Source organism: Schistocerca piceifrons, chromosome 9 (genome assembly GCF_021461385.2).
Source record: "Schistocerca piceifrons isolate TAMUIC-IGC-003096 chromosome 9, iqSchPice1.1, whole genome shotgun sequence".
Classification (NCBI taxonomy): Eukaryota; Metazoa; Arthropoda; class Insecta; order Orthoptera; family Acrididae; genus Schistocerca; species Schistocerca piceifrons.
The window spans coordinates 30,512,037-31,665,469 of record NC_060146.1 but is presented as its reverse complement, the minus strand read 5'-3'; the positions used below and the strand labels follow the sequence as shown (position 1 = coordinate 31,665,469).

The window sequence follows — 1,153,433 nt, the reverse complement described above, 5'->3', positions numbered from 1 at the left end:
TTTTGTACGATGCCACGAGACGGTAGACCTTACTATGTGACCTGAATTCCTGAGAACAGCGGCGGACAGACACAGGCAGATGGACGACAAGGTGGTCCCGTTTTCACCGACCGATGTACGTAACGCTGTAAAGCACGACCAGTTCACTTTACAAATCATTTTATATGAAGGAATGCGAGGTATGATAGTTTCACGTCACCTGCAACGCCTCTCACGATTACTGAGTGTACACAGCATCTCATCACTTACTTCTGACCAATAAGAAAGAATACGGCATTCACATCACTGGCACAAGGAGAAATAAATTTCCTGTATTCCTCTTCAAGACAAATGACCGTGGCTAATAGGCAGTTCCTTTTTCCACGATTTAATTTATTTGTCAGTGGAAGGGGAGGTACCTTTCCTAGGAAGGGAAGGTCATGCAGTTTGAACCCCAAAATTACGAGAAAATTTGTTTTATTCCATTATGGTGTACAGTAAGCAGGTACATTCTAATAGTTTCAACTTCCATTACGCTGTGGTGGTTCTCTCTGAGCAAGCCCTGTCCCTCTGTTTGTTCCATAAGGCTTTCCTTTAATTCTTAGGACAGTATTCTTCTCCATTTCTTCTCGCTTTGCCTTTCCTTTCCTTATCGAAGCACTGAACAGAAAAGATTCAAGATCGAAATAAATGAGATGGAAATGTCGTGTGGCTAGCGCCTCCCGTCGGGTAGACCGTTCGCCGGGTGCAGGTCTTTCGATTTGACGCCACTTCGGCGACCTGCGCGTCGATGGGGATGAAATAATGATGATTAGGACAACACAACACCCAGTCCCTGAGCGGAGAAAATTTCCGACCCGGGAATCGAACCCGGGCCCTTAGGATTGACAGTCTGCCACGCTGACTACTCAGCTACCGGGGCGCACATAAATGAGATGAACTGCTATATACTGCTGCTAGTAGCTTGTATGAAAGCGGACGACAAACACGTTTACCACGGCGGTCAGGCAACCTCGGCACACGCAGCGCAAATCAAGTCACGAACGAAGGAAGTTAGACGCTGTTCTGAAGTACAAGCAGACTTCTGTGGTACTTCCAACCTGTCTCACGGAATTAGCAATGCCACATTCAGGGATCACAGTAGGAATAAAAAACTTTCAGTTGTTACCATTAAGTAAACCAACTCGTGCTGAATTTGTAGACCATTTGAAACTCTTATGTGGCAATAGATTTTCAGACGGCTGAGAAAAGTATGCAAAGGCGCCCGTATGATACTCAGCTTCTATTAGGACGATGTGGCATGTGATTAGGACCTTTGGGAAGGAACAAGAAGCAAAAATTACAAAATGCGTCTGCCAACGCTGTGGTCTCTCTTCTCTTATGTTGTCACGTACAAGAAAGTTTAATTAGATGAACGGTGAACACTAACTGCACTTAAGAAGGTTTATTCAGCACTTGCACATTCAAGGGTGCAGAGCGAACTGCCTCCGGCCAGAACACATACAGTTCATATACAGCTACACAACATTCTAGTACAATGATTTTTGACATTCGTGAATACTTATAGAATGTACTCGAACCGAAAATAGAAATTAAAATTGTACAGTCCGGGTTAGTTCTGAACTCATGACCCTCCATTTTTTTTTTTTTTTGGGAGGTGGGGGAGGGCGGGGAAGGCAGAGCGATCAGGGGTCGTAACCCGAGACCTGGTCACAGTGTCCCCCTCGTCCGTCAAGGAATCAAGGAATCAGGGATGGGAAGGGGAAATCTTTTGTGGGAATTATTATTTATTTATTTATTTTTATTTACTGTTTTTAATACATTCATAATATGGTTTTACTTCATACTACAACAAAAATAAATGTATCTAGCACCGCATCGTGCTCTGAGTAAAGAAAACAATATCTCGGCGCGTTCCTACACCGAGGTAATGTATATGGGATGCAGGATGCAGAAGGGTGCGTCGCTACTCTCCTTACGCTTCATCATCCAGGTACGTTTTCACGTATGTCGTATGTTATTCCACCGAGAATCGAGCTTAGTCTTGTCAGCTCACTCAATGGGTGTCTTCTCCTACCTGTTGATGATCCAGCTGCGTGGAGGGTCCCGTAGGGCACTCCCTAAGTAATTAGAAAAATACTGTCTGTATTTTGGGTTCCGTACGATCTTGCAATGACGTTCTTGTAGGTAGTTCCAAAAGTCGAATACAGCTTTAAGTCCATGGTGAAATAAGTAGTGTACCGCATGCGCACGGATCCACGTGACAGCGTTGGTCTTGGCGAAAATACGACAAAATTTGTCGCACCAAGCCCCATACGTCTTCTGCCGCGCCACATGTGAGACGGTGTTCGTCCGTGTCTGGTATCCCGCAGTCTACGCAGAGAGGCGATTCCGCCATGTTTATCTTGTGGAGGCGTGATCGTGTGATCTGTTTACCATTGACTGTGATGTACCATGTGGATCGGACGGCTGTGTCCAGTGTAACCGCGTGAATCGTCTTCCACACCACCTTCCAATTAACCTGGGGGCTTTTGGTCTCCACGATGTTTGGCGGGCACCTCTGCTGTAGGACATGATACATATCCCGCGCCGACGCCTGTTTCGTCGGTGATACTGCGATACGGACATAGCTGTGTTCAGTGTAAAAGTTCCCGAAGTAGTAGAAGGGTGGGGGTATGTCTTGCGTCGTCAGTGGGGGCATAAGGGAGGGTGGAGCTAAGGACTCCAACAGCAAACCTGTCAAACTTTCCGTGTGGTGGCGCCACAGCTTGAAGTGTGAGCTGACATACAGGGCCACAGCTCTGTCGTGGACATGGACTAGACCAAGACCTCCCCTTTCTGGGGGAAGGGTCAGTGACTCATAACTGACTTTGAAGAGCATGCCTGTACTGACGTAGGCTCCGAATGCCGCTAATAGACGTCGAGCCATCAGTAACGGTATTGGAAGAACACGCGCTGTGTGTGGAAGGCGCGAAGCGAGGTAAACATTGACGAAGTGTGTCCTTTGGAGAATGTCGAGGGTCCGCAGACGAAGGTTGAAGATCTGGACCCGAATTTGTTGTAATAAGCGGCGTTAGTTAAGAGCCGCAGTGCGCCGTATGCCGTCGTGAAACTCTATTCCGAGACATTTGATAGTGCCACGAAGCTGTAAGGGTTCGACACACGCTGGGGTCAACCCGTCTCCTATGGCCATGGCGACCGATTTGGCGAGGTTGAGACAGCTGCCGGAAGCCACACCGTACGTGGTAATCCATTCTAGTGTTCTGTTGACATCGTCGCGATTGCGGAACACAAGAACCAGGTCGTCTGCATATGCTGTACAGCGAAATGTGACGTCACGTAGAGTAAGACCGGTGAGGCGTTGACGGAGGCCACAGAGGAGCGGTTCCAGTGCCAGAGCATATAGTGACGTCGACAAGGGGCAGCCTTGACGCACTGAGCGGAAAATCGGGAGGGACTGCGAGAGACGCCCGTTAACGAGCACTTTGGAAGTCGCCCCTCGGAGGAGGCGCATGACGTCTGTGAATTGCTGTGGGTACTGCATATGCTGGAGAACGGACGTTAGGTACGCGTGACCCACTCGATCAAACGCTTGGCTAAAATCTAGTGATGCCAGCGCTCCCGGGACGCGGCGTGCCCTGGCTAGGGCTGTTAAGTCACGGTATCGACACAGTGCTGTGTGGATGTTGTTGATACCCCCTAGGGAAGTCTGATCTGGCGAGATGACGTAAGGTAGGGTCGGTCGTAGACGGTTTGCTAATAGTCTGGTGAATATCTTCATGTCGCACTTGACGAGTGTTAGCGGGCGGTAATCTTGTATTCGAGCCCCACCTTTAGGCTTGTGAACCGGTATAATTATTCCTTCTACGAAGGTCGCAGGGAGCGGCACCGCGGGGGACATAAGCTCCCGACAGATGTCTGTCAACTTGGGAGCCAGTAAATACGGGAAAGTTCTGTAAAACTCCACAGGGAGCCCGTCGGGGCCAGGAGACTTATTCGCCGCTCCTTTACCGATGGCGTCGATAACTTCGTCTTCCGTAATGTCGTTCAATAATTCAGTTTGGAAATCCTGTGGGACAATGCCGTAAACCAGTTGTGAGACTGCTGTCACCGTCGTCTGGTCGGAACATTGAGCAGAATAAAGCCGTGCGTAATGGTCGAAGAAGGCTGCAGCAATATCGCGTTGTGTGGTGTGATGAAGGCCGTCCTCAGTGGTGATGGCATGTATCAGCGCCCGTCTTCGCAGCGTACGTTCTCGGATGGCGTGGTACATGGTGGGTCGCTCCGTTGCGAGTCAGTCTTGTGTTCGTGCTCGGACGATCGTCCGTTCGAGGTGTCGGCGCATATGGGCTACGAACTGTGCTTTCGCACGCTGAACTGTCAGCTGTCGTTCCGGTGTGGGTGGCAAGGAGGCGCATTCGCGAAGGACGGTGAAATAAAAATCAAGGGTCTGCAGCCTCCAAGCAGCAGTCTCACGACCATACGTAATAAAGGTTCGCCGTAGGGCCGGCTTGGCGCAGGTTAACCGCCAACTAATCGATGTAGGATACGTTGGGAGGCGGCGGACGCACAAACTTCACGTGTCTTCGATGACGCGCCGACAATCCGGAGAAGCGAGATGAGCAAGGTTTAATTTCCAGGGATGTCGGCTGCGCCACACCCGTTGGCGACGAAGGGTGACGGCACATACATAGGCCTCGTGATCAGAGAAGGCTACTGGCCACACCTCCGCGTCACTCACCGTTGCCGCGAGAGAACGGGAGACGTAAATCCTATCGATGCGACTAGACGACTGACTCGTGAAGTGGGTGTATCCCGGTCTAGTTCCTCGGACATGTTCCCATGTATCTACCAGCTGGAGATCGCCGATGAGTGTCCCAAGTTCTGGGCACGGTGAATGGTGTGGCAGCTGATCTTTAGGTGCTTGGGTACAACTGAAATCGCCCCCTAATATCAAGTCATCGTGCCTGCCCTGAAAAAGCGGTGCTGTTCCTTCTGCGAAGAAGAGCGATCGGTCACGACGGCGATTCGTTCCGGAAGGGGCGTACACACTGATAAACCGGGCGCCTTGAACCGTTACGGCCATTCCTCTAGCGTCGGGGAGATATCGGACCTCGTCCGCCTCGAGGCCCTCTCTGAGGAGAATTGCGACTCCACTGTTAGTTGGCGAGGCGTGGGACACATGAGCCGTATAACCACACATACCCGGGAAATCGGCGACGAAGACTTCTTGGAGAAAGACAATGTCAACGTCTGCTGCAACGAGCATGTCTTGGAGCAGCGACAGCTTCGTACGTGTCCGAATGGTGACCATTCAACAGTTCAGTATCATTACCACTACACTAACGCGACTGTGCTACTCAGCTTCTACTGCGACAATGCTCCGTCCATAACAGAACAGCGTCTCGGTGTTACGTCGTCCTAGTCCGGGAACGAGTCATGGGTCCTGCGTACTCAGACTCCCGATGACTGATGCTCGCCCTGGCGGTGATCTTCTTAGAACTTCTTTTGCCGCTACGCTTTTCGTCACCTTTCCTCTTGTTGCCTGTCGCCGCAGCTTCGAATTTGCCCTGGGTGGCAGGATCTTTGTAGGGCTTCATTCGAAGGATGTGGACCCTATCTCTGACCTTTCGTCGTCTTGCGTCGGGGTCGAAATCTTGAACTTCATAAGTAAAATGAGACAACTGTCTTACAACCTTATAAGGTCCAAAGTAGTGCCTGAGGAGCTTCTCAGAGACACCAACCTTCCGAACAGGAGTGAAGATCCAGACAAGGTCACCAGGCTGGTAGACAACAGGGCGGTGGCTCGCGTCATACCTTCCGCGATCGCTTTTCTTGAGCCTGCAGCGTGCGAAGTCGAGCTAACTGCCGAGCTTCCTCAGCTCTGGTTAACACCTGGCCGATGCAGTCGTCGTCCACGTCATCAGGATGTAACGGAAACACAGTGTCCATCGTCGTCGTCGCCTCACGCCCATGCACCCGGAAAAATTGCGTAAATCCTGTGGTGTCTTGTTTGGCCGTGTTGTAGGCAAACGTCACGAAAGGTAGCACTAAGCCGACAAATAATTTGAATTTCTGGTCAATAAGGCCTCCAACCGTGAGTGCAACTTTCTAACGAATTTTTCTAATTAGACATAGTTTCTTAACAGTCAAATATGATAATTGTTCCTTATTGTCAACTTAATTTGCAATTGTTTCCAAATAAAGTGTACGTGACTTATATTAAAAAACACTGAGCAACCAAGGGTAACCGATTACGGCCCCGTCCACACCGAATCCCGCCTTTCCCCAAGTACCAACCAGGTCTCATGTCGGCAAAGGTCTTATTAAGGCGTTCAGTAAGGCCGTTAGTTTGCGGGATAAGTAATGTTGCACCGACGGTTTATCTCTGTCACAAGATTCGATTGAAAAATTTTCCCTCGATCCGTAATTAACGGCCTTGGGGTACCGTGTTTTAATACAATGTCTTCCACGATGAATTTGGATACGTAGGATGCTTCGGCTGTTTTCACGGGCCGGGAGCTGTGGCCGAGCGGTTCTAGGCGCTTCAGTCCAGAACCTTGTGACTGCTACGGTCGCAGGTTCGAATCCTGCCTCGGGAATGGATGTGTGTGATGTCCTTAGGTTAGTTAGGTTTAAGTAGTTCTAAGTTCTAGGGGACTGATGACCTCAGATGTTAAGTCCCATAGTGCTCAGAGCCATTTGAACCGTTTGTTTTCACGGCTTTTGTACTGGCATAGCGTGTCAGAGAATCAGTGCAAACAATAATCCATCTATTGCCACTAACAGACCTTGGAAATCGTCCGACGAGGTCACTCCCAACACGCTGGACAGGCGTTTCATCTGGTGGAATTGTTATGAGTCGGCCAGATGGTTTCTGAGGAACTGCCTTTCTCCTCTGGCACTCTCGACAGTGCGACACATAGTGACGGACACTCTTAAATAAACCCGACCAGAAAAATCTCTTGCAAAGAAATCCATTACCTACCTTAAATTGTCCTTTCACATCCTCTGACCGATTTAAGGCAAGCATAATTTGAGATATATTGGCGTCCTTCTTCTGCTCGGCAGAGAGATCCTGGAGTGCAGCGACACAGCCACTGTCTTCATTAAATTCTTTATGGTCTTACACAATGTTTCTTGAGAGACAGTTGGCATCTTGGTGATTTCTTCCACATTTGAACACTATGGTAGTGTCATACTCTTGTGGACGTAGTGTCCACCTGGCGAGTCGTCCTGTTGGATCCTTAAGACCTGACGGGCAACAAAGTGAATGATGGTCTGTAGCAACTGTGAATGGCCTTCCATAGAGATACTGTCGAAATTTGCACATGGCCCATATCACAGCAAGACATTCTCTTTCTGTAGTTGAGTAGTTTCTCTCTGATTTTGTAAGTGTCCTGTAAGCATAGGCTACAACATTCTCTTTTCCATCCGAAATTTGCACCAGAACAGCACCGATCCTACACCCACTGGTATCTGTGTGTAGTCCCGTCGGTGCTCTCTCATCATACAGACCAAGCACAGGGCAAGTCGTCAGAGATTTTCGCAGGACATCGAAAGAATCTTGTTCACCACCACCACAGGTAAATTTAGCATCGGCTTTTAACAACTCTTGGAGTGACCTGGTTCTGATACAAAAGTCTGTGATAAAACGACGGTAATAAGAACATAATGCGAGGAAGCTTCGTACATCTCTAATAATTCTAGGAATAGGAAATTCCGTTACAGACCTCACCTTTTCTGGGTCTGGCGGCACACCTTCGTTTGACACAAGATATCCAAGTATTTTGATTTCTTTTGCTCCAAAGAGACACTTTCTTGGATTACGTTTCAGTCCGCCTTGTTGGAGACACTTAAGGACGGCCCTCATTCCTTTTACGTGTTCATCAAATGTCTCTCAAAACACTATAATGTCATCTAGGTAACAAATACACATCGTCCACTTCAGGTGATGTAGAAGAGTATCTATCATACGTTCAAATGTTGTTGGTGCATTACACACATCAAGCGGCATTACCTGAAACTCATACATGCCCTCAGGGGTGAGGAATGCAGTTTTCTCACGGTCACCCTTATCTACTTCGATTTTCCCGTATGCCGAGTACATATGCATGGTTGAGAAAAACTTAGCCCCCTTCAGACAATGTGTCCCGTCATTTCGTGGAAGAGGGTAAATGTTCTTTTTAGTCATCTTATTAAGCTTCCTGTAATCAACACAAAAGCGCCAACTGCCATCCTTCTTCCTGACGAGGACCACTGACGACGACCATAGGCTCAGAGGTTGAATGACGTTATTCTTCATCATTTTCTCTACCTCGTCGCGAATTATTCGACGTTCCGTTGCTGACACACGGTATGCTCTCTGGCTTATTGATTGATGGTCTACAGTGCTAATCCGGTGCTTCACCGTCGATTTGTCTGATTTGCTCTTCACCTGTGGATTCGAGCACTCAGAGAACTCTTGAAGAATGGCAAAGTTTGTATGGCGCTCAGCTGTTCTTCAATTAACGGCTCAGCGATTGCTACCTACTTGGGTCTTGGAAGGATCTGCGGTTCTCGGCGACAGTTGACTATCCACAGTTCACCAGATCCGGTCTTAAACGAGACAACAGAGGCTGGGATGACCAAGTTATTCTTCAGTGGTATGCTTCTCTTACATTCCACTAAAAGATCCATGGGTTGATGCATAGCATGACACATGACAGTTACCTTTCTAGCGCTGACTGCAGGAATGATCACTTTATCCACACACACAGTCTCCACACACTCGGATGCGCATCTTCATGATCACAGTATCATCTCGTCTAGCATAACCTTCGAGCGACCACAATCTATAATTGCTTGAGAAGCTTTCAAAAAGTCCCATCCTAGAATGACGTCATGACTGTTGTAAGACGATGAATTCTAAGGGCTGTGTATGGCTACTTATACCCACACGAATTGTACATCTTCCTGTAGGTTTTGCACATTTCCCATTAGCCACCTTCAGTAGAGATTTTTTGCTGTCGACGAATACGGTTTTCTGCAACTGTCGACGGTACTTCTCCGAAATGACTGAATATGTTGCTCCAAAGTCCACAAGAGCTTGGGATGGTCGGCCATCCATGAGGATATCGACATAGTTTCCTATCATTTTGTAGTGATCGACGGCGGAAGATTTTTCTCTTCAGCGGCCTCACCTCCAAGGAAGGTCGCACCCTTTAGTTTTCCAGATTGCGGCGGCTAGGTGATCGGCTGGAGCTACGAAACGGCGATGGAGACCTTGATCGGCGTGTTGGGAAGCGTCCTCTCCAGCGGCTAGATTGCGGCGATGGTGACCTACGTCGTCCTGCACCCGTATCTTCTTGTTCATCTTCGTCGTCCCGGAGTTGGTGTCGGCTAAGATCGGCCTGCTGTCTTCTGGTGCGGGTGTCATCAAATACCCGCCGCCTTTCTCGACAATAGCGCACCACATGTCACGGTCGTCTGCAGTGGAAACATACTGGTTGGTTATCCTGGGTCCTCCAGACGTCAGTCTTCCTTGGTGCCCAAACAGGTTCCTCATGCGGCATTGTAGGAACGTAACTCCGCCTGGGTCTCTACTTTTTCACCGTTTTAAAGGAAAACGAAGGAGGAGAGATTGGGTTCAATGTCTGTTCCACTTCCTCCCTTATGCTCTGTTGCAGCGTCTCGGTTTTTTGCTCGCCGGGCAGTCCAAGTGCCTTAATTTCCGCTCTCATTATCTATCGAAGAACACTTGTGAAATCAGTTGCTTCCTCCATCACAGATATCGATACGATGTTTGGAAGGGGTTGTTTAGTTGGGCTGTTTAGTTTACAGGTTCGCCTTTCTAATTAAATTGTTGAAGTTACTAAAAACAGAATTATACTGTTTCTGTTTTGGCGACTCATTTATCATTTAGCGCTGGTATTGTCCAGGACAACAACACAGATACACGAAGATAGGAAACCAGTCGAGGTTCAGAGGTTCAGTTCACATCGAGTTAACAGTTTTTTATTGAGACTCTCGCTGTGTGGGGAGCCCCCCCGCCGTGACGAGGCCCGCCGCCCAGCCCAGCCCAGCCAGCAGTAAGCAGCTAGCCAGCCAGGCAGCCAGCCCAGGTCTTTTGTAAGCCGCTTACGCAACCCGCTCGCTCTTGCCGCTGCCGCATCCCGATCGCAGCAGCCGGCCGGCCCGTGCCTCATCACACGCCTTCCAGTGTCGCTTCCTGGTCCGTTGGCGCCAAGGCCGTCACGGCGAGCGGGGAAGAGTGCTTCCGGAGAAAACCCAACACCGTCTACCGGGAGGGCCACGAGTAACGGGTACAAGAGGAAAATACCCGCGTAGCTGTTGTGATGATGGTAAGCAGAGATACTGTAAAAATAAGTAATGAGTTGAAATTCCTGAACTACACTGGACTGAACTGGTTTCCTACGTTAAAGTAAGTACTGCCATGTGTGTGTAGAATGAAATTTCGACTCTGCAGCGGAGTGTGCGATGGTATAAAACTACCTGGCAGATTAAAACTGTGTGCCCGACCGAGATTCGAACTTGCGACCTTTGCCTTTCGCCGGCAAGTGCCCTACTGACTGTGCTTGCAAAGAACGACTCAGAAACCGTCCTCGCAAGTTTACTGCCGCCAGTGTCTTCCAAACTTGACAGAATCTCTATCGCGAACCTTGCAAGACTGGCACTTCTGGAAGGAAGGATACCGCTAGTTAGCTGTGAGGACGAGTCGTGGGACGTCCTTGGGTAGCTCATTCGGCACATCAGTTGGCCGCGAACGGAAAAGGTCCCGAGTTCGAGTCTCGATCCGTCACACAGTTTTAATCTGACAGGCAGTTTCGTGTGTGTGTGTGTGTGTGTGTGTGTGTGTGTGTGTGTGTGTGTGTGCGCGTGCGTGTTTTTATCACGAAAGTGATGTAATAACGGAAACGGTGTCTATTAAGAATGAGTCGCCAAAGCATATATCTTAAAATGTGTAACTATGTCCATTAACTTCAATCAGATTACCTGGAAAAGGAAAACTGTGGAATTCTGCGTTGTACAGTGCAATGAACAGTGCTACGGTAGGGATGGGAGAAAGTGGCATGTTAAAACCGATATTTTAGTTCCGAATAACTGGTATTTTTAGGTTTTGTTTGATCTCGGTTATAATAGATGTTTTTATTTTTTCTAATAACCGAGCAAAAAAAATAACAATCATCCATAGCAGCAGTGCTAAAATAGAAAATGGGACTAGCGATGAGTGCCGTTTTAGTAGCAACGTCGAGAAACGAGCAACAGACACGCGAAGCGAGACCTGGTGCAGCCCTGCTGGGACAGGGACGTCCGCGCCGCTGCTGCAGGTGCGGCCACTGTGCGCGGCGGGGCTCGCGCCCTCCTGCTTCTGCTCGCTGGCTCCTCGCTCTCGTCGTCAGACACTCGTCGTATTGCAGAGTGGCACCAACTACAGTTTCGAAATAATTTTATCAAGTCATGTGGCAATGGAGTACAATACGTCATTTGCTTTAAAATATCGAAGCATTCAATGCTAATGAAAAAGGAAATTGTGGTAGCAGTAACAAATTACAAACCTAGCAACAATTCATTCATAGTACATAATAAAAATAGAAAGTAGCCGGTACGCTGCCTGTGTCTACACAATACGTCATTATCTGCCTGCAGTCCTTGAAAACAGTGGAAAAAGTAACACAAAAAATAGAGTTCTGCAATCTCAGCTTTCACCTGTAGCACTGGGACGGAGCACCAGTGAGCCGCGGACAGCCAGTCCTCGCCGACCGCTGGCGACACACGTGCAACACTGCCCGACTGAAGGAGGCTGCGGCGGGAACGACCGTTGGTCGGTCGTTCGGTCGGTCACCCCATCAGCCGGCGTCGGTTTGGTCCTTTGACCGTTTCTGGCTGCTGGGGCAGAGCAGCGAGGAAGTCTCCGTGGTGCGTAATCAGGCCGGCGCTGCTGGCAGTGTGCATGCACGGCTGGAGTTGTGAGGCACTTCTTGCGAAGGTTACCAAGTCCGTCACCACCGATCTTGGACTCTAAACGTTGAGTGCTCACTTAACCTACTATCAAGCCTCAGCTGCCATCACATCTCTTTGTTTGATCCTGGTTGTCGCTTTCTGGGAGATTCCCCTGAGCAACAACATATGTGCATTGAAGTCGGCTACAATTGCAGCCGCCATCCTGTGTGGTATTTAACTTAATTTAATTTATACCCTCATTAATGAAGTTGAGCATCGGCATCTTCTGCCTTGTGGCCATCGACGTTTTGGTTAGCTGCCCTGGTCGTTGACGTAGTTTACAGCAGCGCGTTTTCCTCGTCGTGTTGATGCTTTCCAGCATGGCGTGTAGTACGGCAGCTGAGGTGTTGTTGGTAGTTTTGGCCGTTTATTCTGACTTGGCTGGATTGGGCACCAGTATCCAGATCGTTGTGCTAGTGACAACTTGTTGTGATTTTGCTAGTCGGGTGGTGCAGAACTGATCTTGTTGGTTGGTTCGTCGTCTGGCTTTCCGATGGGTTGCCTTCCGATTAAGAGGTTGTCGGTCTGGCTGCCTGTCTCATCTAAACGTCCGTTCGTGTTACGTTCCCAGGCCGACCCTTGGAATCTTCTGAGTGCCGCTCCTTGTGTTTCACACAGTGATTCCATTTTTAGTATTAAGTACTCTGTGTGGCCTTGAGTCGAGTTTTAGCTTATTGAAATTGCAAAGCTTTTATTTTTAGGTCTTAAGCCGCAAAAGAAAATTGTTTCTTGTTTGGTATGTGGCCTTCAGCCGAGTTTCAGCCCTTCAAAATTAAAACTGAAAATTCCTTGTGTCTAGGCCTTAAGTTGTAAATTTGTTTCAAGTTGGTATGTGGCCTTCAGCCGATTTTTCAGCCTTTTCAAATGAAAGTCGAAGTTTTTGTCTAGCCGTAAGAAATATTTTCTAGTTTGTATGTGGCTTTCAGCCGAGTTTTCCAGCTTAAATTAAAAATTAGAAATTTTTTTGCCTGGGCTTTGACCAATGAGATTGTTTGCGTTTCGCATGTGGGCTTCAGCCGAGTTTTATGTGAAGCATTTTAGGTAAATCCTTTAGCCTATTTTAGTTGAAATTTAGAAGCTCTTCCCTTTAGCTGGCCGCGGTGGTCTAGCGGTTCTAGGCGCGCAGTCCGGAACCGCGCGACTGCTACGGTCGCAGGTTCGAATCCTGCCTCGGGCATGGATGTGTGTGATGTCCTTAGGTTAGTTAGGTTTAAGTAGTTCTAAGTTCTAGAGGACTGATGACCACAGTAGTTAAGTCCCATAGTGCTCATAGCCATTTGAACCATTTCTTCCCTTTAGGCCTTAAGCCGTAATATTATTTTCTTCAGCCGAGTTTTAATCTCTCTTAAACTAAAAATTCAAAATCCTTGTCTTGCCCTTAAGTCATAGGATTGTTATTCTTCAGTACGAGGCCTTCAGCCGAGTTTTACACGAAATAATTTAAGATAAGGCCTCCAGTCTTTTCACACTGAAAACTCTTCTTCCTAGGTCTTAAGCCGTTAAATTGTTTTGTTGATATGCGGCCTTCAGCCGAGTTTTCAGCCTATTTCGATTAAACATTGAAAATCTTTGTCTCGGCCTAAAGCCGTAACACTGTTCTTGATTAATGTGTGGGCTTCAGCCGAGTTCTATGGGAAAAATTTAAGCCAAGGCTTTCAGCCTAGTTATATTGAAGATAAACATTTTTTTCTAAATAAGTGAAACCTTCAGAGGAACTCCTGTACCTCCATTCCTTGCTTAGGCCTTGTGCCATGGATTTTCGATGTGGCCTTCAGCCGACCTACATTAAATCAAAGGAGGTTCTTTCGTTAAAACATTGAGAGTTTTTGATTTTTGCTTGTCTAATTGTGTGTTTTAACAAATAAAGTTTACATGTTGAGTGCAACTGACACTAACTTATTTTGGCCCCTTTCCACAAATATAACTTCATCCGCTCTGTGCTGCTAGCCCAGGGATTTCAGCCGTTGCTCCTTGGCCGCCACATCTAATCAGCCTTTGGGTATTTCGTGTCAGCAGGGGCCCTTTCCAAAGTCCGCTACAACACTGTAACACTGCCTCCTGCAAAGGCTGGCCTCGGGCTCGGCAACGTGCGGGCACGACCCTCAGCACTCTTTGTCCGCACTACGTTGCGGCTCTGGCGGGGGCCGGTCCCGTCCCTAACACACAGTCTCTTAGATATCCTCCGACCAGCTTCTCTCGATCCACCGATCAATGTGGCACCTATTTCTCCATTATTGAACCATGTCGCCAATTGTTTCATACAACTCTGCTACGTTCGGGCCGATCTTCCAGTCACCCGTCCTCCCCGTACAAAAGACTATTATCGTTTGTTTAGGCTGTCTAACCCTTGCGACCCCATGGTGCTACAGCACCCTGACATTAATTGGCGAACGGTTTGGGCGTGTGTGCATGCACCCTTTTCACCGTCGTCTGTGTCTGCACTCTGGTATGTTTTAATCTACGGCAAATTCCCGACTAATAGTCGACTTTATCGCATAGCAATGGCCTGACTGCCATGACTGTCAGCTCGAAGACACCGACGAGCACCGTCTCACGTGCCCCCTGAAACGAAACGTTTGGCTCCTCATCCAACGAATCGTGGGCTTTTACCTCCGTGCCCCGCCAACGACGGTAACCCCAGATTTTTTGTTGTTGCCCCAGACCAGGCGCGGCTCGTAATTAAAGGCTCTGAGGCGGAGCCGCCCCAAAATATATGTTAAAGTAAATTTCGCAAGAACGTATTACATAATTTAAATTATCAGGACGAATTTCGCATATTTCCCATTCCGATTAAAATAACGACGATCAACGTTTTTGGAACTGTTTGTATCGCTGAATGTTTTCCGAACTGTTAGTTGTGTTTAGGCTGCGTCTTGGAACGTCCGTAAGCTGCATGTAGTAGCGGTTTGGGGGCGTGGCTTCTACATAGTACCGCTCTTTATGGGCGTCCCGAAGGCTCAGAGCTTGCAGCCCAAAGGTGTCATACCAACCACCACACGTTTTTCACGTTCCACTGTCTATGTAATAAAGGAATGTAGAGTGGCCGAAACTTCGCTATCCAATCTCTGTCTCTGCACATCTCTACTAAGCCTCGATGCGTCATTAATCGACGTTTAGTATTATTGTTTTGATAATGTTTTACATAGTAGTTTTGTTTCTGCCATTGGCTATTGTATCCACATTTAGAATAAGTTTGCAAATATCCCGCCAGAGTGCACTAGACTACAGTAACATAACAGTACTACCATCTAGCCAGAGTTTCGTAAGTGATTAGAGGGCAAAGCGCGCGAAATTTGTCCCGTTGCTTTATTTTCCTTGCTTGCTGATGCTGACTGCTTTTGTTGATACCGTGTGATATTAGCAAGTTTCTATTTCGGAGTGTATTTTGCAAGATTTTAGTGAGTTTTACTTCCTTGTGAATATCTGCGACATACGGCGAGTGTGAAACCAGCGCAATATGAATTCAGTGTGCAATTTAATAGGTAAAAGCTTGGAACACGGCCACAGGATGAAAGTGAAAGAACTTGGTGCACCCAGACCCGATCTAACGATCAATCAAGAACAGAAACAGTGCAAAACTAGGCAAGGATACAAACGCAGTTTTAATAGAGCAATGTACGATGCAGCTGAGTGGTTGTGTGGTTGTGAAGTGAAAAATACATTTTTCTGTTTCACCTGTCTTCGTACAAATAGTACTGATAGTGCCTGGACTGAAACTGATATCACTGACTTACAGAATTTTCACGCAAAGGTGAAAAAACATAATTCCAGCGAAAAACATTCAAATGGGTTCATTGAGTTTTCAATGCTAGGGAAAGTGGACACTATGTGCCAATTAGACAGGGCTAACCGCCGTAATGTAAAGATATATAGTGAAAATGTATCAAAAAATCTGTATATTCTGGGTAAATTGATAGACTGTATTAAATTTTGCGGCAAATTCGAGCTTGCCTTAAGGGGCCACGACGAAACAGAAGATTCCAAAAACCCAGGAATTTTTCGAGGATTAGTCAGTCTTATGGCAGAACTGGACTGCGTCTTGAAGCCGCACATTGAGAAATCAGAAAACCAGCGTCTTCCTTCACCCCCCTCAAAGTTGTGGTGTGTCATGGCTACCCGCCCCATGATGCAGCACCCATATCCACTTTCTCATGCATAAATAAATGGTAGAGCACTTCCACGCGAAAGGGAAAGGTCCCGAGTTCGAGTCTCGGTCCCGCACACAGTTTTAATCTGCAAGGAAGTTACATATCAGTGCACACTACGCTGCAGAGTGGAAATCTCATTCTGGTAGCATACCAGTGTTCTTTATAAAATGATACTTTCACTCTGCAGCGGAGTGTGCGCTGATATGAAACTTCTTCGCGGAAAGTGCTCTACCGACTATGCTACCCAAGCTCAGTCAGTTGAACACTTTCACGCGAAAGGTAAAGGTTCTGTGTTCCAGCACTCGGTTTTAATCTGACCTGCCAAGAAGGCTCAATGTTCTTTATAGCTAATGCTCCAACATGTCGGCCGTCGTTAACCAACAACGCCTCTAGTCGAGCACAACGCTGTGAACAGCTGTGTACGGTGTATCCGTGTTGCCGCCGTGTGTTGTCTTCCAGCATCCCTAATGAGCTCAGGAGATTGCGGTACGGTTGCGACTACAGAGACAACAAACGCACGCATTGAGGTCTGGAGACCTAGGAGGCCAAGCGTGACGGACGTGACGGCTCAGCATGTGATGGTCGTCAAATGATGTGGGCAAGGGGTCTTTCACACATGTACAAATATGGGGTGGAGTGCCATCTTTCATAAAAATCGTACCTCCCAGCAGATGTTCATTAAGCCAGGCTAGAGACGATGCGATTCTTTAACGTATCGGCGTGCAGTGCAGCCGTCACGTCGAGACACTTTGAAAAGCAGCACCCCCACATTTCCACGAAGGAAAAGGGTCCGATAATGACTGATGTAAATCCACACCACACCGTGACTTTCTGGTCATGCAGTTGTGTTTCAACGATAGTTCGACGATTATCCGTAGCCCAGGTCGTCGTGCGGCGTCACTAACGTGTTGCTACCGACCGCCTTCTGTTGGCTGATCTTTGCACCCGTTTCGCTTTCAATTAAAGCTCATGTCATTTTAGGCATGTGTTTCCAGTTTCACCTCTCTACCTCCATGTAATAGCGCATTTTCACATGTTAACGGACTTTTAGGTCACCCTGTAATACTGGATCCACGTTTGGTCTTACAGCTGCGTATCTGATCCAAATCATTCGAGTTAGGTTACTTCTTTTCCAGGCATGTTTTGAAATGAGCTTTTGATATCGTTTACGGTATGGGGGTTCAACTAATACAACACTCTTCACGTACGCGGTTTCCTGATGTGCAGAACTTTATCCATTACCTGTACAGCTCGCACGCCAAAAGTAAAAAGAAAATTCTTTTGTACACGAAGCACTTAGTTCTTCCATGCCCACATCGGATACTTTTCGTAGCAGACGTGTGAGAAAGTCATGTAGGAGACAAGCAATCATGCTAGTAGATGCATCTGCACTGGTCTCGCGGTTGAGGCGCTCAGTCCGGAACCGTGCGACTGGTACGGTCGCAGGTTCGAATCCTGCCTCGGGCATGGATGTGTGTGATGTCCTTAGGTTAGCTAGGTTTAAGTAGTTTTAAGTTCTAGGGGACTGATGACCTCAGAAGTTAAGTCCCATAGCACTTAGAGCCATATGAATTTTTTAACTCAAAACAGCACTGTAGAGGCGACACGGCGGCAGATGGGACGGGGGGGGGGGGGTGGGGGGGGGGGCAGGACCCGAACCGATGAGGGGGAAAAGGGGGAAGGAGAGGAAAAGAAAAAAGGGGGGAAGCCAAATGGAGGGAGGGGACATAGAGAAGGGGGGGGGGCTGGGCAGACGCGAGATGAAGTTGGAAAGGCAGTGGAGGGGAGAACAAAAGGACTCAGGGGAGAGAGGGGAGTCTGAGAGAGGGTAGGCAGGGAAAAAACAGTATGGAACGGGGGGAGAGGGAGCCCGGGGGAGCCCGGGCAAAGGACAAAGGGGGAGGTGAGGATCAGAGTTGATAGGAGGGGTAAATGGAGGGAGAGTGTCATCATCAGGGAAGGGGAGTCGACGGAAGCCACCTTGGGAAAGGAGATGAAGAATGTAGAGGTGGAGGTTGGGGGGCCACAACGGTTGAAGGCGTGGCAGGGGGCGGGGATTGGAGAGAGGCGAGCAGCAACCAGGGGACGAGGGGGATCAAGGCGGCGGCAGGTGTAGAGGATGCAGATATGTTCGAGGAAAAGGAGCAGATGAGGGAAACGAATCAGGTCGTAGGATATCCGCACGGGGGACGATAGGTGTACACGGAAGGCAAGGCAAAGTGCATGGTGCTTGAGGACCTGGAGGGACTTATAGAATTTGGGGTGGGTGGATATCCAGGTGGGACTAGCATAACAGAGGATGGGATAGATTAAGGACTTGTAGGTGTGGACGATGGTCTGGCCAGAGAGGACTTTGAGGCGGTGGAGGTGGTTGTGGGCTCTGGATTGGATAGAGATGAGGGATCTAGGTGAGGTGACAAGTCAATGGTGAGACCAAGGTAGGTAAGGGTGGGGAGAGGTGGACAGGGCGGGTGCAGATGGTAAGTGAAAAATCAAGGAGCCGGAAGGAGCAAGTGGTACGACCTACGATGATAGCGTGGGTCTTGGAAGGATTGATTTTCAGGAGCCACTGATTACACTGTGCGGCAAAAAAGTCAAGGTGTTTCTCGAGAAATTGGCACCGTTGAAGGGTAGGAGAGAGGGCAAGGAAGGCGGTGTCATCGGCATACTGCAGGAGGTGGACTGGAAGGGGGTGGGGGAGGGTTGGGGCACATCTGCTGTGTACAGGAGGTAGAAGAGAGGGGAGAAGGTGCGGGAATCGGCGATATGGATGGTAACATAGGAGGGGCGGCGGGAGAGGAAGGAGGCAATCAGACGGACACGTGTTTCCGAATAATTTCGGTCTTCAGAAATCTAAAATACAAATGTAACAAGCGAACTGGTATACAAACATACTTTACAATAATTTTTTAGGTAGCAGTAATTAAACAACATTCAATAAAAGTGTAAACACAATCCGTTCCTACCTACAAAAGTGCAAAGGTAGCACAAGGACTGCAGCAACACCAGTTGTGTACATAACATGATATGACACACTACTAAGCGAGTTCCTGTAAACCTGGGATAGGAAAACAAAGTTGCCACTAGATGGCAGCATGCTAAACATGATACCATAGCCTCATACGAATATATACGATGACAGGCATTCAATAAGTACTGCAGCGTATCTTTTTTCGGTTCAAATGGCTCTGAGAACTATGAGACTTAACATCTGAGGTCATTTGACACTTAGAACTACTTAAACCTAACTAACCTTAGGACATCACACACATCCATGTCCGAGGCAGGATTCGAACCTGCGACTGCGGCAGTCGCGCGGTTCTGGACTGAAGCGCCTAGAACCGCTCGGCCACAGCAGCCGGCTATCTGTTTTTTTTTTTGTCAAAGCAGGTTGGTTATAGTCAGGATTCCAATACACCATATTATTCCAATCCTTTACCCACAAAACCCTACTTTTCAATGTAATCTCCGTTCAATGCGACGGCCTTACGCCACGTTTCTGGGAGGGCGTGGCACTGCTCTACTGGTCGACTATTCATTCTTGCAGAATGAATAGTCCCTGAAGACCGTCACTATTAGTTTACTGGCTGTGGGTGCAGCTTTGAACTGTTTCATCAGAGGAGAGGTGGTGTGGCGTTTCCTGTTCGACGTGATCAACCCATATTTCAACGCCTATGACCATGTTCGACAAAAAAATTTGTCACTATCTGCCTCGTAATTCGGAAGCAATACTGCACACGTCGTCTTTAGTTGCTCTTTTTGTCTTCTGTTAGGCGGCGAGGAAGCCAGGGCAGACACCTGTGAGTACCACAAGTGGTGGACAGGTGTGTCAGCACTACCAACAGACACGTCTAGTTGAGCAGCGAGGTGTTTGATTGTGATCCGTCAATAAATACGTTCAACATCGCGAGAGTCACAGCTCCTTCATGACGTCCAAGTTTGGCATTTTTCGACAAGATAACGCGCCATGTCACAAGGCCCTGAGTGTGATGGAATAGTCTTAGGAACACAGTGGCGAGTTCCACATTATGTGCTGGCTGCTCAATTCGCTAGATCTGAATCCAATCGAACACATCTGGGATGTGGCGTCAGAGCTCATTGTCTCTCCGTCCCTGCCCGGGCTTCGCGGGAATTTGGTGACTCGTGTGCAGATGTGGTGCCAACTCCGTTCACAGACATACCACGGCCTCGTTGCTTCCACGCCACGACGCTTCATCGTGTTATCCGTGGCGAAGGTGGAAAGACCAATGTTCTGGATTATCAGTGTGAATCACTTTTTTGCCAGGAGCGTAATACGGGTAAATTTAAAGATGTCGTGGTTCCAGCTCATCGCCTCAGCTTAGAATTGCGTGGCCTTTTCAAGGTAAGTTCAAATGGTTCAAATGGCTCTGAGCACTATGGGACTTAACATCTGAGGTCATCAGTCCCCTAGAACTCAGAACTACTTAAACCTAACTAAGCTAAGGACATCACACGCATCCATGCCCGAGGCAGGATTAGAACCTGCCACCGTAGCGGTCGTTCGGTTCCAGACTGAAGCGCCTAGAACCGCACGGCCACACCGGCCGGCTTCAAGGTAAGTATAACAATTGCAAGCTTGTGGTCGAGCCACTTAAGGAGGCGGCGGCGTGTGTGAAAGTGAGCGACATTCCTCAACACGCTTCCTGCAGCAGCGCGCCGCGGTTCGACCCCGATAGCCTGTGCGTGCGTGCGTGCCCGACTTGCGTGATCGTACGCACTTGCGTGTGCAGCATTCCAGTCCAGAGGCAGGCGACATTTCAGGCTCAGGCCGCTCAATGCGGAAGGGAAACCACGCCGCGGGCTCCCATTATGACCGTACCGTACGGGCTCCACGTGACGAGGTCGTCCGCGATCCATTCCCACCGGTTGACGCTTCGATCGCTCTTCTCTTCAGCGGCTGTGTGTGTGTGTGTGTGTGTGTGTGTGTCCGACGTCTCCCCCCTACCACACAAAGTCAGGCTGTATTCTTCTGCGAATGTGAGTTAAAATCAGCGAGTTAATCGAGTTCACTAGTGACGGGGTATTAGCGCAGCTGGAAGGAACGTCCCACCACCAACGATTCTCTACGTACCTCCCACCAGTACAACAGCTTCAAACATGTGGGTACTTTATACATGAGTTAATATTTGACGTTATGCAAGTAAACTCTTTATGATTGCAGACGCAGAATCCTAGGTTTTCACGCATCTCGATGACGTAGATGTCGTATCTCCTCAACCACGAGTCGTTCAATGACACAGTCTCGCTGGTACATTCAGCGGATACGGGGTGTTTCTCCTAACAGTCGTCGGGTGCATTTTCTCCGTCTTTTTAGCAGATGTTTGCTGTTTCGTGTCTGCACTGTGTAGGTGGATTCTGGTCATCACGTCCTTCATGCGAAGCCAGAGTGGACGGGAAGTGTCGATTTGTTTCGCGTTACAAACAAAACGATTTTCGAAGCGGAATGTTACGTGTTCGTTCGATAGAGCGGTCCCACATTAGTCACGGGCGATATTATTTTTTGTCGACACGTATCAACAGGTACAGTGAAACGATAAAAATGGCCGGTACTGCCCTGCACCTCCGCTGACTGCTGCCGCCGACCACGCGCCGATATACAGCCGCCCACGGATTGTTGTCTAACTTTCGTGTTTTACTCCATCTGTCGATACATATCGATAGAAGAAAAATCGCACTAGACTAATATGGGCCCACTCTGTGGAATGGGCACGTGACATTCCCCTTTAAAACTCATTTTGTTGCTGAAGGGAAAAACATTCTGACGCTTTCCGTCGACAATGGGCGTCACGTGAGAGACGTGATGACCACTGTGTGGACAGTGCCTGCAAAGTACTGTCAGTAGTGAGCAAGTTTTACCTTATTAACAGCGAACGTGTAGAAAGCGAGAAAATTCTTTCCTTTCATCTTTTTGAGGGGCGTATCAGTGCTAAGAAGTTTCGAAGAGGTGTCAAATTATGCCTAAAGGTTGTTTGAAACTCACTTATGGACCGCCAGTCTCCGAGATGAAAACTCTTATAGCTTTTTAAATAAAGCAAAAGTTATTAACTTTCTATATCTCTGTTCTTCGAGTCAACATATTTGTATCTCAACATAGGCACCCTGGTGACGAAAACATTTCTCCCCACGAGCGGCTACTTTGTTGATAGCGTCACTGTAGAGTGTCTGACTCGGTTGACGGAGCCACAGCCTCACCTCTGCGTGCACCGCTTCATCACTATCAAAGTGAAGTCCTCGAAGGTGTTCTCATAGGTTTGGGAAATGACAGTGAAGCTGCAGGCGAAGCCGCCTGGTTGTCGCAGACGCCTCGGCGGCCGCCTGCGGTGCAGAAGCAGAGGGCGCCGGCCGCTCCACGACTGCGGCGCGCCGTTTCCCGCGCACCAGCGTGGTGCCGTTACACACTACAATGTGGAGGTCTCTGTCGACAGACGGCTGCAAATGTGTACACTTGATGGAGAGTAAAGATTCAGAGAATTACTTACGTTTGTTTTATTTAAAATTCTGTTGGATATAGCGGACCACGCTCCCTGTGTGGCCGTCCGTGGCTGCAAATCTGTTGGCGGTGCGCGATTCGACTGTGTCCCAGCAGTGTTCGATGGGGTGCAGGTCGGCCGATCGGGAGGGCCACATTATTCGCTGGAATTGCCATCGTTATTTGGGGATGCGAAGTCCACGAACGGCTGCAAATGGACCCAGTCACTTCCAGGCAAACCCTATCCATACCACTATGGAACCACCACCAAACAGTGCCTTTTTGTAGCTTGGCTCCATGGCCTCGTGGGGTCTAGGCCACAATCGACCTTACCATCAGCTCTAACCAATTCAAATCGGGACTCAGCTGAGCAGGCCGCGGTTTTCCAGTCGTCTAGTTGTCCGACCGATGCGGTCACGGGCCCAGCAGAGGCGGTGCAGGCGACGTCGAGCTGACGGCACCCCACTGACGCCACATTTCGCCGCACCGTCCTGACGGATACGTCCTCCGTACGTCCCACGTTGATTACTGCGGTTATTTCACGCAGTGTCGCTTGTCCGTTGGCGCTGACAACTCTGCGAAAACGCCGCTGCTCTCGGACGTTAAGTGAAGGCCGTCAGACAGTGCGTCGTCCGTGGTGAGAGGTAACGCCTGAATTCTGTTATTCTCTGCTCGCTCCTGACACTGTCGATGTCGCAATATCTAATTCCCTGACGATTTTCCATATGGAATGTCGGCTGCGCCTAGCTCCAACTTCTATGCCGCGTCCAGAGTCTGTCGATTCCCGTCGTGTCCCTACAGTGACACGTAAACCTTTTCAGGTGAAGCCCTCGAGTACAAACGGCAGCTCCGCCGATGCAGTGGCCATTAATACCTTGTGTACGCGACACTAACGCCACGTGCTTACGTGCAGACCCCCGTCCCATGGCTTTTGTCACGTCAGTGTATTTGAAATATTGTACTACAAATCTTTGTTGCCGCTGGAAGCCGTTAGACATCCATCTACGACTCGAATCGGTAAATATACATCGGGTCTATACTACGCGTCGCAGGGAAAAAGGTAAAAGATTGAGAAAAAGTAGTAGGGAGGTAGAAGAAGACCGCGCAAAAGCAAACGCAGACAAGGCGTACTCAAAAATTAAATCACTACAGTTAACTCGTAGAAACACAAAGATGAGAAACATCCTCTTTCAACATGAAAAAATTGGAGACAGTTTGAGAGAACGCAATGAAAAGCTGTGTGATGGTGAAGGTACGAAAGATGATTCACATTACGTGAGTTCAATGGGAAAAGTGTAAAATGAATTCAAATGCCAAGTCAGAACTCAACAGTGCCATAAACAGCTTAGCAAGAGAAACAGAAAACATCGCTTCTCAGTTTTAGATAATGCTGGATGTAAGAACATACACCTTCTGTATCAATCTGTGTGTGTCTCTTACGCGGATGAAACACTACTAACGGAATTAATAAAAGATAAAAGTAGAACAATTGCTATATCTAAGAAAGGAAATGCCAATGATTGTTCAAATCCTAGAACCGTAGCATTAATAAGCTATGTTTCAAAATTTCTCTCAGTATTATTAAGGAAAGACTAAAAGCTAAGATAAACCAACATATAGGAGAGGACCAATTTGGATTTAGGAAGGAAAGGTTTACATGGCATTTCAATTGGCTGCCACACGTTCCATCCAATGCCTGTGTAACAACTCCTACTCCTTCCACGGAGGACTTTATTCCATATTTTCTGCTGTTTGGCTTCCTAGCTCACTACGTATGTTTATAGTTTATGTAAGTACCTCTTGTAATTTTTAGACTGCATTTAAATGATCTAAAGTATTAAGTATTTTAGACGTTTATTTTATAATATGATTAAAGCATTGTAATATGTTTAAAACTTACCTTCTGAAGAAGATACTCTTAACGATACTAAAATACGGTCAGAGTTTACTCTGTTACTGTTACTGTTGTCAGCCATCTTTATAGCTGTGTAACTAAAAATTACTTTGTACGTGCGTAATTTGTTCGAACTTGATGGCGTGCGGCGTAGTGATTTGCTTCCCAGGTTTGGTGGAAGTCTCTTGCGCTGTTTAGCACACGATAGGTGGATGGAGTCCATGTGTGTTCAGCTGTGTGATTTGCTGAGGATATGATTTAAGCGAACCGGCCGCTGTGGCCGAGCAGTTCTAGGCGCCTCAGTCTGGAAGCTCGCGACCGCAGGTTCGAATCCTGCCTCGGGCATGGATGTGTGTGATGTCCTAAGGTTAGTTAGGTTTAAGTAGTTTTAAGTTCTAGGGGACTGATGACCTCAGATGTGAAGTCCCACAGTGCTTAGTGACATTTGAACCATTTTTGATCCAGGCGATTTGTGTGCGATGATGTCCACTGAGTAAGGAAACTACACTGAAACTGATAAACAATTACAAACAAAGATATGTCATATTGAACATCCCTTCTAAAGACTATTTGATTACAAAACTGAGATGTGATGGTCTGAGCGCTAACTGTTATTTCCATTTGATGGGAACTAAAAGTAATATAAAAAGTCTTTGATCATATCACTGCAAAGAATAACGTAAGTCTCAAGTAGGAAAACAGCGAAGAAGCAGCATAATACAAATTTACAAAATGTGCATGTGAAGACTATCGAAGAATTTCTTGGTATGACGACTTAATAACCTTAACGACATTGCTAGAAATTGAAAAGAAAGACAATGAGCGCGGAAAAAGTACAGATCTTGAAAGCGAGAGCGCTCTAGTGGATTCTGGGTGTCTACAATGTTCCAGAATTTGTCAAGTCAGACAATGTTAATCTATAATCATTTCCGCGTGAAGTTGTGTAAACAACTTTTCTATAAAATAAAATATAAACGATAAATTGAAAGTCAGCTTACCTTCGCATAATAACTAAGAATTTCGCTTAAGTATTTCAGAGTTTCAGGAGTAATCAATCGCTGGCGCTTCGGTTTGAAATGCAGAATGTTCTCACCGATATTTAAATCGTCTATTGACAGTTAACAGAATATTATGGCCAGCCTTATCGCTGTAGAAATTGTATTAGGCATAAGAGTATCTTGCCTAGAGATACAAGTTCTCAGTTTTCCAAGCAGGTAATCAAAATCTTGCTGTGACATTTTTCTGAACTTTGCAAACAAAACGTCCCAGTCACTTTGTATTTCTCGCATACAGTATCTCCATTGCTTAGCTGCTGTTCGTGTCTCTTTTTCTGTCTTTTTTTTCACACAGTATACGCAATACAAACCAGACTGCTTGTACAGTGAGGCAACGTGTGGACAAGAGACCACACATGCGTACTGTTCAGTCTTCCCGCTCAACTTTCTTCTCCTTCCTGGCTTCCATGGGATACGAATATCCCGCGCGGGTCTCACATGGTTGTGTCTTATGGTACTCCCACCCAATTATTTACGCCTATCCTGCTGCATACTGTTTCAATTTATGCTACCCGTGTACTCCTACCTCTCACCATAGGTTTTTACCGAATAGCTGCTCTTTGAATATTCTTGAAAACACTTGATCCTCTTCATTCCCATCAGATGGTCTCCCCGTTGATGTATTCTGGTGCGTATTACGCTTGTTATTGTTCCTAGTTGTGACAGCACGAGGATTTCTGTGTTATGTCTTCCGGCTATGTGAGTCACTAGCATAGCATGAACGAAAGATTTTCGTAAAACTATGTTCAAACCCCGCACAGGTGCGAACAGGACTCACGCTGTGAAGGTTCCGTACAAACTTAGTTACCTATATAGATAGTTCGTGTATAGTTCGATAGTGAGTCTGCGAGTATTGAGATACAGGGGGTCGACAAAAACGCGGAACCACGAAGAGCACGACACATTATCATGCCTAATGCGGTGTAGGAAAGCTGTTGGCATTGAGAGCAACTTCCAGCCGTCTCGAAATAAATACAGGGCATGTGTTGTTTACAAGGCAACCTTATACAGTTCTTTCTGCAAAACAGTGGCAAGTTGAGGTAACCATAGGGGACCTGTACTGCGAGCACGCACCCTTCCCTCCAAAGCACAGAACACAGAAGGCCACCAACCGCCACGACACGGCTGCCAAATCACAGCCGAACCCCCGCCCTGTTTCACTCTTGGACGTAAACTCGGCCAGAGATTGGGAACAGTGAGGAAGAAGACTCATTCACCGAAATGACGCTCTTCCATCGCTCCATAGTACAGCTTTTTATGGCTTTGGCACCACGTTCTCCTGTTGCGGACATTTGCAAATTTGGAAATTTGTGGGAAGGTCCTATGGGACCAAACTGCTGAGGTCATCGGTGCCTAAGCTACTTAATGGAACTTTAACTTACTCTGAGGTCGACACACGCACCCATGTCTGAGGGAGGATTCGAACCTCCGACGGCCGAAGCCGCGCTGACCGTGACACTGCGCCCTAGACCGCTCGGCTACCCCGTGCGGCGGGCATTTGCATCACTTTGGAACTACAGCTCGCCCTGCGTACGGAGCTCACTTCGAGATGTTTTGGTGCTGAAAGTTTTGCAGTGGCGTTTGCAGCCGCCTTCCTCTTCAAAGGTTTCTTGAAATTACTGCAACCAGTCGCCTTTTGCTTTGTTCCTCAATTTTTACTATCCCATTACCGGTTTCGAACCACCTAGCGATTCATCATCAGATGGCACATATTTATTGATTGCAGCAGTGTGGGAGTCGTGTACCTGTGTCAAGATGAATAGACGAAACATGTGGCGAGAATTATTTACATTACGAGAGCGATTTTGTTGCGTTACTTACAGTTATTGTTATCCGTTGGTTGGTCGTTGCTGCACACAGTATTTCGGAAAACATAGTGAACGTTTACCAGCGAAATTAATTTTACTGCACTTCACACACTTAGCCACAGGTAACAAGTGCCACACCCTTTACGAAACGTAAATAAACCAAGGCGTGTAGCTCGTGGTACGTCAGGGCAGAGAGCCTCTTAGCTCCGCTCTTGTAGTACACACTGGCGGCAGTAAGTATGTATGTCTTTCTCTATTGCAAAAATAACGTATAATCGTATGGCAAAACTGACATGAGCTATTTATAAAATCTGTGAAACAGTGAGTTTGGAAGTTATTACATCTACAATTTTAGCACCGAAATTTCCTTTCGCGTTTCATTTATCTTTTGCTTACGTAGCATTATTAATAATTATTATATAAATAACACTACATCATTACTTTAAAAAAAGTAACGAAATGTTGAGCAGGGTGGTATGCGGGAGGAGGAGATTGTGTCTGAGTGTGAGAATGTGTGTTGAGTAGCTCAGCCAATGTGTGTATGTGTGTGTGGGGGGGGGGGGGGCAATGTGTGTGTGGTGTTGGGGGTAGTGAGGGAGGGAGGGGGGCGGGGAAAGGGAGGGAGGGATGGAGAGAGGGGAAGGGAGGGGAGGGATATGTTTTTTTCTGTGAGTTATTTACGTTTTCAAGCTAAATGATTCTTCGAAATTTTGGCAAATTGGGTTATTTCTTTAGTCCGTTGTGGGGTTATTCCGTTGTGGGGTTATTTATTGTTATGGGCGAAAATCACTCATTATTCCAGATTCCAGGAGGTCCATTTTTATTCCTTTGTCTGCAGTGTGTAGGATATGGTGGTTTGTTCTGATGTTTGTAGCTGAATGACTGTTTTGTTCTAGGTGTGCTGTAGAACTAGATGTACCTAAATTTCGTAAACATGCTGCATGTGTGTGTTCTTTGCATCGAATTTCGAATTTTCGTCCTGTTTGCCTTACGTAGTAGCAGGACCAGCTATCGCAGATTAATTTATATATAACAGATTTGTGAAAAAGTGGCGTGGCTGTTGTAGAGTTACGAGTTATTTTGTTTTGTATTTCGGTGTTTGTGTGGAAACTGAATGATGAGCAAGGAGGAGTATCAACCTGGTAAGAAGCCAGGCTCCTTCTGGCCCTGTCGCAGGGCCAGTGACGGCGAAGACCTCAACGGCATCTGCGGCGTCGATGGTGGAAGAGGCGTCTGTACCCCAGAGGCGTCTGAATCCATGTTAGGGCCGGCCTCATCTAAAGAGCGGAAGGCAACGGGAAACCACCAATGCTATTTTCCCAAGACAACCTCATGGCTTCACTCGATGTTAAATTGGATTCCGGAGTAAGTGCCCCAGTCGGACCTCCGGGGGGGGGGGGGGGGGGGGGGAGTCAGGGAATGATGCTAAGATCACTCTAAACCATCCTTGCGAAGCGTTAAAAGGATAGCAACCTGGAATGTGTGAGGTCTCTTGCAGACAGGAAAGCTTGTTATCGTGGAGAGAGAAATGGACCTTCATGAGCTAGACATACTTAGCGAGACACGCTGCAGAGGAAGACACTTCATGACTCAAGCAAAGAATGCAGTAGCATATATTTTTCCGGATGTGAGGATACGACTAGAAATGACGTTGCTATAGTGATTCCTAAGAACATCTGTATCGCTGTCATGGGCTATGAGCCCATTAAAATGAAAACTACTCCGTGCAACATCAACACCATTCAGGTTTATGCCCCCACAGCAGCTTCATCAGACACAGACGAACTCTATGAGCTGCAAGAAAATACCATCAGAAAGATACCCAAAAAAGGAAATATTAGTCATCCGAGGTGACTTTAATGCAAAGGTAGGTGAGACTGTAGATAATGGACACATGAGATCCGTGGTTGGACTCTACGGTTTGGGAGCGAGAAATGAACATGGTGAGCTGCTACTCGAATTTTCCGTGAACAACAACTGACCTGTCTGTAATACCCTCTTTCAACATCAGACATGGCGTCGATACACATGGATTTCTCCAGGTGATAGGGTTAGAAATCAGATCGATTTCATTTTGGTGAGACAACGTTGGCGTACTTCGGTCCTAGATTGCAAGACCTATCCTGGAGCAGACTGTGCCAGTGACCATATCATGCTGCATGTGAAGATAAAACTGAAAATGACCAAAAAGAAAAGAGTAAGGCAGGTTCGTCTGTCAGATAAAACTAGCCCCAAAGAATTTGGAGAAAGAATAAGACCCAAACACCAAAAATTAACAGAGGAAGGAGGAGCTCCGAAAATATGGGACAAAATGAAAGAAATGACCAGTTCATCTGTCCCTGAACAGGTTACTAAGACCCTCAAGCGAAGAATCCCTGGATTCCGAACAATACTCTACTACTCATCGAAGAACGGAGCACACTAAAGAAACGTGGCCTACAAACCGCTCGAAATGAAGAAGCATACAAAGAACTTTGCCGCAAAATACAGCGCAGCTGCCGAAATGACAGGACACGCTATCTCACCAGTATTTGTGATGACGTAGAACAACATCAAAAACTAGATTAAACGCACACCGACTTGAATATAAACAGCATCACCCGGGAGTTCAAACCGCGCACGTGGATGGTAGAAGATATAGATGGCACTACTATTAGTGACAAGCAACTAACAATAGCTGGGTGCAAACAACACTGTGAAACACTGTACTGCAAAAGAAACAACATCGAAGGACAGAACATTTGTATGGAATCAAATAAAGAACCTGATGTTCTGTACAGTGAAACCGAAGAAGCCATCAAGCATCTGACAAATAACAAATCCCCAAGTACAGATGGTATTTCCAGAGAACTGCTGACTGCGATGGGAGAGGAAGCATGCATGCCCTACATTTAATCTGTAATAAGGTGTAGGAAACGGATGAATGGCCTAAAGACTGGACTACATCTTTCATAATTCCTCTGACAAAAAAGGATCAGTTAGGGACTGCTCCAACTATAGGAACATAGCATTAATATCGCATGCTAGTAAAGTCCTCCTGTATATAATAACGCCTAAAAAATTTTCTGCAGTCTCAGATTTCCGCAGAACAAGCGGGTTGCGTGTCAGGTAAAGGTACTCGAGAGGCAGTCTTGAATTTAAGGCAGATAATTGAAAAATGTTATGAGTTCTGCGTCCCTGCCTCCATCTCCTTCCTAGATTATAAAAAGGCCTTTGATTGTGTCTGTGGGACGAGATGTGGCATGTGCTCAACGAGCCTGGGGTTCCAAAACACCCGGTGTCCTTACTAAAAGGTCTTTATAATAGCCATACCGCAACCATTCAAGTAAGTGGTGGATACTCGGAATTTTTCGATGTGACAAATGGCGTCAGACCTTAATCCTACAGCACACCTTTGGGATGTTTTGGAACGCCGACTTCGTGCCAGGCCTCACCGACCGATATCGGTACTTCTCCCCAGTAAAGTACTCCCTGAAGAATGGGCTGCCATTCCCCAAGAAACCTTCCAGCACCTGATTCAACGTATGCCTGCGAGAGTGGAAGCTGTCATCAAGGCTAAGGATGGGCCAACACCATATTGAATTCCAGCATTACCGATGGAGGGCGCCACGAGCTTGTAAGTCATTTTCAGCCACATGTCCGGATACTTTTGATCACATAGTATAGCTTCAGACTTGATAGTCTGTATTATGACCCAGCCTCGAGGACAGTTTTTGCTGCCTCTAGGTTCGTTTAATTTAGACTGTGAGAACATATTTTATAGTTATGTGTGGTTTTGTTTGTTTGAATAATATTTTTGTTCGCTTAAATAATATTTGTGAGTGTAGTAGCAGTTCAGTGACATTTTTTAACTTAACTGCATGTGAAGCAATTTATCACCACTTCATCTGCACAAAGCGCACCGTTACTCCCGGAAGAGATAACAACTACGAGGGTTGGAACTTAAATAGTGGCAACTATTTATTCACAACCGATACAAAAGAGTTACATTTTTGCACCTGCTCTGTCCTTCAAAGTAGCCACCAGAGTTGTGTAGAACCTGTTGCCAGCGTGGTGGAAGGCGTAGTATACCGTTACCAGAGCCTGTTCTGTTGATACTGCGAATGGAGCGGTCTAAAGTTATGGTGATCCTCGTGTACGACTGTGACGGTGTTATCCTCACGCATTACGTTCCTCCACGGCAGACCGTCAATGCACAGTATTACGGTTCGTTTTTGGAGCATCAGCTGCGACCAGCTTTGCGAAAGAAGCGGCGACATTTTCTGAGCAGTTCACCCGTCATTTTGTACGACAATGCGCGGGCGCATACAGCGCAAGCTGTGGCTGCTCTGTTCGGTCGATAGGACTGGGAAGTACTGTGCCACCCACCACACTTGGGATTTGATTCCGACGATGAAGGTACCACGTCGTGGCATTCGCTTCAGAACTGTTCCAGAGATTCGACAGGCAGTAGACCGTTCCATTCGCACGATCAACAGAACAGGCTCTGCTAACGGTATACTACGCCTTCCACATCGCTGGCAACGGTTTCTACACAACGCTGGTGACTACTTTGAAGGACAGGCAAACATGCAACTCTTTTGTATCAGTTGTGAATAAATAGTTGCCGCTAATTAAGTTCCAACCCTCGTATAAAGCTCCGCATATATCCTGGTTGTAAACATTATAAGAGACGGTACACGAGACCTCAGTATGACCTGAGGGACTTGATTAAAGATTGGTGAACTTTGAATTTTGAACTTACAAAGAAGCTTCTGGTGATTGATCTTCAGGATAGAGCCTACATCAGTATTTTCGGGTGATGATCCAGGGAAACTGCTCAGCTACTAAATGCTTATAACCCAACAGGTAAGTTTAGTTTCGTGACAACCTCTACCCCTTCCTGAGAAGGCAGGCAGACGGACAGGAAAGTCATGCTGAAAGGGTTCTGTTTTTACCGATTAAGGTACAGGACCCTAAAAGCGGTGTTTTTTCGTTTTAATTAACGTCCGTGTTTCTATTCCACAGCTTAGGGTGGGTCTGATGACTGTTGTATAGTAGTTTCAATTCTTCGTTGTCAGTAGTTGAGATCCTAGTAATCTTTGTGTGTAGCAGAAGGCGCTGTTACTATTTTGCAGTTTCGTTTTTACTTTCCAATTTTGTTTGCCTATCTCCACGACAGAGATATGAATTGTTCAGTGCGTTCTAATTTGTGTTTTGCGGCTGTTTTGTGCGTGCGCCACAAAATACTTGTCTAATCTCTGTTTCACTTTTCCCGATGAGTAGTCATCTACATACGCTAATATCTAAACTTTATTTCTTTGGAGAAAACCAAAAGGTACTAGTTTGAATTTCCTCACAACTCTCTTCATGTCTACATTAAAGAAAAGAGGGAACACGGCATCTTCCCTCGTATTCCAGTTATATTTTTTAAAAAAAGTCAGATTTTATTCCATTTAACAAAATCGTGCTTATAGTATTACATGCGTATATTGTAGAAAGATTTTTAAGTTTGACTGGAAATCCAAATTCCGTCATTACATTTCTGGAGCCGTTACCTTTTGTAAAATCGATGAACAGGTACATTTACTTTTTTATTTATTGCCTTGATGACAAACACACTATTGAACATGTCTAGGGGAAGACGAGTTTCAACGTCCGGTATGTTTGATACATCTTCATACTACGGCACCTGTGGTCTTGTTGCGTGGCCCGAGATCCTCGCTTTCAGTGAAGGCAACAAATGAAACCAGTCGCCATCTGTTGGCTGTGTTATGAATTACGTTTGGAGGATAAACTGTTACCGCAGAGATAGTGTGAACTGTGTCAGTCGCAGATTGGTAGCAAAACTCAGCTTCACCCGCCGACACCGGAGCTCCCAGCCGCCCAGGAAGGCGGGACTCAGCCGCTGTCGTGCCGTGCGTGTCGCCCGCTTCCTCTCCTCTCCGCCCTTGTCCTTCTGACATTAACGACGGCCGCACACGCACCGCATTCCAGCCCCACGCAATCGCTTCATTCAAGGCGCGCCCCTACACACACACAATTTCTTTCGCTACTTTACTGTCGGTACAACTCTCTATTTTACTAGGGCTTAATGTGCCATGGACATTAAGCACCTCGAACATGGGACAAGCGTGGCTAAGATGTCAGACCATCTCCTGCTAGAAAAGCGTTTTACATCCGCGTCGCTATTACGACCGTATATAAACCAGTGCCCGGGACAACTTTTACAGAACGACGTCCAAGACACCTAGACCGTGGGTTGCGCCATTGCTAGTGAAAGTAGCTTTCGTATTAGTTTAGTAAACTTTGAACGCTCAAATCAAATGAACTGACTGGAACATCGTTAGTTCGTTGATTACATTACCTACCGGGCATCAATGCGATGTATCGCAATATCTCAGAACGAGTCAGACCAAATCTTGTTGTTGTCGTTGTTGTTGCTGTGGTCTTCAGCCTAGAGATTGATTTGATGCACCCCTCCATGCTACTCTATCCTGTGCAAGCCTCTTCATCTCCGAGTAACTACTGAACCTACATCCTTCTGAATCTGCTTAGCGTATTCATCTCTTGGTCTCCGTCTACGATGTTTAATCTCTCCGCTTCCCTCCAGTACTAAATTGGTGATCTCTTGATGCCTCAGAACGTGTCCCACTAACCGACCCCTTCTTCTAGTCAAGTTGTGCCACAAATTACTCTTCTCCCCAATTCTATTCACTACCTCCTCATTAGTTACGTGATCTACCCATCTGATCTTCAGCATTCTTCTGCAGCACCACATTCGAAAGCTTCTATTCTCTTCTTGTCTAAACTATTTATCGTACATGTTCCACTTCTATACATGGCTACACACTTTAAGAAAAGACCTGCTGACATTTACATCTATTCTCGATGTTAACAAATTTCTATTCTTCAGAAACGCTTTCCTTGCCATTACCAGTCTACATTTTATATCTTCTGTACTGTACCATCAGCAGTAATTTGCTCCCCAAATAGCAAAACCCATATATTATCTTAGGTTTCTCGTTTCCTAATCTAATTCTCTCAGCATCACCTAATTTAATTCGACTACATTCCATTATCCTAGTTTTGCTTTTGTTGATGATAATTTCATATCCTCCCTTCAAGACACTGTCTATTCTGATCAACTGAGTTTTATTTCTTCTCCATGGACTTTAATTATTGCTCTAAATTTTGCTTTTGTTTCCTTTGTGTAAAGTGGCTATAATTTCGCACCTTACAAGAACTCATCCACATACTTTGCCGTTATGTACAAACACAATTAGGTATCATGTGAGACGTTGTACATCGTATAATATGAATGTTTAACGGAGACAGACAGTCTCACATACGCCGCCTTGTAAATAATTGTTAACGCTTATTGCATGAAAGGTGACAGGATATCTTTATTATCATACTGTAGTTCAATTCTTTTATCTTGGCGGTTCGCGCATGCCCGCCCAGACGCGGGAGATTGCTGCGTTGCCAGTTGTACGCGCCAAGAGAAGCAGCGCCTTAGTATAGTTCGCAAACTTACGTTTAGGGGGGAGCGCGCAGTTTATGAAGTAAAGCCACCACGGCCGCATTAACCCTTTCGCTGCTACAGAGACGTGCTCCCCGCATTCCGCGATGCGCGCGATTTTGTCATCATTGCACTGCTCGCTTGTGCAGACACATGATGTTTCGACTGCTTTGACACACTTTATCATTCGATTTCATAAAAACTATTTGGCCCAAAAACTTGATTTTTACACATCTTCTTGACTTATACCTTCCCCCCATAAATAACTCAATTTTGTTTCGATGTTCAACGCAGTTATTGTGCAGCATTAAATACCGTAAACCATTGCACGAAATTTTGAAGAGTTTGCAGAGGTAAAAGCCCACAGTGTATACTTTCCATATGGTCGATTTTAGTTGCCACTAGAAATTTCACAAAATTACATTCAAACGAATAAGATTCATGAAGTAAGACACTTCGATATTGTTTTTAAATAAAGAAAATATTAAGCACCAAACAAGGTTTCAATTCAGAACCTTTTGCTTAGCAGCCATACACGTTAACCATTACGCTAACGCAGCTTGTCATTCAATGTATCTCCTGGAGGACTTTAAAATATCGCGCAAAATACCGACTAACACTGCTGGTATGACTATGAATTACTCACGTTTCGTCGAAGTACAATAGGAAATAAACAATTACTGCTGTTCTTTATTGCGAAAAAGCGGTTAGTGAGAATGATACAAACACCTTTCCTTGCTATCACCTGAATTAGGAGGCTTATTGTTTGTTTGGTTTAATTAATTAACAGAATATGAAGCAATTGGTATAAAGAATGCTTTTTCCAAACTTTCTATAAACGAAAGTCTGCTATCAATACATTGCTTTTGTTCAATTACTTTATTTATGACTGACCGTTTCTAAAACTGAAGACACTCGTCCGTGCTCTGCACTGCAGTAGAGCTCTGGCAACGTCGTTCTCTGTTCATTGGCTGACTGTTTTGTGACGTCAGATGCGCAGAACGAACCTAAACTCGGCCGCCGTCTTAAATGACGCGCACTTTAGTAGAGGTTGCAACGACAGTGGAAATGAAACGGCAGGCGGAACACACATAGGTGTGTCGGTGCTGCTTCATCATGGGAGGTAGGTAGCAAGACGGACGTTCAGACACCTGAGCATAATAGAGCCGCCACCGGCCGCTCTGGTAGTAGGGACGGAAGGATAACCGGATAATACTTCCCAACTTTGGAAATCCCGATCTCAAGTGATGAGAGGAACGAAGAAGCGGCACCTCGGAAATCACGTAGGCTGGGTTATTTCCAAGGATTTTTACTCAGAAGCGTACCATTGTACAAGTATAGGTTTTTCCTCGCAAACTTTCCGCGCTGGACGACAAAAGACTAAAATATGGTTGGTCGGGATTCGGAAGAATCTGTAGAAAGGGAGTCCGGAATTATGATGGTGGGGAGCTGAGCCTTGCTGGGAAGCCAGCGGTGGAGAGAGGTGTTCTTCCGTTGTGAGCGCCCGTGTGTGACTGTCGCTCGATATCAGCTTTGTTAGTATGGCTGTCTTTGCTCTGAGGAGAGTTTATAGCTAGAACAGACAGGCAATGTACTGTTGCCAACCTATACGATTCTGGACATCCCCTCCAGGCTGGAAGTCGTCGTTGAGTACGCAGCGTTCACTAATTGAGAGCACTTCCTCTGCCTATACTTACGCTGAGACGTTATCTGAACTCCGTCCTTGTGGCTGGGAGTTCGCGTTTCTCGTCTGTAGAACACAGAGAGGAGAAGACAGTATTAGAGAATATTAGTCAGAGGACCGCCTTCTGCCGTCCTAGTGTTTGGAAGCGTTTTTATTTTGTGGCTAGAGTTCTTCCATCGACGCAGACGTGTAGGAGAACGACCACTCTGACGCACCGTACACAGTACATACGGTGACGGTGCCAACTGCTTTGACTTACGAGGGCTATAAAGCTAAACAGCTGTGATCACACTAGTTTATTTCCACTGAGGTTCCAGACAACCGTAGACCTTCTTTGAAAGTGGTGTCTTCTACTGTTTGGTACGTAGCTGATGTCAGTCATTTCGCGTTATTTACATTCGATCGCGTAGTCATAATAAGGGGCAGAGTTGGGCAATTAATAAGTAATTTTACTTAGGAAATCAAAACCTTTGTAATATAAAGGTTTTCATTAATCTACAATAAATATATAAGCAAGAACAACGTTTATCATTTAGTAGGATTAGTTGCCTTCATAATTCATTTGTGTTTAGATTCTAATTTATAGAATTCAGAGATCCTAAGATCTGCTTCAGGTGGTAGTCAGACAGGGCCAAATCTTCATTTTAGCGTTTATTATTTTCCGTTGCGCACATTCATTTTACACCCGCCTGGAGTAGCATCTTGGACCTTTACTGCTTGCTCAATATACAGACTGAATAACATCGGGGATAGGCTACAATTCCGTCTCTCTCCCTTCTCAACCACTGCTTCCGTTTCGTCCCCATCGACTCTTATAACTGCCATCTTGTTTCTGTACAAATTGTAAACAGCCTTTCGCTCCTTGTATTTGACTCCTGCCACTTTCACAATTTGAAAGAGAGTATTCCAGTCAACATTGTCAAAACCCTTCTCCAAGTCTACAAGTGCTACAAACGTAGGTTTTCCTTTCTTTAATCTATCTTCTAAGATAAGTCGTAGGGTCAGTATTGCCTCATGTGTTCCAACACTTCTACTGAATCCAAACTGATGTTCCCCGAGGTCGGCTTCTATAAGTTTTTCCATTCGCCTGTAGAGAGTTCGTATTAGTATTTTGCAGCCGTCACTTATTAAACTGATAATTCGGTACTTTTCACACCTGTCAGCACCTGCTTTCTTTGGGATTGGAATTATTATATTCTTCCCGAAGTCTGAGGGTATTTCGCCTGTCTCATACATCTTGCTCACCAGATGGAAGAGTTTTGTCAGGACTGGATCTCCCAATGTTATTAGTAGCTCTATTGGAATGTTGTCTACACCCAGGGCCTTGTTTCGACTAAGGTTTCTAGTGATCTGTCAAATACTTCACGCAGTACCACATCTCCTATTTCATCTTCATCTACGTCCTCTTCCATTTTCTTAATGTTACCCGCAGGTACATCCGTCTTTACTATTTCATCAAAAGCTACCCATTCTTCTTCTACTGTATTTCTTTCCCTCGTTCTTGTCAATCGTTCCCTAATGCTCTCTCTGAAACTCTCTGTAACCTCTGGTTCTTTCAGTTTATCCAGATCCCATCTTCTGATATTCCCGTCTTTTCGCAGTTTCTTCAGTTTTAATCTACAGTTCATAACCAACAGATTGTGGTCAGAGTCCACATCTGCCCCTGGAAATGTTTTATAATCTAAAACCTGGTTCCTAAATCTGTCTTACCATTATATAATCTATCTGAAACCTTCCAGTGGTTCAGGCCTCTTCCTTGTATGCAATCTTCTTTCATGATTCTTAAACCAAGTGTTACTTATGATTAAGTTATGTTCTGTGCAAAATTCTACCAGGCAGCTTCCTCTTTCATTCCTTACCCCCACTCCATATTCACCTACAACTCTTCCTTCTCTTCGTTTTCCTACTATCGAATTCCAGTCCCCTATGACTATTAACTTATCGTCTGCCTTCACTATCCGAATAATTTCTTTTATCTCATCATACATTTCTTCAATATCTTCGTCGTCTGCGAAGCTAGCTGGCATATAAATTTGTACTACTGTAGTAGGCGTGGGCTTCTCAAATATTATTTATTGCAAATTTTTTATAAACGTGCTTGCGCGATGATACAAAAATTCAGAAGACCACAGCACGTTACTAGACGTCGAATTTAGCAAAATTTTCCAGACAACCGTAGTTCGCATATGCACCGGTGTAGGGATTTACGAAGCTGGACAAGAGGGTACCAAAAAAAACCGAAATTATTTTTTAAAACGCCAAAGAAACTGGTTAGCATGGTTATTCAAATACAGAGGTATGTACGCAGGCAGAATACTGCGCTACGGTCGGCAACGCCTGACAACGAGTGTCTAGGTCATATCGGTTATTGCTGCTACAGTGGCAGGTTATCAAGATTTAAGCGAGTTTGAACGTGATGTTACAGTCAGCGCACGAACGATGGGACACAGCATCTCCGAGGTTGCGATCAAGTGGGGATTTTCCCGTACGACCATTTCACGACTGAACCGTGAATATCCGGAATCCGGTAAAACATCAAATCTCCGAGATCGCTTTGCTTGGGAAAAGCTCCTGCAAGGACGACTACAACGACGACTGAAGAGAATCGTTCAGGGTGGCAGAAGTGTAAACTTCCCGCAAATTGCTGCAGATTTCATTCCCAGGCCATCAAGAAGTGTCAGCGTGCGAACCATTCAACGAAACATCATCAATATAGGCTTTCGGAGCCGAAGGTCCGCTCGTGTACCCTTGATGACACAAAGTTTTACGCCTCGCCTGGGCGCGACAACACCGACAATCCACTGTTGATGACTGAAACCATGTTACCTGGTCGGACGAGTCTCGTTTCAAATTGTATAGAGCAGATCGACGTGTACGGGTATGGAGAAAACCCCATGAATCCATGGACTCTGCATGTCAGCAGAGGACTGTTAAAGCCGGTGGAGGCTCTGCAATGGTGTTGGGCGTGTGCGGTTGGAGTGATATGAGGCCCCTGATACGCCTAGATTCGACTCTGACAGGTGACATGTATGTAAGCATTCTTTGTGTGATCAACTGCATCCATTCATGTTCACTGTGAATTCCGACGGACTTGGGCAATTCCAGCAGGACCATGCCACACCCCACACGTCCAGAATTTCTACAGAGTGGCACCAGGGACAGTCTTCTGAGTTTAAACACTTTCGCTGGTAACCAAACTCCCCAGACATTGAACATTATTGAGCATATCCGGGATGCCTTGGAACGTGGTGTTGAGAAGATGTCTCCACCCCTTCGTACTCTTACGGATTTATGGAGAGTCTTGGAGGATTGACGGTGTCAGTTGCCACCAGCACTACTTCCGACATTGGTCGAGTCCACGCCACGTCGTGTTGAAACACACTCTGTTTGCACGCGGGGACCCTACACGATATTAGGCAGGTGTACCGGTTTCTTTGGCTCTTCAGTGTGTTTTCAAATTGTTGACAAAAAAACCTTATCCCCTTCAAATTACACTCCGTGCACCTAATACATTTTCCCACCGGTGGCTCCACTGCTCTGTAGCTGTCTGACAGCTCCTCTCTCGTTTTTTTCTCGACTTCTTGCATCTTGTCAAACCGACGTCCTTTCATGCTCATTTTCATGCGTGGAAATAAGGAAAAGTCGTACGGATCTGGGTCAGTCGAGTAAGGCGCGCGGGGCAGCGGAACCGTGCCGTTCTTAGCCACGTACTGCCCGGCAGAGATGGCTGCGCGAGCAGGCGCGTTGTCAGGGGGCGAAGAACGACTCTCTTGTCTGCCATAAATCTGCCCAATCTTCTTACAACTTCCAAATTGTCTGTTGTTGGTCTGTGAGCATACAAAATTTCGAATTTTTTAAAATATTTTCGTCGATTTCGACTGCTGATGGACGTCTAGAACGATAGACAGAATCAATCGACATGTTGCCATTTTTAAATGGAGCAGACTACTCGTACTCTTGAGTTTTTCCCATAACGTAATCTTGGTAAGATGTTTCAAACAGCCGGCCGCGGTGGCCGAGCGGTTCTAGGCGCTACAGTCTGGAACCGCGTGACCGCTACGGCCGCAGGTTCGAATCCTGCCTCGGACATGGATGTGTGTGATGTCCTTAGGCTAGTTAGGTTTAAGTAGTTCTAAGTTCTAGGGGACTGATGAGTCAGATGTTAAGTGCTCAGAGCCATTTCAACCATTCGTTCTCAACATTAAAACAGTTTCAGCAGCATTTTTACCGAGTAGAAAACAAAATTTCACAGCTGCACGTCGTTCACTTAAGCTTGCCGCCATAAGAGACGAAACGAGAACATAAAAGCGCTTGCAGCAACAGTCGGTGTAGATGAGCAGAACAAACCAGGCCAACAACACGGGCAGCAATGAACTGCCAATAAGGTGCAATATACACTCCTAACCGGTTTTCCCTCTTTTTATTTTTTGTTTTTTTGTGTCACCTTAATTTACAAGCCCAAGCTTTTCCAGATTCGATGCTTCCCACACGGCTGACATCTGTACAGTTCAAGTAATTGAAGGCAGAGCAATCGCCAGCAGCTATGGCGGTACCTTCGACGGGTACTGAAAGCAGAAGTAGAAATAATAGTAGCAGTAGTGGTTACTGTCATTGTTGTTGTTGCTGGGGTCTTCGGTCGAAAGACTGATCTGGTGGAGCTGTCTAGACCTCTTCACCTCTCAGTAACTACTACATCAAAAATGTTCGGACACCACTAGATGTGACGAGAAGCGCAGCCGTCAGTGTAAGAGTGTGCGGGGAGGACTGTGTTGCCAGCAGAGAAGCGGTAACGGCCTGACGGTCGAACAGGTGGACCGGTCACTCGATGTCAGCACCCTTCTAAGACTGTCCAGGGCGACTTGACGATCTGGCTGTGAAGTGGACAACCACAGCTGAACCACGACCGCGTAGATCTCTTATATATACTGTCTGGCAGGGGCAGGACGGCTGTAAAGAGTCGCGTAACTCGGCGGAGGGAATCAGTCTGCTACCAGCAGTGCAGGGAGTTAAGAGAACGGGCCGCTACGGTCCTCACACGCCACACGCCACAACACGTGCCTGTAGCCAGTGATACGCGACGCTTGGCATGGCGCAGAGGGCGACACCACTCGACGGTGGGCGGCTGGACACGCGTGGTCTGGAGCGACCTGCGACGAACCACGCTACGCCCAGTGGCAAACCGATGCCTGGAAAACACTGCCCGCCATCATGTGTTGTGCCAGGAGAGAAGATCGGAGGAGATTGTGTTGCGGTGTGGTCCACTTACTTCGCTTAAGAAAACGGCAAATGGGGAAGGATGTACACATATCGTAAAATATAATGTACTGCTTACAGTACAGAAAACGTTCGGAGAGGGTGACTGTATGAGCATGACGTGGCACCTCACCACACAGCACACAGCGACATCTGTGAAGCAACTGTTTGTGGGCACCAGCATCTCTGAAACGGACTCTACTACCCAGACGCCCAACCTGAACCCAGTACCTACAAAGTCGACTTCGGTCCAGGCCACAGTCTCCATCGTGGCTAGCTTCTCTGGTTTCTGCTCTCTAAGAGGACTCGCTAGCATTCCTCCACAGACATAAGACTGGGCTGCCATCCCTGTACAGGCATTGAGACACCTCACCTCACTGAAAGTCCGAGGCCTCGTATTAATGTCGGCTAATAGGTCTGCGGATGTTTTTAATCAGGTTGTGTACAGTGCAAATTAAAGCAAGTTACACAGTTACAAGGCGACATACTGCTTAACGCACAATCACGACCGCGGTGTACGCGATGTATTATCACTCACAGAGCAATGCCAGAGGACCGAGTCTCGTCAGCAGTCCGAAATAACCGGGTCTGCAAGCCCTTAGCTTAAGAATTTTGTCATGTGTTTTTGCAAATAAGACATACCCTAATTACGCACAATACGTAAATCCACAGCACGAGCAGCTCTCCTCGTTGGTACTCGCCGTTAGTGGCGCTCTTGACGGATGCAGTGTTTGCCAGCTTACGAGACTCACCTGTAACAGAAGAAACATAGTCTCAGGTCATGCCAGACTCATTACCAACAAGACGGGAGAAATATATTACTTCCTAAATCACACTACGGTCGCAGGTTCGAATCCTGCCTCGGGCATGGATGTGTGTGACGTCCTTAGGTTAGTTAGGTTTAAGTAGTTCTAAGTTCTAGGGGACTAATGACCACAGCAGTTGAGTCCCATAGTGCTCAGAGCCATTTGAACCATTTGAGCCTAAATCACACATATCGCGTAAACAACACAAAGGGGAAAATTTTAAAAAATCGGGTCCTTCGATAGCGATCAGGAGTTCTGACAATCTACCTAACCCGCGTACCAAATGCGGAGAGGGGATTGTTTCTGAACAATTGGATACTTAAGCGTAGAAAGGTGCCAAGTGTCAAATTCATGAAAAATGTGATGAGTGGTTTGAAAGGTGCTGGATGCCGAGGAGTGCTAAACGAGAAAAGGGCTGCGTCCACCGAGAACTGCAACTGGGTACATGTGACACCACCAGATCGCAACGGTGCTACGTTGCCTGCTGAAGACTGGTGCAACGTGCCATTCCGTTGTGTTTGCCTCACTTTGCTGCATATCGATTGATATGCAGTAGGTTATGTTTGCGCCCACACAAACGCACTCCGAGATGTTTTATCGCCGCCAGTTACCTTGTTACAACACCGCAGGTCACACCCTTCAGTCTTACGTGTGCATGTGGGGTGACAGTATCGCTGATAGGGGTGGAAATGAAATCGCATCATGTATTCTGAAAGTGTTAAATACCGGAATAACAACGTAAAAAAACCTCATTGTTCGGAGTGACAACTGTGCTGCACAAAACAAGAAATAACTGACGGTATTTCTTATTCTTTTTCTGGTGGCAAATGAGTTGTTCATGCGAACAGAACAACGGTTTCTTGTTAGTGGGCACAACTTCCTCCCCTGTGATTGCCCTGACAGAGAGAAGGAAATCGTTGATGAAGGCATTTGTACCCAGCGACCTACGCAAAATGGTCGAGGAAGCAAAAGTTGCTAGACTTTTCAAAATAGCGTATTTGAATACTTCCGATTATTTTTTTAATGTTCAAACTGTGGCAGACGAGATACTCTCTAGAGAAAAGGTGAACATTTCAAAAGCTGTCAGCATCACATACGATTCAACAGATGTAACATATGTAGAAATAAGAGAATGTTACATTGACATGGAAAGGATTCGTAAGGTGAATGATCCCAAAAAAGGGAAACATGCAAGAAACATGAATCTGCTACCTTTGAATCTATTTCCTCAACCCATTTAATTACAGTTGGAAAGAAGAAAGATTTAAAGGCTATGCACATCTGTGGAGACTGACTAAGGACATAGCACCTACATAATTTGATGGTACTTAGCACCTTTCTTAAATGCTTCTGTTTGTATTGCCTTCAGCACCAAATAATTCCGACTGTGTCATAAGACCACCGCTAATATATGATAAGATACTCTCATTTGTAACATGGAAAAGTTTGAGGAATAAATAATTAAAACGCTGCACTACAGACAGTTTGTTTGTAATAACTTCAGTACATAAATTTGGCACTTTGCACCTTTCTACAATTAAGTATCCAATTCTCTTCATTTATTATAATCATTAACGTAGGTCATGTACATATTGTTCACCACCTGTAAACTAAGACTTACGATTCTTGACCGGAACAGTTCACTTTTTGTTTGTTTCTGTGATTATTTGTAACCGAAATAAAAAATTACTGTGTAGCACCTATCAAAACGTTTCTCCGAGGGCAGAAAGTTAGTTTTAGTATGACAATGTTACACAGTTCATCAACAATATACATCCACCTCATTCCATTTTGATAATTTGTACAAATGTAAACAGTGAGTATCCACCAGCTCCAGCTATAGTGCAATTTTTTGGTCTTCATACAGCAAATTTTTAGAATCCAATTTGATCTGAAAAGTTTGTACACTTCTCTTAGGTTTCGTAAAATTTATCTGTTTTGAACATACATAGGTTTGCTACCACCATCTTTTCCCATAGAAACGTAATCATGTTCGTCAGGTATTCACCTGCTAGAATTATCATTACAATAATTACTCTTTCACTAACAGAACAGTTTTGGCAGATAAGAACTGTCCAGGTTTAGGGTCTTTTCTTCCACTGTTTTTTTCATACCTTGCAGTTGCTTACTCCAAACTCTTTTTCTGTATGAGTTGGGTAGGAAAGTCAACACTGAAAAATTTTCACTTTTACAACTTGTCTTTAAACTTGTCAATCATTTCTGCTTGTGTATTATCACAGCCAAATATTTCCTGATTTTCACCGGTTTTTTCCTGAAAGAGGGTTTCACTTAACTTCAATGTAATTTTGTCAGCTTTATCTTCACACTATTTTTTTGGAGCTGATACATTTCATTACTGTAATGAAGGCAGAGGCTTTCAAGAAATACAAGCCTTCTTCAGCATCCACAAACTCAGGGCCATTAGACGTGCTTCAACTCAGTTGTACCTTTCAATAACATTTTTAATCTTTCAGTTATCAGTAGTTCAGGTTTTATTTCATTAGACAATTTCACTCCACATGAAGTGCAGATTTTCAATCTTTCTTAAATACCTGAGTTTAGATCAATCTTCAATAAGTTACATTTCCAAGACATTTACTCATGCAGTGTGAGTTTCTTTTTAAGGGATTACAACAAAATTTTAACCACTTATTATGCATAGTTCGTCTTCTTAAGAAATCAAAGAAGGATAAATCACAATTATGAAAAAGATGAAACTGACAAGAGATACAAAAATTTAAAATTCGTTAGTTTAAAGCAACACTTTTTTGAAATACCATTATTCAAACATAGTATGCCTGCCAGTGAAGTTTGGTGCTGGAGTCTCCATAATGTACTGAATTGAATCTTATTGGATTCTGTGTAAAATGCCACTACTACTATTTTAAATAGCCTGCTATATGTATGCTTGACTCGTGCATTACATGTGTCGCATTGCTGCAACCTGCTCCGCGTTCTCCCTCCAGTGCTTCGTTAATTTTCTTTCAACAGTTGATTTCTCCTGAAGCTCATTATTGTGACAAGAAATTGAATGGTTTTGTTTTGTTATTATTTATTCAAAGTATTTATTTTCTGTTGTGTTAGTTGTAATTTTTAAGCAAAACAGCTTTAGACACTGATCTGACACTCACTGAAGACGCCTTGTAAATAAGGCGAAATGGGTCTGTGTGCACAAGTTAAATAAGAAACACTTAGTGTGCAGTTTGCAAAAGGCCTTTTTCTTTTAAACTACTGAAATTTATATACAGCCTCTGCAGAAACTGCTACCACAAGTAACTTGTTTATTTCATTTTAACTTAACTCTCATGAACCATTGTAACTTGTTAATTTCATTTTAACTTAACTCTCGTGAACTAGTCTGCAAAAGTTGTAATACAGTTGGCAAAGCAAATTGTAGTAAAATAAAATTTATTTCAATATGTTTCCACTGGAATACCATCATGAGATGTAGCACATACATTAAAAATAGTTTCAAAAAACTATAATTTTGAAATTGTAAGAATTAAACGAAATGGGTTTGGAAGAATTCAGTGTTTTTGTGAATCTAGTAAAGTAGCACACATTTTTAAACCTTAGAGGGAACTGAATAAAGAGGGAATAAATTTCAGGTCTGTAACTCAAATGGTTTTGGGGTTGCAGCTTTTTTTAGGTTTCAAATTATGAAAAAATATGGCAGAATTTTGTACATTTTAAAAATTAAGAACTCTAAAATAAACAGTCCAAAAGTATTCAATTTTGGATTTTTCATCATTTTGATATAATAAAATGAAATGTGCAAAATTTCGAATCATCAATGTTCAAATTAAATTTTGTATTGATGTATTTCACACGGAAAGAACATGATGTTTTCATTATTAAATATGCTAATTTTTGTGTAGTTATAAACATGTGTATAGGCCTAATGAAGCCATAAATCCCATTATAAGTTTTGTATTTGCAGTGTAAAAACAGGTAAGTTTTAACGTATTAGCGTGTGAAATAATTTATATAAGAGAAATTTTGTTGAAATAGCGAGAAATGGCACTAGAAACATAATATGTACCCAGAGGAAAGCGTTTCTAGAAGTACCTGCCAGTAGAAGCTGCTCTTGGATGGATGGAACACGTATGACTACTCTTGGCAGGCGAGCTGTTCAGCCCACAGGCCGTCTCTCCAGGTGGAGTTGTGTTTGGTCCCCTCCCGCAGATCAACCAAGGGAGGATTTGGACCAACCACACCATAACACCATCACATGTTCGCTTGCTGTCAGAGAATAAGTAACGGACTCCCTGCAACTCTGTGTGTCTTTCCGAGCCATCGGTCGGAGACCGACACTAGCAACAGGACGAGGCTGCCTGCCGTTAACACCGCAACACTAACGGCTGACCGACAAGCACGGGCCGCTCCAGTATGACGTCGCCTTGTGCTCAGCTACCCTGGATGACCGTAGTCGGCGAATGGTGAGAGGTCCTGCTCTGCCGGTGGTCTGGGTAGGCACAGCGGCGTTGCTCCTCGCGTCTGGTGTGCGGAGCCGTCGCGGGCAGGCAGCGGCCTGCGGAACTCACAGCCCGCCGTCACCTGTGGCACCAGCCCCGACGTCCAGCCTGTCCTCGAGCCACTGTCCAGTTTCAACAGCGGCGGTCCAGCTCGCTGCAGGAGACGATGCGGCGGCTCTTTGACACCTTTCCCAACCGAATCAGTGCCAACGTCCGGGTCAGATGGGGTGCAGTGTCATACTGATAAGTGGGCTAGCACTGCCAAGTTATTTGAAACTCTGTCTCGACACTGTAATCAACGAAATAATCAATGCAGGAGCGCTGTAACATATGTCTCTGAAAAAGCCGCCCGCAGAATCGCGATTTCGGGGGGGGGGGGGGGGATGGGGGATGGGGTGTGCGTGGCGGATGACTTGGTGTTTGGTTTCCATTTGAGCTACGAACGTAGGATGAAAAGTTTTTGATTTATCACAGACCAGTGGCCGTTCGCATAGCCAGTCGAATATCTGACTGAGCAACGTTAGAACGACGAACCGGAGCTAGCGCCCAGGCAAATAAATTGTGTGAAGCGATTAGTTGCTTTTGCAAAAAATTTTAAGTGGACTGAAATTAAACCTCAGCTAATGGCACCATTTTCACGTGCAACAATCGAATTTTACGTACGGAAACACTCACAGAAAGTTTTTTCTGGAGGTTTCTGAAGCGCACCACCTCTATTCAAACCTCACTTTCAAAAATCCAGCTTCACTCGGATTTTCCGTGCAAAAACAAGTTTTTCTGATCTTTTTTACGTGCGCCTCTTCTATGTTCAAAACTACTGCGAATCGGCTCAAATTTCGCAAGAAGTTACACAAATACATATATTTAATGGCCGTCCTGTTTTGTAGAGGCACATTGTATACACTGCTATCACATGAGTGGAGGGAGGGGGTGACTATTGTTTAACGTGCCGTCGACAAAGAAGTCATTAGAGACAGGGCACAAGCTCGGATAAGGGAAGGATGGGGAAGTGAGTCGACCGTGCCCTTCCAAAGGAACCAACCATCCCTACATCAGCCTGAGGCGATTAAGGGGATCACGGAAAACCAAAGTCAGTGCAGCCGGACGCAGGGTCGAACGTAGTCCTCCCGAATGCCAATTCAGTGTGATTAAGGTTTGGAAGGTAGGAGACGGATACTGGCAGAAGTAAAGCTGTGAGTACCGGGCGTGAGTCGTGCTTCGGTAGCTCAGATGGTAGAGCACTTGCCCGCGAAAGGCAAAGGTTCCGAGAACATGTCACCCAACATGACATTTGTCTGTCGTGCAATTTGACACAACCTAGTCACTAAAGCGTAGGACGCACGCGTCCCCACTGTGGGATATCTCCTATTATAGATCACATGAACTCGTGTTCATTTGCTCTTACAGAAGTGGGTCTGTGGAAGAAATACAGTGTGAAAAAGTAACTCCCCGATCCCCCACGCAGAAATAAAAAATTTGTTTTAGTGTCTACAAGGAGTAAACTCACCTTCGGAAATGTCTCCCAAGAAATTTTATCCCCCCAGAAAAAAGTTTTTAGCTGTTACATGTATGCTCTTCAACCATATGATTATCTACATCGTTAGTCTCGTTGGCAAATCTTCTGGATGCTGGGCACTAGGTCAGGGACTTAGCGTATAAATTGCAAGATGTGAGTGTGCCAACGTCTTGCAGCCAAGAGAGTTAATTGCACTGGGGAAGAAGGTTTAACGGGAAAAAAGTGCGAATATGTTAAAAAAAAGATGTTTGATTTAAATGTCTTTGAACCCTCCACATAAGTCAAAAAGCTAGTTCCCTTCTTTTAAATCCCTAATTCTGTCCAGGACATAATAACCTTTTTTGCGCTACCTACATCCTATGGCATTATCCTTCTAATATCCCCCCCATGAACCATGAACCTTCCCGTTGGGGGGCAGGATATACAAGACTTCTGGTCAGGCGAATACGGGGTGATAAATACAAAATCAAATAGGGGTAATGCAGGAGTAGGTTTAATAATGAATAAAAAAATAGGAATGCGGGTAAGCTACTACGAACAGCATAGTGAACGCATTATTGTGACCAAGATATATACGAAGCCCAAGCCTACCACAGTAGCACAAGTTTATATGCCGACAAGCTCCGCAGATGACGAAGAGATTGAACAATTGTATCATCATCATCATCATCATCATCATCATCATCATTTAAGACTGATTATGCCTTTCAACGTTCAGTCTGGAGCATAGTTCCCCTTATAAAATTCCTCCATGATCCCCTATTCAGTGCTAACATTGGTGCCTCTTCTGATGTTAAGCCTATTACTTCAAAATCATTCTTAACCGAATCCAGGTACCTTCTCCTTGGTCTGCCCCGACTCCTCCTACCCTCTACTGCTGAACCCATGAGTCTCTTGGGTAACCTTGCTTCTCCCATGCGTGTAACATGACCCCACCATCTAAGCCTGTTCGTCCTGACCGCTACATCTATAGAGTTCATTCCCAGTTATTCTTTGATTTCCTCATTGTGGACACCCTCCTGCCATTGTTCCCATCTACTAGTACCTGCAATCATCCTAGCTACTTTCATATCCGTAACCTCAGTGTATGATGTATGATGAGATAAAAGAAATTATTCAGGTAGTGAAGGGAGACGAAAATTTAATAGTCATGGGTGACTGTAATTCGATAGTAGGAAAAGGGAGAGAAGGAAACGTAGCAGGTGAATGTGGAATGGGGGTAAGGAATGAAAGAGGAAGCTGCCTGATAGAATTCTGCACAGAGAATAACTTAATTATAGCTAAAACTTGGTTCAAGAATCATAAAAGAAGGTTATATACATGGAAGAAGCCTGGAGATACTGAAAGGTTACAGATAGATTATATAATAGTAAGACAGAGACTCAGGAACCAGGTTTTAAATTGTAAGACATTTCAGGGGCAGTTGTGGACTCTGACCACAATCTGTTGGTTCTGAACTGTAGATTAAAACTGAAGAAATTGCAAAAAGGTGGGAATTTTAGGAGATGGGACCTGGATAAAGTGACAGAACCAGAAGTTGTAGAGAGGTACAGGGAGAGCATTAGGGAACGATTGACAAGAATGGGGAAAAGAAATACAGTAGAAGAAGAAGGGGTAGCTTTCAGAGATGAAATAGTGAAGGCAGCAGAGGATCAAGTAGGTAAATAGACGAGGGCTCATAGAAATCCTTGCGTAACAGAAGAGATACTGAATTTAATTGATGAAAGGACAAAATACAAAAATGCAGTAAATGAAGCAGGCAAAAAGGCATACAAACGTCTCAAAAAAAACATCGACTGGAAGTCCAAATTGGATAAGCAGGGACGGCTAGAGGATAAATGTAAGGATGTAGAGGCTTATCTCACGAGGGGTAAGACAGATACTGCCTACAGGAAAATTAAAGAGACCTTTGGAGAAAAGAGAACCACTTGCATGAATATCAAGAGCTCAGACGGAAACCCAGTTCTAAGTAAAGAAGGGAAAGCAGAAAGGTGGAAGGAGTATATAGAGGGTCTATACAGGGGCGATGTTCTTGAGGACAATATTATGGAAATGGAAGAGGATGTAGATGAAGATGAAATGGGAGATATGATACTGCGTGAAGAGTTTGACAGAGCACTGAAAGACGTAGGACCAAATAAGGCCCCAGGAGTAGACAACATTCCATTAGAACTACTGATAGCCTTGGGAGAGCCAGCCCTGATAAAACTCTACCGTCTGGTGAGCAAGATGTATGAGAGAGCAGGGATACCCTCAGACTTCAAGAAGAATATAATAATTCCAATCCTAAAGAAAGCAGGTGTTGACAGCTGTGAAAATTACCGAACTATCAGTTATTAAGTCACGGCTGCAAAATACTAACACGAATTTTTTACAGACGAATGGAAAAACTGGTAGAAGCCGACCTCGAGGAAGATAAGTTTGGATTCCGCAGACATGTTGGAACACGTGAGGCAATACTGACCCTACGACGTATCTTAGAAAATAGATTAAGGAGAGGCAAACCTACGTTTCTAGCATTTGTAGACTTAGAGAAATATTTTGACAGTGTTGACTGGAATACTCTCTTTCAAATTCTCAAGGTGGCATGGTTAAAATGCAGGGAGCGAAAGGCTATTTACAATTTGTACAGAAACCAGATGGCAGTTATAAGAGTCGAGGGGTATGAAAGGGAAGCAGCGGTTGGGAAGGCAGTGAGACAGGGTTGTAGTCTATCCCCGATGTTACTTAATCTGTATATTGAGCAAGCAGTGAAGGAAACAAAAGAAGAATTCGGAGTAGGAATTAAAATCCATGGAGAAGAAATAAAAACTGTGAGGTTCACCGATGACATTGTAATTCTGTCAAAGACAGCAATGGACCTGGAAAAGCAGCTGAACGGAATGGACAGTGTCTTGAAAGCAGGATATAAGATGAACAACAACAAAAGCAAAACGAGGATAATAGAATGTAGTCGAAATAAATCGGGTGATGCTGAGGGAATTAGATTAGGAAATAAGACGCTTAAAGTGGTAAATGAGTTTTGCTATTTGGGGAGCAAAATAACTGATGATGGTCGAAGTAGAGAGGATATAAAATGTAGACTGGCAATTACAAGGAAAGCGTTTCTGAAGAAGAGAAATTTGTTAACACTGAGTATAGATTTAAGTGGCAGGAAGTGTTTTCTGAAAGTATTTGTATGGACTGAAGCCATGTAGGGAAGCGAAACGTGGGCGATAAATAGCTTAGAAAAAAAGAGAATAGAAGCTTTCGAAAGGAGGTGCTACAGAAGAATGCTGAAGATTAGATGGGTAGATCACATAACCAATGAGGAGGTATTGAATAGAATTGGGGAGAAGAGAAATTTGGGGAACAACTTGACTATAAGAAGAGATCGGTTGGTAGGACATATTCTGAGGCATCAAGGGATCACCAATTTAGTTTTGGAGGGCAGCGTGTAGGGTAAAAATCGTAGAGGGAGACCAAGAGATGAATACACTAAACAGATTCAGAAGGATGTAGGTTACAGTAGGTACGGGGAGATGAAGAAACTTGCACGGGATAGAGTAGTATGGAGAGCTGCATCAAACCAGTCTCTGGATTGAAGACCACAACAACAACAACAACAAAGAAGATATTGACTATCTGCTAAACTAAGCTTCTGAACTTGACAAATTAATTAGTCGAAACTTTTAAAGATAATACAACTTATTTGCAAATGATGACTGAAATTTGTTCTGGAAAAAAAATTAACCATGGTACGATCGTAGGGAGTATCTTTGGAAAATGAGTGACTAATAGGGCTCAGTACTTAATATAGGGTGCCGAATGTTGCACAGAAACAAAAGGAACGACTAACGTATCCCAATCAAACGTAATAGCGAGTCAAGTGTTCTCGATTCACATAAACAACATAGTACATTGCGTCAACAGTACTATAATCGCTGTTCGCTGTTGTGTGCAGAAAAATATAGTCGTCGAAATTTTTTAAATATATATTTATTTTTGGCTTTGGGCAGAAAGGACCATACAGCCAACAGTAGTTACAAAAGCGCCATATTACCGATCGAGGTGGTGCAGCGGTTAACACACTGGACCCGCATTCGTGAGGACGACGGTTCAAACGCACGTCTGGCAATCCTGATTTAGGTTTTCCGTGATTTTCCTAAATCGCTTCAGGCACATTGCGGGGTGGTACCATTCAAAGGGCACGGCCGACTTCCTCTCCCATCTATCCCTAATCCGATGGGACCGATGAGCTCGCTGTTTGGTCCCATCCCCCAAATCAGCTGACCAAAAGTGCCATATTAACATAATTGCAATTTTTCCACAGCAGAACAAATTCTTAATGGGAAGTAAAAGCAGTAACAGAAGAGCACAAAACAGACAGCAGTAGTAACAACAGAGCCACTTTAATATTGGCGCAATTTTCACAACAGCACAACGCTAAAAGTGAAGTACGATGTTGAGTTCGTTTCATAAATTGAAAATCACAAAATTACGACCCAGGGTTCGAACGGGGCCGGTTCAAGAGGAGAATGACATCCACAGTAGCTTATAATTGAAAACAGGACAACAGCCTCGTTTACAAAGATAAGTTCTTAAAGCGAAGTCAGAACTCAGACAGACGTACCAGTCTTCGAACCGGGCTAGATCCATGGGAGGACAAAAACTAGACAACTGGTGTCAATGCCGGATACTGAAGCCTTTTAAACAGTTCGTGAGCAAATAATATCTATATATACCGAACTGGTGATGTAAGGCAGTGACACTTCTAGGGAGGGGGTAGACTCTCGCATCAGTGTTTTGTACAAAACCGCCCGTGCGGCCAAATACTTGGTACCCGCCAATATAAGGTAGTTCAGATCCGCCACTGACGCTGTGTCCTCACCAAATGCGACGATTTTCAACCAGTATAGGTGGGCATAATCAAAACGACTTCGGTCTCGGGTTCGAATCCCCCCGCTGCATAAATTTTGATTAATAATCACCATTGGCGGCCGAAGACTTCCGGCACAAGAAGTCAGCCTCATTCTGCCAACGGCCTTGTCAAAGAGGGCAGAGGAGCGGACAGAGGTTCAGGGCACTATCTTGTCCTAGGGGAGGGAAACTGCCCCTAAAGGCGGAAGAATCAGCAATGATCAACGACATGAGGATGCAGAAGGCAATGGAAACCACTGCATTAAAGATACGTAACATGTATCCAAAGGATATGTGGCCTGTAATTGAAAAAGTGTAATGATGATCTCTCCATTGGAAAAAGATTCCGGAATAGTCCACCATTCGGATCTCCGGGACGGGACTGCCAAGGAGGAGGGTACCATGAGAAAGAGATTGAATAATTTACGAGTCGAGGCGTGGAATGTCAGAAGCTTGAACGTGGTAGGGAAACTAGAAAATCTGAAAAGGCTCAATCTAGATATAATAGGGGTCAGTGACGTGAAGTGGAAAGAAGACATGGATTTCTGGTCAGATGAGTATAGGGACATATCAGCAGCAGCAGAAAATGATGTAATGGGAGCGGGATTCGTTATGAATAGGAAGGTAGGACAGAGAGAGTGTGACAGGGTTGTTCTTATCAGAATCGACAGCAAACCAACGCCGACAACGATAGTTCGGAGAAATTGGCAATTTATGGTAAGTCCTATGGGACCAAACTGCTGAGGTCATCGGTACCTAGGCTTACACACTATTTAATCTAACTTAAAGAAACGTATGCTAAAGAAAACACACACACACGCACTCATGCCCGAAGGAGGACTCGAATCTCCGACAGGGTTAGCCGCGCGAACCGTGACAAAGCGCCAATCAGACCGCACGGCTGCGCCGCGTGGCGATCGTCCAGGTATACACACCGACGTAGCAAACTGAAAATGAAGAGATAGACAAAGTGTATGAGGATATTGAAAGGGTAATACAGAGCGTAAAGGGGGACGAAAATATAACAGTCATGGTGGATTGGAATCCAGGGAAAGAGTAGAAGAAAAGGCTACAGGAGAATGTGGGCTTGGGACAAGGAATGATAGGAGAGAGAGAAAGACTAATTGAGTTCTGTAACAAGCTTCAGCTAGCAATAGCGAATACTCTGATCAAGAATCACAAGAGGAGGAGGTATACTTGGAAAAGGCCGGGTGATACAGAAAGATTCACTTACAGGGTGGCGCACGAAATGTGTTACCATTTTGTTTTTTAATATAAACTTTATTGTCAATGCAATCTGAAAGGAACATTTACTACAATGAAGAGCCGTCCATGGAGATTTGTTCTAACTCAGCACATGCTGAATATGTCCACCATTTCGTTTCCTAACTTCCTCCAAACGAACACTGAAGTTAGTGATTACCCTACGGCACATGTCTTCCGTAATTTCACTCCAATCTCGAAGAATAACTCTTCTGAGCTCCTTTAAATCACGTGAACGTTTCGGGAAAATTTTTTCCCTTAGGTACCCCCAAAGAAAAAAGTCACATGGATTGAAGTCTGGACTATTGGGGGGCCAGTTTTGGCCGTCATTGAAGCGATCTGGAAACTTGAGTGAAATGATCCGCATGTAGAAATGCTCGTGTAAAAACACAGTGTTTGCAGTATGTGGCCTTACTCCATCTTGCATGAAACACTGCGTCTTGAAGAGCAAGACAGTAGCAACAAGCTGTGGAATGAAGCTATTGCGAAGCATGCTCAAATAACGGTCGCTGTTCACAGTTTCTTCAAAGAAAAAGTGTCCAATAAGTCCGTGACTGGAAATTGCTGCCCACGCTGTAATCCTCGGAGCATAATGTTGTCGTTCATGAAACACTTGTGCGTTTTCAGTGGCCCAAAAGCGTACATTTTGCTTGTTAACCACACCGGCTAAATGAAAATGCGCCTCGTCTGAAAACCAAACGTTGTTGAGAGTTTCTTCCCTATCCTCCGCCCACTGAGCAAACAGTAGTGTCTGCTGCTTGTGTTCTTCAGTGAGCTTCTGCGCACAGGTCATCTTGTATTTATAACGACTCCTTTTCTTACTAGGCTAATTACTGTTTAGCTCTACAGGGCCATTATACTGAAATGTTTCCCCACACCACCTAGTATTGTCTTTCTATGTGTGTGAGTAACTGTATGTTCACTGTTGTGGGTAAATACATACAGCGTACACAGGGCGGTGTGTGAAACTGATGGCGATTACACGCTTCCGCTGTTGTAGAAATTTGCTCCAGATGCTGCAGATACCGTGTTGAGCTTCTTGAAATGAACAATATTTTATTGTTCTATTAACTGATTTCCTATGCGTTGAACGGAGCGTCTGGAAATTCCCAGTTGCACTGCTGCCTTTCTACACGATTTCCCGGGACTTCTCTGTACAGCAACTCGTACCGCTTCAATATTCTCCGGCGAACAAACAGGCTCAGGCCGAGGTCGCTTCGCTTCCAATATTGTTCCTTCCTGTACAAATTTATCGTACAACCTGTGGATGGTCTTCTTGCAAAGGACCCATCGTGTTTTAAACTGTTGTCGAAAACGCCTCTGAGTCACAACAAGGCTTTTCGTTTCATGAAGTAACACAATTGCCGATCGTTGCTGTGTCGTCAGTCTTCCATTGTCAGTCATTGCTGCTTACTAGTCTCCTAGCGGCAGTATCGTGAATTACACGTCATTTCGTAACTCATTTGTTTTTCCAAGCTCTGCTGGTACTGCTGTAGAAATCCCACGGGATATCTAATGTGCGTCGTAAATTGTGAAAGAACCAATTGGTAACACATTTCGTGCGCCACCCAGTAGGTTACACCATGGTCAGACAGAGACTCCGAAATCAGACACTTGATTGTGAGGCGTACCCAGGAGCAGATATAGACTCAGATCACAATAAAGTAATGATGAAGAGTAGTCTGAAGACATTAGTGAGGAAGCATCAATACGCAAAGAAGTGAGATACCGAAGTAGTAGGGAATGAGGAGATAAGGCTTCAGATATAGCAATAAGGAATAGCGCAGCAGGCAGTACAGTCGAAGAGGAATGGACATCTCTAAAAAGGGCCATCACAGAAGTTGGGAACGAAAACGTAGGTACAAAGAAGGTAACTGCGAAGAAACGAGGAGTGACAGAAGAAATACTTCAATTGATCGATGAAAGGAGGAAGTACAAAAACGTCCCGGGAAACTCAGGAATACAGAAATACAAGTCGCTGAGGAATGAAATAAATAGGAAGTGCAGGGAAGCTAAGACGAAATGGCTGCAGGAAAAATGTGAAGACATCGGTAAAGAAATGATTATCGAAAGGAGAGACTCAGCATACAGTAAAGTCAAAACAACCTTCGGTGACATTAAAAGCAAGGCTGATAACATTAAGAGTCCAACGAGAATTCCTCTGTCAAATGCAGAGGAGAGAGCGGATAGGTGGCAAGTATACACTCAAAGCCTCTATGAGGGGAAGATGTATCTGATGTGATAGAAGAAGAAACAGGAGTCGATTTAGAAGAGATAGGGGATTCAGTATTAGAATCCGAATTTAAAAGAGCTTTGGAGGACTTAAGGTCAAATAAGGCAGAAGGGATCGATAACATTCCATCAGAATTTCTAAAATCATTGGGTGAAGTGGCAACAAAACGACTATTCACGCTGGTGTGAAGAATGTATGAGTCTGGCGACATACCATCTGACTTTCGGAAAAGCATCATTCACACAATTCTGAAGACGGCAAGAGCTGACAAGTGCGAGAATCATCGCACAATCAGCTTAACAGCTCATGTATCCAATTTGCTGACAGGATTAATATACAGAAGAATGGAAAAGAAAATTGTGGATGCGCTAGATGACGATCAGTTTGGTTTTAGGAAAGGTAAAGGCACGAGAGAGGCAAATCTGACGTTACGGCTAATAATGGAAGCAAGGCTAAAGAAAAATCAAGACACTTTCATAGGATTTGTCGACCCGGAGAAAGCGTTCGACAACGTAAAATGCTGCACGATGTTCAAAATTCTGATAAAAGAAGGTGTAAGCTAAAGGCAGAGACGTGTCATATACAGTATGTACAACAAAAAATGGTTCAAATGGCTCTGAGCACTATGGGACTTAACTTATGAGGTCATCAGTCCCCTATAACTTAGAACTACTTAAACCTAACTAACTAATGACATCACACACACCCATACCCGAGGCAGGATTCGAACCTACGACCGTAGCGGTCACGCGGTTCCAGACTATAACGCCTAGAACCGCTCGGCCACCGCGGCCGGCTATGTACAACATCCAAGAGTGAATAACAACCAAGAAGTGCTCGTGTTAAAAAGGGTGTAAGACAAGGATGTAGCCTTTCGACCCTACGGGTTCAATATGTACATCGAGGAAACAATGATGGAAATAAAAGAAAGGTTCAGGAGTGGAATTAAAATTCGAGGAGAAAGGATATTAATGATACGATTCTCTGATGACATTGCTATTCTAAGTGAAAGTGAAGAACAATTATATGACGTGCTGAACGGAATGAAGTCGAATGAGTACAAAGTATGGGTTGTGAGGAAATCGAAGAAAGACGTAATAAGAAGTAGAAGAAATGAGAACAGCGAGAAACTTAACATTAGGATTGATGGTCACGAAGTAATTAAGGAATTCTGCTACCTAGGCACTAAAGTAACCAATGACGGACGGCGCAAGGAGGACATCAAAAGCAGATTAGCAATGTAAAAAAGGGCATTCCTGGCGAAGATCAGTCTACTAGTATCAAATACCGGCCTTAATTTGAGGAAGAAATTTCTGAGGATGTACGTCTGGAGTACAGCATTGTATGGTAGTGCAACATGGACTCTGGGAAAACCGGAACAGACGAGAATCGAAGCATTTGGGATGTGATGCTAGAGACGAATGCTGGAATTAGGTGGATTGATAAGGTAAGGAATAGGGAGGTTCTGCGCAGAATTGGAGAAGAAAGGAATATGTGGAAAACACTGATAAGGAGAAGGGACAGGATGATAGGACATCTGCTAAGACATGAGGGAATGAATTCCATGGCATTAGAGGGAGTTGTAGAGGGAAAAAACTGCAGAGCAAGACAGAGATTGGAATACATCCAGCAAACACCGTCAGGTGGCTTGCGGAATATGGATGTAGATGTAGAAATAGCTGAGGACGAAGGTTGCAAGTGCTGCTCTGAGTTGAATGAAGGATAGCACAGGAGAGGAATTTGTGGCGGCCCGCATCAAACCAGTCAGAAGTCTGATTATATATATATATATATATATATATATATATATATATATATATATATATATATATATATATATATATATATATACAAGCTTCACCGAGGTGGACCATTGCCGAGAAGCGAGAAGGGAAGTCCGATTGAACGGCCGCTAGATGGCCGCCATTATAATTGTGGGATACGTGCCATCCACAGTTCCAGTACCGATAAGCAGCTCTCTGGAGCGCCGTATTGCCGTTGGAGCTTCATAAGGGAGTACAGAAAAACTTGGCTAATATTTCTGCTCGGTGCCGTGAAGCGACGCTCACTCTGGATGCATATAAACGCAAGATAATCGATGAAATATTCTGACATTTTCAGCCGAGTTCTGACGTGGGTGCCAACGTTTCGACGCGATTCCTATTCTTCATCTTCAGGCGAAGATCCGATGAAAATTACGGATACGAAACTAGTCCAGATACTGCGACAAGATGACGGCACGACTCGGCTGAGAACTGGAGACTTCGCCAGTCAAATTCGCCGATAAAGCCTGCATTCCCGTAACGTAATGCCTGTAACAGGGAGGTCGCCGTCAGACAGACTCGGGGCGAAACGAGCTCCGTGTGGCACGGACGGAGGCGGTGAGATCAGAGAGTACGGCGAGGGAAATCAGAATGCTGTCCGGCAACGCGAGCGGCGGACGGGCGCGGTAAACACGCGTCTGCGAGCGCCGCCGCCACACGGCGTGGTGGCTATCGGTGAGGGGGTGGAGGGGGGGGGGGGGAGCGGGCGCACCGTGCGTGAGGCAGGGAGGCGGCCGGGCGGGAAGGTCGCGGCGCGGCGCAGCCAGGGTCGCAGTGGTAAAGTCCAAACATCAGGCCCGAATGACGCGGTTCGTGATCTATCCAGCGTCGGATATCCAGGAGTGTTTGCTGCAAACAGATATGGCCTTTCGAGTTGTGTCCGAAACAGACATTCACAGAGTACTCTGACAAAGGCCGGCCGGGGTGGCCGAGCGGTTCTAGGCGCTACAGTCAGGAACCGCGCGACCGCTACGGTCGCAGGTTCGAATCCTGCCTCGGGCATGCATGTGTGTGATGTCCTTAGGTTAGTTAGGTTTAAGTAGTTCTAAGTTCTAGGGGACTGATGACGTCAGAAGTTAAATCCCATAGTGCTCAGAGCTATTTGAACCATACTCTGACAAATGCGTTGTATCAGGAATAAAGTGATTGCTTGCCTCATATCTTATTTTCACCATTACGGCCCAATTAGTATGAAAGCAGACCTACCGATTGTTTTAACACTAAATTTCAAGTTGGATAAAACGTCACAAAACAAATAGTTTTCGTGACACATAATTATAAATTAACAATTTTCGGATTTTGTCATTTTATCGTACTGCGAAACCTTGCTTATTACCAAATTTCACGATTCTAGATCAGCGGGAAGTGCCCTTTACGTTTCTATGAGTGAGTTTTCGAGTATCAAAAATGTGACGAATGGCTGTACCTTTCGACTGCATTGGCTAAGAAGCTAACGGTTGACATACGATCGATGGACCATCGACTCTTGTTCGTGACACAAATTTCAGCTTCATACGGTTAACTTTTTCTGAGAAAAGAAATCTTAACAGACGGATTTTTTTCCTTTGATACAATTACAAATTTACAGTTTTCAATTTTTTCCTTTGGTTGTACTGTGCAACCTTGCTTGTTGCAAAATTTCAGGATTCTAGGTGAACAAGAAGTACCCTAAAGCTTCGATCAGTGAGTTTGCGAGTGTCAAAATGTGATATAAATTGACGTATCTTTAAACTACTTTGACATAGAAGCTTCAATTTTTTACACCACCAAGGAACAATCTTAGTGTGCGACACAAATTTGAACTTGATACATTTATCCCTTCCTGAGAAAGGGGGTTTTTAAGAGTCGGACAGACCGACATGCAGACAAAAAACAAAACGATCCTACGTTTAAGGGTCCTGTTTCCACCAATTGATGTACGCAACCCCGAGAATTAAGTATGGTACTCATTATTTCGAAAGTGATCCCCATAACTGTTGATAAATTTATCCGACTGTGAGATAAAACGGTGGTTCATGGTGTGGGTTCCTGTAGTCATGTCCTAGTTCATGAACCACGGGCAACGTATGAGTGGCCAAGTAAGTGGTCCCAACAGTCGGGATACCAGTTACTTTGGAATAAGGCTGGGCATCTCGGACATATTCTGAGTCGTGGTCACCTTTGTGCTCATACGGCAAAGACTACCAAATCCACCGGTTAGTCCCTCAGTCGTTAGGGGTAAAACCCAATGGGACTCGGGGCAAGTAAGGCTAGCAACCTGCTTCCCTGGTACTTTAAATATGATGCTGGCAACAATCAGAGCAAAATGCCTCGGACCTTTGGAGGTGTCGGAGTCCCACCTCTAACTGACAAACCAGGGACTCCAAAGATACGACTTGGAAAACAAATGGTAATGAGATGGGGAGCTATTAATATCAATGGGGGCTACTCTGGGGAGAAGGTAGAGCTGGCAGGGGCTGCAAGTAAGATGGGGCTGGACGTTTTAGCTGTTAGTGACATTCGGGTAAGCGGTGAGAAAGAAGAGGAAGTGGGAGAATACAAGGTCTACCTGTCAGGAGTCAAAGCAGGAATAGCACAATGGGGTGTAGGGCTTTACATCAGGAAAGAAATGGAACCCAGCGTAGTTGCAATAAGGAATGTAAACGAACGACTGATGTGGATAGATTTGACAGTGTCTAGCAAGAAAATTAGGATTGTGTCAGTATATTCGCATTGTGAAGGGACAGATCAAGATAAGATGGATAGTTTTTATAAGGCACTCAGTGATGTAGTTGTTAGAGTTAAGGACAAGGACAGTGTTCTGCTCATGGGTGATTTTAACGCCAGGATTGGAAATCGAACAGAAGAGTGTGAAAAGGTTATTGGTAAATTTGGAGAGGATATGGAGGCCAACAGGAACGGGAAACAACTCTTGGATTTCTGTGCCAGTATGGGCTTAGTTATCACAAACTCCTTTTTTAAACATAAGAACATTCACCGGTATACTTGGGAAGGCAGGGGAACCAGATCTGTCATTGACTATATAATAACAGATCAGGAATTCAGGAAGGCTGTGAGGGACATACGTGTATTCAGGGGATTCTTTGATGACACTGATCATTATTTAATCTGCAGTGAAATTGGGATTGTGAGGCCGAAAGTGCAGGTGGTCATGTCCATATGTAGGAGGATAAGAGTGGAGAAACTTCAGGATCAGGAAATCAGGCACAAGTACATAACAGCGATCTCAGAAAGGTACCAGTTAGTTGAATGTAGTCAATTACAGTCATTGGAAAAGGAATGGACAAGGTACAGGGACGCAGTAGTAGAAGTGGCTAAAGAATGTCTTGGAACAGTAGTGTATAAAAGTAGGATGAAGCAAACAGCTTGGTGGAATGATACAGTCAAGGCAGCCTGTAAAAGGAAAAAGAAGGCGTATCAAAAATGGCTACAAACCAGAACCCAGGTAGACAGAGAAAGTTATGCTGAAGAAAGAAACAAAGCCAAACAGATAATTGCAGCATCCAAGAAGAAATCGTGGGAAGACTTTGGAAACAAGTTGGAGACTATGGGTCAAGCTGCTGGAAAACCATTCTGGAGTGTAATTAGCAGTCTTCGAAAGGGAGGTAAGAAGGAAATGACAAGTATTTTGGACAGGTTAGAAAAACTGCTGGTGAATCCTGTGGATGCCTTAGGCAGATGGAGGGAATATTTTGAAGAGTTGCTCAATGTAGGTGAAAATGCGATCAGTAATGTTTCAGATTTCGAGGTAGAATGGGATAGGAATGATGATGGAAATAGGATCACATTTGAGGAAGTGGAAAAAATGGTCAATAGATTGCAGTGCAATAAAGCGGCTAGGGTGGATGAAATTAAGTCGGAACTCATCAAATACAGTGGAATGTCAGGTCTTAAATGGCTACACAGGATAATTGAAATGGCCTGGGAGTCGGGACACATTCCATCAGACTGGACAAAAGCAGTAATCACACCAATCTTTAAACATGGAAACAGAAAAGATTGTAACAACTATAGAGGTATCTCTTTAATCAGCGTTGTGGGTAAAATCTTCTCAGGTATTGTTGAAAGGAAAGTGCGAGTATTAGTTGAGGACCAATTGGATGAAAATCAGTGTGGGTTTAGGCCTCTTAGAGGTTGTCAGGACCAGATCTTTAGCTTACGGCAAATAATGGAGAAGTGTTATGAGTGGAACAGGGAATTGTATCTATGCTTTATAGATCTAGAAAAGGCATATGACCGGGTTCCTAGGAGGAAGTTATTGTCTGTTCTACAAGATTATGGAATAGGAGGCAAACCATTGCAAGCAATTAAAGGTCTTTACATGGATAGTCAGGCAGCAGTTAGAGTTGACGGTAAATTGAGTTCATGGTTCAGAGTAGTTTCAGGGGTAAGGCAAGGCTGCAACCTGTCTCCACTGTTGTTCATATTATTTATGGATCATATGTTGAAAACAATAGATTGGCTGGGTGAGATTAAGATATGTGAACACAAAATAAACAGTCTCGCATATGCGGATGACTTAGTTGTGATGGCAGATTCGATTGAAAGTTTGCAAAGTAATATTTCAGAGCTAGGTCAGAAATGTAAGGACTATGGTATGAAGATTAGCATCTCCAAAACGAAAGTAATGTCAGTGGGAAAGAAATATAAACGGATTGAGTGCCAAATAGGAGGAACAAAGTTAGAACAGGTGGACGGTTTCAAGTACTTAGGATGCATATTCTCACAGGATGGCAACATAGTGAAAGAACTGGAAGCGAGGTGTAGCAAAGCTAATGCAGTGAGTGCTCAGCTACGATCTACTCTCTTCTGCAAGAAGGAAGTCAGTACCAAGACTAAGTTATCTGTACACCGTTCAATCTTTCGACCAACTTTGTTGTACGGGAGCGAAAGCTGGGTGGATTCAGGTTACCTTATCAACAAGGTTGAGGTTACGGATATGAAAGTAGCTAGGATGATTGCAGGTACTAGTAGATGGGAACAATGGCAGGAGGGTGTCCACAATGAGGAAATCAAAGAAAAACTGGGAATGAACTCTATAGATGTAGCAGTCAGGGCGAACAGGCTAAGATGGTGGGGTCATGTTACACGCATGGGAGAAGCAAGGTTACCCAAGAGACTCATGGATTCAGCAGTAGAGGGTAGGAGGAGTCGGAGCAGACCGAGGAGAAGGTACCTGGATTCGGTTAAGAATGATTTTGAAGTAATAGGTTTAACATCAGAAGAGGCACCAATGTTAGCACTGAATAGGGGATCATGGAGGAACTGTATAAGGGGGGCTATGTTCCAGACTGAACGCTGAAAGGCATAATCAGTCTTAAATGATGATGATGATGATGATGATGATGAGATAAAACGGCAACTGCGTTCATAGAAAAATATTTGCTGTCGCCTACCGAAGCAGAGCAGGCGTACACCTCTCGGTCCGAAGCAAATCGACGGCCACCACAGCACGAGGAGGCGTAGGGCCGTGTATAAGGGCTGCCCAGCGTAGAGGAAGCAAACTGGCGGCCCACGCGCTGCACACGTTCTCTCGACTGCGCTGCAGGTGTTTCGTTGGGAAAGCCTTCTGTAGCAGCTGTGCGAGGGGCGCAGCACGGCGCGCTCACTGTGGACCCGCCTCTACACTGTCCTCCACACAGCGCCGTGTTTTCAGTGGCCTTCGCGGACGTCGGTTTGCCGATTACAGTCATCGTTCCGTAGACAATCGTTAACATTTTTCGCCGGCCGCGGTGGTCTAGCGGTTCTAGGCGCTCAGTCCGGAGCCGCGTGACTGCTACGGTCGCAGGTTCGATCCTGCCTCGGGCATGGATGTGTGTGATGTCCTTAGGTTAGTTAGGTTTAAGTAGTTCTAAGTCTAGGGGACTGATGACCATAGATGTTAAGTACCATAGTGCTCAGAGCCATTTGAACCATTTTTCCATAGAGACATTGACAGTTTTATCTCACAAGGAAATAAATTTAATTATTTGATAGAGCAGTGAAAGACCTAAGGGAAACAAGGCCCTGGGAAGAGACGGCATTCCGTTAAAAACCACTGGGAGACAAAACTCTTCTAGTCTGTTGTGCAAGATGTATGAGACAAGCGAAATTCCCTCAGACTTCATGAAGACAATAATAATTCGAATTCCAAAGAAAACAGCTGATGACAGTCGTGAATACTATCGAAATTTTAGTTTAATAAGTTGTGGTTGCAAAATACTAACACGAGTACCTTACAGAAGAATGGAAAAATTGGTAGAACCCAACCTCGGGGAAGATCAGTTTGGATTCCGTAGAAATGTAGGAACACGCGAGGCAATACTGACCCTACGACTTTTCTTAGAAAATAGATTAAGGAAAGGCAAACCTACGTTTCTAGCATTTGTAGACTTAGAGAAAGCTTTTGACAATGTTGACTGGAATACTCCCTTTCAAATTCTGAATGTGGTAGGGGTAAAATACAGCGAGCGAAAGGCTATTTATAATTTGTACAGAAACCAGATGGCAGTTACAAGAGTCGAGGGGCACGGAAGGAAAGCAGTGGTTGCGAAGGGAGTGAGACAGGGTTGTAGCCAAATTTGGAGTAGAAACTTAGTTAGCGGAGAATAAATAAAAACTTTGATGTTTGTCGTTGACATTGTAATTCCGCCAGACACAGCTATGAAATCTGATTGGCAGCTAAACGGAAGGGACAGTCTGTTCAAAGGCTATAAGATGAACATCAACAAAAACAAGGATAATGGAATGTAGTCTAATTAAATCGGGTGATTCTGAGGGAATTAGACTAGGAAACGAGACACTGAAAGTGGTAGATGGGTTTTGCTATTTGCGTAGCAAAATAACTGATTATGGCAGGAATAGAGAGGACATAAAATGTAGACTGGCAAAGTCAAGAAAAACGTTTCTGAAGAATAGAAACTTGTTAACATCGAATGTAGACTTCAATGTTAGACAGTCCATTGTGAAAGTATTTGTATGGAATGTAGCGATGTATGGAGGTAAAACATGGGCAAAAAACATTTTAGACAATAAGAGAATATAAGTTTTTGGAATGTGGTGCTTAAATAAGGTTGAAGACTGGATGAGTAAATCATGTAACTAATGAGGAGGTACTGAATAGAACTGAGCAGGAAAGAAGCTTGTGGCACTACCTGAGCAGAACGAGTGGCTGATTAGTAGGACACGTCCAGAGACATCAGTGAATCGCCAACTTAATATTGGAGGGAAGAGTGGGGAATAAAAATCGTAGAGGGAGACCACGAGATGACTAAGTAGGTTGCAGTGGTTACCCGGAAGTGAAGAAGCTTGCACTGGATAGAGTAGCATGGAAAGCTGCGTCAAAGAAGTTTGCGAACTGAAGATCACAACAGAGACCACAACAACAACATATGGCAATTACGTTTGAAATTGTGAACAGTTTACTTACTTTTTCTCCATCTGTCTCATTTTATTTGACCGCACATTATGCCTTATATTTTTCTAGAATTTCTCGCCATTTCCGATTTCGTTCAAATTTGCGGTCTATCCAGGCCGTAGCCAGTAATGAAAGTGGTAGATGCGAGAGTTCCAGACGGCTAAGGGTTTAGAAGGAACGGAAAATGTGAAGGGGGTCGGGCGAGGCACGAGGCATTTATGTTGGCGTAGTTTCCAAGCAGTGGTTGGCGCAGCGAAAGAGCACAGATCCGAAGACAGTAGAATGAAGTCTCTCTGCGAAAATATTAATACATACAGTATACTGAGGAATATTTTGGTTTAGTTGCAGTGTATGTAAGGTAAAATTTGAAAATAAAACGTTCTCGTACCGAGACTCGACCCACGACCCTCGGATGTTGGAGGGAAGAGTGGGGAGTAAAAATCGTAGAGGGAGACCACGGCGCCAACCGCTGCCTGGCACCTGCGTTCACATAGATGGTTGATGCTTCGTCCGACACGCGCCAAAAATAATAGTTTTTAGGGTTCCGTTCGGCAATTGGTAAAAACGGAACCCTTACAGAATCAGAATGTTAAATGAAACACCTTTCAGCCGTTATTTTATTGCGCTACCACTTTCGACGATATATTACACCATCTTCAGGCCCCCGTCCTACGTATAGGAGGATTTCCAACGTCGGTTCCGGTCAAAATAGTGGCCGGCATTTCAAGACTGATGTCTCCGGATTTCTGCGTGATACGGCGGTCGCTTCAAACATCGTCTCCTCTGTATCAAGCAGAAATCTAGATACGGACAAACTACAATTACTCCATGCTCTACCGAAGAAATAATGAGTGTAATTAACGCGCTCAAAGCCAAAAACTATCACAGGAGTGACAATATATCAAGTACAGTTCCAAAACTCTGTCCTTCAAGTATACACAATGGTTTCAGTCATTTAGGGAGCGCATCGCTATCACTGTAGAAATGTGCTATCGCCAGACCCCTTAACAAGAAGAGTAATTACCGACCTACTTCACTGCGTACATCCTCTTCGAAGGTAATAGAAAAAATTATTTATTCAAGAACTATAACACGCCCCTCTCCGCAAAACATGCTGTTTTTCAACTCACACATCAAATTAGACAAAATTTAAACTACAAAATACGGCGACCGCATTTTCCGTGACTGATAGCAAAAGACTCAGAAAATATCCCCGAATAACCTATGAAATTTTGTCGGTGTATTCCGGATTAACGTTGTATTTTTTGATTCTTCAGCCTTCTGACCGGTTTGACGCGGCCCGGCACGAATTCCTCTCTTACATTAACCTCCTCACCTCAGAGTAGGATTTGCACCCTACGTCCTCAAATATCTGTTGGTTGTCTATTTCAATCTCTCTCTTTCCCTACAGACTTTATCCTCAACATGTCCCTCGAGTACCAAGGATGTAATCCCCTGATTTCTTAACACATGTCCTATCGTTCTGTCCATCCTTCTTGTTACTGACGTCCATATTGTTCGACGATTCTGAAGAGGAACTCCTCATTCTTTATCTTATTAGTGCACCTAATTTTCAGCATCATCCTCTCGCACATCTCGAAAGCTTCGTTTCTCCCGTGTTCCGGTTTTCCGGTGTCCCACGTTGTGCTACATTCTTACAAATTTCTTCCTCAGATTAAAGCCTGTGTTTGATATAAGTAGACTCCTCTCGGCCTCTGCTGGTCTCCTCGTTATGTCCTGCTCGCTTCGTCCGTCGCGGGTAATTTTGTTTCGAAGGCAGCAAAATCCATTCACTTCGTCTACTTCGTGGTCCCCAATATTGATGTTAAGTTTTCTGGTAATGTTATTTCTACCACGTCTCATTACCTTTGTCTTTTCCAGTTTACTCAATCCGTATTCTGTGCTCATTAGATCGTTCTATCCATTCGACAGATCCAAGAACGGTATGCTAACACAATTGCTGGGTCACTAGTTTCGGCAATATGTATTTCCATCCTCAGATCCATAAAAACGAGCGGTAAGAGTTACATCGTGCACAATGCTAACGCCACTCTTTCAAATGAGGACTATACAATGTACATAAAAAATTGAGGTATTAGAATGACATGGCAGATGTTCTGAAATTTGTCTGTATTACTTCTCGGCGTGTCCACAAGAAGTAACAGGCTATGTTTTAATTTATTCATTAGTTACTGCAAAAAAACTTGACCGGAGCCACACGACAAACATACATCTTTGTTTCAAACGTCCACCATTTTATTAATTTATCAAATTTCAAAAAACTATTACTCCGTGCGGAATACCCTAGAGATGAAGAATTTCCTTTTTTTATTTCAGATCTTCCGTTAATTGGAGACACGTGATTTCGGACAGAGCAACTTTGATTCATCGTATTGTGGGCTCAATGCTTACTGAATTTCTTTAACAACAAAATCAGGAAATGTTGTCCAAGAATCAATAAACAACGAGCAAATAGACTTGCATTGATTGTTTCATTAGTTTTGAAAGTAAAAGTGGTGTGTTTCATACGCTGACTGAGGAGGACGGGCACTTAGAGTATCCCTGGACGACCTCCGACTGGGAGGTGTAGGCGCCTTCACCTGCTGGACGGGGCCGCAGTCGCGCGAGGCGAGGCGAGGCGATGCGAGGCGGATCCTGGCGGGGTCCGGCCCTCGGGCAGCCAGAGCACGCGTGCGGCCGTGCGCTGCGTGCCGAGCGGCAGGGCGGGCGCACGGCCCGGGCCAGGGGACCCGGTTTACTTGCCGCCCGCGCCCGCGCTGCTCTGCTCTGCCCTGTCCTATTCCACCGCCTTCTGTTCCGGCTGCCTGGCGACCCTGTTGTCTCGCCACACCTCCGTCTTTTCGCGTGGCGTCGCCAAGGGGGATTCGGCAAGCCGGGAGAACGCACGCTACAGAACAGGTGTGTCTGCTCCTGTCCACACCAGCCGCAGACGACATCGGTGGCGGGCAGAAACCGGGAACGCAGTTCCGCAGGGTTCAGTTTTCGGTCCACTCCTACTCCTTTTTTTATACACTGACAGAAAAAAAATCGTGAAATCGAGAAGGAGTTATGCGATATAAAAGAAAGTGGGTCAGCGTGTTTCTTCATCTGAAAGATGCCGTCTATTCAAATTTCGCGCGAGTCGCGTAAAAGTGGCGCAAAGTAGCGGCACTGTCAGGATGCGAGTCACGTTTACTTTGAATACGCGCTGTAACGGTCGCGAGTGCTAGTTACCTCTGAGACTGGACGTGGTGAGTCGATGTTAGTCGAGAATATCTTCGAAGCGACAAAGGCACCATTATCGACACCACTCAGAGTTTGAACGAGGTCGTGGGCTGTGAGAGGCTGGATGTTATTTCTGCGATATTGCACAAAGACTTGGCAGAAACGTAGCCACTGTACACGACTGCTGGCAGCCGTGTTTGCGAGAATACAGGGTGAGTCACCTAACGTTACCGCTGGATATATTTCGTAAACCACATCAAATACTGACGAATCGATTCCACGGACCGAACGTGAGGAGGGGGGCTAGTGTAATTGTTTAATACAAACCATACAAAAATGCACGGAAGTATGTTTTTTAACACAAACCTACGTTTTTTGTAAATGGAACCACGTCAGTTTTGTTAGCACATCTGAACATATAAACAAATACGTAATCAGTGCCGTTTGTTGCATTGTAAAATGTTAATTACATCCGGAGATATTGTAACCTAAAGTTGACGCTTGAGTACCACTCCTCCGCTGTTCGATCGTGTGTATCAGAGAGCACTGCAACATACATCGCGTTTCTACAGAATAATTTGCCAACGTTGCTCGAAAATGTCCCACTGGAAACGTGTCGACGTATGTGGTATCAACATGATGGTGCACCTGCACATTCCGCAATTAACACTAGGCTGACCCCTGACAGGATGTTCGATGGTCGTTTCATAGGACGTGGAGGACGCATAAATTGGCCAGCCCGTTCTCCTGATCTTACACCTCTGGACTTCTTTCTGTGGAGTACGTTAAAGGAGAATGTGTACCGTGATATGCCTACAATCCCATAGGATATGAAACAACGTATTGTGGCAGCCTGCGGCGACATTTCACCAGATGTACTGCGGCGTGTACGACATTCATTACGCCAGAGATTGCAATTGTGTGCAGCAAATGATGGCCACCACATTGAACATCTATTGGCCTGACATGTCGGGACACACTCTATTCTACTCCGTAATTGAAAACAGAAACCACTTGTGTACGTGTACCTCACCCCTCATGGTAATGTACATGTGCGTCAGTGAAAAAGACCAATAAAAAGGTGTTAGCATGTGGACGTAATGTGCTGTTCCAGTCTCTTCTGTATCTAAGGTCCATCGCCGTTCCCTTTGGATCCCTACGTAATTCGGTGCTCTCCGATACACACGATCTAACAGCGGAGGAGTGGTACTCAAGCGTCAACTTTAGGTTACAATATCTCCGGATGTAATTAACATTTTACAATGCAACAAACGCCACTGATTACGTATTTGTTTATATGTTCAGATGTGCTAACAAAACTAACGCGGTCCCATTTAAAAAAAACGTAGGTTTGTGTTAAAAAACACACTTCCGTGCATTTTTGTATGGTTTGTATTAACCAATTACACTAGCCCCTGTCCTCACGTTCGGTCTGTGGAATCGGTTCGTCAGTATTTGATGTGGTTTAGGAAATATATCCAGCGGTAACGTTAGCTGACTCACCCTGTATACGGTCACGAGGAGGTGGGGTTCCGGACGCCCACGTCTAGGAAGATCATTGTGTTCGGCGTCGTAACAGCATCTGGAGTAACAATTTGAGCAGCAGCTGCCACCACAGTGGCACAAAGAATTCTTAAAAACAGTTTACTTCCTGGACAGCTCCAAACGCCCAGTAGTGTGCATTCCACTAACCACAAACGACCGTCGTGTACGACTTCAGTGGCGTCGAGCGAGAGCTCACTGGAGAGCAGGGACGAGGTCTGCTGTGTTTTCTGACGAAAGCTGTTCTGCGTCGGTGCAGTGAGGCCGAGGTGGTCAGCTGCCGGCCTGCATCCAACCCGCCTGCGTGCGAGACATGCTGGGCGTACCTCTGCAGTTACCGTTGACGGTGGGATTTCGTATGACAGCTGGAGCACTCTTGTGGTTATCCGACGCACCCTGCTCGCGAATCTGTAGGTCGGTCTGGTGAATGGACCTGTTCAAAAATGGTTCAAATGGCTCTGAGGACTATGGGACTTAACATCTGAGGTCATCACTCCCCTAGAACTAAGAACTACTTAAACCTAACTAACCTAAGGACATCGCACCCATCCATGCCCGAGGCAGGATTCGAACCTGCGACCGTAGCGGTCACGCGGTTCCAGACTGTAGCGCCTAGAACCGCTCGGCCACACCGGCCGGCGAATGGACCTGTTATGCTGCCATTCGTGAACACCATTCCAACAGAATAACGCCCACCAACATACTGCATTTGCGACCAAGTGTGCTCTACAGACTGTCCACATGTTGCCTTGTCCTGCTCGATCACCGGATCTCTCTCCAGTCGAGCACATCTGGGACATCAGTGGACGAAAACGCAAGCGTAACGCACAGACAGCATTAACTGTCATTCGTTGACCTACCGAGTGCAACAGGCACGGAACGCTGGCCCACAAACGGACATCCGGCACCTGTACAACGCAGTGCACGCACATTTGCACGCTTGCATACAACAGTCTGGCGCTTATATCGGTTGTTAATCTACCAGCATTTCACATTTGCAATGGCTTATCTCGCGCTTACATTAACTTGTGAGCTTACAGTCTTAATCAACTGAATATGTTACTTACACAAATGTATTCCCTAAATTTAATTATTCTACACTAAACGTTTTTTGGTATTGCGATTATTTCCGTCACTGTATATATAACATCTACAAAAGTTTTGCATCACCCTATAGGTTGCGCAGCGTGTTGCTATTGCTACTGTCTCTGTATCCATCGGAAGGTCGCTTCTGAGTTTGTTTGTGAAAACATTATCGCTACCTCCCGGAGAACGCTGCACTCGAATGGGATTGCATCTTTTCAGTTACAAGCAAACCACCAGTAGGGACGCATTAGAGACGTGAGTAGCCGTCACACCATTTAGGGCAATCGCGAGCCATGATCAGGTCCCGATTAGCACCTCACGTGCAGAACGCTCGTCAAGCAGCGAAATTGCTCGACGGGTGCACCAGAGTCAAAGTGATGTCGTGCGGCCAGAGAATGAGTTCCAGTTGACAAGCGTTGGTGGGAACTTACACCGCCAGTATCTTCGACTTTTATGTGAAAGGAAGGGTGGACTGAATTCGCCATTCGAGGAGGCTACAGGACGCATCGGACTGTCCATTCCCCACGACCGTGACGAGCACTCCGTCGTACACGGACCCCGCTACAGATGGGCACGAAATAACACAGAATAGGCGCTCCGGCATTGGCGTAGAGCGTTGTGTACGGACGAAACTCGTATCTGTTTGTATCCTGATAATCAGAGATGACGTATTTGGAGAAAAATCTGTAATATCGAACTGCTCCAACCCTGTGTCACACACGAGCAACGACGCCCTGGGGCGGCATTACACGGGGCCACTGTACGCTTTCGTGGTTGTCGGCGGTAGTCTCACTGCTCTGCAGCCACTAGTGGGTCCGTATCGCGAACAGTTTTGTGGTAATTACATCTTTTTGGAGAATAACTCGCGTGGACACGTTCCTTCGGCATGCGAGAATCACCAAAATGGAGTGGCCCGTCTGCTCCCTGGACATGGAACCCAATCGAACACGTGTGGCACAGATGAAAACGAGCCATTTGCGGACGTCAACGACCACGTGCTCTGCGCGACATACGTAGGTTCGCCGCTGAAGAGTGGGACAGCCTGCATCAGTGCTGGTTTCACGATGTCATCGACCGTAAGCCACAAGCAGGTTTCAGCCCTGCATACGAGCAATGGCACGCTCCATCACGCACTGACGTTGAAGAAACATGTGATTTTGCCGTTACACAATTCTTGTTTTGATTTGGTGATCTAAACACTTTGAAAATAAATATATACTCATCCCTCAGAAGTAATTTTTATTTTTTGTATCATGAATTTCGAAATGAGAGGGTGATGCAGAGCGTTCGTTTAGGTATATGCTTCGTGTATGATCACGTACTAAAGCTCCATATGGAGTTTGCCTTTTCCACTGGCAAAGAGCCTTTGACGTATGTTTTTGACTACATCGATGGCAAAAAAAAACACACACACACACACACGTACTTCTTCGTCTGAAAATTACATGCATTTTCTGTAGGTCATGTTTCCGTACGCCTCGTAAAAAATACAAGAACTTAAAAAAATCATAAGTTGGAAACTGAGTCGGAGAAGCCCGGTATGTTTTACACGTTTAATAGCCCTGGAAGACATTTCTTTGTTCTTTGTTGCAGATTTGACACGGAGTGTATCAAAATAGCTACAAACAAAGAGAAAGGGAGGGGAGAGTGTAATGGACTGCCCACAGGACGGGCGTTTGGTTACCCCTCCAATTAACCGTGACAAATCCGTTAACAACCAAGCAAACCCAAGGCCGGTGCGAGAAAAAGTTCTCGCTAGATAAGGCCCCCCTCACCGTCAGCGGCCTCGTCCGAGCGGCTTGAGCCAAAATTCACCTCAAATTTTTATCTTCATTCATGTAGACTGATGTACTCTTGAACATTTTAAACAATATATAAACCTTTGAGTAACAAATATTGTTGTGGTACTATGTCAAATAATTCTGGAAGTAAAGAAACGCTGATGTGATCTATGGCTGTAAGGTCATGTGATAAGTGCACTAGTTGGGTTTTGCGTGGCAGGATTTCGGAATCCACGCTGGCTGGAATGGAGGAGGTCATTGAGTTGGAGATACTTTATTTCCTTTGAGGTAGAATGTGTTATATGATTTTACAGAAGAAGTGCACGTCAATGAGAATGGACATTGGTTTTTTGATACCGATGTGCTCCTTGCAGAGTTTTCTTAAGCTATCACCCACCACAGAGCAGATGAGGCACGGGGCTACAGGACTCGCCCGTACTCTTTAGCTGCGTGTGGGGGAGGAGGCGCTGGCAGAAGTCCAGGGTTCGATGCCCTCGCCCTGGCCCGCAGTGGCACCTGCTCTGAATATTTGGCCGCATCGCCGCATGCTAACCGTGTTTCAGGGCGGAACTCCGGCACTTTCTCCACCAAAGAGCTGGGCCGTCTCCTTAAAATGTGCTGACTGCGCCAGAAGGCGACGCTATCTGCTACCAGCATCCGTCCGCAATTGGAGTCAACACCGCTCAGCATTTCACCACAGTCCAGCAGTTGTGAATCCATTTGTGTGTGTGTGTGTGTGTGTGTGTGTGTGTGTGTGTGTGTGTGTGTGGGTAGGTGGGTGGGTGTGTCCTGGCGGCGACGTAATTCGCGAGATCCCTCACCTTTCCATTATGCCTACCTGAGAAGCGTTACACAGCCCCATCTTTCCCTATAGCTTACTCCTTTTTTTTCAGAATTTCAAGCATTTTGCATCATTTGAAGTTGTCGGACGCTTCTTGACGGTCGACAAATCCTGTGTTTTTATCTTTGTTTTTCTTCAGTTTTGCTTCCATTGTCAGCCGGACGGTCAGAAACGCCTGTCTGGTGCCTTTACCTTTCCTACAGCCATCGCCGTCTAACAAGCCCTCAGTTTTATATTCTTCTTCTGTGAATTATTCTTGTCAGCAGCCTGGATGCGTGATCTGTTAATCTGGTAGTGCGATAGTTCTCGTACTTATCAGCGCATGCTTCTTCAGAATTTTCTGGATAATGTCATTCCGAAAGTCTGATGGTATTGTCGCCAGTCTCATAAGTTGCACACACCAACGTGAATAGTCTTTGTTGCCACTTCCCCAATGATTTTAAAAATTCAGCTTCCCTGTCGACTTCTGTTTGTTCTTCTATCATGACATCAGACAAGTCCTTTCCCTCATATAGGGCTTCAATGTACTCTTCACACCCACCCGCCCTATCCTCTGCGTTTTACATCACATTGCAGTTCCCAGTCTAACCACCCTTGGTTTTCATTTCACCTAGGGTTGTTTCGACTTTTCGATATGCTCAGTCACGCCTTCTGAGAATCATTTCTTTTTAGATTTCTTCACATCTTTCCAGCAACCATTTCGCCTTCCTACTTATTTCACTCCGAAGGGATTTGTATAGCTGTGTTCCTGTCGTGAACAATTTTGTACGCCCCTCTTTCGTCGATCAATTTACTTATTTCTTTTGTTACTCAAGGTTTCTTCGCAGTTATCTTCCTTATACCTATGTCTGTCTGCCCAACAACTGTGACTGCCATTTTTAGAGACGTTCTCTCCCCTTCAACTCCCCCACCCCTGCTCAGCGCGTCTCATCATTCCTCGGTACTTCACTATCCCTCTTCCTTCCGCACTGATTCTTTCGGGCGATTCTTCAGTCTGCTCCTGATCACCACCAAATAATGATCCGAGTACCTATCTGCACATAGTCTACGTACAACTCACTTTCTGACATCTGATTTCGTAATCCCTGTATGACCGTGAATACGATCCAGCTGGTATTATACTGTGCCTCCAGGTCTTTTCCGAGTATACCACCTCCTCTTGTGATTCTTGAACAGAGTATTCGCTGTTAGTAGCTGAAATTTGTTGCAGAACTCAATTAGTCTCTCTCCTCTCTCATTCTTAGCACCAAGCCCATAGTTTCTGTGACCCTTTCTTCTACTCCTTCCCGGACAACCGTACTCCAGTCCCCAAAATATTAGATTTTCATCTTCCGTTACATACTGAATTACCTGTTCAGAATCCTCAAATACTTTCTTTACCTCATCATCTTCTGCTTGCGACAATGGCATTTATAACTGAACTACAGCTGTCGACGTTTGTTTGCTGTTGAATCTGATGAAAACAAAGCTATCACTGAACTGTCGACAGTTGCTTATTCTCTGTCCTATTTTCCTGTTCATAACGATTCCTGTTAATATTACTCTGTATTCGCCTGACGAGAAATCCTCGTCCTCTTTCCATTTCACTTCACTGACCTCCTCTATATCTAGACTGAGCATTACCCTTTTCAGATTTTCTAGCTTTCCTACTATGTTGAAACTTCAGACATTCTTCGCTTCGTTTCGTAGAGTGTCACCCTTCTCTGTCTATTGCATCTTTTTCTCATGGTCACCCCCCCCCCCCCCCCCTTGGCAGTCCCCTCCCGAAGATGCGAATGAGGGCTACTCCCGAACCTTTTGCCAATGGAATGACACTTTTTCAATTACAGGCCACATGACCTGTGGATACAAATTAGGTGTCTTTAAATAAATGGTTTCCTCCGATTTCTGCATCCTCGTGGTGTTGATCATTGCTCATTCTCCGGAATTTTAGGGGCAGCTTCCCACCCGAAGGACAAAAGAGTGCGCTGAACCTGTCTCCGCTCCTCCGCCCTCTCCGGTAATGCCGCTGGCAGATCGGGGAGGGGGACTTGTTACGCCCGAAGTCTCAGGCCAATTTAAGTCCAAATTTAAGCAGTTACTAATTTTGAATTGGAGATCCAGGACGACTTTCGATTAGTAGCCGAACATGCTACCACATCGTGCACATCGTGCTTAACGGTAACAGTGTAGATTTTCCATTCTTCACGCACAAATTCCTATAAACTTTTCGAACGTTGAGAACGGGAACTATAGAGATAATGTATGTTCCATTGCTGATTAAGGAACTATCAACATCGACGCATCCATAAAAGAAGTACCGTAAAAGTGGGCAAGTTTGTAACGCTTTTAGCACTTTTTGTGTATTTGGAATGTGACATATTACCCCATCGCCCACCCTCCCTGCCGCCCGTCTCAGAACAACATTATGAGACAAAGTCTATGGCAGGGAAAGTAGAGTTAAAGTCACGTGTCATAAAGTGCGGCGGACCTAGAGTTTCTTTCTGACATATAGCTTTAACTCTGTTACAAATGCGCACAGTGTTATGAGCTTTGTTTTATCAATAAATGTAATGTTTGTGGATCAGGTGAAAAGTATTAACCTAATCCTATCCTCATTGAAACAAAATGAGAATAAAAAAAAGCGTACTGCATTAATCAAAGTAATTAGACGAAACATTTCGCATCTGCTCAGCAAAACCGTATGAGAAAAACAGGTCACAACACTTACATTTAATGCAGCACCCTAAGCGAGGTAAGGAGTTCAACAGTTAACATTTACCTACAAGTTCAGTAGTACAAGGAAAAAAAAAAATTACTACACACTGAATACAAACCGCACGTACGTGGCTGGCGGCACTCCTGTGCTGTGCAAGGAAACGCTGCAGCAGAGCTACATGTTCAGTGTTGATCCTAATTATAGTATTTTAACCCTTTCTTGGTTAAAGTTTATTTTGCATGTATCTGAAATAAGGTCAAAATATTTGAAACTAACAAATTTCGAAAACCGGTGAAGTGGAACACACCTAAATACGTCCCTGTTTTTATGTGACCTGAGGATTTTCACACTAATTTCTTTTAGAATGATTTTATGAGGGTGTCAGTGATGGAAAAAGACCAAAGCACATTTACTCCCCTGACAATGAAAAACGAAAACATTCCACACAAGTTTTCAACATAACATTTGAAAATGACTTTGACGTGTAGCATACAGACATTTTCTACATCTGGATCATATACATCCCAATACATAAAAATAATTCACAAATCAGTAGAATTACTGGGGAAGATGGTGATTTGATCTGATTCTCGTTAAACAGATGCACTGTGCGACCTGTAAACATACACCACCCCATTTGATCGCTCTCAGCTTTCTATATATCCATCCCGTGGTCCGTAGTATTTTTATACAAGTGCCGAAAGCATCCCGCTACAGGATAAAAAAAATGGCCCTCAGCACTATGGGACTTAACATCTGAGGTCATCAGTCCTCTAGAACTTGTTGTTGTTGTTGTTGTTGTGGTCTTCACTCCTGAGACTGGTATGATGCAGCTCTCCATGCTACTCGATCCTGTGCAAATTTCTTGATCTCCCAGTATTTACTGCGACCTACATCCTTCTGAATCTGCTTAGTGCATTCATATTTTGGTCTCCCTCTACGATTTTTACCCTCCACGCTGCCCTCCAATACTTAATTGGGGATCCCTAGATGTCTCAGAACATGTCCTACCAACCGATCCCTTCTTCTAGTCAAGTTGTGCCACAAGCTCCTCTTCTCTCCAATTCTATTCAATACCTCCTCATTAGTTGTGTGATCTACCCATCTAATCTTCAGCATTCTTCTGTAGCACCACATTTCAAAAGCTTCTTTCTCTACTTGTCCAAACTATTTATCGTCCACGTTTCACTTCCATACATGGCTACACTCCATACAAATACTTTCAGAAACGACTTCCTGACATTATACTCGATGTTAACAAATTTTTCTTCTTCAGAAACGCTTTCCTTGCCATTGCCAGTCTACATTTTATATCCTCTCTACTTCGACCATTATCAGTTATTTTGCTCCCCAAATAGCAAAACTCCTTTACTACTTTAAGTGTCTCATTTCCTAGAACTACTTAAACCTAGCTAACCTAAGGACATCACACACATCCATGCCCAAGGCAGGATTCGAACCTGCGACCGTAGCGGTCGCGCAGTTCCAGACTGAAGCGCCTAGACCGCTCCGCCACCCTACAGGATAGCATTAGACAGGTAAGGATATAGACATACCTACGCTCTAAACTGCGTATTCCTTTAGTGGGACATACGTATCCCCTCAAGCATAAGAAGATAGAGGGCGCTTTTGTCGCAAAGTAATTCCTCAGTAACAAAGTTGCCCACTTGCACGATATCCAGTTTCAGAGTGGAACAACAGATATTAGAATTTTTATAACGGTAGGTCGTTTCTTTACAGAAAGTTACAAATCGATTTATATATCCGTTTCTCACCCAAAACAACAAAATGCTAAGGCCTTCGCGTGAGGCACAGATCAATAGAACTAAAAGAAAACCTCAGATAACTCTCGTATATAACAATTGTAAAAGGAACCCTCAAAATTACAGACCAATGTCCTGTACGTCTGTTTACTGCAAACTTTTTGACTTTATTTTAAGTTCAAATACAAAAATTTCTTTGAGGGAGAGAAGATTGTGTCCACAGATCGACACGAGTTTAGAAAGCGTCGCTTATGCGAACCTCATCTCACCGTTTTCCCGAACGTATCGTGAATTAAAGGCAACAGGCAGACTGCACATACCTACATTGCCGGATAGCACTGGAAGTAGCGGCACACTGCACACTGCCAACGCAGGTCCGAGCGTACGGAACTGATTGTCAGGTGAGTTGGTGACTGGAAGGGTTTTTGAGTGCAGCGCGCTCATCTGGACAGCGACGGTTCGTCACGGACGAGAGCATCGTCAGGAGTTGAATGCGATAGGAGTAGGTTCGTTCTCTATTTACTTAACGTACTATCGGAAAGCGTGAGCAGTAACCACAACTGCTTTGCTCGTGACGCTGCAACGTACTGCGAAGTAGTGTCTACGAGCGGCAGTGGCGGCATACGCGATCAGTGGCTCAGAATTTCTCTTCAGCGTGCACCTTGCTCTAAATGTGGTAAATGAAAATTAATACAGACGAGTAGTAAAGAGAATGATCTGATGCTCGAATACAGTGCTGCCTGACACTGTAGCGTCAGTAAAATATCTGGGCGTAACGTGTGCAAAGCGACACGAAATGCGACGAGCACGCAAGTTAGGTTGCAGGGGAGGCGAGCGACCGTCTTCGGATTATCGGGACACAGGTCACGGGGTACCTCCTCCTGGCCGGCGTTGTGCACCAACTCCGTGTGCCATCGACTCGACGAGCCGTTGGAAGAGCGAGCAGAAATACTGAACCGTGCCGTCCGGTGCAGGATGTTGTGCACCAACTGACCTCTCCATTATGTACCATAAATGTACGATGCGGTTCGTGTCGGGCGATGTGGGCAGCCAAGTCATTCGCTCGAATTGTTCAGAATGTTCTCGAACCAACTGCGAACAATTGTGGCCCGGTGACACGCAGCACTGTGATCCGTTAACAACTGCAGAGTTGTTTGGGAACGTGACGTCCACAAATGGCTGCAGGTGGTCTCCAAGTAGCCGAGCGTAACCATTTCCAGTGAGTGACAGGTTGAGTTGGATCAGAGAACCCACTCCACTCCGTGTAAACAAAGCGCGCGACATTACGGAGCCAGCCCCCAGATTGCAGAGCGTCTGGTTGAGGACTCGGGTCCGCGGCTTCGTGGGCTCTGCGCCACATTGGAACCCCACCGCCGGCTCTTGCCGAGTAAAATCGGGACTGGTCTGACCAGGCAATGGATTTCCGGTGCGAGCGATGCGGTCACGAGCCGGGCAGTCGCGCCCGCCGCCTGCTCTCACAGCCCGTCAACGCCAGATTCCGGCGCACCGCCCCAACGGATACGTTCGTCGTACGTGCCGCACAGATTTCTGCGGTTATTTCGTGTAGTGTTGCTTGTCTGCTAGCACTGACAACTCTGCGCAAACGCCGCTGTTCTCGGTCGTCGAGTGTTAGCCGCCGGCCACTCCGTTGACCGTGGTGAGAGGTGGTACCTGGAACGTGGTATTCTCCGCACACTCTTTGACACTGCGGATCTCGGAATACTGAATTCCCTAACGATTTCCGGAATGCAGTGTCCCATGCGTCTAGCTCCCAGCTATCATTCCGCGTTCAGAGTGTGTTAATTGCCGTCGTGTGGCCATAAGCAGGTCGGAGACCTTTTCACACGAATCACCCGAGTGCGAGTGGGTGGCAGCTCCTCCAATACCTCGTGCACGCAGCACTGCCATCACCTGTGCACGTGTGCGTGTCGCTGTCCCGTGACTTTCATCACCCCAGGGCAGCACGCTACTGCGACTCATTCTCGAGTACTGCCTCAGTGCCCGGGTTCTCCGTCACATCGGATTACAGGAAGATTTCCAATTAGTCCGCAGTTCTGCTGCTAGACTTGCTACCACTAGGTTGGGTCAGCACAGCAGTATTACGGAAATGCTCCGTCAACTCAAGTGGGAATCCCTGCAGAGAAAAGACGATTCTTTTGCGGAAGATTATTGAGAAAGTCTAGATGACCGGCATTTGCGACAGCCTGTACTAGAATGATTCTGGTGGTAACAATGTACATCTTCAGTAAGGACGCGATGACAAGAGAAATCAGGGATCGTGAGGGAGGGAACAGATAGTCGTTTTTCCCTCACACCATCTGCGTATGGAGCAGAGAAGGGAGTGACAAGCAACTGTACAAAGTACCCTCTGGCCGTGCATCGTATGCGCAGTATGTATCCATCTAGATGCAGAGCTGTGGTGGTGGTTAGAGTTCCTATTGGGCCAAACTGCTGACGTCACCGTTCCCTCAGACACAAATGTTTTCGTCGTCGAGTGCCTAGCGGCTCTAGTAATACTGACAACAGGACCTTCGACTTTGCAGAATGCGTGTCAGTCGTCGTTTTGCAGTTGCCATTCCCTACTTGAAATCATCACTTAAGATAACAGCGCCACACTCCGAACTGTTAATAAAAAGTGTATCCGAGTAGAAATAATAGCACCAAGAAATGAAAAACGTATTGGTCATTATTGTTTAAATGTCAGTGTAGCAACAATAGAACGCTCGGTTTCCGAGGTAAAGACACAACAAAGCTCGGAGGGTATGTAAGGACACAGCGGAAACTACATTCCGAGCAGTGTAGCCACGAGACAGGTCGGAATTAGACGTCTATGTCTGCGAACCTACACGTCTCCGAGCTTACTGGCCAGCGAGTCAACAGGTATGCCAGGCTACATGTCTGACAGTCCATCTACGAGTATACGTCTGCTTAGAGTTTGTGTCTGATTACAGATGCTTGCTTATTCCATACACCGTCGTTTAGCATATAATTACGTCTTTGCTCGGTCATTGTCCATTTTGTCAGATTCCCAAGTGGCCTTCTTGCTAATGGTCAGATGTACTCGGCATTTCGGACGGTGCGAGAAGTGGAAGACGCTATTGTTCCCTTGCAGAGTCAGGATAGGGAAATAGTTTCGTGCCGGGTTGGAAGGCGGTTGCTGATGCGTCTGCCGACGAGGCTCGCCCCCTCCCCTCCTGCTCGCTGCTCGGGCTGTCAGCCACACACGTGTTGAGAAGTCCGCGTGCTGGAGGGAGGCTCTGTGGCTGGATATGAGGACTAAGGAGCTGCGTTCAGTGGAACCTCGAGGGCGACCGTGCCTAAACTCCTTCCGACCATACCGACCCCTTACTAGGCTTAGAATGAGTGACAGAGTTCTCTCCGCCGTTGCGAGGACCCCAAAGTGTGTCACAGATGTGGGACACAGCTGTCTATGTCACGTATTTCAGTTGAATGTATTTTCCACGACGATCTATGGGCAAATCTTGCACAGGAGCCGACCTCCATTTTAACCAATAATGACACATGTGTGATTCATGTTTTAAGATTCTGTGAAATCCCAGGATTGTTTTAGAATATATTTAGTGTGATATTCTCATGTCACGCAGAGGCACCATCATCCCAGCCACAGTCATCAGTCCCATTTTTAACCGTATCTGTAGTGGCAGCTTAATCATCATGTTGCGTAGTTATCCTGCTGTCCTGTGTCTGAATTTTATGCTTCGTGCAGTGTGAATTTCCCATAGAAAACGTTGTCACAATAAAGATAGAATCCTAGTCTGCATTGTGCCTCAGAATACTAATTGTTTTGAGGTGGGAAAATCACAAAGGGTGCAGCGCAAGTGGAAACGATTTTGTTTAGTTTCAAGTTGAGATATAATTTGAACAGACTCTCCTGTAGCTGAATCTGCAGGTGTAAAAACTACTCTTCCCGTTGTGATGAAACCAGGACGAGACATCGCTCAGGTACGCGGTATGTTGGATGATGACTGACCTTGTTAAAATGTAGCATTACGCGATGACGTACACTGAGGTGACGAGAGTCACGGGACGCCCCCCCCCCCCCCCCCCTCATACGGTGACGGAGCTGCTGTCGCCCGGCGCAGTGCAGCAGCTCGAGGAGCTGTGCCGCTGGCAGAGCCCTGCCCTGCCCTGCCCTGCCCTGCCCTGCCCTGCCCTGCACAAACACTCAGCCGCGCTGCCTCTGCAGCCCTGCCGGTGCAGGATTCTGTGCTCGGACTGAACTCTCGATTATGTCCAAATGTTCGACACGATTAATTTCGGGCGACATTGGTAGCGAAATCATTGGCTACAACTGTCCAGAATGTTCTTCAAATCAGTTGCGAATAGTTGTGGCCTACTGACACGGCTTACTGTCAGCCATAAAAATTGCGTCGATGTTTGGGAACTTCAAGTCCATCAGTGGCTGCAGATGTCTCCAAGTAGCCGAATATAACTAGGACCCTGCACATTGCATATAGAAACAGCCCACACCATTATGGAGCTACCACCAAGTCGCACAGGGCCTCACTCCCAAACTGGGTCCGCGGCTTCGTGGGGTCTGCGCCATTCTCGAGCCCTACCATCAGGACATCGGGACTCGTCTGACCAGCTCGTTGTTTTCCAGTCGTCTAGGGTCCAACCGATACGGTCAGGAGCCCAGCAGAGGCGCTGCACGCGTTGTCGTGTTGTCAGCAAAGCCACTCGCGTCGGTCGTCTGCTGCCATAGCCCATCAAACGCCAAGTTTCGCCCTACTGGCATAATGGATACGTCCGTCGTACGTCCCACATACGAGGGTGAGTCAAATGAAAACCTTAAATTTTTTTTTTACACATTATTCATTGTGCAGAAGTAGTACAAAGCTGTGTCACTTTTCAACATAATCTCCCCCACACTCAATGCGCTTACAAAGTGCATAAATTCCTTTAGAAAAAAAGAAAAAGAAAAGCGCTACCACTCCTGCACCGCGTGGCGTACCTCTTCATCGGAACGGAACTTATTTCCTCCCATTGCGTCTTTGAGTGGTCCAAACATACAGAAATCACTTGGGGGCAAGGACTGGTGAGTATGGTGGGCCAACCGGTGTGGCCGTGCGGTTCTACGCGCTTCAGTCTGGAACCGCGTGACCGCTACGGTCGCAGGTTCGAATCCTGCTTCGGGCATGGATGTGTGTGATGTCCTTAGGTTGGTTAGGTTTAAGTAGTTCTAAGTTCTAGGGGGCTGATGACCTCAGATGTTAAGTCCCATAGTGCTCAGAGCCATTTGAACCATTTTTTTTGCACACGCGCGACTCTCGTCACCTCAGCGCACATCTCAGTGCGCACGTGCAGACAGCGGTTGCTAAGAGAAAGCGTGCGAATACGCACACGACGGCGCACCGATGATGCATAATAGTCACATCACGGAACTTCCGCTTCCTAGCGGAATTTAGTTCCTGAAACATCTACCGAGCTTGCACACACAATCGCTGATAATTAAGGCACATTTTCAGTAAATAGCAAGTTATTTTAACTCAGTATCAATGCATCTGCAGAGAAGAAGAGGTAGAAGGTGAGTAGGACTCTAAGGAAATTCCATTGTTTCATATTAAAGAACAATCAAATTGATCCATCGACTCTTATACGTGAAGATGAAGGATACACATATATCTCGGCATAGCAGTTGATTGTACGACAAAATTAATTTATTACACAGTACATATGGGTACAGCATATGGTCGAGTTAATAAGCAAGCTCATATTTCTAGCGAAACTTTCAAGCAATCTTGTTTGTACTAACTCTCAACAAAAAAAAAAAAAAGGTTCAAATGGCTCTGAGCACTATGGGACTTAACATCGATGGTCATCAGTCCCCTAGAACTTAGAACTACTTAAACCTAACTAACATAAGGACTTCACACAACACCCAGTCATCACGAGGCAGAGAAAATCCCTGACCCCACCGGGAATCGAACCCGGGCGTGCGAAGCGAGAACGCTACCGCACGACCACGACCTGCGGACTAACTCTCAACATGCTACTGTATGATTATAATTCATTATTTTAATGAAATGGCGATTTTGGATCAATTACGTACAGCTCTAAAGGTTCTCAATCGATTGTCAACATTTTTAGTTGTGTGTATTTATATACGAGAATTGTAAACATGTAGCGGGCTGTACTTTGCCACCATCATTTCAGATATTAAAAATATTTTTCTCTATTATATGTACTTTCTAGACAGATTATTAATACGACTAACAATCACTGTAACCAGTAAGTTGTAGGTTTATTTTTCCTCGGAGTCTCTTAGAACTACTGTTTCCATGTTGTCACGTAGAGGAAGGTGTAAGTAGATGAATGGCGAACACTAACTTCACTTAACGAAGGTTTATTCAGCACCTGCACGCACAACAGCGGGGAGCGAAATGCCTCTGGCCGGAACGCATACAGTTTATATACAGCTAAAGAACATTCCAGTACAATGATTCTTGCCATTTGTGGATACTTCTAGATTGTACTCGAACCGAATATAGAAATTAAAATTGTACAGTCCAGGTGATTTTTGAACTCACGACGTTCCATACAACAGTTTAGTATCATATCCACTACACCACGGTGTGAACTCACGAGCGTCATATCTACTGCACCACGGTGGTACTCAGCTTCTTTTGCGACGATATAGATGGACGACGGCAGGTAGTTTATTATGTTAATAGCGTATCTATCAAGGAAATTCTCCCTAATTAAGCCAAAGCTAGCTTACATGTGTGTTACGTTTAAATCTACATTTTAGTTGCTACGTATAGCGTGAGCGTCAGAAGACTGGTTGGCGGCAGTCGGAACGGAACGGCGGTCGCCGGCCGAGCAGGCGGCTCGAGACCGTCCAGTCCGGCGGCTGCGCCCTCCGGCCTGCACTGGCCCACGTAGCAGGAGCGTCCAAGTGTGCCTCCTTGTTAAAGAAACTTACGTACGGGAAAAATGCCGAATATTCGCGTAGGTATTTAGCCGTGTCAAGACAGTACTTGTCCAACAGCAATAGGATTGTTTGTCATTGCTACAGTTTTAGTGAGCCGCTTCTGGAAGAAAAATACAGTATTTTAATATATATAAAAATTTATATCACTATTTTCCGATCGCCGTTTATATATAAGTGACGGATGTAGAAGCTTCCATCAGGTTCAGCGGATTTTGACCGCGAAACTTGAGTGAAAGTCTCACACCGTGCAAAATGTAGCACTAATACAGTCTGACTTCAGTTCAGAGGAAGACAAGCTTCTGCCTCTAAAGCGGGAGTGGCGGACGAAAGGGCCGGTACGGAGCCCTAATCATTCCGCCACTGAGCAATGCGGTTGCAATCCTATTGAAGACGACATTCTGTGAAAATATCAGTTCACACTTCTGATTATTTAGTAACATGGAATTATAGTATTTTCAAATATTTCTACAAAATAAAACACTGTTTCACAACTCAGGCCGACCGTTATTAAGTAAGGAGCGTACATATAAGGAAGTTTCAATGAAAGAAGAGATCTGATGTGATGTTATCAGGTTCTCAGTGTGCAAAAAAACCTGTTTGGTTAATTAATAAATTTACACACTTTAGGTATAAGTAGTACAAATCTGTTTCTCGAAATGTATGCTGTAGCGCCCCCTCGCGTGGCGAGAGGTTGGAACACGAACTGTCGAACACGATTGTTTTGGTGGCCCTGTTGTTACGGCCTGGAAAGGTACAATGTCGCATCGGCGGCCTTCTCAGCGACGCATTCCGTCCTGACTTGGCTTTCTCGGACGACAGCGCTCAACCGCATCGAGCGGCGCAGGTGCGGCAGTGCAGCAACTGCCGGAACGAGACGACGCTCGCCGAACTGACGGACCTGTCCCCCCCCCCCCCGCCCCCCTATTGCGCTGTGCTGTCATTTAAATACCGTGTAGCTCCATGCAGTCAGACTCTGTGCGTTGCCAGACGACAAGATCGTGCACATACGAGTGGTTTCCCTAACATTATACTTAAAGCTACGGTTTGTCGCCAATTGAGAGCACAATGCAGTAGGGGGGAGGGGGGGGGCGTCGGGCACGGACAGGTCGTCCATTCGCCGAACATCGGCTCGTCCCGGCAGTTGCTGCTCCTGCGTTGCTCGATGCGGTTGAGCGCTGTCGTCAGAGAAGCCCAAGTCAGGAGCGGCCTTCTCAGCATATGCATGCGGTGTTTAGCGCCGTAATGTTGCCAAACACCGTTGAAAATCTGTTAGTTCCGCTAAAGGTCCCGTGTATGCAACCACGGTCGAAAGCAGCGAGAAGGCAGAACTGTTTCCGGCACTTAGATTACACCCAGGAAGACTTAAAGGTAGGTAAAATGATCCTTAAATATAGCACGTATTATGTTCCCGTGAGTCTGTAATATTGCTGGTATACGACAAAAAAATTTAAAGAATCAAAATTTGCACGTTCTACGTGTCACATAGTATTGTGAGCGTCACATCCTAGCTCCAGATATTTTATGCACTGAAACTGCTTTCCTAAAAAGAAGTCACTTAGGACAGAGTTAAATCCTATTGAGCCGGCCGGCGTGGCCGAGCGGTTCTAGGCGCTACAGTCTGGAACCGCGCGACCGCTACGGTCGCAGGTTCGAATCTTGCCTCGGGCATGGATGTGTGTGACGTCCTTAGGTTAGTTAGGTTTAAGTAATTCTAAGTTCTAGGGGACTGATGACTTCAGAAGTTAAGTCCCATAGTGCTCAGAGACATTTGAACCATTTTTTTGAAATCCTATTGAATACGTGCGGTGGTGGAAAAGTATGATACGGCCGCGACCGAACTGCGCGTTTATCGGTACCACCGGATTAGGGAAGGATGGAGAAAGAAGGCGGCCGTGCCCTTTCGAAGGAAGCATCCCGGCAGTTGTCTGAAGCGACGTAGGGAAATCACTGAAAACCTAAATCGCGATGGCCGGACGCGGGTTTGAACCGCCGTCCTCCAGTGTGCTAACCGCTGCGCCACCTCGCTCGGTGCACTTTCGTCTCTCAAGTCTTGCGCGCCAGTGTAGTTTGTTTGTCAGGCAAGAAAAGTGACTATCTAGAGCTGTGTCTTGCTCTCTCCTCGGCCGTTTCAGGAACAGAAACGTGTGGGCGTTTCTGCAGCTGTATGCCGTTACTGGAAGCGGAGCCTCGGTCGGCCGTATCGGCAGACGCTACGCCTGCCCACAGCGTCGCCGGGACGGCGTCCACATCCCCCCTCTGGGGCGTTCAGGCAGGCAGCCATTCTTCCCGCCCCCACTCGGCGGGCATTTTGCCGTGAGGAATCCGCATCAGGCGGCCATAAAACACACCTCCCTTCTTCCCGGAGCTTGGGGGGCCCGGAATGGCCGCCACCAGGAGACGCGGCGCCGGGACGCAGCACGAGGGACGCCAGACGCCAGAGGCGCGGCGCCGCAGCGGCGGGCCCGCCCCGCCCCGCCCCCGGCCTCCTGCACTCGACGACCAGAGGCGCGCCGACCGCAGCACACACTCTGTATGCCGAGCACTGCGGTATGTTCAACTGACGTCACTGTACGGACCCTACACCGGGACAAAATTAGAGGGCAAAATACTACGCAGCACACGAAAATTTACTTCTCCTTCCAAATCGTCATCGATTTGGGCCAACACGATTTAGAGTCCTTTCGTACCGCGCCACTGAGAAAGCGCTTCGACGGGGTCTGGGGCGCCCTGCAACGGTCCGCGAGGCTCCCCCCGTCGGAAGCTCGAGTGCTGCCCCGGGTACGGGTGAGTGCGTTCCTCTTAGCGCAAGTTAGTTAAAGCTAGATCAAGTAGTGCCTAAGCTTAGGGACCCATCACCTCAACAGTTTAGTCCCATAAGGCGTTGCCACAAATTCCCACAAAAAAATGCGCTTCTCGGTGACTCTTCCACTGGCAAAGCATTCGTGTTATAAATTGTGCGGCCTTTGGAAGTCACATCTGGAAGTTGGAGAGATCTGTAGAGATTGAATATGAGTGTGTGATCGTTCCTTCGACCAACCTGTCCCCAGCGCAGAAGGCAGCTCGTCGGTCGTGGGATCCTCTTCGGCGGAGGCGGCTGTACTGTCAGTTCGAACCTGTGACGGTGCTTCCCGTGGCTGCCACTTGCCCAGGTTAGCCTCTGTACCTACAGAGGGCAACGTCGGTAGTACCGACAACGGTGGTAGGCGACACTTGTCATCGATGTATCCTGTTTGGTTATCATTCAAATATTCACACGTGGACACTATGTTTTACAACACTCGACACAGCTTTCTCAATGGTGTGCTAACTTTTCCGTCCAGCTTCCAAATATAATACACAGGTCCGGCTGTCCGGTACGCACTAGACACACTGAGTGTTACGTATGCACAACTAAGTTACGATCCTCCAGAATGCCCGAAACAGAGTGACTAGCGCAGCCCAAGTACTTCGCCTCCCGGGCGCGCCAAAGCGATTCGAAGCTGTCCGTAGCACTTCCGTTGCAGTATCATTACTCTTTACGTTTCTCAAAACCAGTCAAATTTATAAAACGAAAACGATAGACTCGTGGGCTAAGAGTGAGAGATTGTCATACTAAAAAGTGGGTCAAATACAATTAAATACTATATAAGCAATTAATAAGAGAAGTTAGGCGTTTTAGCGCCTAGCATCCGAACGTGCCGACCAATCAGAAGCATGTTCAGTACCACTGGCGGAGTCTCCAAAGGGACCACCTGTCGCCTGTACCTCTCTCCACTTTTGTACCGTATGCTACTTCACGTGTACGAAGCCCCATCGAGGCGAGCTTCCAGCAAAATACAACACTGGCGGCCACAGCCAGGAACACCACAGTGTAGGTGGGCGCCTCCAAAGCGCGGCGCACTGCCGCCCGTATACCTGTAACTACAGACCTATTACACGATGCACGCGGGGTATACCTGGCGTGAGTGAGCATTATTGAATGCACCAAATGTAATTAGAACTGTCTGATCTCTTGTAAAGTCGTTCATTCTATCGCGCGAAACTCTAGGGGGACTGTGTGATTTATTCAAACTTCATTCGTTAAAATTATTTCTGCGAGCTCAAGGTTCCTATTTCACAGGAGACTGTTTTCTCATCATTATTTGTTAATTAATTATTATTCTTTTATTTAGGATGCTACTGTTCTGGATTGCAGATTCAACAGTTAGTTTTATACTACGATACTTGCTTGCACAAGTATATGCATAACTAAATTTACATTTGTACAGCATTTTGACCTACCTATTTTTGGAGGTATTGCCCTGGCAGTGAGAGTAAATCTTCAGATTAGGGCAGAACGACGATGCAAATGAAAAGGCAGACTTTGTTATGTTCGACCCAGGCTGAAAAGAAGGGAAATGTGTTCACTTTAAAGTGCAGTTTTGTCACTTTTCCGAGTCTGCAATATCCTTTTGGAATTTCAACTACCCGCCATTTTTCTGGAGGGTTAGGTTAGTGGAGGTAGCCCAATTGACCTATCTTCCCACCAAAACCCGCCATCTTGGATGATGTCATGCGCTGTTGAAAAGTCTACTTGCCACCATCTTGGATACATCTGGCAACAATGGAATGTGGGACCGTGTCCCCCTTGTCCCCCTACTTACAACATGGTGGGGGCAATATGTTGAATGTTACACTCTGCACAATTAAAAGGATACAAAGTCCTAATCAGAAAGATTAGGAAGTTCTCATTATTATCTGTGCTACAGATATGCTGACAAACACAGTTTTTTAAGCACAAGACTTTAAAACTAATAAGAATTATTACTTTGTTCCAAAGTCTACATCGTTACACCATCGTCACTCCTATTTCAGTCTGTTTCCGAACAATCTGATTTTAAATTTACGTTGACAGGTTCAAGGCTTATATCCATCATCACTTCCCTTTCAAATTCTTCTTTCTGAAGCTTTTCAGCATGCCACACAGACTGTGCCCGCGTTAAAGGCGGGATGTTGTCTCTTGCGCCATTGTGTATTGTCTCATGTACAAGCGATTCATTGTAAGTTATCTTGAATGTTTTGTTTTTTTCTCCCAAAACCCTTTGCCCAAATTAATCCATGGGGCGACAATGACACTGACACGTGGGTGAACGCAAAACTGTGTGACGCCATTCACGTGTAAGGAAGTCAAGTTTGTACGTTCTGTCATGTGACTTGTACAGTATAAATTAAAGTTCTGTCACGTGACTTACACAGTATAAATTAACGTTCTGTCACGTGACTTGTACAGTATAAATTAACGAGCTGCAGGAGATCGGCACGAGTCTCGTTTACACTGTGCTTAATATTTTCATTTTTAAGCCGGCGAAAAATATCAGCTTTTCTAGTGTTTTTACTTGATGTTTTCTATGTAACAGTTGAATTATAACTAGCAACGACCAGCTTCGAAGTAAGGTATAACAAGAATTGTGAATCACGTCACGAAACTGACAGCGCTCATTGCTGACTGGTAATCAATAGTGTTTCTCTTGCACGTAAGTAGAAGTTTATTTTCAAAAATAAAACCAGAAGAAGAGTCTCCATGCAAAATAATTATTATTCGAGACTCTATCCCTATGCGAACTTTAAAACCGTCTGTACCATCACTTATTTTGTAGCAGATCATCTTGGAATTATTCCAATTCACCCACGTTTCATAATGGGTGAACTACCTTAATCTCTTGTACCGTGAACCTTTACATGGGATATAGTTCATGCTGCACCTAGCTCACCTCTTTGAAGTAAAAACGGTGTTCTTCACATGTCTGGAACCAGCGTCTTTAAAAATTCTTTACCTTAACGAATCGCTTACCATTGTAGCCTGTATAAAAGTAACACGTTTTTGAGATTTCGGGCATTCATCATTCACATGGAGCACTTTACGACATCGTTGTTCAAACCATCCATTTGTGTTACAGGTTCCTTGCGATTTCGTTGATTTTCCAGGCGACACAACTCTACGGTTCCCACAGCTCTGACACTTTCCTTCACAATTGTCTTTGCAGTTCTCCTGGCAACGCCACATGGTTCTGGAGTCCGTTCTTGTGTTTTCAGATGCCAAAAGTAGGAGACCTGCTTTTAAATTGACGTTTGAAAAAGTTATAAATGCGGTAAATAATCCGCCCCGCCTGCTTGTTAAGCACTTCACGTTTATTGCCGTCACGTGACTTTTTTTAAAAATCGCCCTTAAACATTTAGATGATACACTTTCATAGCTATACTGCCGCAAGAAGAAAAAGGAAACAAAAATATTGACAGTCGAATGAAAACTCGGCTGTCGCGAAGTACGGTAACAGTGCAGCATGTATGAGCGAGATTCTCTCTCTCTCTAGCTGTAACTCGCTGCTAGCTGCTCGGAAAGAGAATGAATATTATTGGCCACCAGTGGTTAGTGGAGGGGGATGCGCAGAAGGGCTGAAAATTGGGCCGCCTTCTTACATGAGGCGAACAATAGGCGAGATGGCGACAGGCGTAGAGGCGTGTGCAGTGCTTCAAATGCCTTCACAACAGTCTGGAGAAACAGTGCGATGACACGTCAGAACGATTCTATAAATATCCACCGACTGCCAACTTCATTCGGCGATGGTATGCGCAGTTTAGAGCGCCTCTGCGCAAGAGAAAATCAGCGAGTCGCTCTGCAGCGAGTGAACAAACGCTTGAGCGCGTGCGGGCGAATTTCACAGGTAGCCCACCCAAGTCGACGAACAGAGCAAGAAGGGAACTGAACGCACCACAAGCGACCGTTCGGAACGGCTTACGGAAACTACCGAAGCTGAGGCGTTGGTGCTTGCAGTTGCTACAGGCTCTGACTCCCAGTCACAAAGTCAGACGCCTCGAATTTTCGGCACCGTTACAGCAGCTTACAGAAGAGGGACGGCTCTGTGGGAAACTCATCGTCAGCGATTTCAATGACGCAATGAACACGCACGGTGCGCGAACCCGGGGGACGGAGAATCGTGGCGCACATTGTACACTGACCAAAAGTTAGTGTGTTGTGTGCAGTCCCACGATCTGTGACGAGACCGTGTCTGGACATGCCGGAAAAGTGGCTCGTGCCACAAACGCGAGGCTTCGTCCACCAACAGTATGGCGCTCCACGCGACTTACATCATGTTGTTTGTGAATTCTTAAACAGGAAATTGAGACCGATGTGTCGGTGGTGGTTAAGTCTTGATCAGCAATTCGTGACACGGCCTCCACGTTCTGCCAACCTAAGCCTATGGGACTTTCTTGTGTGGGGTTATGTGAAAGATTCAGTGTGCACGCCTCCTCTACCGACGCATCAACAGTCTTATAGGGACGTGGCGTTGCGAACGTGAGAAGAAGTTGATATCTGCGAAGTCAGTAGGGGACACTTACGGAGCACTCGTAATGTGACTCTTTTTTTTCAATTTTTCTAAGTGTGCAAAGCCCTTTGACAATACGTCAAACAGTATAGCTACAGCAAATACGTGAAATCGCTTCAGTCATTTGTAATGACATTGTGTTGCATTCTCATTAGTACTAACTTGAGGATTTATGAATATTTTTTTTTACTTTTTGTTATTTTCTTATTAGAGATGGACACACTCTTACCTTTCCCAGAATGCAATAAATCAGGGACCCCCTGCAAGTAGGAACATTCCGACGCCTTACACGACTGAATACTTGTAGGTAATCAGTTTAAAATGAAGACTTTCGCGACCGGATGTCATAGTTGCTTCTGAGAATTGGTCAGTCAGCAAGACTCAACGTCGGCAGGGGTACATCCAAAAACGTCCAGCGCAGCTTTGGATGGAACGTCCTGTTAACAGTTACCGCGCCCGCAAACTAGGACGGGCTCTTCGCATTCTCAGCTCCTGTTATTGCAAGGGCTGTGGAAGACAGTCTGGTGCGGCAGCCACAAGGTCACGTGGTCAGGGGGAGCACGCGCCCACGCGTACACGCACACATGCGCGCGCGCGCCCGCGCACACACACACACGCACACATGCTGCCGTTGTAATTTTATCTTTCCGATCAAGTTACACCAGAAGGGAGCCATCATTGGCAACGAAATGCGTACTGCCCTGCGACGGTTTAACGTGTTTCTTGTTTCACCCTTCTTTAACACTGCCTCGTCCTCCTGTCTCCGAAAGATACCTTCGCTGTTTTCAGAGTTCGGCCGTTTTGTTTTTGATTTCTCTGATGCCCCCGAACTCTCCTTCCATAATTGGGCTTACTTTATTATAATTTTGGTTCGTCAGCCTATGGAGAGGCGCCCTGTGTCTCATTAGTACATCTATTGGGCAGGGCTGTAATTACGAGTAGAGCCTCAAAAAGTAAGTTTCCACAGTTTCGTCGCAAAGAATGGCCATGCGGTTTGAGGCGCCAAGTGACGGACTGCGCGGCCTCTCCCGCCGGAGGTTCTAGTCCTCCCTCGGGCATGGGTATGGGTGTGTGAATGTGTTGCTCTTGGCACGAGTTAGTTTAAGTAGTGTGTACGTCTAGGGGCCGACGACCTCAGCATTTTGTTGCCTTGTCAGTTCACACACATGTGAACATTTCGCAGAGTTTCGTACGCGCCTCCCTGGGCTCGTGTCTCCAGCACGGAACCACTGGCGACGCGGCACGCAGCAGCGGCGGCGTGGCGCCCGTGGCAGCCGCCCCACCGCCCCAGTCCGGTCACGGCCCGCCCGGCCTGAATATCGCCGCGGGCCCGCCTCCTGTGCCGCCGTGTCGACTGTTGTGTCGACTCGTGTACTGTTAGAGCGCGCTATGGTCGCGTCTCCGCGCGTGGCGTGTGAGCAGAATAGAGGCCGGCGCGTAGCCGCCTCTAGCGGAAGACCGCTGCGGGTAACGGGTGGTTACTTCGACAACTGCAGACACAAGGCAAACCCGTCTAAACCACAGGTAAGAGCTTACCAAACCACCAATTTATTTACTGGCGGCGCTTGGGACAGTCCCGGAAGATCCTCTGTGGAATTATCTAACTCGAAACGCTGTTACACCTCTAGGGACCGAAACATCCCATTCTGCTCAGTTTGTGCTTCCTACGCTGGATGTCCGTACGGCCTGCGCGGCATTTCTAAGCCTGTAAATCAGCCTGAAATGTCAACAGTTGTGCCGCGAATGGCGGCTTGGAGCGTGGAAGAACGCTGCAAGGTTACGTCAATGAAAGTAAGGCTCAGATGTGAAATGAGATGAGCGGTAATTTTTATGTAGCTCTATTTATACATACTGTTAATTTGCATCAAATATCGGAGTTGTAAAATATGAACGGGACTCCGCAATCCCGTCAGTTCGGTGGAAGTCACTTCGCGAATTGAGGTTGTATTGACTTTTGGTTGCTTTGCTTCGATGTTTACAATTCTTTCTGCTTTCAGGAGCTTTTGTAAATAAAAATATATCCGTGCTGAGAACAATAGGGCATTTCATTTGATAAAATACCATTAGAAATAATGCATATTCTCGTAAAACTTTAATCAGCTTTGCAAGATTTTGTTCTGTTCCAGGCTATCATTGCCTATTACAGAAGAGGCCTCACAAGCGAAGAAACCCATACTTAACTAGAAAAGTTTGCAGATGGTATTCATACACCATCTGATGTAGTCATGACAGTGAAAATCAAATTATGCGTAATACTCCGCGGAATAATAATGAAAAAACTCTTCAGCCGTGTAGTACATCACAAAATGTTAGAGCACCCGAACTGAGTGTAAATGACGAAGAGGAAGCAGACAGTGAAGAAAATGTTCGAATTGTATCTCTTAAGCTTTGTGCTAGTCCTTCGCAGGTTACGGATGGACAATCGTCCAGTATATTTTCTTTCAAATTTGTCATGGAAATGAAGTACGCAGTGTATCCAGAACACAGAAAGATAGAACAAAGATTGAAATGGGGACACTCACAGTTGCACAAGCCTATAATGAACACGTGCGTGGCGTAGGTAAATCTCACATGGTGAGGGCTCTTTCTGAAACATACTCAGAGGGTTTTACACAGTGGTGAAAATGATCCTTGTGAATACTGTGATGTAAAATGGACAACTCCAACGTAGAAAACTCAAATGGCTCTGAGCGCTATGGGACTTAACATCTGACATCATCAGTCCCCTACACTTAGAACTACTTAAACCTCACTAACCTACGGACATCACACATATCCATGCCCGAGGCAGGATTCGAACCGCTCAGCCACAGCGGCCGGCTCCAACGTAGAACTACAGTTGGGCTACTCACACCTGGAAAGTAAATGTCCAAAAAAAAGGGGGAATGCCGAAAAAGCATCAATCAAGATTCTCCTCTTTGAACTCTATGAAGAAGGAAGACAGAACTTTCAATTCCAAACGACGCACTTTTTCAGAATGCAGGATCTTACTGGTCAACATTTCTAAATTCAAGAGGCAGAAGTGAGCTTTGTCCTACTACAATGTTGGGATCTATACCTTCATTCAAAGCGTACAGTTCGATATACACACACATCAAAAAAAGTTTTGCATCACCTCGAGAGTTCCGGAACCTGTACAGAACATTGGAATGGAGATCAACATAACCCGTTGGTAACGGTCATCCACTGCAGCTGTAGCCCTCGGGCGGCCTGAGCGAGGTATGTCATCGACAGTTCCTGTCTCTCTGTATCTCCTCCATGTCCGAACAACATCGCTTTGGTTCACTCCGATACGCCTGGACACTTCCCTTGTCGAGAGCCCGTCCTGGTACAAAGTAACAATGCGGACGCGATCGAACCGCGGTATTGACAGTCTACGCACGGTTGAACTACCGACAACACGAGTCGTCACCTCCTTCCTGGTGGAATGACTGGAACTGATCGGCTGTCGGACCTCCTTCGTCAAATAGGCGCTGCTCATGCATGGTTCTTTACATCTTTGGGATGGTTTAGTGACATCTCTGAACAGTCAAAGGGACTGTCTCTGTGAAACCATATCCATAGTCAACTTCTATCTTCAGGAATTCTGGGAACTTGGGTGATAGATACTTTTTTCGATGTGTATATTTGTCGATTTCATTTGACTGCACATTTACGTGTATTGTTAAACGTCAATTTTTAAGGTTTTGACGTCAAACTTATTGTCGTATTACTTACATATTACTTCCTTCGTTTGTTACATTTCTTTATTTGTATGTTTATTCTTTTAATTGTGGCTGCTCGAGTGCTACCTGTCGGCATTTTGCTTTCCTTCAAACAAGGGAGCACATTGCCTGTCAGTCTCGTCAACGGATTGTTCAAAAAATGGTTCAAATGGTTCTGAGCACTGTGGGACTTAACAGCTGAGGTCATCAGTCCCCTAGAACTTAGAGCTACTTAAACTTAACTAACCTAAGGACATCACACACGTCCATGCCCGAGGCAGGATTCGAACCTGCGACCGTAGCGGTCGCGCGGTTCCAGACTGAAGCGCCTAGAACCGCTCAGCCCCTCGGGCCGGCCGTCAACGGATTGTTGACAAGTTACTGTTGTAATGAGGTTGTGTACGGAACATAATTTATTTTTGTAAGAAAGATTTGTTCCTAATGTATTTACGCTGGAGTGGTTGCTCTTTGTGTCATGTATTGTATTTCTTTCACTATTTATAGATTTTGCATACATAATGTTTCATTTCAGTGCTGCAGGTGATTATTTCATTGTGGTCAATATTATGTATGGGCTACTGCTATGTTGATAAAAATATCTCTCTCTCTAATTTTACGATCGGACTCATAACTGGTCTGTATTTGAGTCGTTTATATTTTTGGTAGTTTGAATTAATTCGCTATAGTCTTTCCTTATTATGTGCTATTTTTTGTTCTCGTTTTAGACCTGAAGATTGTTGAACATTTAGCCCAAACCAGTAATCAATGAATGTTATGTAAGTGAGATCTTGGTTATTAAAACTCTAAATCCACTTTGTAGACCTTATGACTATGTCGGAAAAGAAGTCTTCGAAGATAGCCTGTACTCTCTAATACATAGCCGTTATTTTAGACCAGGCCCTTCCGTATAGCCAGAAAATACAGCAAAATTGATGATAAAACTCTCCCGAGTTTCCACCCGTGTCACGTGGTTCAAGACCCACGAGCTTTCGGCCGCTTGGTGACTGCCGTGTAGCGGCCGCTGCCGACCTCTGGTAGCCACGCTGCGCTGCCCTCTGTGACGTCACTAGCACCCAGTCCAGCGCCGTATCTGGCAATGTGTTCGTTGCGCACCCGCCGCTACTGCCTCAATCTTCCACTGTGCTCAGCTGCTGGCCGCCATCTTTATTGAGGGTGTCGTCAGAAAACTTTTGTCCCAAACGGTTCATTTACGACGCTCGCCCAGACGTCAGTGTAATGATCGAAGCCATCTGTCCAGATATTATGTTACCATAGCGACACTGATACAGAATGACACACAAAAAGCGGAAATACTAAACGTCTTTTTCCGATACTGTTTCTCAGATGAAGATGACACAGTACTTTCTCCTTTAAATCGTCGCACTAACAACAGAATGAGATATTGAAATAAGTGACCGAGGGATAGAAAGGAAACTGAAATCGGTCAACAGAGGGAAGGGCTCTGGAACTGACGGAATGCCAGTTCGATTCCACGCAGAATACGCGTGAGAGCTTGGTCTCCTCCTAGCGGCAGCGTACTGTAGATCTCTAGAAGTGCGAAGCGTTGCTGATGACTGGAAAAAAAGCAGAGGTCATTCCCGTTTTCAGGAAGGGTCGTCGAACGGATGCACAGAACTGTAGGCCCGTACCTTTGACGTCGGTCTGTTGTAGAATTCGGGAACACGTTTTGCGCTCGCGTATTATGATATTTCTGGAGGCCGAAAATCTCATCTGTAGTAACCAACATGGTTTCCTAAAACAACGATCGTGTGAACCCCAGCTCGCTCTGTTCGTCCACGACACACGAAGCGTTAGATACAGGCAACGACGTAGGAGCCGTGTTACTAGACTTTCAAAAGGCATTCGATATGGTTCCTCACTGCCGCCTCGTGACCGAAGGACGAGCGTATGGAATTATGAAAGCAACTGTGTGACTGGATTGAAGAGTCCGTAGCAAAGAGAACACACGTCATTTGGAACGGAGAAAAGTCTTCAGACGTTCAAAAATGTCTCTAAGCACCATGAGACCTAACATCGGAGTTCATCAGTCCGTTAGACTAAGAACTACTTAAACCTAACAAACCTAAGAACATCACACACATTCATGCCCAAGGCAGGATTCGAACCTGCGACCGTAGCAGAAGCGCGGTTTCGGACTGAAGCGCCTAGAACCATTCGGTCACATCGGCCGGCTATCTTCAGACGTAAAAGTTAGTTCTGGCGCACCCCAGGGGAATGTTGTAGGGTCATCGTTTTTCGCTACACAAATAAATGACCTAGTAGATAAATTCGGAAGTTCCATAAGGCTTTTTGCGGATGATGCTGTTTTGTACAGGGGAATCACGACGCTAGGAAACTGTAGCAAAATGCAGTTGAAGGCCTGCAGAAGATCGACGCATGGCACAAGGCGTGTCAACTAACCCTCGACGTAAACAAATATGACGTACTGCGAATACATAGACGGAAAGACCCTTCATTAAATGATTACAAAATTGCAGAACAATGACTGGAACTATTATATCCGTAAAATGTCTAGGAATATGCACACGGAGCGGATGCCAGACCGATATTCACTGCAAGAATTCTCAGGAAAGTAGGCCATCAATAAAGGAAATGGCTTAGAAGAGAGTACTTGAGTGTTGTTCGTCAGTATGGGATCCGTACCAGATACGGCTGATAGAGGGTATGACGAAATAATAAACACCCAGTCGCGTAAAAGAAATTTAATAATCTTTAAGGGTTTCAGGCACTTAGCGCCATTCTTCAGAGCTTTATACCTATCCCATTATTTGCGAGTGTCAACAATAAGACTCATACAGCAGTATGCCGAGGTCACGTGGTTTGTAATGTCTGTACAAACACAGTGAGGTATAAAGAAGGAAGACGACAAGTGAAGACATCGTGTCGGCGCTCTTTATACTGTACGCGCAAACGATCCGACGGACTGGGTGAGCAGCAACCTGCAGCTGTTTTCTGATGACGCTGTAGCGCACGGAAAAATGTTGTCGTTAAAGGACTGTAGGGGGATACAGACTGACTTGGACGGATTTTCCATTTGACGTGTTTTAGCGTTGCAAAGCGATATGAAATCCGAGGAACACGTTGGGACGGCAGTAGGAATGGCGAATGCTCGAATTCGGCTTATTGGGAGAATTTTAGTAAAGTGTTATTCATCTGCAAAAGAGATGGGGAACAGAACACTGGTGCGACCTGTTATTGTGGGCTGCTCGAGCGTTTGGGATCCACATTTGAGTCAGATTAAAGGAACGCTACGACGCAGTTGAGAGATAGGCTGCTATATTTGTTACTTACTGGTAGATTCAACCAGCACGCAAGTTTTACAGAAATGCTCCGTGAACTCAAATGAGAGGGGAAGACGACGTTCGTATGTTTTGAAGGGACCCTAGTGAAAAATTTAAGGAAATGGCATTTGAAACCGAGTGCAGAATGGTTCTACTGCCGGCATCGTATATTTCGTGCGAGGACCTTCAAGATTAGAGAGATTAGGGCTCGTACGTTTTTCCGCGCTGTATCTGCGAGTGGAAGAGAAAAGGGAATGACCAGTGGTGGTACAAGGTACCCGCCTACATGCACCGTACGGGGGCTTCCGAAGTTTGTATGTAGGTATAGATGGGTAGTGAAAGAAAAGGAAAGAACAACAAAAGATTAAGGTTTGAAGCTGGGACGTGGTACCTTGGCCTTGACGCAAGAAGACGAATGTCACACGGCTTTTTACTGCTACAAACACGGCTACGCGAGCGGATTTACTGAATTCGGTGGTGCGGCAGTTGCTAGTGCCTCGCTGTTTGCGTATCCACCCATACACCCAGCTTCCCGCGGCCCGATGCCAAGTAAGCTACGTACACGAATGTGGCGCACTCCAGAGGGCCAGTGCGGCAGCGAGTACGGCCGCTGGAGTCTCGTCTCCACACAATGCCACAGCGGCCCGCGTATCTCTTCAACAGCGGCCGCGAAGGCAGCGGCAGGGGTGAAGAAAGGCCAGGTGCTCTTCACGTGCGCGCACTAGAAACGCAAAAAAGAAAAGAAAAAAAGAACGTAAGAACGGTGGGAGGGGAGGGTCGGCACGCATTCGCGTACGCAGGCAGGCAGGCACAAAAGGAGGCGCCGCGGCGCCCCGCTGGAGCCGGCGAGTAATTGCGTGGCTGGAGCCGCGCGCCGCGCGCCGCGCACCGCGCACCCTCCGCCACACACCGCGGCCGCATCGATCAGCCGCGGCAGACGGCGGGCGCCGTCCGCTTCCGACGGGGAGGCGGCGCGGGACCGGACGAGAAACTGCCGCTCCCCTCGGCTCCGGGCGGAAGTTCCTCTGGAGCCCGTGCGTGCAGTTCAGGCTGCAGCCACTGTGGGGTGCAGCTGCGCATCTGCACTGCTTATGCCCCGTCTGCCACACGTGTGGCACATTTTTGGGTCCGTGATTCCATCAAAAATCAGCTTTAGCCGACATCACAAGTGGTGTTCAACAATTAATGGAACACATGTTATTCTGAAAGCACGTTCGATTTATTCAGTATTCCAATTCACCGTACTACTACCCACTCTTTTGGCTATGAGACCCTATTTTTGAACATAGCGGGAGGGCCTGTGTGGTGGTGTGATACCAATCCACTACTACATCCATCACCTCCACTGCTTCCCGCGGAGTGCATCCCTCAACGGGACAAACAGGTGCAAGTCGAAAGATGCGCGATCCGGACTGTAGGTCGGAAGAGGAAGTTTTGGGAGCTCCCCTCGGGTGCGCAGGCCTTCTTTGTCATCGAGAAGTACAACTTCGTTTGTATTTCCGTGGCGACTGCCGCGCTGAAGTCGTTTCTTTAATTTCCTGAGGGAATGTGGGGCCGGCAGGCTCGCGGGAGAATGGCCAGATTTGCTCCCCCTCGTCGTGATGATGACAGATGCCTGGACCAACGACTCTCCGTGCTTTTGTTCACTGCCACGTCTGCCCGTAAAGACTCCGCAAACGACTACGGGTATTGTTCGCAGCTCGTGGTCTTGCGGTAGCGTTCTCGCTTCCCGCGCACGGGGTCCCGGGTTCGATTCACGGCGGGGCCAGGGATTTTCTCTGCCTCGTGATGACTGGGTGTTGAGTGTCTTTCATCATCATTTCATCCCCATCGACACGCAAGTCGCCGAAGTGGCGTCAACTGGAAAGACTTGCACCAGGCGAACGGTCTACCCGACGGGAGGCCCTAGCCACACGGCATTTCCATTTCCATCTTCGAAGCCCTGGTTTTCCTCCAAAAGAAATTCGGTGAAAACTGTCCTCTTGGAACGCACCCGTGCCACAGACGTCATTCTGAAGGCTACGTATAGGGCCGCCTCGTATTAGAACTTCATGAAACCGTAGGGACTGAAGCAGGAATATTCCACGATGTCCCACAACAAATTCCGCATTTTTTTCAACCGAAATTGGCCGACGAAAATAATGCGTTGCATTACTTACTGTACGCCCCTAATATATGCGGGGTGATTTTGCTAAATAGTGACTGACTACAGTAAACTATGCCTGAGAGGATTCTCTGAGTGGTCAGGCTCCCGCGTGGTTCGATGCCGCCCGCCACGAGTTCCTCTGCTGCACCAACGTTCCCTCCTCAATCGTTTGCTGGATGCATCCCAACCTCTGTCTTCCTCTGGAGCTGTCACCCTCTACGGGTCCCTCTAGTACCGTGGGGACTGTCCCGTAATATCTTAACGCATGTCCTGCCATCCAGTCTCTTTTTCTCCCCCGTGTCTTTCGTATGTTCCTTGCTTCGCCGATTACTTACTGGCACCGGAATGGAAGATGACAGAAAGAGGCCGAAATACTGAATGCGGTCTTCCTAAATTGTTTCACCTCCGAATATCGTAACACATTCCCTCCTTTCAGTCATCTTACGAACGTTGAAATGGCGGATATTGAGATAACCGATCGCGGAACAGAGAAGAAAGTACACTCCCATAGTACTGGAAAAGGTTCAGGACCAGGCGATACATTTGTAAGATTCCACAAAGATTATGGGAATGAACTTGATCCCATTCTAGCAGCAATTTATCGTAGATCGCTGGAGAAATGAAGGGCACCTAGGGACTCAAAAAAAAGCTCACGTCATTCTCGTTTTCAAGAAGGGCAGCAGCACAGATGCACACAATTACAGACATATCTAGCTGACGTCAGTCTACTGTAGAATCATGGAACACGTTTTTTTTCAAAAAACTTCTGGAGAAAGAAACCACCTCTATAGAAATCAATATGGATTTCGCAAACGGAGATCCTGCGAAACTCTGCTCGCTCTGTTCCTCCGTGAGATCCACAACGGCGCCCTGTTCGTTAACTTCAAACAGCCATTTGACACCGTCCTGCACTGCCGCTTCGTGAAAGAATAGTACGAGCTTAACGAGTATCGGCCCAGAATTGCGGCTGGATTCAGGACTTCCTCGCAGGTGGAACTCAGCACGACGCTGTTAACGAAACAAAATCGACAGATGTAAAGCTAATTTCCCGAGTAACCCAAGGAAGTACGATACTACCGTTACTGTTTACAATGTACATAAATGATGTACTACAGGGTGCTGGATGCGCTTTAACACGGTTCGCAGGTGATGCGGTTGTCTGTAACTAAGTGCCAATGCCAGAAGACAACATCGATTTGCAGAATGATCAGCGGAGGACCGACGAACGGTGCAGGGTCTGGCAGTTGACCCTGAACGTAAATAAATGTAACGTATTGCGCGTACGTAGGAAAAGAAAGCCATTACTCTGAAACTGCACTATCGACGAGAAACTGCTGGAAACACAGTCTACGGTAAACCGTCTAGGAGTAGCTATCCACAGCAACCGTAAGTGGAATGACCGTGTAAAACAAGTAGCAGGAGAAGCAGACGCCACACTGTGTTTCGTACGAAGAATCTTAAGGGGCTCCGGAAAGGCTCAAAATCATGAAAAGTTCAATTTTTACTTTTTTGTGTTTTCTGAATCTGCAGACTATTACCTTTTAATAGATATATAATTTATTCAATTCCGAAGACTACAACTATTTTTAAATTTTTTTTGAAATGTGTTCTACATGGGCGTGACCCACTGTGGCGCTGTTAAACTGCTGTCAAATGGTGTTCATCAGGTACCTTTTAGTGATGTGAGATAAAGTATGTGTTGTGGCGAACCTGTGATGGTTCAATATATATCGCTGGTGTGATTGTCGATTGTTTCATGTTTATTTACTCTGTCGTTATCTCGAAAATATTCGTAATTGATTCTGTTTCTTGAGTCGCTATTTTGTTGAAGTATAATAATGAGTAAAAGTAAAGTTATTAGAAATTCTCTGAAGGCTTTTAAGAAAAGGAGAAATGTTGGAAAGCCAAAGGTATGTGTTATTACTGTAAACAATAAAGACGATAAGCAAGTGAGTGAACCTAACCTCTCAAGTACACCTGCCCATAGCAGTCAAAGTGGGAAAGAAAATACTTCACAGAAGAAGCTTGGTTCAATGAGTGAAAACTATGAATGTTTTATGGGCGAATCGGATGTGAATGAAATATTTGATATGTCGGTTCTCAAAGGAATTTTTTCGAACTGTGTAAGATGTATTCATTGTAGTGAAGTTGGTCTGGAACTCTCCATAATAAAGCACGTAGGACTTGCTAGTGAAATACAACTGAAATGTGATAAGTGTTCATACATGACCACCTTTTGGAACAGTGTTGCAGTAACTGCAACTGAAGAAAATGGTAGCAAAATCTACGAACACAACAACGAGCGATGCTTGCTTTAGACAAGGAACGCCTTCGGGCTGCAGACAGGGCTGTAAAGAGTCTAGAAATACAAGCAAGAGTAAACAGGAGGAGGAACAAGAGGAAGCTGGAGGAGGAGTTTGCAGAGGATGAAGATAATCCATCCTATGGACCCGGAATGCACTAAAAAGTTAATCCAATCTTTGTCGCTCGATTCCCAAAACTACAGGTTTTCTAAGGATCTTCCAAACATATTTGTTTCAAACTTTCAGTAAATGTTACACAGTACCTTCTGCATAATTTAACATAGCCTTTTTCCAAAAAACTGTATATTTTTGAATATATAAATAAAAAATTGCAAAAAAATGTTGTGAATTTTCATTACAATTGAAAAAAATCATCTTTAATAACTGAACTAAAATTTTGTAAAATCCCTGTGTTAAGTTGTAGCCCATATTCCAATAAATAATCTGTAAAAAGTTCAACTTCCTACCTCAAATACTTTGAGAGGAAAGATGTAATTTATAAGCGTTATTTTAACATTGCAAGTATAGGGCGTTCCGGAGCCCCTTAAGGAAACGTAACTCATCGACATAGGAAGTGGCTTATAAGCCATTTGTTCGATAGATTCTTGAGTACTGTTCATCGAAATGGAATCCCCGTCAAATAGGACTGATAGAAGAGACAGAGAAGATCCAACGAATAGCGGCGCGATTCGTCACGAGATCGTTTAGCCGGCGCGAGATCGTTACAGAGATTCTCCACAAATTCTATCGGCAGTCGTTACAAGAGAGGCGTTGTGCATCGAGGAGAGTTTTACTACTGAAATTTCGAGCGAGCACTTTAACGGTCGGACAAGATATTGCTTCTTCCTACATACACCTCAGTAATGACCACGACGATGGGGAGGATCATTTAGTGGTGCCAGAAGCATCCTCCGTCATACACCGCTAGGTGGGCTGCGGCGTATGGCGTACATGTAGATCCCTTTCAAATCAGAGTAGTTCGTTCTTAGTTTTCCGTTCTCTTGGTTGTAGTATTGAATGTATATTTGTCTCGCTTTCCCAGTAGCTTACACCCATTTTTCTCGTAATTTCGATCGTGTTGGGCAAGTTTACATTGTCGAACGCTATTTTCCAAGCCGACAAATCCTATGAACGTCATACTTCCGCCGTCAAGCGTAGCGACAGAACTGCTCCTCTGGTGACCTCACCTCTCCGAAAAGCAGAGCAATCGTCGTTTCAACTGGCACAAAATCTGCAAGAATGTACACGACCCGCTTGTTACGCAGTAACGTAAGGGCAATGTGGTATTACCGTTGTCAACAGAAAATTTCCAATAAACTCGAGACTGCACTCCATTCATCTGCCAGGTTCTCCACCGCGCGACACCTTCAATCCAAACACCAGTTTGTTTGTGGCAATGCAAACAGCGTACAGCTGTCCATAATAAAAAAGAATTAGGCAGTAACAAAGGAGACCCACAGAACATAACACCACCAACGAGCGGTACACATCAAGATGTAGAAACTTTCCCGTAAATGAAGAAAAATGGCATCAATTCGTTAAACGAACATACGATATTTTACATATTCTCAAAAAGGGACAGTTGTGAAGAGGGTGTGTGGTTGTATATTACTACAGAACCCACGGACTACAACAAATTAAGAATTATTGTGAGAAATGTGTAGTCTTCCGCAAAAGAACTATATGTGAATGCTACGCAAGTACCGCGTAAGAATGTACTGAAATGACAGTTTCTTAAAGATCTCGATATTGAAAACTTATAGGAAAACGTGATGTAGAGTATACGTGGTATTCGAGGTCTAAGAAGTCTGTAACGGGAACTTCCGAACACCCTGTATAGCCATTTATTAAATGAGCTTTATTTTCTAATCGTTCTGGTAGCTGATGTGATTATGTGAAAGCGTTAAATAAAGTATACGGGAAGAAAAAATAAACCAGACGCTCAATTTCCTTTTTCGTCGCAACACTAGAAAGTAGTTCGAAACACCGTTGAAGGCAGCTGAAAACGGCAGCGTGCCAACCTCAGAGCGTAACGTACAGTAGAGAGGTGTGCGACCTGAGCCCGGCTGGAGGCGGCCTCGCGGCAGGCAGCACACCTGTCCACGTGACCGTCGCCGATTGCACGCGCGAACCCACGTGCCGCGCTCGTGTCCTGCCACACGTCCAGGCCTGGACGCCTCGAGTATTATGGGGTGATGGAGTCGCGAGGCCCTTCCACAGTGCCCGCGCGTTCTGTACACCGAATACCAGCTACAGCCTAGGTCGGCGGCCAGAGTCAGTAACACAGCTGCACGAAATACCTGAGTGAGGCGCTGGACCGGTGTGCAAAGCTTCAGCGCGGACGTTGCTCTCGCACGACGTGTCTCTGACAACTAGGGTAGCTCGATGACACTTGCACCACGCACAGGAGGAACTGCTACAGTCCAGTACAGCAGAGTACAGTACAGCGCAGAAGGTAACTGAAAGAAACATTGCAGGAGGCAGGACACGGCTGTGAATGGGCTGAGTGAGGAGCGCGCACAGCGGCGTCCCCGCGGTCGGCCGGCAGCTCCTGTCGCAGGCCGCCCCAGCGCTCCAGTAGGCCGGCTGTCCAGTGCTGGACGGTCGTCGGCGCACGTGGACGCGAGGCAGTACGACTCGCCAACGCATACCACGCTTGCTCTTAGGGACTGGAATCGGGGGAACGGGCAGAGAATATCCTCTCCTTCCAAAGGCTGCTCCACCTGCGCTGCTCGATGTGATGACGGACTGTCATCCATAAAAATGAAGTCACGGTTGCATGTACGACTGAAAAGGCGCAATGGAGAAGTACGTTGCACGAGGGCGTGACGAAAACTAATGCCTCCGAATTTTTTATGTGAAAACTCTCAAAGAATTTTAAATAACTTTGGTAACATTCTACATCTTTATTCTTCATCCAGAATGAGATTTTCACTCTGCAGCGGAGTGTGCGCAGATATGAAACTTCCTGGCAGATTAAAACTGTGTGCCCGACCGAGACTCGAACTCGGGACCTTTGCCTTTCGCGGGCAAGTGCTCTACCAACTGAACTTGCCCGCCAAAGGCAAAGGTCCCGAGTTCGAGTCTCGGTCGGCAACACAGTTTTAATCTGCCAGGAAGTTTCATATCAGCGCACACTCCGCTGCAGAGTGAAAACCTCATTCTGGAAACATCCCCCAGGTTGTGGCTAAGCCATGTCTCCGCAGTATCCTTTCTTTCAGGAGTGCTAATTCTGTAAGGTTCGCAGGAGAGCTTCTGTAAAGTTTGGAAGGTAGGAGACGAGATACTGGCAGAAGTGAAGCTGTGAGTACCGGACGTGAGTCGTGCTTCGGTATCTCAGTTGGTAGAGCACTTGCCCGCGAAAGGCAAAGGTCCCGAGTTCGAGTCTCGGTCGGGCACACAGTTTTAATCTGCCAGGAAGTTTCATATCAGCGCACACTCCGCTGCAGAGTGAAAATCTCATTCTGGAAACATCCCCCAGGCTGTGGCTAAGCCATGTCTCCGCGGTATCCTTTCTTTCAGGAGTGCTAATTCTGTAAGGTTCGCAGGAGAGCTTCTGTAAAGTTTGGAAGGTAGGAGACGAGATACTGGCAGAAGTGAAGCTGTGAGTACCGGACGTGAGTCGTGCTTCGGCAGCTCAGTTGGTAGATCACTTGCCCGCGAAAGGCAAAGGTCCCGAGTTCGAGTCTCGGTCGGGCACACAGTTTTAATCTGCCAGGAAGTTTTATTCTTCATGTCTACACATTTCTCTTGACGAGACACCAGTTTGTTGACAGAGTTACTGTAGGCTGTGTCACGTCGTTGACGGAGCCACACCATCACCAGCTCTGCTCGCACCGCTTGACACTATCACAACCAAGTCGTCCAACAAGTTCTCTAAATTCTGAAAACAGATGAAAATCGTATGGGGCCAATTCGGAACTGCAAGGAGCGTGGCGGGTGGCGGAAAACCCGAAGCGTGGGCCGGCCGCAGCCCTCGTGTGCGGTCTGGCGTTGTCAGGGAGAGGGAGCTCCACGGCTGGATCAACTCTTCCAACTCAGAACTCGACTGCAGAATGCTGTTTCTCACGCACCTACATAGTTGCGTTACACACCGATACGTTACGCGCCACAATTCAGATGTCTGCAAATGTGTAGACACGAAGAGTAAAGCTGTAAAATGTTAAGATCGTTTCTTTTATTTGAGAAGCGTGTAGAGTTTTCACATAAAAAATGCGGGGACATCACTTTTCGGCAGGCCTTCGTGCGTAACGTTGACGGCGAGTGTACCGTGTTCCGAGCCGAGACCTGGAACTTCAACCTCCTCACGCCGCCGACCGTGCTCGACAGTGTTGCACGTACCCTAGAACGGCGAGAGGTGGGACCACGTCGTGCAGCCTGATACCCTGGGGACGTGGAGGGTGCGATTCTCACCGATGTGACGCCGATAAACAGGGGGAGAAAGTCAGTTTGGATTTTAACGTCCCGCCGACAACCCGATTATAAGTGGTGGAGCACAAGCTCAGATAGATTGACGTTCAACCTTTGCTAAGCAACTAAATAGGTCAAGACGTAGAGGTTACGCTGTTTATAATCAACTTTACTGTGGTGTCACCGCCAGACACCACACTTGCTAGGTGGTAGCTTTTAAATCGGCCGCGGTCCGCTAGTATACGTCGGACCCGCGTGTCGCCACTGTCAGTAATTGCAGACCGAGCGCCGCCACACGGCAGGTCTAGAGAGACTTACTAGCACTCGCCGAGTTGTACAGCCGACTTTGCTAGGAAAGGTTCATTGAGAATTACGCTCTCATTTGCCGAGACGATAGTTAGCATAGCCTTCAGCTAAGCCAATTGCTACGACCTAGCAAGGCGCCAATTATCCTTTGCTATGTATCTAATGAAGCATGTACAGTAACAAGACCAATGTTCACCAATTGTGGATTAAAGTTAAGTATTCCTGCAGCTACGTACTTTTCTTTATAGCATTCATTACGTATCCTGTTTCAGACCTCACGCCAGCCTACGTGAGTTTAAGCGCGTGCCTTTCGGTTACCCGTCACTGTGGACTGGCTGTCTTGTCAGTCCACAACATTTACACACTCCTCAATGATGGAGGGGGGGGGGGGTACCGATAGTGAGGAAGCTAGGACTATACAAAGCATAGGATCCTCCGCACCATTGCAGACCCAGACCGGTACACTCCCACCACCTACATTAAGGACCTTCAGTTCTCAGATACTTCAAAACCAAGTCAGAAAACCTCAATGAGCAAACTCATTCACCAGTCAAGTACACAATAACACGGCGGACAGTTTAGGCAGTAACAGATTACAGATAGTCAGTCATACATACAAACAAACAATCATGCACAGAAACAAAAACCGCCTTTTTCAAACGTCATTCAGCCCTGCTAGAAGTATGATAGGGAAAGCCCCGTGGCGCTTCTGTGAGATAATAGATATATCGACAGGTCAGGAATCGGTTCATAAGCGCATCTGATGATGACAACGGGGTCACTGGCCGAAACACGGTGGCATTGGAACATTAAGATCCAGCCGTTCACCCGTGTAGTATTTCGTCAGGGAATGGAATGACATCGTCTGCCGTTCCATGTATAGCTGTAAAAGGCCAAGTATTGCTAGAACAGCGTATACAACAGGTGTACCGCATACACTGACAGAATTCAAATACGGGCGAGACGTGTTGCACATACGTTTGAAGGCAGTGGCGCATCAGTGCTCTTGCGAGTGAGTCAGCCGCGTGTCCGCATTTACCCACACTTGTCCGGCTCTTTACGATCGCGTCTGCCCAGCTCTGTACAAGTCCAGCCTGCCTGCACTCTGTTGGGCTTCTTAGCGATAAAGTAGAGAACGTACAACAGAGGTCCTTTCCAAGTTAATGACGCCAGTGCAAGCAGTACGTGCCTGGAAGAGTGAAGAATTTTATTCTGAATTATTAAAATTTGGGAGAGTATTACTTTACAATGTCAGGCCATAATGCCAAAGTTGAAAGGGTGTTCCCTTTCATAAATGCCCAATGTAGAAAGGAACGAAATAAACCGCAAACTGCTACAGCCACAAGTACGTTGTTGTGTAATTGAAAATTATCATGTAAAGAATGCGGCAAAATTATTTCCAATAAACATAAGTACCTAATAAAGTGGGCTCATACGAGAAGTATATTTCTATTTGTTTATTTGACTAACTGAAATGACCAAAGTTATTAAATATCTTTCTGTCTTCTGTCCTAGACGAACACACAATTATTTATTTTGTTTGATCAAAGATTTTTACTTTATTTTGACTTAAGACTATTTTAGAAATAAGACTAAGGTATTAATCTGTGTCTACATGTGACACCTTGTGGTTACCTCTTAGCAGATGTGACGTGGTCTACATGGAATCTTGGTCCGTAAGTGTGTGTTGTCTTTTTGTTGTGATAAAATCACTTTATTTATACGTTTACTTTTTGTTTGTGTGATCTTGTAAAGTTTTTTTGGGCAGCTCTTTCTACACTTTCGACTCCATTTATGCTATATGTTTTCAATGGAATTTCTACTTCGTGGAAAGTTAGAGATCACGTTTACTTTTTGAGATAGTATATTTGTAGTTTTTATGTAAATGATAAGCGTTCTAACGCTTTATGTTTATGGCGATAATTTATCTTTTTTCTGTTATAATGTCAATAAAATTTTCGAGGTATCTTTTTATATTTAAAATCTGCTCGTTGAGAATGTCTTCTGGGCAGCCTCGGACCTGCGATACTCCCGAAACAGCGCAAAAACTTGATAGTCGAGACCCCCCTCCCACTCGAGAATTTGATGTAGGACGCCAGAAATTAAAAAGAAAACAAGTTTTTCAAAAATGTGTTCTTTCGTAGCGCATATCGTACTGCTTCAGTTTCTCAAGCATGAGATCGGAAAGCAGTAGCATGAAATTTTTACATAAATTTGGAATCGCCATATTCTTCCATATAATTTGTGTGACGTCCACGTTTCTTCTCCTTCCTCGATGTAACAAACAATCTTGTCATCACTAATTCTGTAATTCTTCCTGCCATTGTCAAAAACTTCCGGTTACCTTCACAAACCCTGCCAGGATTACCGACCTGTTCAGTTATCCCGCGTTTATTCTCCGGTTAAGCGCTATTTCGTGTTCGGACAACAGAATTTAAGCGGCTGCTAAACCGGGGACTGTAGAACTGGCAAAACTTTTATGTCAAAATTTCAGTTTCTCGAATACACCAAGAAGAGGATATGTAATCTATCTTACCCGTTATACCTCTTAGTCGTTTATTTTCACTCTGGTAGTCTGAATCTACGGATTTCGCTGGTGATTATAATAACGCTTATCATTCGCACACGCAATCAATCGCATAAAGAAACAGGACTGGCATTCACCCGTTCCGATTTATTCGGCTCAGCTCGTATAGCCCCGTCTCTTTTTGTCTGCGGGGAAGTTTTTTGTTTCTAGATGCGACGAAGATTACCCTGGCAGAAACGTCACGTAGACTATGCACGTATTCGAAAATCAGCTTACGATTCGTTCAGAAATCAAATTAGAATCTGTTCAAAATCATATGAATAATCGATAGATCAACGTGCGCTGGATGATAGGCGCCTTGTGAAACACTGTTCTTTTGTTCAAAAATATGAATTTGGCGCCCCTGAAATTGCCGCCGGAGGCAGATATTCCGGTCTGCTTTCTCCCCACCCCCCCTGCCCTCCCTCCCTCCTTCCTGCCCCCTCCCCCTATATCCGGACCTGCTTCTGGGGAGTGTCCCGTGTCAGTGTGATTTTCCATTTAACTGGACGCGAAGGTGTCACCAAGGAGCTGTCAAAAATAACTTTACAACATCACGCAAATACAAAGTAAACATATAAGTAACGTGATCATACCATGTAACAAAAAAAACGACATTCATAACAAAAAGAAACCGACATTTATGCTCCAAGACGTCATATGGACCACGTCATACCAGCTAAGACGTACGCACGAGGTGCCATATGTAGACACAGACTAACTTCGACGTAAGGAACCACGTTACACGCTTTATACCATTTGGGTGTGTGCAGAATGGTTCGCGGAACGTCGCGCCACCCATACCGCCCCCTGAGAAGATCGACACCTCATGCGAATGGCGTTGCAGGACAGATCTGCGTACTCCTCGGCTCTGGCGCAAAAGTGGAACAGTGTAGCTAACGAATTAAGGAGACTGATGACTCACTCGTTACCGTAATTGCCGAATTGTAACTCTAGCTACTGATTTTTTTAGTTTAAGGTCGATCTCGCAAATAAACTAGCTGTAATCGATTATTAATAAACGACTGAAAATACCCAGCTGAGTCCAATTTCTATTTGAAATTGGCTTTTAGGGCAAAATGTCTGGCTAAATACAATGCCGAGTCCAACTTTGGAATTTTCGGACCTTGAAGCCCTACTTACCAGACACACTCTGTGCGGTACTTGGCGGTTTTCCTGACGATTGCCTCGCGAATACGAACGCACGAGGAACTGGCCTACCCTTCCACAGTGGGTGCTGCGGCAACAGCCGCCACTCGTCGTCGTCAAGCACCCTCTGCCACCTCTCTCCCCTCCCACGCCAGCTTCGACTCCCCCCCCCCCCTCCCGCCCTCCCGGTGAGTCAGAGCGGTAACCAGGCGCGATGCCATAAATCGCCACCGCCACTGTGGGAGGGGTAACGTCCCGTGTTTTAATTATCAGCCATTCTCTGCGTAACCCACTGCGTCCGCATCTGTTTGCGCGGCGGTCAGAAATCCCCGGGGTAGGCCGGCCCAGCCGGCTAATAGCGCTCGGTACACAACACAGCTGGTGGTACGGGGAGAGGGGGGGGGGGGCGGCCCGGCCAACACCACAGCACGCCACACGCCTGCCGGCGCCAGCCGCCCCAGTACCGCCCTGCCTCGCTACGGCACAAAGCGTCGCCTACTCCCTCACCAGAGAGAAATGCTTCTTCTATATACATTACGGATTTTGAAAACATCGCCCGAGCAACACTTTAGTTAGCCCCCTTGTCGCGTTACATACACCGAACCGTGGTCGAATGGCAATAGGCGAATTGCCAATTCCCAGATTTCCGGAAAGCAGTTTGTACAGTAAATGATCGCCCGGAGTTTTATTTATCCGCCGACACCGGGCGAGCAACTTTCGAGTGGAAAGCTCGCACCTGTACGGGAATTCACTTAATGGACGAACGAGCACAGGCTGCAGACGCGCGGTTGGCGGCAGGTGGAGGTTTGGCTCGGGCCGTGAGTCACGCATGTATTCGCAAACGCTGAGGCGGCCGCCCGCGACGAGCGGCAAATCCGGGTTCGAGTCCCGTTGCGGCACAAGTTTTCATTCTCACCGTTCCATTCTACAACTGACGGTTGTCCATATTCGCAAAACAACATACACACTGCTCAAAGGGCAACTCAGACGCAATCCATCTATTAAAATACAGAACAACAACATAAAGAGAATGACGGTAACCCGCTACTTGGGCGTATACATAGATGAGAAGCTGAACTTCCATGAACATATCAGAATAACAACAAACAAGGCAGAAAAATTACTACATAAACTGGCAAGGATTAATTCAGGACAATACAGACTTCCTCTGTCAGTCACACGAACTTACCACTGCGCACTCTTCGAATCAGTGCTAAACTTTGCGGCCAGTACATGGGCGCACAGACTCAACCTCGTCACAAACAGAACAGCGGTTAGGCGAGGGCAGAGAAGCGTCCTTCTGCGACTATCGGGAGCCTTCGGCACTACATCAGTTGAAGCACTGTGTGTCGTGCTAGGAATTTTCCCGATAGATATCACAATCAAATATCGGGCCGCTCTGTACTGGTTAAAGATGGGTAGACTAGACCAGGTCAACATATTGACTGGTTCCCCGCTGAACAATAAGCGGGACCTCAAAAAATGGAAAATCGACACATGGCAACAGGAATGGGGCACAAGTGATAAGGGACGGAGAGTCTATACATTTTTTCCGAACATAACGGAAAAATTAAGAATGAAACATGCCGATCCTAGCCGCGGCATGGTGCATTTCTTGACTGGCCACGGACCTTATCCCACGCACTTAAATCGCGTGAGTCTTAGAGACACATCAACGTGTACATGTGGAGGTATGGGAACCCCCGAACACACAATCCTATTCTGCGGGAAATACAGACAGCACAGGAACACACCTGGGATACAACACTTACAGACAGATGAACACATATACGACGCGATCAGAACACCTGAATTTTGGGACATACTGAACGCACTAACAGACAAAATTTCTGACGAATGCCACAAAGAGTACATGAACAGAAGACCACAGACAATAAACCTATATGCAGCACCCAGACAGACACCATAGTGTGGAAGAACTAAACTAAGTCTCAATATAAAACAACTGACATGCAATAGACTTACATAAGTAGACCTAAAACTGACAATAGATTAATGTATAAAATTAGACATAAACAGTGTCGGCGCACCGTCGCAATTGCCATCAGCTACCACGGCACTCTAAACCTGTATACAAGTAACCAGATAGAACATAAATAGAGATATCAAACGCCACAACTAGAATAGAATAGAACTTCCTAGGCTAAGGTTAGGGGACTGAGGATCAGAGGCTTGAAGATAAATCCCAAGACGCTCATCCTCAGTCCCCTACGGTGGTGGGACTATCATCTCTTCCTTTCCTATCGTCTTTTCTCCTCTTCAGACTAAACTATTCCTTGTATTTCCTTCTTCCAATTCAAAATTAATTTTTGTAAAATTTTTGTTAAATCGGTTTTGGGAAAGCTGCCAAAGTAAAGAAAAAAAGAAAAAAAAAAAAAAAAAAAAAGCACAGACCCGCCTCCACGTGGCGGGACACGGGCAACGGTGCGACCGGATGCGGGAACTGGTGTGAGTTTCATCAACTACATCAGAGTCCGCACACCGGTCGTAGCGGCCAAGTGGTCAAAATAGACCCACCTTAAGCACTTAGGTGGTGGGTCGTAAAATCAGGGCGGCAAGCGAAAAAAAAAAAAAAAAAAAAAAAAAAAAAGTGTCCATATTCGCAACTGCCAATACACTCAATGTATTTCGTAACGGCTGTAGTCGCCGCAGTGCCTGTTGCTTTGGACATGCAGGCGTGTCTAAAGGAATTTTGTATCGTAATTCAGAATAGCACAAGCACTGCAACATCGTATATATCGTATACGCAGCATTCAGTGCCGCGGTGATGTGCCTCATCAGAGTGCTCGTATGCAGGAGGGAGCAATATGTCGGTCAACTGTACAAGTATCCATGCTGGAAGCGCAGCCTCCAACTAAAACCAATAAAATCTTACTCTCATACCTTTTGCAGGCCAGCTTTTGGATCACATCTGACTCATTACGGAAGTGTCTACCGTCTTTTAACTACACATAGCGCTTATTCCAGACGTGAGTCTTTTGTTCAGAATGTTTGGACGAGATGAAGGGCTTATTTCAATAGTGGTACAAGCCCATTTTTGTTCATATTGAGATACAGAGTCCTAGACTTAAATAAGCGCTCCAAAATCTGCAGTTGAGATAACAGAAATATTCAAGCATATGGCTTCTTGCTAGAGAGGAACCTTTCTTTCCGTTTGTTTGTCTCATTAATTTCAGAAGCATTATAGACAGGAAAGTGGAGGTAAAGGACTTGTACCACTATACACTTGTACCACTATTGAAATAACGAGGTGCGACAATAAAGTAATGGGACTGATTTCCTTTGCAAGATGTGGCTACTCTGCAGGCTTGTGTGGGCACAATATCTTTGACCTTGGTCTATAAGCTGCTTCTAGTCCAAGTGGAACATCGATGCAACTGCTCAGTCCTGTGTCGTGCTGTAATAACTTAACATGTTCGTGCCTCTCGTCACAGAAATGGAACCGCATAATATTCCGCAACGGTATGCAATTTCTTTTTGCGTTGAATTGGGTGAAAACGCGACGAAACTTACAGTAAGCTTCAGAAGGCTTTTGGGGAACAGGTTATGTCAAGAGCTCAAGTTTTTCGTTGTCATAAAATGTTTTCTGAAGGCAGAACGAATGTTGAAGGTGAAGACCGCAGTGGACGACCGTCAACCTCACAGACGGATGTCAACTTGGACACGGCGCGTGAACTCGTACGATCTGATCGAAGATTATCCGTGAAAATGATTGCAGAAAATCTGAACATCTTTCGAGAAACGGTTCCTCTAATAATTGCTGAAGACCTTGGCATGAGAAAGATTTGTGCAAGAATGGTCCCCAAAAATCTCACACCACAACAGCGAGGAAGTCGGAAAGATGTGGCAGCCGATCTGTTAGAGCAAACGGAAATCAATCCAGAATTGTTGAGCCGTATTATCACTGCTGATGAAAGTTGGTTTTTTTCAGTACGATCCAGAAATAAAACGCCAAAGTTCGCAATGTTGCTCAAAGAGATCAACCAGACCAAAAAAAGCTCGCTTGTCAAAGTCAAAACTGAAATGCATGCTTGTGTGCTTCTTTGATTCCAAGGGAATTGTTCATAAAGAGTGGGTGCCTCCTGGACAAACAGTTAACCAATATTACTACAAAGAAATTTTAGAAAGACTTCGTAAAAGAGTTCTTCGTGTCCGTGCCAACGTTGCTGATAATTGGATTCTGCATCACGATAATGCGCCATCCCATACTGCTCTGTAAGTACAGCAATTTTTAACCTCAAAACAAATTTCAGTACTACCACAGCCACCTTATTCACAAGATATAGCTCCGTGCGACTTTTTTCTATTTCCAAGAGTCAAAACGGCGGTCAAGGGACAACATTTTCAAACAACACAAGATGTCCAAAAAACTGTGACGAGGGTCTTGGGGAATATTACAGAAGATGAGTTCCAGAAATGTTACCATCAATGGCAGAAGCGGTGGAAAAGGTGTGTGCATTCAGAAGGGTACTACCTTGAAGGAGACAACAGTAAACTTGACTAAAACGGTAAGCAACATTTTTTTCACATCAGTCTCATTACTTTATTGTCGCACCAAGTATGTATTATGTGTGTGTGTGTGTGTGTGTGTGTGTGTGTGTGTGTGTGTGTGTGTGTGTGCGTGTGTGTAAAAAGAGAGAGAGAGGGGGGCATTAAGAGTCAGCTAGCTGTGTGTAATTTAGCGTGCGGTGATGGCGACATTGACAGGAGACAGTTGTGTGGAGGGCGGACTAGGGCAGTCTCAAGGGCGCGGACGACGGCCTGCCTGTGTAGTGGCGTGCGGCACGAGGTGGAAGGCGCTGGCTGTGCTCAGCGCGTGGTCGTTCGCCGTTCGCTTCCAGGAGAGACGAGCAGGCGTCCCACTGTGACCGTAAACCTGTCGCAGCGAGACGGCTGTTCCTCTCGGACGTAGTGGATGACGGCTCGGAAGCAACTGTGGCAACATACGAGGGACCAATGTGAAGTCTGCGCCAACGCTTGCACGAAACAGCGGAATATTTTGTTGTGTTGCTCAGCTGTTGGTAAGCTTTATTTCTTCTGGTGGTTTTATTCAAGCTGTTCACTTACGTTGATGTGCTTACATGTCAAAAGCCTCAGCTATGAGACGCGCGCAGTAAGAGTGTCAGTGTGGTTCTGGACGGTACCGACAGGGATGTGGACTCCTTCGGCATCGGTGATGCGAAAAGCCCAGTCGAGGTGGTTCCACAAATTCTCGACTGGGTTTAAATGCGGGAAGCCTGGTGACCACCGGAGTCCGGTAAACGCGTCCTGGTCCTCTTCGAGTCGCGCACATAGACTGCAAACTGTGTGACACGTTGCAGAGTCCCGCTAGAGGATGCCACCGTGTCAAGGGAAAACAAGCTCCGCGCAGGAATGGACACGGTCGCCAAGAATAGATGCATACTTGTGTCGATTAACTGTGTTCAGAATGACGAAATCACCTTGGTAGTGCCACGAAAACATTGCCCGGACTATGACGCTCCCTCTCCGACATGGACACTTTGGACGATCGGTGCAGGGTATTTTCTTTGAGGCGTTTCACTCCCTGTCCGATGGAGCAGAAAATGTGGTTCACCTGGAGAGGCCCACGTGTCGCCACTCAGTAGCCGTCCAGTTGTGGCACTGGCGGGCACACTCCAGCTTCCGTCGCTACTCAACAGCATTCAGCATTGGTACACGATCTGGGAACCTCCTGGGGAGCACACTGGACTCGCATTCGGGAGGACGACGGTTCAATCCCGCGTCCGGCCCTCCTGATTTAGGTTTTCCGTGATTTCTCTAAATCGCTCCAGGCAAATGCCGGGATAGCTCCTATAAAAGGGCACGGCCGACTTCCTTCCCCGTCCTTCCCTAATCCGATGAGACCGATGACCTCGCTGTCTGGTCTCCTACCCCACGACAACCCAACTCAACCTCCTGGGGAGGCCCATATGCAGAAACAGTCACTGACCGCTTGCTGAGGGGACAGTGTTGGCAGCCCCTTGGTTCACCTGGGTGGTCAGTTGTTCTGTTAATTGACGGTGGAGCGGGGGAGAAAGGAAAGAAAAGGAACTATTGATGTCAGTCGCACCGGCAGTTTCTGCAGAATCAGCGGCGAAGAGTGAAAATGTATGCCAGAATAGGATTCGAGCCGGGGATCTGCTGCTGTTGCGCTGACCACTGCGCCAGCTGGGCGCAGCGTTTATCGCAGCTGTGCGAACCGTCTCCGGTGCGCCCCTCGACCGACACAGATTCCCACCCGGGGCCACCTGTCCCCAGGCCAAACCCATGACCCCCTTGCTCGCTACTCTGAGATTACCGAAAGAGGTCGAAAGCGTCTGTGCATCCGCACTGAAGCTAGTGCACTCGCTGCCCACGGAGGCGAATCAGTTATATGACCGCGTGGCTTCTGTTCTCTCGAACATACCACTGCTGAGTCCACACAAAGTCCAGACGCACCTGACATCAATAATTCCTTCTCTCCCCTTTCCTTTCTTCCCCCGCCACCTTCAGTTTACTTAATACGTATCACAGCCATCCGAAGGAACAGACACGACGCATTCATATAAATGATACTCCTCGATGGGCAATGAATCTCTGCTGGAAAATGTGAACTCATAGAAAAGCCTAGGTGTAAAATTTTCTAGGTGTATCAAATTGAATGATCACATGGGCTGGGTCGAAGACGAAGCAAGTGAGAAACTTGACTTCATTGGCCGAATACTAGGGAATTGCAATTAGTCTACAAAGGAAATTGCTTACAAATCACTCGTGCGACGAATCGTAGAGTATGAGGCACCCGTACCGAAGTGGACTGATAGCTGGTACTGAACGTCTAGAGAGAAGGACAGCAGTTATCGTAACAGGTTTGTTTGACCCGTAAGACAGCCCCGAGGAGATGCTGAAAAACTAAACAGACAATCACTGGAAGGTGTGAGAGAAAGTCAAACGAAACGAGACGAACGGGGAAAAAATAAATAAATTGTTTATTATTTCAAAAGTAATCGCGATAACTTAAAATATTTGTCCCACTGAGGGACAAGACGGTCAATGCCTGCAAGGAGAGATGTTCGACGTCGGCTACGGAACGATGATTGTACCCAGGCGTGCAATTCTCTGTCTGAAGGAAATCGACGGCCACGAATGTGTTTCTTCCGGGCCCAAAAACATGGAAATGTGACGCGGCGGGGAGTGGAACTATATGGGGGATGTATAAGACGAAACTGCTGCAGCGTGCTCCAAACAACATGCCTGTCTATATGTTGTCAATGCTGTCTCGACTACGCAGCATAAGTTTCACTAGGAGGCACTTAACGCGTCCTCCGTACTGTCCCGATCCCTCCTTACGCGGTTTACGTATTTTTGGGGCCCTGAAGAAACACATATGTGGCCGTCGATTTCCTTCGGATGAAGGCTTGGGTGCCTGGGTTCGAACAGGGTTTCATAGGCAACCTCAAACACTCTTCCTTGACGGTACTCACCGTCTTGTCGCACAGCGGGATGAAAGTATTAACCGGTGTAGCGATTACTTTTGAAATAATAAGCACTGCACTGATTCTCTCCCCACCTGTGCCTGCTTCTCATCTGACTACCCCTTAGACACCGAGGTGGCAAAAGTAACGGGGCAGTGACGTGTACAAGTGGCGACAATGTCGCGTACACGAGCTTAACAAGGGCAGTGGAAAGGTTTCCGACACGACTACGGCCGCACGAGGTAAGTTGACAGACTCTGGTAGCTGGAGCTAGAGGTACGCCACATTCCGTTCCAGAAATCGTCGACGTATTCAACACTCTGGGATCCACAGTGTAAAGAGTGTGCCTAAAATAACAAATTTCAGGCATTACCTTACACCACAGACAATGCAGTGGCGACTGAGAGCAGCAGAATTTGCGTTGTTGTCAGTGACAACAGGCGCGCGACACTGAGTGAAATAACCGCAGAAATCACCGGGGGACGTACGACGAACGTATCCGTTGCGACTATCCGGCGCAATTTGGCGTTACTGGGCTACGGCAGCAGGCGACCGACGCAAGTGTCTTTGCAGACAGCACGACACCGCGTACAGCGCCTCTGCTGGGCTCGTGGAGATACCGGTTGCACTCTAGATGACTGGAAAACCGTCGTCTGGTCAGACGAGTCCCGGTTTCAGTTGGGGACAGACCCCACGAAGCCGTGGACCCAAGTTGTCAACGAGGCACTATGCAGTCGAGTTGTCGCTCCGCAACGCTGTGGGTAAACACGGAATGCTCGGCTCTCGTCTGTTCCGCTACTGCGAGACCGTTTTCAGCCATTCGTGGACTTCATGTTCCCAAACAACGATCGAATTTTTATGGATAATAAAGCGCCATGTCAGCGCACCACAACTCGTCGTGATTGGTTTCAAGAACATTCTGGACAATTCGAGCGAATGATTTACCCACCCAGATCGCCCGACATACGACATTATACAAAGGTCAGTCAGGATATATTTCAGTGATACATAAAAAAGGAGCGAAAGATGAGTGTAAAAATTATAGGGGAATATATCGACCTTCAGTCGATTATATGGTAGAATTATTAAATATTTGTTAGAACAAGAATACAAAGAAAAGGAGGCTGAAGAACAAGCAGGTTTTAGAGCTGGAAGATCAACAATTGATCATATCTTTTGCCTACAACAAACTATTGAAAAAAAATATGGTTCGGGCACAACCTATACATTTAGTATTCATAGATATAGAAAAAGCCTATGATAGTGTGCCTTTATCCAGTTTATGGAAAGCTTTAATATCAGTAGGAATAAGTCCAAGAGTAATTAAAGGAATTCAAAATTTATATAAAAATTCTATTTCAAAAATAAAAATTGGTAAATATCTATCACATGGATTCCAAGTCACAAAAGGATTACGTCAAGGATGTAGCATCTCACCTACATTGTATAAAATATATACAGAAGTAACTTTACAGAATTGGAAGAAAAAATGTCACGCTATGGGAATACCAATAAATGATAGAACAATATACTCGTTACAATTTGCAGATGACCAACTGATTATAGCCAAAGACTATGAGGACATAGAGTATATGACCAGAAAATTGATTCAAGAATATAAAAAATCAGGTTTAAATGTAAACATGAATAAAACAAAGTACATGGTAATTGGTGGAGTGAATGGAGACTTAATATTAGAAGAAGGGATGGGAACAATAACAGCTACTGAGAAATATAAATATTTAGGTGTGAAAATTACAAATGATGGGAAAGAGGACAAAGAAATTAGATCAAGAATAAATTCTGGAAAGACGACAATCTCTTTATTGAATGGAATTCTCTGGGACAAGCACATAACAACTGATAACAAAATAAGGATTTTTAAAACAATAGTTAGGAGCATTATTACATATGGTTCAGAAGTGTGGACAACAAAATGGCAACTGAAATCAAAATTATTAGCCACAGAAATGGATTTCTGGAGACGTTCAGCAAGAATATCAAGACGAGAAAGAATAGGAAATGAAGTAATCAGAGACAAGATGAAATGTAAAAATTCAATTATTGATTTCATCGAGCACAAACAACTTAAATGGTATGGACACATCAGACGAATGGAACAGGAAAGGCTACCAAAATGCATAATCGACTGGGTACCAATTGGAAGGAGAAAAAGGGGACGACCACCTGATACATGGATACAGGGAGTTCAGTCAGCAACGAGGAAGAACAACATTCCTGAAGATTTATGGACAAATAGAGAAGAGTGGAGAACAATAATTAGTGACTTACTGTAATCTAGAATAGGTGCTGGAAAAATGTACTCACATTGTAAATCCAGAATAATAATAACAGTTCGGGGTGCACAAAATTCTGCCCATTTCGCAGATATGGGCAGCATTGCTCGATATTTCTGCAGGAGACTTCGGACGACTCGTTGAGCCCGTGCCGTGTAGAGCTGCTCCCCTCCGCCAAGTAGAACATTAAGAGGTATCCCATGATTTCCGCCACCTCGTGCAGCTGAGTGGTCAGCGCGGCAGAATGTCAATCCTAAGGGCCCTGGGTCGGAGAATTTCTCCGCTCAGGGACTGGGTGTTGTGTTGTCCTATATCACCATCATTTCATCCCCATCGACGCGCAAGTCGCCCAAGTGGCGTCAAATGGAAAGACCTGCAGCCGGTGAACGGTCTACCCGACGGGAGGCCCTAGCCACACGACCTCAGGCAGACACTAGCAACCTCAGGAAAGTCTGCTTAGTAAGTTTCAGGAACCAGTTTTAATTGACGATTCTAGGAACATACACTGTAGCGCCAAAGAAACTCTTATTCAAAAAAAGAGATATGTAAATAGGCAGACTACGGCGCTAAGGTCGGCAGCGCCTGTATAATACAACAAGTACCCCGCGCAGTTGCTGGATCGGTTACTGCTGCTATAGCGGCACGTTATCGAGATTTAAGTGAGTTTGAACGTGATGTTATATTCGGCGCACGAGCGATGGGATACAGCATCATCGAGCTGGCGATAAAGTGAGCATTTTCCAGTACGACCATTTCACGAGTGAACCGTCAACATCAGGTATTCGGTGAAACATCAAATCCCCGACATCGCTGTGGCCGAAAAAAGATCCTGCAAGAATGGGACCAACGACGATTGAAGAGAATCGTTCAGCGTGACAGAAGTGCAACCCTTCTGCAAATTGCTGCAGATTTCAATGCTGGTCCATCACCAAATGTCAGCATGCGAACCATTCAACGAAACGTCACCGATATGGGCTTTCGGAGCCGAAGGCCCACTAGTGTACCCTTGATAATTGCACCACACAAAGCTTTACGCCTCACGTGGATCCGTCAACACCGACACAGAACTTTTGATGACTGAGACACGCTGCCTGGTCGGACGCGTCTCGTTTCAAATTCTAGTGAGCGGATGCAAATGTTCGGGTGTGGAGACAACCTCATGAATCCAAGGACCCTGCATGTCAGCAGGGGACTCTTCGAGCTGGTGGAGGCTCTGTAATGGACGTGTACAGTGGGACCCCTGATACGTCTAGGTATGACTCAGAGAGGTGACACGTACGTAAGCATCCTGCCTCATCACCTGCAACCATTCATGTCCATTGCGAATTCCGACAAACTTGGGCAATTCCAGCAGGACATTGCGACACCCCACACGTCCAGAATTGTTGCAGAATGGTTCCAGGAACACTCTTCTGAGTTTAAACACTTCCGCTGGCCATCAAACTCCCCAGACATGAACATTATTGAGCATACCTCGGATGTCTTGCAGCGTACTCTTACCGATTTGTGGACAGCCCTGCAGGATTCATAGTGTCAGTTCCCTCCAGCAGCACTTCAGACATTAGTCGAGTGCATGCCACGTCGTGTTGCGACACTTCTGCGTGCTAATGGGGGCCTTACACGACATAAGCAGATGTACCAGTTTCTTTGGCTCTTCAGTGCAGTAATACGCGCTATGTATCGCCCCCGTAGGGTACGCGAGGACAAAATTGAATTATATCCCACGTAGAGCGTTTCAGCAACGGTATTCTCGCGGTCCACTTGCGAATGAAACGGTGTGAGGCACATAAAATTGGTTCAACGGGAGTACCCTCTGCCACGCACTGGTTTTCTGAGTACGGAACCAGATGTTGCTTGAAATCAGGCGCTGTATTACATTCTTCACTAGGTGGGGGAAACAATTTTGTGAAGGAGGCATCTAGTATGGGAAGTCGGGGGGGAATGGGATAGCGTGTCACAAAGGGTTCTGTACTGTTTTCTATGCTGGAAAAAGCTGCAACGTCTTGTAGAGACATGTAGGTATGTATCTGAATGGAATGAAAGGCGCGACAGAGCTTTGGACTTGCTGTCGAGCGCGACTTTTAAATAAAAGGTTTTCCTTCACGTTTCCTGTTGTGTTTTTGTAAGTTTTGGTGAATTTCAACGGAAGGTAAACAGTTAATTCTTAATCATACATCCTTAAATGACGTGTAAATTTAAAGTGCACACCATTCGCTATACGTTAGTTAACCAACACGTTAAAACCGCGAGTTGTTGTGCTACATAATAGTTGTTAACCTCAGACCTTCTTTTGGGGTGGAACAGGGTGGGGCAGAATGGGGCAGTGGTGTTCCGTTCTGCCGTTTCATTTTTTGATGCAAGCAGATTTCCTACTTCATGTATCTTTGTTTTTTCTCGCTTTTCCAAATGGTGTTTAGTTATATTAGGAAGACCAATAGACATCGATTGGATATTAGATCAATGGAAATCGCAGTTTCAGCCGTTTAGCTTCTCAAATGGGAGTTTAGAAGCAAGTAAGGGGTTTAACGTACCCAATTCGACGTTAGAAAGATTCGTTCGTAAAACTAAGAATAATCCCAGATACAGAGCTGAGAAACGGGCATGCGTGTGTGTGTGTGTGTGTGTGTGTGTGTGTGTGTGTGTGTGTGTGTGTGACCTCAGCACAGTTTGGTCCCATAAGACGTTACTACAGATCTCGAGACCAGAATTCTTACTGGAGCGACGAAACAACTCATTGTGAAATTAGTGTAGGAGCTCGTACAAAGAAATGGCTTGCACACAGATTTGACAAAGAAACCTCTCTAACTGGGTAGGACTCGGTTATATAGGATTTATTACTTCTCTATTCGCAAGCCAGAAAATACACCTGGTGCACTAGCGATGGAGTTCTGTAAAGTGACAGTAGCTTGGTACTAAGTATTGAAAATAACTGTACATTTTTGAAAACGAGATTAAAATATTTTGTTAGTGTTAGCGGTTTTTTTAAAGATTGTTATTGAATTACTTTACGTCTTAATTATATGCTGATATGCCAATATTTCTAACGTTTATGCAATTATTTCACAAAAAATTGTCTTGTCCCATTCTAAGCCGTGGAGAACAACGCAGGTTCTTTTTGATACAGTCAAAACTTATTTAAAATTGTTATTTGATTTTATATCCCCTACAGTGTAAATATTTTTGTTATTTTTGCAAGCTTACGAATCTGAAGATGGCAGCTTTGTCCTGTCGCAACTAGTAATGCAGCGTACATACACGAGATCAAGGCAACGAAAGTGTCATCTCAGAAGCTCTGTTTACTCTGCGTTAATTGATCGCTCCCCGGCTGACAATGTGAGGTATTTAGAATGAAAGCATTTGTTTGAAAAAAAATGTAAAAATAGAAAACATGCACTTTAAGTGCTTTTTTATAGAAGGTGATTTTTTGTATGCCTTTACGGAGTGTTTTCTTGGGCTCGTTCAGTTCCGGCCCGCACGTTCCACGGCGGTGCGGCGCTGGTCGCGAGCCGGCTGCCGTCCCGCAGGCTGCCGCTGCTCTTGCGTGGGCGCTGCATGCGCTCGGCACGACGCACGTGCGTGCACCGCGCCGCGTGCCGCCTGCCGGCTGCCGGCTGGCCACGCGCCCACAACGGGAGACGCGCCGTGTGCGCCCGTCCTAGCCGCTCCCAAACCCAGCAGTCCGCCCGCGCCAGGGCGGCCCGTAATGCGGCTGCCCCGCGCACACTCCCGATTCCACGGGCCACCCCTGTGATAAGGGACAGTCACATTAAAACGAGACACATGGAAAAAAGGTGACTACACTGTTTATTGTTTCAGAAGTAGTCGCCATAGTTGCTAACGCATTTCTTCGTCCGAAGCAAACCGATGGCCACGAATGTCCTTCCACAGGGCTCCAAAAATATGGAAATCGCACGGGCAGAGGTCGGGGTAAGGGCTTTCCAGCGAAACTCCTGCTGCTTATTTGAAACAACAGGTACACGAGGTGTGGGGAGGTTATGACGACCTTCTCCTATGGCTGCAACGGTCCGTTGTTCACTGACTTTCCAGAATTCCCACAGTTAAAAGCAAATCCGTGCGTGGGCTCTTCCCAAAAATTGAAGCGCGCCATCGAGTCCAAACACGCAGGGATGCAGACGGACGGCGTCTTCCTGCTGCAGAATAACCCACGCAACGTCCACATGTTGTCGAGACCTACGACTACGCTGCAGGTATTTCAGTGGGAACCCCTGGCTTCTATACTGTCCCGGTCTCTCCCAGTGCGAGTTCCCTGCTTTGACATTCGCGGCTGTCGATTTGCCTCGGAAGAAGAGGTGTACGTCTGGGTACAACCACGGTTCATTTACGCAACCGCAAACATTTTCCCAAGAAGGCATCGGCCGCCTTGTCTCACGGCGGGATTACTGTATTAATAGTTATACGACTACTTTTGAAATAATAATCTGGTTACTTGCATTTTTCCGTGTGTCTCGTTTTCAGTTGAGTGCCTCTTACGTACGCAGAACGAGTGAAGGTATCGCGATGTGGCATGCGCATTGTTGTCGTCGTTGTTGTGGTCTTCAGTTCGAAGACTGGTTTGACGCAGCTCTCCACACTGCTGAATCCTGTGTAAGACTGTTCGTCTCTGAGTAGCTATTGAGCCTACATTCGTTTTAATGTGTTTACTGTACCCGAGCCTTGCTCACCGTCTACAATTTTTACCTCCAACAGCAGGTAAAGCGGTTACTGCATCGATGATTTCAGCCGTAAATAGAAATATTAAAAAAGGTAGGAAGACTTTTTCTGTTTAGCAAAAGTGACAAAAAGCAGATTTCAGAGTACCTGACGGCTCAACACAAAAGTTTTGTCCCAAGTACAGATAGTGTTGAGGATCAGTGGACAAAGTTCAAAACCATCGTACAATATGCGTTAGATGATTATGTGCCAAGCAAGATCGTAAGAGATGGAAAAGAGCCACCGTGGTACAACAACCGAGTTAGAAAACTGCTGCGGAAGCAAATGGAACTTCACAGCAAACATAAACATAGGCAAGGCCTTGCAGACAAACAAAAATTACGCGAGGCGAAATGTAGTGTGAGGAGGGCTGTGCGAGAGGCGTTCAATGAATTCGGAAGTAAAGCTCTATGTACTGACTCGGCAGAAAATCCTAAGAAATTTTGGTCTTATGTCAAACCTGTTGGTGGATCAAAACAAAATGTCCAGACACTCTGTGTCCAAAATGGTACTGAAACAGAGGATGACAGACTAAAGGCCGAAATAGTAAATGTCTTTTTCCAAAGCTGTTTCACAGAGGAAGACTGCACTGTAGTTCCTTCTCTAGATTGTCGCACAGATGACAAAATGGTAGATATCGAAATAGATGACAGAGGGATAGAGAAACAATTAAAATCGCTCAAAAGAGGAAAGGCCGCTGGACCTGATGGGATACCAGTTCGATTTTACACAGAGTATGCGAAGGAACTTGCCCCCCTTCTTGCAGCGGTGTACCGTAGGTCTCTAGAAGAGCGTAGCGTTACAAAGGATTGGAAAAGGGCACAGATCATCCCCGTTTTCAAGAAGGGACGTCGAACAGATGTGCAGAACTATAGACCTATGTCTCTAAGGTCGATCAGTTGTAGAATTTTGGAACACGTATTATGTTCGAGTATAATGACTTTTCTGGAGACTAGAAATCTACTCTATAGGAATCAGCATGGGTTTCGAAAAAGACGGTCGTGTGAAATCCAGTTCGCGCTATTCGTCCACGAGACTCAGAGGGCCATAGACACGGGTTCACAGGTAGATGCCGTGTTTCTTGACTTCCGCAAGGCTTTCGATACAGTTCCCCACAGTCGTTTAATGAACAAAGTAAGAGCATATGGACTATCAGACCAATTGTGTGATTGGATTGAAGAGTTCCTAGATAACAGAACGCAGCATGTCATTCTCAATGGAGAGAAGTGATTTCAGGTGTGCCGCAGGGGAGTGTCATAGGACCGTTGCTATTCACAATATACATAAATGACCTTGTGGATGAGATCGGAAGTTCACTGAGGCTTTTTGCAGATGATGCTGTGGTGCATCGAGAGGCTGTAACAATGGAAGATTATACTGAAATGCAGGAGGGTCTGCAGCGAATTGACGCTTGGTGCAGGTAATGGCAATTCAATCTCAATGTAGAAAAGTGTAATGCGCTGCGAATACATAGGAAGATAGATCCCTTATCATGTAGCTACAAAATAGCAGTCAGCGCAGTTAATTCCATAAATTATCTGGGAGTACGCATTAGGAGTGATTTAAAATTGAATGATCATATAAAGTTGATCGTCGGTAAAGCAGATGCCAGACTGAGATTCATTGGAAGAATCCTAAGGAAATGCAATTCGAAAACAAAGGAAGTAGGTTACAGTATGCTTGTTCGCCCACTGCTTGAACACTGCTCAGCAGTGTGGGATCCGTACCAGATAGGGTTGATAGAAGAAATAGAGAAGATCCAACGGAGAGCAGCGCGCTTCGTTACAGGATCATTTAGTAATCGCGAAAGCGTTACGGAGATGATAGATAAACTCCAGTGGAAGACTCTGCAGGAGAAACGCTCAGTAGGTCGGTACGGGCTTTTGTTAAAGTTTCGAGAACATACCTTCACCGAAGAGTCAAGCAGTATATTGCTCCCTCCTACGTATATCTCGCGAAGAGACCATGAGGATAAAATCAAAGAGATTAGAGCCCACACAGAGGCATATCGACAATCCTTCTTTCCACGAACAATACGAGACTGGAATAGAAGGGAGAACCGATAGAGGTACTCAGGGTACCCTCCGCCACACACCGTCAGGTGGCTTGCGGAGTATGGATGTATATGTAGATGTAGACGTAGATAGAACGAATTTATAGAGGGTCTTTACAGGGGAAACGCTCTAAAAAATATTACAGAAAAAGGCGGAGGAGAAGTGAATGCAGACGGTAGATCGGATACTGCGGGAAGAATTGGGCAGAGCTCTCACACAGGTTATAACAATATTTGTTTATGATTCATCTAAATTTTTATAGTTTTTTCCTTTAAAATTTTCACATATTGGTACTATATTTTCTGTATATATAAAGTGTGCTGTATTAGAGGTTGAAGTTCTTTGTACTGTATGTGAGTAATGTATATAAAATACTATGTAGAATGTTTGTAACTTTAAACAATTTCCTGATGACATTTTGTACTTAAAATATTTGTGTGTATAAACTGTTCCTGTTGATGTAAATTTGACAATTGTAAGAAACGGTCACGCTTAGGAACACTGCAAGAAACATGTGTTATGTAAAAGTCAGTGTGCTTTTCTTTGAAACGTAAGTGGCCCTGGTGGGTGGAAAAGGTGGCAGAGCGAACTGGCGCGTTACCTAGGGGAAGCGCGGGAAGTAACACAATCTGTGGGCAGCAGTGATTGAGGCGACGCCTTTGTGGACCAGGACAAAAATGCCTCGTATGTAGGCTGCAAACGGCTTACGGCATAGCTGGGAGTCGTTGGGCTACTGTATGTAAAACTGAACCACGCCAAGAAGAGAAATTGAGCCCGTACGGCAAGATACTTGCAGACCGTCCTGAGGGTAGTGCAGCCGTCGTAACTGTTCGCCACACCCAGGCCTACAGCCTCCAGATAAGATTATTATTGTATTTTTACTTCTGTACAGCCTGAACCATTGATTTAAACTGTGTTTTAATAACCATTCTTGAACTCTAAAGAAACTGATTCACCTTGCCGTTTCATCCCACTCATACACCTATGTAGGTTCGTTCCTCGTGTTTGATTAATCCGAGTATCCTGTTGTACAGACTTATGAAGTGCTAAGTTAATATAAAGAGGCACCATTTAAATTTTTTTGTGTAAATAAAAATAAATTCTTAATTATTTCAAAGTGTAATAGTAAAAGTTTGCTTACATAAAATTCAATCAGAGTGATGGCTAGTTACTGGAATCTGTTAAATGACTATACAGAATTAGTTCAAAGAATAACAGCTTTTGAAAGTAAATTCCTGTAAGAAAGAGATTTTTTTGAAGTGAAATGATCAGTATAATAAGCGTGTGCTTTAGTGTCGATAAGTATTTTAGTGTTCAAGTTTGTTTATTATGGAAAGTGCTTTCGTAAGTGTCCCCCTGGCCAAATTTTTCCTTGAAGTTATGTACTGCGCTTTTTCTCTTTTAAAAACGTAATGTATTAGGATGTAGTCCAACATTGTTTAAGTGTAGTAATATTTATTTGAAGAACCAAATTAAACAGTAGTAAGAAAGTAGGAAAAAATTCATACTTCTGCTTTTCCAATACTTCACTGTTTCATTAATTGCGTAGGCTGGCGACCATTAGTACATGTTTTACACCACCAATGAACTTTGAACTGAGTTGTCCTAGCTTCAATATAATATTATCCATACTGCGTTTCTATTTAACCACTGGGTAAGGTCTTACGAAAAGAATTGAATAATCTGATTTACTTATCCATTAGACACAACACACAGTCAAAACGTGTAAATAGGGTAACTCTATTGATTAACTTTTCCTATTAACAGGACTATCCTCCCATAGTGTACTTTACTTGGAAACTAAACTAAATTTGATAGGAGGGTTATATGTGGCAGCATAGAGAGAGTTTACGGTTATTTAGGTAAAAGCATGAGAGGCACCCACATGCCTTGCTCATACTGTGGCATCAAGCAGTCAGGCCTGCAAGATGAGTGGTCTGCCAAGCGAGTGGATTCATTCTTATTTATCGAGTAACATGAACTCTCGTACTCACAATTAAGTTACAAATTATCCTCCTGTATGAATAATACGCAACGGAAACACGCATCTGACTATCAGTAATTTACAGAACTCTGACTGTTCACTACACACTGGCAATACCACATTTTCTTTCCTTTTTTATTTAACGGCTTATGTCAACACGTGGCCACTGCACTGAATATGAATGGCGCACACATTATAAATTCGGGACATCATGACAACATACAATTCGAAGGAAAAGTCCACCAATCTTTTTCTTTTCACTATCTTATTTATTCCGATAAATTCTCTAACCTAAACACACAAATTCTATAACCTAACACATGAGAAATTCCGCCCAGTGGGCATGACTTTACATTGGTGAATCTCTATATTATGGTCTCGTAATTATTTAACGCTACAGTGCACTTTCTGGATAGGATGGTGGATCTTTTATCATTTCTCACACTTCGACTCTCACAATCATCATCACGAAACTATCCTCCAGACCGAGCAGTATAGAAGAAACAAGCATAACCCACTAATCTTTTGAAACTACCTTGCTACTCTCCCATGCAAACCACACATACCCAAATTACATGACATACACCACACTACGACATGAAATACAAAATACTAAATAGTCACAACACTATCACTTTCAGCTTTCCCACTTCAATTAATATTTATCCCAGTTTCACACGACACTGGCCCACTTTGTAATTCTACTTTCCTACTATGAACTCTGGAGATATATGCACGTCTTCCTGTGCAATGCAAGCCAAGTGGCGTTGCTGGATAGACGGCCGACTCACCTTGCTTCTCTCTCAGAGTTTGAATCTAGCGTCACACGGAATCATATCACGCAAAGTAATATTAAGAACATCACATACGCGAGTCCTCAACTGATACCATGGACGAGTACTTCTCTTTATCTTTTGTCTCATACACAGTTTGAGACTCACACAGTACTCACCACGTGGAAATACTCGTCTCTAATTTCAAGTCCTGCACACGCCATTTCTTAAATATTTCAACTTATGGTACACACGCTATTTCATAAATATTTCAACTTATTGTACACACGCTAGTAATTCAGCTTAACTTAGCACACGGAAGTATTTCAACTTATTGCTACACGTGGTTTCATTGTGACCGTTGGTCACTTCCGAAGATTACTACAATCTCATTAATATTACCTGCCTGACATTTAATTCTGCCCACAAAAGTTCCTGAAATAGAGAAATTATTGTTTCAAACTACTCTTATATATTCCACATGCATACCATGTCTCCACTCTTTCGTCATTACGGAGCACAACTAAAACAGGTCTTAACAGCACAAGATCCAGCGGCAGAGTGCTGAAACATGGCCGTTCTCTAGGTTCTCTCACACCTCTGTCGAGGTGGGGGAAGACCATGCTACCGTATTGGTCAGCCACATTTCAGGCACTCAAAGCTCAGGTAAATTTCATCTCTTTGGTCCCACCAAAGGTGGCCAAAGGATCGACTCAAAGATGATCATATATTCACATTCACTATCTGCGGTTAGCAGACGACCATACATTCATTCATTTCACAGATTTCACCAAACTGGATGTAGGGATTTACTTTGTGGGAGTGCACATGTGATCAATTAAATAAATAAATTGTCATTCTTTCCCACACTGGTATCCAGCTTCGCTGTATTAATTGAAATTGAGTTATTTTACAAAAAATATGTTGTTCAGACAAGAATAATGAAGTATGTTGTACCTATTTTCAATGTCGGGCGGTACTGTACCCTTTCAAGCATACTAAATTACAGTAGTAGTGGTAGGGTTATAAGGTAGGTGGAAGCAATGTCCCTGGAGTAGACCACATTCCCTCGGAATTATTGAGGTCTTTGGGAGAGTCAGCCAAGACAAAGCTGAACCAGCTACCGTGGAAGATACAGGCCCGTTGGCTACTGGAGCCAGTGTAGGTGGGAAACTGTCTACCCGGCTTTACAGGGATGGCGTTGTCAGCAAGGTTGGGCCGTGACGCGCCGGCGCTGCTGCGGACGAGTCCGGCTGGATGGAACACAGCCAGCGTGGCTGTGGACGAGGCGAGCAGCGATGTCTGTACTCGCAGAGCTGTTTTATCAGAACAGCAGCAGCAGTTCTGCTGGAGTTCTTCTCGAGTATCGACGCATTAAAGGAAAACGAATACTCAATGTTGTCTCCGCACTGGACTGAAGAACGCCATTCGGAAGTGCGAAACAACCGGAGATTTGGGAATTGCTCCTGGGAGAGGCCAGCTTGCACCAATCATTGTGTAAAAAGTTACCGCTGCCACGGCAGAGAATGCTGGACGCAGTGCAGCACACGAGCTGTGTCACCACGACTCAACATTCACGGTCCACCACTTGGAAAGTACTGCGAACAATTGTGGAATTGTAATTTTTGACAACAATTCTCGTGGAGAACTGAGGATCTTTTCGTATTTTAAAATGAACATGTAAACGGTCTTGACCGCAAGAGACTTTTACTTCTGTTGTTACCGGTTTCGGTCAGTTTTTGACCATTTTGAGACCTCACACGATTATGGTAGGCGGTGGCGGGACCTGCTCCGTTCACCGCTACCGCTTACCGTCACCTTATGAGGTCTCAAAATGGTCAAAAAATGACCGAAACCGGTAGCCACAGAAGTAAAAGTCTCTTGCGGTCAAGGCTGTTTACATGTTCATTTTGTTGTGAAATGGTACCCTTATAAACTTGCAAGCTGTCGTGGACGCAGGAGGCCGTGACCTGGGCGTGAACAGGCCGTGCAGTTAACGCATTGCACCCTCTCATGCAGGAATTAAGATGTGCTGCTTTCAATAGTTTATTTGTTATTTCTCTTCCACGTCTTCTTACAAATGTTTCCACAGAATTCCCTTGTCTTACAACTACTTTTCTTTTTCATGCGGGCCCTCTCAAGTAACAAAAAAAAAAAAAAAAAAATGGTTCAAATGGCTCTGAGCACTATGGGACTTAACATCGATGGTCATCAGTCCCCTAGAACTTAGAACTACTTAAACCTAACTAACCTAAGGACATCACACAACACCCAGCCATCACGAGGCAGAGAAAATCCCTGACCCCGCCGGGAATCGAACCGGGGAACCCGGGCGTGGGAAGCGAGAACGCTACCGCACGACCACGGGATGGGGGCTCTCAAGTAACGAAGTTTAATTATAAGTGTTAGGGGATAGGTTGAAGAAAGGCAAACATGTATTTGCAGCATTCGCAGATTTAGAGAAACCTTTTTGCAATGTACCGTTTTAGATCCTGAAAGTAGCGGGATAAAGAACAGGGAGCGAAAGGTTATTGAAGCCAAACTGCAGCTATAACAGGACATGAAAGGGAAGTAGTAGTTGAGAAAAGCTTGAGACAGGATGTTAGCCTATCTCTCGTGCTATTCAATCTGTACACTGAGAAACCGGTAAGGAAAAATTTGAAGGAATTCAAGTTCAGCAGCGAGAAGTAATAATAGAACTTCGAAGTTTACCGATGACACCGTAATTCGCTAAGTTGTAGTGAACTGTGCGGCGAATTTTCTGGCGTACGGTAATAGTTTCAACGGCTACAGCTGCAGAATCATGACTTGTGTGAGTTTGGTAGCTTGACGAGCGAGCAGTCTGATCGGTACAACTGCAGAACACAGGACTGCAGAAACGCACCTGAGACACGTGTTTGCTTATGTTTGGTACAGTAGGGCAAAGCTCCTGGCAACTCTTCTCTTGACACCAGGACATTTTTTGGCGCCATTAAGTGATCAAGATCCACCAATGTTACGGTGTTGGTGTGATCCTTCAACTGCTCTTTCCAATGCGACGGCAAAAGTTTATAGCATCCTTTTAAAAAATGCTATAATATCCTACTACGTTCTACGTATATTTGAGATGGCCTGCCTTAGCTTCCTTACAATGTATAACGATAGCGGTGGCTGCTGATCACCTGCTAATGTGCTACAGCACGAAGAAAATATGACACTAAAATTATACCATTTCTCTTCGAATGTCAGCCGAAAATGGCACTAAAATTGCGCATTTTCTATTCGCATCCATGCTGGTATAAAATAAAAGGGACGAAGACATGTTTTTTTAGCGCTTTCTCCGCGATAATTAGAAACCGTTGTTGAGGGCAGCCGCTCTACGATCGACGCGGAGAAGGCCAGCGAGCAGTGGCTTTGGCCTCCACGTGCTCCGGTGTGGCGTCATCTTTGCCGTCACCGAGGATGCTACATTGTTCACAGCGCCTATGAATCTGAGGGTACAGTATTGTACAGTCAAAATTCCTAACGCTGCAGCTATTCTCCCGAACAGGTCCCTTCCCAGCAGATCTTTGGAACAGAAAGTGAGAGTTAAAGAGTTGGGCAGACTACTCCAAATTTAAATCTAATAAGCGGACCGTGTAGGATGGGGCTCATCGATTTGTCTGAGACTATGCGAGTGGAAGCAGGTTGATGTCCCTTGCAAGGTTCTGAAATACTTGGCCGAAGTGGGTCGTAGGAAAAGGCAAAATGCGCTCTAATGGTTTCCGAGTAGAGTGCGAGGGATTTTTGAGCAATACTAGACTTACCGGAACGGTGAAGGAGTTTCTAAGGGCACCGACTGGCAATTCGCCTACTCAGATACAATTCTCTCTGCTGCCATCTTCTCTTATTCATTTTATTTTATTCCTCAATAACTTCTATCCTTGTAAGTCAAATGGCTACAGTGCTCGTAAGAAAAGGAATATACGAGGAAATCTGGTACGAAAGTGTTTACGCGTGTGATGTTTACAATGCACTTTTTTGGTTTTCATGTCTGTCATTCAGGAAGAGAGGTGCGTGGTCTAGGTCATGTTAATGCGTTAATAAAAAGCGTAGTGGAAATCATTAACAGAAGATCTTAGTTGATAAGGTAATACTAATATCGCAACAATATTAAATCGCGCCTATCATGAAGATATAACAAAACACAATTTGTTTACTTCTATAATAATACTCCAGTACACTGGTAAAATTTTGCACGAGCCGCCACTGTACAGAGCTTGTTGAGATCAAACCTAGACGTCATTGAGAAATTACAGAATTTTATTGTGAAACAAAGACTTCAGCGTTGTAGGAGCATCTACACACTATCATCCGCACTGTTCAGTACTCTGTCGCAACGCGATACAAGATTCTCTATACATTACCGTGAATTACGACTAAGACTTCTTATGGAGAACTCCCCACCATCACAGACCACTTGTTCCCCAGTGAAGTGCTGACCTTTGAGGGCCTTCTTGGAGGAATCATAACCGTGCGCTGGGCTGTAAGAAGGGTAATGGAACAACTGCCGTGTCAGAGAACTCAGTTGGTCCGGTGTTGCACCGGTCGTGTCCCGCCTTGCGTTGACGACCTGTCTGGCCTCCAGAAGTTTTATACTGTCGCCGTAGCGTTCAGTCTTATCCTGATAAGCGCCCACTCCGACATCCAGCCCAGCACACCTGGAACGGAAGCAGCACGACACTGCCGGCCACGGCGGAAGTTTGGACCTTCTGTTGTCTCGTTGCGGACGGATCTCTACATTCCTGCCTTTTCCTTTGTTTTGTCGATAGCAAATGGTGTCACCATGTTTCATGCACAGCCAGCTGTCGCATCATCCTGGTATCGGATCACACGTTCCCCTGCGCAAGTCTTCCCGGTTACGGCGCAGCCCAGACTACGGCCGGCAACGTCCACAGCAGGTGGTCGTGCACGTGCACCGATGTTGTGGCAGCACAAGTGTGTCGCTCTCCGCCTGACTCGTGCCACCGGCTGTCTCTGTCACGGTAGCTGAAAAAATTGTACAAAACACAGTCGCCAGGCCAAGGTAACGCTACGGGTCCTCTGAAAGACGAACCGCACACGTTAATCGGAATGGTTTAGGTCAAAGGGTATCGCTGTGATTATACAGGGTGATTCAAAAAGAATACCACAACTTTAGGAATCTAAAACTCTGCAACCGCAAAAGGCAGAGCTAAGCACTATCTGTCGGCGAATTAAGGGAGCTATAAAGTTTCATTTAGTTGTACATTTGTTCGCTTGAGGCGCTGTTCACTAGGCGTCAGCGTCAGTTGATGCTAAGATGGCGACCGCTTTTTGTGTTATTGAGTACGGCAGAAGTGAATCGACGACAGTTGTTCAGCGTGCATTTCGAACGAAGTATGGTGTTAAACCTCCTGATAGGTGGTGTATTAAACGTTGGTATAAACAGTTTACAGAGAATGGGTGTTTGTGCAAAGGGAAAAGTTCTGGACGGCCGAGAACGAGTGATGAAAATGTAGCACGCATCCAGCAAGCATTTGTTCGCAGCCCAGGAAAATCGACTCGCAGAGCTAGCAGAGAGCTGCAGATTCCACAATCAACTGTATGGAGAGTCCTACGAAAAAGGTTAGTTATGAAACCTGAACGTCAACTACCCGAGGCGATGGATCGGCCGCCAGGCAGCCCGTGACAGAGCACTTCATCACTGGCCTCCAAGAAGCCCTGATCTTACCCCCTGCGATTTTTTCTTATGGGGGTATGTTAAGGATATGGTGTTTCGGCCACCTCTCCCAGCCTCCATTGATGATTTGAAACGAGAAATAACAGCAGCTATCCGAACTGTTACGCCTGATATGCTACAGAGAGTGTGGAACGAGTTGGAGTATCGGGTTGATATTGCTCGTGTGTCTGGAGGGGGCCATATTGAACATCTCTGAACTTGTATTTGAGTGAAAAAAAAACCTTTTTAAATACTCTTTGTAATGATGTATAACAGAAGGTTATATTATGTTTCTTTCATTAAATACACATTTTTAAAGTTGTGGTATTCTTTTTGAATCAGCCTGTATTTGCACGGTTGTACGGGTCGCAGGTTCGAATCCTGCCTCGGGCATGGATGTGTGTGATGTCCTTAGGTTAGTTCGGTTTAAGTAGTTCTAAGTTCTAGGGGACTGATGACCATAGATGTTAAGTCCCATAGTGCTCAGAGCCATTTGAACCAGTTTTTGAACGGTTGTACGGCAATATTGTGAAAATTACAGCCACGAATGAAATAATATTGCGACTGACGATCCCTTCAAGAGCCGCAAAGGTGAGAGAGCGAGGGGGCGGTGTGCTGGCTGACTGCTGACCTCAGAGCCAGTCGGTAGGCGCCGATCGGCCCACCGCGGCCATAACACGGAGCTTTTCTGGCTCGATTAAAAAAAAAAAAAAAAAAAAAAAAAACACCTAATGTATTTCGGTCAGTAAGTAATGCAACTCCTGTTGTTTTTATTCCGTACTGCAATACACTACAGTATTCCCTACACTTTTGGCTACGAAGCCCTAGTTTTGCAACATAATCCCCATTAGATACGACAGCCTTACGCCACCTTACCGGGAGGCCTTGGGCGCCTGCAGGCTGCCACTCTCTCGGTCGACGTTGCGACGACAGTAACCTCCTCGTCGTCCACGTATTGCCTCCTGCCAAGTGCACGCTTCATTGCGTCACACAGATGGAAATAAGAAAGTGCGATATCTGTGTTTAGTGTGTACGAGGAAGAACTGCCCGATGAAGTTTTGTGAGCTGCTCTCGGGTGCGCAGTCTCGTTTGAGGCCTTGCTTTGTGCTGGAGAAGAAGTTCGTTTCAATTTTTATGGCGAATAACACGCTCAAGTCGTTTCTTCAATTTCCCGAGGGCGGCACTATACCCTTCAGAGTTGCTAGTTGCACCAAGAGAGAGGGCATCAAACAGAACAGCCCCTCGACAGTCCCAGAAGTCCGTTCACACGATTTTCCCGGCTGACAATAAGGCAGAGAGCTTTCTTCTTCCGAGGAGAGGTCGTGTGGCGCCACGCAGTGGACTGCCGCTTTGTTTCCGGTTCCAAGTGCAGAACTGTCTCACCGCCTGTGCCGATGTTCGACAGAACTTGTCACGATCAACCTCGTAAGGCGCAAGCAGTTCCGCACAGCTGGTCCTCCGTTGCCCTTTACGGTCTCCTGTTGGGTGGCGAGGAACCCAGCGCGGACACACCTTCTAACAAGGGAACCTCCCCATCGCACCCCCCTCAGATTTAGTTATAAGTTGGCACAGTGGATAGGCCTTGAAAAACTGAACACAGATCAATTGAGAAAACAGGAAGAAGTTGTGTGGAACTGTGAAAAAAATAAGCAAAATATACAAACTGAGTAGTTCATGGGAAGATAGGCAACATCAAGGACACTGAGATCGCAGGAGCGCTGTGGTGTCGTGGTAACGTGAGCAGCTGCGGAACGAAAGGTCCTTGGTTCAAATCTTCCATCGATGCAAACTTTAATTTTTTATTTTCAGTTTATGTGACAAACTCTTATATTTTCATCACTTTTTTGGGAGTGATTATCACATCCACAAGAAAACCTAAATCGGGCAAGGTAGAAGAATGTTTTTACCCATTCGCCAAGTGTACAAGTTAGGTGGGTCGACAACATATTCCTGCCATGTGACGCACATGCCGTCACCAGTGTCGTATAGAATATTTCAGATGTGTTTTCCTGTGGAGGAATCGGTTGACCTATGACCTTGCGATCAAATGTTTTCGGTTCCGATTGGAGAGGCACGTCCTTTCGTCTACTAATCGCACGGTTTTGCGATGCGGTCGCAAAACACAGACACTAAACTTATTACAGTGAACAGAGACGTCAATGAACGAACGGACAGATAATAACTATGCAAAAATAAAGAAAGTAAAATTTTCACTCGTGGGAAGACTTGAAGCAAGAACCTCTCCATCTGCAGCTGCTCACGCTACCACGGGACCACGGCGCTCCTGAGCTCACGTTCTCCTTGTTATTGCCTATATGGCACATGGACTACTCAGTTTGTATATTTTGCTTATTTTTCACAGTTCCACACAATTTCTTCCTGTTTTCTCAATTGATCTGTGTTCAGTTTATCAGGCCTATCCACTGTGCCAACTTATAACTAAATCTGAGGGGGGTGCGATGGGGAGGTTCCCTTGTAAGTAACACTACCGGCAGAGACGTCCAGCTGAGCAGCGAGGTGTTTGTCCGTCACCTCGAATGAGTGTGTCCGCACTTCCCAGCACTGCAGGTGTGAGAGCTGTGTGCGGCCAGATCTGCGGGAAGTTGTTGCAGACCCGTTGTCTCGCCCAACGACTCACCGCGGTTTTGTTCACCTCCAGGTCTGCAGAGACATTCTGCAAAAGCCTACGAATATGTGCGATGCGCTGATTTGCTACCAAACGAATCTCAGTGACAGGTCTCTGCTTGGAACAGCACGATGTGCCTCAGCAAAACCGACACTTTTTCAACTGAATTAGGCACAGAAAAGAAATGTGTTCCACTACTATTTGAATCCCCCTCGCATAACGGCAGAAACGCTCAGAAATCCGACGAGAGTGGCGGAAAACAGAGGAACAAGTGCGCCGGTGTTCTGAGGGCCTGCCTGCACACCACAGCGCGGTGTGGTGGGGCGACAGTGGCGGTGACGGTGAGTGCGTCACACCGCGCACCCCCCCATCTCCTCTCTAGCAGCCTCCTTTTACGAGTGGGCTCTTGTAGGACCCTGGTAAATGCCGGCCTGACTTCGGAGATTAACTTCGGACAATTCCTGCTCCAGCTGCTCCCTCGTTGACAAGATTGTTGCGGTTACGGTGCAGACGTTTCTCTGGGAAGGTCTTGCACATCCTGCATTCAGTCCCGATCTCTCCCCATGCAGTTTCCATATTTTTGCAGCCTGAAGAAAGACATTAGTGGCCGTCGATTCGATTCGGACGAAGACGTTCACGCTCGGGTGCAATCACGGTTTCGGAGACAATCGGAAACATTTTTCCGTGAAGACGCTGACAGTCTTGTCTCACAGCTGGATAAATGTATCAACAGCCATGGCGATTACTTTTGAAATAATGAACAGTTTACTTACTTTCTTTCCGTCGGTCTCATTATATATGCCTGCCGCTTACACCTGATGGTGTTCTTACTGTTGCAGTAAGCTACGTGACGAATTACCTGCGCTATTAGAGAATGTGGCCATTGCAGACAAACGTCGACTGTGCTTTATACACGACGGTGCACCACCCCGTTTTCTGCAGATCGCATGACAGTACCTGACCGCGTCCTTTCGTGGGCGATTTATTGGCAGAGGAAGATCGGTAGCGTAGTCTCCCCATTCACCCGACCGGAATCCATTCCATTTGTGACTATGGCAACACTTACACTGGTCACCCAGAACACTGTAACCACTTGCCTAATAGCCCGTATGTCCACCTCTGGCACGGCTAACAACGGCGACGCGTTGTGTCACGGTATCAATGAGACCTCGCTAGACTGCTGGAAGGAGCTCGCTCCGCAACCTCACACACACGTCACCCGCTTCCCGAAAATTCGGGGGAAGGAGATGATGAGTTCCGACACCACGTTCAGTCTCATACCAACAATTGGAACCCGCCACTGTGTTCCTCGAACCACTCCATCGCACACCTGGCCTTGTCACATGGCGCATTATCTTGCTGAAAAATGCCACTGCCGCCGAGAAACATAAGGGGTGCACGTGGTCTGCGACCAGTCTACTATACTCCTTGGCCGTAACGGTGCCTTCCCCAAGCTTCACTGGGCCTATGGATGAACTCCCGAATACTCCCCAGAGCATAACAGAGCAGCCGCCAGCTTGTCTCCGTCCCGCAGTACAGCTGTCAGGAAGCGATCGATTCGAGCCCTCCCGTCGACATGATGGAGGAGGTTTTGGGATTCGTCAGATCATACGATGCTCCGCCACTGCGCCAACGTCACTTGCTCCATTCAGTCGTAGTTACCGATGTCGTGGTGTTAACATTGACCCATGCAAGGATAGTCAGCTGCGGAGGCCCAGCGTTACGAGTATTCGGTGCACTCTGTGTTCAGACACACTTGTACTCTGCCCAGCTTTAAAATCTGAATGGACTGTGCTGTTGCTCCCGGTGGAGGTAAGAGTCCTCCCTCGGGCATGTCCTTAGGATAAATTAGGATAAGTAGTGTGTAAGCTTAGGGACTGATGACCTTAGCAGTTAAGTCCCATACGATTTTACACACATTTGAACATTTTTTAAAGTCTGATGTTAGTTCCGTCACAGTTTGCCGCCTGTCCTATTTTACCAGTCTATCCAGCCTATGACGTCCGACGTCTGTAACGAGGAGAGCCCGCCCAACCCACGACGTCTGGACGTTTCGCCACTTTTTGAAGACACTCACCACAGCACGCCTCGAATACCCGACAGGTCGTGCAATTTTCAAAATGCTCTTGCCGAGCTTCCGAGCCATCACTATCTGCCGTCGGTCGAACTCAGATAGATCGCGCGCCATCCCCAATGTACACACGGGCAGCACACCCACTGATACACCGTGCAGTGTGGCGTGTGTGACTAGCAAACATTCCTCCGCAGGTGACGCTGCCACCGCCTGGCCGGGTCTGTAGCTATAGCAAGTCTGTGGTCATAATGTCCTCGCTGATCTGCGTGAAGGCACTGGGGTATGCCCAACTCATCGACATTGTGTTGATGGTGCAGGAAGTCGTGACCAATGCATGTGACGCAGTCCATAGGGAGCCAGGTGTATTCGAAAGAGTGCGTGATTCATCAAACAAAGAAGGGCTGAACGACGTGTCGGAATGTATGGTATGCACGCGCAGCCCCACGTAACAGACACAATGACCCATATCTATATAGCTATTCATTTTCGGAAATAGCATTACAGGAAATTTTCGTCTAAATTTTGATCAATAGTACCTCCTACAGCAACACATCACAGTTTCTTTAAAACCCCGTATACTAGAAATAGCAGCAGTGGAGACATTTAGAACAAGTAAAAAAGATTATCGAATGTTTTTGGTGTTGTTGGAATTGAGAAATAAAGACCTCTGCTAAGTAACTGATGTGGTGAAACTTTCTGCCAGATTAAAACTGTGTGTTGGAACGAGACTGAACTGAGAGTAGGCCTTTTACATTCGCGGGCAAGTGCTCTACCGACTGCGCTACCCACGCACGTCTCACGACCCGTCCTCACAGCTTTACTTTCGCCAGTAGCTCATCTCCTACCTCCCAAAGTTCAAAGAAGTTCTCGTGCTCAAGTCTGCCAGGAAGTTTCATTTCAGCGCACACTCCGCTGCAGGAAAATTTTACTCTGATAAGATGAGGTGGATGACGTCAGATCAACCAAAACATTGGTAAATTGTAAGAAAAAAAGAAGGAAAAGGAGAAGAGAAAGTGAAAAAGGAAATAGTGAGAGAGAGTGGACTGTGCTCATAGAACATACAGATGAGAGTTTATAAACGTGAAAGGATGATCCATAAATACCCAGGATATCATATCCTTGTTCTTCAATATTTCCGACTCCTGTTCGCATTCTTAAAGGCCACAACGTTTCATACGGGTAACGGTACATCAGTCATTGATCCGACTTGTGTGGAGGAGCTGGTCAGCACGAGCGATCCCCTCACCTGCTCTGTGCGGCCACAAGACACGCCAAATAATAGCGTGCACGCGTCCTGGACCGACAGGAAAGTAAATCTGGCACGTGATTTCCATTAAAAGGCACGTCAACTAAGGTCACGGAAAACAGTGGTCTGTATACCGTATTAAACGAACGACGAGTAAGCAAACCGAGAGAATCCTCCTAGATAACGTGATACGGGAGATGTCTGAAGGCAGATCAGAAAAAGATAGAAATGATACCCTTCTTGTGAGCGAAATAAATAGCAGCAGCCTAATTCGGAAGTTGCAAAAGAAACAGAGGAACATGGAGGGGCCGGCCGCTGTGACCGAGCGTTTCTAGGCGCTTCAGTCTGGAACCGCGTGACCCCTACGGTCGCAGGTTCGAATCCTGCCTCGGGCATGGATGTGTGTGATGTTCTTAGGTTAGTTAGGTTTAAGTAGTTCCAAGTTCTAGGGGACTGATGACCTCAGATGTTAAGTCCCATAGTGCTCAGAGCCATTTGAACCATTTGAACATAGAGGGAAACGAGAGACCAACGTAACGTTGATGTGCCAAATTGTTATACTCAGTGAGTGGACACGGCTGTTTTATTATGCAACTTTATTCTGCCATTTTTTGTGAATTTTAATGTTTTGTATAACTAAGAAAACATTTCTGTGAACTTACTTAGGTATTTTAAAGTAAAATAAAAAATATTTAGAACACATTTTCTTTTTGAAATCAGTAAGATGAACGAAGTGTTCACTATTTGATATGTCATGCTCCGGCAACTGTCAAATCTTTCATTCTACAGGTCGTACTCATAATGCATTTCTTCTACAAATTCTCCATATTCACGTTTTGACAAGATTTTGCAGCAGCATAGTCTTGTTCGTGGAAATATCTCATTTTGCAATTTTCCCCTTGAGTCCTCGCCAGATGTTTTCAATTGGTTTCACATCTGGGGAGATCCCTGCCCCGTACAAAACGTGAATTCCACTCTCATTTAAATATTCAGTCACATATATTGATTTGTGGCATGTTGCAGAATGGTGAATCGAGGTGTAATTGCTGTCGGGAAACCATTCCTTTGCCTGGGGAAGAAGTCGTGTTTGCTGTGCTGACACCTGTACTGTTCTTAACACACCGTCCCTTTGACAATCTGAAGGCGTCCAATTCCTTTGGCACTTTTTGTAGACCAAACCGTTATTGACAGAGGATGCTTGAGTCACTGAACTATGTAGTCTTCGTGGAACTTTTCAGGACTGCTGCGTCTCTGAAATTCCGCTTTGTCTTGCAGAGTTTGGATATTTGTTTCGTCAGAGAAGCAAACGTGTAATGAAATCAGGTCACGTTTGTAAATCGCAACTATCGTAAAAGAAGGAGTAGAATGGTATTATGGTCAGTCATCCACGGTCCAATGTCTGTACTCTAGTCGTGTTTGTTTCATCGCTGGCAGCGCGACGGCACCGCAGCCCCACTCCACTGGACCTTCGGTGCAGAACACGGGTAGATACAGGCACTCGACCATCCTCCACGTTCTCAGTCACCCGCATCAATCTACGCTGGTTTTCTAAAAAATGATTCAAATGGCTCTGAGCACTATGCGACTTAACTTCTGAGGTCATCAGTCGCCTAGAACTTAGAACTACACTCCTGGAAATGGAAAAAAGAACACATTGACACCGGTGTGTCAGACCCACCATACTTGCTCCGGACACTGTGAGAGGGCTGTACAAGCAATGATCACACGCACGGCACAGCGGACACACCAGGAACCGCGGTGTTGGCCGTCGAATGGCGCTAGCTGCGCAGCATTTGTTCACCGCCGCCGTCAGTGTCAGCCAGTTTGCCGTGGCATACGGAGCTCCATCGCAGTCTTTAACACTGGTAGCATGCCGCGACAGCGTGGACGTGAACCGTATGTGCAGTTGACGGACTTTGAGCGAGGGCATATAGTGGGCATGCGGGAGGCCGGGTGGACGTACCGCCGAATTGCTCAACACGTGGGGCGTGAGGTCTCCACAGTACATCGATGTTGTCGCCAGTGGTCGGCGGAAGGTGCACGTGCCCGTCGACCTGGGACCGGACCGCAGCGACGCACGGATGCACGCCAAGACCGTAGGATCCTACGCAGTGCCGTAGGGGACCGCACCGCCACTTCCCAGCAAATTAGGGACACTGTTGCTCCTGGGGTATCGGCGAGGACCATTCGCAACCGTCTCCATGAAGCTGGGCTACGGTCCCGCACACCGTTAGGCCGTCTTCCGCTCACGCCCCAACATCGTGCAGCCCGCCTCCAGTGGTGTCGCGACAGGCGTAAATGGAGGGACGAATGGAGACGTGTCGTCTTCAGCGATGAGAGTCGCTTCTGCCTTGGTGCCAATGATGGTCGTATGCGTGTTTGGCGCCGTGCAGGTGAGCGCCACAATCAGGACTGCATACGACCGAGGCACACAGGGCCAACACCCGGCATCATGGTGTGGGGAGCGATCTCCTACAATGGCCGTACACCACTGGTCATCGTCGAGGGGACACTGAATAGTGCACGGTACATCCAAACCGTCATCGAACCCATCGTTCTACCATTCCTAGACCGGCAAGGGAACTTGCTGTTCCAACAGGACAATGCACGTCCGCATGTATCCCGTGCCACCCAACGTGCTCTAGAAGGTGTAAGTCAACTACCCTGGCCAGCAAGATCTCCGGATCTGTCCCCCATTGAGCATGTTTGGGACTGGATGAAGCGTCGTCTCACGCGGTCTGCACGTCCAGCACGAACGCTGGTCCAACTGAGGCGCCAGGTGGAAATGGCATGGCAAGCCGTTCCACAGGACTACATCCAGCATCTCTACGATCGTCTCCATGGGAGAATAGCAGCCTGCATTGCTGCGAAAGGTGGATATACACTGTACTAGTGCCGACATTGTGCATGCTCTGTTGCCTGTGTCTATGTGCCTGTGGTTCTGTCAGTGTGATCATGTGATGTATCTGACCCCAGGAATGTGTCAATAAAGTTTCCCCTTCCTGGGACAATGAATTCACAGTGTTCTTATTTCAATTTCCAGGAGTGTAATTAAACCTAACTAACATAAGGACATCACACACATTCATGCCCGAAGCAGGATTCGAACCTGCGACCGTAGCGGTCGCTCGGTTCCAGACTGTAGCGCCTAGAACCGCACGGCCACTCCGGCCGGCGCCGGTTTTCTACTACGATTCGTCTTATTCCTTTGCAGGTTCCAGGGGATGCAATACGTTTTCGACGGCAATTACTTTGCTAATGCGTTTCCAGACTTTCATTATTTTTTTTAACTATTTTGATGGTGTGACAGAAGAGTCGATATTGTTGCCATTTCCGGTAGAGTGCCTTTACCAGTATCTGGAAACAGTCACAAAGAAACCATATTCAGAATTAGGGGACTCGTATGCGTTAAAACGCGCAATATACAGCATAAAAATTTAACGTATTACGTGAAGTTCGATAATAATTGAAATACTCAGCGACTTTCTGGGTATAGTACGGTATACATCACATCACAGAGGCAGTTGTGACAGCCACAACTATTCAGTATTTCAGAAAATATGAAGTAACTGTGTGAATACGTTACCGAATGGGCATAAATTCTTGCCAAACAAACAATACAGGCTTATTCACTATTGTACAATACTTTAAAAGCAAAACGGCTCACGAATTACTGTTTAGTGTAGACTACTTGCAGTCCAAACTCGAAACTACTTGATCTGCGTCCTCAGTACATTAATTTGGCAGCCCACAGCACGGTTGGCTACGAGTGCAAAATCTGATGGTCCCTGTCACACTCCCTTCGAGTACTCCTGAAATTACAACAACTGCAGACACGGTTCCTTTAAAAAGGGCAGGGACAGTTTAGACCCCCGTTCATCCCCAACCGGCGACTGAACCACCTGCCACTGCACTTTAAATTCGGGTCCCCCGTCCTACTAACCGGCGGCCGAGACACGAACGGAGCGGTCGGGACGCGGCGCAGGAACGCCGAGTTGTGCACGCCCACCCGCCCACTGCAGCGCGCCGCACCGGCCGATAAGCCGCGCCCCACACACACACACACACACAGGCCGCGCCGCTCACGTGTCGCCAGCCGGCCCGCGACCTTGCTCACGCACCACGCACCACGCACCTGCGCGGCGAGCTGGCCGGCCGCCAGGCTCTCAGAGACAGAGGCGGCCCGGGCCGAGTGTGTCCGGGCGTGCCGGCAGCGACAAACTACCGGTGGTCAGCCGGGGAACGTTTGTGCGAGACAAGCTACAAAAAGTGTACGGAACCACTGATAAGCCTGCAAGTATTTCGCGCGAGGAAATTACGCAACATACTCAACTACTGATAAGAAACGAGCGTTTGCGTGATGCTAATTACGCAGCGTAATGAACCATTCATAAGCCAAGACGCATTAGGATAAGACTTTTTTGTGCGAGACAAATTACAAAGCGTACTGAAACATTGATTAGCCGGCCAACATTTATGCAAAAGTAACTATGTACCATACCGAAATACTGATTAGCCAGAGGGCATTTGCGTGAAAAATATTACGCAGAAACCTGAACCATTGAGTAGAGAGTGTTCATTTGCGCAAAATAAATTATGCACGATACTGAAGGACCGATTAGCCAGAGGAAATTTGTGCGGGACAGATTACGCACCTTACTCAACTGTCGACCAGCCACGGAATATTTGCGCACAACAAACTATGCACGACCCTGAAGCACTGATTAGCCAGGGATTATTTGCGCAGGACTAACACGCTGAATCACTGGCCAGCCGGGCAACGGTTGCGCACGACAGATTACGCAAAGAAGTGGACCACTCACTAACCGCGGCTCGTTTGTGCGGGACAAATCACACCGCAGACTAAACCACACAGAAACCAGGGGATATTTGTGCGAGAAAAATTACGGTGATACAGTGCAAGTGATTAGCTACGAAACATTTGCGCAGGACAAATTATGCGGCATACTGGATATTTGTTCCAGACAAATCGTGCAGCGTACTGAACGACTGATTAGCTAAGGAACATTGGTGCCCGGAAATGAATACTTAGTCTCTGATTCAGACAAATGACCCTTACAGTAACAACTTTAGTTCACGGCAATTTTTTTTATCGAACTGAGAGTAGGCCTATACCCAACCGATGGATAATGTCATACCTAAGCAAAAGAGCGGAGGAAGTTGTAATTAGTAATTCAACCAATGAAACAAAAGGAGTTTCTTCTAACTGGAGAGAGATAATATGGTGGGGTTCGCCATGGGTCAATGTTCCATCAGCCACTGTTCTTCACATATTATGTAAATGATATTGTGCTATGTATAAGAAGCAATATTAGTTATTTTTACGGATCATCCTAGTATTGTACTCAATCGAAGCATACATTCGGCAACACAAGAAATAGTAAACAATGTTCTTGAAAATATCGTTGAGTGATTTTCTTCGGATGTCTCACTGTCAGTTTTAGGACGACACAATATAACGACTTCTGCACGACTATGGGTGCTACTCCAGTAAGTGTAGCATACGGTAAGTAAATAATATAGAGGGCGGATACTAAAAAATTCAAGCTGTCCATATTGATAAGAATGTAACTGGAAAAAGCGCGTTTTGCAACTCCTAGCCATATTTGCACTTAGAATCATGGCAAATCATTGGGAGAGATAAAAACCAGTACGCTGAAATATTCTGCATATTTTCATTCTATGATGTCATATGGGATAATGTTCTGGGACACTTAAGACAAAGTCTTCATTAGTCATAAGCGCGCCTGCCGCGGTGGTCTCGCGGTTCTAGGCGCGCACTCCGGCACCGTGCGACTGCTACGGTCGCAGGTTCGAATGCTGCCTCGGGCATGGGTGTGTGTGATGTCCTTAGGTTAGTTAGGTTTAAGTAGTTCTAAGTTCTAGAGGACTGATGACCACAGCAGTTGAGTCCCATAGTGCTCAGAGCCATTTTGAAGTCATACGCGTGCTGTAAGAATAATATCTCGTCCTCACCGAGTATCACGTTCTACATATTTGTTTAATGATCTGGACATTTGACTACTCCTTCACGATACATTCATTCCTTCAAGAAGTTTGTTGTAAATATTTCACCGTTATACCAAGAAACAATGACATATATGAGTACAATACGAGGAAACGTTACATTCATTACTCCACAATACGGTTGTGTGCACAGCCCCGCACGCAAAACTTTTCATCACTTAGCGGCATAAAATGTCCGACAGCAAAGTAAGATTTGAAAACAAACTCAAAAAGTTTGTCCTCGACAGCTACTCCTATTCTGTAGAAGAATTTCTTTTATTGCTTTGTATAAATGGTGGTGCCTAGAAATTACTAACGTCTGTATAATAAAAAAAAAAAATTCAAACGTTCTTCATGGAGGCATGTTTAGAAATTAATTTGTGACGTGAATGTAAAATGATTCATTCCACGTAATTATGATGTATCTGGCAAATGATCCACGGAACGTGAAACGAACTTACTATGTGATGACCGACAGCGACTATGTACGCATTGCAACGCAATCCACTGACATAACTGCACTGAGGTTTCAAGATGATTTGGCTCCGTAGCTTGCACATGTGGGTCGTAACATGGGTGCGGTAGCTGCTGCAGAAGTACTCTTCACACTTATTAAAAGGCGACATATTCGCCATTGCCTGAAGGAACTATTCATTTTCACCACTGCAGTTATTCAGAAGACTGCGCTTCAGCACATGCCAGGCTTGGGAAATGTCAGACTTGGAAGATCCTCAAACACATACACACGTCATTGCCGTATCTGGCCTTTTCCACAAATCGCAATAAACCACATTCTCGTTCAGTCTCTCAACTCGCCAGTGAACACTCTGCTGGCTGGCGCTGTGGGCAGCGGCGCCGCCGCACACTGGCCGGCCGCAAGCTCGCGGCTCGGCTGAGAAATCCGAGGCTCGGGTATGGGGTTTGCGAATATCTCGAGAATGTTTCCTGCCTTCCCGTGCAGTGCCAACAGGAGTACAGAGGAGGCGCTAGTTTTCGTGGTTAGAGAGTGTGACCCCCTCACTCCGATGAAGCAGAAGCTGAATGCGGAAGCGTACTAGTACATGTTACAGCCTGTGCACCGCGTTCATTAGATGTGCAGTTGGCAGACGATGACTGTCTCGGCAAGACGTTGCATCCCGTCATAAAGCACCGTCTGCGAGGCAATGACTGTTTACAATAACATCACTCAGATGGACTGGTCTGCCCAGGGTTGCTACATTAAGACCTCTGGCGTGAGTTACAACATCATCTCCAGACCTCAGCTTCCGACATCGCTACCTCCTCTCGTTTCGACTCTTGAGCAAAAATGGTCCGCCGTTTCTTCACAGATATTCAGACACTTCATTGTAAGAGTCGCCAGCACAGCCGGACGGTAGACACCGCCCATATTTCTTTTATTACAAATCTAGTCACAGACCGGAAATATTTATGTCAGGTTATTAATTTCGGTCAGCGATGAACATCTTCAAACCTGAGTAATAACAGATCGTGTCATTACGTGTATAGGCGGTAGTCTTGCAAGGGTAATTTTTATGACTGCAGCGTCTGTATACACACATCAAAAAAAGGTCAGCATCACCCCGGTTCCCAGAACTCGTGAAGATAGACGTTGACTGTGGATACTGTATCACAGACACAGTCCCTTTCACTGTTCAGAGACGGCACTAAACCCGCCCAGAGAAGTAAACAACCATGAATGAACAGCGCCCATTAGACGGAGGGGGTCCGACAGCCGATCAGTTCCGGTCATTCCACCAGGAACGAGGTACACTGCTCGTGTTTGTAAGGGGTCCGTAGGCCCTTACTATAAGTTTGCACTCGGCACAGGTCGACAGGGCAAACAATCGATAGTGTCGGGTTGCGAGAGCGAGTGTGAGTTGAGTCAGTTCCCAGGTTGCGGGCCGAGCCGTGTGGAGGCCTGTTGCTATATTCCAAGGGTTTGCCGACAAAGGGAGTGGCCATCGCCGCAGTTTAACCCCTTTGTGTTAGAATAATACGGGAAAGTGAAGAAGTATAATTACTAGAGTGATCAGTGATATTTCTGTGCCGATATCTTTGGTTTCGCGTCTACCGCGCCGGCATCATTTGGATTGCAGTGTTGGATTGCAGTGATTGAATTGCGTGTGACAATAATGAATAACGAAGAGGCATGTGCTGAGATTAGCCGTAATTAATTATGTATGACGAAGGCAGTGGCTGTCTCCTTTTTCTTGTGTTTTTGAGACGAATATAGGTCTTGATTAGTGAAGCTGTGTTGGCGTTCTTCTTGTCACCAGACATTTCATTATTACAGCATTGAGAAGGACAAAATGGAATGTAACAACTCCGTAGCAGTCAAAATCCGATTGCCAGCCCCATTAGGTACGGTCACATTAATTAATATTTATTTGGGCTGCTATTCAGATCCCGATCGAGCGGGATACATAAATCGGACTTGTTACATGTTGTCTGTAGTTCAACCATGCGTAGACTGTCAATACCGCGGTTCGATCGCGTCCGCATTTTTACTTTGCGCCAGGAAGGGCACTCAACAAGGGAAGTGTCCAGACGTCTCGAAGTGAACCAAACCGATGTTGTTCGGACGTGGAGGAGATACAGAGAGACAGGAACTGTCGATGACATGCCTCGGTCAGGCGGCCCAAGGGCTACTATTCCAGTGGATGACCGCTACCTACGGATTATGACTCGGAGGAACCCTGACAGCAACGCCACGATATTGAATAATGCTTTACGTGCAGCCACAGGGCGTCGTGTTACGACTCAAACTGTGCGCAATAGTCCGCATGGTGCGCAACGTCACTCCCGACGTACAGGTTCATCTTTGCAACCACGACACCATGCGGCGCGGTACAGATGGGCGATGAGTGTCGGATATGCCCTCAAGGAAACAATCGTCGGAGACGTGTTTGGAGGCAACCCGGTCAGGCTGAAGCCCTTCGACACACTGTGCAGCGAGTGCAGCAAGGTTGAGGATCCCTGCTGTATTCTGGGTGACGTATGCCGCTGGTGGTCATGGAATGCTCCGTAACGGCTGTACAATACGTGAATGCCATCCTCCAACCCACAGTGCAACCATGTCGGCAGCATATTGGCGAGGCATTCGTCTTCATGGACGACAATTCGCATCCCCTTCGTGTACATCTTGTGAATGACTTCCTTCAGGATAACATCGCTCGACTAGAGTGGCCAGCATGTTGTCAAGACATGAACTGTATCGAACATACCTCGGATGGACTGAAAAGGGCTGTTTATGGACGACGTGACCCACCAACCACTCTGAGGGATCTACGCCAAATTGCCGTTGAGGAGTGGGACAATCTGGACCAACAATGCCTCGACGAACTTGTGGGTAATATGCCACGACGAATACAGGCATGCATCAATGCAAGAGGATATTAGAGGTATCGGTGTGTACAACAATCTAGACCACCACCCCTGAAGGTCTCGCTCTATGGTGGTACAACATGCAGTGTGTGGTTTTCATGAGCAATAAAAATGGCGGAAATGATGTTTATGTTGATCTCTATTCCCATTTTCTGTACAGGTTTCGGAACTCTCGGAACCGAGGTGGTGCAAAACTTTTTTTCATGTGTGTATGTATGACACAATGTATATCTAGGTATACTACATCTGTTGAAGTCTGAAGATAGTTATTGTTGACCGACATTATTAATCTTTATTATAAAGATTTGTGATCTGTGACTATATTTATAAAAAAAGAAATAATTCCTGAATCAGTGCCGTATCTTATTGTCACTGTGTCGCAGCAGACATGCACGTTGCCTGAAGATGATTGTGTCGATCGAAACTGATAGCGAATAAAGGTATATATCTCAACAGCCCATAAGACTGAAAATATCCAACAAATATCCAATGCTGCGAGCAAGTACTAGTCTGAGATGAAGAGGTTGGCACAGAAGAGGATTTAATGGTCCAGACCAGTTAGTAATTGACTTAACAACCTCCCCCCCCCCCCGCTCCCAAGCAGTCGTTCCCCCCACCCCTCCCCCCACTTCCACCCCGCCACCCCTGCCTTACCATACCCACTGGAAGGAATCCGTTGTGCGTTGAGGCTTTGTGTACAGCTGTGGGACGCCATTGCAGTTAACCAAAATTGCTTAAACGGAATGGCGCGTAGTTGCTTTAAAAGTACACTAATGATTTCTCTCTCCATCCTTACCCAGTCTGAGTTTCTTCTCCGTCTCCAATGACGACCTCCAGGAGAGAACTCTGGACCTTAGTCTTCCTCCCTTTCAGAATAGTGTTTGCCATAGGAAGGGTGGCGGCGCCTGTGTCCCCTCCCTGACTTCGCACTCAGCACTTGGAGCACGTATCGAGAGGGATAAATTGAGGGGTGGGGCAGCGTCGAGGATCGAGGTGGCGCCCCTGCGGTATCAGAGCCTCCACTGCGGGGGAAGACGTGACCGAGTGGACGTCCGCTCACCCTCCGGTGTTGCGCCGGAAACAATGGCCCATAGGGGGAGGCGTAATCGTCATCTAGAAAAGAAGTTACGACCACGAAATATGATGGTGGTGTTAGTCCTTCTCCTCACGTTTTGTCTTCAATGCGACACGTGCTTCCCGACTAGTGAATGGTTGAAGACCTCGGTTGTTCGAGTCCACATTTGGGCCGTCCAGGGAACGTTTCACTCGAAACTGGCCCTGCTGTCATTGTGAAGAGGTTTGTTCATCCGATGGAATACGAACAAGTCTGTGGGCGCTATGTCAGGACAACGTGTGCAGTGTAGGCAAAGTCTCTAGCTCAGTTTTGGTAACCGATGAGAGTGACGTTAGTTCTCTATTTATTAGATGAGTCTTATTTGACACTTGTGCACTTGATATTTTTCAGACAAATGCCTGCAATAGTCGGCATGTTACGCCACAGAGGTTTTGGGAACGAGAGGCCTAGGGTTGTCACTGCCAGTGTAGCACTCGCATGTATTAAAGGACAGTCTGGTGTTGGTCACACTGCTTAACTGTTGGGAAAATAATCAACAGAACAGATGCACGGGATGTTGGTTTCTAGAAATGTAGTTTTGTAAATATTGATTTTAGAAGTGGGAAGATAGATAATGTTGCCGCTGCACTGCTTCCACGCCCGTAATTTATGATGGGTTTGAGAAAGGTTATTCTCGGTATGATTTTTTTCTTATTGATTCGGGTCAGTTAGTTTCATTGTCGAGAAGAGATTAAGCAAAACTTTCCGCTCGTGTAGCTTGTACTCAGAGTAGTACAGTCACCACTCTGCCGTTACATTAACGAGCTACGTGCCGGTGTTATATTCAGGCGATGCTGAAGGAATTATGTAATGAAATGAGATAGTGAATTTGAGATGCGTTCTGTCATCCGGCGGGCGAATAAAATAACTGTAGAAACAGTAAAGAGAAAACAGAAAGTGGACTGGCAATAGCAAGGACATCTGTTCTGAAAAACAGGGAAATTCGTCAAAATGAAATAGAAATTACGATGTTATGGAGTCCTTTCTGAAGATATTTATCTGAAGCGTAACCTCTGACAGAAGTGTAGAACAAACCAGTCCCGGCAAAAGAGAAAAGGAGATTTTGGAACGTGGCGTTAGAGAAGAATACTCAGGATTAAATGGGTACCTGGGATGGGAAATGAAAGGAGGTATCGGTTCAATGGGGAGGGGGGGGGGGGCGGGGGGGGGGGCGAGGGGGGGGGGGGGACGAGACTCTTTCCACTGAAAAAAAGAATCGGTTGATGGGCCACATCCCGAAGCATCAAAGAATCGTCAGTTTGGTATGGAGGGAGATGTGATGAAATACAACAAAAAATTCCCAACTTCGTTGAGTTTAATGGATTATACGTTAAGAACGAGGTAGAAACTTCTTTCGCGTCGAGTATGCTAGTCTACAACGAGTGTTACACAGAATCAGCAGCACAGGGTTGGGCAGCTGACCACTCGTCACAATACAATAGCACGACGCGACGGCACGATTGCAGCCGAGAATTCCCCTGCACTGCAGGCAACCCCGCTAACCGTCGCGTAGTTTGGGTGGCCGCGCTCGCTGGCAATCGGGTGCTGCCTTCCGCTCGAGTCGGCAAATCGGATTGGCAGTTAGCTCAGTCAGCCATCCACGTAACACGGCAACAAGCAAGCCGGAGATGCAACGAGCCGAGCGGCAATAGGCGGCTGTAAGCCCCCACTCGAGGGCGAAACGGGCAAGCCAGGACGGCAGCCCGCGGGCATGCGTGCGAGAACGTCCCGCAGAACAACGCGTAATGACGTGAAGACGTAGTTTTCTGGTCGAACTGCCACAGAGCAGGAGGCGTGGAGAGACAGATCGGGAAAACCCTATCCCGCTCGTAGTCAACGTATATACAGGGCGTCCATAAAATTCCATTCTCATTTCAAAAATTCGTAACTGGGAAACTATTAGAGATTGAGTATCGTTGTTTGTATCAGAACTTTTAACAATTCTCAAAGTTTTTTCTGTTATGTCAGAATTTTAATGTGTGTCCCCGCTCGCGACACGTAGAATACCGAGGCGATATTCGATTTCCCCCTACATAATGGTCATCACTGCTGTATCAACAGTTCTCATTCATTGGTTCGTGCACGAAAGATAGCAACGTGATTGACTGAGGTTGAGTATCCGCCATAGTTGACGTAACCACGCAGAAAAGTGTGAGCGTCCTACGATGGGGCGATCACGATCTGCTCAACTCTCAGAAAATGTATCATTTAGTACATCCCACACGCTCAAACTCCTCTCTTCTGGGGGCTCTGTTGATATGCTGTTTGCGCCTGTAATTCTTATATTAACTATCGATACTTCAACAGGTGTATTATACTAGTATAACTTCCTTCACATGAAATGTATGGAAATATTTTTTTCTTGTTCTATACTTTGAGGTAATCTGGGAATACTTACAAGGAAAAGTTCCCATCGCAACCGCCTCAGATTTATTGGTAAGTAGGCCCGTGGATAACCCGTCAGAAACAGAATACAGATTAATCACGAAAACAGGAAGGTTTATTGAACTGTGAAACAGTGAACGATCAAAGTTCAAGATGTGCTCATTCAGCGAACAGCAGAGCAGCAGTATTGTGGTTATGTGGTTACAGGGTTAGTCTGCGAAAGGGCAGATCCGTATTCAAATCTCCCTTCGTGCCCCGTCGTTTCCTTTTTTCACAAAATTATAAACGGTCCGTCCGTTCATAGACATGCCTGTTCTCCTTCTGTAGTCTTGGCAACTGGATATAGAACATGAGTCATGTGGGAAGAATATATTACCGTGTCACGTATATGTGACGAATAGTGAGAGCAGGCGAGATTCAGCATAGATCACTCACAGAAATGAAAACAACGAGAAGAAATTTGTGCTGATACGTAGTTCGCGCGGTAGAGGTGTGGGCCAGCTGTTGCAGGAGGTGTTGGGGAGTGAGTACTATGTCACCATCATTGTGAAGCCTAGTGCAGGGTTGTCTCAGTGTGTTGGACTTAGCCGCTGCAGCGCGTGTATATATTTACTTAGTCCCTGTCGGGCAAAAATCAAGATTGCGCAACTTCCGGCAATGTTATTCTTATGGAGATTAGAGCTCTGATAAGGAAGTTATGCAGGAATTTTACGAAGGAGGATCAGGTAGTGATAGTGGGTGCAGCAGGGAATAATCTTTATAGAGACGGGGAATATGATGTAGGCTGTGACCTGGTGAAGATAGCTACTCAAACTGGTTACACTAATGTGAATTTCGTGCAACTGTCTCAGCGTCACATTTAAGTGGTGCCAGTTGGGTCTATTAGTAGATCGGGTTTCACTAGGCATGGCCTGCACCTCGAGAGGTATAGGAAAAGAGTCTGGCAAAGCTTATAGGTGACAGTACAGTGGGTGCTGGTGGAATCACTCAGGGAAAAATTCCTGTAGTATTGGTATTAGAGCTGCACCGTTTTTAGACTGAAGTCAGCTGATAGGCGTACCTGCTTAAAGGACGTCCCTCTAACTAAGGGCATACCTTCAGACGACGTCATGTTTCCAAGTAGAGAAGGAATTAGCATATTTCATCAAAATATAAGAGGTACTAGAGATAGTGAACTGCTTAAAGATGTTGACTCTGAAATTATTGGTATGTCGGAACACCACTTAAAGAATTTGACAGTTCAGAGGATTCCTTTAGCAGGATACATATTAGCTGGCTGTTTTTCAAGGAGTTCCTTGTGGGGTGGGGGAGTGGCCATGTACGTAAAAAACAGTATTCCATTTGAGTCCATAGACATATCACGGCACTGCACTGAACAGATATTTGAATGATGCGCAGGGGCAGTTGAATTTAGTGAAACTAAACTTCTAATTGTAATAGTTTATAGGTCCCCTAATTCTAACTTCAGAGCATTTCTGCTCAAGCTAGAGAGGGCTCTTGATTCACTTTGTAGGAAGCACCAGAAATTAGTTACATGTGGTGACTTCAGTATTAATTTTATATATGATGGTGCCAGAAAATGTATGTTGGTAGATCTCCTAAATTCATATGAACGGATGCAGACTGTTTTCTCCAACTAGGGTGCAGGGGAACAGTAGCACAGCCGTACATAATATTTTCATTCACTCTTCATCACTAGATGGGCATTCTGTCAGTAAAAGGGTGAATCGCCAGTCTGACCATGATGCACAAACTTTAACACTAAAAGGCTTTTGTACTCAAACAAATGTCACATACACTACTGGCCATTAAAATTCTTACACCAAGAAGAAATGCATATGATAAACGGGTATTCATTGGACAAATATATTATACTAGAACTGACATGTGATTACATTTTCAAGCAATTTTGGTGCATAGATCCTGAGAAATCAGTACCCAGAACAACCACCTTTGGCCGTAATAACGGCCTTAATACGCCTCGGCATTGAGTCAAACAGAGCTTGGATGGCGCGTACAGGTACAGCTGCCCATGCAGCTTCAACACGATACCACAGTCCATCAAGAGTAGTAACTGGCGTATTGTGACGAGCCAGTTGCTCGGCCACCATTGACCAGACGTTTTCAGTTGGTGAGAGATACAGAGAATATGCTGGCCAGGGCAGCAGTCGAACATTTTCTCTATCCAGAAAGGCCCGTACAGGACCTGCAACATGCGGTCGTGCATTATCTTGCTGATATGTAGGGTTTCGCAGGGATCAAATGAAGGGTAGAGCCACGGGTCGTTACACATCTGAAATGTAACGTCCACTGTTCAACGTGCCGTCGATGCGAACAAGAGGTGACCGAGACGTATACCCAATGGCACGTCATACCATCACGCCGGGTGATACACCAGTATGGCGATGACGAATACAAGCTTCCAATGTGCATTCACCGCGATGTCACCCAACACGGATGAGACCATCATGATGCTGTAAACAGAACCTGGATTCACCCGAAAACATGACGTTTTGCCATTCGTGCACCCAGGTTCGTCGTTGAGTACACCATCGCAAGCGCTCCTGTCTGTGATGCAGCGTCAAGGGTAACCGAAGCCATGGTCTCCGAGCTGATAGTCCATGCTACTGCAATCGTTGACGAACTGTTCGTGAAGATGGTTGTTGTCTTGCAAACGTCCCCATATGTTGCCTCAGGGATCGAGACGTGGCTGCACGATCCGTTACAGCCACGCGCATAACATGCCTGTCATCTCGACTGCTAGTGATACGAGGCCGTAGGGATCCAGCACGGCGTTCCGTATTACCCTCCTGAACCCACCGATTCCATATTCAGCTAACAGTCATTGGATCTCGACCAACGCGAGTAGCAATGTTGCGATACGATAAACTGCAATCGCGATAGGCTACAATCCGACCTTTATCAGAGTTGGAAACATGATGGTACGCATTTCTCCTCCTTACACGAGGCATCACATCAACGTTTCACCAGGCAGCGCCGGTCAACTGCTGTTTGTGTATGAGAAATCGGTTGGAAACTTTCCTCATGTCAGCACGTTGTAGGTGTCGCCACCGGCGCCAACCTTGTGTGAATGCTCTGAAAAGCTAATCATTTACATATCACAGCATCTTCTGCCTGTCGGTTAAATTTCACGTCTGTAGCACGTCATCTTCGTGGTGTAGCAATTTTAATGGCCAGTAGAGTGTTATTACAAACCATGTAGGAAAGTTAATCCAGCAGCAACAGAGAGGTTTTTAAACCTTGTCAAGGAACAAGTGTGGCAGGATGTTTATCGTGCCAATGACAGAGATGATGAATACAATGATTTCCTTAAGACATTTCTCTAGCCCTTTGAGAGTTGCCTTTGATTAGAACGTTCTAAACGGGGTACTAGCAGCAATAGGCAGCCTAGGTGGCTGACTAGTGGGATAGGGATATCATGTACAGCGAAGCGGGATTTATATCAAAATGTTATAAGTAGTCACAATCAAGCTACAGTAGCCCATTGTAAACAGTATTGTAAAGTGCCTAAAAATGTTATTAGTAAGGCAAAGAGTATGTGGTATGCCAAAAGAATGGCTAATTCACAGGATTAAATTAAAACCATATGGTCAGTTGTGTAGGAAGCGTCTGGTCAGTAGCACAAGGTCGACAATATAAAGTCAGTTCTTAGTAAAAATATTTCTGTTACTGGTGAATCAGACATATGTACAGTATTTAACAATCATTTTTTGAGCATTTGCTGAATTAAATAAAAATTTAGTTTCTACTGGGAATCATATAACATTCTTGGCAAATGTCTTTCCGAGACTGATGTCCGAAATACTACTTTGTGATACAGACAAGGGGGAGATTGAGTCAAGAATTAAATCACTGAAGACTAAGGAGTCTCGTGGTTACGATGGAGTGCCCAGCAGAATATTAAAGTACTGTGCTGCACATGTTAGCCCTGTATTTAGACATATTTGTAATTTTTCCTTTAGGAATGGTCAGTTTCCTGAACGATTAAAGTACTCAGAAGTAAAGCCGCTTTACAAAAAGGGAGAAAGGGAAAATGTAGACAATTTTAGATCTATTTCTACGCCATCAGTGTTTACTAAAGTTATTGAAAAGGCTTTGTATGTAAGGATAATTGATCATCTTATATCACACGATTTGCTATCAAATGTACAGTTCGGTTTAGAAGTCGTTTAACAACTGAAAATGCTATATTCTTTTTTCTCTGTGAGGTATTGGATGGGTTGAGTAAAAGGTTTCGAAGGATAGGCATATTTTTTTATTTAACTAAGGCGTGTAATTGTGTTGATCACAAAATATTGCTCCAGAAGTTGTATTCACAACGTTGATAATGGCTGTGATATGGGGTCTGAGAGGCGTACAGTCAATTGGGGGGGGGGGGGGGGGTGCCCCAGGGATCAGTGTTGGGGCCACTCCTGTTCCTTATTTATATAAATGATATGCCCTCTGGTATTACGGTTAACTCAAAAATATTTCTGTTTGCTGATGACACTAGCTTGGTAGTAAAGGAAGTTGTGTGCAACACTGTCTCTGTTTCAAGTAGTGCAGTCCATGACGTAAGTTCATGACTTGTAGAAAATAAACTAAGGTTAACTCACAGTAAGACTCAGTTTTTACAGTTTCTAACACACAGTCCAACAAAACCCGACGTTTTAATTTCACAGAATGGGCATATGATTAGTGAAACCGAACAGTTTGAATTTCTAGATGTTCAGGTAGATAGTAAACTGTCGTGGAAAGCCCACGTTCAGGATCTTGTTCAAAGACTTAATGCTGCCATTTTTACTATTCGCACGGTATCTGAAGTGAGTGATAGTTCAACGCGAAAATTTGTCTACTTTGCTTATTTTGATTCGCTTATGCCGTATGGTATTATATTTCGGGGTAACTCTTCCCATTCTAAAAGGATATTTTTTGGCGCAGAAATGGGCGGTTCGGGCAATAAGTTGTGTAAATTCACGAACTTCTTGTCGACCCCTTTTCACAAGTCTAGGTATTTTACATTGGCCTCTCAATATATATATATATATATATATATATATATATATATATATATATATATTCCTTAGTGTCATTTCTTGTTAACAATATTAGCTTATTCCCAAGAATAAGCAGCTTCCACTCAGTTAATACTCGGCAGAAATCAAACCTGCATTTGGATCGGACTTCCTTAACTCCTGTGCGGAAAGGTGTGCAGTATACTGCAACATCCATTTTCAATAAGCTACCACTCGAATTCAAAAATCTTAGCAGTAATCCACGCGCTTTTAAATCTAACTGAAGAGTTCCCTCATGGGTGACTCCTTCTATTCTATCGTGGAGTTCCTTGAAAAATTAAGCTGAATTTTGTTGTATTGTTGATTGCGTTTACTTAAACCTTTTTTGGGTTCATAAATATTTTATTTTTATCTGTTATTACTTTTATGTCGAAATTTCACGTACTGACAAGTTCCATGACCTAAGAGATTTGCTCCTCAATTTGGTCCTACGGAACTTGACGTGTAAATAAGTAAAATAAATAAACGGATGAGAACTATGTTACGACAATGGAATTCAAGAATCAGAACTTCCAAAACGGGACGCAAGTGCCATTACATGTGATACTTGGACAGAACAAATAGGAGGAATATACGTCAGGAGGTCCCTTCCTTACACCTCGCTATTGCAAACGGACATTACTCCACGACAGAGCCACAAATTTGAATGCAGCGAACAAACATGTCAATGACCGGACGTGCAGTTTACAATTTTGGAAAAAAAATATAGGGCACGAGCGATATATGAACCCGGATCAGCCCCGTCGAATCCAGCACCGTGACCACGTACCTACGATGCCATGGTTCTTGCTAATAGCTCAATGAGCACATCTAGTGCTTGGACCGTTCATTGTTTCTATTTTGCTTCTTTTTTCACAGTTCAGTAACTTTTCCTGTTTTCATGCAGCTTTTGACGGGCCATCCACTGTGCCATCTCAGCACTCAATCTGAGGTGGTGCGACGGGGAGTCTCCTTTGTTAGTAAATGTCTTTCCTGAAACTATGTCATTTTATATGTCGAATTGTGACTGAAGAGCCAAACAAGCTGGTAGACCTGTCTAATATGCGTGCAGGGCCCCCGCGAGCCCTCAGAAGTGCCGCAGCACGACGTGGCATGGACTCAACGAATGTCTGAAGTACTGCTGTAAGGACCTGACACCATGAATCCTGCATGGCCTTCCACAAATCTGATGGTACGAGGGGGTAGATATCTTTTCTGAACAGCACGTTGCAAGGCATCCCAGATATGCTCAGTAATGTTCATGTTTTGGGAGTTTGGTGGCCAGCGGAAGTGTTTAAACTCACAAGAGTGTTCCTCAAGCCACTCTGTAGCAATTCTGGATTTCTGGGGTGGTGCATTGTCCTGCTGGAATTGCTCAAGTCCGATGGAATGCACAACGGTCATGACTGGTTGCAGGTGATAGACATCTACATCTACATTGATACTCCGCAAGCCACCCAACGGTGTGTGGCGGAGGGAATGCTTACGTACGTGTCACCTGTCAGAATCGTATATAGACGTATCAGGGTTCCCAAATCTCTCCAAATGCACACGCCTCACACTATTAAAGAGCCTCCACCATCTTGAACAGTCCCCTTGCTGACATCCAGGGTCCATGGATTCGTGAGGTTTTCTCCATACACGTACACGTCCATCTGCTCGATACAATTTGAAACGAGATTCGTGCGACCAGGCAACATGTTTTCCGTCATCAACAGTCCAATGGCCGTGCTGAAGGGCCCACGCGAGGCGTAAAGATTGTGTCGTGCAACCATCAAGAGTACACGAGTGAGCCTTCGGCTCCGAAAGCCCATATCGACGACGTTTCGTTGAATGGTAGGCATGCTCACACTTGTTGATGGCACACTATTGAAATCCGCAGCAATTTGATGAAGGGTTGCACTTCCGTCACGTCGAACGATTCCTTTCAGTCGTCGTTGGTCCTGTCTTTGCAGGATCTTTTCCCGGCCGCAGCGACGTCGGAGATTTTATGTTTTACCGTATTCCTAATATTCACGTTACACTCGTGAAATGGTCGAACGGGAAAATCCCCAGTTGATCGCTACCTCGTAGATAATGTGCCCCATCGCTCGGTCGCAGACTATAACGCCACGTTCAAACTCTGTTAAATCTTGATAACCCGCCGTTGTGGCTGCAGTAACTGATCTAACAACTGCGCGAGACACTTATTGTTTTATATACGGATTGCCGACCGCAGCGTCGTATGCTGTCTGTTTACATATCACTGTATTTCAATACGCAGGCGTATATCAGTTTCTTTGGCGCTTCGGTCTTTCCATATAGCTTACCCATATTTTCCTCAGAATCTTGCACCATTTTACATTGTCGAACGCTGTTTCCAAGTCTACAAATCCTACGAAAGTGTCTTGAGTTTTCTGCAGTCTTGCTTCCATTACCAACCGCTCAACGTCAGAACTGTCTCTCTGGTACCTTTCCCTTTCCGAAAGGCAACCTGATCGTCATTTAATAATCTTCAATTTTCCTTTCCATTCCTATGTGTATTATTGTTGCCAGCCAGTTGGATTCATGGGCTGGTAAGCTGATTGTACGATAATCCACGCACTTATCGGCTCTTGGAATGGTCTGAACTGTGTGGAGGAAATTTTACCGAAAGTCTGATACTATATCGCGACTCTAGAACCAGCGTGAACAGTCGTTTTGGCCACTTACCCCAATGGTTTTAGAAATTCCGATGGAATGTTATGAACCAGTTCACCCTTATTTTTTATATCAAGTCAGTCAATGCTCTTTTAGATTCTCATTATAATACAATATCGCCTACCTCTTCCCCGACGAATCCTGTTTCGTTTTCCATCACACCATCAGTTAAGTCCTCCCCATAACAGAGGCCCTCAATGCACTCTTTTCACCTATCCGCTCACTCCCCTGCATGTAACACTACACGATAGAAGAGCTGGGTGGATGTCCTCTGCAACGATGTGGCGCGAGAAGCCCTCGTGGCACATGTGACCTGTGCGCGTCTTCCGGTGAGGTGTCACCTCGAGTATTCGGTGATTAGGATTACACAAAAAGTGAAGTGAATGTTACTGTTTGGTGTTACATCGTGGAATTTACTATTGCTCCGACGTTAACATTTCTGACGCCAAGAAGATATTGTACACAGCAGTCGTGCTCAAGAGCCATGTATTGTGTCATACAGTTTCGTTCCACAGCCACATGAGATCGCCACTTCTACCACCTTCACGCAAAGCAGCAATTGGATTCGCTCTTACGTGCATGAACCAGGTTGTGCTAAACGATTCAGATAATAAGAACGTAACATTCTGCAACGAACCACAGTCATTTGCCTCGATGGAATCCTAAGCCTGTTACAGAAATGTTTCATGATTTTACCTTAAAACCACGTGAAAGTGTCTCAATGAATCATTGCATTTATTAAAAGAATTTGGTGTAGCAATAGTTTTTTTTTTTTTTAGTTTTGCAAGTGTTCTTTGTGTAAAGTGCTTCAGGTGATGGTCGAAGCTGATACGTCAATACGTAGTAAAAGAACAAACGATTGAAGTTACTATTTCAAGTGGTAATTTCGTATTATTATTAAAATCATTCCACAATATATTTAATTTCATAGTGAAACAGTGATTACAAGATCAGTACTAGGCCATAACAGTTCAAAACCCTACAACGATCTTGCTTGCATCCCAAGTTTGTAAACGGTGATTTTGTATATCTATTTTTTATTCATTCTGATTGTTTAATGCGAAAAGTAGTGATCAAGAAGTTTGCTAGTGGACCGCCCCCTTTTTGTCTAGCCAGTAATTACATAGTCTAAAAATATGTGCAGTTCAGTAATTAATTTTGAAACATTTGTGGGCTTGAAAATATTATGTGCAGTACCTTACTTAAGCTACAACAAGCCTAGGATCCCCAAGTATAACTCTTATTCTATGGTATGCAAAAGTTTACACATACTCTATGAAAGCTATTGGTGCTCATATTAGTCAGTAAAAGGTTGGTAATTATTTCAAAATTGCTGTTATTCGGCACCGAAGTTTTAGAGTCACCTCAAGTCCAAATTATCAGTATTTTCTCTCCCTTGAGCTGCACACTCTAATTGTCATTATCATTTATATTCTAAACCAGACAGTTTAGGTCAATGTGACGTAGTCTGTCGCCACTAAACTTAAACAGATAGCAGTTCTCCTGATGACTAGTCATTTTGATACCGCATGGTACAGTGAATCTAGTTTTTGTGTCCATTTTCTAAACAGATTTGTAATTGAAATTAAGTTTGATAGAGCGACTATTTACTTCGTTTGTGTACATTTACTTGAACTTACTCTTGCCTGATTAGGCTGGGGATCGCATTTGTTGGCATGGCCACAGCTTTTATTTTTCAACTATAATATCGTTGGTTCGATCCCCGTGTTGTGTTGTTTCAGTGCGTGACCAGTCGTGTGACGAATTAGTGTGTTCATACACGATCGAGGTAAATCTAAAATCCTGTCAAAGGCGTAACATTACAGGGTGGATTAGCAGCTATAGTAAACCCCTAGAGCGTTATTCACTCAATATTTGTTCTACACAGTCAGTGTCAAAGACTCCGTTTGAAGTGGACGCCCCACGTTTTTGTACCATATCGTTACTCTTAGTTGTCCCGGTGATGCCCTCCCACCCTGGATAATTGCGCACAGGTTTGGATTCTGCTCATTAGTTGCTATATTGTGCCTTCTCCTGGTTTGTCGGCATTCTGACGCACTCCACACTAAATATCACCAAAGGACAAAGGAAAAACCTTCGAGAGCGAGGGGTACCAGCCTGACTATACGGCCCGACAACCACGTGTGATAGTCTGGTTTGCCTCTTCATTTCATAGCTGGAGCCCTTTGGTTGTTATCCGTAGTAGCCTTGCAGCTCAGTGGTCCTTAGACGATATTTTAAACGCCGTTTTGTGGACCCTCACGGGAAAACATCTTGGGCTTACATTTCAGCAAGATAACGGCCGCCCGCACACGGCGGGAGTTTCTGCTGCTTGTCCTTGTGCTAGGCCGTCGAGGTCGTCGGATCATTCCCCAACTGACAACGTTTGGAGAATTATGGACAAGGCCTTCTACCAATTCGAGATTTTGACGGTGTCAATTGAACAGAACTTGGCACAATATTCCTCAGAAGGACGTGCAACAAATGTGCCAGTGCCGGTACGGATAACTGCTTGCTTAAGGGCCAGAAGAGGACCACCGTTTTATTGACTAGCTTAATTAGTGAAGTACTTTCTCCTCTTGAATAAATCATCCATTCAATTTTTCTGAAGCTGTAACCATTTGTTTGTACTTCACATCTACCGATTTCCATCCCATTCCGATAATTTCTTCATGGTCTTACATATGTAAGGATTAATATCGTACAACGATGTATTACTGTGTTTCGCAGAAAAAATGGCTGGACATATTTAAGTCTGGGGCTAAAGTACGACTTAGTGCCTCAGCCTAGCAGCGTTAACAGTAAACTCAATTTCCAAATGGCGGACCATTGAAACTGCATCGTCAACAACACGAATGTCCCTTAATTCAATGGATTTTTACTCTAAAAAAGTTATGTCGCTTAATTTGTCTGCTATTCTATGGCAATAAATATAATTTCAAATTAAATGAAAAAGTCTGACGTATGATTTGGTGATTCATAAAAATGCGTTCGTGTTTAGTTTTGTAACTATCCGGCCACCAATCGTCTAGGTGGAGAGAGATTGTAAACACAAGTGAGGTGTCCAGAACGACGTGAGAGAGGCGACCTGCAGCGGCAGCCGGCCGCGCCCGCACGTCACAGTGGCCAGTATTTCAGTATTTGCCAGGGACTGGGCCGCTTCTCCTTCAGTCTTGCGGCCGGCAAATATTAGCGGAGCAATTATCTCGCGCTGGCCCACAGCCAGTCCCGTAGACCAAATATTGACCCCGAGTTGTGAACTGCGAGCCAGCTGCCTCCGACGCGGGACGCATTTTGCGTCTACATTTATACCGCCTGCAGGTCGCCTAGCAGTGTGTGGCGGCGGGTACTTCTAGCACACCTTTCCCTGTTCCACTCGCGAATCGAGCGTGGCGCGAACGACGGCCGACAAACCGTCGCAGGAGCTCCGACTGCTCTGACTCGTCTCTTTCTCTCGTCGCGGTCATTTCGCGATACACAAGTTAACGAAGTAACACGTTGTCCTGCCCGACTCTTCCTGAAACGCACGCTTTTGGAATTTAAGCACTAAACATCTCCACGATGCATAAGATCTGGAGTCTCTAAGGCTTTTACTTTATTTTTGGTATTCGACGAAAGTGATGTCAGCTTTATATTTTCACCGAATGTTTCATATTTCGTAGTTGTACGGCAAACATTTTTCGATAGTCCGTATGTCGCGCCACAGAGGTTTGAGCACAAGCAGTGCAATCTTTGGTTGTCAGAAGCACTGTTGCAGTAGGCATTCTAAGCGAAGCTAGTCAGAGAGAGGGGCGCTGGCTGTGCTCCTGAGAGGACTGAATAGCGTGCAGGGCACAGTCAGAAAGATACAGAGGAGGGTGGATTGTGAAACGCGATTTGCTACAGATTAGCGTCAGATGTGAAGACTTCTTCCTGCACTGCTTCCTTGCGCGCGGTTGTGGTGTGTTTGACTGACGGAAGGTCTTACTGGAATTTTTGTTTATCGGTTTCGGGTTGCTTAGATTCATTGTTCAAAAAATAGTTCAAATGGCTCTGAGTACTATGGGACTTAACTTCTGAGGTGATCAGTCCCCTAGAACTTAGAACTACTTAAACCTAAATAACCTATGGACACCACACACATTCATGCCCGAGGGAGGATTCGAACCTGCGACCGTAGCGGTCGCGCGGTTCCAGACTGTAGCGCCTAGAACCGCTCGGCCACTAAGGCTGGCGATTCATTGTTCAGACGTGATTACGTATAGTTATCAGTTCATATAGTTTGCACTCAGAACTTATAATTATACCGTAATGTTGTACACGGCAGTCTGCTCTAACAGCTGACTTGTTTACCATCCGAGGACAGCAACAGACAGCGGGGAGAGAGACAGGCTGTGTGTTAGAAGAAGAACGGCAGACTGCAGCAAGGTGACGGTTTGGAACGTGCAAACAATGGACGGAAAAGGAAGATTAACTTCGACGACTGGCAGGATATTAACAGAAAAACACTTCATGATGCTGGATTCTTACATATATCACGAAAAGGAAAGGTAGTTCCTGTGAAACAACCTCCATCGCAGCTGAGTGGAATAGCGCTGTATTGTTTTTGTAAAAAGGCGTATGTCCACAGAGTAGCATATGTGTAGCGGCATATGTGCCCTGTAGAGTGCATGGGTCTTACGATGTACATTATGTGAAAAAATTACAGTAAAAATATGTTTATGAATAAACTTAACTACACTTCTGTCTTTATCATCTACGGAAAAATATAATACACACTTTGAGCGCTGCTATATTGTTAAAGGAGAATGTGAAATATGATAATTCAGTCGAATGTTAGGTAGTAATATTGACTGCATGATTTAACGTCATGTAAGCAATACAGAAGTGTGTTCAAAAGATCTATGCGAGGACACAAACCTGGAAATTAAGTTAAAGCTGTACAAAGATCATCGTGCCTTGACGCGCGACGAGCAGCCCACTTACTTGATAAACTCCATGTGAAGTACCGAGCGAGGTGGCGCAGTGGTTAGTCACTGGACTCGCATTCGGGAGGACGACGGTTCAATCCCGCGTCCGGCCATGCTGATTTAGGTTTTCCGTGATTTCCCTAAATCGCTCCAGGCAAATGCTGGGATGGTTCCTTTGAAAGGGCACGGCCGACTTCCTTCCCCGTCCTTCCCTAATACGATGAGACCGATGACCTCGCTGTCTGGTCTCCTTCCCCAGACAACCCAACCCAAATCCATGTGAAGTAGGAGTGTCAGCCAGACGAAAGGAAAGTAAGGCAGACGATACTTCACGGGCACAAGCTGCTTTCAAATACGGAGTCCAGTAACATAAAGTGTGTCGACAAATATTGCTTGACATATTCTGCATCACACAGCAACGGATTCACTCTGTTAAAGGTAAATTGACCACTCCAAAAGACGGTCAAGGGAAACATTTCAGTAGGCCACATCCCATATCAAATGACGACAGGACTCTGATTCGGGAACACATTTCGAGTTTCCCGAAGCACATGAACCATTACAGCAGGAATAAATCCTCAAAAGCATGTCTGTATCCCGATCTCAACGTCTGCAGAATGTATCGATTGTTTATGATCGAAGTTTCAGACGAAATAGAGATGTACAACATCGAACTTGAGGTCCAGTTGCTTCATGCAAAAGTAGACCAAGCATAAAAACGATACGGAAATGGCTAAAAGGAACATGTTACGCGTGTCGATCTACAACAGGTTTTACTTTGTACTGTATTGACGCATTCCACAGTATTCTAGCACAGACAGCTGTCCTCATATAATTTCGCGGTTCATGACTTTGGTACTGGAAAGAACACAGTAAATTTGTGGAATGAATCTGTCGCAAGGAGAGGTTCAGCCAAAATAGTTTCCTGTCTGCTTAAATTTGAGACGCTTGAAGAAGATATGCAACGCAAACTGGTTGTATAGTCTGACCGCTGTGTCGAGCAGAACAATAACTGGAGACTTTTAGAGCTTTATTTCTATCTCCCGCACAACCGCTACGGTCGCAGGTTTGAATCCTGCCTCGGGCATGGATGTGAGTGATGTTCTTAGGTTAGTTAGGTTTAAGTAGTTCTAAGTTCTAGGGGACTTATGACCACAGCAGTTGAGTCCCATAGTGCTCAGAGCCATTTGAACCATTTCTATCTCGTCAGCTGGAAGTACTTTACAAAAATACATCAAAAGTATTTATGTTTGAGTCACAGTTTTCCACCTTGTGACAGGATCTTCGCAATGATCGAGAAAAGAAAGAACGTGTTAAAAGTTATGGTTCCTTTAAAACTGATGCATGTCATTGCTTAGGCCTTTGTCGATCTTTCAAAACTGGCCACTCAGGAGATAATGATGGAAGACTTCAAGGACACAAGATCCATTGAGTTGGTTCTCAAAACGCCATCCGCTTTGAAAATTACTGGTGTGCTCTGGCTGAAAGTATGTAGTGACGATCCTCGAGGCGTAAGCGTATGTCGTAATCACAACGCGCTCCGTCCATGGGAAAGACATTGCATTGTGAAACACGGTTGTGAACATGAAGTAAAAAGATTTCCGTTGTCTTCTCATTTTCGGGTGCTCTACAATGGGTAATGATGTGGTTGCCTAGAATCCGAAAGTTGTAAGTAAGAAGATAGTAACAAATACAAATTAAAATTTATTGTAAACTGATTACCTTGGTCTTAAAAAAGTAATAGAACGTGAGTTTGCTATCAAGTTAAGACACAAATCTGGTACATGGAACTCAGTTGTCTCACTGCAGGTTTTCGTAAAAATTGCTGTATTTTGGCTCCACGTATTTCGTCATGTTCAGTAGATCGCTTTTCTTCTCCATCGAAAACTGCTGCAACTGTCACAGGAATAATAGCTGCGACTAGAGAAATCTGCTGTTTGTACCACCAATAGCTTCAAGTGCTGCATGCCTGTACATGTAGCACCAAGTGCCTCTTGATGCACGGAACAATGAATCGTAAAAATGAAATGAAATGTCGTGTGACGAGGGCCTTCCGTCGGGTAGACCATTCGCCTGGTGCAAGTCTTTCGATTTGACGCCACTTCGGCGACTTGCGTGTCGATGGGGATGAAATGATGATGATGAGTACAACACAACACCCAGTCCCTGAGCGGAGAAAATCTCCGACCCAGCCGGGAATCGAACCCGGGCCCTTTGGATTGACAGTCTGTAGCTCTGACCACTTTTTTTTTTCTTAAATGTCATACATCTATACAAATAGATAAATAAGATTTACATACAAGTGAAATGAAAGTGAAAATAAAAAATAAAAATTCGTATTCCAAGCGGATTTTTTTATCTTTTTTTTGGGAGCAGGAAGGCAGGGTAAACAAACAATCTTTATTCGTACAATTGTACTATCTTAGGGATAAGAAAAGGATCGAGACAGCAAAAACAAAGCAAAAACAATTTGGAAACCAGAAAATTAACGTAAAGGCCGCCCTTTTTTTTGTGTAACATGAATAAAGTAAATGACAATCCTAGTCACGGGCGGGAGTGAAAATGAAGTTATCATCTGCATCACAATCCCCGCAGCACACGGTGTCGCATCATAAATCTGGCAGACAGCCATATAATCTTGACCATTTCTGCCTTTGTGAGCGGCATATATTTATGTATTTCTCCTGCGTCGACCATGTAGGGGCCAGTTTTCTTCTCAGTGTGCTGTATGCCAATATAACTGAACCGCGCAGTATTGTCTCTAGTCGTTCTGCTGCAGGAGTCTTCTCAGTTCTGGGACACCCCAGCTGTCGGGCGGATTGTGAAAAACACTTCCTAAAAAATTGGAAAAGTAAGTCCTGTATTTCGTATGACTCCGTATGAGCTCGTGTTGTTCTTGTAAATACATCCAATAATCCATCACGGACTTAATATCGTACGAATACAAATATTTCGTCGCATGTCCAGCGATCCAATTGACCGCATACGTCTTTTGTTTGGGAAAAAAGGTTTTGTCCGGTACAAAGAGTACATCCGATGTGATTTCTGTGTAGGTAGTGCGCCGAAGGAAGGCCAGTATTCGACGCGTCAGCATCCAGACGTCCCTCGCTGCGCTGCGCCACACATTAAACCATGTTCTTCCGTGGCTAACAGTCCACAGTTTGTGCAAAGAGGAGAATCGACCATATGAATTGTATGTAATCGACTCCTGGTCACAAGTTTACGGTTTATAAGAATATACCACATCGATCTCGCTGCTGTTGACAGTAATGGAGTATGCACTGCACACCAAATGTGGTTCCACGTTCTCGACGGATATTTGAATTCCATTATGTTGCGGCCATGGTGATCCATCAAGCACCTATAGATCTCCCGAGTCGTGGGCATTCTCGTCGAAGGTACTTCCAGACGAACATAACTGTAATCAACAAGAAATGAGGCAATGTGTGCAAGAGAAGGCGAAATATTGCCCACCGCAATAGGGGGTTCGTACGAAGGCGGAACAAGTACTTCTATCAGAGCTGACGTTATGGTGTGCTTTCGTTGTTGCCAATTTCGTATCATCGCTCGCATGTAAAGCGCCAGAGCTTTGTTTCGCACGTTTGTGAGGTTGAGGCCACCGTTCCGGAATTGTAGCGTTAACGTGTCTTATGTGATCTTAAACAACATCCCAGTACTAACATAGTAACCAAAGGCAGCCATGAGGCGGTCTGCAATACCCTTCGGTATTGGTAGGATCTGCGCTAAATGGGGCAGTCGTGACGCTATGTGAACGTTGGTGTATGCCACATGTGGATCATGTCAAAGGCTCTCAGTGAGTTGTTCCGTATCGCCAGACGAACATTTTGCAGAAGCCGCCGAGAACTCGCCGCCGCTGACCGCCGTAGTGAACGGGTAAATGTGATCCCCAGACATCTCAGCGATTCCACCGTCTGAAACGGTCCCGGTATGTCTTTCAGACCCCGTCCAATGTGCATAATTTTGGATTTCGTCATGTTAATGACACTGCCTGCTGCCGTCCCGTAAGAGTCTAGATATTCAACAGCCTGATGCACTTCATGACCTGATCTGACAAGAAGGATCAGGTCGTCCGCATATGCGCGACAAACGAAAGAGTTCTCATTAAGCGCTATCCCAGTAAGTGAGCGCCTCATAACACACATCAGCAGCTCAAGCGCTATCGCATACAGCATCATGGAGAGTGGGCACCCTTGTCGGACGGAGCTGTTAATAGGAACCGAGCCCGCTTCCCGACCGTTTACAATCACCTTCGATGTAGCCCCTCGTACTAGCCTCATAATGATGGAGATGAAAACAGGTGGAATCTCCATTCGGCTCATGACTGACGCCAAGAAGTCATGGTTTATCCTGTCGAACGCACGATCGAAGTCCACAGATATCATCGCTGCTCGCATTTTACAAGTTTCCGCAAGGGCGATAACGTCACGGTATTCACTTAACGCCGAGGAGATGTTGCTTCGCACCCCTAGGCAAGCCTGGTCAGGGGATATTGTCCTGGATTCCGCCAGCTTGAGACGAGACGCTAGTAGCCGTGCAAAAATTTTATAATCGGTGTTTAGCATAGTGAGAGGCCGATATTGATTAACACTGCGACTCCCCGCCATCTTCGGGATGGGAAGAAGAAAGCCCGTCACAAAATCCGACGGTAGGCGCATGTTCGGACTCATCGCCTCATTGTACATCGACACGAACTGTGGCATCATCATGTCCACGAATTCTCGATAAAACTCTAGCGTAATCCCATCTGGCCCCGGTGATTTATGGGCCGCTCCTTTTGTGAGTGCCACCTTTATATCGTCTTCTGTCAGTGGCTCCATAAGCGCTGCCTTATCCGTCTCTGTCAGTGTCGTTTGCAGATGTTGCAGTATCTGACGGTCCGTCGGTGTACCGGCATAGAGATGGCGGAAATGCTCTAAGAATTCTTTTGCAATGTCCTGTTGTGTTGTCAGTTGACGGCCATCTAACCCGTGGAGCACTGTTACCAATGTCCGGCGGTAACGTTTACGTTCCCGCGACACATGGTGCATCGAGGTACGTTCCCCAGTGATGGTGTCGAGAGATCTTGCCCGTATTGGGATGCCACCCAGTCGTCGTCGCATGATCGATAGGATTTGTGCCTTGACACGATGAACTTCCGCATGGTGTTCTGCAGACGGCACCTGGAAGGACAGCTCACGAAGCATGGTGTAATAATAATCAAGAGTGTCTCTCTGCCATCTCGCCTTATCCCGACCATACTGTATTAGAGCTCTTCTTATTGTCGGCGTTGAAGCACGGAGGTATACGTTGGTAGACGGCGTTGACATGTGGCCCATACCTCCTCGACTCTCTGACGACATTCGGGGTCCGCCAAAAGGGACGAATTGAGCTTCCATGTCCCGCGGCTTCTCCACACTCTTTGCCTAGGGAGTGACATGGTACAAATGTAAGCCAGATGATCAGTAAATGCCGCAGGCCATCGTTCCGCGTCGACCACCTTATCCTGTAGGCCAACCGAAACATATATTCGATCGAGTCTGCTCGCCGAGTGACTGGTAAAAAAAGTATATCCCTCACGGTTCCTATGAATCATGTCCCAGGTGTCGCTTAACTCCAGATCCCGGCATAGCACATGTAATTCACGACAGGTATTGTAATGTGGTGTCTGGTCTTTTTGGGCTAAAACACAATTGAAGTCACCACCTATAATGAAATGATCGAATCTGCCGGTAAATAAGGGCACAATCTCTTCCGAATAATATCTCGCACGCGCCCGTCTGTTGTCTGTGCCGGAAGGGGCATAAACATTGAGAATGCGAATTCCATTAACAGTTATCGCCAGTCCTCGTGCCGAAGGTAGATAAGCCAGGTCTCGGACCGGAATCCCGTCCCGGACCAATATCGCCGTTCCACTGTCGTTGTTCGAGTGCGGCGAGGTGTAGGAGATGCATCCATGTACTTCCTGGAACTCAGGAATGTAAATTTCCTGCACCATCAGTATATCCACATCCGACGCGTATATCATGTCCCTAAACAACTGCTGTTTCACGGGCGATCTAATGGTATTTACATTCACTGTCCCTATTCTGTATGCCTGGGGTCGAGTAGCTGTCATCTCCACATGGTGTTAAAATGACAAAGTTTCACCGTGTCGATAGTCCCTTTGCACATCCGCCGAGGGTCGCCCGAGGAACGTGTCCCTGCGGCATTAGGTGTCTTGAGATGCGGACGGATGCAAGGCCCCACCAATAGAATGGTCCGCATCGGTGATGTCGTCGTCCTGCTCATACCAGCTGATACTATTGGTGTGCTCCAAATTTTCCTGTGCGGCATTGATGTGTGACATCTGTTGTTCTTTCGCAGCATTAGACTCCACCGCCGAAGGGGTAGCAGGCCCCTGAGCGGATGCGTCGTCTGAACGATATGACAGCATTTCACTGTCCGAAGTCATATGATCTGCGACATCCGAAGCTTGTGGTTCCATGTCAGACAGGTCCATAGTGTTAGACTCGTCTGGGCTCCCTAGAAGAGAAGGGAGCGTCTCCGCAGAGTTTAGTCGGCGCTTCTTGCGGCGCTTTGGCGAGCGTTGTTTGCGGGCCCTAACCTCGGCCTCTGGTGTTGGCGCATCTTGCATCTCCTGCGTTCCCGCCGCCGCCACAATGCCCTGGGGCCGTTCCACTTCAGCTTCCATGCCTATTGTGATGCTGTCATCCTCTTTCTGCGCCACCTGTAGTGTCTGAGATTGGAGGTTGGTCGGAGCCATTCCTTCTTCAGTGGCGTCCGAAGGCGCCTTAATCAACTGCGGCGTCGGTTCGATGGTGCGCTCCGACCTCGGCGTCACCTCCCCGCGAAGAGCCGTCACGTAAGTCATCGGCAGTGACGTCGGTGTAGTCGGATTCTGGAAGTCTCCGCTGGGGAGTTGCACGAGTCTCCTCTGCATACACGCTGATCGAAGATGTCCTTCACCACCACATGTGGTCCGGGGCTGTCCATCATAGATGACAATGGCTCTACAGCCGCCGATGTTTATGTACGATGGCACATGTTTCGTAAGTGCAATTCGCACCTGTCGGACACCATTGAGCACTGGATACGTGCTAAAACTTGCCCAGCGTTCGGGCGTATGACTAATAACTCTGCCATATGGCTGGAGTGATTCAGTGACCAATGATTCGGGTACCTCGAAAGGCAGCTCGAAGATTCGAATCGTACGCACGCCCAGGCCCGAATGAGCGACTAAAACTTCGCCAATATGACCATCGGAGTGTCGGAACTGGAATCCTCGGTTGGCGGATTCAATGATCCTATCACATGCTGCGTCGTCAATCATCTTTACGTAAAGAGTGCTGCTCACGATTGATAAATGAATTTCAATAATCTCCGTGTAATTAAGATGCACTTCGTCCCTCAAGAAACGTTCCATTTCGAAAGCCACATGTTTCTTGCATACTCGTTACAGAACGTGAACTGTATCGTGGTTTTTCGGAAATTGTGTGCCACTGCGTTCGATTCAAACAGTAACACACGCGAGTGACGACGGTGTAAACACCGCTTCTTCCGCGACCGTTCGCAGCCGAGACGTAAACAAGTCCGAGCTGCTCCGCGGCGAAAGGCGGACTGCCACTCAGCTACAGGGGGCGGACACAATGAATCGTATACGTCGATAGTTGTAATGAATCGTATACGTCGATAGTTGTAATTTTTTGATCTTTCATTATCAACTAAAGCTGCATGCCACTGTAATACAGCACGTGTCCCGCACAGTCAGCCACGGATCCATATCAGGACGATTCAGTGCTTCCCGCTTTGCAGCACCGTCAGATTCCATTCTGTTTGCTGAGGATTAAAATACTGTAATTTGGTTAGATCGCTACACGGCCGGCTGTCTGCAGAGAGCACAGAGTGCTACTGATGTGTATTAAGTAACCGACAGCCGAGAGCCGTGTGAGTGGGGAGTGCGAGCCGGCCCTGGCCCTGCGTGGAGCCCAGCGACTGCTCACTCCGTGTCTCACGCGCCTGCGGCGGGTTAGGCACGCACCCAGAGTCCGGCCGGGGGAAACTAATAACTCAGACACACGTACAGCGCTCTGCTCTGAGCGGAGGGCATTCCGTGAGCGACGAAAATAACAGCCTCGAGCACGATAGCGATCACGGCACGCGCTCGCCAGAAAGCGGCAACACCGCCGCTTCTGATACAGCAGGCAGTCGTAGGGTTCTAGCGACGCCGGCATTAAATAATTCGACGTATCCGACATCATCTAGACCCCTATCGTCAGGAATGAAACTTACTGCTGCCACACGCAAAATTCCTCTGTAGTTTCACTGCGCGAAAGTGACAGCCGAACGACTAGTCAGACTATTGAGATACAATCAGATTGCCAGAGAAACTTCTTCCACATAATCCCGTAGACAAGTGCGAAAACTATCGCTTGACAGCTCAAGCAGCCTGAAATAATATACAGAAGAATGGGGAAGAAAATACATTGTGTGTTAGGTGGTGATTAGTTTCGCTTTTGGAAAACGTAAACTCTCCAGAGAGGCCGTTCTGACGGTGCGCTCGACAGTGGAAGCAAGACTGAAGAGAAATCGAGATACACTCGACGGATCTGTCAACCCAGAAAAAGCGTTCGACAACGTAAAATTGTGCGAGATGTAGGAAATTCTGAGAATAACAGGACTAATCTACTAGCAATCACGGGTAACATAAATATGAATAAGAATCGAGAGGGAACAATAAGATTGGAAGACCAAGAAGGAACTGATCGAATTAAAAAGGCACGCAGTCTTACGGCCTTACTCTTCCAGAAGGCGCAATGACGGAAATAAAATCTCAGTAGTGTGACTAAAACTAATTATGAAAGGATATAAACGATGACATCGCTATCCTCAGTGGAAGTGACGAACAAGTACAGGAACTGTTGAATGGAATGAGAGTAAACTGAAGAAAGACAAAAGGAGTGAGACGTAGCAGAAATGAAAATAGCGTGAAACTTTACATCAAGTCGGCGACCAGGAAGAAGATAAAGTTAACGACTACTGCCATCTAGGAAGCAAAATAAGTCATGACGGACAGTGCATGCAGGACATGAAAAGCAGACTAGCGCAAGTAAAGAAAAGCATTAGTGGCCAAAAGAAGGGGCACAGTGGTCCACAAGTGAGGACACAACTGGCATTGCAGCCACGACACGGAACAGCCCCTCCCCCCCCCCCCTACCCCCTCGAGTATTGTGAAAACTACAATGGAGCGGGCGACATTGTATCGCCATAAAATTCTTCCAAACAGGCGCTGCCACACAGCAACACAGGATATCGAACGAAACGCGCTGACAGTTAGTCCTCATCACTATCATTCAGACTACTGATTGCGAATTTATCTCTTAACACTGAATATACGTTACCATAAAATACCAAATACATCCCACGTCCCACGCTCGAGAAAGTTGCAGGTACTAACAGAACAGCAACACAGGAGATCCGTGCTACGGACAATACCGTAATTAATGGCGTAAAAGCACACAGTTGAAAATAGACTATATTAAGGAGTGGGTTGTAAAATGCGTAGTTTAGCAGCTATGGGCACTGGCTGCTCATCTTCGCTACAGCTCTTAGGTTTGGTTTGGTTTGGTTGTTTGGGGAAGGAGACCAGACAGCGTGGTCATCGGTCTCATCGGATTAGGGAAGGATGGGGAAGGATGTCGGCCGTGCCCTTTCAGAGGAACCATCCCGGCATTTGCCTGGAGTGATTTAGGGAAATCACGGAAAACCTAAATCAGGATGGCCGGACGCGGGATTGAACCGTCGTCCTCCCGAATGCGAGTCTAGTGTCTAACCACTGCGCCACCTCGCTCGGTGTTACAGCTCTTAAGGTATGCCGATGTGTACTAGCCTTTTTGCTTCTAGTATCTTGTAACTTCAGTTGTATGCCTTTGCCCCATCGATTATGGTATACCCAGTATATGGTTGTAATTTAGCTGCCGCAGGCAATGGTGATCAGTACGCAATTGTTCTCTGTGGGTCAAAAATTAAGTGCGCATGTAGTGTGTGAAATGAAGTAATGCATAAAAATGTATAGTACCAGATAGGAAAACACGCACGTCAGCAAGAAATCATGGAAAGACTATTTTTTTAATACGATCGCACATTGGATGGTACACATTACTTGGCAGCAATGCAACCCACTCTGCCCTGTTTAGCTGGAGAATGTAGCGAGGGGGAAAAACGAATGACGATATACGTACGTTCAGGTCCCAGTCTATCTCATCTTTTACTCACGAGTCAAGACCCTTACGCGAGATATACAACAGTAACTCCCCCGGATACTGTACACAATTGAACTCCCATCTACAGGGTGAGTCACTAACTATTGCCGCTTAGACTAACTCCGAAAGTATGATAGTAGGTCAAACGTTTGTGGGACAGATGTTGCATGAGACAACGGGGGCCATAATATGAGGTTGGTTTTTTCTTGCTAGGTCGGGCCCCGTCAGAAGTATGGTGAACTTTGTTTTTATTTAAATGGGATGCTATAGTTTGGTACTTATTTTCTGATAGCGGCTATCGAGACGAATCCAATGATGTGCAACAGTAAGGTCTTTGGAGGTCAAGGAAGGTCAAAAAGGTGGCATGAACGTCCGTTTACAGAAGGTGTTCGAAGTGATGACCATTGGTACCAGTGGAGTGCTGCAATCTCCTTATCATGGATTGAGTGGTATTCCTTATCACTTCAGCGCTTATCGAAGCACATGATCTGACAATTCTCTCTCGTATACCGTGCAGATAGTAAATATTCGCCAAATACAGCGTATCCATCTAAAGTGCCATTGACATGTAAACACCATTCGACGGTTTTCTCAATACAACACTAATAGGAACGGTACGAATGTGAATAATGTATTCCATCAAAGAACAAGTCACTATGCTTCTCATTTACGGAGAATATCAACGAAATTGAGTGAGAGCTAGAGACTTATACGCTGAAAGATATCCTCAACGTACTCACCCTACACGTCGTACATTTAAATATGTGTGTGATAAATTGAGAACAACTGGATCTTTAACGCATCGGAAACATATCCTGCAAAAGGAAAGTTACTCACGAGGAAACGAAAATTGGTAATCTTCCTACTGTGGTTCGAGATCCTTGTGTTAGTTCGCAGGGGAATCTGGCATGAGCCATAGTAGTCTTGTTCGTGTTCTGCGTAGCTCTAAGTATCATCCTCACCATATCACTCTACACCGAGAATTAACTGGTACGGAATGTATGCGTCGCATTGAATTCTGCCGATGGGCTCAACTTCGGATTCAGAGGGAGACAGATTTATTAATTTGATTTCATTTACTGACGAGGCTACATTCACGAACCACGGAAATGTTTTGCATAACATGCATTATCGAGCAACTGAAAATCCATGTTGGCTGCGGCAAGTCGCACACCAAAAGCCGTGGTCGGTGAATGTATGGTCTGGGATTCTGGAGGACAGAATTATAGGCCGTTATTATATCGAAGGAAATTTTAATGGTAGGAAGTACACCACATTCCTGCAAGAAACATTAGGTCTGTTTTTTTATAGAAATACCTTTAGGAACAAGGAACAGAATATGGTATCAACACGATGGGTGTCCGGCAGAGACAGTTCCCAAATCGTTGGATTGCACGCGGAGGACATGTGTCGTGGTCGACTTGTTCGCCAGACTTGACACCTCTAGATTTTTTCTCGTAGGGATTCGTAAAAGACATTGTTTATAAAGACGTTCCAATTACATCTGAAGATATTCGAGACAGAATTGTCAGAGCATGTGCTTAGATAAGTGCCGATGTGATGAGGAGCACCACATAATCCATGATAATCACTTCGAACACCTTCTGTAAATGGACGTTCATGCCACCTTTTTGACCTTCGTTGACCTTCGAAGACCTTACGGTTACACGTCATTGGATTCGTCTCTATAGCCGCTATCAAAAAATAAGTACCAAACTACAGCACCCCATTAATAAAAAAAAAACGTTGACCTTCATGTCTCTGAAGCGACCCCACCTAGCAACAAAAAACCAACGTCATATAATGGGCGCCGTTGTACCATGCAACGTTTGCCCCACAAACTTTTCAGCTGCTATCATAATTTCGGAGTTATTCTAGGTGGCAGTAGTTAGTGATTCACCCTGTATGAAACAGCTTCAAACGTCTGTTTACTTTAGAAATGAGTTAATAGGTTAAATATTTAACTTTAACCGTGTACGGGAGATAAAGTTTAGGGAAGGTCTGAAATTATGTGTAAAGTTTTTTGCAAGTTGCAAAGTGCTCTCCTCCTTAAATGCTGTATGAGTACAGTCTGGGTAATCTGCCCGCCTCAAGTATCTGACTGTAATGCTTGTCTTACTGGGTTACACTTTTACCATAAAATTATCCCTCTTAATGAGTAGAATATAACAGCATTTCAACTTTTTAAATTCGGTCAATAATAATGCGAAATATTGGAAATAAAAATTTTATTGCGTCTGGATGCCATCGGATAAGCTTCCTGAAACTGTTAGGGGGTTTCGGGATAACAATTTAGTAATGCAGGTGGTGGGGACAGCGCTGTTATTCCAGGGTGCAGCCACTGCCGGTACTCTTACAGTTATCTACCCATTTTTAATATCATGAGAGTGCAGGCTTTCACGGTCAGTGTCAGATTTGGATACAGTTTTTTCGGGTGTTAGACCGCGTCATTAAGCAACACTAAAAGAGTTCGGGCCAGCTTTGCAGTGGTTCTTTCCAGAACGATTAAAACTTTTTAGTCGCACTGGAGAGAACGTCTGCAAAGACTGTTGCAGTGTTGGCTTTATACGGGGGGCGTTCAGTATGTAACGCAACACTTTTTGTGGAAACGGCTCGGTTTGATTCGGGATTCCAGTGCAGAATATTACTCCCCACTGATCTGGCTGCTGAACCGTATTTTTCAACAAAAACTCCGCTCAATGCGGTGGCCCACGCCACCGCACTGGCAGGGCCTGTTCACCCCCGTGGCACCGCCCCACTGCCGCAGCAACCTTCCCACATCCACGCACTCCTTCATTGGGCCGAGCAGGTGGAAGTCGGAGCATGCGATATCCGGACTGCAGCGAGGATGCCGAAGAACCGTGCAGTAAAATTGTGTGAGCTCCTCTTGGGTGTGACGCCCTATGTTCTCACGGACAAGAAGTTCGTTTGGATTTTTTTGTCGTCGAACACACTGGAGTCGTTTCTTCAGTTTCCTGAGGGTTGCACAATACGCTCCGGAGTTGATCGGTGCACCGCGAGGAAGGACATCAAACGCTGTAACTCCTTCAGAGTCCCAGAAGAACGTCGTGATGAGTTTACTGGCTGGGGGCGCGGCTTCGACGTTTTCCCCAGAGCAGGGATGCAGTGGTGACACTCCACGGACTGCCGTTTTGTTTTCGGTTCGAACTGATGAACCCACGTTTCATCGCCTGTGACGATCTTCGACAAAACGTTGTCACAATCAGCCTCGTACCACGCAAAGCAATTCGGCACACGTGGTCCTTCGTTGATCTGTATGGTCTTCTGTTAGGTGGCGAGGAAGCCAGCGGGCGCACACTACACACACACACACACACACACACACACACACACACACACACACACACACACACACACACGCACGCATACACCTTCGAGGATCCCCACTGGTAGACAAATGTGTCAGCACTACCCACAGAGACGACCTGTTGAGCAGCGAGGTGTTTGACTGTGATCCGTCCATCACCTCCAGTGAGAGTGTCCGCACGTTGCAACACTGCAGGAGTCACACACAGCTGCGTGCGGCCGGCCGGCACGCGGTTTGCGCGACCCCGTTGCGATGGTGACAGACGGCTCCCCCAACGACTCAACGTGCTTTTGTTCACGGCCAGGTCTCCGCAGACACCCTGCTAGCGTCTATGAATATCTGCGATGCTCTTGTTTGCACCGAGAGTATCTGAGTGCCAGGTCTCTGCGTGAAACGCACCTGTGTTTGCGGACGCCATTGTGAAGGCTACGTAAAGCGCCGCCACCTGTCTCGACTTCATGGAACTATAGTGGCCTAGACAGGAATATTCCACGATGTCCCACGGCAAATTCCTCATTTTTTCAACAGAAACAGGTCGAGAAAAAAAAATGCATTACTTATCGAACGGGACCGAGTTCGAGTCTCGGTCGGGCACACAGTTTTAATCTGCCAGGAAGTTTCATATCAGCGCACACTCCGCTGCAGAGTGAAAATCTCATTCTGGAAACATCCCCCAGGCTGTGGCTAAGCCATGTCTCCGCAATATCCTTTCTTTCAGGAGTGCTAGTTCTGCAAGGTTCGCAGGAGAGCTTCTCTAAAGTTTGGAAGGTAGGAGACGAGGTACTGGCAGAAGTAAAGCTGTGAGTACCGGGCGTGAGTCGTGCTTCGGTAGCTCAGTTGGTTGACAGTCCGGCTTTCGCCGCCGTGCAGTGCGGACGTGTTGTTATTTCCGCCTGCGGAGCGCGCGCGCTCGCTGTTGTTTACATTTCAGCGGCCGTCACTTACGTGTCGCTCACGTGCACTAGAATCATGGCCAACCGTTTTCGAAAATCAACTTTACGTTTCAACTTCTGCAACGACTACGCACGACCAAAGGCCTTGGAAGTGGAACGCTTCCTACGCGACGTTGCTAAGATCCCAGCTTCTGACATCTTGGGCATCCATTTGTCCATATTAAGAAGTACTGTGTACGTCAAAGTCGTCAATGACGCGGTATGTGAAAGAATACTTCGTGACACCAACCATGGATTACGCTTTTGCCACGCCGACGGCAATGTCGGAGCGGTCACTGTCGACCATGCCGGCTTAGGAATGCGCACCATACGAGTTTTTGAACTCCCGTTCGAGCTTCCAGCGGAAGACGTTATCGCGGCTTTCCGCCCCTATGGCACTGTACATGGCCACACTGCCGAACGCTGGGCGCAATTCCAAACGTACCCTGTTCTTAACGGTGTACGGCAGATCACCATCGACCTCCATCGCCACGTGCCATCTTACCTGCAAATTAGCGGGTGCCGCGCGGTTGTCATATACGACGGCCAACCCAAGACCTGTTCCGGGTGCGGCAAAGAAGGACACCTCAGATCTGAGTGTCTTCAGCGACGAATCACCCAATTGCCAGCCGCTACCGTTGCACCTCCGGCTCCGACTACGGTTTCACCGATCACCTACGCATCGGCGCTCTGTTCTCCTCCCACCGGCCGCCGCCCATCGGACCATGCACCGGTGACCCTTCCAGCTGCTACGGATACCGCTGGGGCCGACGCGTCGCGCTCAAAGCCTGACGCTACTCCGGCGCCACTGCCAACAGCGACGACTTCCGACACCCACCCGCCTGAACATATGGACGCCCCTTCATTTGACGTTCCCGCGACGGCCTTCCTTTCAGAGCGACGCGACTCCCTCCCGTCTTCCGACACGGAGGGACGAACCCGCAAACAACGTTCACCTAAGAGGCGCAAGAGGAGGCGCCGTACGGTCTCGGAACGAGACGGATCACCACCCCCCGATGCTCCAGAGGCCGTCCGACCCGACGAGGCCTCGGAGAACCTACACGACGATACGAATGACGACAACATGACGCCGACTGTGGATACGTCGATGCCTACTCTACTGGCTCGCTCAGGTGCTCCTGAACCAATGGACTCCACAGATGCGACTGCCGCCGAGACGTCCACAGCCCCTACGACCGAAGTGGAACGTACGACCATCGCAACGACAACGCCTTCAATGGTGTGGAGTGAGGACGTCGATGAGGAGCCGGACCACACGCTGGGGACAGAGTTACCCCAGACGGAAGCATCGTTACGCCGCTGATAATGCCGTCAGGTGGCGTACGGCACGACTCACCGTTGCCTCGTCCCTCTTCATCCTCCGCCGGTGGAGTTCCCCTCCACGGCGGGTTACAGCTCCAAACCTACCGAATAGCGACGATCAACACTAACACCATTAGCTCACCCGTGAAACTTCAACTGCTGCGAGAGATGATATGGGCGTCGGACGTCGATATCGCACTACTACAGGAAGTACACCTGGCCACACTACCAGACGTCGCGGGATATAACACTTATCCTTCTCCTGGTGACCACCTGGGACGCGGCGTAGCCATCTACGCCGGAGAAGGCATTCCAGTGGCCGATATCACATACCTTCCATCTGCCAGAGGCATGGCCGTCACCATCATGGGGACGCGTATCATCAACATTTACGCTCCGTCAGGCTCCACCCGCAGACGCGACAGGGCCCTCTTCTATTCAGAAGAAATCGCTCCTTTGTTTCTTGGACGCTGCGACCATTACTTGCTAGGGGGTGATTTTAATTGTGTCTTGCACCCTAAAGATCAAGTGCCCCACTACAACACCTGTCAAGAACTGCGTCTTGTCGTCCGAGATCTGTTGCTCCGCGACACTTGGGAAGTTCGGCACGGCGACGCGCCTGGACATACTTACCAGACGAGTCACTCCGCGAGCCGCCTTGATAGAATTTACGTCTCTCGGGAACTCACACCTGCAGTCCAAGGTGCAGAACTTTGGCCCCTGGCCTTTTCGGACCACTGTGCCTACATCTGCAACATTCTCTTCCCCAAGCAAGTGGTCTGGCGTAGTCGTGCACCGTGGAAGCTAAACACCTCCCATCTTCATGATCCCGAATGTCTTCAACGTGTTACCGAGACATGGGCCACCTGTGAACGTCGCTTACCTAAATACTGCACGACCTTGACCTGGTGGCTAGAATGTGCCAAACCTGCCATTCGACGTACTTTGATTCAGTATGGAAAGGAAGTTGCTATGTGGCGCCGGCACACTACCGACTATTTCTACGCCGTTCTCCGCGACCTGGACGCCCAACCGCCCACCCCCGACACCCAGAGGGAACGCAGCAGGATTAAGGCGCAAATTGTAACTTTGACACGCCGTAGACTGCAGGGGGCTATGGTGCGAACCCGACGTCAAGATTCGGCGGAACAAGAACATCCGACCATGCATCATATCGCCTCCGATAGGAAACATCGACGACGACAACTCATCACCGAGATCACCACTTGTCGCGGCCAGCACGTCACTTGCCAGGCCGAAATCGTCAGTGCCTTTGTCGACCACTACCGCACAATGTACCAGGAGGAGACTAGCAACAACCACGCTGAGGAGTCTGTGTTACCACACGTAACTCGCACCCTCACCAGCGACGAAGCGGACGAGCTGATGGAGCCCATTACACGTGACGAAATCCACGATGCAATCAAGAAAGGTGCTCTGAATAAGTCACCTGGTGTCGACGGATTGCCGATAGAATTTTATCGCGCTTTCTTCACACTAATGGCATCACGGTGGACAACGATGTTTAATGAACTGCTGACGATAGGGAACGCCGTACCGCCGTCCTTCGTCACGGGAATTATTATACCCATCCACAAACCGACACCAGGTGTGGCGACAGCACATTACCGTCCCCTGACTCTGCTTAACGCAGACTGTAAAATTTTTACACGCCTACTGGCAACGCGATGCCGCAAGATCCTGCCTAGCATTCTATCCCCGGAACAGACAACTCCGGGCGGCTCAGTTAATATACAAACGGCCACAGGAGAATGTCGCGATTTAATTGCACTGGCAGCGGCGTGCAGACTCCGCGCCGCAGTGGTTGCCATTGATTTCGACAGCGCATTCGACAAATTGCGGCATCTTTTTCTGTTCTCAGTGATGAACCGCATGGGTTTTCCACCAGCCTTTATCGACGTGATCCGGCGCCTGTACGGCACCGCCGAATCTCTGATTCAGGTTAACGGCCGTGTGGCGGGACCAGTGGCGATCCGGCGTTCCGTACGGCAAGGCTGCCCACTTTCGACCCTACTGTATGCCATAAGCCTGGAGCCACTCATCGGGAGTCTGACGAGCCACCTTTCTGGTCTCACTTTGCGACAGCACAGTTTTCGATGTCGTGCGTATGCGGACGACCTCCTCCTCTTGATCCGCTCACGGAATGAAACACACACGGTACTTGATTTGATATCAACGTACGGCACTGCAGCGGGCAGTAACATGAATGTGGCTAAATCCGCGGCGATGCCCATTGGACGCGGCCTCTCACACGGAGACTTAGCACCTCTCCCGTGTGTACAACAACTACGATATCTTGGTATCATTTTCACCTCCACCGTGCGCCGCTCCGCTGCCATCAATTTTCGGCGTGCACTCCAAACTATCCGCACGACGGTGCGACAAAATCTTCTCCGACGACTCGATTCTTTACAACGTGTCCAATACCTCAATCAACATGTGGCGGCCAGAATGGTCCACATCGCACAGGTCCTCCCGCTGCCATCAACTATTGGACGCAGCCTCCAGGCTGCCCTCGGATACTTCCTTACGGCCGGTACGATCTTTAAGGTCCGCTGCGACACGCTCACCCTTCCCCCGCGAGCAGGAGGCCTCGGCCTTGTCAATGTGCGACTCCGAGCGGCGTCCTTGTACATGTCCACCATGCACAAGCAGTGGCACGGGGGCACCTCCCTTACGCGCAGCTTGCTGGAAATTGTTGTGCCCGCGACCATAACACCACCAGTACCAGTCGGACACATCAAGCACCATTTGACGCACATTTCTGATTTCATCGTCGACTTCAGTTATGCTCACACACACTTACCGACCACGCGTTCTCCTCGACCTAAAGATTTTTACACCCCTCTCCTTCGTTCCATATCCAGCAACAATATCGAACTGAAACATCCGTCCACGCGGTGGCCAACGGTTTGGCGTCACATCCACCAGCCTTTTCTTACCTCCAACGTCCGGGCAACGTGGTACCAAGTCGCAAATGAAAAATTCGCCACAAACCATCGCCTTCACGCCATCGGACTACAGGACTCTCCACTTTGTTCCATTTGCCACCTCGTGGATGACGATGTCCATCAACTGACTTGTACTGCCACCAGTGACGTCTGGAAACTTGCCCGACAGTTCGTTGCCTGTTACCTCCGCGTTCCGCCGGACTCGATTGACCCATGGACTTTTATCCATCCTGAGAATACTTATTTCCCCGCCTCCAAAAATCATGCGATTGTCTGGGTCAAGGGATGGACGATCACCTACATGTATAATGGTGGCGACAAATCACGCCTTGATTTCTGGCAGTACTTACAAACCGCCCACAGTGAAGTCGAACAGCGACCGCGCTACCGCGCCTTCTTCGCCAATTACCTACACGCGATCTTTACTTCACCCCCACTCAGTTGGATGGTGCCACACGCCGACAGCACTCCCGCCCCCCCCTGCTGACATCTGAGACTCCCCGCGCTACTTTCTACTTTGTAACCCACAGGCGCATGGACACGCGCCTCCTTTCTTTAATGCACTATCCCAGTCAACACTGGTCTTTCCCTCACTCCACTGTATATTGCTTCACACCTCTTAGATTACATCAGACCTATTATTCTTTTTTTCCCTACGCCATGTTCATAAAAAATAAAAAAAAAAATAAAAAAAAATTCCTCGCCTTGTACGAGTATGTTGTCTTGTTTTATTTTCGCCGGAAGGATGGCATTTCTGTTGTATTTAAGTTTGTACCAATAAAGATCTTTTTTTTCATTTACCCTTTTCCTGGTGAAAAAAAAATATAAATAAAAAAAAAAATCAAAAAGCTACTTTGAGTGAGTGATTCAGGGACGGGAGGGGGGAGACATCGCGGCCAGGCCTCGGGTTTCGACCCCTGCCCGCCTTGTCTCCACCTACCCATATCTGAACACTCTTTAAAAAAAAAAAAAAAATAGTTGGTAGAGCACTTGCCCGAGTTCGAGTCTCGGTCGGGCACACAGTTTCAAAAAAAAATATAAAAAAAAAAAATAAAAAAAAAAAAAAAAAAAAGTTGGTAGAGCACTTGCCCGCGAAAGGCAAAGGCCCCTAGTAGTTGTTTCAGTGTTTCATAGTGACGCGGCCTAACAGCGAAATAATTTTTTCTCTAATGTTGGTGGACGGTCTTTGTACAATTGCGCGTGCACAGTATGTGCACTGTGTTTGCAAGAAATCTCAGTGGTGAAGATAGAATAATAGTTGCACCAGAGTTAAAAGTAAATAGTCAAATTTTTGAAAATTAACCCTGCAAATTCTATGGAATATCTCTTGAAAATAGTTTATCGTGGCGATCCCACATAAGCTAACTGGGAAACAAGTTGAACAGTCTTGCATTCGCAGCGACGATAGTCGCCGAAGCAACGGAGGTGGACAATATAACGACAGTTTATCGCAGCTACTTTGAGTCAGTTATAAAAGATACAGAATAATTTTTGACTGTGTGCAAGCAGAAAAAATAAATATCAGTACTACAAAAAGAACTAGTATTAGAAAAACGAGTAATGTGAAGCCTAAGGATTCATACCAACCACTATTTAGTTAGCCAAGTATTTTAACTATTTTGTGAATTTATATTTATGAACTGTTTATCTTTATATGTGACAATACGTATTTATTTATAGGAAACCAATTTCAACACAGGTATGATAGTAGAAACAAGGACAATTTTGTGTTGTTACTTCATACATTCCTCAGTACATGGCGACAGCAATTTATACTAAATTAAAAGTGAAAAACTTTCACAGTATGGGACTAGGTTTCCTGAAACTAAAACCACAAGCCATCCTTACGCAAAAACGATGTTATTCAGTCACTAATTTTTTAATTATTATAAAGCTTTCTTTCTACGGTAACGTAATAAACTTGTATTGGCGTTTGGGTACATTAGGATTAATTTTACGTTTTTTTGACATATTGTGTGTATCTCAGTAAGGTTACTTATATTGACAAGTCTCCTGTACATCAAATCAATGATACATGAATGTCAGCCATGAAATAATATCTTCGGGTATTAGTAACCACTTCAGCTCTATTTAGTCCTTTTGTTATTGGATAATTACCGGTTTCGTGCCACTAAAAGCCACATCTTTATGCGAACATATGACTAAAACATTAGGCGGTATGTCTTAGAATAAAACAGCCGGATTCCAATAGATGGGTCCCCTTCTCCGTTCTATACGGAAAATGCGAACTGGGCTGTTTTAATCTGTGATGTACCGCGTTTTAGCGGTGTTTTGTTCTGACGGACAACGAATGTTGGGCAAAAGGTCAAGATGTGTATTTTAGTGCCACGAAACCGGTAGTGATCCAATAATAAAAGGATTAAATACAGCGGTTTATTAGTGCCCAAGATGACTACTCATTGCTGTGGTTTCCCTACGTACAAGGTTGCCTGCCTGAAATAACAAATTCACGATTCTGAAAGCAGCACTGCGACAGCTGTATGGCGGTTGCGAACACAAAGCGCAGTCACAGAGTCCGATTGACAAACAGACCCGCGTCAGCGGTGCTTGCTGTGGACCCAGTCGGTGACAAAAGCAGGTACGGAAGTGTCGATGAACGGCTGTTCCACTCGCCACGGGCGCCGAACAGTCTGCTACACATACTGCTGTACAGCTGGCCCTCCTCCTTGTTTTGATGTCCCGGTTAACACATGTCGTTACACTGAATCATACCAGGCCACTGAGCACCCTTTTTCTGAACCCTTTTTTTTAAATTCCACTTAAAAAATAAACGTTTTATTCTGTAACGGGAAATAAAAAGCCGTAGTTCCGTCGGTGTTGTTTGAAGTACGCGATTAGGAGAACTGCTCCGGGGAGATTGGATCTGTTGTTGTTGCTGTTCTGTTGTTTTCAGTATGAAAACTGGTTTGATGCTGCCCTGTCTCTCCTCCGCAAGGCTCTTCATCTCTGCACAAATTTTGCAAAGGGCTGAGAAGAGCAGCTGTACGATTATAAGACGAACATTGACAAAAGTAAAACGAGGCTGATGGAATGTAGCCGAATCAGGTGATACTGAGGGAATTTAGGAAATGAAACACTAAATGTAGAAAATAAGTATTTCCTTTTGGACATCAAAATAACGGAGTTTGGCCCAGGTACAGCGGAAAGAGAATGCAAACCGGCAATAACAAGACAAACATTTCTGAAGAAGAGAAATTTTGTCCGTGCGGAGACGGCGGTCTTCATGTAATTTACCAAATAAAAATTATTTAATTTTAAAAAATTTTGATGGATACACAGGATATATACAGGGTGTATCTGAAAGGAATGGTACAATGGCTCACATAACGAGCATATTTCACACATCGTACGGTGCTAGGTGTCGTTCGACAGCGTCGCGCGCATTCCCGAGGGTAGGCACACAACATGCCATCCGGCCATCATGGTAGCAGGTCTGCAGGGCAACGATTTCCCAAGGTAAACGAGAAGTAGAGATGACGTTTTATAACCTTTATCTGAAGAAAGTGACCAAAATTACGCCCTCCTGCACGAATGCACGCCGTACAACGACTGTCGCACTCTTTCGTACACTCTTGGCAAAGTCAAGGCATCGGAGGCTGCCATAATGCGTGCTATGGATCTTAGACCTCAGGAGGCCTCAGAAGAAAAGAATCAGTGGGCGTCAAGTCGGGGGAAAGCGCAGGCCGCGCCGCCAGTCTACCGCGCCCCGTCCAGTTCAAAAATGGTTCAAGTGGCTCTGAGCACTATGCGACTTAACTTCTAAGGTCATCAGTCGCCTAGAACTTAGAACTAATTAAACCTAACTAACCTAGACCCGTGGTCTAAGGGTAGCCGGCACGTAGCTCAGCGCGTTCGGTCAGAGGGTTAGCACCCTCTGTAATAAAAAAACTGAGCTAATCGATCAACAACGAACTTAAACGGATGTCTTACGACGTCCGCCCCGAGCAGATGCGACGAACAAAAACGAACAAAATCAGATTAAAAAAAAAAAAAGGGTAGCGTCTTTGATTCATAATCAAAACGTCTTCGGTCCCGGGTTCGATCATCGCCACTGCGGATCTCCGAGAGGAGACTGCGAAGGGGGAGGTTACCATGAGAAAAAGATTGAATAATCAACGAAAGGATAACGTTCTACGAGTCGGGGCGTGGAATGTCAGAAGCTTGAACGTGGTAGGGAAACAAGAAAATCTGAAAAAGGAAATGCAAAGCCTCAATCTAGATATAGTAGGGATCAGTGAAGTGAAGTGGAAGGAAGACAAGGATTTCTGGTCAGATGAGTATCGGGTAATATCAACAGCAGCAGAAAATGGTATAACAGGTGTAGGATTCGTTATGAATAGGAAGGTAGGGCAGAGGGTGTGTTACTGTGAACAGTTCAATGACCGGGTTGTTCTAATCAGAATCGACAGCAGACCAACACCGACAACGATAGTTCAGGTATACACGCCGACGCCGCAAGCTGAAGATGAACAGATAGAGAAAGTGTATGAGGATATTGAAAGGGTAATGCAGTATGTAAAGGGGGACGAAAATCTAATAGTCATGGGCGACTGGAACGCAGTTGAAGGGAAGGAGTAGAAGAAAAGGTTACAGGAGAATATGGGCTTGGGACGAGGAATGAAAGAGGAGAAAGACTAATTGAGTTCTGTAACAAGTTTCAGCTAGTAATAGCGAATACCCTGTTCAAGAATCACAAGAGGAGGAGGTATACTTGGAAAAGGCCGGGAGATACGGGAAGATTTCAATTAGATTACATCATGGTCAGACAGAGATTCCGAAATCAGATACTGGATTGTAAAGCGTACCCAGGAGCAGATATAGACTCAGATCACAATATAGTAGTGATGAAGAGTAGGCTGAAGTTCAAGACATTAGTCAGGAAGAATCAATACGCAAAGAAGTGGGATACGGAAGTACTAAGGAATGACGAGATACGTTTGAAGTTCTCTAACGCTATAGATACAGCAATAAGGAATAGCGCAGTAGGCAGTACAGTTGAAGAGGAATGGACATCTCTAAAAAGGGCCATCACAGAAGTTGGGAAGGAAAACGTAGGTACAAAGAAGGTAGCTGCGAAGAAACCATGGGTAGCAGAAGAAATACTTCAGTTGATTGATGAAAGGAGGAAGTACAAACATGTTCCGAGAAAATCAGGAATACAGAAATACAAGTCGCTGAGGAATGAAATAAATAGGAAGTGCAGGGAAGCTAAGACGAAATGGCTGCAGGAAAAATGTGAAGACATCGAAAAAGATATGATTGTCGGAAGGACAGACTCAGCATACCGGAAAGTCAAAACAACCTTTGGTGACATTAAAAGCAACGGAGGTAACATTAAGAGTGCAACGTGAATTCCACTGTTAAATGCAGAGGAGAGAGCAGATAGGTGGAAAGAATACATTGAAAGCCTCTATGAGGGTGAAGATTTGTCTGATGTGATAGAAGAAGAAACAGGAGTCGATTTAGAAGAGATAGGAGATCCCGTATTAGTATCGGAATTTAAAAGAGCTTTGGAGGACTTACGGTCAAATAAGGCAGAAGGGATAGATAACATTCCATCAGAATTTCTAAAATCATTGGAGGAAGTGGCAACAAAACGACTATTCACGTTGGTGTGTAGAATATATGAGTCTGGCGACATACCATCTGACTTTCGGAAAAGCATTATCCACACAATTCCGAAGACGGCAAGAGCTGACAAGTGCGAGAATTATCGCACAATCAGCTTAACAGCTCATGCATCGAAGCTGCTTACAAGAATAATATACAGAAGAATGGAAAAGAAAATTGAGAATGCGCTAGGTGACGATCAGTTTGGCTTTAGGAAAAGTAAAGGGACGAGAGATGCAATTCTGACGTTACGGCTAATAATGGAAGCAAGGCAAAAGAAAAATCAAGACACTTTCATAGGATTTGTCGACCTGGAAAAAGCGTTCGATAGTGTAAAATGGTGCAAGCTGTTCGAGATTCTGAAAAAAGTAGGGGTAAGCTATAGGAAGAGACGGGTCATATACAATATGTACAACAACCAAGAGAAAATAATAAGAGTGGACGATCAAGAACGAAGTGCTCGTATTAAGAAGGGTGTAAGACAAGGCTGTAGCCTTTCGCCCCTACTCTTCAATCTGTACATCGAGGAAGCAATGATGGAAATAAAAGAAAGGTTCAGGAGTGGAATTAAAATACAAGGTGAAAGGATATCAATGATACGATTCGCTGATGACATTGCTATCCTGAGTGAAAGTGAAGAAGAATTAAATGATCTGCTGAACGGAATGAGCAGTCTAATGAGTACACAGTACGGTTTGAGAGTAAATCGGAGAAAGACAAAGGTAATGAGAAGTAGTAGAAATGAGAACAGCGAGAAACTTAACATCAGGATTGATGGTCAAGAAGTCAATGAAGTTAAGGAATTCTGCTACCCAGGCAGTAAAATAACCAATGACGGACGGAGCAAGGAGGACATCAAAAGCAGACTCGCTATGGCAAAAAAGGCATTTCTGGCCAAGAGAAGTCTACTGATATCAAATACCGGCCTTAATTTGAGGAAGAAATTTCTGAGGATGTACGTCTGGAGTACAGCATTGTATGGTAGTGAAACATGGACTGTGGGAAAACCGGAACAGAAGAGAATCGAAGCATTTGAGGTGTGGTGCTATAGACGAATGTTGAAAATTAGGTGGACTGATAAGGTAAGGAATGAGGAGGTTCTACGCAGAATCGGAGAGGAAAGGAATATGTGGAAAACACTGATATGGAGAAGGGACAGGATGATAGGACATTTGCTAAGACATGAGGGAATGACTTCCATGGTACTAGAGGGAGCTGTAGAGGGCAAAAACTGTAGAGGAAGACAGAGATTGGAATACGTCAAGCAAATAATTGAGGACGTAGGTTGCAAGTGCTACTCTGAGATGAAGAGGTTAGCACAGGAAAGGAATTCGTGGCGGGCCGCATCAAACCAGTCAGTAGACTGATGACAAAAAAAACAAACCCCAAGGACATCACACGCATCCATGCCCGAGGCAGGATTCGAACCTGCGACCGTAGCGGTCGCTCGGCTCCAGACTGTAGCGCCTAGAACCGCACGGCCACTCCGGCCGGCCCGTCCAGTTCCTACCAAAGCTTTCGTCCAAATGCAAGTAAGAAGTGTGCACGTGCACCATCGTGTTCCTACCACGTTCGCTGTGAACAACTATGGCGAAGTTTCTCGTAAAAGGGTTAAGTATCTGTTTTTGTTCAATCGCCGGGGGAACATGTACGGAAAGACTAGATTGTCGCCTACCGAGCTTGCCCAAATGATGGCAGCGAAGCGATTTTGGTGACCACGAACAATGGAGGCGTGCGTATTTTCCTGTGCTCCCAGGTGTCGATTGTGGCTGTTGAACATAACCTCTCGTGTAAATGATGCCTCATCTGTAAAAAATATACGGCACACCTTTTCGAAAACAAATGGCAGAACTGAATTCGACGTGGAAAATCGTCTGAGTTAAGGGCGTCAACCTTCTGAAGGCGTTTGGAGTGCAAATCACCCTCATGCCACACACACCAAATTGTGGAACGGCTTACATCCACTGCCCATGCAACAAGCCGCGAGCTTACTGCGGGTGTGTTTTCCAGCAGTGGTAACGCCTCCTCTTGAGGCCCTGGTGTACGCACTGTGCGTTGACGTCCGCGTCCGTCAGGCCTTCGCACCCGTCAAACAAAATGAATACACCTGGTTTCGAAGTGGGCCTTAAATGCTCATGTGCCATTCAGGTGAACATATCTCTCGTAGCGACCTGTGGAATGCAGTTAATTGTGCGTGGATCTGGCATTCGACGATTCTGAAAATGCCGAACGTAGAAACTTTGGACAGCGTGAGCAGTTCCACCCACCGACCCTTCAACCAGACTCCGCAGTGTGCACAGGTGCCGCTGCCCTCTATGCAGCACCCATCGAAGAGTCCTTTTCACAGCAACGCGTTCACGTCCCAGCAAGAGGCGGATAACCCGTAGTGTAGTCAGGCCTGGAATACCCGCAACTACACTCCTGGAAATTGAAATAAGAACACCGTGAATTCATTGTCCCAAGAAGGGGAAACTTTATTGACACATTCCTGGGGTCAGAGACATCACATGATCACACTGACAGAACCACAGGCACATAGACACAGGCAACAGAGCATGCACAATGTCGGCACTAGTACAGTGTATATCCACCTTTCGCAGCAATGCAGGCTGCTATTCTCCCATGGAGACGATCGTAGAGATGCTGGATGTAGTCCTGTGGAACGGCTTGCCATGCCATTTCCACCTGGCGCCTCAGTTGGACCAGCGTTCGTGCTGGACGTGCAGACCGCGTGAGACGACGCTTCATCCAGTCCCAAACATGCTCAATGGGGGACAGATCCGGAGATCTTGCTGGCCAGGGTAGTTGACTTACACCTTCTAGAGCACGTTGGGTGGCACGGGATACATGCGGACGTGCATTGTCCTGTTGGAACAGCAAGTTCCCTTGCCGGTCTAGGAATGGTAGAACGATGGGTTCGATGACGGTTTGGATGTACCGTGCACTATTCAGTGTCCCCTCGACGATCACCAGTGGTGTACGGCCAGTGTAGGAGATCGCTCCCCACACCATGATGCCGGGTGTTGGCCCTGTGTGCCTCGGTCGTATGCAGTCCTGATTGTGGCGCTCACCTGCACGGCGCCAAACACGCATACGACCATCATTGGCACCAAGGCAGAAGCGACTCTCATCGCTGAAGACGACACGTCTCCATTCGTCCCTCCATTCACGCCTGTCGCGACACCACTGGAGGCGGGCTGCACGATGTTGGGGCGTGAGCGGAAGACGGCCTAACGGTGTGCGGGACCGTAGCCCAGCTTCATGGAGACGGTTGCGAATGGTCCTCGCCGATACCCCAGGAGCAACAGTGTCCCTAATTTGCTGGGAAGTGGCGGTGCGGTCCCCTACGGCACTGCGTAGGATCCTACGGTCTTGGCGTGCATCCGTGCGTTGCTGCGGTCCGGTCCCAGGTCGACGGGCACGTGCACCTTCCGCCGACCACTGGCGACGACATCGACGTACTGTGGAGACCTCACGCCCCACGTGTTGAGCAATTCGGCGGTACGTCCACCCGGCCTCCCGCATGCCCACTATACGCCCTCGCTCAAAGTCCGTCAACTGCACATACGGTTCACGTCCACGCTGTCGCGGCATGCTACCAGTGTTAAAGACTGCGATGGAGCTCCGTATGCCACGGCAAACTGGCTGACACTGACGGCGGCGGTGCACAAATGCTGCGCAGCTAGCGCCATTCGACAGCCAACACCGCGGTTCCTGGTGTGTCCGCTGTGCCGTGCGTGTGATCATTGCTTGTACAGCCCTCTCTCAGTGTCCGGAGCAAGTATGGTGGGTCTGACACACCGGTGTCAATGTGTTCTTTTTTCCATTTCCAGGAGTGTATGTCTTCTACAGCGTGTGCAAACAAATGTAACAAAACCCGACGTCTCATTTACCTTAATGGAACAAACACAAACACACTGAAATCGTTACCGTGCAGACCTGTAACCACAACGGCCCGGATGGCACGCTGTGTGCTCACCGTCTCTGCGACGCGCGCCGCTCTTCAACGACGCCCGGCGCGGTACGCTAAGGGTTGCTATCTGAAATATGCTCGTTATGATCCACTCTACCAGCCCTCTCATTTTATACATTTTTGTGAGATACGCACTTGTTTCGGTTGCTTTCTGCAAAAATATTCCGTTCGTCTACACCGTGGACATTGGCTGTAGTCATCCAATTACATGGATTCGTATTGTGGGCTAACAAGACTACGATATTTTGTGGACTAACAAGACTACAATATTACGTAGCCACACCCTTCATCGCGGACGAGTCAGGATGTAAAAAATAATCTCGCGAGACAAGGAAGGCGAATGGCCGGTTGTATTACTAAAAATTGCTTCAAAAGCCCATTACTTGCAACTGTACTGCAAGTGCTAAAGTTAAAACAGTATCTGCAACCGTTACAAGAGTTGCCAGCTGTTCCATAGCCTGGCTTACACAGGAGTATTCCAGCTTGGCGTAGAGAAGAGTCATGGTCATAAAATTTCCACAGGTTGAAGAATAATGGCGAAACTTTGACGTGTCGTGCCTGTCTGGTTGGACGTCTACAATTTTACTTTTAGTCTTCAACTTTGAAACGTCCCCTTAGAAAAATTAATGAATTACTGTGCTGATAAACCCCTTACGTTATTTGATTTTCAAACTGCTGAGCAAAGCTGAACGTACTCAGACATTTCTCTTTTTACTTATTCTGATCATCACTAAACTGACACACAATATTTTTAGCGCAACGCAATCTGACTTTCAATAATCCCTACAAAAGAATGGCCCTGACTAACAATAACCTATACCTTTCATGAATCACTTACCTCACAAAAATCTTTGTTACTCAAACTACTGCGCCAATACTGCCAGCTGAATAAAAGATTCTAACTACTGAAGGCACTAACTACTGATAGGCATAGTCAGCAAATGAAAGATTCTCATAAAGAACAAACAATGTATTTACCTTAATAGTGTTCTAAAGTCATCATATATATATCAGTTCATGATATCCAATGTTACAAATTTACTCTTTCTGATGAACACATGTCCAGAACATCCGCTCTCAAAACTCCGCCATCTCACTCCCCACATCCACCACTGCTACTTGTGCAAATACTATTTGTGCAATTGCAAAATACGTGTTTTGGATGCAATTTTTACCAATGCCTTCCTATTTACCATCATCTCACGAGATTATCGTTTACAGCCTGGCTCGCTCACGTTGAAGTTTGTAACTACATAATGTCATAGTCTTGTTGGTCAGCAATACTAATGCATGGAACTGGATGATTACAGCTAATGATGATTAGGGTGTGGACTCACACAAGACGGAAGAGTGTGTGGATGTGTGCGCGTATGTGGATGTGTACGGTCTAGGCATTAAGGAATTTAAAGTACGGAATTTTTATTTCGTAAAGAAGAGAAAATTGATAAGACTGAACACAAATGCAATAGGAATGTTCTTCTGGTGGTATTTATCTGGAACATAGCCATGCACGGAAGCGAAATGTGGACGATAAACAGACGAGAAGAGAAGCAAACATTTTAAATACAGTGCTACAGAAGTATGTTAAAGAGTAGAGGGTTATATCCAGTAATGAACGGTTAGTTATTGAATCGCACTGGAAAAAGACATCTGTTGCACAACTTGACTGAAAGAAGGGATCGGATAATAGGATACATCCTGAGACATCACGAAATTGTCGATATGGTAATGAAGGGGTTAAAATTGTTGAAAGCTTCACTACCGTAAGAAGATGTAAGTGTATTAGGTAAGCTCAAATGAAGAAGCATGCACGGAAGAGATTAGCGTGGACAGCTACATCAGATCAGTCTTAGGCGCAAGAGCACAACAATTACTCCCATATAACAGCATGTTTTTTTTCGGATATAAAGAAATAAAGCATCCAACTGATTGCCTTTATTTGTGGCTTTCGAGAAGTCGCGTGAAAAGTTCGAGTTAGGTTTCGCACAACCGAGGTGAGGTGCTGAAGCACACCCTCTCCAAGCCAAGAGGACAAATGGTTCAAATGGCTCTGAGCACTATGGGACTCAACATCTTAGGTCATAAGTCCCATAGAACTTAGAACTACTTAAACCTAACTAACCTAAGGACATCACACACACCCATGCCCGAGGCAGGATTCGAACCTGCGACCGCAGCAGTCCCGTGGTTCCGGACGGCAGCGCCAGAACCGCTAGACCGCCAAGAGGACAGCCTATGCCACGCACAGTACAAAGGCCCTTATAATAACTACGACGACGCATCTTATGTACGTTACATGAATCATGCTCATGCTCGTCTATGGGATGTACTTTATGTCATATTCGTTTTAAATTATGTTCTGTCAAGTAGAGGCAATACAATTGCTATATACCGTGTGTGTAATTTAATTTTTATGTTTCTAACTGCTTTATCCTAAGACCCGGTTACGAGTAAACATTTACACTATTGGCCATTAAAACTGCTGCACCAAGAACAAATGCAGATGATAAACGGTTATTCATTGGACTAACAAAAATGGTTCAAATATGTAACACGGGAAAACCAGTCTCGAGATCTGCTAAAAATCAGTTGAAACATATTAATGATCTTTTTCTGGATGTTACTAATAGTGGGGCGAAGAAACGGGTGCTCAGATCGTCACGTCGAGCGGGCTCTGCCGTCAGCATCAAGAACGCCTGAAAAAAAGATAGGGGCTGAAAAATCGGAAGCCAAGATTCGCTTATTTCCCTTAGGCTGGCCCAGAGTCCGGTTATATCAGTGGACTCCAACGGAAAAATGGCATCATTTCGATCCCAACAACGTGGATAAAACCACTACTTTGTAGATACAGGTCTGGGAAAACCGGGTGTGTATCGCATTCGATGCAAATGTTACGTATATTACGTGAGGCAGACTGTTCGAGCAGTGGAGGACAGATGCAAAGAACATCAGCCGCAAACTCGACTGAAACAACGAAGCTAATTAGTCGTCGCCGAGCACTGTCTAAACTGTTCAAAAAATGGTTCAAAATGGCTCCGAGCACTATGGGACTCAACTGCTGTGGTCATAAGTCCCCTAGAACTTAGAACTACTTAAACCTAACTAACCTAAGTACATCACACACATCCATGCCCGAGGCAGGATTCGAACTTGCGACCGTAGTGGTCGTGCGGTTCCAGACTGCAGCGCCTTTAACCGCTCGGCCACTCCGGCCGGCGTCTAAACTGTAATCACGAAATAAAACGCGATTTGACCAGTGTCGTGGTGCAGACGCCAAATATTTGGGACAGCGTAAGTAAGGACTCTATGTACACAAAGATGTCTGGAAACCTAATAAAGACTCGAGAAGGTTTTAATTTAAAGAAGGCTCGTGATCCGGCGCTCAGTTCATTAAAACCTCGCCCCGGCGACCACACGTATAAGAGCCGGAAAACGCCGACAGAAATTTGCATTTCACGGAATATCAGGACGTGTTCTGAATAACACTACACCCTCAAAGGAGGCAGCGGGCGTCGGGAGTGGAACTCGGCTACGAACAGCGGCAACAGGCCAGCAGCAGCTCACAGCGTGGCAGCGGGCACACGTCACAGCACACGCGGCTGGGTCGCTCGTCCGAACGGTGTGCTCACTCTGAGGCGGCGAGAGCCACGGCACGCCTCTGTCCCGGACCTCCTGCTGGCCGGCGCAGTGCAGCAACGCGAGGACTCGGCGCACGTCGCTGCAGACACACTGAGCCGTGCTGCCTCTACAGCCGTTCACAACTGCAAAAGTGTTACCGCTGCAGGATTTTGTGCACGAACTCACCTCCCGATTATGTCCCGTAAGTTTTCCGTGGGATTCGTGTCGGACTATCTGGGTCACCAAATCATTCACTTCAATTGTCCAGAATGTTCTTCAAGTCGGTCGCGAACAGCTGTCGTCCGCTGACACGGTGTATTGTCACCCACAAAAATTCCATCGTTCTTTGGGAAAATGAAGTCCGTGTACGGCTGCAAATGGTGTCCGAGTAGCCGAACATCTATGTGAACACAGTCCATACCATTACGGATGCACCAACAGCTTGCACGGCGCCTTGTTGACAACTTGGGTTCGTGGCCTCGTGGAGTCTGCAACACACACCGACCCTACCACCAACTCTGACCGGGGCGCGGTTCTAGAGTCGTCTAGCGTCCAACCGAAGTGGCCACGTCCCGCTGTTACCAAAGCCACTCGCGCCGGTCGCCTGCTGCCACAAAACCATTAAAGGCCAATCTCTCCGCACAGTCCTAACAGATACGTCCGTCATACATGCCATATTCTGATCACTGCGGTTACTTCCCACATTTATGCTTGTCTATTAGCACTGACAACTCTGCCGGCCGCTGTGGCCGAGCGCTTCTAGGCGCTTCCGTCCGGAACCGCGCGGCTGCTAGTGTCGCAGGTTCGAATCCTGCCTCGGGCACGGATGTGTGTGATGTCCTTAGGTTAGTTAGGTTTAAGTAGTTCTAAGTTCTAGGGGACTGATGACCTCAGAAGTTAAGTCCCATAGTGCTCAGAGCTATTTGAGCCTTTTTGCACCACTGACAACTCTACGCAAACGCCGCTGCTCTCGGTCACTGACCGAAGGCCGTTTGCACTGCGCTGTAGATGGTGAGACGTCGAGAGGTAATGCCTGAAATCTGTTGTTCTCGGCACACTCTCGACACTACAGATCTCGGAATACTCAATTCCCAAACGATTTCGGAAATGGAATGCCCCATGCGCTTAGCTCCAGCTACCATTTCGCGTTGAAAGTCTGTGGAACTTTTGACATCGTGCACGTGGGTACAAATGACAGCCCCGCCAATGCACCGCCCTTTCACACCTCGTGTACGCGATACCACCGCCATCTGTGTATGTGCGTATCGCTATTTCGTAACTTTTTGTCTCCTCAGTGCGAAGCGGAAACAACAGCTCAGCAGAACTCCCGGAGGCACACTATCAATCAATCGCGCACTGAAAACCTGACCGATCAAGTTCAAATATATTTTTGATAAAAATGTCTCACACTGGGGACACACAAACCTTACTTAAAATGCATCATCTTGCCACATGTATTGCATACCAACTTCGAGAGGACTAGTAGATGTTCATATTAAGAGAATTTTAAAATTTCAAAGGGACACATCATATGGAGGAGGAACGAGCACCACGGGAATCCTGTTAAAACAATTTAAAGAATTTAAAACGTTGATAGCTAATTTGAATACATGAGTAAATTCTGTTCTTAATAATAAATTTTGCAACACCATAAGAGAGAGATTTTTGAAAACAACAGAGGAATTATTCACGATTACCGTACGTGCAAGACAAGAGGTGAGATTCTGGAAGTGCAGACCGCCGCTGTGCGTCACACGTGACCGGCAACCGTGTCCTCCGCGGGCAGCCGCCCGCCCCCCCAGCAGGCTCTCACCAGCAACCACACGACCCCTCTCAAGTACGGACGGCCTCGGATGTTCACCAGCTCACGCAGGATGCGGTGGCCAATGCGCAGTGACCGGTTTCCGCCCACAGAGCTGCGTGAGATCATCCGTTTGTCCGAGAGCGTAGCCGACGAGCGTTCGTCACCTTTCGGACGATGACACAATGGACGCGCACGCGCTGCAATCTTTGTCAAACGATTTTGCAGAAACTATTCGGTAAAAAAAAAGAAATCATTTCTGCTTTGCTTGTAGCTATATGTCTCAGCTTCATTATGATGTGCCCATCATTTCGTTAATGATCATACTTATCGTGATATTTACCTGGAAGTAGACACTGCGCAAAATTCGAAAAAGTTTGCAATGACTGACTGACTGTAGTGCGACTAGGGCCTCCCGCCGGGTAGACCGTTCGCCGGGTGCAAATCTTTCGATTTGACGCCACTTCGGCGACTTGCGCGTCGATGGGGATGAAATAATGACGATTAGGACAACACAGCACACAGTCCCTGAGCAGAGGAAATCTCCGACCCAGCCGGGAATCGAACCCGGGCCGTTAGGATTGACATTCTGTCGTGCTGACCATGCAGCTACCTGGGGCGGACGGTTTGCAATGCAAAATGGGAGTCGATATCATTTTGCGTCTGGCGCACATTACATAATATCTTACTGCGTAAGAAATTTAGCTAACATATTGAATTTTTCTACAGACTTCACCGGAGGTCTCTACTTGTCACCAGTCTCGAGAAAATTGACTTGACGTAGCGCACTCGTATGCGATCGCACAGCGCCAGCGATAAAGCGAGAGCGAAATATCCACAATATTCCTCACGTTTCATTAATCGTTTCAGATATCTAAATGAGATTTTGGCAAACGATGGCGCACAAAGAGGGGAGCATTTTTCAGTATCGTTATTATGCAAAACTTCATTATCTCCTATGTTATTCCAATAACTACAGATTGTTCCGATGAAAAAATGTAATTTTTACGGACAATCGATAGCTGGTGAAACGAGAAATGTTATCGGTTTTGGAACAACATTATACGTTCATTTTGTACCGATGATGTCCTTTTTCGTAAGGTACTGACCTTACTTTTCCTCAGTTCCTCACCTAATAAACTTAATAAACTACTGTTTCACAATTGTCTCGCAATTGTGTCTGTTAGACAGATGAGAATGTGTAAATTCCGCTGTGTTTTGCCAAAAGAAGCAAATTTTAACACGGAAAAAAGTGAAATGCGTAGGTTTTACGAAGAGTTCCCCAATCGTGACTCTACTCTGAAAGTTACAAATGATTAACAAACCACGCGAAAATAAATCGCTATATTTCCGCAGAATTCTTTTTAGATACTATACAAAGAGCAAGGGACAGATCTTTTTGAATGGTCAACATGAAGGGCGTGCAGGAGCCCCGCGTAATATTTACCAAAAATATGAGCGTAGGCCTCAGTTTAGAACGGCAATTCCTGTACATCGGTCTGAGCAACCCCCCACCACTTGCCCGGCCTACGTAATACATTACGCCATGTATTCTTCCGCGATTGAATCTCATTGGATTTAGTTTCACGTGCAGCGGAAGTCAAGGTGTATCCGGTACAGTCAAGTGCGTTCGTAAGGATGCGTTTTATGCTGTATTACACACATATAGACTGAGCGATAATGCGAGACAACAGCTTCACCGGCGCATTTAACTTGGACAGCACTGGTCAGCCAGCTGGTCCAACTAAGCTGCAATGAAGTGAGCAGCTGCAGTTCAAAACGTAAAAAGACACGAGCAGACAAATAATACACTCCTGGAAATTGAAATAAGAACACCGTGAATTCATTGTCCCAGGAAGGGGAAACTTTATTGACACATTCCTGGGGTCAGATACATCACATGATCACACTGACAGAACCACAGGCACATAGACACAGGCAACAGAGCATGCACTATGTCGGCACTAGTACAGTGTATATCCACCTTTCGCAGCAATGCAGGCTGCTATTCTCCCATGGAGACGATCGTAGAGATGCTGGATGTAGTCCTGTGGAACGGCTTGCCATGTCATTTCCACCTGGCGCCTCAGTTGGACCAGCGTTCGTGCTGGACGTGCAGACCGCGTGAGACGACGCTTCATCCAGTCCCAAACATGCTCAATGGGGGACAGATCCGGAGATCTTGCTGGCAAGGGTAGTTGACTTGCACCTTCTAGAGCACGTGGGGTGGCACGGGATACATGCGGACGTGCATTGTCCTGTTGGAACAGCAAGTTCCCTTGCCGGTCTAGGAATGGTAGAACGATGGGTTCGATGACGGTTTGGATGTACCGTGCACTATTCAGTGTCCCCTCGACGATCACCAGTGGTGTACGGCCAGTGTACGAGATCGCTCCACACACCATGATGCCGGGTGTTGGCCCTGTGTGCCTCGGTCGTATGCAGTCCTGATTGTGGCGCTCACCTGCACGGCGCCAAACACGCATACGACCATCATTGGCACCAAGGCAGAAGCGACTCTCATCGCTGAAGACGACACGTCTCCATTCGTCCCTCCATTCACGCCTGTCGCGACACCACTGGAGGCGGGCTGCACGATGATGGGGCGTGAGCGGAAGACGGCCTAACGGTGTGCGGGACCGTAGCCCAGCTTCATGGAGACGGTAGCGAATGGTCCTCGCCGATACCCCAGGAGCAACAGTGTCCCTAATTTGCTGGGAAGTGGCGGTGCGGTCCCCTACGGCACTGCGTAGGATTCTACGGTCTTGGCGTGCATCCGTGCGTCGCTGCGGTCCGGTCCCAGGTCGACGGGCACGTGCACCTTCCGCCGACCACTGGCGACAACATCGATGTACTGTGGAGACCTCACGCCCCACGTGTTGAGCAATTCGGCGGTACGTCCACCCGGCCTCCCGCATGGCCACATACGCCCTCGCTCAAAGTCCGTCAACTGCGCATACGGTTCACGTCCACGCTGTCGCGACATGCTACCAGTGTTAAAGACTGCGATGGAGCTCCGTATGCCACGGCAAACTGGCTGACACTGACGGCGGCGGTGCACAAATGCTGCGCAGCTAGCGCCATTCGACGGCCAACACCGCGGTTCCTGGTGTGTCCGCTGTGCCGTGCGTGTGATCATTGCTTGTACAGCCCTCTCGCAGTGTCCGGAGCAAGTATGGTGGGTCTGACACACCGGTGTCAATGTGTTCTTTTTTCCATTTCCAGGAGTGTATATCTTCAAATGTCATTTAATTTTTAAAGATAATGAAATAATATTCGGCGGAAGTGCAGCACTACCGCACGCTTGTTGAATGAGCAGAGGCAAAGCGAGGATTTGCTCTCCTCCTCAACTTGCATAGTATTCAAATTACAAACAAGAGCGACGAAAATTCCGAACACAGGGTAATTTTTCTGAGGGAGCTATGTGTGATGCAAAAGCTTACTGCAGGGACTTCACCGTATTGTTAAATACTATTGCCATTGAAGGTATTAACCATCTCTTAGCTCCTTCCTTATCCGAATCCGAGAAATACATTTCAGTTATGGAACTGTCATGTGCTGCGTTGATAAAGAGTCGATCAGCAACAGAATCCACGAGGCCAACCAGGCGCCGCATTTTCTCCTCTGGTTCGTGTGAGACTTCATCGGTGGTATAAAATAATGGACGTAGTCCGAATAACAAATATTTGGTTTTTCATTTTTGGCCTAAAAAATAAATTGTTATGTTTTCTGAATTTAAGGAATCTTTCATAAAACATCGATAATGAACAATTTATGTTTGACGTGGAAAAAGGAATTACGCGTGCAATATGTAATTAGGAACAAACGGACGTGCATTATTCATAAAAATAATCATGAATTTTACAATTACGAGGTGTAAGTATTTCAAACTGAATGAAAAAAAATGAGTAAGACGAGAATTAAACCACGATCCTTGAACTGCACCTGCCCATAGACCTATTACGCTACCGATTCCGCTATTCATTGTGTGTGGGTTTGTATCTCAAGTGATCGGATAGTCCCGCTCGAAAAACTTGAAAGGCGATTTTTTCAGTAAATTTATGAAAAACACTAAGAACAACCCATTTCCCGGTACTTTTTAATCGCGTTCCACACGCGTGTTTCACTACGGAGCAGGAAGCAGCCTCAGCTATTTTCATACTGCGTGTTAACAGCGCGACAATCGGAGCGCATCAGTACAAAGATTGTGACTGAACACGATTCTTGAAATGAGAACTACATAGCTAAAGAGTGATTAAAAAATAGATTGATGGCTGTTAATACATTAGAATACCTTAAACTTTCATTTAACGTAACTCAGTAATAAGATACCTAACACATAAGTGGAACCTACTTCCAAGAGCGTAAAGACACCCGTGTCCGTGTGCTACGGCTGTTGGCCAATCATCGCCTTTGTGTTCGTCTACATCAGGTTTATTCCTATGATGAACAGAGTACAGCGGCCACGGCACTTTGCGCGCACTATACGCGTCACCGCGACAGGCAGTGTGCCTCCCACAGTGGAGACTGCCGGCAGGGCACTGCTTTGCTACGCCAGGTGAGGTGCGATCGCAGCGCCACGCCAGCATCCCTCAGAGCCTGACTATTTAGGCCACCGCCGGACCGCGCAAAGTCAGTCAGAGCAGCAGCCGCAGTCTGGCCTCGGCCCAGGTCGTCGTGGTCTGCACCAGCCCAGCCGTCCCACGTGTTCTCGCCGCCACCCGCTGGACACTTGGGTCCCTCGTGGTGGAACGTCGCAGACACTCCTGTTCTCTGTCGTTGTGTGAATATTCATCCGGGCACAGTGTAACTGAGATTCGTGTTTCTTAAATACAGTCATTCTTTTAAAAGTGTCTTCCATCACTTCTCAGGACGGTGATACTTTAAAGAGCGTATGACAACTGACCGTCTTCAAAAGTAAAGCGAACGATAACCTTCTAAGTTGATATGAGGTGAAAGAACTTTTTCAGACAAATTCATAGAAAAAATCTTAAATAAAAATTGGAAAATAAATAAACGTTTCCATGTCAACGTGCCCTGTGTGCTACCGCAGGTATATTTTATACGTATAAGGATATTTACTGCTGCGAAGGTACTTTTATTATACAGCATATTAAACCTGTCGCGCAAGATGTTCACTACAGTTGACGTCTTGTACTGGTCATTTCTCTGGCGTTTTCACTCACTCACGAGGCTGTGAACGGACGCAGGGCACTACCCAAGTAGGGAGTGCCCACACCGGTGGAGTATGTGCGCTTTCAGCTTCAGGTCTGATAGATAACGCCAAAGAAGCGACTATCAACAGCTCCCCACTTTACTGGACGGTATGCGCCACAGGGTTAAAGACTGTTATTGTTATGTAACAAAATCTCGTGTGAACTCCGTACGATTTAATATTATTCGGCATATATAATAAGTTCTGTAATTCGATTTTGCATACGGTGTAAATAGTATGGCCATTTATAAGAATAGGTTCGGTTAATTCCCTTGTATGTCATAAAATATGTAACTTCTGTACATCTAGTGGGCAGTGGGCGATAAACACGCGGTAAAAATTGTCTGCTAATGAACAAATGAAAAGAAATGAATTTTCATTGGTTGACCCAAACATCGTAATGCGGTGACATCAGAAAACGCGGCGTACTTTACCTTGATAGTGAAGATGGAAGATTCCTCATGGGCGCCGTTCACCCTCCGCGTCTGAAACAAAACAAGTTGTGTAAGTAATGCACTTCATTCTCCGGCACCTCGCTGTACAGACGATGTCAAAAAAAAAGACGAAAGAGAAGAGTACGCTGCGGAGCAAAAAGAGAGACAAGATTATAGGAGTGAGAAGCAAAAGAATAACAGGGGCAAACAGAAGAAGATGACGAAGATGAGAGATCCCAGACGACACATCTCAAGCTCCCCGCCCCCCCCCCTCTCCCCTCCACCTGCTTTTGTCATTTGTACGAAGGAGTGTCAGAATAACGAATTTCTGTTTGCGAAATGCCACGGCGGTTGTTGTTGCGAGCTCTCGATGCTGGTCTACCCTGTGCGACCCTCTCTCCACCTCGTCAGCTCTACGTCACCCTACACCTTCATCAATCTCCTTACTACCTCTGCAGTTTGTCCATTCACACCCCTCCGTTGCAAAATTCACGGTTCCTCGATGCCTATCAGCTGGTCTCTACTCTCAGACATGTAGCGTTACAAATTTGGTTTTTCCCCACGTCGATTCAGTAGTTCGGTCTATCCGTCTAAACTCCAGCGTTCTCCTGTGGCACCACATTTCAAGAGCCTCTATTCTCTTCTTGTCTTAACTGTTAACCGTCCACGTTTCACTTCCGAACAAGGATAAAGTCATGAAAAATTACACAACTGGCCATTAAAATCATTACACCAACAACAAATGCAGATGATACACGGATATTCATTGGACGAATATATTATACTAGAACTGACATGTGATTACATTTTCACGCAATTTGGGTGCATAGATGCTGAGAAATCAGTACCCAGAACAACCACCTCTGGCCGCAATAACTGCCTTGATATGCCTGGGCATTGAGTCAAACAGAGCTTGGATGCCGTGCACAGGTACAGCTGCCCATGCAGCTTCAACACGATACCACAGTTCATCAAGAGTAGTGACTGCCGTATTGTGACGAGCCAGTTGCTCGGCCACCATTGACCAGACGTTCTCAGTTGGCGAGAGATCTGGAGAATGTGCTGGCCAGGGCAGCAATCGAACATTTTCTGTATCCAGAAAGGCCCGTACAGGACCTGCAACATGCCGTCGTGCATTATCCTGCTGAAATGTAGGGTTTCGCAGGGATCGAATGAAGGGTAGAAAAAAAAATGGTTCAAATGGCTCTGAGCACTATGGGACTCAACATCTTAGGTCATAAGTCCCCTAGAACTTAGAACTACTTAAACCTAACTAACCGAAGGACATCATACACACCCATGCCCGAGGCAGGATTCGAACCTGCGACCGTAGCAGTCCCGCGGTTCCGGACTGCAGCGCCAGAACCGCACGGCCACCGCGGCCGGAGAATGAAGGGTAGAGCCACCGGTCGTAACACATCTAAAATGTATCGTCCACTTTTCAAAGTGCCGTCAATGCGAACAAGAAGTGGCCGAGACGTGTAACCAATGGCAATCCGTACCATCATATCGGGTGATACGCCAGTATGGCGAACATGAATACACGCTTCCAATGTGCGTTCACCGTGATGTCGCCAAACACGGATGCGACCATCATGATGCTGTAAACAGAAACTGGATTCATCCGAAAAAATGACGCACCCAGGTTCGTCGTTGAGTACGCCATCGCAGGCGCTCCTGTCTGTGATCAAGGGTAACCGCAGCCATGGTCTCCGAGCTGATAGTCCATGCTGCTGCAAACATCGTCGAACTGTTTGTGCAGATGGTGGTTGTCCTGCAAACGTCCTCATCTGTTGACTCAGGGATCGAGACGTGGCTGCACGATCCGTTACAGCCATGCGGATGATGCCTGTCATCTCGACTGCTAGTGATACGAGGCCGTTGGGATCCAGCACGGCGTTCCGTATTAGCCTCCTGAAGCCACCGATTCCATGTTCTGCTACCAGTCATTGGATATCGACCAACGGGAGCAGCAACAGTCTTTAACCGTGTGGTGTATACCGTCCACTAAAGTGGGAAGCTGTTGATAGTCGCTTCTTTGGTGTTATCTGTTAGTCCTGAAGCTGAAAGCGCACATAGTCCACCGCAGTGCCCGCTCCCTACTTGTGTACTGCCCTGCGTCCGTTCACAGCCTCGTGAGTGAGTGAAAACGCCAGAGAAATGACCAGTACAAGACATCAACTGCAGTGACCATCTTGCGTCACAGTTTTAATATGCTGTATAATAAAAGTACCTTCGCAGCAGTAATATCCTTACACAAAAATCCAATGATACGACAAACAGAAATCGCGATAGGCTACATTCCACCCTTTATCAAAGTCGGAAACATGATGGTACGCATTTCTCCTCCTTACACGAGGCATCACAACAACGTTTCACCAGGCAACGCCGGTCAACTGCTGTTTGTGTATGAGAAATCGGTCAGAAACTTTCCTCATATCAGCACGTTGTAGGTGTCGCCATCGGCGCCAACCTTGTGTGAATGCTCTGAAATGCTAATCATTTGCATATCACAGCATCTTCTTCCTGTCGATTAAACTTCGCGTCTGCAGCACGTAATCTTCGTGGTGTAGCAATTTTAATGGCCAGTAGTTCAAATACTGCCTAACATTTAAATCTGCTTTTAATACAAGCCCCGACGGAGGTTCGAGTCCTCCCTCGGACATGGGTGCGTGTGTTGTCCTTAGCGTAAGTTAGTTTAACTGAGATTAAGTAGTGCGTAAGCCTGGGGACCGATGACCTCAGAAGTTTGGTCCCATAGTCCTTACACTAAATTTTTCAATGCAAGCGAGAATGACCAGTTTCGCTTTTTTTCCCTTGGAAGAAAATGTGTAGTTGATCATCTCGCTGGTATAGCATCTAACTTATTCATCTGTACTGCTTTATGAAGAGGAGTTGCAGTTTCACGTTGTTACCAAAAATCTCGAAAAGAACTATTTACTTCAAATTTTTTACGCGATACTCTAATAAATATAGGCTACAACTTATTTTAATTAATGTATATAAATGTTCTCAGCAAAGACCAAGTAATGTTCTTGGCCAATCTAATTCATCAAATTTGTACACTATATTCTACCTACACTCCTTTAAAAAATTAAAATATATAAAGTGCAAGGGATTTCAACACGAGTCATGTAAAGCTCTTGACGAATACACCTAATTTGTGCACGATATTCTACTACCATTCTAGGATATTGTACAGAATTTCTGTTGAGAGAGAAAATGCTGTAATGTGAAAATGAGCGATTTCGTTTTCCTTCACGCGCTAAGTTTTATTTCAGATATCATTAATTTAAACCATCAGACAAATTGCTTCTCCCACACACATTCTTCATGCATAGTATAATTTTAAACAAAAACTGTACACACAGAAGTGTGCTGTTTTGTTTACTTCCGTCGCAGCCAGTCTGAAGAGATAAGAGGAATGTTGTATTTGCGGATTATCGACTTATGATTAGAATACTATTACGAAATTTTGCAATCGTACTCGTTCACAGATTAATACTATCATTTAAGCTAGTACAATCACAGTCCCAGGAGATGGACAGGTCTCTCCCTTACCCCTGATGTTAACGAACCCAACCGATTTACACATTCATTTTAAGCGATTTCATTCCCAGTTTAGGTTTCGTTTCCAATAACAATGAACACGAGCAGAGAAAACCAGCAACCCAGCCGGTAATCGAACCCAGGCCCACTGTATGGCAGGCAAGCACTCGGCAAAGCAGGCAGACAGGGGGGAGGGGGAGGAGGAGATGGGCAGAGAGAGTGGGGAGGAGAGGGATATGAATTAAAGGGGGGGGGGGTAAGAGGAGGAGAAGGACAAAAAGTGGGGTGAGATGAACAGAGAGTTGTGTGGAGAGGGAGGTACAAAAAGAGGGAGACGAGGAGGATATGGGCAGAGAGAGTCACATGGAGATGAACAAAAAGAGGGGGGAAGAGGGGGATATGGACAGAGGGCGTGGGAAGGAGAGGGAGATAGACAAAAAGGGGGGGGAAGAGGAGGAGATGGGCAGAGAGAGTAGGGAGAATATCGGGACATATACCAATTCTAATGCATATTTAGCCATTGCGAAGCATTGTAGGGTTTCCTAGTTCTGTTATAAACTCCATTTTACGTTTTACTGCCTTGTTTTGTCGTAGTCCAACACGCGATCTGGCTAGGTATACTTGTCCGGCTGCTGACGTTTCACGTCGCCCTGCGCACGAGTAGTGAACGATTTGAGTCCCACTTTCGGTAAGTTCGCCGAGCAACAGCATCCTCGGTGATGTTCGGCAGGCGGCGCTTCGCTGCTCCAGTGCACCGCCGCGCACACAGGACAGTCAGCCTCGTGAGTGGTCACTGAGCCCTGCATGTCGACGACTGAGGTACAGTGACAAGTGAAAATGGCAAGAAACTTTTGATGACGCATGGTTATAACTTCTGTTTCCAGAAGTTTCTCCTCGATGACGTTGATAGAAACAAATGTACGAGAAGAAGATGTAGTGTTTTGTGAAATAAAATTCCTTTCTCTTCGTAATTAGTCCACAGACATGAAAAAGACGACTCCGATATATTACACCAATATTGTGAAGAGCAAGGCTGAAAAAAATTTGTGTGAGCGCCCCTCCAAACTTATGCACTTCAAGTCGGTTAACGTTGATGTTGACTGTCTCACAACGGAATATTTGGTTCTAATATGGAAAAACAATAAATGCCAATCGATTACGTGAATTTTCAAGTTCCACAATAGCTTACCAGAATTACTTGAAACACTGCCGAGAAATGTTTTCCACACAAGCAGAGGAGAAATTTTGTTATTTCTGAACGTCTATTAAAAGAGTTTTCTTAGTTTCTCCTGCCCAAGCAATTTATATTTACTTACAGATGAGACGTTCATGAATTGTCCTAAGCTGTTCCAACAAACATTTATAACTCATGAGGTAAATTCCATTGGAATTTTTTTTGCTACCCAACAAAAAATGGAGCATATAAAGAAGCTTTGTCTTCAGTTGCAAGTGACACCAATACGGACATTATGTACGCTGACTCAGAGACGGCAAGTCACCAAGCAATCGCTTACGTTTGACCCCAAACGAATATAAAGGGCTGCATAGTTCAACTCGGGCAGACATGGTGGAGGAAAATCCAGTCATTTCAGTTATTTTTAACGATCCCTACTGAATGTAGACAGTCCTATGTCCGTGTAAAATTGGAAGGGAAATGTTATGGTACTGTTGATAGCGATTGGAGTCAACACTTACGCTGAGGAGAAATAAGATGGCAACTAAAGGGAATCAATACGTCCTCTGTCGGGTAAGCATGGCGGCAGCTAATGGGAATCAAGACGTCCGTTTCAAAATACATTCAGCGTCGGCGTCTTGTTCGCGAGAGAAGCAAGATTCTTTTAAATTCACTTCCGAATACTGGAATGTCTGCCGCTGTGTTTTATCAATGGTCTTACCGGAAATCGGAGCGTTTTAAAGCAGAAGTTAAAATGAATGGAATTCGTTTTCGTTTTGGCTCATCACTGAAGCACTTCTTCCCCTTGTATCATATTTCGTATTCACTGATTTGTCTGTTGAACTAAGCCATTTTTGTCACCAAAAATTGTGTTCTTGCACAACCACTCTTTGTTTACATAGTTTCTCTCTATAAGCAGATGCATTTTTTTCGATGAGCTCTCCCGTTGCCTCTGCTACAGGAACTCATCGGTTAAGACGATTTTTCTGGAGTGCGGTTCAATGTGATATGCACCGTTTAGCCAGCCTGAGTGGCCGAGCGGTTCTAGGCGCTACAGTCTGGAACCGCGCGACCGCTACGGTCGCAGGTTCGAATCCTGCCTCGGGCATGGATGTGGGTGATGTCCTCAGGTTAGTTAGGTTTAAGTAGTTCTAAGTTCTAGGGGACGGCTGACCTCAGATTTTAAGTCCCATGGTGCTCAGAACCATTTGAACCATTGGAACCGCGTCTCGTTAGTTATTCGGTCTTTCTCTCACGGTCATCTCTCCTTTGGCAGTCCCCTTCCACAGATCCAAATGGGTGCTACTTCTGAACCTTTTGCCAATGGAGAGATCATCGTGACACTTTTTCAACTACAGGCCACACACATTATGTGTCTTTAATGCTGGGGCTTCCATTCCATTCTGCATCCTCATGCCGTTGATCATTGTTATATCTTCCGCCTTTTAGAAGCTGTTTCCTTTCGCGAAAGCAAAAGAGGACCCCGAATCTCAGTCCGTTCCGCGCATCTCTAGGGTAATTTCTTATGTTAGATGTCTTCCACCGCCATTGATGATGATGTTTACTCAAAATTCAAGCAATGGCGAGGTTCGAGCCCGAGATCATGACCGTTCTGATTACCTGTATACGACATTACCTCTAGACCACGATACAAGAATAAGATAGAAAACAAGTAAAATAATTTCCTACTAGTCTCCGCCAGAGACTTCTCCGATATACCAAGCCTAATCCAGAGATCAGTGAGAAGATCCAAAGCCAGCCACGGTGGCCGATGGTTCTAGGCGCTTCAGTTTGGAACCGCGCGACTGCTACGGCCACAGGTCAAATTCTGCCTCGGACATGGATGTGTGTGGTGTCCTTTGGTTCGTTAGGTTTAAGTAGTTCTAAGTTCTAGGGGACTGATGACCTCGGAAGTTAAGTTCCATAGGGCTGAGAGCCATTTGAACCATTTTTTTGCACCGTTTACAATTTGTGTTCTATAACGTTCGGGAATCTTCCAGAACATTCTGAAACATTCGGGCATATTCAGAAAAGCTAGAGATCATTATAGAACAAACTCGAATTTTTCCCATGAAAAATACACTTCCGCGATTGAGACAGAAGATGTGGTGATCGCAAAGACGTGATGGCGACCAATTCTAACCCTCTTATCTCCACAACAGCTGTCACTGTACAACCATTGCAGCTCCCAAGGGCAGCACCGAAAGCGCACGCACACACGATTGCACGCACGCACGCACGCACACACTACGCCCTCTACTGCGGCTGTCGTCAGCTATTTTGGTGCCCAAAAAACTAATCTCCTCGATTACTACTTTCAGCATCCCATTTCCTAATCTAATTTTCTCAGCATCACCTGATTTACCTGGTTTAATTCGACAACATTCCTTTACCCTTGTGTTATATTAGTGTCTTTAAAATGAGTTGTAAGGTGCACATGAACTATCAGTTGCATTCAAATGCTGTTATAAGTCCTTTTTGTGAGTCTGGTAATGTCATCGGCAAAACTCAAACTGAACTTACATTTCTCCTTGGTATCCTTCACAGCTACAGACTGAATAACGTGGGACACGAATAGGGTGCAACCCTCACTCTCGTCTCAACAGCTGCTTGTTTCATATCCTGTGAGTTTAATGTCCTACAAGCCTTACGGCAGCCCAGTTTCCGTACAAGTTGTTTCATCCCATATATTTCATCCTATCTTAAGAATTTTATTGTATCGCAGATGACTTTTCAAAAATATTTCGCTTAATCTGCAAATTACTTCATTTCATCGATATGTATCAAACATCTGATTTGATAAAATATTGCAACTGGTCACATTACTTTGGTTAGTGTTTGCTTCATAGCTCTGCAGCTGTAAAGGAATACACTAAACTCCCGCAGATGCGGTCCGCAGTAGTCCGGCCTCTGGCCACTCAAGCAGAAATGACTTACACAACGACGGATCATCATGCGGAACCGTGTTGTTAATTACTATATTAAACAGTGTTATTCAGATTGGAATTATGGATTTCTTTGGAGTTCAGTATCATGGCTTCTAAAAAGAAGAACGTTACACTAGACCTCTGCAGAAACTCGAAATTTTAGATAAGATGAACCGAAGTTCTTCGAGGAAAGATCTTGCTGCAGAGTGCAAAGTTGGGCGAATAACTGAAGACTGAGAATGAAGAACTGGGCGTAGCAATTTATACATGATTCTTACAACAACGCAGTGAAGCAATTACAATGAGTGGCTCGATAATGAAGGAAAAAGCAACTGAATTCAACACACAACTTGTAACTTGTTCGTAACAAGGTACCAAACTGGAAAAACCGACATGCCTTGCGGCAGCTGTCAGTCTCTGTGGTTTGAACAAAATTTCAGACACTCTCAAATAATCCTATACTTCCGGTATCTCGTGTCTATATGTCCAAGGAATAGCTGGATTAGCGAGACTCTAGTGGACCACTAGATTGAAGTGTACGCCGCCACCTAGTACATGGTCACCTGAGCGCCTCACACATACGCTACCCACCATACGTAACTGTCCGCCGCGTTGTGTATGCTCTCTGTCCTCCTCTTCTCCAGGCAAAATTACCCACGAGCATTTTTTGTATACTTCCCATCTGTGGCAGGCAAAAATCTATTACGTCAGTTTAACTTCTACAGCTTCATCTACGTTTCCACCGTGTGTACGAACCGAATTTTGGTAGCACACTCGTTTCCCTCCGTTTCCTGTAAGACTAGTGAGTGATGCGTGGACAGACTGACTGACAGGAAGTCTCATAACGACCTCTAATTCTTCTGAACGTTTTCTTTCCAGCTAGCGAGACGTATATTGACTGACATTGCGACTTTCCTTGAGGCATAACGCCTCTCTTCTGACTTGAAAAAAGTCGTATTTATGAACCATCAAGCACTGGTAATGAAATGCATCTTTACTAGCTACCTGTTTCGAGCAACCAATCATCTACAGATAACCAGTACAGCAACGGAGAGAACACGTGACCAAGGGTGTAGCATAAACGTACTGTAACTTTAAAGTCAATGGTTCAAGTCTCACTGTGACTAACTTTTTTCCTCTATTTCAATTCAGTATTTATTAAAAACATGTAAACAAGCATCGGTCAATTTTAAATAAATATAAAATCTGTTTATTTTCAATTCCTAATCACATGGAAATGACAATCTTCCCACTGATTTAAAAATTGATGTAGAGATATAAAATGCCATATAGAAGACATACATTTTTAATTCTAGAGATCGAACAGTATTACTGATGTAAATAAATTTTCACGTGAAAACGTCCATTCGCTGGCCGGCCGAATTTTCTTTTGTGACAAAACACCGTCAGGTTTGAATCGCTAGTAACTACGAGACTAACAAAGCGTAAACAATAGTTGAATCCACAACAGATAGACGACGTCTGTAGGTGTTTGTCGCGCAGTATGTTGGCCTGTGACGTCATCGCAGCAGTGTATGCACATGCGTGTGGTTTAATCCATCACCTTTCGCGTAGAGCTATAAATTGGTGTAGCTTGGATACGCCATCAGCTGGGACAGCTTACCGACATGTACTAGGACACAAACTAAGAGAAAAACATTCGCCTGAATAAAAGTGAAAATTGGCATGAAACTGAAAATAACAAGGAAACATGCCTCGAAAGAGTCATAAGTCAAATCACAGGCTCGTGACGAAAAGAGTCTAAAAAGCCTACGAAGTCCAGAATCTGAGAGCAATGGCAGCGTCGGAAACGAAACGAGAAGACGGCGCAAGGCGATTACGTAGCAGGACCATCGGGCATGCAGCACTCAGTGAAAGTGTAAACTTGTGATTTATCTCTTGAGTAGGCGGTACGCTACACTGCAATCGTTGTATTACAGAGATCGGTAATTAAATTACAGATTAATGTGAAACACTTGTTACGATTTTATCCCAAAAGTGTAATGAAAAATCTGCGGCGCAGATCTGAACTGCCCACACAGTTTCTTTTCTCCATTTAACAATGCATTTCTCTTGCCTATAAGAAATTTTAATATATTTCTCTGCAATGAGTTATTAAAAATTGATTCAATATTTGTTAATTAATATTTCTATTTGTTTAAAAATATGGAATTTACATAAAATTAAAAATGTTTGCTACTTGCGAGACTCGAAGCAGCATGTTATAATTACCAGTTTTTTTCATTACACCCTCAACTATAGAAGGCTATGTTAAGACCGCACAAATATATTTAAAAACGTTCGGGAATCTTCCTATCTTTGCAAACATACACATAATGTCCTTGGAGAGAAAATCTGCAAACACTGGTTTTACAACAGATTTATTACCTGTCTTGACTGGATTAATTTTTTAAATGACCGGTTTCGGGTCAACATGAACCATCCTCTGATCTGACTGTATCGGTTAAAAGAGTAAACCGTCCAACTATTAGCCAAATTTTCAATCTATGTCCGAAACATTCATTTTAAAAATTTAATCTAATCAGGACGAATAGTAAACCTGTTTTACTGTTCTACTGTCCAAAGGCCATTTTTAATGATGCCACACTGCTTCATTATACTGATGTCAGGGTGACCTTTAGGTCCCATAAGCATTAAGAAAGTCTAAGACGGTCAGTAGTTAATGTCGCCTTGTAAGACACACAGTACAAAGTAACGAATCTGAAGGTTTCACGCATATAAATACTTAAATATTATATTGCTGACCGTAGCAATGTTTGGCATTCAGGAAGAAGAAGTACAAGGAGATGAAGAAGAAGAAGAAAATGATGATGATGATGACCTTCTACTACACGGGTACAGTTCGTGCTAGTAAAATTTCGAGATCAACATTGTAATTAAAAACAATGAGAAAGTGGCAGGCGAACGAAAGGTGAATGATGTCGATAAAGGCCTGCCTGGGAAAAGGTAGTCTGTTCTTTTCCATTCTTTTGTCCTTCGCTGCACCGAATAATTAACCCTAAGGCCCTTGTTCTAGACAAGGAATCCCCTAGAGATAAGTGCTACAGCGAAACACCGCTGCCAGATGGGTTGCCGCCACATTCAGGGGCCAAGCGCTGCACATATCTTCGACCTATGTGATATCTCATGCAAACGGTGCAGTTTTACAAAGACCTGTAAAATCGTAAGGAAGACTTAGAAAAGCTGTAGAAAAGAATGGATACTGAACTTAAGGGGCCGACACAAACACTGCAAAGACGAAAATTACGTGTAAAATGCAGCGTAGTGGGAACATGAAATGGGTTGACTTTTAAAAAAATCAGTCTGTGGTCACGGTACACCGAAAAACTAATGCACAATCGGCGCCAGGGACCATTTTAAGGTAACTGCATACTGACTGACTGAATTGCTGCTGACTTCAACTTGATCATGTACCACCTCACCATATTTTACACACATCAAAAAAAGTTTTGGATCACCTCGGTTCCGAGAGTTTCGGAACCTGTATTGAAAATTGGAACAGAGATCAACATAAACATCATTTACGCCGTTTTTATTGCTCATGAAAACCACACATTGCATGTTGTACCACCAGACAGTGAGACCTTCACAGGTGGTGGTCCAGATTGCTGTACACACCGGCACCTCTAATACCCAGTAGCACGTCCTCTTGCATTGATGCATGCCTGTATTCGTCGTGGCATATTATCCACAAGTTCATCAAGGCACTGTTGATCCAGATTGTCCCACTCCTCAATGGCGATTCGGCGTAGACCCCTCAGAGTGGTTGGTGGTCACGTCGTCCATAAACAGCCCTTTTCAATCCATCCCAGGCATGTTCGATAGGGCTCATGTCTGTAGAATATGCTGACCACTCTCGTCGGGAGATGTCGTTATCCTGAAGGAAGTCATTCACAAGATGTGCACGATTGGGGCGTGAATTGTCGTCCATGAAGACGAATGCCTCGACAATATGCTGCCGATATGGTTGCACTATCGGTCGGAGAATGGCATTCACATATCGCACAGCCGTTAGGGCGCATTCCATGACCACCAGCAGCGTACGTCGGCCCGACATAATGGCACCCCAAAACAGCGGGGAACCTCCACCTTGCTGCACTCGCTGGGCAATGTGTCTAAGGCGTTCAGCCTGACCGAATGGCCTCCAAACATCTCCGACGATTGTCTGGTTGAGTTGTAAGGTGCACTTGAACTATCAGTTGCATTCAAATGCTGTTCTAAGTCCTTTTTGTGAGTCTGGTAATGTCATCGGAAAAACTCAAACTGAACTTACATTTCTCCTTGGTATCCTTCACAGCTACAGACTGAATAACGTGGGACACGAATAGGGTGCAACCCTCACTCTCGTCTCAACAGCTGCGACATATCGATGAAGAGAACGTGATGCCAAACCTGAGCGGTCCATTCGGAATGTTATTGGGCCCATCTGTACTGCGCAGCATTGTGTCGTGGTTGCCAAGATGGACCTCCTCATGGATGTTGGAGTGAAGTTGCGCATCATGCAGCCTTTTTCGCACAGTTTGAGTCATAACACGACGTCCTATAGCTGCACGAAAAGCATTATTCAGCATGGTGGCGTTGCTGTCAGGGTTCCTCCGAGCCATAATCCGTAGGTAGCGGTCATCCACTGCAGTAGTAGCCCTAGGGCGGCCTGAGCGAGGCATGTCATCGACAGTTCCTGTCTCTCTGTATCTCCTCCACATCCGAACAACATCGCTTTGGTTCACTCCGAGAGTCCTGGACACTTCCCTTGTTGGGAGCCCTTCCTGGTACAAAGTAACAATGCGGATTGATCGTCTAGGCATGGTTAAACTACAGACAACAGGAGCCGTGTACCTCCTTCCCGGTGGAATGACCGGAACTGATAGGCTGTCGGACCCCCTCCGTCTAATAGGCGCTGCTCACGCATGTTTCTTTACATCTTGGGGATGGTTTGCGACATCTCTGAACAGTCAGAGGGACTGTGTCTGTAGTACAATATCCACAGTCAACGTCTCTCTTCAGGTGTTTTGGGAACCGGGGAGATTCAAAACTTTTTTTGATGTGTGTAGTTCTTATGCACTGGATTTTCAGATATGTTTTACATTACCTCTATAATTTCAAGAAAACAGTTTCCTTTTGTGAGTAATTAATTTACACTATTTTAAATTCTGTAAGTAAGAACTGCGCTGAATGTGCTAAGATCATTTTCATAAAATGATTTATGTTTGTAAATGGGACATTATGAACCTTTTTTAAGATCTTTCCCTAATTTCCTTTTTTTTTTTTCCTCCTGTCGCCATTACTATGGCAGCGTAGGACTTGTTTTCGGGGTGTCGGAGTGCTGAACATGGGCTGTCCATGGTCATCGGATGCTTTTATACACCCCCTACCTCAGTAGCAGTAGTGACCGCACATTTGAGGGGAAACTTCGAGTTTATTTGGCGTAAATTTCCTGGTCAGGTCGTAGTTATAGGTGACGATTTTAACCTACCAGCTGCAGATTGGGAGACTCAAGTGATTAGGACCAGCAGTTGGGCAGACAATCATATGAAATCGATCTTAGTGCCTTATCCGAAAACTGCCTTGAGCGAACCGACTCGTGAAGATAACATCGTACACCTTCTGGTAACAAACAGACCCGAAGTTTTAGACTTGGCGTGAAACCTGAAATGAGCAATCATAAGGCCATTATACATGTAAACGGTATGACAAGAGAGCGACAAGAGACAGATTTCAGATCGCCTGACAGGTCATCTCCAGCACTGGCAATGTTGACCGACCACCAATGGACACAGTTACAGAGGTCGTACTATACGCTTTAGACCGATATGTGCCGAGCAAAATCGTGAGGGATGGGAAAGACCCGCCGTGGTTCAACAACCATGTTAGGTAGCTGCTACGAAAGCAAAGAGAGCTTCACTGCAAAATTAAAAGTAGGCAAAGCATCACGGACAAACAAAAACTTAATGAAGCCAAAATCATAATAAGGAGGACAATACACGAAGCATTCAGTGAATATGCAAGCAAATTTCTCTCTATCGACTTGACAGAAAATGCTAAGTGAAGCACAAAAACAATTTTTCACAGAGGAAGAATATACCGTAGTTCCTCCTTTAAACTGTCGCACGAATGACAAAATGATATTTCGAAACAAGTGTCCAAGGAATAGAAAAACAATTGAAATTGCTCAACAGAGGACTTGAAGGGATTTACGTTCGGTTGTACGCAGAGTATGCCGAATAACGTAACCCTTTTTCTACCAGCAGTGTACCATCGGTCTCTAGAGAAGCGAAGCGTTCCTAGTAATTACAAAAAAGGAAAGGTCATTCCCGTTTCCAAAGAGAGTTGTCGAACAAACTCACAAAATTATAGGCCTATATCTCTGACGCCGCTATGTAGTAGAATTTTGGAACATGTAGTAGAACTGCTTATTATGACATTTCTGATGTCAGAAAATAAAATCTGCAGGGACCAACACGGGTTGCGGAAGCAATGATTGTGTGAAATGTAGCCCGTTCTGTTCGTCCACGAGACCCAGAAAGGAACAGATACTAGGCCCCCAGGTAGGTACCGTGTTCCTTGGCGATCGATACAGGTCCGCACTGTGGCCTAGTGGACAAAACACGAACTACGGAATACGAGGTCAACTGTGTGATTGGATTGAAAAGTTTCTAGAAAACACAACACAGCACGGAGACTGTCTTCAGACGTAGTTAACTTCGGGCTGCCCCAGGGGAGTGTTGTAGGACAAATACTTTTCACAAAGTTCGATGAAGTTCTATGTACAGAGAAGTGACGGCACTGGAAGACTGTACCGAAGTGCGGGAAGACCTGCGGAGGACCAGCGCTTGGCACGGGGAGTTACAGCCGACTCTCGGCACAAACAAATGTATCTTATTGCGAATACGTAGACAGAAGACCCTTTATTGTATGACTGCACGATTGCAGAACGATCACTGGAAGCATCACTTCCAGAAAATACGTAGGAGCATCCGTACGGAGCGATTTACGAGTGGAACGACCACATAAAATTAATCGCGAGTAAGGCAGCTGCCAGACTGAGATTCACTGCAAGGAAATGTAGTCCACCCACAAAACACGCGTTAGAACAATACGGGAATACTGTTCGTCAGTATGGGTTCCGTACCAGATAGCACTGACAGAGAAAGTAGATAATATCCAAAGAAGATCAGCACGTTTCGTTACAGGTTCATCATTCAGTAAGCGCGAAAGCGTCGCAGGGATGCTCAACAATTCCAATGGCAGACGCTGCAAGAGAGGCGTTCTGCTCACCGCGTGGGTTACTGTCAAAACTCCGAGAGCGTATGTTGCTGGGAAAGTAGCCTCGTATTTGTCGCTACCCCCTGCGACTCTCTCGCTAAAATAGCATACAGTCGAAAGTAGTGAGATTCGAGCCTACATGGAGGCTTGCCAGCAGTCGTTCTTCATGCGAAGCATACGCGACTGGAACAAGAAGAGGGCGGAGCGACGGTGGCACACGAAGTACTCTTCATCAAACACCGAAAGGTGGTCTGCGGATATAAATGTAGAAGTACATGTTAACTACGGGGATACCTGTCGAAACTTGCTGCGTAGTTATATTGGGACAGGTGGGACTGTTACAGACAAGAAACAGAAGAACTGTGGCGCATTTCAGGTATATTCTTCAGCAGAAAAGAGAGGCAAGCTTTAAACGGAACGGTAAGATGGCAGCACACAAAATAACCACCCTGCTTGGGCAGGAAAGAAAGAAAATGGTACAAATTTCAAATGTACTCGAAGAAAAATAACACACAGGAAATTCTAGAGATTGGTTGCAAGGGGCGGCATGCACAGTAGCGACTACCAGCTTACGCCAGCAGGTGGCCGGTAGCTCGTAACACTCAGGCTCTGCCCACATATTGTGGGGCTCAGTGAAGTGAAATGGAGAAGCTAGAGGGCAATATCAACAGCAGCAGCAAGTGGTGTAACTGAAATACGATTCGTTATGAATAGGAAATAGAGCAGAGAGTCAGTTACTGCGAACAAGTGATTGATAGCTTTATTCTCAACAGATTCGACACCAAACCAACACCGACAACGAGATTTCGGGTATGCATGCCCACGTCGCATGCAGAAGATGAAGAGAGAGAGAGAGAAAGTACATGAGAATACTGACTGGGTAATTCAGTATGTAAAGTGAGATGAAAATCTAATAGTCAAGGGGGATTGGAAGGCGATTGCAGGGGAAGGAACAGTGGAGAGAATATGGGCATGGTAGAAGGAATGAAAGAAGAGAAAAAATTAAGTTCCGCAATAAACTTCAAATGGTGAACAGCGGATACCCTATTCAAGAAGCACAAGGGATGGTGGCGCACCTGAAAAGTCCCGGAGACACGGAAAGATTCCAGCTGGACCACATCATCGTCAGACAGAGATTCCGAATCAAAATAAATTGATTGCAACCAGGTGCAGGTAGAAACTCAGATGAAAAGAACTGTCCAGAAGAATCATTGTGGTAGAAAGTAGCGCACTCAAGTACTGAGGCATGATGAGACGCGTTTGAAGTTCGCTTAGGATGTGGATATTGCTAAAGAGAACACGAGAGTAGGTGAAGAGTACAAAGAAGGTAACTATGAAGAAACGTGGGTAAAAGAAGAAATACTTCACTTGATCGACGAAAGAAGGAACTACAAGAATGCTGAGGAAAAGACAAGAACACAGCAATATAAATGCCTCAGGAATGAAGTAAATAGAAGTGCAGCGCAGCCAAAGCGAAAGGGCTGCTGGAAAAACGTGACTGAAAAAGAAATGAAGGTCGGAAGGACTGACTCAGCAGATAGAAAAGTCGAAACTACTTTCGCCGAAATTAGAAGCAAGGGCGGTAACATTAAGATAGGCGGAAAAGTACAGTGAAGGCCTTTGTGAGGTAGAACACTTGTCTGTTAACCAGGTAAGAGAAGAAACTGAAGTCGAAGTGGAAGTCATAGCGTATCCAGTGTTAAAGTCAGAATTTAAAAGAGCAGTTTTCTCAAAAAGAGAAATGGTTGGTGATCGTAGCTGTTATATGCAGTTAATTGATGACGGTGTAGAGCAACCATCCACAAATTCATTTTACGTTACTTTATTCTAATAGTACCGTTATCGACTTCGAATTTACGCAATTCGTTATTAGACGGCTTTCATGCGTTCATCAAAACAAAATTGTACCGTGAAATTTCACGCTAAATCACCACTGTACCAACGTATATTTTGTTTTGACTGGAAGGCCAAGAACAAACTGCTATTATTGATAGCTCCAAATTTAGCGTTGACTTCAGTGCGAGATGCTTGTAGTAGTTTCCACAACGAAGCTTTGTCTCGAAACCTGACGGAAAATCGATATAAATTCTCATCGTATGTAAAGAATGTTATCAGCAAGACACAATAAACGCTTTCTCTTCACGATAGCAATGGAAATACTATCGATGACCGTGTTACTAAACACAGCCTTACGCAATTGCTTCACCGAAGAAGACGAAGTAAATATTCCAGATTTCGAATCAAGAACAGCTGCCAACATGAGTAACTTAGAAGCAGATATCCCTGGAGTAGTGAAGCAACTTAAATCATTTAATGAAAGCAAGTCTTCTGGTCCAGACTGTATACAAAAGATTCCTTTCAGAGAGTGCTGGTGCAATAGCTCTATACTCAACAATCATATACAACCGCTCGCTCGACAAAAGACCGGTACCATAGACTGGATGATTGCACAGGTCACACGAAAATTGAAGAAAGATAGTAGAAGTAATACACTAAATTACAGGCCCTTATCATTAACGTCGATATGCACCAGGATTTTGGAACATATATTGTGTTCGAACATTATGAATTACCTCGAAGAAAACTGTCTATTGACACACAGTCAGCACGGATTTAGAAAACATCGTTCTTGTCAAATACAACTAGCTCTTTACTCACAGGAAGGCAAACCAGACACTGCAGAACACTTAGAAGATGCAACAGATTTACTACACTGCCTACACTACGTTTGTCCGTTCTCTTTTGGTGTACTGTTGCGTAGCCTGGGATCCTTGGCAGATAGAATTAACGGGGTATATCGAGAAAATTCAAAGAAGAGCAGCACGTTTTGTATTATTGCGAAATGGGGGAGAGAGTGTCACGGACGTGACACAGGATTTGGGGTGGACATCATTAAAACAAACACGTTTATCTTTGCGGCGGATCATTATCACGAAATTTCAGTTACCAACCCAGAATGAGAAAATATTTTGTTGACGCCGACCTACATATGGAGAAACGAACATCATAATAAAATAAGGAAAATCAGAGCTCGCACGGAAGATATAGGTGTTCGTTTTTTCCGTGCGCTATTCAAAATTGGAGCAGTAGGGAATTATTGTGAAGGTGGGTCGATGAACGCTCTGCCAGGCACCTAAGTGTGATTCGCAGAATATCCATATACATGTAGACATTGCTAACGGAAGAGAAGGTGATTTAGGGAATCTGTTGAATGGAATGAGCAGTGTATTAAATGCGGAATATGGACAGAGTAAATCAAAGAGAGACGAATGTACTGAGAAGTACCTGAATTGACAATAGCGAAAAGCTTAACATCAGAACTGGTGATCACGAAGGGCAGTGAGAGGAGGTGGGCTGCCCGGATTATGGCGGCCGCCGTGAGTCAGCTGTCGCTCGATAGCCCACCAGGGCCGGGGGCGCGTCCGGAACGACAGCACTCGTTCGTACGTCTCCCTCCGCCCCAGGGACCGACTGCTGGCGAAAGGGCGCCGCCGCGAAAGGCCGCCTGACTCAATTATTGTTGTGGTCTTCAGTCCAGACACTGGTTTGATGCAGCTCTCCACGCTGCTCTATCCTGTGCAAGCTTCTTCATCTCCCAGTACTTACTGCAACCTACATCCTTCGGAATCTGCTTAGTGTATTCATCTCTTGGTCTCCCTCTACGATTTTTACACTGCACGCTGCCCTCCAGTACTAAATTGGTGATCCCTTGATGCCTCAGAGCATGTCCTACCAACCGATCCCTTCTTCTAGTCAAGTTGTGCCACAAGCTCCTCTTCTCCCCAATTCTGTTCATTAGTTACGTGATCTACCCATTTAATCTTCAGCATTCTTCTGTAGCACCACATTTCGAAAGCTTCTATTCTCTTCTTGTCTAAACTATTTATCGTCCACGTTGCACTTCTGTACATGGCTACACTCCATACAAATACTTTAAGAAACGACTTCCTGCCATTTAAATCTATACTCGATGTTAACAAATTTTTCTTTTTCAGAAACGCTTTCCTTGCCATTGCCAGTCTACATTTTACATCCTCTCTACTTCGACCATCGTCAGTTATTTTGCTCCCCAAATAGCAAAACTCCTTTACTACTTTAAGTGTCTCATTTCCTAAATTAATTCCCTCAGCAATTACTCAATTATCGGGTGAATAATATTTTGTTTTTCGGCGCACGAATTATTTTCCATTCAGTAGTGAATATTTCATTTGCATCCGACTTGCAAGCCTTTTACGGCATAGTCATCGTTATTAAAGACATCTGTAAGTACACTGTAAGGAGTTATGCAAACTAATCACGAATTGATATTCGTACCGGTACAGACGGAAATTTGAATGTACACTGTGGCGAACGGTGTATGCGTGTGTGACGCTGCAGCTCAATTTCACCGCACAGGCGGCAAGGATAGTAAACAGGGGGCACGTCGATCACAGAGCGTAAAGTGTTCGCCAATTTCAATCCCTTTACGCGGTTGGGCACTAATCCCCACAGACAGGCGCGTGAACAATACACGTAGATCACAGCATCTGAGGCAGTACGTGTAGTTCGGCTCACAGAAGCCGGCTGCAGTAATCGTGGAACCGCTCGATGTTTGAACAGCAGCGATGGGACTATTCGACGATGCTGGCAGGAGTGGGGGGACCGTGCCGGACACAGCGTCCACGAGGAAGCGGCCGACTCGGCCACGTCTGTACACCGACCAACCCGTCTGCAGTGGCGTCCGGCACATTCGGCCTGGAGTCCTACCGAATGCAGTTCCTGAATTCTGCTTCGAATGGAGCCCCGACGACCCGCAGAGTGGTGGCACGCCAGGCTGACGCTCGCCTACCTCACCATCCTGCAGTCGGGAGTGACGGTCTAGAGTGCCGTTTTGTACTGCATCCGTGCATTCCCTTCACGTGTTTATGCTAACTGTTACGCACGATGATGAACCTTTGCGAGAGCTAAACGCTCGGGAATGCTCTGTAGCAGCGAGGATACATCTCCATCTGACAATTATGTGTCAGCAAGGAGCATTAACGATGACATCATAAGAGACACTGTTGTGCAACCTTAGTAGGGACAACATCCGACTATTCGGGAGTAAGATCTTACAATCTGAGAAAGTGTTCCGAGACAAACTTCCGTCACACTCTCCGCAAATGTGACGTCAGATCCGCCTGGCAACAGCGATCTGAGCGCTCACTGGTTGAGAGTTTCGATATCTATATGCATCGGAGACGAGTGGAGTATCCCTATTGGCTGATGGAGAAAGGTGGGGTCTCTACTGTGCGTCGGGAAGACGGTGCCACTCAAAACGCACGGTCGAGTAACCGGAGGCGGCTCCGAAAGGACGGTCGCGAGTATGCGGTAACAGCAGCAGAATGCACCACTGACCACAAATACAGGAGTGATAAACAAGATACAAAGTTAAAGTGGACGGTGTTAATTATGAGTGAACGCCACGGGTCTATAACGCGTACTGAAAGTGATAACGGTGTTGTAAAGTGTTGAGAGTAACGGCGCAGCCAAGAGCTGCCATATTGGAAAGTCTGTGACGTGTGTTTTAAAGTCTTCTTCATCAAAACGATTACGTTACAAAACGTTGTTAACCTTTAACAATTGGAATCCCGACACACTCCATTTCAGCAGGAGCACAAACGTACTGCGACGAGGGACAACCGAAGTGGCAAGACACCAGGTTAGTAGTAAAGAAACCAAAGATGGAAGGCACAGTCGCTCCCTCCTCGCTACAATGCCACACATAAAAGAAGGAGCGCAGTGTAGTTTAATTTCATAACAGGACCCCTTTGGTTGTCAGCCGTTACATCGACTTTTGTTGCCCTTCACGGTTAGTCATCGTGGGCTTTCATTTCAGCAAGATAATGGCCGTGCACACACGTCGAACATTCCTACCATTCGTCTTCATCGTGTCAAACCCTACCTCGGCCCGGCAGGTCGCCAAATCTCACCACTTGAGAACGTTTGAAAGCAATATGGACAGGGCCCTCGTACAAGCTCGGGACTGTGACTATCTGACGGGCTCGTTACACGCAATCTGCGCACTATATCACTCAGGAGGACATGGAGGACATCAAGTAGCTCTGTCAATGAATACCGAGCCGAATAACTGCTTGCACTGGAGCAGGAGGTGGATGAATACATTACTCACTCGCTCAATTTGTCAAGTTCTTTCTCTCGAATAAATAAGTCAATTTTTTTGAAATGGTATTCAATTGTTTGTCTGTACATCTATGTCACCTCTACCCATATTCCGTCCCACTCGGATAATTTCCTTGCGGTGTGTCGCTTTTTTGTCTCGGAGTGCATATTCTGCTGCCATACCAAAGCATACTGTAATGCGGTAAACACACTGCCTGGGCATAAAAGTGAAGTATTCAGGAGACATAGTTGGAAGTCAGTGTAAGCACGTGCACGGACGCGTCATCATAGGCTGTGTGGGCGATTAGTTGCAGTTCTTTGTGAGGCGTATAACGGCCACCAGAGTGTGTTACTGCCGCTGACAGGGACGCCGACGGCGTTAGATGTCGTCGGCCTGAAGGACACGGACGCGCCCCGTACCCGTGGCAGGTAGGAGTTTGAGAGGGGACTGCTTGTGGGTTTCCACTTCGTCCGGCTGATCGAACCCCGCAGTATCGAGGTCTGCGGGGCATTTACGTGATGCATCGCACGGGAAGGTGGAGAGGGGCATATTCGTCGTACGGCTTGTGGTCGACCACGTGTAACCACCAGAAAGGAGGACCGCCGCGTCACGCACCGGCCACACCGTAACGCCTTCACTTCTGCGCCTGCCATCCGAGAACAAGTAGTGGACTCCCTGCAGCGTCGTGTGCCACCTCGCACCGCCGCAGCACACTGCGTGTGGAGCGCTGCGGCGCCTGGGAGGCACGGACTGCAGACTGGCGGTGGCGCGTCGTGTTGGCCGGTGAACGAGGCGGTCACCTGGGGAAGTGTCCCGTTCTCCCCTTGTCTTGCAGAGGCGCAGGGTGTCATTACTGGCGCCCTGGGGGAGCTGTGGAAGAGGACAGGCTGCAACGCATCCAGCAACAGCAAGTCCTACTCTCAGATGGACAGGTTGGTTGAGGATAGGAATTCGTGGCGGGCCGCACCAAACCAACCAGAAAAAAAGTCGACACGCTCAACGTGGCTGTCTCCACGAAGGATGTCTCCGAACGCTGAAGGGTATGAAAAAACAGAACTGGTCCGATGTCTGCTGAGCGCCGGCAGAAAATTATTCGACAGTTTGAAAAGACAGGCTCTTTCGAAGTGAACTGTGGCAGACGCAAGAAAGCAGTCGAGTATGTGGCCACAGCATTGCAGGAGCGGTCGAGCGGTACCGTGTAAACGTGCCGCGCAAGGGGAAGAAGGGGAAGTATCCGAACGTTGGACACGCCTGCGAGGACGGTGCATAAAATGGCACGAAACATCCTACACCGCTATCAAGACAAAATCACCCATTTTGAAGAGTTGCTTCCTGTTGACCTGCCAGAAAGACAAACATTCTTTCTGGAATTTCTTGCTCCGAGTGACCTCGTAACATTCCGTATAGAGGCCGAGCCCATTTCTATCTCCAAGGACATGTGCATACGCAGAACCGCAGAAGGCACATCAAGCAGTAGTACTGGAAAAGAGGCTGTGTGGTGCAGGTTGACGGTATCTATTATCGTAGGGCCGTATGTTTTGGAGGACATCAGCTCTGCGTGTGCTGTTACCTGTACTGTGACCGATATATGCTCGAGACTTGCGCACCAAAGTCGTTCCGAGCTGGTGACCCTCCGCACAGTGAAGCGGCTGCTGCGGAGGCGTTTTTCAGCCCCTGTTTCCGTGCAGCCTGACCGTCGAGACCATCCAGTCTTACTTCGTGTGGTTCCTGGCTGTGCGATGATCTGAGTGCTCGAATTACGGAAGTAGCGGAACTGAAAGCACGCATTGCGCAACGGCTTCTGAACGTACTCTCGACTTGTGGCGGAAAACGTTCGCAAACATGTTGAGCACGTCTTGTGCCAGTCTCGCGACAATTAGAGACCCATGTCGTGTTGCTGTTTATGCGTTTTTTCGCCCCAGGACGATCAGAAACCGATTTGTCTCATTCAATGTGATACGACCTTGCCGTGGGTGATGGGCTTACCTAACTAACAGTGTCGCAACTGTTGACTGCCGAACTTGTCTGTAGTCATCCGCACTGAACATTACGGATGGTGTGATGCAGAACTCAAACTGTAGCCGTCATATTTCGATTCAAATGGCTCTCAGCACTATGGGACTTAACATCTATGGTCATCAGTCCCCTAGAACTTAGAACTACTTAAACCTAACTAACCCAAGGACATCACACAACACCCAATCATCACGAGGCAGAGAAAATCCCTGACCCCGCCGGGAATCGAACCCGGGAACCCGGGCGCGGGAAGCGAGAACGCTACCGGACCACGAGCTGCGGACTATTTCGATTCGTTTCTCATTTGTAGCCGACCCCCTTTTAAGTTACGACGCTTACAGCGTCAAGTGTTGATAAAATTTTCGTTAAATTGTCTTTTGTTCTGTGACGTTTCGCCTACGTCGATAAAACGCCCATCAAATTTGGTGTGATTGTGAGCAGTGGTTCTCTATCTACAGAATTTTGAAAGTGGACCTTTAATTACGGACACCCTGCGTAACGAGAACAGCGGTCCTACCACACTTCCCTGGGGCACTCTTTGTCTCTGATCAACACTTTCCGTCCGGGACTACGATTACGCCTTATCTACTTCGTTGTCATTGTGAAGAAAAGGTCGAATCACGACTGCAGCAGGAGATGAATTCGATGCTTTAGGCAGGGTCAGGGCGTCCAGGAGGACACTGGATGATCACTTCCAGGTCTGACAGTTCGGAACGACATTTCACCTGTTCTACGTGTTAGACGGAGTAGGGTGTAGGCGAGGTGTGCCGCCACAACGGAAGTTATTGCGGGTACTGGAGGCACTCGGATCGGGAACACCGCTGCTAAACGTAGTGCGATGGCGACTGGTCAACGGTCACGGGATCAGCGGCTGTGGGACGGGTGAGCAGGCAGGCCTGTGCGTACGTGAGGTGCGTATCGGTGCGTGCGGCCGAGCTGCGGGCGGAGCCACCGCTCTGGGCTGCGACACGCATCGGCGAGCCGGCGGAATCTGTCCGACCGCGGCGCATAAATTATGTGGGGGACCAGCGACCGGCGAGCGGCGTGGCACGGCCGCCCCGAGGGGGGCGTCTGCGTGCAGCAGGCGGGCGGCCGGAGGCGCTGGACAGCTGGCGTCGCCGGCCTGCAGACCGACACACACACACACACACACACACACACACACACACACACACTGTTGTTGTTGTTGTGGTCTGCAGTCCTGAGACTGCTTTGATGCAGCTCTCCATGCTACTCTATCCTGTGCAAGCTTCTTCATCTCCCAGTACCTACTGCAACCTACATCCTTCTGAATCTGCTTAGTGTATTCATCTCTTGGTCTCCCTCTACGATTTTTACCCTCCACGCTGCCCTCCAATGCTAAATTTGTGATCCCCTGATGCCTCAGAACATGTCCTACCAACCGATCCCTTCTTCTCGTCAAGTTGTGCCACAAACTTCTCTTCTCCCCAATCCTATTCAATACCTCCTCATTAGTTACGTAATCTACCCATCTAATCTTCAGCATTCTTCTGTAGCACCACATTTCGAAAGCTTCTATTCTCTTCTTGTCCAAACTATTTATCGTCCATGTTTCACTTCCATACATGGCTATACTCCATACAAATATTTTCAGAAATGACTTCCTGACACTTAAATCTATACTCGATGTTAACAAATTTCTCTTCTTCAGAAACGCTTTCCTTGCCATTGCCAGTCTACATTTTATATCCTCTCTACTTCGACGGTCGGCAGTTATTTTGCTCCCCAAATAGCAAAACTCCTCTACTACTTTAAGTGCCTCATTTCCTAATCTAATTCCCTCAGCATCACCTGACGTAATTCGACTACATTCCATTATCCTCGTTTTGCTTTTGTTGATGTTCATCTTATATCCTGCTTTCACGACACTGTCCATTCCATTCAACTGCTCTTCCAAGTCCTTTGCTGTCTCTGACAGAATTGCGATGTCATCGGCGAACCTCAAAGTTTTTATTTCTTCTCCATGGATTTTAATACCTACTCAGAATTTTTCTTCTGTTTCCTTCACTGCTTGCTCAATATACAGATTGAATAACATCGGGGACAGACTACAACCCTGTCTCACTCCCTTCCCAACCACTGCTTTCCTTTCATCTCCCGCGACTCTTATAACTGCCATCTAGTTTCTGTACAAATTGTAATTGCCTTTCTCTCCCTGTATTTTACCCCTGCCACCTTCAGAATTTGAAAGAGAGTATTCCAATCAACATTGTCAAAAACTTTCTCTAAGTCTACAAATGCTAGAAACGTGGGTTTGCCTTTCCTCAATCTTTCTTCTAAGATAAGTCGTAGGGTCAGTATTGCCTCACGTGTTCCAACATTTTTACGGAATCCAAACTGATCTTCCCCGAGTTCGGCTTCTATTAGTTTTTCCATTCGTCTGTAAAGAATTCGCGTTAGTATTTTGCAAGACACTATCTGATCAAAAATATCCGGACACCTATTAGCCGACATTAACTAGGGGTGTGTCCATCCTCCATACGTTTGTAACGGTTTCAGCTCAACTGCAAACACTTTCGAGGCAGTGTCAATGTCTGTGGAGGGTTGGTTGGTTGGTTTGGGGTATAAAGGGACCAAACTACAGGGTCATCAGTCCCTTTTTCCTGACGCATGCAAGGCTCAACGAAAAAAATAAAAATAAAAAATAAAAAAAAAAATAAAAATGGAACGAAGAAAAAACGTACACCACAAGGTAAAGTAGTAGAAGGTACTAAAACCATGGAGCAGATAGTGTGGGCTGGCTCATCGCAATCCTGTCTGAAACCGTCAGAAAACGGCACGAGGCAGTTAAAATCGATATGCTCGCAGACGGGATAGCCAACGGCACGAGCAGGTTAACGTGACTTTTCGCTCTCAGCGTTCTCCAGCGGCCGTTACCACTTTTATTTGGCTCACAAACCATGCAGTTTGTTCATAGAATTCCTATTTTAGCTGTACTAAAACACACATTTGCGGTCTCGACTGAATGTGGTTGAGCCGTGCGTGGCTCGTATTCGTCCCAAATCTCATTTGACATCCTGTTTTTACTCTACTACCACCTCGTTATGTTGATTTCAATTACTGGTGCCACTGAGTTGCCGCGGCAGCAGCGGCGCGTATCGACATAAGCCCTGGCGTGTTATCTTTGCTGACCGCTACTACTTGCGGGCTGTCGTGTGTTGGCAGGGGAGCAGAAGCGAGCCTTGCCTACCCGTGACTCGGCCGACCGTGGCCGGCACACGCGACCTCAACTGGGGACGGTCTCGGTTGATCGTCGGCTGGTCGTCTTACCGGACGACGTGTATTTGCTCGCCGGTCGCTGACGGGTTGGCGGTGTGTGTCTCAACTCGTGGTTCGGCCTTGTCATTGCTCGGTCGCCGCTTTCAGCACTGGTTGTGTTCTTCGTCCTAGTGTTTGTGAAACTGTGTGCAGCTCGTGGTGTCGACTGCTCAGTTATTTTAGCGGTGTCTCCGTGCTGGTGTGCGAGCAGTCGGTCGGTTGGCGCGGAGCAGCGAGCAATTCTCGGCGGGGCGTGGTCTGGCCGGCCCCGCTGGCGGTCTCTAGCAGTGTCGGAGTGTGTGGGGCTGTTCCCATTGCCACGAGGTCCGTGGCTCACCGACCCTGGACACCAAAGTTGAGTTTGGATTTAATTTACCGGCCAGTCGAGACTGTTCACATTGTGCCGTTCGCTTCTCGTTGTTGGCTGTTGTGACATTCCCGCGAGCAACAACGTGTGTGTGTTCGAGTTGGCGAAGGTGTAGCCACCGTCTGGTGGACTCTGTATTTCGTTATTTGCAATTGAAGTGCACCAGCGGAATTTTCTGCCTTGTGGCCGTTAACGTTCCGGTTACCTGCTCTGCCCGTCGACGTAAATTCAGGAAGTGTCCTTTCCTCACCGTGCTGTCGCTGTCCGGCACGGTGTGTAGTTTGACAGCTTAATGTATGCTCGGTTGTGGGCGTCCGTGCCTTTTACGTTTTGCATTGAACTCCCGGGAGTGTTGTAGTGACGTGGCAAGACAGCCAAGCCACTCGGAGGTAGCCGAAAGGCACGCGTTAATCTCACGCAGATTGGCGTGAGGTCTGGAGCAAGGTAAAGTAATTGTCCTATAAAGAAAAGAACGTAGTTATTGGAATACTTAACTTTAATCCACAATTGGAGAACATCGCTCTTGTTTAGACATTATTACACTGAATATAAACTGGTAATGGCGCCTTGCTAGGTCGTAGCAAATGACGTAGCTGAAGGCTATGCTAACTATCGTCTCGGCAAATGAGAGCGTATTTTGTCAGTGAACCATCGCTAGCAAAGTCGGCTGTACAACTGGGGCGAGTGCTAGGGAGTCTCTCTAGACCTGCCGTGTGGCGGCGCTCGGTCTGCAGTCACTGATAGTGGCGACACGCGGGTCCGACGTATACTAACGGACCGCGGCCGATTTAAAGGCTACCACCTAGCAAGTGTGGTGTCTGGCGGTGACACCACAAGTGTGCTGTGGAGTGGAGCGCAAGTCACATTGTCGGTGGGTCCGTTGACTGTCTGTTGGTTGGGTTTTCGTCGGATCGAGAATGGTTGGGCCGACTGCCTGTCTCACCTAAGTGATCGTTAGTATTTCAAGTGCTGGCCGACCCCCGAAACTTCTAAGCGCCGATGGCTGCACTGCCTTTTCTTATTTTCTGTTGTGTGTATTTGTATGGCTCATAGCCGATGGTTCTGAATCGAAGTTCAATTGTTTTTAGTAGTGTTTTAAGTCATGGGCCTTCAGCCGCTTTAAAATTAAAGTTCCTTGCTTAGATTGTTTGAGGCCATCAGCCTAATTTAAGATAACGCTCTGTTGTTTAAATTTATTTCACCTTGAGTTTTAAGTCATGGGGCCTTCAGCCGTTTTTAAGTTAAGGATCATTGTCTTTCGAGCAACAGACTGTTTGGGGCCTTCAGCCTAATTGAAGATACGGCGTTCTGCCGTGTGTTTTTTTTATTTAATTTTACCTTGAGTATTAAATGATGGGCCTTCGGCCGTCTTTAAATTAACGTTGTTGCTTTTTAAGTGTTAGATTTTTGGGCCTTCAGCCAAGTTATAGAACGTCCTTAACTCGAAGCCTTTTGCATTCTAAATATTCTCTTTGGCGTCTGAATTTTGAGTTAATGGCTGTAGGCCGTTTTTTTTAATTAAAGTGTTTGTGATCTTAAGGCATAAGGTAGTGTGGCGTATTCAGCCGATAACGAAGTTCAAGATGATCAATACTGCGGTTCGATCGCATCCGCATTGTTACTTTGTGCCAGGAAGGGCTCTCAACAAGGGAAGTGTCCAGGACTCTTGGAGTGAACCAAAGCGATGTTGTTCGGACACGGAGGACATATAGAGAGACAGGAACGGTCGATGACATGCCTCGCTCAGGCCGCCCAAGGGCTACTACTGCAGTGGAAGACCGCTACCTACGGATTATGGCTCGGAGGAACCCTGACAGCAACGCCACTATGCTGAATAATGCTTTTCGTGCAGCCACAGGACGTCGTGTTACGACTCAAACTGTGCGCAATAGGCTGCATGATGCGCAACTTCAATCCCGACGTCCATGGCGAGGTCCAACTTTGCAAACACGACACCATGCAGCGCGGTACAGATGGGCCCAATAAGATGCCGAATGGACCGCTCAGAATTGGCATCGCGTTGTCTTCACGGATGAGTGTCGCATATGCCTTCAACCATACAATCGTCGGAGACGTGTTTGGAGGCAACCCGGACAGGTTGAACGCCTTAGACCCACTGTCCAGCGAGTAAAGCAAGGTGGATGATCCCTGCTTTTTTGGGGTGGAATTATGTGGGGCCGACGTACGCCGCTGGTGGTCACGGAAGGCGCCGTAACGGCTGTACGATACGTGAATGCCGTCCTCTGACCGATAGTGCAACCATATCGGTAGGATATTGGGGAGGCATTCGTTTTCATGGATGACAATTCGCGTCCCCATCGTGCACATCTTGTGAATGACTTCCTTCAGGATAACGACATCGCACGACTAGAGTGGCCAGCATGTTCTCCAGACATGAACCCTGTCGAACATGCCTGGGATGGATTGAAAAGGGCTGTTTATGGACGACGTGACCCACCAACCACTCTGAGGGATCTACGCCGAATGGGACAATCTGGACCGACAGTGCCTTGATGATATTGTGGATAGTCTGCCACGACAGATACAGGCACGCATCAATGCAAGAGCACGTGCTACTGGGTATTAGAGGTGCCGGTGTGTACAGCAATCTGGACCACCACCTCTGAAGGTCTCGCTGTATGGTGGTACAACACGCAATGTGTGGTTTTCATAAGCAATAAAAAGGGTGGAAATGATGTTTATGTTGATCTCTATTCCAATTTTCAGAACAGGTTCCGAAACTCTCGGAACCGAGGTGCTGCAAAACTTTTTTTGATGTATATATCTACTGTTGCACGACATTGGATGACCGAACAGCCAACAGTCAATATTTCTTACTGGGAAAAGTGTTTACGTATCAAAATCTGATGTCCGCATTACAAACTGGATGGTGATGTGCATACTTAGGAGTTTCTCTTGCCATTATTATCTTGACTTTTTAATCCTACATAATACATATCAATAACTTTTGTAGTATCGGGTGCCACAGTGACAAATTTATTGAAAGACAATTTCCTTAGAAACCCTGACTGTTAATATAATCACTGTCATTCGTACCACTATCAGTCGATCTCGGCAGTTTGCCATTTTCAAGTGCTTTCTCGAGAACAACGTTCCATATTTGTCAACGCTTCAAAACAACACTACGAGCATACGAACGTAAAGACAAAGACTTCTAATGCATCGCACAGAACGTTTTTCTACAGTGGTTGATTTGTCACTGTCCAGTCTACTGTAAACAGCTACTGAGAGATATGCGACGAACAGTCATCAATTGGCATCTGATGGCGCCTATGAATCTGAGACGTACACGTAGCACCTGACCGTCAGGTAGGTTTCGTCGCTGTGGTTAAGGTTGCCACCGCAGTAGCAGCAGAGAGACTCACTGGCAGCTGTGAGTCGACGCCCGCACCACGCGGCGGCTGGCGTTCTGCTCGACGTCTACGGCGTCACGTCTCCTGAAATGTGTGTCGTTCAGTGGGATGCGATGTTCTGGGTACATTCTGTGGCGTATGTCGATACTGTCTGCAAAGTGTACTGCATATCGAGTCAGCAGCAACGAAGTAATACGTTTGAGCGTCAAGCACGATGTGCCAGTTGTTAAAACGTCCCCAGGTTTATGACGTCACATTTCGTGAACTGTGAGTCGTACAATGACCTTACATTGCAGGTAGCATCAGCGGCGTACATCGTTACCGTCTGCGAAATATATCATCAATAGTGTTTGTAGTGAAGAAGTAATAAATTATAACTGTAACACCCCACCCGTCACTTATCTGGTTTTGGCGTGTGTTCACCCCATCTAATTGACTAACAGATCAACAGAGAGTGAAAAACTGCCGCAATATCGGATAACGCAAAGGAAGTAATAAGGCCCTGTGACTCCTGATTGAACTGCGGTGGCAGTGTTGACGTTAATTGATTCAGAATTGATCCCTTTTAATTAAAAAGGGGTGCACATTGATGTTATATTCAGCTATTGAACACAAGATGCAAATATTGAACATTAAATTAATTAAGAAAGTGACTTTGGATTTCAACTACTTGATTGAAAACAGATGCAGCCGATTAGCACAAATTTATTTTAACTCACGACCTTCAATCACCACATTACATGACTCTCGTAACAGGCAGTGGGAATAAATTGCGTTTGCGTGGAGTAAAACGCAATAAATCAAAATTTATTCCTATCGACTGACCCAGGCGTAATGCGAAGTGCGAGAAGAATTCTACAATACTCGGCCCATGAAACCCTCGTGGGAACTTTGCCCACGTGATCCAACAAATTAATCAGTGGCCCAGCTCGAGCCGGAGCGGGCGCAATATCTCCGAATTCAGCGCGGCGGGGCGGGGCGGCGTCGCTGTGTGGACGTCGGCCGGCCTCGTGGTGCTGCAAGGCTGCGCTCGTCTATTCACTCGTAGCTATCTTGCTCAGTACATAGCTGAACCAAAACTTCCTATCTCCAAGCTCAATCGTTCCCTTTGCTAAGTCCTAAACTGCAGAGATGCTCACTCTTTCCCAGGGAAGATGAGTCAAGAACGCCACGTCCGCACTCTAGGCAAGCTGGGAATGGAATACCTCTATGGAGACTTCTCACAGTCCACTCTTCGCCTCGGTTTCCCCTCCAGCATAATCACTTACGCCAATTGCAGCGCAAGTCGCGTTAATTATGCGTCGCTTCCCAGTGCCGACCAATACCTGCTCTGGGAAGTGAACAAATTCCACAAAATTTCCCTTCCTCTCAACTACTGCTATTTAGCTCCTCCCAGGCCACCCATCAAGGTTAGCGTCTGCATAAAACATCAATTTTTCCGCAATTCTGACTCCTAAAAGAGTACTTCAAATTCCTCGGTTCTACGTTCCGATCGGAGGCCAGCGTATTTCATTCTGTCGCTCTTCACCTGATTTACTTCAGACTCTGCAGACCGTGAATTCAGCATGAAGTTGCTATAGTCACGTACACGCATATTTTGGCCTCTGTTGACGGCTCCATCGTAGCTTTGCGCGGCTTTCTCGCATGTTTCACTGAAATCGGGACGACGGACATTTATCAACAGGCGTACAAGTTCTCCGTCTGCTTCCCAGTACACCAGCATGGGGTCAACCACCCACTCACTGTCACTCATCTTAAGGCAGCTGGAGGCCGCACCCCCTTACCGCTTTCTCAGAGCTTGAACCGCCCTAATCTGCCTATTGTCGCTTCCCTTCGCATGCCGCCACCCGGCCGTGATCAATTCTGAATACTTCCCTGGGATAAACTAGCCTCCAGTAAATCGACGCGTTTCCACTTTAAAACCATCACCCGACATTAATTATTCCACTACGTCCATACTATACCCTCTACAAAATGCATTGTGCCTTGTCAGTCATTTTTGTTCAGCCGTACTGTTTGCTCAACGTGAGTTCGGTGATCTTTAATGACTTCATGTAAGGGGCATAGTTCTTGCCATCTTACATAACGTCATGCCTCTTGCAGTACTTTTACTGCACGAACAAGGGAAAAGTAGTGAACGATAAAGTTTTTTGCTTTCCTCGTTTTATACGGACTGTGAGAGATAAAAATTTACTTAAATTTTTGAAATTAGGTGTAAAGTTTGTTGCAAGTCTCGCGTACTGGAGGAATAAAGCCTTGGAATTCACGTGTCACGGGTTACGCTTCTTTTTCCCACCCCCATCCCTTTTATAGGTGGTTAGTACCCACTCCCACAGTGATTGTTGCCTAACAGTAAGGTATACGTGTACCAATTTTTGTTGAAATCGTCCAGTTGTTTAGGAGGAGATGTGGAGCGAAAACACACACACGACAAGTATGAATGTACTGTTACGTATCAACCCTGTATCACGCAGCTGGCGAGACCTTGTTCACTTTGCGTCCCTTGCGGGAGTTTCAAGAAGTGCGAAACGAAACGACAGCGTTTCGTGACGTCAGCAGGTCAGGCGGAAAACAGGACACCAGCGCTTTGCGCAAACTGGGTAGCAGGAGGTCAGTAAAGCAGTACGACCGACAAGTACGGCGTCACCTCGTTACGTGAAGTAAGAAGCCGAGCCGCTAATGCAAGAAGGCGTACTGATTGTCGTTACGGTTCACTCTGTCGGTATAACAAATGTGTTAAGCAAACAGGGCGCGACATGGATCGCTGATACATTCGTATTAGGAAACGGCTTCCGACGCAGATGAGAAGGCCTGGGGGTGCTCCGTGTCGACTGGGGCCGGGACGCCGGCGTTCCCTACATTTTAGCGGAGCCACTGGGCCTACCTGCGCGGCGCACCACTCGACCACGCGGCAGCCGTCGTCGCGGTTCAGAGAGCAGAGTTACAGGAATGGACCGAGGCCGGCGAGTGTGGGCCGGACACGCACGTGCCGCCACCTTCTTCGAGTGCTTAGGGTGGAGACTTCCTGAGCAGCTGCCGGGCGTTCGCGTACTGCCGTAGCATCGCTTAAGGACAGATGTAGTGGCGGAAATAAAGGGCTGAAAGTACCTCTTGTTTCACTGCGTCCACCGGCGTACACAGGTGACAGCCACCTCCTCTTCCTGAACTGGTGAACTGGGAGAGCGCCTCCTGACACACCATCCGCCTGCCACGCGCCCCAATAGCCGCCACCAAATATGTCGACGCTTACGTAATGTTATTTACTAACGGACTGTACAAAATGAAGTCAAAACTTCAAAATCAAACATTTTCATGCATTGAAATTAAAACTTTCACAAACTTGACGAAATGTTAAGTTGTCGCGTGTAATTGCGCACTGTCTGAGCATTTATTTGTTACATTTACAGCGTTCCGCTTTACGTAACACTCGTCTAAAATTCTGTTAACGCCTTATGCTACGTCATCTGTTCGTTCAGCATATTCTCCTGCTATTTTTTATGTGTACAGAGTGTCCAAACAAACACCGTGAAACTTTACCGACATGTTCCTCACACCAAAACAAGAATAAGCTGTCCAGCAAAAAATGGTTCAAATGGCTCTGAGCACTATGGGACTTAACATCAGAGGTCATCAGTCTAGTTAACTAGTTAGAACTAGAACTAGTTAGAACTAGTTAAACCTAACTAACCTAAGGACATCACAAACATCCATGCCCGAGGCAGGATTCGAACCTGCGACCGTAGCGGTCTTGCGGTTCCAGACTGCAGCGCCTTTAACCGCACGGAAACTGTCTAGCAAAGAAAGGCTCTAAGGAGCATAGCTTAAGTGGTACTCATCTCCAGTACTATGAAACCCATCTCTTTCTGCTGCGAACTCTTTTGAGAGAAGGTGGTATGGACCGAAAAAAGAAAAAATGTGTGATAAACATGGGCTCTAAAATCCACACCTTAAGAGCTACTGGCACGTGCTCAATACCAGATATGTGTTTCACGCTAGCTAAGACGACCAAGTCCTCATAGCTCTTAAGATATGGATTTTGAACACCATGTTTACTGGAACTTTTTACTTATTTCTGTATAAGAAAGCTGTCCGTAAAGTATGTATGTTTTTTTGGGACACTCTGTATGTACAGACACACGTGCAAAAATGACACCGACGATAGATACATGAAAAGTCAGGTGCTAAGCCTCCAGCGCATGTCGACAGTGATGGCTGTTCGTCGGTGTATCTTTCTGTTAACCGGACAGCGTCGCATCAGCCCGGGCAGAACGCTGTTCTGTGCAGTATACGTATTACGAATTCTTCTGTTCACGTACGTGTGCAGCTACGACAGCAACATTGTTTTAAAGCGTTGACGAGTATGCAATGTTCTTCTGGTGTACACACTTCAAAATGGCAGATAGCCGAAAACAACTGATCTGAGTATCACTGCAGTAACTGATTAACAGCCAGGGTCGATAATGGAATTATCGTTGTACATAAAACATTCGCTAATGCAACAGAACTGCCCAACCGAAGTCATATTCAGTTAGGAAGCGAGAGCGTCCGAAGGAACTCGAGGAGGAATTTTGGGCATCTCGATCGAAGGCGCGGCCGATGAATAAGTGAGCGGGCGTTGGGCGCCCGAGTGGACGCGCCGCCGGCCTGACAATCGATTGCAGGCGGAAGACGTGGGCGGCGTTGGGGGCGGGGGCGGTGGGCCGCCCCCCGGGCATTGGGTTTCGGCGGCGGCCGTCTCCACAAAGCATTCCGGACCATCGGCCGCAGGAGGTAGAAGGCACGCGTCCTACACAATCCCACAGCGCAGTGCATTAAAACGCCGCCCTGGCGCCATTCTGGACGGTGACTGTCGAAAGCTCACAGCACCGAAGCGCTGTCGTGCAACCAGTCACGGGCGTCGCTCGCTCAGAAGCACACCGTGTTTCTGGCAGTTCTCTGACAGCTCAGATGCGGCCCACCAAGAATTCCTCTCCTGCGCCAACCTCTTCATCTCGGAACAGCTAGCTCTTACACACTATTTCCTACCCAATTTGCTGCATATATTCCAGTCTGTGTCTTCCCATACAGTTTGTAACCTTTACAGCTCCCTCAATTAGCATGGAAGTTATTTCCTCACGTCTTAACAGATGTCCTACCATCCTGTTCCTTCTTCTTAGCAGATTTTCCCACGTATTCCTTTTCTCAGCGATTCTGCGGAGAACCTCCTTATTTCTTACCTTATCACTCCACACAATTTTCGTCATTCTCCTGTGGAATCACATCTGAAATGCTTCGGCTCTCTGCTGTTTCGGTTTTCTCAGAGCCCATGTCTCACGACCATACAATGCTATCCTTGAGACGTACACTCTCAGGCATTTCTTCCTCAAAGTACACATCTCTTGGCTCGGAATGCCCTTCTTGCCAGCGCTAATGTGCTTTTGATGTCCCGCGGCATGGATTATTCTGCTTCCAAGGTAAACAGAATTCCTTAATTTTGTCTGTTTCGTAGTCCCCAATACTGATGTCAAGTTTTTCGCTGTTCCCGTTTGTACTACTTCTCATTACTTGCGTCCTTTTTCGTTTTGCTCGTAATCCATATTCTACACGCACTACATTGTCCATTCCATTCAGCACGTCCTGAAACTGTTCCCTACTTTCGCTAATGATATCACTCTCATCAGCGAATCTTATTATTGATATCCTCACAACCTGACTTTAATCTCGCTCCTCCAATGTATAGATTAAACAGTAGGGCTGAAAGACCAAATTCCTGTCTTACACCCTTTTTTAAATCGAACACTTCGTTATTCCCTGTTGGTTCTTGTATATATCGTACATTAATCCGTCCATTCTCATAGCTCACAGCTCTTTCTCTCAGAATTTCGAGCATCTTATATCATTTTAGTTGCTGAAAGCTTTTTTTAAGGTCGATAAATCGTATAAACGTGTCTGGACTTTTTAAGTCTTGCTTTTATTATCAAATGCAACGTCCGGACTGACTCTCTGGCGCCTTTAGCTTTCCCCGAAACAAACTGATACGTCATGCAACAGATCCTGAGTTTTCTTTTCCATTCAAATTAATTACTGCGTTCATAAATTTAAACACTGTTACAGTCACAACTACACAGAAAGTAGCATGATAGTAGTGGCATATATTTTTTTAAAATTATCTGTATATTTATCCCGATAAGAACAAGGCCATTAACCCATGTCTATCGAGACATTCGACGAAGGACAGTCAACGCCTTTCATTACAAACGTGAAAAAATAAAGTTACGTTTTGTTGTCGGTACAATGGCCGCAGTTTTCGCACACACTGAAATCCGCGCTCCTCATTACCGTAGCAGGCCGCTAGATGGAGCGAAAACAACATGGTGTAGAGTATTGATGACGTGGAGTATCGCTACGATAATTCTATTTCTAGCTGTCAAGCGGAACAAAGCTGCAACAGGCAGATCCTTAAGATACAGTGGTTTGCTGCCTTTTGAACTTATCTACAGTCTATGGGGCTTGCTAGACCTAGCACTCTTTTGCCAGGTTCCGCCGCATTACGCCACAGTTGACGTATAGGCTGCGGACACCTTTTTGTATTCTAATTTGATTAAGCACAGTGAAACAAGTTATGTTTAACTGACTTTTTTTTGTTCCCTTGTCTCTCTCCCGAACTGTTCTCGAGTCCCTAACAGTTTTAGTTGTTGGGTCAGAGTACGCTTTTGATTCTAGGTTTTGAATACTCAGATTTGCAACCATGTCCCTTCTCAATATTAGCCTACACGTGTTGCCGAGGCTTGGGTTTCGATGATCTCAGAATTTATAGCTATATGTTTTGGACGGGTATTACGTAGGTCTACAGGTAAAACACGGCACATACTACAGGAGGTCGTACGTTCCCGCATGATACTCACATAGTCATGCTTGCTGTTCTTCGAGGATTTTCAATACATTGTATGAGTTTCAGTTTGCCGTTTGACATTCTACAATGTAACTATTCTCACTTTCTCTACAATCTCCAATTTTTTTTTACTACAATTTCAACTGTGACACCACGTTTACATGTTGCGTACTCCCCCTATCTTTTAACAGATGTTCCCTAGTTCGTCACCCGTATTTCCACAGGGCTTGCTGACGTTTAGCACTTTTTGACTCGGCAACAATACATTTCCGTGTTGATGATATGAGTTTAATTACTCTGGTTTAACCGGTCTATATTGGAACGGTTTATGTATTATTAATATTTTTCCAACACAGGTATGCTGTTTATACAGGATGTTCGCGGTCTGATACATTTTGTTTTCTGATCTTTCCTTTTCGGTTCATGTCAGTGTCTAAGTATTTATTCACATAGGTTGAATCTATAAGATGACCACTGTTGGTGCCTTGCGGAACGAGTTCCTTTCTTTTATTATTGGTCTACATAAAGTAGACATAAAGTAGGTTCCCAATTATACGAGGGCCGTTCAGAAAGTAACCTCCGGTTGATTTAAAAAAATACATCAAGTTAAATAAAAATATTTTAATATATACATCTTACAACTACATCTTTGCACTATTTTTCTACATAGTCTCCATAGCGATTGAGGCACTTATCGTATCTCTTCCCAAGCTTTGAAATTCCTTCTGCATAAAAATCACCCGCTTGTGCCTGGAGCCAGCCTGTGACCGAATCTTTGAGCTCTTCGTCGTCATCAAACCGCTGTGACCCGAGCCATTTCTTGAAATGCATGAAGAGGTGATAATCACTTGGCGCCAGGTCTGGGCTGTAAGGTGGATGGTTGATAACGTCCCACTTGAAGGACTCAAGAAGGGCCGTTGTTCTGCGAGCAGAGTGAGGACGGGCGTTATCGTGCAAAAAAACGATACCGGAAGTCAGCATACCACGGCGTTTGTTCTGTATAGCCCGTCGTAACACTTTTATTGTTTCACAGTACACGTCTTGATTAATGGTCGTACCACGTTCCATGAATTCAACCAACAACACCCCTTTGGCATCCCAAAACACCGTTGCCATCAGTTTTCTGGCAGAAAAATCTTGCGAGGCTTTTCTTGGTTTGGTAGGCGAATTTGAATGTGCCCACATCTTTGATTGTTCTTTTGTCTCAGGGTTCACGCACTTAATCCAGGATTCGTCACTGGTCACGATTCTGTTTAACAATGGTTCTCCTTCGTCCTCATAACGTGACAGAAAGTCTAATGCAGAAGCCATTCTTTGAGTTTTGTGGTGGTCGGTAAGAATTTTGGGCACCCATCGTGCACAGAACTTACGGTAACCCAATCTTGCTGTCACTATCTCGTACAAGAGAGTCTTAGAAATCTGTGGAAAACCAGTAGACAACTCCGACATTGAGAAACGTCGATTTTCACGAACTTTTGCATCAACTGTCTGAACGAGTTCGTCAGTCACCAATGATGGTCTACCACTCCTCTCTTTATCATGAACGTTTTCTCGTCCACTTTTAAATAAACGTACCCATTCACGGACAACTCCTTCATTCATAACTCTTGGTCCGTACACGGCACAAAGCTCACGATGAATAGCTGCTGCAGAATATCCTTTGGCTGTAAAAAACCTTATGACAGCACGCACTTCACATTTGGCGGGGTTTTCTATTGCAGCACACATTTCAAACTGCCACAAAAACTAAACTAGCGCAGGTACGACGTTCACTCGACCACGGCTTGATGCCGACTGACCTGTTGAGTGCGTGAACGCACAGATGGCGTCGCTACTCCCCCCACAACCCGCACTGTGACCAATCGGATGTTACTTTCTGAACCGCCCTCGTAGTTGCAGACTAATGTGCAACATATTTGAGAGCTTTTAAATTTCTGATCGTTTATTTCATCTATAATTACAGTATGATCCTTCTTTGCATCTATGTTTGCCTGTACATGAGCATAAATTAACATAGCTTCCTGGTTATGCCTTAACACTGATATTATGCAGCGTTTTCATGTGGACTGAAAATATGGGAAACAACTTTACGAACCGTACATAATAGTAGGTGGTGATTCGTGCAATTTCGCTTACTATACCAGGTGTATAACGACACGTGACATTGTTTTAATGGTCTTCGATGTATAAAGGAATATTTCTTCACACATACGTCTTATTTGATTGTTAACGTCAACTCTCCAGGTTGCACTGCAACCCCGCGGTTCTACTATTCATGGTACATCGTGCGTGTTTTATGTTTCATTTTAGTACCCTTGCGGTTTTCCCAAGTCTTGTACGATGTAAAGTTAACAATGCCTTGACCTACGCACTGACTTACTTTCATTCTTTGAGTTGTAACCATGATGCTTGCTACATTACATTTGTTGACGTGGTATTCATATAGTGGGTCCTTCCTCCTTAACCTGACTTTATAGTACATCACGGATGTCTGTTTTCGCGCGTCAACGCCCTTCTTAGTTGATGTTATGTTGTTTCCAATTACTCACTTGTACCTCTTATCCCTTACTACTACCCGGCATAGTGTTTCTGGTATATTCCTTGACAATCACATTCTAATTTTAACCACCTGCTTACGATGTTACTGACTGAAATACACTGAGATGCAAGAAGTCGTGGGATAGCGATATGCGTACATCCAGATGGCGCTAATATCGCATACACAGCGTATAACAGGGCCAACGGCCTCGCCGCAGTGCTAACACCGGTTCCCGTCAGATCGCCGAAGTTAAGCGCTGTCGGGCTGCGCTAGCACTTGGATGGGTGACCACCCGGTCTGCCGGGGTACACAAAGCCCTTGTGAGGCAAAACTGAGGAGCTACTTGCTCGAGAAGTAGCGGCTCCGGTCTCGTAAACTGACATACGGCCGGGAGAGCGGTGTGCTGACCACATGACCCTCCATATCCGCAACCAGTGACGCCTGTAATCTGAGGATGACACGGTGGCCGGTCGGTACCGCTGGGCCTTCCCAGGCCTGTTCGAACGGAGTTTAGTTTAGTCAGGGTTTAAAAGGGCAGTGCACTGGCGCAGCTGTCATTTGTACTCAGCTCATTCGTGTTAAAATGTTTCCAATGTGATTATGGACGCACGACAGGAATTAAGAAACTATGAACGCGGATTTCGGAAATAGAGAATTCAGTATTCCGAGATCCACAGAGTCAAGAGCGTGCCTAGAACACCAAGTTTCAGGCTCACCACGACCTTCACGTAACGACCGAGAGCAGTGGTCTTTGCATAGAGTTGTCGGTACTAACAGACAAGCAACACCGCGTTAAATAACCACAGAAATCGATGTGAGATCTACGACGGACGTATCTGTTAAGTCAGTGCGGCGAAATTTGCTGTTAGTGGGCTATGGCAGCAGACGACCGACGCGGGTGCCTTCACTAACAGCAAGATATCGCCCGAAGCAGCTCTCCTGGGCTTCTGACCATATGGGTTCGACCCTACACGACTGGAAGACCGTGGCCTGCACAGATGAACCCCGATTTCAGTTGGTAGCGTTCGAGTGTGGCGCAGACCCCACGAAGCCATTGTCAACAATACATTGTGGCAAGCTGGTCGTTGCACAACAATCTTCTGGTCCAACTGACCCAATCTTTTGACTATTTGTAGCCACACAAACGACGATGGGATTTTTATGGATGACAATGGGCCGTGTCACTGGGCCACAATTGTTCGCGAATCGTTTGAAGAACAATCTGGGCGAGTCGAGCGAATGGATCACCTGACATTAGTGTCATCCAGCGTTTAAGGCGCACAATCGTGTACGAAATCCTGCCACTGCAACACTTTCGCAATTATAGACGTTGCTGCACTACGCCGCGCACGAGGTTACGGTGTTCGGGGGCGTCCCGCGACTCTGGCCGCCTCACTGTATTTCATCGCACACCCTAACGTAGTTATCTGCTTTATGGTTCATTGGATGACGTAGTTGGAAAACGAATGATCTATTGGTTGCCCTCGTTACAGCCTTCACTCTTTCCTTGCATTCTGTTCTGTTGGACAGCATGTAGACGTTTCTACAGAGTTCTTGATTCTATACGAACTAGATATGCATTTTATATCTACTGGATACATTCGTTTGTACATCTTCACTGCCATCACCTGTAACGTGTTGCTTACATTTTTTTTTAAAATTACGACACAGCTAATTACACATAACTCCTTCTGTCCCACATGTATGGATATTCTTTTGCTTTCCTACGCGCCTTTATATACCCCACACCAGAATCTGGTATTTACTACGCTTTGCTCGTTTGTTTTATGATCGTAGGTCACACTACCCTCTGCGTTACCTGAGTAAGTGCTTCGTGTCCTATAGAGGCACGTGTATTCAGTTTTCTGATTCAAGTGGATCTTTTTTGATAATACTGTCACTATTACGGGTACATTTCTTTAGACTTACAGCACACTATATCCCGCCTACCTGCCAGAAGAGTTCGCACTTCCTGATAATGTTGGTCGCGACCGCTTGCCTATGATATTTTAACACTTCCTCTTTAGTGGCAATTCGTTACGGTGTATTACATTAGATTCACAATTTGTTTCTTCTTCTTCTTTCGTTTCACCCTCTTTGGGGTACGCTGGATCAATCATTTCTTTGTGCGTTGTTCTTTTCTTAGGGCCCAGTATTTCTTCATTCTTTCTGATCTTCTTCTCCTCTCTTCTTCCGAAATGAAGGATTTGGACTTTTGTGTGGATTTGTCTTGGAACCTTATGTTTTCATCTTTAGTAATTAATTTAGCAGTTCGATCAATAAGTGAATTTTCTGAAATATTTAATTCCACTAGGTCTTTCTCAGTTTCTTTAAACCAGTTGGGCTTCGTTTTTCGGTTACGGAAGAAGTCAAAGATTTGTTTAGTTAATCTGTTGGAATTCATTCTGAGAAGATGACCATAAAAATTTATTCTCCTTTTTCGCGTAGAATCTGAAAGTTTTTCAATTTTCTTGTAGAGAGTTTCATTTTTAATGTATATAATCTTATTGTCTTGAAATTTTGGCCCAATGATTTTTCTTAAAATTTTTCTTTCCTTTATCTCAAGTTTCTCCATTTGGCCTTTGAAATTCATGTTAAGTGTTTCTGCTGCATACAGTGCTTCTGGCTTAATCACTGTCTTGTAATGTGTAATTTTGGACCCCCATGAAAGGGATTTTTTGTTGTATGTATTTTTTGTTAGTTGGAAGGCCAATTCAAGTTTATTTTTTCTGGATTCCATTGCTTTGCTTTCCCCAGCGTTCCAAGTAATCCATTCTCCGAGATATTTGAATTCTTTTACTATTTCAATCTTCTGTTCTTGAACTTTGAGGTATTTACATGAGTGCTTGATGTTTGTCAATATCTTAGTTTTTTCAGAGGAGATGTGAAGACCAATTTTAGCTGCTTGTTTCTTTAGTTCAAGGATTTGCTCCCGTGCTTCTTCCATTGTTTCAGCAAACAGGGCCATATCATCTGCAAAAGCAATGCAATTTACTTTAAGGTTCTTTTTTTTGCAACCCAGTCTTATACCACTCTTAATATTTGTGTTCCATTCTCTGACTACTTTCTCAAGAGCACAATTGAACAGCAACGGTGGGAGCCCATCGCCCTGTCGCACTCCCGTTTTTATTTCAAAGGGTTCCGATAGTTCGCCCATAAATTTAACTTTCGAAAATGTATTCGTAAGGGTCGCTTTTATAATATTAGTTGTTTTCTTATCCAAACCCATTTCTTCCAGGACTGATAACAGAGATTCTCTATCAATCGAGTCATATGCTTTTTTGAAATCAATGAAGGAGATTACGTATGTCTTTGCCCTTGATTTTTGGTAAGCCATGATGTTTTTGAGGTTCAGTATTTGTTCCGAACATGATCTACCCTTTCTAAAACCTCCCTGGTATTCCCCGATTTGCGGATCCAATTGCGGCTCTGCCCTGTTCAAAAGGACTTTAGAAAGAATCTTGTACGTTATATCCAGCAGTGATATTCCTCTGTAATTGTTGGGGTCTGTCTTCAAACCTTTCTTATGGATAGGGTGGATGAGAGCTGTTCTCCATTCTGCGGGGATCTCTTCTTCTTTCCAGATTTGATCGAGAACACATTTTAGGGATGTAACTGCATTTTTGTCAGCCTTTTTCCATAGTTCGGCCACTATTTGATTTTCTCCGGACGCCTTGTTGTTTTTAAGTTCTGAGATGACCTTCTGCAGTTCTTCAGTCGTCGGTGGTTCTGAATCCGGCTTCTCACGGTTGTTTGTTTCATTAGAAAGTCTTTATTAAATAGGCGGTACCTTATGAATCTGTGACTGAAACATTATTTTGACGTAAGAGTAAATTCTACTTTTTATTAGTACATGTTACATTGTGATACAGGTAATTAACGTGCATCTGATAAATGGTTTTACATTTTACTACTACACGACAACGTATAAAAAATATTTCAGCTTCACATTGTACTCATCAGTATACAACTGTGATTGTTTTGCTGCAAGCGATTCACGGATATTGACATTAGCATTTCATACTAGTTGTATGTCAACATGTGACATCGTAGTTATCTACCGGACACGTAATTTTGACATTCGATCAGATGGTTCACTTTACTGTTGTATGATTTATCTTGTCCTCTGGTTTCTATTCATATCATACAGTGTGTGACAGTTCTCTCGTTTTATTCCTTAATTTATGATGGACATTGAGGTCACATCTTGTGTAGTTTGAGTTTTGTTGAATGTTTAGAATATATTAGTTCTGTGTATAACTTATACTTCTTAAATTTTACACCACCCTTTTATTATGTATTTTAAACTGTAGTTAGTGCTGTTCTCTTAACACAGGAGCCTAAAGATCACGTAGTGAAACGCCGGAAATGGTAGAATAAATAAATGAGATTCAAAACATGGTAGGCTGAAGGTATTTTTAATTTTACATTTTGGGAAGAGTTAGAGCCACCGCACAAGTAATGATGGCCGACGTTAGGATTTATCGATAGTGAATGTTAATTACCAATGGGTGAGCAAGTCCGTCTGAGAGTGACATTCTAAATGCCTAAATTGTGCTAGGAATCGTGCTCTCTCCCTGGTCAAACAACAAAAGTAAAAACTTCGTGTCGCTTGCTCAAAAAATGGTTCAAATGGCTCTGAGTACTATGGGACTTAACATCTATGGTTATCAGTCCCCTAGAACTTAGAACTACTTAAACCTAACTAAGGACAGCACACAACACCCAGTCATCACGAGGCAGAGAAAATCCCTGACCACGCAGGGAATCGAACCCGGGAACTTGGGCGTGGGAAGCGAGTACGCTATTGCACGACCACGAGCTGCGGACTCGCTTGCTACCTGCTGCGAATTAACACCTGGGATCGCACTGACGGATTCTTCACATTGCTAGAAATGATTTGCTGATCACCCAGGAACTCAGAAATACACAGCCAAAACATCGAGTCCACCCTACAGGGCACACGCCTGCCTGCCGGCACCTCCACGTTGAGGGAGCCAGAGCCAGCAATTATTCAACATTTACGCCCTTTAGCCAATCCGAATGAAAAACAGAACGCAGTCATTTTCTGATCCCGTTAATAAGTTGCTGCTTCCTGGCAGGACTTTTCATTTTCAGGCCACGGATGGTGGAAAGTTACTTGTTCTTCTTCCTTTCACATATCAGGCACATCACCTATTACGGTACTCCATATGTTGTATGGCGTTCCTGAAGTTCTCATTGCATTGCCTTTATAGCTGTCAGCCTTTACCACCAGTCTTCCTCCACAAGTACTCTCAGTACATTGCTTTCATCTTCTGTCATTCTATTTTTTTGCTTCAGTTTGGATATTCCTACATTTTTCCTTACATCTTCAACTCTTTAACGATCATCTCTTGTACATATTTTCAGTCTTCTTAGAAACATCGTTTCTTGAACATGTATTCTGCTTTATGGTAGTCTTGTGATCCATGCTTCACTTCCATAATAAGTGTTGAGACTGCTACAGTTTTGTAAAACTTGGTCTGGGATTACTTTTTTAGCTTTATTCTGCAAATTTTTAAGAGTCGTTCTACATGCGGAAGTAAATTTAATTCATTTTTGGTCAATGTCGTCGATGTGTTCGTATTTAATTGTCGAATGCTAGATATTTAAAATGTTTAGCTTGCTCCAAGGTTTTATTACTCAACACTGCTTTCGATCTTACTGGTTGTATACCTTTACACTGCATCACTTCCATTTTATCTACAGATAATTTTAGGTTGTACTCTGAGACTATCTGCTGAAACTTAGACAATTATCTGCCGGTTGCGGTTCTAGGCGCGCAGTCCGGAACCGCGCAACTGCTACGGTCGCAGGTTCGTATCCTGCCTCGGGCATGGATGTGTGTGATGTCCTTAGGTTAGTTAGGTTTAAGTAGTTCTAAGTTCTAGGGGACTGATGACCACAGATGTTAAGTCCCATAGTGCTCAGAGCCATTTGAACCATTTTTTTTCTGCCGGTCATCTTGATTCTCTGCTACTAGTGTCAGGCCATCTCCGTATGGGATTGCATTTACTATAGGGGCACGATCCAGAAGAAATCCATTTTTATACACCATCACTTCATCTATGACTATATTGAAGAATATCTGCACTAGACAACGTAAACTTGGTTGGCAGGTGATTTCGTGAGAGGAAAATTCTCAGAGCTAGCTACGAAATCCTCAATTTACGAAATCCACCTCCTTTGACGCATCAGTGTACACTGCAATTTACTGGTGTAAAAAATACCGCTGCAAATGGATTTAAGCGCGACACTGTATGCGCTTGTGCTAGGATAGTACGTCGCGTCTCCGTGCGTGTGCGTTGGTAACGTTCCGTCCTGGCAGACGGGAGGATTTACGGGCAGCCCCAGCTCCGCCAGTTCCGGCGCGTCGACACCTGAGAACACAACACGACACGACACGCAGCCTGCAGCCGGTCGGGCTCTGCGGCTTCCCTGCTGCCCCCACCCCACCCCTGCCTGCCCACCGGTCCCAGGGACGGGCGGCCCTGATCCGCGCCGTCGCCCGGACGCTTCAACGTACTCGCGCCTACGTGCAATTGCGCTTTAGGAAAATTAAGGTACCAGAGAGGCATTTCTCAATTTGCGATTGATCATCAAAGCAAGACTTGAAAAAATCGAGACACGTTCGTAGGACCTGTTGACCTACAAAAATGAAAAAAGTGCAACACGTTCCAAATTCCCAGGAAAATCCTTGCAAGCTATAAGGTAAGGTGAGTTATATACAAACTGTACAACCAAGAGGGAATGATAAGAACAGAAGACGAAGAACGAAATGGTAATGTTAGTAAGGACGTAACGTAGGGATGCAGTCTTTCTCCCCTACTGTTCAGTTTACACATTGAAAAAGCAATCATGGAAATGAAACAAAGGTTCGAGACAGGGGTTACTATGCATGATGAAAAGATATCAGTGACACGATTCCTGATGAAATTTCTATCTTCGGTAAAGACGGAGAAAAATTACAGGATCTGTTGTACGGAATGAACACTCTAAATACGCACCGAACCCGGATTAACAGTAAACCGAAGAAAGACGATAGTAATAAGAATTAGTAGAAATGAGAACAGCGAGAAACTTAACATCAGAGTTGCTGATCACGAAGTAGATCAAAATACTTAGGCAGCAAAATAACACACGTCGGACGGAGCGAGAAAGACATATAAAGGAGACTAGCAGCGACAAAGAGAGCGTTCTTCACCAAGAGCAGTCACCTGGTATCAAACATACGTTTTAATTTCAGGGAGAAATTTCTGAGATGTACGTTTCGAGCACAGTGGTAGTGGAACATGGGGAAAAGAAGAGAATCGAAGTATTTGAGTTGTGGTAATACAGGCAGATGTTGAAAATTAAATGAACTCGTAATGTCAGAAATGATAAGGTTCTCCGCAAAATGGGCGAGACAAGGAATATATAGAAAACACTGACTGGAAGAAAGAACAGGACGATAGGCGATCTGTTAAGACATCAGAGAATAACGTCCATGATGCTAGAGGGAGCTGTAGAGGGTAAAAACTGTAGAGGAAGACAGAGATTGCAATACATCATGGAAATGATGGATATAGGACATAGGTTGGAAGTGGTAATTTATGATGAAAAATTTGGCACATGAGAAGAATTTGTGACGAAAATCATGAAATCAGTCAGAAGACTGATGAGAGGGAAAAAAGCCCAGGTTCGGAATTATTTCCCGCCCGGCACTACGTTTCATTTCCTACTTTCTGTCAGAATTGCACACAGTCCGTGCCACTGCTGCCACCCGTGCGCGGTCAAGTCTCGCCTCGCCTCCCAACATGGGGAACACAGCACGGTGTTGGCCATTTTACAAATCTAACTCTAGTCAGGTGGCATACGTTAATGTGTTGACACACAGCTAAAGTCTGTAGATTACGTTAATGCAGTCGTGTTAATTATACTGTTCGAACTGTTGCTGTAACAAAGCATTGCTAACAACTTCGATTGTGAACCTCGTATGACGAAATCTGGTAACTACGTAAGGACTTCGGAAAATGAGTTACACACAATGTCGCACCCTGAGACCATCGCGCAGCAAGAGTGGCGTGCTGTCGGTTGAGAGCACACGTTCCGGTTCACTTGCAGACAGCCGGCCGGTGTGGCCGCGCGGTTCTGGCGCTGCAGTCTGGAACCGCGAGACCGCTACGGTCGCAGGTTCGAATCCTGCCTCGGGCATGGATGTGTGTGATGTCCTTAGGTTAGTTAGGTTTAACTAGTTCAAAGTTCCAGGGGACTAATGACCTCAGCAGTTGAGTCCCATAGTGCTCAGAGCAAGTTGAACCATTTTTGAACTTGCAGACACACGTGTGACACGTGGCATCACAGTGTGGAAGTCAAATGGCGCAGTAGCTGGTAACGTACTGAACAGTTTAAGTACGACTGTAGTGAGCAAAACATCTAAACTGAACAGGGATTCAGCGTGAAATCCTGCCGGTATATGGACCAAATGCAATATTGCCTGCGGCCGTAGCGAGATAGTGACCACAATGTGACCGAGGACGCACAGACGTAGATGATGATGATGGGGAAATCCAGATGTTCCACCTTGCGATTTCCATCTTTTCGGCAAGCTGAAAGAGCAGCTGTACGGAAAGGAAGTTTCCAACGACGAGGGCGTTTACACAGTTCCGTAAGCAACGAGCGGGTTTCTACCGTCGAGGAACTGAATGACTGGTACAACTTTCCGAACGTTGTTTACACAGACTTGATGTGTTAAAAAAACAATGTCATGTAACTGTGTTACTTTTACGTGTAGTCCAGCATTTAACAAAAGCTATTTCTGGTTACCTAACACAATCAGAGCAGAGCTGATTTATAATTTTGTATTGTAATCTTCTTTTCAATACCAATTTATTAGCCAAGATTGCAATGTGAACAAAATTACGGGATTACTGGTTTCGGCGATATGTCTTGCCATCCTCAGGTCCATAAAACGGGGCAGTGGTAGTTACACCATATAATGCTTGTACCACTCTTGTCATATGAGGATTATACAGTATGAATAAAGAAAGTCTAGGCATTGTACCTGACATGTCACAGTACTGCGTCGACATTTTCATGCATATTGTATAGTCCTCATGTGACAGAATGGTTTAAGCACTGTATGATGCAACTAACACTGCCCGGTTTTATAGATCTGATGAAGATAATACATAGCGCTGAAGCTAGTAGTTAAGTATTTGTGTTTAATAGCAATCTAGGACAATAAATTGGTTTTCAAAAGACGACTACAATACATAAGTTATTTGGTCTGCCATAAGAATGTGTAGCTTACTTTGTGAAGTTCCCTCACACATTACTGCGACCAGAGATGATGATGATGATGATGATGATGATGATGATGATGTTTGGTTTGTGGGGCGACCAACTGTGCGGTCATCGCGCCCGTACAAAGCCCCAGTTTTTTTCACAGTCCAGTCTAGCGAATGATGAGGATGATGATGATGAAATGATGAGGACAGCACAAACACCGAGTCCCCGGCCACCGTCCCAATATGACAAATGGTTTCCAACAGCACAACACCCCTGGTGACATGACGAACAATGTCCGTCATTGCACTCCTGTTGCTCATTTCTTCAAGGGTCATTTCTGTGCTTTCTTTGAGGTCATCTTTCCATCTTCTCCTTTGTTTTCTCCACATTTTTGACCTCCTTCCGAGCATTACAAAAAAATGGCTCTGAGCACTATGGGACTTAACTACTGAGGTCATCAGTCCCCTAGAACTTAGAACTACTTAAACCTAACTAACCTAAGGACATCACACACATCCATGCCCGAGGCAGGACTCGAACCTGCGACCGTAGCGGTCACGCGGTTCCAAACTGACGCGCTTAGAATCGCACGGCCACACCGGCCGACTCCGAGCATTACAGTTTTTTCTAGTAAATCTTCTGCTCTCGTGACCTGTCCAAATTACCTTGGTGGCATCTGGAGTAGTTTGGACTCTATATTTTCCGTCCATGAAATTCTCAGCATACTTCCCGAAAGCTGCATTTCAAAAGGATCGATTTTCGTGCGATCCGCGATCCACCTTTTCCATTGTCCACGACTGACGTCCGTAAAAACTGTAGGAAAGGGCTAAATTTCAGTCGTCTTTATTCTGATCGGTACTGACAGTTTCCTTTCATCAAGCAATCTCCTTAAATTAATTGTAGCGGCTTTTCGAAGTTGTAGTCCCCCTCTCCTTGTAGCTTCAAAGTTTCTGGATATTCTCGCTCTATTTTAACTGCTGTTTCTCGGCTTTTGTTCAGATTTCTGAATGGCTGTGTAAGGTACTCTGCTATTCCCATAAAGGTTAGTAGTTACCACTTTTTTTTTTCAAAGGAAAATGCGCTAGTAGTTAGGCGATGCTTCCTAACGACCCGGAAGCAGCACAGGAAACAGGAGAGGCCAGTGTTTTCTGCCGCTGACGACACTCTAGGCGGGCTAACGAGAGCCTGCTTGCTAATGGGAGAGTCAGCAGTCAGCCCTGGTCGCTTCCGGTCACCGCAAACAGTTCTGAGGCCCCACAGGAGGCGCGAACAGCGCAACACGACACACTGGACGGCGCAGCCAGCTTCCAGACTGTATGGGGCGTGGTAGCAGAATTACAAAAGCGCCAGTACCATTTATATAAGGCATGACTGGCAGACTGGAAGAAACCGATCTACGTCTGCATTCATACTCCACATGCCACAGTACGGTTCACGGTGGAGGGTACCTCGAACCAGTCGTTTCGTTTTCTACTTCACTCGCAAACAGTGCGAGAGAAAATCAACCGTCTACAAGCCGTAATCTCTCTCATTTTACCTTCGTAGTCTCTACGCGAAATGTACGTTACGTCAGTGGAATCGTTCTGCTGTCGGCCTCAAATGCCAATCCTCTATCATTAATTACTAATGCCTCGCGAAAAGAACGTCGTCTTCCCTCCAAGGATTCCCATTTGAGCTCATAAAGCATCTCCGAAATACTTGCGTGGTTGATAGGATCTACCGCTAACACGTCTAGCAGCACGCCTCTGAATTGCCTCGATGTCTTCCTTTTGATATGGCGTGAAGGGCATCCCAAACACTCGAACTCTACTGACTCTGCACCTTCCCAAAACTCTGCCAACCAAACCACGTCGGCCATTCGCCTTCCCTACTAGCGACCAGACGTGGTCATCCCACACTCCACTCCACTCCACGCGGCTACGGCTTTGCAGCGTTGCGCCGAGGTACTTAATCAAGAACCACCCTACAAATGCTGTACTCTACCGTTAGACGATTTTCTTTCCTACTCATCCACATCAACTTAATTTTTTCTAAATATAAAGCAAGCTGTTATTCATCATACCAAGAAGAAATGCTGTCTAAGTAATCTTGTATCCTGCTACAGTCGTTCAACGAAGACACCTTCCTGGTGTTTGGGTTCTGGAGAAATGTAGGAACACGCCAAATAATGTTCACCCTACGGTTTATCCTAAAAGACAGTCTGAAGAAGGCTAACTCTACATTTAGAGTGCAAGTAAAAGAAATCAAATCTTTGAGGTTTGTCGATGACATCGTAATTCTGCTAAAGACGTCAAGGAAAGTAAAAGGAGAATAATGGAATGTAGCCGCATTAAATCAGGCGATGCTGAGGGAAATAGATTAGGAAATTAAATATTCAAAGTCGATGAACTTCACCGTTTGTACAGCAAACTCATGATAGTCGAAATAGAGAGGTAATTATAGCAATTAACTGTTTAACATATTTGAAGTTTTATTTTGTATTTTTCATGTTTACTGCGTCTTCTACAGAACACTTATCTTGTGCACAAGCTGCAACATAGCCGCCAATGAAACAGATCCAGGAAGTGTATATATTTCTTTCTTTTAGTCTATGATCAAACTTGTTGTCCTCATACTATCGATTTCAGTCAGTGGTGACCAGTGTAACAGCTAAGGTGATAAAAGACAGTTGGAACACTTTGACGTTAATGGAGTGCGGAGGGATAAAGGTTGTGAATTCGTTACATGTGATTTAAAACTGTAACACATCACAGCGAAAAACACCAGTCACCGAAAATTAACATTGACGGAAATCACTGTTATCGGAAAGCAATAGTTCAGCTTATCCATACAGTTCACTAAATGCCCATCGCCCGCAATAGGCGTGCTGCAGTTCGTAGATAAGTAACGGAACGAGGAGAACATCTCCTCCGCTGAAGTGAGTGGTACGCTTACTTTAACGTAAAAATCACTTACATAATACTGCAAAAGTGATCTGAAATTGGCACGAATTACTCAATAAGATGTCGAAAGCCGTGAAACCTTCAGTTGCAAAATTCAGAAATGGCAAGTTTATCGAAAGGAGAATCCGAAGAAGAAAAATGGAACAACATTGTAGAGAGAAAGGGAGCCATGGGCACAAAGGAAGGTAAATGCCACCTCTGAGTACTTTGCGCAGTTTCAGTGGCCTTGAACGCAAATAAAAATGATGAACCTGATTCACTGCTCAGCAAGCAGTGTCATCTTCGACTTCAGAGGGGACACTCGCAAGCAGACTGTGTAGTCCACAGTGCGAAGACCACGTCTCCACGGTACTCTAGCCCGAGCGAGCTCTTCACCTCTTCGTTCATTACTACCGCAATCTACATCCACTGCAACCTGCTTATTGTAGTAAAACCTCTCCCTCTAATGTAAGTAACCCCCTCCATAAACACAAACCAAACACACACGCACACACAACTAAAAAACTGACGATTCCTCGATGTTTCAGGTATGTGTCTCATCCATTTGTTATTCGCTCTATGAGACTAATTTACAGTATTATTTTACCGTAATGTGAAACGCTTCAATCACAGCACAAAAAAGGCGAGTATATACATCGTGTCAGGTAAAGTAACATCATAAATATGTCATGAAGTATAACACGACACATGCAATCATATCATCCAACATGGCATTTGTCACATCGTGCAATACGACACAACGTGTCATTAAAGTTTAAGATGCATGCATCTCCACTCTCTAGAAGTACATAAATTTTTGTCTGTTTGTTGTTATACGCCTAGCCATAGATGTAACAGGGGGATGCATCTGGGGGAGAAATGTCCCCTCGGGGAAATTATAAACCCCCGATCCCACCCATAAATCAAAATAATGTTTTACCGTCCTCTGGAGAGAAATGTAAAAAAGTGGTTCAGATGGCTGTGAGCACTATGGGACTTAACTTCTGAGGTCATCAGTCCCCTAGAACTTAGAACTACTTAAACCTAACTAAGCTAAGGACATAACACACACCCATGCCCGAGGCAGGATTCGAACCTGCGACCGTAGCGGTCACGCGGTTGCAAACTGTAGCGCCTAGAACCGCTCGGCCACCCCGGCCGGCAGAGAAATGCACCCCCAGAACTTTTATCCCTCAAGAAAAACTTTTGCTATTACATACTGTTTGCTACGACTGGTGAACCGTCTAGATTCTGGGTAGAGCATCGGCGTCTTATGTCTATAAATTACGAGATGTAGTTGTGCCACCAACTTGCAGCTAAGATAACTCACTGCACTGAGGAAGCAGGGTTAACTTGTAAAAAAGGCAAGTACATCAAGATACGTCGAAAAATAATGGCTCAAATGGCTCTAAGCACTAACGGGGCTTAACTTCTGAGGTCATCGGTCCCCCAGAACTTAGAACTACTTAAACCTAATTAACCTAAGGACATCAGACACATCCATGCCCGAAGCAGGATTAGATATCTGCGAGCGTAGCGATTGCGCGGTTCCAGACTGAAGCGCCTAGAACCACTCGGCCACAGCGGCCGGCTAAGTCGAAAAGGTAATTCCCTTCTTTCACATCCCTAACTCTTTCCAGGGCATTTTCTCCTTTCTTGTGCTATGATAATAGAGTCTGTCATTCTGGTTTTAGTCTACCATAGTTCTGACATTAGACTGCCATAGCTTGGCAACCGATGAAGACTTTTGTTGGCTGATGCGACATAGGTTTTGTTATTGTGTTTCTAACTATGTCGCTTATATCGTTTCAACGCATAGAACTTTCACAATATAGAACGACCGTGAATCACACGTATTTATCTACCTTGTTAAAAAATAAGAACCAATTCGCATAAGTATGAAGCATGGAAGCAGCGCGCGTAAAAATACTCACAAAAAACATGTTTTTGCTGGTAAAATGAGAAAGGAGGGAACTTTTTGAAAATGAGTTTTCAACTTTATGGTAACAACACCTTTTTTTTGTTCACCTCAGGCCGTTCCCGCGTATTCAATTCACGTAAGAACGAATTTTATGTGCCACATTTGGCTCGCATTTAATCCATCGTATCTCGACAACGGATGAAGATTATTGAAAAAAAAAAAACTTTCGTGTGAAGTTTTAACCGATCCGTAGAAGCTTGAAGTATAGAAGTGGCACGTTTGGAAAACCTTCCAGAAAAATATTTTTCTTGGATGTGTTTGCACATAAAATTCGAACGTTGTACATGCAAATGATGACATTAGCTGATTATTAATTTCAACTCAATTTAAATATTTTGCAAAGGAATTAAGCAATTCGTATAATTTGCCAGCTGCGTTTCGCCGTTCAAGCGTTGCTTAAACTGTAAGATAGCTACAGTGAGACAGATGTTCGAATGGCTATGCAAATGGCCGCTGGTCCAGACTAAACCAAAGACTTGCTACCCCACGTCCCTGGGTCAAACAGGAACCCAGCACCGAGACCCCCCACCCAGACCGCGATTCCACGAGCGCCCTGACCATAGCTCTACATTTCAAAACACTCTACCTTCTTCTTGCCGGAGGTACCTATCGTAGACGCTCTACTTCCACACAAGGAAAATCCCTTCATAACGTAAAACTTAAATTTATATTAGATTGTAAGAAATTTATATTAAATTTTAACAAATTCCGCTTTTACAGAAACTCTTTTCTTGCGATTTCTAGTCTACTTCAGCCATCATCAGTTATTTTGCTACGCAAATAAAAAAGCTCATAGATTATTTTTAGTGTCTCGTACCCTAATCTCATTAATTCAGAATCGTCTCATTCACTTCTCAGTACACACAATCACCCGTATTTTATTTTTGTTCACGTTCATCATGTAATCTCTTTCAAGAAACTGTCTATTCCGTTCAACTGCTCTTCCAATCCTTTGATGCGTCTGACACAAATACAAATGTCATCGGTAAACGGCTCTGAGCACTATGGGACTTAACATCTATGGTCATCAGTCCCCTAGAACTTAGAACTACTTAAACCTAACTAACCTTAGGACATCACACACATCCACGCCCGAGGCAGGATTCGAACCTGCGACCGTAGCAGTCGCGCGGCTCCGGACTGAGCGCCTAGAACCGCTAGACCACCGCGGCCGGCATCGGTAAATCTCTATTTCTTCTTGGTGAGCTATAATTGCCTTTCCATACATGTCTTTGGTTTCCTTTACTGCTCGGCTCAACTTACAAACTGAACAACATCGGGGACACGCTACAAGAGTGTCTCACTCCTTCTCAATTATGCCTTCCCTTTCATGTCGTTCGATTCTTGCAGTTCAGTCTCGTCGCAGTACAATTTGTAAATTACCTTACGATCGCTGTATTTCATCACTGCTATTTTCAAAATTTCAAAGATTGTTTCCTGATGAGGACATCTTACTGCACGATGTCTAATTCCATACTATTGTCAATATATTTTAGATAAATGGCAGCATCGTCGTAAGCCGGGCGCGGTGGCCAAGCGGTTCTAGGCGCGTCAGTCCGGAACCGACTGCTACGAAGGTCTTACAGTACGCACACCACAAAAACAGGGCACGGCCGACTTCCCTCCCTAATCCGACGAGACCGATGACGTCGCTGTCTGGTCTTCTCCCACAAAACAACGCAACCCAACGAAAGTCGGTCTTTCAAAATGATTCAAATGGCTCTGAGCACTATGGGACTTAACATCTGTGGTCATCAGTCCCCTAGAACTTAGAACTACTTAAACCTAACTAACGTAAGGAAATCACACACATCCATGCCCGAGGCAGGATTCGAACCTGTGACCTTAGCGGTCGCGCGGTTCCAGACTGTAGCGCCTAGAACCGCTCGGCCACTCCGGCCGGCAAAGTCGGTCTTTGGAAACGCGTCGAAATACACGTGTCGGTGGGTGAGAACCATGATTCTGCGACTCACCTGAAGTATTTATAACTGGTTTCTCCCCTCGTGGCATCGCCGGCGAACACAACGTGTGGGAGGGAGGGCGCGGAGTAGCCCAGCAGCCGCGTCGACCGCCAAGCACCGTGCGTGAGTCAGTGTTTAGTGTTCAGGGCCGGCCGAGGCGAGCCGACGCGCGCTAACTGCCTGCGCCATCGCCTCCGGCCCTACAGTTTTGCCGTCCGGGTGGGCCGCGACGTCATCCACGTCTGTGTTCCGCAAGTGTCCGTATGACGGGCGTCGTACTGTACCTCTCCTATCTCTGTCTCTCTCTCTCTCTCTCTCTCTCTCTCTGACTCTTTCGTATCTGTCGAAAAAGGCAACTAAACATTAAAAAATTAGAGGTACTCCAAAGAAGTTCTAAAAATATTTCAGTTACACGATAAATTACGCAAATTTAAATGTTGTCGATTCAACTAAATAACTGGGGATTACAGTTATGAGCAGCTTAAATTGGAACGACAACATAGTAACCGTTGTCGTGAAGGCGAACCAAAGACTGAGTAATATCGGTGGAGTACTTAAGAGCAGGCGCAACAGGTGTACAGAAGAGACCGCCTACACAACGCTTGTCCGCTCTGTGTGGCAGTACCGCCGTCCGGCAGGGGAGCCGAGCCACAGAGGGCCAGTTCACGGACGACATCGATAACGGTCAGTGAAGAGTAGCTCGTTTTGTACTATCGAGAAGTAAGGGAGACAGTTTCACCAGTTAGGGTGGTAACCATTAAACAAAGCCGTTTCTCGTTGCGATGAAATCATTTCAGGAAATGAGTAGCTCGTTTTGTACTATCGAGAAGTAAGGGAGACAGTTTCACCAGTTAGGGTGGTAACCATTAAACAAAGCCGTTTCTCGTTGCGATGAAATCATTTCAGGAAATTTCGATAACCAGCTTCCTCCTGCGACAGCGGAAATATTTTGTTGCCTCGCACCGAGACTGCAAGTAATGGTCATCGTACTCCATCGTCCTAAAATAACGGAAATCAGAGGTCGCAAGGGTGTACTTTGGAGTTTGCCTTTCCCACCTGCTCTCCGACAGAGGAATGGTAGAGAAATACTATGAAGGTGGGTGTCTGAATCCTATGCCAGGCACGTAGCTATGAATTGCATGGATGCTGATGCAGACGTTGATATTCCATGCGTCAGGTGTGTGAGCCTCCGCATGACTTCGATTTCTCTAATTTTCTGATCGCAAACCGACAAATTCCTCTTACCTCGTACCAGAACTAAATATACGTCAAGTATTTAAGGATGGCACGGTAAACTCCCCAACTCGCGAGCACTCATGGAGGTGAAAACACCGGGATCGCTTCAGTGCCCTGAGGGACTCCCTTCAAATATGGTCCAAATATTGACTTTACAGTTTATAATTAAAGAATAAAGCGTTACCACGCCAACAAAATGTTTGAACATCACTTTTCCAAACAGATTAACATGTGTTGTGCATCGCCGACTGTTGCACGACGAATTGCCCGCGCCACTAGAACACCTCACACCAACGTTTCACGGGCAGCCGATTGGTCGGGGAGCAGCAGTAGCATTGCCAGCCCGCTCACAGGGATTGGATCCGTCGGATTCCTGGCTATGGGGACATTTAGAGACACTGGCGTACGGCCAACCGACCGACAATGTGCAGACGTTAAAGGGGCAGTGACGCATTCTGTGTGGATCCGTGTGTGTCTGTGCAGAAGGACTCGACGACGGGTCAGGACGCGTGGTGATCACACGCGGCACCTGCCGCAGTCTCTGCTTCTGAGTAACAGACGGATGGCACTGAGGGCACACCTAGTCCCATGTCTCAACGGACACTGGTTTCCGCAAATATAATCATCGGACGTTCTTCTAGTTTTGAACAATACTTCATGCTGTAGAAACGTGACACTTCTCTACACAATAAGCGTAGTGCGTGAGCAGTATTTATTGATAACAGTAGGAATATTTATCAGATAATAAGAGGTATAGTAAGGAATAACTGGAACTTGAACCATGTCAGGCATCAATATAGGAAACATCATATGTGAACATGAGATTGAGTCTACAGAAAATATCCAGAAATAGAAGACGGTTATAAGTAAAGTTTCGCTGCTAGAGACGGCCCCTAAGAAAAGCGAGTGATCGTAGGCCAGTCTCACCCATGGACCTTGCCGTTGGTGGGGAGGCTTGCGTGCCTCAGCGATACAGATGGCCGTACCGTAGGTGCAACCACAACGGAGGGGTATCTGTTGAGAGGCCAAACAAACATGTGGTTCCTGAAGAGGGGCAGCAGCCTTTTCAGTAGTTGCAGGGGCAACAGTCTAGATGATTGATCTGGTCTTGCAACATTAACCAAAAACGGCCTTGCTGTGCTGCTACTGCGAACGTCTGAAAGCAAGGGGAAACCACAGCCGTAATTTTTCCCGAGGGCATGCAACTTTACTGTATGGTTAAATGATGATGGCGTCCTCTTGGGTAAAATATTCCGGAGGTAAAATAGTCCCCCATTCGGATCTCCGGGCGGGGACTACTCAGGAGGATGTAGTTATCAGGAGAAAGATAACTGGCGTTCTACGGATCGGAGCGTGGAATGGCAGATCCCTTAATCTGGCAGGCAGGTTGAAAACTTTAAAAAGGGAAATGGATAGGCTGATGTTAGATATAGCGGGAATTAGTGAAGTTCGGTGGCATGATGTACAAGACTTTTGGTCAGGTGAATACAGGGTTATAAATACAAAATCAAATAGGGGTAATGCAGGACTAGGCTTAATAATGAATAAAACAATAGGAACGCGGATAAGCTACAGCGAACAGCATAGTGAACGGATTATTGCATCCAAGATAGACACGAAGCTCACGCCTACCACAGTAGTACTAGTTTATATGCCAACTAGCTCCGCAGATAATGAAGAGATTGAAGACATGTATGAAGAGATAAAAGGAATTATTCAGATAGTGAAGGGAGACGAAAATAAACAGTCATGGGGGATTGGCATTTGGTAGTAAGAAAAGGAAGAGACGGAAACTTCGTAGCTCGATATGTACAGTGGGCAAGGAATGAAAGAGGAAGCCGCCTGGTAGAGTTTTGAACCGAGCATTACTTAATCATAGCTAACACTTGGTCTAACAAGGGGAGGCCGCCAATTGTGAAATTCAGATTCGATTCATACTGCGCATAATAAAAGCTCATGGCCAGAGGTGTAATGTGGCAAAGCACCAAGATGCACTTCACAGCCGTTGTCGAGAAAATCGACAGTTAAAAGAAACCGTTGCGGTGAAATACTTTCTACGATTAATATTTTTCTACAGCGTGGTGGTGTAGCGGTAAGCGCTCGGGTTTGTAATCGGAAGGTCGCCGGATCGAATCTCGCGCCATGCAACATTTTTTTTTATTATTAGTAATTTTATTATTGGTAATTCAAATATATATGTATATAAACTATTAATGAATTGCTTATGCATTTTGGTGAAGGCGGATCGCTCTCCAATTGTACCGCCTCCATTTTTCCGTTTTTTTAAGAGGGTGTACCAAAGCTCTTCCGTCCGCACTGATTTTCGACGATGTTATAAGTTGCGCTAGGGACCGCATCTACCTTCTTTCGAAGTTAGCAGGCAACTACGCTGTTATGCGGCGGCTCGTTTCGGCCCATTCAACATCTGTCCTTCAAGCGTAACGAGCGAGTAACGGAGCTTATATTTCATACCTGCCACAGCAAATTCGAACGTTTGACTTACGCTATACGTATTCGTTTCGGAATATCGTTTCTACGTCTTCCGTTAACTATACGTGGTTAACATTGTGAAGACAATTAATAACATTTGTGAAATACAACTTTGTTTGAGGAAAACATAATGATGTTCGAAGTCGCCAGTTTTTCCACGACAAACGACCTTCAACAACTTACTATATGCATAATTGTTGCAACTGATTGCCGGGAATTATATATATATATATATATATATATATATATATATATATATATATATATATATATATATATATATATGCCCTAGCCGAGCCTCAGGTACAGGGCGGGTCGCAGGTGGCGGATAGCGAACGATCCATCAGATATGGTGGACAGCTGCGAATAAGGGGAAACCCAAATAAGCAGTCCCGGACCGAGGCGGCAGCATCACGAGGGTGTGGGAGGGTGACTTTTGGCAAGGGTCACACTCATTCAAAAACCACAGAACCCGAAGACGTTGCTGTGTCATGGCGAGTAAGTGCCGCCATTACAATAAGCACTGTCAACACTCAAATCCAGGACGCGTCTGAAGTGGGAACCATCGGCATCCTGGTCAGCGTCTGTTCACACAATGTGCGGCTGGTCATAATGCGCCAGGAACTAACAATCCCTGGTTCTAAACACCCAGTGGAAACACTGGACCAACTTGATTACAAGCGAGTATGACTCGTGCAAGTAATAACAACATTACCCCAGGTGGTAACCAATCCACCCATCAACAGATGGCAACCAGGAATTCGGATTCTGGGGAACCTGGACTTACACGATTACACCAGAGAAAGTCGGAGCTCTCTGGCAAACTTCCACTTAAAACACCTACATACATTGGAACCTTTAACATAAATACATTAATCCAACCAGGAAAACTTCTAAACCTTACAACAGAACTTGAAAAGCAAAAGATAGTAATACTAGCTTTACAGGAGACACGTTTTACAGATGAAGAAACATCAGATTATGGCAACTATCGCATCTTTAAGAGCAAGACGGATAAACGAATCGGAAGAAGAGCCCCCCATCTCGGGATGGCGTTTATCATACACAAGAGCGTGCTCAGCTCCATCAAGGAAGTTACTCCCGTAAATAATAGGATAATGACGATGCGCTTACAATGTGCCAACAAAACATACACAATGGTTAATGTTCATGCTCCCACAAACGGAGACAACAAGAAAAACCCCATAGAAACAGAAAAGTTCTGGGAAAATTTGGAGAATATAATGGCCAAGATTCCAAAAGATGATACAAAAGTTCTACTCGGCGATTTTAATGCCCAAATTGGTAGAGAGAAAATCCACCAAAAAACCGTAGGCAAATATCCTGCACATAAATTTACCAATAAAAATGGTACAAGGCTCGTCGAACTATGTAAGCAGAATAACCTGAAGATAATGTCAACATCTCTAAGAAAATGTCCAAGAAAACAAAAGACATGGAGATCTCCTATACAACAAATTGGCGAGTTTCAAATAGATCATGTGGCGATTTCATACCCAGTACAAAAAGAAATTTACGACGTCCAAGTACGCAGAGGAGCAAACATTGATTCAGACCATTACCTAACTAGAATTAAAATCAAGTTTACAGCACAAAGAAGTCATCAGAAGAAAACAGAAATACAGAAATATGACACCAAGAAGATTAAAGAATCTAAAGTAAAAGAAGAATGGGAGAAGGAAAAGGCAAACACATGGGAAGAATTTCATTCTAAAATCACGCGAATAGCTAAGGAAACTATTCCCTTGAAAAAGATATTCAAACACCCTTGGTGGGATTCAGACTGTGAAAATGCATTGGAAAGGAGAAAAAAGGCATTTCAAGAATATAACAGTAAAAAATCACAAGAAAGTCTACATTTATTTAACGAGGTTAGAAAACAGGTTTCAAAATCCATTAGGCAAGCAAAAAGGAAGTACACAAAGGCACAACTGGATGCCATAGAAGAAAATTTCCAAAACTATAATACAAGAGACTTCTACAGAACTTTCGCAGATAAAATACGAGGATATATCCCTCAAAATTTATGTTTCAGAAAACCTGATGGTAAATTAGCCCTAACAAACCAGGAAAACTGTCAAGTATTGGCTCAATATTTTTCTAACCTACTAAATTGCCCAGAACCTAGTTTAAGGTTTCCCAAAGAAATCAGTGCCAACGCTCAACCGGATTCATTACCACCAACACAGGAAGAAATCAAATGTCACATTAAAAACTTAAAAAATAATTGAACATCTGGCGAAGATGGCATTGTTGCAGAGCTATTAAAAAACCTAGGACGAAAGACGTTGCAAGAGCTCACAAAAATAATAACAAAAATATGGGAAACAGAAAAATTACCAGAGGATTGGAAATGTGCCCTTATTCACCCGCTACATAAAAAAGGAGACAGAACAAATGTCAATAACTACAGGGGAATCTCACTTTTACAAGTCACCTACAAAATTCTCTCAACATGCCTGCTGAAAAGAACACAAGAACAGCTGGAACGCCAAATTGGTGATTATCAAGCAGGCTTCCGCCCCGGTCGCTCATACATAGAACAAATATTTAATTTAAAGACAATATTAAAACACAAAGCAATTAGAAATGCCCCCATAATTTGTACATTTGTAGATTTTAAGAAAGCCTATGACTCAATTGACCGGCAATCTTTGTTTAACATTTTAGAGGAACTTGGACTTGACTCCAAAACACTAAGGCTTATCAAAGAATCACTGACAGACACTGTATCTAAAGGGGAGAAATCTCTGAACCTTTTCTCATAAAAACTGGAGTACGTCAAGGTGACGGGCTATCTCCACTTCTGTTTAATATAGTCCTGGATAAAGTCATTAAGGAATGGGAAAAAGAATTAAAAAATCAATCCTACTGGAAACCAATCCATCTTGGTAGAACCAAAGACAACGTGGAGATATCTTGTTTAGCATTCGCGGACGACTTGGCCATACTTGCAGATGATGAAGAAATCGCCACCAAACAAATAGAGATCCTTAAGGAATGCGCGGATAAAGTAGGTTTACAAATTTCGTTTCAAAAGACAGAATTTTTCTGTACGAAATTCCATATACACAGTTTGAACACAAAATATGGAAAAATAAATAGAGTAAAACATTTTAAATACCTAGGTGAAATTTTGGAGCCAACCGGAGGAGAGAAAGTTGCACAGAAGATCAGACAACAGAAAATGAAGAGAGCATATGGTATGACACATGAAATATACAATAAAAAATGCATCTCCTCGAACACAAAAATCAGACACTACTGCGCAGTAATTAAGCCAGCAGCACTATATGCTAGTGAAACGCTCACACTCCACACAAAAGGTGATTTAGAAAAAATACTAAAAGAAGAACGCAAAATTACGAGAAAGATTTTAGGTCCAAAATTAACAGAAGAAGGATACCGGATACAATCAAGAAGAACCACAGAAACTATATCAAACCTGGCAGCAGACATAAGAAGGCGAAGATTAAAATTTTATGGACATGTCACTAGACTTCCCCCCACACGACTCACCAACAGAATTCTCACTTACATAGAAAAAGTCAAATCAACAACACCATGGATTAGCCAAGTAAAATTAGATTTACAAAAAGCAAATATTGAACTTAAAGATGTCAAAGATAGAAAAACTTTTAGAAATAAGGTGGAAAAGTGGATTGTATTGTCGGAGAAGGAAGCACTAAAGAGACCAGGAACAAAATGGACAGAAGAAAGAAAAAGAAAACATGGAGAACGAATGAAAGAAGTATGGAAGAAACGACGTCAGAAAGCTTTGCGTGATCCTTCTGGGTCCATTCGCGATAAATAAATAAATAAATAATATATATATATATATGTGTGTGTGTGTGTGTGTATAGACACATTTGAATAACAAAAAACAAATACTAAAAAAAAAATTGCATGGCGCGAGATTCGATCCATCGACCTTCGGATTACGAACCCGAGCGCTTACCGCTGCGCTACGACGCTGTCGATAAATATTAATCGTTGAGAGTATTTCACCGGAACGGTTTATTTTAACTGTCAATTTTCTCGACAACGGCTGAGAAGTGCATCTTGGTGCTTTGCCACATTACACCTCTGGCCATGAGCTTTTATCATGCGCAGTATGAATTGAATCTGAATTTCACAATTGGCGGCCTCCCCTTGTAAGAATCATGAAAGATGGTTGTATATGTTCCGGCGTAACCACGAGCGCCGGCGCAAAGATCAGGAAAGAAACAGCAGGGAGGGCTGTGAGGCGACGTCGGCCACTAGCACGCTGACCAGGGCGTCGCCACGGCAACAGCGGCCCCTACACGGAGAGGATGGAAGCGACGCGCCGCCTCGCAGCGGCCACGCTAGCAGCCCGCCACCAGCAGGCGGGCCAGCAGAGCGGCACTAGCAGAGCCGCAGCGCGGCGGTACTGACGGCGGCGGCGACACGAACACGAGTGATTAGCTCGCGTGGAAACTGTATCTGTCAACGGACATCGGTTATTTGCATGTCGCCAACTGCTTGCGACCCATCACGTAGAAACGGAAGTTAAGTATTGTCAATCCAACTACTGTAATAAACTCCATTAATATGATTTGCTTTTGTTTGTTGTCTAGCCATCCGAGAAAACAGCTCCCTTGGCACTCTATAAAGACGCGTGGGCAGCATTCCACAGAATACATGGAAGAGACATGGAGACACTGGAAGGTTTCAGACTGATTATATAGTGGTAAGACAGAGATTTAGGAACCATCTTTCACATTGTAAGACATTTCCAGGGGCAGGTGTGGACTCTGACCACAATATATTGGTTATGAACTGTAGATTAAACTGAAGAAACTGTGAATAGGTAGGAACTTAACGAGATGGGACTTTGATAAACTGAAAGAATCGGAGGTTGTAGAGTTTCAGAGGGAGAATTAGGGCACGACTGACAAGAAGAGGGAATATAGTAAAAGAAGAAAGGGTAGCTTTGAGAGATGAAATAGTGAAGGCAGCAGAGGGTCAAGTACGTAAAAAGACGAGTGCTAGTAGTAATCCTTGGGTAACACAAGACATATTGAAATTAATCGATGAAAGGATAAAATAAAAAATGAAGCAGGCGAAATGGAACACAAACTTTTAAAAAAAAATGGCTAATCAGGAATGGCTAGAGATCAAATGTAAGGATGTAGAAGCATTTATCTCTAGGGGTAAGATAGATACTGCCCACAGGAAAATTAAAGAAACGTTTGGAGAATATGAAACCAGTCCTAAGCAAAGAACGGACAAAGGTGCAAGGAGTATATAGTGGATCTATAAAATGGCGATGTACTTGAGGGCGATATTATGACAATGGAAGAGGACGTAGATGAAGATGAGAATGGAGATATGATACTGCATGAAGTATTTGACAAATCATTGCAAGACCTAAGTCGAAACAATCCCCAGAAGAAGACAACGTTCCATTAGAGCCAATGATAGGCCTGGGAGAGCCGGCCAAGAAAAAATTCTTCCATCTGGTCAGCAAGATGTATGATACGTCCGAAATACCCTCAGACTTCAAGAAGAATATAATAATCCCAATTACAAATAAAGCAGGTTCTTACAGATGTGAAAATTATCGAACTATCAGTCAGGGCTGCAAAATACTAACACGAATTCTTTACAGATGAAGGGAAAAAGTGGTTGAAGCTGGCCTAGGGGAAGATCAGTTTGGATTCCGTAGAAATGTAGGAACACGCGAGGCAGTACTAAGACTACAACTTCTCATAGCAGATAGGTTAAGGAAAGGCAAACCTACGTTTCTTGCATTTGTCGACTTAGAGAAAGCTTATGACGATGTTGACTGGAATACTCTCTTTCAAATTCGGAATGTGGCGCCGATACAATACAGGGAGCGAAAGGCTGTTTACAGTTTGTACAGAAACCAGATGGCAGTTACAAGAGTCGAGGGACACGAAATTGCAGCAGTGGTTGAGGGGGGAGTGAGGCAGCGTTGTAGCCTCAACCCTATGTTAGTCAGTATATTGGACACGCAGTAAAGGAAACATAGGAAAAATTTGGAGTAGGAATTAAAATCAAGGGAGATGCAATAAAAGCCCTGGGGTTTCCCGATGACACTGTAATTATGTCAGAGACAGCAAAGGATTGGAACAACAGTTGAATGGAATAGTTAGGGTCTTGAAAGGAGGATATACAGCGGGTATTCAGGACGATCCGCCGCGAACCGTACTGGTCTGGCACTACAGCCATCTAACGGTAGAGCGGGTGAAACCACGAAAATTAGCAGACACATTACCCGCGCGCCAGGGTAGAAAGCAGTTCTGAACTGCCGTCAATCCCCGCATGCGCACTACGCAGTGACAACGCGCACATGCGCAGAAGGGGCTAATCGCAGTGTTTCCTGCTTGTTATTTGCTTACTGCTTGGTGGCTAGTAGCTCATTTCAGATTTTCGTGTTGGGGGTTTTCCTCCTTTTCTTTCCAGTAAGTAAATTTTCATGAATGCAGAGAAAAAACCTTTTTTCTGCCAGGAAATTTTCTTCTACAATAGCTGCGTGTGAAAGCTTTATTTCTATTGATTATTTCGTATTGTAGAAATGAAATGGAGCAAAGAGGCGTTAAGCCTCTTAATCCAGACAGTCACAATCGTTTCTGTCTGAGTAATATGCATATAACGCCACACGCTGATTTTCGATTTCTATCGTAATGCCTTATCTTACGAAAGTTCATGTTTGTTTCGATTCCACCACTTCTTTATTTCAGTACGCCAGAAAAGAGAAACTGGCAGTGATAGGCGAGAAAGTCTGTGCAGTTTCGCCCGGTGCGATGGACGGTGACTGAAAAACTCTGGGTAGCACTTATATACCGTTTATTCAAAACCCCAAAAAATAACACAAGTACATCTTTAAGTATTGGTCCTCTCAAGTGCCGCAAATTGCAGCGCATACATCCTCAACAACTTCTGAAATAGTGGGCTGTGCTATTCTGTGGCTAAAAGCCAGACTCTTAAAAGATTCCCCATTCGCCAGGAAACGTAATGTTACAACCAGCCTGCAACATAACAGGGCGCTTACCGGTAATTTATCAGTGATCTAGGCTGGTATGGTCACCAAACGTACGGGATGTTCAAAAAGTCTCTCTGCAGTGCCGTATGATTGTTAGCCGCGCGTGCCGTATGCCGCAGTGAATATACCGAAATGAAACACAGTGAAATACAAGTTATTCATTTATTGAATATTCATTTCTACTTACAAAATTTCACATTAAATGTTGAAACTGTCCCTCTGTTGCTGAATACACAATTCAATTCGTCTAATCAAGTTTCCAAACACAAGCTATAACATTTCATCTGCAACACAAGCAGTGAAAGTTGATATTGCAATTTTCAATTCATCGATGGATTTTGGACGGTTTTTATAGACAGTTGCATTCGCTACACTCCAGAAGAAAAAGTCAGATGGTGTTAGGTCAGGCGATCGTGGAGGCCAAAGTCCCTGCGAAATTATGCCATCGCCAAAAACATCAGCAAGCAGTGACATTGAAACGCGAGCTGTATGCGCGGTTGCACCATCTTGCTGAAAATAACCGTTCAGTATTTCACTTAACACAAGTTCTCTTATGAATGGGTACAGAATATCACTGCAGTATCGTTGTGCGTTTATTGTTTCGTTGAAAAATATGGGACCCACAATCCGACGGCTAGAAATTGCAATCAAAACTCCTGTTTTCACAGAATGAAGTGGTTCCTCATGAATACGCAATGGATTCGCAGTACTCCACATACGAGAATTTTGCGAGTTCATGTACCCAGATAAATGAAACCACGCCTCATCAGTGAAAAACGTTTTATCAAGAATATCCCTTCCCTTTTGTAGAACGAAATTTTTGAACCATTGACAATAATGCAGTCTCTTGCCATGATCAGTATTTTTCAGTTCTTGCACGACTGTCACTTTGTATGGGAAAAGTTCTGATTTTTTCCTTACAGCTGTGCGGGCCGTTACGACACTAACATCGATTTCCTGTGCGAGTTTTCTTACTGACTTGTTCGGACTCATGGACATTTCATCGGAAATATCGAGTAGTTTATCCTCACACAAAGCGCTAGGAAGACCACTTCTCGGTGCATCTGTCACTGAACCCGCACTTCGAAATTTGTAAATCAAATCTCGCGCAGTATCGCGATGTGGGAGTGTTGTCTCCGGGTAAACTGAATTAAATGTTTGACGCACTGAAACTGTGTATTTACCCCCAGCTTTGAACAATTGTTCGACTAAAAACACACGTTATTCAATGGTTAGCATCTGAACAGTGACAAAAACGAAACAAACGAGCAAAAGAACTAAACTTAAGCGTTCAGGTCAACACGTAATGACACACACCTACGATACTACTGACGCTGGCTGAGATAAACGAAGGAGTGGATGTTGGGAGAGTCCACTTGAAGGGAAGTAACGAAGGCAGGCGAACAATCATACGGCACTGCGGACTTTTTGAACATCCCGTATAAACTTATGATTTAATTCTTACTTTCGAGAATGTGAGACAGCCTCATTCATAGCTGTGTCACACTTGCTAAATCCATCTTCTACCATAAATAGCAGCTTCTCAAAACAGGCCATGTCCATCCTCACGAAGTTCCGAAATTCCTGCGGATCTTCGGGCCTCAATTCTTTCATAAGCAGTGAATCCAATCCCCTGCTATCGTTCCTTCTTTTCAGCCAGGGTGGAACTTCACAACGTCTGGCTTTTTGTTTTCGTCGTCGTTCTGCTCTAATAATAAGATTTACTGCCACTGCCAGAGCAATAGCTCCAAAAACATGTGGGTCCACCATGTGCAAACTGGTGTATAAATGTATATATACTTACACGTGTGTAACAAAGTGCCGTATATAAAAGTAACAGTTGATTCTGTAATTCGGAACAGTTGTATCCTACATAAGAGAATAACAAAACAATCACTTAACAAATAATCATAAAAACAATTGTTCTCATATAAATACTTTAAACGAATGACGTTCCAGAATGCACACGGCGCCCCTTGTTTTCGCGCGGTAGAACGAACGACAAGATATCACAGAGTTCTGTTCGCGTTTCGCGCGTTCTTACCGTCTACTGCGCATGTGCGCCAGGTAGATCCCGCGTATCTGGTGTAATATGTCTACGTGAAACAGTACGTAGTTACAGATTGCACGCTTGGGGCGCTGGTGCGTAGGTGTACAGATTAGGTGGATCGTGTAATACGGGCTGAAGATAAACATTAATAAGAGCAAAAGGAAAATAATGGAATGTAGTCGACTTAAATGTTGAGAGAGCGAGATTAGAAGATGAGACACTTAAAAGTACCAGATGGGTTTTGCTATTTGGACGGCAAAATAATTGTCGAAGTCTTTTCTGAAAGTATGTGTATGGAGTGTAGCCATGTATGGAAGTGAAACATCGACGATAGACAGTGCAGACAAGATGAGAATAGATTTTGAAATGTGGTGCTACAGAAGGATGTTGAAGGTTAGACTGGTAGATCACGTATCTAATGAAGAGGTACTGAATAGAAATGGGGAGAAGGGAAATTTGTGTCAGAATTTGACTAGAGGAAGGGATCGATTGGTAGGACACGTTCTGAGCGCCAAGGGACCATCAGTTAAGTACTGGAGGGAAACGTGGAGGGTAAAAATCGTAGAGGGAGACCAAGAGATGAATACACTAAGCAGATTCAGAAGGATGTAGGTTGCAGTAGGTCATGGGAGACGAAGAGGCTTGCATAGGATACAGCAGCATGGAGAGCTGCATCAAACCAGTCTCTGAACTGCAGACCACAAAAACAACAACAACGTAGGGCAATGAAACTTTGTGGAAACATTTGTAAGGACACGCGGAGCAGATAACGAATAAAGGACTGAAAGAAAGTCCTGATTTGCACATGAGAGGGTAACATTTGTTAACTGCCTTGCACGGCTAGCTTCCAGGTTACAAACGCCGCTCAGAGTGACGACCACCTGCGTCGACGACAGCCTGGAACCGTATAAAATTGTGAGCCATATGTTTGTGGCTATTACAGCGCCATCTATCACAAAGCGAAAAAAGTGGTCCAAGTAAAACATTAATATTTCTTTACCTACTACACGAATATGTAATAAAAAATGGGGGTTCCTATTTAAAAAAACGTAGTTCATATCCGTTTGACCCGTGTCAGCGCCATCTAGCGGGCCAACCATAGCGCCATCTGGTTTCCCGCTTCTAGCTAGACGAGTTTGGTTCTTTGTAGTTTTTTCGTTTGACGCTTCTTTCGTGAGATATTTGGCCCGGTCACTATCAATGGACCACCCTGTGAGTGTATGTTGTTTTAAGAACGGGACAGCACTGAGTTCCAGTGGTTGGAAACCTTTGTGGAGACCTGGTAGGCCTTCGGACGTGATTAGCTCGGCGCCCCGTCCTTTCCCGTCGCCAGACCCGGTCGTGCCATAAGCGGACCGACACCAGCTCAAACTGCCGGCCGTGCATGGCAGCTTGCGCCCGACGCCCGACCCGTGGCCTGACAGGGGCGCCGTCTTCTGCCTCCCAGCGACTGGCACAGCTAGGCTAGACGAGAGCGGTACGTCTGCCAGGCACCTCCACACCATTGTTCCGTTACAACAGACCTCGGACCTGAGGTGCAACGCAAACACATTTTTACACTTCCATATGAAGTACCGTAATTTAGAATTCTTTCAGGTCTTCCCTTTACGAGGCTGTCGACCTCTATCTTCTTCCATCTTGCACTAATCTTCTCATCTCTACGTAAGTACAGTGTTTCTGCAAAATGAACCTGGCAACGAAAGTATTTCATGCACTTTAAGATAGGCAATCCACTTATATCATCCTCACCTGAGATGGATGGTGGAAGTTTGGTTGTCTATCTTAGGGTGCACGCAATACACTGTGGGCATTATTAGCTTTCGCTGCTTGACAGGGCCGGCAGGAAAAACGAGTGATCATAGGAGACGGAGGAAATTAAAATGTGTTTCTTTCAATGGTTTATTCGTTATTTCTCTCCCCGCGTGTCCTTATAAATGTTCCCACAATGTTTCATTTTGCATGGCTGACATATCAGGTAGAGAAAGTGTAATTTAACTGATGTGTCGACAGAAGTGCCGACACAGTGTGGTTTGAGGAGACCGAAAGGCACGCGTTCAGTTCACGCAGGCAAGAGATAGGTCTGAAACAGGATACGTAATGAATACTATAAAGAAAAGTACGTAGCTGCTGGAATACTTAACTTTAATCCATCCTTGTGGTACATCGCTCTTGACGATACAAGTGAGACTCTTTAGATACAAGCTATGTAAGGCTATTGGCGCCTTGCTAGGTCGTAGCCATTGACTTGGCTGAAGGCTATTCTAACTATCTGCTCTGCAAAGGAGCGAGGCTTCGTCAGTGTGCATCGCTAGCTACGTCGTCCGTACAGCTGGGCGAGTGCTAGTACGTCCCTCTCGAGACCTGCCGTGTGGTGGCGCTCGGTCTGCGATCACTGACAGTGGCGACACGCAGGCCCGACATGTACTAATGGACCGCGGCCGATTTAAAGCTACCACCTAGCAAGTGTGTCTCCGGGCCACTTTTATTTTGTAAATCCTGGACTTGCCCAGCATTTCCTACCATTTGTTTTGTGTATCTTAATCTCTTTCTGCCTCTGCTAACACACTACCGGAAAAAAAATTCAACACACTGAAGGAGTGTGTCCAGTGTCACCGTGTGTATACTGAGAGGCTGCAGTGTTCCTGACTCATTCGTCACGGCCATCGGCGATCAGCTGGCGCTCTGGACGCCTGTCTGTTTTGACTCTGCGGGCAATAAGTGTGCCGAGTTTTGAGGTGAACAGCGTGCACAACATTCATTCTAGGATGCAAACATGCCGACTGACGAGAACGTACCACTGCTGAATAGGTACAGGTATGCAGTACGAGCCTGTGGGTACCTGGATGGACGGATTGCTGCACAAGTTGGCAACAGTGCATCGATGGCGGGACGCTGCTTTCAGCGGCGGTCTGTGAAACATTCCCGAACACGTAGACCAGGTTCCGGACGTCCGAGTAGTGCAGGCGTATATACAGATCGGCACCGTGTGAGAGCAGTTGCAGCCCACTACACGGCTGGAACCGCGACGCATCTGGCGCCGCTGGTAGCTGTCGGCTTGAGGCAGGTGTGCCTCTGGCCAAGCTACCACAACACTGACAAGTCCGGCTACTGTGGTGTCGTGAAGCAGTGTGGTGGGACCAAGTTCTGTCCGGATGCGAGCTGTGCGGCGGAGCTGCCTATTCAGAGTGCGTTCGCCCGCGACACACGTGGACAGCCCAGGCTTCGTGCTGTGCGGAGGCACCAGCTGTAACTCGTCGTCACATCTTGTGTTTCTGCAGCGTAAACTAACCAGTGCCTGCTACATTAAGCAGGCTGTAATCCCCACGGTAATGCCATTTGTTCGACAGGAAGGCGACGTGCATTTCCAACAGGACAACACACGTCCACATACGGCTGATGAGACGTCAGGAGCTCTTCGTGGGTTACAACCACTGTTCTGGCCATCGAGCTCACCAGACCTCTCGTCAGTTGGACACCTACCGGACACGGTGACGCGGAAACCTACTCGTTCTACAGGGCCGGCAAAAACCATTGCCGAATCGCAACAAAAAATGGCTCTGAGCACTGTGGGACTTAACATCTGAGGTCATCAGTCCCCTAGAACTTAGAACTACTTAAACCTAACTAACCTAAGGACATCGCACACATCCAGCCCGAGACAGGATTCGAACCTGCGACCGTAGCGGTTGCGCGGTTCCAGACTGAAGCGTCTAGAACCGCTCGGCCACTGAGCCGGCATCGCAACAAAAGCTACAAGTTGATTAGGACGGTCTATTACAGGATGCCATTCGCCACGTTCACCAGTTGCTGCATGAAGTGGCTGTACTTATTGTAGTGATTCACGTTCTGATGTGGCATGTTCATTTCACCTGAATCTGTCATCACGCACAGCTCCAGTGACCAAGTACCCGCCAGCTCAGTTGTCCCCTGTCTACTGTTCCTTTCTGGATGCCGTTGCCGATGTCCCACTGACCTGCCTCTTATCCTACCGAGAACGTCCCACTGGCTTCTGTGCTGACATACTCTTGTTGTTTCGTCTTCATTTCGAACCTTTAACATGTAACATTCTTCGGCAGTTCACTTGTGCTTTTACTTGTATACCATTTTTGAAGTTTAAAATTTTAAATTCTAAATTTTGTTTGGGACCCTATTCTCCAAACGACTGAGCAGTTATCGAGAAACTGATTCCCCTCGCCCATTTTTTTAATGTATCCCACACTTTCGCAGCGCGTAGGTAATCAACAGGGCATTTTGAAGATTTCGTATAAGGGAGAATTTAACACTGTGTCCTCGTAGGCTGCGTCAGTCTGTGTTTCCGGTGGTTAACGCACTATGAAGAGACACGTAGAGAAAACGGAGATTCCGGACTATGGTCACATAAAACATTTTCGTCTGCTTTGTGTGAGAAGCAACCTGCTTGTTTAATCCCGTATCTTACAAACGTAGAAAATTACAACCAACAACAGCGCGGTAAAATCTATGTATCCCACAGAGACAAAATAAAACGAGAGGTAGTAACAGTTCACACCGAAACTTGCAAATAATCGTTTTCCCCCCACAATCCATCACTGAACGCAGCAGGTGGACACCATAATAAGTCACTCATAAAAAAGTATCCTCTGCTATAAATTTACAGTTTATTTCTCAGGTAGTACAGATATGATATTGAATAACAGTGTAAGACTTACATGTGCTTTAAAAATTGTATGTCGTGTTCTGTGGAGGATACGGCACACTGACATCCATAGAAGAGGATCGAACTGCCTAGACACCAGGTACAATTGAGGTTTGAATCCAACACGTATATATCTACGTTACCTGAGTACTTTGCTGTTCACAATAAAGTGCCTGGCAGAGGGTTCAATGAACCACCTGTAAGCTGTCTCTCTACCGTTCCGCTCTCGAACGGCGCGCGGAAAAAATGAGCACTTAAATTTTTCTGTTCAAGCCTTGATTTCTCTTATTTTATCGTGATACTCATTTCTCCCTATGAAGTGGGTACCAACAGAATGTTTTCGCAATCGAAAGAGAAAACCGATGATTGAAATGTTAAGAGAAGATCCCGTCGCAACGAAAAACGCCTTTGTTTTAATTATTACAATTCACGTATCATGTGTGTGGCACTATCTCCCCAATTTCGCGATAATACAAAACGAGCCGCCCTTCTTTAAACTTTTTGAATGTCATCCGTAAGTCCCACGTGATGCGGATCCCACATCGGACAGCAATGCTCCAGAATAGGGCGGACAAGCGTATTGTAAGCAGTCTCTTTAGTAGACCTGTTGCACCTTCTAACTGTCCTGCCAATGAATCATAGTCTTTGTTTGCTCTACCCACAACATAACTATGTGATCGTTCCAATTTAGGTTATTTGTAATTGTAATCCCTAAGTATTTAGTTGAATTTACAGCCTTCAGATTTGTATGACTTATCGCGTAATCGAAATTTTGCGAGTTTCTTTTAGTACTCATGTGAATAACTTCACACTTTTCTTTATTCAGGGTCAATTGCCACTTTTCGCACCATACAGATCTCTTATCTAAAACATTTTGCAATTGTTTTTGGTCGCTTCATGACTTTACAAGACGGTAAATGACAGCATCACCTGCAAACAATCAAAGAGGGCTACTCGGATTGTTTCCTATGTCGTCAATATAGATAAGGAACAATAGAGGGCCTATAACATTTCCTTGGTGGTGGTGGTGAGTAACGTCCCGTCGACAACGAGGTCATTAGAGACGGAGCGCAAGCTCGCGTTAGGGAGGGACTGGGAAGGAAAGCGGCCGTGCCCTTTCAAAGGAACCATCCCGGCATTTGCCTGAAACGATTTAGGGAAATCACGGAAAACCTAATCAGGATGGCTGGAGACGGGATTGAACCGTCGTCCTCCCGAATGCGAGTCCAGTGTGCTAACCACTGCGCATTTCCTTGGGGAACGCCGAATATTACCTCTGTTTTACTCGATGACTTTCCGTTTATTACTACGAACTGTGACCTTTCTGGTAGGAAATCACGAATCCAGTCGCACAACCGAGGTGATATTCCATAGGCACGCAGTTTGGTTAGAAGACGCTTTTGAGGAACGGTGTCGAAAGCCTTCTGGAAATCAAAAAATATGGAATCAATCTGACATCCCCTGTCGATAGCACTCATTACTACGTGGGTATAAAGAGCTACTTGTTTTTCGCAAGAACGATATTTTCTGAATCAGTGCTGACTATGTGTCAATAAATCGTTTAGTTCGAGGTACTTCATAATGTTCGAACACAGTATATGTTTCAAAGCCCTACTGCAAATCGGCGTTAGTGCTATGAGCCTGTAATTTAGCAGATTACTCCTATTTCCCTATTGGGTATTGGTGTCACTTTAGCAATTTTCCAGTGTTTAGGTACGGCTCTTTCTGTGAGCGAGCGGTTTTATATAATTGCTAAATATGGAGCTATTGTATCAGCATACTCTGAGTGGAACCTGACTGGTACACAATCTTTATTAAGTGATTTAGGCTGCTTTGTTACACCGAGGATATCTACTTATGTGGCCGCAGCTCGTGGTCGTGCGGTAGCGTTCTCGCTTCCCACGCCCGGGTTCCCGGGTTCGATTCCCGGCGGGGTCAGGGATTTTTCTCTGCCTTGTGATGACTGGGAGTTGTGTGCTGTTCGTAAGTTAGTTAGGTTTAAGTAGTTCTAAGTTCTAGGGGACTGATGACCATAGATGTTAAGTCCCATAGTGCTCAGAGCCATTTGAACCATTTTTCTACTTATATGTTCCTCATCTTTGCAGTTGTTTTCGAGTGGAATTCAGGAATAATTACTTCGAAGGAGCTTCGGAAAACCGTGTTTAATAACTCTGCTTTAGTGGCACTGTCATCAGTGACTTCAGCGTTGTTACCGCGCAGTGAAGGCACTGACTGCGTCTTGCCGCTGGTGTGATTTATGTACGACCAGAATCTCTTTGGGTTTTCTGCCAGATTCCGAGACAGAGTTTCGTTGTGGAAATTATTAAGTGCATCTCGCATTGAAGTACGCGCTATCTTTCGAACTTGAGCAAAACTTTGCTAATGTTGGGGATTTTGCGTTCTTTTAAATTTGGCACGCTTTTTTCGTCTTGTGTACCCTCGGGGATCAGTACCATCACTTATTAATTTATGTGGTATATATCTTTCAATTGCCGTCGATACTATCTCCCTGAAATCATTCCACATATTTTCTACGCTTACAAGATCAGATCGGAAGACGTTATAAGCATTTTTATCAGCTTTTTTAAATAGGTATACTTGGCGTTTGTTTTTGACGGTTTTTGGTGTTACGGTATTCAGCGTAGCAGCAACTGCCTTGTGGTCGTGTATTCGTCGTGACACTCCCTATTTGTCCAGAAGTATGTGCTGTTAAGAGGTCAAGTATGCTTTCGCAACCATTTACGCTTCGAGTGGCGCCGAAGGCTAGAACAGTTTTACGCTTTCACCTTAACGTCACACAAATAGTTTCCTAGTGAACAGTCCGTATCCGCCCAGTGCTGAACGCTACGAGCAACACGTCGACAGCCGGGGACCACGTGCACGGCCAGCGCCGAGCAGAGCCGGCTGGGGGCGCGAACACACACCGCAGCAAGCCAACTCGCGCCGTCTCCACAGTACGTCGAGTACTGCAGAGCTTCTTAAAGGACGCCGTCATCGTTCCGTCACAGTTGTCGTGTACACGTATTCACTTTAATTTCGAATGACTGGCCAGTTTCAGTCTTATAGGCCGCGATCAAGTGCTGGCTAAGAAAAAAAGGCATGTCACAGATGCAACAAGTTTACGACGACACATGAAAATAGTTCCTATTATGAGCGGTACATGTATTCAGTCAATATTTCATTTAAAATATGACTATTCCACGCATATGCCCTCACTTTCAGAACTGCCATATCAGCTGCTGAAACATCGAGTAAATAACAACATGACAGCATCTGTAAGTACGAATTTTAGGCTGTCCTACTTCTAAAGTATTTTTGTCTATTAGTAAGTCAAACAGATGTGTGCAAACAACAGTCGAGGTGTCCGTCACCGTATACACGGCTGTGGTACCGCCACGAATAAAATGTAAGGTTTCGATTAACAAATTAATCGGATGAAATTAAATGTTCGAGAGACATATTAAGGCTCAGCTTTATCTATGATAATGAATACAGGCCGCAGCAATGCATGAAAACTTGTACCAAGGCCAGGATTCGAGTGCGGGTGTCCTGCTGGCTAGGCAGGCGCGCTAACCGCTGCCTCATTCCGGCACTGCAGCCGCACGAGTTACCGAACAACGTCTCCCTTCCCTTCCAAATCACGACTCAGCACATCTTAACTCGTATCAGTAATGCAGAGGACAGAAAGGTCAGCACCAGTTGTAACGTGATCTGTCTTCTTTATCGCCCTGCAGACCTTGATTTGAACTGACAGTGCAGGTATCACTAGTACATTGTAGGTAGTCATCTAGACTGAACGCAATTATAACGACACATATTGCAATACAAGCATATGGGAGTAATTCTTGTACACGACTGAATTACGTTAGAATATGAGTCGTTATAATTACATTCACTCTAGATGACTGCTTATAACGTGCTGATGATAGCTGTTTTGTCAGTTGGAATCTACATCTGCAATGCAATAAAAAATATACAGACGACATTACAATAGATGCTGACCTTCTTTCTGTCCTGGATTATATCGCCATCAGGGAGCACAATCGTTCCCTCTGAATCCAATATGGTGACTATTGCTCTCCAACTCTCCAACCCTGGATTAATACCTTAGCACTGAACGGTACGTATCTCGGTCTTGGCAGAAGCTTCAGTTCATTGCTTCGTCATGTAAACCTTGCCGCATTAACAAATTACTGTACACTGTTGCTAATGCGTGTGGCCGCGTTTCTCCCACGGACGGCCTGGTGCCGGGGATAGTCGTCGCGTGTCGGCGGCAGGCGGTTCCCCTCCTGCCACATATTCATGTCCATGTCGAGAGTATCTGCTGAACACAATCCTCTGAAAATACCTGTCAAAAAAGTATTCCCGTCTGGGGAAGACGAAAATAAATTAGTGCCGACTGGGAAATGTCCGTAATAGACCAGGATAGCGCAGGAAAGTCATGTCATATTTTTCGTGCAGATGAAGTTAGCAAGAGGGCAGAAAATTCGGCCATTTGCCCTCCGCGAAAAGGGGAAACCGTTAGCCGGCTTTTTATTGTCCCGGCGCGCACCCCCGGTTGTCCGACACACACACACACACACACACACACACACACACAAAGAGCAGGAGGCGTCGCACAATAAGCGAATGTCCCAGCCCCGGGCTCGCGCCCTAGGCTCGGCTCGGGTGATTGGCCTTTTGTCCTGAGGCCAACAAAGGCCCTCGATGTGGCACGCGCCTATCCCTGTGTGTGTGTGTGTGTGTGTGTGTGTGTGTGTGTGTGTGTGTGTGTCCTCCCCAGCTGTCTGTACGAAGTTTTAGGCAGGGCATCCCGGCAGTCAATGCCGTCAACAGGGGGACCCGCTATACCCGCGGCAACGGTACTGTTGTGAATACGTGGTACGAAATTTGCCATGATGTCAGGCGACGCACAGTCCACAACTGTACAATGAAAACTGCGTTTTATGAAGCTAGTACCAGCAGCAAAACATAATTATTCCGCACCAAACGCACTTCATTACTTTAACATCTGCAATTAGTAGACAATTATGTCTGAATACAGGAACAAATGAGCTCACTGACATGAGACCATTCTGATTATGGTAGTAGTCAAAAAGAATAGCGAAAGGTTTGACGGGCTGCTTGTGCAGGGTGACTCTGTGATGATATTACAAACTTTCCGGTATGATGGAGAAGAGCAAATGTATCAATCTGATTTGAGGGACACGCGTCAAGAAACGTTCGAATCCAAGGGTATTCGCGAAAATATACTCCAGTTCCAACTTAGTCTTGGGCAGCGCTCTAGCTAAGGGCCCCAAATTCCAACTCCTGATCGTGACATACAGAATTCCCGCTGAATGCCCCTAATACCTCCTGGGGAACTAGTAACGGCGGACTTAACTTTACCTCACAGACAGCGAAAGTCTTAGTCTTCGGTACAGTAATAAAGAATTACATTTACTTACGCAAGTTTCAGAAGCTGATACATTTATGTTATGGAACTATCATACACTTTAAGTCAGGAAGAACTTGATGTTTCCAAACTGGTTGATATATTACGATATAAGGCAGTAGTTATACCTGTCTAGCCGGCCTAGGTGGCCGTGCGATTCTAGGCGCTACAGTCTGGAACCAAGCAACCGCTACGGTCGCAAGTTCGAATGCTGCCTCAGGCATGGATGTGTGGGATGTCCTTAGATTAGATAGGTTTAAGTAGTTCTAAGCTCTAGGCGACTGATGACCTCAGAAGTTAAGTCGCATAGTGCTCAGAGCCATTTTATACCTGGCACGCTGGCCGTTGTGGCCGAGCGGTTCTAGGCGCTTCTGTCCGGAACCGCGCTGCTGCTACGGTCGCAGGTACGAATCCTGCCTCGGGCATGGATTTGTGCGACGTCCTCAGGTTAGGTTTAAGTATTTCTAAGTTGGTTCAAATGGCTCTGAGCACTATGGGACTTAACATCTTAGGTCATCAGTCCCCTAGAACTTAGAACTACTTAAACCTAACTAACCTAAGGACATCAGACACATCCATGCCCGAGGCAGGATTCGAACCTGCGATCGTAGCAGCCCCGCGGTTCCGGACTGCAGCGCTAGAACCGCACGGCCACCGCGGCCGGCTTATTTCTAAGTCTAGGGGACTGATGACCTCAGATATTAAGTCCTATAGTGCTCAGAGCCATTTGATCCATTTTATAGCTGGCACGCCAGCAATACTGCAGTATTCTATTTCAATTATTTGTGGAATTTTGTACGCACCTCAAATATATTTTTTGTTAATATGATGTTTAAAATAATGTGGTTTGTCCGATGAAATGCCATGTGCTGTACAGAATATTTTATGCCCATTTCCACGCCATCAATGTATTACTTGGTCGCTGATGGTTTTTATACATGACACCAGCTAAGTCTGACGTGCCAGCAATATACGTAACGTGCTTATGATACGTGCTATCGAGAATCTTAGTCTCTGGATGAATGTGTGTGTGTGACAAGAAATTACCAGCTGGTGTCAGTTACCGTGTTGTTGTACAGACAGGGAATTTCAGAACACGATCTCACAAGGTGTCACTGCGGCGTGGATGGCCGGCCGGGTGGCCGAGCGGTTCTAGGCGCTACAGTCAGGACCCGCGCGACCGCTACGGGCCCAGATTCGAATCCTGCCTCGGGCATGGATGTGTGTGATTTCGTTAGGTTAGTTAGGTTTAACTAGTTCTAACTTCTAGGGATTGATGACCTCAGAAGTTAAGTCCCATAGTGCTCAGAGCCATTTTTGTGGCGTGGATCCTTTCGTAAAACGACGGAACAGGGCTAAATTTTAGTTGGGGTTAAGAGTGATTTGAAAATGACACTGAATACAGATGTTACAAATGTACGCAAGAAATTTCTGCACTAATGTTTTATCTTAACCTGTGGTATGTAAAAGGTTTTTTTTATACACGGCGATGCAAGCAGACAATCTAGTCCTTTTACATGTTTGTTTTCAGGCGCCTGAGAATGACGCTTGCTCCAAATTAGCTAATCGCACGATTAAACATAGCATTACAGCCCACTACGGACCATGTTTACGTTTATTAAGCGTCTGGAGGCTGTGGATCTCCACAAGTACAAAATTTAAAAAAAATTACAAGAGTTGATGAGAATGGCGTTGCCCGGCGCCAATGCAGGGCCAGCGCCGTCCGCAGCGTTCTGTCGCAGCCCTACGCGCTCCAACAGCCGCGGCGCGGTCTGAGCAGCGTCGCAGGCAGCGGGAACTCCTGCCAGCGGATCCTCTCCAGTCTCGTCAGCCGGCTGCTACACACGGCGAACACTGGTAAGATTACAGTAATGACAATAAAACCACCTGTAGTGTAGAATAGAAAGCTGCATTTCTTTGTATCATTATTAGGACCCACTAATGCAGTTAGGTAGTGGGTTAATATGTATAATGCAAGGACAAACGGGACTAAAGTGCGCGTCATTTATGTTGGCGGGCGAGTTTAGGTTCGTTCTGCGCATCTGACGTCACAAAACACAGTCAGCCAATGAACAGAGAACGACGTTGCCAGATCTTGACTGCAGTGCAGAGCATGGACGAGTGTCTTCAGTTTTAGAAACGTTCAGTCATAAATAAAGTAATAGAACAAAAGCAATGTCTTGATAGCAGACATTCTTTTATAGAAAGTTTGGAAAAAGCATTCTTTATATCATTTGCTTCATATTCTATTAATTAATTAAACCAAACAAGCAATAAGACTCCTAATTCAGGCGATAGCAAGGAAAGGTGTTTGTATCACTCTCACGAACCGCTTTTTCGCAATAAAGAACAGTGGTAATCGTTTATTTCCTATTGTACTTCGACGAAGCGTGAGTAATTCATAGTCATAAGAACAGTGTTTGACAGTATTTTGCGTGACCTGTTATACCCCTCACGGCGTCATCTAGTCAGACTAGGAGCGTTAGCGTAACGGATAAGGTGTTGGGCTGCTATGCGGAAGGTTCTGAGTTCAAACCTTGTGCGATGCTTGATATTTTCATTATTTAACAACAATATCGAACTGCCTCGGTGCTTAATATTTTCATTATTTAAAAACAATATCGAAGTGCCTTATTTCACGAATTATATTCGTTTGAATGCAATTTTTTGAAATTTCTAGTGCTTTGTATCTTCATTAACCCTTTCGTTGCTGCAGACACGTGCTACCCCCATTCCGCGCTGTGCACGATTTTGTCATCACTGCACTGCTCGCCTGTGCAGACACATGGTGTTCCCACTGCTTTGACACACTTATCATTCGATTTCACAAAAACTATTTGGCCCAAAAATTTGATTTTTACACGTCTTCTTGACTGATACCTTCCCCCCATAAATGACTTAATTTTGTTTCGATGTTCAACGCAGTTATTATACAGCATTAAATGTAGTAAACCATTGCACGAAATTTTGAAGCGTTTGCAGAGGTAGAAGTCCATAGCGTATACTTTCCGTATGGTCGATTTTAGTTGCCACGATGTTGAGAATGAAATGTGGACAAGATACCTAAATTTCATATAAAATTTACTGTATAACAATATCTCATTTAATTTAAGTACGACATAGGCGTCGTATGTAATATTGAGAAATATTCCGTCTTTCGCGACTGTAATAAAAGTATTATTTACACCGGACGCGTTTGGCTTTATTTTAAAGCACTTCAGTCAAGGAAAGATATGGCACGTACACAATGGTACTCATGTTCTCTTTCTTGTTTTTGTTCCACAGTCGCAGTTTTACCAATGGTACTGAAATATATTCCTCTTCTGCAACTGTAATAAGGGGCTTATTTAGACCAGACGCGTTTCTCTCTTTTGAAGCATCTTCAGTAGACAGTATTTTGTCTCCTCCATTGCCAAGTCACCTTTCGTAGTTTTGTGCTGCGGTAACACAATATTCAACGTTTGTGTTGGCAGATCAGTGTTTTAGCAAATAAATGATGTTTGTGTGTGCCACACACAAAAGTTATATTTGACATAGCTCAGAGCACTTCATTGATAGACGGTATATTCAAGTCCTAATGTTTTTGTAAGTCCACAGTTTTGTTTAATGTATTTTGTCTACTTCCTTTTGATTGATTGAAGTGCTTTAAAATAAATCCAAACGTGCTCAATGTAAATAAAACTTTTGTTACAGTCGCGAAAGACGGAATATTTCTCAATATTACATACGACACCTATGTCGTACTTAAATTAAATGAGATATTGTTATACAGTAAATTTTATATGAAATTTAGGTATCTTGTCCACATTTCATTCTCAATATTGTGGCAACTAAAATCGACCATACGAAAAGTATACTCTATGGACTTTTTACCTCTGCAAACTCTTCAAAATTTCGTGCAATGGTTTACTACATTTAATGCTGCATAATAACTGCGTTGAACATCGAAACAAAATTAAATCATTTATGGGGGGGAGGTATCAGTCAAGAAGATGTGTAAAAATCAAATTTTTGGGCCAAATAGTTTTTGTGGAATCGATTTGTAAGAGTGTCAAAGCAGTCGGAACACGATGTGTCTGCACAGGCGAGCAGTGCAGTGACAAAATCGCGCACAGCGCGGAATGCAGGGAGCACGTCTTTGTAGCAGCGACGTTAGTACTTCAGCTTGTGAACTCAGACTGCAGTCTATTGCCGTACAGGCACTCTACAACAGAATCGCTCATTACACGACACGCGATCTCCGTTGGATAAGTCGAGTTATTATCCCGTGACGAGCGTCCAACCCGTGGCCCGTGGACCGCGTGCTGCCTAAACCGAGTATCGGCGTGGCCCGAGAAATGAACATCTATCACAAGACCGATAGAAAATTTCGTTTACGTAAAACTGTGATAAATTGAATATTTTCAATCTGAAACTATCACCATACGACGCTATTCTCCCATTCATCCAATCCGTTTCTTCCTCTTTTCTTAATCATCACGAAGTCACCCTGTAGTGCGACCATTCAAATTTTCGTTTGTGAGTTAAACACGCAGACTACATCCCTATTTGTTGCGAATGTAAAAAAAAATGCTGAGGGGACAACGACTGGACGGCAGGGGGGCAGGGAGGTTGCTGGGGTGGAGGGGGGCATTCGATGCGCTAATCACACTGAACAATTGTCACAGGAAAACTATTTTCATGGAATGAGGCTACTTGTGTGTCCGTGGTATAGAGCCGGAAACTAGCGGCGGACGGGTTGTAACGCCGGCCGCGGTGGTCTAGCGGTTCTAGGCGCTCAGTCCGGAACCGCGTGACTGCTACGGTCGCAGGTTCGAATCCTGCCTCGGGCATGGATGTGTGTGATGTCCTTAGGTTAGTTAGGTTTAAGTAGTTCTAAGTTCTAGGGGACTGGTGACCACAGATGTTAAGTCCCATAGTGCTCAGAGCCATTTTCAAACGGGTTGCAACGACGCGGCCGGCAAACAGTACTGGCGCCGGCTAGGGCCTGAAAATACTGAAATATTTTATCGAATGTTCAGTTTCACGTAACCTTCTGATCTGTGTGTCATGATGTTTACTTTTGAATTATTCTGAAGTTAACGGACAGTCGATGCAGTATGATTCTCACTGCTAGTCATAATTAAAACGGCGCACTACTGTAAAGATTTTTTATTTTTTTTGTATTTACAAGACCACCGGTTCCAGCCCCATCACCGAAATTAAGCAACTTTGGGCCCAACTAGTACCTGGATAGGTGACCATTATGGGAAAACTTGTTACCGTTGGTTTCAAGGACACACATGTCGCCGAAGTGGAGCCCAATTGAGACCTGCATCAGACTGTAGTGCCACACGACGTGTTTTTATTTATTTATTTGCTCTTCTTCTTCTTCTTCTTCTGACTGGTTCAAACTGCCGGCCACGAATTCCTCTCCTGTGCCAAACTTCACCTCAGAGTAGGACTTCCGATGTACGTCCTCAGTTATTTCCTGCGTGTATTCCAATCCCTGTCTTCCCCTGCAGTTTTTACCCTCTAGTACCACGGAAGTTATTCCTTGATGTCCTACCACCCTGTCCCTTCTTCTTGCAAGTGTTTTCCACATATTCCTTTACTCGCCGATTCTGCGGAGAACCTCCTCATCATTCCACCTCACTCCACCTAATTTTCAACATTTCTTTGTAACATCTCACCTCAAATGCTGCGATTCTCTTCCGTTCCGGTTTTCTCGCAGTCCATGGTTCACAAGCATACAGTGGTGGTCTTCGAACGTAAATTCTCAGCAATTTCTTCCCCTGCTTCATACTAGTGGACTCCACTGGCCAGTGCCAGTCTGCTCGTGTTGTCCTCCTTGCTTCGTTCGTCGTGGCTCATTTGGTGCACAGGTAGCAGATTTCCTTAAATTCATCTACTTCGTGACCGTCAGTCCATGTCACTAAACAGATTCAGAAGGATGTAGGTTGCAGTAGGTATTGGGAGATGAAGAAACTTGCACAGGATATAGTAGCATGGAGTGTTGCATCAAACTAGTTTCTGGACTGAAGACCACAACAACAACAGTGAAACCTTGGCAATATTCTAGTAGGTGATTTAAGCATCTACTTGCTTTCAGGATGACGAAGTATGACTTTGACAGATTGGAGAATGTTTTTACACAATTGATATTCTGTTTATTCTTTGAATAATGAATGTTTTCCTAAGGGTTTCTGATTTTTTGCTAATGTTAGTAGTAGTTGCAATTTTTCCTTCTACACTCCTGGAAATTGAAATAAGAACACCGAGAATTCATTGTCCCAGGAAGGGGAAACTTTATTGACACATTCCTGGGGTCAGATACATCACATGATCACACTGACAGAACCACAGGCACATAGACACAGGCAACAGAGCATGCACAATGTCGGCACTAGTACAGTGTATATCCACCTTTCGCAGCAATGCAGGCTGCTATTCTCCCATGGAGACGATCGTAGAGATGCTGGATGTAGTCCTGTGGAACGGCTTGCCATGCCATTTCCACCTGGCGCCTCAGTTGGACCAGCGTTCGTGCTGGACGTGCAGACCGCGTGAGACGACGCTTCATCCAGTCCCAAACATGCTCAATGGGGAACAGATCCGGAGATCTTGCTGGCCAGGGTAGTTGACTTACACCTTCTAGAGCACGTTGGGTGGCACGGGATACATGCGGACGTGCATTGTCCTGTTGGAACAGCAAGTTCCCTTGCCGGTCTAGGAATGGTAGAACGATGGGTTCGATGACAGTTTGGATGTACCGTGCACTATTCAGTGTCCCCTCGACGATCACTAGTGGTGTACGGCCAGTGTAGGAGATCGCTCCCCACACCATGATGCCGGGTGTTGGCCCTGTGTGCCTCGGTCGTATGCAGTCCTGATTGTGGCGCTCACCTGCACGGCGCCAAACACGCATACGACCATCATTGGCACCAAGGCAGAAGCGACTCTCATCGCTGAAGACGACACGTCTCCATTCGTCCCTCCATTCACGCCTGTCGCGACACCACTGGAGGCGGGCTGCACGATGTTGGGGCGTGAGCGGAAGACGGCCTAACGGTGTGCGGGACCGTAGCCCAGCTTCATGGAGACGGTTGCGAATGGTCCTCGCCGATACCCCAGGAGCAACAGTGTCCCTAATGGGCTGGGAAGTGGCGGTGCGGTCCCCTACGGCACTGCGTAGGATCCTACGGTCTTGGCGTGCATCCGTGCGTCGCTGCGGTCCGGTCCCAGGTCGACGGGCACGTGCACCTTCCGCCGACCACTGGCGACAACATCAATGTACTGTGGAGACCTCACGCCCCACGTGCTGAGCAATTCGGCGGTACGTCCACCCGGCCTCCCGCATGCCCACTATACGCCCTCGCTCAAAGTCCGTCAACTGCACATACGGTTCACGTCCACGCTGTCGCGGCATGCTACCAGTGTTAAAGACTGCGATGGAGCTCCGTATGCCACGGCAAACTGGCTAACACTGACGGCGGCGGTGCACAAATGCTGCGCAGCTAGCGCCATTCGACGGCCAACACCGCGGTTCCTGGTGTGTCCGCTGTGCCGTGCGTGTGATCATTGCTTGTACAGCCCTCTCGCAGTGTCCGGAGCAAGTGTGGTGGGTCTGACACACCGGAGTCAATGTGTTCTTTTTTCCATTTCCAGGAGTGTATATTCCTCTGAGCAGTTCGAGACATTTAAAGTATCCAGGGATTAGCAGCGATTACGAAATCGAGATTAAAAGGTAGTCTCCCACGTCGAGTTGTGCCGACCCTGGGACTATTACCCCGGCTAAGCGCTCCCAGGGTTCGTGGGACAACAGGCAGATCACATACGGGAAGACACGCGAACGTTGGAGGAGACAGGAGCTCCGGCACGCAGCCATCTCCTTAGTGCATCTTTACGATCGACCATTCGTGGTATTCATGTTTTTTTTCTTATTTTGTAGTCTCCAAAATTCTGAAGGCTGCATGGGTAAAATACAAAATGTGAAAGATTATTAGCAAGTTCTACAGAAACCGGCCGCATTTATGAGTCAAAGGACACGCAAGGAAAGCAGTAGTTGAGAATGGAGTGAGACAGCATTGTAGCCCATCCCTGATGTTATTCAGTCTGTACACTGAGCAAGCACAAGAAACGCAGGCATTAAAGTTCAGAGAAAAGAAATATAAATTTTGACATTTGCGAATGACATTGTGGACCGGCCGCTGTGGCTGATGACCTCAGAAGTTAAGTCCCATAGTGCTCAGAGCCATTTGAACCATTTTTGTGAATGACACTGTGATTCTGTCTCAAACAGCAGAAGTCTTGGAAAATCAAATGATTATGTCTTAAAATGAGGTTGTAAGGTGAACATCAACAAACGTAAAATTGTAGTCTAAGTAAATCAAGCGTTGCTAAGGGAAATAAATTAGAAAGTAAGACACTAAAAGCACCACAAGAATTTTGCTATTTGAGCAACAATCGGTAACAAACCTAGCAGCCCGCCTCCGAACTGCTTCGATGTCTGCATTTCGTCTTACCTGCTGAGGATCCCAATCTCTCGGGTAGCTGTCAAGACTGTGTCATACTAGTGTTCTAGACGCGAACTCCTTTACGGATGAACCACACTTCCCTAAAATTCTGCTAACAAATCGAAGTCGACCATTCGCCTTTCCTACGACCGTCCTTACGTATTCGCCACATTTCAGGAGTCTGACTAAAAAAATGGCTCTGAGCACTATGGGACTCAACTGCTGAGGTCATTAGTCCCCTAGAACTTAGAACTTGTTAGACCTAACTAACCTAAGGACATCACAAACATCCATGCCCGAGGCAGGATTCGAACCTGCGATCGTAGCGGTCGTGCGGTTCCAGACTGCAGCGCCTTTAACCGCACGGCCACTTCGGCCGGCAGTCTGACTAAAATTCAGAGTAAAAGGATACCAATGATACGATACGTCGACGATATGGCTATCTTCAGTGAAAGTGATGAAGAATTTCGGGACCTTTTCTACGAAAAGAACCGTCTAATGGATTGTGAGTAACCCGAAGAAGGATGAGTATAATAAGAGCACCAGAAATGAGATTAGCGATACTCTTATCATCAGAACTAGGGAAGAGGAGGAGCGGGAGATTAGGGGGAGATTGGTGTTTAGCGTCCCGTCGACAACGGGGCCACTAGAGACGGGGCACGAGCTCGGAATAGGGAAGCGATTTAGGCAAATCACGGAAAACCTGAATCAGGATGGCCGGACGCAGGTTTGAACCGTCGTCATCCGGAATGACAGTCCAGTGTGCTAACCACTGCGCTGCGTCGCTCGGTATCAGAACCAGGGCCCATGAAGTAGGCGGAGTGAAAAATTTATGATAAATTAGAAAACAATAACGGACGTGGCAAGGATGATACAAAAAGTAGATTAGCACAGGCATTTCTCGGCAGAAGAAATCTGTTAGTGTCAAAGTTAGGGCACAATTTGAGGGATAAATTTGTGAGGATGAGTGTTTAGAGTACAGTATTGTATGGTGGTGAATCACGGACTGTGGCTTAATTGGAAAGAATAGTGTTTGAGTTGTAGTGCCACATTGATCTGTTGGAAATTTGGGGGACTGGTGAGGAATGAGGAAGTTCGCCGTGTAATCGACGAGGCGACGGATGTCTGGAAAACATTAACACAGAAGGGACACAATGACAGCACATGTGGTACCACGTCAAATAGCAACTTCCAAGGTACTAGAGCGAGTTGTTGTGCGTAACATGTGTGTGAATCCCGCTCTGACCTGAATAGAATAGCACAGTACAGCAAGGCGTTGTGGGTCACGTCTAGCCGGTCAGGAGGATGAGGAAAAAAAGGAGAAACAACAAGAGGGAACTACTTCACAAAATATTTGTAGGACGGTGATAGCGTAATGTATTAATCCCTCACTGAGGTTGTCTTAGCTGCTTCAGAGATGCAACATGTTAGGGCGTCAGAGAACTTGCAGAAGATGAAAACCGAATATAGAAATCGTCCATCTCGTTTCCAGCTCTCGTATTTAGATGTGATAAGTGCATTGATTTTGCCATTGCACCATAATAACGCTTATCCATCCGCCTGTTCGAATTACTCAACTGCTGCTAGTAAATCCATTAACGGATGTCATCTGCATGGTGAAGTGAGTTTATCATCACTTTCGTAATGTAAGGAAGAAGGGATGGGGGTAAGGAAGAGAGGGAAGAGAGTAAGAAAGATGGGGAAGGGGTTAGGGAATAGGAGAAGGCGCTAAAGAGTAGGAAGTGATTGTGCTAGAAGAAAAGGTTTAAATCGTATCTATGGTTAATAGCTTGCTGATAACTTTTATTTACCTACCTAAACTACGTACGTTGAGGATAAAAAAGTGGATATAAAACACGCAATGAGCTAACACTGAACGATGCGTGGTTATTACGTGCAAACCCAACACACAAACAAAGAAACATAAAACAAAGAAAAGTCGTCGCTCCCAGTTTCATTTATGTTTATTTCCCTATCAATGCTGCGAATATTACCGGTAATCCTACTATTTCAATGTCGTTTATGCACTGTAACAAATCTGCGGAACCGCGGGCTTGGTAGAGCGCAACTTTACTTGCAGCACTAGGAGCGGGCGCAGCACCTGCCGTGTAGGCAACCCCTCCGCGCGCGTCCACCTGCTGTTGCGGTCGCTGCTAACAAGGCCTGTCTGTCTGGTACAGTAGCTGCAAAAACAGGCGGTGCGGCCGCCTGCAGGTCGCCCATATGACGCTGCCCTGCCGTGCTCTTATATGGACAGCGTGGCACAAGGCCGCGCAGTCCAAACTGCGACGATACCCTCCAGTTAGGGGACAGTCGCTCCTCCGTAGAGCTGCCACGGGCTTGACACGATTCCTGTACACAAGAACGGTACCGCTGCCCTTATAACTCGCTGTTAAGTGTAAGTGGGAGGGGAACCCAAATTCAGTTTTCACGCAAACAAAACACCCATTTGAACACTGCATCATACATTTCGACAATAGCTTACAAGCTGCCGGAGTTGCTCATCATCAGTAGATATTAGGTCCCAGTCTCAACGCACTACTATTTTTGGTACGTCAGGTTCCCAAATAATTTCGAAAATATTGAGTAATATGGACAGATCCATTTTATATGTAGCCAAGGAGAAAGTGTACCATTCTACTGAGCAAACATTTGCTTTACGTATTTTATAAGACGCATAAGACATACATAAATGGCTTTGGAACTGATAGGCATCTACATCTACGTATATACTCCGCTAGCCACCAAGCGGTGTGTGGCGGAGGGCACTATTCGCGTCAAGGTCATATTCCCCCTCCCTCTCAACCACTGGCGAATCACGCGAGGGAAAAAAGACTGTCTGAACGCCTCAGTACGAGCTCTAATTTCCCTTATCTCTGAATGGTGATCATTGCGCGATATGAAAGTTGGTGGTAATAATAAACTGGCCGGCCGCGGTGGTCTAGCGGTTCTAGGCGCTCAGTCCGGAACCGCGCGACTGCTACGTTCGCAGGTTCGAATCCTGCCTCGGGCATGGATGTGTGTGGTGTCCTTAGGTTAGTTAGGTTTAAGTCGTTCTAAGTTCTAGAGGACTGATGACCACAGATGTTAAGTCCCATAGTGCTCAGAGCCATTTGAACCATTTTTTGAATAAACTACTGACCATTAAAATTGCTACACCAGGAAGAAATGCAGATGATAAACGGGTATTCATTGGACAAATATATTATACTAGAACTGACATGTGATTACATTTTCACGCAATATGGGTGCATAGATCCTGAGAAATCAGTACCCAGAACAACCACCTCTGGCCGTAATAACGGCCTTGATACGACTGGGCATTGAGTCAAACAGAGCTTGTATGGCGTTTACAGGTACAGCTGCCCATATAGCTTCAACACGATACCAGAGTTCATCAACAGTAGTGACTGGCGTATTGTGACGAGCCAGTTGCTCAGCCACCATTGACCAGACGTTTTCAATTGGTGAGAGATCTGGAGAATGTGCTGGCCAGGGCAACAGTCGAACATTTTCTGTATCCAGAAAGGCCCGTACAGGACCAGCAGCATGCGGTCGTGCATTATCCTGCTGAAATGTAGCGTTTCGTAGGGATCGAATGAAGGGTAGAGCCGCGGGTCGTAACACATCTGAAATGTTATGTCCACTGTTCAAAGTGCCGTCAATGCGAACAAGAGGTGACCGAGACGTGTAACCAATGGCACCCCATACTACCACGCCAGTATGGCGATGACGAGTACACGCTTCGAATGTGCGTTCACCATGATGTCGCCAAACACGGGAGCGACCATCGTGATGCAGTAAACAGAACCTGGATTCATCCGAAAAAATGGCGTTTTGCCATTCGTGCACCCAGATTCGTCGTTGAGTACACCATCGCAGGCGCTCCTGTCTGTGATGCAGCGTCAAGGGTAACCGCAGCGACGGTCTCCGACCTGATAGTCCATGCTGCTGCAAACGTCGTCGAACTGTTCGTGCTGATGGTTGTTGTCTTGCAAACGTCCCCATCTGTTGACTCAAGGATCGAGACGTGGCTGCACGATCCGTTACTGCCATGCGGATAAGATTACCTAGTGATACGAGGCCGTTGGGATCCAGCACGGCGTTCCGTATTACCCTTCTGAACCCACCGATTACATATTCTGCTAACAGTCATCGTATCTCGACCAACGCGAGCAGATTGTCGTAATACGATAAACCGCAATCGCGATAGACTACAATCCGACCTTTGTTAAAGTCGGAAACGTGATGGTACGCATTTCTCCTCCTTACATGTGGCATCACAACAACGTTTCATCAGGCAACGCCGGTCAACTGCTGCTTGTGTATGAGAAATCGGTTGGAAACTTTCCTCATATCAGCATGTTGTAGGTGTCGCCACCGACGCCAGCCTTGTGTTTTTTTTTGTTTTTTTTTTGTGGTTTTAGGGCGCAAAACTTCTATGGTCATTAGCGCCCAGACGCCAGCCTTGTGTGAATGGTCTGAAAAGCTAATGATTTGCATATCACAGCATCTTCTTCCTGTCGGTTAAATTTCGCGTCTGTAGCACGTCATCATCGTGGTGTAGCAATTTTAATGGCCAGTAGTGTGTATGCCCTGCATCCTCGGCGAAGATCGGATTTTGGAATTTAGTGAGCAGCGCCTTCCGTTCAGCGGATCGTCTATCTGCAAGTGTGTCCCACTTCAGACTTTCTATGAGATTTGTAACGCTCACGCGATGGCTAAATGTACCAGTCACGGATCTTGCCGCTGTTCTTTGGACCTTCTCAATCTCTTGAATCAGACCCAACTGGTTAGGGTCCCTTACAGATGAACAGTACTCTAAGACTGGGAGAACTCAAGTGTTGTAAGCAATGTCCTTTGTTGGCGGACTGCATCGCTTCAGGATTCTACCAAAAGCGGCAAACTAGAGTTCGCCTTACCCGTTACTTGTGTAATCTGATCGTTCCATTTGAGATCATTTCGGATAGTCACAGCCAGATACTTGACGAATGTTACCGCTTCCAAAGATCGGGCATTTATTTTGTATCCTTACACTAATGCGGATTTTCCCTTTGTTACATGCCGCAGGTTACATTTACTAATGTTGAGAGATAACTGCCAGTCATTACACCACGCATTTATTTTCTGCAAATCCTCATTCATTTGTTCACAACTTTCGTGGGATATTACTTTCCTGTAGATTACAGCAACATCGGCAAACCGTAACCAGATTTTCTGCGTAGGTGGCTTATTCTTTTCGTAGCAATAGCCACGGTGGATAGTGACAACACATTCACTAATGATATGCGCTGGACCATGAATATTTCTGTACTCTATCGGATGTTTTAGTATCATAGCAAGCGTTGCAACATTCTACCATTATTTGCTGGATGTATTACAATCTCTGTCTTCCTCTACAGTTTTTTCCCTCTGCAGCTAACTCTAGTACCATAGCAGTCATTCCCTCATGTCTTAACAGATGTCCTACCATCCTGCCCCTCCTCCTTGTCAGTGTTTTCCACATATTCCTTTCCCATCCGATTCATCTTCAACATTCGTCTGCAGAACCACATCTCAAATGCTTCGATTCTCTTCTGTTCTGGTTTCCTACAGTCTATGTTTCCATACCGTGCTCCAAATGTACATTCTCAGAAATTTCCCCAAATTAATGCCTACGTTTGACACTAGTAGCTTGTCCAGGATCGCTCTTTTTGCCAGTGCTACTCTGCTTCTGACGTCCTCCTTGCTCCGTCCGTCTTTGGATATTTTGCTGCCTGGGTAGCAGAATTCCCTAACTTCATTGACTTCGTGACCATCAATCCTGATGTTAAGTTTCTCGCTGTTCTCATTTCTACTACTTCTCATTACCTTCGTCTTTCTCCGATTTTCTCTCAAACCATACTGTGTGCTCATTAGACTGTTCATTCCGTTCAGCAGATCATTTAATTCTTCTTCACTTTCACTCAGGATAGCAATGTCATCAGCGAATCGTATCATTGATATCCTTTCACCATAAATTTTAATTCCAATCCTGAACTTATCTTTTATTTCTACCATTGCTGCTTCGATGTACAGATTGAACAGTAGGGGCGAAAGACTACACCCCTGACTTACACCCTTTTTAATCCGAGCACTTCACCTCTTGTACATAATGTATATTACCAATTTCTCCCTATAGCTTACCTCTATTTTTCTGAGAATTTCGAACATCTTGCAACATTTTACGTTGCCGAACGCATATTAATGATACGATTCGCTGATAACATTGCAATCCTGGGTGAAAGTGAAGAAGAATTGCAGTATAATGAGTACAGAATATGGACTCAGAGTAAATCGAAGACAGACGAAAGTAATGAGAAGCAGCAGAAATGAGAATAGTGACTAAAAGCCTATGAACGTGTCTGGATTTTTCTTTAGTATTGCTTCCATTATCAACCGCAACGACGGAATTGCCTATCTGGTGCCCTTACATTTCCTAAAGCCATCGTCATCTAACACATCGTCAATTTTCTTTTCCGTTCTTCTGTATATTATTCTTGTCAGCAACTCGAATGCACGACCTCTTAAGCTGATTGTGTGATAATTTTCGAACCTGTTAGCTCTTGCAGTCTTTGGAAATATGTGGATGATATTTCCCCGAAAGTCAAATGATATGTCGCCAGAATCATACGTTCTATATACCAATGTGAATAGTCGTTTTGTTGCCACTTCCCCCAATGATTTTAGAAATTCTGATCGAATGATATCGATCCCTTCTATCTTCTTTTTCGATTTCTTCAGTTTTTGAGGCAGCCATTTCGTCTTAGCTTCCCTTCACTACCTATGTATTTCTCTCCTCAGCGACTTCTATTTTTGTATTCCTGAATTTTTCTGAACATTTTTGCACTTCCGTCTTTCATCGATAAACTGAAGTATTTTTTCTTTTATCCACGGCTCGTCATTCCGTACTACTTCCGCATCCCAATACTTTCCGTTTTGATTCATCCTGCCTAATATCTTAAACTTCAGCCTCCTCTTCATCACTACTAAATTGTGATGTGAGTCTGTATCTGCTCCTAGGTACGCCTTACAATCCAGTATCTGATTTCGGAATCCATGTCTGAGCATGATGTAATCTAACTGAAATCTTCCCGTATCACCCGGCCTTTTCCAAGTATACCTTCTCCTCTTATGAATCTCGAACAGAGTTTTCGCTATTACTATCTGAAATTTATTACAGAACTCAATTAGTCTTTCTCCTCTCTCATTCCTTGTCCCAAGACCATATTCTCCTGTCACCTTTTCTTCTACTTCTTCCCCCCAACTGCACTCCAGTCCCCCATGACTATTAGATTTTCATCTCACTTTACGTACTGTGTTTCCCTTTCAATATCCACATATACTTTCTATATATCTTGATCTTCAGCGTGCGCTGTCGGCATATATACCTGAGCTATAGTTGTCAGTGTTGGTTTGCTGTCGATTTGGTAAGAACAACGCTATCACTTTACTGTTGGCAGTAAGACACTCTCTGCCCTAACTTTCTATTCATAACGAATCCTATTCCCGTTATAACATTTTCTGCTGCTGTTGATATTAGCCTATACTCATCTGATCAGAAATCCTTGTCTTCTTTCCATTTCACTTCACCGACCCTTACTATATCTAGATTGAGCCTTTGCATTTCCATTTTCAGATCCTGTAGCTTTCCTATCAAGTGCAAGTTCCTGATATTCCACGCCCCGACTCGTAGAACGTCATCCTTTCGTTCGTTATTCAATCTGTTTCTCATGGTCACCTCCCCTTTGGCAGCCCCCTCCCGGAGATCCGAATGGCGGACTGTTCCGGAATCCTTTGCTAATGGAGAGATCGTCATGACACATTACAGACCACATGTCCTGTGGATACACGTTACGTGTCTTTGATGCAGTGGTTCCACTGCCTTCTGCATCCTCATGCCGTTGATTACTGCTGATTCTTCCGCCTTTAGAGGCAATTTCCCATCCCACAGACAACAGAGTGCCCTAAACCTCTGTCCGCTCCTCCGCCCTGCTTGACAAGGCCGCTGGCAGAATGACGGTGATTTTATTACAAAACATAAACTGGGTTTTGTAAGTATGAAAAAATACCTGATCGCATAACTTCCACGCTTTTATGTAACCAAAGCAACTAATTATGGCGCAAGTGCAGTTTACCGGCACAAAGAAAGAAAGCTGTATAATTGTTGTTGTTATTTTATACTCTATGGAACGATTTTGATCATGACGAAAGGCAAAAGTTTCCTGTTATTATTGCTAAGTACGATAGTTGTTAATGAAGAACACAAACAAGGTTTATATAACCTTGACGAAGTATTGATGCGATGTTTTGTTTTGCGTTTTTCAAATTCTATCTTTTTTGAGCACTACATCATAAATCTCTATTGCTCTTTTTCGTTTTTGCTACACCATCCCTCTGCTTCACGTTACAAATGAACAATTTAGCACTGACGATTTCATTTCCGCTATAAATATCGTTAAAATTGACAGAAAGGAGGATAATTGTGTACAACAAAGAAAAAGTTACGTAGTTTACGCGATCCTTTGTGTACCTTCAGTCAGTCTCTACACGGCTCACCGGTACCAGTTTCTCGGGGAGACACTGGTCGCATACGCAAGCAAAGCGATCGAAATGAGGTAATGCTCGATTGGTATGCAACACACGCAGTTACGATGTTAGTTGACCAAGGCTACTAGCAAAACTACCTTACTATGATAGTGTATCGTAGCCTATGGTACTTTTACAACTCTAGCTATAATAATCACTAGCACCCACTTCGGCACTTGGTAGTCTAGGCTACAAATTTGATAAACTAACCAAAGCAACGTTAGATGTAACTCATTTTGCATAAATTTAAGTTTGCACCCGAGTATGAGCTGGTATGAAACTTCCAGGCAAATTAAGACTGCTTGACGGACCGAGGCGCGAACTGTGTCTTCGCGGCCGAGTGCTGTGACGACTGAACTGCGCGAGCGCGACCCACGCCCCGTCCTCACAGCTTTACTTCCGTCAGTACCCCGACCCCCACCTTCCAATCTTCTCCAGCGAAACTTGCAGCACTCGCTCTCCTGGAATAAAGGATTTTGCGGAGACATGGCTTAGCTACAATCTGGGGGATGTTTCAGGAATTAATTTTTCACTGTGCAACAGTGTGTGCGCTGATACGAAACTTCCAGGCAGATTAAACCTCTGTACCGAACCGAGACTCTAACTCGGGACCTTTGCATTTTCCTGCGAAAGCCAAAGCTCTCAAGTTCGAGTCTCGGTCCGACACACAGTTTTAATCTGTGTGGAAATTCCGATTTACGCGTGGCTTCCTGTGTTCATTCGTCGTATTATGGGCTGAGTGTCAAATACCGAATGTAGATGATGACGCGCTTCTAGAGGCTCCGCTTTGTTCGGATGACGAAGAACTGATTGTGGGTAGAGTGAAGTTCACGGCAAATCGCCCCACTACTAAACCGCACGCCGTCATTCTCTCTCCCCGTATGTCGACGTGACTAACTTGACGAGGTTCGAGCGACGTTAGTGTTCTACATCGTTTCAAGTCTTGTGTGCACCGATGCGTCCGCAATAGTATCCGTCATATTCCCCCGTCTGCGTCTATTATCCAATTAAAAACCGTGATTTGCTGTCCACTTGTTTGTTTAAAATGAGGATTTGATATTTACATTACATCGAACTAGCCTATTCTTCTTTTGGCACTGTGGTAGTATATAAAAAAATAAAAGAAAATCGGGGAACAACGACACACAAAATGGTTGACGGTGAATTCCAATGATACGACAACATCCCTTGAGAGACCAATAACATAGAGCGTAGGCGCAGAGGGGAGTCAGCGGAATCACCGTTGTTGCTTCACCCCTCGCAGGCGATCTTAGGAGCTGCCTACTGCACGCACGCACACGCACGCACGCACGCACGCATGCGCGCACACGCACACACACTCGTACGCACACAGCGTGTCCCAGAAATGTTACTACGAACTTCGAGTTGTAGAGGGTGTCTTTAGGAACACTTCGAGGGCAGCAACCCATGTCCAGAAACGTCATCCAATGACGCCTTGGTCGATGGCAGTTTCAGACAGGAGTTTCTGTCTGCATTTTATTTTTATTCTCTACACCGAAAACCGTTGTAGATATTAGATGGTTTCAGAACTGCAGGTGGAAACTCTTGTCATCCACTAACAGAGCGTCCGATTCATAGGAGACAAGCCACAGCGAGGTCCAGCTTCTGCACTGGCGATCAGCGGCGATCCCTGGATAACAGACAGCACTTATGTACCGTCAGCATACGAAGGCAGGCGTAATGGCGTGTAAATTCGGCGTTCTGTAAAGTAGTTGGATGACGTTTCCGGACACGGGTTCCTACTCTCGATTTGTTCCTCAAGATATCCTCTACAATTCCTCGAAGTCTGTCGCAACGTTTCTGGGACACAGTGTACACAGGTACATTTATCTGAGAATACTGCAATACGTCGGTGGAATCAACCCACAGAAACACTACAGTAACAATAGCACTGTGGGCCACTATGTTGTTTACGTAATCACTTGTGTCATGAACTTTCAAAGGGTACAGTCTAACATCGGCGAACGTTGACAGAATGAAGAAGTGGCACTACGCGTTAAACATCCCGTCGACGACATGGTCATTAGCGACACAACTCCAGCTTGGTGGTGAGAAGATCCGGGTGGGGGGGGGGGGGGGGGAGAGAGAGAAACCAACCATCATCTCGTTTTGAATGGAAGTAGACCAGCATCTCCTATAAGGGATTTAGCGTAACCACGGAAAGCTCAAATATGGATGGCCAGACAGAGCATCCAGCCGTTACCTCCCCAAATGTGCGCCCGTTTTCCTCCATTCTCTCAGCGGCCTTGCCGCTATGGCGTGGGCTGCATCTCGTAGAGTAGTCCCCCCTTCCCCGTCTCTATTCACGAATAGGATGTCGGAGGACGGACTGTCAATAGACTTCCGCATGAGTTTAAATTTCTCTGCTTCTTTTCATCGTGCTCATTTTGCTAGACACATGTGCGAGAATATGAAGGTAAAACCATATTCTAGGGTGTTAGGCCGTGTCATATATCTTCTGTACGATCGACGTTCCGACTCCTCTGCTGGGATCTTCTTCGGTGTCTTTTGGTCTCCAAGGTCGACAGTTGAGTGTTCAGTCAACCGCGGACGCCAGAAGATCCTGTAAAACATCGCAACAGAGGAGTCGAAACATCGATCGTACAGAAGATATACGACGTGGGCTAACAGCATTGAAGATTTTACGTCCAGTGACAATGGCCGCGAGACCCTGTAGACTTACGTAGGAAGTAAAAAGTTGCTCTACTCTTCTTCCAATGTATGCTCTCGAAATTTCAGAAGTACACTTCCGCAGATGCACTCGCCTCTGTTGTCGTGTCTGCCACCGGACTTTGATGAGGCTCTGCCCCGTAACGCTCTCGCATCGCCTATTCCGTCTGGTGAAGAAACGCGCCGCTCTTCCTCGGAGCTTTTCCATTCCTCCTCTAGTGCTACTTGGTAAGGAGCCCAGATTGATGAACAATATTCAGTACGATAAATTACATGCGAGTGGCGTTCACTAAGTCATTTGTGAAAGCAGGTACATCGTATTATTCCCCACTCCTTTGGCTGCAAAACCATGTTTTTCAGGACTGATGACCATAGATGTTAAGTCCCATAGTGCTCAGAACCATTTGAACCATGTTTTTCACCTTAATCCCCGCTCAATGCCACGGCCTCGCGCCACCTTACTGGGAGATGTGGTGTCACTCCGATGGTCGGTGTCGGAATCAACGCCTTGCTGCACCAGTAACCTCCACGTCACCCACGTACTGCTTTCCGTGGTACGCCTCCTTCATTGGACCAGACAGATGGAACTCGGAAAGTAGGGTGGATCAGGAACAAGTTTTGTGACCTCCACTCGGGTGCGCAGAATTGTGTGAGGCGTTGCGTTGCCATTGAGTTCGTTTGCATTTTCGTGACGACTAACACTCTGAAATCGTGTTTTCAATTTCCGAAGGGCAGCAAATACACTACAGACTTGTTCCCCGCTCCTTGAAGGAGGACATCAAGCAGAATAGCCCCTTCAGTGTCCCAGAAGACAGTCGTCATGCTTTGCCGCTGAGGGTACGGCTTTGAACTCGTTCTTCGGAGGAGATGTGGTACGGTGTCACTCCACGGATTGATGCTTTGTTTCCGGAGCGGAGTGATGAACCCCGTGATTGTTACGATCAGCCTGGAAACACGTGTAAGCAGTTCCTTCCGCACAGACGGGCCTCTGTTGTTCTTTGTGGTCTTCTGTTGCGCGGCGAGGAACCCGGCGGGCTCACACCTTTGAGTGCCCCTACTGGTGGACGAGTGTGTCAGCACTCGCAACACAGTTGTACAGCGAGGTGTTTGTGATCCTTCGATCACTTCGGATGAGAGTGTCCACACGTGCTTTTGTTAACTGCCAGGTGTGCGTAGATATTCTGCATGCGTCTATGAATATCTGTGATGCCTGGTTTTCTGCCAAAAGAAACTCAATGATAGGTCTCTACTTGGAACGGCAGGACGTCTCACAGCAAAAATCCGTATTTGTTCAGCTGAAATTGGCAGAGACAAAAAGTGCGTTCCATTACTTACTTAACGGCCCTCGCATAATCGTAGAAACGCTCAGAAATCCAATTAGAATGGCAGTAGACAGAGGAACAACTGCGCCAGTGTCTTGCTACACTCTGAATATATATATATATATATATATATATATATATATATATATATATATATAAAGCACTCAGTCTTCAGGCCACAAGTAGCTCATCGGGACCATCCAACCGACGTATCATCCTCAGCTGAGGACGCGGATAGGGGGGACGTGTGGTCAGCACACCGCTCTCCCGGTCGTTATGATGGTTTTCTTTGACCGAAGCCGCTACTGTTCGGTCGAGTAGCCCCTCAATTAGCATCAAGAGGCTGACTGCACCCCGAAAAATGGCAATAGCGCATGGCGGTTCGGATGGTCACCCATCCAAGTGCCGGCCACGCCTGACGGTGCTTAACTTCGGTAATCTCACGGGAACCGGTGTATCCACTGCGGCAAGATCGTTGCCATTCGACGTGATCGACGGATGAAAATCGAAGTACATCAATAAATCAGTATTACTTCACAAAAATTCACACATGTTCTTTACAACTTTTGTAACTCTATACCAAGAGCATTTGCAGTTAAAAATCAATAAACTTACTTCGAACACAGACATTTTTGCCATTCTGCGTACCTCCAACATTTTTTTTAGTGGTTGCAAACCCTTGATAAATCTCTCGAATGGTATCAGTATGCCGCCTTGTCTGTTTCCGTTAGGATAACACTATCGTTTTATTCCATGTTGTTCACTGCTTCGTAGCTCCGACTACGCAACCCCTCTAAAGTGTAAAGTGTAAGTCGTTAAAGCCATATACAACGTCCGTCCAACAAGTTGCGGGGAATGATTTTAGTCCTGATGAGTGAGTGACATCAGCAATCAGCACAGTAAAGTCAGTTACAGCCTGAGTAAGGGTGGGGGTGGGTGTTCAGTTGGTGGATCCGTGTAGCATACATGTATCTGCGTGGAGAAATAACAACTGTACACAACAAACGCTCATTCGAGTAGCCAGTTGTGAGCTGGCACTGTCAAGTAGCGGAAGTGCGGCTTCAGTGAATCAACTTTATGTCACAAATCACAATGTAGTAACATCTCTAAATCAAGTGTTCCAGGCATTCTACAGAATGAAGAGAAAATTATGTACAAATTTTGTCTCGCACACCTTCACTCCTCAGCAAAAACGACTCTTGGACGGCTGCCGAGATTTGAGTGCAAAGAAAAACGCCGACAATTCTTTTCTGGAAAAAATCGTCACGGTTTACTAGACTATGTTATGGATACCAACCTATCACCGCAGAAACTCAGATGCAGCGTCAGCGCTTTGACGTCATAATAGACATTCAGGACAACCTTATGTCGAGTTGGGTAAAATTCCAAAGTACGGCTTTTCTGACGGTATCGCGTATGCACTCAAGTGGGGGGAGACTATGAAAAACACCTGCCATCTTAACTCTTCTCCATTTTCTGCTAATTCAGTCTCACAGCCAGTGTACTTGTAAGCGTCGCACGATTTTAGAAGCAGAACGTGGACGCACTGACAAATGGGGAGACACCTTTTCGTCTCACATCTTAGGCAGCGCCGTTGACCCGTGTGTAACTATGCTGAGCACGTTGGCAGTAATCAAAGTCCGTGCATTTAACGTGCTGTACGCCACACTCGACGTAAATTACATAACCGAAAATACGTCGTGGTTAATAATACTAAATAAAAGGAGTATTTTATCCCAACAGTAACAGCGAGACATCATGCAGGATAAAATATTACAGATTGAAATATTCGTACGCTTACCGACATTGTCGTATGTTGCTAGGATCAAATGCGGCTACTTCCCAGACGTCTTCTCACTGCAGATTTCCGACGATACACTTCAAATCTCCGGTTTAGCAGTCAGCAACCGACGACACTGTTTTTCCCATTGCCAGATGCTGCATTAAATCCCTTTAGAAACACGTCCCAAAGCAGACTTTATATGTCTTCAGACAGAACATTCAAATTCTCTGTTAACTGCTTCCTCACATCCTCTAAAAGATCAGTTTTTCACATATGTGCAGTTAAGCAAAATCTCGCTCACCAAAAGGCCAGAATGCCTTGAAAATTCTGTTATGTTAGGAAAAATGCTATCTTCATGGGGTGACGACAACGCACAGTAATTTCACACAAACTGAAGCAAAATAGCAGGAAGAAAAAAAGTCTGTCACAGTGCCTTGTTTTGATTTGTTTGAGAAAAGCACTGACGCGATTCAGTCCGCAACGACGCAACGCATTTCTCCTGTACCGAAGACGAAGCGTTTGCAAAGTCTTTCAGTTTCACCGTGTAATTTCTTACTTGCAAGCAGTGCAGTAGCGACGGAGCAGGTATTTTAGAGTTTCGCCTACAGCACAGCACACTGGGTCATTCCCCAGAGGGAACAGTCCCAACACTATATAGTCTTCACTTTATCTAGCGGGATAAATCCGTCGTAATCGAAACAGGGTGTCAAATCTCCAGTAATATGTATGTCGACTCTTCTCAAGAGCAGCTTTCTGCAGCCTTCTTCTTGTTCAAAAGCGCACTGTGATTATCCTGTATTTTGGACGAGGCAGTACTGAAACACACGCTGCGATGAGCCGAATGCTGGAACAGTCACTCGCTGAGCAGTTTGCCTGCTGTCCCGGCCGCGCACGCCGCTGGCGCTCCACAGGGTCGCAGGGTTGCCGCACGCAGGCAGCCAAAGCGCGCACCTCCCCGGACCAGACTGAGCGGCGGCGGCGCCGTCCCCCGCAGCTTCCAGTGTGTGGCGGAGGGTGGAGGGGTGCAGAGCGCGCAGGGGTTGCTGCCAGGAGGGTGGAACGGCTGTACAATGGCGAGGAGAGGGAGAGATGAGAGAGCACCTCTGCGGGATATTGATTCGCAGCTTCCGGCAACGCAGAGTTTGCTACGGTGCGATTCCCCCTCCGCCACGCACCGTCCGTGAGTCCGTCTGACAGGAGCGTCGCGCATGCGCACTGGCCACTGGCGGGGTCTCGCACGCGCCACCCTACACCACACGTCAGCAGAGTTCACCGCCCCCGGCATCCGTGCGTGGAATGTGTGTCAGTAGAGGAGACTCAATTCGAACAGCGGTCAAGGAAACCTCCCCTTTCTAAGGCTGCAAGTCAGAACTCCCCTAATTAGAGATACCAATCTCCCTGTAGTATCGCTATATCACTTGTCCATAACTCCTCCAGTACTACAGAGGTATGTGGCGATATATATCGATAGATGAAATTTATTTGATGTCATATTATCGACAGATGAAATTAACGACATGAAAATTACGATACATGGAATTTTCGGTGAAAGAAAATTTCGATACGTGGATCTTTTCATACGTGAAGTATCCGGTACATGAAATTTCCGAAAAATGAGATCTTTAGATACATCATATCTTCGATCAATACTTTGGAATATTTTGGTTTCTTCGTTACATGGTTTTTGTTTCGATATCTGGGTTTTACTTCGATATATGGGTTTTGCTGCGATGCACGGGTTTCTTCGCGATATTGCTTTTTTTCGATATGTGAGGTTCTCGACATTTTACCGATCGAAGTGGCGCAATAGTTAGAACGCTGGACTCGGCATTCGGAAGGACGACGGTTCAAACCTGCGACCGGCCGCCCCGATTTACGTTTTGCGTGATTTCCCTAAATCGCTCCAGGCGAATCCTGGGATGGTTCCTTTGAAAGGACACGGCTGACTTTCTTCCCCATCCTCCTCTAACCCGACGGGACCGATGACCTCGCTGTTTCGTCCATTCCCCCAAATCAACCGACCAACCTCGACATTTTACTCGAATTTTTTTTTTTTTTAGACTGGAATATACTGTTATAGGAATCTCCTGCATTAAAGGTCTATCATTGTTTATTTACATAGAAAATTCCTGGCAGATCTGCCAGGAAGTTTCAAATCAGCGCACACTCCGCTGCAGAGTGAAAATCTCATTCTGGAAACATCCCCCAGGCTGTGGCTAAGCCATGTCTCCGCAATATCCTTTCTTTCAGGAGTGCTAGTACTGCAAGGTTCGCAGGAGAGCTTTTGTAACGTTTGGAAGGTAGGACACGAGGTACTGGCAGGAGTAAAGCTCTGAGGACGGGGCGTGAGTCTTGCTTGGGTAGCTCAGTTGGATGCCGGCACGGTAGCTCAGCGTGTTCGGTCAGAGGATTACGTACCCTCTGTAATAAAAAAAAAAGTGAGTTAATCGATCACCACCGAACTTAATCGGATGTCTTACGACATCAGCCCCGGGCAGATACAACGAACAAAAGCGAACAAAATGTGATAAAAAAAGGTTGGTAAAGCACCTGCCCGCGAAAGGCAAAGGTCTCGAGGTCGAGTCTCGGTCCGGCACACAGTTTTACTCTGCCAGGAAGTTTCATATCAGCGCACACTCCGCTGCAGAGTGAAAATCTCACTCTATCTACATAGAAGTTTTTTGTTTTGTTTTTTTATAGTTAGGCATCTTCTTAACGCGTTCTAGAGTGAACTGCTACAAAATCTGTAATAATAGCAACTGAGAACCATGAAAAAAGTTACATACGTGAAAGATACATGGAAATCCCTGAGAGTTTCAGAGAGCAGATGGTAAAACAGATTTCGAAACCTGATTTTGAACTGCAAAGCGTTTCCAGAGTAATACATCGCTCTGATACCATTTTCTCAGTTACGAACTGAAGACTAGAAATCGAGAAATAACAGAGAGGTTTGAAATTAAGAATATAACACCTGGTTTAGTTGAAAGAACCAGCGGTTGTCGAGAATTTTAAAGGGAGGGTTAGGCAGCGATTGACAATAAGGTGTAACCTCGAGAGACGAAACATTGAAGGCAGTAGAAATCAAACAGTTAACAAGAAAAGGCCCAGGTCCAAATCCTTGAATACCACGCAGGATATTTGACCTAACTGACGAAAGGAGATAATATAGAAACGCAGGAAAAGAAAGCAGACAAAAAAGGGAATGCAGAAGTCATGAAATTTTACTATGGTATGCAAAGTGGAAAGCAGGAGTGGCTAGACAAAAGACGAAGGCTGTAGAGGTTCGCTTGAATATGGGAAAGATAGATGCAGCAAATAGGAAAATTAGACACTTCGAGAATGAGAAGCACATTCTATGGACATTAAGAGCTCAGGTGTCGAGTAGGCAATCAGCAAAGACAGGAAGGCTAAATCGTAGAAAGAATACATACGTGTCTGTATAAGAGTGCTGCTGCTGTTTCTTATGGATTTAAGGAGACTAAACGCCTGAGGTCATCGGTCTCCTGTTCACAATCAGGACGCAACCAGGGCACCCCGTCTGTCTGCGTCTATAGCAAATACTGTGTGCAAGTGGGAAAATTTTTTTAAATGTTTGCGCAGGGTATATATATGGGATGTGGGTATCGATCCGGTATTCACCTAGTTGGATGTGATAAACGAACCTACGAACCACATCCACGCTAGTCAGCCCACCGCCCCTCCATAAGAGGACCGAAAAAGGGGCCGGAGCGTATCCCCGTCCCGGAAGGGGGGGGGGGGGCGTAATATCACTGCGGATCCCTATATAGGAGAAAACAACTTTAAGGCAATACTACTTATGGACAATTAACTACCTATGGATAATACCAACCACAAACATGACAAATACTGGTGAACCCCTGCAGCACAACAAAATTAACTGGCGCTGCCAAGTACAAACTAGCCGACCAACTGGAAACGCAGGGAAACAGTATCGCACACTAAGCGCGAACAAACCAACCAAAACCCTTACACAGTGATCGATTTATGAGCAATCGACCACTTATATGGCAGTCCCGGCATGTCATAGGTACAGACGCTGCAACTGGCCCAGAAGAGTTAGCAGGTGCCCAGCAGAGGTAGCAGGTGCCCAGCCCAGCAGAAGCCCTCCTCTTATGACGGCCTAAGCTGTGTCAGCGGTACCGAGTACCGCGCGACACCCGTACGTAACACCCGCCCTAGCCTTGCACCATCTGTCGCAGATAGCAAGAAACCGCTACCGGTCTTACTACCCGACCATACTGTCACAGAGGGTTTTTCCCTCCCCTTGGCGTTTGCCTTGGCACTTTTTTTACCTGTCCCTTGAAACCGCTACCCTCCGTTCGCTTTTCGTCCAAAATGTATCTACTCGATGCGACCGTATTAGTGGATAATCCTACCCAGCCGCACGGATAACATCACCGACCCGTATCCCGTGAAGTCCTCGATTAGCAACTAACAGATACGGAGGTGACAGAAGATCTTTTGTGGTGGTCACCACGACGGTGTGGGTGTATTATAAAAACCGAAGAGGAAGAAAATGAAGATGAAATGGGAAATATACTGCAGACGAAAATGGTGTCATTATCTGTTTCGAATTGTTAGATCAGATCATTTCTTCGATCAGATGATATGTATAAACAAGGGAAATACAAAACTACCAAAAAATTAAATTACGAAACGAAACGAATTCCTACACGCAACTACACGAAGAATACATGCCGTATTCGAGCCTAAAGAATTTGATACTGTAGTATAATATCCTACTATTTCGCTATCCCACATTTTTGTATACGCTGAGGACTTGTGAGAGATGGAAACTGGTAATGTTACGTTTTGTGTGGCCTGAGCCTGAACTCTACACTACCTGATCGAAAGTATACGGACAGCTATTACTAGACACTGATATGGGATCTGTCCACCCTTCACCTTTATGACGGCTGCAACTGTGCTGGGGACAGTTCCAGAGAGGCGCCTGAATGTCTGTAAGGGAATGACAGACAGGCCATCCTCCCTCAAGGTAGCCGTGTTGAACGCCGTGGTCTGGACCGAAGTCGACGTTGTCATTCATCTCAAAGGTGCTCCATCGGGATCAGGTGGGGACTCTGGGGCCGTTGGTGGCCGAGCGGTTCTGCCGCTTCAGTCTGGAACCGCGCGACCGCTACGGTCGCAGGTTCGAATCCTGCCTCGGCCATGGATGTGTGTGTTGTCCTTAGGTCAGTTAGGTTTAAGGAGTTCTAAGTTCTAGGGGACTTATGACCTCATCAGTTGAGTCCCATAGTGCTCAGAACCATTTGAACCATTTGGGGACTCTGGGCAGGTCCGCCCATTTCAGGAATGCTGGTCTCTGGCAGGTGTACTGTCACGCTGCCACACAATGCTGTCCAATGTGTTCACATACTTCTGCATACAAGGGGACCACGCCCTAACCACGGAAGCACACGGCAGCATCAGCCGCCCTGCACACAATGGCACGTAGTGTCCTCTAGACATTCGACATAAGCTAGCGCTCGCGCGCAGTGATCCATCACTGCAAATCACTAGTTTCCAGTCACCCACTGTCCAACAACGTGTCTCCCTTTACACCACCGCAAGTGACGTTCAGCAGTGATTACAAAACTTATGGCTTACGAGCAGCTGCTCGGCAACTGTACCCCCCTTTCTTTGTTTGACGCTCTACACTTCGTCACGGCGCTAGCTGGGCAGCTGGCAGCGGTCCGGAACTCGCCAGTCATTCCCTCCGCTGATTTCACGCGACTCTTTTTTTTTTCGCAGCCACCATACACGACGGCCGATAGTCCCCGTCCGATAGTACATACCGAGCGAGATGGCGCAGTGGTTAGCTCACTGGACGCGCATTCGGGAGGACGACGGTTCAAATCGGCGTCAGGTTTTCGTGATATCCCTAAATAACTTCAGGCAAATGCCGGGATGGTTCCTTTGAAAGGTCACGGCCGACTTTCTTCCCCATCCTTCCCTAATCTGATGGGACCGATGACAACGCTGTTTGGTTCCCTGCCCCGAATCGACCAACCAGCCGCTAGTACGTCATGCCTGCCTGGATTTCGGTTGTCCACATCACCAGCAGCCGACCTGGACATCTTCGGAAGGGTTGAAATGTCCCTGATGGACTTGATTCCCAGGTTACACACAGTGCAGGCTCTCCTACCAGATCTGCTGTCACTGCTCCTCTACTGAGAAGCGTCCTTTTATACTGGCAGGTTCGCCTCTTCAGACATCTGCCGGTCTCTGTGGCCGAGCGGTTCTAGGCGCTTCAGCCTGGAACCGCGCTGCTGCTACGGTCGCAGGTTCGAATCCTGCCTCGGGCACGGATGTGTGTGATGTCCTCAGGTTAGTTAGGTTTCAGTAGTTGTAAGTTCTAGGGGACTGACGACCTCAGATATTAAATCCCGTAATGCTTAGAGCCATATGAACCATTTTTTACAACCCCTCGTCCACGCCTCCGGTGCTCATATTGAGCAGACTGTGTAAGTGGCTGCTATTCGTCTTTCTTGCATTCACAGTAAAAGATTTGCACCTGGCTTCCAGCGTAAATCGGTTCCGCATTCACGCATTAGAATATCTATCAAGTTTCGCTGCTACACGCTAACTACACCCCACACTGGACATCTGTGAGCAGCAGCTCCAATTTATCAACAACCACCTGGTAGTTATTGGTTCCTGGACCTGGGGGGGGGGGGGGGGGGGGAGGCAAGACGCGACGCTGGTGATGAGATTTAGTAGCCGCCTTTTCATGAATATCTCCACAGAGGGTGACACATTTGTCGGACTTGTGCTTCACGGTGGAATACATTTCATGTAATACAAGTAGTAACAGTACACAAGGTGACAAGTCATGGGGCAGGAAATGTTCAAATGTGTATGAATTCCTAAGGGACCCAGCTGCTTAGGTCGTCGGTCACTAGACTTACACACTACATAATCTAACTTATTCTAAGAACAACATACACACCCATGCCCGAGGGAGGACTCGAACCTCCAGCGGGAGGAGCCGCACAGTCCGTGACATGAAGACTCTAGCTGCGCGGCCACTCCTCCCGGCCATGGGACAGTGGCATGCACACATGCAGGTGGGTGTGGTATCGCGTACACACGGTACAAAACTAGTAGTAGGATTACACCGATGCCACCCCACATCCCATTGTTGCCCAATTTATTCAATATGGCGGTATTAACGTCATCCAAGATGGCGTAGTGTAGACTTGGCAACAGCTCATGACTTTATTCAAGATGGCAGATTTTGGCGGGAAGTTTAAATTTGGCAGAAAGGCCAATTGGGCTATGTCCACTAACCTAACACTCCATGACATAATTAGTCACAAGTTCGAATTCCAACAATAACCGGTCACCTTCCCCATGAACCATGGATCTTGCCGTTAGTGGGGAGGCTTGCGTGCCTCAGCGATACAGATGGCCGTGCCGTAGGTGCAACCACAACGGAGGGGTATCTGTTGAGAGGCCAGACAAACGTGTGTTTCCTGAAGAGGGGCAGCAGCCTTTTCAGTAGTTGCAGGGGCAACAGTCTGGATGATTGACTGACCTGGCCTTGCAACATTAACCTAAACGGCATAGCTCTGCTGGTACTGCGAACGGCTGAAAGCAAGGGGAAACTACGGCCTTAATTTTTCCCGAGGGCATGCAGCTTTACTGTATGGATACATGATGACGGCGTCCTCTTGGGTAAAATATTCCGGAGGTAAAATAGTCCCCCATTCGGATCTCCGGGCGGGGACTACTCAAGAGGACGTTGTTGTCAGGAAAAAGAAAACTGGCGTTCTTCAGATCGGAGCGTGGAACGTCAGATCCCTTAACCGAGCAGGTAGATTAGAAAATTTAAAACGGGAAATGGATAGGTTAAAGTTAGATATAGTGGGAATTAGCGAATTCGGTGGCAGGAGGAACAAGACTTTTGGTCAGGTGAATACAGGGTTATAAACACAAAATCAAATAGGGGTAATGCAGGAATAGGTTTAATAATGAATAAAAAAATAGTTTTGCGGGTAAGCAACTACAAACAGCATAGTGAACGCATTATTGTGGCCAAGATAGACACGAAGCCCACGCCTACTACAGTAGTACAAGTTTATATGCCAACTAGCTCTGCAGATGATGAAGAAATTGAAGAAATGTATGATGAGATAAAAGAAATTATTAAGGTAGTGAAGGGAGACGAAAATTCAATAGTCATGGGAGGCTGGAATTCGAGAGTAGGAAAAGGGAGAGAAGGAAACATAATAGGTGAATATGGATTGGGGCTAAGGAATGAAAGAGGAAGCCGTCTGGTGGAGTATTGCACAGAGCATAACTTAATCATAGCTAACACTTGGTTCAAGAATCGTGAAAGAAGGTTGTATTCATGGAAGAATCCTGGAGATACTAGAAGGTATCAGATAGATTATATAATGGGACATGGATAAAATGAAAGAACCAGAGGTTCTACAGAGTTTCAGGGAGAGCATATTGGAACAATTGACAGGAATGGGGGAAAGAAGAACAATAGAAGAAGAATGGGTAGCTCTGAGGGATGAAGGCAGCAGAGGATCAAGTAGGTAAAAAGACGAGGGCTAGTAGAACTCCTTGGGTAACAGAAGAAATATTGAATTTAATTGATGAAAGGAGAAAATATAAAAATGCAGTACATGAAGCAGGCAAAAAGGAATACAGACGTCTCAAAAATGAGATCGACAGGAAGTGCAAAATGGCTAAGCAGGGATGGCTAGAGGACAAATGTAAGGATGTAGAGGCTTATCTCACTAGGGGTAAGATAGATACTGCCTACAGGAAAATTAAAGAGACCTTTGGAGAAAAGAGAACCACTTGTATGAATATTAAGAGCTCAGATGGAAACCCAGTTCTAAGCAAAGAAGAGAAAGCAGAAAGGTGGAAGGAGTATATAGAGGGTCTATACAAGAGCCATGTACTTGAGGACAATATTATGGAAATGGAAGAGGATGTAGATGAAGATGAAATGGGAGTTACGATACTGCGTGAAGAGTTTGACAGAGCACTGAAAGACCCGAGTCGAAACAAGGCCCCGGGAGTAGACAACAATCCATTATAACTACTGACGGCCTTGGGAGAGCCAGTCCTGACAAAACTCTACCATCTGGTGAGCAAGATGTATGAGACAGGCGAAATACCCTCAGACTTCAAGAAGAAGATAATAATTCCAATCCTAAAGAAAGCAGGTGTTGACAGATGTGAAAATTACCGAATTATCAGTTTAATAAGTCACAGCTGCAAAATACTAACGCGAATTCTTTACAGGCGAATGGAAAAACTGGTAGAAGCCGACCTCGGGGAAGATCAGTTTGGATTCCGTAGAAATGTTGGAACACGTGAGTCAATACTGACGACTTATCTTAGAAAAAAGATTAAGGAAAGGCAAACCTACGTTTCTAGCATTTGTAGACTTAGAGAAAGCTTTTGGCAATGTTGATTGGAATACTCTCTTTCAAATTCTAAAGGTGGCAGGGGTAAAATACAGGGAGCGAAAGGTTATTTACAATTTGTACAGAAAGCAGATTGCAGTTATAAGAGTCGAGGGGCATGAAAGGGAAGCAGTGGTTGGGAAGGGAGTGAGACAGGGTTGTAGCCTCTCCCCGATGTTATTCAATCTGTATATTGAGCAAGCAGTAAAGGATACAAAAGAAAAATTCGGAGTAGGTATTAAAATCCATGGAGGAGAAATAAAAACTTCGCCGATGACATTGTAATTCTATCAGAGACAGCAAAGGAGTTGGAAGAGCAGTTGAACGGAATAGACAGTGTCTTGAAAGGAGGACATAAGATGAACATCAGCAAAAGCAAAACGAGGATAATGGAATGTGGTCGAATTAAGTCGGGTGATGCTGAGGGAATTAGATTAGGAAATGAGACACTTAAAGTAGTAAAGGATTTTTGCTATTTGGGGAGCAAAAAAACTGAAGATGGTCGAAGTAGAGAAGATATAAAATGTAGACTGGCAATGGCAAGGAAAGCGTTTCTGAAGAAGAGAAATTTGTTAACATCGAGTATAGATTTAAGTGTCAGGAAGTCGTTTCTGAAAGTATTTGTATGGAGTGTAGCCATGTATGGTAGTGAAACATGGACGATAAATAGTTTGGACAAGAAGAGAATAGAAGCTTTCGAATTGTGGTGCTACAGAAGAATGCTGAAGATTAGATGGGTAGATCAGATAACTAATGATGAAGTATTGAATAGAATTGGGGAGAAGAGGAGTATGTGGCACAAACAAATTTAGCATTGAAGGGCAGCGTGGAGGGTAAAAATCGTAGAGTGAGGGCAAGAGATGAATACACTAAGCAGATTCAGAAGGATGTGGTTATGCAGTAAGTACTGGGAGATGAAGAAACTTGCACAGGATAGGGTAGGATGGAGAGCTGCATCAAAACAGTCTCAGGACTGAAGACCACAACAACAACAACAACAACAACCGGTCACACCTACGTAAAAACGGTCCAAAATTGGCAATTGGGTCACATCTACTAACCTAAGTCCACTTTATACTATAAATTCTAGCCAGGTTTGAATTTTGGCTGTCAGTTATGTTTTTGCTGCTAAGCTATGAAAATCGTGTCAAATAAATAACACTTGTACTAACCTAAGTCACCTCCTGTCGATTGGTAGGAAAAGGACTGAAGTCTTCATTTCAAGCAGTACTGTCATCACTTATGGTCCAACAGACTTTGTACACATCTTCGACATGGCAACACCCAGTGCGCCCGCCACTGGGTGCGGACTTCAGTTGACCTACTCGTAGTTCAAACCATCGCCAGCAGAGGAGGCTACCCCTGGCGCCACTGGTCAGCGGTAGCCCGCGCACGCGCCACTGGTCCAGCAACCGCTCAAGTCACAGCCCTTGGTCGGACGGCGCCAAAGTTGTTTTGCCGGACAGTGGAATCTGCACTGACGTCACACAAGCGCCGCTCCACCACGTGGCTTGCTCCACAAAGATTGCTCTCGCTAAGTTAACTGATCACGCAAGTGTCATTATTCAACCCACATGGCCCAATTACCTAATCCAAGATCATTGCGAAAACACGCGCGTATGCGTGAGCCATCGCTCGCGCCAAGCTACCTACTTCAGCAAGTCAATCTAACACAAAGTTCCCAACTCAAATTTCGATCTAGAAAAAAAAAACTCCTATAGGTAAGAAAACGTGTTCACTATACTTTCAAATGTCTAGTTTCAGCTACGTTTCAATGTCCAGACCACCACCTCTTCCCAGTAACCGGCACTGAGTTTGAATTCTGCCAGTAAAGAAAGGTCACTTGCGCTTTGGCTACGAACCTAAGAAAATTGGGGCAAAGGAAGCACACTTGTACTAACCTCAGCCACCCGAACGCCACCTCTTCCTAGGAACCGGCGCCGAGTTTGAATTCTGGCAGTAAAGAAAGGTCACTTGCACTTCCGCCACCAACCTAAGAAAATTGTTGCAAACGAAGCCCACCATCACTAACGTAAGCCTCCAGGACGCAACCTCTTCCTAGGGTTTTCTGGTAAAAGGGCTCAGCCTGCACTGTGCCCATGGATGGAGGAACGAATGTACTTTGTTTAGGGATGGAGTATATGTATCACAGAACACACGCACTGACATGTCCCACAGCATACAGACCTGCAAACCACTCCTACATAACTCATTTACAATGCTCTACACACACACACTTGCTAATTGTAAACCATCACAAATAACACATCGTACAGCCTACACACATGCGAACCGCTCATAAATAATGCAAGACATTTAAGTCCAAATATCCAAGCAACTCCCAATTTTCGGAAATAATTTCAGCGCTGACCTGCAAACTGCTCCTAAATAATACAACACAATGATGTGTAGACAGTTAACTACTCATAAACTATTCAAATAGCGCATATGAAGGCCTACAGTACCGCTCCCGAAATAATGCAATCAACGCGCGCAAGCACAGTCCATTGAGTACACAGGAGGCAGCGATAAGTGAGGTATACCTCAGATATCAAACCGTGCACAGCCCCTGCTCGGCTTCCGCAAACATGATCTGGCGGCACCTTCCATTCATACGTAACACCTGAAAAATTCCTATCCAAATACGTGTCCAGCTACACACACGTACTGATGTGATTTTGCGGAAGCAAAACCGTGAGTCGCAGCCGAACGAAGGCCAAAGTTGTATGTAGGCGCCGTTAATGACGGGTGTTTATATACACAGTGTGCACTCCAAGCAGAGACACCCGCGTTCGGCATTCCTTTAAACCCTCACTCTAACTGCGGTCCAGCGAAGACTCTGCAGAATTCTGTTCCACGATAGCAGAACCTGATTTCTCCTTAGCGATTCTAACGGACCCTACGTCACGTTTGACTCACGCTTCACCGCACTTAGCTACACACTACCGCGAAGTGAGCAGCCGCATCTCGGGCCCTGCGCGTGTCGTCGAACACCTGTGAAAGTTGCATTCCAAGCATCACTCACACCCAATCTCATATGCCAGTATGTCCAGGTGCCGCTTGTCTCTGCCATTGAAAGCAGGGCGTGTTGACACAAACACACACGCTTAACCACACCTAACTACCCAGCACGTCTGCGTGACTGCTCACCATCTAAAACGTTTTCAACATTATTCTTACGTCACATCTCTTTGCAAAAAATAAGAGCCAAGTCGACCTCTAGGGGACTGTATAGTATCACAGAAATATTTAACGCTTGCTTTCTTCGTGCCTCAGCTTGTATGCACGGAAATTCTTCCCATAACAGAACCTGTTTACCAAAATATCGTCTAATCCAGTCTTCCTCCCGGACATAACATGATAGCCTTCCTGCTCGCAACATACGCAAATGTTCTCGCCGCTCCTATATCCCACCACAATCAATCGAGCATTCTCGTTTGTTCTTATCGAATTTACCAGTCGAATTACTAACGCCACCGCCATCGAAGCACAATCCACCTTTTCTTTCTCGCGGCCTCTCTCTCGTTATTTTGCAAAGATTACTAAATTGCACGGACAGTTCCCTCAATCTATACACCGCCAACCTGTTCTTTCTTTCTACAGACGCTACACTCAGTGGTAATAAACTATTTTACACTGACCACCATTTTTCACAGACAACTTAGCATCGCGAAGTTGTATACAGGTCGTTAAATACAAACCATATTCGCAAGAATATTGCACCGTCAAACCGATCTCCAACCAGGGAATATATCACCGAGTACCGTCAATTTTCGCTGTACTTAACGATATCAACAACACCGCAGTAGCCTCCCGATCGCTAGCGTAGAATATAGCACAACATATACACTGTAAATTATTTGTCCACAAACACCAAACATTAGCGATGTGCAGTGTGCTGTAAACCATTGACTAACTAGAAACAAGTAGAGTAAACTGATATTCGCGCTCTCGAATACCGAAGTCGGTCATCTTACACATTCGAGATGATCAATACTCTACAAACCAACTATGGTCTTTCCCACGTCTACAGAACAGGCAAAGGTGTTTCCAACACTCCACAATCGATCTTCCCTCAACTAAATAAAGACACCAAATCTCCAGATGCAGTGAACCAAACAATTTCCACGGGAGGGAATAATGCTCCACCGCAAACGCACCATCTTCTCAAAGTTACACTTGATCACGAAAGCCGGCCAGCACATACTAAGTATTAATTCACTATTCATTCACCTAGAAGATGCTAAAGTTAACTCTAATACGTTCCTACACTCCAACAGGCCTCTGCATTCGGTAGACTGCTACCATTAACAGGGGAACCCGAATCACTACCGCCACAGACTTTGCATACACGGACGCATTCCAGAAAGCTCCTCACATATATCTTCTATCATTATACATACAATTAAATCTTACGATCGTGGTCTCAACTGAAGTGTATTCGGCAATGACCGAAGTATTGGAAACACACCCTGCTGTCGGCAGTTGCCCTGGAAACAGAAATATCACTACGATTCTTATGACTAGACATACTCTTCCCTTCACTATCACAGTACCACAAGTCAAATCCATACCCTCCCTACAACAGCACATAGACATTTTCTTTACACAAACAGATATACTTTATAAACCGGATGCTCAAATGCGAACATATCACACACCCAGAACTAATACTAAGTATAATATTACATCCTCAATAACTGGATGCATGCGACACCAAAATAATACTGACTGAAAATCAACGATGGGTGTGCATGTCTCTTATGTTCATCATGCGAGTCATACCACCGTGTCATAGACGTAATCGAGCACATGTTAAACAAAAAAATCTCGATCCCAACAACTACTGCATGTTACTCTCACAAGCGCTCCTCGTTCTACAGGTGTGCACTAGCATCCGTGTTAAAAGTCATATACTTGCTTTATAAATCTAGGTACGACATTACCTCTGAATGAGGTCGTTTTTTATCCAGACAAATACCGAGCCGGTAATCGTAGGAATGTGTATTATCAGACCAACACGTAGCCCACGATGGAACCTCGTGATAAAATCGGTGAATTTTCAAAGTCATTCGGCTAAGGAACGCGGTATGTGACCGGTATTTGCAACTCCCTCACGCAGCTAGATATTTATCCAGTATGTGGAACGTATTCTGTCTCGATAACATGAAAGAGGTTCCATTGAGTTAAAGGCGATGACTGATTGAGAAGGATCACTACCACAAGTGAATCACATTTTTCTTGGGTAGGGGATTAGGTTGGTGGAGGTAGGCCAAGTGTACAATCTTACACCACGTGGAGGATACACTGGGTGCAGCCATCTTGATTGATGTCGTAGTCGCCATCTTGGGTGAGATCACAGTGGCGCTCTCTGGTGGCGACGATATGTACTAAGTCAATTGGAGACCAGACCTCGTGATGAATACTCTGGGTGTCGCCATCTTAGATTACATCACAGATGAGAGAGCTGTCTAGTGGCGGCGATGTGTACTAAGTCAGTTGGAGCCCTGACCTTGTGGTGAACACAACTGCATGGAATTGTTTAAATAAAATCTTATGTGAAGGTCCTTTTCCCACGAATCCTGAGAATTCGTGGCGACTGAGTTTAGTAAAGCGTCTTTTCTTTGGCGCCATTTTTTTTTTGGCTTAGCAGACATATGGGAATTGAATTTTGTTTATGGCAAAAATTAAAAGTTGGTGTCAGTTTGTAGGAAGAGGTGGTGGTTGGGTGATAGGTTAGTGGAGGTAGGCATGGTGAGCTATTTTCCTTTGATTTTCTTTGCTTAATAGAGATAAGAGCGGTGTGGTGCATTATCCTGTTAGAATTTGAACTTGCCGCCATTTTCTATGGGGTGGGGGGGTTAGGCTTGTGGACATTTTCCGCCATTTTCGTGGTGTGACGCATTATCCTGCTGGAATTTGTATTTCCCGCCAATTTTTTTTCTGGATGGTTAGGTTAGTGGAGCTATCTTCCAGCCAAAATTCAAACTTCCCGCCAAAATCCGCCATCTTGGATGACGTCATCGCCGCCATCTTGAACAAATTCGCCAACAATGGAATGTGGGGTGGCATCGGTGTAGTCCCGCTACTCCTAGTCTTTCACACTTCTTAAACCAAATTATTCTAAGAACGACATACACACCTGTGCCCGAGGGAGGACTCGAACCACCAGCAGGAGGGGCCGCACAGTACGTGACACGATGCCTCAAACCTCGCGGCCACGGGACAGCGACTTGGGAGTGGTACTGCGTACACACGGTACGAAAGGGCAGTTAATTAGGGGTGCTGTCGTCTCTCCTCAGGTTATTCAAGTGGATAGACTTCCGACGTGATTACGGCCGCACGACGGCAATTGACAGACTTCCAATGCGGAATGGTAGTTGGAGCTTGGAGCACAAGACATTCCATTTCGTAAATCGTTGGGTAATTCAGTTTTCCGAGATGCACAGTGCCAAGACTGTGCTGAGAACACCACAACTGACGCATTAGCACTCACCATCGACAGCGCAGTGGCCTACGGCTCTAAGTTAACGACCGAGAGCAGTGGCGTTTGCGTAGAGTTGTTAATGATAAAAGACAAGCAACACTGCGTAAAATGTCCTCAGATATGAGTGTGGGACGTATGACGAACGTGTCCGTTAGGGCAGTGCGGTGAAATTTCCTTATTAATGGAGCCGTCGCCTGCAGCACCCCTCCTGGGCTCGTGACGACATCGGTTAGCCGCCGTCCGGTCAAAGAAGCCCCGACTTCGACTGGTCAGAGTTGACGGCAGGGTTTGTGTGTGGTGCACACCTCACCAAGCCACGGAGGCAATTTGAGGGCAAGGCACTGTGGGAGTTGGTTGTGCCTCCATCGTGGTGTGGGTTGTGTTTATATGGGATGGACAGATCCTCTGGTCCACCTCAACTGGAAATGATTATTTCGGCTACTCGGAGACCATGTCCAGCCATTCGTGGACTTATATTCCCAAACAACGACGGAACTTTTGTGGGTGACAACGCGCCATGTCAGCGGGCCACAATTGTTTGCGATTGTTTTGAAGAACACGCTGAACAGTTCCAGTGAATTATATGGCCACCCAGATCACCTGACATTACTCTCATCCAACGTTTAAGGAACGTGAATCAGATTGAACATTTTTCGGACTTAATCGAGAGGTTAATTTGTACAAAATTCGCAACAGTTGCGTAATTATGAACTGCTACAGGGGCACTGTGATTCAGTATTACTGTAGGGGAGTTCCAGCGACTTGCAAACGAGTTGATTTTCTGCACAACGCCATGAAAATGGAGGTCGGACACGATATGAGGATGTATCTCGTTTGTCACCTCAGTGCAATAGTGGTAGTAGTTGCTGCTGTGACAGAAGCCAAGCTAGCTGGGGGCAGACAGTCGCCCCCGGAAGCGGACGCCAGCGCAACACGCGGCCGCGCGCCACCCCGTCCCTTCCTGCGCTGTAGGAACTCAGCTCCCGGACATTCGCAGGAAGGTAGCCAGCCAGGCCTACCGCTTCCCGACGTGATAACATAGCGGTTGCGAGACGCCGGACGCGGCCGTGGCCCACTAACTGCCTGTAGATAGTCGACGGCACGGCAAGGTGAGAGAGGATACGGGGCCAACTCTCCAGTTGGCACCGATGTGGCAAAGGCGTCCACGAAACTAGTACCTCTCCGTGGCTTCTTGGTGACGCATTGTAATGACACGAGAAAAAAAAAATTGGCTATCTTCTCAACTTTCTACTTCTGCATCTACATTGCAATACAAGCCATCTTGCACCGTGTGGCGGAGAGTACTTCGTGCGTCCCTTTTCCTGCTCAAGTGGCGTAGGGTTCCCAGGAATTACGACTGTTGGCTAGCCGTTGGGACTCGAATCTCTCCAATTTCACGTTAATGGTCTTTGTGCGAGACGCACACTGACGGGACGAAAGTCGTGGGCTGCTTCCAACATCCTGCCGGACCTCCTCCTACCGGGCGTTGCAAGTGCCCTACAGAAATATCGAGCCACGCGGCCTCACAGGCGTCCACAGTTGCGGAAGAGTTGCCGGTGCACGGCCTCTCGATTACGCCTCACAAATCTCCAATAGCATTCGTGTCTCCTGATGCGCGGTGCCAAATCCATCGTTCGAATTGTCCAGAATGTTCTTCAAAGCAATCGCAGACAACCGTGGCGGACTGACATGGCGCATTGGCGTTCATAACAATTCCGCCGTTGTTTGGGAACGTGAGGTCCACGTATGGCTGCACGCGGTCTCCCAGTAGCCGAGCAGAACCATTTCCAGACAATGACTGACCAGAGCACGCAGTCCTCGCCATTACGGCGCTACCACCAGCCTGTGCAGTGCCTTGTTCACAACCTGGCAGCACGTCTCCGTCGGGTCTGCGCCACACTCGAATCCTACCGTCAGCTCTTGCCGACTGAAACCGGAACATGAACTGCAGACGATGTCGTACCGTTAGCAAACGCTCTCCTGCAACTCCTCTGCTGCCATAGTCCATTAACGCCAAATTATGCGGTTATTTTACGTTGTGTTGCTTGTCTTTTAGCACTGACAACTCTACGCAAATGCCGCTCCTCACGATCCTTTAGTAAGGGCCGTCGACCTGAGGCCTGAAATTTAGCATTATCGATACACTTTTGACACTGGGTCGCGGAATTTCGGACTCTCTAACAATTTCCGAAGTGGAATCTCCCACGCGTCTACCTCTGACTTCCATTCCGCGTTCAAAGTCTTAAGTCCCGGCGCGTGTTACGGCCATAAACACGTCACACACCTTTTCACACGAATCATCTGAGAACAAATGACAATTCCGCAAATGCTCTGCCCCTTTATAACTTGTGTACGCTGTACTACCGTCGTCTGTATATATGCATACCGCTGTCCCATGATTTCTCACCTCAAGCTACGAAGGAGGGAGCAATATATTGGTTGATTTTTCTAGAAAGGTACGCTGTCCGAACTTCAACAGTGGACCACACCGTTTGCTGAACGCTTCTCCTGCACCGTCTGCCACTGGAATGGCTGAGCGATTCTGTGATCTTCCACACTTACTAAACGTACCTGTAACGAAATATGCTGCTCTTCCATCTGGTACGGATGCCACACTGCACTAGGAGCAAAAGGGGCATTGCAGCTCACTTTCTGCCTCACCCTCCGGGTGAGCCAAAAAGTGAGCCAGTTATCCACAGTCCCCCCTTTGCTACTACCATACTCCAAATAGTTCAAGTCTAACTCACCCACTTTCATTCAAAACAATATATTTTTTAAAAAGGTGCACGAAAGAAAAATGAATACTAATGTCTTTTTTTGTAAAAGGTGCACGTAAAAAAATGACTGGTACACATAAGAAAATAAAGTTAATACAATTTCTCATCAAAGGTGCACGCAAAAAACATGATTGGTGAACGTAAGAAAATAAATAAAATGAACTTGTGAACGAAAGTAAATGACTCATTTCTCTTGGTAGACGTAAGAAAATAAAAATATTAATTCTCAAAAAGTGCAAAACATTCCAACACCTTCCACTCAGTGATCACTGTGCTTCACGCCTCTGCCTTCTGTACGTCAACTCAGAACGGAGTCCCATCTCTGAATTAACAGAGCCGCCCCATTATTCGAGTTGAAACACGCCATCCCACCTACGGACAGGTCTCAATCGTACTCGATGGCGATAAATCGCATCGAAGCGAGGATAGATTATGCGTGAAGCACAGTGATCACTGAGTGGAAGGTGTTGGAATGTTTTGCACTTTTTGAGAATTAATATTTTTATTTTCTTACGTCTACCAAGAGAAATGAGTCATTTACTTTCGTTCACCAGTTCATTTTATTTATTTTCTTACGTTCACCAATCATGTTTTTTGCGTGCACCTTTGATGAGAAATTGTATTAACTTTATTTTCTTATGTGTACCAATCATTTTTTTACGTGCACCCTTTACAAAGAAAAACATTAGTATTCATTTTTCTTTCGTGCACCTTCTTAAAAAATATATTGTTTTGAATGAAAGTGGGTGAGTTAGACTTGAACTATTTGGAGTATAGTAGTAGCAAAGGAGGGATTGTGGATAACTGGCTCACTTTTTGGCTCAGCCGGAGGGTGAGGCACAAAGTGAGCTAGTGAGCTACAATGCCCCTTTTGCTCCTACTCACTGTCGAGCAATATCTTAGCATTTGTCGAATGAGTGTTATGTAAACTACCTTCTTTGTTGGCGCACTACGTTGCCTGAGGATTCTTGCAGTGAATCTCAGTCTGGCATTTGCCTTACATGCGATTTTAAATTGCTCCGTACGCAGACTCCTAGACAGTTTACGGAAGTTGCTGCTTCCAGTGATAGTTCTGCAATCGCGCGGTCACACAATAAAGGATCTTTATGTATTCGCAACAGGATAAATTTGTTTGATCTAGGCATCAATGGAAACCCCCTGGACAAAACGTCGATCCTGTGCATGTCTTTTCTGCATTTCGCTACAATTTTCTAGCGTTGTGACTTCTCTCCATACAGCAGTATCATCCTCTCGGAACTTCCGACGTCACTTGCTCACTTAGATGTATTGTGAGAAAACTTCGAGTTACACATCCAGATTCTGTTGGTTTTGTTTCCAAGATGCAACATAATAAAGTGGATAGGGTAGTTTACTAAGGAAATATTGAAGTTTGAAGAAACCGGCCGAAGTGGCCGTGCGGTTAAAGGCGCTGCAGTCTGGAACCGCAAGACCACTACGGTCGCAGGTTCGAATCCTGCCTCGGGCATGGATGTTTGTGATGTCCTTAGGTTAGTTAGGTTTAACTAGTTCTAAGTTCTAGGGGACTAATGACCTCAGCAGTTGAGTCCCATAGTGCTCAGAGCCATTTGAACCATTTGAAGTTTGAAGTATCGGTCTCATCAATTCACTTAAAAGCGCGGTATCGATAATTTGAGTTTAGTTTTTCCTTAAGTTTCGATTAGGGACTGCGTAAATTATGATTACGCCTGTACCGCTGTTGCAACCAAACAGCAGCTGTGGGTGGTTTTGAATTACCCTTTGTACTTACAATACAGAATAAAAATGTTTGAGAATGCTTTAGGAGTGCTTGTGATTGTGACTGAGCAAGCAGAGTAGGATGATGTAGGGTAGTATGTAGTGAAGTGGCCAGGACGGGGAAAACGCATATTTTTTGTCGCTCCAGTTCTGCTGTCTCCGGGGAAACGGACAAACTAGTTCTAATGTACCCCATCAATGTCGTCAGTGAGTTTCACACAGGAAACTTGTTCCGTTCCTTATTAATAAAAGTTTTTCTCATTTTCAGTCGTCTGATGTAAGGTGAAAGTCATTTATATCAATACTGTCACCTAACTTCACCGTAGAATAATACTTTTTTAGAGTATAAATATTCAAACAACATATTAATTTAAATAAGTAGTTCCTTGTTGTTTCATCAATTTGATAGCTTCATCAGTGAACCACCAATGCCGATACCGATCCGGAAAAGCGGCAACTATACTCGTTGGCACAGTTCATTTTTAATCTCTTTACTCCAATAAGGGTTAGGTAGTTTCATGTTTCACACGTAACACTACAAACTAACTTCTAATCCTGTTACATGGAAAGCTGTCATCCGTCATTCTGTCACTATGAGGATTTTAAATTTTTGTTGACTAAGTGACGAATTCGGTAATGCTTTTGAGTTGCTGAGCACGTGCAGGAACCGGGTGCACGCCCTAATCTCCTCCTCCTCGCCTCTCTCTCTCTGTTCGTGTCCTCCTCTCCCTCTCTCTCTATCCTCCTGATCCTGCTCCCCCGTTACCACATAAGTATTGATATAATACGTTTGTAAAAAATACACTCCTGGAAACTGAAATAAGAACACCGTGAATTCATTGTCCCAGGAAGGGGAAACTTTATTGACACATTCCTGGGGTCAGATACATCACATGATCACACTGACAGAACCACAGGCACATAGACACAGGCAACAGAGCATGCACAATGTCGGCACTAGTACAGTGTATATCCACCTTTCGCAGCAATGCAGGCTGCTATTCTCCCATGGAGACGATCGTAGAGATGCTGGATGTAGTCCTGTGGAACGGCTTGCCACGCCATTTCCACCTGGCGCCTCAGTTGGACCAGCGTTCGTGCTGGACGTGCAGACCGCGTGAGACGACGCTTCATCCAGTCCCAAACATGCTCAATGGGGGACAGATCCGGAGATCTTGCTGGCCAGGGTAGTTGACTTACACCTTCTAGAGCACGTTGGGTGGCACGGGATACATGCGGACGTGCATTGTCCTGTTGGAACAGCAAGTTCCCTTGCCGGTCTAGGAATGGTAGAACGATGGGTTCGATGACGGTTTGGATGTACCGTGCACTATTCAGTGTCCCCTCGACGATCACCAGTGGTGTACGGCCAGTGTAGGAGATCGCTCCCCACACCATGATGCCGGGTGTTGGCCCTGTGTGCCTCGGTCGTATGCAGTCCTGATTGTGGCGCTCACCTGCACGGCGCCAAACACGCATACGACCATCATTGGCACCAAGGCAGAAGCGACTCTCATCGCTGAAGACGACACGTCTCCATTCGTCCCTCCATTCACGCCTGTCGCGACACCACTGGAGGCGGGCTGCACGATGTTGGGGCGTGAGCGGAAGACGGCCTAACGGTGTGCGGGACCGTAGCCCAGCTTCTTGGAGACGGTTGCGAATGGTCCTCGCCGGTACCCCAGGAGCAACAGTGTCCCTAATTTGCTGGGAAGTGGCGGTGCGGTCCCCTACGGCACTGCGTAGGATCCTACGGTCTTGGCGTGCGTCGCTGCGGTCCGGTCCCAGGTCGACGGGCACGTGCACCTTCCGCCGACCACTGGCGACAACATCGATGTACTGTGGAGACCTCACGCCCCACGTGTTGAGCAATTCGGCGGTACGTCCACCCGGCCTCCCGCATGCCCACTATACGCCCTCGCTCAAAGTCCGTCAACTGCACATACGGTTCACGTCCACGCTGTCGCGGCATGCTACCAGTGTTAAAGACTGCGATGGAGCTCCGTATGCCACGGCAAACTGGCTGACGCTGACGGCGGCGGTGCACAAATGCTGCGCAGCTAGCGCCATTCGACGGCCAACACCGCGGTTCCTGGTGTGTCCGCTGTGCCGTGCGTGTGATCATTGCTTGTACAGCCCTCTCGCAGTGTCTGGAGCAAGTATGGTGGGTCTGACACACCGGTGTCAATGTGTTCTGTTTTCCATTTCCAGGAGTGTATATGGCCTATGCCCATACGATTGTTCATTAGAGTATCGTGTACAATTTTGAAGTACATCAGTCTCGACCTTTTCGACAGTTTTGGTAGCAACGTTGAACAACGATTTGTCTTTATACAGTAATTAAAACCAACTTCGTTTGTTACATTTAGCCTACAGCCAGTTGGTATTCCTTCAGATCCTAGGGCATCGAGATGCCTTGAAAGCGTGTACAGAAGTCAGAGAAACAAACGTCGGACACCGTTGCGATGGATAACGCGGCTGAAGCGGGAAATAGTGGCGTCTTCTGCAACAGCAGGAAAACAGTTTCATGTGCTGCGTAAAATGTAGAAAAGAAGAGTTCCACGAAAAAATAGTGTAGGTGATAAAAAGATTACGGAAAGCTTATGGAGTGTATTCAATAACGAACAAGAAATACTTCATTACGATATTAAAACGGAAAGGCGATTTTGCTGTTTTACAGTCAATGATCTACGTAAGTTAGCATTCCAGATGGCAGAATGGAAAAAAAATACTACATTGTTTTAACAAACATGTCGTAGATGGCAAGAAGAATACAGCACCTTAATACTAGCCCACCGCAATGGCTATACGACAAGTTTTCGACAAGGTCAACGTAGACTAGTTTACCGATATCCCATCAAATTTTTCATGTGTAAGAAATCGTTGAAAGAACAGCAAAGTGTTTACACGCAAAGCAATACGAGAGATCGGTGGCGTTGCTTCAGCCGAAGGAGGGTCGTGTTCGACTTTCGGTGTTTGCATGTACGCACTGACCGCGTCACCCCATAAGGTTGGGAAAAGTGGTCACTGCGTAAGGGTTTCCGTAAAGTGCGTATAGGTCCTACTCATATACACTCCTGGAAATGGAAAAAAGAACACATTGACACCGGTGTGTCAGACCCACCATACTTGCTCCGGACACTGCGAGAGGGCTGTACAAGCAATGATCACACGCACGGCACAGCGGACACACCAGGAACCGCGGTGTTGGCCGTCGAATGGCGCTAGCTGCGCAGCATTTGTGCACCGCCGCCGTCAGTGTCAGCCAGTTTGCCGTGGCATACGGAGCTCCATCGCAGTCTTTAACACTGGTAGCATGCCGCGACAGCGTGGACGTGAACCGTATGTGCAGTTGACGGACTTTGAGCGAGGGCGTATAGTGGGCATGCGGGAGGCCGGGTGGACGTACCGCCGAATTACTCAACACGTGGGGCGTGAGGTCTCCACAGTACATCGATGTTGTCGCCAGTGGTCGGCGGAAGGTGCACGTGCCCGTCGACCTGGGACCGGACCGCAGCGACGCACGGATGCACGCCAAGACCGTAGGATCCTACGCAGTGCCGTAGGGGACCACACCGCCACTTCCCAGCAAATTAGGGACACTGTTGCTCCTGGGGTATCGACGAGGACCATTCGCAACCGTCTCCATGAAGCTGGGCTACGGTCCCGCACACCGTTAGGCCGTCTTCCGCTCACGCCCCAACGTCGTGCAGTCCGCCTCCAGTGGTGTCGCGACAGGCGTGAATGGAGGGACGAATGGAGACGTGTCGTCTTCAGCGATGAGAGTCGCTTCTGCCTTGGTGCCAATGATGGTCGTATGCGTGTTTGGCGCCGTGCAGGTGAGCGCCACAATCAGGACTGCATACGACCGAGGCACACAGGGCCAACACCCGGCATCATGGTGTGGGGAGCGATCTCCTACACTGGCCGTACACCACTGGTGATCGTCGAGGGGACACTGAATAGTGCACGGTACATCCAAACCGTCATCGAACCCATCGTTCTACCATTCCTAGACCGGCAAGGGAACTTGCTGCTCCAACAGGACAATGCACGTCCGGAAGCGTCGTCTCACGCGGTCTGCACGTCCAGCACGAACGCTGGTCCAACTGAGGCGCCAGGTGGAAATGGCATGGCAACCGTTCCACAGGACTACATCCAGCATCTCTACGATCGTCTCCATGGGAGAATAGCAGCCTGCATTGCTGCGAAAGGTGGATATACACTGTACTAGTGCCGACATTGTGCATGCTCTGTTGCCTGTGTCTATGTGCCTGTGGTTCTGTCAGTGTGATCATGTGATGTATCTGACCCCAGGAATGTGTCAATAAAGTTTCCCCTTCCTGGGACAATGAATTCACGGTGTTCTTATTTCAATTTCCAGGAGTGTATATACCACTGCTGTCCGATGCGTCTCTGTTCACGCCTTCGGCCCGGAATCCGACTGACAGGAGTAGAACAGTCCCGCTTCGAACCGCCCCGACGAGCATCGACGACGTGTCTGGAGACAGCCAGTGTGAGTGCCGCACGCCAGCCACGCCTCGGGCGCCGCCGCCTCACTCCGCAGCAGGACCCCTCTGGCTGGCGTCCATAGCACCCTCATAGCACGCCGGTACGCGGACGATATTCCACGCCCCGTTTCGCTGGCCTTCATGGCAAGCCATCCCGGACTTAAATTTCAGCAAATTAGTTCCCGCCCGCAAGTGGCGAGACTTGCCAATATGTACGCCCGGCCAGCGACGTTTGGAGCACAGTGGGCAGGACCCTCCAGCCAGCTCGGAATGCTGACGATCTGAAGCGCCGATTGGGCGGAATTTGACACGATAACCCTGAGGAGGGACACCCATCAACTCTACCTACTAATCCCAATCCAAGTAACTACTTCCATCTTGGCCCAGAGGTGGACCAAGGGTTACTGAGTTGCTCAGTTTGTGAAGCCCTCTCTCTCTAATAAATCGTCCTATTTTTCTGAAATCCTAAATATTTGTTTGTCTATACTGTGGATCACATCTACCGATTTCATAAGTGAGCAATTAACAGTCTCATTTGAGTTTCTTTCAAAAAAATCTATATGACTGTGCTCCTGCAGAAAGGAAAACAAAATAATTCGTTTTCTGTGGCACAATCGTTGTGAGACCACCTTTTACATCTGAGGCACTGGTGCCATTCTCCATTTCTTCTCAATTGCATCGTGTCGAACAGTAAATACAAAGGCAGTTTTCGTGATCTTTAGCAGACTGCGGCGGGCTATAACTGAAAGGAAGAAAAACTGGACTGGACATTCGTTGAGACGCGGGTGCTTGCTAACAGATGGTTTGGAAGGACTAGTTGGTGAGAGGAGATTGAGAGGCAGGAAGATGTACAAGATGAAAGACGACGTAAAGCGAAGCGGAAATTACGCGGACCTGAAGAGGATGGCAGAAAACAGGAGAGCATGGAAAGTTACCACGTTAAAAAGTGCCTGCGACATCAGAAGTGGGCCTGTCATTACTTTTCCTTGTTCTTGCTTTCAGCTATTTCTTCTGTTTATCAGACCTTTCTCTCAGACAATTAATTCTTTCTGCTTGGGATTCATTGGATTCAAATAGCTTTTCTTCTCCTGCGCTTTTCTATACAAAATAGTACGTGACCGTTTGGCCCAATCGAACTGTCTAAACACACCCGATCTCCACTTTTCAATTAGTTTCTTAACTACAGTAGTAACTTTTACGCTTTCAGATTGTATAAATGTACAGTGTAAAGTAGAATAATCTCCTTGAACTTAGATATTTTGGGCTATTCTCAATTCTAATATGTGCGATTCCAAGGAGCTTCGATATTTACATAATAAAATTTACTCACGTTGTACAGAAATTCATATGTTCTTCGCTCCAGGGCGTTCAATCGGCTAGTGTCGTATTCTTTGTGAGAGTCTCAGTAGATGGCAGTACTCATCTTCCAATGTCGGTAGCGCTCTAGCACTAATGCTTTCCGACAAAAGTGCTCCGCCGAAAAGTGGCACGGCCCGTTCTACCACGAACAACTATCGCAAATTCATGCTAGCCGTGGCTACAAGAAGGTGCCACCAGAGGAAGTCGAAACGTAGATTTTGTAAGAAGAAACTGAAGGGGAACTTGAAGCCAATGACGACTGTTGTAGATTCTACGCAAAGCTGTCAGCAACTTTGACATCGGCTTCCGTCTTTTTTCCGCGTACTTCTAGTGCCACGTGTTGTTCGCGCCTTTGTTCTCGACACACACACACACACACACACACACACACACACACACACACACGAGATACATTCAGGTCTGAAACAAATTATTTGTTTGTTCTGCAGTATCTGTGACGTGACGCAAATCATGTTTTGGTGTAATAAATTAGTTCCACGTGCAAGTGAATTCGCAAATACTGTTCGAGCAAAATACGCATCATTAGGCGTTTGTGAAGCTTTGTGGGCGCATACAAGAGAGGAAATCAAAGTGTGCGCACACTGATCTGTATTTGCACGCAGACAGCTGCCACCACCCTTCACAGAGGAATGGGGTTCTTAAAACTCTAGTACATAGGGCGCGCACTATCTCTGACGCAGAGAGTCTACCCCAGGAATTGGAACATCTGAGAACTGTATTTCGAGAAAATGGGTACTCAGAGTGGCAGATTCAACGTGCTCTCCACCCAACCACTGCAGCACAACCTGTTGAGATGGATGAAGTCACGAGGGAGGAGGTAGGCACTGCATTTATTCCATACACAGGCGCGCTCTCGGGGAAAATCGCCCGCATTTTGAAGAAACACCGGGTCGGAACTGTGTTTTGTCCTCCAAATAAAACTCGTGCACTGGTGGGGAGCGCCAAAGATGACCTCAATTTGAGGAAGGCCGGCGTGTACCAGATTCCGTGTCAATGTGGCAAGTCGTATATTGGTCAGACGATGCGTACCGTCGAGGATCGATGCCGTGAACACCAGAGGCACACTCGACTGATGTATCCGAGCAAGTCGGCGGTCGCTGAACATTGTTTGTCGGAAAATCACGCCATGGAGTATGACCGCACGAGGATTCTGGTACAGACGTCGAGATACTGGGATAGCATTGTTAGAGAGGCCATCGAAATTCGCACCAATGACGGCCTCATAAACCGTGACTGTGGCTATAATCTTAGCAAGACTTGGGAACCAGCGATCGGGTTAATCAAGAGTAAATCGAGCAAACGTATAGTTGTGACGACCACGACGGACAGAGCCATCACACCGACGTCATCTCAGACGCCGACGCAATCTGTTCCACCGCGCGACCGTGGCGTGGGGCGCGGACGGCGGAGGGAGCGCGCCGCGGGCGGAGGGTATTTAGATCGGCCGCCGCCGCGACCGAACCCAGTTCCCTCTGAGAAGCCATAGCGTACGGATCTCCGTGCCGGCACGTTCACAGGAGCTCAGTTCACATGATGATGGCGACATGTATGATCGCCGAAATATTGTGCCCGTTGGACACTATAGACCGGCAGCATACCCGTGGATATTTTGATTATCAAATACGCCGGGAGAAACTCAATAATCACAATAGTATTCACTTTTTACGTGAATATACTATACTTTGTTACTTGTTCCCAATAATTCATATGAATATCCGATCTTAATAGTGTTTTGATTGATTATATTTCGTTTTTATTGCGATGTAGAAGTTTTAATGAACTGTTAACACTCTGCAGCTTTTATTTCGTTAACGATGGATCTCTGAGGTTTTATGCTCCACGGAATGCAAGTTGACATTTCAAAGCTGGTGTGCCACCTGCGGAGAGGGACTGTGACGGCTTCGAAATTCCGGTAGTAAGCGAAATGATCTACTACAATTTAAACCCTGAACAGCTGAGGAACTTTGCAAGCAGATAAAAGACGTGGCAAAAAGGGAGATAGGCCTGCCGCCAGCACTGAGGCAGAGCTACTATCCACGAAGCATCAGGGTCCAACAGAGTCGGTTACGGATATGCCTCTTGTCACTAATACGCGACTTACTCCAGATATACCAGATAGGTGCAACATTTCTTAGAATTAACCTGATGTAGAGGAAAGGTGCCTAATATGAGACACACTTTTGTAAACCCATCTGAAAGACCTAGAAGTAAGCGCAATTGCATTTTTATGATGGTAATAAGATGTTGCATTATTTAATTTTATCATACAATTATCGTACTTGCAGTAATAAACAATCTTTCAGAGTAGTTGCTAAATCTTCACAAACAAGGCATTTCGTAGAAATGAGATCAAGGTTTCCTAATATGAGACAGTAATAATATTTTGCTTTAATTATTTAATTACATAATAATGACATATGAATACACAATTTTTACAGGTTCATTCATTTCTGATATCCTTCACTCATTTCACACTACTTAGGTTTATATTTACGACATCCGGGGCAAACAAAATTGTCTTCTGTGACACTGCAATCTTCGTGAGCCCAGCGATAACACTTCGTGCACTGTGCCCACTTCTCCCCGTGTTTGCCTTCAGAAGAGCGCCCAGTACAGAACAGACACTCTGCGGCATCGTCATCACTGCTGTCTGAAACCCCACTGTCATCAAGATGGACATCGGATGCCGAGTCAATAGACGATTCTTCTGCTTTAGGTCTACGATTGGAAGATTTTCCACTCAGCTCCGCAAATAACTTTCTTGCTGCTTTCTTAGCTTCAGCCTCTGATTTCTTCTGTTTAGATTCTTGCAGTTGCTTCACATAAGGAGTTGAAGTTAGTAACGGAGCAGAGCACGAACGCGATGTTTGACTATTTGACTAACTCCAGGTGGTTTTGCGATGTGTGGGAGACGTCTGATGTCTGCCGGGCTGACAGCTTGACCATCACCATCAGTAGTTTCATTTTCGTTTTTGGCATCTCTTTCTTGAAGAGCGTCAGCATGGCGATGAATTGAAAATTCATGTTCCCTAAAGATGTTTCTGTTGCATGGTATGAGACCTGTTTTTCTGAAGGCATTCACAGACGCTTCCATTGTTGTTGCTCGGTTGTAAGCTGCCCCAAATAATTTGGCTATTACTAATGGGGTGATAACACGACCTGGGTTACTTGCCAACCACGTTTCTATCTCTTGGGCATAGTAGGTTTTCAAAGGCCCCATAAAACCGACGTCAAGTGGCTGCATTTTATGCGTTGAGTGAGGTGGCAAACATACAATATGAACATTGTTTTAACGTGCTTTATCTAACACATCGAGATTCTTTGTGGGGAATAATGCCCATCAAGAATCAAAATGACAGGGTCATTTGAAGATGGCTTTCTTTACATGACTCAGAAAATGACCAAACCACTAAAAATGTGAGTTTGTATCCAGCCACTTGGATGACTAGCTGATTATGATCCTGCAGGTGCACCGTCCATCAAGTTCCAGAAAACATTCCAATTTCTGATCATAAGAATAGTCAAAGTAATCCCTGTTTATGATAATGTAATCGAATTAAAATAAACGCAGTTGCCAAAATTTTACTACAAAAAACGATGAAATATTGTTATCTCATGATAGTATTGCGTAAATTACATATAAGAAGTCGTGAGAGAACGAGTTCCCCCAATATGCGACAGGTATCGTAGTATGCGACACTGTCGCGTATTTGGATCCCCATACTATCGCATATTAGGACTTTCGCCATCTTACACAAAGAATGACGCACTTGCTAACAACGTTCGTTGGAAAATGAACCTAATTGCCAATAATTATAGGTAATACCATTACAAATAACAACAACAAAAGAGTACAATAATACCCACTAGCCTTTAAGGTGAAATATTGTCTCAACACCGATGTCGCAAAAACTCCAAACACAAGAAATTTTGTATCAACCTCCAAGTACTGTGTCCGGCTCAACTATGGCGTCCTACTCGCTGTGTCGTCGTCTGGCACGCGATAGACGTGTTTAAGAAACTCTCCACCAGAGTGCAACCCCTAACGTGAGCACAGTTGGGGTGTCTAATATTAGAGAACTATCGCATAATAGGCACCTTTCCTCTACTTCACAGCACTTCGTTACTGGCTGAAAAACATGATTCTTAATTTTTTATTTCAAGTAGATATTTATTCCAGTATTAAAGAGTTAACACCATTTACCGTATTTTTCATTACTTTCAGTAGCGATACCGCAAATAAAAGTGCACGTTTCCCATTTCCTTTAAAGGTAAGGACAATGTTCATCATTTTTACATTGACCTGCACTCAAGAAATACACACAGGACACAGCTATCACATATCAACAAGAAAATGGGCCCATGTGCGCTCAGACAGAACAGCCTTTTCGCTCGGCGGCTGAACGAGCCCTGTGGACCATCCCGGCTAAGAATGCCATACCACATTTAATTTAATCGACCGCCAGATGCTCGTGCTTGACGTACTCGAGAGACTACTAGACTCGTGATAACGCCCAGGGTCACGGGTGCAAACTGCACAGCTCGCAACGCCGGCAGCGTAGTTGGCGCGTTTTCCATTTCGCGGTTCACAGCAGAAATAACACCACCACGCCACACCACACGCCGAGAGAAAAAAAAACCAGGCACCGCTGCAGCCCGCTGGGCCGCGTTTACAATTTCACGGGCAGATTCGCCTCCTCTCTGACCTCTTGGCAGCCGGACTGCTTTCAGAAGAGTCAAAGTCCGAGGAAGGCACGGCCACATCAGAAAATTACGACGTCCAAAGCACGAAGAGACAGAGATGACGACGACGCGAGGTCACTAAACTCATTTGTAAGCCATGTAGAAAAACGCAGAAAGACGTTTTGTGACTGCTGTGGCCTTCTCCACCAAGACATCACGGCGCCTACAGTATCAGCAACCAAACTGACAGCCTGCAGCCGCGGGTTGCCCGCTTCGCAGGCGCACCGAAGCACTACACAACCGACAGGCAATATTGATGAACGGCCACAACAACTCCGACTCGCTCTCCACAAGCCGCCTCGTTACTCGACGAGGCTCCTTCACGAGGAAGCAGGCGTCGCGCTGCTGAGGGATCGCTCCAGGCAGTCCGCCAGGGTGTTCTATGCCTCTGCCGAACACTCTGGCAGTCGTCTTATTCGTGGACTGGGACACCTAGTCCACCACAGGCGGACCACGCGCTGGCCTGATCTGCTGCGGGAGTAGTTTCTTCCGCAGCCCCGATGCCGCTTTTGACGAAGCGTCCGCTCCCACGCGGCCGCTCACATAGACCAATGCCACCTGTGAGGCCAGAAATCGTTCTTGAGGTCCACACATGAACAGCAGCTTCGCTGCTTAGCCTGTCTCACGCCTGGTTGATGTCACCAGAGGTTTGCAGGGCAGTGCACATCGGCAGTTCATCGACCGCCAGCAGACTAGGGTAGGTGCCGCCCCGGCAGCCCAGCTCGGATCTTCTCGCTGATCTCTGGATTAGGCTTGGTATATCGGAGAAGTCTCTGGCGCAGACTAGTAGGAAATTATTTCAGTTTTTCTTGTATGTAGTTGTGATTCGAAGACGGGTCACTCTTTTGTGTTGGTGTTATACTTGGAGAATTTGTTGTACTTAATTGAACAGTCCAATAAATTGTTTTCGGACTTTGATAGTTAGTTTCTTCTGCTTACGCAGACATATCAGTGGCTCTCATCTGAAACTAGCTCGGATCTACAAGGCTAATCGTGCCTCTATAACTTCATATTCGAATATAAATGAAATGACGAAAGTAGTGGGATAGCGATATACACGGCGGTAGTATCGCGTACACGAGCTACAAGGGGGCAGTGCAATGGCGGAGCCATTTGTAAAGTTTTCCGAGGCGAATACGGCGGCACAATGAGAATTAACAGACTTCGAACGCGAAATGGTAGTTGCGGTTGGACGTTAGCGAATTCAATACCCCGAGATGCGCAGTGACAGGAATGCGCCGAGAATATCGAATTTCAGACATTACCGCTCACCGCCGACAACGCATTGGCCGACGCCTTGACGACCGAGGAAAGCGGAGTCTGTCAGTGCTGCTAGAGAAGCAAGACTGCGTGAAACAACAGGAGAAATCAATGTGGGACGTACGAGAAACGAATTAGGACAGTGAGGCGAAATTTGACGTTAACCGGGAATGGCGGCAGACGACGGACGCGAGCGTGCCTGCCAGCAGAACAGCACGGCGCGGCCGGCAGCGCCCCCCCCCCTGGGCCTGTGAGGTGGCGGCTGAGCGCTGCCTGGGCGCGGCCTGGTAAGAGGGGTCGGTAAGAGATGACGGTAGGCACAGGCAAGAGGCCGCGGCCTGGTAAGAGAGGTCGGTAAGAGCTGACGGTAGGCGCAGGCAAGAGGCCGCGGCCTGGTAAGAGGGGTCGGTAAGAGCTGACGGTAGGCACAGGCAAGAGGCCGCGGCATGGTAAGAGGGGTCGGTAAGAGCTGACGGTAGGCGCAGGCAAGAGGCCGCGGCATGGTAAGAGGGGTCGGTAAGAGCTGACGGTAGGCGCAGGCAAGAGGCCGCGGCATGGTAAGAGGGGTCGGTAAGAGCTGACGGTAGGCACAGGCAAGAGGCCGCGGCATGGTAAGAGGGGTCGGTAAGAGCTGACGGTAGGCGCAGGCAAGAGGCCGCGGCATGGTAAAAGGGGTCGGTAAGAGCTGACGGTAGGCACAGGCAAGAGGCCGCGGCATGGTAAAAGGGGTCGGTAAGAGCTGACGGTAGGCACAGGCAAGAGGCCGCGGCATGGTAAGAGGGGTCGGTAAGAGCTGACGGTAGGCACAGGCAAGAGGCCGCGACATGGTAAGAGGGTTCGGTAAGAGCTGACGGTAGGCACAGGCAAGAGGCCGCGGCATGGTAAGAGGGGTCGGTAAGAGCTGACGGTAGGCGCAGGCAAGAGGCCGCGGCATGGTAAGAGGGGTCGGTAAGAGCTGACGGTAGGCACAGGCAAGAGGCCGCGGCATGGTAAGAGGGGTCGGTAAGAGCTGACGGTAGGCGCAGGCAAGAGGCCGCGGCATGGTAAAAGGGGTCGGTAAGAGCTGACGGTAGGCACAGGCAAGAGGCCGCGACATGGTAAGAGGGTTCGGTAAGAGCTGACGGTAGGCGCAGGCAAGAGGCCACGGCATGGTAAGAGGGGTCGGTAAGAGCTGACGGTAGGCGCAGGCAAGAGGCCGCGGCATGGTAAGAGGGGTCGGTAAGAGCTGACGGTAGGCGCAGGCAAGAGGCCGCGGCATGGTAAGCGGGGTCGGTAAGAGCTGACGGTAGGCGCAGGCAAGAGGCCGCAGCATGGTAAGAGGGGTCGGTAAGAGCTGACGGTAGGCGCAGGCAAGAGGCCGCGGCCTGGTAAGAGAGGTCGGTAAGAGCTGACGGTAGGCACAGGCAAGAGGCCGCGGCATGGTAAGAGGGGTCGGTAAGAGCTGACGGTAGGCACAGGCAAGAGGCCGCGGCATGGTAAGAGGGGTCGGTAAGAGCTGACGGTAGGCGCAGGCAAGAGGCCGCGGCATGGTAAGAGGGGTCGGTAAGAGCTGACGGTAGGCGCAGGCAAGAGGCCGCGGCATGGTAAGAGGGGTCGGTAAGAGCTGACGGTAGGCACAGGCAAGAGGCCGCGGCATGGTAAGAGGGGTCGGTAAGAGCTGACGGTAGGCGCAGGCAAGAGGCCGCGGCATGGTAAAAGGGGTCGGTAAGAGCTGACGGTAGGCACAGGCAAGAGGCCGCGGCATGGTAAAAGGGGTCGGTAAGAGCTGACGGTAGGCACAGGCAAGAGGCCGCGACATGGTAAGAGGGTTCGGTAAGAGCTGACGGTAGGCACAGGCAAGAGGCCGCGGCATGGTAAGAGGGGTCGGTAAGAGCTGACGGTAGGCGCAGGCAAGAGGCCGCGGCATGGTAAGAGGGGTCGGTAAGAGCTGACGGTAGGCACAGGCAAGAGGCCGCGGCATGGTAAGAGGGGTCGGTAAGAGCTGACGGTAGGCGCAGGCAAGAGGCCGCGGCATGGTAAAAGGGGTCGGTAAGAGCTGACGGTAGGCACAGGCAAGAGGCCGCGACATGGTAAGAGGGTTCGGTAAGAGCTGACGGTAGGCGCAGGCAAGAGGCCACGGCATGGTAAGAGGGGTCGGTAAGAGCTGACGGTAGGCGCAGGCAAGAGGCCGCGGCATGGTAAGAGGGGTCGGTAAGAGCTGACGGTAGGCGCAGGCAAGAGGCCGCGGCATGGTAAGCGGGGTCGGTAAGAGCTGACGGTAGGCGCAGGCAAGAGGCCGCAGCATGGTAAGAGGGGTCGGTAAGAGCTGACGGTAGGCGCAGGCAAGAGGCCGCGGCCTGGTAAGAGAGGTCGGTAAGAGCTGACGGTAGGCACAGGCAAGAGGCCGCGGCATGGTAAGAGGGGTCGGTAAGAGCTGACGGTAGGCACAGGCAAGAGGCCGCGGCATGGTAAGAGGGGTCGGTAAGAGCTGACGGTAGGCACAGGCAAGAGGCCGCGGCATGGTAAGAGGGGTCGGTAAGAGCTGACGGTAGGCGCAGGCAAGAGGCCGCGGCTGGTAAGAGGGGTCGGTAAGAGCTGACGGTAGGCGCAGGCAAGAGGCCGCGGCCTGGTAAGAGGGGTCGGTAAGAGCTGACGGTAGGCGCAGGCAAGAGGCCGCGGCATGGTAAGAGGGGTCGGTAAGAGTTGACGGTAGGCGCAGGCAAGAGGCCGCGGCTGGTAAGAGGGGTCGGTAAGAGCTGACGGTAGGCGCAGGCAAGAGGCCGCGGCATGGTAAGAGGGGTCGGTAAGAGCTGACGGTAGGCGCAGGCAAGAGGCCGCGGCATGGTAAGAGGGGTCGGTAAGAGCTGACGGTAGGCACAGGCAAGAGGCCGCGGCATGGTAAGAGGGGTCGGTAAGAGCTGACGGTAGGCACAGGCAAGAGGCCGCGGCATGGTAAGAGGGGTCGGTAAGAGCTGACGGTAGGCACAGGCAAGAGGCCGCGGCATGGTAAGAGGGGTCGGTAAGAGCTGACGGTAGGCGCAGGCAAGAGGCCGCGGCCTGGTAAGAGGGGTCGGTAAGAGCTGACGGTAGGCACAGGCAAGAGGCCGCGGCATGGTAAGAGGGGTCGGTAAGAGCTGACGGTAGGCACAGGCAAGAGGCCGCGGCATGGTAAGAGGGGTCGGTAAGAGCTGACGGTAGGCACAGGCAAGAGGCCGCGGCATGGTAAGAGGGGTCGGTAAGAGCTGACGGTAGGCACAGGCAAGAGGCCGCGGCAAAGTAAGAGGGGTCGGTAAGAGCTGACGGTAGGCGCAGGCAAGAGGCCGCGGCTGGTAAGAGGGGTCGGTAAGAGCTGACGGTAGGCGCAGGCAAGAGGCCGCGGCCTGGTAAGAGGGGTCGGTAAGAGCTGACGGTAGGCGCAGGCAAGAGGCCGCGGCATGGTAAGAGGGGTCGGTAAGAGTTGACGGTAGGCGCAGGCAAGAGGCCGCGGCTGGTAAGAGGGGTCGGTAAGAGCTGACGGTAGGCGCAGGCAAGAGGCCGCGGCTGGTAAGAGGGGTCGGTAAGAGCTGACGGTAGGCGCAGGCAAGAGGCCGCGGCCTGGTAAGAGGGGTTGGTAAGAGCTGACGGTAGGCGCAGGCAAGAGGCCGCGGCATGGTAAGAGGGGTCGGTAAGAGTTGACGGTAGGCGCAGGCAAGAGGCCGCGGCTGGTAAGAGGGGTCGGTAAGAGCTGACGGTTTGCGCAGGCAAGAGGCCGCGGCATGGTAAGAGGGGTCGGTAAGAGTTGACGGTAGGCGCAGGCAAGAGGCCGCGGCTGGTAAGAGGGGTCGGTAAGAGCTGACGGTAGGCGCAGGCAAGAGGCCGCGGCCTGGTAAGAGGGGTCGGTAAGAGCTGACGGTAGGCGCGGCAAGAGGCCGCGGCATGGTAAGAGGGGTCGGTAAGAGTTGACGGTAGGCGCAGGCAAGAGGCCGCGGCTGGTAAGAGGGGTCGGTAAGAGCTGACGGTAGGCGCAGGCAAGAGGCCGCGGCCTGGTAAGAGGGGTCGGTAAGAGCTGACGGTAGGCGCAGGCAAGAGGCCGCGGCATGGTAAGAGGGGTCGGTAAGAGTTGACGGTAGGCGCAGGCAAGAGGCCGCGGCTGGTAAGAGGGGTCGGTAAGAGCTGACGGTAGGCGCAGGCAAGAGGCCGCGGCCTGGTAAGAGGGGTCGGTAAGAGCTGACGGTAGGCGCAGGCAAGAGGCCGCGGCATGGTAAGAGGGGTCGGTAAGAGTTGACGGTAGGCGCAGGCAAGAGGCCGCGGCTGGTAAGAGGGGTCGGTAAGAGCTGACGGTAGGCGCAGGCAAGAGGCCGCGGCATGGTAAGAGGGGTCGGTAAGAGCTGACGGTAGGCGCAGGCAAGAGGCCGCGGCATGGTAAGAGGGGTCGGTAAGAGCTGACGGTAGGCACAGGCAAGAGGCCGCGGCATGGTAAGAGGGGTCGGTAAGAGCTGACGGTAGGCACAGGCAAGAGGCCGCGGCATGGTAAGAGGGGTCGGTAAGAGCTGACGGTAGGCACAGGCAAGAGGCCGCGGCATGGTAAGAGGGGTCGGTAAGAGCTGACGGTAGGCGCAGGCAAGAGGCCGCGGCCTGGTAAGAGGGGTCGGTAAGAGCTGACGGTAGGCACAGGCAAGAGGCCGCGGCATGGTAAGAGGGGTCGGTAAGAGCTGACGGTAGGCACAGGCAAGAGGCCGCGGCATGGTAAGAGGGGTCGGTAAGAGCTGACGGTAGGCACAGGCAAGAGGCCGCGGCATGGTAAGAGGGGTCGGTAAGAGCTGACGGTAGGCACAGGCAAGAGGCCGCGGCAAAGTAAGAGGGGTCGGTAAGAGCTGACGGTAGGCGCAGGCAAGAGGCCGCGGCTGGTAAGAGGGGTCGGTAAGAGCTGACGGTAGGCGCAGGCAAGAGGCCGCGGCCTGGTAAGAGGGGTCGGTAAGAGCTGACGGTAGGCGCAGGCAAGAGGCCGCGGCATGGTAAGAGGGGTCGGTAAGAGTTGACGGTAGGCGCAGGCAAGAGGCCGCGGCTGGTAAGAGGGGTCGGTAAGAGCTGACGGTAGGCGCAGGCAAGAGGCCGCGGCTGGTAAGAGGGGTCGGTAAGAGCTGACGGTAGGCGCAGGCAAGAGGCCGCGGCCTGGTAAGAGGGGTCGGTAAGAGCTGACGGTAGGCGCAGGCAAGAGGCCGCGGCATGGTAAGAGGGGTCGGTAAGAGTTGACGGTAGGCGCAGGCAAGAGGCCGCGGCTGGTAAGAGGGGTCGGTAAGAGCTGACGGTTTGCGCAGGCAAGAGGCCGCGGCATGGTAAGAGGGGTCGGTAAGAGTTGACGGTAGGCGCAGGCAAGAGGCCGCGGCTGGTAAGAGGGGTCGGTAAGAGCTGACGGTAGGCGCAGGCAAGAGGCCGCGGCCTGGTAAGAGGGGTCGGTAAGAGCTGACGGTAGGCGCGGCAAGAGGCCGCGGCATGGTAAGAGGGGTCGGTAAGAGTTGACGGTAGGCGCAGGCAAGAGGCCGCGGCTGGTAAGAGGGGTCGGTAAGAGCTGACGGTAGGCGCAGGCAAGAGGCCGCGGCCTGGTAAGAGGGGTCGGTAAGAGCTGACGGTAGGCGCAGGCAAGAGGCCGCGGCATGGTAAGAGGGGTCGGTAAGAGTTGACGGTAGGCGCAGGCAAGAGGCCGCGGCTGGTAAGAGGGGTCGGTAAGAGCTGACGGTAGGCGCAGGCAAGAGGCCGCGGCCTGGTAAAAGGGGTCGGTAAGAGCTGACGGTAGGCGCAGGCAAGAGGCCGCGGCCTGGTAAGCGGGGTCGGTAAGAGCTGACGGTAGGCGCAGGCAAGAGGCCGCGGCCTGGTAAGCGGGGTCGGTAAGAGCTGACGGTAGGCGCAGGCAAGAGGCCGCAGCCTGGTAAGAGGGGTTGGTAAGAGCTGACGGTAGGCGCAGGCAAGAGGCCGCGGCCTGGTAAGAGGGGTCGGTAAGAGCTGACGGTAGGCGCAGGCAAGAGGCCGCGGCCTGGTAAGCGGGGTCGGTAAGAGCTGACGGTAGGCGCAGGCAAGAGGCCGCGGCCTGGTAAGAGGGGTCGGTAAGAGCTGACGGTAGGCGCAGGCAAGAGGCCGCGGCCTGGTAAGCGGGGTCGGTAAGAGCTGACGGTAGGCGCAGGCAAGAGGCCGCGGCCTGGTAAGCGGGGTCGGTAAGAGCTGACGGTAGGCGCAGGCAAGAGGCCGCGGCCTGGTAAGAGGGGTCGGTAAGAGCTGACGGTAGGCGCACGCAAGAGGCCGCGGCATGGTAAGAGGGGTCGGTAAGAGTTGACGGTAGGCGCAGGCAAGAGGCCGCGGCTGGTAAGAGGGGTCGGTAAGAGCTGACGGTAGGCGCAGGCAAGAGGCCGCGGCCTGGTAAGAGGGGTCGGTAAATGCTGACGGTAGGCGCAGGCAAGAGGCCGCGGCCTGGTAAGCGGGGTCGGTAAGAGCTGACGGTAGGCGCAGGCAAGAGGCCGCGGCCTGGTAAGCGGGGTCGGTAAGAGCTGACGGTAGGCGCAGGCAAGAGGCCGCGGCCTGGTAAGAGGGGTCGGTAAGAGCTGACGGTAGGCGCAGGCAAGAGGCTGCGGCATGGTAAGAGGGGTCGGTAAGAGTTGACGGTAGGCGCAGGCAAGAGGCCGCGGCTGGTAAGAGGGGTCGGTAAGAGCTGACGGTAGGCGCAGGCAAGAGGCCGCGGCCTGGTAGGAGGGGTCGGTAAGAGCTGACGGTAGGCGCAGGCAAGAGGCCGCGGCCTGGTAAGCGGGGTCGGTAAGAGCAGATGGTAGGCGCAGGCAAGAGGCCGCGGCATGGTAAGAGGGGTCGGTAAGAGTTGACGGTAGGCGCAGGCAAGAGGCCGCGGCTGGTAAGAGGGGTCGGTAAGAGCTGACGGTAGACGCAGGCAAGAGGCCGCGGCCTGGTAAGAGGGGTCGGTAAGAGCTGACGGTAGGCGCAGGCAAGAGGCCGCGGCCTGGTAAGCGGGGTCGGTAAGAGCTGATGGTAGGCGCAGGCAAGAGGCCGCGGCCTGGTAAGAGGGGTCGGTAAGAGCTGACGGTAGGCGCAGGCAAGAGGCCGCGGCATGGTAAGAGGGGTCGGTAAGAGTTGACGGTAGGCGCAGGCAAGAGGCCACGGCTGGTAAGAGGGGTCGGTAAGAGCTGACGGTAGGCGCAGGCAAGAGGCCGCGGCCTGGTAAGAGGGGTCGGTAAGAGCTGACGGTAGGCGCAGGCAAGAGGCCGCGGCATGGTAAGAGGGGTCGGTAAGAGCTGACGGTAGGCGCAGGCAAGAGGCCGCGGCTGGTAAGAGGGGTCGGTAAGAGCTGACGGTAGGCGCAGGCAAGAGGCCGCGGCCTGGTAAGAGGGGTCGGTAAGAGCTGACGGTAGGCGCAGGCAAGAGGCCGCGGCCTGGTAAGAGGGGTCGGTAAGAGCTGACGGTAGGCGCAGGAAAGAGGCCGCGGCCTGGTAAGAGGGGTCGGTAAGAGCTGATGGTAGGCGCAGGCAAGAGGCCGCGGCCTGGTAAGAGGGGTCGGTAAGAGCTGACGGTAGGCGCAGGCAAGTGGCCGCGGCCTGGTAAGAGGGGTCGGTAAGAGCTGACGGTAGGCGCAGGCAAGAGGCCGCGGCCTGGTAAGAGGGGTCGGTAAGAGCTGACGGTAGGCGCAGGCAAGAGGCCGCGGCCTGGTAAGAGGGGTCGGTAAGAGCTGACGGTAGGCGCAGGCAAGAGGCCGCGGCTTGGTAAGGGGGGTCGGTAAGAGCTGACGGTAGGCGCAGGCAAGAGGCCGCGGCCTGGTAAGAGGGGTCGGTAAGAGCTGACGGTAGGCGCAGGCAAGAGGCTGCGGCCTGGTAAGCGGGGTCGGTAAGAGCTGACGGTAGGCGCAGGCAAGAGGCCGCGGCCTGGTAAGAGGGGTCGGTAAGAGCTGACGGTAGGCGCAGGCAAGAGGCCGCGGCATGGTAAGAGGAGTCGGTAAGAGTTGACGGTAGGTGCAGGCAAGAGGCCGCGGCTGGTAAGAGGGGTCGGTAAGAGCTGACGGTAGGCGCAGGCAAGAGGCCGCGGCCTGGTAAGAGGGGTCGGTAAGAGCTGACGGTAGGCGCAGGCAAGAGGCCACGGCCTGGTAAGCGGGGTCGGTAAGAGCTGACGGTAGGCGCAGGCAAGAGGCCGCGGCCTGGTAAGAGGGGTCGGTAAGAGCTGACGGTAGGCGCAGGCAAGAGGCCGCGGCATGGTAAGAGGGGTCGGTAAGAGTTGACGGTAGGCGCAGGCAAGAGGCCGCGGCTGGTAAGAGGGGTCGGTAAGAGCTGACGGTAGGCGCAGGCAAGAGGCCGCGGCCTGGTAAGAGGGGTCGGTAAGAGCTGACGGTAGGCGCAGGCAAGAGGCCGCGGCCTGGTAAGCGGGGTCGGTAAGAGCTGACGGTAGGCGCAGGCAAGAGGCCGCGGCCTGGTAAGCGGGGTCGGTAAGAGCTGACGGTAGGCGCAGGCAAGAGGCCGCGGCCTGGTAAGAGGGCTCGGTAAGAGCTGACGGTAGGCGCAGGCAAGAGGCCGCGGCCTGGTAAGAGGGGTCGGTAAGAGCTGACGGTAGGCGCAGGCAAGAGGCCGCGGCCTGGTAAGCGGGGTCGGTAAGAGCTGACAGTAGGCGCAGGCAAGAGGCCGCGGCCTGGTAAGGGGTCGGTAAGAGCTGACGGTAGGCGCAGGCAAGAGGCCGCGGCCTGGTAAGAGGGGGCGGTAAGAGCTGACGGTAGGCGCAGGCAAGAGGCCGCGGCCTGGTAAGAGGGGTCGGTAAGAGCTGACGGTAGGCGCAGGCAAGAGGCCGCGGCCTGGTAAGCGGGGTCGGTAAGAGCTGACGGTAGGCGCAGGCAAGAGGCCGCGGCCTGGTAAGCGGGGTCGGTAAGAGCTGACGGTAGGCGCAGGCAAGAGGCCGCGGCCTGGTAAGAGGGGTTGGTAAGAGCTGACGGTAGGCGCAGGCAAGAGGCCGCGGCCTGGTAAGAGGGGTCGGTAAGAGCTGACGGTAGGCGCAGGCAAGAGGCCGCAACCAGGTAAGCGGGGTCGGTAAGAGCTGACGGTAGGCGCAGGCAAGAGGCCGCGGCCTGGTAAGCGGGGTCGGTAAGAGCTGACGGTAGGCGCAGGCAAGAGGCCGCGGCCTGGTAAGAGGGGTCGGTAAGAGCTGACGGTAGGCGCAGGCAAGAGGCCGCGGCATGGTAAGAGGGGTCGGTAAGAGTTGACGGTAGGCGCAGGCAAGAGGCCGCGGCCTGGTAAGCGGGGTCGGTAAGAGCTGACGGTAGGCGCAGGCAAGAGGCCGCGGCCTGGTAAGCGGGGTCGGTAAGAGCTGACGGTAGGCGCAGGCAAGAGGCCGCGGCCTGGTAGGAGGGGTCGGTAAGAGCTGACGGTAGGCGCAGGCAAGAGGCCGCGGCATGGTAAGAGGGGTCGGTAAGAGTTGACGGTAGGCGCAGGCAAGAGGCCGCGGCTGGTAAGAGGGGTCGGTAAGAGCTGACGGTAGGCGCAGGCAAGAGGCCGCGGCTGGTAAGAGGGGTCGGTAAGAGCTGACGGTAGGCGCAGGCAAGAGGCCGCGGCCTGGTAAGAGGGGTCGGTAAGAGCTGACGGTAGGCGCAGGCAAGAGGCCGCGGCATGGTAAGAGGGGTCGGTAAGAGTTGACGGTAGGCGCAGGCAAGAGGCCGCGGCTGGTAAGAGGGGTCGGTAAGAGCTGACGGTTTGCGCAGGCAAGAGGCCGCGGCATGGTAAGAGGGGTCGGTAAGAGTTGACGGTAGGCGCAGGCAAGAGGCCGCGGCTGGTAAGAGGGGTCGGTAAGAGCTGACGGTAGGCGCAGGCAAGAGGCCGCGGCCTGGTAAGAGGGGTCGGTAAGAGCTGACGGTAGGCGCGGCAAGAGGCCGCGGCATGGTAAGAGGGGTCGGTAAGAGTTGACGGTAGGCGCAGGCAAGAGGCCGCGGCTGGTAAGAGGGGTCGGTAAGAGCTGACGGTAGGCGCAGGCAAGAGGCCGCGGCCTGGTAAGAGGGGTCGGTAAGAGCTGACGGTAGGCGCAGGCAAGAGGCCGCGGCATGGTAAGAGGGGTCGGTAAGAGTTGACGGTAGGCGCAGGCAAGAGGCCGCGGCTGGTAAGAGGGGTCGGTAAGAGCTGACGGTAGGCGCAGGCAAGAGGCCGCGGCCTGGTAAAAGGGGTCGGTAAGAGCTGACGGTAGGCGCAGGCAAGAGGCCGCGGCCTGGTAAGCGGGGTCGGTAAGAGCTGACGGTAGGCGCAGGCAAGAGGCCGCGGCCTGGTAAGCGGGGTCGGTAAGAGCTGACGGTAGGCGCAGGCAAGAGGCCGCAGCCTGGTAAGAGGGGTTGGTAAGAGCTGACGGTAGGCGCAGGCAAGAGGCCGCGGCCTGGTAAGAGGGGTCGGTAAGAGCTGACGGTAGGCGCAGGCAAGAGGCCGCGGCCTGGTAAGCGGGGTCGGTAAGAGCTGACGGTAGGCGCAGGCAAGAGGCCGCGGCCTGGTAAGAGGGGTCGGTAAGAGCTGACGGTAGGCGCAGGCAAGAGGCCGCGGCCTGGTAAGCGGGGTCGGTAAGAGCTGACGGTAGGCGCAGGCAAGAGGCCGCGGCCTGGTAAGCGGGGTCGGTAAGAGCTGACGGTAGGCGCAGGCAAGAGGCCGCGGCCTGGTAAGAGGGGTCGGTAAGAGCTGACGGTAGGCGCACGCAAGAGGCCGCGGCATGGTAAGAGGGGTCGGTAAGAGTTGACGGTAGGCGCAGGCAAGAGGCCGCGGCTGGTAAGAGGGGTCGGTAAGAGCTGACGGTAGGCGCAGGCAAGAGGCCGCGGCCTGGTAAGAGGGGTCGGTAAATGCTGACGGTAGGCGCAGGCAAGAGGCCGCGGCCTGGTAAGCGGGGTCGGTAAGAGCTGACGGTAGGCGCAGGCAAGAGGCCGCGGCCTGGTAAGCGGGGTCGGTAAGAGCTGACGGTAGGCGCAGGCAAGAGGCCGCGGCCTGGTAAGAGGGGTCGGTAAGAGCTGACGGTAGGCGCAGGCAAGAGGCTGCGGCATGGTAAGAGGGGTCGGTAAGAGTTGACGGTAGGCGCAGGCAAGAGGCCGCGGCTGGTAAGAGGGGTCGGTAAGAGCTGACGGTAGGCGCAGGCAAGAGGCCGCGGCCTGGTAGGAGGGGTCGGTAAGAGCTGACGGTAGGCGCAGGCAAGAGGCCGCGGCCTGGTAAGCGGGGTCGGTAAGAGCAGATGGTAGGCGCAGGCAAGAGGCCGCGGCATGGTAAGAGGGGTCGGTAAGAGTTGACGGTAGGCGCAGGCAAGAGGCCGCGGCTGGTAAGAGGGGTCGGTAAGAGCTGACGGTAGACGCAGGCAAGAGGCCGCGGCCTGGTAAGAGGGGTCGGTAAGAGCTGACGGTAGGCGCAGGCAAGAGGCCGCGGCCTGGTAAGCGGGGTCGGTAAGTGCTGATGGTAGGCGCAGGCAAGAGGCCGCGGCCTGGTAAGAGGGGTCGGTAAGAGCTGACGGTAGGCGCAGGCAAGAGGCCGCGGCATGGTAAGAGGGGTCGGTAAGAGTTGACGGTAGGCGCAGGCAAGAGGCCACGGCTGGTAAGAGGGGTCGGTAAGAGCTGACGGTAGGCGCAGGCAAGAGGCCGCGGCCTGGTAAGAGGGGTCGGTAAGAGCTGACGGTAGGCGCAGGCAAGAGGCCGCGGCATGGTAAGAGGGGTCGGTAAGAGCTGACGGTAGGCGCAGGCAAGAGGCCGCGGCTGGTAAGAGGGGTCGGTAAGAGCTGACGGTAGGCGCAGGCAAGAGGCCGCGGCCTGGTAAGAGGGGTCGGTAAGAGCTGACGGTAGGCGCAGGCAAGAGGCCGCGGCCTGGTAAGAGGGGTCGGTAAGAGCTGACGGTAGGCGCAGGAAAGAGGCCGCGGCCTGGTAAGAGGGGTCGGTAAGAGCTGATGGTAGGCGCAGGCAAGAGGCCGCGGCCTGGTAAGAGGGGTCGGTAAGAGCTGACGGTAGGCGCAGGCAAGTGGCCGCGGCCTGGTAAGAGGGGTCGGTAAGAGCTGACGGTAGGCGCAGGCAAGAGGCCGCGGCCTGGTAAGAGGGGTCGGTAAGAGCTGACGGTAGGCGCAGGCAAGAGGCCGCGGCCTGGTAAGAGGGGTCGGTAAGAGCTGACGGTAGGCGCAGGCAAGAGGCCGCGGCTTGGTAAGGGGGGTCGGTAAGAGCTGACGGTAGGCGCAGGCAAGAGGCCGCGGCCTGGTAAGAGGGGTCGGTAAGAGCTGACGGTAGGCGCAGGCAAGAGGCTGCGGCCTGGTAAGCGGGGTCGGTAAGAGCTGACGGTAGGCGCAGGCAAGAGGCCGCGGCCTGGTAAGAGGGGTCGGTAAGAGCTGACGGTAGGCGCAGGCAAGAGGCCGCGGCATGGTAAGAGGAGTCGGTAAGAGTTGACGGTAGGTGCAGGCAAGAGGCCGCGGCTGGTAAGAGGGGTCGGTAAGAGCTGACGGTAGGCGCAGGCAAGAGGCCGCGGCCTGGTAAGAGGGGTCGGTAAGAGCTGACGGTAGGCGCAGGCAAGAGGCCACGGCCTGGTAAGCGGGGTCGGTAAGAGCTGACGGTAGGCGCAGGCAAGAGGCCGCGGCCTGGTAAGAGGGGTCGGTAAGAGCTGACGGTAGGCGCAGGCAAGAGGCCGCGGCATGGTAAGAGGGGTCGGTAAGAGTTGACGGTAGGCGCAGGCAAGAGGCCGCGGCTGGTAAGAGGGGTCGGTAAGAGCTGACGGTAGGCGCAGGCAAGAGGCCGCGGCCTGGTAAGAGGGGTCGGTAAGAGCTGACGGTAGGCGCAGGCAAGAGGCCGCGGCCTGGTAAGCGGGGTCGGTAAGAGCTGACGGTAGGCGCAGGCAAGAGGCCGCGGCCTGGTAAGCGGGGTCGGTAAGAGCTGACGGTAGGCGCAGGCAAGAGGCCGCGGCCTGGTAAGAGGGCTCGGTAAGAGCTGACGGTAGGCGCAGGCAAGAGGCCGCGGCCTGGTAAGAGGGGTCGGTAAGAGCTGACGGTAGGCGCAGGCAAGAGGCCGCGGCCTGGTAAGCGGGGTCGGTAAGAGCTGACAGTAGGCGCAGGCAAGAGGCCGCGGCCTGGTAAGGGGTCGGTAAGAGCTGACGGTAGGCGCAGGCAAGAGGCCGCGGCCTGGTAAGAGGGGGCGGTAAGAGCTGACGGTAGGCGCAGGCAAGAGGCCGCGGCCTGGTAAGAGGGGTCGGTAAGAGCTGACGGTAGGCGCAGGCAAGAGGCCGCGGCCTGGTAAGCGGGGTCGGTAAGAGCTGACGGTAGGCGCAGGCAAGAGGCCGCGGCCTGGTAAGCGGGGTCGGTAAGAGCTGACGGTAGGCGCAGGCAAGAGGCCGCGGCCTGGTAAGAGGGGTTGGTAAGAGCTGACGGTAGGCGCAGGCAAGAGGCCGCGGCCTGGTAAGAGGGGTCGGTAAGAGCTGACGGTAGGCGCAGGCAAGAGGCCGCAACCAGGTAAGCGGGGTCGGTAAGAGCTGACGGTAGGCGCAGGCAAGAGGCCGCGGCCTGGTAAGCGGGGTCGGTAAGAGCTGACGGTAGGCGCAGGCAAGAGGCCGCGGCCTGGTAAGAGGGGTCGGTAAGAGCTGACGGTAGGCGCAGGCAAGAGGCCGCGGCATGGTAAGAGGGGTCGGTAAGAGTTGACGGTAGGCGCAGGCAAGAGGCCGCGGCCTGGTAAGCGGGGTCGGTAAGAGCTGACGGTAGGCGCAGGCAAGAGGCCGCGGCCTGGTAAGCGGGGTCGGTAAGAGCTGACGGTAGGCGCAGGCAAGAGGCCGCGGCCTGGTAAGCGGGGTCGGTAAGAGCTGACGGTAGGCGCAGGCAAGAGGCCGCGGCCTGGTAAGAGGGGTCGGAAAGAGCTGACGGTAGGTGCAGGCAAGAGGCCGCGGCCTGGTAAGCGGGGTCGGTAAGAGCTGACGGTAGGCGCAGGCAAGAGGCCGCGGCCTGGTAAGCGGGGTCGGTAAGAGCTGACGGTAGGCGCAGGCAAGAGGTCGCGGCCTGGTAAGAGGGTTCGGTAAGAGCTGACGGTAGGCGCAGGCAAGAGGCCGCGGCCTGGTAAGAGGGGTCGGTAAGAGCTGATGGTAGGCGCAGGCAAGAGTCCGCGGCCTGGTAAGAGGGGTCGGTAAGAGCTGACGGTAGGCGCAGGCAAGAGGCCGCGGCCTGGTAAGAGGGGTCGGTAAGAGCTGACGGTAGGCGCAGGCAAGAGGCCGCGGCCTGGTAAGAGGGGTCGGTAAGAGCTGACGGTAGGCGCAGGCAAGAGGCCGCGGCCTGGTAAGAGGGGTCGGTAAGAGCTGACGGTAGGCGCAGGCAAGAGGCCGCGGCCTGGTAAGAGGGGTCGGTAAGAGCTGACGGTAGGCGCAGGCAAGAGGCCGCGGCCTGGTAAGCGGGGTCGGTAAGAGCTGACGGTAGGCGCAGGCAAGAGGCCGCGGCCTGGTAAGCGGGGTCGGTAAGAGCTGACGGTAGGCACAGGCAAGAGGCCGCGGCCTGGTAAGCGGGGTCGGTAAGAGCTGACGGTAGGCGCAGGCAAGAGGCCGCGGCCTGGTAAGCGGGGTCGGTAAGAGCTGACTGTAGGCGCAGGCAAGAGGGCGCGGCCTGGTAAGAGGGGTCGGAAAGAGCTGACGGTAGGTGCAGGCAAGAGGCCGCGGCCTGGTAAGCGGGGTCGGTAAGAGCTGACGGTAGGCGCAGGCAAGAGGCCGCGGCCTGGTAAGCGGGGTCGGTAAGAGCTGACGGTAGGCGCAGGCAAGAGGTCGCGGCCTGGTAAGAGGGGTCGGTAAGAGCTGACGGTAGGCGCAGGCAAGAGGCCGCGGCCTGGTAAGAGGGTTCGGTAAGAGCTGATGGTAGGCGCAGGCAAGAGTCCGCGGCCTGGTAAGAGGGGTCGGTAAGAGCTGACGGTAGGCGCAGGCAAGAGGCCGCGGCCTGGTAAGAGGGGTCGGTAAGAGCTGACGGTAGGCGCAGGCAAGAGGCCGCGGCCTGGTAAGAGGGGTCGGTAAGAGCTGACGGTAGGCGCAGGCAAGAGGCCGCGGCCTGGTAAGAGGGGTCGGTAAGAGCTGACGGTAGGCGCAGGCAAGAGGCCGCGGCCTGGTAAGAGGGGTCGGTAAGAGCTGACGGTAGGCGCAGGCAAGAGGCCGCGGCCTGGTAAGCGGGGTCGGTAAGAGCTGACGGTAGGCGCAGGCAAGAGGCCGCGGCCTGGTAAGCGGGGTCGGTAAGAGCTGACGGTAGGCACAGGCAAGAGGCCGCGGCCTGGTAAGCGGGGTCGGTAAGAGCTGACGGTAGGCGCAGGCAAGAGGCCGCGGCCTGGTAAGCGGGGTCGGTAAGAGCTGACTGTAGGCGCAGGCAAGAGGGCGCGGCCTGGTAAGAGGGGTCGGTAAGAGCTGACGGTAGGCGCAGGCAAGAGGCCGCGGCCTGGTAAGAGGGGTCGGTAAGAGCTGACGGTAGGCGCAGGCAAGAGGCCGCGGCCTGGTAAGAGGGGTCGGTAAGAGCTGACGGTAGGCGCAGGCAAGAGGCCGCGGCCTGGTAAGCGGGGTCGGTAAGAGCTGACGGTAGGCGCAGGCAAGAGGCCGCGGCCTGGTAAGCGGGGTCGGTAAGAGTTGACGGTAGGCGCAGGCAAGAGGCCGCGGCCTGGTAAGAGGGGTCGGTAAGAGCTGACGGTAGGCGCAGGCAAGAGGCCGCGGCCTGGTAAGAGAGGTCGGTAAGAGCTGACGGTAGGCGCAGGCAAGAGACCGCGGCCTGGTAAGCGGGGTCGGTAAGAGCTGACGGTAGGCGCAGGCAAGAGGCCGGGGCCTGGTAAGCGGGGTCGGTAAGAGCTGACGGTAGGCGCAGGCAAGAGGCCGCGGCCTGGCAAGCGGGGTCGGTAAGAGCTGACGGTAGGCGCAGGCAAGAGGCCGCGGCCTGGTAAGAGGGGTCAGTAAGAGCTGACGGTAGGCGCAGGCAAGAGGCCGCGGCCTGGTAAGAGGGGTCGGTAAGAGCTGACGGTAGGCGGAGGCAAGAGGCCGCGGCATGGTAAGCGGGGTCGGTAAGAGCTGACGGTAGGCGCAGGCAAGAGGCCGCGGCCTGGTAAGAGGGGTAGGTAAGAGCTGACGGTAGGCGCAGGCAAGAGGCCGCGGCCTGGTAAGCGGGGTCGGTAAGAGCTGACGGTAGGCGCAGGCAAGAGGCAGCGGCCTGGTAAGCGGGGTCGGTAAGAGCTGACGGTAGGCGCAGGCAAGAGGCCGCGGCCTGGTAAGCGGGGTCGGTAAGAGCTGACGGTAGGCGCAGGCAAGAGGCCGCGGCCTGGTAAGAGGGGTCGGTAAGAGCTGACGGTAGGCGCAGGCAAGAGGCCGCGGCCTGGTAAGCGGGGTCGGTAAGAGCTGACGGTAGGCGCAGGCAAGAGGCCGCGGCCTGGTAAGCGGGGTCGGTAAGAGCTGACGGTAGGCGCAGGCAAGAGGCCGCGGCCTGGTAAGAGGGGTCGGTAAGAGCTGACGGTAGGCGCAGGCAAGTGGCCGCGGCCTGGTAAGCGGGGTCGGTAAGAGTTGACGGTAAGCGCAGGCAAGAGGCCGCGGCCTGGTAAGCGGGGTCGGTAAGAGCTGACGGTAGGCGCAGGCAAGAGGCCGCGGCCTGGTAAGAGGGGTCGGTAAGAGCTGACGGTAGGCGCAGGCAAGAGGCTGCGGCCTGGTAAGCGGGGTCGGTAAGAGCTGACGGTAGGCGCAGGCAAGAGGCCGCGGCCTGGTAAGCGGGGTCGGTAAGATCTGACGGTAGGCGCAGGTAAGAGGCCGTGGCCTGGTAAGAGGGGTCGGTAAGAGCTGACGGTAGGCGCAGGCAAGAGGCCGCGGCATGGTAAGCGGGGTCGGTAAGAGCTGACGGTAGGCGCAGGCAAGAGGCCGCGGCCTGGTAAGCGGGGTCGGTAAGAGCTGACGGTAGGCGCAGGCAAGAGGCCGCGGCCTGGTAAGCGGGGTCGGTAAGAGCTGACGGTAGGCGCAGGCAAGAGGCCGCGGCCTGGTAAGAGGGGTCGGTAAGAGCTGACGGTAGGCGCAGGCAAGAGGCCGCGGCCTGGTATGCGGGGTCGGTAAGAGCTGACGGTAGGCGCAGGCAAGAGGCCGCGGCCTGGTAAGCGGGGTCGGTAAGAGCTAATGGTAGGTGCAGGCAAGAGGCCGCGGCCTGGTAAGAGGGGTCGGTAAGAGCTGACGGTAGGCGCAGGCAAGAGGCCGCGGCCTGGTAAGCGGGGTCGGTAAGAGCTGACGGTAGGCGCAGGCAAGAGGCCGCGGCCTGGTAAGCGGGGTCGGTAAGAGCTGACGGTAGGCGCAGGCAAGAGGCCGTGGCCTGGTAAGAGGGGTCGGTAAGAGCTGACGGTAGGCGCAGGCAAGAGGCCGCGGCCTGGTAAGCGGGGTCGGTAAGAGCTGACGGTAGGCGCAGGCAAGAGGCCGTGGCCTGGTAAGCGGGGTCGGTAAGAGCTGACGGTAGGCGCAGGCAAGAGGCCGCGGCCTGGTAAGAGGGGTCGGTAAGAGCTGATGGTAGGTGCAGGCAAGAGGCCGCGGCCTGGTAAGAGGGGTCGGTAAGAGCTGACGGTAGGCGCAGGCAAGAGGCCGCGGCCTGGTAAGCGGGGTCGGTAAGAGCTGACGGTAGGCGCAGGCAAGAGGCCGCGGCCTGGTAGGTGGGGTCGGTAAGAGCTGACGGTAGGCGCAGGCAAGAGGCCGCGGCCTGGTAAGAGGGGTCGGTAAGAGCTGACGGTAGGCGCAGGCAAGAGGCCGCGGCCTGGTAAGAGGGGTCGGTAAGAGCTGACGGCAGGCGCAGGCAAGAGGCCGCGGCCTGGTAAGCGGGGTCGGTAAGAGCTGACGGTAGGCGCAGGCAAGAGGCCGCGGCCTGGTAAGCGGGGTCAGTAAGAGCTGACGGTAGGCGCAGGCAAGAGGCCGCGGCCTGGTAAGAGGGGTCGGTAAGAGCTGACGGTAGGCGCAGGCAAGAGGCCGCGGCCTGGTAAGAGGGGTCGGTAAGAGCTGACGGTAGGCGCAGGCAAGAGGCCGCGGCCTGGTAAGAGGGGTCGGTAAGAGCTGACGGCAGGCGCAGGCAAGAGGCCGCGGCCTGGTAAGAGGGGTCGGTGAGAGCTGACGGTAGGCGCAGGCAAGAGGCCGCGGCCTGGTAAGCGGGGTCGGTAAGAGCTGACGGTAGGCGCAGGCAAGAGGCCGTGGCCTGGTAAGAGGGGTCGGTAAGAGCTGACGGTAGGCGCAGGCAAGAGGCCGCGGCCTGGTAAGAGGGGTCGGTAAGAGCTGACGGTAGGCGCAGGCAAGAGGCCGCGGCCTGGTAAGCGGGGTCGGTAAGAGCTGACGGTAGGCGCAGGCAAGAGGCCGCGGCCTGGTAAGCGGGGTCGGTAAGAGCTGACGGTAGGCGCAGGCAAGAGGCCGCGGCCTGGTAAGAGGGGTCGGTAAGAGCTGACGGTAGGCGCAGGCAAGAGGCCGCGGCCTGGTAAGAGGGGTCGTAAGAGCTGACGGCAGGCGCAGGCAAGAGGCCGCGGCCTGGTAAGCGGGGTCGGTAAGAGCTGACGGTAGGCGCAAGCAAGAGGCCGCGGCCTGGTAAGCGGGGTCGGTAAGAGCTGACGGTATTCGCAGGCAATAGGCCGCGGCCTGGTAAGAGGGGTCGGTAAGAGCTGACGGTAGGCGCAGGCAAGTGGCCGCGGCCTGGTAAGCGGGGTCGGTAAGAGCTGACGGTAGGCGCAGGCAAGAGGCCGCGGCCTGGTAAGCGGGGTCGGTAAGAGCTGACGGTAGGCGCAGGCAAGAGGCCGCGGCCTGGTAAGAGGGGTCGGTAAGAGCTGACGGTAGGTGCAGGCAAGAGGCCGCGGCCTGGTAAGCGGGGTCGGTAAGAGCTGACGGTAGGCGCAGGCAAGAGGCCGCGGCCTGGTAAGCGGGGTCGGTAAGAGCTGACGGTAGGCGCAGGCAAGAGGTCGCGGCCTGGTAAGAGGGTTCGGTAAGAGCTGACGGTAGGCGCAGGCAAGAGGCCGCGGCCTGGTAAGAGGGGTCGGTAAGAGCTGATGGTAGGCGCAGGCAAGAGTCCGCGGCCTGGTAAGAGGGGTCGGTAAGAGCTGACGGTAGGCGCAGGCAAGAGGCCGCGGCCTGGTAAGAGGGGTCGGTAAGAGCTGACGGTAGGCGCAGGCAAGAGGCCGCGGCCTGGTAAGAGGGGTCGGTAAGAGCTGACGGTAGGCGCAGGCAAGAGGCCGCGGCCTGGTAAGAGGGGTCGGTAAGAGCTGACGGTAGGCGCAGGCAAGAGGCCGCGGCCTGGTAAGAGGGGTCGGTAAGAGCTGACGGTAGGCGCAGGCAAGAGGCCGCGGCCTGGTAAGCGGGGTCGGTAAGAGCTGACGGTAGGCGCAGGCAAGAGGCCGCGGCCTGGTAAGCGGGGTCGGTAAGAGCTGACGGTAGGCACAGGCAAGAGGCCGCGGCCTGGTAAGCGGGGTCGGTAAGAGCTGACGGTAGGCGCAGGCAAGAGGCCGCGGCCTGGTAAGCGGGGTCGGTAAGAGCTGACTGTAGGCGCAGGCAAGAGGGCGCGGCCTGGTAAGAGGGGTCGGAAAGAGCTGACGGTAGGTGCAGGCAAGAGGCCGCGGCCTGGTAAGCGGGGTCGGTAAGAGCTGACGGTAGGCGCAGGCAAGAGGCCGCGGCCTGGTAAGCGGGGTCGGTAAGAGCTGACGGTAGGCGCAGGCAAGAGGTCGCGGCCTGGTAAGAGGGGTCGGTAAGAGCTGACGGTAGGCGCAGGCAAGAGGCCGCGGCCTGGTAAGAGGGTTCGGTAAGAGCTGATGGTAGGCGCAGGCAAGAGTCCGCGGCCTGGTAAGAGGGGTCGGTAAGAGCTGACGGTAGGCGCAGGCAAGAGGCCGCGGCCTGGTAAGAGGGGTCGGTAAGAGCTGACGGTAGGCGCAGGCAAGAGGCCGCGGCCTGGTAAGAGGGGTCGGTAAGAGCTGACGGTAGGCGCAGGCAAGAGGCCGCGGCCTGGTAAGAGGGGTCGGTAAGAGCTGACGGTAGGCGCAGGCAAGAGGCCGCGGCCTGGTAAGAGGGGTCGGTAAGAGCTGACGGTAGGCGCAGGCAAGAGGCCGCGGCCTGGTAAGCGGGGTCGGTAAGAGCTGACGGTAGGCGCAGGCAAGAGGCCGCGGCCTGGTAAGCGGGGTCGGTAAGAGCTGACGGTAGGCACAGGCAAGAGGCCGCGGCCTGGTAAGCGGGGTCGGTAAGAGCTGACGGTAGGCGCAGGCAAGAGGCCGCGGCCTGGTAAGCGGGGTCGGTAAGAGCTGACTGTAGGCGCAGGCAAGAGGGCGCGGCCTGGTAAGAGGGGTCGGTAAGAGCTGACGGTAGGCGCAGGCAAGAGGCCGCGGCCTGGTAAGAGGGGTCGGTAAGAGCTGACGGTAGGCGCAGGCAAGAGGCCGCGGCCTGGTAAGAGGGGTCGGTAAGAGCTGACGGTAGGCGCAGGCAAGAGGCCGCGGCCTGGTAAGCGGGGTCGGTAAGAGCTGACGGTAGGCGCAGGCAAGAGGCCGCGGCCTGGTAAGCGGGGTCGGTAAGAGTTGACGGTAGGCGCAGGCAAGAGGCCGCGGCCTGGTAAGAGGGGTCGGTAAGAGCTGACGGTAGGCGCAGGCAAGAGGCCGCGGCCTGGTAAGAGAGGTCGGTAAGAGCTGACGGTAGGCGCAGGCAAGAGACCGCGGCCTGGTAAGCGGGGTCGGTAAGAGCTGACGGTAGGCGCAGGCAAAAGGCCGCGGCCTGGTAAGCGGGGTCGGTAAGAGCTGACGGTAGGCACAGGCAAGAGGCCGCGGCCTGGTAAGCGGGGTCGGTAAGAGCTGACGGTAGGCGCAGGCAAGAGGCCGGGGCCTGGTAAGCGGGGTCGGTAAGAGCTGACGGTAGGCGCAGGCAAGAGGCCGCGGCCTGGCAAGCGGGGTCGGTAAGAGCTGACGGTAGGCGCAGGCAAGAGGCCGCGGCCTGGTAAGAGGGGTCAGTAAGAGCTGACGGTAGGCGCAGGCAAGAGGCCGCGGCCTGGTAAGAGGGGTCGGTAAGAGCTGACGGTAGGCGGAGGCAAGAGGCCGCGGCATGGTAAGCGGGGTCGGTAAGAGCTGACGGTAGGCGCAGGCAAGAGGCCGCGGCCTGGTAAGAGGGGTAGGTAAGAGCTGACGGTAGGCGCAGGCAAGAGGCCGCGGCCTGGTAAGCGGGGTCGGTAAGAGCTGACGGTAGGCGCAGGCAAGAGGCAGCGGCCTGGTAAGCGGGGTCGGTAAGAGCTGACGGTAGGCGCAGGCAAGAGGCCGCGGCCTGGTAAGCGGGGTCGGTAAGAGCTGACGGTAGGCGCAGGCAAGAGGCCGCGGCCTGGTAAGAGGGGTCGGTAAGAGCTGACGGTAGGCGCAGGCAAGAGGCCGCGGCCTGGTAAGCGGGGTCGGTAAGAGCTGACGGTAGGCGCAGGCAAGAGGCCGCGGCCTGGTAAGCGGGGTCGGTAAGAGCTGACGGTAGGCGCAGGCAAGAGGCCGCGGCCTGGTAAGAGGGGTCGGTAAGAGCTGACGGTAGGCGCAGGCAAGTGGCCGCGGCCTGGTAAGCGGGGTCGGTAAGAGTTGACGGTAAGCGCAGGCAAGAGGCCGCGGCCTGGTAAGCGGGGTCGGTAAGAGCTGACGGTAGGCGCAGGCAAGAGGCCGCGGCCTGGTAAGAGGGGTCGGTAAGAGCTGACGGTAGGCGCAGGCAAGAGGCTGCGGCCTGGTAAGCGGGGTCGGTAAGAGCTGACGGTAGGCGCAGGCAAGAGGCCGCGGCCTGGTAAGCGGGGTCGGTAAGATCTGACGGTAGGCGCAGGTAAGAGGCCGTGGCCTGGTAAGAGGGGTCGGTAAGAGCTGACGGTAGGCGCAGGCAAGAGGCCGCGGCATGGTAAGCGGGGTCGGTAAGAGCTGACGGTAGGCGCAGGCAAGAGGCCGCGGCCTGGTAAGCGGGGTCGGTAAGAGCTGACGGTAGGCGCAGGCAAGAGGCCGCGGCCTGGTAAGCGGGGTCGGTAAGAGCTGACGGTAGGCGCAGGCAAGAGGCCGCGGCCTGGTAAGAGGGGTCGGTAAGAGCTGACGGTAGGCGCAGGCAAGAGGCCGCGGCCTGGTATGCGGGGTCGGTAAGAGCTGACGGTAGGCGCAGGCAAGAGGCCGCGGCCTGGTAAGCGGGGTCGGTAAGAGCTAATGGTAGGTGCAGGCAAGAGGCCGCGGCCTGGTAAGAGGGGTCGGTAAGAGCTGACGGTAGGCGCAGGCAAGAGGCCGCGGCCTGGTAAGCGGGGTCGGTAAGAGCTGACGGTAGGCGCAGGCAAGAGGCCGCGGCCTGGTAAGCGGGGTCGGTAAGAGCTGACGGTAGGCGCAGGCAAGAGGCCGTGGCCTGGTAAGAGGGGTCGGTAAGAGCTGACGGTAGGCGCAGGCAAGAGGCCGCGGCCTGGTAAGCGGGGTCGGTAAGAGCTGACGGTAGGCGCAGGCAAGAGGCCGTGGCCTGGTAAGCGGGGTCGGTAAGAGCTGACGGTAGGCGCAGGCAAGAGGCCGCGGCCTGGTAAGAGGGGTCGGTAAGAGCTGATGGTAGGTGCAGGCAAGAGGCCGCGGCCTGGTAAGAGGGGTCGGTAAGAGCTGACGGTAGGCGCAGGCAAGAGGCCGCGGCCTGGTAAGCGGGGTCGGTAAGAGCTGACGGTAGGCGCAGGCAAGAGGCCGCGGCCTGGTAGGTGGGGTCGGTAAGAGCTGACGGTAGGCGCAGGCAAGAGGCCGCGGCCTGGTAAGAGGGGTCGGTAAGAGCTGACGGTAGGCGCAGGCAAGAGGCCGCGGCCTGGTAAGAGGGGTCGGTAAGAGCTGACGGCAGGCGCAGGCAAGAGGCCGCGGCCTGGTAAGCGGGGTCGGTAAGAGCTGACGGTAGGCGCAGGCAAGAGGCCGCGGCCTGGTAAGCGGGGTCAGTAAGAGCTGACGGTAGGCGCAGGCAAGAGGCCGCGGCCTGGAAAGAGGGGTCGGTAAGAGCTGACGGTAGGCGCAGGCAAGAGGCCGCGGCCTGGTAAGAGGGGTCGGTAAGAGCTGACGGTAGGCGCAGGCAAGAGGCCGCGGCCTGGTAAGAGGGGTCGGTAAGAGCTGACGGCAGGCGCAGGCAAGAGGCCGCGGCCTGGTAAGAGGGGTCGGTGAGAGCTGACGGTAGGCGCAGGCAAGAGGCCGCGGCCTGGTAAGCGGGGTCGGTAAGAGCTGACGGTAGGCGCAGGCAAGAGGCCGTGGCCTGGTAAGAGGGGTCGGTAAGAGCTGACGGTAGGCGCAGGCAAGAGGCCGCGGCCTGGTAAGAGGGGTCGGTAAGAGCTGACGGTAGGCGCAGGCAAGAGGCCGCGGCCTGGTAAGCGGGGTCGGTAAGAGCTGACGGTAGGCGCAGGCAAGAGGCCGCGGCCTGGTAAGCGGGGTCGGTAAGAGCTGACGGTAGGCGCAGGCAAGAGGCCGCGGCCTGGTAAGAGGGGTCGGTAAGAGCTGACGGTAGGCGCAGGCAAGAGGCCGCGGCCTGGTAAGAGGGGTCGTAAGAGCTGACGGCAGGCGCAGGCAAGAGGCCGCGGCCTGGTAAGCGGGGTCGGTAAGAGCTGACGGTAGGCGCAAGCAAGAGGCCGCGGCCTGGTAAGCGGGGTCGGTAAGAGCTGACGGTATTCGCAGGCAATAGGCCGCGGCCTGGTAAGAGGGGTCGGTAAGAGCTGACGGTAGGCGCAGGCAAGTGGCCGCGGCCTGGTAAGCGGGGTCGGTAAGAGCTGACGGTAGGCGCAGGCAAGAGGCCGCGGCCTGGTAAGCGGGGTCGGTAAGAGCTGACGGTAGGCGCAGGCAAGAGGCCGCGGCCTGGTAAGAGGGGTCGGTAAGAGCTGACGGTAGGTGCAGGCAAGAGGCCGCGGCCTGGTAAGAGGGGTCGGTAAGAGCTGACGGTAGGCGCAGGCAAGAGGCCGCGGCCTGGTAAGCGGGGTCGGTAAGAGCTGACGGTAGGCGCAGGCAAGAGGCCGCGGCCTGGTAAGCGGGGTCGGTAAGAGCTGACGGTAGGCGCAGGCAAGAGGCCGCGGCCTGGTAAGAGGGGTCGGTAAGAGCTGACGGTAGGCGCAGGCAAGAGGCTGCGGCCTGGTAAGAGGGGTCGGTAAGAGCTGACGGCAGGCGCAGGCAAGAGGCCGCGGCCTGGTAAGCGGGGTCGGTAAGAGCTGACGGTAGGCGCAGGCAAGAGGCCGCGGCCTGGTAAGCGGGGTCGGTAAGAGCTGACGGTAGGCGCAGGCAAGAGGCCGCGGCCTGGTAAGAGGGGTCGGTAAGAGCTGACGGTAGGCGCAGGCAAGAGGCCGCGGCCTGGTAAGAGGGGTCGGTAAGAGCTGACGGTAGGCGCAGGCAAGAGGCCGCGGCCTGGTAAGAGGGGTCGGTAAGAGCTGACGGCAGGCGCAGGCAAGAGGCCGCGGCCTGGTAAGAGGGGTCGGTAAGAGCTTACGGTAGGCGCAGGCAAGAGGCCGCGGCCTGGTAAGCGGGGTCGGTAAGAGCTGACGGTAGGCGCAGGCAAGAGGCCGCGGCCTGGTAAGAGGGGTCGGTAAGAGCTGACGGTAGGCGCAGGCAAGAGGCCGCAGCCTGGTAAGAGGGGTCGGTAAGAGCTGACGGTAGGCGCAGGCAAGAGGCCGCGGCCTGGTAAGCGGGGTCGGTAAGAGCTGATGGTAGGCGCAGGCAAGAGGCCGCGGCCTGGTAAGCGGGGTCGGTAAGAGCTGACGGTAGGCGCAGGCAAGAGGCCGCGGCCTGGTAAGAGGGGTCGGTAAGAGCTGACGGTAGGCGCAGGCAAGAGGCCGCGGCCTGGTAAGAGGGGTCGGTAAGAGCTGACGGCAGGCGCAGGCAAGAGGCCGCGGCCTGGTAAGCGGGGTCGGTAAGAGCTGACGGTAGGCGCAGGCAAGAGGCCGCGGCCTGGTAAGCGGGGTCGGTAAGAGCTGACGGTAGGCGCAGGCAAGAGGCCGCGGCCTGGTAAGAGGGGTCGGTAAGAGCTGACGGTAGGCGCAGGCAAGAGGCCGCGGCCTGGTAAGCGGGGTCGGTAAGAGCTGACGGTAGGCGCAGGCAAGAGGCCGCGGCCTGGTAAGAGGGGTCGGTAAGAGCTGACGGCAGGCGCAGGCAAGAGGCCGCGGCCTGGTAAGAGGGGTCGGTAAGAGCTGACGGTAGGCGCAGGCAAGAGGCCGCGGCCTGGTAAGCGGGGTCGGTAAGAGCTGAGGGTAGGCGCAGGCAAGAGGCCGCGGCCTGGTAAGAGGGGTCGGTAAGTGCTGATGGTAGGCGCAGGCAAGAGGCCGCGGCCTGGTAAGAGGGGTCGGTAAGAGCTGACGGTAGGCGCAGGCAAGAGGCCGCGGCCTGGTAAGCGGGGTCGGTAAGAGCTGACGGTAGGCGCAGGCAAGAGGCCGCGGCCTGGTAAGCGGGGTCGGTAAGAGCTGATGGTAGGCGCAGGCAAGAGGCCGCGGCCTGGTAAGAGGGGTCGGTAAGAGCTGACGGTAGGCGCAGGCAAGAGGCCGCGGCCTGGTAAGAGGGGTCGGTAAGAGCTGACGGTAGGCGCAGGCAAGAGGCCGCGGCCTGGTAAGCGGGGTCGGTAAGAGCTGACGGTAGGCGCAGGCAAGAGGCCGCGCAGCTAGCGGCGCCTCCACGATTGCGTGTCCCGTGTTTACGTGGAGTGGACTGGCTCCTGGTTGTGTTTAGCTACCCGGAGACCATTCGCGGACTTTGTATTCCCAAACGACGATGGATGACAATGCGCCGTGTCACCCTGCCACAATTTTTTGTGATCGGTTTAAAGAACATTCTGCACAATGTCAGCCAATAATTTGCCCACCCAGATCGTCCACCGTGAATCCCATCGAACACATATGGGACATAGTCGAGAGGTCAGTTCGTGCACAGAGTTCCCTGCACCGGCAACACCTTCGCAATTGTGGACTGCTATATAGGGAGCGTACCTCATTACTTATGCAGAGGAATTCCAGCGACTTGTCGAATCCGTGCTACGTCGAGTTCTCGTAATACGCCGGGTAAAAGGAGGTCGAACACGATATTACGAGGAGTATCCGGGGTTTCCCACGAGGGATGAACAACATTCAGAGATATGACAGGAACGATCACTGGAAGGGAAATAGTATAGTGAAAATTGTCTCTAAAATGCATACTGAATGCTCTGAGACAAATCTCTTCTAATACAAGTTCTTGTCTTCCCATATTTTAAGGGAGCGTAGTATAATTTATTTAGAAAGCTAGTTACGTGAAATATAGATAACTGGAACGATCTTTTTATCGAAATAACGTGGAAAGGGTTAGCTTAAAGGATACTTATACATGTTTAATGCTAACATGTATTAACACAGTTTTTAGTGCTACTACTTATATTGGCGTAATAAAAAAACAAGGTTCTTTTTATATACAGGCTATCAGTTTTCAAATAGAAATTCGTCCATGGAATAAGAAGAGCTGTGTGGGAGAAGTGATTTTATTTTCGATTTGACGCTATATTTGCTGCCTGTGACACACTTTATTATTGTTTCAGGACACTGAACTGTTTTCCGAACGACTGACAGCTTCAGTAATGGGTGCTAAAGGTCTTTTTCCCTCTCGTGTTGTGGGTGTGGACTTCGCTGTTCTTCTCAAATTGTGATGGCGTATTTACGACGAATTTCATTAGCAACTATACAATATATTGTGATGGTCTAGTTCAAATGCGTAACTCCCTGAACAGGTACCTAGATGACGATCACGGATGGTCACACGTTTATGTTACTTCTCGCCTTTATGGAATCAATACTTTCTTCACAGAAAACTATTCCGTACATCTTTACTGAGTCGAAATATGTAAAATATGTCAGGAGATTTATTCGTTTGTTCGTTAATTATACGAAGAGCAAAAGTAGCTCAACGTAACCGTTTGATAAACTCAGTAACAGACTTCCAGTCTTCATCAATATGGCCGGCCGCGGTGGTCTAGCGGTTCTGCGCGCTCAGTCCGGAGCCGCGCGACTGCTACGGTCGCAGGTTCGAATCGTGCCTCGGGCATGGATGTGTGTGATGTCCTTAGGTTAGTTAGGTTTAAGTAGTTCTAAGTTCTAGGGGACTGATGACCATAGATGTTAAGTCCCATAGTGCTCAGAGCCATTTGAACCATTTCATCATGGACCAAAACAAGGAAAGAATGCCCAGCAGACATAGGCACAGGTCTACCATGGCACTTTGCTGCTACACGGAACAACCGCAGTGCCGTGTTCAGCCGCAGTTATGTGGAACCAACGATTTGACGAAGGCCGAACACACGTCGGTGTTACTGATCGGGAAGTCCAGACCTTGCACCATGATGTTTTCCATCTCTTCGGGTAGCTTGCAGAACAGCTAGAGCAAACGATTTTGCAACGATGACGCGTTCAGTCATTGCTTGTCGAATACAGTAGCTCCGTGGCCAAGAAGCGGATTTCTACCGTCGAGGAAGTGGACGAGTGTTGGAACGTTCGGACCGTTGTTCACAGCGTTGACTACGCTGAAAAACCAGTGTCACGTGTCTGAGACACTACGACATCCCGCGCAGCTGCGGTGTGTGTAACGGGGGGCGGGGAGGGGGGCGGGGCAGCGACTCCTCCTGCGGCGGCACTGCCCCACTCGCCTCACGGCCGGCAGTCCTGTGGCGTGGTTCTGCACCTCCAGCTGCACAGGTGCACCGCAAGCCCGTGTACGGTGCGTGGCGGAGCGTACTCTGCAGCACTACTACTCATTTCCCCACCTGTTCCACTCGCCAACAGAGCGAGGGAAAAACTACCTTCTGCGTGACTCCGCATCAGCCCTAATTTCTCGGACCTTATCTTCGTGGTCCTTGCGCTCAATGTATGTCGGCCGCAGTAGAATCGTTCGGCAGTCGTCTTCAAATGCCCGTTTTTTTTCTTTTTTCCCAATAATGTTTCTAACAGCCCGCGCACCGGACACGAATCCGTTGGATTTCTGTCTGTGTGGACATTTAAAGGCATTGTCGCATGATCAACCTGTGGACATTGTTGAGGCGTTACAGACGTATGTAAACGATACGCGTGTCGCATTCCGAGCGGAGCCAGATCTATTTGAAAGAGCGCGTGATTCACTGCGTCGATGGGTTAAAGGACTTGTCAGGATGCGTGGTATTCACACGCACCACCGCCTACAGTGTATACTTCTATATGAGCCACAGGCGGGAATGAGAGGACAGATTGACCCATACCTCAACAGGTATTGATTTCCGTGCTATCGTTATAGGGACTTTTCCCCTAGTTTTGACCGGCAATTCCTCCTGTCGAATATCTTTATCTCTCTTTAGACTTGCTGTGTAATGAGAGAATAAACTGTACAATCAGTTGAATGACACCCTCTGACGACAGTATGAATCCGAACAGCGTTGTGCCAAACTACATATCGGTATTAGAACGTGACTGAAGCAAAGAAGTATTTAGTCAACTGTACACAATAATAACAGAAAATTTCTGAAGATGGAACGAACGTGGATTCTGTCGTTAGAAATTGTGACAGCACACGGTAAACGAAAAGGAGAGCCAATTACTTACCACAACGATTGTCAAATGGCTCCATCACCCGGCACCACCTGTCAACAGATACAAGGAAATGTAGGAACAGTTTCATAACAGCAAAATAAAATGAACAACCATAATGGAAGTGAGGTAGAAGGGTGAAGGGGAGGGGACGGTTCTACCGTATCATTAAAATTCGTAACTTCGTTGCAAGCGATTTCTGCTCTTCCTAAAGACACTCAACGGCTCTACAAAACAGGTGTAAGGTAACATTTGTCAAGGTTTGGAACGATGATTCTTCAACAGCAAAATGCTGTGCGATGTGTTAAACAGAATGTCGAACAACGAAGCATAAATCTTCAGTCTCCAAAAATCTGCAAATGGCAGGATAAATACTATGAACAGACAGCCATGGGGTCTCCCTTATTCCCCCCCCCCCCTCCCCCTCGTTAGCATATGATATGGAGGCCTTTGAAACAACGGCACTTTGTTTGGAAATTTGTGGTGAGAGCCTATGGGGGCAAACTGCTGAGGCCATCGGTCCCTAAGCTTACACACTACTTAATCTAACTTAAACCAACTTACGTTAAGAACAATACACACATCCATGCCCGAGGGATGACTCGAACCTCCGGCGGAGAGAGCCGCGCGGACCGTGGCAATTTGTTCCGATTCTTTATGCCCATGACGTTGGTTCTGATAAGTGTACGATACGGTCGCTATATGGCCTCGTGGTGAAACGGAGCTGCGCAGGTTTCAAGAATAAATGAGTAAAATGCACGGGAAGATAGGGTCCACGCTAGAGACAAAGAGGAAAGGAGCAATTCCATTGCTAGACGTGGAAATGTAAACGGAGGGCACTCTAGGACACAGACCATACTTGAAGCCTCGACATACGGACAGATTTTTTGCACGCCCAATCCAGCCGCGACTCAGTGCACGAGAACTCGGTTATCCATTCCTTAGCTGTCCGCACGCGGCGCCTAAGTGATGCTCACAACGTAACACATCACCTCAAAAGGCTGCGTACAACAATCGTGGCCAATGGTTGCAAACATAAATCGATTCACACAGTCATCGGAACACAAGAAATGGGCGCGTAACCAACAAACTGCAGCCAGTGACGCGCTTACCCCATAAGAAGGACGTCATTCACCGGACCAGTTAACACCTTCGGCGGTTGCAGTCGAGCCTAACGTGTCCAGTAATCGTAAGATTCAGGATCTGCTACGCTCCGTCAGGGGCAAGATAGATGCTTTACACGATGCAGTTACACAGTGGAATGTCAGCGTGGAAAATTATGCATCTGACAGATCGGCAAGGCAAAAATAATGCGCATACGGGAACACGAGCGCTACATTCGACTGTGGCAGCGCAGGAAATCTGCAGTGGCCTAATAGCCGCAAGACTGTGGCAAGCAAACAGAATTTACCGAAACACGTGTACTTGCCAAACAGCCGGGTTTGGTAAACCGCAAGATCAGAGAAGCCATAGAAATATACTGACCACCCTAAGCACGTAACCAGAGTGGAGGGATGCAGGTTTTCCCTCTGCCGGAACCCGCGCGTCATTCGCCGGCGACCACCGACCACGGCTCACGGTGCAAGAAGGAATAGACAGCGGCAGACCCCCCCGCAGTAGTAAGTAACTACAACAAGACGCAATGTCATGCTAGGTGACCACTAAGTGACAGGATGTAAGTGCAGGGACCGATTTATGACCATTTGTGGATGTGGGCTGTTGCGTGGACAGGAAAGAAGACCCAGCGGTCCTACCTTTGAAGTTAAGGAAAATAACTTTACAGATCTAATATTTTAAGTTGTTTTGACACTTACAGATATCAAACAATTGCAAAAATGTGTTTTATTTTAGCACATAAGTAGTAGGACGTGGGGGTGCGGCCCCACATTTCATTGTTGCCAGATGTATCCAAGCTGGCGGCAATGACGTCATCCAAGATGGCGGATTTTAGCGGGAAGTTTCAATTTTGGCGGGAAGAGAGGTCAATTAGGCTACCTCCAGTAACCTAACCCCCCCCCCCCCAGAAGAAAATTGGCAGTAAAATCAAATTCCAGCAGGATAATGCATCACACCACGAAAATGGCGGGAAATTAGACCAATTGGGCTATGTCCACTAACCTAACCACCCACGCCCTAGAAAATGGTGGGAAGTTCAAACTCCAACAGGACAATGTCCCGAAAACTGTACTTCCCTTTATTATTATCATTTATTATTATTATTTATACCATGCACATGTGTTCGCTACGAGAACTGGAGTCCAACTGTGTTAGTTCATACCCTGCCACCAGAGAGCACCTCCACGACATTATTCAAGATGGCGAATTTTGGCGGGAAAAATAGGCCAATTGGGCTACCTCCACCAACCTAACCCCCACCCCCCACCCCCGAAAATTGGCGCGAAATTTGAATTTTGGCCGGGGGAAAAGGTCAGTTGTGCTATGTCCACTATCCTACCCCTCCGGAAAAAAATTGACGTCAAATTCAAATTCCAACACAATAATGGCTGCAAAACCGTACTTGACTTTATTACTGTCATTAGTATTAATTATCATTCATTATCATTTATTATCATTGTTATTTATTATTATTGGTCTACCTCTATTAGAAAATTGCGCCAAATTCAAATTCCAACACGATAATCTCTCGAAAACTGTCCTATTTATTACTATCATTTATTATTTATTCAAGATGTCCGATTTCGGCGGGAAGAAAGCCGTTTGCGTTAAATCCATAACAAAAAACTGTTACAAGATCAAATTCCAACACCATAATCGATCACACATACGAAATAGTCCACATCCTACGAACATTGACTGTCACTTACGTTTTTTAATTGATAACCTATCAACCCCCCCACCCCCCCACCCCCATGAACCATGGACCTTGCCGCTGGTGGGGAGGCTTGCGTGCCTCAGCGATACAGATAAGCCGTACACAACGGAGGGGTATCTGTTGAGAGGCCAGACAAACGTGTGGTTCCTGAAGAGGGGCAGCAGCCAATTCAGTAGTTGCAGGGGCAACAGTCTGGATGATTCATTGACCTGGCCTTGTAACAATAACCAAAACGGCCTTACTGTGCTGGTACTGCGAACGGCTGAAAGCAAGAGGAAACTATAACCGTAATTTTTCCCGAGGGCATGCAGCTTTACTGTATGAGTAAATGATGATGGCGTCCTCTTGGGTAAAATATTCCGGAGGTAAAATAGTCCCCCATTCGGATCTCCGGGCGGGGACTACTCAAGAGGACGTTGTTATCAGGAGAAAGAAAACTGGCGTTCTACGGATCGGAGCGTGGAATGTCAGATCCCTTAATCGAGCAGGTAGGTTATAAAATTTAGAAAGGGAAATGATAGATTAAGGTTAGAGATAGTGGGAATTAGTGAAGTTCGGAGGCAGGAAGAACAAGACTTTTGGTTAGGTGAATACAGGGTTATAAATACAAAATCAAATAGGGGTAATGCAGGAGTAGGTTTAATAATGAATAAAAAATAGGAGTGCGGGTAAACTACTACAAACAGCACAGTGAACGCATTATTGTGGCCAAGATAGACACGAAGCCCACGCCTACTACAGCAGTACAAGTTTAACTAGCTCTGCAGATGATGAAGAAATTGATGAAATGTAAGATGAGATAAAAGAAATTATTCAGATAGTGAAGGGAGACGAAAATTTAATAGTCATGGGTGACTGGAATTCGAGAGTAGGGAAAGGGAGAGAAGGAAACATAGTAGGTGAATATGGATTGGGGCTAAGAAATGAAAGAGGAAGCCGTATGTTAGAATTTTGCACAGAGCATAACTTAATCATAGCTAACACTTGGTTCAAGAATCATAAAAGAAGGTTGCATACATGGAAGAATCCCGGAGATTATAAAAGGTATCAGAGAGATTATATAATGGTAAGACATAGATTTAGGAGCCAGGTTTTAAATTGTAAGACATTTCCAGGGGCAGATGTGGGCTCTGACCACAATCTATTGGTTATGAACTGCGGATTAAAATTGAAGAAACTGCAAAAAGGTGGGAATTTAAGGAGATGGGACCTGGATAAACTGATTAAACCAGAGGTTGTACAGAGTTTCAAGGAGAGCATAAGGGAACAATTGATAACAGTGGGGGAAAGAAGTACAGTAGAAGAAGAATGGGTAGCTCTGAGGGATGAAGTAGTGAAGGCAGCAGAGGATCCAGTAGGTAAAAAGATGAGGGCTAGTAGAATTCTTTGGATAACAGAAGAAATATTGAATTTAATTGATGAAAGGAGGAAACATAAAAACGCAGTAAATGAAGCAGGCAAAAAGAAATACAAACGTCTCAAAAATGATATCGACAGGAAGTGCAAAATGGCTAAGCAGGGATGGCTAGAGGACAAATGTAAGGATGTAGAGGCTTACCTCACTAGGGGTAAGATAGAAACTGCCTACAGGAAAATTAAAGAGACCTTTGGAGAAAAGAGAACCACTTGTATGAATATCAAGAGCTCAGATGGAAACCCAGTTCTAACCAAAGAAGGGAAAGCAGAAAGGTGGAAGGAGTATATAGAGGGTCTATACAAGGGCGATGTACTTGAGGACAATATTATAGAAAGGGAAGATAATGTAGATGAAGATGGAATGGGAGATACGATACTGCGTGAAGAGTTTGACAGAGCACTGAAAGACCTGAGTCGAAACAAGGCCCCGGGAGTAGACATCATTCCATTAGAACTACTGACGGCCTTGGGAGAGCCAGTCCTGACAAAGCTCTACCATTTGGTGAGCAAGATGTATGAGACGAGCGAAATACCCTCAGACTTCAAGAACAATATGATAATTCCAATCCCAAAGAAAGCTGGTGTTGACAGATGTGAAAACTACCGAACTATCAGTTTAATAAGTCACAGCTGCAAAATACTAACGCGAATTCTTTACAGACGAATGGACAAACTGGTAGAAGCCGACCTCGGGGAAGATCAGTTTGGACTCCGTAGAAATATTGGAACACGTGAGGCAATACTGACCTTACGACTTATCTTAGAAGAAAGATTAAGGAAAGGCAAACCTATGTTTCTAGCATTTGTAGACTTAGAGAAAGCTTTTGACAATGATGATTGGAATACTCTCTTTCAAATTCTAAAGGTGGCAGGGGTAAAATACAGGGAGTGAAAGGCTATTTACAATTTGTACAGGAACCAGATGGCAGTTATAAGAGTCGAGGGTCATGAAAGGGAAGCAGTGGTTGGGAAGGGAGTGAGACACGGTTGTAGCCTTTCCCCGATGTTATTCAATCTGTATATTGAGCAAGCAGTAAAGGAAACAAAAGAAACATTCTGAGTAGGTATTAAAATCCATGGAGAAGAAATAAAAACTTTGAGGTTCGCCGATGACATTGTAATTCTGTCACAGACAGCAAAGGAGATGGAAGAGCAGTTGAACGGAAGGGACAGTGTCTTGAAAGGAGGATATAAGATGAACATCAACAAAAGAAAAAAGAGGATAATTGATTGTAGTCGAACTAAGTCGGGTGATGCTGAGGGAATTAGATTAGGAAATGGGACACTTAAAGCAGTAAAGGAGTTTTGCTATTTGGGGAGCAAAATAACTCATGATGGTCGAAGTAGAGAGGATATAAAATGTAGACTGGCAATGGCAAGGAAAGCATTTCTGAAGAAGAGAAATTTGTTAACATCGAGTATAGATTTAAGTGTCAGGAAGTCGTTTCTGAAAGTATTTGTATGGAGTGTAGCCATATATGTAGGTGAAACATGGACGATAAATAGTTTGGACAGGAAGAGAATAGAAGCTTTTGAAATCTGGTGCTACAGAAGAATGCTGAAGATTAGATGGGTATATCACATAACTAATGAGGAGGTATTGAATAGGATTGGGGAGAAGAGAAGTTTGTGGCACAACTTGACGAGAAGAAGGGACCGGTTGGTAGGACATGTTCTGAGGCATCAAGGGGTCACAAATTTATCATTGGAGGGCAGCGTGGAGGGTAAAAATCGTAGAGGGAGACCAAGAGATGAGTACACTAATCAGATTCAGAACGATGTAAGTTGCAGTAGGTACTGGGAGATGAAGGAGCTTGCACAGGATAGAGTAGCATGGAGAGCTGCATCAAACCAGTCTCAGGACTGAAGACCACAACAACAACCTATCAAAATCGCGTCAAATAATAAACTGCACTTGTACTAATGTAATTCACATCCTCTAATTTTGCAGGGGAAAAGTAGTGAAGTCTTTATTTTAAGCAGTAACTTCATCATTTGTTCTCAAACAGACTTAGTACACATCTTCAAGATGGCGACACCCAGTGCGCCCGCCACTAGGCCCAGACTCCAACTGACTTAGTCCAAATCGTCGCCAGCAGAGGAGGCTACCCCTGGCGCCACCGGTCAGCGGTAGTCCGTGCGCACGCCACTGGTCCAGTGGCATAAACATTTTTTGCTCGTTCGAACCTGCCGATTCTGACGTCACAACGGTAGGTTGTCCGTTCACCACGTGTTTTCGTCCCTCCCACCCGTTTCGCGCCAAAATTGTTCATCCGAGAGTGGAATCTTCCCAAACGTCACACCGCCAGTCCACCACGTGACTCGCTCGACAAAGAACGCTCTCGGTAAGTTAACTGACACCAGATCATCTGCTCTCTATCACGCGCGCTCCCACGTTATAACCGGACACGCGCCGCGCCGCCGCCCCGCGGGCGTTCGACTGTTGCATCACACACCCTCAGCCCCCACCTCCATACCAGCGCCGGACATAGTCTTCTGAATAATAATGATTAATAACAAAAACAAGTACGGCTATCGTGTTGGAATTTGAATTTGGCGCTAATTTTTTCTGGAGGGTAAGGACAGTGGACATAGCACAACTGACCTTTTTCCCCGCCAAAATTCAAATATTGCGCCAATTTTCTGGGGGTTAGGTTAGTGGAGGTAGCCCAATTGGCCTATTTTTCCCGTCAAAATCCGCCATCTTGAATAACGTCACGGTGGCGCTCTTTGGTGGCAGGGTATGAACTAACACAGCTGGACTCCGAACCGCGTAGCGAACATATGTGCATGGTATAAATAATAATTGTAAATGACGATATATGATAGTAAATGATAATAAATGATAATAATAAAGGCAAGTACAGTTTTCGAGACATTATCCTGTTGGAGTTTGAACTTCCTGCCATTTTCTAGGGGGGGGGGGGTGGTTAGGTTAGTGGACGTAGTCCAATTGGTCTAATTTCCCGCCATTTTCGTGGTGCGATGCATTATCCTGCTGGAATTTGAATTTACCGCCAATTTTTTTCTGGAGGGTTAGGCTAGTGGAGGTAGCCCAATTGTCCTATCTTCCCGCTAAAATTCAAACTTCCCGCCAAAATCCGCCATCTGGGATGATATTATGCGCTGTTGCCAAGTCTACATGCCGTTATATTGGATAACATCATCGCCGCCATCCTGGATTCATCTAGCAACAATTGAATGTGGGGCCACACCCCCCTTGTCCTACTACTCACATAATGTTAAAATTTTTGAGAATTGAATACACGCTTTTTCTGAGTAACTTCTTTTACATTATTGTTTACACACGGCAACAAACCTGTAAGACTTTTAATAACACAGAGTAGATAAGCGAATTAAAAGCAAATAAACTGAAATCAGAAAAAAATTCTTTTAAAACTGTAGTTCTTAATTTGTTGACAGTTATATTTTTCCCAGTTTAGTTCCTAAATATTAAACACTTATACTTTGAAAATAACAATTGTAAAGTTTTGAATAGATGTTCAAACATTCTTTCTAATTTTCATTTTCAATGCAATTTACAATATATGTTTTGAAACAAACGTAACAGGGATAAAAATGCAATGTCCATATTAATTATGTTATCAAAACAATGTATTTGACACTAATATCGCCAAAGATGTACGATATAAACAGTGAGAACATTACATCTTTACAATAGCTCAAAGTTTAGTTGCAGGCACATAAAGCCATAGTTTTGAATGTAATGTTGTGTTTCTTTGATGCACTGAGTGGTTAAAAAACAATCAGCATACCTACCCATAATTTTATCTTTGTTAATAATGATGTCTCTATTGACATACAACAAGGGAAGGTCTGTTAAGCTGTTTTGCCCACAACAGTTCCTCAACCAGTTCTTAATGAATGTGAGTGTCGAGAATGATCTTTCTTCAGTTGAAAAAGGAAGAGAAGAAAGGATCAAAATCGAAGATCGAATTGTAGGAAAAAATTCTGGACTGCAAAACAGTAAACATTCAACTGCATTACATTAACAAGTCCGTCTACACAGAAAGCTCATTTTCCGCTTCCTAAGTGAATACAGTAAATCTAATTTATTTTCATCAACTACTTTGATACATATACCACCTGAAGATGATGCGTGAATATCAAAAGAGTTCCCAATTATCAAGTAAAACGACTAATGTAAAAATTCTCTGTACTTTCCAATTTAACATTACCGTCGCAGCATCAAAAACTTTCGACTACGGACGAGAACGAGTATAGATTAGTGAGTACTGTCAAATGTTCAAATGTGTGTGAAATCTTATGGGACTCAACTGCTAAGATCATCAGTCCCTAAGCTTACACACTACTTAATCTAAATTACCCTAAGGACAAACACACACACCCATGCCCGAGGGAGGACTCGAACCTCCGCCGGGACCAGCCGCACACTCCATTACTGCAGCGCCTGAGACCGCTCGGCTAATCCCGCGCGGCACTACGTTCTCTTGGGCACACAAAGTAAGATAACTGAATTAAATAACGAAATCCACTGATCGACGTGCTTACCTTTGGTTCAGGTTACAAGAATTACCATTTGATTTTAGTTTAGCTTCAATCCGCCCTTGTATAAGTGACTCTTACTCAGCTTAAACACATCAGGTGACCCAGAAGACCACTGTAACCATGGCCAGCATAGTTTTTTTTTGCATTATGACGCGGTACTATTCTCAAGAAACTTTTACGTGAATTCATGTTTCATCTACACTCCTGGAAATTGAAATAAGAACACCGTGAATTCATTGTCGCAGGAAGGGGAAACTTTATTGACACATTCCTGGGGTCAGATACATCACATGATCACACTGACAGAACCACAGGCACATAGACACAGGCAACAGAGCATGCACAATGTCGGCACTAGTACAGTGTATATCCACCTTTCGCAGCAATGCAGGCTGCTATTCTCCCATGGAGACGATCGTAGAGATGCTGGATGTAGTCCTGTGGAACGGCTTGCCATCGCTGAAGACGACACGTCTCCATTCGTCCCTCCATTCACGCCTGTCGCGACACCACTGGAGGCGGGCTGCACGATGTTGGGGCGTGAGCGGAAGACGGCCTAACGGTGTGCGGGACCGTAGCCCAGCTTCATGGAGACGGTTGCGTATGGTCCTCGCCGATACCCCAGGAGCAACAGTGTCCCTAATTTGCTGGGAAGTGGCGGTGCGGTCCCCTACGGCACTGCGTAGGATCCTACGGTCTTGGCGTGCATCCGTGCGTCGCTGCGGTCCGGTCCCAGGTCGACGGGCACGTGCACCTTCCGCCGACCACTGGCGACAACATCGATGTACTGTGGAGACCTCACGCCCCACGTGTTGAGCAATTCGGCGGTACGTCCACCCGGCCTCCCGCATGCCCACTATACGCCCTCGCTCAAAGTCCGTCAACTGCACATACGGTTCACGTCCACGCTGTCGCGGCATGCTACCAGTGTTAAAGACTGCGATGGAGCTCCGTATGCCACGGCAAACTGGCTGACACTGACGGCGGCGGTGCACAAATGCTGCGCAGCTAGCGCCATTCGACGGCCAACACCGCGGTTCCTGGTGTGTCCGCTGTGCCGTGCGTGTGATCATTGCTTGTACAGCCCTCTCGCAGTGTCCGGAGCAAGGATGGTGGGTCTGACACACCGGTGTCAATGTGTTCTTTTTTCCATTTCCAGGAGTGTATTTACGCTCACGTACTACTCTTATACAGTGTAATGATCATCTAGAGGTGTTTGAGTGATAAATCGGCGACTAATCGTTTCGTGGTAACCATAGACGCTATTCTTGGCATGTCGAGAAAGTGCAGTAAATGCATGTCATCATAACAAAACCTGTACAGATCTACTCTTTTCAATAAGTGTTTGCCGGCCGGAGTGGCCGAGAGGTTCTAGGCGCTACAGTGTGGAGCCGCGCGACCGCTACGGTCGCAGGTTCGAATCCTGCCACGGGCATGGATGTGTGTGACGTCCTTAGGTTAGTTAGGTTTAAGTAGTTCTAAGTTCTAGGGGACTGCTCAGAGCTATTTGAACCAATAAGCGTTTTCGTTAGCCACTGTACAGTTTGAGGTGACAATCTTATCATCAGGCTTTCAGTAGTCCTACAAGCACATTATGCGATGTTACTTTCCTCATGCTGAAAGCACATGTTCGTGATCTCGGTAGGAACGGCTTGAGCGTGTCGACAGCACAGTTACCACCATCTGGCCAAAAAACACAGTCGGTGAGGAGAGGCGAGGCGGTCGGACGTGGCTGTGATGTCGTCCACCTACACACCATAGAGGGCAGCAGGCAGCCGAGGTCACTGTGTAGGGTGTCGAGATTTACGTGCACTTATTGCTGTACGGTAGGGAGCTGCTGTTAAGTGGAAGAATACTGGGCGACAAATTTTTAACGTACTAATTAAGAACACAAACCAGTTTATTAAAACACGGAAAATGATGCGAGACAATCTGTGCAGCTACGTCCGGAATTAATTGAATGAATTATGAACAGCGCAGCTGTTAGTACATATTGCAAACATCTCAGAAATGACTGAATAAAACTGAGAAGAACATGACGTTATAAAAATTTGATAGATGCTTAGCACAGAGGTGTAATCAGATCACAAGTCTATAAAATTAACCTACATATTCCACATTACAAGTTTCAAAAACATATTTAAAATAGCTAACAGGCAATTACCCTAAGTCATATAGTATCACGTGCCTTTCTGCAGCCGGCCGCGGTGGTCTCGCGGTTACGGCGCTCAGTCCGGAACCGCGCGACCGCTACGGTCGCAGGTTCGAATCCTGCCTCGGGCATGGATGTGTGTGATGTCCTTAGGTTAGTTAGGTTTAAGTAGTTCTAAGTTCTAGGGGACTGATGATCACAGAACTTAAGTCCCATAGTGCTCAGAGCCATTTGAACCATTTTTTGAGCCTTTCTGCAGATAATTCGAGGGAAGACAACTGATTTCGGACAAGCGGAATAACCTGACAACATCAAATTCAAACAACGATAAAAGTGGGAGTTTCAGAGCCAAGAAATTTCTCTTTCTTCACGTAAGTGTGGATGGCGATCGCCACTAGAGACACGGACAGTCTCAGTAAAGGCATTTATCGTGCCCAGGCCTCTTCAGCTGGACCCACAGTATAAACAACAGATACAACACGTTATCCTGTAACATACGAACTACTGATTAACAATTTGCATTTACAGGACAAATAGACACTTAAAATACACTCGAAAAAGGTGAACGTTGCGCGTGAAGCACCTGATTTCAAAATAAATTTTAATTACGAGTGCGGCCAAACTGAAACAGCTCAAGCGGCAGCGCCAATCTTTAATCGTCCAAACGGTAATCGACGGTCACCATAATTTCTTGCAGATCGAAGTGTAAAGCTGAGAGCCTCTTGACCAAAGTCCGCCATCAGTTAGGCGTTATGACGAGTTAGCTGCGGAGCAGGAACTAAAGAGGGCTATTCACCCGGTTCTTGAAACTGTCAGACAGGAACCACAGTGGACACAGGCTCCTTGCAAATTAGGATGCCTATAAGTCGAGTCTGCGCATCGCGCAAAGACAGCTTTCTTCACGGTCCCAGCCGACACTCAGTCGCGCAGAACCCACACTGACCAAAAGCGCAACTGTGAGCAGCGGGCCTGGGATACTGGCGGCCACTGTCAGGAACGCACACGGCCCAGCCGACCGTCACCTCAGGAGCACCTCCCGGCCCCGACAGCGCCCAAACGCCGGCCCTGTCCATGTCGAAACGTGCCCGCACGGCACAGCTGTGTGTGTTGGCTCCGTACAAAGTCGCTGAACTTTGCGGAAGACCTGTGAACCCGGCAACGCTTCTTCATTGCTGAATTGCTCGTATACCCTAATCTCCTCCTACATCCTCTCTCTGTCCACCTCCTCATGCCCCCGTTTCTATGACCTTGAAATTTGTTTATTGCTACTGCGAACGAAACCACGAGTGGAAACTGACGCGCTTACAGTGAATGGCTGTGAACTAAGCATCACTTGTATACAGGATATGAGAGAGACTTTTCCAGCTCCTGGATCTGTTTAAGGATGGTAGCTTCGATGACAGTATTTTGCACAGTTTCAATCGGCGAACGGATAGGACGCCAAAGTTTCGTACGGTTCAGACTCCGTAGCAGTATTCTAATCATAAACCGATAAGCCATAAATACCACTTACATGTTTACTGTTAAAACCTTCAGCGAGAAAGAATAAACAGCAAATTGCTATGTATACAATTTTTGTTTTTATTTTATTTATAAGGAGAAAAACTTTGCAAATTTTTGCTAAGTTCCTAGCGGACCAAACTGCTGAGCTCGTCGGTCCCTAGGCTAACACACTACTTAATCCAACTTAAACTAACTTACGCTAAGGACCACACACACACACACCCATGCCCGAGGGAGGACTCGAACCTCCAACGGGGGGGAGCCGCGCGAACCGTGGCAAGGCGCCCCTGACCGCGCGGTTATAAGGAGAAAGAATAAGCCTATGTACCAGATAAACAGTTCGTTTAGTGGTTTCAAAGACCATCCATGGTAGATGAAACTAACTGCGAAAAGAAATGAAGGACGTACCCGAAATGTTCCGATTCCAGACTTTGAGGAAAATGTGATTAACACTGTGGAAGGCGACCGCCGTGTCAGTACCAGGCAGCTGGCCCGCCAGTACAGAGTAATCGTTCTCCATAACAATTGTTACTACCCTTATTACTTACAGCGTGTGTAGGACTTAATAGCTACAGACTTTCCACATCGGGAGCAGTTTTGTCACTGGTTTCTTCACCAGGCAACCACCACGATGTCGGGATTTGTGTCATCCATCCTATTCACAGATGAGGCCACCTTTCCACGGCATGGTGTCATCGGCTATCATGACACTCAACTGTGGGAGAGTATGCACAGCCCCCCCATGGTATGGCGATGGCGAATCATCAGCATCGGTGCAGCCGGAATGTGTGGGATGGGATAATTGGCCACTGTAGTTTGAGACCAGTCTTCCTTCCACTGGCCGGAACAATCGGCGTTTCTCGCAGGTGACTTTGCCTCCCCTGCTGGAAGAAGGCCATTCATGATTCGGAGGGTTGCGTGGCTGCTACATGATAGTGCTCCAGACCACTCTGCCATTAGTGTCCGCATACATCTCAGTCGCCTCTTCCCTGTTCGATGGAGCCGATGAGGGGGTCGAGTTCCATGGCCTGCTCGCTGACCAGATCCCAATCCTTGTGATTGCTGACTATGGGTCCGTCTCAAAAGTATCTTGTATGCAGAGCCCATTCCAGATGTGGAGACACTGGAGCAGCCGTATTCGTGCTGCCTTTGTTCGGATGCAGCCTGGCCGATGTGGACATGTGAGTCAGAACATACTACGGCGCGTACACGCACGCACTGAGTCATATGGAAACCGTTTTCGCTACATACTACAACTTTGGATACATGATACAGCGCGTATTAGACTGCAGTCTCTGTAAGAATGTAGGACTGAATTAATAGTCTCTAGCATGGAAACCATGCATATCCGGAGATGAGTTCATTAGACCTTTTTTGTTCCGTATCGCCTCTTCGACCAATTCCTGGAGTTTGTACATGGTGAAAAAAAAAAAATCACCCTGTATATTCATGCAGATTACAAGATAAGTCATATGGAATGCCGAATCTAAAGACAAATTTAATATGTGATGTCCTGAACGTCAAGTATTAGATAACTAGTCATCGACATGATGACTGTAAAGAAAAATACAAGTCTCGAAGCAGGAAATCGGAGAAGCAGCAGCCTACGAAATTAGGAAAAGCACGGATAAAGGTTGGACGAACATTCGTGTTCCACAATTGTGGAACCAGACATCTGAACCAAAGGGAAGATAGATTACATAGAGCTCCTCAATAAACTTACAGTAACTGAGTATTGATGATGCAGAAAAAATGAAAAATTAAAGAACAACCTTCGTTCTACAGGATTTTTGGGGACCGTGGCATAATCGAATTTATCGAGTTCGAGGATGTTAATTGTATACCGGATGTCTCTCCTATTGGTTGTCAGCCGCAATTTCTCTGGTGTTTCAGCAGATATTTGCAATTTCGTTTTTGCAACGTGTAGCTGGTGGCGGTCCAAACAAATTCCGCTCGTGACGACTTTTGCTTGACACCCCAGCGTCGCCCGAATGCGTCCGTTTGTTTCCCAGTTCAAACTAAATGATTTTTATATCTGAATTTTACGTCACCGTTCAATAGAGCGCTACCATATTAGTGCTATACTCGTTTTACCGTTACGTATTAACAGGAACAGTAAAACACGAAGAATGGCCGACGCTGACTGCGTTTAGTTGTAAGTTTACTAGCAGTAGTTTCTGGAAGGCGTGTATTTTAAGTAATTTGTTCCGGTTTAATAAATATTAGCGATGACACTACACCACAATACAGACGCTGATAGCTTACTATGCTTCGGTAGATCACGAACCAACGGCCATTACGTTCCTTGGTGGAATCTCCCCGTACTTTCGTTGCGAACACATATTGTTGCCACCATCCAGACCATTAATGCTTCAACAGCTTCATTATCTTCGTCACAATTTCTTTTAGGATTATTTTACTTTCTTAAATTTTCATAATTATTTTTGAATGTTAATGGAATATTTTGTGAAAATTTTACGTATTTGATGTATTCCATCATTTCATTTCACTTCAATTGCAAATACAGGGTGCCCAAGAGGAACGGTGAATAACCAGCGATATGACAGGGAGCGATCATTCGAAGCAAGGAAGTCTAGTAAACAAGAAAATACTATACACCTTAAGATCTACGAGTACTGTGTTCATAATCAATACATTTTCGAGTTCATAATCAATACTTCATTTTCGACAGTGTGAAACGAATTCTTCTACTGCAAGCTCTTCGCTTTCCATGTTTTGGGAGGAGGTAGTAGGAACAAAAACAAGAAAAAATGTCTATTAAGCATGGCCTCTAAAAATCATACCTTAAGAGTTAGACGAGAGGTATGTCACAGTAGCGAAGATGAACAACTACTGATAACCCTTGACGTATGCATTTTAGAGCCCGTGTTTACATTAATTTTTTTCATGTTTTGGTCCAGACTACCACGCCTCCAAATACGGAAGGGAAAGAGCTTGCAGTAGAAGACATTTGTTTCACAGTATCAAAGTTGAAGTGCTCATAGCTCTTTAGGCAAGCATCTTAGTTCCATTTTTACTAGATATGTTTACTAGACATGTTTACTTTGCTTCCAATGACCGATCTCGTCATGTTCTTGAATTTGGCTATTGCTCCCGCGGCATCCTCTGTAATACATCGTATGTTTCAATACGTCATCGAACACAACGGCCTAGACAATTCTGTATAACGTGTGAACAAATCGGTGACTCGATAATTCCTGTAGTAAGAAGCAGTATGCACAAAAGAGAAACAAATGCTATTACTTTGGTCTCGTTTTGGACACTGGAAACAAGAGAGAAATTAAAATTCACAAACGAGAACAGGGAACTAAAAAGCGAGAACTTAGAGGCGAGAACAGAGGTCGGTTTTCAGAATTGAGAACTTTGTGGTTCTCGGAGCTCCCATCACTAGGTTACTCTAACTCTACTCTACTCTTGTCCCATTTTCCTCACTAGCCGTGCCAACACTGTTAAGGTTTAAAATTGCAGCGGCGACCACAACCTTGCGCCAATCGGACACGTGCGCGCGGGAACGAGATAACATATCAGTGCTTCGAGGATATCCTACCCGCAGTAACAGGCGCAGAATGGGTCTGCATTTGTTCCCTTTTATTAGAGGAACTGAAGATATCAGAAGAATAAAAACTAAACTCGGACTGTGGGAAAATTAAATATTATGTACCGCAAGATTCAGTACTTGGTCGTGGAATCTCATTGATTGGAGTATAATTGTCTGTAGTGATGAGCCCAGCTTCCAACTGAGCCCCGATGACCACAGAAGACGTGTCCGGGACGCTGACCGGACTGTCGCCAGGTTCCGTCTGTTTCTGCAGCAGGACGCCTCTGGCTGACGTCAGCCGTTGCACTCACACAGCACAGCACAGCGGTACGTCGACGATGTTCTACACCCCGTTTGGTTGCCCTTGGTGGCCAGCCATAGTGAGCTTATGTTTCAGCAAGATAATACCCGACCGCACACGGTCAGAGTTTCTACTACTTGTCTTCGTACTTTCCAAAACTTTTACCAGTCAGCGCGAAGACCAATACCTGCATGCAGAAGTGCCAGAGGTGGACCACCGCATTATTGACTTGCTCAATTTATGAAGCTCTTTCTCTTCAATAGACCATCCAATTTTTCTGAAATTGCAATCATTTGTTTGTCTGTAAATGCACAGATTTCCGTCCTTTTCGGATAATTCCTTCACGATGAGCAGTGTTGTTTGTTTTCTTTGTTTCGTTGAGTGTATTTGACACAGTATCCACATATGTCGCCGAATGTACCTACACAAATATATCATAATACAACACATAGATACGATGTCATAAACACTTAGATGCGTGAAAAAATTCCGCATCATGGATGAAGCTTCAATGCATTTATCCTTCACTACTAAGACAATCCCACAATGGACTCAACTTAAGGTAATCCCTGACACCAAGTAGCGCTTCTGACAGCTTTCAACCGCGAGGCACAAACTGCTGCAGGCGGAAACACCAGCCGGCTACAGGGCTGCGGAGACGCGTTGCCATAGAGACGTTTGCAAAATCGCGTTGTACACACGCGAAGCAGTTGCGCCCACCGAGTCTGCTGCAAGAGCACGTATTAGGCTACAGCTAAGGAAAGGAATCCGTTCGTCTCGTTCACAGGTGAAATTGGCAGAATAAATACCAGGGCAATTTTTTTTTCCACTTGCCGCCCTGATTTTACGACCCACCACCTAATTGCTTAAGGTGGGTCTTTACTGACCATTTAGCCGCTGCGCTGACGTGGCCAGAACCTCTACACCACCTCCCGCATCCGATCGTTGCCTGTGTACCGCCACGTGGAGGCGGCTCATAGTTGTTCATACTTTGTTTGTCTTTTTATTTTTTGTTTTCTTTCATTTTGTTATCTTTGCTTTGTTTTCTTTCTTTTTTCTTTTGGCATCTTTCCCAAACCATTTAACTAATATTTACAAGAAAATTGAAATCTGAAAACGAAGAAGAAGAAGAAAGAAGACAGGAAAGGAAGAAGTTTGTAGTCCAGCCACCCTGGGGTTCTGAGGATGAAAGCCTCGGAATTTGTCGTCAAGCCATTGATCCTCAGTCTCTAATACCTTTAATTACCTTTGAATTAGGAAGATCTATGTTAAACTATAACTACCAAACTAAGCTACTACTAAAATAATTACGTTATTGACAGGTTTAAAGTGCCGTGTTTGCATGTTGCAACTGCGACGGTGCGCCGACACTGTTTACATCTATGATCATGTATAGGTCTAGTTGTGTGTCATCTATTGTAATAGCTACATTATGTTTAGACTCGTGCATTTCTGTCGGGTCTTGGTTTTCATCCTCCACACTATGGCGTCTATGTAGGTGTAGGTTTGTCGACTGTACGGTCTCTCGCGCCTGTACTCTTCATGGCATTCATCTGAAATTTTTTTCTGTCAGTACGTTTTGTTCGTCCCATAATTCTGGTGTTCTAATGGTATCGTATATGTGTCTTTCAGTTTGTAAGTGTTATATTCCTGGTGTGTTCCTGTGTTGTCTGTATTTCCCGTAGAATAGGATTGTGTGTTCGGGGGTTCCCAAACCTCCGCATGTACATGCTGACGTGTCTCTCAGACTCACGCGATTCAAGTGCGTGGGATAAGGTCCGTGCCCAGTCAAGAAATGCACCATGCCGCGGCCAGGATCGGCATGTTTCATTCTTAACCTTTCCGTGATATCCGGAAAAAAATGTGTGTACTCTCCGTCCCTTATCGCTTGTGCGCCATTCTTCTTGCCTTGCATCAATTTTCCATTTTCTGAGGTCCCGCTTCTTGTTCAGCGGTGAACCAGTTATTACAGTAACCTGGTCTAGTCTACCCGTCTTTAACCAGTACAGTGCGGCCCGATGCCCAATTGTTAAATCTATCGGGAAGATTTCAAGCACTACACACAGCGCTTCGACCGATGTCGTGCCAAATGCTCCAGACAGTCGCATTAGGAGGCTTCTGTGTCCTCACCTAACCGCTGTAACGAGGTTGACCCTGTGCGGCCATGTACTGGCCGCAAAACTTTGTACTGATTCGAAGAGTGCGCAGTGGTAGGTTCGTGTGACTGAAAAAGGAAGTCTGTATTGTCTGGAATGTCTGGAATTTATTCTTGCCAGTTTGTGCAGTGTTTCCTGCATTGTCTGCTGTTCATGGAAGTTCAGTTTTTCACCTATGTGTACGCCCAAGTAGCAGGTTACTTTAGTTCTTTTTATGTTTTCCCCTATTTCGACTAATGGGTTGCGTCTTAATTGATCTTTCAAAAGTGTGTGAGTTGTCTTGTTACCCGTTATCTTGAGCTTGTTTGTGTCGCGCCATTGTGTTATTGTTTGCAGTGTGCCACTCACCTTCTCATCTAGCTGGGCTCTTGTGTTTGCTGAGATGACCACATGCAGGTCGTCTGCATATGCGACAACTCCATCTGTCCTATCGTCCCCATCCTGCAGTTGCAGTAGGGGTTCGAAGATTTTGTCCCAGAAGATGGGCCCACAGATCGAACCCTGGGGGCAACCTTTGGTAATTTTCCTTATTACTTTCCAGTTCCCACACACCATTCCACTATTCTATCCCTGCAGTAGTCTAATAGACTGCTGTATAGGGCTGCGGGTACTTCCATCTGGCCTAGCCTCAGAAACAGTGCTGGCCACCATAGGTTGTCAAATGCCCCTGCAATGTCTATCATAATTGCCAAGGTGTATGTGTTGTCTGTATTTTGTGTAGTTTAGAGTGCTCTGTTAATTGCGTCATCAATGCTTTTGCCTTTTCTGAATCCAAATTAGTGTGGGTCTAGTCCAAGTAGGGCTCTGTGAGCCTGCAAACCGTCACACAGTAACCTCTCTTGGACATTTGCCATGATGTTTATTAGATATATTGGTCTATATTATTTTGGATCTGATGGATCTCAGTCTGCTGACTTTCGTGTAATAACTGCGCTTGGAGTTAGTAGTTCTGTTAAGTACAGGGTGATCTGTCGTGCAGGCCTCTTAAGCGCCTCTGCACGGGTCCTATACGGTCCGGGTGCTTTCTTATTTTTCAGTTCTCTTATCGCTACCGCAACTCCCTCGTGCGCAATGGGACAGGTGACAGTAATTGTGCTGTATGGTTCGTGTAATTTGTGCCTTAGTGCAGTCTGTTCCTGTGTGTCTGTGTCGATGACGTCCTCAGGGAGTTGTTCAGCAGATGTTGTGCTGTGTTTCTCCACCCCGTTGTCATCGTACCATCATCCTGCCGCAGCGTGCCTAGTGCCAATGGGGTCTTCAATTTTGTATGTCAATATTTTGTATTGTTCCCCCCCCCCCCCCCCAGATGTTTTGTTGTGTATCTGTGGCCACGTAGCTTTCCCATTGTTTTTGTCCGAAACTTCCTGGCAGATTGAAACTGTCTGCCCGACCGAGACTCGAACTCGGGACCTTTGCCTTTCGCGGGCAAGTGCTCTACCAACTGAGCCACCGAAGCACGACTCCGCCCGGCACTCACAGCTGTACTTCTGCCAGTACCTCGTCTCCTACCTTCCAAACTTTACAGAAGCTCTCCTGCGAACCTTGCAGAACTAGCACTCCTGAAAGAAAGGATATAGCGGAGACATGGCTTAGCCACAGCCTGGGGGATGTTTCCAGAATGAGATTTTCACTCTGCAGCGGAGTGTGCGCTGATATGAAACTTCCTGGCAGATTAAAACTGTGTGCCCGACCGAGACTCGAATTCGGGACCTATATCCTTTCTTTCAGGAGTGCTAGTTCTGGAAGGTTCGCAGGAGAGCTTCTGTAAAGTTTGGAAGGTAAGAGACGAGGTACTGGCAGAAGTAAAGCTGTGAGTAGCGGGCGTGAGTCGTGCTTCGGTAGCTCAGTTGGTAGAGCACTTGCCCGCGAAAGGCAAAGGTCCCGAGTTCGAGTCTCGGTCGGGCACACAGTTTTAATCTGTCAGGAAGTTTCATATCAGCGCACACTCCGCTGCAGAGTGAAAATCTCATTCTGTTTTTGTCCGGTTTGTAACAAGGTCTTTTTAAAAAGGTATTTAGCTTCCCTATATGCAGCCAGTCTTATTGGTTTGTCTCTTTCTATCCAAGTCCCCTGATACAGTCTTCGCTTTCTTGTCATGTCCCTTTTTAGTCTGGTTAGGTCGTCTGACCATGGAGTTTCCCGTTCTTTGCTGGTTGTGATCTTAGGCACGGCTGATTCTTGGGCTTTTTGTATTATTTCTGTCAGTTTATGTGCCCTGTAGTCCACGCTTCCCTGTATGTTCTGTGTATTTTCATGTTGAACCATTTGTTGTAGTCCATTCCAATTTGCCTTTTTGAAATTGAAATGTGTTGTGTTGTATTTTGTTGGTTTATTGTTTGCTGTGAGTTTGATTTCAATTACGTTATGATCACTTGTAGTCAAAGAGTCATGTGTGGTCCATCTTTGTAACGGTCCTAGTTCAAAAAATGGCTCTGAGCACTTTGGGACTTCTATGGTCATGAGTCCCCTAGAACTTAGAACTACGTAAACCTAACTAACGTAAGGACATCACACAACACCCAGTCATCACGAGGCAGAGAAAATCCCTGACCCCGCCGGGAATCGAACCCGGGCGCGGGAAGCGAGAACGCTACCGCACGACCACGAGCTGCGAACAACGGTCCTAGTGCTTTATCGTTCATTAGGGTAATGTCGATTTTATTACTGGATCCGTCTGCTCCTCTGTTGGTAGGTGTAGGTCCGTCTCCATTTATTATATGTAGCTGTCTCTCCTGTATGGCGCCCCCTGTGATCTGTTCGTCCTAGTGCCATAGTGTGGATCTGGTGTTAATGTCCGCACATATAACTAGATTCTTATGACTAGAGTACAGAGCTATGTCCTTAATCATCTCTATATATGGTTCTATATCATCGCTATACTGTGCGTACAGTGACGCGACCACCCATGTATCTCCAACTTTAGTTACCTCTGCTGTGGCCGGATGACTATTGCACAGCTGAGAGATCTTCATAATGTTTATCTTTCTGTTTAAAACGACTAGGGCAGCCTCGCAATTCTGTCAGATATTGCGGCACCGTCCCAGGGCAGGTTTGTTAGTTTACCCTGGGTCGTTGCGTAGGGTTCCTGCAGGCAGAGAATGTCCGTCTGCAAGTCCAGTGCAACCCGCGGCAGTTCTGCGCTTACAAGGGTGCTTCTGTTCACGTTTAATTCAAGTATGTTCATGGTTGCTTCACGTGTAGATAAAATTTACTGCCTGTCTGTGTGTAGTCAAAGTCCGTTCTACCGCGCGCCCTCACTTGGTCATCGTACACCTGGTGTGGGTTGTGTGTGATGTCCTTAGGTTAGTTAGGGTTAAGTAGTTCTACGTTCTAGGGGACTGATGACCTCAGATGTTAAGTCCCATAGTTCTCAGAGCCATTTGAACCATTTTACACTTAACAACAGTATTTAAGTCACACAGTACTTCTTCCAGACAGCTGTTCGACAACTTCATTCGGTTTACGAAGCTCACTGTTGCAGGGCGCGACGGGCGGTATTCGCTGCAGCAACTTCCGTAACGGCCTGGAGCTGTCGCACGACTTCGAGAATCGTGGAGGAAAGCTCGAGAAATGTATGCAGGCGATGCGTAGGGAAAGCCTTAAATGTCTGATCTCTCGATTTGATCTCAAAATTCATTATGGAGATCCACTCATTGGGGTTCAAAATGGTTCAAATGGCTCTGAGCACTATGGGACTCAACTGCTGTGGTCATAAGTCCCCTAGAACTTAGAACTACTTAAACCTAACTAACCTAAGGACATCACATACATCCATGCCCGAGGCAGGATTCGAACCTGCGACCGTAGCGGTCGTGCGGTTCCAGACTGCAGTGCCTTTAACCGCTCGGCCACTCCGGCCGGCCCACTCATTGGGGCATTTTTGATGTTGTTCATAACTTTCTAATAGGTTATTGCAAAATTAGACTTCGATATTTCTTAAATCTGCTTTCAGAAGGTCAACTTCCCTGTTTCGTGTGCTGCTATACTGTGTTCTACAAAGGGGTCCAGAAAAATGTATCCACAGTTTAAAATTCCATAACTGGCTAACTAATTGACGGAGTTGTCTCATCTTTGGTAGTGTAATAGTTTGTAGTTCCGGTAATCGGCACACAAGCGTTGTATTGCGTTGTTTTGTTTTGTCAGATGACAGTCGCCAGATAGTCAGTGTTTTGTTTTTAGTTGCACCTAGTTAAACATGGCTGGCGCAAGGCTTACATTCGATGAAAGGAAGTCAGTTTTGGAGTGGTATTTTAAATATGAAAACATTAATGACATTCAACGGCAATGGTGAAACGAGTATCAAACAGAGCCTCAGACACGTTTAACGATTCGTCGCCTTCGAGACAAATTTGAAGCCGAAGGCTGTGTTAAAGATGTACACAAACAACTATCTGGACGACCTGTAACAGTAACAAGTCCAGCTAACTCCCGTCGTGTGTTACAACAATTCACTCGCTCACCACAGAAGTCTGTGAGACAGTGTGCCCGTGAAACTGGAGCAAAGAGGAAGTGCTACATCCCACGATTGCTACACCCAATGAACGAAGACGACCCAGATCGTAGAATGGAGTACTGCGAGTGGTTTACTAACACGGTGCGCAACGATGACGAGTTTACAGAGATGATTGTGTGGTCTGATGAGGCACAGTTCAAACTCAATGGTACAGTAAATCGCCACAATTGCATCTACTGGGCCGCCGAAAATCCGAACGTCCATGTAGACAAAGCCGTGAATTTGCCAGGAGTAAATGCGTGGTGTGGGTTGTCCAACTGGGGCTTGATTGGGCCATTCTTCTTTGACGGCACAGTTACCGGTGAGGTGTACCTTCAGAAGCTTCAGACGTCTATTTTACCTGCCATCCGAGACTTGTATGGAGACGGAAGAGTTTACTTTCAACAAGATGGTGCCCCAGCCCACTACCAAAATCGTGTTAGGGCGTATCTCGACGAAAATCTACCAGGAAGATGGATAGGCCGTAGAGTGGAGTACCCACCACGTTCCCCAGACCTAACTCCTATGGACTTTTACCTGTGGGGAACACTAAAGGACGTCGTTTATCTACAAAAGCCACGCACATTGGATGAACTTCGAGAATCCATCGTACATTCATGCGCAAATATCCAACTGAACACGTTGCAGTCAGTGGTTCGTGCTGCAGTTCGGCGGCTTCGTTTGTGTGTGGATGTTAATGGTGACCATTTCGAACCCCTACAGTGATATCTTTAAGCTACACTTTCGCCAAAAATGAGACAACTCCGTCAATTAGTTTGCAAGTTATGGACTTTTAAACAGTGGATACATTTTTTGGACCCCTCTGTATATTGTCAAATAAAAAGATTGGTTTCATGAAGAAGTGCCCCAGGTTAGTTACATACGACATTTGATCTCTTTGGATTATACACGTTTAGTTCTTGTGCCTTTCATAAACGAAGATTTTACTTACATTTTACTAAGATATGTTTTCAGTTTCATCTATTGTTTCTGAAGTCACATGCGGCCAAATAAAGCACAGGTTTTTTTACGATGGTTTTCAGTAAGACACTTATTTCTTTGATTTTTTATGAAATTTAGAACATTTTTCAGCTGCTGATGAGTTACAAAACTTAGTATTTACACGTTTGTTTCGATAAGAGACCAAGGAACGTTGTGACTTGATAGCATATCACTGATAAAAGATCCGCAACAATCAGATACTATTTGTCGTTGCTGCGATCTTCTGTCCGAAGACTGCTGTCATGCAGGCCTCCACACTTCTCTGTCCTGTGCAAGAGACTTCTCCCAGTAACCACTGCAGCTTACATCCTCCTGAACCTGCTTGCTGTATTCATCTCTTGGTCTCCCTCTACGATTTCTACCCCCGCACACTTCCCTTCAATACTAAATAGGTCATCCCTTGATGTCTCGAAATGTGTTCTATCCATCGATCCCTTCATCTAATCAAGTCGTGCCCCAGGTTTCTCTTCTCCCCAGTTGTATTCAGTCCCTCGTCATTAGTTACGTGATCCATCCATCTAATCTTCAGGATTCTTCTGTAGCACATTTCAGAAACTTCTCTTCTCTTCTCTTCTTGTTTAAGCTGTTCAGCACCTTATTTCACTTCCACACATGGCTAAACTCCATAAAAATACTTTCATAAACGATTTCTTGAAACTTCAACCTATACTCGATGTTAACAAATTTCTCTTTTTCAGAAACGCTTGTCTTCCCATTGTCAGTCTGAATTTTATATCCTCCCTACTTTGGGCCTCATCAGTTATTTTGCTGCCCAGATAGCAACTCTCATCTGCTACTTTAAGTGTCTCGTTTCCTAATCTAATTCCGTCGGCATCATCTGATTTCATTCGACTACATCGCATTATCCTTTTCTTGTTTTTTTTGGTGTTAGCATTATACCTCCTTTCAAGACACTGTTAATTCCATTCAACTGCTCTTCCAACTCCTTTGCTCTCCCTGACATAATTACACTGTCATCAGCAAATCTCAAAGATTTTATTTCTTCTCACTGAACTTTAATTCCTAGTCCAAATTTTTCTATGGATTCCTTTACTGCTTGCACAATGTACAGATTGAATAACAGACACTATTTATGCTATGAAATTTATTTTATTTTCCTTTCTCGATTTCGGCCGATTTTGTCTTCCTCCCCTCCCCCTCCCTACCACTAAGTAAGGTGCATACTTAACGTTATGACATACAGAGGTTCTAATAGTTGTTCTAAACATTCGGATTTTTTTTCATAACTGTGTTAACACGAGGGGACTTGAAAAAGTAAGTTATACGTAATTGTGGCAGGCCAAGTATCTTTAATTGAATCCTGCTACGCATGCAGATACATGACATTATTCTTCAATTTAATCACCAAGTCGCTGTGAACAATGGCGGGAACGGTCTGCCATCCTTAACAGTAGAAATCGCCCTCGTTCACTTCACTACGGCTCGACGCGACATGCCCTGTGTGCAGTTCGGCGGTTTTTTCCACAAGACTCGTGCTGTTCCGCATACTTCAACTTTGCGGTACATCTCCAGTTGGCGCTCCGTTTCACTAGCACACAGTGATGCGCCTGTTATCCGTGTCTGCAGCAGAACTGTGTCCGCAGCAGTCCAGGAAAATGTACTCACTTATAACAATGTACCACCCTTTTAGCGCACTGGTCTTAATGTGCGGTGAATTGTTTCACTTTCTGAAGTCAGTACCTATTTGGGTAAGTAAGAGGAAAATGCAAGCGCCGTGAATAGATATTAGATCTACTGTTTGTTTTTATACTTTCCGTAGACGGAGCTGAAAAAAAAACGAAAATAGTGATAAATAAACTAGTAAAAACTACAGTACGTTTCGCAATTCAGTTAGAGGCGGATAGCTGCAAGAGATCCTCAACATCTTCATTCAAGAGGACACTCAGAGAAAGTAAAAACAGCAACCAAGCACTATTACTTGAGCAGAATCACTGGTTTCGAACTGACACGTTCATTTTCAGGCGCCTCTTCAAGTTTATAGCATGTCATTTTACGGGGTGAACATTATTTAAATCGGCAGACTCTGGGAGGCTGCACGGGACATCAAAACAAGTATTTTTCTCTAACGTCATAATTTTCTGTGAGCATTATTTAATCCGGTAGAGCGCGTATTCGCTCTTCAGTTATAATGACAGATCTGCTGTTCTAACGGTACCTGTTCCACCGATAGAGAGCATACTTCACTCGTCAGTTACAGTAGGTGTCTCATAGTCACATTCAGCTGTACGTCTTGACCAAACACAGTACTTGTTCACTAATGGAGCGATACACCTGGGCCGGCCAGAGTGGCCGAGCGGTTCTAGGCGCTACAGTCTGGGATCGCGGGACCTCTACGATCGCAGGATCGAATTCTGCCTCGGGTACGGATGTGTCTGATGTCCTTAGGTTAGTTAGGTTTAAGTAGTTCTAAGTCCTAGGGGACTGATGACTTCAGAAGTTAAGTCCCATAGTGCTCAGAGCCATTTGAACCAATTGGTTATTTTGCTGCCTACATAGCAGAATTCCTTAACTTCATCTACTTCGTGACCATCAATCCTTAAGTTTCTCGCTGTTCTCATTTCTGCTGCTTCTCATTACTTTCGTCTCTCTTCGATTTACTCTCAGTCCATATTCTGTACTCATTAGATTGTTCATTCCATTCAGCAGATAATGTAATTCTTCTTCACTTCCACTCAGGATAGCAATGTAATCAGCGAATCGTATCACTGACATACTTTCACCTTGACTTTTAATTCCACTCCTGAACCTTTCTTTTATTTCCATCGTTGCTTCTTCGATGCACGGATTGAACAATAGGGGCGAAGGACTACGTCCCTGTCTTATACCATTTTTAATCCGAGCACTTCATTCGTGGTCGTCCACTCTTATTATTCCCTCTTGGCTCTTGTACATATTGTATATTATACATCTCTCCCTGTAGTTTACCACTACTTTTCTCATCTTGGACCATTTTACGTTGTCGAACTTTTTTACAAGTCGACAAATCCTATGAACGTGTCTTGGTTTTTCTTTAGTCTTGCTTCCATTATCAACTGCAACGTCAGAAATGCCTCTCGGGTGCCTTTACCTTTTCTAAAGCCAAACAGATCGTCATCTAGTACATCCTCAATTTTCTTTTCCATTCTTGTCAGCAACTTGGATGCATGAAATGGTAATCTGATTGTGTGATAATGCTCGCACTTGTCAGCTCTTGCAGTCTTCGGAATTGTGTGGATGATATTTTTCTGTAAATCAGATGGTATATCGCCAGACATATATTCTACACACCAACGTGAATAGTCGTTTTGTTGCCACTTCTCCGAACGGTTTTAGTAATTCTGATGGAATAATATCTATTCCTTCTGCCTTACTTGATCTTAAGCCCTCAAAACTCTTTTAAATTCTGATTCTAATACTGGATCCCCTATCTCTGCTAAACCGACTCCTTTTTCTTCTTCTTCTTCTGTCACATCAGGCAACTCTGCCCCCTCATAGAGACCTGCAATGTACTCTTTCCATCTATCCGCTCTCTCGTCGCCCGCCGCTGTGGCCGAGCGGTTCTAGTCGCTTCAGTCAGGAACCGCGCTGCTGCTACGGTCGCGGGTTCGAATCCTGTCTCGGGCATGAATGTGTGTGATGTCCTTAGGTTAGTTCGGTTTAAGTAGTTCTAGGTTCTAGGTGCACCCGTGGTCTAGGGGTAGCGTCTTTGATTCATAATCAAAACGTCTTCGGTACCGGGTTCGATCCCCGCCACTGCCTAAATTTTGATAAATAATCAGCATTGGAGGCCGAAGACTCCCGGCATAAGAAGTCAGCCTCATTCTGCCAACGGCGGAGGAGCGGATAGAGGTTCAGGGCACTCTCTTGTCCTAGGGGTGGGAAATTGCCCCTAAAGGCGGAAGAATCACCAATGATAAACGAAATGAGGATGCAGAAGGCAATGGAAACCACTGCATTAAAGACACGTAACGTGTATCCACAGGACATGTGTGGCCTGTAATTGAAGAAGTGTCATGATGATCTCTCCATTGGCAAAAGATTCCGGAATAGTCCCTCATTCGGATCTCCGGGAGGGGACTGCCAAGGGGGAGGTTACCATGAGAAAAAGATTGAATAATCAACGAAAGGATAACGTTCTACGAGTCGGGGCGTGAATGTCAGAAGCTTGAACGTGGTAGGGAAACTAGAAAATCTGAAAAGGGAAATGCAAAGGCTCAATCTCGATATAGTAGGGGTCAGTGAAGTGAAGTGGAAGGAAGACAAGGATTTCTGGTCAGATGAGTATCGGGTAATACCAACAGCAGCAGAAAATGGTATAACAGGTGTAGGATTCGTTATGAATAGGAAGGTAGGGCAGAGGGTGTGTTACTGTGAACAGTTCAGTGACCGGGTTGTTCTAATCAGAATCGACAGCAGACCAACACCAACAACGATAGTTCAGGTATACATGCCGACGTCGCAAGCTGAAGATGAGTAGTTCAGGTATACATGCCGACGTCGCAAGCTGAAGATGAGCAGATAGAGAAAGTGTATGAGGATATTGAAAGGGTAATGCAGTATGTAAAGGGGGACGAAAATCTAATAGTCATGGGCTACTGGAATGCAGTTGTAGGGGAAGGAGTAGAAGAAAAGGTTACAGGAGAATATGGGCTTGGGACAAGGAATGAAAGAGGAGGAAGACTAATTGAGTTCTGCAACAAGTTTCAGCTAGGAATAGCGAATACCCTGTTCAAGAATCACAAGAGGAGGAGGTATACTTGGAAAACGCCGGGAGATACGGGAAGATTTCAATTAGATTACATCATGGTCAGAGAGAGATTCCGAAATCAGATACTGGATTGTAAGGCGTACCCAGGAGCAGATATAGACTCAGATCACCATATAGTAGTGATGAAGAGTAGGCTGAAGTTCAAGACATTAGTCAGGAAGAGTCAATACGCAAAGAAGTGGGATACGGAAGTACTAAGGAATGACGAGATACGTTTGAAGTTCTCTAACGCTATAGATACAGCAATAAGGAATAGCGCAGTAGGCATTACAGTTGAAGAGGAATGGACATCTCTAAAAAGGGCCATCACAGAAGTTGGGAAGGAAAACATAGGCACAAAGAAGGTAGCTGCGAAGAAACCATGGGTAACAGAAGAAATACTTCAGTTGATTGATGAAAGGAGGAAGTACAAACATGTTCCGGGAAAATCAGGAATACAGAAATACAAGTCGCTGAGGAATGAAATAAATAGGAAGTGCAGGGAAGCTAAGACGAAATGGCTGCAGGAAAAATGTGAAGACATCGAAAAAGATATGATTGTCGGAAGGACAGACTCAGCATACAGGAAAGTCAAAACAACCTTTGGTGACATTAAAAGCAACGGTGGTAACATTAAGAGTGCAACGGGAATTCCACTGTTAAATGCAGAGGAGAGAGCAGATAGGTGGAAAGAATACATTGGAAGCCTCTATGAGGGTGAAGATTTGTCTGATGTGATAGAAGAAGAAACAGGAGTCGATTTAGAAGAGATAGGGGATCCAGTATTAGAATCGGAATTTAAAAGAGCTTTGGAGGACTTACGGTCAAATAAGGCAGAAGGGATGGATAACATTCCATCAGAATTTCTAAAATCATTGGGGGAACTGGCAACAAAACGACGATTCACGTTGGTGTGTAGAATATATGAGTCTGGCGATATACCATCTGACTTTCGGAAAAGCATCATCCACACAATTCCGAAGACGGCAAGAGCTGACAAGTGCGAGAATTATCGCACAATCAACTTAACAGCTCATGCATCGAAGCTGCTTAAAAGAATAATATACAGAAGAATGGACAAGAAAATTGAGAATGCGCTAGGTGACGATCAGTTTGGCTTTAGGAAAAGTAAAGGGACGAGAGAGGCTATTCTGACGTTACGGCAAATAATGCAAGCAAGGCTAAAGAAAAATCAAGACACTTTCATAGGATTTGTCGACCTGGAAAAAGCGTTCGACAATATAAAATGGTGCAAGCTGTTCGAGATTTTGAAAAAAGTAGGGGTAAGCTATAGGGAGAGAAGGGTCATATACAATATGTACAACAACCAAGAGGGAATAATAAGAGTGGACGATCAAGAACGAAGTGCTCGTATTAAGAAGGGTCTGTACATCGAGGAAGCAATGATGGAAATAAAAGAAAGGTTCAGGAGTGGAATTAAAATACAAGGTGAAAGGATATCAATGATACGATTCGCTGATGACATTGCTATCCTGAGTGAAAGTGAAGAAGAATTAAATGATCTGCTGAACGGAATGAACAGTCTAATGAGCACACAGTATGGTTTGAGAGTAAATCGGAGAAAGACGAAGGTAATGAGAAGTAGTAGAAATGAGAACAGCGAGAAACTTAACATTAGGATCGATGGTCACGAAGTCAATGAAGTTTAGGAATTCTGCTACCTAGGCACCAAAATAACCAATGACGGACGGAGCAAGGAGGACATCAAAAGCAGACTCGCTATGGCAAAAAAGGCATTTCTGGCCAAGAGAAGTCTACTAATATCAAATACTGGCCTTAATTTGAGGAAGAAATTTCTGGGATGTAAGTCTGGAGTAGAGCATTGTATGGTAGTGAAGCATGGACTGTGGGAAAACCGGAACAGAAGATAATCGAAGCATTTGAGATGTGGTGCTTTAGACGAATGTTGAAAATTAGGTGGACTGATAAGGTAAGGAAGAGGAGGTTCTATGCAGAATCGGAGAGGAAAGGAATATGTGGAAAACACTGATAAGGAGAAGGGACAGGATGATAGGACATCTGCTAAGACATGAGGGAATGACTTCCATGGTACTAGAGGGAGCTGTAGAGGGCAAAAACTGTAGAGGAAGACAGAGATTGGAATAAGTCAAGCAAATAATTGAGGACGTAGGTTGCAAGTGCTACTCTGAGATGAAGAGGTTAGCACAGGAAAGGAATTCGTGGCGGGCCGCATCAAACCAGTCAGTAGACTGATGACCAAAAAAAAGTTCAAGGGGACTAGGATGTTAAGTCCCATAGTGCTCAGAGCCATTTGAGTCATTTCGCTCTCTCCTCTGCATTTAACAGTGGAATTGCCGTTGCGCTCTTAATGTTACAAATTTTGCTTTTATTTCACCAAAGGTTGTTTCGGCTTTCCTATATTGTGAGTCAGTCCTTCGACAGTCAAATCTTTTTCGATTTCTTCATATCTTCCATGCAGCCATTTCGCCTTAGCTTCCCTGGACTTCCTACTTATTTCATTCCTCGGCAACGTATTTAGGTACTCCTGAATTTCCCTGAACAGTCTTGCACAAGCCTTCTTTCATCCGAGAGATGAAGTATTTCTTCTCTTACTCAGTTACCTTCTTTATACCTAGGTTTTTCTTTTCAACTTCTGCGAGTGGCTTTTTTTTATAGAGATGTCCATTACTCTCCAACTGTACTGCCTACTTAACTATTTGTTATTGCTGTATGTATAGCGATAGAGAACTTCAAACATATCTCGTCATTCCTTGTACTTCCGTATTCCACCTCTTTGTATATTGGTTCTTCCTGACTTACCTCAAACTTCAATCTACTCTTCATCACTACTAAATTGTGACCAGAGTCTATATCTGCTGCTGGGTACGCCTTATAGTCGAAATCTCATACCATACCCGGGACACTAAATGGTAGTCATTTCGATAATTCCCTCGCCAGAGCACTGCCAGAATTGTGGGATAACGTGGCACTCGCAACAAGAGACCGCACGGCGGGGCGCCGGCTCATTTCAGTCGTCCTGTGCGTCGATTCTTGAACCGACAGTTTTTAGAAAAGTGGATTGGCAGAGGTGTTGTTCGCCTTCTCTGGATTTTTTTGGCGTGAGGAGAGGTATCCAACTTTGTTTACACTACAGCTGCTGAATTAGGAGGGGATCTAGCTGCACGGATAACAGCAGCAGCAGGAGAAAGTAAGGACACTCCTGCAGTCCGTGTTAGACATAACATATCCCAACAACCTTAGTTGTGTTGTGTTAATGTTGTTCTCTCTCGATAATAAGGAATTAAAAAATTTTTTTCTGCCGATTTAAATAACGTGTTTTCGGTGGCCCATGCAACCTTCCAGAGTGTGTTAATTTAATTAATTTTCATCCAGTGAAGAGTTATTCTATTAGTTTCAAAAAATGTTCACATGAAAACGCGACAAAAGAGAAAAATATTTATTTTTATGTCCCGTGTAATCTGCGAGAGTTTGTACGTTTAAACAGTTTTCACCCTTTGTGATTAACAGTATCTGGCTGCTGTTTTTTTTTTTCTGTAGGAATCTGTCAGATTTTCACACAGCTAAGGGACCCAGTTTTCCGGGGCAGGGAGAGTGTACGTGCAGACTTTTCAGTGTGACCAGGGATTCGAGCACAACTTACAAGGCAGGGTGTAGCGCCTGCGTAGGCGTGCGTGCCGAGCGCATCCTCCCACGCAACCCGCTCCTACCTGCTGCCGGGCCACGGTATCGGCCGTCCCTGTGAGCATCTCCGGGGGCGCTTTGTGCCGGACCGGTCCGGACTAAATATACTGCCTCGTACAGGGGGTGGGTGGGTAGGTAGGTAGGGTGGCAGCCGGATAAGGGCTCGGCCAGTGCGGCGTCTCGAGGGCCGTGCCGCCACCCAAACTGCAAGGGAAGGGAAGGGCAGCAGCGTGACTGGGACCGCATAAAAAAACGTCGGAGAGGACACATCCGGCAAATGATTAAAGACGTACGTTGCAAGTGCTGCTTGGGGTGAAAAGGTTGGAACAGGAGAGGATTTCGTGGCGAGTCGCATCAGACCAGTCAGAAGGCTGATGACAAAACAGAAAAGATAAAAACAATTTTAAACGATAGTCCTTTTTGCAGATGACATCAGCATTGTAAATAATCTAGCCATACATACCGAAACAGAACAAATAGGGACCAATGGCCTTGAAGGCATCATTCACTGGTTTTCTTCGAAGGATTCACCCTCAATTTTAAAATTTTCTAATGAATACAGAATATGGTTTGTTTAAGAGTAAATGGAAGAAATACAGAAGCAATTCGAAGTATCAGAAATGAGGACAGCGAGATACTTAACATCAGATTTGTTGATCACGAAGTACGTGAAGTTAAAAAACTCTGCAGCGGAAAGCAAAATAGCCCATAACGGACTGAGCAAACAGGACATAAAAGGGAGGATGGCACTGGCAAATACGGATTTTCTAGTCCAGAGAAGGATACCGGTCTCAAATATAGACCTTAATTGTAGGAATAAATTTCAGAGAATATACGTTTGGAGCACAGCAATGCATGGTAGCGAATCACGGAGAGTGGGAAAACCGGAACAGAAGAGTATCGAAGCGATTGAGATGTGGTGCTCCAGAAAGATGTCGAAAATTACGTGAAATGATACGGTAAGGAATCACATAGTTCTCCGCAGAATCGGCGAAGAAAGGAACACGAGGAAAAAAACACTGTCACAAGGAAGGGACAAGCTGGCAGGACACGTGTTAGGGGGTAAACACCGCAGAAGAAGACGGTGGTCGGCATATATTCTGCATGTAACAGAGGAGGTACGTCGCAAGTGCTGCTCTGAGAGTAGAAGGCTGGCAGAGGAGGGGGTCTCGTCGTGAGGCGGATCCATGCTGATCTCTCTCTCTCTCTCTCTCTCTCTCTCTCTCTCTCTCACACACACACACACACACACACACACACACACACACACACACACTCACACAAATACCTAGTGGGAAATGGAAAACATACATCCTGATACAGTGAATGAAGTTTTCATGCTGATACGGAGACCATACATAAAGTAATCTGTACATTTAGAGTTGAAACTGTTGGCAAACCTAATCCGACAAACTCTGAAGTAACATGTATGGGGGAAAAATTTCGATCTTTGAAAATAAACACAGGTGTATGGGATCTTCACTTCTTTCAATTGTGTCAGGGAGAAAACTGCAAGAATTTCCAGTGGATCAGTGGAGGAATCCAAAATATCGCCCCTCCTGCTCTGAAGGCGAAGGTGCTGCAGTAAACAGTCTAGCATTTACCGACGATTTCGTCAAATTTTCTGAAAGCTTGACAGATGCAGTAGAGCAACTCACTCTTCTGGAAGAGACAGCCAACATGAAAGGTTCAAGAATCACCGCGGGGAAAACAAAATTTATAATAAATATAAAAAGTGCTGGAAAAGTTTTCGTGAAACATATTGGGCAGATGGAAAAGGTAAAGAAAATCCAAATATTCGTGGGACACAATTCGAAAAAACAATTAGAAAACTCTGTTTTACACGAAAGAATAGACAACATGGAAGAGACGTATAGTACAACTAGGAATACTTACAGCGAAAAGGGCTTATCTAAAAAACTTATGGAAGGAACAGTGCGACTTAATATCCCGTTGAGATGTAGCTCATTACAGACGGGGCACAAACTCGGACTGCGTCGAGGCTGGGAAATTCCCTTTGGGAAACGCTCAGCTCTGAATCAATATCAGCGAATACTAGATGAGAATCTATAACAGAGTGATATTCCCAGCAGTCTTGTATAGTTGAGAAACCTGGAGCATGACTAAACGACAAAAGTAAAAACTGTTAATATTTCAAAGAAGAGTGAGGAGGGAGATATGTGGACCGATCTTAGATAAAGGAGAAGGAGAAGGAGGAAGAAGTGAGAAATGAACCTCTCGACGCAGCAACTATGGCTGCTTATGAAGTATCGATGTATCTATATTTTTCCAGAAAATACCTATATATGACGCCGTTAATTTTTTTACCGATATATCGATATCGAAATACCAAGATCGAGCACTGATGATTTTTCATTAAATTTTTTTTTTTTTTTGCAATTTTCAGTAAATATCTGAAATTGTTCTTTTGAAATTATAGTAGAGCATAACTTTACTTTCACTGTATGAAGAAATCTTACTACTTTTTGAGTTTTCGTCTCGTCCAGTCTTTCTCTTTGACTGTGTGAAACAAATGTAGGTGGCACGAAGAAGAAGTCAGATTGCTCTGGGGGATTGGCAGTGTGAACGGAATAGCAACATCAACATTTCCGATGTGAAGAAATAGCACACCAGTTGCGTAAAAAAAAATTTATGCAGCTAGTGTGCTATTTCTTCACATCGGCATTCTTCAAAAATAGTTGCTGAAAATGATATACAAAAATCTAAATGACGACATTGGTCTTTGGGCGGAGACGTGCGAGGGGAGATGTTGACGTAATCGGCACTCGGCACTACTAACAAACTGCTAGGTCGCTGGCCTTGGAAAAAAAATAACAGTTAAGTCGACATGAAGTGCTCCGGAAAATCCGATATGTGACGAAACCGAACGATGGACTCATCGGACACATTTTACTATGGTCGGCATAGTAGTTATCGCCAAGCGTGAAGGTGCATCTTCTTCCTTTCAATTCATGTACTAAGAGAGATAATCAGACTGTTAGCTCGTTGACGAACAGAATACCTAATAGTAAATCAATACTTAAATGTACTGCTCTACAATCGGCAGTGCATTTCCAATGTGCAGCCGATATTTTTATAGGCCGGTACGTCGATAATATTTGTCGACGACATTATAGTGATATATCGACACAGCCTTTGTATAAGTCGAAGTCCGATAGTGATATTTTTTAATGTCGATGTATCGGATTCCCGGCATTTTTAAAAATATCAACAGTTCTAGCAACGACCGACAGAGCTACAGAAGACGAAGAGCAAAAAATCCAGTCAGAAGAGAGACGGTGAGGAAATCTCTTGAGGGGAAAGGAGCCGGCAGCCCTGGGGGCTGAAAACACCTGGAGGAACCGGGCACAAACAGTAGGGGAATCAGGCAGAGCGTGGAAACGGCGCGCGGTCTGCAGGGTGTGTAGCAGTAGCTGGACGTGGATTGGAGCCGTCGTTTTCCGTAATGCGATACCTCGCTCAGTAAAGAAAGTTAAAGCAATACGAGAAAGCAATGAAACCACATCGCCTGCATGCTACCGAATTTCTAGTATTACATCATCAGCTTCATAAATTACAAATATACACATCAAAATAAGTCTTGGATCACCCCCGATCCCAGAAGTCCTGAAAATAGACGTTAACTGTGGATATTGTGTCACAGACACAGTCCCTTTGGCTGTTCAGAGATGTCACTAAACCAGCCCAAAGATGTAAACAACCATGCATGAGCAGCGCCTATTAGACGGAGGGGGTCAGACAGCCGATCAGTTCCAGTCATTACACCGGGAAGGAGGTACGCGCCTCGTGTTGTCCATAGTCTAACCATGCCTAAATGATCAATACCGTGGTTCAATCGCGTCCGCATTGTTACTTTGTGCCAGGAAGGGTTCTCAACAAGGGAAGTGTCCAGGCGCCTCGGAGGGAACCAAAGCGATGATGTTCGGACATGGAGGAGATATAGAGAGACAGGAACTGTCGATGACATGCATCGCTCGGACCGCCAAAGAGCTACTACTGCAGTGGATGGCCGCTACCTACGGATTATGGCTCGGAGGAACCCTGACAGCAACGCCACCACGTTGAATAATGCTTTTCGTGATGCCACAGGACGTCGTGTTACGACTCAAACTGTGCGCAATAGGCTGCACGATGCGCAACTTCACTCCCGACGTTCATGGCGAGGTCCATTTTTGCAAACGCGACACCATGCAGCGCGGTACAAATTGGCCCAACAACATATTCAATGGACCGCTCAGGATTGCCAAATGGTTCAAATGGCTCTGAGCACTATGGGACTTAACATCTTAGATCATCAGTCCCCTAGAACTTAGAACTACTTAAACCTAACTAACCTAAGGTTAGCAGCGCCTAGAACCGCACGGCCACCGCGGCCTGCTCGGGATTGCCATCACCTTCTCTTCACCGATGAGTGTCGCATATGCCTTCAACCACACAATTGGCGGAGACGCGTTTGGAGGCAACACAGTCAGGCTGAACGCCTTAGACACACTGTCCAGCGAGTGCAGCAAGCTGGAGGTTCCCTGCTGTTTAGGGGTGGCATTATGTGGGGCCGACGTACGACGCTGGTGGTCATGGAAGGCGCTGTAACGTCTGTACGATAGCACAACCATATCGGCAGCATATTCGCGAGGCTAGAGAGGCCAGCATGTTATCCAGACATGGGCCCTATCGCACATGCCTGGTATAGATTGAAAACGACTGCTTGTGGACGACGTGACCCACCAACCGCTCTGAGGGATCTACGCCGAATCGCCGTTGAGGAGTGGGACAATCTGGATCAACAGTGCCTTGATGAACTTGTGGTAGTATGCTAAGACGAATATAGGCATGCATCAATGCAAGAGGACGTGCTACTGGGTATTAGAGGTTCCGGTGTGTACAGCAATCTGGACCACCACCTCTGAAGGTCTCGCTGTGTGGTGGTACAACATGCAATGTGTGCTTTGCATGAGCAGGAAAAAGGTCGGAATAATGTTTATGTTGATCTCTATTCCAATTTTCTGTACAGGTTCTGAACTCTCGTAACCGAGGTGATGCAAAAGTTTTTCTGATGTGTCTGTTAGAAAGAAGATTTGCACGGCAAATATTAGGTCGTCAGAAAAACGCAGCATTTTGGAACTTAAGAAATAATGACGAAATTTATCATAACATAGACACATACAGTGTGTAACGAGTGTAAGAGTAGATACTTTCAGTGTGGTGCTTCAATATCTATACACTTCAGTGTGTCGGTTGTTTTCTCTCTGTATCAGTCTTCTCACAAACACATCACAAACATTAATGGCTCTGAGCACTATGCGACTTAACTTCTGAGGTCATCAGTCGCCTAGAACTTAGAACTAATTAAACCTAACTAACCTAAGGACATCACACACATCCATGCGCGAGGCAGGATTCCAACCTGCGACCGGAGCGGTCGCTCGGTGCCAGACTGTAGCGCCTAGAACCGCACGGCCACTCCAGCCGGCGCCTGTCAGTACAGACTAACTTTTTTGGGTCCATGACTCCTCACTTTAGCACCTGACCTCCTGCCTAGGGGAAAATAAACATTAATGGATTGCTCTTGTCGCATGAACAGGAAGGCCCTAACCAACACAAAAACATACGACTTGTAATAGCTATAATTATTAGTATGCAAATGAAGTAAACAGTCATGTAATATTATTTACACCGTCCTTAGTCACAAACAGAAACACGGAAAAGAAATTAACAATGACCTGGATTCAAGAAAGTATGAAAGACTCGGAATGAAATATCATAATAGGAAAGGAAGTCCTGGAAAGAGATATTTTTTGGGTAAATGTTTTAAAACTGGAAGGATTCCAGTACGCAGAAGTAAAAATGTGACCAACACAAAGTGGTCTGAAGACGGTAAAAAGGAAGTTAGTGAAGCAATGAAAGAATACCTGAAGAAAAGGAAAGAAAATTAAAGATAAGGAACTAAAATTAAAACGTGGGCTCTAGAAGGGCTTAACTCAAAAATTAGTAGTTTTCTTTACATATTGTGCGGTGTTACACTCTGGGCTCGGTGCTTTAGTACCAGACCACAAATCAAAAAGCCTTGGTCGATCAGTCCTAGTATTTTTTTATCTGCCACTTATTATTTCTGTCACTTCTGGCAGTGTTTGTTAATGTGACAAATTACGTCGCACCGTGGTTCGGACTCCACTTTAAACTGTAGCCCCCCCCCCCCCCCCCCTATAACTGGCTGGGTCCATTAAGACCATGCCTAGTAAAGGACTATTGTGTTCAAATCGGCCTTCAGATTTATGAGAGCTTGGCCATCTTTACACTCTGTTTAGTCGTAATTGTACGGATACGGCAGTGGTCGTGGTGGCGGTCGTCGTCGTCTGCTTTCTCCTTTTCCTCCTCCTCCTCCTCCTCCTCCTCCTGCTCGATTTAGCCTGCAGACCTGTTCGTCCTCTGAGAGAAACTGTTCTCCCACCTGGTGAGGTGTCTCGCAACACAGTGTCGTCACATCGACTTCAACAAGAACTTCGGGTTTCAGTGACTGAACATTCGTTCAGTACGTTCTTTACATTTCAGAGTAGTGTTCCGCAGTTTATGAATTGTAGAAAAAATCTTCATATATTTCCCTGCAATACAACTGGTTTTTTTTTATTTTTATTTTTTTAAATCGATGAGTGATCCAGATCCATAACGTCAGCATCTTATATTGTCTCCTACAGCTTCAAAATGTTCCCGCAGTCGGCCGGAAGAATGATCATGCGCGTTGAGATTACTCCCGCAGTTTAAGGCTGTCTGATAGGACTTGCAACATTATATTCATTTCTTTTTCACAGTCTGCAACCACCACGATGTTATCAGCAAATTGGCTTTTATTGCCTTCGTCTTCTCCTTTATGAACTGAATAGCTTCCTCAAGGAACATTAAATAAATGTGAGAATGGGGGTCATGCTTGTCTACTTTCTTTTCTAATCCTGACCTCTTCCTCTACCCTAAAGATGGTTATTTTTGTGCATTAGTTCTGATGTACTTGATTAATCGTTCTTCTATCCTTACAGTCAAGTCCTATTTTTTGATATTTATAGAGTAACTTCAAGTTCACGTGTCAAAACATTTTTCTCAGTCTTCCAGTTGACATTGTCAAAAGATTTTTCTAAATCGATGAACGTAAGATATGTTCCTCTGTTGATATCACTCCTCTGCAACAGCAGGTTCAAGGCCAAAATTGCTTCTGTTCTTCCTCTGCCTCCTCTAAATCCAAATTGGTCTCCTCGAATATACTTACCTAAGTTCTCTTTTACCTCGCTTCCACCTGTACTAATGAGTATTTTGGAGGCATGTGACAATATTCTTAGTGTTCTGTAATTGGTGCACTCAACAGCCTTCTCTATTTCAGGTACGGTAAGCGTTCAACCTTGTGATAAGTCTTCTGGCACGATTTCTCTTTTACAGTAGCCTTTTTTACTCTGAGTAACTGAGTAGCTGGTCTTATTATTGTTACCAAAAGTGTGCAGGAATGTCATGAGCAGTAGTTGCTTTTCCTTCTTTGGGAGCCTGTTCAAATGCTAGTCTTATTATTGGAGGGTCATGCACTTTTCTCTCCCACTCACTGATGTCTTCAATTAGATTACTTTCGTTCCTGAAGTCCTTTCCATAGTGCAGTTCTTCTAGCTTTTCTTTCGGACGAGCACATATCTCATCACTGTCTATCAGTAACATTCCCTCTTTATTTTTAACTACTACAGATTTCGTTCTAAGTTTGTGTGAAGGCCTCTGATTTTCTATTGAGTTCCAGTACAGCTCTCGTGGCTGCCGCTCAGTACAGCTGTCGTGGCTGCCGCAACGCGGTCGAGATGTGGGGCCGAGGCAGTGCCAGATAAGTTTTACAGTTTGACGATAATGTATGGATTTGTAGTTTTAGCTTGACGATGTCCACTATGGACAAACGGTAGATACTGTTATTCTGAAGAAGGTTGGGTCATCTCGACTGCAGCCTAGATAAATTCTAGGTAAACGGTGCAACTGAGGCTGTTCATTATTAAAATTAATTTCATATGATGTTCTACACGGTGGGAGTTCAATAAGTAGCAAAACTTTTTTTTTTTTTTTTTTTTTTTTTTTAAGGGGCTTGGTTTTATTCAGAATTCCAGTATACCACGTTACTGCCCAGTCTTTTGGCTGGAGAAACCCGTTTTTCACGATGACGTCAGCTTGCTGGTAGGAGGGCTCGTGTGCCAGTACGGCGCCACGCTACTGGCCGACGTCGCAGCCAGCGCCTCGCTGCATCAGTGACCTGCCCATCACAGTGCTTACCGTGGAGCGCGTCCTCCACTGGGCCGGTGTGATGTCAGTTGCTCTTTGAGTACCCCAACTGGTGGACGAGGCTATCAGCGCTGCCAACAGACGTCCAGCCGAGCAGCGAGGTGCTCGATTGTGAGGCGTCGATTACATCGAATGAGAGTGCCCGCACGTTCCGACACGGCAGGAGTCACAGCTGTGCGTCGCCACCCAGCACGCGGAAGGTTTGTGCGACCGGGTTGCTATTATGACAGCCGATTCTCTCAACGACTCACCGTGCTTCTATTCAGTGCCAGGTCGCCTAGACATTCTGCAGGCGCCTACGAATACCTGCGATGCTCTGATTTTACACCGAGAGAAACGTAACGACAGCTCTCTACACGGATGGTGTCTCCGTTACAGATGCCGTTTTGAACACTACGCATAGCGCCGCCACCAGCCTGAAGTTCGTGAAACACAGGAGCCGAAGCGGGAGTGTTCTACGATGTCTCTCGACAAATTTGTCAACCGAAATTGGCCGAGAAAAGTGATGTGTTGCATTACTTACTGAGCGCCCCTCGTATTTTTGGACAAGCTACTGTCGTCTAAAATGAAGAAGAAGTTGCAGCGTTCCTACCAAAAGCACGTAACGTGCTGCCGATTAGGAGGGCACGCCTAGAGGGAAACAGCTCGATGTGGAGAGCAATGAGCGTGACCCAGAGTGCTCCATTGAGGACGGGAGGTTTCCCTGTGAATGGGGGCCGGCACACGCGAGCACACAGATGCGCTACCTGTCTGGGCCGCTGGCTCGGACTGGGAACCGGTTGCCGCGAGTCGCGGACCTCGCCGACCTGCGTTCCCAGCCGCAGCTCGTCCCGCCTGGCGCGGCGAGTCCACGGCTGAGTCAACACGCGGCCAGCCGACTGTCGCAGTCGCGAACCGTAAACGTACCGCGCGCCGTGCGCAGCAAAAATACGGCCGCAACTTGCACTGATAGTCGTCAAAACAGCAGCACCACAAAGTGCAGCGAATAACGAAGTATTACCTGTCGTGCGTATGTAGCACAGCTGGGAGAATACACGGTGATTTGGGAGATACACGGTGTCAAATTTAGTGAACAGAGCTGCTCGACTGTGGGAGCAAACACGGCTCTAACTCAGCTGAGTTGGGCAGACAGATTGGGGCACAGGATTTCGCGGTGCTCGAAGTGTACGGCAGAGTTCAGGAGTGGCAGTGGTGGCAGCCGAGTAGTGGCGGGGCAGTCTGTGGTTGGGTAAGACGTCCGCAGAACGTGGTAGCCAGGTCGACCCCCTGCACGGGCAACGCGCAGTCTTGTGCTGTCTCGCTGAAGATGGCGTCACGCAGACCTCAAAGACACAGTACGGCCACCGGCCGTAACGCGCCACAAAACTGACGACAGCCGTCCGTATTACCGATTATGCCAAGCAGAGGTGGTGGTATTGTGTATCCCGTGCCAACAAATGCTGCCACGCCAGGTGCGAGGCCCGAATAATGTCGAATGCAATCTGGCAACGTTTGTTCTGCTGTGCCCCCACACACGGATAAGGCAGTCACGTGACCTGAGTGGTGCAGATGACAGCAGCTGCGGTAGTGCTGGTAGTGGTGGTGGTGAGATCTCGCAGCCGGCCACCTCAACGTAACACACAATTTATTTACTACTGCAGAGAATTCTCTAGACCAATACGGTCAAATGTAGAATATGCTACAAAAGAAGCGAGAAGCAATCTGAGATAAAATTAGACTCACTTTCAGCCGGTCTCACCTCGGCCACCTCCACGATCGCACCAGCTCACATCCTGTGAGATAGCTCTAAAACGGCCAGTTGTCCTAGAACTGCAGGATAAAACACGAATGAGACATGAGGAGAAGGTCGGTGCATAAGACCGTAGCGTTTTGTTTTGCATTCCGGTTGCTATGGATTTACACTCCTGGAAATTGAAATAAGATCACCGTGAATTCATTGTCCCAGGAAGGGGAAACTTTATTGACACATTCCTGGGGTCAGATACATCACATGATCACACTGACAGAACCACAGGCACATAGACACAGGCAACAGAGCATGCACAATGTCGGCACTAGTACAGTGTATATCCACCTTTCGCAGCAATGCAGGCTGCTATTCTCCCATGGAGACGATCGTAGAGATGCTGGATGTAGTCCTGTGGAACGGCTTGCCATGCCATTTCCACCTGGCGCCTCAGTTGGACCAGCGTTCGTGCTGGACGTGCAGACCGCGTGAGACGACGCTTCATCCAGTCCCAAACATGCTCAATGGGGGACAGATCCGGAGATCTTGCTGGCCAGGGTAGTTGACTTACACCTTCTAGAGCACGTTGGGTGGCACGGGATACATGCGGACGTGCATTGTCCTGTTGGAACAGCAAGTTCACTTGCCGGTCTAGGAATGGTAGAACGATGGGTTCGATGACGGTTTGGATGTACCGTGCACTATTCAGTGTCCCCTCGACGATCACCAGTGGTGTACGGCCAGTGTAGGAGATCGCTCCCCACACCATGATGCCGGGTGTTGGCCCTGTGTGCCTCGGTCGCATGCAGTCCTGATTGTGGCGCTCACCTGCACGGCGCCAAACACGCATACGACCATCATTGGCACCAAGGCAGAAGCGACTCTCATCGCTGAAGACGACACGTCTCCATTCGTCCCTCCATTCACGCCTGTCGCGACACCACTGGAGGCGGGCTGCACGATGTTGGGGCGTGAGCGGAAGACGGCCTAACGGTGTGCGGGACCGTAGCCCAGCTTCATGGAGACGGTTGCGAATGGTCCTCGCCGATACCCCAGGAGCAACAGTGTCCCTAATTTGCTGGGAAGTGGCGGTGCGGTCCCCTACGGCACTGCGTAGGATCCTACGGTCTTGGCGTGCATCCGTGCGTCGCTGCGGTCCGGTCCCAGGTCGACGGGCACGTGCACCTTCCGCCGACCACTGGCGACAACATCGATGTACTGTGGAGACCTCACGTGTTGAGCAATTCGGCGGTACGTCCACCCGGCCTCCCGCATGCCCACTATACGCCCTCGCTCAAAGTCCGTCAACTGCACATACGGTTCACGTCCACGCTGTCGCGGCATGCTACCAGTGTTAAAGACTGCGATGGAGCTCCGTATGCCACGGCAAACTGGCTGACACTGACGGCGGCGGTGCACAAATTCTGCGCAGCTAGCGCCATTCGACGGCCAACACCGCGGTTCCTGGTGTGTCCGCTGTGCCGTGCGTGTGATCATTGCTTGTACAGCCCTCTCGCAGTGTCCGGAGCAAGTATGGTGGGTCTGACACACCGGTGTCAATGTGTACTTTTTTCCATTTCCAGGAGTGTATTTAAAGTCATTTTTTGTTTGTAGTTTACTGTTGCTATTTGAATTTACGTACAGTCATTTTGTCCTTCAAAGATAGAGAGTTGAGCTGTGCAAGCTAGAAAATGGAGTGCTAAGAGTAAAAATCGGAACATTCCCGGCATACTCTTTTGTTTGAGATCAACACAGGGGTGACAGCAGCGGAGGCGGCGGTGTGTGTGGGGAGAACGCCACCCCACAGAGAATGGCAAGAAAATGCTTTTCTGTGTTACGGAGGACGGTTTTGACATTAGTGACTCTCCACGTCCAGGAAGACTTTTAGGATTTCATGAAGATCGTTTACACGCATTAATCCACAGTTATCCACGTCAGTGTACTTGAGAACTGGCAAATACAATCGACTGTGATCATTCCACCATCATGTGACATCTGCAAGCAACCGAGAAGGTTCAAAAATCGGGTATATATGCACAGCACGGTGACTGTCTTAACATAAGGAGAAGAGAACAATGCTTCAGACCGAACAAAGCAGCAGGCCCCGGTACAAAGACCCTACCGCACCCACAAAAGGTAAGTGTTGGGTCAGCAGCGGTGTACTACACTACGAACTGCTTCTCCGAGGTGTAACCACTGCTGCTGATATTTGTTGTTAACAAGTGAGAGACGCCTTGCAGACGCAGTCCAAGAATAATGACCAAGATGACTCCGTGAAGTGATGCTACTCCGCAATAACACCCGCCCGCAGTCTACCAGACTCACGTAAAACACTATACACGAGTTGTAACAAACAATACTACGAAAAGGCAAGTTGCCACTCACCATATAGCAGAGATGCTGAGTCGCGGATAGGTACAACAAAAGGACTCTCACAATTAAAGCTTTCGGCCATTGGCCTTCGCCCGCATCTCGTGGTCGTGCGGTAGCGTTCTCGCTTCCCACGCCCGGGTTCGATTCCCGGCGGGGTCAGGGATTTTCTCTGCCTCGTGATGGCTGGGTGTTGTGTGCTGTCCTTAGGTTAGTTAGGTTTAAGTAGTTCTAAGTTCTAGGGGACAGATGACCATAGATGTTAAGTCCCATAGTGCTCAGAGCCATTTGAACCATTGGCCTTCGGCAACAATAGACGACAGACACACACACACACACACACACACACACACACACGACTGCACTCTCGGAGCCGGCCGCGGTGGCCGAGCGGTTCTAGGCGCTTCAGTCCGGAACCGCGCGACTGCTACGGTCGCAGGTTCGAATCCTGCCTCGGGCCAGGATATGTGTGATGTCCTTAGGTTAGTTGGGTTTAAGTAGTTCTAAGTTCTAGGGGACTGATGACCACAGATGTTAAGTCCCATAGTGCTCAGAGCCATTTGAACCTTTTTTTTTTTTTTTTTTTTTTTTTTGCTCTCTCAGGGAATCGAAACCACACTGCCACAGGAGTTGGGTTGGGAAGTCACTCAGGACCTGACCTAGCACCCTCAATTTTCACGTCTTCACATCTCTGTCGAACAACCTCCAATGAACTTCCTATCCGGATGAAAATACGCTCCGAGCTTGTTCGTTGCCTCAAAACCACGCGATTTCTACAGTTGTGGAACGTAAAAGTTAGCCCAGCGTTGGCAGACCGTTGTAAACAGAGAAGGAGAATATATTATTGATGAGAAAAGGCACTGTTACTTGTATCTGTTGTGTTGACTATATTAGCAACGACTAAAGACTCTCTGATGTGTATCTGTTGTGTTTATTAAACTTACGGAAAAGTGCAACGAACTTATGCACCAAACCAACAGATTCACAGGAATATGTGGCTGGTTATTCACTTACAAGAAAACGCACGGATGATCCACTCACCCTGACAAGACATCGGAAACGTCACTCCAAAATTTTACGAAACAAGTCGGACATTCCACAAAAACATGAAAGACGTACTACATTTGTTTCACTGCCAGTTACAATAGACGACAAATCAATCGGCGAATGAGCCGCTGCCCTCTTTTGTGAATACAAAACGCAGTCACCCGCACGCCACGTGTACCACACACTGGGTGGGGGTAGGGGGGGGGTGTCCTCTCGCTGCCTGGAGAATGAAGCCACGCCCACGCGTCACGGGGCGGCGGCCGGCCCGTGCGAAGACGAGCGAGCAGGACCCCGCGCCGCCTGCCACGGCGACACTCTGCGCTTTGTCTGCTAGACGCAGCCTACTGCCCGTCACTTCCAGTGTGGTGTCACCGCCAGACACCACACTTGCTAGGTGGTAGCTTTAAATCGGCCGCGGTCCATTAGTACATGTCGGACCCGCGTGTCGCCACTGTCAGTGATCGCAGACCGAGCGCCACCACACGGCAGGTCTCGAGAGACTTACTAGCACTCGCCCCAGTTGTACGGACGACTTTGCTAGCGATGCAACACTGACGAAGCCTCGTTTATTTGCAGAGAAGATAGTTAGAATAGCCTTCAGCTAAGTCAATGGCTACGACCTAGCAAGGCGCCATAGCAATTGATAGTTATCGTATGAACGATGTATACAAATGATGGATTAAAGTTGAGTATTCCAGAAGCTACGTACTTTTCTTTATAGCATTCATTACGTATCCTGTTTCAGACCTCACGCCATCCTGCGTGAGCTTATAGCGTGCATTTCGGCCTTCTCTAGCAATATAACATCCAGCACTCTTCTTCCCGACGACGCACGAGCCTGTACGAGGACAGCGGCCGCCACGTGCTCCCTTCCGCTCCCCGCGACACCCACGTGACCTGTCACGCCTCCTTCCTCAGCCACTGCATATTCTGCACCATCTTCTCTCTCGGGTAAAAGCACTGTAGACAGTGAAGGGCATTCAGGGAATCGCAGTAGGCGAGAAATTCAGCAGGCGTGACAAATTACATCTGCGCCAGTAACGTCAAAATCCCGCATCATCCGCATCGAACAGAGTCGAGTCCTGAAGTAACCGAATCTTTGGGACACCGTCAGGAAAAAGCAATAGAACAGCCAACGGAATCCCACTATTTACACCCACACGTGAAATCAGCTGAAATATTTATGAGAACGTATTGTAATAACACAATTGCGACATGAAGTCGCGCAGGAGGCGGGCTATCGTGTTGAAAATGGACAGATTGTGACTGTTACTTACAAATCTTGTCGCCTTTATTACCAGGTACATCATGTTGCTCCTAGACATCTGAAGTGACCAAGTGCGAAACGCGTAATACGAGGTGTTCCACAATGCTTACAATATTTGAAATCTGGATAACGCGCGCTAAAAGTAAGACAGCGACCGTGGCGCCAGCTGTCAGTTTCACTCCCTGTACAGGCCGTAAGATGGTGAAAAAATGGTTCAAATGGCTGTGAGCACTATGGGACTCAACATCTGTGGTCATCAATCCCCTAGAACTTAGAACTACTTACACCTAACCAACCTAAGGACAGCACACACATCCATGCCCGAGGCAGGATTCGAACCTGCGACCGTGTCTCGCGGCTCCGGACTGAGCGCTTAGAACTGCTAGACCACCGCGGCCGGCTAAGATGGTGAATTTCTCGTTTTTCGCTAAAGCGAATCTGTCGTGCTGTGCAAAGTGACTTTCGTAAAAATTTCAAGATTCAGCGACGATGCCGAATTCCTGCTCGTGGAACAATATTGAGTTAGGTAAGAAAAATCTTCCGTGCAACTTCCAGTGTGTCGAATCGAAAGTCAACCGGCCCTCGGAAAACTGCCCGAAGTCTCGTGGACGCCGAGCGTGTGCGTAGCAGTTTCGTTACGAAAACGTTGCAAGAAAACGGCGTGATACGCCACACATTTCTTTATTTCAATTTACCGGCTTTCAGGTCGTTCCCATTGACGCATCCCAGCAATCTAAAGACGGTAGCGTGCTGGAGATAATTTTCTTGTCGCTTACGACTATACGGATGTAAGGACATACCCAATCCCCCAGCGGAGAATGTCTTTGACCCGGACGGGAATGAAACTCGGACCCCCCGGTTGGCCACGTGCTGAGGCGGACACGTGCCGGTCGCAAATCGGACAGGACCTGGCCAAGTCGCCCGAGACGCTTTCGCTGAGCGCACAATTTACAAGCCCGCTTGTATCGACAGTATTCGCGGCGAGTGTGTGCTCCGACCGGCAGAGAAGCTTGCAACAGTCGAAAGATCTAATTCGCGATGAAATTTCTCGAATTCATCCAGCAACTACGAAACATGTGTTCGAAGTGTGTAGCCGTGAATGGTTGTCAGTTGTCCGATGTAGTAATTCTTAAGCAAGCTTGACAAACATTGTAGCTTGAACATTGTTTCGCGATTATTTTGTGTGTTATTCAAATTTGAAATCGTCAAAATATTGTGACTCGCCCTGTATCACGAGCAAGAAACTCATTCCATTTTTCTAAACACGTCTTTCTGATTACCGACCAACCCCGCCTTTATGCAGCACTACTGCTCATATCATAATAACGACGAGACTTCCTACGTGTGAACGGTTCTCTCTCTATGTAAACACCGGCAGCACCTATAATGGGAATTACATTGATTGATTCGTCCGCCTGTTCTTAGTGCAATATTTTACACGTACATAATGAACGAAAAGACACACAACAATGGCGTAACATTCTACACTATTCATTATCTTCACCAACTGCGACGTAGTCGGGTATACAAACAGTGATCCTATACTGTCAAATGTTTTCTATTCCAGTCTTTGATCACAATATCAATTCTTCGTTATCTGTTCCACAAATCGGTTTTTGGTTGTTGTATCATCATCAAGGACAAAGACAAATATGTCGCGCATTGACATCTTGTTGGATCAAACATTTAAAAGTAGTGCATCTACACAGTGCCTACATTTCCAGACATGAAAATGTTAATGTTAGATGTAGGAATGTTTTCATTTCTGGGAATGGAGATACTGTGTAGACACACTTGCTCAAAATCTTTCACTGCACAACATACGAGGCGTGTTCCAGACGCTCAGACCGAGTTTCAGCTCGGTACAGCAATCACGTGATTTTTAAAGTGCCAATAGTCCACTTGTGTTTTTGTTCTTTGTTACGAAAATGGAACAGCCAAATTTAGAGCAACGTTATATCATCCAGTTTTGTGTTAAACTTGAGGAATCGGTCAGTGCGACCTTTGAAAAGTTGAAACATGTGTATGGGAATACTCCGTATCTAGAGCAGAAGCTATTCGGTGTCACTTTTGGAAGACCGAGAACAGCTGAAGAGTAACCTCGCTCAGAGAGACCTTCAACTTCAAGAAACGGCGAAAACTCCGAACGTGTGCGTGCTCTCCTGACACCAGACCGACGTTTAAGAATATGGATGGCGGGTGACCTGTTGTTAAATTAAAACACTTTCACCGTACTCAAATTTTGACCGACGTTTTGCATGTGTGAGAAGTTTGTGCCAACATGTGCCGAAAAACCTCACAACTGAGCAGAAGAACAACCGAAGAAACGTGCTCCTTTATCTTCTTGGGAGGACTGCCAATGACCACGAATCGTTAAGCCGTGACGAATCGTCGATTTTTTTAGAAGAATCGTGAAACATTTCCTTAACTGAAGAAAACTGAAGTAGTAAATTAAATATCAAAACAACGCTGATTCTTTTATAGTAGGGGTACCGCGCATAAATAATTTGCTCCTCGGTAACAAACTGCCGACTAAGTGTTTTACGAAGATGTCCTTGAAAGGGTGAGGAGTGTGGTGACTGTGGTGAGACGGGAGAGCGCGCACCGTGCAGACAAACGCGCGCCGCTGGCCGGCCACACCTCGACAACGGCCCGTGGCACACGGCCGCTGCCATCACGGAAGTTTTGGCCTCAGAAGACGTCCCTGTTGCTCCACAGCCAACCTGTTTAAGTAATCCGAGTCCTTGTGTCTTTTCCCTTTTACCGAAATTGAAGAATGTCTTAAAAGGACATAATTTGGAGACTGTCGGAGGGCCTACCGGTTGAAGCTACCGAGACTGGAAGCAACGACTGCGCGCTGTACAGAAGCCGAAGCGAACTACTTTGGAGGGGAAAGCCGAAAACCGGTTTGAAAAATGAATAATAAATATTGTAGAATATTACTCTAGTCTTGAGTGCATTTTCATTCATAAAGGACAAGGGAACGTTGAGGAACCCATCTGTTTCCCTGTATCAGTGCCAGTGAAGCAACGTGAGTGAAGAGCACGAGTTTAGTTCAACGTGTGGCCGTTTCAGGTACACAGGCTGATCTCCGTGGAGGAAGTCGTTTTATTCCAGGTAGATCAAAATGCGTCAGTTCAGAATACCTTACGGTACCCTCATATGATAACGCGCGAGTGATATGTACTCAGGTGAGGAATAACGATATCCACACATACTGATGGTGGTAATATCGCGTACACAACGTATAAAGGGGCAGTGCATTGGCGGAGCTGCCGTTTGTACTCAAGTGATTCGTATGAAACGGTCTCCGATGTGATTACGGCCGTACGACTGAAATTGAGAGACTTTGAACGCGGAATGGTAGTTTCCATTTCGGAAATCGTAAGGGAATTCAATATTCCGAGATCCACAGCGTCAAGAGTGTTCCAAGAATACAAAATTTTACGCATTAACTGTGTTCACAGACAACGCATTGGCCGACGGCCTTAAGTTGACGGCCGGGAGGACCAGCGTTTGCGTAGAGTTGTTAGTAATAACAGAGAAGCAATACCGTTTGAGATAACCCCACAAATCAACGTGGAACGTAGGACGAACGTGTCCGCTTTGACAGTGCGGCGAAATGCGGCGTCGGCGTGCTGTGGCAGCAGACGACCTCTTCTAACAGCACGAGGCAGCCTGCAGAGCCTCTGCTGCGCTCGCGACCGTATCGGTTGGACAGCAGGTGACTGGGAAACCGTCGCCTGGTCACACGAAGGCTGATTTCAGTTGGGGAGAGCTGATGGTGCGGTTCGAGCGTTGCGCAGATCCCACAAACTCGTGGTCCCATGTGCAAGCTGGTGAAGACTCCATAATGGTACGGTGTTTACATGGAACGGACTGCGTTGTATGGTCCAACTTAGCCGATCATTGACAGCAAACGGTTATGTTCGGCTACTTGGAGATCATTTGCAGCCATTCATTGACTTGATGTTTTCAAACAAAGACGGGATTTTTATGCGTACAACTGTTCGCGATTTGTTTGAAGGCTGTTCTGGACCATTCGAGCGAATGATTTGCCCAGCCATATCGTCCGGCGTGAATCTGATCGAACATTTATGGGACACAATCGAGACACCAGTTTGTGCACAAAATGCTTTCGCAAGTATGGACGGCTACAGACGCATCGTGGCTCAGTATTCCTGCACGGGACTTGCAACGGCTTGTCGAGTCCGCGCCGCTTGGAAATGCAGCACTAGGCTGGGTGAAAGGCAGCCCGCTATCCCGTGGCTTGTGCCACCTCAGTGTAAGGCAGTAGTTCTGCGGATCGTGCTGCCGACCAGAGATACCGGCACAGGACGTGGCCTGGGCTGGGCTCCAGCGGCGAGGGCCGGAGTGGAGTGGAGTGGAGTGGAGACCGCTATCAGGCAGGGACTTCCGCGGCTACCTTGACCGTCCCGCCGCCCACGCGCCGCCTTCCACGAAGGCCCCACGCCACACAGAGATAGCTGCCGCCCGTCGGACCAATACGGAACGCAGAACAGATAAGGCACGCCGCGACCTCACGCCGCGTGGGAGGCACGGCCAGCGCACAGCACGTCCGAAACTGAGCCCACGTCGGCGGGCTGCGCTTCCCCACACCACTTCCGCACTTACGGCACAGGTACTCCCCAGGTTACCGGTGCAATTAAGCTGCCAAGATGGCCACCAGGCCGTCTCTTACATTTAGTGAGGCATTCTGCATATTTTGCATTCGATTCGTGACAATAAGCATGTAATATCTTCCATCCTATGTAGATCACAGTAAGTCATTTTGTATATGCTACAGTGAAGAAAGATGAAAAAACTGGCCACGTGCGAGTGCAACTTCTTACAAACTTAAGGAGGAAAAAAAATTAGGGTTTAATCTCACATCGACACAGAGATACGGAGCACGTGCTCGGGTTGTTTCAAGGATGAGGCAGGAAGTCGGCCGTGCCCTTTCAAAGGAACCATCCCGGCATTTGCCTGAAGCGATTTAGGCAAATCACGGAAAATCTAAATCAGGATGGCCGGACGTGGGTTTGAACCGCCGTCCTCCCGAATGCGAGCCCAATATGCTAACCACTGCGCCACCTCACTCGATCCCCATTCAGGCTGACTGGGTCGCAGTGATAAAAGCGAAACATCAGCAAGAAATGACTGTATTTCTCATATTAAGGGTTTCGGAATTTATCCGTCATCAGAAATCCAGAAGCGATTACTTTACGTAGATACGGCGTTTCGCATACAACTTAAAACGCCATATCTACGAGCAGTAATCGCTCCTAGATATCTGATGACGGATAAATTTCGAAACGCGTCATTCCTTGCCTGATGTTTGACTTTTAACGTTGCGATCCAGTCTGTCTGAATGCACAACTACTGATTGTTTTAAAGTTTGACGTCGGGTAACAAATCACAAAAGAAACATTTTTTTCGCGTGACATAATTAAAAATTAAGTTTTCGCATTTTTTTATTTTATTGTACTCTGAAACTTTCCTTTTTGCCAAATTTCATGGTTCTTAAACAGCCGGGGGACCATAGACCTCAGTATGTGACATAAATTTCATTGATATGTCCACCCGTTCCTGAAAGAAACGTTTCTGGAAGTCGTCCAGATAGACAGACAGACAACAAAGTGACCCTACAACCATTCCGTTTTTACCAGTACGGATCCGTAAAATTAACAGTTTACATTAGCTCTGGAGTACAAGAGGGAGATGTCACAGCAACTTACTTTTAAACTACGAGAGTTAGCGACAGTATCATGGGAGAAGGGGCCTAAGAAGGAGACAAGGAAGAAGCTGAGAAAACACAGTTATTGAAAATAAGGGGAAAGGAGAGTGGTGAGTCAGAGAGAAATGAAATGAGGGAAGCGTAAGTGAGATAAGGTGGGAAATTTTGCTTTTCTGTTTCACGCGGGGGAAAGACAGAAGAAAGTGCTCCATCTTTTCCTTAGAGGCAGCAGGGCATTCCACCGGCGGACGGCAGCAACGGCTAAGGAGCCAGCAGATTTTCTTTTTCTTTTACGGGTGACCATAGCTAGCGTGTTAGGTAAGTGCGGCCACGTGTCTCGATTATGATAAGATGACACGTACGCTATCTCTGAAGTAAGTACAAGGTAGAATGGCAAACTGGTAGACGGCGACCTCAGAAAAGGTCAGTTTGCGTTCCAAAGACACGCGCGGCAATAGCAAGCTCTTACAAGGAGGCGTCCATAACGGTGGCACGGATTTCTTGCAACCATCTGTATGATGACGCAGGTTGAGATCCCAGGTGTCACACACCCTGTGGCCGTTCAGTCTCGTTAACCCGCGCTTCTGAGTAATCGACGAAAAAAGTTTCGTAATTTCGCGTGATGATCCTCAGTTAAAAAAAAAAAATCTATAGGTTGGTTGTGTAGCGTAACGGTTGTAGCACCTGCCGCATATACAGGAGGTTGGGGGTTCAAATCTCATCAAGCGCTTTGAAACCTTTTATTTTTAAATCTTCATCCAAATGTGTTTGATCGTTATTATTAATCAATTAATTAGATTAAATGTATTTTTTCTGTTTCTTTAGCTTTGGCACATCATTTTAATTACTGTATTAACTTTTTCAACTGCTCTCATTTCCCCCTCCTATAATACTTTTCTCGTTGCAATACGTGTGATTTTAATTGTTTCCATGTACTAAATCGATTTATTTTATTCTGTTTCATCATTTTGTATTTCCGTCCATGTTATTGTATTCATTATTTATATTCCTCATTTGGCTCGAATTTCGTTTCACTTATGATACCTACAATCGTTTAAAACTGTATCTGCATTATTCCGTTCATAGTACAATGACAGCATTTATATTGTAAATGTTTGTATGACGGTTACCATCGAAGAAAATGTACGTCTTTCAACGAAACAACATTTTTGACACCATTGCAAGTCCAATGTACACTCTTTGACATAAAACTCGACCGGCGGCCGGCCGCTTCAGAGGCTAAGTCCGCGCCGATCGCGACATGGGACAAATAAACTGGCCAACTCGCTAATTCTGCACAATCTGGCAACTGCGGCACTTCCTCGAGGAAAACTTATCCCATGATAGAGAAACCATAGGCTCATTACGCCTGTGGTCTAGCGGTAGCGTCCGTTGTTTCTCTTCACAATGTCAGTGGTTCGAAAGCAGCTGGCATAAAATATTTTTATAGCCTCTTCTGCCTGAATGCTGAAGACGTGAATGTAATGGTAGCGCAGATTCAATCTATTTCGCTTTCTGACACACCGATATCAAAATTTTATCCAGCAACCATTTTGCCGCAGATTTCCTGCAGACTGTCCTCCTCTGGACGCCGTATGCGGCAACGCTCCGGGATCCACTTGCTGGCTACCGGCAGCGGCCGTGGTGACAGCAGCGGCAGTTCTCTATCGAAAGCGCCTGCTACCGCTCATCGCTTTTGATGACTTAAAACGCTTTATTATTAAATGTTGCTCCATAGAAAATTTCTACGAATTCCATTCACGCTCGAAAGCAACGGAGACAGACACCGTGATTAGTAGGCGGATATTATATTACATACCAAAGAATTGTATGTACTTACACTCATCAGCTTCAGTGAAATTTGTTATACATCACTAGGATATAGCTGCCATAGTTAATACATCATACATAGTTAATACATCATACCTCGTTTATTGCTTCAGTGACTGTTACCGTCTTGTTTCACACCGAGATGATGTAAACAACACAAATTCGGGTCCCTGACAGATAATTCTAATCTCTTCAGCGACTTAGTCTTGTTTTGTTGTTGTTGTAAATTGGCATTCGCGAAGAATACTACTGTCGCAAATCCTGAGAGGTTTTCAAAACCCATATGATACGGAGGGTTAAGAATAGTCTCACAGTTTTGACCTTTAGAATACCAGTTGCCGCGCGGTCTAGTGCGGCGTGTCACAGATTTCACGGCCGCTTCTGCCGGAGGTTCGAGTCCTCTCCCGGGCATGGGTGTGTGTGTTGTCCTTCGAATAAGTTGGTTTAAGTTAGTGTAAGTAGTTTCTACGTCTAGGGTCTGATGACCCTAGCAGTTTGGTCCCTTAGGCATTAGAACTTAAAAAAGAGCACTAGCGGAAGGAATTGATAAGATCAAGCTTCTGCATAAAAACTGCAACTAATGAAAAAAACAGCTATAGTTATATAAATTGAGCACTTTACTGCAGCAGTGCCTTGTTCGCACAGTAGTAAATACTACCCTTACCATGATCGCAGCTGACGTATACAGCTCCAAACGTGAACATGAAGAGTACGACCACCTTTTGCATGAAGCACCATTTTGAACTGAAATATATTTCCTAACTCAAAACCACTCCTTCTGTGATAATTATTGGCAATATTTGATCGAGATGACAAGAAAATATTAAATGGATGTAGCAGTTACAATGTAGTCCCACAACCGCAAGTCATTCTCATACCAACACAGTTGCCAAGAAGGGCTTACGACGTCGTGAGTCCATGACTACGTTAGTGGCAAGAAGATTCCGTTTTCTTAGCAGGAGTTCTTCACGAACGGATGCGGATACAATGCAGTCCGAATGACAGATATGGCGGTACGCCTACATGTCTAAAAAGAGCAGAAAACCTTATTGTTAACCCTCTGAGTAATATTCCCACGTCTGTGACTCGTATCATGGTTAAAGCCCATGTATTACCACTGTTCGTGCGTCCCAACATCAAATAACAGCAGAAACGGAGAGAAATACTTTCGGAGTACAAGCCTTAATACTTGAATTCATTTTTGGATGTAGCAGGTTTTCTTTTTCAATAAAGCTATGTTTCTATTTCCAGACCACATTTCATACCCTTCTTACTTCTGCCGCAGCAGTTATTTTGCTGCCCACATTGGAAACCACGCCTAAGACTACCATCGTCTCATTTCCTGACCTCATACCCTCTGCATAGCGTTACTTAATTTTACTGCTGTCCATTACCCTTTTATTAAAGGCTATACACCAAGGAAAGATAAATAACTTCTATATGCAATGTTTACCGCGATGAAATCAGAAAATTGTGCTTATAAAAGCGCTCAGAATCTCTGAACGAGCCTTTCAATTTGCAGCACACACCAGACCGAATGAAAGAAAATAATGTTAAGAGGAGCAAGCTGACCATAGCGAGGGTTTGATGTAGTGCCTTAAAGTTGGACCACTTTCCGTCGAATTTAGTTCGTTATAGACCAAAATATGATCTTGATACAAAAGCATCAATGTACTCATATGGGAACTACTTCCAACGTGTAACTGAAAGAATACCTGGTCACGTTAGGTAGAGTTTCGCTTGCGGCCATCATTGATTTTAATTTCAGCCCATTCCTTGATGACGCACTGAAATGTTTTCGAACTTTTCTGATTGTTTCCGGCCTCAGAGATTTCTGAAAGCGTTATATCGACTGTTAGTCACACCGTATATTAGACACCCATAAAGCTCTGACTTGCTTTAGAGCATCAAATCATTTGAGCAGCGATTAGAAAATACAGAAGACCACTTCTGAAGAAGGGCCTGCTGTCAGCAGGTCTTGGAATACAACACTGTGGGCAGTAAAAAGAAGGTTCAAATGGCTCTGAGCACTGTGGGACTTAACATCTGAGGTCATCAGTCCCCTAGAACTAAGAACTACTTAAACCTAACTAACCTAAGGACATCACACACATCCATGCCCGAGACAGGATTCGAACCTGCGACCGTAGCAGTCGTGCGATTCCGGACTGAGCGACTAGAACCGCTAGACCAGTGGGCAGTAATAATACCCATGTTTTACGTCACAAGATGCAGAAGTGATTTATATATTTTTCGAAAAACTCATTTCATGAATGCTTTCGAGTCTGGTGCTGTATGGGAAGGGTGTTTTTGTGACGATAAAAAGTCGGGTAACGCAGATTTCACTAGTTCCGTTGGATTTGAGAATGGGAATCAGTTTTTGGGTAGTCGAGTGACGTGATCATGGTCAAGACCGAGTGCTGTTTCTACATCACAGTGGCTGCCGCAGCGTTCCCGTTTCGTCAACACAGACACCACGTGACCGGGCACACTGCTCACCACGTCACGTGCTGCGAGTGGCCGTGTCAAATATGGAGTACCGGCAAGAATAGCTAGATGCTGGTGGAAAGAATACCAGCAAAGGGGCTGTATAGGGCGGAAAGGAGGAAGTGGCCGGCCCCGTGTGTCTACTGCAGCAGATGATCAACGTGTTTTGGAGAATATACGTGCTAATCCATTCCTCAGTTGCCATGGCCTGAAAGAGATATCTCAATTTCCCGGCAGCGGAAAGACTGTTGCGAGGAGACAAAGACGCCGGATTATATTGTCGGAGAGCTGCTACAAAGCAGGATCAGAGGATTGACCGCATGGCTTTTGCAGCAGAATTATCGACTTTGACTGGACTAGAGTAATCTTTTCGGATGAAAAAATATTTTCTTCCTGTAGCGACGCCCCTGTTCAGGAGACACACTAAATTTTCTCCGTAAATTTATTAGTTTATGCTGTTAGTGACCTTAAATTTGTAGCAGGCACAAAATAATAAATATAAACAGTTCCCTATATCATAATTTTAGTAGTTCATCCCTCATCTGATGAGTAAATATGATCCCTGAATTTGTGAATATTTGCATTAAGACGCAAATGATTTTTGCGTTAGGTATACCGCCCACGAGGACAATGCTTCCAGCCAATGTATCTTAACGAAAGACAAAGAAGTGGACGGTTCTCTGCAGCTGTATGGAGCTATACTTCGGCTCATGGGGCAGGTCCTCTCTGGAGAACAGACGCAATTCTCAACGGAGAGGCCTACATTAACATACTGAATCCCATTATGAAGCCAAGTGCTGAAGTGCCCTACCCAGACTGTGAAATATATCTTCTGCAGGTATGAACAGTGGACGTGTGGAACAATTAAGAGTATTTCCGGTTCTTCCTACGATTTATTCATTACTTTGATAAGCTCTACTTCTAATCGAAGCGTCTGCTCTGCTTTGTCGTATAATTTTGATTTCTCCACCTTGCTTTGATATTGATGGCCGTGAAATACAGCTTTCCCAGGCATCATCTTAGTTTCTTCCCTAGTGCCTCGTTCCATAATTGTACGTGTAAGGAAGACGCCGTGTATAAATAACATATATATATATATATATATATATATATATATATATATATATATACACTCCTGGAAATTGAAGTAAGAACACCGTGAATTCATTGTCCCAGGAAGGGGAAACTTTATTGACACATTCCTGGGGTCAGATACATTACATGATCACACTGACAGAACCACAGGCACATAGACACAGGCAACAGAGCATGCACAATGTCGGCACTAGTACAGTGTATATCCACCTTTCGCAGCAATGCAGGCTGCTATTCTCCCATGGAGACGATCGTAGAGATGCTGGATGTAGTCCTGTGGAACGGCTTGCCATGCCATTTCCACCTGGCGCCTCAGTTGGACCAGCGTTCGTGCTGGACGTGCAGACCGCGTGAGACGACGCTTCATCCAGTCCCAAACATGCTCAATGGGGGACAGATCCGGAGATCTTGCTGGCCAGGGTAGTTGACTTACACCTTCTAGAGCACGTTGGGTGGCACGGGATACATGCGGACGTGCATTGTCCTGTTGGAACAGCAAGTTCACTTGCCGGTCTAGGAATGGTAGAACGATGGGTTCGATGACGGTTTGGATGTACCGTGCACTATTCAGTGTCCCCTCGACGATCACCAGTGGTGTACGGCCAGTGTAGGAGATCGCTCCCCACACCATGATGCCGGGTGTTGGCCCTGTGTGCCTCGGTCGCATGCAGTCCTGATTGTGGCGCTCACCTGCACGGCGCCAAACACGCATACGACCATCATTGGCACCAAGGCAGAAGCGACTCTCATCGCTGAAGACGACACGTCTCCATTCGTCCCTCCATTCACGCCTGTCGCGACACCACTGGAGGCGGGCTGCACGATGTTGGGGCGTGAGCGGAAGACGGCCTAACGGTGTGCGGGACCGTAGCCCAGCTTCATGGAGACGGTTGCGAATGGTCCTCGCCGATACCCCAGGAGCAACAGTGTCCCTAATTTGCTGGGAAGTGGCGGTGCGGTCCCCTACGGCACTGCGTAGGATCCTACGGTCTTGGCGTGCATCCGTGCGTCGCTGCGGTCCGGTCCCAGGTCGACGGGCACGTGCACCTTCCGCCGACCACTGGCGACAACATCGATGTACTGTGGAGACCTCACGCCCCACGTGTTGAGCAATTCGGCGGTACGTCCACCCGGCCTCCCGCATGCCCACTATACGCCCTCGCTCAAAGTCCGTCAACTGCACATACGGTTCACGTCCACGCTGTCGCGGCGTGCTACCAGTGTTAAAGACTGCGATGGAGCTCCGTATGCCACGGCAAACTGGCTGACACTGACGGCGGCGGTGCACAAATGCTGCGCAGCTAGCGCCATTCGACGGCCAACACCGCGGTTCCTGGTGTGTCCGCTGTGCCGTGCGTGTGATCATTGCTTGTACAGCCCTCTCGCAGTGTCCGGAGCAAGTATGGTGGGTCTGGCACACCGGTGTCAATGTGTTCTTTTTTCCATTTCCAGGAGTATATATATATATATACATTTCATTTTCCTACTTACCTTTTCTCTTCTTAGGCTTCTTACTTCTTATACGACTCTGCGATTCGTTTCTATCTCCTTCTACCCTGTTTTGGTCATTTTCCACTACATTCAGTACCCTGTTACCTGTAGGCGGACCATACTTCATTTTTTCAGATCCCATTTCTCACTTACAAAGAAAAGAGTACTCTACATAATCCATTTTGCAGTGTGTTTCTATATTTCTGTGACTTGTATGTTTACTTGAAAAAACATTATTCGTAAACATAAATGGTTTGCTAGCGCTATTCTTCGTTTTACTTTTGTTAAGCATCTGTTTCTCTCTCATTCTGGTCCTGACGTGGCTGAAGTACTATACTTGTAACGGCATCAGTTTTTATTGTTGTGTTCATATGTTTATTACTTTTTCTCATTGCCATTACTATTTGTTGTTGTCCTTACATTCCAGTGTTATTATTTTCTCGATTTTCGGATAATACCTGCAAAATGTTGTTCATTTTGTTTCTAAATATGGAACTATTACGAATTTGTTAACGAATGTGATGCAGCGTATCTTTTCGCAATTGAATTTAACTGTTAATGTTAACTGTTTCGTTGTTTGTATTGCTTCTGTAATACATATACACACGGTGTTAAGGAAAGTGGTATTCCATACTTTGCGATTCGGTAGTACGAACTAAAACAAGACAAAATGCATATCGGAAGAGCTACACGCACTTCTTCAGTACAAGAGAAGTGTTTTAAGTAGAACAACAGATGTGTTTCACAGTGGTAAAGGTGAAGAAATGCTCATTGCTCTTAAGATATTCATTCCAGACTGACTGCTCTTGTTTACTGGATATTTTTGTCTCGTTTCTGTCCATCCTATCAGCTCTCGAAATATGGACTACTTGTTTTTAATACCCTATATTCGAAGCAGATATGTAGACAAAGGACGTCCTCGCTTACTCATTTCCAGACGTTATATTCCTGTTCTATTCCATTTGTATTGATTATTGGGCTGTAACGTATCCAAAAATTGGAACTAATCAACTCAATCGAGGCCAGTTTTTATAACAGTAAAATTACACCTTCCATTTCGAATCATTCCTAAATAAATGAAGGAATTATTTCTCTATCGGCCGTCCAGAGTGGCCGAGCGGTTCTAGGCGCTACCGTCTGGGAACCGCGCGACCGCTACGGTCGCAGGTTCGAATCCTGCCTCGGGCATGGATGTGTGTGTTGTACTTAGGTTAGTTAGGTTAAAGTAGTTCTAAGTTCTAGGGGACTGATGACTTCAGATGTTAAGTCCCACTGTGCTCAGAGCCATTTGAACCATTTTTGATGAACGCTAAAGGAGAAGTGAGATACATAAAGTTGACAGTGTGAGGACAGACATGCTGGCACAACTCTGCAACTACACAGTGTTACCAGATAAAATGGTGCTGCGGAATCGAAAGTGCAGGACGGACTTTGCCACAGTAGCAGAGAGCTGCTAATTTTGGACCATGACCGTGGGTTACCCTTGGGTCAGCTGCTGGTTAGAGTGTTGCAACTGTAAATGGAAGGCTTCGTTTGATAGTCTTGTGCTGATACTGTCTTCTGAATAAATTATGCCATTAGATAAAAAGCGGTTTCGTTTTGAGACCTAACCCACGAGGGTGGGAGGTGGTGGGGAGGGGGGGGGGGGAGGCACAGTGGTCTGCCTCAGGAATTCCAAGCAATATAACTCAGACAACAACGCAGGAAGGATTCGAACAACTAATTTCATGCAGAGACACGCATTTGGAATCTGTTCATCGTTACGGGGTCAAACAAGAGGGTAACATTACTGAAACAATGATCAGGCTACTTAGTATGTAATAGAGCGTACATATTTCAAGGAGGAGACGTATGAAGACGCAGACTTACTCGTTATCAATATGTGCGGCGTATCTATCGTGTTAACGAAAGTAATATCCCGCTTCACCTCTTCTTACATCTCAAATGAAATGAATGCCATGAGCAATCGAATATTTGTTGACTGCGTGTCTTCTTGCTTCCATCCCTACCAACATATTTTTTCATTCTCGTGATAATCTGACATTGTATATGTTGCAGCAAAAGATTGCACGTGGACACATTCGACATCGAGGTGCATAAGTGTTTGATATCTTACATTATATTCAATTCAAATGAGCTTCCGATGTATTTTTACTTCGTTTGTATTTTTAGATGATCGAAATGTGGTGCTACAGAAAAATGTTGAAGATTAGGTGGGTAGATCATGTAACTAATGAGGAGGTATTGAATAGGATTGAGGAGAAGAGAAGTTTGTGGCACAACTTGACTAGAAGAAGGGATCGGTTCGTAGGACATGTCCTGAGGCATCAAGGGATCACAGATTTAGCATTGGAGGGCAGTGTGGAGGGTAAAAATCGTAGAGGGAGACCAAGAGATGAATACACTAACCAGATTCAGAACGATGTAGGTTGCAGTAGGTACTGGGAGATGAAGGAGCTTGCACAGGATAGATTAGCATGGAGAGCTGCATCAAACCAGTCTCAGGACTGAAGACCACCACCACAACAACAACAACAACAACAACGTTACGGAAAATTTTCTCACATGCTTTATGCTGAATGAGAAACACTGAATCATCCGTTTTGCTTTCCCTTCGTTGAAATTATATAATGTCGGCGTCAACAGCCTTCTTCCACGCCGGAAGCTGAAACTTGTATCATTCTGGATTAATGATAATTGAATGTCTCAAATGTATACATAGCCCACAAGGCGACGTCAGAAACTATAAGGGGAGAGCGCCGCTTAAAAACCAAACGTGCGCGTGCGTCTCCACTCTGACGAACCGTATCGGACAATCACGACAAGCATTTCGCTGAAGAGCTGCCTCGTAAGAGAGCCGAGAATTGGCAGCGTCGTAGCAAGTATTTGTCAACACTGTGATAGTGCATTAACTTCCGGGTGTAGGTCGGCAGTACCTCGCTAAATTCACTTGACATTCGTTTTCCACATCGAGGACTCATACGATATAATCCACTTAGAAAGTATATTTAAATGGTTCAAATGGCTCTGAGCACTATGGGAGTTAACATCATAGGTCATCAGTCCCCTAGAACTTAGAACTACTTAAACCTAACTAACCTAAGGACATCACACACATCCATGGCCGAGGCAGGATTCGAACCTGCGACCGCAGCAGTCCCGCGGTTCCGGACTGCAGCGCCTAGAACCGCACGACCACCGCGGCCGGCAAGTATATTTAATTTCTGGACTCCAAGAACGGCGTTCTTCACTTAAGTAACACCTGTTTGTGTGTTTTAAGGTTGCGTTTTGAGGCTCAGGCAACATCGCAGCGACCATGGTCCGCCCGTTGCCGCCAGTGTGTCGTTAGCTCCGAGGTTCCCTTGTCCCTTGCGGTGCTCGTACTATATATATATATGACATAGCAGTTCCAATATAGGTGGAAGCCGCTGAATACAACCTTTTATTTTCCATTTTAATTAATGGAGTTGCAAACTGCTAGAAAAAGTTCCTTGAACGAAATCTGAAGAATGCCTTTAAACATCAATCTTCGTCCGATTTCGACTTAGTAAATTATGTTAATATCATGGATGTCTACTTTGCAAATGCCAAGGTGCTTCACTGTAAAACAGATCCTGAAAAGAATCAGACCGACTGTCAACGATATAAATTTGAGCTTTGCTCGTCATATAGCTCTAACTTGTCAGGAGGTTGTTTATGAAGTGCGCATGTTGATTAATATAGTTCCTCTCTTCTAAATTTTTGCAATAGGATTTAACTGTAGACGTTTTCTGACACCGGCGTTAGCAATTCCTTTCCGTTCTCTGAAACCTCCAAAACGATAAATTTTTCTGGTTTAAATCTGATGATCTTAACTATCACTTTCGATCAAGGTTATATACTTCATGAATCCGTACATGGAACTCCAAATGTGCAATGTTCCTGCACTGCTACAGAGCATGCATTGCAAGTTATTCGCACAGTTTATCGCACAGACTTACCACAAGGAATGAAACAAGAACTGTAATACACTTTACACCACATCCGCTCACTTTGGCTTGACGAAAACATCTGAACATTGACCAAAAGTTGCACAAATAATTGACTTTGAAAGGAAAAGAAACGAGGTATGAAGCATTTATAAATTCGTCGATTGTAGTGGGGTGGTTTAATTTCGTCCCAGTCTATAAAATTAATTTCAGGCCATACTCAACTCTTGCCGATTAACGTAATATAATACCCGCCTACTAATCACGGCGTCTGTCTCCGTTGCTTTCGAGCGTGAATGGAATTCGTAGAAATTTTCTATGGAGCAACATTTAATAATAAAGCGTTTTAAGTCATCAAAAGCGATGAGCGGTAGCAGGCGCTTTCGATAGAGAACGGCCGCTGCTGTCACTACGGCCGCTGCCGGTAGCCAGCAAGTGGATCCCGGAGCGTTGCCGCATACGGCGTCCAGAGGAGGACAGTCTGCAGGAAATCTGCGGCAAAATGGTTGCTGGATAAAATTTTGATATCGGTGTGTCAGAAAGCGAAATAGATTGAATCTGCGCTACCATTACATTCACGTCTTCAGCATTCAGACAGAAGAGGCTATAAAATTATTTTATGCCAGCTGCTTTCGAACCACTGACATTGTGAACAGAAACAACGGACGCTACAGCTAGACCACAGGCGTAATCAGCCTATGGTTTCTCTATCATGGGATAAGTTTTCCTCGAGGAAGTGCCGCAGTTGCAAGATTGTGCAGATAACCGGACGTAAAGAGTTAGCGAGTTGGCCAGTTTATTTGTCCCATGTCGCGATCTGCGCGGACTTAGCCTCTGAAGCGGCCGGCCGCCGGTCGAGTTTTATGTCAAAGAGTGCCTTTTTTCTTTTTAACTAACAGATCGGTATTTTCAGATGTTTAAAACTCACGACAGGCAAATACAAATAATCACATTCACACGCACAAAGTTTCCAACTGAAAAAAGAGTAGGAGGAGAAAAACTGAGGGAAAATACGACTAAAATGATGTAACCAAGATATAAAAATAAAAAGTACGTTTGATACAAAATAAAAATAATGGTTTAAATTATTGTGCTAACGATATAAAAATAAAAAATTTCAAACCACTTGTGAGTTTCTACCCACAACGTCTTGCATATGAGGCTAAGCAACCAGTCTGTAAATATTTCTTTTTTAAAGCTGTAAAGCGCCATGCGAAATTCCGAAACTTTTTTCATCGAACACTCGCACACGAGGTCCTATCACTGTGAACGGCTGCAGGGTGTGAGACCTCGCACCTTAACCTACGACACCATGTAGATGGTTTCAAGAAGTGCAGCCCACCGTTAGGGACCTCCACCTGTTAGAATACAGGCTGAAGAAAGGCAGAACTACCTTTATAGTTCACGTAGGTTTATGGACAGGATTTTGATAACGTCGACTGGAGTACACTACTCGAAATTCTGAAAATAGCAGCGTTTAAATGAAAGGAGTTAAACATTATTTTATAGCTTGAACAGAAGCCAGGCTGCAGTTATAAGAGTCGACGGACGTGAAAACATTGATTGAGAAGAGACTCAGACAGGGCTGTAGCCTATCCCCAATGTTATTCAACCTGTACAAGGAGCAAACAGTAAAGGGAAGCCAGCGTAAATTTGGGAAGGGATTCAATAGTCACGGAGAACAAACAAAAGCTTCCCAATGACATTGTAGTTCTGTCACAAAGGGAAAAGGACTTGCAAAATCAGTTGAACAGCGTGATTATGTCTTGAAAAGAGATTATAAGATGAATATCAACAAAGGAAAACATTATACTAGAATGTAGTCGAAGTAAATCTGGTGACGGTAACGAAATTGGATTAGGAATTAAGATACAAAACGAAGTAGACGGCTTTTGCTCCCGCGCGGGGTAGCCGCACGGTCAGAGGCGCCTTTCACGGTCCGCGTGGCTCCCCCCCCCCCCCCCACCTCCCCACGTCGGAGGTTCGAGTCCTCCCTCGGGTAGTTGGGTACTTGTGTGTGTGTGTTGTACTTAGCGTAAGTTAGATTAAGTAGCGCGTAAACTTAGGGACCGATGACCTCAGTAGTTGTGTCCCATAAGACCTTACCACAAAAAAAAAAATTGAGTTTTGCTGCTGGGGGAGCAAAGTAATTGATGACGGCAAACAGGAGAGGGTGTAAACTTCAGATTGGCAATATCGAAAAATGATTTTGCTCAATGTAAGACGTACCTTAAGAACTGAAATAAATAAGGGAAATACGAGTAAACCAGTGTTTCATATCGCCTAACATATTACGAATGGGAACGACGATTAGAGCACAATCTAAATCTTCAGAGGATATCCTGAAATGACGGGGTCAGTCTTGGACTACGGTCTGTTGAGACCTCGTGTAAGTGGAGCGGCGCTGCGTGTAGCACGAGCGCACTCGCTTTAATGAACGCGTCGCGTCACACGCTGGCCTGCGGGACGAGGGTAATGGCTACTGCTGCTCCGGCCGCATGCAAACGCCGGACCGACAAAAATAGCTGACTCCAGGACACGCCAATTACCGGCAGCAGCGGCCGACGACCCGCAAAAACTTGCAGCACAGGCGCACGGCGCTTGATACGACACTCGGGCACTTGTTTCTCGCAAAACAGACAGTTTACAAATAAGCAGAGCTCATTTACGGACTTGCGCTTCCTGAAAGATTTCCGGCGGATAGTGGCTCATCTAACGGTCCCCACGCCAGACTGCCCTGCAAGATTTTGACCCCAACGCTGTCCTGCTACAGTTTACTGTGTCGACAGTACTCATTTTCTGTGACCCAACCGACTTATTCGAGCGTGCTAATAGGGAGTGATTTTGCTAGAGTTCGCAGCCGGCGCAGGCGGCCGGCTTCCGGCTTCCGTCCGACGCTCGGGCCGAGCTGTTGGTCCGCTTGTTGTTCGGCAGGGGAGGCCGGCCGCCGCTGCCTGAGCCCTCCGGCCGGTCGGCGACGGCACAGCCGAGGCGCGCGCCCTTCACTCTTTCTCTAATGATTTCACACAAAGTATTCGGCAAAGTAATTCTTTTTTGCGTTACTTATGGGTTTATATCTCAGCTTCACGATAACGTGTCCATTATTTCATTAATGGTCGTTAATGGTATTTCATTTAACCGAGACACTGCGCGAAATTCGAAAAAGTTCGCACTGCAAAACGTGGATCGTTATGAGTTTGTGTTTGGTGCTTGCAGGGTGTATACGACCCGGGACAGCCGAGAGATCCGGGAAAAAGCCCGGAAATTTTTTCCTTCGGAAGAAAGCCGGGAAATACCCGGTATTTCTTTTAGAATTTTTTATTGTTTTAGTTTTCAGTTACATTTTTGTAACTTTAACTAGTAAGAACCAATACTCTTAACAAACGTGAAACGCCCGGCTTTACCTGTACGACAGGACAGGTAGTTTAAATTGTTGAAAGGGGCCAAAACAAGGAGCTGCCAGTTAAACTCGAACATACAAATTTATTTTTTGATCAAACATTACAAGAGCCCAAGAAAACATTTTTTAACACAGCTTTAATCCTTGAGACTTAATTACCAGCTCAAAAACGGACCCACCGGCAACATAATTTCCACTTCACCCGACCAGAGCACAACAAGGGAGTTCAACGGAACAACGTAGAAGACATTGGCGCCCACAACCGATCGTACATGGAGCTGTCAGACCACACACCTTGCTGGACTTAACAACACGATGAGGAAACTACACTGCCCGAAAATTACGTCAACGGCCAGGGTAGGTAACCTGAACGTTCACAGCCACAAGGCAGAACATTCCGCTGGTGCACTTCATTTCAAATAACCATATACAGAAAAACACCACCGGAGGGTAGCTAGAGCTTTTCAACTTGAAAACCACGTCGTTTCTCGCGGGAATATCCCAACAGCTGACAACGAACTCGAAAGGACACAATGTTAACAATCTTGACTTGCTGGTGGATTAAATCAAAACTCAACTTTCGTGTCCAGGGTCGGTGAGCCACGGACCTCGTGGCAATGTGAACAGTCCCACACACTCCGACACCGCGTAGAGACCGCCAGCGGCCCCGACCAAACTGCGTCCCGCGGAGAATTCCTCGCTGCTCCAAGCCAACCGACCGAATGGTCGCACGCCGCCCAGCCGGAAACTATAAGCGCCAGGTCAAAGATAGTCCAAGGTGCGAATATCGATACACACCGCTGCTGCTACCCGCGGAAGGAGAAGATAAAAGCATAATCGCGATAACCGCACGAGACTCAACACAGAATCGCAACGGAGGTTTAATCGAGCACATAACATGAGCCAGCCACGGCCAAAAGGATATTACTGTATCTCACAACTGCAGAATAATACTGGAGCAATAAAACATGAACTAGAGAAAAAAAAAATAAAAGTTGCAAAGGAGATGCGCCATATACAACAAAACACAGTGCTCATACAAGCGTCTGCCAACAGAAAAATGTGTCAAAGGCTTTAGGAAGACTATGCAGTGCTTCATAACAACAGATTGCCTCCGATGAGTGTGACGTCACAACTGCTTACATTAGATTCGTTTGAGCAGTTGCGAGCGACCTCATGCGCATGCGCTGTAGAGTCGCGTATGAGCGGTATCTTCCCCCACTTTCGGCTAAAGAAGTGTGGCAGTTAGCTGTATAAGCCACAGCAGCAAGATGCCACCCGGAAATGTTTTACTGGCGCGCCTAAGCTGCCAGATTCACGCATGGGCAACAGGCCCGGATCTAGGGGGCGGTGGGCAAACCGGAGTATCTGCCCTGGTTGGCAATTTCAGGGGGTGGAGGCGCCAAATCCATATTCTCGAGGAAAAAGACCTCGTTTCACAAAGCGCCTAGAATCCAGCGCACGTTGGTCTATCGATTATTCATATGATTTTGAAACGTATCCCTGTTGGTTTTCGAACATTTCTGAACAAATTCTACGTTGATTTCTGAATGAATCGTAAGTTGATTTTTGAATGCGCACGTAGTGTACATGATGTGTCTGCCAGGGGGATCCCCGTCGCATCCAGAAATAAACTTTCCTGCAGCAAAAGGGGACGGGGCTATACGAGCAGAGCGGAATAAAGCCGAACGGGTGAATGCCAATGAGCTTGACGGTTTGCGAATGATCAGCATTGTTATAATTATTGGCAAATCCATATATTCAGGCTATCAGAGCAGAAATAAACTCCTAACAGGAATAATAGGTAAGAAATATTACGTACTTCTCGGTATAGCCTAGAAAACGAAATTTTGACAAATGTTTGGCCAGACCGCTACATTAGTAAGAGCCACTTGTATAGTCCCCGGCTAGCAGCCGCTAAAGTTCTATTCTGGGAGCAGCGCAGAAAACGCTTTGTACGAACACTTAATAACGCCTGACCGGAGGAGAAACGCGGGCTAACTAAACCAGTGATTGTGGCAGCGTTACTGGAGTTAACCGGAGAATAAGTTTTGACACTGCCGGGTTTAGTTACAGAATTAAGTGATGACAAGATCGTTTATTAGAACTAGGATGGAGAAGAAACCTGGACATCACACAAATTATGGAAGAATATGACGATTCCAAATTTACATAGACGTTTCGTACGATCACCTTTCGATCTCATGCTTCAGAAGCTAGAGCGTGTGAATAAATGTGAAACTATTTCCTAATATAAAATTTTTTGCTTGTAGTAGACGTAATAGGCATTTGATATTGGTACTTCGTCAATTATATTATGTCGTGCTATAAAAATGACCATTTGTGCCAAAACTGTCTGTGTGTGTTACAACTGATGCAATATTAGGCAGACCTGCTTCATTTTATCTAACATACAGTGACAAAATACACGTAATCAAATCGAGCAACTACTCCAGTCTCGGGTACTGTATGTATTAACAGCTTTTTCAGTTTTAGATAAAGACATTTCGTTTTTTCGTGTAGCAAAACGTTTGACGCCCTTCGATGAGGTAATTCTTTCCCAGAAAGGAAGGCACGCCATGTAAAGCTGTAGCAAGATTAGAGAGAAAAAATGCTAGGACTTTGAAGAAATGTGTATTGTCTTGCTTGTCTCTTGTCTCTTGTCTTTACTGCTCTTATGTGTCCTATATTTAATTTGATGTCCCACAAAACAGCAATTTATTAGGTAATAGGCAACAAAAAGTGCAAATTTTCTGAAGAGTTCTTCTCCCGATTACAACACCTTCCATGAAAACTCTGACATGATAAGCAAATTCAGTAGTATGTCACATAGCTCCGAATACCTTCCCACCGTGAGACAGACGCAGTTCCGAGGGGAGAAACGAGAACAGAAGCCGAGAGCAGAACCGTGTTAAGCTGGAAGGCCCTACGATAAGGGACGGACACCTATGTCGCCAGCTAACCGCTAGGACCACCCCCCAGCCCATGTTAAAAGCTAGAGCCCTCCAGAAGAACAGTATAGATCTTACGATAACACAAAAAGGGCCACCCCAACCGCAAATTTTAGCGTGAGACTTTTTCGCGTCTCTGTTACGTCAGGACCACCCTCCAGCCCATGTTAAAAGATAGAGCCCTCCAGAAGAACAGTATAGATTTTACGATAACACTAAAAGGACCACACCAGCTGCAAGTTTTAGCGTGAGACTTTTTCGCGTCTCTGTTACGTTGCAAACTTCAAAAACATTGCCCCACCACGAAAAGTATAACGTTTCTCATTGGATAGACAGAATTTTTGTAGGCAGAGCTTAAGGTTAACATTGAGACCCTGACTGGTCAGATGAAAACTCAGCCAGATAGTTTTTTTAAACCAACTTCGGTAAATTGTAGTAAGGAGAAGTTAGGAGAGAGTTGCTTCCGAGACGGCGAGGTGAGCAGAGCTGTGCTGTCCGCCGCCCCCTGACGAACACCGACAAGGTAATGAACGCACGAGATGCCGCAAACAGCGCATAAAGCTTCACTCAGAACTGCAGAAGTCTCATCTGTTACACCCCCTTTTTTGCATAATACTAGTGTCTATTGTCAATTAAAGCTAATGGTGTTCACATTTGCCACGTGAAGTAAAAATCTGAAACGCGATGATTTATGTGTTATATACACTCCTGGAAATTGAAATAAGAACACCGTGAATTCATTGTCCCAGGAAGGGGAAACTTTATTGACACATTCCTGGGGTCAGATACATCACATGATCACACTGACAGAACCACAGGCACATAGACACAGGCAACAGAGCATGCACAATGTCGGCACTAGTACAGTGTATATCCACCTTTCGCAGCAATGCAGGCTGCTATTCTCCCATGGAGACGATCGTAGAGATGCTGGATGTAGTCCTGTGGAACGGCTTGCCATGCCATTTCCACCTGGCGCCTCAGTTGGACCAGCGTTCGTGCTGGACGTGCAGACCGCGTGAGACGACGCTTCATCCAGTCCCAAACATGCTCAATGGGGGACAGATCCGGAGATCTTGCTGGCCAGGGTAGTTGACTTACACCTTCTAGAGCACGTTGGGTGGCACGGGATACATGCGGACGTGCACTGTCCTGTTGGAACAGCAAGTTCACTTGCCGGTCTAGGAATGGTAGAACGATGGGTTCGATGACGGTTTGGATGTACCGTGCACTATTCAGTGTCCCCTCGACGATCACCAGTGGTGTACGGCCAGTGTAGGAGATCGCTCCCCACACCATGATGCCGGGTGTTGGCCCTGTGTGCCTCGGTCGTATGCAGTCCTGATTGTGGCGCTCACCTGCACGGCGCCAAACACGCATACGACCATCATTGGCACCAAGGCAGAAGCGACTCTCATCGCTAAAGACGACACGTCTCCATTCGTCCCTCCATTCACGCCTGTCGCGACACCACTGGAGGCGGGCTGCACGATGTTGGGGCGTGAGCGGAAGACGGCCTAACGGTGTGCGGGACCGTAGCCCAGCTTCATGGAGACGGTTGCGAATGGTCCTCGCCGATACCCCAGGAGCAACAGTGTCCCTAATTTACTGGGAAGTGGCGGTGCGGTCCCCTACGGCACTGCGTAGGATCCTACGGTCTTGGCGTGCATCCGTGCGTCGCTGCGGTCCGGTCCCAGGTCGACGGGCACGTGCACCTTCCGCCGACCACTGGCGACAACATCGATGTACTGTGGAGACCTCACCCCCCACGTGTTGAGCAATTCGGCGGTACGTCCACCCGGCCTTCCGCATGGCCACTATACGCCCTCGCTCAAAGTCCGTCAACTGCACATACGGTTCACGTCCACGCTGTCGCGGCATGCTACCAGTGTTAAAGACTGCGATGGAGCTCCGTATGCCACGGCAAACTGGCTGACACTGACGGCGGCGGTGCACAAATGCTGCGCAGCTAGCGCCATTCGACGGCCAACACCGCGGTTCCTGGTGTATCCGCTGTGCCGTGCGTGTGATCATTGCTTGTACAGCCCTCTCGCAGTGTCCGGAGCAAGTATGGTGGGTCTGACACACTGGTGTCAATGTGTTCTTTTTTCCATTTCCAGGAGTGTAGTTATTGAGAAGTCACATCAGCCACTGTAATTTACGATAAGTTAGATAAGTAATTAAAGATAATTGAGGGTCACTGTAGACCATTTTGATAGTTTTCTCTTTTGTGAAACTTAATTTAAACCTAGATTATAGATGTGATATGGCATAGGTCATCCTTCGATCCATTGTAGAACTTGGAAACCCATTCAGGGAATATTCGTTCACATTTTTGTTGAACGCAGTTGGTTTTTACCATCCTGTATTAAAACATTTCCTTTTATCAATAGTGCAATTTATAAACAATATTTTGTTAGTAGAATAAAATTTCCAATGGTAAACTTAACTGCTTTTTATACGTTATTTTACCAGCTAACTAAAAATAGGAAAGCCTTGAACCCCTTCCACTAAATTTAGTTAGTATTAAGATTCTTTTACACGGAGTGCAGTGGAGCTGACGCTGAAATCATTAAGTATTTGGTTATATCATCGCTAGTCTCACTGAACTCTTCTGAATTCTACATGTCATGTGTGGTCTGGCGTCTCCTTACCAGCAACAGGTCCCAGGTTCAAACTAGTCAATTCCGTAAAAAACACGCTCAGAGCGTCGTTGCGCGAAAGTGGTAGGGAGACACGATATAGAACAACAGTCCCAGAAACCACGCAGAATGTTAGAGCCTGCAGAACAATAAAGTTTTTTTGTCGGTTTGCTAAATAAATTTGATTTTGATTAATCTTTCCCGCTGGGCGGTCAATTTATACAAAACGGAGTGTTTAATTCTGCGCTATTGTCTAGTTTCCACCGTTCGTTGCATTTCAAGTGCACATTTTCAATAACACCTATGGCATTATGCCATAACAAAGAACTAAACATGAGAAAATACAGTACTGGTACTCCAAGCAAATTTACATCTGAATCTGGACTTATGAATGTACATTTAAGCCGAACTTTAGTATGGTTCACAAAATTCCTATGCTCTTGGAGTATCCTCTGATGTCTTGTTTTTTTTTATGAGATAATCTAAGATCTTTTAATGTTTAACACTTACTACGCACGTCGATCCGCCTACATTAAATTGTTTTACAAAAACACGGAAAATGCAAAGTGGACATTCTTCTGCAGCCTGTAATCTAAGACCGTGTAAAACAGAATTGGAATAGTACGCGTTCCGAACAAAATATATTCCGCACATTCGAAAAATCTAACAGATAAAACCCCACGTACTTCGAACGGTACGGCAACGAGGGCCGTTGCGATTTTTCGTGGCTCTCCGGTAGCCAACCACCATGAAAGAGTGACGTCATTTTGAATTAAGAATGAACATCCACAAAAAGAAATAGTTCACGAGGATTTTAATGTAAGATTTTAAAAAATAAATGAGCGATTTTCTGTAATTATACTTGTTTTGGAGAAGAAGAAGATCTTGGTTGTGACCTGGAGAGTCATTTGATGACGACGATAATGGCGACGATCTTGACGATGAGTCAAACACTGATTAAAACTGCTCACACTCTTCACTTTTAATAAACCGTATCTTTCATACTTTATCCCAGTTTTCTTTTGTGCAACTTATTTTCAAAAAATCTTCAACTTCAGTACGGCGGTTTCGAGTTACCTGTTTATTAACCATCTTAGAATTTGAGGGTTGCAACTTATTCATTGGCTGGTGACGTAGACTTAAAACACTTTACGATTTGTAATGGCTTTCGAGTATAGAGAAGTTCTCTGATTAGTAAGGTGTTGCACTACATTCTTTTGATATCAACTTTTTTTTTATCTACACTTTTTATCAACAGTTAGCAGACATACTGATTTGTTGTTGATAGGTAAAATTTTTTACATTTTCAAAACGGTCTCAGAATAGAAGGAGCTAAGATTTGCTTCTGAAAAATGACTGATTCTTTCCACGTCACTTGACCCAAAGTAGCATTAAAACAGATTATGAAACGGTTTGGTGTGTTTTTTCCTTAGGTTCCATTCTTTATTTTTTCAAATGCTTCCTGGGTTTCTCCTACACCACAGGCGTCTGTAAAACGTGTTTTTGGTATCTTGGATCTATTATTCAACCACATTTCAAAAATTCAGACATATTGCTATGATACAGTTGGGTAAAATTTGTTGACATATATTTGAAAATGAAGTTTGGTCAGATGCGTCGCGGAAAATATTTTTTAAATTAGTATTTTTTCGATTTAGGATCATCAAACCTATGGATTTTGTACGGTCTTAGCCATATTGTTACTTCTCTTTGCCGACCGTTGTATTATAAACGCAATATCGAGTTGGATCAAGTCGCGGCAAAATAAAAATTGGATGGCACACTTGCCGACAAAAATCTGCATCTTCTCCAACTGTGTTGCAACCAGCCTACGAGACCATGCCTTCTGAGAGGAGCTATCATTCTAAACTTAAATATTTAACGTCAGCAACATTATACGTTCTTCCGTCGTTCCAGAAGACGTAAACGCTTCCGAAAATGTAGTCGTTTTTACAAATCGCCGAAGTGTAGGAAATTATGCGCTGTTACAAAAAAAACTTGGGGACTGTCCAGAGAACATGTTCGACTATTATTATATGTCTGTAGCATATTTCGAGTTACTGTTGTCGAACATTAAAACTAGCTTACAAAAGAAAGAAACTAAGTTACTTGATTGTTTTGGTGCAGAAGAAAAACGTAAGTTATTATTAGTTGACTGTCCAACTGATCCACTAGGGACGACAGTCGCGCCCAGAGTGACACCTTCCGGCGTCGGCGGACGAGCTGGTTCACACGACGACGACACCAAACAGCGAAATTAAGTTTCGAAACTGCGCTGCCAGTCACTGCTGAGGCGCGGAGCGCGGCTGCGCAAGGCGCTAGCGAAAATAAACGATTTCGGCTCCTTCCAGCTTTGGCAACAGGAAACTAGTAATTGCGTGTGGTTTGCGGTATGGTGTCGCGTTGGCGAGTCAACGAAGCGAAATACGAAGTGGGGAAATTAAGTGAAGAACGATAAGGAGCTTGGAAGGCATAATTACATCCAGACAGGTTGTGGAAAAGAAATAAGAGTTTGGAACAGAGATTGTAGTGGCATACACAGATACAAATAAGGCTTATGAGACTTTTAGAAGAGATGTTGCAAGGTCTACACAGACTGGAACTGTCAAATCGAATACAACTGAGAATCAGAAACATGTAAAAAAAATCCCGAGGTTGTTATTATAAACGGCAAGAAATAAGATTAGTTTATGAGGGACAGAGGTGTTCGGCAAGCAAGTGTGTTCTCACCAGCGCTCTTCAGTATAGTAGTGAACATCATCATCAGGAAAGTCCGCCTAGAGTCAACAGTAGGTGGTATGAAAATTATAGCATCTACAGATGGCGCGATGAATTGGGAAGAAAATGAACACAAATTGGAAGAAGAACTAAATACTTGTCAGGGAATAACTAAAGAAGCAAGCATGCAAATAAGCTTAACAGAAAGTGAAAGATGAGAATCGACAAAATGCAAAAAATTAAATTGTATGCAATGGAAAACTTATTAAAAAAGTAGATGGTTTCATGTATCCAGGATGTAACCAAGAAAGGAATCATCAAGAAGGAAAATTCGAAAAGAATCTAAAATTGTTTGAAACGTTATTTGTTGTGGATTGGCAAGAGAGCCAACCCACTATGAGAGGAAGCCGAAAGGCACGCGTTTTAGCTCACGCAGGCTGGCGTGAGGTCTGGAACAGGACAAGGAAGTTAGACTTTAGCAAAAAAAGGACGTAGCTGTTGGAATACTTAACTTTAATCCGTAAATGGTGAACATCGCTCTTGACGGTACATGTTTTACAGCATAAATAGTAACTGGTAATGGCGCTTTGCTAGGTCGTAGCAAATGACGTAGCTGAAGGCTATGCTAACTATCGTCTCGGCAAATGAGAGCGTAATTTGTCAGTGAACCATCGCTAGCAAAGTCGGCTGTACAACTGGGGCGAGTGCTAGGAAGTCTCTCTAGACTAGACCTGCCGTGTGGCGGCGCTCGGTCTGCAATCACTGATAGTGGCGACACGCGGGTCCGACGTATACTAACGGACCGCGGCCGATTTAAAGGCTACCACCTAGCAAGTGTGGTGTCTGGCGGTGACACCACATTATTATCGTGTATTGGACACGTTTAGAAATTGGAAAATACCTGCCAAAGCAAATACCATGATATACAAGTCACACTGTGTGCCAGTTTTGGCACATGAACTAGAATGTTGGACAAAAAAAGATCTGAGCAGAATACAAGAAACACAGATGAACGAACTACGAGGCATCCTGGGTAAGAGGAGAAGGCACAGGGTGAGCAATGAGACAATACGAAACATCCTGCAGAGCAAGCCGCTAAAAGAAGCTACGGAGAGAAACAAACGTAAATGGTCTTGCCACATTTAAAGAATGGGACGAGAAAGACTTCGAAGAAGAGCCACAGAACGGTTAGAATCCGGACGAAGACCAATTGAATGAGCACGAACTAGAGGAAGAGACGAGGTGAGGGATGATGCTGAATGAGAGACTGTGGGAGAATGAGAGAAGCTTGGAAGAGGCTCTGTGAACGACCTGCATAAGCAGAAAACTTTCAGAAAAAAGAAGAAGAAGAAATCTATGCTATGCTATGCTATGCTCGGGTGTTAGTGGGATTTTAATGACGTTGGCACCAGAAAAAAAGGCAGCGACGCGTTACCGTCTTTTGAGGCAGCGCTATCTCAGGTGGAGAGCAAAGTTAATTCCATTAGGAGCGCGTACACAACTTAACAGCCAAAACTGCTGCAGTATCAGCCGCCATCCGGCCGGCCACACTTCTAAAACACGCGCGCCACCAGATACGCCGCACGAGGGCGCTGCCTGCCACGAACGTCTATTTCGCTGCCGATGAGATGTGAGCATCCGCTCTCCGGAGCGCCAGCGGAGGATGTACTTAAGTTCGAACATTCGTGCACTGAGCCCATTTTGTGAGTTTGCCAGATGAATAACATTTACAGACTTTCATCGTGGCCAGGGCTCCATATCATCTGAATAGACTTTGTATTCAGAAGTGACATATTTAGTAATGTTTTGTATCTGTATATGTCTACATTCAGATGTGCTGCCAGCAATTAATGCTGCAAATACAGCAACGACGTCATGTACACACATCAAAAAAAGTTTTGCATCCTCCCGGCTCCCAGATCTCCTGAAGATAGATGTTGACTGTCCGTATTGTATCACGGACACAGTTCCTTTGACTGTTCAGAGATGTCCCTAAACCCGCCTAAAGATCTAACAACCATCCCTATTACACGGAGGGGGTACGACAGCCGATCAGTTCCAGTCATTCCACCAGGAAAGAGGTACACGGCTCGTGTTGTCTGTAGTTCAACCATGCCTAGGTTGTGAATACAGCGGTTCCATCGCGTCCGCATTGTTACTTTGTGCCAGAAAGGGCTCTCAACAAGGGAAGTGTCCAGGCGCCTCGGAGGGAACGAAAGTGATGTTGTTGGGATATGGAGGAGATACAGAGAGACATGAACTGTCGATGACATGCCTCGCTCAGGCCGCCCAAGGCTACTACTGCAGTGGATGACCGCTACCTACGGATTATGGCTCGGGGGAACCCTGACAGCAACGCCACCATGTTGAATAATACTTTTCGTGCAGCCACAGAACGTCGTGTTACGTCTCAAACTGTGCGCAATAGGCTGCACGATGCGTAACTTCACTCCCGATGTCCACGGCGAGGTCCATCTTTGCAACCACGACACAACGCAGCGCGGTAGAGATGGGCCCAACATGCCGAATGGGCATCACGTTCTCTTCACCGATGAGTGTCGCAAGTGCTTCAACCAGATTATCGTGGGAGACGTGTTTGGAGGCAAACCAGTCAGGTTGAACACCTTAGACACACTGTCCAGAGAGTGCAGCAAGCTGGAGGTTGCCTACTGTTTTGAGGTGGCATTATGTTTTCCGATGTACGCCGCTGGTGGTCATGGAAGGCGCCGTAACGGCTGTACGATGCGTGAATGACATCCTTCGACCGATAGTGCAACCATATCGGCAGCATATTCGAAAGAGGCCAGCATGTTCTCCAGACATGGACCCTATCGAACATGCCTGCTATAGATTGAAAACGGCTGCTTATGGACTCTGTGGGATCTACGCCGAATCGCCGTTGAGGAGTGGGACAATCTGGGCGGCACGCATCTCGTGGTCGTGCGGTAGCGATCTCGCTTCCCACGCCTGGGTTCCCGGGTTCGATTCCCGGCGGGGTCAGGGATTTTCTCTGCCTCGTGATGGCTGGGTGTTGTGTGCTGTCCTTAGGTTAGTTAGGTTTAATTAGTTCTAAGTTCTAGGCGACTGATGACCTCAGCAGTTGAGTCGCATAGTGCTCAGAGCCAATCTGGGCCAACAGTGCCTTGATGAACTTGTGAATAGTATGCCACGACGAATACAGGCATGCATCAACGCAAGAGCACGTGCTACTGGGTATTAGAGGTACCGGTGTGTACAACAGTCTGGACCACCACCCCTGGTGGGACAACATGCAATGTGTAGTTTTCATGAGCAATAAAAAGGGCGGAAATGATGTTTATGTTATTTTATTCCAATTTTCTGTACAGGTTCCGGAGCTCTCGGAACCGAGGTGATGGCAAAACTTTTTTGGTGTGTGTGTTATTTTTACTGTTTAATTTTAGATGTAGCATAAATTAATATCTGAATTCTCTGTTCATGAATGGGATATGTTCCTTGTGGAACACAGAGGTTTGCACACAAGACCAGCATAATTTTTTCTTGCTATTGACTTCTTTTGTGTGTGTGTGTGTGTGTGTGCATATATTACGTCGAAATGTAAGCCGAAATTTTTAAGGAATCATGGTGAACCAGGAGAACAACATCTACTTGCTGAGCAGCAAGTCTTGGTTCATTTTTGAGAGTGAACAAGTAATGGAAGTGCTCTCAGCAGTTTCTTGTCTCGTGCAAGCACAAGCAGCCCAGCAGCAAAAGGCGCCAGAAGCTGCAGGAGGGATGCCCGCCCGGCTAGCCGTGCGGTCTAACGCGCCGCTTCCCGAGCTGGAAGGCGTGCCGGTCCCCGGCACAAATCTGCCCGAAGGATTAGTACCGAGGCCAGGCTGTGCATGGTTTTTAAGGCGGTTTTCCATCTGTTTCGGCGAATGCTGGTCAGAACCCCTTATTCCGCCTCAGCTACACTATGTCGGCGATTGCTGCACAAGAACTGTCTCCACGTACTCGTACACCATAATTACTCTACCGTGCACACATTTGCGGTTACACTTGTCTGGTATGACACGTTCCCCATTGGAGGGGGTCGCGGGGGGGGGGGGGCGGTCCACTTGGCCCGAACCGCACAATAACCGTGGGTTCAGCGTGGGGCGGCGGTGGGGTGGGTGGACTGCTGTGGCCTGTTGTGGGGTTGTGAACCACTGAGGGCTACGGCGGGGACGAAGCCTCTCCGTCGTTTCTAGGTTCCCGGTTCAGTACAGCACAGAGGTGGAATTCACTGCCGCCTCCGCCTCCTGACACGAAGGAAACATGGAAAGAATACACAACACAGCTGTATCAACATTTCGAAGCCTACAGAAGCGCGGTTGAATGGCGCCGTGCACTCCTAGTGAAACTGTTTGCTCTCAGTGAGTGCTACGGCGTAAAGTAGCGGCACGCAGAGAGAGCTGTGGAAAGACGCCAGCCAATCGCACGCTGGCCGACCCCTTTCCAGGACGACAACGCGACAGCAGCGGCCTCTATGCAAGAGGACAAAAGCGCCACGCCGGACTGGTTGTGGCCCACTTGGAGACTAGCGAGTTGAGGAGTAGCTTCATCATTAGGCACTTGTATAGCAGCTACTTAGAATACGCTTGTTTATTTCGTACGTCGCCCTTTGCTTCCAACATATCTATGTAATTCTCAAATTTAATTATTGTCATTTACTTTTCGTTTTAATACTCTTTGATACGATTAGTTTGATCTGTTTGGCTTTAAAATTCAGAGCATTCAGTGCTAAAATACTGTAGCTAGCTTGCTGTAACAATTGCCTGAACTCTATTCTAAAGGTTTAGGCAAGGCTAACAATTTTGTTGCACATATTACCACGAGGGACAATACTCGGCCGAAATTTTGCCGGGCCAGAACTGTTCCCATTTCATTGCGAGACAAAGTCGCTGCTGCACTTAAGGAATTGGATGATAGCGGAGCTTTTGCGCCCATACAAGCTAGTTAGCGGGCCACTAGTTTTGCTCCCCAAACCTTCAGGTCGCATTCGCTTCTGTGTTGACTTTAAGTCCACGGTCAACCCTCAACCGCGATTGATACTTATCCATTGCCACGCCTAGAAGATCTCGTGGACAAATTAGGCGCTAGTCGCTACTTTTCAAAAATTGATTTGCGCGATGCATATCTTCAAATTACACTACATGAAGAATTTCAAATGTTTTACTGTCAGTAATGTAAATGTGCCATATAGTCAGCCAGGAGGCAGCCTACCATTATTATGATGAAAAAACAGACAAATGGTTCAAATGGCTCTGAGCACTATGCGACTTAACTTCTGAGGTCGTCAGTCGCCTGGAACTTAAAACTACTTAAACCTAACTAACCTGACATCACACACATCCATGCCCAAGGCAGGATTCGAACCTGCGACCGTAGCGGTCGCTCGGCTGCAGACTGTAGCGCCTAGAACCGCACGGCCACTCGGGCCGGCTGCAAAAACAGACATCTAGAGTTGCAACTAAAATGGATGTTTATTTAGTCGGCGACCGGTTTAGGACTACGCTCATTCTCAAACCAAGATAGTAGTAAATAAAGTGAGTATGTTATAGAGCTGATACGTGTCAGTCCCTTCCGTGTGTGTGTGTGTGTGTGTGTGTGTGTGTGTGTGTGTGTGGTAGTGCCAGTGTTTACCCGCTTCCGGCGCAGGTGCCAAGATTCGCCGAGCTTGCTGGAGGCAGTCGGCCGCGTGCGGTGGCGCTGAGTGGAGCCGTCGGGGCTAAAGTTAGCGGCCGTGCAGTCTGGACGCTCGCTATTTCCGGACCACAAGCCGGGCGCTGCAGGGGGCCTCTGCCGCTACACACGGTGTCGCGTGTGGGACCGGAGAGCCGGCCAGGTGCAACAGCGGCTGACACAGTACACTCTCACCCGGGAGCGGGCGGGGCTCTGATCCATGTTCAAACCGTACAGTCTTGCTTTCTCCGTGCCTGCACCCCTTTGTGACTGGGTTAATGTATATAATTTCGATACCAGAAGAAAAAAATTATATTCACCATTCCACACTGGCACAGAAGGGACGATCAGTGTCGCCAGCAAGTTGCAAAATGATATAATAGTACTGACAGTTAGTACAGACGAATTTGAACACAAAATGAAAATGTTTCTCCTCTGAAACGTTTCTCCCTGTTTTCCGTAGAAGACTAGTTTCTGTAAACCTAGCGACCTAGTCCCGGCTTCGCGCTGATAGCACTAGCAAGGACCCGTTTGAGTGCCAAGCAAAAGGCAAAGAATGTTAACGCCATTCGACGAGCCACATATTGCCTCGTGCAACCACAATACTGGCCACTAATGGGCAACAGGGGCTGGAACTGGAGGTATCCAGTGGTGAGCACAGCACGAGGCGACGGACCGAAGCGCGACAGCTTAGTCGGCGAGTAACTCGCGGCTTTGCTACAGTGCTAGTCGCGTTGATGCAAAGCTGAGCAATGGCAACGATGAAAAAAGTAAATATTGCATTACATCTACGACAACAGTTGCCGAAGTTGACATTTCGTTAAAATTGAACCCAAAGAATTTCGCAGAATGAGAAAGAAATGACAGATGAAATATTAGCGTTTCTGCAAAATGACTCACTGGAATATGTGGTGCCGGCCGCGGTGGTCTCGCGGTTCTAGGCGCTCAGTCCGGAACCGCGCGACTGCTACGGTCGCAGGTTCGAATCCTGCCTCGGGCATTGATGTGTGTGATGTCCTTAGGTTGGTTAGGTTTAAGTAGTTCTGAGTTCTAGGGGACTGATGACCTAAGATGTTAAGTCCCATAGTGCTCAGAGCCGTTTGAACCATTTTTTAGGAATGTGTGGTGTCGTAGACGCTCGACTGTGCGGACAGTGTACATGGCGATACGTGCTGAACAAGTGAAGGTGACAGTGAAACAGGTGTCGAGCCGTGTAGTCCGACACAGTTGTTGGGCGGGAAGCCGCAGGTGCTGTCTCCAGTGAAACGAAGTAAATGAGAGTCGTCGTCTCATGAGGACTTGCTGAACATAATTAGGGACATGGAAGATCATTCGCAGCGGAGTAGAAAGACAATTATGAACACATTTCGGATACGTTCGCAGCAATATGACCGTGTATTGGATAACAAAACTACTGACATTCAAGGGGCACAAGGCGCACTTTTTACAAAAAATGGTGTTTTCGCGTTTCGAGGATGCTCCATACAGCGTACGGGATGTGCATGGCAGTGACCTACTAAGTTATGATAATCAAAATGCGCTCGACGTAGATTACAGCGGTTTCAAGGGAAGCAGTGGATGGTTGCACAGCTTCAAACAGTGCCACGGAATTGCAAGACGTAAGGTAAGGAAATTTCAAACCAAGCGCCAACTTGACGATGCACAGCAAACTGTGGAATCGGTTCGAAAATTTATCCCATCGTTCAGTAAGGAATTTGTTTTCAACTCCGACCAACCATGATTTGAAGAGGAAATCTGTATGAAAGGGATCCTGGAAATTAGACGCACCGAGAGAGTTCTATTAAGATCAACTAAGATAAATGCCTGAATGCTATGCCGCCTGTTAATCCGGATGGTAAATTGGCTGGAAATGTGCTTACTGCGCTGCGAGAACTTGGAGGTGCTCTACCGTTACGATTCCTTCTCGTGTGCGTGATCTTGTAAGTGCAATAGGGAATATTTACGTCACAGTAACCAACAATGGGAAAATGGCAGTAAGATAAGTACAACTATAGTAAGACCACTGCTTTTGGCCAATAACTGTTCAAAATAACTTGCTTTTGCTTGATTTCTGGTCTGCGTATAGAAATCATACTCCTTTAGATCAACCTACCCCTCCTAAAAAGTGTATGACATACCGCCTGGAACCACTGGACAAATGCATGTTTGTTTTTCCGTGCCTATAAAACATATTATCGCATTATCTGGATCTACGCCTTACAGGATAAGTTAGACGACAGACTATTCCGTATTCTATATGAAGATGGTATCTGTCCTTTCGGACATGTCCGAAAGAACAGGTACCATTGCTGATCTTGTAGCTCTCGAAGAATGAAATTACAATGAAATCCAGATTTTGTGGACTGGCAAGACAGCCAATCCACGAGGACGGGAGGCCGAAGGGCACGCGTTTAGCTCAGGCAGGCTGGCGTGAGGTCTGGAACAGGTCAAGGTCTTATAGTAGCAAAAATAGTACGTAGCTTCTGGAATACTTAACTTTAATCCATAATTGGTGAACATCGGTCTGACGGTACATGCATCACAAGATAAATAGCAATTGATAATGGCGCCTTGCTAGGTCGTAGCAAATGACGTAGCTGAAGGCCATGCTAAACTATCGTCTCGGCAAATGAGAGCGTAATTTGTCAGTGAACCATCGCTAGCAAAGTCGGCTGTACAACTGGGGCGAGTGCTAGGACGTCTCTCTAGACCTGCCGTGTGGCGGCGCTCGGTCTGCAATCACTGATAGTGGCGACACGCGGGTCCGACGTATACTACCGGACCGCGGCCGATTTAAAGGCTACCACCTAGCAAGTGTGGTGTCTGGCGGTGACACCACACCAGACCTTTAGCTGCTTACAGGCGGTGATAAACATCAACGGGGACCGTCGAAAATGTGCGCTCGACCGAGACTCGAACTCAGGATCTCCTGCTTAACATGGCAGACGCTCTATCCGTCTGAGCCACCGAGGACACAGAGGATAGTGCGACTGCAGGGACGTATCTCTGGCACGCTCCCCGTGGGACCCAAAGTTCCAAAGTACTGTCCACACACAACATTTGTAATGCGCCTGCCCACTATACTCATTATTCGCACCAGTCGACCTACCGATTCCCGCAGGAGTTCGGGCAACGTGACTGCATCCGCACTGAAGGAGATAGTTGGGCGGTTAGCCTCATCTATTTGAAGAGGGTATCTGCTCTTTCGGACATGTCCGAAAGGGGCACTGCAAATGGGTGTGTACAGTAAGTTGGGAATGTGGGTCCCATGGGGAGCGTGCAAGAGGTAAGTCTCTGCAGTCGCACTATCCTCTGTGTCCTCGGTGGCTCAGACGGACAGAGCGTCTGCTGTAAACAGGGGATCCCGCGTTCGACTCCCGGTCGGGGCACACTTTTTCCACTGTCCCTGTTAATATTTATCAACGCCTGTAAGCAGCTAAAAGTCTCTATTTCATTGTAATTACACGTTCCGTATTCGGCTGCACACCATCACATTCCACCATTTTGCATGACCCCGTTACATCAATATGATTCTATATGCGTTCTTTAAGTATGGATACCTAGCTGTAGTTCCCACACGGTTTGTACCTCCCAAAGAGTTCCCCTTCGATCTTGATGGTGCGAACGTTTGTGATCACTTTGGCACGCCATTTTTCATTCAGTGTTCATACTGCAAGTTAATGGTTTATTTTGAAGATTTCTTGAATGTCGACGATGTCCATTCTGTGAAATGTAATACGTACATCCCATAGAGGTCTCTGCACTCCCTGGACACTCATTTCCTGTCGCCTTCACGGTGCACATAATGAGTCAGTAGCAGCTGCCGGCCGCTGTGGCCGAGCGGTTCTAGGCGCTTCAGTCTGGAACCGCACGACTACTACGGTCGCAGGTTCGAATCCTGCATCAGGCATGGATGCGTGTGATGTACTTAGGTTAGTTAGGTTTAAGTAGTTCTAAGTTCTAGGGGACTGATGACCTCAGCTGTTAAGTCCCATATTGCTCAGAGTCATTTGAGCCATTTCATGAGTTACAAACAACACAACACATTTCGTAAACTACGTAATCGCAAAAACCTTTGGCATATTTTAGGACACAAATGTAGTGTTTTGCCAAGAAATCAACGCTACGATCTGGCGATGGGCTCTGGGCCGAAACTACTACCGGTACAATAAAACTATTTCCAAAAATCTTGTGGCTGCCTGCAGTATTTCCTACAGTGTAACTTGTATAATCTTACTTTAAACGTTTACAGCAAGAATACTTCTTAAGGAATATGTTACGACCCTTTCGTGACCAGCGGGACATGGGTGTCGCACATGCAAATTTATTTCTCTGGTTTCACGGGGATGCGAAGGCCCCATATGTGTGTGGTGGTGCGACCTGGTGTTGAATGTATTAACTGTTTGGAGCTAACAAGCTCGATGTTTGGCACTTAATGTGCGAGATATCGCTTAATTATTTCAGTTGTGCATTGCGTGTCTTTTGTGCTTTTATGTAATTTTTTCCTGTCTGCAATAGGTAAGCTCAGCAAAGGTATTTATTGTCTTTTTTACACTGTTTGGTATGCAGATCGGCGAACATATTTATTGACAAAACACTTTTAATTTGGTTAGTGGTGTCACCTTTTGGTCTGTGTGTGTAGAGAACTTCTGTTTGTGCCTTCTGTTCATATTTGTCTAAATTTTCACATTTAGATATTTTATTCGGTGCTGTAATCTTATTTTATTACCCTCGATGTGATATGAAACGGAAACGATATGTTCCTTTTTTATGATGTTTGTTGGTGTTCCCCTTCTATTTACATTTTTCCCACTTCAAAGCGGCCTTACAAGAGCAAGGTGGAAACAAAGTTGGTCGCATTTTCTGCGTTATTACAGCTCCACGTGATGAAACTGTTCACTGTTGTAACGTCCAGAAGAAAATTACATTGAGGGCGCCAGCCACCATTTGAGTGTGCTGCTGCCGGCGACAGGTCTTTGTCTACGGTGGCTGAGTCGGTCTGTAGAACCCGTCACGGCACGCTTGCAGGGCAGGACACAGCTGAGGCTGGGCCACAAAGCTGTAGCTGGCTCATTGTCTTGGAATTTATGTGACATAATAATGGTATTCACTTTCTATCTTGGAATTTATTTGACATAATAATGGTAGTTACTTTCTTCTTTTTAAAGATCCAGGACCGTAGTAAAAAATTATTTTAAATCGAACGCATATGTCTCGTTGGACTGGAAGTGGAATAAATTTAGAGAAGCATTTATTCCTCCTCGATTCCTGCGGAACATAGCCGTCAGAGGCAAAAAGATTAAAAAAAAATAAATAAATAAATAAAAACTACAAATAACCGAAATTTAGAAACACGGCCTACCTCAGTATTCATTTCAAATGGAGGTCAACAGTTTTTACAGTAATAGGGGAAATTTAAATTAATTCGATCAAGAAACGTTAAATTTTTTCAAAATGGTTCAAATGGCTCTGAGCACTATGGGACTTAACATCTATGGTCATCAGTCCCCTAGAACTTAGAACTACTTAAACCTAACTAACTTAAGGACATCAGACACATCGATGCCCGAGGCAGGATTCGAACCTGCGACCGTAGCGGTCGGTCGGTTCCAGACTGTAGCGCCTAGAAACGCACGGCCACTCCGAACGGCACGAGATATTGAAAACCAAGTATTTGTTGTCCCTGGAAGCAGACACCGCGCCACCGCGTTTTAGGCGGCCTTTCAGATAATGTAATACGTAGCGAAAGCAGCTAGTAGCGGGTGCTGTTGAGGGGCGCCGACCGCCGCATTCAGAACACGTGGAGTGAGGTGAAGTGGCGGGCGGCCGCTGTGTCCTGGGCACGGCGTGCCGGCGGCTGCTGGCAGCCCTGCGCCCTGCGCCCTCCGCCCTGCGCCCTCCGCCGCACCACGTGCCGTTTAGGGCACGTGCGCCCAGCAGATGTCCGCCCTAGCAGCTGTCTGTCTGTCTGTCTGTGTGTGTGTAGACTGATGTCAGAGGGCAGGCAGCGTGCCCGAGGCGCGGCTCAGCCACTGCGCGCTACAGCACACACACGATATGTGCCTAGGTCGCTGTGCCGTCTGCCTGCACATTACACTTACCTACAAACAGCCTCGTAGGTCGGGCAACCACAGCTAAAAACCTTGTACGTGAAACAAAGGACAATCAAACAATTTAAAATCAGAGATTGTCAAACAGTCTATATTAAAACTGCAAGTCCAAATCCGGAACACCTGTTTATTGTGTTTTCACTGTATGACGGCCGGTTCCGTATCCTGGAGGTATGTCTTTACGTCATATGTGCATGCAGAATAAAACTACACAAGTATCGAACAAAGTAGACAGTAAAGCGATGTACTCACAAAACTAACACTTCATGTCCCACGAATTGCAAGGTACAAGTGCGTGTAAAAACGTGTCAGTTCTTGGAAAACCCTTGGGTGAAACAGTAGACGGGCATCCGACCCGTAGCATGCATCATCAGCAATACATCTGCAAAACACAGTCAAAAGACGAGCCCAGACAGCACGTGACAGTCCACGTATGATATAATGAAACCTGTGAGCGCAAAACGTCGCAGAGTGAACGTGGTGTAAATTGAAACACAGCCCGCAGTGTCGGTAGAGTATGAAAGAGGAGAAACCTAGCATCGTCAAAATCCGCAGGAGGAACAAAGAATGGAACGATTCTGTCTTTTCATTCTTTGCTCCTCCTGCGGATTTTGACGATGCTAGGTTTCTCCTCTTTCATACTCTACCGACACTGCGGGCTGTGTTTCAATTTACACCACGTTCACTGTGCGACGTTTTGCGCTCACAGGTTTCATTATATCATACGTGGACTGTCACGTGCTGTCTGGGCTCGTCTTTTGACTGTGTTTTGCAGATGTATTGCTGATGATGCATGCTACGGGTCGGATGCCCGTCTACTGTTTCACCCAAGGGTTTTCCAAGAACTGACACGTTTTTTACACGCACTTGTACCTTGCAATTCGTGGGACACGAAGTGTTAGTTTTGTGAGTACCTCGCTTTACTGTCTACTTTGTTCGATAGGTTATGCTGACTGCTTGTGCTTTTATTTGTGTAGTCTTATTTTATATGCAGATATGGCCTGAAGATATACCTGCACGGGCTGAAGCAGGTCATCGTACACTGAAAACACAATAAACAACTATTGCGGATTTGGGTTTCATTCAGTTTTAATATAATTTTACCATCTCCGGTTTTAAATTGTTTGGTTGTCCTTCACACTATAGTTAAGCCTTCGGCACACTGACCGCGCCTTTGAACGCGAACGCTGAGCGTGCCGAGTTCACGGCGTCGCCGGACACTCAGAGGCGACGAGACTTGTGCACACGGTACGTGCGCCTCAACGTGGAACACGCGCTCCAGCCGCAGTTGTCGGCTGTGTCCGGCTGTCAAATCACACAGTTTACCAAAGGCAGGGGCGCACAAGTCCTCTATTAAAACGTACATTTCCTCCCTTGTCCATATGCTACTCGTACTGTTGTGTCTATAGTGTGCACAATTAAAAACTTCAATATCCATGGACATGTTACAAGGCACTCTCGCTTTTTAGTAAGAGTCTGAGCTCATTCTTACTTGATCACTGTTCCTACTCAGTAGTAGAATCTTCAGAACATGAGCAGCACCAAACATAAAACAAGAAAGTGCAAAACGTCTTGCTGCAAACTGCCTTGTGGATAAAGACAATGGACTCCTGAGAAAGGGCGCGCTTGTATTTACATAACATTCAATATTATACAATATACTTTTATTTTAAAAAAATACCAGAACCTATCAGAAAACGTAAAGGCAAGTAAAGAAATTTTTAGATCCATTGAGACACGAACGAGCGACACAGATATGTTGGTAGCTGACATTTAACTATAACAATCTGTACTGTATCAAGAACATTGCATTTCTTAGGGATGCTCACTGTGTCGTCGCCTTGAAGCGGCATGCTTCCACAAAACGCGAGTCACAATAATTCTTTAACCACCGACATGGCGTTTCCCGTCGTTTTATTGCAACACATCGTACAAATATACACCCCTGGAAACTGAAATAAGAACACCGTGAATTCATTGTCCCAGGAAGGGGAAACTTTATTGACACATTCCTGGGGTCAGATACATCACATGATCACACTGACAGAACCACAGGCACATAGACACAGGCAACAGAGCATGCACAATGTCGGCACTAGTACAGTGTATATCCACCTTTCGCAGCAATGCAGGCTGCTATTCTCCCATGGAGATGATCGTAGCGATGCTGGATGTAGTCCTGTGGAACGGCTTGCCATGCCATTTCCACCTGGCGCCTCAGTTGGACCAGCGTTCGTGCTGGACGTGCAGACCGCGTGAGACGACGCTTCATCCAGTCCCAAACATGCTCAATGGGGGACAGATCCGGAGATCTTGCTGGCCAGGGTAGTTGACTTACACCTTCTAGAGCACGTTGGGTGGCACGGGATACATGCGGACGTGCATTGTCCTTTTGGAACAGCAAGTTCCCTTGCCGGTCTAGGAATGGTAGAACGATGGGTTCGATGACGGTTTGGATGTACCGTGCACTATTCAGTGTCCCCTCGACGATTACCAGTGGTGTACGGCCAGTGTAGGAGATCGCTCCCCACACCATGATGCCGGGTGTTGGCCCTGTGTGCCTCGGTCGTATGCAGTCCTGATTGTGGCGTTCACCTGCACGGCGCCAAACACGCATACGACCATCATTGGCACCAAGGCAGAAGCGACTCTCATCGCTGAAGACGACACGTCTCCATTCGTCCCTCCATTCACGCCTGTCGCGACACCACTGGAGGCGGGCTGCACGATGTTGGGGCGTGAACGGAAGACGGCCTAACGGTGTGCGGGACCGTAGCCCAGCTTCATGGAGACGGTTGCGAATGGTCCTCGCCGATACCCCAGGAGCAACAGTGTCCCTAATTTGCTGGGAAGTGGCGGTGCGGTCCCCTACGGCACCGCGTAGGATCCTACGGTCTTGGCGTGCATCCGTGCGTCGCTGCGGTCCGGTCCCAGGTCGACGGGCACGTGCACCTTCCGCCGACCACTGGCGACAACATCGATGTACTGTGGAGACCTCACGCCCCACGTGTTGAGCAATTCGGCGGTACGTCCACCCGGCCTCCCGCATGCCCACTATACGCCCTCGCTCAAAGTCTGTCAACTGCACATACGGTTCACGTCCACGCTGTCGCGGCATGCTACCAGAGTTAAAGACTGCGATGGAGCTCCGTATGCCACGGCAAACTGGCTGACACTGACGGCGGCGGTGCACAAATGCTGCGCAGCTAGCGCCATTCGACGGCCAACACCGCGGTTCCTGGTGTGTCCGCTGTGCCGTGCGTGTGATCATTGCTTGTACAGCCCTCTCGCAGTGTCCGGAGCAAGTATGGTGGGTCTGACACACCGGTGTTAATGTGTTCTTTTTTCCATTTCCAGGAGTGTACATACACTCATACATACAGGCTTGAACTGAAAGGCAATGTGGCGTCTCGCGACTCTTTACTGAAGAGAGGTGTCCTTCTTCCACCTCGTTGCTCAACGTTCAAAATATCTATCACGCTAGACATCGTTCCGCACGTTCGGAAAACTTCCGCAACCTGCTTTCTCCACGCTGTCGAGTCGGCGAGACGGCACGCTAAACGCTCAACGGCCGCGGGCCGGCCGCTGTACAAACCGTTCGGTCGGTCAGATCACGTGACGGTCCTCGCTTGATGCTCTCGAGACTCCAAATTTTGTTGCTTCTGTATTGTAAACTTGCAAGTTATGCAGTTTCGCGGCAATGGCGCATTGAAGATTTATCACACGCGTTACTCTGGTACTATTAGTTACAATTAAATGTCGCTTAACTACACATGACGTGCTTTCACTGCGCTTGCCTGCCCCCTTCTGGACTACAGCTGTGCGGTGTGGGGTCCGCATCACGTACAATTGACAGGGGATAATAAAAGTTCAAAGAAGGGCAGATCGTTTTTTTTACTATAGCGAAATTCGAGGTAGAGTGGCACGGATACGATCCGCGAGTTACGGTGGTGATTACTAAAGCAAAGGCGGTTTTCGTTGCGGCAGCATCTTCTCACGAAATTTCCGTCATCAGCTGTCTCCTCAGAGTGTGACAATATTTATCTGGCGTCCACCTGCTTAGGGAAAAGCGATAATCGTAATGGAATAACAGAAATGAGAACTCGCACGGAAAAACTTGAATACTGATCTTTTTTGCCCGCATCTCGTGGTCGTGCGGTAGCGTTCTCGCTTCCCACGCCCGGGTTCCCGGGTTCGATTCCCGGCGGGGTCAGGGATTTTCTCTGCCTCGTGATGGCTGGGTGTTGTGTCCTGTCCTTAGGTTAGTTATGTTTAAGTAGTTCTAAGTTCTAGGGGACTTATGACCACAGCAGTTGAGTCCCATAGTGCTCAGATCCATTTGAACCATCTGAACTGATTTTTTTTTCCTGTATAGCGTGCAGGTGGTTGTACGGGGTTTGTGACACTTGCACAGAGTGGCACAGAGTGAATCGTGTACGGGGAGAGACTGCGTTGAGCCCGGGAGAATGCAGGTAGCGGAGAGGGTGTTCCAGAAGTAGAAGTAGGACACACTGGCCGTCCTCCGCTACGTGCCACGTACTCTGGGGAGGGCCAAAGCACGTCTCTGCACAAAACTGACTGTCCCCGCATCAGCTGGTAGCGTGCGTGGCCTTCTGCCCGAGTTCAGTAATGCACCTGACCTCTGACAGTTCGCCGAGACGACCAAACTTTTTTACTTGTACGTTATAGCAGGGGCCCGAACGACAGAATACTGGTGTTTGCCAGAGAAAAGTGAAAAGTATGTTCATCAAACTCCGAATCATTATTTGTGCGTGGAACGTTCGAGACGTGGAGCAAGCAGCTTCGACAGTTGTTTATACTCCACGCCGGCTTTAATAGTTCTTGCGAGGAAACCAATGCATCTCTGACGAAGGACTTCCAAATTGCCATTGTCGAATCAATTACGTTTGTTTCCTGGAACAGATATTACTGGTTGCAGTTATTTTATTCAATGTCTGTGAAAACAAATTCAGTGCTGCGGCCTTGTTCCAGCCTATAAGAAAACGACAAAATACCCTGTCACACAAGAATGTGTTCTGCCCTAGCACATTTTCGCCTGGAGATGTCGGGACGATGGTTGGCGGTGTATTCGGGAGAGCACGCCTGAAAACCAACACCTTCACGACTTTCGTGCCTGTTTTTCGGACCAGAGGCTCGATTACGAACATATGCCAAGAGAGATGTGAAAATGCTGCGGAAGGCGCCATAGCACTAATATCGTCTCAAAAGGATTGAACCGAAGAATAAATATAGTATTATCAAAAGCTCGACCGAACGTTTATTCATTAGCGAAAAATCTTCGAGAAGATTTAGAGCACGACGGCCACAAGTTCGACCGACTGATTTTACACTTTTTTGGGAAAAGAAGAAAGCAAAGTCAGCATAAAGACTGACGAAACGATTGCAAAGGCTTTAAAGAAATTCCAAACTAATGAGAACTTAAAATTATTTCTGACTTGCGTGGCTTACATACAGAAGTTGCAATGACAAAAGAACGTCAGAATCATAGAAAAATTTGTAAATATTGAAAAGTGGTTTAATTTAATCACGGGCAATCTTGTAAATATTGTAAATAAATTCTATATGGACTGAAAGAGACTACCTTGTAGTGCTGCTCCCTGAAAACTACACAAAGTCGGCTAAATGTCTATTGAAATTTGTAAAATATTCCCTAATGAGGACTGACATGGGTATCTCAAATGCCAAGGCTTTTCTAGGAAATATTCACAGCATTAGTCTTGAGAGGTTCTTAGAATCAAAATCTGTATAGGCAGGCACCGGACACAAAATCTTTAGAGCGGAAACGCAGGCAAATGACATGCAGTTAAATCCATACTTCCTCCTTCCGTTAGAAGATGACCAAACCAGCATGAAAAATATGACTGGTCGCAGTTTTGCAACCTTCCAGGATATGTTAAAACTAGTTTCTAGCAACACACGTCAGGCTACAGCAGTCCTGCTGATGCGACCAGGCTCGCCGGTAAAATGGGTCGGTGAGACGTCTTTGCGTAGCGTAATATTATGGCCTGCTGGGAGCTCGGCAGAGGTACACACGGCGTGCTGTCTGCAGAGGAATGATCATCACCACGCTCGGTATAGCGTTGGACTCCACCCAAAAACTTAACTTTTCTTCTACTTTGCCGATCGCAACCAAATTTTAAAATCGTGTCTATTACGTAAAGTTTAGAAGTTTACAACATAACTTAATTACTTTTCGAGTTTTGAATTTTTTACATGATTTTAATGATATTCTTGAAAAACAACTTTCGGTACTCACACTACAATTTTGGCACGACAGATTTTGTAGGTAGTGACAAGACACAGTTCAACGATTCGTGCATTCATATTACGAGGAATATTGATAGGTGTCACATATATTTTTCGTATCTGAATCGATTGCAAGCAAGCAGCGATGTGGTAAGCTGTGTCGCAGAAGTTAAGTAACTGTACTCGCCCCATGTCTGTTGTCCGGATTCCGGACACGCGGATAACCGAGCATGACCGCTCACCGCTGCCGTCTCGCCTCGCCTCGCCCCGGCTCGCTGCACTGTACATTACTGTACAAATCCAACGTCTCTCTCTCTCTCTCTCTCTCTCACACACACACACACACACACACACACACACACACACACACACACACAATGTATTTATCTCTGTCTCTCTCTCTCTCTTTTAATACAAAAGTAACGTTTCCCAGAACGGGTACGCAACACAGCTAAATTCATAGAGCACTTTCTTTTATAATATTTACTCTCGTCTTCTTAACGTCCGGGAATTTTGTTGTAAATAAAACATTGTTCACAAGTAACCAATCTGTGCTAATGTAATGTGTTGTCAGCGTCAAATAGTGCACCTGATTATGCGAATCAGTCCACATATCAACTGTCGCAGCACATGTCTTATTAATAACTTACGCAATAACAGAAGGCATTGTGCTGTTTCATATTTCATCAGCTTGTTCTTTGACATGTCTGCTTATAGTAAAGGGATGTGGCATGACATCGCCGGCCGCGGTGGTCTAGCGGTTCTAGGTGCTCAGTCCGGAACCGCGCGACTGCTACGGTCGCAGGTTCGAATCCTGCCTCGGGCATGGATGCGTGTGATGTCCTTAGGTTAGTTAGGTTTAAGTAGTTCTAAGTTCTAGGGGACTGATGACCACAGATGTTAAGTCCCATAGTGCTCAGAGCCATTTGAACCATTTTTTTGGCATGACATCTGCCACGTTAACGTCTCCATAATGCACACCTAGATGTATTAATTCTCGGCCTAGTTCTCTGAAACCTTCACCGGAAACAGCATTAAAAGGTTTCATATCTTTAGCACACATTGCAACACACTTTGCTGTAATACTATTTTTTATTACTGCCTGTATGCCTGAAGGAGCTGTATGTTTGTGAGGTTTCTAGCAACTGTGTTTATTTAAATGAGTGGTTCCCGGCTGGAAACACAATAATGTGGAGCAGTTTATGCACAATACGTACCCAGTAGACGCACTGTTTTCGTCTACAACCAACAAACATGTGCTCCATACTCGGCTTTTTAGACCTTCCCGTTTCTTCAATGTGTAAACATTGGTTTCAATCTTACGTGTTACTGCACTGGCTTCCTCGCGGTGCATGATTACAGAGAGAGAGACACACTACAAATGAGAAGCCCGTACTGGCTGCAGTGTCACACGGATAATAACACGTGTAATGTGTTTGAAGTAACGTGCTACGTATTCGGTCACGGCTTCTACGCTCGGTCACTAGAACTAGTGCGGGCAGCCTATCCAGTTAGGGTGTGCTCGCCCCATCCCGTATTTTGTGCTCGCTTAATCAGGACTCTAGTGCAGATACAGTAATCTGCAGCTTTAGCATAGCGACACGCAAGACAGAGCAGTACTGCAACGCGGTATCCAGGTTTCCGCAGATTAGAGGTTAGGAGAAAATATTTTGATTGTTTTATTTATTCAATCAGGGCCAATTTACGTTATTCAGAGACAGTTTTTGTGATAAAATTTTTCAAAACTAATTAATCTGGCTTTCATGTCGAAGTTATTCATGCAGTTTATACTGTTCAAATTTCTTACAGTCAGATTGCTAACTTGTGCAATATGAAACGCTTCTAGTTTCATTATGACAAAGCAGCCCAGCTTTGCTTGCACTTTATGACAATTGATTTACTATCACAGATCTGACTTACAAGCAGAGTATTTCAGGTCTTATTTTTATTTATTTAGATAACTTTCAATGTTAGTAATCTGTTTTAAGTGCTTATTTAAAATTTCAACCTTAAATTTTCTTTAATTATCGATACATTCAAATGGCTTGGTTCAAATGGCTCTGAGCACTATGGGACTTAACATCTGTGGTCATCAGTCCCCTAAAACTTAGAACTACTTAAACCTAACTAACCTAAGGTCATCACACACATCCATGCCCGAGGCAGGATTCGAACCTGCGACCGTAGCAGTCGCGCGGTTCCGGACTGCGCGCCTAGTACCGCTAGACCACCGCGGCCGGCAATTATCGATACATAAATGTGATGATAATAACAAACAAATTACATTTCCGATTGTTGCATAGAAGCATGCAAACACATCAAACTACTTCATGTAAAACTTCAATCAGACTAGTTAATATTTCTGATATAAAACAAACTTATGGCAAAATTGATTTTAACATTTTATCAAAAAAAATAATGTTGCTACAAGACACTTATGCAGTAAAATTCATCGGCAGAATAATGTTTTCCCTTCCTGCTTATACGAGGCTGCTTCTTGTAAGATCAAGATCAGCGTTAAATTCCGTCAGTAAAGAAGCTCTCATAGTGTCTTGAGGAGGCGCAGTGCTAGGATACCAAGCCTATTTCCTGGGAGCTTGTTGACTGTACTAAACAGGACTTCAGTGTATTGCCTAAAGTTATATTCACACAGTGGACAGGAAAAGTAACTGATTTCCAGTGACTGGCTGCCAATCGTGTCGCTTCATTTTTCCTGGAAATCTTGCAACTTGTTTTTCCCAGTTTGAGTTATGCCAAGTTCGGACCAAAGATGGTTCTGTTTTATGGTGACAGAGATCAATAATTATCTTTGGCATCTTTCGGTGTGCCAGAGCCCCTTACGCAGTCCGTATCTCAAACCCTTTTAGTCGTACTGGTAATTCGAATACAGCCAAATCGTTTTGGGAAATAAGAGTAAACACTACACAGATGTGAAACAGTCACTAAATTATTTTTGGAAAAAAATTTAAGTTCTAGGGTCGTGTCTCCCCTTAAAATGGAAAGTATCAGTTTTTAAAGGAATGAAAATACTCGGGTTAGGAACTTCAAAGTGCTCAGACACGCCAACATCAACGCATAAATGCAGGATGCCTAGTACGTATGTTTATTGTATGCAATGGAATCTTGATGCGCTTCGTGTTCTATTAATGTACCTCAAAAATTCAGTTTACAACACCATCACAATAGATTCCATGCGAAACATTATGGACACTAGGCAGGTGAACAGTAAGAAGCCGGGAAAAAAAGCTTTTAAGCCATGTGACTGAGGAAAGTATTCATCATATGGAGGCAGAGAAAATACCTCAATAATTTCCCAACAGGTTACTACGAAAATGAATTTTTATTTTCAGGAGGAACACTCAACGAATGAATTTGCAGGTAGTTCAAGTTACGATACTGTTTTTCAGCTTGCAAAGGGTTGCGCAGTTTGGTTTGATCTTCGGGTTATGTTGACGGTGTGGAAACCCGGCTACAGTTAGGACTTGTACAACTACTGCGTGGCGATTGTGTGGTCAGTTTTACAGCAAGATTACTCTCGTAGACTTCCGTTTCCTCAAAGTAAATTTTAATGACTTTGTAAGTTTGCAGCTACGACTGTGTGCACGTTTAAACCCGTACATGCCCCTTTTGTATGCAATGAAAAAAAGGAAATCTATCCACAGAAGCTCAGTGGCACAGTTTCAGCGTAAGTGCGTGTCATCGAATTAGCATTACTCGAAATGTAGTACCTGATGTTGATCCCTTAATGGAAAGTAATAAGTAGTGTGTTTTTATGTCTAACGTTTAAATAAAATGATCTTGTAATATAAATCTGTCAATTTGAAATTTCGTCCTAAGACAACAGTCACCATAAGGCTGCAACAGTCCTAAGAAATACTATGCTTCTTACTAAGCACCTCTGCTCAACTGCCGGACTACATAGTGCGCCGGTTAGCCCGTCAAGAGCCCCAGGTTCCGTGCAAACGTCACTGCGTGCAAGTGTTCGATGAATGCTCAGCCAGGCACTTAATTGTGAACTGCAGAGTAGTCATGTAGAGGTAGATGTAGGTCAGCGGTGAAAGACCTTTACGAAACACTGAGATAAGTTATAGTAATGCAGAGAGTTTTATGCGAACGGCGTGGCCTTGTGTGTACGGTGTCGTCCTCCGATATGTTAATATTTTGTACTACAACATCCGATGTCACACGGTCCCGTCACATTAACGTAACCAGCCACCTATGTTTGACGTCAACGTGCAGTAACCACTGCATTAGCAGTGGAGCGTATACATGGAGTGTCTGGATTGGCGCGCGGGCGGGAGAGGGGGGGGGGGGGGGACGCGTACAAGTGAGAGTCGTTGTCGAAATTCTGACGTCCAGAGGGGCATGATCATTGGCTCCCGGGCCAAGCGTGGAATCATTTCCGAAACGGTAAAGTTTCTAAACTGCTCACCTGCCGCCACACTTAAAGCAGAACGTCTATGGGTAAATGGCGCTATCCAAAGCTGGCGCCGAGCAAACTGCAGTGGGCCACGAGCCACAGATGACAGGATGCTGACATGTATACGGGCGAACAGACGCGCAGTTGGTAAACGACTGACCGCCCAGGTGTGTCCTCAACCACGGTTCAGCGGACGTTGCTGCGTACGGGCCTCGCAGCATTCACCGGCGCTGACTGCGGGACATCGGCGACCAAGTCTGGAGTTTGCCCGCCAGTACCACAACCAGACATCCAGTGAATGGCGGCTGGTGGGCTTCTCAAGTGAGTCGCGTTTTTTGCTCCATCGGACAAATGTCCGAAAGCCTCTACGGCGTGAGAAGTCTGAAAGCAAACGAGGTGGGAGCGTTATGGTCTGGGGAATGATCTCGTGACATACCCTGGGTGATATCATCTACATCTACATCTACATCCATACTCCGCAAGCCACCTGACGGTGTGTGGCGGAGGGTACCCTGAGTACCTCTATCGGTTCTCCCTTCTATTCCAGTCTCGTATTGTTCGTGGAAAGAAGGATTGTCGGTATGCTTCTGTGTGGGCTCTAATGTCTCTGATTTTATCCTCATGGTCTCTTCGCGAGATATACGTAGGAGGGAGCAATATACTGCTTGACTCTTCGGTGAAGTTATGTTCTCGAAACTTTAACAAAAGCCCGTACCGAGCTACTGAGCGTCTCTCCTGCAGAGTCTTCCACTGGAGTTCATCTATCATCTCCGTAACGCTTTCGCGATTACTAAATGATCCTGTAACGAAGCGCGCTGCTCTCCGTTGGATCTTCTCTATCTCTTCTTTCAACCCTATCTGGTACGGATCCCACAGTGCTGAGCAGCATTCAAGCAGTGGGCGAACAAGCGTACTGTAACCTACTTCCTTTCTTTTCGGATTGCATTTCCTTAGGATTCTTCCAATGAATCTCAGTCTGGCATCTGCTTTACCGACGATCAACTGTATATGATCATTCCATTTTAAATCACTCCTAATGCGTACTCCTAGATAATTCATGGAATTAACTGATTCCAGTTGCTGACCTGCTATATTGTAGCTAAATGATAAGGGATCTTTCTTTCTATGTATTCGCAGCACATTACACTTGTCTACATTGAGATTCAATTGCCATTCCCTGCACCATGCGTCAAATCGCCGCAGATCCTCCTGCATTTCAGTACAATTTTCCATTGTTACAACCTCTCGATACACCACAGCATCATCTGCAAAAAGCCTCAGTGAACTTCCGATGTCATCCACCAGGTCATTTATGTATATCGTGAATAGCAACGGTCCTATGACACTCCCCTGCGGCACAACTGAAATCATTCTTACTTCGGAAGACTTCTCTCCATTGAGAATGACATGCTGCGTTCTGTTATCTAGGAACTCCTCAATCCAATCACACAATTGGTCTGATAGTCCATATGCTCTTACTTTGTTCATTAAACGACTGTGGGGAACTGTATCGAACGCCTTGCGGGAGTCAAGAAACACGGCATCTACCTGTGAACCCGTGTCTATGGCCCTCTGAGCCTCGTGGACGAATAGCGCGAGCTGGGTTTCACACGACCGTCGTTTTCGAATCCCATGCTGATTCCTACAGAGTAGATTTCTAGTCTCCAGAAGAGTCATTATACTCGAACATAATACGTGTTCCAAAATTCTACAACTGATCGACGTTAGAGATATAGGTCTATAGTTCTGCACATCTGTTCGACGTCCCTTCTTGAAAACGGGGATGACCTGTGCCCTTTTCCAATCCTTTGGAACGCTACGCTCTTCTAGAGACCTACGGTACACCGCTGCAAGAAGGGGGGCAAGTTCCTTCGCATACTCTGTGTAAAATCGAACTGGTATCCCATCAGGTCCAGCGGCCTTTCCTCTTTTGAGCGATTTTAATTGTTTCTCTATCCCTCTGTCGTCTATTTCGATATCTACCATTTTGTCATCTGTGCGACAATCTAGAGAAGGAACTACAGTGCAGTCTTCCTCTGTGAAACAGCTTTGGAAAAAGACATTTCGGCCTTTAGTCTGTCATCCTCTGTTTCAGTACCATTTTGGTCACAGAGTGTCTGGACATTTTGTTTTGATCCACCTACCGCTTTGACATAAGACAAAAATTTCTTAGGATTTTCTGCCAAGTCAGTACATAGAACTTTACTTCGCGTAATTTTTGTTTGTCTCCAAGGCTTTGGCTATGCTTATGTTTGCTGTGAAGTTCCCTTTGCTTCCGCAGCAGTTTCCTAACTCGGTTGTTGTACCTCGGTGGATCTTTTCCATCTCTTACGATCTTGCTTGGCACATACTCATCTAACGCATATTGTACGATGGTTTTTAACTTTGTCCACTGATCCTCAACACTATCTGTACTTGAGACAAAACTTTTGTGTTGAGCCGTCAGGTACTCTGTAATCTGCTTTTTGTCACTTTTGCTAAACAGAAAAATCTTCCTACCTTTTTTAATATTTCTATTTACGGCTGAAATCATCGATGCCGTAACCGCTTTATGATCGCTGATTCCCTGTTCTGCGTTAACTATTTCAAATAGTTCGGGTCTGTTTGTCACCAGAAGGTCTAATATCGCCACGAGTCGGTTCTCTGTTTAACTGCTCAAGGTAGTTTTCAGATAAAGCACTTAAAAAATTTCACTGGATTCTGTGTCCCTGCCACCCGTTATGAACGTTTGAGTCGCCCAGTCTGTATCCGGCAAATTAAAATCTCCACCCAGAACTATAACATGGTGGGGAAATCTACTCGAAATATTTTCCAAATTATCCTTCAGGTGCTCAGCCACAACAGCTGCTGAGCCAGGGGGCCTATAGAGACATCCAATTACCATGTCTGAGCCTGCTTTAACCGTGACCTTCACCCAAATCATTTCACATTTCGGATCTCCGTCAATTTCCTTCGATACTATTGCACTTCTTATCGCTATAAACACGCCTCCCCCTTCACTGTCCGGCCTGTCTCTGCGGTATACATTCCAATCTGAGTTTAGGATTTCATTACTGTTTACGTCTGCTTTCAGCCAACTTTCTGTCCCTAGTACTATATGGGCGTTGTGACCGTTTATTAATGAGAGCTGTTCTGGGACATTTCTATAGACGCTCCTGCAGTTTACTATTAGCACATTGATATTGTTATTCCCTGTTGCATTTTGCCTACTCCTACCTTGCCGCGTCTCAGGAGGCGTCTTGTCGGGCCTAGGGAGGGAATTCTCAAACCTAAAAAACCCCCATGTGCACTCCTCACGTACTCCGCTACCCTTGTAGCCGCTTCCGGCGTGTAGTGCACGCCTGACCTATTCAGGGGGACCCTACATTTCTCCACGCAATAGTGGAGGTCGAGAAATTTGCACCCCAGATCTCCGCAGAATAGTCTGAGCCTCTGGTTTAAGCCTTCCACTCGGCTCCAAACCAGAGGACCGCGATCGGTTCTGGGAACGATACTACAAAAAGTTAGCTCTGATTCCACCCCGCGAGCGAGGCTTTCCGCCAATTCCGCCAACCGCCTGTACGAACTGAGGATGACCTCTGAACCCAGACGGCAGGAGTCATTGGTGCCGACATGAACAACAATTTGCAGTCGGGTGCACCCAGTGCTCTCCATCGCCGCCGGCAGGGCCTCCTCCACATCTCGGAGGAGACCCCCCGGCAAGCAGATAGAGTGAACACTGGCCTTCTTCTCCGACCTTTCCGCTATTTCCCTAAGGGGCTCCATCACCCGCCTAACGTTGGAGCTCCCAATCACTAATAAACCCCTCCCCCCGTGTGCCTGCTCGGACCTTGCTGAAGGAGCAGCCACATGTCCACTCACAGGCAGAGCGGGCGATGCCACACGGCCAGCCTCCACATTAATCCTCCGCGTCATGCGCCGCGAACGCCGCTGAACCCGCCACTCCCCTTGGGGAGAGGGTGGCCCAACCGCGCCCGGTACCCGCGAAGATGTCTCGACAGCGGGGACAGTGGGTGAAGCATGTAACACCTGGGGTGTACCACGCGACGCACCAGACTCCCCACTGCCGCTACACTCCGAGACAGCAGCCTGAAGACGGCTGACCGCTGCCATCAACAGGTTCAGCTGTTCGCGAACAATGGCCAGCTCCTCCTGCGTCCGTGCACAGCAGTCACACATCCTATCCATCCTAAGGAATCAATTTACTGAAGAGAGTTAATCAACTTTTAACTAGAGTGCTAATTCACTAAATGCGGCTGATTATTGACTAAACTGCGATTGCTAGCCACTTCTTGTAGAAAACAATGAAAATAGCACTACCTGTCTCTGGAGTGTATTGAAAACAAACACTAGCACTACTGGCACAATGGTTGACTAAAGGGACTCTCTCTGACTGTATTCAATACAAACACGAAATCCATGGAACCCTATTACTAGCACTCGACAATTAAAGGTTCCTAAAAGCAAAAACACACTGAAGAAGAAGTGACAAGTAAGAAAAATACAGTTAATACTTAAATTAAGGTAGCTCGCTGGACAGCAGACGTGAAGCAGACGGCGTTTAGGACGACACTGACACTACTTCTTCCAGAAGCAGTGTACCACAGATTTCTGAACGAGCAAAGACTTCCCAATGACTGCAAAAAGCATGTAAGGTGGATATAATTTCGCACCTTACGAGAACTCATCCACATACTTTGCCGTCATCTACAAACACAATTAGGTATCATGTGATACGTTGTACATCGTATATGTGAATACATAAAGGAGACTGACATTGTCAGGTACGCCTTGTAAATAATTGTTAACGCTTATTGCATGAAAAGTGACAGTGTCTTCATTATGAGAACGGCGTAATGAATGATTGCCTATACCAGTAGAGGTTGCAACGCCAGTGGAGATGAAACGGCAGGCAGAACTCGAGCTCTGGGTGGAAGACCTGCACAGGTGTTGGTCCTGCTTAAAAACAGGAAGTAGCCAGATGGACGTCGTGACACCTGAGCTCTGGAGCACAACAGGGTGACGGCCGGCCGCTGTTGTAGCAGCACCGGAAGGATAACCGGGAACTCTGCAAATCCTGGACGCAAGTGAGAGGAACGAAGAAGCGGCACCTCGGAAACCATGCAGGCCGGGTTATTTCAAATGGCTCTGAGCACTATGGGACTTAACATCTGTGGTCATCAGTCCCCTAGAACTACTTAAACCTAACTAACCTAAGGACATCACACACATCCATGCCCGAGGGAGGATTCGAACCTGCGACCGCGGCAGTCGCGCGGCTCCGGACTGAGCGCCTAGAACCGCGAGACCACCGCGGCCGGCCCGGGTTATTTCCAAGGATTTTTACTCAGAAGTGTACCATTGTACGAGGTTTTTCCTCGCAAACTTTCCGCGTTGGACGACAAAAGACTAAACTATTGTTGGTCGGCGTTCGGAAGAATGTTTAGAGAGGGAGAATATTTGTGGCTGGAGTGCTTCCATCGACGCACACGTGTACGAGAACCAGCACGCCGACGCACCAGATGCAGTATGTACGCTGATATCGCAAATTGCTTCGGCTTATTAGGGCTATAAAGCTAAACAGCTATGACCACGTTAGTTTATTTCCACTGAGGTTCTACACCACCGTTGATCATCTTTGAAAGTAGCGTCTTCTAATGCTTGGTACGTAGATGATGTCAGTCATTTCGCATTATTGATATTAGATCGCGCAGTCATAATAAGGGGCAGAGTTTGGCAATTGATTAGTAATTTTACTTACGAAATGTAAACTTTGTAATATAAAGGGATTTTTTTTAAATCTAAAATAAGTACATAAGCACGAACCGCGTTTATGATTTAATAGGATTAGTTGCCTTTATCATTCATTTATGTTCAGATTGTAATTTATAGAATTAAGAGATCCTAAGATCTGCTTAGGGGGGTAGTAAGACAGGGCCAAATTTTAGCGTTTATTATTTTCCGTTGCGCAAAAAAATGGTTCAAATGGCTCTGAGCACTATGGGACTTAACATCTCTGGTCATCAGTCCCCTAGAACTTAGAACTACTTAAACCTAACTAACCTAAGGACATCACACACATCCATGCCCGAGGCAGGATTCGAACCTGCGACCGTAGCAGTCGCGCGGTTCCGGACTGAGCGCCTGAACCGCTAGACCATCCGTTGCGCACATTCGTTTTACACCCACCTGGAGTAGCATCTTGGAAGCAGAGGTCAGGAAGGGTCGTCGAACGGACGCACAGAACTGTACGCTTGTATCTCTGAAGTCGGTCTCTTGTAGAATTATAGACATGTTTTGCGCTCGCGTATTCTGAGATTTCTGTAGATCGAAAATTTCCTCCGTGGAAGTCAAGATGGGTTCCGAAATTGTCGTGTGGAACAAAGTTCGCTGTGTTCGTGCAAGACACCCGGAGAGCAGTACCTGCTGGCGCCCAGGTAGGTGTCGCGTCGTCGGCTTCCGGAAGGCGTCCGGTGCAGGTCCGCGCTGCGGCCTAACGAACAAAATACGAGCGCGCGGAGTATCAGACCAGCCGGGTGACTGGACAGAGCAGTTACTGGCGAACAGGGCGCAGCGTGATATTCTGAATGGAGAGGGGTCTCGAGACGTAAAAGTAACTGACAACGTCGGAAGCTGCGTGAGGCCGTCCGCGGATGACGCTATTGTGTGCAGTCAAGTCGCAACGCTAGAAAACTGTAGTGAAATGCAGGGAGAAGAGCAGAGGATCCCCGCTTGGTGCAGTCAGTGCCAACTGATCCTCATCATAAACAAATATAATGTGTTACGAATACGTAGAGAGAAAAACCTTTAAAGGCACATTTGCAGGATGGGCGTGGATACATAGCAAAACCGTAGATATAAGTTCAGAATATAAATAAAGAATTACACAAGATATTAATGGCTCTGAGCACTATGGGACTTAACATCTGTGGTCATCAGTCCCCTAGAACTTAGAACTACTTAAACCTAACTAACCTAAGGACATCACACACATCCATGCCCGAGGCAGGATTCGAACCTGCGACCGTAGCAGTATATTAATTAGTATAAGCGGTTGTATCGATTGTGGCGTGCAAACGCTGAAACACTAGAATAATTACGCAGTTCAGCTGTCTTGCCGAGAAGATGGCCCCTTTTTTGTGCTGGAACCCGTCCTGATCGGACGCATATGGGCCATCGCTGCAGATAATTATTTGTCACACCGCCATTATTCTATGAGACGTAATCTCACTAGGCGTACTCATAGTTGCACACAGCAACAGAATTAATGTAAGTATATATATGTGGTTTCATTTAGTATAATATTTAGTGTATACAGCGATATTATTTAATCTTAGGTCTGGGATCCGCATCAGATGGGACTGGCAGGGGAAAAACACAAGACGAAAGCAGAACGGCGCGTTTTGTTACAGTTCATTTAGTGAGCACGAAAACGTCACATAGACGATAAGTCATCTCCAGTGGCAGAAAGTGCAGGAAGCGCGTTGTGCATCACTGTGTTTTTTTTTTTTTTTTTTTTTTTTTTAAAGTTGCAAGAGCGTACGTTGCTGGGAGAGTCGACCAGTACAGCGCTTACTCCTACGGGTACCTCACGAAAAGATCGTGAAGATAAAACGAGATTCGAGGCCCCGAGGAGCGCCGGCTGCTGTGGCCGAGCGGTTCTAGGAATTTCAGTCTGGAACCGCGCGACCGCTACGGTCGCAGGTTCGAATCGTGCCTCGGGCATGGATGTGTGTGATGTCCTTAGGTTGGTTAGGTTTAAGTAGTTCTAAGTCCTGGGGACTCATGACCTCAGATGTTAAGTCCCATAGTGCTCAGAGCCATTTTAAACCCCTAGGAGCAGCAGAAATCTTTCTTCTCGCGAATCATTCGCGACTGGAAAAAGAAAAGTGTGAAGTAACGAAATAGCCTCCGCCACACACCGTGAGGTGGTTTGCTGAGTATAGATGTGGATGTAGATGTACGAGTACTGATCAATAAAGAGTGAGACTGACTTTTTTCTCAGACGCGTTTATTACCCCATTTATTGTTTACATGATCTTTTTCACAGTACTCCCTCCATAGTCGAAAGCACTTCTTATAGTGTCTCTTCCAGTCCTCGCACACACGGTGCAGATGCCATTCTTTGACTGGTGCTTCAGATCCGCCTCACTTTTCTTCAGAATTGCTTCAAAATTCTCAAATCGAATGCCCCGAAGCTTTGCCTTTAGCGATGGGAATTGAAAAATCACAGGTTGCAGAATCGCGGCTACTAGGCGCATGCTGCTCCCACGTAATCCCGAATCGGGCCGGAAACTGCGTGACTCGATTTGCGACGTGAAGCCGCGCATTGTCACGATGAAGTCGCCACGCAGTCTGAGAAAGTTGTGCTAGTCTGCATGCAATGTTCTTCCTCAGTTTAGGCAATACTGACGTGTAGGAATACTTTGAGGGTGAACTGCACGCTGGTAAATCACTCCACGACAATCAAAACATGTCATCACCATCAGTTTCCCTGCAGGTGCAAGTTGGTGTTGGAGAACCGCACTGTGCCGACTGGTTGTCCTTGAGGATCGTAATGACACAGCGACGGCTCGTCGCCGGTGGTGGTCAGAACCAGAAACGCACCTCCTTCATCAGCAGGGAGAAACTTCTCTCCACTCGCAGAGCCTTATCTTCGGGAGCCCATGGGCGTGGTAGGCAACTGGCACAAACGTGGGCCACATGGAGATGATCATAAAGACACTGCGATAGACCTACGAAATTCTCAACACTCCGCTGAGGTTACGTAACGTCATCCGGCATTCCTCACAATCACGCCAGCTGTGTTGATGTTGACTTCAGTCACAGCGGAAGACGGAACACCGGAACCACCTTGCTTTTAACACAGATATGGCTGCCTTCTTTGAAGTCTTCGGACGTCCTAAATACTGTTGCACGAGGCAGTGCATCTTCACCGTACGCTTTCCGGAAGTCCCAGTGGCTGAATAGTTTTAACGAACACAGAATTTTAGTGCGCCGAACTGTTCCTCTCGCGTCACTTCTGTAATTAGGTATGCGAAAGGCAAGGAGCATCTACAAAGTAGAGCAGTTACTACCAGCCTACCGATGCGAGAGTCCTGCCCGCTGTGGACATTTAAAAAAAAAACCAGCTCTTTCCAGATTTTCGTGGTACAGACAGGAAATTATCAACGACAAAAAAACCAGTTTTGATCCGCTCTAGTAGAAATAAAGACAAGTGGAGCCTTATGTTTGGCTAGAGCTGTGGGGAACGGGCAGACAGCTAAGTGTAACGGCGAGGCAGCGTGTGTGTGTGTGTGTGTGTGTGTGTGTGTGTGTGTGTGTGTGTGCTGGATATATAAGACGGTAGGAAGGTCAGGCGGGGTGGGGCGGCGCGGCCAGGCCCGGATATTGGGCTGGCTTGCCGGGCCGGGCACGCCCACACACAATGGGCTTCGCCACACCGGAAGGCGTTTACTGCCTCCGGCTGAGCACAGTGGGGTCACTGAGGCAGCTCTGCGGGGGAGGGACCTACTGTGTGGTGCGCCAAACCACAAGGGTTTCCCCGAGCAATGCTTCCGTCATTCGCAAGTTGTGGTCGCTTGTGAATGTGGTGCAAATGAACAATAGCGTCAAAAAATTCTCGTGGCGAACAGTTTAAACTTTGACACATAGATTAAATGGTTCAAATGGCTCTGAGCACTATGGGACTTAACATCTATGGTCATCAGTCCCCTAGAACTTAGAACTACTTAAACCTAACTAACCTAATGACAGCACACAACACCCAGCCATCACGAGGCAGAGAAAATCCCTGACCCCGCCGGGAATCGAACCCGGGAACCCGGGCGTGGGAAGCGAGAACGCTACCGCACAACCACGAGATGCGGGCTTGACACGTAGAGATACGGTATGAATCGGTAACTGTCGATGTTACTACACTCGTCAGTAATATCGCGAGAAATATATCCAAATCGTAAAAGTCTCGAAAGAAAGCTATCGACACCATGAGGTACGGACATCAATCTTTGATTAAAAATTAACGTAATCTTATCAGCTCCAATCACCCCATCTCTCTTACTAAAATCTATTTATGATAAAGGGACATACTCGATTTGACAAATTTGAAATACAACTCGTACCCCACCCTCCAACCCCCAGCACACCCCTAACTGTTTAACGAATGGAACTCGTAAGTATAAAACACCTCCGTTTTAACAAAAGCTGGTTCCTCACGCATTCCAATGTCCATAACGACGTAACTCCTAAACTATATATCGTGCAATGATATAATTTTGCAGCTACTTTCATTGGTATATATGGCAAGAGTCTGCAAAAGGTGTCGCAAATAGAGTTGGTAGTAAGGAAGTAACAAATCAAAACCTCACTCCTGACGCTGAAGTCTTATTGCGTGAACAGCGATAATGCAGTAAGCTTCCATTGCAGCAGTAGTTGATTACATTACTGTAGTAGTCGATAACAGTGTTTAGTTAAGCTGTCGATAGTAACTTATATATATCTCGCTTACGTGATACATGTGGTCACATGTAAGTACAGGGCTATTACAAATGATTGAAGCGATTTCATAAATTCACTGTAGCTCCATTCGTTGACATATGGTCACGACACACTACAGATACGAAGAAAAACTCATAAAGTTTTGTTTGGCTGAAGCCGCACTTCAGGTTTCTGCCGCCAGAGCGCTCGAGAGCGCAGTGAGACAAAATGGCGACAGGAGCCGAGAAGGCGTATGTCGTGCTTGAAATGCACTCACATCAGTCAGTCATAACAGTGCAACGACACTTTAGGACGAAGTTCAACAAAGATCCACCAACTGCCAACTCCATTCGGCGATGGTATGCCCAGTTTAAAGCTTCTGGATGCCTCTGTAAGGGGAAATCAACGGGTCGGCCTGCAGTGAGCGAAGAAACGGTTGAACGCGTGCGGGCAAGTTTCACGCGTAGCCCGCGGAAGTCGACGAATAAAGCAAGCAGGGAGCTAAACGTACCACAGCCGACGGTTTGGAAAATCTTACGGAAAAGGCTAAAGCAGAAGCCTTACCGTTTACAATTGCTACAAGCCCTGACACCCGATGACAAAGTCAAACGCTTTGAATTTTTGGTGCGGTTGCAACAGCTCATGGAAGAGGATGCGTTCAGTGCGAAACTTGTTTTCAGTGATGTAGCAACATTTTTTCTTAATGGTGAAGTGAACAGACACAATGTGCGAAACTGGGCGGTAGAGAACCCTAACGCAATCGTGCAGCAAATTCGCAATTCACCAAAAGTTAACGTGTTTTGTGCAATCTCACGGTTTAAAGTTTACGGCCCCTTTTTCCTCTGCAAAAAAAAAAAAAAAAAAAAAAAAAAAAAAAAAAAAAAGAACGACAGGACATGTGTATCTGGACATGCTGGAAAATTGGCTCATGCCACAACTGGAGACCGACAGCGCCGACTTCAACTTTCAACAGGATGGTGCTCCACCGCACTTCCATCATGATGCTCGGCATTTCTTAAACAGGAGATTGGAAAACCGATGGATCGGTCGTGGCGGAGATCATGATCAGCAATTCATGTCATGGCCTCCACGCTCTCCCGACTTAACCCCATGCGATTTCTTTCTGTGGGGTTATGTGAAAGATTCAGTGTTTAAACCTCCTCTACCAAGAAACGTGCCAGAACTGCGAGCTCGCATCAACGATGCTTTCGAACTCATTGATGGGGGGACATGCTGCGCCGAGTGTGGGAGGAACTTGATTATCAGCTTGATGTCTGCCGAATCACTAAAGGGGCACATATCGAACATTTGTGAATGCCTAAAAAAACTTTTTGAGTTTTTGTATGTGTGTGCAAAGCATTGTGAAAATATCGCAAATAATAAAGTTATTGTAGAGCTGTGAAATCGGTTCAATCATTTGTAATAACCCTGTAATTATTGTACCGACTACAACGATTTATTTTCAGCTCTAGTCAAGTAAAACGCGCATGTTTAATAAAATTGCGTCATCACATGATTTTCTGTATTATAAACAAGTAGATTAAATATAGCAGAAACTAATGACCCTACTAGCACTTAATATTTCTTTTATACTGTCTATTAAATACGTAATGTGTACTCAGTAGATTCCAGAAATTGTCGAAATTTTACTAAAGATGTATTACATTAAACTTTATTTTTCAGTACGTTATTTAGTTATCAGTCTCGTCTTTCTAACAGCGTAAACAATTTTGCTGAAAATGTTTTATGTAAAGAAATATGCTGATTTTACGCTGTCTTCAGTGTGTTTTCTGCATTAAATTACACCACAGGCAAAACTTAATTTAATTTTGTTTAACATACTTCAGTTGACAACTCCTTTTCTCCACTTTTGAGACATCAGTTCTCTTTCGAAAAGTATTTTGTCTCCTAAGATATTGCTTAAGCCATTCGCATTTTACAATATTCTTTTCTAAAACTGAAAAAGATTTGAATCACCAATAGCATTCTTCTTGCGAACCTAATTCTAAGGTTTTTAAAAATATTTTTGTCAAAATTTCTGTGCTAGTTAAAATAACTGCAATTAAAAAGCTACTGCTTCGCAAAACTTTTCACTGTAAATGCATACTTATAAGTATTGTCATTGTGCGGGAACAGGTCTTTGTAGATACCACGCTAGTCAGTTCTGTGTTTGGCTGGCGACTCGTGAAGAGGCTGTGCCACTCGCCTGAAGTCGTTTGTGATTTTTTCACTCGTGTGTAGAAGTTGTGTTATGAGTAGGTCAATAAGTGACGAAAGGGTGTTTCACTCATCGCATCACAAACCAACCTTGGCGAAAATGCGTTAATTAAGAGAGAAACTGGAGCAAAACATATTTAATTTGTAATTATTTGTTGCCAATGCTAACCCCTTCACTACTAATTTTTTCGGAGTGAAAGACATTTAATTAATGTTGTTGTCAGGTGTAGTAATATGAAAAAAAATATGTATAGGTACCACCGGGGTTTCATAAAGTGAGCGAAATCTACAAAATAAGGCGTTTCAGTCTGGAACCGCGGGACCGCTACGGTCGCAGATTCGAATCCTGCCTCGGGCATGGATGTGTGTGATGTCCTTAGGTTGGTTAGGTTTAAGTAGTTCTAAGTTCTAGGGGACTGATGACCTCAGATGTTCAGTCCCATAGTGTTCAGAGCCATTTTTTTTCTACAAAATATACAGAAAACAGACACACATCGGTGGACTGACCATTTCTCCAGGTTTCTAACTGTAATTGGTCAATGTAGACGCCATACGTGACGCGGCAAACGGTGAAAGGTGGCTACACTGAGCCACAGCGCCAGAGATTGCGCCAAAGAGTATTATTCAGCCGCCTACACTGGCAGTGTTTGTTGAGGTGTGGTGGTGGAGAGTGCTTATTGAGAAGTAGCAGTAGGCAGTGCTTGTTGAGATGAGGTGGTGGAGAGAGCTTGTTGAGATGTAGCAGTGGAGTCGTTGTTGAGAAGTTCCCATGGAGAGTGCTTGTTCAGATGTTGTCATATTGTTTTGATGGGCTAGACACCAGATATTGTTGGATTGGGGATGCTGTAATGATCAGAGTGTGCTTTTCGTCAATATATATGAAGGTAATAAATTCTTTTATTTTTTATTTCAAATGTGCTAAATAACAATGCCTCTTGGTCACAGGTTCAGTCAACAAAGCATCTGGCTTGTGTTCATGTATTAGAGTGTAATTCTGGTTTCTATGTGCAATTATAGTATTTCTGGGTTTTTTTAATTACTTCAGTATAAATGGTGTTTAAAATATCTGTCGTTTTGAGGAAGAACCGTGCCAGATGTGTACGTTGAATCACACTTCCACACACAGAACAGCTACACTTGTGTTTTGTTGTTTCGTAGGTTTTATAGTTGCTGGGGACTTAATTAATTAATTGTGTTAACGGAAGTTTTCTTTCATTCTTTGTTGTTATTCTATGTAGTCAGATTACGTACTAATACCAGTCAGGGCCAACCGGTTACGAGACTGCGTAATCGTACATACAGCTACTAAAATTAAAATTATTTGCATAATAAAAAATTAATTAAGCCCCCATGCAACGGCAGCAGGCGCCTGCAATTCATTGACAAGAATTATCCGGGAAAGCGTGTAGTAGTCCGCTTTCCAAATCTGTTCATTCAGCTGCCTATCTGGAGCGGGAACTATAAGGGCAATCAAAACGTATCCGTTAGAAGGCCGTACAGCCCACAATCGGCATGCCAATGAGACAAAATCGCCGTGAACACCGAGGCAATCATCCGACCGGTGCACCAGGTTGAAAGTACCCTTTGGGTAAGACGCCGTGTTCAGCTGCGTAACTGCCTGCTGCACATCTTCGCCCTTTTTAAGGGACGGAAGGCGTTGGAATTTGGAGACATAGGAACCTACTGGTGCAAGCTGTAACTGTAGGAATTTTGGAAACCATTAGCAGGCTTCCCTTTACCAGTGGGGCATTGCTACATAACAAACACGCAACAGATTCCCTCTGGATTTCTGATCGTGGGACACATACAGAGGGTGGAGGGAACTGTGGAAACCCTATAAACACAACACATTACCTTGCCTACCACGGTACAGGAAACCCCCTGGCATTCAAAACAGCTTCCATTCCTCTCGGATTGGGTAAGAACAGAACCTGTGTGGTTCTCAGTGAAATCTTGTACCATTCTTTGTGGAGTATTGCTGCGCTGTATGGGGTCCTTACGGAAGAGAATTGATGGATGATTTCGAAAAAGTAGAAAAAGTGCAGCTAGTTTAGTAGTCTACTACCACAAAGCAAGGGGGAGAGAGTGTCGAAAGTATGATACGTAAACTGGGTTGGCAATGATATAATAAAAGCGTTTTTCACTGTGGCAAGATGTATTCATGAAATTTCAAACACCAACTATAACCTCCGAATGTCAAAATATTGTGTTGGCTGGCACATGCATAGGGAGAAACGACCATCGTAATAAAATGAGAAAAATTCGAGCTCGTAAGGAAAGATTTAGATGTTCATTTTTGTCATGTGTTTTTCTAGGGTATAACAAATAGTTTTACAGTAGTTCTACGAGTTTTGTTCTCGAGAAGCTTAAAATTTCTTTTCATCATATTATTCGAGTGCGCATTTTGCTATTCGTGAAAGATTCGCGAATTATGGTCGTGTAACTGAAGAGACAGGAGTGACTAAGAAATTTACACACGTTAAGGGAAGTACTCTCCATGACTGAGAAAACGACGTACCACGAAGGAATTATCTGACTGAGACGGAAATTGGTAGATGTTACGTACATATACAGAGAAAAAATGATTACAATGTCAGAAAAAATGGATGATTTTGTAAGGTGCCGACGGTCTTGCACCTTACATGAGTCCGTTTAACGTGACTGTAGTCACTTTGCGAGCACTTTAGGTCAATAAAAACGACTGACAGCGGCGCAATCGCTTTGTAGATGAGTAGTTGGTGTTTGTTGGAGTAATACTCTCGATTACAGTGTAGGAAATCTATGTGGAAACGCATCGGCACGCTGGCTAGGTAATACAGCGAGAATTAGGCGATTTTGTAATTATAAGATTTTGAGGAGATGTAGTATGTGAGAGAGAGCTCGGCTCGGCTACCTCCCCGGCTAGCCGCCGAAGGCCACAGCCTGAACCGCACGGCAGCGGCGTGGTTGCCATGGAAACGCCGTCAGCGGCGTGGCGCGGTGGGGTCTGCGTCGGCGTTTGCCCATGTCGAACCGCTGCCGCTGCCGGCGCCGCGCTCCAGGTCCGCGCCGCCAATCACAGCACGCGCTGAGCGTGACGTCAGGTACGGAACCCCGGGCCACACGAACTTCCGCCGAACCGCTGGCGCGGACGCGGCGGCAGCTACGAAATACTTATCATCCGGTTCCAAGGAAACTATTCGGTAGAAAAATTTGATTCTTGCGCACCTTCTCTCGATAAAGGGCCGAATTTCTTTTCGTTATTCGTCGTGGTTACTTGCTGTATCGCATTTACGTAAACCTTTACACGAAATTTTAATGAGTGTGCAGAGGTAAAAACGCATTGCGTCGACTCTGCGTACAGTTCATTTTAGGTAATACATTATTGCGTATGAAATTTAGCCAACATATCGAAATTGTTTTTAAAGCTGAGAGCAGAACGATAGCTATCACCGTTCTCGAGATATTGAATGATATGTCGGCGGACGGGCTGTGCGGTGACCGCGCGCGGGTCGCTCGCGACGCGACTGATACTTTGTCCTGCTCGTCGTAAATCATGTGGTTGTATCAACAGTTCAAGAAATCGAAACGTGTTTTTTTTCCAAACGATGACTTGTAAAAACTCATGTATTTTGTCGCATGATAACATCCAAAATCTATTTATCTACCAAGATATGAAAGTAACTACAGTTTTTCAGAAGGGATAGATGAATTTTTTTAAACGGCATGTAATAGCATTGTAAGTAGGCTGTTCAAGTTTTTGTATTGGTAACGCCACGTAGCGCTCTGTATGAAAATCACTGGCTGTGCTGTGTGCAGTCTGTGGCTGGTTGGCATTGTTGGCATACTCGCCATTGTAGTGTTGGGCCACTGGCTGTTAACAGCGTGTAGCGTTGCGCAGTTGGAGGTGAGCCGCCAGCAGTGGTGGATGTGGGGAGAGAGATGGCGGAGTTTTGAGAGCGGACGATCTGGACGTTTGTCCATCAGAGACAGTAAATTTGTAAAACTGGATGTCATGAACTGATATATGTATTCTGACTTTTGAACACTATTAAGGTAAATACATTGTTTGTTCTTTATCAAAATCTTTCATTTGCTAACTACGCCTATCAGTAGTTAGTCCGTTCAGTAGTTAGAATCTTTTATTTAGCTGGCAGTAGTGGCGCTCGCTGTATTGCAGTAGTTCGAGTAACGAAGATTTTTGTGAGGTAAGTGATTCATGAAAGGTATAGGTCATTGTTAGTCAGGGCCATTCTTTTGTAGGGATTTTTCAAAGTCAGATTGCGTTGCGCTAAAAATATTGTGTCAGTTTAGTTTTGATCAGAATAGGCAAAGAGCGAAATGTGTGAGTACGTTCAGTTCTACTCAGCTGTTTGAAAATCAAATAACGTAAGAGGTTTACCAGCACAGTCATTCATAAGTTTTCTAAGGGGACGTTTCAGCATGTGGAATGAGAAGTTAAACCGAAACTAATTTGCTGGTATGTCATAAGATGTAATTTGCTAAGTATCTACAGCTATTGATTATTTCCTTTGGTAAGTAACAAACTTTTTTCCTTGATCCAGTGTAGTTTATTGGTTCAAGACGTCTTTCGCCTTTTACTTTAAGGCATCTTCGGTGGAATCTAGAATGATTCAGTTTTGTTTTCATATGTGATACTTGCAGATTATAAAGCAGTTCACATCTTTTTTTACGTGAATAACTAATTACTTACAGTGAATCGAGTTTTTGGCGGACATCTGCGTTACCCCTCAGCTAGTCACATGCAGGAGGTTGAACTGAAACTTAGATTATGGAACATAATCACATTTTCATGTTCGTTCTTTTTTCTTGTCACTAGCTGTAGACAGTTTACTGAAAACTCTGATTTGAAGTCGTAACTACAGTGTGTTTACCTCATGTCCCTTCCTGTTTGGTTTGTTTATGTACATGTTTCCGAGCTAATGAATTACATGCTGAAAACTAATGTTTGTTTATTTCTGTTCTCCTTATATCTGTATGTGTGTGTGGCTAGCCAGTGATAGTTATAGAAAGTTGAAAGTGAATGCAGTAGTTGTCAGACACTGGTTGAAAGGTTTGGTGTTCAGCTGATTTCAGCTTTGGTTTAAATGTTTTGTGCAGGAGTGCATGGAAGAGTTAAATTCACTGCTTACATTAATAGACAAAATAGTAGAATAGCATTTCAGCAGATGTTTATTATCAGAGTACTATCACCGAACCCCTTTGTCCTCACTCTTCGACGCCTCATAATATATCCTGTCAACAAATCCCTCTTGTAGTCAAAGTTGCGCCGTAATTTCCTCTTTCTCCTCTTATTAATTCCGTTAGTTACACGATCCTCGTATCTAATATTCAGCATTCTTATTGATCACCACGTTTTGAAAGGGTCCATTGTCTTCTTGACAGAACTGTTCATCGTCCACGTTTCGCTTGCATACAAGGCTGCACTGCACAAATACCTTTGTAAAATAGTACCTAACCATTAGAATTTATATTCGATGTGAATTTTCTTCTTCAGAACGCTTTTCTTGCTATTGACAGTCTTCATTTTATATCCTCTACTTCTGCCTTCTCAGTTACTGCTTCCCTTTCAAGTCATTAAAGTCTTAGAAATGCAGTTTGGTTTCTGTACAAGTTGTAGATAATCTTGTGTCCCTGTGTTTTATCGATGACATCTACAGAGCTTCAAAGAATGTTGTAATTAAGATTGTCAAAACCTTTCTGTAAACACGCAAATGCTAAAGACACAGTTTCGCAGTTCTTCAGTCTGTCTACTTGGCTAAGAGGTAGGATCAGTATTGCCTTGCGTGTTCAGATATTTCACAGGAATCTAACATTGTGCTTATGTTAGTTTGTACAACCCCCTCCCGCTCTCCTCTCTACATATTCCTTCCACTTTCTGTTGTTGTGCTCTCCAGTCCTGAGACTGGCTTGATTCAGCTCTACATGCTGCTCTGTCCTGTGCAAGCTTCTTCATCTCCCAGTACCTACTGCAACCTACATCCTTCTGAATCTGCTTAGTGTATTCATCTCTTGGTCTCCCTCTACGATTTTTACCCTCCGCGCTGCCCTCCAATACTAAATTGGTGATCCCTCGATGTCTCAGAACATGTCCTACCAACCGATCCCTTCTTCTAGTCAAGTTGTGCCACAAGCTCCCCAATTCTAATTAATACCTCCTCATTAGTTATGTGATCTACCCATCTAAACTTCAGCATTCTTCTGTAGCACCACACCTCGAAAGCTTCGAATCTCTTCTTGTCTAAACTATTTATCGTCCATGTTTCACTTCCATACATGGCTACACTCCATACAAATACTGTCAGAAACGACTTCCTGACACTTAAATCAATACTCGATGTTAACAAATTTCTCTTCTTCAGAAACGCTTTCCTTGCCATTCCACTCTCTAGCCTTCTCTTATTTGCTTAGTTCTGGCTTGCCACATGAGTTCTTGACAGTTGCTTCTCCTTTGAGGAAAGTTTCCTTTCTTCTTTCTCATTTTCACTCTCCTATGTTTTCCAAATGCGAAATCGCGTTGCAATTTTGGACTTTCTGTCAACGTCATGTTTAGACATTTCTATTTCCCATGGCCTACTTTATTTGCTGCATTTTTATATTTTTCCTCTCTTGTCATATTTAATATATCACGTTTTATCTAACGATTTCTACTGTACCTTTTTCCCGTTCGCATACTCTGCTGCCGGCCGGTGTGGCCGAGCGGTTCTAGGCGCTTCAGTCTGAAGCCGCGCGACCGCTACGGTCGCAGGTTCGAGTCATGCCTCGGGCATGGATGTGTGTGATGTCCTTAGGTTAGTTAGGTTTAAGTTGTTCTAAGTTCTAGCGGACTGATGACGTCAGATGTTAAGTCCCATAGTGCTCAGAGCCATTGTGAAATTTTGTAGAAAGGGAAGAATTGTGTTCCCAGGCCGTACATTGGTCGGCACTGGCAAACTGGGTATTTTGAGAGCTTCTAGTGATGTGATTCGCTCGGTAAAAGTTGAGGTGGGAGAAAAGAGGTGAAGAGCGATCTTGCTCGACTCTCTGTAGATGTCTTCCGTTCTGGGCTCCTGTACTGAGAGGACGTTAGCCAAGACGTCTCCCCTCTCGGTCTTTCGTTCTGCGAGGACGTCAGCCGCGCCAGCTCGTTGCTGACGGAAATATTGTCGCAGTTAGAGAAGTGTACGATCAGCAGTCTGTTGTCCGAATACTAGAGGACTGCACTTTCCGAGACGCCACACGCCGACCGCACGGCCGCGCCGTCGCCGTCGGAGACCGCCGCTGCAGCAGGAACATTACGGTGAGATGGCTCCCGCTTCGGCCTGTGTTAAGAGCAACGTTAAAGAGTTGGATCACGGGCAATTGCTGTATCCACAGAGGTTTCACGGTAGTTTGGGGTGTAGGGGTTCTTCGTACTTTACGTTTGTGTCGATGTCAGTTGGTCAGCCAATTTATAAGAGATCGCGTCTTGTACCGATTTTGTCACAGTTCACTGCCAATGCCAGTTAGGAGGGTAATTTGTAAATTGTTCGTTGTGTTATTCAGTATTGATCTAAACGTTATAATAAAGAAATTTATTGTGATTCAGTAGAGCTATTACTTTCAGTATTGACCCTGAATTCACCTTTGTTTCATATTTATTTCTCTATAATTGTCTGAAGTCATTGAACACCCTAAGTGTTCGATATGGTTCACGTTTAGAGTTAAAATAGGTTTGATTTATTGTCAACACTACCACCGCAGATTAATTAGGGGTGACAGGGGGAGATTTAAATCTAGTGTTAAGCATTCTTGCATACATTTCCACTCCCGATTTCTCTGCAAGTTGTTTGTCAGGGGCGAACACACGCAAACTCCAGACAAGAAACGGGTATGGCTGTTACAATTTTTTCAAGGGAAACAGCTTCACAAATTAAGCACGTCAATAACGCGTTGGTCCACCTCTGATCCCTATTCGAGCAGCGGTTTTTCGGCTTGCTATTGATTGATAGAGTTAAATCGGCCAAATCGTAAGCTGGTTGGAGTCCCCCCCACCCCCCGCAATGCTCCCAACGATCTCAATTGGAAAGAGATCGGGCGACCGGAGCGTTTAGCAAGCACGAAGACAACTTTCGCCGTGTGTGGGCGGGCAGTATCTTGCTGAAATGTAAGCCCAGGATGGCTTGCCACGAATGGGGCGTGAAACATCAGCGACGTGCCGGTGGGGTGTGACGGTGCCACGGGCCCTGCTGTGAAATGAAACGGCACCCCAGACCACTCCTGGCCGGTGGGCTGTACGGCAGGTGACCAGCACGCTGGTCACTGGGGGTTAGTTCGAAGAAGCGAGCCGGCCGGAGTGGCCGAGCGACCGCTACGGTCGCAAGTTCGAATCCTGCCTCGGGCAGGTTTAAGTAGTTCTAAGTTCTAGGGGACTGATGACCTCTGATATTAAGTCCCATAGTACTCACAGCCATTTGAACCATTTGGAAGAAACGAGACTCATCACTGATGACACTTCTACTCGAGTCAGCGAGATTGCCCGCCCTAATGACCAGCGGATGCTAAGCTGACTGTCAGCCGCTACACTGCCTGACATCTGGCAGTGGCGGTCTGGTGCGCCACTTCAGTTCGTAGCAGCAACCCTTTCGTTGCCATTCGCGACAGACTTACAGCACAGCGGGACGATATTCCACCCTCGTTTTGTTGCCCTTCATGGAAAACCGTCTTTCGGTTACGTTTCAGGAAGATAATTCCCGCCCACACACAGCGAGAGTTTCTACTGGTTGTCTTTCTGCTTGCTTAATTTGCGAAGCTCTTTCTCTTGAAGAACCCATCTAATTTTTAAGAAAATGTTATCATTTGCTTGTCTGTACACTTACGCCACACCTACCCATTTCCGTCCCAGCCGTCCTTCGCGGTGCATCTTTTTTTTTTTTTTTTTACATTGATGTGTACAAGAGGGGTTCAGATCGTGTAATTATGCTGGCCTAGGATTGGGCACGTAAGAGTATTTGAGATCCTCTCTGAAATTCCTTGTGGTCATATAAGTCATGTTTCAAGTGAACCTGGACGAGATATTTCTGTTTATGGAGAGATATCGGCAGCTTGTGCTCTAGTGGATAGTATCGCTATCTCTTTATTGCGGAGCCCCGGGTTCGATTCCCGGCTGGGTAGGAGATTCTCTTCACTCGGAACTGGGTGTTACTGCTCTTCTACTTACTTCATCTCCTCTTCACCTCACGCGCAAGTCACCGGAGTGATGTAAAATAAAATTGCGCTTGGCGGCCGAACAAGTAGGTCCCCTGCCAATTATGCCACACATCTATTTTATTTCGTGATAAGCCACGATGAATCGGAGTTCCCTTGCCTGTTACGCAAGTTAAGACTGATTTATTGAAACAACGTTCCGTCTTTTATAAATGCGTCTGGCTACAGTGCACTACTTACCTTTGACGGAAAGCCGACGACCTGGGCAGCGTGCTTTTCCACCGAGCAGTGGTCGTGTGCCCCTGCTACTGGCCTCCGACGCGCTCGAGCGCACGACCGGGGCTGTTAACAACACATGCCGCAGACGTGTGCCGGTACGGCCGGCGACGACAAACGACACCCCGGAAAGCAGAAGGCGAGAATGTCTCGCCGACAGAAAACTTAACCGATCGTAGTCAACGGGAAATGAGATGTGGCGTCAGGAAGTGCATGCGGCCACCCTCTGCGACCAACACTGCCAAATCCTTAATAACACGGCCGACCCCGTTTTGAAGCGGGACAAGGCCCAAAGAAACAAAAGTCGACGGGAAATGAGACCTACATAAAAAGCCGAGAACTGCTCAGTTCTCCTACCGAAAGCAGCACCGTGAGACATAAACAACGTGGAAACGGCAGTAATGCATCTGGAGATCGTGTTGCGGCACCTCCTAGTATCGTCTCGGTTCTCCTCCGGAGAGTACCGCGGGCGCAACAAGGCGTCGGCAGCCCCTTGCAGCAGTACCGAGCCACGCTGCCTCTAGAGCCGTCGTAATTGCGAAAGTGTTACCAGTGCAAGGTAATGTGCACAAACTGGCCTCTAGTATGTACCATAAATGTTGGCCAAATCATTCGCTCGTATTGTCCAGAATCTTCTTCAAACTATTCGCGAACAACTCTCGCCCAGTGACATGGTCCATTGTCATCTATAAAAATTCCATCGTTGTTTGGGAACATGAAGTCCACAAACGGCTGCAAAAGGACTAAAGAGATTCAGTTCCACCAGGGGAACCACTCCATTCAATGTAAACACAGCCCAGACCACTATGGTGCCACCACCGGCTTGCACAGTGCCTTGTTGGCTACCTGTGTCCAGGGCTTCGTGGGGTCAGTGCCACAGTCGAAGCCTTCCTTCACCTCTTACATACTGAAATCCGGACTCAGCTGAGCAGGCCGCGGTTTTCCAGTCGTCTACTGCCCGACCGATACGGTCGGGAGCCCAGGAGGGGCGCTGCAGGCGGCGGTGTGCTGCTCGCCCGCGTCGGTTGTCTGCCACCATAGCCCACTGACGCCACAAATCGCCTCAGTGTCCTAACGGATATGTCCCTCGTACAAGCCACTTTGATTGATGGAGTCATTTCACGCAGTGGCAACACCGGTTCCCGCCCGATCACCGCAGTTAAGCGCTGTCGGACTTGGCTAGCACTTGGATGAGTGACCGTCCAGTCTGCAGTGCGCTATTGGCAAGCGGGGAGCACTCAGCCCTCGTGAGGCAAACTGGGGAGCTACTTGACGGAGAAGTAGCGGCTCCGGTCCCGAAAACTGTTAATGCCCGGGAGACCGGTGTGCTGACCCCTGTATCCGCGAGCAGTGACGCCCAAGGGTCTGAGGATGACACGGCGGTCGGTCAGTACCGTTAGGATCTTCCGAGACCTGTTTGGACGGTGTTTAGTTTTTTATATAAATTTTCTTTTCTTCTTTAAGTCGCAGTATAATATAATGCTACTTACTCTTTCTTAAGAACACAAACGAACAAACGTTATTTTTTTTAAGACACAACTATTTCAAAAAGAAGCATTTATTTCAATTATGGCAGTTATTTAAGTCAAGAAGCAATTCTTTATTTCATCAAGAGGCAATTACGTTTTTATAAAGAAACAATTAGGTTTATTGAAACTTGTCCAGCTGATAATCCGTCAGAATCGCAGAAAATAATATTTTCTTTAATGGCGTCTGCAGCCACGTCGAGAATATAAATATTGGTGAGGACAAGGAAAGGCTGAAGGGAAGGACGGGCTGAAGGGGAGGAAGGAGGCCAATAAAAATTACAAAAAAAGTCTGTATGAGTAATGTTCGCCATAGGTGAGGTCCCAGGTTCGAGTCTCGATCCAGCATACACCACCATTACATTTCTACATAAGATGACAATTACATTTCTGAAAGAGGCACGGCCGAATAAATGTGACAGTTATTAATCAGTGATTTATAAACGAAAAGCATATCAGGTTTTGTTATCAAGAGGAATCAGTTAAGAATCTGAGATTTCTCGACTATAAGAGATTGACTGGAATAACGCACAGAAGAAAAGAAATAAAAATTGAGAAGTTACGACACGGACATTCGTCATTAAAAAGAAAAATACTCTGAATTGGTACTCAATAACTGAGGAATCAACGCGTTACTGATCAGAGCATAAGGTGGAAAGTTAATTGGGAAGGTACACTAGTGAACCCTCGGTGATTTACTGGCAGCTCAAAAGGAAACGTGGATGTGGCGACCTTGAAAGAGGCAGGCTGGCGCTACCTTATTTAAGCGGCTGGGCAAACTGGTAAGGTGGGCCGTTGCTGGACTGGGAACGCAATTACGCTTCACCTTGCATTTGTTAGAACAGAAAATCACTGATAAATGGAACTCCATTATAGTCCATAATTTCCCTTCATTTTCTGTAAAGTGGTTCATTTACGTTTAACTTTCCAATTCTAGTTCAAAAATGCGACTGAAATGAATAGTTTATAGCAGCAGAACACGGGTATAAAGCTATACGCATAAAAGTAACTTGGGTGGCACCCCTGGTTAGATTTAATTTTAGGAATTACATACAAATGTCTTTGTGGACGTTCCGTGAGGGTTCTCTCGGCTCAGTCTGGAACCGCGCGACCGCTACGGTCGCAGGTTGGAATCCTGCCTCGGGCATGGATGTGTGTGATGTCCTTAGGTTAGTTAGGTTTAAGTAGTTCTATATTCTAGGGGACTCATGACCTCAGAAGTTAAGTCCCATAGTGCTCAGAGCGATTTGAACCATTTCTCTCGGCTGATGCTGTTGCCTACAGACAAGTCGCGACGCTGGAGGATTGTAGGGAAATGCAGCAAAGGTTTGCAGAGATTGGCGGTTCGCCCTCATAATATAAACAAATGTAAAGCAGAAAGAGCCATTATTTTATCAGTACACGATTGCAGAAAGAACAGAGAAAGCGACTGTTTCCGTAAAATATCTAGAGGTATGCTTACGGAGGGATTTGAACAACGAGGTAAAAACAATCGCAGCTAAGGAAGATGCCAGAGTTTCAGTGGAAGAATTCCCGGGAAATGTACTCCAAACACGAAAGAGATAGCTTACAAAGCACTCGTTCGACCAATATTTGAAGACGGGTCGTAATTCTGAAATCCGCACGACATAGGACGGAAAGAAGAAATAGAGAACAAGCAAAGAAGAGCAGCTTATCGTGTTGCAGGTTCACTTAGTAAGCGCGAAAGTATCACGCCGATTCTGGGCCAAATCGAGTGGCAGGCGGTGCAAGAGAGGCGTCCTGCGTCACGGTGCGACCTACGTTGCTGCGTGAGTCAACCGGTATGTTGCTGCCTCCCGCGTCTGTCTCGCGTAAAGACTGTGAAGGAGACTTACCAGCGACTGGAACAGGAAAGGGGGAGAAGTGACAGTAGTACCCTCGGCCACACGCCGTAAGGCGGCTAGCAGAGTGTAGGTGTAGAGGTGCATTATGTGTCGGAAAGGAACCGGGGACTGCACAGTTAAATGACATTACTCGTACTTGTTACCTTTTGTCACTTTACTTCTGGTGACACTCTACACTCCACGGGCAATTAATGTTAAGACCTCACCTGGGTGATGGATTTCGACTCTGAAGTAGCCAGATGGAATCCTGTTGGGTTGGGAGAAATTTTCACCACTATTTGGTCGGCAGTGGGAGGTGAGCCGGTGGTACAAAGTTCCCTATCACCAGACACCTGTCCGCAGGTGGCGCCGCTGGCTGTGGCCCGTGTGTGGGCCGGCAGCGGGGGAGGAGGCTCGAGGTGGGGGACGAGCGCGTGCCGGAGTCTCTGCTCCGACTGGACCGCCTCTTACCGTGTCTACACGTAAACGCGCTTCGGAACCCGGTATGCCAAAGACAACAATGGAGAAACGACACAGGAAAAAAAAAGACCTTAAGGTCAGACTTTGCGACCGACGTTCATTAACGAGTTCGCGCACACAGACTAGAATAAGCAAGTTTTAGAATGCCGTGCTATGTTAACTCAATTTCGAAATGCAGTGAACCTGCCAAAGTTATGTTTTCAGATGAACGAGTCTTTTATCGGAGCTCGCGTGCTCGAAATACTGTCGTTTTGAGCCAAAGAGAATCCTTATTACACAGTCAGAAAGGATCCCGCCCAACGCAATGATAGGTCATCACAACATCTGCTTCAGCTGTACTTTTTAGGGGACTGTGAATGGCGCAGCATAGTTACACACGTTACAAACACGGTTAATGTCTCAGCTTGAGGAAAGGGGCCTCCAAGAGCGCACGTGCCTGCAGCAAGACGGAGCGCCCCGCCACTACGCTGTCGCAGCGCGCGAGTTGCCAGAAGAACATTGCCCAGCAAGGCGGACAGGTCGCGGCTCATCACCGACACAAGTTCCCACCCGACAACTCCTCTCCCCACCTCACCACAGCTGACAACTCGTTATGGGGATCATCAAGGCGCACGCACCTGCACGTCGTTACGTTACAAACAAAGACATGCGCAATGCTGTTCAGGACGCATTTCGCACTATAACACGGAAATGCTGGAAAATATGTGAAGAAGAACACGGAGGCGTATGAAAATGTGTTCACAGCACGATGGGGATCGTGCCTGTATACTTAATACGTAAGTAAATACTTGTTCTAAACCAAATAGCATTCGCTACTAGGGGTACTGGGGACTTTTTACCCACCCTGAATACTTCCCAAGCCACCTATATTGTGTGGCGAAGGCTACTACGTGTTCGACAGCGAATTGTGCACGGTAAGCAAGCGTCCGTACGGTCCCCAGCCTCTGTCACTGTGCTGAGAATTGAGGCAGCGCCACACTGTACTGGCGCCCGTCGTAGCCATCCACAAGACACGACGGGACGGGACGGATACGCGCTCGGCATTTCGCGACAGGTTGGAGGAAGACAACGGCAGACAGCCTTACCGAGGACTTGCACCAATGCGGGATTCCCGCATCCGCCCCCAATGCTAATTTGTTGAGTATGCGACTGATTTCCACGAAAAGAACCTCGAAAACATAACGTAGCAAAGAGGTTACATCGAGGGAAAATTTGTACGGTGTCTATAATTTCGCACCTTACAAGCACTCATCTACATACTTTGCCGTGATTTACAACCGGGATTAGGTATCATTTGATAGGTTGTAGATCGTACATACGAATATTTAAAAAAGACCAGAACTGTTCAAATGGCTCTGAGAACTATGGGACTTAACTTCTGAGGTCATCAGTTGCCTAGAACTTAGAAGTACTTAAACCTAATTAACCTAAGGACATCACACACATCAATGCCCGAGGCAGGATTCGAACCTGCGACCGTAGTAGTCGTGCGGTTCCAGACTGTAGCGCCTAGAACCGCTCTGCCACTCTGGCCGGCGCTAACTTATCGATTCTGGACTTTGCTTCTGGGTAGGGAGTCGTCGTTTAGTATGCAGCATTCAGTGATTGAGAGCAGTTCTTCTGCCTATAGTCACGTTGAGACTTTGTATGAATTCCGTCCTTGTGGCTGGGAGTTCGCGTTTCTTGTCTGTAGGACACAGAGAGGAAGAGACAGTATTAGATTATGCTAGTCAGAGAACCGCCTTCTGCCGTCGTAGTGTTTGAATGAGGTTGTTTTTTTTTTTTTGTGGCTGGAGTTTTGCCATCGTCGCAGACAACTACGAGACCATCACTCCGACGCACCGGGCGTAGTACATGTGGTGGTATTGGTAGCTGCTTCGGCTTATTAGGGCTATAAAGCTAAACAGCTGTGATCACTTAAATTTTATTTCCACTGGGGTTGCGCACCACTGTAAACCATCTTTGAAAGTATTGTCTTCAAATGTTTGGTACGTACATGATGTCGACTGACATCTCGCTTTATTTATATTAGATAGCGTAGCCATAAAAAGGGGCAGATTTGGGCAATTGATCAATCATATTAGTTAGGAAATTCACTTGTATCTCTTTATGTCCATTGGACATTGATATACACGGTGTCTATAAAGTCCCTTTACAACTTCAATATTTTATTACAACGGCAGTTCTTGAAACATTTTAACAAAATTTCTTTTATTATATTCACTGTTTACTGAAGTTTTTATACATACTAAAATTTTGTTTCAGTTACTCTGTTGAAGGAAGGAACTGAACCTCTGTAAGATGGCAACTCGTCAAGAGAAGGCACAATGTGTGTCCTGGTTTTTGAGACAAAATCGGATGTTCAGACTCAACGAAACTTCGGAACGAAGTATGGGACAGATCCACCTTCAATTCGTGCATGGCACAGGGACAGTGTTGGATGAAGGAGTGGGGGAGCGGGCGACCAAGAACACCCGAGGAAACCATCGATCGCGTTTTAAACGTCTTCACTCGTTCACCTACGAAGTCCATCCGTTCTGCAGCCAGACAGTAGCAACTACCACGTTCAACTGTGCATAACGTCCTCCACAAGAACTTACGGCTGTACACTTACAAAGTGCAACTGTTAGAGACACTTGAGGCAAATGACGAGCCAAAACGGACAGAGTTTGCACTCAGCATGCTGGAACGCCTTTCGGAGGATGAAGAATTCCTCAAGCGAGTTTGTTTCAGTGACGAGGCAACTTTTCATGTTTCTAGGACACTAAACAGAAACAATGTGAGAATCTGGGGATCTGAAGACTCCCATGTGCCTAGGGAGCTTCACTGGGATAGTCCAAAAGTAAATGTGCGATGTGGAATCATGTGCAACCGGATAATTGGTCCATTTTTCTTCAATGAGTCAACAATTACTGCAGATGTTTACCTCGACCTTCTGACCGAATATGTAGCACCACAATTGATTGACTTAACAACCAACTATCATTTTGCAGCAAGATGGTGCACCATCACATTGGGGACTGCATGTTCGTCGGTTCCTCAATGAAGCAGATGGATTGGGACCGATGGGCCAATTCCTTGACCGCCGCGTTCGCCAGATATCACTCCCTTGGACTTTTTTATGGGGGTATTTAAAAGATATTGTGTATACAACACAGATATGGGACATTGCTGACTTGAAGCAAAGGATTCGTAATGCCATTGGCACCACTGATGACGCTATGCTACAACGAACGTGGCAAGAAATCGAGTATCGTCTTGATGTGCTTCGTGCAACTAAAGGCGCCCATATAGAGGTCTATTAAACACTGTCAAAAAAAATTTATAAACATTTATTACAATAAAATAAACGTTGTTAAAATATTTCAACAACTGCCGTTGTAATAAAATTTTGATTTTGAAAGGGACTTTACGGGCACCCTGTATAAACAGTTGTAATACACTCCTGGAAATGGAAAAAAGAACACATTGACACCGGTGTGTCAGACCCACCATACTTGCTCCGGACACTGCGAGAGGGCTGTACAAGCAATGATCACACGCACGGCACAGCGGACACACCAGGAACCGCGGTGTTGGCCGTCGAATGGCGCTAGCTGCGCAGCATTTGTGCACTACCGCCGTCAGTGTCAGCCAGTTTGCCGTGGCATACGGAGCTCCATCGCAGTCTTTAACACTGGTAGCATGCCACGACAGCGTGGACGTGAACCGTATGTGCAGTTGACGGACTTTGAGCGAGGGCGTATAGTGGGCATGCGGGAGGCCGGGTGGACGTACCGCCGAATTGCTCAACACGTGGGGCGTGAGGTCTCCACAGTACATCGATGTTGTCGCCAGTGGTCGGCGGAAGGTGCACGTGCCCGTCGACCTGGGACCGGACCGCAGCGACGCACGGATGCACGCCAAGACCGTAGGATCCTACGCAGTGCCGTAGGGGACCGCACCGCCACTTCCCAGCAAATTAGGGACACTGTTGCTCCTGGGCTATCGGCGAGGACCATTCGCAACCGTCTCCATGAAGCTGGGCTACGGTCCCGCACACCGTTAGGCCGTCTTCCGCTCGTGCCCCAACATCGTGCAGCCCGCCTCCAGTGGTGTCGCGACAGGCGTGAATGGAGGGACGAATGGAGACGTGTCGTCTTCAGCGATGAGAGTCGCTTCTGCCTTGGTGCCAATGATGGTCGTATGCGTGTTTGGCGCCGTGCAGGTGAGCGCCACAATCAGGACTGCATACGACCGAGGCACACAGGGCCAACACCCGGCATCATGGTGTGGGGAGCGATCTCCTACACTGGCCGTACACCACTGGTGATCGTCGAGGGGACACTGAATAGTGCACGGTACATCCAAACCGTCATCGAACCCATCGTTCTACCATTCCTAGATCGGCAAGGGAACTTGCTGTTCCAACAGGACAATGCACGTCCGCATGTATCCCGTGCCACCCAACGTGCTCTAGAAGGTGTAAGTCAACTACCCTGGCCAGCAAGATCTCCGGATCTGTCCCCCATTGAGCATGTTTGGGACTGGATGAAGCGTCCTCTCACGCGGTCTGCACGTCCAGCACGAACGCTGGTCCAACTGAGGCGCCAGGTGGAAATGGCATGGCAAGCCGTTCCACAGGACTATATCCAGCATCTCTACGATCGTCTCCATGGGAGAATAGCAGCCTGCATTGCTGCGAAAGGTGGATATACACTGTACTAGTGCCGACATTGTGCATGCTCTGTTGCCTGTGTCTATGTGCCTGTGGTTCTGACAGTGTGATCATGTGATGTATCTGACCCCAGGAATGTGTCAATAAAGTTTCCCCTTCCTGGAACAATGAATTCACGGTGTTCTTATTTCAATTTCCAGGAGTGTATATAAAGGGGTTTTAATCTACAATAAATGTATAAGCAGAAACAGCATTTATCATTTTGTAGTTACTAGTTCCCTTTATCATTCATTTATGTGTATGTTGTAATTTATATGTTAAAGAGCAAGAAGGAGGAGATGATATCACCATTAAGAGATCCTAAGATCTGCTTCAGGGGGTAGTCAGACAGGGCCAAATCTTCACTTTCGCGTTCAGTATTTCCCGTTGCGCACATACATTTTACACCCGCCTGGAGTAGAATCTTGGAAGTTAAGTTTGTCCTTTTTCTCCTCGTGCTGGCCTAGACTGCGCTATTGCAGCCATTCCGTCGGCCGTCCAGTTTGTTACGAAAGCGGCGCCCGCTTCGGCGTCGCCTTTACACCGCGCCGCCCTCCAGGTTGAGTGCCCATAAAACGGGTCTGTGTCAGCGGCGCAGGCGAGCTGGGTTACGGGCCGTCTGCGATCACACGGGACGGGGACACCAAAACTGGGTGCGTGGGTGGCTGGGTGGGTGGGTGCTGACGAAAAGAGACAGAGAAAGGGGATGGCGTTGGAAGACTTCTTGCCAAAGTCGGCATTACTTTTGTGCAATTTCGGTGTTACTTCTAAGCAGTTTCGTTATGGCAGATTCGGTGTTACTTTTTTGCCAGTTTCGATATTACTTTTTTGCCAAATTGGTTGTTATTTTGTACCAATTTCGTTCTTATTTTCAGCCAATTTACGTTCTACTCTCTGCCAACTGTGGTGGTGCTTTTAAAGTCACATCATAATTAGGTACGTGGGAAGTGAGGTGTCATTTCAAGATTATACACGAACGTCAGTCTTATGCTTTATGGACAGGTTTTAGCGAAATCGATGATTTTTAAGAAATGTCGTGAAACTTGTAACTTTCCTGTGCAAAAAGTATTTTAAATCTCAAGGGCCACAGTTTAGCAATATTCATGACTAATCGTTACTGAAACTGCGTTTTGCTTTCTTTTTCCCTTAACACTTATGTTTGTGTATAATTGTAAAATGACACTTCATTGCCCGCGAAACTATGAATTTACTTCAAAAGTAGCAGCCCAGGAGGCAAAAAAAGCACCAAAATTGCTAACAAGTAACAGCGAATTTGGTACAAAATAACACAGAGTTTTGGAAAAAAATAACACCGAGTATGCCAAAAATAATACCGAATTTGCCAAAAGATAACGCCTAATTAGCGAAAAAATGACTGCCAGCTTGGCAACAATGACACCGAGCTTCCCAAAAGTGACACCAAACTTGGCAAAAATGACACCGAGCTTGGCAGAAAATGATATCGAGTTTGGCAAAGAATTATGCCAAGTTTGGCGAAAAATGACACTAAGTTTGATTAAAAAAATGACACCCAGCTTGACAAAGATTGACACCGAATTTGGCAAAAAATAGCACCAAGTTTGATAAGAAAATAACACCGAGTTCGGCCACAAAATAAAAAATTTAGTTCTCCTATCCCTATATTACAGTATCATATTTATTCGACATTAACAGTACACACTAGCATACCACACGAAACTCTTGCTCACATCCGCTGTTCAAATTATCACGTCTCGTTAACTTCGCACTTTCATCCTTAGTGTTTTGCTTTACATCCGCTGTTCAAATCCTTAATTTCGCACTTTCATCCCCGGTGTTTTGGGTCCACTTCACCGAAAGTAATGATGACATGCGACTGAATTCATTGCCTTACTTACACTTGGCTTCACCAGTAAATCCTCGCGGAAGTTCCACGAGGCTTTTCACACGGTGCTGTTGTATAGAGATACGTCGCAACGCTAGAAAACTTTAGCGAAATGCAGGACCACCTGAAGTTCGACGCTTTGTTCACGGAGTGCCAATTAACACTAAACATCAACAAATGTAACGTACCGCGTGGTTCCACAAATTATCCAGGAGGACGCGCGCGGACCGATTTAAAGTGCAACGACCTCACAAAACTCATCGCAGTAAAGGCCGATGCCAGACTGATATTCGCTGGAAGAATCCTCGGGAATGGATGTGTGTGATGTCCTTAGGTTAGTTAGGCTTAAATAGTTCTAAGTTCTAGGGGACTGATGACCTCAGATGTTAAGTCCCATAGTGCTCAGAGCCATTTTTTGAATCCTCGGGAAATGTAGTCTGTCAACCGACGGGGTTAGCTTACGAAACTCTAATATTGTACATTATTATGTAATCCGTACGAGATAGGACTGATAGAGGAAGTAGAGAAGATGCAAAGAAGAGCACTACGTTTCGTTACAGGTTCGAGGCGCCGGCCGCGGTGGTCTAGTGGTTCTAGGCGCGCAGTCCGGAACCGCGGGACTGCTACGGTCGCAGGTTCGAATCCTGCCTCGGGCATGGATGTGTGTGATGTCCTTAGGTTAGTTAGGTTTAATTAGTTCTAAGTTCTAGGCGACTGATGACCTCAGAAGTTAAGTCGCGTAGTGCTCAGAGCCATTTGAACCATCTGAAGTGTCGAGGGCGTACGATCCTGGATGAATTAGCAAAGAAAATGCACCCTCCTATGTACATCAAGCGAAAAGAGCACAAAGACGAAATCAGAGAGCTTTCAGCCCACACGGACGCTTATCGAAAATCGTTCTTCAAGTTAACTACCCGCGACTGTAAGAGGAAAGTGGCAGTAGAACACGAAGTACCCTCCGCCACACACCGTAAAGTTGCTTGTGCGTTATAAACGTTGATGTAGATCGTTAAACGGCTAAAACGATCATTTAGCCAGTTCCATGTTGCCTATCTAAGGGCTTCTAGGGGAAAAAAATCTGATTGACACTATTACGAATAATTATGGGCCGATTTAAAAATTTAAATGCTGGCATGCTCTGCTCTAACAGAATAATCCAGGCCGTGCAAATTACCCGGACTATATTCGTTGGAAACGAGAGCATTTAGAGACTGGTGAGATACTTTACACATAATTTCAAATACACTACTGGCCATTAAAATTGTTACACCACGAACATGACGTGCTAGTGAAGCGAAATGTAACCGACAGGAAGAAGGTGCTGTGATATGCAAATGATTAGCTTTTCAGAGGTTGGTGCCCGTGGTGACACCTACAACGTGCTGACATGAGGAATGTTTCCAACCGATTTCTCATATACAAACAGCACTTGACCGGCGTTGCCTGGTGAAACGTTGTGATGCCTCGTGTAAGGACGAGAAATGCGTACCATCACGTTTCCGACTTTGATAAAGGTCGGATTGTAGCCTATCGCGATTGCGGTTTATCGTATCGCGACATTGCTGCTCGCGTTGATCGAGATCCAATGACGCCTATCGCGATTGCGGTTTATCGTATCGCGACATTGCTGCTCGCGTTGATCGAGATCCAATGACTGTTAGCAGAATATGGAATCGGTGGGTTCAGGAGGGTAATACGGAACGCCGTGCTGGATCCCAACGGCCTCGTATCACTAGCAGTCGAGATGACAGGCATCTTATCCGCATGGCTGTAACGGATCGTGCGGCCACGTCTCCATCCCTGACTCAACAGATGGGGACGTTCTGAGCGTGTGGGGTTGATCTGCTATTCTGTTATTCTGCGCAACGGATTAATCTGAGATGTACCCTTTACCCTGTGGCTCCTGCAAGATGCAATTTCCACCTCCACACTACTACAGAAGTCAGACAGACGCTCCTAACGTTCTAAAGAGAAATGCCTGAAAAACTTTCAGCAATAAATATCTTCTGGAGTCGTCCGCTGTAAGGAAATGACACAAAAATTCACAAAATTTCTTACGCAACTAGTGGGATACTTGGGTACTGGAGTAGTGCTAGTTAGTGTAAGAAAAACATGAAACTATCGAAAGTTATTATTTATTTTGTAAAAATTCTGAGAAATCACACTGGCGCTTTTAGTTATGAATTGAACAAGTTATATCCTGGTTCTTTTCGGAATGTGAAGTTACCTTTTAAGGATAGGATTCGCTAATGAAATTTCTATACGGAGTTTAAGATGCTTGTTGCCTTGGCAGAATAGCTGAGAGGCGCGCCTACTCAGCTTGAATAATTATCCTTTAGAATGTTGCTAGGTATGGTCGAGGCAGTCGCATGTGAAATGCAGTGAAGTGTACTGTTGTGGAGGAAATATGGGGCTCGCAATAGCTGTAGTGGACAATACCGTAAGCTGCGATGACTGCTGTCTGCGCCGCTCACTGCTGACAAATAAGATAACTCTCGTTCTACCTGGATTGACCTTCGCCAATCAAACTCTCCCTATGCCTTGATGAAGTCAAGGATTCCTATTCGCCCCTAGTCTAACTATTGGCGTGGTACTCCAGTCAGATAACCAGTCCACCGCGATGCCACTCAAAATTCGCTCGCAGGCATTTAACTATAACTCTGTCTGTTCACACGGCACAATAAGTGTGTCGGCCAACACAGGGAACAACGCTTAATCGCAAGGACTCAATATAGAGTCGCACTTCGATTCGCTCTCGACAGAGGTGCTCTCCCAGTGAAGTACTGAGGAGAGACTTGTTCGTCGCTCCAAGAGCGACAACGGAACCGCGCATCTCCACGTCAGACGTGAAGGGGTATATCTTTCGGTCTCTTCCATTATTCCTTCAGCTCAAGGCGTCAGAAATATCGTCTGCCAATCAGCATTGCTCTTCTAAAACGGGAGAATGACGTTTCGTTTAAGGCGACCAATCCGGAAGCTTGTAGCTTGGGCGTTTGGCGTTTGCTGTCTTCCTGTGTAAATCTCTGAAACTGCGTGGTATCTGTAAAGAATGCGTAGGCTGGCCGCTCCCACACAATGTAGCGGAATTTGCTTTTAAGCTGAACACGGGGTCGTTCCCCCTTTCCACTTGGGCCCACGCTGTCCCCTACTGGTGGTCACCGGCCTACATGGGCTGGGTCGTCCTCTGAAGGTCCTGGCGTCCCGTTGTGTGGCCTCTCTCCCACACTAAAAGCCTCTGTGACCGTCGTGTCTGGAATGTATGTGTGTACGCCAGCCTCGAGTATTTCAACCAAAGTGCGCTCACTTGTCAATTGCATATCGTTTACATGAATTCATACAAAATTCACTTTGTCTTATCGAGTTTGGGTTCGAATGAAGCGTCTTGATGTGCGGAATATGATTGTGAGGGCGGAACATGTAAGCAATGAAGTTCAGGAGACCACAACGTCTTACAACGTTTGCAAGGCAACAACCATCTGCACGAAGTTCGACGATGTTTGCAGCAGCATGGACTATCAGCTCGGAGACGCTGCATCACAGACAGGAGCGCCTGCGATGGTGTACTCAACGACGAACCTGGGTGCACGGATGGCAAAATGTCATTTTTTTTCGGATGAATCCAGGTTCTGTTTACAGCTTCATGGTGGTCGCATCCATGTTTGGCGACATCGCGGTGAACGCACATTGGAAGCGTGTATTCGTCATCGCCATACTGGCGTATCACCCGTAGTGATGGTATAGGATGCCATTGGTTACACGTCTCGGTCACCTCTTGTTCGCATTGACGCCACTTTGAACAGTGGACGTTATATTTCAGATGTGTTACGACCCGTGGCTCTACCCTTCATTCGATCCCTGCGAAACCTTACATTTCGGCAGGATAATGCACGACCGCATGTTACAGGTCCTGTACAGGCGTTTCTGGGTACAGAAAATGTTCGACTGCTGCCCTGGCCAGCACATTCTCCAGATCTCCCACCAACTGAAAACGCCTGGTCAATCGCGGCCGAGCAACTGGCTCGTCACAATACGCCAGTCACTACTCTTGATGAACTGTGGTATCGTGTTGAAGCTGCATGGGCAGCTGTAACTGTACACGCCATCCAAGCTCTGTTTGACTCAATGCCCAGGAGTATCAAGGCCGTTATTACGGCCAGAGGTGGTTGTTCTGGGTACTGATTTCTCAGGATCTATGCACCCAAATTGCGTGAAAATGTAATTACATGTGAGTTCTAGTATAATATATCTGTCCAATGAATACCCGTTTATCATCTGCATTTATTCTTGTTGTAGCAATTTTAATGGCCAGTAGTGTATTTTAGAAACTTGTCAAAGACGACAGCCCCGCATTAAATAAAGAAACGAAACAAATTAGTTGCTCACTACATGTTCGCTGTTGATGCAGTAAAACTCGAGCATCAGGAATGACGTTTTAACTTGTTACTTAAACACCACTAACTCTACTCGCGAAACATTATGCTGACTGCAATCACATATACCACTGAATGTACTTGCAAAACTGTATCATTTAACACGCAATTCAGGAGAATGACGACAATCAACGAACTTCAAACATAATTACAAACCTTTTCTATTTTTCTCCCCTACAGCTGTATAAGATAATGAAAGGGAAACAGTTTATCGTTTTCTTGCTCATGTGGTGAAACTTCAGAATGGACAATTTTCATTAGTCTATGGTTGAATATCGCGAAACTAATAAAGCAAACATAATAAGGATTTTGCCTCTTCTACCTTAAACTTTAAACATACTTAATGTCCAATTTTTAACACATTGACTCTTTTGTACTTGGAAGTGAAGTTCTTTAAAGTATCGGTGTGTGGGGGTTTAGTGACTGAATCCAACTGACGAAGAACGCAGACAACGTCCAAGCAATGAGATTCCCAGAATGTGTAAAATGGCTAAGCTGGAATGGCTAGGAAAGGATGCAGAAGCATGAATGACTAACGAAAAAGACGCCGCCGATGCGACAATTGAAGAGATCTTTACAGAAAAGAGAAGCAACTGTGTAAATAAATAGAAGTTCACATGGGAAGCCCTACTAAGGGAAGAAGTGAAGGCTGAAAGGTGAAAGGAATAGATAGGTGTTCTGTTCAGACAAAATTAACTTGAACGGGATATTACAGTAACGGAAACGAGGAAGTGAGTGAAGGTCAGCTGAGAAATGTGATACTGTGAGAAGAATTTGAGAGATCACTGAAACGACTAAGTCTATTTAAGTCGTTTGTGGATAGACGACATACCTTCAGGATTACTGATGTCCTTGATAGCCGTGAAAAAACTATTCAATCTGCGGCGCAAGATATACGAGACAGAGGTGACAACCCAGACTTAGACAAAAATATAATTTCATTTGATAATTCAGTTCGAGGTACCTTGAGGGACGCGCCATTGTCCTGTATTTGCAGCAGGTGAGACCATCTGTTAGTGGCTTAAGGAACTGTTTGCACAAATCATTCCGTTTTCTTTCTGAATATTGTTATTATGTTTATGTGATGCATTCTGTATGGAGTTGAATAGTACAGAAACAGTAAAACGTGTAGTGAGAGAAGGAAAACTATGTAAACATTCTGTTTCGCCACACCCGAGTGGCGGATTGCCGCGACGCCGCCTGGGAGCGACGGCTCGCCTCGACACACGCGCGGACTACTCGCCGGGATATTTCAGTCAGCAAGCGCCGCCAAGTTCTGCTGTGGAAGATGAACCGCTGTCGTGCTCTGTTTAGGGCCAGTTGCGGCTGATTTCCGTATCCCCACGAATACTTGCGCAACTTAAATTTAAAATTCACGAGAATTCTAATTTATTACACATTTTTCGAATCGCTTTTCTTGGGAACTGTAGTTTACTTTACAAAATATATTACATTCTTCACTGTCACCAAATGGATTGTGTACTTATTTCCAGTGTGCCAAAGTTTTAAATTTAACAGTCCTCAATTTCTTCTTTATACCTTAGACTTGTGATTTAAATGCAAGTATTTACACAATGTACTCGATGTGTCTGTAGAGATGCTGTCAATATCAGCGTTACTGATTACTGTAAGTCTTGTTATAAACTGTATGAAGGAGAGTTAGATTACGTGAAATGCAAGGAACTGGAGTGTAAGTGTACAATAGATTTGTGGACGCAGGTGGTCGCCCCACTGAGCAACGTTTCTAGCCGGGAATGTAAACACGATACGCTTTTAACAAAAGTTAAACTCGCACGTGAAAATTAAAACGTGTTTCATTCAATAGTTTTTTCGTTATTTGCCTTCCGCTTGTCCTCTCAAGTGTTTCTAGAAAGTTTGTGTCCTAAGATAAGTCTTTCCTATGGGGGCTCTCTCAAACAGCGGAAGTTCAGTTGCAGCCACCCTGTAGTTTGCACGAGTCATTCACTCAATATTGAGGATTATGATGATGGTGACTACTATTATTATTTCTTTCCTTTCTCAGACATTATGTCTGCTTAAATGTGGAAAGTGACGCGGACCTTGATCAAGTGTGACTTCCTTTTAACTGTACGGTATATGTTACATTTCATTTAGGAACTTTCGGGTAATTGAATATGTATCAATAATTACAGATTTCTGTAGTTATATATACGTTTGGATGTAGCTGTATTGCGTTGATGTACTGGTAGATATTGTGTGGTATGACTCCTGTAGTTGATAGTATAATTCGTATAATGTCAATTTTATCCTGATACCACATGTCCTCGACTTCGTCAGCCAGTTGGATGTATTTTTCAATTTTTTCTCCTGTTATCTTCTGTATATTTGTTGTATTGGGAATGGATATTTCGATTAGTTGTGTTAATTTCTTCTTTTTATTGGTGAGTATGATGTCAGGTTTGTAATATGGTGTTGTTTTATCTGTTATAATGGTTGTGTTCCAGTATAATTTGTATTCATCATTCTCCAGTACATTTCGTGGTGCATACTTGTATGTGGAAACGAGTTGTTTTATTAGTGTATGTTGTATGGCAAGTTGTTGATGTATTATTTTTGCTACATTGTCATGTCTTCTGGTGTATTCTGTATTCGCTTATTATTATCATTATTGTTATGCCATATTATTGTGTGAGTCTGTGGAACAATATATTACGTCGTTAGTGTTATCTCTGTCGCACTTCCAATTATCGTTACTGCTTTCTTTCCGATTAAAGATCTTAATCTCAAAATTCCGCAAACACATGCAAAAGTATGATTCTACATACTTGCAGCATATTCGTGATAACAGGGCTTTGGGTAGTCCGATGCAATCACGGTCACCTCTTAACTGAGCAGGACAATTAAACAGTAAACCGCGACCGCTGCTTAATACCCTGCAGTGCTGGGGTTAGAGCTCCCTCCAGCCAGCTGTAGGACACGAGACGGCCCCGTGGTGTGGCGGTATGGTAGCTGGGGACAGGACAGGACAAGAGAAGGAGGTGGGGGGTGGGGGGTGGAAGCCCCTGGTGTGTGCAGTCAGCAGTCAGCAGTCAGCAGTAGCGGCGGGGTTTCCCGCCAGCTGCGGCCGGGTGGGGTGGCGCAGCGGCGAAATGCGACCCCCCTGGGCCCGCCCGGTCCCCCCAGCTGAGTCACGACACGACACGGCGCGCCGTGCGTGCGTGCGTGCGTGCGTGCGTGCATCTGCCGGCCGGCCGCGAGTCGCCTCCAGTGGTCCGCAGGGGCCGCGAAAATCTGCGTTTATTCGCAATAATCACTGATCTGCCGATAAAAACTTGCGCCGATGCGGATATTCACAGATATATAACTCTTCTATGTGCGCAGACGCAGCGTAAACACTAAGTAGTTAAAAGCTCTTTTAAAAAGTAATTATCGAAGTTAAACTATTTGTTTTTGGGACCGAAAGACAATTTCAATAATTTACATTTTCATCAGTTTTAAGTTTTAATTAGGTAAAATATTAAGCACCTTGCCCAGAATTTTTCGAGTGTCTTAAAAGTCCTAGTAATGGTACCAGCTACGAGCAACAGCCGTTGTCATTGTGTAAATTACCTTCGGTTGTCTATTCCACTTGTAAAATGAGTTCCACCCTTCGAGAAATAAGGGACCACGCCTTACAGAACCCTCGCGCCCTCTGTCGGCACCCACCAGCACGCTTGCAGTGGGTACGGCGCTTCACCCGCGTCAGTTACCGCTGCGACTCACTAGCGGCTGCATCGGCACACGACGTCATCACATCCTCATCGAAGCCGAGACAGCTGTTTTTCCAGGTACCATCAAAAACTCCGCTGCTACCGTACTAACAGCATTCTGATAACACACTTTCCTGATCATCCGCCCATTTTTCAGGCGCAGATTAGTATGTGCCTCGATGGTGAACCGTGACTATGTAAGACTATTTATGGATCTTCCAGCAACCGCTGTATTTGACGCTGTCACGATATGTGGCTTATAGAACACTGGGAGAACGTATTGGTTTAATGGTGTAATGTAATCCAGCCAACTGAGTACTTTTCTATCTCCTTCCTGCACTATTAGTAGTTTATGCATTTAATGACCTCTAATTCGTATGTATGTGGTTATTGATTAATATCAAGATACGATTCATTATCGCGAAACCGGTTCAACGTTGGTCCCACAATAGATGAGGATTACCAGCTACAAGGGGACACTATAGTTTTTTTGAAGACATTATCACAGTTTTTCTTAAATCTTTAAACTAATTAGTCAAAGGTATGTCTGCATATTCTGGTTCTATCCATTACAAACGGCTGGTGAAAACCTGCGATTGTAAAAATAATGGGTTTATTTATAAAGTAACTTAGCTGCTACCAGTCACTCTTTCTATTCGTAAAGACTGTCCATAAAGGGATGACCCAGTTTCAGTGATATGTTACGACATTTTAATTTACACTATTTAGAATAGATCATACACGAAACTGACCCTAAACTAGCCTAGTTTTTCTAACTAACGTTCAGTACGTGCAGCTGCAGTTATACAGTACACAGTAGAATTAAAACCCAGTTGTTCCCACACTTCGGCTAACAAGTCTGGAATAATGCAAGCAAAACCGTCTTCAGTTTTGTGTCTCAGCTCTGCCAAATCGTTAGATATTTTTATCTAGTAATGAACTACATTGCCTCACTGAGACTCGAACCCGGATACCGCTTATCGCGAGTGGTCCTCTTACCACTTACGGTACCCCAGCATGCTTCTCAGACCGAGTCAAACTTCCTCGTGTCACTCACCTAGCTGTTTCTTCGCGGGCCTGTGACGAAAATGACAACGATGGTCTACGATTTCTCGTTGTCTTGATTCTAAAACCCTACAGGGGAATCACGAAATGTGCGAGTCAGGGGAAATGAATTAATAATCTGTGAGAAGAGATCTGTGTCATATGGGAGTTTGGGTCGCTACGGGGAACAGGCTGGGACAGCCCAACTGGTAAGGCGACCGCTCGCGACGAGCGACAAATGTAGGTTCGAGTCCCGGCCCGGTGCAGATTTTCATACGTCCGCCTTAGGTAGTACATCTGTCTATAGTTAGCGGCGGAACCTAGGTACTGTCTTTTATAAAGCCACAAAGGGAAAAAATTGCAGGGGGTCCGATAAGATGAACATGGATGCCAGCAGAAAAAAGCTCTGCCTTATTGATAATTACGGCCAGTCCATCAGTCAGGAACTTGGACGTTCATCCACTCTTGTGAAAAGAGGTGCTAATGAGGAGCTCCACCTTGTCACCAAATAAAGTTTCCAGGTTCACGTTCTGATCGAGGAAAGAGCCTTTCTTTCAACGTATCCAGATAAACCTGCCCTGTTACGGTAACTTCAGCGAGGGAACAAAAAAAGGGCCCCTAAACTTCGCTTAGGGACACAGCGCAGGAAACGTTTTATTTCGGGGCATGTTTTGATATTGTAGAGGTTCATGAGGATGTTCTGATAGCCAGATGCTAACATTATGGGCACTTACCTTCCCACATAGATGAAATGTTGCCTCATCACTGAACACCACACGATCAAGAAAGTCGTTTTCCGTTGCAGAGTCATAACGTACACCATAGTCAGCTGGCTTATCATGTCCCACCTGCAACCGGTATGCCGCATATGTAAACTTTCCTTCAAACCTTCCACACTATCGTCTTTGACAACTGAAGTTCAAGTCTTGCTTTCCGAAAAGACTTCTTACTACTAGAAAAGTAAACTGCTCTGACGTGAGGCTGCTGGTCGTCCCGCGCTTTTCTCTTTACACACACGCACGGTGCGGACGTTTCGGACTGACCGGACTGTTGGCGGTTTTTTTGGCACATAGGGGATCAAAATGTAACGTACGTTGAACTGAAATTTCTGATTCATTCTTAAGTAAACTGTACAGTAAAAATTTTTTTACACTCAGGAGTCGCAATGTTACGTATGTGGCGCTGCAAGTAGGAAAAAAAGAAGCGGTACTGGCTTATGTGCTCATCTAAAACTGTTTCAATCACCCTCTGTGACCTTGAGCAAATGCTCTACAACGCTTACATACTGATACTATTACAATTTTAACTGGAACATTCTTTTATGGACACCGTGTATTTTACACGACGCTCTTAGGAAATGATGTGGTTTTCTTGTGCTAAGGCGTTTATTCTTGATGTTTCCGATGTTTGAGGTGCTGCATTGTCGAGTTGTCTTTATTGCAACACATAAATTACGCACAACTATTTTATATTTTATGCCAACATTTATAAGCAGTGGGATCAACTATATCTGGTACCACAGCTGACAGAGGCTGCTAAAAGACTATCCCATATTTGGAGTACTACGTACAGGATGGTGAAAAGAGTTGGTGGTATGGACCACAACACGACGAAAACGTCCATTAAACACAGGCTCTAAAATGCTTACCGTAAGAGCTGTGAGCTGTTGTTCATCCTCGCTACCGTAAAACGTATCTCCCCTACTGCAAGCTCTTTCCTATTCCTAGCGGCCTCCGCAATGATGACTCATTCACCTATTAATGCCCACGGATGCAGCGTGACAATCCAGTTCAAGAAGCGAGGCATCAGCGCCGATTTTCGATTTATGTGTGGGCGGGAACTATTGGCGATACAGTAAGGGAACCTCACATATTATCAGGCAGGTTCACCGGTGAAAAGTATCTTCAGAGCGTAACAAATGATTTTCCCGTTCTGCTCGAAAAAGTACCATTCCAGAAACGACTGAAGATGTAGTTGGAGAGCCGCGCGGGATTAGCCGAGCGGTCTATGGCTCTGCAATCATGGACTGTGCAGCTGATCCCGGCGTAGGTTCGTGTCCTCCCTTGGGCATGGGCGTGTGTGTTTGTCCTTAGGATAATTTAGGTTAAGTGGTGTGTAAGCTTAGGGACTGATGACCTTAACAGTTAAGTCCCAAAAGATTTCACACCCTTGAACATTTTTTGTAGTTGGAGCATCAGCCTATATTCTCCGAAATGTCCGAGAACACCTCATACAGGCGTTCAACGGACAGCGGATTGGTCGGGGTGGTCCAGTACGCTGGCCGACTCGTTCCCCGCGGCCTTGCTCCCTTGAAAACTGGGCTGTGCTCGAGCTCCATTAATGACGGGCGAGCACTGCAGGAACGCGCCATCAGCGTCTAACAGAGCATCCGTGACCAACTTTGAGTTTTTCAGAGTGTGCATGTTTCTCTACGATGTCGGACAGAATCCTGTCTCACTATGAATGGACACCTTATTGAGCTGTTCCTTCAGTTATGGCTCTCTAGTGCAGGTCGTGTGTAACAACAAGCAGATACATTAGACGCTCTTCTGTTTCAGACTAACACACGAGTCTGTTCTCATTTGTTGACTCTGTGCTTACAGCAACCTGGAGGTCGTTCGTCATAACAAAGAACTTGCTTTCACAGTAGCTTAGGTGACACGTGCTCATAGCTCTTAAGTTAAGCCCATATTTATTGAATATTTTTTCTTGTTTTCGTTCTCACTACCACCTCTCAAAACATCGAATACTTTTCCTAATACTCAGTATACATAAATCATTACGAACATACCTAACGTAAACTGCATTTTACGGTAGATATGCAGATGACACACTACTGCTAGTAAATGCAGTATACATAAATCATTACGAACATACATAACGTAAACTGCATTTTACGGTAGATATGCAGATGACACACTACTGCTAGTAAATGCAGTATACATAAATCATTACGAACATATATAACGTAAACTGCATTTTACGGTAGATATACAGATGACACACTACTGCTAGTAAATGGGGATGCCAAAGGCATAGTGGACATTCTAAATTGTTTAAGTAGACTGAACCAGAACATCACATTTACAGTGCAACATGAAGAAAATGGACCTAAATGCCACAAGACACAACAATGTACGCGTATTAAAAATTCAGAGCAGAAAAGACTATGACCAACACCACAATCCGTGCAACTCTGGGCCACCCAAACATTTGCAAACAAGCGGCATATAGGTCAGTGCTGCCAACTTGAGCCAAGAAAACATGCAGCCAGCGGGGAGCCAGTGAATGCACGGGTCGCGCGCTTGACTCAGTGCTAGGCCAAGTAAAGGAAGACCCAGACCGAAACAACACCACAGAAAACCAGGACAAAAACGAGTGTATACCTAGATGCCATACACCGGCAACGCATCACAAAAGACTGCAAACAACTTTAAAAATTGCAAAGTACAAGTTGGATTCTCTACATCTAATAAACCTCAGAAGCAACCAATACATAATATAAAATGTAGTCATACCTACGTTGGCATTCCGGAATATACAAAATAAGACGCAGGAAATGATTTCCTCGTCAGATACACAGAGCACACTTCATCCTCCACCCACAAAACACACACACACACACACACACACACAGAAATACGAAATACATTGTCTGCTAAAAATCATAAAATGGATCCTGTTGGAGGAAATGGTTAGATTCAAATCACAAACCATATGAAGACGAAACATTAAATGAGAAAATGGAAAGAGAAACAGTGAATTTCTTCAGATGCCTCGATAACGTAATTAAATTAAAATATACAGAGATGTGTATCCTTGTAACTATACGAGGCACGTCAGTACCATCTTGGGAAAAAACACATAAAACCAAGATTTCGTGTGAAAATAAAAAGAACTACTTGAACAATTTTTCTGCATAGGTGCCACCTTTATCCAGACATTCGTCGTAGTGAGAACCCAACTTTTCTATGCCCGATTCATAGAAAGATGGTGCTAGTGCAGACAGGCACTGGTGAACAGGGTTTTCTCTTCTGCGTCGTCACCGCTGTCAACGCGCCTTCCTCCAAAATACGCTTCAACTGCGACAACAAGCGGTAGTCGGAAGGCGCGAGGTCGGGGCGGTACAGCGGGCGATCGAAGTGCTCCCAGCCGAATAGCTGGACAAGGTTCCGGGTGAGACCGGCAGGGTGGGGGCGTGCGTTGTCGTGGAACAGCACAGCGCCCCCGCTGACCATCCCGCGCCTCTTGTGTCGAACTGAACGCCGAAGTTCTCTCAATGTTTCACAGTATTGTACCGCACTGGCGGTTGAAACGTCTCCGTATGAGCCGCTCCATTGATCTCAGAAAGCAATCTTCGGTTGTGCTACAATTCTTAATGAGTCATATGTTCGGTATGACTATGCCTGGAGAGAAATATGGACGACAGTGCGTGATATTCAAGCGGCATTTCAACGCCAAAGGACAATGTCTTTTTCAATTTCAAATTCATAACTGTGTGCTGTATGTATCTGTGTAATTCGTTATCATGTATCACGTCATATCTTTCGTGTCTCCACTGTCGTCTACTAGCATGTCTGTAGGTTTCGTTCAACGTTAAGGGCTGTTTAGCCAGTCTTTGTGTAGAGCTCTGAATACGGCTACGTTGGGTCAGAGAGGCATTAGCGGCCACTGGTCAGCACCGACAGTGAGGCTGGTACAGGCAGAAACCGCTTACGCTCTCTCAGCCCCTTCGGGTTGCTGCGTAGGCCCCGGTAAGTCAACATGCTCTGAGTAGCATCTGTAATTGACAAGCTCAAGTGTTTAAAAGAGTTAGCTTCGTTTGAGTTTCCGGCAGTCACTCTAGTATGAGACAAGTAGTTCAGTCAGGGAACGGCACTAATTTCACTAAACTATTCAGTTTACTCGATGAGATCTTTCACTTAACTGCAACTTGGCGTGGACGAGCGGCTTCGCCACGTGATGCACAGTTTTAGTTAGTTTCATGTGCCACGTATGAATCTCGGAAGCTTTGTGGAATGCTTCTCTTAAATTTTATTTAATTCACCGTCCGACTTGTGCTTCTGTCCCACGGACTTAGAAGCCCATAATATCTTGCTGCACGCCGCGCGCTCCAAGGCCGCCTTGCCGCGGTTCGCGCGGCTGCCCCCGTCGGAGGCTCGAGTCCTGTGTGCGTTGTTCTAAGCGTAAGTTAGCTAAAGTTAGATTAAGTAGGTGTACGCCTAGGGACCGATGACCTCAGTAGTTTGGTTCCTTAGGAACTTACCAGAAAATTCCAAATTTTCCTGCATCAACACGTGCGTCTCCTTGTAAACCAACACGTAAACCCCCCTAATGGTTGAACTGAATCCTCAGTTTCATCGCGGAGTAGATGTGCTCATGGTTGATAAATTTATTTACAAAACTGGTGAGGCAGTCGCGCTCTGACCCAGTGAGCAACATGTGGAGTAGGAAAACTTGCTGCTAAATGCCAACTTTTGTTGTGCGAGTGATCTGTGTGAACGTGGTGTGTGTGTGTGATCCTGATAAACTGCAACCAGTAATCTAGCAGGCTTGTCCCACACGTGCCGGCTCACTTGTTCCGTTGTATAATGTACAATGTATCGACATTCAGGCACCAGTATTCCAACTTCTACCGCCCATTATTAGTTTTTGAATTTTGTGTTATTATTGGTGAAGTGCAACCAGCGGTATTTTAGTGCCTAGTGGCCGCTAATGTCCCAGTTACCTGCCCTGGAGGTTAGCGCATTTTTGCGGCAGTGCACTTTTCCCTCGTCTTGCCGATGCTGTTCGGCATCACGTGTAGTTCGACAGCCTACTTGACTGCGGTGCGGATTGTGGTTTCTTTTGTCCACCTCGGTTGCAGTGGTTCCTTCTGCCTTTCGATCTTTCAAACACCGGATTCTGAAGACGCAGTGCTGTCTGTCACTTTGTCCTCGCTTGAATTATTCCATCGTTAGGTCGATTTGGTGAGAATTCCGCCATATTTATCAAATTAATTTTTCGGTGTTCTATTCTGGATATTTCCTGACGTCTTCGGGGTACCGGGTGTGTATCATCAACTCCACATCTACAAGTTTCTCCCTGCTCCGAGTTGACCTAAGTTGCGCGGCTGTTTGGTTTAACCTTTGCATCTGTCGGCCACATCTGGGGTTGTTCTGGATCACCGTGACGACTCTTTGGTGTTTTGAGTTCGATACTCCCGCGAGGAGTTGCGAGACTCGGTTTCTGCCCGTTGCCTGTTATGCCCCTGACACTTCGGTGTTTCCATATTGACTGTGGTTCGCTTCGTGTGTTCCAGCTTCGCCGGCGTGGGGGCCACGCTTTGTAGAAGACGACGCCAGCGTGACGGGGCGGAAGGACGCCCGCACCTGCGGCAACCCAGGGACGGCGGCACGCCAGACCTCTCAGCGAATCACGACTTATGTGAAGCACGTGTAACACCCCACCCGTCACTTATCTGGTTTTGGCGTGTGTTCACCCCAGCTACTTGACTGACAGATCAACAGAGAGTGCAAAACTGCCGCAATATCGGATAACGCAAAGAAAGTAACAAGGCCCTGTGACTCCTGATTGAACTGCGGTGGCAGTGTTGACATTAATTGATTCACAATTGATCCCTTTTAATTAAAAAAGGGGTGCAGATTGATGTTATATTCAGCTATTGAACACCAGATGCAAATGTCGAACATTAAATTAATTAAGAAAGTGACTTTGGATTTCAATTACTTGATTGAAAACAGATCCAGTCGATTAGCACAAATTTATTTTAACTCACGACCTTCAATCATCACATTACATCACTCTCCTAGCAGGCAGTGGGAATAAATTGCGTTTACGTGGAGTAAAACGCAATAAATAAAAATTTATTCCTATCGACTGACCCAGGCGTAATGTGAAGTGCGAGAAGAATTCTACAATACTCGGCCCATGAAACCCTGGTGGGAACTTTGCCAACGTGATCCAACAAATCAATCAGTGGCCCAACTCGAGCCGGAGCGGGCGCAATATCACCGAATTCATCGGGGCGGGGCGGGGCGGCGTCGCTGTGTGGACGTCGGCCGGCCTCGTGGTGCTGCAAGGCTGCGCTCGTCTATTCACTCCTAGCTATCTTCCTCAGTACATAGCTGAACGAAAACTTCATATCTCCATCGTTCCGTTTGCTGTCCTAAATTGCAGAGATGCTCACTCTCTCTCAGGCAAGCTAAGTAAAGAGCGCCACGTCCGCACTCGTGGCAAGCTGGGAACAGAAGACCTCTATGGATACTTCTGCCAGTCCACTCTTTGCCTAGCTTTCCCCTCCAGCAAAATCACTTACGCCAATTGCAGCGCAAGTCGCGTTAATTGTGCGTCGCTTCCCAGTGCCGACCAATGCCTGCTCTGGGAAGTGAACAAATTCCCACAAAATTTCCCTTCCTCTCAACTACTGCTATTTAGCTTCTCCCAGGCCACCCATCAAGGTTAGCGTCTGCATAAAACAACAATTTTTCCGCAATTCTGACTCCTAAGAGAGTACTTCAAATTCCTCGGTTCTACGTTCCGATCGGAGGCCAGCGTACTTCATTCTGTCACTCTCTGCAGACCGTGAATTCAGCATGAAGTTGCTATAGTCACGTACACGCATATTTTGGCCTCTGTTGACTGCTCCACCATAGCTTTGCGCGGCTTTCTCGCATGTTTCACTGAAAACGGGACGACGGACATTTATCAACAGGCGTACTAGTTCTCTGTCTGCTTCCCGGTACACCAGCATGGGGTCAACCACCCCCTCACTGTCACTCATCTTAAGGCAGCTGGAGGCCGCACCCCGTTACCGCTTACCCAGAGTTTGAGCCGCCCTAAGCTGCCTACTGTCGCTTCCCTTCACCGCTCCCCAGGCGCGCGCCGCCACCCGGCCCCGTTCAACTCTGAATACTTCCCTGGGATAAACTAACCTCCAGTAAATCGACGCGTTTCCACGATGTTTTCACGTCGCGTGAATTACTTTAAAACCATCACCCGACATTAATTATTCCAATACGTCCATACTACACCCTCTACAAGACGCATTGTGCCTTGTCAGTCATTTTTATTCAGCCCTACTGTTCGCTCAACGTGACTTAGGTGATCTTTAATGACTTCATGTAAGGGGGCATAGTTCTTGCCACCTTACACACTGCATATAACTGAAAACTTGCCTTGAAGGAGTACTTTGGCCAGAGCCTCTCAAATGTTTTGTTTTTCCTTATATCAAAAGATTAAGACTTAACGGTTTTATTGTTGTTTCTTAACTGGAAGAAATGGTACGATTTTATTAGGTATGGTGGAATCATGAAGACTTTAATATTTTAAAGTAATCACACATAATTTGAAGCTTGTCTTGAAAGTATGTTGGCGGTGTCTTTTAAATAGCTGATTTTCTTAAATGGTCAAAACTTTTGTAACAAAAAAAAATGTTGCTTTTAACTGACAGAAAAGTCTACATTTTGATGGTTAACGTTTCTCTCTCGTAATTGTAAACCTTTCTAACGCGCTTGAGTTGGGATGTGGGATATGCTACGTGTTTTTAGTTAAATTGTACACTGAAGCGCCAAAGGAACTGGTATAGGCACGCGTATTCAAACATGTGAGTATGAACTTGGTGTTATAGCTGGCGCACGAGTAATGGGACACAGAATCTTCGAGGTAGCGATGATGTGGGGATTTTCTCGTAGAACCATTTCGCGAGCGTACCGTGAATATCAGCGATCCGGTTAAACAAGAAATCTCCGACATCGCTGCGTTCTGAAGAAGATCCTGCGACAGCGGGACCAACGACTACTGAAGATAATCGTTCGACGTGACAGAAGTGCAACCCTTCCGCAAGTTGCTGCAGATTTCAATGCTGGGCCATCAACCAGTGTCAGCGTACGAAACTTTCAAGAAAACATCATCTATATGGGCTTTCGGAGCCAAAGATCCAGTCGTGTACACTTGACGACTGCGCGACACAAAGCTTTACACCTCGCCCGGCGCGCGTCGACACCGACATTCAACTGCTGACAACTGGAAACATGTTGCCTGGTCGCACGAGTCTCGTTTCAAATTGTAACGAGCGATGGAGACAACCTCATGAATCCACCGATGCTGCATGTCAGCAGCGTTCAAATTGGTGGAGCCATTGTAATGGTGTGAGGCGTGTGCAGTAGGAGCGTAATGGAACCCCTGATACGTCTAGGTATGCCTCTGACAGGAGACATGTACGTAAGCATCCTGTCTGATCACCAGCATCCGCTCATGTCCATTGTGGATTCCGACGCACTTGGGCAGTTCCAGCAGGACAATACGACACCCCATACGTCCAGAATTGCTACAGAGTGACTCCAGGAACACTCTTCTGAGTTTAAACACTTCCGCTGGCCATTAAACTCTCCAGACATGAACGTTATTGACCATATCTGGGATGCCTCGTTTGCTGTTCAGAAGAGATCTCCACCCTATCGTACCATTACGGATTTATGGACAGCCCTGCACGATTAATGGTGTCAGTTGCCTCCACCACTACTTCAGACATTAGTCGAGTCCACGCCAGGTCGTGTTGCGCTTCTGCATGCTCGCGGGGGCTCTACACGATATTAGGCAGCTGTACCAGTTTCTTTGGCTCTTGAGCGTACTTCTTAAAACACCGGGAATTTTTTTAGTTGAAAAATCTTGGATGTTGTTTAAATAAAACGTGTAAACTAAAGAGCGACAGATGTTTTCCTTGAACCGTGCGTAGCTGCTCCACGTTTCCTTGGCCTTGTTTCTGAACTGTTATTGTGTTTAGTTTGGCCATTTTCTTTTTTTCATTGTGCTGAGTAGAAAATTTGAAAAGCAATAAAGGTGAGAAGTGGTAAAAAATTGATGTTTTGAAGAGCGCGCTACAGCGCGTAGTGTGAAGCAGTCGCCCTCCGTTTCTGGCGGTGGCGCCGCTGTGGCAGTCGCAGCTTTGGTGTCTCCCTCTGGTGGGAAAGGGGAAAGGTTGCCTGTTCACGTGCATTTAAGGGGCGCTATGAGCTCGCCAGTCGGTGAGTCTGGATCAGTCTGGAGTCAGTCTGGGGTCAGTCTCTCGTCCGCAGCTTCCTAGTCTGTCTCTCGTCGGGATTTGTGGGGCAGTTAGTTTGTGTCTGTCGTCCGGAGTGTTAGTATGTCTTTCGTTCGGATCAACCTTTAGAGCCGGATAAATGAGAGTCTTTCCACTCCGCCAGTAAGAGAATTCAGCGAGTGGTCGTCTGGTCGGGGCTTAGTTCCTGCATCTGAGTCTGCGCGTTAGGCCACCAATCTGCTCAAGTTTGTTCGGGCAATGGTCATTGGCGGTTGGATCGATGGGTTGGTCTGTCGCACACTGAGACACGAGATGACTTGTCCGTCTTGAGCGTCGGCGCATGTGAGGTCACCACGTGAGTCCAGGGGGCCACGGCGTATAGCGAGGGGTAGTGACTTCGCGGTCGACACGAGAGCAACAGGAGTCAACCCACATCAGTCTCGCCGGTGCGAGCTGCGACGCCGTGACACGGGAGATCGGCGCGCTTTCCTGCGTCCGTTGGAGCGGCTGGCAGCGGACGGTTCAGGAGAGCAATTTGGGGCTGCTGCGCCAGGTCTTCTCGAGAAATTGCAGTTTATTAGAAGTTAAGTGATTGGTGATATGTTGTTTGATTTACTCTTGGTAAATTCTACTTGTTTTCTTGGTGAGGTCACCAGCCGTTTTGCTTTGGGGTCGTCCCACCATTATTCCCTGTTTGCCCACCCGCGGGAAGGTGATTGTTAATAAATTAGGTGGTCCGTTTTTCCCTTGTGGAGTAGGGGCAGGCTAGAGCAACCTGCGGTTCGGGTTGTTTGGTAATCTCCCTATCAATCTACCGTACGTTAGTAGCTGCCTCTGTCTTGTTTGTCGGATTTGGTGTGTTAACGAAGTTATTGCTTGCAATGCAACGGCCTAATACCTGAAATATGTTTTGATCTTTGGAAACTCCCCCCCCCCCCCTCCCCCATGAACCATGGACCTTGCCGTTGGTGGGGAGGCTTGCGTGCCTCAGCGATACAGATGGCCGTTCCGTAGCTGCAACCACAACGGAGGGGTATCTGTTGAAAGGGCAGACAAGCGTGTGGTTCCTGAAGAGCGGCAGCAGCCCTTTCAGTAGTTGCAGGGGCAACAGTCTGGATGATTGACCAAAACGGCCTTGCTGCGCTGGTACTGCGAACGGCTGAAAGCAAGGGGAAACTACGGCCGTAATTTTTCCCGAGGGCATGCAGCTTTACTGTATGGTTAAATGATGATGGCGTCCTCTTGGGTAAAATATTCCGGAGGTAAAATAGTCCCCCATTCGGATCTCCGGGCGGGGACTACTCAAGAGGATGTCGTTATCAGGACAAAGAAAACTGGCGTTCTACGGATCGGAGCGTGGAATGTCAGAACCCTTAATCGGGCAGGTGGGTTAGAAAACTTAAAAGGGGCAATGGATAGGTTAAAGTTAGATATAGTGGGAATTAGTGAAGTTCGGTGGCAGGAGGAACAAGACTTCTGGTCAGGTGACTACAGAGTTATAAACACAAAATCAAATAGGGGTAATGCGGGAGTAGGTTTAATAATGAATAGGAAAATAGGAATGCGGGTAAGCTACTACAAACAGCATAGTGAACGCATTATTGTGGCCAAGATAGAAACGAAGCCAACGCCTACTACAGTCGTACAAGTTTATATGCCAACTAGCTCTGCAGATGACGAAGAAATTGAAGAAATGTATGATGAAATAAGAGAAATTATTCAGATAGTGAAGGGTGATGAAAATTTAATAGTCATGGGTGACTGGAATTCGGTAGTAGGAAAAGGGAGAGAAGGAAACGTAGTAGGTGAATATGGATTGGGGCTAAGAAATGAAAGAGGACGCCGCCTGGTAGAATTTTGCGCGGAGCACAACTTAATCATAGCTAACATTTGGTTCAAGAATCATAAAAGAAGGCTGTATACATGGAAGAAGCCTGGAGATACTGACGGGTTTCAGGTAGATTATCTAATGGTAAGACAGAGATTTAGGAACCAGGTTTTAAATTGTGGACTCTGACCACAATCTATTGGTTATGAACTGTAGATTAAAAAATGGCTCTGAGCACTATGGGACTAAACTTCTAAGGTCATCAGTCCCCTAGAACTTAGAACTACTTAAACCTAACTAACCTAAGGACATCACACACATCCATGCCCGAGGCAGGATTCGAACCTGCGACCGTAGCGGTCACGCGGTTCCAAACTGAAGCGCTTAGAACCGCACGGCCACACCGGCCGGCCTGTAGATTAAAACTGAAGAAACTGCAAGAAGGTGAGAATTTAAGGAGATGGGACCTGGATAAACTGAAAGAACCAGAGGTTGTACAGAGTTTTAGAGAGAGCATAAGGGAACAATTGACAGGAATGGGGGAAAGAAATACAGTAGAAGAAGAATGGTTAGCTTTGAGGGATGAAGTAGTGAAGGCAGCAGAGGATCAAGTAGCTAAAAAGACGAGGGCTAGTAGAAATCCTTGGGTAACAGAAGATATATTGAATTTAATTGATGAAAGGAAAAAATACAAAAATGCAGCAAGTGAAGCAGGCAAAAAAGAATACAGACGTCTCAAAAATGAGATCGACAGGAAGTGCACAATGGCTAAGCAGGGATGGCTAGAGGACAAATGTAAGGATGTAGAGGCTTATCTCACTAGGGGTAAGATAGATACTGCCTACAGGAAACTTAGAGAGACCTTTGGAGAACAGAGAACCACTTGTATGAATATCAAGAGCTCAGATGGAAATCCAGTTCTAAGCAAAGAAGGGAAAGCAGAAAGGTGGAAAAAGTATATAGAAGGTCTATACAAGGGCGATGTACTTGAGGACAATATTATGGGAATGGAACAGGATGTAGATGATGAAATGGGAGATACGATACTGCGTGAAGAGTTTGACAGAGCACTGAAAGACGTGAGTCGAAACAAGGCCCCCGGAGTAGACAACATTCCATTGGAACTACTGATGGCCTTAGGAGAGCCAGTCCTGACAAAACTGTACCATCTGGTGAGCAAGATGTATGAGACAGGCGAAATACACTCAGACTTCAAGATGAATACAATAATTCCAATTCCAAAGAAAGCAGGTGTTGACAGATGTGAAAATTACCGAACTATCAGTTTAATAAGTCACAGCTGCAAAATACTAACGCGAATTCTTTACAGAAGAATGGAAAAACTAGTAGAAGCCGACCTCGGGGAAGATCAGTTTGGATTCCGTAGAAATGTTGAAACACGTGAGGCAATACTGACCCTACGACTTATCTTAGAAGCTAGATTAAGGAAGGGCAAACCTACGTTTCTAGCATTTGTAGACTTAGAGAAAGCTTTTGACAATGTTGACTGGAATACTCTCTTTCAAATTCTGAAGGTGGCAGGGGTAAAATACAGGGAGCGAAAGGCTATTTACAATTTCTACAGAATCCAGATGGCAGTTATAAGAGTCGAAGGGCATGAAAGGGAAGCAGTGGTTGGGAAGGGAGTGAGATAGGGCTGTGGCCTATTTCCGATGTTATTCAGTCTGTATATTGAGCAAGCAGTGAAGGAAACAAAAGAAAAATTCGGAGTAAGAATTAAAATCCATGGAGAAGAAATGAAAACTTTGAGGTTCGCCGATGACATTGTAATTGTATCAGAGACAGCAAAGGACTTGGAAGAGCAGTTGAACGGAATGGACAGTGTCTTGAAAGGAGGATATAAGATGAACATCAACAAAAGCAAAACGAGGATAATGGAATGTAGTCGTATTAAATCGGGTGATGCTGAGGGAATTAGATTAGGAAATGAGACACTTATAGTAGTAAAGGAGGTTTGCTATTTGGGGAGCAAAATAACTGATGATGGTCGAAGTAGAGAGGATGTAGACTTGCAATGGCAAGGAAAGCGTTTCTGAAGAAGAGAAATTTGTTAACATCGAGTATAGATTTAAGTGTGAGGAAGGCATTTCTGAAAGTATTTGTATGGAGTGTGGCCATGTATGGAAGTGAAACATGGACGATAAATAGTTTGGACAATAAGAGAATAGAAGCTTTTGAAATGTGGTGCTACAGAAGAATGCTGAAGATTAGATGGGAAAATCACATAACTAATGAGGAAGTATTGAATAGGATTGGGGAGAAGAGAAGTTTGTGGCACAACTTGACGAGAAGAAGGGATCGGTTGGTAGGACATGTTTTGAGGCATCAAGGGATCACCAATTTAGTATTGGAGCGCAGCGTGGGGGATAAAAATCGTAGAGGGAGACCAAGAGATGAATAAACTAACCAGATTCAGAAGGATGTAGGTTGCGGTAGGTACTGGGAGATGAAGAAGCTTGCACAGGATAGAGTAGCATGGAGAGCTGCATCAAGCCAGTCTCAGGACTGAAGACCACAACAACAACAACAACTTTGGAAACTCTGATATTATTGCCTATGATCTTGAGAGGCGGTATCTGTGTACTGTAGAGCATCTTAACTATTGTTTGGCCATCCTTGTAGAATTTTATATGAGATTGCATTTCATGGGCTTTTATTTAAATGATCATTTTAAAGTTGCCACCCTTTCACCGTAAGACTTTTCTTAGAAGTTAAAATCAAGTTGCACCTTAGGTGGCAAGGTTAATATTTTAATTGTTAGTGTTTTGTACCAAACTCATGCCTCCTACGGGGGTGCACAGTTTGTGTGCTTGTGTAGATTGTTAAAACTTTTGCTTTAAAGTAATCTGATGCGTTGCAGATTTGTGCCAGTGTAGTCCCCCAGAGGCTGTTGTGAGTGGCCGTAACTATGGCCGTGTGAAAAGGGAGCGGCAAGGATCTCCGCCTGAAAGCTCATACAGTCAAAACTGGTTCTTTGTGCCTCTGAATAAATTGTAATTTTGATATTTAGAGGTCAAACATTCCGCGTGGTGTCTGCCTGTTCTGAGTCGTGTCTTCCTACCACTTTCCCGCAACGACGCTCTGAGCGTGTTTTTTAGGGAATTGACTAGTTTGAACCTGGGACCTGTTGCTGGTAAGGAGACGCCAGACTACACATGACATGTAGAGTTCAGAAGAGTTCAGTGAGACTAGCGACGATACAACCAAATACTTAATTATTTCAGCGTCAGCTCCACTGCACTCCCTGTAAAAGGATCTTAATACTAACTAAATTTAGTGGAAGGGGTTCAAGGCTTTCCTATTTTTAGTTAGCTAGTAAAATAACGTCGAAAAAGCAGTTAAGTTTACCATTGGAAATTTTATTCTAATCGCAAAACATTGTTTATAAATTGCACTATTGATAAAAGGAAATATTTTAATACAACATGATAAAAACCAACTGCGTTCAACAAAAATGTGAACGAATATTCCCTGAGTGGGTTTCCAAGTTCTACAATGGATCGAAGGATGACCTATGCCATATCACATCTATAATCTAGGTTTAAATTAAGTTCCACAAAAGAGAAAACTATCAAAATGGTCTACAGTGACCCTCAATTATCTTTAATTACTTATCTAACTTACCGTAAATTACAGTGGCTGATGTGGCTTCTCAATAATTATATAACAGAAAAATCATCGCGTTTCAGATTTTTTAACTTACGTAGCAAATGTGAATACCATGAGCTTCAACTGACGATCGACACTAGTATTACGTAGAAAGGGGGTGTAACAAATGAGACTTCTGCAGTTCTGAGTGAAGCTTTATGCGCTTAAAAATGCGGCATCGCGTGCGCTCATTACCTTGTCGGTGTTCGTCAGGGGGCGGCGGACGGCACAGCTCCCCGCACCTCGCCGTCTCGGAAGCAACTCTTTCCTAACATCTCCTTACTACAATTTACCGAAGTTGGTTTAAAAAAACTATCTGGCTGTGTTTTCATCTGGCCAATCAGGGTCTCAATGTTAACCTTAAGCTCTGCCTACAAAAATGAGAAACATTATACTTTTCGTGGTGGGTCAATATTTTTAAAGTTTGCAACGTAACAGAGACGCGGTAAAGTCTCACACTAAAACTTGCGGCTGGTGTGGCCCTTTTAGTGTTATCGTAAGATCTATACTGTTCTTCTGGAGGGCTCTATCTTTTAACATGGGCTGGGCGGTGGTCCTGTCGGTTACTTTTAGGGGTGGGGCAGTGATTTTAACGTTTGCTACGTAACAGAGACGCGAAAAAGTCTCACGCTAAAACTTGTGGCTGCTGTGGCCCTTTTTGTGTTATCGTAAGATCTATACTGTTCTTCTGGAGGACTCTAGCTTTTAACATGGGCTGGGGGGTGGTCCTGGTGGTTAGCTGGCCACGTGGGTGTCCATCCCTTATTGCAGGGCCTTCTAGCTTAACACGGTTCTGCTCTCGGCTTCTGTTCTCGTTTCTCCCCTTGGAACTGCGTCTGTCTCACAGTGGGAAGGTATGACATGCATTTAGGCATTCTTGTGTTAGCCTGTGGTATTCCATTTGCTCACTCGTTACTCGTATTACTTTGGTTAATATAATGTCACGATTTATTCAGAGTTATGTGACATACTACTGGATTTGCTATATCATGTTAGGGTTTTCATGGAAGGTATTGGATTTGCTTGACACCTTACATATCACCACCCTTCAAACTTTAATTTTTGCACTGAAGTTAGGCAACGATTGAATCATTGTCTAAGTCAGTCAAAAATTATTTCTTTATCTAAATTTTGTTGCCTACTGTTCAGCCACGTTATTCTGGTTCTATGCTAGTTTGTATTACTAATTTATATTTTTATATTCTTCCACATTATTCTCAAAAATATGTTTATATTGGCAAGAGAAGAATATTTTTATGCTATTATTATTATTATTATTTTTAATTACTTTCTTTCTTTATTTAAGTGTGAAGTTTGCGTTTTAAGAAGTTTGTTATCGAAAGTGAGGAGTGTTTCACATCGATTTTCTTAGAAATATTTTTTTTATAAATGTAGTAATTAAGTAAAATCTATTCCTAACACATTTTCTAAATATCATGTACAAGTAAAATATTTTTTTTTTCTAGACACTCATTTCAACATTGTTACACTAACAAATAAGAATTATTTCCAAGAATTGCTTTGACAAAGAAATATACATACACAAGTATTGAGATATTATCCTAACAAATGGTACAAATGTTAAAAAAAAGGGAAAACATCCAACAAGATAATTTTTTATTCTTTCTTTTTATAAGGAGAAAATAAGTAAAATATAGTTATTCTTTTACTTTTATGAGGAGAAAATAAGTGGCATATAGTTTTAGTGTTTATTATGCCTTACTTTTGTTCTTTATATACTGTCCATTTCAGAACTAATGACTTATTTTTATCGATATTCTATTTTTTACTTAAGTCCATAGTCAATGACTGTTATTTTATAGTTTATTAGCTGTCTGGTGTGCTTAACGTATTTAGTTTTTCACACATTTCTTTTGCACAATTCCTACATCACATAATTTGATTTCACACAATCCTATGAATGTTTAAGCATGAGGTTGGCGAATGTTTTTGCATGAAAGTGATGGACTTGAGTGAGATGGATATGGGCAAGTATTTGATGTACAGCTTTGTTCGTCGTTCCTTGTTGGCTTTGCCAGTGTGTGCTGCTGTTGTGGAGGTCCCATAATGGAATGGAGCTGTGAGTGCAGAATCTCGTGGTTTACTGGCTTTGTATGCGTGAAAGTCATCGTTATGTGTCGCTGAAAGCGGTCGTTTTTCGTTGCAATACTTCGCAGACGATTAGTTTGCAATAGGATAGTGATTTGGGAAAGTATGTCGCCTATTCTTCACTCATCTTCTTTCTTGGTCTCAATCTTGCGAGTCTTCAACTTCTGTTCTTCCTGCTTTTTCTCTGCTTCTTACGTGCTTCTTGGTTCTTCTCTGGGCAGGATATGGAAATATTTATTGATAACTAGTCTCTTTGAAGTTCTCCTCTTAGTAACAGTTTGATAAATTGTTTGGGTGTGTCATTTTTACTTTGTGGAAGTTTTCTTCAGTTTCGTGCATCAGCGTGCTGTTTAATAGCAGTATTGTGACTTTTACACATATTTTTTGCCAGTGGTGGCTTGCCCAAGCGGTCTTCTCGTCAGGCTGTTTTTTGCTCGCTCTGCTGAGTGGGGGCGTCCCGGGGTTTATGAGTGGTGAAAGTCCGGTGTTTGCTTGTCTCTCCCTGCACCGGTCACTGTCCTTTCCTTTCTCTCGACGCTTCTGCCTTGTTGGAATTGTGTCTTGCTAATTACGTCCTTTTCTTTCTTGATACTTCTCACTTTGCAACTTGTGGGTCGTTGCATCTGGTCCTTGCTGGAGTTTTTACAATGGTTCTTACAAAAAGTTTTACTTATAATCATTTAACATATGTCTAGTACCTACATTGTTTTACACCTTCTTAAAAAGCTTTACAAATTTCGGCGCTCTCTCCATGTTACAATTCTAAGATATTTTGAGTCTTAACTTCTACAAGAATCCTCAAATTCTTTTTATTTTTGTGTAGTGTCGTGGTGTATAGCATTTTAGTATTTCATGCTGTTAGACTATCTATGCTTTATCCCTTCACCTTAATCTATGGTACTATTGGCGTTATTTATGTTTTTGTTTTTGTTTTTATTGAAACTACTTTCTTTTTCCCACCTTCCTCTCTCTTCATTCTTCTTTCTCCTGACGATCTTATCTGCAACATAATCTTGAAATATTGTGCTGATTATGTACCAGTAACGAAATTAATCTTCAAACTTTTTGATATGGCTCACATGGTGAAGTCCTAAGGTTTCGCCTGTTTTTGGGTTCATTAATTCCACAGCATTATCATGCCCATGGCGTGTTTTTTCCAGTCAATACACATAGGTGTGGTGTTGCAAGAGAGTCGATCCAAATAAATTTTTTATAGAATCCGATGAGACCTAGAAATCCTCTGAGAGTTTTCTTATTATATGGAGTACAGAATTCTTTGATGGCCGTTAGTTTTCCTGGGTCGGGCATTACCCCTTTCTCTGAAATTATGTGTCCTAGAAATTTGACCTCTCGCCTTCCAAATTTGGATTTTGTTATATTTACTGTGACCCAATGCTCTTTCATGATCTGTAAAAACTGATTTAATGTGTCGTTGTGATGTTCCAAAGAGGGTTATGCTATAATCACATCATCAACATAACAAGTAATTTTTTGTAAAATTTCAGGACTGAGTATAGTATTAAATCCCCTAATAAACGCTGCTGATGATATGTTTAAACCAAATGGCAATCGTTTAAACTGGTAACATATACCGAATACGATAAATGCTGTAAATGTTTTACATTGTGAGGCCAATTCTATTTGCCAGAAACTACTCCGTAATCAACTGATGAAAATATCTTAGCACCGTGGAAGTTTTGTATCAATTCCTCTAATTTTTCTGGGCGATCTGTTTCAGTGATAATGATTGTGTTGATCTGTCTGGAATCAAGCACTAACCTGATGCTCCCATCTCGTTTTTGTACAATATGGAGCGGGCTGTTATATGTGGAGGTAGCTAGTTCAATAATACCATCATCTAACATTTTAGATATCTCCTGGAATACTTTATTCCTGTAGCTTAATGGGATTGTATAGGGTGGCACTCTAAATGGTTTGTGCTGTTTTACTTCAAACTTGTACTGAAAGTGTTTAATACTGCCAGTCTTAGGTAAAAATACCTCTGCTTTATCTCGTAAAATACCCTCTAATTCTCTTTTACTGTGTTCCGAAATACCTTGAACTTCTTGCAATTTTTCGTCGATTTCTTTATGGACTTCAAACATGAGTTGAGGCGATTCCCCCTTTTGTGCATACCATTCTAATTCTTCATCCTCTTTATCTAGCCTCATTCTTAATTGTTTGTTTATAACTGGTATTTCTTCTAATTTTAGCTTTTGATCAAAGAGAAGTGTGACATTCCCGAATGTTACACTACCTTTCCCCATATCTATTATCGCTCGTCTCTCATTTAAAAAATCTGCACCTATAATCAAATCTACAGTTAGTTTAGGTGTAATCACGAAGTTGGCTTGGATCTTTTGACCTTGACACGAAAGAGTTAACCTTGTTTGTCTCGTAACTTCCGCAGCATTGTTTCTAATAGGACCTCTTACTTTAATCTTACGTGTTTTCAGAACTGGCAATTCCTCATTGGCATTACACTGCATGAATAAATTTTCTGAGATCGCAGTCAGTTCACTTCCGCTATCAATTACAATATTGACTGGGATATGCTTTACCATGGCCTTCACAATTGGTTGGATTTAAAAGGGTTGGTTATGTTCTTCTTCTTGCAGCAACGAATCCTCCACTGAATCATACATGAGTCTTTTCAGGAATTTCCCTTGTGAATTCGAACTTTCTGTAGGATCAGCTTCGACTGCTACTTCTCTCTCTTTTATTTCCTCTTCTCTATTTCTTCCTTCATTTACGCTTTCTTCAACATCCTCTACTTTTTCCTCATCCTCGTCTATCTTCCCCTTCTTCGTCGCTACTTCCACATAGTCGCATCTAAATGCTCTAATTATCGCTTCATAACTTCCTTCATTATATACGTTGGGTTGTGTGCCCACTAGTAACTTATTTTCAACTTCTGTCGACTGCGCATTATCCTCATTGAATTCGCTTTCCCTTGTTTCCAGCTCTGCAATACTAATTACTTCGTCCTTTCCTCCTACATTCGTTGTGCATGCCTCTGGTAATTCATCTTCCTCGTCAGTATTCTCCCAATTAATTTCGTCCCAACACGATATTGTTATTTTCCTGTCTTCGTTTTCATCTGGTCCCGGCGGATTTGTTTCTACCTTCTTCTCTTCTCGTGATAAGGTATTTACTTCTCTGTTCATGGTGCTGTAATTGTCCTGGGTCGGTGCGTCATTCTCTTTGGCATGGGCGCTTAGCTGTCAATTCGAACATTTATCGGGGTTTGGTGGTCTTACCTCCACCTCTTCTATCTGTATTCTCTTTTCTTGCTCCGCTTGTTGATATTGGTTTCTTTGTTGATAATTTGTCGGTCTATTGGCGCTCCAATACCCGCTCCGGTTGTCGTTATTCCCTCTGTAATAGTTGTTGCCGTTCCTGGGTGAATTATAGTTATTACCATATTCTCTTCTAAATCTATAACCGGTTCTTTGTTGAAATCTACTGTCGTTTCTTAGTGCGAAGTTATCACGTGGTTCGTAATTATTGTTTCTTCGTACTGTGTCTTGTGGATTCCACTGCTTTTTGCTTTCGTTTTCACGTGCGCTTCGTCTTTTTCTTGCGTCATCTTCCGAAAATATGAACTCTAGTTCCCTTAGAATACCTGTAAATGCTTCGACGTCATTGCCTCCGCGACCTACTAATGATTGCTGGTATTTCAATGGTAGCTTCATCGCACATAATTTAATCAACTCTCCGTCACTGTATGGTACATCTAAGCATTGATTTTTCTTTGCCATTAATTCGAAAAATTTCACGGGACTCTTCTCTCCTGAATTTTCAAAATATGGGTTCTGTAATAATTCGTACTTCACTCTGTTCTGTGCTTCGCTGGACCAATATCGTGAGAGAAACTTCTCTCTGAAATCTTCGTACGATCGGCATGTCGCTGCAACATTTTGCATGGTTTCTGCGACTGTTCCTGACATGTGTGCACATATAAAGTCTAATTTGTGTGCTAGCGTCCAGTGTTCTGGTAATCCTACTCGGAATTGATCAATAAAAGTTCGTGGATGTAATGAGTTTCCTTCTCGAAAGTGTTGAAATTTTCTGACTGTGAGGAAATGATCGTTGCCGTACTTTGTCATAGTTCCATATGAAATTCGCGATTCTTCGCCACTTTTATTTCTGATCATTTCTCCCGTCGTTCTTTCCGGTTGTGGTAGATCCATTGGATATTGTCCACTTGACTTTCGCCTACCCTTGCGTAGTATCGTTGGAGTGGTACGCAATAATTTTCATCCATCGGTTGTGAACGTGTAGCAGAATGCATTGCACTGTACTCTTCGCGACGTGGCTTTCCATTGTCACGTATTGGTTGGGTATCTTGTCTGGCTAACCTTGCCGCTTCATTGCACGACCCAAACTGTCTTGAAACATACATTTGTGGTTCCGCATGTGTTTGTGATGACGTTTGTTCATCAAGAATTTCGAAACGTGTTTGTTGTTGTGCAGGCTGTCTGATTTCACGTATGTTACTTTCCGCCTGTGATTGGAATCGCAAATGCGTAATATCTTCGTTAATTGCTCGTTTTTCCGGTGCTGTTACAGATACGGATGTGGTTGCAGACTCTGTGCTTGTTCGGTCCCGTTCACTACGCTCTTCAATGGTTTGCAACAACTCTGTTCGCAATTTCTGAAATTGTCGCTTCGTTTGCGCTTCTATTTTGACTATGCGGTTATCATATCTTTTCAGCGCTGCTTTTGTGATACGTTTGCGTAACACACTGTTTTCAACAATTTCACGCGCTGTACCTGCTGCTTGTTTAGTAATTACGTTTATCTGATTCTCTAGTTTCTTGACTTCTCCCTGGGTGTTGTTACGTAATGTTTTGATCTCGTCCTGAGTGTCATTACGCAATGTTTGTATGTCCACTTGTACCTTGTCAGTGTCTGTTTTCAATTGATTGTGACCTGTTATTAAGTTTCCTATCACTTCTCGAGATTCTTTTGCCTCGTCTTCAATACGAGTTAGGTGTAACTGAATTTTTTTGTATTGTTCTTTAATCTCACGCATTTGTCACGTGGTTCCTGCAATTTGTTTCGTCGTTTCTGCATTCTGAATTTTAATATGGTTCGCAATTTCTTTATTTTGTCTTGTCATGGTTTCCGTCATTAATTGTAATAATTCTGCCAGATTGGTGTGTCCTATTGCGTTTTATTCCGACGTCCTACGCTCTGTGTTTTCGCCCAAGTGTTGGTTTGCAACTGATTGCATTGAACTGTGCGGTGACACGTTTCTGCTCGCATTCCTTGTACTCTGTGGTGAGGGAGCTCTGATTACTTGTACTATGGGTTCTACGTATTCAAGACGCAAGTTAGAACCCTCATCGGCTGTCTCTCTACTTTCCTGCTCCTCTGTCCTATGCTGACCTAGGTTTTCTGTGCCTTGGCGTACATTATCCTCGTTATGGTGCGTTGTCTGTCCTATTTCTCGCGATACTGCATCGTCTGTTGTACTGTCCTCTATTCTCTGTCCATCTTCATGTTGGGTCTCTACCTCAATTCGGTCAAGGTCTCGATCTGCCATTGCTAATCTTTCCGAATCCCTTATTTTCGGTTTTAAAAGCAATTCACGCGCCCTACTTCGCGTCAACATGCGCTCATACGATCTCACGCGTTTCATAAACTTTTTGCACACACGACTTGACAATCCATTCACTTACTTGTCAACGATGTATCCGCCACCTGTGCATTGGAGAGAAAACTTAATTCTAACAATATTAAAATTCATAACTTAATTATGCTATTGTCTCTGCTAGAATGTCTCACGTTCTATTGAATACTTGCTTACTATCTATCGCTGCAGCTACTGTTTTCGACCATTAATAACTTTAGGAAAAAAATTTTTACCACGAAAATTTTTCAACAGGATATTTTTTCTGACCTAGTTAGGCATGTGGTCGACCTTCAATCATGGTATTTTACCATCCTGGCAGGGTCGCCATTCTCTAACATTCTGCATGGAGTCTGTTGTTCTATGTCGTGTCTCCCTACCACTTTCGCGCAACGACGCTCTGAGCGTGTTTTTTAAGGAATTGACTAGTTTGAACCTGGGACCTGTTGCTGGTAAGGAGACGCCAGACCACACATGACATGTAGAGGTCAGAAGAGTTCAGTGAGACTAGCGACGATATAACCAAATACTTAATGATTTTAGCGTCAGCTCCACTGCACTCCCTGTAAAAGAATCTTAATACTAACTAAATTTAGTGGAAGGGGTTCAAGGCTTCCCTATTTTAAGTTAGCTGGTAAAATAACGTCAAAAAAGCAGTTAAGTTTATCATTGGAAATTTTATTCTACTCACAAAACATTGTTTATAAATTGCACTATTGATAAAAGGAAATGTTTTAATACAGGATGGTAAAAACCAACTGCATTCAACAAAAATGTGAACGAATTTTCCCTGAGTGGGTTTCCAAGTTCTACAATGGATCGAAGGATGACCTGTGCCATATCACACTATAATCTAGGTTTAAATTAAGTTTCACAAAAGAGAAAACTATCAAAATGGGCTACAGTGACCCTCAATTATCTTTAATTACTTATCTAAGTTGTAAATTACAGTGGCTGATGTGGCTTCTCAATAATTATATAACAGATAAAGCATCGTGTTTCAGATTTTTTAACTTACGTAGCAAATGTGAATACCATGAGCTTCAATTGACGATCGACACTAGTATTACGCAAAAAGGGGCTGTAACAGATGAGACTTCTGCAGTTCTGAGTGAAGCTTTATGCGCTGTTATGCGGCATCGGGTGCGCTCATTACCTTGTCGGTGTTCGTCAGGGGGTGGCGGCAGCACAACTTCGCTCACCTCGCCGTCTCGGAAGCAACTCTGTCCTAACTTCTCCTTACTACAATTTACCGAAGTTGGTTTAAAAAAAACTATCTGGCTGTGTTTTCATCTGACCAATCAGGGTCTCAATGTTAACCTTAAGCTGTGCCTACAAAAATTCTGTCTATCCAATGAGAAACGTTATACTTTTTGTGGTGGGGCTATGTTTTTAAAGTTTGCAACGTAACAGAGACGCGAAAAAGTCTCACGCTAAAACTTGGCTGCTGTGGCCCTTTTTGTGTTATCGTAAGTCTATACAGTTCTTCTGGAGGGCTCTAGCTTTTAACATGGGCTGGGGGGTGGCCCTGGTGGTTAGCTGGCCACGTGGGTGTCCATCCCTTATCACAGGGCCTTCTAGCTTAACACGGTTCTGCTCTCGGCTTCTGTTCTCGTTTCTCCCCTTGGAACTGCGTCTGTCTCACGATGGGAAGGTATGACATGCATTTAGGCATTCTTGTGTTAGTCTGTGGTATTCTATTTGCTCACTCGTTACTCGTATTACTTTGGTTAATATAATGTCACGATTTATTCAGAGTTATGTGACATACTGCTGGATTTGCTATATCATGTCAGGGTTTTCATGGAAGGTGTTGGATTTGCCTGACACCTTACAGAGGGTGCTTTCTGATTATAATTTTAAATCTGCTTCTTTTAAAAAATGCTTTAGGCAATATTAAAGTAAATATTATTCCCATTTGTTAAAAGGAATTTGGTTATGATTTCATCAATTACTGCCTGGCAACTACTTCGATGCTTGGATAGTGTGACTAAATGTGTTAGTGTTCTTGATGAATCGCCAGTAAATAAAATAAATTCTTAAGAATATTCTTTGAAAATAAATTACGGTTTTTTATTCATATTCTGTATGATTTATTACAATTTCGGGTTCCATACCTTCAAAGCGGTAGAAGTCGCAGTGGTGAGACGAAAATTGCGTCCTGACTGAGTCCCCAGGGGCACCCCACATTGCAAGAGACATCAAAATGGCGTACGTATTTGGTAATTGAGAAGCAAATTGGGTTCACTATGTGCTTACAATAGCTGTCTACTGAAGATTTAACCGTGTAACTTAACTTTAAACACCAACGAAATGACCAAAGAAACCACGACGGAGTACTGAAGTCGCTACTCTATATAGAGGCTTTCGCTCTGAGATCATATGGCGAGCAGCCAAAACGTTGTGACTGCCCTGCACCACGAGGCTGTACGCTCCCTGGTAGCGCTAACGACGGTAAGTGGCGCGAATGCGGAAACCGGCCGACAAAAGGCAGACTGTTGTGGCCAATGCCTGGGAGCGAGCACCTCGGAAACGGCGAAGCTGTTCAGCTCCTGCCGTGAGCGTGTATGGAAAGTGGCCGAAGAGTACTCCAACCGCGAGTAGGCAGCGAGAAGTTGGACGTCCGCAAATCATCACAGGACGCAGGGACGGGCGGCTCGGCCGGTCCCTGAAACAGGGCAGGCAGAGCGCAGCGCTGGCGAGGCGGCAGAGCGGCAGAGCGTCCCGTCTATCTGGAGGCCGCACTGCCGGCCCCCCGCGTGTTTTCGGGTAGACGCATCAATGTCGTCAGTTACGATTACAGTGGGCGCGGAATCATGGACCGCAGGTCGCCTGGTCGGATGAAACCCGTTTATTGTCAAACAACGCCGACGGCTGCGTCTGCGTCCAGACACGCCGTCATACAGGCGAGCGGCTGCTCGGAACACGGACGCAGGCCGCTGGCACCAGCATTCAGCCAGGCTTCCAGGGGGCCCTGGAGGAGCAGTCGAAGGCACCACCGCGGCTGTGCAACGCCTTATCCTCGATGTCTTCCTGAACGGCGATGGCATCTTCCAGCAAGATAAGTGTCCGTGCCAGAAGGCCAGAATCGTCCTGCAACGGTTTGAGGGGCACGATAGTGAACTCACGTTCATGTCTTTGCAATCACAGTCGGCTTATCTGACTCCGATGAAACCCAACTGGGACGCAGTCTGGGGGCAGCTCCGCGCCCACAAACCAACCGTCCGTAAATTACCTGTGCGTAGGCATTTGTGGCCGCAAAGCTCTGGAAACCTGCCAAGTACTTGTCCAATACATGGCAGGCAAAGTCACTGCTGAGCCGCGTTCCACAAGTCGACCAGCATGCATTTAAGTAGGTGGTCATAATGTTTTGCCTCATCGGCGTATAAGTAGTGGAAATTCTTTCGACGTCTCTCTATTTTACTTACCCAAGGAAAGAATACAGTAGACTCTGTCCAATACACAAAGGACAACATTTTACAAACTACTGCGAGACATTGGTTTCCAGTTTGGAAAAAGGAAACGAAATAGTGTAGAAACTGACAGAGGTGAGATTTCTTTATGAAAGAGACGTTATCTTCGTCAGATTTGCAAATTTAGACACGAGAAACGTAATGTTTATTACGTCGATGAAACTTGGGTTAATGCGGGACATGTCACGCAAAAGATATGGACTGACACAACAGGTACTCTTAAGAGGCAAGCTCCTGATGCAGGTTTGTCACGGGGGATAAAAAACCTGACACGGAACGGAAAGAGGTTAATTATTGTGCATATAGGTAGCAACTGCGGTTTTGTGGAAGGCAGTGATTTAATTTTTGAATCTAAAAAAACAGGAGATTATCACGAAGAAATGAATGGTGAAGGGTTGCTTAACTGGTTTAGAGACGTTCTGCCCATAACCGCCAGGGTAGCCCATAGCGCTAATGCGCTGCTTCCTGGACTCGGGTAGGCGCACTGGCCCCGGATCGAATCCACCCGGCGGATTAAGGCCCGGGCCGGTATGCCGGCCAGCCTGTATGTGGTTTTTAGGCGGTTTTCCACATCCCGCTAGGTGAATACCGGGTTGGTTCCCACGTTCTGCCTCAGTTACGCGACTCACAGACATTTGGAAACGTTTGCACTATTTCATGACTTCCGGGGGGGGGGGGGGAGGGGGGGGGTTCGGTGTGGCGTCAAGAAGGGCATCCGACCAGCCTCTGCAACTAACCCTGCCACATGCGTCATAACAAAGCCGACCCCGCGTTGGAGCGGGGCAAAGGCCCCGAGAAAGAAAGAAAGATGTTCTGCCCATATTAAAGCCCTCCGGCATTATTGTAATGTTATTACAGCTTGAAAGTTAAACGTAGGCTGCAGAATACTTGGAAAAAGCAAGATGTTGTAAACTGGTTGGTAGAAAAGGGAGCCAAAGTCGATCCTACGGCAGTTAAGGTTCAATTGCTACAACAGGCTGTTGATGAAGCTGCCAAGTCGGCAGGTCACACTGTCGTTAAGTTACCACCGCAACATGAACCCAATGGAACTGATCTGGAGCCAGGTTAAGGGTCTGGTCGCCAGAAATAACGAGACACTTAAGCTGCCACACGTACTGAAACTAAGGCACGAAGCTTTGTCACCCGTCACTGCCGAAAGCTGGCGGCATGCGGAACAACACGTCTGTAAAGAAGAGGGAAAAATGTGGCGCTTGGGTGGTTTCGTGGATGCTGTTGTTGATAGCCTCGTTATCAGCGTCGCAGACGACGGTTCTAGTACAGAAATGTACTTCTCGGATTCGGATATGGAAGGACTCGAGAGATTACCAGACGACTGACTAAGTAATACCTTCAGTGGCTTCAATATTGAACTATACGATGAAACCCAAGGGCGTACCCAGGATCTGAACTAGGGAAGGGGGGGGGGGGGGGGCAGGTCATACTAGTCTCAGGAAACAGGGATTCGAGACAACATACAGCACTGACAACATACAGCACTTCTTATGAAATAAAACAGTAAACCAGTGGAAAACTGCTTTTAATAAACATTTTAAATACAAGAATGCACTTGTACAATCCGAGAAAACATGCAGCATTTCTTATTAAATAAAACAGTAAACTAGTGAAAAACTGCGAATATCTTCTGGGGGGAGGGGGGGGGGCAGCTGCCCCCGCCCCTGCCCCTCGCTGGGTACGGCCATCATGAAACCCCTTTAGTACTCTCTTTCGTCACGCACAGCTTACGCAGAAAAATTATCCAGTGTTCTAGTCAGGAATTTTCATCACTGTTGTTTTTAATTACAATACTATGTTAGCTAAGAACGAGACCATGTTACGTTTTCCGTCTAGTTATCTAAGAAGCGTATTCTGAGAGTTTTGCAGTGTATTATTTCATTCTGCTTAAAATTTAAATGACATTCGTAGCTGTATTGCTCCTCTGCTCGTCTCTTTTTACGTGTGAACTGCAGGCTAGCTGTACCAGCTGAACGACCAGTGCCGTCCAAGTTAGATGCGCCGCTAAAGTTGTTGCCCAGTATTACCGCCGAGCCGGCCGCAGTGGCCGAGGTTCTAGGCGCTTCAATCTGGAACCGCGCGACCGCTACGCTCGCGGGTTCGAATCCTGGCTCGGGCATGGATGTGTGTGATGTCCTTAGGTTTGTTAGGTTTAAGTAGTTCTAAGTTGTATGGGACTGATGACCTCAGATATTAACTCCCATAGTGCTCAGAGCCATTCGAACCGTTACCGCCGAGTGGATGTGCGCGTAATGCACAGCATGCAACGTACCCTCCTCATTGTCGTACCTGACTCTCTTCGAGACGGCTTGGTTTGACTTACGAGTGAAACGAAATCCAATGAAATTCCAGCACACGCGGAACAATACACAGTGCAATGTTTACATCAGGTTTTGTCTTTTGATGCACGGATATCTCTCGGGTTTTCTCGGCGCGAGTGATTAATGGTGTCATTGTGAGTGCTGTACCAAAGTGTCGCATCCGTTTTATACGTACAACACTTCGACGACGGACGCAGCTGTCTTTATCATATCGTGAGAGGTGTGTCGTGTTCTGTACTCGTCGCCTGGGGCTCCATCCAGCCTGTCAACTCTCCCGGTGCTATTTAAGGACGAGTTATAGAGGTATAATAAGGACAAAATATGGTTCAAATGGCTCTGAGCACTATGGGACTTAACATCTGAGGTCATCAGTCCCCTAGAACTTAGAACTAATTAAACCTAACTAACCTAAGGACATCACACACATCCATGCCCGAGGCAGGATTCGAACCTGCGACCGTAGCAGTCCCGCGGTTCCGGACTGCAGCGCCTAGAACCGCACGGCCACCACGGCCGGCTAATAAGGACAGGTGGCGCTACAGACTTAAACGCCGTACGTTGCTCTGAAGCCGGCGTCGCCGTGTTATACGCCCTAACACATTAGGAGTCTGTTGTTTACGTTTGTCGCTTCTCCTTGATTTGTGTCGTGAGCACGCAAAGCTGTTTTAAATATTACGTTAGTGCATTAGTTCGTAGTGTTTTTATATTGCGTGTCGGCATTCCGGTTGCTATAGATTTATTTGCAGTTCACTGTTGCTATTTGAGTTAACATAGCCGGCCGCTGGTGGCCGAGCGGTTCTAGGCGCTTCAGTCTGGAACCGCGCGACCGCTACGGTCGCAGGTTCGAATCCTGCCTCGGGCATGGATGTGTGTGATGTCCTTAGGTTAGTTAGGTTTAAGTAGTTCTAAGTTCTAGGGGACTGATGACCTCAGATGTTTAGTCCCATAGTGCTCAGAGCCATTTGAACCATTTTTTTGAGTTAACATGTTGTTATTTTGTCATCTGGATATGGTGTGTGGAGCTGTGGACGCTAGAAAATGGAGTGCCATATGGAGAAATAGGAACATTTCCGGCGTATTCTTCTGTTTGACTTCAATAGAGGCGTGACAGCAACGAAGGCGGCCAGAAACATTTGCGCCGCGTATGGGGATGATGCGACTGGACAGAGCACGGCAAGAAAATGAATTTCTCGTTTTAAGGAGGATCGTTTTGACGTTAGTGACTCTCCGTGTTCAGAGAGACCTACGGGGTTTGAAGAAGATCGTTTAAACGCATTAATCGACAATTATCCACGATCCACGTCATTGCGCTTGAGAACAGGTAAATGTGATGAACTGCAATCACTGCACTATTGTGTGACATTTGCATGCAATGGGGAAGGTTCAGAAACAGGGTGTATAGGAACCGCATGCTCTAAGCCAAGATCAGCGGGTGGCCTCATGTGCAGCTCTGTTCGCGAACAACACCGACCATTCCTAAACTTTAGCGTCACTGGTGGCGACAAATTTCGTCTTTATGCCAACATACGGAAAGGAAAGGAATGGCTGAGACTAAACAGAGCAGCAACTCCCCGTACAAAGAGAACTGGACGCATCCGCAAATGTTAGGCGTCACTGCTGACATTTTTTGTCAACAACTGAAACTTCTGTCAGATGCAATACAAGAACAACGATCAGGAAGATTGCATAAAGCGATGTTACCCCGCAATAACGCCGTCCCGCATTCTGGTAGACTTAAAAAAAAAGCTGTACAGGGCTGGGTTATGAAGTCATTCTGGACCCTCCTTGTTCACTCTTGCGCCCTCAGATTTTCGCTGTCGAACAACCCTCAAGGGACAGCCATTCCGGATAAAAATTCTCTCCGCACATGTCCCGACAAGTTATTCGCCTCAAAACCGCATGATTTCTACATTAGTGGAATCAAAAAGTTACACCGGCGTTGTCAGACAGAGGTAAATAGTGAAGGAGAATATACACTCCTGCAAATTGAAATAAGAACACCGTGAATTCATTGTCCCAGGAAGGGGAAACTTTATTGACACATTCCTGGGGTCAGATACATCACATGATCGCACTGACAGAACCACAGGCACATAGACACAGGCAACAGAGCATGCACAATGTCGGCACTAGTACAGTGTATATCCACCTTTCGCAGCAATGCAGGCTGCTATTCTCACATGGAGACGATCGTAGAGATGCTGGATGTAGTCCTGTGGAACGGCTTGCCATGCCATTTCCACCTGGCGCCTCAGTTGGACCAGCGTTCGTGCTGGACGTGCAGACCCGTTAGACGACGCTTCATCCAGTCCCAAACATGGTCAATGGGGGACAGATCCGGAGATCTTGCTGGCCAGGGTAGTTGACTTACACCTTCTAGAGCACGTTGGGTGGCACGGGATACATGCGGACGTGCATTGTCCTGTTGGAACAGCAAGTTCCCTTGCCGGTCTAGGAATGGTAGAACGATGGGTTCGATGACGGTTTGGATGTACCGTGCACTATTCAGTGTCCCCTCGACGATCACCAGTGGTGTACGGCCAGTGTAGGAGATCGCTCCCCACACCATGATGCCCGGTGTTGGACCTGTGTGCCTCGGTCGTATGCAGTCCTGATTGTGGCGCTCACCTGCACGGCGCCAAACACGCATACGACCATCATTGGCACCAAGGCAGAAGCGACTCTCATCGCTGAAGACGACACGTCTCCATTCGTCCCTCCATTCACGCCTGTCGCGACACCACTGGAGGCGGGCTGCACGATGTTGGGGCGTGAGCGGAAGACGGCCTAACGGTGTGCGGGACCGTAGCCCAGCTTCATGGAGACGGTTGCGAATGGTCCTCGCCGATACCCCAGGAGCAACAGTGTACCTAATTTGCTGGGAAGTGGCGGTGCGGTCCCCTACGGCACTGCGTAGGATCCTACGGTCTTGGTGTGCATCCGTGCGTCGCTGCGGTCCGGTCCCAGGTCGACGGGCACGTGCACCTTCCGCCGACCACTGGCGACAACATCGATGTACTGTGGAGACCTCACGCCCCACGTGTTGAGCAATTCGGCGGTACGTCCACCCGGCCTCCCGCATGCCCACTATACGCCCTCGCTCAAAGTCCGTCAACTGCACATACGGTTCACGTCCACGCTGTCGCGGCATGCTACCAGTGTTAAAGACTGCGATGGAGCTTCGTATGCCACGGCAAACTGGCTGACACTGACGGCGGCGGTGCACAAATGCTGCGCAGCTAGCGCCATTCGACGGCCAACACCGCGGTTCCTGGTGTGTCCGCTGTGCCGTGCGTGTGATCATTGCTTGTACAGCCCTCTCGCAGTGTCCGGAGCAAGTATGGTGGGTCTGACACACCGGTGTCGATGTGTTCTTTTTTCCATTTCCAGGAGTGTATTATTGATGGCTATAGTGTCTGATATGAGCGTCTGTTATATTTATTAAACTTACGGAGAAACTCTACAAACTTACGCACCAATCCAAAAGTAAATTTTACAGATCTTTCACGAATAAAACAGTGTTAGGAAGACATTTTCAGAAGTTTTTATGGTCTTAAATGCGTATTTGATCCAGTAATACGAAGCATTTGGCCTCGTAATGTAGTTTTGTTGTTGTTATACGTTTCGAAACAACAGAAGTATGTAACGTGGCAAAATTGCTTCTGTAGTCCCCCTCATCGATGCGGGTAGCACAATAGTTAGCACGCTGGACTCGCATTCGGGAGGACGACGCTTCAAACCCTCTTCCGACCATCCTGATTTAGGTTTCCTGTCATTTCCCTGTATCGCTTAAGGCAAATGCCGGGATGGTTCCTTCGAAAGTGTATGGCTGCTTTCCTCGCCCATCCTTCCCTGATGCGAGCTCGTGGTCCGTCCCTAATGATCCCGCCGTCGACAGGACGTTCAACACTAACCTACCTCCCTCCCTCCTCCTTCCGTAGTCAACCATTTTTATCGATGCGGACTGACGAATCTGTTCGGTCTATGACCGCTTCCCTCAACTTTTCCTTCTTATTAGATTAAGGTACGCAAAGGAAAAGATCCTCAAGCGAAGCGACACATAAGTTCTGAAAAATCTGTAGGCTTCGAGTGCATATTTAGTCGCTACAAGAAAGCATACGCAAACGGCAATGGGATTATGTCTCATTCTTATAGTTTGTTTGAATAGCACCTGTAAGAGAATTCAGTTACCTGAAAAGTGAAAACGTTTGTTAGTCTTCTTCCACGGTCCTTCACCGAAAATTGAGGGTTGTTGAGGCCAGTGCGTCGTGTATCTGTGCCGTCGTTGTTCAGTGACTCCTGGCCGTTGAAATTTAGCAACATTGTTACACCGCATAAATGTAAAAATTAATGTAATCGGACTTCTATACTGTCGAAGATACATGTAGGTTATTTCGCAAATTTACACTATAGTGTCACTGAAGTCTATCCTCACAGACCAGCAGCTGGAGAGGCGTCTCTCGTAACGCCCGTATACCAATCCTCCCATTCATTTTAAGCGATTTCAATCAAGGTTTCGTTTCCAATAAGAATAAGCAAGAGTCAAGGTCAGTGAGAGAAGAGGGCATGGAAAAGATGGAGTGAGAAAATGGGCATAGAGAGTGTGGAGGATGAGAGAGAGAGAGAGAGAGAGAGAGAGAGAGATGGTGGGGGGAAGGAGAGTGACAGGCGAAGGAAGGAATTTATGCTGTGCATGCAATTACCACACATACAGTATTTAGCAATTGCTAAACATTGCAGGATTCGTTAGTGGTAGGTTGTCAGTTCATATGTGACCAAACTACTTAATCTAAGTTAAACTATCTTACACTAAGGACAACACACACACACCCCCGAGGGAGGACTGAACCTCTGACGGGGGGAGCCGCACGGACTGTGACAATGCTAGTGGTTCAATAAACCCAAGCCAAATAATAGTAATAGGAAATTAAAAGTAATTCCAATTATTTTTAAATCAGACTTGAGTGCACCAGAAGCCGTCTATTGTTTTCGCACGTGCTACTGTTACCGCCAGCTGTGCTGCCGAATGTTACCAGCAGGTGCGCGCGGCTCTACCTTATCGCAGATACCCTCGCTGACTACGGCACAACGTCGGAACTCGTACTGGCCAGCGTGTCCCTGCCACGCCGCCCTCCTCACGTCATTAATGCAGCAGGCGTGCGTCGCGTCTCTGGCAGTACACTACACACACCGCCTTGCTGTGGGGGCGGAGCGTAAACCTTCCCGACCTGGAAGTTAACACGTGGTGCCTTATACAAGCAACGCCTCGCCGGCCGTGTTTGATTGCTTCCGGCACCCAGCTACACAGTATTGCTCCCGATACGTGTTGGCGCTGTCCCTTCCCTTTGATCTGCGGCTCCCACCAACACACACACACACACACACACACACACACACGGTGGGGCGCAGCCGTCTTCCCAGACACAGGTTAGGTTCTGGGTCATCAGTCTTGCGACTGGTTTCATGAGGCCCGCCACGAATTCCTCTCCTGTGTCGACTTCTTCACCTCAGAGTGGCACCTGCAACCTACGTCCTCAATTGTTATATATTGCAACGTCCTGACTGACTGACTTAACGTCGCCCAGCCCAAACCACTAAGGACAGAAACTTTAAATTTGGAGAGAGTTTCATATTATACTGATTTTTTAAAATTTCAGCCCTAAATGGATGAAAGGTTTTTTGAAAATATGTTGTTGTTATGGCGATTTGGAAGCTAGACCTACGAGAATTGGTATTTTTTTCCTCTGTCGGATGTAAAGAAATACGGATTTCATAATTTTTGGAAATTTAATCCCTGAGGATGAAATGCAGAGGAATTGCCCTCGGTGATAAAAAAACTGAGTAAAGGAATCAACGATCAACCTGAACGGATGTCTTGTGACATCCGCCCAGACCAAACGCAACGAACAATACCGAACAAAATGAAAAAATAAAGATGGATAGAGCGTCTGCCATGCAAGCAGGAGATCCCGGGTTCGTGTCCCGGTCGGGGCACACATTTTCACCTGTCCCCATCGAGGTATATTAACAACACCTGTCGACAGCTGAAGGTTTCAATTAATTATAATTTATTCTAGAGAAGCTGCACGGTCATCAATGGTATCTGTTCTTTCAAGAACAGTTACTACCTTCATAGAAACTTGAAATTTGGAGACGGTGTGAATCTCGTATTGTAGCATCGTTTAAGAAGGGACTAATTCGAAAATCCACTGGTACGGGGTTCAAAATAGGAGGACATAGGCTTCTTGATAATATGTCGCTATTAAGGCAGTTCTGAAGCAAGTACTGTAAATTGGTATTTGGTTTCTCAGTCAGAAATAAAAAAATACGTGTCTCACATTTATAGAAACTCAGTCCAAAACACATTATTAAAAACCACTAAAGCACTTTCAAAATTTGTATTTGACTTCTCTGTTAGAAATTTAAAAAAATTATTTCACTGTTCTTGGAAATTCAATCCCTAATGGTCTGAAATAAGGGATGAAAAGTTTTAAGAAAATATTTCGATATATTAAACAAACATTAAAGCTAAATCTATGAAAACTGTTATTTCACTTCGCGGTTAAATATAAAGAAATTTGTGTCAGTGGATGAAAGTTTGTATAGAAGTATCACCACAAGAAAGCAAAAGACGTGATCAACAAAAACCTCGGACTCCAGCTACCAGATCGCTTTCTGGTCAGAAGTACATTCGGAAAAGACCGCGCTTCTACCGCCTTAATCAGCGTGGAAAGTTTAGGTTCTGCAATTTTTAAACAATATAGAAATTGGATTAAAGAAAAGAATCTGTATAGGCTATACAGCCTACGTGAGCGAATCAACGGGATAGGTGAGTGTACATGCATTTGATACACTCTAAGTAATGAGACACATCTATAAAAGTATTCGGCAACTATGGTATACGTTCTTTTTCTGAGAAGCGAAACTAGCAATCTTTAGTTTTTCCTTCCGCACATTTTCTGTTTGATGTCGACTTATGAACATAAAAGTGGCAGTTCCTGTTACCGAGTCGAAATATATTATACTGTAATCTCAGTACAAATTGTATATATTTAAAAACGCTTTACCTTCCTCGTTTCCTGTGTAATGAATATAATTTTGTATATGTTTCTTTATTTTTTCGGTGACCATATCGAAAGAATTGAGGGTGGATTGCTCGATGGTATAACGGCCGGACACGTCACGCGCTCTTTCGTATTTACTTCTTATTACAAAGCAGAACCAATCAGATATTTATTTGCCGATCGTTTCCTCATTGTCGTTTTCATTTTTAAGTAAGAATTTTGTCGAACTGATTGGTCAGCTACCGCCAAAGAATAACTTTGTCAATCGCCTCCATGGTCTGATTTCCACAGCTCCACAATTTAGTTTTGACAATGAATTGTTTCAGAAATGAATGCTGACACATAATCGTTCAGAGTTTACGTCATTTTGTCTAAAAAGAGAGTATCCTTTATTTATCGTCATTGTAGCTATCTCTTTCTCGTTCATATCGATACTTACTGAGATAACCTTTTACTGAAAAAATCTCTGTCTTTAGAGAGAGAAAGACGACCGCTTCACCCTACAGCTTTTCTCCTATATAGCTTCCTCTAGAACCATAGCCGTTATTCCCTGGTATCTTACGTATGTCCTGTCTCCCTGACCCTTCTTCTTCTTAGTGTTTTCCATATGTTCCTTTTTAGAGGAGAACCTCCTCATTCCTTTACTGATCAGTCCATCTAACTTTCAACATCCTTCTGCAGCACCACTATATCAAATGATTCGATTTTTTCTCTTTTTTTTTCCACAGTCAAAGATTCACTACCATACAACGATGTACTCCAAACGCTCGTCCTCAAAAATTTCAATGTTTGATACCAGTAAGCTTCTTTCGGCCAGGGAAGCCTGTCTGTTTTAGTCTGCTTCGGCCGTTATGTGTTTTTGCTTCCAAGGTAGCCGAATTCCTTAACTTGATCTACTTCGTGATTCCCAGTCCTGACGTTAAGTTACTCGCTGTTCTCATTTCTGCTACTTCTCCTTACTTTCGTCTTTCTACGATTTATTCGCAATCCATATTCTGTACTCAGTAGACGGTTCATCCCGTTCGACACTTACTGTAACGGCTCTTCTCTTGCACTGAGGACAGCAGTGTCATCGGCGGATCTCATCGCTGGCATCGCTCCACCCTGAGTATCGATCCCAGTCTTGAACCTTCCTCTTATCGCCGTCACTGCTGCTTCTGTAATGTATTGGAGAGTAGGGGGCGAAAGACTACATCCCTGTCTTAGATCCTTTCTAATCCGAGCAGTTTTGGTCTTGCAGTCTTACTGTCCCGTCTCGGCAGTTGTGTAAAATACGAACGGTCTTCAAGTGTAGACCGCTTGCTTATATTTAAATATCGGCTCAGAGCAAAGTTGTACGAATGCAGCTATTGACAGTTTACGAGGTCACATAGGTCACTCTTTCGATGATGCACGGTGCAAGCAAACAAGAATGGTTTCGAAAGGTCTGAACTGCTATCCTTCAAATCAACCTTTGGACTTAAGTTGAGTTACTGATTACTTAAACTTTCATTAAGAAAACAGATGGTTTTAGTTTTCTGAAACGGATCTGAAGGTCAAAATCGACCGAAATCTAAGGTCCGCAGAAAATTTTTTTGTGGTCATACACTGGAAGAAAAAAACAATTTCTGCAAGAACCGATGATTGCTGTTAAGTCGAAACCCGTTATTTGCGTAAATAACACAAAATGTTTGCTTGACTGTGTATTTTGCAGTTAGTTTGGACCTCAAGGTCACCATTCTCCTCCAGCGGTCGAAGGTACCTAGTTCCAAATCAGTTAAAGAAGCTAAATAAATGCCGTGTGACTAGGGCCTCCCGTCGGGTAGACCGTTCGCCTGGTGCAAGTCTTTCGATTTGACGCCACTTCGGCGACTTGCGCGTAGATGGGGATGAAATGATGATGATTAGGACAACACAACACCCAGTCCCTGAGCTGAGAAAATCGCCGATCCAGCCGGGAATCGAACCAGGCCCTTAGGATTGACATTCTGTCGCTCTGACGACTCAGCTACCGGGGGCGGACAATTAAAGAAGCTGAAAAAACGCATTCCAACCATCAGCTATTTTTATTTGTATTTGTACGAACTTCACAGGTTATCTACCAAATGTACAAAATGCAGCAAGAAATGTACACCAAGAAAAGTATAGAATACTAAATTCGTAATAATTGCGTAATCATAATCTGTTAACGAATACTTACAAGGAAAAAAACAATCAGATGACTATATCATTAGCCGGCCGATGTGGCCGAGCGGTTCTAGGCGCTTCAGTCTGGAACCGCGCGACCGCTACGGTCGCAGGTTCGAATCGTGCCTCGGGCATGGATGTATGTGATGTCCTTAGGTTAGTTAGGTTTAAGTAGTTCTAAGTTCAAGGGACTGATGACCTCCAATGATAAGTCCCATAGTGCTCAGAGCCATTTGAACCAATTTTTGAATAAATCATTTTCTTTTGTGGCCGACAGAAAATGCAAAACGTCATAGTAGGTGCAAGAGAAGAACGCAATATGTTCCACAAAAGTGTAACAAGGATATGGTCAACGTAACGACTGTTAATGTTTAAAAAAAGAAAAAGAAACGAAGAAGGCGAGAGCTGTACGGTGTAGCCGCTGTAGTGTAAGTCCGGCACCTTCGATGCTGAGCAACAGCTCACTGCTTTCCACAGTTTGAGATTCTGTTGTTCGTTACCGTGAAACTCTTCTCTTCCACTGAGCAAGTGCTCATAGCTACTAATGTATGCATTTTAGAGTCCATGCCTGCCAGACATATTTTTCTTGTTTTGATGTTATACTACTTTCTCCTAAAATATGGAAAGCAAAAAGCTTGTAGTAGGAGAGATTTGTTTCGCAGTATCCAAGATGAAGAAATTCTCATTGCTATTAAGGTATGTATTTAGAATCCACTTTCGTGCTTCGAATGATCGTTCCCTCGATATCTCTGAATAGTGACCACTCCTCCAGAGAGACGCTATAAGGTGTCCGAGTAGTTTTGATTAGTGTATCTCCCGTAAGGATCGTCAGAGTAATGTAACAGAGATTAGGGCGCGCACAGAGAGATACGGATGCCGATCAGCTCAAACTGCGTATGGAATAGGACAGAAATAAGCCAACGTCCGTACAAATTACCATTAGTCACTGTAGAGCGACTTTCGGAGGATATACGTAGATGTATAGTACGTTTTTATACCTCACAAATGACACGGCAAAATCGTAATTCTTGAAAAACTAAAAAGATAGGGTGGACTGGGATCCGAGCCCAGGTCCTCGTATTTATCGGTCAGTTCTCGAATGAGACGAGTTATTTCCGCAACACCTAAGCTTCGCCTGAAGCTTCTGTCTCCCAGTACCTTCCTCCAAATTACTGAACTGTGCAGAACTCCACGCCCTGCGAACACCCAATGAGAATGATTAGTGATATTAGCCCGAAGCAGTCTGCGACAGTTGACGCAGCTGACGCCACGGCGCCGGCCGGCAGCCGCCCCAGCGCGGCAGCCGCCCCCGCTGCGGCCCCCACGGAGGCACTCCCGCGCTTACCGCTGTCTCTACCCACTGCCGCACGCTTCCCGCCTCCGCGGCTCTTCCATTACGTTAATCTCGTCCGATATTTGCTCCGCTATCACAATAAGCTCTTTCGCTCTCTGGTTCGGCCTCACGTCTGTTAAACGTAACGAATCTGTCTCAACGCGCACGAATTTCGAAGGGAACCGTTCGCGACAAACTTGTATGTAGCAGTATCGTACGTAAGTACACTCGGCAACATGCGCTGTGCCCCTACTGATAAACACATTTGTTTATTTATGCTGGCAAAATATGACCGTAAGGCCCAGTCTTACACGTGACCAGGTCCACACAGCACGAACACTAAGTCTTTCGCTGATTACAAAAGTTTATTTCTATGAAACTGTGCTTGATCCAGCTGTGCGGTTTCTTGCAACTGGTCGCTTAACTCGTGTTTTACGGATGTACATGTGCTCTGATAGCGTCTGATTTCTTTTCTCTGCCGCTCTTGTCGCAGGTAGCGTAATTTGGGAGGGCTGCGGCGTCAATCCAGGAGTAAGCGCAAACTGTTTTTGTGGTTTCACACAAAACGGACGCCATAGCCGGTCCCAAGCCCGGTTGAGAAAGGAGGAGGGGGAGGAGTAACACCTCGCAATAAAAAAACCTTGGTTCACCTGGCCCGGGTGATAGTACCTCGTGAGGGGCCCCTTGCCAGGGATACGGTGAAGGCGGAGAAGGACTTCGGTACGGCGGTGATGGCGGAAGAGGCACCTTTCCTCTTTGGGTACAATAAGAGTACAAGACGCGACTGTACCCCAGAGGGGCGACTACAGACAGCGTCTGACTCATTGTGAGCGGCTGACTTTACGCTGGGCATCCTACTGCCTATGTGGAAAGTAACGGGAAACTACCACATTACATTCCCAAGCAGTACATGGTATGTCTCTCCATGTGAAAGATTCCGGAATTAAAACTTCCCCTCATTCGGATCTCCGGGAGGGGAACACATTGAGAGTACACATATTTGAAAGGAAGAAAGGGACACTGAAGAAAAGCAAGATAAAGATTGGAACATGGAATGTGAGGACACTACTGCAAGCAAGAAAGCCAGAGAATGTAAAACAGGAGATGAAAAGGAACAGATTAGATGCCCTCGGTTTGTGCGGAATGAGATGAGGAGAGAATGGGGAGATAGAAAGTGGAGATCATAAGCTCTTTTACTCAGGGGAAATCAAGAGTGGTGAAAACGGAGTAGGAATATTGATAGGGCAAAAATTGAAAAATAAGGTAATGAAGGTACAATATATTGATGGAACACCGGTGATGATACGACTGAAGAGTAGTTCAAAAGATTTGGTGTTAATACAGGTATATATGCCAATCAGCCAGCATAGGGGTGAGGAAGTGGAAGAATATTATGAGAAAATATAAGGACTCATCGAGAAAGAAAATAGAAATGCCTGCGTTATGAAATGCAGTGGTGAGTGAAGGAAGAGATGTAGATGCAGTAGGAAAATTTGGATTAGGAATAAGAAATGAGAGAGGTGAACGACTAATTAGTTTCTGTAAAGAAAATTCATTAGCATTGGGTAACACATTATTTCAACACCACGAAAGGAGACGTTACACATGGATACAAATTTGAATAGGGAAAGATATCAGTTGGACTACATCCTGATACAAAAAAGGTTTACGAGCTGTTTGAGGAATGCTAAAGCTTATCCAGGAGCGCATATAAATTCAGACCACAACCTAGTAATGGGAGAAATACAAGTGAAGTTGAAAAAAGTCTGGAGAGGTAAAGCAAAGGAAAGACTAAACATAGAAAATCAAAGAGGTAGGAAAGGCATAAGATTTTATGGAAAAATGGCAAAGAGGTAGTGTTGATGAAAGTGTTAATGACAAGTGGATAAAAATGAGGGGAGGACTCATGGACTCTGCCAAAGGAGTACTAGGAATTAGAGTATCCCAAAGCACCAGGAAAGAATGGATAACAGAAAACATGTTGAAAAAGATGGAAGGGCGCAGAAAGTGGAAAAGTGTAGAAACTGAAGAAGTCAAAAAGAGGTACAGGAAACTGAATAATGAATTAAGAAGATAAACTGAAGAAGCAAGGGAAAAATGGATGCAACAGAAATGGGACGAAATAGAGAAAATGGAGGAAGAGGGTAAAGTATGAAACGTTGTATAGACTGGCTAGTGAGATATTTTTTGAACTGAAAAGAAAGAGGAATAACATGGAAATAGGCAGAAGAACGACAGGAGGTTTTGAACAGGTGGCAAGAATATATTGAATGTCTGTATAAGTTGGATGAAATGCAAAGCGAAACTAAGGTTGAAGAGGGGCAATATGTGCCGGAAGATGGAAAGGGATTCACCATCTTGGAAGCAGAAGTAGAAAAGGCGCTGAAGGAGACGAAGAACAGGAAGGCTTGTGGAATTGATGATTTGCCGGCAGAACTGTTGAAGAGTCTGCGAAACAAGGCAAGAAAAGAAATAGTCTACCTCTGTAACGAGATGTATGACGAAGGGGAATGGTCTGAGGACTTCCTTGCAACAGTAACGAAACCAACAGAGAAAAAGAGAAACACTAAAAAATGTAAAGAGTATCTGACGACCACTCTAATTTCTTATGCAGCTAAAATCTTGCTGAGAGTGTTGAATAGAAGGATATATTGCAAGCTGGATAGAGAGACTGCAGAGGAGCAGTTCGGATTTAGAAGAGGAAAAGGAACAAGAGATGCTATTGGCCTGTTAAGGTCTCGCTTCCCACGCCCGGGTTCCCGGGTTCGATTCCCGGCGGGGTCAGGGATTTTCTCTGCCTCGTGATGGCTGGGTGTTGTGTGCTGTCCTTAGGTTAGTTAGGTTTAAGTAGTTCTAAGTTCTAGGGGACTGATGACCATAGATGTTAAGTCCCATAGTGCTCAGAGCCAGCCAGCAGCCTGTTAAGAACTATATATGGAAAAAGGTAGAGAAATCTTTGCTGTTTTTATAGATTTAGAAAAGGCTTTTGGCAGAGTTCAGTGGAACAAGCTGATGGATATTCTGAAGAGGAAAGGAGTAGATTGGAAAGAGAGACGACTGATATAGAGTCTACATTTACACCAGAAAGTAAGGATAAGGATTGGAAATGAAATGTCAGAAGGAGAGTGTTGAATAGAAGGACATATTGCAAGCTGGATAGAGAGACTGCAGAGGAGCAGTTCGGATTTAGAAGAGGAAAAGGAACAAGAGATGCTATTGGCCTTTTAAGAACTATATATGGAAAAAGGTAGAGAAATCTTTGCTGTTTTTATAGATTTAGAAAAGGCTTTTGACAGAGTTCAGTGGAACAAGCTGATGGATATTCTGAAGAGGAAAGGAGTAGATTGGAAAGAGAGACGACTGATACAGAATCTACATTTACACCAGAAAGTAAGGATAAGGATTGGAAATGAAATGTCAGAAGGAAGCAGCATTGGACGAAGTGTTAGACAAGGTTGTTGCCTTTCCCCACTGTTGTTTAACGCATACCTTGAAGAGATTATTGCGAAAAGCTTAGATGGGAAAAGAGGATAGAATGTATAAGATTTGCTGATGACATGGTATTAGTGGTAGAAAGTGAGCGGACAGCGAATAACATGGTGAAAGATCTGAATGAAGCTTGTGTGGAATATGGAATGCAAATAAACACAGCAAAAAACAAAGAGTATGGTTATCAGTACAAGACGCAGACTGATATTAAAGTAGGACAACCTACCATTAGCCAAGTAAGTGCATTTAAATATCTTCGAATCACAATTATTGAAGACTTGAGATGTCACCAGGAAGCAATCAACAGAAAGAGGAGACTCTCATGTGGCAAATTAGATAAAGGTCTCAGGAAAAGGCTTGGCATATGTTTTGTCTGGAGTGTGGCACTGTATGGGGCAGAAACATGGACGCTGAGACGAGAGGATGGAAAATGGTTAGAAACATTTGAGATGTGGATGTGGAGGAGAATGGAGAGAATAAGCTGGATGGAAAGAGTGAGTAATGAAAGAGTATTGGAAAGGGCTGATGAGAGAAGATGTTTGCTGAAGGCTGTAAGAGGAAGAAAAGAGAACTCGTTTGGACATTCATTGAGAAGGGAGTGCTTGCTAGCAGATGCTTTGGAAGGATTGGCTTGTGAGAGAAGACTGAGAGGAAGAAGGAGATGCGAGATGATAGACGACATAAAGAGGATGGCAGAAGACCGGACAGCCTGGAGAACTACCATGTGAAAACCCGCATTTTGGCAGAACGCTGATGATGATGATCACCGTTCAGCGACAATTCCCAAGTGCTTACGGTAGAGATCCACCGGATGTCACGAGCGTCAGAGAAGGGTGTGAAGAGTTTAAAGAGACTAACAGTGCTGGTGAAAAGGCAAGAAGCGGCAAACCTGGGGTGAGTGACGGCAATGTTGATGCCGTGCGTGCAGCGCCTCACCTCATTCCGCGCAAATCAGAGCACCAGTAATACCTCAGAGCAGTGTGGAGCTAGTTTTACGCAAAAGCCTGCATCTCGGTGCATACAGAGAGCAACCCGTGCAAACTTTGCAGCCGGTTGACGGGCCCAGGCGTGCTGAGTTTACGAAAGAATCGATACTGAGAACGGCTATTTTAATAAAGTCTGTTTTTTCCGATGAGATGACTTTTCACATCGCCGGCAAAGTTAACAGGCATTGTGTCCAGCCAGACCTGGGGTTCGGAGAACCTCGTGGATAAGGAATGCAGTGACTTGACGCAAAACACAATTACTGGAGTGTTGGTTCCCACTGGGCCTACCAGTGCGGCAGCAGTCTACCTGGCCGTTCCACCTCAACGACACGGGCCACCTCCGCAGTCGGGGTTTCTGTTCGCCAGTTTCTGGATAAGATTTCCGGACTGACGGATGAGTGGAGCTGGGCCAGCTGCATTACCACCTCTTGCACCTGACATAATGGCTCTTGGCCTTTTTTTTGTGCGGTTACGTTAACGGTCGAGTGTCCACTTCATCAGTTCCTCACGTGCAAACTCTCGCGGGACGAATACGAGATGCTCTAGATGCTGTGACGTACGAGATGTTTGGCCAAGACATGGACAGAAATGGATTGTCGCCTAGAGTTCACGATAACGTCGAAATTTAAGCCTCGACTTCATCTTTCCGGAACTCAGTAGTGAAACAAGAAACTGAAATTCGATTGGCGACGAACTTAATGAATGGAGGTAGCGGCTTCAGCCTGGACAAATTGGACGCTTTCTGTAAGGCACTCACAGACACCGCAAGGGTGCAGCTCGCAGTGACACATCGATATCACCGTGTGGATCGAGCGTGTAGCCGTGCATCTAAGTTCACCCATATACGAGGTGCGGCTAGAAAAAAACCGGACTGATGCTGGAAAAAACATTTATTTACAATTATTTACAATTTCATGTTATCTCCTTCAATGTACTCTCCTCCTCGGTCTCTACACCGCTCCATACGAATTTTCCACTGTTCATAGCAATGCTGCAGATCATTTTCGGTAAGTCCATACATTACTTCCGTCGCTTTTTCTTTTACTGCTTCAACAGTCTCAAATCTAGTTCCTTTCAAAGCTGACTTGACTTTAGGGAAAAGAAAAAAGTCACAGGGGGCCAAATCAGGTGAGTAGGGTGGATGATCTATGATGGGAATGTTGTGTTTTGCCAAAAACGTCTTCACTGACAACGCACTGTGAGCTGGGGCATTGTCTTGGTGAAGGATCCATGACTTTTTTCTCCACAAATCGTTCCGTTTTCTCCGTACTCGCTCACGTTGGGTAGCCTGGACGCTAATGTAGTAATGCTGATTCACTGTTTGTCCCTCTGGTACCCAATCAATGTGCACAATCCCTTTGATGTCAAAAAAAAAAAAAAAAAACAATCATCATTGCCTTGAATTTCGATTTTGACATTCGTGCTTTTTTTTGTCGTGGAGAACCAGGAGTTTTCCAATGCATCGATTGGCGTTTAGTTTCGGGATCGTAAGTAAAAAACCACGATTCATCGCAAGTAATAACATTTTGTAAGAAGGTGGGATCACTTTCAATGTTTTCCAGGATGTCAGAACAAATCATTCTTCGGCGTTCCTTCTGTTCAATTGTGAGACACTTTGGAACCATTTTTGAACACACTTTGTTCATGTTGAAACTTTCATGAAGAATCTGCCTAACACTTTCCTTGTCAACTCCTGTTAACTCAGACACTGCTCTGATTGTTAAACGGCGATCTTGTCGAACAAGTTTACAGATTTTTTCAATGTTTGCATCAGTTTTTGCTGACAGTGGTCTGCCAGTGCGAGTGTCATCACTGATGTCTTCGCGGCCATCTTTAAATCGTTTAAACCACTCAAACACTTGTGTTCGCGATAAACAATCATCGCCGTACACTTGTTGTAACATTACAAACGTTTCACTTGCAGATTTTCCTAGTTTGAAACAAAATTTGATGTTAACACGCTGTTCTTTCTGTACACTCAACATTTTCCGACGCACAGACAAAACGTCAACTACTTAAAACAGACGCCACGGGCAGACTGAGTGCAGGAGGCAGATGAAACTCGAGCAGTAGGCGGAGCGAGAGTCACGTGACAGGCCACGCGACTTTCAGCCTTATTGCATTCGTTTTATTGTTTCACCAGTACTAGTCCGGTTTTTTTCTAGCCACACCTCGTATTGTACCTCTTTTCCGCCGATCAGCGTCTGTGGCGCCTTGTGTATTTGTGGCCGCCGCATGCACAGTAGCGCGGTCCGCAGCTTTAAAAGGACGGATGAAGTGACGGAGCTTCTGTCACCTCGGCTCACTCCGAAGATGACCGGAGGAAATATCAGAAGAAGTAGAGGAATTTATGTGGCTGGACGCCCGAAAAGTTTTGTGGAACAATAATAATCTTGTTCTTCTTCACTTTAAGGTTTAGCTGTTCCAACTTCACATTTTCAAAACCACCTTTTCCTCGGTCTTCCAACTTCTCCTTTTCTTGGATACTTCTTAAAAATGACTCCCATTCTCTCCTCTTTCATACGTTTAAGATGCCGCCTCAATTTTCCTTATAATCTTCTACTTTGTCCTATAATTTGAATTCCGATAGACATTTAGAACTTAAAAAGTTACACAGCCTTTATAAATTGTAGTAGTGTGCACAGAGGCAGATCAATTGAACACAGTGGAAATAAGAGTAGTACGAGTACATCCGATCGAAATTATCTGCAGTATTTAAACACACGAACACAGAAGATGTACAGCTAGAACTTGGAAATTTCGCCCAAGGAAATATTAATAAATTGGTCACACGACGCTAATGTATTTCACTTCATATTTTGAAATTCATGTTTAGGAGAAGATGTGAGGTGATGGATACAACGGATTGTACAATTCAGGATAGAAGGTAGCTTCAAAGGAAGAAATGTTATCAAAATTCTTACCTCTGCTCAACCGATTCCGGTTGAGGATAACCAATATAGGTATGGAGAGTGCGATATGAAATAGCAAAGCTACAAAATTTAAGGATATCGATAAATGAAACCAAATCCATGACATTCAAAAACTCAGAACAGTTATATTAGAAGATGAAACCAGTTAACCTCTTCCAATTCTTCGGTTGTGACATATCATATCTCGGCAAAGATTAAATTAAAAAAAAAAAAAGATTGACAGATTCAATATGAAGAGTGGCACCATTAGAAGGACGCTCAGAAGAAAAGTACGAAAGGACACATCGCTAAAATTTTATAAAGTCGTGAACACTGCCTTTGGGTCATACGGAAGTGAATTCTGCAGCACGTAGTTGACTGGAAGCAGACGAGATGAGATTTTTGAGAAGAGTCGAGGGAGTAACGAGAAGAGGAATACTAAGAGATGAGATCACCTGGAGGAATGTACGAACTTAGAACTTAAAATGAAATGTTTAAGAAATACAGAAATGAATGGAACATATAGGAAAATGGACGATGGACATATTCCAAAACAACTAACAGGGTAAATTCCTGAAGGAAGAACAAAAACTGGCAGATCCAAGAGATATGGAGGGATCAAGAAGTCTCAAAGGACCAATAGGTCTGATGCTTGGGGAAGAAAAAGAAGAAGATATTCTCATTTCTTATAAGATACCTTCTCGTGCGACCTTTGACAGAGCTTAAAAATGACTATAGTCGATGTACTGGTGGCGAGAGAGCTCAGCAACTGCGTCTCTGTTGATGATTTTACAGTATGACTAGTTTCTCACATGTGACCATCCTCGGTGTAGGTAGTGGCGAAAAAAAAAAAGAAAAAAAAGGAACTGAAACAGAAAACTAAAGCATTTATAAATTTTGTAAAGATCTTAACAATTCATTCAGCCGACTGTGCATCCTGCTTTTTGGCTCTCTTTTTTCTGTGCAGGATTCACTGGCGTAGAGCAAGACAGGCGCAACCATAATAATAACTAGAGACCGGATTATCTGCATTATAAAAACCTTAAAATATGCATGAAAAATGCTTAAGAAATGCACGAAAATTCTCGAAGTACGCAAGATCAAAAAATAAAAAAGCATGGTAGTTACTGCGTGCATTATATCTCATAGTCGAACCTGTGCACATCAGTTACGAGGGAGAGAGACGGCCACGCGAAAAATCGATACGTGTAGAACACTGATATCGTTCTCTGAATACTTTCTGGTAGAAGTTAGGAAGGGGGACTTTCTGGGATTATTTTCTAAAACTTTGCAAAATGGGGACGCACATCGTGTTTCAAGAATTGTTCCTTCTTTGCTATTGTTGTTGGTAACAAGCGCATACGATGCGAGTTAGTCGCAGCGAAACAATCGATGTGTACAGTACCAACTTCGAGATATATCGCACACAGAGGGGCACACTCAAAAACTCTTCAATATTTTATTTAAAAAACAACATACAATCCTGAATTTTTTGACCAGCATTAACTTTTAATTAATACTATTGGACCACGACGTCATTTACAATTTATTTTAAATTTTTTTACTATTGTAAACATAAACGACCAAGTACTGTTCCAAATGTTCGATCACTCAAAACATTTTTAGAAGCAGAAAAGGACCATTCTATACCAACTGAGGTAATTGGGCAGTATTTGCATTTGGGTGCTATGTTGGCACTTATTGTTTCCGGTAAAAGTTCACCTGTCCATTAATAAAACTATCAATTTGGCGCAAGGGCTCAAAGCCTAGGTTATTGAGAATAATTTTATTCATTAACTGAATAGATTCATTCAACGCCAAACCGTGAGTTTCAAGCCTTTTAATACTTGCAGGTATATGGGAAAAATAAGTGCTAATCACAGCAATGTGTTAATACCGGAATCATTAAAAGCTTCCTTGCACTGGCAAACTGTCAAAGGCTCTGCACTATCGAAGCCGTTTACTACCCGTCTAATGGCCTCGGAATGTTCACTGTAAAACAACCCAGCTTCGACCCTCGTACCATAACGAGTTACCACTGGTTCGGGAGGTAAAACCACATTTGGTAGTTTTTCTTTGTAGGTCTTGATGTAGGCAGGGGCCTTTAGAAACACTTTATTTGTGAATGAACTCAATTTATTTACATTCAAAAACGAGGAACGTACTTCTTCAGCAAGGCGATGTACTCCACGAACAAAGCACGTCACATGAATCAAATTGGAATAAAATGTTTCGAAGGCTTTCTCGGCTTTGATCATAAAGAGAGCAGCATCTGAAACACAAGCACCCTTTCATTTGTAGAAGATTTTGCAAATATTTTTCTAATACCCTCATTCATTTACTTTTTGCGGTTTTTTTGCAGGCCGCTAAATAGGAAGAAGAAAGCTCTAATTTTATAGCAGCAACAATTAAATGTGCAATGTAACGGCCACAAGAGTCTGTATTTTCGTCAACTGAAATCCAGATAACGCTGTTCTTGAGTTGATTGCGTATTTCTTCCAGAAAATTTACGTAAATTGTCGGTATGTAATTTTTACGCAATGTTGATTCATCTTGTACATTTTGATTTAAGCAATATTTGCGCCGACCTGAGGATACGGTTTGTAAGTTTGTAGAGAGGAATATTGCTTACTACGAATGCTTCACATTGATCTATGTTAAAGCGACTTTTTTGGTTACCTTTAGACAAATCCCTGCTACTGCAACTTGCTGTTGTCAGAAGTTGTCGTCGTGGTCCTTTCTTCTGCATTCCTGCGATATGAAGACTTGTGTCGACATGTATGTATGTATTAAACTGGGGACCTAGAAACGACGGAGAGGCTTCGTCCCCTCTGTAGCCCTCAGTGGTCAACAGGCCACAGCAGTCCACCCACCCCACCGCCGCCCCACACCGGACCCACGGTTATTGTGTGGTTCGGCCTCCAGTGGACCCCCTTTCCCCCCCTTTCCCTCCCAGACGAGTGAAACCCAAGTTATTAATTTTAATTTTAGAAACCAGCAGCCTCAGCTGCAGAGTTTACCTAGCTTGCCGTCGGGATAACCCAACCTTCTTCAGAATAAAAGTATTCACCGTTTGTCCATAGCGGACACCGTCAAGCTAAAACTACAAATCCATAAATTATCGTCAGACTTTAAACACTTATCTGAAACTGCCTCGGCCCCACTTCGCGACCGCGATGCGACAGCCACGAGCGCTGCATAGCCATTTTAAAAGTAAAATTAATATTTATACAGTTGCTGACAGCGCTGCGAAATGTTGAAAATATTTAAGTAACCCCAAATGTTTGCGTGGTACAGTAATGATGGTGTACGCGTACGTGGAAAGTGTGTTCGCGCAGCAATCGCCGACACAGTGTAACCAAGGCGGAATATGGGGAACCAGCTCGCATTCGCCGAGGCAGGTGGAAAACCGCCTCAGAAACCATCCACAGGCTGGCCGGCACACTGGACCTCCACACTGATCCGCCGGGCGGACTCCTGACGGGGACCGGCACGCGTTCCCGATCGGGGACATTGAACCTTTTCTTTTTTGACGAAACGTTTTTTGCGCAAACTCCACAATATAAAATAGTTTCGATACATGTAAATGTCTCAGGATGGTCAGCTATCCACGAAACGACGTTTCTTTTTTCGAATCGCAGTGTGCACAACACGTTACACACTACAAGTCGTAAACACGTTCAACTGTGTACAAGTATATACGTAGAAAGCTACACTGAAATAATGGACGCCGGACTAAAAGCTTGCGTAGTTTTATCTGTTGCCAAGACGTACATTATGACAGCGGACGGGATTAACCAGGGGCGCGGGCGCAGGAGCATTGACTCTGTGTGCCTGGTTCAAATGGCTCTGAGCACTATGGGACTTAAGTTCCTAGGTCATCACTCCCCTAGAACTCAGAACTACTTAAACCTAACTAACCTAAGGACATCACGCACATCAGTGCCCCAGGCGGGATTCGAACCTGCGACCGTAGCGGTCGTGCGGTTCCAGACTGTAGCGCCTAGAACCGCTCGGTCACCGCGGCCGGCTTGTCTGCCTGTAATGCTTTCGCTAGTCCTCTCGGTTAGCGATTGTATGCAGTTCTAGGTCGCGGTCAATCTGCGAGACGTCAAAACTAGATCGAGCTACGGACCGCCCGTCTAAATTTTAAAAATGTTGTAAACATAGAGCGAAAATATGCAGCGTCTCTAGTTTTTAGTTAAAAAATGCAATAGCCGGTGAAAACGAACCAAATATGGAAATCCATATGCAACATGCAAATGCATGTAACCCGGTCTCAATAATAATAATAATAACAAGAGTGCGAAATCAAGTATAAGATTCCCAGTAATAGTCTCGCATTAATTAAGAATCTGCTGTGGGGATGTTAGTTTGGGAACCGTCCAGAGCCACGGTGGACCAGCAGGTACTCAGGAAGAGTTCAGCCAGCGTCCTGGGCGAACAAAACGTGAGCCGCGACGCCGGCACGCGACCCGCCGTGTCGGCTAGGGAGGGGCTGATCTGCCGTGTGTTACCCGATACACGCCAATCGCGCCGCTACGCACGAAAAGCCCGAAGCCCTCTTTATGGCGGGAGGGCGAGGCTGGGCGAGGCAGAAAGGGGGAACGGGCTGTGTGCCTCGGTGTGGGAGGGCTGCATTTGACCTCGGCGAGGGCGCCTTGTGCGGGGACCGTGTAGCTGCCCTGACTGGCCTAAGGCGCTACCTCCGTGTCCGTTCTGCGGGGGAGGGGCACAAACGTCACTGCATTTCCACTTGATCGCTCTTTTCGTCCGGACCCCACTTCTTGAGATCCACACAAAACTAACCGCATTCCCACACTGCTTGGTTCAGTAACTGGCGCTGAGTCGGTGGCTCACTGATGTAGACGAGGCCCTGCAAACCGAGGCCGGTAAGAACTGGCGTCTGGAGGAAAGCTAAATACAATCAAATATCGTGTATATCGGTTTCGGAAGATGTATGCAAAACTCAGGACAGTTAAAGGTCGTCTGCCACATGAAAATGTTAGGTATCGATTACAGATCCAACACAACACACACCGTCACTACTAGAGGTAAGAAAAACCCGCAAGCGTACGAGCGAGTCTACAAGAACATAGCACGAGGATACTCGACGGATTTCAGAGGGCACCCAAGCCAAATATCACTGCCGCAATTGATAATACCCATCCCTACAGACACGGCTACTGGAATTACGTCGGTCTTAGGTCGCTCTGCAACCCGTGGAAACGTAATCAAATATAGTATTCTAACTCTCCCTGCAGAACGCGTTCCAATAACCATCGTGGAAATCAGCGTAAAGTCTAAAGCCTTATTTCAATATACAATGTACGAATTGTGGGAAAGATCGTCTAGCAGATTAACATCTCACTTGCTGAACGAAATTATTCCAGTATGAACCCACCTATAAACGTGCAAGGTAATCCACCGGGATTTCATACCTGAAACAACTCTTACTCGAATTCAGCTATATACAGAGAAACATTCCGGAGAAGAATATGACGAAGAAATATATCTTAAACTGACGGGAAACCAAAGTAAAAATGCGACCGAATTAAAATTCCCAGCATATGATTCGAAAGCCACCGGGAGAAATATCAGTTGCCGGAATCTACCATCAAATGTTACGGCAACCTGGTATAATGCAGTTAACAGAAAAGTATCGACCAACTTAATACTTTATGATGCCCGTCTATTTGACTCACACTCGTGTTCGTCTTGTAGTTTAATTGACAGCGAAGAACACAAGTTTGTCTGTAAGAAAGTAAATTAAGTGTGTCAGGTTGTCAGGCAGAAGCTAGCGAATTTAAAAACTACAGCTCCCAAATATTCTACATCGGCAGATTTTCTAAACCCAAATGACCATCCGTACCAAATCACAAAACGCAATGCTGTGAACTGGATCAAAGGACATACAATTCACTACATTCTGACAGAAGAAAATAAAAGACAATTTTTGGCTGCATGTCACCACACAGTATACAACCTAATGACAACCAAAAATATACGGAAAAGTTCGCAAATTTATTGTGATTACGTATTAAAAAAAAATAACTCACTGAAATCGACTAGGAAAAAAAGAAAAGTAAATAAAAGTTAATTTGCAAAGTTTCAAGAGATATAAACAAGGCTGACAGTTCATCGTCAATGAATATACATTAAATGTTGACGATATTTTACACGCACGAACCCTGATGAAATTAAAAAAAAAAAGTGTATCCCCAAAATTATCCAAACTTAAGACCAAAGTGCGATACGTGGCAAAGTGCAAAACGGTTCGGAAACGGATCATTCTGTTGTTCACATGTTGTTGTGCTTTACTTGTTATTTATTTATTTAAATAAAGTTTTGGAAGGAAAATGGTAAAGTGGCAGGATTCGAACCTGCGATCGTAGCGGCCGCGCGGTTCCCGACTGAAGCGCCTAGAACCACACGGCCACATCGGTCGGCTATCGCTGTGGAAAATGACGCGTTGCACCGTAGTTTGGAATCCACGTTAAAGTGCAGTTGCTGCTGTAACTGGCTCAAAGGTCGGAGGGGGGCAACGGCACACCACGTCCAACAGTGGGCGCTGCCATGCGACTCATCGCTACTCTGCTTTTTTACTACAAAACAGACCGTGATGCAATTGTGCACTTGATTGCAGTTATTAAGTACTAAAAGTTTACTTCTTTTCGTTGGCGTTTATCCCACCTAGTACAGGCGCTTCTTGCAAGGTTCTCCCATTTCGAAGGGTATTTTCTCAAATTTATTGTGTACGGTTTCCTCTGTTTTCAGGGCTATTTATTTTCACAAATTTTGCGTTTACTGGAACTCGGCAGACAGTGGAAGTCAGTTGGCTGCATTAAGCAGTGCTGCAGAACGAGACAGCAGCAGGCAGGAAGCTCGTAGCGGGGGCGGCATGGGGGCGGCCGGCGGACACGGAGAAGGAGGGACACGAGCGCTGAGAACGGTAAACACGCGGCGGGACCGCCAGCGTTCTCGCGCGAAGCGCCAAACATTTTTCACAATCAAAGGAGAAAGTTGGTGACCAAAATTTCACGAGTAGATCCTGCCGCAACGAGAAACACCTCAATTAGCGTATCTTACCTGTGACACTCTCTCCCTTATTTCGCGATCATACACAACGAGCTACCGTTCTTTGAACTTTTCCGATGTCCTCTGCCAATCCTCTCTGATGCGCATCCCACACTCCATAAGAGAGAGCGGACAAAGCTAGTGCAAGTAGTCGCTTCAGTAGACCTGCAGCATTTTGTAAGTGTTCTGGCAATAAATCGCAGTCCCCACACCGTTCCAGGACAGGACAGGTTTTTTTTTCTATTTCTGAGTTTGCAGCACTAAAAAGGAATAAATGTTGTTTTTATGTTACCTGGTATGTGTGTGTCCTCGAAATGACCTTGGCCACGTTTCCGTGGGGAGGGGAGCCGTGCTTAGCGGTACAGAGTTTCGGTTCTTGGCGAATCAGTTACGGTGACACAGTGGATGCTGATGACACAATGGATGCTGATTGTGAACAAAGAGTGAACAGCAAGTTCTGCACTTAGCTCGAGGAAACAGCTAGCGAAACGTAGACAATGCGAGGGACTTTGAAGAAGTCGTGCTTTCGAGTGGCACATGACGTTCTGGGAAGGCAGAGATTGAGTAGAAGATGATCCCAGAGCTGGTGGCTTGTCTACAGAATGTGCCGACGCAAACGTGCAGACCGTCACGTAAATGTGCACGCGATATCACAACATCTTAATTTGAATCGTGATGTGTGTCGTAAGACGTTACGCGAAGATTTAGGGAAACGGAAACTCAATGCAAGACTCATCCCTGACACACTAACAGACGAACAGAAAGAGGAAGGACACAGAATTTCTGCTCAGCTACTGGATAGAACCAGACGTGATCCCACATTTCAGTCAGGGATTATTACTGGGGATGAAAGTTGGTGCTACCAGTACGACCCTCACACGAGGCGTCAAAGCACTGTGTGGCGAAATTCTGCATCACTCGCCAGCCTCGAAAAAGGCCAGACGACGACCTTCGAGAACAAAGACAAATTTGATCGCATTCGTTGACAGCAAAGGATTAGTTCACGATAAGTATGTTCCTCCAGGTCAAACAGTGAACCAACTCTCTACCTCGAAGCCTTGAAACGTTTGCGACGAGCAATTCGACGTCTCCGCCCTGATTTGTGGCATTATCCGCTACTACGGCCACACGCGCGTCTGTGACGTAATTCACGCAACACGCGAGGCCAGGGGTCAGCGCTGGCCACACGGGCGCTTTTCTCGGGCAGCTCGAAGCCCAGGGGCGTCCCACCAGCAGTGCGTCGGTGCAGGCTGCGGGAGCATCTGTGTGCGGCCGCTACTCCGAGTGCGTCGTCATTAAATAAGAATGCGGTCCTTGCATTATGTGCTGTGGTAGTTCTCCACAGGCGTCCGAAATCCAGCATTCATCCGATATTACGCGAGACATGAACAAACGGAAAGTTTGTGCTGCTACACAGCAAACTGAAGGCAAATTTTGACAAGTTTTCCAATACTATAGGGTGTCTGTTAACTCATAAGAAATGCTTTTCACCGTGGTCAGAGATGCAGTTTCTAAAAGGAACTCATCCACGAGGGACAGTATCAGTGCAGAAGAAAAACTCCCAGTTACTTTACGGTAAGACTTATTTTTTTATTTTCTAATCTTCGTGTCAGATTACTAAAATTACATTAATTAATATTAGAGCAGTCCATAATATTAAAAATCCATGAACACAAAGGATTTACTAAATATATTTAAAGCTCAATAAGTGGAACAAAAGATTCTTCTTCGCCTTGTTCTGTACAATTTTATACACTGCTTTTGGAGTGTTTTACTGCAGGCTGCTTAACTGCGCTGCCACGTGATGAAAACGAAAACGTGGGAATTTCGTAAGATTTTAAAAGCTGGATAAATTTAAACTGAAAGTCTAGTTTGTCCTGCAATTTCAGTTTTCTAAGCACAGCTATTTGCGATACGAGAAACGTCTCATCCGCATGAGGCACGTGGGGCGTGGGTTGTGTCGAACACATTTCCTCCTCGAGTCAATCTGCTTTCCTTTACTTTGATTTTTGTCTGATCGTACTTCCTGCAGATGAAGGTTCAGATGTCACTGTAATCTGATCGCTTACAACGGTGTTCATATTCTTACCAGTCCTGAAAAAATAAAGTTTTTTAAATAATTTAGCAGAATATTATTTTATGTTAACAGAATCTTCCGTCGGTTCTTGGTAGACCAACATCATAATAAATAAAGCAACAGTTTGCTTTTGTTCTGCAATATTACTTTTATTGTGTTAACCGGTTTTCGGCTTACAAGGCTATCTTCAGACATTTACTGAGTATTGTCACCAAAGAAGTTACAATGTTTCCGAACAACCTTGGAAGAGAAGTAACACGTCTAGACTGAAGCAGAAACATACAGTAAAGATGTTATTTATAACATATGTTATTATAAATGAAATGATAATTAAATGGACACCCTAGCTGCAAACAGGCGTTGATATACACTAGTGGAAATTGAAATAAGAACACCGTGAATTCATTGTCCCAGGAAGGGGAAACTTTATTGACACATTCCTGGGGTCAGATACATCACATGATCACACTGACAGAACCACAGGCACATAGACACAGGCAACAGAGCATGCACAATGTCGGCACTAGTACAGTGTATATCCACCTTTCGCAGCAATGCAGGCTGCTATTCTCCCATGGAGACGATCGTAGAGATGCTGGATGTAGTCCTGTGGAACGGCTTGCCATGCCGTTTCCACCTGGCGCCTCAGTTGGACCAGCGTTCGTGTTGGACGTGCAGACCGCGTGAGACGACGCTTCATCCAGTGCCAAACATGCTCAATGGGGGACAGATCCGGAGATCTTGCTGGCCAGGGTAGTTGACTTACACCTTCTAGAGCACGTTGGGTGGCACGGGATACATGCGGACGTGCATTGTCCTGTTGGAACAGCAAGTTCCCTTGCCGGTCTAGGAATGGTAGAACGATGGGTTCGATGACGGTTTGGATGTACCGTGCACTATTCAGTGTCCCCTCGACGATCACCAGTGGTGTACGGCCAGTGTAGGAGATCGCTCCCCACACCATGATGCCGGGTGTTGGCCCTGTGTGCCTCGGTCGTATGCAGTCCTGATTGTGGCGCTCAGCTGCACGGCGCCAAACACGCATACGACCATCATTGGCACCAAGGCAGAAGCGACTCTCATCGCTGAAGATGACACGTCTCCATTCGTCCCTCCATTCACGCCTGTCGCGACACCACTGGAGGCGGGCTGCACGATGTTGGGGCGTGAGCGGAAGACGGCCTAACGGTGTGCGGGACCGTAGCCCAGCTTCATGGAGACGGTTGCGAATGGTCCTCGCCGATACCCCAGGAGCAACAGTGTCCCTAATTTGCTGGGAAGTGGCGGTGCGGTCCCCTACGGCACTGCGTAGGATCCTACGGTCTTGGCGTGCATCCGTGCGTCGCTGCGGTCCGGTCCCAGGTCGACGGGCACGTGCACCTTCCGCCGACCACTGGCGACAACATCGATGTACTGTGGAGACCTCACGCCCCACGTGTTGAGCAATTCGGCGGTACGTCCACCCGGCCTCCCGCATGCCCACTATACGCCCTCGCTCAAAGTCCGTCAACTGCACATACGGTTCACGTCCACGCTGTCGCGGCATGCTACCAGTGTTAAAGACTGCGATGGAGCTCCGTATGCCACGGCAAACTGGCTGACACTGACGGCGGCGGTGCACAAATGCTGCGCAGCTAGCGCCATTCGACGGCCAACACCGCGGTTCCTGGTGTGTCCGCTGTGCCGTGCGTGTGATCATTGCTTGTACAGCCCTCTCGCAGTGTTCGGAGCAAGTATGGTGGGTCTGACACACCGGTGTCAATGTGTTCTTTTTTCCATTTCCAGGAGTGTATATATACTTCATTGGGGACATGCTGAAAATATGGCTTCCCGGCCATTGACCTTCTTGTGCGAACGCACATGTTATGCCCGAACTCGTACGGGACTTGGTAGATTAATCTGCCACGAGTAATGAGTATGATGGGCAAACATCTATTAGGCGCACTACGAATGTAGTGGTGTGGACATGTTGGGAATGTGCGTCACACGGTGGCGTGCAAGGGACAAGTCCCTGCAGGCGCACTATCCTCTGCGCCCCCGGTGGCTCAGATGGATAGAGCGTCTGCCTGTAAGCAGGAGATCCCAGGTTCGAGTCCCAGTCGGGGCACACATTTTCAACATGTCCCCAATGAAGTATATCAACGCCTGTTTGCAGCTAGAGTGTCCATTTAATTATCATTTCAGTCTAGCAAAGCTGCACGGTCATAAACGGTAACTGTTCTTTCGGGAATAGATACTACCGTCATATATATATATATATATATACTGTTCAATTTTGTACTTTTTTATTGGATTACCACCACACTGTCAAAGATGTTACTGAATGTTGTAGTTTTTCATTGTTGTACTGTGAAACAGTTGTAGCATGCATGTGGATTTGCACCAAAAAAATTCGCAGCTGTGCTTGCAATTAATTACATATTATTTTCAGTGCAATGTTAATGTGTTTTGTTTTTGCTCTTCAAATTGTGATTTTCCTGTTATCGTGTGAAATACGTGATAATTGTGGCGTGTGAAAAACGTAACACTAGGCTCCAAAGTAAATTGAGAAATGATAGTGACGGCAAGCGTAGCTTATCAGCACCACCGTGTAATGAATTAATAGACGTTCAAAGTAGTAATTTGGTAAATGTGCATAGAAAAATGGACCAGGCGGCAAATAATGGTGTAGACAGTGAAACAATTAGTGAACAGGGAAGCATTATCGATCGATCAGTCGGCAACAGCTCGCCTCAGTAATCTGAAATGATAGGACACAATCTTGCAAATACTGTAGATTCAGGTTTTGCGTCCTCACCGTTTTCTCAAATAAGTCAAAATACATTTTCTGCTTTTCAAAATGCCAATATTGCCGGTTCAAATGCACTGCCGAATAGCACTGAGGAACATGTTTCAGACACCAGTGCATTGTTATTACAATTAATGCAACAAATGGGACAGAAGCTTCAAAAGTTAGACGCAATGGAACAAAATCTTCAAAAGTTAGACACAATGGAACAAAATCTTCAAAAGTTAGACACCACGCTTGAACAAACACGTGAAGGTTTAACTGCTGAGTGCCGTGCGGTTTAGGCGCTGCAGTCTGGAACCGCAAGACCGCTACGGTCGCAGGTTCGAATCCTGCCTCGGGCATGGATGTTTGTGATGTCCTTAGGTTAGTTAGGTTTAACTAGTTCTAAGTTCTAGGGGACTAATGACCTCAGCAGTTGAGTCCCATAGTGCTCAGAGCCATTTGAACCATAACTGCTGAGTGACTTAAATTCGAATCTAAATTCCGAAAGTCTGTAATGACGTAAAAACTCAAATTTGTGAGCATTTTCAACCTATTTTTTCGCGTCATGGAAATGCATTACAGAACCACGAAGCAGCCATAAAGGAACTGCAAACTATTGTTAATGAAAATCACGACACCTTGCAAGTTAAAACTGGTTCAATTGTATCTAACGATTCGGTTACGCAACTTGCAAAAACTCAAGGAAACTTAAAGGACATAGTAGATACGCTTTCAACACAAATGGGACACAGAAGAGTATGAACAAATTAGAAAATTCAAACAAAATCAGAATCACATCAATACACAGTACCAAAGAGAAATCCGGGAAGTACAAGATCAGTTGACACAGGTCATAGAAGATTTACATATCAGTTGACACAGGTCATACAAGAATTACATATTTCAGAGAAGACTCGCGCTCCAACACGGGAAGAGGGACTTAGAAATACGAAAAAGCCACAAAATAATAACACAGGACATTTCGGAAATTATGAAAGAAATTGGCAAGGTACACCGAATTTTGAGATGGAACCGCCGACACGACGTAACAATGACCGATATGCGACTCGCCGTCATGATGACTTTGACTATAAGCTGTTCATTACTACACGTAAGCCCGCATCTCGTGGTCGTGCGGTAGCGTTCTCGCTTCCCACGCCCGGGTTCCCGGGTTCGATTCCCGGCGGGGTCAGGGATTTTGTCTGCCTCGTGATGGCTGGGTGTTGTGTGCTGTCCTTAGGTTAGTTAGGTTTAAGTAGTTCTAAGTTCTAGGGGACTGATGACCATAGATGTTAAGTCCCATAGTGCTCAGAGCCATTTGAACCATTTGAGCCACTACACGTAAATTCAAAACATTTAAGAATTCTGGCAACGACATTCATCCACAAGCATGGCTCCATCTATTCTCTCATTGTTTTCCTCCCAACTGGTCATTAGAGCACAGATTGGAATTTGTGTGTGGCTTCTTAGAGAATGAACCAGCTGTAAGAACGCGATCGGTCATTCACGATTGTCACAGTGAAGGAGAATTTTATCATGTCTTCCTCTCAGCATATTGGTCTCAAGATATTCAAGATCGCGTAAAACATAGCATCATAATGATGAAACATTTCGAACAATCTGAATTTTCCAGTCTTATGAAATATTTTGAAGACATGTTGCATAAGAATCAGTATCTGTCAAACCCATACAGCCCCTCAGAACTCATCCGCATTTGCTTAATCAAATTGCCTGAACATTTACGACATGTCATTTTGGCAGGACGTTGCAAAGACAACATTGAAGATTTTCAGGGACTCTTACAAGAATTGTAAACTGACACTGACAATCGTGAGACGCGAAAACAGGAACACAACAATTACAGGTCACATCCGTCACAATTCCGCGATGACAGAAATAATAACTGGACACGACAAGGCTATTCTTACAACGCAAATCAAGACTAAAACAGACACCACCCGTATGACAACCGTTGGCAGAGTAGTAATAATTACAGGGAAAGATCACCTCTCCGCGGTAAAGACTAAGGAAGAGACAACCATAGAAACAGACAATATGGGAACCAAAATAATTATCAAGGGAGACAGAATAACTTCAGACGCAACGGTCCACCACGCAGTTACGACTCAGGGAGAAGTTCTCCACCACATGACCGACAAGAAATAAATTACAGAAACTACCGACATGACGACAGACGATATCATCTTAAGAACAGACCAGAATTTAATCAGAACTGGCGAGATACAAACAGGGCAGGGCCCTCTCGACCAGGTAAATTTGTGGAAGTTAGATCTCTAAATCTCAGTTACGACGCGCGTCAACAAAGAGGCAGACAATGACTCGCACCGCAGGCAGCCAAGGCGCCGGGTGGCTCAGAAAAAACTAACATTGACGCTAACATTGAGAAAAATTTGAGCATTCTTTACAGACGTATTCCGCATGATAACTGCGTTCAAGTTGAAACTGTGCGTACTAGGAAGAGTAAAGGGTTGCACCACATTTCACATGTAAAACCATTTATTGAGAGATGATCTGCCTTTTAACTTAGTCTTTGCCATAAAATTTTTCATTTCACATTACTAGTACGCTTTGTCACACTTAGAAACTGTTAACATGCGACAATGTTTTGAAGTCAACTGTACAAGGCAAGAACCTAGGGAACTTATTCAGACAGTAATTATGAATGCATTTTTGTAGTGAACAGACAACACAGTGTTATTGTGTGTACGTTCTTCCTTGTTCGTTGCACGATTATGTAATGACTATAAGGCTTATATACTTAGAACATATACCGGTACTTCTAACGAGATTTTAATGCAACATTTTGGTTTACTTGAAACTACATTCTTTATTTAAAGTACTTTCTGTAAGGTTACAGATGACTTAGTATTTGGTTTCTTTGACAGCTACACAATTATATCACGACGTTACTAATGTGTGACAATTTACATTGTTGCTTTTGCTGTGTATCTGTTTTATATCTGCACAGTTTTTCTGTATTATTCTGGAAAGTAAAACATGTTTTAGTAGTAACTTTGTGGTATAGCTACAATGAGACAGCCATTTCAGTAGTATAACAATACGTTACAGTACAGTACTTTCTTCATCATGGCAATAAGCGTAATAACTACGATATCTATAAGCAAAGCATTTCTCTTTTGTTTGTTATGAGGTAAGTAAATTGACTTCTACAGAACTTTGCTTACGGAGGACGATAACTACGACACTTCCACAGAATTATCTTACCGCAAGACACACAGTTTAGCGCTACAGGACACGCATTTCAGTGATAGGGGTCACCTTCTGGGCGTTTACACCAATGGTCGACTGCTGGTGGTGTCATACATACTACATAACGGCAGGAAACTATCAAATGACCCCTATGTCGGGTTAAAAGCGGTTGGTGGTATAACAATAATAAATGCGATTAAGGCTGTTTTTGAATAATTGATTTACTGAGATGCCTAATGAAATGATGAGAAACATTTCACGTCTATTGACTTGCTTGTTGAGAGATTTCTTTACTGCCTTATCAAATGCCATATGGCTAGTGAATGACGTTTCACGTCTTGCTTTATGTACATATTTGCTCATTTTGTTTAATATCTAGTTTCTAGTTGCACTGCAGCACTGGTTAAAATAAAATTTAATAGATGTACTAATAGAAACGTTTTCTGTCTACAGACCCAGTAAATAATAATTTTATGATCGACTTTCTTAAAAAAGGAGCACAAATAGACATTTCCCTTCACAGGAATTGCATACATAATTTTTTGAACCATTTGGTAACTTTTTTTGCAGAGTAAGTTTTTGTGATGCATCACTCTAGTGTTAAGATCTGACATAGGTATTACACATTTCCTATCTTTACTGTAGTATTTTTTCTGCTTGAGCTATGTCATGTTTAGGTATAAGTTATTGCATTTGCTGCCGCTAACTGTCAGGCATTGTCCTACTGAATTTTACGTTGTATTAAACCAGTTTTACTACTGATTTATTTCTCTTGTTGCTGCACATTGTCTCATATTAGTTGTAATGTTGCATTTGCTTTGCTAATTTAGATATACTGCTGCTTGTTTTGCCAATTTACATTTTTTGTCATTGCTGTTTGTTTTAATTGTATTGTTTAGTATATATATACATATACATATATATATATATATATATATATATATATATATATATATATATCTCTGAGCTCAGTAGATTTAAGTTAACTTAAGAGGGGTAGGTTATATAAGAGAATGAGTTGTGATGAATTGGAAGAAATGCATTGAGAAGTTATATAAAAAAAAGGTTTGGCAGAAAAAATTAGTGCACAATGAAGAATAATTATTTTGCATGAGGATATGAATAGAATACAGAAAGCAGGTATAGATTGGAGTTTTTGGGAATAATGATAAAGTGAGGGAGAACTCCAAGAAGTAAAGAAAGTTTTGTTTGCAAATCATATACAATAAATACTGCAGTACCAAATTTCATACTGAAAACAAACCCTGTCCTTTCCTTTTGTGTTATTCCGCTATGTGTATGTATCCTTGTGTATTTGTGTTCTTCCTGTCTTTATGTGTTTATCTGATAAGAGTTATGTTGTAGAATTTTTCTAATACTATGTTATTTACTTTGTAAAGATGTTTAGACGTTATTTATTCTGGTTTGTTTTAATGCTCATGTATTAAGTTGATGTTTCGAAACTTATTCTGATCTTTTATGTATTTACTTATGTCATAATTCCTGTAACACTGATGTATATGTTTATTTCTGTTCTTTTGTAAAGCCTGTATTACCACAAATGTTATCGGTGTTATTATGTTCTTTAATGATGTATTCTGTACCTTTGTAATTGTATTCTCATGTCGTAAATTTGTAATTGTATAGACACTAGTTCTTCAAATTAAGTTTCATTTCACTGACACATTTCTGTTGGTCATACTATGTACATAATATATGAGAACTTAAAAAAAAGGGGGACTGTTAGTGCTCGCACTTGTGTTGATAATTCAGCAAGGGACTGGTTAATAGCATTTCTGATTTTTAAGGACATTCCAAAAATTTGTGATAGCACAAGTGGTGGTTCATGGACTTGCTATATTATCAACAAAACTCTTCGATGGTGATTGTGCACCCGCACAGTCGCAACAGATGGCTGCTAGCCATCTCTACAAGGAGTACAGTAGGTCTGCACCTTTTGTGGCCCACCAATACCATACTCTCTACCAGGACTACAGTGGGTCTGCTCTGTGACGACCTACCTACCAATATTCTTCAAAACTTCAACTGACTCTGCTGTGGGTTTGCTCTGTTGTGACCCATTACACGTCTGCATGTCAAGAGTCAGCACTGTCTTTCCGTTGGAAGGACAACACTACTTCTTCAAGACTGCGTGGAAATCCACTACTTCAGTGTGCATTTTCTTTTACTGCTCAGACTTTGAGAAAAAAAAACTGCAATTACTACTGTGATGAATGATCAGGACTGTCTTTATGAGAACAATTTTTGCTTTTGACCATCATTGTATCAATAAGTGTGTGCATTTGATATATTTTTTATGGCTAATACAAAAAAACTTACCAAATAATTATTGGGAACTGCTCAAAACAATTTGTAAATTTTTTTGTGGGCAGCATGGGGGCTATGTAAGTAGGCTGTTTAGGTTTTTATGTTGGTGACGCCATGTAGCGCTCTGTATGAAAATCACTGACTGTGCTGGGTGCAGCCTGTGGTTGGTTTGCATTGTTGGAATATTTGCTATTGTAGTGTTGGGCAGTTGGATGTGAACAGCGTGTAGCGTTGCGCAGATGGAAGTGAGCCGCCAGCTGTGGTGGATGTGGGGAGAGAAATGGTAGTTTTGAGAGCGGACGATCTGGATGAGCGTCCGTCAGAAAAAGGAAATTTGTAAGACTGGATGTCATGAACTGATATATATATATATATATATGACTGATTATATATATATATATATATATTATATATTATATATATATTATGACTTTTGAACACTATTAAGATAAATACCATTGTTTGTTCTCCAGCAAAATCTTTCATTTGCTAACTATGCCTATCAGTAGTTAGTGCCTTCAGTGGTTTCAATCTTTTATTTAGCTGGCAGTATTGGCGCTCGCTGTTTTGCAGTAGTTAGAGTAGCGAAGATTTTTGTGAGGTAAGTGATTCATGAAAGGTATAGGTTATTGTTAGTCAGGGCCATACTTTTGTAGGGATTATTAAAAGTCAGATTGCGTTGCGCTAAAAATATTGTGTGTCAGTTTAGTATTGATCAGAATAAGTAAAGAGAGAAATGTCTGTGTACGTTCAGTTTTGCTCAGCTGTTTGAAAATCAAATAACGTAAGAGGTTTACCAGGACAATCATTCATAAATTTTCTAAGGGGACGTTTCAGGGCATATGAAATATTGCTGCTTTCTCTGAGACTGGGGGCAATGGCCTTGCCGCAATGGATCACCGGCTCCCGTGAGATCACCGAAGTTAAGCTCTGTCGGGCGTGGCCGGCACTTGGATGGGTGACCATACAGGCCGCCATGCACTGTTGCCATTTTTCGGGGTGCACTCAGCCTCGTGATGCCAATTGAGGAGCCGAATAGTAGCGGCTCCGGTCACAGAAAACCATCATAACGACTGGGAGAGCGGTGTGCTGACCACACAGCCCTCCTATCCGCATCCTCAACTGAGGATGACACGGCGGTCGGATGGTCACGATGGGTCACTTGTGGCCTGAAGACGGAGTACTGCGGCCTGTGAATGGGATAACCGAGCTCGTGCATCTCAGTAAACATGAGTGGCTCTCCAGAAAACCTCTTCAGTCAGGTATAAAGAACATTAAGTGTGAACCTCTAGTAGACCCTAAAACGATTCTACACCCACCCTTGTACATGAAGTTGTGCCTCACGGAAATCTTTGTTAAGGGAATGAACAAAGATGGTGACGCATTTAAGTACTTAAGTATAAAATTGGCTTACTTAAGTGATGCCAAAGTAAAGGAGGGTATCTTTGTAGGCCCACGGACTCGAGAGCTTTTTAGAGACCATACTTTTGATGGAATCATACAAGGTGATGAGAAGTATGCATGGAATGTTTTAAGACAGTCTGTTTAGGGTTCTGAGGGAACAAACAAGCAATAAATTACAAGGTGATTGTAGACAACATGCTGTCATCTTATGAAAAACTTGGTTGCAACATGTCATTGAAAATGCATTTCTTGCATAGCCATCTTGACTTCTCCAAAGATTGTGGTGCAGAAAGTGATGAACATGGGAAGCGATTTCATCAAGATATAGCTAAACTTGAGACGAGGTTAGCCAGAAAGTAGAGCCCTACTATTTTAGCAGATTACTGCTGGACTGTCATAAGGGATGTTCCCGAGTATGTGTATAACTGTCAAGCCAAGCGAAATCTTCTGAATTTATCTCTGAACAAAACATGTAATTGTATATACTGTACATATGGACATTTAACGTTTGTAATATTTTATATACATTTGTGGCCAGTTAATTTACAGCTCACGAATAACCCTGTAGGCGTGATCCTGCCTCGAAATGAAAACGTGTGTCCCCAGGCTGTTGTTGCCCACGTCACCCGCACGGCTCCAAGCACACACACACAAAAAAAATGGTTCAAATGGCTCTGAGCACTATGGGACTCAACTGCTGAGGTCATTAGTCCCCTAGAACTTAGAACCAGTTAAACCTAACTAACCTAAGGACATCATGCCCGAGGCAGGATTCGAACCTGCGACCGTAGCGGTCTTGCGGTTCCAGACTGCAGCGGCTTTAACCGCACGGCCACTTCGGCCGGCAGCACACAAAAGAACCACGATCCCTCACTCGCGTCCCTGCCCCGCGTTTTGTCACGTGACACACTGCTACAGTCAAATTAACATCCGTACTCCTGACCGTCATTCGTTTACAAACACTTTTCACAATATACAAATACTTAAACCAAATACATACACAGTTTGACTTATTCTATCACATACTATTGTGTTTTCTCGTTACAATTATTTTTATTTTTAATGTATAGCACGAAGTGGAACAGCAATCCCTAGTCAAAACAACTACTTTATTCTTTCATTCCCGTTTTTCATTATGTTATTAAAATCCTTTTTCAATTATTAATACATAAAATTGTTATTATATGAACACAGAAAATGAAATATCGGTACAGATTACCCACAGAGAGGCTAATAGCTTTATGTACTTGTGGATGACTTCGTTTTAGGTGCACAGTTTCGCCTGTTATGTTACAACCTGCTGACTGTAATCAGCCTTTGGCCTTGCCCTACTTGTTTTTTTTTTTTAAATTACTATTACAACAGTATATTTATTGACAACCATTTCAGATTCTATCGTGTCCCTGCATTCTTGAGGGTACCATTGACAAAAAACGTGTAGCTAATTTCCCTTACCTCTTTTACGCCTAAAGTTGCCGGGGAATTTCATTTTTCTCTGTTGCTACCCCCATGACGAGTTACGCGTTTCGGCAAGGGTGGCGTCTGTGGTCATATATCTCCACGAGCAACCGCCCCCTCCACTCTCCCCACTGCTATTTTTGAATGGGGGAAAGAAAAGGCTGGGAGGAAAAATAAATCAGACCAGAAAAGGGTGGTACACGAGGGCGAGAGTTTGTAGGAAGACCGCTTCTCCCTCCAGAACTACCATTCTCCGCCTAACAGTGATCCAGTGACGTACGAGGCAACGTCTCAAGGAAACTGCGAAACTAAGAAGCGTTCCTGTAATGTTCCACCCACACACTGGTTTCTGTAGCATATCCAGGGCAAGTCCTTTCATCTTTGCACAACTAGTGCAACACACATAGATTTGGAACTATTTGCAGTATCGAAGCAGGCGCGGATCTCTCGAGGTAAACAAAGGGGCATCATGGCGATATCATGGGAACCTCCCCCCCCCCCCCCCCCCCCACACACACACCGATAATACACTTTAGTAATAGCATTTATATTTCTTACCTATAGCAATTCTCAAATATCACAACTAAAATTTGGAGATTAAAGTAGGATGAAAGCAGAATTTCTGGAGAATGGTATGGAATCCTATTAACTACAGGCTGTAATTTATTAATAATGAACATTTTTCAGTTATCTGTTGAGGGCTTGGCTATGTAATTATGACTGCGACCTTATCGGCTAGGTAAGCCAGCCATTCACTCATAGGCTTAGTGTACGTTGTAACCGAACAGGTGAATGGTACACTGTCGTTGTGTGCTAAAGAATGTGATATTGACATTTAACTCACTTTGTAATCCAATAACATTTCTCACACAGTATTATTTCATTTTTATATTACAATCACACAGATATTTATGTATTATTCGTTTATGAGCAGATACAAAAGAAAATTAAAAAAAGTTGCTTTTACTGAAATTGTCATACATATTTTGTGCACCTGTGTAACTAACAACTTTATTATTATTACTATAATTATTATTTCTTTCCTTTCTCAGACGTTATGTCTGGTTAAAAATGGAAAGTGACGTGGACCCTGATCAATCGTGACTTCCTTTTAACTGTACACTATATGTTACATTGCATTTAGGAACTTTTGGGTAATTGAACATGTATCAATAATTACAGATTTCTGTAGTTGTATATATACGTTTGGATGTAGCTGTATTGCGTTGATGTATTGGTGAATATTGTGTGGAATGACTCCTGTAGTTGATAGTATAACGGGTATAATGTCAACTTTATCCTGATGCCACATGTCCCTGACTTCCTCAGCCAGTTGGATGTATTTTTCAATTTTTTCTCCTGTTTTCTTCTGTATATTTATTGTATTGGGTATGGATATTTCGATTAGTTGTGTTAATTTCTTCGTTTTATTGGTGAGTATGTCAGGTTTGTTATGTGGTGTTGTTTTATCTGTTATAATGGTTCTGTTCCAGTATAATTTGTATTCATCATTCTCCAGTACATTTTGTGGTGCATACTTGTATGTGGGAACGAGTTGTTTTATTAGTTTATGTTGTGTGGCATGTTGTTGATATATTATTTTTGCTACATTGTCATGTCTTCTGGTGTATTCTGTATTTGCTAGTATTGTACATCTGCTTGTGATGTGATCTACTGTTTCTATTTGTTGTTTGCAAAGTCTGCATTTATCTGTTGTGGTATTGGGATCTTTAATAATATGCTTGCTGTAATATCTGGTATGTTTATTGTTTGATACTGTATTGCAATCATGAATCCTTCCATCTCACTGTATATATTGCCTTTTCTTAGCCATGTGTTGGATGCGTCTTGATCAATGTGTGGCTGTGTTAGATGATACGGGTGCTTGCCATGTATGTTTTTTTTCCAATTTACTTTCTTCATATCTGTTGATGTTATGTGATCTAAAGGGTTGTAGAAGTGGTTATGAAATTGCAGTGGTGTAGCCGATGTATTTATGTGAGTGACTGCTTTGTGTATTTTGCTGGTTTCTGCTCGTTCTATAAAGAATTTTCTTAAATTGTCTACCTGTCCACAATGTAGGTTTTTTACGTCGATAAATCCCCTTCCTCCTTCCTTTCTGCTTAATGTGAATCTTTCTGTTGCTGAATGTATGTGATGTATTCTATATTTGTGGCATTGTGATCGTGTAAGTGTATTGAGTGCTTCTAGGTCTGTGTTACTCCATTTCACTACTCCAAATCAGTAGGTCAATATTGGTATAGCGTAAGTATTTTTAGCTTTTGTTTCTTGCTGTCAATTCTGTTTTCAGTGTTTTTGTTAGTCGTTGTCTATACTTTTCTTTTAGTTTTTCTTTAATATTTGTATTATCTATTCCTATTTCTTGTCTGTATCCTAGATATTTATAGGCATCTGTTTTTTTCCATTGCTTCTATGCAGTCGCTGTGGTTATCCAATATGTAATCTTCTTGTTTAGTGTGTTTTCCCTTGACTATGCTGTTTTTCTTACATTTATCTGTTCCAAAAAGCCATATTTATATCACTGCTGAATACTTCTGTTATCTTTAGTAATTGGTTGAGTTGTTGATTTGTTGCTGCCAGTAGTTTTAGATCATCCATCTATAGCAAATGTGTGATTCTGTGTTGGTATGTTCCAGTAATATTATATCCATAATTTGTATTATTTGTTGGGTAGTGGGTTCAGAGCAAGGCAGAAACAGAAAGGACTTAATGAGTCTCCTTAGTAGATTCCACACTTAATCTGTATTGGCTGTGATGTGATATTATTTGAATTTGTTTGGATATTAAGTGTGGTTTTCCAATTTTTCATTACTATGTTTAGGACCTGTATCAATTTAGAATCTACTTTGTATATTTCCAATATTTGTAGTAACCATGAGTGGGGTACACTACAAAAGCTTTTTCGTAATCAATGTATGCATAGTGTAGCGACCTCTGTTTAGTTTTAGCTTGGTATGTCACCTCTGCATCTATTATCAGTTGCTCTTTACATCCTCGTGCTCCTTTGCAGCAGCCTTTTTGTTCTTCATTTATAATTTTGTTTTGTGTTGTATGTGTCATTAATTCCTGTGTAATGACTGAAGTTAGTATTTTGTATATTGTTGGTAAGCATGTTATGCGGCGATATTTTGCTGGGTTTGCTGTGTCTGCTTGATCTTTACGTTTCAGATAATTTATTCCTTGTGTAAGTGTATCAGGGACTATGTATGGGTCTGCAATGTAACTGTTAAATAATTTAATTAGATGTGAATGTGTTGAGGTGAACTTCTTTAGCCAGAAATTTGCTATTTTATCTTTTCCAGGGGGCTTTCCAATTGTGCATAGAATTAATTGCTCGGGTGACTTCATGTTGCAAAATTATCTCTTCAGGCATTTGTGGTATCATCTTGTACGTGTCTGTTTCTACTTGTATCCACCGTGCATGTGTGTTATGTTATACCGGGTTTGACCATATGTTGCTCCAGAAGTGTTCCATGTCTGTTATGTTTGGTGGGTTGTCTATTTTAATGTGTGTGTTATCTATTGTCTGGTAAAATTTCTTTTGGTTTGTGTTGAATGTTTGGTTTTGTTTCCTTCTATTTTCACCTTTTTTGTATCTTCTAAGTCGTTTGGCCAATGCTTGTAATTTCTGCTTCTTTTCATCTAATTGCTCTATCGCTTCTTTTTGTGAGATTTTACCTAACCTTTTTCGTTTTTTGTCTGATATTTCATTCCTTATAAATTGTGTTAGCTGTCCGATGTCTTTTCTCAGTTTTTCTATTCTGATCTGTAGCGTGTGTTGCCATGCTGGTTTTGTGGGTTTCTTCTGTGTGTTGGTTGGTTCTGATCTCTACCTAGTGTGTATATTTAGTGTAGTGAGTGCTCCTATTTAAACCAGTAGTTTTAACTCTTCCACAGTTGTATTTTCATTTATTTTGTTGTGTATGATTGTGTTGACAGTTGTTATTGTTGTATCGACTTGTGGTCTATGCAAGAATGGCCTAATGTCTGCATTTGTTTCTTTGTATTCTATATATGTCAGCTGAATTTTTTCTTCTGTATCTAACATGTGTGTCACTTCGTGTTCTTTTTGTGCTTGTTCTGGTGGCTGTCTTAAGATTTCGTTTTCCTCTGATTGTTTAATTGATGCGTGTTGTCCTTTGTTTGTTTGCTCTGGGATGTTTGAGTCCATTACTGTATTTTCTTCTTCTTCTGATTGCACATTATTTTGTTCCAGTGTTTGTTGTACTTGTTGTTTGATGTTTTCTAATTCTGACTGGGGTATCCTGTTATTTTTTATTATTACACGGATCTGATCAGCATTGTGGACGGGCATAGAGTTCAAGCATCGTCCCCGACCATGACAGCGCTTGTTCGAGGCTTCATTAGTTGTGTCCTGAACCAACTAATCACACTAAAAGGGGGGTTAGCCCTATTAGTGGTGTACCACGGGATGGGTCACATAATCCTCGGCAATACAGAGCACTCGTGGGTCCCAGGGAATTTCACGACAGGTTTGCCAAATGATTACCCAAGCCCCGCCATGTTTCACTCTTGGGACGTAAAGTCGGCCAGAAGTCGGAAAAGGCGTGCAGCAAGACTCGCCACACCAAATGACTTCTCCCAGTGGTCCAGAGTCCAGGTTTTCCTGCTACGAAGTGGCTTTGATATTCCAACGCGCCCTGCAATTCCCTACTTGTCGAGCTCCCTTCGCGTTGTTTTAGTGCTGACAGGGTTCGCGAGTGTGACGTCCACTTCTACAATGACTTTTGCTTTCGCAGCTATAGCCCTCTTATTTTTAGTCACAGTCATCTTCAATGAGCGTCCGTCACTATCACTCGACACACAGTTGGTCCGCGTTGATGTTGTGGTGTACGCGATGTACGAACAGAACAGGCCTCTCCAAACACCGACACCTGGCCTACCGCCGTTACTGAAATGTCTGCGATGCGAGCAGCGACAGCTTGCCCACGTTGGAGTTGACTGATCTGTGACACAGTTCGCTCACACTGCTGTGGCCACGGCAGACACTTTGCGACGTACTGAGGACGCTGCAGGGGTGCGACAGCGCAGCCTGCTGGCTTCATCCGTGTTCCAGCACGCCTTCGTGCATTTCTCGCGGTCTTTCCATATTTTTGTCCAACCGCCGTATGTGTGTTACATTCACTGCGATTAACTGGCCCACTCGTCCCTCACTCGTGCCTTGACAAACCGTATTGATGCGACAGTCGCCTCCGAAACTACTCGTGCTAATAAAATGCCATTTACAACTGAAGTGGATTTCACAATCTTGTCGACATCTTCCTCAGTTGTGGTCGGTTGTTCACCATATCGTACTTTGAATATCAAAAATGAATTGTTAACGTAGCCTGTTCAACGTTGCGTTCGCCTGCGCAGCAGTCGCTGCTAATAAAATGTAGGCCAACACCTTCAATCGTTTCTGGCCACTTGATGGGGAGTTGCCAGCAGGAACGCTGAGTTGTGATCTGACTTGAGTTGCAGTAAGACGTGTTTTGGACCCAGCCATAAAAACTGAATTATGAACAAAGTCACCATCGTGTCGATTTGATGTAATTTTAGAAGAATAACATTGAACGTGTCCATCAAAGGCTGGAGCATGGAAAGAAAAATCTTGTCACTATTTCATTTACAGATATATATATAACACAAAACTGAGCGCTACAATCTCTTCTACAAATAGAGGTATCACCCCTTCTGGCAAACATGCCAACAACGTCAGCAACTTCAGTCTGGAACCGCGCGACCACTATGGTCGCAGGTTCGAATCCTACCTCGGGCATGGATGTGTGTGATGTCCTTAGGTTAGTTAGGTTTAAGTAGTTCTAAGTTCTAGGGGAATGATGACCTCAGATGTTAAGTCCCATAGTGCTCAGAGCTATTTGAACCATTTTAGCCAACGTCAGCAACAAACAATGGACAACGAATAAAAGTTAAGTAAGAAGAAAAATTACAAATATTCAGCTTTCAATTCGAGAAATTTCTAGTATTTGTCTGTTATTGCTTCTGAAGATGTTGACAAGCATTCACACGAACCAGAACACTGTGACAGTGAGATCTGCTAAATATTTTTTTTTTTTTTTCGTTTAGCCCAGTATAGGGCTAATAAGAGATTAGTATACAATCTGTGGCGAACGACAAATCCGATACAGTTTGTGAGCACACAGATCGACTCCCCAAACCACTGGACCTTTAATATCTTAACACAGAAAGAGAAATACCTTCCACTAGGAGAAAAAAATACGACTAACACGAAAACAGACCTTTTGTAGGTTGGCGGAAACTACTGAAACGAAGAGCTGTACCCTAATGTACATCCTCTAATAGTCTGCATACATTTGATCACAATCGTTATACCAAGTGATACAGCGTGAATGATGATCCCATATTTCTATTTTACATCTTGTGATTAACGGTATTGTCAAAGGTATGGGGGTTTGTTGGTATTACACCGTACTTCTTAAATCAGTTGCGTAACAAATCTACTTCTCAATAATGTGTTTCTATTAACTCTAATTTCTTGAGCATTACGCAAGAGCGATGTATGAAGCACCGATGAAAATTAAATATTATTACGATATTAAAATATATGTGGCACGTTAGAAGCGCACACAACAGATGTCGCTCGCACATCTCTGGCCGGCCGCCATGTGTGTGTGCTGGCAGCTGACGGCAGTAAAAAAGCCGCGCCCGAATGTCGATAAACAAGACAATTACGTGTCTCGAACTCGGCCGACAGGCTGCCGACTGCCGATGCGGCGGTGAGGAGGCACTGCCTCAAGGAGTCGACGGCATCTCGACTAACGCATCGCTCGAGGTAGACATTTCCAGCCGTGAAGTTGGTCCATATTACACAGCGGTCTTACACTACTACACAAGTTTTCTACTTCGGTGATTACGAAAGATTTGTTTGAACACGTCGCGCTCTGAACCCGTGTCCTATGCCGACAGAAGCAGAGATGTCAGTACCACGAATTCGTCATACCACGTGCCAACTTGGAATGGCACAAGTAGGGACGATTTAGAATTCGGTAAACACGTTGTGCTGTTACTGGTGTTTGTGCAAAAATTGGTTTGCTGCACCCCCTGTCCCAGGATCTTCAGCTCTGCATAACCACTGCAGTCCGTATCTACAGCAGCTGATCGAAAGTATCCAGGTCCCACTGGTGAATAAAGAGATGCGTCAATCCTTCGCCTTGCAGACGGCTTTAACTCTACTGGGGACAATTTCAATTGCATGTCTGAATGTCCGTGGAGAAGTGGCAACCCTGTTTTTCCTCAAGAGAGCCGAATCCAGAGAAATTGGGGGGGGGGGGGGGGGGGAGGTGATGGACGCCGCTGAGTCCAGACCAAAGTGCACGTCCTAACTCATACCGAACGTGTTCCACTCGGTTCTGATCGAGATTGTTGGCGAGCCACTCCGTTTCACGACCGTCATTATCCACAGACAGTTGCCCCACAGACGCTGCTACATCACAGGGCGCATTGTCATGTTGCTACAATCATCGTCTGTGATCTGTTCCTCTATTGTACACAGTACACACTGCCGTAAATTCATATATTCGTGGAGTCAGCCATTACTTGCTGGTAGAACAGACACCACCCATTCGTCTAATTGCTTCGCCTCGGTGCGCAACGAGTCGACCTCTTTCAGTGCGGACCTCCGCCTTCCGGAGGGAACCTCTGAGCAGCGAGCAGTGGAGGGCGCAGACAGGGACTGCGGCCAGCCGGCGCCCTGTGAGGGCGAAGGTCGGCCGAGGGCCGTGCCGGGGCAGTCCGGGTGGCGCACTGCTTAACGCGACTGGCCACTAAGCACGAGGACCCTCGGTTCGAATCCCAGTCAGGCACACCTGTTCAGGCGTCGCCGCTGATTCTGCGTAAAGTCCCGGAGCAGCTGACATCGAAAAGCCCTTTACTTTCTTTTTGTTTTCTTTCTTCCACCTTTTATCATCAGTTTACATATAGTGAACTTGTTATTCAAACTGAATTACTTGAGTTCATGTACAGGGTGTACACAAAGTCCGGGAACACTTTCAATTATTCATTGCACAAGAACTAAGCACTGTACAGGTGTCATACATATTGCATTTTGAAGAAAAACTCTGAAAGTTTTTTTTACAAACATTCGATATGCGAACCGCGAGTGACCCGGAAGACGTCAGTACGGTAATCGAGTCCTTGCCGCACCCGTCCCAGCACGGCATCGTCCACTGTGGCAGTAGCTTCCAGTATTCTCTCCCGGAGCTCTGCTACGTCACATGGCCGGAGGCAGTACGCGCACCAGGACTATAACGCGTCTGAGCCGTGCCGCGGATCGCGTCGGCGCCGTTTGTAGGCTTCCGTCGTCTGTTGGAGGCCAGACGGTATCCTTTAGTTGGCACGGTTGCGGTTGCTTGTCTTCTTCTCGTGGTGACTGGCGCCAGTCAGTTTTACAAGCGATGCCTGTCCGCTAGTGGCAGCAGCGGTGGTTATCGATATGTAGTAACTGTTTCCCTGTCGTTGGGGCGACGTCGTCGTTTTTCCGGGTCGTATGAGTGGCAAAGTTAGTTCTCTTCGCTGATGATACAAGTATAGTAATCACACCTGAGAAACAAGAATTGACTGATGCAATTGTCAATACTGTCTTTCAGAAAATTACTAAGTGGTTCCTTGTAAACGGACTCTCACTGAATTTTGATAAGACACAGTACATACAGTTCCGTACAGTGAATGGTATGACGCCATTAATAAATATAGACCTTAATCAGAAGCATATAGCTAAGGTAGAATATTCCAAATTTTTAGGTATGTCCATTGATGAGAGATTAAATTGGAAGAAACACATTGATGATCTGCTGAAACGTTTGAGTTCAGCTACTTATGCAATAAGGGTCATTGCAAATTTTGGTGATAAACATCTTAGTAAATTAGCTTACTACGCCTATTTTCACTCATTGCTTTCATATGGCATCATATTTTGGGGTAATTCATCACTGAGGAATAAAGTATTTATTGCACAAAAGCGTGTAATCAGAATAATAGCTGGAGTCCACCCAAGATCATCCTGTAGACATTTATTTAAGGATCTAGGGATATTCACAGTAGCTTCTCAGTATATATACTCTCTTATGAAATTTGTTATTAACAACCAAACCCAATTCAAAAGTAATAGCAGTGTGCATAACTACAATACTAGGAGAAAGGACGATCTTCACTATTCAAGATTAAATCTAACTTTGGCACAGAAAGGGGTGAATTATACTGGCACTAAAGTCTTTGGTAACTTACCAAATAGTATCAAAAGTCTGACAGATAACCAACAAGTATTTAAGAAGAAATTAAAAGAATTTCTGAATGACAACTCCTTCTACTCCATAGAGGAATTTTTAGATATAAATTAAGAAAAAAAGAAAAAAAAACAAAAATATTAAAAAAAATAAAAATAAAATAAAAATAAAGAAAAACAAAAAACACAAAAAAAAAATAAAGTTGTTATATTAACTTAAGTATGTTGTTAAATTAACCTAATTATGTCATGTATTGGAAAATTCGACTCGTTCCACATCATTACGAAATATCGTATTCATGATCCATGGAACTAGTATTAATCTAATCTAATCTAATCTAATCTAATCTGCTTCGGTCGGGGACTCGGGAGGAGCCAGGTCCGCGCAGAACGCGAAAGCGCCGGGACCGCTGGCGGCGTGCGTGGACTGCCGGACAGAAGGGTTGTGGTCATTTCTGTTCTACTAGACGATTTACCGTCTGTCACTACGAACAGTGACCTCTCCGAGAGGAAATGACGAATCCAGTCACACAACTGAGATGATACTCCACATGGACGCAATTCCATTAATAGTCGCTCGAAAGGAACGGTATCAAAAGCCTTCTGGAAATCTACGAATATAGAATCGATCTGAGATCCCTTGTCGACAGCACTCATTACTTCATGGGAATAAAGAGCTAGCTCTGTTGCACAAGAAATACGTATCAAATGGTTCAAATGGCTCTGAGAACTATGGGACTCAACTGCTGTGGTCATAAGTCCCCTAGAAGTTAGAACTACTTAAACCTAACTAACCTAAGGACATCACACACGTCCATGCCCGAGGCAGGATTCGAACCTGCGACCGTAGCGGTCCTGCGGTTCCAGACTGTAGCGCCTTTAACCGCTCGGCCACTTCGGCCGGCAAATACGTATCAATAAGTCATTTCCTTCAAGGTGATTCATAATGTTCGAGTACAGTATATGCTCCAAAATCCTACTGCAAATTGAAGTCAGTGATATGGGTCTGCAATTCAATGGGTTACTCCTGTTTCCTCCCCCATGAACCATGGACCTTGCCGTTGGTGAGAAGGCTTGCGTGCCTCAGCGATACAGATAGCCGTACCGTAGGTGCAACCACAACGGAGGGGTATCAGTTGAGAGGCCAGACAAACGTGTGGTTCCTGAAGAGGGGAAGCAGCCTTTTCAGTGGTTGCAGGGGCAACAGTCTGGATGATTGGCTGATCTGGCCTTGTAACACTAACCAAAACGGCCTTGCTGTGCTGCGAACGGCTGAAAGCAAGGGGGAGGAACTACGGCCGTAATTTTTCCCGATGGCATGCAGCTCTACTGTATGGTTAATGATGATGGCGTCCTCTTGGGTAAAATATTCCGGAGGTAAAATAGTCCCCCATTCGGATCTCCGGGCGGGGACTACTCAAGAGGACGTCGTTATAAGGAGAAAGAAAACTGGCGTTCTACGGATCGGAGCGTGGAATGGTGGTGGTGGTGGTGGTTAGGGTTTATGGTCCCGTCGACAACGAGGTCATTAGAGACGGAGCGCAAGCTCGGGTTCGGGGATTGGGAAGGAAATCGGCCGTGCCCTTTCAAAGGAACCATCCCGGCATTTGCCTGAAACGATTTAGGGAAATCACGGAAAACCTAAATCAGGACGGCCGGAGACGGGATTGAACCGTCTTCCTCCCGAGTGCGAGTCCAGTGTGCTAACCACTGCGGGAGCGTCGAATGTCAGATTCATTAATCGGGCGGGTAGATTAGAAAATTTAAAAAGGGAAATGGATAGGTTAAAGTTAGATATAGTGGGAATTAGTCAAGTTCTGTGGCAGGAGGAACAAGACTTTTGGTCAGGCGAATACAGGGTTATAAATACAAAGTCAAATGGGGGTAATGCAGGAGTAGGTTTAATAATGATTAAAAAAGTAGGAGTGCGGGTAAGCTACTACAAACAGTATAGCGAACGCATTATTGTGACCAAGATAGACACGAAGCCCACGCCTACTACAGTAGTACAAGTTTATATGTCAACTAGCTCTGCAGATGACGAAGAAATTGAAGAAATGTATAATGAAATAAAAGAAATTATTCAGATAGTGAAGGGAGATGAAAATTTAATAGTCATGGGTGACTGGAATTCGGTAGTAGGAAAAGGGAGACAAGGAAACGTAGTAGGTGAATATGGATTGGGGGTAAGAAATGAAAGAGGAAGCCGCCTGGTAGAATTTTGCACAGAGCACAACTTAATCATAGCTAACACTTGGTTTAAGAATCATGAAAGAAGGCTGTATACATGGAAGAAGCCAGGAGATACTGATAGATTTCAGATAGATTATATAATGGTAAGACAGAGATTTACGAACCAGGTTTTAAAATGTAAGACATTTCCAGGGGAAGGTGTGGACTCTGACCATAATCTATTGGTTATGAACTGTAGATTAAAACTGAAGAAACTGCAAAAACGTGATGGGACCTGGATAAACTGAAAGAACCAGAGGTTGTACAGAGTTTCAGGGAGAGCATAAGGGAACAACTGACAGGAATGGGGGAAAGAAATACAGTAGAAGAAGGATGGGTAGCTTTAAGGGACGAAGTAGTGAAGGCAGCAGACGATTAAGTTGGTAAAAAGACGCGGGCTAGTAGAAATCCTTGGGTAACAGAAGAAATATTCAATTTAATTGATGAAAGGAGAAAATATAAAAATGCAGTAAATGAAGCAGGCAAAAAGGAATACAAACGTATCAAAAATGAAATCGACAGGAAGTGCAAAATGGCTAAGCAGGGATACCTAGAGGAAAAATGTAAGGATGTAGAGGCTTATCTCACTAGGGGAAAGATAGATACTGCCTACAGGAAAATTAAAGAGACCTTTGGAGAAAAGAGAACCACTCGTATAAATATCAAGAGCTCAGATGGAAACCCAGTTCTAAGCAAAGAATGGAAAGCAGAAAGGCGGAAGGAGTATGTAGAGGGTCTATACAAGGGCGATGTATTTGAGGACAGCCGGCCGCGGTGACCGTGCGGTTCTGGGCGCTTCAGTCCGGAACCGCGGGACTGGTAAGGTCGCAGGTTCGAATCCTGCCTCGGGCATGGATGTGTGTGATGTCCTTAGGTTAGTTAGGTTTAAGTAGTTCTAGGGGATTGATGACCTAAGATGTTTACTCCCATAGTGCTCAGAGCCATTTGAACCATTTTTTTTTATTTCAGGACAATATTATGGAAATGGAAGAGGGTGTAGATGAAGATGAAATGTGAGATACGATACTGCGTGAAGAGTTTGACAGAGCACTGAAAGACCTGGGTCGAAACAAGGCCCCGGGAGTAGATAACATTCCATTAGAACAACTGACAGCCTTGGGAGAGCCAGTCCTGAAAAACTCTACCATCTGGTCAGCAAGATGTATGAGACAGGCGAAATACCCTCAGACTTCAAGAAGAATATAATAATTCCAATCCCAAAGAAAACAGGCGTCGACAGATGTGAAAATTACCGAACAATCAGTTTAATAAGTCACGGCTGCAAAATACTAACCCGAATTCTTTACAGACGAATGGAAAAACTAGTAGAAGCCTACCTCGGGGAAGATCAGTTGGGATTCCGTAGAAATATTGGAACACGTGAGGCAATACTGACCCTACGACGTATCTTGGAAGCTAGATTAAGGAAAGGCAAACCTACGTTTCTAGCATTTGTAGACTTAGAGAAAGCTTTTGACAATGTTGACTGGAATACTCTCTTTCAGATTCTGAAGGTGGCAGGGGTAAAACACAGGGAACGAAAGGCTATTTACAATTTGTACAGAAACCAGACTGCAGTTATAAGAGTCGAGGGGCATGAAAGGGAAGCAGTGGTTGGGATGGGAGTGAGACAGGGTTGTAGCCTCTCCCCGATGTTATTCAATCTGTATATTGAGCAAGCAGCGAAGGAAACAAAAGAAAAATTCGGAGTAGGTATTAAAATCCATGGAGAAGAAATAAAAACCTTGAGGTTCGCCGATGATATTGTAATTCTGGCAGAGACAGCAAAGGACTTGGAAGAGCAGTTGAACGGAATGGATAGCGTCTTGAAAGGGGGATATAAGATGAACATCAACAAAAGCAAAACGAGGGTAATGGAATGTAGTCGAATTAAGTCGGGAGATGCTGAGTTTATTAGATTAGGAAATGAGACACTTAAAGTAGTAAAGGAGTTTTGCTATTTGGGGAGCAAAATAACTGATGATGGTCGAAGTAGAGAGGATATAAAATGTAGACTGGCAATGGCAAGGAAAGTGTTTCTGAAGAAGAGAAATTTGTTAACATCGAGTATAGATTTAAGTGTCAGGAAGTCATTTCTGAAAGTATTTGTGTGGAGTGTAGCCATGTATGGAAGTGAAACATGGACGATAAATAGTTTGGACAAGAAGAGAATAGAAGTTTTCGAAATGTGGTGCTACAGAAGAATGCTGAAGATTAGATGGGTAGATCACATAACTAATGACTAGGTATTGGATAGGATTGGGGAGAAGAGAAGTTTGTGGCACAACTTGACTAGAAGAAGGGATCGATTGGTAGGGCATGTTCTGAGGCATCAAGGGATCACCAATTTAGCACTGGAGGGCAGCGTGGGGGGTAAAAATTGTAGACGGAGAACAAGAGATGAAAACACCAAGCAGATTCAGAAGGATGTAGGTTGCAGTAGGTACTGGGAGATGAAGCTTGCACAGGATAGAGTAGCACGGAGAGCTGCATCAAGCCAGTCTCAAGACTGAAGACCACAACAGAACTCCTGTTTCCTTTCTTGAACATTGGTGTGACCTATGCAACTTTCCAGTTTTTAGGTTAGACCTTTGGTCAACTGAGCGGTTGTATATGATTGCTAAGAAAGGCGCTATTGTGTCTGCATACTCTGAAAGGAACCTGATTGGTATACCATCTGGACCGGAAGACTTGCTTTTCATAAGTGATTTTAGTTGTTTCGCAACACCTCAGATATCTACTTTAATGTCACTCATGCTAATAGCTGTTCTGGTTTCGAATTCTGGAGTATTTACTTCGTCTTCTCTCGTGAAGGAATTACGGAAAACTGTATTTTGCAACTCCGCTTTAGTGGCGCCATCATCGGTAACATTTCCATCGCTATCGCGCAGTGATGGTATTGACTGTTTTTTTGTCACTGGTGTACTTTATATACGACCAGAATGTCTTTAGGTTTTCTAACACATTGTGGAAAGTATTAAAAGCATCTCGCATTGACATCCGCACTAAATTTCGAGCTTCCGTGAAACTTAGCCAGTGTTTTGACGTGTGTTGTGTACCATGATGGATTAGTCCCGTCTCTTATTTACTTAGGCGGTATGAATCTATCTATTGCTGTCGATACTGCATCTTTGAATTTGAGCCGTATCTGGTCTACACTCACATAAGTAGCTTGGAAGGAATGGAGGAAGGCATCAAGCGAATTTTTTATCTGCTGTTTTAAATAGATATATTTTGCGTTTATTTTTAGTGGTTTTGGTTGATATGGTTTTGAGCCTCGCTACAACGACCTTCTGTTCATTAATACCTGTATCTGTCATGACGCTCTCTATTAGATCAGCATTATTTGTGGCTAAGAGGTCGAGTGTGTTTTCATAACCATTTACAATTCGTGTGGGCTCATGAACTAATTATTCAAAGTAATTCTCAGGGAAGCATTCAGTACAATTTCGGAAGATGTGTTCTGTCCACCACCGGCTTTGAACACGTATCTGCGCCAACAAATCGAGGGTAGACTGAAGTCTCCGCCCTATCAGTACACCTAATTTTCAACATCCGCCCATAGCACCACATCTCGAATGCTTCGATTCTCTTCTGTTCCGGTTTTCCCACAGTCCATGTTTCACTACCATACAATGCTGTAATCCAGGCGTACATCCTCAGAAATTTCTTCCTCAAATTAAGGCCGGTATTTGATATTAGTAGACTTCTCTTGACCAGAAATGCCTTTTTTGCCATAGCGAGTCTGCTTTTGAAGTCCTCCTTGCTCCGTGTGTCATTGGTTATTTTGCTGCCTAGGTAGCAGAATTCCTTAACTTCATCTACTTCATGACCATCAATCCTGATGTTAAGTTCCTCGCTGTTCTCGTTTCTGGTACTTCTGATTACTTTGCTCTTTCTTCCATTTACTCTCAGTCCATATTGTGTACCCATTACACTCTTCATTCCATTCAGCACATGATGTAGTTGTTCTTCACTTTCACTTAGGATAGCAATATCAGCAGCGAATTATGTCATTGATATCCTTTCACATAAATTTTATTTCCGCTTCTGAACATTTCTTTTATTTCCATCATTGCTTCTTCGACGTACAGATTGCACGATAGGGGCGAAAGGCTACGTCCCTGTCTTATACCCATTTTAGTCCGAGCACTTCGTTCTTACTGCCTCTTGGTTCTTGAACGTATTGTATATTACCCGTCTCTCTCGCTACAGCTAACCCCTATTTTTTCTCAGAATTTCGTACAACTTGCACTATTTTACATTATCGAACGCTTTTTCCAGGTAGACAGATCCTATGAAAGTGTCTTGATTTTTCTTTAGCCTTGCTTCCATTATCAACAGCAACGTCAGAACTGCCTCCCTCTTGCCTTTACCTTTTCTAAAGCCAAACTGACTATCATCTGACACATCCTTGATTTTCTTTTCCATTCTTCTGTATATTATCCTTGTAAATAACTTCGATGCATGAGCTGTTAAGCTGATTGTACGATAATCCTCGCTCTTGTCAGCTCTTCCAGCGTTCAGAATTGTATGGATGACATTTCTCCGAAAGTCAGATGGTATGTCGCCAGACTCATACATTCTACACACCAACGTGGATAGTCGTTTTGTTACTACTTCCCCCAATGATTTTAGAGATTCTGGTGGAATGTTATCTATCCCTTCTGCCTTATTCCATCTTACGTCTTCCAAAGCTCTTTTAAATTCTAGTTCTAATACTGGATCCCCTAGCTCCTCTAAATCAACTCCTGTTTCTTCTTCTATCACACCAGACAAACCTTCCCCCTCATAGAGGCCTTCAGTGACTCTTTCCGCCTATCTTCTGTCTCCTCTTCATTTAATAATGGAATTCCATTGCACTCTTGATGTTACCACCCTTGATTGTAATGTCACCGATCGTTGTTTTGACTTCCGTATGGGCTGAGTCAATCATTTCGACAATCATTTCTTTTTCGACTTCTTCACATTTTTCATGCAGCCATTTAGTCTTATCTTACCTGCACTTACGATTTAATCGATTCCTCAGCGACTTGTATTCCTGTATTCCTGAATTTCCCTGAACATTTTTGTACTTTCCTCTTTCATCAATCAAATGAAGTTACCCATAGTTTCATCGCAGTTACCCTCTTTGCACCTATGTTTTTCTTTCGAACTTCTGTGATTGCCCTTTTTAGAGATGTCCATTCCTCTTCAACTGCGCTACATACTGAGCTACTTATTGCTGTATCTATAGCCTTAGTGAACTTCAAGCTAATCTCAACATTCCTTGGTACTTCCGTATCCCAGTTCTTTGCGTATTGATTCTTCCTGACTAATCTCTCAAATTTCAGCCAACTTTTCGTCACTACTACATTCCGATGTGGGTCTATACCTGCTACTTGGTACGCCTTACAATCCGGTATCTAATTTCGAAATATCTGTCTGGTCATGATGTAAACTAAATTAAATCTTCCCGTATCGCCCGGCCTTTTCCAAGTATAGCTACTCCTCTTGTAATTCTTGAACAGAGTATTCACTATTACTAGCTGAAATTTGTTACAAAACTCCTCTGTCATTACTTGTCCCAAGCTCATATTCTCCTGTAATCTTCCCCTACAACTGCATTCCAATCCCTCATGATTATTAGATTTTCATCTCCCTTTACGTACTGTATTACCCTTTCAGTATCCTCATATACTTCCTCTATCTCTTCATCTTCAGCTTGCGACGTGTACCTGAACTGGAATATACTTGGGTATGTTTGCAGGATTTACAGGTAATTCAGAATGAATGCAGTAATTACAGCTACCTATAACTATGTATTGCAAAGCGATTCACCGATAAGAACTACAAAGAATGCAAAACAAAGTTTATAATTTCGATTGTTGCGGAAGCGCATTGAATCTGAAGCATAATTTTTAAATGAGTATCTTCCAGACCGTTTCATCATTCTTACTGGACGTTGTGATGCAGTGTTCCGCTGTTCGGCACCTAGACCTATGCACCAGACACTCTCGCATATGTTAATGGAGTTGTGCAAGAGACCTTGTGTACTTGCTTCTTTTGCCGAACATTTGTATTTTCATACGTAAAATCTGGACAGCTTGCTCCAAATTTTACATATGACACCGAAAGTACCACTAGTGAACTGAACGAGCCAATCGACCTAAAACACAAGCAATAGATAGAGTACTTTATTGAAATTATCAATCACGACAGCGAACAGATGCATGAAAACAAATAATGCGAGACAACCAGGGATTACATTACAGCTAAATTCACACAGAAAAAGTTCCGAACAAACAATACTGTAACTATACAGATAGAAAGCCGCACCTTCTAAAATTAAAAATAACGTATATCATGTAAATAACAAGAAAGAAATGTTTAATTCCTTTTGTAATTGAATACAAACAAATACATAGTACTAAACAGAGCCTATACAGCAATTCCTCTGCGAAAATAGATTACCATGACGACATCTAGCAGTGCCATATGGACACGCGAAGATCAACGTCTACGTAACAGTAATGTTGAACAGTACAGCCTGTAACAAAACAGTATCGTTCGATTATATGTCAAACAAGGTGTCGCGAAAATGCCTGTACAAAGAGTATAACCTGACAACTACGTACGGTTACAATAGATAAGGTGATAACCGAACGTTACTACTACGATGACACCAACGGAACCCTAGATAATGAAAACTGTAACGTTATCAATATAAGTGCTAAAAGGAATCCGTTAACCTTCGGTCACACGATAAATCAATCAAACCTAAAGACCGTAAATTCAAGTAAGTACCTAGGAATTGCAATTACGATCAACTTAAATTGGAAAGAACACATAGAAAATGTTGTGGGGAGTGCGAACCAAAGACTGTGTCAGAACACTGAAGATGCAACAGATCTACTAAACCGACAGCCAGCGTACATTACGTTTGTCTGTCCTCGTTGGGAGTAGTGCTGCGCGATGTGGGACCCTTACCAGATAGGACGAACGGAGTACATCGAGAAAGTTCAAAGAAGAGCAGCACGCATTGTTTTATCGAGAAATAGGGCAGTGTCACGGACGTGGTACAGGATTCATTGAAACAAAGGCGTTTCCCGTTGAGGCGGGAGCTTACCACGAAATTTCAGTGCCGCCTTTCTCCTCTGAATGCTGAAACATTTTGCTGACGCCGAACTTCATTCAGAAAGACGATCTTCATAATAAAATGACGGAAATCAGAGCTCGTACGGAAGGTGTTCACTTTCTCCACGCGCTGTCCGAGAGTGCAATAATAGAGAATTATAGTGAACGCGGTTCGATGAACCCTCTGCCAGGCACTTAAGTGTGATTTGCAGAGTATCCATGTAGATGTAGACGCAGATGTAACAACCAAGTAGGTAGATAATGACAGAACCTCTGATACCGCATGGTAGTTCTATTTACAGTACTGAAATCCATTTGATCATTACCCACAAAATTAGAAATGATGTAGCGAACCTACATACCGTTTACTTACAGAGAACTTGATGATGAGAATTCAGCCAAAATAGATATAATGTAAAATAAAAGCAACAGCGCACTTGGAATTATAATTATACAGTGTCCTTAAAAGACATATACTACGCAGCGGGCCCAGAAGAATATAAAAAATTTATCGCTTAAGACTTTTTGGCTGTTCATGCAGTAAAACTGCAGCATCAGGCATGACGTACCAATTTATTCTATTCTCAGTACTAACTGCATTCGCATCACGAACTATATACACCACTGCAAAACTGTATCATTATATGAAATACAATTCAGGAGATCTGACGTCATAAACACTGAGATGTGTAAAAAAAACTAGATTTTGGTTAAAACTGAGCGCAAATTACTCACATTGAGAGGTGGCAGAAGCCCCCTCTCATATTTCTATCTTACTCTGAGTAATTCGATTTTCCTCTCTAATTGCATGCGGTGAAAGGTTGCTATTCCTTCACACGCGGACTTCCCACGCAGCGTCTCTCGTCACCCGGGTGGTCCGGTGACAGGCGGGCTCTGCTGATCTCGAGGGGGTTAAGCCGAAGGGAGTGAGGGAGTCAAGTGAATGCTTTCCAGACGCTGACATTGTCATAATAGCGGCGGAGACACGACCGCAGGGGCCTGGAGGAGCGGCTGGGCTAGAGATTCTGTTACTTCGCAGAAACTTAGCAAAAACACTTTCTGGCAGGCTACCAGCGAGGCATGGGAATGACTTGTGTTCCTAGGCAGTATGGGCGGGCAAATTCCCGCATTTTCTGCAAAATGGTAACTGTGATTGGCTTGCTCAGGGCATAGCTCCGTGACATAGCAAAATCGGCGCAGAAATTGGCGCCAAGAATCTCCATTGGTTGAATGGTAGTGCTTCGGCAATAGAGTGGAATTCTCCGCCGGTTTTCGAGTTGCTGATTGGAACGTTTAACCATGGCCACTGTCGTTGGGGCGGGAATGTTCTGTGTTCTGTTTGCACGGGTGCTCTTGTAGAGAGTCGGCTCTCGCCTTTCGGTCGGAGTAGGTTACAAAACTGAGATCTCGCTGCTCTGGACAGCCTGCCTTCCGTTGGCTGTCTAATATACTTTTATTTGATTATAACTGTTTAACGAAGTTGCTGAAGTTCCGACTTCAACGTAACTTTCCGTGTACAGTTGGCAATTGAGCGTTCTGAGTACAAGCGGCCTATGTTGTCTGTCTTGAGCAGTTTTGGCTAAAGTTGACTGTATCGGAGTTACTGTGTGACTTCGCTTGTTAAAATCAATCATTGTACCGTCAGTGATTGCATGGCGAGCCTTCTTCGTCTCCCTCAGAGGCGCATTTGTATTGCTAGGAAGTCTTTAGTCTGGAACAACCAGACCAGGACAATTTGTTTCGGGCTATACTCGTGACATTATCATCACCACGACGGGACGTCGAAGCAACCAGCCACCGCTTCCAGTACGCCAGATTGTGTCCTTGCAGTTAAGAAGATAGCTTGGTAATGTACGTCCGCAGCACCGGCAAATCAGAGCTCAGCAGAGCGCGCCTGTTCGACTTTTCTAACTTTGTTCTGTCTTGGGTGTTCATTGTCTGAGTTCTCACTACTGTAGCAGCAATTAATGTTGGGTTGGCTGTGTGTTTCTCTTAAGATTTGAGTTGCAAGGAATTGGCTCCACATACCACTTTGTCATAAATGTCACAATCTAGTTTATGGACAACTTCATCTTCACAGCATTTATTTGAGTATCCAATTTGATGTATTGTAAATGTTTCATGTGTTTTGTTTATTATTTTGGTAAATGAAACTTTCCTTTATTTAACTTATTTATCAAATTAAATTATTGCAGGTGCCAAACTCCTTCCTACTCCACTTGCAGGGTCGATTACAGTCAGTTCGCGTTTCTTTTTAATCCATGTGCAACAGCAATAGTCGGAGTTAGAATAGGGGGGGGGGGGGGCTTAGAGCATCATTTACATATGTAGATTGTAGAAGAATTTAGTGTTAAATACACTGCTAGCCCCGGCACCTCGCAACATCACACTCGTCCAGTATTTGATAATGACAGCACTTCTCGTCTTCCGACTAACTTTAAGTACCCGTATGACCCGAAACCTTTTCTATAGTTTTCTCGTTCACATGCTTAACGTCAGATATGTAGCACTTTAACCCATATGTAAAGTAATCAGACGTTTAAAGCTGTTTCATACACGGCATTTCGATTCTTTAAAGACTGACGAACAGTCACGAATCGGTCTAAAGAGGCTCTCTTGTAGGTGTACTGCGTTTCGTTAAGATTCCTTGCACGAATGATGTTGCGGCGTAAAGAAAGCGCCGTGACGAAGGTGAAGAGCGCAGGAGCAGAGAAGGCCGTGAGACGGCGTCCGCCAGTAGCCCGCTGCCGCGGCAGGAGCGGCCTCTACGAGGAGAGCCGCACAGTGGAAGGCGCCGCCATCCTCAGGCTTGTGCCTCATACAAGCTGCTTGTATGGACACTGCTTATCTGCATATCGCCCGTCGCTTGCCATAACTCGTTGTAAATCCAAAGTATTGTCAATCTACTTTATTGTAATGAAAACCATTAATGTGACTTGCTTGAATTGTTGTTTAGCTATCCGTGAAAGCAGCTTCCCCACAAGAGACGAGTGGGCAGGACGCCGCAAACGACATCCCGGTATCGGCTTTTCGACAACTGATTTGTTGTTGCCATTTAACTTTGGGTTACTCCGGACAAAAGAAGTGGATATCTTTAACAACGCAAAGAGGAATAAGATTTCAAAATTCTGCAGACAATAATGGTCTCTTTAATAACAAGAAGATACGCACCGTGAAGAGCCACTGGCTGTAGTTTCTCAGTTTGAAGTGTATAGGTCTACGTCTGAGGACATAATAATAGTTCAGCAGTGCAACATTACCGAGGATAAGGTCCAACGAAGGCAGAAGGCAGCGTAAGAAGAACAGGCGATATTCTTGTATGACTCACCTGTAACAGAAGCACATAGACCATTTATTTACTTGAATGACGGCGTGATTAAATTAATAACAAATACGACGTAACGAGTCTCTAAATTTTATTTCTTTCATTGCGACACGTTTCGCAAGGTTTGCTTCATCAATAAATCTTATTTCTTCTATTACGACACTTTTCGGAAGGTTGCGTCACGGCGACGTGTCAGGGTGCGCGTCCACGAGAGCAACGGAGCCGCAGTCTTTTCCAGCCTTGTCCGTCTACGTTACGTATTTGTAAACATTAGGAGTATTAAAACTCGGAAACGTAGCTGTACCAGATATTTGAGGGCATTGATAACTCGTTTGTGAAAGCAAAGTCAGAAGAAACCGGGCCCTGAAGTGGATGCGTCTCACATCTCAAACGTGTGGTTATGTGAAACTGTATCAACATCTTGAAGTCAAGACGGTAACTCAGATTCTTGAAGTCAAGGTAGCGAGCACTGTTATTCTATAATGTGCTGCAGAGTATCTGTTTCGGATGAATTTCAGTACAATAATTTTTTTGTAAAACAGCTGGGCCACTACACAGAGAGTTTCACAATTTTTGCCGGCCGCGGTGGTCGTGCGGTTCTAGGTGCTGCAGTCCGGAACCGCGGGACTGCTACGGTGGCAGGTTCGAATCCTGCCTCGGGCATGGATGTGTGTGCTGTCCTTAGGTTAGTTAGGTTTAAGTAGTTCTAAGTTCTAGGGGACTGATGACCTAGTGCTCACAGCCATTTGAACCATTTTGTTCACAATTTCTGTTACATGCTCCTTGAGCTGTAGGTGTGGGCCCTGCCAGACAAAATTTTGACACAGAACCCATGTCCGGAAATGTACAGTTTGGATGCAAAGTAAGTTTCAGCACTGGATCTCTTTCAAATCTCTCGCTCCACGGCACCCACGCAGTGGAGACAACGAGTTCCAACTTGCATGCGCTACACAATGAAGCGTCCCTGTACTATTTCGATGTGTAACTCCAGCCGTCTGAACGCGCGAGTCGAAGAGGCGCGCATTTCGTCTCTTGCGTAACTAGAACATGGCTGCCACGAAATGTCAGGAAAACGCAAAATCACTTTTCGATTCTGCTCCAAAATCAACACAATATATCGAATAAAGCTCGGAGCCAGAAATAGGTAAATGGAAATGTTTTTGCCTAACTGCAACGTGGTGGACTATGCGGGACTGTCGGCTAGGACTGTCGATATGTTTGAAAATACCTGGAGTCCGATACATCGAAACTAAAAATGTGTCATTACATGCCACAGGGTTGGCAGCCCTGCAGCCAAGCGACTAGCGCGAGGTTTGGTGTTCTCGTAAAGATAAGTTATTTTAGATTATAAAACACATAGATTAGTACTGATTACGTGGTAAATAAGTGTATTAGTGTGCCGTTTAAGTGTACCATTAAAGGTTTCATTTCTCATTACGTAATATAGCAGAAAACGCGAAAAGACCGTACAGTCGTATTTTCTGTTTACGTTCTGCTGCAGCAAATCTATAGAATTTCGTTTAGTTGTTCCTTGCTCTCTCCAGCAATTTAACTTAGCGTACCTCTTCATTATTTAACTAGCATTTCCGGAAAGTAGCGTAAAGTTTAACTTGTTGTTTCAGAAACTTTGCACTTTTGTTTTTGTTTACACACAGTTGCGTATAGGTCAAATTTGTGTAACCATATTTTCGTGTTTATCTGTAATTTAACTGACTTATTCTTAATAAATTATTACGTTTATCATGAGTGAAAAGTGCTTGACTTGCCGTAGAATTGTTAGGTCGGGGCTTTGGTGTGATGGGTGCTGTAGTTTTTTCCATGTGGGTGACTGTAGTGGCGTGGGAATAGGGGAAGTAAATGAGACTCATCAGTGGTTTTGTAGGATTTGTAGTAGAGATAGGAAGATACTGGAACAGGAGGGGAAAATTGCTGCCCTTCAGGCTGAGTTAGACAAGGCCAGGGGAGATCTTGACAGGTTAAGGAGGGAGAAGGGTAAAGAGAGGTGGGAAGTGGCAACAGGCAACAGGAGGAACAGGCCTAGAACTTTGTCTGACAGCTTTATGGTGAATGTGGAAAATAGATTTGACCTGTTGCTTCAGTTAGAAGCTGGTGAGCCTCAAGCAGTTACAGGTGTAGACAGGGCACAACAAACTTTCAGCAGCAAATTGAAAAGTAAGAATGTAGGGAAATCAGTAAAGAGAAAGAAAGTGTTGTTGTTAGGTAGTTCCCATGGAAGAGGTGTTGGCCAACTCTTGCAGGATGAACTAGGATCAGAATACCAGGTCACCAATTTTTTTAAACCTAGTGCTGGTCTGGAGCAGGTGACAGAGGATTTAGGATCACTTTGCAAAGATTTCACTAAGGAAGACACCGTGGTTATAGTGGGTGGGGCAGGTAACAGTATTGACAGATATCCTGGGTACAGCATAGAGTGTGACCTGGCGAAGATTGCATCAGCATCGAGGCATACCAGTGTTGAGTTTGTATCTGTTCTTGGGCGCCATGACCGACCTCATTTGAACTCTTCTGTCAAGAGAGTTAATTTGGAGCTGGAACGGCTGCTCATGTCGGGTGCGGGGTCACACATTGGTGTGGTTCATGTTGATTCTGTCAGTAGGTGGGATTATACTAGGCATGGCCTTCACCTCAACAGGAAGGGGAAGGGTAAATTGGCTGGGGAAATAGTAGGAAAGTTAAAGGGGGGAGGCACTGTCATGAGTGGTAAAATACCAGTGGTTATAGGATTCAGAAAAGACCCTTTTTTAGGGTAGGGAGGACAGAAAGAAAACAAATTTTAAGAGAGGTTAGAACTGAGACAAACCTTCAGTTTGAGAAAGAAATCAAAAAACATAATTCCAGCTTATTACATCAACATAAACAGCCATTGGTTAAGAATTTTCAACTGTCAGCAGATATTTTAACTCCATCCAATTTTAAGTCAGTCAATGTGAAATGTCAGCTATCTTTATTGCATCAAAATATTCGAGGACTGAGAAATAAAATTAATGAATTAACTATCTGCATAGATGAATTAGAGTCTTCAAACCCAGCTGACATAATCTGCCTCTCTGAACATCATGTGACCACTGGTATAGAACTTTTAAGTGTTACAGGGTTTAGGTTAGCATCTCACTATTGTAGATCAGAAATGGAGAAAGGAGGAGTTGCCACATTCATCAGGAACTGTCATAAATTTAAGAACATAGACATTCATAAATTTTGCCTAGAACAGCATATGGAAGCATGTGCAACAGAATTAGATTTTCACAAAAAATCTTTCATAATATTAAGTGTATATCGAGCACCTGCAGGTAACTTTAATCTGTTTGTAAACCACCTTGAAGCTGTACTGGCCCATTTAACAACCAAAAACAAAGAAATAGTGGTTGCTGGTGATTTCAATGTAGATTTCCTTAAAGACTCTCCCAATAAGAACCTATTTGAGTTAGTAACACTATCATTCAACTTAACTCCCACAGTAAAGTTCCCCACTAGGATAACCACTTGCTCACAAACAGCCATTGATAATATCTTTATAGAAAAGTCAAATGAACAAAATTATATTACAAAACCAATAGTCAATGGCCTCTCAGACCATGACATGCAGTTCCTTCTGTTAAATGTTAATACTGAACAGGATATAAAATCTGTTAAATCTGAGCTCAAGAGGGTAATCAGTAAGCCAAAAATTGATTATTTTAGGACACTCCTCAGAGACATTCACTGGACTGATGTTTACAGTGCTCATGGCATGAATGAAAAATATAACATTTTTGCTAATAAAGTGCTTACCTTATTTGAACACTGCTTTCCCCCAAAACTTACCAAGGTTAGAGCAAAGTCTACAAAGAAGCCATGAATTACTCGAGGAATAGGGGTATCTTGTAAAACAAAAAGAAAACTGTATCTGTCAATCCGAAACATTTCCAATGTTGATGCTATAGCACATTATAAGAAATACTGCAAAATATTAAAGACTGTAATACGGATGTCAAAGCAAATATATTACAAGGAAAAGATAGTCATATCAGATAACAAAATAAAGACAATATGGGATATAGTGAAGGAGGAGACCGGTAGAACCAGACATGAAGAGGAACAAATAGCATTAAGAGTAAATGATGCATTGGTGACAGATGTGTATAGTGTTGCAGAACTTTTTAACAAACATTTTATAACTGTTACTGAAAAGATGGGGTTGTCAGGTTCGGTAGATGCTGCTATGGATTACCTTAGACCAGACATTTCAAGTAACTTCCATAATATGAATTTGACCCTCACTACCCCAACAGAAATAATGTCCATCATAAAATCTTTAAAATCAAAAACATCTAGTGGGTATGATGAAATATCAACAAAGTTAGTTAAAGAATGTGATTCTGAGCTAAGTAACATATTAAGCTATCTGTGTAACCAGTCGTTTATCAGTGGAATATTTCCCGAATGGCTGAAATATGCTGAAGTTAAGCCACTGTTTAAGAAGGGAGATAAAGAAATAGCATCAAATTTCCGTCCAATTTCACTGTTGCCAGCATTCTCAAAAATTTTCGAAAAAGTAATGTACAGTCGTCTTTATAACCATCTTATCTCAAATAACATACTGTCAAAGTCACAGTTTGGATTTCTAAAAGGTTCTGATATTGAGAAGGCTATCTACACTTACAGTGAAAATGTACTTAATTCATTAGACAAAAAATTGCAGGCAACTGGTATATTTTGTGATCTGTCAAAGGCATTTGACTGTGTAAATCACAATATCCTTTTAAGTAAACTAGAATATTATAGTGTAACAGGAAATGCTGCAAAATGGTTCAAATCTTATATCTCTGGCAGGAAACAAAGGGTGTTATTAGGAAAGAGACATGTATCAAGCTATCAGGCATCATCCAACTGGGAACTAATTACATGTGGGGTCCCACAAGGTTCCATTTTGGGGCCCTTACTTTTTCTTGTGTATATCAATGACCTTTCATCAGTAACATTACCAGATGCCAAGTTTGTTTTGTTTGCTGATGATACAAACATTGCAATAAATAGCAAATCAAGTGTAGTCTTAGAAAGATCAGCCAATAAAATATTTGTAGACATTAATCACTGGTTCCTAGCCAATTCTTTGTCACTAAACTTTGAAAAAACACACTACATGCAGTTCAGAACTTGTAAGGGGTGTCCCAAGAGTATATGTCTAACATATGATGACAAGAAGATAGAAGAAGTGGACGGTGTTAAATTCTTGGGATTACAGCTTGATAATAAATTCAACTGGGAGGAGCACACCACAGAACTGCTGAAGCGTCTTAACAAATCTCTGTTTGCAATGCGAATTTTGTCAGACATAGGGGATATAAAAATGAAAAAGCTGGCATACTATGCTTACTTTCATTCCATAATGTCATATGGGATTATTTTCTGGGGTAATTCATCAAGCCAAGCTAAAGTTTTCCGGGCACAAAAACGTGCAGTAAGAATTATATGTGGTGTGAACTCAAGAACATCCTGCAGAAGCCTGTTTAGGGAACTAGGGATACTAACTACAGCTTCCCAATATATTTATTCCTTAATGAAATTTGTCATTAAAAATATATCACTTTTTCAAACCAACAGCTCAATTCATGGAATCAATACTAGAAATAAGAATAATCTTCACAAGGATTTAAAGTCACTTAGTCTTGTACAAAAAGGTGTGCATTATTCAGGAACACACATTTTCAATAACTTGCCAGCAGCCATAAAAAGCTTAACAACCAATGAAATTCAGTTTAAGAGAAGCCTAAAGGATTTATTGGTGGCCAACTCCTTCTACTCCATTGATGAATTTCTGAGGAAAACCAACTGATTTGTATATAAGTACAACATAACTTCTGCACAATTTCAGTGCAGTAATGTGTTCACTGAAAATTTGTGTGTGTGTGTGTGTGTGTGTGTGTGTGTGTGTGTGTGTGTAAGTATAATCTAACTTCTGCACCATTTCAGTGCAGTAATGTGTTCATTGTAAATAAGTATTACAGTAGTTGTATTACATGTTTCTTACCTTATAAATAAATATAAAACTTTTTTATTTTAAATTCAGTGCAATAGTATTTGTAAAATGACTCTTAGTGTTCATTAAAAAATGACGATCATTCCACTTGGGACCTGTGGAATGGTACATTAGCTTATTTGTTTTAGTTTAAATATTTGTCATGTATTGTTGTTTTTCCGACATGTTCCACATCCTGGAGGACCTCCTCACTATGGATCAATTGGAATGAAAGTAAATCTAATCTAATCTAATCTATCTAATAACATCGATATGTCGATGAACCGACGTAAAATGTATCGATATATTGACCTAGAAAAATATCGGCTCACATTGTAAATATACTGCCGATTTTAAAGCTGAATATTTAAGTATTGACTTATTAGATATACTGTACATCGACAAGCTAGTAGCCCTTAGAGCTAGAACGGAAAGTCAAACGACGCACGTTCGCGCTTGGCGCTAAACGCTCTGCTAACGACGGTAACTGTACCTAAGTGACGCAAAGGGGGATGTCCGTTGGGTCTCTTGTTCCGTTTCGTCACATGTGGGACTTATCCGGAACTCTTCGTGTGGGCTTCCCTGTTTTTTTCATTTCTGACAACGCCAGCGACCCGGCAGCTGTAGTGTCAAAACTACGCGGTGAAGCCAAACGGTGCAGTTTCTGTTTTTAGCGCCGAGCACGTCAGCATTTCCTCTCACACATCTCGTCATTTAGGTTTTTGTCCATCATTTCCAGCAACTGATGTGCTATTTCTTCGCATCGAAGATCTTGTTACTCCATTCACACTGTCACTCACCAGAGCAACTGTACTTCTTTTCTGAGCACTGTCAAAAATAACGATTGGACGTGACGAAAGCTCAAAAAGTGGTAAGACTCCACACAGTGAAAGTAAAATTATGTTCTACTACAATTTCAAAAAAACAATTTGAAATAGTTATCGAAAATTGCGAAAAAATGTGAGATAAAATAAAAATGTAAGCTCTCGCCATTCCAGCTTAGATATCGATAAGTCGGTAGGAACCTTGTTGCCTGTATATATCGATATCACTTGCAGGTAGGATACATACCGGGTGATCAAAAAGTCAGTATAAATTTGAAAACTGAATAAATCACGGAATAATGTAGATAGAAATTGACATACATGCTTGGAGTGACATGGGGTTTTATTAGAACCAAAAATAAAAAATACAAATGTTCAAAAAATGGCCGACAGATAGTGCTACATCTGATCAGAATAGCAATAATTAGCATAACGAAGTAAGACAAAGCAAAGATGATGTTCTTTACAGGAAATGCTCAATATGTCCACCACCATTCTTCAACAATAGCTGTAGTCGAGGAATAATGTTGTGAACAGCACTGTAAAGCATGTCCGGAGTTATGGTGAGGCATTGGCGTCGGATGTTGTCTTTAAGCATCCCTAGAGATGTCGGTCGATCACGATACACTTGCGGCTTCAGGTAACCCCAAAGCCAATAACCGCAGGGACTGAGGTCTGGGAACCTGGGAGGCCAAGCACGACGAAAGTGGAGGCTGAGCACACGACCATCACCAAACGACGCGCGCAAGAGATCTTTCACGCGTCTAGCAATATGGGGTGTTTTTTTTTGTTCTAATAAAGCCCCATGTCATTCCAAGCATGTGTGTCAATTTTTACCTCTCTATCTACATTATTCCGTGGTTTATTAAGTTTTCAAATTTATACTGACTTTTTGATCACCCGGTATATCGATGTTATATCGACAGCATTACTGACGGCACGCTGAAGTTCCGTGTTCTGAAATCAGAGATCTACATCCAGGTAGTATACGTGAGCCCACGGCCCTTGTCGCAGGGCTGTCTTCTCCGAGACGCCGTCTTCAGAGTCGATACCGTGGTGCGGCCGTGGAGCAGAACTGTCACCCATCCCAGTCGCTCACGCACCAGTCTCGCGCCGCCATTGTTACAGTCGGACGTATACAAGCATAATGAGGCCGGGATTCGAAGCTGGGTCTCCTGTTCACTAGGTAGATGTGCTAACCGCCCTGGCAGAGTGCGCATCTGCACGGACTAATACCAAGTGGACTGAGGCACGACTAGGAATTTCGTTTGAGGAGGGAGGCGTGCCCCAGTAGTCCGTGCCGTTGTGCAGAGCCACTGTGTGGTTAGCGGATCTGCATAGTGAGCGGAAGACTTGGGTTCAAATCCCAGTCTTAGGACAAATTTTCATTCGTTACTTTCAGTCTGCATTTATGGATCATAAATGTTTGAGACTTGGGAAGTTCTCTAGACCATATACTTTCACTGGATTAAGTTTAGAAGTCCTTCAAGAAATGGGGAACATCACTGTCGGAAGAAAGAAAAAAAGAACATAGGGAGAAAACGGACACACGGAAAAATAGAAAACAACTAGAAAGAGGAGCTGAATTTGTTACGTGGTCCTAGTCGGTCAGTAGGAGGATTGGAAGAAAAGTAGCAAGAGGTTTGCTGTCGACAATAAAATACAAAGGAAAGTCATCTCGTAACCTTTCCCCACCGCTTGTGTTTCCTACTTGTGCCCTCCAGCTAATATCGTTGCACGGTGAAACCAGACACCTGCCAATGTCGAGAGCACGTCCTCAAGCTCGCCGGTACAGTCAACACACACGGGTGTGTGCTGTGCCCGGCGGGGCGGGGCCTTTGAAGCGGTGGACGCACGCGTCAACACGTGTGCCGCCGTGGCGCGTGCCACAGACTCAGCCGGCCCTGTTTACACGAGGACGGGGGGGGGGGGGGGGAGGAAGAGGGCACACGCTGGGTACACCGAGAGGGGGGCCAGAAGGCGCGACACCGCGGGCCCCGCAGCCTGGCTTCGCCCGTCAGTACGACACCGTTCTACTGAACAGAAGGCTGTCAGCACCGGGTGAGCGATTAAAGTGCAGCCACTCACACAGGTTTAGTGTGGGCTGTCATCATTGTAGGGCCGCGAAACTTGGTAGACAGGCTAATGCGTCAACGTCGAACCGTTTGACGCTGGAAAAAAATTAGTTCCAACTGTGGCCACCAGGTGCAAACCTGCATGATGGTATGACACCAACACCGTGATTTGACAAACCATAACGTAAAGGAATAGTATGACCATCGAGGAGAGATACTGTGCACTTTTAGTCAAAGTGTTTTATGTGTTATTCTTGTTGTTGTGGTCTTCACTCTGCTTTGATGCTCTCCATTCTACTCTATCCTGTGCAATCTTCTTCATGTCCGATACCTGCTGACACCTGCATTCCTCAGAACTTGGTCTCCCTCTACGATTTTTACCCCCCCCCCCCCCGCCCCACGCTTCCCTCCAGTAGCTTCTATTCTCTCCTTGTGTAAACTGTTTATCGTCCATGTTTCACTTCCATACATGGCTGTACTCCATACAAATACTATCACAAAGAACTTCCTGGCACTTAAATGTATACTCGATGTTAACAAATTTCTCTTCTTCAGAAATGCTTCTGATCCTGTTGCCAACCTACATTTTATATCCTCCCTACTTCGACTATCACCAGTTATTTTGCTTCGCAAGAAACAAAACTCACTTACTACTTTAATTGTCTCATTCCCTAATCTAATTCCCTCAGTATCACCTGATTTAAAACGACTACATTCCATTATCCTCGTTTTGCTTTTGTTAATGTTCATCTTATATCCTCCTTTCAAGACACTGTCCATTCCGTTCAACTTCTCTTACAAGACCTTTGTCTCTGACAGAAATACAAAGTCCACGGCAAATCTCAGAGCTTTTATTTCTTCTCCCTGGACTTTTATTCCTAGCACAATTTTTTCTTTTGTTTCCTTTACTCCTTGCTCAATATACACATTGAATAACATCAGGGCCGGCCGCTTCTAAGTTCTAGAGGACTGATGACCTCAGATGTTAAGTCCCATAGTGCTCAGAACCATCTGAAACATTTTTGAATAACATTGGGGATAGGCTACAACCCTATGTCACTTCCTTCTCAACCACTGCTTCCTCTTCCTGTCCCTCCTCTCTTATAACTGCCATCTGGTTATGTACAAACTGTAAATAGCCTTTCCCTCCCTGTATTTTACCCCTGCCACCTTAAAATTTCAGAGACAGTATTCCAACCGACACTGTCAAAAAGCATTCTCTCAGTCTACAAATGCTAAAAACGTAGGTTTGTCTTTCCTTAACCTGTTTCCTATACGAAGTCGTAGACTCAGCATTGCCTCACGTGTTCCAACATTTCTCCAGAATCCAAACTGATCTTCCCCGATGTCGGTCTCTACCACTGTCTCCATTCTCCTGTAAAGAATTCGTGATAGTATTTTGCAGCCGTGACTTAGCAAACTGATAGTTCAGTAATTTTCACGGCTGTCGACACTTGCTTGCTTTGGGATTGCAATTATTATATTCTTCTTGACGACTGAGGGTATTTCGCCTGCCTCATACATCTTGCTCACCAGATGGTAGCCAGGGCTGGCTCTCCCAAGGCTATCAATAGTTCTAATGGAATGTTGTCTATTCCCAGGGCCTTGTTTCGACGTACATCTTTCAGTGCTCTGTCAAATTCTTCACGCAGTACCATATCTCCCATTTCATATTCACCCACGTTCTCTCCAATTTCCATCATACTGCCCTCAAGTACATCGCCCCTGTATAGACCCTCTCTATACTCCTTCCACCCTTCCGCTTCATTGCTTAGAACTGGGTTTCCGTCTGAGATCTTGATATTCAAACAAGTGGTTCTCTTTTCTCCAAAGGTCTCTTTACTGTAGGCATTATTTACGTTACCCCTAGTGATATATGCCTTTAAATCCTTACATTTGTTCTCTACCCATCCGTGCTTAGCAATTTTGCACTTCCTGTTAATGTCATTTTTGAGGCCTTTGTATTCCATTTCGCCTGCTTCATTTATTGCATTTTTGTATTTTCTCCTGACATCGATTACATTCAGTATCCCTTGTGTTACCCAAGGATTTCTAGTAGCCTTGGTCTTTTTACCTACTTGATCCTCTGCTGTCTTCACTACTTCATCTCTCATAGCTACCCATTCTTCTTCTACTGTATTCCTAATGTTCCCTAATGCCCCCTCTGAAACCCTCTACAACCTCTGGTTCTTTCACATTATAGGAGTCCCATCTACTTATATCCCCGCCTTTCTGTAGTTTCTTCAGTTCTATGTGAACGGCAGCAGCAACTGTGCTGCACTGACAGAGTATCGCCGACTGACAGTTCTGAGGAGAGGGCCGACGTCGTTAAAAGGTTTAAAGAAGATGACTAGTAAATATGCAAACACGTTGGGATCGGTGTGGGAGCTGGAAGAGGAAGGCGTCCTATCGCGGGGGACGTCACAGATGAGGTCGCTGTTGCTTTAACAGACCGAGCAGCGAGCGCCCCGGCAAGTGGTGGGCTCGTGCAGTGCCCATCCCAGGGTCGACTGTACGGAAAGACTGGCCGTCTGTTTGACCCCGGTACTCGCTCAAGATCCAGACCGTGCAGCGGTAGCGTTCTCGCTTCCCACGCCCGGGTTCCCGGGTTCGATTCCCGGCGGGGTCAGGGATTTTCTCTGCCTCGTGATGGCTGGGTGTTGTGTGCTGTCCTTAGGTTAGTTAGGTTTAACTAGTTCTAAGTTCTAGGGGACTGATGACCACAGCAGTTGAGTCCCATAGTGCTCAGAGCCATTTGAACCATTTTGAACCAGACCGTGCAGCAGCTGAAACGTCGTGAGCTGCAGCTACGTTGTCAATTTTCTCTTCGGTTTCTGGCACAGACAGAGGTTGATGACATGTGGCCGGACAATATTCTGAGGAGTGACGAGGCACATTTTACACTACATCGCGCAATGAGTAAACAGAACTGTTAAATCGCCTTTTGTGCACGAAGAGCCAGTGTTCTCGCTGTGTACATGCGATGCGGATTCGCGAGCACCTTTGTTTTTGAAGCGACTACACACAGAGAATGGTTCAAATGGCTCTGAGCACTATGGGACTTAACATCTGAGGTCATCAGTCCCCTAGAACTTAGAACTACTTAAACCTAACTAACCTAAGGACATCACACAACACCCAGCCTCGTGATGACTGAGTGTTGTGTGATGTCCTTAGGTTAGTTAGGTTTAAGTAGTTCTAAGTTCTAGGGGACTGATGACCATAGATGTTAAGTCCCATAGTGCTCAGAGCCATTTGAACCATTTGATACTTGGAAAAACGCGTCTACCGAGGACACTTTCGGTCTCTACCTGATCTGAAGGCCACTGTACAGGAAGGCCTCGCTCACCTTCCACCGGAACCGCTGCTTTTTACGGACGCAGCATCTCGTCAGCGTCTCCGGTGCTCATATTGAACAAAGTGTGTCAGTGACGGTTAATAATAAAATCAACATTACGCCTTTCTTTCTCGTTTGACCTTTTCTGCCCATGCGCCGATTCTAATCCATTACATATGCAGACATTTCTATACATCTTACTTGCAATCACAGCGCCAGATTTGCATTTGGTGGTCAAAACTGGAACTAATGTTTTTGACCAGTGTAAATCGGTGCGACATTAAGGCATTAGAACATGCATCAAGTTTCGCTCCCATACGATAATTACTGGCCACGTGGGAGCGCTGTTAGTAGGTGCTCTGCTGGACACGGCAAGAGTAACGTCATGGGCGCCTTGACAGACAGCGACCAAGTTCATATTCCAATATTTCCACGCCGCTGAAGTAAGTCGGTTACAATTTCGTCCCTTTTGTCGATGTTTTCTTCAGTCCGAACCCCTTCATCTCTGCATAAGTCCTGTACTCTAAGTTCATTTTTGAAACTGCTTACCGTGTTTATCCTTATTTTCCCTCTAAAGTTTTTATCCACCCCCCCCCCACCCCACCCCACCCCAAGACTTAACTTCAATACTAACTTGACAATTCCTCGACGCCTCTAAATACTCGTATGTCCCACCAAGCAAGCCCTTCTTTCCGTCAAATTGTGCACTAAATTTCTTTTCTCGCCAGTTCTAATCAGTACCTCCTGATCCGAATGGCACCGGCCGCCTGCACTGGCCGTACCTCCTGCTACTCCTCCTCTCGACTGAGTTCGCGGCCCCTCTGGCCGGGTGCGCTTCACCTGGCAGAGCACGCGGAGTGTGCTCGCAGGCGGAAGTTGTTGCTGGCCGTCGGGTCGCAGACAACGCGTCGACAAGTGGTGGTGGTGGTTAGTGTTTAACGTCCCGTCGACAACGAGGTCATTAGAGACGGAGCGCAAGCTCGGGTTAGGGAAGGATTGGGAAGGAAATCGGCCGTGCCCTTTCAAAGGAACCATCCCGGCATTTGCCTGAAACGATTTAGGGAAATCACGGAAAACCTAATCAGGATGGCTGGAGACGGGATTGAACCGTCGTCCTCCCGAATGCGAGTCCAGTGTGCTAACCACTGCGCCACCTCGCTCGGTGCGTCGACAAGTATTAATAGCGACTGAAAACACGGTTGTTAACCTCAGAAGGCTTGCGACGACCCTAGGGTCCTTACCGTGTGATCACTGCGTCATTTAAAATACAATCACGGCTCAGACCGGAAATTACGTGCATATTTTACGTGCGTAAGTACGGTAACTTTGAACCTCCAGATCTCGCTAACAGATAATGATTTGGAAAAATGTTTCCAAGTTATTCTAGATAATCATCTGAACAACATATGGTAAAATATTCGACGATTTCCGACGAATAGAAATTACTGGTACTTTTCGTACCCAAAAATCATAGTTTTTCTGGATTGTCTCAAGATCCACCCACGAACAACCCGTGCGTTTATAATAAACATAAGGCCCAGCCTAGACGACACCTAATGCGAAAGAACAAATACATTTTCTCAGTTTGCTCTTGCTGGCGGAAGTACGCAATTTTCAAATTTTGACGCTGTACTGTAGGATAGTTATCCGTTCTTCCGATAGGCATATAAATGGTTGCTAGGCCAAGCCCTATAGAAAGTACTTGAACCCGAAATACGACCCCCTCAAAAATCCCATTTTCAAGCGCCGCTTTTTGGAACATACTGGTACAGTGCACGATCCTATATGTTGGATCAACCATATGCGAGAGGGCAAGTTGTGAAGATCAAATAAGGAGGAGGGCAGGTGGCTATGAAGAATTTCGCCGAGGTCTAACAGAGCAGAGCGATAGCGAACGGCACAGAGATCCAGCTTGAGGAAACACTCATGTTTTCCGTTTTCTTTTACGGTTGCGAAGCGTGAACCCTTAAGCCTAGAGACAAACGGCGTATTGATGCAATTGGGCTTTGGTGCTGGCGCTGAATGCTGCGCGTGAGTTGGACCGAAAGAAGAACTAACGTGTCCATAACAAGTTTGTTTGCGTGGCCATCCTCCGCAGCAAGCACAGAAATACTTGTTTTTTAAAATAAGAACGCTTTTTGCTGGTGCAGCTTAATTTATTTTTCGCAGACGCGTCTCGTATTTTTCTTATTCTAAGGTATCTTCAGTGGGATCTACAACGATACAGTTTTGTTATGTTTAGATTGTCAAACACTTCACGTCGCGTTTTTTATGTAAATAAGTAACCACTTAGAGTTTGTTGGTATCTGGTCTGGAGGTCGCACTACCACTTCATTTCCGACACATAAGCACAATTTTGTATTCCTAACTCTTTCTTTCGCACTGTTTCCCATGTTTCTCCTTCTTCTTTGCGCTGCACTATTATTCTTTTGCCACAAATTGTAGCCCTTCGTTCGAACACTATGCTTTTTCACGACGTAATCATTCTGAGTTCTTTCACTTCTGAACATGGCTGTTATTCAGCAACCGCTCACTAGTTTACATTTTACACAGAGAAAGGAAGGCTGATAGGCTCGATGTACTCGAGGAGCTAGATATTTTCAAGCATATTTCTAAGAACGATGGCCTCATCCTCAATGGACAGCTACAACTACATAACAAATTTTTTTTCAACGGTTTCAATCCATTGCTGGCGGAGTTTTGAGTTCTCTCTTCAAAAAGGTGTGGAAATCTTATGTGACTTAACTGCTAAGGTCATCAGTCCCTAAGCTTACACGCTACTTAATCTTAATTATCCTAAGGACAAACACACACACCCATGCCCGAGGGAGGACTCGAACCTCCGCCGGGACCAGCCGCACAGTCCACGACTGCGGCGCCCTCAGACCGCTCGGCAAATCCCGCACGGCAATTCCTCTGCTTTTTACTATATTTTTCCTGCATCTGGTTTCGAAACATTATTTTTGTGGTGTCACCGCCAGACACCACACTTGCTAGGTGGTAGTTTTAAACCGGCCGCGGTCCATTAGTACATGTCGGACCCGCGTGTCGCCACTGTGTGATCGCAGACCGAGCGCCACCACAAGGCAGGTCTCGAGAGACGGAATAGCACTCCGCCCCAGTTGTACGGACGACATTGCTAGCGACTACACTGACGAAGCCTTTCTCTCATTTGCCGAGAGACAGTTAGAATAGCCTTCAGCTAAGTCCATGGCTACGACCTAGCAAGACGCCATTAGCCTTACATAGTTTGATAGTTATCGTATGAAATGTCTCCTCACGAACGTTGTAAGCCAATGACGGATTAAAAGTTAAGTATTATAGCAGCTACGTACTTTTCTTGCTACCATTCATTACGTATCCTGTTTCAGACCTCTATCTAGCCTAAGTGAGATTACGCGTGCCTTTCGGCTACTTCAGTGTGGCGTAGCTGTCTTGTTACGCCACAACAATTTTCTTCTAAACTCTGCTAAAGGTATCTTCATGCAAATATTTTCTGGGATGTTTGTAGAAATTTTTCTATGTCATTCTATGGCCCTATTATATTTAATCTGACTACTGTGCAATTTCAAATAGATATTAAACGCTCTTTAATTTTTTAAAGTAACTGTCTTCTTTTTTTTCAATTATTTTCGTCGCAGTGTTTGAAATGGGCGCACGTCACTGGCCGCACCCGGCAGGCGGCGCGGCCCGTACTGCAGTGTGAGCCACGGCGGCGGCCAGTGTGGCGCTGTTCCAGCCGGGCAGACGTGCGAAAGGCCAAGGCGTTTTGTTTTACTTATGACTTGAGCATAGCTGCTCCAAATTCTGACTATTGCTTTTTAGCAAGAGCAAGAGGTGAGAAGTCCGAGAATTATCGCACAGTCAGCTTAATAGCTCACGCATACAAGTTGCTTACAAGAATAATATACAGAAGAATGGAAAAGAAAATCGAGGATAGGCTAGATGACGATCAGTTTGGCTTTAGGAAAGGTAAAGGCACGAGAGAGGCAATTCTGACGTTACGGCTAATAATGGAAGCAAGGCTAAAGAAAAATGAAGACACATTCATAGGATTTGTCGACCTGGGAAAAGTGTTCGACAATGTAAAATGGAGCAAGATGTTCAAATTCTGAAAAACGTAAGGGTAAGATATAGGGAGAGACCGGTAATATACAATATGCACAATAGCCAAGAGGGAATAATAAGAGTGGGTGACCAAGAACGAAGTGCTCGTATTAAAAGGGTGTAAGACAAGGCTGCAGCCTGTCGCCCCTACTCTTCAATCTGTACATCGAGGAAGCAATGATGGAAATAAAATAAAGGTTCAGGAGTGGAATTAAAATTCACGGTGAAAGGATGTCAATGATACGGTTCACTGATGACATTGCTACCCTGAGTGTAAGTGAAGAACAATTACATGATCTGCTGAATGGAATGAAGAATCTAATTAGTACAGAAAATGGACTGAGAATAAACTGAAGAAAGACGAAGTTAATAAGAAGTAGTGGAAATGAGAACAGCGAGAAACTCAACATTGGGATTGATGGTCACAAGTAATGAAGTTAAGGAATTCTGCTACCTAGGCAGTAAAATAACCAATGACGGACGGCGCAAGGAGAACATCAAAAGCAGATTAGCATTGGCAAAAAGGCCATTCCTGGCCAAGAGAAGTCTACTAATATCAAATATCGGCCTTAATTTGAGAAAGAAATTTCTGAGAACGTACGTCTGGAGTTCAGCTTTGTATGGTGGTGAAATATGGACTGTGGGAAAACCGGAACAGAGGAGAATCGAAGAGTTTGAGATGTGGTGCTACTGACGAATGTTGAAAATTAGGTGGACTGATAAGGTAAGGAATGAGGAGGTTCTACGCAGAATCGGAGAGGAAAGGAATATGTGGAACACACTGATAAGGAGAAGGGACAGGGTGATAGGACATCTGTTAAAACATGAGGGAATGACTTTCACGGTAGTAGAGGGAGCTGTAGAAGGCAGATAGTATAGAGGAAGACAGAGACCGGAATACAGGAAATAACTGAGAACGTAAGTTGCAAGTGCTACTCTGAGATGAAGAGGTCGACACAGGAGAGAAATTCGTGGCGGGCCGCATCAAACCTGTCAGAAGACTGATGTCTGGAAAAACAAGAAAAAAAAAAACCAGTGGAAGCCTTGCAGCGCTGCTACCTAGACTGAGAGAAAGAACTCGGCCAGTGTACGGCTGACGAAGGGGACTGCTTTGAAAGGGGCAATGTTGTTGTTCGAAAGAGAAACATCGGTAGGTGGAAGACCAGTCTCGTTACTTACCTGACACACCTTGTGCACCAACACTGAGTTCTGTCTGTCACTGTTTACTTCGGCTTGACTCTTTCCCGTTATGCTGCAGAGACATTTTTACAAGCTAGTCTTTTATCATGACACTAGGGCAGCTAAAACTGTTTCCACGTTTTCCAGACCACTCTGGTAGCTCACCTCAGGATGTTCATTGAATTATTGTAGCCTCTAACCAGGGGATACCAGCGTTTAAACATCGACTTCATGTAATTGGGGTCGCCACTTGCAGAACTACACTCAGATGACAGCTGGCTGTAGTATCACGAGTACTCGTCTGTACTCAGGTTTCCGACGTGCTGTGCTTACCACCGCACGACGGCAATTAACAGACTCTGAAGGAGTCGGAGCTACACGCATTGGACATTCCATTTCGGAAATTGTTTGCGAGTTCATTATTCCGAGATCCAGAGTGTCAAGAGTCTTCCGAGAAAACCAGAGTTCAGGTATTACTTCTCACCACAGACAACGGAGCGGGTGACAGTCTTCACTCCGAGTACTGCGGCGTTTGCGTAGTGTTGTCAGTGCTAACAGACAATCAACACTGCGTGATTTAACTGCAAACATTAGTGTGGAACGTACGAAGAACGTATACTTTAGGACAGAGCGGCGAAATTTGGTGTTAATGGGCTGCGGCAAGAGATTACCGACCCGAGTTCCTTTGCTAACAGCACGACACCGCCTGCAGCGCCTCTGCTGGGTTCCTGACCGTATCAGTCGGACCCTAGACGACGGGGAAACCGTGGCCCGGTCACGTGAGTCCCGATTTCAGTCGGTAAGAGCTGATGGTAGGATTTTAGAGTGTCGCAGACGCCGAGAAGCCACGGGCCCAAGTCGTCAACAAGGTACTGTGCAAGCTGGCTGTGGCTCCATAATGTTGTGGGCTGAGTTTACACGCATTCATCCTCTAGTCCAACTGAAACGGTCATTGACTGGAAAAGGTTGTGTTCGCCTTACTGGAGACCATTTGCACCCCTTTAAGAACTTGATGTTCCCAAACAACGATGGAATTTTGTGGCTGCAAAGCGCAAAGTCACTGGGCCACAATTGTTCACAGTTGGTTTGAAGAACATTGTGGCCATGTCGAGCACTCGGTTTGGTCATCCAGTTCGTCCGACTTGAATTCAGTCGTTTGTGGGAAATAATGGAGAGGTCAATTTCTTCACAAAATCGTGCACTGGCAATACTTTCGCAATTATGGACGGCTATAGAGGCATCAGTGCTCACTACTTCTGCAGGGCACTCCCAACAACCCGTGGACTCCGCGCCGGGCAACAGGCGGCCCGGCGCGGCGTCAGGGGGCGTCCCGCGCCTTGTGCCGCCTTAGTGTACCAGCAAATAGCAGAGAACCTTTTGAAATTGTTTTAAACCGTTAGGTGTAAGCGAAACATTATTTCTTCATACGCACAGTTTTCCTAAATTTCACACTTAACAGTTTAACATCCCTTCGACACCCATGTCCCGGCCGCGGTGGCCGTGCGGTTCTAGACGCTGCAGTCCGGAACCGCGGGACTGCTACGGTTGCAGGTTCGAATCCTGCCTCGGGCATGGATGTGTGTGATGTCCTTAGGTTGGTTAGGTTTAAGTAGTTCTAAGTTCTAGGGGACTGATAACCTCAGATGTTGAGTCCCATAGTGCTCAGAGCCATCTGAACATCCATGTTATTAGTGAGCGCGCACAGCCTCAGAGTGCTTCGAGGATCCGGAAGGAAATCGACCGTGCCCTTTCAAAGGCACCATTCCAGTATTTGCCTGGAGAAGTTTAGGAAAATCACTCAGCTCACGAGTCTGTATAGCCAGCCACAGATCTGAACCATCGTCCTACCGAACGCGAGTTCAGTGTGCTGACCTCTTTCACAGGAACAAGCCGTCAGACCAAATACTAACAAAGCCAGAACTTACAAATCAGTAAGAGACCCAAAGAGGCCCACATTGGGACTGTGGCGAGACAGGCCCTCGTTACGGGCGCACGCAGAGTGGGCGCTAAAACCGACCGGAAGAAAAGAAAGAAAGATGGAGAATGTTCTTTTCATGTCAATATCACCTGCCCACGGGAAGACGCCTTTCTCTATGCCTGCACGATGTTGCCACTTGGCCGGCTGGTCGAATGATGTGATGTGCTGATTACCTACATCCACGTCTACATAAATATTCCGCAAATCACCGTATGGTGCACGGCGGAGTATACCCTGTAACACTACAATTCATTTCATTTCCTGTTCTACTCGGAAATAGGTGATGGAGGGAAAAACCGCTGTCTATATACCTCCGTTATTGTTGTGGTCTTCAGTCCTGAGACTGGTTTGATGCAGCTCTCCATGCTACACTACCCTATGCAAGCTTCTTCATCTCCCAGTACCTACTGCAACCTACATCCTTCTGAAGCTGTCTGGTGTATTCATCTCTTGGTCTCCCTCTACAATTTTTACTCTCGACGCTGCCCTCCAACACTAAATTGGTGATCCCTTGATGCCCCAGAATACGTCCTACAAAACGATTCCGTCTTCTAGTTAAATTGTGCCACAAATTTCTCTTCTCCCCAATTCTATTCAATACCTCCCCATTATTTATGTGATCTGCCCAACTAATCTTTAGCATTCTTTTGTAGCACCACATTTCCAAAGCTTCGAATCTCTTCTTGTCTAAACTATTTATCGTTCTTGTTTCACTTCCATACACTCCATACAAATACTTTCAGAAACGACTTCCTGACGCTTAAATCTATACTCGATGTTAACAAATTTCTCTTCTTAAGAACCGCTTTCCTTCCCATTGCCAGTCTACATTTTATATCCTCTCTACTTCGACCATCACCAAACAGTAAAACTCAGTTACTGCTTTAAGCATCTCATTTCCTAATCTAATTCCTTCAGGATCACCCGTTTTAATTCTACTACATTCCATTATCCTCGTTTTGCTTTTGTTGATTTTCAACTTATATCCTCCTTTCAGGACACTGTCCATTCCGTTCAGCTACTCTTCCAGGTCCTTTGCTGTCTCTGACAGCATTATAATGTCATCGGCGAACCTCAAAGTTTTTATTTCTTCTCCATTGATTTTAATTCCTACTCTGAATTTTTCTTTTGTTTCTTTTACTGCTTGCTCAATATACAGATTGAATAACATCGGGGAGGGACTACAACCCTGTCTCACTCCCTTCCCAACTACTGCTTTCCATTCATTCTCCTCGACTCTTATAACTGCCATCTGGTTTCTGTACAAATTGTAAATAGCCTTTCGCTCCCTGTATTTTACCCTTACCACCTTCAGAGTTTGAAAGAGAGTATTCCAGTCAACATTGTCAAAAGCTTTCTCTAAGTCTACAAATGCTAGAAACGTAGATTTGACCTTCCTTAATCTATCTTCTAAGTTAAGTCGTAGGGTCAGTATTGCCTCAAATGTTACAACATTTCTACGGAATCCAAAGTGATCTTCCCCGAGGTCGGCTTCTACCAGTTTTTTCATTCGTCTGTAATGAATTAGTGTTAGTATTTTGCAGCCGTGGCTTATTAAACTGATGGTTCGGTAATTTTCACACTTGTCAACACCTGCTTTCTTTGGGATTGGAATTATTAATTCTTCTTGAAGTCTGAGGGTATTTCGCCTGTCTCATATCTTTCTCACCAGATGGTAGAGTTTTGTCAGGGCTGGCTCTCCCAAGGCTGTCAGCAGTTCTAATGGAAAGTTGTCTATTCCCAGTGCCTTGTGTCGACTTAGATCTTTCAGTGCTCTGTGAAATTCTTCATGCAGTATCATATCTCCCATTTCATCTTCACCTACGTCCTCTTCCATTCCCATAATATTGCCCTCGAGTATATCGCCCTTATACTCCTTCCACATTTCTGCATTCCCTTCTTTGTTTAGGACTGGTTTTCCATCTGTTTCAATGTTACAGGATTGTTTTTCCAACTTCGCTTTAACTTACATTCTCCTACATTCAGAGCTAACCGCCATTCATCACGGCAACTAGAAATTCCCCGAGTGCAGTTTGCTGGTCTCCCATCCGGCGCCTCCCCAGGTGGCGGATAGGGGAATGCTCACGAGATATGCTGGGTACCGAGGAAATAAAATACCCGGGGTGGAGCAAAACAAGCAACTGCAGCCTTGTAGTGTGATATTGGCTTATCAAAGGCTATAGGAAGAAAACCTTGAGTAAAAACTACCTGGTCCTCCGGGTTGGGGGTTGTGCAGTGGGCCAGCTCCTCTCTCACATAAAAACGTAAAAATGGTAGAAAACCTAATAATATGCCTCAGAAACATTGAAACTTTGAACGACGAACTGCCGATGAGAAACTGAAAATAATGTTTGGATGCTGGAATGTGCAAGGTATATCCACTAAAATAAATTTACTACCTGCAGAACTTGACATGTTCAACATGGATGTTGTCGTACTCTCTGAAACAAAGAAGAAAGGCCAAGGAGAAGAAGAGCTGGATAATTATTTACATATCTGGAGTGGGGTATCAAAAGCAGTAAGAGACAAAGCAGAAGTCCTCATTATGATAAAGAAATCATGGAAAAAAGAGAATCGCAAATTGGACATTCATCAGTCAACTCATAATAACTGTTGAAATGGCATTATTTGCTAGGGAAGTTTGATTATTGGCGTATATGCACCCACGAACGACACACAAGATAAGGAGAAAGATACATTCTGGGCCACCCTCAGGGAGACTATTGAAAAAATTCCAAGAAGAAAGGAACAGATTATTATGGAAGACATGAATGGAAGGATAGGAATTAGAGAATCCTGTACAATAGTGGGAAAACATGGAGAGGACGAATATAATGACAATTGGGAACGATTGATTGCAATTTGTTAACAATTTGATCTAAAAATTATCAACCCATTTTTCAAACAGAAGGACATTCATAAATATACTTGGCAACAGAACACTAAAGAACTTCGTCCTATAGTAGATTATATTATCATTAGGCAAACAAGTAGTTTCAAGGCAGTAGACGTAAGATCTTATAGAGGAGCCAGTGTGGATCAGACCACTATCTAGTAAAAACGAAATCACGAAATCGTTTTGGTCATGGACGAATGCAAGGAATGATACAAGTAACATAAATAAAACTAACAAGACTGAGAAAGATGAAAATTTACTTTTTAATATTGACAGCCTACAAGACGAAAGTATCAGAACACTCTTTGCGGCCAGGATGGAAAGGAAACTGGTCGAATCATTTGAAGGAAGTACGGAGGAAATATATGACTATATAAAAACTATTGTGAAAATCATAGCAACAAAGGTGTTGGGTAAAGAAGATAGCAACCACAACCGTGCAGCAGAGTGGTGGTCGGAGGAACTAGAGGTCCTCGTTAGAGAAAAACGAAATGCGTTCCTTCAGTGGTTGAATGATAGATCAGAAGAAACAAGATCAATATACAAAGAAAAGAAGAATGAAGTGATGAAAAAAATAAGGATGGCAAAAAATTAAGCATGGAAAAGAACATGTGCCAAGGTTAATAGCAAATTAGAATTTGGGACAGCAAAAGAAACATGGTCAGTATTAAAAGGTCTCCGACAAGATACAAAAAGCAAAACCAATCTCCAACTGATAACACAAAAGGAGTGGGAAGAGTATTTCCAAAAATTATTAAATGAGGACAGAGAAGAATATCTAGAAGAAGGAACAGTGGAAGAAACTGGACATGAAGATGGTGAGATCCAGATTTTAGAAAGTGAAGTACTTCAGACGTTGAGAACAGGAAAGAATAGTAAATCACCGGGACCGGGCAATATCAATCTGGAGTGTCTGAAATATGGTGATGACAAAATTGTGAAACTGATGACACAGCTCTTCAGCAAAATGATAGAAGGAGATTCAATACCTAACGAGATGAATCTAGGTTACATTAATACCATATTTAAGAAAGGAGATAGCAAAATTTGTTCAAACTATCGAGGAATTTGTGTTGCAAACACATTAATGAGAATTTTTGCGAAAGTAATTAAAAACAAACTGGAAAAATATTTAGGACCCAAGAAGAACAATGTGGTTTCACGGCTGAGAGATCTTGTGTAGACTATCTTTTCACATTACGACAGATTTGGGAGGATAAAAATAAAAAAATATAGGATTAATTTTCATAGATCTAGAAAAAGCGTATGATAATGTTCCAAGAAAATTACTTTGGAGAGCACTACGTATGGCAAACATAAACCCTTCCTTGATTAAAATAATACAACATTCGCCAAATGAAACTTGGTAATAAACTTTGACAGAAATTTAGAACAAGCAAAGGCCTTTCACAGGTCTGTCCCATGTCACCATCATTATTTGAAACATATATAGTTATTAGCCTTAGAGCATGGTCTCGTAAATGTGATAGTACGGGATTACAAATAAGAGATGGAGTTTACGTACATCGTTTATTGTTTGCTGATGATCAAGTAGTCGTAGCACAAGATGGGGAGGATGCTAACTATATGTGCAGTCAACTAGCAGTAGCACGCAAAACTTGGGGTTTGAAGATTAATTACCAAAAAACAGAATACTTGACTAATGATTCAGACGAGCTATACACTGAAGGAAAGAAAATCAAAAAGATAAACACTTTCTGTTATTTGGTTGGTTGGTTGGTTTGGGGAAGAAGGCCAGACAGCGTGGTCATCGGTCTCATCGGAGTAGGGAAGGATGGGGAAGGATGGGGAAGGATGTCGGCCGTGCCCTTACAGAGGAACCATCCCGGCATTTGCCTGGAGCGATTTAGGGAAATCACGGAAAACCTAAATCAGGATGGCCGGACGCGGGATTTCTGTTATTTGGGATCCATTTTAGAAATCGAGGGAAAATCAGAGTCAGAAGTCAATAAAAGAATTAGTAGGGGACGGAAGGTCATTGGGATGCTTAACTCAGTCTTATGAAGCGGGAATGTAATGAGCAGAACTAAAAACTTAATACACAAATCCATATTAGAGAGACCTGGACAATTAACCTGAAGCACGTTGAAAATTTACAACCTCTAGAGATGGACTTCTGGAGATGATCGGCAAGAATCTCCAGGAAAGAGAAGATAAGGAACACCGAAATAATAAGGAGAATAGAAATAAAAGAAAGAATATATGTTGTGACTTGGCCAGACAGCCAAGCCACTAGGAGATAGCCGAAAGCCACGCGTTTAAGTTCACGCAGGCTGGCGTGAGGTCTGGAACAGTTAAAGGAGTTGAGTCTAGTAAAAAAAGTACGGAGCTTCTGGAATACTTAACTTTAATCCATAATTTGTGAACATCGGTCTGAAGGTACATGCATCACAAGATAAATAGCAAATGATAATGGCGCCTTGCTAGGTCGTAGCAAATGACGTACCTGAAGGCTATGCTAACTATCGTCTCGGCAAATGAGAGCGTAATTTGTCAGTGAACCATCGCTAGCAAAGTCGGCTGTACAACTGGGGCGAGTGCTAGGACGTCTCTCTAGACCTGCCGTGTGGCGGTGCTCGGTCTGCAATCACTGATAGTGGCGACACGCGAGTCCGACGTATACTAACGGACCGCGGCCGATTTAAAGGCTACCACCTAGCAAGTGTGGTGTCTGGCGGTGACACCACAATATATGACGTAATGGATAGGAAGAAAGTACAGTGGTACGGGTATGTACGACGAATGGAGAAAACCAGAATACCAAAACTGATGCTGGAGTGGGGACCAGAGGGGAGAAGAAGAAGAGGACGACCTGTGGCTACCTCGCGCCGAAATGTACAGCACACAACGAGGAGAATGGGCGCACAGCAAGAGGACACACAAGATCGAAACATCCGGAGGAATATTTTGAAAATAAAGTTTAAGAACGTTTATTCTTTGTATTGTAATATCCAAGTAAATTATTATGTTGGAGATAAGCCTCTGTAATGAGGAAAAGCTCAAAATAAAAATAAAAAACTAGAAATCCTGTCAGTCACCTTATCATGCTACACCCACTCACCTCCCCGTACACCACAGTAAACAGCCACAGATTGCTGCTCATCCTGGCCGTCATATCATTTATGTACAGTAAGCAGAGGATAAGAGCTGTCCTCTCAGAATATCGCGCTACACCCCTAACAATAGCCTTGTCTCCGATGAACAATCGGCGTCGAGGACAACGTACAGGCTTGTACTACTTGAAAGGTCTGCAAGCCACTGACGCATCTGGAAACCTGGTCCGGATTGTCACACCTTCGTTACCTATCTGTTTGGTCCTAAGTTTGCTGAGGATGGCGTGTCTAGAGCTTCGCAGATCCAAAATACGGCTGAGGTTCTAGTAGTAAGAGAGGCACTGAGTTACGTATTGCATAGTACCGATGATGTTCTGATAGTAACGGATTCGCGAAGCGCCATCGAAAAACTAGAATATCTGCGCTGGGACTTGAAAACGAACTGTTAGCTCTTCGATGTACAATAAATGATCCGTCCGTGCGGCAAACAGAAGAGGACAGTGCAGCTTCTCTGGGTCAAAGGGCATTCCGGAATTGTTTGCCAATTAGCAGAGTGTAGCCTCGGCGAAGGAATACATTTCTTTGCACAACGGCCTTGTTTAGACTCCGCGCACATTGTAACTAAAGAGGTATCTGATGGCTGGACAGTTTGGGAAACCTCCATTGACGAAAGGACAAAACTTGGCACGGATTCAACAATGCATTCGAAAGAACATGGTATTCAAAATTAAAACTTTCACGACGACATACAACATCGCTTGCAAAAATACGAAATGGACACGAGTGTTATCCTGCACATCTGTGCAGAATCAATGTTCTCATCTCTCCATATTGCGAAGAAGCAGCAGATCTAAAAGACGTTCAGCTTGGCCGTTCCCTCTGCGCCGGCCAGAGGTGTCTCCGCGGAGTGTGTGTGTGTGTGTGTGTGTGTGTGTGTGTGTGTGTGTGTGGCCGAACCCCCGCCACCGCACAGCTGATTCCCCCACCACGCGCCACGCGGACTCGGTAACGGTGAACGGTGCGGCCGCGCTCGCGTAACGGGAGCACCACAGCCAAACACACGCAGCGTGTAAGTGCGTGCGACGGACCGGCAGGCTGCACTATATGCACTCACACCTTTCAGATTAGTGACAGCGAATAAATTTTGTACACGAGTAGCGACTGCTTTTAAAAACCGATTAGCCAGTCGAGTGTTTTTCTGTCAGTCGGTTTGGTTTTTTCTGAGCGATGAAACAACTAAATGAAAGTATCGAGTTTGTCTGCGTGGCCACCCTTCACAGCAAGCGCAGAAATATTTGTCTTGCTAGTAAATCCGCCTTTTCTTGCTGCAACTGTAATTGTTTTTTCTCAGACGCGTTTCGTCTTTTCACTCTAGGGCATTTTAAGTAGGATCTAGAACGATACAGTTTTGTTATTCTCGATTATCAAACCGCTCACATCGCGTTTTTATGTAAATAAGTAATTACTTACAGTTTGATGGCGCCTGCGTTTCCTCACGTCTGCTCTGGAGGTCGCACTATCCCTTCATTTCCGAAACATAAGCACATTTTTATATTCCGAACTTTTTCTTTTACGCTGTTCACCGCGCTTACCCTTACTTTTGTAATGTACTACTACCCTTTGGCCGCTAGTTACAGATATTAGTTCGAAAACTAGTCGCAAAGGAATAATAGTACACCACAAAAATAAGGGTAACATGGTGAACAGTGTGAAAGAAAAAGTTCGGAATAGAAGTAAAGTGGTAGTGCGACCTCCACAGCAGATGAGAGGAAAGACAGATGACAACAAATTGCAAGTGTTGTGTCGCCTCTTTAGTTTGTCTTTGACCTCTCTCCTGATAGCTCGCCCGCCCTAGTCCTTACTATCGATCTTCTCGCAGAGTCTTTACCAACAGGACTGCTGCCGATAGCTTACGCCAGCACAGTAAGTATCTACTTATTTTTTTAAAAAAAGCGACGTGGGCGGTTGACAAACTAAAAATAACATATCAAAATAAACTGTATGGTTCTAGATCTCACTGAAGATGCCTTAAGAGTAAAAAAAAGACGAAACGTTGTCGGAGAAATTAATTACAGTTGCAGCAAGATAAGGCAGTTTTATTTACAAAACAAATATGAATGAAAGTAGTCTGCGGACATGCCAGCTGTATGAATGTTTTCCACTCAGTGTCTGCGTTTGAGTGATTTCAGTAACATTCTTTTTCAGCCTTTGCAGTTATAGACCCTACACGAACATTGACTAAGGAACCTACAGAAACCAAAACATTGCATTAAAACAAGCGTTCAGTGCATAGTGCTGTGGAATGTGGAAAAAACAGCAAATTGGCGCTCATAGGAAGAAGAACAACACCAAAAATGCAACAGGAGCGTAATATGTAAGAAACTGTCCACGCAACCTGCCACTGATGATGCCTTGCAGAAAATAAAGGCGAAACGCGTATGGCACTAAAATTGTGTTTTATTCAGTTGCTGTCAGACGGTCCATAAGTAAAAATTATTAATATACCGTAATATAAAACACAATTTTTCCAGTTGTTTGGTGACGCACTTTGCCAGAAATATTTGTCATTTCTAAATTTTCTTTGAATTTCTTCAGTTACTGTAGTTTCATAATACGAATCATCTTTGCAGATGCTGTACTTCGGATTCAATTTGTCTTCATTATATTTTATCCAGTCATATAATTTCTTTCGTTCCCGCGCCACTGAACGTTTCGGCATTCTGAGCAAGACACAAAGTTCACTATCCAGGAAACGCCTATTCATAAACACGGACGAAAAACTGAGCAGCTACTTCTTGACACTCAGTAAAAGCACATATCGCTGCGGCAGTAACACGGGCGATAACACAGTGCAGTCAACAATGATGATTTGACACTAGCGAAACGAAGGAATGTTCCCGCTCAGAACTGAAAGCGCCGGGCTGCGGCGACCGCTATCTTCCGGTTGCTCCCGCAGACTGGTTTCACTCAAAATAATGAATGAGTAATTCAACCAATACGTAAGACTACAAAGGAATTCGGATTAACGAATAATACAGTCTCGGAGTAAAATGACGAACATTTCGTTGGTAGAATCATAGTACTGCGACTGTCGCAGTGATTATAATTCTTGTCACAAACAGTTGTTCTACACAGAAATATTCTCAGCCTTACGTGACGGTCACGCACCATTTAACTATGAACATTAGTACACTGCACAAACAGGCTCGCTCTTATGCCTGAACAAAGATGAGCCTGCTGTCAGAGTCGGCTATCACAGCACGGTCCACAGGGCGCGATCGGCGCTGCGCTCTGACGTAAGTAGACTTCCTACAGTGCCGGCGAACGGAACCTCTTGGCTCCTATACACTATGTGATCAAAGGTATGCGGACACCTGGCTCAAAATGACTTAAAAGTTCGTGGCGCCCTCCATCGTTAATGCTGGAATTCAATATGATGTTGGCCCACCCTTAGCCTTGATGACAGCTTCCACTCTCGCTGGCATGCGTTTAATCAGGTACTGGAAGGTTTCTTGGTGAAAGGCAGCCCTTTCTTCACGGAGTGCTGCATCGAAGGGAGGCATCGATAGCACAAAGTCGGTGTTCCAAAATATCCCAACGGTGTTCTATAGAATTCAGGTCAGGATTCCGTGCGGGCCAGTCCATGATATTGTCGTGTAACCACTCCGCCACAGGCCGTCCATTGTGAACGTGTGCTCGATCGTGTTAAAAGATGCAATCGCCATCCCAGAATCTCTCTCCAAAAGTGGGAAGCAAGAAGGTGCTTAAAACATCAATGCAGGCTTGTGCTGTGATAGTGTCACGCCAGGCACAAAGAATGCAAGCCCCCTCCATGAAAAACACGACCACACCGCAACACCACCGCCTCCGAATTTTACTGTTGGCGCTACACACGCTGGCAGATGACTTTCACCGAGCATTCGCCATACCCACACCCTGCCATCGGATCGCCACATGGTGTACCGTGATTGGTCAATCCACACAACGTTCTTCCACTGTTCAATCGTCCAATGTTTACGCTTCTTACACCAAAAGAGATGGCGTTTGACATTTACCGGCGCGATGTGTGGCTAATAAGCAGCCGCTTGACAATGAAATCCAAGTTTTCTCACCTCCCGCCTAACTGGCACAGTACTTGCAGTGGATCCCGATGCAGGTCGGGATTCCTGTGTGATGGTCTGGATAGATGTCTGCCTGTTACACACTACGACCCTCTTCAACTATCGGCGGTCTCTGTCAGTCAACAGACGAGGTCAGTCTGTACGCTTTTGTGCTGTGCGTGTCACTTCACGTTTCCACTATCACATCGGAAACAGTGGACCTAGGGATGTTTAGGAGTGTCGCGGAGCGCCTCATTCTGCTCTAAAAATGGTTCAAATGGCTCTGCGCACTATGGGACTTAACATCTATGGTCATCAGTCCCCTAGAACTTAGAACTACTTAAACCTAACTAACCTAAGGACAGCACACAACACCCAGCCATCACGAGGCAGAGAAAATCCCTGACCCCGCCGGGAATCGAACCCGGGAACCCGGGCGTGGGAAGCGAGAACGCTACCGCACGACCACGAGATGCGGGCCATTCTGCTCTCTCACGATGTCTACTGAGGTCGCTGATGTGGAGTACCTGGCAGTAGGTGGCAGCACAATGCAACTAATATGGTAAATGTAGGTTTTTGGGGGTAGCTGGATACTTTTGATCACATTGTGTATACGAGGTGTCTATTCTTTCGGAAAAGACATCACATGTGTATAATTAAGGCAAAACGGCCACTGACCCCTTCAGTGCGGATGCATACTAAGCTCAGGCTGTTATGCGAATCGGCATGATGCCGCCACTAATGAGGCTAATGACCAGGGGCATACAGCAGCAGTGTGTGGTGTGGGGCGAGTTGAGAATTTGCGTCTGCCGGGAGGCGCGTTAGGGTAATCCCTGCGGTTGTGGTGACCACTGCGCCCGGATTCGTAGTGTTCAGTGCCTCTGCCTATTAAGCAGGAGACGCGTGTTCGAAATCCAGTCCTTCACAAATTTTCAACCTGTCCCACTAATATAAATCAGTGCCCACTGGCACCTAATGTCTTTAATTCCTGTGCGTCTTGGCTGTCCTTAGGTTGTTGTTCCATCGAATGTCCGACCTCACAGGTTCGGCACACAGGTAAAACAAGACAGGCGGCGAACTGTAGCGTATCCAACATCAGACTTTAAAGAATGCAGAATACAAGTGCGTCTGAACACGCAGTGCACCGGACACTCCTGACGATGGGGCCTCCACAGCCGATGCCCCGTGCAAGTGCCAATGTCAACAACACGACACAGGCGACTAGACTGAAATGGGAGCGTGGTGACAATCGACACTGGACGTTGGCGCAGTGGCAGAGCGCTGCAGGGTCTGATGAACCCCGACACCTTCTTCGTCGTGGCGATGGGAGGACGCGGATACGTCGCGTCCCAGGGGAACAGCTCGCCGCCACCTGTAGTGTGGGACGGAGACAAGCTGGCGGCGGCTCCCTCGAGCTCTGGGCAGCATCCACGTGGACATGCATGCGTCCAGCGCGAGGCACGGTAACGGCCCAGGAGTATTTTACGCTGATTGCACGTCACGTACGACCCCTCATGACGATCACGATTCCCGTCGCGTTTTTCATCGAGATAATGCGAATTGTCACAAGGCTAGGAGTGTGATAGAGCGGTACGAGGAAAGCAGTTGCGAGTTCCAATTGATGAGCTGCCCCCAACTCGCCAGAACTGAACCCAATCGAATACCTGTGGGGTGTGATTGAACGTGGCGTCAGAGCCCACCGCCCCTTCCCCGGAAATTACTGTAATTACGTGACTTGTGTGGTGCCCGCTCCCTCCAGAGGCCTACCACTGCCTCATTGCTTCCGTGGCACGACGCGTCGCCGCTTTAATACGTGTCAAAGGTGCACATACGGCTGTTAGGTACCAACATCAACTTGGGATCTCTCTCTTCGGTCGACACAACACAGTGCACCGATCACTTGCTTGACACACGGTACGAGTTTGCGTTCTTAAAGTCTAGAGGCGTCCTGGAAAAATTTATGCTGACGTCCATGCTGTGAGCAGAGAGTATTTAGTTTTAAATTATAATTTCAAATTATAATGAGAACCCATTCTACAGAAAGAAAGATGTCCAGAGCGTAAATTACTCTACAAAACGATCTTGGTGTCGTATTGTACTCGTGTAGTCATGTTGCAAAATTCAGACCAATATAATGAGTAAATGATAAACTGTTCCGGAATGAAGACAATTTAGCTATGTGGCGTCTTCAGTATTAATTTCACACACTCAATATCTGCTAAAAATTTCGTTGCATACCAGACTGGCTGGGTGGATTAAATCACAAGGTACGTGATCTGTCACTCGCTGTACAGTATTTTTCAATGTAATAGACAATTCATTTCAAATTAAATACAAATTTTAAGACGTTACACATAATTTATATAAAAGAATACGTTCTTCTTCCACGTTTCTCTGTAAACTCGGTTTTCCGAAATTGTGGATTACAGTTATCGCGTACTAATTTTGGAATTTTGCTTTACTGGGTACATCTTTTTTGTACTAAAGGACGCACAAGAAGAAGGATCGAAACTGAAACTTTTATACCAGGTATTCTCATTCTCAGTCGTTCGTCTAGTTCAAGAGTATGTGTGTGAATGTGTCGCTGCTGCAAGACGACGTTTATCAAGTGACAGCACGCTAGAGTCAGCAGTAGCCTGGTTTCTCCCTGTAATTGCAGAAACATGAACATTTGCATGTTATTTCGCAGTTAATTGACACAAATTTTTTTTATCACTATCCTACACTACCACTACTTGTTTTCACACATAAAACGGGGTAGAAAGTTGTTCAATTTGCTTCGCTATTGCTTCACTAGGAGTGCGGGTAAACTACTACAAACAGCATAGTGAAAGCATTATTGTGGCCAAGATAGACACGAAGCCCACGCCTACTACAGTAGTACAAGTTTATATGCCAACTAGCTCTGCAGATGAAGAAGAAAAGCCGGCCGAAGTGGCCGTACGGTTAAAAGCGCTGCAGTCTGGAACCGCAAGACCGCTACGGTCGCAGGTTCGAATCCTGCCTCGGGCATGGATGTTTGTGATGTCCTTAGGTTAGTTAGGTTTAACTAGTTCTAAGTTCCAGGGGACTAATGACCTCAGCAGTTGAGTCCCACAGTGCTCAGAGCCATTTGAACCATTTTTTTTTTAAGAAGAAATTGATGAAATATATGATGAGGTAAAAGAAATTATTCAGGTAGTGAAGGGAGACAAAAATTTAATAGTCATGGGTGACTGGAATTCGACTGTAGGGAAAGGAAGAGAAGGAAACGTAGTAGGAGAATATGGATTGGGGCTAAGAAATGAAAGACGAAGCCGCCTGGTAGAATTTTGCACAGAGCATAACTTAATCATAGCTAACACTTGGTTCAAAAATCATGAAAGACAGTTGTATACATGAAACAGCCCTGGAGATACTGGAAGGTTTCAGATAGATTACATAGTGGTAAGACAGAGATTTAGGAACCAGAGTTACAATTGTAAGATATTTTTAGTGACACATGTGGATTCTGACGACATTCGATTGGTTATGAACTGTAGATTAAAACAGCACAAACTGCAAAAAGGTGGGAATTTAAGGAGATGGGACCTGGATAAACTGACAGAACCAGAGGTTGTACAGAGTTTCAGAGAGAGCATAAGGGAACAATTGACAGGAATGGGAGAAAGAAATACAGTAGAAGAAGAATGGGTAGCATTGAGAGATGACATAGTGAAGGCAGCAGAGGATGAAGTAGGTAAAAAGACGAGGGCTAGTAGAAATCCTTGGGTAACAGGAGAAATATTGAATTTAATTGATGAAAGGCGAAAACATTAAAATGCAGTAAATGAAGCAGGCAAAAAGGAATACAAACGTCTCAAAAATGAGATCGACAGGAAGTGCAAAATTGCTAAGCAGGGATGGCTAGAGGACAAATGTAAGGATGTAGAGGCTTACCTCACTAGGGGTTAGATAGATACTGCCTACAGGAAAATTAAAGAGACCTTTGGAGAAAATAGAACCACTTGCATGAATATCAAGAGCTCAGATGGAAACCCAATTCTAAGCAAAGAAGGGAAAGCAAAAAGGTGGAAGAATATATTGAGGGTCTATACAAGGGCGATGTTCTGGAGGACAATATTATGGAAATGGAAGAGGATGTAGATGAAGATGAAATGGGAGATACGATACTGCGTGAAGAGTTCGACAGAGTACTGAAAGACCTGAGTCGAAACAAGGCCCCGGGAGTAGACAACATTCCATTAGAACTACTGATAGATTGGGAGAGCCAGTCCTGACAAAACTCTACCATCTGGTGAGTAAGATGTATGAGACAGGCGAAATTCCCTCAGACTTCAAGAAGAATATAATAATTTCAATCCCAAAGAAAGCAAGTGTTGACAGATGTGAAAATTACTGAACTATCAGTTTAATAAGTCACAGCTGCAAAATACTAACGCGAATTCTTTACAGACGAATGGAAAAACTGGTAGAAACCGACCTCGGGGAAGATCAGTTTGGATTCCATAGAAATGTTGGAACACGTGAGGCAATTCTGACCCTACGGCCGGCCAGAGTGGCCGAGCGGTTCTAGGCGCTACAGTCTGTATCCGCGCGACCGCTACGGTCGCAGGTTCGAATCCTGCCGGGGGCATGGATGTGTGTGATGTCCTTAGGTTAGTTAGGTTTAAGTAGTTCTAAGTTCTAGAGGACTTATGTCCTCAGCAGTTGAGTCCTGTAGTGCTCAGAACCATTTGAACCAGTTGACCTTACGACTTACCTTAGATGATAGATTAAGGAAAGGCAAACCTACGTTTCTAGCATTTGTAGACTTAGAGAAAGCTTTTGACAATATTGACTGAAATACTCTCTTTCAAATTCTGAAGGTGGCTGGGGTAAAATACAGGGAGCGAAAGGCTATTTACAATTTGTACAGAAAGCACGTGGCAGTTATAGAGTCGAGGGACATGAAAGGGAAGCGGTGGTTGGGAAGGGAGTGAGACAGGGTTGTAGCCTCTCCCCGATGCTATTCAATCTGTATATTGAGCAAGCAGTAAGGGAAACAAAAGAAAAGTTTGGTGTAGGTATTAAAATCCATGGAGAAGAAATAAAAACTTTGAGGTTCGCCGATGACATTGTAATTCTGGCAGAGACAGCAAAGGTCTTGGACGAGAAGTTGAACGGAATGGACAGTGTCTTGAAAGGAGGGTATAAGATGAACATCAACAAAAGCAAAACGAGGATAATGGAATGTAGTCGGATTAAGTTGGGTGATGCTGAGGGAACTAGATTAGGAAATGAGATACTTAAATTAGTAAAGGAGTTATGCTATTTGGGGATCAAAATAACTGATGATGGTCGAAGCAGAGAGGATATAAAATGTAGACTGGCAATGACAAGGAAAGCGTTTCGGAAGAAGAGAAATTTGTTAACATCGAATATAGATTTAAGTGTCAGGAAGTCGTTTCTGAAAGTATTTGTGTGCAGTGTAGCATGTATGGAAGTGAAACATGGACGATAAATAGTTTAGACAAGAAGAGATTCGAAGCTTTCGTGGTGTGGTGCTACAGAAGAATGCTGAAGATTAGATGGGTAGATCACATAACTAATGAGGAGGTATTAATTAGAATTGGGGAGAAGTGGAGTTTGTGGCACAACTTGACTAGAAGAAGGGATCGGTTGGTAGGACATGTTCTGAGGCATCAAGGGATCACCAATTTAGTACTGGAGGGCAGCGTGTAGGGTAAAAATCGTAGAGGGAGACCAAGAGATGAATACACTAAGCAGATTCAGAAGGATGGAGGCTGCAGTAGGTGCTGGGGGATAAAGAAGCTTGCACAGGATAGAGTAGCATGGAGAGCTGCATCAAACCAGTCTCAGGACGGAAGACCACAACAACAACGACATCGTTTTCTTGTTGTTGGTTTCGCAGAAGCCTTTTCTTTATGATTCTACTTTGACGAAAGTACTCTGAACCCTATAGGAACTACCTTACTGACCCTTTTGTTGATTTCTCAATCCTGACTTTTGTAGCATTGTTTCTGACGGTTTTTTTCTTCACAGTCCACTTAACGGCAACTTGTCAAGTGTGAAATTCACTGAAAATGCATAAATAAATAAATAAGACCTGCTGTCACGCAAAACGTTTAAAAAATTGCAATAAATAAATGTGCAAAAGGTTCTCTGCTCTTTGCAATGGTTAGTAATGGTCTAAATTCATAAATCAAATAGCTAAGAATGAATACTTACCAGAACAAAATATTAGGTTGTGATAGTTTAAACTAGTAAAGATTGTCTACGCGTCAGTCACAAAAAAAAAAAAGAAAATGTTGTGAAAATGCCACATTTAGTCTTCTATACAAGGCTGAATATTATGAGATATGAGTGCGGTCACCTGCATTCGTTATTTCTCGCAGTCGCTTAGTTGCATCAATACTATAAAAAGAGAGTGTTATCATTAAAGAGGTTATGTGGTGAATACGCTTTGTTTTCTCTCGTCTTTGTGTGACTAATGCAGCACAGTCGTATGTTCGTAGGTAATGTCTTTGATCAAATTGTAACTGTCAACAACTACTTTAGTTTTAAATACTGACTAAAGTTCGTAGCGACACATACGCGCTAAACACTGTTAACGACGCGAAAAAAGTTGTGCTTCTGCTTCTCACAATTTTATACGTACAACAACTACTTTAGTTTTAAATACTGACTAAAGTTCGTAGCGACACATACGCGCTAAACACTGTTAACGACGAGAAAAAAGTTGTGCTTCTGCTTCTCACAATTTTATAGGTACAAATCAGCTCTGACGCTTTTCGAGAAACACTATGTAATAAATTGTAGATCTTCTTCAAAACAACTGCGTGGCCTAATCGGTAGCGCCGTTAAACGAAAATCAAGTATGCTTTTTGGTGACAGTTCGAATTTTGTTGTAGTTATATTTTTTTCGGACAGAATACCTAGATCACATAAATATGAAATTCATCAAATATATGTTTGTGAACTCGAAGTTATGCATAATTTTTCAACAAAATTGCACGTTTTCTCGTCTCTAATTATACATCGCACGTAGAATTCTGGTTTCCATTGCAAACACAAATTCTTAAGTAGGGATCTCCCCATGAACCATGGACTTTACCGTTTGTGTGGAGGGTCGCGTGTCTCATCTACACAGATAGCCGTACCGTAGGTGCGGGAACTATCTGTTGAGAGGACAGACAAACGTGTGGTTCCCGAAGAGGGTCTGCAGCCTTTTCAGTAGTTGCAGGGGCAACAGTCTGGGTGATTGACTGATCTGCCCTTGTAACACTAACCAAAACGGCCTTGCTGTGCTGGTACTGCGAACGGCTGAAAGCAAGGGGAAACTACAGCCGTAATTTTTCCCGAGCGCACGCAGCTTTACTGTGTGGTTAAATGATGATGGCATCCTCGTGGGTAAAATATTACGCAGGTAAAATAGTCCTCCATGCGGATCTGTGAGCGGGGACCACTCAGGAGGACATCGATATCAGGAGAATGAAAACTGGTGTTCTACAGATCGGGGCGTGGAATGTCAGACCCCATAGTCGGGCAGGTAGGTTAGGAAATTGAAAAACGGAAATGGTTAGTTTAAAGTTAGATATATTGGGAATTAAAGAAGTTCGATGCAAGGGGGAACAAGACTTCTAGTCAGGTGACTACATGGTTTTAAAAACAAAATCAAATAGGGGTAATGCAGCAGTAGGTTTAATAATGGAATAAAAAATAGGGGTGCGAGTAAGCTACTACGAACAGCATAGTGAAAGCATTATTGTGGCCAAGATAGACACGAAGCCCACGCCTACTACAGTAGTACAAGTTTATATGCCAACTAGCTCTGCAGATGAAGAAGAAATTGATGAAATATATGATGAGGTAAAAGAAATTATTCAGGTAGTGAATGGAGACAAAAATTTAATAGTCATGGGTGACTGGAATTCGACTGTAGGAAAAGGAAGAGAAGGAAACGTAGTAGGAGAATATGGATTGGGGCTAAGAAATGAAAGACGAAGCCGCCTGGTAGAATTTTGCACAGAGCATAACTTAATCATAGCTAACACTTGGTTCAAAAATCATGAAAGACAGTTGTATACATGAAACAGCCGTGGAGATACTGGAAGGTTTCAGATAGATTACATAGTGGTAAGACAGAGATTTAGGAACCAGAGTTACAATTGTAAGATATTTTTAGTGACACATGTGGATTCTGACGACATTCGATTGGTTATGAACTGTAGATTAAAACAGCACAAACTGCAAAAAGGTGGGAATTTAAGGAGATGGGACCTGGATAAACTGACAGAACCGGAAATTGTAGAGTGTTTCAGGGAGAGCATAAGGGAACAATTGACAGGAATGGGAGAAAGAAATACAGTAGAAGAAGAATGGGTAGCATTGAGAGATGACATAGTGAAGGCAGCAGAGGATGAAGTAGGTAAAAAGACGAGGGCTAGTAGAAATCCTTGGGTAACAGGAGAAATATTGAATTTAATTGATGAAAGGCGAAAACATTAAAATGCAGTAAATGAAGCAGGCAAAAAGGAATACAAACGTCTCAAAAATGAGATCGACAGGAAGTGCAAAATTGCTAAGCAGGGATGGCTAGAGGACAAATGTAAGGATGTAGAGGCTTACCTCACTAGGGGTTAGATAGATACTGCCTACAGGAAAATTAAAGAGACCTTTGGAGAAAATAGAACCACTTGCATGAATATCAAGAGCTCAGATGGAAACCCAATTGTAAGCAAAGAAGGGAAAGCAAAAAGGTGGAAGAATATATTGAGGGTCTATACAAGGGCGATGTTCTGGAGGACCATATTATGGAAATGGAAGAGGATGTAGATGAAGATGAAATGGGAGATACGATACTGCGTGAAGAGTTCGACAGAGTACTGAAAGACCTGAGTCGAAACAAGGCCCCGGGAGTAGACAACATTCCATTAGAACTACTGATAGCATTGGGAGAGCCAGTCCTGACAAAACTCTACCATCTGGTGAGTAAGATGTATGAGACAGGCGAAATTCCCTCAGACTTCAAGAAGAATATAATAATTTCAATCCCAAAGAAAGCAAGTGTTGACAGATGTGAAAATTACTGAACTATCAGTTTAATAAGTCACAGCTGCAAAATACTAACGCGAATTCTTTACAGACGAATGGAAAAACTGGTAGAAACCGACCTCGGGGAAGATCAGTTTGGATTCCATAGAAATGTTGGAACACGTGAGGCAATTCTGACCCTACGGCCGGCCAGAGTGGCCGAGCGGTTCTAGGCGCTACAGTCTGTATCCGCGCGACCGCTACGGTCGCAGGTTCGAATCCTGCCGGGGGCATGGATGTGTGTGATGTCCTTAGGTTAGTTAGGTTTAAGTAGTTCTAAGTTCTAGAGGACTTATGTCCTCAGCAGTTGAGTCCTGTAGTGCTCAGAACCATTTGAACCAGTTGACCTTACGACTTACCTTAGATGATAGATTAAGGAAAGGCAAACCTACGTTTCTAGCATTTGTAGACTTAGAGAAAGCTTTTGACAATATTGACTGAAATACTCTCTTTCAAATTCTGAAGGTGGCTGGGGTAAAATACAGGGAGCGAAAGGCTATTTACAATTTGTACAGAAAGCACGTGGCAGTTATAGAGTCAAGGGACATGAAAGGGAAGCGGTGGTTGGGAAGGGAGTGAGACAGGGTTGTAGCCTCTCCCCGATGCTATTCAATCTGTATATTGAGCAAGCAGTAAGGGAAACAAAAGAAAAGTTTGGTGTAGGTATTAAAATCCATGGAGAAGAAATAAAAACTTTGAGGTTCGCCGATGACATTGTAATTCTGGCAGAGACATCAAAGGTCTTGGACGAGAAGTTGAACGGAATGGACAGTGTCTTGAAAGGAGGGTATAAGATGAACATCAACAAAAGCAAAACGAGGATAATGGAATGTAGTCGGATTAAGTTGGGTGATGCTGAGGGAACTAGATTAGGAAATGAGATACTTAAATTAGTAAAGGAGTTATGCTATTTGGGGATCAAAATAACTGATGATGGTCGAAGCAGAGAGGATATAAAATGTAGACTGGCAATGACAAGGAAAGCGTTTCGGAAGAAGAGAAATTTGTTAACATCGAATATAGATTTAAGTGTCAGGAAGTCGTTTCTGAAAGTATTTGTGTGCAGTGTAGCCATGTATGGAAGTGAAACATGGACGATAAATAGTTTAGACAAGAAGAGATTCGAAGCTTTCGTGGTGTGGTGCTACAGAAGAATGCTGAAGATTAGATGGGTAGATCACATAACTAATGAGGAGGTATTAATTAGAATTGGGGAGAAGTGGAGTTTGTGGCACAACTTGACTAGAAGAAGGGATCGGTTGGTAGGACATGTTCTGAGGCATCAAGGGATCACCAATTTAGTACTGGAGGGCAGCGTGTAGGGTAAAAATCGTAGAGGGAGACCAAGAGATGAATACACTAAGCAGATTCAGAAGGATGGAGGCTGCAGTAGGTGCTGGGGGATGAAGAAGCTTGCACAGGATAGAGTAGCATGGAGAGCTGCATCAAACCAGTCTCAGGACGGAAGACCACAACAACAACGACATCGTTTTCTTGTTGTTGGTTTCGCAGAAGCCTTTTCTTTATGATTCTACTTTGACGAAAGTACTCTGAACCCTATAGGAACTACCTTACTGACCCTTTTGTTGATTTCTCAATTCTGACTTTTGTAGCATTGTTTCTGACGGTTTTTTTCTTCACAGTCCACTTAACGGCAACTTGTCAAGTGTGAAATTCACTGAAAATGCATAAATAAATAAATAAGACCTGCTGTCACGCAAAACGTTTAAAAAATTGCAATAAATAAATGTGCAAAAGGTTCTCTGCTCTTTGCAATGGTTAGTAATGGTCTAAATTCATAAATCAAATAGCTAAGAATGAATACTTACCAGAACAAAATATTAGGTTGTGATAGTTTAAACTAGTAAAGATTGTCTACGCGTCAGTCACAAAAAAAAAAGAAAATGTTGTGAAAATGCCACATTTAGTCTTCTATACAAGGCTGAATATTATGAGATATGAGTGCGGTCACCTGCATTCGTTATTTCTCGCAGTCGCTTAGTTGCATCAATACTATAAAAAGAGAGTGTTATCATTAAAGAGGTTATGTGGTGAATACGCTTTGTTTTCTCTCGTCTTTGTGTGACTAATGCAGCACAGTCGTATGTTCGTAGGTAATGTCTTTGATCAAATTGTAACTGTCAACAACTACTTTAGTTTTAAATACTGACTAAAGTTCGTAGCGACACATACGCGCTAAACACTGTTAACGACGCGAAAAAAGTTGTGCTTCTGCTTCTCACAATTTTATACGTACAACAACTACTTTAGTTTTAAATACTGACTAAAGTTCGTAGCGACACATACGCGCTAAACACTGTTAACGACGAGAAAAAAGTTGTGCTTCTGCTTCTCACAATTTTATAGGTACAAATCAGCTCTGACGCTTTTCGAGAAACACTATGTAATAAATTGTAGATCTTCTTCAAAACAACTGCGTGGCCTAATCGGTAGCGCCGTTAAACGAAAATCAAGTATGCTTTTTGGTGACAGTTCGAATTTTGTTGTAGTTATATTTTTTTCGGACAGAATACCTAGATCACATAAATATGAAATTCATCAAATATATGTTTGTGAACTCGAAGTTATGCATAATTTTTCAACAAAATTGCACGTTTTCTCGTCTCTAATTATACATCGCACGTAGAATTCTGGTTTCCATTGCAAACACAAATTCTTAAGTAGGGATCTCCGCATGAACCATGGACTTTACCGTTTGTGTGGAGGGTCGCGTGTCTCATCTACACAGATAGCCGTACCGTAGGTGCGGCAACTATCTGTTGAGAGGACAGACAAACGTGTGGTTCCCGAAGAGGGTCTGCAGCCTTTTCAGTAGTTGCAGGGGCAACAGTCTGGGTGATTGACTGATCTGCCCTTGTAACACTAACCAAAACGGCCTTGCTGTGCTGGTACTGCGAACGGCTGAAAGCAAGGGGAAACTACAGCCGTAATTTTTCCCGAGCGCACGCAGCTTTACTGTGTGGTTAAATGATGATGACATCCTCGTGGGTAAAATATTACGCAGGTAAAATAGTCCTCCATGCGGATCTGTGAGCGGGGACCACTCAGGAGGACATCGATATCAGGAGAATGAAAACTGGTGTTCTACAGATCGGGGCGTGGAATGTCAGACCCCATAGTCGGGCAGGTAGGTTAGGAAATTGAAAAACGGAAATGGTTAGTTTAAAGTTAGATATATTGGGAATTAAAGAAGTTCGATGCAAGGGGGAACAAGACTTCTAGTCAGGTGACTACATGGTTTTAAAAACAAAATCAAATAGGGGTAATGCAGCAGTAGGTTTAATAATGGAATAAAAAATAGGGGTGCGAGTAAGCTACTACGAACAGCATAGTGAAAGCATTATTGTGGCCAAGATAGACACGAAGCCCACGCCTACTACAGTAGTACAAGTTTATATGCCAACTAGCTCTGCAGATGAAGAAGAAATTGATGAAATATATGATGAGGTAAAAGAAATTATTCAGGTAGTGAATGGAGACAAAAATTTAATAGTCATGGGTGACTGGAATTCGACTGTAGGAAAAGGAAGAGAAGGAAACGTAGTAGGAGAATATGGATTGGGGCTAAGAAATGAAAGACGAAGCCGCCTGGTAGAATTTTGCACAGAGCATAACTTAATCATAGCTAACACTTGGTTCAAAAATCATGAAAGACAGTTGTATACATGAAACAGCCGTGGAGATACTGGAAGGTTTCAGATAGATTACATAGTGGTAAGACAGAGATTTAGGAACCAGAGTTACAATTGTAAGATATTTTTAGTGACACATGTGGATTCTGACGACATTCGATTGGTTATGAACTGTAGATTAAAACAGCACAAACTGCAAAAAGGTGGGAATTTAAGGAGATGGGACCTGGATAAACTGACAGAACCGGAAATTGTAGAGTGTTTCAGGGAGAGCATAAGGGAACAATTGACAGGAATGGGAGAAAGAAATACAGTAGAAGAAGAATGGGTAGCATTGAGAGATGACATAGTGAAGGCAGCAGAGGATGAAGTAGGTAAAAAGACGAGGGCTAGTAGAAATCCTTGGGTAACAGGAGAAATATTGAATTAAATTGATGAAAGGCGAAAACATTAAAATGCAGTAAATGAAGCAGGCAAAAAGGAATACAAACGTCTCAAAAATGAGATCGACAGGAAGTGCAAAATTGCTAAGCAGGGATGGCTAGAGGACAAATGTAAGGATGTAGAGGCTTACCTCACTAGGGGTTAGATAGATACTGCCTACAGGAAAATTAAAGAGACCTTTGGAGAAAATAGAACCACTTGCATGAATATCAAGAGCTCAGATGGAAACCCAATTCTAAGCAAAGAAGGGAAAGCAAAAAGGTGGAAGAATATATTGAGGGTCTATACAAGGGCGATGTTCTGGAGGACAATATTATGGAAATGGAAGAGGATGTAGATGAAGATGAAATGGGAGATACGATACTGCGTGAAGAGTTCGACAGAGTACTGAAAGACCTGAGTCGAAACAAGGCCCCGGGAGTAGACAACATTCCATTAGAACTACTGATAGCATTGGGAGAGCCAGTCCTGACAAAACTCTACCATCTGGTGAGTAAGATGTATGAGACAGGCGAAATTCCCTCAGACTTCAAGAAGAATATAATAATTTCAATCCCAAAGAAAGCAAGTGTTGACAGATGTGAAAATTACTGAACTATCAGTTTAATAAGTCACAGCTGCAAAATACTAACGCGAATTCTTTACAGACGAATGGAAAAACTGGTAGAAACCGACCTCGGGGAAGATCAGTTTGGATTCCATAGAAATGTTGGAACACGTGAGGCAATTCTGACCCTACGGCCGGCCAGAGTGGCCGAGCGGTTCTAGGCGCTACAGTCTGTATCCGCGCGACCGCTACGGTCGCAGGTTCGAATCCTGCCGGGGGCATGGATGTGTGTGATGTCCTTAGGTTAGTTAGGTTTAAGTAGTTCTAAGTTCTAGAGGACTTATGTCCTCAGCAGTTGAGTCCTGTAGTGCTCAGAACCATTTGAACCAGTTGACCTTACGACTTACCTTAGATGATAGATTAAGGAAAGGCAAACCTACGTTTCTAGCATTTGTAGACTTAGAGAAAGCTTTTGACAATATTGACTGAAATACTCTCTTTCAAATTCTGAAGGTGGCTGGGGTAAAATACAGGGAGCGAAAGGCTATTTACAATTTGTACAGAAAGCACGTGGCAGTTATAGAGTCGAGGGACATGAAAGGGAAGCGGTGGTTGGGAAGGGAGTGAGACAGGGTTGTAGCCTCTCCCCGATGCTATTCAATCTGTATATTGAGCAAGCAGTAAGGGAAACAAAAGAAAAGTTTGGTGTAGGTATTAAAATCCATGGAGAAGAAATAAAAACTTTGAGGTTCGCCGATGACATTGTAATTCTGGCAGAGACATCAAAGGTCTTGGACGAGAAGTTGAACGGAATGGACAGTGTCTTGAAAGGAGGGTATAAGATGTACATCAACAAAAGCAAAACGAGGATAATGGAATGTAGTCGGATTAAGTTGGGTGATGCTGAGGGAACTAGATTAGGAAATGAGATACTTAAATTAGTAAAGGAGTTATGCTATTTGGGGATCAAAATAACTGATGATGGTCGAAGCAGAGAGGATATAAAATGTAGACTGGCAATGACAAGGAAAGCGTTTCGGAAGAAGAGAAATTTGTTAACATCGAATATAGATTTAAGTGTCAGGAAGTCGTTTCTGAAAGTATTTGTGTGCAGTGTAGCCATGTATGGAAGTGAAACATGGACGATAAATAGTTTAGACAAGAAGAGATTCGAAGCTTTCGTGGTGTGGTGCTACAGAAGAATGCTGAAGATTAGATGGGTAGATCACATAACTAATGAGGAGGTATTAATTAGAATTGGGGAGAAGTGGAGTTTGTGGCACAACTTGACTAGAAGAAGGGATCGGTTGGTAGGACATGTTCTGAGGCATCAAGGGATCACCAATTTAGTACTGGAGGGCAGCGTGTAGGGTAAAAATCGTAGAGGGAGACCAAGAGATGAATACACTAAGCAGATTCAGAAGGATGGAGGCTGCAGTAGGTGCTGGGGGATGAAGAAGCTTGCACAGGATAGAGTAGCATGGAGAGCTGCATCAAACCAGTCTCAGGACGGAAGACCACAACAACAACGACATCGTTTTCTTGTTGTTGGTTTCGCAGAAGCCTTTTCTTTATGATTCTACTTTGACGAAAGTACTCTGAACCCTATAGGAACTACCTTACTGACCCTTTTGTTGATTTCTCAATTCTGACTTTTGTAGCATTGTTTCTGACGGTTTTTTTCTTCACAGTCCACTTAACGGCAACTTGTCAAGTGTGAAATTCACTGAAAATGCATAAATAAATAAATAAGACCTGCTGTCACGCAAAACGTTTAAAAAATTGCAATAAATAAATGTGCAAAAGGTTCTCTGCTCTTTGCAATGGTTAGTAATGGTCTAAATTCATAAATCAAATAGCTAAGAATGAATACTTACCAGAACAAAATATTAGGTTGTGATAGTTTAAACTAGTAAAGATTGTCTACGCGTCAGTCACAAAAAAAAAAAGAAAATGTTGTGAAAATGCCACATTTAGTCTTCTATACAAGGCTGAATATTATGAGATATGAGTGCGGTCACCTGCATTCGTTATTTCTCGCAGTCGCTTAGTTGCATCAATACTATAAAAAGAGAGTGTTATCATTAAAGAGGTTATGTGGTGAATACGCTTTGTTTTCTCTCGTCTTTGTGTGACTAATGCAGCACAGTCGTATGTTCGTAGGTAATGTCTTTGATCAAATTGTAACTGTCAACAACTACTTTAGTTTTAAATACTGACTAAAGTTCGTAGCGACACATACGCGCTAAACACTGTTAACGACGCGAAAAAAGTTGTGCTTCTGCTTCTCACAATTTTATACGTACAACAACTACTTTAGTTTTAAATACTGACTAAAGTTCGTAGCGACACATACGCGCTAAACACTGTTAACGACGAGAAAAAAGTTGTGCTTCTGCTTCTCACAATTTTATAGGTACAAATCAGCTCTGACGCTTTTCGAGAAACACTATGTAATAAATTGTAGATCTTCTTCAAAACAACTGCGTGGCCTAATCGGTAGCGCCGTTAAACGAAAATCAAGTATGCTTTTTGGTGACAGTTCGAATTTTGTTGTAGTTATATTTTTTTTCGGACAGAATACCTAGATCACATAAATATGAAATTCATCAAATATATGTTTGTGAACTCGAAGTTATGCATAATTTTTCAACAAAATTGCACGTTTTCTCGTCTCTAATTATACATCGCACGTAGAATTCTGGTTTCCATTGCAAACACAAATTCTTAAGTAGGGATCTCCGCATGAACCATGGACTTTACCGTTTGTGTGGAGGGTCGCGTGTCTCATCTACACAGATAGCCGTACCGTAGGTGCGGGAACTATCTGTTGAGAGGACAGACAAACGTGTGGTTCCCGAAGAGGGTCTGCAGCCTTTTCAGTAGTTGCAGGGGCAACAGTCTGGGTGATTGACTGATCTGCCCTTGTAACACTAACCAAAACGGCCTTGCTGTGCTGGTACTGCGAACGGCTGAAAGCAAGGGGAAACTACAGCCGTAATTTTTCCCGAGCGCACGCAGCTTTACTGTGTGGTTAAATGATGATGACATCCTCGTGGGTAAAATATTACGCAGGTAAAATAGTCCTCCATGCGGATCTGTGAGCGGGGACCACTCAGGAGGACATCGATATCAGGAGAATGAAAACTGGTGTTCTACAGATCGGGGCGTGGAATGTCAGACCCCATAGTCGGGCAGGTAGGTTAGGAAATTGAAAAACGGAAATGGTTAGTTTAAAGTTAGATATATTGGGAATTAAAGAAGTTCGATGCAAGGGGGAACAAGACTTCTAGTCAGGTGACTACATGGTTTTAAAAACAAAATCAAATAGGGGTAATGCAGCAGTAGGTTTAATAATGGAATAAAAAATAGGGGTGCGAGTAAGCTACTACGAACAGCATAGTGAAAGCATTATTGTGGCCAAGATAGACACGAAGCCCACGCCTACTACAGTAGTACAAGTTTATATGCCAACTAGCTCTGCAGATGAAGAAGAAATTGATGAAATATATGATGAGGTAAAAGAAATTATTCAGGTAGTGAATGGAGACAAAAATTTAATAGTCATGGGTGACTGGAATTCGACTGTAGGAAAAGGAAGAGAAGGAAACGTAGTAGGAGAATATGGATTGGGGCTAAGAAATGAAAGACGAAGCCGCCTGGTAGAATTTTGCACAGAGCATAACTTAATCATAGCTAACACTTGGTTCAAAAATCATGAAAGACAGTTGTATACACTGCTGGCCACCGTAAATGCAACACCAAGAAAGACAAGAGGTACCACAACAAAATTTATTTTGTAGATAACACGTTGACAAAGTATCAAATGATTACGTTTACAGACGTCTGTGACAAGTCGTTCCTGCCAGAATCAGTAGTAGAGTAGCCGCCATTGTTGGAGATCACCGCTGCCACATGTCTCGGCATTGAGTCAAAGAGACGTTGGATGTGTTCCTGGGGTACAGCAGCCCAAGCAGCTTCCACGCGTTGCCAAAGATCATCTGGTGTGGCAGCTGGGGATGTAATCTGGGTCACTCGTTGAGCAACCACGGACCACATGTTTTCTATCGGCGAAAGATCCGGAGAGCGAGCCGGCCAGGGAAGCAATTCAATCTGGTTATTGACGAGGAACCTTTGGACAATGCGTGCCACGTGTGGTCGCGCATTATCCTGTTGAAATATGGCTGTGGCCGAGCCCTGAAGGTAAGGAAGGACAACTGGCTCCAGCACCTCGGATATGTAGCGCCGGCTATTTAAAGTACCGGCAACGCGTACTAGAGGCGTGCGAGAGTAATATCCAATACCGCCCCATACCATAATACCCGGTGCAAGACCAGTGTGGCGGTGCATAATGCAGCTGTCCAGCATCCTCTCTCCACGGTGTCTCCACACTCGAATCCGACCATCGTGGTGCTGCAGACAGAAGCGTGCCTCGTCAGTAAAGACAACGTCATTCCATTCTGCCATCCACATCCGTCTGTCATCACACCATTGGCGACGGAGACGTCTGTGGTTCTGCGTCAATGGTAGACGAAGCAATGGACGTCTTGCGGACAGACCACTCTGCTGTAAACGGCGTCGAATGGTACGCGCAGACACTGGATGATGCGTTACAGACGCAATGTGCTGCGCTATGGTTCGGGATGTCACTGAGCGATCCGTCACTGCCATGCGCACAATTTGTCTATCAGCACGTGCAGTGGTGCACCGAGGTGAATGCGATCGACCACGTCGGTCCGTCACACCCTCCTGCATCCACCGGTCACATATCCGCATTAAAGTTGTTTTGTTTCGTCCAACACGACTAGCGATTTCTCTGTATGATAATCCACAATCTCGGTAAGCCACTACCCTTCCTCTGTCGAACTCGGATACTTGATCAAAAGATGTTCGCTGTTGTCTACGAGGCATAACTGATCGTCTTGTGAAAAAACCACAAGGTAAACACACGTGCCGAACGTACACTCGTCGAAATCGCCAAGCCTTAAACGGCGCTATGAGGTGGCACCACAGGCGCGCGTGATGTGCGTCTGCGCTGAAATTCTAATCAGTTGCATATCTCATCGCTGCAAACCCATGGTGTAAATTTCATTTGATTCGGATGCTTCCTTCAGGGTGTTGCATTTACGGTGGCCAGCAGTGTACATGAAACAGCCCTGGAGATACTGGAAGGTTTCAGATAGATTACATAGTGGTAAGACAGAGATTTAGGAACCAGAGTTACAATTGTAAGATATTTTTAGTGACACATGTGGATTCTGACGACATTCGATTGGTTATGAACTGTAGATTAAAACAGCACAAACTGCAAAAAGGTGGGAATTTAAGGAGATGGGACCTGGATAAACTGACAGAACCGGAAATTGTAGAGTGTTTCAGGGAGAGCATAAGGGAACAATTGACAGGAATGGGAGAAAGAAATACAGTAGAAGAAGAATGGGTAGCATTGAGAGATGACATAGTGAAGGCAGCAGAGGATGAAGTAGGTAAAAAGACGAGGGCTAGTAGAAATCCTTGGGTAACAGGAGAAATATTGAATTAAATTGATGAAAGGCGAAAACATTAAAATGCAGTAAATGAAGCAGGCAAAAAGGAATACAAACGTCTCAAAAATGAGATCGACAGGAAGTGCAAAATTGCTAAGCAGGGATGGCTAGAGGACAAATGTAAGGATGTAGAGGCTTACCTCACTAGGGGTTAGATAGATACTGCCTACAGGAAAATTAAAGAGACCTTTGGAGAAAATAGAACCACTTGCATGAATATCAAGAGCTCAGATGGAAACCCAATTCTAAGCAAAGAAGGGAAAGCAAAAAGGTGGAAGAATATATTGAGGGTCTATACAAGGGCGATGTTCTGGAGGACAATATTATGGAAATGGAAGAGGATGTAGATGAAGATGAAATGGGAGATACGATACTGCGTGAAGAGTTCGACAGAGTACTGAAAGACCTGAGTCGAAACAAGGCCCCGGGAGTAGACAACATTCCATTAGAACTACTGATAGCATTGGGAGAGCCAGTCCTGACAAAACTCTACCATCTGGTGAGTAAGATGTATGAGACAGGCGAAATTCCCTCAGACTTCAAGAAGAATATAATAATTTCAATCCCAAAGAAAGCAAGTGTTGACAGATGTGAAAATTACTGAACTATCAGTTTAATAAGTCACAGCTGCAAAATACTAACGCGAATTCTTTACAGACGAATGGAAAAACTGGTAGAAACCGACCTCGGGGAAGATCAGTTTGGATTCCATAGAAATGTTGGAACACGTGAGGCAATTCTGACCCTACGGCCGGCCAGAGTGGCCGAGCGGTTCTAGGCGCTACAGTCTGTATCCGCGCGACCGCTACGGTCGCAGGTTCGAATCCTGCCGGGGGCATGGATGTGTGTGATGTCCTTAGGTTAGTTAGGTTTAAGTAGTTCTAAGTTCTAGAGGACTTATGTCCTCAGCAGTTGAGTCCTGTAGTGCTCAGAACCATTTGAACCAGTTGACCTTACGACTTACCTTAGATGATAGATTAAGGAAAGGCAAACCTACGTTTCTAGCATTTGTAGACTTAGAGAAAGCTTTTGACAATATTGACTGAAATACTCTCTTTCAAATTCTGAAGGTGGCTGGGGTAAAATACAGGGAGCGAAAGGCTATTTACAATTTGTACAGAAAGCACGTGGCAGTTATAGAGTCGAGGGACATGAAAGGGAAGCGGTGGTTGGGAAGGGAGTGAGACAGGGTTGTAGCCTCTCCCCGATGCTATTCAATCTGTATATTGAGCAAGCAGTAAGGGAAACAAAAGAAAAGTTTGGTGTAGGTATTAAAATCCATGGAGAAGAAATAAAAACTTTGAGATTCGCCGATGACATTGTAATTCTGGCAGAGACATCAAAGGTCTTGGACGAGAAGTTGAACGGAATGGACAGTGTCTTGAAAGGAGGGTATAAGATGAACATCAACAAAAGCAAAACGAGGATAATGGAATGTAGTCGGATTAAGTTGGGTGATGCTGAGGGAACTAGATTAGGAAATGAGATACTTAAATTAGTAAAGGAGTTATGCTATTTGGGGATCAAAATAACTGATGATGGTCGAAGCAGAGAGGATATAAAATGTAGACTGGCAATGACAAGGAAAGCGTTTCGGAAGAAGAGAAATTTGTTAACATCGAATATAGATTTAAGTGTCAGGAAGTCGTTTCTGAAAGTATTTGTGTGCAGTGTAGCCATGTATGGAAGTGAAACATGGACGATAAATAGTTTAGACAAGAAGAGATTCGAAGCTTTCGTGGTGTGGTGCTACAGAAGAATGCTGAAGATTAGATGGGTAGATCACATAACTAATGAGGAGGTATTAATTAGAATTGGGGAGAAGTGGAGTTTGTGGCACAACTTGACTAGAAGAAGGGATCGGTTGGTAGGACATGTTCTGAGGCATCAAGGGATCACCAATTTAGTACTGGAGGGCAGCGTGTAGGGTAAAAATCGTAGAGGGAGACCAAGAGATGAATACACTAAGCAGATTCAGAAGGATGGAGGCTGCAGTAGGTGCTGGGGGATGAAGAAGCTTGCACAGGATAGAGTAGCATGGAGAGCTGCATCAAACCAGTCTCAGGACGGAAGACCACAACAACAACGACATCGTTTTCTTGTTGTTGGTTTCGCAGAAGCCTTTTCTTTATGATTCTACTTTGACGAAAGTACTCTGAACCCTATAGGAACTACCTTACTGACCCTTTTGTTGATTTCTCAATTCTGACTTTTGTAGCATTGTTTCTGACGGTTTTTTTCTTCACAGTCCACTTAACGGCAACTTGTCAAGTGTGAAATTCACTGAAAATGCATAAATAAATAAATAAGACCTGCTGTCACGCAAAACGTTTAAAAAATTGCAATAAATAAATGTGCAAAAGGTTCTCTGCTCTTTGCAATGGTTAGTAATGGTCTAAATTCATAAATCAAATAGCTAAGAATGAATACTTACCAGAACAAAATATTAGGTTGTGATAGTTTAAACTAGTAAAGATTGTCTACGCGTCAGTCACAAAAAAAAAGAAAATGTTGTGAAAATGCCACATTTAGTCTTCTATACAAGGCTGAATATTATGAGATATGAGTGCGGTCACCTGCATTCGTTATTTCTCGCAGTCGCTTAGTTGCATCAATACTATAAAAAGAGAGTGTTATCATTAAAGAGGTTATGTGGTGAATACGCTTTGTTTTCTCTCGTCTTTGTGTGACTAATGCAGCACAGTCGTATGTTCGTAGGTAATGTCTTTGATCAAATTGTAACTGTCAACAACTACTTTAGTTTTAAATACTGACTAAAGTTCGTAGCGACACATACGCGCTAAACACTGTTAACGACGCGAAAAAAGTTGTGCTTCTGCTTCTCACAATTTTATACGTACAACAACTACTTTAGTTTTAAATACTGACTAAAGTTCGTAGCGACACATACGCGCTAAACACTGTTAACGACGAGAAAAAAGTTGTGCTTCTGCTTCTCACAATTTTATAGGTACAAATCAGCTCTGACGCTTTTCGAGAAACACTATGTAATAAATTGTAGATCTTCTTCAAAACAACTGCGTGGCCTAATCGGTAGCGCCGTTAAACGAAAATCAAGTATGCTTTTTGGTGACAGTTCGAATTTTGTTGTAGTTATATTTTTTTCGGACAGAATACCTAGATCACATAAATATGAAATTCATCAAATATATGTTTGTGAACTCGAAGTTATGCATAATTTTTCAACAAAATTGCACGTTTTCTCGTCTCTAATTATACATCGCACGTAGAATTCTGGTTTCCATTGCAAACACAAATTCTTAAGTAGGGATCTCCCCATGAACCATGGACTTTACCGTTTGTGTGGAGGGTCGCGTGTCTCATCTACACAGATAGCCGTACCGTAGGTGCGGGAACTATCTGTTGAGAGGACAGACAAACGTGTGGTTCCCGAAGAGGGTCTGCAGCCTTTTCAGTAGTTGCAGGGGCAACAGTCTGGGTGATTGACTGATCTGCCCTTGTAACACTAACCAAAACGGCCTTGCTGTGCTGGTACTGCGAACGGCTGAAAGCAAGGGGAAACTACAGCCGTAATTTTTCCCGAGCGCACGCAGCTTTACTGTGTGGTTAAATGATGATGGCATCCTCGTGGGTAAAATATTACGCAGGTAAAATAGTCCTCCATGCGGATCTGTGAGCGGGGACCACTCAGGAGGACATCGATATCAGGAGAATGAAAACTGGTGTTCTACAGATCGGGGCGTGGAATGTCAGACCCCATAGTCGGGCAGGTAGGTTAGGAAATTGAAAAACGGAAATGGTTAGTTTAAAGTTAGATATATTGGGAATTAAAGAAGTTCGATGCAAGGGGGAACAAGACTTCTAGTCAGGTGACTACATGGTTTTAAAAACAAAATCAAATAGGGGTAATGCAGCAGTAGGTTTAATAATGGAATAAAAAATAGGGGTGCGAGTAAGCTACTACGAACAGCATAGTGAAAGCATTATTGTGGCCAAGATAGACACGAAGCCCACGCCTACTACAGTAGTACAAGTTTATATGCCAACTAGCTCTGCAGATGAAGAAGAAATTGATGAAATATATGATGAGGTAAAAGAAATTATTCAGGTAGTGAATGGAGACAAAAATTTAATAGTCATGGGTGACTGGAATTCGACTGTAGGAAAAGGAAGAGAAGGAAACGTAGTAGGAGAATATGGATTGGGGCTAAGAAATGAAAGACGAAGCCGCCTGGTAGAATTTTGCACAGAGCATAACTTAATCATAGCTAACACTTGGTTCAAAAATCATGAAAGACAGTTGTATACACTGCTGGCCACCGTAAATGCAACACCAAGAAAGACAAGAGGTACCACAACAAAATTTATTTTGTAGATAACACGTTGACAAAGTATCAAATGATTACGTTACAGACGTCTGTGACAAGTCGTTCCTGCCAGAATCAGTAGTAGAGTAGCCGCCATTGTTGGAGATCACCGCTGCCACATGTCTCGGCATTGAGTCAAAGAGACGTTGGATGTGTTCCTGGGGTACAGCAGCCCAAGCAGCTTCCACGCGTTGCCAAAGATCATCTGGTGTGGCAGCTGGGGATGTAATCTGGGTCACTCGTTGAGCAACCACGGACCACATGTTTTCTATCGGCGAAAGATCCGGAGAGCGAGCCGGCCAGGGAAGCAATTCAATCTGGTTATTGACGAAGAACCTTTGGACAATGCGTGCCACGTGTGGTCGCGCATTATCCTGTTGAAATATGGCTGTGGCCGAGCCCTGAAGGTAAGGAAGGACAACTGGCTCCAGCACCTCGGATATGTAGCGCCGGCTATTTAAAGTACCGGCAACGCGTACTAGAGGCGTGCGAGAGTAATATCCAATACCGCCCCATACCATAATACCCGGTGCAAGACCAGTGTGGCGGTGCATAATGCAGCTGTCCAGCATCCTCTCTCCACGGTGTCTCCACACTCGAATCCGACCATCGTGGTGCTGCAGACAGAAGCGTGCCTCGTCAGTAAAGACAACGTCATTCCATTCTGCCATCCACATCCGTCTGTCATCACACCATTGGCGACGGAGACGTCTGTGGTTCTGCGTCAATGGTAGACGAAGCAATGGACGTCTTGCGGACAGACCACTCTGCTGTAAACGGCGTCGAATGGTACGCGCAGACACTGGATGATGCGTTACAGACGCAATGTGCTGCGCTATGGTTCGGGATGTCACTGAGCGATCCGTCACTGCCATGCGCACAATTTGTCTATCAGCACGTGCAGTGGTGCACCGAGGTGAATGCGATCGACCACGTCGGTCCGTCACACCCTCCTGCATCCACCGGTCACATATCCGCATTAAAGTTGTTTTGTTTCGTCCAACACGACTAGCGATTTCTCTGTATGATAATCCACAATCTCGGTAAGCCACTACCCTTCCTCTGTCGAACTCGGATACTTGATCAAAAGATGTTCGCTGTTGTCTACGAGGCATAACTGATCGTCTTGTGAAAAAACCACAAGGTAAACACACGTGCCGAACGTACACTCGTCGAAATCGCCAAGCCTTAAACGGCGCTATGAGGTGGCACCACAGGCGCGCGTGATGTGCGTCTGCGCTGAAATTCTAATCAGTTGCATATCTCATCGCTGCAAACCCATGGTGTAAATTTCATTTGATTCGGATGCTTCCTTCAGGGTGTTGCATTTACGGTGGCCAGCAGTGTACATGAAACAGCCCTGGAGATACTGGAAGGTTTCAGATAGATTACATAGTGGTAAGACAGAGATTTAGGAACCAGAGTTACAATTGTAAGATATTTTTAGTGACACATGTGGATTCTGACGACATTCGATTGGTTATGAACTGTAGATTAAAACAGCACAAACTGCAAAAAGGTGGGAATTTAAGGAGATGGGACCTGGATAAACTGACAGAACCAGAGGTTGTACAGAGTTTCAGAGAGAGCATAAGGGAACAATTGACAGGAATGGGAGAAAGAAATACAGTAGAAGAAGAATGGGTAGCATTGAGAGATGACATAGTGAAGGCAGCAGAGGATGAAGTAGGTAAAAAGACGAGGGCTAGTAGAAATCCTTGGGTAACAGGAGAAATATTGAATTAAATTGATGAAAGGCGAAAACATTAAAATGCAGTAAATGAAGCAGGCAAAAAGGAATACAAACGTCTCAAAAATGAGATCGACAGGAAGTGCAAAATTGCTAAGCAGGGATGGCTAGAGGACAAATGTAAGGATGTAGAGGCTTACCTCACTAGGGGTTAGATAGATACTGCCTACAGGAAAATTAAAGAGACCTTTGGAGAAAATAGAACCACTTGCATGAATATCAAGAGCTCAGATGGAAACCCAATTGTAAGCAAAGAAGGGAAAGCAAAAAGGTGGAAGAATATATTGAGGGTCTATACAAGGGCGATGTTCTGGAGGACAATATTATGGAAATGGAAGAGGATGTAGATGAAGATGAAATGGGAGATACGATACTGCGTGAAGAGTTCGACAGAGTACTGAAAGACCTGAGTCGAAACAAGGCCCCGGGAGTAGACAACATTCCATTAGAACTACTGATAGATTGGGAGAGCCAGTCCTGACAAAACTCTACCATCTGGTGAGTAAGATGTATGAGACAGGCGAAATTCCCTCAGACTTCAAGAAGAATATAATAATTTCAATCCCAAAGAAAGCAAGTGTTGACAGATGTGAAAATTACTGAACTATCAGTTTAATAAGTCACAGCAGCAAAATACTAACGCGAATTCTTTACAGACGAATGGAAAAACTGGTAGAAACCGACCTCGGGGAAGATCAGTTTGGATTCCATAGAAATGTTGGAACACGTGAGGCAATTCTGACCCTACGGCCGGCCAGAGTGGCCGAGCGGTTCTAGGCGCTACAGTCTGTATCCGCGCGACCGCTACGGTCGCAGGTTCGAATCCTGCCGGGGGCATGGATGTGTGTGATGTCCTTAGGTTAGTTAGGTTTAAGTAGTTCTAAGTTCTAGAGGACTTATGTCCTCAGCAGTTGAGTCCTGTAGTGCTCAGAACCATTTGAACCAGTTGACCTTACGACTTACCTTAGATGATAGATTAAGGAAAGGCAAACCTACGTTTCTAGCATTTGTAGACTTAGAGAAAGCTTTTGACAATATTGACTGAAATACTCTCTTTCAAATTCTGAAGGTGGCTGGGGTAAAATACAGGGAGCGAAAGGCTATTTACAATTTGTACAGAAAGCACGTGGCAGTTATAGAGTCGAGGGACATGAAAGGGAAGCGGTGGTTGGGAAGGGAGTGAGACAGGGTTGTAGCCTCTCCCCGATGCTATTCAATCTGTATATTGAGCAAGCAGTAAGGGAAACAAAAGAAAAGTTTGGTGTAGGTATTAAAATCCATGGAGAAGAAATAAAAACTTTGAGGTTCGCCGATGACATTGTAATTCTGGCAGAGACAGCAAAGGTCTTGGACGAGAAGTTGAACGGAATGGACAGTGTCTTGAAAGGAGGGTATAAGATGAACATCAACAAAAGCAAAACGAGGATAATGGAATGTAGTCGGATTAAGTTGGGTGATGCTGAGGGAACTAGATTAGGAAATGAGATACTTAAATTAGTAAAGGAGTTATGCTATTTGGGGATCAAAATAACTGATGATGGTCGAAGCAGAGAGGATATAAAATGTAGACTGGCAATGACAAGGAAAGCGTTTCGGAAGAAGAGAAATTTGTTAACATCGAATATAGATTTAAGTGTCAGGAAGTCGTTTCTGAAAGTATTTGTGTGCAGTGTAGCCATGTATGGAAGTGAAACATGGACGATAAATAGTTTAGACAAGAAGAGATTCGAAGCTTTCATGGTGTGGTGCTACAGAAGAATGCTGAAGATTAGATGGGTAGATCACATAACTAATGAGGAGGTATTAATTAGAATTGGGGAGAAGTGGAGTTTGTGGCACAACTTGACTAGAAGAAGGGATCGGTTGGTAGGACATGTTCTGAGGCATCAAGGGATCACCAATTTAGTACTGGAGGGCAGCGTGTAGGGTAAAAATCGTAGAGGGAGACCAAGAGATGAATACACTAAGCAGATTCAGAAGGATGGAGGCTGCAGTAGGTGCTGGGGGATAAAGAAGCTTGCACAGGATAGAGTAGCATGGAGAGCTGCATCAAACCAGTCTCAGGACGGAAGACCACAACAACAACGACATCGTTTTCTTGTTGTTGGTTTCGCAGAAGCCTTTTCTTTATGATTCTACTTTGACGAAAGTACTCTGAACCCTATAGGAACTACCTTACTGACCCTTTTGTTGATTTCTCAATTCTGACTTTTGTAGCATTGTTTCTGACGGTTTTTTTCTTCACAGCCCACTTAATGGCAACTTGTCAAGTGTGAAATTCACTGAAAATGCATAAATAAATAAATAAGACCTGCTGTCACGCAAAACGTTTAAAAAATTGCAATAAATAAATGTGCAAAAGGTTCTCTGCTCTTTGCAATGGTTAGTAATGGTCTAAATTCATAAATCAAATAGCTAAGAATGAATACTTACCAGAACAAAATATTAGGTTGTGATAGTTTAAACTAGTAAAGATTGTCTACGCGTCAGTCACAAAAAAAAAGAAAATGTTGTGAAAATGCCACATTTAGTCTTCTATACAAGGCTGAATATTATGAGATATGAGTGCGGTCACCTGCATTCGTTATTTCTCGCAGTCGCTTAGTTGCATCAATACTATAAAAAGAGAGTGTTATCATTAAAGAGGTTATGTGGTGAATACGCTTTGTTTTCTCTCGTCTTTGTGTGACTAATGCAGCACAGTCGTATGTTCGTAGGTAATGTCTTTGATCAAATTGTAACTGTCAACAACTACTTTAGTTTTAAATACTGACTAAAGTTCGTAGCGACACATACGCGCTAAACACTGTTAACGACGCGAAAAAAGTTGTGCTTCTGCTTCTCACAATTTTATACGTACAACAACTACTTTAGTTTTAAATACTGACTAAAGTTCGTAGCGACACATACGCGCTAAACACTGTTAACGACGAGAAAAAAGTTGTGCTTCTGCTTCTCACAATTTTATAGGTACAAATCAGCTCTGACGCTTTTCGAGAAACACTATGTAATAAATTGTAGATCTTCTTCAAAACAACTGCGTGGCCTAATCGGTAGCGCCGTTAAACGAAAATCAAGTATGCTTTTTGGTGACAGTTCGAATTTTGTTGTAGTTATATTTTTTTCGGACGGAATACCTAGATCACATAAATATGAAATTCATCAAATATATGTTTGTGAACTCGAAGTTATGCATAATTTTTCAACAAAATTCCGCGTTTTCTCGTCTCTAATTATACATCGCACGTAGAATTCTGGTTTCCATTGCAAACACAAATTCTTAAGTAGGGATCTCCCCATGAACCATGGACTTTACCGTTTGTGTGGAGGGTCGCGTGTCTCATCTACACAGATAGCCGTACCGTAGGTGCGGGAACTATCTGTTGAGAGGACAGACAAACGTGTGGTTCCCGAAGAGGGTCTGCAGCCTTTTCAGTAGTTGCAGGGGCAACAGTCTGGGTGATTGACTGATCTGCCCTTGTAACACTAACCAAAACGGCCTTGCTGTGCTGGTACTGCGAACGGCTGAAAGCAAGGGGAAACTACAGCCGTAATTTTTCCCGAGCGCACGCAGCTTTACTGTGTGGTTAAATGATGATGGCATCCTCGTGGGTAAAATATTACGCAGGTAAAATAGTCCTCCATGCGGATCTGTGAGCGGGGACCACTCAGGAGGACATCGATATCAGGAGAATGAAAACTGGTGTTCTACAGATCGGGGCGTGGAATGTCAGACCCCATAGTCGGGCAGGTAGGTTAGAAAATTGAAAAACGGAAATGGTTAGTTTAAAGTTAGATATATTGGGAATTAAAGAAGTTCGATGCAAGGGGGAACATGACTTCTAGTCAGGTGACTACATGGTTTTAAAAACAAAATCAAATAGGGGTAATGCAGCAGTAGGTTTAATAATGGAATAAAAAATAGGGGTGCAAGTAAGCTACTACGAACAGCATAGTGAAAGCATTATTGTGGCCAAGATAGACACGAAGCCCACGCCTACTACAGTAGTACAAGTTTATATGCCAACTAGCTCTGCAGATGAAGAAGAAATTGATGAAATATATGATGAGGTAAAAGAAATTATTCAGGTAGTGAATGGAGACAAAAATTTAATAGTCATGGGTGACTGGAATTCGACTGTAGGAAAAGGAAGAGAAGGAAACGTAGTAGGAGAATATGGATTGGGGCTAAGAAATGAAAGACGAAGCCGCCTGGTAGAATTTTGCACAGAGCATAACTTAATCATAGCTAACACTTGGTTCAAAAATCATGAAAGACAGTTGTATACATGAAACAGCCCTAGAGATACTGGAAGGTTTCAGATAGATTACATAGTGGTAAGACAGAGATTTAGGAACCAGAGTTACAATTGTAAGATATTTTTAGTGACACGTGTGGATTCTGACGACATTCGATTGGTTATGAACTGTAGATTAAAACAGCACAAACTGCAAAAAGGTGGGAATTTAAGGAGATGGGACCTGGATAAACTGACAGAACCGGAAATTGTAGAGTGTTTCAGGGAGAGCATAAGGGAACAATTGACAGGAATGGGAGAAAGAAATACAGTAGAAGAAGAATGGGTAGCACTGAGAGATGACATAGTGAAGGCAGCAGAAGATGAAGTAGGTAAAAAGACAAGGGCTAGTAGAAATCCATGGGTAACAGAAGAGATATTGAATTTAATTGATGAAAGGAGAAAATATAAAAATGCAGTAAATGAAGCAGGCAAAAAGGAATACAAACGCCTCATAAATGAGATCGACAGGAAGTGCAAAATGGCTAAGCAGGGATGGCTAGAGGACAAATGTAAGGATGTAGAGGTATATGTGTCTAGGGGTAAGTCATTCGTCCTGCAGACTCTGGCGATATAATGCAACATGGAGACAAAAGGTGTACCGTTGACGGTTAGAAATGGCTATGCATTGTTTGTCCTTTGTACACCGAGTTATGGCGGTTGCGACGAGACTTTGAGACTACCACACACACTGTGCACTTCATCGGCCACTTTGTGCGCTAACATTTTCGTACCTCCCGTCACTCATTGAGTACCTGTTATCTCGTCGCAATGGCAACACCAGGTCTCACTAATCTAGTCTCCTAGCTGTGACCAGCCCGTCGTCTGCTGATACTCGTATCCGAGTTTTCATTTCTCTCCTGAGATTTCCTTTGTCACGGTTCAGGCGCGGAAGTGTCGTTGATGGCTTAGCAATCCAATCCTAGCGTGGAACAGGCGGCCACAGACATTACAGCTGATGGAAGGTGGAGGACGTGTTTGAGCCTGGAGGAGTTTACGTCTCTGGCGTTTGTCATTCTCCATTCCTTGACGTTCCAGCTCAAAGTTTTGAAGAGCATTTTAGGTAACTGAGCACCAGCAACTTCGATCTTCTGCTATTGTGGACCAGTTACTCGGATCGATGCTCAAGTTTTTCAGATTTTTCTTGTACTGATCCTTATAACGCTTGAGAGGGGCACCTCGTGGCCTTTTACCTGTGCTCACTTCGCTGTACAGCATTTGGCGTGGAAGTCTGTCATTTTTCATCCGCTGGACATGTCCGATCCATCTGAGTTGATGCCCAATGGTAAGAGCTTCCATGCTATACATTTTTGCTTTCTCAAGAACAGCCGTGTTGGATATGAAGTTATCCCATTTCAGGTTCATGGTATATCTTAGCTTCTGTTGGTTGAAGCGTTCTAGTTTCTTCAGATCACAGCAATATAACGTCCAGGTTTCGCAACCATCTAGCAGGGTGGAAATGACTACAGCTCTGTACACCATCAGTTTGGTGTACAGTGTTAGGTCTTTATTCAGGAAGACACGCTTTGTAAGACGTCCAAATGCTACATGGGCAGCACGTAATCTATTCACCACACCTTTCCAGATGAGCAGTTAGATGACAATATGCTTCCTAGGTAGAGGAAATGGTCCACTTGTTCTAAGGGTGTATCATAAATGGATATGCTGAAATCAGGAACGGTGGAGCCAGGAGTTGGCTGCGCCATCACCTTTGTCTTTGAAATATTGATGGAGAGACCAAATCGTTCGTACGCCCTGCTGAAGGAATCAACTGACGGCTGCAACTCTGCAGGTGGATGAGCTGGAGAAGCATTGTCATCAACATACTGCAGCTCTGTCACACGAGTGGTACTGGTGAACCGTTTTGAATGGAGTCTGGACTGGTTGAATAATCCTCCATCGAACCTGTACTTTAGTTCTATTCCTTCATTGTTTACGGATGTCTCGTAAAGCATAGCTGCCAGATACAATGCAAATAATGTTGGTGCAAGAACGCATCCTTGTTTAAGCCCACTTGTTATTGGGAATTCACCAGTTGTTTCATTCTGGCAGAGGACCTGTCCAGCCATATCATCGTGGAGAGCTTCAATCAAGTCAACAAAATGTTCAGGGCAGCCGAAGCGTTTTAAGACCATCCACATGGCTTCTCTGGGAACTGTATCAAAGGCCTTTTGTAGATCGTAGAAAACGAGTAGTAAAGGCTTTTGCTTTTCTCTGCACTTCTCCTGTAGTTGTCGTGCACAGAAAATCTTGTCACTTGTCCCTCTTGAAGGTCAAAACCCGCACTGAGACGCAGGTAGTATAGTCTCTGAAAGGGTCTGGAGGCGACTTAAAAGAATTCTTGCAAAAATTTTGCCAGTGACAGAGAGTAGAGATATTCCCCGGTAGTTACCACAGACGCTTCTGTTGCCCTTCTTGAAGATGGTGACAATTGTGGAGTTCTTCAAGTCAGCTGGTAGCTTGCGGGTTTCCCACATTAATAGAATGAGTGAGAAGAGTCTCGTGTTTAGAGGCAAGCCGCCACCCTCAATAAGCTCCATCGGGATGCTGTCAGGTCCAGGAGCCTTCCCAGGTTTCACACTCCTGAGTGCCTTGCAAAATTCTTGAAAAGTTGGAGGATCAGCCATCCAGCGTTGTGGAGGGTGTTGTGGGACATTTTTGAGAAAATCTCCAGCTGCAGTAGAAGGGCGGTTTAACAGTGAGCTGAAGTGCTCTTTCCAACGATTTAAGATGTCCTGACTTTCAGTAAGAATGGTGGAGTTATTAGCATCTTTCAGTGTTCCTGATGAGGAGCGGATAAGTGCATACAGCTCTTTAATACCAGCTTACAAGCCACGCAGCTTTTGGAGTTCTGTGGCTTTCTGTTGCCACCATTTGTTCTCGATTGCTCGTATTTCACTTTGACATTTCTGCTTGAGTAGTTGAAAGTGTGCTATCTTTTCTGCGCAGGACGGATCTTGAGCATGGGATAGGTAAGCATCCCGCTTTGCATTGATGATGGCTTGGATTTCTCCGTGGTTGTCATCAAACCAGTCACTTCTTTTCCGTGCACTAAAACCAACAACATTTTCAGCAGTTTCTTTGATGATTTTCTTTAATGTGGTCCATTCTTGTTCGACATCATCTGTGGTTGCTGGAGCTTTGTTAAGTTGTTCAGACAATGTGTGTTGGAAGTGTGTTCAGGTTGCTTATGTTGAATTTTTTGCGTGGTGGATTTGAAAAGTGGGATTGTGGCTTGCGATACTTTGGTACTCTCAAACCGCTGACTAAAAGTCTATGGTCAGTCCAGCACTCATCGATGTTTAGTGCTGATTTTGTGATGAGAATGTCTTTCTTGTCACGCTGTCGAGTAATAACGTAGTCTACAAGATGCCAATGTTTGGAGCGTGGGTGCATCCATGTGGTCTTATAGCGGTTAGGCAAGCGGAATTGGGTATTGGAGATGAAAAGCTCGTGCTCAGCACATAGACCAAGAAGTAACAACCCATTTGCATTGCAGTTTCCGACTCCTTGTTTACCCATGACGTTTCCCCAGAAACGGTTGTCCCTTCCCACTCTGGCATTGAAATCACCAAGTAAAATTAATTTATCTTTAATGGGTATTTTAGAGAGAGTACTGTTCAGTTGGTGGTAGAACTGATTCTTTGTGTCTTCATCACTGTCTAAAGTAGGAGCGTATGCGGAGACGAAGGTGATGAATCTGTCTGAACCAATGGGTACTCTAAGAGTCATCTGTCTTTCATTAATTGAGACAGGTGTAAGTCGAAGACCTTTCACTATTTTCGTTTTTACGGCAAATCCTGCACCATGGATGCGTGGTTCTCCTGCATCCTTTCCCTTCCAGAAGATGGTGTACCCTGAACGTACCTCACTAATGTGTCCCTCACCTGAGAGTCTTGTCTCACTCAAGGCAGCTATGTCTATATCTAGCCGGGCTAGTTCTTGGGTGATAAGAGCGGTTCTTCTCTCTGGCCTGTAATTGTTCTCGTCCCGGAGGGTCCTGACATTCCATGTCCCTATTGTCATAATCATTTCATTCTTCTTTTGTTTACGTCCGCAATACAAGGAGTGACCTACTGGGTGCGGATTCCCAGCCCGGTTCAAGTGTGACTTCCGATGTTTAGCCCACATTTTCCAGGGCCTTCCCCATTCAGGGTGGGCAGCGGTCATCCTAAATAGGCCTGCCCAGTCGCAGATGCAGGACCGGATTCCCGAGCAGTCGCACGGGTTCTCAGGAAGGCGACCATCACACGCCTGCCGCCGATGTGCAGGTCCAGAGTAGTAGCTTCCAGCCTCACTCGGAGCCTGCTACCATCGTCCTTATCCCATCGCCATTGGTCTTTAGAGAAAATGACAGGAGAAATTGCTATTTGCGTGAATTTGTTTAAGGTGGATTACAGCTTGCGAGGAAGTGACCCACGCACTATGATTCTGGAACAACTCATCACGGCACATATGTATGTGACATGCGACTTCAGGTACCAGAACTGCAACGAACTGCCGCGAGCTCAATGATGGGTGAGCGGCGCCTTTACAGCCAGTTCGTCTGGCATGACCTCTTCCGGCTCCACGATCGTTGAGAACCTTCTTCCGCTCACTTCGCCGTTGGGTCGAAGGGTAGATAATAGATACTAGAGAGGAAAGTGAAAGACACCCTTGGGCCTCGGAAACCTAATACCATTGGGGTCGAAGAAACCAAGAGTTGGCCGAGGGAGGTCGGATAGTAAAGGGAACAGGAGAAGCCTGACGCAAGTAAGTGGAAGTAATGCCAGGCTTAGCTAAGGGCACGTGTGGTTGCCACCCACATACTCCCAAGCCAAGAGCCCCCTGCGGACATTCCCACAACACAACTATTTGCAAAGTTCTTGCCCACTGCTACTTTTCACCTCTGGAACAAGCTGATCTGCATGGTACACACAACACACAATTCAATAACGTCGTAGTTATGAAAAGTCATATGTCCACTTAGTTTGTCATAATGATCTTTCTTTCAATATACAATTTGCAGATGCAGATGCTCAGTTCTCACTCTGGTTATAAAAATTTTTGTTTTTATGTCAGGTTATATTATTTTTCTCTCCTAATTGCGTCTTCCACTACTTCTTCCCCCTCCCCCTCGTCTCTCTCTCTCTCTCGTCGAAACCGCCGCCACGATTCACAGCCCAAAATTCTAAAAGTTCGTATCTATAAATAATGTCTATCATTAAACTATTCACAGATATAGATTGTATTTTTGCTACAATAGCAATTACAGGTTTTTTACTATTGCTGGAATAGCTATATTTCTGATATGTTCGATTCTTTAACTACACTTACCATCTAGAAATCAGTATTGAGTTCCCAGCAGAGGATAGTTTTCGCTGAACAGTACAGAGTCCATAAAAGAATGTCACAGGGTATATTACAACAGTTTAATTCACACTACCTGCAGTAGAAACGATCTTTTACAAAGCGCAAAAAGAAAACATACCATAGCGTGATGCCTGGTAAACGTGGAGACCACCGGAAAAGTGCCCTGTCGCATTGACCATTACGACCAATCCGACAGTCAGGAACTTGGGCGTTCGAGCATTCTCGTACAGAGATGCCAATAGGGAGGGGTTCATCTCGTTATCTAATGAAGTTTTCATATTCATCTTGTAAAAGGGGAAAGAGCCGTCCTCGGAACACGTCCAGCTAAGGCACCTCTAAGCGAAAAAAAAATTATCCCTACACTTGAGGTCGGGCCACAGCACAGAAAACATTTAATTTTGGCGACTCTGTTTGATGCTGTACAGGTTTATGAGAATGTTCTATCTTCGAATGTGAACATTATAGGTATTTACCTTTCCACCCAGATGAATAGTTCCCTCTTCACTGAATACCACAGGAGCAAGAAAGTCATCTTCCCAATGCAGCACTTGGGTCGGAAAGTTGTGACGTACACGGTAGTAATGTGATTTTAAAGGATTTACCAACTGTAACCGGTATGGACGCATGTGTAAATATTTTCTTAAATTTTCTTAAAATATTCGACACTCTCGTCTTCGGCGTCGGCAGTCCAAGAGTCCCTTTGCGGCCAGTAAGACGCTCCGACGCGGTCCACATCCTGTCCAGACACTTCTGGTCGTCCCATACCGTACCCTTCATACAAATACATCTGGTCGTTTCGGATTGACTATACCGTCGCCGGATGTTATTAGCACATGGGAGATCACAATGAAAACTTAAACGAAACGCACGTTGAAATGAAAGTACGGATTAGCTCTTAGCAAACAGCAGAACACAAAGCGCTTTCTGCTCAGGATGCTCCATTTTGTGCATATGGGGCTGAAAGTGGGAAAACAACAAAGCAGTACTCGCGCGTGCGTACTTTTTGAATCTCCCTGTAATTGTGATACGCTTACATGTGATACTCTTAAAATGTATAAGCGGAGAATTATTTGATGGCAACCCTGGACAGTGAGTTGACGTGAGTGCCGGAGCTGCTGCTGGCCGCCGCGTGCACCCCACGAGCCGCTGGCAGGGAGTGACGGAGTGCCCCGGCCCGCACGCATGCTGGGCCGCGCTGCGTGTGCAGCCAGCCGCCCGACGCCGCCTGCTGCCACCAACACCGACTCAAAGGAAGGCCTCGGCGCTTGTTCGTGGCGCCACGTCAGCTGGGCACGGCGAACGCCAGGTCTGTTGCAGGCATACTCACAATGGTGTTGTCTCCCTCTCTGGCACAGGAAAATGTGAAACTATTGACGGTAGTTGCCCAACACATTGTTCTGAGAGATTTCTGCGATCAATTAATTGTGCAATTCATTACACTTCTTAACAAATAGTGTACTTCTGAATAAATTTCCACCTGTTTTAAGGGTTGACATACAAAAACAACTTCACGGTCCAGCAGCAACAGAATTCGTGTTTCTTACCTTATTCGTAAATCTGAGGAAGTTACGTTTGTACTGGGTTGCTTTTACAAGAAGCTGAACATATTGGTGCTCTTCTTTAGGTATCTCGGTTGACTATGGGGTGAGGAGCACTGAATGTTAATGAAATATCTTGCGATTATACGCGTTGGGGGGAGGGGGTGGGGGACAGAAGAAGAGGTAAAAGACAGATACTTGTTTTATCAAATAGAATTTTTTTTATCTTATGAAGTTTCTCCTTTCAGTTGCAAGAGGGGAAAATTTATCTTTTCTAATGTGCACGTTTTCGATGTATGATGCTATTTTGTTTCCTGTTTAGAATTCTTTTCGTTGAGAACGACTGTAATCTAATGACTGGCAACAGTTGGACATTTACACATGTAAATTAGTTCACACTTCCAGTGATGAAGTCAAACGAAAATAAAAAAATTGAGTCGGTGTCGGCAGCTCTCGCTCGCCGGTCGCCTGCTGCCGCAGCCCCTCGACGCCACACTTGGCCGCACTCTCCCCACTGATAAGTTCCTACACTGATTTCTGCCGTCATTTAACGCAGTGTCGCTTCTCTGTTAGCATTGACTGCGAAAGAATTATCCGAATGGAACGGGGATTGGAAGATCTGATGTACGTGTGTGTACAGACAAACAAACGATTACAGTTTAAGAGAAAATTGGATAATTTATTGGAAACAAAGAGCTTCGTAAAGTAAACGCTTTGGTCCACCTCTGGCTCTTATACTAGCAATTATTCGGCTTCAAAAAAATCTTCAGAATCGTCATTTGCTTAACAGGTGTGCACGTGCCTGCGGCAGTCAAAATACGAATGAACCTGCGCAGTCTTGTCGTTTGGTGCTTCGGCACGGTATTGCGTATCATTTCCTTAAATCCGGCGGAAATAAAAACGCTACATATGATATAGAGGTTCCTATGACAGGTCAAACAGAATGTAAAACCAAATTTTAAAACTTAGCTGTCACCTGATGGAAAAATTCTGACTACATATCTGAATTCAGTGTAACAATGTGCAACAGAACCATTGATCAGATTTCCTGTATTTTATTCATTGATTTACGTAATTTGACAAGATAAGGGCCATTAGGCGCTCTCTTACATCTAACCAGGTATTCTACATGTTTTTGAGTACGTATATTACGATAAGAATGTCATGCCACACTTAAAAATTACAGTAGTACCGATATGGAAAAACACTCACAGATTAGAATGAACGCGCAAACCGCGACTACGATAGTCCTACAGTCGTGTAGGTTATGTCAGAACAGACGGGAACTCATGCCGGACAGGATGGGAACTGCAGGCCGCGAGCAGCCGCCTTAAAATAAACACTTGGGCTACCCGACCGAGCTCCCAGGAGCGGCCAAGTCTCCCTCTGTCCCGGTGTCCGCTCTCCCTTGTGCTCGTACCGTAACCGCAGTTTGCGACTTTATTATTAACTGAATGCAGCTGTCGATCGTCAGCGTCTCAGACACTACACTGCAGCACACAGTATGTATTCGTTCGTACAAGAACAGGTAGAAATTAGGTACGGATGCTTTCTATTATAAGATCTAGCAGCAACGGGCGTGGGAGAAGGAGGCGCGCGATGAAACACAGTTAACGAATAGAAAGAAAAAGAACGTGGTGTGACTCGAAGAGGAAGGAGAGGATAAAGGAGCGCGACTGGGACAGGATATGAATATCTTCTTTACTGCTCCACATAGGTAAAACTGAACGTATACGTTAATCTTGTGGGAAACGTTCAGGCTTCAGATTATTCTCAAAGTAGCTTTAAAGTGCCCGCACTTACAGTTGTGCGCCAACTCTGAAAATTTTGTGACTGGCGAGTTTTTTATTTTATTTTATTTTTTTTTTTTTAAATCTCAAACCTCTGCGTCCGACATCGCGTTTTTAAACATTCTCTGATGGCTTTGCCCCTCTCACAAGAGGAGGGTCTCATATGTGAGTCATCCATTTTCATCAAGTTTTGCATTGAGAAGGAAAAACGAATAATTGTTTCGTCTTTCTGCTAGTCCCTCCTCAGATTTCGAAAAAAATAAGGTGAAAGTTAATGACGCAAAATCATATTTTCATTGCTATACATCGAAAGATACCCTGAAAGCAATATATTTATTAATAACATAATAAGGGGTGCAAAGTTAATAATACGATACGATATGATATTGCAGTGCCTGTGTTATTACGAATTACGATACGATGTTCCATCCGACATGTATGCATGTCCAGCATAAATTTTCATTCTCGTCATTCCATTACACAGCTGACGGTTGTCCATATTCGCAACTGTAGAAAGTTGTATACATAGAAGAATCCTGGAGATTCTAGAAGGTTTCAGATAGATTATATAATGGTAAGACAGAGATTTAGGAACCAGAGTTACAATTGTAAGACATTTCCAGTGACACATGTGGACTCTGACGACATTCGATTGGTTATGAACTGTAGATTAAAACTGAAGAAAATGCAAAAAGGTGGGAATTTAAGGAGATGGGACCTGGATAAACTGACTGAACCAGAGGTTGTACAGTGATTCAGGGACAGCATAAGGGAACAATTGACAGGAATGGGGGAAAGAAATACAGCAGAAGACGAATGGGTAGCTCTGAGGGATGAAGTAGTGAAGGCACCAAAGGATCAAGTAGGTATAAAGACGAGGGTTAGTAGAAATCCTTGGGTAACAGAAGAGATATTGAATTTAATTGATTAAAGGAGAAAATATAAAAATGCAGTAAATGAAGCAGGCAAAAAGGAATACAAACGTCTCAAAAATGAGATCGACAGGAAGTGCAAAATGGCTAAGCAGGAATGGCTAGAGGACAAATGTAAGGATGTAGAGGCTTATCTCACTAGGGGTAAGATAGATACTGCCTACAGGAAAATTAAAGAGACCTTTGGAGAAAAGAGAGTCACCTGTATGAAAATCAAGAGCTCAGATGGAATCCCAGTTCTAAGCAGAGAAGGGAAAGCAGAAAGGTGGAAGGAGTATATAGAGGGACTGTACAAGGGCGATGTACTTGAGGGCAATATTATGGAAATGGAAGAGCATGTAGATGAAGATGAAATGGGAGATACGATACTACGTGAAGAGTTCGACAGAGCACTGAAAGACCTAAGTCGAAACAAGGCCCCGGGAGTAGACAACATTCCATTAGAACTACTGACGGCCTCGGGAGAGCCAGTCCTGACAAAACTCTACCATCTGGTGAGCAAGATGTACGAGACAGGCGGAATACCCTCAGACTTCAAGAAGAATATAATAATTTCAATCCCAAAGAAAGCAGGTGTTGACAGATGTGAAAATTACCGAACTATCAGTTTAATAAGTCACAGCTGCAAAATACTAACGCGAATTATTTACAGACGAATGGAAAAACTGGTAGAAGCCGATCTCGGGGAAGATCTGTTTGGATTCCGCAGAAGTGTTGGAACACGTGAGGCAATACTGACCTTACGACTTATCTTAGAAGAAAGATTAGGGAAAGGCAAACCTACGTTTCTAGCATTTGTAGACTTGGAGAAAGCTTTTGACAGTGTTGACTGGAATACTCTCTTTCAAATTGTGAAGGTGGCAGGGGTAAAATACAGGGAGCGAAAGGCTATTTACTATTTGTACAGAAACCAGATGGCAGTTTTAAGAGTCGAGGGGCATGAAGGGGAAGCAGTGGTTGGGAAGGGAGTGAGACAGGGTTGTAGCCTCTCCCCGACGTTATTCAACCTGTATATTGAGCAAGCAGTAACGGAAACAAGACAAATTTGGAGTATGTATTAAAATCCATGGAGAAGAAATAAAAACTTTGAGGTTCGCCGATGACATTGTAATTCTGGCAGAGACAGCAAAGGACTTGAAGGAGCAGTTGAACGGAATGGACAGTGTCTTGAAAGGAGGATATAAGATGAACATCAACAAAAGCAAAACGAGGATAATGGAATGTAGTCGAATTAAGTCGACTGATGCTGAGGGAATTAGATTAGGAAATGAGACACTTAAAGTAGTAAAGGAGTTTTGCTATTTGGGGAGCAAAATAACTGATGATGGTCGAAGTAGAGAGGATATAAAATGTAGACTGGCAATGGCAAGGAAAGCATTTCGGAAGAAGAGAAATTTGTTAACATCGGGTATAGATTTAAGTGTATTTTCTGGAAGTATTTGTATGGAGTGTATCCATGTATGGAAGTGAAACATGGATGATAAATACTTTAGGCAAGAAGAGAATAGAAGCTTTCGAAATGTGGTGCTACAGAAGAATGTTGAAGATTAGATTGGTAGATCACATAACTAATGAGGAGGTATTGAATAGAATTGGGGAGAAGAGAAAGTTGTGGCACAACGTGACTAGAAGAAGGGATCGGTTGGTAGGATATGTCCTGAGGCATCAAGGGATCACAAATTTAGCATTGGAGGGCAGCGTGGAGGGTAAAAATCGTAGAGGGAGACCAAGAGATGAATACACTAAGCAGATTCAGAAGGATGTAGGTTGCAGTAGGTACTGCGAGATGAAGGAGCTTGTGCAGGATAGATTAGTATGGAGAGCTGCATCAAACCAGTCTCAGGACTGAAGACCACAACAACAACAACAAGGTTAATAGTCTTCGGTTTTAAGGATTTTGTGTGTTGGTGCTGTAGTGTGGGCAGCCGTCCTTCTGCACACCTAGCAGAGCGGCGTTGGCGGTCGAACTGTCAAGGCATTAGCCTACCAAACTGCTCTTGTGTGTAAATTCTTGCTCGTCGCTTTTTTTTTCACTAGATATTTTTTTCGGTGTGTCTGATAGTATTCTGATAATGCAAAAACCTTTCTTTCCTTTTTGTGAAGTAAAACACCGGGAGGTATGATAAGGTGCCAGTTGACACGTTACGATAGGACTTTCGTAGATGATGCTGCTCAACCGACCTCCACCGTTGAAGTGAGACCACCGGAATGTACTTCTCTACGTCAACCGCGTGACGTATACTTTTTCGGACAGATAGGGAGTTTCATCGCACGACTTCAAAATCATGCGACATCACAGCAGAGCACAGAACTACATGACTGGGCGGATGCTGTCAAAATTCGTGCGTTCGTCCATAACCAGTTGCCCACCCCCGTCATTCAACATACACTGTTATACGTTTGGTACGCATCTAAACTGATGTAGCACAGATCTGTTGTTAGCAACATGAGTCAGATATGTTCTTCGCGAACAAATTACCGGAAACATATCAATGCGACGAGCTTTTGTTGCGGAAGGTGCGAGAAAAAATTATATTTTGTCTCCTTCTATGTTAAGCTTACTCCACGGATTGTGACATCGCTCATGAACAGACGATCACTTACGATTACGCAATAATTACTTTAGCTGTATTTTTGTACTGTGTGTCACGATGAAAATGGCTGCCAAAACATTATACACACCTCCAGATGTTTTATTTAAAAAAGATAAAGAAAAGTATTCTGATCACCAAAATATTATCAGATATATCGAAAAAAGAATGTCGATTGGAAGAAAAAGCCACCATCAAGAATCGAACACGGACCATCAGATTCGTAGTCTAATACTTCGGCCGCTCGACCACCGACCTCGCTCTGGTAGATGTGTAGACTGTCGGATACCCAACCTGTGGCATGAAAACACATAAACATTAGTAACATTATTAACTTTGTACTCCATATATTAATAAAATGTGCTTTTAGACGATCTTCCGATGTACAACATTGAAAATTTTCCGTCATCAACTATGACATCGATTATTTCAAAACTAGTGAGCGTTTGGCAAAAAGCCGAAAGACGTTTCTCTTTATTTTCATTATACAGTACACCGAAAAGCCAAAGACACAGGTACACCTCTGTAGGGCCCCTGCGAGAACGCAGAAGTGCCGCGACACGATGTGGCATGGTGTCGACTATTGTCTGAAGTCGTGCTGGAGGAAATTGACACTATGAATCCTGCAGGGATGTCCATAAAAACGTAAGAGTACAAGGGGTGGAGATGTCTACTGAACAGCACGTTGCAAGGCATTCCAGATATGCTCAATAGTATTCGTGTCTGGGGAGTTTGGTGGCCAGTGGAAGTGTTTAAACTCAGAAGAGTGTTCCTAGAGCCACTCTGTACCAATTCTGGGCCTGTGGGGTGTCGCATTGTCATGCTGGAACAGCCCAAGTCCGTCGGAATGCTCAATGGACATCAATGGATGCAGGTGATCAGGTAGGATGCTTACCTACGTGTCACCTGTCAGAGTCGTATCTAGACGTATCACTCCAACTGCACACGCCCCGCACCATTGCAGAGCCTCCACCAGCTTGAACAGTCCCCTGCTGATATGCAGAGTCCACGGATTCATGAGGCTGTCTCCATACATGTACACGTCCATCCGCTCAATACTATTTGAAACGAGGCTCGTTCGACCAGGCAACATGTTACCAGCCATGAACAATCCAATGTCGTGTTGATGGGCACAGGCCAGGCGTAGAGCTTTGTGTCGTGCTGTCTTCAAGAGTACATGAGTGGGCCTTCGGCTCTGAAAGCCCATATCGACGATGTTTCGTTGAATGGTTCGCACGCTGACACTTGTTGATGGCCCAGCATTGATATCTGCAGCAATTATCGGAACGGTTACACTTCTGTCATGTTGAACGATTCTCTTCAGTCATCGTTGGTCCCGGTCTTGCAGGATCTTTTTCCGACCGCAGTGATGTCGGAGATTTGATGTTTTACCGGATTCCTGATATTCACGGTGCACTCGTGAAATGGTGTTACGCGAAAATCCCCACTTCATCGCTCGCTCGGAGATGCTGTGTCCCATCGCTTGTGCGCCGACAATAACACCACGTTCAAACTCACTTGAATCTTGATAACCTGCCATTGTAGCAGCAGTAACCGATCTAACAACTGACCCAGACACTTGTTGACTTATATAGGCGTTGCCGACCGCAGCGCAGCCTGCTTACTTATCTCAGTATTTGAATACGCATTATACTAATTTTTTCGGCGCTTCAGTGTAGATCGTCCTTGCTAAACTTGACCAGAATCGATGTCCTACATGTCAGATTCTTCCCTTGTCTGCAAGCGCTAACGTCGATGTAGAAGACTGGCTACCCGTTCCGTCACAACTTTTCACTTAGTCATTTGGCAAGACGATAGGGGCAAGGTTGTTTATCTTGTTTATGTTTGTGAAATGACCCATCTACCCGTTTCTGGTCAGTTTATCCCTATTCAGTTTTGTCTCAGCGTTTGTCAATGGGCAAAGGAAAGTGTGTTTAATGTTAATCTGCAACAGGAATCCGAATTTTTGAAATTTGTGCAATGACAGTAACAATGAATCTCAAGATTTTAAACATGGCTGAAACAGCAACTATTGAAATTCTTCACAATAAATGATAACAGCCGAACAGTTGCAGGATAAAGATTTATTGAAATCCTTGACCACCGTTTTGGTATATCTAAACATACCTTCATCAGAAACAAAAATACACCTGAACAGGAAGACACCTTCATTAGCAAAAACTTGGCACTATAACGGAGAAAGAAATTTTTTCTCTATTTTATTTCAATTCCCCATCAGGGCAGGCTGGCAGCAGCATATGCCTGCCCTTCAGCCAAAAGACATAGAACATACAATAGAAGACATTTAAAAATAACATAACGGAGAAAACATGGTGTACATATAAAAAAGAGAGTAGCATTATGGAAGACAATAGACAAGAAGGGGCGACTGTAAAATGGAGATAAAAACCGTAAAAAAAGTAGCGCACACAAGAAACCACACACTGGGACAATGAAAATAACACAAAGCGAAGTATGACCAGAGCATAAAAGTATCACCACATAACAATCACTGACAGTAGCACTAAGTACAAGGCCAGCACACAATTAAAATCACACCTCTCGACGCACTGGAGAACAGCACCAAACACAACACTGACGTGGCATGTGATGACGATGATCAAAAAACGAGGATCTGCCAGGCACAAGGAGATGAGGGAGAAGGTAAGAAGGGAGGGTGGGGAAGAGAGAGGGGAGATGGGCGGGGAGCGCAGCGAAGAGGGCCAGGGAGGAAGAGACGTGGGAGGGAAAGAGGTGATGATGGGGTGCAGGGTCTCCGGGAGGGGGGGGGAGGGCAAAGGAAAGAGGTGACGATGGAGTGCAGGGTCTAGGGCGGGTGGGGGGAAAGGAGGAAAATCCGCTCTGGCAGAAGGAGGGGAGAGGGAAAAGGGGGCCCTGGGGAGGGAGGGAACAAGGCCAGGTTACAGTTGGAAGGAAGGGTATATGCCACAGCAAAGTTCATCATCCGGGAGGGTGAGGCGATTTCATGCCTCAGCTGAGGCGGGCCACCAGCGGCCTACGTATGCTCTTCAGCCAAAAGACACAACATAAATACATGGAAGGCAATGAAAACATAAAAAACATGGTAAATACTGCACAAGAAATCAGAAGTCATTCGACAGAAGACACTGTAATGAAGGGTAGCACCAGTTGAAAACAGATTAAGACATCCAGGTGGAGACACGAATGTAGTAGAAAACACTGACAAAGACACTGTACACACAGAAAACACTGGCAATGATCACTGGTGAAGCACTCACACCACTGACGAAAGGGGGGGGGAGGGCTGCCTCCAGGTCAAAGGGAGAGGTAGGAGGGCAGGAAGGTGGGGGGTGGAGCAAGTGGGTGAAAGAAGAGAGAGCGAGGGGGGGGGGGTGTTGGAAGCCCAGGGAGAGGGGTGTAAGTGGGAGATGTGGGAGAGAGGGTGCCCTGGGGGAAAAAGGGGGGGAATGGGAGGGAGGGTCAGAGCTGGTAGGAGAGGTAGATGGATGGGACAAGGACATTATCAGGGAGAGGAGTTGGCAGAAGCCCCTTGGGAAAGGGTATGGAGGGCGTGAAGAAAGAAAGAAAAAAAACACTTATAGCTTAAGTAACCATAAAATTACCAAAGTATTACAAGCACAACACTTTTAGTCACTTACTAAAATCACATCCTTCAATGGAGATACATAAAACAGTTGTGCCAAAGGCGTCATCAGTAGTTAAAACATAATCTCCATTTATACAACATAATTATGAAGAGAAGGTCGATGCAAACACGGCATAGCAACAGTACTTCGCCTGTGAACTAGCGATAAGATGGTGTGGAACCCCTACGGCAGGCAGTTTCACCGAGAGAGGGCACTAGTGTTATGCGCGAGAATCTTTTAATATTCAAACAAGTAGTTCACTTTTCTCCAAAGATCTCTTTAACTGTCCTGTAGGCAGTATCTATCTGCTTAGCCATTTTGCAGTCCATTCGATCTCATTGTATTCCTTTTTGCCTGCTTCATTTACTGCATTTTTATATTTTTCCTTTCATAAATTAAATTCAGTATCTCTTCTGTTATCCAAGGATAGCCCTCGTCTTTTTACCTAGTTGATGCTCTGCTGCCTTTATTATTTCATCTCTCAAAGCTATCTATTCTTCTTCTACTGTATTTCTTTACCCCCTTCTTGTGAGTCGGTCAGTAATGCCCTCTCTGAAACTCTCTGCAACCTCTGGTTTAGTCAGTTTATCTAAGCCCCATCTTCTTAAATTCCCGCCTTTTTGCAGTTTCTTCAGTTTTAATCGACAGTTCATAACCAATAGATTGAGGTCAGAGTCCACATCTGCGCCTGGAAATGTCTTACAATTTAGAACCTGGTTCCTAAATCTCTGTCATTATATAATACCTAAAACCTTCCAGAGTCTCCACCGCTCTTCAACGTATACAACTGTCTTTCATGATTCTTAAACCAAGTGTTAACTATAAGTTATGCTCTGTGCAAAATTCTACCAGGCGGCTTCCTCTTTCATTCCTTACCCCCATTCTATATTCACCTACTACTTTTCCTTTGCTACTTTTTTCAGTCCCCCCATGACTATTAAATTTTCGTCTTCCTTCACTACCTGAATAATTTCTTTTATCTCGCCATACATTTCTTCAATCTCTTCGTCATCTGCGGAGCTAGTTGGCATATATACTTGTACTACTGGGGTAGGTGTGGGCTTCGTGTCTGTCCTGGATACAATAATGCGTTCACTATGTTGTTTGTAGTAGCTTACCTGCATTCCTATTTTTTTATTCATTATTAAACCTACTCCTGCATTACCCCTATTTGATCTTGTATTTATAACCCTGCAGTCACTTGACCAGAAGTTTTGTTCCTCCTTGCATCGAACTTCACTAATTCCCGCTATATCTAAATTTAACCCATCCATTTCCCTTTTTCAATTTTCTGACCTTCCTGCCCGATTAAGGAATCTGACATTCCACGCTTCTTCGATCCGCAGAACGCCAGCTTTCTTTCTCCTGATAACGACTTTCTCCTGAGTAGTCCCCGCACGGAGATCCGAATGGGGGACTATTTTACCTCCGGAATATTTTACCCATACAGGAAAGCTGCATGCCCTCGGGAGAAACTACGGCTGTATTTTCCCGTTGCTTTCAGCCGTTCGCAGTACCAGCACAGCAAGGCCGTTTTGATTAATGTTACAAGACCAGATGGGTCAATCGTCCAGACTGTTGCCCCTGCAACTACTGAAAAGGCTGCTGCCCCTTTTCAGGAACCACACGTTTGTCTGGCCTCTCAACAGATACCTCTCCGTTGTGGTTGCACCTACGGTACGGCTATACAATCATTTTAGTGAATACGGAGAAATCGAAATTCATCGTAAAGGATGGCAATACAAATTTGTCGTAAAGTGCTCTGTAACTCAAATTTATTTATTTCACTTTTGTATCACTTTTACTTTTCCTTGATTCTCTCTAATCGATTTTCAGAAGTATGCTGACAGATATGTCTCGCCATCGCCCTCATATTCGCTTCTGAGATGGAACTTTTCCCCACCAGAACAGGATACGGAAACATTTGACAACGTTCTCGAACATTTTGGGAACACGCGACTTTTTTGGCTTTCCCGACGGATGTGTTGCAAATACTCCTCTCGGGTTTGCCGCCGGATCGACTGTGTAAATCCCACAGTATTTCATCGATGCAAGTGCTCGATATCTTCGGGTGGTGGTAGTAACTGCTGTCACTGCTACAAGACGCGACTGATGATAATCGCGCGGCAGCGTCGAAGTTGATCAGGCAGGGAGCAGGCAGTAGGTGTGGGCGGCGCGGGAAGGCGCTCGCAGCTGGAGGAGACCGGCGCCCCTGGAGGCCCCTGCTGGCAGCGGCAGGAGGCAGGGCCTTCCGCTTGTGCGCCGTGGGCAACGGCGCTTCTGCGGTGGCAGCTGAGTTGAATCAGCAGAGCTTTGCGTCGAATCACGAATCGGAAGTTCTTGTTTGCCCTATTTTGATTTAATAGCAGCTGAATTCCGGGAGGCGCTTAATTGAAAACCTGAATCCATGTTGATAACATAGTCCGCCGTACGGATTATGTATGGCCTCAGTAACAACACAGTTGCTGAAAACTATTGCTGGCGACAATATTTCCTCCTTCTCGTAAGAGGTTGGGGGGTTGAGTTGTTTGGGGGAAGAGACCAAACAGCAAGGTCATTAGTCTCATCGGATTAGGGAACGACGGGGAAGGAAGTCGGCCGTGCCCTTTCAAAGGGACCATCCCGGCATTTGCCTCGAGCGATTTAGGGAAATCACGGAAAACCTAAATCAGGATGGCCGGACGCGGGATTGAACCGTCGGCTTCCCGAATGCGAGTCCAGTGTGCTAATGACTCCGCCACCTCGCTCGGTTCTCGTAAGAAAAGTGGTGCCCCATGTCCAGGCAATACTCCGCCACCGCTGATTTATTTTGTGCCCCAGGAGGGTTGACGATGGTGTTCGACGCAACGCTTTTGCAATATAAGTTTTTCGACATTGTCCCGGGAGCTTATACAAGCCACGTTTCCTAAGGGCAAGATCGTCTTTGACCTCAACTGCTGGTGGCCGAAAAACACACTTGATGTCGCGTCTTTTGAGGATTCTTCCTATTCTTGAAGACATGCCGCCGAAATAGGGCAAGAACGCTGTTACAGTGGGTGCCTCCGTATCTTCATTTACATCCCTGCTTTGAATTTGCTTAGAACGGAATGCGTGGTGTATCTGCCTATCGGAATAGAGATTCTGTTGGAATACCGTTCTTAGGTGCTGTAGCTCACCAGGCAGACGGTCGACACCTGAGACCTCACGCGCCCTGTGTACCACAGAACGTAAGACACTGCCACGTTGGGCCGGGTGATGACAACTTGTGGCCTGCAAATGTAGCACCGTGTGAGGTGGTTTGCGATACACACTACGTCCCAGTCTACCAACAGATTTCTTCTGACTATGACGTCCAGGAATGGTGAAATGCCATCTTTTTCCACTTCTACTGTGAACTGTATGTTGGGATGGATCGAGTTCAGACGCCGGAGAAACACAGGTCATGTCTCTATTCCGTGGGGCCACACCACAAATGTTTCGTCTACATACCCGCCAGAAGCAGGAAGGTTTGAGACTTGCCGACTGCAGTGCTTTTTCCTCAAAGTCTTCCATAAAATAGTTGGCCACTATGGCGACACCGTCCACTTATTCAAAATACTGGTCACTGAATAAGAAACAAGTTGAGGTAAGCACAATGTATTTCTCAAACTGGCTGCTGATAAGCTGTAACGCGTTCCGCAGAGGTACTTTTCGTAAATAAAGATACAACGTCAAAGCTAACGATAAGATTCGACGGTTCTAGCTTATGTGTTTTCATGCGTCCTTTGAAATCCTCTGCATTTCGCATACGGTGATCACACTTGCCCATGAGAGGTCCCGACAGCGTAGTGAGATGTTTGGCCAGATAACAGGAAAGAGATAGTACGTTGCTCACTATTGGGCGAAGAGGAGTCGCATCTGAAAGTCTCTTCGGCAGGCGGTACAGTCTGGGGAGGACTCCAGTCTGTTGACCTCAAAGATCAGAAGTCCGTTGGTGCGATTCCCACTTTTCATTACTAAACCTACTGAACCGTTGCAGTTCCCAACCGAAACCTCCTTCACGGATGGGGTACAGAGGATGAAACTTGGCTACACTGAGCCACAGCGCCAGAGATTGCGCCAAAGAGTATTATTCAACCGCCTCCACTGGCAGTGCTTGTCGAGAAGTCGTGGTGGAGAGTGCTTGTTGAGATGTAACAGTGGACAGTTCTTGTCGAGATGTCGTAGTAGGCAGTGCTTGTTGAGAAATAGAAGTAGTCGGTCGTTGTTGAGATGTGGTGGTAGTTAGTGCTTTGGAGAGAGGATGTTGATACCTGTACTATTTGAGGCCATGTTGTGCGCAGATGTTTTGATGGGCTAGACACCAGATGCTGTTCGAATGGAGATATTGTAATGATCAGAGTACTTTTCGTCAAGATATATAAAGGTAAAAGAAAATTTTCTTATTTTTTTTATTTCAAATGTGTTAAACAATAATGCCCCTTGGTCACAGGTTAGTCAACAAAGCATTTGGCTCGTGTTCTTGTATTAGACTGTATTTCTGGTTTCGATGTGCAATTATAGTATTTATGTTTATTTTTTTTAATTTCTTCATGGTAAATGGCTTGTCGTATTGAGGAAGAACCGTGCCAGATGTGTACGTTGAATCACACTTCCACACACAGAACAGGTTCACTTGTGCTTTGGTTTCGTAGGTTTTATAGTTGCTGGGGACTTAATTAATTAATTGTGTTAACGGAAATTTCCTTTCATTCCTTGTTGTTGTTCTATGCAGTCAGATTGCGTAATAATACTAGTCAAGGCCAACCGGTTACGAGACTTCGTAACCGGACAGACAGCTACTAAAAAATTAAAAACTATTTGCATTGCTTTCATTCATATTAAATAAGCCCTCATGCAAGGACTACCACGTCATATAACCCAGATGGGCAGCGAGGACTGAGCGAGGAGGGTATAAACACACACACGGTCAAGTCACGTTTACATTTATCATAATTTTAACCTGAAAGGTTTATACACTACATGAAACAGTAGTAAATCATAGTATGGGATATTGCCACTTGTACGCAAATATATGAAAATTATATGTTTCTTCAGAATATTATCTTCTCAAGCATCTTTGCATACCGAGCACGTGAGCGATACACAATCTCTGGTTTGCTGAGGTTGCATTATCAAGAGAAGCGCGGGCAAACTAGTAGGTAAGAGTCGGGAGCCGCAGCCGTAGTAGAAGTAGTCGCAGCAGTGGAGAGCGGCTGCTGCGTGCTGAGCAGCTCGCATGGCGGTCTGTGGAGATGCCGCACGCACACTCCTGTTTGAGATTTTCCGTCGTGTGAAACCTCCAGATGAAGGGTGATTCTGTGAAGCACCTGACAAAAAGTCGACTTATTCTGAGTTGTCAGCTGCAAGCGGGAATTCAGCAAGTAATGCTCTGCAAAGATTTCATCCTGTCCAGTAATATCTACGTGCTGGTAACCAGGAAGAACTATCACTCATGTGTTCAGTAATCTCATTTCGGTTATCCGAATAATATTATATTAGGAAGACAAGAAAACTAATTTTTGTAGTAGAAATATTTTGTAGAAGCAGACATTATCGAGTACGAGAATGCAGAGAAAGGGACAATGCTGATTGTTCGTATTAGCTGCAGTTCATGTTTCTGTCATTAAAAAGGATTGAATTTCAAAGCTCTTCATTTTGTCATTTATAAATATCTATCTTTCACAAAGCAGATCCCCTCTCTTCAAAGAAACGTGTTCGGCAAAATTTCACTTTTGCGTGAAGAATAAATAATCGTTTTGAAAAGACAATGAAAAACTAATCTGCTAAAACAGCAACTTAAATAAAATAAGAATAGGAAAGCAAACTGTCGTAAATTCAGTTATTTCAGATCATCATTGGCAGTGTAGCCAGAGCAGAATTAAGTTATTCGTAGCAAGTTAAGAATTTATTGTTCAAAAAATGTTCAAATGTGTGTGAAATCTTATGGGACTTACCTGCTACGCTCATCAGTCCCTAAGCTTACGCACTACTTAGCTTAAATTATTCTACGGACAAACACGCACACCCATGCCCGAGGGAGGACTCGAACCTCCGCCGGGATCAGCCGCTCAGTCCATGACTGCAGCGTCGTAGACCCCTCGGCTAATCCCGCGCGGCTAAGAATTTATTCTAGGGCCTAAATGAACACTTGTGATAGAATATTACGAACAGTTTCCAATTAGAAATTTCATTAAATTCAACAGATGCGTATTTGTATTACGGTATATTTAAATTACGTAACTGAAACCTGGTAGTCAGGGAAGGCGGGATTCGGTTACGATTGTGGACGGGGCCGTAATCAGTTACTGTTGATTGGCTTTTCTTTTAATCACACACAATTTATTTAAAATCAACAACAAATTAAAATAATGGCAACAATTTAAGAATTGTTTCACGGCTGAAGGCCTTAATGGGAATAAACTAAGAATTGTTTAAACTTGTTGTAACTTACAACTACGGTTATTAAAATATAAAGACAAATCACCAGAGATCTTAAAGCTCACTGCTAGAATAGAATTACCAAATTAGGATTTAAAACAAGTAGCCATGCTCACAGCTGAAGGCCTTAATGGCAATAAATTAAGAATTGTTTCACGGCCGAAGGCCTTAAACGCGAACAATGGCAATTATTTTAAAAAAATTAACAAACATACATAAAATACATACACAGGAAATAATGTTTTGAAAACAAGCCAATGTGGTCGCAATTAGAATTTTAAGGCAAGTAACCACAGTCACGGCTGAAGGCCTTCAACGCCAAGAACGAAAATTATTAAAAAAGTTTAACGACGTACAATAAAACAGCAAATATAATAACAAAAGGACAAGCAACTGATCACCAAACAGGTGAGACATATGATGGTAATACAATAATAAAATAATAACACGATAAAAAAACACAAGGGCCAGTCACAGACGATCCAGGAATCGGCCTCTGAGTAGGTCAGCAATGAGAAAGGCAGCCACCACAAGATGGTAAGTCAGACTAGTAGCAGTCCAACGAGTGACTAATAATAATCTTGGTGAGGCTACCTGACGTCCAATAAACCAAATGCAAAGATGAAAAAAAATACGCCATAGCCGGAACCGGCGGTCTGGACTCCGCCTGCAGAATGCAGTGCTTAGAGCGCCCTGAACAAGAAAGGAATCACTACCACCAAGGTAGAAGAATCGCCAACCAACATACAATCAAGAAAGCTGTCAAACGCACACGCCCCACCGGACAGCGGCGGCAAGGCGAGAAAACGTACACAACCGTTACATACACTAACCAACAGGACAGGTAACTGGGGCGTTAGAGGCCACCGGGCACGAAAATACCGCCGCTTGAACTTAACAATTGCAACAAGCTGAAGGTAGCAAATAGTAATTAGAAGCCCAGGGAAGCAAATCAGATCCGCCTTCCCCAGGCCCTCTTTGCCTCGGCGACACTACGAGCAGCAACACGAACCCGACTCACTGGAGACTCGCGACACTTCACAATGGTGGAGGTTTCTCTAGCCGAACTGAAATGCACTAGACTCAACACTTGCAGGATCCGGTTTCGACGAGGTGGTGCACCCGCGTGACCACAGCCCCCCGATCCGGCAGTCCGCGCGCGCCGCCAGCGGTCCCGGCCTGTCGTCGCTCTGTGCAGACCTGGCTCCTCCTACGTCCCCAACCGAACTGCTCACTCGCACCACACGGAAGTACGACGACGTCACCCCAAAGATACGGGTACTGTTACTACATATCGATGACGCCGCTGCTGCCACTAGCGGACAGGCAACGCTTGCGAAACCGAGTGGCGCCAGTCAACACGAGAAGAAGACAAACAACCGCAACCCTGCCAACTTAACGATACCGTGTGGCCTCCGACAGAGGACGAAAACCTGCAGACAGCGCCGACATCAGCCACAGCACGGCTCACAAGGGAACCTCCCCATCGCACCCCCCTCAGATTTAGTTATAAGTTGCCACAATGGATAGGCCTTGAAAAACTGAACACAGATCAATCGAGAAAACAGGAAGAAGTTGTGTGAAACTATGAAAAAATAAGCAAAATATACAAACTGAGTAGTCCATGTGTAAGATAGGCAACATCAAAGATAATGTGAGCCCAGGAGCGCCGTGGTCCTGTGGTTAGCGTGAGCAGCTGCGGAACGAAAGGTTCTTGGTTCAAGTCGTCCCTCGAGTGAAAAATTTAATTTTTTATTTTCAGACAATTATCAAAGTTCAGGCACACACACACTCTCCACACTTCGCTCTCCAAAATTCCAAGACATGTTCAGATTTGCTTGGACATATGCAGGATTTGACGGTCTACACACGGAAAAATTTGAAAACGATTTGACAGAGCACAGGGAAACTGTTGCATTCATTTGTCGCAGTTTATGTGACCAACTCTTATGTTTTCATCACTTTTTTGGGAGTAATTATCACATCCACAAGAAAACCTAAATCGGGCAACGTAGAAGAATGTTTTTACCCATTCGCCAAGTGTACAAGTTAGGTGGGTCGACAACATATTCCTGTCATGTGACTCACATGCCGTCACCAGTGTCGTATAGAATATATCAGACGTGTTCTCCTGTGGAGGACTCGGTTGACCTATGACCTTGCGATCAAATGTTTTCGGTTCCCATTGGAGAGGCACGTCCTTTCGTCTACTAATCGCACGGTTTTGCGGTGCGGTCGCAAAACACAGACACGAAACTTATTACAGTGAACAGAGACGTCAATGAACGAATGAACAGATCATAACTTTGCGAAAATAAAGAAAAAACTTTCGCTCGAGGGGAGACTTGAACCACGGACCTCTCGCTCCGCAGTTGCTCACGCTAACCACGGGACCACGGCGCTCCTGAGTTCGGATCATCCTTGATGTTGCCTATGCTACACATGGACTACTCAGTTTGTATATTTTGCTTATTTTTAGTTCCACACAACTTCTTCGTGTTTTCTCGATTGATCTGTGTTCAGTTTTTCAAGGCCTATCCACTGTGCCAACTTATAACTAAATCCGAGGGGGGTGCGATGGGGAGGTTCCCTTGTCACTAACACTTAGTCACTGTGAGCATTTTCTCGAATTATTCTTTCATGTAATCAAATTTACAGCTGGATGCATTCTAGATTCATTAAAATCGCATTCATAAAAATTAATTTGCTTAAATAAGTTCATGTGCAGAAGTGGGGTAGCTACGCCGATTCAAGATCCGCAGCTGCAATCGAAAGTTTAGAAGTCAGATAGTGTTCAGATTTTTTGCGAGAAATTCAATCAAACGCAGTTTCTGCGCACAACTTACAACCGTACACGTAACTTTCAACCCTTTGGGACATCCTGTATAAGAGCGCTGCAGCTCTTGATTATGGAATCCCAGAGGGGGAAAAAGCTTGCGAAGATGGAGTCGCGGTGGCTCAGGAAGTTTTCCCGGCCTCAGACAGCGACGCTAAATCAGGCCAAGTATGCGCGTCGAGGTGTCAACCGGGGTCAATGGGCAGTCGGACCCCCGCCGCGCCCTGCCTCAAGCGCACACTGCGCACTCCGGTCCCCGGTTCACTTTGCACAACACTCAGCAGATCGAGAAAGACCGTCTCCACTTCAAATGTCTGTTGCCACCCCTCTATTACTGTGACACAATGCGGCAACAGTTTCCACAGACATAGTATTCTACAGAAGCATGCTGTAAGAATATTGCGTAAAGCTTATAGGTGAACATTTTGCAGGACGTTTACATTCACTTGCCATTACATTATTCCCTAATGGTATCTCAAAGGTCACGCATTCCATCTTGCAAGCTGCTTATCTCACAACTTCCACGGGACACAAAAATTACATTTTCAGTGTTTCGTAGAATTATAGACCGAATTTAAAAATTTTAAATGCTGTCAGTCTACTCATTAAGGCTATAATCTTGCGTTAAAGTTTTACGTAAAACGGCAAGTATTGAATTCAGAAAGTGTGTCTCGAAGCAGACTACATTCATCCAGTAGTTGAGAATGAGACCCACTTAACGACTTGCAATAAGCTTTAAATATGTTTTCAAACATTTTCCAACCCCCTGCAAACACACTCAACACCCGGAACATATGTCCACCTTTGGCACGGCTAACTACGGCGACGCGTCGTGGTATGGGAAAAGTGACGCCCCGGTAGGTTGTTGGCAGCACATCTGCGCACGCAAGTCACCTGATTCCCGTAAATTCCGGGGAGGGGGCGTTGAGCTCTGACGCCACGATCAGTCAATCACATCGCAGTTGTGTTCGATCGGGTTCAGATTCGGCGAGTTGGGCGCCCGGCAGATCAGTTGGAAGTCGCCGAGGCGTTCCTGGAACAACTCCACCACGCTGCTGGCCTTGTGACACGGTGCATTATCTTGCTGAATAACATGATCGCCACTGTGCCTTGCCCACTGGACCCACGGATGCCCCAGGTCCATCTTCCCCAGATCGTAACGGCGCCGCCATCAGCTTGACTCTCTCCCACGGTACAAGTGTCGAGGAGCAGTTTCCCTGGAAGGCGACGGATCCGCGTCCTCTCATCCGCACGATGAAGAAGGTATCGGGATTCGTCAGACTCTGCAGCGCTTTGCCACTGCGCCAGTGCCCAGTGCCGACGGCCACGTGCCCGTATCTGACACAGTTGCCCAAGTCGAGCACGGGCCGTCGGCTCCAGGGGCCGGTCGTCAGCAGAGTGTGTCGGGTGCTCTGTGTGTCCAGACACACTCGTACGCTCCCAACATTAGAGTCTGCTGCTGTTTCCGCCACAGTTCGCCGTCTGCCCTGTCTCACTAATCTGCACAGCCAACGACGTCCGATATCTGTAACGAGGGGCGACCGCCCAACCCCAGGACATCTGGACGCGGTTTCGCCTGGGTTTCGCCGCGAGTTGAAGATGCTCACAACGGCATCCCCCGAGCACCCGACAACTCGCGCCGATCCCCTGGGCACCACACTCTGCCCTCGGTCAAACTCAGATAGATCGCATGGCTTCCCCATTCTACACACGGACGACGCGCTCACTGGTACTACATGCACCGTGCGTGTGTCTGACTGGCAGTCACTCCTCGTCAGGTGACGCTGCTATCGCCTGCACGTGTTTATATCGATAGTAGGTCGGTGGTCATAATTTTGTGCTTGATCAGTGTACACACACACACACACACACACACACACACACACACAGGAAAAAACTTTATCACGTACTATATCTTTGCTGTTCAAGCAGTAAAACTTCCTCTTCAGGCATGACGATTTAATTTATTACTTCGGTTACACTCTTCGACGTGCATTCTGCAGACAGTATTCACATATACCACTGAATGTAGCTGCAGAATTATACAGGGTGATTCAAAAAGAATACCACAACTTTAAAAATGTGTATTTAATGAAAGAAACATAATATAACCTTCTGTTGTACATCATTACAAAGAGTATTTAAAAAAGTTTTTTTCACTCAAAAACAAGTTCAGAGATGTTCAATATGGCCCCCTCCAGACACACGAGCAATATCAACCCGATACTCCAACTCGTTCCACACTCTCTGTAGCATATCAGGCGTAACAGTTTGGATAGCTGCTGTTATTTCTCGCTTCAAATCATCAATGGTGGCTGGCAGAGGTGGCCGAAACACCATATCCTTAACATACCCCCATAAGAAAAAATCTCAGGGGGTAACATCAGGGCTTCTTGGAGGCCAGTGATGAAGTGCTCTGTCACGGGCTGCCTGGCGGCCGATCCATCGCCTCGGGTAGTTGACGTTCAGGTAGTTACGGACAGATAAGTGCCAATGTGGTGGCGCTCCATCCTGCTGAAATATGAATTGTTGTGCTTCTTGTTCGAGCTGAGGGAACAGCCAATTCTCTAACATCTCCAGTTACAGTAGCACCTTCGAAGAAAAAGGGACCAAAAACTTTATTGGCTGAAATGGCGAACAAATGTACAACTAAATGAAACTTTATAGCTCCCTTAATTCGCCGACAGATAGTGCTTAGCTCTGCCTTTTGTCGTTGCAGAGTTTTAAATTCCTAAAGTTGTGGTATTCTTTTTGAATCACCCTGTATTACTGTGTAACACAAAGTACAGGAGACGTCACGTTATGAATATTGAGATGCGTGAAAAACTGCAGTATCTTGAACTTCAAATGTTTTACATTCTTAACGTCAAATACTGAACACATTAATTCATTTGTAAAGGACCCAGACGTTCTAAGCTGTTTTGTGCACAGGAATTCGACTTTTTTTTAAAGAATGGTGACTGCAGGTGGGGTGGCCGTAAGGCACACCACCCTGGCTTGCAGCATCTGGACCGAACCGGGCGTCGTATTAACCACCGATGGGCTGTTTCACCGGCCAGCCTGAGCGCCGGGTTTTAGGCGGTTCTCCACGCTTTTTTCGCAAAAATGGTGGGCTGGTCCTCAATTTACATCCCGGAAATGCGGTGCAGAAACAATTAGAAATACGATAGCACATACACAATTCACAGACATTTTCACATAAAAAGTACGAAGTCACTACTTTCAGTACCTGCTCTTTGATACGGATATTAGGACGTAACGTGAAATTCTCAATACTACAAGAAAAAATATTTGTTATACGCATCCCCGCCTGACGTTCATAATTGACTTATACACACTGGTGTAAAAATCTAATAAGTTGGCAGCGAACGTCGGATAGGAATTGACAAGTAAAAGAAATTTATTTGTTTATTTTTGATTCTTGGGCTCTACAAGCCAAGGCTTCTTGGTTACGGAAGGAATCGGTATACAATTTACAGAATACAGAGTAGAAAACTTGTAAACTAAGAATTGAAGAATAAAACACAAAAAAAAAACAGATTATACAAGTACAGAATACAATCTCACCAACCGTGAAATTAATGACCCAAGGGCTGGAATTTTTTTCCCCATTTGGCACGTCCGTAACAGCGAGAGGGCAGTGCCGCCACCATTTTATGGGCAAATCTGTGGGAATGTCTGACAGAGTACTGCAGGAGCTGCTCGTAGCCGGCGAGCGCAGCGTGTCACAGCAGAAATAGGGCGCTCGAATTACTGCGAGAAGGGCCGGGCTCGCTCGGCGAAACCTGCGCGGGCAGTGGTAACGCACTGCACAGGCGAGGGGACTTGTCCGCTGAGGGGGTCCAGTGGTGCTGCCAAGAATGCGATTAGAAGCAGCGACCTGCTGTAGTGGGTGGGCAGCTGCCTTGTAGCAGTTGCATCCAGAGCGCAGCTGCTCCACCGGGTCTTACAGGGGTCTGCGCGACGGAGCTGCCAGCAGCAGCCACGAGGTGGGCCTTCCGTCGCAGCGGCCGGCAGTCTCCACCTTCCGGGCGAGCGCTCTCGCACGCACGCACACACACACACACACACACACACACACACACACACACACACACACAGGCGCGCGAGCACACACCAACCTTCGCATATTCTTAAACGTAAGCATTAAGCATCATCTAAGTTGTTTGTTATCCACATAAATAAACGTTAAGTGGCCGTCAACCTACGTTAAAGTAGCGTTCTGGGGATTTCACCACAGCCTGACAAACGTCTGATATTATGTTGCATATCGAAGCAGTAGATATCTCGAACTGGAACAACAAACTGTGGTAATTGTCACCAGTAGCCAGAAATCAAACTGTCACAGCTAGTCCTTGTGGCTACTGGTATAGCGCCCCTGTGTTTAGTATTCTTCTCTGCTATCGGTGGTCGAACAAGACGAAGTATTACCTCGATTTCACTCGACGCAGCACTTGTGCTTATTTCTGCGACTTCGTTGTTTTGCCAAAATAATGTCGGCAAAGGCGCCAGCTGCTGCTAGCAAAGCATACATCTAGAGTCTCTCCAGGCGTGAATGGAATCCCGCATGCACACATGTTCAGAAGGAGGCATGCACCTGCCACACTCCGCTTCACGAATTTGACTTTGCAATGCTTGTGGCTTACAGGAAAACCACCTGGCAGCCGGATTTTTGTAATTTTTTATGTTTATTGTACGTGAAGTTCAAACGCAAAAATTAGTTTTTCAAAACAGGTCGATGCAGCTCCCAAGATTCTGGAGGAAATAAGCTGTGAAGTTTTTCTCTGAAATCAACGGAACATGCATAACGGAGAGCGTGGCTTATTCGGTATTATTCTAGAATGGTAAATAACTCATAATCCATGGATCGCTGGTTCAAATCTAGGTGAGGTCTTCCTTTTTTCTTTTCTTTTTCGTTCCTTTCGAATCCGTGCATCCTTTTATATGACATTCCTCAAATATATGCCGCTTAACAAATACCTAATTGTTATTTTCATGAGAAATGCACATCATGTTGCTTCCAACTACATATCACACGCAAAATTCCAATTTCAGTTAAAAATATAAATTCTTAAGTATCGATATTATATAAAAGAATGTTGATAAAGATAGATTATAAATTTAGTAACGATCTTTTATAGAATATCGATAATAAAGATTTTCTCTTTCCAATGAACTCTGGAATTTTGCGTTTGACATGTTGTCAGTAGGCTGTTTAGGTTTTTATGTTGGTAACGCCACGTAGCACTCTGTATGAAAATCACTGGCTGTGCTGTGTGCAGTCTGTGGCTGGTTTGCATTGTTGTTGGCTATTGTAGTGATGGGCAGCTGGATGTTAACAGCGCGTAGCGTTGTGCAGTTGGAGGTGAGCCGCCAGCAGTGGTGGATGTGGGGGGAGAGATGACGGATCTTTGAGAGCGGACGATCTGGAGGTGTGTCCATCAGAGACAGTAAATTTGTAAGACTGGATGCCATGAACTGCTATATATATCATGACTTTTGAACACTATTAAGGCAAATACATTGTGTATTCTTTATCAAAATCTTTCATTTGCTAACTATGCCTATCAGTAGTTAGTGCCTTCAGTAATTAGAATCTTTTATTTAGCTGGCAGTAGTGGCGCTCGCTGTATTGCAGTAGTTCGAGCAATGAAGATTTTTGTGAGGTAAGTGATTTGTGTAGCGTATAGGTTAATGTTAGTCAAGGCCATTCTCTTGTAGGGATTATTGAAAGTCAGATTGCGTTGCGCTAAAAATATTGTGTGTCAGTTTAGTGTTGATCAGAATAGGTAAAGAGCGAAATCTCTGAGTACGTTCAGTTTTGCTCAGCTGCTTGAAAATGAAATAATGTAAGATGTTTATCAGCACAGTAATTCATAAACTTTTCTAAGAGGATGTTACAATGTAATTAGAAACAAAAATACATGCACCCAAAATACTCTTCTCTGTGTTCTACCGTTTGCACAAAACTCGTTTCGGTATCTTTAACCATTCATCAGGCATAATGGATGATACGAGTAACTCAGAACAGCTGCATTGTTGTGGGCACAGGCAGAAGTGAGTGTGATATATATTATCAGTTTTGTCAAGATTGGAGACAGATACAGACGTCCCAAGTCCGAAGTGTAAGAAAGGATTCAATATGTTAGCGACATCTGATACGTAGTAATATAGAACCTTACAGGCACCAAAGGCAAACTCATACGACCCCTGCTTTTCATTGCAGACTATTCGAATTTCGTGTTGTGTCCAATGTAATCCCTAAACGCCACAAGAACTGCGACTGATAACGAAACGACTGGCCTACACGCTTGCCTCTGGTTCCAGCCGCACGGCGACTAGCCGCAAGGAGCACGCGTGTCAACGTGGCATCACCTTCATACGTCTACCTGTTCAGAAGAAAATGGGCTCTGAACACACGGACAGTCGGATTACAATAGCCAAGAAAAAATTTTTCGTGTCATATAATTACAAACTGACAGTTTTTGAATTTTTTTCCTTTGCTTGTATCGTGGAACCTAGCTTCCTGCCAAATTTCATGATTCTGGGTCAACGTTAAGTACGCTATAGATTTTGATGAGTGAATTTGCGAGTATCAAAGAATGTGACATAAATTTCCGTATCTGTTGATAAAATTTACGTAGAAGCTTAAGTTTTTTTCATCGCCAAGGGACCACAGGTCTTCGTATATGGAGTTTTCAACTTGATACGTCTGCGCTTTTCTGAGAAACAGCGTCCTTAACATTCGGACAGACAGACAGACAACGACGAAGTGGTCCTACGAGAGTTCCGTTTTTACTGACTGAGTTCCGGAAACCCAAAAATAAAAAATTAAAATCGTAGCCCTGAAGGAGGGGTCAGATGGATCTGTAGTAGTGAAATGTGTGCTACTACTGCATAGGAGATCGCGCGAGGTCGTAGATTTGCTTGCGAAAGTGGAAATGTTTCTACCATCCCGAACAATGGCCAATTTTCTACCCAAAATGGGGGTCTTCCGTCATAGCCACGCTTGCTGGATGTAGGTGACTGGTGTGTGAGTCGAGTATTAGTGGCACGTTAAGCGTTGCTGATGACGAGAGAAGGGAGAGGGAGAAACCCTATCACGTTTGAGCCGTAAACGTGATAAATTCTGCATCACTATTACGCAGAGCGTCCGTCCATCGCAGCAGGGGTGAACCGTGTTCAAATAACTGGGCGACAATCTTGCAGAGTTTTCACCTTCAGTTGGTTGCCACGTATGTGTGTGCAACACGACAGTACCAGCATGGGAAAAGCCAATGAACCGGTGTCTCCCTTCTGCAAGTTACTCGAAACAACCTCGGTAACATATCTGCAGGTATTACCCTGCAACAGAAGGACGCCTTCCGTCAACATTGCTCGGCGTTTCGATTGGATTACGAGCTTCAATGAAGTTTAGCTGTGAAGCCCTCACACATGTTCCATAGTTATGATGTATTTTCATGTTTTAGGAACCCTGAAGAAAGACATTCGTGATCGTTGATTTGCTTCGGACGTAAAGGCCTTGGTACGATCACGGTTCCATAGGCAACAGAAAAAGTTTCTCGATGAAGTCATTGACCGTTTTGTCTTGTAGTGGCGTATGAATCGTTATAACGATTCCTTTTGAAATAATGAACAGTTTGCTTACTTTTCTTTCAATCTGGCCCATTTTCATCCGACTGCCCCTTATACGTGATAAACGTATTGTAGTGGTGCTAGTGAAGGTTCTTGATCATGGATGGCAGTGATAATGATATTGATTACAGTGATATTGATGGTGATGATGATGATGATGATGATGATGATGACGATGATCATGGTGAAGACGATGACGATTATGGAAGATGATGATGTTAATACGGAGTTCCAAATGAAAGTACAGTCGTGCCCAAAATTAAAGCAACAAACCGCTATATCCCCGTCCTGTGTCTAATTCACCATATAATCATACAACAGATATCCGTAGAATCGTGTTCTGCACGGAAGATGGCATTCCGGTCAATGGACAATCACGTCAGGACACTTACTAACGGGGTAGTGTCTGACAGGTAGTCCCACATCCACAATCGTCGTGTATACACCAGACTCTCTGTGGTGGGGGACCATAAGAAGAATGGAAGCAGGACAGTCGCAATATGATGTGGCCGAAAGGCATAATGTGAATCGTTATGTTCTTTCTCGAACAGGGGCGACCACGTATGATACCAAAAAGAGAGGACCATTATTTGACCGTGAGGGGACGGCGGTACCGCCGTAGTCCTGCACGGCAACTCGCAGGGTCCACTGGACGCAAGGCTTCGGCAGGGTAGTCTTTCTTGTCGGTGAACTTCTGTGTGTGTACCTCTGATGCGCCTCCACGGAAGTTGACGTCTAGATTGATGTCGTCAACATGCCACCTGGACGGTCCAATGTCCTTTTCGCGGATCAGAGAGTAATTCTCCACGCTTTCTTGTCTAGAGGAAAAGTGAAATACGATTTCGGAATCCAAAAATCGTGGAAAGACAGCGATATCGAGGAGGATCCTTAACAGTGTGGGCAGGTATTATGTCGACCACTCGAACACCCCTTCACGAAATTTTACGGGTCAATCGGCAAGTTGTAACTACTGTCATGTATCGCGACGAGATCTTTGGACCTCGTGTGCGGTTGTTGCGAGGTGGTGTGGGCCCAGACTTGGTGCTGATGGACGACAATGCAAACGGAAGATAGTGGACGCCTGCCCGATCTTCCGATTTGAATCTCATCGAGCATGTCTGGGTTGTACTAGGGAGACAGGCTGCATCACGCCAGTGTCCACCAACCACTCCCCAAAACTTGTGAGCAGCTCTGCAGGAAGAATGGCCCCAACATCAGACATCACTCACAGTATGCACCATCCTTTTCAGGCCTGTATTGCTGCCAGAGCTGGTCACACCCGACAATGAGCACATTAACCACTTGTCGCAATGTGTGTGCAAATCTGTTAACTTGGAAAAAACGAAGAACGTTTTCGTCTACTGTTACGTATATTTCACTTGTTTACATTTTGTGTGCTTTGCATTGTTTCTACTTTACTATCACCTGTTTTCACTGTTTTGTGGTGAAATAAACACAAGCTTGCAAAATTTCAGTTCGTTGCTTTAATTTGGGACAGTAGTGTATAAGGTTCAAGAGGCCTTTTCAAGCTATGATGTAGACGAGGTCTGTCTAAAAAATATCCGACCTCTGATTTTCCCGCGCAGAATAGAGACGATAGCGCGGCGCCACTGTACACAGTAAACGACACCTTTATGCGCATGCGTGAATATTCTCCCCGCCTTCCAGCGCGTCTGTCGCTGCCTGTCTGTTGCCGACTGAGGAGCTAAACAACGTGTCTCTTGGATTAACGATTCTCTCGAGATGACTGGACGTGTTGAGCAAAGATACTGCATCAAATTTTGTCAAAAGCTTGGTGATTCTCAAAGCTGAAACAATTCGTAAGATTCAGCAGGTGTTTGGAGAAGATGCGGTGAGTGTAACACAAATTAAGGAGTGGTTCAAGCGATTCAAAAGTGGCCGCACATCAGCGGAGAGAGACCAGCGTCCTGGCAGGCCCCAAACTGCTCCGAGTGCAGCTGTTGTTGAATTGTGCATCACGAATAAGCACCGGAAGGACAAACAGTGACATAGGACTACCACCAAGATGTTCTCCGCGACGCAGTTCCGCGCAAAAGACCAGGAATGTGGACGTCGAAAAACTGACAACTGCATCACGACAACGCCCCCGCACATTCATCCCACTTCATACAAAATTTCTTCGCCAAACATGGAATTACAGCCGTTCGGCAACCTCCTTACTCTTCAGACATGGCTCTGTTTCCAAAATTGAAGACGCTATTGAAAGGATCCCGTTTTGAGAAGTGTGCGCCGCCATATTGGCGGGTGACCTTGTACGAGCTTCGCCTGGCAGCCGCAGCGCCGCGGCGGATCGCGCTCTAGTTTTAACAGAGCGCGATCTGCTGGAAAACTCAGCTTCCGGCGCCGCCATCTTGGATTTCGAGCGCCTTACTTCCTGCCGCGCCCAGTTCTTATCAGTGGGAACATCCGCTAGGCAGGCAGCTGCACGCTCATTCGACTCGAGGCAGCCGCACTGAGCACACAGCCATGCCGGACAGGAGGAGGAGATATACAAGAAGATCAAGATTGCCTGTGTACAAGACAGTGGATACATTTAGTCTTACTCCTAATAATGTAGCACAAGAAGAGCTACTAAATGGACCTATCACTTTTGTAGGAGCTAAGATTCATTTTTCTTGTACAACTACAGAGGTTGTAACTGGTAACAGTTGGATAACTATTGCTATTGTAAGGGGCAGTGATAAGGCTCAATTAGGTTTGGAGTCTTATTACGATAGAGACATTATTTGTTACCGTACCTGTTCCATTGGAGTTCAGGCGGACAGGAATTATGGCACAGCTATTGTAGTTACTGACAAGCCATTTTCTTTGTATACAAGGAACAGGAGACGTGTTAATGCTAATGAAAGAGTTAATATTTGGGTTAAGATTGATGGTGCACTAACAAATTACATTAAAGTGCAAGGAGATATAACTGTATATTATCATCCTTAATAAAACAAACCATCCTTATCTATCCCGTGAAATTTTTTTTTTAAACGCGACGACGGAAGTCAAGACTTCCCGAGGTGTTTCCAGCAGTGGAAGGATCGGTGGGCTAAGTGTGTGCAAGCACAAGGGGCCTACCTCGAAGGGATTAGGGTCCCAACCCCGTCCGGTATTCGAAATATTTTTTCTGGCCAAAGGTCGGATAGTTTTTAGACAGGCCTCGTATACGCAGACTGAAGCAGTCTCGGTAAAAATCTTCATTCGTAACTTCACCTCAGTCACCTCAATCTGTCTGATACTTGGAAAGGTCTAGAGAACCATATAGTTTCATTTAATGAAAGCATATTTGCCACAGTTTCAGGCGGGATCCCCCGTTTCGTTCTATGCTGAAGTGCTGTTCCAATACAGTTGGAGACCCTCTGCAATGCTGGGGGCACACTAAATAGGCTGAGGCCTGAATTGGCGTTTGGACTGAGGAGGGAGGCGTGCCAGGGTAGCGAGTGCTGCGCAGAGCCGCTGTGGCACGGGGGCGTAGCGGTTACTGAGCAGCACATCCTGGCCCGGAGCCTGGCCTTGGTACAAATTTTAATTCGTCGCTTCAGGCTGCATAGACACTCTTGTTGTTGTTGATGATGATGATCATAATCACGATTATGATGGTGATGATCAAGACCACAATTATGATGGTGATGATCAAGATCACAATGGTGATGATCATGATTCTAATATTGGAGATCATACTGATGACGCATGATATTGACAACGATATTTACCATGCGTGTTGATTACGGTAGAATAGAGTGAAACAAGCAGGTGGAGAAGCACGGCCATGACTGCAGCAAAAGACATTTACCGAAACAAAAATTAATTTAACTGACAAACGCAATGCCAGCCAATACGGATGTCGCCCTTTCACTCTCTCTAGGTTTCGTATCGCTAAGATCTCAGTGCACGAGTGGCGCAGTGTTGCGGCGCTCGAACGCAACTGCGGGACGCATAAGGAAGCGCGTTAACGGCCGGACAGCGACCTGCCTGCCGCGGATTACGTAAAGGCCGGTTCCCACTAGGGCTGCCGCGCGTCAAAACGGCGCGTCAGCGGCGTGGTTGCCATGGAAATGGCGTCAGCGGCAAGGCGCGGCGGGCTCTGCGTCGCGGTTTGACCATGTCGAACCGCTTCCGCTGCCGCGTGCCGCGCTCCAGGTGCGCGCCGCCAATCACAGAACGCGCTGAGCGTGACGTCAGGTACGGACTCCCGGGCCACACGAACTTTCGCCGAACCGCTGGCGCGGACGCGGCGGCAGCTATGAAATACTTATCATCCGATTCCAAGGAAACTATTCGGTAGAAAAATTTGATTCTTGGGCATGTTACAGCCTGATATCTTCTCTCGATAAAGGACCGAATTTCTTTTCGTTATTCGTCGTGGTTACTTGCTGTATCGCATTTACGTAAACCTTTACACGAAATTTTAATGAGTGTGCAGAGGTAAAAACGCATTGCGTGGACTTTGCGTACAGTTCATTTTAGGTAATACATTATTGCGTATGAAATTTAGTCAACATATCGAAATTGTTTTTAAAGCTGAGAGCAGATCGATAGCTATCACCGTTCTCGAGATATTGTCTGATATGTCGGCGGACGGGCTATGCCGTGACCGCGCGCGGGTTGCTCGGCGACGCGACCGGTACTTCGTCCTGCTCGTCGTAAACCATGTGGTTTATCAACCGCGAATTTCGTAAACGGTTCAAGAAATCGAAATGTGTTTTTTTTTTTTTTTTTTTTGTGCAAACGATATCTTGTGAAAAGTCATGTATTTCGTCGCATGATAAATATCCTAAATCTGTTTATCTACCAAGATATGAAAGTAACTACAGTTTTTCAGAAGGGATAGATGAATTTTTTTAAACGGCATTAATAGCATGTCGAATGAGAAGTTAAACTGAAACTAATTTGCTGGTATGTCATAAGATGTAATTTACTAAATATGTAGAGCTATTGATTATTTCCTTTCTTTTTTCTTTATCCAGTGTACTTTACTGATTCAAGACGCGTTTCGCCTTTTACTTTAAGGCATCTTCGGTGGAATCTAGAATGATTCAGTTTTGTTTTGATATGTGATACTTTGAGATTATAAAACAGTTCACATCTTTTTTTACGTGAATGACTGATTACTTTCAGTGAATCGAATTTTTGGCGGACATGTACGTTTCCCCTCACCTGGTCACATGCTGGAGGTTGAACTAAAACTTAGATTATGGAACATAAGCACATTTTCATGTTCGCTCTTTTTTCTTCAGTCACTAGCAGTAGACGTTTTACTGAAAACTCTGATTTGACGTCGTAACTACAGTGTGTTCACCTCATGTCCCTTCCTGTCTGGTTTGTTTATGTACATGTTGCCAAACTGCAGAATTATATGCTGAAAACTAATGTTTGTTTATTTTCGTTCTCCTTATATCTGTATGTGTGTGTGGCTAGCCGGTGATAGTTATAGAAAGTTGAAAGTGAATCCAGTAGTTGTCAGACAGTGGTTGAAAGATTTGGTGTTCAGCTGATTTCAGTTTTGGTTTAAATGTTTTGTGGTGGAGTGCATGGAAGAGTAAATTCACTGCTTACATTAACAGATAAAATAGTAGAATAGTATTTCAACAGATGATTATTATCAGAATAGTATCAACCAACCCCTTTGTCCTCACTCTTTGACGCCCCATAATACGTCCTGTCAACTAACCCCTATTGTTGTCAAAGTTGTGCCATAATTTCCTCTTCCTCCTCTATTTAATTCCGTACCTCTTCTTCAGTCACACGATTCTCGTATCTAATGTTCAGCATTCTTATGAATCAGCACGTTTTGAAAGCGTCTATTGTCTTTTTGACAGAACTGTTCATCATCCTCGTTTCACTTACGTACAAGGCTGCACTCCACACAAATACCTTTGTAAAATAGTATCCAACCATTAGAATTTATATTCGGCATGAACAAATTTTCTTTTTCAGAACGCTTTTCTTGCTATTGACAGTCTTCAGTCAGGTTTGCGTCTGCATCAGGAAATGCCTTACAATTTAAAATCTGGTTTCGAAAACTGTTCGAAATATATATTATTCTTTCGTGATTCTTAAGCAAGGTGCTGGCGATGATTACATTATGCTCTGTGGGAAATTCAGGTGGCTTCCACTTTCATCCCTTCCCCCTAGCCTTTGTGTTCTTACTGTTTCGTGTACCTGCTACCGTATCACATTTTAAATTTTTGTCTCGCTTAACTATCTGAATAATTTCTTTTGTCGTACATTGTTTCAATGTGTTAGGAGATAGTGAACAATCGTGAACGGTAGTCGTGAAATCTGTTCATGGTGAAATGAGAAAACACGAATAATGAAATATGTGAAAGAGTACATTGCACAGAAAATGAAAAATTGGTATGTCTTCACCCAACTTCGTCTTTCCTTCATGTAGGTGTAAGATATAGTTAATCAAACGCACCGCGCGTTTCGGTGGGTCCCACCCCGTACCTCAGTGGCTGTCCGTCATTGGCTACCGCTAACGTCTGCCGCTTCCAGATGGGAACGCCAATTCCGCGAGCCGCCGCGTCAACGCGGAAAACGCTTGCTGCTGCCGTTGCCGCACGCCGCGCTGCCGCGCTCTAGTGGGAACCGGCCTTAAGCGCGGCGGGCCGCCGCCACGCACACACACACACACAGAGCCTCCTCCCTCCCCCATCCCTACCCACCAATCCAATCCGCTGCCAAATTGGGGCCCATCTCAGGAGTAACTCTCGCACAGGCCCGGCTAGTGGGAAGGGGCAGACAAATTGCTAACAGATGCCTCTGCGGGCCATTTCCCTCTCTCGCCTCCGCCGTCCATCTGCTGCTCATTTGCTGTTTTAATCTCCTCTCCTCTCCATTTCCTTTCTGGCCTCTTTCTTTTTCTCACACCCCACTAATTTTGATGAATCTGCGTACTGTGCTAGCTGCACGACTTGCTTCCGACGCGAATCTCTTGCGAGTACTGTCCGTCTGATTCTTTACAGACCCCAATGACACTTTGCAGGCGTCTATTCGACGTTCAGATGACGCAGATCCCAGGCTTATTCCTTGAACAAAGAGGAGGCAGCGGTGCACTGCAAATCTCGATATTCGTTCACAGACAGATAGGGAAGTGAAATGAATCGGGAAGAAGACAAGGTTTTTTGCTCAGAAGACAATACGGTAATATCAGCAGCAGCAGCAGAAAGCGATATAACCGTCGAATTCGTTACGGATAGAAAGGCAGGGCAGAAAGTGAGTTATTGTGAATAATTGAGTGATACAGACGTTATCATCAGAATCAGGTATACGTATCGACCTCGCAAGAAGAAGATCGAAAGATAGAGAGTATATGAGGATACTGAACGGATAATTCAGTACGTATAGGGAAATGACAATCTAATAGTCGTGGGGGATTGGAATGCGGCTATAGGGAAGGAAGAGAAGAGAGAGTTACGGGCAAGTATGAGCTTCGTACTAGGAATAAGAAAGGAGAAAGACTACTTGAGTTCTGCAATAAATTTCAACCAGTAATGGGAAATACTCTGTTCAAGAATCACGAGGCGACGAGGAGGTACAGAAAGATTCTAGTTACATTACATCTTGGTCAGGCAACAATCGCTGTGTGGGAGTAACAAACCACCAGCCAATCATGCTTCAGGAGACATGACGTCATAAAAACCGAGATGCGTGAAAAACTGTCACATTGTGCATGACGTTTAAATTTATTACCTCTTTGCTACTATCTGTATTTGCACATATTTCGCTGACAGTATCCATATATTCCGATGAATGTACCCACACAAATACGTCACTGTACGACACACAGCTCAAGAGATATGTTGTCATAAACACTGAGATATGTGAAAAAATGCCGCATCATCCATCAAGGTTTAATGCATTTATTCTTTAATACTGAGACACCCCAACAGTCGCGTCAACTTTATCGCTGTGACCTGGTCGCGCTTTTGGCAGCTTTGGAAAGCCAAGTGCAAAGGGCTGCAGGCCGAAACCACAGCCGCCTACAGACCTGTGAAGAGGGGCTGCAAAACCGCGTCGTACAAGCGGATCAGCTGCGTGGAGCGTACGGAAAATATTTCATAATTTCAGAGGTATTTTCAGTAATACATACCAATCTATTCGATATTTTACTACAAAAATCATCTTTTGTTTTCGTTTCTAATAGAAAATTTGCAAAATTATTATCCACGTAATGCCGGGTTTGTCAGCTAACAACTAAAGGGTGTAACGTAACTGCACAACTTGCGCGGGTTGGTAGGTAAATATCTCATTAAATTCGTAGATGCAACCATTCAGTATTCTGAAACTGTGGCTACTGAACTTGAAGAAAAAATACTACATCACAATGAAAACGAAACAACCTCATTTTGTGAATAAACTAATTGAAGTTTTGAACTGTGCGAGGAGCGAACACTACAACCCACTAATCATTTTCTTTACGTTTGCTTCCACCGTCGCTAAGAATTCGTTCAAGATCAAAACTTTGATCTCACAAGGGCAGTAAAATTTCGTCGAAATTAAGAAGCTATTAATATTAACGACAGGTCATTTCAGCTTTTATCACTTTGTAATGTGGTACTTCGACATACACAATGTGATCAAAAGTATCCGGACACCCCCAAAAACGTATGTATTTCAGTTTAGGTGCAATGTGCTGCCACCCACTGCCAGGTACTCCGTATCAGCGACCTCTGTAGTCATTACACATCATGAGAGAGCAGATTGGAGCGCTTCGCCGAACTCAGGGACTCCGAACGTGGTCAGGTGATTGGGTGCCAGTTGTGTCATACGTCTGTACGCGAAATTTCCACACTCCTAAACATCCCTACCCACTGTTTCCGATGTGGTAGTGAAGTGGAAAAGTGAAGGGACACGCACAGCACAAAAGCGTACAGGCCGGCCTCATCTGTTGACTGACAGAGACCGCCGACAATTGAACAGGGTCATAATGTGTAATAGGCAGAAGTCTATCCAGACCATCACACACGAATTCAAAGCTGCATCAGGATCCACTGCAAGTACTGTGACAGTTAGGAGGGAGGTGAGAAAACTTGGATTTCGTGATCGAGCGGCTGCTCATAAGTCACACATCATGCCTGTAAATGCCAAAAGACGCCTTGCTTGGTGTAAGGAGCGTAAACATGCGACGATTGAACAGTGGAAAACCGTTGTGTGGAGTGATTAATCACGGTATAGAATGTGGCGATCCGATGGTAGGGCGTGAGTATGGCGAATGCCCGGTGAACATCATCTGTCAGCGTGTGTAGTGCCAACAGGCCGTGGTCTTATGGTGTGGTCGTGTTTTTCATGGAGGGGCTTGCACCCCTTGTTGTTTTGCGTGGCACTATCACAGCACATGTCTTCATTGATGTTTTAAGTACCTTCTTGCTGCCCATTGTTGAAGAGTAATTCGGAGATAGCGATTGCCTGGGCAGAGTCCTGAGCTAAATCCTATAGAACAGCTTTAGGATGTTTTGGAACGCCGACATCGTGCCAGGCCTCACCGACCGACATCGATACCTCTCCTCAGCTCAGCACACCGTGAGGAATGGGCTGCCATTCCCCAAGAAAATTACCAGTACCTGACTGAACGTATGCTTGCGAGTGGAACCTGTCATTTAGATTAAGAGTGGGCCAATACCATTTTGAATTCCAGCATTACCGATGGAGGGCGCCAAGAACTTTTAAGTCATTTTCAGCCAGGTGTTCGGATACTTTTGATCGCATAGTGTAGATGTGTGTCAAATAATTTCTGCACCGGCGTCATTTTCATTTTCGTGTACATATGCATAAATAGACGCTCCAGCCCAAGTAATAATTTTTGAATGTTCGATATTGTGCTGCCATATTTGAAGGCAAAGGTAATACATCTTCTCATATGTTGTCACGATATGGTTTTATTTTTACCACTCGTATTCAGCCACGTACACGAACACAAAGTTAGTTGAGGACAAGTAACTGATTACTTTGGCTTGGCTAATTCTCTTTATCTCGCAGTGACATTTTTGCATCGTAGTATTCTATAATGCCCCTCAGCATTCTCGCGCAGCTAATCCCAAGTGCAGACTCCTGCTGTACCCAGAAGATGCCCAGGCGCTCTCGGCCTGTGGCCCCCACACTCCCATCCACATACCAGTCCGCTCTGACTGCCATCCGGACGCTCTAAATGTGGCCATTCTCAAGAACATTGCGGAGCAGTTTTGATGGGAAACACTCCACGAACTGACCCCTCTCACCGTGCTCCTGCACCTTACCGACGTCGCTCTGTCTTTAGACGTCCGTTGTGCCTTGATCATCACGGACTGAGGCAAATTTTCCGGGATCCTTAATAACACCACTCGGCAACACCTCGACTTGACAACGCCTGCCAATCTGGTTAGTGCTGTTGATTACCTAACCACAAAACTCCAAAAGGCGATGAATGCCTCTACTTCCATTGTCCCAAGGGATTTAACCCCACTCGATGACTTGCCTCCCCTCTTGCGCGAACTCAAGATCCAGAAGAACCGCAACTGCAGGCGGTGGAAGCAGTTTTGTGATCCTCGGGATAAGTATTGCATGAAGCGACTCCAGCGCGAATCCTACCACCGGCTCGCCGATTGGAAAACGGAACGATGGGAGAACAAGATGTCCGCCTTCCTCCTCCAACATAAATCCGAATGGGCTTTTGTCCAAGCCCTGTGGTCCTCCGTAGTGATTACCAATCATCCCATCCGCACAGTGGATGGCTTAACTTATGATGCCCTCCGTGTGATAGAAACTCTGGCCGATGCGTCTGAGGAACAAAACCAATTGCTCATCGAGGACCCTACGCCTGATAAACTCCAAGATGAACACGATATTCTAGCGGCCGTTGCCACTTTCGGACGAAGACCACCTCTCACCGCCCCTCACCTTACGTCCCTGGCAGAAATCCAACGGATCCTCCGTCGGAAGCGTGGGCAATCGGCTCCCAGTATGAATGGCATCTTAAGCGATCACCTCCACCAGCCGCCCACGCAAGCCTCTGGTCTTATTTACCAGCATCCTGAACCGCTGTCTCACACCTGGTGTTTTTCCCCCACAGTGGAAGCAGGCCAAAATAACTGCCATCATCAAGCCCTCAAAGGATCCTATGGTCCCTGCTAACAACAAGCCCATTAGCCTTCTGAATACCATGGCCAAGGTTCTGGAATCTTTGATCCTCCATCACATTTCTCAGCATCTGGCGGTGGCTGGGACAATCCGTCCAGAACAGTTTGGATTCGATTCCCATCTGTCGCCCGAACTCCTTAGGATCACAGAACATATCAGCAAGGGCTTTAACTTCACCACGTCCACGCCAGCGGTTTTCCTGGACCTGGCAGGACAATCTTGTGTACAAAATGCTGAAACAGACGATCAACCACGACATCTATGTGAAGACCGTGGATAATTTCCTCCATGATAGGACTTTCCTGGTTACTCAGCAAGGTCAATGCTCCAGCTTACGCCACATGTCGATGGGCACCCCTCAGGGGGTCAACGATAAGCCAGTCCTCCCACACTGCCACCTGGCGCAATATGCCAATTATATGGCGCTCTATACCACCGGCCACAACACAGACCAGCTCATAGCTCGCCTCCAGAGGAAGGTGGACGCGACAGTGATCTGGTGTCGTTTCCACAAGATTGCCCTCAATGCCGCCGAAACTAGGGCAGTTTACTTCACTAAAAGGCGCTCCATCCTCCGCCACAACATCACTACTGCAGGCGTCCCGGTCCCATGGTCCTCTGATACCAAATACCTAGGTGTCCGGATGGATAAATAACTGCTCTTCCATCGCCATGCAGAATGTGTAACCCAAAAAGGACTGAAGCTGATAAAAGCGTTATACCCAATATTCACCAGCAGGGAACTGAACCTCGACACCAAGCTTCGGCTGTACCGGATGGTTGTCCAGCCTCCCCTCACCTATGGCTCCACTGCGTGGGCTACGATTAGTCCGTCCCAGATGTAGATCTTCCAGCACCTGTAGAATAAGGTGCTTTGGTGGAGCCCCACGAGAAACGGACATGGCCACTCTCAAGGCGTCCATGCGAGAGACGGCAAGGCATCTCTATGCCAAAGTAGAACCTCTCCGCGACACGGTCGCTGGCTTACAAAACATTGGCACAACGCCTCCCCGGCACTGGCACCGACACCTTGTGCTTCTCACGATCCTTGAGGACTTGCCTAACGATAGCACTGTTACGGCCACTAACGAAGCGTAAGTTTTTTTTTTTTTTTTGTTTGTGGTTTTAGGGCGCAAAACTTCTATGGTCATTAGCGCCCAACCCGTGACGTAGAAAACAGGAAAAAAACGAAATTTAAAATCAGCAGCAATGGGAACAAAGTCATAAAATTTGAGAAACTAAAGGAGAAGGAATGCTTAAGAATCCACTATAGAAAGGGGTTGGTTGTCCCCCAAAAAAAACCTCAAATGACTGACGTCATTTCACTGTCACTAATAAACTGTAGAACGCGGTCAGCTGAGCGCGTGTCATCTGCTAAAATCGACGATAGATCAGGCGATAGCTGTAGACGGGAGCGTAACGGATTAAAATAGGGGCATTCAATTAAAAGGTGTCTGACCGTCCACAGCTGAGAGCAGTGGGGACAGAGTGGGGGAGGATCACCGCTTAAAAGATGTCGATGACTAAAAAGACAGTGCCCTATCCGGAGTCTAGCTAAAATTACCTCCTCCCGACGACGCGTTCGGGAGGAAGAGGTCCAAGCGCAAGGAAGGGCTTTCACTTCCCGCAATTTATTATGGGGAAGTGTTGACCAATGCGCATGCCATAAATGAGCAACTTGGCAACATAAACCGCTCCGTAGATCGGTAAACGGAAGAGACTGAATAGCTGGCCGAGGAAGAGAGACTGCAGCCTTGGCCGCTATATCGGCCGCCTCATTTCCACAGATACCAGCGTGTCCCGGGAGCCAGAGGAACGCCACTGAGACGCCCCCCCAGGTGGAGCAAGCGCAGACAGTCCTGAATCCGGTGGACCAGAGGGTGCACAGGGTAAAGAGCTTGGAGACTTAGGAGAGAGCTGAGAGAATCTGAGCAGATTACGTACTGTATCCGCTGATGGCGGCGGATGTAGTGGACAGCCTGGAGAATAGCGTAAAGCTCCGCAGTATAAACCGAACACTGGTCGGGAAGCCGAAAGTGATTTGGGGTGTCGCCAACAATATAGGCACTCCCTACACCTAACGATGTTTTCGAGCCATCGGTGTAAATAAATGTGGCTTCCGTCATTTGTGCACATAGAGCAGCAAATGCCCGACGGTAAACAAGTGTAGGGGTACCATCCTTGGGAAATTGACATAGGTCTCTGAGCAAGTCGATCCGGGGACGGAGCCAAGGCGGTGCTGTACCCCAAGTTGTCAAAAAGGTTTTAGGAAAGCGGAAGGAAAGAGAATGGAGCAGTTGACGGAAGCGGACTCCCGGGGGTAGTAGGGAGGAGGGGCGGCCTGCATACCCGACATCAAAGGAGGCGTCGAAAAAAGGTCATAGGCTGGATTAGCAGGCATGGAAGACAGATGGCTAGCATAACGACTCAGAAGGACTGCCCGCCGATTGGACAGCGGAGGTTCAGCAGTCTCAGCATAAAGGCTTTCCACAGGGCTGGTGTAAAAAGCTCCAGACACTAAACGTAATCCACGGTGGTGGATAGAGTCGAGACGCCGAAGAATAGACGGCCGAGCAGAGGAGTAGACTATGCTTCCATAATCCAATTTCGAGCGCACTAAGGCGCGATAGAGGCGGAGAAGGACCACTCGGTCCGCTCCCCAGGAGGTACCACTCAGGACACGGAGGGTGTTAAGGGAACGCAGACAGCGAGCCGAAAGATAGGAAACGTGGGAGGACCAGCACAGTTTTCTGTCAAACATAAGACCCAAGAATATAGCGACGTCGGGAAACGGAAGGTTGACAGGACCTAGATGTAAGGAGGGCGGAAGAAACTCCTTACGTCGCCAAAAATTAACACAAACGGTCTTACTGGGTGAGAAACGGAAGCCGGTTTCGATGCTCCACGAGTGGAGGCGATCGAGACATCCTTGAAGACGTCTTTCAAGAAGGCTGGTCCGTTGAGAGCTGTAGTAGATCGCAAAATCGTCCACAAAGAGGGAGCCCGAGACATCAGGAAGGAGACAATCCATAATTGGATTAATGGCGATGGCAAACAGTACAACACTCAGCACGGAGCCCTGGGGTACCCCGTTTTCTTGGGAGAAAGTACGGGAGAGAGTAGTGTTCACCCGCACCCTAAATGTGCGCTCTGCCATAAATTCGCGAAGAAAAAGGGGCAGCCGGCCTCGAAAGCCCCAAGAGAACAGTGTGCGGAGGATGCCTGTCCTCCAACAGGTATCGTATGCTCTCTCCAGATCAAAAAATATTGCTACCGTTTGGCGTTTCCGGAGGAAATTGTTCATGATATAAGTTGAGAGAGCAACAAGATGGTCAACGGCAGAACGATGCTGTCGGAATCCGCATTGGGCTGGTGTTAGAAGACTGCGGGATTCCAGCCACCAAGCTAAACGGTAATTCACCATACGCTCCAAAACCTTACAGACACTACTCGTGAGAGAAATGGGGCGATAGCTAGAGGGGAGATGTTTGTCCTTTCCAGGTTTCGGAACGGGAACGACAATAGCTTCCCGCCATCGCCTGGGAAAGGTACTGTCGGTCCAAATTCGATTATAAAGGCGAAGGAGGTAACGCAGGCTATGGGTGGATAAATGCAACAACATTTGGACATGGATACCATCCGGTCCTGGGGCGGAGGAGCGAGAAGAAGAGAGTGCATGTTGGAGTTCGCGCATGGAGAAAACAGTATTGTAGCTTTCGCGATTTTGAGAGGAGAAAGCAAGATGTCGCACTTCCGCTGCACGTTTCTTCGGGAGAAACGCGGGCGGGTAATTTGAAGAGCTCGAAATCTCAGCAAAGTGCTGACCCAATGAGTTAGAAATTGCGATGGGGTCCACTAAGGTATCATGCGCGACAGTGAGCCCAGAGACCGGGGAGAAACTAGGCGCGCCTGAGAACCGTCGAAGCCGACTCCAAACTTCCGAGGAGGGAGTGAAGGTGTTAAATGAGCTAATAAAGAATTTCCAGCTTGCCTTCTTGCTATCGCGGATGACGCGACGGCATCGCGCACGGAGCTGCTTATATCGGATACAGTTGGCCAAGGTTGGATGGTGACGGAAAATGCGAAGAGCACGTCGCCGCTCACGTATTGCGTCACGGCATGCCTCGTTCCACCAAGGAACTGGGGGGCGCCGGGGCAATTCGGAGGTGCGTGGTATTGAACGTTCCGCAGCTGTGAGAATAACGTCAGTAAAATGTGTGACCTCATCGTCGACGCTGGGAAAGCGACGGTCATTGAATGTCGCTAGAGACGAAAAAAGTGTCCAATCGGCTTGGGCAAACTTCCAGCGTCGCGAGCGCATATATGGCAGTTGAGGCTGCAGTCGAAGAACACATGGAAAGTGGTCACTCGAGTGTGTATCATCAAGGGCGAACCATTCGAAGCGCCGAGCTAGCGGAACAGTACCGACCGCAAGGTCCAAATGAGATAAATTTGCCGTGGAGGCAGACAAAAATGTGGGGACTCCAGTGTTGAGGCAGACTAGATCCGCTTGGTGGAAGACGTCTAGCAATAGTGAGCCACGTGGACAAGGATGTGGAGATCCCCAAAGCGGGTGGTGGGCATTGAAGTCCCCAACCAGCAAATAGGGGGGTGGAAGCTGACCAAGAAGATGAAGGAGATCAGCTCGTGCCATTGGTGTAGACGATGGAATGTATACCGTACAAAGAGAGAACGTGTATCCAGAAAGGGAAAGACGGACGGCGACAGCTTGGAAGGAACTGTTTAAGGGGATTGGGTGATAATGGAGAGTATCATGGAGCAGAATCATGAGTCCTCCATGGGCTGGAGTGCCTTCAACTGAGGGGAGGTCATATCGGACGGACTGAAAATGAGGGAGAACAAAGCGGTCATGGGGACGCAGCTTTGTTTCCTGAAGACAGAAGATGACCGGCGAGTAGGATCGTAAGAGGATCGACAATTCGTCCCGATTGGCGCGAATGCCGCGGATATTCCAGTGGATAATGGACATAGGGTGAACAGAAAATGGAGAAACGTGACCAAGGGTGCTGTCAACTCAACGACTACTCAGAACTTGCGACCGACAGCATGGAATGGCATTCAGTCGAAGGCAGAAGATCCTGATCCATAGGTTGGTCAGGAGCAGCTCCTGCCACCAACGATCGGCCAGTTGACCGGCCACCAGCAGTGCGCCTCGGCGACACAGAAGATGGCCGAGGGCGATTTCCGCCAGGTGGTGCTGTAGATGGGACACGCCTTGGCGGAGAAGGAGAGGAATTGTGTTTCTTCGTAGCCTTCTTGGAGGTATGATGTTTAGATGAAGGAGGAACCGATGGTTGTGAAGTTGCAGTACGTAAAAACTCTTCACGAGAATGCTCTTTTTTCGAAGACTTGGCGTCTGACTTTTGGGCTCGAGATTTAGCAGAACCCGACGAAGGGTGAGCCATAGAGTGGGCAGGCGAAAGTGGCGAGGTTGAACGGGCGATCTTTGCGCTGGCCGATCTGACGACCGTGGTACTAAATGTGAGGTCGCAAGTCTGCGTGGCCGCCTCCTTTGTTGGCCGAGGAGAAGCAAGGACAGTGCTGTATTTTCCTTTCTGAGGCACGGTGGGCTGTCGACTGGCGAGTAACTTTCGAGCAGCAAAGGTCGACACCTTTTCCTTCACTCTTATTTCCTGGATGAGCTTTTCATCCTTAAAAACGGGGCAATCTCGAGAGGAAGCAGCGTGGTCACCCATACAGTTGATGCAGTGAGGGGATGGAGGTGGACAAGCACCCTCATGGGCATCCTTGCCACACGTAACACATTTGGCCGGAGTGGAACAGGACTGGCTGGTGTGATTGAACCGCTGACATCGATAGCAACGCGTAGGGTTTGGGACATAAGGGCGAACGGAAATTATCTCATAGCCTGCTTTGATTTTTGATGGGAGTTGAACTTTGTCAAATGTCATGAAGACAGTGCGGGTTGGAATGATGTTCGAGTCAACCCTTTTCATAACCCGATGAACAGCAGTGACGCCCTGGTCAGACAGGTAGTGCTGAATTTCTTCGTCAGACAATCCATCGAGGGAGCGTGTATAAACGACTCCACGCGAGGAATTTAAGGTACGGTGCGGTTCCACCCGGACAGGGAAGGTGTGGAGCAGGGAAGTACGCAGCAATTTTTGAGCCTGGAGGGCACTGTGTGTTTCTAACAACAGGGTACCATTCCGTAATCTGGAACAAGACTTTACAGGACCCGCAATTGCGTCGACACGTTTCTGAATAATGAAAGGGTTGACCGTGGAAAAGTCTTGACCTTCGTCAGACCGAGAAACAACAAGGAACTGTGGCAACGACGGAAGAACCGTCTGTGGCTGAGACTCAGTGAACTTACGTTTGTGAGCAGACATAGTGGAAGGTGAGGAAACCATTGCGGAAGAATCCCCCATGATTACCGGCGTCTCCGATGGCGCGCTCCTCCCTTGTGGGGGCCCTCACCGAGGGCACACCCGCCTTAGGTGATTGTTCACACCTCAGGTCACACCTCCCGACAAACGGACGGAGGGACCAATCGGCACTTTCGGAAGGTATCAGCTCGGGTAATCACCCCTCCCTGGGCCTGGCCGTTACCAGGGGGTACGTACGTGTCCTACCTGTCTACCCGGGGCGGGGAATTACGCGTTACCCCGTCACCGGCTACGCATGGAAGTGCGTGGGTCGGCCTTCAGACACGCACAGGGAGGAAAAAAAGAGAAAGGGAAAGGAAAGAAAAGGGGGTCTCAAACGCCGCAGCGGAGAAAAGGGCAAGGAGAAGATGGAAGGAAAAGAGAAGGACAGAGGAAGGACGAGGTCTTGCAAGTGTAAAAGCAAGGAATTTGGAACAGTTTCGAGCGTCCGTCTCCGGACGTAGGCACAAACCATACTCCCAGAGGGGGAGAAAGGGAAGGAAAGAGACAGAGGTGAGGGGGGGGGGGCGAAGATGGGGGACGGGGAGGGATGCGGAAAGGGAAGGGAAGGTATGCAGCCCGGAAAGGAAGGAGGGCCACATTAGCTCGGGGTCCCGTGCTCGCTACGCACGTGTCCACAAAAGAGTTGTGGACCCCCTGGGGGGACGAAGCGTAAGTGTTGACCACTCGATGGGTATCGTCAACCAGCCTTGTTGACACGTAATGTAGTTCGTAGTTAGTGAACATTTGCCTGCGACCTGAACTTCCACCGTCGGAGGGTGGTATGGGACTTCAAGTTCCACCGCCACACCTTCAACATGAACTCCAGTGATGTCTTTGGAATGACATCATTGTCGAATGGAACAGTTTTACTATCCACCAAGACAGTAAGGCCGGGAGCCACTGGTGAAGTCGTATTTCAGCCTCCCACGAAGAAACGTGAAACGGGAGCACTCTGCAAGGCCGTACGCACCCGTCAGTCGGCTCACGATGTTCAGCAAACGTAAGCGGCAGAGGAAACTGAAATGTGTTCCAAGAGCGGCTGCGGCGATGTTTCTACAATACTGGTAGAGGAGAGTTTGAAGCACATCGGAATGCAGGTACTGCTTAACAATGGCTTAAAATTCAAAACACAGTAATTAATAAGTTTTGAATTTTTTCAAAATGTTTTGAGGTCCGCCGGAACCAAGGCTTTAATTTTAAACGTATTAGCCATTAGACTAAGGTTGGGATATCCGACAACAAGATATCGAAATAAGTAACGCATATTTTCAATCAATATTTATTCAGGCAGTATTGATATTTTGTGGTGATGTGATCAGAAAATATTATTTCTTCGTCTAACTCGTAACAGAGAAAACTTAATTTTTAATATTGAAATAGTTAAAACATAAGAATGGTACCTACAGTGTTTTTCCTTTGAAGTTTTTAGAGAAATTTTGACTTGTCAATTGTGTATTTGATAATCTTCTCACACTGGAAAATAAGGTTGGTAGAAAAGTTTTAAATCTTATTCTCGAAACGAGGAAGGTAAAAAAAGAGAGAGAGAATAAGTGTAGATATTGAAGACGCTTCTGCAGAACTATCAGCGCGTTTACGGATGGCTTCCCCCGGACAGCTGCGAGAGAACCCCCTCCAGTGGGGAGGGAAATACCTCAACCAAGCTCGAGTCTGTATCACATAACTAGGACATGTTTATCGGTTGAAGGGACTACTGTTCCGGAAGGAAAACAATTTTCAAAATCCGGTGAAGTGATTTCTGCTCAGAGAAGTAGATTAAAAGTAGAACATACTAAAAAATTAACTTTTTAAGTTCTTTAGGGAATAAGTTTCATTTATATTATCCGTATTTTGAGTGCGTTTTTTTAAACCATTTCTCATAGTTTTAAATAACATGTGAAATCATATGTCATAATCTGACTTCTTGAACATTACATAGAAATACTGATAATTCCTGTTCGATTCCACGTATATATCGATATTTAGAACGCCATTATTGGATTGTAGCAAATATCGTTATCATCTTTCTATTACTCATATCTGTGTTAGACTCGGCTGCATTCATCTGTGTGCGAGTTGCGTTTGCGTGAGTGTGTGTCTGTCGTATAATTTTGGCAAAGTCATCGTTGGCAGAAAGCTCACTTTGTGACAGTCTTTCTGTTACGCCTGTCTGCAACTCAGCATATCCCCTAAATCAGGGATCCCCAAACTATTTTGGACAAGTGACCCCTTTTCCAAAATGAACTGTTACCTCAGACCCCCATGGCCAAATTACCTACTTTTAATATCAACCCCCTTATTTAGAATGGTCCGCTAACTTAAAACAGCTGCTACAGAGTTATTTTTCATTCTGACTTAGGTCAATAGAAGAAGACAGAGTGAGAATTAGCAGTGCTTTAAGTTAGCAGACTATTATGAATAAGGGGCCTATCTTTAGTTTTTTCCTATTGATACAAAATACCTAGGTACTAAGGTTCCTCGTCGACCTCTAAAATCAGTTTTCGTTTATGTCGACCCCTACGAAACCGATATCGACCCCAAGGGGTCGATATCGACCACTTTGGGAATCCCTGCCCTAAAATAGTAGATCCCTACAAAGCTGATTAAGATAATTTATTTAAATGAGCGGGGGAACGGAAGAGCATATCATCTCCAACAGGTTCAAATGGCTCTGAGCACTATGGGACTTAACTTCTGAGGTCATCAGTCCCCTAGAACTTAGAACTACTTAAACCTAACTAACCGAAGGGCATCACACACTTCCATGCCCGAGGCAGGATTCGAACCTGCGACCGTAGCGGTCGCGCGGTTCCAGAGTGTAGCGCCTAGAGCCGCTCCACCACTCCGGCCGGCTCTCCAACAGGACCACACATAGTACAGCACTGAGGTGTTCGCACCAACTTTCGCGTAGATCACAGTTAGCAGACTATTATGAATAAGGGGCCTACCTTTAGTTTTTTCCTATTGATATAAAATACCTAGGTACTAAGGTTCCTCGTCGACCTCTAAAATCAGTTTTCGTTTATGTCGACCACTTTGGGAATCCCTGCCCTAAATGGTGAGTGGCAACAACTTCGAAATGCAAGGAAATAACTATACTTTAGAACATAAGATATATTCCACATTTATATTTATAATATCCATGCATCTAAAAAACTGCGAGAAATATCGAATACAGTTGATACAGATACTCATTGCAGAACTAAATAGAGCATTTTTTGTAAATAAGTTTGATGGGCAAACATAGCCATTCTTTATTTTGGTCTTCTGCCTTAATGGCCTGCTGCGATTTCAATACATCTCTTTGCTTATGTCCCTACATCTCTTCTACCTCTGGATTTGTATTCGAGAATTTTTCTACATCTACATCTGTACTCTGCAAACCATCGTGAAGTGCATGACAGAGCTTACTTTCCAGTGAACAAGTTATTACGGCTACTTCCCGTTCCATTCACGCGTGGAGCGCAGGAAGACTGTTTAAATGCCTCCCTGCGTGAGAGATACATAGGGCTTTTTAGTATATTCAGAAAGCCATCGTATAAACCCAGGTTTCGAAACTTAATAAGTAGGCTTTTTGTGGGGATAGTTTGCATCTATATTCAAGTGCCTACCAGTTCAGGTTTTTCAGTATCTCTGTGAAACCCTCCCACAGGTCAAACAAACCTGTGACCTTCCGTGCTGCCCTTCTCTGTATACGTTCAATATCCGTCGCCTGTCCTATTTGGTGCGGGTGCCACACACTTGAGCAATACGGTAGGGTGGCTGGCCCGAGTGGTCTGTAAGCAATTTCCTTTGTAGTCTGTTTGCATTTCCCCAGCATTCTGCCATATAACGCCCGCATCTCGTGGTCGTGCGGTAGCGTTCTCGCTTCCTACGCCCGGGTTCCCGGGTTCGATTCCCGGCGGGGTCAGGGATTTTCTCTGCGTCGTGATGGCTGGGTGTTGTGTGATGTCCTTAGGTTAGTTAGATTTAACTAGTTCTAAGTTCTAGGGGACTGATGACCATAGATGTTAAGTCCCATAGTGCTCAGAGCCATTTGAACCATTTTGCCATATAACGCCACCTGATAGCTGCTGTACCCACGGCCGAGCCTACGCCATCGTTCCACTTCATGTCCCTACTAAGTGTTACACCCAAGTATTTCACCGAGCGAGGTGGCGCAGTGGTTAGCACACTGGACTCGCATTCGGGAGGACGACGGTTCAATCCCGTCTCCGGCCATCCTGATTTAGGTTTTCCGTGATTTCCCTAAATCGTTTCAGGCAAATGCCGGGATGGTTCCTTTGAAAGGGCACGGCCGATTTCCTTCCCCATCCTTCCCTAACCCGAGCTTGCGCTCCGTCTCTAATGACCTCGTTGTCGACGGGACGTTAAACACTAACCACCACCACCACCCAAGTATTTCTGTGTGTTTACAGATTCCAATCGTGACTCACTATTATACGTTCAAGGGATGCTATCTTCGCTCGCTTTGTAAAGTGCACAATTTTACATTATTGAAGATTTAAAGCAAGCTGCCAAACATTGCAAAGCTTTCAAATGTTATCAAGGTGTGACTAAATATTTGTACAGCTTCCTTCGTTGTAGATTATCGCACCAATTGCGAAAAGTCTGAGATTACTATTAATTTTTGTAAACCCTCGTCGTCAGTTTTGTAAAGGCCTCGTCGCTACTGCTTGGAGACAAGAGTTGCCACTGTTGTTATGGCAGGCCGAGTTTGAGAGTTCGTGAAGAGGCTTCCGGTGCAGTACACCGCTAAGACAATTTCTCCCTGCCACTATTACACAGCAATGCCCCAGGGTCAGGCAACAGCATAGGAGAACGAAGGTTCTACAGCATTCCAACAAAGTCACACAAATGACTTAAAAAGATTTACTTATCTTTGTGACTGAAACATTACTTGTAATATAAGAAAAAAGGCCCTTAATGGCTAAGTGCAAATAATCGTAGGTAAACTTCGCAGTACATAGCAAACGCAATTTACAACTATCTGTTCACTTCTAAGAGTTCACTAAACGACATTCTCTGTCCAAGTCGGGCCTGGGCGAGAGCTGCTCTTGTGCATTCCGAGTACAGTTCTGTCCTTTGTCGTCCGGTCACCGGCACTTGGCCGAGGTGACGTCGATAACTTCATCCTCAGCGCCTTCCGTAGCGCGGGTGGAAGTCGCGCAGGCGAGTCTGTACGGCACCAGCTCGTATCTCTGCGCCTGTGGTGCTTTTGCCCTGGCTGCGTCTTCTTTGGATGACACAGCAGTTAATATTGTCCTCCAGATCACTGATATGGAACATGAACAACACATTTCCCTGGGGTTCACGCGAAGTTACTTCTTCATCTGTCGATGACTCTGCGTGCAAGACGACCTGCTGCGACCTTCCTACCAAGAAATCCACAAACCATCCACAGCCACAGATTTCACTTGACAGTCCGTGCGAGCGTACTTTTCGATAAGAAGCGTAGGTCCGGCACTGAGTCAAATGCCGCACCTACGTGACGGCCTTCATCAGAGACTTTTACGACGTCATGTGTGAAAATAGCGAGTTGGGTTTCACATTATCGCTGATTTCTGTTTCCGTGCTGGTTACTATGGAAAAGATCGTTTCGTTCGAGGTACTTCGTAACGTTTGAGCTCAGAATGTGTTCAAAGATTCTACAATAAATGCCTGTCAAGGATACTGGCCGGTCATTTTGCGGATTACTTCCGTTACCCATGTTGTAGAAAGGTTTGACCTGTGCTTCCTTCAGCCGGTGGGCACGGTTATTTGTTCCAGGGGTATGTGGTAGATTAATCTTTATCTACGAGCGGGACTATTACGTATACTAATCATATACTGACAAGTTACGGACAGTTTGTCCTGTTCAGGGTAGGTTCAAATGGTTCAAATGGCTCTGAGCACTATGGGACTCAACTGCTGAGGTCATTAGTCCCCTAGAACTTAGAACTAGTTAAACCTAAGTAACCTAAGGACATCACAAACATCCATGCCCGAGGCAGGATTCGAACCTGCGACCGTAGCGGTCTTGCGGTTCCAGACTGCAGCGCCTTTAACCGCACGGCCACTACGGCCGGCTTCAGGGTAGGTTGCAGGTGACAAATGTGGAGAACACACACACACACACACACACACACACACACACACACACACACACACACACACACACACACAACTCTGAAGATAGAGAAATTCAAGTTAATAGAGCCAGACACCAACAACCCTTCTTATTACCAGCTTTTCTACAATATGTACAACAACCAAAACGGAACAGTACGACTGGAAGGCTAAGAACGGAGTGGTCAGATTAAAATGGATGTTAGACAGGGTTGAAGTCTTTCGCCCCTACGGTTTAATCTATACATCGAAAAAACAATGAGGGAAATAAAAGAAAGGTTCAAGGGCGGGATTCAAGGTTAAAGGATATAAATTAAAAGATTCGCTGATGACATTGATTTTAACACTAAAAGTGAAGAAGAATTACAGGATGTCCTGAAAAGAATGAACGGTCTAATGAGTACAGAAAATGGACTGAGAATAAACTGAACAAAGACAAGTAGCAGAAATGAGAACAGCGAGAAACTTAACTTCAAGATTGGTGACCACGAAGTAAATGAAATTAAGGACTTCTGCTACGTAGGCAGTAAAATAATCCATGGCAGACGCAGCAAGAAGGAAATCAAAAGCAGGTTACCACAGGGAAAAAGGGCATTCCTGGGCAGGAGCACTCTACTAGAATCATAGGCCTTATTTGAGGAATGTAACATTGTATGTAAGCATAGCATCTTATAGCAGTGAAACATGGACTGTCAGAAAACTGGAAAAGAAGAGAATCACAGCATTTGAGATGTGGTGTTACAGAAGAATGTTGAATATTAGGTGGACTGATAAGGTAAGAAATGAGGAGGTTCTCCGGAGAATCGGCGAGGAAGGAATATTCCAGTCACTGACAAGGGAACCTCCCCATCGCACCCCCCTCAGATTTAGTTACAAGTTGGCACTGTCGATAGGCCTTGAAAAACTGAACACAGATCAATTGAGAAAACAGGAAGAAGTTGTGTGGAACTGTGAAAAAATAAGCAAAATATACAAACTGAGTGGTTCATGGCAAGATATGCAACATCAAGGACACTGGGAACGCAGGAGCGTCGTGGTCTCGTGGTAACGTGAGGAGCTGCGGAACGAAAGGTCCTTGGTTCAAATCCTCCATCGCGTGAAAAGTTTAATTTTTTATTTTCGGTTTACATGACAAACTCTTATGTTTTCATCACTTTTTTGGGAGTGATTATCACATCCACAAGAAAACCCATTCGCCAAGTGTACATGTTAGGTGGGTCGACAACATATTCCTGTCATGTGACGCACATGCAGTCACCAGTGTCGTATAGAATATATCAGATGTGTTTTCCTGTGGAGGATCAAATGTTTTCGGTTCCTATTGGAGAGGCACGTCCTTTCGTCTACTAATCGCACGGTTTTGCGATGCGGTCGCAAAACACAGACACTAAACTTATTACAGTGAACAGAGACGTCAATGAACGAACGGACAGATAATAACTATGCAAAAATAAAGAAAGTAAAATTTTCACTCCAGGGAAGACTTGAACCAAAGACCTCTCCTTCTGCAGCTGCTCACGCTACCACAGGACCACGGCGCTCCTGAGCTCACGTTCCCTTGATGTACCTATATAGCCCATGGACTACTCAGTTTGTATATTTTGCTTATTTTTTCACAGTTCCACACAACTTCTTCCTGTTTTCTCAATTGATCTGTGTTCAGTTCATCAAGGCCTATTCACTGTGCCAAGTTATAATTAAATCTGAGGGGGGTGCGATGGGGAGGATCCCTTGTGAGAAGAAGAAGTGACTGGATGATACGACGTCTGCTACGACGTCAGGAAATAACTTCCATGGTTCTAGAGGCAGCTGCGGAGGATAAAAACTGTAGACGAAGAAAGAGACTGGAATACATCCAGCAAATAACTGAGGACATAGGTTGGAAATGCTATTCTCAGAAAGGAGACCAAGAACGTTGTTGTTGTTGTGGTCTTCAGTCTTGAGACTGGTTTGATGCAGCTCTCCATGCTATTCTATCTTGTGTAAGCTTCTTCATCTCCCAGTACTTACTGCAACCTACATCCTTCTGAATCTGCTTAGTGTATTCATCTCTTGGTCTCCCTCTACGATTTTTACCCTCCACGCTGCCCTCCAGTACTAAATTGGTGATCCCTTGATGCCTCAGAACATGTCCTACCAACCGGTCCCTTCTTCTTGTCAAGTTGTGCCACAAACTCCTCTTCTCCCCAATTCTATTCAATACCTCCTCATTAGTTATGTGATCTACCCATCTAATCTTCACCATTCTTCTGTAGGACCACATTTCGAAATCTTCTATTCTCTTCTTGTCCAAAGTATTTATCGTCCACGTTTCACTTCCATACATGGCTACACTCCATACAAATACTTTCAGAAACGACTTCCTGACATTTAAATCTATACTCGATGTTAACAAATTTCTCTTCTTCAGAAACGCTTTCCTTGCCATTGCCAGTCTACATTTTATATCCTCTCTACTTCGACCATCATCAGTTATTTTGCTCCCCAAATAGCAAAACTCCTTTACTACTTTAAGCGTCTCATTTCCTAATCTAATTCCCTCAGCATCACCCGACATAATTCGACTACATTCCATTATCCTCGTTTTGCTTTTGTTGATGTTCATCTTATATCCTCTTTTCAAGACACTGTCCATTCCGTTCAGCTGCTCTTCCGGGTCCTCTGCTGTCTCTGACAGAATTACAATCTCATCCGCTAACCTCAAAGTTTTTATTTCTTCTCCATGGATTTTAATAACTACTCAGAATTTTTCTTTTGTTTCCTTTACTGCTTGCTCAATATACAGATTGAACAACATCGGGGAGAGGCTACAACCCTGTCTTACTCCCTTCCCAACCACTGCTTCCCTTTCATGTCCCTCGACTCTTATAACTGCCATCTGCTTTCTGTACAAATTGTAAATAGCCTTTCGCTCCCTGTATTTTACCCCTGCCACCTTTAGAATTTGAAAGAGAGTATTCCAGTCAACATTGTCAAAAGCTTTCTCTAAGTCTACAAATGCTAGAAACGTAGGTTTGCCTTTCCTTAATCTTTCTTCTAAGATAAGTCGTAAGGTCAGTATTGCCTCACGTGTTCCAACATTTCTGCGGAATCCAAACTGATCTTCGCCGAGGTCGGCTTCTATCAGTTTTTCCATTCGTGTGTAAATAATTCGCGTTAGTATTTTGCAGCTGTGACTTATTAAACTTTTAGTTCGGTAATTTTCACATCTGTCAACACCTTCTTTCTTTGGGATAGGAATTATTATATTCTTCTTGAAGCCTGAGGGTATTTCGCCTGTCTCATATATCTTGCTCACCATATGGTAGTGTTTTGTCAGGACTGTCTCTCCCAAGGCCGTCAGTAGCTCCAATGGAATGTTGCCTACTCCGGGAGCCTTGTTTCCACTCAGGTCTTTCAGTGCTCTGACAAACTCTTCACGCAGTATCGTATCTCCCATTTCATCTTCATCTACATCCTCTTTCGTTTCTATAATATTGTCCTCAAGTACGCCGCCCTTATATAGACCCTCTATATACTCCTTCCACCTTTCTGCTTTCCCTTCTTTGCTTAGAACTGGGTTTCCATCTGAGCTCTTGATATTCATACAAGTGGCTCTCCAAAGGTGTCCAAAGGTCTCTTTAATTTTCCTGTAGGCAGTATCCATCTTACCCCTGGTGAGACAAGCCTCTACATCCTTACATTTGTCCTTTAGCCATCCCTGCCTAGCCATTCTGCACTTCCTGTCGATCTCATTTTTGTGACGTTTGCATTCCCTTTTGCCTGCTTCATTTACTGCGTTTTTATATTTTCTCCTTTCATCAATTAAATTCAATATTTCTGCTGTTACCCAAGGATTTCTACTAGCCCTCGTCTTTTTACCTACTTGATCCTCTGCTGCCTTCACTACTTCATCCCTCAGAGCTACCCATTCTTCTTCTACTGTATTTCTTTCCCCCATTCCTGCCAATTGTTCCCTTATGCTCTCTCTGAAACTCTGTACAACCTCTGGTTTAGTCAGTTTATCCAGGTCCCATCTCCTTAAATTCCCACCTTTTTGCAGTTTCTTCAGTTTAAATCTACAGTTCATAACCAATAGATTGTGGTCAGAGTCCACATCTGCCCCTGGAAATGTCTTACAATTTAAAACCTGGTTCCTAAATCTCTGTCTTACCATTATATAATCTATCTGAAACCTGTCAGTATCTCCCGCCTTCTTCCATGTATACAGCCTTCTTTTATGATTCCTGCACCAAGTGTTAGCTATGATTAAGTTATGCTCTGTGCAAAATTCTACCAGACGGCTTCCTCTTTCGTTTCTCTCCCCCAATCCATATTCACTCACTATGTTTCCTTCTCTCCCTTTTCCTACTCTCGAATTCCAGTCACCCATGACTATTAAATTTTCGTCTCCCTTCACTACCTGAATAATTTCTTTTATCTCATCATACATTTCTTCAATTCCTTCGTCATCTGCAGAGCTAGTTGGCATATAAACTTGTACTACTGTAGTAGGCGTGGGCTTCGTGTCTATCTTGGCCACAATAAGGCGTTCACTGTGCTGTTTGTAGTAGCTTACCCGCACTCCTATTTTTTTATTCGTTACTAAACCTACTCCTGCATTACCCTATTTGATTTTGTATTTATAACCCTGTATTCACCTGACCAAAAGTCTTGTTCCTCCTGCCAGCGAACTTCACTAATTCCCACTATATCTAACTTCAACCTATCCAGTTCCCTTTTTAAATTTTCTAACCTACCTGCCCTATTAAGGGATCTGACATTCCACGCTCCGATCCGTAGAACGCCAGTTTTCTTTCTCCTGATGACGACGTCCTCTTGAGTAGTCCCCGCCCGGAGATCCGAATGGGGGACTATTTTACCTCCGGAATATTTTACCCAAGAGGACGCCATCATCATTTAACCATACAGTAAAGCTGCATGCCCTCGGGAAAAATTACGGTTGTAGTTCGCAGTACCAGCACAGCAAGGCCGTTTTGGTTAGTGTTGCAAGGCCAGATCAGTCAATCATCCAGACGGTTGCCCTGCAACTACTGAAAAGGCTGCTGCCCCTCTTCAGGAACCACACGTTTGTCTAGCCTCTCAACAGATACCCCTCCGTTGTGGTTGTAAGATTTGCGGACGACACTGCTGTCCTCTGTGAATGTGACGAAGAATTGAAAGATAGAATAGTCTACTGAGAACAGAATTTAGATCGATAGTGCACCCGAAGGAAGACAGAGGACCACAAAGTGGATGAAGCAAAATAACGCTTGACGGACACTAGGTGAATATGGTAACCAGATTAGCCGAGGAAAAGAGTGCTTTCCTCCATAAAAGAAGTCAAGTACTATCAATTGGCTGCCATGCGGAGGACCCCTGTTCGATTCCCAGTACTCCAAGGAGTTTTCCTCGGCGTGATAACGGGTACGGGGTGTACGCAGCTGAGGAGCTTGTTGGCCATGTGAACACTAACTGTTGACACCTTGTGACTTCATTGGTTATTCTTCTTTGAATGCTGTTATACGTGACGTAGGTGCGGTAATCTGAAATACGCTGCACTAGCTCCACCGCACTATGCTGCATTGCTGCTCTCGACTCAGGGTCGCGAGCACACCTCCACTTGTGCACTTTATAAGGAGCTTTAGCGCATGCGCAACTGGCTTGACGTTATTGCCTTATGGGCCAAATACATTCGGATTTGATAAGCAACGTGCACGGTTGACGGCGTGCACAGCTAGCCCTCACTATTCGACCACAAATTTACGTCAGTGCCACTCCAGCAGACTTTGTGTGGCATAAATCCTGCTAGACCGCAGCACATTAGAGATGGGCAAACTCGTTTATCTTTGGGAATCAGTTCGCTGGTGATCGCCCTTTTTTGGGAACCGTTCATTTTTACTCGTTCACCGTTCATTTGTGCATGGCATATGGTTCTTATGAGAAACTGAAAAGTAGTAGCATAGGTGACTGAAGATGGAAGGCGCCAAGACGGACACTTGCCTCACCCCTGGAGATTTTATTCATTACTGAATTCGTGATTCTGCAAAACCTATCGTCTAGCCAACTGTAGCGTTATGTGGCTGACCGCAGTGAAATAAATCGAGTATAAGGTGGCGCACGAAACACCGGCCCCGAGTACAGACTGCTCGCCAATTATGCACGATTTGTTGACCGCTAAGAGCAGAATAGATAAACATGTAATAATAAGGCAGTAAAGAAATAACAACTGAGCTAATGCAAACAACAACTTCGAAGCAATAGAAGCATTTTTCTCGAGTAACTCGAAAACCGCGGTATCTAGCGAAAATGTTTCACAGCGCAAAACTGAACATTAAATTTCGTGTAAAAAGGTGGTATTCGTTTTTCTCTAGGGCAAACAGTTCCCGCGCTGCAGGAGACGGGAAAATCACACATCACCAAAAACAGGGTTTTAATAGTATAGAATTAAGATTTATTGTTAAATAAAGTGGATTAAGAACAAATTTTAAGTGTATGTACCACGTCTATATAGGAACTGCTTGAGTGCGACGTTGCGAATTCAGTCTTTAGTAGAGCTCATTTGAAAGTATTGTGTAAACAATTATGACAGCAAAAATATTAGCTAATAATGACTCACCATGTGTGTCAGGTGGGCGACAGAAAATGAGTGCTGGGATGTGCAGAGATCAACCTTCCATGGCGTGTATGTATTACACATCATCGACATTCAAGAAGTGTTCAAAAGGAACGATTAACTTGCACTATGAACACCGAATGAAAAATGGCGCACCATCGAGTTCGAAGGCGAGCTCCTTGTGACTTACAAACCGTGCAAGACGTTCAGCCAGGTATCCGTTCTTAAAGAAAGCATATGCGAGAATTGTATAGCTGTAACGGGCAGATGAGAAATGGTGGATTGTTATGGCACGCAACCGATTGCGAAATGCTCTGTCGTGGAGCTTATCGTGAAACTGGCTGTTCTCTAAGGCGTAGTGCGGTAATATGTGTTATGGACACAACAGACATCCAGAGGCTGAATTAGTGCAGTCGTTCCAGGTGGTATGAACTGCAGTGTTACACACAGTTTAGGAGGGACAGTTCGCTCCAAAGGAGTACGATTTTTATACGCAGACTAGCAATCGAGCAAAAGCAAGTTATTTTGACCAGCTGTTGGCCAAAAGCAGTACTCACACCACAGCTATAGTTCTGTTACGCTCATTTGCCACTCTTGCTTACTATGATGTAATTATTCCCTCCTGCCCTTGTAAGATCACGCACACGAGAAAGAATCGTCGGGGGCACAGTACCACCAACTTCTCGCGGCACAATAATAACTTTCCAGCTACTCTACCATCCAGATTAACAGCCGGCGTAATTGTATATGAATGCGTTCAGGAATTTATGTTAGTTGATCTTCGTACAATTCTCTTGGTACCTCTAATTTCCGAGATCCCTTTAATATGCATTTCCTCTACAGATCCCGACTGGTCACAGTTGAAAACAAATTTCTTACTGAACGATGGGATCAGTTTGTTTATCTCGTCTACAAATTTCTCGGTCGATTCCGTAGTCTACTATGTACCGTCAAGGTGACACTGTGTGAAATTTGGTTACCTGACGCCTTCCAATTCTACAACACTGTTTGAAGTTATGCAACCATCCACTGCTTCCCTTGAAACCACTGTTTTATACGTCGCACGCAATTTGATGTGCGTAAAGTAGGTCACTGTACCGACCATCCCTGAAACGCGCAGACACAAGTTTTTGTAACAAGTGCGCCATGTCCTCCATTGGATATCCGAAGTTTTTGTTATGCATTATACGGTCATACTGCTGCGGACTTATTCGACTTTTTTTTATTATGATGCGGATAGTCTTCCACGTACCTAATTGTGTTTAGTATCCGCTTCTTGGACAACGATTGTCTTTTACTACGTCTCACTGAGGACGGGATTTGTGGCTCCCTGTCCGACAAGGATGACGGACTACATGTCTCGACACCTGTTTCAGTATCCTCTCACTTGTTAAGCACGTATCGTCGTCACCCTACTCCCCATGTACCTTGTCCGCACAGTCGAGCGTATACGACACGACACACTGACGCACCTTGCAGAAACACTAATGTTTCGCGCACCTCTTCTTTCTCACTCTGCTAAACTCCTTGGGTTCCTTTCTGACGAAACGTCAACTTCGGCAACTGTTGCTGTAGATATAACGCGATGTTTACTTTGTTTATCGGTGCCATTGCTCTGCTTTGTATCAACACGACTAGCACTGTAGCAATGTCGTGACTCTTACTCGCCGACCAGGCAGTTCAGCTATGCTTCGTAGCCCCATGCTATGCTCACCATTGGATACCTCCAGTCACGCCCCCTGTTGCCATTAGCAGCATTTTGATTACATACGTGGGGCATCGAATGGCGTAAAAATAATTGGCGTTTGAGACCTCGCAATCACAGAGTTCCTTGTAACTGCATAAAGAAGTATTAAGGACCAAATTATGTTACGGAGTTGTAGCAAGGTGGAGAGGGATGGAGGGTAGAAGTGCGAGGGAAGGTACGTCGTCCCTATTTCATACGTCTGCAAGTTGAAGGCCGAGCAGTTGATTCTGCTCTCAGTCTACCCCACTACATCGCAAGACGCAACTGCTGGGTGCTTCACACAGTTATACGGACACTAAACCGCGCCTTATGAATCAGTGAAGACACAGCGCATATAGATGCCAGCGGGGTATTTGCTTTCCACAAAGTGCGTCAACTCTTCATCGAGAGCAGATACGAGTTACTAATAATATCAACGGAAGTAAGGCTTATGTACGTAAATACCCGAACACTGTTCTACACTGCTAGAGGGGAAATTGATTCTGCTCTGTGGTAGCTGCAGTGTTCTCATTGTGACTGGGCCATGTAAACTGCTCCAGCTTCAGTTACGAAATACTTGCTGCTGGACCACTGGAGCTTTTCTTTGCCCAATCCGTACACTCGTTGGCGTGGTGCTGAGTCAAAATCTGCGTCTATATACTTTCCAAAGTAAGCTTAATCTTCACGAAGTGTCTCTACTTGGCACCGCCACTTGACAATCTACCACAAGAAAGCAAGTGTTTCTGTTCAGGGGTTGCCACCTAACCATTGTCAAATAACTTCCAAGACAACATTATTCGAGACTGTTACTAGTGCTCACACACCATGTCTGGGGTGAGAAATTAAATACGCTACTCTTAATATATTCTTCCCAATTTACGTGGAAGGCTGCAGTTTTGTACATTACCAAAGTCCCATGTTGCATACAGCAGATAAGAAACTCGTACCGACTATGTTTCTGTAAACCAAGCACCATATTTTAACTCCTTCACAGTCATTGTAAGAATCGCGTCTGACATCGTTTTTTGGTCGGAGTTTGTGGTGCAGGTTCTGTTTGATACGTTCCTCTGCTATCACCACATCTCGTTCTGGCATCGTACAGTAGATGTATGACAACAATCACGACTACAAGTAATAATAATATATCAACTCGTTATTTTCTTTTCTTCTTGACTCATCAGTCTCCTGACTGATTCGGTGCGGCCCGCACGGGTGCGAGCAGTGCTGGGACCTGACGTCGGAACAAAATTAACAAATAAGGCGTAGTGCAGTGCACGAAATAATTCAGAATCTGGGCTCTGTTCTGTCATCAGTCTTCTGACTGGCCTCATGCGGCCCGTTTCACCTCAGAGTAGCAACCGCAAGCTACGTCCTCAATTATTTGCTGGTATGTCACAATCTCTGTCTTCCTCCACAGTTTTTACCCTCTATACCGTGGAAGTCATTCCTTAATGTCTCGACACATGTCCTAGCATTCTGTCGCTTTTGACAGTGTTTTCCATATAGTCCTTCCCTCGCCGATTCTTCGGACAACCTCCTTATCCCGTACCTAACCAGCCCACCAAATTTTCAACATTATTCTGCAGCACCACATCTCAAATGCTTAGATTCCCTTCTCTTCCGGTTTTCCCACAGTCCATGTTTTACTATCATACAATGCCCTGTTCCGAACGTACATTCTCAGAAATTTCATCCTCAAATTAAGGTCTTTGTTTGATACTAGTAGTCTTCAATTGGCCAGGAATGCCCTTTTCGCCAGTGATGGTCTGATTTTTATACCCCCCCCCCCCCCCCCCCTTGCTCCGTTCATCTACTTCGTGGCCACAAATCCTGATGTTAAGTTTCTCGCTGTTCTCATTTCTACTGCCTCTCATTACTTCCGTCTTTCCTCAGTTTACTCTCCACATTCTGTACTCATTACACTACCCATTCCACTCAGCAGAACCCTGTACTCATTAGACTGCCCATTCCATTCACAGACCCTTTAACTGTTCTTCACTTTCACTCAGGATAGCAATGGCATCAGTGAATCTTATCACTGGTATCCTTCTTTTCTTAATTCATCAAAAAAGATTTATTTAACGGCTCGACATTCTGAGTGGTAGAAATGTACTAGTAACAACAACTGAGATCAGGAGGAAAAAGTGGTGCCTTGCAACATACCAGGATAAGTGAGTATGACTGCTGAAAATGCTTGCTACGCAATAACTAGATTACAGGATGATCACATCTGTGTCGTATCTGATGCACACACCAAGCAGATGCGAACAATGGTCCACGGCGCAGCCAGGGATCATTTCATAGTGCGCTACGCACAGGGATGAATAAAAAGTGCCTCTCTAAACCGGCGGCAGGCCTTCATTTATTGTTTCTGGGGACAATGGACAATAGTCTGGCCTTTACAAGTGCGTGACCTGCATGGCTTCTGGCACACACGCCAAGACCTTGTGGCTCAGACCGATTCTTTGCTGCAACAGTATCCAGAAACGATTGAGTTACGAGAATTTCGATGTGCAAGAAGCGAAGCGTTGCTCTGCTACGCAGGTATCCCTGGCACTGAAAAGCAGCCGAAATAATTTGTAACAGATAAATCGTCAGGCCCGGGTGGGATCTCAGTTCGGTTTTACAGAAACTAGCCTTTGGTATTAGCCGCATACTTAAATTTCGTTCAGTGGCAAGTCACAAGCGACTGGTAGGAGACACAGGTGATTCCCCTTTATAAGAAGGCTAAAAGATCTTACCGGCAAAATTACACACCAACATCCCTAAAGGGGCGATGCATGTAAAATTGCTCAAAAGGTTGATCTTTTTTGCCACCTGAGTTGTACATTGTATCCAATTTTCAGAGTCTAATTCGTGCTACAAGTGATGTAACAGCCATCTTGTTTCAGCCTCCGCGCAATGACAAGCCTCCTTTTCTACATACTCTATACCTGTTTGCGATATTTTATCATTTCCTGCCATCAGGGAAGACCATCTGTAGAGTATATGGGGACGCGAGCCCATTGAAGATGCGCTTCATTACAATTTATTAAGGAAATTCACATATGGTAGAACACAAAACGAAAAGGAAATCTTTAATAACCTCACCTAGGAGAGACGCCCAAAGACGACAGTTTGTTCATCTACTGTTGTTAGAATTTCTTCATATCACCCTTGTCTGGTGTTCTATAGTGGTGGCTCTACAATAACCAGTACCCCTATGAGACTAGGATTTGATGCAGGTTGCTTCAATGAAAACTTACTGAAGTGTCAGTGAAGGGTATTGCAAAAAGGACACGCCAAAGGATCAGACTAGAAAAAAATAGCTACGTGAAGACCAAAATGATCAAATGTACGGTTACGGACAACATTAGGATACATGTTTTTGCCTTAAATGGTAATAACGTTTTTTTCTGCAACTTCCATTTTTCAGTGTTTAAGGAACATTTGCAGCTGAACCACTGCAGATAAGGTGAAATTTTGTACTGGTTTTGTAAATAGTATACACATTTTTCAAAGTGCATTACTGTCAACTATATTTAAATTTTTGCGAAATAGAAATTGCTGTGTATCACATATAAATTTAAAGAATTGAATCGAGAGTTCTAAGAGTAATATAAAAGAACTGGTACACAGGTTTGTTTATGTAATTACTGTGGAAAATTTACCACATTTTGAAAGTGATATCTTAAAAAACCCTTGAGAAAATGTTCACATGTGATAGTATGTATTCAAAAAGTATCCAGCAAAGTTGTGATCAAATTACTTGACTAAAAAATTAAAAAATTCAGATTATAGCCAATAACATAATGACAATATGAACAAAATTTGGTTAAGTTATCTCTAAAACAGTCAACGTTATGTTAGCTTATACGTACTCCCCCCCCCCCCCCCCTGGCTGACAGAACGCAGCAGGCTGATGGTGCCCCAGGGCAGTGTGGCGGCGGCGCTCTTGTTCTCCTCCGGACACACAAACGACCTGACGAGTGGCCAGCAGCAGCAGACTGGGACTGCCTGCTGGTCGTGGAGTACTGTGCACTAAAGTGTCGTCGCTGACTGATTGTACGACGATACTGGGACGGAATTTCTATTCCGTGTGATGAATAGCAGCTCCACTGTTGGCACACATACCTTGAATGTATTCTTGATGAAATATCGTATCTCTGCCTGTAGACATCGGGCTATTCCTGGATGTACTAAAATCTATCTACATGTGACACCATTAGCTTTACGTTAGCTGAGTTTTTAAGTGGTTACAGCTACAAGGAAAACTTCGTAAAAATAATGTTTATAAAATGATTTTGGAAATTTTCAGAAATAATATAAAAAGGTTTAAGTATAAATTACTTTTTATCAATGTTGCACTTTGTTTTACAGATAGTTTTTTAAATAAGTAGAATACTGACTTCGCTATGTGTTATGATAATAATTTAGGCGTATGTAATTATATGAAATACTAGATCCATACCTTAGCGTGATGTGAAATGATGATATCGATTTGTACTACCACTGTGCCATCTGACGCACCTCCACAGTGATAAGAATGTTTACGCTGGGATCTGCCAGCCGCACCGAGCGAGCTGGCGCAGTGGTCAGCACACCGGATCCGCATTCGGGAGAACGACGGTTCAAACCCGCTTCCGGCCATCCTGTGATTTCTCTAAATCACTTCAGGCAAATGCCGGAATGTTTCCTTCAAACGGCCGATGTCCTTCCCCATCCTTCCCTCATCCGATGGGACCGATGATCTCCCCCAAATCAATCAATCCGTCAGTTGTAACGAGGTGATGAATGTGACCACTTGTAATCGGCGCAGTAGTATGTGCGTACGTAGCTGTTATTTTAAAACTGACATGCCGACGTCTGGAGTGGCTCACGACACCGACAAGGACATACACAGTACAGAACCACCTACTGTACTGACAGACGAGACCATGTAACGACGTGAACCTAAGTATGTTGCTATTGCATGTTTTGTAAATTTTGGACATAATTATCTTGCTGTTGTGTTAGTAACCGTATCCTAGCATTTTCGGCCCCGTCTTTTGCAGATCCGAAGATGGCAACAGAGAATTGCCGATAAATATTTTTAGCTATCTTGGAAGTTGAGAACTTATTCAGTGTTCATATTACATGGAAGACAGACTATCGCTTATAAAGTTATGAAATCACTCAAAAGACAAAATGATCGTATGTATGTTACCATATGGGACAGAACGAATGGACAGCTCACTAGAAAAAATTGTGGTACGATGATGATTTAAATCAGTCGCTACCTGAACTAAATGACACAAAAGCCCTGGGCGATACTGGTATGAGAGAACTGGTGGAAGCTCTAAAACCTTCAAAAAATAGAAAAGCCACTGGTTTAGATGATATTAATGTGGATCCGTGGAAATATAGACGATTCTTCCTACATCTAAGACTTCTTGCCGTTATCAATGTCGGAGGAATAAGAAAGTACCAAAAGACTGGCTTCAAAGGAATCTCAATCTTCAAAATTGGCGACAAAAATTCAGCCTATAAAATATATGCCAAAATCCTGAATGCAAGACGTAAAAATATAATGGAAAAACAAATATTTGAGGAACAATCAGGTTTTAGAAAAGGATGATCAACTACTGACAATATTTTTACACTGCAACAAGTTATAGAAGAGAGACGAGAGTTCAGTAAGGAAACCCATCTTGCTTTTCTGGGTTTTGAAAAAGCACTCGATAATGTGGATTGAAAAATACTATGGAATATCATCGCTGAACGTGGTTATCCATCTCAGCTCATAAATGCTATTAAGAGTCTCTACACAATCACCGAAACTTATCGACATGGGAAATAAAAGAAAGGTTCATTGTTATAGATATGGGAAATAAAAGAAAGGTTCTGGAATTGAATTAAAATACAAAGCGAAAGGATATCAATGACACGATTCGCTAATGACAATCCTACCGTGAGTGAAAGTGAAGAAGAATTACATGATCTGCTGAATGGAATGAACAATCAAATGAGTACAGAGAGTAAATCGAAGAAAGACGAAAGTAAAGAGAAGCAGCAGGAATGAGAACAGCGAGGAACTTAACGTCACGAATGATGGTCACGAAGTAGACGAAGTTAAGAAATTCTGCTACCTAGGCAGTACAATAACCAATGACGGACGGAGCAAAGAGGACATCAAAAGCAGACTGGCAACGGCAAAAAGGTCATCGCTGGCCAATAGAAGTCTACTAGTGTCAAACATAGGTCTTAATTTGAGGAACAAATTTTAAGAATGCACGTCTGGAGTACAGCATTGTATAGTACTGAAACATGGACTGTGGGAAAACCAGAACAGAAGAGAATCGAAGCATTTGAGATGTGGTGCTACAGACGAAGGTTGGAAATTAGATGGACCGATAAGATAAGGAATGAGGAGGTTCTGTGCAGAATCGAAGAGGAAAGTAATATGTGGAAAACACTGACAAGGAGAAGGGGCAGGATGATAGCACCTGTTACAGACGTCAGGGAATGACTTCCATGGTACAAGAGGGACCTGTAGAGAGAAAAACTGTAGAGGAAGACAGATTCGAATACATCCAGCAAATAATTGAGGACGTAGTTTGCAAGTGCTACTCTGATTGTTGTTGTTGTTCTTGGGGAAGGAGACCAGGCAGCGAGGTCATCGGTCTCATCGGATTAGGGAAGGACGGAGAAGGAAGTCAGCCGTGCCCTTTGAAAGGAGCCATCCCGGAATTTGCCTGGAGCGATTTAGGGAAATCACGGAAAACCTAAATCAGGATGGCCGGACGCAGGATTGAACCGTCGTCCTCCCGAATGCTACTCTGAGAAATTCGTGGCGTGCCGCATCGAACTGGTCAGAAGACTGATGACACAAAAAAAGGGAAATATAACAACAAAGTCTATGAACACAAACAAAGGAGTACGACAAGGCTGCTGTATTTCTCCATAATCTTCAATAAATATAGATATTAGCAAAAAGATAGCTTTGCAACAACTGCTCGAAAGTAACGTGCTCCCAAAATAGCGTGAACACCTTTAATTTATAAGCACAACATGATGTCATAGGAGCAACGATGCATATGACATGATCTGTTACCAAAAAATCATCCATAAAATACTTGGAAATGGCCTAAGGCCGAAATTGTACAATCGTACAGGAAATAAAGAAAATGGCTGCTGAAGGCTTCAAGAAATCATTCAATAAAAGGAGTTCTTTCAGATATTGACACTAGACTATGTGTAATTTTATATGTAGATGACCTAACTCTGATTACAGAGAATGAAGGTGACCTTCAGCTAGAAGTGTATTAGTTGCAGCAGGTGTCTTCAAATTGTATCATAACTTTGTGATGGCATTTCAGGGTAGACAACACTAAAGATCTAAAATAATCTTGGATAATAAAATCTTGGAGCCAGCTAAACATTTTAACTATCTAGAAGGAAGAAGAAATGTAGAAAGTCCACGTAAGAGTGGAGTACCATAACAGGAAAGAAGGCGAAGAAGAAGGATAGTATCTGAAGCCGTGCTGATCGTGTGTCAACAGATCGGTTTCCTCGACGTAATTTATTTATTATTTATTTATTGTTCAGCTATTTCAATCAACAGATCGGTTTCCTCGACGAAATTTATTTATTGTTCAGCTATTTCAATCTATACAAGATAGCCTCTTTAAGTTATTAAATACATTTTTAAGAGGTGTTTCCATGCATCTCTTCCGCTGGTGTCTTCTGCCAGTTGAAGCCCGCAACTTTGCTGAGTTCCTTATCCCACCGATCAGGTGGTCTCCCTGGTAGTCTTCATTTTTCTCTGGGACTCCACTCTAAAACTGATTTTGTCCATCTTCCATCCTTTGTTCGTGAAATATGTCCTACCCACTGCCATTTTAGAGTGTTAATCCGTTCTATAATATCTTTTACTCCTGTTATTGCTCGAATGTCTTCACTTTTCTGTCTATCTTTCTTAGTGAGACCTAACGTTGACCTTTCCATAGCTCTCTGAGCAATTCTAAGTTTCCTTTTGAAAAATTCATTTAAAGTGTCCAAGTTTCACACCCGTACGTTAAAACCGGTAGTACACAATAATCAAAAACTGTCTTCTTTAAGTAGACTGGCATGTTAGATTTGAAAGCTATTGCATTCCTTCCGTAAGCCCTCCAATCCAGTTTAATTCGACGAAAAATGTCAGGTATCAAATCCCCTTTTGTGTCAATTAATTGCCCCCAGATAAACGTATTCTGTAACATTATTCAGGATGTTGCCGTTCAGTGTTACTTGTCCTGCAGCTACCCACCTTGGTTTAGAACGATTTATTTCAAGTCCAATTCCTGACCGATCTGTTAAGTCTTTTATAGAGGACTGCGTTTCCATCTTACTGTTAGTTACGACCACTATATCGTCAGCAAATCTCGGGTTGGTGAGCCTTTTACCATTTATCCATATTCCTCTGTTGTTCCAAATAATTTTGGACATAGCCATACCGAAAACTGCTACAAATAACTTCGCAGATACAGGATCGCTCTGCTTTACTTACTGGGTTTTTCCTATGTTGATAGATGCTCCAGACGTGTCAAATTTTGCACAATATGTTTATGTATTTTGTTTCCACTCCTTGCTCGGCCAGTGCTTATATGACCAGTGTTACTGACAGAGTCAAAGGCTGTTTCGAAGTCAATGAAGGCTATGCAGAGTGGCATTTCATACTCATTAGCCCGACTAATTACCTCACGCAGTATGTTTATATGGTCAATTGAACTGAAATTATTGCGGAATCTAGCTTGTTCTATGGGCTGTGCAGTCTCCACTAACATTTTAATGCCATTTATCAGGACATCAGGACTCTAGTGAACACTTTATATATAACAAAAAGCAAGCTAAAGGGGCGGTAGTTCTTCAGATCGTGAATACTTCCCTTCTAATATAGTAAGATTATGTTTGCTTTGTTCCAGCAGGTTGGGATGCTGCCATTCTGTATACACGAAGTAAAGATTTTAGCCACATGTTTCTCTGTTTCTTCCCCTGTAAGGCTGAGTATGTCACTTGTCAGACCGTCATGACCCCCTGCTTTGCCATTCTGCATCTCGTTTATAGCTTTTCTTATTCCTTCGGGGAGGATTTCGGGGACTTCATCATCATCATCTGTGTAAGGTTTTCCTTGTGGTTCATCTATTCTAATTTACTGTAGAAATTCTTTATATGCTTAAGAATTTCTTCATTTTCCGTAATGCGCCCATTATCACCGCTAATTGCTATGATTTAGTTTTTATGAATCATAAGCTTTTGTTTAGCTTGCCTGCAGCTCCTTTTATTCTCTAATGCTAATTTTATGGTGGTTTTATTGTATTTTTGTATGTCGGCTTTCATATTCTTCCTTATACATTTACACATTTCTGAATATTCTATCTTGTCACAAGAAGTTTTAATTTTCATCTCTCGTCTTTTTACGAGTAAAGCTTTGGTTTCCGCCCTTCACTTTCCTGGTTGTTTAGAAATTGTTGTCAGACCACCTATTCGTTTTGCAGTTTCTATTGTCGTTTCAGCTAGATTTTCTTCTGTTGACACTATTAATCTCACTCGAAGGGCATACTGAAAATCCTTTTTCCTTTCGTTTATCCATACCTATTATTTCTTTTTTCTGTGATATTAGTTTTCTTCGTTCTTGTTGAGTATTAATGTTAATTTTCGCCCTTACCAGTCTATGGTCACTACCAATATTAAATTGACTTAAAACGGAAACATCTTTGATTAATTTGGTGTGATTTGAGATGATTAAATCTATTTCATTGTGGGTCTCATGATTTGGGCTTCTCCATGTCCATTTCCTATTATGGTGTTTCTTAAAAAAGGTGTTCATGATGAATAATTTATTTTCTTCCACAAATTGAACTAGCCTTTCACCCCTTTCGTTCGTCTCATCGATTCCATGGCAGCCTACTGAGACATCACCCTGTTTTTTGATACCAGCCTTGGCATTTAAGTCCCCAATTACCAGTTTAAAGTGGCAGTCTCGTCCTTTGTTATGTGCATTTTTTACTTCTTCGTAAAATGCTTCTACTTCATCATCGGAATAGCTTGCTGTAGGAACGTATACTTGGACTATTTGTATCTTTTTGATAGTTTAATAACAAGCTTTGCTGCTCTACTTGATGTTCCTTCCATTATTGATACTTTGTCTTTTACATCTTTATTTATTAGGAAACCAACACCCTTTGTTCTACCATCTTCTTCTCCGAGGTGATACAGAACATTTCCTGACTTCAGAGCAGACCAACTACAGTCCATTTTATTTTCTTCAATTCTTCTTCAGTTTCGCTTAGTTTGTATTCACCCACAAGTGACCGGCAGTTACATGTGCAGATGTACAGAGATCTGGTGTCTCCCTCTTTAATGGTTTTCTGTGTGTGTGACGCTAAAGCAGTCCCTTCTTGAAGATCCGATTGTTGGGGGACTAATCCGGGATCTTTTACATTAGCGGTAGCGGTACTCATCATAATAATAAGTCTTAAAGGTTTGAAGGGACGTAATTTATAATGTTCGAAAACAGTGTATGTTCCAGAATCCTTGTGCAAATCGACGTCAGCCAATAGGTATATAATTCATCGGATTGCTCCTACTACCGATCTTCAGTGTCGGTGTGACCTGAACAACTTTCCAGTTGTTAAGTACGGATCTTCCGTCGAGCGATCGTTTGTGTACAATTGTTAAATAAGGAGTAATTATATCAGCATACTCTGAAAGGAACCTAACTGGCATACTATCTGGACTGGAGGCCTTGCCTTTATTAAGTGATTCAAGTTGCTTTGCTAGACTGAGGATATCTGTTTGTATGTTACTTACGTATGGTGACAGCACTTCGTGATTCGAGTTTTGGAGTTTTTACTTCGACTTCTTTGGCGAAGGAATTTCGGGAAACTGCAGTTAGTAACTATGCTTTATTGACACTGTCATCGGCAACATTATCTTCGCTGTCGCGCAGTGATGGTATTGATTGTGTCCTGCCGCTGTTGTTATCTACATACGATCGGAATGGTTGGATTTTCTGCCTAATTTCGAGACAAAGTTTCGCTTTCGGAACTACTTAAAGCATCTTTCATTAAAGTTCGTGCTAAAGTTCGACCTTTTATAAAACTTCTGCAGTCTTGCGTTCTTTTGAATTTGTCGTGCTTTTCGTGACTTTTGCTACAGTGTTCTGAATTGTTTTGTCTACCATGGTGGAGTCAGTTCCGCCTATTATTAATTTATTTGGTGTAAACCTCCCAACTGCTGTCGACACTATTTCTTTGAATTTAAGCCACATCTACTCTACATTTTCGTAGATTGTTCGGAAGGAATGGAGGCTGTCTCTTAGGAAGGCGTCAAGTGAATTTCTATCTGCTTTCGTAACAGACGTATTTTGCATTTATTTTTGATGGGTTTGGGTGTTTTGGTATTCAGTCTTGCTACAGCGTCCTTGTGGTCACTAATCCCTGTACCTGTCATACTGCTTCCTACTTACTTGGGGTTATTTGTAGCAAAGAAGTCGAGTATGTTTTCGCAACCATTTAGACTTCGAGTCGGTTCATGAAGTAGCTGTTCAAAATAATTTTCGGAGAAAGCATTTACTAAGATTTCGGACGATGGCTTATGCCTAGCACCAACTTTAAAAATGCCATTTCACCAACATACTGAGAGAGGATTGAACTCACCACCAAGTATAGTTGTACGAATGGCGTATTTATTTGAAATGAAAGAAGTCTTCTTTGGAATGTTCAGCAACAGTATCACCTGAATTGCAAGGTCGGTAAAAGGAATAAGTCATTAATTTATTCCGGTTGTCAGGTATAACATGTACCCATACTGACTCACAGGAACAATCTAGAATGAGAGCACTTGCCCGCGAAAGGCAAAGGTCCCGAGTTCGACTCTCGGTCCGGCACACAGTTTTTATCTGCCAGGAAGTTTCAGGAACAATCTACTTCAATTTCGCTGCAACATAGGCTATTTCTAAGAGCAACGAACAAATTGCTGCCAGTTGTACATAAATCTCTCTTTTCTGAACACCGTTAAGTCTAGTGTCAAATTTCGGGTAACTTATCTCTGGTTTTAGCCAACTTTCAGTATCAGTAACGATTTGTGCTTCAGTGTTTCCTGTTAGCTCTTGGAGCTGTCATTGTTTCCCAACACAGCCACGACTGTTTATTACTGCAGCCCATCTGGCCCCACATGAAATCTCTTCGTATGTTTGGCCGCGTGGGGTAGCCGCGAGGTCTGTGGCGCCTTGCCACGGTTCGCACGGTTCCACCCGTCCGAGGTTCGAGTCCTCCCTCGGCCATGGGTGTGTGTGTTGTCCTTAGCGTAAGTAAGCTGAAGTTAGATTAAGTATTGTCTAAGCCTAGGGACAGATGACCTCAGGAGTTTGATCCCATAGGAACTTTCCACAAATTTCCATATTTTTCTCCTGTGTTTGACCAGCACCGTTTGAGACTGAAACCCTTTTTATTCTTTTCTGAGACTGTCTAGCTTAAAAAACCGCTTCATTCCACACAGCTCACATGTCACTGGCCCCAGACGTTAGGTTCTGGGTCTATGATTGTGGGGAATCATGGAAGTGTTTTAATCAAAAATGCCAGCTTGCGTCACTTACGAGTGTACTAATCGGTCTGACCATAATCTAGAGTCCAAAAGCTTCAATCGTTAAGTGGAGTCGTTCAAGCGATATTTTCTTGTATCATGCAGTGTGGGTGCGCTGTTTGCCTTTACTGCACACACATACCCAGACGTCTAGTGGTCACATGTCCTGCAGACCACGCGCTGCCTCCGCCTCCGCCTCTGTCTGTTCTGTGCCCGGTTCCTCCAGGTGTCTTCAGTCCGCAGGGCTGGCAGCTCCTTTGCCAGATAGTCCATCCACCGCCGCCCTGGTCGTCCTATTGGCGTCTGGCGGCTGCCTTCCTCTCACGTGCTTTCCTCACCTGTCTTTCAACTGGCCCACTGGATTCTTTTGCTCTTCAGCTTCTATAGTATCGTTGGTCGTTGCATGAAGAGGTTGATTTCCTTATCCTTCCTCCTTCTCCATTCTCCTTTACTGTCGTAGATTTATATCTGTAAGTTTATTTTACAGCTCCTGTCAATATCATTCGAAACCTCTCTTGGTGAGCGCTGTGAAAAGGGAAGACTGAAAGCCAACGAAACATAGCAAAATAAACGGAAGCGCCAAAGAAACTGGTATACGCGTGAGTATTCAAATACGGACATATGTAAACAGGCACAATACAGCGCTGCAGTCGGAAGCGCCTGTTCAGATGGCTCTGAGCACTATGAGACTTAACATCTGAGTCATCAGTCCCCTAGACTTAGAACTACTTAAACCTAACTAACCTAAGGACATCACACACACCCATGCCCGGGGCAGCCTTCGAACCTGCGACCGTAGCAGCAGCGCGGTTCCGGACTGAAGCACCTAGAACCGCTCGGCCACAGAGGCCGGCTGCCTATATAAGATAACAAGTGTCTGACGCAGTTGTCAAATTGGTTATCGCTGCTACAATGGCAGGTTAACAAGATTTAAGTGAGTTTGAACGTGGTGTTATAATCAGCGCTCGAGTGATAGGACACAGCATCTCCGAGGTAGCGATGTAATGGGGATTTTCCCATACGACTGGCCTGGAATGGCATTCCAGCTCAAGATTCTTGAATTGGCGGTCATGTGTGTACGATGTATCTTGCCTATGTGTATCAATGGTGTGTGTTTTTCTTTTGCTGATTGAGGCTGTGGCATAAAGTTTTATGTGCGTGTCTTTCGACTGCGCCTGTCCGCAACTTAGCGTGTTTTCTTCAGGCTACGTAGCTATCTAAAATATGTTCTTAGCATTTTCGGGAAGAGAACGCAGTCCCAACATCTGTTTCGTCAGTCCGTATTAAGAAAAACGCTAAATTACGAAAGCTGTCTTTTGACATCACGTACTTCTCTTCTTGGTTATTCGAAACTTATAAAAATATTTACGAGGCCAAACGCGTTGTATTACTGGACAAAATAGGCATTTAAGACCAGAAAAACTTCTAAAAATGCATTCCTGACCCTGTGTCATTCACGAATGCACTGTAACATTTTCTATTTAAAACAGCTGTAGAGTGCAAGAAGAAGTAATCGCAGAAAATTGATGATGTTTTGGAGGCGCCAACTTCAAAGCAACGTCCAGTTTAAGTCTGTAGCGCCATCTCTGTCTTCTTATACCCTCTTTGTGGTGTCACCGCCAGACACCACACTTGCTAGGTGGTAGCTTTAAAGCGGCCGCGGTCCATTAGTACATGTCGGACCCGCGTGTCGCCACTGTTAGTGATCGCAGACCGAGCGCCACCACAAGGCAGGTCTCGAGATACGGACTAGCACTCGCCCCAGTTGTACGGACAACATTGCTAGCGACTACACGGACGAAGCATCGCTCATTAGCCGAGCAGATAGAATAGCCTTCAGCTAAGTCAATGGCTACGACCTAGCAAGGCGCCATTAACCATTTTAAGATAGAGTCTCACTTGTATCATCATGGAATGCTGTAGACAAAAGATGGATTAAAAGTTAAGTATTATAGCAGCTACGTACTTTTCTTGCTACCATTCATTACGTATCCTGTTTCAGACCTCTATCTAGCCTACGTGAGATTACGCGTGCCTTTCGGCTACTTCAGTGTGGCGTAGCTGTCTTGTTACGCCACAACACTCTTTGTCTAAAAGAGATGGCCTCGCAGAAATGCTGAAGAAACTGACATGGCAGACACTTGAAGATAGATGCAACACTATGCCGAGAAGACAATGAGCTATGGGGCTTGCACAAAATTTACGACGAAAAAGTTTGCATGCTGTATGTATTTACATCATTGAACTATTTTATTGGCAATTCACACGATACCATTTTTCCTTATACGCTGTTTTCTGTGTAATTACTAATCTGAAGATGGCTAACAACTTTAAGCGAAACTAGGAATAGTTAAGATAAGAAACTGCGATCTTGATCGAGAAAGGATTTTTTTCTGAATCCAATAAATGGAACCCACTTGGAAAGTTTCAAGAACCAGTCTTGAATGATGACTCTAGGTTCAAATGGCTCTGAGCACTGTGGGACTTAACATCTGAGGTCATCAGTCCCCTAGACTTCCTAGACTTAGAACTACTTAAAACTAACTAACTTAAGGACATCACACACATCCATGTCCGAGGGAGGATTCGAACCTGCGACCGCAGCAGGAGCGCGGTTCCGGACTGAAGCTACTAGAACCGCTCGGCCACAGCGGCCGGCTCGAAAGCAAATACAAATCAGCAGATGCAGCAGGTAAAAGTAAATAATCTACTGTAAATTTCTTTGTCAGAAACAATCTGTGACTTCGTGTGGCGTAAGATGCAATGCACACATGGCAAAAACTTAAAGCTTTACTACGCATCACGGAGGTGGCTATCACTTTAAAGAGAATCGCCTTTGACAAGTCAAACTCTGATTGTTCAGATAAGAAGACTAAGAATTACAAAATTCTCTCATTACAGAAGTTACAAACATACGTTTCTTCTACATAAATAAAATGAACATTATATCAGTTTCCATGCCCATTATAATGTATTCTAGGTAGCTTGTCCCAGCAGCTCTCATTCTTTGAAAAAGTCAGCTGCACGCCACTATGACCCAAATAAGAATATGCAGTGCTACAGAACAGACTGACCGACAAGTCAAGCACAGAAAAAACTAAACACAGAGGCGAGGACTTTATTCACTACTCGTGCAGCGCGCTCATTCATCTTTGTCCCAGTACAGTAAAGCTGAATTATTTACAATAGCAGAACCTTACAGTTGTAACAAGGAGATACGGTCAAACTTTCGGGAAACATTCCTCGCACATAGAGGAATAGAACGTGTTCTATGAACAAGGATCGGGAAACGCTCCATTTCTATTTCGTACCACTCTTCGTATTCGTAGGAAACGCCCTGAAACAGGAGGCACCACGATACCTCGTACCCGGCGAACTAGAGCACCATCTTTGGCTACCTGGGGAACAGTGGGAGTGACGGTGGAACGGTCGGGCCTCGCGTTTTGGGGGGCGAGTCTCAAAGCGGACGGCGCGCTTGTCTGGGGTTAGCGTGTTCCAGCGGCAGCGTGTGTTTGCGCTGGCGGCGCGCCAGCCGCTGCTGGTGCACTCCGACCGCCTGACGAGTACTTGGACCGGACATTTGCCCCGTTTGTTTGCCGAGCTTCGTCGAAGATACAGCTTGGGATTTGCCGCTACCTCTTTTCCTGGTGAGCATTCTGTGTCACCCTTTCCGGCCGGTGGCTTTTGTCTGTGCTGCAACGGTTTAGCGATTGTCGACCGCTCGGTGCTCAACTCTCCGCCGTCCCTTTTGCTGCCTGTTTTGCTAATGTCTGTTTCTGAACTTTCGTCAAGTGTGCTCGACCCTCTCCCTCGTAGTCCAATTCCTCTTAATCTAGAAAAGGTAAATACCGCAGAGAGATCATTTTAGATTGCGTCTTTTTAGTGTTATTGGTGTTTAATTTCTTTTACAAGGTGTTACGATCTATATGTGTTGTTTTAAACTTTTCGGCTTTTGTTTATCAAGAAGGTGGCTCCACTTGGTAGTAGTAATAATTGTTGTGCAGAAGCATTAGTAATTTGTAATTTTGTCAAGTTTTACTCAATAGCTGCCTGATTAATCCCGCTGAAGTGCTTGCTACTTATTGGCGTGTTTAACTTGATTTTTCTAGTCGAGCTTTTATTCTCGGTTGAGGTAACCTGTAGGAGGTGCGTTGCACCTGGGAAGGTACCTTGCATTCTGTGGCACGCTCGTATAATTTCAGTAGGAAACTGTTTTGAGATTAATGTTTGCGCTCTGTCGCTGTTCATTTTCTCGTGTACAGTGTCTTTTGAGATGGGCCAAAAAACCGATGTCTTACTCCCGTTTTATTGAAGAGCGGTTTGTGTGTTTCGTAGCTGAGCCAGTGTTAACTCGACGCGTTGTCGTCGCTGATCGCGTGCCCGACGTCTGCCGTCTGCAGCTGGCACCCTGACAGCACATCCGGCTGGTCCCTCGTAATTTACTGACTGAGCTGTAAGGAACCCCTCTGAGTACATTGCTTGAAGTTTTTGAAGCATTTAGAATAAATATATTGCACTTCATGGCTAAAGCTAGGAAACTGCTTTTTTAATGCTTTTGGAACACAACGCAAATTTGGTTCCTTAATATAGGTGAATCTTGCTGTAGAATGCACTTTCTTTCTTAAAAGAAAGATTTAATCCCTCAAACTGGTAAAGTAATGCCTATAATACTTTTAGAACATAACACAAAATTTGGATTCTCAATGTAGACGACCTTTTCCCAATGTTTTAATAGAAAAAAATTTTATCTTGCAACTAGTAAATGGATTATTGTCAAAAGACAGAACTTAATGTTTGTAATATATTGGCGAACTGTATTGCGGTAATAAATTTTCTGAAGATGGTATTTAAAAGGAACAAACGTTGTTCAACTAGTTACTCAGTCTTTTCACTAGGTCCTGTTCGTTATGTCCTCTCATTAATTAACGTCCTTGTTAGGCTGTACCGAAACGTTTTCCTACACGAAATGTTCTGTATACCGTGTTGGTTATGTTTGGTTAGAATATACAGTAAATTGTAATTCTTAGGCCCACAGCCAATGTTTTCTGCTCCTATTGAACGAGGGGGATGTTGACATGCGACTCACTTCATTGCTTGTGTGGACTTGCGACGAACTTCACTGCCCTAATAGCACAAGCGTGTAGCATCAGCTGGCTAGTGTCCGTAACAGACTTGTTTTCGGGCACAACGCAACGGAAGTATACTCAGATGTGGGGGTTGGATTACGCTCATTTGCTGTGCGGATCAGTGCGTGGTACTGATCGTGGCCCTCACCGTTTGTATCGGGTGAGATTTCCAGAACGACGGTGCCTGATAGGGCTTTTGAAGCTATCCATTGTTGTCTTAGACAGCGTGGGCCGCCGAGCTTACTACTCGCGACTGGGGACACTTCTTCCTGCGGTGTAAGCGCTACACCACTAGCTGCAACAAGTAATCTTGACCACCGACCCTCTGGAGAGCACAACACGAGTAACTACACACACCATGCACAGAATGTGCAGCCACTATCAGTAGCTGATTTTCCTCCACCGGTGCACTTCCGTGAATCGTTCATCAAGAAGTGCAAATGTGCTGTTCAGGGATAAGGCTTTATTTCGAACTAGATAATTAATGTCTTTAAGAGTTGCAGAAACCGAATTCTAACAGGAAAATAAAGCGTTTCCGGACCCACGTCCACAAAAATACTTGTTAACTAAACGTTTGGCCATAGCTTTTTGTTACAGCTATAGATGTAGATGAAAAAAAAGAGAAGATAAAAACAACGGATTTGAAAAAAAAATTATAATGTGAGATATCCGTACGGTCAGAGGTCAATTCCATACTTTATTTCTCGCATCTGTTCAGATGCACATAGACTACAAATAAAACCGTAACTCAATGTTGTGTCATAGTCGATACAAAATTTCAGTTTTTTATTGTCCTGTAGTGCATGTATCAGCATTGTGTAGCTCTCTGTGAGGTATATGGCTGAAGAGATCCGTGACGTTACGCCAAAATAGAAATAACATTATGGTAATCGCTATTGCCTATTCTGGCTTTCATGCCCGCATCTCGTGGTCGTGCGGTAGCGTTCTCGCTTCCCACGCCCGGGTTCCCGGGTTCGATTCCCGGCGGGGTCAGGGATTTTCTCTGCCTCGTGATGGCTGGGTGTTGTGTGCTGTCCTTAGGTTAGTTAGGTTTAAGTAGTTCTAAGTTCTAGGGGACTAATAACCACAGCAGTTGAGTCCCATAGTGCTCAGAGCCATTTCCATTTCTGGCTTTCATGCCACGCTCAAGGGATACCTGCTCTCCGATATGCATCAGCCGCTCTTCCGCCATTGCACTTGGGAAGTCACACGTAAAACATCACCTTAGCCCGTCGTAAGAAACACCTTAATTGCCTTTGTTTCAGAGCACTCAATGATAACAATGCCATGATTCTGAAAGATGACAAAAGCAATATTGTAGTAATTATGAAAAAAGATGAATGCATCACTAAAACACTAACTTTCTTTTCTGAAAATAATAAACAGAACTCAAGCAAGATCCAACTATAGAATTCCAAAACAAAATAAAAATAATGGTTAATAAATGCAATTTCCTCTTCACAGAAAAACACGAATTTTAATGAAACCCACAGCCTCAAGACAGAGTTCAACCTAAAACCCATAAACCGCAACTTCCATTGAAGCCTACTGTCAATACTAGAAATACACCTGCTTCCAAAGTCTCCCAATTACTGAACAAAATTCTGAAACAGTACTCTACATTTGATAAATCATACTCAGTTAAGAACATAAGGAATTAGCAACTAAAATCAAAGACATAAACATTCCTGCAGGCCCCAGGTTGCCTCTTTTGATATAACTAACCTATTTACAAATGTACCAACTGAACAAACAACAGACATAATTTTTGAAAACTTAATAACACATACAAAATTTTCAATTGCAGGAATATAGGAAGTCAAGGACGTGTTGCAGCTAATATTGTCTCACAATTACTTTACATTCAGTGGGAAAGTTTACCAACAGAATGGGGGTCTTGCCATAGGCAATAACAATTAATTTTTCTGACAGACATATTTCTCAATCATCTGGAAAGTAAGTTCTTTAATGAAACCAACAGATTTAAAAGTAAAATAACATATTACTGGAGATATGTTGATGATAACTTGCTTCTATTTGATGGAACAAAAGATGAGATCGAAGAACTATTCCATTCTTTCCACAAAAACATAAATTTCACAATAGGACATGAGGACAACAAAAGCATAAATTTCCTGGACCTTAAATTCACCAACCATCAACAAAAACATAAGTTCAGAATACACAGAAAACACATACACAGACATAACACTGGACAACTCATCATGGCATCCCATCACACAGAGACATGTTGCATTTAGGTCCATGCTACACAGAGTACATTCTCTTGATCTAGAAGGAAACACCCTCAAGAATGAGATAGATACAATAAAGAGCATTGCCATTAGCAATGGCTACACATCCAAAACAATTGACAATTTAGACAGACAAATAATCAAAAGCAAGACAAAGAATGACAACATTATGAAAGAAGAGAAAATATTCGCCAGTATCCCATACCTGGGCCCCATATCACAAAAAATAGCTAACTTTTCAAAAAAACAAATGTATCAGTTTCATTCTCAACTAATCATAAATTAGAAAACTTACTGACCCATAACATAAAATCAAATACACAAACATACAACAGTGGAGTGTACAAGGTATCATGCCCCAGTTGTCCTGCCTACTATGTAGGGAAAACAGGCAGAAACTTCAAAACCAGTTTTCAAGAACATGTAAATGCTTTCAGACTCAACCACTTTGAAAAACCAGTCATTGCACAGCATACGTCGGAAACAAAGTATATCATCAACAATCTAGAACACAATCTGGTAGTATTACATAATGAAGCCAATGGTAAGGCCCTAAATCTATTAGAACAACTGGAGATATACCTCCACAAAATCAAAAAACCAGAATCGATGAAGAAACAGATTTCGCAAGCCATAGCTATTTCAGTAATTGTAAAGATCTGTTCTGAAGTTATTTGCTGCATATGTCAATTGTTTAGTAATTATATCTTTTAGCACTATGAAAAATTCATCTTTGACCACGCAATGTACAAAAACATGTGTTAAATGTTTACAAACATGTCCTTGCGAATGTGTCTCTTGAATAAAGTGATATGCTTGAAAACGATGGAGGAAAAACTGATACTGTTACTAAAACGTTAAAAACGCTTTTCTTGGATTATTTGCTAAGTTCACACTATTCATCTTTTCCACTATTTCACACATATTTTCCGCGTCTGACTTACGAAGTTCGTAACCTAAAATCAAACCTATTCGTGACAGGAATATGCATTTCATCTCATTCAAGAGAACAAATAAATCATTATTACGACGAATTACACCTGAATATGGACCCACAGGGTCCGAAACGCATCGTGTACTAAATAAAACACGAAATTATGACTGAAGGCGTTTTTTAATTCATACCTCGAACAAATAAGAGATTCTTTTCTGACATTATCTTAATTACAAATACCATTATGTTTGTCTTAAAGCACTTATGAACTGGATAATTTGAACACAGCATTGTCATAGATAAAAACCGTGACCACTGTTGTAATTTCTTACCTCTGCCTGTCGTACAAGTTGACTAAACGAATATACTTTCCGAAATGACGGACATACATTTTGCCATTGTCGCCTGGAACTGTGGGGTACCTCTTGCCACTACTGGCCGAAGTGCTTATATAAAGCGTGAAGTGCAATTAAAATTTCAGAATACAGTTAGAGGATTTGTGGCCTCGGTGACCTTATCCCGTAGAATTCATCATATCCGTAAGGATTACTCCCACATGTACTAATACTAAAGCAGAACACTACTGTCATGATACGAAACCTGAAAGCTAAACAGGGCTTGCTCAATGGAGGACACGAGATTGTAACAAAACTCCATGAATTTACAGTTAACGATCCACTGACTGGGATCGGGAAGACTGCTGCGGTAGTACGGGTAAACTTAACACGCCATCCGATCCCAACATGCCGTTTCAATTGGCAAGACAATTGCCTGTTGAAACTGCATATGCGATCGCTACAAAAGTGTACGTCGCAGGTACAAACACTTCAAAGAGCACGACTGTTTTAGAACAGTGGATCCCAACCTTCCTTAGACCGGTACTCGTGAGTGCGACGTGACAGTAGCTAGTACCACACACCCCCCTTTCCCTACATTATCACCAACCTTAGCACCTAAATAAACCGCAGAATGACACTTTTCTTGGAATACTTTTATTTTTAAAATAATGAAAGATGAATTATATTTAATGTGTGTGTGTGTGTGTGTGTGTGTGTGTGTGTGTGTGTGTGTGCGTGCTTTAGAATGTATGACGAAAAATTCATGGTACATCGCAAGTCCACTGATGCACTTGCTTGACCTGCACACTGCAACCCCATTTAAATTCAAACAAGTTCAGATGTGTCCACTATACTTACTGTTGGTAAACAAACCACTTCATTGCAGCACTCCGTACTTCCCTGCAGAAACTGGACGACTTCAGGCTGTCAGTGCTTTGGGTCTAGCCACTCTAACGATAATAATAATGATGCTACGATAGTAATAATGATGCTAACGATAGTAATAATGATGCTGATAATACGTAATAATAATAAAACTGTGTACAGCTCTGCAGTAGCCCTTATGCAGTTACTGCTGTGTCGTGGTGCAGTCAATTCATCTGTTTAGAAGCGAGTAGCGAAGGAATTTCTGGACTACTGCAGGTACTATCTCCGACTTGGAGAAGTCATTGTCTTGAGCTAATTAGCATTTGCAACGCATATATCTCACTTTTATCATCAGCGATGTACGGGAAAAAGCAGAGTATATGTGTGTAGTGGGTGGACTATGTAAGGAACCTGTACACTCCACCGCGTTGATGCTACTAACTGAGAAGAAGTAATTATTGGTAACTTATATAATTACTATTCCAGTGTTACAGAATTGTGATAATAGTAATGATCTTTTCAAAATAATTTAGTTTCGTGACTGAAACATAACGAAATCTTTTAGCTTTTACCCATCAGAAAATTTAATTTTACCCCTCCGAGGGTAATTACTTCCCGGTTGGGAACCACTGTATTAGAAGCTTGAAATTTGTACACCGTCAAGGTGCCACAGGCTACAGTATATCGTGAAAATTTCAGGTTGTTGCGTCCACCTGTTCCTGAGACAGAGAGTATTTTAGCAGTCGGACAGGCAGACAGAAGGCGGGCGGACAACGCAGTGATCCTCTGGGCGCTGCGCTTTCACCGACCGAGGTACGGCACCGTAAAAACAGGGAAAAGGTGCCAGGCCACCCACGTCTGGAGGCGAGGAATCGTGTCCTAGGCTGAAGTCGAGAAGGAACTTTCTTCCAACAACTGAAGCTCGCCGAAACAAGGCCACTGGAAGTAATAATCCCGCTGCTGATTTCCAACTACTCTACCAGACGGGGCAGTAGCTCAACAGACCGCCAACTGGAGCGACGCGTTGCAAACAAAACTCTAAGCGCTGGAGCTAAATTGCTGCGAACGTGAAGAATTTCGAGGTGGTGAACACGTCTCGATCAGCCCCAAGCCGCCCGCAGCTTTTACACTGGAGAACCTGGTTTCAGCAAATATTCCAGGAATCAAGAACGCCGAATTTTGGACCTCACATTCAATTTGACATGTACAAAGTTCTGTGTAAACGTTGCAGATAGAGAGTGACATTTATTGAACTATAATACATAAAAGCGTCACAGCTTCTGAACGGTTTCCATTAGGATGTTCAAACAACACGGTTCGACGGGGGCCATCATGGGAATTGGTATGCGAATGCACGGTTTCGTTTAGCGACGAAGCCCGCTTTCATTTGGATGGGATCGCCAACAAGCAAACCTGGAGCATTTGGGGGACTGAGAATCAGCATTTCGTGATCGGGAAGTGTCTTCACTTTCAACGGGCGAATCTGTGGTATGCAATATCCAGTCACGGCAAAGTGACTGCCAAACGGTACGTGAAGGTAGTTTCATCCCCATTTCGACGAGATATGGTTCTTGCAAGACGGAGCTCGAGCCCATCGAAGCAGGGAGTGTTTGATATCCTGGAGGAGCACTCTGGGGACTGCATTTTGGCTCTGGGGTACTGAGACGCCACTGGCATGGGCCTCGATTGGCTACCTCATTCTCCGGATCTGAACACTGATAAAGGTTCATAGTGAAGCCTATCGCGATTGCGGTTTATCGTATCGCGACAATGCTGCTCTCGTTGGTCGAGATCCAATGACTGTTAGAAGAACATGGAATCTGTGGGTACAGGAGGGTAATACGGGACGCCGTGCTGGATCCCAAAGGCCTCGTATCACTAGCAGTCGAGATGACAGGCATCTCATCCGCATGGCTGTAACGGATCGTGCAGCCACGTCTCGATCCCTGAGTCAACAGATGGGGACGTTTGCAAGACAACAACCGTCTGCACGAACAGTGCGACGACGTTTGCAGCAGCATGGAATATCAGCTCGCAGACCATGGCTGCGGTTACCCTTGACGCTGCATCACAGACAGGAGCGCCGGCGATGGTTTACTCAACGACGAACCTGGGAGCACGAATGGCAGAATGTCATTTCTTCGGATGAATCCAGGTTCTGTTTACAGCTTCATGATGGTCACATCCGTGTTTGGCGACATCGCGGTGAACGCACATTGGAAGCGTGTATTCGTCATCGCCATACTGGCGTATCATCCGGCGTGATGGTATGGGGTGCCATTGGTTACACGTCTCGGTCACCTCTTGTTCGCATTGACGGCACTTTGAACAGTGGACGTTACATTTCAGATGTGTTACGACCCGTGGCTCTGCCCTTCATTCGATCCCTGCGAAACCCTACATTTCGGCAGGACAACGCACGACCGCATGTTGCAGGTCCTGTACGGGCCTTTCTGGATACGGAAAATGTTCGATTGCTGCCCTGGCCAGCACATTCTCCAGATCTCTCACCAATGGAAAACGTCAGGTCAATGGTCGCCGAGCTCCTGGCTCGTCACAATACGCCAGTCACTACTCTTGATGAACTGTGGTATCGTGTTGAAGCTGCATGGGCAGCTGTACCTGTACACGCCATTCAAGCTCTGTTTGACTCAATGCCCAGGCGTATCAAGGCCGTTATTACGGCCAGAGGTGGTTGTTCTGGGTACTGATTTCTGAGGATCTGTGCACCCAAATTGCGTCAAAATGTAATTACATGTCAGTTCTAGTATAATATATTTGTCCAATGAATACCCGTTTATCTTTTGCGTTTCTTCTTGGTGTGGCAATTTTAATGACCATTAGTGTAATTACACCTTCTTCTACGTGACATTATTCTGGTAGAGGCGCTGGGTACTGGAACTTGTGATAGCGCACATTATCGACGACACAGTGGCTCCCATCAGACCACGACAGAGCCGCCGTTTACGTGGCGAGAAACCCGAGATGTTCAACACATCGCAATCTATCGGAGACAGACGATCTAAAGTCAGTTCGTAGTAAAAATATTTCTGTTACTGATAAATCAGATATATGTACAGTATTTAACAATCATTTTCTGGGCATTTCTGGTGAATTAAATAAAAACTTAGTTTCTACAGGAAATCATATAACTTTCTTGGCAAATGCCTTTCCGAGACTGACGTTTGAAATACACCTCTATGATACCGACAAGAGGGAGACTGAGTCAATAATTAAATCTCTGAAGACTAAGGACTCCCATGGTTATGATGGAGTGGCTCTGAGCACTATGGGACTTAACATCTATGGTCATCAGTCCACTAGAACTTAGAACTACTTAAACCTAACTAACCTAAGGACATCACACAACATCCAGTCATCACGAGGCAGAGAAAATCCCCGACCCCGCCGGGAATCGAACCCGGGAACCCGGGCGCGGGAAGCGAGAACGCTACCGCACGACCACGAGCTGCGGACTATGATGGAGTGTCTAGCAGAATATTAAAGTACTGTGCTGCACATGTTAGCCCTGTATTTAGCCATATTTGTAATTTTTCCTTTAGGAATGGTCAGTTTCCTGAGCGATTAAACTACTCAGTACTAAAGCCGCTTTATAAAAAGGGAGAATGTAGATAATTTTAGACCAATTTCTATGCCATCAATGTTTGCAAAATTTATTAAAAAGGCTGTGTATGTAAGGATAATTGATAATTTTATATCACACGATTTGCTATCAAATGCACAGTTCGGCTTTAGAAGTCGTTTAAAAACTGAAAGTGCTATATTCCCTTTTCTCTGTGAGGTACTGGATGGGCTAAACAAAAGGTTTCGAAAGCTTGGCATATTTTTTGATTTAAGTAAGACATTTGATTGTGTTGATCACAAACTATTGCTCCAGAAGTTGGACCATTACGGAATACGGGAAGTTGCTCACAATTGGTTCACCTCTTACTTTAGCAACAGGCAGCAAAATGTCATTATTCACAGTGTTGATAACGGCTGTCATGTGGGGTTTGAGTGGGGTATTATCAAGTGGGGGGGTGCCCCAGGGATCAGTGTCGGAGCCACTCCTGTTTCTTATTTATATAAATGATAAATCCTCTAGTATTACTGGTAACTCTAAAATATTTCTGTTTGCTGTTGACACTAGCTTGGTAGTAAAGCATGTTGCGTGCAACATTGGTTCGGTTTCAAATAGTGCAGTACATGACCTAAGTTCATGGCTTGTAGAAAATAAACGAACGCTAAATCACAGTAAGACTCAGTTTTTACAGTTTCTAACACACAGTCCAACAAAACCCGACGCTTTAATCAGAGAATGGGCATATGATTGGTGAAATCGAACAGTTTAAATTTCTACATGTTCTGGTAGATATTAAACTGTCGTGGAAAGCCCACGCTCAGGATCTTGTTCAAAGATTAATACTCCCATTTTTACTATTCGGACAATATCAGAAGTGAGTGATGGTTCGACACGAAAATTTGTCTACTTTGCTTATTGATTGGCGACTCCATGGAGTGTCCTGTGCACCACGACCATATAATGGGTATACTTGGAAGGAGAGACAGCATTGGTCGTATTTTTTTTTTTTTGTCTTATTAACCGCAAAATCGATTTTCGGTCACTTAGTGACCATCTTCAGTGCTGTAATATATAATTTAAATTGGTAGGCACTGGTGTCAACAAGCTTACATCGATGTAAGCTTGTTGACACCAGTGCCTACCAATTTAAATTATATATTACAGCACTGAAGATGGTCACTAAGTGACCGAAAATCGATTTTGCGGTTAATAAAACAAAAAACAAAAAATACGACCAATGCTGTCTCTCCTTCCAAGTATACTTTGCTTATTTTCATTCGTTTATGTCATATGGTATTATATTTTGTACCCGTGGTCTAGGGGTGGCATCTTTGATTCATAATCAAAACGTCTTCGGTCCCGGGTTCGATCCCCGCCACTGCCTAAATTTTGATAAATAATCAGCATTGGCGGCCGAAGACTCCCGGCATAAGAAGTCAGCCTCATTCTGCAGACGGCGGAGGAGCGGATAGATGTTCAGGGCACTCTCTTGTCCTAGGGGTGGGAAATTGCCCCTAAAGGCGGAAGAATCAGCAATGATCAACGACATGAGGATGCAGAAGGCAATGGAAACCACTGCATTAAAGACACGTAACGTGTATCCACAGGACATGAGGCCTGTAACTGAAGAAGTGTCATGATGATCTCTCCATTGGCAAAAGATTCCGGAATAGTCCCCCATTCGGATCTCCGGGAGGGGACTGCCAAGGGGGAGGTTACCATGAGAAAAAGATTGAATAATCAACGAAAGGATAACGTTCTACGAGTCGGGGCGTGGAATGTCAGAAGCTTGAACGTGGTAGGGAAAGTAGAAAATCTGAAAAGGGAAATGCAAAGGCTCAACCTAGATATAGTAGGGGTCAGTGAAGTGAAGTGGAAGGAAGACAAGGATTTCTGGTCAGATGAGTATCGGGTAATATCAACAGCAGCAGAAAATGGTATAACAGGTGTAGGATTCGTTATGAATTGGAAGGTAGGGCAGAGGGTGTGTTACTGTGAACAGTTCAGTGAGCGGGTTGTTCTAATCAGAATCGACAGCAGACCAACACCGACAACCATAGTTCAGGTATACATGCCGACGTCGCAAGCTGAAGATGAACAGATAGAGAAGTGTATGAGAATATTGAAAGGGTAATGCAGTACGTAAAGGGGGACGAAAATCTAATAGTCATGGGCGACTGGAATGCAGTTGTAGGGGAAGGAGTAGAAGAAAAGGTTACAGGAGAATATGGGCTTGGGACAAGGAATGAAAGAGGAGAAAGACTAATTGAGTTCTGTAACAAGTTTCAGCTAGTAATAACGAATACCCAGTTCAAGAATCACAAGAGGAGGAGGTATACTTGGAAAACGCCGGGAGATACGGGAAGATTTCAGTTAGATTACATCATGGTCAGACAGAGATTCCGAAATCAGATACTGGACTGTAAGGCGTACCCAGGAGCAGATATAGACTCAGATCACAATATAGTAGTGAGGAAGAGTAGGCTGAAGTTCAAGACATTAGTCAGGAAGAATCAAGAAGTGGGATACGGAAGTACTAAGGAATGACGAGATACTTTTGAAGTTCTCTAACGCTATAGATACAGCAGTAAGGAATAGCGCAGTAGGCTGTACAGTTGAAGAGGAATGGACGTCTCTAAAAAGGGCCATCACAGAAGTTGGGAAGGAAAACATAGGTACAAAGAAGGTAGCTGCGAAGAAACCATGGGTAACAGAAGAAATACTTCAGTTGAGTGATGAAAGAAGGAAGTACAAACATGTTCCGGGAAAATCAGGAATACAGAAATACGAGTCGCTGAATAATGAAATAAATAGGAAGTGCAGGGAAGCTAAGACGAAATGGCTGCAGGAAAAATGTGAAGACATCGAAAAAGATATGATTGTCGGAAGGACAGACTCAGCATACAGGAAAGTCAAAACAACCTTTGGTGACATTAAAAGCAACGGTGGTAACATTAAGAGTGCAACGGGAATTCCACTGTTAAATGCTGAGGAGAGAGCAGATAGGTGGAAAGAATACATTGAAAGCCTCTATGAGGGTGAAGATTCGTCTGATGTGATAGAAGAAGAAACAGGAGTCGATTTAGAAGAGATAGGGGATCCAGTATTAGAATCGGAATTTAAAAGAGCTTTGGAGGACTTACGGTCAAATAAGGCAGAAGGGATAGATAACATTCCATCAGAATTTCTAAAATCATTGGGGGAAGTGGCAACAAAACGACTATTCACGTTGGTGTGTAGAATATATGAGTCTGGCGACATACCATCTGACTTTCGGAAAAGCATCATCCACACAATTCCGAAGACGGCAAGAGCTGACAAGTGCGAGAATTATCGCACAATCAGCTTAACAGCTCATGCATCGAAGCTGCTTACAAGAATAATATACAGAAGAATGGAAAAGAAAATTGAGAATGCGCTAGAAGACGATCAGTTTGCCTTTAGGAAAAGCAAAGGGACGAGAGAGGCAATTCTGACGTTACGGCTAATAAGGGAAGCAAGGCTAAAGAAAAATCAAGACACTTTCGTAGGATTTGTCGACCTGGAAAAAGCGTTCGACAATATAAAATAGTGCAAGCTGTTCGAGATTCTGAAAAAAGTAGGGGTAAGCTATAGGGAGAGAAGGGTCATATACAATATGTACAACAACCAAGAGGGAATAATAAGAGTGGATGATCAAGAACGAAGTGCTCGTATTAAGAAGGGTTTAAGACAAGGCTGTAGCATTTCGCCCCTACTCTTCAATCTGCACATGGAGGAAGCAATGACGGAAATAAAAGAAAGGTTCAGGAGTGGAATTAAAATACAAGGTGAAAGGATATCAATGATACGATTCGCTGATGACATTGCTATCCTGAGTGAAAGTGAAGAAGAATTAAATGATCTGCTGAACGGAATGAACAGTCTAATGAGCACACAGTATGGTTTGAGAGTACATCGGAGAAAGACGAAGGTAATGAGAAGTAGTAGAATTGAGAACAGCGAGAAACTTAACATCAGGGTCGATGGTCACGAAGTCAATGAAGTTAAGGAATTCTGCTACCTAGGCAGTAAAATAACCAATGACGGACGGAGCAAGGAGGACATCAAAAGCAGACTCGCTATGGCAAAAAAAAGCATTTCTGGCCAAGAGAAGTCAACTAACATCAAATACCGGCCTTAATTTGAGGAAGAAATTTCTGAGGATGTACGTCTGGAGTACAGCATTGTATGGTAGTGAAACATGGACTGTGGGAAAACCGCAACAGAAGAGAATCGAAGCATTTGCGATGTGGTGCTATAGACGAATGTTGAAAATTAGGTGGACTGATAAGGTAAGGAATGAGGAGGTTCTATGCAGAATCGGAGAGGAAACGAATATGTGGAAAACACTGATAAGGAGAAGGGACAGGATGATAGGACATCTGCTAAGACTAGAGGGAGCTGTAGAGGGCAAAAACTGTAAAGGAAGACAGAGATTGGAATACGTCAAGCAAATAATTGAGGACGTAGGTTGCAAGTGCTACTCTGAGATGGAGAGGTTAGCACAGGAAAGGAATTCGTGGCGGGCCGCATCAAACCAGTCAGTAGACTGATGGAAAAAAAATTATATTTTGGGGTAACCCTTCCAATTCTAAAATATTTTTGGCTCAGAAAAGGGCGGTTCGGGCAATAAGTGGTGTAAGTTCACGAACCTCTTGTCGACCCCTGTTCACGAGTCTAGGTATTTTGACATTGGCCTCTTAATATATATATATATATATATATATTCCTTACTGTCATTTCTTGTTAACAATATTAGCTTATTCCCAAGAATACGCAGATTTCACTCTTAATACTCGCCAGAAATCAAACCTGCATTTGGATCGGACTTCCTTAACAAATGTGCAAAAAGGTGTGCAGCAAACTGCTGGATCCATTTTCAATAAGCTACCACTCGAATTCAGAAATCTTAGTAGTAATCCACGCGCTTTCAAATCGAAACTGAAGAGTTCCTCATGGGTCACTCCTCCTATTCTGTCGAGGAGTTTCTGGAAAAATTAGGCTGATCCTTATTGTATTATTGATTGCGTTTGCTTAAACTTATGGACTGACTTTTTTTGGGTTCATAAACATTTATTTTTATCTGTTATTACTTTTACGTTGTAAATTCATGTACTGACACTTTCTATGACCTTGGAGATTTGCTCTTCAATTTGTCCTGCGGGACTTGACGTGTAAATAAATAAAATAAATAAATAGAAGAAGAAGAAGAGGGCGCTGCGATGACAGAAACTGCGTGCCAACACATGAGACATCTTTTCGGGTTCTCTGGTGACGATGGCCAAGATCCAAGCAAGTGGCTGAAGGTATATGAGCGTATAGCCAAATTTAAGAAATGGGTTGACACTGTGTGTTTGGCTAACGTGTTTTTCTACTTGGAGGGCACTGCCAAGCATTGGTATGAGAACAACGAGGAGAAGTTCACAAGCTGCGAAGTATTCCAGGCGGAACTGCGCAAGTATTTCAGCGACACACAACGACAGAAGTGCGAGACTGAAGATAAATTGAAGTGCAGAGCACAGCGTCCTGGAGAAACGACACCATCCTACATTCAAGACGCCTTGGAGCTGTGTAAAGTAGTGGATCCTAGAATGAAGGAGGAAGATAAGGTTGCACATCTCATGAAGGGCGTTGCTGAGGACATGTATAGAGCCCTACTCCTGAAGGACGTTTCGACAGCAGACGACTTCATAAAATGGCGCCAGTATATCGAGACAATGCATCAAAAAACAATTACACGCAAGAAGTTTGAACGGCGTCCAAACTTCGTATCGTTGTGTGGGATGGAGGAAGCAACTGGTTTCACAAGTGTTCTTCGTCAGATAGTGAGAGAGGAAGTTCAGAAGTCACTTAGATTGCAAAAAAAAAAAAAAGTGGAACATACATTGAACACAATCTCTCGTCCTTCATTTCCCTTTAAAACGGTGAAAAAGTCGAGACCCAGGCGGAGTTACGTTCCTACAATGCCGCATGAGGAACCTGTTTGGGCACCAAGGAAGACTGACGTCTGGAGGACCCAGGATAACCAACCACTATGTTTCCACTGCAGACGACCGGGACATGTGGTGCGCTATTGTCGAGAAAGGCGGCGGATACTTGATGACGCCCGCACCAGAAGACAGCAGGCCGATCTTAGCCGACACCAACTCCGGGACGACGAAGATGAACAAGAAGATACGGGTGCAGGACGACGCAGGTCACCATCGCCGCAATCTAGCCGCTGGAGAGGACGCTCCCGAACACGCCGATCAAGGTCTCCATCGCCGTTTAGAAGCTCCAGCCGATTATCTAGCAGCCGCAACCTGGAAAACTAAAGGGTGCGACCTTCCTTGGAGGTGAGGCCGCTGAAGGGAAAAATCCTCCGCCGTCGATCACTACAAAAATGATAGGAAACTACGTCGATATCCTCATGGATGGCCGACCAGCCCAAGCTCTTGTGGACTCTGGAGCATCATATTCAGTCATTTCGGAGAAGTACCGTCACCAATTGCAGAAAACCGTATTCGTCGACAACAAAACATCTCTGCTGATGGTGGCTAATGGGTAATATGTAAAACCTACATGAAGATGTACCGTTCGTGTGGCTATAAATGACCATACACAGCCCTTAGAAGTCATCGACTTACAAGAGTGTAGTCATGAAGTCATTCTCGGATGGGACTTTTTGAAACCTTCTCAGGCAATTATAGATTGTGGTCGCTCGAAGATTAGGCTAGACGAGATGAGATACTGTGGAAAGGAAGTTGCGCATTCGAGTGTGTGGAGACTATGTGTGTTGGATGAAGTGATCATTCCTGCAGTCAGCGCTGGAAAGGTAACTGTCATGTGTCATGCTATGCAGCAACCCATGGATCTTGTAGTGGAATGTAAGAGAAGCATACCACTGACGAATAATTTGGTCATCCATGCCTCTGTCGTCTCGTTTAAGAACGGATTTGGTGAACTGTGGATAGTCAACTGTCGCCGAGAACCACAGATCCTTCCAAGACGCATGTGCGTAGCAAACGCTGAGCCGTTAATTGAAGAACAGCTGAGCTTCATAGACCACCCATGCCGAGTCTGTGGGTGACATTACTGCTACCACTGCAAGATCTTCTATCTCGACTATCACCAGATCTCACTAAGGAACAACAGAAGAATATACACTCCTGGAAATGGAAAAAAGAACACATTGACACCGGTGTGTCAGACCCACCATACTTGCTCCGGACACTGCGAGAGGGCTGTACAAGCAATGATCACACGCACGGCACAGCGGACACACCAGGAACCGCGGTGTTGGCCGTCGAATGGCGCTAGCTGCGCAGCATTTGTGCACCGCCGCCGTCAGTGTCAGCCAGTTTGCCGCGGCATTCGGAGCTCCATCGCAGTCTTTAACACTGGTAGTATGCCGCGACAGCGTGGAGGTGAACCGTATGTGCAGTTGACAGACTTTGAGCGAGGGCGTATAGTGGGCATGCGGGAGGCCGGGTGGACGTACCGCCGAATTGCTCAACACGTGGGGCGTGAGGTCTCCACAGTACATCGATGTTGTCGCCAGTGGTCGGTGGAAGGTGCACGTGCCCGTCGACCTGGGACCGGACCGCAGCGACGCACGGATGCACGCCAAGACCGTAGGATCCTACGCAGTGCCGTAGGGGACCGCACCGCCACTTCCCAGCAAATTAGGGACACTGTTGCTCCTGGGGTATCGGCGAGGACCATTCGCAACCGTCTCCATGAAGCTGGGCTACGGTCCCGCACATCGTTAGGCCGTCTTCCGCTCACGCCCCAACATCGTGCAGCCCGCCTCCAGTGGTGTCGCGACAGGCGTGAATGGAGGGACGAATGGAGACGTGTCGTCTTCAGCGATGAGAGTCGCTTCTGCCTTGGTGCCAATGATGGTCGTATGCGTGTTTGGCGCCGTGCAGGTGAGCGCCACAATCAGGACTGCATACGACCGAGGCACACAGGGCCAACACCCGGCATCATGGTGTGGGGAGCGATCTCCTACACTGGCCGTACACCACTGGTGATCGTCGAGGGGACACTGAATAGTGCACGGTACATCCAAACCGTCATCGAACCCATCGTTCTACCATTCCTAGACCGGCAAGGGAACTTGCTGTTCCAACAGGACAATGCACGTCCGCATGTATCCCGTGCCACCCAACGTGCTCTAGAAGGTGTAAGTCAACTACCGTGGCCAGCAAGATCTCCGGATCTGTCCCCCATTGAGCATGTTTGGGACTGGATGAAGCGTCGTCTCACGCGGTCTGCATGTCCAGCACGAACGCTGGTCCAACTGAGGCGCCAGGTGGAAATGGCATGGCAAGCCGTTCCACAGGACTACATCCAGCATCTCTACGATCGTCTCCATGGGAGAATAGCAGCCTGCATTGCTGCGAAAGGTGGATATACACTGTACTAGTGCCGACATTGTGCATGCTCTGTTGCCTGTGTCTATGTGCCTGTGGTTCTGTCAGTGTGATCATGTGATGTATCTGACCCCAGGAATGTGTCAATAAAGTTTCCCCTTCCTGGGACAATGAATTCACGGTGTTCTTATTTCAATTTCCAGGAGTGTACTTGCCATTCTTCAAGAGTTTTCTGAATTCTTCAATCCACAGGTGAAGAGCAAATCAGACAAATCGACGGTGAAGCAGCGGATTAGCATTGGAGACCATCAACCAATAAGCCAGAGAGCATACCGTGTGTGAGCAACGGAACGTCGAATAATTCGTAACGAGGTAGAGAAAATGATGAAGAATGACATCATTCAGCCTCCGCAGAGCCCATGGTCGTCACCAGTGGTCCTCGTCAGGAAGAAGGATGGCAGTTTGCGCTTTTTTGTTGATTACAGGAAGCTTAATAAGATAACTAAAAAGAACGTTTACCCTCTTCCACGATTTGGTTTGTGCAATGCACCAGCAACTTTTGAAAAGATGATGGATAATTTTGTAAGGCACCTGAAGTCGACGATATGTCTTTGTTATTTAGATGACATTATAGTGTTTTGAGAGACATTTGATGAACATATAAAAAGAATGAGGGCCGTTCTTAAGTATCTCCGACAAGGCGGACTGAAACGTAATCCAAGAAAGTGTCTCTTTGGAGCAAAAGAAATCAAAATACTTGGACACCTTGTGTCAAACGAAGGTGCGCCGCCAGACCCAGAAAAGGTGAGATCTATAACGGAATTTCCTATGCCTAAAAGTATTAGAGATGTGAGAAGCTTCCTCGGATTATGTTCTTATTATCGTCGGAATGTTCTGTAGCTGTACATATACTGTATGTGTCCCGGCCGGAGGCAGTTCGCTGCGCGCTCTCGTACCTGCAAGTGCTGAATAAACCTTCGTTGGCCGGCCGTTGTGGCCGAGCGGTTCTAGGCGCTACAGTCTGGGACCGCGCGACCGCTACGGTCGCAGGTTCGAATCCTGCCTCGGGCATGGATGTGTATGATGTCCTTAGGTTACTTAGGTTAAACTAGTTCTAAGTTCTATGGGACTGATGAACTCAGATTTCAAGTCCCATAGTGCTCAGAGCCATTTGAACCGTTTTTGAAACCTTCGTTAAGTGAAGTTAGTGTTCGCCATTCATCTAATTACATCTTATTCTACGTGACAATATTTTTGATGCAATTATGGAGAGAGAAGCTAAAGAGATTATTTGTGATTTTTGATTGAATGTTGAGAGATTGAGACAAGCATGCAAGTGCATAGCATTGTTTTGTGTTACTGATATTGTAGTAACGAAGCTCAGATAGCAGGATTGTTGTATGGATTGCTCTGATAGGGATTCCCCTTGCCTGAAGCTATTTCTTAAAGTCATGTTGTGTAAATACTTCTGCGAAGATTTAGTTGGCTTTAAAGCATTACTTTTGAATGTAGGGTGTCATTTAAATTTTGTCAAAAGTCGTTTCTTACTAGTTAAAATTCCCATCGTTCATTCAGTTTAATACGTACATACGCACTTTGCACTGTGCGGACACCAAATTTTCAATCGTAGTTTTCGTTTGTTTATTTTAGTTTGGGGCTCAAAAACAACTAGAGTCATAAGCGCCCACATCAGAACCGTAAAACACAAAGAGGAAAAAGGAGCTAAAAGCGACTACACGTTATGGCCAATCGGCGGAAAGGAAGAGAGCTAAAAACAGGAGACGTGTCCATAAAATACGCCATAGAGACAACGGAGGTCCCAAACTAAAGATTAAATGTCCTTCGCCATATTGCTAGGACGGATAAAAAGTAAAACGCGGTTGACAGCCTGCGCGTCGTTATCTAAAGCGGCCGATAACTCAGACGGCAAACATAAATTAGAAAGTAAGTGGTTAAAAAATGGACATTCGGTCAAGAAATGGCGAACCGCCAAAGACTGAGGACAACGAACACGTACTGCTGCGGAGTCACCACTTATTAAATGGCGATAGCTGAAAAGGCAGTGCCCAATACGCAACCTAGCTGAAATGATGCCCTCGCGGCGTGATGGCCGAGAGCAGGTCGACCAATCCGCTGGCAGGGGTTTAATTCCCCGGAGCTTCTTCCCATGAAAGGAAGAGCAGTGGTGATGCCAAAGTGACACCACCTGATGACACGCGGCAACACGGAGGTCGTCGGAAGGAATGGAGTGAGCAGCGGGCCGAGGGAGGAGGACTGCAGCATCGGCAGCAGCGTCAGCGGCCAGGAACCCGCAAGGGCATCACAGTGGCTCCATCGAGAGTTGCACTAAGGGACTGACGGTGGGGAGGACGCAGAGGCTCTGCAGGGCACTGACAGAGTTGACGCAATTGAAAAGCCTGTGTCGCCGAATGTACTGCGTGGCCTCCTAAAGGGCCAAGAGTTGTGCTGTAAATACTGTGCAGTGTGCCGGAAGTCGATGACTAAAATGGTCGGTGCCATTGACGAAGTACACTCGACACCACGGTCAGTCCGAGAGCCATCAAAGGCACTATCGCAAAGTTCCGGGAAAAGGTCGAGAAATTTGCGGCGAGCCTGGAGTAGTGTCTTTAGGAAGTGAATTAAGTCCTAGGTGAACACAGGCCACCACACGAAGCCAAGCTGGTAAAGGGTTCACACCCACTGTGAAAGTGGCAGGTAGCGTCAAGTTAAGCTGCCGGAGCAGCAGCAGAAGGCGAACTCGAAGAAGTAACAGACAAGAGGGACTCGTCCCATACAGGCAATGGAAAGTGCCGTCGAAGAAGGAGGCATAGTATGGGTAGCCAGGCGTGGCAGACAGATGGCATACGTATCTGCTGAGGAGAAACTCACGCCGCTCTGACAACAGTAGTTGGGCAGTTTGTGCATACAGATTCTAAACTGGACTAGTGTAAAAGGCGCTAGTGGCCAAGCGGATACCACGATGGTGGGTTGTACTGACACAGCGCAAGATGGATAGACTGGCAGATGCATAAACGAAACACCCATAGTCTAGTTTCGAACGGACAAGAGACCAATACAAACGGAGGAGGGTGGTCTGATCCGCTCCCCAGGAAGTACCACCGAGGACATCCAGGGACCGCCTACAGCGGGCGGCCAGGTAAGACACGTGGGAGGACCGAGAAACCTTCCTATCGAGCACGAGTCCCAGAAATTTCGTAGTTTCAACGAACGGAAGAGCAACAGACCCAAGATGTAAAGATGGTGGAAAAAACCAATTGCGCCGCCAGAAATTCACACAAACGGTTTTGTCGACGATCGAGACAACGCTGAAGACTCCGTTCAAGGAGAACTGCAATAGATGGCAAAATTATCCACGAAAAGGGATCCGGAGATGTCTGGTGGGGGGACACTGGACATGCCGTAACACAGTTAATGGCGATAGCAAACAGGACGACTCCCAGAGCGGAACCCTGAAGCGAACCGTTTTCCTGGATAAAACTGTCGGACAAGGCAGGACCAACACGTACCTTGAAAACTCGGTCTTTTAAAAATTCCTGAAGAAAATGGGGCGTGTGACCTCAGAAGACCCACGTGTAGGGAATACGGAGGATACTAGTCTTCCAGCAGGTGTCATAATATTTCTCTCAGTCAAAAAACACGGACACAGTGTAGTATTTCCGCAGAAAAACGTTCACGATACGGGTTGACAAAGTGACGAGATGGTCAACTGCGGAACGGCGCGCTGGAAATCCACATTGTGCAGTGGTTAGTAAATTGCAAGACACGAGCCACCAAATCGGACGGGCACGAATCACAAGTTCCATCACCTTGCAAACACAACTGGTGAGAGAAATTGGGCGGTAGCTAGAAGGAAGGTCTGTGTTCTTACCGGGCTTAGGTATAGCTGTGACAGTGGGATCACACCAGCATTAGGGAAATGTGCTCTCTACCCAGATGCCATTGTACATATGAAGAAGAAAGTGCTTGCCCGCAAGAGAAAGGTTCTTAAACATCTGAATGTGAACATCATCCGGCCAGGGATGAAGTCACAGCGTGGTCTAGCTCCGTCATAGTAAAGGCAGCATTGTAGCGCTCACGATTCTGAGAATCTAGCCCCTTTTACTTGTTTCCGACGGAGGAAAGTAGGGTAATAGTGGGTGGAGCTCGAAACCTGTGCAAAATAGCTGACCAAGGCGTTGGGAATAGAAATATGGTCCACTGCGACATCATCTGCTACTGTCAGGCCGGATAGTGGGGAATAGACCTCGGTCCCAGAGAGCAGTCAGAGGTTTACCCGCACGACGGAGTGGAACTGTTAAAAGATCTGTCAAATGAAATCCAGCTAGCTTTTTTACTATCCCAAAGAACACGACGACACTGTGCACACAACTGTTTATAACGGATACAGTTCGCCATCGCAGGATGACGGTTAAAAACGCGGAGAGCGCGTCTCCGCGCGTGGACTGCGTCGCGGCGTGCCCCAGCCCACCATGGGACAGGGACACGGCGCGGTGAAGACAGAGTGCAGGGAATGGAACGTTCTGCGGTGGTAAGGATAACGTTCGTAAAGTCTGCCTCGTCATCACAATTGGGCAAATGTTGTTCGTCGAAGGTGGTCAGGGAGGAGTAAGGCTCCAGTCGGCCTTAGAAAGCTGCCATTTGGGTTTGCATGCAGGTAGCATAGGGGTCAGCAAACGGATAGCACATGGGAAATGGTTGCTCGAGTACGTGTCAGAGAGAACATACCACTCGAGGCGACGGGCAAGCTGCGCAGTGCAGAAGTAGAGTTCCAAATGGGAATAGGAGTGTGTGGAGTCTGAAAGGAATGCGTGTGCTCCCGTGTTAAGACAAATGAGGTTAAATTCATTGATAAGGTCAGCCGAGAGGGCACCCCTCGCACAGGTCCTGGGAGAGCCCCAAAGGGGATGGTGCGCATTACAGTCACCGAGCAGGAGATGGAGTTGCTAAGTAGCTGGAGGAAATCTGCCTAGTGACACCGAATGATGGAGGCATGTAAGTGGTACGAAGGCAAGAGGTGAAGTAGGGAAGGAAAATGTGAACTGCAACAGCCTGAAGCCGGGTAGTCAGAGAGGTGGTTTAACTACGAATGGCGTCCCAGATTAGCAGCATGACAACTTCATGAGATGGAATGCTGTTCTTGGAGGGAAGGTCTAAGTGGACTGCAAAGAATTGCGAGAGGTCAAAGCGATCGTGAGGATGCAATTTTGTTTCCTAGAGGCAGAGAACAAGTGGACACTGTGATTCCAAGAGCAGCCGTAACTCACCCTTGTTGTATCTAAGGCCGCCGACGTTGCATTGGAGTAGATTCACAACGATGAAAGGGGAGGTGGGAAAAAATAAAGGGGTGTCATCTCGGCAGGTGCCGAGTGCCAACCTTCAAAGACTCCCTGCTATGGGGCGCAGAGCTGGAGCAACCTGCTGTATGAGATCTACAGAGGTATCGGCATTCTCCGTCTGTCGGTCTGTGGCAGAAAAACGACTGTAGGTGCGTACCTGCAACACGGAGGTCGGCTGCGCGAGAGTATCGCGTGGCGACACAACGATCTCTGAGTCGGCGAAGGAGAAGGCGGTTTACTTTTGTTTGATTTATTGGAGCAATAGCATGACACGTGTTAACAGAAAATAAAAATTTAAGTTTTCGAAAGTATTTCAATAAAGCGGCAATAAAGCGGCTGGGGTGGATGAAATTAAGTCGGAACTCATCAAATACAGTGGAATGTCCGGTCTTAAATGGCTACACAGGATAATTGAAATGGCCTGGGAGTCGGGACAGGTTCCATCAGACTGGACAAAAGCAGTAATCACACAAATCTTTAAACATGGAAACAGAAAAGATTGTAACAACTACAGAGGTATCTGTTTAATCAGCGTTGTGGGTAAAATCTTCTCAGGTATTGTTGAAAGGAAAGTGCGAGTATTAGTTAGGACCAATTGGATGAAAATCAGTGTGGGTTTAGGCCTCTTAGATGTTGTCAGGACCAGATCTTTAGCTTACGGCAAATAATGGAGAAGTGTTATGAGTGGAACAGGGAATTGTATCTATGCTTTATAGATCTAGAAAAGGCATATCACCGGGTTCCTAGGAGGAAGTTATTGTCTGTTCTACAAGATTATGGAATAGGGGGCAAACTTTTGCAAGCAATTAAACGTCTTTACATGGATAGTCAGGCAGCAGTTAGAGTTGACAGTAAATTGAGTTCATGGTTCAGAGTAGTTTCAGGGGTAAGACAAGGCTGCAACCTGTCTCCACTGTTGTTCATATTATTTATGGATCACATGTTGAAAACAATAGACTGGATGGGTGAGATTAAGATATGTGAACACAAAATAAGCAGTCTTGCATATGCGGATGACTTAGTTGTGATGGCAGATTCGATTGAAAGTTTGCAAAGTAATATTTCAGAGCTAGATCAGAAATGTAAGGACTATGGTATGAAGATTAGCATCTCCAAAACGAAAGTAATGTCAGTGGGAAAGAAATATAAACGGATTGAGTGCCAAATAGGAGGAACAAAGTTAGAACAGGTGGACGGTTTCAAGTACTTAGGATGCATATTCTCACAGGATGGCAACATAGTGAAAGAACTGGAAGCGAGGTGTAGCAAGGCTAATGCAGTGAGCGCTCAGCTACGATCTTCTCTCTCCTGCAAGAAGGAAGTCAGTACCAAGACTAAGTTATCTGTGCACCGTTCAATCTTTCGACCAACTTTGCTGTATGGGAGCGAAAGCTGGGTGGATTCAGGTTACCTTATCAACAAGGTTGAGGTTACGGATATGAAAGTAGCTAGGATGATTGCAGGTACTAGTAGATGGGAACAATGGCAGGAGGGTGTCCACAATGAGGAAATCAAAGAAAAACTGGGAATGAACTCTATAGATGTAGCCGTCAGGGCGAACAGGCTTAGATGGTGGGGTCATGTTACACGCATGGGAGAAGCAAGGTTACCCAAGGGACTCATGGGTTCAGCAGTAGAGGGTAGGAGGAGTCGGGGCAGACCAAGGAGAAGGTACCTGGATTCGGTTAAGAATGATTTTGAAGTAATAGGTTTAACATCAAAAGAGGCACCAATGTTAGCACTGAATAGAGGATCATGGAGGAACTGTATAAGGGGGGCTATGCTCCAGACTGAACGCTGAAAGGCATAATCAGTCTTAAATGATGATGATGATGATGATGAAAGTATTTCATTAAAGCACGAGCTTAGAACAGGGCATTTCCCGTGTATGTATTTATTCCAGTTCTCTGTTACTTCATCTCCTCCTTCCCCTCTATCTGTCCACCCCCTCTCCCCTCATTCTCTGGCCATCCCCACTTCTTCCCTTTCTCCGCCCATTTCTTCCTCCTGACGGCTGGCAAGGGACCGAATGGAAAGGAATAACAACTGGTCAGCCGCTTCGGTGTCTTCTGCTAGCACCAGAGGTAGTGTCAGAGAGATTAACATGTCGGCTCAAAGCAGCCAAATTAGGGCACTCTCAGTGGGCCACCATCAGGGGGGCTCTGCATCGGCAGTGAGGGGATCCTCACGTCAGAGAATATGGCCTCGGGTCAGCCAATTACGGCCGAGGCAGAGTCTGCAGAGGACGGGGTATTCCCTGCAAGAAGCACGCAGGGAAGACTACCACGTGGTCGTGGTCTCCTTAATTGTCCTCAGTTTGTTTGTGGAGATCAGGGCAGACCATTCTGAGTTCCAGACTGCCAGCAATCTATGGCGTATAAACGACCGGAAGCCCGGTTCTGGGGCCCCCATTTGGAGAATCAGTATCCTGGTGGCCAGCTTGGTCAACTGGTCAGCTCGTTCGTTTCTCGAAATATCAACACGAATGGGAGTCCAATCGAAAATGACTGGCCGTTCAGCTTGATGGAGTTCCGAGACAAGACTCTCGATAGCTGTAACCTGTGGGTGAGGAAAGTAGCATTGGTCTACAGCCTGAAGGCTGCTAAGCGGGTCGCTACAAATTTGGATACTCTTGCCAGTGCAGGAACGATGGGTTAGTTTAATGGTCGTCAATTCAGCAGCGAAGATACTGCGGCAATCTGTCAGAGAATGGAGTTCGCTGCACTGTGCACGCGTGTATTCAAAGCCTGTTCGTCCGTCGAGCCATCGGTTAAAACCACTTACGAACCCGGATACAAGGTTCGCCAAGAACAGGCGGCGGAAAACGGAATCTTTTGTACCAAAGGAAACAAATTCGAGGTCGGGGCTCAAGCAATGGGGGCAAATGCGATATCTCCCTAACCAGAGGCGATAGTGGAGGAAGTTGGAGTTCCGAACAGAGACTCTGGAGGCGTGCAGTAGTTTTAAACCTAGTTCTGGATCGCTGCTTTGGGAGCTGGAGCTCCCTTCCATGGAAAAGAACACGGTAGTTGGGATGCTCAGCGAAGCTACGAACGCCTGTAGCCTAATTCAGCAGCTGCTATTGGCGCCTGATGAGTAACAGATGGAGAGGAGAAGGAGGTGATGGCCAGAGACAGGGATAAGAAGGCGATTAGAACCTATCTCCAATTCCCTCTCATACTTAGCAAATGCGTAGCATTGTCGCACTCGCTTGTTGGAAGTGAAACGTTGAGCCTCAATATTAATGGCACTTGGCAGAAAAACTTTCTTCCCAAAGTTTTACCGAAACTGACGTTTTTGAGACCGTGCCTGTGTGCAAAACAAAAGTTGATTCTTCCGAAGAAGAGAACAGCAACCGGCTATCGTTAATAATGCTGTTTACTTACACCAATAGCCCCGTAACCGGTTTCGAAAATTTAGTGTGTTCTATTAGTTGTTAGCAAGAAAAATCAGCAAATAACGTAAACAACAAACTTAATATAAACGTGAATAGCCGTCTGAAGATGAATCTGTCTGCTCGAAACCAGCAACGGCGATATTGTGTGAACAAATAGCATTACCAACAGTGGCTGGATATTGTTTTCTTCCTGTGTATTTTCATGCAGTAATGCCATAAGGGCCGGCCGGTGTGGCCGTGCGGTTAAAGGCGCTTCAGTCTGGAACCGCGTGACCGCTACGGTCGCAGGTTCGAATCCTGCCTCGGGCATTGATGTGTGTGATGTCCTTAGGTTAGTTAGGTTTAATTAGTTCTAAGTTCTAGGCGACTGATGACCTCAGCAGTTAAGTCGCATAGTGCTCAGAGCCATTTGAATGCCATAAGGGACAATTTTTTTGGGTGACTCATCTTTAAGAAAGAAAAAGTATTTATAGCTCAAAAAGGTACTGTGAGAATAATTCGTTGTGCTCACCCATGATCATCATGTACTGATCTGTTTAAGGAGTTGGACAATCGGTGTCACGGTGTATTTATTCCCCTGTGAAGTTTATTATAGATAAACGACTACAATTCAAAAGGTACGATGATGTAAATAATTACAGTATCAGAAGGAAAAATGACATTCACTACCCCACATTAAGGTTATCTCTAGCACAAAAAGGGATGCACAATGCTGCAACTAAAATTTTGGATCACATACCCGGGGACATATGATGTCTGACAGATGGCGTAGTAAAATTCTAAATCAAACCGAACATAGTTTCTCCTTGAAAAAGTGTTTAAAAGTGTATTTTAAACACGACAGTATGCCATCTTTGGCACTGTACAACATTAAAATACTTGATAATGGCGCTTTAAAGCCGAAATCATGATCGTGTAAATGTAACACTGCAAATAAAAAACAGTCTAATGGCGGTACTGACTTTAAAGTCCTCCTACTCTAACGTGTAAAAGGAGGTGGATACGAATTATAAACTCATATGTGTGTATTTAATGATGATAGTAATAATAATAATAGCCCTTCTAAATTTTATATTTTTTAACTTAAAAATATTCGATACGTAGCTATATTTACAAATTAATTTGCGACATGAATGTAAAACTACTTGTTACACATCATTATGATTTACTGTGCAAACAGGTGCACGAAACAAGAAAACAAACTAACTCTTTGCAAGAAGCAACTTCCGAAAGAAATCTTATTGGCACTTAGAACCAGTCACTTACCTGGTATGACGCTTAGAAGTTATTAATAAAGATTTACTTATTAATTTGTCTCATTTTTGGCGGTGATGGGGTGAGCGGCATAATTATGTGGTATAAGAATACCTCGTCAAGCTTTTTGATACAAATCAGTTATGTAAAAACAAAGATTAGTTTTTTCATTCTCCTGACGAATGTCAGATATGGCACTTCGTTTTTCATTTCTACTGCTTATATTATTAATACAAGAAATTTATGCCATAGAATTAGGATGTACAAAGCATAACACACGAACCAGAAACGACAGCACAGACAAAGTAAGCAACATTGTGTTGAAACTTCAAGAAAGTCGTCTTCCCGGTTGGCATTAACCTTGACATTGGGCGTCGCTGGCAGCGAGGTAACTTCAGCACGGCCCCTCCCCCATTTGTCTGGAGCCAGCAAGCAGACGCCCTACCGCAAGCACAACTGCCAAGGGCTAAATTGCGATGCGGCGTTGCATCGTACGTTACGTAGTACAAATACTACGGCTAGTACTACGAGCGCGTACCCACACGCACTACAGCAGCGTCGGTATATATTGATTCGCCACTCACCGGCCAAAGACCTCTCCCGGCGGCGTGTTGCTCCAGCTACTCGCGCCGCACACCACGCCGGCGCACACACAGTTATTTGAATTTGCCGCCAACTGATAATGGCAGCAATGACACCTGACAGCGGCCGTAAAACACTCTACGCTTTCACCGGCTGACGTGGAACGTGCGATATTCACGCGACTCTGTTACTCCAGCGTTCTTTCGCGAAGCACTTCGTGAGGCGAGCGTGTTGCTCACATCCAAGACGTTCAGCCCGCACGCGGCCGCTGTTTGCAGCCAACTGAGCTCCGACCGGCCGGCGTCATCGGGAGACCGTGCTGCCATCTGCCCGCCGCGGGCGAGTACTGCGTGCGCATCGCTGAGCGAGTAACGATCTGTGGCCCGTGTGGCGCTTGCAAATCCAACGCATTCCAGCGTATTTTTCTCTTCTCTTTTTATTCCGTTTTGTTTTTGTCTCACGTTGCGTGGCTCGTTTACGCTGGTTTCGCGACACTGGGCTGAGGGTGGAATCACGCACGTTTCAGGCAAAAGGAGCAGTAGTGACGTAATTCCAAATCTCGATTCTCATTTCGCGGCGGGAGACCTTTGACAGAAGAATTACGGCTAGCGACAATTAAAATGCATTCGAAACGGGTTGTAGCTGCTGCGTTTCGCTACTCACAGGCCTTGCATGTAGCCCCGGAGGGAATCTGAAAATAATATTAACAGAACACTTTTACTTCAATTTTTCAATACTATAAGAAATTATTTCGCTAAAGATCTTTTTATTCTTTGAATACAGTGTGTTGTACGAGGAATCCGAACATATTATACTGTTCAACTGTGTGTGAATTCCTGTGGGACCAAACTGCTTACACACTACTTCAAACTAACTTAAGTTAAGAACAACACACATCCACGCCCGATGGAGGACTCGAACCTCCGGCGGGAGGGACAGAGCAATTAGTGGCGCCTCTAACCGCGGCAAACATATTATAAAAATGTATATGATACGTGTTACAAACCAGATACAATGGGAAGGACCAGGCTCCTTTGCCTTCTTCTTTTATCACTCGTTTATTACATCAGAGAAATACACATTTTAAGACAAAATTTAACTACATGAAATATTGCTCCCAGTAAAGGTTAACATAAGCAGTGACAAAACTTAGTTGTCTTAAGGGTTTCTGCTGGCAACAAATTTTAAGGAGACAATGTAAGGTTTATATCAATTTAGCTCAAACACGTAGCTAGAGATTCAATGACGACACAGACCCTTTAACAGTTTCGGTAACAAATAAATAGCGTGAATTTGTACTCACAGTAACCAACTAATCAACAGCCTTGCCACTGAATAAGTAGTAGGCCATTTAGAACGAATTAGCAACACCTCGCAACTAGGGGAGTTAATGTCAACAGTCTTTAAATGTCTTGATCCCCATTAAATAAACAAACTTACAGTAATTAAATGAATAACAAATCAAACACACTACGCTCCACTGAAACTCTTCAGTGGAAGCCAAGCCAAAATGAATATTCCATTAACTGACTAGCACTGAAGTCACACTAAAGCTCATCTCTGTGTTCCCAGACACGCATGGGGCAAATTTATACAAGACAAGATTTTGAAGGGAGTAAAATCGGTAGTGGAGCTAACTCGTGCCACTGAAAATAAAGGTACTAGACCGGGGCACAAGGTGGTATACAGTAAAGTTGCCTTAGTGCTATACTGCGCTGCAAAATATTAATTCAAATGGCCAATTCAAAATTAAGTACACATAATCCAGCATTAATTAACGAGGAGTGACACCAGGTCGCTCGAACGGATGACAACACTTAATTGAAAAGACAAATGCCGGAAGCGGCAGTAACATCAAACACCTTCTCCGAGTTTTAACCAGGAGTCACTTCCCGCTATACAAGCAAACATTTAACCAAGCACAAGGAAGGAACCCCAAAGAGAAAATTCAAATAAAACCCCCAAAAGATTATAAAGGACAGGGAACCCCAAATATTTAAATTTAAAAGAATTAGCTCTCCCCAAAGGCAGTGTAAACGCTAAGGCCACACTTAAGAGGCCACCAATATTGGTTACAAAAGGTCTTATACATTTGCTCCTTTTCTTTAAAGAAACACAAGGCTGCTTAAGTTGTGCTGGACGTCCGGTATGGCTCGTGTAGGATGCACCAGGCAGCAACCCAAGCTAGGCGGTCGCAAGGCACGGGGAACAAAATCAGGAGAGCAGACAGGCAGGCAGCCAACACATATCCTCCATGCTGAACCGGCAGACCGCGTACAACCAACTCCACATATGGTTGCTTCCACCTCGTACCTCGCAGCGTCTCAGCAGGTAGCCCGAGCAAACGTCAACTGCCACTCGCCCCGCGAATTCGGTAAACAACAAGGCAAGCAAAGATAAGAAACATCGAAGGATCGATAATGGACATCCAAGAGACTGGCGCGCCAGTAAGGAGCGCCACGGCGCGGTATATATTTATGTACGTGTGTGTGTGTGTGTGTGTGTGTGTGTGTGTGTGCGTGTGTGTGTGTTCCACATCTCCTCTAAAAGCATTCGGCCCGTTTCAGCCAAACTTGGTACACATATGCCCTACTGTGAGGTAGCAACATCCGTGGGGGTAACAACCACCTACCTATCAAAGGGGTAGAGGTGTCGCTGAAGAGAAGCATCGCTTGCAACGCTCCAGTTTCCAGGCCTCATTCATCATGTATTTGAGAACGAGACCACACACAGACTTGCAACAACTTTAGACAGTTTTGTAAAACCTTTACGAAACATTTCTCCGTTGACAACCCCTGCAAAATGATGAAAGGAAAAATGTTTATCGCTTACGATTTTCCGCTGTTCTTCCAGTAAAAGTACCCCATGAGGCATGACACTACAATTTATTACTTCTTTAGTACTAACTGCATATGCAACATTTTTATCAGACGTCGTGCACATACAGCACTGAATGTAACTGCAAAATTATGTAATTGTAGGACACATAATTTAGGAGATATGACGTCATAAAAAGTGAGATGCGTGAAAAGCTGCCGCATCGGCTCTGAATGTGCCTGCAAAATGTCGTCGTACGAGGTGCAGTGTAGGAAATGTGACGGGAAGCACAGGAGCGGACGCCACGTGGAACGGCTGTGTATGAGCGCCGAGATTGTGTGCTAGCAGTAAATGTTTCAGGAGGCGGTAGTACACGCGTGTAAGCATAAAATAGTGTTCAGTTTGTGTTGGATATAGAGATACAGCTGTTTAGAATGTTACACAGAAGGTGTTACACAAACACAAATTCTTGAGTTCACAGTTGGTTTTCGTAAGTTCCACCTCAGACTTCAGTGCACTTTCGAGTTCTCGTACTCAGAGTTTTGATAAAGTAAAATGCTTTTTTTTCGAAATTTGCTATTTTCTGCCTAAGTATCCCTATCCATGTCAAGTTATGTCAAATCATCCTTAGAGGTATGCCAACTAACACCACAGCCGCGGTTACCTGGCACAGACGCAAGCTTTTGGGAAAAGCGTTTTTGTAGTTACACAAATACGTATTTAATTAACGGGTCCTACGTGTACTGAAGTGCCAAAAGTCACGGGACGCCTGCTAATGTCGTGTCGGACCTCCATGTTCCCGGCCTAGTGCAGCAATTCCACGTGGCACGGAGTCCAGTCGTCTCAAGTCCACTGTAGTCATACTCAGCCCTGCCACCCATAACTGCCAAAGTGTTGCCGGTGCAGGGTGGCCAGATCACTCGTTCCAATTGTCTACTATCTTTTTCAAACAAATCGCGAACGACTGTGTCCTGGTGACACGGCGCATTGTAATCCATAAAAATTCCATCGTGTAAGGTGTCAGGCAAATCCAACACCTTCCATGAAAACCCTGACATGATCAGCAAATCCGGCAGTATGTCACATAGCTTCGAATAAATCCTGACATTAAATTAACCAAAGTAATACGATCAACGAGTAAGCAAATGGAATACCACAGACTAACACAAGAACGCCTAAATGCATGTCATACCTTCCCACCGTGAAACAGACACAGTTCCGAGGGAAGAAACGAGAACAGAAGTCGAGAGCAGAACCGTGTTAAGCTAGAAGGCCCTACGATAAGGGACGGACACCCACGTTGCCAGCCAACCACCAGGACCCCCCCCCCCTTCCAGCCCATGCCGGCCGCGGTGGTCTCGCGGTTCTAGGCGCGCAGTCCGGAACCGCGCCACTGCTACGGTCGCAGGTTCGAATCTTGCCTCGGGCATGGATGTGTGTGATGTCCTTAGGTTGGTTAGGTTTAAGTAGTTCTAAGTTCTAGGGGACTGATGACCACAGCTGTTAAGTCCCACAGTGCTCAGAGCCATTTGAACCAACCCCCAGCCCATGTTAAAAGCTAGAGCCCTCCAGAAGAACAGTATAGATCTTACGATAACACTAAAAGGGCCACACCAGCCGCAAGTTTTAGCGTGAGACTTTTTCGCGTCTCTCTTACGTTGTAAACTTTAAAAACATTGCCCCACCACGAAAAGTATAACGTTTCTCATTGGATAGACAGAATTTTTGTAGGCGGAGCTTAAGGTTAACACTGAGACCCTGATTGGTCAGATGAAAACACAGCCAGATAGTTTTTTTTTAAACCAACTTCGGTAAATTGTAGTAAGGAGATGTTAGGAAAGAGTTGCTTCCGAGACGGCGAGGAGCGTGGAGCTGTGCCGCCCGCCGCCCCCTGACGACACCGACAAGGTAACGAACGCACGCGATGCCACATAAGAGCGCATAAGGCTTCACTCAGAACTGCAGAAGTCTAATCTGTTACATCCCCTTTCTTGCGTAATACTAGTGTCGATCGTCAATTAAAGCTCATGGTGTTCACATTTGATACGTAAGTTAAAATCTGAAACGCGATGATTTTTCTGTTATATAATTATTGAGAAGCCACATCAGCCACTGTAATTTACGACAAGTTAGATAAGTAATTAAAGATAATTGAGGGTCACTGTAGACCATTTTGATAGTTTTCTCTTTTGTGAAACTTAATTTAAACCTAGATTATAGATCTGATATGGCATAGGTCATCCTTCGATCCATTGTAGAACTTGGAAACCCACTCAGGGAATATTCGTTCACATTTTTGTTGAACGCAGTTGGTTTTTATCATGCTGTATTAAAATATTTCCTTTTATCAATAGTGCAATTTATAAACAATGTTTTGTGAGTAGAATAAAATTTCCAATGGTAAACTTAACTGCTTTTTCGACGTTATTTTACCAGCTAACTAAAAATAGGAAAGCCTTGAACCCCTTCCACTAAATTTAGTTAGTATTAAGATACTTTTACAGGGAGTGCAGTGGAGCTGACGCTGAAATAATTAAGTATTTGGTTATATCCTCGCTAGTCTCACTGAGCTCTTCTGAACTCTACATGTCATGTGTGGTCTGGCGTCTCCTTACCAGCAACAGGTCCCAGGTTCAAACTAGTCAATTCCGTAAAAAACACGCTCAGAGCGTCGTTGCGCGAAAGTGGTAGGGACACACGACTCAGAACAAACAGACACCACGCAGAATGTTAGAATCGTTGTTTGAGAAAAGTCTACTAATAGCTGGAAATGGTCAATAATTGGTTCGGTTGGACCAGAGGACTCAGTCCACTCCATGTAAATACAGCCCACACGATTACGGAGGCATCAGTAGCTCGCACAGTGCGTTGTTGACAGCCTCGGTCTGTGGCTTCGGGGGGTCTGCGCCACTCTCGAACCCTACCGTCAGCGCTTAGCGGGAGTCGTATGACCGGGTCACGGTTTTCCAGGGTCCAACTCATGTGGCCACCAGCCCAGCAGAGGCGCTGCGGGCGATGCCGTGCTGTCAGCAAGGCCACTCGAGACGCCGTCTGCCGCCGTGGCCCGTTAACGCCACATTTGTCCGCAGTGTCTTAACGGACACGTTCGTCGAGCGTCTCACATTGATTTCTGCGGTTATTGCACACACAGTTGCTGGTCTGTTAGCACTGACGACTCTACGCAAACGCCGCTGCTCTCGGTCGTTAAGTAAAGGCCGTCGGACACTGCATTGTTCGTAGTGAGAGGTAATGCCTGAAATTTGTTACACTCTTGACCCTGTGGATCTCGGAATATTGGAATATTAAAATCCCTAACGATTTCCGAAATGGAATGTTTCCTGCGTCCAGCTCCAACTACCATTCCGCGTCCAAAGTGTGTTAATTCCTGTGGTGCGGCTAGAATCGCGTCGGAGACTTTCTCACCAGTGGCCTCTTGTACCTTGCCTACGCAATGACACCGCCATCTCTATATGTGCGTATCGCTATCCCATGGCTTCCGCCACCTCAGTGTAATTCTGTTGTCGAAAAGTTAAACTCCCGAGCACGGGGTCCCGGGTTCGATTCCCGGTGGGGTCAGGAATTTTCACCTGCCTCGAAATGACTGGGTGTTTGTGTTGTCCTCATCATTTCGTCCTCATTCCTGCAAGTGGCGAGACTGGGCTGAGCAAAGGCTGGGAATTTGTGCGGGCGCTGATAACCGCGCAGTTGAGCCCCCCCCCCCCCCCCCCAAACATCATCATCATCATCATCATCATCATCATCATCATCATCAAAACGTTAAACTATCCGCCGCGTATAGGAATATCCCCAAGTAGTCACGCCCTCACCTAACCATACATACTGTAAAAATGAATGTGTGTGTGTTTCAAACATCCTCCAGTGGACTGTAGCGCCTAGAACCGCTCGGCCACTACGGCCAGCAGAACGTAGGTACGTTTGAACATTTCATTTCGGTTGTTCCAATGTGATACGTGTACCTTTGTGATGTTATCATTTCTGAGAACGCATGCTGTTACAGCGTGCTTACCCGTAAATACCACATTAATGCAACAAATGCTCAAAATGATGTCCGTCAACCTCAATGCATTTTGGAATACGTGTAACAACATACCTCTCAACAGCGAGTAGTTCGCCTTCCGTAATGCTCGCACATGTATTGACAATACGCTGACGCATGTAGTCAGGCTTTGTCGGTGGATCACGATAGCAAATATCCTTCAACTTTCCCCACAGAAGGAAATCCGGGGACGTCAGATCCGGTGAACGTGCGGGCCATGGTATGGTGCTTCGACGACCAATCCACCTGTCATGAAACATGCTATTCAATACCGCTTCAACCGCACGCGAGCTATGTGCCGGACATCCATCATGTTGGAAGTACATCGCCATTCTGTCATGCGGTGAAACATATTGTAGTAACATCGGCAGAACATTAAGTAGGAAATCAGCATACATTGCACCATTTAGATTGCCGTCGATAAAATGGGGACCAATTATCTTTCCTCCCATAATGCCGCACCATACATTAACCCGCCAAGGCCGCTGATGTTCCACTTGTCGCAGCCATCGTGAATTTTCCGTTGCCCAATAGTGCATATTATGCCGGTTTACGTTACCCATGTTGGTGAATGACGCTTCATCGCTAAATAGAACGCCTGCAAAAAATCTGTCATCGTCCCGTAATTTCTCTTGTGCCTACTGGCAGAACTGTACACGACGTTCAAGGTCGTCGCCATGCAATTCCTGGTGCATAGAAATACGGTACGGGTGCAATCGATGTTGATGTAGAATTCTCAACACCAACGTTTTTGAGATTCCCGATTCTCGCGCAGTTTGTCTGCTACAGACGTGCGGATTAGCCGCAACACCTACTTGGGCATCATCATTTGTTGCAGGTCGTGGCTGACGTTTCACATGTGGCTGAACACTTCCTGTTTCCTTAAATAACGTAACTATCCGGCAGACGGTCCGGACACTTGGATGATGTCGTCCAGGATACCGAGCAGCATAATAGCACACGCCCATTGGGCATTTTGATCACAATAGCCACACATCAACATGATATAGACCTTTTCCGTAATTGGTAAACGGTCCATTTTAACACGGGTAATGTATCACGAAGCAAATACCGACCGCACTGGCGGAATGTTACGTGATACCACGTACTTATACGTTTGTGACTATTACAGCGCCATCTATCACAAAGCGAAAAAAGTGGTCCAACTAAAACATTCATATTTGTTTACGTACTACACGAATGTGTAATAAAAATGGGGGTTCCTATTTAAAAAGAAACGCCGTTGATATCCGTTAGACCTGTGGCAGTGCCATCTAGCGGGCCAACCAAAGCGCCATCTGGTTTCCCCCTTCAAACTAGACAAGTTTCGTTCTTTGTAATTTTTTCGTTTGATGCTTATTTCGTGAGATATTTGGCCCGGTCACTATCAATGGACCACCCTGTATATATTTCCCTAATTTTCATAATTTAACCTTGCGGCCTTCAGCCATCTTATTGCGTTTGTTTATCTCTTTCTGTGCACCTTGTGGGCCATCAGCCCTTTTAGTATCTTATAACATTGTGGCCTTCTGCCTTCAGTAATCATCATAGTATATTTGGAATTTTGAAGATTTATTCCATGCGGCCTTCAGCCGCTCCGCATGCTGATTTCATATATGTGTACGATTTATTTTATCCGTAAATTCAAGTGTATTTCATGTCTTTTCAAAATTGAACTTATTCTGAAGCATCTGTTTGGAAGCCTTCAGCCGCGGATCAAATTTAATTCTTTCAAAAGTGTATTTGTGAACTAAATGATAATAAATTACAATTGTGAAATGAATCCGACCGCAACTTCCTTGGCCCTTTCCACAACCCTAATTACCTGTTAGCCATGCGTGATTTAGCGGGCGTTTCACTACTGACAAACAGTCAACATGGATTTAGAAAACATCGTTCTTGTGAAAAACAACTAGCTCTTTATTCGCACGGAGTGTTGAGTGCTGTTGACAAGGGATTGTAGATCGATTCCGTATTTCTGTGTTTGCAGAAGGCTTTTGACGCTGTACCACACGAGCGGCTTATAGTGAAATTACGTGCTTACGGAATATCGTCTCAGTTATGTGACTGGATTTATGACTTCCTGTCAGAGAGGTCACATTTCTTAGTAATCGACGGAAAGTCATCGAGCAAAACAGAAGTGATTTCTGGCGTTCCCCACTGGACAGTTATAGACCCTTTGCTTTTCCTTATCTGTATAAACGATTTGGGAGACAATCTGAGCAGCCGTGTTAGGTTGTTTGCAGATGACGCTGTCTTTTATCGACTAATAAAATCATCAGAAGATCAAAACAAATTGCAAAACGATTTAGAAAAGATATCTGAATAGTACGAAAATTGGCAGTTGACCCTAAATAAGGAAAAGTGTTAGGTCATCCACATGAGTGCTAAAAGGAATTCGTTAAACTTCGGTTACACGATAAGTCAGTCAAATCTAAAGGCGGCAAATTCAACTAAATACCTAGGAATTACAATTACGAACAACTTAAATTTGAAGGAACACATATAAAATGTTTTGGGGAAGGCTAACCAGGACGCTTAGAAAATGTAACAGACCTACTAAGGAGACTGCCTACACTACGCTTATCCGTCCTCTTAAAAAGAACACTGCAGTTACGACTCACGGAGTAAATCGTAAAAGTTAAAAGAAGGGCAGCACGTTTTGTATTATCGCGAAATATGGGAGAGTTACAGAAATGATACAGGATTTGGGCTGGAAATGATTAAAAGAAAGGCGTTTTTCGTTGCGACGGAATCTTCTCACGAAATTCCTATCACCCACTTTCTCCTCCGAATGCGAAAATGTTTTGTTGACATCGACCTACATAGGGAGGAACGATCACCACGATAAAATAAGGGAAATCAGAGCTCGTACGGAAAGATATAGGGGTTCATTCTTTCCGCGCGCTATGCGAGATTGGAATAATAGAGAATTGTGAAGGTGGTTCGATGAACCCTCTGCCAGGCACTTAAATGTGATTTGCAGAGTATCCATGTAGATGTAGATATTTTTACTACTTGCTGGGTGTATAATGAATTAGTCTTTGAGTTGAAAACGTTTTATGACTTTTAACAATGCAGTCATAAATGGAAGTTAATGAAATGTTTTTACAGCGGACTGCCGAAGAGACACCATCAAACAAATCTGAAATAAACTTTGTAGGAAATTTAATAGTAAATGTTCTTAGGTGTGTTTTCTTCTCAGTGGGAAATGCTACCTCTTCTTTCTGCTGCGATGGTCGTCTCGAATGCAGCAGCTGTTAAAGTTGCTGTTTGACCGCGTCGGCTAATGAAAGAAACTTCTATTTCTACGCGGTGAGATGAACTGTTTGTCAAAAAAAAAAAAAAATAGACAGGGACTTTGTTATACTTCAACTTTATACTAACTCAAAATACAATTTTATTCAGAAAACTGTGACAACAGGAAGAGCGATAAAAATTTTCGCGTCCTATCTTCCTCAAGACGCCACAGACTCCTCCGCCTCTGCCGACTTAAACAAAAGCAACAGTCACATCCCTCTCATCTAACAGCATCTCTGGTGCAGCGCATAGCTTACTTTTCTCTTACGTGCGCCTCCTTGGAAACATTTAGCAGGTGGTATTACTAGGCTGACGGAGAGGGGAGGAGGACGCCGACAGAGAGAGGGTGGGGGTGAAGGTTATAAAGGCTCCTTTGAAAAAAAATAATTGTTTACTACTACTACTAGGCTAATTACTGTTTAGCTCTACAGGACCTTTATACTGAAATGTTTCCCAGACCACGTTGTATTGTCTTCCTATGTGTGTGTGTAACTGTATGTTCACTGTTGTGGGTAAATACATACAGCGTACACAGAGCGATGTGTGAAACTGATAGCGATTACATGCTTCCGCTGTTGTAGAAATCTGCTCCAGATGCTGCAGATACCGTGTTTAGCTGAAAGTGGTAACCAAAGTACGGAGAAATATTCTTCGGGGCTCTGTTGCATAGCAATCAGATTGCTTTCAGTTCTGAGAAATGTCCAGGTACAATTGTGGATTTGAATGATCCATGAGGTGACTTCTTTTCCGAAGAAAACATCGAACTATTTCACTAGAACTGAACGCTCCCGTCGGAACTGTTCTCAAGCTGGTATTTACTATTAAATCACAATAGAAGTATACGCTGGGTGTAGAATAACACGTACCTTCTTGAAATGAACAATATTTTATTGTTACATTAACTGATTTCCTTCCATATACACATATTTTTTACAATATGAACCAAAAACTCGCAATGGCGTCAGTTTTTACTCACAAGAATGGCTCTCCTCTCCTAAAATTACCCTTAACAAGAACAAAAGCTCTATATCCTAAGAATAATTATGTGAGCGCTGACCGCCACAGAGTAATAAACAATATCTTTGTCTCTCTCTCTCTCTCTCTCGCACTGTCACAGCAAGTTACGCTGCATGATACATCATAAGGTGTGCAGTAAGACGGGGGTCGTGAGGGGGGGGGGGGGGGAATAGTCTATGTGCCCACTTGTTACGTTCTGTACAATAGATCCATTTTTGTGTGTGTGTTAGTGTAAGTAACAGTTCTGTCTGGCGTCTTCATCGATGTCGCTCATTTCGGCCACGTTCCAAATTTCACGAGGTTAAAGAACTGTTATCAAGTCACTGAAAAACGATTGCACATCACTTCTGTTGAAGCTAGAAGCTCGTGCTAAGCCTTTCCCATACGCTGCTCGAAATGAAGACGTTGGATTTATTTGTAAAAATCAGGGAAGCAGTCATTTCAGCAAAATAATTATCCTTTCAAGATTTAGGACGTTTAATAGAATTTATCACGCAGAGATCATAAGCCAAAGTTTTGATTTGTTTGCGTTAAAGCACAGTAGAATCTCGGCAGCTTGTGGAATGTATTGTTTTAATTCCTTCTCGTTGTTATCCGACTTTTTTTCTGTTTGGAAAATGACCAAAGGTGGTGGAAAGCCGAAATATCTTTTCAATGTCATTTCCATTGTGGGGAATCTGATAATCAAAGCGTCTTTGTGAATCGATATCATCTCCTTTTTTTTCACTTTCCTCACTGGCGCAAGCATGATGTAAGGAGCAACGTCTTTCTGGTTTGTGTTTTTTCAATGATTTCTCGGTATCTTGATCTGAAACAATCGAAGAAACTACCGAAAATTCTGCTGGGATATGTTGTCACATGTGGCAACCACCCCAGATATTTTTGTGCCAACCAACTCCAAGCAGACATTTCAGACAAAATCTAATCTGAGGAAAAAGACCTTGAATCTAACTTCATTTTTATACAGAATAACATTGTGCCACTCTTATAAAATAATAGATAATTGTTGGGCTATAGACTTCACGGAATAAAGAGAAAATAATGACAGTTAATTATATCAATAAATGAAGAGATCTTGTCTCATAGCATATCCTAGACCTTAAACAAATAATCAGGTATATGAAAATGTCAAATAAAGACATTTTGCTGATACTGTGTTGATGATTCGACAGAGAGACCCCACATCAAAACGTAAAAGAATTCACAATAAATAGGTAGCACTGATAATAACTAAACAAACTCTCGAAAACACGCAGGCTAAAGTTAAATTTCTTGAAACAAGTTCTAGTCTCTTCCAAATTATATCAGGAGTCAGTCAAGGAGAAGTTTCGTCACCACTGTTGTTAAGTTTTGTGCTGAAAATGTTGTAAGAGAATGGAAGATAGAGGAAGAAAAACAAAAAGTTAATAACCACATAACGTTGGGTGGATTGAAAGAAGCAATAAATTGTTTGGCCTCTACGGACGATCTTGTAAAATGCTAAGAAAAGACTAGAGCTTCTGAAGGCAATAGCAGAGAAGCCATGTCCACAAATATTGTTTGAACAGACAGAATACATGACCGAGGAATTTTAAGAAGCAACTATTGCACCCCCCCCCCCCCCCCAAAAAAAAAACACACACACACACACGCAACTTTAAATATCTGGATGAAAATATGAACATAAAAAGTAAACCGGTCAAAATCAGAACTGAACAAATGAAAAGAGGATACAAGAAAGTAAGAAATCTGTACGATAAAGTATTTTCTTTCTGAAGCCGTTAAATTGAGGCATTATAATACAGTTGTAAAACTAGAAGTCCTCTATGGGTCAGAAACACTACTTTTATCTGGATGTCAAATGACATTAGAAGATTTGGAAAAGGTAGAAAGAAGGATCTTGTGAAAAATATTACGTCCAATCAAGAATACAGATCGGTTTTGAGACCAAATAAGGTTATATATCTATTCTGCCCTAAAATAACAGATGTGGTTTAAAAAGATATATTATACTCTATGGACATGCAGAGAGTATGAAGGTAAATAAATTCTGAGGTGTTCAGGAAGATGAAACAAACAAGAAAACGATTGGAGTCAAATGGTCAGCTCATTCTGAGAAAGTAAAAGAGTTTTGGAGGAAGATGAAGGAAAAGGATAATGAATAGTTATCTCGACGTGGTCCTTACTGTCCTGAAATGAAATAAAAAAATGAACATTTATAGTCGCAAAAACTCAAAAACACCAATGAAATCCATATAACTAGCGCAAGGAATTAGAAACTGCCTACACCCTACTAAGAATACTGTGTTCGTACGTTCTTTGGTTCGAGTTTAGACCGCTAGGAACCACAATGAGACTCGTGATAGCCAACCCATATGACCAGGGATCACAGTATAGGGGTGTTCCGGTGAAAGTAAATAAAAGTAAGCATTCAATATTTTTGGTTCGATACCTAGTAATTTTACAACTGCATCATTCTTTCGATATTTGCTTGGTACCCAAAGAAAAGTTCTTGTATCGAATCGATTCGAGTAGTGAGTGAGTGCCTCTATGGTACAGCCTTCCACCCCCGCACTGCCCTTCATCCCAGGCCTGTTCATTTACTCGTCAGCCATATTGTTTGTGATTGTTTGCAATCGTGCAGTGGGTGCTTCTCGTTAAAATTTTGTTAGACTTTATTGTGCCATGGCGTTGCCGAAATGGACGTATTTTACTAAAATGAATGACACCACAGCAAAGTGCAAGCGATGTTTTAAAACAGTGAAGTTTTGTGACAATGTGTCCAATTTATGTAACTACACCAATACTCACTGAACTGTTCTAAAAAGAAAACAACAGAAAGTTAACAGTGTCCCTGATCCTGATGAAACAAGAGAAAGGCACATGTGAACCTTATAACAATTCTCTTTTGGTATCGTCTGATACAAAACTGTTATGTCAGCAATTTAATTTCATTCACTATGTAGCTACGAGTAACTGTAGCTTTGAATTTCGAAGTTACAAGATGCTTTGAGAAAATAATATGTCGACAGTAAAATTATAACGTAGTATAGTGCCGGGAAGTGTCGCCTTTCGACAAATAACGTAAAACTTCGATTTTACGTATTTTCCGAATTTACGACACAAATTCGTAGTCCATGCATAAAACCTCCTCGATCAGTGCTAAAAATTATCTTCCTGATAATGTATACACCAATTCTATGTCCTTACTCGATGTCTGGCTCGACTTTGTACCATTTTCTTCCTGCTGGCATTTTCTGTGATAGTATGAACCGACTACTTGTCTCTTCAATATTTACAGCAATTGGTGTTTTTGAGAAACCTTCCAAAAGGTGACCTTTTTGTTTAAGTGTTACCATTAATAAAAAATGGAAGTATTTAATGCGTTTTATTAGACTACATAAAATAGGCAGTCAAGTTAAACATCATATTTAGCGAGCGTTACCTCACTTGCATAAAAAATTAAAAAAAGCTTCGGTATGAGCGGGTTTCAATACTTTTGTGGTGCTCATATGAGTGGAATCACAAGATGACTCGAGTACTGCTCAACTTTGATGTTATCAGAACATCCCTACGTGTGACAACCTGCCCTGTATCCCCTGTTGGCAAAAAATAGAGATGGGGCCCTTTCACGCCCGCACCAACGTAGTGCCCAGACCAAAAGTTCTACTGTCACCTCCGTCAACATGTTAGTTGCCTAGTAAGTGGATCACAGGATGCTGGGCTGTGATGTTGTCCGTGCTTCTGGGTAAGACTACGCATTAACACGGTCCATCAGGTGATAGATAGTGGACGAGACGCGAGTGAGGGTAGCGATTTGAAGAGCAGAGGGGAAAAAAGTGCCAAGGCTCGTGCCGTGGGAAAAAAAACCTCTGCGACAGTGGGATGGGTAGTAAGAGCAGTAGTAGCTTACTAGCTGCGATAGTTCATGTAAGGTTGGGTTTGTTAGTATGGGTATTATGCATCATTACCGCGGCAGGCGATGGCGATGTATCCAAGTTTGCTGCAGCCGCTGCAATCCTGGAACAATCAGGATCGTTATGTATTAGTGGGAGATTGGCCGTAGATCATCTCACTGTGTGGGGGGTATGTGGAGCTTGTCTGCATGTTGTGTATGGTACGGCTTCCCTGTGTGGTGCCAGTTATTCGGCAGTGTGTTCCAATTGGATATACAGTAATGGGGCTGATTAACGGGGGCTCACCTGTACCGTTGTGTTTGCGTGTACTTGGCCATAGATGTTAGGTCCTTACAAGTATGTCTTTTGGTCTTTTATGTTTCCATCTATGGTTGTGGTCGTAGTTCCCCAGATTCAGAATGAACGGGTTCTGCGAATGCCTAGAGTTTCTGTATAGTCTTGTGGTGAGTTTGTGGGTTACCTCCGTGAGAGTCTCAAGTCGGTAATTCCCGGTGAAGGTCCGCGATGCGTGCCCGTGCCGAGGTACTGAGCGTCTCTCCTGCAGAGTCTTCCACTGGAGTTTATCTGTCATCTCCGTAACGCTTTCGCGATTACTAAATGATCCTGTAACGAAGCGCGCTGCTCTCCGTTGGATCTTCTCTATCTCTTCTATCAACCATATCTGGTACGGATCCCACAGTGCTGAGCAGTATTCAAGCAGTGGGCGAACAAGTGTACTGTAACCTACTTCCTTTGTTTTCGGATTGCATTTCCTTAGGATTCTTCCAATGAATCTCAGTCTGGCATCTGCTTTACCGACGATTAATTTTTTATGGTCATTCCATTTTAAATCACTTCTAATGCCTCCTCCCAGATAATTCATGGAATTAACTGGTTCAAGTTGCTGACCTGCTATAATGTAGATAAATGATAAAGAGTCTTTCTTTCTATGTATTCGCAGCACATTACACTTGTCTGCATTGAGATTCAATTGCCATTCCCTGCACCATGCGTCAATTCGTTGCAGATCCTCCTGCATTTCAGTACAATTTTCCAGTTACAACCTTTCGGTATACTACAGCATCATCCGCAAAAAGCCTCAGTGAACTTCCGATGTTATCCACGAGGTCATTTACGTGTATTGTGAATAGCAACAGTCCTACGAGACTCCCCTGCGCCACACCTGAAATCACTCTTACTTCGGAAGACTTCTCTCCATTGAGAATGACGTGCTGCGTTCTGTTATCTAGGAACTCTTCAATCCACTCACACAATTGATCTGATAGTCCATATGCTCTTACTTTGTTCATTAAACGACTGTGCGGAACTGTATCGAACGCCTTGCGGAAGTCAAGAAACACGGCATCTACCTGGGAACCCGTGTCTATGGCCCTCTGAGTCGCGTAGACGAATAGCGCTAGCTGGGTTTCACACGACCGTCTTTTTCGAAACCCATGCTGATTCCTACAGAGTAGATTTCTAGTCTCCAGGAAAATCATTATACTCGAACATAATACGTGTTCCAAAATTCTACAACTGATCGGCGTTAGAGATATAGGTCTATAGTTCTGCACATCTGTTCGACGTCCCTTCTTGAAAACGGGGATGACCTGTGCCCTTTTCCAATCCTTTGGAACGCTACGCTCTTCTAGAGACCTACGGTACACCGCTGCAAGGAGGGGGGCAAATTCCTTCGCATACTCTGTGTAAAATCGAACTGGTATCCCATCAGGTCCAGCGGCCTTTCCTCTTTTGAGCGATTTTAATTCTTTTTTATCCCTTTGTCATCTGTTTCGATATCTACCATTTTGTCATCTGTGCGACAATCTAGAGAAGGAATTACAGTGCAGTCTTCCTCTGTGAAACAGTTTTGGAAAAAGACATTTAGTATTTCGGCCTTTAGTCTGTCATCCTCTGTTTCAGTACCATTTTGGTCACAGAGTGTCTGGACATTCCGTTTTGATCCACCAACAGGCTTGACATAAGACCAAAATTTCTTAGGATTTTCTGCCAAGTCTGCACATAGAGCTTTACTGTGTGTGCGATCTTCCTCTTCCAGTGTAATCGCATCGGCAAATGTGCCAAAACTCCTCGCCTGCCCCTACCCACTGGAAAAAAGGAAAGAGAAAGAGTCTAGAGAGCCATTTGTCGGGTCGGGTCGGCGCCCTCTTTTACGCCGGCCGTCGTCTGGAATTGCGCCACAATGGATCTGTCTGCGACCTAGAAGCCAGCAGTGCGCTCGGCTAAATGAACAGAATGAAATAAATTAGAAAACTTTTACTACATGTGTTCTCCCCTTATCGATAACAAGGCAATTTCGTGCAGGCAGCCAATTAATTGTCTGTTCTGATGCTGGCTGTATGTTTGTGTATCAGTGCACATCCTAATTCAAGTGATTTTGTAGTCAACAGCCTACAGATTTAACAATTTTTTTGCATTCACACGTAATAGGTCCTCTTAACTTTCCGTGTTTGCGACGACAAACTGGAGAGAATTCACGCTTTATGCAAACACTGCTTATTTTCATTTTTTCTGTTTGTTTCCAGCCACACATGATCCCGAACAGTCTGTGCTATCGTCATTGAGTTTTTGTTTATTATTCTGCCTCGGATTTCGCTAACGGCTATTTTGTGCTGACACACGAGATGAGCACAAATCTTTTATTATCGTCTTTCGGACTTGAATGGCTACATTGCAACTGTCTGCGTCACCTAACCGCTGTGTGGAGTCATGGTACGTTGTTCCACAAGCAATTCAAAGACTGTTGGAAAGTATCAGTCGCTGGAGAGCTAAAATCTAACATAAAATTATTTATTCTGGACAACTCCTCCTATTCCAAGGGTGAAGTTCTGTTTAAAAACTGGTATACTGTACTGTTGAAAAAAGTATGTGTTGTTGCATGGCAACGAATGAAAACGTAATGTCTCCATAAATGGTATCACTAATGACGTATACATATCTCGCAAGGCGACTCATTCTACATCATTTCGACAAAAGAGTCGTTGAAGCGATCCACGGAACTCGTAAGTGAACAACTGTTCAGCTACTTTTTTTATGCTTCCACCTTGTTGTCTTGGGCTTTTTCTTCACCATTACCCTTTAACTACGAACTATTCCGCAGAATCCAAAACAATACCAAACATTTTGTCCAAAATTAAGAGATTTATAGTGATAAGCACGTCCAGGCGTTTCTGCCTGCAACAGACCTGGCGTTGGCCGTGCCTAGCTGACGTGACGTCACCAACAAGCGCCGAGGCCTTCCTTTGAGTCTGTGTTGCTCTGAACCACCAACTACAGAAGAGGCTAAGAACATTGTAAGAACCTTGAAAACTAACAAAGCACCTGGGGAAGACGGGATCATCGCAGAGCTCTTAAAGTATGCGAACGAGAATGTGATCATAGAACGAACACAATTTTTACGAAAAATCTGGGAAGAAGAGCAGCTTCCAGAAGGTTGGGCATCGGCGCTAGTACATCCTGTTCACAAGTAAGGCGATAAGACGGAACCTGGGAACTACAGGGGACTTTAGTACTGTGAACCATAAGGTATTCTCAGAAGCACTGCTAAATAGAGTGGAAGAACAACTAAATCCACAAACTGATGAGTACCAAGGAGGCTTCAGAAAGGAGACATCATGCGCAGAACAGATCCTCAATCTAAAACTGATAATCGCTTATCAAAAACACAGAAGCAAAAAGTTCTCGCTTACATTCATAGACTTCAAGAAAGCCTATGATTCTGTAGACAGACAAGCACTGTTCCAAATTTTAGGGGAGATAAATTTGGACAGAAAATCCAGTGAACTGGTTAAACAGACCCTAAGCAACTCAACATCCAAGGTCAAGTTCAGAGGAAAGCTGTCGGAGGCATTTAAGATTAAAACCAGGGTAAGACAGGGAGACGGACTCTCCCCTTTGCTCTGTAATTGAGTACTCGATAAGGCGATCAGAGAGTAGCGACGAGTAAGGAAAGGACTGGGCGGAATACGACTGGGGTATAAGAACAAAGGAGTACGTGTAGATTGTTTAGCATTCGCGGATGATATTGTGAGCTTCTCCGAGTCACTAGAAGAGGCAGTTAACCAAACCACAGCTAAAGCAGGCCCACAGATCTCTATCGAGAAGACACAATATATAACAAACATCACCACAGCTCCTAGATGGATGACAATAGAAGGAGGCAAAATTCAGAAGGTGGAGGTATTTAAATACCCTGGAGAATGGGTACACATTGGACTGACAGAAAAAGAAGCAATGGGAACACGAATAAACAAAATGAACTTAGCATATAAACTATCAACACCAACACCAACAATAAGAAGAATACTTCCATAAACGCAAGACTCAAACACTACCAAACAGTGATGCGCCCTGAAGCTCTACATGCAGCAGAAGCTCTCACATTAGCAAGAACCGTAGTGATCAAGAAGCTAGAACTTATAGAACGAAAGATTCTCAGGAGAGTATTAGGACCTCGAAGAACAGAAGCTGGTAAATTTAGAAACCGAGCCAACCAGGTACTGTATACCAAGATACAAAAAGTTTCTGATGTCATCACGAAAAGGAGCATGGTCTTCGGACACATCCCCATAATGGACCAGGGCAGATTAACATGGCGAATCACACAGTTTCTGATGAACAAGAAAACCAAAGTACGACGGATCGAAGAGTTACTAAGAGATCTACAAGAAATGAGAATAGGAGAACCAGAGATATACAACAGGGTGATTTTTAAATAAAACATTCAGGCCTTCAAAGCTTTCGAGGACAGAACGAGACCTAGAACAGAATCATCTTGGACAGAAAAACGAAAAAGGTTGCAAAGTACGAGAATGAAAGAATATTGGGAAAGAAAAAAGACCAGAAGAAACGAAGCTGAAGCGAATTAACGTGGTCCTAAGATGGCCAGAACGAAAGAATAAGAAGAAGAAAAGGAGAAGAAGAAGAAGAAGAAGAAAGTAAATGAGTAACAATCTTTAATGTCAGGAAACTATGGCAGCAACTTAAGATTATAGTACTAATACTTAGTTAGGTAGTTAGTTACATGTGTAAAATCTCTCGAAATGATAATGAATAAGTCACTTTACAGAATATACGTACATGATCAGAGTTAACATTATTGAACACACTATTTTGTAGTTCTACCCATGCAACTAAAATAAAAAATTAATTGTGTGCCTTGTACACGGGCTACCACTCTTTTAAATACAAATTGATCCATGGAACAAAAGCTGTCCACGAGTAATGATTTTACCTTACATTTAAAAGTTTCTTTGATATCTGGGAGACATTTTAAAATATTGGGAAAATGATAAACAAGTTTTCTTGCTACATATTGAACTTCTTTTTTGAGCCACTGAGAGCCTTAATAATGGATAACAAAAAGTCATGTTTTTCCTCTAGTGTTGTTGCTACAGACATCACTACTCTTCCCAAATCGTGATGAACTGTTTATGCCGAATTTCATTTGTAAATTCACTGACGAAAAAAATCGCAACAACAAAAATTAGTTAACGTAGAGTAACGAAATTTTGAGAATACATTTATTTAGGTAAGATATGTAAGTGACTAACATTGAAAGATCGCAGGTGAAATCAAATGTGAAATGCTGGTACAATAATAACCTCTGTAACGGACAGAATGTTGAATACGAGCGTGCAAACGTGCATGCATTGTATTATACAGCTGCCGTATGTCGATTTGTGGGATGCGGTTCATGCCTGTTGGACTTGGCCGGCTTATATAGGGACGGTTAACGCTGTTTGTGGGTGATGCTGTCCCACGATGTACTCGACTGGCGTCAGCTGATGACAGCAGGCCAAGGAAATATGCCGACACTCTGTACGAGTGGGCGAGTGCTGTCGCGTCGCAAAGCACCCCCTGTGACGGCAGCACAGCCCGCCGAATCACCAGACTGATGTAAACATTTGCAGTCGTGGCGGGTGGTGTAGCCAAGGGAGTGCTCCTGCTGTCATATGAAATCGCACTGTAGACCAGGTCCAGGCTGGTCGGAAGCCCGCTGCCGGTCTCCTTCAAACCAAGATACGGCCATCACTGGCACCGAGGCAGAACCATCCTTCATCAGAAAACACCGTGCCCTCCAGAGAGCGCACCTTTGGCACCACTGAAGTGCCGTCTGGAGCTGTCCTTGAAGTAACCGACTTGGTTGCGCCACTGTCGTGCCAGCTGCTGCTGCAGGCACAGCACGATGCGCCACAACCATCGCCTGTCAGTAACCCCGCGTGTCCGTCCGGAGCGCAGCCTTCCTGCGGCCGTACGTTCTCCTGGCCACCGCTACCAGCAGTCGTACACACTGACCACATTCCTGTCAAGTGTTTCTGCAGTACAGTTGAAGGAAAATTCAACTTCTCGTAGCCCTGTTACACGACCTCGTTCAAATTTAGTGAGGTGTTGATAATGGCATCTTTGTCGCCTTAAAGGCATTCCTGACAAACATTACCTCTCCACGTCCAAACTCAAAGGTAACTAAGGACTACGACCGTTGCAGAGCGTATTTAAATCAAACCTTATTTGCATTCTCAGCAGCACTGTCTTGCGAGTTTCTTCGTCACTGTATATGTATTGCGATGATGCAGTTAAAATGCCTAAAATCGTAACTCTCAAAACGCGTCAGATATGTTGTTGTCAGCGCCTGGTTCATTCAGCCTAGGGAATGACTGGTTGGAATGTCGTCTGGAGCTGGTCGGGCGGTAACTCATCCACGTGGACTGCAGCTCAGTCGTGCAAATGGCAAGCGTCCGGTGTTAAACATAGCTTGCAGCTTTCTACAATCCGTGCCACTTCCGAGTTTCCTGATTTTCACACTACTTTGTTCTCCGAAAGTTGCCTCAGAAATTTGAAAAGAGATATACTTAATAACATGAACACATTGTTCTTTGGGAAAAGAAGAGGGGAAGATGTCATGATTCCCCAGCCCCTTGATCCGCACTTGCCGAATCGATGAAACTTTATGGCAACAATGTACCATCAGTTGACACAATGGTTAGGTGGTACAGATGATTCCAGGGCGGTAAAACAAGAACAAAGTGGTAGAACATCTCACTATGAATAACTGAGACCTGCAAGACAAGTGGAGGCCTAATGCTCGAAGACATCTGTATTGGAATCGAGGTGACAGTGGAAAAACTGGAAATCAGTCATGGATCCTCTTTCAGCAACTTGCACAATTTGACCATAAAAAAGGCCACCACCCGCTGGACTCTGAGTGCTCACGCCCATTCAAAAGGCACGCCGAACCAACTGTAGAGTGAAGTCTACACAGTCAATTATATGGTGCAACATTCCCTATTGTGCAATAATACTGAACGTGTAACGGTGAAATTTAAGGGACTGCACAGTAATATTCAGAAACGTGGAGCATGACTAAAGTAGGAAAGGAAAAAAAAAATTATACTTGAAAGAAAAGTAGCGAGAAGACCGATCTCACATGAAGGAGAATGGAGGCGTATGGAGAGTAAGGAAATCTATCTCCTGAGGCAACAATCCTGCAGACACTTGAGAGCAAAAGAATCCAGTGGGCGGCCATGTAGCCCGCGTGTCAGAAGAACGACAGTTAAAGAAGGCACCTGCGGGAAACCAAACATCAGATGCTCCATATGATATGGAGCTCACACGGAGGCCTACTTGCAATCATTCTTCCCGCGAACCACACACGACTGAGAAAGGGAAAGGGGGAAGTGACACACCCGGCACTCACTGTTAGGTGAGTATAGATGTAGATGTAGACAGGACGACAAAGGCAGCGCTGGATGGACGGCCTGGGAAGGTTCTAAACTAATCCAAAAACATACTTGACCTCTTTGCTATAAAACACATAGCAAGCATCATAACGGATAGAGGGATTACCGACTACAAGGGCGTTGTAGCGAGACTGAATAGCCGGCCGGTGTGGCCGTGCGGTTAAAGGCGCTTCAGTCTGGAACCGCGTGACCGCTACGGTCGCAGGTTCGAATCCTGCCTCGGGCATGGATGTGTGTGATGTCCTTAGGTTAGTTAGGTTTAATTAGTTCTAAGTTCTAGGCGACTGATGACCTCAGAAGTTGAGTCGCATAGTGCTCAGAGCCACTGGAGAGTCGTACAAACATACCGTCGTTTGATCATCGAACAGACTCCCGTGTGGACGATATAGTAATAAACATCCCTGGCGTATTGAAACAAATAAGTACCAGGTCCGGATGGAATCTGTTGTGGCGTAACAAGCTAGTTACGCCACACTGAGAAGGGAGCCGAAAGGCACGGGTACACACACGCCGACTGGCGTCAAGTCTGGAACAGGATACGTTATGACTGCTATAAAGAAAATATGTAGCTTTGGAATATACTTAACTTTACTCTTTGTTGGTTTACAACGTTCTTCTTGAGACATTTATACGATAACTCTCAAACTAGGTAAGGCTAATGGCGCCTTGCTAGGTCGTAGCCATGGACTTAGCAGAAGGCTATTCTAACTGTCTCTCGGCAAATGAGAGGAAAGCTTCGTCCGTATTGTCGCTAGCAATGTCGTCGTACAACTGGGGCGAGTGCTCGTCCGTATCTCGAGACCTGCCTTGTGGTGGCGCCCGGTCTGCGATCACACAGTGGCGACACGCGGGTCCGACAGGTACTAAATGGACCGCGGCCGATTTAAGCTACCACCTAGCAAGTGTGGTGTCTGGCGGTGACACCACAGAATCCCAGTTCGGTTCTTCCAAGAGTAGCCTACGTCATTGGCCACTTACTTAGCCTGCATTTATTGTGAAGCTCTCACCTAGCACAGGATCCGAAGTGACTTGAAAAAAAGCGACGGTGACCCTTGTGAATAAGAAGGGCAATAAAACGGACTCGCAAAATTACAGGCCAATACCACCAACATTGATTTGCTGCAGAATTCTTGAACATATTCTCTGCTCGAATGTGATGAATTTTCTTGAGACCGAGAAGCTTATGTCTGCGAATCAGCATGGTTTTGGAAAGAACTGCTCGTGAAAAACTGAGCTTGCCCTTACTCACATATACTGCGAACTATGGATGAAGGGCAACAGGCAGATTCCTTATTTCTAGATTTCCAGACAGCGTTTGACACGTTACCCCGTTGCAGGCTGTTAAAGAAGGTACTAGCATTTGAATAGGTTCACAGATAACATGAGTGGCACGAAAGACTTCTTAAGCAGGTGAACCAAGTATGTTGTTCTCGGCGGCGAGTAGCCGGCCGGTGTGGCCGAGCGGTTATAGGCGCTTCAGTCTGGAACCGCATGACCGCTACGGTCGCAGGTTCGAATCCTGCCTCGGTCGTGAATGTGTGTGATGTCCTTAGGTTAGTTAGGTTTAAGTAGTTCTAAGTTCTAATGGACTGATGACCACAGATGTTAAGTCCCATAGTGCTGAGAGCCATTTGAACCAAGCCATTCGGCGGCGAGTGTTCGTCAGCGGTGTGGTCAGGAGTGCCCAAGTGGAGTGATAGAACCGTTGTTATTCCCTGTATAAGTAAATGATTTGGCGGACAGGATGGGTTGCTGACGATGCTGTGGCGTCCGGTAAGGTGTCGAAGTTGAGTCACTGTAGGAGGATACAAGATGACTTAGACAAAATTTCTAGTTGGTGTGATGAATGGCAGCTAGCTCTACATGTAGAACAATGTAAGTTAATGCGGATCATACGAAAAACAAACCCTTACTTTTCGCATACAGCATTAGTAGTTTCCTGTTAGACACAATCACGTCTTTTAAACATCTGGGCGTAGCGTTGCAATGCAACGAGCAGGCAACGATTGTGGTGGGGAAAGCGAGTGGTGGACTTCGGTTTATTGGGAGAATTTTAGCAGAGTGTGGTTCATCTGTAAAGGAGACCGCATATAGGACGCTAGTGCGACCTATTCTTGAGTACTGCTCGTGTGTTTGGGCTCCGTACCAGGTCGGATTAAAGGAAGACATCAAAGCAATTCAAAGGAGGGCTGCCAGATTTGTTACTGGTAGCTCCGAACAACACACAAGTGTTACGGAGATGCTTCGGGAACTCAAATGGGAGACCCCAGACAGAAGGCGGCATTATCTTCGAGTATCAGTAGTAAGAAATTTTAGAGAACCGGCATCTGAAGCTGACTGCAGAATGATTCTGTTGACTCCAACATGTATTGCGCGTAAGGAAGACGACGATAAGATACGAGAAACTGGGGCACATACGGAGGCATATAGGCAGTCATTTTTCCCTCGTTCTACACTGGTGTCCAAATTAAAGCAACAAACGGAAATTTTGCAAGGTTTTGCTTATTTTGCTACGTGACGGTATGAGCAGGAGACAGTCAAGTAGGAACAATGTAAAGAAGACAGAACATAAACAACTATAACATGCATAACGGTAGGCAAAAATGCTCTTCGTTGTTTCCAACTTGACGGATTTCCACACGCATTCCGACAGCTCGTTAATATGTTCAGTATGGGGTATGCCCACCTCTGGTAGCAATAAAACCTTGGCAACGACAGGGCATGCTGTGAATGATGTCATATATCTCATGTTGAGGCAGTAACGCCCGTTCTTACTGCAGAGTTGCTCGCAAGTCTTGGAGCGTGATGGTGGATGCTGGCGTTATGCAACCCATCTCGCTAGTCCATCCGAGACATGGTCTATGGGATTCAAATAGAGCGAGCGAGCTGCCTACGCCATGCATGCGAGAATAACAACCACCCTTGTCCTATGAGGTCGAACATTATTATTCATCAGTACGATATCTGGGTCATAGCATCTCGCAACAACTTACACGCGGTCCCAAGATCACGTCACGATACCTAACAGCAATTAAACTTGCTGATCCACCCGTACAATTGCTTCAAGGCGTGTTCGAGTGGTCAACATAATCTCTGCCAACACTATTGCGGATATTCCTCGATATCGGTCTTGTTCGACAATATATGGGTTCCGAAATCGTGTTACGCGTTTCCCCCAGACGCGACTCCGCCGAGAATTGGTCTCCAGACCAAATGGAGACTTGTCTGTGAAAAGCACATTGGCCCACTGTTTAATCGTCCAGGTGTGATGTTGAGACTCCACTCTAGACGCTCCCTTCTGTGAAGCCGCGTCAGAGGTACATATACAGCAGGTCTCGGACAGTAAAGGCCACTCTGGCGAAGCCTTCTGCACACCGTATGCCTCGATGCAACACGTCCAGTGGATGCTGCGAGGTCAAATGCCAGTCGCCGTGCAGTACTGAGGCGGTACCGTCGTGCCTTTACCGCCAAATAACGCTCCTCTCTTTCAGAGGTCGCTCGTGGTCGGCCCTGCCCTGGCCTTCGGGATGCAGTCTCGGTCTGTATAAACCGTCACAACATCGGAGAAACAACAGAACGATTGACATTAAGCCATCGGTCCTGTTTCCATTCTTACTGTGGCTCTCCACCGCAGAGAATCCGGTACGGGTCTTCTCTGTGCCATACTGCACCGTCTGTGACTGGGTGCACATCGGTTGAGGATGTGGGACTACGCGGCAAACACTACGCCGTTCGACAGCTGCCCTGACGTCATCGTTGCCGTGGTTGTCTGTTGACCAGAATGCCATCTTCCGTGCAGAACAGTATGGTACGGACATGTGTTCACAGTTTGTATGACTACATCTTGAATTAGACACGGGGAAATACCGGTATGTTGCTTTAATTTTGGACCACAGTGTATTTGCGAGTGAAACAGGAAAGGAAATGGCTAACAGCGGTAAGGGGTACCCTCTGCCACGCGACGTAAGGCGGATGCGCAGTAGCCATGTGATGCAGATCTCACTATGTGTGGGGGCAAACACTTCCACGAATGTATGGGACCATCAGCACGGAAAAAAGATATGGTAAACTTCCTTTTCCTTCAATCTTCTCTGCACCAGTTTTAGTGGGTGACCTTTAATGCTTCTTGAATCAGTTTTTCACCTACCTTTTTTTCTGCTTGCAACAAAGTAGAGCAATTATCATCACAGCAGCGTCTTCGTCATCCAACATACCAAACCACAGCACTACTACACAGTACGTCAGTAAAATCATTAGATGAACGTCGGCCGAAGAACCCGAGACAGCAGCCAATAGACAGTTTGTCAACAAGAGGCCACGAAAGGCTTAACAATTTTGTGTTTTTCAAAAAATATAAAATAACAATTCTTTTTCTTTTCGCCCCCCAAGAGCAACGCTACAATATACACAAGACTTTGTAAACATCAAATTGATTCTGAGGGCCAAACGCCGGCTGCCTGATTGCTGCACTTTTGCTAAAACCGTGTCATCTAGCACGCAGGCTTCAGGAAACTGTGGGCAGACCAAGAAATGTTCAGCATCCTGAGGTTCTCCACATTCGCAGGTTGCATCTCCAGTAATTTAGCTTTGTTTGCACTCCGTCATTGCGGGTCGCAGTCTGTTCAAAGTTTCCACTCTGGTAGGGCAGTAGGAAACCAGTACCAGACACTTCCCTCAGGATTCGATTGTTATTTCCAGTGTGTGTGTGTGGGTTGAGGTTTTCGGGCGCTAAACAGCGTGGTCATCAGCGCCCAAACGCATAGAAACAGGAACACATGCGGAGAAGAGACGAAGACGGACAGCGAACAAGGAGAACGGCTAAAAGACACAGACCTGACGCAGTTACAAATCCTCACATACAGAGGCAAAACAAGAGGAGAAGAAACGCACTAAAAAGGAAAGGAAACACAAGGAAAAGAGAACAGAAATTGAAGGGAAACAAGTAGGTAATCGTGACTGGCGGACCTCTTACCTAAAACCTGGGTGAGCCAGTCACCCAGCAGCACATTAAAATCCTCTCCCTAAAATCCGAGGCAACAAATTGGACAGGACACAAAACCGTAAGACCTTAACCACAGTCGTTGCGTCGTCTTGCAAAATAGAGGGCAAATCCGGTGGCAAGGAAACCACCGCCCTCTGGTCAGAGAATAAAGGACAGTCAAGTAAAATGTGGCGCACAGTTATCAGGTCGCCACAAACACTACAGATTGGGGGGTCCTCCCGCCGGAGTAAAAAACCGTGCGTTAAGGGACTGTGCCCGATGCGGAGGCGGGTGAGGAGAACCTCATCCCGCCTGCATGACTGGTAGGATGTACGCCATGGCCGCGTGGTGGCCTTGACCAGACGCAGCTTATTTTCACCGACTGCCAGCCACTCCTCTTCCCATTGACGCATAACACGAGAACGCAAAAGGGAGGTAACAGCATGGAGGGGGACGGCACATTCAACAACGTGAGGGAGGGAACATGCATCTTTGGCAGCCACATCCGCCAGTTCGTTTCCCCTAATACCCACGTGCCCTGGCACCCAGCAGGAAGAAACCTCCTTCCCCTGCCGTTGCAGGTGGAGTAGGGCAACATGGATGTTCTGGACGACCGTATCCGCTGGGTACAAGTGTTGCATGGTCTGAAGGGCACTCAGAGAGTCAGAACAGATGAGAAACTTAAGACTGGGAACACATCTCATCTGCTCCAATGCCCGCAAGATCGCAAACAATTCGGCATCAAAGATGGTAAACGCTGCAGAGTCCCCCCTGTTTAGAGCCATCCGTAAATACTGGTACATGGTCAGGATGCTGGTTTAAAATATCGTAAAATAAGGAGGTAAAAACAAACGCAGGAGTGCAGCTCCTCCGGTACTCTGACAAGTCTAAAAGGACGCTGGGCCTCTGGAGCAACCAGGGAGGCAGGCGGATAAAACCCTGGAGTTGGGGTGCCACACACTCCACACCAAGGGACTCAAGCAAATGCTTGGCACGAATCCCAAATGGTCTCGTTGCCCTTGGACGACTGGAAAAGAGACGTTCCATAGGGGGTCGGGCAACAGTAGGGTATGCAGGGGAGGGAGGACAGGCAAGGAATTGACACACTCGTCGCACCATGAGGAGTTTCCGCCGGATGGCGAGCGGCGGTTCCCCTGCCTCAGCACACAGGCTGGGGATGGGACTGGTACGGAAGGCACCAGTGGCCAGCCTGATACCCTCATGGTGTACTGCGTCAAGAATCTTCAGATACGAAGGCCTCGCTGACCCATACACAGTGCATCCATAGTCAAGACGCGACCGGACGAAAGCCCTATAAAACTGCAGTAGACGCGCCCGATCTGCTCCCCAGGACCGATGGCTCAAACACTTCAAAATATTCAGCGCCTTCAGGGCCCGCACCTTGAGGTCTTTAAGGTGCGGCAACCATGACAACTTGGAATCAAAAGTGAGGCCCAGGAACCTCACAGTGTCTCTACGAAGGCCTCGCTGACCCATACACAGTGCATCCATAGTCAAGACGCGACCGGACGAAAGCCCTATAAAACTGCAGTAGACGCGCCCGATCTGCTCCCCAGGACCGATGGCTCAAACACTTCAAAATATTCAGCGCCTTCAGGGCCCGCACCTTGAGGTCTTTAAGGTGCGGCAACCATGACAACTTGGAATCAAAAGTGAGGCCCAGGAACCTCACAGTGTCTCTAAAAGGAAGAATGGTGCCCCTCAGACGCAATTCAGGGGAGGTAAAAGCACGTCGAGAACGATTAAAATGAACACACACACATTTGTCTGCAGAAAAAGTAAAACCCGTCTTTGCAGTCCATGCCTCTAATCGCTTTATCGTAAGCTGCAGCTGCCGACTAGCAGTGACAAGACTGGAGGAAGAACAGAAAACAGCAAAATCGTCCACAAACAAGGAGCACTGGGCAGGACTCCGGATTGTGGACGTGATACTGTTAATGGCGACGGCAAAGAGGGTGACACTTAAAACGCTTCCCTGAGGAACACCATTCTCCTGCACGTACAAATCAGATAGCACATTACCAACCCGATACCGAAAGAGGCGGCGGGAAAGAAAGGACCGAATGAAGATGGGGAGATGGCCACGAAAGCCCCACTGATGGAGTTGATTGAGGATAAGGCGGCGCCAAGTAGTGTCATACGCCTTATTAATGTCAAAGAATACACCTAGACAATGCTGGTTACGTAAGAAGGCCTGCTGGATGACCGCCTCAAGCAGGGTCAAGTTGTCTATAGTTGAACGACATCTCCGAAAGCCACACTGAGAGTGGCTAAGGAGCTGCCTGGTCTCGAGCAGCCAAACCAGGCGACGGTTGACCATGCGTTCCAATGTCTTCCCGACACAGCTCGTCAAAGCAATACTCCGATAACTACTGGGATGCATTCGGTCCTTTCCCGGTTTGAGGAGGGGAACCAAAATCGCCTCCCTCCACGAGTCAGGGAACGTGCCGGATGACCATATCATATTAAAACAATTCAGGAGTACTTCCTTGGATGGCAGCAACAAGTGCTGCAGCATGCTGTACAGGATTTGATCAGCACCTGGCGCAGTATCATGAGCCACAGACAGCGCCGAATCCAGTTCCCACATTGTGAAGGGGCAGTTGTAGGGTTCAGAATTTGGAGACCGGAAGTCCAAGTGATCCCTCTCGATAGCAGTGCGGTAGCGGCAGAAATCTGGATCACAGTTCATAGTGGCAGTAGATTCGGCAAAATACGTGGCCAGTGTCTGGGCAATGTCTCTCGGCGCCGTGAGTAGACTGCCCTGATGCAGCAATGCCGTGACAGGTAGTTGGCTGCGTTTCCCGGAGATCCTCCTGATGGCTTCCCACACTTTTGTAGAACTAGTGGAGCGGGAGATGGAGTTCAAGAACGATTGCCATGACCGTCGTTTGCTCTCTTTAATCACTCGCCGCGCCTTGGCCCTTGCCACCCGAAAGGCCGCAAGATTGTCAGCTGAGGGACGGCACTTGAAGCGGCGCAGAGCTGCACGGCGGGCTCGGATGGCTGAGCGGCACTCAGTGGTCCACCAAGGGACAAGGCGCCTCTTGGGATGACTTGAGGACCGTGGGATCGACAATTCAGCAGCATGGGAGATCACGGCTGTAACATGGTCGACCCATTCGTGGACGCTGGCACGGTGTTCCAAAACAGCTAAATCGCTGAAAAGTGTCCAGTCAGCTCTGCAGAGGTTCCACCTGGGTGGCACTGGTAATGCTACAGTATCATCCAGGAGGCGAATCCAAAGGGGGAAGTGGTCACTAGAATGGAGGTCAGCGGCAACCTCCCACAGAGCAGAATCCGCGAGTGCTGGAGAGCAAAAGGAAAGGTCAATAGCTGACGACGACCCAGAAGCAGTACAGAAATGAGTGGGAGCACCAGAGTTGAGGATGCACAGTTCTTCGGATGCCATGAGGCTTTCCAGAATGCGACCCCTGGGGCAAGTAGTCGTAGAGCCCCATAAGACATTATGAGCATTGAAGTCCCCCAGAAGGAGAAATGGGCGGGGGAGTTGGGTAATAAGGTCTGTGAGAGCCTCAGAGTCTATGGCGTCCTGAGGCGGTAAGTAAACGGAACAGATTGTGAGCCTCTGCCCCACAAGAAGGTCAACTGCAACTGCTTGCAAGTCCGTAACGAGAGGGAGCTCAGATGAGTAGTGCATGTCATGGACAAAAACCGCAACACCACCCTTTGCCCTTTCCCCCATCAGATCATCTTTTCGATACACGGTATAGCCCCGTAAAGAAGGAGCATCAGTGGCCCGGAAATGTGTCTCTTGGAGACATAAGCACAAGGGGCGCTCTCGTACAAGGAGTTGTAATTCGGCCACATGCGTCCTGAACCCATTCAGGTTCCACTGTAATATGGGAGCCAGTGATCAGGGTGGCTGAATTTTCACCCTGCGCCTGTGCTTTGGAGGAGAGCCCGTACTGGCCGGAGATTTATTCCTGGGGCGAGAAGATCGCCCCCGGTCGACATCAATGTCCATCAGCTCCGATGGCGACCCAAGGGAGATGTCAGATAGTACGATGGCATCATCATCGGACTGACCGTGACTAGTCTCCTCAGGTGGCAAAACCTTCACCTTTGGCGTCTTCGTCTTGGGGGGCTTAGAATGCAGAACCTTGTCAACAGTTGGAGCTTTACTCGCCTGGGCAGAAGGTGCCATATGGGGAGGTGCAGGAAGTACCCCAATGTCAGCAACCACGGCCTTGTCCGATGTTGTGGGGAGAGCTGCAGGTTGCAAAACAACCGCAGCAGCACAAGTGCACTGGCAAATGCAGGTATTAGTGCTGACACTAGCAACCTCCGTTTGTGTAGCAACAGTGGCCAACTGTACCGGTTTCTGCAGAGTGGAAGCGAAAGATGTTGTAAACACAGGAGGCTGCATGGCCTTAAAGAGCTTCTTGGCCTCACCATAGGGGATGCGCTTAGATGTTTTGATCTCCTGTATCTTCCGTTCCTCGAGATAGATGGGGCAGACCCGGCTCCAGACAGGGTGACTCCCAGAGCAATTCACGCACTTCACAGGCGATGAACAATCGGCTCCTTCATGGGCAGGCTGACCACATTTACCGCAAGTGGCTATCCCATTGCACCCCAACGTAGTATGCCCAAAGTGCTGACATTTAAAACAGCGCATTGGGTTGGGGAAATATGGCCGTACTGGCAAACGTAAGAAACCCGCTTTAACATGATCTGGGAGTCTCGGGCGATTGAAAGTGAGAATAAACGAGTCGGATTTGACTAGGTCCCCATCGACTCGTTTCATAATATGCTGCACGTCGACAATACCTTCGTCAGCCCACTCAGATTTCAACTCGTCCTTGGGAATATCCACCAAGTCCCTACATGTCACAACACCCTTACTATAGTTCAAAGTGGAGTGGAGCTCGGTCTCGATAGCGTACTCTCCGAGACAGGTTGCTTTCCTAAGAGAAGTGACTTGACGGGAACTAGAAGTTTCAACTAACAGAGTCCCATTGCGCAGACGCTTCACAGATTTCAGTGTTCCTGCAATTCCCTCAAGACCCTTGTGGATGTAGAAGGGAGAAACTCTCTCAAAGCTACCTTCCTTCCGTTTGACAATCAAAAACACATTCTGGATATCAGCATGTGCTCTGTTACGACAGTCTGATAAATCTCTAGTAACACCAGGCGCTGGAGGACTCGCAGCACGAAGTCGCTTTTTCGATTGGGTGTGTTTTCCTACCAGTGGCCCACCCAATCCACTGGTAGGGGGAAACGTAGAGGTCGAAGGGTCCATTGTGGTCCCACGAGCAGCTAGGGAACTAAAGGTCCGCTCAGACAGAGCCCCGCGTGCCTGAGTAAGCCTTATACAACTGGGGTGCGGCAGGTGCCCCAGAGGTTGCCCGCTTGCGACTGTTCCACCCCAACAGCCATACATCTTATAGGCGCGCAGCACACCATAAGATTGAGGGGTTTTTATAGAGGTTTACCTTCCTCGCAATCCAGGCGGTCAAGCCAAGATTACCATTCCCCGCAGCATACAACATTCCACCGCTGCGCCATGCGGTGGTCGCTGAAGCATGTCCGGGGTTTACGGTGACAGGAGACTGGCGGCGCTGACCAGTCCCCAGCTCAGGACCCCGGGGTCGCCAAGCCCGTACTCAGCAAATGAATGCTGAGCCCCTGGGGGGTGTTATTTCCAGATGCCTTGTTACTCCACAGTCCTATTCGGCGAGCGGAAGGTGATCGTGTAATGGTTTCAGTTGTTCGAAGAAAGCTCTTTCTTGACTTTAGGCTAAGGCATGATGTTCCCTTCCAAACGTCGGCTACCTGGAATCGCTTTCCTGTTTATTATTTATTTTTTACATTTTTATTTATTTTTTACTTTTATATTTATTTTTTCTCAACCTCCGCCGCTGTTCTCCGTGTAATACGCCTATAAGATGGTAGATTAGTCGTAGACAATCAGTTGTAACAGTTATAACGGGAGTCGTCTCGTTACGAGCGCTTGCAACGTAATTGCTGTGTGCGGAGTTCAAGCAGATTGCTATCAAACATCTGTAAACAACAACAACTTACTATTAATTGCAGTTCCACGCATTTATTTTCAACTCCTAGGCCAAATACTGGATCCTTTAGTTCTTTTACTAACATAATCCACATTGCAGCCTTTGTCAATGTAGTCGACAGCTGCAGCTATTTTCAGATACAAATGTAACTGCGTGTTCATGCCTTTGTAATATGGTTGCTTGAGGTTATGTATCATCTCATACTCTTTATACTTCGAATTCCGTGAAGTGTTTACAAAAGGGTTTTTATAAAAGTTCTTTGTCATAGATATTTTGCATTGTACAACATGTGTAAGCAATACTTTTACACAGTAGGTCAAGAATTCACTCCATTTAACTAATCGACTTTTTTTTTAACGGTCTTCTGGCTGGTATGATACAGTTCATCATGAATTCCACTCCTGCCAACCTCTTCATCTTACGAACACCATGCGTCCTAAGTTATATGCTGGATGTATTCCAGTCTCTACCTTCCCCTACAGTACCTGCCATCTACATCTCCCTCTGGTACTATGGATGTTACACTCTGATGTCTTAACGTACGAGGTGTGGTCAAAGAGTAATGGGAATCTTTTTAGTTTCAGAACTTGTTTTTATCTTTTTGGTACACGTGTTCCTGATGAGTGTTTGCATTTTCAACTGTTTTGAATATTTGGTTTCTTGTTGACAGTCGGAAACGTTACACGTGTTTTCGAGTGCTCGTCGATTTTTTACTTTCGAAAAAGGTGGATCAGAGAATTTGCATTAAATTTTTCTCGAAAAATGGAATGAAGTGCAACACCGCGTTTTAAATGTTGACTGTGGCTTTTGGTGAATCCAGTATGGATGAGACAAGAGTTTACGAGTGGCGTAAACGTTCCAAACCGGGTCGAGAAGTCGCAGAAGACGACGACGGCCCTGGCTCATCAATTGCTGACAAAAATGTGGATGAGGTAAACAAAATGCAAAATGAAACTTCCTGGCAGATTAAAACTGTGTGCCCGACCGAGACTCGAACTCGGGACCTTTGCCTTTCGCGGGCAAGTGCTCTACCAACTGAGCTACCGAAGCACGACTCACGCCCGGTACTCACAGCTTTACTTCTGCCAGTACCTCGTCTGCTACCTTCCAAACTTTACAGAAGCTCTCCTGCGAACCTTGCAGAACTAGCACTCCTAAAAGAAAGGATATTGCGGAGACATGGCTTAGCCACAGCCTGTAAAGTTTGGAAGGTAGGAGACGAGGTACTGGCAGAAGTAAAGCTGTGAGTACGGGGCGTGAGTCGTGCTTCGGTAGCTCAGTGGTAGAGCACTTGCCCGCGAAAGGCAAAGGTCCCGAGTTCGAGTCTCGGTCGGGCACACAGTTTTAATCTGCCTGGAAGTTTCATATCAGCGCACACTCCGCTGCAGAGTGGAAACCTCATTCTGAAAATGCAAAATGGTTGTGGAAAATCGCTGAACCACAGTCAGAGAGGTTGGTGATGATGTTGGCATATCCTTTGGCACATGCCAAGCAAATTTGTCGGATGTTTTGGAACTGAAACGTGTAGCACCAAAGTTTGTTTCGAAATTGTTGAATTTAGACCGAAACGACGTCGCGTAGACATCGCCCAGGAACTCCTGAATGAAGCCGACAACGAGCCACAACTTCTAAAGAAGTTGACGAAACGTGGATATACGGGTGTGGCGTCAAAACAGAGGCCAAACTGCCCTAGTAGAATCTGCCTGAAGAGCCAAGCCCGAAAAAACGTCGACAAGTTGTATCACACGTGAACGTTGTTCTCACTGTTTTCTTCGATAACAATGGGAAGGTGCGTCATGAGTTCCTGCCTCACGGTCGGACGGTCAATGCGGAATACTACCTGGGAATTACGCGCTCCTTGCGTGAAGCAGCCCGAAGAAAACGACCAGAATTGTGGCAAAACCGCTCGTGGAAACTCCATCGCGACGATGCTCCCGCTCACACCTCACTGCTTGTTCGTATTTTTTGGCAAAAAAACAAAACAGTTACGTTGCGCCAGCCACCGTATTCGTTGCACATGGCACTCTCCGACGTATTTCTATTCCCGAGGCTGAAGCCGTGAAACGGCGTCGTTAAGCCCTGGAGATATGTTCCTACTAACGTGTGAAGCTCTCGATAGAGTAAACAATTCGGCGATTGCTATTTTGTTTGACTACTCTCTGAAGCTAATGTGGCCGGATCGTGTGAAGAGAGACAACGTTTTGCTGCTTGTAACAGCTAAAGCAGCCAAAGGGCTTCAGATTCTCTACCCCAGTATGGTGTACGCCACTTGCCTTGAAACCTGCAGCTCTTGGCTTAATGCTGCTGAGTATTACTGCACCAACTACACCCAGATAAAGATAATCTTCTGTGAGCTTAATAGCGATGAATCAAGTGCTATCAGAATTGTAAAAGAAGTTTTTACAGACACATTGTCTCTAAACTTGGCATAAAATATTCAAATGTGTGTGAATTCTCATGGGACTTAACTGCTAAGGTCATCAGTCCCTAAGGTTACACACTACTTAACCTAAATTATCCTAAGGACAAACACACACACCGATGCCCGAGGGAGGACTCGAACCTCCGACGGGGGCAGTCGCACGGACCGTCACAAGGCGCCTAAAGACGGCGCGGCTACACAGCGCGGCCGTGAAATTTGAGTGATCCAGGATGGCGTACAGTCCTCGCGAGTTCACTTCCTACTTTTACCGAAAACACATTCAAGTCTGCCCAGCTCTGAAGTCATCCGAGGCACAACGCTCGCGGGCGTTTGACTGACGTCGACTTTTTGATATCACGGTGCCAACTGGCTCTTTTCACTGCCTCCCTGGCTATATTTATACAGGGGTGCAGCGGACAGCCCAACTGAACACCTTGTACGAACCACCCTAGACACATGTTACTATATCTACGACACGTATTAATAAATAGCTCTTTCGGCTGACAATTTACGATCTTCTTAATTTTTATATAAATACAGTTAAATTTGCTTTAGTTACTGAGAAAGTAGTTCCCACACTGCAGCGAACATGTCTCAGTCCATTAGTTGTTGTTGGTAAGGGACGCACATAAACAGAGTCTTATAACCCCCCCCCCCCCCCCAAGAAATAATCACATACAGTCAGTCCGGTGACCTTGGAGGCCAATAATATAAGGCTGACTCACTGATCCAGTGCGATCGATCTATCGTTCAGTGATACTTAGATTTAAAAACTCCCGCACTTCCAGATGCCAGTGTGGCGGTGCCCCACCTTGTTGGCAAATCAAGTCCTTCGAATTCAGTCTCTAACTGTGGGAAAAGAAAGTTATCAAGCATATCGAGATGCACTATGTGATCAAAAGTATCCGGATACCTAGCTAAAAAAGACTTACAAGTTCGTGGCGCCATCAATCGGTAATGCTGGAATTCAGCATGGCCCACCCTTAGCCTTGATGACAGCTTCCACTCTCTCAGGCATACCTTCAGTCAGATGCTGGAAGGTTTCCTGGAATGGCAGCGCATTCTCCACGGAGGGCTGCACTGAGAAGAGGTATCGATGTCGGCCGGTGAGGCCTGGCACGAAGTCGGCGTTCCAAAACATCCCAAAGGTGTTCTGCGGGATTCGGGTCAGGATTCTGTGCACGCCAGTCCATTACAGGGATGTCATTGTCGTGTAACCACTCCGCCACAGGCCGTGCATTATAAACAGGTGGTCGATCCTGTTGAAAGATGCAATCGCCATCCCCGAATTGCTCTTCATCAGTGGGAAGCACGAAGGTCCTTAAAACATCAATGTAGGCCTGTACTGTGACAGTGCCACGAAAAACAACAAGGATTGCAAGTTCCCTTCCTGAAAAACACGACCACACCCTAACACCAGCGCCTCCGAATTTTACTGTTGGCACTACACACGTTGGCAGATGACGTTCACCGGGCGTTCGCTATACCCACACCCTGCCATCGGATCGCCATATTGTGTGCCAAGATTCGTCAATCCACACAACGTTTTTCCACTGTTCAATTGTCCCATGTTTACGCTCCTTACACCAAGTGAGGCGTCGTTTGGCATTTACCGGCGGATGTGTGGCTTATGAGCAGCCCTCGACCACGAAAACCAAGTTTTCGCACCTCCCGTCTAACTGTCATAATACTTGCAGTGGATCTTGATACAGTTTGGAATTCCTGTGTGATGGTCTGGATAGATGTCTGCTTGTTACATATTACGACCCTCGTCAACTGTCGTCGGTCTCTGTCAGTCAACAGACGAGGTCGGCCTGTATGCTTTTGTGCTGTACGTGTCCCTTCACATTTCCACTCCACTATTACACCGGAAGCAGTGGACCTAGGGATGTTTATGAGTGGAAATTTCGCGTACAGATGTATGCACAAATGACAGCCGTCACCTGACCACTTTCGAAGCCTGTGAGTTCCGTGGAGCGCCCCATTCTGCTCTCTCATGATGTCTAATGACTACTGAGGTCTCTGATACGGAGTACCTGGCAGTAGGTGGCAGCACAATGCACCTAATACGGAAAACATGTTTCTGGGGGTGTCCGGATATTTTCGATCACATAGTGTATGTGCTTTGTGTAACAGTGTTTTCGGCAAAGAAAAATGGACCATTCACCTTTTCCCGTGAAACTGCACAAAACACATTAAATTTTGCAGATTCCCTCTCATGTTGTATAGCTTCATATTGTTGTTCCGTACCCCATATTCTTACATTATCACAGTTCACCTTTCCATTTAAATGGAATGTTGTCTTTTCACTAAACACTAAGTGTCCATAGCGTAAGTTAGTTTGAATTAGAGTAAGTAGTGTATAGCCTTAGGGACCGATGATCGCAGCAGTTTGGTCCCATAAGACCTTACTGCAAATTTCCAAATAGCGTGGCAAGCGGCGAGATTATTTTCCACTTTTAAGGCGAGCAATTAGCTTTTTGCGATAGACCATTTTACTTGGAACTTCCTGTAGAGTTAATAGCGCTGTTTCCGATAGGTGTATTAGTTCACTTTAGTGATTATTGACTCAGACTTAAATTTTGTGCGTATGAACTTTCACAGAATATATCGATCAGTTAAAACTCAAAACTTCATTCCAGATCCCGCTGAGTAAACAGCAAGTAGGAACATTTTCTTTCACCGATCGCGAAGAGTAATTTGGACTTGCAGCCACAGTACGTTTCCTATCGCTTTCTGGTTGGCAGCAAAAACAGTTTTCAGGCTCTTGTAGATGGCGACGGCAGGCGGAAAGCACACACAGGCAATTTAAGATTCTTTTCATACGAAAGTAACGGCCATTTGATTATTAGCCGTCGCCCCACACCTTGGGCACTCTATCTGTAGCTATGACACCATACATGTCATGCGCAGAGATCACCATCATCGGTTTCACCTTTCATTGTTGGCGACGGAATTTTTTCGGGCGTGAAGAGCCGGAACCTTTGCATTGTGACGACTGAGACTTCAGTTCTGACTCAATCTCGTATCTAGGTTTCACCAAGTGCAACAATCCTTTTCAGAAACCGGTCTCCGATTACGTTGGAGCAATTCTTCCGCAATTCTTTTACGATCTGCCTTCTGATCTTCGCTCAGATCTTGTGGGACCCATCTGGCAGCAACTTTTCTCATCTTTAATTCTGCGAACTGAAATGACGGAGAATCTGGCCTCAATTGCAATTTCCCCACATGTTTTTCGTCGACCCGCTCTCAAACTGCCATTAAAATTGATCCGAGAGGTGCGGTGTGATGGCGCTGCGCTTGTCAGGGTGTGCGAGTCAGTGGCCGCCCCTCCTTGTCGGAAATGAACAGACCACCGTGACACTGCCCTACGGCCTACTACGCTATTCTCACACACTTCTCTAAAAGCGTTATAAATTTTCACCCGCGAACAGCGCGCGGGAAAAATGAACACTTAAATCTTTCCTCGTGAGCCTGATTTCGATTATTTTATCACGATGATTATTTCCCCCTTTGTAAGTGGGCCCCAAACGAATATTTTCACCCTGAGGACAAAGTTGTGATTGAAATTTCTTGATAAGATACTGCCACAACGAAAAACGCATTTGTTTTAATTGGTACGATCCGAATTTCATGCCCGTGGCACTCTCTCCCCTATTTCGAGACAATACAGACAGAGCTGACCTCGTCCGTCAATCTTATCTATGTGGATCCCAGGGTGCAGATCATTACTTCAGAAGAGGGCGCACAGGCGTAGTGTGAGCAGGCTCTTAAGTAGATTGCTGTATTTTCTGTGTGTGCCGCCAATAAATCACGGTTCGCTTTCCCCACAACATTATCTATGTGATCGTTCCAGTTTAAGTTAACGTAACTCTAGGCCGTAAGTATTTATTTGGTTTTATGCACTTTAGATTTGTGCGATTCATCATGTAACTGAAATTTAGCAGATTTAGTATTCACATGGATCACTTGGCAGTTTTCAGCTGCCGCTTTACTCGCCATACAGCTGTCTTATCTAATCATTTTGCAGTTGGTTTTGATCGTGTGATGACTTTACAAGATGGTAGATGACAGCATCATCTGCGAACAGTCTAAGGGGTCTGTTCAGATTGTCTTCTAAACCGTTTATTTAAATTACGACCAACAGAGGGCCTGTAAAACATTCTTGGGGATCGCGAGATATCGTTGTCGAATTTATATACTTTAGATTCGTGTGAGTCATCGTGTATCTGAAATTTGGCAGAGTTCAGTTATGGGAACTATTGAAAGCATCTCACATCATTTAGAGTCAATTGCTATTTTCCGCGCCTTACAGATGTCTTGTGTAAATCTTGATCGTGTGATGACTTTACAAGATGGTAGATGACAGCATCGTCTGCGAACAGTCTAAAGGGCCTGTTCAGATTGTCTCCCAAATCGGTTATTCAGATTAGGACCAGCAGAGGGGCTATGAAATATTCCCGGGGAGCGCACCAGATATCACTTCTGTTTTACACGACGACTTAAAGTCTATTACCACGAACTGTGACTTTTGTGACAGGAAATCACGAATCCAGTCACATAACTGAGGCTATACTCCATAGTCAAGCAATTCGACTGTAAATCTCTTCTCAGGAATGGTGTCAAGAGCCTTCTGGAAATTAGAAATATGAAATCAATTTGAGATCTCCCGAGATCGATAACAAACATTCCTTCGTGAGAATAAACAGCTAGTTGTGTTTCACAAGAACGAAATTCTCTTGCCCGTGTTGGCTATTTGTCAGTAAATCGTTTTTTTGGAGTTAACCCATAATGTTCGAAGACAAGTGTATGTTGCAAAATCCTACAGCTAATCTGTGTTACTGATGTAGGTATGTATTCCGCGGATTACTAGAATTTCCTGTCTTGGCTATTGGTGTGACTTGTTCAACTTTCAAGTCTTTAGGTACAAATCTTTCGACGAGCGAATGTTCGCATATGATTGCTAAGTAAGGAGCTGTTGTATCGGCGTACTTGCCTTTATTAAGCGATTTCAGCTGCTTCGCTACACCGAGTATATTAACTTCTAAGTTGCTCATATTGGCAGATATTATTGACTCAAATTCTGGTGTGTTTATTTCGTTTTCGTTGGTGAAGAGATTTCGAAAACACGTATTTAGTAACTGCTTTAATGACACGGTTGTCAGTAACATCACCATTGCTATCGCGCAGTACAGGCATTGACTGCGTCTCGCTGCAGGTGTGCTTTACGTACGACAAGAATCTCTTTCGGTTTTCTGTTACATTTAGCGACAGAGTTTAGTTATGGGATCAATTAAAAGCATCTCACATTGACGTCCGATTTAAGTTTTGAGCTTCTGTAAAACTTCGCCAGGCATGGAGATTTTGTGTGCTTTTAAATTAAGCAAGTTTTTCCGTTTCTCTGGCGACATGTTCTGACCTATTCTGTGAAACATGTGGGGCCAATAACATCTCTTATTAATTTATTTGGTACATGTCTCTCAATTGCCGTCGACACTATTTCTCTGAATTTAAATCACATCTGGTCTACGCTTACATAGCCACACTGGAAGGAGCAGGGATTGTAAGGAAGGTGTCAATCCAATTTTATCTTCTTTTTTAAGTAGATATATTTTGCGTTTACCGTTCATGGGTTCGGACGTTATGGTTTTCAGTCTCGTCACACCAACTTTGTGGTCACTAATCCCTGTATCGTGATGCTCCGTATTTTCTCAGGATTATTTGTTGCAATGAGACCAAGTATGTTTTTGCAACAACATGGAACCTACAGAGGTCATCCACCTGGCGCTGCCTCTGTCGCCCTATCTACATCTACATCTACATCTATACTCTGCAGGCCGCCTAACAGTGCGTGCCAGAGGGTACCCTGTGTAACACTGTCACTTCCCCCTTTCCTGTCACTGTCGAATATGGTTCTGGGAAATATGGCTGCTGGTAGGCCTCTGTGTGGGCCCCTTATCCTATGTGGCATCCGATGTTTGGTTTCCTCTTAAGAACCTTCTTTACCTGTCCTCCACACATCCACAGGAAAGAGAAAAGTTCTACGAAGGTACAATGTTCCCAAATTAAAAGACAAGGAAGTATCCTAAAAATATGAAACACAACTGCAGAACAAGTTTGAGGCTAAACAAATCTGGACCATGGAAAGCATGGAAGGAAGTGGAGTATGATGAAAGATGTTCTATAACAAACTGCAGAAGTAGTTCTAGGTACAGAAGAAAAGGTGGAAAGTGCAGGATTGTTTGATGAAGATCGTAAATAGGTGGTGGCAGAGAGAAATGAGGCAAGAAAGAAAATGACAAACGTGACAACTAAGCTAATACAGAAGAATTCATGAATAAAAGGAAAGAGGGAGATAGAATTTGTAGAAGAAAGAAACGAGAATTAGAACAGAAATGCGTTATACAGCTAGAAGAAGAATACCATAACCAACCTAACCAAGAAGTAAGGGAACTCAAGAAGAGAGTTCAGGAATTGAAGAAACACTTTCAACCACATACTGTATTCTTAGAGATAAAAAAGGAAATTTTATAGAAGGAGGAGAACAGAGGTTGGTGGGCTCAGTGAACTGCTGAATGTCACTACAGAGAGAGGTACTGGAAGAACCTTTTTGTTTTTATCCCTCATAAAATTAATTTTACCCCTCAGGGGTAATTTGCCCCAGGGTGGGAACACTGGTCTAGATTCACCTTCAGTCCAACCTTCTATCAGTAGTTGTCCCTTTTCTGATATATTTTTGTCAACTCATAGTTTGATGCACTTTGTAGACTATATTATATGCATGTGACAGACATCTGAAATTACCATCCATCTATACTTCAGTCCATACCTGTTGCCTACATTCCCTTATTACTTTCTCTAATGAGACATTTAATGGAACTGATGAGAAAGTGTTGTCTCAAACTCAAATGTTCACGATCTGGCCCCTCAGAAATGCACTGCTGGCCTTGATGCATCCACACAAGTTTTTGGGATTCTCATCAGCTTCTCAGGAAATCTGAAGTCACACAGTGCATAGTATAGGCTATTCCTGTGGATGCTGTCATACACACACTGGAAATCAATTGACAGAAAGTAGATATCTTTATCTTATTGCCGGTTTTTATCTAGTAATTGCCTTTGACTTAAATGTGGTTGTCGATTTGTTTGGTTCAAAGCCAGGTTGGTATTCCTCTATGTTGTTCTCTACAAATAGTTGTAATTTTCTGAGGATAGTGATAGTACCTTACAGATTACATTCAGCAAGCTGATACGCCTGCAGTTGCATTACATTTTGTTTCCCTTCTTGTATACAAGCATATTATGGGCAACTTCCATTTTTTCTGACAAAGTCTCAATCTTCAATAGCAACTGTATCAGTTTCTGTATAAGTGGAAGGTCTCATCTCCCTCTTTGATTAATTCTCCTATTGTTTTGTCTTCCCCAGGGACGTTGTTGCCTCTGAGTCTTCTGACTGCAGTCTTTGCATCTTCATCATTTGATTCTCATCTTTCCTTTCCTCCAAGATGTCTGCAAGTAAAACTTCATCTGGGTTTGGGAGATTCAAGAATTCTGATAAGTATTCTTTCCATCTTTCTACAATTCTTTCCATTTCATTTATCAAGTTGTGATTCTTATCTCTACTGAAAAAGATTGTGCTCTGAACTCCACATTTCCAATTTTTGATGCGGTGGAAAAATTGTCATGAACTCTTGTTGTGCCTCTCTACCTCAGCTTATCCTAACAGAGTGGTTAGATACATTCTCTTCTCTGTTCTCAGGATTCACTTCATTGTTCTTTTAATGCTGAGAAAATGTTCTCTTTGGTTTCTTCTACATTCATATAGGTATTCTGTACTCATTAGACCATTCATTCCACGCAACACATCCCACAGTTCTTCTTCTCTTTCTGAGGACAGCAATGTCATCTGTGAATTTTATCACTGATATCTTTTGCCACTGATTCGTTGCTTTACAGATTGAACCGCAGTATGAAAGACAACATCCCTGTCTTACATCTTCCATTTTCATTGTTTCTTCTTTATTACTGTAAATATTGTATATCACTCATCTCTCCCTAATGCTTACTCCTATTTTTCTCAGATTTTCAAACATCTTAGGCTATACTGCAATGTCAAACACTTTTTCTAGAACGACAACTCCTATGAATGTTTCTCGACTTTTTGCTAGTTTTGCTTCTATTATCAGAACTACCTCTCCAGCGCCCTCACTTTCCCTTAAGCCAAACTGATTGTCAGCTAGCAGATTCTCAATTTATTTTCCATTCTTCTGTATCTACTCTTGTAAGCAACTGGGATGTACGAACTGTTAAGCTAATTGTGTGGTTAGTTCTTACACTTACCTCCTTTGCTACCTTCAGTATTGTGTGGATGATATTTTCCTGACTTGAATAGCCATTGGTCTCCACCTCACTCAGCTAATTACAAAAGAATCTCACCTAAACCTTCTACCTTATTTGATCTTAAGTCTGCCAATGTTCATTTAAATTCTTATTCCAATACAGGATCCCAATGTCTTCCACATTGAGACATATTTCTTCCTCTATCACATCATCAGACAAGGCCTCCCTCTAGCAGAGACCTTCAGTGTACTACTTCTACCTGTCTGCTCTCTCTGTATTTAAACAGTGGAATTCCTGTTGCGCTCTTTTTTGTTGCCAACCTTGGTTTTCATTTCATGAAAGCTGTTTTGATTTTTCTATATGCTGAATCCGTCTTCCAACATTCATTTGTTTTTTGATTTTTTCACATTTTTCCTGGGTGAGTTTGGCTTGCCTTCCTGCACCTCCTATTATTTCTTTCCAAATGCCTTATATTGCTTTACTTCTGTCTCTTCTTAAACATATTTTTACTTCCTCTTTTTCATCAATCATTTACAATATTTCTAATGTTATCCAAGGTTTCTTTGCAGTTATGTTCCTTGTCATTATGCTTCTCTGTCCAACTTTCTTGATTGCCGTTTTCAGAGATGTTCATTCCTATTCAACTGAATTGGTTGCTACGGTGTTCATTCACAATATCTATAGCAACTGAGAACTTCAAATGCATCTCATCATTTCTCAGTACTAGAGTATACCATTTCTTTGTAAATTTATTCTTCCAAACAATTGTTTTAAACTTTAGTCTACTTTTAGCCATTGTTATCTGATGGCTCTCCGTGTCTCCAGGCCTTTTGCGATTATGCCTCCTCTTCTTGCAATTTTTTAACAATGTATTCACTGTCACTAGCCAAACATTATTGCACTGCAGAACAAAACCTTCTCCCACTCTCATTCCTGCTATCTATCTCATATTCTCCACTACTATTTCTTCTACTCCTTCCCCTACAACTGCATTCATATCCTGCAGAATTACCTGAACTGTAACCTCATATACTTCTGCCATTTCATCTGCTGCTTGTAGTTTACCTATGTATACCTGAACTTCTATTGTTCGCAACAGTTTTCTGTTGATTCTGATGAGAACAACCCTAACACTGAACTGTTCACAGTAACTCACTCTCTGAATTATTTATTACACATCCTTCTCTCATCATACCACACTTTGTTGCTGTTGATGTCACCCTAAATTAGGCTGATCAGAAACCATCAGCATCTTTCCATTTCATTTTATGGGCCCTCCTACATCTATATTGAGCCTTTGTATTTTCCTTTTAAGATTTTTTAACTTCCCTCATCCCCCCCCCCTCCCCCCTCCCTGGCAGTTCCCTCTGTCCCTCTGGAAGACCTGAATAGGGGACAAATGTGGAATCTTTTGCCAGTAGAAAGGTCATCATGACATTTTTTTCAATTATGGGTCACAAGTCCTTTGGACACACATTATGTGTCTTTAATGCAGTTCCTTCTGCTGTCTCCTGCATGTATGTGCCATTGATTGTTGGTGCTTCTACTGCCTTGTAGGGGCAGTTTCCCAGTCCAAGAGCAAGGAGGTCCCTGAACCTCTGTCCGCTCTATGCCATTTGGACACAGCCATTGGCAGAACAGGAGTGGATCCGAATAGTGGAAGCCTTTGCCCACCATGCTGATGACTCGTGATTGTGTTTGAAACCTTGGTCAATGACATTTTGATTAACAGTCAAATATGCTACTCCTAGACCACAGCTTTATATATGTATTAGTAAAATGGCAATAATAACTGGAGTAGAACTTTGGGAGTGCATTTTTCCACACACATCCCTTTCTGTGCTTTTTTGTTTTGTTTTGTTTTAGTGCCGTTAGGGACCATCTTAAGTATTACAACACATTTCTGGAACCCTTTTTCTCTAGCTGCTTGCCTTCTCTTCTCTGTCCACACATTGTACTGCTATTGCCCATCGTGGAAGCCCGTAAAGTTGTTGATCAGTGATCTGTGCTTTTAGCAGTTTGAGATGTCTTCCTGATACAGATTACTCACTATTAAGTCCAGCAAGAAATTTCCAGAAATGCAAATTTTGTATTTGTATTGTTTAAAAAAACTAACAGGTTTTAATTAGGGCTACAAGTCAACGAAACTTGGTGTGTCAAAGTTTTGAATTTTAAAGTTTTAGCAGTAATATTACTTTACCTGTCAAATTTAGATAAAATATAAGATCTTTGTTATATGGCATGGAAATAGGACTTTTAAAAGAGGTAGAATAATCCTAAAACAATTATTAGTGGGATCAGATTTTTGAGGGCATGTAGCTTTCATGAGTCTGCAGTTTTGAATAACAGAAGTTCCTTAAAGAAAATATTTCTGTGCAACTATTTACAGTCTTACCATCAGAAATATGTAAATTATGCTATGAATAATAAGATTTACATAATTATAACTGACAAATAATTCTGACATTTTCTGGATGTGTGGCATATGTATCAAGTGTGTAAAAGAACCTCCTCGTGTGACGATATATGAGATGGGGGGAAATAATCTCAGACTTCATTAAGAATGTAGTTACAAAAAAGTCAGGTGTTGTCAAGCATGAATATTACCAGACATTCACTTTAAGTGATAGTCTCGAGATTCTGGTCTGAGATGCTGAAGTTGGCGATTGTGTTTGCGTGAGGTGTCTCCAACTTGACGTGTCTTCCTTTTGGTAAGTAGCACTCTATCTTTTTCTACATTGTTGATATCTCTTTAAAAAGTGATGCTTGGTAAATACTGACAAGATATATTTAGAGAAGGATGGAAAAAACAGGTAGGAACCAACCTTGGGAATATTGTTTTATGTTTTGGATGAATGTGGGAATGTAAAAGCACATGAAGCAATACCAGTGCAATGGCCTATTTAGGACATAGTATTGACCAAAATACTCACTTTGAAATTCTGAAGAGACCAGGGGTACAATACAGAGTGTGAAAGGTTATTCACAACTGCATTTATAAGAGCCAAATTACGTGACAAGGAAGCATGAAGTAGTAGCTGAGACCAGTGTGGGTCAAGGTTATCACTTACACCCAGTGTTCTTGAATCTGTCCTTCAGTACGTTGTAAAGAGAACAAAGGAGAACTTTTGAAGGAGAAGGAGGACAAGTAAAAATTTGAAGGTCTGTTGATGGGATTGTAATTCTGTAAGAGATAGTAAGAGCCTTGGGAGGGCAACTGAAAGGAACTGATAATGTCTCAAGAAGAGGTTATAAGATCAACATTGCAAAAGCAACACAAGGACAACGGAATGTAGTTGAATTAAATCAGGTGACACTGAAGGAATTAGATTAGCATGAAATACTAAAAGCAGTAGGTGAGTTTTTTAGTTGGGGACCAAAATAACTAATGACAGGTGAAGTAGAGAGGATATAAAATGCTCACTGGTGGTAGCAAAGGAAGAATTTCCAAAAAAAGTGAAATTTGTTGAGATCTCTCATAAACCTCAATTTTCTTGGTAGTCTTTTCTGAAGGCATTTGTCTGCAGTGTAGCATTTTATGGAAGTCAAATGTGAACAATATACAGTTCAGACAAGAAAAGGGATAGAAGCATCTGAAATGTGGTGCTACAGGAGATTGTTGAGTATTAGATGGGGAGGTCGAATAATTAATGATGAGGTACTGAGTGAAATTGGTGTAAAATGGAGTTCATGCCACAACCAGACTAAAAGAAGGGGTCGGCAGTGTTACATGAGTCTTGGCATTTTTAGTGTTCAGTTGGTGACAGGATGGCCTCCCTGACATCACCACTCTGTCCAAAATGGAATCTGTGTACACCATCTGTCTGAATTTAGTGCAAGTGTCATGTTCAAGTGTGAGGAAGTTTTTCCAAATGCTGCACTCATCTCTGCAATGAGCTACAAAATATTTCAAATGGCCCCAGATCGTCTCATAAATCTAAATAATTTTGTACAATTTACTACCCCTGTTCTTCAGTCATATCAACAAAGGTATCATACATTTAACTTAAGATGACCCCAGGTAGATAAATCTAGAAAATTAAGGTCAGGTGATTTTGCAGGCAAAAATATAGGTCCTCCTTGGCCTACTCTTCTTGGATCATACTGGCAAGTTATATGTCAAGTTACAACTGCTGCAAATTGTGCTGATGCTCCATAATGCATTTCCCAGTGTTTGGAAGAGGAACATCATCAAGCAATACTGGAAGATCCTGTCCCAGAAACTGAAGATACTATTATTCAACAAGTTTTGTTGGAAGTATATGTGACCCAATGAGACAATCACCTTGTATCCCCAGCCACACATTGAGTGACAAACATTGGGGTTATTGTGTCTCACAAACAGATTGTGTGTTTGTGTCAAACTTGAGCCCAATTAGATGGGGACTTCACCAAAAAGCATGCTGTGAGTATAGACAGTGTTAAGCCCAATTACACATTTGTGTCCCCGAGGGAAAGAAAAAACAAAAAAACAAACTTGTTTGCAATTTCAGCATTATTATTTGTTTGTGTTTCTTTTTTGGTTGTTCTTTCTTTTTGTCTCAATAAGCAACAAGAAAAGACAATAAGGGACTAAAACCAATATCTAAAGAAGTACATACAATAAGGTTAAAAACTCTCTTTATTGGTTGATTAAATGCAGTCCACCTCATTTCATAATCCCATTTGAGCCTTGCTAAGCAAACTTTCTATTTATTTTCTGTAAAACAAATGTTTTAATAACAAACACGTTCTTATTCTCAGCAAGTTCATCCATTGTCAGTCATCAGCTGCATCTGTTATTATACCCAGCGTTCCCCCCTAAAGAATCAGTCTTAGGTTTATAAGCAGTTTCTGCAGCTCTGCTATGTGCTATGTCATGTCAGATGGCCTAATGGCCTTGAGGTCAAGTAGATGATAAATGTGAAGACTCATCCATCATCGAGAAAGGTGATGTGTTTATTTTTATTTATTTATTGGGGGGGGGGGGGGGGATCCATGGTGTGATGCTAATGAACTATGATTAAACATATCCATAATGGGTGTTTTAGAACCCTTCACTGTGTAATGAATATAAATACAGAACTGCAACCAGTCACATTTTTTTTTAATATTCAATTATTCCATCAACTTGTTTTCAAACCTTTTCAAGCTCATTTTCAGATGGTGTATATGTTTATTTCCATAGTGTGATGCTGGGTAACAGCTGTGTGAGGGAAGATAGATAAAAAAGACTTTAATGTGTCACCATGAGTAATGTTTATATTATGAGTTTTACCAAAAAATTAACTCTGTTATTTCCTGTGAAAGCGTGTGTGCCTTTGTAATTGGTATTCACTGGATGGCTGCCATTGTGACTGCCAGTTGACCATAGATGACTCAGTTTTAACTATGAATGTAAATATTTACTGACTGTCATGATTAGTCTGCCACCATCCAGCATGTGGTGTACAACTGGTACATGTTGCAAAGATCTTCACTCAGAGATATTATATACTTTGCTCAGAGACAGTTATCTGATTTTATGTACATATAATACAACGTGTGGGCAAATACTTTGATTTAAACTGGTGCTAAAGTAAATGCAAAAAATAATAGAGTTACAATAGTGAAGAGAATATCAGTGGTTTATAAACTTCTTTCTCTTCTTTTGATCTGCACTTGGTAATCCTGTCCACTACTTTATGTTATCTAACCAAGATATTCTTCTTTGCCCTTTCTCCTCTTTCACCCTCAGCTTTCTGTTTATTATTGACGGCATAAGTAAATACTTTTGGATTAAAGGACACCGCTCAACTAAAGGCAGAAATATGGAGTTGTTGAGAGGAATACACGAGATAAAGAAAACTTTCTAGCTTTCAGAGTTATAATTTGACAAGTCAGAATTACACGCACACAGAAAACATACACACACTCACACAGATGCCTATGCCTTTACTGGACTAGCAGTGCCAGTGGACTAGTTGTGCTAGGGCTGGTGACAGGTAGGGTGGATAGAGAGAGAGAGAGGGAAGAGGGAGGCAGAGAGAGGGACTGGGGGCGGGTGGCTGGCAGCCAGTTTGTAACTGGGAACATGGGAGGAAAGGGTGGCAGCTATTTATTTATTTATTCTCCATGGACAAATACAAGGATTTGTTTTGGATAGTTTACATAATGATCGTTCCCCTTATAACATTGTGGGAAACAATTATATAAAATAGGTCTAACAGGTAAAAAATTATGTTTCTATTTTTTTTTTTTGTACATGTAAATACTAGTTATACAAATGAAAGTATTCTACTCCTCTGAGAGGAATTCTTTAATACTATACAAACACTTATTGGTGGGGAACTCCTTCGAGGCAATTTCGAGGCAGCTTCCACTTAAGCTTTTTACTTTTTTCGGAAGTTTGTTATAAAATTTGATCCCCATATAATAGGGGCTCTCGTCTGCAATTTTCGTATATGGCCTAGGCATGTGATGCATGATTGTAGTGCCTGCTGGGAGCGGCACACACTAAAGTCAATGTGTGGACGTGAACTGGTAGCGGACCACCGGACAGAGGAAGGGAAATTATCTTGTGAAGGATGTGGTGACAGTGAGTTACCTGAGATTGAGGCCAGGACTATTATGAGAGTGGATGATATTGTTCACCTGCCTGTTTGATGATATATCTTGAATACAACCACTACCTTCTCTATTGTCTCCCAAATTAGATAAAAATCAAATGTAAACCTACATTCCTTACTCTGTGTGAGATACCTCACTTCTCGAGCCCATTTCTTATGCTTGCTTCTCTGTGCCTCCAGAGACCCTTTTTATATTGAGATCTTAGTAATTATACCACAGATACATGTATCTACGTTTCTTATGCCTTAATATCATAGCAGCACCTATGTCCATTTTGCGTTAGCATAAACACTGATATCTTTCACTAAATATGCTTAGAAGTTTCTTACAGTCTCGGTTGTAATAGCATAACTCTTGCATAACAGGAGCAGCAGCTGGACAATTTATTTTGTTTCCATAAAAGGTTAAAACAAGCTTCTGTATACATTCATCAGTGGATACCTAGATGAATCTCTTAAGTGATGCAGGCTTGTAATGAGTATGATCCTATTAAAATAATAATACACCAAAGCTCACTTGAACTGCAATATGAAGCATTTTATTTAGAACATAATGTTTGATTTCTTTTTATAAAATGTCATACATACTTTTGTTTTAACCATTAACACTTAACTGCTGAACATATTTCATCATGTATATTAGGTTCTGGAACTGACACAGTAAAACAGGTGTGGTTCTTGACATACAGTACGCTGTATCTATTAAATCTGAGTACAAGTCAAAAATGGAGAAATTCAGGAAATTGCACAAAGACATGAACTGAATAGATGTTTACAATACTTCTGACACAAATGGAAAAGTACAAAGCATTCATTAATAAACTTACCTCCACTTTTTAAAAATTGTTTTTCCCTAAAAGTAACTCAAATCTCTCAGAAGTCAAAAAACGAGCTGTGCATTACAAAAGGTATAAAGATATCATGTGGGACAAAAAGGAGACTGAATCTACTATCTACAAACAGCTCTGATGCTAGAATTGTAATGCATTACAAAGAATACAGAAAAATAGAAGCAAGTAATCTAGAAATTAAAGCAGCTTTATTATGAGAAAAAGATAATTACATCAGTCAACAAAATAAAAACTGTATGGGATATAGTGAAGAAAGAGACTGGTGGGGCCAAAAAGGAAGCTCTAAAAACAAAAGGGACTTTGGTAAGAAGTACATGTAGTGTTTCAAATCTCTTAAACAAGTACTTCATTTCTGTTTCTGACAGCTTGGCGTTATCAGATTCGGTGAACAGTGCAATGGACTATCTGAGACCAGTCTTTAAAAATAACTTCGGTAAAATGGAAATGACATTCTCGTCTCCCAAAGAAGTAGCACCCATCATAAAATCCTTAAAATCTAAGTATTCCAGTGGGTATGATAATATACCAACAAAGCTAATCAAGAGTGCTTTTTCTTGTATACATTAATGATCTCTCATATGTTACATTACCTGATGCTAAGTTTGTTTTGTTTGCAGATGATACAAACATTGCAATAAGTAGCAAGTCAAGTACAGATTTACAAATAGTTGTTGTTGTTGTTGTGGTCTTCAGTCCTGAGACTGGTTTGATGCAGCTCTCCATGCTACTCTATCCTGTGCAAGCTTCATCTCCCAGTACCTACTGCAGCCTACATCCTTCTGAATCTGCTTAGTGTATTCATCTCTTGGTCTCCCTCTACGATTTCTACCCTCCACGCTGCCCTCCAATACTAAATTGGTGATTCCTTGATGCCTCAGAACATGTCCTACCAACCGATCCCTTCTTCTGGTCAAGTTGTGCCACAAACTCCTCTTCTCCCCAATTCTGTTCAATACCTCCTCATTAGTTATGTGATCTACCCATCTGATCTTCAGCATTCTTCTGTAGCACCACATTTCGAAAGCTTCGAATCTCTTCTTGTCCAAGCTATTTATCGTCCATGTTTCACTTCCATATATGGCTACACTCCATACAAATACTTTCAGAAACGACTTCCTGACACTTAAATCTATACTCGATGTTAACAAATTTTTCTTCTCCAGAAACGCTTTTCTTGCCATTGCCAGTCTACAGTTTATATCCTCTCTACTTCGACCATCATCAGTTATTTTGTTCCCCAAGTAGCAAAACTCCTTTACTACTTTAAGTGTCTCATTTCCTAATCTAATTCCCTCAGCATCACCCGACTTAATTCGACTACAATCCATTATCCTTGTTTTGCTTTTGTTGATGTTCATCTTGCACCCTCCTTTCAAAACACTGTCCAAATAGCTGGTAATCAAATTTTCACTAACATTAATAAGTGGTTTGAAGCTAATTCACTGTTTTTAAACTTTGAGAAGATCCACTATATGCAGTTCAGAACCTGTAAGAGATTTCCTTCCAGTATGTGCATAACATATGAAGACATGCAGATCAAAGAGGTTGACAGTGTTAAATTTCTGGGATTACGAATCAGTTGGGAAGGGCATACCATAGAACTGCTTAAGTGCCGAAACAAGTCTGTATTTGCAGTAAGAATGATGCAGGAGATATAAATATAAAAAAACTTGGATACTTTGCTTACTTTCATTCTATTATGTCATATGGGGTCATAATCTAGGGCACCTCATCGAACCGAGCAAAAGTTTTTAGGGTGCAAAAGCATGTGATAAGAATCATTTGGGGTGTATATTCAAGAACATCATGTAGAAACCTATTCAAGGAACTTTGTATTCTACCCACTGCTTCTTTGTACATTTATTCCTTAATTAAATTTGTTGCAAGTAATACATCTCTATTTCCAACCAGTAGCTCAATACATAGTATCAATACTAGGACTAAGAACAATCTACATAAAGACCTAAAATCACTTACCTCGGTCCAAAAAGGGATTCAGTATTCAGGAACACACATTTTCAATAAATTTCCAGCAAACATTAAAAACTTAGTTTCAGATAAAGCAAGGTTTAAACAGTTTGAAAGACTTTTTGATAGGCAACTCCTTCTACTCCATTGATGAATGTCTTAACAGAGACTGTTAAGCCAGCTTAAGTAAAAATATCTGTTAGATTTCAGTTTTGACAGCACTTGGTCACAACAGTCAAGATTAGGTATAGCGCATAGCAGTGTTTCATTCTGACAGCGTGTTAATTCTGTAAATATTAGCTGTTCCAGTTTACTGCATTATATTCACATATGTCGACAATCTCCTGACAAATGATGAGAGTAGATAAAGCTATATTCAAATGTTTTATGTTATACTTTCTGACATGTTCCACACCCACGAGAATCATCTCATTTTTTGGGTTTGTTGTTGTTTTGGTCTTCAGTCCTGAGACTGGTTTGATGCAGCTCTCCATGCTACTCTATCCTGTGCAAGCTTCTTCATCTCACAGTACCTACTGCAACCTACATCCTTCTGAACCTGCTTAGTGTATTCATGTTTTGGTCTACCTCTACGATTTTTACCCTCCACGCTGCCCTCCAATGCTAAATTGGTGATCCCTCAATGTCTTGGAACGTATCCTACCAACCGGTCCCTTCTTCTAGTCAAGTTGTGCCACAAACTTCTCTTCTCCCCAATCCTATTCAATACCTCCTCATTAGTTATGTGATCTACCCATCTAATCTTCAGCATTCTTCTGTAGCACCACATTTCGAAAGCTTCTATTCTCATCTTGTCCAAGCTATTTATCGTCCATGTTTCACTTCCATACATGGCTACACTCCATACAAATACTTTCAGAAACGACTTCCTGACACTTAAATCTATACTCGATGTTTACAAATTTCTCTTCTTCGGAAACGCTTTCCTTGCGATTGCCAGTCTACATTTTATATCCTCTCTACTTCGACCATCATCAGTTATTTTGTTCCCCAAATAGCAAAATTCCTTTACTACTATAAGTGTCTCATTTCCTAATCTAATTCCCTCAGCATCTCCCAACTTAATTCGACTACATTCCATTATCCTCATTTTGCTTTTGTTGATGTTCATCTTATATCCTCCTTTCAAGACACTGTCCATTCCGTTCAACAGCTCTTCCAAGTCCTTTGCTGTCTCTGACAGAATTACAATGTCATCGGCGAACCTCAAAGTTTTTATTTCTTCTCCGTGGATTTTAATACCTACTCCGAATTTTTCTTTTGTTTCCTTCACTGCTTGCTCAATATACAGATTGAATAACATCGGGGAGAGGCTACAACCCTGTCTCACTCCCTTCCCAACCGCTGCTTCCCTTTCATGCCCCTCGACTCTTATAACTGCCATCTGGTTTCTGTACAAATTGTAAATAGCTTTTCGCTTCCTGTATTTTACCCATGCCACCTTCAGAATTTGAAAGAGAGTATTCCAGTCAACATTGTCAAAAGCTGTCTCTAAGTCTACAAATGCTAGGAACATAGGTTTGCCTTTCCTTAATCTAGCTTCTAAGATAAGTCTTAGGGTCAGTATTACCTCACATGTTCCAATATTTCTATGGAATCCAAACTGATCTTCCCTGAGGTCGGCTTCTACTAGTTTTTCCATTCATCTGTAAAGAATTCGCGTTAGTATTTTGCAGCCATGACTTATTAAACTGATAGTTCAGTAATATTCACATCTGTCAACACCTGCTTTCTTTGGGACTGGAAATATTATATTCTTCTTGAAGTCCGAGGATATTTTGCCTGTCTTATACATCTTGCTCACCAGCTGGTAGAGTTTTGTCAGGACTGGCTCTCCCAAGGCTGTCAGTAGTTCTAATGGAATGTTGTCTACTCCTGGAGCTTTGTTGTGACTCAGGTCTATGGAATGAAAACTGAATCTAATCTAATCTGATCTGTACCTCAGAAATTTTCTCTAAATTTATCCAATTCATAACCTGCTGTTCCAACAGATTCCTTCAGCTTGGAAGGTATAGTGAAAATCGAATGATTCTTTCCAGTATATGTGTGCCAAGGTATGGCAGCTGAACCAAAGCCTTGAACAGGAAATTGTTCTAACTTATCACTAAGAGCTATCTTAGGTTTCTCTACAGTATCTTGTCTTCAAAAAACTTCCTTCCATAATCTTTATCTTTCATTAGTCTCTTAGTGCATGAATGAGTATGGTTTACATACATCTTGACATAATTAATAACAACATTACTATACATGTTCCCAAAAAAATTGCATTTCACCATTAAGTTTAAAGAAAGAAACATATTCTTCACACAGAAATTTGAAAATTTGCTAGCCCAGTGCAGGAAAATAAGAGGATTGAAGACTTCTGAAAGAGGAGCATGCAGGATCTGTCATAATCAACTCTGCGTCCATAAGGAATCATTTTTGATTCTGTAATTTTGTAGTATGCTACACTCAAGATGGCAATTTATAGTTGAAATCTGAGTATGCAAGAATAATTTTGAAAAATGGGATTGTGATTGATGGTTGATTTGCTATCCTTCCTTATTATAGGAATCTGTCTGTGCTACCCCAGAATATAATCCCATGCTGTACAAAGCTGTGGAACTGGACAAAGTATGCAATTCGAGCACTATGGAAGGTTGTTGTGTGTGCAAGTAAGTGTGGGCTATAGCATACTTCCTTTAGTGTCGCATTTGTTTTTGCTATGTGGTATGACATATAAAATTAAGTTGAAGTTAGATGCGAAAAAATTTTGTTTCCAGTGAGTGTAATTCTGGTGGAATTCGTTGTCACTGAGCTGTTGTAGGGTTCCCCCTTTATACAGAAATTTAGAAACAATGTTTTACATGCATTTATTATTAGCTTATTACCTTCAGACCAGTCAATACGTGGTCTGTTACTTTATTTATGTTTATCTGTTGTTGTCTTGGCATTTCCTCTGTAAGAAGGATGATAGTGTCATCCACAAGCAATTTTTAGGTCTAGGTCATTTATGCAGAGAAGAAAAAGGGTAGTCCAAAGGATGGATCCTTGGTGACTCATTTTTTTAATTTTTCCTGCATCTTAAAAAATATGTTCTTTTAATGTCACTTAGTTCATGAGTTACACTAATTTCCATTTCTGATTTGTTACGTATTAGGAGAACCATTGTAATGCAGTTCCTCTAATGCAGTACTTTTGGCGCTTTTCTAAAAGGACCGGATCTTTTGTTGAATCTCAGAAAAACCACCTGCATTTTGTTATTTTTCAATTGCATCTAGAGAGTTTCATAAAAAATTTTGCATGGCACTAGTCGTACATTTATTTTTCCAGAAACTGTGCTGGGAGCTGCTGAGGATTTTGTTCGTGTTCAGAAATTTCATTAACCTGTTAAACATGATTCTCCCAGTGATTTTGGAAAAACCTGATAATAAAGAGAGTGGTCTACAGTTTTTTTTATATTTCCTTTGTCACCTTCTTTATAATTAGGGACAACTTTAGCAATTTCAAGACAATCAGGAAAGGTTCCTGTCAAAAAGGATGAGTTGGTTAGGTCTGTGAAGGCTGTTGTAATATTAATAATAAATTTATTTATAATTAAGTGTGGAATACCATTAGTTTCCAAGAATATTTTTGAAGGTTTTTGCTCTGTGAATGATTTCATTTGGGGGTGTTTCATACAGACTGTATGGAGGCAAGAAATTACTTTGTTCTTCCAGTTGTTTACACTACCTCTGTTATTATTGATTATTGTATTTTTCATATCGTCTGCATCATATTATTTGAAGAGATTTGCATTCTGTTGGGAGTCACCAACACTCTTGTTGTCACAATTCAGGGAGACATTTTACTTTTTAAATTATTTCCTTCCTACTTTATTACTTTCTACATTGCAGTGGTTTTATTTTCTCCCTCTGATAAAAGCTTATCATTAGCTGTTATTTTTGCCACATGTTTGAATTTTCTGTATATCGAATGGTATGAGATTTCCAAAACTCCTGTATTGTAGTTTCCTATAAATGAACAAGTTTGACGAATTTTGCATTAGTGACAAGCTGATTGAAAGTTAGATAACATTATCTTCTTGAGAATTAAAGCTATCTTGATTTGGCATCACTGTTACTGTAGATAACATTCTGTTGTTGTGTTTGTCCATCTGAGATATTCCTTTTGTTCTTTGTGTGGTGATGGAAGTAGTCAAGCTGCATCTGTTGTCATTACAAGTACAGCAAAGAGACCTCTGACCTGTGCATACTTGAGGCACAATAATGCCAGCTAAATTGATGCCATTTGTAAAGGTTTTCATTTCATCACTTAAATGTTTGACTCAGTCCAAGTCAGAATCATTGTTTGTTAAGTGAAGATTATATTGTGCATTTATCTCCAAGCTGTTGGACTACACTTTCAGTAGAGTTGGGAATTAACAAATAACTAAGGATTATCTGTTGGGAGTCTGAGACTTTTACCAAATACAGAACTGTTTGACTGTTGTAGACTCTCGTACTTGGTGATCCCTTGGTGGAGGACACTGTTGTAAGGAACAATGTCCAAACCATAGATAATACATGATATCAAAATTATGATTGTATAAACAATAGCAAAATGCAACAACAAGAACTAATCAAAATTTTAACATCAATCAATCACTTCTGACAAGAAAACAAATAATACCAAGAAGAAATATCGAAACAGTTCACAAGTCTAATTAGAAGCAGTGACATGGAAATACAGTGGCCACAGTTGTGCAACTTTAAAACACAACATTTTTACACCATTATAAGAACATCAAGAAAGCGATGTAAACTTTGATTAAAACATATGCTGACAATGTATCATTATTTGAGAAGATTTTTAGAAGACTATATTTTAATATGCATTAAACAACAGGTTCCTAAGTAACTGAATGCCAAGATACATATGAAAGAAGAAAACTTGGTATCTGGTTCACAAGACAAACTGATGAGACAAGTAACACTTTGACACTAGCTGATTGGTTGAATCAGTCGGAATTCATTTTTGCACCACGCAAACCACCAAGATTTGCCAAATACTCTGCTACATTCACAACTGTAGGCACAATCACAACACCGAATAATAAATCAGTGAGACAATGAGTTCCACTACCACATCTGGCGTTTTGAGCATCTCAACGTAGGTTTGGAGTACTTCACATCACTACAAGATGGGCTGCACCAGCACAGACAGCCCGAGCTGCAGCTGCAAAGAATGGCAACAGCAGCCTGGAAGAAGTGGGAGCTGGAGCAAGCCACTCAGTTCCAACACAACAGTCTGAATATCAGGGCTTTTGGCTCTAGGAGAGAAGATAATAAAGACAGTGTGTGTTTGTGTGTGCGGGAGGGGGTGGGGGCTGAGGGAGTGCATACATGTTCAGTAGAACATTCTTGACAAGAAACGAATATTCATTTGAAACAGAAACCATTGGAGGAGGAGAGGGACACCACAGCATCTCGTAAAGTTCAAATATTTATCTTCCTCAACATGAGCCTTCAGGAAAGGAAAAAGTGTGACAGTGGTGAAATTTATTTAGTGCAAAACAAGAAGACAACAAAATTGTGTGACAGGCCCACTCACAGATTGGTGCATTGTCATTTTGAAGCTTTGCATGTTATCGTTAAGAACTTACTTGTGACTAACAAGCGACACGGCTGTGTAAGCTTAAGAGTGCAGCACAAGAACAAGTGTAGGGACAGCCTCTATCCAGCTGATGACAATGGTAATGTACAGGGGGGTTATAAGAATGAGATTTTCACTCTGCAGCAGAAGGTGTGCTGATATAAAACCTCCTGGCAGATTACAACTGTGTGCCAGACCGAGGCTCGAACTCACTGCCTTTTGTAGGCAAGTGCTATACCAACTGAGCTACCCAAGCATGACGCATGCCCCATGCTCACAGCTTTGTTTCTGCCAGTACTTTGACTCCTACCTTCCTTTCTTTCAGGAGTGCTAGTTCTGCAAGGTTCACAGGAGAGCTTCTGTAAAGTTTGGAAGGTAGGAGACGAGATAGTGGCAGAAGTAAAGCTGTGAGGACAGGGCATGAGTCATGCTTGGATCGCTCAGTTGGTAGAGCACTTGCCCACGAAAGGCAAAAGTCCCGAGTTCGAGTCTCAGTCCAGCACACAGTTTTAATCTGCCAGGGGGGGGGGGGGGGGTTATAATTAAACTTTCACTACTTGAAAGGGCCTCCTTGAGAGGGCCTCCTTGAGAAATGAGCGATCTTAGGACATTCAGATGAGAAATAATTAATTAACCACATTTTAACACATTTTAATTTCTGTATGAAATGGTAACATTTGTTAATTGTGCATCATGTTTATGTTGCAGGTCACAGATGATTGTTCTGTGAGGTAACCATCTTCATCTGCACTGAGAGCTTGGAAACATGATAGAGGTTGCTCTGCTGCTGCCCACAACAACAGTGGACTGCGGAATGTTCAGCTGTTATGACACAGCTCATGCAACACTTGAAGACTGCACATTGCATCAAGTATTCACAGTGATGTGAACGGTAACTTCAACAATTCGGCCTCTTCTATGAGTTATTCTCAAACTGCCAGTTAATTCCAGCTTCCGAATCCTGGTGTAGAATGAGGACCTCTCTGCACTCCTTTAATTTGTTGATAATCATGGAGAGCAACAACACTACTGCTGTTGTTTTGGCAAAACAACATTGCAAGTAATGTTCATCTTGTCCAGACCCATGCTGACTGCTTGCAGCTGTAATGCACACCGATCTTGTGTTTCAACCCTGCATCGCCGTACCTGTACTGGTCCCCAACGCCAGTTCACAATACTAACACTACTAACAACACAAATCTACCAGTGCACAATCTGCACATCATTTCTGTAAAGTTAGGAACCCATACAGTAAATAGTTTTCTGCCAACACTGGCTCAAGTAGGTTTTTTTTTTTTTTTATATATACATACCCTGTTGGAGATGATATAGATGACACCAGGTATTAAGAGACAGGTGGTTCCTCAGATACATTGGTGCTACAGACTACACATGTCAGATTTGGAAGCTTAACAATAAAACTGTTTACTATCAGGGAGTGTATGTATGAAACAAATCTGAGAGGTTGCAGGAAGAAAGGAAAATAGCACATCAAAGGAGTGTGTATTGTTTCCTGCAAGTTATTTGATGTCGTGTTGGCTGCCTCCCATTCTGCCACTCTGAAAGAAGTGCAGTGATCAGTTGTTGATGAAACAGAGTCACCTATGGATCCATTAGAGAATAACTCCACATTGTTGGTTACCACACTTTAAGGTGACAGAGGATCAACAACTGATACCAATGACAGTTGCATTAATATTACAAAAGAGGTATCACATAATTTAGATCTAGAGGATACAAACAAGAAGTAAGAAGACAAAAATGGTAAGAAGTAGGTGTGATGATTTTACTGCTGGATTATGTAAAGAACTAAATCACAAATATCCAAAATTTAAACCATCAGTGGATAACTGTCCAGTTTTATTTCTGAAGTCTTTTAAAGGTATGTTACCTGAAATGTGGATGGATTACAACAAAATAAGATTTGTAATAAGTCATCTGACTAGGGACACAATACAATGGGGAATATTATTATTAGATTTTAAAACTTACCAAGAATTCAAAATCTCTTTAAAACCAAAGCACTGGTGTGATAGTGAACAGAAGAAGCTATGTCTAGAACTCTTGTGTTCCAAACCATACAACAACAATTCTCAAAAGGATTACAGCATTTTTTGCTGAGTGGCATATTAATAAACCAAAATACTTATTTGATCCCAAAAGAGAGGAACATTTTTGTAAGTTATTATCAGCCACTTACCATGAAGATAAAAAACAAAGTCTTGGGAACAGATTGGAGTAAATTTAATAATTTATTAAAATATTTGGAACAGATAGACACTCCTGGGAGACAATCGGAAAGGTGGCAAGGATGTAGAGATAGCAATAAAAGTAACCAACACAATATCAGGTATAGCAATTACCATAGGGGACAATGGGCAAAAAGAGAAGATGATATAAATACAGAAAACAGAGGACACAATGGCCGAGAGCATAAGTCATCTGACTAGGGACACAATACAATGGGGAATATTATACTTAGATTTTAAAACTTACCAAGAATTCAAAATCGCTTTAAAACCAAAGCACTGGTGTGATAGTGCACAGAAGAAGCTATGTCTAGAACTCTTGTGTTCCATACAGGGATGGGAACAGTAAAGAGAACATGAAAATAGGACATTCAACAACCATTCTTAATAGATTAAAGTAAAATGAAGCACCACAATCATGTTCTTCAAAATTTATGATTTAAGAAGTGTGCTGTAGTACTTCTGACAGCTTATTGGGTGCTTGCAGTGGGTCACATTTTGGACTGTTGTAATTAGAAGATTTAAACATAGTACTTAACTTTACTTCAATTATGCAGACCTCAGGCATGAACAATAAACTATACTTACTCATAGTGAAGCAATAAGGTATGTAGTTGCTAACAATGTATTACAGTACTAGTAAGTTAGTTGTTTGATTTGGGATTGGGAACCAAACAGCAAGGTCATGAGTCCCATTAGGGGTTGGCTGAAGTTATTTCAGGAAATAATGTAAAATGTAAATCATGATGGCTGAACGCAGGTTTGAACCGTTGTCCTCCCGAATGCAAGTCCAGTGTGCTAATGATATAAATACAGAAAACAGAGGACACAATGGCCGAGAGCAGGCAAGCTACTACAAACAGCATAGTGAATGCATTATTGTGGCCGAGATAGACACGAAGCCCATGCCTACTACAGTAGTACAAGTTTATATGCCAACTAGCTCTGCAGATGATGAAGAAATTGATGAAATGTATGGTGAGTTAAAAGAAATTATTCAGGTAGTGAAGGGAGATGAAAATTTAATAGTCATAGATGACTGGAATTCAAGAGTAGGAAAAGGAAGAGAGGGAAACATTGTGGGTGAATATGGATTGGGGGAGAGAAATGAAAGAGGAAGCCATTTGGTAGAATTTTGCACAGAGCATAACTTAATTATAGCTAACACTTGGTTCAAGAATCATAAAGGAAGGTTGTATACATGGAACAATCCTGGAGATACTAGAAGGTATCAGATAGATTATATAATGGTAAGACAGAGATTTTAGGAACCAGGTTTTAAATTGTAAGACATTTCCAGTGGCAGATGTGGACTATGACCACAATCTATTGGTTATGAACTGTAGATTAAAACTGAAGAAACTGCAAAAAGGCGGGAATTTAAGGAAATGGGACCTGGATAAACTGACTGAACCAGAGGTTGTACAGAGTTTCAGGGAGAGCATAAGAGAACAATTGACAAGAATGGGGGAAAGAAATCCAGTAGAGGAAGAATGGGTAGCTTTGAGGGATGAAGTAGTGAAGGCACACTGGCTTGCCTGCACTCCTATTTTTTTATTCATTATTAAACCTACTCGTGCCTTACCCCTATTTGATTTTGTATTTATTTGTATTTATTTGTATTTGTATTTATTTGTATTTATTTGTATTTATAACCCTGTATTCACCTGACCAAAAGTCTTGTTCCTCCTGCCAGCGAACTTCACTATCTAACTTCAACCTATCCATTTCCCTTTTTAAATTTTCTAACCTACCTGCCTGATTAAGGGATCTGACATTCCACGCTCCGATCCGTAGAACGCCAGTTTTCTTTCTCCTGCTAACGACATCCTCCTGAGTGGTCCCCACCCGGAGATCCGAATGGGGGACTATTTTACCTCCAGAATATGTTACCCAAGAGGACGCCATCATTATTTAACCATACAGTAAAGCTGCATGCCCTCGGGAAAAATTATGGCTGTAGTTTCCCCTTGCTTTCAGCTGTTCACAGTACCAGCACAGCAAGACCGTCTTGGTTAGTGTTGCAAGGCCAGATCAGTCAATTAGCCAGACTGTTGCCCCTGCAACTACTGAAAAGGCTGCTGCATTAAGTATTATTTTTACACTATTGATGGTTTAACAAGAAAAAAGTTTTTGGGTTACCTACTAAGAGGACAAATAGGCATTGCACATATCTTGGTTCATTCCACTGGTGATAGTAAAACTGATTGACTGATCCTAAGCTGAATTTCATTATTTCTGTGTATAAAAAACATAACTAAATTAAGAAATGCAATCAAATATGAACTCATATATTGAACACTGCACAATTCAGATAATCAGTTGAGTGGTACAATTTTACTAACTCATGATGGATGAAGAAGAATTTTTGTACTAATTACTGTTTTACAATGAAAGAAAAAAGGACCAAGCTATGGATGTAGGGCAACAGCCAGATTCTATATTCCTAGAGTTCTAGAAAGCATTTGATATGGTACCCCACTGCAGATTGTTGATAAAGATTCAAGCATACAGTTTAAGTTTCCAGATATGTGAGTGGCTTGAAGACTTTTTAGGTAATAGAGACAAGGGTGTCATCAGGAGTGCTCCATGGAAGTGTGATAGGGCCACTTTCATTCTCTGTATACATCAATGACCAACCAAACAGGGTGAGCAGTAATTTATAACTGTTTGCTGATGATGCTGTGGTGTACAGGAAGTTGCCATTGTTGAGTGATTGTAGGAATATGTAAGATAACTTACACAAAATTTCCAGAATTTACAAAAATGTAAATTAATGCCAATGAGTGGGAAAAACAGCCCTGTACATTCAAATTCAGCATTAGTAGGGTACAGCTACACACAGTCACTTCAATTAAATATGTAGGTGTAACTTTGCAAAGCAATATTAAATGGAATGAGCATGTCAGATTGGTACTTGGGAATGTTTTGTAGGAGAATTTTGGGAAAGTGTAACTCATCCGTAACAGAGATCCATTATCAGTTGATTCAACAGTATGCATGCATTGTAGAAGTGCTTCATGAACTCAAATGGAAATCCCTGCGGGGAAGAAGATGCTCCTTCTGCAGGGCACTAACGCTCAAATTTAGAGAACTGGCACTCAGGGCCAGTTGCAGAATGATTCTACTGCTGCCAACACACATTTCACCTAAGGACTGTGAAGATAGGATGCAAGAAATTAGGGCTCATATGGAGGCTTTCAGTCAGTTATTTTTCCTTCACTTTATTTGTGAGTGGAACGGGAGAGGAAATGACTAGTAGCGGTTCAAAGTACCCTCCAATATGTACCGTACGATGGTTTGCGGAGCATGTAGATTTAGATGTGGATGTAGACAGCTTCAGTGGTGAGGATTATTCGAAAAGAAATAAACCTACTGTTTCTTTTAGTAATCCGCTATTAAGGCGAATGTAAGCTTATGGAAATCAGAGTAAAATGCTTGCAAAGTTAAAGTGAACTAAATCATTATTTAATCATTATTGTGTAACCACTTGTACATATGACATTTGGATAATTTAAAATTGGCAAAAAATGAAAATAAAAGTAAAAAGTGGGCTGTGTAAAGAAAACATGTATGTTTGATGACTGTGTGATGGTTGTTAAGTAGAGGATCAAAGGTTGGTGTAGTTTTACAGCTTACCTTATTTGACCAAGTGGCTGACAGTTGCTCATTTACAAAGGGTGGCAGATGAGAAGGTACAAGAGTTTCCTTTGCAATAATTCTGATTAAAGTTAGTTGGTTGACTAGAAACTACCATACTGTAGTTGTCTATAAATGAACAAGCATGATCGATTTCACATTACTGGGAAGTTGGTTGGAAGTTAGATAAGATCATCTCAAGACTTACAGTTATCAGTAATTGGAAGCAATGTTACTTTATATCACATTCTGTTGTACTTTCTGAGGTATTCCTTTTGGGCTTCATGCTACAGCAAGAATAGTCGAGCTGCACCTGATGTCATCACAAGTACAGCAAAGAGACCTTCACACGGTTCACTGCTCAAAGCACAGCAATGCCAATTAATTTGATGTTATATGTAATGGCACTCATTTCATCACTCAGTCTGAGTCAGAGTCAATGTGTGCTAAGTAAAGATTAAACTGTCAATTTATTTTCAAGTTTCAAATTAACAGTAGACTAATGAGTTACTTGAGATTCTTATGGCTCTTGTACAAACATCTCCCCACTCATGTTTCAAGAGAGAACACTATTTCAAAGTAATAGTTGAAAATAATATGGAACTTTTGAAACTTTTCGTTGTGTCACACATCTGAGAAACTTTTTCCCTCCTTTCTCTTGATGAGTGCTGGAATATTCCGATGCCCTGAGACTTGAGTCTTCCTGCCATCACAGTTCTTTTATCGATATGACTGGGTAGGAAATAGCCTTAGAAGGTTACCATTTGCGATCACTGAAATTTGTATTTACACATTTTGCAATACAAGTTGTGTCTACACATATTTGGTCCATAGTAGTAGTAGCAGGTTTTCTATTTTTTTTTATGGGATGCTATTGTTTGTTTCCAGTCAAAGGTATCTGTTAAGCTCAGCAATAGCTCTTTTCTCCTGCTTGCCCCATGAACATCAATGTAGAGATCCCACATAGTTCTGTCAATTTCTTGCCTACATGTGTACTATTTAGTAATGTTCGAGGCTTGTTGAGAAATGACTCAGTACCCACTTAAGAGAGCAACAGATACACACAACTGTATTTACACCACTGATTTCTGTGACTGTTGCCTCAAAATCTCTTTCTGCATTTAAATACTGGAAACTGTCAATAGTTTTGTATTTCAGCCCACTTTAAATTAAGAAGGCAGTGCCTCCATTTTTGTGATATCTCCTACAAAAGTAATTTGGAAGGGTGTGGCCTTATATCAAAAATGAAACAATCTGATCTGCCTTTAAGGGGGTAAGGATGCCAGCTGCTGTCTTATATATTTTAATATATTTTTTCAAAATTAATGCCACAACAGTGAAAATTGGAACTTACAGATGGGAGCTCAGGTATTTACCACTAAGAAAATTGAACAGTTGTTACCTGTAGTTAAGACTGTTTATTCATTTAACTTTTAACATATTTCTCTAAGAAAAATTCTGTTCAACCTATGTTACATACATATCTAACTTAAATTCCAGATATTTCTCAATTAAAATATAAACGAATCTGTCACAGCATTTTGAAGTCACTGTGCACTGAAAATATTAATTTTATCTGGTACAATCATATGCATTTCTCAAAATACTTCATCAAAACAAATAATTGTTTTGGTTCACCTTCTAACATGTAACAACTGCTGAAACTTGCAGTCTGATAGGAGTATACTTTCAGTTTTTATATGCATCTACAGTTATAAAAATTAGTTTTCAGAAAAGTACTTCAAAGTTAAATGCAATATTCACATACAAAATGCTACAGGATCATATACCTTCACCACCTCTGGTTCCTGGTCCTGCTTCTTCTTCTCCTTCTTCCTCTTCTTCTTCTTTACTCTTTTTCACATTCTTTTACTTTAGATACTTGTAGAAGGTCTCTTTCAGATTTCATGACACATTCTTGATCAAAGAGTAGCAATGCTAAAGAGCAATTGTTTCCTGGTTTCATTGTACCAAAATAAATTTCCTTGGTTGAGTTTCATCATTGAAGCAAATAACAGCATCTACCACACCAATTTTTAAAGTATTTTCTCCCACAAACACTGTTTTTGGCAGCCTTTCCCAAATACGCTGGTTGAAGCTTTCTTTCTGGTTCTGCATTCAACCCTGTAGACCCTTAAAGAGGAAAGTTTCATTTGCAAGGTTTCTGTATATAGGTTTTATTACATCCATCACAGCTGCTGGTCAGGAACGTTTGTGTTATTTATCTCCTCCATAAATCTGGTCCCAGTGTGAGCAAAAGAATCTAAACCTTTTTGACACAATGCAGGTATCGGGTTCTCCTCTGTGGACAACTTATGGAAATAAATAGCCTACACTGCCTCCTCCATCTTTAGATCTCCAGTATTAGCTGTTGTGCCCATACCATAATATGTCTGAAGCTTATCTATTTCAGTTGCCAATGACCTTGCCTCAGTGGTAACACCAGTTTCCATCACATCACCAAAGTTGAGCACTGTCTGGCCTGGCTAGCACTTGGATGGGTGACTGTCTGGGTCTGCTGAGCGCTATTTGCAAGCGGGATGCACCTGGTCCTTGTGAGGACATTTGAGGAGCTAGTTGATTCAGAAGTAGCAGCTCCAGTCACAAAAGCTGACAATGGCCGGGAGAGCAGTATGCTGGCCACGTGCCCCTTCATATCTGATGCTTATCGGCTGAGGATGACACGGCGGTCAGTCGCTCGTCGGACCTTCTGCGGCCTGTTTGGATGGCGTTATCAGCCTTCCCGTTTCTTTGATAGCCTTCACATCTGACAGTTTCTTCCAGGGCCTTTGGGATTATACTGTTATGTCTACAGAACTCGGCAGGAGGATCTTGCCAATAACTGGCTGTCAGATCACTAATACATAAATATTTCAAATAACTTTAGGGCGACGAAAATAAATGTTTATGTATTACACATAATTCAGTTCTGTAACATAGATTCAAAATTGAAAATTCTTATGTTTGACCCATTTTCGTGTCCTTACCCCTTAACAAGTGTTCTGAGAGGCACCAAACACTGACGCGGTGGTGATACGTATAGGTTACTCAACAACAAGGTCATCAGTGCCTGTACTCAATTAACTGAATGTTGTTGTTGTTGTGGTCTTCAGTCCTGAGACTGGTTTGATGCAGCTCTCCATGCTACTCTATCCTGTGCAAGCTTCTTCATCTCCCAGTACTTACTGCAACCTACATCCTTCTGAATCTGCTTAGTGTATTCATCTCTTGGTCTCCCCCTATGATTTTTACCCTCCACGCTGCCCTCCAGTACTAAATTGGTGATCCCTTGATGCCTCAGAACATGTCCTACCAACCGATCCCTTCTTCTGGTCAAGTTGTGCCACAAACTTATCTTCTCCCCAATCCTATTCAATACTTCATCATTAGTTATGTGATCTACCCATCTAATCTTCAGCATTCTTCTGTAGCACCACATTTCAAAAGCTTCTATTCTCTTCTTGTCCAAACTATTTACCGTCCATGTTTCACTTCCATACATGGCTACACTCCATACAAATACTTTCAGAAATAACTTCCTGACACTTAAATCTATACTCGATGTTAACAAATTTCTCTTCTTCAGATACGCTTTCCTTGCCATTGCCAGTCTACATTTTATATCCTCTCTACTTCGTCCATCATCAGTTATTTTGCTCCCCAAATAGCAAACCTCCTTTACTACTTTAAGTGTCTCATTTCCTAATCTAATACCCTCAGCATCAACCGACTTAACTCGACTAGATTCCATTATCCTCGTTTTGCTTCTGTTGATGTTCATCTTATATCCTCCCTTCACGACACCATCCATTCCGTTCAACTGCTCTTCCAAGTCCTTTGCTGTCTCTGACAGAATTACAATGTCATCGGCGAACCTCAAAGTTTTTATTTCTTCTCCATGGATTTTAATACCTACTCCAAATTTTTCTTTTGTTTCCTTTACTGCTTGCTCAATGTTATGTTATGAGTTGTAAAAAGCATGCAACAATATGTAAAATAGGAAAGGTAATCTGCAGCCAACATGGGACTCTCTCACTTACACTGTGACACAAAACGGCAAAAGACGTACGCCTCAAGGCAGTGTGGAAGTAAAATCCATACACTATAAGCACATAACATCTAAACTTGTGGAGCAAGCAAATGAGCCCACACAATCAACTGGAAAATAAACGATGAAGCAACCACCCTAGGAACACATCCAAACCTACCTAAGACACCATATTTGATTCATCATCAGCTAAAATGGGGGGCAGATCAACTGGTAAGTGGGTTGCAGGCCTTGTAGCTTGGTATAAAACATTTCAGTTAAAATGTGGCATACAGAAACATGTACACCACAAGCACTGCATGCCAGTGGGTCTTCCTGCCAAGGAGGAATCCACGCATCAGATAGTACCCTACCTGGAGGCATGACGAAAGTATTTGCTCCCGCCACAGTGACCGGAAAGAGGAATGCCATGGCCGTGTTCTTGATTTCACGGGCCTCAGCTGCTCATTCTCCAACCCTAGCTGCTCCTCCTCTCACAGATGCACAATGTTTTGTTTCCGTAGTGATGTAGTCGCATAGACAGGGGCAGCACATTCAGAAACTGGCTCTTTGAAACAGGCATCCTCAGCTGATGCATCTGCTGATCATTAACTTGAATGTCCTACTGTCCTGGTACCCAGCATAATGACACATCCTTTCCCTTCCTCTGTAAATGGCATGAGTCAGCTGAAGGTACTTTTCACCTGGATAGCCCAGACAGCCTGCGATCGATAGCCCGAGTGGCACTTAAGGAATTTGGTAACAGGTAGGCACCACATCTTCTCTGATGCCCTCAAGATCGCATATAATTCAGCGTCATGCACTGTGAATGAACCAGATAAATGAATCTCAATGACACAGTCTGGATATAACAGAGCACAGGCAACAGACTTATCCTGCTTAGACCTGTCAGTGTAAACAACCACACAATCACAGTGCTTGTCTAAAATTCTGTAAAACATCGATTTAAAAACAGAGGGCACAGAAAAAACTACTTTTACACTGGCACATGTAAAATAATCCTAGGACTCGGTGTTACACAGAGGGGCGATGACCCCAACTGTGATGAAGCACAGAAATATTGTCTGCATCAAGAGCCACTAAGTCCTGCCTCACGTGAATGCCGAATGGCTTTGATGCTTGTGCCTATTTCTAAATAGTTCTACCAGTGGAGGGCTAGCAACAGTATGGAATGCTGGTGACTGTGTCATGGAGAGTAGGCTTTTCACACATCACATCATGCATTATGAGGACCCACTACCAGATGACAAATGGTGGTTCACCAGCCTCAATACAGAGGGCCACGAATTGGACTCATCCTATATACTCATTGTTCCACTGTAAGACACGTTGCCTCCAAAGTTGGTCTGAAGACTCGGGGACAGACACATCAGCGTCATGGTGGATCATATTAGTAATGTGATCCACCCAGTCCTGAAGACTACCTTGATGTTCCAAAACAGTTAATTAACTGTACAGTGTCCAGTTTGCTCTTCTAAGTATATGTTTTGGTAGTTTCCATTCGTGGACTGGTCTGTCTGAGAGGTGGATTCAGATAGGGAAGTGGTCACTGGAATGCAAGTCATCGAACATTTCCCAGCAAGCAGCATTGACAAGAGCAGAACAGAAAGCTAGGTCTGTGCACACAGCACACCTTAAGATTGAGGGCTTCTTTAAAGAGGTTTGTAATGTCCTTGTGAGCTAGGAAGTGAAGCCAAGGTCCCCAGCCCCTGAGACACACAACATCTGGAGGCGCACTGCTCTCCCAGCTGTTATCAGCTTTTGTGAGTGAAACCAACACTCCTCACTCAGGTAGCTACTCGAGTGGCCTCACAAAAGCTGAGTGCACCCCACTTCCAAAAGCAAATGGCAGATCCTGACGGTCACCAATCCAAGTGCTAGATAAGCCCAGCAGCATTAATGCTCGTGTTCTGATGGGAACCAGTGTTACCATTGACGCAAGGTCATTGGTTCCAATTACAAAGCAGTAACATAATGCATTTTTTGATACAACTGCCTGTACAAACATTACTCATGGGGATACATCAAAGCCTTTTAATCTATATTCTTGTCACAAAGCCAGTACCCAAAACCATGCTATGGAAATAAACATGTAACTTCCACCTACACCATCTGAAGATGAAGCTGAAAAAGTTTGAAAACTAATTAATGGAATAAATGAAAATGTCAAAAAAGTGACTGTTCACAGGTTTTTGTATATCTAATGGATTGTGCTTGTAAGGTGCACACTACACAGATTTACTGGTGAGTTCACAGGGATACTGTCAAGGAAAACTGTCATGGGAAGCTGTTTTTGCGGTGCAAGGCAACACCTCAACTCATTCTGTAAACTGAAATGTCGCAGAGGCTGTTCCTTCAGATTACTATGTTTTCACCTCATACCCATAACCTCCCAGTATGCCACCCATGGACTTCTTATTTCCGCAAATGAAGAAACACCGTGTTTGATGTATTTGCAGGATAATCATTGCTTTAACAATGAAACTTTTCTTGATCGGCCAAAACACAGATTTCTACAGCCAAGTTCTGTGACGAGTCACCCACCATTGGGAAAATTGTGCTGCATCAAATAGTGAATACTTTGAGAAATACTAAGAATGTCAACATATTTCATGACTGATTTTTCTTGGGCAATAATTAACACTTTATGACTACCCCTTGTACTTATTATGTGAGTCTTCTATCTCCTCAGGAGAACAAATCAGGCAGCTGCAAAGAAAACATTAGAATTGGTTGAGAATAAAAGGAAGACAGGGCCAAATGAAACATAAGGTTCACAGCTAAGAAGTACATCTTTGGATTTGAAAAATTTAAACGCTCCAACACAGACAACAAGGAAAGGAAACAGCAAATGTAAGCCACCAAACCACAATTTAATTTGAAAAAGTACAAAAAAATGAAATGAGAAAAAAATAAACTCAAGGGTTACAAAATATCAAGCATTGGCTTCAGAGATTAAAATGGAAAACTAGGGCTAAAAATTCATAACAACTGTGAAATACCGGTAAAATGTAAAACAAGAAGATTTTCAACATGAAAATGCTCAAAAAGTTGATTTACTATTTCTCCTTTCATTTATCAATGTCTTATCCCATTATGTTCTTGGCTAACTCCACACTGAAGAACTATTATATAGTTGTTTTATTTCCATCTATCATCACAAGCTGTCTTAAAACATGTTGTAATCATCATCAGAAATACACATAAAATCAGCTTATCATTGTTGCACATATTTAAAATAGTGTGCAAATTAGGCACAGTAATAATGTTATGTTATGAATAGTAGCACTGGTAACAGGACAATCTGAAGATGGTTGTGACTGACAAACCGGTCCTCCAAGAACCAACATGTTTTGTGATAACAGACAGAAAAAAAAATGTTTCATTAAGCAAGTACATTGGTGACTAAGGAAAGCTCATCACACTGTCAAGGATCTCAAGGCAGCTGTGCATGTACTATCAAACATTTCAGTGTGTCCTCATGCAATATTGTGACAAAAACTCGCGATAAGCCGACTGAAGTGCCCTCACTCCTAGGTGCAATAATACTGTGGTCGACTAATGCTCCCTCACAAAGTCTGTTGTCAACAACTAATCGGAAATTAAAAACAACATCTGTTCAACTAATACTTAGAGGAGAACTGACTTTGGCAATCCATTGCTCAACCTTGGTGGTGGCACAAAACATAGTAAATATTCAGCCCTATAAAATCTCTGACCACTTATCAAGTGATATGTAGCATTTAATATTGGATAAAAATCATTTTGAAGGCAAATTGAATTCATAACTGGCTCTTAGATGATGTGACTTACCAAACGAAAGTGCTGGCACGTTGATAGACACAAACATACACACAAAATTCAAGCTTTCGCAACAAACTGTTGCCTCATCAGGAAAGAGGGAAGGAGAGGGAAAGACGAAAGGATGTGGGTTTTAAGGGAGAGGGTAAGGAGTCATTCCAATCCCGGGAGCAGAAAGACCTACCTTAGGGGGAAAAAAGGACGGGTATACACTCGCGCACACACACACATATCCATCCACATACATACAGACACAAGCAGACATATTTAAAGACAAAGAGTTTGGGCAGAGATGTCAGTCGAGGCGGAAGTGCAGAGGCAAAGATGTTGTTGAATGACAGGTGAGGTATGAGTGGCGGCAACTTGAAATTAGCGGAGATTGAGGCCTGGTGGATAACGGGAAGAGAGGATATATTGAAGAGCAAGTTCCCATCTCCGGAGTTCGGATAGGTTGGTGTTAGTAGGAAGTATCCAGATAACCCGGACGGTGTAACACTGTGCCAAATTGTGCTGGCCGTGCACCAAGGCATGTTTAGCCACAGGGTGATCCTCATTACCAACAAACGCTGTCTGCCTGTGTCCATTCATGCAAATGGACAGTTTGTTGCTGGTCATTCCTACATAGAATGCATCACAGTGTAGGCAGGCCAGTTGGTAAATTACGTGGGTGCTTTCACACGTGGCTCTGCCTTTGATCGTGTACATCTTCCGGGTTACAGGACTGGAGTAGGTGGTGGTGGGAGGGTGCATGGGACAGGTTTTACACCGGGGGCAGTTACAAGGGTAGGAGCCAGAGGGTAGGGAAGGTGGTTTGGGGATTTCATAGGGATGAACTAAGAGGTTACGAAGGTTAGGTGGACGGCGGAAAGACACTCTTGGTGGAGTGGGGAGGATTTCATGAAGGATGGATCTCATTTCAGGGCAGGATTTGAGGAAGTCGTATTCCTGCTGGAGAGCCACATTCAGAGTCTGATCCAGTCCCGGGAAGTATCCTGTCACAAGTGGGGCACTTTTGTGTTTCTTCTGTGGGAGGTTCTGGGTTTGAGAGGATGAGGAAGTGGCTCTGGTTATTTGTTTGTGTACCAGGTCGGGAGGATAGTTGCGGGATGCGAAAGCTGTTGTCAGGTTGTTGGTGTAATGGCTCAGGAATTCCGGACTGGAATTTCTGACTTCCAGCCTTGCCTCTCAATCCTTCTTAAAAAACCTTAATCCTACTCCCAACATCACCACTGCTGAAGCCCAAGCTATCCGTGATCTGAAGGCTGACCGATCCATCGTCATTCTTCCGGCGGACAAGGGTTCCACGACCGTGGTACTTGATCGTCGGGAGTATGTGGCCGAGGGACTGCATCAGCTTTCAGACAACACCACATACGAAGTTTGCCAAGGTAATCCCATTTCTGATGTCCAGGCAGAGCTTCAAGGAATCCTCAGAACCTTAGGCCCCCTACAAAACCTTTCACCTGACTCCATCAACCTCCTGACCCCACCGACACCCCGCAACCCTACCTTCTACCTTCTTCCTAAAATTCACAAACCCAATTATCCCAGCCGCCCCACTGTAGCTGGTTACCAAGCCCCCACAGAACGTATCTCTGCCTACGTAGATCAACACCTTCAACCCATTACATGCAGTCTCCCATCCTTCATCAAAGACACCAACCACTTTCTCGAACGCCTGGAATCCTTACCCAATCCGTTACCCCCGGAAACCATCCTTGTAACCATTGATGCCACTTCCTTAAACACAAATATCCCGCATGTCCAGGGCCTCGCTGCGATGGAGCACTTCCTTTCACGCCGATCACCTGCCACCCTACCTAAAACCTCTTTCCTCATTACCTTAGCCAGCTTCATCCTGACCCACAACTACTTCACTTTTGAAGGCCAGACATACCAACAATTAAAGGGAATAGCCAAGGGTACCAGGATGGCCCCCTTGTACGCCAACCTATTCATGGGTCGCTTAGAGGAATCCTTCTTGGTAACCCAAGCCTGCCAACCCAAAGTATGGTACAGATTTATTGATGACATCTTCATGATCTGGACTCACAGTGCAGAAGAACTCCAGAATTTCCTCTCCAACGTCAACTCCTTTGTTCCATAAGATTCACCTGGTCCTACTCCAAATCCCATGCTACTTTCCTTGATGTTGACCTCCACCTGCCCAATGGCCAGCTTCGCACGTCCGTCAACATCAAACCCACCAACAAGCAACAGTACCTCCATTATGACAGCTGCCACCCATTCCACATCAAATGGTCCCTTCCCTACAGCCTAGGTCTTCGTGGCAAACGAATCTGCTCCAGTCCGGAATTGCTGAACCATTACACCAACAACCTGACAACAGCTTTCACATCCCGCAACTACCCTCCCAACCTGGTACACAAGCAAATAACCAGAGCCACTTCCTCATCCTCTCAAACCCAGAACCTCCCACAGAAGAAACACAAAAGTGCCCCACTTGTGACAGGATACTTTCCGGGACTGGATCAGACTCTGAATGTGGCTCTCCAGCAGGGATACGACTTCCTCAAATCCTGCCCTGAAATGAGATCCATCCTTCATGAAATCCTCCCCACTCCACCAAGAGTGTCTTTTCGCCGTCCACCTAACCTTCGTAACCTCTTAGTTCATCCCTATGAAATCCCCAAACCACCTTCCCTACCCTCTGACTCCTACCCTTGTAACCGCCCCCGGTGTAAAACCTGTCCCATGCACCCTCCCACCACCACCTACTCCAGTCCTGTAACCCGGAAGGTGTACACGATCAAAGGCAGAGCCACGTGTGAAAGCACCCACGTGATTTACCAACTGGCCTGCCTACACTGTGACGCATTCTATGTGGGAATAACCAGCAACAAACTGTCCATTCGCATGAATGGACATAGGCAGACAGTGTTTGTTGGTAATGAGGATCACCCTGTGGCTAAACATGCCTTGGTGCACGGCCAGCACATCTTGGCACAGTGTTCCACCGTCCGGGTTATCTGGATACTTCCTACTAACACCAACCTATCCGAACTCCGGAGATGGGAACTTGCTCTTCAATATATCCTCTCTTCCCGATATCCACTAGGCCTCAATCTCCGCTAATTTCAAGTTGCCGCCACTCATACCTCACCTGTCATTCAACAACATCTTTGCCTCTGCACTTCCGCCTCGACTGACATCTCTGCCCAAACTCTTTGTCTTTAAATATGTCTGCTTGTGTCTGCATGTATGTGGATGGATATGTGTGTGTGTGCGCGAGTGTATACCCGTCCTTTTTTCCCCCTAAGGTAAGTCTTTCCGCTCCCGGGATTGGAATGACACCTTACCCTCTCCTTTAAAACCCACATCCTTTCGTCTATCCCTCTCCTTCCCTCTTTCCTGACGAAGCAACCGTTGGTTTGAAAGCTAGAATTTTGTGTGTATGTATGTGTCTGTTTTGTGTTTCTATCGACCTGCCAGCGCTTTTGTATGGTAAGTCACATCATCTTTGTTTTTAAATATATTTTTCCTGCGTGGAATGTTTCCTATATCCGCTCCCGGGATTGGAATGACTCCTTACCCTCTCCCTTAAAACCCACATCCCTTCGTCTTTCCCTCTCCTTCCCTCTTTCCTGATGAAGCAACCGTTGGTTGCGAAAGCTTGAATTTTGTGTGTGTGTTTGTGTTTGTTTGTGTGTCTATCAACCTGCCAGGTCAACTCCTATCCTTAATAAAAGTCCTCAATCTTTCCTCTCCCGCATACACACCGGCTGTTCAAAGCATCCTCCTACAGGCGAACTGCAAATTAGAACAGCATGCCACCCTCCACCTCAAAAAATTATCCAATCTCCTGGTTTCCCACCTCCGGAAAGTCAACTCACTCACCCTTCACAACCTTTACAGCAAACCTCAACCTCCTCTCATTGCACACAAACCCAGTCTCTCCCATCTACTCCATCTCCCACTTCCAGCTCCTCTCCCTCCAAAACCTCAAAATTGAAATCAACACAATCTGGAACCACAACACCCTAATTCAGTAGTTAACCTTTCCTCCAAACCTCTCTCCCAATCCAAAACCTCTGTCCTATCCTAAGGCCTTACCTTCAGCCCCACTCTAAGATTCAACCAAACAGCCCTCGTCAAAGATTTACTGTCCTACACTCGTACTCTCTGCTGGAAATATCACTTTGCCACAAACAAAAATGATCCTAATCCTACTCCTAATGATCCAGCTCCCCAAGACACTATCCAAATTGAGCCCTGCCTGGAACAGTTCCGCCCTCCGTCACAGTGGGCCCACCTCTTCTTCCTCAAAATCACCCTCTCCAAACCTTCCAGGAATTTCTGACTTCCAGCCTTGCCTCTCAATCCTTCTTAAAAAACCTTAATCCTACTCCCAACATCACCACTGCTGAAGCCCAAGCTATCTGTGATCTGAAGGCTGACCGATCCATCGTCATTCTTCTGGCAAACAAGGGTTCCACGACCGTGGTACTTGATCGTCGGGAGTATGTGGCTGAGGGACTGCGTCAGCTTTCAGACGCCACCACATACAAAGTTTGCCGAGGTAATCCCATTCCTGATGTCCAGGCGGAGCTTCAAGGAATCCTCAGAACCTTAGGCCTCCTACAAAACCTTTCACCTGACTCCATCAACCTCCTGACCCCACCGACACCCCGCACCCCTACCTTCTACCTTCTTCCTAAAATTCACAAACCCAATCGTCCCGGTCGCCCCATTGTAGCTGGTTACCAAGCCCCCACAGACCGTATCTCTGCCTACATAGATCAACACCTTCAACCCATCACATGCAGTCTCCCATCCTTCATCAAAGACACCAACCACTTTCTCGAATGCCTGGAAGCCTTACCCAATCTATTACCCCCAGAAACCATCCTTGTAACCATTGATGCCACTTTCTTATACACAAATATTCCGCACGTCCAGGGCCTCGCTGCGATGGAGCACTTCCTTTCACGCTGATCACCTGCCACCCTACCTAAAACCTCTTTCCTCATTACCTTAGCCAGCTTCATCTTGACCCACAACTTCTTCACTTTTGAAGGCCAGACATACCAACAATTAAAGGGAACAGCCATGGGTACCAGGATGGCCCCCTCGTACGCCAACCTATTCATGCGTCGCTTAGAGGAAGCCTTCTTGGTTACCCAGGCCTGCCAACCCAAAGTATGGTACAGATTTATTGATGACATCTTCATGATCTGGACTCACAGTGCAGAAAAACTCCAGAATTTCCTCTCCAACCTCAACTCCTTTGGTTCCATCAGATTCAACTGGTCCTACTTCAAATCCCATGCCACTTTCCTTGACGTTGACCTCCATCTGTCCAATGGCCAGCTTCACACGTCCGTCCACATCAAACCCACCAACAAGCAACAGTACCTCCATTATGACAGCTGCCACCCATTCCACATCAAACGGTCCCTTCCCTACAGCCTAGATCTTCGTCGCAAATGAATCTGCTCCAGTCCGTTATCCCTGAACCACTACACCAGAGGGAAGGAGAGGGAAAGATGAAAGGATGTGGGTTTTAAGGGAGAGGGTAAGGAGTCATTCCAATCCACACACACACACACACACACACACACACACACACACACACACACACACACACACACACACAAAAAAAAAAAAAAAAAAAAAAAAAAAAAATTGAAATTAGCAGAGATTGAGGCCTGGTGGATAACGAGAAGAGAGGATATACTGAAGGACATGTTCCCATCTCCGGAGTTCTGACAGGTTAGTGTTAGTGGGAAGTATCCAGATAACCCGGACGGTGCAACAGTGCCAAGATGTGCTGGCCATGCACCAAGGCATGTTTAGCCACAGGGTGATCCTCATTACCAACAAACACTGTCTGCCTGCGTCCATTCATGCGAATGGACAGTTTGTTGCTGGTCATTCCCACACAGAAAGCTTCAAAGTACAGGCAGGTCAGTTGGTAAATCATGTGGGTGCTTTCACACGTGGCTCTGCCTTTGATCGTGTACACCTTCCGGGTTACAGGACTGGAGTAGGTGGTGGTGGGAGGGTGCATGGGACAGGTTTTACACCGGGAGCGGTTACAAGGGTAGGAGCCAGAGGGTAGGGAAAGTGGTTTGGGGATTTCATAGGGATGAACTAAAAGGTTACGAAGGTTAGGTGGACGGCGGAAAGACACTCTTGGTGGAGTGGGGAGGATTTCATGAAGGATGGATCTCATTTCAGGGCAGGATTTGAGGAAGTCGTATCCCTGCTGGAGAGCCACATTCAGAGTCTGATCCAGTCCCGGAAAGTATCCTGTCACAAGTGGGGCACTTTTGGGGTTCTTCTGTGGGAGGTTCTGGGTTTGAGGAGAGAGGAAGTGGCTCTGGTTATTTGCTTCTGTACCAGGTCGGGAGGGTAGTTGTGGGATGCGTAAGCTGTTTTCAGGTTGTTGGTGTAGTGGTTCAGGGATTTCGGACTGGAGCAGATTCGTTTGCCACGAAGACCTAGGCTGTAGGGAAGGGACCGTTTGATGTGGAATGGGTGGCAGCTGTCATAATGGAGGTACTGTTGCTTGTTGGTGGGTTTGATGTGGACGAACCAGGTGAATCTGATGGAACCAAAGCAGTTGAGGTTGGAGAGGAAATTCTGGAGTTCTTCTTCACTGTGAGTCCAGATCATGAAGATGTCATCAAAAAATCTGTACCAAACTTTGGGTTGGCAGGCCTGGGTAACCAAGAAGGATTCCTCTAAGCGACCCATGAATAGGTTGGCGTACAAGGGGGCCATCCTGGTACCCATGGCTGTTCCCTTTAATTGTTGGTATGTCTGGCCTTCAAAAGTGAAGAAGTTGTGGGTCAGGATGAAGCTGGCTAAGGTAATGAGGAAAGAGGTTTTAGGTAGGGTGGCAGGTGATCGGCGTGAAAAGAAGTGCTCCATCGCAGCAAGGCCCTGGACATGCGGAATATTTGTGTATAAGGTAGTGGTATCAATGGTTACAAGGATGGTTTCCGGGGGTAATAGATTGGGTAAGGATTCCAGGCGTTCGAGAAAGTGGTTGGTGTCTTTGATGAAGGACGGGAGACTGCATGTAATGGGTTGAAGATGTTGATCTACGTAGGCAGAGATATGTTCTGTGGGGGCTTGGTAACCAGATACAATGGGACGGCTGGGATGATTGGGTTTGTGAATTTTAGGAAGAAGGTAGAAGGTAGGGGTCCGGGGTGTTGGTGGGGTCAGGAGGTTGATGGAGTCAGGTGAAAGGTTTTGTAGGGAGCCTAAGGTTCTGAGGATTCCTTGAAGCTCCGCCAGGTCATCAGGAATGGGATTACCTCGGCAAACTTTGTATGTGGTGGCGTCTGAAAGCTGACGCAGTCTCTCAGCCACATACTCTTGACGATCAAGTACCACGGTCGTGGAACCCTTGTCCGCCGGAAGAATGATGATGGATCGGTCAGCCTTCAGATCACGGATAACCTGGGCTTCAGCAGTGGTGATGTTGGGAATAGGATTAAGATTTTTTAAGAAGGATTGAGAGGCAAGGCTGGAAGTCAGAAATTGCTGGAACGTTTTGAGAGGGTGATTTTGAGGAAGAGGAGGTGGGTCCCGCTGTGACGGAGGACGGAACTGTTCCAGGCAGGGTTCAATTTGGATAGTGTCTTGGGGAGTTGGATCATTAGGAGTAGGATTAGGATCATTTTTGTTCGTGGCAATGTGATATTTCCAGCAGAGAGTACGGGTGTAGGTCAGTAAATCTTTGACAAGGGCTGTTTGGTTGAATCTGGGAGTGGGGCTGAAGGTGAGGCCTTTGGATAGGACAGAGGTTTCGGATTGGGAGAGAGGTTTGGAGGAAAGGTTAACTACTGAATTAGGGTGTTGTGGTTCCAGATTGTGTTGATTGGAATTTTGAGGTTTTGGGGGGAGTGGAGCTGGAAGTGGGTGATTGAGTAGATGGGAGAGACTGGGCCTGTGTGCAATGAGAGGAGGTTGAGGTTTGCTGGAAAGGTTGTGAAGGGTGAGTGAGGTGCCTTTCCAGAGGTGGGAAACCAGGAGATTGGATAGTTTTTTGAGGTGGAGGGTGGCATGCTGTTCTAATTTGCGGTTGGCCTGTAGGAGAATGCTCTGAACAGCCGGTGTGGATGTGGGAAAGATTGAGGACTTTTATTAAGGATAGGAGTTGACGGGTGTGTTCATTGGCTGAGTTGATGTGTAGGTGAAGGATTAGGTGGGTGAGGGCAATGGATTGTTCAGTTTGGAACTGGTATAGGGACTGATGGAAAGAAGGGTTACAGCCAGAGTTGGGAACCTTAAGTATGAGGCCTTTGGGGGTAATGCCAAATGTCAGACAAGCCTTAGAAAATAAAATATTGGAGTGTAATCTGGCTAGGGTGAAGGCATGTTTGCGGAGGGAATGTAAATAAAACTTAATGGGGTCGTTGTGGGGATGTTGTGAGGGTGACATGGTATTAGAAGGTGGAAAGTGTAACATGAGGCTGAAATGAAAATGAAAATAAAAACATATGGGGAGAGATAAAGGTGAACTAGAAAGCAACTGGAGATCTGGTGTGAAAAAAGGCGAAAAAGTGTTGGTTATAGCTGGGCTGTGTTGATCCTGTGGTGAACTTGGGTTGGTAGACAACGATGTGAACAAAGGTTGGGTGGTTGTGTTGCCGCCAAAATACGTTGAAGGGTGGAGCAATTTGGGAAAATTTCGAAAAAACTGCGTGTAAATGTATTAAAAGGAGTGGTTTTGTAGTGGCAGATTGTGAAAATGAGGCTAACTATTGTCTGACGAAGAAATAATGACGTTCAAACCTGTGGGAAGCGGCTAAAAAAGATCAGTGATGTGGGAAAAACGGAAATGGGAAAAAAGCGAAAGTTATTAGAACTAGCCGAAATGGCTGTTTAATAGCTGAAAGGAACTGTTTGTGAACTGGAAACGGTGGATTTTATAGCAGCGGTAGTGTTAAAAGCGGAAAAAAAATTTTGGGTTACGTGTTATTGAGCATATATAGGCGGGATAAAATTGTATGGTAGATTCGGTAAAGAGGAGAAGGTGAATACAAAGTGAAATTACTTGCAAAAACAGAAAGAGAAAATAAGATGACAGGAAAGATTTCGAGGGGTATTGCCCATTATGAAACAGTTGAAAAAAGGTTTCTTTTATTTATAAGACAGCTCTGAATGACATTTTGAGGATAAATCAGATGCTATTCAATAAACATTGGTATTCTAGGAACATTGTCCCAGCAAGTCAAGTTTTTCCAAAATGACCTTTTTCTTCATTCACAATGCAGAGAGAAATTCATTCTGGCACCACCAAAAAGCTGCTTCATAAATACAATGCTTACTGATAACTAGACCTTGGATCTTGAGGTGCAAAAACATTAAAAAAAAGTATGATGATTTATGCAAAAAAAGCAGCAATTCCATAACTTATAAGAGGTGTTCAAAAAGAAATGACCCGGAGGCAAAATTACAGATACCAGTACCTGTATATTAGAAGTATTGACCCTGGCTGTTGAGACACTTGTCCCACTGTGACACAAGGCCGTGAATGTCTGTCTCATAAAATCCCTGGGGATGCGATGTAAACCAGTTCTGCACGTACAGCTGGACATCGTTATCTGAGGTGAACTGTATGCCCCTCAGAGCTTTTTCTAAGGAGACTGCCGTCACTCAGCAATTCTGGGTAACGAGTGAATCCACCAGCTGAACAACATCAATGATAATGCAGTGTGGTGCTCCACACTGTGCATCATTGGCTGTCGACACCCGTCTTTCCCTGAAGTGCTTGTGCCACGCCTTTACCCTTGCAAGGGACGTGCAGCGTTCGCCGTACACTTGTGACATTTGTCGATGAATGTCCATTCCTCCTACTCCTTCCGCTGTCATAAAATGAACACCACCTCTTTGCTCTTCTGTTGATGCCTCCGCATCACTGTTTGCAATGCAAGTGGCAGCATTGGACGATTGATGCGTAGTGCTGATAGCACTGTATAGTCACGTGACGTGCACGCGTGCCGTATAGCGACGGGCTGTGAACTTCCACACGCTGGTCGGAACCACACCTAATTACACACGCAATGATATTACTTTTCTGTCACTGGTTTGCACATTCCAGACTTTGGATCATTTCTTTTTGAATGCCCCTTTCACTATGGAATGAACATATATAATTAAAACACAAACATTACACCTACATATAAAGCATTGAAAAATCTAGACAAATCTGGACACATTAACCAGCTTCAATTACTCAATCAGAAAACTGTTGAAGCAAATAACATTTAATATTTAATTCTTTTCTATTTTCTTTTATTTATTTATTTATTTAGAGAGACTACATCTGCTGTAAATACGCAATTACAGCATGTGTGGTGCTTCCAGTGTATGTGTGTGATGACTGAGATGTTGGTCGGTAATCACACTTCTCTTTCACAATTTTCTGTGTGTCGTAAATGAAGTTTATGACACTATTAAGTGCCAAGTTAAGTACATCCACACAAGCTGTTGCAAATTTGGAAGTGAGACACACAAGCAGGTGACCGAAATCATGAACATAGACCTCAGACTATACTATATGTCAATCTTTTTCTACAATCATTTTTCAGATTTCACATTTGTTGGCTTTGACAAATCACAAGCACTTTATTGCATTCCACCTGACCTAGACCTTGGACTACACTACACAGGAATATGCTACCACAACAAGGAACAACAAAACCACTGCTAGGCGAGAGTAATTCATGATAACAATCCTCAGACCTTATGAGGGCTGTACTATCTGAAAGTTTCTGAGCATTGTCAAGTAAATAACATTTCATTCACATCAACATAACTACCAGCAGCTGACTGCAAAGTCTTACAATTACTATGAGCTTCACTAATTCTATATTCATTATCGAACAAAAATGTGAAGCAACAAATACCCAATAATAATTTTTAATGAAAAGAGCGTCTTACTTTTTAATACTGGTTCTATGAAGGCAAAGCCATTTTTGATACAGACATGCGTTTTTGTCCCAAATTTTTATTTATTGTAAGTACCCAGATTTTCATACAGTTACTAATTAAAAAAATAAAAATAACATTTTTACTGAAGAAATTATGATTCATTATTTGATAATTTATGTTTACTTGTGTTAATAAATATGGAACTAAAATAAAATATGGAACTAAAATAAAATAAAAAAGGAAAATAATTTCTATCAAAGTGGTTCAAAGCAGCATCTTTACAATGACTAGAAAGTTATGCTACAACTCAGCTATTGGTGACTGTATTAATTAGGCCAAATTGTTTGTATTTAACAGCACACAGAAACCTTCAACATCAAAAGGTTCCCCCCCCCCCCCCCCCCCCCACACACACACAGAATTGTGCTGCATAGCTTTAGGAAAGTGATGTGAAGGAACTGTGCTTCACATCCTGCAAATATGAAGAAAATTGGAGGAGGCCAGTTCTTTAGGTTCTCTTGTGAAACACATTTACATCACTCATGAAATAATATTGACAAAACCAAGTGGTCAATAAAGATTATTATCATAAAACTGCTTACTGGTGTCTCAAAATAAATTTCTTGTAATACATTTAAATTGTCTTGGATTATCTAAGGAATCTGTACACGAATATGAAGGAGAAACCAACATAATAAGTTCTGAATTACCTGTAGAGGCAATTAAGTGTGCTGCAAATGTGGCTTTACTTTGGTTATTGCTAAATCACTTGAAACAATATGCAGAATATATATAGAGGAAGCACAATAAGTGAAGACTTGAGATGTCACCAGGAGGTGAAAACTCGAATTGCCATAGCGAAGGAGGCATTCAACAGAAAGAGAAGACTCTTATGTGGCAAATTAGATAAAGGACTAAGGAAAAGGCTTGCAAACGTTTTGTCTGGAGTGTGGCACTATATGGGGCAGAAACATGGACAGTGAGACGAGAGGATGAAAAAAGGTTAGAAGCATTTGAGATGTGTATGTGGAGGAGAGTGGAGAGAATAAGCTGGATGGAAAGAGTGAGTAATGAAAGAGTATTGGAAAGGGTTGGTGAGAGAAGATGTCTGCTGAAGGTTGTAAGAGAAAGGAAAAAGAATTGGTTGGGACATTCATTGAGAAGGGAGTGCTTGGTAGTAGATGCTTCGAAAGGATTGGTTTGTGGGAGAAGACTGAGAGGAAGAAAGAGATACAAGATGATAGACAACATAAAGGGAAGAGGAAATTATGCAGACCTGAAGAGGATGGCAGAAGACCGGACAGCCTGGAGAACTACCATGTGAGAACCTGCCTTTAGGCAGAACACTGATGATGATGATGATGATTGCTAAACCACTTGAAACCATTTGCAGAATAAATAACTGGAGAGTATCAAAATGGTTTTAACAGAAATAGATTCACTACTGACAATATATTTGTAATCAGGTAAATAAATGAAAGTATGCAAACATCAACAAAAAATACATTACCTTTTCAGTGGTTTTATGAAAGCTCATGACTCCATTCACAGGAAAATCCTGTGGAATGTCACTGATGACAGACTTAGGTTTTCCAATTAAACTCATAAATCTTTGTAAAATGTGCTTGGATGATAATATAATCAGGGTTTTGCTAAACTGAATAAAATCTGTCCACTTTAAAAATAAAACTGGGCTAAGACATGGAGATGCTTCACCTTAATGTATCCTTGAAGATATCTGTGAGGAAACTCAAAGTAGTACCTGATGGGATCTTCCACAGAAACAAGGTTAAGGTTTTAGTAAAGGCAGATGATATGGTGATCACTGGAAAAAGTGAAATAGAGATTAGACAGTTATTTCTGGAGCTCACAGAAGAACGAACTTGCACTAAAAGTAAATGATCAGAAAACAAAAAATATGTTAGTTCAAAGATGTAGAAATGAACAAGACAACCAGTCATATCCAATAATCAGCAAACGAACTGTTCAATGCATTCAAATTTATAAATTTTTGGACACAGGAAGAGACAACAAAATCAGAGACAAGCAGAAGTGAAGGTGACACTACAAAATGGTGACAGAGCCTACTTTTCCATGCAGAAACTTCTAGGGGCTACACTACTGACAAGGGAAACTAAAATGACACTCTACAACACAATCATGAGATCAGACCTAACCTATGACCAAAACTGAACAACACCAGTAAGAAGAATTTGAAAACAAAGTTTAGAGAAAAACATTACATTAATGAATAGTGAAGGTGGAAGAGAATAGACAACACAAAAATCCACATGCTATCATGAAAAGCACAAATAATGAGCATGATAAATTGCAGGAAACGTCAATGGCAGGTCATCTGATGAGAATGTAAGAGCATCAAATGGTTTAAAAAATATTTATGGGAAGACATTTGGTGAGAGACTAAGGAGGAGACTAAGGAATACATCAGTAAATGTAATTAAAATGATACGCAACAGGATGAGCATAAATAATTGGCAGGAAGTAGCACAAGACAGACGCATTTTGGAGGCAACATGTGAAGCTGAAGTAGGAAGTTTTGAGTTCTTAGCCAGAAGGAGATGGAGATGAGGAGGAGGAAGAAGAAGAAGAAGAAGAAGAAGAAGGAGGAGGAGGAGTAAAATAAATTAAAAACATGGTGATGAAAGCAACAGATACATGGAGATAGCCAATGTGTCACTCCAATATACTTTAGTGTAAATTTGATGCACTAAAAGAAATTTTCATCACACAAACACCACACCTCACAAAGTGATTATATTCATTGATCAGGTTCATAGCAACTGCTGTACAGTTATGTAACCCAGCTTCATGGTGCTTTCTGTAACCAATATTACAATCTTTCATGTTTTTAGCAGATTAGAGTCAAAACTGAATCATTAAAACTGGAAAAACAATACTGCTGATGGAAACTGAAATTTGGTGGGGGGAGATCAGTTTGGTTTCTGGGGAAGTACAGTAACAAGTGAGCAATAATGACCATATGACTCACCTTAGAAGTTGGTTTGAAAAAAGGTATGTCCACATTTACAGCATTTGTAGATTTAAGAAACCTTTGAACAATTATGACTGGAGTGCAATCTTTGAAATCTTGAAATCTTGACATCATCAGAAATAAAATAAAGGGAGTTAAAATTTATCTACAGCTTGTACAGAAATAAAATTACAGTTATAACAGTCAAAGAACATGGGAGGGAAGCATTAGTTGAGAAGGGAATGAGACACTGTTGTACCCTTCTTCCCATGTCATTCAATATGTACAGTGAGAAAGCTGCAAAGGAAAGCAGCAAAGCAAAGCTCATTCCCAATTGGGATTGACTGACTACCATGTCATTCTCTGCCAATGGCATCATTCACACGCAGTATTGAGGGGTGTGTTTTCAGAACACTTTTCTCCCATCCGTTGAACACTTTTCTTTCGGCTGCTGTCAGCTTTCTTCACTTTGAGCTGCTACTGGTCACTCAAGTAGTTCCTCAATTAGCACCTTGTTCCAGTCCTCCCACTAAGAAAAAATCCCTGGCAGTGCCAGTAAACAAATCTGGGTTCTCCAGAAATGCTGACCACTGAGTTATGGAGGCAGACTGCAAAAGAAACTAAAGAGCAATTTCAAAGAAGAAATTCTGGGACAAGAACTAAAATCCTTCTAAGGATTGCTGATAACATTGTAATAATCTGTCAGAGAGTGCAAAGGATTTGGAACATCAGTTGAATAGAACTGATAGTATCTTGGAAATAGGTTATCAGATAAACCTCAACAAAAGAAAAACCAGGATAATGGAGTGTAGTAACGTTATACCGCATGATGGTGTGAGAATTAGATTAGGGAATGAAACATTAAATACAGCAGGCAAGTTTTGCTATTTGAACAGCAAAATAACTGATGATAACAAATAACGAGGATATAAAATGCAGACTGGTTTTCTGAAGGTATTTGTCATGAGTGTTGCATTGTGCAGAAGTGAAGAGAGAGAGAGAGAGAGAGAGAGAGAGAGAGAGAGAGAGAGAGAGAGAGAGAGAGAGAGAGACCATATCAGTTTCCTATGGTCGTATTCCGAATCCCATGCCACTTTTCTTGACACTGACATCCTCACTGAGGGTCAGCCACACATTTCCATTCACATTAACCCCTTAATTTAAAGCTCCAAGTTATCTTGTTTTATTATTCTGACAGAAACTTAAAATCGCAAGTACACTCAGGCAACTTAAGAAGAGACCTGTGGCAATAGTAAAATCCCATTTATATCTGTTTCAAAATTGACAGTTCTGTGTTCAGCCACTATTGAGCATCTGGTACTACAGACTTGGCTCTTGTGTTTTGGTTGAGGTGGTTGCCACTAGATAATGCTTTTTTACTGTATGCAACTCTGGATACTTGATAACAAAACGCATGCTTTCAGGTTCTCTCCTTTAGGTAATACTTTCAGAAAATGATTACTATAGTCTGATGCTACCTGTAGCTTGACATCTGTGAACAGCCCATAGTGGCTTGATTTCCACGTATTTTACATCAAAAATTTTGTGACTAAAGCTTTATCGCTTGATATTTATTTTATATGTGACATGGGAGTTTGAATGTTTTACTTCTGATGAAGACACTCATAGTAGTGTTGAAACTAGGTAAAATGACTTAATTTTTGCAACTGAGGGCTATTATTGCTTTAATTTTACTATAGTGACCCTGAGTTTGACATTGAATTTAGCAGCTCAGAAAGTGAAGAAGGATATGATGTTACTTCGTTAGAGACTGAAAGTGACAACAGTCCCCCAGTTGAGTGACAAGTGCTTGCCACTGGTACAAAATAAATACATCTACCATGTTCCATCCAGCTCCTACAAGATTTGTGTGTACAGGAAACTCTTGTGAGATACACGATTACACTTTGCAGCTCCACAGAAGCTAAAAAGTGACTTCCAAGTTTCACAATATTTTAGTCAAAGTCCAGTGCAGCATAGTCCAGGTCATTTGTAGGACGGATTCAGCATGTAGAAAAGTCAATAAAATCTTTAGTGAAATTAAATGCAAGTCCTACGAGCAGGAGGTTTTGACTGTAGATGTGACTGAATAAGAAAGAGGAGTCCTACGTAAGGCACAGGGGATTCAGTATTTAAGTCAGAGTGCAATAGAGCATTGGAAGACTTACTGTTAAATAAGGCAGAAGGAATAAATAACATTCCTTCAGAATGTAGAATGATGTGTAGAATCTATGAGCCTGGGGACAGTACCATAGTACCTTCAGAAAAATATCACCCTCTGAATCCTGAAGATTACAGGAGTAAATAATTGCAGATGCATGTAAGAACTATCACACAATCAACTGAACGGGTCACACATCCAAATTTATGTATGTGATGTCATTCATTATAGGATGTTTTTCATTAATAAAAAAAAATATTTTCTGTAACATGCTGTGGAAAATATCATTAAGAGGTTAAACCAACTAAAAATTTGTCAGCTGCCATCCTTTCCATGACAAATGTTTCCTCCTATACAGACTTGGCATCCAAGGCAAACATTTGTTCTGATGCAGATTCTTTACAGCAATACACCACCTCATCTGCTTCCTGTGCTTCAAATTGCACCAGTCTGCTGGTTGACTGGTCGGTTTGTGGGAGGGGACTAAACAGTGTGGTTATTGTTCCCATTAGATTAGGGAAGTTTGGAGAAGGAAAACCAAAATCAGGATGGCCGGATACGGATTTGAACTGTCGTCCTTCCAAATGTGAGTCAAGTGTGACAGCCACTGTGCCATGTCACTTGGTCCATTCTCATCTCAGCCTCCACACTATGTAGTTACACCACTAACCTAGGTCAAAATCAGATTTCCCGGGCCATCACATCCAATCTTGGTCCTGCTGAGCCCTCCAAAAAACAACTTACAATGACTCCTCTTGTCACTCAGTATTGTCCACGACTTGAATGTATTAATCAGCTACATCAACAAGACTATGACTTTCTAAAAAAATCATGCCCTGAAGTGAGGTCCCTTCTGTCTGACATTTTGCCCACCACGCCAAGCACAGCTTTTCATCACCCTCCCAATCTTCGCAATATCCTCGTCGGACCCTGTGCTCCTTCTGCAACTTATCACTACCCTTTTTCTCCTATGCTTATGACTGTACCCACTGTATGACTTGCCCTATGTATCCTCCTACAATCACCTGTATCAGTCCTGCAACTGGCAAAATGCACAGTATCAAAGGGAGAGCCATTTATGAAACAACACATGTCATGTACCAGCTGTTATGTAAACACTGTTTGCCTGTTTACATTGGCACGACTACCACCAAGTTATCAATTAGGATTAATGTATCTAGGCAGAGGGTGTATACTGGCAACACACAATATCCTGTTGCAGAGCACACACTACAAAATGTGAGTCATGACCTCAGTGCCTGTTCCACCACATGTGCTGCCTCGATTCTTCCCCTGGACACCAGTTCTTCAGAGGTTGGGAACTGGCATTACACCATGTTCTTTGTTCTGGCTTTAATCACTAATTTTCTCTGACTCAACGTTTCTTCTTGGCAACTATTCCTTTCTGCTCTCACTTCTAGCCTTTTAGTCTTCTATTTTCTGACCTGTCTATTCCCCATCTCTACCACATAAAATGCACTTAGCTTTCAACTCTTATTAATTCACACACAATGTCAGTAATGCCTGTCTTGCGTATTACCCTATTTTCCACCTTTTAGCTCTCAGGTTTTCAGATCTCATCCAGTGCCAACTCCCACAATCTGTCTTTCCTTCTCATCCTGTCCAGTAAGTCTCCCTTGAGCAAATTTTCTGAACTCTCCCCATGTCCTAAAGCTCACCAGTCTTATCCTTCACTTCTCTTCCTTCCCCTCCCTCCTGCCAGCAGAAGCAGCCACTGACTCCAAAAGCTTGCAAATTTCAATATATGTTTATATCCGTGTTCTCTTACTGCCACTTGATGAGTAGATTTTTTTATATATCCAATTACTTTACTTGGTATGATAAGCTTGCTAAGCTGGGAAGCAAGGAAGGGAACAATCAAAGTTGCTTGCTGAGTCAGGAAGCAGGAAAGGGAGGTTTCACAATACATATAATCTATTTCTGCTGTTATTTAAGAGAAAGATACCCATGATTGCGTTATGAAGACTAAAACATTCTCTGGAGAGAAAAAAAAAAAAAAAAAAAAAAAAAAAAAAACAGATAGGCATGAGAAGTAACAAACAAAAGAAAGTATTTTTAAATGACATCATATTCGTCAGCAACTGCACTATTTTAACTATTCACACACCTGCAATTTTGACATTTAGTCACTTTTAAGTCATAATGCTGCAGTCAATATATACACCACTAACAAAAATATGTATGTATTTCACAGTATATCCAAAAAAAATCTGGATTAAGAATTTACTAAAAATTACTCATACGCTGAACACGCAGCAGTTATCAATGTTAAAAAAATGTGTAAAGTGGACATGAGCCTCTATGGTCCATATCATGATATGTCACTAACATCTCATTACAAAAATATGTCATAAAACAAGCAGATAAATCCAGCACAATTAACTAATTTTACTGGTATGTTACAGATGGAATTAAAATTCTTGAAAGTAAATTTGTGCTTATTGAACCCATCAGCAATGATCATCACACTGGTTAAAAACAGACATAACAGCTTTAACCACTTGAAAATGACCTGAATTTGAAACAGCGATCATGGAAATTGCAATAAATAGCAGTCAGTGGCAAATATTATGTTAAGTCAAGAATTCTACAGGACTGTGATTCCACAACAAATACAACTGCAGATAAAAAGCTAGTTTAAATCATCAAGAGCCTTTTAAAAATTAATCACTCTTGACAATTTTAAAACATGAATAAATATTGTTAACAACAAATCCCATTATGGAATCCATCAAAAAGAGAAATTTTAAAATATGTATATAAACTAAAGTTGCACATTTTGATTGAACATCATAAAGTATAATTACTGTATGGATAGTCATAGAGAATTGCTTCATACCAGTCTTCCAACTGATGATCAAAGCAACAACTAGAATTTTTTTAGGCATTCTCTTCAGGAGATTAGCAGAAGTGAGCCAATAAAATTTAATTCTATTTTAAATTTCACTTTTCATGAAGCCATTAAATATTCTCTGAAATTGTGCTGGAAATATTTATTTATTTCATTTATTTGAGATACATATTCCATAGATCCAGTATGGCGTGATTACGCTTGGATGTTGAATGAGTCAAAGCAGATACAATATAGATATCATACAATACAAAACATACTGATACATTACACATGGTAGATGAATGATTCAGAATTGGTACAATACAATAATATAATCAAGATAATAAACAATACAATACAAAAATACAATAGTGATAAAAAACAATACAGATAACAATGACAAAGGAAATAATCTGAATTACTACTCAAATTACTGATCTCTGTTGAAGAATTCATCTAAAGAGTAGAAACATTTTCCAATAGAAATTCCTTTAGCTTTTTTTTTAATAGCATTTTATTTTCTTTAAGACACTTTATATTACTCGGGAGTGCGTTAAAGATTTTAGTACTTGTGTACTTTACCCCGTTTTGCACCAGAGAGAGATTTTTCCGTTCACTGTGCATATCACCTTTCCGCCTTGTGTTATAATGATGGTATACCTCATTTTTTTCATATTCAGAGGAATTTAGAAGAGTGAAAGCCGTGAGTGAGAGGAGATATTGTGAGGTAGTGGTTAATATACCTAACTGTTTAGACATCTTTGTGTCTGACTCCTTTGTAAACATATGTAAAGTACATGAAATCTGTGTAGAGGCCTGCTAAGTATTTGAAAATCCCAGGAGAATGGAAGGCAGCTTTGATACAACCAGTACCTAAGAAAGATAATAAACATTACAACAGCAATAGAGGAATGCCCTTGCTACCACTTGCATACAAAACACTTTTACAAGATTCTACTAAACAGAGTAGAAACAACACTAGCTAATTGGTCAGCTGAATATCAAGTTGGTTTTAGGAAGAGCAGATCATGTTGTGAACATATATTTTATCTTAAGTTAACTATCTGCCATGAATTACTGAATTCAAAAGCTATTATAGTAGCCTTCAGGTTTGTTTCCCCCAGGGGGGAGGGCAGCATTGGCTGTAAATTTTTTGCCTCTGTTCAGCTGCCTTCAGTGCTACATGAATACATGAACGTAATCAGAACTGGGCTTTAAATATCAATGAAAACCATATCATAATTATATCAGCTTGTACAACATAAATTTATGTACCATTATATCCAAGTCATGACGACCTACCATAAGATAATAGCATGTGGTACCACTTGACTTTACAGATAATAAACATCAGTTAAACTGAGCTTGCTACTTATATTTCCAAACCAGGTAACATAAGCTTCTAGAAAAACTAGGGCTAAGATTTTACAAGCTGTTGTATACATTGCACTTTCCTTGAGATCATAATACTGGTTTATAGTTGACAGCCACGTAAGTTTCTTTCATAATGTAAGCCAATTTGGTCCAGATAATCATACACTCTGCATGCAGTGTATATAAGCATAATGCATAACTTGTTTTTAATATTAGTATTGTTATAGTTTTTATAAAAGAAAAGATTATTATAATTTACTTAGTACCACTTACAGATGGATCTTCCTCTCATTTTAACATAATTACTCAATGTATTTTAGTAGTGAAAGATACCATTGTAATTTTATGTATTTTCATTACTTTTTACCTTCTACGTAACTTAAAAAAATATAGAACACAAATGGCACAGTAAAGAGGATGCTAGTTATTAGCGACATCATATGCTGAGGTTAGCTGTACGGAAATGTAAGTAGCGAGCTCAGTATAACTGATGTTTGTTATCTGTAATGTCAAGTGGTACCACATACTATTATGTTAAAGTAATATGGTATGTATTTATGTTGTACAAGCTGATATAATTGCAATATGGGTTTAGTTGTTACTTAAAGCCCAATTCTCATCACGTTCTTGTATTCATATAGCACTGAAGACAGCTACACAATAGCTGAAATCGATATGCAATAAACAATTTAAAAATTTATAATCAACTGTGCCCTTCTTACTATCGTGGATCGTATTGTGGTAATGTTTGTGGATTTCAAAAAGATGTTTCACTGTGTTTGCAGGGAAACTATAGATAAAATAATTCAAGAATTTGGTGTAAAGTCTATATTAGCAAGTATAATTTGTGCTGCTGAAGATTAGGTGGGCAGATGACGTAACTAATGAGGAGGTTCTGAACAGAACTGAGGGGAGTCTGTGGCACAACTTGACTAAAAGAAGGGACCAACTGATAAGACACGTTGTGAGGCATCAAGGGACCACCAATTTAGTGTTGGTGGGAAGTGTGTGTGTGGTGGGGGAGCGGGAATTGTAGACAGAGACCAAGAGTTGAACACAGTATGCAGATTCAGAAGGATGTAAGTTGCAGCAGTTAGTTAGAGATGAAGAAGCTTACATGGGATAGAGCAGCAGGAAGAGCTGCATCAAACCAGCCTTCAGTCTGAAGATCTAACAGTAAGAGTAACAACAACAACTCTTGAAACACAAACAGATAGTATTGAGTGTGAAATTTAGAGAAGTATCTCAGCCATTCAAAATAAAATAAGTGTACCTCAGTTTGAGGCTTATCCTTAATTCTTGTTAACTGTGTTCTGTAAAATACTTGAAAAACTTGAGAATTTGGAATGAAATACTGATGAATATAACTTTTCACCAAATAGAGTGGGAAGACAAAAATACTGGAATAAACTGTCTCACATTCACAAATGGCTTTGCTATACTTATGAAAACGTGATATCTGCTATAGTACATATTAACATTTCAGAAGAAATAACTGTTTGGATCAACTTTAGAATTTCTGCAAATAGTGGGGTGGGGGTGGAAATTTAATGAACATTAAAAATGCACCAATATTTGTAAAAAACAGTTATTGGACAAATACAGAAGGTTTGATAAATTTAAATATCTTAGAGTGATAATCCAAGAAAACAGTTTCAAAAAAGCCACTATAAGGATAAGGATACATAACATGGGATGGGCATATGGTATTGCTAAAGACCTTTACAATAAATAATGGCTATCTAAAAATGCAAAATAAGACATTACAATACAACAGTAGAACCAGAATGTCTATATCCAAGTGAATGTTTAGCATTAACCTATAATATTAATAAATTAGAATTATTATTAAGGTGAATCATTAAGACAATATTAGACCTACAAAAACTACAGAAGGTTGGAAATTACAAAACAACAAAATTGAGTGAAATATAGAGAACGTATCAGAGGTAATGACATAAAGAAGATTGATATTTTTTTGACATTTATACAGAATCCAAGACAGTAGACTAACCAAGAAGATCTTCAAATATTTCTGGGATAAGAAATCAACAAGAAGTTGGATCCACAAAGTAAAAAAGATTTAGATAAAACTAATAGAAAATCTGAAGAAATAACTGACAGTAATGTTTAAGGAAAGAGTGTTGAACGGAAGGACTCCAGGGTAGGAGTGTGAAAATAACTGGTCTGGAGGGGTCAGAAGACTGAAACAAGAAGCATAGTGAACAGATGAAAGAGCACTGGAAGAAACTGAAATTAGAATTAAGAAACTGAAATTAGCAAGTGGTCTGTAGTTGGTCCATCTTAGGGAAAAACAGATAAATAAATATATAAAAATAAAAAAATAGTGGAATACGATTTATAAACTAAAATAGGCTGATGTTTTCTAATTACAGAGAATGTAGGTTAAAAGCATTAGTACAGGTAACCATAATATGGCTGCACTAACTGTGATGTATGCTGCTCCATCGTGTCCAAGAATGGATGAATAATTTCTGCTAGTTACAACAGTCAAACACTTCTGGATCAGGAATAGAAGAGGCATTTATTGGTGTAATGCAAATGAAATGGTGATGGGAGACACACAAATTTACATCTACATACATGCTCTGCAAACCACTGTACGGTGCACGGTGGAGGGTACCTCGTACCAGTAATAGTCATTTCCTTTCCTGTTCCACTTGGAAAAAGAGTGAGGTAAAAATGACTGTGTATATGCTTCCATCTAAGCACTAACTTCTCTTAACTTATCTTTGTGGTCCTTAAGCTAAATGTACACTGCAGTTAGCTTCAAATGCTGGTTCTCTACATTTTCTCAGTGGTGTTCCTCAAAACTAATGTTGCCTTCCCTCCAGGGATTCCCATTTGAGTTCCCAAAGCATATCCACAGTACTTGCACATCAATCGAATCTACCTGTAACAAATCGAGAGGCCCACCTCTGAACTGCTTTGAGGCCTTCCTTTAATCCAACCTGGTGGGTATCCTAGGGAGCAGTGCTTAAGAATGGGTCACACTAGTGTTCTACGTGTGGACTCCTTTGCAAATGAATCGTACTTATGTAAAAACTAATGTCAGCCATAGACCTCGCCTATTACAGTCGCTACATGCTTGTACCGGCTCATATTTTGCAACATTATGCCCGGAGTGTTTCAAGCAGTACACTACTAATGCTGTATTTGAACATGAGAGGATTATTCTTCCTACACATCTGCATTAACTTACATTTTTCCACACTTAGAGCAAGCTGCCATTCCTCACAGCAGCTAGAAACTTTGTCTGAATCAACTTCTCTCCTCATAGAGTCACTAAAGGATGATGCCCTCCCACACACCACAGCATCAGCGACAGATAGTCACCGATTGCTGCCGACACTGTCCGTCAGATCATTTAGTGCATATACAGAGAATAACAGTGGTCCTATCACACTTCCCTGGGACACTCCCGGCCATACCCTTGACCCTGATCAACACTTGCCACTGAGGACAATATACTGTGTTCTATTGCTTAAGAGGTCTTCAAGCCACTCTCGTATCTGGGAACCTACTTCGTAACCAGGTGGCTAAAGGCAGATCTCTGATGGGTTCTGAGGACAAGAAAATATAGAGATAAAAACATACCAGTAGATGGCTAGATGAAATTAAGCCTACAAAACATGCAGGAACAAGCAAGCAGCAGCAGACTCATCATGATGCTACACGGTATAGTGCAAAATTAACTGCGGCTACATTCGTAGTTGCTTCCATGTGAACTGAAGCTCTGATTTAGGAAACTAATAGTTGATCTTGCATCAGTGTAAAAATTTGACCTGTATAACACATACTACTTGTTGGAGAAAAATCTGTAGTACAATATAGTACAGAAACCTTAATAATAATAAATGCTACACATGTTTATTTCCTGCCAACTAAGATATGAGATAACAGCACAGAACAAAACAGTCCATTACATTTGCACATCGTGCAACAACTTTGATACTTGGCACACAAAGATTTAATAGCAAGTGAAATATAATTGTTGGATGAATATCTGCCCTATTCCTTTAGACTGTTGACATCCAATTAGTCTGCACAAGACAAGCGGGCACACTGTATGGTGGAACAAAAGATTTAGGGTCAGAGCATAAGGGCACGCAATTGTTAAAACATACCATAAATACTTGCAAATATTTAGAAAGTAGCTTAGTCTCAGGCATTACGACAATCCAACAAAAGGTAGCACTCTATGGACTTCAAAGCAATTTATTGATCCTGATACTACTGCTCATAAGAACAACAGTCCAAAAACTAATCCCCCCCCCCAAGGAGAGATGACACTAATACCATGTGACACACCTTCTAGAGTTGATAATGACATCAATTCAAAGATGAAGAGAGTCCACAAGTTTCCTCAAGTATGCCAAATCCAGTTGAAGCCACTTGATGAGATCTTGTAGACACCGAACTGTGAGGATGTCAGTTGCAATGTTCCATCCACTGTTCAAATGCCCCAGGCATTTTCTGTAGGATTAAGATCGATCAGTTCACCGGGCCAGTCGAGATGCGATAAGGGGATAAATGTCGGATAGCACTTCATCAATTTAGAACCAAACTGTCAATGTTCAACTAAACATAGGCCTCAAGCTACAGTGCAATCTGTTTCTCTCACCTAAGATTTTGAATTGACATTTGTTGGACTCACCATTTCACAAGCAAATTCACACCTTCCAACCAAACTTTGAGCTACACTACAGATCAGTCTATGGTATAACCTACATTCCAAACAATAATTGAGATGTAACAGAAGTATTGACATTGTTTCTAATGATCGTCAGACCGGTGTATGTGAACAAGCATATTGTGTGTCCACAGCATCCTCATCATTACAAACTAGAACATCCTGGTTCATGTTAACTGTAACCTGAATGAATGGGTCCAAGTTATGATACAAAGACACATCCCTCTCTCCCCCCCCCCCCCCCTCTCTCTCTTTCTCTCTCTCTCTCTCTCTCTCTCTCTCTCTCTCTCTCTCTCTCTCTCTCTCTCTCTCCCCCTGAAAAAAAAGAAATATCATACGACAACCTGTGACATGAGCTAACCATTTGACACACTTTGGTAAGTGCCTTATTGGGCAGACTGTGCACTTGTTGCATAATTTAAAAAGAGACTTTTCAGGCCACACTAAATGTCTCCCTTCACCTTCCGATTTCTGTGTTGCTTAGCCTAATGAAGACATGCAGCTTTGCGTGCCACTGTGAGCAATGGTCTTTCACTATGTGCCAGGCTACAAATATCCACTGCACACAGTTTCATTTGAAAACTAGTTGAGATGAACCTGCAGTCCCTAAAAGCATCACCGGCCGGTGTGGCCGAGCAGTTCTAGGCGCTTCAGTCTGGAACCGCGCGGCCGCTACGGTTGCAGGTTCGAATCCTGTCTCGGGCATGGATGTGTGTGATGTCCTTAGGTTAGTTAGGTTTAAGTAGTTCTAAGTCTAGGGGACTGATGACCTCAGATGTTAAGTCCCATAGTGCTCAGAGCCATTTGAACCATTTTGAACCTAAAAGCATCAAATCCTGCTGGGTTTGAAGCTGACGGTCATTGCCAAGGCACAAAAATTGTCTCCATCCCTGTCAGTCAGCATCTTTTTCCACCCACTATTCTTATTCTGTTTTACATGGCTGCACGTGGTGCACCATTCTGTGTAGAGACAGTATTATGCACCGACAAATTAGGCAACTTCACGGACATGGACACATACAGAAACGGCAGCTCCCGTCTGTCGTGTTTCCATTTTGACCCACCTTATTGGCACATACACGACATGTCACTACCGAGGCTTACATAAATGGCTGTCACACAGCTGCCTGGCATTAACTCTACACCACCCACAGCACTCAAAAGCTAGCGGTGGCTCATTTAATGGGATGATTTATACTGAATCTGGTAAGTACATACATACAGACACTAGTTCATTCGTTCATCATGTTCCACAGATTCCATCAAGGAGGAAAGCCTACAAGAGAGAGAAATGAGTCAAAATATCCATTAATAAGAGAGGCAGAAACTGCTGACTTATTCTGTGAACGATATTTTCAATAAATTATCACTATACTGCTTAGAATTATCTATAACCTTACATTTGAAAAATGCACCCTAGTAAATTAGCAGCAAAGCTGCTACTTTAAATAAATAAATAAAAAACCTACTTCCTATGCCATATTAAGGAGCTGCTGGGTGTCAGAGACAACCGAGAATTCGGCATGTGAATAGTGCATTTGCACCTGTGCACAACTCTTTCACCTGGCTCCAAAGTTCCCTCACCGTCACGTCACACCCAGCATGGAGAAGGGCAAACTGTGAACAGACTGCATTTAGATGGCAATGTTATTGTATACAAGTTGCTATCATATCTCATTTCTCAGCAACATAGATCACAAACAAAACAAATTTTCAGTATTATTGTTTTTGTCATGCCAAAGACACAATACAATTTTTATCTGGTAGGGACAGAGACAATAATTTCACAGATTTTTGTTCTCAGGCTGCCATGCAACTGTGACTTACTGAGTTTGGTTATTGAAAAAAGCCTTTCAGTGCACTTATGCTGATGGAAACATTGACAGTTTGAAATCTCATTACTGAGAAGGGGAAACTACTTGCATCTATACAGGGGGGCACATGGTCATGGAAACACACAACGTTGGCACTGTCTTCACAACGTTTAGGAAACTATCCTTGGAATTTTTTCAAGACCATAATGAATACTTCAAAACTTGCATTTTCTTTAACATCTGCAAGCTTAGGGAAACGGACAGTGTCTTTTTCTTTCTCTCTTTTTTTTTTTTTTTTTTTTTTTTTTTTTTTTTTTTTTTTTTTTTTTTTTTTTTTTTTTTTCGTCAGAATCTTTCCCTTGCACAATGTGATTTTCTTTTTAAATGCATCCCCATGCAACCAGAAATAAGTTGTTTCTCACCCTGCAGTGTCTTACTGTGGGCAGTGAGTAGTCAAGTCCACTTTGATGCAATTTCAACAATCCATTCCGGATATTCTAATTTTCATGTCTCTGCTCCTTTTTCCTTCATAAATTCAACAATAGAGGGTTTTAAATTAAAAAATTGCTCCAGGCATGCCCCTTGACTTAACTGACATACTTTCATTAACATATAAATTCTCCATAGTCTTAGTTTAGTTTCATCCAAAACTGTTGAAACTGACAGTGTAATAATGCACACGAGTTCAGAAAATTTACTATTTGTACTATCAAATGATTTGTGTGCTCTGTGCCTGCCAATCTAGCACAAAGTCCTTGACGTACAGAAAAAAAGAATAATATTTTGATCTTTCATCATAACTAAATCTATAAATTCTTTTTGCACAGAGATGTAACATCGTTATATAAGAAATCTGCGGTAACCATTAATTATGCAATTCCGTAATAGATATTGGAATTCTAAATCTTCTCTTCTGTCATTCTGATTCATTTTTAAAGGCCTGTCTTCACAATGTTTAGGAAACTATCCTTGGAATTTTTTCAAGACCACAGTGAATACTTCAAAACTTGCTTTTCTTCAACATCTGCAAGCTTAGGGAAATGGACAGCCACTGGGCCTGCCACCTTCCTTTACACCACACCACTATTCAGCCAGGTCGAAGAACATCGTGTCGACGGAACTGAACCACACCGCAATGCTAAAAGACATGTCACACTGCACCAAGTATTCTGAGAAGAACTGAACACCGCCGAGCCTCAGCCTCGATGCGTGCGACACGTTGTGCTCGTGTGCAGTGCTGCACATTGTAGTCCACCCTGGTGCAAATGCTACTGTGAGTATCTCAAACACTTCTTATGCAATGGAATACAGCGTGTTATCATGGAGACAAAGAAATGTTAGGAGTACCCCATAAAAGTGTGATAAGAGCACTCATGTTATCCGTATACATAAACTATCTCAAGGACAGGGTGAGCAACAATCTGTGATTCTTTGCTGATTACACAATAGTGTACAGGACAATGTTGTATTTGAGTGACTGCAGGAGGTTGCAGGATGCAATTTGTTGAAGAATGGAGAGAAAAAAAAAAAAAAAAACTTAACACTGTGTGAACAGGCCCCGGAAGGCCTAACAGTACCGACCACCTGCCTTGTCATCCTCATCACACAGGTGTCACTGGATGTGGATACAGAGGGGTACATGGTCAGTGCACCACACCCTGGCCGTATGTCAGTTTATGAGACCGGAGCTGCTACTTCTCAATCAAGCAGCTCCTCAGTTTACCTCACAAGGGCTGAGTGCACCCCACTTGTCAACAGCGCTTGGCAGACCGGATGTTCAGAAGAATGAAACCTTGCTCTAAATGCGAGAAAATGTAAGTTAATGCGGATCAGTAGAAAGAACAATTCCGTAATGTTTGAATACAGTATATGAAACACTCATGTTGACTAAATATCTGTGCATAACATTGCTCAGAGTGACACAATGGAACAAGGATCAACGGTCGGTTGTAGGGAAATCGAATGATTGACTGTTTTACTGTGAACATTGTAAGGAAGTGTTGCTAATCTATAAAGGAGGTCATGTACAGTGGTAGTAGTCGTGGTGGTGGTACGTGTAGGGTGCTCAACAGCGAGTCGTCAATGCCCGTTCTCAAATAAAAAGAGTACTAGTTGTGAGGAGCATGCAATAAAACATAAATTAAAACATTTAATTCGCAGCCATTTTGGGATTTTCTCACTTGCACTGTCACACAAAACAGCAAAAGGTGGGTGCCAAGGCAGTGAGTGAGTAATATACATAGACTATAACTTCACGTTTAAAATAGTGGAACAAGGAATTGTGCCTACACGATCAATTGGAAAGTAAATGATGAAGCCACCACCCTAGAAACACATTAAAAACTTAGGCATCAGAGCACAGTTTCCTATTCGGAGGCGTGATACAAGTACTTGCTCCCACTGTTATGACCAGGAGGAGGAACGCCACAGTCTTCTCAGTTTCACAGGCCTCAATTTCTTGTTCTCCAACCTTAACCTCTCCTCCTCCCACAGATGCATAATGAGTAGTGAACTGGGAGATAACTGACCTTATAGCGGAGATGCTGAGTTGCAGATAGACACAACAAAAAGACTCTCACAATTAAAGCTTTTGGCAATTGGCCTTCATCAACAATAGACAACAGACACACACACACACACACACACACACACACACACACACACACACTCACTCACTCACTCACTCACTCACTCTCTGCAGTGTGGTTTCTGGGACTGCAGTTGTGTGTGCGAGTAGCATTTGTTTAAAGTGAGTGTGTGTGTGTGTGTGTGTGTGTGTGTGTGTGTGTGTGTGTGTGTGAGCAACTTCCCTTTTCATAATATCAGGGCAGCACATTTGGAAACTGTAACATCCAAACCGCCATCCTTCACTGCCACATCTGCTGCTTCATTACCCTGAATGGCCAGGCTTGAAGGGCACTTTGGGTGTCAGGAATGTGTCTTCTCCTGTGCCCTCAAGATCACATATAATTCAGCAAAGTGAAGCTTCACAACACAGTCTGGAAATAACACAGCACAGCTGACAGAATTATCCTGCTTAGTCCCATCATTAATCATAGCTAAAACTTGGTTCAAGAATCATAAAAGAAGGTTGTATACATGGAAGAATCCTGGAGATACTAGAAGGTTGTTGTTGTTGTTGTTGTTGTTGTTGTTGTTGTCTTCAGTCCTCAGACTGGTTTGATGCAGACCTCCATGCTACTCTATCCTGTGCAAGCTTCTTCATCTCCCAGTACCTACTGCAACCTACATCCTTCTGAATCTGCTTAGTGTATTCATCTCTTGGTCTCCCTCTACGATTTTTACCCTCCACGCTGCCCTCCAATGCTAAATTCGTGATCCCTTGATGCCTCAGAACATGTCCTACCAACCGGTCCCTTCTTCTTGTCAAGTTGTGCCACAAACTCCTCTTCTCCCCAATTCTATTCAATACCTCCTCATTCGTTATGTGACCTACCCAACTAATCTTCAGCATTCTTCTGTAGCACCACATTTCGAAAGCTTCTATTCTCTTCTCGTCCAAACTGTTTATCATCCATGTTTCACTTCCATACATAGCTACACTCCATACAAATACTTTCAGAAATGACTTCCTGACACTTAAATCTATACTCGATGTTAACAAATTTGTCTTCTTCAGAAACCCTTTCTTTGCCATTGCCAGTCTACATTTTATATCCTCTCTACTTCGACCATCATCAGTTATTTTGCTCCCCTAATAGCAAAACTCCTTTACTACTTTAAGTGTCTCATTTCCTAATCTAATTCCCTCAGCATCACCCGACTTAATTCGACTACATTCCATTATACTCGTTTTGCTTTTGTCGATCTTCATCTTATATCCTCCTTTCAAGACACTGTCCATTCCATTCAACTGCTCTTCCAAGTCCTTTGCTGTCTCTGACAGAATTACAATGTCATCAGCGAACCTCAAAGTTTTTATTTCTTCTCCATGGATTTTAATACCTACTCCGAATTTTTCTTTTGTTTCCTTTACTGCTTGCTCAATATACAGATTGAACAACATCGGGGAGAGGCTACAACCCTGTCTCACTCCCTTCCCAACCGCTGCTTCCCTTTCATGCCCCTCGACTCTAATAACTGCCATCTGGTTTCTGTACAAATTGTAAATAGCCTTTCGCTCCCTGTATTTTACCCCTGCCACCTTTAGAATTTGAAAGAGAGTATTCCAGTCAACATTGTCAAAAGCTTTCTCTAAGTCTACAAATGCTAAAAATGTAGGTTTGCCTTTCCTTAATCTTTCTTCTAAGATAAATCTTAAGGTCAGTATTGCCTCACGTGTTCCAGTGTTTCTACGGAATCCAAACTGATCTTCCCCGAGGTTGGCTTCTACTAGTTTTTCCATTCGTCTGTAAAGAACAATCAGTTTAATAAGTCACTGCTGCAAAATACTAACTCTAATTCTTTACAGACAAATGGAAAAACTGGAAGAAGCCAACCTCTTGCGAAGATCAGTTTGGATTCCGCAGAAAAGTTGGTACACGTGAGGCAATACTGACCCTACGACTTACCTTAGAAAGTAGATTAAGGAAAGGCAAACCTACGTTTCTATCATTTGTAGACTTAGAGAAAGTTTTTGACAATGTTGACTGGAATACTCTCTTTCAAATTCTAAAGGTGGCAGGGGTAAAATACAGGGAGTGAAAGGCTATTTTCAATTTGTACAGAAACCAGATGACAGTTATAAGAGTTGAGGGGCATGAAAGGGAAGCAGTGGTTGGGAAGGGAGTGAGACAGGGTTGTAGGCTGTCCCCAATGTTATTCAATCTGTATAGTGAGCAAGCAGTAAAGGAAACATATGAAAAATTTGGAGTAGGTATGTAAGTCCATGGAGAAGAAATAAAAACATTGAGGTTCGCCGATGACATTGTAATTCTGTCAGACAGAGCAAAGGACTTGGAAGAGCTGTTGAATGGAATGGACAGTATCTTGAAAGGAGGATATAAGATGAACATCAACAAAAGCAAAACGAGGATAATGGAATGTAGTCGAATTAAGTCATGTGATGATGAGGGGATTAGATTAGGAAATGAGACACTTAAAGTAGTAAAAGAGTTTTGCTATTTGGATAGCAAAATAACTGAGGGCAGAGAAAAAATCTTCTTTTACACTGATAGATCCAAAATAATACTGGGTCTCCCTATTAACCCAAAGTGGCAACGACTCCAACTGCAACGAATGACAGAGATATTGTCTGCACTAAGTCTTCCCTCGTGCGAGTCCCGAATGTCTTCATTGCTTGTGGCCTATTTATAGTTGGTCCAGTGGAGGGTGAGCAACAGTATGGAATGCTGGCAGTTGTGGTGTGGACAGTAGGCTTCGCAAGTGATGCACCGTGAAGACCCACCGTCAGATGACAAGTGGTGGTTCACCGGCCTCAATACAGAGGCTACGAATTGGGCTCATCCTGTACACTCCTGTCACCAACTGAATCCCATCGTGATGAACAGCATAAGTTATCTTAAGATAGTAGTGCTGAGTCACAAACTGTACAACTATAGACAATGAGGGACCACTAAAACATCTTGTAAAACTGAAGCGGACATGTTAGGTTTGCTCCCAGTGTCCTTCAGCTGAGGCATTTAAAGATATTCAATGCCTTTAAACTCTTGGCCCCAAGAGCCTTTAGTTGTAGTAATCACATGAGGCATACATAGAAAGTGATACCAAAATCTTCACTGAACTTTTAAAATTAAAAACAGTGTCCCTCATTGTAAGATGAGGCAGGTTAAAAGGGAATGACTAAGGGGCTGACCATTTGTTCTAGTTTATTTTCCGTGCAGCTAGTGAGGGCCACACTATGGTAACTACTGGGCAACATATGGTCTGACCCCGGTTTTAGAAGGGGCACTAAAGCTGCCTCCCTCCACCAGTTGGAAAGGCCCGGTTAACTATTGCATTAACACTAGAAGTACTGGACTTTGCCACATCCCTTGAGGTACCACATGGTTCAGTTTTGGCCCACAGCAGGAACCCACCATTTTAATACCATTTGGGTGGTGCTTTGGGTGCCGCCATGTTAAAAGTACACTCAGGATGTCTGTTTAAAGTGTAACCAAAGGATAATTTGGTCGCTAAAATGAATAATACACTGTCAAAAATAAATTTTCAGAAATAAATATTTCTTTAATTTTGGTTTTGTATTTCCATCAAGCATCATTAAAACAAGTAAGTTAAACAATGTTAGATGGTTTTTCTTTATAAAAAGATTGAAAAAGAGTCAAAACATAGTGTTTCATGGGTACTAAGAGTATTTTTACTTTTGCAGACAATTAAGGTAAGTACCAAGAATTTGTAAGAGTTTCTTAGATTCAGCAGGTGACTAATAGGTTCTGCATGTTTTATTGCTCATTGAACAAACAATTTCACTCTAGTATTATAAATATTTGGAAACATTTAGAAACAAAGAAGTGAACAGAACGGTCCAACCTGGGATGGGGCCACAGTTCAAACATTTGACACAAGTTTTGGCTTGGCAGCTTTTGCACACAAATTTGTTGCACTTGAAACATATGTGAGATGTTTTATTTCCATTTTTTCTTTCAGGAAATCTGAATTTGACAACACTTTCTATTTCTAGCTACTTCCAAGGACAGATTGGCTCCTCTCTGCAGTTTGTAGGTGCCAGCAAGCTCATCTACTACTCTGCAGATAAAGTCTCATCAGGAAATCTTAGAGATAAGTAACTTAAAAACGGTGTGAGCATTGATCAAGGCAAGATCAAGAATGCTGAAAAGACATGGACATGTCATTGGTGGTTGGGAGCTAAGATACTGTAGAGTCTAGTGTTTTGGTCAACTGTATCGACTCCACCTTTAATTTCACAATAAAACTTCGCAGTTTCTTGAAATTTCTTCTCAGTGTTCTTATTGACATGACATCCAGTGTGCATACTACTCGAGATAAAGACTTTTCTTAGTTCTTCCTTTGGTAGACTGCGAAAAGCTTGTCACTCGACAGGTGTGTTGCATACAACACGTCATCAGCACTTTGTACCGCAGGAGAGGCCCCCGAGTGACCTCCAAACTAAATGTGTTCCTTTTTGTTTCAGCTCATCCGCTAGTTTAGTGGAGATGGAAATGCCAGTCATGGTGTTATGACCACAGCTGAGAACTGGCTGTGCCAACTTCATAACAACATGGTGACCAAGACCCTTGCCCAGATCACAAGTTTCACATTTGCCACTGTAAGAAAATCCATTCAGGAATATCGCCTGTCAGCCTCAAACAAAAACCAGTATTTTATCCCGTACTTATTAGGTTTTCTCGGCTTATACTGTATGAACGGGTACTTGCACTTGCAAGGATACAGATGCTTGTTGACAGTCATATTCTTGCCTGGCTTGTAGCATGCAGTGCAGCTTCAGTAAATAGATTCCCTACTTCTGAAGCAAGGCAAAATTTCTCATTTTCCTTGCATTTCCTCCTCAATGACATAGAATCAAACCTAAGATGACTGCTGCACTGATATAAAACATTGCTCAATCTATGAGTTTCACATTACTTTTGTCTTAAACTGTTGTAATATAGTCCAACAATACACGAATAGCGTCAAAACGCATCCAGCAACTATTTAAGAGTCTGTAAGCTGGAGTTATCGACATCAAAGTGCGTTAAACTGCATATGGGTCAAAAATGACAAATGTGGTACTTCTGGTACAACAGGTAAATTTTTCGTACTTCTAGGTGGTCTAGGGGGATGAAATTTTGGTGAGTCATATAGCCCCAAAAATTATTAAAAGTCACGAGAGAGCTCAGTCTTGCAATGGTTATGGATGGGAGTAGGGTCCTTGACAAACTCTTGTGGGTCAAAAATGACACACACGGTACACCTAGTGTTCAAATGGAACAGGAATATTTCTTTTGCACCCTGGTGAAGGTACTGTATCATGCTGTATGGGATTCAATCCTTACCCGGGGCAGTCTCCTCGCACATGGAAAAAGGACAATAGCAGTCCTTGGTGTTGGCAGAATTAAAATTCCAGTCATCTCTCTCCATCAACGCGGCAGATAAGTGGATCTTTGCTTGCAATGGCAGTGATTGAACCAAAGTAACCTACCATGTCTCCAGGTGCATATTGTAGACACCCTTACTGTAGTATAGCAGTTGCAGGTCATCTGGCATATTTGCCACATGTCCTCTGTATGGCTTCCCGTACCTTCGAAGAGCTTGTGTAACAACTGATTGAGTCCAGAAACACTTGCCAAGACCCTTTCTTGTTCTTCCCAGTTGTCCATTGTACCTTTGCCCTCACAATTCGAAAAGCTGCAAAGTTCACGGCAGAAGGTTGACACCTCGCTCGGCCAAGCATCTCTTCCTGATGGCGGAGTGAGTCTGGTATACCACCTCTGAGGTCGGTCTCTCCCGTGCCAACAGTGTCAGCTCCTAATCAACCTATCTAATATACTTTTCAGTTCCAACTGTGAAGCTCATAATTATCTTTTGTTTACAGAAAAGACAAAGAAGATATTTAATCATAATGTACAAAAGAAAGTAGCATATAGACATGTTTACAATGGATCTGTTCAGAATACATACTCTACACTTTCCAATTTCTTACTTCTTCTTTGATAAGTACTTATTGAATACAATTGCACCACAGCATGTACGTCCATTCCGAAATCTAGACATGGAAACTAAATTGACATTAAATGTATTTTTACACCATGTCAATGTGTAGGCTAGATCACAGTTCAGCTGAAACTGATTTTCACTGTCAGCATTACAATCAATTTAAGGTGTAAAGAGGTAAAGGTTTTATACAAAAGAACTTGCATGTTCTTTCACCATAGCTCCACAAACTGCACTGAAAATGGCATGTTTTGGAGAGATCTCTAATTCAGTCCATCATAGAAACTGCATATTTTTGTGGTATGAAGTACAAACAAAAAACCACCAAATATGGCATCTTAGCATTGTAGATGCTTAAATAGAAGTGGCGGCTGCTCTGTTTCTGTCAGCCAATCACAGCACATGACATGTGATCTCATCAGCCAATCACATCATACATTTATATTATGTCAACAAATATTTAACTATTTTATCTAAACAACCTGGCAATTGTGACAGACCAGTACGCAGCTTAGCCCAAGGCCTAGGTTAGCTGGAAGGTAACAGTTTATATGTGAACTGGCAAAGCCAACAAATGTGAAAGCAAAAGTCTGGTTGTGGTGACAGACTGACCCCTAACTTTGCCCTAGTATGACTGGCTGATTAAAATGTCCTGTGCTGTGATTGGTTGACACAAGCAAACTTGTCGGTTTCCGTGTTTCCAATGCTAACTTGCGCTATTTGGTGCTTTTCATAGTTGTGTATTACAAAAGCAGGGGTCAATGAAAGACAGCATTAAGGATCCCTTCAAAAGGCAACTTTTCAGTTGTTTGTTGTGCTGATGTGGCAAGAAGTATGACTTTTGCATATAACAACATTATCTGTAATGATACTCTGAAAAGAGTTTAAGAATTCCAATATCCTTAAAAAAAAACTTAGCAGCATGTTCAGGTATCTGTTTTGCACAGTATTCAAACTGATTGCTTATGCTGAATAAGTATTGTACTTGACCCAGCAGATAATTTCATAAGAGGCATAAAATGCATCACAAAACTATCTCTAAAGCTCTAAGGCTTTGAAAAACAGTTATAAACCAATCTCCTGACTAAGCTCCAATATGGAATATTACGAAAGCAATAAAATATTCTGCTGTAATGTAGTGAACTGAATGAAGCTAAACATTTGTAAAATAGGAACTCGAGAAGTCATGACAGCAAAAAATGTGTGGACAGCATTTAAAGCATTAGGAATTGTAATATTGCCATCCGCTTGTGATCATCCCTCTTGGGTTTACAGTATCAGTGATGTGGACTCATCAAAAGAAAATATAGCATTCAGTTAGAGGACTATAGAACAAACTATTTGCATTAATCACTGCAGACAATGATGTTTCAGTTTTTCAGGCTACAATATTAACCCAGCAGACTTCTAGAAGAAATGAAAAATTCAAGTGATAATTTCAACTCCACAAAGTATATTGGAAGCCACCATTTGCAGTATATTTATTTTATTATGTACAGCACTCTGTCTTCAGGCAACAAGTGGCCCATCGGGACCATCCGACTGCCGTGTCATCCTCAGATGAGGATGCGGATAGGAGGGGCTTGTGGTCAGCACACCCCTCTCCCGGTCATTATGACGGTTTTCTTTGACTATTTGGTCGAGTAGCTCCTCAATTGGCATCACGGGGCTGACTGCACACCTAAAAATGGCAACAGTGCATGGCAGCCCGGATGGTCACCCATCCGAGTGCCGGCCACACCCGACAGCGCTTAACTTTGGTGATCTGATGGGAACCGGTGTGTCCACTGTGGCAAGGCCATTGCTATTATGCACAGGATTTCTTGGAAATTGTTCACAGTATCTCACTGCATGCAGTACTCTTGGACATCGGTTTCCCATAAATCACAGAAGTGTTTAGCATTAGTTTTTAGATGACAGCAGATGAGCACCAATATTGCTTGTGGTAATTACTTTCAAGTCAGTTGTTAGGCCCATTAACTGGCAAAAGAACTGTACACACATTTTCACAATGCTTTAACTTTTCAGCTCAAAGGCCCTACATGTAATCTGTGTGAAAGAAATGCAGTAATAATACTTAGTGCCAAAAACTTCTACAGCCATAAGCAGAAAATAATGGCCTTGATACAATTCTTACAGGCTGATGATCAGTATAAGAGGAAGCTGATATTTGTACTGATTTTCACTTAAAACTAAGACAGAAAACGAATCAATAGCTGAAGTATAGTAACAACAGAACAGTGTTTTCTTTTTTTTTCCCTCTCTCTCTTCTTTCAAGAAGACGTGGTACATTATTCACAATGGATCTTCACTGAATACTTAGCAGACAAGTTACTTTGAGCTCGCACACAATATGGGTTATATCAAAAATAGGCCTACTCTGGTTGTTATTCTGGCTGGCTGGCTGGCTCTGAGCACTATGGGACTTAACATCTATGGTCATCAGTCCCCTAGAACTTAGAACTACTTAAACCTAACTAACCTAAGGACAGCACACAACACCCAGCCATCACGAGGCAGAGAAAATCCCTGACCCCGCCGGGAATCGAACCCGGGAACCCGGGCGTGGGAAGCGAGAACGCTACCGCACGACCACGAGATGCGGGCCGTTATTCTGCTATGAGCACAAACTATAATACAAAATACATAATACATATGAAATGATAATTAAGTTCAGACCCTGCGCTGCCGACAGGCGTTGATATACACCAACGGGGACAGTTGAAAATGTGTGCCCCGACCGGGACTCGAACCCAGGATCTCCTGCTTACATGGCAGACGCTCTATCCCGCTTTTTTTTCGTTGATCTCAATTTGTTCGATATTGTTTGTTGTATTTCTTCGGGGCTGACGTCCCATGACGCTTGTTCAAGTTGATCGTTGATCCATTAATTCAGTTATTTTATTGCAGAGGGCAGCTAACCCTCCGACTGATCACGCTGAGCTACCGTGCCGACATCCATCTGAGCCACCGATGGCAGAGAGGATACTGCAACTCACATTCCCAGCTTAATGTCGACACACTACATTTGTTGTGCCCCTGCCCATTACATTCATTAATCGTAGCAGACAATCTTACCGAGTCCTGTAAGAGTTCGGGCAACACGTGTGCATCCGCACAGAAGAAGGAGGTCAATGGCCGGTAAGCCTCAACTATATATGAAGATGGTATCTGTTCTTTCGGACTTCAGTTACAGTGCGTTCCTTTTATTGCCGAGAAATTTAAGACTAACAGGTAGTGATCATGAATATTTTGAATCATTATCTCGTGTATTAGACAATGAAATTGATAATGCGTCACAACAGGATGACAATGTCACAATCGAAAGCAATATACAACTGAACTCAACTGCAGTGAATAGACAGAAATTCAGACGAAATGACGTTACATGGCTAACAGTCGATGAGGTTAATTCACAATCCTCAACAGGAAATGTCTCTTTTCAAAACAATGCAACTGACGTCGGAAAGTGTCCGAGATCGATGTTGAGAGAACAGAACGCATACTTACATACTCAGGCTACACGCACATTAGACAATCATCATTGCAGGTATCAATCATAGAACAATACTTACAGAAATTAATACAAATGAATACTTAGTTGCCGGCCTTGGTGGCCGAGCGGTTCTAGGCGCTACAGTCTAGAACCGCGCGACTGCTACGGTCGCAGATTCGAATCCTGCTTCGGGCATGGATGTTTGTGATGTCCTTAGGTTTAAGTAGTTCTAAGTTCTAGGGGACTGATGACCTTAGAAGTTAAGTCCCATAGTGCTCAGAGTCATTTGAACCATTTTTTGAATTCTGAGTTATGTACAGACTTGAGTACAAAATCACGAACGTGTCTATTTAGCTCGGCAATTTAGATGAAAGTCTCAGTGCCTTAGACCACAAAGTAACGGCACTTTCGAACGACTTCGAAAATTTGCGTCCTAACTTGAAAATACAGTTGATAGATGCAACCAATAAAATACACACAACATTTACTACGACACGTGCAATCAGCTAGACAAAAAACTTTCTAATACGTAAGAGAGGGCAAGGTCAAAGTGTACGTCTAGCTGAGGCACCTGCAGCGGCGCACGGTAGTTTACGAGGCGCACATGAAAACATAGCTCAAGTGGAAACAACAGTTCAAACACAGGTATCTGAAATGCTGTCTGCCTGCAAAAATTCGTCGGATGATGTGCGAAAACTCATGCAAGATGTAAGGATTCTGACCTTAGGACAAACCTTTTAGAAAACCGAGTACGGCCGCAACAGTAAGGATACAAAAAGCTTAAATGAGGGAGCTGAGGGCGGCGCATTTGGCGGCGAAACCACCCTAGCTGGAAAGTGCGCCCGGGAAAAGTATACTTATGTTCAAGCAGTTGAAGAGATCGTAAAAGAAAGTGAACAAAAACTCTCGCTAAAATGGACTGCGAGAAGACAACAGCGGAGGTTACATTCGTTCTGAACTTATTAGTGAACGATTAAAAGAAAAAAGCAGTACTAGACAGCAGTCACACGAACTTCTTTTGCCCAAGTCAGATCATGACAAAAGTGAAGAAGAACTGTTTGAAAACAATCAAACGTGTCTGAAGATGGTAGCTGTTCTTCCGGACATGTCCGAAAGAGCAGATACCATCTTCACATACGTTTGGTTAATGATACCGTTGGTGATCCTGCAGCTCTCGAAGAATGAAATTACAATGAAATCCAGACCTTACGCTGCTTACATGCTTTGATCGATATCAACGGGGCAGTCGAAAATAGGTGTACCCCAACCGGGACTCGAACCTGGGATCGCCTGCTTTCAAGGCAGTACCTACGTGGCATCCGTCTGAATCACTTTTTAATATATGTAATTAAAGTAAATTTCTCTCTTCATCAGCTCACGCTGATCCACTGGAACGCAGTTGCGATTTGTGGTTAAACCACAGGAATTTGTAAAGGTGATTTTTGTTTTCCCCGAAGGACAAGACAGATACAATTCTAGAGTATTAAATTCTTTACATGTAGAAATTGGTATGTGTCGGTAGTGCATACTGTCACGCAGAAGAGGGTGTAAGTAGATGAATGACGAACACTAACTTCATTTAACGGTTAATTCAGAACTTGCACATACATGAAGCGCGGAGCGAACCGTCTCCCGCCAGAGCACATACGGTATATACACAGCTACGGAACATTCCAGTACAATTATTCTTGCCATTAGTGGATGTTTCTGGAATGTACACGAACCGAATATAGAAATTAAAATTGTTCAGTGCAGGTGAGTTATGAACTCACGACCCTCCATGCAACAGTCTAGTATAATAACCACTACACTACAGCAACTATGCCACTCAGCTTCTTCTGCGACAATATGGGATACGCCTTTGGCGACGGTGTCTTTGGACTCATAACTTTGGTTTGCTTTGTTCCCTGGTAATTTTTAGATAAGGTAGATAAATGGCAAAAACTTTTCTCTTGTTCACGGATTGGTGAGAATCGCTTGTTTTTCACGAAAGATGTATTGTTGAAAGTGACGTATTGACTCTCCTCCCTCATTAAAAACGTAGTAGAGGAAAGAATATATAGACCAGGTGAGTGTTCTTGTCTTGCACGCTGGTAAAGCTTTAACGACCATGTACAGTAATTTCTTGTTGTCGATTTCATTAGCATTCGTTGATAACAGTCTCGCCGATTTAAACTATATCCACTTCCATAGATCTGCAATTTTGGTGCTGCCTAAAGACTAGTCAACTTTATTTTGTGGCGTCGCGCAGCTGTTGGGATTAAATCATGTATAAACATGTAAGCGGTGGAGCGCAACTCATGGATTTGTCTGCAAAATTGACCAGACCAATTTCCAATTCAAGTCTTTATGTTTCGTATGTTTGGACGGGGGGCGTGGAATGGTGTTTCCTATGGTTTCTGATATGTTTTCCATCTACACGATTACTCTGCAATTCACAATTAAGTGCCTGGCAGAGGGTTCATCGAACCATTTTCATACTACTTCTCTACCATTCCACTCTCGAATGGCGCGTGAGAAAAAGGAACACCTAAATTTTTCCGTTCGAGCTCTGATTTCTGTTATTTTATAATGATGATCATTTCTCCCTACGTAGGTGGGTGTCAACAAAATATTTTCGCATTCGGAAGAGAAAGTTGGTGATCGAAATTTCGTAAATAGATCTCGCCGCAAAGAAAACCGCCTTTGTTTCAGTGACTGCCACCCCAAGTCGCGTATCATATCAGTGACACACTCACCCCAATTGCGCGATAACAGGAAACGGGCTGCCCTTCGTTGCACTTTTGCGATGTCCTCCGTCAATCCTACCTGGTAAGGATCCCACACCGTGCAGCAGTATTCCAGCAGAGGACGGACAAGTGTAATGTAGGCTGTCTCTTTAGTGGGTTTGTCGCATCTTCTAAGTGTTCTGCCAACAAAACGCAGTCTTTGTTTTGCCCTCCCCACAATATTATCTATGTGGTCTTTCCAATTTAAGTTGCTCGTAATTGTAGTTCCTAGGTATTTAGTCGAATTGACAGCCCTTAGATTTGTGCGATTTATCGTATACCCAAAATTTATCGGATTTCTTTTAGTACCCATGTGGATGACCTTGCACTTTTCTTTGTTTAGCGCCAATTGCCACTTTTTGCACCATACAGAAATTCTCTCTAGATCATTTTGTAATTGGAATTGATCGTCTGGTGATTTTACTAGACGGCAAACAATCTAAGGAGGCTGCTCAGATTATCACCTAGATCATTTATGTAGATCAGGAACAGCAGAGGGCCTATGACACTACCTTGCGGAACGCCAGATATCATTTCTGTTCTACTCCATGATTTACCGTCTATCACTACGAACTGTGACCTGTATGAGAGTAAATCACGAATCCAGTCACACAACTGAGACGATACTCCACACGCACGCAATTTGATAACTAGTCGCTTGTGAGGAACGGTATCAAAAGCCTTCTGGAAATCTAGGCATATGGAATCGATCTGAGATCCCTTGTCAACAGCACTCATTAATTCATGGGAATAAAGAGCTATTTGTGTTGCACAAGAACGATATTTTCTGAATCCGTGTTGGTTGTGTATCAATAAGTCACTTTCTTCAAGGTGATTCATAATGTTCGAGTACAGTATATGCTCCAAAGTCCTACTGCAAATTGAGGTCAGTCATATGGGTCTGTAATTCAATGGGTTACTCCTATTTCCTTTCTTGAATACTGGTGTGACCTGTGCTACTTTCCAGTCTTTAGGAACAGACCTTTCGTCAAGTGAGAGGTTGTAAATGATTGCTAAGAAAGGCGCTATTGTGTCTGCATTCTCTGAAAGGAACCTGATTGGTATACCGCCTGGAGCGGAAGACTTGCCTTTCTTAAGTGATTTGCTTTGCAACACCTAAGATATCTTCTTTTGGGTCGCTCATGCTAACAGCTGTTCTGGTTTCGAATTCTGGAATATTTACTTCGTCTTCTTTCGTGAAGGAATTACGGGAAACTAAATATAGTAACTCCGCTTTAGTAGCACCATTATCGGTTAACATTCCAGTCGCTATCGCGCAGTGACGGTATTGACTGTTTTTTGCCACTGGTGTACTTTACATACGACCAGAATCTCTTTGGGTTTTCTACCATATTTTGAGACAGTGGTGGAACCTATTAAAAGTATCTCGCATTGACGTCCGCACTAAATTTCTAGCTTCCGTGAAACTTGGCCAGTCTTGGGGATTTTGCGTTCTTCTGAATTTGGCATGCTTTTTTCGTTGCTTCTTCAATAGTGTTCTGACGTGTGTTGTGTTCAATGGTGGATCAGTCCCGTCTCTTCTTAACTTAAGCGGTATGAATCTATCTATTGTTGTCGATACTGTATCTTTGAATTTGAGCCATATCTGGCCTACATTTACATAATTAGCTTGGAAAGGATGGAGACTCCCTATTAGGAAGGCATCAAGATAATTTTTGTCTGCTGTTTTAAATAGATATATTTTGCGTTTATTTTTAGAGGTTTTGGTTGATATCGTTTTGAGCCTCACTACAATGACCTTGAGTTCAGTAATCCCTGTATCCGTCATGACGCTCTCTATTAGATTAGGATTATTTGTGGCTAAGAGGTCAAGTGTGTTTTCGCAACCATTTACAATTCGTGTGGGCTCATGAACTAATTGTTCAAAGCAATTCTCAGAGAAAGCATTTAGGACAATTTCAGAAGATGTTTTCTGTCTACCACCGGCTTTGAACATGTATTTTCGCCAACAAATCGAGGATAGATTGAAGTCTCCACCAATTATGACTGAATGAGTGGGGTACTTATTTGTAATGAGATTCTAGTTTTCTTTGAATCGTTCAGCTATTATATCATCTGAGTCGGGGGGTCGGTAGAAGGAGCCAATTATTATTTTGGTACGGCTGTTGAGTATAACCTCTACACATAGTAATTCGCAGGAACTATCTATTTCAAATTCACTACAAGATAAACTACTACCAACACACACAAACACACCACCACCTCCTTTCTTTAATCTATCCTTTCTAAACACGGTTTGCGCCTGAGTAAAAATTCCGGCAGAATTTGTCTCCTGCTTTAGCCAGTTTTTTGTTCTTATAACGATTTCAGCTTCAGTGCTTTCTATCAGCGCTTGAAGCTCTGGTATTTTTCCAACACAGCTACGACAATTTACAACTACAATACCGACTGTTGCTTGGTCGATTATCGTCGTTTCTTTGCCCTGTACCCTTTGAGACTGGAACACTTTTTGATCTTTCCCGAGACTGTCTAACCTAAAAAAACCGCCCAATCGACGCCACCCAGCCCCTGCTACCCGTGTAGCCGCCTCCTGTGTGTAGTGGACACCTGACCTGTTTAGCGGAACCCGAAACCCCACCACCTTACGGCACAAGTCGAGGAATCTGCAACCTACACGGTCGCACAACCGTCTGAGCCTCTAATTCAGACCCTCCACTCGGCTCTGTACCAAAGGTCCGCAAACGGTCTTGTCGACGATGTTGCAGATGGTGAGCTCATCTCTGCCTTCATCTCGCTAGCAAGACTGGCAGTCTTCACCAACTCAGACAGCCGCCGGAAACCAGAGAGAATCTCTTCCGATCCATAGCGACGCACGTCATTAGTGCCGACATGAGCCAACACCTGCAGTTGGCTGTACCCTGTACCCTTTATGGCATCCGGAAGAACCCTTTCCACATCTTGGATGACTCCCCCCTCCCCCAGTATTCACACAGAGTGCACAATGGCTTTCTTCCCGTCCTTAACTGCCATATCCCTAAGGGGCTCCATCACCCGCCTAACATTGTAGCTCCCAATGACAAGCAGTCCCACGCTCTGCGCTTGTCCGGACCTCTCAGGAGGACCGGCCACTGCCGCAACAGGCGAGGCCGCCCTTGCTGGCTCAGAAGTACTTTCAGCAGTGGGCAGTACCTCAAACCTGTTACGGAGGCGTAAGGGTACAGCCTTGCGGCCAGCACCAACTTTCGCCTTCCGCCCAGGGATTCGCGACCCCGCCACGGTTCGCAAGTGTCGACCGGCAGGGACGTCCGAATCCGAGGCCGCAGTGGCATCAGAGATCCCCTGGCGATGCTACAGGTTCCAGAGGCTCCAAAGCGCTCGTCTCGGGTGTCCCAATGTCACCGCGGCCTAGGGCAACAGCCTGGAGCCTGTCGATCACGGCCAACACAGCTTCCAGCTGTTTACGGACGGTGGCCAATTTCCCCTGAATCCGTACACAACAGGCGCAGTCCCTATCCATCCCTAAATTCTTTTTCCCTCTCTTTTATCTCACAAGACGTTCAAAACAAACAGATGACTGACGACGACGCGAATTTACACTATACGGGTATTAAAACGCGATGCTACGGCTCTCAAATACTATAATACGCCCGAAATTTGTGAATTAAACTATGCAAGAACCCAAAAACACGCGAAGAAATTAAGAATTAAACTATGTGACAAACTAGTGAGCTAAGAGTGCGCCTTGCTGCTGGCTGCTGCTTACCCAACGGCGGCAGGGAGCTCACTGTCTGTGACCAACCGACGCTGGCAGTTCAAAACAAAAACAGATGACTGACAACTACGCGAAGCTGACTGAAAGGGATTTCTTGAAGTCTTACTTGTGGGAGAACTTGACACATAATGGGTCGATGCTGTGTATTCGGTATGGGCTTATAGACGGATTTAGTGCAGGTATGAAAAATACTTTCACTTACAAAAAACAGATCCGGATTATAGCCACGTTCCTAGCGTCCACTGTAGAGAGAGTGAGATAGTTTGCTGTCATGAAGGAGGGAGAGATGGAAAGTTTCAGCCCACAAAAGGACAGCCTCACCGTTTTGATCCTCTCGAGTGTACCCCCAAACATGGCTGTGACTGTTGAAATCACTATAGAAGCTTTCCCTGTAATAAAGTTTTCAGGCGGGGTGAAGGAAAAATCTGTTCCTCGAGATTTATATACTGAGATGACTGTACCGGTACTTAACTCAATAGTAATAATTTCAATATTGTTATCGTCTGACTGACAAACACTACAGACTTCAAGATCAGGTCTTATAAAGATGGCGCTTTCGTACTGTGCATGTGGTCTTTCAGCAACCAGTTTCATTGCAGGAACAGAAGGACGCCTCTGCTGGGTATGCCTGAGTATTTCTTGAACACACAAAACATCACAGTGCTTAGTGCGGCACATGTCTTGCTAGAGTTGTTGCTTGCAGGGAGATATTCCTTCGATATTCACGGATATTATAGTCACCACTGGTCCTAAAAAGGATCGTTCATTCGATGTCCCTCATACTTCTGGTGCGAAAGGATCAGCCGCCAGGTCATTCTGAATAGGACTCTGGCGTTGCCCAGGGTACGCTCGATTGCAATTCATATAAACCCGTTAAACTCTCAAAACACCCGTGGTATTGGACTGGCCTCGGAATGGAATTTGAATATATAAATATGTTTTATGTTACGTGACTTGAGAAATTCTTTCCACTTCGCACTTGTGAAGTTAGTCGCATTATCAGTCACTTTTGGTTTATCCAGAATCACAAAAGAGTAGCCCAGTTGCAAAAGCGTCTATGTGACCAAAAATCGGAAATTGAGTTAGAGGCACTTTCATGTACAGGTTTTCACGATCTATCAGGCTTCAAAAACGGTTCTAAATGAGATGCAAAAATCGAGTGCGGGTGCAAAGGCGGCTATGTTTTCTACGCGTTAGGATGCAATAGCGGCCAAATCCTCTTCGGTCGCAAGAGAGGCAGTCTTAGCTGGATAATGGCCGCCGAAAAAGGGTACGGTTGCAGTACCGGACATATCGTCTTGTCACACGTAACACTTTTTTTAAAATGTTCTGATTTTTAGCTGCATACGACTAAAATGTTTGGGTTGGCAGTATAGGGTAGATGTTTCTGCTTCTATTGCTACATTGTAGGAAGGAAAGTGTGAGAAGGCGTTGTTATGCGACAAAAAGACCTGCCAGCAAACTCGTTCCACTGCGTATTTGAAAACGACTTTGTAGGAAGTTTTATTGTAGCACAGTTCGAAATGACAAGGATAATGAAGAGGAAATTTCTACAATTGAAGTGCATTTCGACGAACTCGACGACAATAGAGCTGAGATTAGCGTTAATGATGAGAGGGAAGATGCCACGAGAAACGCTACTTGTAGGAAGAGAAGGTGGAATGTACAGCAATGGAAACGAAACTTCGAGAAAAGGAAGAGGTAGGGAAGACCACTGCTTATAGTAATATTCAAATATTCATTACAGGTTTAATGTTGTTGGAATTAATGACATTACCTAACGTTTTCTGGAACAAATTTCATGTAAATTCAACGTACTTGGAAATGGAAACACTGAACTTCTGATTTCACTGACATAAAACTACTATTAGTTGGTTTTCAATTTTATTTTTCGTTTATCTGTAGGTACCAGTCGAAAAGGTTTCCACAGATGCCAAACCGTAAACATTCTGCTGGAAAACTGAAATGTAAAGAACTCACTATGCAGGACGTAAGACGGATCCATCAAAAATTTTAGGAATAAAATAACCGAGAATGGCAGAGCAATTACATTCGACAGCATGTCGCTGTCTCATCCCCTCGAACATCTAATTTACAGGAGACAAAGTATCAAGAAAGCAACTGATTGCGGAGTTTGTGCTCCCAGAAAAAAAAAAAAGGTATTCCTCACCTGCAACCGCTGAAAGAAGAGGTGGCGACAGAAGAACGAAGTAGTACGAAGATACGAAAAATATAGTTGTCAGACACATTGAACAATTCTAGAGGAAAAATGCTACATCGCCAATATTTGCGCAGTGAATCGAATGTAAAAATGATGTGGGAAATGTTCTGTGACAAACATCCTGATATGGACGTAAAGTATGGCTACTACCGGACAATATTCTGCAATAATTTTAATATTGGCTTCGGAGCACCTCATAATGACACATGCTCTACATGCTCGTCCCTAAAAAGCACGATTTCCTTGGAAAATCGGCCAATGAAAAAGAAAAATTTGGAACATCAGGTCACAAAGTTCGGAGCGATGTTTTTTATGAAAGACTGAAAGAAGACATCGAAGGTCAACTAATTTTAAGTTTTGACTGCCGGAAAAATTTAGTGCTTCCAAAAGCCCCAGATCAGGCGGCTTATTATTCCACACAAATGTACTTATATAATTTCACGGTTTGCCGAGGTTCCTCTAAGAGCAGTCAGACGAAAGACAATGTGACATCGTATGTTTGGCTGGAGAACGAATTTGCAAAGGGGTCGAATAAGATTACTTTACCTCTTCATCATCAACTGCTTAACACCAATCTGCATGGTGTCACCAAACTACGCCTCTTTTCGGATGAATGCGGTGGGCAAAACAAGAATACAACAATGATTGGGATGTTGATATACTGGTTCCTGTACGTTGCTCCACTACTCGTAGAAAGCTTTTATACCCTTCTTTTATACCTCCTGATAGAGCTTTTAGCAACATGGAGAGAAAATTTTCAAAATTGAGCGTAATCGAAAACCCTGCAGTATACGTCGGCATAATGGAAAAATTCGCCACAGTGGTGCATTTGGGGTCGGACGTCTGCAAAGTGAGAGACTGGAAGAAGGTCGCCACTGACCTCATCAAAGCTCCTTGATCCTGGCACTTCAAAAGTCGAAGAGAATTTTCATAATGAAGACAGCAAACAGAAAATCATGGCTTGTGCAAGGAGAAAGCATTCTTCAATTTTGAAAATGGAGAGCCGAAATATATTCTTAAAAGAAGCAAACGTATCACGAAAGAAACTCTTCCTGAGGAGATTCCAAAAGGCGTCCCACTGAGAAAAGCTAAAATTATGGACGTCAAGCGGCTCTTAGAACTACACTGGGGAGAGACATGGCCCAGTTCAAATTCTACATTGATGTTTCTGAGAAGCAGAAGATCATGGAAACAGACGAATGTCAAAACGGCGGGGATGAAAGACTTGATTTTGAGCTCTTGGACGACGACGATTCCCCGAACACAGCTTAAACGCTGTATTCTACATTTTACCTTGTGATCGTTTCTTTGCAATCTTTCATTTTCCAAAGATTTGTTTCCAAAGATTTCTCACTTTCATGTCAGGTGTTGAGAGTGAATTCAGTGATTAAATCCGAGTAATATTAATATTGTACCTTGTACTAGTTCATGTTTAGTTTTTTTATATAATGGTCTCAATATGTTTAAATATTTAAAATAAAACAGTATTTTAGCACTTCGTTCGTTTAATTTTCGTCCTTTCGCATTATTTTATTATACTACTGTAGTCTACCATTCTTACCGACGTAGCCGGATAAACACCGGAACTAATTTTTCGGCCGGTTTTGCAACCGACTGCATTCCATTACGGCCGCCGATGCGGTTGCAGAAGAGGTTAAATGGCCCATTCGGTTGCAAAATGGGCTAAGTACAAATTTTTACATAAAAATACTAAGACGGTGTTAATGTAGGTCGCTATGTTTTTTTTTCCTTTTTTTTTGTTTTTGAGACTTTAACCACCGTTGTAATAACGCTATGAGAGCAAGACAACGTTTTTCGGCTTTTTCCAAAAATCTTTTAAAACTTACTTAGCCGCTTTTCCAACTGGGCTACTCAAAATATTCTCATGATTCGCTTGATTAGAGGTTGTGCCACTAGAGTTTTGAAGCATACATTTGCAGAAATTTAGAAAACACATCATACAAGGCTCTTACATATTTCACTCCTCTTTCGGCAATCGGAATACAGTGATGAATACAACCACTTTCCCCCGGGGGGGGGGGGGGGGGGAGAGGACAAAGTTATAGGCTTAAAATTTATGTGACAGTGTTCTAAAGACGTAGCAGCGCTGTTAATATTTAAAATTTTTCATGAATAGCTAATATATAATTAAATAATATGTAGGTTCAGTACTAAGCTGTTAGGCTAAGCCTAAGTTAATTATATTAAATAATAAAACAATTTTATTGCTTGCGAAAAAACTCACCATTTACATCAAACTAATACGTCGAGGCTTTTTTACAACGTATCTCTTGATGACGTCATCAATAAAACGTTCTGTTGGCTCGTCGTCCCCTTCAGTTGAAATCTTCACACAAGCTTGGAGCGTTTCCTGACCCATCCTATTCCTTAATTTTGTCATCACCCTGTTCATTGTACGAAATGACATTTCCACACTGCAAGTCGAAACGGGACTGCACAGTACACATTCAGCGAGTGTCCGTAGTCCTTCGTAGCCGATTATTACTAACAACGTACCTAAAAGATTGCGGGTCTGCAACAACAGCGTCGATGTTTTAAGTCCCAAAATAAAGTACAGTTCTTTACAATCATTATCACTAAACTCTAGAAATTTTCTAAAACTTTCAAAATATGCACTTAGTTCTAACACTTTTATTGCCTTTTCATCAATCATACTTTTAACAAATTTCCTTGCCTAGGTTGAATCTGCTCCTCTACGTTCGTGAATAGCATACCTCTAACTTCTGTTGCATCCTCCTGCAGTGTTTTTATTTTGATTAAGAGTTTTATTTTCTGCACTATTTCCATTGCAGTCACAAAGACAGTCAATGTGTCTTCAGTGTTCCAGAGTTCCAGAAACAAGTAGAGGGATTTGCGAAATTTTCAGTGGTTGTCTCTGCAAAACTTTACATAAGTTTGAGACTGCATTTAACGTATCGTCTAAAATCACTAAACCTGCAATGAAATTGGAATTCATCATTTGTAACAAGATTCCTCCAGCTAAAATAGTTAAATCCGCGCCGTCCTTGTGTATATGTTCACATGCCATTATAATGGTCTTGTAGGTTAGGAAAATAGCATGAACTGTGCGATAGGTACTTAACCATCGGGTATTTTTAAAACAGGTTACTCTAAAGCACACTGAATTTCATGCAAAACATTTTCTCGTTTGGAAGAACCATGAAAAAGTTTGTAAATGTCTTTAACAACATGTAATGAGCGTTTTATAATGGGATGTTTATTCCTAGAGTTGGTGGCAGCAATTGACAAAACATGTGCTCTACAGTGAATGTATGACAGCTTAGGCCCTTCCTCTCTGACAACCGATCGCGGACTCCTGAGATAGAACCACTAAAATTAGCAGCACCGTCGAAAGGACAAGATAATAATCTGTCGTAAGAAAGTTTTCTTTTCTTTAGTTTAGCATCAATTGCTGTAAATATGGATTCAGCTGAAGTGCTTTTCAACTCAACGAGACATAAAAACCTTTCCTTCACTTCAAACGATGGAGACGGTACAACATATCGAACAACTAAAGACAGTTCACTTTGGTTGGAAACATTTGTAGATTCGTCTGCCACTAATGAAAAATATTTGTCATGGAGAAGTGTTTCATCTTGAAAGTCTAAAGACTCTCCCAAACAAGTCAACAATTCTGACGCAGTACACTTACTGAGATATGTGGACCTTTCGCTCTGAAATTTTAACCACTTCTCAAGATTAATGTCGCTTTTCAGTACTACCTTACGAATTAGAGGTTCATATTTTGTTGTGTGGGGTATTTCTTCCTTACTAAGGAAATACAGACTTCGAATTAACTATGACAATGATTGGCGGTTTAAAGCTATTTCATTTTCATTTTGTTTGAATATCTGTGTATGAAATGGAGCGTTTACTCTCTGCAATCTACAATTTTCAAGTGCAACAGCTCTTGCATGTTTTTCTGAGTTGGCGTGCTTTTCTTGTTTTCTCGAGCTTCCAGTAGCTTTTCTAAATTTATTGAAAGGTACAGAAATGAATACTCCTCCTGTTTTCTGTAGAGCTTCGATATCGTTTTTTAAATGCATTTCACACAATTTGCAGAAAGCTCCACCCCGCTCATGATCAAAGTACAACCAATTGTACTTACACTCCCATTTTTGCTGATACTTCATCTCGCGGTCAATACTTTGTTTAGAATTGCAATTTACGGATAGGCCAGAAATAGCACATTTATCTTTTGAAAACTGTGGAAGGGAAACTGAAGATTTGGTAGACCTACGCAATTCATCGTCACAATAACTAGCACTTCTTTCAGTAGACTCACACTCCTCTTTGTCTTTCGCAATACACTTCTTTTTATGTCATACACTGACGAAGACTGCACGTAGTACAGTACATAATCACACCACACCTCCATAGAGCCTGTCGACTGACTGTTACAACCTTACAACAGTTTCAACAATGCATTGAGTTTTTATACAACAATGAAAGCTTAGATTATACTCGTAGAGCAGCGTTGCCAAACGTCCCACTCATGGTGGAATGTACCGCTTCTTTAGGTAAAACTTGTGTAACCCCATTGACACTACGAAAATCATTGTCAAATGTACACAAATATTTAGTTTGAGCTTTGGACTCATCGATTAGGAAAAATCTATATGGCTATTATATCTTGGAAATATTCCCAGTAATGCAATAAAAAATTTAAAACAATCTTTAATAATGTCAGATGCTACTTCCAATTCCGTAGCAATACCCGGGGACGTGTTTTGCGACATCAGGTTTATTCTAAGGGCAAGTAAAGTATAGATACGCGTGACGCGTAGCTAAGGGATTAGCTTACACGTTAGGCCGATTGGAGGTGCGGTGAAGGAAGACATGAGGGGGAAAGGCTGACTTATTCCACAATCGGCCTTGCCAACACACCTTGCAACGCTTAGCTTTACCGCACACTTATTATACAGCAACTGCTAATTTGTTGATGGCAATAATAATAATAATAATAATAATAATAACAGAACAATCGACGCTATGTGTTCCAAACCGAACCGATAAGTAACGAAACCAAACTATAGGGACCCAGCCGCCACCTATTGTGTTACAGAATTCATTTTGCTTGTAAAAACTGCTTGTCATCACGACTTCTCCATAATTGACTCCAAACTTCGTTAGCAACAGCAGCTGGCGTAGTTTAAATTTTGTCACAACGGTACAAGTTAACAGGCCAGGTGATAATTTTTATGTTTGCACACACCACAACTATAGATACAAATTTCTCGTGGGGGGGGGGGGATTACCAGTTTCCGGTGGGGACTTCCCCCCCCCCCCCTCCCCCCGCCATCCCCTGAATTCATCACTGATCGGAAAACGTCCTGTGACATCGACTAATATGAGGTTAAGGAACTTTACAGGTATAAAAGGTTGTAACGCATTGAATCGTGATCTGTTTAAGTGTTTGGTCGTTTGACAGAGTACACATTTCCACTCTACTTCTAATGTTAGGGAAATAGCAGCAAGGCATTATTTTCTGAGCAGACTTGGCTACGCCATAGTGACCCCACGAGTTATGTGTATACCCGATAAAACTGTCTACAAGCTTCGGGTGAACAAACACGCACCAGTTACAACTCTGTTATGTAACTTAAAATGTGTTCTTCAAGTCTGCATCATCACTACTTGTCAGTTGTCTCATTGAGTATCTTCACATAATAGGGACTATATGTAGCATCATACATGAGTGCAGACCTAAAGTCGTGTGTTTGCTCTGTTAATTCTGCATATTCATTTAATCCCTGTAGAAGTCTAGACAGGGCATCTGCCAAAATATGCTGTTCACCTTTGATATAAATTAGCTCAAAATCGAACTCTTGAGGTAAAAGATATCATCTGGTTATTCTTTTGTGCAAAAGTTTACATGTCAGTAAAAACAAAAGTGCTTGATGATCACAATATACGTTGGTAACATTTCCCCATAGGAAGTAGTGTTATTTCCGGAATGCCCGCAGTACTGTGAGTCCTTCAAGCCCGGTTACGGAATAAGCTTATACATTTTTTGGAAATTTGTGGGAAGATCTTATGCGATCAAACTGCTGAGGTCATCGGTCCCTAAGCTTACGCACTACTAAATCTAACTTAAACTAACTTACGCTATGGACACCACACACCCGTGCCCGAGGGAGGACTCGAACCTCCGACGGGGGGAGCCGCGCGAACCGTGACAAGACGCCCCAACCCGCGCGGCTAAGCTTATTCACATTCTGTCAGGTGCGACTAACAAAACTGATCATATTTACATTCTGATTTTCAGTATCATGGGTAATCTCAAACAATACTCCCTGAAACACTCCATTTCCAAGTACTTGTGGTTCCAGCGAGTGTTACTCGAATATACACACATCAAAAAAAGTTTTACATCACCTTGGTTCCGAGAGTTCAGGAACCTGTACAGAAAATTGTAATAGAGATCAACATAAAGATCATTTCCGCCCTTTTTTTAGCGAGACCTTCAGAGGTGGTGGTCCAGATTGCTGTACACACCAGTTCCTCTAACACCCAGTAGCACGTTCTGTTGCATTGATGCATGCCTGTATCTGTCGTGGCATACTATCCACAACTTCATCAAGGTACTGTTGGTCCAGATTGTCCCACCCGTCAATGGCAGTCGTCGTGATTGGTGGGCTACATCGTCCATAAACAGCCCTTCTCAATCTCTACCAGGCATGTTCATGTCTGGAGAACATGGTGGCCACTCCAGTCGAGCGATGTCGTTATGCTGAATGAAGTCATTCACAAGATGTGCACGATGGGGGCGCGAATTGTCGTCCATGATACGAATGCCTCGTCAATATTTTGCCGATATGGTTGTACTATATGTCGGAGGATGTCATTCACGCATCGTACAGCCGTTACGGCGCCTTCCATGACCACCAGCGGCGTACGTCGGCCCCACATAATGGCACCCCAAAACAGCAGGGAACCTCCACCTTGCTGCACTCGCTGGGCAATGTGTCTAAGGCGTTCAGCCTGACCGGGTTGCCTCGAAAAACGCCTCCGACGATTGTCTGGTTGAAGGCGACACTCATCGGTGAAGAGAACGTGATGCCAATTCTGAGTGGTCCATTCGGCATGTTGTTGGCCCCATTTGTACCGCGCTGCATGGCGTCGTGTTTGCAAAGATGGACCTCGCCATGGACGTCGGGAGTGAAGTTGCGCAGCATGCAGCCTATTGAGCACGGTTTGAGTCTTAACACGACGTGCTGTGGCTGCACAAAAAGGATTATTCAACATGGTGGCGTTGCTGTCAGGGTTCCTCCGAGCCATAATCCGTAGGTAGCGGTCATCCACTGCAGTAGTAGCCCTTGGGCGGCCTGAGCGAGGCATGTCATCGACAGTTCCTGTCTCTCTGTATCTCCTCCATGTCCGTACAACATCGCTTTGGTTTACTTCGAGACGCCTGGACACTTCCCTTGTTGAGAGCTCTTCTTGGCACATAGTAACGATGCGGACGCGATCGAACCGCGGTATTGACCGTGTAGGCATGGTTGAACTACAGACAACACGAGCCGTGTACCTCCTTCCTGGTGGAATGACTGGAACTGATCGGCTGTCGGACCCCCTCCGTCTAATAGGCGCTGCTCTTGCATGGTTTTTTACATCTTTGGGCGGGTTTAATGACATGTCCGAACAGTCAAAGGGACTGTGTCTGTGATATAATATCCACAGTCAACGTCTATCTTCAGGAGTTCTGGGAACCGGGGTGATGCAAAACTTTTTTTGATGTGTGTAAATTTCCAATGTAATTGCATGTAGGAGGAACAGGAAGCACAGGAAGTATTGTTTCGTCCCTTCACAGAAATATAGTTTCCTATTAATTAGACAGTGTTTTGTGCGGAAGGTTTTGGATTCCTGCCACCGACCATCGCAACTTACTCCTCGTTTGTGTCGGTGCTGACTGCCACAGTAGCCGACACAACAGACACGGTCTACAATTAGCAATTTCTACGGTGGGTGTGTCCGAGACGACGGGTGTGTTCGGTACGACCATAGCAGCAGAAAGAAGAGGTAAAAATCCCCACTGGGTAGTAAAATGTAACTGCGGACATTTACTCTTACCTACAAAATTTATTTCAGATATGTTTGATGGTGCCTATTTGACAACTGGCTGTAAAAGCATTCACTTACCTTCCCTTTAATAATTCAGAGTTAAAAGTCAGAAATATTTCCAATTCAAGAACTCTAATTTATTATTCAGACAGGAATAAAAACTAGACTAGAATACACCCTTCCGAAGTCTTCATGAACCCCTGGGCAGGGTCTCTACAGATTTCCTGGGTCCCTGTATTCCGTAAGGCGAGTGAAGACTTCTTTCCTGAGAGTTAACGCGGCACTGACAGACGTGCTTCGCGCGTCCACGACGGCCAGTCGTATCGTGTGATATTGTTTGCGTTTCTGTGGTAATGCCCCAGTGTTGCCGTAGTGCGAAGGCGATCCTTGCTTTCAGACCGGTGCCATGTCCTTTGTGCTCGTCGGTGTGTGCACTTGTGCATTCCGCTAATTCTGTGGGTTTTCTGTCGAGCGTGGAAAATAGTTTCCAGTAGTGCAGAGAAGACGACTTTTGGGGAAGGAGATACGCTGAAATCTCAAGCTCGAGGATTTCTGTACATATTGGGTGTTAAGTTTCAGAGAGAATGGGATAATGGTGGGGACTTGATACCAGTTAGTGAAGTGGCTGACAGGCTTTGAACATCTCTATAGCAACTATAGAGAGAGCCACAAATGATAAAAGACGCTGGGAGCCCTGTTATTGTGACGCGTCGAAAATCATGTCGTGTGAATGAAACAGACAACTTTGACGAAAGTGCTCTCAGACAACACATACAGGGTTATTACAAATGATTGAAGCGATTTCACAGCTCTACAATAACTTTATTATTTGAGATATTTTCACAATGCTTTGCACACACATACAAAAACGGAAAAAGTTTTTTTAGGCATTCACAAATGTTCGATATGTGCCCCTTTAGTGATTCGGCAGACATCAAGCCGATAATCAAGTTCCTCCCACACTCGGCGCAGCATGTCCCCATCAATGAGCTCGAAAACATCGTTGATGCGAGCTCGCAGTTCTGGCACGTTTCTTGGTAGAGGACGTTTAAACACTGAATCTTTCACATAACCACACAGAAAGAAATCGCATGGGGTTAAGTCGGGAGAGCGTGGAGGCCATGACATGAATTGCTGATCATTATCTCCACCACGACCGATCCATCGGTTTTCCAATCTCCTGTTTAAGAAATGCCGAAAATCATGATGGAAGTGTGGTGGAGCACCATCCTGTGGTACGTTTAGCTCCCTGCTTGCTTTATTCGTTAACTTCCGCGGGCTACGCGTGAAACCTGCCCGCACGCGTTCAAGCGTTTCTTCGCTCACTGCAGGCCGACCCGTTGATTTCCCCTTACAGAGGCATCCAGATGCTTTAAACTGCGCATATCATCGCCGAATGGAGTTAGCAGTTGGTGGATCTTTGTTGAACTTCGTCCTGAAGTGTCGTTGCACTGTTATGACTGACAGATGTGAGTGCATTTCAAGCACGACATACGCTTTCTCGGCTCCTGTCGCCATTTTGTCTCACTGCGCTGTCGAGCGCTCTGGCGGCAGAAACCTGAAGTGCGGCTTCAGCCGAACAAAACTTTATGAGTTTTTCTACGTATCTGTAGTGTGTCGTGACCATATGTCAATGAATGGAGCTACAGTCAATTTATGAAATCGCTTCAATCATTTGTAATAGCCCTGTATATGGGTACTGAAACAGGAAGAAGTACTCGACACGTTACAGCACCTCCCACTGGAGGTTCGAGTCCTTCCTCGGGCCTGTGTGTGTGTGTGTGTGTGTGTGTGTGTGTGTGTGTGTGTGTGTGTTAGCGTAAGTCAGTTTAAGTAGTGTGTAAGACTAGGGACCGATGACCTCAGCAGTTTGGTCCGTTACGAATTCACACACATTTGAACATTCGACACCTTTAAAGTTGATGGCACCACTGTCGGACTGCGGTTTGTTCACAGGCAGAATGACAAGTCTCTCCACTGTTTAAAAAATTGAATTCCTGTGGAAAAAGGTCTCAGGAAAAATGCTGAGACATTTAAGCATGGAGATGTTCAAAATGGTTCAAATGGCTCTGAGCACTATGGGACTTAACATCTGAGGTCATCAGTCCCCTAGAACTTAGAACAAACCTAACTAACTTAAAGACATCACACGCAACCATGTCCGAGGCAGGATTCGAACCTGCGACCGTAGCGGTCGCGCGGTTCCTGACTGAAGCGCCTAGAACCGATCGGCCGCACCGGCCCGCATGGAGAGCTGCTAGCACTGAATCCGGAGAATTTAATTTAGATCGATGAACCTGCTGGTACTGTTTCTGTAATGGATGACGCGCCATACAATCCTGTACAATTAAATAAGGCCCCAACGGCTGCTACAAGCAGAGACGAAATTGTCAGCTATTTGAGAGATAATAATAAAGTTCTGGGAGCCACAGAACACACAGTATGTAATTGATACGGTAGCAGAGAACCATTCCCAAAAAGTTGTACGTCTTCTTCCGTACATCTGCCATTACAACACGATCGAACTCGTCTAGGCTCAAATAAAAGCACATTTCGTGGAGTGAAATAAAATTTTTCGTTGCGAGACACAGAAAGGCTGATAAATTAAGCTGTCACGCGAAAAACGCCAAGAAATTGGAAGAACGTCGCGAACCATATATGGAAACAGGTTACAAGATCGAGCATAGAAGACAGCAGCGAAGATACCGAAGCCTGTGTGGTCGCGAATAGAGATGATCATTGAGATGACGATGGTCTTGGGTTTTCCGTTTTCACTCACGAAAAATAAAGGTAACGTCTTCACGGAATATTTATACGCATTTTGCTGTACCTTGTTAAATGTCGAAAATCTGAGTGTGTGTGTGTGTGTAAGAAGACAAACAGTGGTAGCACATGAGGAAAAACATCTGATCGCGGAAGTCGTCACTCAGTGAAACGCTGACGACAAGAATGCCACAGAAGCCTGCTGATGCGGCAGGCACCTTTGAGGTCCTGCAACCCCGGCTGCCGCGTGGCTGCGGGGCTAGAGAGTAGCGTGTGTGTCGGCGCGCAGCCCATTGCACTTCCTGGCCGAGTGCTGGTGCTGCTGCGTGGTGCAGCACACTGCGCTGCCAGCTGCCAGCTGTCTCGTCTCTTCTCTCTCCAGACAAACTCGTGGTCGCCTCCCAAGCCTCTCATCCCAGGGGGGTAGCTAACACTAGCCAACAGGAGAAATGTAACTGAGATGAATAAATATTTGTCTACTCTATCGACCACGCTGATAACGAAAACGACGATGAAAACCTCGAATTAGCTCTCGTTCCGAAGAGAAAGGGGGGACAGTTAATTATACTGTGACTCATGCAGTTATCTAGACAGACATAAGGTATTTTATTTCCCTTCCTAATGGTGATTTCAGTAATAATGAAGCACTAGTATGAAGTAAATACAAGTTCCTGTAAGGAATGTAAAAACTAAATGTCCACCGTACTTCTAAACAACACTGCAAATACAAACATAAGATAACAAAGATACGAAAACAAAACCAATATTGCACAACAATTATTGAGACACCTTTCTTTCTACTTATGGTACAAAAGTTCAGTGTCTGGTAGGCAATCCTTTCAATTTAATTACTTCTTTTAGACGACCTGGAATTCTTTCCACTAATTTCGAGATGTACTCGGAAGATATTTTCTGCTACTTTCCTTGGAGTCTGGTGTTTTCCTTATTTCTTCATCAGGTTAGACCCAAAGAGTTTCAATCACATTCAAGTCTGGTGTCTGACGGAGCGGATGAAGCACCTTTCGACAGTTAAACAATAACCACATCCTCACATTCCAGGGCGTATTTTTCGGACGTTATCCCTATGAATCTAAAATTGTTCTCCAATCCTTATGTTTTGACCGTTGCAAATTGCCCCTCAGTATTCTGAGGTACTGAAACTGGTCGATTTTATCCTTAACGACAACCAGTTCACCAACTCCATTCATCGGCATGCACGTCCACCGTCATACTTCACAGTTGCTTAGAGATTTTTCTCTTGAAGCTCAGAATTAGGTCGCCGTCGAAGCGTTATCGTTCCATCAGATTGAAATATGTTAAATTTAGCCTAGTCAGCAAATCAAAAATCATTCCACCACATGGTGTTCTCTCTATAACGCTCTTTGACAAACAGCTTTCTCTTTCTTTGATTTATTTTACTTATGATGGTCTTCAGCCTTGCAATACGGCCGTGGAAGTTACCTCTTTTGAGCACTCTCCATATCGTTTCGGTATACACTTCCTTTCCGGTGTATTTGGTAAACTCAGTCGTGAGTTTTGGAGCACTAAACTTGGGGTCCTTTTTGAGTTTTTCCGGTGATATAATACTATTCTCGCAAAGAAAACGTTCTTGGACGTCCCGTACGCAGTAGACTGTCAATCCTATCTTTCTCCCGGAATCTTCTGATGATATCTGAAAGTGTACTTCTCTTCATTTTGAACATTTCAGCAATTTTACGACAACTTTTCCCTCAAGCATGGCGAAAAATTATTAGCTGCCCCTCTTCGAATGCGATCTCTTTCCCTCCGCGGCCCATCGTTACTCCAGCTATGCACAGCACTCTGTCCCTGGCTGCACTGCACGACAACTGCGTGTGTCCGAATACATTTGTTGACACACGTTAACGGCGGTCGGAGGTTCCAGGGTCACTGGTTCTCCCCATTTCCTAAACGTAAACATTTTGCCGTGATGTTGACTCACTCGACCAGGGATTTTTACAGCCATTTTGCCTGCACACTTCCTTTGAACCGTAGGACCAGAGTGTCGCAAAGGCAGTTATTAATTAGGGTCCGAATAACGACCTGAGTCTAATTATATCCTATTGGCATTCATTGTCAATCGCTTCCCACATACGCTTCGAAATCCCGCTGTCCTTAGCCCGGGCTCGTAGAGACAAGCGAGAGGGGAAGAGGAAGGAAGGAGCGGAGCATATTTCATGTATGAAATTACAATGAAATCCAGACCATTACCTGCTCACAGGCGTTGATAAATATCAACGGTGACAGTTGAAAATGTGTGACCCGACCGGGACTCGAACCCGGGATCTCCTGCTTTCATGGCAGATGCTCTATCCGACTGAGCCATCGACGACAGATAGGATAGTGCGACTACAAGGTCTTATCTCTGCCACGTTCCTCGTGAGACCCACGTTTTCAACTTACTGTCCACACACTACATGTGTAGTGGCACTGCGCACTATGCTCATTACTCGCGGCAGTCAGTGTACCGATTCCTGTAAGAGCTCGGGCAATATGAGTGCATCCGCTCTGAAGAGGATCATTGGCTGGTAAGCCTTATCTGTATGATAATGGTAAGGGCATCTGCACTTTCGGACAAGTTCCAAAAGAACGGATACCATCTTCATACAGGGTGTTTCAAAAATGACCGGTATATTTGAAACGGCAATAAAAACTAAACGAGCAGCGATAGAAATACACCGTTTGTTGCAATATGCTTGGGACAACAGTACATTTTCAGGCGGACAAACTTTCGAAATTACAGTAGTTACAATTTTCAACAACAGATGGCGCTGCGGTCTGGGAAACTCTATAGTACGACATTTTCCACATATCCACCATGCGTAGCAATAATATGGCGTAGTCTCTGAATGAAATTACCCGAAACCTTTGACAACGTGTCTGGCGGAATGGCTTCACATGCAGATGAGATGTACTGCTTCAGCTGTTCAATTGTTTCTGGATTCTGGCGGTACACCTGGTCTTTCAAGTGTCCCCACAGAAAGAAATCACAGGGGTTCATGTCTGGCGAATAGGGAGGCCAATCCACGCCGCCTCCTGTATGTTTCGGATAGCCCAAAGCAATCACACGATCATCGAAATATTCTTTCAGGAAATTAAAGACGTCAGCCGTGCGATGTGGCCGGGCACCATCTTGCATAAACCACGAGGTGTTCGCAGTGTCGTCTAAGGCAGTTTGTACCGCCACAAATTCACGAAGAATGTCCAGATAGCGTGATACAGTAATCGTTTCGGATCTGAAAAATAGGCCAATGATTCCTTTGGAAGAAATGGCGGCCCAGACCAGTACTTTTTGAGGATGCAGGGACGATGGGACTGCAACATGGGGCTTTTTGGTTCCCCATATGCGCCAGTTCTGTTTATTGACGAAGCCGTCCAGGTAAAAATAAGCTTCGTCAGTAAACCAAATGCTGCCCACATGCATATCGCCGTCATCAATCCTGTGCACTATATCGTTAGCGAATGTCTCTCGTGCAGCAATGGTAGCAGCGCTGAGGGGTTGCCGCGTTTGAATTTTGTATGGATAGAGGTGTAAACTCTGGTGCATGAGACGATACGTGGACGTTGGCGTCATTTGGACCACAGCTGCAACACGGCGAACGGAAACCCGAGGCCGCTGTTGGATCACCTGCTGCACTAGCTGCGCGTTGCCCTCTGTGGTTACCGTACGCGGTCGCCCTACCTTTCCAGCACGTTCATCCGTACGTTCCCAGTCCGTTGAAATTTTTCAAACAGATCATTTATTGTATCGCTTTTCGGTCCTTTGGTTACATTAAACCTCCGTTGAAAACTTCGTCTTGTTGCAACAACACTGTGTTCTAGGCGGTGGAATTCCAACCCCAGAAAAACCCTCTGTTCTAAGGAATAAACCATGTTGTCTACAGCACACTTTCACGTTGTGAACAGCACACGCTTACAGCAGAAAGACGACGTACAGAATGGCGCACCCACAGACTGCGTTGTCTTCTATATCTTTCACATCACTTGCAGCGCCATCTGTTGTTGAAAATTGCAACTACTGTAATTTCGAAAGTTTGTCCGCCTGAAAATGTACTGTTGTCCCAAGCATATTGCAACAAACGGTGTATTTCTATCGCTGCTCGTTTAGTTTTTATTGCCGTTTCAAATATACCGGTCATTTTTGAAACACCCTGTATATCTCATCTAAGCGTAGTTTGTCTGTTACGAGCTGTATTCTGCTGGAAGAAAGAGTTACTGAAGAATAGTTAGTGCGCGTGCTCATCGTGATTGCCGAGTTTCAATACATCTCGTAAATGCGTAAATGGCGCCGACAGTTGGGCTGTATTTGCGGACTCGATACGGTGGGATCGCTAAGGAGGCCAATAACGCCGTGTCCTAGGAGGGCGAACAGACTGTACTTTGACTGCGAAATCGGGGACCAGGACAAACCCTAGGCTCCTTGCGCATGTTTCATATCTTGTGTCTGCAATCTGCATTAGTGGCTGAACCGCAAAAGATCGCCCGTGGGCTTTGCTATACCAACAACCTGGCGAAAGCGATCAAACTGTGTGAGTGACTGTTACTTTTGTGTGACAACTCCCTCAGCACACAGTGTTTCTTCCGTGACGTAGGAGCCAACGTAGCGTTGGCCACGCAACCAGTCGCACACGGCACGGAGACAGACAGCCTGCTCCTGCCCCGCCACTGACTGTCGTTGTAGTCTGTAGGAATCCTAGGCAAACGATCAAACGACTCGTATTAATGAGTTTTATTACAGCTAATTAAATACAACACCTAAATTTGGCAATTACACAGATGAGTAGCAAGCAAAGGACGACATACGAAACAATCAGTCTTTGCAGTGACTGCTGATCTCTAAGTGACAAAAGCCTTTCCTGAACTGCTGTCCAAGTGGCTAACGTTGACGCTGCTACCCGAGACGCTCACCTCGAAGCTGCTCTCGAACTGGGCCGTCACCAGTCAGTCGGTCGGGTCGCGGCGCTCGCGTCCTCTCCACCCGCACACAGGGGCCGCTGCTGTCCTGGAGGGAGGGCAACACTCAACTTTCACGCGGAATTTGCAGTCTCCCCTCCACAACGGCCACACGCCGGTCACGTGATTCCAGCTCCACGACTGCCAGCGCTCCTGGTTTTACTTGAGTGTACCAAGTTGCCTTTCCCGCCAGAAAACAAACACTTTCGCCTGCTTTGTGTCCGTAAGCAAAACCAGCAAAGTGCACTACAGCCAGATTGCACAGATTCTTTTCAGGTTTTTACCACGAGTTGTTTAAAAACGTACAGCCCAAAAAGAGTGTAGAAGATTAAGTGACTTAACAAAAGTTTGCACCCTTTTTCCGTTTTGTTTCTCAAAATAAATATTTTTCTTATTAACTTTCGTGTGTTGCGAACATGAGCTTCTACTGTGATGTTTTTATTGATCAAAATAAAATGTCTGTGACAAAATTGCCGAAGGAGTCGGCTTTAATTTCGTGTACGGCAATTAAAAAGGCTTAAGTTCGTGAAATTTCCACTTTAACGTGCTGTAACGAGTTGGCTATTTCTTTGTACATAAACGTTTAGCAGATGCAAACAGTTCATTGTTCGTTTCATTTCTTTATTAAAGTTGCTGTCTGCTATTGTTCTTGTGAGATTTTATCCCGCATACTTCAAGCATTATGTTCATAATATATCCATGTCTTAGGCTGATATAACATTTATTGCATAGTTTGGCAATACAAGGGATATGACTTTTCAGAGTTTTACAGTCGGCTGAAGAATAAGTTTCCAACATTTTGTCCATTTGCTGCTCAAATAGGATACAACAATTATTAAACTGTCAATATTTTCCATACAGTCGTCCTCAGCAAACTGCTGAATGGTTTTAAAGCATTGTACAATAACCACATATATTTGCTGCCATTACAAACTCTGTTGCCATTATTATGAATTACCTTATGTATCTATTGCATATCAAAAATATGTGTGTTATTAGTTTCGAAAACTTGTTCTTTTGAATAACATTGCACAGAAGTACGTTTCTAGTACACACTTATACTTATCTAAAGAAACGAAAAATATTGGTGGACACGACGTGAAATTCAAATAGCGAAATACGGAAATGCGCTTTAATAACTAATTTCTTCTGGACGGATTACATTTAACAAAGCAACTAGCCCAAAATAATGTGGACTTTGAAGCACGAATTCTTGGCACTGTCCTCCAACAATACATTTTCGATGTTTAGTAAACGCCTATACAAGTTAGTACAATCACCTGCACTAACAGTTCGACGACGTTACCCTTGACGCTGCATCACACACACTCAGACAGGAACACCTGCGATGGTGTACTGAACATAGTACACTCAAGTAAAACCAGAAGCGCTAGCAGTACGCCCCGCCTCGTGGAGGTGGAATCACGTGACCGGCATTTGGCCGTTGTGGAGGGGAGACTGCAAACTCCGTTTGAGTCTTGCTGGAGGGAGGTCCGGTCAGCGCGCTGCTTCTCGCAGACCCCTCTCTGCTCTGCCGCCCCCGACCGGCGCTTCACTTTACGCCGTAACAGCCATAGTGGCAGGGGCGGCAGTGGCGCTGGTGCTGCACCGTCACCTTCAAAACCCAGTTCTACGAAACATCCTCATTGTGTGTGCTACGATGAGTGCACGTAGATTCAAAAAAATGCGTGTCCTGCTGAGAGGTCCGGCATTGGCGAAAGGTAATGCTGCACTGTTGGTGTCAAGACTACAACAGTGGAATTGACTGCGTTCCGTAACCGCCCTATGTCATTCCTTTCATTGTTCTAAAGTGTGAAGAACTTGGTATTTTGCAGTGATGTACACGGAGTAATGGCAGCTGTGGTCATTCACTATAAAAATGATCAGTGGATATTGTTCACCGATTCCTTCACTCTTAAGTGAAGCTACTGCGTAATGGCAACGTGTTACCATAGATTCCGATTAGGTACGCATCTTACATGAAAGAAACGTATGATAACATGGAACAATTGTTATTGCGATTGAACGGTGGAAAGAATGCGAGTCTATTAAATGGTTTAGTAGAAGGAAGCTTCCGATGCAGAGATTATGCTATTCTCATGTCAGCAGGATGTAAAGACTCTCCTAGGCATCATAGCCTCGATGTGAAGCCATTTTTAAATTTTCATTAATTCAGCATATTTCTTAGTTCGAGAAAATCCACTGTGAAGTGTGAAGTTACCGGATAATTCGATTATTACCGTTATTATTACTATCATTTTCTTCATACCGCTTCTGGAACACACGTGCTTGAAGATCATTTAATGCCTTTTGGTCATTATAGAAGTAGTTGCCCAAGAACAGGTTATTTCCCTGTATATGGAATTCTTTTCATGTTAATATCAAACATCAGCAATTACTCGTAGATTACATTAAAACCAAAGTAATTGATGGAGACGTTATTTGATAACAAAAACGCGCTGCCTTTCTTCATTTACTTGCACCTAGAAATGACTGTCGAATACTGCCAAACCAAAAGCCAAGGGATCTTACTGCCTTGCGATATACGTCGCTGTCAGTTCTTCCATATGATTTTGTCGACGTGACCTGTTTCAAGTTGTGTATGACAGATAACGTTTTAGAAAATCAATTGTTTTCCTTTGCAATAAACACAAAGATTTTCATTCTAACGAGGAGACCTTCTAGGAGGTGCATCGAGTTATGAACCCCACTTCGCCTGCTTATAGTGTGGGTAGGAACCTATCACACCCCACAATTGTAGGTGCCAATGCGGCCTTATTTTTGAAATATTGCCTGTTAAAGTTTGGGCAGCTCTTTATATACAGAAAAGTTTCACTATTGTGGCAAGTGAGCGAGTTTGCCAGCACGGTAGGGTAGCTCAGCGTGTTCGGTCAGAGAGCTGGTTAGCCTCGGTAATAAAAAAAACTGTGTGGAAGGATCAACAAACGAACTTTAATGGATGGGCGATCGACAATGGAGAAAAAAAAAAAGAAACTGGCAAGCGAGGGCGAGACTCCCGTCCCTTTTGTTTATCCAATGCTTGTTTTAATTTATAATTACTCACGAAAATTTTGCAACAAATTGATTAAAAAGAATTAAAAGCCTCTATAAATCAAAATTACAAATTGAATGTCACATTTTGTTTCAATCTTTTGCGTTTTTTTTATTTAAACAGGAAATTAACCGTAATCAAAACGTTGGCATACATAAATTTGCCTATTTACCTAAAAATTGAGAGTTTGTTAAAAATTTTCTTCGAAAATAGTCATAAACCCGTCATACAAATGTTGGGACAGGGTCTTAGAAACTTTTATACCTGGCAGATCGTTGACGCGTCGTCGCGCCTAATCCTGTTTATGGTATGTGACCGTGAGCGTTCCCCTATTTGTACCTGCCGTTCCACGAATAAAAGGGACTCTACTCTCTGTGTACGTCAGTAGCAACGGTTATAACTGCCGAATGAACGTTACTCGTCAGTTGAAATCTTGGCTTTGAAGTGTGCAGACGTTTATCCTTTAATATGGAGCAAAGTGCAAGTTGTTCACGAGTTGTCAGTGAGTGCAATTTTGACAATATTGAACATTTGGTGGAAGACCAAGGAGGTCTTTTGTGGGCTCCACCTAACAATGAAGAACGGCAGGAGTTAACAGACGCAATACATTGTTTACGGCAGTTACTTATCAAATACAACTTTATACTGTAATCAGTGAGCTCCAACATCAGCGAACGATCTTCATTAATTGACAGAGAAATGTTCAAAGGATTTCTAGACATGTACGGGACTATGACATTCACGGACCAAGAAGTGTTATTTTCTGACAATGAAGATGCACGGAAAAAACGAAAAATAGAAATGACACCTATTTCTTCGTATTCTAATGAAGAGGATGATGGAAATGAGCAGACCAGAATCCCATATGCAGTGGAAGACAAGGCCGTGGAGACGGCAGAACTTCGTCCAACGTGGTCATTGAAAACGTTACAATAGCATTCAACGAGATTACTGAAAAGCAAAACCCAGTTGTCAAAGTGGAGATTCCAAATCGCAGTAGGAGGGACGCGAAATGATAAACTGGAAGTAATCAATTCGTATGTTTACGACCGGTTTATCGAGGCGCTCCAACAGTAGGCAATCGTTGCTGCTTTTTAATTTCTGGATGGAAATTTTGACTTCGAAGCGTCGGAATCTTGGGTTCGTCGCTTCAAATCGATGCATCGGATATCTCAACGGCATGTAACAAAATATGTCAGCGAGAAAGACAAGAGAACTTTGGACGAGCTTCTGGAAATCGCTACGAAATATCAGTAGCAAACAAGCAATATAATCACGAGATTCAACCCTGATTATATCATAAATACAGCTCAAACAGGATGTGAATATAAAATAAGCAGCAGGCGCACTTTGTCACACAAAGGTGAAAAAGTCACCGAAATTGCTGTGGGACAAATAACTAAATTGACGCACTCATATACTGCGCAATATGCGATCACATTGTCTGGAAAACTGCTGCCTGAAGTATTTGTTTGCCTGCAAGAAGTGACGAACATTCGACCCCCGAGTCCGAAAAGACGTCGACGGATATATGGAGAAATACCAGAACGTTCACATCACATAGACAAAGTCCAGGAAACTGCATAAACCAGCGTACGAAGAGTTTTTGGATGAAGTAATTCAACCATACGTGGAAAATAATCAATTCCTCTACATCGTTGACTCGTGGGGTGGGCAAACCTCGACGGACTTGCGTCAAATGAAATTTAACAATGAAGATGGCCTACCAACTTGTACTCTATCAGTGATACCACCGCGATGTACACCGTTTTGTCTATCAAGAGATGCATATTTTTATCGCCAAGTAAAGAATTACAATCGCCACTTCCAAAACGTCTTGATGCAATAATTTACCAACAGCCGTAAGATTTGTAGAAGTTGATTTTATTTTATGAACTTGTACGTGCTACCAGTTTCGGCATTACATTGATGCCATCTTCAGGCCCCACTCGTCATAGTCGTAAAATCGCTATACACGCAACAGCTCTTGGTGGCCAGGCAACACAGACTGAGGCGGTTTGCAAGATGGCATCAATGTAAGCACATAGAAGTTCATAACATAAAATAAACTTCTACATATCATGCCGCTGTTGGTAAATTATTGCATCAAGAAGTTCATGCTAGCCGTTGTCCCACGATCCATAATGGATCAACGAAGACTTCCAAAACGCTCCGTACCTATTGCAACACAACATAGAAATTACATCCAGGGAGCGTATGGTAAAAATCCATTCGCTGGTACATGACCAACTGCAGGCTCCGATATATAAAAATATGATAAGGCACATGAATAATACATTATTTTCAATTTTCGGATGGCTTGCTTGGATTTTCAGATATACTACAAGCTCATCGTTAATATTGTTACAGATAAGCCTGGCGTGCCGCGAACCTAGATCCATAGCAAAAAGATGAATTCCGTAACGTCAATGCAGTGGTGTTTCCTGCGGACTTGAGAAAATACAGACGCGATTGCGACTAAAATAAATGTGCATTCGGACAATGTTCGTGGTGTCGAAAGTACAAATCGTTTGATTGTTTTTGTAACAAGTATCATCCGTCGGAATGTACTCGTCAAAATATAGGAAATATCGATTAACTTTTCATTAAATGAAACATACTTTTAATCCCTCATTCGTTGGTATTTTTTTATTATACCCTACCTGAACAGAACAAAATTAAAAATACAAGTAAAAAATTGAACAATAATAAAATATTTCAAGAAAATACATTACGGTTAATTTCCTGTTAAAATAAAAAACACCGCAAAAGAGTGAAACAAAATGTGAAATTTAATTTGTAAATTTGATTTATAGAGGCTTGTAATTCTTTTTAATCAATTCCTTCCGGAATTTTCACGATTAATTATAAATTAAGTCATTTGAAAAAAAGGAAACAACAGTAATATAGACAGGTGTCGAACCAGGGTTGCCTGGACGGGAGTCCCGCTCGCTTGCCACTTTTTTTTACTCGAACCGAATAAAGAAATTAAAATTTTACATTCAGGTGAGTTTTTAAGTCACGACCCTCCATGCAACAGTTTTTTTTTATTTAATACCACGACACAAACATTTTAATAAAGTGAAAAAAGAGAAATAATATTGGCACCAGGGATTTTTTTTTTATGAACGAGCCAACCATGAAATGCAATAATTTATCAATCTATCACGCTGCCGATTCCGATTCTTTTTTTTTTTTTTTTTTTTTTTTGACACAGGAAACACACCGAAATATACACTCAAATGGCAGTGTATTCCTTCAAAAAACGAAAATATTCTCGTTTTTTCCAAAACACTTATTGAAGGCAATCAATTAAAATAAAACAAAAGAAGTCATTTTGACAAAAACAAAAGGGTGAAATCAGAAAAAAACGTATAAGAAGGAATGGGGTGTCAATTTTAACGTGTTCAGGCATTCTTTCTTCCGTCACTTCTACATCGTGGAACATCTAAATCCATAGAAGTGTCCACAAAAATAAATAAAAAAGGGGGCATGGCAACTCATCCGACGCCTTGTCGATGAAAAACAAGATACAACATATTAGAAAAAAATTCACGCAGACGGGGCATCCTGAGCCACGTCCAATGTGCGGTGGCCATATATTGGGAAAAGGCACACGGATCTGCGTCATATCCACTCACCATCACGTAGTGGACATAATGGCCAACAAGCCACATGACGGTATTGTTCTTCGATCGAGGAAAGAAGGTGGAATCGGGACGCACGAGAATCTCCCCCGATATAGCCCCTCCGACGTCCTGAGGAGAAAAGCCAGTTGTCGGGGAAGCGATCTCCAGTGGTCATGGCCGCAGGAAATCAACCGATGAGATAATGTATCAGTTTCATGGCAACGATTGCAGCGATCCGTTATACTGAGGCCAATGCGAAAAAGTCGCACGTTGGTAGGTACAATACCATGAACAACTTGGTACCACGAGGACGCCACTTCCATCGGGAAAATCGGGAGGCTGATGTTAGACCAAATAATCTTCCAGTTCGTTTCTGGCGACAGGGCTTCCACAGGGGGAAGACTATAAGGAACTGGCCAGCGGCTTAACAGCATTTTTAGGGGGAGATTCTCTTGGGAAAGGATATTTACTCCTAAATAACTGACCTCAAGAAAAAATTCCTTGACCTGCCGTAATTTATAACTAATCCTACCAATATCTACTGGAGGTGTTAAACGCGCCGGTCGGATACAGTCATATAGGCGAGCTGTAAGTGACTGGGAAGGGGGGGGGGGGGGCGCTTTGACACGCTAACACGGTGCGACGGATGAATAAGGCAGAAGCCTTAACCCGAATGTTGTCAGGGAGGCCCAGACCTCCCTGCAAACGGGGCCGCGCCATGACCCCATAGCGCAAGCGAAATACAGAGTGGCTCCAGATAAACCTGCCAGTTAAACTTTGCAACTTGCGGGACATAATCGCAGGAAATGGCAAGATTTGTGCAATAAAATAAGCCTTACTTAACACATACGTTTCCATGGCCCGAACCTTATGAAGAAGTCAGAGGGAGCGACGCTCGTGTTCAATGATTGCACCCTGAATCTTATCCGTCATAGACTTCCAGTTTATCGTAGCCATATTTAGCGGACAGCTGTAAATTTAACATCCAACGATCGATATCGGGTGAAGCACATGGAACTTCAACAGCGTCAAATCCTCGCAAACTGAGTAAACGCATTTCTGGTCATTAACCCGCGCTCCCGTAAGACGACAAAAGGCATCCAAAAGCTCCTTCAGCAGTGGTATATCATCATGGGTACGGAGAAGAACCATAACGTCATCAGCATATGCACCTATCTCCCAGCAGCGACGAGCCACTGAAACGAGCAGCTATAGTTCGCAATAATGGTTCCAGAAACAGCACGTAGAGCGACATTCATAATGGACTCCCTTGAAGGACGCCCTGACACACCGCGATGGTGAAAGTAAGACGGCCATTTACGTCAATGGATTCCCGAGTACCAGTGATTAGAGAGCTGAACAGCCGTCGTGCAGCATTGTTAAAACCAACAGTCGTCAATACTCGCATGAGGAATCCTTGATTGACGCGGTCAAACGCTTGGTGAAAATCAATGAAATGCAAAGCGCTTGGCACGGGAATGGTGGAAGCAATCGAAATTAAATCTCGACATTCAGCAACGGGAGTCAGGAGAGTACGACCCGGAAGGCAACTTTGATGACTCGCGATGTTGGTAGTCAACAATACCTATAGTCGGCTATTGACCGCTCGTGCCACTATTTTATAATCATAGTTGAAGAGGGTCATTGGGCGGACCTGATCCACACGCAAACGTCCCGGCTTTTGGGGGATCAGTACAATTTTAGCAACCTTAAAGCTGGGCGGGAGAAGGTCATGGACGTTATCGTATCTCCTATTAGGGGCCAAAATCCAATATAAAATTCTTTGGGAAGACCATCGGGGCCAGGTGATTTATGGGAGGGAGAACGAGCCACTATATCATAGCGATGGAATACAGAGGAAAACTTTTCCTGGAGTGCTGGTGTAACAACACGATCAAGGAGGGAGGTGAAATCAACAGAAGGTGGACCGTCTGAATCCACTTCAGCATAAAGTTCGGAATAGTACTGGTAAAGTTCACGCATGACATCAGATTGGGAGGACCACTCACGCCCATCTAGAGAACGAATGGTAGAAAGACACGTCCTTTGAGATCGCTTGTGAAGCCGGAGAAGATGATAGAGAGGTCAACTCATCCTGTACGATTGAACGAGGCTGGGAACGCAGTCGGACCCCGTCCATTTGCCTGCGTTTGAGTTGGAGAAGTTTTGCTTTAACACGGCGGACGTAGACGACCCTCAAGGGGGCACCACGAACATTATCGTAAAGACCGCGAAGGACTGCATAATAAAATTCCATAGTGCGACTTATTTCAGCCGCTTTTTCAGCGCTAAAATGCTTCGGTGTATTTCGATCCGGAGTTTAGCAAAGGTAACCCACCATTCTAGACGTGAGGAATAACGCGTCAGGGACTGGGTTGTCCGCCGCCAAACGTCTGCGACGATGCCTTCCAGAGAGGAGTCCGTGAGATGTAGAGTGTTTAGCTTCCACAAAGGGCGCGAGAGATGGACCCGCTGCGGGACGTGGTTAAAAGTTGAAACACGTATGATGTGTGGCGGCGATGGCGAGGCATTGCAAAGTCTCTGACCAGAGAACTATTTGTCGTTCCTAGTCTGCGCTTGACAGCGCGAGTGTTCAGTTGCGAGGCTGTTCGAGAGTAGCAGCGCAGGTGAGATGACATAGTCTGTGGTAGTAGCGCGCGAGAGATAGTCGCAGTTGTGTGTGAGGAGTCGGCGGGCGTCGACATGGGACTCTGGTCAAGATTCAGGACGAGGTATATTATTTTTAAATAAGGTAATGAAGCAGCATTGCGCTCAGCTAATAATGTATTATAATTGTAACTAATTTGTTCAAGAATCGCCCCAATAATAATTTTGTTAAAAAAAAAAAAAAAACAAGTGTAACCTCCCCGCAAATAATGAAAGGATATTACTCAAATGTAAATGGACATAGAGCTAAGTGTAACCTTCTCACAACTAAATTTGTCAATATTTAAAAAAATGTTAATGGGAATATTGCTAAGTGTAACCTCCCAGCAAAATAAATTTAATGACAATGACAATTAAATAAAAATTAGCAATCTGACCCTAATGTAAGCTGCCCACAAAAAATGTAACACAATTCAATGATAATGAAAACGCAAATAGATCGAAATGTCGATCTTAGGCCCTGTGCAATAATCAAACTCAAATTCTTACCTCAGTAAAACTGCATCTGCTCTTATTTTTCGCCATAGCTTTGAGGAAATGGATCACAAATATTCTTTGAACTTAAGTAAATTTTTCTTTAAGGAAATGGAAGGCAAATATTCTTTCAATCAAATGTTTGTTTTGTTAAAGTGCTTGGTTTGAAAACAAAATTATTATTGGGGCGATTCTTGAACAAATTAGTTACAATTATAATACATTAGCTGAGTGCAATGCTGCTTCATTACCTTATTTAAAAATAATATACCTCGTCCTGAATCTTGACCTGAGTCCCATGTCGACGCCCGCCGACTCCTCACACCCAACTGCGACTATCTCTCGCGCGCTACTACCACAGACTATGTCATCTCACCTGCGCTGCTACTCTCGAACAGCCTCGCAACTGAACACTCGCGCGGTCAAGCGCAGACTAGGAACGACAAATAGCTCTCTGGTCAGAGACTTTGCAATGCCTCGCCATCGCCGCCACACAACATACGTGTTTCAAAGTCATTGAAATAGCACAGTGATCAGTGAAACTGGCAATCGATAGAAGGTGACTACATATGGGGGCAGATAAATAAAAGCGGTCCAATCGGCTACTTGAAGCAGCTGTAAAGAACGTAAACCGCAGCAATGAAGGATATCTGCAAACCCAAGCATCCTGGAGGTGCAAGGACGTCACCATATCATTAAGTTCACGACAAAATGTATAACTGGGGGTCTGATCAACACGGCGTAAGACGCAGTTAAAATCGCTCCCTAACGAAACCTTGCGCGGGTTCCGTCGGAGTGAATAAACAACTTCTTCCTTATAAATCCGCGCGCGATCGGATGAACGACCGGATCCAGACGGAGCGTAAAGAAAAATTAAGGCGAGGTCATAAAAACTACAGCCTATACAGGAACCATCATCTAGCGTTTCGAAGTCCGTCAGCGGGATTCCATCTCGATAAAGCAAAGCCATACCGGTAGAATATTCAGGCGCGATATTGAAAAACATAGAATACCCAGGAAGACACAACACATCAAATAATACCTCTTGTAAACACACGATATCAGCTTGGGAATCTTAAATAAACAGACGTAACGCAGCAAGCCGTAATTGGGGACGTATCGTATTAACACTGAGGGGTAGAAATGTATACGCCTGCATCCGTTAACATATGTAAGGTCAATGAAACAACATTAAGGAAAAAGCACTATCACGTCCGTCTCTCCCCAAACGTCCGGAGGCGGGGAAAAGACGGTACAATGCTAGTCCTCCCCACCTGACGCCGAGGATTCCTCGCTTTTCTTTTCACGACGCGCCGCGGCACGGGCAGGTTGAAAACGCTGTTTCACACCACTCCGTGAAAATCTACACTCTTTATGTGGAGGGGTTGGGGGCATGTGAAGCTCTCCGATTTGACAGAGGAGCCGTCGTCACCGCACTTATCGGAAATCAGGGAACACAGAACGACCAACAGCAACATCAGCTACATAAGAGACATGCAATGCAGTACCGGTGTCACGTGGCATCTCCTGAACATCAGGAAGAGAACCCGGAGAATCCTGTTGCTCGACCGTCTCAGCGTGGAGGAGGGGTGGTACTGCACTGGAACACTGTAAAGGCTGGCCAGCAGGCGACGTCTCTGCGGGAACAACGGAACCCACAGGAACCGTCACGTCGACGGGTGAAGTGGGGGACGCAGAGTGAACGCACATTTCAGTATTTAAAAAAAAAAAAATAGTTCAAATGGCTCTAAGCACTATGGGACTTAACTTCTGAGGTCATCAGTCCCCTAGAACTTAGAACTACTTAAACGCAACTAACCTAAGGACATCACACACATCCATGCCCGAGGCAGGATTCGAACCTGCGACCGTAGCGGTCACGCGGTTCCAGACTGAAGCGCCTAGAACCGCTCGGCCACTCTGGCCGGCCAACAGAAGCAGCTACATCATCTCTGGTAATACTGGAATCACAATTAACACCAGTAGACAACGCATTGCCGCCAGAAGGTGCACCCTCTGTCAACGCCGTGTCAGAAGAACGAGACTGGAGTGGGGAGTGGGGCGTCCTCGAAATCTGTACCGTCCTCAGTCCGCCGGCGTTTGACGTGCGCTGCAGGAGCCGCCGTCCCCTCGTGGACAGGGGCCGCACTGGGACGCGTCATTGTAACGGCGGAAATCCGCGAGGAGTAGGGGGGGATGTTGCCCCTACATCGCTCTTAAAGCTGGGGGCTGACTGACAGCTGACTGCGAAGTTACTACGTCTGCTAACGTTAAAGGAAGACGTTTTTGATAAGACGTCAGAACACTAGTACGGCGTGGGCAGTCAGATCTGAGATGACCGCTTTCTTTACAGAGAAAACAAGTTCCTTCTTGCCATGTATACGTAACATGGATTCGGTAACCACTAACAGTTAAGTGGGTAGGAATATTCTTTTTAACGCACATGTTCACAGTCCGGATACCATTGTAACACTGGAAGCGATTTTGTGCTGACCAGCGTTACCATCGGATATGCCGTGTGACTCAAAACGGAAGCAACGCCGTTTTAAGAAATGAATCGTCCACTCCAGGCGGAAGGTTATTAATTCTGACCGGAGTATACTCGAGTGCCGCATTTTCTAGGAGGACTTGACTAACGGAACCATCGCGATGTGTAAACAACACTTTAGAACCAACCCGGCAGAGAAGTCTTTCTACTTGAACGGGATCATAAGACTTCACAAAGAATGCATAGAAATCAGAATCAAAGTTAGCAGTATCTACCTGATCAGGTGTAACACGGATAACATCAGCCAACCAATCTTGAATTTCAAAGGAGCCAGGTTGAACACGACGCGTACTCTTGTCAAAACTGAAACGAACAGGAACAGATTTAGGAGACTCGACAGACACCATGGCGCGGGCAGAAAACACCGCCGCCAAGAGGAGAACGACAACAAACTCCGCTACGCAGCTACGATGTGACTCCGGCCGATACACCAACAAGACTGGGTAGCTTCGACACAAGCGGCGCTGCGGCACAGGCGGAAGTTAACGACAACCTGCTCGCTCGACGCGCAAGGCGACACTACCACTCGGCTACTCGCTCACTTGCCACAATAGTAGGCAATATTTCAAAAACGTGCCCGCATTGGCACCTACAATTATAGGCTGTGACAGGCGCCTACCCACACTACAACCAGGCGAAGTGGGAGCTCGTAACTCGATGCACCTCCCAGAAGGTCCCCTCGTAAGCTATCCAAGTTTAAAATTTTCGCAACATCAGTTCAAATTTAATATTCGCTTCTATGATGTAGGAAAGTATTTCACAGTTGCAAAACCCGCATCCGACTCATTGTCCTTACACTTAGTCGTTGACCATAAATTGTAGCTCAGAGTGACACCAGTTTAAGTAACCTAATGTAGCGAAGACTGTCTGCCAGTGCTCATTCTCACAGGAAAATACGCAATTCACTCTCTGGGCTCCATAAGTACACTGTAACAGTAGTTTCTATGTGTATGCAATGCATACGGATTGTAGAATTTAGTGGTGCTCTCTCTTCCACTTCTGTATACAATATGCCTGACCTAAACGGGCACTTAATCATTACAGGCCCTGGGCGGTGCAACATCATACTGACAACAGTAATGTGCTTCTACTGACAACCTCACTGTTCGTTTTACCTGATTTTGTAATCATTTAAATAAAACAACATGACCTTCCAGTCGGAGACATTTTGCCACCCTTTTGCTTCTGTGAAATTTGTCAGAAAGCTTTTTGCCTTTCAACCAGCGAAATGCGGCAGAGTACGGCCGGTAAACGATTCACAAACCACGATTTAGTGCCGTTAAGACGATATCTTTAAACATTGTCGTAGCTGAAGGAATTTAGTTTCTTCCTAAACCGTCTTATGCAGCAACGTTAACAGATATCTCAAATAGGAAAAGCTCTTTATCCAGGTACGAAGGTTGTAAAACAAACTTCCTACAGTTTGTGTCAGGTTGATCTTTTCATCTGATAGCACTGCGTAAGTATTTGGTCTAATATATATCACAAGTAGTGTTCGTTTAGCTGTGGGAATCACTGGTTGAAAACGAGTTTGACACGAATGGGTACAGTGCTGCTAAATATTCAAAATGATTATCAACCTAAGTCCGAGTTCATCCATAAACTGAGATGTATTTATAATATTGAAGCTAGACTCTGTTTCCTTGTCTTCCTTGAGTGGGCACTGCAAGGCATTTACACACTCGTGTACAATACTATGAATACATCGAACGCTATAGTTAACGTCGCTCTCATAAACTAATTTTGTTATTTTAATTTTTTTGGGTCTTCAGCGTGCAATATGTGTTGCAGATACAGTCTTAGACAAAAAAAAAATGACCGCTGAGTCGTTCACGAATGGTGGACAATACAGCCGTGCTCCCCTCAGAATTCTATGTTCGGCAATATGCTCGATCTGGCAACATTGTAGACTGCGGCATTTCCCGGAGGAAGTCTTGATTGCAGTCTGAGTACATCACTCTCGACTACGACCGGAGTATTAAGGTAAAACGCGAGACTAGCTAATACGACATCTGGCAATTGGAAGCACACGCCGACAAAACTTTTATCGCCCCTTTCCTCTCGGTGCTGAAGCTATGAGTGTAATTCAAGCGAATCTACAATGATTTCGCTTTCTGTCACATTGGTAATAACAGTTTGGTTCAACAATATTTTAGTGGGAGATTTCTTGGCCGACCATCTGCCTCTGAACACCGCATGCGTCTGAGTTCTCTGGAACCACTTCACTGCCTAACGGCGGCGGCTTGAGACACTGCGCTGCCTCGCCTTCTGCCGACAACGTCTGCTCCACTCCTCACTCTCAATGGTGTAAAACACTTTAATGTTGTCGAGTGGTGACCCATGAAATCTGTCTACGATTTGTGTTTCACACTCGATAGCAACAGAGGCACAAAACCGTTTTTTTATTTGATGAGTATTTTATTACACTAGTATGCAATACATCAATGTGGCACAGAATTAATTTCATTGTTTCTGATCCAGTGACCTTACGACTTATCTTAGAAAATAGATTAAGGAAAGGCAAACCTATATTTCTAGCATTTGTAGACTTAGAGAAAGCTTTTGACAATGTTGACTGGAATATCTCTCTCAAATTCTAAAGGTGGCAGGGGTAAAATACAGGGACCGAAAGGCTATTTACAATTTGTACAGAATCCAGATGGCAGTTATAAGAGTCAAGGGACATGAAAGGGAAGCAGTGGTCGGGAAGGGAGTGAGACAGGGTTGTAGCCTCTCCCCGATGTTATTCAATCTGTATATTGAGCAAGCAGTAAAGAATACAAAAGAAAATTTCGGAGTAGGTATTAAAATCCATGGAGAAGAAATAAAAACTTTGAGGTTCGCCGATGACATTGGACTTGACTTGGAAGAGCAGTTGAACGCAATGGACAGTGTCTTGAAGGGAGGATATAAGATGAACATCAACAAAAGCAAAACGAGGATAATGGAATGTAGTCGAATTAAATCGGATGATGCTGCGGGAATTAGATTAGGAAATGAGACACTTAAAGTAGTAAAGGAGTTTTGCTATTTGGGCAGCAAAATAACTGATGATGGTCGAAGTAGAGAAGATATAAAATGTAGACTGGCAATTTTTTTTTTTGTGGTTTTAGGGCGCACAACTTCAATGGTCATTAGCGCCCAGACTACGTTAGGAATGCACCGCGAGGCACAAGTTTAAAACAGCAACTAAAAGGGAAAACACGATAAAAGACAAACTGACAGGCATAGGATTAAAAAAACAGCATAATCAAATGTCCTTAGAGAGGTTTGTCAAGTTGATAAAACGAAGAACGCGAGCAGCTGCTCGTGGGCCATCCGCTAAAATGGCATCTAGAGTACATGGCAGGCCAAGATGAAGACGCAGTGTGTTAAAATCCGGACAGGACGTTAAAATGTGGCGGACCGGCAGCAATTGCCCACATGGGCAGAACGGCGCCGGCGCAGCCGCCAGCAGATGGCGATGGCTGAACCGGCAGTGTCCAATTCGTAACCGGGCCAAAACGACCTCCTCCCGCCGAGAAGGGCGGGAGGAGGACGTCCAAGCCGCGGGAAGAGGTTTCAAGGCCCGAAGCTTGTTGTCTGTAAGTGCAGCCCAATCGGCATGCCACAGCGATAAAATACGCCGACAAATGACCCTGCTACAATCTGACGAAGGTACACAACAAGAAGCTGTCCGAGGCTGGAGGACCGCAGCCTTGGCCGCGGCATCTGCAGCTTCGTTCCCAGGGATACCGACATGGCCAGGAACCCACATAAAGCTAACCGGAGAACCGACGTCCACCAGCTGCTGAAGAGAGCGTTGGATCCGGTGCACGAAAGGGTGAACCGGATACGAATCACTGAGGCTCTGGTTGGCGCTCAGGGAATCAGAGCAGATGACATAAGCAGAATGTCGGTGGCGGCAGGTGTAAAGAACAGCTTGGTAGAGGGCAAAGAGCTCAGCTGTGAAGACCGAACAATGGCCATGGAGCCGGTATTTGAAACTTTGTGCCCCGACAATAAAAGAACAACCGACCCCGTCATTGGTCTTAGAGCCATCTGTATAAATGAAGGTCATACTAATGAACTTCGAACAAAGTTCGACAAAACGGGAGCGGTATACCGAACCGGGGGTAACCTCCTTTGGGAGCGAGCTGAGGTCAAGGTGAACGCGAACCTGAGCATGGAGCCAAGGTGGCGCGTGGCTCTCGCCCACTCGAAAGGTTGCAGGGAGTGAAAAATTAAGGTGTTGAAGGAGGCGACGAAAGTGAACTCCAGGGGGTAGCAGGGCAGAGACATACAACCCGTATTGACGGTCGAGAGAGTCGTCAAAAAAGGAACGATAAGACGGGTGGTCGGGCATTGACAGTAGCCGACAGGCATACCGACAAAGCAGTATATCGCGCCGGTAGGTGAGTGGCAATTCGCCAGCGTCAGCATGAAGACTCTCGACGGGACTAGTATAAAACGCTCCGATCGCAAGTCGTAAACCCCGATGTTGTATGGAGTTGAGGCGGCGTAAGATGGATGGCCGTGCAGAGGAGTATACGAAGCTCCCATAATCCAGCTTGGAGCGGAGGATCGACCGATATAGACGAAGTAAGACTGTTCGATCCGCTCCCCACGACATACCACTGAGAACACGGAGGACATTTAGAGAACGGGTACAACGGGCAGCCAAATATGACACATGCGGAGACCAGCTAAGTTTCCTGTCAAATGTAAGACCTAAAAATTTTGTTGTCTCCACGAATGGGAGAGCAATGGGACCGAGTCGTAAGGACGGTGGGAGAAACTCTTTGTAGCGCCAGAAGTTAATACAGACCGTCTTCTCGGCAGAAAAACGGAAGCCATTGGCGACACTCCAGGAGTAAAGACGGTCAAGAGAACGCTGAAGACAGCGCTCCAGGAAACATGTACGCTGCGTGCTGCAATAGATGGTAAAATCGTCCACGAAAAGGGAGCCTGATACATCAGCTGGGAGGCAATCCATTATTGGATTGATCGCGATGGCGAAGAGAGCGACGCTCAAAACTGAGCCCTGTGGCACCCCATTCTCCTGGCGAAAGGTGTCTGACAGGACAGAACCCACACGTACCCTGAACTGTCGATCCATTAAAAAGGAACGAATAAAAAGAGGGAGGCGACCGCGAAGGCCCCATGTATGCATGGTGCGGAGAATGCCCGCCCTCCAACAGGTGTCGTAAGCCTTCTCCAAATCAAAGAACACAGCCGCGGTCGGGCGCTTCCGCAAGAAGTTATTCATAATGAAGGTCGACAAGGTAACCAGATGGTCAACAGCAGAGCGGCGCCTACGAAATCCACATTGTACATTGGTAAGTAGGCGTCGAGACTCGAGCAGCCAAACCAAACGAGAGTTAACCATTCGCTCCATCACTTTACAGACACAGCTGGTAAGCGAGATGGGTCGATAACTGGAAGGCAAGTGCTTGTCCTTCCCCGGCTTAGGAATCGGCACAACAATAGACTCGCGCCAGCATGCGGGAACATGTCCCTCAATTCAGATGCGATTGTAAGTACGAAGAAGAAAACCTTTACCCGCAGGAGAAAGGTTCTTCAGCATCTGAATATGAATAGAATCAGGCCCTGGAGCGGAGGACCGTGACCGGGCAAGTGCGTTTTCGAGTTCCCGCATGGTGAATGGGGCATTATAACTTTCCCGATTCGAGGAGCGGAAGTTAGGTGGCCTAGCCTCCTCTGCCTGTTTGCGGGGGAGGAGGGCAGGGTGGTAATGAGTGGAGCTCGAAACCTCGGCGAAAAAGCGGCCGATGGCATTGGAGACATCCTCAGGGGCCACAAGGACGTCATTCGCGACCGTCAAGCCAGAAACTGGTGACTGGATCTTAGTGCCAGATAGCCGGCGCAGGCTACCCCAGACAACAGAAGAAGGAGTAGAACTGTTGAAGGTGCTTGTGAAAGCAGCCCAGCTGGCTTTCTTGCTTTCTTTAATAATACGACGACACTGTGCACGTAATCGTTTATAAGTGATACAATTCGCCACTGTAGGGTGGCGTTTAAAGGTGCGTAAAGCACGTCGACGAGCACGTAAAGCGTCTCTACATGCTGCGGTCCACCAGGGGACCGGTACGCGACGTGGAGAAGAAGTAGTGTGAGGGATGGAATATTCAACAGCAGTGATAATCACTTCCGTGAGGTGTGCGACCTGAGGATCGCAGCTTGTGAAGGTTTGATCCTGAAAGGTCGCCCTGGAAGAGAAGAGCCTCCAGTCTGCTTTGGAGATGGTCCAACTAGATGAGCACAGAGAGGGGGTATGCTGCAGGAGATGGATAACACACGGGAAGTGGTCGCTCGAATATGTATCAGAAAGAGCGTACCACTCAAACCGACGTGCAAGTTGGGTACCACATATAGAGAGGTCTAAATGGGAATAGGTGTGAGATGTGTCCGAAAGAAAAGTAGGGGCGCCAGTATTGAGGCAGACAAGATTGAGCTGGTTGAAAAGGTCTGCTAACAGGGAGCCCCTCGGGCAGGATACTGGAGAGCCCCAAAGGGGATGGTGGGCATTGAAGTCTCCAGTTAACAAAAATGGTGCAGGTAGCTGAGCAATAATTTGCATCATGTCTGCCCTGGTAATGGCAGACGACGATGGATTGTAAACGGTACAAATGGAAAATGTGAAAGTGGGGAGAGTAATTAATGAGCCGGAATACCTACCACAGGGGGTAGGTCAAAACGCACAGAGGTGTAGTGTGCCAAGGCAATTTGATCGCATCGGCGTAGCTTCGTTTCCTGGAGGGCGACGACGAGCGGACGGTGTAAGCAGAGCAGCAACTTCAAGTCCTCTCGGTTGGAGCGAATGCTGCGAATATTCCAGTGAATAAGTGCCATCGTAAGAAGAAAAGGAAGATGAAAGAAGGGGTCACCTCGAAGGCCGCTGAGGGCCTGGCTTCGAGCGAGCACTGCCGCCGCTATCAGTAGGCGGACAGTCATCGTCCATGGGTTCTATAGGTTCATCGGCCATCTTGGTAAGATGGCCGGGAGGGGGAGCTTCCGCCGCCGGTGAACGGCCAGATGTTCGGCTACCAGCGGTGCGGCGAGGCGAAACGGATGACGGCCTGGGGCGGCAACCGCTGGGTGGCGCAGGAGAAGAAATGCGCCGTGGCGGAGAAGGAGAACTGTGCTTCCTATGAGCCTTCTTGGAAGGTCGTTTGGTGGAAGTACCGGTCGAAGGCTGGGAGGTCGAAGTACGTAGGAAGTCTGCACGGGATGGTTCCTTCTTGAAGGCCCATGCATCTGACTTCTGGGTCTTCGTCTTAGCAGAAGCTGAGGAAGGGGCTTGTGTCTGTGGGGTGATGGGAGGAAGAGGAGACGTCGACCGCGCGATCTTTACACTGGCCGAACGGACGACCGTGGTGCTGAAGGTCAGATCGCATGTCTGGGTTGCCACCTTCCTGGTACTCCGAGGAGAGGCGAGGACAGTACTGTATTTCCCCGCTGGGAGCAGCGTGGGCTTCCTACTAGCAAATAGCTTGCGAGCAGCCGAGGTGGACACTTTCTCTTTGACCCGAATTTCTTGGATACAGCGTTCTTCCTTATAGATGGGACAGCCGTGGGAGGATGCTGCGTGGTCACCGACAGTTCACACAACGAGGAGACGGAGGTGGACAGTCACCCTCATGGCCATCCCTGCCACAAGTGACACATTTAGCCGCATTGGAACAAGACTGGCGAGTGTGATTAAAACGCTGACACTGGTAGCAGCGCGTAGGTGTCGGGACATAGGGGCGAACAGAAATAACCTCGTAGCCCGCTTTGATGCGCGATGGCAGCTTAACACTATCAAAGGTCAAGAAAAGTGTCCGGGTCGGTACAAGGTCATTGTTGACCTTTTTCATGACCCTATGGACAGCCGTCACGCCCTGCTCAGCGAGGAAAGACTGAATCTCCTCGTCAGTCAATCCGTCGAGGGATCTAGTATAGACCACACCACAAGACGAATTCAAAGTTCAGTGAGCCTCCACCCGGACAGGGAACGTGTACAGGAGTGTGGCTCGAAGCAGTTTCTGTGCCTGAAAGGTGCTCTCAGTTTCGAGTAACAAGGTACCATTACGCAACCTGGTACACGACTTGACAGACCCGGCTATGGCATCGACGCCCTTCTGGATAACGAAAGGGTTGACAGAGGAAAAATCCTTTCCGTCCTCAGATCGAGAAACGACGAGGAACTGTGCGGCAGGCGGTAGTACTTTTGTCACTGGTGGCTGGTCATGTTTCCGTTTGTGGGCAGAAGTCGAGAGAGAAGAAGAGAAATCCATTGCGGAGGAATCCCCCATGATTGCCAGCGTCTCCGATGGCGCGCTCCTTCCTTATGGGGACCCTCTCAGAGGGCACTCCCGCCTTAGGTGAATGTTTACACCTCAGGTCACACCTCCAGAGAAACAGACGGAGGGACCAATCGGCATGGTCAGAAGGTATCAGCTCAGGCAATCACCCCTCCCCGGGCCTGGCCTTTACCAGGGGGTACGTGCGTGCCTTACTTGTCTACCCAGGGCGGGAAATTACGCGTTACCCCGTCACCGGCTACGCGTGCGAACGCGTGGGTCGGCCTTCAGGCGCGCACAGGGAGGAAGGAAGAAGAGGAAAAGGAAGAGTGAGAGGACAGACTGTCTCAAACGCCGAGGCGGAGACCAGAGAAGGCAAGGAGAAGAAGGCAAGGAGAAGAAGGCAAGGAGAAGAAGGCAAGGAGAAGAAGGCAAGGGAAAGAGTAAGGAAGACCGTGAGATGGAGAAGAACAAAGAAAGGAACCAACCAAAGGAAGGAAGAAACGAGAAGTGAAAAACCAAAAAGACCACAAATATAGGTCGTGGAACCGTCCGTCTCCGGACGCAGGCGCTAACTACCCCCTTGAGGGGGATGGACTCCTTTTAGTCGCCTCTTACGACAGGCAGGAATACCTCGGGCCTATTCTAACCCCCGGACCCGCAGGGGGGTAGACTGGCAATGGCAAGGAAAGCGTTTCTGAAGAAGAGAAATTTGTTAACATCGAGTATAGATTTAAGTGTCAGGAAGTAGTTTTTGAAAGTATTTGTATGGAGTGTAGCCATGTATGGAAGTGAGACATGGACGATAAATAGTTTGGACAAGGAGAGAATATAAGCTTTTGAAATGTGGTGCTACTGAAGAATGCTGAAGATTGGATGGGTAGATCACATAACTAATGAGGAAATATTGAATAGAATTGGGGAGAAGAGGCACAACTTGACAAAAAGAGGGGACTGGCTGGTAGGGCATGTTCTGAGGCATCAAGGGATCACAAATTTAGCACTGGAGGGCAGCGTGAAGGGTAAAAATCGTAGAGGGAGACCAAGAGATGAATACACTAAGCAGATTCAGAAGGATGTTGGTTGAATTAAGTACTGGGAGATGAAGAAGCTGGCACAGGATAGGGTAGCATGGAGAGCTGCATCAAACCAATCTCAGGACTGAAGACCACAACAACAACTGATCCAGTGCACTATAATTAAAGCATCACATGCTGTGAGTCTTACGTGAAGAACAATATTGAAATTCGTATTGTTGATAGTCGATTCGAATTTCTTCAGAGACGCTTGTATTGTGAAGCATCTTGGCAGCCAGAAAGCCGAGATCTATGACCGTTAACACAACTTACTGAGTCTAGCTACCAAGAGGACTTGATGTGTAAAGGTTTTCTTCCGCTTTCGTTACAGAATTTTTTCTGGAAATTCGCAGCTCCATAAAATAAATCAGGAAGGAAAGCTCGCACACGCTGGCCCCTATCACAGTTAGAACTGACGACTCACTGAGCCATGGGCGGTACCATGGGGCTACAGACACACTGCTGCGAGCACTCCACTCTCATCATGGTATTGGTCGCTCAGCTTCATAACGCATCGTGAAAGATAATAAAAATTGTCACTTATGTGATGAATAGCATTTCTTTAGCCAAAAAATTGAATTTTCTGTCTCAGTGTCTTAGTCAACATGAGGATTATGTAGCATGAGTCATTCAAATGGAAAGGGAATATCAAGTGAATTTAGCGAGTCAATTCAATACCATATGCGGAAGTGATTGCACTGTCATAGTGTTGCCAAATGTTTGTGACGATGCTGCCAATTCTCAGCTGTGCTAGGAGCAGCTCTGTAGCGGTATGCGAATAGAATCTCGTGCTCATGTCATAGGAGGATACGCAGAGGAGGTGCGGGGTTTGTTTGATATGCAGCGTTTTCTCTTACCAGTTGTGTCAAACATTCAGGTGTATAATCTTCCATCACAATTACAGTTTCCTACAAAATATATATGTATAAAACACTTACCTTGTTTCTTTGTGACAAAAGATTATTTCAGTGCAATAAAAAGTCTTTGGAATTCAACTTTGCCCACCTATTACGAAAAGTAAGATAACAAACACTTTGCGCCTCTAAGTCGATTGCATCTATGTGCAGTCTTGTGATCATACAAGTAGAATTTCATGAATTTCACGAGAATGTAGGAAAATGTTAGTGCGAATGGAAGCTGTAAGAAATACAGTTAATTAATTATTCTGTGCCACGTAATAATCAATTCATTTGAAAATTCAGAAGAGAAGAAACTAAAAATTATGCCCATTAAGACAGAAACTAAAGTGCAGATACCGGCACTGTGCAGATCTGAGCTTTTTCATCTTCAGGTCTATACAAATAATGTATTCATTACTTTCGTAATGTTTCCCTCTTGTTTAGTCTTCTAATGATGAACTGGATGCACACTCATGAGTCTGATTGTTTCTTTGTATCCTTCCATCTACTATCTTTGTGTGTTATTGCTCGGTGTTCAAAAAGCAAAATATTATGCCTGCTCCCACGAGGTATTAGAACGAGGTCGCAAGAAGGCTAACGGTTCAAATGGCTCTGAGCGCTATGGGACTTAAGATCTGTGGTCATCAGTCCCCTAGAACTTAGAACTACTTAAACCTAACTAACCTAAGGACGTCACACACATCCATGCCCGAGGCAGAATTCGAACCTGCGACCGTAGCGGTCACGCGGTTCCAGACTGAAGCGCCTAGAACCGCACGGTCACACCGGCCGGCGAAGGCTAACGAATCATAATCAAAATACACTGAGACGCCAATTTGTCTATCGTCATGATGTTAAGTCGACAGAAATAGTTGGGTATTATTGCATGCATCACCGGCATCCCGTTGTCGTCTTTTCTTACTGAGATTTTCATATTACCCTGAACACAAGACGCCGAGATAAATGTGTATATTCTCCGTGACGAAACATTACACATTCCATTCATCCTGATCAATTCGTTACGTGCATCGGCAGCAATGAGTGATAGGAAAGCTGTTGTGAGGTGACGAATAACAATAACAATGGTAGTAATAGCAAGTCAGTAATCAAGCATGTTTACTGCATTGCAGACAATTGTTAACGATTAACGAAATAACCAACAAAGGCTGAGTGTTTAATTGGCGCACTGCATGGGTGTTCTTACCACTTTGTTACTGAATTCTGTTCTGGTTGTTTTCAGAGAGAAAAGAAAGAACCCTTAGCCATACATATCGCTAGTATAACGAGATATTACCTATCAGCTATCCTTGCTTTACATCACGAGACGAACATGGCGTCACCGAGATAGTATTTGAGATACATTTCTGTTTTATCGCTCTGTCTCTATCTCTTTCTTTTTATTTTTATTTTTTGAGGAAAGCATCGAGAAGCGTGAGTAATAAGGAAGTAGGCAAATAATCTATTCACAGTTATTTTCATCGCGATACATAAAGCAAAAATACACTTTTTAAGTGTATTATTGCGTAATTCCAATTATTGACAGTCTATTCGTGAGCTTGCTCCCATCCAGTGGGGTGAAACCTATCACAGAAGCAAGCAAAACAAATATTTCTTGCACCATGCGCAACACACAAACGAAATCTCGCTGCAATGTCGTGTTGTCCGATATATTGCTTGGAAAACATATCTGATACGTGTTGCTAAATACAATTCTCTCAGATATCAATCTGGATAGGCACCAAGTGTATAGAAGTATATCTTGAAATACACAGAAAGGCACGTAGAGGTATTCGACCGAAACATAGCCATGACCAAGATTGTAAATGTGGTCGACAGCATCGTCGTCTACCACTTTGACTACTCGAACGGTGACAGTGCTCGGCCGGTTACTTACGTTTACTGGTATCAAAGCTACAGCATGGAAACACAAAAATGTTAATAACCCAAAGATCATTAACTTTGGAACCCATAGTAAAGTAAAGCAGTCATCAGTCAGAAGATTGGTTTGAACACCACAGTGCTTTAATAGGCACGGTCTTGTTCGAGGTGGTATGCCATTGCTTTCCTCCGACCTCTGAGTTAACTTACCTAGCCAGTTAATAGGGGAACGTGGCTTTCGGATCACAGTGCAACTCGACATTTTTCACATCAACAAACACTACCCGAGGGGAAATATGTGTAAAGTATCACATAAAAATCTTGGGACTAACTAGGGATCGAACCCGAGACCTTTGCATTCTTAGTCTTGCTCTTAACCACTATTTTTCTCATTTTGTGCACGCAGCTCTCTGACCGAACACGCTGAGCTATCGTGCCGGCACTTTACCACCACGTAATGGCTGGAACCCATAACATGATCCAATTTCTTTACAACAATTTTTTACTCTCTCTCTCATTCTTTTTTATTTCTCTCTCGCTCTCCCCCCCCCCCCCACACTCTCTCCCCCCACTCTCTCTCTCTCTCTCTCTCTCTCCACTCTCTCTCTCTCTCTCTCTCTCTCTCTATCTCTCTCTCTCTCTCTCTCTCACACACACACACACACACACAATCACACATTATTTTTTTAATTTTTATTTGTTTGTTGTGCTCAACTATCGGCAAGGCACGAAAACGTCCGTGAATGAGTTTCTTAGTTTTGAGTACACTTCCGAAAAAAATATAAAAACAACTATGAGAGTTACTGCTTTATGATGCTTAGCAGTTAGTTCTGAGTATTATTAGTAACTACGCTCCAGTCCCTGAACCTAGTTACAGAAATGCGAATCAGACGCATTACGTAGTCCAGGCCGTAGCAGCTGCTTCTTTGAGGCGCCAGCTATGGTCACTTCCCAGCCCACTGTAGGATCACATCGGTTCGCCTTCTTCCTGTTGGTACTGTAACTGAGATTTGGCAACAAGTCAAGGTATGTTTGGCAACTGTGTAATCGACGAGTTACTTCCTGGCATGCACAGAAATAAGTATCAAAGTTCACTTGCTTTATCCTGTCATTTCCATTGAATAATCTGAGGTATTATCGTTTGAGCTGTAACAAAAGATTGTAAATTTACGGTTTTCAGTCCAGGAAAGTCGTTGCACGTGGAAATCACAACTGATCTCGCCCTTTAAATAGCTGTTTACGAGTTGTAACCACTACTGACCTCGTAAGAGGAAGCCAAGACCTCTTGGCCAGCTCCATGGTAAGGTGGTGACCTGTGAAAAAGCTTCTGTAATGGTAATTGGTTCCAGTCTCGCTGACTGTAACGTTTTTATCCCTTCTGTGAAAGAGCTAGAAGCAGTCAGATCAAACATCGATAACGAAATCGCAAGAAAATTCTTTTGGCTCATAGTGCAATGGTGAAAAACGTACAATGCTGCACAACAGGTAATGCCTCTTTCCGCTGCTGACAAGCAAATTTTGGGTTTCTAGCAATACGTAACTTCATTTATGAAATGACTCATTTGCATACCTCTTGAGTATGACACAGCATACCAATTAAACACAGACCCAATCGAAATTTAAGTGAGTAGCATTTTACTAATTCGTGCCGATAGAGGCACGCTTGTCTACAGATAATCAGTTTTATTAAAACAGACTTTCATTCTAAGGTTATCGTGGGTGGTTTTATTTCATTTCTTATTATACAGTGCACAATATTCGTAAGGTTTCTTCTAGTGTTGTTAAAACAATAGTAAACATACTAGAGAAGTTAATCATCAACGATATGAGTGACTTCTCTGATGTTATGTATAACGGTCTGACAATGCACATGCTCTTTATTGATTACATGCACGTAGAAAACTTGTTCTGACTTAAAGCTGTCAAACAAGGTTTGATGAAGAATAAAATGCCACTACCACACGACAGCTATTGTAGAAAATACTTTTCTGACGTATTTTGGCACGATGCGCTCTCTCCATACATAATACAAAAGTTTCGAGATGCATCTGCTGCCTGGCTATCTATTAAACCTGAAAGGAACAAAATTTCACAGAAGTTAGCCCTTTTTCCACATGCGACTATTTTGGGTTGAGAAGTGAAGGGAATTAGGTTCAAAGTTCCATTAGATTGATAACTTCAGCAGACAGCAGAAATGCGTTTCAAAAAATGTACACGTGAATGTACTCGAACTCGCGACTCCTTATCTACGGTGTGCATCGTTTACCATTATCCTACTAGCTGACAAGTGGCTACAGCAGCACCAGAAGTCAACAACAATTCCTCTAGAACTTCCGCATTGCACAGTGCTGTGAGATAATGCATATGGCCGGATCTAGACTTCTGAGAGAAAGACAGTTACAGCTTTTCTTTTGCGCTGCACGACGTTTCCAACAAACAGATAGCACAAGTGTAACCTCCCCACCGTAATTTTTAAAGAAAGAAAATAGACAATACTTAATAGAAATGGGAGCCAAGTGTAACCTCCCCACAAAATTTTTAAAGAAAGGACGATACTAATTAGAAATGCTAATGGACACTGCTCTAAGCGTAACCTCGCCCACAATGAGAGGTATTGAAAATGGCAACAAAAATGTGAAATACGCAATCTGACTCAAATATAAATTCTTCACAAAATTTAAAGTCCGTTCAGTGACAAGAAATTACAATTAAACCGAAATATCGGTCTTTGGCCCTGTGTAAAACAATCAGAATTAAAGTCTTACCTCAGAATAAATCGATGTCACACATCTGCTCTTGTTGTTGCGCACCGCTTGGAGGAACTGCATTGCAAATAATAATATTCTCCTTTTTTTTGTGATTCTAGTGGAATTTTTCTTCAAAAGAAGTGGAATGAAATGGGAAGTGCAACGAAATCTTGAGTTCAATAAAAAATTAAATTTTTGAGAAAATGCTTTTGAAATAAAAAAATTATTATTGGGAGACTTGTTGGAGAATAATTACAATAAATAAAATTTTTCATTATCTAATGATTATATTAATTAACAGTATACCTTATTCCTCATCTTGACCAGTGTTGCCGACCGCCTACATCACACAACCGCACTGGGCTGCTACTACTGACCGACCGCTCTGCATGACGACTACAGACTGAGTACTGCTCTCAACTAGACAGAGCTACAGACTCGCAACGACTACTGACAGACTCGCAACGACTGACTGACTGACTGAGAACCGCTCGCAACACTCGCGCGGTCAAGCGCATACTCTCTGGTCACAGATGCTACAATGCCTCGCCATCGCTGCTATGTTACATACGTGTTTCATAACCCTCCACTGGGGGGGCAAAAATTTGGCAGCGATGGTGAGTCATTTGGACTTGCCAAGCGCGGCAAAATTTTTCTTTAAAAATTCTACAACTTACAGAGTATTTAAATGTTGTGCACACACACTAAGTACAAAATATATCAGACAAAGACAAAATGTGAGTACAAAACATAGTAGCAAATCAGAAAAGTATATACAAATTATTTGACAGATAAAGTGCACAGGCACTGAAAAAATTCTTTAGCATATTCAGAACAAATAAACAGACTGGCAAGAATAATTAGATGTAGTACATAAAGTATATGTTGTGCACACGCACTAAGTACAAAATATATCAGACAAAGACAAAATGTGAGTACAAAACATAGTAGCAAATCAGAAAAGTATATACAAATTATTTGACAGATAAAGTGCACAGGCACTGAAAAAATTCTTTAGCATATTCAGAACAAATGAACAGACTGGCAAAAATATTATATTGACAAGTGACATAAGTGTATTCGCATTGGAGTTCAGCGAATCGAAAAATGTATAACCTATGAACTATGTGGCAAGAATCAGGATAGGAAAGGGAAGGATTGCATCATGGTTGTAGCACTTTAGATTGCACACAGCTGCTCTGAAAGTCCATATCTTTCCACAGAAGTACAACACCAAGTGACACAACTTGAAGTTCTTTTCCCATCAGAATTTATCAGTGTAGCCAAGACACTGAACTGTCGTAGTAATGTTCCATGTTTTCATTTTGGCAGTACATTACGTACACCAAACAGTGGGACCATAATAATGTTTTCATCGCTCATGGTGGTGGACAGCATGTCGTGTCAACACCACACTCTTACAAGGCACACCAACGTAGAACTAGTGCAAAACCAAAGATAGTGCTCCATGATCACTAGGATAAACAGGACAAATGGACATTGCAGTAATTCAGGGTAGTTAGCTTATGAGGTGAAGGACATCAAGTCACATAATATTGATAATTACAGACTTAATTAGTAGTTTGTGGCATTCATAGCCCAGTTATTGAACATTTCTGTACCAAGTATGTAGTATTACAGAAAAATGTTCATTAATTGTTGTACATAGAATCAGTAGCCTTCTTTTCCTGGTTACAAAGCATTATGAAATAATCGCATTCTTTTCAGTTACAGAGTATAATCAAGAATCATTAACCTTCTCCTAATTACAGTTAATTAATCATTTGTCATTCCAATAATCATTAGCCTTTGCCTAATTACAGTTAATTAATCATTTGTCATTAATTAATCATTTGTCTAATTACAGTTAATTAATCAGTTGTATAATTCCAGTTAATTAGTCATATGTCGTTAATTAATCATTTGTCATTCTAATATAGTAAGAATCATTAGTATTCTCCTAATTACAAAGCATTATTAAACAGTACCATAGTTAATTAATTGTGTCATTCCAATGTAGTAAGAATTATTACCCTTCTCCTAATTACAAAGCATTATTAAACAGTAATTAAGATTCATTAGCCTTCTAATTACAAAACATCCTAATGACAGTTAATTAATCATTTGTCATTCCAATCTATTAAGAATCAGTAGCCTTCTTCTAATTACAAAGCATTATTAAACAGTCACATTCTTTTCTGGTTACAAAGTATCAACATTGGAAACAAGAGCTAATCAATGGCATAATTAATCACAATTCGTGGAGTGACATTAATTATTGGCACTCAGTGGCCAGCAAGTATTGAATAGAATCATCATTCAGTATTATTCAGATTATTACGAAGTCATTATTAAAAATCAGTTAATTACAGTCAAATCATTAATAATCACAGGCAGTATAAGTGGTATCATTACAATAAACAGTGGCAGTTATTAGCTAGTGACAAAGCATCATTTTGAATATAGTCTCATTAAGAGGTCATTAATCAAGTGACATGCTATTCAGAGTTGATCAGTATTATTCAGAATTATCATAAACTAGTGACATTATGTGGGACTGGTAATACATGTTTTTTGTTAGCAATGCATTGCGTTGGGATCGATAATTAATTGCTGAAACATAACACTATTTGCTTTTGACCTATTGCAGCAAATGAGGATAGGTAACGTCATTCGTCATGAGTCAGCTGTAGCAAGATTATGTAACAAGGCAGTACTTGTGATCACATTTATAAACGATAGACACAAATGGGTAAAAAATATAAAAATGCAAGTACTAGAACAGGTATAATAAGTAACAGGTTTAGTAAGTGTCATGAAAAACTTCTCCTGGAAAAAATACAAAAACGGATTATTGACCTGAAAGAAGAAACGCACACTATGCTGAAAAGTAGTGAACTTCGAATTAACAGGTAGTGAAATGTGTATAAAATATGTTTCATAGCTGTCCTTTCCAAAACTTTCAGTCATCCTACTATGCAATGTAACACCTGCTGTCAAAGCAAACTGCAACAAATACTTAAATAACTACGTAGCATAAATACATTACTTCAACATTATCCTCATCTGTAAAAAAAAAACTTCATTATCCATATCATCATAACTTCACCATTATCATCACCTGTAAAGAAAAACTTCATTATTCATAATACCATATCCTTCATCATTATTCATCAGTATTCATTATCATCTGCAAAAAATCACTTCATTACTCATTACATAACTATTCCTTATCTCTAGCATATTTCATCACTAAAACTAAGATGTGTAGTTCAGTCTGACAGCCTGCATCAATCACCTTGTATTCTGAAAGAAAAAATTAGTTAAGACTGCTATTCTGTGATGAGTATAGTATAGTCTTGTTAATGCTTGTTAACCCTGATCCCTTTACTCTTCCTCATAAAGTTATTGCATCTCCTTTCGTTTATTCCGTAGGTGAAATTCCATTTATGTTAAATTTATTTCTTAGAATCATCATTCCTTTCTGAAATTGATGAACAAAGATTAATGTCCTGCATTTAAATCATATACCCTCTAGATAATGACTGGTTTATGGTAACATAATTAACCCTACAGCATAACATGACAGAAAACGTAATATGTCAAAAACATTGACAGTGTTCAAAAACAAAAATATACACAGAATAATACAATGCAGCAGCAAAAAAAAAAAATGTGAAACAGTCACGATGTTGAGATGTCATAAGGCAAAAAAAAAATGTCAAAGTCGACTGGTGTGTGTTATATCTTAACTATTTCATAGTCCATACAAACAAAACTGGAGTACAATCATACACACAAAAAAAAAAGTGGAAAATGTGCACGGTCTGATGTGTAACGACAAGAAAAGCGACCTGCTAACATTACCTTGCCGGGCACTTGCCAAGAAAAAATACGATAATCATCAATAAGTAGTCACATAAATATAATTGCAGAAATAGTCGTAAATGTGTAAATTCATCTGGAAAAATATGCACGGTCTGATGTGTAACGACAAGAAGAGCGACCTGCTAACCTTACCTTGCCGGGCACTTGCCAAGAAAAATACGATAATCATCAATAAGTAGTCACATAAGTATAATTGCAGAAATAGTCGTAAATGTGTAAATTCATCTGGAAAAATATGCACGGTCTGATGTGTAACGACAAGAAGAGCGACCTGCTAACCTTACCTTGCCGGGCACTTGCCAAGAAAAAATACGATAATCATCAGTAATTAGTCACGTGAAATAATTGCATTAGTAAATGGCATCATAGTGTGTTGAATCATACAGTGGTTTCACTCAATAAACGGTTTAATGTTTGATATATGGTGGTTGCCTTTCGATTTTCTAGTTCTCAAAGTTTCGACATGTACAACATTGGGGTGAGGGATGCTGCGAATCCGATATGGACCTGCGTATAGAAGTTCAAATTTACTGCACTTACCTTTTAATTTACTGGATAAATAGTGTGTACGTATCAATATCTTCTGTCCAACGTGAAAGTCGCGGCGTGTACAAACCTGTTTTTGCTGTCTTCTCCGGCGCTCTGCGGCACGTTTGATGTTGTTCAGCGCAATGTCAATTATTTCGTGGTGTCGTAGGCGACGACTTTTGGGAAATTCTATTAATTCTTTAATTTTGTTCGGTGGTTCAACGTTTTTCAGTATAACAGTCGGAGATAGCATAGTGGATTCATTTGGAATGGAATTAATTACATCTTGGAATGAGAGTATGTGTGTATCCCAATCAATATGTCTTTTGTGGCAGTATATTCTACACAGTTTACCAATTTCCTTCATTAATCTTTCACAGGGGTTCGAAGAAGCATGGTACTTGGATATATAAATCGGAGAAATGTTTCTGGCTCGTAACATGCGTGTCCATACGCTACTACGAAATTGAGATCCATTGTCAGAAATTACTTTCATCACATGCCCTACATGAGATAGAAAATGTTTTACAAATGCATTTGAAACAGTTTTAGCAGTAGCTTTGCGTAACGGAGTGAAAGTAACAAATTTTGAAGTGAGCTCAACAGCGACAAAGATGTAGCAAAAACCTCTGTTAGTTCTCGGAATCGGACCAAAAATATCTACTGCGGCCATGTGTCTTAATTTAACAGGTATAATGGGATATAAAGGAGGAATATGTGAAGTGGTGTCTGATTTAGCTTTCTGGCAAATTTTACAAGACGCTAGAACTCGTCGTATACGTTTTTCCATGTTAGTAAAATAACAGTTCTGTCTCAGTATAAGAAAACATTTTCGTGCTCCGTAATGTGCGTAACTTAAATGAGTGTACCAAATTAATTTGTTAACCAGTTCGTCAGGAATGCATAATAACCAAATGTTGCTGTCAGGATGAGAGCGGCGAAACAGAATGTCATTGCGTACAGTGTAGTGGTTTCTAATCGTAACATTTTTTCTATCTTGCCAAAGGTGTTTAATTTCTTTCCACACATTCTCCTTATTTTGCTCTTGCGCTATGTCCTGTAGTGACGATGAAATAAAATTTTCAAATGCAACTTGCTGAATGTACATGACACTGACATTTGTTTTGCAGAAGTTGGTTGCTACGTCTTGTTGATTGTTGCTGAGAGAACGCGATAGTGCGTCTGCTATAACATTTTGTGTGCCGGGAATGTGAACAATCGTAAAATTAAATTCCTGTAAATACAGCTTCCATCTACTTAATCTATCGTGAGTGAATTTGGCTGAAAGCAAAAATTGTATGGCTCTATGGTCAGTGTAAACGGTGGTGTGTCTGCCATAAAGAAAATGCCTAAATCTCGTGAAAGCCCATACAACACATAATGTTTCAAGTTCTGTAACAGAATAATTTCGCTCAGCAGGTGACAAAATGCGGCTTGCAAATGCGATGTTTTTAATAACTGTTGAACCATCTTCTTCTATTTCCTGGAAAATATGTACGCCTAAAGCGGTGTTGGAACTGTCGGTAGCAATGGAAAAATTTCTGGTAAGATCGGGGTGCGATAATAGTGGAGCATTCAACAAAGCATGTTTCAGATAACATTCTCGTGAACAAAATTCTGCGTGTCAAAAGTAATGTTTGCGTTACTGTAATATGCAATCTGTGCTGTATCTGGTTAAATTCTGTCGTACGTGTTATTATTTACGGGAGAATGTTGTGGCATATCCACTATATGAACTGTTCTGTTATTTCATATTGACGTGTTACGCTCTGGATGGTACCTACTGTCGGGTTCATTCATGATAATACGTTGTTGCTAATGTTCTTGCTGCTCATAATATCGACTGTTATTAAATGTACGCTGAAAATTGTGCTCGTTATTTTTACGTCTGTCATGATAGTAATTTCTATACAGTGTAGTGCGATACGAGTTGAAATGGTGTGTTGTCTGTACGTAGTTATTTCTTTGCTGCCATACGTTACTATTTGTTGGAGCTGGGACTATACGTGCACGCGGCGAAACATTAAAGTTTGGTTGACCTTGTGGACTGCATTGTTGGTTAGGTATGCTAAGCGGCTGACTTTCATGCTGTTGTGGTGAAAAACATCTATTGTTACAAAAATATGGTTCCTATTGCTGAAAATTTTACACATACTGATGATTACGATTTTATCTGTTAATAAAATTACGGCGGTAGTTGCCATTACGGGAGTGCCTACTGAAAATTGTCACATTCGGTAAAATATTTGTCATATCCGGTTTTCATTACATGTTTCTTAATACTAGGTAGAGCAATAGTTAAAGAGCAGTTTGGATAGATATAAAGGATAGTAGAAGAAAAGGCAGCAGTGCAGAAAACTAAAGATGAAATAGCACTACTACAGCTCGGGGCCCTATGCTCGCTACGGCACATATTCATTAAAGCGTAATGAATCCCCTGAAGTCAATTACGCACTGCAAATAAATTTTGGCTTTTGCGTTACAGGCAATTGCGGTATAAATCCAAAAGCAAATAGTTGTATCCATGTTAATTCAAGTTTCCTCATTACAGGCAATGCTGTTGTAAATACAAAAATAAATTGTCGCATCTGGTTCAAAGCTAGTTTCTGCATTACAGGTAGTAGCGGTGAATGTACAAAGATAAATTGTCGTATACAGTGCAAAGCGTGTACCTGTACGCTGTCATTATCAAATTCCTTACATTTTCTTACAAATGCAAATTGCTTGAAATCTACGTTCTCGGCACTCGGTTTGATAACACGTTCGGGTTTGTGAGTGAATCTGTTCGTCTGTGTCATTTCGGATTTCAAGTTGCATAGCTTTTCAGATTTTAAGTCGCGTGGCTTTCCGGATTTTAATTCGCGTATTCTCGGTAAATTGTTCGCATTATACACGCTGCGTGAGTCAGACAAATGTTCGCAAACTGGCGGATTCTGTGACGTATTGGTGACTGGAATAGTTTTCAACTCTGTTACTGTAACACTTTCGTCAATTTGGTTGATCTGTCGTGCAAATTTCTCGTCAACTTCCGTATTCGGAGTGTGTGAAACTTCCACTGACTCTAAATTAACCTCGTCGCGAATCTGTACTGCGTTTTTACGGCATTGTTCGGTGACTGCAATAATCTCGTCTTTATGTGATTCTGTTGTGTCTACACGTGTGCTACTTAATTCTTGTGCAAAAGTGCCAACTTCTTTATTACTGTTTTTAGCACAACCCTCAGTATCCTCACGTAATTGTTCTTTATTGTCCTGACATTGAACGGTAACAGCTGTAATCTGTTCACTAACTTGTTTCTTCTGTTCATTAACGTTGTCGTGTTTTTCGTTCTGCTGTTTAAAATTTTCAGAAAATTGTTTGTTCCGTTCTATAAATTCTTTGTGCTGCTCATCAAATTTTTCACAAATTTGGTCAAGTCGTTGCAACACTAGTGCCAAAAATCGATCAAAGCCAAAATTAGCGTTTATACTCTCTGTGCTGTTTAGTGGTGGATCTGGAATTCTCTCGCTTTCTGCAACCATTTGGTTATTCTGAGATTTACAAAAAGGTTTGCCAGACGAATGTACACTGTCGGTCATTATTTCTGAATTAAATGGATCCGTCGTACTTTCAGAACACTTTCCATTTTCGTTAGACAAATTTGTCTGTTCCTCACGTGAATTTATTAAACCAGTTGTGTTAAGCTGGGCAGTGCTCATTACAATAGTGCGTTCCGCGTCATCGATCGTCGACAAATCAACAGAGGACATAACCGAGTTCGTTTGTTCGTCATTAAGACAAAAATCATCATTAGTGGTTGGAATGCACTGATTGTCAGTGAAAGCAGGATTGTCATCATTACGTTGCGTATCACAATTACTATCGGTCACGTTGTTTAAGTCGGTAATTTCATTCACAATACTTCGCGATACACTATTCACAGTCTTTCGCAGCATTTTTGCAATAGTCAAAATTTTTCACAAAACAAATCAACACAGTGCAAAAGCAACACACAAATACAACAAAGCAACAAACTGCCGTTGACCTGTAGAGAGAAAGTCACAATATTATTAACAGCGTTGCGCTAAATCCTAATTATATCTAAGCAAACAAGAGCAGATATCTGACTGTTGTTCAAAAGACTCTCAACGAAATACGATCCTGGACTGGGTGTCGCCAAGTGTAACCTCCCCACCGTAATTTTAAAAGAAAGAAAATAGACAATACTTAATAGAAATGGGAGCCAAGTGTAACCTCCCCACAAAATTTTTAAAGAAAGGACGATACTAATTAGAAATGCTAATGGACACTGCTCTAAGCGTAACCTCGCCCACAATGAGAGGTATTGAAAATGGCAACAAAAATGTGAAATACGCAATCTGACTCAAATATAAATTCTTCACAAAATTTAAAGTCCGTTCAGTGACAAGAAATTACAATTAAACCGAAATATCGGTCTTTGGCCCTGTGTAAAACAATCAGAATTAAAGTCTTACCTCGGAATAAATCGATGTCACACATCTGCTCTTGTTGTTGCGCACCGCTTGGAGGAACTGCATTGCAAATAATAATATTCTCCTTTTTTTTTGTGATTCTAGTGGAATTTTTCTTCAAAAGAAGTGGAATGAAATGGGAAGTGCAACGAAATCTTGAGTTCAATAAAAAATTAAATTTTTGAGAAAATGCTTTTGAAATAAAAAAATTATTATTGGGAGACTTGTTGGAGAATAATTACAATAAATAAAATTTTTCATTATCTAATGATTATATTAATTAACAGTATACCTTATTCCTCATCTTGACCAGTGTTGCCGACCGCCTACATCACACAACCGCACTGGGCTGCTACTACTGACCGACCGCTCTGCATGACGACTACAGACTGAGTACTGCTCTCAACTAGACAGAGCTACAGACTCGCAACGACTACTGACAGACTCGCAACGACTGACTGACTGACTGAGAACCGCTCGCAACACTCGCGCGGTCAAGCGCATACTCTCTGGTCACAGATGCTACAATGCCTCGCCATCGCTGCTATGTTACATACGTGTTTCAAGCACAATAGAGTAATGTCATTTTGTGTTAAATAATAAGTACGGTATGTTACTTAGAAGAGGAAATCATGAACACGACGACCTTACTACGTGCATTACCTATCTGACGTAATAATGGGAGAGGTAATATTTCAGGTATGTCATTTATTGTAATAAATGTGAGCTTGCAAACCTTAAGGACAGTCTTATCTGTGATAAGGTGTTCCCTGATAGTTGTAGTATCGTGGTATTACTTTACATCTTAAGTCATTGCGATACAGAGCAGTGTTTTGTAGTGGTGACTTGTTGGAATCCTTTTCAATAGTGAAACGACTGTACCAAGGAGCGATTAGAGGACCTGCTAGACATCTGCATTATGTGTTTTGCATGCGAATAAGGCGAAATGCAATTCAGGTCGTTCGGATACTTTGAGCATGACTGTACCTATTGCTTCATTACTTCTTGTAACGTGTATCCCTACGAAGTTTAGTGTACGAGGTCCATGAGGAGAAAATATTGCCAGTGGATAAATGTCTCTAATATGTGTTTGCACGCTTTTTATTTGTCCAATCATATTTGATATACTATCAGAGCACTGACAATGACAGTGTTGTAAATCAATTTCCTACTAGTCAAATAATCTATGATGCCATTACAAAATTACATCACCTGTCTTTTCTGCAAATCAAAATATTGCAGAAACGTCTTATGAATTTCCCATTTATTTTGCTCTTCGTTATAGAAAGGACGTTAAAATCGGGGAGTAGCATCACAAATAAATAGAAAAAAACAAAAAAATCATAGCTCCCAGCCTGTGTTCTAAGATTTTCTGTAATATATTATCCCTACTAAATTATGAAAGCTTATGTTGTGCTCTCCAAGGTAGCAGTGCGTTATCTTTTGATGTTCCTCTCAACAGCTTTTAACAAATTTAAATGCTCTTAAATGGGTAATATTTTGCCATAACTCAATTAATTCCGAGAAGTCACCATTATTTGGTCTCCTTACTGATTGCTAGTTCTCCTAAAACGCAAATTTCCTGAGGTTAAAAAGATCGTAACATAAAATTCTTTTTAACAGCCCACGTAAGAAGTCTCTTTCTTTCAGCAATAGTTTCTGGAACGTCGATTGCGCACTGGTACCTACTAGGCTTTCTTCATAACATCTCTATTCTCAATAATAATTTTTATGAAAATAACTACTCTAGTGATCAGGAAGAATAGTGTATAGCTCTTTCCAAGTTGTTTTCGTGTAGTCAGTTCCCTCATCTAGTTAGCTACACTAGATGTTACAGATGTTTTGGGATCATTCTGAAATAATAAAAATGGCGAACAGAAGAGTTTTTCTGGCTTACACTCCACAACACGCAATTTCTTTTCACTTGAGATTCGTTGTTGGAGCATTTGGAGTACAAGTGATGCATAGTTAATTTTCCACTTGGTTTGTCTACGAAGTCTTGAACTGTTTGAAGGTCAACAGTTCTGCCTCTGTCGATGTTGTTAAACGGATACGGCAGTTGCCCAGGGTTACTTTGACTCCAGTCGCAGTCACTACATCCTTCAAACTCAGACTTTTTTCGCTTATCGTAGATGAGGATAAAAACTCGCGTGTGGCAAAAGTACGCATCAAGCCACTTGGTCCCTAAAGCATAATTTCCCCACAACTTTCCCCACCAGGCAGCGCATAGCTCACCATCTCCTCAGTTCTGTCTGGAGCCTCGTGGCGGTCGGTCGCTTTCAGAACATGTATTAAATCACTTTTATACGTTTTCGAAGTAAAATTTATATAGCTTTGATTGAGTGTTAGACGAAAGTAAATCTACTTAGAAATTAGATAAATTCGGTACTGGCGGATATAAGTTTCCATTATTCTCCTTGATCTCCATGACTTTAGCTGTAGGTTGTCTAAAAAGAAAATAGCGGAGTGGAGTAAAAGTGCGCAGGTCCACTGGGGTTGAAGTTAGCATTGCATGTTTTTACCTCATATAGAAACTATTTGCGAATTATTCTCACACAAACTGTTTTGTGACATGTGTAGTAGCTTCTAGCACATTCAAGCATTTTTTGTTGGTGTTTATTTGCTACTACAGATGCCTCATTAGTCACCTTAGAGAACTTGAATTAATTTTTATTTTCTGTAGTCTTTCTACCATTGGGTAGTGTTTTTGCAAACATACCCAAGTGTCAAAGACACTTCGAATATAACCACGTCTTCCATAGTGGCATTTTTTTTTTCAGAAACCTATGGAGAATATTAAATCGAAAGTCTAACTGAGCAGCTCTACCGTCAAGATCTTGGCCTTATCGAAAATGAGAACTCAGTCCAGAGTTATCTGCTTTTCAGAGGCTGCCTTATGAAAACGTCTTAAAACCGGCAAAGTTAGTGAGCACCTCGGCAAGTTCACAGAAACATGTTCATCAGAGAAGGAACAAGCAACAGCGCAGCACTGCATTTCCCTCGATAAACGTCTTTTCGGCGTTACTGTCAGATCAATACGATAATTACTTTTTGAAGTTGTCCAAATTTATGTTTCCACATATTTATTTGTAATCTTTTCTATTTTCTTGAGTACGCTCTGCAAAACTCTTACCCCTGACCTGTCTACACTTAGCCCACAGCATGGGGATAAGAGGATGTAAAATTATTTTTTAGGGAAACGTTTATTACTCCACTAATAATAATTGGATAATGATGATACTTTTACGCAGTGTTACCAAGAAGTCAAACCTGGTGTAGATATGTAACTGATATAACATTGTTACAAGTTTTTGAAAAAAAAAGTAGTAAAACCAGTAACGTCTACTTTTACCCTCACCTACCCTACTTGTCCTTCAACAAGCGGCAAATGCCTACATCAGATGCAATTAATTGATGTTTTTGCTCCGAATAAGTCTCTGCTTCTGCTGACGTTCAAGGTGTTACTTATATTCGACAATGGATTATCTTTTGGTAAAAAGCAGCTAGCTATTAGTTGTTTTAATTTTCTCTAGCCCTTTACCGAATTTTTTTTATCGCGTTTACGTTTTTCGCATCGCTTCTGTGCACCACATTTATGTGTCTAACCTGACATTACCCTAGTAATAAACAATCAAAATTCCTACTAAAATATGTTCACACAAGTAAGGAAAGCTATAAATAGCAGTGAAAGTAAAAGTACCAAATTAATTCTAAAATTTCGTACCTTTGCATCATATTAAAAAGAATATAACAGAATTGCCGGATAGATTCACAGATAGCAACAGTACCTGCACAATCAAGGAAGCCTTATTCTCACGAAGACAACAAGTTGCACACGCCTGTCACTCCTAATGTTAACTTAGTAAATGAAAATAAACACCGTACGTAAATCTGAAAATGTGATAAACAGCAGCACGCTCACAACAGAGTCAAACCCAAAACCAACAGTCGTCAGTACTGTTGCCAAGGTCGTTTTTATGGAAAAAGCAGAGCCAAGTCACAATGCTAGAGCCTCTAAATTCATGTAGGCCTATTATCTATGAAAAAAATGCCGTTCTTCTCACCAAATCGACATTAGAAAGTCGCTCAATCCATATTTAAATATATTTAATCTTTACAAAAACCAGGATTATTTGTCTGTGACTGTTTGGCGATAGTGGTGCTCAGTCATCGTCGCACGATTGTCTACATGTATTGTAAAAATGATTTCGACGGTAAGATGGCTGTGAGCTTGTCCACCTTCTACTGAGTCGTGTCAGAGGCTTGCGTCGGTAACCGAGGGTTAGGCAGCACGGCGGCAGCAGGGTGACGAACGATGAGCGGGGAACATCTTTGGCAGTGCTGACTACATTTACAGCTCACGCTACATTCTGACCACTTGCTGCAAAGGAAATGAGAACGGAAGTTACAAGATTTCATATGAGTGCATTAAAGCGACGCTCATGTTCACATGTGATATCTATCTGTAGCAATGAAAGTGACATGAAATTAAATTAAAGCCCCAGTTCGAGGCAAAACAATAAGTAGAGTACTGAGTAATAATTACTGCAGCATGATTCAGTGTCTGATTGTATAGACTGGCAGCAATGGCGAGCACATTACCGAGCACCACGAAAATTTGCAAATTCCGTCGACGAGTGTCAAGCAGTACTAGGGGGTATTGCCCCAAGAAAAGTTGGACCAGCTATAAAATCTTTTCGTTGCGTGTATTTATTTTCTGTTATTTTAAATTTGTACACTAAGAAAAGCATCGCTAGCAGCTTTGACCATAGGTGCTTGTATGATCTCCCAACACAGACTGGTGAAAGAGAAGGATGGAAGATCCAAAAAAACCTGGCTTTCGTTCTCAAGGTGGCCACACAGCTGGAGGAACTCGACATTGCGGCTCATAGAGGCGGAAGAAATGGGACATTTTTCTTTCCCTTTGTGAAGTGTTATAGATGTGGGCAGACAGCACATATTAAGAAGCAATGATATGAATGTCTGGTTGTGGTGCCGTGGGCTGCATGTTTGTCACTGTCAGAAACAGAGTGAATGCCATTAAAGTAAGCTTTCGTTGCCTCAACTGTAGGGTGGCATTCCCAGTAAAACGGAGTACTCCAAGAGTCACTGCAAAGACGGAATGTTGTTATTGGATCGGAAGACAGGTTTTTAGTGGTCACAGGGACTCACGTGTCGGTCAGTGGCACTCGAGGACGTCCTTGCTGGGGACCAAAGCTGTCGGCGCTGCTGCCAGTGGAGGAGACACGAGAAACCTGACAATGGAGCCTAGACGACAGCACAAAAGAGGTGCCAACAAATTCAGTCACAAGGCGATTTTGGGGGAACAGCATTTTTGCTTAGCCTCCACCAGACCTGGAAGGAGGGACAAATCCCCAAGAGGACTCAGAGAGGAGGGGGGAACTTTCAGGAATACATGGAAGTAGCGCCACATGTCGGGGAGGGGGATACTGTCAGATCCTGGGAGTTGACTTTCTGGATAAACTTCACAGGAAAACTGACCTTTGGTAGTGTGTTACATCGCCATGAAGTTCACATGTCATAAAGGTGGTAGCAGATAAGCTGCAAACGCATGCAATAAAGATTAATTCGTGTAATAAAGTTCGAGAGGTGTCGACTTCCAAAGTGAAACGATGCCTACTGTGGAGCCGTTAGAGTACAATGAGATATTGGATGGATTACTTTGCTTTGTGCGTAGATCTGTAGTATGTGTGATGGAATTAAATGGCGATAACATGGTTCTTGTGTTCTAGTTTTGACATGGACAGTGTGAGTCTGCTAAAAGGGTTACTGAGTGACAATTTGGATGCCTCGATAGGTCAAGTGGACATTTGGGCCACAAGCAAGCAACTGATACATCTGCGCAGTGCAAGAAAGTCAAACACATGATGTGGAAAGATATCTCTGCTATTGAAGCTGTGTTGTTAAAATTTCGGGAACTGTTTAATCCTGAGGAACCATTGCTGCAAAGCCAGTGACAGAACTTTATATAGCAACACGTGGTAATTAATGCTCTGGTGTACAGAAACCCATACAGGATAATGGAAGAGTTTACTGACCAGCAGTTGGCAGATGGTTATTATTGAGCACGGTGGCAGTCCATGGGGGGCAAGCATCATCATCATGCTGAAAAAAATCACTGAATGGTAGGAAGAAATATTGATTCTGCTATGATTACCATTATTTAAATGCAAGGACATAACAGATGCATACACTGAACTCAATATAATGGAAGCTGGATAACTTAGATCATTGTAAATATTTCTGAGCATGATTTACCTTAACGACCTCATAGTGTTTTCAAAGGACTTGGAAGAACATTTGAAGTGGCTGCAGGGTTCTGAGAGGTTATATATTCCATGTTTGATGCTCGGCGTGGGTAATAGTCACTTTGCAGCAACAGAGATAAATTATTTAGGTTATATGATAAGTCGTTATCAGGAGATACGGGACAGGCGTTCTACGGACCCGAATGTGGAATGTCAGATCCCTTAATCGGGCAGGTAGGTAAGAAAATTTAAAAAGGGAAATGTATAGGTTAAAGTTAGATATGGTGGGAATTAGTGAAGTTCTGTGGCAGGAGGAACAAGACTTCTGGTCAAGTGAATTCAGGGTTATAATTACAAAATCGAATAGGGGTAGGTTTAATAATGAATAATAAAAATAGGGACGCGAGTAAGATACTACGAACAGCATAGTAAACGCGTTATTGTAGCCAAAATAGACATGAAGCCCACACCTACCACAGCAGTACAAGTTTATATGCCAACTAGCTCCGAAAATGATGAACAGATTGAAGAAATGTGTGATGAGATAAAAGAAATTATTCAGATAATGAAGGGAGACGAAAATTTAATAGTCATAGGGGACTGGGATTCGACAGTAGGAAAAGGAAGAGAAGGAAAAGTACTACGTGAATATGGAATGGGGGGTAAGGAATGAAAGAGGGAGCCGCCTGGTAGAATTTTACACAGAGCACAACTTAATCATAGCTAACACTTGGTTCAAGAATCATGAAAGACGGTTGTATAAGTGGGATAAGTGGGAGAGGCCAGGAGACACTGGAAGGTTTCAGATAGATTATATAAAGGTAAGACAGAGATTTAGGAACCAGGTTTTAAACTGTAAGACATTTCCAGGGGCAGATGCGGACTGTAGATTAAAACTGAAGAAACTGCAAAAAGGTGGGAATCTAAGGAGATGGGTTCTGGATAAACTGAAAAAACCAGAGGTTGCAGAGGGAGCATTAGGGAACGACTGACAAGAACGGGGGAAAGAAATACAGTAGTAGAAGAATGGGTAGCTTTGAGATATCAAATAGTGAAAGCATCAGAGAATCAAATAGGTAAAAAGACGAGGACTAGCAGAAATCCTTGGGTAACAGAAGAAATATTGAATTTAATTGATGAAAGGAGAAAATATAAAAATGCAGTAAATGAAGCAGGCAAATAGGAATACAAAACGTCTCAAAAATGAGATCGACAGGAAGTGCAAAATGGCTAAGCAGGGATAGCTAGAGGACAAATGTAAGGATGTAGAGGCATATCTCACTAGGGGTATGATAGATACTGCCTACAGGAAAATTAAAGAGACTTCTAGAGAAAAAAGAACGTATGAATATCAAGAGCTCAGATGGAAACCCGGTTCTAAGCAAAGAAGGGAAAGCAGAAAGGTTAAAGGAGTATATAGAGGGTCTATACAAGGGCGAAGTACTAGAGGGAAATATTATGGAAATGGAAGAGCATGGCCGCGCGGGATTAGCCGAGCGGTCTCAGGCGCTGCAGTCATGGACTGTGCGGCTGATCCCGGCGGAGGTTCGAGTCCTCCCTCGGGATTGGGTGTGTGTGTGTTTGTCCTTACGATAATGTAGGTTAAGTAGTGTGTAAGCTTAGGGACTGATGACCTTAGCAGTTAACACCCAAAAGATTTCTCACACATTTGATTTTTTTTTTTTTTAAAGAGCATGTAGATGTAGATGAAGGTGAAATGGGAGATATGATACTGCGTGAAGAGTTTGACAGAGCACTGAAAGACCTAAGCCGAAACAAATATACGGGTGTAGACGACATTCCATTAGAACTACTGATAGCCTTCAGAGTGCCAGTCCTGAAAAAGCTCTACCATCTGGTGAGCAAGATGTATGAGACAGGCAAAACACCCTCAGACTTTAAGAAGAATATAATAATTCTAATCCCAAAGAAAGTAGGTGTCGACAGATGTGAAAAGTACCGAACTATCAGTTTAATAAGCCACGGCTTCAAAATACTAACACGAATTGTTTACAGACGAATGGAAACACTGGTAGAAGCCGACCTTGGGGAAGATCAGTTTGGATTTCGTAGAAATGTTGGTGCACGTGAGGCGATACTGACCCTACGACTTATGTTAGAAGATAGATTAAGGAAAGGCAAACCTACGTATCTAGCATTTGTAGAGTTAGAGAAAGCTTATGATAATGTTGACTGGAACACACTCTTTCAAATTCTGAAGGTGGAAGGGGTCAAATACATGGAACGACAGGTTATATACAATTCGTACCGAAACCAGATGGCAGTTATAAGGGTCAAGGGATGTGAAAGGGAAGCAGTGGTTGGGAAGGGAGTGAGACAGGGTTGTAGTCTCTCCCCGATGTTGTTCAATCTGTATACTGAGCAAGCAGTAAAGGAAACAAAAGAAAAATTCGGAGTAGGTATTAAAATCCATGGAGAAGAAAAAAAAAAAAAAAAAACTTTGAGGTTTGCCAAAGACATTTAATTCTGAATTCTGTCAGAGACAGCAAAGGACCTGGAAGAGCAGTTGAACGGAATGGACAGAGTCTTCAAAGGAGGATGCAAGATGAACATGAACAAAAGCAAAGCGAGGATAATGGAATGTAGTCTAATTAAATCAGGTGATGCTGACGGGATTAGATTAGGTAATGAGACATAGTAGTAGAAGAGTTTTGCTATTCAGGGAGCAAAATAACTGATGATGGTCGAAGCAGAGAGGATATAAAATGTAGACTGGCAATGGCAAGAAAAGCATTTCTGAACAAGAGAAATTTGTTAACATCGCGTATAGATTTAAGTGTGGCCATGGATGGATATGAGACACGGACAATAAATAGTTTGGACAAGTAGGGACTGGAAAATTTCGAAATGTATATCAGCTAACTAATGAGGAGGTACTGAATAGAATTGGGGCGAAGAGGACTGTGGCAAACCTTGACTAGAAGAAGGGATCGGTTGGTAGGACGTGTTCTGAGGCCTCAAGGAATCACCAAGTTAGTACTGTAGGGCAGCGTGGAGGCTAAAAATCTTAGAGGGAGACCTAGAGATGAATGGACTAAGCAGGTTCAGAAGGATGTATGGTGCAGCAGTTACTTGGAGATGAAGAAGCTTGAACAGGATAGAGTAGCTTGGAGAGCTGCATCAAACCAGTCTCTGGACTGAAGAATACAACAACAACAACAAGTTAGGAGGATTTCTAGGCTGACTGAAATTTGATTTCTATAGTTCATGATTTTGTTCCTCCGCAGACAACAAAACAGCTTCAGTTGTTTCTTGAGCTCTGTAATTATTATAGGAAGTTCGTTGATGGATTTGCCAAAATTGATGTGCCATTGAATCGCTTGTTAAGAAAAGTGGAAAAAAATCATTGGTCAACTGACAGTGAAACTGCACTTCAGAACATGAAATAGGCATTAACATCTAGTCGAGTGCTGATATTTCTTGATTTTAGAAAGCCATTTGTTTTATCCTGTAATGCAAGCTATCTATTGATTGGATGCATTCTTAGCCAAGATGTGGATCATAAAAAATATGGTGTACGTATCAAAACAAGTAAAGAACAAAATTATTCTGCCATAGAAAATGAGATGTCGGCTGTCCTTTACGATGTGACATATTCTATTTGTTATTTGTGGTAGGAAGTTTAAACTGGTTACAGATCACATAGCATTAAAATGATTTTTGGGATTAAAAGGTCTATTCAATAGACTAACGTGATGGGTGCTGAAGTTTATCGAATTTGAGTATGAAGAGGTGCAAAAAGCAGTTGCTAGTTTAAGTAGAGAGGTTGTAGTTTTGCAAGTGCTGGGAGTGAGCGACAGTGAATGGCAATAGGATCAGGTAGATGACACTGGCTGCCAAGTGTTTTGGTCATAGTTGCGTTTCACGACACTCGAGTGCTTGTCGCGCTGAAGAATGAAAGGCACATCACATATTTTAGTTTTTATAGCTTTTACAGATGAAATATGGAAGCCAACAAATGACCATGTTCTAGTGGATCATGGCGGACAGAGAGCAACTGACTGCCGAGAACTTGTGTGATTTTGGTGGAGGGCAACAAAACCACTACAAATGTTTGAAATTTATACATGGTGATTTTTTCCATCGTGTGCAAACTATAGGGACTGATCGATGAAAGGATACGGAACTAAAAAAGGTCTAAAGAAATGTCCAGAAATGCATGGTTTCCATGCTAAAGGCCATTTATTCAGTCATACATTCTCACAGACTCTGCGGTCTAATAGGCGCTGTATCATGTATCCAAAGTTGCAGTATGTACCGAAAATGGTTTCCATATGCCTCAACGCATGCGTGTACGCGCCGCAGAATATTCTGACTCACACGCTCACATCGGCCAGGCTGTATCTGAACTGTGTCAAAGGCAGCACGAATACGACACTTTTGAGACGGACCCATAACCATCAGTCACAAGGATTGAGATCTGGTGACCGAGCACGCCATGGAACTCGACCCCCTTGTCTGATCCATCAACCAGGGGAAGACACGACAGAGGTGCATTCGGACGTTAAAGGAGAAGTGGCCTGGAGCACCGTCATGTAGCGGCCACGTAACCCTCCGAATCATCAGTGCCACTCCTTCCAGCAGAGGAGGGAAAGTCACCTGCAAGGAACGCTTAGAGTTCCGACCTGTTAGGCGACGTGGGAGGAAGACTGGTCACAAAATACAATCGCCAATTATCCAGGCCCACACATTCCGGGTGCACGGATACTGACGATTCGCTGTCACCATACCGTGGGGGGTTCTGCCTCAGATGACTGTTATGAAAGTTGAAGATACCTCTCAGTGTAATGGTGGCCTCATCCGTGAATAGGATGGATGACACAAATCCTGGAATGATGGTTGCCTTTTGAAGAAACCAGTTACAAAACTGCTGCCATTGTGGAAAGTTTGTCGCTAGTAAGCCCTGCACACAGTGCGAGTTGGTTGGTTGGTTTTGGGGTTTGATGGGGGCTAAACATCGAGGTCATCAGTCCCCAGTTCCAAACAGACATACTTGTAAAAGGCCTGTACAGTAAAAGCGTAGCCTCTGCACACAGAGGAAGGGAACACCAAGGGGAACAGAGCTAAAATGAACACCGCAATAACACAAAATAGAGGACACTTAAAAGGAGCAGAGCAAATAGTTGACTAGAGTAAAACAGACTACAGTGATTAATGGATCAGGTAAAAGGTCAACCTCTCAACTACAAATGAAGAACCTCCAGCTGAAAAGCATTGATAGAGGTACCAACACAACTAGTTACCATAAAAGACACTATTTTGGTAGCCATGTCACAATTAAAAGTTTCTGGAGTGGGTGTAGCCTGAGAAATCATGCGAGAGCACCCACACTAGAGCGAGTGATAAAACCCAGCTGCGCGGATAAAACGTAAAACTGAGTCGGCTATAGAGGCATCGTCACCTAGAATTAAAGGAAGTGCAGCTGGTAAATTAAAGGACTGCCGCAAGGGGGCTAAAAGGGGGCAGTCCATCAGAAGATGGACCACTTTCAGCCCTGCATCACAGCGACACTTGGGCGGGTTCTCACGACGAATGACATAGTTGTGGGTCAACCGCGTGTGTCCATTTCGGAGACGGCAGAGAACAACTGAGTCCCTATGCGTGTCCCTCAATGATAAGTTCCATACGGCCGTGGACGACTTGACCATGCGGAGCTTATTTGGCGTGTTCAAGACAGACCATTCAGAGCTCCAGACATCGTTGAGCTTGCGATTTAGGGCTGACCGGAGGTCTCTTTCCACGAGACCGAGCTCCAGGGGTGGCGAAGTGGTGGCCTGCTTGGCCAACCGATCGACACGTTCGTTTCCTGGAACGCCGATGTGGCCTGGGGTCCACACAAACGTCGCTGAACGACCACACTCGGCGAGAGAAAAGACAGCAGCTTGAATACCGCGCACCAAAAGGTTCCGAGAAAAACACTGGTCGAGTGCTTGCAATCCACTCAGGGAGTCACTGCATACGACAAATGAGTCACCAGGGCAGGAGGAAAGGTGAGTGAGGTGAAGGGGAAAGGACTCAAGTGACGAGAGAAGGGAACGAACTCGCACCGCGATCGGGAGACCCGACCTAGGCCGCCGTCGTAGGGAGGGAAGTGGAGAAGATGGAAAAAGGAGCCTGCGGTTTGGGTGGTCAGGCGAGGCATGGACGCGGGCGATGTAGGACGCTAGCAGCTGTTGTTTGCAGAATTGTAGGGGAGGGATTCCAGCTTCTACTAGAAGGCTAGTCACTGGACTAGTGCAGAAGGCACCTGTCGCCAGTCTGACGCCACAATGGAGTATCGAGTTGAGGATCTGCAACGTTGAAGGTGCTGCTGAGTGATACACCACACTCCCATAGTCGTGACAGGATTGGACTAAGGCCTTATAGAGCTGTAGGAGGGTTGTTCGTGCAGCCCCCCCCCCCCCAAACAGTGTGGCTAAGGCAGCGAAGGATGTTGAGGTGCCGCCAGCACCATTGTTTAAGCTCGCGAAGATGACGTGTCCAAGTGAGCTGAGCATCAAACAGCATGCCAAGGAAGTGATGCGTCTCCGCAATACGAAGGAGTTCATTGGCAAGGTAGAGCTCTTGATGGAGGTGGACCGTGCGATGACGACAGAAATGCATCACTCTAGTCTTGGAGGCTGAGAACTGAAAACATGGTGGGATGGCCAAAAATGTGCCTTACGGATAGCTCCCTGCAGCCACCGTTCGGCGACACTGATGCTTGGGGAACTGTAATAAAGACAAAAGTCATCGGCATATAGAGAGGAACAGACCGATGAGCCCACCACAGCCGCAAGACCATTAATCGCCACCAAAAGGAGGGGAACACTGAGAACTGAGGCCTGTGGGACACCGTTCTCCTGAATATGAGAAGAGCTAAAATATGTGCCAACTCGATCCTGAAAGGAGCGATTCGAGAGGAAATTCCGTAGAAAAATCGGAAGTGGACCCTGTAAGCCCCATTTGTGCAGTGTAGGAAGGATATGATGGCGCCAGGTGGTATCGTATGCCTTCCGAAGATCAAAGAAAACAGCAATTAGATGTTCTCGCCGAGTAAAAGCTGTACGAATAGCCGACTCTATTGTTGATTGCTGAGCGGCCCTGACGGAAACCCCCCTGTTGCTGGCCTAGGAGGCCCTGAGCTTCGGGGATACACATGAGCCACCGACTCACCATCCGTTCCAGGAGTTTGTACATAACGTTGGTAAAGCTGACAGGGCGATAGCTATCAACCACCAGCGTATCTGCACCAGGTTTCAGCACTGGGATGGTAAGACTATCCTGCCAACAAGTTGGGAAAACGCCCTCTGTCCAGAAGCGGTTAAACAGGGCGAGTAATGCACCCTGACAGTGCGCCGAGAGATGACGAAGAAACTGGTTGTGAATTCGGTCTGGAACTGGAGAGGTATCGGGGCAAGCGGTAAGGGCACTTTGGAACTCCCATTTACTAAATGGGGCATTGTATCGTTCCCAATGGTGTGTGCGAAACGACAACTGCGTACGCTCAGCCTGCTCTTTAATGGCGCGGAATTCTGCGCTGTAATCTGCTGTCGCGGAAATACGAGCGAAATACTCTGTCAGATGTTCGGCGATGCCGATTGGGTCAGTACAAAGTGTACTCCGAGGAGAAACGCAAGGGACAGACGCATGAGGGCGAAAGCCAAAAATGCGCCGAACCCGCGACCACACCTGAGATGGGGAGGTGTGAGAACCTATGGTGGCAACATAGAGTTCCCAGCAGTCCTGTTTGCTCCGCCGGATTAACCGCCCAGCCCGGGCCCGCAGCCATTTAAAAGCAATCAGATTCTCTAAGGAAGGATGACGCCGGTGTTGTTGCAGGGCTCGCCGGCGATCCCCGATCCCGGATAGCTTCTGCAATCTCTTGTGTCCACCAAGGGTCTGACTTACTCCTTAGGGTACTTGAAGAGCAGGGGACAGTTGCCTCGGCAGCAGAAACAATAGCCGTAGTGACCTCGTCCACTGCCAAATCAATGTCACTAGGAAGCGGAGCAATGGCCATAGTAGGTGAGGTGTAGGTTGCCCAATCATCTCCTCGAAGAGACCATCATGGCAGCTGGTCAGGGGGTTGGGATTGAAGAAGAGAAACCAGGATAGGAAAGTGGTTGCTACCACAGAGGTCATCGTGGACTGTCGAACTGAGGTATGGAAGAAGACCTGGGCTTCTAAGAGAGAGGTGTATGTGCCATGAGTCAAGCTAAAATATGTGGGAGCACCAGTGTTAAGGAGGCAAATATCCTGCTGTGCCAAGAGAGCCTCAACGTTCCTACCCTGGCCAGAGATCTGGGCCCTACCCCATAAAGGGTGGTGGGCATTAAAGTCCCCCAAAAGGAAGAATAGTGGGGGCAGCTGGGCAAACAAGGCAGTTAGGTCAGCAAGAGGGGCAACCTCATCTGGAGGAAGGTAGAGGGAGCAGATGGTAAGCTCCATTCCTGCCTGGATTCTAACAGCCACAGCCTCGAGATCCGTGTGAAGTGGCACTGGGGCACTAGGAACAGTAGCAAGAACATAAACACAGAAACCGCCAGACACCCTGTCGTATTCTACGCAGTTCTTATAGTAACCCCGGTAGCCACAGAGGGAGTGGGTCCACTGAACAGGAAACCAGGTTTCCTGTAGGGCCAGACAAGTGGCAGGGAAGCAGCACGAAAGCTGCTTCAGCTCAGCAAGGTGGTGGAAAAAACCACGTCAATTCCATTGAAGGATAATGGCATCAGACTGAACATATGAAAGAACCTGGGGGGGGGGGGGGAGGGGGATAGGTTACGCCTTAGAAGTGCTCACCGCCACTGATTGCGAAGTAGCCTGATCAACTTCCATAGGAGCTGCGGGTCGAGCAACATCTAGCTCCTGAGGGGATGCTAGATGCTCCACATCATCTTCAGGTGCAGTGGTAAACTCCTTTTCTGTCTCTATGTCCTTCTCCTTTTGCTTTTTCTTCTTTTTGGTATGGTCCCGTTTGTCCTTTGGTTTATCAGGGTGGGTGGGCTTTTCCGACCCAGTGTCATGGACCGAGGAAGACCTGGAAGCCCTACGGCCCTCAGGTGGTGGCTTCTTCAGCCACTGGCTGACATCTAGAGGGGCTGTAACAGTGGAAGGGAGGGCACCAAGCGATCCCTTCCACGCAAGGGGAGCCGGAGGAGGCGGGCACTTCACTGGCGCAGAGGTGTGGACTGAAGTCCCCAAAGAAGGAGGGGTTGTTACTCCCGATGTTGATAACAGGGGAGCAACGGAAGAGGGTGTTCCCCCAACTACCTGGGGGGCAGGAATAGACAGTCAGGCTAGAGGGCCCACAAGAAGCGGCTTAGCTTGGGGGCTCGTCGCCAGGGATGGCGATATCGAAGCTGCTGCAGCAAACGTCGATGAAATGCGCACAGGATGAAGTCGGTTGTACTTGCGTTTAGCCTCTGTGTAAGTGAGCCTGTCCAAGGTCTTATACTCTATAATCTTCTGTTCTTTTTGATAAACTGCGCAGTCTGACGAGCAAGGTGAATGTTTCTGTCCGCAGTTGACACAAACAGGGGGTGGCAAACACGGGACGTTGGGGTGGGAAGCACGTCCACATTCCTGACAGGTACGGTTGGCGTCACATCTTGATGACATATGCCCAGACCTCCAGCACTTGAAGCAGCGCATGGGAGGAGGGACGTAAGGCTTAGCATCACATCGATATGTCATCACCTTGACCTTCTCGGCCAAGATGAAGGCGCCGGTGGCGACCCTACTATCTTTAGGTCCCCTGAAGACACGTCGTACAAAGTGGACACTGCGGCGTTCCAGATTTGCACGAAGCTCGTCGTCAGACTGCAACAACAGGTCACGATGAAAAATAAGTCCCTGAACCATATTGAGGCTCTTATGAGGCGTAATGGAGACTGCAACATCACCGAGCTTATCAGAAGCAAGCAATGCCTGTGACTGTGCTGGGGGTGCTGTCTGCATGAGGACTGCTCCAGACCTCATTTTAGACAGGCCCTCAACTTCTCCGAACTTGTCCTCTAAATTTTCCACAAAAAACTGAGGCTTTGTGGTCAGAAATGAGTCACCATCTGTTCGGCTGCAAACCAGAAATCGAGGAGAATACGTCTTACTAGGTAATTTAGACCGCCGTTCCTCCCCTGATGTGGACAGGGAAGGGAACGACTGGGGCATTGAACTTTCCTTTCTTAGAGACTCGTGCTTGCGTACTATTCGTATTTCGCTTCATGGTGGTCCCACGAGCAGCTAGGGGAAGGAATGTCCACCCAGACAGAGCCCCGCTTGCCTGGGTAAGCCTAATAAAAACGGGGGGAGGGGGGGGGGGGTAGCAGGTTCCCCAGAGGTCGCCCGCTAGCAACTGTTCTACCTCAACACCACGCGTCTCCTCAGCGTGCAGCACACCTCGAGATTGAGGTTTTTTTTTTTTTTTTATAGAGGTTTATACCATCCTCGCGGCCCAAGATCCCTTGGGCTCTGTATCGTACAACGTTCCACTGTCGCGCCTTACGGTGGTCGTTGAAGCACGCTCAGAGCTTACAGTATTGAGGACTGGTGGCGCTTCCCAGTCCCCAGCTCAGAGACCCCGGGGTCCCCAAGCCCGTACCCAGCAACTAAATGCTGAGCTCCCTGAGGGGACACTGTAAGTGACTAGCTGACTACACGTGTTATGGAGAATGTTCCACACAGTCGTATGGACCTGGTACTCACACATTTTGGTGTCCGAACATTTCGGGTTGTGACGGTAAAAACACACGTTACTAGATGGATGTTTCTAGTATACAAGGATTGCTTTGTGGAGAACTAGCGTGCTACATGGTGCGCGATTCGCGGAAGTGCGTGGCGCGCCCGCGCGAGATTTGCAACGGTCGGTGGGGTGGGATGTCTTCCGTCGCCGGGCGGCCACGTGGTCCACAGCTTGGGCCATTGTTTGGTTTCTGGCGCATTACGCGAAAACTGTGTAACTATGAAGGGCGATGCGGCAGTGGATTGTGGTAAGCAATATGCACCTTCTGAAAGATCGATCTTTATTTTAAGTTACGAAAGTTATAGTAACCTCAAAATCGGTTAATATCACGAATACTGAAATATTAATAAATATAGTAAATAACAAATTACAGGGATGGGCGAGCACTCATTCAAAACATTTCGTCATAGCGGATCGAGTGCCGTAGTCATATGTCAAGATTCATAAATAATTAAGTCCGTAAAGAGCAATAAACAAAGTTTGATGGAAAATTGTTTATAAAATTCAATAGAAAATTCATGACATAAAGAGCGGCACTATATAATATTTTGGTTGGCATCACACGTATTTTAAGATAGTTAAGTTATACTATACATTTTCAATAGTTTTTATTGTTTGTAAATTATTACTAACATTTATCGCCAATAATTAATTAATTACTATAGATATGAAGATTTTGAGCAGCGCAATGTGTAGATTGCTTTAGATTACGTCTAAAAACGGTGCTATATGCAGTTCTATGTTAAAACTTTGCAGCACAGATGTAAACAAACAAATTTGCGAGAATTGGCGAAATTTTGCAAAAACTAAAACTTGATTTATGGGCGATAGAATAATCCTAGAAATTAATGTAAAATAATACATAAGATGTACCTTTTAGCGCGGTTCCGATGGTGAACTTATTTCTGTCGAGGGATGTATGTATCAAAATTTGTAACCTTAACTGGTGAGATTGGTACTTGCATAACAGGGGGGGGGGGGGGGGGGTTGACATCCGAGCCTATATAAGCGAGCGGTCATCTTGGCCAGGGGTCAGTCATTGGTCAGTCGTTTTGGAGGGTGGGTGGCCCGTGTGGTCGTTTGAGTAAGAATTTTTTCGCACCAGTTTATTTCGACAAAGAGTATCGTTTAATACTGCAAGTGCGCAAGCATATATTTGGTGAACTGGAAGTGCTACGATTATTTGTGTGAGTACGAATTACGAGGTATACATCGGCGTAAGTGAACATGTGGCGATATGTGATTTCGCGCCAAAACTGCTAGAACAAAGAGGACAGTGGGACTTGTGGTTCTGTTCGAATTGAGTAATTTCCGTTTATAGCAGCCTACATTACTGCTATTGGGGGCTCGGAGTCAAATCATTGTTAAAGTAAAACTGTAAACCATCTCACCAGTGCTAATTTCATTGTGTGAAAGAAAAGGACAACGCCAATAAATAGTGATTGAACTGTGTCGTGAAAAACTGATTGTGGTATAATAATCGCCTAATTTTGTTCCCTAGCATAAACTGCACTCATGAATATTAATTCAAAAACTATAACTAATGCGTCAGTGTGGAACAGTGTATTAATGCATCAAGTGTGAAAATCATCCCCTGAGACTTTCGCGAGAGCCAAAATTTACACTAACATTTTTTAACGAACATTTGTATATGCACATTCGTGAGAACGCTTCAGGCGCACTTTATTTACCGCCCCGTCGCAGGGTTCATCGTTCTTGAATTCCTGCCTCGTGAAACGACCCAGTCTCAGACAAACGGCTAAACTCTGTTGCAGACATTGAATGCTGTGGTTGTTGTCGGCGTGGATACGTCTCCTGATACAACCTTGCTGCCCGTTGCCATTTGCCTTTCCGTAAGTACACACTATTTCGGCAAGCTCTCGATTGGAGTATGGAACCATTGTGTACAACGCTGTAACGCATCCATTACAAGGTGAGTCTGCAGGAGAAGTGAAACCGACACAACATTACCAGTTACTTTGGCAGCAGAGGGCGCCAGGCTGTGACGCATGAGCGACAGTACCCAGCTGTGGCTGCAAGGTACAGCGCGTATTAGACCGTACTCTAGCATGGAGACGATACACTTGCGAACATAAGTTCATTAGACACTTTTTGTTTCATTTCCTCACACCGATCAGTCCCTAGAGTTTGTACGCGGTGGAAAAAAATCACGCTGTATTTTTTTCCATTTCACAGAATGTTTGCAGGTAATCATTACATGTTGACCATGAAAAATCAGTTTTCACGTTTTGTCATAATGGTTGCCACTCAAGAGCAAGAAGCAAGTTCTGTTGTGGGAGCCACAGTTAGCAATTGACTGCTTAAATTTGTGTTCCTGATGATAAAACCACGGCGAGAGCATTAATTTCGTGTCTGATTTAATGAAACAGCTATGAAATTTGTTACACGTCTGTGAGTTTAGAACCAGTCCCTTCCATCACAAGTCGAATGAGAGAATCGAGCTCTCTAAGATGATAAGTTGGTATGTGAACTGTCAACACAACACTTGGGACACACGTCTTTCTTTGACTGTATTAGCGTACAACTCTAAAATTCATTGTGGAATTGGGCTTTCACCATACTTTAACGTTCAAAGTAATGAAACTGAGGTTTTAAAAAAAATGATGATTCGATAGGGAACTTTTAAAAACTGTTACACAATATGTGGCAGAAAGTGAGGTACAATGCAAAAGCTCTCAAGCATCAGGAGTGACTAGGGCAACATATGGGTCGTTACGACAATATAAAGCTGTACAATGGGTTTTAATAATGAATCCTTACACAGCTAAGCACAGGACAAAAAAATTCGGTGCAAATGACTATGTCAGATCATAGAAATGACATCACTTGTCAACGTTAAGTTGTAATTACTGCCGAAAACTTCTATTGTTCACATGGGATGTGTAAAAACATGTAAAGGAACAGTAGATTCTTTCATGCAAGTGCCTGAAATGTTGTCAGTCGACGGATCTGAATCTAAAAAAAAACAGAAGAAGAAAAAAGGGACAAGTCACTGAGGTACCACACTATGCACTTAGACCATGTTCACTACTGTGTTTGATGGATTCCCTTTGAGAAACCGTAAATGCAGCAGTATCACGTGTTTAGGGGTACAATGGGTTTATTTGGCTGTCACGAACTGTGTGTTTTGGGAGAGTTGTGATGCTGTTGTAGATCTGAGTAGGCAGGAGGTCTGTGTTGTTACCTGTTTCGAATGCGTGGTTTTCGAAAGGGAGAGCAGAAATGACATAAATTCCTTTCACCCTAGCGGCTCGGTACCCAGTTCACAAAACTGGAACGTAATGCACTGAATACCACCAGAGTAGTACGAAAATTAAGTACGGTGTTGGCATAGTATACATCGATTACGATATGAACGATAAATAACGATCGGGATAAAGTGTTGGACAGATTGATCTGTCTGGAGAGAAGGATGATGGTAGCAAGATTATTACCCACGTTGCTGAACAGTTTGAACGATGCAAGAATGCAACTGTCAACATTATCAGAATCGGTTCATCACATGGCACTCGCACAGTTAGGTTCTATGTTGTTACCACTGCAGCAGTTTTCAACTAGACTATGCAAGGCACAGACAGAATTCACAACGGAATTACAGCACGTAACGGAGCCTACAGAGAAGAATCTGTCATTGCACTGTGGCATGTCGGAGGTTGAAACAAGCAGGGATGGTGCAAGACTAATGGCACGCCCGCTAAATCCGCTGCGCAGAACAGGTAATAGGGTTGTGGAAATGGCCAAGGGTTGAAGTCAGTTTCTACTTCTAATAGTCATTTGTTGTAATTTAGCAGCTCTTTCACGGCTGAAGGCCTCCAACAAGAAATATTAACAAGATAAAAATCCAATTAAGATAGCAATAAAATAATTTAAAACCCAAAAGGCAACGCATACAAGGTGCAATACCAATGGCTGAGGGCCAGAATCAAATTTCAAAATGTATTAGCACAATTTTTAAAGGCAGAATGCCGCAGCGTTTATGCTTGAAAGATAAATTTAAAAATTAATTTGCAAAATTTTAAGAAACAAACAATAACCATAAGCCTAATATTTAAAATAGCTGACAACAGATAATTAAACACCGGTAGCACTCAGAAGGCCTCCAGGGAGGTCGGTCTGCCCTCGTTCACTTGGATGAGACAGGTGGTGAGCCCAAATATACTTGATCCGTCGGAACCCAACCAGGGGACAGCCGCGGACCGACACAACAACTTTCTTCCCGTCAATCAGTACATGAGAACCCCAACCGGCAATGTTACAAACGTGATAATCCACAATGGAGTATGTATTAGCTGTCAAACTTACACACCATGTTGGACAGCGACAACAGGTGAGGAAAGGACGCTGCCTGAAATTACGTTAGTGACCGGAACACTAACGGCCACTAGGCAGAAAATTCCGCTGTTACACCCAAATCGTAGTCGACCAAAATAGTTAATTGCCCGCATGGCCGCTAAATATCAGCAGTAGAACCACTCGGTGTTGTTCACTGGAAAACCTCCCCAACAGCAAACCACCGAAGCGAACCACCACAACATGAATAGACGTGGCTTAGGTAGTTGAAACCACCACTCAACTTTGACGACCTGAGTCAGCTAACCACGAAGCTCAAAGCGATCGGACAGCTCCGCACACGCTCCGACACTGCGGAGGGACTGTCAGCGGCCCCAGCCGACTGCACTGCGCGGAGATATCTTTCCTCGTCCGCAACAACCGACCGACTCCCCTCAGAATGCCGACAACATCTAAAATAGTCGTCAGTGGAAATCGCGCCAACTACACACAAATCAAGAGAAACACTGCACGAAGAGATGAACGAGACACAACAGTAACTATGCATGCAGCAAGACAAATCGGGAGTCGATACGCGCACACAGACAAACACACAGCCGACTCATGAACGATCGGCGACCCAAAAAGTGGCGTCCGGTAGGACGACCGACCGGCGATCCAGCAAGACCGCGGCCCGGCTCAAGTGATGCGTGGCGGCAATGGTCGGGCGAGCCATGTCGATGCCGACCTCACTGCTGCTCCAACCCGACTGCACCAGTGCCGCATTGTGACTCCCCGACTGGCAGGCTATAAGTATGATGATCAACACACACTTTTAAGGGATTAGCAAGTCTTTAAGGAGGGTACCAGAAAACATGATGTGAGGATGGAGTAAAATCTCTAAATGGCGATTAATTAATAAAATAAATTTATAATGGTTTCCAAAAAATTTACAGAAACGAATGACAAGCTACACAACTGGCTGTCAGCCCACAAGCTCAGGTTGCCGCGATCATAGGAACGCACAGCAACAGCGCGTTTCTTTGTAGCATGGAAGTGACACTGACATTGTTGTGTTTAGACAAGACAGCCTAGACACAATGAGAGGAAGCCGAAAGGCACGCGCTAAGCTAAAGCAGGATGGCGTGAGGTCTGAAACGGGATACGTAATGAATGCTATAAACAAAAGTACGTAGCTTCTGGAATACTTAACTTTAATCCATCCTTTTGGTATATCTGGAGATTGTGACGATACAAGTGAGACTCTTTAGATACATGCAATGTTACTAATGGCGCCTTGCTAGGTCGTAGCCATTGACTTAGCTGAAGGCTATTCTAACTATCTGCTCTGCAAATGAGCGATGCTTCGTCCATGTAGTCGCTAGCAAAGTCGCCCGTACAATTGGGGCGAATGCTAGTCCGTATCTCGAGACCTGCCTTCTGGTGGCGCTCGGTCTGCGATCACACAGTGGCGGCGGGTCCGACATGTACTAATGGACCGCGGCCGATTTAAAACTACCACCTAGCAAGTGTGGTGTCTGGCGGTGACACCACAGACATTATTCTGTATCCATTCCTGTTTGACACAGCACATTTCTCTTCATGGAGACAGAATGAGCAATCCAACTATTTTATTTGCACATGAATTAATTTGAATCTTTTTCGTCTGAAGCATCGCCTACAGCATGAACTAATTCTAGACATCACTCCTCTCAGAGAACACAATTGCAATTAGCTGCACTGCATCAATTAACTTTCGTCTTCTGCCCCCCCCCTCCCCCCCTAGTCCTATGAAACACAGGTTCGTAAAATGCCACCTGATCCCGATAATCAATGTCGCTCCTCTCGCTTTGTCAGGGCTTCTTCACTGCAGCAAGGTGGTGCACCCGCCTTCCGTGCTAACAAGGGAACCTCCCCATCGCACCCCCCTCAGATTTAGTTATAAATTGACACAGTGGATAGGCCTTGAAAAACTGAACACAGATCAATCGAGAAAACAGGAAGAAGTTGTGTGGAACTATGAAAAAATAAGCAAAATATACAAACTGAGTAATCCATGTGTAACATATGCAACATCAAGGACAATTTCAGCAACTGAGCGCAGTGGTCCCGTAGTTAGAGTGAGCAGCTGCGGAACGAGAGGTCCTTGGTTCGAATCCTCCCTCAAGCGAAAATTTTAATTTCTTTATTTTCGCAAAGTTATGATCTGTCCGTTTATTCATTCACGTCTCTGTTCACTGTAATAAGTTTAGTGTCTGTGTTTTGCGACCGCACCGCGAAACCGTGCGATTAGTAGACGAAAGGACGTGCCTCTCCAATAGGAATCGAAAACATTTGATCGCAAGGTTATAGGTCAACCGATACCTCCACACGTCTGATACATTCTTTACGACACTGGCGACGGCATGTGCGTCACATGACAGGAATATGTTGTCGACCCACCTAACTTGCACACTTGGCGAATGGGTAAAAAGATTCTTCTACCTTGCCCGATTTAGGTTTTCTTGTGGATGTGATAATCACTCCCAAAAAAGTGATGAAAACATAAGAGTTTGTCACATAAACTGCAACAAATGAATGCAACAGTTTCACAATCGCACAGTTTTCCCTGTGCTCTGTCAAAACATATGTTTTTACGTTTTCAAATGTTTCAATGCATAGACCGTCAAATACTATATATGTCCAAGCAAATCTGAACATGTCCTGGAATTTTGGAGAGCGAAGTTGATTATGTGTGAGTGCCTGAACTTTGATAATTACCTGAAAATAAAAATTTGAACTTTCCACTCGAGAGATGATTTGAACCAAGGACTTCTCGTTCCGCAACTGCTCACGCTAACCACGAGACCACGGCGCTCGTAAGATGACACGCTCCTTGATGTTGCCTACCTTGCCCATGGACTACTCAGTTTGTATATTTTGCTTGTTTTTTTCATAGTTCCACACAACTTCTTCCTGTTTTCTCGATTGATCTGTGTTCAGTTTTTCAAGGCCTATCCCTGTGCCAACTTATTACTACATCTGAGTGGGGTGCGATGGGGAGGTTCCCTTGCAAGAGTGAGTCGCGACTGGCGTTACGCTCCGGCATGCCTCAGTGAGAGAGAACAAGTGGACGAGTAGTACGAAGCGACTGGCACTCACTCCGTTTCTGAGCGCCACAGTCAGTCTCCCAGTGAGCCAACACTCGCCCTTGCCCAAGGGCTGCCGCTCTGGCCAGATCCTCACTTAACGCTATCACCTAATGTAGCTTCTGACGCCCCAGGCCGCTGCAATTTTCGTCCATTTAAAACAAACTGAATGCCCTCATTAACTTTAAAAACGAAAAATAGTAATAAGGGAAGTGTACGCCAATAAACCAAGTTCCCCAGCAAAAGCTGAGAAATTGTCAATTCGAACAGATGTGGTAATGGTAATGCCACATAGCGCTCTGTATGAAAATCACTGACTGTGCTGTGTGCAGCCTTTGGCTGCTTTGCATTGTTGGAAATTCGCTATTGTAGTGCTGGGCAGTTGGATGTGAACAGCGCGTAGCGTTGCGCAGTTGGAGATGAGCCGCCAGGAGTGGTGGGTGTTCGGAGAGAGATGGCGGAGTTTGGAGATTTGTAAGACCGGATGTCATCAACTGCTATATATATTATGACTTTTGAACAATATTAAGCTGGCACTAGTGGCGCTCGTTATATTGCAGTAGTTCTAGTAACGAAGATTTTTGTGAGGTAAGTGATTCATGAAAGGTACAGGTTATTGTTAGTCAGGGCCATTCTTTTGTAGCGATTATTGAAAAGTCAGATTGCATTGCGCTAAAAGTATTGTGTGTCAGCGTAGTGTTGATAAGAATAAGTAATGAGCGAAATGTCTGAGTACGTTCAGTTTTGCTCAGCTGTTTGAAAATCAAATAATATAAGAGGTTTATCAGCACAGTAATTCATTAATTTTTCTAAGGGGACGTTTCATACGTCGTCCCTTAGCCGAGGATATCTCACAGGAATCTTCTGATTTTTTCTTGTAGTTTGTGTAATTAGTGTAACTATTGTTTATTGCTAGCGCGTAATTACAGAGAGAATTTCCTTTGTAGTTGTAGTTTTTCATTGTTGTACAGTAAAACAGTTGTGGCATGCATGTAGATTTGCACCAAGTATTTCGCAGCTGCGCTTGCAATTAACTAGATATTATTTTCAATGCTATGTTAATGTGTTTTCTTATTTTTGCTCTTCAAATTGTGCTTTTCTTGTTATCGTGTGAAATACGTGATAATTATGGCGTGTGAAAAACGGAACACTAGGCTCCAAAGTAAATTGAGAAATGGTAGTGACGACGAACTTAGCTTATCAGCGCCACCGTGTAATGAATTAACAGACATTCAAAGTAGTGATTTGGTAACTGTGCATAGGGAAATGGACCACGCGGCAAATAATGATGCAGACAGTGAAACAGTTAGTGAACAGGGAAGCATAATCGATCGATCGGTCGGCAACAGCTCGCCTCAGGAATCCGAAATGACAGGATACAATCTTGCAAATACTGTAGATTCAGGTTTTGGGTCCTCACCGTTTTCTCAAATACGTCAAGACACATTTTCTGCTTTTCAAAATGCGAATATTGCCAGTTCAAATGCACAGCCGAATAGCACTGAGGAATGTGTTTCAGACACGAGTGCATTGTTATTACAATTAATGCAACAAATGGGACAAAAGCTTCAAAAGTTATACACAATGGAACAAAATCAGAGACAAACACAGCAAAAGTTAGAGACAATGGAACAAAATTTTCAAAAGTTAGACACGATGGAACAAAATCAGAGACAAACACAGCAACAGCTTCAAAAGTTAGACTCAATGGAACAAACACTTGAACAAACACGTGACAGTTTAACTGCTGAGTTACTTAAAATCGAATCGAAATGTCAAAAAGTCTGTAATGACGTAAAAACACAAATTTGGGAGCATTTTCAACCTACTTTTTCGCGTCATGAAAATGCATTACAGAATCACGAAGCAGCCATAAAAGAACTGCAAACTATTGTTCACGAAAATCACGACACCTTGCAAGCTAAAATTGACTCAGTTGCATCTACCGATTCGGTTACGCAACTTACAAAAACTCAGGAAAACTTAAAGGACACAGTAGATACGATTTCAACACAAATGGACACTCTGAAACTTCGTTCATAAAAACACACTGAGGAAAGCAGTTGACTATCGGAGAAAGTAGTCGAACTTTCGGATCAGTTCACTAACTTACCTACGAAGGTAGATGATGATCTGAATGACACAAGGCCCGTTGCCTTCACTGACACAGAATGGTGTGAACAAATTAGAAAATTCAAACAAAATCAAAATCAAATCAATACACAGTACAAAAGAGAAATTCGGGAAGTACAAGATCAGTTGACACAGGTAATGCAAGAATTACATATTTCAGAGGAGACTCGCGCTCCAACACGGGAAGAGCGACTGAGAAATACAGAAAAGTCACAAAATAATAACACAACGCATATCGGAAATTATGAAAGGAGGCGCACTGAATTTTTAGATGGAACCGCCAAAACGAAGTAACAATGACCGATACGCGACTCGCCGACATGATGATTTTGACTATATGCTGTTCATTACTACACGTGAATTCAAAACATTTAAGAATTCTGGCAACGACATTCATCCACATGGCTTCATCAATTCTCTCATTGCTTTCCTCCCAACTGGTCATTGGAGCATAAGTTAGAATTTATGTGTGGCTACTTAGAGAATGAACCAGCTGTAAGAATGCGATCGGTCATTCACAATTGTCACAGTGAAGGAGAATTTTATCATGCCTTCCTCTCAGCATATTGGTCTCAAGCTACTCAAGACCGAGTAAACCATAGCATCATAATGATGAAACATTTCAAACAATCTGAATTTTCCAGTCTTGTCAAATATTTTGAAGACATGTTACGTAAGAATTAGTATGTTTCAAATCCATACAGCCCCTCAGAACTCATCCGCATTTGCTTAATCAAATTGCCTGAACATTTACGATATATTATTTTGGCAGGACGTTGCAAGGACGACATTGAAGCTTTTCAGGGACTGTTACAACAACTGGAAATCAACACTGACAGTTGCGGAACGCGAAAACAGGAACACGACAATTACAGGTCACATCCGTCACAATTCCACGGTGACCGAAATAATAACTGGACACGACAAGGCTATTCTTGCAATGCAAATCGTGACCAAAACAGACACCACCCGTATGACAACCGTTGGCAGAGTAATAATAATTACAGGGAAATATCACCTCTCCCCAGTAATGACTATGACAGAGACAATCAGAGAAACAGACAATATGGGAACCAAAATAATTATTATCAAGGGAGACAGAATAACTTCAGACGCAACGGTCCACTGTGCACTTACGATTCTAGGAGAAATTCTCCACCACATGACCGCCAAAAAAAACTATGTAAACTACCGACAAAACGACAGACCTCAATTTGATCAGAACTGGCGGGATTCAAACAGGGCAGGACCCTCTCGACAAGGTAAATTTGTAGAAGTTAAGTATCCTAATCCTAATAGCGACACGCGCCAGCAAAGAGACAGACAGTGACTCGCACCGCAGGCAGCCACGTACGCCGGCTGGCTCAGAGAAAAATAACATCGACGCTAACCTTGAGAAAAGTTTTAGCATTATTAACCGACATATACCGCATGATAATTGTGTTCTAGTTGATTTGCTGCGTACTAAGGAAAGGTAAAGGATTACACCAATATCACATGTAAAACCGTTTATTGAGAGATAATCTGTTTTTTAACTTAGTCTTTGCTATAAAATTTTTCACTTCACATTACTAGTACTCTTTGTCACACTTAGAAACTGTTAACATACAACTGTGTTTTAAAGTTAACTATCCAGTGAAGAACCTAGGGAACTTATTTAGGCAAGTAATTACAAATTCATTGTTACAGTGAGCAGAGGACACAGTGCTATTGTGTGTGTACATTCTTGCTTGTTAGTTGCACGATTATGTAACGACTATAAGGCTTACATACTTAGAAAATATACTACTAATGAGTTTTTAATGCAACATTTTGGTTTACTTGAAAAGACATTCTATACTTGAAGTACTTTCTGTGATATTAAAGATGACTTAGTATTTGGTTTCTTTGACAGCTACATGAATATATCACAACGCTACTACTGTGTGACACAATTTACATTGTTGCTTTTGTGCTTTATCGGTTTTATATCTCCACAGTTTTTCTGAATTCCTCTGGAAAGTAAAACATGTTTTAGTAGTAACTTTTGTGGTTTAGCTACAATGAGACAGCCTTTTTCGTAGCACAACAATACATTACAGTATAATACTTTGTTGATCACAGTAATGTACGTAATAGCTACGATATCTATATGCATAGCATTTCACTTTTGTTTATGATGAGGTAAGTACATCGACGCCTGCAGAACTTAGCTTACGGAGGACGATAACTACGACACTTCCACAGAATTACCTTACAGCAAGGCGCACATTTAGCGCTAAAGGACACGTATTTGAGTGATTAATTTTGTACTTAAAATATTTATGTTTAAATATTTTTGAAACACAAAGATACAAAGGTTTTCCGTGATACATTTCATCCCATAGCTGTAATCGGTAACACCTGAGGGTATAATTACATTAATCCTAAGGGGGTACATGCTTACTTCATGTACCATGTGTTTGGCAAGCACAAGGAGCCCTAGCTAATATGGTATTTACTTACACAACTTTACACATCGGTACCATATTTCTCTAACACATAAATTACACGCCTATCTGATCATTTAACTGAGAGAGACAAACATTTTTTTTACTACATCAGTGACAGATGTTTACATAATTACACAGTTGGATAACTCCACACTTATGAAATGGTATTGTGTCTGTACTTTGTGAACTGTTCATATTTTTTTCGGAACCATTGTGATACTATGAGAGCTTTGAATGATGTATTTGGTATGGGATCATGATTTTTAAAGTACGTTTGAGGTAGATGACACTATTGAAATGAGCAGAGAATTTTTTTTTAGGTTTTGAAATTACTGGAGGAAGCTACGACCATTTTGAGATTTGGCTGAGGTTTTATGATGTTATTATTACGATGACGATGTGTATTATGCTGTTGAGGTATGTTTATGATCAATAAGATGATGCTACCGTATATGAGGAATGTGATTACGTGCTTATATATATATGAATAATGAACAGAAGTTAGGGACTCTGACTTGTGAAAAAGGATGTTGGAAACCAAGAATTGTACTTTAAGAGTTATGAAATGTGTGTACATGCATGAATGTATCACAATGCCGGCGACAATTTTTTGGACTCTGTTATAATTATATGATTTAGTTTCTACACATTTGTAACGCAAATTCTCGACCTGTGAAATTTTTTATATGAGACTGTAACTGTAGCGCAAACTGGTGTCATAAATATTTTGGTAAGAAAGCTAAGTGACCTTGATATAATGCGTTGTGGGCACCCAGCTGAGAGATAGTCGCCTGAAAAAAAAAAAGCCATTAGGTGGAGGAAAAAAAAAGAGGCCATTATCCTTGTTATTGACATTTCTTTGTAGAAAGCATCGCAAGTACGACACGCTCAAACTTAAAAACATATGATTACACTGTGGAGCTCTTAATTTATAATATTTATTAAAATGCCAAATGAAATTACGAGAAACATTTTATTTATATTGTCTTTCTAGTTGAGAGATTTTTTTTACTGCCTTTGGAGACGCCATTTGCATAGTGAATGACGTTTCATGCCTTGGTTTATATATATATCTATATATATATTTGCCTATTTTGTTTGATATCTGGTTTCCATGAAATTAAATGCATTTGCTAATGTGAACACTTTCTGTCAACAGATCTATTAAATAGTAATTTTATGATCCACATTCTTCGAAAAGGAGCACTTGGAAAGGAAAGAACAATAAGAAGGGGCCAATAACACTAATGGAATACATAATTTTCTTTTCAAGTACTTGGTAATTTTTTGTAGAATAAGTTGTTGTGGTGCACCACTTTAATTAGATAGACATTAAGATGTGAATAGAGATTTCTCTTTTCTGCATTGTTGTCTATAGTGTACTATTTTTTTTTTGCTTGAGCTTTGTCATGTTTGGGTATAAGTTATAGCATTTGTTGCTGCTGTTTGCCAGGCAGAGTGCTACTGAATTTCACTTTGTATTACTCTGTTAAGCCAGTTTTACTACTGATTTAGTTTTCTGGTTTGCTGTATAGTGCCTTATATTGGTTGTAATATTGCAGTTGCTTTGCTAATTTAGATATACAGCTACTTGCTTTGCCAATTTGCATTTTTTGTCATTGTTGTTTGTGTTAATTTGTTATGTGCTGCTGCATTGCCTCATCCCATGGTATATATATCCGAGATCAGTAGATTTAAGTTAGCTTCAGAGGGGGTAGACTATATAAGAAACTAACTATGAAGAATAGCGAAAGAATGCATTGAGAAGTTATATGAAAAATATTTGGACAAAAATGAGTTTTGTACAATGAGAAATATTTATTCTGAAAGAGGATACGAACAAAACAGTAGGGTTTAGGGACAACAGGGTTAGATAGGATATATTTTTCTTTTTCTTTTTTTTTCTTTTGCAGTAGTAAATGTTGAAATAAGAGGAAAGATTTATGGAATGAATTTTTGGGTTGGATTGCAGTACCAAATGTTACACTGAAATCGAGCCCTGTCCTTTCCTTTTGTGTTATTCTGCTTTGTGTATTTGTGTTTTTCCTGTCTTTATGTGTCTAGCTAATAAGATTTATGTTGTAGAATTTTTCTAATACTGAGCTACATTCACTACAATGAGGAATACAGTTATCCTCAAATATAATTTGAATTAATAATATGTTATTTACTTTGTAAAGATGTTTAGACATTATTTATTCTGTTCTGTTTTAATGCTCATGTGTGAAATTAATGTTTCATTAACTATTCTCATTATTTTATTTACTTACTTATGTCACAATTCCTGTAACACTGATGTATATGTTTATTTCTATTCTTTTGTAAAGCCTGCATTACTACAAACGTTATCTGTATTGTTATGTTGTTTAATGATGTACTTTGTACCTTTGTTATTGTATTCTCATGTTATAAAATTGTAATTGACACCAGTTCATCAAATTGAGTAACTCGTAAGCATTCATTTCACTGCACACATTTCTGTTGGTCATAGTATATGCACAATACGTGAAAAAAAGAGGACTGTTAGTGTTTGGACGTGTGTTAATAATTCAGCAAGGGGCTGATTAACAGCATTGCTGGTTCTAAGGACAACACCAAAAGCCTTGTGAGTACACAAGTGGTGGTTTATGAACTTGTTATATTCTCTGCAAGACTCTTCGATGGTGATTGTGCACCTGCACAGTCGCAACAGATGGTTGCTGGCCGTCTCTACAAGGACTGCAGTGGGTCTGCATCTTTGATGGCCCACCAACACCATACTGTCTACCAGGACTACAGTGGGTCTGCTCTGTGATGGCCTACCTACCAATAGTCTTCAAAACTTCGAGTGACTCTGTTGTGGGTTTGCTCTGTGGTGGCCCATTACCTACTTGCGTGTCAAGAGTCAGCACTGTCTTTCCTTTGGAAGGACAACACTACTTCTTCAAGACTGCATGGAAATCCACTACTTCTGTGTGCGTTTTCTTTCACTAATGAGACTTAGTGAAAAAAACTGTAATTACTATTGTGATAAATGATCAGGAGTGTCTTTATGAGAACAGTTTCAGCTTTTGACCAACATTGTATCAATAAGTGTGTGCATGTGATTTCTTTGTTATTGTAATTATGAAAAATTTTATCAAATCATTATTGGTCACTGCCCAAAACAATTTGTAAAATTTTTTGTTGGGAGCATGGGGCTATGTAAGTAGGCTGTTTAGGTTTTTATGTTGGTAACGCCATGTAGCGCTCTGTACGAAAATCACTGACTGTGCTGTGTGCAGCCTTTGGCTGCTTTGCATTGTTGGAAATGCGCTATTGTGTTGGGCAGTTGAATGTGAACAGCGCGTAGCGTTGCTCAGTTGGAGGTGAGCCAGCAGCAGTATTGGGTGTGGGGAGTGAGATGGCGGAGTTTTGAGAGCGGATGATCTGGACGTGTGTGCATCAGAGAGAGTAAATTTGTAAGACTGGATGTTATGAACTGATATATATATATTATGACTTTTGAACAATATTAACCTGGCAGTAGTGGTGCTCGCTATATTGCAGTAGTTCGAGTAACGAAGATTTTTGTGAGGTAAGTGATTCATGAAAGGTATAGGTTATTGTTAGTCAGGGCCATTCTTTCGTAGGGATTATTGAAAGTCAGACTGCGTTGTGCTAAAAGTATTGTGTGTCAGTTTAGTGTTGATCAGGATAAGTAAAGAACAAAATGTCTGAGTACGTTCAGTTTTGCTCAGCTGTTTGAAAATCAAATAAAAATCGTTCAAATGGCTCTGAGCACTACGGGACTTGACATCTGTGGTCATCAGTCCCCTAGAACGTAGAACTACTTAAACCTAACTAACCTAAGGACGCCAAACACACCCATGCCTGAGGCAGGATTCGAACCTGCGACCATAGCGGTCACGTGGTTCCAGACTGAAGCGCCTAGAACCGCACGGCCACACTTGCTGGCGAAAGGTTTATCAGCACAGTAATTCATAAATTTTTCTAAGGAGCTGTTTCAGTGGTACCGGACAAATGAATTCAAAGATACTTGAATCATTCGATTCCATTTACGAAAGAGAGAAATCCCGGTTTGTTACAAATGGTTCAAACGGCTCTAAGCACTATGGGAGTTAACATCTGAGGTCATCCGTCCCCTAGACTTAGAACTACCTAAACCTAACAAACCTAAGGACATCACACACATCCATGCTGGAGGCAGGATTCGAACCTGCGACCGTAGCAGCAGCGCGGTTCCGGACTGAAGTGCCGGATTGTTACAAGCACACCTGAAAGATTTCATCTTCATGTAAGATATTTATGTAATGTTAAACTACATCATTTTTACTGTCAGATGACATCATTAAATTTATCTAAAAAATTCTTCATAACAATAAAAAACTTTTTCCATTTCCCTTTTCTCTGTGTCAGCCTTTAGGTGTATGTGGTCATAGACGATCGATTGATACCGTGTTTTCGTACAGCCTTTGACGCTTCATAGATGCCCTAGCTAGTATTTGTGGTAGTGTAGCTGCGTCTGACGAGTCAGCACTTTGACTAATGGGCATAAAATGTGAGCCCTGTTGGGTCGTCGGAAGGTCGCCCACCTACTACACGCGCTCTCTCTTAGCACGTGACTCAGATCGACTGGAGGGTTTCCGCTGACCTTGTCCCACTATCTGCAACATTATCTGCTGCGAAGCTGCACGACTGTCCGGTGACACTCGCGACCTGCAGACGCCGACGTGAGTTCTGTCACGACGGGTGGTTGTAATCGAAGTGCAGCTACCCGCGCAGGGCCAGTGCTAATGCACAGCCGACTTACCCTGAAAAAAAAGTTCGTTTCCGCCACCAAGTGCAAATCTGGCACTGTGAGTGCAAGGAAGACGTACAGAAATATTTCTGCATGTAATGGATTAGGAACAATACGTGGGCAGAAAAGGTCAAAGGAGTGAGAAAGGCATAATGTTGATTTTATTATGAACTGCCGCCGACACAAGTTATTCAATATGAGGCACTGAAGAGTGCCAAATTTGCGTCTGGCGGCCGAAACTAGAACAAATTTTTTTCCCAAAGTAAATCAGTTCCACAATAACGAAAGTTGCGTTGCCATACGACAGTTACAACCCACAATGGACCTCCGTGAGTAGCTGCACTTTAATTGTAATCACGCGGTGAGTTAATACAGATATTTTTTATGTCACTGTACAATCACGTTTTTCTCTTTTCACGTAACCCCTGACCACAAGGAGAATGTGGGATGCTTCTGTAGATGGGCTGCGCTGTCGAGTATTTGCCAGCGAGCTGCGACAGGGCGGAGGTTGTCCGTCACTAAGAGCAACGATCACATCTTACCTCTGTCTTTCTCGAGAGACTTTTATCATTTTTCGGTAACTTAATGTCAGTGGAATTGGTTTTAGTCGTTTTCAGTTTATCAGATGAGCTTGTTCGCTTGTAATGTACAAAGCTTGTAACATCAACAAATGTTTACTGAAGATCGAAAGCCAAAGATTAGAATACAGTAGAACCCCTCTCATACGCCCTCGGCTGGTCCTCGCTCGAGCCAAACTTGCCTCGACTCGTGCCGTTGTTGCGTACTGTATTGTTATTTACATGTAGTTGTTGCTTACAGGTAATTGTTGTTATCGCTTCTCCGTTTTAGTGCTCCCTCATCTCATCTGTCTCACTTTTTCTGTAGTTATCCATGTTTTTCTTGTACAGTACTGCACTGTGAAGTTCTTACTGCTTACTATCATTCGGTGGTTTTACGACATCGTTTTTCTTTGTTCGTTACAGACTGTATGTATTTGTTTTACTTTGTCTCTACCGAGCGAGGTGGCGCAGTGGTTAGCACACTGGACTCGCATTCGGGAGGACGACGGTTCAATCCCGTCTCCAGCCATCCTGATTTAGGTTTTCCGTGATTTCCCTAAATCGTTTCAGGTAAATGCCGGGATGGTTCCTTTGAAAGGGCACGGCCGATTTCCTTCCCAATCCTTCCCTAACCCGAGCTTGCGCTCCGTCTCTAATGACCTCGTTGTCGACGGGACGTTAAACATTAACCACCACCACCACCACCACTTTGTCTCTAATGTGCAGCTGTGTGTGTTTTTTCAACATATCAGAAGTGGAACGTAAACACGTTACTCTTTCATTAAATTAAAAGTTAGCAGCGCTACGAAGACTGGACAAAAGGGAATCACTTCAGAAAATCGCCAAGGAACTCATTGTAGGCGTTTCAACAGTAAAAGATTGGAGAAGAAATCGGGCAGACACTGAAACACGTGCAGTGACGATAGATGGTGAAAACGCTGTTAAGAATCGCTAAACTTCGAAAAAGTCCTAACATGTACTGCTTCGCGACGCATTGCAGATGTAGTTACACTAAGGAAGAAGGAGAGTAACATCGATATCTGGGCCCATTATAAAAGAAAAGGCAATAGCTTTGGAGAAAAAGCTAGAAGCCGGAAGTAGGTTCGCAGTTAGTGAAGGCTGGATTCATCGTTCGAACACCCGTTGCGGTTTTAGGTTTGTTTCAATCTCTGATGAGAAACTGTCTGCTGGTGCGGAAGCGGCTAAGGAGTTTTCTGTGAAATTCAAAGAAACTGTGCACGAAAATGGGCTTTTTCCTTGCCAAGTCTGTAATATAGATGATACGGGCGTAACGTGTAAAAGGCTGTCAAACAAAAAGCGCCAATCGTTGCTTCTTGCAGCATCGCTCATAGTACACACGGGCTTCCCCTGTTCATTATTGGCCACTACGAGAAACTTCGGGGATTCGAAAACATTACTGAGTTACCTTTCTGCCGGTTTATTACCGCAATCAAAAATCAGCTTGGATGAACTGCAATTATTTCCAAAACTTGAGTTTTCGATGAGTTCGTTCCAACTGTTCAAAGGGATTTGAAACAAACAACAACAACAAAAATATCCCTGTTCGTGCTGTGTTGCTTTCGAATAATGCACCATCACATCATCTGAGGAGGAGTTAGTGAAATAGGACATAAGAGCTATCACTTCACTTATTCAACCAACGGATCAGAGAGGGATAGAATGTTTAAATAGGTGGTATCGCATCTAGTTTTGAATTTTAGAAAAGTCCAAAGAAATCGGTAACGTACTTGCACCTGTGAAATCCCTCAACGTCGAAGATGCTATCTATGCGACTGCTGAGTCGTAAGAAGAACTAAAACCTGTCATACTGCGAAAATCTTGGCGTCAGTTTTGGCCAGTAGTTATGTCCGAAAGCGACCAGATCGAAAGCGAGCAAAACAACGAGGCGGAGGAAATCGTCAAACAACTGCAAACTCCACAACTGAAGTCCCTGCCAGTGGTGTGACACAGACATTGAAACCAGTGATGACAACCAGATTTTTGGCGCTGTTTTGGAAAAAAATGGTGAAGAAACTCTGAACGAGGACGTATGGTGATGATGATGAATCCCCTACCCGGATTTCACACACCGTAGACTTCAGTACATCGAGAACTCAGCCGTAACATTTATGGACATTTTGTGGCTCAAGAAATGGAGGAACACTGCAGCTAAGTCTGGAATTTAATATGATACACTAAGATCTATAACTGACTTTCTTCCTATGTAAGTTTTTACTGATGTATAGGCCATCTTCAATTCTTACGGTACTGTACATATGTACTGCATGTATAGTGCAGAACACTATGTACATACTGTACAGTAATTCTGTTTTTCCATGTGTAATAATAAAGCTTTGGTGCGGTTTATTGCAATGTTTTCACTACAGAGAACAAATAATGCACTTACGTATAGCATTCAATTTTGAGTTCAGAGATTATTTATTTTAATGTAAATCCGTATTTTTCTGTACTTGCTGATAATTCGACCTTTTTGCGTTCTGCCCCATATCCTGCCCCAAAGGTGATGGATTGCAGAGGTTGTACTGTTCAGTGAAATTTATAGAGGAGACATAAATTAATTTTATCGGAAGAATATAATTTAATTTTTCTTATACGTTGGAGCCTGGAGGGGTGTGTGTGGGACAACGTGGTTGTTAAATTATTAATGCATATGAAGACAACTTTAAGAGAGAAGTATCTGATTTGATATTTCTGAACAGTGTATGGAAGCACTGTGCCGCTCAGCGTCTATTAACTGAATGCTATTGACGATGGACATCATCACAGTCGCCATTGTTACTCTATGTTTCCTATTATCTTTTCCTTCACAACAGCACTGATGCGTCATGTGAGATGTCACAGTATCACTGCCAGTGAGGATACGTAAACACGGTACTTAATTTACCCCTTGAAACGTCCCCTTAGAAAAATTAATGAATTACTGTGCTGATGAACCTCTTACATTATTTGATTTTCAAACAGTTGAGCAGAACTGAACGTACTCAGACATTTCGCTCTTTACCTATCCTGATCAACACTAAACTGACACACAATAGTTTTAGCGCAACGCAGTCTGACTTTCAATTATCCCTACAAAAGAATGGCCCTGACTAACATTAACAAATCACTTACCTCACAAAAATCTTCGTTACTCGAACTACTGCAATACAACGAGCTCCACTACTGCCAGCTGAATAAAAGATTCTAACTACTGAAGGCACTAACTACTGATAGGCATAGTTAGCAATTGAAAGATTTTGATAGAGAACAAACAATGTATTTACCTTAATAGTGTTCAAAAGTCATAATATATATAGCAGTTCATGGCATCCAGTCTTACAAATTTACTGTTTCTGATGGACACACGTCCAGATCATCCACTCTCAAAACTCCGCCATTTCTCTCCCCACATCTACCACTACTGGCGGCTCACCTCCAACTGCGCAACGCTATGCGCTGTTAACAGCCAACTGCCAAACACTACAATAGCATATACTCCAACAATGCAAACCAACCACAGCCTTCACACAGCACAGTCAGTGATTTTCATATAGAGCGCTACGTGGCGTTACCAACATAAAAACCTAAAGAGCCTACTTACATAGTCCCCATGTTCCCCACAAAAAATTTAAAAAATTGTTTTTGGCAGTGGCCAATACAGATTTGAAAAAGTTTTTCATAATTACAATAACAAAGATATCAAATGCACACACTTATTGATACAATGTCAAAAGCTAAAATTTTCTCACAGTCCATAAAGACAGTCCTGATCGTTCATCACAGTAAAATCGCAATGTTTTTCTCAAAGTCTGAGCAGTAAAAGAAAATGCACACGGAAGTAGTGGATTTCCATGCAGTCTTGAAGAAGTAATGTTGTCCTTCCAACAGAAAGACAATGCTGACTCTTGACATGCAGACAGGCAAACAGGCAATGGGCCACAACAGAGCAAACCCACAGCAGAGTCAGTCGAAGTTGAAGAATATTGGTAGGTAGGTCATCACAGAGCAGACCCACTGTAGTCCCGCTAGAGATTACAGTATTTGTGGGCCACCAGAGGTGCAGACCCACTGTAGTCCTTGTAGAGACGGCCAGCAGCCATCTGTTGCGACTGTGCAGGTGCACAATTACCATCGAAGAGTCTTGCGGAGAATATAGCAAGTCCATAAACCACCACTTATGCACTCACAAAGCTTTTGGAATTGTCTGTAGAACCAGCAATGCTGTTAATCAGCCCCTTGCTGAATTATTAACACACGTCCAAACACTAACAGTCCTTTTTTTCACATATTGTGCATATACTATGACCAACAGAAATGTGTGCAGTGAAATGAATGTTTACAAGTTACTTAATTTGATGAACTGGTGTCAATTACAATTTTATAACATGAGAATACCATAACAAAGGTACAAAGTACATCATTAAACAACATAACAATACAAATAACGTTTGTAGTAATACAGGCTTTACAAAAGAATAGAAATAAACATACACATCAGTGTTACAGGAATTATGACATAAGCAAATAAATAAAATAATGAGAATAGTTTTCGAAACATTAATTTCACACATGAGCATTAAAACAGAACAGAATAAATAATGTCTAAACACCTTTACAAAGTAAACAACATATTATTAATGCAAATTATATTTGAGGATAACAGTATTCCTCATTGTAGTGAGTGTAGGGTAGTATTAGAAAAATTCTACAACATAAATCTTATTAGGTAAGACACATAAAGACAGGAAAAACACAAATACACATAGTGGAATAACACAAAAGAAAAGGACAGGGTTCGTTTTCAGTGTAACATTTGGTACTGCAGTCCAACCTAAAACTTCATTCCATAGATCTTTCCTCTCATTTCAACATTTGCAAAAAAAAAAAAAAAAAAAAAAAATCCTATCTAACCCTGTTGTCCCTAAACACTACTGTTTTGTTCGTATCCTCTTTCAAAATAAATATTTCTCATTGTACAACACTCATTTTTGTCCAAATCTTCTTCATATAACTTCTCAATGCATTCTTTCGCTATTCTTCATAGTTAGTTTCTTATATAGTCTACCCCCTCTGAAGCTAACTTAAATCTACTGAGCTCAGATATATATTCTAAGGGACAAGCAGCACACAACAAATTAACACAAACAGCAACGACAAAAAATACAAATTGGCAAAGCAATCAGCAGTAAATCTAAATTAGCAAAGCAATTGCAATATTACAACTAATATAAGGCACTATACAGCAAACAAGAAAAATAAATTAGTAGTAAAACTGGCTTAACGGATAATACAAAGTGAAATTCAGTAGCATTATGCCTGGCAAACAGCAGCAGCAAATACTGTAACTTATATCTAAACATGACAAAGCTCAAGAAGAAAAAATAGTACACTAAAGACAACAATGCAGATAAGGGAATTCTCTATTCACATCTTAATGTCTATGTAATTTAAGTGGTGCACCACAATTTATTCTCAAAAAAAATTACCAAGTACTTGAAAAGAAAATTATGTATGTAGTTACTGTTATTAGTCCTCTCTTATTGTTCTTTCCTTTCCAAGAAGAATGTGGATCATAAAATTATTATTTATTAGATCTGTTGACAGAAAGTGTTCACATTAGCAAATGCATTTAATTTTATTTTATAAAACCAATGCTGCAACACAGCTGGATACCAGATATCAAATGAAATAAGCAACTATGTAAAGCAAAGCATAACAATATCATTCAATATTCATGTGGCATTTCATAAGTCAGTAGAAGTTCTCTCAACTCTCGTAGAAAGACACTTGTCATAATCAGGTGTGCAGATCTAAGAATATTTCCCATCAATTCATAAGCAATTCAGTAGCACAATATAATCATATGTTTCCAAGGAATGAGCGTGTCGTATTTGGGATACTTTCTACAAAGGAATGTCAGTAGCGTGGTTAATGGTCTCTTTTTTCTCCACCTAATGGCTTTTTCTCCAGGCATCTGACACAGCTGGCCGCTCAAGACGCATTACGTCAAGGTAACTTAGCTCTCTTACCGAAATATTTACGACAGCAGTTTGCACTACAGTGACAGTCTCATATAAAAAATTTCAAAGGTCGAGAATTTGCGTTACAAATGTGTAGAAACAAAAACCAATAAACATAACAGTGTCTAAAGAAATTTCATCTTCATTGTGATACATTCACGCATTTACACACATTTCATAATTCTTAAAGTACGATTCTTGGTTCCCAACATCCTTTTCCACAAATCAGAGTCCCTAACCACTACTCATTATTCCTTACCTTATTACTCATATACATATTCATAGACACTTCTTCAATATTTCATCATAATAAATACATAGAATAATCAAATTCCTCATATAGCATTAGCTTATTGATCATAAACATACCTCAACAGCATAATACACATAGTCATCCTAATAATAACATCATAAAAACTCCGCCAAATCTCAAAAACGTCGTAGCTTTCTGCAATAATTTCAAAACCTAAAAAAAATTCTCTGCTCATTTCCATAGTGTCATCTACCTCAAACCTCAAACGTACATTAAAATCATGATCCCATACCAAACACATCATTCAAAGCTCTCATAGTATCACAATGGTTCCAAAAAAATGTGAACAGCTCACACAGCTCACACAGTACAGACAAAAGCGTGAAGTTATCCAACTGTGTAATTACGTAGACATCTTGTAACAACAACAATATAATAATTTTTTCTTTTGATTTTCGATAAATTAGTGTAAGCAATGTTCTGATTTCATTTCTTTTTTTTTTCTTTTCATGTCATTATGTTGAAGAAACTGTAAACAATTTTCGATGTGAATATTAATGTTTATGTCAAATTGCAAGCAATATTATAACAAAATGGAAATGTAAGAAATGTTGAAACTGTTGTAAGATGTTAAAGTTGTAATTGTGTGCCTGGTCCATACGTAGGCAATGTATTAGGATATGTAGAATGCAAAACTTCGGGTGAATACCCTGTCTGTAGGGGAATGGTAAAAGGTGGATGGCAGGCGAGCGCGGGAAAATGCACACGGGCGCGGCACGGCATAACGGGCTCAACAGTAGTAGTCGGAGTTGGGCATCGGTCTGAGAAACACGTTCTGGATCGAGGAGGCTCTCCTGGAAACGTAGTTTCATTGAGCCTCGGATGTGCCGTTTCCGACGACTATACAGCATGGCAAAATTCCATAGGCACTAAATGGAAAAATATTGCGACCCTGTGAAGAAGTAGAGTGCCGATACATCAAGAGCCATAGCTGTGATTGTATGTGTGTTCTGCGCCTCGCCATCTCGCCGCCCGCCAACCGCCACATCGATACGAACAGGTTGAAACTATTAGTACTGTATTCATGTGGACCAGTGTTACGTTTGTTCCTTACTGTTCAATAACAACTTAACTTTTACCAGAACAGTCCTATCATTTAATTACCCTAATCACTAACCTAGACAGGGCCCTTTCCACATGTTGTGCAATCCGAGTGTCCCGGGATGAAGATTTAAAGTTTATGTTAATAATAATTACCTGCAGACCTATCTATGTTAGAATGATGTTTAAAGAACTTTGTTGTTAATGAATCAATAAGTAAAGAACAAAGGTCTGACAAAGTTGGAAGATAATGTTGAAATTGGTTTAGTAATGAAGTTTAGTTAATCTGAGACAAAAATAATGATAGTTAAATGAGCAAGAAATAAGACAAAAAGAGTAGTAACTCATATATTGGAAATCTTGAGTGCTTAACTATTTCGATAATCAAAAATTTCAGTACAGTGATCATAACAGTTTCAGGGTCCCCCCCTTTTTCTTTTCTATTCATTTAAATTCTGAAGTGTACTGAACTGATTTGACCAGCAAAGCTAAAGTCAATATAAAACCAAAATTTATTAGTGTTTTGCCTTTTTCAAAATTGACATTGTATGTACAGAACCACTTGTATGAATATCAAGAGCTCAGATGGCAACCCGGTTCCAAGCAAAGAAGGGAAGGCAGAAAGGTGGAAGGAGTATATAGAGGGTTTATACAAGGGCGATGTACTTGAGGACAATATTATGGAAATGGAAGAGGATGTAGATGAAGACGAAATGGGAGATAAGATACTGCGTGAAGAGTTTGACAGAGCACTGAAAGACCTGAGTCGAAACAAGGCCCCGGGAATAGACAACATTCCATTAGAACAACTGATGGCCTTGGGAGAGCCAGTCATGACAAAACTCTACCATATGGTGAGCAAGATGTATGAGACAGGCGAAATACCCTCAGACTTCAAGAAGAATATAATAATTCCAATCCCAAAGAAAGCAGGTGTTGACAGATGTGAAAATTACCGAACAATCAGTTTAATAAGCCACAGCTGCAAAATACTAACGCGAATTCTTTACAGGCGAATGGAAAAACTGATGGAAGCGGACCTCGGGGAAGATCAGTTTGGATTCCGTAGAAATGTTGGAATACGTGAGGCAATACTAACCTTACGACTTATCTTAGAAGAAAGATTAAGAAAAGGCAAACCTACGTTTCTAGCATTTGTAGACTTAGAGAAAGCTTTTGACAATGTTAACTGGAATACTCTCTTTCAAATTCTGAAGGTGGCAGGGGTAAAATACAGGGAGCGAAAGGCTATTTACAATTTGTACAGAAACCAGATGGCAGTTATAAGAGTCGAGGGGCATGAAAGGGAAGCAGTGGTTGAGAAAGGAGTGAGACAGGGTTGTAGCCTGTCGCCGATGTTGTTCAATCTGTATATTGAGCAAGCAGTAAAGGAAACAAAAGAAAAATTCGGAGTAGGTATTGAAATACATGGAGAAGAAGTAAAAACATTGAGGTTCGCCGATGACATTGTAATTCTGTCAGAGACAGCAAAGGACTTGGAAGAGCAGTTGAACGCAATGGACAGTGTCTTGAAAGGGGGATATAATATGAACACCAACAAAAGCAAAACAAGGATAATGGAATGTAGTCAAAGTAAATCGGGTGATGCTGAGGGAATTAGATTAGGAAATGAGACACTTAAAGTAGTAAAGGAATTTTGCTACTTAGGGAGTAAAATAACTGATGATGGTCGAAGTAGGGAGGATGGAAAATGTAGACTGGCAATGGCAAGGAAATCGTTTCTGAAGAAGAGAAATTTGTTAACATCGAGTATAGATTTAAGTGTCTGAAAGTCGTTTCTGAAAACATTTGTATGGAGTGTAGCCATGTATGGAAGTGAAACATGGACGATAACTAGTTTGGACAAGAAGAGAATAGAAGCTTTCGAAATGTGGTGGTACAGAAGAATGCTGAAGATAAGGTGGGTAGATCACGTAACTAATGAGGAGGTATTGAATAGGATTGGGGGAAGAGAAGTTTGTGGCGCAACTTGACTAGAAGAAGGGATCGGTTGGTAGGACATGTTTTGAGGCATCAAGGGATCACAAATTTAGCATTGGAGGGCAGCGTCGAGGGTAAAAACCGTAGAGGGAGACCAAGAGATGAATACACTAAGCAGATTCAGAAGGATGTAGGTTGCAGTAGGCACTGGGAGATGAAGAAGCTTGCACAGGATAGAGTAGCATGGAGAGCTGCATCAAACCAGTCTCAGGACTGAAGACCACAACAACAACAACATGTACATTTCGAAAGTACTATTTCTAGGGTAACCTATGCCCGATTTTAATCAGATCAGTAGACAGTACGAAGTTTGTAGTAAACATTATGGTGTATTGTTGTGTATTTATGGCTTGTTCATATTAGTACAGAAAGTGAAATTATTAGTTCAGTAGATTTTCGGGTTCTAAAATTTACCATATTATGCAGTGTCATTACGTTTTGTTTTGTATGAACGTACATCAACTTGTACTGGGAAGAAACTCAGTTAGTGCCTAATTAGGCTGGCGACCGTATTATTAACAATTTGGTAGCGTCTGCTGTGTTGTTTCTTGTCCATCCTAACGTGTAGTTGCACTTCAGACTTGCTTGATGTATCATTGTTGTTAGTGAGTGGGTGAAAATCTGATTTTTCCTCCATTCAGGTACACGCGGTCAACATATATACCAAAATCCTTTTTTAATAAGGTGAAGCCCGTCAACTTACCATAGTACAGGCTTTAAAGAGTATCGTGTGCATTAGTGCAGTGTTACAATCTGTCACTGATGTAGTAAAAAAATGTTTGTTTCACTTTTAAATAATCACATAGCTGTGTAATTCTGTGTTAGAGAAATATGGTACCGATGTGTAAAGTTGTATAAGCAAATACCATATTAGCTAGGGCTCCTTGTGCTTGCCAAACACATGGTACACAAAGTAAGCGTGTATCCCCTGAGAATTAATGTAATTATACCCTCAGGTGTTACAGATTACAGCAATGGAATGAAATGTATCACGGAAAACTTTCTTTGTATCTTTGTAATTCAATAATCTTTAAAAATAAATGTTTTAAGTACAAAATTAATCACCAAATGTGTGTCCTGTAACGCTAAATGTGCGTCTTGCTGTAGGATAATTCTGTGGAAGTGTCGTAGTTATCGTCCTCTGTAAGCAAAGTTCTGCTGAAGTCAATGTATTCACCTCATCATAAACAAAATTGAAATGCTTTGCGTATAGATATCGTAGTTATTACGCTTATTGCCGTGATGAAGAAAGTACTGTACTGTAACGTGTTGTTGTGCTACGGAAAAGGGTGTCTCATTGTAGGTATACCACAAAAGTTACTACTAAAACATGTTTTACTTCCAAGAATAATACAGAAAAACTGTGCAGATATAAAATAGATACACCGCAAAAGCAAGAATGTAAATTGTCACTCATTAGTAGCGTCGTGATATAATCGTGCAGCTGTCACATAAACTAACCACCCTATCATCTGGTATCTCTCAGAAAGTACTTTAAATCCAGAATGTATTTTCAAGTAAACCAAAATGTTGCATTAAAATCTCATTAGCAATATATCTTCTAAGTATGTAAGCCTTATAGTAGTTACGTAATCATGCAACTAACAAGCAAGGTTGTGCACACAATAATACTGTACGTCTGTTCACTATAACAGTGCATTTGTAATTACTTGTCTAAATAAGTTCCCTAGGTTCTAGACTGGATAGTTAACTTCAAAACATTGTTGCAAGTTAACAGTTTCTTAAGTCAGACAAAGCGCACTAGTAACGTGAAGTGAAAAATTATATATCAGAGACTAAGTTAAAAAGCAGATTAACTCTCAATAAACGGTTTTACATGTGAAATGTGGTGCAGTCCATTAGTCTTCATAGTACTCAGAATTTCAACTTGAACGCAATTATCATGCGGTAAACGTCGGTAAAGAATACTGGAATTTTTCTCAAGGTTAGCGTCTATGTTATTTTTCTCTGAGTCAGCCGGCGCACGTGGCTGCCTGCGGTGTGAGTCATTGTCTGTCTCTTTGTTGGCGCACGTCGTTATTAGGATTAGGAGACCTAACTTCTACAAATTCACCTTGACAAGAAGGCCCTGCCCTGTTTGAATCTCGCCAGTTCTGATGAAATTCAGGTCTGTCGTTATGATTATAACGTCTGTCGTCATGTCGGTAATTTCTGTAAATAATTTCTTGTCGGTCAGGTGGTGGAGAACTTCTCCCTCAGTCGTAACTGCGCGGAGGACCGTTGTGTCTGAAGTTATTCTGTCTCCCTTGACAATAATTGTTTTGGTTCCCATATTACCTGTTTCTATGGTTGCCTCTGTCACATCCATTACTGTGGAAATGCAATCTTTCTCTGTAAGTATTACTACTTTGCCAACAGTTGTCATATGGGTGGTGTCTGTTTTGGTCACGCTTTACGTTGTAAGAATAGCCTTGTCGTGTCCAGTTATTATTTCGGTCATCGCGGAATTGTGACGGATGTGACCTGTAATTGTTGTGTTCCCGTTTTCGAGTCCCGCAATTGTCAGTGTCAATTTCCAATTCTTGTAACAGTCCCTGAAAAGCTTCAATGTCGTCTTTGTAACGTCCTGCCAAAATAATATGTCGTAATGTTCAGGCAATTTGATTAAGGAAATGCGGATGAATTCTGAGGGGCTGAAAGGGTTTGACAGGTACTGATTCTTGTGCAACATGTCTTCAAAATATTTGACAAGACTGGAAAATTCAGATTGTTCGAAATGTTTCATCATTATGATGCTATGGTTTACTCAGTCTTGTGTAGCTTGAGACCAATATGCTGACAGGAAGGCAAGGTAAAATTCTCCTTCACTGTGACAACCGTGAATGACCGATCGCATTCTTACAGCTGGTTCATTCTGTAAGTAGCCACACATAAATTCTAATCCGTACTCTAATGACCAGTTGGGAGGAAAACAATGAGAGAATTGATGAAGCCACGCTTGTGGATGAATGTCGTTGCCGAAAAGGTTGAATTTACGTGTAGTAATAAACAGCTTGTAGTCAAAATCATCATGTCGGCGAGTCGCATGTCGGTCATTGTTACGTCGTTTCGGCGGTTCCATCTCAAAATTCGGTGTACCTTGCCAATTTCTTTCATAATTTCCGAAGTGACCTGTCTTATTATTTTGTGGCTGTTCCGTATTTCTATGTCCCTCTTCCGGTATTGGAGCGCGAGTGTCCTCTAAAATATGTAATTCTCGTATTACCTGTGTCAACTGATTTGTACTTCCCGGATTTCTCTTTGGTGTTGCGTATTAATTTGATTCTGATTTTGTTTGAATTTCCTAATTTGTTCGTACTCTTCTGTGTCATTAAAGACTACCGGTCTTGTGTCATTCAGATTATCATCTACCTTCGTAGATAAATTATTTAGCTGACCCGAAAGTTCGACTACATTCTCTGATAATGAACTAATTTCCTCCATGTGTCTTTCTGAACCAATTTTCAGAGTATCTACTGTGTCCTTTAAGTTTTCCTGAGTTTTTGCAAGTAGCGTAACCGAATCGGTAGATGCAACTGAGTCAATTTTAGCCCACAAGGTCTCGTGATTTTCATGAACAATAGTTTGCAGTTCTTTTATGGCTGCTTCATGATTCTGTAACGCATTTTCATGCCGCGAAAAAATAGGTTGCAAATGCTCACAAATTTGTGTTTTTACGTCTTTACAGACTTTTTTGCATTTCGATTCGATGTTATGTAACTCAGTAGTTATATCTTCACGTGTTTGTTCAAGCGTGGTGTCTAACTTTTGAAGATTTTGTTCCATTGTGTCTAACTTTTGAAGATTTTGTCCCATTTGTTGTATTAATTGTAATAACAATGCACTGGTGTCTGAAACATGTTCCTCAGTGCTTTTCGGCAGTGAATTTACACCGGCAACATTCACATTATGATAAGCAGAAAATGTGTCTTGACTTATTTGAGAAAACGGTGAGGACCCAAAACCTGAATCTACAGTATTTGCGAGATTGTGTCCTGTCATTTCGGTTTCCTGAGGCGAGCTGTTGCCGACCGATCGATCGATAATGCTTCCCTGTTCACTAATTGTTTCACTGTCTATACCATTATTTGCAGCCCGCTCCATTTCCCTATGCACAATTACCAAATTACTGCTTTGAACAATCGTTAATTCATTACACGGTGGCGCTAACACACTGCTTTCGTCTTCACTGTCATTTCTCAGTTTACTTTGGAGCCTAGTATTACGTTTTTCACACGCCATTATTGTCACAGTATTTCACACGATTGCACAGAAAAGCACAATTTGAAGAGCAAAATAAGGAAACACATTAACATAGCATTGAAAATAATATCTCGTTAATTGCAAGTGCAGCTGCGAAATACTTGGTGCAAATCTACATGCGTGCCACAACTGTTTTACTGTAATTACGCGCTAGCAAAAAACAATAGCTACACTAATTACAGAAACTACAAGAAGAAATCAGAAGATTCCAGTGCGGTATCCTCGGCGAAGGGTCGACATATGAAACGGCTGAAGGCAGTGGCATGTCTGCTGTGTGAAGAAGGTAGAGAAGAGGGGAGAGGACAGAACCTTGGGACACACTGGCAGAGGGGTGGAAGGTGTAGGAACCCCTGCTATGGATGGTGACATAGGAAGGACGGTGAGAAAGGAAGGAGGCGATCAGACGGACGTAGTTAACAGGAAGGGCGACGGTTTGGAGGTTGAAGAGGAGACTGGAATGCCATACACGGTCGTAGGCATGCTCAAGGTCGAGAGAGAGGTAGATGGCAGAGTGACGGGAATTTAACTGTTCAGAGAGGAGGTGAGTGAGGTGAAGGAGAAGGTCATTGGAAGAGAAAGATGGCCGAAAGCCACATTGGGTAGATGGAAGGAGGCGGTGCTGGTGGAGGTGCTGGAGGATCCGTAGGGTGAGGATGGATTCCAGGACCTTGCTGAAGACCGAGGTAAGGCTGATGGGACAGTAGGAGGAGACAGCGAATGGCGGTTTGTCGGGTTTAAGGAACATCAGGATCTGGGAGGTTTTCCACAGGTCGGGGTAGAAGCTGGTGGACAAGGCCACATTATACAGTCTGACCAGGGTGGAGAGGAGGGAGGCGGGAGCTTTTCAGAGGTGATGGTAGGTAACACAGTTGTGACCAGGAGCAGTGGTGCGTTTCGTGCGTAGTGTAGCTATGATATCTTGAGTGGTGATTGGGATGTTGAATGCAGTGTGTGTAATGTTGTCCAAGTACTGGAAGCCTGGAGCGAGTGGAGGGGCAGAGGTATCAGTTCGATAGTTCGATCATGGACATCAGGGAAGAGGGAGTAATCGAACTGGGGATCGTCAGGGGTGGTAATAAAGGTATCGGAAAGGTAGGAAGCAAAATGGTTGGCCTTACTAAGGTTATCAGAAAAGGGGTGGTCACCATGAAGGAGAGGGTAGTAGGGGGGGGGGGTTGGACCTGGAAAGGGAGAGGAAGGCTGACCAGTACTTAGATGAGTTAATAGGCAGGGTAGCATCAAGGCGGGAGCATGTCTGTCGTGAGTTCCGGCGTTTCTTTGTCGCGAGCAAGTTTTGTATGTGTCGTTAGAGTTGCCGGTTGTGTTGTGTTGTGTCCCGGTCCTGTGTGTGAAGAATAGCACGGTACAGACGGCGGAATTCATGAAGGAGGAGGATGTACTGTGGGGATAAGGTGGGGAGGTGTGGGTGGAAGGTGACGGTAGGGATGTGTGACTGCAAGGCCTCAGACAAGGTCTGCTGGAAAGAGGAGGCGGCATGGGTGTCATCAGGTTGGTGGTAGGTGAGGAGGTGGCTATCGATCCAGGTAGTGAGGGTATCCTGGTAGGCATCCCAGTTGGCGCAGGAATAGTCATGTACACGTTTCAGGGGAGGGTCGATGCGAGGGTCTGGGGGTGGGGGGGGGGGACGACCGTCTGATTTGGTGAGGAGGGCAGGGAGATGGTCACTGCCTATGGGGTCGAGAACGTCCACCATGATGCGCCCTAGGAGGTTGGGTGAGGGCAGGACAACATCGGGAGTGGTACTGGATTCGGGGCAGGTGTGTTGGGGAATGGGAAGGAGGTCACCTTGGAGGGTAGTGAGGAACTGATGCCACCGCCATAGCTGGCGGCGGAACGACTACGGATATTGAGGTCGGCAGCAGTCACGTAGGAAGAGAAGGTACAATTGATATGGGAGAAATGGGAAAGGAAGTCGAAGGGAATAGGGGCAGAGGTGTGGACGTAGATGGTAGCGCAGGTAACGATAAGGCTGGGAAGAAGAGACTGAGGATCAGGTGTTCCTTGGGGTCGGGAAGGAGGGGTTGGAGCCGAACAGGGATCTGGCAGTGGTGGCCAATGGCTACCCCACGATGTGCTATCGGTAGGGGATTATCGGAGTGGTGAAGCAGGTAGGGCGATGTGTGTACGGTATGTTGGGGCTGGAGAAAAGTTTCGTTCAGGAGGAAGGCATCCATGTGGTGGGTCGTGAGGGTATGCACGAGGAGGTTCTTGTTAATGGAGAGCAGATGTTGTTAAACAAGATACGTTGCTGTCGCCCCGTAATGGGAACTTAGAAGAGGGTGTCGAGTCAGAAGAAGGTGAAGTGGGCGCCGATACCAAAACACAGTGCTCTCTTTATACGACGATTCTTTCCCTTAATTCCTTCTGAATATCCTCTACACTGTTGTAACAGAGTTAGCATGGAAAGGTTTACGTCTAGGTTTTTTCTGCACACTTTTCGAGAGTGGAACTGTAGACAAATAGTGTGAAGTTGGTTCTACGAACCCTCCGACAAGTACTTGTAAATTGCGAAGTGGTGCAGTTCAATCACGTTGATGCGACCAGCAGCTACGTTCGACTTCAATGTGCAGACGGCAGGTGGCAGCACTAGCAGTGGAAGGTATATAAAGCGTGTCGGGAGAACGCGGGCATCATTGCAATCGTTATTGTAATGCAGAAACGGAGCGGTTTATCTGACGCCTGAAAGGGCACAATCAATGGCTTTTGGCGAAGGATGGAAGCAAATCCGAAACGTCTAAGTTTGGAAACTGTCCGTGTGCTGCCGTGGTAACAGTTTACCGCGCATGGCGAAATGGCACTGCCGAAAACCGGCATCGGTGTCGTGCACCACACGCAGGGTTGCGCAGATGAGCGCAGTCTCGTAGGTGTGCGACACATGAACCGAGGGCTACCGACGGCCGTTCTGCGAACGTTGCTGGGTGAGGAGCGTTCTCAGCAGGCGCCTGGTACACGCACCGGTGCCGACTGCTCTCCGTCGCCGAGGAAGACCCGAACACTACAACTGGACGTCCGCCGAGTCTGGACAGGTGGCCTCTTCAGATGAATCACGTTTTATGCTTCACGGGACAGACGGACGTTGGCGCGTACGATCCTGCAACAATCTTCGTAAGGGTGCAGGCCGGAGCAGGGATCGTTGGTCTGGGGAATATTTCACGGCATTCTCTGCGTGATCTCGTCATTCTAGAAAGCACAATGGACCAACACAAATATGCATCTATTCTTGGGAACAATGTCTACGCCTACATGCAGTTTGCTGTTCCTCAGCACTATGACATCTACCAGCAGGGCAATGCAACGTGCCACACAGCTCGCAGTGTGCGTGCGTGTACTGAAGAGCACCAGGATGAGTTTACCGTACTCCCCTGGTCACCAGACTCCCCGGATTTAAACCCAATCGAGAACCTGTGGGACCACCTCGATCAGGCTGCCCGCACCGTGGATCCTCAGCTGAGACATCCAGCACAGCTGAGCACGGCACTGGGGTCGGCACGGCTCGACATCCCTGTCGGTGACTTCCAGAAGCTCACCGAGTCTCTTCCTGCACGTCTCGCAGCGGTGTGTCCGGCAGAAGGTAGTCATTCAGGCATCTGACAGGTGGTCACATTACTGTGACTGTAAAATGTGGCCATGTGGTACAAGCTACGTGTCTCCCTGGCAGGGGCTGCGCCACGTCTGTCGGTTGGGGTCCATGGCGCTGACAGCCCGAACGGGGTGGTTCTGCAGATTTTCAGCTGGGTTTAAATCCCGGCAGTTCGGTGACCAGGGTAGTACGGCAAAGTCATCCTGGTGCTCTTCGAACAACACACATGCAGGGTGAGCGTTATTGAACTATATGACATTAAATCGTCGTAATTTGCGGACGGTTTGGGAATTAGTATGCACCGTATGGTTCGGTTTAGCGACAAAGCATGGGTTCGTCAATAAGCAAAATTGGCGGATTCACGGGACTGATAATACACATTTCACGAAGTCTCTTCACCCTCAATGGGTGACTGTATGGTGTGCAATGTTCAGTCACAGAATAATCGGTCCGCTATTCCTCGATGGCACGGTGACTACCGAATGGTACGTGGACGTTTTGGAAGATGATTTCATCCTGATTATCCAAAGTGATCCTGATTTCCACAAGACGTGGTTCATGCAAGACGGAGATCGACCCCATCGAAGCAGGAGAGTGTTTCATGTCCTGGAGGAGTACTTTGGGGACCGTACTCCGTCTTTGGTCTACCCAGAGGCCACTGGCATAGCCCTCGATTGCCCGCCATATTTTGCGGATCTGAACAAATGCGACTGCGTTTTTTGGGGGTATCTTTAAAGACAAGCTGTACGGCAATAGCCCGAAAACCGTAGCTAAGCTGAAAACAGCCATTTAGTATGTCATCGACAGCATCGTTGTTCCGACGCTTCAGGGGGTCATGCAGAATTTCGCTATTCGTCTGCCCCCTCGTCATCGCCAATGATGGCAGGCGTATCGAACATGTCATAACCTACATCCAAATATCTGTAGTGACGTTCACATGTTGAATGAAGTGTGTGCACGCCGTAGTTTGTAACTAATTTACGTTAGTTGAATAATCGTTCAAAAAATGGCTCTGAGCACTATGGGACTTAACTTCTAAGGTCATCAGTCCCCTAGAACTTGGAACTACTTAAACCTAACTAACCTAAGGACATCACACACATCCATGCCCGAGGCAGGATTCGAACCTGCGACCGTAGCGGCCACGCGGTTCCAGACTGTAGCGCCTTTAACCGCTTGGCCACACCGGCCGGCTTGAATAATCGTCTCAGTGCAGACTGTCAGCTGTGTGACAAGTTCGATTGTCGTGCTGGTAGCTGCCATCGCCACTACAAGAAACAAAATGCATGCAGGGGTGGACGTGGTGCCCGAGGGTAGATGCGTTCTTGTGTTGATCCATTGTGCTTTCCAGAACGACGAAATCATCCAGGGATTGTCCTCCAGCTCCGTCCTTTGCGACGATTGTTGCAGGGTGTTCGCTTTCAGACGTTTCACACCGTGCACGCCAACGACCACCTATTCGACGGTGCACAAACCGCGACTAATCTGGAAAGGTCACGAGTCGCGACTCAGTGGACTCGCAGTTGCCATACTGACCTGCAAATTGCAGCTGTGGCTGCAGACGAACAGCAGTCAGCACCGGTGCGCCAACCAGGAGCCTGCTGCAGGGGCCTAGACATAGCGACGTTCGCTGAGGAAACGCCGTTGGTAGCCCCTAGGTTCGTCTGGACGTCACAGCAGTTCGGCCCTGTCGTGTATGACGTGTGAGGACAGTTGCCTCGGCACTTGTTTCCGGTAGCGCCATTTTGACATCCACGGTATACTTTAAGCACGGAGGCATACGAACAGTTTTATACACACTTAGCCGCATCGGAAATGCTTCCAGCATTGGTCCGGAAGCTAATGACTGCGCCCCTCTGGACGTCAGATAAATCGCTCCGTTTTCGCATTACGACGACGACTGCTGCGTCTTCCACGTCCCATAACACTCTGTATACCCTCCACCGGTAGCACAGCGTCTGGGGCGCTGCAGTCACGGACTGTGCGGCTGGTCCCGGAGGAGGTTCGGGTCCTTCCTCGGGCATGGGTGTGTGTGTTTGTCCTTAGGTTAATTTAGGTTAAGTAGTGTGTAAGCTTAGGGACTGATGACCTTAGCAATTAAGTCCCATAAGATTTCACACACATTTGAACATTTTTTTGGTAGCACAGCTACGTGGCTTCTGTGAGTGGTTAGTGCAGAGTGGCGTCGAACATCGCAGTCAGTACGTGAACAGTGCAAAAGAGACTGACGGCATTCTTAGATTCTACTTTCAAACTAATTCTCAGAGTTTTCTGAGCGGGTATTCATGAGCTATTAGGTATTCCCTTAGCGAGTCTGCTAGTTCTGGTCGTTTCTTTCTACCAACGGTTAAATTAGCTTGTGATCATTCATGCTGCACTCTTTTGCAGACGAGCTGCAGATTTCAAGTAATCTAACAATGAGTGAAGCCTGACATATGCCTTACCTTCACCAAGTTGCTGTGATGTTTGCTAGACGTACCGCTGCAGTTCCTTCAGGTGGCTACACAGCACGGTCAGAAACAGAGAAGCTCGTAATTTTTAGCCTTTGGCTCGGATTCGATCCCTACTATCGTCTCGCATGCAGTTTTTGTGTTGGTCTATTTCAGTTTTAGGAAACCAAACGAAGAACGTGTCTGGCGACTTGCATCTCACACAGTTATTTCTCAGCACAATGTACCGCGTAACGCCCTCTTCAGACTGTTTGTGACCACCGTGTACGGTAAGAGTGATTTCAGTTGTGAGTCTTCGTTCGTGCAAACAATAACAGTAACTGCTGGAAGCTTCGAGTGACACGTAGTTTTAAGTTTCTACTGCTTAAGGGCTAATTTGTATTACTGACACGGGAGTAACAGGTCATCAGGATGCGAGTGGACACTGTTTCGTGTACTCGTTGCTGTGATCTACGTTTCCTCTTATCTGGTCCGGAGGTCGCACTACCACTTAATTTCCGACACATAAGCGTGATTTTGCAACCCGAACTTTTTGTCACTGTTCACCATGTTTCTCCTTCTTCTTTGTGGTGCACTTTTATTCTTTTTGCCCCTCGATATAGCCACTTGTTTGAACAATGTGCTTTTAACAACATAAATATTGTGACTTCAGGATGTGTTTCCTCCTCTTTGTGGGTGACACTTGTTTACGCATAATACTTTCCTCGGAGCTGCAACTGACACTATTGCACACGTTATTGGTAATGTAATGTGAATTAGCGATTCAGGACACAGTCGTATTACCGGTTGTCTCGGCCGCCGGCGCCAGCGCTGGAGTTGGCTGCTGCTGTCGCTGCAGCAAAGAGTGTAACAGCCACGGCGGGGCCGGGAGCGGTCAGTGGCAGAGTGGCACGCACAGTAGCGCCGGGCTGGCCGTGAGGCCCTGGCTCAACTTCCTCCTGACTATTCGTATTTTTCTCCACAGTCGCTCATTGGACTCCTTTGGTTTACAAGTCGTCTCTTACAAGTGAAGTAAAAACAAATATGAACATAAAAGGTTGGTGTGCAAAGTGTTACACTTGTTGGACTTCTTCAGTTATTAATTAAACTACAGTCGTGTAATCTTTGTTATGCCTGTTGATGGTTTTACGAATACGTCAGTGGGCATAATTTATCTTAATGCTGAATTTTTATTTCCTTTACGTTCTTGATTTCCTACTTTAGAAAGAATGCATTTTTAATTTTTAATTTGTTTTTACTGGTCTATTCTATAAAATCTTGGTCCCTTTTCTTCAGTAAAATATATGCCCTCCAGTGGGTTATTTGAATAAAGAGGGCAGTGTGATGCCTGTGCCATGTACTAAGTCTTGCTGTTTCATATTGTAAACTGGAAGCTTAGTTTAGAATTTGTTCGTTAGCTCCTACGTTCTTCCGTATTGATGGCATGTTTAGTTGTAATGTGTGCTTTTATTACACGATTCTACAAGACTTTAATATCTGGTGTACGCTACCCGTCGTAATTTTAATGTACGCTGCTCGATGTGACTTACGCCTACCTTATGTAATACGGTTTGGGAGAGCCAGTCCTGACAAAACTCTACCATCTGGTGAGCAAGATGTATGAGACAGGCGAAATACCATCGGACTTCAAGAAGAATATAATAATTCCAATCCCAAAGAAAGCAGGTGTTGACAGATGTGAAAATTACCGAACTATCAGTTTAATAAGTCACGGATGCAAAATACTAACGCGAATTCTTTACAGAAGAATGGAAAAACTGGTAGAAGCCGACCTCGGGGAAGTTCAGTTTGCATTCCGTAGAAATATTGGAACACGTGACCCAGTACTGTCCCTACGACTTATCTTAGAAGCTACATTAAGGAAAGGCAAACCTACGTTTCTAACATCTGTAGACTTAGAGAAAGGTTTTGACAATGTTGACTGGAATACTCTCTTTCAAATTCTGAAGGTGGCAGGGCTAAAATACAGGGAGCGAAAGGGTATTTACAATTTGTACAGAAACCAGATGACAGTTATTAGAGTCGAGGGGCATGAAAGGGAAGCAGTGGTTGGGAAGGGAGTGAGAAAGGGTTGTAGCCTATCCCCGATGTTATTCAATCTGTATATTGAGCAAGCAGTGAAGGAAACAAAAGAAAAATTCGGAGTAGGTATTAAAATCCATGGAGAAGAAATAAAAACTTTACGGTTCGCCGATGACATTGTAATTCCGTCAGAGACAGCAAAGGACCTGGAAGAGCAGTTGAACGGAATGGACAGTGTCTTGAAAGGAGGGTATAAGTTGAACATGAACAAAAGCAAAACGAGGGTAATGGAATGTAGTCGAATTAAGTCGGGTGATGCTGAGGGAATTAGATTAGGAAATGAGACACCTAAGTAGTAAAGGAGTTTTGCTATTTGGGGAGCAAAATAACTGATGACGGTCGAAGTAGAGAGGATATCAAATGTAGAGTGGCAATGGCAAGGAAAGCGCTTCTGAAGAAGAGAAATTTGTTAACATCGAGTGTAGATTTAAGTGTCAGGAAGTCATTTCTGAAAGTATTTGTATGGGGCGTAGGCATGTATGGAAGTGAAACATGGACGATAACTAGTTTGGACAAGAAGAGTATAGAAGCTTTCGAAATGTGGGGCTACAGAAGAATGCTGAAGATTAGATGGGTAGATCATATAACTAATGAGGAGGTACTGAATAGGATTGGGGAGAAGAGAAGTTTGTGGCGCAACTTGACTAGAAGAAGGGATCGGTTGGTAGGACATGTTCTGAGGCATCAAGGGATCACAAATTTAGCAGTGGAGGGCAGCGTGGAGGGTAAAAATCGTAGAGGGAAACCATGAGATGAATAGACTAAACAGATTCAGAAGGATGTAGGTTGCAGTAGGTACTGGGAGATGAAGAAGCTTGCACAGGATAGAGTAGCATAGAGAGCTGCATCAAACCAGTCTCAGGACTGAAGACCGCAACAACAACATGTAATACGGTTTTCATTCTGATTTTATATCTCGTGTTATTTTAGTACTGAAGGTAGTGACAAGTGACTGAAATCGATTTGTGATAATAGATGACTTCAGATTGTTACTACCGCGGCTGCCGTTGAGTACACGGCTTCCAATGGAATCCAACCGCTATAATATTTTGTTGACACGGAGAAATGATCGCCGCTATAAAAGAAGACGAATCAGAGTTCGCACGGGAGGATTTAAATCTTCACTCTTCTCGAGCGCTGTTGGAGTGTGGAAGGGTGTGCTGGCCCCGCGCGTTAGTCGGTGACAACAGCCCAGTGTAGACGGAGGACAGGCGGCCTGCCGTGTGTTTCAGGGCGAGCCTCGGTGGATCGGTGGCAGGGCGAAGGTGACCAGGAGGCGGGTGGCGGCTGCACGTGGCCAGGCAGATGGTCGGCGAGGGGCGGGCGGGGGCGGCGGTCCGGTCCCAAGCAGCGGGCGGCGCTCTCAGCTGTGGCGGGCCTCCGGCTACGACGGGTGGAGAACGTAGTGGTGGGTGTGACCCTGTTGTGCAGGCGAGTGCGCCCGGCTTGACCAAATTAAGCTAGCCAAAGGGCACAGTCTTCAACTACAGTGAGGCCACCGTAGATCACACCGTATTAAAGCTGGAAAATTTTATTTCATCGTATAATGGTAATCTCTCCTTGTTGCTGGTAGTCGATGTTTTCTTGTTGCCATTTATTGTGGCCAGCGGAACGTACTCTGTTGCTGATTTCGCTTTCTAGTTGATTAATTACATCCTTAGCGTCAGTTAAGGCTTTTGGTTGGATATATTTTAGTTTTTGGTATTCTGAGCTAAGACTGGTTATTGGGCATTTCCTTGATCTTGTTTTACAGTTGTGTTATTATTTCGAGTGTAACACGAGGGGTGCTAAAAAGTAACGCCCTCTAACTTTGTATGTGAAAGTTCTCGAAGTTTTTTAAACAAAACAAAATTTATTAACGTCCTGCACTCGTACCCATATTTATGTCTCAACCTAGAGATCACGGCGACGAACACATTGCCCACAACGAGAGGCCAGTTCGTTTAACTTGACGGAGCCACAACGCCACCTCTGTTTGCCGCGCTGCATCACCACCAAAGTCGGCAGACTGGCCGAGGCGGACCCAGGGCCTCGCACTGGTGCAGGTTTCGCAGCGCTCCCGTGTCGTCTGCCATTGTCTGCTGAAAGAAGGGCTCCACGTAGGGTCCCGGTGTACCTCGTCGGCTGTCCTGCCCTCTGACCTTCGTCACACACGCTGAGGTTTAGCACTAGCGTGCCCTTCATTACGAGCACGAACAACCCACCGTCGCGCATAACCGTACACAGCTTTCACAACGCTGTGGATTTCAACTGGAGGCCTGTTTTCTGCGGTCAGAAACTCGATTACAGCACGCTATTTCTCACCCACCGACACAGTTACTTTATACAGCTCGATGATACGCTGCAAAATTTGGAGCCTTCCACAGGCAGAGGGCTGCAACTTGCGTCAGGGAAGCAATAAAGTCGACAGAATAACGTAAATGGCGAGAAATACCTCAACCGATATTGAGAACAGAATAAAAAATTCGGCGGCATTACTTTTCATCACGTCTTCGTACTTCTGGCCACCGTATTTGTAGAAGTTAGCGAGGTACAAAGGGGCAAGCTATTTTATCGTGCGTATTATTGTGTTAGATATTAAATTCTTGCTAAGCTGAGCGCTGATTTCCTCTTTTGCGTCCGTTTTTTGTACGGGTTTGCAGTTGTTGGGATTAGTTAATAAATATATTTAAATGTTGTTCAGGATTTACGCCCGCAAAAGCCACTTTTCTACTGTCAACGTTTCCTGCGTCACTATATATAATGAAGGGACAGTGAAATGTAACAGAGACAGATGCAGACAAAACGTAAGTAAACTCTTTATTATTTAAAAAGTAGCTGCTACAGCTGTTAATACATTTATCCGACTGCGATGCAGGACGGCCATGGAAACATGTCAGCGCTTACCTACGGAACCATTCAGGCGTGCGCCTCTTCGTCCGAAGCAAATCGACGACCACGAATGCTCTTCCTTAGGGGCTCCAAAAACATGGAAATCGCATTGGGAGGTATTGCAGTTTTGTGGGGAATGTGTAAGGACGAAACTTCTGCAGCCTAGTCTATACAGCCTTGTTGGGCTGGCTTTATCCTCCAAGTGCAACTGAACGATGCTGTCCGTCTGGGCCCCTGGGCGTCTGGACTCGATGGAGCCTTTCAGTGTCTGCAGAGTGTCCCACGTACCGACGCGCGTCAACTGTGGCGCCGTGTTCCACAGCGGGCCCTCGCAGTCAAAGGAGGTGGCGCGCCTCTCGTTTGGAGTATGCTGAAGAAGTTGCGCTGGAAAGTCGCGATCTTTCCCCCTACGATTTCCAATTTTAGATGCGTGTTAAATGAAAGAAGGTATCTGTGTCATTGAAACACTGAATGGGCACTTTTGTGGTTATAAATCTGAGTACAAAATAATTGTTTTCTTTATTCTGCTTTCGTTGGATTATAAACATCTAAATACCACTTATAATTGCACATTCTATATGTACTTGTTTACATGTTTCATTATCCCGATACTTTACAATAAACGTTGTCTGGAAACAGACACAGCCTTGTCAGAATGTTTCACATTCGCACCATAAATTCTTTTCCACTTGGTACTAGAGTTTTATCGTCAGATACGGAGAACAGTATAATCAGGTACTCTTGACCACATACCCTGCATATTCCACAACGCGCCATTTTTTTCACCGGTAATCACTCTGGGAATTCCCAGACAAATTCGGGATGACAGATGATTTGTCCTGGACAGAGCACCGCTTAAATTCCTCACCTGGTTACACATTTCGTAAACCCAAAATTCTTTCATCGACTAGATGAGACACTTTAATGGTCCAGTATTCTCATATTTCCAGAAATGATCTTGTTTTCCAGTACGGAGCCGGATGGGATGTCGATCCTGTCCCCGTGGTTGGCGATGATTATCACAGTGCCCTGCAACACACACAGAGTCGTCCGTCAGGCGGGTAACTGTTTCACAGACAGGACACAGATCCACATAGCTAGAAAAGAATTGCAGGTAGCTTAAGATTAATGCAACAGATACTCATGTATATGATGGGTGTGTTGTCAGCTTTTTACCAACCAAGTGTTTTACTATAATAAACTAATATGATACCGGGATATTGCTGTTATCACACACGGAACACGCGAGTAACGTCCTAGCTACTTGCTAATTAGCACGCTACCCATTCCCGCATAATAGTGTGGCATAAATGAATCGCACGGAGAATATGCACAATAAGGCTGAGGCAGATTTTGATTCTTGTCAGTGAACGTAACAGAATAACTGCGTCACGCGCCATTTTGTCACTAACAAGAAGACCACACGCTAATCCGATTTTTACAATTTTTCCCATTTTTGGTACGTGAAGTTCGGAACTCAAATATCAGCGCCCCACAGCAGTTTTATCGACAGACAGTGTGGCTGCCAGCTAGGTGGCTTACTTTCATTTTCCATCCGATGAAAATTTTTTTTTTTACTAAGCTGAAGGTTCAGCGAGCATTTACATGAATCGTAAAATACCTAAAGATGGAAGAAAAACCGGCAGCGCTCGAACTGGCAGCGGGCTCCTCGTTTCGGTCATCGCTTTTTCTCCTTTTTCTCTCATTCAGTTCGAATAACTTAGTCATTTAAATATAAAATTCATCAAATATGTGGTTATTAACAAGCCTATAATTTTCTCTTTTATGGAAAATTTGCCTTATTTCAAACTACATGCAGCGAACTGAATAGCCAGTTATCATTGCAATCATAATTTGTTAAGTACTGATTTTTTAAAAATAAAAGACTAGTTTCGCGCCCGCTGCTTTGCTCGCATAGACTGCATGCTCTGCACAGATTTTTTGTTTTTGTCTAATCGAATTTTTTTTTGTCCACAAACTGCAACATCTTTTAAACCTTTCACGCTAATTAACGGCATAAAAACATTGTGTTTCTGGTTGTACTTCCGATGAAAAAGCGATTCTGGTAGCCGGAGTCCATGATTTTTGTTAATCATGACTTTTACGTTCTTATGGTGATATTTCCATAGAAACTTTCCTCCCCTAGCGCATGTTTCTATGCATCTAACCGAGAAGCGAAATACAAATTTTCGTAGAATTAACTTCAATTTTTTTTAATGTATCAAAATATTTTCTTTTTTCATTACTTATTTTACCCCCTTAGAGGTTGAACTTCCAAAAACAGTGAAACATGTATTCGTCTGATTCTAACAGAGGAGCCAAATACAAATTGTCATAGATTTAGGTTTAAAAATGCTTTAGTAGTTCTTTAATAATGAGTTAATTTAAAAAAACTTTCACCCACTATTTTATTCCTTTAGTGGTTGAATTTCCAAAAATGCTGAAACGGATACATTTTTTAAATTTCTCAATAAGAAACCAAATACCAGTATTCGTAGTTCTAGCTTCAAAATTATTTTAATAGCGACGTGCTTTCAAAAAACCCAGTGTTCGTAGTTTAGCTGCAAAATTGTCTTAACAGCCACATGTATTCAAAAAGCCTATTGTCCGCCGTTTCATTCGTAACAGGATTAATTTCCAAAAATGTCGAAATACGTATTTTTATTATTTCCTATCGAGAAAAAAAATACCATTTTTCGTGGTCCTAGCTTCAAAATTGCCTTAACAGAGACATATTTTCCCAACGTCTTTCATCCGATGTTTCACTCCCTTAGGAACGGAATACTGAAAAATCCCTTCTTTAATGACGCCTAAAGTATAAGGTGGACATCCTATCGAAATTTCAAGTTTCTATCGTTGTTGGTTTGGTCTCGACTATGATGAGTCAGTGAGTCAGACAGTCCGGACATTGCCTTTTATTGTTTAAACTAAAAAAACCATACAAATATATTTTTAATCTTCGTGTTTTACAGCTCACGGCACTGGTCGTAGAACACGTAGCTTGGTTTAAAAATTTATCACAGCTGGAAATCCAACCGTATCAACCCACAGGGCAGGCGAGCATTTTGCCCAAGAGGAACATGGCCTCTCAACCGAGTGAGTTTTGCTTTTGCCTATTAAACACACTTGGAAGATTTCAAAGTCGATTTTCTCGAGAACTAATGAGAGTTGAATCGAACTACTATGGGGGACTGAGTACAGAACTTGACATGTCTTAAATATGTATGTTTTATCGTGATCCCCATTTTGCGTCGCATTCAGCTGGTGACTAAACGCGTCTGCTCTTTTCATCCACTCAGACGCAGTGCCACAGCGATATACTTGGGACATAAAAAGTGAGAGGTGCGCATGCGCAGACATGTGACAGCAGACAACAGGTGGGCCGAAATCAGGGTTTCCAGCATTTTCTATGACGGCCTAGCTGCTGTTCATTAATAAGGATCAATTACGCGTCAGGCTTATTAAAAAATTCGAAGACAAAAAGAACGATCCACCACGAAAGATTTATCCCAGTGGGACAAAAATCGGTAGATCTACACTACTGGCCATTAAAATTGCTACACCACGAAGATGACGTGCTACAGACGCGAAATTTAACCGACAGGAAGAAGATGCTGTGATATGCAAATGATTAGCTTTTCAGAGCATTCACACAAGATTGTCGCCAGTGGCGACACCTACAACGTGCTGACACGAGGAAAGTTTCCAACCGATTTCTCATATACAAACAGCAGTTGACCGGCGTTGCCTGGTGAAACGTTGTTGCGATGCCTCGTGTAAGGAGGAGAAATGCGTACCATCACATTTCCGACTTTGATAAAGCTCGGACTGTAGCCTATCGCGATTGCGATTCATCGTATCGCGACATTGCTGCTCCCGTTGGACGAGATCCAATGACTGTTAGCAGAATATGGAATCGGTGGGTTCAGGAGGGTAATATGGAAGGCCACGCTGGATCCCAGCGGCCTCGTATCACTAGCAGTCGAGATGACAGGCATCTTATCCGCATGGCTGTAACGGATCGTGCAGACACGTCTCGATCCCTGAGTCAACAGATGGGGACGTTGCAAGACAACAACCATCTGCACGAACAGTTCGACGACGTTTGCAGCAGCATGGACTATCAGCTCGGTGACCATGGCTGCGGTTACCCTTGACGCTGCATCACAGGAGCGCCTGCGATAGTGTACTCAACTACGAACCTGGGTGCACGAATGGCAAAAGTCATTTTTTCGGATGAATCCAGGTTCTGTCTACAGCATCATGATGGTCGCATCCATGTTTGGCGACATCGCGGTGAACGCACATTGGAAGCGTGTATTGGTCGTCGCCATACTGGCGTATCACCCGGCGGCATGGTATGGGGTGCCATTGGTTACACGTCTCGGTCACCTCTTGTTCGCATTGACGGCACTTTGAACAGTGGACGTTACATTTCAGATGTGTTACGACCCGTGGCTCTACCCTTCATTCGAACCCTACGAAACCCTACATTTCGGCAGGATAATGCACGACCGCATGTTGTAGCTCCTGTACGGGCCTTTCTGGATACAGAAAATGTTCGACTGGTGCGCTGGCCAGCACATTCTCCAGATCTCTCACCAACTGAAAATGTCTGGTCAATGGTGGCCGAGCAACTGGCTCGTCACAATACGCCATTCACTACTTTTGATGAACTGTGGTATCGTGTTGAAGCTGCATGGGCAGCTGTACCTGTACACGTCATCCAAGCTCTGTTTCATTCAATGCCCAGGCGTATCAAGGCAGTTATTACGGCCAGAGGTGGTTGTTCTGGGTACTGATTTCTCCCCAAATTGCGTGAAAATGTAAGCACATGTGAGTTCTAGTGTAATATATTTGTCCAATGAATACCCGTTTATCATCTGCATTTCTTCTTGGTGTAGCAATTTTAATGGCCAGTAGTGTACATGTACAGAGAAACAAATGATTACAGTTTATGATAAAGAGCTTCACAAATTAAGCAAGTCATTTACAAGTTGGAGCACCTCTGACCTTTACGCAAGCAGCTATTCGGGTCGGCACTGATCCACCTGAGGGATGTCGTGGCACATTTTGTCCAATTGGCGGGTTAGACCGTCCAAATCCGGAGCCGGCTGGAGGACCCTACTCGTAACGATACGAACGTTCTCAGTCGGGGAGATACGCGGCGACCTTACCGGCCGAGGTGTCTGCCGTCTCACAAGTACGAAGACGAGCAGTGAAAACTGTCGTCGAGTGTGGGCGCGAATTGTCTCGCTGAAATAAAGCCCAGGATGGCTCGGCAAGAAAAGCAGCAAAGCAGGACGTAGAGGGGCGTCGACGTACTGCTGCGCTATAAGGGCACTCGAAGGGGTTGCCGTACGGTGGCCGACAGTATGGCGGCTTCTGCAGACACGCCTTGAATCTCACTGACTTGTCTTCAGTGGTGAGTTCCACTCCGAGTGCAGCCGCCACGAGCAGCGAAGGCGGGTGTGCAGGCGTCCCGGACGGCGGTGGGCGTCGCCCGCCATACGACGCAGCAGCCGGCAGCGGTGGTCCGGGGTGCCGTTCATCTGCACAGTACGAGCCTTCGATTGTCGCCCGCGGCACGCTCGCAGCACACCGTTACGTCGATGACACTCTACATCAGGTTTTCTTACCCTTCACGGCGAGCCATCGTAACCTTACATTTCAGCAAAATAATGCCCCCCTGCACACGGCGAGAGCTTGTACCGTTTGTCTTCGTGCCTGCGAAACCCTACCTCGGCCGCCGGCTCTCTCCCTAGCTGAGAACTTTTGGAGCCCTGTGAGTAGGGCCGCCCAACGAGCTGGTGACTCTGACGATCTAGCCCGCCAACTGGCCGGAATCTGGCGCTATATCCCTCACGAGGACATTCCACAACTCTATTAATCAGTGCCTGTGCATAAGGGCCAGAGGTGTTCCAGCTCGTCACTGACTTGCTCAGTTTGCCAAGCTCTCTCACTTGAATAAAACATCCAGTAGTTGTGAAAGTGTAGTCACATGTTTCAGTGTAGATATACGCCACGTCTACCAATGTCTGTCCCATTCGGGTACTTCCTTCGTGGTGTGTCGTTTTTTTGTCTTAGAGTCTATTTTCCGAGCCGGTTTTATTCTCCCCAAGCTGTACTTCAGAACCGCAACTATGGCTTCACGTGGTTCTTAACCAGACAGTTGTAAAGTACTACAGCCTACGGTACTAATTACAACTACGTTAATTTTAACATCAAAATTACCATGTCTTAGAGGTGACTTAAGGTTAAAATAATAAAGAGAAAATATACAGGGTGTAACGAAAGGGCACGGTCAAACCTTCACGAAGTATAACAAAATGTGTTATACTAAACTCGGTCGGGAAACGCTTTATTTCCGTCTTAGAGATTATTTTGTACTTGCCTTCATAATCACATTAATCACGGGAAAAACACAGAAAGAGATCGTACCAGCATTGCATCAAATGCTTTCTTACATGAAATACCCTCTTGGATACGTTTGGTTAGAACATACAGTAAGTTGTAACTCTTAGGTTCATCTCCAATGCCTGTTGTTTCAATTGTAGGAAGGTAATGTTGACACGCATCTGTTTTCATTCCACGTGCGGACATGCGATGAACTTCTTTGCTCTAGTAGCACCTAGCACATAGCACCAACAGCTTAGCGTCAATCGCGGATTCAGTTCGTCGTTCGGTGCGACGGAAGTGTACTCAAATGCGGAGCTGACAGACGCCCGTCTGCTGAACGAAACGGCGGATGGCGATGACCGTGGCTGCCGGTGTTTGTATCGCGGGCGATTACCAGAGGGGCAGGAGGGCGTGTGATGAAACTGACGGTCGCCTCGGGCAGTTTGGGGTGCTGAAGCCTTCTACTCGAAACTGGGGGACTTGTAGATGTACGAGGACACCTCAGCTGGATGGGGAAACTTCTTGGAGCATTCGAGGACAGCCCTAGTGATGGCGTGGGACAATCAGATGAAACGAGCAACGTTCAGCACGTCAGTAGAGGGTGCTACATAAAAACCACGTACTACGTGTGCAGGCACTATCAGCAGCTGATTTTTCTGCACTGGTACACGTCTGATAATGATTCATTCGACAATGTACAGTTGTTCTTTTCAAAGTAACCAAAAAAAAAAAAAAACAAAGCGTTTCCGGACATATGTCCATACAGTATATTTTCTTCCTCTGTGTGTGGGAAGTATTTCCCGAACATTGGCCGTACCTGCTCCGCACGCCAGTCGGAAAGGAGAGGGCACAGGGGGGCTGTGAAGAGGACGCCAGCCAGTGGCAGGCAGACCGACCCTCTGCAGGGCCTCTGCTATGCAGACGACAATCTGCTCAGCATACATTAGCATAATCAATAATAAAGCGCAGGAATTTGGTCAGTTTCTTTCCAGGAACTCCCCGACAGAACAGGAATGATCCACGAAGAAGTTCTTCAATAGAGACTTAAAGTGCGAGGATTATTGCTAAGATTTTATACTTCTCGTGGCAGCCTGTTGGAACTGGATGCAGCAGGATACTGGACGTTATTCTGCGCAAGACTCAAGGAGGTGTGATCCAAATACAGATTCGATTTCTGCCGGTATTAACCGCTTCAAAGTTGCTAGTTCTTCGGAATAAGGCCATACCATTAATAAAAAAAAGATATATATACTAAGATGTCCGAAAGAACAGATACCATCGGTGACCATGCAGCTCGTTAGAATGAAATTACAATGAAATGAACACCGTTAGCTGCTTACAGGCGTTGACATACATCAACAGGGACAGATGAAATGTGTGCCCCGACCGGGACTAGAACCCGGGATCTCCTGCTTACATGGCAGACGCTCTATCCACCTGAGCCACCGAGGACACAGAGGACAGATGTATGTCAACACCTGTAAGCAGCTAATGGTGTTCACTTCATTGTAATTTCATTCTAACGAGCTGCTTGGTCACCGATGGTACCTGTTCTTTCGGACATGTCAGAAAGAACAGATACCATCTTAGTATATATATAAATAGCTAAGGCTCACCGGCCACTTGACCATCTTCTTCTTCTCTGCGGATGCACAAACAGTGCCCGAACTCTTACGAGAATCGGCAACGCGCCGCGAGTAATGAGTATAATGGGCGGCGGCGCTACGAATGTAGTGCGGGACAATACGTTGAGAATGTGGGTTTCGCGGGAGGCGTGCCAGAGATAAATCCCTGCACTCACACTATCCTCTGTGTCCTCGGTGGCTCAGATGGATAGAGCGTCTGCCATGTAAGCAGGAGCTCCCGGGTTCGAGTCTCGGTCGGGGCACACATTTCATCTGTCCCCGTTGGCTTATGTCAACGCCTGTAAGCAGCTAACGGTGTTCATTTCACTGTAAAAAAAGATAATTATATAAAGAGAGGTCAGCGTTCGAATTATCACAGTCAAGAAAGCGGATCGAAAGGAGATTCGCAAACGTACAGCATATATTACTCGCACTGCCCCTTTCGTGGCCGAAAATACATTTTGTTTGGGGGAAGAATTAATCCATAGTATAATGCCATGCGTCATAAGCGAGTGAAAGTAGCAAAGTAGAGTGATTTTGTTGTTCGACTAGTGACTTACTAAAATGACTGTTACAGTGGTAAATATAGCAGCATACAGTTTTTGAGCAAGATCCTGAACGTGGGCTTTCCATGGCAGCCACCACCTGGGAGAGTTGGTATGTTCAGACTCGCTAATCATACGCCAATTCTGTGTAATCGAAATCTCAGTTTTAGATGAATTATGTCTCAGAAACTGTAAAAACTGAGTCTTATTGTGATTCTGCATGAATTTACTTTCTTCAAGCCACGAAGTTATGTCTTGGACTGCAGTATTTGATACATTAGCCATGTCCCACGTAGTATCCTTCACTACCAAGCTAATGCCATGAGCTGACTACTGAGGCATCCTTCACCCCCCCCCCCCCTTCTTCCCCTGTTAACTCCGCTCCAAACGGTCGCCTCCTCCTACTCTTTCTCTTTACTGTGCAGAATGATGTTTTACTGTCTGTTCTTAAAGTATGAGAGGAATCAGTTGTGAGCTGCATCTCTTATTCGACAATGGTCCAACTTTTGCTGTAATATTTTCTGATTAGCGTTTTCAGTTGTTGAAGCACGTCTAAAACAAGCTTTACATTTGACAGCAAACTGTGCGAACTAAAGTGATCAGTTACCCTTATGGCTATAGATATAAAATTTTAGAAAGCACTCTATTAATGAAGCGTCAACAGCAATCGGTATAAAACGTTAAAATCCAATGAAACATTCTCGATCGCAACAGAGGTTTATTTTGGTTGGCAGCCGACTTCGATGTATAATTTAGACCATCTTGTGGCCGTACTTCCAGCAGGCGGCGGTGTGCGGAGCGACACACGTAACAGCTGGGACACGGGGCTCACGGCCGGAGGGCGGTCTAAAGTATACAGCGAACCCGGTTGCCGACCTAAATAATCTTCTGTTGCGCTCGAGAATGTTTCACAGAATTTCAATCTTTTGTATACAGCCTTTTCAATAATTTTGTGAAGAACCAATAGCATAGAATTACGTCTAAAATCGTCTACACACCCCTTTTCTTCTTTTTTGTATAGGGGTTTGACTAATGAGTAACTTAATAGGCTAGGTAAATGAGCATTCCTAAAGGAAAAATTACAAGTGTGGCTAAGTACAGAGCTAACGTATGCGGCGCGTTGCTTTAGTACCCTACTAGACACCCCATCATATCCACGAGCATCCTCGACCTTCCGAGATTTAGTCACTGACTCAGTCCCCCCCTTGCTTGTGTAACGCAGGCACCACTGTGCACTACCGTCGGTGTACTTTTGTAGTCGCCAGCAGGTCCTGGCGGTGTGACATCATCCAAGACACGAGGCAGGTGCGATCCAGAATACGTACGTCAGTCACGGAATGTTGGCGCACGGATACTAGTGCAGTTGCTCCGCGGCGATACAGTCCACCCACGACTTCTCTCCTTTCCTTTCAGGAGGCTCAGCATTGTCGTACGTGAGCTCTAAATATGGTAACCGTCCCCTTTCAATTTTTGGTTATGTTCTGAAGCTACGTTTCAGTTCTCTTGGTGTATGTAACAGGTACTTATGTCACAACTGAATCCTGATAACGCTGCCATACTCTACCTTGAGCGATACGCCTCTTCCGAACGTTACGTCGCCAGACACTGTCAAGTGGTCCAGTTCGATGAGGTCCGGTATGGTGGCGAACCTTGAGAGGAACTCTTTCACCTGAAACAGCGAAGGGAGTGTCAGATGAGATATACCACTGAAATGTGGCTAGTGAAACAGTTAGTCTATGAAATCCAAGCGACTTGAACTATGGCCAAAATTTCTAATTATTTCATTATTCTAAATATTCCGTTATTCTACTTATTATTTTCGCACTGCAGCGGAGTGTGCACCGCTTTCAGACTTCCTGGCAGATTAACACTGTGTCTCAGACTGGGATCTCTGCCTATCACAGGCAAGTACTCCAATGACTGAGCTGTCCAAGGTTCAGTTCAGTTCTGCCAGTACCCCTTCCCCTACCTTCCAAACTTGACAGAAGTTCTCCTGAATACTTTGTTAGACTAATACTCCTAGAAGAAAGGACTCATAAGCGATCTTTAAATGTGCCAGAAAGTTACAAATAATCGAACACTCAGCTGCGGAGTGGAAATTCATTTTGTAAACAATCCTCTAGACTGTAGCTAAGTCATGTCTCCCAAATGCCCTTCTTTCCGGAAGTACTACTCCGACAAGGTATGTAGCAGAACTTCTGTGAAGTCTGGAAGGCAGGAGATGTACTTTCGAAAGAGAGACTGTGAAGGTGAGTCACGAGTTGTGCTAAAATATCTCACTCACAGCGTTGTCGCATAAAAGACAAAGGTCCCAGGTTTAAGTTCACATATGCACACATATCTGATCTGCCAGGAAGTTACAAATCCGTGCACACGCCACTGACGAGTGAAAATATACCGTAGAAAAAAATTCGCCAGGCTGTGGCTAAACTATGTCTCCACAATATACTTTCTTCAAAAAATGCTCATTCCGCAGAGTATGCAGGAGAACTACTACGAAGTTTAGAAGACAGAAGATGAACCTATATTAAAACTCTGCACTTGACCACAAGTAATTATTTAATTTATTTCATCTTCACGCTTTTTAACAGTACGCCATTTTCAAAGGAGCGAAATCCTGTTGACACAAACTAATCGAATTACGCATAACAGTTTGCAGTAGCGCCTGAGACTCGGAGGGCTGTCGAAAGGTTGGCTATTCCGCCGACACGTAGAGATCGGTGGACGACTGTGTCTGCACAGACACATTTCAGAAGTGCCCCACATAGCTGCGTGGGTGGCACTGAGTGTGAGAGGGGGATTTAGAGGGGCCGTCTGCCGGTTTATTCACGTGGTTAAGTGTTTTACCAGCTGAACGTGTCAATGGCGTAGCCCCAACCCTTTCTCCCTCCTCTCCTTGCATACGCCACTGGAGGGCGCGAAAAAGCAACGATAAAAAGCATGAATATGCGGATTGCGTTCACATTTGGTCGAATGGTTCTGACTGGTTTCTAGAGGTTTCACCCTGTACACTAGAGCAAAACTTGGAGTCACTCTACACTCTAAAGAGGTATCTAACCCCAATCACGTTCATTGCGCTTGCAGCTCCATGGTGTCCTTCGAGAGGGTTGAATCGTCTGGGAGGTGTCAGCAATGTCAAAAGTTGTCAAGAACATCGCACTGCGAACTGTCGTATTCGGTCGCAAAATGTGTGAATGCCCAAAGGAAAGGGATGACTGCATTCATGCGCTTTTAGACACCTCTTGAGATCTTTTTGTGTCGGTTGTAAAGAGCAGTGTGCCCGATATGCTTTCCTCCGCCACCCATAAGAAAGTCACCTGATTTCGACGTAGGGGGTCCCGGTTCTGAACTCCGTCGCACATGCTCCAAGGAATGCTGTGACGCTTGCACGGTGCCACTGGACATAATTTTGGGGAAATTTGGTGCTAATGTGACACCATTAGACCACCTTACACCTCGCGTGAACTTCTGACCTCTGGCCTTTTTGTGAACGTGTCAATATATAAGAAACTATCAGCCTCGATTGCGGTAATGGGCCGGCCGGAGTGGCCGAGCGGTTAAAGGCGCTACAGTCTGGAACCGCACGACCACTACGGTCGCAGGTTCGAATCCTGCCTCGGGCATGGATGTGTGTGATGTCCTTAGGTTAGTTAGGTTTAAGTTCTCCTAAGTTCTAGGGGACTTATGACCACAGCAGTTGAGTCCCATAGTGCTCAGAGCCATTTGAACCATTTTTTTGCGGTAATGGAACCAACAGTCACCTAGGTTTCAGTCCAAATAATTGAGCCTTCTTTAGAAGATATACCTGAATTTATGATTTGTCTAAGAGGGCATGGTCTAGAAATAAAACTAAAACAGCCTGAACAGGCGTAGTGACATAAGTACTAAGTCTACACCAAGACCTAAGCTCTGGTGTGCGCCTCGTCTCCATGGACGCCGTGCGGTGGGACTCGGGAGCTCACGTGAAACTAAGTGGGCAATTAGAGATTCAGGTATATGTTCTAAAGAAGGCTCAATTATTTGGGCTGAAACCTAGGCGAAGGTTGGTTTCATTACCGCAATCGAGGCTGATAGTTTCATGTATATTAGATTATCACGATTTTTGACTGTGCTGCAATGTTGAAAGTACAAAAATACATGTCAGTACCTTGCTCTACGAAGCGTCGCTGACCCCGAGTATTACGTCTCAGCGCGCCACGCTTCTGCACCTTTACAGAGGAAGTTTGTCGGCATTTTCGAGCTAAATTTTTAACATATGCGTCGCAGTGGAAGGAAATGAAGGTGTTTCATGAAGCGGCCCTTTAATTTCTTTGGGCAGTATACAATGTGATTCAGCTGCCCCTATTGCTGGGTTGTGGGCAGCCCACAATGCCTTCAAATATTGTCTCGTTCGTTACGTGCAAACTATTAATTCTACATTAATTTAATGTAATTAAATTTTATACTGGGAGAGGTTTTCACCAGAGAACACAGTTTTCGAATTATTCAAGAAGCGTTTGATTGTCTTTTTTTCTACATTTCTCTCGAATTATTCGAAAACTATAGCCTCCAGCGAAAACGCATCCCAATACAAAATTTAACTTCATTAAATTTCCTGTAAAAGTCCTGTTCATTTTTTTCTGTAGGACGAATAGTTTGCGTGTAGTGAGCGAGATAATATGAAAATCTCGCAGATGGTATTTGAAGGCGTAGTAGGTTGCATAAAACCCAGCGATAGGGCCAGCTGAATCACGCTGTGTGTTGTTATACACTACATTACCTGCTCTCCAGACCATGTAAGTAGACAAGGCAGCACATGAAAGCTGTCTGTACTGCTTGCGCCGAAGCAGAGAGAACACAAAGATCCTTTGATGCTTCGCTAAGAGACTGACAACCAGAGGAACACAAGCGAGCAATTGTGAATGGAAAGCTAACACGACCGAGGCACTCGCCTACCTTTTGTATCAAAGAGAAGTTTTGTTCGTTTTGCTTGTTTCCTTGTGTCGGCTCTGGCATAAACCAGGTTTTATAAGGTCACCCCCCACGAAGGAAATCTCCGTAAGGTTAGGGAGAGGCTGCACCGCCGGCTGAACGCCGCACGTACCTTTCCGAAGTGCTTGTCGCCCAGCTTGATGAGCGGCGTGGTGGGAAACATGCGCTGCAGGCTCATCACCAGCGAGCCGCTGCTCAGCGAGTACAGGTTGCTCATCACCAGCAGCAGGTCGGACGTCTTCTTCACCGGCAGGAACCGGCTCCGAGGGACGTTGATGCCTGCAACGTGCACCACAACGACAGTCACCAGCTGCGTGCGAGGGAGGTGCACACCGGGACGTCACAAACAGTTATCAAAATTCGAGGGCAGTTCAATAAGTAATGCAACACATTTTCTTTCTCGGCCAATTTTGGTTGAGAAAACCGGAAATTACTTGTGGAATATTTTCAAACATTCCCGCTTCGTCTCGTATAGTTTCATTGACTTCCGACAGGTGGCAGCGCTGTACGGAGCTGTTAAAATGGCGTCTGTAACGGATGTGCGTTGCAAACAACGGGCAGTGATCGAGTTTCTTTTGGCGGAAAACCAGGGCATCTCAGATATTCATAGGCGCTTGCAGAATGTCTACGGTGATCTGGCAGTGGACAAAAGCACGGTGAGTCGTTGGGCAAAGCGTGTGTCATCATCGCCGCAAGGTCAAGCAAGACTGTCTGATCTCCCGCGTGCGGGCCGGCCGTGCACAGCTGTGACTTCTGCAATGGCGGAGCGTGCGAACACACTCGTTCGAGATGATCGACGGATCACCATCAAACAACTCAGTGCTCAACTTGACATCTCTGTTGGTAGTGCTGTTCACAATTGTTCACCAGTTGGGATATTCAAAGGTTTGTTCCCGCTGGGTCCCTCGTCTAACCGAACACCATAAAGAGCAAAGGAGAACGATCTGTGCGGAATTGCTTGCTCGTCATGTGGCTGAGGGTGACAATTTCTTGTCAAAGATTGTTACAGGCGATGAAACATGGGTTCATCATTTCGAACCTGAAACAAAACGGCAATCAATGGAGTGTCGCCACACCCACTCTCCTACCAAGAAAAAGTTTAAAGCCATACCCTCAGCCGGTAAAGTCATGGTTACAGTCTTCTGGGACGCTGAAGGGGTTATTCTGTTCGATGTCCTTCCCCATGGTCAAACGATCAACTGTGAAGTGTATTGTGCTACTCTTCAGAAATTGAAGAAACGACTTCAGCGTGTTCGTAGGCACAAAAATCTGAACCAACTTCTCCTTCTTCATGACAATGCAAGACCTCACACAAGTCTTCGCACCCGAGAGGAGCTCACAAAACTTCAGTGGACTGTTCTGCCTCATGCACCCTACAGCCCCGATCTCGCACCGTCGGATTTCCGTATGTTTGGCCCAATGAAGGACGCAATCCGTGGGAGGCATTACGCGGATGATGAAGAAGTTATTGATGCAGTACGACGTTGGCTCCGACATCGATCAGTGGAATGGTACCGTGTAGGCATACAGGCCCTCATTTCAAGGTGGCGTAAGGCCGTAGCATTGAATGGAGATTACGTTGAAAAATAGTGTTGTGTAGCTAAAAGATTGGGGAATAACCTGGAGTATTTCAATGCTGAATAAAACAACCCCTGTTTCAGAAAAAAAATGTGTTGCATTACTTATTGAACTGCCCTCGTAACAGTATCGAGGCAAAAAAAAAATGGCTCTGAGCACTATGGGACTTAACGTCTTAGGTCATCAGTCCCCTAGAACTTAGAACTACTTAAACCTAAATAACCTAAGCACATCACACCCATCAATGCCCGAGGCAGGATTCGAACCTGCGACCGTAACAGCAGCGCGGTTCCGGACTGCAGCGCCTAGAACCGCACGGCCACCGCGGCCGGCCAGTACCGAGACAGCATCCTAAATACACTGGTGTACAAAATTAAAGCTATTTCCCCGTCCTGTGTCTACTCGACGATATAGTCATACAAACTGTCAATAGATATCCGTAGGATCGTATTCTGCGCGGAAGATGGACTCCGGTCAATGGGCAACCGTGCTAACGATGACGTCGGGCACCTGTCAAACAGGGTAGTGTTTGCCAGGCAGCCCCACATCGATAATAGTTGTCTACACTGTCACAGGCGGTGCAGTACGGCCCAGAGAAGATTCCTAACAGACTCTCTGTGGTGCAGAGCCATAGAAAGAAAGGAAGCAGGGCAGGCGCAAACTGACGAGGCCCGATGGCTTAATGTGAATCGTTCTGTTGTTTCTCGGATGTGGCGACAGCTTATAGAGACCGAAACCGTATCCTGGAGACCAAGGCAGGGCCGACCACGTGTGACTTCAAAAGAGAGGATCGTTGTTTGGGTATAATGACAAGACAGTACCGCCACGGCATGTGGCATGTGAGCTCGCGACATGTACTGCACGTGTTATATCGAGGCAGACGGTGTGCAGAAGGGTTCTGAAGGGTTCCTACAATAACTGTTGGAGATGTGCCGTATGTCTACCTGAGTGGCATCGTCACGGAAGGGCACATCTAAAGTGGAGTCATCAAAAACCCACCTCGACGGTCGAACAGTGGACCAATGTCGCTTTCACAGATGAGTCCCCATTTAGTCTGATTGTCGATGGAGTCGCATCTGCAGGGAACGTAGAACACGATTTGTGAGCCCAGAAACTGTGGAAAGAGACAGAGGTCGAGGAGGATCCCTGATGGTACGGGCAGGGATTATACTGACCAATCGAAGCCCTCTTCATGAAACTGTACAGGTGAATCGACAAGGTTCAGCTGCTGTTAGGTATCGTTACGAGAGGTTGGGACCTGATCTGCGGTTGTTGCCACGTGCTGCGTGCCTAGACGTCGTATTGATTGACGGTAATGCTCGATCTCATAGAGCACAGGTGGTTCATGTTGTCTTGGAAACGGAAGATACTGCACGCACGACGTGGCCTGCTCGCTGTCCCGATTTGAATGCCATAGAGCATGTCTGGGATGCACTAGGGGCACGGGTTGCACCACGTCAGCATCCACGTGACCAGTTTCCAAGGCTTGGGAGCAGCGCTGGTGGAAGAATGGGCGCCAGTGCCTCAACACGAGACTGGCGAGGTCATTCACAGCAGGCCCCGTCGCCGTGAGGCCCGTGTTGCTGCTAGAGGCGCTCGCACCCATACTGAGCACACTAACCAGTTGTCGAAATATGTGTACAAATCCGTCAAGTTGGAAGAAACGAAGGACATTTTTATCTACCGTTATGCATCTGGCAGTTGCTTGCGTTCCGTATTCTGTACAGTGTTTCTACTTTACTATCACCTGTTTATACTGTTTTGTCGCAAAATAAAGGCAACCATGCAAATTTTCCTTTTGTTTCTTTAATTTTGGACACAAGTGTATAAGAGGGATAGTCATAAAGTTTTAATCATCACTCAGACAAAATGAAGTTGGGTAATTCTTTGGTTTGTTTGTTTGCGGGGATGTTTCTGCAGTTGTGCTACACACTGAAATAGCACAATACCAGAGTTTGATTACCTCCGCCGGTGGCCAATATTGACAGCAGCTTGGAGGCGCTGCAGCATGTGACAGACAAGCGCCATCAGACGTGTGAGAGGCGTGTCATATGGGTCCGGCTGCTCACAGCACCAGGGTTACACAAGCGGCTGTGAGTGACTCTTGTGTAGTACGGCGAATGAGTTACTGTGAGCGGCGTTCAATAGGTAATGCAACATTTTTTTTCTGAAAGCAGGTTGGTTTTACTCAGGATTCTAACACACCAATTATTCCCCACCCTTTTAGCTACAAAACCCTAGTCTTCAACACAATCACCTTTGACTGCGATGCCCTTACGCTACCACTCTACTGGTGAATATCGGAGCCAATGTCTCGCTGCAGCAATAACCTCCTGTCACCCACGTACTGTTTCCTGTGGAGTGCGTCGTTTATCGGGTCAGACAGATGAAACTCGGAAGGTGCGAGGTCCGGCCTTTTGGCCTGGATAAGGAAGCACTTGTCAGGTGTACAGACTTTTGTATGGCCTTGCATTATCGTGGAGAAGGAAAAGCTCGTTTGTATTTCTCTGTCTAAAAACACGCAGAACTCATTTCTTCAATTTTGTGAGGGCAGGAAAACACCCTTCGGAAGTGATTGTTGCATCATATGGGAGGACGTCAAGGACAATGACCCCTCCAGAGTTCTAGGAGACCGCCACTGTGACTTTACCGGCTGAGGCTGTGGCCTTGAAGGGGAGATGGTGTGGCGCCGCTCCGTGGATTGTCCTTTCGTTTCCGGTTCGAAGTTATGAACCCGTGTTTCATTTCCTCTGACGACGTTCGGCAAAACATTGTCCCGATCAGACACATAACGCACACGCAGTTCTGCACAGGTGGTCCACAGTTGTTGTTTACGGTCTCGTGTTAGGCAGCGAGGAAACCAGCGGGCACACACCTCTGAGCCTCGCAGCTGCTGCCTGCCTCTTTAGCTGAGTGCTCGGCGCATCTGGCTGCCGTGCAGCTGACCCGGGTTCGATTCCCGAGTGTGTCGGAGATTTTGCCTGCTCGGGAACTAGGTGTTGTGTAGGCCGTTCATCATTTCCTTATCATCGACTCGCAAGTCGCCCAGTGTGGTATCGAACGCAAGGACTTGCAGCTCAGCGGCCGAACTTTTCCAGATGGGGTCTCCTGGCTATTAATGCCGTGCGATCAGCTCATTTCACCCCAATTGGGGGACGAGTGTATAAGCACAACCAACAGAGACGTCCTGTTGAGCAGCGAGGTATCTGATTTCCATCCGTCGATCATGTCGAATGCGACTGTCCACACGTTCCAACACTGTAGGAGCCACAGCTGTGTGTTACCAGCCGGCAAGTGGGAGATTGGAATTGTTTGCGTGACCTGTTGCGATGATGACACGTGCCTCGCCAACGACTCGCTGTGCTTTTGTTCACTCGCATGGTTCCGTAGACATTCTGAAAGTGTCTATGAACATCTGCGATGCTCTGGTTTTCCGCCAAAAGCAATGACAGCTCTCTGCTTGAAACGCACCTCCAAGGAGGCTGGAGTAGGAACATTCGACGATCTGCCACACCAAATCCCGCGTTGCTCAACAGAAACTGGCAGAGAAAAGAACGTCTTGCCTTACTTATTGAACTCCTCTCGTACAAATTACGTCTAGTTTCTACGATACTGGCCATTAAAATTACTACACCAAGAAGAAATGCCGATGATAAACGGGTATTCATTGGACAAATATATTACACTAGAACTCACATGTGATTACATTTTCATGCAGTTTGATAGCATAGATCCTAAGAAATCAGTACCCAGAACAACCACCTCTGGCCGTAATAACGGCCTTGATACGCCTGGCCATTGAGTCAAACAGAGCTTGGATGGCGTGTACAGGTACAGCTGCCCACGCAGCTTCAACACGATACCACAGTTCATCAAGAGTAGTGACTGGTGTATTGTGACGAGCCAGTTGCTCGGCCACCATTGACCAGACATTTTCAATTGGTGAGAGATCTGGAGAATGTGCTGGCCAGCGCACCAGTCGAACATTTTCTGTATCCAGAAAGGCCCGTACAGGAGCTGCAACATGCGGTCGTGCATTATCCTGCTGAAATGTAGGGTTTCGTAGGGTTCGAATGAAGGGTAGAGCCACGGGTCGTAACACATCTGAAATGTAACGTCCACTGTTCAAAGTGCCGTCAATGCGAACAAGAGGTGACCGAGACGTATAGCCAATGGCACCCCATACCATCACGCCGGGTTATACACCAGTATGGCGGTGACGAATACACACTTCCAATGTGCGTACACCATCGCAGGCGCTCCTGTCTGTGATGCAGCGTCAAGGGTAACCGCAGCCATGGTCTCCGAGCTGATAGTCCATGCTGTTGCAAATGTCGTCGAACTGTTCGTGCAGATGGTTGTTGTCTTGCAACTTCCCCATCTGTTGACTCAGGGATCGAGACGTGGCTGCACGATCCGTTACAGCCATGCGGATAAGATGCCTGTCATCTCGACTGCTAGTGATACGAGACCGTTGGGATCCGACACTGCGTTCCGTATGACCCTCCTGAACCCTGCGATTCCATATTCTGCTAACAGTCATTGGATCTCGACCAATGCGAGCAGCAATGTCGCGTTAAGGTAAACCGCAATGGCGATAGGCTACAATCCGATCTATATCAAAGTCGGAAACATGATGGTACGCATTTCTCCTCCTTACACGAGGCATCACAACAACGTTTCACCAGGCAACGCCGGTCAACTGCTGTTTGTGTATGAGAAATCGGTTGGAAACTTTCTTCATGTCAGCACGTTGTAGGTGCCGCCACCGGCGCCAAACTTGTGTGAATGCTCTGAAAAGCTAATCATTTGCATATCACAGCATCTTCTTCCTGTCGGTTAAATTTCGCTTCTGTAGCACGTCATCTTCGTGGTGTAGCAATTTCAATGGCCAGTAGTGTATTTGAATACTAACCCTGCTTTGGACATTGACTTCCTGGTTACCTTTACCGGTGTTTGTTCAGTGTTCACCCATCAAAACCTTGGCTTTCTTTACGGATTACGTGTTTGAATCGAGAATGGGTATGAAATGTGGGATGCTCCCATAGGAACCAAAACAAAATGGCGCGGTTTACTGATAAAGTGTTCATTTTTTTCAAAATGATATATAACCTTCACGACTTGCTTATAAAAAGGCTACATATCAACGAAAACATAGCGTGATGGTCTACCTTTGGATCGCAATAAAGCAGCGAATTCGACAAGTCTCTGCTAAATTGTCGGAGGTATGTGCACCAGTGGTCTGCACATAGCTAAATTACGAGTCAGTTGTTTCTGAGTGAGCAGACGGCGCCCAATATGTGTGCCACGGGGTCCGTATCAGGCGAATTTGGTGGCTGAGACATCAACGTGAGTTCTCTACCGTGCTACTGCCTGACAGTTGCTGTTAGACGGCTAGAGTGCACACACATTGTGTAAATCGTGAATACAGGTGGTACTTGTCCTAATCCGCCGAGGGCTGGATATCACCAAGTTTGCATACGAGTCTGAAGACGATAGTAATGAAGTGTCGAAACTGGTCGCATGATTAATATACTTTATAAAAAATGAGACTCTTTGTGTTCCTTATTTCTACTGGTCACTCCTGGTTGTCAGGTCGTACGGCCGGCGACAATCAAGCTGGTATTCCACCGCTATCTGGAGCGTCTCCAGACACGTCTTCGACCTGGAATCTCATTGACTGGATTACGACTGGCTTTAGTGAGCAGGCCTGCTTTGAAGTGGACCCGGATGCCCAGCGAAGACAACGAGATGTGACGGTCTGGGGCGGCATTTCTCGCACACGGCGAGATTTTCCAACTCTTGTCTTCGTGCTGGCCAAACCCTCCATTAGCCAGCAAGGTCCCCAGTTGAGAACGTTTGGAGCATTGTGGGCAGGGCGCTCCAACCAGCTTGCGATCCCGACGACACAACTCACCAGTTGGACGGAGTCTGGCACGATGTTCCCTAGGAGGTCATCCAACGACTGTGTCAATCAATGACGAACCGAGCAACTGCTTACATGAGGGCTAGAAGTGGACCAACGCATTATGAACCTGGTCAATTTGTGAAGCTTCTTTTCTTGAGTAATAAAACCATTTTTTTCTGAAATTGTAATCTTTGTTTGTCTGTACATGTACGTCACATCCATCACTTTCCTTCCCATTCAGATAATTCCTTCGTGGTGTGTCGCTTTTCATTGCCTTACTGTATATTACGTTTTAATGTAGTTGGGATCTTAGGAATTAAGAATCTTCCTCCCTGGTCTTTGTTTAATGAATATTTCGGCGTGCTCCACACCTCCACAAATGTTCACACAAGGACAATGTTCTCGAAAGATACCCCATTCATTTTATTTGTATTGAAAGCTGTGGAGAAGGGCCTGCCTTAAATAGTGATTACAAATATATTAGGTAAGAATTTCCTCCATACAGATCGCTGTGGAAGTTCGAGACCCGAATCAGTGGTGATGGAGTAATCGAAATAATTTATGCTACCACACAAGCTCGCGGTTTTTCAGATTATTAGATAGCGCAGGACACAGAAGGGAAAACCATTTGCATTCCACAGATTGTATCTATGACAGACAATTTATCTTCATATACAGACATGTGTGGTCTACAGTGAGAATTCTAGTTTCAGGTTTGTCTTGGTTAAGTGTGCTTAAGCCTAGCTTTTATTCCGTTATACTTTACTTAAGGTCTTGCCACTCTGAAACTTCAATGATCTCAGTCAGACATCGTTTACGTAAATGTGGGCCAGATTAAATCAGGAAAAGATGAGGAAATTAGGTAGGAAAATGACACACAGTAACCAGAAGTTGGGATTTACTATTTCAGGACCAAATCCGAATATCTCATTAGAGAAGAATTAAGGACGATAAAATTCATACTTACAACAGCAATAACACATGTTCTAAGAAATAGGAATATTTTAACATCTAAAATAGATTAAAGTTTTAGGAAGACTTCTCTAAAAGTATTTGTCTCGAGTGCAGCCTCGCACGGATCTGAGACAAGGACGATAAACGGTACAGGCAAAAAGAGCTTTTGAAATGCGGTGCAGCAGAAGGATGTTGAAAAAAATTAGATGGGTTGGTCGAATAACTAATGAGTAGGTGCTAAATCGAATCTAAAGGAAAAGAAATTTGTGGTGCAAGTTGACAAAAAGAAGGGTTCAGTTCATAGGACACATCTTAAGACATCACAGACTAATTAATTTGATGATGGAGAGAAGTGTGGAGGTTAAATATTGTAGAGAGAGGCTAAGATCTGACTGCGATAAACAGTTTCAGTGGATGCAATTTCTGTAATTACATCTTCTGTGAATGGACGAATGGGGCTGCGGCTGGTAGACGACTTGCAGAAAACAGGTACCCAACGGCCGTAAATTAATGGAATACTTTTATTACGCATAAGTAGATTATTGCACAAATTTACGGCTGTTGGTTTCTGTTTCCTGCAAGTCAATGGATGTAGGTTGCAGGAGTTGTGCAACGATGAAGAGGCCTGCAGAGTATAGACTAGCATGAAGTGCAGCATCAAACCAGGCTTCGGACGGGAAATCGCAATAATATTTTCTTTATTATATTCAGAATTTGCATCGATTACTCTGGTAAAATAAGTCAACAAACATCTTGAATGTTGAGCCGTGGTAAAAATTGCTGTTTTGAACAGCGCGCCGCAGCGCGTAGTGTGAAGCAGTCGCCCTCCGATTCTGGCGGTGGCGCCGCTGTGGCAATCGCAGCTTTGGTGTCTCCCTCTGGTGGGAAAGGGGAAGGGCTGCCTGTTCACGTGCATTTAAGGGGCGCTATGAGCCCGTCAGGGGGTCAGTCTGAGTCAGTGCAGTCTGAGTGAGTCTGGTCAGTTGGTCATCCGGGTCAGTGTGGGGCAGTCAGTGTTTGTCTGTCGTCCGGAGTGCTAGTATGTGTTAGGCCGCCAGTTTGCTTGAGTTTGTTCAGGCAATGGGCATTGGCGGTTGGACCGATCGGTTGGTCGGCCGCGCACTGGGACACGAGATGACTGGTCCGTCTTGAGCGTCGGCCCACGTGAGGTCCCCACGTGAGTCCAGTGGACCGCGCCGTATAGCGGGGCGTAGTGGCTTCCCGGCCAACACGAGAGCAACAGGAGTCAACCCACTACATAGGGCTAGCCGGTGCGAGATGCGACGCCGTGAGACGGGAGATCGGCGCGCCTTCCTGTGACCGTTGAAGCTGCTGGGAGCGGACGGCTCGGGAGAGCATTGGGGGTGCTGCGCCAGGTCTTCGCCAGACATCGCAGTTATTAGAAGTTAAGTGATTCGTGATATGTTGTTTCATTTACTTGTTAAATTCTACTTGTTTCCTTGATCAGTCTCTCGTCCCCAGCTTACCCGTCTGTCTCCCGTCCGCATTTGTTAGGCAGTTAGTGTCTGTCTGTCTGTCTGTCTGTCTGTCGGTGTGTCATACGTTAGTAGCTGCCTCTGTCATGTTTGTCGGATTCGGTGTTAACGAATTTATTGCTTGAAGTGTAAAGGCCGAATTCCTGAAATATGCTTTTATGTTGCCTATCATATTGAGAGGCGGTACATGTGTAATGTAGAGCATGTTTGTATATTTTATGGAAGACTGCGTTTCATGGTTTTTTTAATTTAAATGGTCATTTTAGTATATAAAGTTGCCACCCTTCCACCGTAAGAGTTTTTCTTTTAAAAACAAATTGCACCTTCGGTGGCAAGTTAATTTTTTTAATGTTAGTGTTTTGTACCATTTACATCCCTCCTACGAGGTGCATAGTTTATGTGCTTGTGTGAGTTGTTAAAAATTTTAGTTTAAGATAATGTGGTGTGTTGCAGATTTCCACCAGTGTAGTCTTTCAGAGGTGTCAAAAGGGAGTGGCAAGGTTCTCAGCCCCAAAAGCTCATACTGTCAAAATTTGTTATTTCTGCCTCTGAATAAATTGTAACTTGATGTTGAGAGGGTGCTTTCTGATTATAATTTTTAAACATTTTAAAAAAAAGGATTTTTAGGCATAAAATTTCCATTTGTTGAAAGAAATTTTATTTGTTTTCACCAGTTACCCACTGGCAACTACTTCCACGCTCACATAGTGTGATTAATTGTGGTAATGTTCTTGATGAATCGCTAGTAAATAAAGTAAATTTTTAACAAAAGGTTTTGAAAGTAAATTCACAGTTCAAATGTATATGGCATACTTAGTCGTAATTCACCGGTATGCAGGTATGGGCGTATTAAGGGAAGAGGAAGTGAAAGTACAGAACCCTGAGGGACACTGCACACTATGTGCTTCAGCAAAACGCCAGTTTATGTCAGTGAAAGTGTAAATCGGCTTTTCGCTTCTGGCTCAATAAGCGAGTAAACAGACTGTCTGTCTTTCACCTGTGCGCGAAATGTGTAACTGGAGTTCTGTATTCTGCTGCAAGCGTCGCCCACCTGACAGAAGGGAGTTTACGAAGTCGTAACAAGACACAGTGCAATAGTTCCTGAGTAAAGATTAGTGGTCGCGAGATCCTGCTACGAAATGCGCTCTGTACTCACCCAGACCACCATCAAAGCACTTCATGGCGGCCCCCACAGCCGTCTCCAGCTGCACAACGTTCAGCCCTCCGTCCAGCGACTTGTTGTTCACGATTATTTCCATCTTGAGCGTCTGCTCGTCCAGGACACGTTCGATGGCTGCGTGCATAAGTAAAAGACAGCGTTAGCGGGGAAATAAATGTTACTAGCAGAAAAGTAATACGCTGGAAGGAACTGTAAGAGGTATGAAACTGATATTATGTACACGTGAGTCTGAATTGATTTAACCTTTTCATATAAAAAGCTTTGAGGACTTTCAAAGGACAACCATCTGAAATGAACTGCAACCTATGTTCACAGTAATTTGTGCGTGTATTCCAATCTCTGTCTTCTTCTACAGTTTTTACCGTCTACAACTTCCTCGTAACATCAAAGTTATTCCTTGACGTCTTAAAAGGTATCCAATCATTCTGTCCCATCTTTTGTCAGTGTATTCCAGATATCCCTCCTCCTCATTCCTGACCTTATCAGTCCACCTAATTTTCAATATTATTCTGTAACAGCACATCCCAAATACTTCGATTCTCTTCTGTTCCATTTTTCCCACAGTCCATGTGTGACTGCAATGTAATGCTGTGCTCCAAACTTTCCCAAATTAAGGTCTACGTTTGATAATGTTATTCTTCTCTTGGCCAAGAATGCCCTTTTTGCCAGTGCTAGACTGCTTTTTGTATCCTCTTGGTTCCATCGATCATGGGATGTTTTGCTGCCTATGTCTACTTCGTGATCACTAAGCCTGATGTTAAGTTTCTCGTTGTTCCCATTTCCGCTACTTGCCTTTACTTCCGTCTTTCTTCGATTTACTCTCAATCCATATTCTGTTCAATTCAGCAGATCATGTAATCCTTCTTTACTTTCACTTAGGATAGCAATGTCATCAGCGAATCTTATCATTGATATCCTTTCACCCTAACTTTCAATTCCAGTCTTGAGCCCCTCCTTTATTTCCGTCATTGCTTCTTCGATGAATAGACTGAACAGAGGGCGAAAGAGTACGTCCCTGTCTTACACCCTTTTTAATCCGAGCATTTCCTTCTTGGTCTTGTAGTCTTACGGTTCCCTCTTCGTTGTTGTACGTATAGTATATTGCCCATCTTTACCTATAGCTTACCCCTATTTTTATGCTAATTTCGAACATCTTGCACAATTTTACACTGCCTAATGTTTTTCCAGCTTGAAAAATGCCTTGTATGTGTATTGATTTTTTTTAGTCTTGCTTCTATTATCAAGCGCAAACTCAGAACGTCCCTCTGGTGCCTTTACCTTTTCTGAAGCCAAACTGGTCATCTAATACATCCTTAATTTTCTTTTCCATTCTCCCGTATGTTATTCTTGTCAGCAACTTGGATGCATGAGCTGTTAAGCTGATTGTGCGATAATTCTCGCACTTGTCAGCTCTTGCCGTCTTCGGAATTGTGTGGATGATGTTTTTTCGAAAGTCAGATGGTATGTCGCTAGACTCGTACATTCAACACACCAACGTGAAAAGTCGTTTTGTTGCCACTTCCCCAATGATTTTACAAGTTTCGATGGTGTGTTATCTATCCCTTCTGCCTTATTTGATCTGAAGTCGTGCAAAGCTGTTTTAAGTTCCGATTCTAATACTGCATGCTCTATCTCTTCTATGACGTCATCGGACAAGTTCTCCCCCTCATACAGGCCATATTTGTAGTCTGTCCACCTTTCCACTCCTTCCGCTGCATTTAACTGTGGAATTCCCCTTACACTCTTATTGATACCACCCTTGCTCTCAACCTCATCGAAGGTCGTTGAGCCGTGCTTTGGCTCGTGTTTGTGCCGTTGGCAGGTTGGCGTCGTGTATTCGGATTGTGACCTCTCGTTTTCTTCGTCCGTTCACTGGCGCCACTACGTTTGCTCACTTTGTCTGTCCGAGAGTGGCAGCAGCGGCGTTTATCGATAGCGGGTACTATGGTACTATCTCTGGAGCGACCTCGAGTATTTCCGTGGGAGTTCAGTCGGGACGGAGCAGCGATATGTGCACTGCCCGATGGAAGGAGGTGGTCGCGAGAGTGCACGACCACGTCGAGGTCCAGCTCTCTCTCTCTCTCTCTCTCTCTCTGTGTGTGTGTGTGTGTGTGTGTGTGTGTGTGTGTGTGTGTCCGCCGAAGTGACCTCACGCCATCAAGCTGTCAGTTGGCGATTTTATTCTCCGACGTTTCCCTTGCCTGGCTTGACTGGCAACCACCGATGGTTGGTCGTTCGGTCGGTCGTCTCAGTGGACGACGTGTATCTGGTCTTTCCACCGTTTCTCTGTTCTTAGCGTTAATGTTGCTGTATAGTGACTGTTTTAGCAATGATTGAGTTGTTTGTGGAATTGTCTTTTGCGGTTCCGTGTGCATCTAATCAGTTTTTGAATATGCAGTTTGGTCTTAACCCTGTTTGCATACTAGGATTTGGTGGAGCCAATTTGTGTAATTAAATACTTGCCATTTGACGATGATAACTGTTATTCTATCGTGCTTTTGGCTGTCTCATCGTAGGTGGATTTTGCGAGTGTGTTTGTCGGCGTTTAAGCTGTCCCTAGTTTGAGTTGCCGTCCCCTTATGTGAGCATAGCTCTTGGCTGCCTGTCTCACCGCTTACGCAGCTGTAGGCAATTTTCTCAGGTTGATTCTTGGAGCACTGTCAGTGGATCACTCCCTTCTTATTTGGTCTGATTGTGTCGATTGTTTAAAAATAATGTTTTCTTTAAATTATTCCTATTGCTCGTGGCCTTCAGCCGACAAATAATCTGAATTCTTTTTTAATAAGGCCTTCAGCCGTCAGTGTAGCTTGTGCTAGTCAATTTCCTTTAAATGATTGTTTTTAAAAATTATTTCCTTAAATAGTGTATGTGTTTACTGTACAACCAACGCTAACTGATTAGCCCCGTCCACACCTTTTCCTGCTTTCCCAAAGGCCCACGTTCCAGTTGTTTTGACTATTGTGTGCTAGGCCAGTCCGCACAACCATTTCGATTTCTTCACATTTTTCCTGCAGCCTTTTCTTCTTAGCTTCCCCGCTCTTTCCGTTTATTTCCTAACTATCTTGTATTTCTATATTCCTGAACTTTCCTGAACACTTTTTTACTTCCTTCTTCCGTCGATTAACTGAAGTATTTGTTCTGTTACCCATGGTTTCTTCGCAGTTACATTCCTTGTAACTATGTTTTGCTTTCCAACTTCGGCGATTGTCCTTTCAGGATATGTCCATTCCTCTTTAGCTTAGCTGCCTGTTGAGCTATTCATTATTGCGGTATCTATATCCTCAGAGAAGTTTAAGAATATCTCTTCATTACATTGTACTTTCGTATCCCAGTTCTTTCGAACTTTTTTTTCCTGTCTCTTAAACTTCATCCTACTCTTCGTCACTGCTAAATTGTGATCTGAGTCTATATCTGAAGTTGGGTACGCCATATCTGATTTCAGAGTCACTGCCTGATCATGTTGTAATATAACTAGAATCTTCCCGTATCTCCCGACCTTTCCCAAGTATACCTTTTCCTCTTGTGATTCTGCAGCAAAGTATTCAGTGTTAGCATCTGAAATCTATTGCAGAACTCAATTAGTCTTCTCCACTCTCATTTCTAGTTCGAAGCCCATATTGTTCCATAACTCTTAGTTCTATTTCTTCCCCCACAACCGCCTTCCTATCCCCAATGAGTGTTAGATTTTCATCGCCCTTTTCGATTCCTCATATACTTTCTCCAACTCTTAATCTCCTGTCTGCAACATCGGCATGTATTCCTGAACTATCGCTGCCAGTGTTGGTTTACTGTCGATTCTAAGAAGAACAACCTTATCACTGAACTGCTCACAGTAACTCACTTTCTGCTCTAACTTCCTATTCATAACAATCCTACTCCCGTCATAAGATTTTCTGCTGCTGTTGGTATTGCGATATACTCATTGAACAGAAATCGTTATCTTCTTTCCGTTTCACTTCACTCACACCCGCTATATCTAGACTGAGTCTTAGCATTTTCCGTCTCAGATTTTCTTGCTTTCCTGTCACTTTCAAACTACCGACATTCCACGCCCCGACTCCTAGAACGTTACTCTTTCTCTCATGGTCACTCCCACTTGGCAGACCCCTCCCGAAAATCGGAATGAGGGACTAGTCGGGAATATTTTGTCAGTGGAGAGACATGATGACACTTTTTCAATTACAAGCCGCGTGTCTATGGACACACGTTATGTGTCTCTAACGCAGGGGTTCACATTGCGTTCTGCGTCCTCATTCCGTTGATCCTTGGTGGTTCTTCCTTCTTTTAGGGGCCGCTTCCCACCTCAAGGGCAAAAGAGTGCCCTCTTCCTCCGTCCGCCCCTCCTCCCTCTTTTACAAGACCGTTGGCAGAACGGAAGTCTTCGGCTGCCGTTGCCGATAATTTTAATTCAAAATTTAAGCAGTGGTGAGATGCCAAACCGGCACCCATAACGTTCTGGTTACCCCTTGACCTCGGGAACACTATGAAGCACCTTTATCACAAGTTAATGAATTGTTAAGAGAAACAAAGTAATCGTGACTTTTTCTAAGGCGGATTTATATTCCTTATAAAAACTGCAAGACTCGTGCAGCAACTTACCGTCGAGCTTGACCCACAGGTTGTTGGTGTTGAAGTACTTGAACGTCTTGACCGACTTGAAGTCCTCCACGTGCTCCTTGGGCACCTGGGCAATCTCAAGCAGGCGCAGCTTGTCCTCGTAGTGAATGAGCGTCCCACCCTACATCGAAAGGTGCACACAGTGCAAATGAGAAGTCAGATATGCACATCTGTTTCATTGGTAGGGAAAAGGCGCTTGGACCATCCCCTTGAAGACCTGAAGATGCTTTGGTGTAAAATGTAAGGGCAGTAAGGGAGCGAGGTGGCGCAGTGGTTACAACACTGGACTCGCGTCCGGAACGACGACGGTTCAAACCCGCACCCGGCCATCCTGATTTATGTTTTCCGTGATTTTTCTAAATCGCTTAAGGCAAATGCAGGGAAGATTACTTCGAAAGGGCATGGCCACTTTCCTTCTCCATTCTTCCCTAATCCGGGTTGTCGCTCATGCTCCCTCGTTGTCGACGGGACCTTTAACACCAATCTCCTCCTCCTCCTGCAGTGACTTATCAAGGAAATTTTGCGCGCATCGGTTGCTTGCCACTTGCTCCGTCCCACTGCGTTCCCTTACTGCCCACGGCGCCAAGTAGCGTACAGTGGAGTGATAACCGGGGCCCTCCTATTCGAAATATATTGAAGACGAGGCATTAGAAGGCGCCAGGTGGACACTTCCGCCCAAAATTAATTTTGAAACTGAAGTGTTGGCAGAAGAGCCAACACCGTGTTGCTAAAGGAGGCCAAAACGCACGCTTTTAAGCTCACGCAGATTGGCGTGAGGTCCGGAACAAGGTAAAGGAATTAATAGTAGCAAATAAAGTACGTAGTTGATGTAATACTTAACTTTAATCCATAATTGGAGAACATCGCTCTTGATGGTACATGTTTTATAATTTCAATATTAACTGGTAATGGCGCCTTGCTAGGTCGTAGCAAATGACGTAGCTGAAGGCTATGCTGACTATCGTCTCGGCAAATGAGAGCGTAATTGTCAGTGATCCATCTCTGGCAAACTCTGCTGTACAACTGGGGCGAGTGCTAGGAAGTCTCTCTAGACCTGCCGCGTGGTGGCGCTCGGTCTGCAATCACTGACAGTGGCGACACGCGGGTCCGACGTATACTAACGGGCCGCGGCCGATTTAAAGGCTACCACCTAGCAAGTGTGGTGTCTGGCGGTGACACCACAGAAACCTTGTTCGAAAACGCATTATTCTACACGAAAAATAGTAGCCAATATGAGTACGTAACATGTCAGCCTAACAGATATACATACATTGTATGTTATTTCAACAATATTTTCAACATCTATACACATGCCTCAACATAAAAAATGAATAAACCTAAGCGACTGAAGAATTATTATGAAATGAAGTTAATGATTTTCCAAGGGTGCACTCCTGCAAATGTACTTCACTTTAACAATGCTAGCTTTAAAACCCAAAGTAAATAACGAGCAAGACCGATGTTAATAAATAACTCTGCGCAATTCTTTAGGGACACGCTAATTCGTTTCATTCTTTTACACTGCATTTGCGAATCGCAACGTAAAGGTGTGCAAAGGAAAGAGGATCTCTGGCGCCAGCTGCAGCTTAGAAACCGCGCTCTTTGACACAGGGGAGTATGTGACAACGTGAGAAACAGTAATTGACAAACAGCTCGTCGTTGGCCACTCAGCTGTGCAGTACTTGGCGCTAGGGCACTAGGCGGATGCAGAGGGGCGGAGCGAGTGGCGGACATCCGTGGCGCGCCCAAGTTCAAAAGAATTAGGGCCAAAATTTTAACGCGGGATTGACTACTGAGGCCGATATCTTGCAAGCGTGCTTTTCTCTGCTTAAAATATGAGATCAAGTTGATGATGTGCCCTTGAAACAGACTGGAGAAATTTTTGCCAAAAATGGACTTCACCTGAAAGAAGTCATTTTGGAAAAATAAATTTACTCTCAAATTACACAATTAAATTTACTTAAAACATTTTTTTCATATGAAATGATAATTAAATGGACACCCTAACTGCAAACAGGCATTGATGTACTTCATTGGGGACATGTTGAAAATGTGTGCCCCGACCGGGACTCGAACCCGGGATCTCCTGCTTACATGGCAGACGCTCTATCCATCTGAGCCACCGCAGGCACAGAGGATAGTGCGTCTGCAGGGACTTATCCCTTGCACGCTCCCCGTGAGATCCACATTCCCAGCATGTCCACACCACTACATTCGTAGTGCGCCTAATAGATGTTTGCCCATCATACTCATTACTCGTGGCAGATTAATCTACCAAGCCCCGTACGAGTTCGGGCATAGCGTGTGCGTTAGCACAAGAAGGTCAATGGCCGGGAAGCCAAATTTTAACTATATATGACGGTAGTATCTGTTCCCGAAAGAACACATACCGTGGATGACCATGCAGCTTTGCTAGAAATGAAATGATAGTTAAATGGACACCCTAGCTGCAAACAACTACCGTCATATATATTTTTTTTCATAACTACAATTAATTTTTTGCCCGAAACGTTGGCAAAGGAAAGATTGCTGCATAGAGTGAGGGACAGAGAGAGGTGAGGAAAAGGGCTTGAAATGATATGAGACATTAAAGGTGGACGAAGTTAGCAGCTTATTAAGCGGAATAAAGAAACTCAGGGCAGGAGAAAGTGGGCGGGGGCAGGGGGGGAGGGGGGGGGGGTTGCCTAGTCTACACCTCACGTAAGACGGATGTACAAGAAAGAGAAGAATGCAAGGAAAGAAACGCAGAATGATATATTTTGGTAGTTCTGCTGTGAAGCTTTACTGTGCAGTGCTCAGGCGCTCTCACCTTGACGTCCGCCTTCGTCTTGTCGGTGACCTCCATCACGAACTCCGGCGTCTTGTCCGTAGGGTGCAGCAGCAGGTTGAGGATGTTCAGGTCCACCGTCGCTCCCAGGTTGTCGATGTTCGAAATGAAGCAATACTCTCGCCCCTGAAGCACAATTAATGCTGCCATTACTGAAGTACGGAATGTATGAACTCAAATAACGTGACGACACCACTTTCCTTGCGGTCCATCGCAATGACCCGCAACATCATCTCCATTTCACCGAACTGCAACAGTTTCGTAGCATCACTTTTTCATGACAGTTTACACGAATACAATAACAGATTTAGACATTCCCAAGGATAGACCATACAGTGAACCTAGGATGAACATGTGTCCACTATAAAATTGACGTGACGTATTTATTCAACATTTTTGTTAACGTCATACAAGATGAAACATACATAAATATTTGAAATTTCACCTTGTAATGGACTGGAGCAAATAAATACGGAGATAGCCAGTTTAGTGTCAGGTGCTGTGGTTGCGATGAAAAATGGCGTGAGGGAGGATACCGGAGTGGAAAGCCAGCAGCCAGGCCTGGTGACGGTTTGAAGAGGCGCAGCAGCCCTTAGTGAAGGAATGGGTGGAATGCGACACGTCGAATGGAGGCCAGCGATTAGTTTGGCGTTTCTGTCTTACCTACGTGCGTACGGTAAACACGGAGCCGTGAACTACGGCTACGTTATTGCCAAATGCGGCGAAACAGGACCAACGGGTGTTATTCTCTTCTTGACTGCCGAAGGACAAAAACAGGTAGCCATCCATCGGAGAATGAAACACGTATATGGCGCACCACGACCATCGACAACCACCGTTGTGGAACGCTGTTACAAGCTTATGCTGTAGCGCATGTCCCGTGTCGGTAGTGGTGTCACGCAGAAGTTCTACCAACTCAATTTGGAGACAATCGAGCAACCCCCCCCCCACCCTTCCCTCCACCCCCGTATAGTCCTGATCTCTCCCCATCGCACAATAATGGCTTTTGTCCTTTAAGAAAGGCCTTGAACGGTCAACTATTCCTGTCGGACGACGATGTGCAGCGGCAGTGACAGACATCTTCAGGCAGCACGACACAGCGTTTTACCAAATGGCTATCTTCAACCTGATACATTTTTGGGATGGTTGCCTCATTGTTCTTGGACATTTCACATGACTGCCGTACCTATTATTGACAGTGCTCCCTCGAATTGAAACTTTTTCCTCGCCCCTTACACAATGAAGAGCCAAACAAATTGGTACACCTGCCTGATATCGTGTAGAATCTCCGCGAGCACGCAGAAGTGCCACAACACGACGTGGCGTGGACTTGACCAACATCTGAAGTAGTGCTGGAGGGAAATGACACCATGAATCCTTCAGGACTGTCCATAAATCCGTAAGAGTACGAGGGGGTGGAGATCTCTTCTCAACAGAATGTTGCAAAGCATCCCAGATATGCTCAATAATGTTCATATCTGGGGAGTTTGGTGGCCACCGGAAGTGTTTAAACTCAGAGTGTTCCTGAAGTCACTCTATAGCAATTCCAGACGTGTGGAGTGTTGCATTGTCCTGCTGGAATTGCTCGTCAGAATACACAACGGACATAAATGGACATAGCTGATCAGACAGGATGCGTACGTATCTGTCACCCTGCCAGAGTGGTATCTAGACGTATCAGGGGTCCCATATCACTCCAACTGCACATGCCCCACACCATTACAGAGCCGCCACCAGATTGAACAATGTCCTGCTGGCACACAGGGTCCATGGATTCATGAGGTTGTCTCCATACTCATACACGTCCATCTGCTCGACAGAGTTTGAAACGAGACCGTACTGACCAGGAAACATGTTTCCAGTCATCAACAGTCCGATGGCGGTGTTAACAGGTACAGGCGAGGCGTATAGCTTTGTGTCATGCAGTCATCAAGGGTACACGAGTGGGCTTTCAGCTCAAAAAGCCCATACCGATGATGTTTCGTTGAATGTTTCGCACGCTGACACTTGTTGATAGCCCAGCACTGAAATCTGCAACAATTTGCGGAAGGGTTGCAATTCCGTCATGATGAACGATTGTCTTCAATCGTCGTTGGTCCCATCCTTCCAGGATCTTTTTCCGACCGCAGTGATCTCAGAGATTTGATATTTTACCTGATTCCTGATATTCACGGTACACTCGTGAAATGGTCATACGGGAAAAATCCCCACTTCATCGGTACCTCGTAGAAACTGTCCCATTGCTCGACTATATTACCACATTCAAATATGATAACCTACCGGTAACTGATCTAACAGCTGCCCCAGACACTTGTCTTACATAGGCGTTACCGACTTCAGCGTCGTTTCTGCCTGTTTACGGATGCTATATCAGTTTCTTTGGCGCTTAAGTGTAACTATAAGATATAAATATTTCTCTTGAAAAGGAAGTCAATAGTATACGAGGTCTTCCATAAATTTTGTGACAAACGTTGAGAGGTTGTAGGGAGTGTCTTGAGGAACAAATCGAGAATAGGAACCCTTGTCCGCAAACGTCATCCGATGACGCTACAGAGCGTTGAAGTTATAGGCGCTGGCTCCTGCCAGTAGGCAACCCTTCGTCAGCAAACGTGACTTTGTACGCTGACGGGCCGAAGGAAGAACGTCTCGCAGTGTTGTTTATTGTTTTGTGATCGCCACTGATTGCCACGGTCGCCAGTGGAGACGATGGAGCTGGCTGCTGCGCAAACAGGCCTCGTATCCTATGAACGTGATGCACTGTTGCCTCGGTGGATGATCGCTTCGGACATTGGTTTCCATCCACTGAATATTTCTCTCCTGGGACCGTCTAAAATCTGTAATGGTTTTCGGCGTACAGGAGAAAAATAAACTGCAGATGCAAACCAAGGTCGATAACCCTCACCCACCAAGACAGTAGAGCATTATATTCATAGGAAGCAAGGTCTGTCTACACAGCTGCTACCTGCATCTTTTCCACTGGCGTTCGTGGTAGTCAGTTGCCATCACATTCATAGGAGCCAAGGCCTGCCTACGCAGCACATAGCAGTGCCTGCACAAGTCGCACACCGATGCTGATGGAGGTAAGAACCGCTGTGTTTACCGTCCTTTATATTCGTGGTCAATCAGTATATCTCATGTTCGTTACCTCTGGTGGCTTCTCACATTCTGCTAGTTAGGACTCTCTAAGCTCTAGACGATCTTTATTTCTTGTGCAACTGTTTCGCCCTTTGTTGCTGGTATTCCCCACAGCGGAACTGCTATCTGACGAATAGTGCAGAAGTGTGGATTGATGTCGTCCCCTGTTGTAAAAAGTATACCTCGCATTTAATTGCGTTTCTAAAAATTCAATACATAGTTATTCTATTAATTAGTGCTGGTCTTTCACTTGCTTGTGGTCTTCCCACCGTTCCTTATCTTATCACTAGCAGCTGCTTTAGCGTCGTCATCTGATGCTGCCAAAAGGAGCACGAGATCTGCAGACAAGATTTATGTTATCTGCTGATAGGAAACTCGTATGAGATAGCATGTAATTAAACTCCCTTTCATGACAGACTTACTTTTATTTGGCATAATCGCCGCAATTTAATTAACACATTTATAACCTAATTGGACTAGTCTATGCTTGGAATGTGAGCCGTGGGTGTATGTATGTTTGATTAAATATGTCTTTTGTTTACTAAAATAAGAGTTACTCCGTATAATTTGTAACATGTCGTGTATCAGAGGCAGTCTGATCATGTCCGAACGCAAAAAAAGGAAACCAAAAACAAATAATGAACTTCATCTCAAAAAATTCACCTTCTGCCGTAACCTGCGATGCCTTTCTAACCACCTTGCAAAAACACAAACACCATTGTATTATTCCGCTCACAATTCACAAAGCTCAAACCTACCCTAACGCAGCGCTCAAGTACCTCGTCGTAACTCTCGAAGTAAAACTAACCTGGTAACCTTGACTACTGACCACCGAAAAAACCGTCCACAATACACTGAAACTACGAACTAGCAGAACTTCAAATTCTGCGACTATCATCGGCACACACAAAATCTCTTTCCACAACATTATTAGCTGTGCCAACGGACAATGCACTTCCGCTCCTACCGATCGTAAGATAGAAGCGAAAAATTCTTCTAGTAGCGTCACAGAGCAGAATACACCAAACAGTCTACAGAAGACTGGAACGAAATCATTTTGTGTATTAGAGCTCATCTGAAACACAAAGAACATACCGACGTTTCGACCGTCTTTAAGGCGGTCATCTGCAGGGCGACTAACTGCTGGTTTCTTGTGAAGGTATTTTGGTGGCATCACAGATTGATGCCACCCTCAACGACGTCTCACAGTTAGGAACGGAAGTGCACGTTTCCAATGGACGCTGACAGCAGTCTCGTGGGGACCTTGCGGACCCAATGATGCACGCCCGACGCCCCACGCCTTCACCAGTTCCACCTACGGGCGATGTTTGCTGCTGCACGCCGGCTGCAGCTTCACAGCTCAGCCACGGTCTTCGACAGTCTTCACTCTTAGTCAGCTTTCGACTGTTCGCTCACGCAGGAGCCTCCCACTGGCGCGACGCTCTCTGTGGCAGGTGGACTACGTTGCTGTTCGTGCTTTCTTCGCAACGCTTGAAGTAAAGTATACATTAAGTAAAACTTATGTTTACTGTATTTACGTGTTTGCTAATGATTTCCTCTCCTGTCTAGCTTCCCATCAACCACAGCTGTTGCATTACTCTATAGCCCACTTCTCTTTAGCGTTATCTATATACTGCCTTATTTCTGTTGTCAAGTGGCCACCGACGTCACATTCTGGTATGCCTTGGCCTGTTCATAGTAAAGATTGCTGTTGATGGCTGGAGGTACGGTAGTCTACCGCCTACGTCCCTGTGACGGGTAACTGGTAGGCAACAGCTTTTACTAAGGGGTAACGTTTCCCTACAGTGAGACGTCGGTGCTGCACGGTGGTTCTCTTGTGGCTGCTTGTTTATACTCTTGGCCCTGGGTCACGTGGACCTGCTGGTTGGCGAACACGTGCTACCAACCCGACTCGGATCGCTGGCAGCCATGCCATACGTAACTTGTAGCCATCTTGCCTGTTCATGCTGCTGGAACGTTTAATTATTTCGTAGCCCACTTTTCTCCACAGTTGTATCCACGGCTACCGAGCTAGCACAGTGATTTCTCTCAAATTCAGCCGCGTGTCAGCCGATGTTTGGGTGCAGCTGATTTGCTGTGTTGGCCCAGACGGGTCTGACTCACGTTCGCTAAACAGTTTTGCGGTTTCGCCACCACGGACTTGGCCGCACTCTGGTCGAAATTGGTAAACGCCTTGAGAGCAGAGAGCATCTACAGAAAGCTTCGTGGGCCTCAACACATTAGCATCCCTGTATCACAGGACTACGTATGACTGTAGCAGCACAGGAAATCGGCAGTAGCCAAACACCGTCAGGGATGCTGCCGAACCAGCAGTTTTCCATAAGTGCGTGAGCCTGCTCAACGCCTTTGGATGCAGCGGTAGTGTAACTCCATCTTTTGCAAGTGGAATGGGACTGCGACTGGTCGAAGACTGGAAGAAAATAGATGCCAACAGCCGTAATTTTATTTTAGAATGTTTCGTTAGAGGTATGAAAGGTCAACGAGCACCTAGAGGAAATCTACAGAAACCAGTTGGATATTATGGTCTCTGTAATAGCTGTGTGTTTAGGGGCCTAAAGACGATGCCAATGAGCCTCCGAAACTGGCAGCTAAATAATATTATTAAATAAAATTATGGCTGTTGGTATCTATTTTCTTCAATTTAAACAAGAGACGCCACCGGAATGATTGAAGACCCTAACAGTACGAACGGGGAGGGTAGCTACAAGCTGCCGAAGGCTTGTCTGCCGGTGATCCAAGTCCGTGGCGCCGCTTGTGTTGGCCAGCCAGCAGCTCCACGAGACACGGGTTGGGCAGCGTGAGAGCAAACGAGCACAGGACGGTGTCGACGTCCTGCGACAGGAAACCACAGCCCTGGCGACGAGCTGGTGGCAGCCTACTGCTTAGCAACACAGGCGACTGCCTGCCCTGCAGCCATCCAAAACTTTACTACGAATTGGCCGATAACGTTCAGAAAACTGACTCGGTCGTCACCCGGCAACCTAACTAAGGTGGTATGTATAAGTCAGAGGATCAGGAGGACCGCTACAAACATGTTTTAAGAACGAAAACATGTCCCAAAACATAGTCCAAACATATTTGTTATCCGCGCTATTACCATTTATCACAAACCTCGAGTTTCACGTCACAAACTAGCCAGTACAGACATACTCGCATAAGGTTTTCGTGTGCGTGTGTCGCATTAATACAGTCGAGTAGTGCACAAGATTATGTCCATTAGTAGTCGTCTCTATGACGTTTTTAGCATTTCACAATGACGCGATGTAATAACCGACAGAAGTATATAAAATGTATTCGCAGTTGCGAATACGAACAACCGTCAGCTTGTAGTGCCCCCAGAATTTTACGAAAGTCTGGAGACACTTGTGTTCCAGGCGTTTCGAACACGCGTTATTTTAAAGCAGGGCGTAAGGATGAGCATGGGATACTGCACCCATTTATTGTTTGTGCAGGCGAAACTGGAAGAGACATAGTTCGTCGGCGCTGGCAAATGTTCAGCGCGACCTGCCAAGAATAAACACATACGACCCGGAAGCTCCGTGGCCGGCTGCAAAGAGTAACGTAGCTTTGTATTGTTGAAAAACAAATGGAGTGACTCGAGATATTGACTGTTTTAGTAGACGTTGAACTGCTGGATAGCCAGCCACAATAAAAGCTTATGTACTAATTGTGTTCAAAAGTGTGTAATTAACTGGTCTTGGGTGCCCGGTAATGTGTGGGTTTACGTCATAAAGTTTAGTTGTTTTTTTGTACAAAGTGGAAATAAATATGTTCTGGTGCATTGAATGATATTCCACGAGTAGCGTATTTTTACATAAGAAGAGAGTGAGAGAGCGAGAGAGTGAAAATCTCCCCTTCCTAGCAGTGAAATCTTCGGAGAAGCGTCCGGTGCTAGCAGAAGACATCGGCGCTGCACGAAAGCAGAACCAGCATTCTTCAACAAGTGAGTCCATGAAAACGCTGTATAGAGACAGCTTAACATTAGACCGGGCCACCGCAACAAGTATAAGGGAAGGAAGACAGTGGAAAATAGCGTGCGTATCCGAAGGCACGTTGCACCGTCCTTGTTATCATAGGCACTGCAGTGGTGTATTTATCTGGCGATACCAGGCGGCAACTTACTAAAAGATCCTGCCGTGTGTACGAGTGACACAGCGTGTGTGTGCGAGTACAGGCTGTGACGCAGGAACGGAGTTGACGTATTTCCCTTATACAGCTGTGGTTGCTTCTATTCGCAACTGAAAAAAGCATTTTGCGTATTTCAGAACGGCTGTAGTCGCTGCAATGCCTGGATACGCATGCCTTGGAAGCGTAAATACTTGGTTTACAGAAAATATTGGATGTATTAATTACGTGGAGATCAAGAAGGGTAGCAGAAGGAAAGGAAAGACTGAAGACAGCATCAAACCAGTCAAAGGACTGATGTTAATAAAAAGAATTATTACGTCTCGACTTCGGACGAAGTGCGACCGTCCGCGCGTTTGTAATCGTCTGTCCCAGTAGAAGGTTTTGCAGCTTGTTACTCTGACCTTAGAGACTAATCATAAATAGGTGGAGTCATAAAGAACGTGCTGCTGGAGTTAAACAGTAGCCCACTTCAGACGTGGACTAAGCGTTGTACAAGCCAAACTGGCATACAATAGAAAATTTAACGTTTGTACTGCACCATAAAAACACGTCACAGAAAGCTGCGTGTAGCAGCTCCACGGCATTGGTAATGTTGCCAACAGACTCAGCTGTGAACGCCCACAATCCTTGCGGGACGGTGCGAATATCGACAACGCCAACACATCAGTGACTTGGTGGTCTGTCCTAAGAACTTGGCTCACCCAAATACTCGTTATACAGAATTTTAACAGCTGACTTGCGCACATTTATCCCTAAAAATTGAGATTTGCCAACAAATATTGTTTACTGACTTGTCAAAAAGAATGCAGTTTGTAAATGAATTTCTCTTATCCTCAGAACAACCCAATTTCCGTAAGAAATTCATTTTGACGTCAGTGGCTTTATCAATAAACAGAACTGCCGTATTTGGGCCGCAGAACAGCTAGAAACCATCGACAGAAAGCCCCTCCACGAGCAACGTGTTACAGTGTGGTGTGCGGTAATGTCGTACCGTGTGTTTGCCCCGTTTCTTTTTGAAAATACAGAAGAACGACTGCCACTGTCCGTGTTCCACGTTAAAAAGTTGTCTGAGACAATGATTGGCTGTGGGAACCAATTAACTGTGGCTTCGGGAAGACTGCACTTCCTGCTTGCTCCACCACGGTACTTGTTCAACAGATGTTTCCTGGTCGGCTCATTCTCATAACAGAAACACTAGTTGCCTGCCGAGATAGCCGAATCTCTCGACCCCTAATTTTTTCTTCTGGATGTCCCTAAAGACTAGTGTCTACAGCGATAAATCGCGGGCACCCGCTATCCTCGAAGACAGCACTAACATGGTACCCAGCGAACTTTGATAAGAACTGCCCTCTGCCAGCCACTTAAATGTGATTTTCAGAGTAGAACTGTTGCAGATGGTCATGCAACATGCTGTGCTAAGGATTCGTTACTTTCAAAACCTGAGTAGTGGACATACGCATGATTTTGTCCTTCATAAATAAACTCATGACTGTGTGTTGTAAATAATGTGGACAAGGCGGTTGTAACAGGATTACTAAACGAATTATGTGTTGAAACTTTCCTGGGAGATTAAAACTGTGTGCGGACGGGGATGCGAAGCTGGGACCTTTGCCTTTCGCGGGCAAGTGCTGTTCCAGAAGCTACCCAAGCACGAGTCACGATTCGATCTCACAGCTATACGTGGAGAATACGACGGTCGTTCAGTAAGCGATGCAACACATTTTTCGTCGGCCAGTTTCGCTCGGAAGAATGAGATATTTGTTTCGGGACGCCGTGGGATACTCGTGTCTCAGTCTCTATATCTTCATGAAGCTCCGACATATGGCGGCGCTATACGTAGCCATCAGAACGGCGTCAGTAGCGGGGGTGCGTTCCAAGCAGAGAGCCGTCACTGCGTTTCTTTTTGCTGAAAACCAGAGCATCGCAGATGTTCATACCGCTCGCCGTATGCCTACGGAGACCTGGCAGTGAACAAGAGCACGGTGAGTCTTACGGCGAGTCGTCTCTCATGATCACAACGAGGTCGTCGCACACAGCGCTGGCTTCTGCAATGTTGGAACGTGCGGACGCCATCATTCGAGGTCATCGGCAGACCACAGACACCTCGCCGTTCAATTGCCCGTCTCCGTTCGCAGTGCTGCGCTTCCGAGAGAAGCACCAAAAACTTCATTGGACTGTTCTTCCTCATCCACCCTACAGCCCGGATCTCGCACGTTCCGACCCCCATCTCTTTGGCTATGTTAACGATGCACTCCGCGGGAAGCAGTACGTGGGTGACGCGGAGCTTACTGACGCAGCAACAAGTTGGCTCCAACGTCGACCAGTGGAGTGTTGCTGTGTGGGAATAAAGGCTCCTCCGGTAAGGTTGAGTAAGGCCGTCGCTTTGAACGGAGATTATGTTGAAAAATGCGGTTTTATGGCCAAAAAGTGTGGGGCTGTATTGGAATCCCGAATGAAACCAACTTTCTTTCGGAAGAAAGTGTTGTACTACTTACTGAACGCCGCTCGTACAGGGTGTTTCAAAAATGACCGGTATATTTGAAACGGCAATAAAAACTAAACGAGCAGCGATAGAAATACACCGTTTGTTGCAATATGCTTGGGACAACAGTACATTTTCAGGCGGACAAACTTTCGAAATTACAGTAGTTACAATTTTCAACAACAGATGGCGCTGCAAGTGATGTGAAAGATATAGAAGACAACGCAGTCTGTGGGTGCGCCATTCTGTACGTCGTCTTTCTGCTGTAAGCGTGTGCTGTTCACAACGTGCAAGTGTGCTGTGGACAACATGGTTTATTCCTTAGAACAGAGGATTTTTCTGGTGTTGGAATTCCACCGCCTAGAACACAGTGTTGTTGCAACAAGACGAAGTTTTCAACGGAGGTTTAATGTAACCAAAGGACCGAAAAGCGATACAATAAAGGATCTCTTTGAAAAATTTCAACGGACTGGGATGAACGTGCTGGAAAGGTAGGGCGACCACTTACGGCAACCACAGAGGGCAACGCGCAGCTAGTGCAGCAGGTGATCCAACAGCGGCCTCGGGTTTCCGTTCGCCGTGTTGCAGCTGCGGTCCAAATGACGCCAACGTCCACGTATCGTCTCATGCGCCAGAGTTTACACCTCTATACATACAAAATTCAAACGCAGCAACCCCTCAGCGCCGCTACCATTGCTGCACGAGAGACATTCGCTAATGATATAGTGCACAGGATTGATGACGGCGATATGCATGTGGGCAGCATTTGGTTTACTGACGAAGCTTATTTTTACCTGGACGGCTTCGTCAATAAACAGAACTGGCGCATATGGGGAACCGAAAAGCCCCATGTTGCAGTCCCATCGTCCCTGCATCCTCAAAAAGTACTGGGCTGGGCCGCCATTTCTTCCAAAGGAATCATTGGCCCATTTTTCAGATCCGAAACGATTACTGCATCACGCTATCTGGACATTCTTCGTGAATTTGTAGCGGTACAAACTGCCTTAGACGACACTGCGAACACCTCGTGGTTTATGCAAGTTGGTGCCCGGCCACATCGCACGGCCGACGTCTTTAATTTCCTGAATGAATATTTCGATGATCGTGTGATTGCTTTGGGCTATCCGAAACATACAGGAGGCGGCGTGGATTGGCCTCCCAATTCGCCAGACATGAACCCCTGTGACTTCTTTCTGTGGCGACGCTTGAAAGACCAGGTGTACCGCCAGAATCCAGAAACAATTGCACAGCTGAAGCAGTACATCTCATCTGCATGTGAAGCCATTCCGCCAGACACGTTGTCAAAGGTATCGGGTAATTTCATTCAGAGACTACGCCATATTATTGCTACGCATGGTGGATATGTGGAAAATATCGTACTATAGTTTTTGCCAGACCGCAGCGCCATCTGTTGTTGACAATTGTAACTACTGTAGTTTCGAAAGTTTGTCTGCCTGAAAATGTACTGTTGTCCCAAGCATATTGCAACAAACGGTGTATTTCTATCGCTGCTCGTTTAGTTTTTATTACCGTTTCAAATATACCGGTCATTTTTGAAACACCCTGTATATGTCGTGAGTTGCGTAGCTCAAATAGTAGAGAACTTGCCGACTTGTCCTATCTTCGCGTCCCACACAGAGTTTCATTCTGCCATAAAAGTCGGAGATGAGCACACAGTCAGCTGTAGTGTGAAAATTCACTATGCGATCTGTGTTGTTGAAATGCTTAAATTATATTTGGGACAGACAGGATAGCGAATGGCGCACAGTACCTGGTCGATGAATTTCCGCAGGAGACCGGAACTCTGGAAGCTTTCGTAGAAGTCTCCGTGACCGGGCGGGTACCACCTGCAACGGAGGAAACGGAGTGAGTGAGATGGCGGGCAACAAACAGCTGGTCCCGCACGGCGAGCGGGCAGAGGCGGCTAGCGGGGCTTACGCGTCGATGTCGGCGTCCACGTCGCACGTCTTGGCGATGGGCAGCAGCGACTCGCGGTTGACGCGCGGGTAGCAGCTCTGGTTGAACGTGTGGATCTCGACCTGCAGCCCCCGGTACTTGCGGATCACCTTCTGCGTGTCCTCGTCCGTGTTGAACGAGTCCATCAGCACCAGCGGCACGTTCGCCTTGTACCTCTTGTTGAGGTGCTGCGAAGACAAGAGGCCACTCTGAGCTCGTGCCCAGCAAATTAAAAAAAAAAAAAAAAAAGTTAGTGTACAAACAATGTAAAAAATTGGCCAGGTGGGAGTAGAACTCGCGCACTGTGGGTTTCGTAAAAACTTAATTATTTATGCAGGGTGATTTTTTTCACCTTGTCCAAACTCTAGGGGTTGATCGATGACAAGATACGGAACAACAAAAGTCTAACGAACTTATGTCCGGAAATGCGTGGTTTCCATGCTACAGACCATTTATTCGATCAATTGATAGAGCAATTTAGAGAAGCATACAGAATTTGTATTTATGCCAAATGGTGTAAGATGTGCTCATCGATACTACGATTTTAGGCAGGGTAGATACAGACCACTGTGGTACAATTATTAGAGCCTCAATAGTAATCACACAGTCCTTCTCAGACACACAGCCGTAGGCCATCCTAGAAAGTGGCCTCACGTCCAGTGAGGCCTCCAACTCAGGGTACCAAAAAATATAGGCTTGTTCGCAAGTTGCACAAAGAGAGAGAGAGAGAGGTGGCAGTGCAATTGTCAGTATGATTATTGTTTACGTTTTAGATGGCAGTCGTTGGCTAGACTCTATTACGTTTTGGACATTTCAGGATGGCGAACAACTTGCGTACCGCTTTGGGATACACAAGAAGAGACTATGAAATTGCTACCAGTAGTGTACAACAAACCCAAGGTGGCCAACATTACACAGCTGTTGCTTCGCCGGAGCATCGGAATGGTGACGACGCTTCACAATCTGCATTTGACGACGGATGGGAGGTGCCGTTGTCGCGCTTGCTAGCGCACATACTCGGAGTTCCAGGACCATCCGCTGCTAGTGACCACCCATTGGGGGCCTCATTAGAAAGCGAATCGGGCCCACCTAGTATTACGCAGTTACAGTGTGTGTGCTGAAAACGGTGTCCATGTGCCTCAACGCATGCGTGGACGCACGGGTTGAGATCCGGTGAACCAGCAGGCCGTGCAACTGGACCTCCTCATACGATCCATCGACCAGGAAAGACACGACTGAGATGCGTCCGGAGGTTAAAGGCGAAGTGGGCTGGAGCACCGTCATGTAGCAGCCACATCACCTTTCGAATCATCAATGGCACTTCTTCCAGCAGGAGTGGAAAAGTCACCCGCAAGAAACGCCGATGGTTCCGGCCTGTTAGGCGACTGGTCCCAAAATACGGCCGCTAATTACCCGGCCCACACATTCCGGCTGCACCGAGGCTGATGATTCGCTGTCACCACACCGTGGGGGTTCTGCATGGTATCCCACAGACGACTGTTATGGATATTGGAGGTACCACTCCGTGTAAAGCTGGTCTCGCCTGTGAGTAAGATGCAAGTCACAAATCCCGGAATCGTGGTTGCCTGGTGAAGAAACCAGTGACGAAACTGCTGCCACTGTGGAAAGTCTGTCGCTAGTAAGCCCTCCACCCACTGTAAGAGATACGGGTAGTAACCATTGCCTTCGAGAATGCTTCAAACGGTTCGTATGGCTTACCCTGTACTGGCGGGCCAGCTGGCTGGTACTGACACGGCGGTCACCTTCCACAGTGTTAATCACATTTTCCTCCAGAGTCTGCTGTCCGAACACTTCGGGCACGTCCTTCATGATTTCCTGCTTCCTGAAACGACCCTGTCTCAGACAAACGGCGAAACACTGTTGCAAACACTGAATACTGCGGTCGCTGTCGGCGGGGATAGGTAGGTCTCCTGATACAACCTTGCTGCCCACGCCCGTTGCCGTCTGTAAGGTAAACACCATATCGGCAACCCCTCGATTCGAATGTGGGACCATTGTGTACAACGCTGAATCACATGCACTGCAAGGTGAGTCAGCAAGACAAGTGGATCGGACACAACATTACCAATTTCTATGGCAGGAGAGGGCGCTACGGCACGATGTATCAGGAACAGTACCACCCTCTACGAGGAAACCACGCATAACTTTGGCCGCATGGTACAGCACATATTAGACCGCAGTTTCTGTAACAACGTATGATTCAATAAATGGTCTCCAGCATGGAAACCATGCATTTCCGGACACGCGTCCATTACACCTCTCATCGATCAATCCCTAGAGTTTGTACAAATGGTTCAAATGGCTCTGAGCACTATGGGACTCAACATCTGAGGTCACCAGTCCCGTAGAACTTAGAACTACTTAAATCTAAGGACATAACACACATCCATGCCCGAGGCAGGATTAGAACCTGCGACCGTAGCAGTCGCGCGGTTCCGGACTGAAGCGCCTAGAACCGAGAGTTTGTACACGGTGGAAAAATATCACCCAGTATTTCATCCATCCCGGCAGCCGAGACTCTCGACGATTTTTACCTGTTATCGACTCTGATAACGGCAAGACATCGATCCCGGGAATTCCTCGACTTCCGACAATGTTTTGATTTCAAATTTGAAGTCAAATAACAAATGACGAAAGAAATATTTTTTTCGTGCGATATAATTACACATAAACAATTATCTGATTTTTTTATTGTACTTCTACTGCGAAGCCTTGCTTCTTGCCAAATTGTAGGCCACGGGAAGTACCCTACAGGTTTTGATGAGTGAGTGACATAAACAGCTGTATCCTTTCACTGCAATGGTTTAGAAGCTTACATTTATTACATGGCCAAGGGACTATAGACTTTAGTATGTTACATAAATTTAAGAATGACATGTCAAAAATGGTTCAAATGGCTCTGAGCACTATGGGAGTTAACATCTTGGGTAATCGGTCCCCTATAACTTAGAACTACTTAAACCTAACTAACCTAAGGACATCACACACATCCATGCCCGAGGCAGGATTCGAACCTGCGACCGTAGCAGCAGCGCGGTTCCAGACTGAAGCGCCTAGAATCGCTCGGCCACTCCGGCAGGCCCACGAAGAACAATGAGTGTGTAAGACATGTATATCATGAAGGCACTGAGAGGAAAGGAGAAATTGAGGTGTGCTAATTCGTACTGCAATGTAAGAGAATATGTACCAGGAAGTGTCAGAGAGATATGTTTGTTTTCCGTGTGACTCGTTGGCCAAAATAAGAAGTACTATGTAACTCGAATGTGTGCATCTTCTGTGGACGCTAAACATTTTGGTAGAGTGGAAAGTTTTTTCTAAGTCCTAGACATTCGTGTAATGTATATGACAGGAAATTTTCTGTGGTGGAACGGGTAACCAGAAGAGCTGATAGCGTGTGTATGGTGAAATAACACGGTATGTGATCAAAAATATTCCCGACACCTGGCTGAAAATGACTTGCGAGTTCCTGGCGCCCTCCATCAGTAATGCTGGAATGCAATATGGTGATGGCCCACTCTCAGCCTTGATGACAGCTTCCACTCTCGCAGGCATGTTCAATCAGGTGCTGGAAGGTTTCTTGGGGAATGGCAGCCCAGTCTTCACGGTGTGTGCTGCATTGAGGAGAGGTATCGATATCGGTCGGTGAGGCCTGGCACGAAGTCGGCGTTCCAAAACATCCCGAAGGTGTTCTGTAGGATTCAGATCAGGACTCTGTGCAGGCCAGTCCATTACACGGATGCTATTGTCATGTAACCACTCCGTTACAGGCCGTGCATTATGAAAACGTGCTCTATCGTGTTGAAAGATGCAGTCGCCATCCCCGAATTGCTCTTCAACAGTGGGAAGCAAGAAGGTGCTTAAAACATCAATGTAGGCCTGTGTTGTGATAGTGCTACGGAAAACAACAAGGGCTGAAAGCCCCCTCCATGGCAGACACTACCACTCCATAACACCATCAACTCCGAATCTTACTGTTGGCACTACACGCGCTAGGAGATGACGTTCATCGGCCATTCGTCGTACCCACACCCTGCCATCGGATCGCCACATTGTGTACCGTCATTCTTCACTCCAGACAACGTTCTTCCACTGCTCAATCGTCCAATGTTTACGCTCCTTACCAAGCGAGGCGTGGTTTGACATTTCCCGGCGTGATGTGCGGCTTATGAGCAACCGCTCGACCATGAAGTCCAAGTTTTCTCACCTCTCACCTAACTGTCATAGTACTTGCAGTGGATCCTGATACAGCTCGGAACTCCTGTGTGATGGTCTGGATAGATGTCTGCCTATTACACATTACGACCCTTTTCAACTGTCGGCGGTCTCTGTCAGTCAACAGACGACGTCGGCGTGTACGTTTTTGTGCTGTTCGTGTACCTTCACGTTTCCGCTTCACTATCACATTGGAAACAGTGGACCTAGGGATGTTTAGGAGTGTGGAAATCTCGCGTACAGACGTATGACACAAGTGACGCCCAGTCACCTGACCACGTTCGAAGTCTGTGAGTTCCGCGAAACGACCCATTCTGATCTCTCACTATGTATAACGACTACTGAGGTCGCTGATATGGAGTACCTGGCAGTAGGTGGCAGCACGATGCACCTAACATGAAGAACGTATTTTTTGGCGGTGTCCGGAATGTTTTGATCACATAGTGTATTACGAAATGATTGCAAGTGCTTTCAGAACTTGCAAGTTGACCATAAAGCTAAAAGAAATTGAAGATATGTAAAAGTTCTCTAGGTGATAGCCAACGTGCTATAGGAACGGGTCGAACGAATCACAAGGCAGCCATGTTCCAAAACGCCAGAAGGTCTAGTTTCATACATGTTGCTTTATGCATTCTGAACATAGTAAATTACATTTAGGTGTTGTGGCTTTTGGATACATAGGAGGATTACAGAGTACATTCGACCTTGTATTTCAGGAATTGTCTGTCGTTCCTCATTTTAAAAAGTCTTACACTGGACCGGTGGCTAATTGCAGGAACAAGATGCACGACATTCAACGTTTACCTGATTATATTCCGCACGAATTTAGGTGTTACTCTGACGTGTTTGACAAAATGGCCTATACGTAACACTGCTGCTGTTGACAAGGGAACCTCCCCATCGCACCCCCCTCAGATTTAGTTATAAGTTGGCACAGTGGATAGGCCTTGAAAAATTGAACACAGATCAATCCAGAAAACAGGAAGTTGTGTGGAACTATGAAAAAATATGCAAAATATACAAACTGAGTAGTCCATGCACAAGATAGGTAACATCAAGAACAATGTAAGCTCAGTAGCGCCGTGTTCCCGTGGTTAGCGTGAGCAGCTACGGAACGGGAGGTCCTTGGTTCAAGTCTTCTTTCAAGTGAAAAGTTTACTATCTTTATTTTCGCAAAGTTATGATCTGTCCGTTCGTTGATTGACGACTCTGTTCACTGCAATAAGTTTAGTGTCTGTGTTTTGCGACCGCACCACAAAACCGTGCGATTAGTAGATGAAAGGACGTGCCTCTAAAATGGGAACCGAAAACATTTGATCGCAAGGTCATAGGTCAACTGATTCCTCCACAGGAAAACACGTCTGATATATTCTATACGACACTGGTGACGGCATGTGCGTCACATGACAGGAATATGTTGTCGACCCATCTAACTTGTACATGTGGCGAATGGGTAAAAAGATTATTCTACCTTGCCCGATTTAGGTTTTCTTGTGGATGTGATAAACACTCCCAAAAAAGTGATGAAAACATAAGAGTTTGTCACATAAACTGAAAATAAAAAATTAAACTTTCACTCGAGGGAAGACTTGAACCACGGACCTCTCATTCCGCAGCTACTCACCCTAACCACAGGACCACGGTGCTACTGAGCTCAGACTAGTCTTGATGTTGCCTATCTTGCACATCGACTACTCAGTTTGTATATTTTGCTTATTTTTCATAGTTCCACACAACTTCTTCCTGTTTTCTCGATTGATCTGTGTTTAGTTTTTCAAGGCCTATCCACTGTGCCAACTTATAACTAAATCTGAGGGGGGTACGATGGGGAGGTTCCCTTGTGAGGAAGATCAATGAAACTATTTTTTATGTACTTTGATTGGCGTTACAATACTGTGAAAATGTATGAGTACACGAAAACAGTTTAAAACAGTACTAAAAACATAACTATGTGTATGAATTACTTCCTTAGGAAAAGAACCTTTTTCCAAGATTTTGGATTTTTTCTTCAAAGGGATTGCAAAACTTAACAACTGATTAATAGCAAAATATCCATTTCATTCCGTCCTTTAACCACTCTACATTCCATATACTCACACAATCAATCACAGAAGCTTTTCCTTAGTTATTGAAAACTTTTGGTGTGAGGTCCTTCCAAAAATGACTGTATCAGCGGTGTGACGGATATTAATGTATGGCGCTGAAACACGAAGCTCAGCAAGAAAGAAGATGGAGTACAGAATTTTGATCTTCGAAAACAAGAAAAATCTTTGGATCAGTCGGTGACAGAAAATGGAATTTCGAGAAGGAAAAACACAGAAATCCAGACACCGTGATAAAGGGCAGAGCAACTGAATGGATGGGACTGTACTGAGAAGGGAAGAAAGGATGGTGAAGCCTACCACAAGTGAGTAGACCTCTCAGGTGACAGAATACGACTGGATGGATGGAGTGAAGAAAGACGTGGAGACCCTGGGAGCCCACGAGGACACGTAGTGTGCGACTCACCTCTATCTGCTGGACGGTGAGGTCCAGGAAGGTGAGGTCGTTTCGGACGGCGATGACGGACTTGGGCCCCCTGCAGCCCATGGAGGTGCCCAGGCCTCCGTTCAGCTTCACCACCACCAGCTTGCCCAGCATCTCGTGGATGACGTCAGCAGACGGCTGCGACAGCGTGCTGTAGTCCCGTACCTGCAAAGTGCCACATTTTGTTGGCATCAGGGAACTCCGAGATCTAGGATCCCCCCAACTGAGAGGTAAATAGACATGGAGCAGGCGCTGGGACAGGCAAGGAATGTTGGCTGCGCCCTTTTGAGAGGAACTTCTTCCACCATCAATAAATTTAGATTTAACTGTGAAGTTCCTACTAAGATCCAGGCAAATGGCAAATTGTGTGATGGAGATGGGGTGAGGGGGGCGTGCTTTATAGTACGTTACTTCTTGTGGGGAGATTGTCGGGGGAGGGCGACGAGTACTCACAGCGTCCTGCGGCAGCTTCTGGATCTTCTCCCAGTCTATGGAGGGTCCGTCCTCGCTGAGGAAACGCTCGAACAGTTTCTCGAAGCCATCGAACTGCTTGCGGAAGCTGGAGCGCCGCGCCTCTGGAGCCGTTTCCAGCAGCCTCTCCAGCTCGCTCTGGAAGTGGACTAGCGCGTCCTTCTTGGTCATCTCCTTGAACTCCTGGGAGCCCGACGGCACCCTCTGGTGGCCGCGAACCTGCGCGAATAAAAAGAAAAGTAAACGTCACAACATTTGCACTCGTATCGGCACGGATACCGGGTGTCAGTAACCAGCTCAGATCTCTCTTGAGTGTGACTAATTATACTTTGAAAAGGCTTGTTACTTACGTGCACAGGTATGCGGTGGTTCAAAAAGAAAGAACAGATTTCAGTTATTTATTACAGACAAAGTATAAAAGACGGAAACACACTGCGCATGTTACTGGATAGAGGAAGGTTCAAAGTTTCATGTTCGACAGACACTATACCATAGATTCAACTTGAGCACCGCGCATTACTCGAGAAATGTAAATGGGGCTCCATTTCATTCCACATAAGAATCAACAGGTCCCTGTTTGTAATATTTGAAGAAATACGAGTACTTCAAGCCAAGACATTATTTAAATATTCATTTTGAATTGATCGGTTTCAGAAATACGTTGCTGTCATTTTCGTATCTGCAAGTTATGCATAAGAATGCTGATGTTAGACTAAAATAAATTACACGTATACACTGAGGCGAGAAAAGTCATGGGTTGAGTCCTAATATCGTGCCGGACATCCACTGCAGCAACTCGATGGAGCACGCACTCAACAGGTCGCTGGAAGTCCTCTGTAGAGATACCGAGCCATGCTGCTCCTGTGACCGTCCACAGTTGCAAAAGTGTTGACATGGCGCATCGGTCTTTTGGAACACCGATGGCCTCCAGTTAGCCGAACATAACCACTGTCAGTCAGTGAGCATGTCGGTTGGACCAGAAGACCCAGTCCATTCCATGTGAACGCAGCCCACAGCCTTATGGAGCCACCTACTGCTTGCACAGTGCCTTGTGTCTTCAGTTTGGGTCCGTGGCCTCGTGGAGGCTGCGCTACATTGGATCAGGCCACGGTTCTTCTGTAGTCCGGGTCCAGTCGACAGGGTCGCGAGTCCAGGGCAGGCGCTGCAGGCAGAGCCGTCTGTCAGGGCGAAGGCACTCGAGTCGGTCCTCTGCTGCCATAGCCGACTAACGCCAGATTTCGCCACACTGTCCTAACGGATTCGTTCGCCGTACGGCCCACATTGATTTCTGCAGTTATTTAACACAGTGTTGCTTGTCTGTCAGCACTGACAACTCTATGCAGACGGTCTCGCTCTCGGACGCCAAGTACAAGGTATCGGCTACTGCGTTGCCCGTGGTGAGAGGTAATGCCCGAAGTGTGGTATTCCTGGCACACTCTTGACACTGTGGATCTCGGAATATGGGATTCCCTGAAGCCTTGCCTGTCAATTCCCATCGTGCGGCCATAATCGCGTCGGATGAATGACCTGAGAGTGCAAACGACAGCTTCGCCAATGCCTTTTACACGTTGTGTACCTACTGTAGCCGGGAGATGATTTAATCACAGATCCGAAGATGGCAATAGAGAATTGCTGAAAACCGTAATATCTACGAATCTTGGCAGTTGAAAATCTCTTGAGCGTTCATAATACTACAGATCGGCCCCCCTGCTGACGACGAGGCTGTGGTATCTTTCCATTTCGCATCCCCACAAATTCTTACACCGACATGTACGTACGAATAGACCGAGTGCGATTGTGAGTCACTGGTAGTGCAGTCATAAAATACTACGTATTCTTTTACAAGGAAGACATTGAAAAGTTTCCATCTCGGCTATTGCTTATACGTATTTACTTTAGTGAAACTCTGACAATTGCCCATTTTCAAGCTTACAGGCCATTTTCATGTGCTCTTGATGCCAAAATGTGGTAATACTAGCTGATTACTTAAGAGTGTTCTCAGAACTCTTTTACTCGCTGTTAAATAATCGTATAACATTACATGTTTGCACCAAAGGTATACGGAAATGGCGTGTAAGCCGGAAACTGGCAGTCGTACGAGTTTCAATAAAGAAAATGCATGTAAGCCACAGCCGAGGTGGGAACATTGCAGCTTCTTTCAACTAATACAGGGTGGACATTAATAAAACCGGCAAGCTGCAGGGAGGCATAGCTGACTGGAAATGCAGGAAAACAGGTGCTACGAGCACGAGTCCGGAAATGCATCGCCGCCACGTAGATGGCGCTGACGAATGAAAGTTCCTCTGACCACGTGGCGTGTGCTCGTTGTGTGCTGTAGCAAAAAAAGTACCCCCGCAGACACTAACCACATTACACAACATTTCAAGCCCTTTCTGGGAGTTTTATTGTCATAGGTCATTTCTGTGGTGTCACCGCCAGACACCACACTTGCTAGGTGGTAGCCTATAAATCGCCCGCGGTCCGTTAGTATACGTCGGACCCGCGTGTCGCCACTGCCAGTGATTGCAGACCGAGCGCCACCACACGGCAGGTCTAGAGAGACTTACTAGCACTCGTCCCAGTTGGACAGCCGACTTTGCAAGGAAAGGTTCACTGACAAATAAGCTCTCATTTGCCGAGACGATAGTTAGCATAGCCTTCAGCTACATTTGCTACGACCTAGCAAGGCGCCATAGCTTTGATAATTTATTATATGAAGCATTGCATGGGGGCTTAATTAAATATAATTGAAAATACTTTTGGTTTTTAGTAGCTGTATGTCCGATTACGCTGTGTCTCGTAAACGGTTGGCCCTGACTAGTGTTATTACGCTATCTGACTGCAAAGAACAACAACAAAGAATGAAATGAAAATTTTCATAAACACAGTTAATTAATTAAGTCCCCAGCAACTACAAAACCTACTAAACCAAAGCACAAGTATAACTGTTCTGTATGTGGGAGTGTGACTCAACGTACATCTGGCACGGTTCTTCTTCAACAAGACAAGAATTTTTAAATACCAATTATACTGACGTGATAAAAGAAAATTAGAAATACGATAATTGCGTAAGGAAAGCAGAATTACACTCTAATACAAGAACACACGCCAGATGCTTTGTTGACTGAACCTGTAATGACGCATTATTTAGGATACTGAAATTAAAAACAAACGGAGTTAATTACCTCATTTATATTGATGAAAATCATTCTAATCCTTACATTATATCTCAACCAGAACTCTCCAATATCACATCTCAGCAAGCACTGCCTAATAGCACATCTCAACAAACACTCTCTGCTACAACATCTCAGCACAGACTACCACGAGACCTCGACAGGCACTGACTACTACGAGCTCTCTCCAAGCACTGACTTCTACGAGCTCTCGACAAGCACTGACTTCTACGAGTTCTTAACAGGCACTGACTTCCACGAGCTCTCGACAAGCACTGTGGAGGCGGCTTAATAATACTCTTTGGCGCAATCTCTGGCGCAGTGGCTCAGTGTAGCCACCTTTCAGCATGTATCATCAAGAGCGATGTTCTTCAATTATGGATTAAAGTTAAGTATTCCAGAAGCTACGTACTTTTCTTTACAGCATTCATTACGTATCCTGTTTCAGACCTCACGCCAGCCTGCGTGAGTTTAAGCGCGTGCCTTTCGGCTTCCTCTCATTGTGTCTAGGCTGTATTGTATAGACACAACACTTTCAGAAAGACGAACGTGCAGGGACTGTGCGTACACCAGATTTGGAGGACCGGGTTCTGCAGGATATTGAAGACGAATCCTGGTACAAGCTACAGGCAGGTGCGCCGGCGACACGGCGCAAGCCAAAGTACGATCATGTGTATCCCGCGTGACACACGCTGCTACCTCTATCACATGCAACGAGTGCAAGGATTATCAGCAGCGGACTTGCCTCTACAAGAGGGATGTTGTAGATGGTTTTTGCTCCAGACCATCACAATTATGAGATTTATGTCATCATTCCTCTTTACCCAACTGGCATCATCAATCTGCATAATCGTCAGCTGCGGGCTACAGACAATCCTCCGAGATGGTCGAGGCGTCTCATCAGCATCGGTTCAGCATCACCGTGTCGGCAAGGGCACGTGGCAACGACGTACTTGCGCCCGTTGTTTTCCGCAACCCCTTTGCGGAGGAAATTCCTGGAATCCCGTGGTGCCCACTTTGAACATCTGTTGTGATACGGGCGCGACGCAGCTCTGTACAGTTTCTGCGTCACGAAACACCACCCCACTTCCATACTACAGCTCGCCGACACCTCAACATCATCTTCGCCGGACGATGGATAGGGCGCGGAAGCCCTGCTATATCACCGGGCTTAAACTGTCTGGATTTTTACCTCTGAAGCATTTAAAATGTGTTGTGCGGACCGTTCAACAGCGTATTCACTACACCTGCGACTCCGGAACGCCCCAAAGAGTGCGGCAATCCGCGAAGCGACGTGTGCACGCGTGCACTGCACCCCACGGAGGCAGCTTTGAACTTGTGTTGTGACGTTGATGCTGTGCAGCCCCGTACTGTGTTCCGGGACGATTTGTTGTCGTTGCACGCGCACCGTCCACTTCCGGACGCGTGCTCGTAGCACCTTTTCTCCTCAATTTCCAGTCAGGAATCCGTCCCTACGGTTTGGCGGTTTTATTCCTGTTCACCCTGCACGAGGCTGTGTTTTCCTACACGTCCGCAATCTTCAGTGAAGATGCACAATATCGTTCGACCTCCGCGTAGGTGGCTTTGGGGATGAGTGTGGGTGGGCCAGGCAGAGCGCCGAGGTGGTCCGTGTCCTGGCGGCGCAGAGCCGAGCGAGCAGCAGACCCGGGGTTCGACTCCTAGCCCGCCCCACGTCTTCACTCGTCGCAGCCGAATCCGCATTAAAGTCACGATGCAGCAAATATCATCAGTTCTTTCCCCTCCCCTTTCTCTCCCTTCCACCTTCAATTTATGTAATAACTAATACATTTTAACTGACGATGTTTCTGTCACTCATTCGTTGGCTACAACTAATTTACAGCACCTATATTCGTAGCGTCGTATTTCGTCATCGGCTGTTACGAATACTTTAGGTTTCGCGAGAAATGTGAAGAGCCGGTGGCAATGTACTCGCTTTCTGCTTTCCAGAGAGTGCAATCTTTGTCAGCTCACGCTTATAAAACATACACAGATACGTTTCCATTGACGAACGTACAGGGAAAAATAGAGTTATTTTCTATGCGCTAGGACTTAATTGCTTGTGAAAAACGTTTCATATTTTATTAAATAAATATACTTATACAAACACCTCATTACTTTCGAAATCCATATTATTTATGTGGAAAAAAACTCCGAAAATAGTTTTTTCTCGAAATTTTAAAGCAGGGCCAAATAACGAACGAAAACGCGAGAAACGGCTGGAAGGTACAAATAGATTGGATCAGGATCTAAAAAAGGAATGACTTGCAGTCGTCTGCCACCTGAAATAGCCTTACCTACGTACTCGTAGTTTAATAATTGGAAAAGAAACAGACGATGCAAAACAACAATTACGCGCAAGGGCTTAAATCGTGGAAAATTTCCAACCAAACTGTTCTCAATCCAGTTGAAGAAAATTCCGGTATCCGATTTGTGCTATGAAGGAGGAGACATGACCCATTTACTACTCTAGCGGACCAGTTATTGTACACAAATAAAATTTTTTATCCGAGCCTTGCTTAAGGTGGAGGTTCGCCTTCCCACATCGGCTGCAATCTTGGTGTCCACCTGACAGTGGAGTCTTAATAAATTTGTCGTTAAACCACGTAAATATAAGATCTCGAGATGCTGCTCACATAAAGTGTAGATATTTAGTGTGACGCAATGCTTTCTTTACCCTTTCTTAAACTAATGACACTGTTACTTTACGTGTTGTTTCTAATGGTGTCAAGTTTTAATCAGTTAGCCTTATCTTCATTTCTTGGAAATGATCATTAGCTAAATGTATAGTAAAACACCCAGTGAGCATGAGGCTTCGTGGATACGATGATTGGCTGTATGAACAATGTGCCAATGAAGAAAAGCAGTTAAAAACATCGTACAGAACCATAACAAATATTATCTATTTAAGAATGGAACGGCTGACAGACGCCTATCTGCGGGAAGGCAAAACTAGGTTTCTAGCATTTATACGTTTAGAAAATGTGTTTGACGACGTCAACTGAAACATACTCTTATGAAATCTGAAGTTATCAGCGATAAGATACAGGGAGCGAAAGGTTATCTGCAAGTTGTACAGAAACCGGACTTCAGCCATTAACAGTCGAACTGCACGAAAAGGAAGCAGTAGTTGAGAAGGGAGCGAGACAGGGTTGTAGTTTGCACCCCTTGTTATCAATCTGTACGCGGAGCAGGTAGTAAAGGAAACAAAGAACAAAGAACAAAATTGCGAATGGAAAGTTCAGGAACAAGAAATAAAAATTTTGAGATTTGCCGAAGACGTTGAAATTCTGTCAAAGACAGCAAAGGACTTGAAATATCAGTTGAGTTTTATGGACTGTATCTAGAAAAGAGTTTGTATGATGAACTCAACGAAAAGTAAATCAAGGATAATAGAGTGTAGGCAACACTAAGTGAATTGGCGACGAAACGAGGTGCTGAAATTAGTACATCGACTATACTATTTTTGCAGCAAAATAATGGACGATCGCCCAAGTGTTGAGAAAATAAACATACCAACTGATACGCAAAAAAAAAAACACTTTCTGAAAAGAATCATGTTTTAAGACACGTATAAATTTTAGCGTTGAGAAGTATTTTCTGAAAGTATTTGATTGCAGTATATACAAGTGAACAGTCGATAATAAACAGTACAAAGAAAAAAAGGAAAAAAAGCTTAATCAGTGGAATGCTACAGAATAACTTTTGAAAATCAGATCATTTCATACACGTACGAGGAGAGGTCAATAAGTACGGGAACACATTTTCTTCTCGGTCAGTGTCGGTTGACAAAGTGTGGACTTTGTTGTGAGAGATCGTGGAATATTCGCGCTTTGCCTCTATAGTTTCATAAAGTTGCGATAGGTGGTAGCGCTTTACACGTAGCCTTCAAATTGGCGTCTGTAACGCAGGTGCGTTCCAACCACAGAGATGTGATTGAGGTTATTTTGGTGAACAACCAGCGTATCGCAGCAGTTTATGAGCGCTTCCAGAATGTCTACGGAGATCTGGTAGTGAACAAAAGCACGATTAGTCGTTGGGCGAGGCGTGTGTCACTGCCGCAAGCTCGCAGCAACCTGTTCCATTTCCCGCGTGCCGATCGGTCGCACGTCGCACACAGCTGGGACTCCTGGAACGTACGGACACTCTCACTCGAGCTGAGCGGCGGATGGCAGTCAGACAGGGAGACAGGGGTACTCAGAGGTGTGTGGCCGCCGGCTTCCTCGCCGCCCAGCAGAAGACCATCAAGAGCAACGAAGAACCGTCTGTGCGGAAGTGCTTGCGCGTTACGAGGCTAATATCGTGAAAAGTTGTTGTCGAATATCGCCACGGGCGACGAAGCATGGACCCATCACTTTGAACTGGAAACGGAAGGAGTGGCGCCACACCACCTCTCGTGCGAAGAAAAAGTTCAAAGCCGCATCTTCAGACGGTAAAGTCCTGGCGACGTTCTTCTGGGGCTCTGAAGGGGCTACTCCGCTTGATGGCCTCCCCGACGGTGCAACGGTCTACTCTAAAGTCTGTTGTGCTGCCCTCAGGGAATTGAAGAAACGACTTCAGCGTGTTCCGAGCAAACGAACTTCTCCTTGTCCGTGAAAAAAAAATGGTTCAAATGGCTCTGAGCACTATGGGACTCAACTGCTGAGGTCATTAGTCCCTTAGAACTTAGAACTAGTTAAACCTAACTAACCTAAGGACATCACACACATCCATGCCCGAGGCAGGATTCGAACCTGCTACCGTAGCGGTCTCGCGGTTCCAAGAGGTCGTGAACCGTGTCGCAAACATCTTTGGCATCAACTGACTAAAAGAAGCGGGAGGTCGGTATGACAGATCCTGAGATTCGTGGAACAGATTTTTGGTAGTGTAGGGAAGAGTTAAGGGTAAAAAATTGTACAGGAATGGCGAGGTTCAAGGTTCGACTACAGTAAGCAGTTCCAAATGGACACAGGTTGAAGTATTTATGCAGAAGGGAAGAGGCTTGCACAGGTTATTTGAGTGTGAGGAGCTGCTTAAAACCAATCTTGTGAATTACAACACAGATGATGATAACCACATACAACTAGCAGTTGCGTTCTTTGCAGTTAAAGCGACTCTAGAACACAACAGAGCGCAGAAGTCACTATGCTGCTCAGAGAGTCCGAAAAAAATGTATATGTGGAGGTCCAATTTTTAAGAAGGGGGAAACACTTCCGGGAAAAGACTTAAATCACGTTGAGCCGTGGTAAAAAAAAAAAAAATGTTGTTTGAAGAGCGCGCCGCAGCGCGTTGTGTTAAGCAGTCGCCCTCCGTTTCTGGCGGTGGCGCAGCTTTGGTGTCTCCCTCTGGTGGGAAAGGGGAAAGGTAGGCTGTTCACGTGCATAAAAAGGGCGCTATCAGCTCGGCAGTCGGTCAGTCGGAGTGAGGCTAGGCTAGGTCAGTCTCTCGTCCCCAGTTGCTGGTCTGTCTCTCGTTCGCATTTGTGCGGGAGTTAGTGTCTGTCTGTCGTCGGAGTTCGAGTATGTCTGTCATTTGGATCAAACTTTAAGCCAGAAAATGAGAGTCTTGCCTCTCCGCCAGTAAGAGAACTCAGCTAGTGGTCGCCCGGTCCTGCATCTGAGTCTGCGCGTTAGGCCGCCTGTCTGCTCGAATTGTTCGGGCAACGGTCATTGGCGGTTGGATGGGTCGGTAGGTCGGTCGCGCACTGAGACACGAGATGACTTGTCCGCCTTGAGCGTCGGCGCGTGTGAGGTCCCCACGTGAGTCCAGCGGGCCGCGCCGTATAGCGAGGGGTAGTGGCTTCGCGGTTGACACGAGAGCAACAGGAGTCAAACCACGACATCGGGCTGGCCGGGGCGAGCTGCGACGCCGTGAGACGGGAGATCGGCGCGCCTTGCTGCTTCCGTTGAAGCGGCTGGCAGCGGACGGTTCGGGAGAGCGTTGGGGGTGCTGCGCCAGGTCTTCGCCAGAAATCGCAGTTTATTAGAAGTTAAGTGACTGGAGATATGTCGTTTCATTTACTTGTTAAATTCTACTTGTTTTCTTGGTGAGGTCACCAGTCGCTTTGGTTTGGGGTTGTCCCACCATTCTTCTCCGTTTGCCCACCCGCCGGAAGGTGGTTATTTGTGAATTGGGTGGTCCGTTTTTCCCTTGTGGAATTGGGGAGGGTTAGAGCAATCTGCGGTTCGGGCTGTTCAGTAATCCCCCTGTCAATCTGCCATACGTTAACAGCTGCCTCTGTCATGTTTGTCGGATTCGGTGTTAACGAATTTATAGAATTAAGGTGTAAAGGCCGAATTCCTGAAATGTTTTTATCTTGCCTATCATCTTGCGAGGCGGTATATGTGTAATGTAGAGCATGTTGTACATTTTATGTAAGTCTGAATATCATGGGTTTTATTTAAATAGTCATTTTTATAAAGTGGCCACCCTTCCACCGTAAGAGTCCTTTTAAAAACAAATTGAACTTTCGGTGGCAAATAATTTCTTAGTGTGAGTGTTTGTACCATTTCCATCGCTCTTAACGGGGTGTATAGTTAATGTGTTTGTGTGAGTTGTTAAAATTTTTAGTTTAAAGTAATCTAGTGTGTTGCAAATTTGCACCAGTGTAGTCTTTCAGAGGTTGTTGTGAGAGGTCGTGACTACGGCCGTGTTGAAAGGGAGCGGCAAGCTTCTCAGCCCGAAGGCTCCTACTGTCAATACTGTTCTTTCTGCCTCTAAATAAAACTGTAACTTGATTTTTCGAGGGTGCTTTTCTGCTTAGAAATTTTAAATCTGTTTTTAGAAAGGCTTTTATGAATAAAATTCCCATTTTTTAAAGATAATTTCATTTTCATCAGTTACTCCCTGGAAACTACTTCCACGCTCACCTAGTGTGATTAAATGTGTTAATGTTCTTGATGAATCGCTAGTAAATAAAGTAAATTCTTCAAGAAAAGATTTTGAAAATAAATTCACGGTTCACACGTAGGTACGACGCTGCGAAGAACAATTTGCCTTTCGTTCCATACATTTTGATCGTCAGCAAACAAAACGTCCTTTCCGCGTCCCTCGGCTTTCAAAAGGCATTCCAGCGTACGGAATAGTGGACCAATTTTGAGAATGGGTTGAAAATTTCTTCGAACACAGCATGTCATTCTTAACGGAGATAATAATAGAAGTAGCTCGAGGCATACCCCAAACGAGTGTTACAGAAGCACCACTTTTAAAAATGTTCATGTCATGACTATGTGATAACGTCCAAGTTTCGCGAAGCTTCTCGATGGATGATGCTGCTGCAACGCTGGGAAACCGTAGTCGATCTGAAAATCTTGCCGAGTGTGTTTCAACAGCAGAGAAAGCAACACGTGACATAACAGACGGTACTGTATGATCACACGATTACAGAACAGTCACTGGAAGCACTCACAGACATTAAATACCTTGCAGTTTGCGTGCGGAGCGATTTCAAGTCGAACGACAACGTAAAAATAACTGCAGACTCCAGACAGATTCACTGGAACCATTTTCAGGGAGTTTACTTCGCGCACAAAGGAGGTGGCTTACAACACTTGAGTGTTGCTCGTCCATCTGGGATCCGTTGAGGTAGGACTGAAAGAAGAAATGGAAAAGAACCCAAGAAGAGCAAATTCATGTAGTTAACGGGATGCTCACCCACCTCTGGCGCCAGAATCTGCGAGAGAGACGTTCTGCATCACGACGTGGCTTGCTGTTAAGATTCCGAGAGCGTACGTACGTAGAACGATGAATGAATACAATGCCTGGCCGCAAAAACACCGAGAAGATAAAATCAGAGAGATTCCGGCGCTGACAGACACTTACTAAGAATCGTTCTTCCCGCGTACCATTCGCGACTGGAACGAGAAAGAGTGGAAGCGAAGTGATACACAAAATACCCTCCGCCACACATCGTAAAGTGGTTTTGCAGCGTAAAGGTATATGTGTATATATCTGACAACTGTACGGTTTTAGGTTGCTGTTTGGAATGTAAAAGATCTCTTGTTAAATTACATTCTTTTTTCCATGTACGTTTGTTTTTAACTGGCCGTGGAGGTACGAGGCCGTGAACGCCTCCTTATCTGTACGATGACTGTTATCACATACTTCTCCGAGGGCGATAAGTTAGCCTCGTTTGTGTGTGCGTGTGTGTGTGTGTGTGTGTGTGTGTGTGTGTGTGTGTGTGTGTGTGTGTGTGTCTGTATGTGTGTGTATGTGTGTGTGTGTGTGTGTGTGTGTGTGTGTGTGCGCGTGCGGGCGCGAACGCTTACACCTCTTACAGTATGTCACGTGTTGCTTTCTCTGCTGTTGAAATACACTCGGCAAGATTTTGAGATCGACTACCGATTGACTTGTAAGTCGTCTGCGAGGTATTTTTTTTTTGTATTTTTCACGATTTGAAATTTCTTGTTAAGAGTGTAAAATGCATTTGTAGCCAGAATGTAGTCTTAAAAAATAGTAGTAGGTGGAGATTGTACGCTGTATCAGTGGTCACATGCGATGGCCCCTCGTCGGCAGTTGAATTATTTCGTCTCTTCTCTTGAAGAAGCCTCGCCGCAGTGTTAAGAGCGACGTGCAGCCCTGTCGGAGTCGCCTAGCGCGCGGACCGGAGACAGTTTCCAGCGCCACACCAAGTAGACCGTAGTTCTGTTACGCAGAGATTTCCCCTAAGCGCACATACTGTAGCTCACGTGACGGCCGCTACGGCTGTCTCGGCCAGACCCCGTCGCATGGAAGCAGAACCCAATGAAATTAACTTCTCACTTACAACTACAGATTCGGTATGCAGACAGAATTGCGAGCTTTACTGATGATAATCTCAGACTGGCTGGATCATTAGTTAAAAACTCACAAAGCTTAATCGATCTTTTTTTTCCATTTAGATTAATTTTCTCCAGCTAACGAGTACCACCGACGGATTGCCTAGATGGAGGACGATCAAATGGAAGGGGCGAAGTAATCTGTTCGTTCTCCATTTAATTACCAAATATGCAGCAACCAGTTTTGCGACCGGTTGCTGCATATTTGGTCATTTTATGGTTTACGGTCGCTGCACGACTTGGGAACCACATGGAGCCCATCATTCATACGTTCTCCATACAGAAAATACACAATATGGCGAATTTTCCTTAGAAGTTCCTCACCACTCATTGCTCGTTCCCGAGCATTAGCGCCCCAACAGGTGTCCCAAGAACAGCGTCAAAGGTAGGAGCTGCCCCGCCGGGCCGAGGCTACAGGAAACGGTTCCACGGCCACCCCACCCCGTCTGTCTCGCTGCGGGGAACTGTTTGTTGGCGGTGCGGCGTCCGAAGCTACAGACAGGACGCCGATCCCCTCCCCGTCCTCGTTCCGTTGCTGATCTCGGCATCACAGGTACCTACCAGGATTGTGGCAGTTGCCATTTTGGGGACGCAAGCGTTGTCTACTACCGCTCCGGCAGCAGCACTGGGTTATGACCGTCCGGTTTCTCGTTAGAAAACTCGCGGCTGTTACGGTGATTCCTTTCCAGAGATCGCGCCGTTTTCATCGCGAGAATTCAGTGCGGCGACTACACTGACTGGCACACAACCCTTAATATCTTGATTCGTTTCAGTTAAATATTCTTCGTCCTCTCTATGTACTGCACCTATTCTCGTTTAGGTTTCTGTTGTGGTTTCTGTGCTTTTTTCGTCTCATTCCTTATCCTGTAGCAAGACGGCGTTTCGCTAAGCTATCCAGAATAGTGGATGCTTTCTATAAAACACTGCGACAGGCTGCCTCGCATTTGTGTGTCTTCCTGCAATGTGTACATATGTATAACGGACGCCAGTCTTAAGAGTCGCCAGCCGCAATTTCTCTGGTGTTTTGGAATTTACTTGCAGTGTTGTGCTTTTCCCAATGTGTAACTTGAGTCAGGCTAAACAAATACCGTTCATCACGTCTTCTATGCGACGCCTAGTGTCGACTCAAAGCGTCGGTTTGCCGGCCGTTGTGGCCGAGCGGTTCTAGGCGCTTCAGTGTGGAACCGCGCGACCACTGCGGTAGCAGGTTCGAATCCTGCCTCGGGCATGGATGTGTGTGATGTCCTTAGGTCAGTTAGGTTTAAGTAGTTCTCAGTTCTAGGGGACTGATGACCTCAGTTGTTAAGTCCCATAGTGCTCAGAGCCATCTGAAAGCGTCGGTTTGTTTCCTTTTAAAATCCAAATTATTTTTAAACTGAAATTTTAGGTCTCCATTTGATGAAGCGGTCCGAAATTAGTGCAACATCCGACTTAGTGATATGTATTAACGGCGACAGCAAAACAAGAAGAATAAACTAGAGCTTTGGTGGGGGGAAAATTTGCCAGTGCCAGTATTTGGGCGTCAAGGGGGGGGGGGGGGGAGGGGCAGAGGTGGTGGCGTAAAGTTCCTGACCACCACACTTTGCGCCAGTGTCGTGGTTTCATAACCAAACCCCTCTGCAGCGGGTCACCTTACACTGCTGGTGGCGATCTGTCCGTCGGATGGGCACGTTCAGCTTAGCGGCCCCCTTGGCGCTCTTCCAGAAGAGTCGGCTTTCACACTCTCTCTTCTCTCATCATCATCATCATCATCCAGCTTACACTCCACACACACACAAATACATACATGCAGTATTGAAAATATTGTAATGAGGCATGTAAATAAAAAAAGAAATAAACCGAGATCTGCCGCAGCGAGTGGGCAGCGCTTGTGTGCGGCTGCTTGACGGCCGTGCTCTCGCTGCCGGAGCACACCGGTTATTCTCCGTGTTTTGCTGTCCCTGTCACTACACATCGCTAAGCCGAATATCGCACTGTACTAATGTGGGTAGTGATTGTTTAGGGTGACTCCAGTTACAGACGGATAAACAAAATTGCACGTATCTATCGATCTTCGTACCTGTAAATTTTACGCTGCCATACAGTTGAGACTTCAAAAAGTAGCATAAATGAGGTATATTTTACAGTATTTATGGAGAGGGACGGAAGTGGAATTTTTCTCGTGTTTATGCAATACGTATAGCAAAAACAAGCCAGCAAATGTAAAAATCTTTAATGAGTGAAGAAAGAAGCAGGAACAATGAAAATTGTACGATAATGTCGGACAAAGTCCGGTATAATAAGTGAGATGAAATGTTGAGCATGGTTAAAACTTACTTCAAGTACTGTATGGTATAATAGTCATAAATGACACCACTTCCTTCCAGTTGCTGAATGACATAAATTAATCAACAAAATAAAGATGAAAAGACTGTATTCTGTACATAAATTACACAAAGACCTACACTATCTCGTATGTTTCTCTTTAAAATGTTGTACAAATGTGCTGTACCATACTAAACACATTGAAAATATCCAACACGCCTAACAACAAAAAAATCAAACTTGTGCATTTTCAAGCTAGCCAGTCATGTGTCAGGTGTGGAATAATCTACAATTTCTTCTTCACTTCTTGAGGCGTAGACTGCAGGATTGTTGTCTACCTGGGCCAAGTCCTCTATTTCGCAAGTTGACAATGATGGACAAAGTTCTTGGACTAATTCCGCCAGAGGAATGTCATCTGCATCTTCACCATCACCTGTTGCTGAAACGTGTCGCCTTCACTGTGGGATGGTGAAGGAGGCTCTCTAAATACTGCATGTTTGAAGCAATTGGCAATTATCTTTTGAGTGACACTTTCCCATGCTTCCGATACTACTAAAATTGCATGAAGAACATTAAAACTGTTTCTTTACCTCATTCCATTTTTCGCAACATGTTCATCACGTGAAGTCTCCTGTACTGCATTTTCGGAGATTTTACAACCCACTGGTCCGTATGTTGTTGAATAAGAGTGTCGTTGGAGGTAAAACACAGGATTTATCCGCTGCAGATTCTCGACTACTGCATGAGCCGGGGAATCATCGACGAGGATAATGGTTTGTCTTTTATTCCAGCTGAGAGTCCCAGATCGGCAACCACTTTTCAGAAATGTCAGGTCATCCAGGATCTTGCATTGTTTTCATAAATGACAGGTACAGAGTGAAACTTTTTAATAAGTTAGGTTTTCTTGATTTTCGATCAGAAAAAGCTTTTCTTCGCATGATCGTGTCATAACTATTTGCAGAAACCATAACTGTGATTCTTATCTTAGACATTTTTCCACCTAGTACCGTTCACCCTTAAATTTCAATGTTTTATCTGGAGTCATGTTGTAAAACAAGGCATCATCTGGTTTGTAGCCCTCAGAGAAAACGGGCCACTTCTTAAGTCAGCCACTCGTCTGTCACACCATCAGGTGTACACCACAATTTTCCCGGTGATAATGTCGAGGCGAGGTCGGAAACGTATCCAAGATGAATAAAAACTGTAACTTCGGATTTTTAAACAGACGCGCAAATTCACTGACTTTCGTTTGAATAATAGGTCTATTGATCGGCACATTGTTCTATCTTTGCCGCATGAACCATGTAAGTAATACTTCTTCAAGTCCTTTGTGCTCAGATGATCTCACCCGCTTGGTTTTTGACGAACTTTATTCGAAAAGAGGCTACGTTTTCTCTCTGTACTTCCAAATTGTAGAAATCGTTGAGTAACAGACACTCACTACCTTTGCGATGGTGCCTACTGATTCCCCGTTTTCTAATCGCCCCCGTTATGTGTGACTTTTTTTCAGTATTACATCTTTCCTCTTTATTGTGACGCCTTTAAAGCGGTGCATTGACTGTTTAACACACAAACCGATTTGAAACGAAAGATCTACAGAAAACAGGAGTTTACATTGTTGTTAATAATCCCCAAATGCGTAACAAACAAAAATGAACATTGGATGCTATAACCGATGTATACTTCAAAAATATAACAAAAAATACGTCGTTTTAAACGATACTCGCAACAAGAGATGTGGTACTAAGCGATTTTTTCTAATATAGCGCTTACATAGGATTTAGTCAGGACCGATATATATATATACCGGGTGATTCATGAAGAAATGCAAATATTTTAATATGTTGTTCTACAAGTAAAACTAAAGAAAAATTTCATATAAACATAGGTACGCAAATGTTTAGTTACGGAATTACTGCTAATAAAAGATTATGCCTGAAAATTAGCAACTTCGCTAATATGAAGCCATCGCAAAACTGTACGAGGTTAAAGTAAAGCACGACTTTTATTTATTTTGTGGTTGTTCGTCTGGTAAATGTAATAAAACATGTGACAGACGTGTATTTGCAGTAGTTTTCCAGTACATCCAGAAAGCAAAGATTATTATACAACTGAATTTGTTTACTTTCTATTAAGAAAGTAGAAACGTTTATGACATTGTTGGCAACCGTTAGTGAGTTGTTTCAGTCGTTTCCTAACCTTGAAACGAGTTCGTTTTCTGTATTTTTCTGTGAAAGAACACAATAAAATAGTGTATTTAAGTGAAACCACATAGTAACTGTTGCAGTTTGTAGATTATTTATGAAATAGGGATGCCTTTCAAATTTACGACATAGGAATATGCCGATATGGTGTTTATTTATGGCAAATGTCATAGTAATGCTACGGCCGGCTACAGCTAACGAATATCGCGTACGTTATCCAACTCAGAGGATTCCGAATGCACGAACCATTAGTGGAGTATTTCGAATGTTACGGGAGACGGGTTATCTACCTAGCGTTCATAATCAGTACGGTCGCTCGTTACGTGTAGACGATGATGAGGATATTATGGATGCTGTTCAACGTAGCCCGGCTACCAGCACACGACGTATCTCTCAACGACTAGGCATTTCACAGTCTAAAGTACGGCGTGCACTGAAGTACAGTAACCTGTATCCTTACCATTAACAACTACATCCGAGTGACCCTGCCCTCCGCTTAGAGTTGTGCAACTGGTTAAATACTAATCGGCAGTTACACAAATACATTTTATTTACTGACGAGGCACGGTTTACTCGAGATGATATTAACAATTTACATAACGAGCACATGTGCTCTGAAGCAAACCCACATGCAATAGTCCAACGCAATTCCCAGCAGCGATTTTGCACAAATGTGTGGTGTGGTGTAATCTATACACACTTTATTGAACCATTCATTTTCCCAGGACGTCTAACTGGCAAGACGAACTTACAATTCCTTCAAGAAGAAATGCCCCGCTTGCTCGAAGATGTTCCACTTGCTACGCGAATGCAAATGTATTTTCAACAAGACAGCGCACCTGCACATTTCACCAACACATTTAAATGAACATTTTCTCAATAAATGGATTGGTCATGGTGGTTGGTTGGTTGGTTGGTTTGGGGAAGGAGACCAGACAGCGAGGTCATCGGTCTCATCGGATTAGGGAAGGACGGGGAAGGAAGTCGGCCGTGCCCTTTGAAAGGAACCATCCCGGCATTTGCCTGGAGCGATTTAGGGAAATCACGGAAAACCTAAATCAGGATGGCCGGACGCGGGATTGAACCGTCGTCCTCCCGATTGGTCATGGTGCTACACGTCTGTGGCCACCCAGATCGCCCGATTTAACACCAATGGATATTTGTGTATGGGGATGGATGAAAGACATAGTTTACGAGGACAAAGTCAATATACGTGAGGCATTGCTTGCTCGGATTATGAATGCAATAGACGAAATTAAGAACAACCCTGTGAAACTGAAACGAGCAACAAAATCTGTTCATACACGTACAGCTAAATGCATTGAACCCGGAGGAGACATTTTGGAACATTTATTTTGAATGTATTGTGAAACTGTACAACGTCCTTAACACCGAGTTTTGTTTTTAACGGTTTAACATGAATTCACGTGTGCTATGATATTCATAAAAGCAGATTATCTGACACATTCATACAGTTTCAGTTAATGTTATTATCATCAATTTTCCAAAATTAAATTCTCTACAGCTTCTGTTGAAAACTTTGTGCAATTGTCTGGAAAATTAAAAGACAAATTGGCCCAAATAGTTAATAAATTAAAAATTTTACGAAATTACTTCTTTACTTCTCTGGATGTTCTGGAAAACTATTGCAGATACATGTCTGGGACATGTTTTATTAGGTTCACAAGACCAATACCAACAAAATAAATGGAAATCGTGCTTTACTTTAACCTCGAACAGTTTTGCGATGGCTTCATATTAGCGAAGTTGCGCAGGCAAAATCTTTTATTAGCCGTAACTAAACATTTGCGGACCTGTGTTTATATGAAATTTTTTAATTGGTTTTACTTGTACAATAACATATTAAAATACAAGCATATCTTCGTGAATTACCATATACATAAAAAAACGCAATTGATATCCATTTGACCTATGGCAGCGCCATCCAGCGGGCCAACCATAGCGCCATCTGGTTTCCCCCTCAAGCAAGACAAGTTTCGTTCTTTGTAGTTTTTTTTTCGTTTGACGCTTATTTCGTGAGATATGTGGCCCGGTCAAGGCCGGCGAACATGCGGACCAATGCACCTGTCACGAAATATGCTATTCAGTACCGCTTCAACCGCACGCGAGCTATGTGCCGGACATCCATCATGTTGAAGTACGTCGCCATTCTGTCATGCAGTGAAACATCTTGTAGTAACATCGGTAGAACATTACGTAGGAAATCAGCGTATGTTGCACCATTTAGATTGCCATCGATAAAATGGGGGCCAATTATCCTTCCTCACCATACATTAACCTCCCAAGGTCGCTGATGTTCCACTTGTCGCAGCCATCGTAGATTTTCCATTGCCCAATAGTGCATATTATGCCGGTTTACGTTACCGCTGTTGGTGTATGACGCTTCGTCGCTGAATAGAGCGCGTGCAAAAAATCTGTCATCGTCCCGTAATTTCTCTTGTGTCCAGTGCCAGAACTATACACGACGTTCAAAGTCGTCGCCATACAATTCTTGGTGCATAGAAATATGGTACAGGTGCAATCGATGTTGATGTAGCATTCTCAACACCGACGTTTTTGAGATTCCCGATTCTCGCGCAATTTGTCTGCTAAAACACCTACTTGGGCATCATCATTTGTTGCAGGTCGTGGTTGACGTTTCACATGTGGTTGAACATTTCTTGTTTCCTTAAATAACGTAACCATCCGGCGAACGGTCCGGACACTTGGATGATGTCCAGGATACCGAGCAGCATACATAGCACACGCCCTTTGGACATTTTGATCACAATAGCCATACATCAACACGATATCGACCCTTTACACAATTGGCAAACGGTCCATTTTAACACGGGTAATGTATCACGAAGCAAATACCGTCCGCGCTGGCGGAATTTTGCGTGATACCACGTACTTATACATCTGTGACTATTACAGTGCCATCTATTACAGAGCGAAAAAAGTGGTTTAACTAAAACATTCATATTTCTTTACATACTACACGAATATGTAATAAAAATGGGGGTTCCTATTAAAAAAAAAAACACAGTTGTTATCCGTTTGACCTATGGCAGCGCCATCTAGCGGGCCAACCATAGCGCCATCTGGTTTCTCCCTTCAAGCTAGACGAGTTTCATTCTTTGTAGTTTTTTCGTTTGATGCTTATTTCGTGGTGAGTGGTGAGATATTTGGTCCGGTCACTATCAATGGACCACCTTGGGGAGGGTAATTCATTATGATATGCATGTATTTTAATATGTTATTGTAGAAGTAAAACTAAAGAAAAATTGCATATATATATATATATATATATATATATATATATATATATATATAAGCACTTGGCTGGGTGACAGTCCGGTCTGCCGAGAGCTGTTGGCAAGTGGGGTGCACTAAGCCCTGGTGAGGCAAATTGAGGAGCTACTTGATTGAGAAGTGGCGGCTCCGGTCATGACAACTGACAACGGCCGGGAGAGCGGCGTGCTGACCACATGTCCCTTCATATCCGCGACGAATGACGCCTGTGATGACACGGCGGTCGGCCGGTACCGCTGAGACTTCAAGGCCTGTTCGGACTGAGCTATATATATATATATATATATATATATATATATATATATATATATATATATGTGTGTGTGTGTGTGTGTGTGAACTCAAATTAAAATATTTTACTCGCTATCATTGTTTCCCTCTGTCCTTGTTTCTTTAAATTGCTCGCTTAGACGATGAGACACATGTCAAGTGAGTAACTCTCTAGCAGATTTAACAGCTGATTGCTGTTACCTGTCTGACAGGAAGACTGATAGTGATTTCTCCAATTTCATTCATATCACTCACATTCTACTGATCAGTAGATAAAGTTCGACAGAAACTAAATCCGTGACACAATACAGCAACTATTAGCACGTGTATGTCAGAAAATTCGTAGCGTTGTCTACTTAATAACTTCCCAGGGAAGAACGTGACCTAGGACGCTCAGAAGCGCTTAGAATACATAAATAGCTCGCCCCTAAGGCAGTGCTATTGAGCCAAATGCACGCAGAACGAAATGTTGTCTCTTAGCGCCATTCGATAGCGATATATTATACCTGCGCTAACAATTGGAATGTAGATTAAAGTTTTATGATTGAGGATGTTACACTCAAAGACTGCTGTGTGAGAAATCACAAGTTGCACGATCGTCATTTCATCGTCAAACTTCACTCTGCACAAAACAATCAACTTTCTGCACCGAAGTACAACCCCATGTTGCGCTACGAGTGGCAAAAGGCAAGGTATGACATTGATATACCAAAAGAAAATACCATCGTTTCAAAATGTAATTAATGTGAGGTTTGATATTGGACTATTTGAGTGGAGAAATGATGATGCATATGAAAACGTGGCTTCTGTCAGATATGCAAAAAAAAAAAAAAAAAAAGAAAGTGGTTCAAATGGCTCTGAGCTCTATGGGACTTAACATCTGAGATCATCAGTCCCCTTGAACTTAGAACTACTTAAACCTAACTAACCTAAGGACGTCACACACATCCATGCCCGAGGCAGCATTCGAACCTGCGACCGTAGCTGTCGCGCCGTTCCAGACAGAAGCGCCTAGAACCGCTCTGTTCCGCTCTGTTTTAACCGCTGCATTGAAATGCCAGACCTGCACTTTGAACGCAGAATACTGCGGAGAAGCGTAACTGTTTTAAGCATAAGGAAGCACAGCAATAAGACATGACAATAAAATATGCGTGAATTTGGTCCTCTCTTAGACCTGACACAGGTGACCATGGAAACGGCTTTTACGGTAGGACGCTCACTTTTGCATGCAATTGGCTCATACCACAGTTCTTGTGATGAGTGATGTATATTCTGATAACATTTCCGTGCGATTCTGAGAGTTCAGCGTCACGCAATTCCCTTGTTGGCGGACGGTAGCTGTTCAGAGTCTCACGTTCTACGTTATGGCGTTGATATGTCAGGTGAAAAGCGCAGGGGCTGATTACACCTGCCAACAAATCTACCTTCTACTCGCCTTTCCTAACGCTCGCTTATCGCTTCTCATTATTACACCTAAGTACTTATGATGTGTAATGTTGTAAGTGGAAGTTGGGCGACTTCCGATCTCGAGTAAAGATTATGGCAGCTACAGACGTAAATTTCGTGTCCCTTACTGGAATGTCTCTCTCTCTCTCTCTCTCTCTCTCTCTCTCTCTCTCTCAGCCGACACCTGCTCGTGCGGAAAGCGCTCGCCCGATTCTTCGACGCCACGTCGCTCATAAATTTGAGATTAACCGTTACTTACTGTTTCTCACTTCCTCCGTTGGGCGTCGTTACTAATCCGCGTTTGTAAGGAGGGAGTCCCACACAGGTAAAAAGTTGACGGTTTGTAATGGTAGTAATACTTGTCATAATTGTTCAAAAGAAAGAGCGAAGGAGGGTTACTTTTCGACATCCCGTCGACAGCGAAGTCATTAGAGGCTGAGCGGAAACTCGGATCTTGGTGGTGGTGGTAAATTCCTATGGGACCAAACTGCTGAGATCATCGGTTCCTAGGCTTACACACTACTTAATCTAACTTAACTTAACTTAACTTACGCTAAGGACAAGACACTCATCCATGCCCGAGGGTGGACTCGAACCTTCGAGGGGGAGCCGCGCGAACCGTGTCAAGGCGCCCTAGACCACGCAGTGGAACGATTTTGGGAAATGACGGAAAACATAAATCTCAATGGGTTTCTGGGTTCAATTGGCTGTACTTTTGACATAAATACGAAAAACCAAACTCAAGCCTTATACATTCCGTGTCACTTAACACCACCAGACGTAACTATGACTTGCTGCTCCTCTGTCCGGATACTGTCTGCTTCCTGCCCGACTCCCTTCACAGATATTCATGCGGGCTCTCGTTGGGAATATGAAGGACACTTACACTGCAGTCACCAGAGTGACGCGGTCGCTCCTCATACCGTGTCGCATCCCCCTTTGCTCGACGTGGTGCAGCGGCTCGACGTGGTACGGACTCAACAAGTCGCTGGGAGTCCCCTGCAGAGATACTGAGCCGCGCTGCCCCTACAGCCGATCGTAACTGCGGAGGTGTCGCCGGTGCAGGGGACTCTGTGCACGAACTGACCTCCCGATTATGTCCCATGAATGTTCGATGGGATTCACGGTGGGCGATCTGGCTGGTCAAACCATTCGGTCGAATTGTCCAGATTGTTCTTCAAACCAGTCGCAAACAACTGTAGAAATGACATGATGCATTGTCATCCATAAAAATTCCATCGTTGTTTGTGAACGTGAATGGCTGTAAATGGTCCCCAAGTAGCCGAACACAGCCATTTCCAGTTAGTCGCACCAGAGCACGCAGACCAATCCGTGCAAACGCAGCCCGCGCGATTGTGCAGCCACCACCAGCTTGCACAGTGTCTTGCTGACAACATGGGTCCTTGCCTTCGAGTGGTGTGCGTCACACTCGAACCCTACCGACTGAACTCGAACTCATCTGAACATCACGTTTTTCGAGTCGCCCAGGTTTCAACCGATAGTCCGTAGCCCATGGCCCACTAACGACAAATTTCGCCGGATACGTTAGTAGTACGACTAACATTGGTTTCTGCGGTTATTTCACGTAGAGTCGCTTGCCTGCTAGCCCTGACAACTCTACGCAAACGCCGCTGCTCTCTATCGTTAAGTGAAGGCCGTCGGCAGCTACGTTGTCCGTGGTGAGAGGTAACGCCTGAAATGTGGTATTCTCGGCAGACTCCAGGCACTGTGCATTGTGAAATATTGAATTCCCTAACGATTTCCGAAATGGAATGTCCCATGCGTCTAGCTCCAACTACCATTTCGCGTTCGAAGTTTGTTAATTTACGTCTTGCGGCCATAATCACGTAGGGAACATTTTCACACGAATCACCTGCCCTTTTTACACCTTGTGTACGCGATACCACCCCCATCTGTATGTGTGCACATAGCTGTCCAATGACTACTGTCACCTCAGTGCGTATTTACCCACGCATGTGTTTCTTTAAATTAGTTCAAAATTTTGAGACTAAGACCGTGCCAGTTTCCCTGTGTAGAATACTCAGTGACGTACTTCAGGTCGGGATAGCAATATCCACAACAGACTGGAAAACGCTACGACATTGTGTTTACACAAGTCCAGCCTCCAGTACATCATGTTCAGTGACAATTTTTGAAGGTTAATTATGTCTTCAATGTTTCACATGTAGCACTCATATCCGTAAGATTAAAAAAAGCCTACAGAGTAGGAAACTAAATACATAGATAGAAAGAGTCCTTGTATTGAGCAATGGTAAATGACCAAATCAAAAAAGGTAAAAACTCACTGGTCATGTTAGAGCAGACACAGAATAGCCATAACAAACGATATCAGACTATTAGTCGACCACAAGCCGGTCAGAACGAGCCCTGCCGTCTTAACGACCAGACAACTTGCTCTTCAAGCTTTTATTACTTCCACACTGAATACGACAGTAAAGAAAAGGGGTATGGTTTTCGTTTATTGACATGTCGCCGTACGTTTGCCATAACGGCCATTGGAGACCAAGTACAATGATACCGTGATTGGGTAGTATACACAAACACTACAACATAAATAAAAGACGAACGAAAAACAAACGGAGACACTTGTCAACACTATATACATGAAACACACACAACCAACACACAGTCAAAGAGAGAAAGCGAAATGTTTGGTTGGAATGTGTTCGAAAACGCTGAAAGTCGGACAAATAACTTCAGAGCAGCACATGTGGAATAATTAAAGCCTAAAATCGTAAGTAGAACCAAACAGTAATTTAATCTTATGAAAGTAGCGCTGCGAAAATTTGTTTCTCACCTAACAAGAGAATAACAGAAAACTCTTAATACAGCAGCTTATCTGGAATCATTATATAATGTAACTATTATGCACATGCGACACGCTTATGGCAGAGAACAAACAGCCTTTCATTTAGTTGCATAAACGGTCCACATCTCCAAGAAAAACATTTTTGTTGTTTGTTGATGATTTACTGCGTATTCCCATTTTCAAAATAAGAAAAAATTCAAAGACATGGTAAGGAACACCCACAAATACGAGTATAAATACAGTTCTCAGGTGTTACACGACGTTTGGCAGGTGGTATGAAGGATGCTTACAGTTCTGTTCCTTACTAACTTTGTTCTCGCATACTTAGGATACTACCTCCTTGTTATTGCGCCCTATTGCGCAGTCTGTCCACATTTAAAGTACGCCGCGACACAGGCTTATAAAGACCACCTACACGTGTTTGTTTTTGTTGGCAGAGGACGGATAATCAGATTATAGCTTATAAAAAGCGTGAATGGGTTAGGTAATGTTTCGCAGTCGGAGCTGCGCCACCTACATAACTTTTTGAATGTTCGCACAGAACGTCGTTCAGATTCCTCCGTCCGCCTCTGACAACCGGACAAACGAGAGGCTACTTTACGTAATCTGCACTCGTTCGTGTCAAGGCCCCTCGATAGTGGACACAACATCGCAACAAGGCCTCCTTGCGTCACTCTGCTATCTGCCTATTCGCGCTATACAAGTTACGCCGTCACGTAGCGAGCGACCCGGCGATGGTTAAGCGTGCGCGTTTGTCCCAGACCGAAACGCCATACATGTACTTCAAAACAAGTTCAGGGCTCTGTATTTCTGTATGTAATATTAGAAAGCGTTTTGTTTCTTTCATGTATTGTAATTTATTGTAATTTCATTCCCTCTGTGACAGGGGTATACAAACTGTCCAAAAAAAAGCCGACTAACTTTAGGGAAAGGTTATTTACACGAAAACAAGAAAAAATATCTGTTACACAAGGGCTCTAAAATACATACCTTAAGAGATACGAAGACTTGTTCATCTTCGATACTATGAAACACATCGCTTCTACTGCAAGCTGGTTGCTTTTAGTATTTCGGGCGGAGGTTCAAATGGTTCAGATGGCTCTGAGCACTATGCGACTTAACATCTGAGGTCATCAGTCCCCTAGAACTTAGAACTAGTTAAACCTAAGTAACCTACGGACATCACACACATCCATGCCCGAGGCAGGATTCGAACCTGCGACCGTAGCGGTCGCGCGGTTCCAGACTGAAGCGCCTAGAACCGCCCGGCCACACCGGCCGGCGGGAGGAGGTAGTGCGGTGTTTCGTGTATGTTGTGTGTGGTGGCTTGACCTAATCAGAGAAGACTGCGTGGGTGGCGGTTCTGTCAGTTTGATGCGGCTTAGGTTACCTTTCTCTGCTCTCCTTTTTGTTTTGCTCTCGCGGTCTGGCTACTCCGTGAGCGAATTGATTCTCCAGGGTGCTGCCGTAAGAGAGTCTCTCACTATTACCAGCTATTAAATGATGAACACGTCCTCACGATAATCTTCTGTGTTGTTTCAGCTATGTACGTTAACTGTGAAGACAGATCCAATTATCAATGACGCATAACTTCATATACATCATTCAATACGTCTGATCACACGTAATATCTATGATTTACAGCGTTCATTTGTCTCGAGCGTCTTTACTGTAATATGTTTTCTCTGAGGTGTTCGCGACGCCGTCAAGGGTCGTCAGCGAGGCATAAACGTCCGCTTGCGGCAAGTGCTGCCGCGGTCTGCCCCTGCCGTGTTACGCCACTGCACAGTACATTTTTCATACGACGTACAATGTTTATAAAAGACACATCTTTCGCCAGAATGAGCATCTCCAGTGGAACATAGATCATATCACGAATAACACTCGTTACACCACAGTAGTATGAATCAAAACAAGGGAAAAACGTCTAGTACACACGGGCTCTAAAACGCGTACCTTAAGAGCTATGAAGACTTCTTTGGTAGAAGATATGTGTTTCTCAATAGGAAAGGTGAAAAAGTGCTCATAGCTCTTAAAGTATGCATTTTGGACCCCATGTTTACTAGACATTTTGCAAATACCTCGCAGTAGAAGAGATCTGTTTCATAATATCGCAGCCCATATTTACTACACATTTTTTAACTTATTTCTGTGTAAGGAACTTGTCCCTAAAATTTGTCGATATTTTCTTGGGATATCATGTACACACGGTGTCTTATTTACCTCGAGCACCCCAAATAAATTTTTGTCCAGGAGCAAAATAAGAAAATCTGTGAAGCAAATGCTGTTCAGGAGGCCATTATCAGCATAGCTGCCTTTTTGCGACTATGTTCGTTGTCAGGATGTGATTTTTAAAAAATTGTACTGTATATATTTTTTATTCGGTAATCGACTTCTTCTCCTCAAAACCTGTTCCAAAATGTATCATAGTGAACCATTTACGTAAACATGACGCTATTAAACACCTAACAGGGAACTGACTTTAACTTTCCTCTTCTAATACAAGGTGTAGGTATCCGCAGAAACGTAGTTCGTCGACTTGCTGGAGCTGACAGTAAAAAAATAGAAACGCAAGGAAAATGAAAACTTACATTCTTCACATACGAGTAGAATTTGTACTTTCTCTTCGTCAGGGTACTTGACACTCACACAGATCTTCAACTGAAAACAGTTGACTGAATGATCGGTGTGGCTTTTCCTTGTGTTTCACTTTGTTTGCTGTCAGCTGCAGCAAGCTGACGAGTTACGTTACCTCGGCTATTTGCGCTGTGCACCAGTGCGGGAAAGTCAAACTCTGTTATGTGTTGGCAGATTAAAACTGTGTGCCGGATCGAGACTCGAAGTCTGGACCTTTGCAAGTACTCTACCGTTTGAGAGAGCACTTGCCCGCGAAAGGCAAAGGTCCCGAGTTCGAGTCTCGGTCCGGCACACAATTTTAATCTGCCGGGAAGTTTCATATCATCGCACACTCCACTGCTGAGTAAAAATCTGATTCTGTTTTGTGCTACGTTTTTAATGACGTGTAGTTTACGTGACTGATACACGGTGATACTTTTCTGAACAGGTCTTGAGGAGAGCAAGTGGATTATCGAATAAAAAATACATGGTGCTGTTTAAAAAATTCGTACTGCTGCTCACAAGCTTGTAACGAACAAACTCACGGGGAAGGCAGTCATACTGGTTAATGTTCCCTGATACCTAAACAAGATTTTCTTGACGTACTTGTATTTTGCTTCAGGACAAACAGTCATTTAGAATGGGCAACACCCTGTGTCTCGCACTTAAGCCGAAACCATTTTAACACATAAAGGTAGGATTTTAACGGAGGTACGTTTCTGCAAAAACTGTGATATATCTGAAAGGCAGCCTACGCCGCGCGGGATTAGCCGAGCGGTCAGGGGCGCTGCAGTCATGGACTGTGCGGCTGGTCCCGGCGGAGGTTCGAGTCCTCTCTCGGGCGTGGGTTTGTCCTTAGGATAATTTAGGTTAAGTAGTGTGTAAGCTTGGGGACTGATGACCTTAGCAATTAAGTCCCATAAGATTTCATACACATTTGAACATTTGAAAGGGAGCCTACGATAACAACAGCGTACCGGGGACCGCCAAATTGGAACATTAAATGTCCAGAATGATAATTATTGCATTATATGCAGCGCACAACTAAAGAGCCCGTATCTGGTCGGAGGACGAGCAAAGCAATATTTTGAGACACATCTTGAGCACGAAGAAACAAGGCGGAGTCTGTGTACAGTGAGTTGACCAAAGTCACGGGGTAGCGATGTGCGTGTACACAGATGGCGGCAGTATCACGTACACAGGGTACGAAAGGGCAGCGCGTCGGTGGAATTGTCCTTTGTACTCAGGTAATTCATGTGAACAGGTTTCGACGCGATTATGGTCTCACGACAGGAATTAATAGTGTGTAACTCCATTTCGGAAATCGTTAGGCAATCCAATATGCGGAGATCCACATTATCAAGAGTATGCCGACAATGCCAAATTTCAGGCACCATCTCTCACTAAGGACAACGCAGTGGCCGACCCCCTCCACTTAATGACAGGCAGCAGCAGCGTTTGCGTAGAGTTGCCAGTGCTAACAGCGAAGCAACACTGCAGGAATCAATGTGGGACGTATGACGAGTGTATCCCTTACGACAGTGCGACGAAATGTGGCGTTAATGGGCTGTGGCAGCCTTTGCTGACAGCACGACATCACCTGCAGCGCCTCTGCTGGGCTCCTGACCGTATCGGTTGGACCCTAGACGACTGGAAAAGAACGAGCTGGTGAGACGAGTCCCGATGTCGTGATGGTAGGGCTCGAGAATGGCGCAGACCCCACGAAGCCGCGGACCCAGTTTGGGGATGAGGCCCTGTGCGACTTGGTGATAGCTCCATAATGGTGTGGGCTGTTTCTATATGCAATGAGCAGGGTCCTAGTTATATTCGGCTACTTGGAGACATCTGCAGCCACTGATGGACTTAAAGTTCCCAAACATCGACGCAATTTTTATGGCTGGCAGTAAGCCGTGTCAGTAGGCCACAACTATTCGAAACTGATTTGAAGAACATTCTGTACAGTTGTAGCCAATGATTTCGCCACCAAGGTCGCCCGAAATTAATCGTGTCGAACATTTGGACATCATCGAGAGTTCAGTTCGAGCACAAAATCCTGCACCGGCAGTGCTGCAGAGGCAGCACGGCTGAGTACTTGTGCAGGGCAGGGCAGGGCACTCCCAGCAGCACAGCACGTCGAGTCGCTGCACTGCGCCGGGCGACAGGAGCTCCGGCACGGTATGGGGGGGCGTCGCGGGACTCTCGTCACCTCAGTGTACACACGTCCAGGCAGGACTTACTGTGGAAGAAATTTCAAACGCTATACGGAAGAGATCTGACATGGGCTATGGTTCTGCAGCAAATCACTGACCTCACTAACTTCAGCAGCAGTCCCTGTCTGCAGATAGTGTCATAAGCCATAGTTGGATCAACAAGTACCACGGATGTTTTCAAGCCTTCTTGCAAGCCTGCTTCAGTGAAAGTTCTGAGATCAAGTCTTCAGTCATACAGCTTTTATTGAGGCAATTATCCCAGACACAGAAAACTGTCTCTGTCTCCAAACGGTATCGTAAGGTACAGTTGAATCGAGAAATACTACGCATGTTTTGGAATATTTTTGAAAGTCTTCTCCAAAAAAAGTTTGCTCTCATAACTCTGTCTCTTCTCTGCAAAACGGTAACGCGACCTGTAACGGGATAGAAAAACACTACAGATCTTTCCAGATGTTTTTTCAACGCCTCCTTCAACAAAAGTTTTGAGACTCATGTCTGACCTCACCATTCTCACTGAAGCAGGCTTTCAAGAAGATCTGAAAACATTAGTAGTATTTCTTGATTCAACTGCTGCTTACGACAAGAACTGTTTCTAAAGTTACTCGTACCCTCTAGAAATATAGGTCAGTTCCTGAACAACATCTTCATTGTTTGATATTTCCAAGCTATCGTTCCTAAGGAAATCAATAACCAAGGAACTTCAACGAATCCACTCCCAGAACTCTGTACTAACGTCCATTACTTTAAACCAATATATTGCTTTCACTCTTCACGGTCACGTATTAAATTCGCTCACACAGATGACCTACTCACTAGTAACCAAGACACGAAAATGAAAGGACATTGGCGTTTCAGTGTTGCGGCAGTACTATCGTAGTAGCAAACACGAGCCAAGAACATAACGTTCGTGCATGCGTATCAATAACAGACAGGCTTACTGTCAACAGCAGATCTATATTTGATTGAAGTCTTATGGAACACATAATCCATACAAAACCGAACCCATTGTGTTTGGGTGTCACACTTGACAAACCCTTTACCTATAGGGCTCAATTGGCAAATGCTACACCGAAAGTTCGCACCAGGAATAATGTCCTCCAAAAGGTCTGCGTTATCATAAGAGCATCAGCAGCCGCTCTCCATTGGGGCTGGTGTGTAATTCAGCAGTGCATTGTGCTCCTGTATAGCTAAAAAGATACCATGCCAACAAGCTATAGACAGAGGATCTTAACTTGATTGCATATTTCGAGATTTTGAGAAGTGGTCTGACAACCTTCTACAAACCGTATCTAATAAAATTGTGGATCAATGGAGTATCGTCTCAGTTGCGCGACTGGGTTTTCGTGATTTGCTGTCGGAGAAGTCATAGTTCATCGTGCCTGATGGGAAGCCCTCTACTGCAACTGAAGTTTTAGTTGGGGATCCCCAATGAAACGTTAAGGGCCCACTGTTTTCTGTAATCTATATAAACGATTTAGGAGAATCAGCAGCCACGTTAGTTTGTTTCCAGATTATTCTACCATTTACCGTCTTTTCATCAGAAGATTGAAACGAATTACAAAATGACTTAGACAAGATATCTTTACAGTGTGAAACGTGGCAGCTGATCCTAAACAATAAAAAATGTGTGGTCGGCTAAACGCCAAATGATACAAAGTTAAAGGCTGTCGAGTCAGCTAAATACCTAGAGATTAGAGTTATGAACAACTTAAACTGGATCCATCATTTATAATACCTTGTAGAGAATGCGAATTAAAGACTGAGTTAGAGCCAGCCCGGCTACCCGTGCCGTCTGACGCGCCGCTTCCCGAGCGGGAAGGCGTGCCGGTCCCCGGCACGAATCCTCCCGGCGGATTAGTGTCGAGGTCCTGTGGATGGTTTTTAAGGCTGCCTTCCATCTACCTCGACGATGCGGGCTGGTTCCCCTTATTCCGCCTCAGTTACACTATGTCGGCGATTGCTGCGCAAACGTCGTCTCTACGTAGGCGTACACCGTAAGTTACTGTACCTCGCAAACATTTGGGATTACACTCGTCTCGTATGAGACGTCCACGGGGGGGGCAAACCGCACAATAACCCTGGCTTCGGTGTGGGGCGGTGGTGGGGTGGTTGGGCTGCTCTGGCCTGTTGTGGGGTTGTGAACCACTGAGGCCTACGGCGAGACGAAGCCTCTCCATCGTTTCTAGGTTCCCGATTTAATACACAATACAATATACACACAAGATTGAATATTATTGGCAGAATACTTAGGGGATGCTACAAATATGTAAAAGAAACTGCCTACACTAAACTTATTAGTCTTCTGGAGTTTTGCTGTGCGGTATGGGATCCGTATCACATATGACTAACGGAGGACATTGAAAAAATTAAAAAAAAGGAACGTCATTTCCTGTAATCACAAAATAGGTATATGATAAGGCAGTTGGGATGGTACTCAATGAAATAAAGAAGTTATTCGTTGCGACGAGATCTTTGTTACTGAATGTCAATAACCAAATTTCTCCTCCAATTGCAAAAAAGATTTTGTTGAGCACCACAAAACTGGGGAGAAATGATCATCGTAATAAATTGACCATTGTAATAAGATGTGTGAAACCAGAGCTCGCAGCCGCGCGGGATTAGCCGAGGCGCTGCAGTCTTGGACTGTGCGGCTGGTCCCGGCGGAGGTTCGAGTCCTCCCTCGGGCATAGCTGTGTGTGTGTTTGTCCTTAGGATAATTTAGTGTAGTGTGTAAGCTTAGGGACCGATGACCTTAGCAGTCAAGTCCCATAAGATTTCACACACATTTGAACATTTTCAGAGCTCGCAGTGGAAGACTTGCGTGCTCCTTTTTTTCCCACATGCTGCCCGAGAGCGGAACGCTTCTACGCATTTTCTGACAAACGCGTAAGTGTGAACTGCTGATTAATAGTGTAGACACGCGCGTAGAAGCTCGACAGCCAACTCGGTGTGTGCCGTCAGGGGCCGAGTACAGGCTACGCCACTCTACTGGCGCACAACTTCAGGCCGCGCCTCTCCACCCGGCCTCAGCTTTACAATCCCGAGGTTCCCGTCTGCTATGTCTGACACACTGAAATCCAGACAGCCGGCAATAAAAACTGCTGCGGAACTTGTTGATGAACGATTTAATATACTTTAAGTCGGTGGCACCCCCACAGTTCGTAAATATTTGAAGAACGCCATAATTTTCCGCCAAGAGTTGCTGATAAAATTTCTTTATTGAACAACTAGTTTCGATGAACAGATCATCAGTTTCCTGTACACCGACATCCAGTGGAGTCAGCGTGAATCACACGCTTCTTGGAGCCACGGTGTCAGTCATGAGTTCTGCACACTGAGCAACAGGCCGCGTGAAGGCCGCGTTTGTTGCTATAAGATTTCATTTGTGGATCAACAGACGTGAAATAACGTTAATTTACAGTCTCGAATCTGTAGTTGTGATTTCTTCGGAGGGAACTAACAAAGAGAAAATGGCGATGTTGTCTATGATGTACTGCTGTAACTTTGCGATATTGTACCTGTATAATGTAAGAAACCTGTTTGTATAGTGAGCTTTAAAAATGCGTTTAGCATTATTAGTAAAAAAAAAAATGGTTCAAATGGCTCTGAGCACTATGGGACTTAACATCTGTGGTCATGAGTCCCCTAGAACTTAGAACTACTTAAACCTAACTAACCTAAGGACATCACACACATCCATGCCCGAGGCAGAATTCGAACCTGCGACCGTAGCAGTCGCGCGGCTCCGGACTGAGCGCCTACAACCACGAGACCACCGCGGCCGGCCATTATTAGTCCGAGATAACGTTAAAGAAGGATGTGGTGAAATTTTTTAATGCGTTTGTTATCATGAGTTATACATTAAACAATTTTTTTTCACGGTATGGCCACAGAAAGGTGTTATTGAAAGTGGAGCATTTACCTATAACACTATATCTCAATGGGGACCACGGATTAAATGAATGTGCACGCATATGAAATGTATCTAAGTCAACAGTTCAGGGGCATACTGAAAAGAAAAATGCAAATGGGTATTTAAAATTTTTGGGCGCTGTGAAGTGTTCCTGCCGCCCGCAGTGGCCGCGCGGCCGGAGGCGCCATGTCACGGCCCCTCCCCCGGAAGTTCGAGTCCTCCCTCGTGTCTGTGTGTGTGTGTGTGTATGTGTGTTGTTCTCAGCATAAGTTTAAGTACTGTGTAAGTCTAGGCACCGATTACGTCAGCCGTTTGGTCCCTTAGGAATTCACACACATTTGAACAAAGTGTTCCTGAACGGAGTTGAAACGAATCGAAAGATCATATTTATATATGTGAAGAGATGATGTTCGGTGACAAGTAGCTTATACAAAGCCATTCTTTGTATCAGATATCAATAACAACGTCCTGCAGTTGAGAATGGACTTGCTTAAACGATTTTGTATGTATGTAAATAAAAACGTAAATGTTCGTTTGTTCAAAATCTTAAGCTTCAGGAAGATCTTCATTGATTGCTTTGAAACGTTGACACAACGTTGCATTCAAATACGTGGGTCACGGGCTGTTTTTTTTTTTTTTTTTTATATCTTCTGGAGCACCATTACCAAAAGTCTCGAATTGTTCTTGACAGATTTAGTTAACAACAGACTACTTGTACAGAATCTTAATTTATAAAATTAAGTCCAGGACTGAAAGGTGGGGTGGAGGGGGGGGGGGGCAGAAGGAGATGGAGTGGGGAGCAGGAGAAGATGGAGAGAGACAGAGGAGGGAGGGGGGATGGACGAAGGGAGAGGGGGAGGGACGCGCAGAGGGCAGAAGGAGGTCACAGCGTGTGTCCAGTTTCCACACGTATTAGATACGCGAGCTCCCTGAGTTCTCTCTTTTCAGTTTAACCAGACTGAGCCAGAGCAAGACGTGGCCAGGTAGAGCTAGTGACAAAATTTTACTTATTTCATCGTAAGGGTAGGGACCCCCGTCGGGCAGGCCGTTGCCGGGTGCCGGTGTTTTAATTTGACGTCACTTCGGCGACCTGCAGTTGATGAGGATGATGGGATGACACAACACCCAGTCCCAGGGCGGAGAAAATTCCGCGACCCAGCAGGGAATCGAACCCGGGCCCAGAGGACTGACAATCCGTCACGCTGATCATTCAGCTACCGGGGGCGTACGAGTGACAAAATAAAATCTCGGTACTGTGTTCGAGTGGATCAAGAGCCTCGATTGGACGCCGGGCCCTGCGAGAATTAATAATAAAGCAGTGAAAGGGACTGCACAAACCCCTCTCCTTTCTGGTCCTTGTGTATTTGCACGTTGTAAGTCGTCTGTTAGTGTATTTCATACACGTGCTGATGGACTCGGTAATGGGTGGAATACTGTCAGTGAGATGCGATGTTTATTCTCCCAAACAGAAGGGGAGTAGAGGGTGGGCAGGAACACGGAGAGAAGGAAATTAGGACGCATATACAGTTCCTATACACATTAGAAACGTCTGCTATCTCTTTTGCTCCTTTATCGTGCAACCAGACTCAGTCACTGCAAGACGTGTCCGAGTGGAGACAGCCACAAATAAAATCTAACAAGTGGTACAGGTTAGGCAACTCTCCCCTAGGTGAGGGGCAGTGTTAACTGGCGTAAGCGTGGTTGCTGGGGCACGTTTATTTAGGGGAACACACACACACACGCACACACACACACACACACACACACACACACACACGAAGTAATGGCGCATTCCAAAGCGACGTCAACGACCGAATCTGGACGCCAACCTGCGACCTCCAATTTACGACGCAGAGACGTCATTCCGAGAGCCCGATGACCACCGATCGTTCTCTCTCTCCCTCGCAGACGCCACGCCACAGCGGTGACTCGGCTTCGCGCTGCGCGTTGCGGCCCCGCGACTCACCCTGTTCAGCAAGTAGTCCATGGCTGTTGCGGCTCCTCGGCTGGCGACTGCCGGCGCGCGCCCGCGGCGGCCGCTTATATGTCTGGGCGACGTCACGCGGCTGCCACGGCGCGCTAATCCTCCGCCATCTGCCGGCAGATCCCGCGCTGCCCTCCGCTATCAGCGCGGCCGAAGGTCGGCCGCGGCGGCGGCGCGGCCCGCCTCACGCAGTTACCACTCGTCGGCTGGACCGCGGTCCGCCGGCGCTCCACGCGCCCCGCTATCTGGGCGGCGTGATGCTGGCTGGCGCCTCGCCGCCGCCCGCAGCTCCCCCCCCCAGTCGCGTGGTTCAGGTCTCCAGGCTTCAAATAAGGCCTTCTGTACGGCTCCCTAACTCCATCCCCAGACCTTCCTTGTCCGTCTGCCTGTGTGTCCGACTGTTCACGACCCTTCCTCTTGTGAACGGCTAGACGTAACGTATTGTCATCTAACAAGGGAACCTCCCCATCGCACCCCCCTCAGATTTAGTTATAAGTTGGCACAGTGGATAGGCCTTGAAAAACTGAACACAGATCAGTCGAGAAAACAGGAAGAAGTTGTCTGGAACTATGAAAAAAATAAGCAAAATATACAAACTGAATAGTCCATGTGTAAGATATGCAACATACAGGATAGAGAACGAAGAAGCGCCGTGGTCTCAGGCTTAGCGTGCGAAACTGCGGAATGAAAGGTCCTTGGTTCAAGTCTTCCCTGAAGCGAAAATTTTAATTTTTTATTTTCAGTTTATGTGACAAAGTCTTATGTTTTCATCACTTTTTCGGGAGTGATTATCACATCCACAAGAAAACCTAAATCGGGCAAGGTAGAAGAATCCTTTTACCCATTCGCCAAGTGTACAAGTTAGGTGGGTCGACAACATATTCCTGTCATGTGACGCACGTGCCGTCACCAGTGTCGTATAGAATATATCAGACGTGTTTTGCTGTGGAGGAATCGGTTGACCTATGACCTTGCGATCAAATGTTTTCGGTTCCCATTGGACAGGCACGTCCTTTCGTCTACTAATCGCACGGTTTTGCGGTGCGGTCGCAAACTACAGACACTAAACTTATTACAGTGAACAGAGACGTCAATGAACGATCGGACAGATCATAACTTTGCGAAAATAAAATTTTTACTCCAGGGAAGACTTGAACCAAGGACCTAACGTTCCGCAGCTGCTTACGCTAACCATGGGACCACGGCGCTCGTGTACTCACACTATCCTTGATTTTGCCTATCTTGCGCATGGACTACTCAGTTTGTACATTTTGATTATTTTTTTCATAGTTCCACACAAGTTCTTCCTGTTTTCTCGATTGATCTGTGTTGAGTTTTTCAAGGCCTATCCACTATGCCAACTTATAACTAAATCTGAGGGGGGTGCGATGGGGAGGTCCCCTGTAAGTCACATATTAACGTCTGCGGTCCCTCGTTGATGTAAAAAAGTGAAGCAAAGTCAATAAAATGAAAAGCTATGGACGTTTACACTGAGGTGACAAAAGTGCTAAGACGGCTCCTAATATCTTGTCGGACCGCCTCTTGCCCGGCGTAGAACACCAACTCGATGTAGCACGGGCTCGGCAAGTTGTCGGAAGCGCGCTGCAGAAATGCTCAGCTCTGCTGCCTCTATAGTCGCCCGTAACTGCGGGCGTGTTGCCGGTGCAGGGTCTCGTGCACCTGCTGACCTCTCCATTACGTCCCCTAAATATTCGATGAGCTTCACGTCCGGCTATCTGGGTGGTCAAATCATTCGCTCGATTTGTCCGGAATGTTCTCGAAACCATCAGCGAATGATTGTGGCCCGCTGACGTGGCACTTTGCCATAAAATTCCCATCGTTTTTTGCGAACACCGAGTCAATGGATGAATGCAGATGGTCTCCAAGTAGCCGAACATAACCATTTCCAATCAATGATCCGTTCAGTTGACCGTAGGACCCAGTCCCACAGCCCACACCATTACCGAGACGCCACCAACTCGCTCAGTGCATTGTTCACAACTTAGGACCACGGCTTTGTCGGTCTGTGCCACACTCGAACCCTGCCATCAGCTCTTACCAACTGAAACCGGGACTCATCTGACCGGGTAACGTCCAGGGTGCAAACAATGTGGCCTCGAGCCCAGGAGGTGTCGTGCTGTCAGCAAAGGCACACGCGTCGGCCGTCTCCTGCCGTAGCCTATTAACACCATTTTCGCCGCACTGTTCTGGCGGATGCGTCAGTCGTAGGTTTCACATCAGTTTCTGCGGATACTCCGCGCAGTGCTCCTCGTCTGTCAGCAGACACCGCTGCTCCCGGCGGCCGCTTGACGGCTGTCGGGCGCTGCTTTGTCAGTGGTGGGAGGCAGGGCTCGAAATGTCGCATTCTCAGCACACTGTTCACACTGCCCATACCGGGATACTGCACTCCGTAACGATTTCCGAAATGGAGTGCCCCATGCGTCTAGTTTCAATTACCATTCCGCGTTGGACGTCCGTTAATCCCCGTAATGCAGTGTCAACCGCGTCCAGAACCTTCTCCCACGAATGACCTGACGACACGTGATTGCTCCGCCACTGCACCGCCCTTTTGTAGCTTGTGTGCGTGGTACTACCAGAATCCGTGCATGTGCATACGCGTATCCCACGACTTTAGTACGTCACGTACTTTGCTCTCGTCAACTCTCACCAGAACCTACAGGATAATTCCCGTTTACCTAGAACCGTGAAATTTGGCAAGAAGCTAGGTTTCACGCTATAACGAAAGGATAAATTCTGAAAATTGTGAATTTTTTATTACATCACACGAAATAAAATCTTCCCTGCCGTTTCTATCTGTCTATCTGTCCTGGGAACGGGTAGACGTATCGCTTTGAAATCTACGTCACATACCGAGGTCTACAGTCACCTGGCGGTGACATCTAAGTCAGTATAACCGAAAGATACGGCCATTTAAGTCACATATTTCGATACCGCCGGCCACGGTGGTCTAGCGGTTCTAGGCGCTCAGTCCGGAACCGCGCGACTGCTACTGTCGCAGGTTCGAATCCTGCCTCGGGCATGGATGTGTGTGATGTCCTTAGGTTAGTGAGGTTTAAGTAGTTCTAAGTTCTAGGGGACTGATGACCGCAAATGTTAAGTCCCATAGTGCTCCGAGCCATTTTGAGCCATTTCGATACTAACAAACTCTTCATTTGTGTGTCCATAGTGTCCGTAGTTGCTTTATAATTCTTGAGGCCATTTTTGGTCTGTCGCTGAAACTACAAAAATGCGTCATTTTTTCATCAGACGCGTTTCTCACACCACACTTTTATGCACACCACTCCATCTAAAAATTGGACGAAAATTATTGGCGCCAAAAACAGAAAAACTTCGATGTGCTAGTACAACGCATATCCCGATGTAAGCGAGAAATCAGCCGAAAAATCACCACCACTGATTATGCTTTACCTCAATAAAACGAAACGCCTCTGACGAACAAGTCACGCATTTTTGTAGTTGCAACGACAGACCAAAAATACCCTCAAGAACTAATAAACTCACTCGTTAAATCCTATAGGCACTTACGATTGACGTAGAAATCACGAAATTGGGCAAGAAGAAAAGTTTCACAGTACAAGTGAAGGAGACAAATCGGAGACTTGTTACCTTATAATTACATCACACGAGAAAGATTATTTCTGTTGTTATTTGTTATCCGACATCAAACTTGAAACTAGAACATTGTCGCAATTCTCGCAATCACTGGGACTGATCTCTCACCAGTATTAGTGTCGATAACAGGCAAACATCGTCGAGGTGCTCGGATCCCCGACTGGACGGAACGCGTGTATACGTGATTAAGGTAGTTCAGAACCCTAAGTGCACCAGCCCTATTCGCACTCGGCCAGTTTCCTTACATACGGTGTGTCTCCAAAAAAAGAGACTCTTTTTATCACTGTAGCACTAACATTTATTAAAACACGGAAAAATTTCAAAATTCAGAATGATGTCAACAAATGCAGAAACGATCCATTTATCGAAAGTGTTCAAATTGTTGGCCACTGTGAGCCACACGCAGCTGATAACGCACTCGGTATTTTGGCGTATTCGTTTTCAATGACTGCTTTCATCTCATTGACTGTAGCTGGTCCTGTGCTGTAACCACATGTCCTCATAGACAAAAACTCCACAAGGGTGAAGTCTGGTGAGCGTGGAGGGTGCTCTGCATCGCCTAACGATCTGACTGGCACGCGTTCGTCAAGTTAGGCCCTTAAGTCGCCATCGGAGTTGGGAGGTGCTCCGTACGCAACGTAACCGTATTCACCTGTGCTAATATGCCTCCAGTTCTACGCCTCCTGCAAATCTGGCTGAAAAGTGATTCTCGAAAGTAGGCTACTTCAAATGATGCCTATACCACGTCTGTGGTTGAAACACTGTAACTGCACTTTGATGTCGAGTCGCTTACAGTTTATGGTCAGATCGAGTCTCGTTTATTATTCTTTATAAACAGCTAAGAATATACTACATCTCTTATAATATGATTGTTCCAGTGCATTAACCTTTTGCAGAAGTGGCACCAAAGTTGATGCGTGGCGAACATACCAAGTGCAGAAGTATCAAACCGGAATTTGGTTGCAATAATTACACGTCTATAGTTTGAAACTCATTTTATCCATAATAATCTCCATTGTTATTTATATATATATCTCCCACCTCTCCGGCAGGCTATGAATGCCACGCCAAAAAAACACTTTTTTTTTTTTTTCAAGCGAATCACTCTGCGAGCCATTTTCGTACATTTTCATACGAACTGAAGCGTTGTTCAGCGACAGCGCGTCCCAGTGATGCAAATAGATGATAATCGCACGGAGCCACCTCTGGAGAATAAGCCGCACGCCCTAGTATTTCCCAACTGAACGCCTCGACCGTTCCTCTGAGCCATTTTGCTGTGTGAGACGGAGCGTTGTCGTGGAGCAACGTGACTTCGTCTCGCCTTTTTCATACTCCGGTCGATTTTCACGTAACACTCGGTTTAAATCGATCATTTGCTGTTAATACCAATCATTGTTAACGGTTCCATCAGGTTTTAGCAGCTCGTAGCATATGACACCCTTCAGATGCCACCAAATCACAAAGTATTGACTTCTTCCCAAAGCGATTTTGTCTTCCAGTCGATGTCGAAGGTCTGCCTGGATTCAACCATGATTTACGACGCTTAGGATTCTCAAAATATATCCATTTTGCATTACCTGTCACTATTCGATGGAGAAACGAGTTTCTTTTGAATCTGGCGAGCATTTCACACGCAGTCTTCCGATTTGCTTGCTGTCTTCTTTCCCATAGCTTTCAACGGAAGTGAAACAGCTTTCTGCGTCACAGTCAATTGTTCCGCGAGTTCCAGCTGAGTCTGAGTATCGTCTTCACCACATAAGGCCGGCAATTTGTAGTCTTCGAACTTACTCAGTGGTTTCCCGCACACGTCGTTTCTCATGTCGAAGTCACCACTTCTGAATTTTTTGAACGACTCGAAACACTGTGTTTTCCCAACAGCATTTCACCGAAAGCTTCGACAAGCGTTCGATGCGATTCAGCAGCAGTTTCCTCCAAATGACAACAGAAAACCAATGCTGTCCGCAAATCGTAGTTCGTATGCTAGAAACTCGACATGTTTACGGGTTTGAAGCAGATACCGATGTGTGGAACTTGGGTTGCTGTGTGTTGGCATTCGTCGTCAGCCGTTACAGGAAGCAGATGGCGCTGCAGACGCGGTCTCACGGGCTCTGTACTAACGACCAGCACCATCTACAGGCAACTTTCGGTTTCATACTCCTACACTTGGTATAACTAACAAAGGCACTGATTCAACTTCTCAAGTCACTGTCCTTGCAAGTAGACAGTCACATCATAACAAACACGCTGTGCACAGCAAGTATAATTTGGAAACAACGCAGTTCACAGTCCAGTTCTGTTGCCACAGTGCAGGGAACTGAAGTCTGGCAAAAACCATAATAATAATCACACTTTCAATCTCCAATTAATCACTCAGAATAGTCGTTAAATTACGGAACGATCTCCAGAATGCGAAATTTAGATGAATCTCGGCACGTTTTACAACTTGTAATTTGGATTAACACGTCTGCATACATTTTTCAGTAATTTTGGGCACAGAAATTACTCGCATCAAAACCTTCCATAGACAACTTCCTACAGCTTCCAAGGAACCTCTTTTATAAGATCGCAATTATAAAACTAAAGTTAGCTTCTGTTGTTTGCTGTATTTCATTAAGCTACAATTAAAAATCCATATTTCTGAGTACATTAACAGTACAGGGAGATTCGTTTTAAAAAGGACTATAAGATACAACAATAAATTCTATTGAATTATTCCTACTAGTTTGCCTCAATATAGGATTTTATTCCAGTAACAATGTTTTAGTTATGAATTCTAATTACTCTGGAATTAACCGGCCGGTATGACCGAGCAGTTCTAGGCGCTACAGTCTGGAACCGCGCGACCACTACGGTCGCAGGTTCGGATCCTGCCTCGGACATGGATGTGTGTAATGTCCTTAGGTTATTTAGGTTTAAGTAGTTCTAAGTTCTAGGGGACTGATGACCTCAGAAGTTAAGTACCATAGTGCTCAGAGCCATTTGTACCATTTTCTTACTCTGGAATTAAATGAATGCAAAAGATGCTAACGTATGTTCAATATTAGCTGTGTAAATGCTACAGTCCTTTTCTTGATTTTTTTTATCTACTTTATCTTATGAGTATGTTTACATAAGAATGATGAGAAGGATGTTTTGTATTACTTGTATTTGTAATTAGCACAGTTTTTAGGTAACCTAGTCACACTAATGGATTCTAGTGAACCAAAGAATGTAATAAATAACAGACATAATTTGCATAAGCCCTGAATCAATATTCGAAATCTTTAATTGCTGTGTACATTCCGTGTAAATGATCGTATTGAAGATATCTTCATGAAAAAAAAAGAAATAAAAAATAAAAATTCGGAGGATGTGAACAAAAACACAACAGGATAATGGGACAACATTCATCTTTATCTCAATTTTTATTATAATACTATTTAATAATTTCATAGGATTATTTTCTTTACATCTTTACTAGAACAAGACATTCAGCATTAACATTTGCAATCGCCCTACCTATATGATTAAGATTCATATTATTTGAATGAATTAATCATACTAATCATATATTTACACATCTTGTTTCACAAGGAACACCACCTGCATTAATATCATTCATAGTATTAACTGAAACAATTAGAAATGTCATTCGACCTGGTACACTAGCAGTATGACTAGCAGCAAATATAATTGCAGGACATTTACTGTTAACCTTACTAGGAAATACAGGAACATCTATAGCAATAAACCTAATCTCACTACTAATTATTGGACAAATACTTCTATTAATTCTAGAATCAGCAGTGGCAATAATTCAAGCTTATGTTTTCTCAATTCTAAGAACTTTATATTCTAGAGAAGTATACTAACCTATGTTAACAATTCACTCAAATCACCCATTCCACTTAGTAGACTATAGACCTTGACCACTAACAGGAGCAATTAGAGCAATAGTTCTACTATCAGGATTAGCAAAATGATTCCACCTATTCAACATCAACTTATTTATAATTGGATTCGGAATTACCTTACTAACTATAATTGAATGATGACGAGATGTAGTTCAAGAAGGAACATATCAAGAACTACATACAGGGTTTGTATCATTTGGATTACGATGAGGAATAATCCTATTTATTGCATCAGAAGTATTATTCTTCGTTTCTTTCTTCTGAGCCTTCTTCAGAAGAAGACTAGCACCAACAATTGAACTAGGAATATTATGAAGCCCAATAGGAATTCAACCTTTTAATCCTATACAAATTCCATTACTTAATATAGCTATTCTTTTAGCCTCAGGAGTAACCATAACATGAGCACATCATAGTTTAATAGAATCTAACCATACTCAAGCATTACAAGGACTATTTTTACAGTATTATTAGGACTATATTTCACAATACTTCAAGCGTACGAATATTGAGAAGCACCTTTTACTATTGCAGATGCAGTTTATGGATCAACATTCTTTGTTGCAACAGGGTTCCATGTTCTCCACGTAATTATTGGAACAATCTTCTTCACAACATGTCTACTTCAACACTGAATAAATCAATTCTCGCCAAGACACCACTTTGGATTTGAAGCAGCAGCATGATACTGGCACTTCATAGACGTAGTATGATTATTCTTATACATCTCTATTTATTGATGAGGTAGATAATTGTTTTTCTAGTATAAATAGTACATGTGACTTCCAATCAGAAAGCTTGATATAAATCAAGAAAAACAATCCTAATTCTATCTACAAGAGTTTTTATTAGATTTATTATTCCAATAATTCTTATAATCCTTGCAACAACGTTATCAAAGAAATTAATCAATGATTGAGAAGAAAGATCCCCATTTGAATGTGGTTTTGATCCAAAAAGATCAGCATGAAGACCATTCTCCCTACGATTTTTCCTAATTGCAGTAATTTTTTTAATTTTTGACGTAGAAATTGCACCAATTCTTCCAATTGTAATTATTTTCAAAACCTCAGACATTATAATCTGAACATTATCAACAATATTTTTTATTCTAGTCCTATTAGGAGGACTATACCATGAATGAAATCAAGGAGCCTTACAATGATCAGAATAAGGGGTTGTAGTTAACTATAACATTTGGGTTGCATTCAAAAAGTATTGATATAATCAATCAACCGTAAATAGAATAAGAAGCGAAATATTGCAGTCAGTTTCGACCTGGAAGATTGGTAAATAAAATACCCTTATTCTCATTAATTGAAGCCAAAAAGAGGCATATTACTGTTAATAATATAATTGAACTATAAAGTTCCAATTAAGGAAATGTAAAGCCAATATGAATGCTGCTAACTTTTTATATTAGCAGTTAAACTCCGTTAACATTTCTAAAATGTATATAGTTTAAATAAAACATTACATTTTCACTGTAAAAATACTATATCTATATTTACAAATACCTTAAAGTAAAAATACTTCCTTAACATCTTCAGTGTCATGCTCTAATTATAAGCTATTTAAGTAAACGAAAAATAATATCACTAAAATAAATATTCAAAAAATAAAAGTTAAAAGATAAATCTTAAGATTACAATCATATCAACCCTAAATATATCTAAGTAAATAAATAAAAAGTCTATATAAACCTTGACCACCAAATAATTCACCTCAACCACAATCAAATGATTTAGACGAATAATAACCTAGCTTTAAAGGAATATATCTAACAAATTTAGTTGAAAGAAAAGGTGTGAACCATATAGTACCAGCAAATCTAACAAATGAAAGCATACTTAAAGAAAATAAGTCATGAGAAAAATCAAACTTAGAAATAAGGTAACCCAAATAAGCACCTAAAACAACTACTGTAATAGTTAAAAACTTTAAATTATAAGGCAAAGCAATCACATGAGGAATAGGAAAAATTAACCAAGACAAAAGACTACCACCAAAAACAGCAACAAACAATAAACCAATTATACCAAACGAAATATATTAACCCTTATCATCAAAAGAAAATCTAGAATAAAAATTATTATCCCCAGATATTGAATAATTAGATAAACGAAAAGAATAAGAAGCAGTTAAACCAGTAGAAAAAAATAAAGAAAAAAATTAAACAATTAATTCATCTTAAACAAACCATTTCAAGAATTAAGTCCTTTGAATAAAAACCTGTCAAAAAAGGTATACCACAGAAAGACAAATTAGAAACATTAAAACAAACAGAAGTTAAAGGTATAAAATCAACAATTGAGCCCATAAAACGAATATCCTGAGAATCCTTTAAATTATGAATTATTGAACCTACACACATAAATAATAACGCCTTAAATAAATGATGAGCTAATAAATGAAAAAAATGCAAGTTTTGGATAACCTATAGCCAAAATTCTTATTATTAAACCAAGTTGTCTTAAAGTAGAAAGAGCAATAATCTTCTTCAAATCAAATTCAATATTAGCCCCCAATCCAGACATAAATATAGTTATACAACCAATCAAAAGTAAAAATCGACCACAATTATAAGTATCTAATATTGGTCTGAAACGAATTAATAAATAAACTCCAGCAGTAACAAGAGTAGAAGAATAAACCAAAGCAGAAACAGGAGTAGGGGTAGCCATAGCTGCAGGAAGTCAAGAAGATAAGGGAATTTGAGCTCTCTTAGTCATAGCTGCCAAAACAATTAATATAGTAATAAGCTTTATTTCAAAAGAGTTAGAAATAAAATCATAATAATAAATATAATTCCAACCACCAAAATTTAATATTCAAGCAATAGAAATTAAAATAGCATAATCACCAATACGATTAGAAAGTGCAGTTAGTATGCCAGCACTATAAGATTTCACATTTTGGTAATAAATAACTAAACAATAAGAAACCAAACCTAAACCATCTCAGACTAACAAAATTCTAATCAAATTAGGATTAAGAATTAAAAACCCGATAGAAAGAATAAATATTAGAACAATAATAATAAAACGATTTATATTCTTTTCACCTGATATATAAACCTCTCTATAATAAATAACCAAAGAAGAAATATATATAACGAAAGATATAAAAATAAGAGACATTCAATCCAAGAATAAAGTTATAACAAACATAGAACCATTTAAATTAAAAAGTTCCCATTCAACAAAAACTCTATAATCAATTATTAGTTCTAGAAAAGAATAAAGAAAAAACTCAAAGAACAAATAGAAAATAAATTCACAGCCTAAGATGAAAAACTTCATATCATTGATTCCACAAAACAATATTTTTAATTAAAATACTTAAGCAAATTAAACAAAGAAATATTCACCCTTTAAACAAAGAATATTTAAAGGCAATCAATATAAAAGTAAAAGATGATATTCACGAAAATAACCAAGAGAACAAGTATAAACCCCAGAATAATAATTACCATGCTGAGAATAATTATATATATATAAAGTAGAAACAGCTCTAAAAAAAGATAAAAAAATTAAAGCAAAAAATCTAAAAGAAGATCAAGACATAATTCTATTTAATAATCAAAGTTCACCTCCCAAATTTAATGAGGGAGGAGCAGCTATATTTGAGGATCTCAAAAGGAATCACCACAAAATTAAATTAATTATACCCTTGTTAATTAACAATCTTCGTCTACCTAAGTGTTCATAAATAATATTAGATAAACAAAACAATCCAGAAGAACATAAACCATGACCAACCATTAAGGAAAGAGAACCTATACAACCTCACCAATTTATAGTTATCAATCCACCAATAACCGTTCTTATATGAGCAACAGAAGAATATGCAATTAAAGACTTTAAATCAACCTGACGAAAACAAATAAATCTAACAGTAACCCCACCAGACAAACCTAAAGATAATCAAAAATAATTAAACTTTAAACCCAAATAAGAAATAACCTTTGTAATATACCATAACCACCTAACTTCAATAAAACACCAGCAATAATTATTCTACCTGAAATAGGGGCCTCTACATGAGCCTTAGGAAGCCATAAATGAACCAAAAATATTGGCATCTTAACTAAAAAAGCCAAAATTATAAACACATAAAATATAAAATAATAAGAAGCAAAATCAACCAGTAATGGAAAATATAAAGTGTTAGAAAAATCATAAGCCTTAAATAAAGCCAGTAATAAAGGCAATGTAGCAATCAAAGTATAAAAAATTAAATAAACACCAGCCTGTAAACGTTCAGGTTGATAACCCCAACCCAAAATCAAAAGTAAAGTAGGAACCAATCTAGCCTAAAAAAAATATAAAAAGAAAGAAGACTTAATCTAGCAAATGAACAATAAAGCATAATCATTAAAATTAAAACCATAAAGATAAAAAAATTAGAATGATAAGAACTTAAGTAAACTGAACCTCTAGCAGTAATTATTAAAGAACAAATTCAAAAACTCAACAAAATCAAACTAAAAAAAAATGATCAATACCAAAATAATATCTAATTATATTCAAAACTGCATATGAATAAACACAGATCATAAAAACAAAACTCGACAGAAACATTAAAGAATGAACCAACCATCAACAATTATTCAGCAAACAAAGAGGGATAAAAAATAGTTATAAATAAATACTTTAACATATAGATAGTCCAAAAGAATTACAAAAATCATTACCATGAGAACGAATTATTGAAACTAAAATAGAAAGACCTAAAGCACCTTCACAAACAGAAAAAACTAAAAAAATAACAGGATAGAAATAATCATAATCAAACTCAATAAGAAAAACAAAGAAAGAACAATACACTCTAATCTCAGAAGAACCATCAATAAATGTTTACGTTTAGAAGAGAAAACATAAACACCAGCAAAATAAACCAACAAAGAAGTAAAAATAGAGAATAAAAACATTAGTTTCAACAGTTGAAAAAAAACGCTGGTCTTGTAAACCGGAATTAAGTCTAGCCCCCACTTTAAAACTTCAGAGGTGGAAAAGCTTCCATCATTGGTCCCCAAAACCGATATTTTAAATAAACTAACCCCTGAAAGGATAAAAATAATAATTATATTACTATCAAATGTAACGAATATTAATTTTATTAAATTAAGACACCCAATATCAATAATGCTTTTCATTATCCTAGAAACTTTTTTAGTTGGATTAATAACAGGAACAATAATGGAAAGATATTGATTATCATATATTTTATTTTTAACGTTTCTTGGTGGTATATTAGTTCTATTTATTTACATTACAAGAATTGCATCAAAGGAAATATTTCAATCTCAATCAATTACCATAATTATTACCTTAAAAATATAAGTATTTATTATATCAACATTAATTATCCTAGATATAACAATATTTATAGACTTTTTCAAAAACACTGAAACTATAAATATTGATAATTCAATTAATTATCAAGAAATAACAATATCTTTAGAAAAATTATATAATAGACCAACATTTATTATTACAATAATAATAATAATTTATTTATTTTTAGCACCATTAGCAGTAGTAAAAATCACTAATATTAACCAGGGGCCTATTCGTAAAATAAGATAATTTGCTAATGAATAAACCCTTACAATTAAAACATCCTTTAATTAAAATTATTAATAACTCTTTAGTTGATTTACCTGCACCAACAAATATTTCATTTTGATGAAATTTTGGGTCCCTCCTAGGGTTATGCTTGGTAATTCAAATCGTAACTGGACTATTTTTAGCTATACATTATACATCAAATATTGAAATAGAATTTAGTAGTGTAGTACACATCTGTCAACACGTAAATAATGGTTGAATTATTCGAACTTTACATGCAAATGGAGCATCTATATTTTTTATTTGTATTTATTTGCATGTAGGACGAGGAATTTACTATGGATCTTATATATACATACACACCTGAATAATTGGTACAGTAATTCTATTCTTAGTTATAGCAACTGCATTTATAGGATATGTTTTACCTTGAGGTCAAATATCATTTTGAGGTGCAACAGTAATTACTAATTTATTATCAGCAATTCCATGTTTAGGAACAGATTTAGTTCAGTGGGTATGAGGGGGATTTGCCGTTGGTAACGCAACATTAAATCGATTTTTCACATTCCATTTTTTATTACCATTTATTATTCCAGCTATAGCTGCAATTCACTTATTCTTTCTTCACCAAACAGGGTCTAATAACCCCTTAGGACTAAACAGAGATAGTGAAAAAATTCCATTTCACCCATACTTTACTTTCAAGGATTCTATTACATTCGTATTAATAACATCATTATTAATTATGTTATGCTTAATTAATCCTTACCTCCTAGGAGATACAGATAATTTCGTACCTGCTAATCCATTAGTAACACCGGTTCATATTCAACCAGAATAATATTTCTTATTTGCAAATGCAATTCTACGATCAATTCCTAATAAGTTAGGAGGTGTTATTGCATTATTCTTATCAATTACAATCTTAATAATTTTACCATTTTATAATAAAACACTGTTCCGAGGTATCCAATTCTATCCTATTAATCAGATTTTATTCTGAATCATACTAGTTGTTGTATGCTTATTAACATGAATCGGTGAACGATCTGTTGAAGAACGTTACATTATAACAGGGCAAATTTTAACAATTATCTACTTTACATACTTTTTAATTAATGTCCATGTTGCAAACGCATGAGATAAGCTAATTAAAAAATGATAGTTTAGGAAAAGCATATGTTTTGAAAACATAAAACTGGAAGTTTAACTCTTCTATTAACTTTTCTTAAAAAATTTTACTAAATAAATGAGATAAATAAAAGCTTTAAACCAAGAAACAAAAATAAAAAAATTTAAAGATAAAGGTAAAAAACTTTTTCAAGCTAAGTATATTAGCTTATCATAATGGAACCGTGGTAATGTACCCCGAACTCAAATAAAGCAAAAGGATATAATAGCAAGCTTAATAAAGAATATAAAAGAATAAAAATCACCTCCTAAAAAATTAAAGCTAATAATATTCTTATAAAAACAATTCTAGTATACTCAGCTAAAAATATTAAAGTAAAAGCACCTGCACCATATTCAATATTAAAACCTGAAACTAATTCAGAGTCACCTTCGGCAAAGTCAAAAGAACCTAATAAGGAATAGTTTGAATTAGAAGATCAACCAGCAATCATAACGGTATAAACACCTAATCTAGTGCAACATAAAAAAACAAAAACCCACAAGAAAAAGAACATATATAAGTTAAGTAAGGGAAAGTTACTCAAACAGCCATAGAAATTATTAAATTAAAAACAGGAGAAAAATAATAAAGTAAATAATTAGATATAATAGGAATTGGCTGCTCCTTACAAATCAACTTAATAGCATCACTAAAGGCTTGTGGAATTCCTACAAATCCTACCTTATTTGGACCCTTATGAATCTGAATATAACCTAAAACCTTACACTCCAATAAAGTTAGAAAAGCAACACTAATTAAAACACAACTAACTAATAAAAGAAAATTTAAAATAAACATAAATAAATCATAAAGTATCAGTACTGTTTGTAGAAAAAATCTATATAAATGAATTCTAAATTCAACACATTAATCTCTCAAAATTGTAAATTAATTAATATAAATTAATATAATAAAAAATATTTCAACCATATGGTCCTTTCGTGCTAATATGGATTAATAGTCTTAGGATAGAAACCGACCTGGCTCACGCCGGTCTGAACTCAGATCATGTAAGAATTTAAAGGTCGAACAGACCTAATTACTGGGCTCCTGCACCCAAAATTTTTCTTAATCCAACATCGAGGTCGCAATCTGCTTTGTCGATATGAGCTCTCAAAAACAATTACGCTGTTATCCCTAAGGTAACTTAATCTTATGATCATAAATTATGGATCAAAACAACAAACATAAATCAATGATATAATAATGAAGAGTTTATTTATTCTTTATGTCACCCCAACAAAACATCATCATTAAATATAGAAAGACAAACAAAAAACTTTATAAAAGTAAAATGTTAAGCTCTATAGGGTCTTCTCGTCCTAAAGAAGAATTTAAGCCTTTTGACTCAAAAGTTAAATTCAAAAATTTATTAAGAGACAGTTGATTTCTCGTCAAGCCATTCATTCCAGCCACTAATTAAGAGACTAATGATTATGCTACCTTTGCACGGTCAAAATACTGCGGCTCTTTAAAAATTGGCTCAGTGAGCAGGCCAGACCTCAATGTATTTTCAAGAGGACACGTTTTTGATAAACAGGCGGAAATCAATTTTGCCTAGTTCCTTATAATAAGTTTACAAGGTAAAAATTTTATACAAATAAATATACTAATTCTATCATTATTACAAAAAGTCAAAAATTAAATTAATAATCTTAATAAAAAACCTTAAATACTTATAAAATCAAAATAAAAAATAATGAACTAAAACGTAATCTTAAAGGTAGCTGGTTTAAAGCTTACTATTATATTTTTATAAAACAAATTATAGGTTATTAACTTCAAAGCTTATCCCTTAAAGAATAAATAAGTTAATATTTATACTTAAAAAATGAAATAAAAACAATTAACTTCAAAAAGCTAATTTTTTTTTAAGAAACTAGATATCTTAGGAAACGATTAACATCTCATTTCTATAAATAATTGAATAATAATTATGATAAATTAACTATAAATTATTTATAAATCAACCCAAATCGAGACAAGTAAGATAAATACTAAAATTTTGATAAACCCTGATACAAAAGGTACAATAAATAAAATCTACTTTAAAAAATTTAAAATTATATTACATAATACACTTACATTACCAATAAACTATAATTTAAAGAATCAATTCTATAAAATGTACTAAGACAAAATTCAACAAAATTATTTATATTAAATAATTAAATAAACAAAAAATAAATATAATAAAATAAATAACCAAGATATCCTGATTTGCACAGAAAAATTTTCAGTGTAAGTGAAACACTTTACTAATAAGTTATATCTTGAACCTCTTCCTAGATACACTTTCCAGTACATCTACTATGTTACGACTTATCTCATCTAAATTGAAGCTACCTTAAGATAATAAAAATAGAATAATCAATAATGAGAGCGAAGGGCGATGTGTACACACCTCAGAGCCAATATCAATTAAATTAAATAAATTAAATTACTATCAAATCCACATTCATTATCAGTATTTAACCATCAAATCCATCATAAACAAAAATCTATTGTAACCCACCTCCTCTTAACTATAAGCTGCACCTTGACCTGAAATATTTTATAATTATAAATCTTGAGAATTATAACTCTAAAAAGATTCTCTGATAATGGAGGTATACACTTCTGGAAATGGAAAAAAGAACACATTGACACCGGTGTGTCAGACCCACCATACTTGCTCCAGACACTGCGAGAGGGCTGTACAAGCAATGATCACACGCACGGCACAGCGGACACACCAGGAACCGCGGTGTTGGCCGTCGACTGGCGCTAGCTGCGCAGCATTTGTGCACCGCCGCCGTCAGTGTCAGCCAGTTTGCTGTGGCATACGGAGCTCCATCGCAGTCTTTAACACTGGTAGCATGCCGCGACAGCGTGGACGTGAACCGTATGTGCAGTTGACGGGCTTTGAGCGAGGGCGTATGGTGGGCATGCGGGAGGCCTGGTGGACGTACCGCCGAATTGCTCAACACGTGGGGCGTGAGGTCTCCACAGTACATCGATGTTGTCGCCAGTGGTCGGCGGAAGGTGCACGTGCCCGTCGACCTGGGACTGGACCGCAGCGACGCACGGATGCACGCCAAGACCGTAGGATCCTACGCAGTGCTGTAGGGGACCGCACCGCCACTTCCCAGCAAATTAGGGACACTGTTGCTCCTGGGGTATCGGCGAGGACCATTCGCAACCGTCTCCATGTAGCTGGGCTACGGTCCCGCACACCGTTTGGCCGTCTTCCGCTCACGCCCCAACATCGTGCAGCCCGCCTCCAGTGGTGTCGCGACAGGCGTAAATGGAGGGACGAATGGAGACGTGTCGTCTTCAGCGATGAGAGTCGCTTCTGCCTTGGTGCCAATGATGGTCGTATGCGTGTTTGGCGCCGTGCAGGTGAGTGCCACAATCAGGACTGCATACGACCGAGGCACACAGGGCCAACACCCGGCATCATGGTGTGGGGAGCGATCTCCTACACTGGCCGTACACCACTGGTGATCGTCGAGGGGACACTGAATAGTGCACGGTACATCCAAACCGTCATCGAACCCATCGTTCTACCATTCCTAGACCGGCAAGGGAACTTGCTGTTCCAACAGGACAATGCACGTCCGCATGTATCCCGTGCCACCCAACGTGCTCTAGAAGGTGTAAGTCAACTACCCTGGCCAGCAAGATCTCCGGATCTGTCCCCCATTGAGCATGTTTGGGACTGGATGAAGCGTCGTCTCACGCGGTCTGCACGTCCAGCACGAACGCTGGTCCAACTGAGGTGCCAGTTGGAAATGGCATGGCAAGCCGTTCCACAGGACTACATCCAGCATCTCTACGATCGTCTCCATGGGAGAATAGCAGCCTGCATTGCTGCGAAAGGTGGATATACACTGTACTAGTGCCGACATTGTGCATGCTCTGTTGCCTGTGTCTATGTGCCTGTGGTTCTGTCAGTGTGATCATGTGATGTATCTGACCCCAGGAATGTGTCAATAAAGTTTCCCCTTCCTGGGACAATGAATTCACGGTGTTCTTATTTCAATTTCCAGGAGTGTACAAACAAATAAATTAAGTAGAGTAAATCGTGTATTATCAATCACGGGGTAGGTTCCTCTGAATGGAATGAGATACCGCCAAATTCTTTGGGTTTAAAGACCTTAACTAATAGTACCTGGTAAATATAATTATCATTTAAAATAATAGGGTATCTAGTTTATTATATAAATTTGACAGATTCATAAAAAGAGCTACAAATCAATTTTAACATTTCACCTTACAAATTTATATTTTAACCCTAAAAATATAAACAACTGTTTTAACCAATAATATTCACTTGTATCAAACGTGAAACCATGACTGCTGGCATGAATTATGCCGATACTAAATCAATTGCTAAATCCACAATCACTTAATATTTAAATCAAATTACTGCAAAAAGAACATTGAGTTTAACAAAACTTACATATAATACAAGGTCCGGCAGAAAAACCTCCCCTTTAGGGAAAGCTAATAAAAACAAAACCAAATAAGGTAGAACAATTTTATTTATACTAAATAAAAGTACATATTATGCCATTTTAGAAAATACTCTTATGGTCTTACTTTTTAAATAAAACATCCCTTAAATGGCTTCCTGCACTGTCGACACACTGTTTGAGTCTTTCCCTGAAGTTATTCATTACTCTTTGAGTCATTTCAGGTGGAATAGCTTCAACCTCTTGTGTAATTGCTTCTTTCAGGGCTCGTAAAGATTGTGGACGTTGTTCATAAACTTTTGCTTTTAAATAGCCCCAAAGAAAGAAATCACAGGGCGTTAAGTCCGGCGATCGTGGGGGCCAGCCAATGTCTCCACGCAACGAGATCACATGTCCAGGAAACATTTCTTTCACCAATGCCAGTGACTGCCGCGCTGTGTGGGCTGTAGCACCATCTTCCTGGAACCACACGTTCTCTATTTCACCAAAAAGCTCCCTTAGTTGCGGTTGGAGAAAGTCGCGGAGCATGGCACAATAGCGTTCACTGTTGACGGTTAAATTCCTGTCATTTTCTTCGACAAAGTAAGGACCGATCACTCCGGAATTGTAAACAGCACACCATACTGTTACTTTAGGGCTATGAAGTGGTCGTTGATGAAGTTCTTGGGGATTGTGTTCACACCAGTACCTGCAATTTTGGCTGTTCACTGTTCCGGCAAGGTGAAAGTGTGCTTCATCAGAAAAAATCACAATATCGTTGGGACGAATGTTCCGAAGAAGGTCTTGGCACAAACTTACACGGACACCACAGTCTCGTTCACTCAGTTCCTGCGTAGTTACAATTTTGTAAGGATGCATTTTAAGATCTCGATGCAAGATTCTTCTCACACTTCGATCAGATATCCGTAATGCTGCCACATGCTTTTTAGCGGATCGTCAAGGAGATTGTTGAACTGAAGCTCTAACTGCATCAACATTTCCGGGGCCTGTTGCAGTCCGTGGTCGTCCAGGTGGTTTCCTTTTTAATGCGGAACCTGTCTCACGAAAGTTAGCAACCGAAGAATAAATTGTTTTCTTATCGGGAACAGGGTCCCGTAGTCCGAGCGCAAAGCGAACGCGAAAAGCACGTTGAGTATTAATAGGTGATTCGCCATTTTGAATAAAATCTTCCACTACGAAGGCACGATGTTCACTAGACCACGCCATGGCGTACACTGAAAACGGCACATAGGCAGCTACTTAACGACGCACCCCCCACCACTCTGCTCCTTCTACTGTCCGCTGCACGTTACTTTGTAATCGGGGAGTTTTTTATGCCGGACCCTGTACAAAGAAAAAGTTAATAAACAAGCAAGAATAAAGCTTTTAAGAACAAAAAATAAGAAATTTAAAAATTTATAAAATTAAGAAAAAATAAAAGATTCAAATATTTAAAGAAAATACCACATGGTTTGTTACACATTCCGCTGGGAAAAATTATTCCCCACCCCGAAACATCTCTTCGATGTGTGGCATGACATATTCCTATAGTTAGTTCAGCTAATTTTCACCAGTCATTGCATGCTCAGAAACGAAAGGTCCAGTCTAACCAATTACTGATAACCCACACCACATGTAACTACCGGTAGGTTAACATGTGTTCCACTGTAAGGTGACGATTCTCAGGTGCCAAGTAAGTGCAGTTGTGACGATTAATTCAATCATTTAACGTGTATGTGGCCTCATCACTCAAAACAACGTTTTGCTTGATAGCACTCACAAATTTCATCTCACTGGGAAAGAGGAGTAATCTGGGAGCCTTTGTGACAATGCCCCACAGTTGTCCCAGCAGCTCTCTAGGCGGCAACGGCACTGGAAGGTTTCAGATACATTGTTGTTATTGTTGTGGTCTGTAGTCCTCAGACTGGTTTGATGCAGCTCTCCATGCTACTCTATCCTGTGCAAGCTGCTTCATCTCCCACTACCTACTGCAGCCTACATCATTCTGAATCTGCTTAGTGTATTCATCTCTTGGTCTCCCTCTACGCTTTTTACCCTCCACGCTACCCTCCAGTACTAAATTGGTTATCCCTTGATGCCTCAAAACGTGTCCTACCAACCGATCCCTTCTTCTACTCAAGTTGTGCCACAAATTCCTCTTCTCCCCAATTCTATTCAATACCTTCTCATTATTCATGTGATCCACCCATCTAATCTTCAGCATTCTTGTGTAGCACCACATTTCAAAAGCTTCTATTTTCTTCTTGTCTAAACTATTTATCGTCCATGTTTCACTTCCATACATGGCTACACTTCATACAAATACTTTCAGAAACGACTTCCTTACACTTAAATCAATACTCGATGTTAACAAATTTCTCTTCTTCAGAACCGATTTCCTTGCCATTGCCAGTCTACATTTTATATCTTCTCTACTTCGACCATCATCAGTTATTTTACACCCCAAATAGCAAAAGTCCTTTACTACTTTAAGTGTCTCATTTCCTAATCTAATTTCCTCAGCATCACCCGACTTAATTCGACTACATTCCATTATCCTCGTTTTGCTTTTGTTAATGTTCCTCTTATACCCTCATTTCAAGACACTGTCCATTCCGTTAAACTGTTCTTCCAAGTCCTTTACTGTCTCTGACAGAATTACAATGTCATCGGCGAACCTCAAAGTTTCTATTTCTTCTCCATGGATTTTAATACCTACCCCGAACTTTTCTTTTGTTTCCTTTACTGCTTGCTCAATATACAGATTGAATAACATCGGGGAGAGGCTACAACCATGTCTCACTCTCTCCCCGACCACTGCTTCCCTTTCATGTCCCTCGACTCTAATAACTGCCATCTGCTTTCTGAACAAATTGTGAACAGCCTTTCGCTTCCTGTATGCTACCCGTGCGAATTTGAAAGAGAGTATTCGAGTCAACATTGTCAAAAGCTTTCTCTAAGTCTACAAATGCTATAAACGCAAGTTTGCCTTGCCTTAATCATTCTTCTAAGATAAGTGGTAGGGTGAGTATTGCCTCACGTGTTCCAACATTTCTACGGAATCCAAACTGTTCTTCCCCGAGTTTGGCTTCTACCAGTTTTTCCATTCGTCTGTAAAGAATTCGTGTTAGTATTTTGCAGCTGTGGCTTATTAAACTGATAGTTCGGTAATTTTCACATCTGTCAACACCTGCTTGCTTTGGGATTTGAATTATTATATTCTTATTGAAGTCTGAAGGTATTTCGCCTGTCTCATACGTCTTGCTCACCAGATGGTAGAGTTTTGTCAGGACTTGCTCCCCCAAGGCTGTCAGTAGTTCTAATGGAATGTTGACTACTCCCGGGGCCTTGTTTCGACTTAGGTCTTTCAGTGCTCTGTCAAACTCTTCACGCAGTATCATATCTCCCATTTCATCTTCATCTACATCCTCTTCCATTTCCATAATATTGTCCTCAAGTGCATCGCCCTTGTATAGACCTTCTATATACTCCTTCCACTTTCTTCTTTCCCTTATTTGCTTAGAACTGGATTTCCATCTGAGCTCTTTATATTCATGCAAGTGCTTCTCTTTCCTCCAAAGGTCTCTTTAATTTTCCTGTAGGCAGTATCTATCTTACCCATCGTGAGATCCTTACATTTGTCCTCTAGTCATCCCTGCTTAGCCATTTTGCACTTCCTGTCGGTCTCATTATTGAGACGTTTGTATTCCGTTTTGCCTGCTTCACCTACTGCATTTTTGTATTTTCTCTTTTCATCAGTTAAATTCAGTATCTCTTCTGTTACCCACCTACTTGATCCTCTGCTGCCTTCACTATTTCATTCCTCAAAGCTACCCATTCTTCTTCTACTGTATTTCTTTCCCCCATTCCTGTCAATCGTTCCCTTATGCTCTCCCTGAAACTCTGTACAACCTCTGGTTCTTTCAGTTTATCCAGGTCCCATCTCCTTAAATTTCCACCTTTTTGCAGTTTCTCCAGTTTTAATCTACAGTTCATAACCAATAATTGCGGTCAGAGTCCACATCTGCCCCTGGAAATGTCTTACAATTTAAAACCTGGTTCCTAAATGTCTGTCTTACCATTATATAATCTATCTGAAACCTTCCAGTATCACCAGGGTTCTTCCATGTATACAACCTTCTTTCATGATTCTTGATTAATTTATGCTCTGTGCAAAATTCTACCAGGCGGCGTCCTCTTTCATTTCTTAGCCCTAATCCATTTTCACCTACTACGTTTCCTTCTCTTCCTTTTCTTACTGTCGAATTCCAGTCACCCATGACTATTAAATTTCGTCTCCCCTCACTACCTGAATAATTTCTTTTATCTCATCATACATTTCATCAATTTCATCATCTGCAGAGCTAGTTGGTATCTAAACTTGTACTACTGTAGTAGGCGTGGGCTATGTGTCTATCTTGGCCACAATAATGCGTTCACTATGCTGTTTGTAGTAGCTTAACCGCACTCCTATTTTTTTATTTATTATTAAACCTACGCCTGCATTACCCCTATTTGATTTTGTATTTATAACCCTGTGTTCGCCTGACCAAAAGTCTTGTTCCTCCTGCCACCGAACTTCACTGATTCCCACTATATCTAACCTTAACTTACCCATTTCCCTTCTTAAATTTCCTAACCTACCTGCCCGATTAAGGGATCTGACATTCCACGCTCCGATCTGTAGAACGCCAGTTTTCTTTCTCCTGATAACGACGTCCTCCTTGGTAGTCCCCACCCGGAGATCCGAATGGGGGACTATTTTACCTCCGGAATATTTTACCCAAGAGGACGCCATCATCATTTAACCATACAGTAAAGCTGCATGCCCTCGGGAAAAATTACGGCTTTCAGCCGTTTACAGCAATGCCGTTTTGGTTAGTGTTACAAGGCCAGATCAGTCAATCATCCATTCTGTTGCCCCTGCGACTACTGAAAAGGCTGCTGCCCCTCTTGAGGAATCACACGTTTGTCTGGCCTCTCAAGAGATACCCCTCCATTGGGGTTGCACCTACAGTACAGCTATCTGTGTCGTTCAGGCATGCAAGCTCCCCCTCAACGGCAAGGTCCATGGTTTAAGGGGGGGGGGGGGGGTCAGATACATTATATAATGGTAAGACAGAGATTTAGGTACCAGGTTTTAAGTCGTAAGACATGTCCAGGGGCATATGTGGACTGTGACCACAATCTATTGGTTAGGTTATGTTAGGTTAGGTTATGAGCTGTAGATTAAGACTGAAGAAACTGCAAAAACGTGGGAATTTACGGAGATGGGTAGTTTCGAGAGGTGAAATAGTGAAGGCAGCAGAGGATCAAGTAGGTAAAAAGACGAAGGTAGGTAGAAATACTTGAGTGACAGAAGAGTTATTGAATTTAATAGATGAAAGGAGAAAATATAAAAATGCAGTAAATGAAGCAGCAAAAAGGAATACAAACGTCTCAGAAATGAGATAGGCAGAAAGTGCAAAATGGCTAAGAAGGGATGGCTAGAGGACTAATGTAAGGATGTAGAGGTCTATATCACTAGGGGGAAGATAGATACTGCCTACAAGAAAATTAAAGAGACCTTCGGAGAAAAGAGAACCACTTGTATGAATAGCAAGAGCTCAGATGATAAACCAGTTCTAAGCATAGAAGGGAAAGCAGAAAGGTGGAAGGAGTATATAGAGAGCCTATACAAGAGCGATGTACTTGAGGACAGTATAATGGAAATGGAAGAGGACGTAGAGGAAGATGAAATGGGAATATGATACTGCGTGAAGAGTTTGACAGAGCGCTGAAAGACCTAAGTCGAAACAAGGTCCCGGGATTAGACAACATTCCATTAGAACTACGGACAGCCTTGGGAAAGCAAGTCCTGACAAAACTCTATCATCTGGTGAGCAAGCTGTATCAGACAGGCGAAATACCCTCAGACTTTGAAAAGAATATAATAATTCCAATCCCAAAGAGAGCAAGTGTCGACAGGTGTGGAAATTACCGAACTATCATTTTAATAAGTCACGGCTGCAAAATAAGGAAAGGCACACTTACGTTTCTAGCATTTGTAGACTTAGAGAAAGCTCTCCTACAAATTCTGAAGGTGGCAGGAGTCAAATACAGGGAGCGAAAGGCTATTTACAATTTGTACAGAAACCAGATGTCGGTTAAACGAGTCGAAAGGCATTAAAGAGAAGCAGTGGTCGGGAAGGGAGTGAGACAGGGTTTTAGCCTATCCCCAGTGTTGTTTGCTCTGTATATTGAGCAAGCAGTAAAGGAAACAAAAGAAAAGAAATATAGAGTAGAAATTAAAATCCATGGAGAAGGAAGAAAAACTTTGAGGCTTGCCAGCAACATTGTAATTCTTTCAGAGACAGCAAAGGACTTGGAAGAACAGTTGAATGGAATGGCCAGTGTCTTGAAAGGAGAATATACGATGAATATCAGCAAAAGCAAAATGAGGATAATGGAATGAAGTCAAATTAAATCAGGTGATGCTGAGCGAATTAGATTAGGAAGTGATACACTTAAAGTAGTAAATGAGATCTGCTATTTGGAAAGCAAAATAACTGATGAGGGTTGAAGCAGAAAGGACGTAAAATATAGACTGGCAATGGCAAGGAATGCGTTTCTAAAGAAGAGAAATTTGTTAACATCGAGTGTAGATTTAAGTGTCAGGAAGTCGTTTCCTAAAGTATTTGTATGGAGTGTAGCCATGTATGGAAGTGAAACATGGGCGATAAATAATTTAGACAAGAAGAGAATATAAGCTTTTGAAATGTAGTGCTACAGCAGAATGCTGAAGATTAGATGGGTAGATCACGTAACTAATGAGGAGGTACTGAATAGAATTGGGGAGATGATGAATTTGTGGCGTAACTTGACTAGATGAAGGGATCGTTGGTAGGACACATTCTGAGGCATTAAGGAATCACCAATTTAGTACTAGAGGGAAGGATGGAGGGTAAAAATCATGGAGAGTGGCCAAGAGATGACTACGCTAAGCAGATTCAGAAGAATGAAAGTTGCAGTAGTTACTCAGAGGTGAAGGGGGTTGCACAGGATAGAGTAGCATGGAGAGCTGCATCAAACCAGTCTCTGGACTGAAGACCACAACAACAACAACATGAGTAGAATGTTTATGTACATGTAAATAGTTTCCACTATAAAGCTCATTTGTAGATTTTTAAATACTGTACAAGTCAAATAATTTCATTCGTAAAGATGCTGCATTTCGAAGTGGATATAAAGCTGTTATAATTATATATAGATATATACATAGGTCCCGAATTCGAGTCTCGGTCTGGCACACGGTTTTAATTTGCCAGGAAGTTTCATACATAGATATAATTTACAAAACTAATATTTGTGTATCTGTCTAATGTGGCTGTGAAGCATTTGTTTATTTAAGAAAAAAATGAACTTTTAAAACTTCTGATAAAGCTGTTCCTGCTACACAGCATTTGTTCATTAGTGTGTATTCAGAATATTTTTCTTTGCGCAACATTACTTCAAATTGTGCTAGTAATACAGTTTTTTACCATGTTTTTTATGTGTGGAGTACACTTTGGTTAATGTGGTTGTCACTTACTCTGTGTCCATTAAGGTGTACGCAGTTAGATATTATGGATTTGTGATGCAGTTTAAAAGCGTGCAACGTGTATCCAAAGCATGTAATGTGTATGGGAAGTTCTCCTTGTTTTGTCAATGTAAAATACAGGGCAACTGTTGGATTGTTATTTATATATTCTACTGCATTCCGTTAGTGGGGTATTTGTGTTTTCTGTGTGAGATAAGCGGTCGCCATGTTTGTTGTCTGTGGAGAGGGTATTTTAATACTGCTGTTTCCGAATAACTTGGAAGTTTTTTGTGATTCTATGCCTAAATAGACAATGCTCGTGAAGATAAGTGCTGTGTTAGTTGTTATTCCTCTATTGCTTCCATTAGTGCGGTTGGCCTAAATTTTGTTGCATAGTTCGTCAACTGGGTTGTCTGAATAAACATTACTTATTGCAATTGCTTTCACCGTATCAGTTTCTTGTGTTAATGTTTTGGGCTTCAAAGGTCATGTTTGTGCACTCTCCAGTGTGGATCTAAATACAGCATCCTTGTGTTTAGGCGCCTCAGTCCGGAACCGCGCTGCTGCTACGGTCGCAGCTTTGAATCCGGCCTCGGGCATGGATGTGTGTGATGTTCTTAGGTTAGTTAGGTTTAAGTATTTATAAGTTCTAGGGGACTGATGACCTCAGATGTTAAGTCCCATAGTGCACAGAGCCATTTGAACCTTGTGTTTGTTTGGATGATGTGATGATTTTGATGAAAACATGCAGAATGAACAAACAGAGTTTAGCAGCCACGGTTCTGTCAGCAATTTTAAAAGGTCATTTTTTCCCGAATAAACAAGTGCTTAGCACTGAAACCATATGATTATATATAGCCACATTTAACATATTAGCAAATCTTTAATTCATGAATGATATCATTGTATAATCAATAATTTAACAGTTAATAATCAATAATTTAACAGCCAGTTTAACAGCGTGAACTCTGATTAGACAATGTTTAGGAAGGATAGGACTGATGCTATAGAAGGTGGTGTGTTTGTTGCAGTTAAAAGCTGTTTAAACATAAATGAGATCGATACTATGTCGGACTGTGAAATAGTCTGGATAAAGCTGTCAATCAGGCAAGGATTGACCATTGTATTAGGATGTTTTTATAGACCACCAGCATCCGCAACAAACGTCGCAAAACGTTTCAGGGAAAGTCTTGAGTACATAGGGAGATAGGAAGAAAATATCCAAATTATCCATTAGTTATAGGTGGAGACTTTAATCTAGCATCCATTGACTGAAGCCGGCCGTAGTGGCCGTGCGGTTCTAGGCGCTACAGTCTGGAGCCGAGCGACCGCTACGGTCGCAGCTTCGAATCCTGCTTCGGGCATGGGTGTGTGTGATGTTCTTAGGTTAGTTAGGTTTAAGTATTTGTAAGTTCTAGGCGACTGATGACCTCAGAAGTTAAGTCGCATAGTGCTCAGAGCCATTTGAACCATTTGACTGAGACAATTACACGTTTATCACAGGGAGCAGAAGCAAAGATTCGTGTGAAATTATTCTAGGAACCCTCTCAACGTACAACCTTGAGCAATTGGTTAGAAAACCAACTCGAGATGGGAACGTACTAGACATCTTGGCGACAAACAGACCTGATCTTTTTGAGGAAGTTAATCTAAAGAAGGCATTAGCGACCATAATGTCGTTGTGGCTTCTATGTCAGTGGAATTTGCAAAAAAAAAAAAAAAAAAAAGAAAAGAAAATTCACCGCGGGAGACAAAGATATTGAGCATCTTTGGTCGGAATTTAAAGGTATTGTTCACCACGTGCTAGGAAGTATGTGCCTAGCAAAAGGGGAGGGAAAGGATCCAACTTGGTACAACAAACATATTAGGAAGTTGCTGAGAAAGCAGAAAATTTTGCACTGTCGTTTTAAACGTAGTCACTGCCCCGCTGACAAACAGAAATTATGCGAAATGAAAGCAGCTACCAGAAGGACGATGAGAGACTCTTTTAACGTATTTGAAAGCAATACTGTATCTTCAGATTCTAAAAATAACCCGAAAAATTTTTGTTCGTACGTAAAATCTATGAACGCTACAAATAATTCAATACCTTCTCTTGCTGACAGTACGTGTAATGTAACCGATGATGATAAACAGAAGGCCGAAATTCTAAACCTAGGTTTCAAAAACTTGTGTATGATAGAGGACTGCTGCACCATTCCCCCTTTCAATTATCGAACAAACGAAAGGATGGCTGACATAGTGTTTAGTGTATCTGGGATTGTAAAACAGTTAAGATCCTTAGACACCAGAAAGGCATCTGGCCCAGACGGTATCCCCGTAAGATTTTATGTTGACTATGCTACAAATACAGCACCATTGTTATCCGTCATCTATCAGAGATCACCGGAACGGCGGAAAGTTCCACGGGACTAGAAGAAGGCCCAGGTCATAGCAATCTATAAAAAGGGAAGAAAATCGAATGCACGTAATTACCGGCCATTTTCACTGACATCGATTTGTTGTAGAATCATGGATCATATTTGGTGTTCAGACATCATGACCTTTCTAGACTCAAGCTCATCAGCAGAAACCAGCACGGTTTTAGGAAACCGGTCATGCGAGACACAACTGGCCCTCTTTGTGCATGATATACAACAGTCTCTAGATACCGGCTCCCAGGTTGATGTCATATTTCGCGACTTTCGAAAGGCGTTCGACTCACTTCCGCACTGTCGCTTGCTACAAAAAGTGCGCGCTTACGGTCTATCCAATGAGATATGCGGTTGGACAGAAAGTTTTCTAACAGACAGAGAGCAGTATGTCGTCCTGAACGGGGTAACTTCAGCAGAAACAAGAGTAACTTCAAGTGTGCCCCAGGGCAGCGTAATAGGACCTCTGCTTTTTACGATTTACATAAACGATCCGGTTGGTGGTATTGACAGCGCCCTTAGACTGTTTGCCGATGATGCTGTAGTCTACAGGAAAGTAGTATCACACGGAAGTTGTGAACAAATCAATGAGGATTTGCAGAAAATAAATGTGTGGTGTAATGACTGGCAGTTACCTCTCAATATTAGTAAGTGTAATCTACTGCATATAACAAGGCGAAAATCCCCATTAATGTATGAGTACAAAACAAATGATCAGTCTTTGGAAGCGGTAACATCAGTCAAGTATCTGGGTGTGACTATTCGAAATGATCTCAAATCGAATGATCAGATTACACAAGTAACGGGTAAGGCGAACTCTAGATTGCGGTTTATTGGTAGAATCCTGAAGCGATGCGGTTCTTCAACAAAGGAAACAGCTTAAAATACGTTAGTTCGTCCAGTGGTATTGTATCTGTATGGGACTCTAACCAGTTGGGTCTGATTCAAGAGATTGAGAAGGTCCAAAGAAGAGCGGCAAGATCCGTGACTGGTACATTTAGCCATCGCGAGAGCGTTACAGATCTCATAGAAAGTTTGAAGTGGACACACTTGCAGATAGATGACGCGCCAAACAGAAGGGGCTGCTCTCTAAATTCCGAAATCCAATCTTCACCGAGGATGTAGAGCATATATAATTACCACCAACTTTAAAATCGCGTAATGATCATCATTCAAAGATAAGGGAAATAAGAGCTCTTACTGAGGCGTTCAGACAGTCGTTTTTCCCTCGCGCGATCCGCGAGTGGAACAGAGGGGGGTGGGGAATATGACTATGGCACGAATTGTCCCCTCCGCCACACGCCGCTTGGTGGCTAGCGGAGTATATATGTAGATGTAGCTCTGTATCTTCTTTGAAATAATAACAACTGTGTTTGTAGAAATGCAGCATCTTGACATTTGAAAATCTTCGGCTTGTTTTCACTCGTGTTCACAAAGATGCTGTATATTGGACAGTGTATATATGTACGCAAACAAAAATGTCTGTTCATATTGTACTTCAAAACAATGTATCCACTACTGTAAACAGAAAGTTCTTTACTGACTTGTCTTAGTATTGTAAGCTGATTTTTACATTGCGTCTGTCTGTAATATACGAATGCAATCTTACCAGGACCAGAATTAACCTAAATTTGGAGAAACGAAATCAATGTAGACTGTAAAGGAACCTGTAAATGAGGCCCCAAGGCCCAAAATACGTCGTATATTGAAATAAAATCACAATTGTGACTCAGGGCTGTTGTTCTTCATTTTACGAAAGTAATATAGTCGCAGAAGGACACCGGACACCAATGGAAATATTAAAATGGCAATGTTCACTCACCATTATCAGTACTTTACTTACCGCTACAATTGTAATCAAAGTTGTGCAGACTGTGGCCATGTGAGCGCATAAACGAGTGAGTGCGAGTTCCTTTGCCCGTCGTTTCAGGCTACGTTCGAGATGTCAGTCTTTCTGTAGTTATTGAAGGTAAACACAGAACCTTTATGGGACCATTTAGTTGTGTGTCTGTCAGTCGGTCTGTTGAGACCGTTTTTTTATCAGGAGCACGTAGATGTATAAAGTTGAAATTTATGTTAAGTACTAAGGGCTACGGTGCACTGGCCGTGTAAAGCAGCCGCGTGGTCTGAGGCGCCATGCCACTGTTCGCGGGGCTCCCCCCTCGGGCATGGGTGTGTGTGTTGTCCTTAGCGTTAAGTTAGTTTAACTTAGATTATGTAGGGACCGATGACCTCAGCAGTTTGGTCCCATAGCAACTTACCACCTACCTACAGTGTAGAACAGCTAAGCTTCTAACTCAATGAGATCAAAAGATACGGCCATTTATGTCACAAAATTTGATAGTCGCAAACTCACTGATAAAAAACATATAAGAGGCATTCAAATGCAACCCGGTCACTAGTGGAAAGTAACGGTAACGGTTTTATTAAGTCAAAAATGTGGTTATACACAATACACATACTCAAAAATAGTCACCAGAACTGTTGGCACATTTATCCCACTGCGACACTAGCCGGTTGATTCCATCCTCGAAGAAGCCAGTAGGCTACTGTCGGATCCAGGCCTGGACCCATTCGCACACTTTGTCGTCCGTTGCGAATCGATGTCCGCAAATAGCTTGTTTTAGAGGTACGAACACATGGAAGTCACACTTTGAGAGGTCGGGACTGTATGTCGGATGTTCCAACGTTTCCCACCGAAACTGCTGCAGTGTCGTTCATTGCTGCAAGTTCCAATGTCGATGCATTATGGTGTGGGCGGTGCCCACGTTAATACCAAGAAACCGGTGGATCTCGTCCACGGTTGTATCTGCGGGTGTCCGAGACTAAAGTATTCACTTCCGCAACCATTTCCGGTCAGACGACATGATGAGTCTGTCCAATGATTCGCGACCCTCGAGGAACCGTTTGCGCCACTCCAGAACACTCGAACGTCTCAGACTGTACCCACAGTACGCAGCCTTCATCCGTCGATACATTTCGAGGCCTCCAACTCCCTCCGCCGCCAAAAATCGAATCACCCCTCGTTGTTCCTGCTTACTCGCCTGCATGTTCGGTAGTGGGCGACAACTTGTGTGACTTCGGCGTGAAACCACACTGGCGCTATGCAACATCAAACGGTGCACACGCGTCAGTCTCTCCACCAATAGATGGCGACACCATACCCGCAGTTACGTGGTGCCACCTTACGTGTAAGGCGAAGGTAGACGCGCTGACCAGGTCTCATTTGAATGAAACTCGTAGATGAACTGTATATACGCATAATTAAGTTTGTACGGAAGCCTCAGAGCGGGACTACTAATCGTACTTGTGCGGTTTTCTCCTTGGTCGGGCTTCCCTCTCCTTTCTGTCTTGCCTTTCTGAGCATCCCGTTGTCTGACCGCACGATCTGGACTCACGAACCGTGTGCGATTTCTTGTCGATAGCAGGGGGGACCAGCAGGTGAACCTGCACCATTTCCTGACTGCAGTGCTCTCTGTAGGACGCCGGGCCGCGACTTCTGGCAGCTGACAAACACCGTCCTCCTCGTCTTCGTCTTCTTCTTTTTCTTCTTCATATTCTTTGCCCTTTCCAGTTTCATCCGCGCGGTCGGCACTGTTATATGGAATGAGACAAGGTGAAGTGCTCCACCGAAAGTCGATAATATTGTGCAATATTTTCTTATGTGCAATAGTATGACACATGTATGGGTGAGATTGAGAGGTTATGTGATAATACTGAAAAGTTTGGAAATACACTGTAAGAAACAAAGAGTCAATGCACCACCAACGAATTATCCGAATGGGACGGAAATCCGCAGATCTGATGTACATGTACAGAGAAACAAATGAATACAACTTCATCAAAAATTGGACGATTTATTCAAGAGAAAGTGCTTCACAAACTGAGCAAATCAATAACGCACTGATCCACCTTTCGCAGTCACGCGAGCAGGTATTCGGTTTGGCGTTAATCGACAGAGCTGTTGCATGTCCTCCTCAAGGACATAGTGCGAAATTCTGTCCAACTGACGCGTTAGACCGTCAAAAACCCGAGCTGGTTAGCACATAATGGTGCAAACGCTCTCAGCTGGGGAGAGGTCTGGCGAAATTACCGCCCAAGTTAGGGTTAAGCAAGCACGAGGACAAGCGGTGGAAACTTCGGCTGCGTGCAGGCGGGAATTATGTTGCTGGAAAGTAGGCCCAGGATGGCTTTCCACGAGGGGCGGCAATAAGACGGGATGTAGAATATAGTCGGCGTGTCACTGTCCTGTAACGGTGCCGCGGATGACAACCGAAGGGGTCCTGCTATGAAAAGCAGTGCCGCCCCAGACCGTGAGTGGTTATCGGCCTGTATGGCGGGCGTCACTCACGCCGGTACCCCACCGCTGTCGAGGCGTCTCCAGAGACAACTTGGCTGGTCATCGCAGCTCATCTGGAAGTGCGGCTCGGCACTGAAGACAACTCTACTCCAGTCAGTGAGAATGCAGGTCCGCGACGTGTCTGGAGGCGCTCCCTGAATTGTTGGGGTACCAACCTGTCTCTCGCCCGCCTTACGACCTGCCAGCCAGGAATGATGCTATAGGATGCTATTTCGTTTTAGAGTAAGATCCCTTCGGTTGTCACCCTGCACCAAAGTGCTGCTATGAAAACAGTGATGTCGAAAATTAGGTGGCCTGATAAGATATGGAGCGACGACGTTCTCCGCAGAATTGGCGCAGAAAGGAGGAAAAGGAGGAGACTGACGAGATAAAGTGACAGGTTGATAGGGCACGTGTTACAACACCATACAATAACCTCCGTGATAGGAGGGGGACCTGTAGAGGGTAAAAAGGGTAGCGGAGACCAGAGGTTGGAATACATCCAACAAACAATTCAAGATGCACGGCGCTGCGCAAGTGCTACCCTGAGCTGAAGGAGAAGAATTTCGTCACGTACTAATTTATGACATGGGCAGGCAAGGCCGTTCAATTTCAATATGCGAGAATTCCGTGGCGGGACGCATCATGCCAGAAGGCTGATGATTTGGAGAACATGTAAAAACCTAAATGTCTTCACTAGAATTTGGGTGGAACTCACAAACTCCATGACTTCGGGCTTCAATCCTCACCTCTATTGGTCATGATGCTAACAGCAGGCCTTCAAAACCGCAGTTGCGCGACAAGGCGTGGCTTTTGCTAGGTAGTGAAATCGTTCTTGAGAGGTACTTCTCTTCTTGTGAATTCAGTGCTGGGTTCATCGAACGAACACGAATATCGACATCGTCCTCATAAATGTTCGAACGGATTATGTTCGGGTTATATGTGATTGAAGCCGTAGGTGTGAATTCAGTGGAGTGTTCACAAAGCCAAACGTCACAACAAAGCGACACGACATGCCTCCTTGTCCCATTGAAACATGAAATCTCCGTCAGAGGAGAGAGGAATGTGGGTGGTCTGCAAAAGTCCACGCAACCTACAGGGTGTTTCAAAAATGACCGGTATATTTGAAACGGCAATAAAAACTAAACGAGCGGCGATAGAAATACACCGTTTGTTGCAATATGCTTGGGACAACAGTACATTTTCAGGCAGACAAACTTTCGAAATTACAGTAGTTACAATTTTCAACAACAGATGGCGCTGCGGTCTCGGAAACTCTATAGTACGATATTTTCCACATATCCACCATGCGTAGCAATAATATGGCGTAGTCTCTGAATGAAATTACCCGAAACCTTTGACAACGTGTCTGGCGGAATGGCTTCACATGCAGATGAGATGTACTGCTTCAGCTGTTCAATTGTTTCTGGATTCTGGCGGTACACCTGGTCTTTCAAGTGTCCCCACAGAAAGAAGTCACAGGGGGTCATGTCTGGCGAATAGGGAGGCCAATCCACGCCGCCTCCTGTATGTTTCGCATAGCCCAAAGCAATCACACGATCATCGAAATATTCATTCAGGAAATTAAAGACGTCGGCCGTGCGATGTGGCTGGGCACCATCTTGCATAAACCACGAGGTGTTCGCAGTGTCGTCTAAGGCAGTTTGTACCGCCACAAATTCACGAAGAATGTCCAGATAGCGTGATGCAGTAATCGTTTCGGATCTGAAAAATGGGCCAATGATTCCGTTGGTAGAAATGGCGGCCCAGACCAGTACTTTTTGAGGATGCAGGGACGATGGGACTGCAACATGGGGCTTTTCGGTTCCCCATATGCGCCAGTTCTGTTTATTGACGAAGCCGTCCAGGTAAAAATAAGCTTCGTCAGTAAACCAAATGCTACCCACATGCATATCGCCGTCATCAATCCTGTGCACTATATCGTTAGCGAATGTCTCTCGTGCAGCAATGGTAGCGGCGCTAAGGGGTTGCCGCGTTTGAATTTTGTACAGATAGAGGTGTAAACTCTGGCGCATGAGACGATACGTGGACGTTGGCGTCATTTGGACCGCAGCTGCAACACGGCGAACGGAAACCCGAGGCCGCTGTCGGATCACCTGCTGCACTAGCTGTGCGTTGCCGTCTGTGGTTGCCGTACGCGGTCGCCCTACCTTCCCAGCACGTTCATCCGTCACGTTCCCAGTCCGTTGAAATTTTTCAAACAGATCCTTTATTGTATCGCTTTTCGGTCCTTTGGTTACATTAAACCTCCGTTGAAAACTTCGTCTTGTTGCAACAACACTGTGTTCTAGGCGGTGGAATTCCAACACCAGAAAAATCCTCTGTTCTAAGGAATAAACCATGTTGTCTACAGCACACTTGCACGTTGTGAACAGCACACGCTTACAGCAGAAAGACGACGTACAGAATAGCCCACCCACAGACTGCGTTTTCTTCTATATCTTTCACATCACTTGCAGCGCCATCTGTTGTTGAAAATTGTAACTACTGTAATTTCGAAAGTTTGTCTGCCTGAAAATGTACTGTTGTCCCAAGCATATTGCCACAAACGGTGTATTTCTATCGCTGCTCGTTTAGTTTTTATTGCCGTTTCAAATATACCGGTCATTTTTGAAACACCCTGTATGTAGTTGCAGTTAGTCCCTGCAGCCGTACGATGGGGCCCTGCAGTAAGTCTGTGAACACAGTCGAGCCACCTCTTCCCTGAACACAGCCTTGGTGGCACGCACCGTCCACAGCTTCACGGAGCATACGGCGCACTGCCACGCAACCATCAGTTCCATACAAGCGAAACAAGGCTTCATCGGACTGTGCTCCCCGCCGGCCCTGTTCCACCGTCCAGTGACTACGTCGTCGGTCCCACGCGAGTCGCTGAGCCCAGCGTCGAAGTGCCAGCATAGAGAGACGACTCGTCGTCGGCCGTTGCGATGCGCTTCTCTCTGTACGTTCCTCACAGAAGTGGGTTTCCGGCGCCTCACATTCAGATCATACTCAATGTGACTGCTAATTCATGATATACCAGTTGTTTCAAAATGACTATACGGGTTTTAACATACGTACCATTAATTGCATTCGGTGCATCAGATGAAAGAGCAACCCAAACAGTTTTGTTTATATTCCTTTGCACATGCACAAGCAGGGCTTCCTGGTCCTCCGTTAGAAAGTGCTGGCAGCACAAATGACAACTAGTGGTGTATGAAAATTTGTGTGGGACCGGAAGTCCAACCTGGATCTCCCGCTTATTGCAAGCGATCGCCTTGACCACTTCGGCTCGGGATGTGGACAGTGTGACTTGTGGAAGTGTGGGCGGGTCTGGGAGCGGTGCATAGGCATCCTAAGCCGTTAAGGCGAGCGCTCGCGATAAGCGGCACAGGTTCCCTTACGACATTAACAGATAGTACAGGGTGTTTCAAAAATGACCGGTATATTTGAAACGGCAATAAAAACTAAACGAGCAGCGATAGAAATACACCGTTTGTTGCAATATGCTTGGGACAACAGTACATTTTCAGGCGGACAAACTTTCGAAATTACAGTAGTTACAATTTTCAACAACAGATGGCGCTGCAAGTGATGTGAAAGATATAGAAGACAACGCAGTCTGTGGGTGCGCCATTCTGTACGTCGTCTTTCTGCTGTAAGCGTGTGCTGTTCACAACGTGCAAGTGTGCTGTGGACAACATGGTTTATTCCTTAGAACAGAGGATTTTTCTGGTGTTGGAATTCCACCGCCTAGAACACAGTGTTGTTGCAACAAGACGAAGTTTTCAACGGAGGTTTAATGTAACCAAAGGACCGAAAAGCGATACAATAAAGGATCTGTTTGAAAAATTTCAACGGACTGGGAACGTGACGGATGAACGTGCTGGAAAGGTAGGGCGACCGCGTACGGGAACCACAGAGGGCAACGCGCAGCTAGTGCAGCAGGTGATCCAACAGCAGCCTCGGGTTTCCGTTCGCCGTGTTGCAGCTGCGGTCCAAATGACGCCAACGTCCACGTATCGTCTCATGCGCCAGAGTTTTACATCTCTATCCGTTCAAAATTCAAACGCGGCAACCCCTCAGTGCCGCTACCATTGCTGCGCGAGAGACATTCGCTAACAATATAGTGCACAGGATTGATGACGGCGATATGCATGTGGGCAGCATTTGGTTTACTGACGAAGCTTATTTTTACCTGGATGGCTTCGTCAATAAACAGAACTGGCGCATATGGGGAGCCGAAAAGCCCCATGTTGCAGTCCCATCGTCCCTGCATCCTCAGAAAGTACTGGTCTGGGCCGCCATTTCTTCCAAAGGAATCATTGGCCCATTTTTCAGATCCGAAACGATTACTGCATCACGCTATCTGGACATTCTTCGTGAATTTGTGGCGGTACAAACTGCCTTAGAGGACACTGCAAACACCTCGTGGTTTATGCAAGATGGTGGCCGGCCACATCGCACGGCCGACGTCTTTAATTTCCTGAATGAATATTTCGATGATCGTGTGATTGCTTTGGGCTATCCGAAACATACAGGAGGCGGCGTGGATTGGCCTCCCTATTCGCCAGACATGAACCCCTGTGACTTCTTTCTGTGGGGACACTTGAAAGACCAGGTGTACCGCCAGAATCCAGAAACAATTGCACAGCTGAAGCAGTACATCTGATCTGCATATGAAGCCATTCCGCCAGACACGTTGTCAAAGGTTTCGGGTAATTTCATTCGGAGACTACGCCATTTTATTGCTACGCATGGTGGATATGTGGAAAATATCATACTATAGTTTTTGCCAGACCGCAGCGCCATCTGTTGTTGACAATTGTAACTACTGTAATTTCGAAAGTTTGTCTGCCTGAAAATGTACTGTTGTCCCAAGCATATTGTAACAAACGGTGTATTTCTATCGCTGCTCGTTTAGTTTTTATTACCGTTTCAAATATACCGGTCATTTTTGAAACACCCTGTATGTGTGCACCTAACAAAGGTGACGCGATGATATTCACAGCCAAACTATTTATTTCGGTTTGTTTCGGATGGCTATTAATCCTCATTAATGTGTGTTCATCTACAAATACAAATAAAAATTAAGAAACAAGACTAAAGCAGTTTTTGCAACAATTCCTCCAGCAGGCACACTGGTCAAGGTTTGGGAAGAACACGACTGCCGTCTCAGCTGAGCCGTGTGACGAGCGGTGCTCACACTAAACCATCGTAATATACATATATATATTTGAGTTGATCTTTTGTATGATGTACACAAATCAAAAAACGTTTTGCATCACCCCGGTCCCGAGACTTCTGAAACTTGTACAAAAAATGGGAATAGAGATCAACATAAACATCATTTCCGCCCTTTTTATTGCTCATGAAAACCACACATTGCATGTTGTACCACCATACAGCGGGACCTTCAGAGGTGGTGGTCCAGATTGCTGTACATACCGGTACCTCTAATATGCAGTAGCACCTCCTCTTGCATTGATGCATGCCTGTATTCGTCGTGGCATATTACCACAAGTTCATCAAGGCACTGTTGATCCAGATTGTCCCACTCCTCAACGGGGCGATTCGGCGTGGATCGGTGGGTTACGTCGTCCATAAACAGTCCTTTTCAATCTGTCCCAGGCATGTTCGATAGGGTTCATGTCTGGAGAACATGCTGGCCACTCCAGTCGAGCGATGTCGTTATCCTGAAGGAAGTCATTCACAAGATGTGCATGATGGGGCCCAAATTGTCGTCCATGAAGACGAATGCCTCGCCAATATGCTGCCGATATGGCTGCACTGTCGGTCGGAGGACGGCAATCACGTATCGTACAGCCGTTATGGCGCCTTGCATGACCACCAGCCACGTACGTCGGCCCCACATAATGCCGCCCGAAACAGCAGGGAACCTCCACCTTGCTACACTCGCTGGACACTGTGTCTAAGGCGTTCAGCCTGACCAGGTTGCCTCCAAACGCAGCAACGCATATGCGACACTCATCGGTGAAAAGAACGTGATGCCAATCCTGAGCGGTCCATTCGGCATGTTGTTGGGCCCGTCTGTACGGCCCTGCATGGTGTCCTGGTTGCAAAGATGGACCTCGCCATGAAGTTGCGCTTCATGCAGCCTATTGCGCACAGTTTGAGTCGTAACACGACGTCCTGTGGCTGCACGACAACCAATATTCAACATGGTGGCGTTGCTGTCACGGTTCCTCCGAGCCATAATCCGTAAGTAGCGGTCATCCACCGCAGTAGTAGCCATTCTGTGGCGTGAACGAGGCATGCCATCGATAGTTCTTTTCCCTCTGTATCTCCTCCATGTCCGAACAACATCCCTTTGGTTCACTCCGAGACGCCTTCCCTTGTTGAGTACCCTTTCTGGCACAAAGTAACAATGCGGATGTGTTCGAACCGCGATATTGACCGCCTAGGCATGGTTGAACTACAGACAACACGAGCAGTGTACCTCCTTCCCGGTGGAATGACTCGAACTGATCGTCTCTCTGACCTCCTAGGTCTAATAGGCGTTGCTCATGCATGGTTGTTTACATCTTTGGGTTGGTTTAGTGACATCTCTGAACAGTCAAAGGGACTGTGTCTATGACACAATATCCACAATCAACATCTATCTTCAGGCGTTCTGGGAACACGGGTGATGTAAAGCTTTTTTTATGTGTGTATTATTCGTGTTCGTTGGTTGAATGTAATAAACTCTGAAAGGCCTTAAAAACCTATATATTCATTTTGAAACAAGCGGTACTTGCACTTTATTTACGTAAGGTGATTTTGCTAAATGATGACAAGCTGCAGGAAACAATTCGTGAGAGGATAATGCGCTAAAAAATCAAATGAGCATTTGCCTTGAAAAGCTCTTCAATGGAGATACACCCACTTGAAGGTGGGAATAAAAAGTCTTCGGCAGTGCAGTTTTGAGTAATTGAAAGCACACATTGGAACATACCAGGCAATTGTAAATATCCTGTCTGTACTAGTGTTTTAACTCCATACGCACGCTTCCTCTGGAGACACTGCCTCCTCTGCTGGATGACCTACCCTTGGTGGTACTAACGGTAACATGGGTGCTACATGATGATGGTCTAAATCACTTCCGTATTTCCTAATGGGGACATCACATCACCTACCGCAGATGATGAACTGGACGAGGTTGTCCAGGCACATGGCCTCACTAATCGGTGGACCCCCAGCCTTTAGACTTCTATCTGTGCTGACACCAGAAATCAATTGTCTATGTGGAGTCCATCTCTGAGGAGCAGACACTGTTACCAGTGATACCATTCAGTTGCAGGTTGTCACATTTTCTTATGTGTGCTTCAATCGCTGCTGCATCATGTTCACACATGCTTAGACGCCCGTGAGGGTCACTTCGAACACTCTGTCCAATGATGACCTCATCACCTCATGCATGGTACTTTCCCAATTTACTTTTAATCCATCGAGTTACCCGTAACAGCAAAACATACTGAGTTGTTTATTTCATAGATTATATCACTTTGATTCAAAGTTGTGTTAACGGAATACACCTTCCCAGCAGCTTAGATAAAACCAGTAGCTGAGTGATGTGGGAGAAGGAGCAGTGGCTTTTTTCAATGTATCTGTTTCCACTATTTTCAGTCTTGTGCGTATGTACATATACATGATTATAGGATGAATATCTTAGACAAAAAGAAAATGACGCACCAGGAATGGGTTGAAAATCGGAAGATGTGTTGTAAATGATTAGAATTTCAGAAAAATTGAATGATTCGTTCAACAGAAAGAGCTTCACAATTTGGACAAGTCAATATAGCGTTGCTGCTCCTCTAGCCCTTATTACAAGCAGTTACTCGGCTTGGCACTGACTGGTAGGCTTGTTGGAAAGCCTCCTGTGGAATAGAGCCACACTCTGTCCAAAGAGTGCATTAGATGGTCAGAATCCCGAGATGGTTGGAAAGCGCTGCCCATAATGCTACAGACGTTATCAATTATGGAGAAATCCGGCGACCTTGCTGGCCGTGGTACAGTTTGGCAAGCACGAAGATAAACACAAGAAACTCTGGTCATGCGCAGGTGCGCGTTATGTTGCTGAGAAGTAAGCTCAGGGTGGCTTGCCATGGAGGGCAACAAAATGGGCAATCGATGTGTTCGATGTACCACTGTGCTGTAAGGGTGAAGACTGCCACGGATGACAAGCAAAGAGGACCTGCTATGGCAGGGAATAGCACCGCAGACCATCACTCCTGGTTGTCGGGCTGCACGGAGGGCGACAGACGGGTTGGGATCCCAGCGCTGTCCGTGGCATCTCCAGCTGCGTGTTGGCTGGTCTTCGAGTGTCGATTCGAATCGAGACTCGTCACTGAAGGCAAATCTGCAGTGAGATTCCAGAGTTGACGTTGGACAGCGATGGGATACAGGCATCACTGTCGCCCACCACACGGCCCACCAGCCAGGAATGGTGGGCTGAGGTTCCATTTCATTTCATAGCGGGATAAAAATTATCGTAGTTTGAGTTACACCATGTTGGCGGGCCACTTATCTGGAGCTTATACTATGGTTCGTCTCAATGTCCTGCAGAACCCAGTCCTCAAAATCTGGTGTATGCACAGTCCCCTGCTTCCCTGCACGTTTATCTGAAAGGACCCACGATCACACAAAAACCCAAACAGGGGTTGAAATCTTGCGTGACGTAATTGGTGTCTGTGAGGATGCTTGTTTTGGTATAGCCATGCTGCCACTCGACCACTTTATGTACTAGGCCATACACAAACACCATCTCGGCTTGTTCCCGACATGAGTATCAGACCATTCTGTGACTTACAGTTTGCTGCGTCGATCACACAGCCTGCAACACACAAGGAACACACGTCATGTGGTCAGAATAACTATCAACTGTTATTCATTAGTGCCATCTGCTGTGGGAAACTTGCACTACTGGACACGTGTTCATAGGATCTTTTGCCCTTCATTTCCAGTCAGGAATGTGTCCCTGTAGCTTGTCGGTTTTATTAATGTACACCCTGTATATATGGGGTGCAAAGTTTACTACACAGAGCCGCCACTTCTGTCACCAACAACGCCTCCAATGACAGCTAGGTACTGAGTGGAACTGAGCCTGGATGAGAGCTTCTGGTATGTCCTACTTCATCGCTATGGCAGAGTTTCTCTCAGCATCCCGTGGTCAGAAGTTTTCTGTGGGTGATAGACCTAGAGAATATTCTGGCCAGATCAACAGTCGAACACCCCTGCGTGTAAGTTGGCAAAGACAGCATGGCCCACATGTGGTCTGGTGTTAACTTTTTGAAATATTAAGTCACAAAGACCTCGAATATAGAGCACAGCCACTGACCTTAACATGCCAAAAATGTAATGTCTGCTGTCGGAATAGTGGCTATGTGAACGACAGGTCATTGTGTTGTGTATTGAATGGCACCCCGTACCATCACACCAGTTGCTGGCCCCATATGATGGCAACGAATGCAACCTGGCAATCTTGGCTCCCGTTGGAGACTCCACGTACGCGTGTCTCATGATTTCGAACACAGGACCGCGACTCACCTCAAAAGCGACGTGGCGCCAGTCCCGTTGTCTGGTGTTGCCGCTGGGTGCACCAGTGTCGGTGGCCCTCCCTCTGTGTGCAGCCACTAGAGTGGCCACCGTGATGACAGTTCGTGGCGCTGCATACGTCATCAGAACCTCCATTTGAATACTTGCCTTGCTGAAAACAAGCTCATTCCCGGACTCGAGACACGTGACGGGGATATACAATGTTGCACGGCTGACCAAACAATATCTCTCTTCTCTCAGGTGCTAGCCCCGTAGGGCGGCTGGGTTTCTACGTGGATGTATGATCCTCTTGAACCTATCTATTCCACATTCCATCTACATCTACATCTAGATCTACACGGATACTCTGCAAATCAGATTTAAGTGCCTGGCAGAGGGTTCATCGAACCACATTCAGAATTTACTATTATTCCAATCTAGTATAGCGCGCGGAAAGAACGAACACCTATGTCTTTCCGTATGAGCTCTGATTTCCCTTATTTTATTGTGGTGATTGTTTCTCCCTATGTAGGTCGGTGTCAATAGAATATTTTCGCATGCGGAGGAGAAACTTGGTGATTGGAATTTCGTGAGAACATTCCCTCGCAACCAAAAACTCCTTTCTTTTAATGATGTCCAGCCCAAATCCTGTATCATTTCAGTAACACTCTCACCCATATTTCGCGCTAACACAAAACATGCTGCCCTTCTTTGAACTTTTTCGATGTACTCCGTCACTGCTATCTGGTAAGGATCCCACGCCACCCAGCGGCATTCTAAAAGAGGACAGACAAGCGTAGTGTAAGCAATCTCCTTAGTAGATCTGTTACATTTTCTAAGTGCCCAGCCAATAAAACGCAGTCTTTGTGTAGCCTTCCCAACAACACATTCTATGTGTTCCTTCCAGTTTAAACAAAAAAACTAAACTTCACTCGACCAGGCCCTGAAAGCTCAACGGAACTGACCGGCCGGTCGCCGTGTCATCCTCAGGCCATAGGCGTCACTGCATACGGATATGGAGGGGTATGTGGTCAGCACACCGCTCTCCCGGCCGCCTGTCAGTTTCCGAGACCGGAGCCGCTACTTCTCAGTCAAGCAGCTCCTCAGTTTGCCTCACAAGGGCTGAGTGCACCCCGCTTGCGAACAGCGCTCAGCAGACCGGATGGTCGCCCATGTTCCTTCCAATTTAAGTTGTTCGCAATTGTAATTCTAAGTATCTAGTTGAATTTACGTCCTTTATATTTGACCGATTTATCGTGTACCCGAAGTTTAACGGATTCCTTTTAGCACTCATATCGATGACCTCACACTTTTCGTTATTTAGGGTCAACTGTCACTTTTCGCACCATTCACATATCTTTTCTAAATCGTTTTGCAATTTGTTTGGATCTTCTGATGACTTTATTAGTCGATAAACGACAGTGTCATCTGAAAACAACCTAAGATGGCTGTTCAGATTGCCTCGCAAATCGTTTATATAGATAAGGAACAAAAGACGGCCTATAACACTACCTTGGGGAACGCCAGAAATCACTTCTGTTTTACGCGATGATTTTCCGTCAATTACTACGAACTGTGACCTCTCTGAAAGGAAGTCGCAAATGCAGTCACATACCTGAGACGATATTCAATAAGCACGGAATTTTACTATATGCCGCTTGTGTGGTACAGTGTCAGAAGCCTTCTGGAAATCCTGAAATACGGAATTGATCTGCAATCCCTTGTCAATAGCACTCAACACTTCGTGCGAATAAAGAGGTAGTTGTGTGTCACAAGCACGATGTTTTCTTAAACCCATGTTGACTGTGTGTCAATAGACCGCTTTCTTCGAGGTAATTCATAACGTCCGAACACAATATATCTTCCAGAATCCTGCTGCATATCGACGTTAATGATATGGGCGTGTAATTAAGTGGATTACTCGTACTACCTTTCTTGAATATTGGTGTGTCCCGTGCAACTTTACAGTCCTTGGGTTCGGATCTTCCGTTGAGTGAACGTTTGTATATGATTGTGAAGTATGGAGCTAATGCATCAGCATACTCTGAAAGGAACCAAATTGGTATACAGTCTGCACCAGAAGACTTGCTTTTATTAAGTGATTTAAGTTGCTTCACTACTCCGATGATATTTCCTTCTACTATACTAATGTTTGCAGCTGTTCTTGATTCGAATTCTGGAATATTTACTTCGTCTTTCTTTTTTGAAGGCATTTCGGCAGGCTGTGTTTAATAACTCCGCTTTGGCAGCATTGTCTTCGATAGTATCTCCATTGCTATCGTGCAGAGAATGCATTGATTGTTTCTTGCCGCTGACATACTTCACATACGACCAGAATCTCTTTGGATTTTCTGCTGGGTTTAGAGACAAAGTTTCGTTGTGGAAACTGTTATAAGCATCTCGCATTGAAATCCACGCTAAATTTCGAACTTCTGTAAAAGATCGCCAATCTTGGGGATTTTGCGACTGTTTAAATTTGGCATGTTTGTTTCTTTGTTTCTGCAACAGTGTTCTGACCCGTCTTGTGTACCAAGGAGGATCAGCTCCGTCGCTTATTAATTTATTTGGTATAAATCTCTCAATTGCTGCCGATACTATCTCAAGCCACATCTGGTCTAGACTTATTAATTTGGGAGGAGTGGAGATTGTCTCTCAGGAAGGCGTCAAGTGAATTTTTGTCTGCTTTTTTGAATAGATATATTTTTCGTTTATCTTTGTAGGATTTGGGGTTACAATATTCAATCTCGCTACGACAACCGTGTGTTCACTAATCACTATACCCGTTTTGATGCTCGTTATTACCTCAGGAATATTTGTTGCTAAGAGGTCAAGTGTGTTTTCACAACCGTTCACTATTCGCATGGGCTCATGAACTAACTGCTCGAAATAATTTTCAGAGAATGCGTTTCGCACAATTTCGGATGTTATTTTATACGTACCTCCGGAATTAAACATGTATTTTTGCCAACATATCGAGAGTAAATTAAAGTCACCACCCCGGTGAAGATATAGAGGGTAAATCAAAGTCACCACCCAGATGAAGATATCGAGGGTAAATTAAAGTCACCACCCAGATGAAGATATCGAGGGTAAATTAAAGTCACCACCCAGATGAAGATATCGAGGGTAAATTAAAGTCACCACCCAGATGAAGATATCGAGGGTAGATTAAAGTCACCAGCCAGATGAAGATATCGAGGGTAAATTAGTCACCACCCAGATGAAGATATCGAGGGTAAATTAAAGTCACCACCCAGATGAAGATATCGAGGGTAAATTAAAGTCACCACCCAGATGAAGATATCGAGGGTAAATTAAAGTCACCACCCAGATGAAGATATCGAGGGTAAATTAAAGTCACCACCCAGATGAAGATATCGAGGGTAAATTAAAGTCACCAGCCAGATGAAGATATCGAGGGTAGATTAAAGTCACCAGCCAGATGAAGATATCGAGGGTAAATTAGTCACCACCCAGATGAAGATATCGAGGGTAAATTAAAGTCACCACCCAGATGAAGATATCGAGGGTAAATTAAAGTCACCACCCAGATGAAGATATCGAGGGTAGATTAAAGTCACCAGCCAGATGAAGATATCGAGGGTAAATTAGTCACCACCCAGATGAAGATATCGAGGGTAAATTAAAGTCACCACCCAGATGAAGCTATCGAGGGTAAATTAAAGTCACCACCCAGATGAAGATATCGAGGGTAAATTAAAGTCACCACCCAGATGAAGATATCGAGGGTAAATTAAAGTCACCACCCAGATGAAGATATCGAGGGTAAATTAAAGTCACCACCCAGATGAAGATATCGAGGGTAGATTAAAGTCACCAGCCAGATGAAGATATCGAGGGTAAATTAGTCACCACCCAGATGAAGATATCGAGGGTAAATTAAAGTCACCACCCAGATGAAGATACCGAGGGTAAATTAAAGTCACCACCCAGATGAAGATATCGAGGGTAAATTAAAGTCACCACCCAGATGAAGATATCGAGGGTAAATTAAAGTCACCACCCAGATGAAGATATCGAGGGTAAATTAAAGTCACCACCCAGATGAAGATATCGAGGGTAGATTAAAGTCACCAGCCAGATGAACATATCGAGGGTAAATTAGTCACCACCCAGATGAAGATATCGAGGGTAAATTAAAGTTACCACCCAGATGAAGCTATCGAGGGTAAATTAAAGTCACCACCCAGATGAAGATATCGAGGGTAAATTAAAGTCACCACCCAGATGAAGATATCGAGGGTAAATTAAAGTCACCACCCAGATGAAGATATCGAGGGTAAATTAAAGTCACCACCCAGATGAAGATATCGAGGGTAGATTAAAGTCACCACCCCGGTGAAGTACTCCGGTATCACCGTTCTGCGCAGGCCCTCCTTGCGCAGCTCGTGGCTTCGGCCGCTCGGACCTCGTGACCACCTCTTGTCGTGACGCTACCGCCAATCCCCAAACTTCGTCCCTACTTTTCTCGGGCCAACGAACCCGTACATACAAGGGCAAGAAAAGACCTTCTAAGGATACAACCCACAGATACCAACTCTTCCTCATAGGTATTGGCAATGGGGCACCAAGAGGGATAGTCGACATTACCCTTGAGCTGGTGGCGCCAGACAGAACAGTCTACTAACTTAATGGCGCCACGGCTCAAATTGTATATTTTACATGTAAGAGGCAAATACATTGCTCTACTCACCAATGACAAACAATATTTAAGAAATGAAAAAGTGTTGAAGGTATAAAATGTAGTAAACAAAGTGAGCATGTTATCTGATTTTGTTATGGCACACGTGATCTTGCGACACTTCATGCGTAATTCCGTGAAATTTTTTTTGTCATTGTTAATGTTCAGTTAATGCAGTTTTCATATATTTTAAGCATCGGTGTCACTGCTACTAACATTTACACAAATATAACACATAAACCCAGTATCATCAGGTAAATCGATGGACTGACAACTTCCATACAACCATCACAAACAAAAACAACGCTCAATCCAACCACTTTAATTCTTCCCAGAGCTCTCTTTACAAGGTGTGCAGATGTTGTCATTTCTTTTGCTATAGTTCTGAAAATTTCCGTTGACAAATTTGCAGTGTATCCTTTGTCAAAGATTGTCTTCTGTTTGGTAAGACTGACATAATCGCCAATTTTAAGTTTCGAAGGGCTGTGGATCGATCAGTTTGATTTTATTATACACCTTCGCTGGCTGCATTTTAATTGTCTTGTGTTTGGTGTGAGTATATTGCTTTACGAATCCTTGTATTGTATTAATCAATTTGTAATAGTCCTGAGCAGCAAATTTTCTGAACATAAGACTCGTGAGAGTTCTGCTGAAACGTTCGACTACGGAAGCATTCATATTTGAAAAAGTGGACTAATGATTGATTCTGAGATGTTGCATTAACTTTTGAAACTAGTATTGTAGAATTATTCCGCAAGATCAGTTTGTAAAAAGTGTACTGGAACCCGCCTGCTTCCTATGTAACTTTTTTTAAAGCGCGTTTGCAACTGCAACACCGCAACTGGAATAAACATCAACCACTGTTGAAAGGTAGCTACACTGAGTCACAGCGCCAGAGATTGCGCCGAAGAGTATTATTCTGCCGCCTCCACTGGGGCAGTAGCAGTTCAGAGAATGTCGAGAACAGTAGTAGTTCAGAGGTTGCCGTGGGCAGTGCTTGTCGAGAGGATGTCGAGAGCAGTACTAGTTGAGAGCAAGAAAAGACAGTTTTTGTTTATAAAACGAATATCTCTTCATGTTCGCCCGAAAACTCGTTGAAACGGATCTGCGTTCACTGACAACAGAAATTCCAGTCAATTTTAGAGCTTCGTAGGCACGTTGAAAAATCCGCGTTGATATACCAACAAATCTATCTTCTATGATACTGTATCTGTACATTCAGCAAATAGTATAGGCAAAAAAGGAGACATTTGAAAAGGGCATTAAACTTCAAAGAGAAGAAATGAAAACTTTCGAGTTAGCAAGATTAGCATTTCTCAAAACACAAAAAAAATGCGTACATCGAATATGGCTTAAAGTGCTACGAATTAATTTCACAGTTCAGACAAGGAGAGAATATTTGAACAATAGCATTACAGAAAGAAGGTTATATACGTGGAAGAGACCTGGAGACACTGGAAGGTTTCAGATTGATTATATAATGGTAAGACAGAGATTTCGGAACCAGGTTTTAATTTGTAAGGCATTTCCAGGGACAGATGTGGACTCTGAACACATTTTATTGGTTATGAACTGCAGATTAAAAGCGAAGAAACTGCAAAATGGCTGGAATTTAACGAGGTAGGACCTGGATAAACTAAAAGAACCAGAGATTGTACAGAGTTTCAGAGGGAGCATTAGGGAACGGCTGACAAGAACAGTAGAAGAAGAATGGGTGGCTTTGAGAGACGAAATAGTGAAGGCAACGGAGGACCAAGTACGTAGAAAGATGAGGGCTAGTAGAAGTCCATGGCTAACACAAGAGATATTGAATTTAATCGATGAAAGGAGAAATTATAAAAAAAAATACAATAAATGAGGCAGGTGAAAGGGAATACAAACGTCTAAATGAGATCGACAGGAAATGCAAAATGACTAAGCAGGAATGGCTAGAGGAGAAATGTAACGATGTAGAGGCGTATATTACTAGTGGTAAGATAGATGCTGCATAAAGGAAACTGAAAGAGGCCTTCAGAATAAGGAGAAGCACTTGTATGAATATCAAGAGCGCAGATGGTAAACCAGTGCTAAGCAAGGAAGGGTAAGCAGATAGGTGGAAGGAGTATATAGTGAGTGTATACAACGGTGGTGTACTTGAAGGCAATATTATGGAAATGGAAGAGGACGTAGATTAAGATGAAATGGGAGATATGATACTGCGTGAGGAATTTGACAGAGCACTAAAAGACCTAAGTGGAAACAGGGTCCCGGGAGTAGACAACATTCCGTTAGAACTACCGATAGCCTTGGGTGAGCCAGCCATGACAAAACTCTTCCATCTGGTGGGCAAGACGTATGAGACAGGCAAAATACCCTCAGGCTTCAAGAAGAATATAATAATTCCAATCCCAAAGAAAGCAGGTGTTGACAGCTGTAATAGAAGATAGGTTAAGGAAAGATAATACCTACGTTTATAGCATTTGTAGACTTAGAGAAGGCTTTTGACACTGTTGACTGGAATACTCTCTTTCAAATTCTAAAGGTTCCAAGGGTAAAATACAGGGAGCAAGAGGCTATTTACAATTTGTACAGAAACCAGAAGGCAGTTATAAGAGTTGAGCGGCACAAAAGGGGAGCAGTGGTTAAGAATGGAGTGTGACAGGGTTGTAGCCTCTCCCCGATGTTATTCAAAATGTATAATAAGCAAGCTGTAAACGAAACAAAAGAAAAATTTGGAGTAGTAATTAAAATTCAGGGAGAAGAAATAAAAACTTTGAGGTTTGCCAGTGACACTGCAATTTTCGCAGAGACAGCAAAGGACCTGCAAGAGCTGTTGAATGGGACGGACAGTGTCACGAAGGGAGGATATACGATGAACAACAACAACGGCAAAACGAGGATAATGGTATGTAGTAGAATTAAGTCGGGTGACGCTGAGGGAATTAAGATTAGGCAGGCGGGTTCCAGTACACTTACAAACTGATCTTGCGAAATAATTCTACAATACTAGTTTCAAAAATTTAATGCAACATCTCAGAATCAATCATTAGTCCACTTTTTCAAATATGGAAGCTTCCATAGTCGAACGTTTCAGTAGAACTCTCAAGAGTCCTATGTTCAGAAAATTTACTGCTCAGGGCTATTACAAATTGATTAATACTGTACAAGGATTCGTAAAGCACTATTATCAAACCAAACACAGGACTATTAAAATGCAGCCAGCGGAGGTGTATAATAAAATCAAAATGATCGATCCACGCCCTTCGAAACTTAAAATTGGCGATTATGTCAGTATCAGCAAACAGAAGACAATCTTTGACAAAGGATACACTGCAAATTTGTCAACGGAAATTTTCAGAATACGTAAAGAGCAGTTTCTCAGATGCAGATATCGGTGGTACGTCTTCCATTTCCAAAATTTGCGAATTCGCAGGCGAGCTCTTACCTGCTACCTTTTTGGTTTAGTTCCCATTACTGCAAGGGGTGAGGAATCTTGGCTGCTACATTTTACTCCAGTTCTGCTTGCCGCCGCCACTCTTCTGGTAAAGTCGAGGGATAGCGACAGACTTAATCTATCGTGGTACACAGGACGTGGTACACAGAACGAACTATCTCCGTGGTACTTAAACCGAACTTTGTTAATGGTTGACCGATCGACCTATTAGCGTGGTACACAAATGGAACTGACCTCCACTTGCACAACACGCTGGAAAAACAACACACGCAGAGTGTTTTCTTCCACGTCAACCGGCCTAAACCGACTCTTTTAATACTTGAACTGATAATTCGTAAGGAAGGGAAGTTCACAACATTCAAATATTACATCATGCAAACTTTAACCTCTTGTACACACGCAGAGAAAACTGTAATTGTAAACATTGTGTGTGTGTGTGTGTGTGTGTCCTTTAAAGCTTTAAAGACCTTTAAAGAAACAAATCAAAGTATATTTGATCACTAAGCAAACTGTATTTGTAAACATTCTGCGGGCTCAGGTGGCCGAGCGGTTCTAGGCGCTACAGTCTGGAACCGCGCGACCGCTCCAGTCGCAGGCTCGAATTCTGCCTCGAGCATGGGTGTGTCTAATGTCCTTACATTAGTTAGGTTTAAGTAATTCTAAGTGTGTGTGTGTGTGTGTGTGTGTGTGAGTAACCGACTCACCTGGACGGCTGCCCCGACGTTGCGCAACGGCCAGAGGGCGATGCCTCATATGTATACGGTGGCGTAGCGTACGCGCAATCGTTGCGTTGTAAGTAGGCTGTTCAAGTTTTTGTATTGGTAACGCCACGTAGCGCTCTGTATGAAAATCACTGGCTGTGCTGTGTGCAGTCTGTGGCTGGCTAGCATTGTTGTTGGCCATTGTAGCGTTGTGCAGTTGGAGGTGAGCCGCCAGCAGTGGTGGATGTGGGGAGAGAAGTGGCGGAGTTTTGAAATTTGTAAGACTGGATGTCATGAACTGCTATATATATAATGGCTTTTGAATACTATTAAGGTAAATACATTGTTTGTTGTCTATCAAAATCTTTCATTTGCTAACTATGCCTATCAGTAGTTAGTGCCTTCAGTAGTTTGAATCTTTTATTTAGCTGGCAGTAGTGGCGCTCGCTGTATTGCAGTAGTTCGAGTAACGAAGATTTTTGGTGAGGTAAGTGATTTGTGAAAGGTATAGGTTAATGTTAGTCAGGGCCATTCTTCTGTAGGGATTTTTGAAAGTCAGATTGCGTTGCGCTAAAAATACTGTGCCAGTTTAACCACAGTCATGTATAATTTTTCTAAGGGGACGTTTCACATGTCGACCCTTAGCCGAGGATACCTCACTGGAACCTTCTGATTTTTTTCTTGTAGTTTGCGCAATTAGTGCAGCCTTCGTTTATTGCTAGCGCGTAATTATAGAGAGAATTTCCTTCGTAGTTGTAGTTTTTCATTCTTGTACAGTAAAACACTTGTGGCATGCATGTAGATTTGCACCAAGTATTTCGCAGCTGCGCTTGCAATTAACGAGATATTATTTTCAATGCTATGTTAATGTGTTTTCTTATTTTGCTCTTCAAATTGAGCTTTTCTGTGTTGTCGTGTGAAATATTGTGACAATAATGGCGTGTGAAAAACGTAATACTAGGCTCCAAAGTAAACTGAGAAATAACAGTGAAGACGAAAGCAGTGTGTTAGCGCCACCGTGTAATGAATTAACTATTGTTCAAAGTAGTAATTTGGTAATTCTGCATAGGGAAATGGAGCGGGCTGCAAATAATGGTGTAGGCAGTGAAACAATTAGTGAACAGGGAAGCATTATCGATCGATCGGTCGGCAACAGCTTGCCTCAGGACTCCGAAATGACAGGACACAATCCTGCAAATACTGTAGATTCAGGTTTTGCGTCCTCGCCGTTTTTTCAAATAAGTCAAGACACATTTCCTGCTTTTCAAAATGCGAATATTGCCAGTTCAAATGCATTGCCGAATAGCACTGAGGAACATGTTTCAGACACCAGTGCATTGTTATTACAATTAATGCAACAAATGGGACAAAAGCTTCAAAAGTTAGACAGAATGGAACAAAATCTTCAAAAGTTAGACACAATGGAACAACACCAGAGACAAACACAGCAACAGTTAGACACAATGGAACAAAATCTTCAAAAGTTAGACACAATGGAACAACACCAGAGACAAACACAGCAACAGTTAGACACAATGGAACAAAATCAGAGACAAACAAAGCAAAAGCTTCAAAAGTTAGACACCACACTTGAACAAACACGTGAAGATTTAACTTCTGAGTTACGTAACATTGAATCGAAATGTCAAAAAGTCCGTAATGACGTAAAAACACAAATTTGTGAGCATTTTCAACCTATTTTTTCGCGTCATGAAAATGCATTACTGAATCACGAAACAGCCATAAAAGAACTGCAAACCATTGTTCATGAAAATCATGAGACGTTGTGGGCTAAAATTGACTCAGTTCCATCTACCGATTCGGTTACGCTACTTGCAAAAACTCAGGAAAACTTAAAGGACACAGTAGATACGATTTCAACACAAATGGACACTCTGAAACTTGGTTCAGAAAAACACACTGAGGAAATAAGTACACTATCGGAGAAAGTAGACGTACTTTCGGATCAGTTCACTAACTTACCTGCAAAGGTAGATGATGATCTGAATGGCACAAGAACCGTAGCCATCAGTGACACCGAAGAGTATGAACAAATTAGAAAATTCAAACAAAATCAGGATCAAATTAATACGCAACACAAAAGAGAAATCCGGGAAGTACAAGATCAGTTGGCACAAGTAATACAAAAATTACATATTTCAGAGGACACTCGCACTCCAACACGGGAAGAGGTACTTAGAAATACGGAAAAGCCACAAAATAATAACACAGGGCATTTCGGAAATTATGAAAGAAATTGGCAAGGTGCACCGAATTTTGAGATGGAACCGCCGAAACGACGTAACAATGACCGACATGCGACTCGCCGACATGATGATTTTGACTATAAGCTGTTCATTACTACACGTAAATTCAAAACATTTAAGAATTCTGGCAACGACATTCATCCACAAGCGTGGCTCCATCAATTCTCTCATTGTTTTCCTCCCAACTGGTCATTAGAGCACAGATTAGAATTTATGTGTGGCTATTTAGAGAATGAACCAGCTGTAAGAATGCGATCGGTCATTCACGTTTGCGACATTGAAGGAGAATTTTATCATGGCTTCCTCTCAGCATATTGGTCTCAAGCTACACAAGACCGAGTAAAACATAGCATCGTAATGATGAAACATTTCGAACAATCTGAATTTTCCAGTCTTGTGAAATATTTTGAAGACACGTTGCACAAGAATCAGTACCTATCAAACCCATACAGCCCCTCAGAACTCATCCGCATTTGCTTAATCAAACTACCTGAACATTTACGACATATTATTTTGGCAGGACGTTGCAAAGATGACATTGAAGCTTTTCAGGGGCTGTTACAAGAATTGGATATTGACACTGACAATCGCGGAACGCGGAAACAGGAACACAACAATTACAGGTCACATCCGTCGCAATTCTGCGATGAGAGAAATAATTAACTGGACATGACAAGGCTATTCTCAAAACACAAATCGTGACCAAAACAGACACCACCTGTATGGCAACCGTTGGCAGAGTAGTAATAATTACAGGGAAAGATCACCTCTCCGCTGTAGTGACTATCACAGAGACAATCAGAGAAACAGACAATAGGGGAACCAAAATAATTATTATCAAGGGAGACAGAATAATTTTAGACGCAATGGTCGAGCGCCCAGTTGCGATTCAGGGAGAAATTCTCCACCACGTGACAGACAAGAAAGAAACTATGGAATCTACCGACATGACGTCAGACGATATGATCGTAACGACAGACATTAATTCCATCAGAACTGGTGGGATTTAAACAGGGCAGGGCCCTCTACCGCTGGCAGCCACAAAACGGACTTCTGAAACTGACGATGCAGCTGCCGTAGCTAGTAATTACGTAAAAATGGAAGACATTAGGGACATCTTACTCCAGGAACACGACGTAAAACATAACAACATTGCACATCCTGTGATTCACATTACAGTAAATGACGTAAAATATACTCCAGTACTTGACTCTGGCAGTCCCATTTCAGTAATTAGTGAAACAGCCTTTAGCAAATGCAACAAATCGAACAATTGCCCCACACTTCCGTTATGTAAGATTAAATTACAAGGTGCAATCGTTGGAAAAAGTGTAGATGTACGCCAACAAACAAACTTAGAATTCTTTTGTGATAGCCACAGCTTCTCTATGAACTTTCTTATTGTTCAATTATTGTCGACGGAAATTATATTGGGAGTAGACTTTTTTAATGAATACAAAGCAATCTTAAACTTTCATGATGCTGAAATAAATTTAGAGAAAGAAGGTAAGTCAATAGCTTTGAAATTTGAAGATTGACTCTCAAACCATGACAAAGAAATTAATCGGCTTTACCTCCTATTAGACAACAGTTCGGAATTTTCGACGGAACTTGACACTAACAATCACTCTGCAAGTACTGACAGGGATGATATCGACGGCGCATTTGATGGTAATGAGTTAATTCAGAATAAAATTCAAACCATTGAGAATTGTAATGCCACTGACAGGCAAGACCTTTTTGAGATTTTACAAGCACATTCCACAGTTTTTACTCACAAAACAGGAACAATCAAGGGATTTCAATACCAATTTCGTGTTCGTGAGCATACTAAATTTTGTGTTAGACCATACGTAATTCCGGCGCATTATAGGGACCGTGTTAGAACAGAAGTACAATCTGTGCTTGATGAGGGCACTATTGAGCCTGCAGTAAGCTCATACAACAATCCACTACATGTTGTTGAGAAGAAAAATGGATTGATCAGACTTGTCTTGGATTTGAGACAAATCAATACTATCATCATTCCTGAAACAGACAGGCCGCAAACGTTAGAAGAACTTCTTCAAAATTTTAATGGTGTAAAAGTGTTATCTTCTATTGATCTCAGATCCAGCTTTTATCAGATCGAACTTCATCCAGAATGTAGAAAATACACAGCTTTCCTTTGTTTCGACGATTGTTATCAGTTTCGGAAACTTCCTTTTGGTTTGAACATTTCTTCGGCAGCATTCATTCACGGGCTAAATTCCATATTACCTGAGTTCTTAAAACGTCACATCACCTTATATGTGGACGATATTCTGATAGCAGAAGCCTCATGTGAACAACACAATTGCATCCTCAACAGCGTGTTACATATTTTTGCAGAATCTGGAATTACAGTTAACTTGGAAAAGTCTGAATTCGGTAGGACAAAGGTGAAGTTTTTGAGACATATTATTTCTTCTGAAGGCATTCAGCCGGATCCTAAAAAGTTAGAAGCAATCAGAGCCATTCCCGTTCCATCCAAACAAAACAAGTCCGCAGTTTTCTAGGTCTCGTAAATTTTTACCGTCCTTCTCTGAATATGCAAATTCTAGTTACACCAAAAATTTATTCTCTCACTGGAAAAAAAACTATTTGGAACTGGGACGAACAAGCACAGTCGGAATTCAATTCTTTCAAAGAATCGCTACTTAACGCGCCAATACTAGCTCATCGAGATCTGTCACAAGATTTCTTCCTTAGCACGGATTCTTCTAAAGTCGGTCTTGGTGCCCATTTATTCCCAGAAGCCACAGAAAATGACACTACTGTTCAGAAAACCATTGCTTTTGCTAGCCGAGTGCCAACAAAATCTGAAAAAAATTATTCCGTTACTGAATTAGATGCTTTAGCTATCATTTGGGCATTTAACAAATTCCGTTTCTTTCTTTCTGGTAAGCACGTAAAAGTATACAGTGATCATCGTGCATTACAATTTCTTATGTCTTCAAAATTAAATCATGACAGGTTAAAACGTTGGGCATTGTTTCTGCAAGAATTCCACTTCACAATAGTCTACATTCCCGGCAAGGAGAACATTGTTGCGGACGCACTGTCACGCGCACCGGCTGGGCTTGAGAAAAGTAACACAGAAGGCAACCGCGAGAAAAATTTCAGTATTCTTTACATTCAGAAAGTCGCCTTTGAAAACTTCATCTCCACATCCTTAAAGGCCATTGCTCATGAACAAGATAAAGATCCGATTTGGAAAGACATCAGAAGCAGATGGCATGAAAAGACCCATACACACAGATTCGGCATTGTTATCTGGTTAGAAACAACATACTGTTCAAACGCTGCACTGTTGATGACAAGCTATGGGTACTTTGCATTCCTGAAGATTCTGTTAATAAGCTCATTTGGTACATTCATTTCAGCTATGCACATTTTGGCCCACGAAAATTTATCATATTCTTCGGACGACTTGTTATTTTAACAATATGGAAAAGAGAATTCGAAGAGTCTTGTCTATTTGTAAACTTTGTCAAAAGGCGAAACCATCTACTATCTCACATCGTGCTCCGTTGTTTCCTATCATTCCTTCTAAATTAAAAGAATTTCCTGCTGTTGATCTCTTGGGACCCCTTCTCAGAACATCGAATGGATTTTCGTACGTTCTAGTCGCTGTTGAACTTACTTCAAAATTTGTTTCTTTCACTCCGTTACGTAAAGCCACTGGACGGTCTGTATCTAACGCCTTTGTTAAAAATTTCTTACGTGAAGTTGGCCACGTTGCTAAAGTCATTTCAGATAACGGACCGCAATTCAGATCTGCTGTTTGGTCACGCATGCTTTGGAATCATAAAATCAAACCTGTTTTTATTTCATTGTACTCACCACATTGTAACCCCTCCGAACGGATTATGAAAGAAATCAATAAGCTTTGCAGACTTTATTGTCACAGAAAGCATCAGCATTGGGACAAATATTTCAAAACGTGCTGAATGAAATGCCTCATGACTCCACTGCTTTACCACCTACTCTTGTACTAAAGAATGAAGAACCACCGAACAGAATCAGAGAGCTTGTACCTTTCTCGAATACACGTAAACTTCGACACAAAGACATAATTGATATGGCTATTAACAATATAAAATCTGCAGCAGACAAAAGGAGAAAACTACACGGTAAAGCAAATGCAAAGAAATTATATATTGGTCAGAAAGTTCTCATTAAAGCTCATTCATTGTCACATAAGAAGAAACATTTGAGTCACAAATTCTTTCTAGTTTACAATGGACCTTACAGAATCTGACGTATACCACATGATAATTGCGTTGAAGTTGAAACTCTGCGTACTAGGAAGAGTAAAGGTTTACACCACATTTCACATGTAAAACCGTTTATTGAAAGATAATCTGCTTTTTAACTTTGTCTTTGCCATATAACTTTTCACTTTATATTACTAGTATGCTTTGTCAGACTTACAATCTGTTAACATGCAACAATGTTTGAAGTTAAATATCCAGTCAAGAACCAAGAGAACTTATTTCAACAGAAATTACGAATGCATTGTTATAGTGAACAGATGACACAGTGTTGTTATTTGTACATTCTTGCTTGTTAGTTGCACGATTACGTAACGACTATTAAGGCTCACATCCTTAGAGCATTTACCAGTACTGCTAATAAGATTTTAATGCAACATTTTGGTTAACTTGAAAATACATTCTGGATTTAAAGTACTTTCTGTGAGATACCAGATGACACAGTGGATAGTTTATGTGACAGTTGCACGATTTTATCACAAGACTACTAATGAGTGACAATTTACAATGTTGCTTTTGCGGTGTTTCTGTTTTATATCTGCACAGTTTTTCTGAATTATTCTGGAAAGTAAAACATGTTTTAGTAGTAACTTTTGTGGTATAGCTACAATGAGACAGCCTTTTCCATAGCACAACAATACGTTACAGCACAGTACTTTCTTCATCACGGCAATAAGCGTAATAACTAAGATATCTATACGCAAAGCATTGCACTTTTGTTTATCATGAGGTAAGTACATTGACTTCTGCAGAACTTAGCTTTTGGAGGACGATAACTACGACACTTCCACAGAGATTATCTTACAACAAGACGCACAGTTTAGCGCTACAGTACACGTATTTGAGTGATTAATTTTGTACTTAAAACATTTATTTTTAAAGATATTTGAAGTACAATGATACAAAGGTTTTCCGTGATACATTTCATTCCATAGCTGTAATCTGTAACACCTGAGGGTATATTTACATTAATCCTCAGGGGGGTACATGCCTACGTTGTGTACCATGTGTTTGGCAAGCACAAGGAGCCCTAGCTAATATGGTATTTGCTTATACAACTTTACACATCGGTACCATATTTCTCCAACACAAAATACACAGCTATCTGATTATTTAACAGAGAAACAAACATTTTTTTTTACTACATCAGTGACATGTTTACGCAATTGCACAGTTCGATAACTTCACACTTATGAAATTGTATTTTGTCTGTACTTTGTGAAATGTTCATATTTTTTCGGAACCATTGTGATGCTATGAGAGCTTTGAATGATGTATTTGGTATGGGAACATGATTTTTAAAGTATGTTTGAGGTAGATGACACTTTTGACATGAGCAGAGAATTTTTTTTAGGTTTTGAAATTATTGGAGGAAGCTATGACGTTTTTGAGATTTGGCTAAGTTTTTATGATATTATTACGATGACAATGTGTATTATAGTGTTGAGGTATGTTTATGATCAATAAGCGGATGCTATATGAGGAATTTGATTATGCTATGTATTTATTATGATGAAATACTGAAGAAGTGTCAACGAATATGTATATGTGTAATAAGGTAACGAATAATGAGTAGTGGTTAGGGACTCTGATTTGTGAAAAAGGATGTTGGAAACCAATAATCGTACTTTAAGAGTTATGAAATTTGTGTAAATGCGTGAATGTACAGGATGCTGCCGAAATTTTTTTGGACACTGTTATATTTACAGGATTTTCTTTCTACAGATTTGCAACGAAAATATTTCGACCTGTGAAATTTTATTTGTATCAAACTGTCATTGTAGCGGAAACTGATGTCGTAAATATTTCGGTAAGGAAGGTAGGTCACTGTAAGCACCCAGCTGCGCGACAGTCGCCTGGAAAAAAGCCGTTAGTATGTGCCTTTCAGAGGCACAGGTGAAGAAGGAAAAAAAAAGAAGGAGAGGCCATTAACCTCGCTATTGAGATTCCATTCTAGAAAGCATCGCAAGTACGACACGCTCATTACTTTGAAAGATACTTACATCTGCACACCTAATTATGACAAGCGTCTTTCTACGAGTGTTGAGAGAATTTCTACTAACTTATGAAATGCCACATGACTATTGAATGATATTTTTATGCTTTACTTTGTACATAGTTGCTTATTTCATTTGATATCTGGTTTCCAGCTGTGTTACAGCATTGGTATTATAAAATAAAATTAAATGCATTTGCTAATGTGAAAACTTTCTGTCAACAGATCTATTGAATAATAATTTTATGATCCATGTTCTTCGAAAAAGGAGCACTTGGAAAGGAAAGAACAATAAGAAGGGATTAATAACAGTTACTGCATACATAATTTTTGTCAGTGACTTGGTAACTTGTCTGCTAGAGTAAGTTACAGTGATGCATCACTCTAGTGTTAAGATGTGACATAGGTATTAAATATGGCCATTTTTACTGTAATATTTTTTCTGCTTGAGCTTTGTCATGTTTAGATATAAGTTATTGCATTTGCTGCTGCTGTTTGCCAGGCATAGTGCTACTAAATTTCACTTTGTATTACGCTGTTAAGCCAGTTTTACTACTGATTTATTTTTCTTGTTTGCTGCACTAATATAAGGCATTATATTAGTTGTAATATTGCAATTGCTTTGCTAATTTATATTTTTTGTTGTTTGCTTTGCCAATTTCCATTTTTTTGGTCTTGCTGTTTGTGTAAATTTGTTATGTGCTGCTGCATTGCCTCGTCCCTTGGTATATCTGAGCTCAGTAAATTTAAGTTAGCTGAAGATGGGGTAGGCTACATGAGAGAACGAGTTGTGATGCATTGGAAGAAATGCATTGAGAAGCTATAAGAAAATGGTTTGGCCAAAAAAGTATTTTGAAAGAGGATATGAACAAAAAAGTAGGGTTTAGGGACAACAGGTTTAATTACGATTTTCTTGGAAATAAATGATGAGGTAAGATAATGGAAAGTAAACAATGAGGTAAGAAATATATGAACATATAAATACAGAAAGCATGCTTGGATAGGATTTTTTTGGTGGAAACAAATGCTGAAATAAGAGAAAAGATCTATGGAATGAAGTTTTGGGTTGGACTGCAGTACCAAATGTTACACTGAAAACAAACCCTGCCCTTTCCTCTAGTGTTATTCTGCTATGTGTTTGTGTATTCTTGTATATTTGTGTTTTTCCTGTCTATGTGTTTAGCTGATATGAGTTATGTTGTGGAATTTTTCTAATACTATGTTATTTTCTTTGTAAAGATGCTTAGACACTATTTATTCTGTTTTGTTTTAATGCTCATGTGTGAAGTCGATGTTTCAAAAGTTATTCTGATCCTTTATGTATATACTTATGTCATAATTCTTGTAACACTGATGTATATGCTTATTTCTATTCTTTTGTAAAGCCTGTTTTACTACAAATGTTATCTGTATTGTTATGTTCTTTAATGATGTATTTTGTACCTTTGTAATTGTATTCTTATGTTGTAAATTTATAATTGTATACACACCAGTTCTTCAAATTAAGTTACATTTCACTGCACACGTTTCTGTTGGTCATACTATATGCACAATATGTGAGAAGTAGGGACTGTTAGTGTTTGCACGTGTGTTAATAATTCAGCAAGGGACTGGATAACAGCATTGCTGGTTCTAAGGACATATAAAAAAAACTTTTTGTGAGTGCACAAGTGGTGGTTTATGGACTTGCTATATTGTCCACAAGACTCTTTGATGGTGATTGTGCACCTGCACAGTCGCAACGGATGGCTGCTAGCCATTTCTACAAGGACTGCAGTGGGTCTGCACCTTTGATGGCCCACCAATACCATCATTGCTACAAGGACTGCAGTGGGTCTGCACCTCTGGTTGCCCACCAATACCGTGATCTCTACCAGGACTACAGTGGGTCTGCTCTGTGATGACCTACCAAACGATATTCTTTTAAATTTCGACTGACTCTGCTGTGGGTTTGCTCTGTTGTGGCCCATTGCCTGTCTGCATGTCGAGAGTCAGCACTGTCTTTCCGTTGGAAGGACAACACTACTTCTTCAAGACTGCATGGAAATCCACTACTTCCGTGTGCATTCTCTTTTGCTGCTCAGACTTTGAGAAAAACACTGCAATTTTACTGCGATGAACGGTCAGGACAGTCTTTATGGACTGTGAGCTTTTGACCAACATTGTATCGATAAGTGTGTGCATTTGATTTCTTTGTTATTGTAATTATGAAATTTTTTTTCAAATCTGTATTGGCCTCTGTCCAAAACAATTTGTAAAATTTTTTATGCTTTCTTCATCACGGCAATAAGCGTAATAACTAAGATATCCATACGCAAAGCATTTCACTTTTGTTTATCATGAGGTAAGTAGGCTGTTCAAGTTTTTATATTGGTAACGCCACGTAGCGCTCTGTATGAAAATCACTGGCTGAGTTGTGTGCAGTCTGTAGCTGGTTTGCATTGTTGTTGGCCATTGTCGTGTTGGGCAGTTGGCTGTTAACAGCGCGTAGCGCTGTGCAGTTGGAGGTGAGCCGCCAGCATTGGTGGATGTGGGGAGAGAAATGGCGGAGTTTTGAAAATTGTAAGACTGGATGTCATGAACTGCTATATATATAATGACTTTTGAACACTATTAAGGTAAATACATTGTTTATTGTCTATCAAAATCCTTCATTTGCTAACTATGCCTATCAGTAGTTAGTGCCTTCAGTAGTTTGAATCTTTTATTTAGCTGGCAGTAGTGGCGCTCGCTATATTGCAGTAGTTCGAGTAACGAAGATTTTTGGTGAGGTAAGTGATTTGTGAAAGGTATAGGTTAATGTTAGTCAGGGCCATTCTTTTGTAGGGATTTTTGAAAGTCAGATTGCGTTGCGCTAAAAATACTGTGTCAGTTTAAGCACAGTCATGTATAATTTTTCTAAGGGGACGTTTCAGCGTATATACGTCTTCAAAGTGTTCCAGAACGAACATAGACATCAAGATTGAAGGCGAATCTTGTAAGTTACAAACCGTACAGGACGTTCAGCTAGATTCCCACTGTTAAAGAATTCATATAAAATCTTATTAGTGTAAGGGGGTGGAGAACTGATGGATTGTCATGGCAGTCGAATGCGGAACAGTCTGTCGTGGGGCTTATCGTGAAACTGGCCGTCCTTTAATGCGTAACTGCAGATAGTGCGATAATATGTGTTATGGGCACGAGAAAAACAAACATTCAGAGATCGAATTTGTCCAGTGTGTCCAGGTGCTATGAACCGCAATGTCTTATACTTTTCAGGATGGATTGCTCTAAAGAATTATGATTTTTATAAGGAGACTAGGAATCAAGAAGAAGCAAGTTATTTTGACCATCTGTTGGCCAAAATCATACCACAGTTGTAGTTCTCTTACGCCCATTTTCCCACTCTTGCTTGCCACGATGTAAATATTCATTAGTGCCCTTGGAAGATCATGCACACGAGAAAGAATCATAGGGGGCACAGTACCACCATCCTCTCGCGGCACAATAAATAACTTTCCAGCCACTGTACCATCCAAATTAACAGCCGGAATAACGGTATATGAATGCGTTGAAGAATTGATGTTAGTTGATATTGATACAACTCTCTGGTACTTCTAACTTCCAGGGTTCCTTTTATATGCAATTCCCCTTCAAATCCTGACTGGTCGGAGTTGAACAATGGGATAAGTTTGTTCATCCCATCTACAAATTTTCGCGCCGATTCCGCAGTGTACTGTGCTTTTTCAATTTGGCGCTTTGTTTGAAATTTCGTTGTCTTACGTCTTCCAATTCTGTAGCTCTGTTTGAAGTTATGCAACCACCTATGGCTTCCCTTGAAATCACATATATTTTATGCGCATATCGTAGTAGGTAACTGTCGCGCACATCCTGTAAATTGTATCGAGCATCTCTGAAACGCGCAATCGCGACATTTTGTAAAAAGTGCGCCTTGCCCTCCCTTCAGTATCCGTAGTTTTTCTTATGCACTAAACGGTCGTTTTGCTACAGATTTATTGGAAATTTGTTCATGTTTAGTACCAGCTCCTTGGACAATGTTTGTCCTTTACTACGTCTCACTGCAGACGGAATTTGTGATACGACCCACACATTCCACTGACTCGTCTCGCAGAAACACTAGCGTTTCATCAGCAGGTTTTTTCTAACTCTGAGAGATTCCTTGGGTTCCTTGCTGATGAAATATCAACTTCCGAAATTTTTTTCTTGTTATCGTTGCCATTGCTCTGCTTTGAATCAACTAGAAGTGAGTTACTCACTGGCTAGGCAGTTCAGCTATGCTGTGGCGTGGCGGGCAATATGCGAGGCGTCGAATGCTGTAAACATCATCGGCCTTTTGCGGCCTCGCACTCAAGGCGTTCCTTGTAAGTATTAAAATTAGTTGTAGTAACTTGCTCTTAACCTGTCTTTTGTTCTATGCACGTTTAAAGTGTGGTCCGATTACGTCGAAAACTAACGTAGATACGATCAAAAATTTTTTAGATTGCATTATCGGCTACGTACGTCGTTAATCTAATCAGCGGCCTGTCCCATTGACTTGGTGGTTCATCACTATTTTCGAAGGTGACACGCTGAAGACGGTAACTGAATTCTATCACGTCATTTTCTGCCGATGGACTACCGGAAATTCCTAGAACATTATTATTCCAACTGTTCAACATCATACGTCACTATAACGCCATTGTTCTCGTCGCCTAATTTATGCTTCCTTGTAATAAACTCCAGTTTTAATCCTTTGAGTCCAAACTATATAAAAAATATTAATATAAAAAATTTTCACGAAATTGACCTTTACCATCATAACGAATACAAGAAGAAATGGCAAAAAGTAAATAATCAATTATTTTAATAATCTGTTTTCACTCTGGAACGTAATTTGAAACTTTTTCACAAAAATAACCTTAATCATCATATTAAGTAATGAATACAAGAAGAAATTGCCGAAAAGTAAACCCTTACAAAGCAACCCATCGTATAGTGAGATATACAATGAAGAGCCAAAGAAACTGATACAGCTGCCTAATCTCGTGTATAACCCCCACGAGCACGCAGGAGTACCGCAACACGACGTGGCATGGACTCGACTAATGTCTGAGGCAGTGCTGGAGGGAATCGACACCATGAATCCTGCATAGCTGTCGACAAATCCGTATGAGTACGAGGGGGTGGGGATCTCTTCTGAACAGCGTGTTGCAAGGTATCCCAGGTATGCTCAATAATGTTCATGTCTGGGGAGTTTGGTGGCCAGCGGAAGTGTTTAAACTCAGAAGAATGGTCCTGGAGCCACACTGTAGCAATTGTGGACGTGTGGGGTGGCCCATCGCGTAACGTTATTGGCTGAAGTAGGACCACGAAGCTGCCGCGCTCAACCCACTGCAATTGTCAGGGATCAGCTTATGCCGAACCAACTGTAGTTATTCTGATTAGTTGCGTTTTTTAATATGTCAATCATTTATTTATATTTTAGCCACTGTATTTATTTTATCGAAATATTTCACATTTTGTACTTTTTTCCTCCTATATCCGTGCTGACCAGCTACCATCATTTTCTCCTTTGTCTTTGTTATTTTCTATTTGTCTAAGACGTATCCTTCCACCCATCTTCTTTTCCTCTGTTCTGTTCATGTTGTTCCCAAATTCTTAAATCTGCTGCCTTTAAACCCTCTTAAATTTAGTATTTTATTCTGAAAGAGATACTTTCCGTTATTTCTGATACTTTGATGCTGTTTTTTTCTTTTTTTTACGGTTCTTTTCTCATTGCTGTAATCCGAGCTATTTCTTTCCGTGTAATACGAGGATATTCGTTTGTTTAGTCTGTTCTCATTCATTCAGTGGAGGTGTACAAGTAAGATTAAACTTCAGGTTGTCAGTACTTCTGATATTTTCTGGGTATTTATGAGAATTACGAGAAATGAGAACAGCGAGAAATTTATCAGAATTGCAAGTTAAGGAATTCTGCTATCTAGTCAGCAAAATAACCCGCGAAAGACGAAGCACAGTACACAAAAAGAAGACTAACACTGACAAAAAGCGCAGTTCTGGGCAAAAGAAGTCTACAGGCTTTACTTTGAGGAAATATCTGAGAATGTACGTTTT

General features: G+C 44.7%; 1 protein-coding gene, 1 long non-coding RNA gene and 5 other non-coding genes across 7 annotated transcripts; 1 reads left to right on the top strand and 6 right to left on the bottom strand.

Annotated features, from left to right (window-relative positions):
• Nucleotides 1-209,358: 209,358 nt before the first annotated feature.
• On the bottom strand, nt 209,359-769,510 carry LOC124717366. The gene is made up of 3 exons (XR_007005744.1): nt 769,245-769,510; nt 371,674-371,711; nt 209,359-209,409 (listed from the first exon to the last, which is right to left on the bottom strand). It is a non-coding gene; the product is annotated as an uncharacterized LOC124717366 (long non-coding RNA).
• Nucleotides 391,491-391,565, bottom strand: Trnas-cga. The gene has a single exon. It is a non-coding gene; the product is annotated as a tRNA-Ser (tRNA).
• On the top strand, nt 391,940-392,014 carry Trnas-cga. Its single transcript has one exon. It is a non-coding gene; the product is annotated as a tRNA-Ser (tRNA).
• A 34,574-nt stretch (nt 769,511-804,084) lies between the features above and the next one.
• Trnas-cga lies at nt 804,085-804,159 on the bottom strand. Its single transcript has one exon. It is a non-coding gene; the product is annotated as a tRNA-Ser (tRNA).
• Nucleotides 804,160-903,404: 99,245 nt separating this feature from the next.
• Nucleotides 903,405-903,479, bottom strand: Trnas-uga. The gene has a single exon. It is a non-coding gene; the product is annotated as a tRNA-Ser (tRNA).
• Nucleotides 903,480-1,001,759: 98,280 nt separating this feature from the next.
• LOC124717217 (UTP--glucose-1-phosphate uridylyltransferase-like) lies at nt 1,001,760-1,087,492 on the bottom strand. The gene is made up of 11 exons (XM_047244005.1): nt 1,087,375-1,087,492; nt 1,052,294-1,052,530; nt 1,051,823-1,052,005; nt 1,045,064-1,045,269; nt 1,044,897-1,044,972; nt 1,033,342-1,033,485; nt 1,030,515-1,030,653; nt 1,025,892-1,026,029; nt 1,014,912-1,015,078; nt 1,011,393-1,011,497; nt 1,001,760-1,002,288 (listed from the first exon to the last, which is right to left on the bottom strand). The coding sequence occupies exons 1-11, from the start codon at nt 1,087,393-1,087,395 to the stop codon at nt 1,002,181-1,002,183; spliced, it is 1,524 nt and encodes a 507-aa protein (XP_047099961.1). The 5' UTR covers nt 1,087,396-1,087,492; the 3' UTR covers nt 1,001,760-1,002,180.
• On the bottom strand, nt 1,032,588-1,032,662 carry Trnat-ugu. Its single transcript has one exon. It is a non-coding gene; the product is annotated as a tRNA-Thr (tRNA).
• Nucleotides 1,087,493-1,153,433: the final 65,941 nt, after the last annotated feature.

What these genes read in the sequence shown, in the direction of transcription:
- LOC124717217 (XM_047244005.1), bottom strand. Translation starts at nt 1,087,395, where the DNA reads ATGGACTACTTGCTGAACAGG. An exon ending in TGGACTACTTGCTGAACAGG is followed by an intron (nt 1,052,531 to 1,087,374) that starts GTGAGTCGCGGG and finishes TTATTCGCGCAG; the next exon opens with GTTCGCGGCCACCAGAGGGT. An exon ending in AGACGAAGGCGGACGTCAAG is followed by an intron (nt 1,030,654 to 1,033,341) that starts GTGAGAGCGCCT and finishes CTTTCGATGTAG; the next exon opens with GGTGGGACGCTCATTCACTA.